Genomic DNA, 1,153,433 nt, shown 5'->3' on the forward strand with positions numbered 1-1,153,433 from the left:
GATATGATTTATACAAAACAAGTTAGTTACGTATAATATATAAAACATATCAAAATGTATTCTGTTTGTTATATCCACGTACTTAGCTATAAGGCTATCTAGAACGTTGTAACTCACGACATTGAAGCCTATAGAAGTTTGAAAATAGTTATTAGCATAATAAACACGGGGAAACGAGTGCCAATATAAAATATGAGAATACTGTTCTAGAATTTTCTAGACAACATGATAACGTGCCGGATTATTGTCATGTCACACTGTACGATAAGCGGCACGAGAATATGGAGCAGGCTTTTGTAATGGCCATAGTTTTAAATGATGTTTTAATGGACCATACTTTTAACTCAACCAATTTCCATGCTAGTCTGAAAGTATTTGAATGCTTTAGATGGATTTCGCAGGTTGTAAAAGTTAATTAAGTTAACTGAGACTTCAAAGGGGTGTAATATTATTTGATTTAATGTCGCCGATTAGTCGCATCAAATTTTTTTTACAAACTATCATTGCATTAACAGTCAATTTATTACAAATATAAATTGATCCTTACACAATTAAAAAACAAAACCGCGTTTGTCTGTTGCGAGAAATTCAAAAAAACTAGCACGGATTTTCATGCGTTTTTCACCAATAGTGTGATTACTGATTTGCTCTAGTGAAGCCAGGACCGACCGCTAGTCAATATATTAAATGATAAAAAGTGCCAGACTTGTGCGCTATTCGAGTCAAAGCATTTTAAATCGGTGCTCTAAGAGGAAAACGCTTTTATTTCACACAAAATATACATACCATTTATCATAAGTATGTCAGCATCGATGTGACAAAATGGTTAAAGTCATGGGAGCCAGGCACATCCTGCGGTCATTTCCTTCGCTCATCACAGTGGAATGTGAGGAAACGCGATATGATTATATTATACTTTAATACCTTATGCAATGGCAATGAATTTTATACTTTAATACCTTAAACCCCACGCGTGACTTACTGTTATTGTTGAAATTTCTATTTATCATAGGTTGCATACAAAGTCGATTTATTTTGAGATTTTTGCCAATTTTATGGACCAAAGCTTTCGAGTTCATTCTTCGTCAAAAATTATGTACAATTCAATAATGAGAGAAAAAAATAAAACACTCAATAATTTCACATAATTTAATGAACAATTTCAAATTATTTGTTTTTGTATTGTTCAAAATTGTATATGTATAATATGTAGAATGCTATACAATAAGTTACAAGCCCTGTTCACTCTCTGTGTAAGCCTTATCCTACGTCATTGCTTGCAAATATCCAACAATTTACAATTCATAGACTAAGAGCCAGAAAACTTTTTGAAAATATAACTAATTAAAAAAAAATTACGACCAAATTGGAAATTATAATAAAAATATACTTTTTTCTTGATACTTTCGCGAAAAAAGAAAAATAATTTTTAATATTTCCAAAGAGTTTTCAGTAAAAAAAAAATCATTACACACATTGATTTAGTTTAGCAATAATAGAATCTGGCTCTCGCTCTACTTTATATAATGACACTTAAAGTAGACAATTTATTAGGCAAAGTGCCATTGAATTATATTTTTGGTATACCATCAGTGTTTTAGAAGAAAAATAAATTTTATAAAACATAAATAATAATAATTATAAATATATTAGGACAAATCACACAGATTGAGCTAGCCCCAAAGTAACTTCGAAACTTGTGTTATGGGATACTAACTCAACGATACTATATTTTATAACAAATACATATATAGATAAACGTCCAAGACCCGGGCCAATCATAAAAAGATCATTTTCCATCATGATCCGACCGGGGATCGAACCCAGGACCTCTAGGTTCAGTGGCAAGAACTTTACCACTGCGCCACCGAGGTCGTCATGTTTACTGGAATAGATTATCTGGGTCCCAAATTACTTTTTTATATGAAAAAGAAATATTGTATTATCAGATCTTTATATTCTTTTTTTTTAAATTAGTTTTTGAGTATGAAATTAATGTGCTGTAATTGTAATTTACAGTTTAAATAATTCAATCTTAATAATTTTCGGCATTGAAATATGAAGAACATTTAAAAAAATAAGTAACAAGTTGAACGTACATGGTCCTTGCAAAGTAGGTCAGCTAACGTTAAGTTTTAAATAAGTTACTGGTCCGCTAATTCCGCTTTAAATATACATAAGAATGTACATTTAGAAAATGTTTAAATAAGTTTATAATAAAAAAAGTAAGGCAAACAATATCCAAAGTATATATTTACCACATAATAATGTGTGATTTAAATGGAGATAATATAAAACGATAGTTTTAAGGACCAGGCTTTTGTTATTAAAATTCGAAAATTTCTAAAACATATCCGCTACTTAGCCAGAAAGACATTACATTGTATGAATTGGTACATTTTTTTATAATAATATGCACTAAAAATTACGCCTAAATTATATAATACAAATATATTTTATTGAAACGTAACTTTGTGCTATCTACATAACTCTAAAATTATTGCATTTTATGCGTATTTTATAGCTTTTGCAACAACAACGAAAAATTATGCAAAAAGTTTTTTCTAAAAAGAAAAAAAAAACAGATACAGTACACTAAATTTAATATTTAAAGGTCCCGCAAATTTAGAAAAACGTTTTAAATTCAATTTTAATCAGTATATTTTATTATCTTTGTGATTTTTCCTACAGTTGCTATGCAACGATTTTAAATTTTCAACCTTTTTTTTTTACAAATTATTAAATGTTTATTTAGTACGTGAGGTAAGTACCTTAATGTTTGTTTTCGGAAATACCTCATATGATTTTATACTAGACTATATATTTTATGCAAAAATAAAAAGTTTCTTTTTAAGTTTACGAAAGATTTTACTAATGTTATTGAATATTTTTTTTTATGAATTCGTATAAAATATTACGTCTAGTATATTATTCATGACGAGGTAACGCTTTTCAAGTTTTATTCATATCGACTGCTATCTAAAGTCACATGTACGTAGTACGTACATTATGGCATAATGTTGCGGCCAAATGTACATTGCGTGGTTTTTTCAGTGATACTGCGCAATACTGCATAGCATAATATAAACTAACCAATGTATTTCAATTGGCCGCGTCGTAGGCTCTTGCGATAAGCTTATCCCTATTTATCTGTACATAAAACAAATTTTAACACCAAGAATGAAATATCGTGCTGATGATATGTGTTTCCATGTGATTATAGTGATTTATAATTAACAGCCAAGATATAAAATTATTACGGCTAGTAATAATATTCCTATATACATTATATTAACGACTTATTTGAAACTAGCACGGATCTGTAAGGATTCCACAGATATTTTGTACTATATCTTTAATAATATTATGATTTTGATTTAAATTATATATATTTGTGGAGTCTGTGTAAGTGAACTGGTTTTTAATTGTCGTAATTAGTGTTTATTCCCCTTGAGTTTATTGATGAATGCTAAAACTATAGTGAGTATAAATTATTATTCGGGGTACAATTATAATTTCTAAAATTACTTCGTCGTTTTCAATGATATGTGATGAGAATTCCATAATATTTTATTTAATTAATTAACGCAATTTATTTTTCGTAATTATAAAAGTGATAATTGATAAATTTCCATAATTATGGAATCCAATACAGGTCATGCTATTTTCACTAATGGACTGTTAAATCTTATTTATGTTAAATCTGGTCATATGATGATTATAAATGATTAAATGGTCATTTCTACTATGTATAGACACTTTTAGTAGTTTAAAGTATACATCCTGGAACTGATGATATGTAATTTAAATATTAAGTATCATGCATATAAAAATAATTTTGTAATAAATTAATACTTAATTGAGTGTTCTCAACGGCATATTTACGTGATTACAAATTAAAAATGGAACAAATGAAGAGAGTTTTTTTGAGAATTTACTTAAGGCGTCTAGACATAATATTTTGACTAACATTAACGACTATTTGTGATAAGACTATTCTAACGTATTACGTGTAAAATGAGTGCTTTAAACACTTCTTAACTATCTTACGTCTATCACGGCCTTTGAATGCTTCATCTTAACAGATTAATTCCATTAACATAGGGTCATAGCACTGATTTTGAAGGCATTTCTCGTTTCGTCCCGAGCTGATATTTAAAAATGTATAAATCCATCCAACTTACAGATAAAAATGTAGTAATTACATGACATAGTAAATATATTAGGTAACATTTATGAACAAATAGGAATAACTTTTTTTTTTTCGACAAAACAGTATATAAAAAAAAAGAATACAATAGTGAATTAGAATGTGTGCTTCTACAAACCGAAAAACATAAAATTATTTTCTCTTTGATAACTAATACTCGTTTTGTGTCATTGAAATCACTACAGAATTACTCGACACTACACAACTACAACTTATACATTCGATCGAAGTCTAACACATTCGGTCCCACTCAGAAGTGTTAGCGAAACAGGAAGTTTTAACGATTCTTAGTTCTAATGGTCTCTGGTTGATTTCATGTCAATAAAGCAGCATTATATGTGTTATACTCGTATGTAACTGTTATGTCGAAGCTGAAGATTTTCTCTTCTCAATTTTGTTTTCACGCATTTTATTCTCATCAAGCGATTCAATTTTGTGATCTCTAAGCAGCGGCGTTCTGGCATCGACTCTTTCACTTTCGTTTTTGTAAATATCATTTTTGTAATTATTTACTCTCACAGTATTATTAGATTCAATTGATTCTTGACGACTGTTGATTTTGCTATCACCTTTTTCTTTAACAATTACATCTTCAGGTTTTTCGCCATGAAATGCCATGTTGTCGAAGCATTGGGCTGGTACAATGTTGACTGACTTCATCATAGGTAGGGCAATAGCTAAAGCTGGGCTCATGTCACGAGGACTCGGAGTTAGCCTTGTAGCTACTGATATGTCCATTCCAGGCATCAGGCTTGCAACTGTTAAAGAAAGTGTGTTGAATTAAAAAAATAATAATTTATGGCATTAAATATATTTAGATAGTTGAAAATTTAATTGTTAATTTTAAAACATGCATTTGCATGCCTCAACTTGATATTACATTTTATTTATTTTCACAATTTTAAAAGGAGGGGGATTCTAAATTACAATTAATAAATCACATCAAAGTTAAAAATTAGACTAAAGAAAAACAAAACAAAATTTATGATTGGACACAATCAATTCACATCAACAATAAAAATAACATCACATGTATTAAGTACTAAAACCAGAAACGCATTAAAATATTTTCATTGAATGTGTTAAGATAAAATAAATTTGTTGTAAAACACATAAAAAGCTTTTAAGTTGTAAAAAATGTTAGTAAAGACTGCCATATATATGTGACAAGTGTTAGTGTGATATGTAATTCTATAAATGTGTACCGATATGTTGATCTACGCTTCTTATGATGAATTATTTAATGCTGGTGTTTGGTGGTGATTTCCTGAAAAGATATCCAGTAACGCACATCACAAAATGGTATAGCGTCTACAATTCTGACAATAATAATAAAACATTAGATAACACGGACGACATCGATAAATGTGCTGAAAATGACAAAACACATTTTATAAATAATCACTACGACAACATCGATAATGGGAGTAAGCAGCAAGGCAGTAACTAAACTATTGGGGATAAACTCCGCAATGGTATAAATTCCGAACCTTCTGATACCCGTGAAGCAACAGGACCTATTGCGGCTCCATTAGTGCTGCTTGAAGACATTTGCCATGTGCATTGATGATAATGATATCGATGATTTGTTAGTGACTAAAGATTTGTTAGCATTCCTGTAAGCTAAGTCCGTGGGTGCAGGCGATATATAAAGCCCAGTCGGGAGCCAACGGCTTCGTATGTGTGTTCATTTTAAAGCATGTTTAAATTTTTTCTTTTGCAGTTGTTTGGTGTTGTTTGGATCATAGCTTCTAGCTCGCTACGATCACCATCTGTGGAGGATTACATTGCATAAGCTACAGTTAGTTTAGTGAGTAACTCTTACACACCATTTTTATCAATTTGAATATCATCAGTATCTTTAACAATTGATATTTTTCTTGTAGCTGATTTTATTATATAATTCTTATTTGAGACAGAGTATTAGGTATTGTACGGATGATATCCAACGTTTAATATTTATAAAAATTACTACAATTTAGTTATGTTATTTACGTATGTGGTTGTTAGTCTATTCAGTAAGTATAGTGTAGTTATCTAATATTCACACAAAGTGGTCGATTAAAATTTAGTCTACAAACGATATTTTTTTTATTGATTTGATTTACATGTTATTTGAAGTATAACTTTTCTACTATATTGTGACTTGATCCAATCAGTGCTTTACTACTAGTGGAAGATGGTTCAATATTATCAAACAAAAACTTTGGCTTTTGCTTTTGCCAAATCAGTCAGTGTGAAAATATCATAAAGAGTCAATTTAACCTTATTCATTTTAAGTTAATTTCGTCGTTCCTTGAGCGTTTCGACCATTACGGTGCACTGTCACAAGTTAATAATTCGTCAGTTTTCTTGAGGAAAGAATTGTTTTCAAAATTAACCGTTAATTATCCCAGTACCTATTAATTATGTTAAGGTCGGATAGTAAAATTATTCATTATTTTTGTTTTAATTTAAAAAAATAGTAATGACACCGGCCGTAGCGGTTGAAATGCTGTAGGTCTGTTTACTACTCATGTATCTATGACTTTGTTGTTAGAACCAAAAATGTTAAACATAAATTCATTTAGAAGAATCGAAATTACTAAGTAACTACATATTTACACAATACGTCTCAATTACGGTTCTAATAGAAGTAGTAATTGATGACAATATTTTTTTAACAATACTGCTACAGATTAACATCTTTTCGAAGCATAATTCGCATTAGCAGAGTAACTCTTTTAAGGGTATTTTATAATATATGATTCAGAAACTAAGCACCTGTAAATTTTCTGATTTTATGTAATAATTCTATCTTACCCATATTAGGTCCCATCATATCTTTGGGATGGTTTGTTTTTATGGCGTTCATCCTACGGTTTACGGCTTGGGGTCCCATGCCAGCTGTTAAAGGCCCACCGGGCCCGGGTGGACCTGGAACTCCCGGAGCACCTGATTGTTGTGACATTTTAGTTATACTATAACACACAAATAATTTAACATTTATTTGCCACTGAAATAAAGCAGTAGAAGTGTGAGTTAGTATTACAGTTAGTGGTGACGTAGCTAATAATAATCTTATCAGTATTATAAATACTATAAATATAAATACACTTATAGATACTCATATTAATCAAATAACAGAAGTGACTATTAATGATCTAATAAATCTAAACACTAAGATACGTTTCGTGATAATAATAAAGAATTTTGTGCACAAATCAGTTTTCTTGCTACTCACGCATGGGAGGCCTGGTAGGCTCGACGTTGATGACCCTTCGTCGTTTTTTAGGCAATTTGGCCCTTGCTTGCGTATGAGAGTAGTACATGGCAAAGTTTGATACTATAACTGGCACAGGAAGAGCTATCGTCAATACCTGGAATATTACAAACGAGTTGTAGCGTACTTTGCGAACAAAATGTTACAAAGATCTTAAAATTATGATAATTTGTATTTATTACTGTCTTAATCATTCGGCTATCATCAACTTTTGAATATTATTTGAAAAAAAAAAAAATTTTTTTTCGTTGACTGGTTGTAAGTCCACTTATAAGTAATGATAAATCTGTTACTAAGAACGAATTAATCACATATTTCATTTGAAATCGGTTACTAATATTTGGAACTAGTTTGATAACGAACACAAACTTATATATTACCTCAAGGTAGCGAACTTATTTCAGGAAAATAATATGAATAGATATACTTAACGATAATTTTATCATGTGGATTAGGTACTCATAATAACATTAGGCTTAAAAGCTAAGGGAAATTGACATGCGTATTGGTATAATATTTCGATTACATAGCTCCAATGCTAAAAAATTCCCTTCAGAGGCCAAGCATCGAGTATAATTTAATATTAATAACGTCATTACATCTCAACGTGCATGTAATCTGAGCTTCTGTTCAAAATTTATGAAAATTTTAGAAGGATATTTCCTCATAATCTAAGTACATAATATACATTGAACCAGAGTTTGTGAATGCAAAAATGTGATAATTTTGAAACTTACCCCAGCTAAAGCACACAACGCTCCAACAAACATCCCAACATACGTTTTGGGCGCCATATCACCGTACCCAACAGTTGTCATCGTGACCAGGGCCCACCACAATCCCAAAGGTATACTATTGAAGTCATTATGTGGATTGGTCTGTATCCTTTCTGCATAGTACACCAAACTGGCGAATATGACGATACCCAACACTAAGAAGAAGACTAATAGCGTCAACTCTTTAGCCGATGCTCTAAACGTCTGGATTAAAATTTTGAGGCCAGACGAATGTCTCGTCAACTTGAAAAGCCTCATAATCCTGATGATTGAAAAGAACTCCAAGATATCCGCGTTCTCGACGTGAGACGCGTATTTCTGGAGGATCAAGTCGATGTAGAAACTCATCGTTGCAATGTAGTCGATGATGTTGACGGAGGACTTAACAAATTCGCACTTGTTGGGCGATGATATGAATCTCACTAAGATTTCTAGAGTAAACCACGCGTTGCACACACATTCGATATAAAAGAACGCTATGTGGGCGTTTGTTTGCACTTTGTCCAAAGCCCAGCCTTGCGTTTGATTAGCTGTGGTCACTGTATAGTTTCTGATCACTGGCACTCTCATGTCCGGATGCGTTTTCAAGCAGAACGATATTATAGAAACGCATATGAAAAACACTGATATCACCCCGATTATCTGGAAGAAAAGAAAAACATTTTACCTATATGTATATGATGGCAGTATAGTAAATCAACAAAATAATAATATGCATTAAATGAACAATTATCAGACGCAATATCCGTAATACAGTAAATATGTAGGTCGTGTCTTTAAATAAATATTCAAATAAAATGTTTTTCACATTTTTAGTTCAAATAGACAAAGTTTTTTTTTTTTCATAATTGACAAGCGAAGTATTACAATTCTTTAATTTATTAATAATCTAGTTATACAAGTAAATGTCTCTTATTAAATTAAATTCACATCACGTATTTCACTGTAAAACACCTTGTTTATATCAAGATTTAATATCATACAGAGGGTTTCATCAGAAGCTTTTGGTGTGACGGGTGAAATTATGTTATCATAAACAGAAGCTATCATCAAGCGAATCATGTAATGAATTATATGAAGTGAATTAAAGTATGTTAATGGTTGTACACAAAGCTAAGTTCTAGCTTGTCTGAAAACAAAGGCGGACTTAACAGTGGGAGGGTTTAATTAGCATAAATTTGAATCAGAATGCCGAGACTTATAACTTGTATTTAGATTACTTTAACATCATTTACACTTGGTGAACTCCAAGTATTAGGTTCTTAAGAATAATAATATTTGTTTTTAAAATCATTTTCGTTTCATTTTTGATCGTTGTCGTAAGTCGTATATCTTTTGATCATAAATAAATAAATACATTAGGACAAATCACACAGATTGAGCTTGCCCCAAATTAAGTTCGAGACTTGTGTTATGGGATACTAACTCAACGATACTATATTTCATAACAAATACATATATAGATAAACATCCAACACCCGGGACAATCAGGAAAAGATCATTTTCCATCATGACCCGACCGGGGATCGAACCCGGGACCTCTCGGTTCAGGGGCAAGAACCTTACCCACTGCGCCACCGAGGTCGTCAAATATGTATCATAGCATTTATGCTGTCCATTATTGGTAGTAGCTTTGTTATTGAGTAACTATATGAACAGGAGATTAAGGTCCCGTTTTATAACTTTCTGTTAAAATTGGATATTGTAATCTGACAGATAAATTATCCAGTTACATAATTCCGCTTAATTTGATAGGCGAGATAGCTCTACCTATATCTTTAATAGGCGAGATACACTTGTCGAACGCAATGTTTAAAGTTATCTATTCGATGATTAATATATAGGCTATCAGACATTTTATCAGCAAGCGTTAAATTTGCCATTAGTCATAAAGTTATTTGGACTATATTCTCAATAAAAATTTATATAGATGAGGAACTTATAACGTATGATATATGAAATCTTTGGTTAAAGTAACGAAATATTATTATTTTTTTCTATGATTTTGGAGTCTAATGAAACTGAAATTTGATTTCAAGGATAATTAATATTCACTATCTACAGTTCACAGAAACACTCTCCAACGAAAGCACGTTTCGCCGATTATATGGCGAACTGTGTTTTTGTCTGAGGTTCCACACTTCTAACTTATGATGACAGCACTAACCTTCGCAGCATTAGAACTGTATGGCTCGTCGAACAACGACCACATTTGCGGCTTCAGCTGCTGCCACCACGACACGGTGCCCTTGTAATAGTCTTCCTCGAAGCCGAACTTGCGGGCCACCTCCTCATCAGAAGGCTTCTCCGTGTCCAGGTCGAGGCGGTCTAACACGGCCAGGGTCTCTTGGGTGTCGCGATGCTGTGAAGATAATTGAGATTAGATTTTACCCACAACGCTATGGAACGATGCAAATTGTATAAACTACCCCGTAACTGAATCAGTTGTGGTGAGTTAAATGTTACTACTGGGTAATATCAATCAATACTAATATTATAAAGAGAAAAGATTTGTTTTTATGTTTGTAATGAATAAACTCAAAAACTAGGTACCAGATAAAATTTGGCACAGAGATTAACGAAACCTTCTGGAGTGACATAGGTAACTTTTTTATTATGGTTTTACCCGAGCGAAGCCGGGACAGACCTATAGTGTCATATCTGGTGTTGACCTCTGAGAGTGTGTTGATTCCATTGAATTAGTAGGTGAGTATTAGTAGATTTCTCTATGATTCTGATTTCTCTATGATTGATGATGATAGAAATTCATGGTTGATTCAGTCAAGTTTAACATTAACTTTAGCGTCGCGCCGCCGTCTTTTAAATAGCGTACTTCGCGTTTATTTGCGCAGTTTCAAGTTTTTCTAATGCAACGCACCCTGAGAGATATGCGACACAGTTCTAGAAATGGCGCATTAGTAAAAGTTGTTTAGTCTGAAAGGGTTTTTTTTGTTGTTAAATCTAGGTATATAGAAGAAACTTTTCACCTATCAGCCGATAGTCTAATAATCAGAGTATTATTATTTAAAATTTCAAATAAATTGAAATATTACTTAGCGAACAGAGAGATTAATTAATGCGACCGGATATTGAAATCATTATTGGATTCCCACAGACACACCGCAAAATATTAATACGTGTGCGAATTCAATGAATTCCGATTTTACGTCATTATTTTAAAATGTTGAGGTTGCAGAACTAATACTCGTAAGTATGTTGAAATAAATTTAGTTATTTTTTTATTTCAAAGTGATATTTCTCAGTGGCTTAATATTTTATTTTTTATCCGATTACATAAAAATAAAATTTTGTGTTGGAGAGACAGGTTTACAAACAAACGGATTTACAGAGAGACCACAGGTTAATATATTAGTGAGAGAGACTGACGGAGAGACGGAACGATTTGTTAACGGTGGTTCTAAAAGGGTTCTGTTATTACTTTTTGAGATTTGGAATCCTAAAAGGCTTAAAACTAACAAATAAAATAGATCTGTTCAGCAGTCACGTTGCGAACCAGGAACGAATGTGCCGAGGGTTGGTCACGTACTGTTGTTTGCTATCATATCAATATTGGAAAAGGCAAATTTATCTTTTGTGAACGAAATATCTTTGTAGGCACAGTGATATATATTACTAGCTTTTGCTCGCAGCTTCGCACGCGTTAATTTCCCGGGATTAACTGTACCCTAATGTTCTTCTCCATACTTTAAACTACATGTATGCAAAATTTCAAGAAGATTGGTTGTGTAGATAGAGCTTGAAAAGGTAACTAATAAACAAGCTTACTTTCGCATATTAATGTTAGTTAGGATTAATGTTATTTGGTAATTAAGAAAAAGTTACAAAGCGTGAAACGCGCATGCAGAGTGTCAAGAAAAGAATAAAAGTGATTTTAAAATACATTTTTTGCCATTGCAATATCAAATAGAATGGTCAAGATTGGTTGATAAACACTGTGTTGCCAGCCAGCAGGAGACAGCGCTCACTTTTTTTTTCACTTTCTTGACAGACAGTATTTTTGTGGAAGTGCCCAAATTATTTACCTGAACCATTCTGGTGAAAATAATTATTTTATTGCAGTTTAAATGGTCATAGTACACTACTATTGAACCATTCCCATCCGGTCGTTCATTGAAAAATGACTTTAAACCGTAGTCTGTAGATATTATTTACATTGACAAGACGAGAGCTGACAATTACGAACGGTCTGCAAAGAGCGCGGCTCTATTGCTTAGTTTGTTGTTTTGACGTCCATCGACTTTTTGTATAAAGATTGACGATGTATGTCAACGCACGTCAGTGTCCAAACTTAAAACAACGCAGAACGGATACACAACGTGCTGCGTCGGTGCAACATGACATATTTCATGGCAATGGCCTCGATCTAATTTGCTTTAAATGTAATCAAATATTGAAAGGCCGTTTAGAATCCAACACAAATTATTTGCCTAACGAGCTTGATAAAATATAATGCTATATTATAACGAATGAACGATATCTGTCTGTATTGCATAATATAACAATCCAAGTACGTCATACGGTTAGTATAATATTGGTACCTGCGCACCTGAGCATTTGTGCATTGCGGCATATACCTAAGAGGAAATCTGCCAAGCGTGAGTTGATTTATGAGGTTGAGATTTATTTACTCTAAAATTTTACAATTCCTTCTTCTATTCCCACCTTTTATAGGTCGATGCATAGGTATATTTTGGAAGCTCAATTGAACAACAATTTTACCAAACTAATATTGATAAAGTTTACAATATAGACTACAAGCTGTTGTCTGCAACTTCGCCCGCGGTAGCCTATGTTTGACCTCGGATCATTAACTATTTATCTATTACAAATTTCATCAAAATATACGTGCGTATATGCAAGGTATCAAATGAGTACACGTGTGGACGCAACGTCGCGCTACGTGTTTTATGTTTCATGGTAGCCCCCTGGAGGCTTACCATCATCTCTTAACGCGATCCACTACGAGACCTAAACTGAACTGCACCGCAAATTCGTACCATCGAGTTAATTTTTTGTATGAATGCGATTCATTTGAATCGTTCCGTAAAAGTTGATGGTAAGCCTGCCGTTTATGGATCTTAACTGAATCTCTTTTCATTTACACTGCGTAATAATAAAACAGGCAAGCCTTGGTAGTCTGTTTGTAATGGTATTTGCGGTAAATGGCTGGCCGTTTTAATTGTGCTCCTCAAAGTGTTGACTTAGGCCCACTACTGAATGCGGTTCTGTTGTTACAGTTAATTGCTAGATGGCTCCTAGTCTATATAGTTCAGGCGTTTGTTTTGTCGACCCAAAAATCTTGGTTGCCGAATAAACTGAACCGAACACAGAATCAATTAATTTTCAAATTTTATGGTATTACATTTCTGGGCTTCGACGCGTCACAATTTGTAAAGCAGCTATTGTGGTGTGTGGTCTTGCTCTAGGGACCACTCCATATCCACCAACGGATGTCGTACGAGGCGAATGAGGGACGTCAGGGAAGCTACATAAAATAACAGTCAAACCTGTAAATTTTTCGTATTTTTTTTTCAAACGGGCCTCGGGCTTCGCAGCGTCACAGTCTCAAATGTGATAAACGATAACGTATCAAAATTGTTTTTTATTTATTTTTTATTTATATATTTATTTTTCAAACTCGTAATGAACGTGTGATGGTGGTGTAATGGTTAAGACGGGCGTCTTCGCCTGTAGATCGAAAGGTCCCAGGTTCGAATCCTTCTCGTGCCACATGAGTTTGCATACCAATCTAACTCATGTATAGTAGTTTTCATCGACCAACACTTGCTTCCGGTGAAGGAAACCTGCACACTGGTTGATTATTAACTTGTGTGAAATGGAGAAGGCAATGGCAAACCACTCCATTAATAATGCCAAGAAAGTTGTTGTGTGTGTTTCATGCCATGATGATGATCACGATCCTCAGCCATGAGGAATACGACTATGAAGAAGAAAGAACGTGCAAATACAAGACCAAAACAAAACATGACAACAAATCACAGACTGCAAACGAATTTAATATCCAACATGTGCGCTCGTAAAAACTGGACATGTGTGCTTTCAACGAGAAAACTTTTGCCGAAAAAGCTCTGCGTAAGTGACGCCGGTGACCCGTGATTGTCATGAGGTTATTGGCCTTTTTGTTTCGATGTGTTTTGGAGTAAAATACAAACCGTTAAAACAAGAGGTTAATGGATATTAATCAAAACCAGTGAATTCGTTATTAGATCAATTGTACGTATATACATGCATTGAAATTAGTGTTGTTATAAATACATCTTATTTACAATAAATCGTGAACGGGTGCTGCCGGGAGAACTGGTCAGCTCGATCTCTTATTAAAAGTTGGTTAATTATACATATATATATATATATTTCCTTTCATCAGCACTCGATCACAATCATATGTTTCAGCCGGGAGAACTGGTCAGCTCGAGATATATATATATATATATATATATATATATAATGTACTTACATTGTTATATTACAATTTATATTTAAAAATTGGTAAGCCCTTCTGGCATGATACCAACACTGTTTGAATGAGTTTCTTTCTATCATTTAATTTAGAATACGACGTGAAAAAGTGCTTGTGAAGGCTTAATTTCTGAATAAATGATTTGATATTATAAATTACATACAACTGTAACAAGTTATAGCTAATTAGTCAAGTTGCTAAACGGCAATGAATGATAAATGATGTTCAATAAAAAAGGTACACGTATGGTTCGGTTCACGTATCTATTCGGTTGCTAGGATTAATAATATAAATAAATCTATATATAAAATAGATTGGAAGATTGAAGGATTTGCTGAAATGGAAGAATCGAAGCAACGAATAGTTCTTAACCGTATTGGAGAAAAAAGAAACATGAAGAAAGGTAGACAGGAAGGAAGAAGGGGCCCAGGAAGACCAAGAGATAGTTACACCAGGCAAATTAAAGAAAAAGTGTGTGTCGTGTCGTATTAAGATGTAAAGAAGTTGACTTTGGAGAAAGAACAATGGAAGGAACACCGACCATACCGCACCACACCGACTTATGACCGCGTCGCTCTTAAATTACATGATCATGAGTGAACAAGAGATTTTATGATCTTTTCGTTGGTAAGTGCTGAACATTATTATAATATTTTAAACATAAGAAGGTTTTCAAAGAGTGGCTTACACATATTTGTCTCAGTCACACGGCTCACGCGCGACAGAGATGGTAGACTAACCTGTGTATATGTCATCCAACAGCATGGCTCCACCTGATTGGCATCGAGGCCCCAAAATTCCAGCTCTTCTTCAAACAAGGGTCCGCACACATCCGTAGGGTAGTGGAGTTTACCCGTCCTGGGAAATAAGGGTGTTGTGTTATCTCGTCATTAAACTAGACTAGTTATTCGCCGCGAACTTAGACAGCTCGCGGACACAATTATGAGTTTTTACAAAATTGTGAATATTTCAAAAACACTTCACCGATTTTGATGCCTCACGAACTTAAAAATTCTATTGACAGATCCTACATACCTTTTAAATTTCATCAAAATCAGACCAACGGTTCGAAAGTTATCGCGTTACATACAAAAAAAATATTTTTGCCCCAAGTTAACTTGTAGGCTTCGTTCGCTCGGTCAAAAATACATATTTATATTCTTAATCTTTAACTAGCGGCCCGTCCCGGCTTCACTCGGGTAAAAACATAACAAATAGTACCCCTAAACCTTCCCCAGGAATCACTCTATCTATGGGTGATAACAGCATGAAAATCCGTGCAGTAGCTTTTGAGTTTATCGCGAATGACAGACAGGCAGACACGGTAGAGTACTTTGTTTTATAATGTGAGGAAATAATGTCCTAGGTGAGCGATGGCATGCAACTGTTGTTGCTCAATCGTGTCATCAGTAAAAGTTCTCTATAATAGAGGTTTTCTTATGCTCCCATAGATGTCGCGTGAGACAAATAGCTTAGACAGCTAATGCCTATCAACTATTTTTGCCTAATAGTAGCATTCCCAATGGACGGGGAAAAATCAAAATATATTATGTATATAAAACTCATGCCTTACTGAGTGACTGACTGACAAACAACGCACAGCCTGGGCGTAGGAAACTGAAATTTGGCATCCAGTTTACCTGGGGAGTGTAGGTGAGTGTGACAAGAGTCTACCCGAAGGGGATGAATGGATTCAATTTTAAATGTTATATTAAATCCGCCGTTCCATATTATTGCTTGCAAATACCCGACAGAGTTCATATTGTACCTATTATACAGGTTTCATGTTTTTCTGAACATAAGGCCTCAACCCCTTCAAAGGGGGGGGGGTGAAATATTGTATGGGATTTACTACAATTTTCAAGATAAAAAGTTGAAAATTGGTAAATATACTCTTTGTAGTAAATAAGGGCAGAATAAAATGCTTTGTTGCGTTGATTAAAAGACGCGATATTACCAAATTTGACATGGGCGAGGCCGCGGGTAATATCTAATATAATATAATGTACCGCGCAATTCAGAAATTTTTCGTCTGAAATTAATTTATACAGCATGAATTCAAATTCCAAACAGGTCTTATTGATACCATCTAATTTATCAGTTTATTGTTACCTAGTAACCATTCAGGTTTTCGTGTCGCGTGTCCGTCTATTGTACGTCGTCAGGTTATGACAATGTCAACCTCACAATAACCTCAAATTTATACAATACAATTATAGCAAAATTAGCCAAAGCAATTTTAGTTAGTTGCTCGAGCGAGCGCAGCAAGCGACGCCTATTAAATTTGGGGCAAAAATACATTTTTTGTATGTATGTATGTAACGCGATAACTTTCGAACCGTTGGTCTGATTTTGATGAAATTTAAAAGGTATACAGGATCTATCAATATAATTTTTAAGTTCATAGGACAACAAAATCGGTTCAGTGGTGTTTGAAATATTCACAAAATTTGTAAAAAAAAAATTTGTGTTCGCGAGGTCTACGTTCGCGGCGAACAACTAGTAATTATAATCTTACTTATATTTTCTTTTTTAATTAATTTTTCCGATTTTCTTTAGTTCAAGTATTAGAGGTGGTTCTCAGAGCGTTTCGATCGCTGCCGCCGCGCTGTCATTACGACCCGTCAATTTTCTTGAGAAAAGAATCAATTCCATCAAACCGTCAATTTTCTTGAGAAAAGAATCAATTCCATCAAATTAACATCAGCATAGTTCAGATTAATTATTTTAAATACCTATCATAGTCAGATAGTAAAACTAATTCTTGCCTTTGTAAAAATTTGAAAAATTGTTATATCACGCGTTCGCAGCGGTCAATACGATCTGGGTACCCCAGACTATTGTGCAATCTTTTTTTGTTCTTTTTTTGAGCAAGTTTTTTTTGTTTGGTTAATTATACATATATTTTTTTTCCTTTCATCAGCACATATCAGATCACAATGATATGTTTCAGTATACCATTTGATCATGTACTTTATTGTGTACTTACATTGTTATATTACTGATAAAAAATTATACATAAATTTATATTTGAAAAATGGTAAGCTCTTCTAGCATAATAGGGACCAACACTGTTTTAACGAGTTTCTTTCGGCATTTCTTCTCAGCAGTGGTCGTTCCGAAATGCTAGTAGTTTGTACCTTTGGTAAATATCATTTAATTTAGAATATGACGTTACAAAAAGTGCCTGTGAAGGCTTAATTTCTGAATAAATGATTTGATTGTGATTTTTGATTTTGACAATCTGTAATCTAAACTCGAATTCATTGTTAACTTGCTGTCATTGTCAATCGGTTCAATATCAATCATACGGTTAAATTTTTATAGAAATCTATAAAAATTTAACCGTATGATTTCGTTTGAAATGTTCTCTTATATATTATAAGTTATGTTCTTTTTTATATATAAAGAAAGAAAAGCTATTTATTTGGTACCACACAATTAGCACAACAATCTATATTATACATTATAGGTTATTAATGCAAACGTTGTGGTCTGTTATGTACTATATAGATATGTATTCTAAGATAATATCGTAACAAATTATAATGTGTGAAAAGCGAACAAAAAACGAAAAGTTAGCCCTTTACTAAAATTACAAAACCAATTTAAATTAATCTATTACCAACATTAGCGACTCACTGTGCTAACCGTAAACCGTAACAAATCGATATGACAGATTAGGTCGCATAATCAGACCAAGTGATAAAGTCTTTGACCCAGCCATGGGCGTAGTCGGGCAGAAACTATAGACCGTCACAAAATAAACAGCTGAATTTCAACCCAAAATAGCACATTATAAAGTATACGGTGCTGGCGTAGATTATTTGTTGTATGAGGCGAGAAAAGTTAACTTACGTTAACATCAGAAAGATAATGATAGCGTTTCTGACGTCAAGCAGGCCGGTCCCAAAATCACAGGTTCATCACAGGCTTTGCGGCGTCACAGCCCAGAGTGTAATGGGTAAACGAAAAATGAGAGAAGGTAGGTGAAAGCGGTGGTGATCTAATGGTTAGGACCCGTGAATGAAAAGGTCCCAGGTTCTAATCCCACTTTTATCACAGGAAATATAATGTGAGCAAACTTGTGTTCCGATGATTTATCAGCTAGTGAGCCAATGGTAAACCTTTTTCATTAGTATTGAAGACCATTTTAGTATATTATATATACTTTTACTAGCTGCGCCCCAGGGCTTCGCTCCCGTGGGAATTCTGGGATAAAAAGTACGCTATGTGTTATTCCAGGTTATATTCTACCCGTGTACCAAATTTCATAACAATCCGTGCAGTAGATTTTGCGTGAAAGAGTAACAAACATACACACACATACATCCTCACAAATTTTCGCATTTATAATGTTTGTAGGATATGTTCAGTGTTATCTACGTCAAGTCTTTTGGGATAATTATGCGTTTTTTCTTTCATTCTATTGCCAAAAATGTCTTCTTTTTCAAAATTGTAACCATTCGAAGGCGAGAGGCAAATTCATATTCAATATACGAAAATTACAAGTTGGTAGCAACTCACTCACGTCATGAGAAATCGAATATAGCCCCAGTCAACTGCATTATATCAATCTATTATGTATGATAAAAGTGGCGAATTTGCAACAGATTGACTTAGCTCGAGTTCTTGCGAGTACATACTCGTATATAGTAATCGACCAAATTTATAACAGAAAATAAAAAGCGCCAGTCACGTGCTTACGTAAAAGAAATATAAATTTTCCAAATACATTTTGACGTAAAAACTATTGGTTCCCGAAAATCTCATGTTGCCCGGACTGAACCGAAATTTTTGTCAAAGTCTAAGCATTTACTGAGACTTTCACTGCTACTTTCTGACGTCCAACTTAAAATTATATCGTACTAGCTGCGCTCCGGGGCTTTGCTCCCGTGGGATTTCGGGAAAAATGTACCCTAAGTGTTATTTTAGGTTATATTCTACGTATGTACCAAATTTCACTGCATAGTATTCCTCAACGCTACAGACTACTGGCATTGCGAAAAGCATGCTCCTGGATATCGATGGGAGTGAGTTGTCTCGAATAGACGCGATGAAATTTCCGACAAAATTTAATTTAAAAAGTTCTGGCAGTTCAGCGGGGAAATGCTGCCACCAATCTCGGCACATTGGCTCGATGCGGGTGATTATTTATAAGACGCATACATGTGTTCTAATTACTGTTGTAATTTGTATTCAATATTGAAACGTAAAATCCAATAAAATCTTTTGTCTACAGTTCGAGACTGGACGTTTAAGTAGAAGTCCTTTAACTGCCGTGTTGACCCAAATACACAAACTTGTCGAGGTTACCCCAAGTTTGGTATTAGTTAGGAACAGTCGCTATCAATGAAATTAATTTGAGCCGAAGTGGCTTGGGTAAGTAAATACGTGGCTTCGATTTTAGTTAACTTGATTTGTGTCTGACATAAGTAAGTTAATTCTTCTGTGTATTTTATACATTTAAAATGTGAATACAAATTTAATAAATAACCTACAATCTTAAAAATAATAAACAATATTTAGTCGTATTATATTTAGATTTTTGTTTGAAGAATTTCTAAGCATGAAGTAACATTTTGACACGACATTTAGTATGTAGGTGCACTAAAAGAGGATTTATAAAATTCCCACGGGAATTAATAAAAAAGGTATTGTAACTCGAGTGGTAAGTAAAAGCTAATTCATAAGGCTATAAAAAAACGGGTTGCACTCCGGAACTGCCGGCAGAGGGAACATTGTGCACTTTTGACGGCTTACGAGTTTTCATCCTGTCCTGACGCGAGATTTTTTACCCATCACAAAAAGTGCACAGCGCCGCTAAAGAAGTTCTCCAAAAAAAATATTGCGACGTATTGAGAAACTCCTTTATTGACGTCGGTTAAATATGTATAACAGATATTTTTCTCCATAAAAATCAACCGCACGTATGTGTTCAAATTAAAATACAAAAAATACAAGCAATATTAAATATACTGCGTAACAAAACATGAATATACTTTTAACGCACTCTTCCGTGCCAAACAATTTGGGATGGAATCCTTTGAAATCAAAAGAACTGAGTAAAGTAAAGCTTTCACAGGTTTCACGTTTTATTTGACAAATTCAAATGGGTATGGCGTCTTTATTATTTCAGACAGGTATTAATTTAAAATTCTAAATCAATTTCATTCATTTGTTCTTTTCTAAAAATACCATGTGAAAAAGGTGTTTGTCCTTCTTTCACGTTAGAACAGAGCAATTGATTGTGTTGATTTTTGGTGTCTTGGTGAGTGACATAGGTTTTTTATACTGCGGACGGAGTCACGGGCTTTTAGCTTTACATTCAACATTTTAAGAACATCGTTCTTGTCGATGTAGTTCATTCCATCTGCTGTTTCCATTTTCTGCCATCGTATTGATCTAACTGTACGAAATTAATTATTACTTTCTCCTTTATCTGGCCCTTCTTGTCTTTTCTTTTTAACAGATTGATTGGTGATTTTTGGAGAGCTGGAGAGTGTGATAGGCTTTTTATGAGCGGAACCACAGGTAACAGCTAGTTGAATATATATAATAACTTTATAACATAACTTAGCAAACCTATAATTAATGGTACTGAAATGTTCTTTCATAGGATTAATTCTAGCTGAATTATAACCATTTGGGAAGACTGGAGACAAATCACCTTGCTAAAGTGAAAAAGTGGCAATTTTCAACTCAAATCTAAAGGGATTGGAATTTATGGATTGATTGTGATTTTTGATTTTGACAATCTGTAATCTAAACTCGAATTCATTGTTAACTTGCTGTCATTGTCAATCGGTTCAATATCAATCATACGGTTAAATTTTTATAGAAATCTATAAAAATTTAACCGTATGATTTCGTTTGAAATGTTCTCTTATATATTATAAGTTATGTTCTTTTTTATATATAAAGAAAGAAAAGCTATTTATTTGGTACCACACAATTAGCACAACAATCTATATTATACATTATAGGTTATTAATGCAAACGTTGTGGTCTGTTATGTACTATATAGATATGTATTCTAAGATAATATCGTAACAAATTATAATGTGTGAAAAGCGAACAAAAAACGAAAAGTTAGCCCTTTACTAAAATTACAAAACCAATTTAAATTAATCTATTACCAACATTAGCGACTCACTGTGCTAACCGTAAACCGTAACAAATCGATATGACAGATTAGGTCGCATAATCAGACCAAGTGATAAAGTCTTTGACCCAGCCATGGGCGTAGTCGGGCAGAAACTATAGACCGTCACAAAATAAACAGCTGAATTTCAACCCAAAATAGCACATTATAAAGTATACGGTGCTGGCGTAGATTATTTGTTGTATGAGGCGAGAAAAGTTAACTTACGTTAACATCAGAAAGATAATGATAGCGTTTCTGACGTCAAGCAGGCCGGTCCCAAAATCACAGGTTCATCACAGGCTTTGCGGCGTCACAGCCCAGAGTGTAATGGGTAAACGAAAAATGAGAGAAGGTAGGTGAAAGCGGTGGTGATCTAATGGTTAGGACCCGTGAATGAAAAGGTCCCAGGTTCTAATCCCACTTTTATCACAGGAAATATAATGTGAGCAAACTTGTGTTCCGATGATTTATCAGCTAGTGAGCCAATGGTAAACCTTTTTCATTAGTATTGAAGACCATTTTAGTATATTATATATACTTTTACTAGCTGCGCCCCAGGGCTTCGCTCCCGTGGGAATTCTGGGATAAAAAGTACGCTATGTGTTATTCCAGGTTATATTCTACCCGTGTACCAAATTTCATAACAATCCGTGCAGTAGATTTTGCGTGAAAGAGTAACAAACATACACACACATACATCCTCACAAATTTTCGCATTTATAATGTTTGTAGGATATGTTCAGTGTTATCTACGTCAAGTCTTTTGGGATAATTATGCGTTTTTTCTTTCATTCTATTGCCAAAAATGTCTTCTTTTTCAAAATTGTAACCATTCGAAGGCGAGAGGCAAATTCATATTCAATATACGAAAATTACAAGTTGGTAGCAACTCACTCACGTCATGAGAAATCGAATATAGCCCCAGTCAACTGCATTATATCAATCTATTATGTATGATAAAAGTGGCGAATTTGCAACAGATTGACTTAGCTCGAGTTCTTGCGAGTACATACTCGTATATAGTAATCGACCAAATTTATAACAGAAAATAAAAAGCGCCAGTCACGTGCTTACGTAAAAGAAATATAAATTTTCCAAATACATTTTGACGTAAAAACTATTGGTTCCCGAAAATCTCATGTTGCCCGGACTGAACCGAAATTTTTGTCAAAGTCTAAGCATTTACTGAGACTTTCACTGCTACTTTCTGACGTCCAACTTAAAATTATATCGTACTAGCTGCGCTCCGGGGCTTTGCTCCCGTGGGATTTCGGGAAAAATGTACCCTAAGTGTTATTTTAGGTTATATTCTACGTATGTACCAAATTTCACTGCATAGTATTCCTCAACGCTACAGACTACTGGCATTGCGAAAAGCATGCTCCTGGATATCGATGGGAGTGAGTTGTCTCGAATAGACGCGATGAAATTTCCGACAAAATTTAATTTAAAAAGTTCTGGCAGTTCAGCGGGGAAATGCTGCCACCAATCTCGGCACATTGGCTCGATGCGGGTGATTATTTATAAGACGCATACATGTGTTCTAATTACTGTTGTAATTTGTATTCAATATTGAAACGTAAAATCCAATAAAATCTTTTGTCTACAGTTCGAGACTGGACGTTTAAGTAGAAGTCCTTTAACTGCCGTGTTGACCCAAATACACAAACTTGTCGAGGTTACCCCAAGTTTGGTATTAGTTAGGAACAGTCGCTATCAATGAAATTAATTTGAGCCGAAGTGGCTTGGGTAAGTAAATACGTGGCTTCGATTTTAGTTAACTTGATTTGTGTCTGACATAAGTAAGTTAATTCTTCTGTGTATTTTATACATTTAAAATGTGAATACAAATTTAATAAATAACCTACAATCTTAAAAATAATAAACAATATTTAGTCGTATTATATTTAGATTTTTGTTTGAAGAATTTCTAAGCATGAAGTAACATTTTGACACGACATTTAGTATGTAGGTGCACTAAAAGAGGATTTATAAAATTCCCACGGGAATTAATAAAAAAGGTATTGTAACTCGAGTGGTAAGTAAAAGCTAATTCATAAGGCTATAAAAAAACGGGTTGCACTCCGGAACTGCCGGCAGAGGGAACATTGTGCACTTTTGACGGCTTACGAGTTTTCATCCTGTCCTGACGCGAGATTTTTTACCCATCACAAAAAGTGCACAGCGCCGCTAAAGAAGTTCTCCAAAAAAAATATTGCGACGTATTGAGAAACTCCTTTATTGACGTCGGTTAAATATGTATAACAGATATTTTTCTCCATAAAAATCAACCGCACGTATGTGTTCAAATTAAAATACAAAAAATACAAGCAATATTAAATATACTGCGTAACAAAACATGAATATACTTTTAACGCACTCTTCCGTGCCAAACAATTTGGGATGGAATCCTTTGAAATCAAAAGAACTGAGTAAAGTAAAGCTTTCACAGGTTTCACGTTTTATTTGACAAATTCAAATGGGTATGGCGTCTTTATTATTTCAGACAGGTATTAATTTAAAATTCTAAATCAATTTCATTCATTTGTTCTTTTCTAAAAATACCATGTGAAAAAGGTGTTTGTCCTTCTTTCACGTTAGAACAGAGCAATTGATTGTGTTGATTTTTGGTGTCTTGGTGAGTGACATAGGTTTTTTATACTGCGGACGGAGTCACGGGCTTTTAGCTTTACATTCAACATTTTAAGAACATCGTTCTTGTCGATGTAGTTCATTCCATCTGCTGTTTCCATTTTCTGCCATCGTATTGATCTAACTGTACGAAATTAATTATTACTTTCTCCTTTATCTGGCCCTTCTTGTCTTTTCTTTTTAACAGATTGATTGGTGATTTTTGGAGAGCTGGAGAGTGTGATAGGCTTTTTATGAGCGGAACCACAGGTAACAGCTAGTTGAATATATATAATAACTTTATAACATAACTTAGCAAACCTATAATTAATGGTACTGAAATGTTCTTTCATAGGATTAATTCTAGCTGAATTATAACCATTTGGGAAGACTGGAGACAAATCACCTTGCTAAAGTGAAAAAGTGGCAATTTTCAACTCAAATCTAAAGGGATTGGAATTTATGGACGAAATTTAGGTTCAATATTATGCCAATGACGAAATCTTAGTTCATTTTGTGCTTAAATATTATCGTTCTACAAATTTAATAAAAAAGTGTATTGAATTCTAAAAGAATATGTTCTAGAGTACTCACATTGGAAGTTGGGATAGGTTGAAAAATACATTGAAAATCTGATAATTTCATCGTTTTTTTTCGAAATCATTATTAAATTTATTATCATTAATAAACATCTCACTCATTATAAAATTCTCATAATAAACAACGGCTGAGGGATTGCGTTTGAAATTCAGTTCTTTTTCAAATGTTTTTTCTATATTATACCTACCGGTTCCAAAGCGAGAAACACAAAAAGCGTTGGACAATGGACATACCGCCAAGGTTGATGCGTTAAGGATGGAGAAGGAGAAGTCAGATTTCAGCTCTAAAGATCTAATAAGCATTAATTCTTCTTATTCGTGTCGATCGAATCGAGTCGAATCGAATTGAATAGAATCGAATTGTCAATAGAAGAGAAAGATGAAGGTATGTAATGAACGTAATGTCATGTTCAAACAAAGACACGAGTACAAGGAACCTTTTAAGTATTGTAAGCGTAAATTTGTTGGTTATTTAAGATATTCTGAACGGCGCATAAAGTTTCACAAAGAAAGCTTTCGTTCTGCGGTTTCTTGTTGAGAAAATTCGTACGTTATTATCTTCATCATTTATTTAAGAGTTAAGGCTTCTCTACTAATTTATACTTAACCATAATCAATGCAAATTCTTTTTGTCTATATTATGTTATCAGAAGCGATAAACGCTGCTGTCTATGGTTGCTGCACACTGAACTGTGAACAAATACGTCAAGGACAGTTATCATTTTCATGTATGACTAGAGACTCGTCCCGGCTTCGCTCGGGCAAAACCATAATAAATTATACAAGTAAACCTTCCTCAGGATTCACACTATATATATATTAAAATCCCGCATCAAAATCAGTTGGGCTGTTTTAATATGTAAGAATACAAGGGGACAGTCAGATGCGTCATTGTTTTATACTATGTAGTGCCATAGTATTATATTGTTTCAATGTATTTTTTCAACCTTTTTTTTTGTTTACCCAGGGGAATGCTTGTTACGCACTGAGTGTGGGACTCCTGGGCCGCTAGTCGGCCCAGCATACCCACTAAACCCGTGGGGCGTTTCCACGCTGCCGTTATGGGGGACGTCACGGGGTCGCTAGGCATTTCACAGCGACGAAAAAAAAAAGTTGGAAAATACATTGAACCTACCCAACCAATATGAGTACTCGTCTAAAACATTTTTTTATAGAATTCAATACACTTTTTTATTAAATGTGTAGATCGATAATATTTAAGCACAAAATGAACAAACAATTGGCATAATATTGAACCAAAATTTCGTCCATAAATTCCACTGCCCTGTCAATCTAGCTTTGACGGCAGTTGTGGAATGAAAATTTGTGATCGAAACAGTCATCTTGTGACCAAGTTTCCACATTAAATTTTCCTTCAACGGAAGCAAGAGGTGGCATATGAAAACTATCATTCATGAATCAAACATGATCAAAGACTTCATGATGGTTCTGTTTAAATAAATTAGTGTTCGTAATTAGTGTTCGTAAGATAGTCTGACATTCTGGTGTCCTAGAACCTTATATAGATACATATCTATATCGATTACTACATGTTTCGATAATAAAATTCTCACACGGAATCGACATAGGGACCAACACTGTTCAAATGAGTTTCTTTCGGCATTTCTTCTCAGCAGTGGTCGTTCCGAAATGCCAGTAGTTTGTAGCTTGTGAGAAATAACTATAAATATAAAAATTTACGAGAAAAAGTGCCTGTGAAGGTCTAATTTCTGAATAAATGATTTGAATTTGAATTCGAAGGGAATTCCCGCGTATGTAATACGAGAAGTATGACATACTTCCGTGCCACTAATTGGGAATTCTAATGAGCGTTTTGGACCCAACAGCCATTCATTCCAATTCCATGGTGAAGTCATTCATTCCAGTTCCATTTTTTGCACATGCAGAGCCATGTAATGCCTGGTCCAAGGACCGCTCATGACTTGTATTTCCAATGTTTAATAACATTACTAATTTACAATTATATCGGTTGTTATATATACCAAAATATTTTTTTGATATCTCATTTTCTTCATATTCATTCATTTCAAAGAATTTTGAATTTGAATTTGAATTTGAATTTTGTCCTTTCAATGGATTCAAATTCAAATTCAAATTCAAAATTCTTTATTCAATTTAGGATGATATACATCACTTATTAACGTCAAAAATTACTTAAACTAAGTCTACTACCGGCTTCCAAAGCGCAGGTGAAGAAGAAGCGGCGCAACTTATATATATATATATATATATATATATATATGTTTATGATACCACTATCGCCATCTATGAGTGAGAAGTCGGCAACTTTTTCATCGATCATCAGTTGTACGCGCCCCACCACTGGTAGATCTCTCTAGAAAAACTGTCTCGTCCACGCGCGCTTGAGATAGCACAAATTTAATATAATTATTCTGTTTTACTGTAAATCTTTCCAATAAACGTATTTTAATCGTCTAATAAAAGGAAATTATTGAAGAGCACCCCGAATACTGCACAAAATTGATCCTGCGGCCGGATGACGAAGAGGATTCTTCAATCGTGAGAAGACCACGTCGATGCGAATACTATACGTCGTGGACCTCCTAGTCAACGCTATACGTCTACGTGTGAACCAGATCAGCGGTTAAACGGTTAGGTTTCCTTCTGAATATCCTTCCCTCCCCAATCGAATTGTGTTAAAACTGTGTTATTTGTGCTAATTTCAGAATCGGTTAGTGACGTGTCGGGTGATTGCCGTTCCAGTCCCGCTTAAATCGTGAGTACTTTACCCTATTTTCCAAGCCCACAAAATGCCTGGTGATGATAATTTAGCTGTGCCTTCAGCACGATCAGTTTCTCCCTCAAAAAAAGCGATTAATTCAAATATTTCTGACCTCAAAAAACAAAGAGGTGTCTTGAGAGGTAGATTGACTCAATTTTCTAAATACTTAGATTTATTTGAAAATAATAGCCCATCTAAGCTTCAAATCAAAGAAATAAAGTTTAGAATGCAGGCGGCGATAGATATTTATCAAAATTTTAATAAAATCAATAGTGAAATTCTTTGCTTATCAGATGAGTCAGTCGATAACGAATATGTCGAGTCATTTGAGTCGTTATATTTTAGCGCTTTAGCTAATGCTGAATGCTTAATCGAAAGTGATGAGACTGGGGACAGTTCTAGTGATTTTAGGTCTAGTTCGAATACGAGTAAACCTCGCGCGCATGTTAAACTTCCCGAGATAAAGTTGCCTACCTTCGACGGGCAGTATGATCAGTGGCTTGAATATAGAAACTCCTATATTACAATGATCCACAAACGTACAGATTTAGATGCGATTCAAAAATTTCATTACTTACGTTCTTCACTCAGTGGAAGTGCCTTACAAGTTATTAGTGCATTGGAATTTACTGCGTCTAACTACCAACATGCGTGGGAGTTACTAGAAAACAGATTTCATAATGCGAGACTCCTAGTTCATATTCACATAAAATCGTTATTTTCTCTTTCCAATATAAAACAAGAATCGGCCTCACTAATTCGCAAACTTATTGATACTGTGTTACGCAACCTCCGTGCATTGAAGACACTAGAGGAGCCTGTGGACACATGGGATACCTTATTAATTTATTTAATTGTGTCGAAGCTCGATTTAGCTACGGAGAGTGACTGGGAAAAACATAAGGGCACTCTTGTTTTAAATTCGTCACGAAAGTTGAAATTAGATGATTTGCTAAGGTTTCTTAGGAATAAAGCGGATATGTTGGACATGATCAGTGCTAATCATAACAAGTTGCAATCGAAACCAACAAATAATGCAACCAATCAGGCCAATAATAAAGTTCATAGTTATGTCTCAACAAATAATAGTAATTCCAAAAATAAATTCACTAGTAATAATAATAAACGTCATAAATGTCCTTCATGTAACGGTAATAATGCTTTGTATATGTGTTATAATTTTTTGAATTTATCTGTACAAGACAGGTCCTTATTCGTAGATAAAAATAATTTATGTCGCAATTGTTTACGATCTGGACATGTACTTTCAGATTGCACGTTTGGCCCATGCAAGCAATGTCAGGGCAAACATAATAGTCTACTCCACTTTAATAGTTCTAATAAAAACAGTGTTAACAGTGACGCCATGTCCAGTTCTCCCCAGGCTACCTCAATGCCGACCGGTGCGCTGTTATCAGTAGGCGGTGATCCCTTCTATTCGAATACATACACATGCGCAGGCGATCTACCACTGCAACCTGTTTTGTTATGCACGGCATTAGTGGATGTGATTGATAAAGATAATCGTATGCATACAGCCCGAGCGCTGTTAGACTCTGGGAGTCAACATAGTTTTATTTTAGATAGATTAAGAAAACGTCTTAATGCGCCTCTTATACAGTCCACTATTCGAATTTCGGGTGTCGGACAATCAGTGTCGCACTCTAATCATTTATGCGAAATTACTTTTAAATCAAAAATATGCGATTATACGGCGAAGGCCAGATGTATTGTCTTGCAGCGCATAACAAACGGTTTGCCCACGACATGCATTGATGAAGCCCTCATACGAATGCCAAATAATATTCAGCTTGCTGATCCGTCTTTCTGTGTTCCTTCAGATATCGATTTATTGATTGGTGCAGATTTATTTTGGAGTTTGTTATGCGAAAATAGGATTCAATTATCGAATGGTCCCTGCTTACAAAATTCGAAGTTAGGTTGGCTTATTTCTGGTCCTATAAACAACAATAAAAATTTGTCTACCAATCAAGTACATTGTCATTTGTCACAAACTCTGAGCGAACAACTTACGCGATTTTGGGAAATAGAAGAAATGCCTCAGTCAGGTAGTCCTCTGAATAACGACGAGCGTTTGTGTGAGGATTTGTTTGTTAAAACTACTATTCGAATGGCTGACGGTAGATTCTCGGTACGTATCCCGCTTAAAGAATCAGCTGACTCGTTAGGCGATTCTTATACGTTAGCAAAAAATAGATTTTTTTCATTAGAACGTAAATTAGAACGTTCTCCTGATTATAAACGTATGTATGTCGAATTTATGCGTGAATATGAAGCTTTGGGACATATGGAACGCATAGATATGCCCAAAAGCCCTAATTATTTTTTACCACACCACGGTGTTTATAGGGAAGGTGCTGTGACTACTAAATTACGCGTTGTTTTTAATGCTAGTGCTGTCACTACTTCGAATAAATCGTTAAACGATATACAGTTACCAGGTCCAGCACTTCAAAATGATATATTCGGTATTTTATTAAGATTTCGTCAGTACAAGTATGTTGCCTGTGCCGATGTTTGTAAAATGTTTAGGCAAGTCATGGTTCAATCAGATCAAAGGTCGTTGCAACTTATAGTTTGGCGTGAAAACCCAACTGATCCTTTACAGGTCTACCAATTAACTTGCGTGACTTATGGTACTGCGTCAGCCCCGTACCTTAGTATGCGTTGTATTCGTCAGCTAGCCTCAGAGTGTGAAGATAAATTTGTTGCTCGCGTTATTAATGATGATTTTTTCGTTGACGATCTAATAACGGGACACGATAATTACAAAACCTTGCTAGACATTTGTGAGAAAACACGCCAAGTCCTGCAGTCTGGATGCTTCCCACTCCGCAAGTGGACATTCAACTCTGACGTCACACGATGTGCTTCGATAAAGAATTTCGAAGGCGAGCATACTCAAAACAAAACATTAGGCGTAGGTTGGAACAGCGATAGTGATGAGTTACACTTCACTACGAAAATTGATTTTAATTCAGATAATTCAAAATTGAATAAACGTCAAATGTTGTCCATCATAGCTCAAATTTATGACCCCTTAGGATTATTATCAGCATCTATAATAATTGCAAAAATATTATTGCAAAAGTTATGGGCTAATAAACTAAGTTGGGATGATGAAGTTCCTCAGGACATTGCCGAATCATGGAATTATTTTATCGGTACATTAAAGTGCTTAAGCGAATTAAAAATTCCACGTTGCGTTTTAAATACGTATAGGCAATATACTGAGCTCCATATTTTCTGTGATGCTTCTTCGAATGCATATGGTGCATGTGCCTATATACGTACCTATAGCGATGGCTCGTCAAATCCCACAGTAAGACTTCTTTGTGCCAAAACAAAGGTCGCACCTTTAAAGTCACTTACTATCCCAAGACTTGAGCTGTGTGGTGCTTATGTAGGTGCTAAATTGTATAAACATATTGTAGATTCGTTGAGATTGTCCTTCACTAAAACTTACTTCTGGACTGACTCGACTATCGTACTAGGATGGTTACAAATGTCTCCACATTTATTAAAAACATTTGTTCAAACTCGTGTAGCAAAAATTAAAAATATAACAGAGGAGTCTGAGTGGCTACATGTACCTAGTAAAGACAATCCAGCAGATTTATTGTCCAGAGGCGTTTATTTAAATTTATTAATTGATAATAATTTGTGGTGGAACGGACCGTATTTTTTACAGTCTCGTGAATTCAGTTTAGATTTTATACGTGATAATAATGAGTCGGTAGAATTAAATGATTTGCCTGAGTTAAAGCCTCCTACTAAAGTTAGCTTTGTTTGCATTCCAGTCGAGAACGATTTATTTGAATTCAAAAGATATTCGTCATATATTAAACTTTTACGCATAGGTGCATTTGTTTTGAGATTTATAGATAACATTCGCAGCCGACATCAGAGCGTCTCAAAACAACAAACCGGTTTTCTAACCACGGACGAGCTGCGTGCATCACAGGCATTGCTAGTAAAGTGTGCACAACGCGAATCGTTCCCGGACGTTTATGACAATTTATTGAATAATACGACTGTAAAAACAAATAAATCGCAATGGAATCGTTTATCAGGTCTTAATTTGTTTTTAGATGATCGTAAAGTAATTAGAGTCGGTGGTAGGCTGTCAAATTCGTCTGATTTCAACTACGATAAGAAACATCCAGTGTTGTTATGTAATAAACATTATTTTACGTTACTGTTGGTTAGATACGAGCATAGACGTTTACTTCATGCCGGTCCACAGCTGCTATTGTCTTCACTGCGCGAGTGTTGGTGGCCACTGAGTGCTAGGAACTTAGTAAAGAAAATAGTTCGTGAGTGTGTTACGTGTGCGCGAATAAAAGGCAAAATGTTATCTCCTATAATGGGAAATTTGCCATCTGAGCGATTGGATGGTGGATTTCCATTTATTACAACCGGCTGTGATTATTGTGGGCCACTGTTCATACTGAACCGGAAGGGCAGAGGAGCCCAGTTAACTAAAGCGTACGTTTGTTTATTTATTTGTTTTCTTACTAGAGCTATACACTTGGAACTTGTTACCAGTCTCACTACTGACGATTATATTTTAGCTCTAAAGCGTTTTATTAGTAGAAGGGGTAAACCTGATACTATTTACTCTGATAATGGGAGAAATTTTGTAGGTGCAGAGAAAGAATTCCCTAAAATTTTGAGTGAAAATTCGGATAAAATTATAAATTATTCTACAAGTAATGGAATAAATTTTAAGTACATTGCTCCGTTTAGTCCCCACCAAGGCGGGCTGTGGGAAAGTGGGGTAAGGTTATTTAAGTATCATTTTAGACGCATTGTAGGCAACGCGAAACTAACTTATGAGGAGTTTAGCACAGTTTTGACACAAATCGAGGCTGTCCTCAACTCCCGTCCTATGTCTCCTCTTTCCTCAGACCCTTATGACTTCAACCCGCTAACGCCTGGTCATTTCCTTATTGGCCGGCCGTTGACTGCTCCTGCTAGCACCGACGACGTAGCAGCTGCGACATCTACGACTCCGGCGCTCAACCGATATCGACGCATCGAGCAAATTCGTTTACATTTCTGGCAACGATGGTCGAAAGAGTACATAGCTGAGCTCCAGACGCGGACTAAATGGAAGACGAATAAAAACGATATTGCCATGGACAGCATGGTCCTTATAAAGGATGATAACCAGCCGCCTCTGAAGTGGAAATTGGGACGGATCGTGAAGACTTATCCTGGTGCGGACGGAGTTTCTCGTGTTGCTGACATACGGACGGCTACAGGAATAATAAGAAGATCGTTCTCCAAGATCTGCCCGTTATCGCTGCAGCCCGAGAGTTGAATAAATCCAGAAGACGTCATACTTTGGAAGTCGGAGTCTTCCAAGGCCGGGGGCATGTTTATGATACCACTATCGCCATCTATGAGTGAGAAGTCGGCAACTTTTTCATCGATCATCAGTTGTACGCGCCCCACCACTGGTAGATCTCTCTAGAAAAACTGTCTCGTCCACGCGCGCTTGAGATAGCACAAATTTAATATAATTATTCTGTTTTACTGTAAATCTTTCCAATAAACGTATTTTAATCGTCTAATAAAAGGAAATTATTGAAGAGCACCCCGAATACTGCACAATATATATATAAATTGCGCCGCTTCAGTAGACTTAGTTCTTATGATTGAAACTCATAGGTATTGTTTACTTTAAACTACTTTGAAAAAAAAAATCGTTCAAGCAAAAGTAATTGGGGGAGATGTTGATCCAGACGGACTCGCAAGGAAACGAAAAAAATATTTAATTATACAAAATATTCTTTTAACAACTATTTCAAATATAATTTTTCATGAAAAAACAAAAATAAGTCACTATTTTCCTTAAAAATAAAAAAAAAAAAACGGGTTGTACTCCGGGAGTGCCGACAGAAGTTAAAAATTGAATATTAACGTTGTGCATTTTTGACGTCTTACGCGCGTGTTTAACCCATCACAAAAAGTGCACAATGCCGCTTAAGAAGTTTTCACTTCAAAATTGCAGTGGTGAGCATACAAAGCGTGACAAAAATATCGTATCTGTGCAGAAAAAAGATCTTTTCAGTTCACTCTTTGTCGTCTTCTGCTTCAATAGACGCAAAATATCAAGTGAAGTAACAACAACTACTGAATTATCAAACAGATTAAACAATCTGTTCAGACAATGGAGTGTCGGCTTATCCCTAATCACTTTCCATTCGTGATTGAAAAGCAGTGTACTAATTACTATTCAGAGACTCGACTATCTAATGGGCAGGTTGATTTGGATCAAGTGCAAATATCTTTAGATCTCTTGTATGTTGCTTGATTTTGGTTTTGGCTGATATCAGAGTTCCCTAGGTTGGTATTTATTAGAAATACTAATTTATGTAAAATATATATAATTTCGTACGAGAAAAGGTAAGGCGAAAATAAATGTTGATAGTTTGCTTGACATGTTTTTATTTTAGGACTTTGCAATTGTCCTCCTTACAGTAATATTCCTCATGGCTGAGGGATCGTGGTAAATAACTGATATGAAACACACAATGAGTTTCTTGGCAATATTAATGAAGTGATTTGCATTTGTTTTCTCCATTCATCACCTAGTAAACCTTTACTCCGTTCAGAAAGGAAGTTACGGTCTATGAAAACTACTAAGCATGAGTCAGATTGGTATTCAAACTCAAATAACGTTAGTAGGTTTCAGACCAGGGACTTTCCGATCAAAGGCGGATGGTCTTGTTGACGTAGATGGTTGATGAACCACTGGACCACCACCGTTTCGATTCTAAAATAATACTCAATGTTACATCACTTTACGAACCTGTAATAGTTGAGAACCTGCGCGAAGACCCCCGGATGGCGGTCGAAGAAGTACTCGTTGAGCACTGGGTCGTAGTTGGCGAGCGCCTCCGTCAGTCGCGAGAGCCGCGTCGCGGGGATCTTCTTCAACGTCGCCTTGTAGGTCTCGTGGCGGATCCCCCCCACGTTGAGAACCACGCGGTTCTCCGCGTCCATATTGAGGAGATTCATCTCTGTTGGAAACAACACATCCTCACGATCTTAACTACAGCTATCCTCCGCTAGACTTAAGGACTGGCTTTGTGTACTGGATCACATAAAGCCAGTTAAAAGAAGCGATCACAGAGCCAAATATCGCTTCTTTGTAAATGATATCGTTGAAGTTGAAGTAACTCTTTTATGTTTTAACGTTTTATTTTTTTATTTTCATTTCGGAACTCTTTCATTCTGTTTGTCTATTATTTTGTTCTTGATAATGTCTTGTCATGGTCTTGTATGTCAAACTGAAATATTGGTTGATTATATTCTAATGTCTAAAGATTAAAATAAATTTTAATCTCCTATTTATCTATTAAGATAGATCTGTAATTATTTATAGGATCCCCAAATATTTTGGGTAAGAGCTACTTTCATTCTTTGTTATTAGAAGCTGTTATTTTGTTAAAATATAGTTCTTTGTGAAAAACCTCATCATAGATAAATATTATATGTAAGCAAATCACCTATATATACCTTATCTATTTATCATCCATTTATTTTAAATAGCGTGTAGCTAATTAATAGCATGCAATTACTTTCTTTCCAAAGGGATTTACGCTCCGGTACAGGATTCCCCTTCATCCTACGGCCGCACTTTGAAGCTATTCTTTTAAGTTTTCTTGATGTCTGGCTGTATTGGAGGATTTAATCCGGAAGTGGTGTTTTTGTTGAGAGACCTTTTTATCAATCGGGATGTGTTAATATTTTGAATTCTTCTATTTCCTTTTTGTTACATTTTCTAAAATTAAAGTCTTCATTTTTGTAACGAAGTCATTTTTATTATCCTTACTAGTTTAGAATAAATGTTACACTGTATTTGTTTGGAGTTGTGTCTTAAATTACCAACTAGTTGGTAGATATGTTACATTGCACTTGTGTTATATGGCATTTGTCAAAAAATATTTAAAACTTGCCGAATTCCAAGGGTACAGATGAAAAAACTGCGCAACAAACTCAAACGCAGCCATGGAATTAATAAGTATACGGAGTACCTGCTAATTCCTTGATCGCAGCCTTATCTTCAATGTCATAATTTAGACTTCAAAAATTTGAATGTTTATTCTGGAATCGTTCATCATGATCGGGTCTATAAGATAGTATTCATTAACATATTAAAGCGCTGAAGTTAAGTGTACTTCTCCTCAAGTCTAATAAGGGAACGTCCTTTATGAGTAAAGTTAGTTTAATAGGGGCAAACTTTCTTTTATAACAAAGGTTTAATAGGTTTCCAATATAATGGGTAGAAAAGAACTGAGTTTTGTATAGGTAATTATATCAGGGAAAAGACATTATCAAATAAAAGTATTGCTATTCAATAAAAAAAAGGGTTTTGGTGTGAATTTTGATGAAGCTTTAGGCGTGTAAGTATCTATAGACTTTTTGTTTGTCTGTTTACAGTTGCAAAATTTATTTTTTATAATTAAAACTCTAGTGATACACACTCACTTGCAACGTCTCTATCTACTGTAGCCACTCACTTGCTTCCGAGACTCTGCTCCCTTTTCCTCATATCAATCGTGTAGTTGTTTTACTATTCTGGTGATAAATACTCAATTGAAACTTTTTCTCCTTCAGCAGGCTGTACGCTTGACTCTTGTCCCCATCACTAGAGTAATAGCGTGGCTACATTACTGTCATAAGGAATAGATACTCACTTGCGACCTCTCCCCCTACAGCAGACAGTAAACTTGCTACGGCGAGCGACTTTGTCCCCTTCTCCACATGACTGCGATGTAGTCCCGTTCCAGTCTACTAAAGCTGGTTTGAGGTGACATCGCTGATGAAGTGGCCAATCCTGTGAAAGATATATTTCGTTAGTTTTCTTCAAAATTAAATGTTTATTTCCGAATTAAAGCTACATAGGATATTATGTTGAGTTTTATGATAATTTAATGTTCTAGTATCAATGTTCAGTTTAAGTTGTAATGTTTAATCATGTTATTTGACGACCTCGGTGGCGTAGTGGCAAGGTTCTTGCTACTGAACCGAGAGGTCCCGGGTTCGATCCCCGGTCGGGTCATGATGGAAAATGATCTTTTTCTGATTGGCCCGGGTCTTGGATGTTTATCTATATATGTATTTGTTATAAAATATAGTATCGTTGAGTTAGTATCCCATAACACAAGTCTCGAACTTACTTTGGGGCTAGTTCAATCTGTGTGATTTGTCCTAATATGTTTATTTATTATTTGTAATAACTGAGTTTTTAAGTGTTGCTTTTATTTGATCATAATACAAATGTTCAAAGTTATGACCTTTTAAACATGGATTTAAAAAGTCTCTGCGCGTTTTAATAGTTTAAATTTTATTTATGTCTTTAATAAGAATATTCGTTATTCATTAGTTTGCCCAGTAAGCATTTTTATACTACCAGCTGTTTTATTATAGGTTTTTTATATTGCTATAACAACATTTTATGCTATCAGTAAAATCGTAACTATATTGTGTCATTCATCGGAATTGCGTCAAAACCGCGACCTTGACACGATGGAAATGGGTCGATTTTGTTTCAATCGATTACGTTTACCGCGTTTTACATTGTAATTATTTATACAATTGTTACAAATGCTTTTGTGGGAGATTTTGAATGTATGATAGCACCTTTAAAGTACTGCTGAATTTTTTTTGTAGATCTATGGTCAGCATTTAAGTGTAGACGATGTATGTTATGTAATAACTCAATTTGACAACAAATTCAATAGTATAGATAGACTCCAGCACTTGTACAATTGGCTATTCTTCAACTAGTCAAATTTGAGGGATTGCATATCACTTCTCACTATCGAATCATTTCGAAGTGAGACGCAGCAAATCAATCAGATTGCAATGTAGTTGTCGTTACGTCACAAGGGCGCAATGTGATTGGTTCGCTGCGTCTCACTGTGAATCGACTGGATGTTGTGATGTAAATAACAAACCCGCGCATAAGATGTCTGAATGTCAAAAACAAAATTTAACATGTCAAGGATTTTGGAGTCAAAAAGCATTATTAATATATTTCAATGAGAGTGAAAAAGTAATGAATTTCGTAATTGATAAAACTGTTCAATCGTGTATGATAATATTTTATGTTTATTCAGTCGAATAGCCAATTGAATAAATCAAATTTAAGTCATTATAAGCTAGTAAGTAATAGTACACTTATTTGAATTCCAAATCCGTGAGCTGAAATTCAAATATACTTATTACCTACCACTACATTTTCTGAACAAGTAATTTAAAATTCCACTTTGCGAGTTCACGAGATTTCGCTCTGAAGAAAAATAAGGTTTGAAAAGTAAGTTTGTAATGAAAAAGTTTTTTTTTTAATAGGGACTAATCTTGCGGCCTTCAGTAGTCACACCGACTACTGAAGGTTCATTTAAAGGGCCTGCCGTTTCAAAGTCAGAATTAGGGCTGTGCAAAAAAGCTTTTGTATTATCCTACCAAAATTATAAATTCGAATGTTTATGACCATGTATATTTATTCCTCAAAATCTACTGGACCGATTGTTATAAAATTTGGTACACGGGTAGTATATAATCTGGATATGGTAATTTTTATCTTGAAATTCCCACGGGAGCGAAGTCCTGGGGCTCAGCTAGTAGTTTGTAACAAAAATTTCGTAACGCTGTATTTATCACAAATTTATGTGGAGTTCCAAACCCAAAGAATATAGTTATATTGCTAAGACTCTGCCGTCTGTCAGTCTGTCTCGGAGCTGTATATCAGGACCGTTACATACAGCTGATGTATATCTGTTAACGCTACAACAAAAAATACCAAAAACAAAATTAATTATAAGGCGCTCCTGTACTACAAACGCGACTTTTTATCAATAATACTATTGTCCAAAATATACAACGAAATATTACAAAACTATCCCCATTTATCGCTAATATTTAAATTATACTTTCACTGGATGGGTATAAAAATTAAAAACTTTAATTACCAGACAGATAATTACAACATTAACGGCGATTCAAATTTCAAAAGTTGCAAAATCGTATAAACTTTATACCACGTTGGCAACCCTGTTTTAATTAACTAAGTTTTTCCAAGCCCTTAGGGGCTATTAAAGGGCTGCTGATCAGAAGTTGATGGAGTTAGTATTTTCAATTAAACTTGACTCCCCGGCGTAAGTGGCTTTCAGCGTGTTTCGTTATTTATCTGATCGTGATAAAAAAGTAATTATGATGATAATAATTGATGATTTTTAGGCCAGTGAGACTTTAAAAATAATAATTAAATATTAATTTTCCCTTTTTAAACTTCAATTAAATGTGATGTTAAATTGCCCGTAAACTCCTGAAAATCTTTTTATTGTATTAAATTGAGATGTGTAACGTCTTAGAATGCAGTTAGTTAATAATTATTTAAAAGCCCCATTATACTAGTATTAATGAGTATATTTTTTGTGTCAACTTAAAATTATACACATCACTATTATTGGCGTCAATAAATTCATTGGCAACTTAATACGGGCTCTACAATGTCGTCGAACAGTTTGCCAATTTTTGGCGAATTCGGTATACATTGCTGGTTTTCATTAGGCTGAATAAAAATGCAATGTTCACGTTATAGGGAACTGGTCATCTCGTTTCTCATATATTTTCATGTAAGTTAATTGTGTTTCACATCGATATATATATATAATAATCAGCACTCGGAAAACAATCATAACCTGTTTTGATATACCTTTTGACTATGTACATTATGTACTTTTATATATTATTAGAAAAAAAAAACATTGTTAGAAACAATAATGATAAGCCGATCTGGCATGATAGGGACCAACACTGTTCAAATGAGTTTCTTTCGGCATTTCTTCTCAGCAGTGGTCGTTCCGAAATGCCAGTAGTTTGTAGCTTGTGAGAAATAACTATAAATATAAAGATTGACGAGAAAAAGTGCCTGTGAAGGTCTAATTTCTGAATAAATGATTTGATTTGATATTCGGCATGTGTTTGAATAGGCGACAGTGTGGAACCGGGTACGCCATTTTGTCTAAACCTCGGCGGCGCGCAGGTTTAAGTCAATATCAAAGTTGATTGGTGCCACTCACCCTTAAAATCATGTGTCTAACAGAATTGTAAATCTATGGATAGTCTAGTAATAGTAATATAGTGGTGTAACGCACGTCTTTGGATTGAAAGGTCTCACGTTCGTACCCTACTCGTATCATATGAGTTAGTATATACCAATCTAACTCATAATATAATACTTTTCATCGACCACCATTTGCTTCTGATGAAGTATAACATCGTGAGGAAACCTGCACACACTGGTTGACAGTTTAGTTCCCTAGTGTGTATGCGGCTAACCTGCCACTAGATGGCGGGAAGTAGTCGTAAAAGCCATGTCAGATGCCTTCAGGCGACTTGAATAAAATCAGTGACACCAGTGTTAGCAATAACACACTCGATATGATGAAGACTAGATTGAAAGACAGCGGCAAATTTTGCTTATTGACATTACAATTTAATTACCAAAACGACAGGAAATAAAAGAATCTATAAGCCAGTTTATTAATAGTCGTGACACGAGGGTTACATCAAACAGTAAAACCCTTTTTACGTCGCCTCCAGCCCTACTCCCTACTGTCAATGCCAGGACACAGTGTCAGTTTTCTCGGTCATCGGTTGCTGGGGTTACCAAGTCATCACTTTTCTATGGATTTTATTCGCTCTATCTCCCTGTCTTCAATGCTTAAGATTGAGCCGAAATATTGCACTTAAAATACTAGCTGCGTCTTGGGCCTTCGCTCCTGTGGGAATTTCGGGATAAAAAGTGTTATATTTGTCCCTATGTGTTATCCCAGGTTATATTCTACACGTGTACCAAATTTCAAAATAATCCGTCCAGTGGATTTCGCGTGAAAGAGTAACAAACACACACACATACATCCTCACAAACTTTTGCATTTATAATACTGGTATTAGTAGGAAGTAGGATGCGTAATTGTAAAACTTCTATTTTATAAAATTACACATTTCATTGAGCCGAAATTAACATGCAAATATATAAACATGACAATGCAATATTAATGTAAAACTTTTTACTTTACCAAATACATGTAAAGATTTGCTATGCAAAATTTTACATGGCAAATCACACACGTCCTATTCAACCAAGAAATTCAACTAATGAGCTACATATAAGGAGCTATCTAGACGCTATTATTAACCCCCGACGCAAAAAGAGGGGTGTTATAAGTTTAACGTGTCTGTCTGTATATCAGTCTGTGGCCTATTTTCGCTTGCTAATTAGCAACGAGCTTGAACTAGTAATTATGTGCTTTGAAAGCTCAAAATGTTTATCATTCTCAATTTCTACATATCGGTTTTAAAGTTTACATTCCTCACAAATGTTGAAGGGAACCCTAGTCTTTGTGTTCCTTTCTTGTAATTTATTACCGGTCGCACCACACGCGTGGTCACCCTGACCATTGTACGGTCTTTCGTCTCATTTCGCGCGTATTGTGCGAAACTATCGGAGTATTGTATCTTTAGGATAGTAAAGGTCCAGTAATATCCTTCATATAATAGCCTTCCTATGTAATTCTTCTATTGTTTGCCAACAAAACGAGGGCAAACGGCTTATCAAATATTTTGTCACGTGTTGTTAGATTATAACGGGGATTTTGCAAAAAGTCTAGATCTAATTTTAGATTAAAGATATTCGTTATGACCAATATATTTACGTATTATAAGGAATACCTTTAATTTATTAGGAATAGGGAAGGTTTTTTTTTGTAACAATTAGTTACTATCGAAAAATTTATAAAGGCAGTTTTCACCTAAAAAAGACTTTAGGTATACTTATTTATTTTTGTTAACACTTGTTTGGAAGTGTTGGTAATACTAGATTTTATGCAACGGACTAACAAAAGTTTGTTGTTTTTGAGTATGTTGTTGGTTGAGTTTGGACGATTTAAAATAGCTATGCATATTTTATTGTACTTGTCCTATTGTATACTTTTTTCTGCAATTTATATGTGTACATAAAGCTATATTTACAGGTCTTAACTAAAGAAAAATGTTAAAGAAAATTGTTGTCGTTGTTTTTGTGGAGTGGACGGAGCTGGACGCGCCTTAAGCAAGATCCAATTCCCAGAAGTGATTCAGCTATTCAATTCGAACTTACTATTCCAATGAAAACGGTCTATTGAAATACAATGGATGCTATTTCTCAACAAATAAAATATTTATTCATTGAATTCTAGGATTGAATGGAGCATAATTTCTGGAACTCATCAGTTTACATCGAAACTAAATCGGGTAGAGTTGATTGATAAATAAGGGACAATGCACATGAGTAGAAGAAGCTATTTCGTTTATGTAACACTAGCTGCGCCCCGGGGCTTCGCTCCAGTGGGAATTTCTGGATAAAAGTACCTATGTGTTACTCCAGGTTATTTTCTACTCGTGTACCAAATTTCATATCAATCGGTCTAGTAGATATTGTACATAAACAAACAATCTTACTTCTTAACAACTCAACTTCATGACGACCTCGGTGGCGCAGTGGTAAATTTCTTGCTACTGAACCGAGAGGTCCTGGGTTCGATCCCCAGTCAGGTCATGATGGAAAATGATCTTTTTCTGATTGACCCGGGTCTTGGATGTTTATCTATATATGTATTTGTTATAAAATATAGTATCGTTGAGTTAGTATCCCATAACACAAGTCTCGAACTTACTTTGGGGCTAGCTCAATCTGTGTGATTGGTCCTAATATATTTATTTATTTACTTTTGCATTTATAATATTAGTTGGGACTAGCTTTTGCACGTCATGTTTAGTACGTGCGCATGCACATTATTATTGTCAATAACTCGAGATCTAAGTAACGTATAGCGATGAAACCTATATCAGATTTCAATTTAGACCATCCGATTTACAAACTGTGAAAATCGAACTCCATCCAGTATTTTGACGTGATGTGCGTTCAAACATACAGACAGAAATTCGATATACACGTAATTTATGTACTAAATAATTATATAATTTATGTGTATTTCGAATTTATCACAGTACATTTGTACAGAGATCAGTTTTATTATATGTGTAGATGACGATTACTTTGATGTCAATGTTTCTCATCCCTTAGTCGCATCATACGACATCCATGAAAGAATATGGAGTGGTTCCATCCTAGAATAATCGCACATGCCTGGTTACTTTAGAAAACAAAGCAGTCTGTATGGGAACTTTATATAGTCGCGCTATATTGCTGTTTCGTGTTTATTTTGCGCTCGGCTTGACCAAACATGTGTTGTGTTCGGGTCAGATAGCGTTAATTAGGTCAATATTAACATACGTAGAATTATTTATCTGAGAGGGATAACGCGGTATAGATTATGATGATAAAATAGCTATATATTTTTTCTTCTTGACGTGAGCATTAAGCCATTAATAACGAAACTCGTTTATGAAGAAAGAAAGTTTAAAAATAAGTTATTGCTACTTATAATCGTATCGGCTGTAACATATTAACTCCCTGGGCAATATTAATGGGATATTCTGCCATTGCAAATCATTAAATAGAGTACATGTTTCCTCACGCAGTTTTCCTTAATCGGAAAAAAGTATTGGTTTATTAAAACCACAATACATACATGAGTCAGATTGGTATACAAACTCATGTGGATCGAGTAGGATTAGTATCTAGGACAATTCTGTTCACTGGTCCAACGTTTCTTTATGTATTCCAGTGAGGTAAAGGCCGCTCCCTCCTGGCCCTGGCAGAAGAGGCAAATCCAAGAAATGTTGGTTTGATGTCTTCAAGGACGATATGCGTGTCAATAATCTGATGACCAAGGATGCCGACGACCGTGCGCAATGGACGACAAAGTGGGAAAGCGGACCCTGGGCTCCCACGCTCAACGGCTAGGAAGAATCCAGCCGCTAAGATGAGACAGAATATCCCAGTCAATTAATCCTTTAAATAAACTATGGGTCGTGCTGTAAAAATCACCTTTTATATACGTAGGTATAATTACCACAGTTAGTGACTATCACTAACTAAAAGCCACTTTTGTAGTTATTTAATTTGAATATAATTAATGTTAGGTTAGCTCAAATAACTTATAACAATGTAAAATTGTATCCAATTAGTTGCATTGAATTTTCAACTAGAGGTGATTAAAAAGTACTTAGTGTTGCTGGCAACACAAGTAGTTTTATTTTTTTATTATTTTTTATAAGGTTGTTGTTCTAAAAAATAAGAAAATCTGCGGCTACGAACTCTGTCATGTGTCCCAATTAATATAAAAATAAAATACAATATACACAGCAGCTTTTGGAATTTCACAAGATCCTAACATTTGGTCCTTCGAGCCGGATATAAGCAGAATTAGTATACATAAAAGCGAGTATAGTAAAAGGTGCGCAACTGAGATTAGGTATAGGTTGCCATCAACTCAAATCACTTCCTGTTTTCCATATGTCAAAAACAAAAAAAATGTATACGGGGCTTGTGTGTCACAGTGGGCATAATTGACGTTACAAATGTTGGAATCAAAAAGCGTTTTAACTTACTTTAGTAAGAACAAACACATACTTAATGTATACTACTATTATTATATAGAGGTAAGCGTTTGTGAATATGCATAATTTGAGGCGGGTAATCTCCGAAACTACCGAACCGATTTCGAAAATTCTTTCACCATTAGAAAGTTACATTATCCAAGATTGCTATAGGCTATATTTTATCTCAAAATTTCCACAGGAGCGTAGCCCTGGGCAACATCTAGTGTTATTATAAATAAAATTGATAAATTAAAGTGACATTTGTTTAACGTGCTTTATTTTATACGCAACTCTCTATTATATAACATAAATATTAGATCGGACTTGTGTTTAAATATTGTGCGAAGATTGTTGTTCACTTAATAAATTTATGTTTTATAAATTTACTTTTTTAAATTTACTAGACCATTGTTTATTAGTACAGTGGCCAACATATAATATATAAATCAAACATTTCATAAAAAATCGTTTTAAACTTATAGACAACAGTGATGATCGTATTCCTCATGGCTGAGGGTCGTGGTCATTACGTGGAATGAAACACACATAACTTTCTTGACATTATTAATGGAGTGGTTTGCCATTGCCTTCTCCATTTCTCCATCTCCATTCCTTCCACGTCTCCGTATACAAACTCATGTGGCACGAGTAGGATTCGAACCAGGGACTTTTCGATCTACAGGCGGGCGTCTTAACCATTACACCGCTACCTCCTCCTACACTAGAAAACAGTGATAGTGGTTACACTAACGCGTCTGTAATATTAAGCAATAAAATTGTGATTTCGATGATAAAGATGTTTACAATAAATTTTATTTCGTGTTCCATTTTACAGGTCTATATAAGGTTTATATTTACAGAAAGACAGAGAGAAAAAATCATCTAACAGTGGAATGCATTTACACAAAGAAAAAAGAACTCATGACTCCCTTTTTGGAGAGTCGTGTAAAAATACAATAAATATAAATGTCATGGACGTGACTGCTGACGGTGTGTCGCAGTGAAACAAATGGCAGACAATGCGGGTTTCCCTCTGAGAAGAAATGATTTTAGGTAGCTGCTTTGGTTTAGCAGAAAATTGAAGTATGATTACACTCAAAAATTTAGCTTTTTTAGGTTAAGAATCGTGATTGTACTTGTTTCTGGTAAATAAAGGCTTTTTTTATTATCTTATTGTTTTGTTTGTTGAAGCGATGGTGGTGTACCTAATGGTTAAGACCTAATGGTTTACCTAATGGTTAAGGCCTGTGGATCGAAATGTCCCAGGTTCGAATCCTACTCGTGCCACATGAGTTTGTATACCAATCTGACTCATGTATAGTAGTTTTCATCGACCACCACTTGCTTCCGGTGAAGGAAAACATCGTGAGGAAACCTGCACACTGGTTGATTATTATTAACTTGTGTGTGAAATGGAGAAGGCAATGGCAAACCACTTTATTAATAATGCCAAGAAAGTTTTTGTGTATGTTTCATTCCACGTAATGACCACGACCCTCAGTGATGAGGAATACGATTATGTAGATTGTTTTTTTACACAGAAGTATGTGATTCATCTCGATCTCATAAAGCTCACATGTAATTATTAATACAAAATTACGTTATGAATTTTTATATAAGTATAGCTTAAGTATAAAAACATGTTTTATTGAGCGACTGGGCAATAGACATCCTTCCATGAATATCGTTAATATTTGTTGTATTATTTATTTAATATATTTAATTGCTCCGAACACGGAAATCTGGATAACGATTTCGAGTAAATGCGCATTCTATAAAAGAATTGTTACTCTAATATGCGGGGTTAAACTCAACTAGTTTCCGTATTCATGAGTTAAATTTTTTTCTTCTTCTTAAATAAAGAAATTATTTAACTTTTTCATGAAAACTTGCGTTATTTAAATTTTAAATTCCGTAACGTGTGATGGGTTGATTTTATATTATATAATTTACAGTATTTCTTTAATCGCAGAATAACAAAGTATCGATAGCTACTTAAAAAGTGGATGATTAACGACCCCCCACAATGCGGTCGATTGAGGCAATCAATCAATGCGGAATTAGATTATTTGTCACCCCCAAGATTCATTATGGGGGTAAATAGGCTCAGCTATTTATGGGTTTGATTGGAGACGTCTATTTTTCTTTTCTTAGAAATATTATACGATGATACGCTATTCACAGGACTCGGCAATATAAAGGCACATTACAATTTCTATCGCACCGCTCCCACCCGGCAAGATGACGTTCATGGAAAGTGAGCTTTAAAACGTCCGCCGTAGACATAATTTAGATTGCAACTTGGCCGCCTTAAGATTAGACGTAATCTAGAATTTCCATATAAGGTATTTTATCCCAAAACTCCCACGGGAGCGAAGCCCAGGGAGCTTTTTAGTATACTGGTACAAACGAATTTGAACGAGGTTTCTCTGGATGGTGGGAGTTGCGTATTTTTCTGTTATTTTTTTGTAGTCAAATTCATAAAGTAGGCTCCAGATAATACCCAATGGAAGCGAAACTCCGTGGCTCCTCCTACTATAGTGATAACTTTCGCATTTAGTAATGATTATGAACTAGTTTTCATTATGGATTAATAGTGCTTACCTATTTAGGAATTCTGTGGAAATAATCCCAGTTCAGCCTCAGAGTGTTACCCGACACAGGTACCCTTGTTTGTTATCCGTTAATTGAAAGCCAACCCTTCAAATGTACGGCTTAATGACGGCATTTACTGCCAATGATGGGCAATGTTCGACAAATTGAATGTTTTCAATGAGCCCAGTATCTGGCCAACATCAATACGAATGTTAGCTTTTGTCTGTACTTTTATTTGAACAACATAATTACATAAATTATTTACAAATGGTGGATTTAATGTTATATATGTAAGTCTTGTCTAAAACGGTGTAAAAGCTAAGGATACAGAAGACAAAGAAAAAAAAGCGAACTCTGGACTCCGACGTCTAACAGCAAAGGAAGCCACAGGGAAATCACAAAGATGAGAAAGAAATATTGTCAGCCTCAAAATTTTTCGCTTGTTCCGTGGTGTTACAGCCCCGAAAGCATCAGAAACACGCGAAGAGACAAATCAATCATGTCAAATGACGGCACCACACTATCGCAGAGGTAGTTAAGCATATCTACATTGCGGTAAATAAAAGCACTCATACAAGCTACACAATGTTTGCGTGTGCATCTGTCCGAGTTCGGCCATAGCTTGGAGCCAGCATAAAATTGGGCGCTTTGATTAAATCGACTAGTTGTTGCCGGCCTTCAACCGGTCGATTTGTCGGGCGATTCCCCACCTCTGTTTAGAGCGCAATCAAGCCCACCTCCGCACCTTTGCGACCCAATGCCGGTCGTTTGTACCCTTGGATTCGATGGTAATTTATATAATTTATGTGTTAGGTTCGAGTTTCAAACTTATCATATTGCCAGAGCTATGAAATCGGTTTCAACTGCGCAAATATGTTGAGAATATTTGAAAAAATAAATTCTTAAATTTTGAATATTTGGCTCTGATTTTATGACTGAACGCATACCCTGGCGTCAACCCTCTTTGGATGAATGCAGTTGTTCCCTATAAGCTGCTAAGGCGACCCTTGGTCGCCTCTTATGACATCTAAGGGAGGATATAGAGTGGTACTATTACAGATAGTCCTTTTGTGTACCCCTTAAAATCAAAATCAAAATCAAATCATTTGTTCAGAAATTAGGCCTTCACAGGCACTTTTTCACGTCATATTCTAAATTAAATGATGTTTACCAAAGCTACAAACTACTAGCATTTCGGAACGACCACTGCTGAGAAGAAATGCCGAAAGAAACTCATTCAAACAGTGTTGGTCACTATTATGCCAGAAGGGCTTACCATTTTTAAAATATAAATTTATGTATAATTTTTTATCAGTAATATAACATGTAAGTACACAATAAAGTACATGGTCAAAAGGTCACGGTTCACGAGTTGACGCGTGAGTCAGCCATCGCGAAGCTAAACCACAATAGAGGGAACCTCCCGACCCGATCCACGATCTTACTTAATAATACAAAAATAAATGTTTAATATGTAACTTAAATAATGTTAACAAGGTTAAAGGTGTTAAAACTTCCTTTAAGCAAAAATGTGTCTTAAGGATAATGCGTGACGATTTAATAATTTTTTACAATAGCGTATTCTAATATATTTTATTACTGCCGCATCTGTCTGTCTGTTCGCGATAAACTCAAAAACTACTGTACGGATTTTCATGCGGTTTTCACCAATAGATAGTGTGGTTCCTGAGGTAAGTTAAGGTGTATAATTTATTAGTGGTTCATAAAATATGTCCTGCCTTGAATATAACTCCAGTATATAACCGAAAAACGGGCAAAATTATCTTAAGGCCACAGAGAAGGGTGACGGATTACTAGAATGAGCCTGTGGAAAAATGATCTCTGGCAAAAACAGCTGACGCTTTAGCCCGGATAATAAGGTATTTTCTGCGATGATGCCTCTGAAGGTGTTACAAAAATAAGAAAAGGTGATATAAAAATGGAAACGTAAAGGCTAAATACATTGAACACTCATAAAAATGATTAGTTTACATAATTGTGGATTTGCCATTACAGTAAATTCCTTTTCAATGTATATCGTGTACGTGGCAAATTTAAAGTAAATAAAATCACAATTTATCCTTGATAAAAATTATAAGTCAAAACAAAATCGAAAATTACACGATAAAATCATATCGTAATTATGCTTTCAATATTTTTTAAATCATGAAAATAGGCACAAAAATAACAACATTATCAAACATTTAATTAGGTATGTTTGTTCAATTTATTATCTTTATTTATATTTTTTTTGTACGCTACCTACTTCATCAATATATATATAAAAAATCTATACACATAAAATTCTTGTATTACTGATTGATAGACAACGCACAGCTGAAACTACTGAGCGTAGAAAGCTGAAATATGTTGTGTAGGTTCCTAGGACAATGTAGGGGAGCACTAAGAAGGGATTTCCTGAAATTCCCACGGGAAACGAATTTTTACTCACATACGAAGTTGTGGGCAAAAGCTATGGTGTAAATATGAAACTTACAAATACAAAACTAAATACAAGTTAAGTTCATATATTTTTTATGATTGAAAGTTTCCCACCTTGACGCAATATTGAGGAAAGTCGTTGGTATAACATTATACAGAAACAATTCTTTCCGAGGCAGCCATCTTTATTACGAGACCGTTGTTACAGAAACATGGGCGTGTTTTTATAATTCTGAATTTTAGAGAATAGAATAATTGTCCTGTTGCGTTTGTCCATTGAAAATAATATTATCGTAAAAGTTTTAGTCCTCCCTATTTTATGATATAAAGTCGTTCTCAACATCCAAGTGAATTCACATCGTCTAAGGAAGACATAGCCTATGAACAATGGCATCAAAATGGTTGACATCAGGCAGACGGCCGGTGGTAAAATCACAGCCGAATCTTCAACATTTGATAGTTAATTTTATACGCGAACCCTGGGTTTCACACTCCGTATCTGGACCTCACAGCTCCGAATACATTCGGTTACAACCGAAACCACGCGAAGACGAAAAATAATAGGATAAGAATGTTACGCACGTGATAGAGGCCGGTCGGTGTCCGTTCTCCCCGGAGGGGGTAATTTATTAACGCAACATCTGTAACAAAGGAACACATAATATAACGTTTGTTTCTCATAATAAAATTTATAATAAAATAAATTTCTATATGTAGTACTAAATTAAACAAAGAGTTACATAATAGAATATAGACGATAATACAGTACAAATTTTCACAATTTGGGGAGCTGGATCTACTACAATGTATAAACTTTTATTACAAATCTAAGCCCCATCTCTTGGGATGTTAAAACATACTTTACTTTATGTAATACTATATATATGTTATTATCACTTGTTACTTTATAGATACCAGTCATCATTTATTATTAACGCGTTTGTTTGAATTGAATGCAAAGGTACACGTAAGTACTTTGTGTATGAATTAATACTCTATATCTTCCGTGATTGCAATCGGGGATATGCGAGGTTCAGAGGGATGAAGTTTTTTTTTAATGTAAGTACGTAATGTCTTTAATTTACAAACAAACAAACAAACTACCCAGTTCAAATGCACTTTCTTAAAATCGCTCATAGATTTTCCACTAAATCGTGTCACTCCAATCACTTTTCATCACTGGATCTATCGAACCAAAACACAATCTGACACATATAAGCGACGTCCCTTTTGTGACGTCACGTCATATGTCGCACCAATCACCCAATATCAGATTGGTATTTACTGACAGATGGATAACACATTACGATGTCTATTCTGCATGCTTTTTGAATACGTCAATCATTTTCGTGTTTATCATGATCTATAAATTATCAGGTTTCCATGTTTCTTTCGCAGTCATCAAGTATTGGAGCTCAGTATCCGCTTTCTATATTTTACTTTTGATCTTTATGTGGAATAGTGAAGAATCAATTAAAACTTTCCAGTTAGTTAAACCGAGCAGTTTTAAGCTATCTTCGATGATAAATTCGGTAATTTAACTAGTCAGATTGCGGTCAGTTTATAAGTTCGTTGTTAGTTGGTACCTGTCGTTTGTGGTCCCGCCCTAAAATAAAACCACAGCCCATATGGATTTACAAGAAGTATGGGCTATGCTCTATCACGCGATTGGTAAGTTTTAACAATTACCAATACAATCGAAACCTTTAGCTTATTATATTTTTAGGATTTAGCTATTATTTTATAACAAGCCTGACGTCATCCCTCATTGGGAATACTATTGTTGCATATTAGCTATTAGGGCTATATATTCCTTAGTCGTCTCGTACGACCTCCACTCTATTCTAAGGCGGGAGCACACATCTAAGGTGGAACTTTATGCCACCAGCTACCTAAGCAAGGTTAATCTAGATATATATCTATGGTCACCCAGACCATGATCGACCATTGCGAAAATAGCTTAACTGCCAATATCGGAAATCAAAACTTGTGTTGGTAACACACGCATCCAGTGGTTGCCACGGCAACAAGTACCAAACAAACCAAAACTTTCTCCAAGGTGAAGAAATTACATACAATCGTTCGATAAACGTCCCACGGAAATTGGTCTTGATTGATAGCGATTTGTCTTTATTTATTTGGTTTAAGGATTTTAATGGATTTACGTGTTCATTGAAACGTGAAAATCCAAAGAAATATGTCTTTTAATTTTCATTGAAAACTAAATAGGAAAGAGTTTATTTATCAGTAAATTATAAACAAAAATAAATGTACAATGCTTTCTTATAATAAACCAGTGACCCGTCTTCGCACGTGTAAAAACATAATAAATTATACTATAATTTGAAACTATTATACTATATAACTATTAAACTATTTATACTATAATTAAAAATATAATTACTCTATTGGTAAAAACCGCATGAAAATTCATGCATCAGTTTTTCGAGTTTATCGCGAACAGACAGACGCCTCCGTCTTTATTTCGTAATATGTAAGGATAGTAATTTCTCAAAAAGCTACAAACTAACTGGCATTTCGGAACGGAGTCAAGTGCGAGATGCGAGAACATGCTCAGTATTACGACTTAGTTTATGAGATTCGAGGACATTGACAGAGTAATAGTCGATTTGCCGTGATGGCCGTTCGAATGACTTGTCATTTATGTTCCTGGCGCGATAAAATTCTAGAGGTTATAGCACTCTTCTGGCAATGGCATATGAATATAGATAGATAGTTGTAAAATGATTCGCGAATTCACAGCTTTAAGATGTATAAATATGGAGGTAAAGTGTGACGTCCCTAACCCTTTCGGAGTAGACAGAGCCAAGAAGTGCCAAATTTGTGGACTAAGTTTAGCTGTATAGCGGGCGTATTGGTGGGAAAAATAGGTGAACATTTTAAATGTAAAAATTTCGATTGTAAAAATCGTCGACCCCCGTGGCCTAACGGTAATCATGCCAAACTGGGGGGTCCCGGGTTCGTTCCCCGGTCAGGTCAAGATGGAAAAATGAACTTTTTTCAGATTGACCTGGGTCTTGGATGTTTATTTATATAATATGTATATGTTATAAAATATAGTATCGTTGAGTTAATAATCCATAACACAAATCACGAACTTGCTTTGGGGCCAACTCGATCTGTGTGATTTGTTCTTAATACTAGTTGTTGTGATTAAATATTACGAATTTTGAGATTAAATATAGCCAATAACAATCTAGGATAATATACCTTTCTAATGGAGAAAGAATTTTTGAAATCGGTTCGGTAGTTTCGGTACTCACAAACGCTTACTTATAATAATAGTATAGATTTATTTATATTTATTTATTTTGTCGGAACAAGTATCATACGCGACAATAGTTCGACAACTTGTAATCACAATCTAATACAAACCCAACTAAAAAACTTAGATTATATATTAAATGCTAAATTAAACATAATAAATACTAATCTTTAAGAAGGTTTATTGTAACAAGATGAACCTTTCTCAGAGCCGAGAATTGACCGTACTGCTTCCAATTTATATATCAATGAAATTTCATATCCATTTTCAATGAGCTTATATAGTATGAAATTACTAAAGAAAGAAAAATAGTTTATTTGGTACACAATGACAATTAAAACTAAGTTGACAATACAATCCGGAATTAAAGCATGCACCAAAGTAGCCCCCACTCAGCATGTGCCGTGGCTGGGCCATGACGCTGGTTTTCTGCGGGTACCATACCTAAATTAAAAACTAAATTTAAAACTTATAACTACGTAACCAGATTGTGGAACTACGCAACAGTTATGTAATGTACGCAATTTAAATCTATTTAAAAAGCACCTCAAGTCTTTATTAACTGATAAATGTTATTATACTTTAAATGATTTCTAATGCTTCCAATGCTGCAAAACTATGATATCTGTGAACTACTTAAATATTTTTTGGATTTAGTCTTAAAAGTAATAACAGTAAATGACGTTCTTATGGGAGGTGGTATATTATTCCAGCAGCGTGTAGCAGCGTACCTGAAGCTTCCTCTAAAGGCAGCAGTATTATGTCTCGGGTAGATCAATTGGTTAGGCTGTCTGGCTCGTGGGCAAAACTTTAGTTTTGCAAATAAATAGGGACTACTATAATTACTACTTTTTATTGTACTATTTAAACCACAACAGGTCACTAAAACGCTTATAACAAAGCCTAACATTATTTAATACTATCTCATAAGAGCAATCCTGCAAGATCAAACAATGAATTGGCAATTGTGTCTACAAATTTTGCTGGTCCGAAAAATCTCAGTTTTTTCCGCTCTAAACCGGTTTCCACCAGTTATTCTTCAGTTAGCCCGATTGCGCTGTCGTCGGGATGCACTCCAATTTGCGGCGTTTCATAAAATTGCCAGATTTGTTTTTAAATGGTTTACTTTTAAACACGAATGATGAAAGGTATTTTCCAAAATACCATGTTTTTATTTACCACGTTTTCTTTTTTTTTTCAGGGAGATGTTGTTGCATTCTACACGTAGAAATCATGTACGGTGAGGAGTTTCCTGAGAGCTATACCACGGCCCGGCTCCCAACGACGGAACTCCTCACCAGACATATATAAAATTAAACATATATGTTGTCAGTATATGTTTTTGTGATCACCATTCAAAAGCCTTAATTTTGAGAATCTACTCAATTAAACTGGTCATTAATTTTATTTTTCTGCTTGTAATTTATTGAGTTTAAAATTTCCCACACAGATATAAGAACATTACATTGAACTAATGTTATATTGATTTTATCATGGCATTACATAGCCTATGTCATCCGTAAAATTGAAAATAATCTATGACATAAAAGTGATAGGGCGTTTAAGAATTACGATGTTACAAAGAAACTAACAAACATGAGTCCTGAAAACATAGTACCCCTTTTTAGGTCGTCATGTAAAAAGCTCAACAAAAGTGTCAATAAAGCTGGCATCACATCACGCAACTTAATTACTCCAAGTTGAAATGCAACGTGAAAGCATGACGGTGAACTAAGGGGATTGAGTTGGCGAGAATTGTTTACAAGTAGCTCAAGTTGGAACTTTCAGTTGGGAGTTTAGATGTAGTGTTAACCGTGTTACACTTTAATATACTTCCAACGTATGTACCTTAAATATATATACACCCTCTGTTCATTAGAAGACTTAAGTCTTCTAATGAACAGAGGTTGGTCCTAATGAATAAATAACTCTTTATTTTGGAGGCAACAGCGCAAAGACAGAGTGACAGAGTAAAGAACGCTCTCTTTATCAAAAACGATAAAGTATGTCGAATTCGTGCACTTTGTTAGACCGTATAAAAGGCACAAAATAATTTATGCAATTAAGATGATAGACTCGTTGAATTAGAAGAATATTTTGATAACAATCATCACCTCAAAAGGCAAAATAAAGAACACTTACATTATTAAGATCAGTTAACATTTATACCAAAAGCATAATCACCCTTTGCTGAGATTTCGCTGAGATTTCGTCGTCAAACAATGCGGTTCTAAAGCTGTACTGTAAATTAATACAATAAGCCGCCAAAATCTTAATTAATTATTCAAATTATGTTTTACCCACCCTTGTTTACCACATGAAATACAATAGACATGTATAGGTACATAATTAGTGTAATGTTTTGAATATACTAGCTGTACTTCGCGGCTTTGCTTACGTATGCTTTATGCACCGATATGGAAATATGGTTATGGATTATAAGTTCATAATCATTACCTATATCTTCGAAATCTTCTGTATGTCAATTGGGGGATCCCAATTCACATAATATAGAACAAAGTCGCTACCCGCTCTCTGTCTCTATGTATGCGTAGATCTTTAAAACTACTACGCAACGGATTTTGGTACGGGTTTTTTAATAATGTGATTCCCAATTAATGTTTAGGTGCATAGTTTATTATGGTTTTACCCGAGCGAAGCCGGGACGGGCCACTAGTTTCTTATAAGAGTGAAAACTGAGTATACAACAAGTTTCATTAAAAAAATCTTAAGTAAATTAACTATCGAAAAATATGAAAAATAATTTTTTAGATTGCTTTTTATTTCACCCAGGAAATCGCGTTCGTCTCTCAGAAATTTTAGAATATTCTCAGGTAAAATTATCCAGAGATATCAATAAACCATTCCGAGTTTAAGACTCCGTTTATCTTAAAATAACCTCAAAGGATACTCTCAAAATTAGTTTCATTAGAAACATTTCAAATACATTCTCTTTGAACAGTTCAATTTTATAATGCTTATTAAAATTTTGGCTCGAATTTCATAGGCACATGGCCTATGGAATTTTCAGGACATAAATACGTGTTTTGTATTGCAAATTCATGTTTACAGTGTTTAAATGAGTTTCTTTAGTCATTTCTTCTCAGCAGTGGTCGTTCGGAAATGCCAGTAGCTTGTGGCTTTTTGAGAAACTACTGTGTAATATAAATTTGACGTGAAAAAGTGCACGAGAAGGTCTAATTTCTAATTAAATGATTTGATTTGTATAATTTATATATTAATATTAAGTGATGAAAGCCATGTTTGCTAATTTGGAGGAGACATCTACTATTTTCATGGAAATGTTAATGCAGTGGTTACCTTTTCCCGCTCCAATTTTCAATTTGAGTTGAATTTACATTTTGAGTGAAATTAGTTCAGAAGCTTGAATTTCAACATTTGTAAACATTTTTAAATATATTTTTTCTTTATTCAATTAATCTATTACAACTTTACCACTCTCTATACTTAAATAAATTGCGTCTGTCTGTCTGAAAACTTCCGGACGGATTTTTGTTTGATTTCAGGAGGGTTTAGATGTGTAATTTATTATAGTTTTACGCGAGCGCAACCGGGACGGGCCGCTAGTATTAAATAAGTAAAAAGACAGCAAAAAAAACGTTTTGTTTTTCGAAGAAATAATTAAGAAAACATATTTAAATTGAGAAAACAGGTTAAGTTACAAGAGAACAATTATAACTTAGATTTAATCGTATAAAATAAAAGAAGGTCTAAAATCAAATGTTCGTACTAAAAACCGTGTCAACTGTGCGTTCGTTGTTAAAATAGCAATAAAAGCGAGTGTTTCTCCGAAACAAGGGGGATTACAACTGTTCATTAAAGAACTAATTGCGTTCCGAATATTAATCTTCTTCGGTGAAATAATTGTGGGCTATTGTCACCGGTAAACGTGATTTGATTCCGAGTGCCTATATATTGCTTTATTTATCTGTATTTTTTCACGTTACATAGCTTTTTTCTTATATGTTTTTTTTTTTCAAATCATGACTCATATTTATTAGTAACACTAAAAGTTAAAATTAAAAATTAAAACTAAAATAGTAAATACTAAATTAATTTAAATAAAAAATTGACACTAAATCGCCGTCGTCGTGCGGTAAAGTTCCCAGAAGGCTGGCGACATTTCCTCTTTGTATGGCCAAACTCAAACGTTGGCCAAAATAATCACCAGCCCTTGGATCAGGCATCGACCAGGCGTGCGGAAATTTCTTTGTAAAGGGTAAAAGTAAATTTTTATGGTTCTAATATAAATACTTACTTCTTGAATCCCAATCTCATTCTTCCTTATCGCTATTCAAGTCGCCTAAAGGCATCTGAAATGACTTTTACCTATCTATTGGTATGCAGCCGCACTAGTAAACTACGCACTAGTGTACAGGTCTCCTCACGATATTTTCCTGCACCGGAAGCAAGTGGTGGACAATAAAAACCTATACATGAGTCATTGGTATACAAACTTATGTGGCACGAGTAGGATTCGAACCAGCGATCTTTCGGTTCACAGTCTTAACCTAATTGTTAACGACAGGCCTAATGGCCTGTCTTTATGGTCTATCAAAACTACTGTATTTGTCTGAATGGCATACATAACTCTAGTTAATTAACTCATGGTTACACTGTAACTCATTGTAACAAGATAAAGTAATTTGCGAGTATAAAAGTGGCAAAGTTCCGTTATCCCTTGACTCTATAGAAGCTAAATTGGTTTACCAGAGATTGGGTGTGTCTTAAAGAAATTAGTTGAGTTTATACACATTACATGTTTGATTAAAAGTCGAAGTAATTAATAAATTTTAAAACAATGTGTTTTTTTTTGGAAAAAGTTTATGATTTATTCAGAAATTAGACCATTTCATGCACTTTTGAACGTACAATTTTATATTATATATATAGTAATTACTCAAAAAGCTACTGGCATTTCGGAACGACCACTGCTGAGAAGAAATGCCGAAATAAACTCATTAAAACAGTGCTGGTCTCTATCATGCCAGACGGGCTTACCATTATCTTACATATATCATACTATAATACGTTCGTTAAGGACATATAGTATAAAATTCCTTACGGGGTAGACAGAGCCACGTTTGCGAAACTTGAAATCCACTTTAAGTGTTTTGGTAGTTTATGTTTGGCCATCTTCGACCAGTTCGGTGTAGGGTATTTTATCCAGTGAGGAAACCTGCACACTGGTTGATTATTGACTTGTGTGTGAAATGGAGAAGGCAATGGCAAACCACTCCATTAATAATGCCAAGAAAGTTGTTGTGTGTGTTTCATTCCGCGTAATGACCACGACCCTCAGCCATGAGGAATACGACTATGAAGAGAATAGTGAAAGACAAAAACATATTTTAAAGTTTGATTTTTTTTATGAGTAAGAGGTTTAGTGTCCACTTCACTCATGGCCTCCAGTTCTCTTATGCTACCATGGTGCCGTATAATATTCCTAATCTTCCTCCTAAGCCTCAATCAGTTTCCAATCTCCTTCAATCAGTGATTAGATTGTACTAAAATTTGTATTTCTCATGAAGGTACGATTTTTGGAGAAAAGAAACATGTTTTACATTGCTTTGTTTACTTTATGGTCTACACTATACCACATATTTGTAACATTAATTGGCTTTACAAACATCATCCTCTGCCCACTGCCACTATATAGGTAGTTGTGTGTATGAGATAATAAAGAACTTTAAATATAAAAATAATTAAAATCGCTATTTGACAAACATCTAAGAACATACTAAAGCGAATGTTCTTGCTGTGAATCCACATTTCCGGTCACAACGGCTACACCATTGTGTTAGACATTTGTTTTGCACTGCCATTTTGTAATCTCGCGACCCGGATAGCCAGTGACAAGTTAGCCAGATATGTCCCAAATGGGACCCACCTTTTTGACCCCAATGTTGTTATTATCGGGCGATAATGTCAACAATTGGGGGTCAAAAACTTGGGTCTAAGAAACAAGGTGTTTACAAAAGGGCTTTTATTAAAATCTATTTTCTTTTATGCCTGATTGCTTAAATACTTTGTATTAAGAGAAGGAAAAATTCGTGAATAAATCTGCATGGTCAAACTGGTAAATCCACTATTGTGTCTTCGTTATTGCCACCAGATGGCGGTATTCATATAAGTCTTATTACATTCCTTGAGGCGAGACGTAAATAAAATCTAATATAGCGAAGTTTAACACCATTTGATAATAAAACCCTTGATAAGAAAAAAAAAGGGAACACACTATATTTTTTATTTTACTAATTTACTTTTAAACCTATTAAGTACATGTATTTATTACAAATTCTTATTGTATGTAACTAAAATCCAATTACAATGAAATTTTAATTGATTTGACCGTTCAAACTCCGTAGCAATCAAATTATTAATTATAGTGAATAAGGGTGAACGTAGTATAATAATAGGACTGATATAAAATGGAGGTGAACCATACTTTATACTATTTCTCTAATAATAATTAAAGTGTGTTTGTTAGTCATTCTTTCATGTCAAAACGGAGTATTACATTGATGTGATTTTTGGTGTGAACATAGTTGGAAAGCTTACGGACGAAGTTGCGGGCGACAGTAGTGATATTATAAATGCAAATGTTTGTTAGGATGTACAGATAACGTGTAAGTTACTTCACGCAATCTACTTAATGGTTTTTGATTTAATTTCTTACACAGATTGAATATAATCAGAAAGCCTACCACGAAACATACGTATACGTAGCACGTTACTAACATCCATATGGTGTCTCTTGTCTTGTCCATATCGTGAACGCATCGTGCAAACAGTGGAGAAAATGTGTTTCATTTTTCATGGTAAGCCTTCTGGAGTACTGCTAAAGGTACTTAACCTGTAATTTTACGTGGGAGAAGCCTCAAATCGCTAGTATTACATTAAAACATTAATTACGAAATATTTGGGACGAAAATGGATTTTTTCAGGGGGGGTGAAACCAAAAGGGGTGAAAGTAGAACAAATCGTTGGCGTGTTAAGTCGTTCATTGTAACTTTATTAATAGCTCGCTGGTTTTGTGACGCTGATGGTTTTGTTATATTTAACCCACTTTCCAAAATGAAAAACGCTTTTGTTTTGATTTCGTCTTTTGCTTTTGGATGGATCGTGTCAAAGAATATGAGATTTGGTGTTAGCATTAAGTTCGCCATTTGTTTATAAGTATATTTTTACTTGGAACAATAAAATATATATAATAAAATCTAAAATTTAAAACTTTACAATTAGCATTGGACTATGCCTTTAAAAAACTGTTTGACGTCACACAGTTGTGTCTGAGCTGTTTACAAATCCATTCAAAGAATTATAAAATATAATACAATCACACTTCACGAGAGTTTCGGAATAAACATAGATAAAATCATAATATATAAATGTTAGCGTGTCTATTTTCATAAATTGATATTTATATTCTTAAACATTAATGGCTAGTGGCTGTCAGATTATTGATTCCTTTGCTTCACGAGGAAAAATTAAAAAAGTTGAGACGTTCGATATTGCGGGCCCTCGCGAATAAACTGATTTTGTTAAAAAAGAGTGTTGATTTTGAGAAAAATGTATTAAAAGAGAAGTATTTCTTATTTATTATCGAAGAGATGTAAGTAATAATATTGATTTTGTTAATAAAAAGCTAAAATAGGTGCTAGGGGTGATTTAATTTTACAAATGTAGATTCAACAATTTGATGAGATGCTAACATAAAAATAAAGGACTTTTTGAGAAGAAATCAATCTGCAAGATGGTTTTTATCCCGAAATCCTCAATGTGACGAAGCTCCAGGCAGCATACTAGTCGAATAAAATATAATTCAAATTAGAAACACAAAATTTTGAAAGGATTATGATATTATTGAATTATATCCGAAAGCCCAAAACTTTATCCGTTCATCAAGTTATTTGACAAATCTTTCGATAATCCTGCGGTGAAATTAATGAGTTTTTTTTTGTCGATTTTAAGTCATCAACTAAAGTTTATTTTACAAGAGAAAAAATATTTTTTTTAAATACCTATTGCGTGGTTTTTTATTGGCTTTTGGTTTATTTGGAGATTTTCTGATAAACTTTCTGATTAGAATTAATGTGAAAATTCACAGTTTCATTAAAAATTTACATTGTTTTAAAATGGTTACTATCAGATGGCTACTCCGTCAATGTCAAACAACGAAGCACAATGGAACGGCTTCGAATCTTTACCCCTCAGGGCCCAGTTCCATTACGTCGACGTACGTCGAAACTCCATAAAATTTCCACGTGTCGACGGACGTCAAAACAACTATTGGGCCGCGGTCTTATTCTCGTACGACACCAATAAATATAACATGGAGATTGGAGATCTTTTATTTTAGGGCGTTTCAATAATAGATAGCAATCTATCGAAACGGCTGTAGTAAAGTTTGTTTTGGGCCATGTCGTTACAGATTTTATGAACTAATAATAGGTAGTACTGTTTAGTTCTGGTTTGAATTTGTTTTATTGCAGGAAACGCAGATTGTGTCCGCGCTAGTTGCGATGTAACGGGAACATTTGTATTTATATTGCAACAATGCCTATATAACTTGTTATCATTTATACTAACAGGGATATTGATATCCCTGTTAGTATAAATGATAAAAAGTATGAGCTTTTTATACTACCAAGTAGGCAAACAGGCATACGGCCCACCTAATGGTCACCACAGCCTATCAACGCCTGCAATACCAGGGCTGTCACGCGCGTTACCTACTTTATGGCCCAGGAACTTTTGCCACCTGTACCCTGTAATCGCACCGTCTCTCTCACCTTTCAAACTGGAACACAACAATGCAGCAGACGACCGTTGTACCAAGTTCTATATCTGTTAATATTATACTCCACCAACGAAATAAATGGAATTGTAAAAAATGAAAAACCAAAAAGAATAGATTTTTTTGTAAATCAATGCACTTTTTCACATAAAATTATTAAGTAGTAAAATATATTTAGGTGCATCAGTCAACTTTGAGGTTAACTTTTCGACAAAATGGCGTATTTTGCGTTTTTATGCGCAGGATAAAGTTAACGACAAAGTTAACTAATGCGACCCGAAATTTGTGAAAAAATTGTACTTATAATCATTAAATAATCGTCAAACTTAATACAGATTTCACATCCAGCAATTTCCACGAAAGACCTAAACAAATGGCAGTTCAACATAAGTCCTTACCCTACACTAAAAATCTTTTACATAAAGAAAATACGTAATTTATAAAAGCAATATAGTGAACATAAAGTACTGAGACAAACAGGGTGATTCAATTTTGTAGGATGGGCTCATTTACATGAAGAACTTATTTTCGGTTCCCGAGGGTTTCATACCTCTATTCCCTATATACCTTTGCGTATAATTTACTTGAGTTTGTGTTTATGTAGGTTAATTTCGGAAGACTCAAATAATTTTGTCAAGAGAGTCGTTGTGAGCGTTTCATTCACAATGACCGTGACCTTCGGCCATGAGGAATATGACTTTAAATAAAGATGGTTTTGAACATCTATTGGGGAGCTCTTTTTTGCAATAGCCTGTCAATAATGTATATCTTGAGCTCCTTGATGCTTCGGAAGGCATGTTAATACTTTGGTTGTATTTGCAGTCGTCAAAAAAACAATCCGCATTGAGCCAGCATCGTGAATGTGGTGTATGGGCCATGATGGCCAATTAGCTGTATTTGCTGTCGTTATCACCCAATCCGTATTGGGTCAGCGTCGTGGATCATGGCATGGGCCATGATGGCCAATGTGGATTTTGTAATAATTATAGTGATGATTAGTTTGAAATGATTTTTAGCTCAAAATACTGTGCAAAATTTAGAAGATCAGAAATGGATAATCGTACACTGGGCTAAGGAAAAAACTGGGAAAATGCTTGAAAGAAAGAGAGAGACATTCTAATGTGTTAACTACCTAATTGATTATCTTTTCTCTTAGTTCAATAGCTACCATTTATATATTGTTGAGAATCATAAAAAAGTAATGCAAAAACGGATGAAATTCAACAAGTGATCACAACCAAATGGCAGAAAAACTCAAGTAAAAATCATCGTTATCAATCTGCTTAAATATGTAAAAGTCTGCCTACACCATCTTCTGTTTCACATACCAAACTCTACTCAAACACCATAGCAATAAGGTCGGAAATCCCTTTTAAGGTTCATTCCCATTTGGCACAAGGAAAAATAATAACCGTCTTCTAATAAACCAAACTGATTTCGTTTGTATTTGTGACCGTTTTTTATATTTGGAATGTAGACTTAAGAACGTATTAGACACGGCATATGGTGTGGTTCCGTCCTTGAATATGGCATTACATGTCTACCTGTAGATGTCATACGAGGCGATTAAGGGATTCATAGCTTAGAAGGCATCTGATAGGCAACCAAAAGCATTCAAATTCAACCCTACCTGGAAATGCTATTTTTGAAGTTCGTCTGAACTGAATTTGCCTGCTTAGGCAAATTTTAAGGTTGTTTTTTTAGCCCCGGATGCAACTGGAAAGAAGCGCAGCTAAGAGATGGATCAGACACGGCAAAACAAATTAGTGATGAGAAATTGCCTTTGTTAAAAAATTTAAAAAGATTAATATTTGGTTTGAATTTATTTCAATAAATAACTTTTTTTCAGTGAATGCAGTCAGCGTTAGTGATCGAACATGCAACACGATTATTTAATTATTTTCTTAAATTAATATAACCTACGTTAGGTTAGTTAAAACTCGTGAACTTTTTAGATCTAATGTTTTTTTTTTTTCAACAATTTTCCAAATCAAATATGTTGTTACAGTACCAGCTCTAGTTTTTTCTGTATCTACAATATTTTGAAACGTCTTGTTCTTGTTATTATACATTTTAATTCACATTTTTTCCTCTTGGGCTTTAGATATGATTTGATTTTCAAAAGGTTTTACGTGTACTGTAGGATTATTAAAAAGGTTTGTTTATTTAAAATATTAATAATATACATATTACTAGCCTGTCCCGACTTCGCTCAGGTAAAACTTTCCTCTTGAATCACTCAACTTCTATTTTTTATATAAATACGCTTGTTTAAATGTCAAAAGAGGTTTAAAGCCGGTCGTGAAATCACAGCTGAAACTTCAAAACTGCGTGGATTATTTTTTACGCTGTCCGGGCTTCGCGGTCTCATAACCACGAATGCAAACGGGAACATGCAGAGTTGAGAGAGAATGTATTTCGATAAAATTATATTTTACATTTTGTATTAGGTATTTTACTTTTTTTATGACCTCGGTGGCGCAGTGGTAAAGTGCTTGCCTCTGAACAGGTAGGTCCCAGGTTCGATCCCCGGTCGGGTCATGATGGAAAATGATCTTTTTCCTGATCAGATTACTAAAATGAAATAGAACTAGCACCCGTCCCGGCTTCACTTTTCTATTCGATTCCATAAATTATAGACCTCAATCTTCGTCAAGAATCACACTAACATATTGGTGAAAACTGTACAAATATCCATCGGGTATAATTGGAGTTTATTGCCTTCATACAGAGTATATGATAGGTAGCGGTGGTGGTGTAATGGTTAAGACGCCCGCCTGTGGTTCGAAAGGTCCCAGGTTCGAATCCTACTCGTGCCACTCGTTTCATAGACCACCACTTGCTTCCGGTGAAGGAAAACATCGTGTGGAAACTTGCACACTGGTTGATTATTAAATTGTGTGTGAAATTAAGAAGGCAATATCAAACCACTCCGTTAATAATGCCAAGAAAGTTGTTATGTGTGTTTAATTCCAAGTAATGACCACGACCCTCAGCCATGAGCAATACGACTATGAAGATAGATAGACGCGACAGGGGGGGCTTCCTTTTATAATTTAAAGATAAGGATAGATTATCCAGGGGATACCTAATAATAAAATATTGACACGGCTTCTAGAATTTTCGCTAAAGCCGAGAGGTGACGTAAAGTCCCATTTACACAACCCTGGGGACTAGACCTTCAGTAATAAAAAATATGAATAAAAAAATATATATTAGGACAAATTTTAATCACACAGATGGAGCTAGCCCCAAAGTAAGTTCGAGGCTTATGTTATGGGATACTCAACGATACTTTATTTTATATCAAACATCAAAAACCCGGGCCAATCAGAAAAAGATCATTTTCCATCATGACCCGATGTCATGCCGCCTGCCTGACGTCAACCCTCCTTGGGATTGCTATCGTTTCCTATCAGCAGCTGCTTAAGCTGTGTGTCCGTTAGTAAACAAACATACAAACTTTCGCCTTTACAATATTTAGCCATCATCATCATATCAAGTGTGTTATTGCTAACACTGGTGTCAGATTTTATTCAAGTCGCTTATAGGCATCTGACATAACTTTAACGACTCCTTACCTCCATCTAGTGGCAGGTACTCGCATACATACTAGTGAACTAAACTGTCAATCAGTGTGCAGGTTTCCTCACGATGTTTTCCTTCACTGGAAGCAATTGGTGGTCTACGAAAACTACTTTATATGAGTCAGATTGGTGTATACAAACTAATATGCCACGAGTAAGATACGAACCTGAGACCTTTCGATCCACAGGCGGCCTTAACCATTACACCACCACCGCTTCAATAATATTAGTAGGACAGTGGGATAAATGGACCTAAACAAAGAATGGACTAAATATTCGGGACATATTACTGCGGATGTCGAGTGTCCCAAGGGTCACGTGATAGCCTAGCTTGCGACGGCCTCCGCATTGAATCTTATATGGGATTGTGTGGTGTAGCTATCAGAGGGCTAGACAGGGCGATGCCCCGGGCCACCTAACCTCGGTGGGCCCCTAGGATTCTGGCAAAATATAATATGAAATAGTGAATATTTATCTCAGTATTTATTTAGATTTCCGCATTGAATCTTATATGGGATTATCAGAGAGCCAGATGTCCCTAGTTTATTTTTGAAATAAAAATTACTTTACGGCGTTGTGAACTTTTTGTGATGGGTAAAAAATGTTAAACTCGCGTCAGGTCAGGACACGTATCCTGAGGGGCTAGTGCGGGTTTGGCATTTCACTCACCATCGAATCAAGTCGAAGTCAACCAATCACATTGCAGTGTGGTTGTCGTTGTGTCACAATGGCGCACTGTGATTGGTTAGATGATGAGATGTGAAATGCAAATCCGCACTAGCCCCTCTGATCGAAAATTCGTAGCACGTCAAAAATGCACAAATAACTGAAGTTTTCACTTCTGCCGGCACTCCCGGAGCAACCCGTTTTTTTTGCCCAGGGCCTTTGCGTAACTATCTCCGCTACTGATTGTAGGATTGTAGCTATATCTTTCCGGGTTTGTAATCTTAATAATATTATGGCTTATATAAACATTCGTCAAATAATGTTACTGTATTCTGTCTATATAAATCATTGTATGACGATGACATGTGGAGAGTACCCAGCTGCGTTCAGGCTCTTAATGATGTGTAGTTGATTTATATGTATTACCAGCGACCCGCCCCGGCTGTGGTCGGGTAAAATCATAATAAAAGTAGCCAAAAAATGTGTCGAATTTCATCAAAATCGGCTTAGTGGTTTCTGAGTATCTTCATTAGAAACAAAAATACTCTTTTTTTATCTTTATGTTCGTATGGAATTAGAAACACTTAGATATAAATTGTTACTAGCAAAATGGGTCTGTGATGAACTTTATAGAACAGCCTACTAATCGAATTTGATTGGTATAAAGAATTTACTATATATTATATTCTATTTTACTATATACTATATATATATAGAAATTAGACCTTCACATGAACTTTCTCACGTCAAATTTTATGTTATACTAGCTGCGCCCCGGGGATTTGCTCCTGTGGGGTTTTCGGGATGAAAAGTACCCTATGTGTTATTCCAGGTTATATTCTACCAATGTACCAAATTTCATAACAATTAGTCCAGTAGATTTTGCGTAAGAAAGAGTAACAAACATACACACATACTTTCAATTTTGACATTCCATGTCAAGTCCGATCCGAGAAGGCTTAGTGCTGGATTGCATTACACTTCTCACCATCGAATCGATTCGAAGTGAGACCCAGCGAACCAATCACATTGCATTGTGGTTCTCGTTGCGTCATAATGGCGCAATGTGATGGTGAGAAGTGAAATTCAAATCCGCATTAAGCCATCAATACTTATATATAAATATGGTAAAAAAAAATCCTATATATTTTTGAACACCTGGTCTGGTGCCTAAAATTTTGTGTATTTAGTTCCCATGTCACCTATTCGTGAAGAAATATAAAGAAAAACGCATATAGACCTTGGGATATTTCCACTGCGAAAGTCACATCACTGGAGGGAGGTGTCACCACGAGGTTACGTCACCCGTGGGAAAACCACGCTACAATAATACCGTGTAAGGTATATTTCACGAAACTCCGTCTTTAGTTCCCATTTGGAATATATTTGTGATTAAATGATTTGACTTGTTGGAATTACGTTTTATTAGGGTTTCCGTATTCACCCCGTAAATTATTTTGAAAAGACTGAATGGGTGATTTTTTTTTATTGCGCTTTAGATTTCAGACATTCTGCTCCCTTTCACTGACATCTTTGCGTGTTTCTAGTTGAATTCAGGGCTGTGACACCATGAAGCCAGAGATCAGCGAAAAACATAAGAAATGGAGATTACAATCAGTCACTTGCCTGACGTCAATTTTCCTCGGGAATGCTATTATATCCAAGCAGCTGCCAAGGATATAAGTTCCTTAGTCGCCTCGTACAGTTCAACAGGACATCAACCTACCTAAATTCATTGCAAACTCGCCGCTATTATCGCGTCATAGATGTTCATGCAGGGTAGCTTGATGTGCGGTTGACTGTACGAGATCTGAGATACGAGATATTGATTCTCTTTCATATTTTATCGTCATCAAAACCTATAATAACAAAATTGTTATAGTAAAGCGAATTTTTGAATTTGCATTATTAATGATAGTAACAATAGTAAAGAGTCGATATTCTATACCACAAAAACAACATATTCAACATATTTTATCAAAATAAAAACGTTATTCCAAAAAAAGTTTTTACTAGCTGCGTCCCGGGGTTTCGCTCTCGTGGCATTTTCAGGATATGAGTACCCTATATTTTATTTCATAAATATATATTCTACCTGTGTACCAAATTTCATAACAATCGGTCCACTAGATTTTGCGTGAAGGAGTAACAAATATTTGATACTCTTTCAAAGTATGTGAGTATGTACGTACATACATACATCCTCACAAACTTTCGGATTTATAATATTTGTAGGATTCACGTCGAATCACTGGGCCGTATAAAAGATTTGAGTTCGAAACACACGTACGGAACCCCGAAAATCAACTCTCTCGGCTCATCGTTATTTTTCTCAAGGCCCCAAATATATGAAATGCAAATAAGGTCCTTATCCGTTCCTATTACGGCTTAGAATTGCAAATACTGCCAGTTGGGACCATCCTTTGAGGAAACATATGTCCTTTTACGGAGGAGATGGGGGTGAATCGGGAACTTTAGATTTTGACTGCGATAGGAGATAGCCTGTCCCAAGTCATGAGTGTGCTTTCAGAGGAAATAATTCTAAGAAGAAGAGACATTACCCTCCACAAACATACAAACTCACAAACGCTTACCTCTTTATAATAATAGTACAGGATTGGCAGGTAAACAGGCATACTATCCTGCTCTTGTCTACCCCGTAAGAAATAAAGACAAGATACTGTATCTGTACGTTCAACTAGCTTTATGACTCATAACATGAAGACAATAAAAACAAAAGATATATATATATATAAATATATATATATATATATAAATCTATTCAAATATATTTCGACATTTTCGAAAGCAATTTTCTCACAGACGAAGTCGTGAACAAAAGCTAGTGGAAACCTAAAACATTTCAAGGTTCCATGCGAACACGAAATATCTGTAATATGTCGGGACTGACAATGATCTGAAATGACGAGGGTTTGTGTAGACAACCAGTATATAGTTTATGAGACTAGCTAAATTCTCTTTGCCATTGTTTATAATTTACTAGCGGCCCCTCCCGGCTTCGCTCGGGTAAAATCATAATAAATTATACTCTTTAACATTCCTCAGGAATCACTCTATCCATTGGTGAAAGCCACATGAAAATCCATACAATAGTTTTTGAGTTTATCGCGAACAAACAGAGGGACGCGGTAGAAAACTTTGTTTTATAATATGTAAGAAAATATATAATAATAGTATATTATTTGAGTTCTATGAGATGCTATAAATGTATTGATAATAAGTAGATAACAAATTTTAATTTCGTTGACTATTTGTATTGTTAGAAACGCCAATGAAAAAAATATTGTGATAATGACAATATTTTCAAAGAAAGTACATACACACGCCATGCATATTGAACGATTTGTCCTCATCATTTTTTATACATTGCTGGCCCTCGATGCTAATGTTATGTGTATAGCGCACTCAAGCGGTAACCTATTGAACAAAATTGCCCGTCACAAATGGTAAACGATCACTGATCTCCTTATACGATTGCCGAATAGATTTGGTAAAGGTTATATTGCGTCTCGTGTATTACGGTTGAACGCCAAAGCGCGACTGGATGTAAGTACTCCCGGTCTCAGGTGGTTACACCTAGGTAGGTACTTAGGTAGGTAGGTCTAGTCCAGAAAAGGTACCACCTGGTACCTATATAGACCTAATCCTAAGTTTAGCCGTTAACTTACCGGCTAGAACTAGGTACAGCTGGTCGCAGGTAGCTACATACATTTTGGTAGCCTGCTTATCTTTGGATATATCTAGTTTAAGCCGTTATCATTCTCGCTCAGCTAGGTGAAGCCGGTAGCAGGTGCTTATGTCTAGGTGTTGTCTGCTTATCTTTGGCTTCATGTGTTTACCGGTAACGACCCCAGCGTGTCTGTACCTTGCGATTTTGCCAGGGCTTGCCAGCCTGCTGACCTGTCTAGTATTGTGAATAGTCATTGTTACATATCGACCACACGGGTAGACTTATTTCATGCCGTGACGTGACATAGAAAGGTAAAAGGTAAAAACACATGAAATGCATATAGAACAAGTTTTACTTATTTGACCATGTCCTTTATTATGTACTTACATGTTATATTACTGATAAAAAATTATACATAAATTTATATTTAAAAAATGGTAAGCCCTTCTGGCATAATAGGGACCAACACTGTTTGAATGAATTTCTTTCGGCATTTCTTCTCAGCAGTGGTCGTTCCGAAATGCTAGTAGTTTGTAGCTTTGGTCAACATCATTTAATTTAGATTATGACGTGAAAAAGTGCCTGTGAAGGCCTAATTTCTGAATAAATGATTTGATTTTGATTTTGATTTTATTTTATTTTCGATGCAAGTTTTTATTGCCATTTATGTAATCAACGCAATTTTGTTGTAATCAATGCGTGACAAATATATGTCCAACAGCAATATTTGTCACGCGATGATTTGCGCGTGCAGTAAACTGTTGGGAAGATTACTCGTTCGAAGCTGATCTTGGACGCATTATAAGGTAATTAATTAATTAATTGTCACGATAACTAAAGCGGTGGAAGTAAAGATAAAAGATTTGATAGACAACAGACGGGCGGAATGAAATCTCTCTTCATATTCCTCATGGAATGAAACACACACTACTTTCTTGGCATTATTAATTGAGTGGTTTGTCATTGCCTTCTCCATTTCACACACAAGTTAATAATAATCAACCAGCAGTATGCAGGTTTCCTCATGATGTTTTTCCTTCACCTGAAGCAGGTGGTGGTCAATGAAAACTACTACACTACACACTGTACATGAGTCAGATTGGTATACAAACTTCATGTGGCACGAGTAGGATTCGAACCTGGGACCTTTCGATCCTCAGGCGGGCGTCTTAACCATTACACCACCACCACTTCGCCGGAATGGAACAAAAAATTGTAATCATTAAAACAGTTTTCAGTTACAGGAGAATATTAATCTTAGGGATGTTTCTCAGACAAGAATGAGTTTAACTTTCTCACTTTAAAAATAATTAATCTATACTTGCACTGTATGATGTACATTCATACATGTATGTTCGGGTGGAAACTTAAAGGTCAATTTCAAAGGTCATCTTCAACCGATCGATCTGAAATGTTGTACACACTACAGGCTCCCGATGAGGGAACTCCTAAACGGTTTCAGTGCAGTAGCACGGGCGTGATCATTTGCCTTGCATTGAATGCAATAAAATCTCTCTGACAACAATAAAAGCTTGTGTCAAAAATTTGACATTTTTGTATAAAAACTTATTCGTAACAAAATCTATGTTTCCGCGAAATATTTATCACGAACAAGTCTGCGGGGAAAATCGAATACATAAACAAATATTTAAGTAAACTAGTGAACAAAGTTCTCATACAAAGTGGTGTCGTACAAAGGGCCCTTTTCGAAGGGCCATTTCAACTCTTGAGGACAATGTGTAGGAAAATATTGGAGGAATAACAAATGGGGTAGAGAAATAATTTATATGTGTTTATGTCCTCTTTGGTTATTTTTCTTCAAAACTATGAGAAGCTTGTATAATAATTGTTTTACTGAAACTTAATTATGCTTGATAAATACACCAAACTGCTCCTCACACTATATATATTTACCTCAACTTACACACGCACACTTATGGTCTCACATTCATCGCTACCGTAAACTTGTTCCTTTTTATTTATTTCTTTTATTTAACATTCACAATTGTAGTCTTTATGTAAAACTTTTAAGGAAGTAGCAGGTCATTCCCATCACGAGTATCATTAGATTACTCACTGGACTCACTCATGATATTTTATTTTATTTACTTTTTATCATAATGTAGGCTTATATTTCCTATTAAAATACCACCTTTGCGTGTGGTACTACCATAGAATAGGACCACTCGATATGACGTACGAGGAGACTAAGGGACACATAGCGATTGTAGCTGATAGACAATGGCATTCCCAAGTCTTCACGTCATTCAGCCGGCCGGTTCGGAATCTTTATAATTAATAGTTATTATTTTTCGTTGAGTGTTGCGTTAGGGCTGATGGCTTCGCAGCGTCACAGTCCTGAACGCAATCGGCAACACGCGGATAGATGAGAGAGAGTACGCTTTCACGTCTTTATGCCTTGCGGGGTAAACAGAGCCAAGAGTCGCGAATCTCGAAGCTTTTTCTCGAATTGATAGATTTGGCTTTTAGTAACAGTGACCATTGATAGCCCGTCGTCTATCTATGAGAATAATCACCATTTATAAAATGCCCATTACCTTGGCGTATTGTGACGCCTTATGATAGGACCATTCCATATCATCAGGTGACTAAGGGACATAGCGTTGGCAGCTGATAAGCAACAAGAAAATTCCCAAGGAGGGTTGTACGTCAGGTGGGCGGTTGTAAAAACTCAGCCAAATCTTCAAAATTTTAAGGTTATTTTCGCAGTGTCACTCCAAACAGAACTTGAAACATTCATAGATAAGAGTGAGAAGGAGTACCCATGATTGACGTTTTTTTAACTCTTTGGTACATTATAAGCAAAAAATACTCAAAGTGAGTTGCTCCCATGAATTTAGTTGTTAATTCCTTGGTTGCACAAATCAATTTTGGCCCTAGATATCAGAAGATTTTGATGTTTATTTTTGAGTTATACTTTTGCGCCTCCGACGTTTAAACAAAATGGTGTTGCGTTTTTCTACGCATGTTAAAGTCAACGTCAAATTGACTTAATAAAACCACTTTTATTCGCTTTAAAAAAAATCGAAGGCTTCTTTCCTCGTGACCGCAAGAGAACAAAACGAGATAACTCTGTCCCTTTGGTTTCATTTTGTATCTGCGGTCCCTATTGTCTGTGGAACTGTGAACAACTAAAACAATGGAGCTAACAATTGTTGCGGCAATCTTATAGATTCCATTTATGCATATATTTTTGCTGATAAGACATTGTTTGCGCAAGCCACAACTTTGATTTATATGTGAGAGAATTTGTGCTGTTGACTGTACATTTTATTTTAGTATTTTAAAGATTAAAATAAAATCACGTATTCAGAAATTACGCCTTCACAGGCACTTTTTCACGTCGTATTCTAAATTTAATGATATTTACAATGATTATGCTACGTATTCAGAAATTACGCCTTCACAGGCACTTTTTCACGTCGTATTCTAAATTTACAATGATTATGTTACAAACTTCTAGCATTCCGGAACGATGCAAGTACACAATAAAGTACATGGTCAAAAAGGCATACTGAAACATATTATTATTGTGATCGATTGCTGATGAAAAAATAACTATATAATTAACCAAACGAAAAACTTTTAATAAGAGATCGAGCTGACCAGTTTCCCAGAAGTGCTTATTACCTATCAGTGCCATAATTACACGATTCTAGATCTATAGACATTTATCGTTTGAAACATAGTAGTTATCAAAACTTTAAATTAGTTGCTTTAAGGTCTTCATAATTTGATAATAATTACGTACATTCTTCGGTATTTTTACTAAAAGATTGTCTGTCTTTCAGTACGACACTACTAGTCCTTAATTACTAAACAGCTAAGATTTCTCACCCAGAAAGTTGATATATTATTATAACCACTTTTACAGCTAATAACTACACAAATTGTTCATAAAAAACTCATAATTTAATTTCATCACAAAAAACTCGTAAACCAAAAGTGATTAGTTGAAGTAACTATCACCGTGGCGTAGTCTCACCACGCGCGTCAGCTATTTAATAAATAATAAATATATTAGGACAAATCACACAGATTGAGCTAGCCCCAAAGTAAGTTCTAGACTTGTGTTATGGGATACTAACTCAACGATACTATATTTTATAACAAATACATATATAGATAAACATCCAAGACCCGGGCCAATAAGAAAAAGATAATTTTCCATCATGACCCGACCGGGGTTCGTACCCGGGACCTCTCGGTTTAGAAGCACTTTACCACTGCGCCATCGAGGTCGTCAGCTATCTAGAGGTCATGCGTTTGATTTTCGACACGGGCAAATATTTGTACATGTGATCATAGATATTTGCTTGTGGTTTTGTGTTGTGCCTATTACAGCGTTTGTGTTCATCACAGCCGTGATACAAGCTAAGAATAAAACAAACAAATAGACAACATTTTATTCTTCTGTTTCTTTTTATTCTTGTGTTGTTTAATTTGACAGAATATTAAAACATATAGCAACTATATATATATATATATATATATATATATATATATATATATATATATATATATATATAGATTTATATAGCAACTAGATATTACTGGATTTTGGGTCTGTATTGTACTGTCTCTGACTGTTAGTATTAGTATCGGAGATTGCCCGCTTCGGACATATAAATTCACAAACGTGTACCTCTATAATAGTATATAGCACACATTATATCAATAGGGTACTTTAAAAAGTAATGAATTAACAAAAATATTTATTAAATATCCTAAATATTGTCATGTTTATTATATAACGATTGTTTTATTATATAAAATAAATACACATATAAATTGTTTGTTACGAGTATATCATAACTTAATAAAATATTGATAATGACGAGCGGGCTCTCCTAACACAGGTAATAATTTACTTAAAAGGAATCCGGACTCGAGCTTCACCAAAGTTGTCCAACTGGATGAAGCACGGGGACAAGGAGATTCTGGTCACAAATATGTTTATGTATACACTCTAAGTTACAGAAATAAAGATTTATTAAAAATTTACTATTAGTGACTATCATTCTTAGTATAGCAACGCTTTGTTTCTATTTTCAATTATTCAAGTATCCCATTCAAATTTCCCAAAACAATGCCTCTTTGTGGTCACCACAATATTACAGTTATAATATTTACAGTCCGAGAATATTAGGGTTGTACATAAGAAGGATTTCATTTAAGGCGCTTTGTAGTCGCAAACCAGCGTCACTTTCTTCACGTTCTTTCTTTGCGAGAAACTGGAAAAATAAATATTATGATCTAATTAATATGTCGAATATTATGCCACCAAAAATAAATAAATATCGTGATCGTATTAAACTGATGAAAATCTATCCAATCTGATTTTCCAGACAGTTGGCGTTCCCTCTAAAGGTAGTCATTACTACGACATACGCTTATAGTAAACAATATTAGACTGAATATTTTTTTTAGTATGTTCACATAGATAAAAGAAATATATATATGTACCCTACATGTTATGGACCACGTGATCACTACATAGTATAAAACAAAGTCGCTTCCGCTGTCTGTCCCTATGTTTGCTTAGATTTTCAAAACTACAGAACGGATTTAGATGCGGGTTTCTGAAATAAATAATGTGATTCTTGAGGAAGGTTTAAGTGTATGATTTATTAATGTTTTACCCGAGCGAAGCCGGCACGAGCCGATAGTTAATTATAACATTATTAATAATGCCCGGGCACTTTGAATATGGACAAGCCATTTCGAGCAAAAAAATTTTGAACAAACTAATTTATCACATTGTCTGGACATTCGGCCACAAAATCGCGGCCCTGCAAATTTAGCAAATCTAGACTCTGGCTGGATAAATTAATCATAGAGTACTGTATCAAAAACTTTAAATTAAGCATGTATCTCTCTTTTTCTTACCTGAGCGTGTTCCCGCGTGTTTCTCCAGCCATAAATTTTCGAAGCCCACAGTAAATTCATAGGTAAATATAATAAAATTAGACCAACCTGGTCTAATTTTATTCCCATACTTTGCGGAATGTACTCAAAATAGACGGATTTTGTTTCGTGATCTCATTATTATGATAAAAGATTCCCTTGGCCTTTCGCGAATTAGAAAAGGGTCGACCTTTCATCCCTAAACCCACCTCGCATTTCAGAACTACAAAACTAAATATTTGACTTGTGTAATATACCTACTTAAATCACGTTTTATCATTAACGCGATAGATATTTTTTTTATTTTACATAAAAATAACAATTTGCTTCTATTACGGCAAAATTATATACGAGAAAACACATTATTATCATCGTAAATATGAATAAAAGAATTTAATAGACTCATGCTATACTAATTTAGCCTAGTTAAAACATCCCTTATCCCAACCGGCCTAGTGACAGATATCGATAGTTGACAGATAGTCGATTTTATTGATAATATTAATAATTGTTCTAGACTGTCTATAGGTCGATGTGTACAAATGGTCGAAATCATTAAATAGTGTGGATAGTATGGATACCATGAATCGAATAGAAAGTGGGCCCTGGGCTCCGACGCTCAACAGCTAAGGAAGAACCGGGAAACGCTCAGATAAGACAGAATATTAACGCTACAAATGGTACGAACTCTACCAATAGCTGAAAATGAGGTAATTTTATTGATAACATCGATTGTATTGTATCGATATACTATCGATTGTTGTACCTATACTATCGAATTATCGATCAGAGGGCGAAGTTACGGGTTTGAATTTGACTTCCCACTTTCAGCGAACCAATCACATAGCGGCGTAGTTGTCGTTGCGTCACAATGGCGCACTGTGATTGGTTAGCTGCATCTCATTGCGAATCGACTTGATGGTGAGACGTAAATAGCAAAGTTATACTACGCATACTGATGGAGATCAATAAAGTAAGTCAATAGATTTGATTGTTTATTCTTCAAGAATCGATGTTCTATCGACAATGTTGATAAATATTTAAGATGTTTTTATACGGATATCTACATACGGCTCAGGCGAAAAAGGGAGAGAGACAGGTTTACTCAAAAGTTTTTGATATACAGTACTTTATGATTAATTTATCCCGTACGGGATACACAGAGTCTGGATTTGCTAAATTTGCAGGGCCACGATTTTGTTAGTCAATATTCATAATGTCCAGACAATGTGATAAATTAGTTTGTTCAATATTTCTCGCTCGAATTATCTTGTCCATATTCAAAGTGCCCGGGCATTATTAATAATGTTATAATATTATGTTATAATTTATAACTAGCGTTCCGTGCCGGCTTCGCTCGGGTAAAATATTAATAAATTATACGCCTAAACCTTCCTCAAGTATCACATTATTTATTTTAAAAACCCGCATCAAAATGCATTCTGTAGTTTTACCGTTTATAATATTGTACGGGTTTATAATATTGATTAATATCGATTATATCGATAGTTTTGTAGCTGAACTATCGATATTTACTAGCAGGCCAATATAGTGAGGAACTTGGCCCGAGGGAAACAAAACTATTTTATGGTCCCATTAATCTTCAATGATGTTTTACGTTTATTTCTGGATGTCTTGTTTTTATGTCTGCTCTATAAATACTTATATAGATAAATTACAACGATGAAACATTATGTAGTGAGACAATGTATAATCAAATTTCATAATAAACCGCCCTTTAGATTTTGCGTGACCCTTAACCCTTCGAGCCGTTTCCGCAGCACTCGTGCCACGGTGGAACTCGTACTCGTAAATAACGCGATATTTCAAGTTTTCCATTTTGTAAACTGAGTGACGCAAACAGAAAAATCAGAAAAAAAAAACAAATTAACGACGGTTAACGAAACACAAATACATGTGTAAATATTTATTTACACATGTATTTGTTATATACATTTGAATTTGGAATTCCTAATCAAAGAAGAGAAATTTGTGCTTAAAGTGGCCAGTACAACAAAACGCCAATTTCATATGTAAGGACCTAATATTATAAATACGAAAGTTTGTGAGGTTATGTGTGTATATTTGTTACTATTTCACGTAAAATCTTCTGGATGGATTGTTATACTTTACTTTTACTACTTGATAGTACTTTTTCTCCCGATTACCCGGGGCGTAGCAGGTTAATAATATTAGTGGGATTATCATAACGAACGAACACAATAAAGTTTGCAAAAATTTATTGTGTTCGCGATGACTAAGTTCGTGGCGAACTACTTGCATTACCATAATAATAAGAATTCAAATCAACGCAGCTAAAATATAAGAATAGACACACACACAAATCAATTCCTTCGAGGCCGTTTCGTGTTACATTTCAACGATAAAGTAGAAGAAAGTATAAAAATTAGTTATATAGAACTGACTTAATCATAGCTATATTATATGTGACTTTATTAACTTTAGTATAAGGTTGCTTTTTGAACTGGAATATGAAATGAAAAACAGAATAGTTTATGTAAGTTCGATTTCTCTAACTTGATTTATTTTTAATGATACATCGAATAATGTATATGTTACTATAAAAGCAACTACTACCGTAAATGCTAAGATAGTCCAGTAAAATCTAAGATTTACCAACTCTTAATGGTAAAAGTCCGAACAATTTTGCGATTGGAACTTTTACCACCATTCACTTGGTAAATCTTAAGATTTTTACATCAAAGGCACGGTAAATGTTGAGAAAATAATTTTACTTTTGTTATTTTTTGCTATTTAAGTAGTATTTTAAAGGTTATACCTTACCTTTAAAAGTTAAAAATATTTATAAATAAAAATACTTACCAAATGAAAATAATTTAAAATAGGTAAGGATTTTACTAATTACTTAGTTAATTAATTACTCTCATAATTATGATACCTACATAAAAATATGTAAGGTTTTGACTGAAAAATAAATGATTAATAAGAATTGATCATTGTTTTATTCCCAAAACCAACATTTACCAGCCGTCAGTAGCAAAACCTAGCATATACTAAATTCCAATGGCAACAGCCCGAAAAAATCGTCAATTATTTAAAAATCCTTACATTTACCAACCCATACCGGTAAATCCTAAGATTTTCTAAAAAAAACCTAAGATTTACCTGTATAATGACTTTTATAGTAACATATACATATAATAAAATATTAAGTGGGCTATATCTGTACGTAGGAAATATTACAGAAAAATAATTAATAATAGAAGCCAAAATATTTTTTTTTAGATTTTTGTCTGTCTGTATTTTCTTTACGACCCTCGCAGGCATGAGGAATACCACTGTGGAGAAGACTAAAAAAAATATAACAGCATCATTATGGGGAACGCAAATAATCTTATCTTCAAAGATTCTATTACCTAAGTCTCGATGCGCTCGGGCCAATCTCATTATATCAGAAAATGAGGGGGAAATTTTATAATACGAAACGCGACTGCATTTCAATATGGCTCACGTTATATGATACTGAGACTATTTTGCCTGTAATGGGTTATTTACAAGTTTATTTTTTAGACAAATTAAAAAACCTGAAAGTCGGAGGTTTTTTAATTTGTCTAAAAAATAAATATTGATTTGGTTACAACTTTTGAACGGCTGAACCGATTTTGATCAAACATATAACCACCACATAAAAATTGGTTATCAAATAAAAAAAAAAAACCGCATACAAATAGGTTCACCCGTTGATGAGCTTCGTAAACAGACAGACCCCTCTTTTTGCGCCGGGGAAAAAACAAAGTCCTCTGCCGCGTCTGTCTGTCTGTTCGCGATAAACTCAAAAACTATTGCACGGATTTTCATGCGATTTTCACCAAAAGATAGTATAATTCCTGAGGAAGGTTTAAGTGCATAATTTATTATGTTTTAACCCGAGCTAAGCCGGGGCGGGCTTTTAGCAAACTATATAAGGTACCGTCAGTTTTGACGTGCGCAGAAATATACATATTACGCCATTTTGTCCATACTGAATCCTCTTTCCTACTGCGAACTGTTAAAGTTTGAAATTTTGTCCCCGCGTCGATATTTCACGAATCGTACAATTTAGGCAATTTCAAGGTAAGAAAAAATGCATATTAATTCTTTCCTGTTTTTCTAAACCGCATATTTGCTTTCTATCAGGCTAGATTGACGTCAAACGGCGTTTGATGTTAACCGCAGTCAAATCATGAAAAAAAAACTTTCATTATCACTTGGGTGAGTTGCACCAGTCAACTTTGACGTTGACTATAACCTGCGCCCCGCCGTCGTTTAGGCAAAATGAATGCCGTACTGTGTGTTTTTTGCGCAGATTATTAAAGTCAAAGCGGACTGACGGAAACCACTCTGAAAGACGTGGCATTACATCACAATAAACCACGCAGATAAACCACTCCACTTCAAAATCACTTGGTTTCTATTAATACCCAGATTAAATAAACTTCCCCGTCCAAGGTTTTATCCGACCAGTCTCATCCACCTATCATCAAGGTGGGATCATAAAATCGGATCTTAAAGAAACCATAGCCAAAACAAATAGGATTAATTTTGAAGCAACTGCAAAACCCATCTGGGGTTTAGATAGATCGTTCTGGAATTTTTGGATATAGTTTTTTTATATTTATATTTTACAATATAAATTGGCCAAGTTCGAGCGCGTTTTATACATTATCAGGTACTTTACGGGGTAGATAGAGCCAAGAACTGGTAATGTGGGTTACGAGCTTTTACCGGCGTCTTCGCTCGCGTGAATTTGCCACGGGAATATTTATTTTTCCGGGATGAAAGGTACTCCATGTCCTTAACTTAACTGAAATTACATGTATGCAAAATTTAAGGAGGAAGGATTTTTTTTTAATTATCCGTATGTATGTAATATTTTAATTAAACTGTTTAATTTATTGTGAAGATGAAGACAATATACATTTTAAAGGCACGAATACGCAGGGTGTGGGTGTGTACTTTGTGTTTTTCTGCACAAGTGCAATTTCAACGTCAACGTTGACGGTGCAAACCACCCTTAATAGCATAGCGAGTGCACTGATAAATTTTAAAAAAATTCATGAAATGTAATTCGTAATGCGTTGGTAAATTATTTTAAAATTTACCATTCATGAATTGTAATTCGTAATGCGGAAGGGAGAAACGGTCTATATAGCGAAAAACAAATATTATAAACATTTTAGCTTGTATAAATATTTACCATCGAGAGTTACTAAATTCGTATATTTTCTTGAGAACGGGTTGAATAAACAAATCGACTTGTATTTTTAGCAAATCCTTCTTTTTCACGTTTCATTTACATTTATCGTGAGGGTTATACATATTCAGCGAGTTATATTTAAAAAAAAAAAACACAAATTTCAACGTAAGCTTCTATTGTCGTCAAGGAGATCTTTTTAATTTCAACACATGACAAAAAATGTGCAGTAAATCGTTGAGAAGTTTCGTATTTGGTAGCCTATCCTGGGTGCACCCAGGATGGATGGGACCATCAAGTCATACTTATCATAATAATGAATTGTCATATCACTGTCATCATAAATCAAACTCAAAGTATATACAACCACTAATGTCACAGCTCCAAATGCAACCGGAAACACGCAAGATGAAACAGAAAGAAAAATCGGATATAATCACACGCACATATTTTTTTAAACCTCGGCGCAAAAAGAAGGGTGTTATAAGTGTGACCGCTAAGTGTGTCTGTTTGTCTGTCTGTGTACGTGGCACCGTAGCTCATTAATGGGTGAACCGATTTGGATGCGGTTTCTTTATTTGCTAGTTAAGCGGTGGATTTTAGATATAAAATAAATAAATAAACTTGGTTCTGCCGTTCAAAAGTTGTAGCGAAATTAATATTGAAAGTCGGGGGTTTTTTAATTTGTCTAACAAATGAACTTGTTAATATTGCAGCATAATACAAAATACTAAAATTTCCTGTGAAATTGATAAAGTAGAAAATAAACTTGACGGGTTATAAATATGTAACTAGCACTTTTTTGGTCCCAAGTGTTTTTGTCACGTCGCGTTCGGCATTTCATATTTCGGATTTGGTAAATAAGGACGGGTGAATATTTTATGTAGGCTGTCATAATATTACGCTACAAATATAGGTATATAAATACCTCTCTCTGTCTCATTTGAGCGTTTTCTGGGTTACTTCATTAGCTGTTGAGCGTTGGAGCCCAGGGTATCCTACTATTTCGTCTCCACTTCGCACGGTCGTCTGCGTTCCTAATTGTCTGAATCATCCTTGACGACACGAGTCAACACTTCTTAGGTTTGCCCCTTCCGCCAGAGCCTCACACGCAAAGTAAAGCTTGGTTGAAAAATACAAAAAAGGAGGCGTTGTATGTAGGATTGGGTCAAAATGGCTGATAGTTATGGCGCTATAGATGGCGCTGTTGTGCATGAAAACGTATGTATTTTTTAAATAATTACGCGAAGAACAATGCGGCGTGCAACTAATTTGAAATAAAAAGGAAAAAACGAAACCCTTAACGGATCACTTCGTTGCCCGTCATGACTTTTTCTCAGGAAAAAAAGTATTTATAAATTCCATATTGATACCTGTATCAATATGGAATTTATAAATAGTAACAATATATTCGAATATTAATATATTTTTGACGACCTCGGTGGCGCAGTGGTGAAGTTCTTGCCAAGTACTTCAGGGTTCGATCCCCGGTCGGGTCATGATGGAAAATGATCTTTTTCTGATTGACCCGAGTCTTGGATGTTTATCTATATATTATTATAAAATATAGTATCGTTGAGTTAGTATCCCATAACACAAGTCTCGAACTTACTCTGGGGCTAGCTCAATCTGTGTGATTCGTCCTAATATATTTATTTATTTATTCACCGCGCTTATGGCTATGTAAAAAGCCCAATGAACATAAAACTGCGAATCAATAGTTTACATCGCGTGCAGAGCAAACATAAAATGCGATGATATCTCATGACCTGAGTTCGTATCGGTTACACAATGTATCGATTCGGCTGTTTGCCGAACAAATTATCACCTTTTTTCTCTTTAAATTATAACGATTACCCGCAGCCCGTCCCGGCTTCACTCAGTAATTTATACAACTAAACATTCCTCAGGAATCATACTGTTGGTGCCACCATAATCGGCTCCCAAAGACGAAACTCCGTAACGATTTTAACAGTTTTAAAATTATGAATTTTTAGTACAATATGCATGTTAGTCAATTTTATCTTTTTATCTTTATGCCTGCTCCATACTGTCGTCGAAAAGTTTACGAAAACTTTGACGGGTTCGGTATACATTGCTGGTTTTTCATTGCGGTAAATAAAATCACTTACACTAACTACCCAATGTTCACGCATTCGCGTCGATATGTGTCTGAGTTCGGCGACAATATGGAGCTCGATTTGGATAAAACGAATAATATTTACAAGTAAAGCTGTATGCTTCAACTACAGTACTAAGTAGGAAACAATGTGTGGATATGCCGTTTCCTCCTGGTCCTGGCACAAGGGCTGGCCACCCAAGAAATGCTGGCTTGATGTCGTCAAGGATGATAATATGGCGGCCATAATCTGATAATCAAGAATGCCGTATATCGCGCGAAATGCTCCGACCACCTATGACTGAGGAAGTAACTTAACTGTGAGGCTATATATAATATGTAATATGTGAGGTGTGATAGCCATACTTCTTGTCTCTCTCTCAACACGCCTTTAAATCCTACACAACACTCTAATATAGTTATAATTACTCAACTCGCCATTGTCTAATGAGTGTTTCATTATGAATATTTGATTGATTTCAAAATAATTACTACATTAGTACAGACGGCGGGTACAACTTAATTTTACAAATTAGCCTCTATTACCGCCGCATAAAGGTGCAAGGTAACGTGATATGAGGTTAAATGTACATTTTGTACAACAACTGAAAATGGCAGACGATCAATCAAAGTGTTAATGATTACAGAAAGTTGAACTGAAATTCTAGATGTTTCCAAAGTTAGTTTGTTTACACAAAAAACTTATAAGCTTTTAATTTTTCTTGGTTTCTGAGATATTAGGTCATATTTATATATGTATGTACTCATATTTCCCATTAACTATTGTCGGAAACGTGAGTAGTTAAGCTTTTGTTCAGGTTGTTTGTAGGATTTCTAACAAAAAAGTGATTATTTTATTAGGGATATGTTCACATATTTTCATAGCCATAAGATGTAGCGTAAAGTTTTAAGAATTTTTTTTTTTTTTAATTAGGACAATACACACAGATTGAGCTAGCCCCAAAGTAAGTTCGAGACTTGTGTTATGGGATACTAACTCAACGATACTATATTTTTTAAACAAATACATATATAGATAAACATCCAAGACCCGGGCCAATCAGAAAAAGATCATTTTCCATCATGACACGACCGGGGATCGAACCCGGGACCTCTCGGTTCAGTGGCAAGAACTTTATCACTGCGCCACTGAGGTCGTCTAATCACCTAGTAGATAAGGTTTTTAGCAAACAAACAAAACCACTTTTCTGACAGTAGGATAATATATATGGCGTAAATAGATATTTCAACAGCTTCCGTCTTTTCTACGTGTCGATGTTTATGTGTAAACTGGACGGAGTAGTTCCACAAATCATTTCATATTGAATGGTATTTGTACGTAGGTACCATGTCTTTCGCATGTGTTCGAGAAACCAAATTACACTACACTGATCTAAGACTGGTTTTCATCAGCTGTTTATTTAAATTGGACATCTGGCTTTCCTCGTTGTATTGCATATTATTTATTTTTGGAATCGCGTAATTTCACATCTAGCGTACAATTTAATTTATTCATGATTTGTCCTTCTATATATCTGAGCGCTTTCCCGGTTTCTTGCTCATTTGTTAAGTTTCGGAGTCCAAGGTACGCTTTTTACTTCATTTTTCTCAACTTCGCAGTCTATGGAATTCTACGTTGTTGATCATTGCGTGAATCCATTACTTTTTGGGTTCGTCCCTTCGGCAAGGCGATGGTTATATTTGTTTAGTACATAATTTGTCTGGTTACACAAGACGTGGCCGTACTAGCTCTGGTGACACTTTTGAAGTTTATCTGACAATCACGGGCATGACACATTGAATTAGTGACTTATATTATCTGTGGCTACATAATATAGTGAGATTAAGACACCGTAAATTATCAAATAATTAATCAAAGGGTTCCGTACCTCAAAAGGAAGATATGGCCATATTAATCACTCGCGTCCTGTCTGTCTGACATTCAAAGACATTTTGCTCCAAACTACAGAACCAATTGATTTGAAATGCACACACAAAAAAAAAGGTATTTCAATAGTGAAATACAGATTGTTGTAAGCACATTTGTATTTTATTTACTGCTCTGTATGTGAAAGCAACACGCCGCTTATATTTAAAATAAAATGTAGATAACATAATCTAGCAGTTTTATTATTCAGATGTCTGTAATTAAGTCACTTCAAAAGACTGCATAAATTTTCTTGGCAAAGACTCATGAAAATTATAAGTGTCTTTATCCCAATTATTCTTATCATAACCCGAATAATAACCATTTAATATCTTAACTGTTCGACTGTAAAAAAGATCGTTAAATCCTATAAATAAGTTAATGTACGTACATTCGAATATTTTATACTCCAATAACATTTAATTTGGTTTTATAAAGGAGATTTTTGGTAACTTTATGAGTTGTAAAAGCTGAATACCTACTGGTTGCGGTGCCATGTGTGGTTTCATTAAAAAAATGTATGAAGAAAATATATGAAAAATATATGAAGACATAAAATAAACCATATCATATAATTATGACAGCTCCAACTGGTATAATGGATTAATAAATATAGTAAATAAATTTTATTTTTATACTGACTCAACAGAACCATTAAAATTATTAATGAAAAATAATCTGTTATAATATTTAAGACTATTAGTGACCACGTTGTAATTAATAACTTTTTTGCCAATATTTTATTTTGGTGGCACAAAATATTTTGGTTTAAGGCATAACTCATTTTTGGCATACAGGTGCAATGTGGCACAGGTAATTAACTTCAGGTTAGATTGGTCATGCTTGTATGCATAAGAACGTTATGTTTGAAAATCAGTATACCATGATATGGCATGCATATTACATTACGGCTTAAATTTTAATTCTTATAGTCTTCTCTTTCTTCTTATATTCTTATAGGTCAGTAGATTCCAGATGTCATAGAAAAATATGTAAATAACTTAAAATTTTGAAGTCATAGGAAGACATAAGGATGATTAGCTTGATTACAAAATAAAATACATGAATTCAAATTCAAAAATTCAAATTCAAATTCAAATCATTTATTCAGAAATTAGACCTTCACAGGCACTTTTTCTCGTCAATCTTTATATTTATAGTTATTTCTCACAAGCTACAAACTACTGGCATGAACGGAGTAATAATAAAATACATTTTGTATAAACGTAATGTTGAATGATGAATTTTATATTTTTAAGTATATTTGGAAAGTATTTTGACTCAAAAAATACACCTACAAACCGGAAAATTTTTGGTTTTTATATTTTGAAAAACGCATCTGTCTTGACTTGATGGCAATCCAATTGGTGAACCAAGTTAATGTGTGTGATAGACGTCATTAACGAGTTGTGGGCTTAGAGTGAGTTGAACAACGCGCCGCCGTTTAGACAAAACTTTGCTTATTTCTGCACAGGTTAAAGATAATGTCAAACTTGACTGGTGCAACCCAATATTATTAACAGCTTGAAAAGTTAGCTACATAGTTAATAATCTAAACTAAGTTATCCGGGGATTTTGTCATAAAATCATGGTAAGGAATAAAGAAAGTCATAATTGTGCATGAACGTTTATGTAGTGGTAATAAAGTCGAAGTTGCAATGAATTTGGGAAGGATTGATGTGCTGTTATTGTATGCGGTCAGAGCTGTTATTTTCACACAATAAAACACATAATAATCATGATAGTAACTGACATTTGGACGTTAACCAAGAGAAACAAGCATGATGATATACAGACATTAATGCGACGTGTGTTTTTGCCTTGAACTTTGTTGCACATAAAACGAATATGTCTTCGTATTGGTGTAAAAATGTTTGGAAAAAACGCGAGACCTAGTCAGAAGTTCGGTATATTATAGCAAACTTTTGTTTGCGAACTTGCACGCGCGTAATATTAGTTTTTCCTGATTCCAGAAATTCAGAAAATCCTCTGCTGGTCTGCTGGGACTGTTCTAAAGCTGTGCGAAGAGCCATTAAAGTTACCTCTTCTGTTTCTACCACTCGAAACTCAGGCGCCGCGCAATCTAAACCCCAATTCGCGAATTTCATAATTTTTGACAAAGGAAAATGGGTCGTTCACATCCCATAGCTACGATTTGCACCAGCCTCGATAGAGCCCCAGCCTTAGAAAAAATAAAATATGTAGGTAACAATATCGGACGCTCCCTAGAAGCATGGACTCACCGTTCCGATTCCTTACTAATGTGGTTCCAAAATGGTAAGACCGATCACCCGTTTGATGCTTGCGCGGGCGCCCCCAAACAAGAACGAATAAAAAATTGATTTTTTCCTGTAAGTACTGGCAAATTAATAATAACAGTCACAAATACGATATCAAATAAAATATCTGTAACGTATTACCTACAGGTATATTGAATGACGTCGGTATGTCTTACATCCGTGTTGTGTCACGCCTATTTGAAGACTTAATCATAAATCTCCACTCAAACAAATATTTCCATAAATAACACTTGGCTATCGTCTACAAATACCAGCCTAGCCAAATTAATTTCAAAGAACCGATTACAATCACAAGCGGTGGTGGTGTAATGGTTAAGGCCTGTGGATCGAAAGGTCCCAGGTTCGAATCCTACTCATGTCACATGAGTTTATATACCAATCTGACTCTATAGTAGATTTCATAGACTTCTTCTGGTGGGAGAAAACATCGTAAGGAAACCAATATCAGATTTTGAGTTAGACCATCCGCTGCTATACAGCTGTGAAAACCCCATCAAATTCCATATAGTATTTTTTGTGTAATGCGCGAACAAACACATAGACAGACAGGCAAAAATCTAAAAAAAAAATGTTTTAGCCCATAAATTAAATTAAATTAGTCCCATAAAGACCACTATATACATTTTTCTTTAATATGAACTATTAAAAAATATATATATTTAATATGATAATATGTATAGAACAAGGCCACTTACAGTTTTTTATTATATGTATAGAAAAATACATAAAAAAATACCTAAAGACTATTTTCGACTCGCGCCTTGTTCCAAGTTTTCGTTTCATCAATGAAGAAATTAAAAATAAACTTGCAATGTGAAAAGTTGAGTGTAACTCAAGATTATATTAAGAAGCACTTGAGTGTACTCGACTCAAAGCCTCGTGAGATCAAGAGCTTTTAAGAGCTTCCTACGAGTATTTCTATATCGATAGAATAGATAGCTTTTCGAACATATTACTGTTAATGTAACGACCTACTTTAAATTATGTAGTCGACTGTTCCTGGTAAACTGATAAAGCATATTTCCGTTATAGATCCGCTGCATTCATTCCAATTTGTCCAATGGAATTTGCGTGAAGAAATAACCTGTAAAAGTTGGTAGTATTCAAGTTTTATTGTGACACAGTCGTCTTAGCGGGCTGGACTCCGACGCTCAACGGCTGAGGATGTAACTGGTAAAAAACGCTTAAATGAAAGAGAGTCATAGTAATTATGTCGTGTAATTTTTTTTTGTATAATGTGCATTGATCGTATTTAATTTTAAGTGTTGTGTATAGCATGGTTAGAATTTCGGTGTTATTACATAAGAGAAATTAAGAATCGTTAGATATCGTAATGTAACTAAATGATAAGTGACTGTACGTTTTCAAATAAATAAAATAAATAAATATGTGTTGCACATCATCCGTCTGAAGGCCGCAATGCAAAGATCCACAAATATCACTATTATCACATAATATAAAACAAAGTCTCTTCCCGCTGTCTGTCTGTCTGTCCCTATGTCTGCTTGGTTGGTTTAGTAGTTTAGTTATTTATTTTAGTTTTAACCGAGCAAAGCCGGGACGTGATTTAAAAAAATGGATTGATGCCACCTTTCAATTTTTATTTTTCTGCTGCATGCATTCGCAAATAAATAAATATTTTAGCTTTCTAGTTATTGTTATGGATAAAAACCTAATTTACTAATAATTGACTAGATTCAGAAAACCTATAATGATTCTCTAAACCCGCGTTCGAACGAACATAAACTTTGAATGCACGTAAAAATGCATTTAGCCACTTGACAGAGATATAATTATTTCTAAATAATAAAAAACTCTCTTAATGCTCATAAAGCTAACTCCGTTCCATTGTAAATAAAAAAAATAAATAAAAAAGAATGTAATTATACTGAACAAAGTAAAATAAACTCCTTTAAAACTTGATAATTTAGCCCTAAACAAACCAACAAACCAACAGTATTTAGGTCGCGAAAGTTCCTTAATCCCAGGCAACATGCGCCACCATTTTAATTGGCGCTAGCAACTGAATATTTGAAGGTCAATTATAATAATTAGCCCGTTTTGTAATCAAGAACTATCCATAGCTATTTTACATAGCAGTACCCACATTTCCTTAAAAGATGCCTTGCGATAAAGCTCCATGAGCTACTTTTTAAAATTGTGAAATACAGGGTTTTAAAATGCCGGTTCCACATGTCGCGAACCAGTTCGCAAAACATTGACAGATTCATCATACATTACTGATTTTTCATTGGGGTAAATAAAAGCACTCATCGGCGACATTGTGGAGCCAACATAACATATTTTTTAAACCACTTACGACAGTTGGAGGGAAGTTATAAGTTTAACGTGATTGTGCATCTGTATGTCCGTCCGTGACATCGTAGCAGCTAAGCGGCTGAACCGATTTTGATTAGTTTTTTTTTATGTTTTATTTAAAAATGAATTTAATCGAGAGTGTTCGTAGATACTTAGACATATTTGGAAAATGTCTGTTTACCCATTTGAAGATAAGATAATCGAAGAGAGGGCGGAGCAGATAAGAGACGACGAGCAATTATGAAGTCGGATATTTTAAATCGAATATTTTCTCTTTTTTATTTATTTTTAATCGCATCGTTGCCCATGTGGGGATGGCGTCGATGGACTGGACATCACGACCTGTCACCACGCGGCCCTGAACAATACAATCCACAGAGCCCTTGCCACTGTCCATCTGCCTGCCGTTTTAGAACCAAACGGTCAGACTAGATTCATTCCGGTCTCCTGCCAACATCCCCGGGGATCATCAGGGGATGATGGCAAGAGACCGGATGGAATGAATCTAGTGTCCTGGAGATTGGGACTGCCCCTGGTATGGGATGCCACATGTGTGGACACCCTGGATCCGTGAATTAAATTTTTGTATATTCTGACATATTTTAAAACGTAGTTGCGTTGCGCCTGTCTGTATGGACGTGATAAATTATCAAAAAACTACTGATTTTTGTACAGTTTTCACCAATAGATAGTATGATTCCACAGGAAAGTTTGGGTGTGTAATTTATTATGGTTTTATACGAGCGAAGCCGGGGCGAGCCATTGAAAAATTATTTCTCGTCTTTCAATAACTAGAAGCGCAAATACACATGAATTGATAATGTAGACGTGGGTGGTTATTCGTCCCTTAAATTTTAAGGACGTTCAAGATCATTCACACCAGATGGTGAGAGTTCTCGAGTTTTGGAGCTCAAATCATTAATTAATGTCAAGTTTAGCTGGTTAACGCCTCGACAGTCGGTTCGAGACGAATATTCTGCTTGGAGTTAACCGCAGTGGGTAGATCTACTTCGATACAAGATATACAACATCTTGGTTATATAAATGATTTATGTATTTGGGAACGCTGTTTGTAGTTCAACTCAGTTGGACTGTTGCGAGCAGAGGATTTTTAACAAAGTTAAGGACGTGTTTCACCACTTTCTCTTAAAATCTCATAGCGCAATCTGCCCTTAATGTTTATTGAAAACTGTATCAGGAGATTTATGTAGGAAAAAAAGTGTGTGTATGTCTTTTAACTTCGACCTGGTTGTGCCGCTTTCATCTAGTTCTGACAGAACCATTTAGTTCAATAGGGTATATACTGTGTATGAAATAAAAATGTATAAATTCATTCACATAATGAGACACGATCAAATATAAATTTGATTGGCAAAAAGCGTTTTAATTATACTTGAATAAACACAATTAATAGTAAATGTTATTATAAATAAAACGTGTTTATTTAGAATTTTTTGTGTTCATTATATAATAATTGAAATGGTTCTTGACGTCACTTGTGCATACTGTCATTAATATTATATAATATATAATACCCATATAATGTTTGAAAAAAATATATGATTTGTCTTGATAGCTAAATATGGTATATAATATATACTATTATTATAAAGAGGTAAGCGTTTGTGAGTTTGTATGTTTGTGGCGGTTAATCGTCAAAACTACCGAACTGATTTCAAAAATTATTTTACCATTAGAACGGTACATTATCCAAGATTGCTATAGGCTATATTTTATCTCAAAATTCCCACCGGAGCGAAGCTCCAGGCAACATCTATTACTTTTTTTTTAAAGAGAAACTCATTAATCAGGTTAGTCAAAATAATACAAATTTATGTATTCAAATATCTTACACCTGTTAACAATCAAGCTATCATCAAAAGGGGAAAAAGGCGCGATTTTCCACTAAAGGGATGAAAAGGGCTTATCAATTGACGCCTTTGCGGCACGCCTCTGAAAAAAAGTGGGTTATCAGTATTTTTTATGGCGCCATTAAATGATAGGCAAGGGGATTAGTGTAACCCGATGAGGGAGAATTGTCTTTTTTAAAATATTTTTATTAATTATTATTGTGTATGAATAGTATTCCGCCATTTTTAAAATCATATCATATCTTTATTGTGGCACACAAGTTATACAATGGTTAATATAATATACAAGCGGCCCGTCCCGACTTCGCACGGGTAAAAACACAATAAATTATACTCCTAAACCTTCCTCAGGAATCACACAATCTTTTGGTGAAAACCACATAAAAATCCGTGCAGTAATTTTTGTGTTTATTGCGAACAGACAGACAGACGCGGCAGATATGGATAAATAGTAATGTTCATCGTCTTGTTTTCCGCATTATGCTATATTGTTATGCTTTAATTATTACGTATATAATATTAATATTCTGTTTTAATTAAACAAATATATTTAATGTTGTTTTCTGTTATGAGTTTTCGAAATGTATTTTTTTAAATAGAATAAAGGTAAAACCATAAGATTTGTAATAAATCAATGATATTTATTCTATTTTCAAAATGTTATTGGTTATAATATATTGTATACTCTTTTTATTGTTATGCCTAAATAATTAAAATCATTTATGAAAAATATCAATAATTTCCCTTTCCTAAATTCACACTTAACATTTAAGTAACACAGTAGTTTTGTAGGCTTACGATAACTGCTATAAAGCACGTCACACAAACATAAGTAAATGGTGGAAATTGCTTAAAACTACACTCACCCTTTCACGCAAGAAAGTAATTTAATTTACCGACCTGTGTCAAAAGTGCTGGGCGCTAGTTCCAACCAAATCGGCACGCCAGTACCGTACTGAGCCGCATAAAAAATTCAGAAAAAAAAAAATAATAAAAAACAAATAAAACAAAAAAATAAACACACTCAAATCACAGAACTGGCCGTAAATATATTGTTGTTTAAACGAAACACTTTTGAAATTCGAATCCCATATTTAGGTTTGTTATATCGTCGGTAGGAGGCGCTGCGTGCGCCTAGCGAGGCGATCTTCGCGTCACTGTGTTCCAATGGATTCGTAGCGCATGCGTCCCTGAATTTGTGTGCGTGTGTACGTAGAAACATTTCATTTTGTAATGAACTGAAAATATTCTCCCCGACAGATTTTGAACTTTGATCCCTTCATTTAAAGTGTGATTTCAATTGTAGGAAAACTAAAGGGTGAGATTCAAGTTCGAAATTGTGTTTCATCTCTTTCCCGCTTGCTGTGTTCACATGTATTTGAATTTTAATTGAGCACAACGAAGTGAGGTAAATACGCTATTTTAATGTGAGTATATTATACTTTCTATAATATGTATATTATACTTTATTATATATTGTGTCAAGGCTTTCGTGGCAGCTGAAGTGTAAAGTTAGAATAAGCTCCTGTGTTCTGTGAAAACTTATTCAGGTAAGATTAACTTTTTGATACCATAGATTAATGGGTGGTTCTAATAGCATTTCGACCAATCAATTGAATAGTCATTACAATTATTCAAACCAGGTTGCTTGTTGGTCAAAGTCAACATTTAAGTTAACTGTTGCAATTCACTTTAGGGTGAACTTTAAAAAATTTGTAATTACAATTTTTCAAACCAAGTTGCGCACAGGTTAATGTCAACATCAAAGTCAACTGGTGCAACTCGTGGTTCTCGGTGGTTGTCAAATATTTAAAAATTGTAATGACAGCGCGGCCGCAGCTGTCAAAACGCTCTGACATACACCCACAGATTTAGATTATAAATCTGTGGATACATCCAATTGTGTCAAACTATTGCTACAGACTAAAAAACCCGGCTGTCATTACAACTCAGCACGATTATAATGGAGACAACGGATGTACATCAATCAACTGTAGGCTGTGAGAATGGCCTTATTGTCTTAAATATATTAGGACAAATCACACAGATTGAGCTAGCCCCAAAGTAAGTTCGAGACTTGTGTTATGGGATACTAACTCAACGATACTATATTTTATGACAAATACATATATAGATAAACATCCAAGACCCGGGCCAATCAGAAAAAGATCATTTTCCATCATGACCCGACCGGGGATCGAACCCGGGACCTCTCGGTTCAGTGGCTAGAACCTTACCTCTTCCTACACAGGGGTTGTTATGTGGAATGAAACACATACAACAATGCCTTTTTCGGTGTTGTTAATGGAGTGTAGCTCTTTTACGTGTCAAACATTAGCAAAGGTTGTCGCTTTTTTACACTATAGCTGATTTTTATGTATCGTGGCGTGTAGTTTCGCCCTAGAATAGAACCGTGGATCTTCTCGTGGATGTCGTAAGAGGCGACTCAGGGACACAAAGCCGGAATCTTCCAAAATTAATGACATTTTCTTTACGTTAGCCCCGGTCTTTGGGGGTTTCCCGAACTATGGGAAAATATTTGTACTTTTGCGAACACAGATGTTTTTCTGCGGTTCTAGATGTTTCAGTTTCTGAGTTTATGTCCATTGGACCCGCTCATAAATACTAAAAGAAAATTATCTATGAACCCGCTATATAAGTTTAATAATTAATATGGGTCGTCGTTGAGTATTATCTATTTATTTATTTATCTGTCTCTACGATACAAATGTTGAAAAGAAACATTGGCTATTTAATTTAAATAAGGTTTTATCCGAGCTAGTTGTGCCAAGGTATAGTGCCAATTAATGGTGTTAAAAAGTCATGTGTATTTCATTACACGCAATGACTTCGACCCTCAGCCATGAGGAATGCGACTATGAAGAGACCCGTGCGAAGCCGTGGCGGGTTTGTCACACAATTATAACTCCACAAAACAACAATTAATCGGTAATGATTCTCGAATTTCATTCGCGCGTCACGCGTTGATTTATTTGCAAACATACCGGTCACCAATCACGCGGAAATTCAATATTGGCGTTGCAATTATATTCCAATTACTGTGCTATCGAATCACCATTATCGTGTATTCCATTAATACGTTTATGAAAAGTGATAATCCAGCTGTAGGTATATCGAAGAGGGACTGGTTGTTAGGTTTATCTTGTTTTTCTCAATTTTTTTTTAATATTCTCCCACTACAAGTAGGTTTGTAGATTTATTTATTCTTTTCTTACTTTCCTTCACGTCGTCTTCCTATTAATACCATCGTGTATACACTCTATTAGTCTCTTCTATGATCTACCTATAATCGTGAATCTTTTAAGTTATTTATATATAAAATATGACATAACATTTTCAACCATTCATTTATCTATTCACCTTTGAAGAAGCGGAGGCGGTGGTGGTCTAATGGTTAAGCCTGTGGATCAAAAGGTTCGAATCCTACTCGTGCCACATGAGTTTGTATACAAATCTGACTCATATATAGTAGTTTTCATCGACCACCACTTGCTTCCGGTGACGGAAAACATCGTGAGGAAACCTGCACACTTGTTGATTATTATTAACTTGTGTGCGAATTAAATTAAATTTAGTATAAATAAATAATGAAAAATTAAAAATATAGTGCAAGTTTTTAAATTCACTTTTCACTGCGATTTGGTGGATGTTGCGTCACAGTGATAATTTACCGTCTCTCACTACGAGATTCATTAGAGGAAAGTGAATTGAATACCCACTAAACCCACTGATCTAAGACAGAAAAAAACACTTCCTTGCGACGCGGATTTCTGCGTATTTCCTGTAACTTTGCTTTAAGTCAAATTTCCCAAGAGTTTGAAATAATTATCAGCGTTTGATATAATTACGCTCTTCACAATAAACTGACGTCGTTATTCTGATGCTCCAACAACAAAACATTTTAAGTACAGAAATAAGACATTACACAAATTAATTACTACGTGTTCGCTTCTAATTGGATACTATCTCCCCTTCGCACACCGGCGCGGGGCGCTGCGGAGCGGTGCACTCGGCACGGTAGTAGGTAAATATTAAATATTTTAAACTAATTAAATAAGTAATATATGTACATATAACTAATTACGTAATGCGGGTATTTAACGCGCACGTGGTAATACTATATATACTCTATTTGAAGTTGCGTTCAATACAATGGCTTGAATGAATGGATTTTATAGAAATTTAAAATATAGTTGCTTAAGGGGGTAAACAATCTATCTATATAATAATGTTATTTATATTATAATGTTTTCTCCATATTTTTATTTGTATTAGGTATGTCTGGCCTTGGGCTTTGGGGCATCACAGCAAAGAATGAAACTAGAAACATGCGAGTTTATGTGAATTATATTTTACTAGTTTTTGCGTACGGCCTCGCCTGCGTGAATTGGAAAGGCAACATCCGAAACCAATTTCATACTCGATACTACAATAAGATTAGTCGAACAGATAATGCGTAAATATGTAACATTTAAACAAACTTATTTTCGCATTTATAATAATTAATATTATGTAGCTTGCTTTCTCTTTTCTCGCCATTTCCAAACATCGCTTCTCAACTCCTATCTAATTACGTGTGCTAAAAATTGGTATAATTTGTAAAGCCAGCTGCCTTTATGTCCTCTTTCGTCGTCATAAATAATCCTTACAGCTGGGAATTACTCCGTGATGAGGGGAAATTAAATTAAGAATATCGTTCCGCCATTTTTATTTTCTTGTTATCTGCACACTGGAGTTCTGTGGAATGATGAAGACTTAGAATACGGGGGTTAGAGTGAAGAAAATAAAATAATATTTTTTTCTAATTTCCCACTCCTAAGATAAGAATTGGCAAGAGAATACCAAAGAATGAAGTTGCATGCTTTTACCCAGCAGTAGGACTTAAATAATGATCCTACCTACTAAAATATAAATGCAAAAGTTTGGAGGAAGTATGTGTGTATGTTAAGTTACTCTTTTAAGCAAAATCTGCTGGACGGATTGTTATGATATTTGGTACAGGTGTGGAATATAACCTGGAATAACACATAGGGTACTTTTTATCCAGAAATTCCCACTGGAGCGAAGCCTTGAGCAGCTAGTAAATACGTAACACAAAAACTATTATTAAATCAGTCGTCCAAAACTTTTGATGGAAAACAATGGAATTTTTAATAAAATGCTGCAACGAAACAATATTTTCGGTACAAACGATGAATTATCGAATGTTTTTGTAAAAAGTTCGATGAGAAATTGTTATGAATTTCAATAATCCACTGTTCATTCCTCCTACGCATGCACTGGGCGTGTAAACAAAACTTTTAAACTATCTAAACTAGATTAGAGTCTTCTACTTTTAAACCTATAACAAGTACTTCATAATTTAGTAGCCGCGCTCTGTAAATTTAAAAATCAAATTTTATGCTTTTATAATTCTCTTTCAACGTTGCGCGCTCATGCAGTGCATCCGTCTATTTGTTGATCTCTCTCTCTATATATAAATAGAAGTTAATTTTCTTTCATCAGTCATTTTAGCTGAATGTTTTAAACTTTATTTAAAAGGCGGACTTATGCCGTGAAGGGACGGAGAAAGGAAGAAGCACACATAATACACATAGGAACAAACCCCGATAATTCAAGTTACATTTAGCTATTTGTATATATACTTTTGTACTACTGGTCCCTGTGAAGGTAGATTTCTGAATAAATGATTTGATTTGATTCACCAATAAATAAAAAAGCTGGCACAAGCGAGTTATGAATTCTAATCCGTAACCATTAGAATTCATAACTCGCTTTTGCCAGCGGCCTCACCCGCGTGAATTTCATAGCAAAATCTCAGTAATTTTTTTATCGCGTTCTCTGTAATACTGGTAAACATTATGTTCAATATGGTGATTTAAATTTGCATTTTTTCTCATTTTTAGTTCAATTTTGCTATTTCCCGCTGCGTGTCTCGTCCCGAAACTTGTTTAAATTATTTTTGTTTTAGAGTTTACAGCGGGTAAACAAACATTCTGATATAACACGTGATTTAAAGGTGTAAAGTAGTGTTAAAAGTGATTTCCAAATTACATAGGGTTCTAAGAATAACGGGAATATATATATATTTTTTCATTTGTAGTGGATAGTATGCTCCTCTATAGGCTATAAATAAATGACTATAGGCAAGTTGCCTGTGTTTGCCTGGATATAATATAAAATGTATAAAAATTCACATAATGAGACACGATAAGAAAGTCAAATGTCACTTTAATTTTAGTATTGTTTGTTTTTATGAAAGTATAATTGGAAGGCCTTTTTTTTTACTTCAAAATTTGTGACGTCACTTGTTCCCTGTGTTGTGTGTACATACGTTATATATTTTTTTGTTTTTGAAACATACAAAAAGAAAATCAGATTTGACTTGATGGCTACAATATTTTTCAGACAACACAATATTAGTGATTCCACAATTGACAATTTTTATTTTATTTATTTTATTTTATTAAGAAAACCAACAGCGTTACAGATTAATTTTACAATGATCTTAACAATATATAAAGCCAATAACAGGTTTCCCTTTCTATGACAATAATTTTATAAAAAAGTCGACATTGGTGAAATCAAAATAAAAACAGTTAAATAAATTATAGAAAAATCAGAGCAAGGTAAGCAATCACCGAGTTTTAAAATTGTGTGGTTCAAAACGTCGTCATGCAATCAATATCAAATAAAATCTTTACTAAGTTGGTACAAATTAAAGTTGCTGCATAGCATACCTGGGCACTAACATATATTTTTGAAGTATATGCGAAAACTTATATGCATTGAATTCATTATTATGTTATAACTTACAATTTAAGAGAATCTATTATTTTACGTTTAAAAGAAACTTTGGAATTAGCAAAAGGGTCTACATCATCAAATTTCGAGTTAAATGTATGAGATAAACGTGCTGTAATCATATTTTTAGCATATTTAGTGCGACAAAATGGAACGTGGAATAAAGCTGTATGACGCGTGCGGGTCGTCGGGGTTCGATAGCGAATTTCGGAGACTAAGTCGGGACAGTCGAGCCCGCCATTTACTATGTCATACAAAAGACACTTATCTGCAACTGTACGACGTTGTGCCAAGGTTAGCAGGTCATGAGCGAGGCAGCTGTCCTCATACGATTCTGATGGTCTGCGGGCCCGATAGTTAAGAAATTTAATGAATATTTTTTGGATACGTTCTAAATTATAAATGTGAGTGATGTAATTTGGTGACCATATAGGGCTAGCATATTCCAATGTACTTCTCACGTACGCGTAATAAATTATTTTAATAGATGTTAAATTAGAGAAGGACTTGCATATCCGCAGTATAAAGCCAAGATTCTTATAAGCTTTATTCTTGCAATACTGTATGTGTTCTGTTAATAGCATCTTATCATCAAAATGTACTCCCAAGTCCCGCACAAGCTTAGTCCTCTCTATAGCGGTACCGTCAAAAGTATAATTATAAATTATTGGATGTGGTTTTCGAGAAAAAGTAATACATTGGCATTTTTTTACATTAATGGTTAATTTGTTATTAGTGTAATATGTAAGAAGACAGTCCAGATCCCTTTGCATTTGTTGACAATTGGATTCCGAGGAAACTTTGCAAAAAATTTTTTTGTCATCAGCGTACATGAGATAGTTTGAATATTTAAAACAACTGCCTATATCGTACAAGTACGCGTTGTAAAAAAGCGGGCCCAAATGTGATCCCTGAGGAACTCCTGTAGGAACAGAAACGAAATCCGATCGATAACCACCGAGGACGACAGCCTGCGAACGATTTTCCAGATATGATTTCACCCACCGAAGTAAGCTACCATGAATTCCCAACCTATTTAATTTATCCAACAAGATGGAGTGATCTACGCGATCGAAAGCCTTCTCCATGTCAGTATAAATCACGTCAACCTGACCTCCGCCATCCATATTTTTAAGAACAAAATTTGTAAAGCACCCTAGGTTCGTAGTTGTCGATCTTCTTTTCACAAATCCGTGTTGTGCATTAGGTAATGCCTGTGATATTAATTGGTATATGGCATTGTATACGATCTTCTCAAGCATTTTAGCCAACGGGTTGAGAATAGATACAGCCCTGTAGTTTTCGATATCGGATCTAGAGCCCTTCTTGTGAATAGGTACGATGTGTGCCGACTTCCACATGGCGGGAAAAATTCCCTCGCTTAGTGAACGGTTAAAAATAATAGAGATTGGAAAAGCAAGTGATTCAACGCAGTGGCGCCAGAAAAAAGGAGGTATTCCGTCGCTTCCAGATCCTTTATTTATGTCTAGCTGTTGTAAAAGTTTTCTGACGGTATCAGTTGTCACATATACTTTGGATATTACACCATTACAGTCATGGTTCTCCGCAACTGGACTAGCACTGGTAGATGGCACACCAAAAACACTTTTAAAGAAGTCATTAAAAGCGTTACAAATATCTTTACCCACCGAATATTCAGTACCTCTCAAGCTAAGGGTTTTTGGATATGCAGAACAGCCGCGAATTGCCTTGGTATAAGACCAAAATAATTTAGGATTGGTTTTAATATTATTTTCACATCTAGACGTGTATATCTCAAAACACTGCTTCTGTACCTTGCGCTCACGATCACGCAATAAAGAAAATTCGTCGTAATCTAACCTGTTTCCATACTTTTTCCATCTAGAATGAGCTCTAGTTTTTTCTTTAATGATTTTAATCAACGCTGATGAATACCAAATAGGATATGATCGTTTAGATCGTTTTATTAAGGGTACAAAGTTTATAATACAATTATTTAAAACACTGTAAAATTCGTCAACAGCTTCATCTAGAGGTTTATCGTGCAAAACGGAACTCCAATCTTTTTCAAGCAGGAATTTATTTATTGATTCGTAGTCGGCTTTCCTAAAATTACGACGTGGCACTGAAGCTTCCTTCAAGGGGCGCAACTTAAGGTCCAAAATATCCATGGTGTACGAAGGATGTGCCGAATCCTCTCTTACTAGTGGGTCAGAACTACGTGCAATTAATAATGGAAGATTAGAAAAAGCGAGATCAAGCGTATTACCAGCGACATTTTTTAAACAATTGTACTGTGTGAGGCCTAAGAATTGAAGTGTTTCAATAAGCACAATACCAGCATTTTGTACCTCGACAGGTCCCTTTCGCAGATACGTCGGTTTACTGTCGTCCCATATAATAAAAGGTAGGTTAAAATCGCCTATCAGAAGAAAATTATCGTTGGGATAAGTTTCAATTTTATTTCTAGCACTTTGAGAAAATACTTCTATGTCAGACGGTAATCGATGTGATTCGGGAGGCATATATACAGCACATATATGTAGGTCCACTGGTGCGGAACACGCACGGGCCGGCACCGTCACCCACAGGAGCTCCGTGGCTGTGGCGGACGAAAACGCTTTGCGCGTAGCTCCCAGTGACCGCCGTGTTAAAATAAATACTCCGCCGCCTGTTTCCTTTTTAGTAATAGCTAAGTCACGATCAAAACGGAACACATCGTACCTATCATCGCAAAATTCGCCATCGAAAATCCCGTCGTGTAACCAAGACTCTGTTACTATTATTATATCGTAGTTATTGCAGAGAATATTATTTCTAAATTCTACCGTTTTAGTACGTAACCCACGGACGTTTTGATAAAAAATATTTACTGACTTACTAGACATTGTGAATTAATAATCTACGTAATGTATTATCAATGATTATAATATTTACCTGAAAATAATTACATATGCTTACACCAATTAATATACTATAGCGTCCGTGAGTGCTATATAATGATATAATTTTTAAGTTGACGTTATCTGATGTTAATGAATAATGCGAAACAAAATAACAAAACTTTAAAAGTCGCAATGCCACAACACCATAACAAAAAAGTTTGTTGTAAAATATGGGGTATTCTAACAAAAATGCAATCATCAGTACACAGCGTGTATAGGCAAACGGTGAGTTAAAACGCACGAATGATACAGCAGATACACTATAATTGAGTGCATCCATTTCTGAATAACCGACGTTAGAGACGTAAATAGCAACAAAATATAATCTTAGATCCGTTATATGAATATAAATGCTATACATAATTTTCATGACATAAAAACATCTATTGCCGAAAAATAAAATATCCCTTATAATCATAAAAATAGTTCCATTTTTTATCAATGCAAAATAAACGTATATTATTTCAGTGACCCGAAGAAAAAATATTAATATTTTAAACATATACTTAATGTATAATTTTATAAAGATATGAAAACTAAGTTCATGCGTTGAGAGTCGCACCCTTGTTCCGCGTATGATATGCTTAGGTATGCCAGCGAGCCACACAAAGCTGAGATTAGTCAAAGAGTAACTTGCAAAAACAAGTATAGACATTACACTTCTCATATTATTACCATCAGCGATTACCTTTACTCTTTCAAAATTATTATTGAATATGAATTTTGTATAATTTTGATACACGAGTTTACAAATTAATACAATGAAAAAACATACTAAATTCAGGAAATTTTGGAGACATCCTTTTCCGTTCGTATTTGTATTGGGGGAGAACCATCTGCTTTCCTTACGTATATTCTTCCGTGTTTGATCCACACATACTGAAAATTCTTGAGTTTTGCAACTTCCCTGCATTTTTTTAATAGCTGTTTATTGTAGTATGTGAGGTGTTCATTGACGAAAACTGGTTTGGCACTCCCAGACATGTTCAAGTTCTTAGTGGTGAGGCGATTTCTCCGAACACCGGATAAGATGTTATCTTTTATGACACGTGACTTCATCCTTACAACTATATTCCTAGGACGTCCCTGCAGACGGACCCTAGGTGTTACCCGGTGTGCCTCCAGAATGTCATTTGGTGATATATCAACATCCGCATGTGCGGCTACAGCCAAAACCAATTCTATGATGTTCTCTTCCTTATTCTCAGGTACACCGACTATTTCTAGATTCATAAGACGATCTCTTTGGTTGTTAGCATTAAGCTCAGTAAGCAACTGATTATAGTTACGAGTCATCACCTCCAATTTTTCCTCGAGACTTGACAAAGACTTATTCTTCTCGACCAATGAGTCTACTTTTTCTTTCAGCTCTTCGCACTGGTCGGTGTTGAATTGAACAGAAGTTTCCAGGGAAGTAACTAATTTTCTAGTTTCGCCATTCGTAACGCTTAACTCATGGACGGTTTTTCTAAATTCGGTATGCTCCTGTCGAATGCTGCTGATTTCTGATCTAAGTTCCTGGAGCCCTGAGTCCAAGTTTGTTTTTATGTGAGAAATATCCTGTTGAATTTCTGTCTTCCAACTCCTCATTTCTGTCGTGAAACTAGTAAACATTTCATAAAAGTCGTCTCCATGTCTGCGCTTGCGATGTGTCACCGTTCCTTGGTCGGATAGATCGGGGTCTGAACAGTATTGCTTGGAAGGCGAGCGTAACATTCTTGCCATGACACTTCTGTTTTATGTGATAGTCTTTGACGCAGTAGTATATAATAATTTGCCCGGAGAATTAAAAACTTGTCAATGCACTTTAGACTTTAGCATAAAGTATAAAAATAGAAAATTGAAATAACGTATTATTAAATTATGAATTTTTAACCAATAGTCGACTTTTGTTATATCGCGACACGTCCGTACTGTTATACTATACATATGCACCCTTTAGTGCTTACATCACTCACAGACTGCTGCATCAGCAGATTCGGTTGCGACGTTAGTCGCTAGTCCATTCCTTTCAGTCAGTCGAAATCGAGCTCCTTTCCATGCTAGACGGTTGCCTCAAATCAATTAATTCTTTTTTTTAAAAACCTATTTCCTCAACGCCGTATAACATTTGGTGGCAACGGTAAAGGGATTTAGAAAATAAAATCCCCGGTTCGCCTCTTTCACGTAAAATTCAAGTATATAAATTCACGCGTGTGTGTGTTTGTGTTCAACTTCGAGTTCTGCTCCGGCCCTCATAGTCGTCGTCTTCAAGAAAGCAGTCCACCTGGGGCCCATTGTTGGGCATCGCCGATATTCAACGTGCTCCAACCGGCCTCAAACCACCTGCCAGGTTACCCACTGTCACGCGATATTGACGCTGTGACCGGTATACCATTGAAGCGACAACTAGTAATTCATTATCACATACACGGTATCCTCATCACTGTATCCAGATCTAAGCGCACCTCCTATCGACATCGAGATTTCACCGTATCGACGACGTCACGCCGTGCCTGTATTTTGTTGTGTCTACGCGACCAGCGACATGCTCGCCCTTATCACGTTTCCTGCATTCCTGTGAGTGACCTTTTATTCATACTTATTCTATTGGTCATTGCTACTCTGTACTCGTGTTTTTTTTAACAAACGAATTCTTGTCATAATTGTATAATTTTATTATTATTATTTTTCTTTTATATTCACATTTTGTTACTCATTTAAAATGGCCGAAGGTCGTTCAACCAGCCCGAAACCCGAAATCTCTGTCACAGACACAGAGGAAGATACCCAGGGCCAATTACATCCAGGCCCCTCCACTAGATCTAGTAAAAAGAAAGCGGCTGTAATTCCCAAATCCGAAATTGAATTATCCACTTTGCTTAAATTTATAAAGCCATTTGATGGTTGTAGAGAAAAGTTAAATTCATTTTTAGTAAATTGTAATAATGCTTATGAAATAGCCTCGGACACACAAAAGGATATTCTCTTTAAATACATACTCTGTCAGTTACAAGGCAAAGCAGAGACCGCCTGTTCCATTAAAGAATTTACTAATTGGCATCAGCTTAAAGAGTTCCTCAAAACGCAGTTCAGCGAGAGGAAACATTACGCTCATCTCCTCACCGAATTACAGGAATGCAAACAACAAGTCACTGAAACTGTCAGTCAGTATGCTTTAAGAATAGAGACTTGCCTTATCTCATTTACTTACCGAAATTTCCATCTCACACGGCCATAAAAGTAGAGAAATGATTGGACGTAGTGCCGCGATGGAGGAATTAGCCCTCCATCATTTCCAAATGGGGCTAACGCCTCGAATATCTAATTTTGTTAGGAGTAAATCCGTTAAAACTTTAAACGAAGCAATTAATATCGCAATTTCTGAAGAAAGAATCCAACAATCTTTATCTAAACACTCAGCCCCGTCTAGCAATCAACAATCTCGTCAGTTTATACGTCGTAACCAAAATCCATCTTCATTCAAAAACAATCCTATTACTCCTCGTCCTAATAATAATAATTCCATCCTTGTCTGCCGATATTGCAAAAATCCAGGTCATACTATAGAACAATGCCGAAAAAGGGAATTTAATAATAATCGCTTCAAAAATCCTGATCAAAACTATACAAGGCAACCCCGTGTTCATTTCATCTCCGATGAAACTTCGGAAACTAACGATGATTTTCTTACCAATCCTGAGGGCGGTTATGACACCGTAGACTCTAATCAAAAAAACGAGTAAACATCTCGTCCCAGTGTCGTGCGGGATTATATAATTTTAAAACCGGCACTATCAATTATAATTCATCTACTAAATCCTCTGTATCCACTGTATCTATGCAGCAACCCAAGGTTGATCTGCCCAAATCTACTAAATCCTCTGTATCCACTGTATCTATGCAGCAGCCCAAGGTTGATCTGCCCAAATCTACTAAATCCTCTGTATCCACTGTATCTATGCAGCAACCCAAGGTTGATCTGCTTAAATCTACTAAATCCTCTGTATCCACTGTATCTATGCAGCAGCCCAAGGTTGATCTGCCCAAATCTACTAAATCCTCTGTATCCACTGTATCTATGCAGCAACCCAAGGTTGATCTGCTTAAATCTACTAAATCCTCTGTATCCACTGTATCCATGCAACAACCCAAGGTTAATTTACCCAAGCCTACTAGATCCTCTGTATCCACCGCATCCATGCAACAATCCAAAGTTGACTTATCCAAATCTACTAAATCCTCTGAATCCGCTGCATCCGTACAACTTAAAACTACTAGTTCTCTAGATCCTTCAAAACCCAAAGTTTATAATATTTCAAATATTCCATCTAAAACCTTATTACCTCATGTTCTAATAAAGTCCTCTGTCTCTGATATCCCATTATCTCTGCTAGTAGACTCAGGATCATCTGTAAGTCTATTGAAACATTCTTGCATTATGAAACATCCCAAACTCACAAAAGACATAATTCAGTTAAAGGGTATAGACCCAACTGATAACCCTGTCTGCACTCAAGGTCACTTTTTGCTAAAACTGCAACTTCCTAAATTCGACATATCCCATAAATTCCATGTAACTGATATACCTGACTTACCCTACGATGGAATAATGGGCTCAGATTTCCTTAATGCACACAATTGTAATATAAATTATAATAACAATATCCTTTACATTAGAAACACATCCATTAGACTACACTTTCATGAGCCTGCCTATATAATACCTCCTAGAACGGAAACTATTATCGAATGCTCTGTATCAAATCCTGAGGTAAAAGAAGGATTAGTCCTTGATCAGAAACTTTCTGAAACTTTACTAGTAGCTAATTGTATAGTCCATGTAAAAGAAAATAATAGAATAAATATATCCATTGCTAATACATCCGAAGAACCCGTAACTGTCAAATCCAACCTAAACTTAAAACTCGATCCCTTTAATCCCAAAGTCCTGTCAGAACATTCAAATGAATGCATAAATCATATAAATCTTACTACTAATAGTTTCAAAAGAACACAAGAAGTGTTAAAACAAGTCCGCACTTTTCATCTTAATAAAGAAGAAAAAGACAATCTTCTACAATTATGTTCCGACTTTTCTGATATATTTCATCTCCCAGGAGAGATCCTAACTCATACCAACGCTCTCAAGCATGAAATCAAAACAACTACCGACAATCCCATACACACAAAATCCTACAGATTCCCCGAAGTCCATAAAGCCGAAGTCCACAATCAGATAAATAAAATGTTAGAGCAAAATATCATAGAACCCTCTGATTCCCCCTGGTCATCACCCATATGGGTTGTTCCAAAGAAACTAGATGCCTCTAATGTACAAAAATGGAGAGTTGTAATCGACTACCGTAAACTTAATGATATCACTATAGGTGATACTTACCCTATACCTCAAATCACTGAAATTTTAGATCAACTTGGCAATAGTAAATACTTCTCTACTTTAGATCTGTCATCCGGTTTTCACCAAATTCAATTAAATGAAGCAGATAAATCGAAAACTGCCTTCACAATTCCTGAAGGACACTTCCAATTCACAAGAATGCCATTTGGGCTCAAAAATGCCCCTTCAACATTCCAAAGACTCATGAATTCTGTACTGTCGGGCCTCCAAGGTACCCGCTGTTTTGTCTACCTTGATGATATAGTCTGCTATGGGTATGACCTTAAATCCAGCATCCAAAATCTGACAGAAATCTTCCAAAGAATCCGTAACTTTAACCTCAAACTTCAGCCGGACAAGTGCGAATTCCTCAGACGAGAAGTTTGTTATTTAGGACACGTAATCACAGAGCAAGGTGTAAAACCTAACCCTGAAAAGGTCAAAGCCGTAACTTCTTTTCCAATTCCAAATAATCCCAAGGACGTGAAATCGTTTCTTGGCCTAGTTTCCTACTATCGTCGTTTCATCCCCGATTTCTCTAAAAAGGCAAAAGCCCTTACTAATCTTTTAAAGAAGGATGTACCCTTTAAGTGGGAAAATCAGCAACAACTTGCTTTTGACACACTCAAGGAAGAACTTACCTCTGCACCTCTCCTGATATACCCAGATTTTACCAAACCTTTTATTCTTACCTGTGACGCATCTAATCATGCCGTCGGCGCTGTACTCTCTCAAGGACCTGTGGGAAAGGACCAACCTATAGCTTTTGCCTCACGCACACTCAATAAGAGTGAATCCAACTACAGCACAACCGAAAAAGAGCTGTTAGCCATAATATATGGATGTAAGACATTCCGCCCTTATATATATGGGTATAAATTTATCATCGTCACAGACCACAGACCCTTGAAATGGCTATTTAATCATAAAGATCCAAGTAGTAAACTCCAAAGATGGAGATTAAAATTAGAGGAATATGACTACGACATAATATATCGCAAAGGTAAACTAAATTCAGCTGCTGATGCCCTCTCTCGATATCCTGTCAATCCTATCTATCCAAAAAATCATACCAACCTGAACCCTAATAATGATGAAATTCCTGACGATGACCTACAAAACCTTCTAATATCTCCTTCCAGCCTAGAAGCCGATCTAGCTGATCCTGAAATAAATAACGAATTACTAGATTATTTGAATGATATGTTAGACAATGAATCTCCTGGAAAACAACCAGAACCACAACTTTCATCAAATCAAGAAAACCTCGAAATCTTACCTTCTTCTGTCCAGTCTGCACCTGAAAGTCCTCCTCTAGTACCTGAAAACTTACTTTCTGATCGAACTGCACCTGAAACTCCACCTTTAATACCCGAAGATTCACCTTCTTCTAACCAGACTACACCTGAAACTTCATCTATACAGTTCGGATCAGATGAAACCTATAATACTTTCCTAAAAGCATCCAAAAATGTACACGACACTCTTATTATAGAACATAATGAAAATCTACTTAAAACCACACAAAACCTCATTATTATACCTACCTCCATAGACTTGGATGAGTCTATGCCTTACATTCAGGAAATCATTAATAGTTGTTCAGAACCCGATCGGAGTAATTTCTTAAAACATGAAAGGTCATTATTTACCTCTCTACCTCTCACTATTAGAAATAAGACTTACCTTTTCTCATTCACAAAAGTTCACCATTTTGACGACTTGTCCTACCCGGATATATTTAAATCCATAAAATATGTGCGGGACGAGATTATAATGACATACCCTACTATAAACGAAGTTAGCATAGCAGATTTTAGGAATCCCTTCGATAGACACTCCTTCGTAAAAATCTATAATATTCTCAGCTATCTTTTTGACGGAACCAATATTAAAATCCATATATATCATAATGATATCATATATCCTTCTTTAAATGAAATTCCTAAAATTTTAAAAGAGAACCATGACATCCCTATCGCCGGACACTTAGGATCTTCTAGAATGCTAAACCGTATAAATGATAGATATTATTGGAAAAACATGCGAAGTGACATAGAAAACTACGTAAAAAACTGTACATCCTGTCAAATAAACAAAGCCTTACGCAAAACAAACAGAGCTCCCATGATAATAACTTCCACTTCTACGTCACCATTCGAAAGATTGTCCATTGATATTGTAGGTCCTTTACCTGAATCCGGAACAGCCAAACTTAAATTCATACTAACTATGCAAGACGATCTTACGAAATTCTCGCTAGCATATCCTCTTCGTAGTACTACTGCAGAAGAATCCTGCGAATGCCTGCTCCATTTTATTTCATTATTCGGAATTCCTAAACATATACTCACTGACCAAGGCACCAACTTCACCGCAGACTTATTCAAGAAAACCTGCGAATTTCTAAAAATAAAACAGTTGTGGTCCAGCCCTTATCATCCCCAAACACAAGGCGCCTTGGAAAGGTCACATTCTACTCTCAAAGAGTATTTAAAGTCATATGCCAATGAAAATCAAGACAACTGGCCCCGTTATGTCTACACAGCCATGTTAGCATATAATACCGCCGTACACTCTACCACACACTATTCACCTTACGAACTATTATTCGGGCACAAACCTCGCATTCCAGACTCCGTTTATGGTGACGCCTCTAGTGTTACTTACCCCGAATACGTAAAAATGTTGCAACATCGCCTAAGGCATTCTCGAAATAAAGCCTTAGCGCTCATACAAAAATCTAAAATTAGTTCTAAGACTTATTATGACAATCGTACTCGCCCAATAGAATACAAGGTTGGCGACTATGTATTACTTAAAAATCATCTTAGATTACGTAAAGCCTTATCACCTCTCTGGAAGGGCCCATATAAAATCGTCAAAGTCCATGGTAACCACACTTTATCATTGTTAATAAATAAAAGGCATGTAAAACATCACTTTGATGAGGTGAAACCTGTGGAAACTCACGAAGTTTAAATTAGGTTTAGGTATAAGTTTATATTTTAGTTACTAATATAGATAGGCACTAGGTCATACAGGTAAAACTAAGTAAAGTCTCTTTCCTTACAGCATACTGGCCCAAGGTCATCCGGAATTTATTCATCAAATCAACGTGAGCTCCGGAATTTACTTTGACCCTATCGGTGAACTTAAAATCCGTATGAGTCATTTAGACGTGGTCACCCCACTCGATATCTCGCACATTGAACCCCACTTGCAAAATATAAACTCAGTATTAGGTACAACACGCTACATATGTAACCAAATTAGATTAGAAAAATCATATAATTTACAATGTAATAACCTGTTAGAACCCTTAACAATAAGATATCATGACATTGTCTCTGAATATTCCACTATTTCGCACTTAGTAAATAAAAGATCTAGAAGAGGAGCCTGGATAGGTGCCGTTGGTTCTCTCTCCAAAATCGTGTTTGGGACCCTTGATGAAAATGACGCCATAAAATATGACAATGCCATTCGAAATGTTCAAGATAACGAAAAAAGACTGAGCTCATTAATAAAAGATAATATCCTAATAACATCTGAAGTTTTGACAAATTTTAATAAAACATTACAAAGTATACAACTTAATGAGGTCAGCCTTAATCTAGTTATCGATAATTTCTCTTCAACATTAAAAAATATTACTTTAATTTCAAACGAATTAGTTGTAAAGACGAATATAGATTTTATACTCAATAGTTTAGAAGCATCTATACTCACCTTATCATTCCACCTCGAAGACATAACAAACGCTATTATTTTTAGTAGTCAAAACATCCTGCACCCGGCCGTATTACCGCCCACGCACTTATACCAAGAAATTGTCAATAATTACAGATACTTACCTGTAGACCTTAAGTTACCTGTAAGCTTAACATTAAGTAACATACATATTATTACAAATGTATCCAGTGTAGTGTGTTATAGTATAGGCAACAAGATTATTTTTGTTCTGAAAATACCTCTAGTGTCCCCTAAAGATTATAGTTTGTATCATAACATAGCATTGCCAACTCCTCATATTAAAGATAAACCTAATACTTTTAGTTTCATAAGACCTAGTAGTAAATATATAGCAATGACCATAGACAAATCCGAATATTGTAACCTTGATTCGTTAAAGGAATGCATAACGATAAGCCCGCGCGAGTACATCTGTGACGTTATGACAGTGTTCCCGTCCAGTGTTAACCCCTGTTGTGAAAGTGAGTTATTGTCCAATACAATAAGTGTTCTCCCCGTGCAGTGTAAAACAGACTTCTTTTATGGATACGTAGATTTATGGCAACCACTCGATAATAATAATTGGCTATATGTACAATCTAAAAGCAGTAAACTTTACATTGAATGTCCTAAAGAAAAACTTGTTGATATTAACATTATCGGAACAGGAATTTTAACTATTCCTAATAACTGTATGGCCCACTGTAAAAGTACAAAATTGATACCTAAATTTGATAATGTAAAAATAAATGTTAATATTGTTTACTCTAACTTCAACTTAATTAATGATTCTTGTTGCACTTTAGATAAGTTTAATAAAATAATAAGTAATGAGCCTCCCCTTAAGTTGCATAATATAAATCTAGATTCATTCACGTTAGAAACAAAATCTAAACTAAATTCCATTGCTAAAGAAACAGATAAAATTCTAAATGAACATCAAATTATTAAATACGAGACTCATTACTCAATTATTACTATAGTTATAATTTGTGTAATCTTAATCTTTTGTATAACCAAACTTATTATGTATATTAAATCGCGCAACTGTCTATCCCGTCGCCTTCCCGATACTATTCCTCCAATCCCTGCAGTTTCTCCAACTGATCAGATTCCAATTGCAGAGAATATTACTCCCGCTAAATTCAGTAAACCTTGTTCCGTTAAGGAAAATATACCATCTCCCAGTATAAGAATTAATGTTTAACCCTAAGTGGTTTTCCTCTTTACAATTCTTCCTAAACATAGTTTCAACCCTATGTTTAGTCTACCCCAAGGAGGTGTTATACTATACATATGCACCCTTTAGTGCTTACATCACTCACAGACTGCTGCATCAGCAGATTCGGTTGCGACGTTAGTCGCTAGTCCATTCCTTTCAGTCAGTCGAAATCGAGCTCCTTTCCATGCTAGACGGTTGCCTCAAATCAATTAATTCTTTTTTTTAAAAACCTATTTCCTCAACGCCGTATAACAGTACGCAACGAGCGCTACGCGCTAATAACCACAAGGAGCTAATAAATAAAGTAGAAGTGGAGTTTTCTACTGAAAATAAGTCAATGGTGCTTTGGGGACCACTGGCTGGCTTTAAAACTTTCAGAATCAGATAACACCACGATTTACAATATTGTTGGACTTACCAATTTTTGGAAACTATGTAAAAACTAGCTGCGCCCCGGGGCTTCGCTCCCGTGGAAATTGCGGGATAAAAAGTATTCTATGTGTTATTCCAGGTTATATTCTACCCGTGTACCAAATTTCATAATAATCTGTATGTGTATGTAAACTGTCCAGTAGATTTTGCGTGAAAGAGTAACAAACATACACACAAACATCATCACAAATTAGTAGGATAGGTGTTAAGGTTCGGGTTGCATAAACACAAATAAAATTATATTCTTTGTTAAAACCACAGATTATTTTGTGATTAAAATACAATTCGTCACGCCTTTATTGCGAAAGTAATTTTATCTTCTCGCTTCATGTACTCAACCAATCTTGTTCTAATTTTACATACATGTAGTAGAAGTACAAAGAAGGATATAGGATACCTTATATCCCGGAAAAATAAATGTTCCCGTGGGTTATACACGCGGCCAAAAACTAGTGTAAAATAAATGATGTTATGGAAAATATAAACATTAATAACAAGGCGCTCCAATTTTCCAACTTAAATGACAAATGAATATAAATATATTAGGACAAATCACACAGATTTAGCTAGCCCCAAAGTAAGTTCGAGACTTGTGTTATGGGATACCAGGTCAACGATGCTATATTTTATAACATATACATATATAGATAAACATCCAAGACCCGGCCCAATCAAAAAAGATCATTTTCCATCATGACCCGACCGGGTTCGAACCCGGGACCTCTCCGTTCAGAGGCAAGCACTTTACCACTGCGCCATCGAGGTCGTCGAACAGTCAAAAATTAAAATCAGCGGCAAATTTCTTTTAAAAAGTGTTACATATATTATATTAAGGTAAAAATGTCCAAACGATTCTTGCAGCTTTAATGCAAAACGCCTAATTTTTCTTAACAAAGTGAAGTAAGCACAGATAACTCTCGATTTAGTGTACTTTTATAGCGTCAATTATTTAGCGTTTATCGTCTCGTCCCGGGTGCGATAAGATATTCTCTATTGGCGTATTCCAATCTGGATCGTTCTATCTCTCTCATTCTCATTATGTTCTTGACTGCATTTTGGGCTGTGACGCCACCAAGTAGCGTCCATCTAAAAAAAGAAATCTTGTAAATTATAATACAGCAGAATTGATCACAACTTCAGTTATTGCGTATCAATTGTTATGTCTGTTTGTGTTTAGATTACTGGAGCTGGTGATTGGCCAGGATCACGGTTTCTATGATAATAATAATAATGTCATTTATCTAAGTATACATAGGGACAGACAGCGGGAAGTGTCTTCAAAAATATCAAAAAAATAAACCCGTGGTCCTAGTAATTCTATTAATTACATATATATTTTACTTTAGTTACCTTGCACCGTTGTCGAGTCTCGAAACAACAAAGTAAGAGCTTGTTAGTTGCAGAGATTCTTTGCGACAGATGCGACACAAAACAACTACGGGTAATTAATTTCTGCCTGTACATTCTTTGTTTCTAAAATGGGTTTTAAAATTTTACTTGCGTGCAAATTCAAATCTTGAAATTCAAAATTCTTTATTTTAGGATGATATACATCAACTTATTGATGTCAAAACATTACTTAAACTAAGTCTACTGCCGGCTTCCAAAGCGCAGGTGAAGACGAAGCGGCGCAACAAACTTCACCGCAGCCTTTTCTCCAAGGACGTCAATTAACAAATATAGGTTTTATACATACATATATAAAAAATTAGGAGGACGAATTTACATCATTATTAAAAATGTCAAAAATTGAATGAATCAAATAAAAGTTGCATTTCCAATAAAATTATTGAAAATTGTCACACAAAATATATAATAACAACTGTTGTTTAGTATCTAACTCAAGTAATGAGGATCCGTAGCGTCGGGAATTCAGTAACTATAGAAACGATGCCTTCATTTTCTCGAAGTAGATATTGGAACGTGTATTGTGAGCCACGATTTAATTCCAGAGCTATTGTACTTTTCATTTTAAACTGTTGAACTTGTTTTCTTTTCTTAGATTTTATATTTTTAATGAACAATTCGATAACGGAACGCATCGAGTATTTATTTTTCTTGGTCTATATTTTTTGATTGAATGTTATTAAGGTCTTGCGTTTTCTGACAAACATTCAACATGAACGCATACACAAAACTTTGATGTCAACTTTGACGGCGGCGCACAGGTTATAAAATTAACATCAAAGTTGACTGGCGCAACTCGCCCTAATTTTTCACAGCTGATAGAAACTATACTCATTTACGAACAATATTCTCCGAGTCAAAGACTTACCACTTGGTAGGAAATGAAATGATCGTATGTGGGTTCCTATAGTACCTCAATATAGGTATACGGAACCCACATAGGATCAATACGGAACCAAAAGCATCAATGCAAAACCATACGATTAAATTTGAATATTTCTTAACCTATGAAATCCTGGTCGAACACGATGCTAATTATAGAAGCAACGTCACCAAGACTGCTAGTGACAATGCAAGCCAATGAATATTAAACAGAAGCTACATGCAGAGGCTTTGAGTCTCTGCATGAGATTTGAATATTCAGGGAACTATTTCGACTTGAAAGTAAAAGTTTCTTAATCAAACGGTCGATCCAGCTAATCGCTTGATCCAGCTTTTGTGTCAAATCTGTGTGCAAAAATGTACTATTGAGTGTACACAGTAAGTGTGACGTGACTACGTATACAGGGTGTTAGGGTGAGCGCGCCTCTGACATTAAAAAAAATGGTATACCTTGCGATTTTTTGTATAGATTTAAGTTAACGACAAAGTTGATTGGTGCAACCAACTCTTTATCATTGTTACTGAAGACAACAGTGTAATTATCATGCTAGCTATGAGGAATACGTTTGTGAGGAATATTATTAATACTTAAGGTTCGTTGCATCAGTAAACATTGACGTTAACTTGAAACTGCGCAGCCAAACGCAAAGTACGCCATTTTATCAAAGCAACGGCGACGCGCGGGTTAAATTTAACGTAAAAGTTGACAGGTGCAACCTTAAAAGATCAATTTCTCATCACGGGCACGTAACCTGTGTGATACACAGTCTATCCTGTTGCTCCGTCAATTTAATATAAACTATGATGTGACCTGTACAGGCTCACAATTTAATTATGCAAGGGTGAACACCATGCGGGCGCAACACACTGCAAATATTGCCATAGAGCTTAGAACCACGTGGACGTTATACATATTATTTTATTTTGAACTTCGGATATTACATAAAAAAATCAAAATCAAATCATTTATTCAGAAATTAGGCCTTCACAGGCACTTTTTCACGTCAAATTCTAAATTACATTTAATTCACAGGCACTTTTTTACGTCAAATTCTAAATTACATTTAATTTAGAATTTAACGTGAAAAAGTGCCTGTGAAGGCCTAATTTCTGAATAAATGATTTGATTTTGATTTTTTAACACATTTGTGACATATGTGACATTTAATTCACAGGCACTTTTTCACGTCAAATTCTAAATTACATTTAATTTAGAATTTGACGTGAAAAAGTGCCTGTGCCATATTTACCAAAGCTACAAACTACTAGCATTTCGGAACGACCACTGCTGAGAAGAAATGCTGAAATAAACTCATTCAAACAGTGTTGGTTCCTATTATCCCACAAGGGCTTACCATTTTTAAAGATATCTTTTATCGAGCATACAAATAAATTGAATTACATTAGTTTGACATTATATTAATCCACTAGATATTGCCCGGGGCTTCGCTTCCGTAGGAATTTCGAGATAAAATATAACCTATAGCAACCTTGGATAATGTACCTTTCTAATGGTGAAAGAATTTTTGAAATCGGTTCGGTAGTTTCGGAGATTACCCGCCTCAAGTATAGAAACTAACAAACGCTTACCATATAGATTATAAGTGTTAATCCAAAACTATTAATTAATAATAAAAAATAATTAAATTACTAATTTTTAGCGCGACAGAGAGATGATACCGTTATAATATTTTGACAATATTTTGGTTTATTCCAGAAACTTTCCATACATTACGTCCTGTGTCCTTTGTATATCGCTCATTTTTCTATATAAATAGTTTAAGTGTAATTTGCATTGTTATGTAAAAATAAATTCTTATATTTATCTCCTATCTAAACGGCAGCGAATTGTATTGTCGGCAAATGGATATTAGACACCAATTTACATTAAGCATAACTTAATGTAAATCGGTATCTATATATCACACTAAATAAAGATGTTAAATTTACCTACCAAATATTGAATATAAGATTGTTTTATGTATCCAAATCTTAGTCAAATTCTTAAGGAAAAGTGTATCCAGCTGCTCTCGACACGCACGATACACTTTTCTTTAAGAAATAATAGAAATTGACAAATATGAGTTCGTGATATAATATATAAAGTTGTATACTAGCGTCATTGTTATTACATTTTAATAAGGGCTTATAGATAGGGTCATGAGTTAAATAAATAAATGAGATCTTACACGTCTAATTAAGTACGATGGTAATTCTGCACATTCTAGTAGTTTCTCAACTCCTTGGAAAATTGCTAGGGATTTTGCAAGTTGTGTGTTTATCTTGAGAGAAAATAAACGGAACGCGTGTCAGGTTTCGGGGAATACAAAAAAAAAAATAAACTTCAAACGTACGTCATCGGTGTTTTTATTAATACAACAAAATATGTGGTACAATTTAATTGTGTGTCTACTTTGTTTTTCAAACCTCATCAGAATTTACATATATTATTTTACCAACACTTCTTTGTTTTCGAGTGTATTAATTGCGAGTGTTAGCAATCAATACAGATGACAGTGTCAGATTTAATTCAAGTCGCCTAAAGGCATCTGACACGAGATTTACGAATACCTACCGTCGCTAATGGCAAGTAATCGCATACACACTAGTGAACTTAGGTTGATTTGCACCGTCAAATTTGACGTTGATCTTAACCGGTGCACGGCACAGTGGTTAGTCAGGTCAGGTCATTCAGGTATATTAAGTGTAATAATATTTATTTGAATATTCACTTAATAAAACTATATAAACAAATATAATTTTCTCTGGAAGCGAATATCTTTATCAATACCTATATTCTTTTGAGAAATTAATATTTTAACCTAATTAAGTCATAGTACTTCGTCACATAGCCTGTGAAATACATTCTGCATGAAGTTTAAACAACAATATTAAGCGAAAACAATGACAAAATTTTAACATTAGAAAAATATCGTAATCCTATTAGTATCTGTATAGCTAACATATTTTCAAAAGAATATTACTTTAATTATTTGCCTAATTTCTATATAATTCTTAATTTTTGGTATAATTTTTAACAGTCATAATTTTCATAACCTAAATTTTCTATGTTGCTAGACACGTTGGCACATGTGTGGGATGTCAATGATATATTTTATATATATATATATATATATATATACATAATGGAAAATACGAAGCTTTTTGAACTTTGAGTAAAATTAAATATTCAAAGATATCAAACACAGATTTCGAAAATTTGTTCAGTTTTGTTATCGGTTTATAAGATAAAAATAGTATTCACTTTCATATGTTTAACTGTACAATCAATTTTGAAGCCCTTAAAAAACAATATAATTAGAATTTTTTTTAGAATTTTTGTGAATAGGTAATAATAAAATGAACAAATTCTGGAACCGATCGGGAATTAAACCCGCGCCCCTGTCTATCCGGGACAGTGGCCTCAACAGCTCGATTCCAGAATTTTTTCATGTCATTATTATTTTCAAAAATAAGTTAAAAAGCATGTGTGATACGTATAACAAATCCATTTGAATTGTAGAATTTATCTTCACAAACAATATTAGAATTTCTTAGTCAAATACTATGTAACTTACATTAAAAAAAAAATACATTTTTTTAATTTACATCGCCAAAACCTTTTATAAATATCACTCGTCTTTCCGTTACAAAATATACAAATATGATTTTTTTAACAATATTTAGGTACTAATCTATTTTGGTCGAGAATTAAAGGTTGATTACGGATTGTTTAAATTAATAATAATTATATACGAATATTAACAATTTTTCTTTTATACTATACAATAAAATGCTATATATTACATATATTACTTTAGGAGAACATTTTAGAATGGATTTTAAAGCCAACCGTCCACTGAAACATAGCTTAGTTCGTATAGTTAAGCCAGATTTTATATAGTTTATCTGGGCATAGATTGCAATGAGTGAATGTATGAGAGCTGGTGGTCAATTCTGTTTCTCTCTCTGTAAATCTCAATAGGTTTTTCAATAGCAATGGTAAGGACTACAATTTAAACACAATTAAAATACGATTGTGACTTATCCTTAGCAGAATCATCGCCGGGATCACGTTCTCACGTGCGTAAGTTGAGGGCAATAATATAGCATTTGGCGTATTTTTATTGCCCTCAACTTACATGACTATTGGTATTAATTAATTACATTCTATTCAAAAACTTTACAAGCTGCATTAAAACAGTGCTCGTCCTGATGACGCCTCAACGGGTTTTTCACAAATAACTGTCAGATTTAATCCTATTTCACGTGGATCTGAGTTATTTAGATAAATATTTAAACTAGTAATACTTTTTATTCATCAAAATTGTAAATAAATCATTCATTTAAAACTAGTGGGAGACTTTGTTAATATTTTGGGGTACCACGACTAGAAAATGTAGTTTACTCAATGTCTATCTAATCAATAATTGATATTATACCTGCATCTATTACAGAAACAAATGTGTTGTGGCAAAAAACTGAAACACTCCATGGCTTTCTTCACAAAGTAAAGTCTTCATAACGGAATCTCTAATCAAATTTACTTGAGTGACGTTTGAAATTGTAAAAAAACATAGATTTTGCTGTTGTAGTTGCTGACTTTGCTAGATAAATGCCATTTGTGGAAACAGTATTCCATTATTCCATTTCGTCACATTATCATATCACGCCAATCCAATCTATCAAACTATTATTGGTGTGACTAAATAATTATCAAACATACATTCAGATTTCGTTTTGCTAGTAAAAATATTTTTCATATTTTTGACACATAAATCTGAATGTAATGACTTGTGTCTTGTATTGTATGAATATCTTATTTATATTTACTTTACATACTGATATTCTAAAACTAGAAAACCCAGCGACATTTTGCCATGTTACATCTTTGTTTCTGTAATAATCAAGGCATGACGCATTAATAAGAGTTATTATTAGGACTGTTATCATTTGAGCTACTAACTACACTAATTTCAGTTTTGGCATCTATTACATTCGAATTGATTTCATCTTTATACGAACTAGCATTATAAGCATCATTAACTACATTCTGGTCATCACTTTCATTGGCACTACTAACGCTATTATGAAAATCGGAAACCCTATCTAAATTTTCACAACTCTTACTAGAATCTATATTGCTATCGCGAGATGAAATCTCCGAAATCGATTCTCTATTTTCGACAATCACTTGCACACTTGGCTTAAAACTATCAGAGTTTTTACCGGGTAAATCTGGTGGTCGGACTGTTGATAGGGTGCTGGACAAAAATGATGACTGTAGGTTGTATCCGGGTAATAGTTTTGGTTGCAATGGTAACATCAGATCTAAGGAACCCGTGGTTGCAGGTCGTGGTTGCAGGGGAGGGGCGGTCATCAGTGGTGGTTGCAATGACGCTAGGGATATGGCTCCTGACTGCGTGTTGATGATTGGACTCTCAACTGCAAGAGATAAACCAATAGGTAAGGATTTGGTCTAAGCTAAAACTCTAAATTAGTCTATAGCTATATCTAATGATTTATTTTCTTAAAATGTCGAGCATAATAAAATCATGCGAATAACGATAGGGCTTCTTATAAAATATTTTGCTCGTTCTAAGTGACCATAATTTATTCAAAGACAATACAACGTAGACATACATACAGACACAATATTTTAAACGGGTGCAATGTTAACCGATAGTTTATTCTTGTAATTTTTTTATTACCTACATTTTAAAAATCATTATGGTTGTGTGTATTTGGATATGGTAAACTATGAGATTTCGAAACGAGACCTTTTGAAACTTCAGAAAAATGATAAAATATCACACCTTTATGAAATTAACATTAAACATTTCAAAATTATATTTACTCTTATGTTTAGAGTAAATGAACTATTTGAAAAAGGTGTTACTCAATTCTCCTAGAGATTTTACATCGCATTATGTTTATCTATAACTATCTCTTTCTATTCTTCGTCCATATTAGGTTCAGTAATCCTCACTGTCTTTTTCTTAGATCTCCTAAGGCTTTTATCGCGTTTGAACACGTCAGATTGAAATACGATAAGTGTTTTACCGATTGGAGCCCTGGCTTGCAGAGGCTGGGTGCTTGTGGTCGGTGGCCGCAAGAGGCTTGGAGGTGCTTGCAGGGCCATAATCATGTTCATGCCGTTGACACCTGGAATTATTTACATGGATGATTTATTAACGTTGCCAAAATAGAATTTTAAACTTTTTCGCGATGTTAATGTCATTGGAAGTGATAGTTTTTATAATTTTGCTATGCAAATTGATTGAATAGGAAATTTGGAAATACGTTATAACATAAATGATTTATTAACTTTGCCAAAATACAATTTAAAACATTTTTGCGATGTTAATGTCATTGGAAGTGGTAGCGGTTTTTATAATTTTGCTGTGTAAATTGAATGATCAGGAAATTGGGAATTACGCATTATCGTAATTCTGTATAATCTTAGTTGTTTTGTACAGCCGACACCGACAGCATACCAAGTTACCCTGCATGGACTTTTATTTATGAAGAAGTAGGGACGAGTTTGCAATGAATTGGGGTAAGTTGATGTGTTGACTGTACTAACACTATTTATGAAGATGCATAAACTGAAAAAGTATATATGGCAAGAGTCCATAACCCAACAAGCAAATCCACATACCATAACAGAGCAACAATATTTTATGTAACATAGTGTTTATTAATAGGTACTTTATGAAGGGAAGAGAGGATTGTATATGTATTTAATACGTCGCCAAAGACAGCCATTCATTAGATACCTTTCCTTGAACACGTGCTTCTTTAAGTGATCAGATATTAATTCCCATTGAAACACCGAAAACAAATTATTCCATGAAATCAATCTCATTGTCTCACAATTCTAAGCAACACTGCCATCTATAAATCACCCTTTAATTCAAACCTGAAACTCACCGAACTTGCTACTCCCCGGAGAAAGGTCCTTCAGAACCACAGGGTGTTTCACCGCGTTGACACGGCGGTTGGAGGCGCCGGCGTCGCGCTTCCTACGTGGCTGCTCGACGGGTAGGACACGACGTCGTTTCTTCGGAAGTTTTGATCGGGCCTGTGGATAGATGGCGTTGGAGAAGTTAATTTACGTCCTTTGTTCAACTGGTGGATTATGAGGATATAAGTTAATATTTTACTTGCTTTTATTTAACGTGCGCTGTGGGGTAGGGTTTGGGTAGCATGTTGGAGTTTTTTACAAGAATGTCATCGTATGGACTACGTTGGAATTTTATGTATATGATAAATAGCTCCTTGTCCATCTATAAGGAAGGCCTGTGTCCCAGCAGTGGGACGTTTTAATGACCGTTGATAATGATGATGGTGAATAAATAGCACCTGTATCGTACGTAAAAATCAATTGTTCCTCAGAATATCAGGCTTTTGAGTATGAGTTGAGCGACGATAATCTGTTAAGAACAGATTAATCGTTTGAGAAAGTTTTGAGCATTCAGATGAATATTATGAGATGCCACATTGCATCCGCTGCGTTGTTTTTGATAGGTTTTGATATTGACATTCATCGATTCTATATAATTTCAGCGTTGTCAGTCGACGGACGGCCACTGTTTTGGGTCAGATCTTGGAAGCTAAACTTCCCAGCGCCCAAATATTTTTTACTATATAGCACTAAATCCTGTTGGTCATTTTATCACTTATGTATACAGGCTCTAGTTTGTATATCTATACAGATACAGTTAGATCTCTAACTGAACAATGGTTATTGTTTGGAAAAGACTGAATCACATTGATAATCGTACTAATATTACAAATGCGAAAGTTTGTGAAGATGTATGTTTGGTAGTCATTCACGTAAAATCTACTGAACGGATTGTTATGAAATTTTGTACACGGACAGAATATAATCTGGAAAAAGACATAGGGTGCTTTTTGTCCTAAAATTTCTACGGGAGCGATATCCCGTAAATGCGAAAGTTTGTGAGGATCCATGTGTATATATTTGTTACTCATTTACGCAAAATCCACTCGACGAGTTGTTATGAAATTTGGTACACGGATTGAATATAATCTGAAATAACACATAGAGTACTTTTATTCCACGAAAATCCGAGACGAGAGCGAAGCCCCGGGATGCAGCTGGTATACAATAAATTTGAAATTTAATTATAAAACCAGCGTAACTTTGTGTTGTTTGGAAACATCAGTAGCAACTAATTTGTTATACACAAATTGAATAACGAATACGAATTGCTTTCAGGTTTTTCCCATTAATTCAATACACAACACCATTGGCTGAATGAATAGGCTGTTTTCGATCAAACAAATTGTATATACATACATACAATTTGCGTGGAACGGGATAAACAGAATCCAATCATATTATCTGAACACCTTAATAGTACGCTTTTATGGATTAACAACTTTTTTACGTTCTGTTTTGTTAAACAATCATTTCTTCCTTTAGACATATTTTACTTAGAGTGGGTTGCACCAGGCAAGTTTGACGTTGACTTTAACCTGCGCGCCGCCAACGTTTAGAGACAAAATGGCGTTCTTACTTTGAGTTTTTCTGCGCAGGTTATAGTTAACATCAAAATTGACTGGAGCAATCCGCTCTTAGAGTCAGTTAAACTAATGTTCAACTTGCGCAGAAAATGTTGTTGTTCCCATTTGTTTAAACCAATGATGGCGGCATTCAGGTTAATGTTAATGTCAAAGTTGACTAGTGCAAACTATTTATATAAAGCATTCATTCAAAAAGTAGACCTTTCATATTTTCAATTAATTTTCAATTGTACTGTATGTCCCAAAAAGCTACAATCTACACGCATTTCGGAACGAATAACCTAAAGTTCGATAATATGGATTAACTCATCGAACTATATAATAATTATTAAAAGCGTGGTAAGCAGTTAAAAATATAACGACTTGCAGTAACAGTTAAAATGAGACCGTTACGATGAAGTTTTACTTTAATTTTATTTTCAGTTAATATTTTTATAGCATCAGGTTATGGCCGGTCTAGCAAGTAGATTGTATATTTTTGAGTGAATATTTAAGATGTACTTTATATTCATGGCTTTTAAATTTAACGTTACGTTGAAAACTAGGAAATTGGAATCGCACGTCAGTTTAAGGAAACTTAAGAAAGACGTAAGAATTTATTACATAAAATGGAACGTTTTCTCTCGGAGGACAAGATTCGTGCTCTGTGGAGTTATTTTTTTTACAAATTGTCGGTTGCCAATGTTTAGTGTTAGAGCTCGGGATAGATTAAATTCGAAAAAGGAATTCATTTAAATTTAATTTCTTTAGTAGTACAAGCAAATAATAATTTTATTTGTTGAAGACATCCCTCTATGTGATAAGTCCGTCTTTCCTAGTGTTTTTTTCTGTTTCTTGTGTATCTGTGTTTTCTTGGGCAATAAAGTTATTTTAAGCAAACAAATCTTACTCAAAATAATTGTAATTTCGCTTCTATTATTGCGGCATAGAGGTCCATGCAAGATAACTTGACAACGGTTGGCTGTACATTATGACAAAAGCCTGCAAATGTTAGATATTACATTTGAGGCTATGATAAAGCCGACTAAGTATAACAGTATTATTCGCCCACCAAGTGTTACAACGATCTTAAAGTAATTACAATTAGTGCTTATAATTTAGTAACATGTAATAGTATGTATTGTGTAGTAAATATGCACCTCGTATAATGACGTTTTTAACATATTTATCGTGGACAAGTGTTTATATTAGAGCTGTGATTTCGAGCATCGACGTCAAAGAATATGTGTATATACTGGGACGTTTGTAGACACCTATTCTTTGGACGTGGACCTACGCGGAAAGACCAAATAATTAAAAAAATATGTCGAAAAATATTTTTTCACCCAGACGCAAAATGAAGGGTGTTATAAGTTTGACCGCTATAAGTGTGCCTGTCTGTCTTTGTACGCGGCACCGTAGCTGATCAACGGGTGTAACAAACGATTTGTATGCGGCTTTTTTAATTGGATAGCAATTTTTTATGCGGTTGATATGTGTTAGCAAAATCGGTACGGCCTTTCAAAAGTTGTAGAGAAATGAATATTGAAAGTCGGGGTTTTTTTAGTTTGTCTAACAAATAAACTTGTATATCGATATTTCCACAAATGTGAAATAAAGCACAGCCGAACTGAAATCAAGATTTGCAAACAAATCATAAAGGCGTTGCCACTGCAGAGTGCTAATGAAGTAACTGCCTATTTGCTTGGCAATCAATAGAAGCCCTTGTTCAAACGGCAACGTGATGTGATTAAATGTATTTTTAGCTTCCTTATTGAAGGAAAATTTACAGAAATTATTTGAAATATCTTGCATTTGAACTTCATTTACTGAACCATGATTGCAACAACAACTATGCTTGGTATATCAAGCGGTTGAAATTTCTGTCGCAACCTTGAAAAAAAAATTAGTAATGAGTTGACAAACAAAAAAACAATACGTCTTTTTACAACCCTATGGCTCGTATGTGTTGTGTAGACTTCATAACCTGGGTCTGCGGTGCGGACTTGACATTTTTGGTCCTAATATTGGTAGCTTTAGGATTTGTGTTACAATTCATATTTAATATTTTAATGTTTAGTGCAATTTAATGTAGGTTTTGTATTCTTGTTGTTTGTTCGTTCGTTCGTTAGTTTGTTCGTTCGTTCGTTCGTTCGTTCGTTCGTTCGTGCATTCGTTCGTTCGTTCGTGTGTTATAAATATTTGTTGCTTCTTAATATTGTATTTTCTTTGTTTACGTCTCTGAGTGTGTATGTTTTGGGCTGCGGCCCAGTTCTTTATTATAATGCTTTGTTTTGTGTAATGTATTGGGTGTAACCTGTTTTGCACACCTTATGAAATAAATTAAAAAATAAATAACATTCTAAGGCGAATAAAACTAACTACCTAATTAACTAGTATGCGGCTACTGCAGTTGAATGGCGCCTGGTATAAAAGCCATGTCAGTTGCCTTAAGGCAACTTAATGTGATTGTGAAAATGTGACTATGCTAACAACACACTTGAGAAGGAACACTTATTAATATTGACAGGACGTTTATTTGCATTTGGATGGGTTGTTATGAAATTTGGTACAATCTCGAAATTTCCACGGGTGCGCATGTATACTCCTACGCTTCAGCGTTATTAACGCGTGAAGACAGTTTGAAAACATGTTGACGACAATAAAGAATCGATTTTTGGCGCTCCACATCTTCAATATGTAATAGGCCACATAGTGATAAATAAATATATTAGGACAAATCACACAGATTGAGCTAGCCCCAAAGTAAGTTCGAGACTTGTGTTATGGGATACTAACTCAACGATACTATATTTTTATAACATATACATATATAGATAAACATCCAAGACCCGGGCCAATCAGAAAAAGATCATTTTCCATCATGACCCGACCGGGGATCGAACCCAGCACCTCTCCGTTCACTGGCAAGAACTTTACCACTGCGCCACCGAGGTCGTCAGTGATGTAAATAACTACTTGTCTATAGTACATGAGATCACTTGAAATATAAAAAAGATTAAAGCAATGTTTTAGGTATATAAAAAGATACCCTTTCTGCGCATTAAATAATGCCTGACAGGATAAAATATAAGGATATTTGAATTTGTGTGTTCAGATACACTGATAACTAGTATCACTTCAGTGCCGAAGCATATAATGTATGGAAAATTGGGAGTCGACCTTTTTTATCTGTGGGCCGTGATTGCCAACAAATTTATCGTGACCTGAACCCACCTGCTCTGTCCGTTATTTGTTTAGATTTTTATCAGAAAAAAATTTGAAAAAATATTATGGTTTGTATTTTTTACGTACTCATTTGTCTGCCTTTATTCATATAATATGAGATACTCAAATTTGTACTCAAGACACTGAATGACTGATTGACATATCAACGCACAACCCATACCGCTGGTTCTAGAAACTTCAAATTTAGCACGTAGGTTCCTTATATGGCCCTGGGGTGCACTAAGAAAGGATTTTTCAAAATTCATCCACTAAGGGTGTAAAAAGGGGGTTCAAAGTTGGTATAGGGAAACTAGATTAGAGTCTAAATATTTCAGTGAAGGGAAGATCACGCGGGCAAAAGTTAAATTATTACAAGCTTGTTAAATTTATCTTTCTTGTTCAAAATACCTTTTTGTCAAAAATCAAAATCAAATCATTAATTCAGAAATTAGACCTTCACAGGCACTTTTTCACGTCATATTCTAAATTAAATGATGTTTACCAACGCTATAAACTACTAGCATTTCGGAACGACCAATTGTTTCTAATAGATTGCACCTAGGTTACAATTGGATGAAGTATAATGCGCGCTATGAAAATTATGACCTGGCGTGTCTATTGTTTGCCTGTGCTTTAACAAAATGACCTATAAATCATCTACTGCGCAAGCAGACCATACTCGTATACACGGCACATTCCATTTTCTGTGGTGGCCATTTTAATATAAATTAAATCCATATTAATTTAAAGAGGTCTACCTTTTGACCACTGCTTCGCACGCGTGAATTGCCATTCTTAGGGATGAAGGGATCGAAGTAAAATTTCAGTTATTCTTTTATCGCGTATTCTAAGACTGGTAAAATTTATTTCTTACTATGATTCAAAATTCGTATTTTTGTCATCATCTTTAGTTCAATTTTTATTTTTGTGTGTAATGAATAAACTCGAAAACTACTGAGCCTACGTATTTGATAAAACTTGGCACAGAGATAGACAAAATAATCCGGATTGACATAGGCATCTTTCTGTCCCTGTTCTGGATCGGCAATACAAGCTTAGTTCTTAGTGTGGGCCGCTGAGTGTTATAAAAAAAACTTAAATTAGTAAGTAAGTTTGTTTGTTACCTCTTCATGCTCTATCTACTCAATCAATCTTTTTGAAATTTTGCATACATGTATTGTAGTTATAAACTTTATTTACAACATAAAATACAAGTTTCAATGTCATATGGTAGCTTTCATTGTGGAAAAATAACTGTTCCCGTGGGAAATTAACGAGAGTGAAGCCGCGAGCAAAGGCTGGTTCAATATAAATTATCCTTCTTGAATTATTTGTAAACAGCTTTTAAAAATAACTAGCTATTTGATTATGTAACATCATCCGGTTGTTAATAATTTGTTGTTCAATCGTATTTACAATACATTAACGAGGTTCTCGTTGCGATAAAATTTATTTGCATCGAAAATTTCCTCTCCCGTTTAAAACTGAAAAATAATAATTTCACTTTCTATAAATTAATTATGTATTTATCGGATGAATACGATACTGTATTCAATTTATGTTTCATTTATCGAAATAATAACCGATAAACTAATATTATTAATATTATGACATCAAACGAAACTGTAAGATCATTTTGATGATCATATGTCCCAAAAATATAATAGTTACTAGTAAATAACAACATGAATACTGATTAGACGTTAATATTCCTTAGTTTGAAGTAGAACTTACTCTTGGTAAAACAATAATGGTAAGCCTTTTATGGACCACCACTCATTTCTTCTCAGCAGTGGTCATTCCGAAATGCCAGTATATGTAATATATAGCTTGTAAGCAGTAATATATGTAGCTTGTGAGCGATTATTATTTAGTATAAAATTTGACGTGAAACTTCCTGCGAAGGTCTAACTTTAGAATAAGTGATTTGATTTGTGGAGACTCTCTCCAGACTTTCACGTCAAATTTCACAGAAATAAAAAACCAGCTATGTTTGTTAAAACCACCAAATCTGACCAACTTTTGGCCACAGTGTATATAGCTCGGAAAAGACTTAAAAGGCCTCCAATAGGGAATCGAATAATCGATTCTGGTTGACTAATAGCATAATCTGCCTGAAGTCTATTGGGGCCGTAAATTAGAAAGTAGGCTGCCTTTGATTAAGGCGATTACTTCCTGCACACTAGCACCAACACACATTTTTATTAATTTCTTAGCGGACGTTATTAAAATATGTTTTAACAGATCATCATCATAACGAGTGTGTTATTGCTAACACTCGTGTCAGATTTTATTCAAGTCCTAACAACCTAAAGGTTGACAATCATAATGATCTTATAGTGTGTTATAGGTTTTAACGGTTTCAACAGATTATGCAACACTAGATAAAGAATTTAAGTAGAACGTAGGTATTATAATTTTCTATTTCATAATGTATGTAGTCACAGTTCAAATCGAAAACGTTGGCCACTAAATTCCTTTTATTCTTATCTTAGTATTATAGGAAACTATTATACTTTCAACAATTTTTTTTTTAGTTGTCTCTAAGAAATTAATAAAATTGTTAGGTGGCGCTAGTAGACAGGGAGCAATCGCCTTAAATCCACCTGTCTTGGAGTGATTTCTAACTACCATTGGGATTTTTAATTAGACGACCTTCGTGGGCTATTAATGATTGTCGTGCTGGACTACTACACTGGAAGTCCCAGGTTCGAACCCCGATCTGGTAGAAATGGAAAATGTTCTTTTCCATTTCTACTGGTTCTACTGGTATACTATATGCATTCGACGACCTCGGTGGCGCAGTGGTAAAGTTCTTGCCACTGAACCGAGAGGTCCTGGGTTCGATCCCCGGTCGGGTAATGATGGAAAATGATCTTTTTCTGATTGGCCCGGGTCATGGATGTTTATCTATATATGTATTTGTTATAAAATGTAGTATCGTTGAGTTAGTATCCCATAACACAAGTCTCGAACTTACTTTGGGGCTAGCTCAATCTGTGTAATTTGTCCTAATATATTTATTTATTTATATTTATTATTCCATAACACAAATATCGAGCTTACTTTGGAGCTAACTAAATCTGTGTGATTTGTTGCTGTATATGCTGTGTCCGCAAGTTCGTTTGCGTGCGCGGTTCGAAATAAGTAACACTTTTTCTTTTCATATTCATCTGCATCCAGAGTTCATGCTCAGGCGTTGAGCGTCGAAGCTCAAGGTCCATTAATATAGTCTGGGCTATGTCTAGTCCGTTAAAGCTGAAGACGTCAACATTAAGTACCTTTGTTAATAATCTAGAAAACATTTGCCTTTAGCTGGCAGCTTAAGGTAAATGTTTAATAATGTCTTTACAGCTTAAGTTAATGACTTGTTCGAACAAATAACTTGCGCTGTCAAAGCTTCTTCTAGGTATTTTAAGGCGTCCAAAGTCACTTTTGGTCTTACCTAACAAATGGTTGCGTCATCTGAGGCCAGTAAATTAACGAGGAACATTTAGGAGCTTTCTTTCAGCTTTAAATAGATTTCAACTTCTCTTCTTAGTAAAGCTCGTCATGATACTTATATAGAAAGTCAAATTAAAATAATTGATGACTTCACATGAACTTTTTCACGTCATATTCTAAATCTCTATGTTACGTCAAAATAAAAAAAATGTTACCACTCTTTTCTCTTTCTCTTTTAGAGTCTGTTAATTGCTAACTCTGGTGTCAGTGTCATTTTATTCAAGTCACCCTGACCGGACTGTCCTATTAGCTAGCTAGTTAAATTATAAAATCAAACAACAAACAAACTATATTTCTGATCGACTAATACTGAAAACAAATGCCGAATGAAACTCATTTAAATCACGTTGGAGCTTAACATGCTAGAAGGGTTTAATATTAGGTCCTTACATATGAAATTGGCGTTTTGTTGTACTGGCCACTTTAATCACAAATTTCTTCTCTTTGGTTAGGAATTCCAAATTCAAATTTATACAGCTATTTACACATGTATTTGTGTTTCGTTAACCGTCATTCATTTGTTTTTTTTTCTTCTGATTTTTCTGATTGTTTTTACAAAATGGATAAAATAAATAAAAATCATATCGCGTTATTTACGAGTACGAGTTCCACCGTGGCACCAGTGCTGCGGAAACGGCTCAAAGGGTTAATGATGTGTTTAGCGGTCGTGTCGCAAAAGAAAACACGGTGCGTTTTTGGTTTCAACGTTTTCGTTCTGGAAATTTCGACCTGCAGAACAAGCCCCGTGGACGGCCGGAGACCCTAGTTGATAATGAAGAATTGAAGGCTATTGTGGAAGCTGATCCATAATATATAATAATAAAATAATAAAACTAATTTAATCCACTTCAAGCAAATTGGGAAGATTAAGAAACTTGAAAGGTACTTCACGAATTGAGTGAAGCAGACCGGCAAACGCGTGTCGACTGCTGCGTTACGTTATTTAACCGGCACAATAATGAAGGGTTTTTAAATCAAATCATTACCTGTGATGAAAAGTGGATTCTCTGCTTCAATAAATTACCATTTTTTTCCAAATTTGGATAACTTCTTCCAAGGAAAATAATTCAAGTCCGATAGGGCAGTCCAAACCGCCTTCAAAGATATTATTGATTCCCGTCCGAATGGTTTTTTTAGTAAAGGGATCAATGAACTACCTATGAGATGGCAAAAGTGCATAGATAATAATGATTCTTACTTTGATAAAATAAATGTACTATATAAAAAAAATATTCGACTTTTTGTTCCTCCTATACCAAACGTCAATTTCATATGTTAGGACCTAATATAAATCATTTTTATATAATTTTTTCGAGTAATAATTATGTAAGTACATGAAAATATACGCTACGCTAAAAATAATTACTGTCCCTTTTTATTATAATATTTTTGTTATATTAATAGCATACTGAGTAAATGGATAGTACCTACGTAAGTACATATTTTATGTTTTGAAATACAGCAAGGTTTATCATCCTTTTCTCTTCTCTTTTTTTTTTTATTAATTTCAAATGTAGTTTTATTTAATTTTCATTATAGTATACGTATTACAGGCAAATTTTTGCCAGTCGGTAAAATATACATACAAGACGACCTCTGTGGCGAAGTGGTAAAGTGCTTGCCTATGAACCGAGAGGTCCCGGGTTCGATCCCCGGTCGGGTCATGATGGAAAATGATCTTTTTCTCATTAGGTCCGGGTCTTGGATGTTTATCTATATATGTATTTGTTATAAAATATAGTATCGTTGAGTTAGTATCCCATAACACAAGTCTCGAACTTACTTTAGGGCTAGCTCAATCTGTATGATTTTGTCCTATTTATATTTATAAGACGAGTTTTCATGCCAAAAAAAAAACGTACAAAGTCAGTAGGTAATATTTCACGGAAATGACTGCATTACGCTAATCCTGAGGCTCAGCGTATTTTTGTATTACAATGTATATTTGTATAGCGCATACAAATTGGCGTCATATGTTAGGGCGTGGTTACACACTGCTTTGACAGAGATAAAATCAGCCATTACTTGGGCAGGACGACTCAAAGATAATGGAAGCCATGAGTGGGAGTGTCCTGTGTAATTTGGTTATGTCGATTGAAGCTTGTGTTGTTACCTAAGCTACTTTAGTATTTTTGTATAATAATATTGCTAAAATGTACACACATTTTTCAATAACAATCCTCAAAAGTGTTCTTAGAATGGAGATTTTATATTGTACTAGTTTGCCCACAACTTTGTATGTGAGTAAAAATCCGTTTCCGGTCGGAATTTAAGGAAATACCTTCTTAGTGCTCCCCTACACTATCCTAGGAACCTACACATTAAATTTCAGCTTTCTACGCCCAGTAGTTTCGGCTGTGCGTTGTCTGTTAGTCATCAGTCAGTCACTCAGTAACGCAAGAGTTCCTATCGAGTAAATTAAATATATTAATAATAAATTCCTTACGAGTAAATTAGCAGAAGAAATGAAGCGCCAGAGAAAACTACTTTCTGTGTCGCTGTCTGTTCACCAGCACCGTTATCTACTAGCTGCGCCCCGGGGTTTCGCTCTCGTGGGATTTTGAGTATAACAAGAACCCTATGTGTTATTCCAGGTTATATTCTATTCGTGTACCAAATTTCATAACAATCCGTCCGGTAGATTTGGCGTGTAACAGAAACAAACATACACATATACATCCTCACAAACTTTTGCATTTATATTTAATTAATAGTAGGATTTGGCACATCAAGGCCTAGTTCCGCTACTATTTTATGTTTTATATATTATGTAGTAAAGAAAAATAATATTTTTTTGTTTATAATTTAGTGGCGATTAAACTATATTCTATTATATTCTAAATTGTCGCGGGCGTGTCGTATACACAAGTCATTAATGTAACGAAATTAGGCATTCTGTCCGTATATCTCTATTGTTCAGTTCTACTAGTAATTACTGCTGTGTGAATTTTAATTGATTGTACAAAAAAGTTCTTAGTAAAACCAAATAAAAACACAGTTTAATAAGCGATTAAATAACATCCCTTTATCACATTTTATACTGTAGTTGGTAAAGAATTAAGTGAAAAATATTTCAAAAGCAGAATTACTCTTGGTAAAAATGGCACACTGTTGGCACGACACCAAATTCATATCGCAGTGTTGAAACTTTAATTTGCTCGAAAGAAAAATGATATATTATTTGCATGCAATTTTTTCGTTTCGCAATCTGCTGGGAGCAAAGAAAGATTACTTTTTCTTTGTTTTTATCAGCTTTTAAATATATAATAGTATATTTAATCTTAATTGATATCAAGTTTTATATTTATTAATACGAATGGGTTAGTTTGGTATTTTCTGTGCTTCTATTGCTTCTAATTTTCTATTCTATTTGACGACCTCGGTGGCGCAGTGGTAAAGTGCTTGCCTCTGAACCGAGAGGTCCCGGGTTCGATCCCCGGTCGGGTCATGATAGAAAATGATCTTTTTCTGATTGGCTTGTCTTGGATGTTTATCTATATATGTATATGTTATAAAATATAGTATCGTTGAGTTAGTATCCCATGACACAAGTCTCGAACTTACTTTGAGGCTAGCTCAATCTGTGTAATTTGTCCTAATATATTTATTTATTTATTGTCTAAAAGAAAAAATATGTGCCACCGAAAATTTACTGCTCCCGTGGGAAATTTACGCGGGTGAAGCCGCGGGTAAAGCTTGTATGTTATAAAAATCCTATTAAGCTTCCCGATTACTGTTTGCATTAAGAGCAAAAAGTCACAAAATACAGATATTTACAACGAACTTTATCGTATGAATACTTTCACAAATCCACAAGACATTATTTCGCACCCATACACATGTTTCAAAACTCATTTCACTGTCTTAAAGTTGTTGAGAGTAAAAATATATTAAACCACGTGAACATTATTATTTAGAAAATGTTTACTTATATAATTTGGTGCATTTTGTAATTTTTTTTAAACATTATAAAGTGTTATTTATATACTTGTTCACCTAATAAATATATCTTCTTTGTTTCTGTCTAATTATAATACAATAATTGCACCAAAAGTGAAGTGAAAAAAGAAATATCAACATACAAAAAAAATCACAAAAGCATAGTTGTAAAATAAGTTAAATCTACAAGTATTTTTTAATACTAGTAACTTTTATTTCACAGACATGATCCATTCTATATATACAAGTCACTTCAAGTAAACATATAATAATTTAACACAATGTGAGATAAAATTACTAAACTTTAAACATTAAATATATCTATATCAAATTATACCTTATAAATTGTTACATGCCTATTTATTGTTCTGTATATTTAAAGAAAAATAAATGAATAAATGAAACAAAAAAATATGATTTAAATATAAAATCAGACAAGTGGGTGCGGCAAGAACTTTGCACAATATTCAAGGAGGCAGTAAAGTTTAATATTCAGAGCTTGACAGAAGTCGTTTGCCAAGTGTATATCACTTTTTTTTATCACTATATTATACGCGAGTGTAAACACCAAACGTATGGATTGAAGATCCAATTTAATATAATGTAATATTTGCTTCATAATATTTGACGACCTCGGAGGCGCAGTGGTAAAGTTCTTGCCACTGAACCGAGAGGTCCTGGGTCCGATCCCCGGTCGGGTCATGATGGAAAATGATCTTTTTCTGATTGGCTTGTGTCCTGGATGTTTATCTATATATGTATTTGTTATAAAAATATAGTATTGTTGAGTTAGTATCCAATAACACAAGTCTCGAACTTACTTTGGTGCTAGTTCAATCTGTGTGATTTGTCCTAATATATATTTATTTATTTATAATATATTTATTATTTATATCCGTCAGGGCTAAAATAAGTTGAACTGAATTTTTCTATACACAAAATTGCAAAGTACGTCATTATGTCAAAGTTAAAGTCGCAAATAAAGGTGCAAATCACCGTAACTTTTTAACCTATTTATGTCGAGTTACGAAATTAATCAAGATTTCAGAGCAAATAAAAGCACTCACAATATTTTTATTAGGATTATAAAAAACTCGCGGCCCGGCTTTACTCGGGTAAATAATAAATTATACACTCTATATAAAAAAAACTCGTATCAAAATCCGTTGCGTATTTTTAAAAACGTAAGCACACATAAAGATAGACAGAAGAAAGATACTTTGTCTTAGTCTTCTTCATAGTCGTATTCCTCGTGGCTGAGGGTCGTGGTCATTACATGGAATGAAACACACACAACAACTTTCTTGGCATTAGTAATGGAGTGGGTTGCCATTGCCTTCTCCATTTCACACACAAGTTAATAATAATCAACCAGTGTGCAGGTTTCCTCACGATGTTTTCCTTCACCGGAAGCAGGTGGTGGTCGATGAAAACTACTATACATGAGTCAGATTTGTATACAAACTCATGTGGCACGAGTAGGATTCGAACCTGGGACCTTGCAATCCACAGGCGGGCGTCTTAACCATTTCTTACTACTTTGTCTTATACTCTGTAGTATTTTCAATGTGCATCACATTGAAAATATAACTTTAATTGATAGACATTTAGGTTTATTATCAATTACCACTGAAATTGGCCGCAAATGAGGACGCCTCTGCGTTCAAGACAGCCCCTTAACTGGCGATAACTAAAAGGAATGCTATTAAACTGGCTAAAGAGAATAGCTGTAAGGAATGTTGTATGGGAAAAGGCATAGACTTATCCATCTAATTGACCAAGCGAGTGATTCAACTTGGGGCAAAATAACATTTTTTGTATGTATGTATGTTTATTTGTATGTATGTATGTTTATTTGTTTGTAATGCGATAACTTTCGAACCGTTGGTCTGATTTTGATGAAATTTAAAAGGTATGTAGGATTTGTCAATAGAATTTTTAAGTTAATGGGGTATCAAAATCGGTTAAAGTGTTTTTTGAAATATTCACAATTTTGTAAAAACTCATCAATAATTTATTGCGTTCGCGGTAGACAACCAGTGATATAAATGTGAAAGTGTATTTGTGTGTTTGTTTGTCATCTTTCACGTCAAAACGTAGCAACGAATTGAGGTGATTTTTGGTGTGGTGACAATTGGAGAACTGGAAAGTGTCAAAGATCAACAAAAGTTAGTACAATTTTAAGATACATGTGGTTCATATTTGGCTTATTATTACGGTTAAAATGGTATTTAATATGTACCATAATAATATAGTAATATGGTATTGTAGCCGGTGAGTGATGTCTGATCACTGGCATGTAGTGATGATGATAAAACAATGAATGTGACTAATTCTGTTGACATGATGACAAATATTAGCAAGAGATAACTACGGTACTTTGCACGTTCTTCAGTTCTTTTAGTTATCAGTCAATTGGCACGCATATAAATAAATAAATAAATAAATAAATGAGGACAAACCACACATATTGAGCTAGCCCCAAAGTAAGTTCGAGACTTGTGTTATGGGATACTAACTCAACGATACTATATTTTATAACATATACATATATAGATAAACATCCAAGACCCGGGCCAATCAGAAAAAGATCGTTTTCCATCATGACCCGACCGGGGATCGAACCCAGGACCTCTCGGTTCAGTGGCAAGAACTTTACCACTTCGCCACCGAGGTCGCATATTATCCATGACCACATCAACGTTTTATCAAAAATAAATAATAAATAAATAAATATATTACGACAAATCACACAGATTGAGCTAGCCCCAAAGTAAGTTCGAGACTTGTGTTATGGGATACTAACTCAACGATACTATATTTTATAACAAATACAAATATAGATAAACATCCAAGATTCGGATCAATCAGAAAAAGATCATTTTCTATAATGACCCGACCGGGGATCGAGCCCGGGACCTCTCGGTTCAGTGGCAAGAACTTTACCACTGCGCCACCGAGGTCGTCAAATTATTTCTCTTACTTTAATATTGTATCTAAGAATATGATCAAATCGCTACATCTTATGCCTTAGAGACATGTAAAAGCACCCGCTGATCTTAATATAATCGGTGCTCAGGGCCCGCAAACAGGCCTTAAGTTTTGTTTTCTTCCAACTCGATTCGTTACTCGAGCAAATAAAACAAATCGATTTACTTTATCTTCTATTTTAAGGTCGGAGTTTTCCCTCTCTTTTATCCTCATTTTTTCAGTTATAATCTCGGATGTGACGCCCGGGGTCTGTGTTAAAATTAAAGCTTTAAACTTTGAAGATTTGTCTGTAAAGTTATGACCAGCTGCCTGCCTGACGTCAAACCTTAGAGAATGCTGTTATCACCTATGAGCTTAGTTATTTTGTAAGATATTCCCGGGAGAATATGGTTCAATTCTAGTGAGAGAAAAAAAATGGATTTTTCTCTGTAAGTCTATTTTTCCATTAAGACTATTGAAAATATAAATATTAAATACTTTAAAGTGTGTAAGAATTATTAATTCTCGTCCTAGATATTGTAGAGAGCACATTTTATGCATTTAAAAAATCAATTATTAACAAAAACATCGCAAGGAAATCTTGACCTAGCATTTCTCGCTTTCAATTTGACTTGAACGCACGTTTTCAAATCGTAATACGTAATTAAACCAGCAATGAACTTTCAAAAGATAGCCGGCTTTTAAAACTAATTATTCCGCATTATTTACCTACTTTAGAAGTTGTCATATTGCTTTCTTACTTTGAAACTAAAAATGTTGTACATTTTTAACTTTATAGTAAGTAGCTCGTAACTAGTTTAGACTAACACTGGCCAGTTAGATTACTTTCTAACAAGAAAAAAAAGAAGTATGTCTTTATTTGAAATAAAGTATACGTCAGACTAGTTAAGCATAAAAGAAGTTAGCTACGTATTGAAAAAAAAAAAGTAATGTCAGAACTGGTTAGAATATTTAAAATTGCAAAATTTAAAAATCAAAATCAAATCATTTATTCAGAAATTAGGCCTTCACAGGCACTTTTTCACGTCATATTCTAAATTAAATGATATATACCAAAGCTACAAACTACTAGCAAAATAGCTAGCTAAAACAAAGTAGGGAAATTTATTGCGTTATTATTCTGCCATTGTGTAGCACTAGATTATGAGGTAAACAACGACAACAGACTGTACACAATTAAAAATAAAAATACATCTACAGCAGATTACAAAAATATTTTAGTGATTTATTTGGTTTTAAAATGGTTACTTTGAAAAAGTTTTACATAAATTAACAATATTCATTGATATTTTGGTATAAACACAAACCTCAATAACTTTGGTGATAAACGATAATATTACATTTTGATTACTCACATGTGTTAATAGTGTCTTTTATATTAAACCTTTATTTTTTTTTTGGTATAATTAAAAATGTAGTGTATATTTTTTATATTCAAATAATATTTGTGCAGCCAGCATTCGCGGATACCTGTACAAATTGTAAGGAACGAGCTCTGGAATAAGCCCCAACTTGTGAGTGCCTCGTTAGAGCTCCAATTAGTTCAGACCGACCAGAGAGGCAGGACGTTTGATCAAAAAAAAAACCGTGAATTTGTAGAGAAAAATATCTCGTTGCTGGTGGGAAAATACCAATTTGGTACACGCGTAAAATAAAATATGGTACGGTCTCACGTATGGTATGGTATGAAGTCTAGCGCAGCTCCAAAGACGATCAAAAATAATTTTTGAATATAATAATGAGAAGAAAAAGTTCTGGAATCGAGCGGAAACTGGACCTGCGCCCCTGTCTATCTAAGACAGCGTGCTCTTCAAAGTGCAGTTCAAAAATAATATTAATAAAGTACATATTTGTATTAATATCTCTCTGATCATCATTCAGATATTAAATAGGTAATATAATATGGTTATTTTTCATCGATACCCTTTCAAACGAGTTAAGCCGACAAAACAACATTAATTGGATTTATGATTAGAAACCCTTGGGATTTAAACTAATTGGGATTTGATGACCTAGATGAATTTGACGATCTCGGTGGCGCAGTGGTAAAGTGAACCTCTGAACCTTGGGTTCCCGGGTTCGATCCCCAGTCAGGACATCATGCATCATCATCTTTTTATGGTGATTTTTTTATTTAAGTATTTGTCATAAAATATAGTATCGTAGAGTTAGTATCCCATAACACAAGTTATAGATACCCCATAGGTATGGGATTGATATTTTTTTTTTAGTTTCAGTTCTAATTATGGGAAGACCAAAATTTATTGTTTTTTTTTCACACGCACACGCACATACACACCAACACATATACGCAACGCAAGCACGCACGCACACACACACTTACTTAAAAGCTTCTAACAATGAACCAGCTTTCAATTTAGAGCCTCTAAAGCCATCAATCACATGTCCACATCCACTAGGAGTGTGAAGGTGTCTGTACAAAATGAAAGCATCTATCATGTCGTCGAGATACGTTTGGTTAGCGTGAAGTATTTTTGGAGACTGAATATACGTGTGTAACTGTACGGACATGTATGGTTAACAAGTTTATTTGTTAGACAAATTAAAAAAACCCCGACTTTCAATATTCATTTCGCAACAACTTTTGAACGGCTGAACAGATTTTCATGAAACACGGCTCAAAACACTCAGCATAAAATTAAATATCTATGACACAAAAAAAAAAAACTAAACGAAAATCTGTTCATCCCTTTGAGAGATGCCACAGACACATGTACTTTTATATATATATATATATACATATATATATTACGACTAATCACACAGATTGAGATAGCCCCAAAGTCAGTTCCAGGCTTGTGTTACGGGATACTAACTCAATGATATCATAGTAACAACAATGAGACTGTGGCGACATCTACCACGCCACATGCACAACGGCGCAGATGTAAAAAGCCGACCAAACGCAACGAATAACAAGCCACACAAGTGATCCAGGACACTACGGACAGATGGCACGACGGTCGACTCACTATGGACAGCTAACAAGCCTAGACCGCGCAGACAGTGCGTTTTCGATTGGAAGCATAAATACAACCGACATGACACCGTCTGTCGCGTGCGGTTCCCCAGGCGCAACACCTAGCCTGGCGGGAAGATCTTCCCTTTGTGACAGTCGAGCATAATCACCTAACTCCCGTTACAAGACCATTTTATAGTTTGAACCACATAAAAATATGCACTGAAATATTTTTATGTGGTTCAAACTATAAAATAAATGTTGTTTACGAAAAAACTAGGTTATTTCTTTGGAAAGCTTACAGCGATATTAATATAATTACCACAAACAGAAATTGCTTATAAAAAGTGCTAATACGACTGGGACAGCCTCAGTCACTGTTTATTTTGGTCCCAATCGACCAACGACTCACCATTGCTATTCTTGAGTAAATTCGATCGATATTTTAAGCAATGTTGATCCGATCTCGGCTAGCGGAGTTAAGCAGAGGTTTATGGAGATATATTAGTTGGGACACGTGTTGGGAGCTTACTGGTTACATAGTTGCCTAGTTCCAGATCTCTAAAGATATCTTGGCGTGTTTTATTTTGACATTAAAATAGATACGCTGAATAATTTTATGGGTGACATTAGAACGTCTTTGTATTTTTTAAGGTTGATCAACTGGTTGCATATGTTCTAGTTCAGTTCTATAATCTAGCAATGACTTTTATAATGTATAATCTCCCGCCTGATAATTGAAGGAATGAAGACAAATATTCAGCTTTCATTGAAATTAAGCTAATGCGCATAAAGAAAAGGTTTTACACCCTGGACGAGTATGTTTGAATCGAAATGGATCGAATTGGATCGAGTTGGATCGAGTTGGAACGAGTTGGATCGAGTTAGATCGAGTTGGATCGAGTTGGATCGAGTTGGATCGAGTTGGATCGAGTTGGATCGAGTTGGATCGAGTTGGATCGAGTTGGATCGAGTCGAATCGAGTTGGATCGAGTCGCATCGAGTTGGATCGAGTTGGATCGAGTTGGATCGAGTTGGATCGAGTTGGATCGAGTTGGATCGAGTTGGATCGAGTTGGATCGAGTTGGATCGAGTTGGATCGAGTTGGATCGAGTTGGATCGAGTTGGATCGAGTTGGATCGAGTTGGATCGAGTTGGATCGAGTTGGATCGAGTTGGATCGAGTTGGATCGAGTTGGATCGAGTTGGATCGAGTTGGATCGAGTTGGATCGAGTTGGATCGAGTTGGATCGAGTTGGATCGAGTTGGATCGAGTTGGATCGAGTTGGATCGAGTTGGATCGAGTTGGATCGAGTTGGATCGAGTTGGATCGAGTTGGATCGAGTTGGATCGAGTTGGATCGAGTTGGATCGAGTTGGATCGAGTTGGATCGAGTTGGATCGAGTTGGATCGAGTTGGATCTAGTTGGATCTAGTTGGATCTAGTTGGATCGAGTTGGATCGAGTTGGATCGAGTTGGATCGAGTTGGATCGAGTTGGATCGAGTTGGATCGAGTTGGATCGAGTTGGATCGAGTTGGATCGAGTTGGATCGAGTTGGATCGAATTGGATCGAATTGGATCGAGTTGGATCGAGTCCGTTTCCGGTGGGAATTTCAGGAAATCCCTTCATAGTGCTTCCCTACACTGTCCTAGGAACCTACACACTAAATTTCAGCTTTCTACGCCCAGTAGTTTCGGCTGGCGTTGTCTGTCAGTCAGTCACTCAGTAACGCAAGAGTTTTGTATATATAGATTATTATTCATTTAGGAGTGTATAGCAGCAGCCATAATTCAAACATTCTATAATAAAGCATATTGATTCTAAATTAATATTATTATATTTTAATAAATTATATAAAATATCTTTTACGTAAAGCTGCAGAATCTAATGGAAAATATTGTAATTACTACAACAATTGGAGATTTTTGTGACAGACTGACAAACTTGTTCGGATTGTGAACAAACTTCAGTTTCAGATAACAAGAACCAAGTTTGTAGTCTGCATTAAGTTCTCAAGTCTAGATTCAAAATATCTTTCAAATATCTATATATAAATAATAATTTAATTTAGCATAACGAGTTAGGGTTTTTTTTGACATAATAATATTTTGACATACTTATTTTTTGGCATAACTTTTCAATAAGTATAATTATAGTTTAGGCTAATGTATTTTACCATAATTTTGATTTGCATAAAGCTATAGTGTAGCAGTAGGTTAGGGTGCGGCGGGGTGGCCTTTGAGCCACTCATAAGCCGCCAATATGCTTTAGAATACTATGCTTAAAAATTGTTATGGTAGGTATGCGTAAAAACAGCCGCAGGAAAAGCAGCCCAGGAGTCACACACTCAGTGCGTAACAAACATTCCCCTGGGTAAACAAAAAAAAAAGTATGCGTAAAAAAATTGTGCCTAAAATATTATGCCAAAGTAATATTGTGCGTAACTATTATTATAAGTATAGGTAACTATTATTATTATAAATACGAAGAGTCAGAGGTTGTTTTATATAACTTTATTGCACACAACAACATACGGTAATTATAGAAAAAAAAAATTATTGCCAACTGCTAAAAAAGGTACATAAAACAGTAGGTAAAAAGCTGTGTAAGTAATAATACATTTTCCTAAATATATTTGTTTATTTTAACAGAGCGTTTAAAATTATCATAGATTTATCTTATTGTTTTCTAAGATAATTTTGAGCTGGTCTATGACGAGAATAACACGCGTCACGCCCAACCGGACTGACTTTATTGAGTTTCACGGTAAATAAATATTAATATTTAAAATTCTAATTTCAAATTCAATACTTAAATCAATATTGCACAACCTTCATACTGAAAATATCAATTTTCCACTCGCATCGCTTTAATCAGAATTTCATAATTAATAAGGATTTTGTTGTAGACATGTATATTGTAATTAACTTTATGATTAATGGTATATAATTTTGATGGATGAAAAGCGTTCCATGAAAATGGAGGTTCTTATGAGTTTCTAATGGAATATTTAATTAAAACTAAATAAGTAGCATAAAAATCGTTTATTCTTCCTACCAATAATTTATCCTGAACTGTACATATCACTATTTATATTTAGTGTGAGTGTACACACCTCGTCCTGCGATTTTTTCCACTGTTTTGTGTTTCTGTTTCTGTGTGTGTCTGTTTTGTATTTCTACTTTATCTCATACAATACATCTATTCTTAATAGATGATAATTATGAAGTAATAATAATAATTTCCATGTAGACTAGTAGTAAAAATTGTAACATAATCATACGTTTTCTATTTCCCAAACGTTTCGGACCATGTCACTGAGCAACCAACAAGATCCGAAATGTATAAAAAATATAGGTATGTGCGCGTTTAATATATAATACCTGTTGTTTATTATTTAATTATTGTTATGCAACGCGAAAGTTTAAAAGTTATTACATCATTTAGTTGATAGATGACATTATAAAATTGACATTATAAATTTGACATTATAAAATTTACATTATAAAATTTACATTATAAAATTGACATCATAAAAATGAAATTATAAAATTGACATTATAAAATTGACATTATAAAATTGACATTATAAAAAGACCAACATTTTTAGGTTTCGTTGCCTAAAACCAGCAACCAGTAGCCATTCTATACCCTTCCGTGGATGTCATAAGAGACGACTAAGGGATACATCATACAGCAAAAGTAGTTGAAAGGCAAAAATTGCATTCCCAAGAAGGGTTGACGTCATGCAACTATTTTAAGGTAATTTTTACTCTGACACCATTATTCGCAGCGTCACAGCCCCGAATGAAACCGGAAACTTGCGGTGATGAGATATAATTAGTTAATGATATGATAAAATGGAACAACATATTCGGGTTCTCAACTGAAGCCTTAAATATGTCAAATCAAATAAAGCGAGATTTTTCCGTTTCTTATTACACAATGTGGTCACATTTAAATAAATAAATAAACCGTAAATAACCATTATTAAAGTAAATAGCATAAAATCTACAACAGAAATAAATGATAACCAAAGCAATTATACCTATCTACTGAGCGTACACTGAACAAATTTGTGGATCATTAATACCCCTTTCAGTTTAACATCGCTCATCATTCACCTCGGGATCAGATATCGGCTGCAGTCCATAACTGGACCTTTTTAAAACAATCAGTTACTTCTTGATATTTGGTACAAAAAAAATATATACGCGTTTTCTTCTTGGATAAACCTGGTATGTACTGGTCAAAAAACGTACGTTAAAATCGGTTGTGCTCAATATATATCCAAGTAAACACTCGCATGATGCCGAGAAAGTTCACAAGGAAAGCTGGTGAGTTACTTTCTCGTCATCAAGTTCATAATACATTAGAATCATACATTGAGTGCGCTGTATACTATTTTAGTGTATATTATTTTAGTGTTGACGACCTCGGTGGCGCAGTGGTAAAGTTCTTGCCACTGAACCGAGAGGTCCCGGGTTCGATCCCCGGTCGGGTCAAGATGGAAAATGATCTTTTTCTGATTGGCCCGGGTCTTGGATGTTTATCTATATATGTATTTGTTATAAAATATAGTATCGTTGAGTTAGTATCCCATAACACAAGTCTCGAACTTACTTTGGGGCTAGCTCAATCTGTGTGATTTGTCCTAATATATTTATTTATTTATTTATTTATTATATTTTCCTTCGTGAACATAACACTATATAGTCATTGTTTGTATTTGTAATTTGAGAAATATCATTTTCAACTCTATTCATATGCCTAATTCGTTTTAAATTTGCTTGTTCAGATTTCGGTACATATATAAATGCTTATGTAACATTTTTTTGCCGCGCAAAATATCAGCGACTGTCACTCAGGGATGTCTGAAAATCAGCGTTATCTCCAATAAATTATTGATGTGGATAACAGAAGCTGAGACTGATCTTTCGTCACCTTATTATTACGAAACGAGGTAAAAAAAAAATCGAAGATCTGGAATACCTTATGCAGAGCCGAGATGGCACAGCTAAACTACAGGAAATATGGAGCCTAATAAAAGTTGTTCAGCCTGATAAGATTTTCCTGTTGATGTGCAAAAATCGAAGATCTGGAACACCTGATGAAAAGTCATAATGGTCCAGCCTAAACAAATATTTAAAGAAATATATATTTCAGTGGTATGAGCATATTTTGTACAGGCTGGTATCGTTACGGTTTGTCTGTACAGTTAAATTTATCTAATATTTTGACATCTTACCAAAAATTGTTCGGCCACGCGAACGAAGTCGCGGGAATCAGCTAGTTACGAAATATATACTCTTAAACTAAAATAAATTATGTGTTAAACTATGCAATACTAATTTTAAGGCAATAAAGTGTTTTTCATTGTATGGATGCAGAAATGCAAAATGTCCAGGTTTTGGTCGCACTGATGCCCATAACTAGAGAGTTAATTGTCAGTCATTATTTACACCGCAGATTTTTCCAGATATTTTCGTAGAACCTTTTGTGATTGATGATTAAATAATTACTTTAAAAGGTTGTTTAGAGGATTGCCTAACCTTTGACAATATATAGCGGGTGCTTTAGAAGTTTAACTTGCGTAATTTAAACAATTATTGTGTATATTATTTATTTAATGTAATTTATAATTAAATTTTGCGATGTCGTTAGAAGGGACAAAGCTCAACAGTGTAGTGGAAAGGCAGGATTTGAATAGAACAGAAAAAGAAAAGATATATTCCGAACAACAGATAGAAGGAGCCAGTTTAGCATGCTTTGGCTAAGAAGAAAGTAACAGATAGGGAGTAACAAAGTGGAGGGAACTGACAAAAGGGTGATAACAAATTTAAAAAACCCCCGACTTTCAATATTCATTTCGCTGCAACTTTGGAACGGCTGAACCGATTTTCATGAAACATGGCTAAGGACACTCGGGATAAAATTATTTATAACACAATAAAAACTTAACGAAAATAGGTTCATCCATTTGGGAGCTACGATGCCAAAGACAGATACACAGACAGACCACCACTTTTATGCGTCGGGGGTTAAAAAAAGAAACTATGATAAGCTACAGTAAATTTCTGTCTTGTCCTTTAGGAAAAATAATATAATTAGAGTGAGTTGCACCATCAAATTTGAAGTTGACTTTAACGGCGTAATTTGCGCTCTGCGCAACGTTGTTGCGCAATGTTGACATCTCATCTCACCCTTTGCTTTGTGTGAAAATGTTTTTGTCATAGATAATTTTATCCCGAGTGTTCTTAGCCATGTTTCATGAAAATCTGTTCAGCCGTTCAAAATTTGTAGCGAAATGAATATTGAAAGTCGGGGGATTTTTAATTTTTCTAACAAATAATTAAACTTGTTAATCATAAACAATGTATAACGTTTTGTATTGCCGTTGCCTAAACTATACATAGAAACCTTGCCTTAAAATATAACAGTCACTCTATACAACATGCGCCCCTTACAAACACATTATTTACTCTGCAAACAAGGTCCCAGTTACTGTTGATTAAATTCGACACGTTTTCTATTAAATAATAACACAGACCAACCAACGTTTGTTCAGACCATTGAGTTCTGAATCATGAATAATATAGAAGTGCTGTTTTTATGTGTGAATATCTTTTACCCTGACAAAAACCTATAATTTGTTGACACCAATGAAAAGAAATGTTTTATCGAATCCAATTTATGATCGAGTCGATTTTCAATTCGAATCTTGTAAAATGAACTGCTAATAGACGGCTGATTTCTTAAGTATGTACTTAAATGAAAAGGCATAGTTAACGAAGATGTAAATAAAATATTATAAGGGAAGCTAAACTCTAAAAATACTCTAGAACGATAGTCTAATAAACGGAATTCACACTTAAATAAAACTTAAATTAGCATAATTTATTGATTTAAATCGGTTTGTACTTCTGAAAAAGGCAAGATAGATATCATATTTTAACACAGTGTTCTGATTCATCATTTAATTTTCTTTTAAGTGACCAGTACTTGGACGAAAATTAAAAAATATATATGTAGATTTCTAGCGTTCCATTTCAATTGAATTTCGAATTTATTTTTAGATAGATATAAGCGCTATGCATCTTGCTCTATTTACACTTCTTTTGACATTTTATTTCAAATTCTGCGTCTCAATTGCTAAATTAATATAATAATAATTTCAACGTTTCTCCAAATATTTGCCCATTCGCAATCAATCAACGTAGTTGAACTATTCACCAATCAATTTGGTATTTCTATTTGCAATGGTCATAATTCGTTGAATTTTTCATAGTGTTTTATTTGTCTTTTTAAACTTATTCCATTTAAATCTCGTTTGTAATATAATTTTTTTGGATGATTTTCGTGTTTGAGTCTTCTTATGAATCGAGTTATGAGTGTAGACTAAAAAAAAAACTTTCTGTGGAGAGGAAATGAGAAAGATCATACTTCCATCTCTCCGTACAGTCTTTTATAATGACAATTCAAAGAATATCCATGATTTTATTCCGTATCAGACAGACAGAGTTTGGCATATCTTCTTCATAGTCGTATTCCTCATGGCTGAGGGTCGTGGTCATTACGTGGAATTAACCACACATAACAAATTTCTTGACATTAGTAATGGAGTGGTTTGCCATTGCCTTCTCCATTTCACACATAAGTTAATGATCAACCAGTGTGCAGGTTTCCTCGCGATGTTTTCCTTCACAGGAAGCAAATGGTGGCCGATGAAAACTACTATACATGAGTCAGATTGGTATAAAAACTCATGTGGCACGAGTAGGATTCGAACCTGGGACCTTTTGATCCAAAGGCGGGCGGGCGTCTTAACCATTACGCCACCACCGCTTCTTCTTTCGCGTATACTAACAGCTAAACCGCTTGGCCAATTTTTATGAAGTTTGAAATAAATGTATCTGACTGTAAATAAAAACATTTAAAAAATAAACGAAACTTTGGATATATTTCTTTCAATATTTCTTCTAAGCAGTGGTCGGTCCAAATTAAAGTTCGTTGAGCATTAATATGTAATTCAAGATTTGCAGTGAAAATGTATTTGTGAAGGTTTACCTTCTGAATAAACTTTGGATGTCGGATGCCTTTAGGCGACTTGAATAAAATCTGACATCAGACAAGAAGAAGATTGTATTATATGTTCTTGTTTGGGTCCTAGTTTAGGTTCTTCGTTGACAGTCCGACAGGAATCTCGATCCCTTCTCTCACTTCAGACCCATAATTCTACTATTATATGTTAAGTTGCGATGTTATTTTTTTACTTTTGCTAGGTTATTTTTTTTAATATACCTATATTATTAATCTGTAGTAAAACGTTATTTCATTCATTTTTAATGACACAAAATATCAATATGAACCCCATTCCCAATGGTATAAAGAAACTCACATAAATATAAACACAAAAAATAAACTCAAATTAGAAAATAATCACATGAAAAAAAAGTGCAATTAAAAACAAAATACGGCTTAAATATGACATCAGAGTATAGAGGTTTAAGACAAGGCTAACCCGCACACTACAATAATTTTTTTATCAATTTATTGCGAAAACTAAAAAAATTAGACAGTAAATTATGCTCCACTATTTTAACCCCCGACGCAAAAAGAGGCATGTTATAAGTTTAACTGCTAAGTGTGTCTGTCTGTGTACGTGGCACCGTAGCTCATCAACATGTGAACCGATTTGGATGCGATTTTTTTTATTTCATAGCAAATTTTTATGCGGTGGTTTTTAGATATGTTTGATTAAAATCGCTTCAGCCGTTCAAAAGTTTTAGCGAAATGAATATTGGAAGTCGGGATTTTTTAATTTGTCTAACAAATAAACTCGTGTTCATTATTAAGTGCGACACAGTTAATTTCAGGTTTATATCAAATACAATAGAAAAAAAAATATTGTCACAATGTTTTTAAAAGAAAACTTTGGCCACACAAATCCTTGTCGTAAATTGTGTCTATGTTTTCTATAATGGGAAATATAAATATATTAGAATAAATCACACAGATTAAGCTAGCCACAAAGTAAGTTCTAGAATTGTGTTATGGGATACTAACTCAACGATAGTATATTTTATAACATATACATATATAGATAAACATCCAAGGCCCGGGCTAATCAGAAAAAGATCATTTCCCATCATGACCCGACCGGGGATCGAACCCGGGACTTCTCGGTGCAGTGGCAAGAACTTTACCATTGCGCCACCGAGGTCGTCAAATGAAGAGTAATAATACTATTGAATTTTAATAAAATTCGAATGTAGCATAATATCCTATGGTATTCTTTAGTTATCTTTTACGTGCTTTTGCCCGCGGCTTCGCCCGCGTGAATGACTCACGGGAACACTCATTTTTTCAGGGTGAAAGGTACCCTGCAAATGACTCCGCACTTCAAAATACATGTATGCATAATTTCACGAAAATTTGTTAAGCAGATAAAGCTTGGAGAGGTAACAAACAAACTTACTTTCCCATTTATAATATTAGTTGGGATTCAATTGAGCAAGTAAACAGACCATTAGGCCCACCTAATGGGAAGTCACCGCAGCTTGTGGGCTCCTGCCATTTTTACTATAAATTAAAATAAATTAATAAAAATGTGATGGTCGTCAGTGTGCAGGTTGGACTGTAACTATAGAAGAGGGAGCGTGCACTCCTCACCCCGAGGGCCCTTCATACTGGGAGGGCCATTGTTTCTCCGTGTTTGAGGAACACGAGAATAGTCCACGAATGAATTATAAATTATCTAAGAAAAGTACGTTTAAATGTTTAGTCTTCAGCGTGTACTGAATTAGTAGTAATGTAGTAACACTTTACTAATTACCTTATAAATTCAAATTCAAATCATTTATTCAGAAATTAGACCTTCACAGGCACTTTTTCTCGTCAATATTTATAGTTATTTCTCACAAGCTACAAACTACTCATCGTAAAACAATTCCTCTTTTTTTATATATAATAATTTAGTAACTGTTTAACGTCGAACATAATTAGGTACTGTGATGATAAACAGATACTTCTTTTATAATTTTATTTAATATTCACTGTAATTCCATAACACACGTTAACTCATAGATAAAAGAAATATACGTAAACTCTTCTTTTTATTTAGTAATTTGTGGATAGCGCTGTTGGTTTCACTTCTAGAAATACTATAAATAAAATAAATAATAAATATATTAGGACAAATCACATAGATTGAGCTAGCCCCAAAGTAATTTCGAAACTTGTGTTATGGGATACTAACTCAACGATACAATATTTATAACAAATACATATATAAATAAACATCCAAGACCCGGACCAATCAGAAAAAGATCATTTTCCATCATGACCTGACCGGGCATCGAACCCGGGACTCGACTCGACTCGGGACCTCTCGGTTCAGTGGCAAGTTGATTGACGACCGCGGTGGCGCAGTGGTAAAATTCGAGGAGAAGAACCGAGAGATCCTGGGTTTGATCCCCGGTCGGGTCATTATAGAAAATGATCTTTTTATGATAGACCCGGGTCTTGGATATTTATCTATATATGTATTTGTTATAAATGTAGTATCGTTGAGTTAGTATCCCATAACACAAGTCTCGAACTTACTTTGGGGCTAGCTCAATCTGTGTGATTTGTCCTAATATATTTATTTATTATTTAATATATTAATTTTAATATCTGTTAGAATAAAATACCTTAGTAGCAGATTGCCTGACACCATTGCCTATTTTATTGCTTATTTTAATATTTAAGATAGAAAACAAGTTTTGATTGTAATTACAGATGTAATGAAATGTGTTACTTCTTTGTTATATATTTTGGTAGACAATATGTGTCTGTGGTTGTTTCTCATCGAAATGTCTTTCAAATAAAATAAAACCCCACTTCTATTTCTCTGAATTTGTTCGTTTTAAATGCTTCCAATAACAATTTCTCACCACAAAATCCATTTCTTAAAAAAATAATTTCTAATTCTGTTTTTACCGTTATAAATACCTATCACAAAGCTCAAAGATCACAAAGTCGACAAATTCAAATGGAATAGTGACCATAGTGTAAAAAACCAAAACAGTGAACAAAGGAAATGTTCCTGTATTTTAAAATACTGTGCCATTGCTCTGAAAGAAAACACGTCTATGGTAAAACGCAAACGGCAGTTGCATTTGGTAAATATGAATACGAACACGAATTTTAAAGACGATATTTTTTCTTTTAAACTTACTTTACGGTTTTGGATATTATTTATACGATTTGATACTTTTTCACATATACATTTTTGACAGTAATTGGGTATTAAGTATCGCTGGAATGGAGAGGTCATAGCCTATAGCCAGGCTTAAGCCTCGACCAAAACAAAAGCGAAGTACGTGCATCTTCAGGCCCGCACGGGTAATAAAACTAGTCTGCTCGGATTTCTAGCTAGACCCAGTGTACTGGGCGAGTGAATGGTTGCAGCTATCTACGAGTATTATTGGTATTCAGTTTTCTGTTGCAAACATTTGAACACACATTTCAAATATTTTATTTTAAAAAATATTTACAAACGTCTCCGTGCCTTAGATTATGTAGAATGACAAAAAACGACAATATAATATTATGACATATTAGCAAAATCAACAAAATATGAAGGTTATTTTTACGCTGATCCGGACTTCGCGGCCTCGTAGCCCCGAACGCTAATGGGAATATGCGGGAAACATAGTTTCATTTTAAAATAAAGAGCAAAGTCTCGAGAAAAACCAATGAAAAAACATTAGATTCAATTGAATTCGTACGTTCTTAAACTTCTATATCGCGATGGTGAATTCTGTTAACAAAAGGAACGGGGAAATCCCGTAATCTACTTATTCTTAAAGAGTTTTATATGGAACTGTAAAGGATCGTTCGGAAATGCATTTCTCTCTTTCGTTGAGATGAGCTTTAGAAAGATTGGCTAGATTTCCAGACTTTTATTCGAGCTGGTTATATCTGTGTTTTCTAGAAATGTTTTTTTTTTTGTTCTTCAAATACCCCAAGACAAAGCGAAGTGTGAGTTTACATTCACTTCTCACTGTCGAATCGATTCGCAGTGAGAAGCATCTTATCAATAACATAATTTATAATTCATTTATTCGTTGTGAATCATAAACATACCTAATAAAGTATTAGTATAAAGTCCACAGTGTATTAACACTAGGGTTAATAATGACAAAGCAGTGTGGTTGTCGTTGCGTTACAATGGCGCAATGTGATTGTTTAGCTGCGTCTCACTATATATTCTAAATCAAATAATATTTATTAAAGCTACAAATTCATACATGGAATTTATGATAAAAATTGAAAAATGTAAATAAATGTAACAAATGCATCGTCTTTATTTTCCTATGAGTTTATTTCACTTGTGATACAAAATACAATCCAAGGGAATGCCTTAAAGCGTGTGAAAAACACACAATAATCTTTACAGGGTTCATGGCATCACAACCCTGGTCGCAACCGGTACATACGGAGATGAGAGAAAGAGAGGAATCGTATAAAACAACATGTACAATGTAGTTTTCTTGGAAGTTTTAATAAATACATTCTGCAATAAATGTTATGAATGAATGAATCTCCCTTGAGAGTACCGAGCGGGTAAAGCGCAAACAAACGTGGTCTATCAGGTTTCTATCAAATGGTTCAAGAATTATTACTTTATTAGGATGATATAATGGAGCGTTCTTCGAGTGGCTTGTACCTATATATTTGTCATACAAATGCGGAAATTGTGATAAAATGTAACCAATGTTTTATTCCAGATTTCTAATATATCATTAATCTAGATTTCGAATATACCATTGCTATTAATTTCATTTCAGGAAGCGGTGGTGGTGTAATGGCTAAGACGCGGTGTAATGGCGATCAAAAGGTCCCAGGTTCGAAACCTACTCGTGCCTTATGAGTTTGTATACAAATCTGACTCATATATAGTAGTTTTCATCGACCACCACTTGCTACCGGTGAAGGAAAACATGGAAAACACGTGAGGAAACCTGCACACTCGTTGATTATTATTAACTAGTGTGTGAAATAGAGGAGGCAATGGCAAACCACTCCATTAATAATGCCAAGAAAGTTGTTGTGTGTGTTTCATTCCACGTAATGACCACGACCCATGAGGAATAGGACTAAGAAGATGAAGGGAATTCATAATTTCTAAGATAATCTTTCACATATTCACGATTGCGTTCGGAGCTATGGCGACGCGAAGCCTTGGATTAGCGTAACAAGTTTATTTGGTACACAAATTAAAAGACCCCGACTTTCAATATTCATTTCGCTACAACTTTTGAACGGCTGAACCGATTTTGATCAAACAAATCTAAGAACCACTGCATAAAAATTAGCTATCAAATTTAAAAAAATGAATACAAATCGATTCACCAATTGGTGAGCTACGGTGACGTAGACAGACAAATAGACACTAAGCGGTCAAACGTATAACACTCCTCTTTTTGCGTAACCCCCGAGTTAAAGAAACCCTTAAATTTTTTGACGATTCGGCTATGATTTTACGTTTGATGTGGCAAACGAATGTCCGATGGTCCTTGAAGTCCTGGGTCCTAGCGCGGGCAAATATTTGTAACTGTGATCTCAATATTTGTCTACGGTTCTAGCTTTGCCCTTTTCAGTATTTGTGTCCATCGGACCTGCGATGCGAGATTTTCATTTATTACATTTATATCTATTAAAAATATATGAAGACGTGACATATGAATGAAATTTTAATGTGATTTTACTCCGCCCATTAGACAACGGAAACCGAACCAAGTTTCTATATCATGACAAGGGTATAATTAAATTCATGTTAAGATTTACTGTGAGAGATTTGAGCGAGATATTTCATTATAAATTAGAAAATGTTGTTTTGTTAGACGATTGGGACTGCTAGATATTCGGACCGCGGCCCCAGTCAGACACTGCATTTAAATGTATTGATTGAGCCCTCGAAAAATAAATCTATACTCATATTATAAACGCGAAAGTCTAGCTGTCTATCACGCGTTTACGTCTAAACTGCTAGACCTATGTTATCGAAATTCAGAATAGTTAACGACACGAGGTCAAACATATACGCGAGCAAAGCTGGGGGCAATAACTAGTATAAATAAATTTGATATCGAGGTCGTGTAATACGTATTCTTGTACAGTCGACCGCATGTTTAGTTACCATGCATGAACCTCTATTTTGCGGTAATAAGAGTGAATTTATAATAAATTGAGGGGAAGGTTAATGCGCTGTTGACTGTACATATCCTATATTTTATGTCTTTTTTCATAAGAATGTGGTCCCGATCGAAAAATTACAAAGTTTTCGGTCCCAGTTTCTTGCGGTCCCAAACGCGTAACGACCCTTATTTACGTGGTTTGCAACTTTGTAAACTTATAATTACAGTTATTCGTCAACAAATATTACAATGATATAAGTCATAGCGCTATAAGCAAGCGCTCAGTTGTTTACGAAACGGCGAGACGCACAGACGGTGGAGCACAGTCATGTGACTGTGATGTACAGTTACATGCGAGGACGGGGCACATAACCTCGCAAGTATACTACAGTTACGCAATCACGCAATTTTGTAATGATAGCCTACCTGGTCATCAATGGCTTTTGTTAAGAAATTCGAAGAATCACACATAGTTAATTGTCTACCTGTATTTTAAAATTATAATACATATTTTCTTAAGTTTATTTAAATTTTATTTTTTTGTCACACGCCAAAATATCTAGGTATATTACAATCGTATTCGTGTATATTGCCTGCTGTAGATAACAAAAAACATTATATTATAAAAAAATACCATTTTTTTGAATTGGATTTGGATTTTGATGAAATTTGGCACGCTGTTAACAAGGCGTACATTGGTTCCAAGTTCTTTCCTTTCAGAGTGTGTTACTGCTCACATTGGTGTCAGATTTTTTTCATGTCATCAAAAGGTATCTGACATGACTATTACATACAAACCAGTGAACTTCAACTGTCAACTAGCTGTAATCAAATGACAACTAAACTTAAGATTTAAACTTTTACATTGTGGAGGTGTTGTCGCACAAACTTAATACTACAATTCATTCAGCTTTGTAACTTACGTTAAGTCCGACTGTTTCAAACAAAGCTCCAACTTAAGTGATGACATAACTTGACGACCTCGGTGGCGCAGTGGTAAGGTGCTGGCCTCTGAACCGAGAGGTCCAGGGTTCGATCTCCGGTCGGGTCATGATGGAAAATGATATTTTTCTAATTGGCCCGGTTCTTGGATGTTTATCTATATATGTATTTGTTATAAAATATAGTATCATTGAGTTAGTATCCCTTAACACAAGTCTCGAACTTACTTTGGGGCTAACTCGACATGTATGATTCGTCCTTTATTTATTTAAGTAAGATTTCAGAATTTCTACCAATATCAGGTGATCTTCTTCTGGCTTTACTTTACTCGCCTCCTACGACATCCACGGGAGAACAGAGTGGGTCCAGGTTTGTGCAGTCATATTACTCATGGCTGAGGGTCGTGGTCATTAAATGAATTGAAACACAACAACTTTCTTGCCACAAGAACGGAGTCGTTTGCCATTGCGAGTAGGATTTGAAACTGGGACCTTTCGATCCACAGGCGGGCTCAACCATTACACCACCACTGCTTCATTAATAAAACACAGTCAACGACTATCTTGGCAATTATTAATAGAGTCGTTGGCCATTACCGTCTGCATTTCACATAATGGATAATAAAATCGACTAAAGTGTCGTTTCTTTACAATGTTTTCCGTCATCGCAATCAGGTGATGGTCTATGTAAAATACTATAATACGTGAGTCAGATTGGTATACAAACTCACGTGGCACAAATAAGATTCGAACCTAGGACCTTTCCGTTCAAAGGATGAAGTGAAAGTCCACTGAATATAAAAATAACTAGAGCGGACGACAGAACCAGAGTTGTCATAACAAGTAATTTCACACGACTCGCCTAAATTGTTAATTTCAATAAAAAATGTTTCATTTACCGGTGACAAATTGAAGCGTCCTGTGGAATTCGCGGTGACAATAACATTGAGGTTTAAACCATAGAACTCACATGGTATACTAATTGATCCTGAACGCTATAGAAAGTTAACTATATGTACACTTAGTTGGCAAATGAATTTGTATATGTCCAACACAGCAACGAATCAAATTAATATTTACTATATTTAAAGGAAATGGATACAGAGATAAATATTTTGTCTGTATATTTTGAGTCTACTTTGATAGTAATCAATACATGCTATAAATCCTCTATCGCTTCTGTTTGTCTGTTCGCGATAAACACAAAAACGCTACCACGCGGATCTTCATATGATTTTCACCGATAGAAAGAGTGATTCCTGAGGAAGGTTTAGGGGTATAATTTATTATCTTTTGTCCCGAGCGAATCTGGAACGGGCCGCTAGTAATAATTGAATTATTTGTTTTAATAGTAGAATTTCTCTATTGTCCTCGCGTGTTCCAGAAACGTGTTAGTAAAGAGTGTTACATTCACGACTATAGCGCCCCCGAAACTTGGCCCGTGTACGTTAAAAACTAACCATAAATGTTATGATTCGGTCTTCATTTTATGACCGACACGCCTGCCTGACGTCCACCTGCTTTGGGAATGTGTGTCTATGTGTGTCCCTTAGTCGCCTCTTACGACATTCAAGGTGGTACCTTGAATGTCATAAGAAGCGACTAAGGGACACCAATATGGGGTGGTTTTAGTCTTAGGCGTAACCACACGCTGCAACGTTTTAATTGTGGAATCTGTTGCAAGAGATATTGTTTATTTTATCAATTTCTTACTAAATATAGAAAATTGAAATTAAACCACCACTACAAGAAAAACAAATTGTGCCTAATTTAAAAATTTAATTCAATGTGTGTCTATTAATCGTGTCTAATTTGTTTTTCTTGTGGTGGCAGATAGCATTGTCGTCTCTAAAAGTATAAATCTAGTTGCAAGATGATTTTCCATTTTAATAACATCGTGAAGCACAAAATGAAGATAATTTGAGACACCGTTTTGGTAAGGAATGCTAAATTTAATATCAAGTTTGTTTGATCTCCAAATGTAGGTAATTATTTTTTGGAATCTATTTGCGTACCTATTTATATATTTATGTATAAATTCTTATATTAATACTAGTAACACACAATACAACAAGTTTTTTACAAAAATATCTTTTTTGCAATAGCTTTTATTGTCGTCAGAGAGACCTTGTGACAATTAACGACTGTCAAAAAACCCATATCCACGTTGTAAACTTCACGCAAAATCTACTACATTTGGTACAAGAGTAAAATATTCAAATTATTTATTTGCCAGCCAAGTATTACAATGACCTTAAATTACAATCACCTTTCACAGGAATATAACCTGGAATAACGCATAGGTTTAGGTTTAAAGAACTTTATTTCCTCATAAAGAATTAACAATTCACTTACTGAGAAAAAAGTAAATAGCAAGACAGCGAGCGTATACAAAAATAAAAATTAAAATAAGGAACTTGTAGGTAGTCACAAAAAACTGCGTCGACTGCTTGATTGCACGTCGGGCAACCACGGATCTAAAGTTCGCATAGCGTAATCTGGATGTGGCATAATGGTATCAATTTGATTTTTTATTATATGATTTTGTAACATTTTAAATGATTGGTTTTGTTGAGATTGTATTTGATTTTTATAATTTGTTTCAATGTCTATTTATAATTTCATGATTATTTATAAATTATTATTGTGTACGGATTAATGTTTTTTTTTTTTTTTGTTTTTTTTTCCTTATTGTAGGTTTTTAATGAATTTCTTCTAATATGTATTGTTTTAGGAGTTTCTTGAAACTGGTTAGTGATTTTGTGTCTTTGATTTCTATAGGTAATATATTATACATTCTTACACCTTCAAATTCGATATTTTTTTTGCCATAATTAGTTCTTGGAGTGCGAGATATTAAATGATTTGCATTTCGCAGTTTCATTTTTTGCGATTGTCCTTTTTTCTGAAAAGATAATGTCGTATGAATCTGTTTGTTTAAAATTTTATGAATTAGTATGCACGTATAGTAAGTATATGTTTGTTTAATTGTCATAATTTTAGTCTCCTTATAAATTATTTTAGATGGCGTACGATATTTGTAATGAAATAGGGATTTTATTAATTTATTTTGAGCAATTTGTAGGCTTTCCAAGTTAGATTTAGCGGCAGTTCCCCAAATTTCTATCAAATAGTCTATGTGTGGTTTAATTAATGAGTTGTAAATAATATATTTTACTTTTCGGGTAGGGTCGCATAGGATACTTTTTATCCCGAAATTCCCACGGGAGCGAACCCCGGGTCGCGGCTAGTATTTTTGAAACACAAATGCTGAACTCACAAATAGTCGTTAATGCTCCCTGATCCCTGAATATTGTTCGGGATTACGAACAAAGAAAGAAATTCCCCTTACAGAATTGTCTATTCGTAAAACAAATCATGGGGTTGGGTGCCAGTGACCGCTATTATAATAATTATTCATGTAAATCGGTAAAGCATCATATTAATTTTACATTATATATGAAATCAAATGATACAAAATTAAATTAGAAATTAGAAATAAATTCACAAGGGAACGTTATAGATATTTATATAAAATTTTTGGTAAAAGACACATTATTATTTTATTCAACTACTTAAACATGTCGCATTTGAGGAGTTTTCTCACAACAGCCTATTTGTGAGTAATATTTCTATTCATCCATCATGAATGAATTTAAATAAAGAAATAAAATCTCATTGATTCTGACATTCATAGTTCACCAGTTACACATCAAATGAAATAATAAATTATATTGGCTTATTCATTATTAATACATATTATGATAAATAAATAAAAAAATAATAATGTTTCTGATCACATCATTACCAAATTTTACATAATGAAAAATATAATAAAGCAAAACGAAGCTTGTTGTGGATGCATTGTGAAGAAATAGAAAAAAAAAATATCCAAATGTTAAACTGTAAACATTTTTAATAAGTTTTTTACGTAGTTATTTAATTTGTTCCCACTGAGAAAAGGCTATTTTAATAAAGCAATTTTTAATAATCCTCTTCTTTCCAATTTTCTTTTGCTTGTCCACTATAAGAAATTTCTTATAGAAATGAGTATTTAGTACTTTAGGCGACTTAAATGAAATCCGACATCAGTTTTAGCAATAACACACACGATAAGTAAATAGCACCTTTTCAATTATAGTTGCCTATTTTTAAATTTTATATTTACACTATTAAGATGTGTTTATAAATTATTACAAGAAAAATAAATGTACAATAGCTTGTAAAAGCCTAAGGTGTGGCCTGTTAAGGAGCGATTTTGTTGATTTTATTAATCAACAGAATCGCTCCTTAACAGGCCACACCCCAAAATCCGAGAAGCGGCGTTAAATCGAACGTTCCAGAATTGTCGATTTCCTTTTTATGCCAACCTAAATGTCTTCATCGAATGGGAATTTATGACAACGAATGTAATGGCGCCCTTAAAATGATCAGCATTTTTGTCCCATCGACTGTGTTTTGTTTATATATGCGTAAACTTAAATGAAAAACTATTTACAGTAAGACAAAAATTCGTCTTACCTAATTTATTTACAAAAATGTAATATTTGCCACAAGTTCTTATCGTCGTCAGAAAAATCTTAAGGCATTTAACGCCTGACAAAAAACCCATGTCTACCCAAACTCAAATAGTCATAATATTATGTATAGATATAGTTACATAATAATCGGAATAAATAACTAAAGAACATAAATAATAACTCCTGTTAATGCAACTTCCAAAGCGTCGTTTATGAGCTTTCACGACAAACTTAATATTCACCGCAAGACATAGCTGCCATAAGCGTAGACGTGCTACGAAAATGATACCTCGTAGCAGATCTACGAAGTGCTACGTCGTAAGCGCTAGTGCTATGTATGAGCTGTCGGTTCTTCACAATCGTAAAAGCTTTTGGACAAAGTGTTTTAAGGTACACTTTATGCCCCTTATTAATAAAAACCTTATTCTCTGATTAGCCTCGGAATAGTTATTCTTTGTATTGTCTCGTTCTTTCAATGTCAAATGCTGAAAAGAGAGAGAGGGACAAAACAAAGATATACTACTCCAAGCCCAATCAGAGAATTAAATGTTTATTAATAAGGCGGTTAGTGTTGTTCAAAGAGAGTTTTCATCATATAATTTACGTTTTTTTTTTTAATATTATTTTATTAATTATCGGGTAAAACCATAACACAGCCAATCCTTCTTCAGAAATTACACTCTCTCTTTCTTTCATTTGAGCGTTTTTCTGTTTGCTTTCGCAGCCATTGAGCGTTGGAGACTGGAGAACGAGTCTTAGAAATCCCACTATCTATAAATAAAAACCATAAAAATATCCGTCCCCTAACTTTTGAGTTTATCGCTTTCATATAGAAAATTTGTTTATTCTTACATATTATAAAAGAAGTTCCCCTGTCGCGTTTATCTATCTGTATGAACGCAAAAAAAGTCATAACTACCCGACGATTTTTTTTCTACTGGTTTTCACCAAAGCAAATCCGAAATTTACCATTGTGTAACGTAAAAACTCTTATACCCAAACCTGGGACCTTTCGATCACAGGTGCTCGCCCAACACCACGTTTCTTATTAAGGCAGTCCAAAAATAATTGAATTTTGTTCGATAATCAAATAACGCCCTTTAACCTTTCCAAACGGTCTTCTAGCGGATAATTATAGAAACGGGTCATGTTCGTGTTGCGAAACATGACACGGGCTTGGGATAAAATATTTTTTAACTGTTTTAAACTAATTTAGACCAACTCCGAATTAAAAATGATAAACAAAATATTTTTCTCTCTTAAAAATAGTATTGATTCTAATTTCCTAAATGCATTTAACATTGCTATTATAGAGAAAACATTGTGTTTCAAAAGTTTAAGATACGGCTAACTGGCCAATGATATCGGGCAGGTTATAAAACATTCATTCATTCATTCTTTCTTTCTTTCTTTCTAGAATTATGTATGAAGTAACAGACATACAATGCGAGTATAAGTGATTATAGTGACGCGCTTTCACACGCACACTAGCGCGGGTGAAAGTGTCTTAAGAATTTTATTAGAAAGTTTTATAGTTTTCCATTACACAAAGTAATCACGGTCAACTAAATCGAATATTGGATAACAAAACAGCCGTTTAACAAACTGTGATCACATTATATAGTTCATACTATACTAATAGTATAGTTCATACCAAAACTACTTTTTTTTTAATCTAGTGTGGCATCCATTAAAATATTTTTCTAATCTAATCGCTAATAAATGAATCGATAATAATAATGTGATGTTCTGACGAGTAGAGATGCCGACGACCGTGCGAAATGAAAACGAAAAAGTAGGAAATCGGACCCTAGGCTCCAACGTTCAATGGCTGAGGAAGAAGGGAACACGTTCAGATGAAAGACAGGTGGCGCTAGTGTACTTATACAAACCGCTTTAAGTTTGTCACGTCATGTAAATACATACAAATGTATATTATATGTTATTGCGCTGTATCTCCCGGTCTTGCCGCTTTTGACGCTCGGTTAGGACGCCGCGTAAATAAAACGATATAGTAAGTTTACAGAAATAGACTCAAAGTTTCCGTAGAAGCCCTTTTTTCAACCCATAAAGCTGATTGCCAAACTTGCAGTGTTTACTTGTGCAATTTAAACTTTTCTTTCTTTTTCCCCGAACATAGACCAAAGGTAGAGGCAGATATCGTTAATATGCCAACTAAAACTTCTACATTCATACGTTATATACATTATGATAGTGACAAATATGTTCGACGTTCGTGTCGCGGTCCCTTGCAGCTTTTGACGTTTATCTAGAACCCTGCATGAGTCACTATAAGAGCGTGTTTCCATTGCTCAGTTGCACTGTGACGGCATCCGTCATGGTGACGTCCATCGACGGATCAACAAGAACGTAGAAATCGTATGATGTTTTGACGTACATCAACGCATGTTAGTCTCAAACCCTATTGGAAACAACCGAGCAATGATAACACGCTCTAAGGAGTATCTAAAAAACCAGATGCAAATTTTATTTATTTTCTTTTTTCATTGATTTTCTTTTAGTGATAAAATTTTAATAATGCGTGTTTATGTTGTAATTTTATCAAGCACATACAGATATATGATCTGTCAGAAATGCCAATCATGCAAGATTCTTATGCTAGTCTATAATTTAACAAGTCTATGTGCAAAATATAAAACGTTGATCCCAAGAAGAACTTTAAAGGTGATACATTAATAACTGATTTTGTAAGGATTCTTTTTTAGATTTAACACAAGGCCTTTGTAAAATAGCACTAAATAAATAAGTATTTAAATCGAACTTTTAATTTTAAATTCCACATTCAATTTTTGAACAATGATTCTACGAAATTCCATTCCATTTTTGAACAATGATTCTACGAAATTCCATTCCATTTTTGAACAATGATTCTACGAAATGATTTGAAATGGCGTCTTTTGACCGATTGTATTGACGACCTCGGTGGCGCAGTGGTAAAGTGCTTGCCTCTGAACCGAGAGGTCCCGGTCGGGTCATGATGGAAAAAAATCTTTTTCTGATTGGCCCGGGTCTTTGATGTTTAACCCATATATGTATTTATTACAAAATATAGTATCGTTGAGTTAGTATCCCATAACACAAGTCTTGAACTTACTTTAGGGCTAGCTCAATCTGTGTGATTTGTTCTAATATATGAAAAAAGATCAGTTTAAACAACTATTATATTGTAAGCTGCTTTAGAGAAAGTACAACTAGAGGCGGTTCAGTTATTTATGTAAAAAATGGTCTACGCAGTAAAGAGCGAATATAGTGAGACTTTCTCTTGAGCGCTGTGCTAAGTTTCTGCCAGATAGCGCATTCTCTACTTTAGGCTCGGTTGCACAACTCAACTTTGACGTTAACTTTAACCTGCGCAGAATAACGTAAAGTACGCTATTTAATCAAAACGACGACAAGTAAATTTAACGTCAAAGTTGACTGGTGCAACCCACTCCTAGGTTGAGTTGCACCTAGCAACTGCAAGTTTGACTTTAACCGTCGCACCTAACATTTAGACTAAATGGCGTACTTTGCGTTTTTATGCGCACGATAAAGTTAACGGGAAGGTTGACGGTACAACTCATCCTTATGTGCCTATTTAAATTTGTTATAATGTTATATTGAATATCTATATAATATCTGACGTGTCTTATGTGCGCTCGTACATATACAAAATGTAATATCAATTTTAACGATAGAAAACGAAGCCGGTTACCAAGTTTATGCTTGATAAATACCTATTGAATAAATAATGTGGAAGCCCCATCTTGAAAGCGTACGAGAGATCTCATTTAAAAATAAAACACCCTGTGTTTGTAGGAAATATGCCTATAAAATCGCTCATAATACTGCCGTGCTGCGATGAAATTTGTGAACATTTTCAGTGCAGGTAACTTGTTTTTAATATGCCGAGGGAGCGTGTTATTGTTGTGAATACGAATGTAAGACTAAAGTAACATTTTTTCAAAAAACCGAAGGTTCTTGGTAATTATTGCTGTAGTCAAATTTCCTGTGACGTGTCCCAGTCTGTCGTCAAGTACAGCGTTAGTGGCGATCCTTAGCAGGCCTACCATCAACTTTTACAGAACGATTCCAATGCAACTCAGTTCAATTTAGGAACCTAAAATGAATCGCATTCATACAAAAAATTAAATCGATGGTACGAATTTGCGGTGCAGTTCAGTTTAGGTCGTAAAGTGGATCGCGTTAAAAGATGATGGTAAGCCTCCAGAGCGTTGAAACACTAAGGCCGCGCTGTCATTACGTTCCGTCAATTTTCTTGAGAAAAGAGTCATTTCGAAAATCAATCATACATAAAATTTACATTAACACAGTACAGATTCACGATTTTAAAGTGAGATAGTAAATCTAACTCATAACTTTGTTAAAATTTGAAAATATGTAGTGAGAAAGTAAAAAGTGTGTATTTTAGGGCTTTGGGTGGCGTTAGTGAAAGATTGATTGATTTGATGACGATTTTTTGATCGATTCAAAGAAATTGACAAGATCAGCATAAATTTTAACACAATAAATAATAACTATTAGGGTGAGTTGCACACTCAAATTTGACGTTGATTTTAACCGATGCGCCGCTTACATTTAGACAAAATAAGCCGTACCTACTTTGCCTTATTTTTGCGCAAGTAAAAGTTAACGTCAAAGTTGACGGCGGGTAATTTTACAACGTAACTTTGACATAGAACTTTACCTGGTTGTTTTGGAACGTTATAAGCATTTTCTTTCTATCTGTTCATATTACAATGACCATCGATTGGTGGATGATGGCACGTTAAGTACAAAAAATAATAAATTACAAATTACTTACACATATATAAAATTTCACTCACCTGTGTATGCGAATAAAACATGGAGAAATTGGAGACAATAACCGGAACAGGCAATGCTATAGTTAGTACCCCAGCCAGCGCACAGAGGGCGCCTACAAACATGCCAAGGTATGTCTTAGGCGCCATGTCTCCGTAACCCACTGTTGTCATTGTGACTATAGCCCACCAGAGGCCGAGGGGGATCGACTTGAATTGGTTGTCGGGATTGTCCTGTAAAATGAAATAATATATTAAACGACAGGTATTAAACGTGTATATACCTGGGCTATCGCAGTCGTTCAGTGACCACGGACCTTTGTAACAAGTTCCGAAACGTCTTGGAAATAAAAAATGTATGTGCGCGTGTAATACCAGTCGTTTAATATTATAATTATGCAACGCGAAAGTTTAAAAGTAGTTAAAATGAAACAAGTTTACAGTCAGTATATAAAGTAGAAAATAAATGTGAAATTAATTAATGAACCTTTCATTAATTAATTTATATTCAGCTTTTGGAGGACAGTCTCTTACGAAGTATAATGCGCATCCCACCTACTAAAATTATATATACGAAAATAAGTGTGTTTGTTTGTATGTCACTTCTTCACACTTTATCTACTCAACCAATCTTCTTAAGCGATTTCTCGCCATACGTTTACCCATAAAACGTCACAAAATAGTGCGTTATGTTTTCTCATATTAGCATCCAGCATCACTGTGGGTGTTTATCAACTAATCTTAATATTAAATTGCAATGATAATACATAACCATTCTTATACATTGAATTATTTATATACATATGTTATATCATATATATTATATTTATATATATTTAAATACTATAAAAAATGTTTTTCTTTAAATTGTAATTTAGATTTAAGTATATTTTGTAAAAACGTACATTACGTTCTTGTGATATGGAAGAGCGGAGTCTACTGGCACAAGTATTGCTATACTTAAAAGTAGACTCCAACAACACTAACCATGTAAAACGTACCTACTTAGCGAATAAATAAATTTTTATTTATTATTTTATTTTATAAAAATGTTTACATTTTTTGTCATTAAATAAATAAAATAATAAATAAAATAATAATTTCTTAACAATCAATTTTCTCTCTTTATAGACAGAGCGCAAACTCCACGTGACCTGAGCTTGGTCACGTGATGATGAGATGTAGCTACTGTTTTATAAATTTGACTTTTCCAGTTTGATAAACTGAAAAGTGAAATTTATATAATCAGCAAATATTAGTGAGCAAAAAATTTTTGTAACAAAAACCTTTTAAAATAACATTTTTTAAATTCAAATCTGCTCACAAAATTTGGGAACTGAAAAAAAAAAAAGCGATACAAATATTGAATTTCTTAAACCGAATATGACAAGACGACAAAAAACTTTTATGCACATACCAACTTCGTAAAATCAACTACACGTTTTTCATTATAAAATGTAAATAGCTGATTCAGCGCCGATGGGAACAAAATTTTATGAAGCGGCCAACACCAGGCTAAATGAAATTTTTCTGCTAACATTGTTAATAAAATTTTGCTACAATATTTTATCTTCCCTGTCTCACCTTTGAAAATTACTGGATTGATTGTCAAAGGGAACATTTTAAATTGCGCTTGAGACATTCCAATCAAAATTAAACAATGAGAACATTTTGTGTTTTATTTAGTTTTATTTTTTCATACTTTTCTTGAAAGGAATTGAAAGAGAGCAAAAGAATAATTATGTGTTTCGATCTTAATATCAATTATAATCACGGCTTCGCGGCATCACGGCCCCTGATGCAACCGGGTGCTCGAGAAAATGTGAGAGAAATCTAATTTGAGCAAAATCAAATAAATGAATAGTGATAACAAAAAATATTGAACTAAAACAAAAAGCGTACTTTTAAAATAAATTTATAAATTTATGTATACTTAACGGTGACCAATCACGCATTGGACCCATGTCGTGGTTCATGGCCCATTCTCATCCATCCATAAGAGAGGCCATTGCCCCAACATTGAAATGTCTATGGTGATGGCGATGTAGATAAATTAATATTTTTGTACCATTATTTCGATTTTGTCAAAAATAAAACCAGGAAAATTTCGTATTTTTTTGCAAAACAGCTAATTGGCTGTCCAATCCCATTTCATTCAAGCGTTCGTTTGTATTTCAACGTCACATAAAGCTGATTGTATTAGTAAGAATTTACATGCAACGCGCTGAACAAAAAATGGTTGTGTTTTATGCTGTATGAGTTTATTTTTATAATATTATTATTATTTTTAATGGACCTTCCAACCGACTTTAAATCATCGTATAATGATCCAGCGGCATTGGTACAGTCTATGAATTATCATTACGGTTTTAACTATATCTATTTTATCAAGAGGATAAATAAATTTTTTACAATTTTCTGACCTTGTCATGTACCCTAAGATAAAAGTACTAATGAACGAAAAATTTATTCCTGAAAACACAGACAAGACAGTGCAAGGATAAGGAGTCAAATGCTTAATATAAGTTATACTTAAAACATATTTTAGGTGCAACAAACTAAACAAAAACTAATTGTGAGTACAATGCCAAAAAAGTATTATTATCATGTCTTTAAAGTATTTATGTCACGAACTCCTAATACTCAAAATCTGGGTCTTAATTTCGTCCACGGGACCATAAAAGAGAGTGGTTTCAGACTAGCCTCCTACGAAAATAAAACGTGAGGTCGAGGGATTTATAGAAATATAAAATTTTATGGTCGGCTTGTACAAGACGCCACAATACCAACCGAGAAATGCTCGCTATTTTCAAATGAAATATAAGATGGAATTCTTCAGGTTTTAAGCTTAATATCCGTCCCTTTGAAGTTTCTTCTAGTTATTGAAACTAATATATATTTTTTATAAATATTCTTCTTCTTTGCGTGTCGATGGGAAATCTACAGCAACGCTCTCTTCTAGACCTTATCTCACTCATGTGGGGTCGGCACAGTATTTAAGTTCCTTTCCTTTCGTTCTGTCTTTTGCCATATCCATTGACACTCCTCTAAATCAAATCTACAACGCTCTATTGGGTGCTAAATATATTCTTGCCAGAACCGAGCCACATCGATGGCTTCATCGAAGGCTGCCATCAAGTCAGCCCGAGTACAGGTGTTTTATAATTAGTTACAAGAGTCAAAATGTCTTGACAAAAATATTGACTTTGGCTATAATCATCAACTACTTTAATCTGACCTACCTTATAGATGAAAAAGGATAGATATGGCGTGATCCACCACGCGAGCCCAATTCGAATTGGTAGGTATTAACGACTGCTAACACGTCTATTAACGTTTTGACTCGGCCGAATTTGTGAGAACCAATGGCACTTTCTGTGACGTCATACAGTCTTTCAGTGTGCAAAAAAACAAAGTTCTCTACCGCGTCTGTCTGTCTGTTCGCGATGAACTCAAAAATTACTGCACGGATATTTATGCGATATTCACCAATAAGCGTGATTCCTGGCGAAGGTTCAGGTGTATAATTCATTGTTTTTACACGAGCGAAGCCGGGACGGACCGCTAGTATTAAATAAATATGTATACAGACAGAGAGACATATTATCTTTCTTGATGAGAGACTCGTTTACCAGTGAATTTTATTTGTCAAATCAAATTGCTCTGCAAACGTAGTTAACAATTTACAATTTCATCTCATATCAGTAATGGATGTCGACAACATGCGGCCAATATTGAATTGTATGCACATACATCTGCCTCGCTCGGTTCCTAGTATTGACTTTGCTGCAATTAACTCGTGGTCTCTGACATATACAGTACGTTTTCGATATTACATTCAATAGTTATAATGAAAAATATAAAAAAAATATCTCAATCAAAATATCTCATCTCAGTATGTTGCCTGGGCTGTGACGCCACGAAAGCCGGGGTCGGCGTGAAAAATAATAAATTCAGCTGTGATTTTACAACCTGCCATTTGCCTGAGGTCGACCCTCATTGGGAATGCAGTTAAGACCGAATCGCACTTGGCCGATTTTTTAGTTTAAATGTTAATTTTTTAGTTTAATGTCCTGAAAATGGTAAAAACCAGGGCCAACTCATACCTACATCGTCTTAAATATTGCACATGTAGTTTTGGATAAATAAATAAATATATAAATTTATGGACAAATTTAATCACACAGATTAAGTTAGCCTCAAAGTAAGTTCTTGTGTTATGGGATACCAACTCAACGATACTATATTCTATAACATATAGATATATAGGTATACAGGGTTACTGGTATCAAACGCATAACCTTCCCAAGGCACATAAAGTATTTACATAGAGACTAACATCTTTTGTTCTACGACTTTTGTCTAAATGTAATGAATACAAAGATTTTCCTTTTCCTAGTTTTAATTTCGTTTCTATAAAACGTTACCTGTGTGTTCGATTTCGCTACATAACGCTACTGAACTGTCTCGTGTTGCTTGGCTATTACATAGAGTTAAGATTTGTAGAATCGCAAATTTGATTGTAAAATACAACCAAATTATATGAAAAGCAACGATTCACGAAAAGTCGTAGAATAAATATTGCTTATTTTTAAATACCCAAGTAGTCTTTAGGAACAATCCTGTATATCTATACAGTATACTGTTTATCTAAACATCCCGAACAATCTGAAAAAGATCATTTTCCACGTTGACCTGACCGGGGATCGAACCCGGAACCTCCAGTGTAGCAGTCAATTCTACACACGATTGATTTGATAATTGTAATTTGATACCTACACACATATTTCAACATACGTAGCATTTTTTGTCTCGAATCGGAGCTGTACTTCAATCGCACATCGCCCGTTTGATATCGACACAGAAACTCAATTGGACACAGTAATTGGGTGCCAAAGGCGTGAAGTGAATGTACAAGGTTGTACACGTTGACTGCAATCGTGATCTCTGTTTAGTGGATTTTATTTTTACTTTACGATGTAATATATATATACTGTAATCCAATATACTGACTACTTATATATACTGTAATGTAATATAATATACTTAATGTACTTGCATCTTTATTTTATACATTAATTTAATTAATCAAAAGTCCTCATCACCCCGCATCTGTTTGTTCGCGATAAACTAAAAAAGTGCTGCACGGATTCTCATGCGGTGTTCACCAATAGACAGTGTGATTCCGGAAGGTTTAGGTATATAATTTATTATGTATTTACCCGAACGAAGCCAGGGCAGGCCGCAGTTTATTAAAAAACAAAGTAGGTAAACTCAAAAACAGTGCACGGATGTACGTTTAAATTGGTTAATAGCTATTGAGCTATTAAGGAAGGAAGCCGGCCTGTCGCGGCTTTGCTGACAACGCTACGGGCAGTACATGATGTATTGTCGGACAGAACGTTAAATTAAATACTCCAGTATGTGTTCTCCGACAGACAATACGTTTTTATTTATTTATTTATTTATTTATTTATTTATTTATTTATTTATTTATTGGTGAACACAACAGTATTACAACTTAAACATTCTTAAAGTAAAACTCCACATACTGTATACAACGGCTGGTTGTAAGACCAAAAGTGGGTACACACAGCATGATAAACAATATTGTTCAACAAGAAAACATATGAATATGACAGTAGATTTATATGAATTTAGATTATATGTAAATAGTCAGAAAGTTTGAAAGCAGTAGCATAATTTGGTTTGACCGGTTAGATACGATATAATACAATAAAATCAAATACAGTACTTAAATATAATTTAAAATTAGTTGAAATAGATGACAGAAAAGGTTGTGTTTTTTTTTGTTTTTGTGTGATACTAAGATATTAACAAGCGAACTTTGTATTTGAAGCTATTTAAGGTAAAGAAATAGATTAAATAACTCCCGTATTTTCCGTACTCCCATATTTTGTTACTGATGAAATATTATACATAAATGTATATTTAAAAAATGGTAAGCCCTTCTGGCATAATAGGGACCAACACTGTTTGAATGAGTTTCTTTCGGCATTTCTTCTCAGCAGTGGTCGTTCCGAAATGCTAGTAGTTTATAGCTTTGGTAAATATAATTTAATTTAGAATATGACGTGTAAAAGTGCCTGTGAATGCCTAATTTCTGAATAAATGATTTGATTTTGATTTTTGATTTCTATCGTCGGTTAAGAACAGAAATACACTCACCTGAGATTTCTCCGCATAATAAACTAGACTCGCAAATATCACTATACCAAGCACCAAGAAAAACACCAATAGAGTCAACTCCTTCGCCGAAGCCTTAAAAGTGTGCACTAATATCTTCAAGCCAGGACTGTGCCTCGTCAACTTGAACAGTCTCAATATTTTTATTATAGATATAAACTCTAAAATGTCCGCCTTGTCAACGTATTGTCTCACTACAGTTAGTTCCACCACTACGTCCATGTAAAAACTTAGTGTTGCTATTAAGTCTATGACGTTCACAGGTGAACGTATGAAGTCTACTATGTTTGGAGCCACCTGGAACAAAAAAAAATATATGTTTATATACTCAATTGATAACAAAGTAGCCTTAAAACTAATACATCTCATTTATTCAAAACCAATTGTATTTTACAACAAATCATAAAAAATACAAACTACAATTTAATATCAAATGCCGCCCCGAATAGTACCCGGATCAAAACTGCCCATTGTGCTTGCAGCATTCCCTTTCTGAATAGCTATGGACAAACTTTGAACCAGGTACTGCCCAGAGCGGTAGTCATAACCCGTCTCCCTCAAGCGACGTCCTATCTCACTAACAAATTCCCTGGCTTCTTGGCACCAAGACAGCTGTCTTGACCGCCACCGAATGTGGGGCATTAAATATAAGTTTGTAATTTAAGTTATTAACTAAGAAATGTATACCAGTGGACAATAATTGTTTTGGAGATTTGGTGTGAATTCCATGGCTCCCTCTTTTAGCCAAATGATGATTTTGCCAATGTCAAGGTTGAGAAAGATTTAGAGATTATTACTAAGAATTATAATCAGTTAGAAATTCTACAGCAGCAATTGATCGGTATTCAAGAGCAGGGTAAAAACCTAACACCTAAGTGCCAGAAGAACCTGTATTGCAGGTCATCAGGTTCCCCGCTCGGTATGACTCAATATTATACGGTAAATATACGTAACTTACTCGTAATATTATACAATTTTGTAATTTTACAATAACGAAGAACGAACGAATTATAACGTTACATTTTTACTTAATAATTTACCGACGACTTCAAATATCTTCAAAAAAAAAAATACATGCGTGCACATCGTGCTTTGATTATTATAAAATTCGATATCGTTATCAATTGTCTACCCGGGTACATTCGAAGCTGTGGCGTCCCAAAGCCAAGGATTCGCGTAAAAAAATAACCATCAAATTTAGAAGATTTGAATATGATTTCACGAACAGACAGGGAACTGACGACAGCCTACTTTGGAAATGCTATTGTTGTCAGCTATTAAGGCGTCCCTTAATCGCCTCGTACGACATCCACGGGAGGATATGCCCACACGCGGCCACGATAACAAATAATGTTTGGCCCTAGCATGGTGCAGTATCCTCATAACATATGTAATTGATTTATGACATTATTACGTACGTTTTGTACATTTAGCTTTTTATTTGTATTTTTTGTGTAACAATTTTCAATACATTTATTGGAAATACACCTAAATACACCTACTTTTTATTTATTCATTTAAATTTTGTCATTTTTAATAATGATGTAAATTCGTCCTACTAATTTTTAATATATGTATAAAACCTATATTAATTATTATGTATAATTGACGTCCTTGGAGAAAAGGCCGCAGTGAAGTTTGTTGCGCCGCTTCTTCTTCACCTGCGCCTTGGAAGTCGGCAGTAGAATTAGTTTAAGTAATTTTTTGACGTCAATAAGTGATGTATATCATCCTAAATTGAATAAAGAATTTTGAATTTGAATTTGTAGGTATAATGGTAAGTGCATGGATGTAAACAATCCTAAAGGTTGCCTAATCGGATTTTTCACCTGAATCAGGCTTACACGTTTTGCCCCGAAAGGGTTGAATAAGAAGTGTTAATTGCCTTGTTTGTTTACCCCTCAGATTTGTTATATTTTTGGTTTCAGCACTTTATACCGGGTCTATTCGACCCTCTCGTGCTGATCCGAATGGATTATTATTAATATAATTTAATTAAATTAAAAAAGGTCAAAACTAGATTTGAATTTTCATTTTTATACTAACTTTTGCCCGCAACCTCGCTTTAAATTCGTATTCCTATTATTATCATCTATATCTCGGGTTCTAAGCAACATATCGTGATGAAACCTATACCAGATTTCAAGTTAGACCATCCCCTATACCTATCAAATAAACGAATTATATATCTATCTACAACCGCATCCATTTTCATCCAGTATTTTTTGTGTGACGCGCGAATGACAGACAAACAGAGAATACATCGAAAATAAATTGTTTTGACTTAGAATAGGCTTAGTATAGACCTTCCATAAATAATTTTCTTTAATATCTCCTACGTACAGACATAGCTCAATTAGTTATTGATATAGTTGAGTAGTAGCAGAGATTTCACCAGTTTTTTATTTGGATGTTTGGTGACTTTGACATGACTATGATCAAAGCATTTATTCAGAAATTAGACCTTAGCAGGCACATTTTCACATTTAAATTTTATAATAGAACTTCTCAATAATCTACAAAATACTGGCGTTTCTGAACATAACACAATTGATTCCTGTACAACGGGTAATTATAGCTATCTCGCATTTTTCCGTCTTTAAAAATTACAAGTAACATATATGACAGACGGACAGCAGAAAATAAACAATACCGTTTCGTTACGGTACCATAAAAAAAGCTCCACGCGCGATTTAGTTCTTGTCGTAGACCAAACCAACGGATAGGGAGGGATGGATTGGAACCGGTCCAAATGCATCGGGAACATAAAAGTTCATTGAAACTTTTGGCAAGCTCTCCGTGAAGATTTAATAAAAAAGCACGCTTGGCCATTTTATTTGACCAAATGGCATATTTCGCTTGTTCACCACAGTTACGAAATTGGCCGTGTATTTTTGTTGCACTTGTGTAATGTCGATAGTTGCACTTTTGTATAGGTCGAATATCAAACAAGCATTTTTTATTTGGCACAAGTGAAATTGGGTTTTCTGGCGACCAAGCGTTACTGTCAATCGGTTAATTGTATTTGCATTTCAAAGTACAGTCGACAAGTATCTACCTACCTACATGAATGTTTTGTAAAAAATATATTTTTTTAATTCTAATACAATAGCCATGATATTTAACATAACCAGTAATTTTGTTTGATAGAATTCTATTTTGTTTTAAGATATATTAAACTTTTTATTGCACCATTCACAGAAAAATCATAACTTATATTTCGATAATAATTCTAAATCTTTATTCTTACATATTATAAAACAAAGACCTCTACCGCTTCTGTCTGTCTGTCTGTCCGCGATAAACACAAAAACCAATGCACGGATTTTCATGCGGTTTTCATCAATTATGTGAATCCTGTGAAAGGTTTAGGTGAAAGATTTATATTGTTTTTACCCGAGCGACTTTCTTCTCGGAAAATTAACTACTCCTGTGGAAAGTTCACGCGACCGGAGTCGCGGTCAAAAGGTAGAACAAACAAAAATAAATGAGCGTATATTAGATTTTCAGTTTTACCTATACGTCCATCTACTATTCTTTAATGAACGAAAGACAATCTGTCTCTTACAATTTCACGACTAAACTAATGGCTGATTTTCATGAACTTGAAGAATAGATTTATTTAATGGCATAAATGGTCAAGATCATTCATAAAAGAAGAAATAAAAGAAATTAATACCAATGTGCCGGTTGCACTAGTGTGTAGTTGACATATTATGTCATCACTGTCTTTGAATGTTTACCAAACTTTGGCAGCTTCGATATACATTGCTGGTTTTTCATTGCGGTAAATAAAAGCACTCATACTAACTACGCAATGTTCACGCATTCACGTCAGCATGTGTATAAGTTCGGCGACGGTATAGAGCTGGCATTAAAGTGTTCTGCAATCTGCTAAGCGTAGTCTATAAAGAAGTCCAATATGAATTTATATACGGTATGAGAACTAGTTCCTTGGGTCAAATTACCATATTAATAATCCTAGTTATCCACACGGGCTTAATTAAACTACCTCGGTTATGGAGGTGGACGGAGAGGTGTGGTACAAGGCAAAAACTTACAGCTTGTATCGGTAGAAACTATCATAATAGTAATAAAAATGTCAGAATGTCCAATTCGCAAAATGTCCAATTCGCAAAAAGTCCAATTCGCAAAATGTCCAATCCGCAAAATGTCCAATCCGCAAAATGTCCAATAAGCAAAATGTACTATTCGCAAAATGTCCAATTGGCAAAATGTACTATTCGCAAAATGTCCAATTCGCAAAATGACCAGCGTTTGCAGAATGTGCAATATTCTACCTACCTATCACAAAAGACGTAGAATTTATAACCAAACTTTTGAACTGTTTGTATGTCAGTCTATAGGTTTTGACTCTGACGTGCGTTCAATGTACGTCATTGAAACTACATACGATTGTTTCATTGTTCTTGTTTGCACCCCATTGCTCCGTCGTCCTCCCTTGACGTACGTTGACGTATGTCAATGTAAAAACTTGTTAAAAACAATGGAGCGAAAACGTGGCACGTCACGTTGGTGCAATAAAGCTAGGTTTAAGAAAAAACACTTCTTTAATTATTGTATCTCTGCGTACATTACTGTTAAATAAATAAATAAGAACTCTGTTTCAGTATTCTGTAAAATTTGCGTATATTTATATAACTACATCATTGTATGTCTCTATTCGGTTGGAATCTGTCAACTCAATTTTGAAGCAGAAATCTTTAAACGATTGAGCTGAAATTTTGTACACACGTTTGGTTTGGATGATAATGTATTATTATGATATGAGCTACTTAGGAAATAATTTTTCTATGATTGTTTTTTTGTCACACATTGAATACAATAAAATCTCTCTGACAACAGTAAAAGACGACAAAGAATGACTTTTTTGTAAAAAAAAAAGTTATTGTTACTTTATTTGTGTTAAAGCGTAAGGGTTTCTTGCCATTTTCATTGACCTCAATAGAATAATAAATTTTTCTAAAATATTACTAGGATATCGTCACTTTTGATTTGGACCACACAACCTTTCTTATTGAAAGAGATTGGAAAACCGATGTCGTGCTAACTAGTTCCTCCAACTATTCTTGATATGGTTAAAATAAAGTTCATGTATTTACAATAACATATAAAATAATAGGGTAAATTTTTCTATTAGAGTACATTCGGAGCTAGATCGGTCGACGGTGTAAAGGATATTGCTGTCAACAATTGGAGGACCCAGGACGGAGAACGTGGGTGAAGACTGAACGTACACCCAGCAGAGAGTACTCAAGGAGAGCAGAGCAGATGATGATCATACCGATTCTATGATTTTTCTTAGATTATACTTGTTAAAACAGTGTGCCTCGATTTTGGTTATCGATTATTTTCATGCTCAATTATAATGCTATCGAACGCATAAGTTTTTTCTTCACTCGCATATATTCTCAATAAACCTTATTTTTTATAGCTATAATGTCCCACTGCTGGGCAAGCTGGCAAAGCACTCCACCTACCCACTCTTCTTCGATGTATCCTGTGCCTGTCTTTGATTTTTTCCATCCATTTTCATTCATTTAACTCTTGTCGAAATCACTAAGTTTATCTATCCTTCTAGTCTTACTTTCTGTGCTCATCAGTACAGTCAACAGCACATAAACTTACCCAAATTCATTGCAAACTCGCCGTCATAGAGGTTCATGCAGGGTAACTAGTTGTGCTTAAGACTTTACATCTAGATATTCTTCCATTACATTATTACAAATTTGTAAAGAAACCAACATTGGACATTTCATATTCTGATTTCTGTGGTTGTAATATAGCTAACAAAACTAATCGGATTCGACACAATCCTATCCCCCTACCGCTCACTAATGATCGCGGTCAGAAGTTCTTTCTAAAAGTTAGTAGCTGAGAGTTGACCAAACTCATTAACGAATCTATTAATTCTTCCTCTGCCGGATTGGCGATGGAATAAACAGCTAAGTTTCGCTAGAGTGTTTCCATACTTACTAGGTTTCTGTTCAGTATTTTTTTGGATTCTGCATTAGCACTGTACGCAAACTGAGCATACCTATAAAGATATGCTCAGTGTGCGTACAGTGCGACTTTGCTAATCACATCTCACCATCGAGTCGATTTACAGTGATATGCAGCTAACCAATCACAGTGCGCCATTGTGAAGCGACGACATACATACCGCAATGTGATTGGTTCGCTACATCTCACTTCGAATCGACTCGATGTTGAGAAGTGAAAATTCAAAATGGCTGACAAATATTATGTAGCGTGAATAAAATTCGGGCCTAGAAACTACACAGCTTTAAATAAGGAGAAGGCACTGGCCTTCCTTACAATTTGGTAAGGAGTTTGGACAATTACCCACATGTCACGGAATAAATTCAAAAAATTTTATCGATTATTGCGAAATTTTGCACAGATTCAGAATTCAGAATTCATCAGCAGGATTGACAGGATTTTCATTGGCTATAACCACGTAAAAACGCCGACAAAGTCGCCGGCGGCCGCTAGTTGGAAATAATAATTATGAACACATATTTCGTGTGACATAAGCGAATGTGCTTATGTAATATCTTATCAAGACAAAAAAGTTTTGCCAAATTCCTTTTATATAGTAATGAACGAAGTTTTTAAGTATCCATTACGATACAGTCGAAGTATGCTTTTGTCAAAGAACACTCAGATATTTGTAGGCTGAAATATGTTATTTGTAACACGGAGTTTTTTTCCATTATACGCAGGCCTACCATCAACTTTTATGGAACGATTCAAATGCAGCCCAGTACAATTTATGACCCTGAAACGAAACGCGCATTACATATCAAATTGATGGTACGAATTTGCGATGCAGATCAGTTTAGGTCCTGAAATGAATCGCATTAAGAGATTCCCAGCCATAGATTTTACCTCCCCATACGACATGTCCTATAGGGAGGTGAAATCATTTTACCTCCCCGTTGTGGTATAGGGAGGTAAAAGCATGACCTTTTTTGAATTTGTTATATATCACACATGCTTTTAACTTAATTTTGAAAATAATAATGTGACGACAAATTTCAGGAATCGAGCGCGAATTGAACTGACATGGTCTCAATAGCTCAGTAGTTAAGAGCACTGTGCCAGATAGACAGGGGCGCGAGTTCAATTCTCTTAAAATTCTTTAAAAGACCTGCCAATCCGCAATGGGCCCGCGTGGTGGGTCATGACCCATACTCCTTATCCACTCATAAGGAAGTCCTGTGCCCCAGCAGTGGGAATATTTAAATGACTGTTGATGTTAAAATAAAAAAGAAAAACATGTTAAAACACAATTACATCAAGTTACAATAAAGTACAGTTTAAAAAAACATTCTAGAAAAGAAAAACAGTAGGTACGTAATTAGTTTTAATCACAAAGTGAACACTTAGTAAAATTAAAAGCATGCCTCTTAGTGGATTTACTAAGCTTAATTGTGTTCAAAAAGAATTTATTGTCGTAGCCTTCGGGGCTTAAAAAGTTAGTTTATTCATCTAAATTGACGACCTCGGTGGCGCAGTGGTAAAGTGCTTGCCTCTGAGCCGAAATGTCCCGGGTTCGATGTGTATCTATATATGTATTTATTATAAAATATAGTATTGTTGAGTTAGTATCCCATAACACAAGTCTCGAACTTACTTTGGAGCTAGCTCAATCTGTGTGATTTGCCATAATATATTATTGTATTTAAAAAATATGTATTAGGGTGAGTTGCAACAGCCAACTTTGACGTTTACCGTGAGTTAAGTTGACTGGTGCAACTCACTCTCAGAGCCATGTCCCATTACTCAGTCGTGCTCCGTCACTTTCACGGTGTCCCGAGATATCGATAATAATAAATTGTGAGCGGACGCACCAAATAAACGCGGGTGAAGCCGCGGGCAAAAGCTCATGTACAAAATGAGCAAATAAAATGAAAAAATCACAATTTTTTTTTGTTAAAAAGTCAATGCATACAAAACAACTGTCTATCTGCATCTTCTTCATAGTCGTATTCCTCATGGCTGAGGGTCGTGGTCATTACGTGGAATGAAACACACACACAACAACTTTCTTGGCATTATTAATGGAGTGGTTTGCCATTGCCTTCTTCATTTCACACACAAGTTAATAATAATCAACCAGTGTGAAGGTTTCCTCACGATGTTTTCCTTCACCGGAAGCAACTACTATATATGAGTCAGATTTGTATACAAGCTCATGTGGCACGAGTAGGATTTGAACCTGGGACCTTTTAATCCACAGGCGGGCGTCTTATCCATTACACCACCACCGCTTCTATCTGCATAGCAAAGAGGAAAAAATATTCAAACAAATAGAAAACAAACAGTGCAATTTTGAATTTAAAATCAAACAAGTTCTTTGATGTGATGTTTTCCATGTTTTCCAATAAAAATCATATATCACGATATTTCTATAGGAGCGAGAAAATATGAGCATATCTGAATGGCTATCAATATTCTGATATTGAACTTTTGTTATGTTTATTTAAAGTTTGGTCACTTCAAATTGAAATAGCTGAAAAGTATTTACCTATAACATACGCAAGCGTGGATAATTAAAATCATTAGTATAAAACAAAGTCGCTTCCCGCCGTCTGCTCGTCCCTATTCAAATTCAAAATTCTTTATTCAATTTAGGATGATATACATCACTTATTGACGTTAAAAAAATACTTAAACTAAGTCTACTGCCGGCTTCCAAAGCGCAGGAGATGAAGAAGCGGCGCAACAAAATTTCACCGCAGCCTTTTCTCCAAGGACGTCAATTGACAAATATAGGTCTTATAGATATATTAAAAATTAGGAGGACGAATTTACATAATTATTATGCTTATTTTTTTAAAACTACGCAACGGATTTTGTTGACAGATTTTTCATTAGGAAGGTTTAGGTATGTGTATAATGTGTAAATTGTGCGGTGCACCATTCTGCGGTCAGCTAATTACGCAAATGATGTCAATATAATTACTTTTAAAATCATGTTACATGATTTTAAAAGGAATTACGTCACATGTTTGTTTGCGAATCACATTGACAGGCATTTTGCCAGAGGACAAGTGTGTGAAGTGGAGACGAAAAAAATGGAAATCGGACCCTGGGCTCTGACGGTCAACAACTGTGGAAACAACCGGGAATACTCTGATGAGAAAGTTATTAACATTCAATGACTGTAGAAATAACACTACAACTTCTATATACAGTATTTTATACAAAAATCGATACCAACAAGTAATTTATACAGAATACAACAACAAATATCATACAAAAGCTCCAGGTTTCTTATACAAAAGCAATATTCCCGCTAGCAAGAAGCTGGCAAGAAACTATCCAGGCCGAACGGAATGCAATTAGACAGGACAGGACCAAAAAATAACAGAATCTAATCACGTTTTCTGACCAGATATTGACCAAAAGCAGCGAACATTTTCCGTCTACCCGCAAAATTCGGTACAATCTGCGATAACGAGACCGGAAACGAAAGAAAATAAAACGAGTAGTGGCGTATCGTGCCGTTGAGAGGCCCTGTATGGAGATTAGTTGGGGGCCCAAATAATGGGTAAAGTTCTCTCAAAAAAGTAACAAAAATGCTTACATTATTTTAAATATTTATCGATTTATCAAAGTGAATGACATTTGAAACGGGGAAATCCTGTAAAAACCGATGATACCAGGTTTTAGAAGATTGCAATTTTAGTTGCTGTCATTTCTGAATGGGGGGTTTACCGTTATCTCTTAACGCGAATCACTTTGCGACCTAAACTGATCTGCATCGCAAATTAGTGCCATCAAGTTAATATACGATTCATTTTAGATTCCTAAATTGGACTGAGTAGCATTGGAAATGTTTCATAAAAGTTGATGGTGGGTCCGCGGAAAAATCTATAGGCATGAGTGACAACAGTTCTTGTAATAATATATTTATTTTTTGATAAGCATAAGGTCATTTTTGCAGACACGTTGTGGGTTCATGTAGCCCGGAGACTCCTTATCATTGATACGGCAATTGATATGCCCCTGTTCAAAACCCAATACTCGATTTCACAAGGCAGTCGTGCATTCGGGAAATAAAACCGAGTTTCGCTTAAAATAAATTTTGTTTTAAACAGAATTTCATAATCATAAAGTCATTGTTGTAAATATATAAGTTGGCTTTAAGACTTTCATTTATGCCTACTTTTATTTTATATTATTATCATATATATTATATTAGCTTTTGCCTTTTGTGAAATATTTAGACTCTTAACTAATATGGTTTCCCCATACAAACTTTAAACCCCCTTTAGACCCCCTTAGAGGATGAATTTTGAAAAAGCCTTTCTTAGTGCATCCCTAGACCACATAAAGAACCTATGTGCTAAATTGGAAGTTCCTAGACCAAGTGGTTTATGCTGTGCGTTGATATGTCAGTCAGTCATTCAGTGTCTTCTTTTATTTATATAAATAAAAGAAGACACTGAATGACTGATTATATATATATATATATATATATATATATATATATATATATATATATATTAGGTCCTTACATATGAAATTGGCGTTTGGTAAATATCATCATCAAAGTAAAAACCATTATTATCTATGCACTTTTGTCATCTCATAGGTAGTTCATTGATCCCTTTACTAAAACAACCATTCGGACGGGAATCAATAAAATCTTTGAAGGCGGTTTGGACTGCCCTATCGGAGTTGAATTTTTTCCCTTGGAAGAAGTTATCCAAATTTCTAAAAAAATGGTAATCTGTTGGAGCAAGGTCCGGGGAGTATACGGTGGATGTCTTAGACATTCCAATTGAAGCTCCTCTAATTTGGTAGCCGTTTGATGTGCAGTGTGTGGTCTAGCGTTGTCGTGAAGCAGCAGTGGCGTGGAGCGATTGACCAGCCTCGATTGTTTAGCAGCTAGCTTTTGTATCATAGTTTGCAATTTCTGACATTAGACGTCTGCCGTAATCGTGTGACCAGATTTGAGAAAACTGTAATGAACAACACCGGCACTAGTCCACCAAACGTTTACAAGTATTTTTTTATTTTCTTTCTAAGGTATGGTAGGATATAATGAGCTTAAAGTGAGACGAGAAATGGCCATGGTATCGTACATCTTTATGGTACTAAGAGGAAGGATATACAATGCCAGTATCTTAGAACAAATCAGTATATTTGTACCAAACAGATACGTATGGCGTCATCGCCGGCCGCAGCTGCTAGCTGTGCCGCAAGGGAGAACCAACCTGGTGAAAGAGGCGCCGCTGACGCGGGCATTGCGCACAATTAATATCGTGGCTAATGATCTGGACCTATTTTGTTGCTCTTTGAATGATTTCAGAAGAATTGGACTATATGTGATTTGCTACAGATTACAATAGGCTCATTCTAACGCATTAGGTAATAACCTGTAATGTTAGATGTAAGAAATGTTAATAAATAAAAATAAAAAAAAGTATTTTTTTATTTTCTTTCTTTCCCAACACATTTCAATGCTAAACAAAATTGTATTAATTGACCCGCTGAAGCGTTCCAAGAAGGTTGGAAGCATTAGCATGTTATATGTTTTAAAGAAATGAAGAACCCTCAGAGAAAAGTGTAGCGAGTGAATGAGATAGCAATGTAATATGCACATGATAATGAATAAAGACAAATCTTTTCTAATTAAATTTATATTTGTCTACACGTGGAAGTAAAATAAATATTATTTATGTTATAAAACTCTTTAGTTTTGTATAGCTTTTGACTTCAAAAATAAACTATTTCATACAAACATTTCAATTTCAGGTGTATAAAGGATATGGGCTTGATAAATAGTTTGATAAATAGATTTTAATTTCTATTTATATATCTTTATATTCATTATATAGCTGTATCGGTTATTTTGTATCATTTTTCAGATTTTTTCTGTGCGTTTTGATTCTTTTTCATTAAAGGGGAAATATGTTATAAAACTTTTTAGTTTTGTATAGCTTTTGAATAATGAAAAAGAATACTAAGACACTTCAAAAATAAACTCTGTCATACAAACATTGTAATTTCTTTTAATATCTTAATAATTTATCTTCGATAGAGTAATAATATCTAAAATTATTTAGAATTTCCCAATTGATTGTGTTAATAATCCATTAGGATTATTTACACAATATATATATATAATCAATTTGGATAGATCCGACTCTTACATATTTTATAATAAAAAAATACAATAAATAACCTCTCAAAAGAAATATCCGGAACCTGATACGGGTGGGTATAGGAATTGACAAATTGTGAATATTTTCCGGACCGACCAAGCTTGAAAGGTGCGTAATAGATTTAACCGTTATTGAAACAAGTACTGGACTGAAAAATTACTCTATCTACGAAAAGAGAACGAATATAATTTTCATACAAACTTTCAACCCCCGTTATTGACCGAGCGAGCGAAGGGAGCGAGGTCTAACATTCTACTTGGGGCAAAAATATATTTTTTGTATGTATGTATATTATGTCTGTAAAACTTAGGAATTATATTTTCGTGGTTCAACAAAATCGATTCAGTCGTCTTTGAAATATTCACAATTTCTAGTAGGTCTTTTAGGTCTAAGTTCGTGGCGAACAACTAGTGGTGTTAAATATATAACATATTTGAAAAAATATTAACCAATGTTTGGGGGGTCTTTAACTACATACATATCAAATTTCATCATCTTTCACCAGGCCGTGACAGTGGAAGATACGGACAAATAGATAGACAGACTTGCGCACTAATATTAGTATAGATGCTGACCCCGAACTTGAAAAATAATTGAAAATATACCAAGTCTAGTACATGAATAGTCGTTTCTAACCCTTGCTTGTTTGCTCATCTTTCTCTGTGTATAATTTAGCTTGTGTAAGTCGATAATCCCGAGGCTCACGTAACTTTTTATGTACTTACTGTGTACCTAATCAGAAGGCGGCTTGCATATACATTCTTCATCTGTACAGGGTGATTTCTCTGGTATTGAGGAGATATGGTGTTCAGTACCATATCTCCTTTTCGTATGGAAGCAACCTTGAAATCGCGAAAACAAATGCTCAGTCGATGGTACTGAACAACATTACGTATGGAAGCAACCTTGAAATCGTGAAAAAAATGCCCAGTCGATGGTACTGAACAACTTTTCGTATGGGAGCAACCTTGAAAAGATCAGATGATCGATACATTTTCCGCAACTTAGGTAATATAATTTTGTATAGGACAGCTGATTTTTTTTCACGATTTCGTAGTTACTCCCATACTAAAAGTTGTTCAGAATCATGGACTGAGCGTGTAGACAAAATATTGCCAATGTATAAAAAGTCAGTTATGAGTTTTTCTGCTGATTCTAGTAAGCATCAGATTAACACTTACATTTATTTATTATATTATTATATTTTCATGTAAAATCTACAGAAAAACACACGGTCACAAGAGGCAGAGCATAAATATACACGATCTGACACGTCAAGACAAGCACCAGCAATAAAACGTGACATTATACCACTGATATGGGATATGTCTCAAAACGGATAGCTGTCTGTCACACAAGTTTTATTGCTAAAGTGAATAAGTCAGTATCATACATGAACGAAAAAAGCGGTAAGGCTGCGATCACAGATCAACAAAAATGGTGCGATGCGAGAATATCTAATGTATTTGTGGATTATGTAGTCTCAATAATCACTCAGCGTTGTATATATAAAATGCGGCGTTCAGTCGCTCAACCAGAACGTAAGGGAAGTGATGAAACTTGAACATTTTTGTATTTTATTTCGAGACATTTTGTCGCGGTCGAAAACCAAATAGGTACCACAATATATCGTTTTGAAGTCGTTAGAATTTCCGGATCAATTACAGAAATACAAATGGTCTTTCCTTGTTTACGAATATGAGTACAGATTATACAACTACATGAAATTAAATTATTTTTAGTGCAACAGCATAACATCGCTTTTCCAAAATGTGCATGATACATTATAATATTAAGACTGGTGAAACCCTAAGGTCGATCGACATCTTGACGACCTCGGTGTCGCAGTGGTAAAGTTCGTGCCACTGAACCGAGAGGTCCCGGGTTCGATCCTCGGTCGGTCATGATGGAAAATGATCTTATTCTGATTGATCCGGGTATTGGATGTATATCTAATCTATATATGTATTTGTTATAATAATAATAATAATATATATCTTTATTAATCTCACACAATTGTTACTAGAGGTATTATCCTTAAAACTAAAGAACAGTTTCCTTAATGTTAGAAATTGTGAGAGAATGGTGTCCGAGATAAGTTTCAAAGAAACTTGTAATATAGATCACCAAATATATGTTATAAAATACAGTATCGTTGAGTTAGTATCCCATAACACAAGTCTAGAACTTACTTTGGGGCTAGCTCAATCTGTGTGATTTGTCCTAATGTATTATAAATATATCTTGTGTTACCTAAAACCACTTGCACGGTTTTCATAACTAACGATAGCCTATCAAACTCAAAATTAAGAATAGACGTTGATTTTAACCGGCGCACCGCTGACGTTTGGATACTATGACGTAGGTACCTTGGTCTACCTTGCGTTTTTCTAAGCACGTTCAAAATTGACGGTGCAACCGACCCTGAGCAATTTATGTCGAAAGAAAAATCATTCGACCCAAAAGTTAAAAAAAAACTACACCCCAAATTCTGAATCTAATCTTTCCGTTCTTTTAGTTGTCTTATTATTGTTAGTATAAAAGCTGCAGATTAAAGAAACAATAGCATTTCCATTAGCTTATTTCAAGCTCAATGTACCACAAAGTCAATGTATGGAATTCTCGGTTCATTTGGCTCCACCGTGTAATCACATGCTGAGCACGCATTCAGGACATGAGGTGAACGGTAATGTCCTTGTCTTGTTGCATAATCGACCAAAATTTTCAGATAAGGAGAGGTAAGTAAACAGCAAAGTTTTGAGATAAAATATAGCCTAGAGCAATCTTGGATAATGTACCTTTCTAATGGTGAAAGAATTTTTGAAATCGGTTCGATAGTTTTGGAGATTACCCGCCTCAAATGTGCATACTCACAAACACTTAGGTACCTCTTTAAAATAATAGTATACATTAAGTATGTGTTTGTTCTTAAAATTAAAGTAAATTCGTCCTCCTAATTTTTAATATATGTATAAGACCTATATTTGTTAATTGACGTCCTTGGAGAAAAGGCTGCGGTGAAGTTTGTTGCGCCGCTTCTTCTTCACCTGCGCTTTGGAAGCCGGCAGTAGACTTAGTTTAAGTAATTTTTGACGTCAATAAGTGATGTATATCATCCTAAATTGAATAAAGAATTTTGAATTTGAATTTGAATTTGAATTCTTACTAAAGTACACAACTCACAAACCTCTTTATAATAATAGTATAGACTAGCGGGCGGTTCCGGCTTCGCTCGATTAAAACCATGTTAAATTATACATATAAACCTTCCTCAGAAGTCACACTATGTATATTACAAACCCGCATCAAAATCCATTGCGTAGTTTTAAAGACAAGGGACAACAATACGCGAGAAGTGACTTTGTTTTATATATTAACTACTAGATGTTGCCCGGGGCTATGCTCTCGTGGGAAATTTTGAAATAAATTATAGCTTATAGCAATCTTGGATAATCTACCTTTCTAATAGTGAAAGAATTTATGAAATCGGTTTGGTAGGTTCGGAGATTACGCGCCTCAAACATAGAAACTCACACAAACGCCTACCTCTTTATAAGTAGTATAGATTATCTATAACAAATTGCATCATTGCCAGCGGTTGAGCCGTGAAAGCGTGACAGATAGACTTTAATTGTTACAAACTAGCTTTTGAATTTCCTACCCTATACCCTTCTCTATTGCTAACTATATTATGTGAAGTTTAAGAAGCTTTAATGTAGATAAATCGTGAAAAGTTATTCAATAAAAAACTTATAAAAAACATTATAAAAGAAAAAATGTACTTTTGTTTGGGAATAGGAATTAAAAGACTAAATTCTATTCTCGATTTTGATGAAATTATAAATAAAATAAATAAATAAATATATTAGGACAAATCACACCTAATTAAGTTCGATTAACTCAACGATATTATATTTTACAAAAATACAACAAATACGTATATAGATAAACATCCAAGACCCGGGCCAATCAGAAAAATATAATTTTCCATCATGACCCGACCGGCGATCGGACCCGGGACGAACCTCTCGGTTCAGAGGCAAGCACTTTACACCCCTGCGTCACAGAGGTCGTCAATTTGGGAGAGACAGAGGTAGACAATGGAAAGTGAGATTTGTCAGAATCATGGCAAGTTGAAATCCTTAGTTTCTGCCTAAAGTATTCTTCATAGGTACCTTTTATATAAAAATTAATTGATCTGGTTACTAAACTAATAACTATAATAAAATCACGTACAAAATCACCTAATTATCCTAAATCAATAAATAAATGGTAATAAATTCAGCCAAATACCCACGCAGCTAATTAAAATGTCTTCAAAAGATCCCTAAATGCCCCCAAATCGCCTATAAAGCCTGTTAGCTCGTAAAATGCCCGAAGGAAGTAATTTTTAAGTAGGTCCACCGTTTAATCTAAGTGTATTGAGGTTGAGGAGATCGGTGTTGACCCATATCTGTTTTTTTTTTTAATAATCACTACGTAATTTGACTTCTTTTATTCTTTGATCATCAGATTATCAGTGTCAGATTTTATTTAAGTCGCCTAAAGGCATCTGACGTGACCTTGACGACTACTTACTGAGTGAACTGAACTGTCAACCAGTGTGCAGATTTCCTCACGATGTTTTCCTTCACCGGAAGCAAGTGGTGGTCTATGAAAACTGCTATATAATAGTCAGATTGGTATACAAATTCATATGGCACGAGTGGGATACGAACCTGATACCTTTCGGTCCACAGGCGGGCGTCTTAACCATTACACCACCACCGCTTCTTATTGTTTAATCTATTTAATGCAAATCTATTTCCATTCAGAGAAGATCGCATGGTGTGCTTCTTTCAATGTTACTCTTATACACGCCATGGCATGGCATAGCATGTACCTGGTCTTTCGGGGGTGTGATGCCACGAAGCCCGGGGTTAGCGTTAAAAGTAAACCTTAATTTAAAACAATTCAGCTAAATCAAATCATTTATTCAGAAATTAGGCCTTCACAGGCACTTCGGGCACAGGCTTCACTTTTTCACGTCATATTCTAAATTAAATGATGTACTATGAATTGAACCGGTCACCTACTTACGTCAATGCCCCTTGGGATGTCATTATTGCCTAGGCAGCTGTGCTTATGGCTATGGAGTAGAGGTGGGGCTACGGGAGAACCTAGTCTTGGACAGAACCATACGCCACCCTTCCTACTTAAACTTGCCATAATTGAGCATTAAGCTTGGCTGTGAGTCGAATTCTCATTAAACTGGGTTTTTTCACTACGAAGAAAATTAAATTTCCAAGAATGTGTAGAGTTTTGTTCGTGAAACATTGATTTTAAGTAATTATCGACACTAATAATATAAAAAATAAGGAATTTATATAAGATAAATAAAATATAAAAACCACGTTTGTTAACTGCGTTGGATGCGATGAAGTTTGTTGCGCCGCTTCTTCTTCACCTGCGCTTTGGAAGTCGGCAGTAGACTTAGTTTTAAGTAAATTTTGACTCCAATAAGTGATGTACGTCATACTAAATTGAATAGAGGAACAAATAATTTGTAATTTGAGTTGAAATTTTATTATAAAACTTTTATTTCAAAGATGAAAGTACACACCAACATAAATCGCCTTAAAATGAACATGATTGGTCTTACCAGAAATCTAATCAACAAAACTGAGACAAATCCAGGAGCGCGAATCGTCCCTGTGATCAAAGCATCCTAATTCTGATCAAACGGATCGTGATGAGCCGAGTTCAGAGGGTTCTTTACGTCTCTTGATCTCCCTAAATTAAGGCAAACATTTATTTTCACAGCACTCGTATTGTTTCAAATTTAATTTCAAAATTCTTTATTCAATTTAGGATGATATACATCACTTATTAAGCGTAGATGAAGAAGAAGCGGCGTAACAAACTTAACCGCGGCCTCTCCAAAGACATCAAATGTAGGTTATACATATATGTACTAAAAATTAAGAGGATACGAATTAACATATTTATTTTTTAAAATCAAAATTTAAATGAAAATTAATGAAAATAAAATTATTGAAAATTGTAAAAAAATTGATATATATGTACATAAAAAAACCAAATGTACAAAACGTACGTAATAATGTCTTAAATTAATTACAAATATTATGAGGATACTGCACCACGCTTGGGCTAAACATTATTGTCGTTCACATAATCATAATATACCTTTTTTACAAAGTACTTTTTTTTTTATAATTCCTAAATTTTTATCCGGAATATTAAGAATCCATTTAGGCAATTTATTATAAAAGCAAATACAGTATGTCACAGTGAGTATAATATTTTGACAAGGAAATATAAATAAGAACTCGACGACCTTGGTGGCGCAGTGGTAAGGTTCTTGCCACTGAACCGAGAGGTCCCGGGTTCGATCCCCGGTCGGGTCATGATGGAAAATGATCTTTTTCTGATTGGCCATGGTCTTGGATGTTAATCTGTATATGTATTAATTATAAAATATAGTATCGTTGAGTTAGTATCTCATAACACAAGCCTCGAACTTACTTTGGGGATAGCTCAATCTGTGTGATTTGTCTTAATATATTTATATATAGCTAATATTTAGATATTATTCTTGGTATACAAAGAAATAGGATTGTATTAGCATTTTATGAAGTTGCAAAGTCTCTCCTACATATTATTTTATTAATTTTAATTTAATTTTATTTATTCAGAAGATTAACTACGTCGCAATACGAATAACAATACAACAACTTAGTATTTAAATTAACGGTTACCTCTCAGCCTTTAATCATGGAAGCCTAGGTTCCACATTAATTTTGCCTTCTTTACATCACACGGACTTCGGCAACCAGAATTGCCAGACACGCATTAAAAGTTATTCTACCCACATATTTGCTCTTTTTGCTTAGCTCTTCTTCGTCGCCAGTAGCCCTCTGCGTAGTAGTTTGTAGCTTTTTGAGAAGAATTTTGTCTAAATTCTGAATGATTGATTTGATTTAAATGACTTGATTTTATTTGCTTACTTTAGGCTGAAGCGGAACAGCCAAACATTTGATCCTTGCGTAATTAACGTGAGACATGAAGTCTATTGCAGCGTAGGCAGCACAGCAGGAATTAGCCAGCATCATTCCTAAAATATCTCTTTTTTAATCTCCTCTCGTTCCAGTTTAGGACAATAACTTAAAGACGTCCTAGTATTAGTTCTAGACTGGAACGAGAGAAGATTCCCATAAGGGCCTTCCCTTACATTGATCGATTCCCTTACGATTCATTAATTATGATCATTCTTATTAAGCTTGTAGGTTGCAAGAAGCGGTGGTGGTGTAATGGTTAAGACCCCCGCCTGTGGATCGAAAGGTCTCAGGTTCGAATCCTACTCGTGCCACATGAGTTTGCATACCAATCTGACTCATGTATAGTAGTTTTCATCGACCACCACTTGCTTCAGGTGAAGGAAAAACATCGTGAGGAAAACCTGCACGCTTTTTGATTATTAACTTGTGTGTAAAATGGAGAAGACAACGTCAAACCATATTAATAATGCCAAGAAAGTTGTTACGTGTGTTTCATTCCATGTAATGACCACGATCCTCAGTCATGAGGAATACGACTATGAAGAATTCTTATTAAGATCGTGGGAAATCATCTTTTTAGTCACACGCGACACACTACATGTTACACTATACAGATTCACTTTAGATATTGCAACAATTGCTACCTCTTCAAAGCATGTGGTATCTTTTTATTAATATCTGTGTATTCGGCTTTGGGAAATTAGCTTTGTTTGTGTAATTTCGCATTTTCACCCTTATAATTATAATGACATAAGACCACTATGTCATCTATTAAGTATAGGGCTTTAAATCGACAAATTATGTGTTCTTCTCTCTCTCTCTCATGTTGCATGTTCTCTTTTTCGTCCGTGGTTGTGAAGCCGCAAAGCCCGGGATCAGCGTAAAGAAACCTTTAAAATTTTGAAGATTCGGCTGTGATTTTACAACTGGTCTGCCTGACGTCGACCCTCCATGGGAATGCTATTGTTGCCTATCAGCCGCCTAGGCTATGTGTCTTAGTCGCCTCGCCATATCACACGCCACAGATTACATAATCAAATGCTAATTACTGCTAATAAATATAGGTTAACAATAATTCAAATAATGATTAATTCGTTGGTTATAAATTCCGCCCAAATACTTAAGGGCCATCAAAAATTAATTAAAAAAGCTCCGTGGCTATTGTACATTTGGCTACAAAAAAAAACGTCACAAATATTTTTAAACCTATAGTGTTGAAATAGAACATATATTTCAGTAAAATTATGCGTACAGTTAGCAGCACATCAAATTACCCAAATTCATTGCAAATTCGCCCCATTTCCGCGGCATACAAATCCATGCTTACCCTTGATATGCGGTCGACTGTACTGTATCCAAAATATATATTTGGGCATCAGCAGAAGTATCAAAATCGGTCCAGCGGTAGAGCCGTGAAAGCGAAGCAAACAGACAGACAAACAAACAGACTTTCGCATTTATATTATTAGTATGAATATTATAATGTTGTGCTATTAAAAGTTCATTAAAAGGCACATCAAGCTACTCAAATTAATTGCAAATTCTCAACTATCTCAGCTATATATCAGCATATAATATCTAAGCCACAAACAGAGATGCTTGCAGCCTTGACGTGCGGCTAACTGTACCACGATCTTTCTTTCTTATCGAGTGTGGTTTTTTTTCCACCAGCATCGAGGCAGGGCGAGAAAACTCATCATGGGCGACTGAGAATGGATCAGACAGTGTCCTAACGGCTAAAAACCCCTTCCTCTTACTGGTCTTCCGTCACCTCTGACATAGTGGTCAGAGCCTTTATTATTACAGTATTTATGTCCTGCCTGTACTATTTGTTGCTATTTCTAAGTTATTTTTTATTCTATATATATATTCACATTATTTTTAATTAAATTATTGCTTGCTAATTTATCTGATATGCATATAAATAATTGTGTTTCTGTGGCAAAGGGAAGTCTCTAGTCTCAGCTTAAATATAAGTATAATCTGTATGTGTGTATTTCTGTACTCAAGATGTTTTGTGTAAGTTAAATGTGAAAACGTCACTATTACGGCAATTGGCAATTGATAAATGTCTCACTTAATTGCACTTTTATTGATGACATAAATTTCGCAAATTGCTGCTTTCTAGTCTGCAATTGTTAAAGCGTTTTCTACTTTGTTATCTGTCTAGACGCGATAATATATTTATTGTCTCATAAAAATATCTTTCACATGAGATTGACAGAGAAAATACATGTCGTGTCATTCACACGGGTTATTCCCCAGCCGTTAAAGTCGGAGCCCAGGGTCTGCTATCAAACACATTTCATTATTGAAGACATCATGCCAGGATACGTAATTTGATGGTTTACCCAAGACGTGGCCGTACCACCCTCTGCTTTGCCACGCATTGCACAGTTAATACAGGAGTTTTTCTGATAGTACACACCTATATAATACACTAGCCTATATAATATGGCAGTAGTTTGTGGCTTATGAGCAATTACTAAATAATATAAAATTTAACGTGAAGGAGTGCCTGGGAGGGTCTAATTTCTAAATAAATAATTTGATCTGATATACATATATATATTTATAAATATATGTATATCAGATCAAATTATTTATTGGACTGCTACAGTGGAGGTCCCGGGTTCGAATCCCGGTCAGGTCAACATCTTTTTCAGATTGACCTGGGTCTTGGATGTTTATCTATATATGTATATGTTATAGAATATAGTATCGTTGAGTTAGTATCCCATAACACAAGTTTCGAACTTACTTTGGGGCTAACTTAATCTGTGTCATTTGTCCCTATTTATTTATTTATTTATTATTTATTTATACACTAAACAACTGGTATTAAACGCGCATATACCTTTTTTGTTTCCCAAACGTTTCTCTATCAAATAGTAGTGTTATTTATCTACACTAATATACACTATTGTGTGTGTTTAAATTCAAAAGCTTTATAATTCCTCAATAAAATGGAATCAAATCAAATCAAATCATTTATTCAGAAATTAGACCTTCACAGGCACTTTTTCTCGTCAATCTTTATAAAGGTCCGGGACGTATCTAGTGCAGGGTAAGTTGAGTATTTCATCCTCAAGACAATTTATCCCAAGTAAAATAAAATACCAAAAACATTGAGCCCAAATACTTGCTGCTTAGCATAACCTCGTGCATAAAATGGAAGTTTATACCTACTCGAAACAACTTTGTTTTACGCAAATGATTTTGCATTTTCATATATATATATTTTTAGGTAAATGTAATAGTAAGTATTTTTTTACAAAAATGAAATTTTCGACACAAGCCTTTATATTGTCGTCAGAAAGATCTTGTTGCAATCAATGTGTGAGTAAACTAATGAGGAGAATCGAGGCCACTGAATGTCATAACAGAAATCAGACATTTAGAATAAAATCTGAATTCAGGGTTAATAATAACACACACAATAAGAAATTCGCATTTATAATATTAGTTACGATTAGTATTGCCACTAGATGTGCCAAGCAATTTGAATAAAATCTGGAAACAGTATTACCAATAACACACTCAATAAGAATAAATAAATAAATATATTAGGACAAATCACACGATTGAGCTAGCCCCAAAGTAAGTTCTAGACTTGTGTCATGGGATACTAACTCAACGATAAAATATTTTATAATAAATGCATATATAGATAAACATCCAAGACCCGGGCCAATCAGAAAAAGATCATTTTCCATCATGACCCGACCGGGGATCGAACCTGGGACCTCTCGGTTCAGAGGCAAGCACTTTACCACTGCGCCACCGAGGTCGTCAAGAAAGAAGCAAGATTAATATTAATACAACTAACATTTGCAATATTAATGCAAATGTAAAATGAAAAGGTTGACCTACATTTGAGCTTAGTAGCCGTCGCGTTTAACTCCAGCTAATAGGAGTGCAGACTGCACACTGCAAATATTATCAAACGTTGCAGGAAAATTGGGAATAACAGTCTTTCTGTCTCTCTTGCACGAAGAGCAAGAAAGCATGCATATATCATAATGTACACGCCTTCTTGTATAGATTTATAGTTCCGCTCCAAAATAGGTCCACTCCATATTCTACTGTGGATGTCCAAGGGATTAAATGACACATATCCGAGGCAGCTGATAAGGAACAATAGTTTAGCCAACGAAGGGTTGACGTCAGGCGGGTCGCATGTCAAACAGCTTAATCATTTCAATATTTTATGGTTAATTTTTAGGTTATATTTCTGCATGATATTTTTTGGCTAAATAGCTATATTATGATATAAATAGTACGTTATTGTTATTCAGACCATCTTTGTAAACCTTACGCGATTATAAAAATTGAACGTCTTTGCAAGAATTTAAGCTTTTAATAAAAAAATAAAACCAGTTTTGTCCAAATTCATATTATTATCCTGGTTCCTATTACTCCAATTTAACACCATTTTTAATTAAAAATTTGTAATTTTCGAAAAGTTTGGAACGAAGTCATACAAAATGTTCTTAGTTAATGTAAAGACACATTTCACAACGTGACTCGAAATTAAACATGACCTACTTTGTAAGGTCTAGGCCACGAACAAATACTAAGAACTTATTACCGCTGACAGCGCATTCACAACGGGGCCCGAAGCTTGGGTTTGCTATGTTTGCTATGAGAAAGTTCATGATTATTTGTTACTGCATGTAAAGATTTAGTCTTTTTTCGGAAAGTTTGATATCATTGTTTAAATAATGTACTGACTGCGGCTTCGCCATTGGTAATTTTTCACGGGATCTTTTTGTGGTGTGTTCTTGTCTAGTTTTGCATATATGTTGTATCAGTAACTATTCTAATGCAAAACTTCTCGACGATTTGTTATCTAGATAAAGCCGAAAAATTAATAAACAAACCCACTTTCAAATTAAAAAATATTAATTAGGATTTTAATAATTGAATTATTAAGACGTAATGGCATAAGTACTTCGTGAAATATTATTATATTTTAGGACCAAAAGAGGTGTCTGTTTGAACTTCAACAATCATTTAAGAACACAATGAAAAGTCTATCACAAGCAGGATCTGCTTTGATCAGATCATTTTTCATGTTAAATAACCTGTTTTTTATTGTTTCGGTCGCTATATTACAACATCAAATAAATTGTTATTACGGCGATAGGTAAGCCATTTTTAAAAAGGTTTTAACACATAATTTACAGTAAAGTTTCAAAACAAACAATCTCGGACAAGTGAAAATTATGATCATATTATCTGAGCATTTATCTGAGAAATGTGTTTACTTATACGTGGAATATGGGACATTATATTCAGGCCACAACGTAAACAAGTCTGGGTGCCAGATTCTAGTGGGAGAATAAATTTGTGAATGCCCGGGAAATCTTAAGTTGTTACCGTTCTGTTTCCGAGTGTCGTGTCTGATAAAACAAAGCACTTGTTTTATGGAGCCGGACTAAACAATAAATATTACTACTACTGAAAATACTGTAAAAATAAACAAAAATGAAGGAACTATTGTTCCAGCGACACCCGGGCTAGAATATGCGAATGAAGCGTTTTTCTTTTATACACTACCAATCAGGCAAACAGTCATGCGGCCCATCTGATGGTAAGTGGTCACCGCAACCTATGGACGCCTGCATCACCAGGTCACGCGCGTGTCCTACTTTGTGGGCTGTTTTGACCATTTTTACTACTCTATAATTACACTCCCGCAGAAATAGATATTTGTACTCATGCAGACGACCTTTGTACCAAGGGCTACCTCTAGTCCCTAGTTAATAAAAACATATATATTTTAAGTAAGTAATCTTACTGGCCATAAATAAAAAAAATGTCTGCTATTTCAAGAAAAGAAGAAATTGAATTAAACATACCACAGACCGCACCAGCAGTTCGATGGTGAACCACACGTTGCACACGAGTTCTATATAGAAGAAGAACACGTGTGGCTGTCCGTTATCCTGCCATGGCCTGAGCTCAATCATGGCTGTTGAGTTCTCCCAGTCTTCGTCTTCTAGATGGTCTACTGTAGGCGTGATGACCCGCAAGTCTGGGTGTGTCTTCAGGCAAAACGATAGAACTGAGACGCAGATGAAGAATACGGATATAGCTGATATCACCTGGAGAAAAAAGAAAGAGAATGATCGAATAACTTTTAATCATTGCCACTACGCTCATAATGCCGCTATTAAGAAATTAATTGTGGCGGCTACACTGAAAAAATATTAGATCGGCCAACAAACAATATCAAAGCATTAATTTAGAAATTAGACCTTGACATTTGCAATTTTTCGCGCCAATTTTAATTGTCATACTCATAAGGAATACGAAAAGTTAAAAATAACATTTAAACTGTGTTGGTCCTTATAATTATTATTTTTTTATTATCCATTTTTTCACAGTCAAAAAGTATATTAAAACATGTTATGATTATTAATAACAGAATAGATATAAACCAAATATAATATTGGTATGTATCATTCAAGAAGGTATATCTATATGAATGATATGAATCAAAAGCGTAGGTAACAAGGAATTTCTTTGACAACTTTCATTTGAGACATTTGAGTTTTTGTAAGTGGATGTATTAACATGAAACTGGGTAGATATGGTTGTTATTATTATCTGAATTCGCCCATTATACATGTAAAATTATTCGTGTAGGTCACTAAGTACCTACACCTACCTACCTAAAAACAAAATTGTTAATAATTGTTATAACAATTACGTTATTAATATTCCATTGTACTTATATACTTCCATAAAGTTAAATAAAATAAATTTAATAAAAAAACCCTTTATTTCTACTTTATTCCATAAAGTTACGTGGGAACAATGTCTGGTTATTCCGCTCCCGGCCGGCCCAAGAAGTGCTGGCTTGACGTCGTCAAGGTACGATTTGCGTTCCAATAGTCTGACAACTAGGGATCGACGACCATGCGAAGTGGACGAAAATTTAGGAAAGCGAACTTTGGATTTTGACGCTCAATGTCTACGGAAGAAACCAAGAAACGCTCAAAGAAGAGAGAAAGAGAGAGCGAGAAGGGACATTGAGCTTGATTCTGCTATTCTTCTTTTTCTTATAGTCGTATTACTTATGGCTGGGTTCGTGGCCATTTTGTTGAATATAACACACACAACGACTTCTTGGGTAATATTAATAGAATCGTTTGCCATTACCTTCTAATGGCAAACTACTTAACGATGGAACACTTGGTAGAATATAGAACGGAACCTGGGCTCCGTCAGTCAATGGCTATGGGGTACATAACAGGAAAACGCTCAGAATGAAAGAACGAATCAACATACTTGTTGTTTACTACGTTTTTAATTCACACGGAGATTTCGCCCATCTTTCAAAGCAAACATCGGTACAGGTGAAACTATATAAAAGTTTGTAAAATGTTGCTGGCAATTATAAAGTTGTCACTCTGAATTTTTCGGCTACGAAAAGTCTGTCGTGTGTATCCCAAACAATATAAAAATGAAATACATTTATTCAGCAATCGTCTTTGGAGTTATTAATAAACAGTATGATCCTAACATAAATAAGAGCTATTTGTAACGATGTTTTGATAGAGATACCTCAATATAAAAACATAAAACACATCGTATGATAGGGACCAACACTGTTTAAATGAGTTTCTTCTCAGCAGTGGTCGTTCCGAAATGCCAGTAGTTTGTAGCTTGTGAGAAATAACTATAAATATAAAGATTGACGAGAAAAAATACCTGTGAAGGTCTAATTTCTGTATAAATGATTTGAATTTGAATTCGTATTTCAATCTTATTGTTAGGACGTGTCGAGATTTTGATGAGCTGAGACATCGTAACGCTGATCTCTGGATATTTTTAACTCAAATTTTTCACAGTTTAAATAATCATTAGCTGTATCATTAGATATGTGATTATCACGAATGTCATTAATTTTGAATTTATTATTATACTTATTCAATTATTCTGATACAATTATTTAAGGCTTGCTTATCCAATAAATTTAATATGTTATGCTGTGTACACTGTATTTGATTATAGATTAATTTTAAGCAATTGTTGAATGAAATTATGTACTATACTATCTGTATTCTGTTTGTGTGCCTAATAAATAAAATAAAATAACAAGCCGAAACTCCATTATATAACGTTTTCACATTAAATTATATACAAAATATGATCAAACAGCCTCTATCAGAATTAGTTACACCCAAGACATAATAGCAAGAACAGGCTTAATGTTTCGTAAATTAACCTCGGTATAATTAGCTGCTTAGTGGTAGTATGATATAAAACGACACGTAATTATTGTCAACTGAAACGATTATTTGGCATTAATTTCATTTTTGAATAATTCAATTTTCTGGTTCAATCCAAATCTCATAACATGAGATTTGGCTTTTGCGTGATAGAGTAAACAAACATACACACATATATCCTCACAAACTTTCACAATTATAATATCAGTAAGTAGGACTGTTGCTTTTTTAGATATTTTTTTTTAAAGAAAATTTCATATCTTATTTAAACACAACATTTTTATTTTTACTAGCACACTAAGGAAACAGTTCTCTTCATAGTCGTATTTCTCATTGCAGAGGGTCGTGGTCATTGAGTGGAATGAAACACACATAACCACTTTCTTGGCACTATTAATGGAGTTGTTTGCCATTGCCTTCTCTATTTCACGTACAAGTTGATATTCAACCAGAGTGCAGGTTTCCTCACGATGTTTTCCTCCACCGGAAGCAAGTGGTGGTCGATGAAAACTACTATACATGAGTCAGATTGGTATACAATCTCATGTGGTATGAGTAGGATTCGAACCACAGGCGGGCGTCTTAACCATTACACCACCACCGCTTCACAAACAGTCCTAAAGTAGAAAAAATCAATCCTCCCTAATCCGAGCGTGGTCCCGGTTCCTTCTTCAGCCGTTAAGCGTCGAAGCCCAGGATCCGCCTATAAAAGTATCATCAACACCAACAAACAAACAAAAAACAAATTGAATAGTATAAATCTACTTGTACAAAACAGGAAACTGAATCTTACTTTTGACCTTTACTAAAGAAAAAGTCGCACCTTTCCGTCCCAAAAGGCGCTGATTGATTGATTGATTGATATCCATAAGGAAACTCTCTGAGATGTTGTACAAAACAAGGGAGACGAAAAATTCGAAATTAAATTCTTCTTTGTAAAGCTGTTTGTAAAGACACCGACAATCAATTGCTGAGGAATAAACGCGTAAAGCATCCAGAGGAGATAGATATATTCATTTATTATACATATGGTATCGATGTTGTATGTACACATACAAATAACTAAAATCAAGATCTGACTCTTTTAATACCCATATTATTGTATGTATGTACAGTCAACGGCAAAGAAAGCCACCCAAATTTGAATGAATCATTTATTTAATACGTCAGACACGGTGTATAGAATGGTAAAAATTGTATGCTGCGCCATTTGGCACACACAATTTGTCAAGTTTAAAAATAGTGATTTGAATGTCAAAACATAAAGCATGTTCAAGTTAAGTACAGTACAATTAATATATAGGAACAAAAGCTTGTACAAAACAACCCCTATTAGTACAGTGATAACGCTAAAGTATTTATTAAGAAATTATGCCTTTACAGAGACTTATTTTCACGACAAAATTATTGTTTATATAATAATAATTAAATATCTTACAAAAAGCTATAAACTACTGGCATTTTGGAACGACCTCTCGAATCATTTAAACAATATTAGTTTTTAAATATATTTGAATAGAGATCTATTTGTACAAAATAATTTACTCGACTTTTATATCTACACAATAATATTACGCGAATAGAACACATTATTTATACAAATATTTAGTTAAATTGTGGTGACAGGTGTGTCACTTCTTGAACGGTTTACAAAAATGAAAGGTTATATTAAAAATATTTGGCGATTCATTTTACAACGCAGTTTGTAACGATTTAATTCCTAAAAAGAAAGTCGACTCCAGAAAGCCTAACCATCCATTATTGTATTATTTCGTAGGCGACACGTCTGTTCTCATTGTGCAAGGCATTAACGGAAGCGTATTTAACGCTTCAAATATTGTAAAAAAAATAATAGCGTCTCTAATCTTCTTTGGGTGATTTTCACGAGCGTCTGAACGCGGCGCGTAGCGTTTCATCAAAATAAAAAAGATTCTTTATTAAAAATAATACTACGACATTTTTTTAAAATAAAGAATTTTTTTTTTTTAAATTAAACATTTATAAAATGAACATCAACCAGTGCTTTACTTATTTATAAAATAGGATAATTGAATTGATTACTGTTTATGGTACAATTTAATAAACATTAACGACAGCCCGCGGCGGCGTTCAAATTGCTCATGAAATTCATCCCTTAATGCACTTAAGTTTCATTGTTAACACGTCTACATGTAATGATGTCAAGTAATATTTGAACGAATATCTTTTTTCATGAAATGAAGCAAACAAAACTCGCATGTGTCGTTAAATAGACGATACTAACTTCATTATAATTCCCTGTGGACAAGTCGAAAATTATAAAAAACTATTTATTCAGAGATAAAATTTTGAAACTTATTAAAGTTTTATGTTTGTTTCCATATCGGTCCATTAAAAAACCCTAGACTCTGGATTCCTACCATCAACAACAGAGGATAAAACTGGTTCGGTTTTGGTTAGATGAGAGAGAGAGAGATGCACCACAAAAATGAGGCTTCACCGTTTCTTGAACAAAGCCGGTGTTGTTACTCGCTACATCTTATGACTTATATGTACAGGTACACATTATTTGTCACAATGGTAGCGTGCTAATATTTACTCAAACCCCTAGAGGAGCACTGAGATTTCCCTCGCATTTTAACGATACTGATATATATGTCCTGACTAAATAAAATGCTGTATTATTTCGGAAAATATGTTTTGTTTTTGTTTACCAACTAAAATTATAACATTACAACGAAAAAACGACATCCGAACCGGTGATTAAAGTTGAATATTTACAAAAGTCACAGATTGAAATATCATTTTCTTGTCAAATATAAACGACGGCGGAACGCAGGTTAAAGTTAACGTCGAAGTTGTGCAACCCACACTATGTGTTTACTTCTCAACTAAATAGAACCTTCACTGTGGTCGATTATGTTCGTTTAATCATTTCCGATTGAACAACTGCCATTGAGCAACAATCTTTATGCGTTACTTGCGCTCCAATAAATACATTATGCTTGCTTCCTGACTCTGATCGGAATATAATTATATTTCCTCTATCGGCTCCTGGAAGAGATTTGTCTAGAACTAGATTTTGCCCGCGGCTTCGCTTGCGTTTATATCGTGCGGACGCCTATAGTTTATTATTATCAATATCACAGGTACTAAGCAACGTATCGCGATGAAACCTATACTAGATTTTAAGTTAGACCATACGCCAACCAAGTAGTAGTATTTGCGTGATGCGCGAATTCTCACGATTTTTTAAACAAAAAAAAAAGGAATTATTTAAGTCTCTGTTTAATTTTTGTGTATTTTGAGCGCTGTGACGCCGCGAAGTCTTGGGTTAAATTAAACCTTCTAGTTATTTGGTTGTCCTTTGACAGAGCTCACAAGAGCTATATTGTATATAGGTATTGTGTTATAGTAGAAACCATGTGTAATTTTAGATCTACTATTGCATTGGGAGCGCCTGCAATGATAGTGTAAGATAAAAATAAATAAATATATTACGACAAATCACACAGATTGAGCTAGCCCCAAAGTAAGTTCGAGACTTGTGTTATGGGATACTAACTCAACGATACTATATTTTATAACATATACATATATAGATAAACATCCATGACCCGGGCCAATCAGAAAAAGATCATTTTCCATCATGACCCGCCGGGGATCCAACCCGGGACCTCTCGTTTCAGTGGCAAGCACTTTTTCACTGCGCCACCGAGGTCGTCGAAGATATTATATCTTCGACGACCTCGGACCTATATCGTATGAAATAAATAAATAAATAAAGTGATTTTGATTTAGCTAGACAACCGACCGATTCTTCGAATTTCGAAATTTCGAATTCCTATTATCTCTGACAAGACTTATTAAATATCCTTATTAGAATCGAATCTGGTGGTCCTGGGTTCGATTCCCATGCAGCGCGGGCAAATATTTATACCTGCGAACACAAATATTTATCTGTGTGACATCAGTTTCTGTGTTTGTGTCCATCGGACTCGCGATACAAGCGTAGTGCTTCGTGTGAACCGTTGCGTGTTTTCCTCCCTTTTGCCAATCGTATAAACACATAATATTTAAAACGTCCGGAACCATAAAAGGCAGCTGTTACCGTTAAAATACCGTTTTTTGCCATTAACCCTTTCTGAGCTGGTCTTTTTACATTTTTTTGGTAAAAAACCTTAATGGTTTCTCGGCATAGGTTTATTCTAAGTCTGATATATTACTTGCATTCGCTCTGAAATTTGTTCCGCCACGAAAATTACGCTCCATTTATCTATGACTTTTGGATTCCATTGCGATCTTTTACACAACGGATTATGCCCAAATAATTACCATTATTATTTTCTATTTATTTGCTTGCTGTGTCCGCAACTTCGTTTGCGTACGGTTCGAAATAAATACAGTTTGTCAAAATTCTTGAAATAACATCTTTATAGATTCCCGAATGAGCGCTGTAATTTACAAAAAAAAAGCACTTCTAATAATAAATATATTTTATAGATCTGTATGAATTTCTGTGTGAAGCGGTGGTGGTGTAATGGTTAAGACGCCCGCCTGTGGATCGAAAGGTCCCAGGTTCGAATCCTACTCGTGCCACATGAGTTTGTATACCAATTTGACTCATGTATATAGTAGTTTTAACGACCACCACTTGCTTCCGGTGAAGGAAAACATCGTGAGAAAACCTGCACACTGAGTTGATTCTTATTAACTTATGTGTGAAATGGAGAAGGCAATGGCAAACCACTCCATTAATAATGCCAAGAAAGTTGTTGTGTGTGTTTCATTCCACGTAATAACCACGACCCTCAGCCATGAGGAATACGACTATGAAGAGGTGTGAATTTTTGCTATCAGCACGAAAAGTAAAAAATACGCTGTTTTTTTTTATTATAAATAATTATCTCCTTGTGATTAGATTTTAATTTAATAAATATTTAAGCATATTTTGTATCGCTCGAGAAATACCCAATGGTTTTCTAGAAATTTCGAAATTGTATTTCAATTATACGAGGTACCATATGGCTTTAATGGAACGTGACATAGTGTAAGATTTATCTGTAGCAAATCAGCGAAATAGCCAAACCACAGAGTGAGGTATGCCATTCAGAGTACCAGTTCGAAACTTATCTGAGAGGCCGAGGATTTCCTCAGCCTCTGGAGGTCCAATCCAGGTTATTTCCTCAACCATAAAGCGTTAGAAATAAAGCTTTACGACTGGCCGACATCATCCTTGGGAATGCTTCCGTTGCTATCAGCTAACAAGGCTTTATGTCCCTTAGTCCCTCGTGCGATATCCATGGGAAGATATAGAGTGGTCCAATGCTAGGGCGGAACCACAAGCCCGGAATAGTCTCCGTTTAGAGCACCAGTCAATTAAAATCACCTGCTATTCGAGGATTGAATAAAATGTGCACAACTTCTCTTCTACATAATTAGTCTATACGTTTATGGAGTCTATACGTTTTGGAGAATTGAAATCAAAATTCTTATAAAGATTTTAAATATATAATAGGTACAATAAAAACTAAATTTATGAAACCCCTTTCAAAGTTTCCGGCATCATCTCATGTACTAGAAAAGAGCTGATTTGACTTGATTGTTTTCCAAACGGCTTGCTCTTGCCCTCGGTTTCGCCCGCGTGAATTTATCTGCGAAAGCGGAACATACGTTTTTCATACAAACTTCCACCCCCATTATAGTCATTTGGGGAGTGATTTTTGGAAAAAAAAGTAGCCTATGTTTGAACGGGGGTCTTTAACTACATGCATACCAAATTTAATCATAATTGGTCCAGCGGTTTAGCCGTAAAAGCAGAACAGACAGATAGACAGACTTTTGCATTTATAATATTGTCGCTACAGGCTAAAAGCATATTTTCCAAACATAGCTAAGAACACTCTCGATCAAATTCTTTTATTCAAGTGTTGGAATAACATTCCTCCTCCCATTAGAAACTCTCTAACTGTAAAATGTTTTAAGAACAAGCTAAGGGAGCATATTCTGCATTTGCAAATTAATAACTAGTTGCAGCATTAACTGTATTTTGCGATATTACGAGTAAAAGGTGATTTGTTTTAAATTTAAGTCTAGTATAGTTATAAGTTGTGTAGTTGTGTATAAGTTGTGTATGTATATTGTTACCGGTATAAAGATTTAAATGTATAAGTATTGTGGAGTCTATATTTTATTTTTTATTACTTTATTATTTTTTATTTTTTTATTTTTTATTATTGATTGGTATTCGCGGAAGATCAGCGTCGTGGCCGTCAAGCGGCTCACGACACATGCTGAGCGAAGGCCGTTTTGGTTCATGCCCGGTAAATTAAACATGTGTCTGTAAAACTGTTAACCATGTAACCAAATAAACGATTTTTCTTTCTTTCTTTCTTTCTTTCTTTCTTTCTTTCTTTCTTTCTTTTAAAAAAACACGATCAAAATCGGTTGATGTTGATCGTGTTTTTTTTAAGAGAATTTGAAGCAGTTTGGCTGCTACGATGCCACGGACACACACACAGATATATATCTGTGTGTCTATCCGTGGTACAAGTTAAACTTATAACTTCTTCTGTCGTCAGGGGTTAAAAATACCGCATCACTAGATACTATAACTTCATCGCTCGAGGTGCTCTAAGAGGAACAAAATTTAATTATCGCTCCTGTAAATAGTGACTAGTGTTCAATAGCGCTCAGAATGCTGACTCATTGCTATGTTGCGTCGACGTAGACCGTTACAGCTTCGTTGTTTTACATAGATATGACATTGACCATATACTGTGTTGATCCATTGACACAGCGCAATGCAGTGCCACAGAACAGTGAGGCCTTGTTCATAGGTGGCATCAGAATTAGTGCGCTAAACGGTATAACTACACAAAGTTGCCGATTTTCCGGCCGTGACGTCGTGACGAGGATCTTAATTAATTCCATAGATTTATTATCCGTCAGATTCGGACAGATAGTTCTGGCGTGTAGTTCCCGCTTTAGAATAGGACCACTACATTCCGTAGTCGTACAAAGAAAAAGTTTTTTATTGACACATATTTAATTTAAATAAATCTTAATCATTTTTTGACGACCTCGGTGGCGCAGCGGTAAAGTTCTTGCCTCTGAACCGAGAGATCCCGGGTTCGATCCCCGGTCGGATCATGGTGGAAAATGATCTTTTTCTGATTGGCCCGGGTCTTGGATGTTTATCTATATATGTATATGTTATAAAATATAGTATCGTTGAGTTATTATCCCATAACACAAGTCTAGAACTTACTTTGGGGCTAGCTCAATCTGTGTGATTTGTCCTAATATATGTATTTATATTTTTCCACCAGTATATAATTGTAAAAATGTAACTTTTGACACAAACTTTTCATGTTGCCAGAGTGATCTTATTGCATAGTTATTTTTCGACTAAATAAAATTAATTAGAAATTATTATTTTTTTTAGTATAATAGCTTATACCCGCGGCCTCGCCCACGTGAATTTTCCACGAGAAATGTAACTTTTTTCTCGTAATGAAAAGTCCTTCTCCATAGTCTTTAACTAAAATTTCAAGAATTTATTTTTTTAATTTATTGATAATGACAATAGTTGGCAACTTAATCAATATAATAGTATAGACCGACATTGTATGCAAGACTAGTTGAGTAAATAAAGCGTGAAGAAGCATCCAAAAAAAGATTTCACTTAGTACATATTCGTTCAGGTTCTAACTTAGAATTGGATCACTCAATACATAGATAAAATTAATAAGGGCAGATGTGGTGGTATCTTACCAGTTCAGTACGAGTTCCGATGTCTGCACATTTTCACACATTTGCAATTCACTTCTTTGCCATTGCCTTCTCCATTTCACACACAAGTTAATAATAATCAACCAGTGTGCAGGTTTCCTCACGATGTTTTCCATCACCGGATTTGCAATTGCACACAAACCAAATGATAAATCTCAATCAGGCACAGGTTAGGTACGGAAAGTGACGATATTTTTTTTTTTATGAACTTTGTCTTTGCCGTTTGTATTTTTACAAAATAACCACTGAACATGAACAAGCGGGCATTTTGTGAAAAATTTATAAATGTTAACACAGACGCGTAGTAAATTAAACTGATGGCGGACATCAACACAAACTATGTAAAGTTCATCATTTGTTCACACGAGACAAAGACAAAGACAGATTATTTATTTGCAAAAACAGCTAAAAATGTGAAAGGCGAATAAGGAACACTTAGCCTTGGCATTTGATAGGTAACAATATGACTCTCAAGCGTGTAACCTACACGCTAAGCGGGCGGTCGGTTGTAAAATCACAGCTGAATCTTAAAAGTTCTAAGTACATAATACATAATATATAACTCCTCCCCTTTTGGAAGTCGGTTGAAAATGCTATCCACGTAGATGAAAGCCATTAACCCGTCTTTGTGAAGACACCTGAATGTATGGCGGTGATTAAGGCCTGCACACTGCGCACACAGAGTTGGATTCGGGCCAGAATTCTAGTGCAAGTGCACAGGCGGAACGAGAAATCAGATTATTTGGCAGAAATATTAAATCTATTGTGTTATTATTACAGTCTATAAATTTAATTGTATAGAATTCGGTATCGTAGAAGCAAATGCATGATCCTTCTTCTCTTTGGATACCAGTTAAGTTAAAATTACGTGCATTAAACGACTGAAGCGAAGATGGAGTGAAATCGTACAAAAGACGTGGAGCGGGATTTTTGTTACATAATTAACTTGATGCAAAATTCCATGGGACACAACGCCACCAGACAACCGAAGTTCCTTTGGTTCTATGGAAATCTGCGTTGTTAACGATCACATTTGGTTACAAAAACTCGCACTTGACCATGAAATGGTGGCCCTAAAACATTATCAGAGTTTCCATATGGAGATTAGTTAGACACCGACCTTTGTTTTTTTTTTATTTTAAAGGAAGATTTTCTCTTTCCAAGCTGAGCTGACTATCTATAGAATAATAAAGATACTTAACATAGAAAAAAATCGAGACTTAATTTTAACTTAACCGAAAAAGGACTGGACGATTAATTTTTTTTTTGTTTAATGAATATCAAATCAAACTTTGTAAGTGGCTGGCCACTTACAAAGTACTGTACTGAAATACTTTTTAAAATCGCATTGCCAGTTCACCGACCCCAGAAAACCATTAACATTATAGCCACATTAGAATCTGTGTCGACTCGAGACCCCATGCGGTTCCAACCCAATGATCATTAGGGACAAGTTGGCTATTTATAATTTTATTCAGTCCAGTATAGATGTATGTGGAAGCGTTGGTGGTGTAATGGTTAAGACCCCCGCTTGAGTATCGAAAGGTCCCAGGTTCAAATACTACTGGTGCCACATGAATTTGTATACCAATCTGACTCATGTATATATAGTAGTTTTCATAGATCACCACTTGGTTCCGGTGAAGGAAAAACATCGTGAGGAAACCTACACACTTGTTGATGATTATTAACTTGTGTTTGAAATGGAGAAGGCAATGACAAACCACTCCATTAATAATGCCAAGAAAGTTTTTACGTGTGTTTCATTCCATGTAATGACCACGACCCTATGAAGAAGAAGGTGTATAAACAGTAAACAGCATTTAAATTACCCTGCATGAACCTCTGTGGCGCGGTAATAGCGACTAATTTGCAATGATTTTGGGTAGGTTGATGAGCTGTTGACTGTAAAGTAGTTTAAGATATTCTTCTTAGTTTCTAGTCCACTAGTCCAGACCAGTCACCTTGTCAATGGCCTCATTTAGGTCCTTTTTAGTGCAGGAAAAAACGCAGTTTGGACATGACCAGATGACATGAGTGACCGTGATAAGCAATTACATCTTCTCCGCAGTCACCCTAATTTTTCGTCGGAAAAATGCAAATAAATTCAATTTTTCTATATCAATAACTCTTGATAGTACGTGCCAATTTGTTTTGTAAACAGTTTGTAAAAATGTATGTTTTGTAAAAATGATCTTTAAAGCTAGCTTCAGCTTTAGCTATCCATACTTCCAGACTAATATTATAAATGCGAATGTCTGTCTGTCTGTCTGTCTATCTGTCTAGCTGTTCCGCTTTTGTTCGGCTAAACCGCTGGACCGATTTTGATGAGATTTGGTATGCATATAATTAAAGGCTCCGGTTCAAACATAGGGTACTTTTATTTTCAAAAAATAACCCTCTAAAGGCATGTGGTGTGAAAGGCATGTCATGTGGAATGAAAGTTTGTGTTCCACTTTCGCAGAGAAACTCACACGGGCGAACCCGCGGGCAAAATCTAGTATTATATAATGTCATAAAAAATTACTATATAATGTCATAAAAAATTACATAGTCGGTCGTTTGTTTAAAAATATTTAGTAATTAAAGACTAGCTGTATATTAGCGCTTTTGAACATGTAAATAGGACAAATCACACAGATTGAGCTAGCCCCAAAGTACGAGACTTGTGTTATGGGATACTAACTCAACTATATTATATTTTATAACAAATAAATATATAGATAAACATCCAAGACCCGGGCCAATCAGAAAAAGATCATTTTCCATCATGACCCGACCGGGGATCGAACCCGCGACCTCTCGGTTCAGTGGCAAGAACCTTACCACTGCGCCACCGAGGTCGTCTGTGGTATATTGAAAATTATATGCTTAGGGGAAATTGAAGAACTAATAAAACTATGTTACAAACTTATTACTCTGTATTGCAAACTGGTGTTCCTCATCAGAAAATATAATTTAAAGTCTCATTCCAACTTTAATCTGCTTACATCTATGCATTATAAATGAGAAAGTCTATCTATTTGTCTGTCTGTTTGTTCCGCATTCACGGCTAAACCACTGGACCAATTTTGATGAAGTTTGGCATGCACGTAGTTAAAGACCCCCTTTCAAACGTAGGCAACTTTTTTTTTTCCAAAAATCAATCCCCAAATGACTATATGGGGGGTGAAAGTTTGTATTAAAATCGTCGTTATGTATGGTGATATAAATTTCCTAAACGTATGGTATGATATCAAAAAAAATGGTTGCCTGTAAAGTCGGTTTTACGGGCGAAGATTTTACGTGACAACGTCTTTTTACGCGCTCGGCAGACCGATCATAGTTGAGTGGGAGAGAGACGCAAGGCATTCGGCGGGCCTCTCTCTCGTTCGGTGACTCATCGTAACGTTACCGGGCGTTACACTTTTTCATATGTGACTCCCAGCCGCAACCTAATTTAAGACGTTGTCACGTCAAAAATCTGCGATCAGAGACCGATATGTTCAAAGTACCCGTCGATTTCAACGTTTATGAAAAAATATCTCCAAAGGGCTTAGGGGCCGATTTTTAAGATTCACCGATGACTTTTTATATTTATGAGCAACAGTAACACAACTGAGATTCTTCAGAAATTTCTGAACGGCCAATGTTAAGAAACCCGTGTTCGTGCTGAAGTGAATTTTGTTATTTTGGGAATATGTGACGTTGCACGGGTAAAGATATGTTGATCAGAATAGTTCTTGAGTATATAATTAGCAGATTATATAATGATTTTTTTTTATTAGCCTATTGATGTTTCCCACTGCAGGACGAGGCATCTTTATGCAAGCCCCGCAAAAGGAATCAAAACCATTTAGAATCCAAAAATCGACCTCCTAAATTATATTCCGCGATATCCACTACTCCCTCGGGACCTTTGAGGAAAAGTCACATATTTTTTCAAGGCGGTCTGTTGATGGCAACAATTATCGTTAAAAATATTTTCATCTTCATTTTCGGGACATTTTTGTGTATCAACTGAGAAAATCGGCACATCTTCCCTCGAAATTTAGAATGACAATGCGATGTGGATTTTCGTTTTGAACATAAATGTTTAATATATATAACTAATATGAAAGTGTCATAAGAATGCCTCTTTTATTAAATGCCTAACTTTTCCCCGTCGCTTCTTTATTTACATTTGATCTACAGTTAAACTGCTCGGTTGTATAAAAATCATTTTGAGTTTATAAAACGAAACGTTCGACAAGTCTACCTTTACGTTCTTCAAGTACACCTTTCTCTTTCTCATCATCACAAAACTCCGATGTCTTTCTCGGCTGTGATAGGCATCACAGCCGAGAAAGACATCGGAGTTTTCGTAACCCAGGATCTACTGAATAAGCCTTTCAATTTTAAAGAATTTATCTAAATCGTAAACACCTATTAATCAACATCAATATCTCTGTGATTGTAGCTCCAAGACATGACATATATGGATGACGATGAATACGCGAGGTAACTCATAGTGTGACATTCGAATTGCTTGTAAACTCTGACTATTTCGGCATAGATGCTATTATGATCAGACCCACCAAGAGTCAGGCCGAAAGAGCACCTGTTATCTATCTAGCTCTGAGCTTGATTGACCGACAAGAATTGGAATTATGTTACAAAGCATATTATCTCTCTAAGTCGCGACTTATGTAAACGTGTGGAACCTATTTGAGTCAACAAACCGACGTCCACGGAACCTTTCCCGGTCACAGAAGTCCATTTATATCTAGACCTACCTTCGCTGGAGGTGAACTAGAAGGCTCGTCGAACAGCGCCCAGACTTTCGGCTTGAGTCGCTGCCATACCCCCAGCTCCCCATTGAGATACGCCTCCTCGTAACCAAATAGTCTGGCAATCTCTTCTTCTGAAGGCTTCTCGCTGTCGATGTCCAATTTGTCCAGAATCGCCAGGGTGTTCTGAAAAAAAAGGCAATTTTCAATACGTCGAACCTACATGCGAGAAAGCCGAGATAAATGGTTTGTCATCTGACTATGAAGCTGTGAAAACCATGGCTCGTCTTCATCATGTCCATGACCCCTTAAGGATCTTAACGAGGCATTTTGACCTTTTTAATAAGGCATTACACTGAAAAAAAAAATGGTTGCTAGTAGCTAAAAGTTTAGCTGCATATCACCAAAATCGAGTGACTACTAAACTGAGGGCTAAACGTGTTTTGTAAACAGAGTTTAGTAATTATATATTAACTTCTTTTAGGTAACTGGTGATAACTTAGTTTTGTTATTCGAAATAAACTGTTTGGCTGTCAATAGTGCTCCGGTAAATTTGCTTTAGCAAAGTTACTTTGGCTAATTAAAGCTAAAGTATAAGATAATTGGTGAATCGACCACTTCAGTAAGAAATATTAAATTGTTTGGCTGTCAGTAGTACTTCGGTAGGGTTACTGTAGACAAACTACTTTGGTTAATTAGAACTAAAGTGTTAAATAACTAGTAAATCTAATAGTTCAGTAAGAAATATTAAATTATTTGTTTAATAATTAATGTTAAGGTGTGGTTATCTCTTGCTAATCTGTTTCATTACTAGTAGATAAAAGCTTTATGTGGAGGTAACAGCATTGTTTGTGTACCTGCTCCTGTTGGTTTATTTACCAGTAGCTGGTCCTAGATCTGCTATTGGACCTGGAACTACAGGCCACCTTCAAAAATATTATTGGGTTGTACTGGATTGATATGATTAATCATATCAATCCAGTAAATCCCAATAATATTATCAAATGGTGTCCTGCCTTGTGGATGTATATACAGGTCTAACAGCCACCTTAACATAGGGATAACGGGTCATGTGCAATAATGAATAAAAAATTTATATTATATAAGTAATTTTATTGAATTATTTATTAAAAATATTCAAAAAAGTTAAATTAATTAGTCATGAGTTAAAAACATAATTAGGTAGGTACTAACAGAGTTATATTTTGTAATCAATTCCTAATAATTAAAACTACTAAGGTTTTGTAGTTAATCCTTTGAAATATCTCGAAAACATAAAAAATCATCAATCATTCTTATGTTATTTCACATTTAATTCTACTCAAAAATCGTGATGAGAAACTAACATCTTTTAACCGAAATCGCAAAAACATAATCAGCTGTTCTATACACTTTGGCGAAGAAGGTAGGTATATAGCTCAATACTATTTTTTTTCCTTTTTTACTGAAATATATATTCAGAAGTACTTATATACTAAGTATATGTAAATTGGTCCATTTATATATGTAAATTGACCAATATACTATCCCTGCGATATATACATAGTATATATGATTTGTATTTGTTTATAATTACTTTGGTACAATGCTATTGGCCCAAAGTAATTATAAACAAAGTCTTTGTGTCACATAACTTTTACCATTAGTAGAAATATTTATATGATTCGGCATATAGGCAATTAAATTTTCTTGCAAAATATAAATTATCGTTTCGTTTTCTGGAACCTTTACCTCAAAGGATTGGTAGTGTTCATCAAAATCTTCAGTTAACAACAAAACACATTCAAATATAATTTAGACTATTTAAATATAATAACTCAGGATCTGAAGAATTTGAGAATGCAGTTTTTAAAGGAACTTTATAAGACTTATCAATTCGTGGAGAAACTGAATTAGAATTAATAGGCTGATTAAATTCACAAGAAATTGAAATGTTTGTAGTAGAGTCATTTGTTTTGTTAGAGTGTTCTCTTAAAAAATGCTTACGAAAAGTATTTCTCAAATGAAAAGAACGTGTACAGTTGTCTTCTATACAATGACATATAGAAAAGCTATGTCTTTCATGGACTAAAGTAAAATGCTTAAGAAGGTTTAAAATACTATACAATTCTTTTAAACATAAAAAGCACTTGGGCATTTTAGTGCTATCATCAAATACTAAATATAATTAGTATTGTTGAATGTTGAGATCAGTTATTAAAGTATTCACAGTTGTAAATACTTTATCATATTTGGTATCGAGTTTGAACATCGCCTTTTGTATAAATTGCCACACATGCTTGGATTCAGACGGATACTCAGCATTCAAAACAAATATTATTTTGAAGCATGCGTCGACTGCGTCTAGTACAGTTGTTACTTCATACCTGACATTATTGAGGATTACATATCTATCAAAAATTTATTTCGGTGATGGTCCTACCACTATGATAAATGGTTGCAAGTTAATTCCTATTTTTTGTAGTTTTTCACCTCTTCTTGTGATACATTCGTCAATTTCAGCTGCAGTTTTCACATGGGTGATAAAAGCATCGAGAACTTCCTGTTTAGATGGCCGCCATTGTTGTCCTTTACATTTCTTTGATTTTACAATTGTGTTTGTGTTCATTAGAAATGGTATTGTCATAAAAGCCACCAAGTCAGTAGAGTCCTCGTCATCTGCTGAAAAATTTACAATAGTTATAGAAACATACTATGTTCTTATAAAATTTCAATATTTACTATAGGTTCGCCCTGGTTATGCCTGGGGTTGTATTATATACAAAAACCCTTCCCCTTAAATCACTCCATCTATTGAAAAAAATCGCATCAAAATCAGTCTTGTAGTTTTAAAACTCTCGGACAGACAGACAGCGAGCAGTGACTTTGCAATAGTGTTTGTGTTCATATTATAAAATGGATCATTTATTAAAAATATACACTTATAAAAATGGTAAAAAAATCATGTTTGTTGTATGGAAGCCCCACTTGAATATTTATTTTATATTGTATTTAGTATTTGTTAGAGCAGCAACAAAATCATATTCTGTGAAATTTTCAACTGTAGCTATCACGGTTCATGTGATACAGCCTGTTAACAGACAGACATATAGATAGACTGACAGACAGAAGACTGACTGACGGACAGATGGGACACACAGACAGACACATGGAGTCTCAGTAATATGGTCCCATTTTTACACTTCCGGTGTGGAACCCTAAAAAGTATAAATCTAATGTTACCATTGCAATTTTTTAATAGGTCCTTCAATACTCCATCAGCTTTCTTATTTGCATTTTCAATAATTTTGGGTTTAATTAAATTCCAATTATTGTACAATTTGTTGTCAGTATCTGGGTACAAAATGTTGAAGTCTTTTAATAACTGAAAAATAAAATAGTAAAAATAAATACAAACACAAACGAAAAAACACTACTGTATTTAAGGTTGCTTTACATGCTCACAGATAATAAGCAAACATGACGGTTCCTCCGCTTTCCATTAGCAGTTATTTGGGTACCAAAGCTTTAGATAATTACTACAAAAACAATAAGACACCTAACCTATCCTATAAAATTTGCCCTTGTGGCATTTTGTAAACTAATTGAAATATAAAACTTTGGTACCCAAAAGGGTGCTAATGAAATAAAATTACTTATATACACTCTTTTATTTATTAGTTGCTCGATTAATACAGATTAAAACAGTGATAGATTAAAATGGTAATTAACAAAAATGCATAAAGTTTTGACTAGAAGATACATACCAAATGCAGACCTCCTTGCTGATTAAGGGCCTTAAATTCTTGAAAGTATTTGTCTATAGAAATACCACTCTGTGTCAAGAGGCTTAGTCTATACTTGGCTGTGGCTTCCCAATACAACTCTACTGTTGACCATGGATCCATACAGTTTTTAAGCCATAAAACTTTTTCTTCAAGATCTTCATCCTTTGTTTCCAACAGGTCAATGGCCTCTTGTGTGCTTGTACTGAGCCGGGGTGAATTCGAGGCACTTGAGGTGGATGGTGATGCTGAGTGATGTTTTTCAGAAACTATAATGCCTGATTTTATATAATCACGTCTTTTTTGTCTATAACAATCAAGTAGTTTGCCTTGTGCTGAAATTTTCTGACGAGGGTTGAATGATTTAAATGGTGTAAAATACACTGCAGAACTTTCTTTCTTAAAAACTTGATTAATTTCAAATGCCAATTGATACAGTCTTGAACTAGAAACTTTTTTGTTGGGGTTATCTTTAAGTTCGTTGGATACAATTATATGGCAAAGTTGTCTTCTTGCCGCATTATTCAGTAATCCATTTTCTTTGTAGCGAAGAAGTAGTCCTTTTCCTTCATTACATGAACTCAAAGTGTTGTATACTCCCTGAAATTTAAGAAACTATAGAGTGAACTACTAAGAGTCCTCTTGTTTTCTTATTATATTGTTAATGCTCTGCCATACCAGGTTAATAAATAATAAAAAAATGGCTAAGTGCTAGTTGGACTCGCCCATGAAGGGTCATTATTAATATCGAGCAAAAAATGGCAAGAAAACAATATTTATTTTATGGGAGGTGCTCTTTGTTAACTTATTTATTTTTAGTACTTCTATTTATATATTCATGGAAGTAGGTATATATCACACTAATATTATAAATGTGAAAGTTTCTTTGAATGTTTGTCCTTTAATCACACTGAAACTACTGAACGGATTTTGATGAAATTTGATATACAGACAGGGTATGAGCTAACTTCTGAACCTAAAAAAAATAAAAATGCTTACATTTGTATTTAAGTTTGGTAGTTCCTCATACTGTATATTTGATTCAAGTCCAGATTCAGCAATATACTCATAGTGTATGGTGGTATCAGTAAGGATTGGCAAGTTATTGATAGCATTTGATGATGCAGGGATGCTATCATCATGGGTATTGTGCTGTAAATAATTATGAAATTATTATCCACACAATTAATAAAGAGAAAAGATTTGTATTTTTTGTATGTTTGTAACGAATAAACTCAAAAACTACTGGACCGATTATGATGAAATTGCACAGATACAGAAAAAACCTTCGGGAGTGACATAGGCTACTTTTTAAGTTAGCTAGCAACAGCTAGTTTATTATATTTTTATTAAAATATCAATGAACTGTATTATAGTATAGTATATAATAAACTGTATATAGTACAGAAGTTATTTGGGACTTCATAACCTCATAACACCTTAAAATAAAATTGAATGATTAATTATTCCAGAGTATAAAGCCAAAATTAATTTAAGATTATCTTACAGTTTCTGATGAGGTTATCTCCTGTAATAATTTTAATTGTGTTGTCAATTTTGCTCTGTGTCCTATGACAGGTATCAATTCTTTTATGTCATTCTCCGACAACATTTGAAGTGTCTCTGCATCTATAAAATGTTCTGTTGAAAATATAAGTAGCATTAATATTTACCTACCTATATAGATAATCAATTATTACAGATAACAACAATTTTGCGCACTCTTTGCGACACTGATATTTTATTAGTTAAAATTGGTATAAACATATTGCTTACATCAGAGGTAATCATGACAATTATTACCTATCATCTTAACTGCAAACCATAACTAGCACAAGTACCAACACTAGACTGATAACAATTGTGGAAAATATCTTAAAAATTCTAAGTCCTCTAGGCTGACCTTTTCAGGGCATCCACCTTGCCTCCAGTAGCAAACGGCGCGAATGGAACTTTGAATGAAGCGACCCGCCTCGCCCACTGGCGACGAGACACACGGGGCTTCCCTGCCGCTTTCGTGCTACCGGATCCGGCAGCCCTCTGCGATACTTACTCCGACCGCGCCAATTTTTGATGATTGTTCGACTGCACATTAAACTAACACGAACTTTGTTACTAAATAAAAATTAAACATTCACATACCTTTGAACAAATTTATGTACATTTCAAGACCCCATAAGCGCAAATAGTCACTCATAGGATCAGCGGAGGTCTCGTCCTGGCCGTCTGCCATTGCACTATTTATTACGAAAACACGTTTACTAAGTTTTTTTACATACATGTGATATGAAGCACCAATCTGTCGCTACAAATGTCCCGAAAACAATATGAAAGAAATGTGAAAATAAATTCGATATGCCGCCTTCGCCAGCTAAGGCACGCAATAATGACCGAACGCAGAGAACGAGTTCTAACGTGAATCGCATGTAGGTACTTTAATGTACTGACTCGGACGCAATGCTGCCAACAATGCCAACTAGTTTTAGCGAAAACGCGCTATCAGCGTCATAAAAAAGCGCTAAAATGGTATTTACGTAAAAATTGTATTTTTCGCCCCAACGAACAATGATTTTACTATATTTGCTCGATATGAGCTAGGCGTTAGCGCTAAGCGCCAAAACGCTAGACCTGGCGCGCAAAGCGCTAAGTTGGTAGCACTGCTCGGTCGGAACGGAAACGATACAAAGCAGGTATCAATAAACAATTTTGTTTTGGTTTCATTAACAATATTTTAATTAAATATTGTTAAACAGTTTTGTGATAATACTTACATTTTAATTTTAACTTCATACATTCGACATAGGCAAATATTAATCAAATGATGATTTAATGGCTGCTTGAAAATTTTGCTATAAATAAATAAATTGATGAATGTCAAAATAATGACTTTGATTGTGTTATCTATAAATAAATTCATGACAATGTTTTAATCAACATTGTATTAAATATAAGTACATATGTTCGGTTACCAGCTATGGAACAGTTTGTTCTTGCAGCTAAAGTAGTTTGACTGGTTTATTTTAATAAATAATAGCTAACATTTTGATTACTAATTATCAAGAACTGATTAGCTTATCTGGTTTGGGACATGCAGTTACATTGGTTTAGATAATTACAACCAAAGTTTGGTATCTATTAAAGAAATTTGCAAATAGCAAAACTGGTTCAGCTATTTCTTTTTTTCAGTGTAGCTTTCCTTATGGATGGATAAGGAGGATTTGAATCAGAGGAAGAAGAGAGACAAACCACCACGCGGGTCCAATACGGATTGGTGGCTTTTTCTGCAAATACAGCCAAGACAAACGGCTTCACGTGCCTTTGGGAGTACAGTGGAATTTGAGTTTACAAATTTTCCAAATGAAAAACATACTCGTTAGCTATATAGATGCTATTGGCCAGATTACTGGTCATAAAAAACCAGATAATTCGGTATTTATTGAAGAATTAGTGTTTAAAAGTATTATATACTACTTAGTCGTATAATTATAGTCTCTATTGATACCAGTAGTAATACCTGTCAGTTTAATAGATACAAAGGTTATATTCTTATTAGAAATCTTCAAAGTCTTCTCCATAATGAGAAAAGAGCCTTATTGCTTCTGGAGTTTCAATATAACAAGTAAGCGTGGTTTAGTCAATACAATAAATTTCTCGTGTGTTCAATTTAGGAAAACAGTATCAGTTCATTGTGTTTACATGGGAGGCGTAAGGAAAATCTAACAAAAGAACTCTTTCGCTAAGTAGGTACGCTTGTAGGAATACCCTTGTAATTTTTACAAGGGTTTTCCTGATGCCAAGTTGAAATAAAATTTTATTTTATATTTTAAAATAAAAGTACTTTTTTTCTTTATATAACTATTAATTGAAATTAATATTCATAGATTGTATGTTACTTAAATAAATCAGTGTTTTTTAAAGTTTCAATTTAAATATCTACCTCATAATATATCTTTGATACCGAGTATTAAAAAAACCTAAATTAAATATAGTTTAGAATTGCACCCCTGCAATAATTCAAAATCAAGGGTTTAAGGAAGTATTAATTCTTTTTATATTACAAAACAAATAGAAAAACGAAACATTCCTTTTTTAAATGATTCCTAATTGTAGAACTTGTTTTTTTTCATGTGTATGTCAACAACTTATTTGAAGTACATAGCAAGTTATATCAGATTTTAAGTCCAACCCTCGAGAGATACGAGTACAATACAGAACAATGTTAAACTTTTCATAACAAATATTTCGAAATGACATTTCATATTTCAGTGTTAAATATTAAATAACTTGGCCGCGCACAACTTGGCACCCACTTTGGTATATAAACACAAGAGATGTATTATTCAAAGGTGAAGATAATTCCACTTACTCCGCGTTAATGCTGTACAAACTTTGCAATTTATCGACTTTTGTTTGTATACATAAAGTGTCTAACGAGAATTATTTATTTATTTAAATCTTTTAAAATATCGAATGTGTAAAAAATATGTGTGAAGTGAAAGTAGATGTTGTGACCAAAACTGAAAAACGTCTTTGTTTGTCCTCTGTTACTAACAATCTTACTAAGAACTCTTAGTAAGATTGGTAGTGGTGTAATGTCGTTAATTTTAACTTTTAGGTTTTTTTATCTTGTATGCATGTATGTCTGTATATAGGTATAATATTCTTTATTATCACTTTATTATATATCCACAACCGCTGAACGGATTTACATAATTGACGACCTCGGTGGCGCAGTGGCAAAGTTCTTGCCACTGAACCGAGAGGTCCCGAGTTCGACTCCGGTCGGGTCATGATGGAAAATGATCTTTTTCTGATTGGCCCGGGTCTTGGATGTTTATCTATATATATATGTATTTTATATATATATGTATTATATATATATATATATATGTATTTTATATATATATATGTATTTTAAAATATAGTATCGCTGAGAGTTAGTATCCCATAACACAAGTCTCGAACTTACTTTGGGGCTAGCTCAATCTGTGTGATTCGTCCTAATATATTTATTTATTTATAATTGAGACGGCCATTGGATTTCATAAAAAAAAAAATTTTTTCGAATACTACAAATATGGGTATTTTTTTTAAAGAAGGCTCACCGCAAGGCTTGTATTCGAAAGCAATACTAATATTATAAAGAAAAATAATTTGTACTTTTGTTTTTTGTTTGTAATGGAAATACAAAAACTACTGGGCCGATTTTTATGAGATTTGGCACAGAGATAGACGAAAGCTTTAGGAGTGACATAGTTAACTTTTTTATTATGGGTTTACCCGAGCGACAGATCTCTAGTAAAGTAACAGAGAAGAATAACAACTATTATTCCATTTTCAAATTTAAATAGTAACAAACTTACAAAGTGTTTGTCAAAATTAATTTCAATCGATGACTGAAAGACGAATATAACTTTCGTCTATTTGAATTCGGAATTGTTGGGATTTCACTCGTTACAAAGTTTGATTTTGTGTGAAAAGGACGAAAGATGTACCTTTTGTTGGAATGTTCAATTTCATAATTTCATTGATTACAATAACAGAATTTTCTTTGAAAGAGGAACTACTTATAATTATATAATTATCCAGCTTTAAAGATGTAAAACATACATTCATGAATTTAGAACAAGAACATTTGTTAGAACAAGAACTTTGGTTTCGTTTGCCTTTTATTCATCGGACACATTTTCAAACATAAAATAGTTAAAGGAATATACGTAATTTTCTTTATATTATGCTAGATGTCGCCCGGGGCTTCGCTCCCGTGGGAATTTAGAGACTAAATAGCCTATAGCAATCTTGGATAATGTACCTTTCTAATGGTGAAAGGATTTTTGAAATCGGTTCAGTAGTTTCGGAGATTGCCAGCCTCAAACATACAAGCTCACAAACGCTTACCTCTTTCTTTATAATAATACAATAGTATACTATTATTATTGTTGTAATTACATTTTGCCAATACTTTGATTTAGAAAATTATTTCCGTTCGGAGAATTGTCTCAAATAAAATTTGTTGATTTATATATGTGATTTTATTTGCCTTTAGAATTGATGGCATCAAAAGAAACGTACTGACGCCGATATGGAATATTGCGGCTTGTCGGTGAAGTGGCCCATGGCATTTAATAAATAGTAAATGAATAAATATATCAGGACAAATCATACAGATTGAGCTAGCCCCAAAGTAAGTTCGAGACTTGTGTTATGGGATACTAACTCAACGATACCATATTTTATAACAAATACATAAATAGATAAACATCCAAGACCCGGGCCAATCAGAAAAAGATCATTTTCCATCATGACCCGACCGGGGATCGAACCCGGGACCTCTCAGTTCAGAGGCAAGCACTTTACCACTGCGCCGCCGAGGTCGTCGGTCATAGATCATTTGAACGGTTCTTCGACAATATGGCGGTTTGGAAATGGGTTTCGTTAAAAAGTTTTTCCATGAACAGTCCGAATCCCCAATGGTACATCCACTTTATTAACAATTCATCAAATAATAGTTTATTAATAGTCATATCATAAAATCTTCTACGGTGCAGGTTGTATATAGTTAGTTTTTTTTATATCAAATTAAAATTTATTCACGATTGATATTATTAAATATAATTATATCCTAATTCTAACTAATATTATAAATGCGAAAGTAGGTTTGTTTGTCACCTCTTCACGATTTATCTACCCAAGCAATCTTCTTGAAATTTTGCATACGTGTAGTCTGAAGTAAGGAGTACCTTTTGTCCCGGAAAAATAATTGATCCCATGGGGAAAACTCGCGGTGGAATCCGCGGGCAAAGGCTACAAATAAATTTATATATTATATAATATTTCTTTCTCTACACAAAATCTTTTTTTTTACGATGTTTTTAAACTTGAGAAAGTCGTGAGTTTGTTAAAAATGGATACGGCACGGCGCCTATTCTGTTCTTATAAAAAGCTTTTGACCTTAAAAACGACCAGCATTAGTAGATCCCGAAACGTATATTATGTCAGTACTAACATAGCTCTTTGAAGGCTGGCGAAGTCGTGTAGAATGCTTCGTCTATTTAGTCACCAGGCGTCCTAGTTGAACGACTGAACGTTGCACAACACAATGTGGCGCAGTGTGTTTATTACGCACAGTTTTACTCTGTACAAGTAAGTAGATTATAGCGACAACTATAGGCGACCCTAGTTGAATGACTGAACGCTGCATAACATGATGTGACGCAGTGTGTTTATTAATAATAGCGAAAAGATGTAGAGCCACAAGAAAAACATTTGATATTATCGCGCTACGTTGCCAAATTTGCAGTACTCGTAAACTTAGGAGACTGAGTTAGGGTAACAATTTTATATTACGTAGCCTATTCTATTCACACAGACTAAAAGAATTGAATGTGTCCCATTAGGTACAGTATCCTTAGTAAAGGGGCGGATATATATCTTTGTCAAAACAATAAGTTACAAAAGTACATTATGTACTTTCATATATTATTAGAAAACAAAAAACATTGTAAGAAACAATAATGTTAAGCCGATCTGGCATGATAGGGACCAACACTGTTCAAATGAGTTTCTTTCGGCATTTCTTCTCAGCAGTGGTCGTTCCGAAATGCCAGTAGTTTGTAGCTTGTGAGAAATAACTATGAATAAAAAAATTGACGAGAAAAAATGCCTGTCAAGGTCTAATTTCTGAATAAATGATTTGAAATCTACTAGACCGATTTGCTTGAAATTTGGTATCCCGTAGGATAATTGAAAAACTAATTATGAATCAAAAATGCCTCAGAATCCCGGGTTTAACATCTTATAGACATTTCAACTCGGAAAATGAGGAGGGTCCTGTAGGAAAATTAGATACATTTCATCCCGGAAAATACGCGATAAAAAAATTACTGAGATTTTGCTATGAAATTCACGCGGGCGAAGCCGCGTGCAAAACAAAAGTAACATAATAATGCTGTAGATTTCAATGGCCTGTTTTCAGTCCAAATCGATGCAACTGCTTTCAGTCGCTAATAGTGTACGCTATTTTTACTGACTTTTATTTAGTTTCACCTGTCCCGTTGTCTGTAATCAATTCTTGCAAGTTAGATTTCTCCTAATTCCAGTTGATATGCAGAGTTGAAATTTCCCACATCGCTTCAGTTTCCATGACAATGCATTATTATGACAAGCATGACCTGATGGTGCAGGTGACCGTATCGGCTCCATACGAGGGAAACCCTCAACAGCACGGGCACGGGTTTTTTGTCAGTTGTTAAATGTCACAAGATCTCTCTGATGACAATAGAAGCTTGTGGCAAAAATTGCATAGCTAATGCATTTGGAATTAAATTTTACATTTGTACTGTTTAAATGTAGTTTATTTCCATACTAGCTTCTTCCCGCGGCTTCGCTCGCGCGAATATTCCACGGAAACAGGTATTTTTAACTCAATGTCCTTCTCCTTACTTCAGACTACACGTGTAAAAAACTTCAAGAAGATTGGTGGATTAAATACATCGTGAAGAGGTAACAAACAAACTTACTTTCGTATTTACAATACACGTACTCATATTAGTTAGGATTTCTAAACAATGGTCGTTCTGAAACACAATTTGTAGCTATTTGAGCAAAAATATACATACCTACAATTTGAAATTTGTCCTGAAAAAAAAAATATATTTTTGAACAACGTTCACTTTGACTTAAACATGACTTACCGCGGCCGGAACCGCGGACAACAGCTAGTAATAGCGAGATAAATATCACATTGTTATTACACTATTACACTATGCATAATGTTTTTATACTACCCTCCAAGTCTGAACAAACACGCTCATCTGTTTGTGTCGAGATAAATCTCGTCTGTTCCCCGGTATTGAGAATTTCCTAATGTGACGTGTCGGTATTCCGACAAGGAATCGATTGTACTATTTATTATGGTACAGTACAGTGCAGTATCTACAAAATTTAACTTTAATTTTTTCCGCAAACCCTGGGCTTTTGGCGTCACAGCTTTAAGTGCGAGTAAGAGAAAGAGAGGTGCGTGGGTCACCTGAAGAAAAGATGGGTTGAGAAAGAACGCAGCTCTGATTGGCTAAGGGCTGTCGATGATGCGTATGATTTCTTGTTTTACTGTCTTTGTTGTTCTCTTATTAGTTGAAGAAAATCATCAAGAATACAATTGCAATCAAGATTCTTACGTGCTAATTCTTACAGCGGTTTAGCCGTTAAAACGACACAGACAGATAGACAGACAGACATTCGCATTTATAATATTAAGTATGGATGTAGACTTCCACTGAGTGACTGAAGATTAAATTCTTTGCCAGTTTCTTCCTCAGCCAAAAGTTGAAACCCTCAGAACCCATACTCAAATGAGAAAAAATATTCTTTTAAACATACTCTTCCTTTTCATCGTGGGTTAAATTAAAAATATGTACATACAAACTCAATCGAAGTACCAACTCCGTAGTAAACAAAGGATTACAATTCCATTATACGGGCTTACAAGACTGAATATGTATTTAAATCAGATATTTTTCCAACGGAAAATTTAAAACACTAGCTGCGCCCCGAGCCTTCGCCCCCGTGTGAATAAATAAATAAATCAGGATAAAAAGTACTTTATGTGTTATTCCACTTTATATTCTACCCGTGTACCAAATTTCATAACAATCGATCCAGTAGATTTTGCGTGAAAGAGTAACAAACATATATACACATTCTATGTTACTACTACGTCGAAGTTTTGGTAAATATGCACTAGAATATCCGATCTCTGGTCATGACTTCTAATCGTAAGTAATATAAATGCGAAAATAAGTTTGTTTGTTAGGTAACAAACAAATTTATTGAAGAGGTTTTCACGCTCTATCTACTCAACCAATCTACTTAAAATTTTGCATTGGAGATGGACATAAATAATACCTGTTGCCGTGGAAAATTTACGCAAGACGCCGAGAGCGAAATAGCTAGTTTTAAATAAAATTAACCAAATATTATTATTATACTTGGGATTCCCCCTAAAACTATATTTACACCGTTCATTTCCAACGAAATTGAGCGCGTAATGAAATGCATATTCATGGCTGAGCTTCAAAGGTCAGCAATGACGCTTTTAATTCTATCTCATTTTATGAAAAGGTGATTTAAATTATAATGCTTTTATCCTTTGCGAGGAGGTTAAAGAGTAAGAACTAATTTCCTTGAAAATCCTTCTATTATTGCCATTCAGATGTCAAAGGCTTCACAAACTCCACCTCTCATGCTCGCAAAGTTTAACATTATGCGTATGAAGTAAATGAATTTCAAGTTTTATCAAGAGCATAAAATAATATCTCATACAAAATTATATAATGCTATACAGCAAAAAAGTAAAATGTTCGTTTAAAACAATTTATACGTTGGGTAAGAAAAAGAGGAGTGTTTTCTTCATAGTCGTATTCCTCATGGCTGAGGGTCGTGGTCATTACGTGAAATGAAACACACACAACAACTTTCTTGACATTATTAATGGAGTAGTTTGCCATTGCCTTCTCCATTTAATAATCAGCCAGTGTGCTGTGTGATGTTTTCCTTCACCGGAAACAAATGGTGGTGGATGAAAACTACTATACATGAGGCAGATTGGTATACAAACTCATATGGCACGAGTAGGATTCGAACCTGGGACCTATCGATCCACAAGCGGGCGTCTTAACCATTACACCACCACCGCTTCAGGAGTGCTTATCAACGAATATTAGAATGCTAATTTCTAATATTATTATTGTTTTTAGAATTAGTTTATTAGTTTTACAGTTTAAGTAGAGTGTTACTCGTGTACCTGGATAGTAAATCGACATTTCACAATACAACGCCTCACTTTAAAAGTTTCATTTAAGGCTTAAAGCTAAAGTATGTCTTGTCTCTTTCTGTCAATGTCAAATTATATGAAGTGAGATAGTGACAAAACATACTTTAATGCTTTAACATTTTCATTATTAAGGTGTTCATATGTAATCTACAATTTGATACCGTTTTCGCTATAAGCGATTTTTTTATTTATTTTAATGCCAAAATATTTATGCAGAATCACCGTAATAACTCAGAAACAAAAGTTTGGACAACTTGTAAATAATAGAAGCGTTTTAAATGGCGACAAAATTGGGAACAAAAACTTTAGAAAACTTCGAAGGCTCAAAGCCGTGGAGCCGATAAATTAATTAGTTGCCGTGTAATTTGTTTCACAATACGGGTTTGGCGACGTCACTGTTGCAAATTATGATTAAGTATGTAGTAGCTCAATAGGGCATTCGGCCTGCGAGAGTACGGCGGTTAAGTCACTTTCGAAATGGTCGGTCATTCGGTGAGTGACCAATAATGTACTTTCTTGAGCTCGAAAGGTGGTAAGGCTTGAAATGTCGTATTTGCAGCTTGGTAGGCGATGGCCCTATATTCCTTATAAATCCATAAGGAAAGCCTATACCCCAGCAGTGGCTTGCAGTTTGTCTTCTTCATATTCCTCACGGCTGAGGGTCGTGGTCATTACGTTGAATGAAACACACACAACAACTTTCTTGGCATTATTAATGAAGTGATTTGCCATTGCCTTCTCCATTTCACACACAAGTCAATAATAATAACAGTTGTAGCAATTTCTAGCTTTGGTAAATATCATTTAATTTAGAATATGATGTGGGACCTCACGGTTCAGAGGCGAGCACTTTACCACTGCGCCACAGAGGTCGTCTGTACAAATTATAACAATATCATGAAATACTGAAGAAATACGCAAAACGGTTAAATTAAGCATCACTGAAAAGTAATTTACATCCACGCGTTCTACGCAATTCTAATCCGCCATAAACCGGCTAATTCCGCTTGAAACTAGTTCGAACCGATTACAACCAACACGCGCATATAATAAAGTGGTTAATAGCGCCAAAATTTAGATTGCAGGAACACATAATAGAATCCTATTTTATCACGACCGAAACGACTTCATACCTATCTTAAATTGGGTTTAATCCGCTAAAAATATATTACTGTATTATATTATATACTATAATATAATGTAAATAGGTATATGTTTTTACGGAATTTATAATATTCCCAAAAAATGCATTAATTTCTGCCATTTAAATACAAGAATTGACGCCAGAAAATTGCAAGCTATCCGGAGTTGCGTCCCGAATCTAGTTCGCAATTTCCACACAAGGTGGCGCTGTTCGATATTAAAACTCGCTATGGTTCGTTTTCCCTCGTTGCTTAAGTCACCTCCAGCCTCACATCCCGTTACACATGGCAGTGTGGTTAGCAACGTGTTGTAACCGTTGTTATTAGAATAATCTTTTTTATACTTATTTCAAGTTTTTTGGGAGTTTCAGCCACGTAACTGTGGTTTTGAAACTGAATTTAACAGTTAATCTCCGCCCTGTGATCAAATTCTATGATGGTAATAAATATAAAACCGTTTAAAAACTCTTGCGTAGTGGCAATTAAAATGTTAACATAATATTGGAAACAAAAAATACAACAATTTACAATAAAACAATCAGTGGCAGTTTTCTTGACAGAATAATATTTGAAATTAGAATAACATTTTCAACTTTTTTGTCTAATACAATCTTGATGGCCAGTGCAGTTGAATTGCTATATTATAAATTCTTGAATACCTCGTGAAAATGCAGAAAAAAATATGCGCAAAATAAATCTAAACCACATTATTATCCATATGTATATTTATTTATTCATGTAATACGGTTTTTAAAATAAAATTATGGCTTCATTGTCATCGTTACATCCATTACAAAAGCAACTAATATTGTATGTCTTTCTTTCACGTCATAATAGAAGCGCTTATTTGTTGTAATTCTTTGTATGGAGTTGTTGGAGTTCTGGATAGTGACATAACGGTGTCATGCAGTAAGAGGACAACTTTTTGGGCGAGTGCTGAGTGTGGGCTTCGCTTCCGTGGATTTCGAGATACCAAAAATCAAAATCAAAATCAAATCATTTATTCAGAAATTAGGCCTTCACAGGCACTTTTTCACGTCATAATCTAAATTAAATGATGTTTACCAAAGCTACAAACTACTACTACTCATTCAAACAGTGTTGGTCCCTATTATGCCAGAAGGGCTTACCATTTTTTAAATATAAATTTATGTATAATACCCTATATACCCTATGTGTTATTCCAGGTTATATTCTACCCATGTACCAAATTTCATAACAATCGGTCTAGTAACTTTTGCATGAAGGAGTAACAAAGAGTCCCAGCTTCGAATCCGACTCGTGCCACGTGAGTTTGTATACCAATCTGACTCAATATAATAGTTTTCTTAGACCACCACCTGCTTCCGGTGAAGGACAACATCGTGAGGAAACCTGGTCAATTATCAAATTGTGTGTATAATGGGGACATTGACAAACGACTCCAATAATAATAGTGCCAAGATAGTCGTTTGTGTTTCATCTCAAGTAATGACCGCGACCCTCAGCCATGAGGAATACGACTATGAAAAAGAAGTTTTACGAATAAAAACATGGATATATATCCATACTAATATTATAAATGCGAAAGTGTCTGTCTGTCTATCTTTCTGTCTGATCCGCTTTTACGTCTAAACCGCTGAAACGATTTGATTAAATTTGGTATAGTTAAAAGTCCCTCATTTCATATTTAGGGTACTTTTTTTTCAAAAATCAATCCTTAATTGACTATAAGAGGAGGTGAAAATGTCTGTTGCGCTTTCGTAGAATAACTCACGCAGGCGTAGCTGTACTAAAAGTTGGTATAATACAAATCTAGTCTCGTTATTAGGCCAGCACGTATCAATATCCTGCCAGGGCTGGTGTAAAGTATAACAATTTTTTCGACAAATCGCTGTGCTACGTGAGCAACTTACGAATGAGTCCCGACTGACCCGTGAATCTGTATCTATATCCTTGTGGTGATGAAATTAAGGATCATATCACCTAGTATTGTAGTTTTTTACCATAGTTTTTTGCTCTCTTTCTATACTGTTCATGCTCATTTAATAGAAAATATATAATTCTCTGTGGTTATGGAACATGGAGTTCTTCGTGATCGGCGTGAAAAAATTCAGGGTCGGCAACACGGGTGTGACACCCGTAGTGTTGCAGATAGGCTGTGGTGAACACTTTCCATCAGGTGGGCCGCATGCCTGTTTGCTTGCTCAATAAATGAATAAATATTTAGGACAAATCACACAGATTGAGCTAGATCCAAAGTAAGATCGAGACTTGTGTTATGGGATACTGACTCAACGGTACTATATTTTATAATAAATACATATATAAATAAACATCCAAGACCCGGGCCAATCAGAAAAAGATCATTTGCCATCATGACCCGACCGGGGTTCGAACCCGGGACCTCTCGTTTCAGAGGCAAGTACTTTACCACTGCGCCATCGAGGTCGTCTATAGTTTATAAAGTAATATAATAAGTATAATAGTTTAAGAAAGATTATATTAATTTGGCACAGATCATCGTTCGTTCGTACGTTCGTTCGTTTGTCAACGTTCAATCAAGTTCCTTCTGGCAATCCATTAACTACATTAAATTATCAGAGATAAGTCTATGCCCGGGCTTGAGGTGGCCATAAACATTTTTGCCTGGCTGAACCCAATCCTCTATCTATCTGTCTCTCTCTCTTATCCACGCGTAGATATTTTGGATCACTTTTGAGATGATTTGAGGCTATGAGGCTGCAAAGCCCAGGGCCACCGTAAAAAATAAGCAATTTGAAAATTTGAAGATTCGGTTGAGCCGCCTGCTTCACGTCAACTCCTCATGAGAATGCTGTTTTTTCCTATCAGCTGCCACGGATATAGCTTGATGTCGTAATGGAGGATATTCGTACCAATATACATACTAGTAACTTACGATTGTGACACGGAAGAATAAAAATTAGGAAGGTGGTCCTTAGGCTTTGACGGTTCGCTGCTGAGGAATGAAAAAGAGAGTTACCCAGTCTACGTGTCCCTTAGTCGCATCATACGACATCCACTGCAGTATATAGAGTGGTTCTATTTTATAGTGGTCACGCAAAATACCCAATTAAAATTTGGGTTCGGACAAAAACCGAATATATGAGCGTTTTAGCCTGGACTTAACCCAACTCTGGTTAGTCCCTTCGCTTTCCGATTTGTGCCATTCATTCGTAGCAAATTGACTTGAAACAAGATTAGATCTGTGTAGCTATAGGAGTACAGAGCTAAGGAACTTGGTAATCAATCCAATTATTATACTCGCTTTGTCGTTTTCTAATTGTGATCCTATATTTATTTGGTTCTCCCAACAAAATGGACGATTTGAACGCTACAGACAATAAAACATGATGGTCTCGTAAACTCTAAGGTTAAACAACAAAACTCTAGTTTATTTTAAAACGAATGTTTACTTTCTATTCTGAGTGATGACGTTTTTTTAGACTCCATGCTATCGTGGCGTACGACTGTGGGATTTGTATAAATAAAACGCAAATCGCTATACATTTTTATATAAGTTTTTCATTAATTAAAATGTCCTTTCTGTCACGTCACACGTGTTTACGTGGAACGTCGACTCCTGACGAGATTGATCTTCAGCGGTTTTGCTGAAGAGTTCTCTCGTCAGGCATCGATCTTGGTCCACGATCGGGTTATACATATTACGGATCTAAATTCACATGTAAAATTTCATGATCGTGCAAAATTTCAAGATCTCGTTGACGACAATATTTTTTTAAAATACTGCCAAGCAGGCAAACAGTCATGCAGTCCACCTGATGATAAGTGGTCACTACAGCCTATCAACGCCTGCAACAGCAGTTTGTTACAGCACGTTGGCTACTTTGGGGCGTAGTGTCTTTTACCACAGTTCCCTTTAATAATTACCCTGCCTCTCTCACCCTTCAAACCGGAACACAACAATACATAGCAAATGCAAAGCGATGCTTTTTGGTGGCAGAAATAGATGAGAGTGCAGACGAATTTTGTACCAAGATCTATTGGCAAAATGGTCATTTTCGCATAATTCTCCACGTGGAAACTCTGAGGACCGGATTGCTCAGTCGCGCTCCGTCAAAATCAAATCAAAATCAAATCGTTTATTCAGAAATTAGGCACTTCACGGGCACTTTTTCATGTCACATTCTAAATTAAACAATATTTACCAAAGCTCCAAACTACTAGCATTTCGGAACGACCACTGCTGCCGAGAAGAAATGCCGAAAAAAACTCATCAAACAAATGATAGGTATATCATGCCAGAAGGGATAACCGTTTATTTTTAAACATAACATTGTTACGACGCATCACGTTGTAGCTCCATCGTGCTTCATTATATTCCATAGGATTGAGACTGACATGAGCAGACATACGACGAAACTTCATACAATTCCTACGTTCTTCTGCGTTTGTCCGACGACGAATGTCAACATGAACGCACGATGTCGCAGCGCATCGGGAAATGGGAAGTACGCGCACTAAAACACGCAACAAAATACGGTCTATGCCTATTCAATCGATTGAAAAATGGAAGAAAATTCACACAATTTCACTTTTTGAAGAAGAAAACTCACATAATACAATTTACGTTTTAGCAAATTATAAAAATATACGTATACCTAATTACACAAAAGGGAATAAAAGAAATCTTCGTCAAACAATTGGATTCGGTTTCCCTTTGCCATTTGTTAAAATTTCAATGCTTTTAGTCGAATTTATGTTTATTTTGATCCCTGTTATAATATTCCACTCTTGTCTGCTTTTATTCAAAAGAGTTATGCGTAAAACAATATTTTTTTTTATTTATCACATAGATACAGTACTGGTCTTTATCGCTTTAGGGGTAGACGAATCGAAAACAGCAATAATCGATCATCGAATAGAATTTATCAAAACAGATATATCGAAAATCGCTCCTCAATATTTTAAGCAATATTTTTAACGATTATTCATAAAAATCTGAATTGTGAAAAACATGTCATGTCATATCCCTTAGACTACAGCATTATCATTGGATGGCTAAAGAAACAACTACAAAATCCTACTATTATTCTAAATGCGAAAGTTCGTGAGGATACCCTCAGTGTATGTACGTTTGTTACCGATTATTATGAAATTTGGTACACGAGTAGAATATAACCTGGAATAACACATTATCCCGATATTCCCACGGGAGAGAAGCTCCGGAGCGCAGCTAGTTAATAAGTAAAATAAAAAAAAAATTTAAATGCCACCCCGAATGGTATCTATCCTATCGAAAATATATATCCTATACAAAAAAAGTAAAAATACAAAAGTGTCCATTGCGCACGCTGCGTATACTCTCTCATTATTTAAACCAGCAGATGCAGAGCAGTAGCCACTAGGATATCACTTCAGTCTATGAAACGATGTCAAACATTATATATTATATATTCATTAAAAGAATGGCTTCTGGACACCACGGTCCAGCTGTTTCGAAAACAATCGATACGAACAGTTATTTTTTATAGTGGACAAACGAGCATTCGGGTTGCCTGATGGTAAGCAAACACCACAGCCCGTGGACACCAGAAACCTGATACGGATCACCGATGCATTGCCGACTTTTTAAGAAAGCAATAGACTCTTTTGAACCCCCGACACAAAAAGAGGGGTGTTATAAGTTTAACTGCTAAGTGTCTGTCTGTCTGTCACTGTAGCTCAACAACGGATGAACAGATTTGGATGCGGCTTTTTTTACTTGATAGCTAATATTGATGCGGTGGTTCTTAGATGTGTTTTATCAAAATTTTTCATTGTCAGGATGTGTCGAGATTTCGATGAGCTGAGACATGGTAACGCTGATCTTGACATTTTTAACCCTAGTCTATCTCAGTTTAAAAAATCTTTAAACATAGCATTGAATATGTGATCTTTCTGTTTTTTTGTATTATATATTTATAGATATATATGTATCTTTTATGCGTATGTATTGTTTATGCGTCTTTACTTATATAATATCAATTTATTCTACTGTATAGATTTAGGCTTGCTTACACGAAATTTATTTTGTTCTTCTGTGTACACTTTATTGGATTATAGATTAGTTTGATAATTATTGTTAAGTCAATATTCTGTACTTCATTGTCTGTAATCTGTTTGTGTGCCTTTTAAATAAAATAAAAATAAAATAAAATAAAAAATAAATAAATAAATAAAAAATAAAATCGGTTCAGCGGTTCAAAAGTTGTAGCGAAATTAATATTGAAAGTCAGGTTTTTGATTTGTCTGACAAATAATGTCATTCCATATTCACTAGGCCAAACGGAAAATACGACTTTATCTTTTCTCAGGCCACAGTATTCCTTACTAATTGTATAAATGTATATTAACTAACACTTTCTTCAACAAATACAGTTCAAAGAATAAGTTGAGGACGTCAAAATGTAATTTAGCTTAAACCACTGCTGGCGACGTTTCGCCAAGTCACAAAAAAAAACTTTAATTAACTTAATTTAAGTTGACTTGAGTTATTCTTTTAATTTTCCCTTTGATCTTGAATACAAATCTCAATACTTTTTGAGTATCCTATATAAGTAAATAAATAAAATAATAAATAAATATATTAGGACAAATTACACAGATTGAGCTAGCCCCAAAGTAAGTTCTAGACTTGTGTTATGGGATACTAACTCAACGATACTATATTTTATAACATATACATATATAGATAAATATATCCAAGACCCGAAAAATCAGAAAAATATCATTTTCCATCATGACCCGACCGGGGATCGAACCCGGGACCCCTCTCGGTTCAGAGGCAAGCACTTTACCACTGCGCCACCGAGGTCGTCATTTCTATATATCCTATATGTCCTTTCCCATACTACTTTCGCATAAAAAATATTAGAATATCTTTGTATGTGTTCTCACTCTCAAACTTTATAACTGTAAAATGAAATCGGACCAAAATTGACTATCAAGTGACATTATGAAACATACACCGATTTTTCTTTTTAGGATTCCGTAGCCAACCCGAAAAACTGAACTCTTATAGATTCGTAATGTCTGTCTGTCCGTCCGTCCGTCTGTCCGTATGTCACAGCCACTTTTTTCCGAAACTATAAAAAACTATACTGTTGAAACTTAGTCAGATTTTACACAAAAATAGAAAAAAAAAAAACAACAAATCTTGAATGTCCATACTTAAAATTGAAACTAAATTTTTTTTTATCAAACCCATACATGTGTTTTATCTGTGGATAGGTCTTCAAAAATGATATTGAGATTTCTAAAATATTTTTTTTTCTATACTTAATAATTTGCGCAAGAAACACTTCCAAAGTAGTAAAATGTGTATTTGTGTGTGTCCCTGTAACTTATAAACCAAGAGAATGATAACACTCAAAAATATATGATGTACATTACAATGTAAACTTTTAACGAAAATTGGTTTGAACGAGATCTAGTAAGTAGTTTATACGTTATAATTCTTAAACAGCAACTTTTACCTTTCATTCAATCAACGTACGAGTAATCGTCACGAATATACGCGTTCAACTTTTATGATAAGTTACTTGCTGCTACGGAACCCTTCATGGGCGAGTCCGACTCGCACTTGGCCGTTTTTTTTTCTTTGGACAAAAATAAATCTTGAACATTTCATCTCAAAGTCTATTTTCCAAATCCATTCCCGATCTGAACGACCGCTATTATCATCTCGATTTACATGGAAAGCGATCAGATTTAAGATTGTAAACTTAAATGTTATGGAAATTATGTGGAATATTGCTTAGCGTTTGTTTTTAATGGAAGTCCGATAGGTTGCATTCTATTGGCACCTAATTATATCGATTTGATGTGATTTCATATGAATTGGATCAATCTTCAATCAATTCATCAATCAAATTTATTTTATTACTAGCGACCTGGTTACTAATAATAAAATAACAGTCTAATAGGATAGTTTGTATGCATAAACCTACGTTAATAAATTTTCTAAGAGACAGTGAAAACTGCATCAAAATCGGTTGCGTAGATTAAAAGAAAAAAGTTTAGAAACAGAGGCGGCAGCAGAGTTTGTTTTATATTATTAAGTAAGTACCTGAGCGACCAGCGTTCTCGTAAAAATTTCATGATAAAAAATATATATGTATAATATCAGGTTATAACTATCCGTGTACTAAATTTCATCAAAATACGTCCAGTTGATTTTGCGTGATTGAGTAACAAACATCGTCAAAACATATCCAAGCTTTGGTACGTTATTACACCAATTCTTCTATGAGATTTAGAGAATATTATTATTTTGGACATAGTTTATCATCATGATAAGCCATTAATCGTCCCCAATGTTGGAACACTGGCCGTCCCCATCGATGGGTAAGTAGAATGGACGATAACCCACCGCGGGGGTACAATGGGTTTTAACGACTGCAGCTATGATTGACTTAAGCCAATCCTTATTGGTGGGTTTCATTATGTTATGCTAATATTGTGATAATATAGGATACTGTTTCATCCCGAAATTCTCACGGGAGCGAAGTCCCGGGGCGCGAATAATCTTATAAAATATTGTGTGGTATTATCCCATTTTTTCTCACTTGAAAATTGAAGTTAAATTGTCTTTTGTTTATTAAGCCAGGCAACAATTTATTTCAATTTAAGACTGCGGCGGCCCTTCACTCTCGAGGTCCTCGATTTGTATGGAAATCTAGGGATAGGCGGGAATTCGGGAGAAATATTGGTGATTGTACTATTTCCAAGGTGAAACTTCCCCCTCATTTGCGATTTCGCCTTATGGTAACGTGAGACTAGTGTGGCTTTACCTTGAAATGAATTGTTTCATCAAAAATATGTATAGTGTAGTGTAATGTACCGTATTATTTATACTAATTTGTTCACCGCGAACTTAGACCTCACGAGCACAATATTTTTTTACAAATTTTGGAATATTTCAAAAACGACTTAACCGATTTTGATGCCCCACGGTCTGAAAAATTAACAGATCTTACATGCCTATTAAATTTCATACATACATACATACAAAAATTGTATTTTTGCCCCAAGTCGATTTGAAGACTCGGTCAATTAAAATATTAATTTCAGTATATATTTTGCACGTATATATCATTATCTGTATGACCAAAAGTTTGAATGTTAGATAAGCACTGTGAGTACCGCAGACTGATATATTTGGTCAAAACACAAACGGTTAATTAGAGCATCTATTGTGGTAGACAGCATCAGACCGCAACCCATTTTATTTTTAACCTCCGACACAAAAACCCCTCTTTTTGTTATAAATTTGACCGCTAAGTGAGTCTGTGTACGTGTCTCGCAGTTCATCAAGGATGAATTTTGATGCGATTTTTTTTTATTTGATAGCTAATTTTTATGCGGTGGTTCTTAGATATGTTTGATCAAAATCTGTTCAGCTGTTCAAAAGTTGTAACGAAATGAATATTAAAAGTCGGAGGTTTTATATTTGTCTAACAAATAAACTTGTATTTTACATCACTATGCGCAAGAAAACCGAGAAGCACTCGAGGGTAAAGAAGTCGGATTATATATTTTTTTGTGAGATCAGGAATTTAGTTTACACTAACCAAAATAACTTTTATGTAAGATTAGACTATGCGTGTACTAAATTTCATTGAAATCAGTCGGTGCAACACTCGTGAACATCCACTTTTAACAATGTTAGGGAAGAGTGGTCTAATAAAATATGATCAATTTTGCACAAAAAACATGTCATTGCTTCACAAAAAAACATATTACAAAACTTCTTTACATATAAGACATGTTGGAATTTCATTAGCTCGATATTAAAACTTTCTAACAACATCTGAAAAATTTGTCAAACTCGCGGAGTATAGACAAACATTGTTACGAGCGAAACAAATATTTAGCCTGTGTGGTGCAAAGGCACGGTTTAATTACCGCGAGTTACGTATGTCTCACTGAGCTCCGACGCATAACGGCTAGGAAGCAACCGTGATAAGGTTCAGTTAAGAGAAAGGCGTAATTTCTCTCTTTCATCATCACGTGTTCCTGGCATCCTAATATTTTACGCCCTGCAGTCCACAATGCAAAACAAGCAATTAATATAAAAAAATAATTTTGAAGATTTAGCGCTGATTTTATGACCGCTTATCTGTCGCGAAATCCCTTTAGGAATGCCTATCAGCTGTCAATGTTTTATATCTATTAACCATATTGTACCACATTTATGGATCGACAGGCTTCGTCCTTGAAAACTTCATTCTTGTGACTTTCCCCTGTCGCGTCTTGTCTGTATAAAAGCGATAAACTCCAAAAATTACCGAACCAATTTTTGTACGGTTTTCACCAATAGATAAATAAATAATAAATAAATATATAGGGACAAATGACACAGATTGAGTTAGCCCCAAAGTAAGTTCGAAACTTGTGTTATGGGATACTAACTCAACGATACTGTATTCTATAACATATACATATATAGATAAACATTTAAGACCCAGGCCAATCTGAAAAATATTCATTTTTCATGTTGACCTGACCGGGATTCGAAACTGGGACCTCCAGTGTAGCAGTCCGGCATGATGGCCACGGCGGTCGTCATGATGGTCGTCAGATGATATGATTCTTAAGAAAGGTTCATGTTTATTTTATGGTTTTACCCGACCAAAAAAGAGACGGGCCGCAAATGAATCTATGCGAGTAATTTGTACGCACCAATGGAACTGTATGCTTAATACTCTGGTTGTCTTAACACATTACAAGTTGCCAAAAGCGAGCAAGTTGTGGCGTGGGTATGGCTCAATCAAGAAAGAACAGAGCAGTTATGAGCGTGTCAACTTTGCTATATTCGTATCTTAAGAAATGTCAGAGGTAGGTATTTGTATTATTTATAGTTAGTGTTTCTTGAAATAGAAAGAAAACTAAATATTAAATAGCGTTAGCCAAATACTTTTGGCAATTCCCAAGTGGACTCATGTCAGGCTGGTGGCCTAGCACAAAACCGTTGCAAAGTCTAATTTACAGGCTATTTTCAGAAAACTTTACGGAACATCGAACGTGTATGGTATAAGGAAATAGAAATATCTGATAATCAATTATATTGTTTAGTACAATCACGTGCTGACGAGACAATATTATCGATGCTCGTGCTATGGCAAAGCAATGTTACAGATTACTTTATTAATAAGATGTAATTTCACAAAATAAATAATTACTTCTGCTCTGGTATCGTTTACCATTGTTTTCCCCACAGTGGTGATATCAGCAGACCAAGTTTGAGTATACTCTCTAATCCAATGTAACCTTAAAACCCACAAACAATTTCTAAACAACATCACCAAGAGAAAACAATAGCTCATATAACGCAACTTTCGTAAACTATTTGACGTGCGCGTAAATCCAGCGAACTTCCAGTTAACCCTTTCTCTTACTAGTTAACCCTAAACTAGGTTCGTTTACTGTTACATATAATTACGTAATATGATAATCACGACAGATTTACTTGATAAATTTTGTATTTGTGAGATAATGAGGAAAATTCTTATTTAGCAAAATTATAAATAGTAAAATTTCCGATTGACCTCAGTCTTGGATGTTTATCTATATATGAATACGTTATAGAATTTAGTTACTTTGAGTTAGTACCTAACCCATAACACAAGTCTCGAACTTACTTTGGGGCTAACTCGATCATAATTTGTCCATAAAACACTTATAACATTCAAAGCTACGAAGCTTTGATAAATCTTATTCCTTATCAATTTTTGTTTATAACTAAAACTCTCTTGCCACGTTAAAACTTCCCCACTTCCTCAACTCGGAGTATAGAAGTAATCTTTGTAATACTTCACACTTAAAATATTTTGACACTGAAACTAACTAGTGATGTTGATATTACCAATTCCTTTTGTTCCCAATTTTCTTACCAATCTCGAACCGGGTAAATTTAAATCCTCAATAAAATTAAAATGCTTTATTTAATTTTTGTTGGAGAATATCTTAATCTACTGGGAGGCGATAATATTATAACAAAGTAATTGCGGACAAGCAACAGATAGCGATATTTAATCATCTTTAAAACTATTTAGTTATATTAAGGCTTAAGTTAGTTGCATGTTTGTTTTATCTAGAGAAAAAAAAATCACAATGTTATTTGCAAAATTTTCGTTTCAGAAATTCACTCGTACGTATTACAATATTCCTATATTCCTTCGCGCTTAGAAATTATTTTATGTTAAAGGTCTATTTAAATTTTAAATTTATTTATTTTTTGCTTACTAGGAAAAGTATTTTAAACCATGTTAATTCACATTATATTTTACCAGTTTTTGCGTTCAATTTCGCTCGCGTAAATTTTGTTTTCCCTAAGGATGTAATTTCCAGAAAGCATATATTTCTTTTCCATTTCATCCTTTCCGATATTTACCAATCTAGCCGCCACTAGATTACAGATAATCTCAGCCACCAACGTCTGGAGATCGTAAAGAGAATAGGGTGCGGAAAGGAGCACTTTTCTTAATCTTTATTAAGTTGGTTTTTGAATTGTTTCTGCATATATATTATTAATTTAGGAATCAAAGTTTAGTTACTTCTTGGTGAATTTATGAAAAGAAAGATTTTTTATTTATTTTAAATAATTTAGATTAATTTATTTTAAATTTCGGCCGAACTGGCCTACATAGCTTAGTGGTTAAGAGCACTGTCTCGGTTAGACAGAGGCGTGGGTTTCATTCCCACTCGAGTTCAAATTTTTTTCATCTCATAATACAAATATATGTTCAAAGTTAAAACGCATATGTATAACAAAATCATTTAAAGTTCAATTTAGTATTTACAACAAATCATGCCATTTTAATCTACTATCTCATTCCTGAACTACATTTAACAGAGCAATTCCATTCTGCGCACCAACTTTATATGACACCGATTCGAAAAGCACCGTAACTGTTCTTTTTATAGCTAATAGATAATAGATCATGCAAGTTACCCGATAGTAAGCAAACATCCATCCATGGACACCAGCAATCTGATTAAAGTTTTTAATTCATATCAAATTTTTACCATTCCGCCTTTAAGCACTCTGTCCAGTTTCTTCTCGTGTGTATATCTAGTGTGCATTGCTCCTTCTCATACGAGCAGAACGACAGATATGACGAAGTGTACAGTTTTCTCTGTCAACTAGTGTGACTGACCTGTGTGTCCCTGTGTATGCTGTAGGTGGACCAGCAGCACGGCTCCACCTGGTTGGAGTCGAGCCCCCAGAACTCCAACTCCTCTTCAAATAAAGGTCCGCACACGTTTGTTGGGTAGTGGAGTTTGCCAGTCCTGAAACAAAATTATTTATTAGGTATCTATCTCTCATCGTAATTAGGCTGGCACGAGCATAATTTAAGAAGATCACGTCACTCAAAGGCCATTCGAGATGGAAGTAAAGGGTTCCAGGAATAGAAGAAGACCTAAGAAGAAATGGATGGAGTGTGTCAAGGATAGTATGAACAGGAAAGGAGTATCAATGGATATGGCAAATGGCAAGGTTATATAGACTCATATGGCACGTAGGATACGAACCTGAGACCTTTCTATCCAAAGGCGTATTAACCATTGCACTACCAATTTAAATCTTTGTGGTGATAAAGTAGAATTAAACACACGTAACGACTTTCTTGGCAACATTAATGGAGTGGTTGGCCATTGCCTAGATGATAATTTTATTAACCAGAGAACAGGTTTTCTCACGATGTTTTCATTTAGCGTAAGTGGTGGTTGATGCGTGGCACGTGGCACGAATGAGATTCAAACCGTAGACCGTTCGGTTCACAATTAAGTAGTGGACTCATAATAATATCAATCCAGGCGCAAGATTGCATTGGTTGGAAGTCCATAGTCAAGAGAGCAGTTACGGGTGGTCACGACCTTCAGCCATGAGGATACGATTATGATAGTGATGTGATCTCTAATCCCCGCATGGCTTTGGTTTCATTTTTCGCCACGGAGTCCCGTAGCCTCTAGCTCGTGTAACAAAAATAAGTATTTTAAATTCGGCTGTCCGTTTACTACCGGCATTACGTCAACTCTTACACAACCTCGCTTTATTTATAAAAGTATTTCCTTCCGGCCCCATGATACAACACACAATACACCTCGTAACCTCAATAAAAACCACGTTAATCTATTAGTCAATTAATTAATACCACAAACCTATTAAAATTTTCCGATAATGAACATTCGATAAACCGCTGAGCTATCAAAAACACTAGCACACCCACATCCATTATTGGTTGATCAGAAAACTTTAAAGACGCCATGAAATGTATAAATGATTCAACAGAACACAAATCTGAATCATTCAGATCATATTCATTTTCAACTAGTTAATAATTGAAGCCTTGGTGGACCAGCTGTGAACTAAAAGGACCCAGGTTCGAATCCTACTTGCATTTGCCGCATGATTTTGTTTAATTATCAATCTGACTCATGTATAGCAGTTTGCTTCCGGTGAAGGAAAATATCGTGAGGAAACTTGCACACTGGTTGACATGGAATTTGCATGCAACTAAAGTATTTACGTACAACTGTTGCAAACAAGTTTCGAAGTTAAGAAGACAAGTAATGCCCAGATCAACCCCCTTCCCTTATCTGAGCGTCAATTCAAAGTTTAAGTACATATGGCCTTTCTACCTCTTATGGGGTAGGCATATTAGTAATTTTTTTTAACCCTGAAAGATGATAAGGGCTGCTGTGACGGAGTAATATTATGTGGCGCTGAAAGATTTTGATAAAATCTATATTATTTCAAGTGCATTTATAAAGGATTACTGGTATCAAACACAAAACCTCCTAAAGACTACTTGGTTTACATCAAAACAAACAACTTTTATTCTACGACTTTTCGTGTTTCGTAGTTTTTTATATATATATATATATATATATATATATAAAATCACAATCTAATTTGTGATTCTACACATCTTAAATCTATATAATAGCCAAGCAACACGAAACAGTACAGTAACGTTGTGTAGAGGAACAGAATAAACGTTTTATAGAGAAACAACATTAAAACTATAAAAAGGAAAAATTTTGTATTTATTACGTTTAGACAAAATAAGTCGTAGAACAAAAGATGTTAGTCTCTAAGCACCTTATGCGCCTTTGGAAGGTTATGCGTTAGATACCAGTAACCCTGTATATAGGTCTGGTGTTGATAGCTTGTGGTGACCATTTACAAATGGATCGCATGCCTCTTTGCCGTCACTTTTTAGTCAAAAACTATATTATTTTGACTGTAATTCCTACTGGCAACTTATAAGTATTGTACTCAATGAAAAGTTCAACTGATCAAAAACATCTGTTGATACTTAGTGAACAATAATTTATTAACTTAGGTACCTATTTGGACTCGACAAAAAGTAGGTGATGAGGTTCAACTATAAAAATATGCGATTAAAATAAAATAAATGGACGCTCATGCCTCACAATAAGTCTTAATATTGTTAACTATATGATTGATAAACTTATACTACCTAAATATAATTTTATTTTAAAGTGAACCTTCTGAATACGTGTATTCTATTCCTAGATCTCAGCTGACCTAATTAATTTAGCTTGGATTTCATTCCATCTGGCTTGAATTGGGTTACATTAATTGCACAGCGTTAATTTGAGTAATTAATGTTAAGTCATACAAAAGGTGAATACCTCAAATTTTAGCAATTAAGTTGGGTACCTACACTAGGTGCCAATGACACCTGTCATATCTAGATAGATTTGGCCCCAGGTGAATGCTTTAAAGGTATAAATCCTAATCTATAAAAAACTCTTCCGTTACTGACTGACTGACTGACAGACAACGTAAAGCCGAAACTACTGGGCGTAGGAAACTGAAATTTTGCACGAAGGTATAACCGAGATTTTACTATGAAATTCACGCGGGCGAAGCCGCGGCCAAAAGCATGTCATAACTAATATTATAAATACAAAAGTAAGTTCATTTGTTTATTTTTTACCTCACATATAATTTGCATACATATAGTTTAAAGTATGGATAAGAACATCGGTACATTTCATCCCAGAAAAAGTACCGTTCCCGTGGTAAATTCACGTGGGCGATGCCGCGGGCAAGACTTAGTACAGTAAAACAGTTGAGTAGTACATTCGTGTGATAATAATATGTATCAGGACAATTTTTGCCTGGCGAGCTCCCTCATTCAGCGACGTTGGTCTTGAGATCAATGAAAAGGAGATACGGAAGGACGGCACGACCACCGATGTCCCAAGCAATGATGAAGTTGAAGGTAAAAATAAATTAATTGACAAATGTAGATTATAAAGCTTATTACTTTTTAATTTGGTACTTAGTCTAGGTATTTATATTACAGTGATTAAATTGTGAATACACAATATACATTTAATAAGTAAACTTTGTGACTACTAAGTGTCTTGTAAATTTTTTTCTTCTTCTAATATCTCGAAATTATTAAGTACGTAAAACGATATTAGGTATATTTTGTTATTTTTTATGGGAATCGGGAAAAATGAAATCAATTTTTTTGAATAGGTACGAAGTGATGGTAACATTTTTTTTTTCATAAACTCACGTCTTGCATGCATTATTTAACTGTACTCGTGTTAAAACTTCGCAAACTAGTTCCGATTTCGCGCTTGACCGCTTGCAAAATATGCTTGACGTCTTTGTTGAAAACTTTATGTGGTTTGTTTATCGTAGAATAACTAGCCATTTAGTTCAAAGTTCACAAGATGACAAAGATCGTCTCTCTCAAAATTTGAATTGAAATTGTTACACCTAACTAACAGAATGATTTAAAAACTTATGTCTGTGTGTGTACGCCATGTATGTGGCTACATTGAGGAAAAGTCTATTTGATTACGTAGTATCAAAAAAAATCATATTTGCAGGTATCGTCAGAAGTATTAAGTTTATATGAATAAAAAAAACTATAGCTAAGCTAGCTAATATCTTTGATAAAGCTCATTAATCCAGGCGTCGCGGGGTTACAGCGCCGAATGAAACAGGGACCACGTGAGAATGAAAGAAAATATCTATGATAACATAATCCATTTTTGTTTTATTTTGCAAAATAGAAGTAATAAATGTTTTACAAAAAAATATATTTTTCACATAAACTTACTGTTGTCAGAGAGATCTTTACAAAAAAATATGTTCGTATGTTATACCGCTGAGGAGCCATCTCAATTTTAGCTCAATCGGTTTTAGGCCACCCGAATATTCATTATATAAGTAAGTAATTCAAGTAAAAACACGTCGACTTAATACTATAAGCATTTTCAGCCAAATTTTTACACATCACGTAGCGAAATAAATTTTCGCCTTTATTCAGTGATACACCAAGAGTGATCCCACATTACGACCCGTCTGATAGGACCTCCTTTGGGAATAAACTTGCTACTTAATCGTTTTATATCTGTTGGTGAAGTTAGCCACTATTTTTATGAGGCCGCAGCTTCAAAGTTTTCTGGAAATATATATATATAAAACTAGCTTTTGCCCGCGGCTTCGCCCGAGTAAATTTCCCACGGTAACAGTTATTTTTCCGGGATGAAAGGTACCCTATATCCATCTCCGTACTTCAAACTATATGTATGAAAAATTTTATACACACTATCACTACATAATATTAAGTACGCGAAAGTGTGTTTGTTTGTCCTTCTTTCACGTCGAAACAGAGCATTGGATTGTTTTGGAGAGCTGAAGATTGATACCTAAGCTTCTTTCCCTTTGTCTCCTCGTAAAATATCCATTCCATCCTTCTATACTATACATCCACCCTCGAAGGAGACCACCAGAGGAAGAAGTCGTCGAACAGAGAGTTAGGTGGATGAAATCAGAAGCACGTCCGTCATAAATAAATGAGGTCTGAGAACTGGTCTGTGTCAGAAGATGGTTGAAGAAAGGGCAGATATGATGATGATAACACCCATATAGAGTGGATCTAGGATTCACACATGCCTGAAATAATTATTCCCCGATCTGAAGGAAAAGCGACTATTCTGTATCGTATATATTCTGTTCTTACAATCATGAAGGTAAACCCAATTATTCCCTTAATATCGGCTTCTTTGATCTGAACCGCCTGGAGTAAAATCGAATATTGTACGTATATCATATTGTATGTAGTGAAAAGGGTATTAGATATGAATTAAAATGGCATTATCTCTTGCTAAAACTCTTGTTAATTTCCATATTTACATACAAAGGCGTAGTCTGAAAAGTTGTTTCTATAATACAAGGATATTTAAGATTATAACCTATCAGTTGCCTAGGCTGTGTCCCTTAGTCGCCTCGACATCCACACAAGGATTTAGTCCTGTTATAGTGCCTGTTCTAAACCATACGTCACATAAATTAAAAACAAATGTGTCCACGTATTGTAATGTGCTCAATATAATAGTGTCACTATTATAAATATATTACGTAGTTTTAGTTTAGTGGGGTGATAGCTTAGTCTCTATTTAAATTTGCATACCTATAGCCGATCATACATGTCGGAATAAGTTTTAACAGCACATTGTAAATAATGTAAACTCATGTTTTTGCAAATAAATGATCTTTGTCTTTGAGTAATTTTATGTATTCTGAGGTTACATGAACATGTTTATTAGAATTTTTGGTAATATGACAGCCGAAGTTCCTAAAGTAAACACACAACGAACGAAGTTTACGCAGAATGTCATAACTTGGCGCATTTGGTGTGCCAGGGGATATCGGCAAATAAATTATTTTGGGCCAATATTCTTCTTTATAAGTAAACAGAAGAAACAAGAGCAAGATATAATGTTGAAGACAATCTTTCATTTTGTAAAGAAAACTTAATCCAACTATGCAAATTTAAATGGAAAGCATACTATTATCCCACAAACTATATGTTATATAAAAGTAACTATTCGATCGGTTCTACTTATATTATTGTCATTTTTATCTAAGTATATCGTTAAAATAGTCATTTAAATTATACTATTTATCAATCAGTAATGATCTGGCTATTTTTAAATAAATTTAAATTATTTTACTTGTTGTCAGTTTTATCTGACCCACTGCGCAGTCGCGCTAATAACTTGACTGGATTGGGGTTAGACATCAATAGTTACGGTATTCTCGGGTCTTTGGACTACATTATTCTTTAATAACGAAGTAAGAAAATTAAGAAAAATAAAAACTTGAGCGCACTACATCGCAAATTTGAGACGAATTTGGGTAGGTTTAACGTGATGTCGACTATATCACATACGGCCAAGTTGCTAAATTTATTTCGCCGTAAAGAAACATCGACGGAAACCCCTCAGGTACCTAATTTACTTCCTTTGTCCCGAAGTGGAAACCTTATGGGGACGAATAATTGGATATGGTTCTGAGAGGACAAAAGATTCTTTCGAGCGACAGAAATACCAACTTATCTTTGTACCTCTGTTTCTATGCAATAAATAAATACTCGAGGACGATCCTCTGTATGATTAATTTAATATAATGCCAACGACGTACATGTAATTCAAACTTTTCTTATATTAATAATGTTTACTGAAATTTCACCTTCTTTTATATGATCTGTGGTAACAGGTAGATACCATCCTACTAATATTGACGACCTCGGTGGCGTAGTGGTAAAGTGCTTGCCTCTGAACCGAGAGCTCCCGGGTTCGATCCCCGATCGGGTCATGATGAAAAATGATCTTTATCTGATTGGTCTTGGATGTTTATCTATATATGTATATGTTATAAAATATAGTACCGTTGAGTTAGTATCCCATAACACAAGTCTCGAACTTACTTTGAGGTTAGCTCAATCTGTGCCAATTCCAGTTGTTTGTAGCTTGTGAGAAATAACTATAAATATTGACGAGAAAAAGTGCCTGTGAAGGTCTAATTTCTGAATAAATAATAAATTTGAATTTGAATTTGAATTTTGTGTGATTTATCCTAATATATTTATTTATTACAAATGCGAAATCTATGGCGATTTAGGATATTTTTTTTATTTAAATTAATTTAATATTTATACTTTATATTTTAATTTTAGGTTAATATAGTAGTTCACGTTTGGTTGTGAACTATTTATATGTCTAATTATAAATAATGTGCTTATTTTATCCCTATTTTTGATATAGGTTGAAATCTTTGAATAAACTGATTAACATTTAATGCGAAAGTTCGTGTAAATTTCGTGGTTCTCAATGTATAGTTTTAATTTATCCCCCTCTCTTTCCAGCTCAATCGAGGCTCACACAATGACCGCATGCTGCGCTGTGTTATGACACGTAAAATAAATACCCATAAATGTTGATTTCAGCTGAAATTTTTCAAACGCTGCCTGGCAACAACCTTTCTTTGAATATAATCTTATTGTTGTTGATTTTCTGATCACTGTCGTAGTGTTCAGCAAATTATTATTATATATATTTTTTTTGTTTTTAGTATAGATATTTCAAACAATAATAATTATATTTAATAATAATTAATAAAAATTAAAGAGTAATATTTTCTAAACTAGATTCTTCATGTTTCTTTCACGGGTCTACTGGAATAAATGTCTATAGAAATAAATAGGCCCTTGTATTTGGTTCCCTATTTGTAAGTTATATTAATATATAATAAATATAATTATTTATACTATTGTTTAGTACATAAACTAATAAATATATAGATTATTAACAGCGAAATGAGATATAATAATTAGAAGAATTGTAATCTATACTATACTATATAATATATTCTATACTATTATTATAAAGTTTGTATGTTTGAGGCGGGCAATCTCCGATACTGCCGAACCGATTTCAAAAATTCTTTCATCATTAGAAAGGTACATTATCCAAGATTGCCACAGGCTATATTTTATCTCAAAATTCCCACGGGAGCGAAGCCCCGGGCAACATCTAATACAGGATAAAGCTAGAGATAGGCGAGGGAAAAATAACTGAATAAAAAATTGCTTTGGGGCTTCCGTAGGTTACAAAGTGGTCCCAGGGACGCTACATGTATCGTATATTACGATAATGTGTTTGTTTTAGCTACTAATTAATAAAATAAGGCGAATACGTGTAGGGAAATATTTTTTGTTTATACTGCGTCAGTAATATGCAAAAGCGATGTGCGTAATAGAAATTATTAGGGGATTTTGCCCAACATCCTACTAATATTGTAAATGCGAAAGTTTGTGACGATGTATGTATATTTGTTACTCTTTCACGCAAAATATATTGGACGTATTGTCGTCAAATTTGGTAAACGGGTATAATATAATGGAGCGAAGCCCCGAGCGCAACTAGTATGTGTGTACGTTGGTTACTCTTTCACGCAAAATCTACTAAACGAATTGTTATGAAAAATAGTTACACGGTTAAAATATAACCTGAAAAAACTCATAGGGTACTCTTTTTATCCTAAAATACCCACAGGAGCGAAGCACCGGGGCGCAGCTAGTATTATACATGTTAAAAAACACTGGAGTCAGATTTTATTCAAGTCGCCTATAGGCATCGAAAATCTGATAGCAAGTAGTCGCATACGCACTAGTGTTACTTAAATTGTCAACCAGTGTATAGGTTTCCTCACAATGTTTTCCTTCACCGAAAGCAACTGCTAGTATAAGTAATATATAAGTCAGATTGGTATACAAACTCATGTGGCTCGAGTAGGATTCGATCCTGGGACCTTTCGATCCACAGGCAGACAATCTTAACTACTGACCACCATCGCGCTTAAGTTGCAAAAAATTGTCAATAAGAGTAGGTACATAGCTTCTTGATTTTTATAATTTTTTTTTGTCTGAAATAATTTTAACGCCCTAAAAAAGTTGCACCGTTTACGTCCAACTTTTAATAAGAAGTGACGTCTGTAATGAGGTCTGAAAGCGGTCGACGACCCGAGCAATGTCGTTTCGGACAAATTAAAGGAATTATTGGTCTTTGGGACCCATTATGAATTGTAATAATGCTCTCACTTCCATCTGCAGCTTGACACATACATTGCTGAGCTAAACGTTATTAGAAGTATTTTTTAAATTATGAAGATCTGCTCGCCTTTCCAGAGTGCCCTAACACCTATATTCAGGCTGACTTAATACCAGATTCAGATGGAGCCATTGTAGCGGTTCAAGAGTGGCAAAAAAATATTTAGTATCCGATTGAAGCTTGTTTGAAGCGGTGGTTGGTGTAACGGTTAAGAAGCTTGTGTTTGTTACTCTTTCACGCAAAATCTATTGGACCAAATATAATGAAATTTGGTACGCGGGTAGAATATAACTTGAAATAACACATAGGGTACTTTTTATCCCGAATTCCCAAGGGAGCGAAGCTCCGGGGCGCTGCTTCCATATTTACATTAATTTCAACATACGATTTTTTTATGAAATAATAATTTTACCTAATATAAACAGAATTAAACAAAACCAATCAGACGAAACCTTGTTACCTTAATATTCAGCTGCAAGCCGAATTATGAAATACAATTTCCCAACTTTAGGACCATTAAGTGGAAATTGCGGACTCGGACCGAAAAATTTTGTTTTCCGAAATAACAGAAAGGGATTTTCGTTTACGTTACTAATTACGGATTTTTTGTTGTCGTAATTAACTTTCCAATGGTAAAAATGTAATTTCAGAGTTCTGGCCTGTTTTTGTATTTTCTTATTTATTTTTTTACTGTAAAAGTGGTCAAGTGAGAGTAGGATCACTCATCTCTGAAAGAATCGAATAATTTTTCGCCAGCATAAAAATATAGGACTTTACGATTGTCAAAAGAAAAAATGTGTCATTTCAAACTAATTTTGGTCAACTGTAATAAATTTTAATTGAGACCACAGTATTTTTTTGGATATTTAGTTTTAAAGTTAAACACGTTTATATAAAATCTGCGTGGTAGTTTTTGATCATTACAAACAAAAATATAAATCTTTTCTCTTTAAAATATTAGTATGGATTGAATCGATGGTGGTGTAATGGTTAAAAAGTCCACCTGTGAACTGAAAAGTCCCAAGTTTGAATACTACTCATGCTATATGAGTTTGTATAACAATCTGACTCAAGTATATTAATCGATTTCATCGACCACCACTTACTTCCGGTTGAGGAAACATGCACTTTGGTCGACTTGTGTGTGAAATGGAGAAGGCAATGGCAAACCACTCCATTAATGGTGCCAAGGAAGTTGTTGTACGTGTTTCATTTCACGTAATGACAATGACCCTCAGCCTATGAAGGAAGGAATACGACTATGAAGAGAGAGTATGGATTAATTGTGACTTTACCCGTAGGAAGTTGCGATGAGCTGCTATAATTTACAATATAAACAAGATTCAATTTATAGGTAGAAATTGTAATAAACTGTGGGCGTTATCCTTATCCATTGAATGATGGAATAATAACTGAAATTTGATAATCGGTTGGAATGATACCCGTGTAATATTTATCCAGGAAATAGAACGAGAAACCAACTGGAATCAGTTTGTATAATCATTTATATAGGAGTCCATTCGATATCTCGTTTCGTAATTTCAAACAAATTGATTAATATAAATAAATAAATGTACAAACACACAGATTGAGCTAGCCCCAAAGTAAGTTCTAGAATTGGTTCACGGGATACTAACTCAACGATACTATTTTTTTTTTTGGTATACTAACAAATACATAGGTACATATATAGATAAACATGTAAGACCCGGGCCAATCAGAAATAGTAGATTATTTACTCAGAATCTTAAATTACTAGGTACGTAACTATACGTACGTACTAATGTTATTATAGAATAAGGAAATCTCCTCAACCCATTTAGATTCTCTGTATTATTCCGTCCCGGCTTCGCTCAGGTAAAACCATAATAAATTATACCTACACTTAAACCTTCCTGAAGAATCACACTATCTATTTAAAAAACCAGTATCAAAATCCGTTGCGTAGTTTTAATGATCTAAGCATACAAAGACACAGACAGATAATGCCTGAAGATAAGACTTGAATAAAATCTGGCGCCAGTGTTTTTTAACATGTAATAATACTAGCTGCGCCCCGGTGCTTCGCTCCTGTGGGCATTTTGGGATAAAAAGTACCCTATGAGTTTTTTCAGGTTATATTCCACCCATGTAACTATTTTTCATAAAAATTCGTCCAGTAGATTTTGCGTGAAAGAGTAACCAACATACACACATACTAGTTGCGCTCGGGGCTTCTCTCCATTATATTATACCCGTTTACCAAATTTGACGACAATACAGTCCAATATATTTTGCGTGAAAGAGTAACAAATATACATACATCGTCGCAAACTTTCGCATTTACAATATTAGTAGGATGTTGGGCAAAATCCCCTAATAATTTGTATTACGCACATCGCTTTTGCATATTACTGACGCAGTATAAATAAAAAATATTTCCCTACACGTATTCGCCTTATTTTATTAATTAGTAGCTAAAACAAACACATTATCGTAATATACGATACATGTAGCGTCCCTGGGACCACTTTGTAACCTACGGAAGCCCCAAAGCAATTTTTTATTCAGTTATTTTTCCCTCGCCTATCTCTAGCTTTATCCTGTATTTGATGTTGCCCGGGGCTTCGCTCCCGTGGGAATTTTGAGATAAAATATAGCCTGTGGCAATCTTGGATAATGTACCTTTCTAATGGTGAAAGAATTTTTGAAATCGGTTCGGCAGTTTCGGAGATTGCCCGAGATATATACAGAAGCGTTAAAATGTGAAAGGTTTAGAATCTAAGCTAATCTATATCGCAAGCGTACCATCAAGATGAACGCAACGAACTGGAAGGGACTGGCATTTTTGTAAATATAAATATGTATTTATTACCCTTTTTATGTAATTTGTTTATTTAATTAGTTGTAGTTTAATTTATAGATGTTATAATTATTCCAATGAATAAAATATTTTTAATGCCAATGTGATTAATCTTAGAATTTAAATTAATCTGCGCTGCATTTGAATCGTTCAGTAAAAGTTCGTATGCCTGCAGTTAAGAAAAAAATTGCTTCTCACCATCTTCCAGCATTTTCCAAAGCCAACGGCGTAATATATATTTTTCTTTGTCTAAATCCCTGATGCCTGTCCTAAATTTATTATCATTGTAAACCAGAAGCCGCATCTGTAAACCAGGACCCTAGGTGCGCGACAACTGCAGCAAGGCGGCACGATATTATGCATTAGTTTCATATGTATTTGTAGCATATCCTAATACTGTAAATTCTGAAGTAAGTTTGTTTGTTTTGTTATTTCTTTATCGGCTAAACTAATCTTCTTGAAATTTTGAATACATGTAGTTCAAAGTATGGAAAAGGACTTAGGATACATTTGATACCTGAAAAATATCTCTTCCCGTGATAAATTCACGCGGGCGAAGCAGCGGGCAACAGCTACCTATTAATAAGTGGCGTAAGCGTAAAGCAAAGCATGACCACGCTCTTACACCGCTTAAAAATGCTACGACCATATTCAGTTCAATTTGTTAAGATCGTATCTCCTGCACATCATTATACAGTGTAATATCTATAAGTACACTATTTTAAACCGAAATAAGTTGGGACCAAAATCTGTGTATTAAATTGTGAATACATATACCTATAACGTAAAACGATTCCTTTTTGATTTCGCTAATAAATAAAAGAAATTTATAAAAATGAGATGGCGGCGCTAGTGTGTTACTACTTATCTTAATCACTCATACAAGTACAGCGTTAATCACATCGTGCAGCATTCAGTGGCTCACCTAGGACGCTGGGTCAGGTACATAAATCCGTGCGAATGGAATAGTGCGTTGGGAATATGATTTTTTATAGTATCGTAATGTCAAGAGTTTAGCTGTAATACACTATACATATAAACAACTTATTATAAAGGGACTAGTGTGCTAACGACCTCGATGGCGCAGTGGTAAAGTTCTTGCCACTGAATCGAGAGGTTCGATCCCCGGTAGGGTCATGATGGAAAATGATCTTTTTCTGATTGGCCCGGGTCTTGGATGTTTATCTATATATGTATTTGTTATAAAATATAGTATCGTTGAGTTAGTAATTAATACAAGTCTCGAACTTACTTTGGGGCTAGCTCAATCTGTGTGATTTGTTCATATATATATATACATATATATTTATATATTTAAAGACGATTACGAATATTTCTGTATTCTGAATAAATAATCGGTCTGCAAACATTTTCTATATTTTATTGGAATGGAAGATTATCAAAAATAGCAACTAATAGTCATTTACAAATCACTTACAGAAACTATTCAAACAATAATAAAACCGAGAATATTATTATTATTTACTTATTATACACTTATTATTAATATTATTTCTATAAATGTATTGTATAATTTCTATAATTTATGTTTCTATCACCGGTATCGGCATCCATTGAGTAAGTTGTGTTTTAACGGATCGATCGCGCAGAATCGAGACTCAGTATAGATAAATAATTATAAATCCCGGCCTGCTGTCTACGAAATGACTATATGCAGCCTTAAAATGCGTAATTTCAGCCTTAGATATATAGCTACTTTTTACCACGGGCGAAACCGCGGACAACAGCTGGTAGTGACGTAATTCAGTAAATATCAACTGCCATTTGTTGCGAAGCCATTATTCGGGACTTCGGTATCGATGGCAGAAGTTGTTAGAATTACCATTAATCTATCGCTATACGGTGCTGTCAAACGCCTAGCTACAATTGTATTCATTGTACGATTGGCTAGTTTAAAATCAGTGGGTTTGTTCCCGGAAAAAAAATTCAAAGCACTGTTTATACCCGGGTGTAAACCCAACTTTATTTCGATAATTCGATTTGTTTTTGTTAACATTGTAATTGTTACAGTTAATTTAAGGAATATATTAAAGAATACAAGAAAATTTGGAGTTTCGGGGCATCACAGCTCCTTATAACGGAAACACGTGAAGATATAAAAAGAGAGAGACACATTTTTATAAATGCGAAAGTCTGTCCGTTTCGCTTTCACGGCTAAACCGCTTAAACGATTTTAATGAAATTTGGTATGCATGTGGTTAAAGGACCCCGTCCAGACATAGGCTACTCTTTACAAAATCAACCCCCAAAAGTAGTAGTAATGGGGGTAGAAGTTAAGACTCCAAAAACGACTTAATAGGCTATAACAAATAAAAATTTGTCCTAGAAATTAGTAATCTGGCATGGGTAAACGCATTGATTATGGTAAATACATCGGAAGTGGTGGTGGTGTAATGGTAAGACGCCCGCCTGTGGCTTAATAGGACCCAGGTTCGAATCCTACTCGTGCCATATGAGTTTGTATATCAGTCTGACTCATATATAGTAGTTTTCATCGACCACCACTTGCTTCCGGTGAAGATAAACATTGTGAGGAAACCTGCACACTGGTTGATTATTATTAACTTGCGTGTGAAATGGAGAAGGCAATGGCAAACCACTCCATTAATAATGCCAAAAAAGTTGTTGTGTGTGTTTAATTCCACGTAATGACCACGACCCTCAGCCATGAGGAATACGACTATGAAGAAGAAACACATTGATTACAAAAAAAATATATAATTATGCTCAATTTTCAGAAGTAACTATTCTACGCTGACGAAGTCGCCGGTAAACAGCGGTGCTTCATAATAAAGTTAGTACAATACCAATAATATAATAATATATGTTTCTAGAAAAATAACCGTCATAATATGTTTAAAATGTCATAATACCTGTTATGAATCTGTATGTTTCGAAATAGCACTCAGCTTAAAAGTTAGCAGCTTTATCTCCCTGTTTAGAAGTTAAGCACTTGTTTACTAACAAAAAGCTACTTCGCAGCAGGTGGTCGCTTTTGGGGGCTCATCTAAAAGTGATTAAAATAAAGTTTGTTCTTGTCATAACATAACAGAGAAAGCTTTAAGCTCGAATTCGCGCCACTTTATAATTTGTTTTCACTTGGGGATTTTCGGGAAATTAGGTAAAAATTACCTCATTTCCCGAAAATCTTGTATTTATTTACTTATCTCTGTATCTCATTAGAGCATTTTCCCTGTTTCTTTCTCAGCCATTGAGCTATGGAGACCGCAGGGTCTGTTTTCCTGTTATTTCGTCTTCGTTCCGCACAGTTGTTCTTTTTTGAGGATACTTTATATAACTAATATTATTAATCTATAAAAACGTTTAACTATATCACATGAGAGTAGAGATCACCTGTCAGTGAATCTTTCATGATGACAGGTTATACATTTTATTAAATAGCGAACCACAAATAGCTAATTAAACAATACTTTAGAAGTGTTAGCAGCCATTGTCACTTTTATTACTCAGATGTCTAGAACAACGACCATTTTGAAAAATGATTTGACAGTCACACCCATAGATTAAAGAAATATTATCACACGCCTTTTATTTTGTATGGGATTGTCATAAATGTGTTACAGATTACAGAGTGTCTTTGGTTATAGAGCCGACTTGGCCTCGCTCTGTGATTTCTTGCTTCATTCTCAAAGTTTCAAGCGGGGACGCGGGGCCCTCTCTAAATGTATGCTTTCAAGTTTCAAAGGATTTGTCGAGTGTCAGAAAAAAAAGTTTTTTTTTTTTTAATTACAATGATTACAATATCAAACGATACGACTATGTTATTTGTGTGGATGTTTAGAGATAATATTAGTTACGATAAATAAGTACTTAGTACAAGAAATTTCTAAATCCCACTTAAATCAAATACTAATTCCATATTAAGCAACATATTCCCGACTCGAGCTATCGAACACAGATATTTCAAAAGCAGACCCGTAAATTATGATAAACTCGACATTTGCTCCATTATCTCAGTCTGTTTCATTCAATGTTCATTGTAAATCGATTCAAATCTGCAAATCGAATCCAATGACCCAATTTTGATTTTGTTTTAAAAACTGAAATGTACATGATATGTGGTTAAAAACATTTTTTTCAATGTCATTTTTGCCGCAAGCTACCTGAAAAGATCATGCCATGCCATGATTGTGGAAGAATTTCTTCAATGGAAACCGGTGTCATTTTGTTGCATTCATCGCGTGACAAAATAATCGTGTTTATTGTGTAAACCGTTGAAGAGTCCCCTCGATGGGAACCGATCCTGGGTGCACCATCAGGTCATGCTTGTCATAACAATTCATTATCATGCAAACTGACGCGACATGGAAAATTGCAGTTCTGTAGGACAAGCGGAATTTGATTACTGACAAACATTGGGACAGATGAAACAAATTTTTTTTTTCACGCGTTGGATTTTTTATAATAATAATAATAGGTAAATAAATGACTAAATCACAAACAAACATATGACGCAATTCACTCTAGTTAATATCCAGTATTTACCATGTCGTATTGATGATATAGTGATATTGCACATTGTTCTAGTAATTTAGTTAAGTGGATAGGCGAGTCTAGTTTAATAAATTTAAGTCAGATATTGAGATTAAAAAAGACTTAATGAGACTTTTTCTATGCCTATTTTTATTTCATATATCACTTTTAAATTGAGTCAAATATTGAATCAAAATAATCACATGGTAACTATAGTTTCAGTAAACTCCATTAATTTGTTAATTTATTTACAAAAAAAGCATGTAAAATTTTATATATAAATAAAAAACACTACAAGATAAACTCTTCCCAAACGAACAGCAAGCTTCTGATGACTCAGCTGAACGTATTTTGATTTAAAAAGTACCTTACATTAGTAGGCATTTTTTTATTTATTTAATTTTCAATCTTGACCCTTCCAATTATTTCTAAGCACACAAAAAAAAACACATTGTTTCTTTGCTTTATTCTGTTATAAAATAAGTACATGTAAATACACATTTTCAAATATAATATTTACGATAGATACTATTTTGAATATATGTTTGCCTGAATTTGCCACTCGCTCAATGTGAACTGAAGATATGACTCGCCGATATACAGAAGGTTTGACATTTCATTGCCTTGTGAGGTGATCAATCACATAGGAACGGAGGATGAGGTAATAGGTAAATATGTAGCTGAAACAGACTGTGAACTGACATATAGTTATCTATTATATATCAATTCACTATGTCATTATACAGCTGTTTAGTGACTGCACGTTGATATTTAAAAATTATCCACTAACTATTGGCCCGTCCCGGCAACGCTCGAGTTAATAAGTACAATAAATTATACATAAACCTTTCTCAGGAATCACAGTATCTATTGGTGAAAACCGCATGAAAATCCGTGCAGTGGTTTTGGAATTTATTACGGCAAGCAGCATCAGAGGATAATTTAATGAACGAACGATAATGAACGTAATATGGACCCGTTTCCGTTCGCATTTGCGTTCGCGTTCACTATAGAAGATACATTTTCTCATCTCCAGATTGCGTGTAAAAAGTCGCGTAGCCATTAGACACACGCGTCTTTGATGCTGTCATGTTGATGGAAATTGATGACGTCATAAGTTGATGGAATAATAGATTGTGATATTTTTTTGGGGACAATATTTCTTTTGGTTTAGTAAAAAACGGAATTACGAAATATATAGACGCAACATGAAAATATGCTTGTTTCAAGACATTTTATACTTAGAATGTAGAAAGAGATAAGTTATTCAGAGTTAAATCAAATTAAATCATTTATTCAGAAACTCGATTTTACACACTTTTTCACGGTAAAATTTAGATTGAATAGTAATTTCTCTTGACGTTTACTTTAACCTACGTGCCGTCACAAATTTCAAACTTTACAAAATTTTTCTGTGCAGGTTAAAGTTAATATCGAAGTTGGCTAGCGCAATCTACTCTTCTTCTTCTTCTTGACCTTATCCCACTCATGTGGGGTCCGCACAGTATGTAAGTTCCTTCCATTTTGTTCTGTCATTTGCCATATCCATTGATACTCCTTTCCTGTTCATACTATCCTTGACACACTCCATCCATTTCTTCTTAGGTCTTCCTCTATTATCTATTAATGCCCTTTGAGTGACGTGATTTTCATCTCTTCTTAAAATATGCCCGTACCAGCCTAACCTATAGCTATGTAATTTCTCATTAACTGGTGCTACTTTCATACTTCCTCTTACATACTCATTCCTTGTTTTATCTAATCTAGTTTCCCCGCACCTCCATCTCAGCATTCGCATCTCTGTCGCATGAAGTTTCCTTTCGTTCGTCACTTTCGTCGCCCAACATTCAGATCCATACATTATGACAGGTCTGATAACTAGCGCAATCTAATCTTAAAGGACTTAAATAATTAAACAAAATTATACCAACAAGAAATCAAGACTTTCCAAGTAAAAGATTACCCAGTCTATTAAGCCAATCGATGCAGACTCTTCAGGCCTAAAAATCTTTATTAGATTTTTAAGTTTACATAGATGAAGTTACCGTAGTCCATTTAAGTGGATGGATTGGGCGAATATCATAAACTTTTACAGGGATTTAGAGTTATCATCGAAAATAACATTTTTCCCACTTTCTTCCTTATCGTGTCTGTCAGTTATTGCTAACACTGGTGTCAAATTTTATTCAAGTTCTCTACATGCATCTGATATGATTTTTACAACTATTGACTGCTATCTAGTAGTTAATAGCAAAGTTTTCCTTCACTTAATGGTGGTATTTATGAAAACTTACACGAGTCTCATTGGTATACGAACTCATGTGGCATAAATATGGATCAAACCTAAGATCTTTCGATTACAGGGCATCTTAACCACTAAGTGGGCGACCCGAATGCTTCATCATCTTACGTTGTTTATGTCCGTCGACGTATCAACGTTTAGTTTCATCATCGGAACAGTTCCGACCTACATCGGCGCTCGTCAATGTCAAAACTTATGGAAAACAAAGGAGCGTAACACGCTACAGGGAGTAATGGATTCGGGCCTTAAACCACCTAAGTTTCAACACTTTTACATTTTAAAATCCTGCAAACACAGATACCCAAACCACAGATACCCTTTCTATTCCAAGTAAAACACGCATTCACTTAAATTCACTCGAGTAAACTGGGTACCTACTTTATCTTTCCGGAGGAATGAGCACGGAGATTTTAAATTCCCTGGAAGTTATTATGGTAACACAAATCTTTTATAGTCGGCTTTAGATAATAAACTTTCTTTTGTTTGTTCGCTGGCCAACTTCAAAAATGGTGTCACGGTTACAAGCGCTCAGGCTGAGAACGACAACTATCTAACAAATTCCGAAAATGATCAATCTACGTTGTGGAAGAAATTGAAGAGAAGCTGGCATATTTTATGTTTTTCTTTCGCTCCCAAACCAGAACGGGAACAAATTTATTTACCATAGTGTGTTTACGCCAGTACTTATCTTCGCCAGCCCAACTAAGACATGGTTTTGCCCCGAAATGTTTGGGAAGAAACTGGACAAAGACTGGGCTTAAACCCATAACTGTTCACTAGTGATATTAGTGAATATAATCCAGTGACGTCACTATTATCATCCCTATTACTGGGGACGTCATCGGCTCCATGACACACTTGAAGGTGATCAAGTTTTACCGCCAATATAACCTGTTTGTCCAGATTTACAAACGATGGTAGATCGTAAACGGTTTTCATTGTCACAGCTGCTGATCCGAATCAAATCGATATGATGGCTGGACTGCCGCAACTTCTCACTTTTTTCCTATGCTTAGATCGTATGCTCGGTTCATTAGTCAGACAGACAGATAGCCAAAAATCATAAAAAATATTGTGTTCGCTGTTACTAGTCGCACAAAAAAATAAATATTTTACTTTAATTTAATTTAATTTGACGACCTTGATGGCGCAGTGGTAAAGTGCTTGCCTCTGAACCGAGAGGTCCCGGGTTCGATTCCCGGTCGGGTCATGATGGAAAATGATCTTTTTCTGATTGGCCCGGGTCTTGGATGTTTATCTATATATGTATTTGTTATAAAATATAATATCGTTGAGTTAGTATCCCATAACACAAGTCTCGAACTTACTTTGGGGCTAGCTCAATCTGTGTGATTTGTCCCGTATATATTATATATATTAATATCACAGACACTTACAATATACAGACACTTACAATTTTATTATACACTAGCTGCGCCCCGAGGCTTTGCTCCCGTGGGAGTTTCGGGATAAAAAGTTCCCTGTGTATTATTCCAGGTTGTTTTCTACCCGTGTACCAAATTTCATAACAATCGATCCAATAGATAATGCGTGAAAAGGTAACAAACAAAGATACTTTCACAATTTATAATGTTAGTTGGGATATAGATTGTATGTAACAAATCTTTCTCATTCCATAAAGTTTGTTATATAACGCTGGTCGTGTATAGATTTCTAGAAGAAACAACTACAGTCCTAGAATAAGAACCATCCCAGAAAAAAAAGTTAAATAATTAACAAGTTTTTTACAAAAATGATATTTTGGCCACAAGCACTTATTGTCGACAGAGATAACTTATGGCTTATGGCATTTAACGCCTGACAGTTGAGGAGTTCCCTCGTTTGGAGCCGACCCGGGCTGCATCATCAGGTCATGCTGATCATAATAATGCATTGTCATGGAAACTGAAACTACGTGGGAAATTTTAACTCTGTAGCTCAACAGAAAGTAGGAGAAATCTAACTTGCAAGATTTGATTACAGACAGACAACGTGACAAGTGAAACTAAATAAAAGCTTGTAAAATTAACGTTTATTTTTCACTTAATTAGACCAATGTATATAAGAAACGTATAAATAAACCAACTCATCATATGAGAACTGCCGAAAAGCAATGATAGCCCCAATGTTGGGTAAACAGACTGTAAAAATGGATTTTTATTCCGTGTTATGTTTACACGATGGGGTCAACACATTAAATACGCTTGTTACTATTTACCATCACCACTGAAACTAGGAACTATGGTTATTATACAAAAGATCCAAGGCCTGCACGAAGAAGAATTTCATGGTTGAGAAACCTACGTCAATGGTACAACAATAGTACGCGATATTAATTCCGAGCAGCCGTTGCAGATCTTTTTGGTGATTGACAACCTTCAATGAGGATGGCACTGAAAGAAGAAGACAAAAAATATCGAGATAAAAATATCTAGGACAGAGCAGGGTTCGAACTTACGCCCGGACAGTGTTTTTAACCACTGAGCTATCGACACAATGCCGGTAAGGCGGAATTATTTCACTTCAAATCGACGACTTCAATACTTATAAATTATTATATAATAATTATTTTTAGAATCAAGTTGTTTAAATTGTATTTCTGTAATATATAAATTGGTTCTGCTGAAATTTCCCGTTCCATTTACGTTTCGAATCTGTCAATTTGTATTATTTCCTTAGAGCAGAGGTTCTTACATTTTGTGGAGAAGCTATTTACATACTTTAAATTTATTTTCAACAAAACAAGATAACAGATCGAAATTATTCATTTCGAGAAAGAAACGCCAATCAAGAAATTTGACGACCTCGGTGGCGAAGTGGTAAAGTGCTTGCCTCTGAACCGAGAGGTCCCGGGTTCGATCCCCGGTCGGGTCATGATGGAAAATGATCTTTTTCTGATTGGCCCGGGTCTTGGATGTTTATCTATATATGTATTTGTTATAAAATATAGTATCGTTGAGTTAGTATCCCGTAACACAAGTCTCGAACTTGCTTTGGGGCTAGCTCAATCTGTGTGATTTGTCCTATTAAAAAAAAAAAAATCTGCGATGAGAAGAGAAAAAGTAGTAACTCCACCGAAAAGAAATTAGCTCTTTCGAACATTTTATTGCACAATGGGTAAACAAGCATACGGGCAGCCAGATGGTAAGCAAATACCACCGCCCATGAACACCAGCTACCGGTACCCAATGTCGAAACTATTAGGGAACTCGCTCTCATCCTCGCGTGTTCTTGGCTACATTTGGAGCCGTGACGCCCCCGAAGCCCAGAGTACGCGTAATGAATATGCTTCAACAACCGGCTGACTGCCTGGCGTCACCCTCTTTGAGGATGCTATTGTTGCCTATCAGCTGATAAGACATGTGTCCCTTAGTTGTCTCGTACGACATCCACGGGAGGATTTGGAGCGGCCCTAATTTAGGGCGGGACCACACGTCACGGAACTCCGCTACATTTCAAATTGTCGAAACAACTTCACAGTTTTCGTGATCAACAAACAATTATCGTCCAAGTTAGCGAAACGGCCATTCTGTTTAATATTTACTGGAATAGCTGTTTTATGTCACAATATCCTACTGTTTACTAACGCAATTTACTGCTTTTATTTACGGGGGATAAAATTTACACGCGTCTGCTGTGAAATATATAAATAAAAATGGCGGTGTTGGGAGAAAACTAATGAGTTTTACAAAGTTGTGGTATTTGAAATAAAATAAAGTGTTATTAATAGGTATGTGATGATCTTGAGTTAATTATATTATTATAATTATATTAATAATAATTTCTTTTTTTAGAGCTGGTTATAGATTGTATTTATATTCTTATACTCAACATGGAAAATATTATATTGGAATTTATAGATTTTATATAGGAGATTCTCGAGAATATTTGTTATTATTATTATTTGTACATTAAATAATACAGTTGAAATCAATAAAAAGGTAATTATAACTATGCTCTGTCTTATACACTTACAAATATTAATAAATCGTTAATAAAATGGCAGTAAAGACACAAAAGTAAATAAAAGTCAAATTTGAAATTTTCATAGAACTTTATGTTAAAACAATTCCTAAATATGAAGTGATACGCAAATGTTGTCACGTCGGGGGACCACTAAAAATACTTAAAGACGAATTCGCCTGCTTACATTAGTGTTATTGAGATGCTGGCTTGATGTCGTCAAGGTAAATATGCGTGCCAATGATCTGACAACTAGGGATGCCGACGACCGTGCGACGTGGAGACAAAAAAGTAGGAAAGCGAACCCCGACGCTCAACTCTTTTATTTTTGTTAAAAGTGAATGTAAATATGTCATGTGAAAGAAAGAAAGAACAAATAAAAGAACGAAAGGGCACAAATTGATTTGACAGCTACGCACGATAAGCTCTTTGGACGTCAGACGTCTGGGCGTTCAGTAAAATCTCAATCAAATCTAATGGCAATTTCTTACGCTTACCCTGAGCTTTAGGGCGTCACATGCAACCGGGAAATCTCTTACATGTGTGTGAGAGAGAGAGAGAGAATGATAATATATTTTTTTGGTTTCAAATTCAAATTCAAATTCAAATTCAAATCATTTATTCAGAAATTAGACCTTCACAGGCACTTTTTCTCGTCAATCTTTATATTTATAGTTATTTTTCACAAGCTACAAACTACTGGCATTTCGGAACGACCACTGCTGAGAAGAAATGCCGAAAGAAACTCATTTGAACAGTGTTGGTCCCTATCATGCCAGATCGGCTTACCATTATTGTTTCTTACAATGTTTTTTTTTTCTTTCTAATAATATATAAAAGTACATAATGTACATAGTCAAAAGGTATATCAAAACAGGTTATGATTGTGATCCTTTCCTTTACAATACAGCACTTATATTCGCCAAGTCATTTCAAATGCTGCGGCTAACTCTGATCTGACTCGAAATAAACTCTATTTGCTTGCGGCAACCGACCGAACCTGCAACTTTATGAGTGTGATGTTTTTGAATTAGTTTTATAGTTTAGGGATTTAATCTGTCACTGATTTAAAGTGGCTGTTATGCTATTTTATTACAGTTTTATTCAGTTTCAAAAGTAAGAAATGTCGATACAATTATTTGTTGTAACACAAGAAAATAATGGATGAGACTGACATAAAGACCAAATTCATCACTTCATAATTTTTCCCCATTTCAATTACTCCAAATTTTACAAATGAAAAAGTTCAATCGAACGATGATTTCGATCGAATTTTTTAGTTCCGATTTTTTGTAAATGAAAAATTAGTGCTACATCTTCAGATAACATTGAAGAAACCTGATTAAGCTCAGGACCCGGACCCTATTCTCAGACAATCTACGTTCACTTAGATTGTCTGAGAATAGGGTCCGAGAAGTGAAGGAACTGGTGCGAAAAAAGAGAGACTTGTATACCCAGCAGCTGGTTGATATACCCAGAAAATAATGATGACGTTAATGTAAAACAGTAAACAATGGCAATAACTGTTTTTTTTTTTGACACAAAGGCACAGAATATATTCACAAGTCGTTCAAAGGTCAATTGTAGAAAACACTTAAATAGCAACAAGATTGTGGTCTCGACCTAATGGGCGACCTCGTCTCAAAATGGCTTCTCTAAATAAATTGAAAACCCGTTTCGGTTTAGTGACGGCTTTGTAATGAAATTGAAATCCCAACTCGACCATTTAGCTTCATAAAACGTAGCTTCTTAGAATATATAATAGTCATGCAATGGCCGTAAATAAGATTTTAGATGTTTAGAATCTACCTGCAGTACAGTCGACATTAAAACACAGAAACTCATTGCAAATACGCCGCTATTGCTGCAATTTAGAAATACAGACGATAGTAAAACGGGAAATCGACGAATCTGAGCAAGTGAAAAACTGTACAGTGAATAAAATATTCTACCCTATGTAATTCATCCCATTTTAAAAACTTACTATATAATAGGAAGCACTCAGATACTGCTATAAGACCTATATTTGTTAATTGACGTCCTTGGAGAAAATGCTGCGGTGAAGTTTGTTGCGCCGCTTCTTCTTCACCTGCGCTTTGGAAGCCGGCAGTAGACTTAGTTTAAGTAATTTTTGACGTCAATAAGTGATGTATATCATCCTAAATTGAATAAAGAATTTTGAATTTGAATTTGAATAAAACTGCATGAAGTTGGTGATAAGCGTTAAAATGCATATATAAAATTTAATATAATTAATGTAATGCAAAACATGCGTCGATATCTATCGACATTTCCCTTCAAAATTTTGCTAACTGTTAATTATTCACAAAGAACTGGACTTTTTAAACGTACAATTATCTTGAAATTTAACTGTCTGAGACTGTAAATAAGTGTTATTGTGACTTAGGTGTATAAAATAAATAGAACAAAAATTGTGTTAAACAAGACGCGCGTAAATTCGTCATTGCTGCTGACGACGCCACGGCTGTACGGAGAAGTAATCACTGGATTTGGTTTGATAAAGCATCGAGATAAGGTCAGATCCATCCATATTACATATAAATTATTGAATATTATAGCCTATAGCACACATAGAAATACGATTGGAGTTCATTGTTCAATCACGGATTTGCAATTTTATATTTTTTCTACCCACACATCTAAAAAACAGAAACTGTTATATTGGTACACAATTGAACGAAATAATACTTACATATATTTTTGATGCAGTTTACTAGAATTTACTTTGTATTAAAATTGAAAGTAAAGGATCTAAAGTTATAACAAACATATTCATTATCATATTTTATTTATTTCTGGACTAAGGTCGCCATCAATTGGCATAGTTAGAATAACACTAATATTCATAATATTAATCAATTATCTATAGTTATAAGAATAGATTTTGTGGTTAAAGCCTACCTATTTCATAAATTAACTCTGTTTTTATATATATAAATTTAACAATTTTATTTGAAATGAACTTCTTAGACTCGTTTCGTCGCAGGAAATCTGACTCAGAGTGTCAAACTGATGATATATTCGTGTCAAACTTAGAAATAGATAATAATTCAAGTAATACCTTACCAAGCATATCAGATGAGGAAGGAGATGAAATGAAACAGTTAAAGGAACGTTTGGCCACTGTTCAGTCAGAATTACAATGTGCGCAACAGGAAATATGTAGGCTATATCAAGAAAATAGTAAATTAAAACGTGCTAACAAAGAGTTACAAAATTTATGTGATGCCAATAATAGCAATGCTAGTAGTCCTGTTACTTTGCGTAAAACATCGCCGAAAAAGAAAAACAAAAAACGTAAAAATAAAACTCAAACAGTTTCAGATGAATTAGAGTCACAAAAAATTTCAAGTGACATAGAATTAACAGAATCCTCAAAAAATCAATGTGAAACAAGCTCCAAAAGTAGTAACACGAAAATAAAAAAAATGGAAAATAGAAACAAAATATGTATATTAAGCAGCAACAAACAGAATAAAATATTTTCAATTGCTAGAGAAACCTTAAAAACATATAACATATGTCATTACCTTACTACAAATGGCAACACTAAATTATTACTAAAAGACATCAAATCGAAATTGACACATTTTAATAAGAATGACTACTGTATTATTATGATCGGAGATGAAGATTTTAAAAGTACTAAAAATTATTTTAATATCATATATTACATTCGAGATATGTTACAACAATTGACACATACCAACATCATTATTTGTCTTCCCACATACAAATATAGTCAAATAAATAATATGTTTAATTGGAGAGTTGAAAATTTTAATAACCTATTATATCTGGATGTACATAGTCATGGATATGCTTATATATTAGATTCAAATAAAAATATAGGTTACGATTATTCAACATTCCTGTTACGAACAGGAATTGTAACTAATAATGGAATGCGCATAATATTTAATGATATTAAAAATCTTATTAAAGATATAGATTACAATAATAATCAACTAGAAAATAATACTCCAGAAGAGGATTCTTCATTTTTTCGAGACTAAGGCTTTGTACATTTTACATCAAAACATTGCAGGGTTATTAAATAAATCTGATGAGCTTTGCATTATTTTACAAGAACTCATTGATAAGAAAATAGACGTAGACATCATTTGCATAACTGAACATTTCATGGAGACTGGATACGAGACCTTCCTAAACTTACATAATTATAATTTAGCTGCTTGTTACGGTAGAAATAATTCCAAACGAGGAGGAGCGTGTATTTTAGTGAAGAAAGAGCATAAGTGGAGAGAAATAAATGTTAAAAAATATTGTGTTCCTAGTACATTCGAGTGTTGTGCGGTTGAGTTAATTGATTATAAACTTAATATTCTTTGTGTATATAGGGTGCCAGATTATAAAAATATATATGATTTTTTCCAAAAGTTGGAACAAGTCTTAAACGGTATATCGAAATGTAGTCAAAAACAATTAATAATTGCTGGTGACTTTAATATTGATAATCTGAAAAATACTAAGGAAAAAAATGAATTTGAATGTATATTAAATAGTTATGATTTAAAATTAGCATTGAAACAAGTCACTAGACCAGTAAGCCAGACATGTATTGATAATTTTGCTCATAATTTCAAAAAGAATTGTATAACGGAAGTGTTAGATTTCGGTCTGTCAGATCACACAGCTCAGCTTATTAAATTGCCTATTATAAAAACTGTAAGATTTAAGTTTTGGCGTAGAACAGTGCGAGATTACAGTGTCGAAAATATTAATAAATTTATAGACTGCATAAAACGCTTAAGTTTTTCGGAAATATATAATACGGTGGACCCCAATATTGCGTATCACAGTTTTGCAGAAGTTTTTATATTATTTTATGATTTATGTTTTCCTAAAAAACGGATTATAGTCAATGTCTATAGAAAACAATCTTGGATTTCCAAAGGATTAAGAAATTGTAGTAAAAAGAAAAGAAGTCTTTTGTGGAAGTTTAGAACAAAGCCTACTCTTAATAATAAAATAAATTACAAAAGATACACGAAACAGTTTAAAAAAATTATTAAATTGACAAAATTAAGTCAAAATAATTATAAGATAATGACGTCCGAGAACAAATCAAAAACCACATGGCAAATTATAAATCAAGCTAGACTAAACATACCAAAAGAAACAATAAGTCGAATTAAAGTTGATAATCACTATATAACAAATCCAGAGGAAATAGCTAATTCATTTAATAATTATTTCATTGACAAAATCAAACCAGAAAAAAGAAGTCGAGCCAATACCATATCTGCTATTACCCATAGACAACATTCAATGTTTATGGCACCATGCTCACCAGAGGAAGTTTATAAAATTATAAAAGAACTTAAAAATACGGATAGTGTTGGGTATGATGGTGTTTCAACCAAAATACTCAAAGCTGTAAATGAACATATATGTCATCATGTTAGTCACTTAATAAACCTTAGTATAGAAGCTGGTGTTTTCCCTCAAGACTTAAAAACTACCATAATTAAACCTTTATTAAAAAAAAATAACAAAGAACTAATGCAATATTATCGACCTATAGCTTTAAATTCTATATTTTCAAAGGTTTATGAAAAACATTTTTCCAACCAATTAAACGTCTATTTTGAAGATAAAAAAAATTTGTGTAATGAACAAAAGGGGTTTCGTCGTAATAAAAATATAAATATGGCCATCTATGATTTTTTGAAAATTGTATTAACTGAAGTTAACATCAGAAAACCCATATGCTCTATATATTGTGATATGACACAAGCTTTTGACTATGTTCAACATGACATACTATTACACAAGTTAGAAGCGTACGGAATTAGGGGTAATGTGTTAAATTTAATAAAATCATATTTATCTAATCGTAAACAGTTAACAGAAATTTCAAAATTCAATCCTAAAACACAATCGGAACAACATTACTTATCAACTGAACGTTCTGTATTATATGGTGTTCCACAAGGTAGTGTGCTTGGGCCCCTTCTTTTCATAATATATATTAACGATCTTCCAAACACTACCAAACATAATATGACTTTATTTGCGGACGATAGCACGGTAACAATAAAATGTAATGATGTAAATATTTATCAATTAGATATTAATGCAACTTTAACATGCATAATTGAATGGCTTGATAATAATAATTTAAAGATAAATCTTGACAAAACCAATATAATGCATTTTAGTCAAAGACCGCTTGATACGGAAAATTATAAAATAGAATATCAAGGCCATGTGTTGAAAGAAGTTGATTCAACAAAATTTCTAGGGCTAACTATAGATTCTAAATTAAACTGGAAACCCCATATAGATGGTCTTAGTAAAAGACTTAGTAGTTCGGCGTTTGTACTATTTAAACTCTCAAATGAATTAAACATAAAAGCGCTTCTTACAGCTTATCATGGTTTAGTGGAATCAATACTTAGATATGGAATAATTTTTTGGGGCAATTCGACGGATAAGGATATAGCTTTTAAAATGCAAAAACGCTGTATTCGCGCAATGTTTAGACTCCAAAGCACTGATAGTTGTCAGCCGTTTTTTAAAGAACACAAAATTCTTACACTTCCGTCACTTTACATACTTGAGGTAGCAACATTTGTGAAAACCAATGCTCATTTATTCCCTCGTCTAGCTGATGTTGTATTGAGGAATCATCGAGATATCTATCGATTATGCATGCACCCATCAAAAACTGCTTTACTCGGTAATAGCATAGTATGTATGGCACCGAAAATTTACAACAAAATTCCAAATCAATATAAAAGCTTAAATTTAAATCTATTTAAAAAGCACCTCAAGTCTTTATTAACTGATAAATGTTATTATACTTTAAATGATTTCTTTAATGATAGACTCGGATAGAATTTAGGGCTAGTATAGTACATTATAGTTCATTATAGTTTGTTTTGGATTTGTAGTGGATAGCATGCTCCTCTTTATTTAATTATATTTGCATACCTATATTCGGTAAAACGTGTAGGTCTAATTCATTTTGACTATTTGTACTCATGTTTTTGGCAAATAAATGTTTTCTTTCTTTCTTTCTTTCTTTCTTTCTTTCTTTCGCGTTATGTAATTATCGCTGATTTGGTTCTTGGATCGCTACGGACTGATAAATCTCAAGTGAATTCATTAATTGGCCTTATTTTACTTGTAAATTCTGAAGAAATAAATAAATGAATACCTATAGAGGAAGAGAGTGAGATTTGTCAAGATCATAGAAGGTCTAAACAGGGAGGAAATCTCTAAATCCTGCCTTGATGGGACAGAGGCGAGACAATATTGTTTATTTATGAAGACAATGAATTCACTAATAAATCAACACACAGCCTATACCGATGAGTCTAGAAACTAATATCATATTTAAATTCAAATTTAGCACATTGGTTCCTTATGTGGTCTAGGTGTGCACTAAGAAAAGATTTTTAAAAACTCATCCTCTAAGGGGGTAAAAAGGGGGTTAATTCAGTCCACACACCTGTAATAGTTGAGGACCTGCGCGAAGACCCCCGGATGGCGGTCGAAGAAGTACTCGTTGAGCACTGGGTCGTAGTTGGCGAGCGCCTCCGTCAGTCGCGAGAGCCGCGTCGCGGGGATCTTCTTCAGCGTAGCCTTGTAGGTCTCGTATCTGAAAGAATATTAGTTTAATTAAACCAACCTCTAGGGCACAGATGATGAAGACATTTTCGACGACTCCTGCACTACATCTTCGGCCAAGTCTAGATTGAAAATTTTTTTTTTTTAAGATAGACCTGGGTTTTCGACTTTTATCTGTAATATGTATGTTATAAATGTGGGATATATTGGGAGCACCCATAATCGAAGAGAGTGATGAGTAAAGAGGAAGCGAGTGAGACTTGTCAGGATCGTGACAAGAGAAAGTCCTCTGTCTTCAGAACAAAGACCAAACAGAGATAACAAAGGTGGTACACCAAAGTCCATCTAAAAACAGTAAGCACAACTAATATATAAATAAAATAAATACACTGGGAAGTACATAATGTACATAATCATGAATATACAAAAACCTACTAAAATAATAAATATTTGTTAGCAAAAACTAAATATTAATCTTAACAAATTGTACTACCTACACTAGGAAAATAATTTTATTAAAAAGTAGTATGTTATTCTATTATACAGTCTAGTCACAATTTATTAAATGGATTGGCAACAGGTTTCGAGTATATAAAAGAATTCAATTCAAATCTTTATTTGCATTCTTAATTTAAGTAACAGTCCTTACAAGTATATTAGTGTCACAATTAAGGACCCTGATGGGTGCAGCAATCGAAGATAGACTGATTTGTCCAAATGAAATAAAATTCTAATTTGTTCAAAAAATCTAGTCGATGCAAAAAATTGTTTCAATGTGTTGGTGTCTCTAGTGTGCGGGTTGGTGGAGCCTCAAGTCAGCTTCATCATTATCGTCTATTCCAATTAGCATTTCGTCGCCATTCAATTTGCATTTTACAATACTTTAAGGCAGCCTAAGTTCCCAGATTAGGGAACTTAGAGATTAGAGTTAAAGTTGCGAGTTTTGACTAATCAAATCTTGCAAATTTTATGTGACCTATTTGCGAAAACGATTTGCATAATCGCTGTTTATCGACAGCTATGGCAATTATTACGAATTCATTAATTCTCAACATTGCCTCAGATGAAGGAAAACATCGCAAGGAAACTTGCACACTGATTTACAGTGGTTACTATATGGTGGTCGTCTTAACCAGCATGGCAAATACTTAATAGTTCTGGAGGGGTTCCTAAAAGGTACATATTCAAATAATAGATATTTTTTTGATGTAAACTTGATAACGAAAAAGGGCCAGCCGTAACTAGTTTATGATTATATTTATGTGTAGTGTTATAGAGGTATAAAAAATACTAGCGGCCCATCACGGCTTCGCTCGCGTAAGAAACAATAAATTATATGACGTGACGTGTAATAAAAGAAAAAGTGTATAATATTAAGCAGTTTTTGAGTTTATCGCGAACAGACAGACAGACGGTCGCGGCAGATGACTTTGTTTAATAATATAATATAAATACATATAATAATAGGTATTCAGTGACTTGAAAAACCAGTCTTAGCAATAACATTTGCTAAGAAGAAAATCACTGAATTCTGTAACTGTAAAACTGTAATATTCGTAGAAGTCTGGACCTTGCAAACATAATAGGATATTGGCACTATAGGGATCACTATTACTAATGAACCCGAATCTGACGAAGGGTCTCAGAGGGTCGGACCCTTTACACACCAGATCTTTTGTAAATGTTGTTTGTTGATGTAGATACTATATTTGCTCGACGTTGAATGGCAAATGCTGTGTGACAAAGTTCTCCTAAATATATATATTTGTTTAATTTTCTTACAAAAACATTTCAAAGGCGAATTTTATACCAAGTGATGCAAATATACAGGGTTATTGGTATTCAAATTCAAATTCAAAATTCTTTATTCAATTTAGGATGATATACATCACTTATTGACGTCATAATAAATAAAAAGCTAAATGTACAAAACGTACTTAATAATGTCATAAATCAATTACATATGTTATGAGGATACTGCACCATGCTTGGGCCAAACATTATTGTCGTTCACATAATCATCAGACTTGTAATATGCCTTTTTACAAAGTACTTCTTTTATATAATTTCTAAATTTTTTATCCGGCAAATCAAGAATCCATTTAGGCAATTTGTTATAAAAACGGATACAGTTCCCAACAAAAGACGTTCTAACTTTGGCCAACCGATGCCCGGGGACAGACAATTTATCTTTATTACGTAAGGCTCTATCAGTGTAATCACCAACTTTTTTAAATAAGTTTAAATTTTTCCGGACATGCATGCAGGTATTTAACGCAAAACCTTCCAAAGTTGCGCGTGGTACATAGAGACTAACATCTTTTATACTACGACTTTTGTCTAAACGTAATAAATACAAATATTTCCCCTTTTTTACTTTTATTGTTGTTTCTATAAAACGTTAACTCCGTGTTCGATTCCGCTACATAACGCTACTGCACTGTCTCGTGTTGTCGTCTTGGCTATTACATAGAATTAAGATGTGTAGAATCACAATGAGATTGTTTTTTTTTATATACGAAAAAACAAATCACTAGAAGTAGAATAAAAGTTGCTTGTTTTGATGTACCAAAGTAGTCTTTAGGAGGTTTGGCGTTTGCGTTACCAGTAACCCTGTATATAAACAATAAACTGTTTTTTTTTGTTCCTGTATGTTATAAATGTTTTATTTTTGACAAGTGAAGTATACACAAACATAAATATACAAATTTGGTATGCATGTAGTTAAAAAAACCCCGTTGTGTAGTTAAAAAAGCTACTTTTTTCAAAAATCGAATGGCTTTAATGGAGGTGAAATTCAGAGAAATTCACGCGGAGGTGACCGTGGGCAAAAAAGCTTTTTTGTCCGCTGCCTCGCCTCTACTACGGTTTACTATAAATTACCTTGATTCGTATCAGTGACTACAAACAATAATTAAGAATTGATCTGAATTGATACCTCAATGCATATTATAGTTATAGAGAAAATTGGGGTTACTATAATATTTTGATAATGAAACTGGGTCCAAAGGGCAAAGGTACATACAAGCCTTCCCTTGGTGAATTATTGATTTAAGTACCACATTATCTCTGAAAGCAATCTTTTCGATCGCCTTAAAATATTAGTGGTTTATTTAAAAAATTTATATGGCAATGCCAAGAATAAAATGATCAGATATCGCAATGTAATCATTAATCTTATCATCATCATATTATGATTATCTTGTAATTATATATCACGTATCTTTTGTAAGCCGGGAGCCAATTTGGAACATTAAAATTGTGATTTAGTTTAAGTTACAATCTTTTTTAATTTAGTGGCATATCTTGTGTACCAAATAAATTGACTTTCTTTCTTCTTTGTAATCATGATCAATGATTACAAAATTGTAATCATTAATTTCATAATGTTTTGTCAAAATCGCTCAAAGATTAGGAAGGAGTGAGTAACACGTAAGAATTAATAAGTGGAACTAAGCTCTCTCTGTTTTGTTGATTGATAGAAAATACAATATGTGTGGCGTGTGGTCCCGCCCTCAAATAGAACCACAACGGAGATATGTCCAAGTGACAAATTTTATAGCTTTCGTATCATAAAGGCAACAATAGCGTTTTTAAAGAGGGTTGACGCCAGACAGGATAGTAAAATTACAATAAAATCTTTCATTTTTTTTTAATTTATTTATTAAGCTGACCTTGGTCTTCGCGGCGTCACAACCCTTACAACGAGCAAAACAACGATGTAAATATAATAATTAATTATATTATTTATTAAAAACTTTCTTGCATATATTACAAAATAATATGTACAAATGGTGGACTTAACGCTATATATGTCATTCTCCTACCAACCATTTGACCAAAACAGAGATAGGGGATGCACATAAAATATTCATAACCAACAAACCCCTAAAAAGAAAACCATTTTTTGTCCTTGTCAGATCCCTTCCATTAACTATAATGTGGTTATGGATCATCATTATTGTATCAGTGTTAGTGTCCCGAGTGCGGCCCTGACGGAGATCAGATGTTAGCAGAAATAATCTATACTATTTTATAAAGAGGTAAGCATTTCTGAGTTTGTATTTTTGAGGCGAGTAATCTCCGAAACTACCGAACCGATTTCAAAAATTCTTTCACCATTAGAAAGATACATTATCCAAGATTGCTATAGGCTATATTCTATTTCAAAATTCCTACGGGAGCGAAGCCCTGGGCAACATCTAGTATCTGATAATTGTTTTTGGACCTACTAAAATTTTGAATTATTTGTATTTTTCTGTCGTTATTAAAAATAGTAGGTACCTACCTTGTTTTCTTCATTTGTTTTAAATATTCGGTATAAGATAAAACGGATCCAAAGATAATTTTCCGTCTGTTAGTAATATAGAAATAAAGTGTGTGTAGCAATGCCTAAAATAAATAAATTTTATTTTTAAAAGATCTCAGAGCACCGACGTCTAACGAAAAGGCTAAGAAAAAGCCAAGAAAAATAATTTGAAATAACAATAACTAAATATTTTGTAATAATAATATAATGCGTTATTATTACAAAATATTTTCGCTCACTTTAATCAATACAAAAAGAAATCTTTTTGAACTTCATTTTATGTGCGCTCACATAAAATGAAGTTCAAAAAGATTTCTTTTAATATTTAGAACGTACTCGTAAATAATTTACCTAACATTTATGAAATCGTGTACATCCCATACTATTATTATAAAGAGGTAAGCGTTTGTGAGTTTGTATGTTTGAGGCGGGTAATATCCGAAACTACCGAACCGATTTCACCATTAGACAGGTACCTACATTAGCCAAGATTACTATAGGATTAATTAGATAGATTATATATTTTAACTCAAAATTCCCACGGGAGCGAAACCCTGGGCAACATCTAATATAATATATATCCAGAAGCTACCTCAGTTTAGACGCTTGCACATACATAATATTTCACCGGATTTTGGCGACTCATATCAAAAATGGCCCCTGGGCCCCAAGGCCGTTCCATTAGCCGTAACGCGCTAATGGCAAGTCATTATTATATCAGCGTTAAGTACGCAATCCTTACTCCGGTCGTGGAGGTCTACTGAAAGGGACGGAATTGTCAGATGTTATCTGTATATGAAATAACAACTGCCTCCGTTACAGGTTTATTCTGGTCCCAGGTTCGAATTCTACTCGTGCCATATTAGATTTGCATATTGTAATTTAAACCACCACTTGCTTCCGATGAAGGAAAACAGTGAAGTGAAATCACTTCACTGTCAAAATCTTTTCTAGACTAATATACCTATGTGATTTTTAAGCCCTGACGCAAAACCTCCGACGTGTTATAAGTTTGACCGCTAATTGTGTCTATCTGTCTATCTGTGTACGTGGCACCATAGCTCATCAACGGATGAACCAATTTGGATGCGTTTTTTTTTATTTGATAGCTAATTTTTATGCGGTTGAAAGTCGGGGTTTTTTAATTTGTCCAACAAATAATCTTGTTAGACAAATTGTTAATAATATTTTGTTTAATTATTAAGAAGATATACTTAGTCACTGAATGAGAAAGCTTTTAAGCCTTATTTACAGTTATACCAAGTTAATATAAAGCCCGCACGTTCATTCTCAGCAAACACTCAGGATTGGCACGTCAGAGTCGGAAACACTCTAACGAACATAGAGTGCTGTTAATCACACTATAGGTAGGGGAGCCATAATCACACTATAGGTAGGGGATACTAGCAGCACGTCCCTGCTTCCCTAGGTTAAAAACATAATAAAACTTTCACAGAAATCACCCTATAGATGATCAGATTTAATCAAAAATAATTGAAGTTCACAGGATTCGAACCATCAACAGTAACAACGTGAATTCAATGGTGTTTACCGCTGAGCTGTCTACTCATGTCTTTAGTTGACGAAATTTTGAATGGGATTATTCGTTATTTCTTTTCACCCTCATTTAACTACCCTAAAGGTCAAATTCTAAGAAATCCTGAAACACGGGTTTCATTATTTTTATTGCATAGTATTTGTGTAAAATTTCAAGTAGATCAGTAAAGATTTTCGTTATTTTTCGTACAAACTTTACCCCCGATTTTTACCCCTTTAGAGCTCGGAATTTGAAAATTTCTTTCTTATCTGAGCACTACGTAATAACCTAAAGCTACTACCCAAATTTTGCGTTTATAGCTTCTATGGTATAGGCTGGGCGTTGATTAGTAAAAAACGCTTGTTTATTATATATATAGATTTGTAGAGTTACTCGAACACGTTGTAATGAAATGATTCAGTAGGTGTGAGGAAAAAAAAAGAAGTGATTTCTTTTAGAAATTTTACAAATTTTTAAAAAGATATTGATCAAGTAAAAGTGAATTAACAATTTTCACATTGACATGTAATGTATGAACGTAAAATAAACATAAATGATAATGTTACTATCAAAATATGTCCGGAATTCCCGTCTGCAAAAACATTTCTTTTCACCAATTAATTTTAATCTCTGTGATTCCAACACGTATTCAACATATAAGTATATGATTTTACTTATATGGTTATAAATATATTTTTACGTATTCGAGATGTATCGAGAACACTCGAGAACAAGATATACATAACGTCCATTGTAACCTATTTTCCACAATGAAATAAAATCAATTGAAAATAAAGGAGAATATGTTATTTTAACATTTATTTATTTATTTATTATCACACATAACACAACAGATCACAACTATTACTGAACGAAAAGTACAAAACAGGGATTTATACTCAAGGTTGCATTCCACAAAAATGTGTGTACAATAGAACTAATAAGAATATTTAATATTATGTCTAAAACAATGTGTAAAAATTAGAGTAACAATAAATAAATAAATAAATATATTAGGACAAACCACACAGATTGAGCTAGCCCCAAGGTAAGTTCGAGACTTGTGTTATGGGATACTAACTCAACGATACTGTATTTTATAACAAATACATATATAGATAAACATCCAAGACCTGGGCCAATCAAAAAAAGATCGTTTTCCATTATGACCCGACCGGGGATCGAACCCGGGACCTCTCGGTTCAGTGGCAAGAACTTTACCACTGCGCCACCCAGGTCGTCAAAAAACAAAAATGGAACATCATACCGAGAGTCCAAGCGCTATGGCCTGGACTGTCTGCTAGTGGTACAATATATCTTTAATCAATTTCATATACAAGGACAATTTAGGCAGAAAAACGTCAAAGGTCATTCATTGAATGAACCATTTGGAGAGTTTCTCGAACTCGATCACACTTTTACAATAATTATTTTAGCTTTATGGATTATTTTGTGCGTAATGCTTGAGTGAAAATCGTTGCCATTTTCAACACAAATATTATTTAAAATGCCCTATTAATCAAATTGCCGATTACTTCATAACTTGGCACAGACTTCCCAGTCAAGTTATGTCACGATTTTGTGTGTTGAATAAAAAGTCGGTTAATGTTTTTGGAAAATGTCTTATGGATTTATGTGCTCATAAGATGAAGTAAAAAAAACAGCTTAGTTCATTTTCCATTGCTATAAGATCTTTTCAGTTTCCTTTGACCATTGCATTACGTTCCTTTCCATTATCGTAATGCGGTTATTGTCGGATTTACTACAAGAATGCCCTGAGTCCAGCCCTGTTTTAATATAGAGAAAACAAACATTATTGCAAATTTTTACAAAATCTAGAATAAAATTTAGGTACTTTTCTGTTTTTTATTTGGCACATCAACGACATAAACATATAACATATACAGATAACTAACGTTAGGTGATAGTTATTGTAATGTCATCAATTACATTCTGATAATTCTGATAATTCTGTTATGCTCAACTATTATTCTATTTACATTTTTCATGGTAAATTTCGTAAACAAACCTAGTTTTGTTCTTGTTTCATATTTTCTCCAAAAATCATTTTTAAACAACACAATCCCGGCTCATGTTTCTAGATTTTTTTTTTGGAACTGAAACCTAGTATTGTGTAATCTGTGACGGAGAATATTTTTCGTCTCATTCGTCACGAAGGTCAGGGATTAGCATAAAGGATTTACAGTGAAAAAAACGCTGGGGACAAAATTTGGCTTGACCTACAATATCGTAGGAAATACTTTTTTATTTATGTGTTTAATTCTATACTAAAATTTATGGATATTTCTTCGTTGAATGATTGATTTTCCTAGGAATAATGGAATAAATGTTGATAGACCTAGTAGTGTAATTAATGTATAATTTTGACATACCAAATGGGAAAAAAATCATTACAAGTTTATAGTAATTAACTAATTATTAACGATTAAAAACAATTTTTTTGCTCGGGTGAAACCATTATAAATTTCTAGCTGCGCCCCGGGGCTTCGCTCCAGTGGGAATTTTGCGATAAAAAGTACCCTATATGTTATTCTTGGGTATATTCTACCCGTAAACTAAAGAAGCCTAGGAAAATCAAGACCTAACCAAATTTATTAAACAATTAAAGAAAAAGGTAAGAACGATGATCGTTTCGTATCAAAAAGTGGAAAAGTTGACAACGTAAAAAAGGAATGGAAGCAACTCCAATGACAAGAGCTTAGCTCCTAAGTTCTGATGATGATAATATTTATGATATACTTAAGAAAAAGCTACTGTCCGCCGTTACTTAGTTTCTATCTGTTATTCCAGGTTATATTCTACTTGTGTACCTACCAAATTTAATAACAATCCGTCCAGTAGATTTTGCATGAAAGAGTAACAAATATACAGACGTACACCCTCACAAACTTTCGCTTTTATAATATTAGTAGTATTATACCTAAAACTTCCCTCAGGAATTATACCATCTATTAAAAAAGCCGCAACAAAATCCGTTGCGTAGTAAGATTGAAGTATACATAAAGAAATACAAGACAGCGGGAAGTGATTTTGTTTTATACTATGTATAGTGATGTACCATTGTTATTTCTTTAAATAATAGTTTTAAATATTTCTGTTTTTTTCTTCATTACACATCTCTGTTTTCCATGTGCATGGCCAGCAACAAGACCTGCATTATAACTGCATATGTAACTGACCACGTTTACCAGATAAATATAATTTTGAAATTTAAGATTATGTTTTAAATAAATCAAACGACAGAGTGATATCACCGTGTTTATTTTATATCCAGTGGTCCAGTATTCCATTTAGAGGTCCTAAAATTATATTTCTTTTAGTCTCCCAGAAAGTGAACTCCCACAAATCAACTGTTATTCTTATTCTCTAGGGTTTATCCAGACACAATAAACAAAGTGAGGTTATAACCGTGTAAGTTCGTGGATCACCAAGTTACAGTGATTTTCGTTAGCCAATGAATCTCTTGTGCCTCCAGGGAAATCTGGGGCAGTGCACACAACAAACTTAATCACGAGAAAAATTATACGTGGCCTGAAATCGTAGACGATAGCCGAGAAACCGTAGACAGACTGACTTATAGATTAGTTAGCTTATATAATCCTATTAATATTTTATATGCAAAAGTTTGTGAAGATGTGTATGCATGTTAGTCTTTCACGCAAAATCTACTGGACCGATTGTTATGTAATTTGGTACATGAGTAGAATATAACCTGGAATAACACATAGGCATAGACTTTTTATCCCGAAATTCCCACAGGAGCGAAGCCCCGGGGCGCAGCTAATGCTGTATATTTTCGTTCTTTAAGATGATACTACCAATTTTATTTAACTTTATCTATGTATGTTTATAATAGAATTCATGGAAAAGTAAAAAATTTGGCTAATCATGATGACAATGATTTAATATGGTGTGTGGTTCCGCCCAAGAATAGGACCACTCCGTGTCCTCCCTTGGATGTTGTACGAGCTGACTGCGAGACACAGCCTGCTAATAGGCGACAATAGCATTCCCGAAGGCCATTTATACCCACCTGCCAGATGTTAACCATTATAACCGGCGGGCGGCCGGTTGTGAAATCACAACCAAACATTACCATAACCAAACATAACCATTTTAAGGTTGCTTATTTCATGCAAACTCTGAGCTGCGCAAATTTTTACTCTTACCTCGAGTATCGTAGCTTCACAACCCCGAATGCAACCCACAATTATACAGAAAAGAGAGAGAGAGAATTACAATGACTTTAAACATCAACCCACAATATGAACACCACAGAAACAAAAGAGAATTGGGTACAACGACTCGAAATATTTTTTGATTGCGCCAGAATTAAGCCCAGAACGTACAGTCGACCGTACATGACACACCCAAGTTTATTGCAAATTGGCCCATATTACCGTGGCATAAAGATCAGAATACATGTTTGGTAACATGATACGTGTTCGTCTGTGCTTCGAATGATGCTACTGAAAGCCATGGGGATAAATGGCGCGTTGAAGGTTCCCTAATATTGTTAATGATGACACTTCCCTATGGTTGGAATCTATACAGATAGGTATAGTCCTCTCCAGCTCGTCAAATGGCCCCCGGACTCTATTACGATAATAGCGACGTTTTCTCCAATGAATTTGGTAGGTTTAAAAGATTGAGTGTATTTGTAGATCAAAATACTGACCGCAATGGAGTGAAAAGACTTTATTATACATATATTTTTTTGATGAATGAAATAATTTATCGATTAAAAAGTGGTATATTAGATATATTAATACATAATAATGATTGATGACGCCAGCACATTTCTGTCTGTTCATTCAGTAGATTCACACATAGTTGTTTTCTCACTTTTCGTTTACTTATCGTCATAGTTGACAAACGTTGCAGGCAAGGCAACGCGACGCGGCGCAATGCTTCAAGATCAAAATTAATATAATTGACGTTCCACAGGTAAAGGTACCGTATGGACGTTTTTTATCACTATCCTATTAGTCCTATCCTATGCTACTAATATTATAAATCCGACAGTTTGTGAGGATGTATGTGTGTGGGTATGTTAGTTACTCTTTCACGTAAAATCTACTGGACGGATTGTTATGAAATTTGGTACACGGGTAGAATATAACACATAAGGTACTTTTATCCCGAAATTCTCACGGGAGCTAAACCCCGGGGCGCAGTTAGTAGTACAAAACAAAGTCGCTTTCCGCTGTCTGTCCCTATGTAAGCTTAGATCTGTAAAATTACATAACGGATTTTGATGCGGGTTTTTTAAATAAATTGTGCGATTTCCGAGGAAGGTTTAAATGTATAATTTATTAAAGGTTTGCCCAAACGAAGCCGGCACGGGTCGCTAGTGTATCTTAATAGATATGAATAATTTTTGAGTAGAAATTACAGAAATATGTGTACCGTTAAACCGACTTTACTTACTTGTCTATTACATTATCAGATATCTACTTGAGGTATATGTTCTATAAATCATACACGCATAGCGATGTGTGCAGCGTTCAGTCGCTCGCCTAGGACAAGACAACGTAAATCTCTTGAGTAGGGTGTACTTTTTACGTCCGGAAAATCCGGAAATTGTCGGCCGTCCGGGTCGGTTGTCCGGGCAAATTTGAGGTTGTCTAGGAGACTATTTCTATTGGTACTTATTCTGTTTTAGTGGCATTTCCATTACAAAGGATGTGCAACCTCTTTTGGGAGTTTAAGTTTTATTTTAATTTATTGAATAACAAATATCTGCGTTGAACGCAATTATTTATTTATCGATTTATGCAGACATCCAAAAATTGGAAATTAATTACAAAAGTACAACTAACAAACTAATTTATATACTAGACTAAATAGAATTATTAGAATGGACCAAATTTTAGGTTTTTTATTAACATATAGGTAATTCTAATAATTCTATTTAGTACAGTTATTTGTACAGTGTTTGTTAGTTGTATTTAATTTCCAATTGTTTGATGTCGCCATAAATCGAATCTAGATATAATAATTTCGTTAAATCCTTTGTATACCGATCCACCAATTATCGATTAAGCTAATTTCATTGGCTTTATATAAATAGTATTATTTTTTTAATGTTACAGTAATTTAAGTCCTAAAAAAATTTCAACCAAATAATGGTTCTAGTTCTAAAAATAATTAAAATGAAATTTAACTGGTAGGCCTCCCAGTGTGCCAGTGACCTAAATTGAAATTAGAAGGGTCCAATGACCATAAACCATTTGAAGTACTCAGAAAGGGAATTCTGGGCTAAAAGGTCACTTAATTTTTTATAGATACAGTCTTCCCCACATGTCTATATACCCTACATGAATTTTATGCCGCGGTAATAGGGGTCAATTTGTAATGAACCTGAGCAGGTTGTGGTGCTCACTGTACAGTCACTCGATCGTTGAGACATGCTTGAATCTCTATGCAGCGATAATAGTGACGAATTTGCAACGAATTTTGAGATTAATGTGCTGTTTCTTCGAGCGTTCGTTCGAGCGGCTTCGCTCGCAAAATGTAGTTATTGAACTTTTTATACAAACTTTCACACGCGATTTTAGACCTTTTGAAAATTGACCCGTGTGCTAACGTAGTATAAGAGATAAAGTAAAAAAAAGTTATATTTAAGCGCCTCCCTAGTGTGCTTGTTTTATATTTTTGTTTTAAACTTTTAAGTAGTTATATAATTTTAATTTTGTAAAGGTGTCCTCGGAAGACCAGCGTTGTGGTTATCACCGCAACATTATGCTGAGAGGAAGCCTTTTTGGTATACACAAATACGCCCAAATTGTGAAATCCTGTATATAAATACTTAAGTTTGTGATATCCAATAAAATATTTTTCCTTCTTTCTTTCTTTCTTTCTTTAAGCTATTTCCATCAAGACTTCGCACCGGGGTCTTTTACTTTTGTATAAACCTTAAGAAATAACTTGTCTAAATAACGGAGAAAATTGCATCAAAATCCATTGACGAAAGCTTAAAAAGTTTTTTTACAAAAACGTCATTTTTGCCAAACTTTTATTGTTTAACTTCTGAGATCTTATAGCTTTGCTGTAAACGGTTGAGGAGTTCCCTCGTTTGGAACCGATACGGGCTACACCATCAGTTATTGCTTATCATAATAATGGATTCTGATGGAAACTGAAGCGACGTGGGAAATTTCAACTCCGGACAAATGGAAGTAGGAGAAATCTAACTTGCAAGATTTGATTGCAGACAACGGGACAGGTGAAACTAAATAAAAGTCAGTAAAAAACAATCAGAGGCGAACAGCGACTTTTTATTTTATTTTACCCTTACATATTATAAAACAAAATCCTCTGCCGCGTCTGTATGTCTGTCTGTCTGTTCGCGATAAACTCAAAAATGACTGACCGATTTTCAAGCTGTTTTCACTAAAAGATAGTATGATTCTGATGTTTAGGTTTATAATTTATTATGTTTTTACCCGAGCGAAGCCGGGACGGGCTGCTAGTATTACTATATGTATTGATTTCTTCGATTTGTAATCGTATTTTTATTTTACGTCTGAAATAAAAAAATATATATTTTTTGGGTATTTACAAACCCAAAAACTTTTTTATTTCAGACGTAAATGAAAAATCAAAAAAGACCACACCCACGATCCATGTCTAAATAAGGAAGTTTAATTTGTAAAATAAATTAAATTCTTCTTTCATCTTTTATTTGTTTTGAATAATTAATGTAAGTACATGTTCTTAAAAGCAACGTTTGTTAACGAATTCTTTTTATGAATTATTAAAAACAATATTATTTCGACTCATTTTTGTACAATTTAATATATATATATATATATATATCCCAACCCAAACCAAGCGTCTTAATATTCCATAATTCCATAGCGGCCCATTCCGGCTTCGCTCGAGTATAACCATAATAATATATGCCTAAAACTTCCTCAGGAGAAGTGCCCACTGTCCGTCGTCCACCCAGTTGGACTTAGGCTGAGCTTAGGTAGACTACGATCGACGTCTGGTCACATCTATTTGTGATAACCGAACAAAAATCCGTCCGGTAATTTTTGAATTTATCGCGATCAGATAGCGTGTCTTTTTATCTCACGGGACTTCTTTTATATTACGTAATAGGTTAGTAAAATTATAGTTTCGAACCTCACTCAAGTCCAATTTATTTTATTCACTATTTTATTTAAGGAACACTGTTTTTGACAGATAAAAACTTTTATTCAAACATTCAATCTAAACATTAGTCCATTAATCGTCACAAAACTTTACTTTTAAAATATGATCGAGACTTTTTAACCTATCACTAGACAAAGGTCTCCCAGATCCCGATACAGAGATTTGTGGAAAAAAGCAACCTTTCCTTTTTTCTAAAACCTTTCGATGACCTTTGTGCAGCAGCAGCCGACACATCGAACGAGATCCATAAATAAAAGTAAACTAGAGACTCGAATGCCCGTAACTACAAATATACATATCGATACCAAAACATTTTTTTAATGTAAACAATTCATATCGTTTCAATGTTGGAAATAAAACTGGCTTTATATTTTCTGTCGGAAATAACCATGAAAGATTTGTGTTTGCGCATCATTTTCAGTTATAGACTGCCAGATCCTAAAACTAAGATTGGGTTGCACTCTGACGTTAACTTTAACGTGCGCAGAAAAACGTGAACCACTTTGTCTAAATGTCAGCGGGTTTGTCTAAGTGCGCGCTGTTTAAAGTCAACGTCAAAATTGATGATACAACTCCACCTAAAAGTGATAGACGTGTATGAGAAGGATATCCATACTATATTGTCACCTCGACCTCGTTGGCGCAGTGATAAAGTGCTTGCCTCTGAATCGAGAGGTCCCGGGTTCGATCCCGGTCAGGTCATGATGAAAAATGATCTTTTTCTGATTGGCCCGGGTTTTGGATGTTTATCTATATATGTATACGTTATAAAATATAGTATCGTTGAGTTAGTATCCCATAACACAAGTCTAGAAGTTACTTTGGGGCTAGCTCAATCTGTGTAATTTGTCCTAAGATATTTATTATCACAGTTGATTGAGATTGCGACACTGCCAGCGGTGACAACACAGTCAGGGTTGTCACAAAATCTGTATAAAATAAATATAAAACTCTTGCGTAATTAATAGGTACTTGTGGTCACTCGCTGGAAATATTCAAACGAGAAAAGACAACCAAAGACAAAGTAAACTATAGAGACGTAGAGAATATAGACTAGGTTAGTGTAGCCACATGAAATAGAGCTGTGAAGTACGGCTACCATTGATTGGCGTTTATAATATACTAGCGACCCGTCCTGGCTTTGCTCTGCTAAAACCATAATCTATTTATATAAAACTCCTGCGTTACTGAGTGACTGACTGCCAGACAACGCACAGCCGAAACTACTGGACGTAGAAAGCTGAAATTTGGTGCGTAGGTTCCTAGGACAGTGTAGGGGAGCACTAAGAAGGGATTTCCTGAAATTCCTACGGGAAACGGATTTTTACTCGCATACGAAGTTGTGGGCAAAAGCTAGTATTATAAAAAAGACGTGATACTGTATTTGTATTAATTGCAAAAAGTCACTGCCCTTGATTTAGCTGACTCATTTTCACGGAGACCATAGCGATGAGAAACACAAATACGAAAATATACCTATTTACTATCAAGTTGAACATATTCAGTAATAAATTATACAAAGTTGAGTATGTTTCTAGAACGTAAGCTCTCACATAAATGGTGTATCAATCATCGAAGTCACGTCTGGAAATTGTACAAAAGGTCTCCTACATAACTGACAGGTAGAATATACGTTAGGTGTGGTCACACTGTCGGCTGATAGATGAATTTCATATGAATGATTTAAATCAGACAGGAATTTGTGCGGTGGCAGGGAGGGTGTTAAATATTAGTTATAATCGAAACAATTTAAAGTGTAATTTCATTTTAGTAAGCACAGTTGGCATCACTTCGCAGCCATTTACTTTTTCGTATCGTAGTGCCTTGTACAAACTTGCGTTTGCTTTTCAATAATCATTTCTAATTATCTCAATCCTAATTTATTTTGTCTTAAACCCTTCAAGGGCCGAACACATAAAATGCTCGCTTGATATCGTCAAAGAGAGTAAGAAGAATATCGACACATGTTGCATATCGCACCTATAATTGTCTAACTAAAGATGCCGAAAACAGTATAACGTAAAGAGAAAAAAAATTTGAACCTAGACTTCGTTTATCATCTGAAAATGCATATGAGAAAAAGATTGGGCTCTTCCGTTAGTCCCAATAGCTTCTTCTGGTAGGTACAATTGATTTTGGTAAGGAAGGCTATCAAATTCAAATGAACATTGGATTTCATATTGAATTGTAATTGTATAAAATAAATGTGAGTTGCATCAGTAAAAATTTACGTTAACTTATACTTACGCCCCGCCGTCATTTGGATAAAATGACATACTTTGCGCGGGTTAAAGTTAACTTCAAAATTGACCGGTGCAACCCACACTTAGCCTAGCAGCTATGTAATAAGTCTACTCTATACATTTTCTATATAATTTCAGATTAGTGTAACAGTGTCCGGATATATTGGCTTATTGGTAAAACTGAAAGTCAGCGAGGGGGAGGCAGTATTCGATAAATTACAGTATGGATCCCAAACTCATCAGTATGCTAGTACTATGCGAGACGACCGTCAATATTATAAAAAAAAAAAGACACGATTTTGCGGCCAGATATTGTTTTTGTTTTGAATAATTTGCGATGGAGGTGCGCAATTTTCAGATTCACGTAGATAAGCACTGTAGGCTGAATGCGTTGAATGTCCTGTTCGTTGTACTGTTTCCTGATCTGTTTCAACTCTTTTCTATGTCTGTAATTGTTATAGGAGAATATAGGAAAAATATTCTGCATATGTATTTTCTATATATTTTTATATTACTGTTATCTTATATGTTTATTAACTTTCCTTTATTTTTGACCTTTCCTTTTGAAGGAATGTGCCCATACATGGAAAAGGCTAAAGCCTAATAATTTGAGTATTTCCCACGCATTTTACAACGCAAAATATATTTTATACGCCGTCCTTAGTACGATAAAACATCAGTATAAATCACGTTTTGGCAATGTTTCCATTGGCACACGAAACCGCGATAGATTTCAGTTTATAGGTACTGATTTGTTTGAAATTTTCAAATACCGTATCATATAATTTTGATTCCTTTTATATTTTTTGTATATTATATCACTTCATTTCATTTCTACTAATCCGTCTATTCGTATGGCTTTTTAAACTTCATAAAGCGATGCCCCATTGCGACTAAGTATCTAGTACGTTGTACTTCATTGTTTTTCGTAAGTTTTGACGTTGACGTACTTCGAATCTCCATACAATTTCAGCGTTTTTTTCTTGTTGTCTATCTACGGATATCAAAATCAAGGAGTGCGATTGAACAATGGGGTATGGCTCTAACCAGGTAAACAGGCATGTGACCCACCTGATAGGAAGTGGTCACCGCTGTCTGCCTGCAATACCAGATGTGTCACATCTGAGCGGTCTCCCCGGTTGCGTCTTCAGTAACAAAATATCGGATGCCAGTGTTTCTTACTGTTTCTTCTACACTTATCCAGTTCACTTCTTTCTACTCTCTCTCTCTCTCTCTCTCTCATTTTCGCGTGTAACCATTGCATTCGAAGCCGTGACGCCCCAAAGCCCAGGGTTAGCGTAAAAAATTGCCATTAAATTTGAAAGATTTGGCTATGATTTTACAAACCGCCTCACGTCCAACCCTCTTTGGGAATGCTATCGTTGTCTATGAGCTGTTCAATCTTTGTGTCCCTTAGTATACTTCTTTCTTTCTATCTTTCACATGACATATTTACTCTAGATTTTAACAAGAAGGAAAGAGACATACTGCATATGAGTGAAAGAGATGAATGTACAAACAAAATGGCGTTAAATATTTTAGTTTTATGCAAGCTGCACGAAATGAAACCAGTTTTACTGCTTTGAATAAATGATGGGTTTAGTTTAGCACAGGATGTGACTGTGTTCAGCCGATAACTGCAGTTATATTTTCTGGTGTAATTGGAAAATAGACGTTTTTTATATAATTTATTTACAATAAAATTAATTTACATTATTTACAACTAACTACCTGGCTTCGCACCGGGTCATTTATGTATTAATAAATAAATATATTAGGACAATTCACACAGATTGAGCTAGCCCCAAAGTAAGTTCGAGACTTGTGTTATGGGATACTAACTCAACGATACTTTATTTTATAACATACCTATATATATATAGATAAACATCCAAGACCCGGGCCAATCAGAAAAAGATCATTTTCCATCACGACCCGACCGGGGATCGAACCAGGGACCTCTCGGTTCAGAGGCAAGCATTTTACCACTGCGCCACCGAGGTCGAGGTTATTGTGACGGGACATAGCACGAACCGTATTTTTACTGTTGCTGACGATTCAACGACCTTGCAGTCGCCGTGGTCGCAACTAGAAAAAAAACTATGGGAAAGTTAATTTAAATAGAGACCATCCTATAAACTACCAAAACAAGGTGGAAAGACGAGCTAAGCCTAACATTGGGATCTAACTGGACAAGAGTGGCTTTAGACAGAGACCAGTGGAGGCAGTTGGAGGAGGCCTTTGCCAAAAGGCACACTGAGCTCAGAGATATCTTATAGGATTTTTTCAATCGAAACTTGATCTATGCTCAGTAATAGAAGGCTAATTATTAATTATTATAAACACTCAAAAAGTCTTACTTAGTGTGGCTTTTTATATTTTATTCGTTTCGCCTAAAGGTATGTATGACTTTCACAAATATCGCCATCAAGTAGCAATTGAAATGGCATTCAAATGACAGCGCGGCCGTAGCGGTCGAACCCCTCCGCGATTCTTCTGTTATGTGTTTCGAGCTAAATTTATACTTCTACTAAGTATTTACGTTAAATAAGTTATATTAGTTAACCAAATATATTTCGACTCTAATAAATCCAAGCTCGCTGAACTTTCGAGAATTATTTGCATAGTTAAAATTAAACTACACAGCTTGTTGCCCAATTTGAGTTTACTTTCTTTAACTAACCATGTCGGTTTTATGAACACAAACTTTGATATCAAAGACTGGTTTTTAAAAACTCACAATCTACGCAATTATTTATATATTTTTTTGACATGTTTATTGCATATATTTTGACATTTACTTGTAAAACATATACGTGATTTGTGATCTTCAAGTGTCTGAAAGTAACATAGGTATCTATTATGTTAGATTATGGAGATCGAGTACGTCATGCACACTCAAATGGTCAAACCGGTGGCGGCGTCGTTGATCGGGTCGGGAGGTTCCCTCTATTGTGGTTGAGCTTCGCGATGGCTGACTCACGCGTCAACTCGTGAACGTGTGCTGCCGGGGGGAACTGGTCAGCTCGATCTTTTATTAAAACTTTTTTTGTTTGGTTAATTTATATTATTATAATTTGGTTATTTGTATATATATTATATTTTTCCTTTCATCAGCACTTGATCACAATAATAATATGTTTCAGTATACCTTTTGACCATGTACTTTATTGTGTACTTACATTGTTCTATTACCGATAAAAAATTATTCATAAATTTATATTTTAAAAATGGTAAGCCCTTCTGGCATAATAGGGACCAACATTGTTTGAATGACTTTCTTTCGGCATTTCTCCTCAGCAGTGGTCGTTCCGAAATGCTAGTAGTTTGTAGCTTTGGTAAACATCATTAAATTTAGAATATGACATGAAAAAGTGCCTGTGAAGGCCTAATTTCTGAATAAATGATTTGATTTTGATTTTGATTTTGCAATGTATGTTTGGTATATAGTGTGGAGAAACCATATCATAAGAACAAAAGTTAATTTCATACCGTATCATTGATACGTGTGGTATGGTACTAGTCTCCAGATATGTATTGTAGAAGTCGTAGAAGTCATCCGAGCCGACTAAGGAAAGGAAAGCCTTAGCATCTGATAGGAAACAACAGCATTCCCCAATAGGGTTGACAACAGGAAGGCGACCGGTCACAAAACATAGCTGATTCTACAAAAAAGGTTAATTACGCAGGCTTCGCGTAACACTGTCGGGAATAAAACTGGGAACACACGAGAAAGAGTTTCATTTCTTCACAGGATAGACAAACAGACAGGTAAATCTAGTATCTAGCTATATGTTCTAATTTCATAAGAAATCGACCTCAATTTACGTTAATCACGCTAAATTTCCCAGTTTTTTGTCTGATATGACCAAGGTGGTAATACAGAAATCGTAATAAGCACAAAGCCCTGTCTATCCTGGCACAAGGATTCAGAAATTCCTTAAGGCACAACTCCATTGTTATGAATAAAAGAAGCTCGTATCAAAAATGGCGATAATTCACGCCCTATTGAAAGTAGCTGACGCGGTGTTTAATTTTGGATAAGCAATTTATTATGGTTTTTCTTCGTTTAGTCGTATTCCTCATGGCTTAAGGTCGTGGTCATTAATTTGAATAACATTACATGACAGCAATTTTGGTGGATTGTTTTGCCATTGCAAGCTCCATTTCACACACTTTACTAATGGTGATAAATCATCAATTATACCTAGTATAGGTTTCCTATATTTTCCTTCACCGAGAGTAAAATGACAAATCTATTAAATTTTTTTTTTACAAAAATGTCACTTGTGACACAAGCTTCATTGTTGTCATCAGAGAGATTTTGTTTCTATGCATGCAACACGTGACGAAAAAATCACATCTTTGTAGTACAGTAAACCGTTGAGTTCTCTCGTCGATAGCCGATCCTAGGTGCATCATCTTATCCTGCCTATCGTAATATTGCATTTTCATGGATACTGAAACCAAGTGAAATATTTCAAATATTTACGGTAGACATAATATTAAGTAGTTGCAAAACTGAATTACAGACAGATAGACGTGACAGGTGACAAAAGTAAATAAAAGCTTAAAGGCAAAGACAAAGGTTATTTATTTGCAAAAACATGAGTTTACATTTTTTACAATGTGGTGTTAAAGGAAAAACTTAATCCTACATGTTTCACCGTCCACGGGTATGCAAATTTAAATGGAGAGCATGCTGTCATCCCGCAATACAAAATCGAATAAATAAAAGTAACTAAATTAACTACATTTTTTACTTTTGACGACCTCGGTGGCGCAGTGGTAAAATTCTTGCCACTGAACCGAGAGGTACCGGGTTCGATCCCCGGTCGGGTCATGATGGAAAATGATCTTTTTCTGATTGGCCCGGGTCTTGGATGTTTATCTATATATGTATATGTTATAAAAATATAGTATCGTTGAGTTAGTATCCCATAACACAAGTCTCGAACTTACCTTGGGGCTAGCTCAATCTGTGTGATTTGTCCTAATATATTTATTTATTATTTTTATCTAAATCTGTCATTAAAAGTTAAATTAATATGTTTGAACGTGCTAATCCCTGGAAATAATCTGTTTCAAATATGTATTTCTGTATTTATTGATATTGATACTCATTCATAAACATAGGCTATACAGAAACAGGCTACCTATATACAATTTTTTGCATTGGAATCCAGCTCAACATCTATAGAGAGCCTTCTAAGAATATTACCCACTTCCCGCCGAAAAGAAAATTCGTTTAATGATCATTATGTTCATTCTTTAGTATATCAGATTATTTAGTAGTGGCTAACGGCCGTCCGCAACTTTGTCCGCGGTTCAAACCTATCTAACCTAATTAACTACTGTTGAATCAGGTTCTCAAAATGGATCCAATAGTTTTTGAGTTTATTCATCAGATACATACAAAAATATTAATCATTTTTCTCTTTAAATTTTTTCATCTTTCCGCGTTCTGGTTGCATTTAAGGCTGTGACACCACGAAGGCCAGGTTCAGCTATTGTTTGTTTGTAATAACATTATTGCACGAAAATAAGAACATACATCAATTAAAATTAAAATTCAATTGAATTTTAAAAAAAATATGTATGTACAATGGCGGAAATATCCCTAGCTATTGTTTTGGAATATTTTTTATTTCTTATGTTTTATTTTCACCAAGTCTCAAGTTCCACGAATACGCTATTCGTAGAACTTCAAAAAGTGGACCCTCAGAATACACTACATTAAATAATATCCTCTCTATAAACTAGAGAAAAAGGAAACAATTTTGAAAAAGAATAGATTTTTTTTTAATAATCCGTGCCTACTGCAATTTGGCCTTGTGTATATTCTATGTGTGTTTACTTGTAGCATTTTATATATAAACAGGAAGACTACGTAACCACACACTCACCGAATGCCACCAACGTTTAAAATAATCCTATTTTCTCCATCCATTGCTCACAAAAGTTGTTCACTCACTATAAATACTGCATTTGAAAATTTCACAGCACTATCCTCTCACAGCCTAACGTTCAAATTAAAAAAAAGAACACATTTCAATTTAATTTTAAATTGGCACTGGCAGTTTGGAATTGTTTGAAAATTGAAATTCGAATTGTTGACGTTTTTTGCGCGAAAACGCGGGGTTTTCGGCGCGAACGCGACCGGGCGTTGCCGCGGACGATTTTACACTGGACCGGGATGTTGGGGGTTGATTTTCCCCCCACCTGTGGCCTGCACGCACTGCAGTCGACCCCTTTGCGCCTTTCAAGTTTATCATCATAAAGAGTCGCTTTCAGTTGTCCATTAAAAATGAGGACTCTAAATAGGTTCTAACCGACGTTTATATTTTTAATTGAAGTGTTTTTAATCTTCTTCTTCCATTTTTAAATATTTACGCGTTGAAAAAGCGTGTAACTTTTTTCTCTTTTCATAAAATAGAAATTTAGTAAAATTACTTAAGTAATAATTCATTTTGCGTAAAGATCATACTCACAATGACAGTTTAAGGTGGGTTACACCAGTCAACTTTGACGTTAACTTTAAACTGAGTACCGCCGTTGTTAATAAAATGGCGTAATTTGCAGTTTTCTGAGCAGATTAAAGTTATTGTAATTGACTGATGCAACCGAACCTTAAATCGCAAAGATTCCTAGCGAAAATTAATCAACTTTATAGCACGCTTAATTCTAACGATTTTACGACATTCTCTCCATTTACACACATAATAAGTTCTTAATTTAGAAGCTCTACAACTTGAGCTCCTTTGTTCTCAAGTGAGAAAGACTATTACAATGAACCGCACATTAAGTTACCCTGTATACCATAATACGGTGTTAATAGAGGCTATTTTGCAAATTATTAGTGTAGATGCCTAAGACTCGTAAATTTTTAGACAAAGCAAAACCCGACCTCTGTCGAGCTTTTGAGAATTAAACCCACACGAGAAATGAGAATTTTAGTAAAAGATGTATTCAAATATGAACACAAGTTATATTATTTCAATTCAAAATACAACTCTCTCTGCTATCTGAGAATTTTCCTAGTTATTTACTCAGCCATAGAGCGTCGCAGCCCAGAGTCCACTAAAAATCCTCGCGTTTATACCAAAGAACATTATTGGAATTTCTACGTGCCCAGTATAAACAAACCTAGGGGTTTTATTAGGCATAACATCCCTCAGTTAAACCCGCAGCTAATTATGTTTATCTCAGCGCTTACACCGCTAAAACAATCCTCGATCGGGGATGCTGAGGGCCCTATATAAATCCTGTATAATGCCGATACCATTGGTAATGTTAATATTCTAGATAGTGAGAACAGATATATGTTGGAGGGAGACAAAGGCCGGTGAAATAATATTAATATGGAGGAACACCTATAGCTATAATTAATATTTTTTTAAAAGGCACTAAAAAACACACAAGACATCAAAAAAAAAATGTATTGCTTATGTAGATTCTATAGAGACTCTTAATACATATTTTTTTTTAATAGCTCATATTATGTGCAGATATTGCTCTCTTCTTCATAGTCGTATTCCTCATGGCTGAGGGTCGTGGTCATTACGTGGAATGAAACACACACCACAACTCTCTTGGCATTATTAATGGAGTGGTTTGCCATTGCCTTCTCCGTTTCACACACAAGTTAATAATCAACCAGTGTGCAGGTTTCCTCATGGCGTTTACCTTCACCGGAAACAAGTGGTGGTCGGTGAAAACTATTACATATAAGTCAGATTGGTATACAATCTCATGTGGCACGAGTAGGATTCTAACCTGTATAAATTTTGATGATTTTTTACAAACTTGTGACTATTTAAAAAAAGACTCAACCGATTTTGATGCCCCACGAACTTAAAAATTATATTAACAGATCCTACATATCTACCTTTTAAATTTCATCAAAATCAGACCAACACGGTTCGAAAGTTATCGCGTTACAAACATACATAAAAGTAGTATTTGAGTTTATTTGTGACAAACAAAGAAACGAAACTAAAAACATGTTCTCTTTATAACATAAATATAGAATATATGTAACTTTCTTAAGAAAGAAGTTTATTAATATCCCAACATATTTCTTTAGTACCAAGTTTGGTTTTCTCCGAAGTTCAAGGACGAAAAACAATAGGACTTAACAAACCTATTGCGATATTTTTCCACGAAGAGCCAAAACTAACAGATCCATTCTCATTCAATATTGAAAGAAATATCTCATTGATAGATAAAAGATCGTGTACTGAAGTCCTACCACGAAACATTCAAACGCGTTACTAACGTCCCGTGCGTCTACGTGGGGACGCAATGACGTTTTCCCGGTTACTTCCTCAACCGTCGAGCATGGAAGCCCTCCGGGCTTACATTATGTGTGTTATTATGCACATAATAACACACATAATGATGTAAAGTTGAGTAATGATTGCACACATAGTATAGTCGCATGTTTTGTCATGCTTGGATCCTTAAGTCGCGGTAATAGCGACGAATTTGCAATGAATTTTGGTTGCTTCATGTCCTGACTGTTCATTTTCGATTGGCCTAATGTTTCTGTAGGATTATTTGTGATTACTGAAACGGTGCTGGTGTAATGGTCAGGACGCCCGCCTGTGGATCGAAAGGCCTCAGGTTCGTATCCTACTCGTGCCATATGAGTTTGTATACCAATCTGACTCATATATAGTAGTTTTCATCGACCACCACTTGCTTCCGATGAAGGAAAGCATCGTGAGGAAACCTGCACACTGGTTGACAGTTTAGTTCTCTAGTGTGTATGCGACTATCTGCCACTAGATGGCGGTAAGTAGTCGTAAAAGTCATGTCAGATGTCTTTAGGCGACTTGAATAAAATCTGACACCAGTGTTAGTAATAACACACTCGATTGTGATGATGATGATTTGTGATTACTAAAATAAGAAAAGAAGGCACAACAAGCAACCAACCTACATCGCGCAACGAGCGTGACTGATCAATGGGACTTGGCGCTAAAATGACAAAGCGGGAGGACGCCGACAATATCGACTTGTGAATCCGTGCTCTAACGTCGCATCGCGTCGTTGAGAATTACGTCGTTCAACAAGAACGCCGGGTAACACAATATTTGCTCAACCAATCTCGTGGCCGCTCATTCGGGAATAAACTGACCGATAAATAATATTGTTGTTTATTCTTCATATTAATATGGGATGGTATTATTATAGCGATTTCTTGCGCAATGGAATGCCGATGGAGTGTCGATTCTGCTAAAAGTGTTTTTTTCCATCTCTCTCTTTCTCATACTGGCCATTCAGTACTGGGACGACTAGATCCGACTTGAAATTTTGGAAATTCAGGCCTGATTTTACGCAGTTAACCTTCTTTGGGAATGCGTATTTGCCTAATTGCTGTCCCAAAATATATTTTAAACATATACAGTGTGAATTCTTGTACATTGGCATTATGTTACTCGTATCTACATGCTCGGTCGATGGTACTGAACAACTTTTCGTATGGAAGGAACCTCGAAATCGTGAAAAAAAAAACAGCTATTAATTAATTTTTTTTTTCGCGATTTCGGAGTTACTCCCATACTAAAAGTTGCCCAGAATCATTGACTAAGCACGTAGACAAAATATTGCCAATGAGAAAGCCGAAATTTGGTATGTAGGTTCCTAGGACGGTGAAGGGGAGCAATAACTGAAAAGTAAAGTAAGTTTGTCTAACATAAAAGCAAGCATTCAAAAGCTAAATTACTTTTTTAATTACTTACCAAATTTTGATGTATTCAGATAAGCAAAAATGATGGATTACCAGAACAAATGTGCAGTAATTGTGTGTACAAACTTGGAATTGCATATCATTTTAAACAAACGTGTGAAAGAGCCGATGTTCGGTTGCGCCAGTATTTGGGATTGCACACAATAGAATACTTAACATAGTTTAAAAATATATATATATATATATAAAGTATCTTTATTTTCTAGTCAGTAATTACTGTTAATATTTCCAATATGTACATATTGCTTGTATTATATATAGTACCTATGCATGGCACTAATATATTGTTTAATGATAGTAATGCCAGTATAATTAAAAAATACATACATTTCAGATTTACTGATGTTGCTGTGATGACTGATCCTATTGTAAGTACTTTTCAAATCAACGTATCTTTTAGTCATGAAAATTCCCATGGGAAACGGATTTTACTCACATACGAAACTGTGGGCAAAAGCTAGTATAGCTAGATAAAGGATATTTTGCGCCAGTTTGATTAAATATTTTGTATACAGAGAAACATGCTTCCACCCGTAGGGTCCCTAAAGACGTACAATAGGTGTAGTTTAAACATTTTCCCGCTTTTTATGACGATGGCCTTTAAATAATAGTGACCATAAAACTGACTCGTCAAATGGCAACGCAATAAAACTCAGTAAGCCATAGCTGACTAGACTGACTATAGCTTATAATATTTACACACTTAGCTTAAACTATAATATATATAATACTAGTTATACCACTAATATAAAATTCTGTGAGACGCTTTAGGTGGTTCTTAGAACGTTCCGAACAGCTGTGGCCGCGCTGTCGAAAAAAAAATATAGGTACCATCTTGACAACATAAAGAAATGTATATATCACATTTTGCAATATCACATTTCATAGACAAATATGAAAGCTTGTAATAATCTGATCTGGGCCAAAAATAGATCCCTTTACGTGGCCCGAAATAAAACCAATATCTATTTACAGCGAAACAGAAAATATCTGGAAGGTCTGTGGGATTCTGTGTGTAGAATTGCGAATCTAATTGATGCGGAAACATCAAAGCCGATATTGCATCAAGTCATAACGTGTTTTATGTCGCTATAAAACTCAATATTTTGGGGTTAGTGTCGTTTTGTACGTCGAGTGTAACTCGAGTTCGAGATCGGTAAATTTATATGTAGCGTTACCACAATACTAGTACCTATTTTTGAAGTCTGTTGTGGAAGAACTAAATGAAATGAAATGTATATGTTATTGGATGCGAATGGACACCAAGCGATGGACTAGACGAGTGTTAGAATATCACCTAGAGAGACTATTAACCTTGTCATTTTAGTAAGCTTAGTAGTCTGGTTTAATCTATTATTTTAACATATGATAGTTGCAACTGCTCCGGTGTAAATCTCTAGAAGTACTGAGAAGGGCGCACAATTACAGCTAGTTTTAAACAGTCACGAAACTAGCCAATAGGTAATAATGGAAAGTTATACCTACCCATTATACAGAAAAAATAAATTATACAGATATGTAATGTTATTGCAAATCGATATATGGCATCTTACAGAAAAAATATGAATACCCATTTTAACAATACTGTAATAAATAAGGGTACAAATAATATCTGTATTGACACTTTGCGTTAGTGATACAGAAAAAAGTATCTGTACTGAAATTTTATGATACCCGATCTTAAATATATGACGTCGTACAGAAAATAAATATACTTAAATTCATATCGGTATACAGTCCCTGATGATAACAAATTATTAAAAAAAAAATAGACAAAACTTTAAAATAAACTAAATTAAGTATATGTATTACAAATTGTATAGTGCATCAAGTCTGTCAAGCGTGTTGGAAACTGAGCTTGTTATTTTAAATTTCTGCTTTAAAATTATATTAATATTTGAAATAAATCGGCGATAAAATTGTATGAATTCATATAATTCGAGAAACAATAGAACTGTGACAGTATGGACAACAAACAAAAGAACAAAAATATAAATAAAAAAGCTAAATGCTTTAATAATGGGCGGTTATTGTGAACGAACTATGAACATACAATTTTGCAACTTTTTCACGTGACGGTTACTCGGATACTCAACGAAAAATTTTATCTGAGCCAATCTAATTCAATGTAATTCTCGCTTTTCATTGCCAAAATGTAAGTTTTTATACAGTTGTGGAAAAACTGGCTATAATATTAACTACTAGATGTTGTTGTTTACTAATTTTGAGATAAAATCCTATAGCAATCTTGGCATAGACTTGGCCTATATAATATGTAGTCTATGTGGTATTCCAGAAATCCATCACCGATTGATTGATAAACATTCCTACACATTCGCATCCAATATATTAGTGGGACAAACAAAAGAGCTACAAAATTGATAAGTAATTATTGTCAGAATTTTTTTAAATCCAGCACATTAATCAGAAATCGCCATGTCCCCAAGAAAAAAACTTGTTTATAAACATTTTGCTCACGAAACGGTCACAAACTCGAATTGGCTTTTTACTTTCCATCCATTTATCGAATGAGTAACATGAGCAAGTAATTCGGATGCAACACCAATACAAAACGCTCTCGTAAACTCTTCACCAATTGATGAAATGGAAAACTGTATTTATGTCTCGAAATAAAATTTCATTTAATTAATTAAGTGACTTTTTTTAAGGGAGAGGCTGAAAATTCTTCCCATAATGGGAGAGCAACCACTCATTATTTAACTTCTATTCCACCAACTCTGGCTCTGTCTCCTCCGCAAGCGATAAAGACGCGATATTGCATATGTATGAAACTACTACTTACATTAGATTAATCCTAAATATTATTAATGCGAAAGTAACTTTGTTAGTTTGTTTCTTACCTCTTCACGCTTTATCTACTCAACTTGAAGTACGAAGAAGGACATAGGGCATCTTTAATTCCTTTCATTCCAACTGCTCCCGTGGGAAATCACGCGTGCGAAGTCGGGGGCAAAAGCTAGTATTAATTTAAAAAACGATGGAAATAATTGTGGCCGTCCAAATCAAAAGGGACCTTATGGGCGGCTGGCACTTAGGTCTCTATTGCCGTTGTTCGAATACAAAACAACGGCAATAATGACAGTAAGTGCCGGGCGCCATAAGGTCCATTTTGATTTGGATGGCCACAATGGTTTCAAGTTCAAGGTAAAGACTATTTTAACACAAATCCACAAAAATGGTACCTACTCCAAACAGATGTAGGTTACAAGTTACAAAGATAAGATTATATGCGTAGAAATTGTGAAACACCAAAGCCAATGTTGCATTTTAAAATTGATATTGGGAGATCTTATCTGTATATAGTAGAAATTGATTTGTTCCTTTTGGAACCTTTACTTTCGTTCCATTTCTTATAACCTCATTGCGATAGATGTTTCACAAGCTGTCAACTGATTGCTGTGTGGGTTATTTCATGATTGATATAAATTTTCATTTGTTTCAATAAAACTTAAAATGCACTTATTGTTACACGGGTTTTGCCGTTGAGTGCGACAGTTATAGTATCTAAATAGCGCCAGATTTAAATTTCCATTAATTTGTATTTAATTACGAAAACAAGTAATATAAATACTTCAATAATTTTCCCGGATATAATACGTAAGTAAGATTGAAAATGTAACCCAAATTAGATTTTATGATATGTCCAAATCACTTAATAAATACTCACTTAAACAAACATCTCGTCTTGTGGATATAGAACCAAACTATACAATGCAAATTTGTATATTTCAACACTTCTAAAAATGTATTTTCTAAATTGAAACTGTTATTTATAAAAAAAATAATTTAGGTAACGCCTCTAAATAGATATATGAAATTCTAGGTACAATCTCAAGAGGTGTCAAGTGGAATACACTCAATTCTGGATAAACCAAGATAATTTGTCTGACGAACAAAAAATCAGTAAGTATTCTCTTTATTTCTGCGACAACCGTTTAGAATTTTTTTAAACGTTAAAATGTCTCAAAATAGATGGTGTATTGTGTTATTGTGTGTGGTGGCCAGTGTCATGGCAGCCCCTAAACTGTTTCACACGGAAAAATTCAGAATTGGAATTGAGTATGAAAGTACGTATCAAATAATTTGTGAAAATCAAGTGCAAGATGTGAACTGCAGCTGTGGTCTGGAATTCTCTCCCCGCGTAGATATTCACCGAAACCTACAACAATACCAACAATTTAGTAATATTTCAAGGCAAGAGTGAATAGGCATTGAGATTATGCGGTGGTCCTATTCTAGGGCGGGAACACATGCTTCATTGTAGAACTTAGAACTCGTGTGAGCGTGGGATATTTTATCCTGCATTCCGAGCAAGAGCAAAATATCCCTATGATTAAAGACTCTTACGTCAGGGTCACATCTTTGTCCCTTAGATAGCCTTGATTTACGAAATTCTAAGGCCACATTTACCTATTTTTTAGTCCATGAAAAAACCATAATACATGTCTGTCGAGGCCGTACCAAGTACCAATTTGTAGACACATTGTAGATAATTAAAATAAAAAAACAAACTTTAATTTTGCGAGCTTGTGTAATCATTTTGTATGAAATCGAATCCAATTTTAAGATTGTCGTGTTTTTTTTTTCGGTGTATCGTGGTAGAGTAGACGTCGTGTTGAATTGAACAGAATAGACAGAAATAAAAAAAGAAACTATACGTACCTATTTTAATTCTTATTGACAATGTATACAAAACATTTTTTTTTTATAGATTGTTGTAATTATCTAAATTCCAGATTCACTGCCCATGTATGGAGGCTCAGACAGATACAGACACAGAAATAACTACGACCCTTTCTTTGTGACTGTCACTGCTACTTCTAAGGTAAAAAAAAGTTATTACTTATTACATAAGTCAATTCTTACAACAATTTCTTTTATGTATAATTTTTTAAAAATTTCCCGACGTTTTTATAATTTTTTTCACAACGCTTCAGTTTTTAAGACAATGCATTATTATGATAAGCATTACCCGATGTTGCGCCCGGGATCGGCTCCTAACGTGGAACTCGTCAACGGTTTAATGCACGTGTGTATTTTTTGTCACGTGTGGAATGTTTACAGTCAAAAATGCCATTTTTTTTAGAATCTGACGAGATTTCTTAGAAGATAATATTCAGAAAAAAATATATATTATCTTATTTGACTAGACTATAAGGTTTAGTACCTTAAATACCTAAATACCTACCTATAATAATAATAATAAATCTATAACTTTTTTTTAATTTTGTACCTATATACTTTCAGAGCGGTTTCGTCATCACCTACTTAGACGTGAAAGCGACAGTGGACGAGGGAGGCGAGGTCGTCTTCAAAATGGTGCGTGGCCAGGCTGGATCCAAGAGCATGGTCTTCCAGCTCATATCCAACCACTCAGACTTCCTCTCCTTCTCTTACCTGACTTACGGCATCAGGGAGGAGGAGTATCGAAAGGTGACGTCAGTTTCCATGGGATATTTTGCGTAGGTTAGTCTGTGGATAGAATATTAACACACAAAATACAAAGTTACACTGATACGACTTGGCTTTGTTTACCTCTGTCAAATAAATCTCAATAAAGCTGATCTATTGGACAAAAAACATACAATCTCTTTGTGGGTAATTATTTTAAAGTCCTATAATTAATAGGTATGAATTTGATATATTTTATATTAGCTTTTGCACGCTGCTTCGCTTGCGTATATTTCTCACAGGAACAGTTATTTTTCCGAGATGAAATGTACCTTATGTCCTTCTCCATACTTCAAACTATATTGTATGCAAAATTTCAAGAAGATTGGTTGAGTAGATAAAGCGTGAAGAGGTACCTAACAAATTTACTTTCGCATTTATAATATTAGTTAGGATTTTATATTGTTCATAGAATAAAACACAATAAGGAAAATCATAATGATCACGATAATAAAATTAAAATTAATTTTCATCATAAGATATTTGGCGTATAAATTATCGTGGAACAGTTCGCCGAACTTTTTTCTGAATCTCATATACACATACACAATGTTCATGCATTTGCGTCGGCATCAGTCCGAGTTCGGCAAGAATCGGCTTACAAATCACGCCATCTATGCTCTTTAGCTATAACTAATAGGCATTGCTTTTTGTGTGAACGCGAAGCACTGACAGATAAATATTTCTGACGCAAGTTAATGTTTAGTTTCATCATCACTGCATAGATGGCGTAACTAGTAGTAAAAATATAAAATCGCTCGTTCTCAACTTTCAGGACTGTTTGTGTAGCTGAATATTTATTTTTGTTATTATCTGCTAAAATTAATTTATCTTTGTTTACAGGTAACCAACATAATCACACTTCCAATGGCGAACAAGGCAAACAAAATGGATTTTTTCTCTATAACTTTATTTATTGTCGGTTCATTTTTATTTATACATAGTTAAATATTTTGTATTTTAACATAACGTTATTGTACTTATGTTTATATTAAACGCTTATTTTAACCTTACATTTTAGTAATTAATAATAATAATTATTATAACATAAATAAATTAGGTTTGCCACCTGGAGAATTAATAACCTGTGGAAGGTTTAGGTGATAATTTATTACGGTTTTACCCGAGCAAAGCCAGGTTGGACCGCTATGATAGCTTTTCTTTCTTATCGAGTTTGTTATTGCTAAAACCTAAAGGCACGTAACACAACTTGATAAATGGAAGATTCGCGAGAGAGCGGAATGTGATTCTAATACTAGAATATTTAACTACTCCCATTGACAGAAGACAAATGTATAATCTTGTTTATCACATTCAAGTACTTCCCCAGCAGACCTGGTTCAGTACTATTGCTCTTGGGGCACTTATCCACGCTCACGCAGTCTCCGCTTTCACTGCGCAGCAACCCGGATGCGCACACGCAGCCACCCTGACAGAGCTTCGTGCAGATCGGCTCCGGGTCTGCGCAGGAGGCCTCGCAGTTCGCGTTGCAGATGTCATACACTTCGTTCTGATTGAAGCATTGTTCTGAAAATTAAAAGGACCTACACATCATGTGATTCCAGTGCAATATGAGTTACTGTTAAAAATGTCATTTTTCACACTAGCTTTTATTGTCTTCGAGGAGATATTGTTTAATGAAAACATCATTTCCGTGCAGTAAATCGTCCGTCATGCATATCATAATAATGCATTGTCATTCATACTAAAGTTGTATTACAAAATTCTAATCCATCGAAGGCTAGGAAGTGAATCGAAATTTAACTGAAGTTAACTAAAATTTAACCCACATTAACTAACATAATCGTACTAAATAGATCAAGTTAAATTGCAGTCCTGCAGGACATTTATCGAAAGTGACGCAGGAGTTGTTGGTCTCATCCCTGACATAACCAGACTTGCAGAAGCATCACATACAGCACGCCAGCGCACAGACCAATGGGCCAGGATAGCGCTGTAAGTAGGAGAAGCTGTCCCGCAAGATAGAAACTCCTTACCTAGAGGACATTTATCCAAAATGACGCAGGAATTGCTGGTCTCGTCTCTGACACGACCAAACTTGCAGAAGCATCACATATAGCTCGCCAGCGCAGTGTCAGGGATCAGATACTGGGAGAAGTTATTCCACAAGAGAGAAACTTTTTACCTGCAGGACATTTATCCAAAGTGACGCAGGAGTTGCTGGTCTCGTCTCTGACATAACCAGACTTGCAGAAGCAGCCCATGCTGCACGCTAACCCACAGACCAATGGGTCAGGGTTGGAACATGTGCCTGGGCAGGCTGTCCCACAAGATAGGAACTCCTCATTCGTCCCGCAGACTGGGTTCTTATCTGAAAGACAAGCGGAATACATATCAATATATTGAAAATCTGTTTCTCCACCTTCCGATAACTATCTTAATGTATTTGACGGACAAACTAACTGCTAAATAAATCTGCCTGTTAGTCCTATCCAACATTTCTGAAACATTATTTTATCTTTATTAACGCTATCAATTAGATGTTATATAAACTATCAGATACTTTCCGCGAGCGGCGAATCAGGGCCCTATAAATATTGTTTAACCCTTTTATTCATAAGTTAAAGTACCTATGCTTTAAGTTATAATATATTTTGTCACTATCGTACTTAAATGATGAAAATCAAAATAAACTAAGGTTTCGCCCCCCAAAGATTAGGGATATTCGTAAAGACTTAGGGATAAAAAGTAAACTAAGTCACTCGGGAACAAGAATATGAGTGCATACCGCCAATACACTGGTCAGCATTAACACACGTGCCGTTCTCGTTCCTCAAGAACCCAGCCTTGCAGAAGCAGCCCTCGACACAATCATCAGAACAGGTCACTGGACCCTTGGGGTCTGTGCAGTTGAAGGGACACGCTGAGCCACAAAGTAAGTATTCTTCATTCGGAGGGCACTCATCTAGAAAAAAAAATGGTATATAAAACTCATTTCATTCAGCCGCAAAGTCCAGTTCGAGGCTTGTGTTATGAGATACATTTTGTAACATATACATATTATAGATGAACATCCAATAACCTGGTCAATCTGAAAAATATCATGTCAACGTCATCAAGGGACCTTCATGATGACCGTCGGTCGACAGTACAAAGGATGTACTTTATAAAGCACTAGCTGCGCTCCGGGGCTTCGCTCCCATGGACATTTCGGGATAAAAAGGACCCTATGTGTTGTTACAGGTTGGATTCTACCCGTGTACCAAATTTCATAAAAATCCTTCCAGTAGATTTTGCGTGAAAGAGTAACACATGTATCCTCACAAACTTTCGCATTTATAATATTCCAATGACGACGTCGATGGCGCAGTGGTAAGGTTCTTGCCACTGAACCGAGAGGTCCCGGGTTCGATCCCCGCTCGGGTCATGATGGAAAACGATCTTTTTGGCCCGGGTCTTGGATGTTTATCTATATATGTATTTGTTATAAAATATAGTATCGTTGAGTTAGTATCCCATAACACAAATCTCGAACTCACTTTGGGGCTAGCTAAATCTGTGTGATTTGTCCTAATATATTTATTTATTTAATATTATTAGGATTGGTAGGAGTAGTATGCCTATCACCCAGTCAACTATGCGAAAACTTTAATATCTAATCGCACCGATTGTTTAATTTTAATTAATTATTTTTTATCTTTCTTGCCACAATCGATGAGTTATCCACTCACTACTCCCGAGTGCCAGAATTTCTGTTAAAGCCATTGAATTAACTCGGTTCTGGCAAAAAAGGATGTTTTCAGATTTGCCATCGACACGCAAAGAAGGATTCTTATAATAAATAAATACATAAATATATATAAAACTCTTCCGTTACTGAGTGAGTGAGTGACTGACTGACAATGTACAGCTGAAAGTACTGGGCGTAAGAAGCTGAAATTTGGCATGTAGGTTCCTCGGGGAGTGTAGGGGAGCACTAAGAGAGGATTTACAGGATTTTTTCGGAAGTACCCTCCATTAGGGAGACAAATAAAAGCCAAAACATTTTTTTAAAATAATTTTCGTCTGTCTATATATTTGATCGCGCATCACGCAAAAACTGAAGATTTACTCAGTTGTATAGACCATACGTCTAACTTAAAATCTGGTATTGGTTTCATCGCGACACGTTGCTTAGAACACAAGATATTGACTATAATAGGTTACGAGCGAACGCACGAAATAAAGGGCAAAGCCGCGGAAAAAAGTTAGTTATCTTATAAATAATTCAGAAAGCTCAGTGCCTTAGCAATAGGGCATAATAATATTATGTCCTTTATTCGCCTCGTACGAAATCCACTGGCCGAGAACCACACGCCAAACGATCACAGATCATAATGCACTGAATGACACAATATAGTTACTAATGCTGACCTAAAAAAGTTAGGCAATCATTATATAACATTTAATTAATGCAATCAACTATAAAATTAACTAGGCAACGGTTCACGGACACTAACAGTTAATTATACACTCGACTAACTTTTATTACCTGACTTCCACCTTAACAATCGCAGTTTTTAGGAAATGGAAAAAGTGTTCGTTTTTCTGCTTTGCGTTGTAGGAATTTACGATTGCGTTCTACTTAGTGAGTACTTGTTCTCTCGTGTGGATTAATTAGGATTAATATTATCCCAAATGTGTTAATAAACGTTATTATTCTATACTTGTTTACCAAATTCCATCCAAATGAAAAAGAGACAAAAATACTTATGTTGATCTCTCTTTCATTACAATATTCATTCATTTCATTATTATTATGATTCTTACAAATGTTGTAATTGCGATAGTCTGTCTGTTGCGTTTTCACAGTTAAACCGCTTGACCGATTTTGATAAAGTCGGTAAGCATTTAAAGACTCCGTTCAAACACAGGTTACTTTTTTTTTAAATCAACCCCTAAAAGACTATAATGGTGATTGAAAGTTTGCGTGAAAATCTTGTTGAAAGAGTTCTTGTTAATTGGCTATCAACATAAAGCTACTAGAAATTAGTATTCTGGCATGAGCAAATGCATTAATCGCAAAAATATAATTATACAGTTAGAATTAGGAGTTTTAACCATTCTACGCTGACGAAGTCAACAACTAGTAGTTTTAACCCCCGACGCAAAAAGAGGGGTGTTATAAGTTTGATCGACACCGTAGCACATCAACGGGTGAACCGATATAGATGTGGTTTTTTATCATTAGATAGCGAATTTTTATAAGGTGGTTCTTAGATATGTTTGATCAAAATCGGTTAAGCCGTTCATAAATTGTAGCGAAATGAATATTGAAAGACGGGCGTTTTTAATTTGTCTAAGAAATAAACTTGTATATTTCTAGGAAGGAAATGTCCACGCAGGGAGATCCACGTGGCGTGTTCATTCCACGACGAGTCTACGTGCTGGCAGAACGACCAGAAGACATTGAGAATATACTCAGTTCCTCAGAAACTGCTGCACTGCAAGTCTGGGTGTTTTTGCAAGTTGGTAATTATTTATTAAACTTTAGTGTTCCAAGTAAAAACATACTAATAAACAAATGGCGAATTTCCCAGCAAACCATTAGAACAAACAGAAAAAAAATCTTATTTATATTTAAATGGTGTCTTATTTATATACTAGCCTTTTTTCGCGGCTCCGCCACGCGTTTATTGCGTGCGTCCGCGCGTGAATTTTTGTCAATGTCACGGATTCGAAGCGACGTATGGCAATGAAACCAATGCCAGATTTTAAGTTAAACCATATGCTCTAAAACTGGGAAAACCGCATCATATTCGATCCAGCAGTTTTTGCGTGATGCGCGAACAAAATTAAAAAATGCTTTGTATTCTAATTATAGTCTCATAAAGACCGCGCCGAATAGAAAATATCCAATTATTTTTTAAATTATTATTATAATAATTTCCGTAGAATTTTCACCGATGGATTGAAAAAGACATAAGTATCCTATATTCCACAAGATTAATTGTAATACGAGGCGACTGAACGACGTAAAAGTGTCAGATGCCTTTCATTGACATAAAATATGATAGCAAAAAACGTCAATTGACGTCTTTAGAGAAAAGCCTGCGGTGAAGTTTGTTGCGCCGCTTCTTCTTCACCTGCTTTGGAAGTCGGCAGTAGACTTTAAGTATATTTTTGACGTCAATAGTTGATTGATGCGTCAATATTAGCTGATAGACACAATAGCATTCCCAAAAAGGGTTGCATTATTGCCAGTAGGCTTAGTCATCGACGTTTAGGCAAACTACGTGTAGCATATTTATGTACACACGCATAATTTATGAGTTTGCCATAATTTGTTTGATTGCCTTTGGTATTGTCTTTCTCAAATAGACGTACACTGCTTTGATTTAATAATTTATTTAGCTTGGAGTGTAATTTAATCATGATTAAAAGGTTTTCTCGAAGTGAAAACTTATTTTGCGGCGTTGCGCAATTTTTGTGATGGGTAAAAAATGTTAAACTCGCGTCAGAAATTCGCAAGACGTCAAAAATGCACAACGTTAATATTCAAGTTTTCACTACACTGCCGGCACTCCCGGAATGCAACCAGTTTTTTTTTATATTTTTAGGAAAAGCTACGTGCGCTCTTATCCTGGTGGGGACTGTATCTTGGCTACACTATGTCGAGATAGACGCTTGCTTAGAATAATTATGCATTTACCCAAAGAATTTCCCGAACTACGTCAATATTGAAATAAATGATGTGAAAAGACACCCCTCAGATTGTCATGAGTTTCATGCGAGAATTTAATCGTATGGACAACGTACTTACTACAAAACCGACTAATAAATGCGAAAGTTTGTGAGGATGTATGTATGTTGATCACTCTTTAATGCAAAATCTAGTGAACCAATTGTTATGAAAATTGGTACACGGGTAGAATATAACCTGGAATAACACATAGGGTACTTTTTATCACGAAATCTCCACGGGAGCGAAGCCCCGGGGCGCAGTTGGTATTACGACAGCACTATTTTTATAAATTATGTTTTCGATACGATTACGTTCTCGATAAATCTCATGCTAACCTCCGCACAGATAAGAAATTGACTTCTATAAGCATTTTAATAAAATACTATTACTTGAATGGACTAAAGTCAAGAGTTTAGCACAAACCAAGAAAAATATATAAACGACGGAAGAGTGTAAATGAGACACAAGATAACTTCCCAGGCCAATACGGCTAATCTTAAGCAAAATGGCAGATTCGGCCGGGCACTTGATGAGGGACAAAAGAAGTCAGCGCTCTGTCTCGTTTCTTCTCTTGTATTATTAATATGCATATCTCTTTCTTGTATGAGCGATACGGAAGATATGACTGTACGGTGTCTACAACATTATATGTCTACAGTTACGCAATATTTGTCCGGGACTGTATTATACTCGTATAAAATTTCGGTCAAAAACGTCATATTTAATAGTGAAAACCACATTGAAATTCGTAGCGTAATTTAGAAGTCATTGACACAGGATAATTGACATAGATTAAAGTAAGTTATTATTTGTATATGAACAAAGTTGTTTTATTTAATATGATGTGAGAACATATTATGAAAGAATGTATAAACGTATAAGACCTATATTTGTTAATTGACGTCCTTGGAGAAAAGGCTGCGGTGAAGTTTGTTGCGCCGCGTCTTCTTCACCAGCGCTTTGGAAGCCGCCAGTAGACTTAGTTTAAGTGATTTTTTTGAAGTCAATAAGTGATGTATATCATCCTAAATTGAATAAAGAATTTTGAATTTGAATTTGAATAATAAATAACCAACCTTTTGTAATAAAAACACCGGCAGTGAGGGCTACCAACCCGAAGAAAATAATCACAAAATCTTCACGTATTGACATTTTGATTTTTTTAAATTAATTCCACAAAACTCGTGCACTGATATGGAATTTTCTAAACAATATGACTGAATGCACTGCGGTACAACTCTGACCTTCTCATTGGTTGAATGGTCAATATAAATAATGATTTTGAACAAAAAAATTGTGCCATCCTTGAATTTCATCAGACCGTTGCATCGGAAAACTTGACAAGTGCGAGTCGGAATTGCATGAAAACCACCATTTTAGCTTATACTTTGTCAAGTGTACAGATTTAAATTTGGTAGATGGTTTACTAAAATAAATAAATATATAAAGACAAATCACACAGATTGAGCTAGCCAAAAAGTAAGTTCGAGAGTTGTGTTATGGGATACTAACTCAACGATGCTATATGAACGACAATGGCGATGTTTATCTATATATGTATTTATAACAAATACATATATATATATATATATAGATAAATATCAGAAAAAGATAATTTTTCATCATGACCCGACCGGGGATCGAACCCCCCCGGGTTCAGAGGCAAGCACTTTACCACTGCGCCACCGGTCGTCTAAAATGCCAGTAAATCTTCAAAATAAATTAATGAATGCGAAACACAAATACAAAAAAATTAACATATGAGTAAAATCTACAAGTTCAATTTTTTTCAAAATAATATTTGACCCAAAACGATTTTTTTCTTATTGCTACATTGAATCAAATATGTATGAATAAATTTGTTAAATATGTAAAAAAGAATTTGGACAATGTGCAGGGATTTTGATGAATTTCGGTAAGTTTTAGGTTAGAAACTGATTGTGCTTGCAGTAAAAATCAACTGGCTCGCAATCAACCCGCCATCTTTGAAAGTATTGTATCCTTACCACAAAAATCACCTCAATCACCCAGAGTGGGTTGCACCAGTCAACACTAACGTTAACTTTAACCTTCGCAGAAATTTGCAAGGTACCTACGCCACTTTGTCTAAGCGACGGCGGCGTACACTAGTAATTTTTTATTCACACATATTATTTTTCTCGAAAAATTGCAATCAGTATTTCCAATTATACCAGCTTGTTGTATGGAACCCTAAACAGAATCTGCTATTATGAAATTTCGACATCAATCGATTGCGAAACTGCAACTATGTGACACTGATTGAATTGTTTCATTCATGTGTTTTTTGGTGCGGTATCTGTACTCGATTCGATTGATAAGGATACGTCGCGCCATTTCGTTTTAATTTTGCAAGTATTCTCCAGTAAGTTAATTTTTGAATTTTTATTATAACAGTGATTTCTCAACAATCGAAATACGACTATATCCAGTTTTAAAAAAGTAATTTAAATATCTAGCCGCTATCCTACAAATATTATTAGTATATATTATTAGTGGCATTAATCATATAATATTTTTTCTACATATGTGAAGATTTTTTATCGGCATTTAAATATGCAATATCTACTGGAGGGATTGTTATGAAATTTCGGGAGCGAAGCCCCGGGGCGCAGCTAGTATGACATAATAAAACAGAGTAAAAAATAGTGTTTCACAAGAATTACATAGGGTTAACCCGGAAACAACTTAGGCAGACCATGACTATGATAGGAGGTCGAATGGGTCCTTTTGCGTAGGTAATTTTTTTTTTTTTGGGGTCCAGTGGATACTTTGATTTGAAGGGAGGACGGATGGGCCCTATTTTTGAATGAGGTATAATTTTAGAGGTCTAATGGGTACTTTCCCGATTTGACTATCTGACAGATAACAATGATATTTTACCAAAAAGTGGTGAAACAGAGCTCCTCGTGGAGGATGTTATATACAAAGTGTGTGGTGTATGAGGTTTTGTAGATAGAGCTTTGTATGGGCACAAGCATTACCTTGATTGTCCCTTACGCAAACATTTACGAAGCTCTTGTTGACCACACACATATTATATTTCAATTTAGTTATTGGAAACCTCGACTATGCTTTCTTTTATGCTTATTAGAATAGACAGACGACGCTCAACGGCCCGCAATAAGATTATCGATGGACACAAACACTGATTGGCTGTTAGATAATTCACGCTCCACGCGATCGTCAGTTGAACAGTTTGGCAAATTTTAACGGATTCGGTATACATTGTTGGTTTTTTTATGGCGGTAAATATAAGCACTCATACTAAATACGCAATGTTCACGCATTCGCATCGGCATGTGTCTGAGTTCGACAACAGTGTGGAGCTGAGACAATGCTTTTAACATTTAGCCCACTTTTACAATTAATATTTCGTGTAATGAAGTTTTAATAATTAAATAAATAAACACAGAAACGAATACAATACAGCCAGAACTGTGAACTGAACTGAACTGTCTATATTCAAGATTACCGTAGAAACTACTGCACGGGTTTTCATACGGTTTTCACCAATAGATAGTGTGATTCCTGAGGAAAGTTTAGATATATATGTTTTTAACTGAGCAAAGCCGGGCTAGTTATGTATTAAGTACAATATTTATGAAGCATAAAACCTCATTACCATCTTCAAGACAAGAGAATATCAAACATACCGACTTAGCTTCATATTTATGATGTTAAAATCCAATTTATTGGCGATACGAAAGCGTTTCTTGGAGAAAATCAATTTTGGGACGTATTTCATGGCAACACTTCGCCTTTATGTGGAGGCATTGGGGAAAATGTATTTTTAATGCTTATTTTTGACGGAAAATATTACCCTTTCAGATTACGAAATTAATGCTATATTTCTTTTAAAAATGTAAAAAATATTGTTGTAAAAAATATTAGAAAAATAAATCAATATAGCCATAAAAAAAATACGCGTAAGCACTATCGTCGTACTCGAATAGATGCCAAGGTAAAGAAAGTACACTCTAGAGATTGTATTATATGTGAACTGTTATTACCGCAAAGAAAATCAACTGCAGTGTAGTATCAATCGTTTGCCGACAGTTTACATATATACTGGTATAAAATACTATATTGTTTAATGATTTCAGCGGTTATAACTTTTCTCACGTGTCACTATAAAAGCCGTATAAATTTACGACGTTCTACTATATCTGATGAAGCGGTGGTGGTGTAATGGTTAAGATGCCCGCCTGTGGATCGAAAGGTGCCAGGTTCGAATCCTACTCGTGCCACATGAGTTTGTATACCAATCTGACTCATGTATAGTTGTTTTTATAGTAGTTTTCATCGTCCACTTGCGTCCGGTGAAGGAAAACATCGTGAGGAAACCTGCACACTGGTTGATTCTTATTAACTTGTGTGTGAAATGGAGAAGGCAATGGTAAACCATTCCATTAATAATGCCAAGAAAGTTGTTGTGTCTCTGTTTCATTCCACATAATAACCACGACCCTCAGCCATGAAGAATACGACTATGAAGAAGACTATATCTGAAAATCTATACATAAAGCCTAAAGTTAAACTCCCACGGACAAATTAGTGCTCCACGCCTGATTGAAGCGAACACAGCCTGGGCGGGGCGTGTTAACAAAGACAGACTTACACACTGGATAATTTATTAGAGAATTTAACTTTAAATACCTTCATGGCTTGGGGAATGTGTATTATTTTACCGAAACATGAAAATTTATTTGACGAAGCCTGTCGCGGTCGGATTTCAGTAATGACGTCCCATAGTCGCGTATGTCACTAGAGGATATAAAGTTCTTCTCGTAATTCTGGGGCGGAAACCACACGCCCTACAAAAATCCAATTGATTCTCAGCAAGACACGCAGCAGTTAGATTTTCAAAAGTGACTGAAAATATCATAAAAACTTGCCAATCCAAAAGTGCAAAGTTTAATAAGTAATGTCGTCTTGTTAGAATATTGGATTCTTGGCGCCAGTTGAGAAACTACTTATAAGGCGAATCTTGAAGAATTTTCATTATGTAGCCAAATCTGTGGCGACGTCGCGCTGATGAGAAAAATGTCATGGAGTTTTATTTACTGGATGATGAACATTTGGTTTTGTGACAACATATTTTGATATTTATTTTAATAAAAATAAGTACATTTTATATGTATATACCCTAATCTAACCCTAACTACTGGAAGTAATTTTATAATCTGTACCGTAACTAATATGTATGATATTAGTTACGGTACAGATTTGCTTTGATTGCGAACGTAAAATTGTTTGATTGTTATTCACAATTGTTCTACTTGATTAATATTTCTGAAATGTTTGTATACATGCGGAGGAAGACACAGATAAAATGACTGCCTTCGTGGGAATATACCGTGATCAAAACCACGTGCTGAAATCTAGTATACATTATTAGTAAAATGGCATATCCATTAGCTTAGTTTAAATACATAAATATATAAAAGTCTTGCGTTACTGAGTGACTGACTGACTGACAGACAACGCACAGTCGAAACTACTGGGCATAGAAAGCTGAAATTTGGTGTATAGGTTCCCCGGGGAGTGTAAGGGAGCACTAAGGAGGGATTTCCTGAAATTCCCACGGGAAACGGATTTTTACTCACATACGAAGTTGTGGGCAGAAGCTAATACAATTGTAAGAGCGTGTACCCATTGCTAAGTCCCGTTGCATCTTCCCCCGTCATTTTGACATCCGTCGACAGATCAACGCAGAAAAACGTTGAAATTATATAAAGTTTCGTCGCATATCAACGTCGCACGTCAATGTCAAAACCTATACAAAATGATGTATAATATATTCATATAGTATGTATATACCTAGCTCCCGCTACACTCTTATATTTTAGGTTACACATTGAACCGTGTTTCATGTAATCATTATAACATAATATCTCAACCTTGACGTTGGCAAAATCATCGTTTTGGCGAACGATGGAGTAATGAAATTAAAAAAAAAGAAGCACGACAGAGCTGCAATGTACTGCGTCTTCGCACTGAGCAATGGAAATACTTAAGTCGACCTATGAACACGATTGAAGCGGTGGTGGTGTAATGGTTAAGACGCCCGCCGAATGGCCTCAGGTTCGTATCCTACTCGTGCCATATGAGTTTGTATACCAATCTGACTCATATATAGTAGTTTTCATCGACCACCACTTGCTTCCGGCGAAGGAAGACATCGTGAGGAAACCTGCACACTGGTTGACAGTTTAGTTCTCTAGTGTGTTTGCGGTAAGTAGTCGTAAAAGTCATGTCAGATGTCTTTAGGCGACTTGAATAAAATCTGACACCAGTGTTAGCAATAACACACTCGATATATGGCAATAAACGATTTGAATCGAATCGAATCGAATCGAATCGAGTCGAGTCGAGTCGAGTCGAGTCGAGTGTTGTTTTGTGTTGTGTTTGTGAATGACCTATCCCATCGGCGAAGTAACCTTGAACCTGAAAATTGAATGTTTTAAGTCAGTTCCATTTAGACTGTATTCGTGTAAGGGTTTGGATGGCTGCCCACTTTACATGCATTGGCTCTGATCCCAGTATAACCCAGCAAAATAGCTGTTAGAAGGATATGAAGCGAACTCTTAAACTTTTAATGATCCTTATCTTTATACAAACACGATGCGTTTAGAATGAATTTCAGAATGAAATGTATAATTGGAGAACATTAAACGGCACTAAGAAATATATTTTTTTATTTATGTTAGTTTTTATTTATTAAACTAGCAACGTATGCCGAATCTGACAAGCCTATCGCGAAGGAAAACTTACCTACGTGTCTCATTCATATTTTATTTCATTTCGAAACCGAATGAAACTTGTGAAAGCCTAGTTCTCAATACGTGCATGTTTAGTTTACTCGACGTCGGGACGTAATAACGTCACAGACTGCATCTGTTCCAGAATGTTCTAGAATGCAGTCCGATGTACCAAATGCAGGGAATACGCTGAATTGGCGGTTGTGGTCCAAGTTAAATTCAAAGTAAAAAAAAATATATTCTTGGGACTTTAAATATAAATATATTAGGACAAATCACACAGTTTGATCTAGCCCCAAAGTAAGTTCGAGACTTGTGTTATGGGATACTAACTCAACGACACTATATTTTATAACAAATACATATATAATATACATAAACATCCAATATAGATAAACATCCAAGACCCGGGACAATCAGAAAAAGATACCTTTCGATCATGACCAGAACGGGGATCGAACCCGGGACCTCTCGGTTCAGAGGCAAGCACTTTACCACTACGCCACTGAGGTCGTCGTCGACTTTATAGGATTATCTAATAGGACTATATGATGCGAATTTTATGAAGATTTGACTCATAGTCAATTTAAAGATGTATGTTTACAAAATTTCACTCCATACCATTCAAAATTGAGTTTCAAAATCTCATCCGAGCATTAAGTTACCCTCATACATTCAAGTTTTTTTTCTTTACTGAGCAAGCAAACAGACATGCGGCACACGTGATGTGAAGTGGTCACCGCTGCCTATGGACGCCAGCAATACCAGTAGTATCACGTTGGCGGCTCTTGAAATTTAATAATAAATATTTTCACGCCCTTTTTGAAGAAGTTAAATAAACACTTGTAAAAATATAAGTAACGCTTCTCGCTCTGAGTTTTATATTTGTACCACATCTTCAGACAATAATGCGATTTAGAAGCGCGATAACTTAGTTTGGTCTGGAGAAAAAATTGTATTGTCGTATGTTCGAGTTCGTGTAGCTAGACGATATTAGTTTATTTCTTTAAAACCATAGCATAAAATGACTTTTCTATATTTATTTTATACAATTTTCATTTCCTCTAATTTTGTCTTGCCTGATATAATACAAAGGGTTTGTTTGATATTACTTTATTGAATAATACAAGGACACAAGACGGCGTACTTATCCCATAGAGGGATCTGTTACAGTCAACTGACAGTAAAGGCACAGAAGGCAGCAATACAACAAAAAGGAAAAAGGAAGGAAGACAGAACAAAGCATAACAATGATATAAATGATTGTTTGTTTGGAATATCTTTATCTATACATAGATGTTGCCCGGGGCTTCGCTCCCGTGGGAATTTTGAGATAAAATATAGCCTATAGCAATCTTGGATAATGTACTTTTCTAATGATGAAATAATATTTGAAACCGGTTCGGTAGTTTCGGAGGTTACCCGCCTCAAACATACAAACGTTTACCTCTTTATTATAATAGTATAGATATAATAAAACTGTATGTAGGCTATGTATATATGTACATAGGGGATATAGAAAAATAATTTGAGACTAAAAGCCAAAACATTTCTTTTTAATATTTGTCTGTCTGTTTGTTTGTTCGGTATAATGTTTCGAACATCGAGACTCTAATACACAATAAAATATCAGTGAGTGATGCATGCATCTAATGCAATATGCATGTCATCCTATGATTTTTTTCGACTATATATTGTAGCACGTGGGAGCTGCTGGTTGTAAAGGAAGTGATAGTCAAATTAGCATTAAATGCAAGCTTAATGTACCCATACATTAGAATAACAATACACAAAAAGGAATATAAAAACAATATCAATTTGACAACTAAATATAGTAATTTTTCGAATGAATAGGTACTATGCTTAATTTCAAATATATATATATATGTTTAGGAAGACTATCTTTTGTTTGTCTATGTTTTGTTTACCTATGTTTGTTGTGTCGAAGAAGCTTATTTTATTTTTATATTCATATTTTTTCAAATTCAAATTCAAAGTTTATATCCTAACTAATATTAAAATGCGAAAGTAAATTTGTCACTTCTTCACGCTCTATCTACTTAAACAATATTCTTGAAATTTTGCATACATGCAGTTTGACGTGTGGAGAATTGCATAGGGTACATGAAAAATTGCTGTTCCCGTGAGATATTTACGCAGACGAAGCCGCGAGCAAAGAGCAAGTAATTTATAAAATCAAACCAGCAAGTAACTTAAAACATCCTGCAATTTTAAAGACATTCCACAAATCTTTCCATACATTCCCCTATAGGCATTCTCTTGCATCCAAATAGAAAACTGCGTCGAACGAAAGCGTTTCTTCCCTTTGTAACCCAATCTGGAAAAATGGTGGATACCCCAGGGGGTTTCAGTCCATTGACCCCACGAATAATTCATTATTCCAATTATACATTTCATTTCAGTTCTAACATAATCCAGTGGTTATCCATGTGGAATTGAGGTGGTGGTAACACCTGGCGAGGGACAGAAGTGGTTGGAAACAGAAAGAGGAGGCTTTTTAGCAATAGGTCCCATTGCTAAAGGCCTACTAGCCACTAGATAACCACTTAAGAAAATGTTTTATTTTTATTGGTATGGTTTTAATCGACTAATTCAAATAGAATGCTTGTGCAATTTGATTTCGTAGTTGCAACCCTTCATGTGGTCACTGGTCAGTCGACTAAAAACCCCCGACTAAATAAATATACTTACATAAATTTACAGAGAACCATATTTATATGCCTCACTTAGAGCCAAGTGTCGCGAAACTCAACCACAGAAATTATATAGTATGGAGTTTTAATACCTGTGTTGATATTTGAGATTCTAAAATAGTGACATGTTGCTGTCTAAAGGGCTAGCCCCTTTGCCTGTATGAAAAACAAAGTTTATAACCTTTTCCCTAAATTGACTTTTACAATCTGTGCAGGAGAAACATTTTATCATTTTACTAGAAACCTGTGCTGGTTTCTGTTTTATAATATATAATGATTTCACTCTCAAATAAGAATATGAGCAAATATAGTGACATAGTCCCCAAATAATTAACAAAATTATATTACCGCTTTATTCCCCAAAGGAACAAAGTGAGGGAGACAAGGGGAATAAAGATAGGAAAGGATCGAGAAATATGTGCCATTGTCTTCCGGAATCCCTCATAAGGTATTGTCTAGATCTATCGTGGGTTTATTAAATTGTGCAATGGAGAATGGCATTTAGACCTTTTTATTTTAAAGATGGCTGGCTTAAAACTTAAAAAATAATTTATATAGGTACTTGAAAACATTTTTTTATTGATTTCTGCACATGAAACAGATTGGTATACACACTCATGTGGCACGAGTACGATTCGAACTTGGGACCTTTCGGCCACAGGTGGGGCGGCTTAACCATTACACCACCACCGCTTCAGTTTAAACTTATTAATCATCAGGTGGGTCATCACTTCACGTGCCTTTCGAAGCACATAGGAGCTCAAGATAATTTTGTTCATCCATCCGATGACCGACCATTGTGAGAGTGTCTTAGCCGCCACTATCACAAGCCGAGCGCAACAATCACTGCGCCACTGAGCTCCTGCGCAAATGAGTAGAGAAACATCAGTTGGGATTTAAGGCGGACCTTAAATCACAACTAAATATTTGTCTACTCTTCAACAAAAATACAAATCTTCTTGAAATTTCGCATACATACAGTTAGAAGTACGGGGAAGGACACAGGGTACCTTTTATCCCAGAAAAACAAATTCCCGCGTGGGAAATACACCCGGTTAGTTTATTATAACGTACTATATATATTTCGAAAAATGTTACACAGCCCATAAATACGTCAACCCTATGACATTCACCCACTTCACTTGTATCAGAAATGGAACCAATATTATCAATAAATGTTGGCCATAAACAAGCCCAACCAACCTGACTTTTAATAATATCATCAATAAATCTAATGCGAGTGTTATGAAGATCGTAATTCTTCATACATGAGCGTTAAACCAAATGGAGTTCCTCGATAATAAAAGGGTGTTTGGCTGGGTATAAAATAAAATATTTAAATGCTGTCACCGAAAGACGATGGGCCGCTATTTTCGGTTGGTTATATCTAAGTCCGGTCCAATACTTTATGTCATCAAACCACTTTCGTCGAGGGTGGCCAGAACCAAATTAAATTGATAATTATTTCATTTCCAAAAAATAATTTCGTGTGTTACATAACACGAATTGTGAAATTCACTAAAATTATGTTAAATCAACCGGAGCGTTTTTTAATTGCGTTTAGTATCAGCGGAGAGACGTAACGAGCACGTTAATTATAGGCTACCACAAACAAAGCTGCGCAGGTGTAATAGTAACAGCTAGATAAAAATACATCTGTACAATGCAATCTCCATTTAATTCTAGTTTACTGGCTCCACGTACAATAATGTCCCACTTTCGGCTGTTTTGTCAGATTTCTGATTGATTTAGATGACCATTGACAGTTATTACCTCTCTGTATGAAATAAGATTTATGTAATGGCCGGTCTTAGTAGCATTCCGCTGTCAATCACTATTTACACAATTGTAAATATTTTAATTATTATAACTATAGTAGGAGGACTTTCAAAAAATTAGAATATCTTATCAACGGTTCTGTTTTTCTAAATCCTAGTACTACGTCTCGTAGTTTCAATGTTATTAGTTTCACTAGCTTTTGTCCGCGACTTCGCCCACGTAAATTTCCCACAGAATCAGTTATTTTTGCCGGATGAAAGATACCACATGTCCTTCTCCACACTTCAAACTACATGCCAAATTGCGAGAAGATTAGTTGAGTATCATGATCGATCATTTAGTGATAACAAAGAAACTTACTTTCGCAGTTAAAATATTAGTTAGAATTTAGAATACATATTACGTGGATAAAGTGACTGTTCTATAGTTGTCGAGTCAGAATAGCTATTCAAACGGAGTTCGACCAATATGTGGCCACGCTGAACGCTCTGTCGTTGACCATGTTTAAGTCGTCTACAGAGCAGGACTTGGGGCAGCTGGGACAGGACATCATAGATTGAACAGGACCGCAGTCAAGTTACTGCTGGAAAAGTGCTATTGAATTCGTTTATAGAGAATCATCCTACACCAGCCCGGAGTCTGTTCAGAGACCTCCACACTGATCAGGGGAAGCAATAATAACATTCCCAAGGAAGGCAGACGGCCGGTTGTGATATCACAGCCAAATGTACAAACTTTTAAGTTTATTTTTACTCTGTCTGCGGGCTTCGTGCGTCTGTCACGCGACTGGATACAACTTATAAAGTAAGGGTAAGTAAATAATATATCTCATGGTAATAGATACATATTTTATTATATAAGAATAAGACCTGAAAATACAAACAATTAATAGAAAATATAAGCATACTATCACTAAAAAATTTAAATACCAAAAGAAAACTTGCCCGATAGGGTCTTAAATAATATTTATTTTTGTTTTTAAAATATTTATATCGTATCCTTAATTCTAAACTTAACAAGACTGGAATTCGAATCCAGTACCTCAGTCGGTCGACCACACCATAGAGTTCGTCATAATCTGGCCAACTATCGTGTAGGGCCCTATCGGATCCCGGTTACGTAAGCGGATACGGGTGGGGACAATAGGCTTATAATATGATAATTTTGTGCATTTCACCTTCCGCAGATGCTTCTGTCGCTATCGTGGTGTAATACATAAGAAGGTATCTTTTATAAAACTGCTCAGAGATTCAGTTATATATTTGTGAAAATCGTGTTATATATAATAGGTACAATATTATTATTAACATTAAATAAAAGAGATTCTTTATGTAGATATGCCCCTACTTGGCTATTGACAAAATCAAAATCAAATCATTTATTCAGAAATTAGTCCTTCACAGGCACTTTTTCACGTCATATTCTAAATTAAATGATGTTTACCAAAGCTACAAACTACTAGCATTTCGGAACGACCACTTCTGAGAAGAAATGCCGAAAGAAACTCATTCAAACAGTGTTGGTCCCTATACTGACATATATTGCGCTATTTTTTTTCTTAAACAAAATATGTTCAACTGGCTTTAGCCTGCGGCTTCGCCCGCGTGCATTTATCTGCGAAATCGTAACAGACATTATTTTCATACAAACTTTCAAATTGTGTACCATTTTAGTCGCTTGGGGGTTAATTTTTCAAAGAAAAAGTAACCTCTGACACGGGGTCTTTAAGCCAGGCGGGTTGTGCCATGAAAACGGAACAGATAGACGGATAGACAGACAGACAGGCTTTCGCAATTGCTTTACTCTCTTTAAAATTTTTCCTCGCTAACTTTTGTAACTAATACCATAGCTTCGCTGCATTAACATTTGTGAATTGTATACATGGGAGACATTAACGGTACTGCTTTGTTAAATTATAAATCATTACTTCCGTACAGCGTTATTTAACCGACTGCGTGAAGATTGTAAAGGAGGTTATGCTTTTGAATGGATTTACTGAACGTCTTTCAACCGTTACGAAAAACCATGACTACTTAAATTTCATTACCTTAATAAAACTAAACGCATTTTTTGAACATGTTAGCATTTTTCATCTGTATTAAACGTGTTTTTGTATAATTTCACGATTTAAAACGTGAAAAAAAAAACATTTAAGCCAATTAATATTTTTTTATACCTCGACCTCGGTGGCACAGTGGTAAAGCGCTTGCCTGTGAACCGAGATGTCGCCGGTTCGATCCCCGGTCGGGTCATGATGGAAAATTTTGATTCTGACTGGCCCGGGTCTTGGATGTTTATCTATATATGTATTTGTTATAAAATATAGTATCGTTGAGTTAGTATACCATAAAACAAGTCTCGAACTTACTTTGGGGCTAGCTCAATCTGTGTGTTTTGTCCTAATATAGTTAAAATTTTTATCCCATTTACCATAATTATTTGTCCATCTAATTTTACTCCCAATTCATAATCCCTCATCTGCGTCTTTCTCCCCTCATTACACATCTATAAATGAAGTTCTGATGAACATCTGTACAGAGCATGCATGGAGGCTGAGGAAACTGCAAGCCACCTCCTCCTGGAATGTCGTGGCGTTGCATCAACAAGACAAGAGTTCTTGGGAAATCCAGGGAGCGAAGTCTGCCGTTCACCATCGGCGGTGCTCCGCTTCCTGAAGGAGCTGGGCTGGCTGGAATGATCAGCGGCTCAGTCTCCGCACGCAGAAAGGGCCCAGACAAAAGGCCTAACTGCGGAAAACTGTCTTCGAGGGAAGTAAGAAGTAAGAACACCTAATTCAGCACAAACAATCCTAATCAGGTTTCCTATAATAAAATACAGGTTTTTCGTCCCACGGGAATAATAGTTTTTTCCGGCATGAAAGATACCTTATGTCCTTCTCCATACTCCTAATTACATATGTCAAAAAAATGATAAGAAATATCAAAAAGATTGGTTGAGTAGATAACGCGTGAAGAGGCAACAAACAAACTTACTTTCGAATTTATTAGTAAGAATTAGGATTATTTACATCTGTATGCCTAATGGGGTAAACAAATTTAAGAGTTAAACAACTGGAATATTACAACTTGACAAGGGTTTTGGGAATTTAAGCGGGCGAGAAGCCGCGTGTAAACAGCTAGTGGGAAATAAACAGTTACATCTGAGAAAAGCAATTTGTCATCCAAAAATAAAAGATCTGATGGCACATTTAAATATTTTATAATAATGAATGTACATTGAATGCCTCGTTATATTGTGATGGATGGGTATTGACTGTCTGTAAATCGCTATAGCGTCTGTTTGTCCATTTGTAATTATGATAAAATCATTATCACTTACGATCTTTATCTCGCGGCTTCGTCCGCGTGATTTTCCCACGGGAATATTACAGAAATATAGCCTATATCCACTCCGTACTTCAAACTACATGTATGCAAAATTTCAAGAAGATTGATCGAGTAGATAGAGCGTGAAGAGGTAATAAACTTACTTTCGCATTTATAATAGTAATATTGGTAAATAAATATGTTAGGGCAAGTCACACAGATTGAGCTAGCCCCAAAGTAAGTTCGAGACTTGTGTTATGGAATACTAACTCAACGATATTATATTTTATAACATATACATATATAAATTAATATCCAAGACCCGAGCCAATCAGAAAAAGATCATTTTCCATCATGACCCGACCGGGGATCGAACCCGGGACCTCTCGGTTCAGAGGCGAGCACTTTACCACTGCGCCACCGAGGTATTCATTCTAGGTAGAGTACCTAGTTGGTAGTGTTCGAAGTAGTCTGTCATTTATCCACTATATATTTATTTATAATATTTATACACAAGCGGTAGACATAACTAGCATGTTTTTTTTTTAATTCTCTATTGCCCAGATCACATTCGCTGTAAAGCCGAAAGGATAAAAAACAAAATTTGACAAAACTTTTTCGGCGAACGACACAACTAGGATCCAACAAATTATCTGCCTACTACTGGCTTCGTAAAAATGTCCGGAAAGTTTTTGAGATCTGTAGCGGAAAGGACCAGGGAGACATAATAAAAAACTTAGTTTAAAAGTTGAGGAAGGTTTATCATTCCATGATCATTACTTTACAACGAACGAACGAACGAACGAACGAACGAATGAATGAGTTATTTCTTTAAGTAACCGTGACTCGTATTTGTTAGTAACACTTATATATCTATGGTTAGTAAATATCATAATTAAAATTAAATTCTAAAATCAAAATTAAATTAATAGGTATCTAAATCCATGTCTGAAATCCGACTCTGTCTAGCCCGTTAGATAAATAGACATTTACGGAAATCAAGCGGAAGAAAACTTATTTATCAATATAGGAAGTCCACCTCAACAGCCAAAGAAAACCACTCGATTGGATTTGAAACCTATTTAGTTTAGTTAACCGACTGTGAAAACAGGAAATTATGTTCTCGCCGCCTGCTATTGTGGTTTTGTTTTGATTAATTGTATAATAATTATCTTTATATTTGAAGTTACTGGAATGTTTTAGATTTCTATTTAGATAATATAAGTACATAGTATAAAAACAAAGTCGCTTCCCGCTGTCTGCCTGTCTGTTCGCGATAAACTCAAAAACTACTGCACGGATTTTCATGCGGTTTTCACCAATAGATAGGATAGATCCCTGAGGTAAGATTAATATTTTTTTATGTTTTTACTCGAGCGAAGCTGGGACGGGAGACCAGTTGTAAATAATATAAAAAGTTTTGAATATTTATCATACTTCGAATCGCTCATTAAAAAATGTTCAACTGTGATTTCACGACCGGCCGCCCGCTTAACGTCAACCCCTTGGGGGAATGCTGTTCGTTATTATTGTTGTCTACTGAAAATTTTAATTTTATTTCTTTTTTATTTTTATAACAAACAATTTTCATAATGCATTTAAATTCTTAATGTCTCTGCTCCTACCTAAGTACTTGTCATGATTTTTTGTAATTCGTCAAAAACATAAATATATGACAACACTGTTAATTTAGTAACTTAATTTTTATAAGACGGCAACACTGGTAGCTGTTGAGTAGTGGGGGATTGGCAGGCAATGCCAGCCTGATAGTATGATGGGGACTTGCTTGCGGGGACTCGTCGAGGTAACAACTCTGTGGTATTTCAGTCTCAGTAATGTTAATGTATTGTTATTACGATTAGTTATTTAATAAGTGAATACTGGTGAGTTGAAATATACATATTTATATATAAAGTGTGGTGATTTTATTACATCTCAGAAGAGGGATACATCAATTTAAAAAGGTATGTAAAAACGTTTTACATAAATATTTTATTTTAAATTTAAAAACGCCCACACGTTGGTTAAACATTAATGCTTACTTAGTTATTTTTCTTACCTAGTGTCCAAAGTGTGCATAAATTTTTGTGCTTGGTCGGGGCAACTCCCTAATAGTACGGATTGTGTTCACTTTGTACACGATTATGCTGGCATACTAAGCGTTTGATCGGGGCTACTCTCCGATAGCACTTGGTATGTGTTACTGTAGTTACAAAATGTTAACCAGTGTACAAGTGTGCATGCAGTTTATACTTGGTCGGGGCAACTCCCTGATAGTACGGATTGTGTTCACTTTGTACACGATTATGCTGGCATACTAAGCGTTTGATCGGGGCTACTCTCCGATAGCACTTGGTATGTGTTACTGTAGAGTTACAAAATGTTAACCAGTGTACAAGTGAGCATGCAGTTTATACTTGGTCGGGGCAACTCCCTGATAGTACGGATTGTGTTCACTTTACACACGATTATGCTGGCATACTAAGCGTTTGATCGGGGCTACTCCCCCGATAGCACTTGGTATGTGTTACTGTAGTTACAAATGAGTGCACTAAGTATATAAACAGCAAATTGATGATTATGGGCCATACCGGATCAAAGCCACTCCTTGATAGTGCTGATCTTTTTTTTATTTTTTTTTTACTGGCTCATCAAATGATTATTTGGGCCTACACTGTAATAACGGTGATGTTGTAAATTATACATTCATGCATGCATTAGCTATGCGTGCTTTTTGGAAACCAGTTACTTAATATTAATTGTTTTATAATGCTGGGTTGAACTATGTATGTTCACCGGATAACATTAGGGGGCAGTGTATGTTTTGTTCACTGGTTAATTAGGTGGGCAGGATTTCCACTGGTTTGTTGAGTGAACTACATACACTAGCCGGAGTTTATATAGTTTTATTGTTTTGAGCAAACTATGTTTGTTTGCTGGATATAATTAAATCAGCATGCAGTTTCTATAGTCTTGTTAAAACAGATTATGTCGATAAATGTGTGATTTCAGTAATGATGCATATGTTACAACTCTTTGATAATTGGAAAGAAGTCAATAAGACTTCATCGTCAATGTTTAGTAATAACAATCTTAATAATGTTATACCAGAGTTTGATCCTTCAAAAAAGACTCAAACCATTTAATGTTGGCTAAAGAAAGTCAACGAGTGTGCTGTTATCTATGGATGGGATGAAAAACAAACTATTCATTTTTCTCTCCAAAAATTAGTAGGCTTGGCAAAAAAAAAATGGTTTGAGTCTTTACCCACCGTAGTATACAACTGGGATGAGTGGCAAGCAAAACTCCGAAAGGCGTTCCCTAGCGAAGAGAACTATGGGCGTCTTTTAGAAGAAATGCTAAACCGAACTCCCAAGCAGGATGAAAGTTTGCGCGAATATTTTTTTGATAAACTGTGCTTGTTAAATAGATGCGATATTAGCGGCAAGAAAGCTGTAGATTGTATTGTGTATGGCATAGTAGATAGGTCAATCCGTAATGGTGCACAGGCTTTAAATTGCTCCGAACCAGAAGATTTGTTAAGTTTTCTCTGTTCCCAAAAGCCACAAATTTACGTTAATAATAATAAATTTAAGGATAGAACTATTCAAAAGAACAATAATCCTAGTACAAGTTCGAATCCTAACGTTCAGAATTCTTATACAGACTCTATTATATGTTATAATTGTCGATCCCAGGGTCATCCTTATTATAAATGCACAAAGCCAATACTCAAATGCAAGCGTTGCAGGAGGGTTGGTCACAATAATGATGGCTGTAAATTAGAACCAATCTCTAGCATAACTGCTTCCAATTCTGTAACTACCGAAACTAATTCGGAAAAGAAAACTCTGAAGATAGACATCGGTGAAAAGGGAAATGCAAAATATTTTAAATCTGTCATTGTTGATGGTAGACATCTGGAAGTTTTTATTGATTTCGGCAGTGAATGCACACTGTTAAGAAAAAGCAACGCTGTATGCTTAAACCTTTTGCAATCTCATGACGAAATTCCAGTAGTCAGAGGATTTGGTCAATCTTCAGTAATTCCTTTATATAAGTCTCACGTTTGTCTAAGAGTAGACGATGTTGAAACCACAGTCGAAGTTTTAGTTGTGGACGATATTTACATGCAACTTCCAATGATTATTGGTCAAAATTTTACAGAGTTGCCTGGGGTGACTGTCCTAAAAGATAGCCATAGCCTTATTTTCTACCAGAGTCTCGGTGCTGATTTATTATCTTGTGACCATACTAGGCTAAAGCTCTATTTAACTGATTCCGTTAAAATTAGTAAAGTTAGTGTCGTCACTGTATATTCTAGTAATAATTTCACTGGAGACGTCTTCATAGAGGGTTACAATGCCATCAACCCAGGAAAAGAGTATAGGTGCTTACCACATTTCCAATGCCGACAGACTACCCCCGAAGAGAGACACCTTCATTCCTACGAGTTGGAGACCCTAGCTGTCGTATGTTCACTTCAGAAGTTTCGGGTATATCTTTTAGGGTTGCACTTTAAAATTTTTACCGATTGTGCCGCTCTTAGGACCACCCTGACCAAGAGGGATCTGATTCCACGGATAGCGAGGTGGTGGCTCCAAATGTGCGAATACACATTCGATATTGAGTACCGACCTGGTACACAGATGTCGCATGTGGATGCATTGAGCCGAAATACTGCGATATCTTTGGAATCAGATGATAACACTTGTGTTTCGGTATACAGTATTGAAAAACAGAATTGGTTATTAACTTTGCAATTAGCAGATCCAGATATATCTCGTATACATAATATTTTGAAGCCAGAAGATGACATGGAGTGTAAAGATATTAGAAACAATTACATAGTAAAAAATCACGTAGTTTATAGAAAAGTAGATAAAAGTGTATGCTTAGTTGTTCCACGAAGTGCAAGGTGGCAGATATGTCGTGCCAACCACGATGACATAGGCCACCTTGGATATACAAAAACTTTAGAAAAGATCCGTCATGACTATTGGTTTCCAAAGCTTAGAAAAGTCGTTAAAAAATATGTTGCGGCATGTTTGGAGTGCGCTTATAATAAGGATACCACCTCGAGGCAAAAATCAGGTCATTTGTTTCCAATTGAAAAGATAAGTATCCCATTCCACACAGTCCACATGGACCACCTTGGTCCTTTTGTTAGGAGCAAGGACGGCAATTGCTATATTCTAACTGTGGTTGACGCATTTACGAAATATGTCTTCGTGAAACCTGTTAAAGATTTAAAAACCAAAAATACGGTTAAAGTTTTAAAAAACATATTCAATGATTTTGCTGTTCCAGCTAGAATAATTTCAGATCGCGGTACTAGCTTTACTTCTACTGCTTTTAAAGCTTTTTGTGATGCTCAAGGTATAAAACACGTGCTTAATGCTGTCGCTTGTCCCAGAGCAAATGGCCAAGCGGCGAGTTTTAATCAAACAATTTTAAATTCGTTATCCTCACAAAATGCTTTCGGCCATGAGCGTGAATGGGACAAACATCTTGGCAAAATTCAATTTGGTATTAATAACACTGTTAACTCCACTACTCGTAAAACTGCGACAGAAGCTTTGTTCGGGTTTAAACCACGCGACAATTTGCAAAACAAACTCTATGTAAGTAATGGTGACGATGCTAAAATTCCGGATTTGCAACAAATTAGAGAAGATATAAGTAACAGCATAGAGAAAGACCAAACAAAACAAAAAGAAAGGCATGATGCGAAACATATTCCAGCTGTTAGTTACGTAGTAGGTGACTTAGTAAAGATATTACGAAATAATTATGATAATCACAAACAGAGTACAAAGCTGCTGTCAAAGTTTGTAGGGCCTTATAAAGTAACAGAGGTGCTAGGTAATGATCGATATAGAATAGCGGATGTACCAGGGTTTAACAAAAAGGGTAAACCCTATAATACTGTAATTTGCCGCTGATAGGATTAGACCATGGATTCACATAAAGGCTCTAGAAGTACATAGCACAGAAAGTAGTAGTTTTAGTGGTAATACTAGCGAAAGCGATCGATAAAGTAAATAATTCAAACATAGGCATAATGTGAGAATGTATACTAAGTTAAATTTAAGTGAAGTTTTAAATGTATTTTTTTATTATAATAATAAGTAGGCAAGTTATTCTTATTACAATTTTTGTTTACATATTATTATTATTATTTTTACCTTTTTTTTACGTAAGATATCGAATGTCATGATTTTATAACTTGTTGCGTATTCAATGTAAAAAAAAAAGACATGTCATCAATTTGTAAAGAATTATTTAATTATATAATTTTGTTTTTAATCAAATGCAATGTTGCTATATCTACTGTTATACTATTTAAATAAGTTTAAGTTGGTTAAAATCAATGATAGTGCGTCGGGAGACCGCACATTGTCAGATGGCCGAATGTCATGATTTTTTGTAATTCGTCAAAAACATAAATATATGACAACACTGTTAATTTAGTAACTTAATTTTTATAAGACGGCAACACTGGTAGCTGTTGAGTAGTGGGGGATTGGCAGGCAATGCCAGCCTGATAGTATGATGGGGACTTGCTTGCGGGGACTCGTCGAGGTAACAACTCTGTGGTATTTCAGTCTCAGTAATGTTAATGTATTGTTATTACGATTAGTTATTTAATAAGTGAATACTGGTGAGTTGAAATATACATATTTATATATAAAGTGTGGTGATTTTATTACATACTATACTAGTATTAAGTTAGCTACAACCACAATCAGTTAAGTGCGAGTATAGTTACTTCACTTAGCGAACTGTAACATAACGGAATAAGTAACTGAGGGCGGGTTGCACCGTCAACTTTGACGTTATAACTACTTTTATCAGGTTTATCAGTACCTATTACTGATAATATGTCCATAGTCAAAACATAAAAATCGAAATCCAAAATTTATCTAAATAAAAATCTATAATAATTTGTTATATAATACTTAGAGTGTGCCACCTGACTACTACGCTTCATAGTAAAGGTAGGTTCAGTGCAGCGGTTCACACAAAGTCGATTTTCATTGATAAATTCTGGCAATTATTTTTTATTTATTGATTTTTTGCCTATGCCAGGGTCATTGCACGCGAGAGCGAGAGAACACGATAAACTAGTTTCAAACTACGTCCATAAATTCATTGATATTTTGGTATAAATGCAAAACTTTGGTGATAAACGATAATATTAAATTTTGATTACTCACATGTATTAATAGGGTCTTTAATATTAAGCCTTTAATTTTTTTGGCAAAATTAAAAATTTATGATGTATATTAAACGGCAGGTATGAAACGCACCTTTTTTATTTCCCAGATGTCTTACAGACCTTTAACGAAACTAAGACCCAATCTAAACTAATCGCGATTAGTTGAAGCTAATCTCAGTTTAGCCGGAAAACCGACGAGTTTATGTCGCCAGTTCGTATTTCACCAACATAGGCTAAACGCAGTTAAAGCTAAACTCGGTTTCGAAGCTAAACGCCCGATTTCGGCCGTTTCGCTCGTTTAAACAAGTTTAAAGGTGACCTACGTTAGCGCCAAAAATTGAAAGGAGTGAATGCAAATTGTTCACTACAATTTTCGGTAAAATGAGAAGGGCGCTGACACTAGGTTTCGTGGATTATGACGATGAATATTCAAATGAAGAAAATGAATTCAACGTGTAACATTTTCTCGCTTGTTACAAACGTCAGGTCTCTTTTTCTTTTCGCCATTATAAAGATTGTTTTACTTTAAAATTAACGCTTAGACAGAAAACACTGGTGAAGTCAACCGTCGTCTATTTCACGTCATCGTGACAGTTATTTTGGCGGGCACATGCGTTTAGTTACTTTTTTTTCTGTTTCTATAGTTGCGGGCTGTTTTGTTAATGTAAAAAATTATATTGTTTATGCGTAAACATATATTGTACTTGATTTTAATTTTAAGTTATATTAATTTGTAGTCAGCAAATTAATTAATAAATAATCATTATGTTAAAACAAAACGCATCACAGTTTTTTGTCTATGCTTTAAACTTTCGTTTCCGTAAACTGCGTTTATGTGAACGTGATCAGATTATGATATAGAAATCAGTTCGTCTAAAATCGAGATTAAAATTGTCATCTAATCTCATTTAGCTAAAACTTGGTTTTCATAAACTCAGTTTTCGTAATTATTGATGAAATTGGCCCTAAGAGTAAGAACAAAGCCTAGAAAAAATAATTCAATGTATTTTAATCCTGACATTCCCAAAACTAGTATAATATTTTTTATATTTATATATTTCCTTTTGGAAAGCTATATCTTAAGGTCCTAAGCTATGTGCAATGTTACTTAATCTGATAGCTAAGGATTAATATTACGTAATTTGGAAATTATGAGGTCGCTTATCGTGCGCTTGTGTGCCAGGATTATATCATAGATTTTATGTAATACGAAGCGGTGATGGCCCAGTGGTTAAGATCCTTCGCCTGTGATCGAAAGGTCCCAGGTTCGAATCTTACTCGTTCCACATGAGTTTGTATACCAATCTGACTATATAATTTAAGACCACAGCGGCGAAAATATAATAACTTATTGGACAAGCCACCTTCTCATTGCTACACATATACAAATCATGTTTATAATATGTCAAATTCAAATTTAAATAATTTATTCAGAACGTATGCCTTCACAGCCACTTTTTCTCGTAATTTTTTATATTTATAGCTATTTCTCTCAAGCTACAAACTACTAGCATTTCGGAACGACCACTGCTGAGAAGAAATGCCGAAAGAAACTCATTTGAACAGTGTTGGTCCCTATCATGCCAGATCGGCTTACCATTATTGTTTCTTACAATGTTTTTTTTCTAATAATATATAAAAGTACATAATGTACATAGTCAAAAGGTATATCAAAACAGGTTAATATACCTTTTGACTATGTACATTACGTACTTATGTATGATGTGAAACGCAATTAACTTACATAAAAATATATGAGAAACGAGATGACCAGTTCCCTCTGGCGGCACCGTTCACGAGTTGACGCATGGGACAGCCATCGCGTAGCTCAACCATAATAGAGGGAACCTCACGACCCGGCCCACGAAAGAAGTTTATTATACTATATATAATAAGCTTCCAAATTCAATAAAGGAAACACATAAGAATATCTTTTACAATGTTTTGACTGCTTGGCTGTTGGAAAATACTTTTTATGATATTAATTAATATTTAAATTTAAATCTTATCTAATTTGTGAATTAATTTATGTGCAATTTTTTATATTTTTTTTTATGTAATGTACAATTTAATTTTCAAATTTTAATTATAATTTAAAATTTGCATGCCTTACCATAGGCTGGAATACATGTACCTTATACGAAATTGTAACACTTTTATACTATATACTAGCAAATCAATATTGATTGATTGATTGTTTTAATAGACCACCACTTGTTTCCGGTGATGAAATTTGGTAAAACAACGTGACGAAATTTGGTAAACGGGTAAAATATAAACTCGAACAACATATAGGGTACTTTTTATTGAAATTTGCCATGAGATATATACTTTATTGCACACCATAGGACATATTTATAAGTTCAATTTCTCCTTAACTCCTTAAACAAGTACATCATTTAATCCGATAAGTTACGGCTAAGAAAACAAACATACAGACTTGTTTGACCTGTGTATTTGTCTTGTCCACATTTGCAGAAGTTTGCCCAGACTGTTTATGTTTGATTTTGTATTTATAACCCTATAACCTCCCATTATAACGGACTTTATGAGATTATTGGGTTAAATAACTGTAACTTCTAAAGCATAGAGTTGTTTTAAGTTAACAAATAACCTTATTTTAATATACCTTTTTATTTTAATATTGTATCTATTTATTTAATACTGTTAAGTTTAGTGCACCCTCTTAGTTTACTTGTGTCTCTTTCCATGCAAAGGTTGGCTGGAAGAAATTGCATTAGCGATAAGTCCGCCTTTGCACTCATTATATTTGAATATATCTTGTTGTAACTTATAACTCCTTTGTGAATGGTGCAATAAAGAGTTTATCTATCTATCTATGTTATGAGTATGTATATATGTTTATGTCTAACAAGCCCTTGCCAGTGGCTTTGCCCACTTGAATTTCCCATGGGAACACTTATGCTATCAATGTTAAGCAGATAATGCAACTCATTTACAATTTACTAGCAGCCGGTCCCGTCTTCGCCCGAGTAAAACCACGGGTAAAATCGTAATAAATCTCTCTCAGAAATCACCCTGTATGGATAATCAGATTTCATTCAAAATAAGTTAGTAACAATGTGAATTCAATGATGTTTACCGCTGAGCTGTCTAGGTCAAATTTTGAATGGGATTATTTGTAAATTCAAATTCAAATAATTTATTAAGAAACTAGAACTTCACAGGCAATTTTTCTCGTCCATTTTCAAAACACAATTAACTTATACAAAAATATGTGGGAGAAAAATATTTTTAAATCGTTAATATTGCTTTTTTTTTAAAATTGAAACGGTTTCTTTATGTTGATTGTTACGACGCCTCACCCCCTCCCCACTACGGTCGTGTGACGTGCGTCACTATAAAAACCCTGTACACTGCCCGACGAGACACACTTTGGTTTCGTCTGCGCACCGTGTCAGGTAAATAATAATTCTTATATTTATGTTTATAAGTAAATCTATGACTAAATTTTGTAAAATATGTGTATCACATGTGTGTACTTTAATCTTTTTTTAAATATAATTTATTTTAATATTTGTGTGAAATATGAGTTTTTTTGTGTGAAATAGGCAAGTACATACAAATGTGTAAAAACATGTTTTTGTTATATTTAATGAAATAAACATCGATTATTACCATATTTGGCTAATTTTATTTCTCGCTCCCACTAATATATGAGAAACGAGATGACCAGTTCCCTTGCCAGCTCCTTTCACCCTCATTTAACTACCCAAAAGGTCAAATTGTGCCAATTTTCAAGTAGATCAGTAAAGATTTTCGTTATTTTTCGTACAAACTTTCCCACCAATTTTTACCATTTTAGGGGACGAATTTTGAAAATTCCTTTCTTATCTGAGCACTACGTAATAACCTAAAGCTACTGCCCAAATTTCGCGTTTATAGCTTCTATGGTATAGGCTGGGCGTTGATTAGTAAAAAAACGCTTGTATTTTTTTTACCATTGTAATCTTCTATATGTCGTGGCGTGGGTTTAAAATTATTGTAATATGTGGGAAAGAAAACTTAATTAGGAATTTTATCACCGCATCCTACGAGGCGTTTACATAAAACATTTCACTCCAAAGCTAAAATGATTAAATTTCCCAACGAACCCATTACGCGAATTGTAAATTTAACCCACGTGCCATAAAACTTTATGGAAAATGCGCAAAGAATTAGAATGAGAAACAGCTTCATTTGTTACTAGAGCGCGTCAACTCTATTGTAAAGTAATAAAGTTTGACGACCTCGGTGGCGCAGTGGTAAAGTGCTTGCCTCTGAACCGAGAGGTCCCGGGTTCGATCCCCGGTCGGGTCATGATGGAAAATGATCTTTTTTCTGAATGGCTCGGGGTAAAGAAGTTTGGGCTATAGCTATTTCTCTTATCCTCCTGGTTACATTTTATAGACATTTCATTACATCTTATAGACATTTCATCCCAGAAAATGAGGAGGGTGCTGTAGGAAAATTAGATACATTTCATCCCGGTAAATGGTCAGGTTCCCGTAGGATAATTGAAAAACTAATTATGAATCAAATATGCCTCAGAAACCCGGGTTAACATCTTATAGACATTTTCATCCCGGAGAATGAGGAGGGTGCTATAGGAAAATTAGACACATTTCATCCCGGTAAATTGTCAGGTTCCCGTAGGATAACTCTAATTATGAATCAAAAATTCCTCGGAATCCCGGGTCTTATAGACATTTCATCCCGGAAAATGAGGAGGATCCTGTAGGAAAATTAATAGAACAATCCACGGAGCCACGGAGTAGAAAGGTGTAAACAGAATATAAACAAATTGTTATTATCGATTAAAGCCTGATATAGATATTAATAGAATTTTTAATTTAATTTTGTTATATTTTAGTTTTGAACATAAAGATAATAGGCGCCACCAAGACTTTTAAAACGCGCTATGCTCAGACAATATATAAATATATATATTACTTGCGAAATAAATCACTAGATCGCGTCGCTACAACTCAAACTAATATTATATATTATAAAGAGATAGGCGTTTGTGAGTTTGTATGTTTGAGTGCGGGGGTAATCTCCGCATTATATCCGAGATTGCTATAGGCATTTTTGTTTTGAAATAAATTAGTATTCACCCAGATCAATCAACATTTATAAAGAAATCCGAAAAAAATATTACGTTCGTCCGCTGGCCCTAAAATCAAAATCAAATCAACTACTAGAATTTCGGAACGACCACTGCTGAGAAGAAATGCCGAAAGAAACTCATTCAAACAGTGTTGGTCCCTATTATGCCAGAAGGGCTTACCATTTTTTAAATATAAATTTATGTATAACTTTTTATCAGTAATATAACATGTAAGTACACAATAAGTACATGGTCAAAAGGTATACTGAAACATATTATGATTGTGATCAAGTGCTAATGAAAGGAAAATATATATACTTATATATATATGTATAATTAACCAAACAAAAAAACTTTTAATAAAAGATCGAGCTGACCAGTTCCCCCGGCAGCACCCGTTCACGAGTCGACGCGTGAGTCAGCCATCGCGAAGCTCAACCACAATAGAGGGAACCTCCCGACCCGATCCTACAATTGATTATACATGCACTTAATGTACTACAAAAATATAGGTTTTTAGTAGATCCATAATAAAGTTCGCGACACAATACTATCTTTTATAATGAAGTATCTATAAGGCATTTTATGTGTAAAAAGATATTGTAAATTAAAAGGTGCATTTTTACAATTATTATTGCACAAGCATATTAATCCTTACGATTAAACGTATTGAGTAAGCATTGAGAATATTTCATCATCAAGAGAATTTCACGAAGATAAATTTTGTCCTTTACAGCACATAAATTGGATTAATAGATTCTGAAATATCTTGAAATTAAAAAATATGCACGCCGAATTATTTTAAGTGGGAATTAGAATTATAAAGGTATCTATACTTTTATATTGTTGAACACGGCATGGACTTGGGAAATTTGGATTTTGGTTGTTTAAAACAAAGTAATGAATGCGTGTTTCAGATTTTTCTGAAAATTAACCCTCAACCCCTTCAAAAGGGGGCTGAAAGAGTGTATGGGACTTAATACAATTTTCAAGATAAAAAGCCGAAAATTGGCACACTTACTTTTTGTAGTAAAAACAGTAATAGTAAATACAAAAAATGTTTAATTTTCGTTTGTGGTTAATAAAAAACCGGGACGTAAAACGTCATGGACAGTGGAACGGCACGCGTTGCAGAAAGCGGGAGTGGGAGTCGGAGCGGGAAATGGGAAGGAGACACGTAGTGGGAAACAGGACGGGACACATTGCAAAAAACATGATGGCAAATATGTAGGAAACGGTACGTGATATCTACATTACATAGCAGGAAGCAGGATTGGACAAGTTTGCGGGACGAGCCACGCAGCGGGAAACAGAAAATTTAACTAAAGATGAGAAAAAATGCGAATTTGAATCATATATCAGTTTACCAGTCTTACAGAGTACGCGATAAAAAAAATACTGAGATTTTGCTATGAATTTCATGCGGGCGAAGTCGCGAGCAAAAGCTAGTATATAATAAAACATACGTATATGGGTGAGCCGTTTGCTGCGCACCATAATTCAAGCATTACAAAATTAATTGGTAATGTATTTCCTTATTGTAATTGTAATCTGACACACATTTATAAGTGCTCTGGGTGGGTTGCACCGTCAACTTAGAAGTTAACTTTAACGTGCGCAGAAAAACGCAAACCATTTTGTCTGAACGTCAGCGGCGCACCGGTTAACATCAACGTCAAATTTTACGATGCAACTCACCAGTCATCCGAAAAATTTAAATCAAATGTTTAATCTGATTGGATTAAGCAATGATCGTATATATTGTAGACAACAGAAGAACAGAAGAACAACAGAAGACTATAATATATAATTTTATTATTCTGTAGACATAAATAAGTAAATGTGAGATACGTTACTACTTATAATATAAATCTCCAGTCTTTACCTACCCCCATGGCAAACGTATATGATAGTATGTATTTATGTACTTTTGTTTGTAAAAACTGAAAAATAAAATACATACAAAAAAAGCGAAAAAAAACGTGCCGCATACAAAGGCGGAAATATCGGCTTATATCGGCTAATAATAAACATTTAATTCTCTGATTTGGCTTGGAGTAGTTTTTCTTGTTTTGTCCCTCTCTCTCTTTTCAGTATTTGACTTTGAAAGAACGAGATGGCTAATCAGAGATCAGATGTTTATTATGCATTAATTGTACTATAAATAACTTATTTATCCGCGGCTATGTGACGTGTAACTAAATCAATTTTAATGTTTTTTCGTGTAATATTTTTTTTGTATCTCATTAAAAGATCCTTATAATTATATAACTTTATCCACTCGCATACTGTCTAATCAAAATGTAAGATTGGTTTATATTTTTACTAGCTATTGTCCGCGACTTTGCCTGTGTAATTTCCCCACGGGAACAGTTATGAAATAGCCTATCCTTCTACATATTTCAATCTACATATATGCAAAATTTGAAGAGGATTGGTTGAGTAAATAGTGTATGAAGAGGTAGCAAACAAGCTCCTTTTCGCTTTTACAATATTAGGATCTCTATACTAGGAATCTAAAGGAATACTAGGAATTTAGAGAAATCTGTCTGTCACCAGCGTGAGCAAAACTTTATTTTTCAATTAAATTTATTTTATCATTTAATGTCTACATTATTAAGTTGTCAATACAACCAATTGACATAACCGATTGATCTAATCGGAGGTGTAGTGAAGGATAAAATAAAATGTTTCGATAGACCGCGTTTTATTTTTTGTCAAATTCAAATACAAATCCAAATTCTAAATCATTTAATTCAGAAATTAAACCTTCACAGGCACTTTTTCTCGTCAATGTTTATATTTATAGTTATTTCTCACAAGATACAAACTACTGGCATTTCGGAACGACCACTGCTGAGAAGAAATGCCGAAAGAAACACATTTGAACAGTGTTGGTCCCTATCGTGTCAGATGGGTTTACCATTATTGTTTCTTACAATGTTTTTTTTTCTAATAATATATAAAAATATTTGAAAAAAGTTTATGAATAACATCTTGATTAAATTATCTTGTCTTTACACCGTGTTACTCACTTGTTATTATATTTAGGGATTCTATTATCGTACAGTTTAGTAAATTCAATTGACAAATCAACTTGGGGCAAAAATACATTTTTCGTATGTATGTAAGTTTGTAACGCGATAACTTTCAAACCGTTGCGTTGGTCTGATTTTGATGAAATTTAAAAGGTATGTAGGATCTGTCAATGGTATTTTTAAGTTCGTGGGGCATTATCAAAAGCGTTTGTGAGTTTGTATATTTGAGGCGGTTAATCTCAGAATCTACCGAACCGATTTTGAAAATTGTTTCACCGTTAGTAAGGTACATTATCGAAAATGGCTATATGCTATATTTTATCTCAAAATTCTCACGGGAGCGAAGCCCCGGGCAAATCTAGTAGAATATATAATGAATGATATACAAAATATTTTTGCATCCTATATCATTCTGTATAAACTCTTGTTTTTTATACTTTTGTTATTGCCAATTTCCTCTATTTGTCGCATTAAAAAAAATTATTTGTTTTTCTCTATATTTCCAGCTCTATGTATTTTTGTTCTAACATAACGCATATAACCAAAAAGCTATGTCAACTCTCTAATCTGAGCGTTTTCCTGGTTCCTTCCTCAGCCATTAAGCGTCGGAGCCCTGGATCTTTCTATTCATGACAAAAAGCCAACCCCTCTCGCGGTTACGAAATCGAATTAAACCATTACAATCGACCACACGCAGGGAAAATCGTAAATAACAATATTGCACCTAGTTTACGACTTCTCTAAGATTAACAAAGTAACGATCACAGAATTTGGATATGTTAGAAATATATTTATAGTTTAAAGAAAACATTTTTTTTGTCAACTTCTATCGTGCGTAAATATTTTGTTCATGTTCCCGTTATAATTTCGAAAATTCCTCTCTTCGTGCCCTCCATAAGCACTCCATAAGGAATCTACATACCAGATTTCCACTGTCTACAATCTATAATTTCGACCGTCTTAAAGTACATTATTTACCTTCGTCAGTCAGCTAAAATATAATTCATATATTGACTGATGATTTATGTCACTAAAAACACTTAATTATTACTTAGTTAAAATTCGAAAAAGAAAACAATTTTCACATTCGAAACATAATGGAATTTTGACACTTCTTGTGTCTTACTATTTCAAATTCTGTAGTAAACTTGTAACTGTGATGTAAAATAGTGACGACATGCATTTCTGTGTGTTTATACGATTGTTTTTATGGTACACACTGACATTGTTTAAATAAAAGGTTTCTTTAGATTTATCACATTATATTGTAAACGTTACAGCTATCCAATCACATTGCACCATTGTGACGCAACGATAACCCGATAAAGTAAATTAAGTTTGAATAAATAAATATTATTTCATAATAATATTTATTTATTCAAATTTTTATTAGTATTAATTCGAATACACAAAATAATGAATATTCTTAGATAACATTGGTTTGTATATCACAAAAAATATGGTTTTAGAATATGATATTGTATAAAATAGGAAAAATATGGGATTCTTTAAATTTTTCAAATAAAAAATCATTGTACCTATTTGAAATCAAGTCTCCTATTATTTAAAAAAAGAACAAGACATTGCTTTTGGCCTAATTTAAATTCGAAATTATAACGCGTTGTGTGGCCAGTTGCACGTAAGTTAATCCGTCTAGTTAAGCCCTGTGTCATATTATATAGACCATTGTTCTAATAGAATAGAGAACGTAATCATCTATTGCTCAGGGCTTCGCACCCGTGGGAATTTTAAGATAAAATATAGCATATAGCAATTTTGGATAATGTACCTTTCTAATGGTGAAAGAATTTTTGAAATCGGTTCGGAAGTTTCGGAGATGACCCGCCTCAAACATATAAAGTGAAAAACGCTTCCCTCTTTATAATGATAGTATAGATTATCCTACAGTATCACGTCCTTATTTCTTACGGGGCAGTCAGAGTCAATAGTCGCAAAACTCGAAGGCAACGAGGATATCTTTTAACTAGCGGTCCGTCCCGGCATTGCTCGGTAAAACAATAATAAATTACACTCTTAAACATTAAAAAAACATATAAATCCGTGGCGAAGTTTTTCAAATCTAAGCATACATTAGAGACAGACAGACAACGGCAGCGACTTTGTTTTATATTATGTAGTGATAGTGATGATATTACAATTCATGGAAATTAATTAAATCTTGTAAATAAACTGTTTAAACCATATTAAAGCCAAAAACAAATTGTTTGTCAAAGCCTTGAAGGCAAACGGGAATACTTTAAGGTGAGAAAGAGAGGAATATAGATGATACGTTATAAATAAATATATTGCTTCTTCTACGCATGTAACTGGAATACAATTTAGTGCCTAACTTCACTCTTTATGTCTATACTAAATTAATAAATATATGTAAAAAATTTATTGTATGTGTAGTATTGATTAAATACCACCCTAAATCATTAAAATTGCAGTTTTATTAGGAAAACTGTGAACACGTGACCGGAACTTAGGGGTGATTTAGATCGAGGGGTATACATAAATTAATGTGTGAAATTAATACATTTCACCCCCTTATGAAATGAAAGTAACAAGAAAGGGAACAAAATGGTTATTTGTTTTTTTTTCTCATATTTATGATATTTACGAGTATGCTTTTATTTCGAATTGTAGACAAGATAGCGCCCATCGCAGTTTATTGTGTTACTAGCTTTTGATCGCGGCTTCGCCCGCTATTTTATCGAGATGAAAGGTACCCTATGTCCTTCTCCGCACTTCAAACTACATGTATGCAAAATTTCAAGAAGATTGGTTGTGTAGATGGAGCGTGAAGAGGTAACAAACGAAACTTACTTTCGCAAATTTTTGTATGTATTAAATATTGTATTCGTTGTAACACAACCCGAAACTTGCTGTTGCGCTGTCTTATCTAAGTTGAAAAATTCTAGGTATAAAAGGTACGTATGCGTTTAATACCTGTACCTGTATTAAGTATTTAATAAGACAGCGCCATTCTACAACGATTTATCACTGTCATTCAAAAATCTACATGCTTATTAACTTACATTTAACTTATAACTTGAAGTTTATTGGTATTCTTCTTCAAAAGTCATGACTACCATATGACAATTGTCGACTTTTGCACCAAATCAAAATTGGAGGTTATTCTCGCGCATTATTTTCCGGCAGGGTCGACATGTGGAGTTAAATTATATTTTGTGTTCGATTCCTTCACTAAATTTACTATACTTATTAACCTGATTCTATAAAGTAGCCGTCAATCGTAGATACGTGTCTTGTAACAAAATTTTTCCTCCTAAATACGTGTCACATATTCGTATATTGTGGCTAAATTTCTCCTCCCGAAATATTCAGCATTTAAACGAGTTTTACGAGCAATAGTTAAAATAAATTTATTCGGACGGACCCCATAAAAAAAAAAACAAATAAAAAGTATGCTCACAAAAAAATTACATCATCAATAAAAACCGAAAGAATAGGTGTTAACCCGCACAAAACGTATAGGCATTTACGTCCGTAACTTTCGTCGATTTACATGAAAAAAGGGGCTTCTTTTTCATTTATCCGGATAACGGGCTATGCCTATAATCCATCGGCGGGTTAAAAATGGTGGTAATCCGATACTAGCATTGAAATTCAAATGGAGAGCCCTTTTATAAATCATTTGAGTTAGCTTCGGTACCGCTTAACCCCCAACGGACGTAGTAGCGTCGACTAAATCAATAAATAATAATGAAGTTAACTTTTTTCATTAGTATTTCGAAGTATTATTTAGAACCACGTACCATTCAATCAATTGTGATCCATTGTATCGAGGCAATATGTCACGGCTCCGTTTTTAATGTACGTCGAGACTCCATACAATGTCTACGGTGTTCTGCGTCAACATGACGGCGGACCACTGAGACATGGCTATATGTAATACAAATGCGAAAGTCCGTATGTTTGTGACGCACGTCAAATATGACGATGATTGATCCATACTCGATGCTGCAGCAATATTGAAAGTCAATTGTTTTTTTATAGTTAAATTAGGAGATGTAGGATTAAATATAATATATAAACTGTGCTTTGCTCTCTTGGGAATTTTGGGATAAAAAGTATCATACACATATGCTATTCTAGGTTACAAACCTGTGTACCAAATTACATTACAATTCGTTAAGTAGATTTAGCACGCTTGACTAACAAACATCCTGACACATATCCCAAACTTTCATATTTTATAATACATACATAGTATTAGGTACTTATGTATTTATCACGCCCGTATCCCATAGTATATTCGTTTTATTTTATCTGCATTTATAATATAACTAGATGTGGCCCGGGGCTGGCTCCCGTGGGAATTTTTAAAATAAAATATAGCAATATTGGATAATGTACCTTTCTAATGGTGAAAGAATTTTCGAAATCGGTTCGGTAGTTTCGGAAATTACCCGCTTCAAACATACAAACTCACAAACACTTACCTCTTTATAATAATAGTATAGAAAAAGCATGAGAGAGTGGGATTTGTTTGCTGCCAGTACCCGGGCACATGCCATCAAACAGACCACACAATGTTCAACTTACAACGGAGAATGTTGTTCAGTATTCGTTGTATTCACTAACTGTTCAATAATTATTAGTATGTAGTATAAACTCACACCTTCAACAAGAATCTTGTGGAATTTGGTATATTTCTTAATGATGTACAAGCATTTACAATCCATGCTTCGAAAATAAACTAAAAAGCGTATGGGTTACAATCATATATTACGAGACTGCCCGCCCTGGCTTCACAAGAGTGCAATATTATGCATGTTACATATATATTAACATTCCTTTGAAACGACTCTATCTATTAAAAAAACTCCGTTGTGTAGTTTTAAAGATCTAAGCGTACATAGGGACAGACAGCGGGAAGTGTCTTTGTTTTATACTATGTAGTGATAAAGATAAATCTTTTCTATCATGTATTAATTTTAATTCATGTACTTTCTTTTTATACAACAATGTTATTACAAACAAATAAGTATAAACTAACCAATCTCATTTTTATTACGAAGTTGGAAAAATAAAGATTATTCTCACATCATTTTTGTCACACTAAAATTGTTTTTTTTTTCTAAAAAATAAGTCTTTGAAATTACATTTCATTGTTTTGAATTTTTTGAAATATCGGGTTACTAGCTGCGCCCCGGGGCTTCGCTCACGTGAGAATTTTGGTATAAATAATACCGTATGTATTATTCCAGGTTATATTCTACCCATGTACCAAATTTCATAACAATCGGTCCAGTGGATTTTGTGTGAAAGAGTAACAAATGTATACACCCTCACAAACTTTCGCATTTAGGATTGTTTTAAGTTTTTTCTTAAATTCTAAGTTGATTTGTATTTATTACATTTAAAATTGATTAAATAGCTCGTTTGTCCTATAATATTGATTTATCTTTATCAAGTTACACAAATTTTAGTGAACAATTTGAAACTTAATACAGTAATTAACTAAACTGTGTAAGCAACATCTGTTTACCACAAAACTTACCCCACGGAATCTAAATCATTAAAAAAAAGACAAAATTCCTTCATGTGAGGTAAACATTGAGACTGACAAATCGAGCTGTGAATAAATAATTACGATTGAAAATGTATTTTTAAACGCGAAGGAAGTTGTGGATATTTTTTTATCTATATAACCTTGACGAAATAAATACTCATGATATTTATAAATCTATTCGTAAATTAAAATTAGGTAAGTATTTGTTTTGGACTTCGCTTGTATATAACTTACAATCAAGTTTTTACCCGTGGCTTCACCCGCGTGAATTACGTCATTTGGGAATTGGTTTTTTGTGAAAACAATGTAGCTTAAGTTTGAACGGGGTCTGCAAAATTGCATCAAAATCGGTCCAGCGGTTTAGCCATGACAGCGGAACAAATACAGACAGACAGACTTTCGCATTTGTAATTATTGGTATGGATATACGAGATCATCATTCTTTACTCCGTTTTCTCATGAAAACTGCATAAAAACCCAATTAACAGTTTTTGTGTTTATTCCAAATATCTTTCATGTAAATTGGGTTTGTTTTCTATATCTTTCCTGGACATTATTTTTCGCGAGCATGCAAATATACCAGTCCGTAATAATTTCACGCTAATCATTTAAATTTCCGTTCCTGCCCCATAATTAAATTGACACGAACACGGACAGTACACTGTCTAGCTGGGGATTTCCGTTCTTTTTTGCTGCATGACACGATGTTTGCAATGGAAAAAATTATTTATACAAATCCACGTTTCTGTACGATTTTTTTATTTCGCGTTGGAATAGTCAGCACTGAGGGGGCCTTTCGTAAAAATCTAAGTAACTCACTTGTTTGGCTTTCACAAAATCTAATTCCAACTTTAACAATTCTTTTGGAATGTTCACTAAATCCCAAGCATAATTTCATAGAATTCCAAGAAGTGGGCCCTCAGACCACACGCACATGTCACGGAGTATGAAATAGTTATATGAATGTTTTTAACCTTCGGGTTCTGTATATCTATTTATTTTTATTTATTAATTTATTTATTTATCATTTATTCGCACAAAATATGGCACAGAAAGATGTTAAAATTAAATAGTATCACATATTTTGCCAAACAATGGTATGCAAATGTAGGTACATAAATATCAATTAAACTCTAAAATTGTTAATTTCCAACATTACATTATGTCAACAATAATTCATCTGTATATGAACTATGCCGCGCGCAACAAGCTAGTCGTAGCTTGTTGCCCGCAGCTTCGCCTGCGTAAATTTCCCACGGGATCGGTTATTTTTCCGGAATAAAAAAATTAAAAATTACATGTTTGCAACATTTCAAGATGATTTTTTGAGTAAATAGAGAACACAAGAGGTGTAAACAAACAAAACAAACTTACTTTCGTATTTATGATATTAGTAGATTTAGATCTGGTATTTTTTGTCAGAAAATAGAGTGATCTTAGCTAACAATACAATTTCAGTTATAGTTTTAATTGTGAATGTTAAAATTTTGAAGAAATCTAAACTAACAATAATAAATTTGTATTATGAATACGAAAGTTTGAAGTCCTATTTACATATTATAAAACAAAGTCCACAACAGCGTCTGTCTGTTCGCGATAAACTCAAAAACTGCCTCACAAATTTTCCAATACACTAATAATATAAAATATGTATTTGCCTTTACATATAAAGTTTATTTGCGTAAAAAAAATGCATATTCGCGTTGCAGTTCCGCGTTAATTTAGCCTTTTGAATAATGCAGCTTCTCATGGGACAGTACAGCTTTTAGCAGGATAGGCTGGACTACCTGGTGGACGCCATTTTGTTTTTATTCTGTCAATTAACGGAACAGGAATAGTATCAATATTAAAACTTTTGTGTTGTCTGGTTGTCTGTATCTATTCCTTCGACTTTGCTTTAGAAATTTGGTTTGTTTGTCTTGTGTTTGTTCAATAAAACATTTAAAATGTCTGTCCGTAATATAAAATTTACTGCACTCTTTGGCAGAGTAATAACAAAACTGATAACCATTCGACCTAGCTAAACGGCGGATCGCAACACGACGCAGTGCAACGAAATGCCAATGAAAAATATTACAGCGAAAACTCGCAACAACACAGGCTGTTTTGATATACCTTTTGACTATGTACATTATATACTTGTATATATTATTAGAAAAAAAAACATTGTAAGAAACAATAATGGTAAGCCGATCTGGCATGATAGGGACCAACACTGTTCAAATGAGTTTCTTTCGGCATCTCTTCTCAGCAGTGGTCGTTCCGAAATGCCAGTAGTTTGTAGCTTGTGAGAAATAACTATAAATATAAAAATTGACGAGAAAAAGTGCCTGTGAAGGTCTAATTTCTGAATAAATGTTTTGAATTTGAATTTGCCACGTATGTACAAAATATATAATTAGTTTACATTGTTCCCCAAGAAAGTTGAAACTAAGGATTTTCATTTACTACTAAATGTTTAACATAGTTCCTGATTTTACAAGAAAACAAAATCATAAATTTCAATTGGATGGATCAATCGGTGATGTATCTTTTTCGATGCTGATTTGAATGTAAAATCTTAAGAAAATTATTAGGAAATTGATAAAGTTTACTTCAGGAATCGGAACCCTGGTCACTACCAGGGGTCCGATTCCGATTCGTAATAAAACACACCTACGTACCACAATACTCGTATAGTCCCATCGCGTCGATTTGTCGCATTTGTAGCTAAGCTAAGACACCGGGTTGTATGTTACCAGGCGCCCTCATGCCGTGCTGGAGGTCGTTAAGATACCATTAATGAACTGTTTTGTGGATTAACGGCTAATGGGAGATCTATGGGATTTTTATTGACTTTCTGGCTTCTGGTTTCGATTTTTACTATAGGGTTTATTTAACCCAAACTAACATTGTTTTAATAAATTTCCTTTGGCATTTCCCCCCAACAATCTATCCCGGACTACCAGTAGTTTGTAGCTTTTCGAGAAATATTGTGAATGTAATTAAAATTTTGTAATGTGAAAAAACGCCTGTAAAAATCTATTTTCTAAACAAACGTTACGACTTTGACCAATGATGTGCAGAATACAGTCACAGGCGTGTTGCTTGCGCTACTCTATCTTTCCGTGATTGTTGTACGAGACTGTACTCATTAGTCTCCTTGTCCTTTACTCTGACATAAAAAAAAATGTTTAGAATGGGTTGGTAAATCCGCCTCGAAGGACCAAATGTTAGGATCTTGTTTAATTCCAAAGACTGCTGTATAAATGTATTTTATTTTTATATAATTTGGGACACACATATGACAGACTTCGTGGCCGAAAATTTTCATAGTAACAACCTTATAAAAATTAAAAAATAATAAATCTACTTTGTGTTGCCAGTAACACTTCCTTTTTTAATTATATGTTAAATCGACGCTATCTTTTTTATATTTGTTTGTATCTGGGCAAACACTGCTAGCAGCCATATTAATTATAAACAACAATTAAATAATTAACAATTCAAATATTTTTGTGTCTCTTCGTCCACGAAAGATTTCAATACCTTTGGTCTATTTTTGTAACTGTTTTTCATAACTGGTTACAAAAATGCAATGCAAAAGGACTATTTTCATTTTATAATTAACATTAACATATTTTTATTAGGCGACAACAGTATTGTCTAAGATTGATTTCAGGCAAGTCGTGAAAACACAGCCGACAATATTTCAATTTGATTCAGACGGTTCATATTCTCATTCCGCGATGATCAGGGGGCTTACCATCATCTCTTGATGCGATCCAGTTCAGGACCTAAACTGATCTGGATTGTTAATTCGTACCATCAAGTTGACATAACGATCCATTATTAGCCGTTTCGATTTCATTCACTAATTTTGTATACAATTCGGTACCATGATGTGCATTGAGAACGTAAACTATCGTGTATCTGTCAAAATTCGCGATTCAAAAAAAGTTACTATTTCTGATTGATTACCACGAAAGAAGTTCCACAGACGTGGCGCTACTGTCGCTGAAAACAATGACGTGGTCTATCTGTTATTGATAGTACCTAGTTTTGCCACCGAAACTCCATCGTGGTACGGTTTTTATGTTCCGAAGTTTGTGTTTAGTGTTATGATTATGATCGACGAATTTGTTAGTCTAGATTTTATTGCATTTATTGTAATTGAAATATTTTATTTTATTGTGTTTTGTATTTACTTTAGTCATGTAACTAACACAAAGATAATAATATACATTTTACTTTTAAGTAACAAAAAATTACATATTGTTTGCTTAAAATAGTAAGAATTTGATATCGGAACGCAACTCTTGAAACGAGATAAAATATATAATTATCTCTTTTTTTCATTTGGTTGCTGTCACTGGGGTTTACGATTCAGAGACAATTTTTACTTTTTTTATGAATTTCATTTACTCCTTACGATTCAAATGAGACTTTGTTAAGATAAGTTGGTGGTACCAAATAACGCGATTCATTTTAGGTTCCTAAACTGAACTGCCCTGCATTTGAATCATTGTATAATAGTTGATGGTAGGCACCCAGGGCCGCGACGTTCTTAAATTTTTAAATTTGCTTGTCCGCTATACTCTAGATTGTAAAACAAATTTTTATAGGTAAGTACTACCGTGCCAAGACCACTGACCGATTTATGAAGTTAATTTTATCAATTTTCTAATAGTTTTCTTAAGATTTGACATCCAAGTCACCATCGAAAAGCTTACATTACAGATTTGATGCGTTCAATTGAACTTATGCGATTCTGGTTTCTTGTACTATGTTAAATATATAAAAGTAAAGAAAATCCTTAGTTTCGACTTGCTTGGGGAAATCTTGGGTAAAAGTATTGTTGAAAATAGAAGTGTTTCTGATTTCGTATTTTAATTTTTATTTAACGCGTGTTGAGGAGAGAATTCACAGTGACTGTAACTTCTCTGAAACAATCAGTTTCCACAAAACAACTTTATAAATAACACGGTTTTCCATTTAGCAGGATGCGGCCGACCGCACAGTTTGGTTTCAGATGGGTTTCAGCAATAATGTTGGTCAGAATACGTAAATAAAGTTAGCGGTCGCCCTGTTTAGGTCAGTTTTAGTTCTGATGACGAATCCCGTTGGATTTTAGGGATTTGATCAGTTTGTTTTTAACCTCCGACGCAAAAAAGAGGGGTGTTATAAGTTTGACCGCTAAGTGTGTCTATCTGTCTATGTACGTGGCACCGTACCTCATCAACGGGTGAATCGATTTGGATGCGGATTTTTTTTTATTGATAGCTAATTTTTATGCGGTGGTTCTTAGATATGTTTGATCAAAATCGGTTCAGCCGTTCAAAAGTTGTAGCGAAATGAATATTGAAAACGTCGGTGATTTTTAAGTTTATTAGAATTCTGTACATACCTTCAAAATATAATCATTTTGTTGTCTGTCTGTAATACACACTGATGCTTGTGGCACGCAAATCATCCTCGATGACTCTGATATCTGAACGTTTTCCGTGTTTTTTCCTGCGTCATTGAGCGTCGAAACCCAGGGTTCGCTTTTCTACTTTTTTTTCCCACTTCACACGATCTTCAGCATCCTTATTTGCTAGAGCATGGAGACGCATATCTTCATTGACGACATCAACCCAATACCAATATTATTGACTCATTTTGTTCGCTCAGGACCAGGCGGAAATAATCACAAATGATAAACATTATTTAGGTATTTATGACGATACAATTAAACAAAAAAAACCATCTTTTTCAACAAGAGAGAGAGATAAACACACTTCACAAATACTTAACAGACAACAAACAGTCAACAACCTGTGCCTCAACAAAAACGTCTCTCATCCAAAATCTCAAAAGACAGACCCAAATCACATGAGCAGGTCGTTAATTTTTTCACAACTTTTTCTTAACTCACACTCAATTTTTGATAGTCGCGACGTTTGGATGATAGTACAATATTTACAGATACAGCCACGTTTTTATCGTTTACGGGGTAGACAGAGTCAAGATTTGTGAAACGTGATGACTACGTTTAACTGTAGGGCAAACTTAAAATCCATTATTCTATTACTAGCGTCTCGCCTCGGCTTCGCTCGGGTAAAACTATAATAAAAAGTAGCTAATATCACTTCTGAAGGTTATGCCTATCTATGTGCCAAATTTCATCAAAATCTGCCTAGTAGTTTTTGAGTTTAGTCATTACAAACAAAAAAAAATACAAATCTATTCTCTTTATAATATTAGTATGGAATGACGAGTCTCAGACCAATAAAAAAAGAAGGTGTTTTTTTATTCGTCTGAGCTTAAAGTCTACCGCCGACTTCCAAAGCACAAGTGAAGAAGAAGCGGCGCAATCTTTTCAGCCAGTGGAATTAAGGGTGTGTTGCACCGTCAACTTTGTCGTTAACTTTAACATGCGCAGCAAAACGCAAACTACGTCATTTTGTCAATGTCAGCGGCGCGCCTGTTAAAATCAACATCAAATTTGACGGTGCAACGCACGCTAGTGCTAGGTTGCTGGCCACGCTTATGAGAAGAATTCGTAGTTTATGGCCCGCTCCCTTGATTGTTTTTAACAGTTTTCGTAAAAGTAGAAGCAGCTGTCGGGCCATAGATAAATTTAAGTATTTATCAGATATCAAGCTCAGTCATCGTGCGACATTTTCGGATATTTTTGTTGAGTGATGAACTGTTTGCTTGTTCTGTCGCTCTTATCTTTTTTGTGTCGTTATTTTTAAAGCATATTAACCTGGAATAACACATAGGGTATTTGTCATCTCGAAATTCCTACGGGAGCGAAGCCCCGGAGTGCAGCTAGTGCATAAATGCGAAAGTTTGTGTAGGTTATATATGTGTATGTTTGTTACTCTTTCACGCGAAATTTGCTGGACGGATTGTTATGAAATTTGGTACACGGGTAGAATATAACCTGGAATAACACATAGGATACTTTATAGTGTTGCCAGACGTCCCGTGTTTCACGGGACGTCCCGTTATTCAGGTATAAATTCACCGGGACAGATTCTGTCCCGCCGGCACAGGTTCTGTCCCGTGTATCATTTTTTTATTTGTCACGGATAAAATGTTGGAATCCGTATTTTTTTGCCCATTTAAGCATTTGTCCCTTACAGGCTGTAAAAATAGTCTAAAAATTTTTTTTTTTTTTTTTACCCAGGGGAATGCTTGTTACGCACTGAGTGTGGGACTCCTGGGCCGCTAGTCGGCCCAGCCTACCCACTAAACCCCTGGGGCGTTTTCACGCTGCCGTTATGGGTTGTACCCCAACACATTTTATGGTGCCTCTGTCATGATCACATAATAGCACTCGAAATGGAAGAAAATGTACTTTAACGCAATAGTAATAGGGATTTCATTCACTGTCGTACATCTTTGTAACACTTTTTACCAATATTGACATATCAGTTAATGACACGAGTGAAGACAGTTTTGATAAAATGTATGTAATAAAATATGTGGCCCCGCCCTAGAATAGGACCACTCCAAATCCTCCCGAGGATGTCGTACGAGGCGACTAAGGGACATGCCTCACATTTTCATTAATTTCTTCTATTTCTTAGCGAAAATTAAATATAAAAATTCAAAGATCAATATTTGGGAACAAGTCAGTTCTAGCTTGAAAACACAACACTACATTCTTAAGTAGTCGGTCAAGAAGAACTTTGCTCAAAACTTCCTTCCGGCGCAGATGTTTTCCCAAAAGATTGAAAGTAAACTTTATTTTCAACATGAATAAGATCAATATCGCTTGAATATTAAATCCTTTTGGTTGATATTGGCAATGTTTTCCTTAGGGATCAAAACCGCATGTGCAAGATGCAGTCGTGTTGTTATTATAGGACTGTTAATTGACTTGTAAATCGTGGTTTGTTTGTTTGTCTGTTCGTTTTTGAAACAGCTGTCTAGTTAATCTATAAGCAAGATTTTACTAGTTTTTAATTAACTTGCTTTTAACTTAAAGATTTTTACTTTTTGCTTGCTTTTAACTTAAATTAACAGGTTAAGTATTTCGAGTGGAATTTAGCAACTCAATTTTGAAGCAGAAATCTTCAACCGATCGAGCTAAGTTTATTATATACTAGCTGCGCCCGTGGCTTCGCTTCCGTGGGATTTTCGGGATAAAAAGTACCTTATATGTTATTCCAGGTTATATTCTATCCGTGTACGAAATTTCATAACAATCTGTCCAGTAGATTTTGATTAAACAAACTTTCGCATTTATAATACTACTCATATTATGATTTGTTACCAATTTGGTGATTTCTCATTATTTATTGTCTATTACAGTTTTAGAAAAGGAGAATTTAAATTCATATTATTCATGAATTTATAAGCTAACTAGCTTTTACCGGCGGCTTTGCTCGCGTGAATTCCCACGGGAAATGTACTATTCCATGGAATTAACAGAAGCCTATGTCCTTCACCGTAGTCTTAACTACATATATGTTTGAATTTCAAGAAGATTGGTTGAGTAGATAGTGTGAATAGGTAACAAACAAACTTGCTTTCGCATTTATATTATTAGTGGGGATAGTGTGGGGCCCCATTAATACTTAAAAATTAATAATAGTTCACCATTATAATCGTGTTTAACACGACCAAAGACACAGGAAAAGGATAGTGTTGTTTCATATTTACAATTCAGATTGTAATCAACTTATTCCTATCAAAGACCATACTTTGTACTTTCATGTCCATAAGCCTTCACATCAAATAAACTGTATGATTCGGATATTAAAGTTAATTTTTGTTTAACGGGTATTCGTATTCACCCCTTCGAGTGTAATCATTAAAGTATCGTGTTACACATATAGAGGGGGCGTTATGGTACCTTAATTTATTGGTTTGAGTCAATCGTTAGTAAACTTAAAACACAAAGCACACATGTTTGATTTAATGAACGTAGAAACAACTTGTGACGTGTGGTTCCGTCCTAGAATTTGATCATTCCATATTCTCCCGTCGATTTTGTACAAGGCGATTAATGGTCACATAAAGCGGCAGCTTATGGCAAGAATAGCTAATTATTTGTTAGACAAATTAAAAAGCCCCCGACTTGCATTATTAATTTCGCTACAACTTTTGAACGGCTGAATCGATTTTGATCAAGCATATCTAAAAAAAACACATCCAAATCGTTTAACCCGTTGATGAGCCACGTACATAGACAGACAGACACACTTAGCGGTCAAACTTATAACACCGCTCTTTTAGTGTAGAGGGTTAAAAACAAATAAAACCAGTCAACCACAAAAAGGTCCGTGCTATGATGCCATCCCATTCCCGTGCCATACGGTACTCTCGTTAGTAAATTTTATTAATATTAATTAACTACATCTCTGCCGCCGGCTGTCCTCGACATGTGACGTCACTTTTCGGAAATAACTTTCCATTTGATAAATTATCTTTGTTGTTATTATAATTTTATTGTGAATTAGCGTGATGTGTGACTATTGTACAACTCAATAAATTTTTTGCCAATAATGGTCTGATGATTAAGGTGACCAATGATCGTAAATAGTGGTTCTCGGAGCGTATCGACCGCGCTGTCATTACAATTTTTCAAATTGTAACAAAGACACGAATTAGTTTTACTACTATAAGTAAGTATTATATAATCTGTGATTTTACTTTCAGATGATTTTAAAATAAATAATAATGATTGATTTCGGAAATGATTCCTTCCTAAAGAAAATTGATGGATCGTAAAACAGCACGGCCGTAATGGTCGAAACGCTATGTCTTATTAAGACATCCAAAATTACACCAGCGAATTTATAAGGAATCAGAATTATCTTAATCCACAGAGTGATATAAAAAGAAGAAAAACTAGGAATATTCTTAGATGAAATGGGAAAAGCCTAGTATATTTTTTTCTATTGAATCTATGCTATGTTGCTCTTCTGTTTGAAACTAAAATTTTATTCAAAAACGATTATTTAACAAAATAATTACTATTTGGCGTCTCACCTTGGCATTGATATATTATAATGACAAATGTGATACTTAAGTTGAACTATTTGTCTTAATCTAGACTCAGCCAAGTGTTTATTTTTGTCACATTACCTCATAGTAACTTGACAAGAATGTCGACCACACCTTGCTGTGTTATATATTTTTTCAATTTAAAATGTACTTTATAACTTTGGTAAATACTTTGTTCGAAATTTTTGAACTATTCTGCCCCAAAGGTTTCCCCTAACTAAGGCAGAGTTGTGTTTTCTGGTCCTTGGGTGTGTATGTCTGTCTGTCTGTGTACGTGGCACCGTAGCTGATCAACAGATGAACCTATTTGGATGCGGTTTTTTTTTATTTGATAGCTTATTTTTATGCGATGGTTCTTCAATATGTTTCATAAAAATCGGTTCAGCCGTTCAAAAGTTGTAGCGAAATTAATATTGAAAGTCGGGGTTTTTTTATTTGCCTAACAAATAAACTTAATATAAGGAAGTAGCGGTTTCCCGCGGCTCCGCCCGCTGCAAATAGTAACCTGTGACACTTTCCAGCTCTCCACCTACCTCCACACGTATTATAAATCATGTGTGTTTAATATTAATGTAATTACCAAGTACAACATGAAGATGTTACGCCATTTTCTAAGAGATAGCCGTCGTAGAAGGCTCTGCTTTGGAATGTTGTTAGATCGGTACTAAAGGCTTGGCCACAATGTTCAAATAAATATCTCTTAACATCGATGGTTCTTAATATCTTCTTTCAACGATCTCGGTGGCGCAGTGGTCAAGTTCTTGCCACTAGAGAACCGAGAGGTCCCGGGTTCGATCCCCGGTCGGGTCATGATGGAAAATGATCTTTTTCTGATTGGCCCGGGTCTTGGATGTTTATCTATATATGTATTTGTTATAAAATATAGTATCGTTGAGTTAGTATCCCATAACACAAGTCTCGAGGCTTACTTTGGGGCTAGCTCAATCTGTGTGATTTGTCCTAATATATTTATTTATTTATTCTGTGTATCCGTTTTGATTTCCCTTATTGTCAGAAGTAAGTAAAAACACTTCATGCACCAAAAACAAGATACATAAGATACAATTTTGAACAAGACAATTAGAAAAATGTATGTGAAAGGCGGCCGTTACACAGTTGTGTTTTTTTTTTTACTTCTGACTGAAAATCCAAAAAAGCGCGACAAAAAACTTTCCCGCGCGCGACGGCAAACTCTTGTGTAAAATATCAGGACGTCCCGCCAAAATCGAGACTTCTAGTAACATTTACACAGATAAAAACACGTAAAAACATTTTTTCTATGATAAAGTGTATTAAAATGCCTATAATAATAGAGATCCCTTAATTAATCCTCCATTGTATACCTATCAACCATCTTATTATATATGTACTTTTAACATTTGTTCTTTGTAAAAAGATATTACAAAGACACATGACGAGATCTTACAGGAAATAGTATTTTTGTCCTACACAAGCCTGTATGCGGCTTCGTTTCTCTTGGCGCCAGTCTTGGGAAAACTAGATACCCATGTTAAAAATATATCGTTTCTAATTGTGTCACTGGTATACTTGCAATGAGATATTATTTTATATTGCTTCCAGCTTTTGCCTAGGGCTTCGCCCGCGTGAGTTTTCCACGGTATCATTTCGGTTATCATTTCGGGACCATTTCCTTCTCCGTACTTCAAACTACATGTGTGCAAAATTTCAAGAAGATTCTTTAAGTAAACAGAGCGTGAAGAGCTAACAAACTTAGCTACTTTCACAATTATTATATTATTATAATTAGGATTTTAAGAATTTTAAGAACGTTAATTTAAGATCCACATAAATTAATTGACGTCCTTGGAGAAATAGCCGCGGTGAAGTTTGTTGCGCCGCTTCTTCTTCATCTGCGCTGTGGAAGTCGGCAGTAGACATTTTTACGTTGCTTATAGAATTTAAATTTAAACTACTATCGTGACCACGTAGTTAAAGTATGTAGTTTTACCGACCTTATAGTAAAATCCTAATTGTCTATTTTTAACATTGTTTGCAAAACAACTTTATCTAATGACTAAGCGCTTAAAATAAATCTAGATATGGTAAGCTTGACCTGACCTAGCGTATCTTTGCAAAAAATAACTCACCTAATTAACTAACCTAGTTTAGTTTCGCGTGTTAACCCGTGTTTAGCCCATTTAACCCGGGTTTGGCCGTGGCAGAGACTGACCCCTGTCGTGTAGGGTTAATGTGAAAGATGGGATGTGTTATCCTTAGATTGGTTTCTGTATTACTAGCGAGCCCCGGCTCCGCATGGGTGCAATATTATACATATTATATACATATACACCTTCCTCTTAAATCACTCTATCTATTAAAAAACCCACATCAAAATCCGTTGAGTAGTTTTAAAGATCTGAGCGACTTATACCACGTAAAGATAATCCTACTAACAGTTTACAATTGAATTTTTTGAAAATGTTTTATTAACGACCCATCGTCCCGATTTCGCTCGTATAGATCATAATAAATACACCTGAACCTTCCTCAGGAATTGTAACATCTATTGGTGAAGACCATATTCAAATCCGAACCCTAGTTATTGAGTTTATCGCGTTTATACAGACAGGCAGACGCGACAGGGGAACTTCTTTTTATGATATGTAAGGATTCACGCAAACTGTTTTCAACTACTGAACAGATTTGTATGCAATTTTTGCATGTTCCTTTTTGTATTAGGAGCTGTGGAGCCGAAGCCCATGATCAGCGGAAATTACCTGAAGATTTTAAAGATTGCATTGGCAATGATGTATAATTCACAACCGTTATATTTGTTTGACGACCTCGGTGGCGCAGTGGTACTACTTGCCTCTAAGTAAGTACTTGCCTCTGAACCGAGAGGTCCCGGGTCCGATCCCCGATCAGATCATGATGGAAAATTATATTTTTCTGATTGGCTCGGGTCTTGGATGTTTATCTATATATGTATTTGTTATAAAATATAGTATCGTTGAGTTAGTATCTCATAACACAAGTCTCGAGCTTACTTTGGGGCTAAGCTCAATCTGTGTGATTTGTCCTAATATATTTATTATTATTTTATTTATCATTCATTTGAAAACCAGCCGCATGCCTATCGTTACCCTCCTTGGATATGCTATTGTTACTAGTTATAGTTACAACTACTATGATACATAATCCAGAATAGCACACAAAAATGAGAATTACACACATAATTTGTAATTATGATAATTATATTCAGTACACGTGCTTCCAAGTGAGCAGAATAAAGTGTGAATTCTCAGTGTTTATGATCTTTATCGCAACAGACATACATACCAACACGAACACGACATTCTCTTATGCTCGCGTGTTGTTGCGTTCGGGGCTGTATCAACTGCCAAGGCTGTCCCTTAGTCGCGTTGTACGACATCCACGGAAGAATAAGGAATGGTCCTATTCTACGTCATTTTTAGTTGCGCTTTATATTTGGACTAGCTATTGCCTGTGGCTCGCGTCAATTTCGAGTTCTGATTATTATCTATATCTTGGGTTCTAAGCAACGTATCGTGATGAAACCTATGCCAGATTTTAAGTTAGACCATCCGCTATTATAAGTATGTAAACCGCATAAAATTCCATCTAGTAGTTTTTGTCTGATGCGAAAACATACAGACAGAATAGACAGATATCTTCTATATACAGATAGACACATCCTACATACAGTTTCATTATAATATACAGATTTCTGTAATAGAAACCAAGTCCCCCAAAATATAAGCTATCAAAACGTAAAAGCGAGAGCTTCCACGCGTAAAGTACTTAATGGGAGACCATGAGATGTCACAGCTCACCCATAAATCGAGCCAACCGCTAATATTGACTTCGCCATAATTTATAGCATCGCTTTCAGTGTATCGTTTCTAATTTTTTTCATTCTGTTGCTCTTTCTTTCGGTCATTTTGCGAAAATGCCATTGATGACATTTTCTTACTGTCTGGAGAAAGTGGCTTCCGTGGTTTGTGCTATTATTAGTGAGGTTTCCGCCCTAGTATACGACTATATACTTGCGTGTTTGTCGTATGAGGCGACTTAGAGCCTTGTCAGCTGGTGGGCAATAGCATTTTCAAATAGGGTGGACTGATGTCAAACCCACCGCTTGGCTGATGGCAAGCGATGGGTCGTAAAATCATACATATTGAAATCATAAAATCAAGTCCGAATTTTCACATATAAATATTAATTTCTAACTACGCACATCCTGGGCTTGAAGCGTCACAGCCAAAAATGAAACTAAGAACTCATGGATAAAATAACTCTTGTCTAGTTATGGATGACACTTTGTCTAAAATGACGACTTCGGTGGCGCAGTGGTAAAGTGCTTGCTTCTGAACCGAGAGGTCCCGGATTCGATTCCCGGTCGGGTCATGATGGAAAATTATATTTTTCGGATTGGCCCTGGTCTTGGATGTTTATCTATATATGTATTTGTTATAAAATATAGTATCGTTGAGTTAGTATCCCATAACACAAGTCTCGAACTTACTTTGGGGCTAGCTCAATCTGTGTGATTTGTCCTAATATATTTATTTATTTATTTATTTAATGAATGCTGTAATCATCTGTTATGGGTATGCAAATTTCATCCGGGAATCGAATCCGGGACGGATTCGATTCCCGGTCGGGTCATGATGGAAAATTATATTTTTCGGATTGGCCCTGGTCTTGGATGTTTATCTATATATGTATTTGTTATAAAATATAGTATCGTTGAATAAGTGCATTAGCTATTAGTTACAATGTGTAAGCTCTCTAGAAAGAATGTTAAGGCTCCAACCAACCAACTCTTTCCACTTAAAACCGTTTTGGCGTAAAAGGACAAACAAACACATATATATTCACATTTATAAAATCAGTATGTGTACACCGAGAAACGAGAAAGTAATTGTCATATTCTTTATTTAAATATGTTATAATGACAACTAGGAATGTTGCCGCCGATGACTTTAAATGTAAAATGTGAAAAATTTATTGTAATTTTGGAAAAGTCCACACAATTTCAGTCAACTACCACTACATAATTGTTTAATTTATTGCTGTCCAAAGAATTAGGTCTGTATGGAAGTGAGAAAAGGTGTATGGTGTGTATACGACTTTGAGCGTGACTATAATACCAACTTTGAAACTATTTGTAAAACATGTCTGTATGCGTGATAGATCGCCGTATTTAGTCGGATAAAAGTGATAAAAGCTACCTAATTGACCATAATAAGCGCAGCGTGACTCCGAGATAACTCCACGGTCACGGTCATTGATAGGGGCTGATATTACTGGGGATGAACACGCGACATGTTTATCTAATAACATAAACATAATACACGAGGCAAGCTTTTGTACTGAAAAATCATCCATTTTTAAATTGAGATGCCCAACAGCCGGGGCGCAGGCTATGAAAAATATAATTGAGTAACTTCTCCCTGGGGCTTCTCTCGCGTGGGAATTTCGGGATAAAAATGTTTTTAGTGTTAGTTTAGTTTTTTTTTTGTTATAGACGAATTAACAATTTATTAAGATAACTAAGAATACGTTTAATATAATTTATTAAAATAAATAGTTAACTCGACAGAGCATGTTAAGACATGTCTGTCTGTCTTTCTTTAATCTGAGCGTTTTACTTGTCATTTTCTTAGACGTTGAGCGTTGGATACCAGGGTCCATTCCAACTTTTTCGTCTCCACGTTATGTAAATTCTTCTTAACCTTTTTTATTCAATTCATTTTATATACAATTTTGCGTGAGTTATGTGTATGTACGTGCATGTTCAGGGTTCGTGTTGTGTGTTATCAAATGAACAATGTATGGTTTAAGGTGCTAGATATTATCCTGGATTACGTTGGCTATATGACGTCATTATAAATTCAATTTTCTGGATTATATACTCTAGGAATCAATACAAACTATTGATTTTTAAATACAACTAAATTTACACCCTATTAGTGCACAGACGCGAAATTAATTTTGACGTACCCAATAATACCAATTCAAAAACGCCATATTCATTCTATTTCCGCAATTAAATTGGAATTTTAACATATAAATCGATCTGAATGCACCCCACATCACCAATCACGAGTGACGGACAGACAGACGGACAAAAACAGGATATTGTCGCCACGTGGCTATAGTAGAACCGCCTAAATGAGTCCTCGCCCGCGGAGTACAAGGGGCGCGGGGGTACGACGACAAAGGGGACCGAGAGAGGTGCGGGCGGCGGGCGCATTCTTGTAAAAACTCAGTTCGCTCGCTACGCGGTTAGCGATCACACGTGTTGACAGTTGCGGACGCCTTGTGAAAGTTATACATGAGATTACATTCTCAAGATGAGTCGAAATGTTTTCGGACATAGAATTAATAGTCAGTGCAAACAAATGGCGTTTAACGTATATGAATATTTTAGAAAAAAGAAACTCGACCCAAATTCTGATGAATATAAACAAGATATACCTTTAAATAAAACTGTAGCAGAAGTTACTGGATTATCAGAAAAGACTGTATCTAGAATTGTACAACAAGGGAAAGCATTAAATGACAACGAGAGATTTAAATCACCAAGAAAACCAAAACAGGTTCGTAGAAAAAGAGTGGAAATAGACGATTTCACAAAAGGAGTGGTAAGAAGAAAAGTCACTCAGTTTTACACAATTTTCAAAAAAATACCTACTCTGAAAACTTTGAACGCTGTACTTAGAGAAGAGAATATATTACACTGCGGCAGGGAATATTTAAGGCTATTATTACATGATCTAGGTTTTAAATTTAAGAAATGCGGATCTAAAAGGAAACTCCTTATCGAACAGCCAAATATCACATCGTGGAGGTGGAAATACCTAAATACTATTAAAAAATATCGTAGAGAAAGAAGACATATTTTATACCTTGACGAAACTTATGTAAACGCGTCTCATAACGTTTCAAAATGTTGGCAATCAAAGGATGAACTTGGCGTTCTATCTCATATTGGTAAAGGGGACCGTTTGATCATCGTACATTGTGGAGGTCAAATTGGATTTGTAGACGGAGCCCTTGTGATATTCAAATCCAAATGTAAAACAGGTGATTATCACGATTCTATGAATTTCGCAAATTTCAGTAAATGGATAAATGAAAAGCTCATGCCTAATATACCGCAAAATTCTGTCATAGTAATGGACAACGCAGCTTATCATTCGGTTCGAGAAGAGAAAAAGCCAACTATGGCTTCTACCAAGCCAACTATGCAAGAATGGCTACGACGACATAACGTGCCTTTTGATGAAAAACTTAGAAAAGATGACTTATATAAATTAATTAAAAGCCATTTCGCAGAAGATATTTACAAAATTGACGAGGTATTGAAAAGAAACGGACACGAAGTATTGCGTTTGCCTCCATATCACCCAGACCTGAACCCCATTGAGTTGGTCTGGGGTGATATCAAAGGACAATTAGCACAAAAAAGTATCGACTCTAATTTGGACCAGAAAAAAGAAATATTAGAGAGATTATTTGCTGAATATCCCAAAGAGAAATGGGAGAATTGTGTTAAACACGTGATTAAAATCGAAGACGAATATTGCAAACATGATGGAGCACTAGATGAAGTTGTTGATTTTATTATTAATGTGCAAGACGATTCTGATGATTCTGATGATGGCTGTTTCGAAAGTGAAGAATCAAGTTCCAGTGATACTGATATTATGGACATAAGTGATTGATTTATAATTTTGATAAATTTTGCATAAATAAATATTACATACATAACTTTATTACCTTTTTTTACCTACATATCATACCTATATATCATAAAATCACATTTTTATCGAATTGTTTTGTATGAAAAATAAAAATTTGAAAATAACAATAATCGAAAAATGCTTATGCTATTTAATTCATGTACGTGGTCTCGTTGATACCATGGAGATATGGGATAACAAAAGGAACACGTTGTATAGTTTACAGTTGTTTCATTCAAATTTTGTATAGCCATTATTAATTTTTTAATAAAAATCTTCACCTGTTTGCCGCTAACCACTATGACTTCACATATCTCAAGAAATGTCCAGTAACATTTCGCCTCTTGTATTACACGCTACGCTCGACCGCCGCCCGCACCTCTTTCGTTCCCCTTCGTCGTCGTACCCCCGCGCCCCTTGTACTCCGCGGGCGAGGACTCATTTAGGCGGTTCTACTATAGTAATTTGGGGCACGAAGGGTCGTGTTATTATTATTTTGTTTGTTTGTGAGGACTTTATATTGAAATGCAATACAAAACAATGTACTTAAGATCTTAAGTTTAAATGTTTTTGTATTATTTCACAGCCGTTTATGTCCCATTATTGGGCAAAGGCCTCTCTCAACAATTTTCCATATTATTATGTTTTTTACTATACCTATATAATTATTTACTCGTAATAACTCCTGCTAACTCTATAGCAAAAATATATCCATAGCTTTTCGAGAAATACTATATAATTTAAAAACTCGCCGTGAAAAAATGCATGTGAATGTCTAATTTTTGAATAAATACTTTACTAATGTCTTGAACTTATTTTCATCCCCCGTCTTGAAAGAATAGACCCCGTATTTTGAGCCACATTATTTAAAAACATTAATCACTTCCAGGACCATTGTTTTCAATTGTCTAATGGAACTATTCTTAGGGTAATGCTTCGTGGTAGACATTTCTATTTTTGGCATTACTGTCCCGTTTCCTGTGACTGTCTACTCGAGAGTAATTTAATGTATGGCTAAATTAATTATGTTTTGCAAGTTTGTTTTTCAATCCAATTTCATCCCAACTAATATTATAAATGCGATAGTAAGTTTGTTCGTTTGTTTGTTACCTCTTCATGCATTATCTACTGGACCGATTGTTATGAAATTTGGTACTCAAATACGTCATCATCTCAGCTCTTTACTCTTACTGCTCTCTTCTTTTCTTTTATATGCCTTTATTCTTTAACGCCAACCATCTCTACTATATTTCATAATCGAGTCGATTCGCAGTGAGACGCAGCTAACCAATCACTGTGCGTCATTGTGACGCGACGATAACCACACCGCAATGTGATTGGTTCGCTGCGTCTCACTTCGAATCGATTCGATGGTGAGAAGTGAAATGCAAATCCGCACTTCGCCTTCGGTGCTGCTCTAGTACACGCACGACTTGTGACTTTAGTTATATCGTTTGCCCATCTCACACTGACACTTGACACTTCTTTCTTTTATCCTGGACAATTAACTAATAAACTATTCAGTAGCCAATTTTCATTGATTTTCAGTGCATAATTATCACTAGAATAAATCATAAAGTTTATTACTTCTCTTTTTTGAACTGTTGCCCGAAATAATAATGTAATGGTTTAAAATCTCCCGGAAACTACTACTGCAAGAATTTATGGTTAAAAAAAATGTAGTATGTGCTTTTACATCTTGTATTCTACCCGTATATAAAATTTCATCATATTCTTGTATTGAATTATCGGTTTTGCGTAAAAATGTAAGAAATATCCAGTCATTTTACAAAAAATCATAAATTATCACAACTTTCACATTATAATATTACTTAAAATTGAAGATACACTTATTCGTATTGTTAAGTTGGTTTTTAAGAATTAATCCGTTTTACGGCGAATTAATCCGCCAGACCTTCATAATTTCAATTATTTCTGACGTTAATTCCCGAGTGAAACCGATGGAGGACCCTAGTCTTAAAATAATGCTTCCTTCGTCTGGCTAAAAACCATATCCACATTATCATTTTCTTATATGATTTTATACCTTAGCGCTCTGATATTAGAGGCGGATTTAAGTGCAGTTAAATGTGGTATTTTTACTAATGAAGTGATAAATTCTGGAGATAGTCACTAAATTATGAGTGTCCGTGATAGTCTAATAGTAACAACACGAGTAGAAACTATAGTAGTGAACACATTGACAGTTATGCGTTACATCAGTGAACACGAGTCATGCAGGATATTGCAAACTAGCTTCGCCCCGGGGCTTCACTCCCGTGGGAAATTCGAGATAAAATTTACGATATGTATTATTCCAGGTTATGTTTTATCCGTGTACCAAATTTTATAACAATCGGTCCAGTAGATTTTGCGAGAACGAGTAACAAACATGCATATACACATAGATTCTCCGTGACTTTCCCATTTATAATATCAGTAGGATGTTAAGTGTTCTATTCTTTTTAATTTTTGTAATTTTTATCGAAGAAGATGAAGTAACGTATTTTATGTGTGCAATAGGAATGAATGTAATCAATGTTGTCAAGGGATTGTTAAAGATAGACTGTAGTACCTACATATTTCCTCAAAGCGCGCTCCAAGTTAGAATAATAAGCAAAATCTCTACAATGATGACGACCTCGGTGGCGCAGTGGTAAAGTGCTTGCCACTGAACCGAGAGGTCCCGGGTTCGATCCCCGGTCGGGTCATGATGGAAAACGATCTTTTTCTGATTGGCCCGGGTCTTGGATGTTTATATATATATATATTTGTTATAAAATATAGTATAGTTGAGTTAGTATCCCATAACACAAGTCTCGAACTTACTTTGGGGCTAGCTCAATATATGTGTGGTTTGTCCTCATTTAAAAAAACAAATGATGAATAGTATACATTTTTTAAATTACAGTATTTTTCGTTAAGTTTATTTTGATATAATTTAAGTGAGGTTTGACCTTGTTACTAACAGTGAATATTGTATATCAGTTGGTATACCATTTCACCTGCGCTTGTTGGCAGCTTGAAGGCACAGAACAGAAGCCACTCCTCATCAAGGGCTATTGAACGCAGACCACTTGTGATGCGAACTCAGGGCAAATACTGAAGCGGACACGAAAATGTGAACTACCAACTAGTGGCCAATCCCGGCTTCGTTCAGATAAAAACTATAGACCCAAACGTTCCTCAGAACTGATTTATCTATGGTGAAAACCCGTCCGACAGTTTTTGAGTTTATCGCGTTCATACAAACAGATAGACATGATAGGAGGACTTCCTTATAAGTATGGATAGGAGGTCAATGTGTCTCACGGCGGCAAATTGTGTCGGTTGTATTTTTCATACAAACTTTCACCCCCACTGATAGAAATCTCTGGTGAAAAACAAAAACACAAAAATTAATCAATATCGGTTCAGCGGTTTAGCTGTGAAATTGAAAGACAGATAGACTTGTACTTGTACATGGTACAAAACAGATGCTGTGCGCCTCTTTTAAACTTCCTTTTACCAACTACATTTTACCACCAACGCATCGAGTTTTGATGCGGTTCTGACTTGTATTTACGCAATTTATTCCCGAAAGTATATACATAGATACCCCCGTGAGAAGCCGGGCTAGTTTGCTATTATATAACAAATAGGTCAGAGTGAAAGCAAAGTCAACTGACTTTAATGAATTGAATATTGAATATATTGAATTCTGTAAACTTTGCATCTTAGAGGTATGACACGCGAGACTGGATGTGGACAGTGGTATTATGTCACGCTGAACCTGCATTAGCCTTGCTAAAGAAACAATAATTTGATATCGTGTCTATTAATGTGTGACGACCTCGGTGGTGCAGTGGTAAGGTTCTTGCCACTTAACCGAGAGGTCCCGGGTTCGATCCCCGGTCGGGTCATGATGGAAAATGATCTTTTTCTGATTGGCCCGGGTCTTGGATGTTTATCTATATATGTATTTGTTATAAAATATAGTATCGTTGAGTTAGTATCCCATAACACAAGTCTCGAACTTACTTTGGGGCTAGCTCAATCTGTGTGATTAGTCCTAATATATTTATTTATTTAATTATTAATAGTAATACATACGATATCACATTTTTGTTTCTTTAGCAAGGTGAATGCAGGTTCAGCGTGACATAATATTATAATAATTACTATTACTGTATGTCTATTACTAATACTCTGCTATTTCTATTATGTGGACACTGGAGGTCCCAGGTTTGATTCCCGGTCAAGACAAGATAGAAAACGATTTTTTTCAGATTGACCTGGGTCAAATGTTTATCTATATATGTATACTAGATCTTGCCCGGGGCTTCGCTGCCGTGGGACTTTTGAGATAAAATATAGCCTATTGCAATCTTGGATAATGTACCTTTGTAATGGTGAAAGAATTTTTGAAATCGGTTCGGTAGTTTCGGGGATTACCCGCCTCAAACATACAAACTCACAATGTCACAAACTCACAAACGCTTACCTCTTTATAATAATAATAAGAAGAAGAAGGTTTATTCGAGTTATAGGTTCTTTTCGAGTCCAAATGTGGGCAATGTCTGAAATGAATGAATTTTAAAGTACTGAGAAAAGCTTAGGAAGCTCGCCTTATCTCCAATCGCGTCTTATCTTGAGGATTAATGATGTTATCTCTGTTTAACACCACATAGCAGACAAAGATAAGAAATATTTGTTTTTGTATTAAGTAGCAAATAGTTATAAATTAGGTTAATGTCGTATGGGAATATTTTTCAACACGATAACATCCCTGACTTCTTATAGACTAACAATATTTCCAAATAGAATTGACGCGCAAGGCGGCCGGTCGTAAGTTAACCAAGCGGCATAGACAGAGATTTACTCCTAATATAATTCATTGGTTTACACAAAACGTGGCCGAACCGGAAGACCCCAAACCCTATATTAATTAAGCAAACCCAACCAACATACAAACTCATATAATTTACGATATAATTTACATAATGATTAAAGCTAATTACTCTTCATCAATTTATCAAGTACCCAGGTGTGGCAATAAATTGTTTTGGACAAAAAGGACCCCTATTTTGGGGTCAACCCACGCACGAAATGTGACACGAGGTAACCCCTACATGTGGTCACAGTATAAAATTGTAACAGAAAAAATTCTTTGTAAAAAAATGTGTTGTTCAATATATGGACGAAATATCGAACTGTACTTATGCTTAATATATTATAAAACAACTAGGCCCGCCCCAGCTTCGCACGAGTGCAACATTACACATGTTATATACATATAAACCTTCCTCTTGAATCACTGTACCAATTAAAAAAACCGCATCAAAATCCGTTGCGTAGTTTTAAACGTCTAAGCATATACAGGGTTACTGGTATCTAACACATAACCTTCCAAAGGCGCATAAGGTACATAGAGACTAACATCTTTTGTACGACTTTTGTCTAAACGTGATGAAGACAAAAAATATCTTTTTTAGTTTTAATGTCGTTTCTATAAAACATTAACTTCTATGTCCGATTCCGCTACATAACGTGTGCTCGTGTCTCATGTTGCTTGGCTATTACATAGAGTTAAGATTTGTAGAATCGCAAATTAGATTTTTTGATATGAAATATAAAATTAGGAATCGAAAAGTCGTAGAAAAAAAGTTGGTTGTTTTGATGTACCCAAGTAGTCTTTAGGTTTGGTGTTTGATACCAGTAACCCTGTATAGGGACAGACAGCGGGAAGCAACTTTGTTTTATACTATGTAGTGTAAATCAACTGCCGCGTCTGTCCGTTCGCGAACCTCAAAAACTACTAGATTTTCATGCGGTTTTCACCAATAGATAGTGTGATTCCTAAAGAAGGTTTAAATCTATAATTTATATTTTTTTTACCAGAGAAAAGCCGGAACTGTTCGCTAGTGTAGACTAATTGTGACTATAGAAAATTGAACAGTCAGACAGTGTACAAAGATTGTAATGGCTACACACTGAACGTACATTACGTAGTAGTGAGCTTTTTAATTTTTTATTACGGCATGGAAAAACAATCAATGTACACTAAAACCGCCAAGGTCGGTGAACCGATCACTATAAGTGCCGACTTAAAAGGGATGATAAATATGTCGACAAAAAAATTATGTTTTTAGTCCCCTATTCTTTAACACTAGATCGTCCCGAGCGTAAAAAGTTTATCTATTTTCAGTGTTTCGCTTTTAAGTAAATTAGTATATGAATGTGCCGTTATGATCTAAATTCTTTGTTTACGTTGGTATATTAGATTGTTCTCAGAATTGTTTACTTCTTCTATATCTATTTTTGAAGGTACTGCTCTTGTTTATAACGTCGATTTAAAGCCAGAACTACATTACCTATATCTAGCTAATATCGTAACAATAAATAAATAACTATATCACTATCCTTACACATTATAAAACAAAGCCTGTTCGCAATAAACTCAAAAAGTAGGTACTGCAAAGATTTTCATGCGGTTTTCGCCAATATATTGTGTGATTCCTGAGGAAACTTAGGTGTATAATTATGTTTTAACCGAGCGAAGTCGGGACGGGCGGCTAGCACTATATATAGATTGTCGTGTTGTTATGTATACATATGTATGTCCCTAAATCACACAGACTGAGATTACAAGACGTGCCTAAAACAGTGTCATTAAATGGCCAAACAGGTCTTAAAAACATAGAAAATTGATAAAACATAGCGATTTGTAACTTTAAATATGCATTTTATAACAAATAAGCTTTGCCCGCGGCTTCGCCCGCGTGAACTTCATAGTAAAATCTCGGTTATTCTTTAAGAAAAATTATGAATATGTTTACCAATTTTCAGCTTTTTATTTTGAAATTTGTATTAAGTTCTATACAATCTTTCACCCCCCTTTTGAAGGAATTGAGGGTTAATTTTCAGAATCGAAAAAATCTGAAACACGCAGGTATTCATTAATTTGTAGTGAACAACCAAAATCCAAATTTTCAAGTCACTAACTTCCAACGGTGTAGAACTTTCATATAAAAGATTTTCACCCCTTTCACCCCCTTCGGAGTAGAAGTTCCAAAAATCCTCTCTTAGTACTCATCAGGGAACCTACATGCAAAATTTCAGCTTCCTACGCCCAGTAGTTTCGGCTGTACGTTGTCTGTCAGTCAGTCAGTCACTCAGTAACGCAAGAGTTTTATATAATACTAGATGTTGTCCGGGGCTTCGCTCCCATGGGAATTTCGAGATAAAATATAGTCTATAGCAATCTTGGATAAAGCACCTTTCTAATGGTAAAAGTATTTTTGAAATCGTTTCAGTAGTTTCAGAGATTACTCGCCTCAAACATGCTAACTCACAAACGCTTACCTCTTTATAAAAATAGTATGTAGATATATATAAACGGCGGAGAACCCACACAGGTAAGTACTTGGTAAAAGCTAATGCTCGAATAGTTTTGAAACAAAGAAGGATCGAAGTAAACATGAGGCTGTAAAAGCTAGGAGAGTCACGTAACGTTCAAAAGCTGCTGCAAAAAGCTTGAACACAGCTTAAGGTTTGATTATAGTGTCGACAAGAAGCTTTTTGATTTTTACAAGCTTTTATTAAGTTTCACCTGTCCCTTTGTCTGTAATCGAATCTTGCAAGTTAGATTTCTCCTAATTCCAGTTGATATGCAGAGTTGAAATTTCCCACGTCGCTTCAGTTTCCATGACAATGCATTATTATGACAAACATGACCGGATGGTGCAGCCCGGATCGCCTCCAAACGAGGGAACTCCTCAACCGTTTACAGCACGGGCATAGGTTTTTTATCAGGCGTTTAATGTCATAGTCATATCACACATCACATCTCTCTGACGACAATAAAAGAATAATATATTATTAGGACAAATCACCAAAGTAAGTTCGAGACTTGTGTTATGGGATACTAACTCAACTATACTATATTTTATAACAAATAAATATATAGATAAACATCCAAGACCCGGGCCAATCAGAAAAAGATCTTTTTCCATCATGACCCGACCGGGAATCGAACCCTCTCGGTTCAGTGGCAAGAACTTTACCACAGCGCCACCGAGGCCGTAGATTGTAGCAAAAATGACATTTAAAAAATACTTGTTTGAAAATATTCACGTTACATACCACTGCAACGTTTCCCTGGGTGTGCAACGATTAGCTAAAATGGCCCTACATTCCGGCTACATAAGACAAAAATGGTTAGAATGTTGTTGAATGGTTTGGCATCAGAAAGAACGGCTTGAAAGGTGATGGGAGAGACCCAGCGGACGGTAAAGGTAATAAAACTGACACTGCAAAGACAAAAGACAAACGATTATATATTTAATTACATGAGTTTACATTTTACAATAGTAATGACGACCTCTTTGACGATTTTTTTGACGCCTTTGACGACCTCGGTGGCGCAGTGGTAAAGTGCTTGCCTCTGAACCGAGAGGTCCCGGGTTCGATCCTCGGTCAGGTCATGATGGAAAATGATCTTTTTCTGATTGGCCCGGGTCTTGGATGTTTATCTATATATGTATTTGTTATAAAATATAGTATCGTTGAGTTAGTATCCCATAACACAAGTCTCGAACTTACTTTGGGGCTAGCTCAATCTGTGTGATTTGTCCTAATATATTTATTTATTTATTTATTTATTTAATGAATGCTCTAATCATCTGTTATGGGTATGCAAATTTCAATGGATAGCATGCTATCGTCACACAAAAAAATCTATTATAAACGTGACTAAATTTTTCTGATTCACATTGAGTATGTACGCGGCCAGGGACCAGATTTTTTTTTTAAGTCGCATAAAAAGCAAACACAAACAGTTCAATTGGACTCATGCATGGCTCACTTTTAGTTGTGATTTTTTGTTGTTTGTGAATTAAAAGTTCAGAGAACTCTCTCTGAACACAGCTAAGCGTGTGCGGTTATTGCCGTGTGGAAAAATGGCACACGCTTAGCTTATCACTGAGTCCCACAAGCCAGTAAAAGCTAGGCTTTGTCATATGGCTGTGCCTTTGACGCAACTTGGACATTGTTCTTTGAGACGCGTCGCGCTGAGCAAATTAGTAGACGCACTTATATGGAGGGAAAGTCTTGGAGGGAACGATCAAGTTATAAATATTTAAAAATAGCCTTTATTTCTATCACAAACTCTAATCTCATATATAATCAATATCACAAAAACTACAAACAAATATATTATATCATCATATGGAGTGTGTTATTGCTAACACTGGTGTCCGATTTTATTCAAGTCGCCTAAAGGCAACTACTACTTACTAAACTGTCCACCAGTGTGCAGCAGTTTTCCTCGCGATGTTTTCCTTCATATAACATTATACAACATTATGCATTAAATTAATTGGCTTATAGATTTTTATATTATTAACCTTATGTCATTAATAAATACAAAAAATATAATAAACTTAAATAAATGTACGGAAATACCTAATTCATAATAATTTAAAAAATAAATTTAAAAAAATAAGGTAATTATCCCAGAAAACTACCTGGTAACATACAATAGATTTTGTCGTTTATTGTATTCGATTATACAAAACAAGGAAATAAATTTGTATGGACCGTCCAGCTGTCTACCGCAACTGTTTTAAATTAAGAGTATGGACCTTCAACAAACAAACCCCACTTAATAAGAAAGCTTTCGAGTTATTTTGAACAACATAAAACGAAAACACGTGGCCCATCGTGCAACAAAAACGCGCCAACTCTCATTTTATATTTTGTGCAATGATTGTACTAAAACCAAATGCGTGCCATGTGGTCATTCTCTCGGTCATGCATACTCAACCGCTAACTTCATTCTTATCTCACCATCTCTTTCGCACTCCCTAATCCCTCATTGAAATCTATCGAAGGGCCTTTCACTCACTCACTCATTCTCGCGTCAGTCAGTCACTCGACGTGTAATACGTTGGACGTTTGTCGGTGCTGCGAAAAATCGTCGTAACTTTCGTGAAAAAACGGGAGTTAATACTTTTACGTGTTTTTGCGAAAGTGTTACAGGTGATTGACGGAGTGTGAAAAACAGTTGTTGTGTGATTGTTATCGTGTTTTTGGAGTTTTCGACGTAACAAAGTGCATTTTGGAATGTTGCAAACATCTCAGGTATAAGTGCCGCGGATTTAGCGCGAAGTGAGCGGGATTTTTTACGGTTAGTAATTTTTTTTTCTTATCATACTATTGTTGTAGATATTGCTTGTTGCGTGGCCTTCCGTTCTGATAAATATTGAGCAATCTGTGAATATTTATTGAAATTATTTAGGAGTTAGTTCAGGTACGGCTGCGGCTATTACTTACTACCCGCATTTATTTGCAGTTTCTACACAATCATTCATAATTTTCAACAACTGTGTAAATAGAACCTTGGCACTGGTATCCATTATATTATTGTCAGTTATCTTCATGAATACTATGAAAAATATACTATGAAAAAACCGAACGGAAAATTCACAATCTTTTCAACAATAATGTTTTTTTAAGTAGGTAGGTATATTTATTTAATATCGTCTGGCAACATATTTTGTGTGAAACAGGATTTTCAATTCCAGAATAGGACAGAAATTCGCATAGAGTAAAAATCAGTATTGTGTGACATATCAAGTAATGGACAACTTGTTAATATTTAATCAATGTGTATGGTTTACCTAGGTGGATATTTGTTGACCTGCTTGGTTACAAAATTTGCAACAAACAAATTACTTTGTAATAAAAAATTATTCATTATCTTATTACAGTTATTTTAAATCTGTCATGACACCACACCTCAAAAACGCTTCGTCACATAGTGGTTTCGAAGGAAACTGTCGTTGTCTTTTTGGTGGCACCACAGAAGCGTGACAGGCGAGGTAGTCACGACGTTTTATTATCTTCATTCGATCACAAACTAGGTGATTAGTTAGGTACTTACCTACTTAGACACGACTTCTATATTTTTCTTAATTAGTGCCTATAACGAAATAGGAAAAAACCTTTTTTTTTCAACGTAAGGGTATAGATATAATAATGGTATTTCGTGTTTTGCGTGCACAGAAATGTGAAAAGTTACCAATATACCTGATTAAATATAATAAAGAGACTAATATATATTTCTGTAAAACCCATATACATATAAACGCACACTACTCATAAATACGTGAAGTTATCAAGCAGCTAGATAACACACAGGCCGATAACTAACAGGTAGATAAAATATCTACATTTTAGATATACATAGGTTGGCACTTTGAATTATATATATATATATATATATATATATATATATATATATAAGTTTTTATGATTATATATATATATATATAATCTATATATATTAAAGAGATTATTAATATATTATATTAAAGAGATATTAATATATATTAAAGAGATTAATATCTCTCGTTTATGAAGAACCTATAGTTGGAGATTAAAAGGTTGTGTATCGCACGCATTTTTATATGTATACATGCAATTGTGGCTGGCTGAATTGACGCATGGGTTATAATTATAAATAAAAAAGGGTACGCCCTTTTTTATGCGTGGTTTTCTTCCAAATTATGTGAGAAAAAGAACAGTAGTTAGTTACCTATTTACGGCGGTTTTAGCATAGATAGGCTTTAGATATTTTTTTATTTATGTGCTGATTATAAGTACCAAGGTAGGTATGTAGGTATTTATGTAATGCTTGGAAATGCTATTTTAATATCCTGTGTTAGATTACTATACCACAGAGGTTTGCGGTTATACAAGACTACTTTTTATACATAGGTACTATAAACTAACTAATATATTACAGGTTGTCATATCTTTTTTGACTGCGTTGATCAACAATTATTCTTAGTATTTTATATATATTCTTAGTATTTTATACTCAAGTGTCTGTTCCAAATTTCAACTTTATATGTATGTTACCGAGAAAAAGGATATGTTCTTGACAGACAGACGTGCAATCCATATAACAATTCATAGTAACCATGAACTTTTGGTGCGCGAGGCAGTTATTGCAAGTCACCACACTTGACGATAGGCATTCTATTTTCAAATCTAAAACCAGCCATTCTTTAAGATTTTTTAAAATTATGTTAGCAAGCTCTGAAGTTAACTATATTAATAATTCTTTAGACCGTGAATATTCAAAGAGCAGTCGCCATGTTATATTGAGGGATTACTTATAAGTAAAATTTGCAATTAGTAATAACTTTTACGACGCATTAACTTGAACAGATTTCAACCGAAGCGAGCTAGCCGATTCGCAGAACACATAATAAGCATAAGTTTTGTTACCTGAACTGACGTTTCTATGAAACGAAACGCATGTTTCAACATCACAATCAAAATTTTTATTGTTAAATATTATAATGATCCGGTTATTATAATATTTAACAATAAAAATTTTGTTGTAGACTACATATTCTAAAATCTGTTTCGTTATTTCGCCAATTAAAGAAAAAACCATCAATATAGAGTTAAATTTCGGGATAAGATCTAATTAAATTACCTATCGTAATGGGTTAAAAATTTAATTATAAATAAAATATATATTAAATTGAAAATTATAATTTTTCAATTTAAATTATATTAAATTGAAAATTATTCAATAACATTGTATACAAAATCTTAGTAAACCATTAATGATGGTGTGTGAAATTTCAGAAGGTCCCTAACTAAATTTGTTGTTCACATCAGCCGACCTTCTTCCTTTGCAGAAAAGGAAATTAAATGTTTATACTCAGTTTAATCTTCCCACTCAACAATACAATCTGTATACTTTATTGTATCAAAAGTGAAAAGTACAGAATATAAATATCAACAATTTTAAATACACATTAATTTACCCAACTTTTATACTATTTATTGATTTGTCTTGGATGTTTATCTATATATATGTATTTGTTATAAAATATAGTATCGTTGAGTTACTATCCCAAAACCAAGTTTGGAACTTGTGTTTTGGGATAGTAATGTGTAGTAATTTGGGGCTAACTCAATCTGTGTGATTTGTTCCTATAGTCTATTATAAAGAGATAAGCGTTTGTGAGTTTGTGTGTTTTTAGGCGGGTAATCTCTTAAACTACTGAAGAGATTTCAAAACTTCTTTCACCATTAGAAAGGTATATTATCCAAGATTGCTATAGGCTACATTTTATCTCAAAATTCCCACGGAAGCGAAGCTCCGGGCAATATCTAGTATATAATATATACATATATATTATTATTATTGAATGTATGGACGAATGTAGCACCTGTAGCCACATCGGGTAGCTTGGTATTTTTTTTTTTTCATTTATTATGGATACAAATAGTATTACAAAAACAGTGAACCATATAATAGACCAAACAGTGCCGATTATGTATATGGTGTAGTAATTTATAAATGCATGCGTGTTAACAATAAATATGATCTAAATTATCACACCCTAATAATAATTTAATACAGTGATGTTCTAAGAACATTAGTATCCTATAAGTACAAATAATAGAATCTCAAAAAGAAAAATCAAATCTATGATATAATATTAACCTAAGATAACCATTAATATCAAAGATTTACCATTAAACACAATATGTTTATCGAGAAACAAATAAAACATAACATAATTAAGACATTTGTTTCGAAATGAATTTAGTGCAGACTTTGTTTTTTGTAGATTGCAGAGTTAAGTTAAATATGTCAATATCTGAGTAATCTCGCTAAAATCACTCCTATCTTGTCGTGGCACCATTCAGTCGCTCTACTAGGACGTCTGAATAACCGGTTACCTGTGAACGTAAAAACGGGCGCATGCCGGTCAGGTAGATTCTACACGCTATGAGATCATAGCAGTTCTGTTACGTATTAGTGTATGTCTTAATATTCTAGTTTTATAAAGTCTCTTGACTTTGTAATAGTACTAATTACGCTCCGGGGATTCCCTACCGTAGGGATTTCGGGATAAAATTACCCTATGCGTTATTCCAGGTTATAATTGTACTCGTGTACCAAATTTCATAACAATCCGTCCAGTTGATTTGAACAAACACACATTCGCGTTTATAATATTAGTAGCTGATTTTATAGATGACTGGTATCCATTCTGTTTATTTAAGCTGTGAATATTATTTGTGATGTGCTAATTTGTAAATGGTTATATAACTTTACTCCTATACGGGAGTGGATGTAATAGTAAATTGTCACAAAATTTATTGGTAGCGATATTAGAAGTACCAATAATCATGACATTTTAATACTTCTCTTCATTGTCGTATTCCTCAGGGTCGTGGTCATTACATGGAACGAAACACACGTAACAACTTTCATTGCATTATTAATGGAGTGGTTTGCCATTGCCTTCTCCATTTCAGGTTTCATCACGATGTTTTTCCTTCACCCGAAGCAAGATGGTGATCTATGAAAACTACTATACCATGTGTCAGATTGGTATACAAACTCATGTGGCACGAGTAGGATTCGAACCTCGGACCTTTCGATCCTCAGGCGGCGGTCTTAACCATTACACCACCACCGCTTCTAATTTTAATACTACCTACATAGTATAATGTCTAAACACAATATGTAATACCTATTAGTGTTTTAACAAAAATCTTTTACATAATAAGCAATCATACATTTGTCTGACGATGTTGAGATCAATCAATTTATATATAACAGACTACATCCGGTACAGGTGATTAGAATATACCAGCGGCTCTAAAACTGTGCTCTGCGGAGCCCTAGGGCACCTGTTGGGGCTCCGCGATAATATTGTTTTTGTTTTTCAAACAGAGGTCGGTTTTAAATTCAAATACGAATCTCTAAAATTTCAAGGTTCGTTTTTTTGCGTTGAGCCCTAGCTCAGCGGCGTCATAGCCCAGAAAAAAAAGACTTTTTCCTCGCAAGATCGACACCTACAAAACTATACAACTTTTTTTTAAATTCCTCGCACGAAAGGAATAAAACTTCGTGAGCTATTTGCTCCATTTAAAGACTTCTTGATTTAACGCTCAATAAAATTACTATAAAGTTAAGAACGATTTGAAACTTGTTGCTGGAATACTAACTACACATTTTGTTGAAAAAATATACACATACCAGCTGCACCAGGGGCTTCGCTCCCGTGGGAATTTCGGGATAAAAAGTTCCCTATGTGTTGTTCCAGGTTATATTCTACTGTTTGACGCAAAATCGGACGGATTGTTTTGAAATTCGGTACACGGGTTGAATATAACCTGGAAAATATATAGGGTACTTTTTATCCCGAAACTCCCACGGAAGCGAAGACCCAGCGCGCACGTTTTTTTAAAAAAGTTCACTAGCTAACACCAAGTCCCAATTTCACAAAATTACTATATAAATAACGTATTCACATCACAACTTCCTGCATACTCAAAATCTCTAAATTAAATTTACACAATCCTACACAAACAGCCAGGTGGCATAGTTGAGATATAGAGCGTTCAAACAACCTCAAAATCATCTTGATAAAAAGTGAAAAAGACTATATTTTTGGCGCATAATTTACATTCAACGACATAGGACTAATAGAAGCCAAAAGAATTCTTTTTAGAATGTTTGTCTACCTGTATGTTTGTTCGCGCATTATGCAAAAACAGTTACGGTTTTCACAGTCGTATAGCAGATGGTCTAACTTAAAATCGGGTGTAGATTTTATCGCGACACGACGAGATATTAACATTAATAAGTTATGATTATGAGCGAATGCGCGAAATCAATATATTTATAGGGACCAACACTGTTTGAATGAGTTTCTTTCGGCATTTCTTCTCAGCAGTGGTCGTTCCGAAATGCTAGTAGTTTGTAGCTTTGGTAAACATCATTTAATTTAGAATATGACGTGAAAAAGTGCCTGTGAAGGCCTAATTTCTGAATAAATGATTTGATTTTGATTTTGAATCGAAATCACAAAATCGCATACGGTCATTATTGTTATTGGTCATCGTCCATATGTTACGCTAGCAAAAAGTGCAAGTTGCATGCAAGTGCGGCGACAAGGAATGAAAGCGAGCATAACATTGTTTTTGTTTGTTTTTTTTGCAATGTATTTATGGAAACCATTTTCTTTGTGATTGATCTATGATGTAAACAACTAATCGGACTAACAGTGGTGATTTTACACGTTTAAAGACATACACAAATACGACCCTCGCATGTAATTTCTCACTCCCGATCAGAAAGTCTTATGTAGCAAAACGTCCAACAAAGCGAAACGTCTAATGAGCAATTTGCCCAGCTAGCTAATCGTCCTTGTAGCAAAACGTCTAAGTATGAAAAGTTCTATTTAACAAGTGCTCAACTAAAACATTCAAAAGTTCTATTTAACAAGTGTTCAACTAAAACATTCTGAAAAAAGTATATTTTTTAGCTAAATAAAAAAAATAGAATTATTGCTACACATCTCTAATTCCGCACCGTCAATTTTGACGTTAACTTTAACATGCGCAGAAAAACGCAAAGTAAAAAAGATATGTGATATTCCAGGTTATTTTCTACCCGCGTAACAAAATTTCATAATAATCTGTCCATTAGATAATGCGTGAAGAGGTAAATAACAAATAAACAGACAAACATACTTTCGCATTATATATTATTTTGGATTTATAAGAATTAGTTGGGATAAGCTTGGCGCCCTCAGCATTTAGAATGGAATTTCAAATATATATCGTTTATTGCCAAATTTCATATAAGCGTTGATATCACAATTTAACGAATCAATGTCCAATTTTATCTTATGTATAACTGCCCGGGCCCGGGCCTTCAATTTTCGGGCCGGAATTTCGAGATAAACAGTATCGGGATAAAAGTATAAAAAGTAAGTAAAAAATGTGTGTGTTATTCTACGTTATTTTCTATCCGTGTACCAAATTTCATAACAATCGGTCCAGTATTAATGCGTGAAGAGGTAACAAACAAACTTACTTTCGCATTTATAATAGTAAAATAGATTTTAATACTTACCGGTACTAGGTAAGTATTAAAATTTATTTTACGTAAATACCGTAAGTAGATTAAACATTGTTGACATCACTTAAAATCAATATAAAAATACTTGAGAATCCAGAACTGATGTACTTACTTTTTGAAGTTGGACTCAAAAATACAGAAAATTGTCTATAGAACAAAAATTCGTTTTGTGACCGTCTGTTTGTTTCGTCACTTTATGTAACAGCGCGGCGTATGTCAAAAACCCAATAACTATCATTATGTTTGTTTCAAGTGAACAAATTACCAAAAGCCGTTGCCACTTTCACATACTATCACGTAACGCATGCGCACTGAAATGAAAGATATACGCACATTTCATTGCGTTCAAAAAAGGCTTCTTAGAAGACAGTAATTAACTATTTTAATGACATAATAAACATGAGTTCATTGTATGCTAACGTCTGCACTAATTAATCAAGTCTACTACACTAATATCATAAAGAAAAAGAAAGAAAATTAATTATTGCGTGTATGGTGATAACTTCTTAATACCTGTTTTGATATACCTTTTGACTATGTACATTATGTACTTTTATATATTATTAGAAAGAAAAAAAAACATTGTAAGAAACAATAATGGTAAGCCGATCTGGCATGATAGGGACCAACACTGTTCAAATGTGTTTCTTTCGGCATTTCTTCTCAGCAGTGGTCGTTCCGAAATGCCAGTAGTTTGTAGCTTGTGAGAAATAACTATAATAATAAAGATTGACGAGAAAAAGTGCCTGTGAAGGTCTAATTTCTGAATAAATGATTTGAATTTGAATTTAATAAAAGTTGTTTCAAAATTTTTTTAGTTTTTTATTGTGATTGAATTTAGTTTTGTAAATTTTATTGTTTTTTTTTTTTAAATGGACTTTTCAACCCAACTTTAAGTGATCGTATAAGTCCAGCGACATTGTTACTATCACAATTAGTCTATGGATTATCACAATTATCTTAAATACATTTATTTTATCTAGAGCATGAATATTTTTTATAATTTTCTGACCTTCATGACATACCTTATTAAAAAAACAAGAATAAGCATTGGTGGCCACGTCCTGCTCGAAAGGTCTGGGACCTTTCGAGTAGGAAATATATAGGTGTTTTATAAGAGTTTGGGAAATCACCAGCCATGGTTGTTTTAAGTGCATCCACGTCAGACAACAGAGGTCTTTGCTGTAATGAAGTCACGCTTCGGCGGCATTGAAGAAAAGCCTTAATTGTTTTATTGTCGTCGAGTAATGACTTCATTTTGAGACACGGATAAGAAGCGTGTTTTACCCTTGTAACTCTTACTTTGATCTAAGATATAGCTATAAACTCGAGGGAAAGGTTATATTAAACTTAAGACTAAGCCATTTTTAAGTCGTTTGTTTCCCGCCCTATAATAGGACTACTCCATGTCTTCCTTCATATAATCTGCACTATTGTAATAATATAGATGAAGTCATCATTTCTATTTACCGCTACAAAATCAGCACAGTAATCAATATAATCTCATAAAAAAACGCAAACACTTGACTAAGGTACTTGGCTGCAAAATTGCATGCATAATCTTGAGCTATTAAACCGGTTTCATCCGCTGTGATCCGGTGTAATCTGGTTTGTTTAGCAATTAATCATGGAAATGTGAATTTCAAGAGTCAAGTTCGTATTAAATTTACATAACTATGAGTGAGTGAGAGAAATAAATATGACATTCAGGTTTAGGTAAGTTGACCATTTTTTTGTGTGTGTAAGAAAAGGACGACGTATACTTTTTTGTGTATTGTTTTTTTTTTAGCAGAGTTGGACAGTATTTGTCGATCATATCAAAAATAATTGCAACATATATTTTTTAAATAATTGTGACATTGACTGTGCTATCAATCTGCTAAAAAAAAAACAAAGTACGCAATAAAGATAAAAACTTAACAACTTAACTTGCTTAAGAAATAAAACTAATAATAATTACTTATACTTATATATTTAATTTGTTTTATCATGGTAGGTTCATATAAGGTCAAATGATAAAATGGCCTTGATTGGAGTGGAATCTGTTTATGCACAAGGAATTACATCATAAGCTGCTAAGACGTGAACAAAATACATTGTATTGTAGGTACAGTCAACAGCACATCAATTTACCCTGCATGTACCTCTATAGCGGCGAGTTTGCAATGAATTTGGGTAGGTTGATATACTATTGACTGTACAAAGATTATAATTGAAACTTACAATTTTTTAATTGAATACTGTGGACCTATTAAATGTTTTCACAGTTTCCGACTGAAATGTCAACGTGTTTTTTTAAGTATAGTGGGCAAACGAGCTTGAAAGTTGCCTGATGGTAAGCAAACACCACAGCCCATGGAAACCAGCGTCCCTAATATATGTGACCACGATACGCTGCCGATTTTTTTTGTTTTAGTTCAACTGCGATTTAGCCTATCAGAGATATAGTCCAATCGCGATTTGGCTTTGTTTGTCTACCTAGTCGATTATATTATGTAGTGGTAGCTTCTAACCCTTCAAAATGCGTTCGCCGAATTAGAGTTTCCAAAAAAAAAAGAACAACAATTAAACCAAAAACAATTTAAAACATGCCTATTTCCTTGCCCATTTCAGAAAAAGTAGTTTGCTGTCTAAAAACGACCATAAACCAAATATTATTACGTTAATTAATTATGTAAATGCCTCTATATATCATGACATTAATTACATATGTAAATACTGGCCTCCCAGGTATTTGCATTGCAAATGAATTAATAATATTGTTTAAACCCTCCCGATCAGAAAGTCTAGCAAAACGTCCAACAAAGCGAAACGTCTAATGAGCAATCTGCCCAGCTAGCCAATCGTCCATGTAGCAAAACGTCTGACTATCAAGAGATCTATATAACAAAACGTCTATTTAGGAAATCGACATTTTTTCACTTTAATTTTATGACTTAAAATATGGAACGCAATCTTATAAATTCGCAAGTTGTAGTGAGGGACGACAGGATTTGGTCTCCTTTAAAAGCCAAAAACACACAACTAATCTCTTTGAAATCTCGTATACTTATAGTTAGGAATACGGAGATAGAAATAATACGGCATGTACCTTTCATCCTGTGAAAAGTAGTCTTGTGATAAAACCGCAGGCAACAGCTAGCGTCCCAGGAACTGTCATGAAACTAGATATATAATTTGGCCACGTTGTGAGGTGGTAAAATTATATTAATTTAAAATGTTTCGTATAAATCATTTGTCAATTTGTAATGCCTATATCCGTGACAATGATAAAACACTGCATTTACCAGTCGACCTCCATTAAATGTTATTAAAGCGAAAATGTTACTTCAACTGGATAGAACTAATAGTAGCATTTTGTTCTAGTTTTTTGATAACTAGCCACCCAGACCGGTTTCACGAGGGTTCAATATGATGCATGTTATACACATAAACCTAGCTCTTGAATCAGTCTATTTATTTTAAAAAAACCCATAAGATAGGGACAGACAGAAAGCGGAAAGCTACGCTGGTTAAAGTATAATCTACGTAAGCAGTAAAAAAAACATTATTATTTAAATTGTTTTTAAATATACAAATGTTAAAAAGTACGATAGGAATCGTGTCTAAAACATACTTTTATATATTGACAATTACAGTACAGTTGGCAAGAAAACAAACTTCGCGAAAGTAAAACTTCAGTTCATTGAAACCATCAATTAGATAAGAGTATATATAGTTTACGAGATACACACACGCGAACAGACGATACTGTTAATTAATACATTTTTGTTTTTGCCTCTCAAGATAACGAGTTGTTGATTAGGAGCTCAAGTTAACTCTATTGGTCTTTATACTGGCATTTCATTATTAATTGTTTAGTAACATGAATTGGGTAATATACGTTTTTCCATGTGTCGAAAACAAAGAAACATATGGGGCTTGTATGACAGTGACGTCCCAAATGTTGGAGTCAAAAGCGCTTTAATCATACTTTAATGAGAAGAAAAAAATCTAAATGTTATTATACATTTTATTATCGTGTATCATTATGTGAATGTATTTTATACACAGGCAACTAATCTATTGGTATTAGATGTCTTTGCTTTACACATATACGTATAAAAATATATTTTTTTTAATGTTGAAAAAGTAGCTACTTATTGACCGAGCGAGCGAAACGGTCGAACATTCAACTTGGACCAAAAATACATTTTTTGTATCTATGTATGTATGTTTGTAACGCGATAACTTTTGAACGATTACCGTTGGTCCGATTTTGATGAAATTTAAAAGGTATATATCTATAAATGGAATGTATAAATTCGTGGGATATCAAAATCTGTTAAGTCGTTTTTGAAATATTCACAATTTTGTAAAAACTGTGTTCGCGAGGTCTAGGTTCGTGGCGAATAACTAGTACTTTTTCTTCTAAAAACTAAAAAAAAATATGGAATCTGCCAGCTGCTTCTCCCGCGCAGATTGTAAAAGTCAATCAAGGGAAAATGAGATGGCCTAGCAACCTGTCACTAATCTCAATTCTCATCTAATCTCTATATCTAGCTAAGGTTTATTGTTGGAATCGGACATCGAGTTTAGCTAATTATTGGCTCTGTCTACCCCGTAAGGGATAATAATGTGATATCTATATAGTGAGTATGCATTGCTAAGGAAATTTTATACATATTGTTCTGCAACGATACATTTTCTACTCGAAATGCAATAAGCTCAAGTACGCGTAAAATTTTAAACACACGTTTAAATGCACCCATAGTCTAATTCTCGTGTAGTTGCCAAATTATAAGGTTTAAATTTTAATGTTGGGTCCCAAATTACAGGCGATAATATTTTTTAACAATTAACCTATATAAATTAGGAGATACTAGTGGCCCCATACCGGTTTCGCTCGGGTAAAAACATAATGAATTACACACGTCTAAACCTTCCTCAGGAATTACACTATCCGTTGGTGAAAACCGCGTGGACATATATATTTTTGTTTTGACCCAAAATCCACGGACCGATTGTTATGAAATTGGTACACGGGTACAAAATAACCTTTAATGACACACAGGGTACTTTTATCCCGAAATTCCCACGGGAGCGCAACCTAGTCACTAATATAAAGCATTTTATAATTGCGAAAAAAGGTTGATGTAATTGAAGCATCAAGAGGTAACAATCAAACAAACTTACTTTCGCAAATTATATTAAGTGTTTAATGTTGTCACTTGACCCACACGTGACATGACTCGCTTTTCCAGTCTGCCCGTAATGAGGTATAATATGAAACGAGGTACTAATTCTACAGTTTGCTTATTACACTGGTACTATGCAATTAACTGATATCTAAAAATCATCAAGCTGAAAGATTTGGGCAGGATTCCAGCATTGTTATAGCTCTCATATAGTAGGCAACGGGAGATATCCATTAATCTCACCATTGTTGTAAAAATAGCTTGTAATGTAAATGTTTGTTACCTCTTCACGTTGTATCTGCTGGACCGATTGTTATGAAATTTGGTACACGGGTAGAAAATAACCTGGAATAACACATAGGGTACTTTTTATCCCGAAATTCCCACGGTAGCGAAGCCCCGGGGCGCAGCTGGTCCTCTATAAAATTAAACTCAAGGTTATGAATCTTAATTAAGCCAAAACCGATATTATGTTGTTGTAGTCAACTGGCGAATACCTAGTAATTAAATGCGGTTATCCAGGTCGGTATAACCGGGCTCCACCCGGATGTAAATCGTGCCCGGGCATCATAGCCGGGATAATAATGTTGTAGCGAGTGAGATTAACGCGAGATGTGTGTTGTATAAAATATTCTATTAGTAATTTCTAGAAGAACAATAAAATTGTGCATTCAGCCACTTTTTGCTCGGTTGCATAAAAGGTTATTACATTTTTAATAGAAAGATATTTTACTTTGAATTAAGGTACAACCAATATTAGAAATGGTAATTATTTCTTTTCAGTAACACGGTACAATCCCTACGTCCTCCCGAGCGAAGCGAGCGAGTTCTAACATTCTACTTGACGCAAAAATACATTTTTTGTATGTTTGTAACGCGATAACTTTCGAACCGATGGTCCGATTTTGATGAAAATTAAAAGGTATGTAGGATATGCGAATTCGTCCTCTTAATTTTTAATATCTATATGTAAAAGACCTACATTTGTTAATTGACGTCTTTGGAGAAAAGGCCGCGGTGAAGTTTGTTGCGCCGCTTCTTCTTCACCTGCGCTTTGGAAGTCGGCAGTCAAAAAAAATTACTTAAACTAAGTCTAGTTTAAGTAATTTTTTTGACGTCAATAAGTGATGTTATATCATCCTATATTGAATAAAGAATTTGAATTTGCCAATATAATATTTAAGTTTCGTGGGGGGCATCGAAATCGGTTCAGTCGTTTTTGAAATATTCACAATTTTGTAAAAATGTATTGTGTTCTTACTTATACATTATAAAATAAAGTCCACTGCCGCATCTGTATGTCTGTTCGCGATAAACTCAAAAATTGATTCATGCATATTCATGCGGTTTTCACCAATATGTAGTGTGATTCCTTAGGAATGTTTAAGTGTATAATTTATTAGGTTTTTACACGTGCGAAGCCGGGACGTGCTGCAAGTAAAAATATCAAGCCTTATGATGCTAAAGATTTGTGAATACATGATAACTGGAACGTGATTGATTACTAGCGAATCGAGTACTGTTGCCAACTTTATATGACCATTAGGAGTCTCGAATAATTGAGTCCCGGGTTCGTTTCCCGGTTAGGACAAGACGGAGTATCGTTGTGTTAGTATCCCATAACACAACTCTCGAACTTACTTTGGGGCTAGCTCAATCTGTGAGATTTGTACATCCATATTATTATTATTGTTACATATTATAATGCAGAGTCTTCTGCCGCATCTGTCTCGCGATAAACTCAAAAACTACTGCACGAATTTTCATGTGGTTTTCACCGATAGATTGTTTGGTTCCTGAGGAAGGTTTATAGATGTATTACTTACTTACCCGGGCGAAGCCGGGACGGGCTACTAGTTATATTCAAAATAAATAAAACAATTATTATTATTATTATTGAAACAATTTGAATTGTATTAGAAATTTACATAATGAAACTGAGTTGGGTTTCTAAAGAAATCTACGATATTATACGACAATTTTATATAGCCTTTAGCTATATAAAGATCTTCTCCAGAATTACTAGCGATCCTAAATATGTGTTAAGGAAGAAAAAAAAATTAAATAACAAATATCAATGAACAAAGAGCTCCGTAGATTACAATCTATATCACTCTATAACCTTCTTACAAATAATTACTTGCACGCATCCAACAGAGACCAATGCGTTTGAAAATCAACCTTACATTCAATTACTAAGATTTAATATTGTTTGAAATTGGCTTTGATTCATCTAAGCGTATAATTTGATCCGCAAGTCAGAAATGGGTTTACGCCCAGTTACTTTCCGAGCAGTCGGTCGCAAACCCAACGCTGACGGGTGTGCGACCGACTGTTTGGGAAGAAATTGGACAAATACTGGACATAAACTCATCTAATCACCGCATGTCATAGAATATGGCGGATGTGTTTTTGTACGGTTTTGGGCACAAATTAGTTGTGTTTTTTTGCCTTTTGGGGCGTAGTATAAAGCCATTCAACTCATTTTACAGTTTTTGTTAGTCGAAAAGTAAGCAGTAGAGGCTCTTAATATATTAAAACAGTTATATAGTATGTGCGATTATATTGCAGAATGTGGCTCCAGCTCGTACAACTTAAAAAGAAACTGTTGACTGTTGAGAAATAACATTATCCTCAATTTGTTGACGTCAGGCCGGTCGTTAAATTATAGCTGACATTTTAAAATTGTTATATTATTTTTAAGCAAACTCCAGGCTGTTAAGCGTCATGAACTTCATTAGGCGTCCATGTATGTTAATAAATAATTAAACATACATGGACAAATCGCACAGATTGAATTAGCTCCAAAGTAACTTCGAGACTTGCGTTATAGGATATTAACCCAACTATAGGTTGTATTAATAATTATCTTATGTAAATATTATCCATACTAATAGTATAAAGATAAAAGATTTGTATTTTTGTTTGTATTGAATAAACTCAAAACCATTCATCAAAATCGGCCCAGTACGATTTGACATAGAGATAGACGAAACCTTTTGAATTGATTTACCCGAACAAAGCCGGGACGGACCTCTAGTATTAGGTATTTTTAGATAGTTTCATTCTTAATTTAAAATAGCAACACTATGAAAAATATAAATTCATATTAACTTACCTAAAAAAAAGCATAACCAACTTTATAAAAACTGACACCCGAATTACCGTTAACAACAATTCAATAAACAAAAGTATTCGAAAATCGAACGTGTCATTGTCAACATCTGTCAAAAGGAACTGTTTTTTTTTTAAATTTTGCAGCTTCGGAATAAAAATACTATGTCTTGTAGATTTTTTTTGTTCCATCTGCTTCGGACACAATGGAGTGATTGTAGCGACAGATGGTTAGGGGTGCCACGCTTCAGATAAGGAATTACGTTACTTGTCATCAATACGGCTCATTCAGAGCGGTTCCAGGTGATATCCAAGTTGTTTCAAATTATTGCAAAAGATTTACGCGTGAAATATTTATCAAGTGTAAATCTTATATACATATTTATTAATTGTTTTATCCCATGACGGCTGTCCGTTGTAGTCATCGAATAAATAAATAATACTGTTGTTTTGTTTCTCACTATCTTTCAAAATCTAAAATATGAATCGTTTATCCGTTATTGTTTCTAAGTAACTATATTTTGCATTTGTATTTTCTTTAAATCGACGGCATCGCATATCAAATGATCCAGCATAAAACTCCATGCAACGGTAATAGAGGCCAATTTCCAATGATTTTAGGTAAGTAAATATGCTGCCTAAAATTGTAAAATATTTTACTTTTCGCCGGTCATTCATTTATTTAACAGTTCATGTTCAAAGTCGATGTAAAATATAAGAAAGAGACAGACAGTAAATAGGAAAGTCGATCAAGTTTTTTATTTACATTTTATGTAATTATTTATTCAATTTCAATATCTATACTATTATTATAAAGAGGTAAGCGTTTGTGAGTTTGAATGTTTGAGGCGGGTAATCTCCGAAACAACCGGACCGATTTCAAAAATTCTTTCACCATTAGATTAGTACATTATCCAAAATATCTATAGGCTATATTGTATTTCAAAATTCCCACGAGAGCGAAGCCCCGGGTAACATCTAGTAGTTGATAACCCTAGATGAATCCTTACGAATCCCGCTCCATGGCTCAGTTATCCCGTAGGACACCTGCCTATCGCCTCATGTTACATACAAAATAACAATTTGGATGGTTTCCTGCGAATACTTTAACATATCAGCTGTGGGCGAAGTGCGGGTTTGCTTTTCACTTCTCACCATCGAATCGATTCGAAGTGAGACGCAGTGAACCAATCACATTGCAGTGTGGTTGTCGTCGCGTCACAATGGCGCAACGTGATTGGTTCGTTGCCTCGGGTTTTCGTATTTGCAGCTTTAAGCTGTTCATCCGCGGCAAAATTTGTCTTTTTTCATACAAACTTTCACCCAACCTTAAACCTATACAAACTTATATTTAGTTTGAATAAATGAATGAATGAATGAACATTAATTATTAGCCAAAAATTTGTTTCATTTCACATATCACGATTTCTATAAAATTGTTAAATTTCACCTACTTCCGCTTGTCCTACAGGGTTAAAAAAAACTCCACGTGGATTCAGTGTCCACGACAATGCATAATTATGATAAGCATGACATGACGGTTCATTCAGGATCGGCTCCCAACGAGGAAACATCTCAACAGTTTACATTTTAGTAAAAAAAAATATATTATCAATTTTTGACATCGACCCTTTAGACACATTCACGTCTCCATCCCTTACAGGGTAGACAGAACGAAGAAGCCTCGGTTCATCAACAGTCCTATGAAGACACCATACCACATCTAGATCGGTTCAACATTGCAACTCAAAGGTACAAAAAAAAAACACGCGAAACAGCTATCTCTGTCGCACAAATCAATTAATCTAGATATCGAATAGTATAAGAGAAAATGAAACGGCGTCAATACAATATTGTGCAGCTGGGGTGCGATTAATATTAATGGGGGAATTTGTTTAATACCAATTTCAATTATTTTTATTTGTTTGGTCTATAAGCCTCACGGGCTGGACAGAGGTTGGGCCACGTATAGAAAGTTCTTCTATATGTGAACTTTCTGAAGAACATATATTGTGAAATTTATCATTTTTTAGTTTAATATTCCTTGATAAATAATTCCAGTTAAATAGTATTCTTCGAAACCATGCTAATATTTATTGAAGCAAACGTCGGTTACGCTTCCATAGCTAAACCGATTTTGATGAAATTTGCTATACAAATATTTAAAAAACCGAGTTCAAATTTCGTCCACCAGAGACCAGAATTTGAGAAAGAATTGTGAAAGTTTATATGACAAACGCACCCGATACCTTTTACACGCAAGCGGAGCTGCGCACAAAAGTTAGTAACACTGATATTGCTTATAATTATTTTTAAATTAATGTTCAAATTATACAAATTATACAAATGGTAAGCCCTTCTGGCATAATAGGGACCAACACTGTTTGAATGAGTTTCTTTCGGCATTTCTTCTCAGCAGTGGTCGTTCCGAAATGCTAGTAGTTTGTAGCTTTGGTAAACATCATTTAATTTAGATTATGACGTGAAAAAGTGCCTGTGAAGGCCTAATTTCTGAATAAATGATTTGATTTTGATTTTGACAAAAATCTAATTTAATTATTATAACTTAGTTTAGGTAGTATAAAAAAAACTGAGGTTTGGTAACCATTGTGTTTAAATGGACACGAATAAAACTATTTGTACACTTGACACCCCAAAATCCATTTACGAATGCCAATTTTTAGGGTTCCGTCACTCTCATATTATGGTAAAAACGGAACCTTTACAGGATCAGTTCGTTGCCCGTCTGTCAAAGCCCTTTTTCTCAAGACTGAGAGATATAGATTTGAAATTTATAAACAAATCTTATTATACATTATTTGATTATAAATTATCTACAATTTCCTCTACTGTTTATTTCCGCAGTGAAAAAATCAAATAAATAATAACAAATATATTTGTAAAAAACGAACACGATCAAATGATATGACCGTTTGTTTAGCAAACTTTGCGACTTCACAAAAGAATCTAAACCTAATATTGCCATAATATGTGGTGACCTATCCATGTGGTAAGAAAAAAGGTTAACAATGCAAAAACAAAACCCTATATGTAAGGACACACAAAAAAAATCGAGTTCTACGGAACTCTCCGTGTGCGAGTCCTACTCACACATGACCGGTTTTTTGCCAAACCATAAATGTACAGCATAACAATGCGTTAGACTGTGCTTTATATCAACTATAATATCGAACATTATCGACCAACAGTTCGCCACGACATATTTGTTGTACATTGCTAGTTTTTCCTTGCGGTGAAAAAAAATTCTTATAAAAAGTACGCAATGTTCATTGAATATGTACACGGACAGTTCATTCGAGTCGGCATCTGTCTATGTTCGGATTAGCAAATTACATGTTAATCTATATAACCTCTGTGCGGTGGTAATAGAACTGATTATGCAATGGCTTTGGGGAGGCTCATTTGCCGTTAGCTGTACTTTAGCCATATGTTTCAATGGGCAACGAAATTCGTATTGTAAGCTGCCCATAGAGAACCATAAATCATATTGATTGGTTCTGTCGATTTTGGGATTAATATAAATTAGGTTCAGGATAACACGAATAGTTATAATTATTGCTGGTTGGAGACGGATCAATGAGTATATTTATAGTTATTAATGTTAGTGCTTATTAACCTGTTCAATATCTGTAAGTTTTCTTCATCCACAGTGTAACAAAACCCATGTTGGTTCTAAACAGAGTATAAATTAACGACTGCAAATACAACCGGGATCAATGACGAAGCACTGATGTGATCGAGATAATAGTTTCCTCACCTATCCCTTGACCGACCTTTGCGAAATTGTTTGTTTATCTCATAAGCGCGCGATTTGCGCCATTAGCCTCTCATAATAGCTGGATTTTATCTGAAACTCTTCCGCTTTTTACGACGTCGAGTTCAAACTTCAACCGTATTTTGTGATGGTTGTCGTTATGTCGTTAAGGGATATCACGGCTCTTTAGTGCCAAGAACCAGTGGCGGTCCAGTGGTTAAGACCGTCCGCTTGTGTCCGAAAGGTCTATGGTTCGAATCCTACTCGTGCCACATGACTTTGTATTCCAATCTGGCTAATTTATAATTTTCAGCACTTGCTTCGGGTGATGGACAACATCGTGAGGAAATCTGCTCGCTCATCGACTATTTAGTTTAATTGTGTGAATGAAATTGCTTGCTATAACTACTAGATGGCTGTAGTCGTGAAAGTCATGTCATATGCCTTTAAATGCTTTAATAAAACGTCAGTGTCAGAACACATCCAGTCTAAGGTGTTAGAAATGCACCCGATAATAAAACATCGCCTATAATTGTTCGGGTCAAATATTGCAGTTGAAAATTAGTTATTTTATTTGCCATAAAAGCCATTTGTCATCAAAAAATATATCGTGCATTTGTGACGAATTTCAAATTGTGGAACTTAGAAATAAGCGCCGATTCGATGTGGCAAAATGACATAAATGCTGTTATTTTATTAAACTTATGCAAATACAATTTCATTAATGTGTAAAACATGACGCCGTTACAAAACTTCGTCAAAAGTGATTTTTTTCCTCAAAATATCGAGTAGACCTCAACTTTTTTAATTTTAAACTTTGCTTGGGTCAATTTGACGTTAAAACAAACACACCGAACCCTATTTGTTTGGGATTTAGGGACTATACATAAATATGAAGGATTTTGTGCACGCGTAAACTTTTGTTTCAATTACAATCGAAGTGTGGTGACGTTTGTTCCCATAGAATCTAACAACTATTCGTAATTATCAGAAGCATACAACTTCAATCGATCTGAAATTATTGTATACACGTTTAATTATTATGATGTGCATAACGTGAAGTCGCACCTAAGTTCAGCTCATTGACACTCCATAACGGTTCTATCCGCGCAGGACATGATTTTTTTGTGAAAGTTTGTGTTAAAAATGACATTTTAATAAAATACATATTACAGATCATACTTATTTTTAATATATTTACTTATAGAAGTGACAGTAAAGTTGTAATATTATTCAAATTCTGTAATTGACTATAATTTAAAATAATGGTGACATTTAAAATTGGAGGTTTTTGACGACCTCGGTGGCGCAGTGGTAAGGCTCTTGCCACTGAACCGAGAGGTCCCGGGTTCGATCCCCGGTCGGGTCATGATGGAAAATGATCTTTTTCTGTTTGGCCCGGGTCTTGGATGTTTATCTATATGTGCATTTGTTAAAAAATATAGTATCGTTGAGTTAGTATCCCATAACACAAGTCTCGAACTTACTTTGGGGCTAGCTCAATCTGTGTGATTTGTCCTAATATATTTATTTATTTGTATTTAGGTTATTTAGCGGTTAATTAGTCTATTTATGTATTATCTTTTGTGTGTTATATGTATAGTCCGTTATTGTATGTATATATATTCAATATATTATATTATATATTTGAATGGGTAAAAGTATTTTATGGTCGATTTTTGGTAACACATATTTCTGTAATTTTCTAATGAAACATACAGATCAAAAATGAAAACACATACAAAATAACTGTTTACGAGGTGCTTTTTCCTTTCCCGTGAATGGTTGATATACATATTATTTATTTATTTAAATGTAACTTGAATTGTTTGTCTCGAAAGTTTGCAAGTTTTAATCTGTAACAGGACAAATGCATTAGAAACATTCTTTTCAAACTTGTTTTTGTGTTTCAAAATTCTATTTTGATACCCTTTCCAAATGGAACAAATAAAAATATATAACACTGTACGTATTACGTACGTGTCCATACTAATATTATAATATTATAAAGACAAAAGATTTTTATTTTTGGGACTAAGCTCTAAAGCTACTGGATCGATTTTGATGAAATTCGACCGGTTGTAAAATCACATGCCGAATCATCAAAAATTTACATTTTCTTTTTTACGCTGACCTCGGGCTTCGCGGCGTCACAACACAGAAAGCAGCCGTGAACATGCGAAGAAGAGAGAGAGAGAGAGTGTGTATATTTAAAATATAGTATCTCTGTCTATATTATTATGTGTGTAAGTATGTATATTTATTATCTTCCGTCTCAGATTGTGTAGACTACACACAAGTAGGTATTCGACCGGCTCGTTGCTTTGAGAAATTCTCAAGTCGCCAACAATTTTGTACTTAACAAGCAAGGTTTTAGTTAGAACTTCCTTAAACTTCGACTGTAGTTTTAGTTTCAAGTCTTTACTTTGAGCTGATGCTGTGAATTTGACGGAAAACTGCGAAAAGGTTGTTTGTTATTCGCTCAGGCTTTGAAATATCAAGAGTAGAAGAAGCTTGTTGGCATTAATTCGTTACCATAAATATCTATTTGTATTGTTTTTGATGAAACGTACAAGGAAATAACGAGAAATGTCAAAAAGTGGAGAACTGAGGGCCCAAATTTTCGAAAGCTCATAGCTCTATGCTTAATAAACCATAGATACGTTGTTGGTTTCACACAATTTCAAAAATTACTTGTCGTCAGTCTGTAATTGGCTTGGAAAGTTTGACGTACGTGTGGTCTGAGGGCCAATTTCATACGAAGATTGTATAATATAGCACAGTGTTTTACGGATAATATGTTGTTTTCACAAATTTTGTTATGCAAAACCTTAAAATTTGGGGTAAAAACTTTATCTGTAGCATGTATAGTTTATGAGATACAGGTGGGCCCTCAGACGACACTATGAGGACTGAGGGCCATTCGTAAATCATCGTAACTCGCTTATTAGGATTTCACAAAATCTAATTCCTACTTTCAAAATTATTTTGGAATGTTCACTAAATCCCAAGCATCATTGATCATCATTCGACGACCTCGATGGCGCAGTGGTAAAGTGCTTGCCTCTGAACCGAGAGGTCCCGGGTTCGATCCCCGGTCGGGTCATGATGGAAAATGATCTTTTTCTGATTAGCCCGGGTCTTGGATGTTTATCTATATATGTATATGTTATAAAATATAGTATCGTTGAGTTAGTATCCCATAACACAAGTCTAGAACTTACTTTGGGGCAAGCTCAATCTGTGTGATTTGTCCTAATTTATTTATTTATTTAATTATTATTCTTATCATTTCATAGAATTTCAAGAAGTGGGCCCTCAGACCACACGCACATGGTTTTGTTCTTCTTTATTTAATTCTATTCAACAATGTAAAACATCGTGAGGAAACCTGGTTTTAATCATCACATTTAATTTAGAAATATATATTCTTTCCTATCATTAAATTAGAAAACTTTTAATTATATTTTTGTGTCTTTTTAATTTTAGTTAAGTACACGAACCAAACGCGAAATAAGACTCCTTACAGCAATAATAATAAAAAAGTTGTATAACGATACCCAGGGCTGAGGCAGACGAGTGGGGTAAGCGGTTGGTAAACGTGAAGTGCTGTACATATATCTACTTGTGCTGAATGATAATACATTCTATATTTGGTCCGTTGTTAATTCCCAAATTTCCCTTCTTTCATGTCACGTGGTCACTTTCAATGTGGTAATTTAAATAGTGTCAATTTCAAGAGCAGTCTGTCACGTCTTAATTTGGTTAAAAGAAACTTTTCCGTTTTTTCTAATTTACTTTTGTTAGACCTTTTAAAATTAACGACAGAAAGTGTCAATAGAAATTTAAATTTCGGTCTGTCCTAAGATATACTATTAGCATTTGTGTCCGATGTCCGTTTCTTAAGTTTATCATAATCAGTTTTCTAAAGCTTTTTATAAAGCTTTAATCTCGAAAAATCAAGATTTATCCCCAAAAAATCATAATCGAAGATCAATCGAAGGCATCGACCGAACTTTTTCGATTGTGATTTTTGCACAAAATTGTTCAATTTGACAGAACTTCACATGAGGATCGGGCCCCTGATTTTATTTACTACTGTCTGTCTATCTGTGCACGTGGCACCGTAGCTCATCAAGGAGAGAACCTATTTGGATGCAGTTTCTTTTATTTGACAGCTAATTTTTATGAGGTTTAGGGAGGTGAGTTATATGTTTGATCAAAATCGGTTCAGCCGTTCAAAAGTTGTAACGAAATGAAATTGATTGATAGCTAATTTTTATGAAGTTGTTCCTAGATATGTTTGGTCAAAATCGGTTCAGCCGTTCAAAAGTTGTAGCGAAATGAATATTGGAAGTCGGGGGTTTTTTAATTTATCTAACAAATAAACTTGTTGGTTAAATTAAACTCAAGTCTCAGGTGTTTTAAACTTACTTAATGATATCTTTATCTTGTTACAGAGTAACGAATCAGTGCGTGGTGACAGTGCTTGTGATGTGTTAATTCACGATGTTGGCGCGGTGGCGCTACGATCGCTCGTGACGTCAGCTTCGAAAATGGCGGACAGCAGTCCAGCCACCTCCATCATCGAGGGAACTGTCAAGTTTCGCGATGGAAAAAAGGTAAGATTATATAAGGATTATCCTTACAATATATTATAAAAAAAGCTCCTCTACCGCATCTGTCTGTCTGTTCGCGATACATGCGGTTTTCACCAATAGATAGAGTGATTCCTGAGGAAGGTTTAGGGGTATAATTTATTATGTTTTCACCCGAGCGAAGCCGGGACGGGCCGCTAGTACTCTGTAAAATATAGCGTGATCCCTATGACAGCAGGGTTAACCGATACATTCAAAATGAGAGCGACAGAGACAGATGTATTTCTTCATGAAGTAATACATCTGTCTCTGTCGCTCTCATTTTCATACTATTTGTCACTCTGAGATCAACCTATGTTCTACAAAGTATACTACACTTACATTACATAAATGGTCGGTGTCTTTTCTAAATCTATGATTTAAATATTCAAAATCTTTCTAATCGTGTCTGTGGTCAGCGCAGTAGACAATTTATAGGTTATTTTGCTACTGCACAGGGCAAATATCCATACTTACAGATATATATAATTACAAATGCGAAAGTCTGTCGTGCTTTCACGGCTAAACCGATTTTAATGAAAGCTAATTTTACACATTTTGTAGAAGTATTGTGTTAAGGAAATTGTTCATAAATTTCGTCTATCATTACCTCGTTGTACGAAATTTTGTAGAAAACTCGGACACCCTAAAGTTATGGATTTGTTAACCCTTAGGTTACAATACTTGGGTTAGTGTAACGCGTTCAAATACAGGGCTATATTTGGATATTGGAAAACCATTACCGTGCAGCTGCAGTCACCTTATCAAGTTTGACATATTTTCTAGATATTGGTACGATATCAGCGTTTTTATATGTAACCAATAGCTACCTATATTGATACGCAGATAGTATATCTAACAACTGACGTTGAAAGCTGATAATTAAATTCTTAGAGATGGAACCTAAGGGCAGATATCTACAGAAAAATTGCAATAATGTGCGAAAAAGCATCAAACTTTTGTAGTCAATTGTTTTTTTTTAGAATGTTTTGTGTCCCGCTGCTGTGCAAAGGTCTCACTTTTCAGTTTCCATAACTATCGATCCAATGAGGATTTTATAAGAAGATAGCTGTAGTTTTGAACAGATCAAACCAAAGGTTAATACACGAATAAAAGGAAGTTGAAGTCTGAAGGCCAGCAGCGAGAGGCAGACGATATCATCAAAATCGCAATTCGTACGTGAATTAGATTAGCACAGGATAGAGAAGAGTGTAAAAGAAGAGAGGCCTATGGCCAGCAGTGGCTGAGATGATGATGAAGTGGACCAGGTCATATTTTGCGAGATATTTTTCTTCGTCAGGCAGCAGAGACCATTTTGTGTGGCCATTTTAGCCCACCTTTCTAATGTAATAAAATGTCTTCAAGTATTTATGTATGTATGTTTGTAACGCGATAACTTTCGAACCGTTGGTCCGATTTTGATGAAATTTAAAAGGTATGTAGGATCTGCCAATAGAATTTTTAGGTCCTTAAGTCAACAAAATCGGTTAAGCCGTTTTGGAAATATTTACAATTTTGTAAACATTTATTGTGTTCGCGGGGTCAATAAGTTCGTGGCGAACAATTAGTTAAGAAATATATACATTATGATTGATGAATATTTTTTCACACTTTCATCAAAGAGATGAGACAAACAAGGCAAGCCAAGTCGTAGGCGCATGATAGTCATATGACCGATGAACACCACACAATAGACAGTTTAGACAATAAAATACCTAACAAATTAGTCATTATACTAGAACTTCGACCATGTGCACGCAAAACATGTGATTCACACTTCCGTTTGATATTAGTGTTGTCTCCCGGATATTGTTACATTTACATTACAAATATCATGTAAAATATATTTATAGTGAGACATTAAAAGTCTACGAAAGTCTATGAATTCTACTCGTGCGTCCATGTTTACAAATATCAATATTTGTAAACGTGGACGAAGTTTACCAAACTTTAAGTGAAGTAAAAACTTTACGGCCCTTATACTCCGACGACCTCGGTGGCGCAGTGGCATAAAGTGCTTGCCTCTCAACAGAGAGGTCTTCGATCCCCGGTCGTGTCATGATGGAAAATTATTTTTCTGATTGGCCCGGGTTTTGGATGTTTATTTATATATGTATTTATATGTTATAAAATATAGTATCGTGTGTAATTTGACCTAATGTGTTTAATTATAATGAAAATTTCGAATTTAAACCTGTCGATTTTTCTAAAATTGTTTTTGAGCAGCAGCAACTTTTAAACAATACTCCCTCTGGCTCGGTAACCTTAAAGTGAATCTTGGCCTCCGAGTCCTCAGTTCTGCATTATGGTTCGCCAGTTACTAAGCAATAAGAACTACTATTGAGAGGATTATTATGACTCATTGTTTTTTAGAATCAACACCCTGATCCTGTCTGAAGTTCACATTTTATATTCTGTGTAATATATAGATAGTTTGAAATCCAAACAATCTTGAGAACATGGCCGCTGAATATGTTATGGTGATTCTGATAAAGGATGTAAATTAAAATCACGCATGCGGAGTTTACATAATATTTAATGCAACGTGTAAAAAATAGTTACTATGTTATTTTGATAAACATAAAATAAAATTATTTGCTTTTAAAGATAATGATATTGCACAATATGATAAAGTTCATGTTGAAAATCTTTATAGGTAATTATCATTACGTTACTTAATCTATACTTAATATTATAAATGCGAAAGTCTGTCTGTTTGTTTTGCTTTCACGGATAAATCAGAATGGATGATAAATGGACGGAATTTGATGAAATTTGGTATGCATGTAGTTAAAGACTTCCGATCTAACAGGCTACTTCTTTTTAAAAATCAACCCCCAAATGTCTATAATGGGGGGTGAAAGTTTGTATGAAAATCATGTCTTTTGCGAAAAAGCAAAGAAATTCACGCGGGCGAAGCCGCGGGTGAAAACTAGTACATATTATAAAAGTAAACAAAAAATGTGTTCAAGAAGTACGAAACGATAACAGATAAATTAAGATAAAGCAAAACTAGTAATTAAACATTCAACAGTTAAAAATAAACAAATTTGATACAAACAAAAGCCCTAGATCTATTCGGTTTGAAAACTAATAGCCTTCAATACTTTAAGGATTTCTATCCTAGCTTCAAACCTCTGTTTATAGCTTAACTTTTTAAAACTGGGCACTAAAGATAACAGAAACTGCCTGTCGTCATCTCCTTCATCCCTTTTTATATCTCTTAATACATTTAATATCTTCTCGTCAACATTATCATTCCTAGTATGAACGGTTTGCTGGAATGGATCACTGTCATCTACATCAACCTCTGTTAAAACTCTGGAACTTGATGGATATTTAAATTCTGTTTTGATCAAATCACTGTCTAAAGGATCAGATGAATGACCAGAATCATTAATCTCTTCCAGTTGTTCAATTTCATCTTGATCGAGCAGATACGTCATGCTGTCAAAATGCTCATACTTTTTTCTCCTTTTGTACGGTCCTTCTTTATTATCTCTTGTTATTTTCTCTTTCTTCTGTAACGCTAATTCTCTTGCGAAGCATGTCCTGAGACTTTTCCAGCGCTTTTGCAGCTCGTGGTCTGAAATTTTAATGTACATTGTGAAAATGTTCGTTTTGAAATTTCCTGAAAGTGTTTTCGAGGAATTCGATGAATTATGTGGGTGGTATTAAATTTAAGTTATTGTAAGTAGTTGATAATGGATAAAGTTTTCTTGTGAAAGCTTTTAGCAGACAAAAAGACGACTTATGTCTTGGTGTCAAGTGAAAATTATTTGCTATTGAGAGAAAGGTGTAATTAAATGTAACATACATTTACCTAGGTGCCCACTTCTCTTAATAATCACGTAAAGAAAACACGCCTAGTAAACTTGCTAATTAAGTAATTACTTACTTATATAAACAGAAAATATACGTAAAAGGAAAATGAAATCCAATTAGCATTCCAATCCATAAAGGGAAGTATTTTGCATAATTTATACCTAGATTGCTATAACTTACTTTATTGTGTAAATATCATATTACTAGATGTTGCCCTGGGCTTCGCTCCCGTGGGAATTTTGCGATAAAATATAACCTATAGCAATCTTGGATAATGTACCTATCTAATGGTGAAAGAACTTTTGAAATCGTTTCGCTAGATTCGGAGATTACCCGCCTCATACAAACTCCCAAAGCTTAAGTACCTCTTTATAACGACCTTCTTTTTGACGACCTCGGTGGCGCAGTGGTAAAGTTCTTGCCACTGAACCGAGAGGTCCCGGGTTCGATCCCCAGTCGGGTCATGATGGAAAACGATCTTTGTCTTGAATGTTTATCTATATATTTATTTGTTATAAAAATATAATATCGTTGAGTTAGTATCCCATAACACAAGTCTCGAACTTACTTTGGGGCTAGCTCAATATATGTGGTTTGTCCTCATTTATTTATTTATAATAATAGTATAGATTGTAGTTACTAAAAAGACAAACCTAAGATTTTATGGCTTAAGCCAAAAATAATCATCACTTATTGAATCATAGATCCTACGACCTCCGTGACGTAGTGATTATCACGCGTTGTCTGGAGGTTCTGGGTTCGATCACCAGCGCGGGCAAATATTGGCACTGGTGAACACAGATATTTGTGTGCTGTGTCTGTGTATATCGGATCCGCGATACTACCTTAGTTCTTAGTGTTTGTTGAATGTTGTCTATTTATTTATTATTTTATACTTAGATTAGTTATTTTATTTGATTTAGTAACAAAGAACTTCGTCTGGGAAGACGTTTTATATATTTTTATGTTGCAAACTAATTCTTCCTAAGTCCAAATTGTGTTTGGGATCCATCAGACACTTTTTTGTTATTGTCAGTTCCTATCATTCTGTCATGGTACGTCAAATGATGTAAGAATTTCACAAATTTAGTTTTTGTAATAAAACCACAGAACAAACACAAAAAACCCAATATAATGTCGATTGAAATGAAAACAGCACGACACGGTTTACAGTGATGCACGTCAAGCTACTCGGAAGTCATTGGAAACTCATCGCTAACACCGGAGCATATAATTGTATTTTACTTGACAAGCAAATCCCAGTATCAAAAAACACTTTTTTGTCGGCAGTCACCGTCTAGTTGCGTAAAAACGTACCATATTCCACCTTTTCTTGCGGTCTCATAAGGTCCCAGTTACTAAACACCTCCCTACAGACTTCCGACCACATCTTCGATTTGTACTTCCTATGGCAAGAGTTAGTATCGTTCTTTTTGTATAAACCTGGGCGCTTTTTCACTGCTTGAATCAACTTTCCCGTATTAACGTAGATTTCCGACATTTTCTACAAAAAGTGGCCGCGTGTGTCCACCGCAGCGACGAAACGGCAACTAAAAGATGGCGTTGTGGTTCTAATGTCGCTTGAGCGTATGAGACTTCCCTTTCTATTGTATACATGCGTCTTTTTCTAGCTACATATTGCTGCGACGGATTGCTAGTCAAATTGCCGAGCGAGGTCTGTGCCGCAACGCCACAGATATTTTTGTAGGTCGACTAGCATGAGTTCGATTTTAGGAGACATGTTTTTTTTTTAATTCTCATGTCATTTTGACTACTTTTATATAGTGTTAATAGAATCCAAAAATGTAGGTCAATGAAGTTAGTTGGTCAGAAATCGCATTTAGGTACTAGCATTAATGTTCATTCTAAAAATACACACGAATTAACAATCTTAAATCCACGTTTAACACCTAGGTCTAGTGTAGACGCAGTTCGGAATTTAGCCGTAACATACTATATATCCTAAATGATTTATCTCGGATCGAGATATTTTATGACATTACATTATTCCCGCAGAAATTTTGGGATAAAAATAAGTTCCATAATTTTTAATATGACAACAACAAATGTCAATGAAACACAAAGAAACCTGGGCTAATAAAATCGTTGTATCTAAATTATTTTGGAGAAATAATTGCGACGAGTTTGCGACGAACACCTAGTACTTATCTAGTCACCCTAGTCTTGCACATGGTTGCCGTCTGCCAGGGCCGTGTCACCTGAGACAGCAACATACAGTTGCTCCACTCTCGCCGACAACACGCGATCGTTCGACGACAAAGCGGCAACTACGATCCACGGAATTTACGCGTGGAGAGTATTTCGAAATGACAATTTTAATTTTTTACTTTTTATGGGAAAATAAAAAAATATTAGTTCAAACCATAGAAATAGTTCTTACGAACCCTGGGCTCCGACGCTCAACGGTGAAAGAAGAAACCGGGAATTTAGAGAGTAAATCATCAGAGATATAGAGCTGGAACACGGACTATCCACGTCCCCACTGTTGGGGCATTGGCCTTCCAAGTGGGATAAGAAGGATAGGTCATGACCACTACATAGGTATATCACGTACAGCAAATACAAGCCGGGACCAGAACGGCAAAATACCTATTTGCCTTTCGAAGAATCGATTTCGAATCGATTTCATAGGGAGTATTACTGCACATTTATCCCGCCAGAGTACAGCACTGTATGTTAGGTACACAAAAGCTGTGCCGCCTTTTGCTATGTCGATTAAAATTTAAAAAAAAATATCGAGCTATTAAACGGTTGAAAAGAAGCTCGGAATACTTCACACGTGTAGATCTTCAGTCAAAATCAAGTTTATATCAGTTTATGACCTCAGTTGACCAAATAATGCAGAACATAACCTAAAATAGTCTTAATATTTTCAGGATAATCCACTGAATCCTTCCTTTTTCCTTTAAACTCTCGCCACAATTTCGTAGAAGGTATTTTTGGTCGTAAATCTGCAACAATATTGAAAATTGGCGCTTTTTGCCTCCATTGGCAATGTTTGTGTACCTTAGTTGTACCAGTAGCGCCATCTACGCTGAGCTTTGTATAATATGCCCTATTATTTCGTAGCTTCAAATAGCTTAAGTAATTTTCAGAGAATTAAGTATATTTGCTATTAAATTCTTTTTCCTTTGTTTCAGTGGAAATCGCGATGGTGTGTCATGCGGAAGCTATCACCAGTGGCAGGTAATTATGGCTTTAAAAAGTTCTCATAAATACCATTTAGCAGTACATTTTGTGTACTCAGTCCTTAATATATTTACGAGGTACATTTTGTATGTCTTTAATATGTTTACGTTTGCAAAAAGGTCGAAACTTCTAAGTTAAAAAGGTCTAATTTATTTTTACGAAGGCTTTCACCGGAAGCTTAGTGGTGTAGGCTCGAGGAAAACAATATATTTTCCGGAGGGTAGTAGGAAGAGCCATTAAACTCGGCAACAGATAAGCAAAAGCACTAAATACAAATACAGTTCCTTTAAATGGGCTTGCTACATTTCTTCAAGTTTTTTAAGTTTATGGATGGTTCGCAGAGCGTTTCGACAGCTGCCGCCGCGCTGTCATTACAATATTTCAAATTTTAACAACGACATGAATTAGTTTTACTATCTGATTTTAAAATAATTTATCTGTGAACTAACTATTGACGACCTCGGTGGGGCAGTGGTAAAATGCTTGCCTCTGAACTGAGAGGTCACGGGTTCGATCTCCGGTCGGGTCACGATGGAAAATGATCTTTTTCTGATTGGCTCGAGTCTTGGATGTTTATTATATATGTATTTGTTATAAAATAAAGTATCGTTGAGTTAGTATCCCATAACACTAGTCTCGAATTTACTTTGGGGCTAGCCTAATCCGTGTGATTTGTGCTAATATATTTATTTATTTGTGGTAGGTAATGTCAATTTTATGGATGATTGATTTTGGAAATGATTCCTTACTCACGAAATTGACGGATCGTAATGACAGCGCGGGCGCAGCGGTGCGGTGGAAACACTCTGAGAACCACCTTATTTCATATTAAAAATCGGAAAATTTTAGTTCCATAGAAAGTTAAATATGGCCATAGTAAATGTGACCTTCGAGATTCATAACTCTTGGCTCTATGTACCCCATATTGGATAAAAACGTGGTACTGTAGTAGGTATATAATGAAAGTGAGAGGCGAAGAGCGAGGTGATAATTTTTGGTCACCCATCTCGTAACCGACCATTGCGAATGATGCCTGCCATTATCACTAACTTAAGCTGAGTACTTCATTGCCACAGATATCATAATAACTAGATTATACAAGTTTATTTGTTAGACAAATTAAAAAAACCTTGACTTCAATATTCATACCGCTACAACTTTTGAACGGCTGAACCGATTTTCATCAAACATATCTAAGAACCACTGCATAAAAATTATATATCAAATAAAAAAAAAACGCATCCAAATCGGTTCACCCGTTAATGAGCTACGGTGCCACGTACACAGACTTAGCGGTCAAAGTTATAACACCCCTCTTTTTGCGTCGGAGGTTAAAAATTTATATATAACAAAAGAACATTGCATCATATTCCACAACTTAAACAAGACGAAAACAACCATTTCTTAAAACAGGTAAATTTTAATAATACCGAATACTCTAAGAAAATTTACATCAACCTTTCAATATGACCTTTATGCACAACGCGGTAAAGACTATAATCCGTTGCATAGTGCAGGTATTAACCTTCCTTAGACCTTGGTTGTGATGATAGTGAACTGCGGGTTCTCTCTTATTAATAGAATTATGTGCAATGTCGTCTTTCGTAAGAAAATATACAAATACTAACTGTAGTTTGGGGCTCTGCTCGCGGAAAACTGTGTATTTCAATATGTATGTTTGACGACCTCGGTGGCGCAGTGGTAAAGTTCTTACCACTGAACCGGGTTCGATCCCCGGTCGGTTTATGATGGAAAATGATCTTTTCCTGATTGGCCCGGATCTTGGATGTTTATCTATATATGTATTTGTTATAAAATATAGTATCGTTAAGTTAGTATCCCATAACACAAGTCACGAACTTACTTTGGGGCTAGCTCAATCTGTGTGATTTTTGTCCTATTATATATTTATTATATATATATGAAACTTTTTACAAATCATTAAATACATTATGTCTGTACATTTTGTATTTTTCCAAAATAAATAAATAAATAAGCGATATGTATATCGCTTATTGTTTTTTATTTATTTTTATTATTAAATATTTCTAAATAGTAATTTAGAAATATAACAATAAGTATTGGAGAAAATAAATCTGTTTGTCTATGTATCTGATTGTCTGTTTGTACACGCTAATCTCTGGAACTGTTTTATAGATTTGGATATCACCTTTTTATTGCACAGCTATTAATTAGGTCTAGTCAACATATAGGGTATAATTTATTTTTAAAACTCAAACAACCGATGCAGCGTCATAACAAAACAACTAATGTGTAAGACAGACAGAAATGATTCATTACCCAAGTCAAAATTGTTATATGTTGTAAACCGTGAAGATCTGAAACATCTGGATTTCTACGTCGGAGAATAGTGTACACGCGAACGAAGTAGCCGGCGTTAGCTAGTTTATAATAAAACACTAAAGATATTTCCTTGGAATACATAATTTTCTCCAAGGGTACTATTTTACTCTAGGTAGAAACAAAAAAAAAATCTCCTATATTGTCGCAATAGCGTCTTAATCTTGAGTTAAGGGTCACTTTGACCCCGACACGTCGCCATAAAATGTTACTTAGCTGTTAAGGGACACCTTGAGCCCAAAGGCGCCATTTTTGAATTAACTTCGACGTGAAAAACAAAAACGAAAAATAGAACTAATACCATTGTCTGTGACCAAGAGAATAGCTCAGTCATAGTTCGTTGCGAAGTCGTGCTCCGTTGCTTTCTGTATGTGTACAATGACGTGCGCTGACTTACGTCGAAACATCAAAATAAAATAGGTATTTGCAAAGCAAAAAGCAAAGAAACAAATCCCAACAGTCCACTTAACAATAAAATCGCCATTCAACTTGCCAACAATAGTAGTTCCGGTTTTTGCAAAAAAAAATGTAGATATTTCCATAAAATCCCGCGAATGGATAAAGGAAAAAATAATATTGGTCAAATATTTCGTTCAAAATGTATTAAAAAGTGATCAGATATCGTGTAGAGATTCACAATTTTTTCGGTATCATTAAATTAAAGTATATTAGAAATACATTTTGACTCCAAAATGATGGTCATACAAGCTGCATATAAAATGTTGTTTTTGACGTTAGAAAAAAGTGTTGTGATTTGACTAGTTGGAGAATAGCCAATTCTATGTTATACTTTACCAAAACTAACTTCACATACTCTACATTCTAGTTAAAACGTGTAGCTTGGCCGTTTCTTTACTCTAGAAATAAGATAACGAATGCCTATTATTATACATTTTGACTAAAGTGTAGAGTATGTGAAGCAAACTTGACTCGTCTTGGCAACATTTTTACATGAAAATGTTTTTGGTCGAAGAATACTCGGGCAGCTAAGACGAATGTTACGATACCATCGGATTACGGTCAATTATGTACAAGATACGCGCGAAAAACAATACCCTTCCTTTGCAGTTGGTTAAAAAATATGTAAATTCGCATACTATACCCCGAATGAAACTTATCCATCACAGAAAAACTTGGACCGTACCCGAAGGATCTTATGTTTTACAACCCTTTGAAAATTTGATATGTTGCTGAACATATGGGAGGGTATTCCAAAGAAAGTGTTCCATATATATTTAACTGAAGTATTCACGTGCGATTAAGTGTAGAGGTAGTTTATTTATTATTTTGTTTTTGTTCAATACGGTAGTTCGAGACATATATATGTTGTTTAGAGGATGTCTTTTTTTAAACATGACATGACATTGCGAAACTATCACACGCTCATCAACGGGTGAACTGATTTTGATGCGGCTGTTTTCATTTGATAGCTAATTTTTATGCGGTGGTTCTTAGATATGTTTGACGACCTCGGTGGCGCAGTGGTAAAGTGCAGCCTCTGAACCGATTAGAGGGTGTCTTTTCTTAGATGATATGACATGACATTATAAATATAAATATATTAGGAGAAATCACACAGATTGAGCTAGTCCCAAAGTAAGTTCTAGACTTGTGTTATGGGATACTAACTCAACGATACTATAGTTTATAATATATACATATATAGATATAAACATCCAAGACCCGGGCCAATCAGAAAATTATTTTCCATCATGATCCGACCGGGGACCGAACCCGGGACCTCTCGGTTCAGAGGCAAGCACTTTACCACTGTGCCGCCGAGGTCGTCAAACTTTGCAAAACTATCACACAACAAACTATATACAAATTATAGAATTGGTAAACAAGTATACTTATGTTCGATTTATATACAATATAGAATTGGCTATTCTCCAACTAGTCAAATCAAACACTTTTTTCTTACGTCAAAAACAACATTTTATATGCATGTGTCTTAGCTGCCCGAGTATTCTTCGATAGGTGACGACACCAAAAACATTTTCATGTAAAAATGTTGCCAAGACGAGTCGAGTTTGCTTCACTAACTCTACACTTTAGTCAAAATGTACGATAATAGGCATTCATTATCTTATTTATAGAGTAAAGATACGGCCAAGCTACACGGTTTAACTAGAATGTTAGAGTATGTGAAGTTAGTTCTGGTAAAGTATAATATAGAATTGGCTATTCTCCAACTAGTCAAATCACAACACTTTTTTCTAACGTCAAAAACAACATTTTATATGCAGCTTGTATGACCATTATTTTGGAGTCAAAATGTATTTCTAATATACTTTAATTTAATGATACCCAAAAAATTGTGAATCTCGTAATTAATAAACTGATCAATCAAAGTGACATTTAATTAACGTGTTTGATTGTTTAATTTACTTCATATATTTTATTTTTTACCCAGTTAAATTATTATAAAGTCAAATTTGCAACACATTCTTTTACAAAATACACAATGTCATTTCAATGATTGCAAAAAAATTGCTTCTCGTGTTTGAAGTAGCGGATTCATGACTGACACAATACAAATATGTAATGTAGTCGAGGCAAAAATTAATATTGGTTTGTACATAACGCAAGTAGTTTGTGTACATTACGAAATCATCGAGTGACATTTTACGGCATTTGATATTGAAATGTGTTTTTTTTATTAAGTTTTATGTGTGTTTTATGTGTATGTTTGTTACTTCTTTTACGCAAAATCTACTGGACGAATTGTTATGAAATTTGGTTCAAGGATAAGTATATAACGGAAATGATAACCTGAAATAACACTTGGCGTACTATTTATCCAGAAATTACCACGGGAGCGAAGCCCCGGAGCGCAGCTAATCATAAAATATGGTATGTCTCTCATCTTCGCTTCCTTGGCGCTGCAATGCCGAAGTTTTGATCAGCGCGAAAAACACACCTTGAAATTGTCAGGACTCTACTATGATTTTACAACCGCCTGCCTGACGTCTACCCCCTCCTTGGGAATGAATTTTCATACCGTGACCTTACGACCTAATTTAATTTATTTTTCTCTAAATTTCTTTTCTTTTTAACATTTATATTAGTTTTGATAATTTTGACTTTTTCTTTAAATCCTGTTTGTATAGAATTATAATTTTTCAAATCTTGTCCGAGCACACTCTGGGCGCCAGCTGAAAATCGGCTGCTACTCCCGGTGGTTAGCGTTTAGCTGAGCCTATATGTGCACTGCGCCACACAAATGCATGTCAGTTTTATTATATATAGTTTATTATTATTATTATGTAAATTGTGTGTTACAGCAGAACAAATAAATAATATATCTATCTATCATGGTATTCTTGTTTATGATATGCTATGAGCCCTTCGTCGACTTGTACGACATCGGGAGGTAATATTTGATCACAGATAATTGACATTCGTTACATATGTGACCCATATATCTAAATTCTATCCTTACATATTATATTTTCGCCATAAACTAAAATATTAGTGCACGGATTTTCATGCGGTTTTCACCTATAGATAGTGTGATTCCTGGGGAAGAGTTTAGAGGTAGAATTTATTGTGTTTTTACTCGAGCGAAGCCAGGACGGGCCGCTAGAATTACGCAAAATAAAAAAGGAAATTTTCTCACAACTGAACTTTGGAATGCTCGAAAGCTCATAACAGACAATTGAGCGTTTTATTCACTGTGCTTGATAAACTGGACGACCTATCCGTGAGTGAAAGTTCACTTGAGCTTTCGCGGTGTTTATTACAAAGCTTAAGCAACAACTTCTGTATGAGCAATGTAATATTTTTACCTTACTCTCATATAATAATTCTACCACCCAACAGCAATGCTTTAATTGTTGTGTTCCGATTTGAAGGGTTCCGATTTGATTACAGCACCCTGTAATGCATTGTGATTACAGGGTGCTGTGACTAAAGACTAAGCTTCAAAGTAAAACGCGCGTGTGCCACCCCTAGTGTTGCAGGCTGCGGTGACCACTTGCCATCAGGTGGGCTCCATGATTGTTTGCTTGATTGGAATACACCCACCCATAGTTTTTGAAGTATATTCTGACCTAACTAATTACTTAATTCTTTTGTTGTTTAGAATGAGATCTATAGAAGCAGAAAGGAGGCCTTTGCCCAACCGTGGGACACTTAAACAGACTATTAAAAAAAGAATTATGGAAAACGCAGACCAAGTCAGAATATTTGTTGCTTATTATTACATACATATTTTACTTACAAGATTTTAACACTTTGCTAACCGTTTAACAAGTTTATTTGCTAGACAAATTAAAAAACCCCCGACTTTCAATATTTATTTCGCTACAAATGTTTAACGGTTGAACCGATTTTGATCAAACATATCTAAGAACCACCGCATAAAAATTAGCTATAAAAAAGCATCCAAATCGGTTCAACCGGTTGATGAGCTACGGTGCCACGTACACAGACAGACACACTTAGCGGTCAAACTTATAACGCCCCTCTTTTTGCGTCGGGGGTTAAAAAGTAGGCACTCATTACTAATTATGTGAAAGTTTCAAGCGAATTTTCGCCAAATAATCGCACATCTTGTAATAATTAGAACGTTATAATTAACGATGAAGATCTAAGACAATGTTCGGAGAAACGAACGGTTTTTAATGAATTTAATTGGCTATTTTGATGTTTGCCTTGAAGCATTATGTTCAATCATTATATTCATTGAATCAAGCTTATTTGAGGCAAATTGTTTGTCTATTCCAAACAAACCCGGTAGAACCGTAATGGTTAATAATATAATATGTATATTTTGATGAATAAATGCATTTTACAAATATTTTACAATGATTGATATTTGCTAACACGCCTTGCAATTTTTTTATAATTATAATATTTTTAGAAGAGAGGGATAACAACTAATGATATCCTCGACACGTGAAGTCGTTGGTTCCGGCTGTGTTTGCAGTCGTTAAACCCCACCAATTCGCATTTGGCCCGCGTGGTGGGTCATGGCCCATCCTCATTATCAATTCATAAGGAAGGATCAATTAAAACAGATAATAATGTGCTAAAGAGCCAGAGCAGAGCCAAAACCCATTGTCAAGTTAAAAAAAATACTTGTACTCTATGAGATAAACCGATATTTCAAGAGACAAAGCTCCAAGAATAGAATAATGAATCGTTCTTGACACATTAATAACTGTCAACAAACACACCTAGACAAAGACTAACTGAGATAAGATTAGATGGTACAGAAGCGACACGATTTCATAAATAGGTACCTATTGAAACAAATTCATAAATGTGACTACCGTAATTCGTGCAAATATCTATTGAATTTTCGTGACTTCGATCTTATGAAAACTTTCAACGATTACATAAAATCGTTGCTGATAATGTTATTTTACCGAAAGATAAAATATTCTTCTTCATCTTGAAAGGTTTACAGATTGAAAAAAAAAAACGACACAGTTGAAAGAAAGTGTTAAGCATCCTTAAGCGGATTAAACTCCCTCTGCTTTCGACAAGCTATTTTCCACTCTAATTTAAGGATGTTACAGTTGAAATTATATTTTTCAATAAGTGTTACGGGAGTGAAGAGTTGCCAACAAGATGGAATCATTAATATTAATGTGATGCTAATATATTCCAACTGCATAATTGAAACTTAATAAAAGCAATAAAAGTGCAGATTTATCTGAAGCGAATATTTACAGATTTAAGATTGAAACGATACAATAACGTTATTAAATGAGTTCATAAATTAATACGTTGGCTAATAAGTAATAATTTATGAAAGAGAGAGAGAGTAAGAGAGATCAATGGATTAATATAAAATTATAGAAATTTATAATCTTACAAGTTACTGGCGGCCCGCCCAGGCTTCGCTCGTGTAAAACCATAATCTGTATATATAAAACTCTTGCGTTACTGAGTGAGTGACTGACTGACAGACAACGCACAGCCGAAACTACAGACATTTGGTGTTTAGGTTCCTAGGACAGTGTAGGGGAGCACTAAGAAGGGATTTCCTGAAATTCCCACGGAAGATTTTTACTCACATTCGAAGTTGTGGGTAAAAATCCGTTTCCCGTGGGAATTTCAGGAAATCCCGAAAGCTAGTAAATTACTTTTATATACTTATATAACCTAAACCTTCCTCAGAAAACACACTATCTATTAAAATCCGTTGCGTAAATTAAAAGATCTAAGCTTACATAGGGACAGACAGAAAACGGCAAGCGACTTTTTTGATACTATATAGTGACTAGTCTAGTTCCTAAAAGGATTCACTATCTGTTCCCCGTAGCTCTACCTGTAGGTTTTGTTTGGTTTAAGATAACTGTATCTTTTTCAAATTTCATCTAATGCGACCTAGTGGTTTAGCCATGAGCTGAACAGATAGCCTTTCGCATTTAATTAATATTTTTATGTTAACAGACATTTTACATTACGAAGGCTAAATTTGATAATAAAGCAATAAAATGACAGATACATTTAAAATTATCGTTAACATTTAAATTATCATGTGGCCATGTCCATTCTACATTTCGCATAATCTATGCAAATATTATGGCCATACTGAGAAATACTGACATCAGACTTCAAGAATCTATGACAGAGCGAGTAAGCGTTTATCTTTCTCTTTTCGACAGTGATTTTCTCACGGCCATGGAATTAGTAAGTACTTAGTACCTACTTATTCCATGGTCACGGCTACTATATAGACCAAAGAATTTCGACCTGATTATTAGACATTGCAAGTAATGTATGCTGTAGTTAGCATAGTTTATATGTATGTATAAGACCTATATTTGTTACTTGACGTCCTTGGAGAAAAGGCTGCGGTGAAGTTTGTTGCGCCGCTTCTTCTTCACCTGCGCTTTGGAAGCCGGCAGTAGACTTAGTTTAAGTAATTTTTTGACGTCAATAAGTGATGTATATCATCCTAAATTGAATAAAGAATTTTGAATTTGAATATGTTCTCACAAGTAGTACTTTAACAGCTTTTGGGTCACAATATCAAAAATGTTTGATATGCTCGATAATGTTCAAGTGTTAAACAAATAGATACGTGTGTACAGTCAACAGCACATCAACCTACCCTAACTCATTGTAATATCGCCGCTATTTACCCAGCCATAGAGGTTCATGCGGGGTAATTTGACTATTGACTGTACAGTAAAAGTATGTTTGTTACAGAGGAACAAAGTTATATGATCCGGTGAGAGCGTCGCTGCTGTTGAACATCTTTGACAATAAAATAACTTTTGAGTAAACAATCAAGAATCTTTGTCTTTTTGTCTCAAAATTCCCACGGAAGCGAAGCCCCGGACAACATCTAGTCAGTTTTACATTGATTCAAATTTAGACGTCTTGGCCTTTCTACTTAATCATTTAAGAGTAGTTCGGATTTGAAATGTAATTCAAATATCGATTTAATTAAAGGCTATTTCCAGTCAATGATTCCCACACTGCACCCGTGGCACTTGTGCAAGCCGACGCTCGACCAATGAACGCATTGATTGTTTGTGGGCTATTAGGAGCACAGAGTTCCATTATGTACGAAGTGTTTAGCCATTTCCGTAATCTAAACTTGTACGATGTTGTATGTTGGACGTTTTCTATGTCAGATTGTTTGACAGACAGAACGACGCGATAGGAGGCGACTTATTTTAGTAAGGATATATATATTCAATTCTTTTTTTTGCTGTAATTCCCAGCGCAATAAAACTAAATGTATGGAAATTTTAAAGGAAGTATTACTCGTAATCACGGCCCGCTAAAATTGCTTTGATTTACGACCTGTACCTAGGGTTTTCACAAGACGTGGCCATACCAGCGATGGCGGCAGCACGTTGTAGCTCTGTCATGTTCCGTTGTTTTCTTTAGGTTTCCACATTGACGTACTTCGAATCTGCATACAATTTTTGCGCTTTCCATGGACGGATGTCAAAACAACGGCGCAAGACTGAACAATCCAGCCGCCCCCTTCAGAAAAAAATTTTGTAAGTGCCTTGGAATTGTTTCCCCACTTGACGATAGATGGCGCTTTTCCATATTAAAACGCGCAATGGTTTCGTTTATGCCAAACATGATATGAGTCATAATAAAATATCTATGTACATACTATATATATATAATCTAATTTTTGCAAGATTTGCTACCTGTGAAAGGTTACGCGATCATCATCATTTGCCTTACCTTGTCCCATCATCTGGGGTCGGCGCAAAATGTCTGTTCCCTCCACAATTCTCTATCTTTTGCCATATTTGGATCCACCCCCAGTAACCTCATATCCTCCCTGACACAATCCATCCATCTCTTCCTTCCTCGTCCTCTATATCCAAGTACCTTCCTACTTAAAGCTTTCCTCAGTAAATGATTCTCGTCTCTCCTCATCACGTGTCCAAACCAACCGAGTCTATTGCCTCTAATTTTATCATTTATAGGTGCAACTTTCAAACTTCCTCTGATATAAATATTCCTTACCCTGTCCATTCTTGTAAACCCCGCACACTAATCTTCAATTAAATAAATAATACTTATATATAAATTAGAATGCCTTATGTTTTACGTTATCGAAAATTGAGACCTTCACTCAACGTATATGCTCAAAATCCTACCAATCATAATATCGAGTGCTTGGTTCATTAAAAAATGTATACACTGCAAAGTGTCAATGACTATTCCAGTATTTTCTAAATTAATATAAGTACATATAAAGTAGAAACATTATATAAAATATTTCACTCCATATAAACAAAACTGCCTAGTGACGAGCGTAGATAATATGTAATCTACTCCCGACTTCGCTCGGGTAAAAACGCAATCAATTATACACCTAAACCTTCCTCAGGAATCACACTATCTATTGGTGAAAACCGCATGAAAATCCGCGCAGTAGTTTAGAGTTTATCGCGAATAGACAGACAGAAACACGCAGCAGCGTACTTTGTTTTATAATATCTAAGAAAGAACGTACAAATAATATATATAAGGTAGAAAACAAATTTTTACATTCTTCTACTCGGTGTTTTATTTTTATAATGGTTCCACGTTGGGCGCCAATATAAAGTTGAAACTTTATATAGTATATTTATAGTTACAAACGTATCACAAAAAACTATATTTTATAATAACATTAGCTGCAACCCGCGGAGCTACCCGCGGTAATTATATAAAGGTTGTAAATATTTTTCAAAAATATTTACGCATTTAATATGATACACAGTAGCGCCATCTACTTAAAGAGCGCCATCACTTATTGACCAAATCCTACGGGAAGTACATTCCTACCCTATGTGTTAATCTACCTCAATAAAGAATTTCGTAAAAATTGACCTAGCCGTTTAAGCGTGAAGAAGAACAAACATACTCACAAACTATTGCCTTTATAATATGAGTGAAATGGGATTTTATAAATAAAGCAAATAAGATCACTTGTCTTTTTTACAAGCATTTATTTAACTTGCAACGTATGTGTGTAAAAGATCATAAACAACTGATAGAGAAAGCTGTGGCTAAAATAACAGAGCACATCGAGCAAAATTCGACAAACGAACAATAATAAAATGTCTCAAATTACAAACAGAACGACAACGAAAGCATATTTTTGTTAAGAAAAACGCATTTTTATCACAATACGATCAAATTAAATGTCGGTTGGGAGCAAGCAAACCGAATTTTATAATTTTCTGCCCAAACTTTGTTTTGACACTTTCATTGCTAAATTACTTTGAACCCTATTAGTATGCAAGGAGGGCATTTTTCTATTTGTTTTAATATTTTAATGTAACAAAATTAGCACATTTTTAACGTACGCAGCTACATGGAAACCTAAAATGATAACGACTTGTTTTTTTTCCTTAGTGATGGGAAAATAATACGATTATCGATAAAAAAATATATTAAAAAAATATTCTAATAATTACATACTCTCAAAAATATTTTCGTCTGTTGTTTTATAACCGTCCGCCTGCCTCACCAACCCTTCTTGGGAATATTATTACTGTCTATCAGCTGCCAAGGCTATGATTCCCTTACTCTCCTCGTGCGACATCCACGGAAGGATACTCCCGTGGATGTCGTACGAGGAGAGTGAATAGTCCTATTCTAGAGCGGGTCCACACGTCTCAAAAAACTTATGTCTTCTTTACTTCTCTCGGCTAAAAACATGATAAATTATACACCTAAACCTTCCTCAGCAATCACACTATATATTGGTGAAAACCGCATGAAAATCAGTGCAGTAGTTTTTGAGTTTAACGCGAACAGACAGACCCGGTAGAGGACTTTGTTTTATAATATCTAAGGAATATCACTTTTTTATTTCTTACCGAGCCAAAAATTGCAACTCGAAAGCCTCATTCAGCTATATGGTTATCATCATTCCTACCTACAGAGCCTACCCTTATCCCACTTTATATGGAGTCGGTACAGCATATCACTCCTCCACTTCTCCCTGTTTTATATCAATCGATCAGTTATTTCTTTTTAGCCATAATATCCTGCCTAACGCACTCCATCCATCTCTTCTTCATTCATCTTCTACTATTTTTCCCATTCAATTTAAAATCCATAACCCTTATTACAACTTCACACTTCTCCCTTCTCATAACGTGACCGGGATATTTATCCCGAAGTAGTTCCGTAAATATGCAAGCGTCTGTAGTGACAGTGATTTCGCTAATCGATTTATCGATACGTGCACAACACTAGTTGCAAAACAGAAATGTGTTTATAGTGTTGTTGACTCGGCGACAGGTGGAGGCCTGGGGCTTAAGTTTTTGTGTCTTTTGTTCAAATAACTGTTTTTGTTATTGTCCACAGTTACTTTTAGCCGTGTTACTTTGTATGAGATTCCTTTAAGCAATTATTGCAGGAATAGTGCCTTTTTAGTATTTTTCGCTGTTTTTGAGATTAATTGATTATATTTCCGTATTTCCATACTAATGTTATATCAAAGAGAATTTTTTTTTGGTTGGTAATGCATGAAATTTGGCACAGAGATAGAAACGTTCAGGGTTATAAATAAAAAAGAAAACTGAGCAAAGTTAGACGGGTAGCTAGTATTTTATAATTTGTTACAAAGCCCTTAATAACTATTAGCCCTTGTGCGACGCCACCGCTTCCACACGGCAAGGTAGCGGTCGCTGGGAGGCCAGTTAGGGAACGTCCTCTGATACCTCGTATTGACAGCAAAAGTAAGCGAGCTCGACGCTGTTTTGGTGGCAAGGTGAATCATGTAGACGAAGGACGTATATTCCAGCAAACGTGACTTTGATGGATGGAAGCAGCGTCGCATAGGTACGGCCAACGGCCTGTATTCGGTTCGTCCGTTTCAGCCTCCGAGCTGGCTGGGTGTGGTGCATATGTTCATGTTCAAGCCCTTAATAACTATTAGCCTATAATAATATTATATATACGATTATATTAATACATATTATACATACATAGATGAACAACTGAAGGCTCAGCATATCTCGTGTGTATTAAAATGTCTAAATTCAAAGCCGTCCAAAAAAAAAACATTTTACAAATTTACCTTTTAGACTTTGCATCGATGGTTTCTTTAAATGACAAAAGACTAGTATTTTAAAATATCACATAACAGATAAATTTAAGCTGATCTATACATAAATTTCGCAGAATAGACATCCTGATTATCGCCCGATTTAAAATATATATTTACATTTATCATCATATCAATCTGATACTATATTGGCAAAGCACAGAGAAAGCACCAAGGACTTTCTCCGCTCAAATTATGGCGAGCTTATTGAAGCTGAATAGATGACTGAATAGATATTCAATTTGTTGAATAGAAGCTTTGAAAAGGCTGTTGGTCAATAAATTGTTACTGCGATGGTTCGTTTTCGAAAGAAATTATTTGAATGATAATTTAGAGACGATTTATGGTAAAGCTATGGTGGTCCGAATGGTGGAACGATATGGTAAATTCGAATTTCAAATGAATTATGAAAGAAAAAAGTTTTTATTTTATTTTTTAAACCACCGAATAGACGAAGCACGTAGTTTAGTGACCATACCATTGGAATATTTATCTCGAAGCACTACAATAAACTCTTACCAAATCTATCTAATTTAGCGATACTTGTAATTACACGTCCTAAAGTAGTGGAACTAAGTGTGGATTACTTCATAGTGTGGAGTTGAAATTCAAAACGGAGGTAATGCTTTGTATTGTATTTATTTTGTAAGTAACTGAAGCCCGCGACTTGGTTCGCGTGGCCGTTCAATTTTTGGTAAGGAGTAAAAATTATTAGAGAGATTTATAAAATTCTTTATAACTATAGTACATGGAGATGTAAATCCGCCTAGACAGTAATATCCAGTTTAAATTCCGTCCCATTTTTTGACGTAAACCGGAACGTCCGGGCAAGCCCGATTGAGTTTAGACGCTGGTACATTTATCTGTTTAGGGGCAGAGAAAAAAAGGCGGTAAAAAGACATGTTTATATTGTCGATGACATTTTCTTCTTCTTTTCTTCTTTATTTTATCTTTGTTAATTATGTTAAGTAATAAAAAAAGCTAGTTTTTGTTATAGAATTTGCCGAATTTGATATCTGCCAAAAAAAATATGATAGTTGCATGTTAAGGACCAACACTGTTTAAATGAGTTTCGGCATTTCATCTCAGCAGTGGTCGTTCCGAAATGCTGAATAGTTTGTAGCTTTGGTAAATATTATTTTATTTAATAATATGACATGAAAAGTGCCTGTGAAGGCCTAATTTTTGAATTAATGATTTGGTTTCATTTGATTTTTAAGTGTTTTTTTTAATAAAAAAAATATTTAAGTAAAAAACAATCCACTTGTTGTTATCTTTTAAGTTGTGTAATAAAGGTTAAACAAGTAAACGATTTTTCGTAAATTTTTGCGTATTAGGTACTTCGAAGTGTTACAAAAAAAGTATGCCGAATATACTCGGTTTTGTTAATAATTGGTGGAAAAAAACATACAAAACCGTAAATACTTTCGTAAAAAACGCTTCGGAATCTGGTTTTTGCGTGGCAGCTGCATTTTCGCATCTGTCGCTATGCATAAAAGTGCTTAATGCACTTGTATACCTTTTCTTTATTTTCCATTCGTGTAATTTGGCTGTCCTGATATTAACTGATATCAACATTTAGGATGTAACGTTTTGCATTTCTGATTTGTTTTTACAGATTTTCCAGTAGCCTTTAGCTGAGAAATAGCTTCTTGTTCTTGTCGTATTCCTCATGGCTGAGGATCGTGGTCCTTATGTGAATTAAACACACACCTTTCCTGGCACTATTAATGGAATGGTTTGCCATTGCCTTCTCCATTTCACACACAAGTTAATAATCAACCAGTGTGCAGGTTATCTCACGATGTTTTCCTTCTCAGGCAGATCTATTTCTCATTTATATTGTGATAGTTTTTAATGCAGTTGAATAGGTCACTTAATTCTTTTTTTTACATAATAACATAATTTGCTAAAGTTAACTTAACATACTTACACAGCTAAAGTCAAGTAAACAACTTGGGCATAACTCAAAATGGACATTGTCAGCACTTAGGGAAAGTTTACGTGGTGGGTCACCCCTGACTCGAGATGTTGAGAACAATATTGGAACAGGCTTAGAACTAAAATCGTTATGTCTGAAATTTTAGAATATACTAGCTCTTGCCCGCGGCTCCGCCTAGGTCAATCTTTTATCGCGTATTCTGTAAGATAGTAAACATACATGATTCAAATTCCCATACAATCTTTCACGTCCCGTTTGAAGGGCCTGTGGGTTAATTTTCAGAAAAATCTGAAACACGTATTCATTAATTTGTTGTGAACAACCAAAATCCAATTTTTCAAATCACTAACTGCAATGATGTAGAACTTCTTCATATAAAAATGTAGAAGTCTTTCATATAAAAGTTTTTTACCCCTTTCACCCCCTTCACGGTGGAATTTCCAAAAATCCTTTTAGTGCTCACCTACACTCGCCACGGAATCTACGTGCCAAATTGCAGCTTCCTACGTCCAGTAGATCGGCTGTACGTTTTCAGTCAGTCACTCAGTAACGCAAGAGTTTTACTATACCTAGATTCAGATTGGTCTTTAACAAACGTAATATTTTTGACACATGTTTGTATTGTTATCAGAGAGATATACTCGTAATTTGCATTCATCAGTGCGTGAAAAAACGTATCATATCCTTTCAATAAACAGTTGAGGAGTAGGTACCCACGTCGAATAAACAACACAGGGAATTTCGAATTACCAAACCTCGTAATTTCTGAGAAATTAGGAATTAGGTACTTTAATGCGATCCAATTCAGGACCTAAACTGATCTGCGTATTCGTACCATCAAGTTAATTTTTCTGCGCTGAAATTTGATGGTTTAGGTTTGCTGTTATTTTATAATTTTCTTCAACAAAAATTATATATATACAACCGTGAAACTGCTAAATTTATTACATTATAATATCTAACTAGACTGATAGATAGAGCGAGAAAGATGCTGCTCCGTCTCATGTCATTGGGAAATTACACATCGATAGATGATATCGAAAAAAAAATTTTAAAGTTTCTCGCCAATTTATGATCTCGCGAGACAGATTATAAACTGTTTAAAACAATTAAAACCTAATATCTGTCCGCAAAATATTTATTTCCATTGTTATTTAATATTCCTAGATTAGATTTAATGTATTTTTATGCCTTCTACCCATATTAAAACTATGTTAACATATAATCTTAGTGAATATCACAAGCATGTTCGGGTATTTAATTTAACATTATTTACTGTTTTCGATGTACATATGTCGAAAACGACTAAACACCTGGAAATCGTTGTCTTATTATCAAACATTCACTCTAAAAACAACCTTAAATTAACATTATAAATTCCAAATTCGAGCAGAGTTATATTTTTCCAAATGTAAATTTGTGTCATTGAAAAGAATACGTTAAAGTCAAAGTGTTACAGTTCGTTTTTCATTGTATTTTAAGTTGTATGCTAATAAAGCAGGTGTTTTGCACAGCGGGCATAGGATTTTGCACCTGTTGTGTACAGGTTTCGTAGACTGAAGTCTAGACTTGTTCCACCAAGACAGGGACTGCCGGATGGTGAATAAAATTACAATGTAGCAATGGTATAGTTCAATCAAAACTATAGGACTTCATTTAAAAGTTTTTAGCTTGAAATTCTAAATACCTAGGATCTTTTCGCACACATTTATTTGTTTACTTCCAGAACTTTACCTCTCCAACGACAGGTACAGTCAATCGAATATCAAGTTAGCTTGCGTGGATCTTTATGTCCCGGTAATAGGGGCGAGTTTGCAACGTATTCGTATCTCTGTAAGTTGATGTGCTGTATACTGAAGCTGGGACTACCGATGATAACGAAATAAAGAAAAATTTCAGTCCAAACAATGCTTGGACTTCAGTCAGTACAAAGACACTAGACGTTATGGGACTGGACATTATTGAATAGTGGACTTTTTGCACTAAATGGACTATTTAAAATGAGCTGGACATTGTCAGCGAGAATGGATTTTGATTGGCTGTGAAACCAATCACTCCTCTGTTACGCATATAACCGCCGTTGTAATAAAATCATCAATTACTAAAAAATCAATTAACATTCACGCAAACAATGTAGGTGAATGATTGGCTCATATGTACAGACAACAACACAATACAGTTTTGAAATGGTTTAGAATTCAGCATTATTAACTAGGCCAAATCATTTCTGGGCTATATTCATTTGCGATTGTCACTACGACGAATATGATCGTTAAAATTTGATTGACGGATTGAAATCGCTAAATGGACAATATTTGACGATTGTATTGATGAATGATTGATTAATGACGTCGTTTGATGATCATTATTGATTGATCAAACTGTCTGTGTTCAAAGTATATCACAAAGTATGTCAAATCACATTTGTACTTGGTACAATACAATTAATATTATACTAGTCTTTGCGCGCAACTTCGCCCGCAATAATTTGGCTTCCCATAAAAGAACCGAAGTAAAACTTGCAACCCCTATTACACCCCCTTAAGGCAGAAATTTTCGAAAGTCCTTTCTTAGCTGATGTTTCCTAGTCACAATCTACTTTCCCGTCGAATTACATCTTTATTAGCTTAGCAGTTTTCGAGATTTCTTGATGAGTTTTTCATTTTCATATATTTTGATTGTGACTGTACCAAAAGTAACACGACTTAAAACAAATAGAGGAAACAATATTATTTATTCAGTCTGTCGTCGCTTTGAAGTGTTCTCATGAATAAAATATATTTTTTACCTATTTATAGAGATTTTAACAGACTTCAGAAAATTCTCAATTCAACACGATATTTTTAAATCTAAAATGATCATTAGTTTTAATGAAATCAGTATACATAAATATATTTTCTTACGCAGTTTAGAAAATAAAAATGGAACAGACATTTCGAATAATTACGAATTATAAAGCTACAGCTAAATATAACACGTGTGAACGAATAATATTATGTTATAGAACTTGATAAATAACCATTAAACAATTAACATACAACCTTGTTGTGTTAATGGTTTCGATTCTCACAGATTTGATCCATCGATCATTGATCTGTTGAATAGTCATTATAGATTTACGCGTTGAAACATAGAGCTATAATGTTTAGACACGGCGGCTGTGCTATAACATTTTTTTTAATCAAGAAAAAACAATGTTTCGCTTACCTTCATTTTATAGACGTGGTTCCGTGAAAGTGTTCAGTAGAAATCTGTTTGTGTAATGACTATTATGAGACTATATCTTATGATTGCTTCCATGTTAATAATTATGAGAGTGAATGAAAAACAGAACGTTCCAAATACTATGTTCCGCGCAGATTATAAAAATCAAATTAACGTTTATGTCACAGTTAACGTTATGCTGGTGTTGGTGGTCCTCTAAAATTTAGCCGTGTACGCTAAAAATAAAATGAAACAAGGTCTGGAAACTGGAGATTATACTCATGGACGATAGGCCATATACCTATGTCACTCCTGAATCTCATATACTAATAAGAATAATCCATTTAAACGTGGCCTTTGGATTTTACGCTTGGCTTTGTCCACTCCGTAAGGAAAAAAGACGTGATACTGTATTTGTATCTTGGCACACTTGATTTATTGACGACCTCGGTGGCGCAGTGGTAAATAAAGTTCTTGCCACTGAACCGAGAGGTCCCGGGTTCGATCCCCGGTCGGGTCATGATGGAAAATGATCTGTTTCTGATTGACCCGGGTCTTGGATGTTTATCTATATATGTATTTGTTATAAATATAGTATCGTTGAGTTAGTATCCCATAACACAAGTCTCGAACTTACTTTGGGGCTAGCTCAATCTGTGTGATTTGTCCTAATATATTTATTTATTATTAGTACATTGTAAAATTATGTGTATGAACCGTATAACTGCAGATCGGGGTAACAATATTCGATTACGAAGCCACTTCTAAATATAAATAAGACAATCTTAATCGTGTACTGTGTTCGGCCCATGGGATTAGTAAGTACTCAGTAGTACTTACTAAATCCATGATTCGGCCATCATCGTTAGTATATAGTTAAACTTTTGATTACAATTACTTTTCTTGACGCGACCTTGCGCCGCTCTTTAGCAAGCTAATATGCAGCTAACTGCTGCTGGGATGTTGTTTTTCAGCTATTGGTGTCCCACTGCTGGGCAAATGTATTTAAAAACGGCTAAGCCAATTTTTTGCGTAGCATTTATTTATTATCTATACTATTATTATAAAGGGGCAAGAAACTACGGAACCGATTTCCAAAATCTTTCCATCATTAGAAAGGTACATTATCCAATAAATAAGCTCTATTTTATCTCAAAATTCCCACGGGTGCGAAGTTCCGGGCAACATCTAGTTTATTATATTAGTATAGAGGAAACCAGTTAGGCCAGGATCGTGGCATGTGAAAATCCGTAGCCTTCACCTATTACCACGGAAAATGGGCGTTATAATGATATGCAGTCAAAATTTGGGACATCTGGCTATACTGAATATTGTGTAGCGTTAACGCCAGACGTCCCGCATTTAGACTACAGAATTAACTGTCCCGCTTTTAGGATTTGCAATCGGAAGCAGAAAAACCACATCAGCATAAGAGTACCTTTGCACAGTGTAAATCTACAACAGGCAGGGTAATTTAAATTTTCAATAAAATTTAGCTTTTGAGTTTTTATTAACAAATTAAATTAAATAAAAAAATATATATTTAACTATATTAATTTTCGTTTTATTTTTCTACTAGCCGCGCCCCGTGGTTTCGCTTCCGTGGGAATTCCGTGATAAAAATGTATTATTCCAGGTCATTTTCTACCCGTGTACCAAATTTCATAACAATCAGTCCAATAGATAATGCGTGAAGAGGTAACAAACAAACTTACTTTATTTACTATAATATTAGTTGGTATTGTGTCCCGCGTCAAAAATTTAAATCGTTCCATGATTACAAGATATACTTTTAATCAAATTACATGATTAAAGTTTATTTCAAACACGCGTCACGATTCCGCAATAGTTTATTATCAAGATTACAGTTCCGTTTCATTTAATAGCAAAAGTCACGTTTTACTTATCGCCTTTAAAATAAGCTTATTGTAGCTTTTATTGCTATCGTGTTAAGGGTCAAAATCGCCGACATCTGGTCAATAAATATGAATTGTATCATTCTAATCTGCGGTGGTGTGTGCAAAACATTGAAAATACAATATAAATGTTGTAATGCAACCTTTTGTGTTAGTACAAAGTTTTATTATCTTTTGAAATTATCATAAAATGATATCTGAAGTTGAGTTTTGAGCATTTTTGCCGTAGTCATACGTGGCTTCACAGCCCCGAACGCAACCGGGAAAATACAGAAACACTGATAATGTTATAGTTTTACACACAACATGCAAAAAATTAAAATTATTTTACGACCGTTTTTACCATAAATCGCAGTTAATTTTCTGTTAGATACTTATCTTCTCTCCCGCTTAATTTACTGGCACAAAACCAGAGTATCATAACAAACACAACAGCTTAACTAAAGGTGTAAACACTTAACATCACTGTTTACGTTATCTGTTAGTTAAGTCTATTTTTGGTTTGGTTTTAACTGGCCGACGTGTAAACATTAGGCTAGGTCCATCATTGCGATGAAAGGAAGAAAAAGTTGACTGATTAATTGCCGTATATTTTTTTGTATAATGGTCTAATGTTGATTGGAGAAAGTGTCGAAATTCCTGGCTCTGTCTACCCCGGAAGGATTGAAGACTCAATGGCTCCTACGTTTAATATTTCAGGAATTATGATATCTCTCTATCTTTTTTGAAAATTTTCCTGTTCCTTCCAGCTGCAAAGGCTTTCCTACATTTCACGATCCATCGATTTATTGATTGTAAAGCACAATGCGTACACTTCTATACTTTTATCTTGTATTCCAATAATTTAGTAAAATAAATATATATATCTTAGATTACTTTTGGCATCGATACATTTCTGTGCATTTTATAATTAGAAATGTTTTTAATAATTTACACATTGCCTGTTAGTTTTCTTTTCTTGATTAATTGGTTTGATTTAAACGTTTAATTGTATATTTTGCGTTAAAATAAAATTTTGTGTTTTATGCGACGGTTTAATCCGGCACTGAAGCGCGTCGATGGAAAGTTGATGAGTTTTAACATATTCTTCTTCTAAAATACAAATTAATAAAAATATCTTTGAGAAGGGCTCACTTCTCACTTAAGGGCGAAGTGTGGGTGTGCATTTTACACTCCACTATCGAATCGAGTCGAAGTGAGAAGCAGCAAACCAATCACATTCCGGTATGATTGTCATTGCGTCACAATGGCGCACTGTGATTGGTTAGCTGCGTCTCACTGTGAGTCGACTTGATGATGTCAAATTCAAATTCAAAATTCTTTAATCAATTTAGGATGATATACTATCAATTTAGGTTGTTGACGTCAAAAATATATATAATAGCATAGTATGTATGGCACCGAAAATTTACAACAAAATTCCAAATCAATATAAAAGCTTAAATTTAAATCTATTTTAAAAGCACCTCAAGTCTTTATTAACTGATAAATGTTATTATACTTTAAATGATTTCTTTAATGATAAACTCGGATAGAATTTAGGGCTAGTATACATTATAATTCTTTTTTTGTTTTGTATTTGTAGTGGATAGCATGCTCCTCTTTATTTATTTATATTTGCATACCTATATTCGGTAAAACGTGTACGTTTAATTCATTTTGACATCAATCTGTCTATTTGTACTCATGTTTTTGGCAAATAAATGTTTTCTTTCTTTCTAATAATGACATAAATCAATTACATATGTTATGAGGATACTGCACCGTGCTACTGCGCCATGTGAGATGTAAATAGCGAAGTCGCACTATGCACAAGGTATATAAGGTTTATAACTAAAAAAATTACACTTTGATGTGGTCCATTGTAATTTTTATTCTCCCAGTATCTGCTCCCAGCCTAATAGTATCCTGTCACTGTCCTTTGATATACAATCCGCCTGACTTCCACTAATATAAAGTGTAGTTCCGTTTGTTGGAATTTATAGCTTGCCACAGCATAAAGTGCTTTAAATAAAACTTCTCAGAAAGTGGCGCCGTCTAACGGAGTGCTGACGAAAAAGCAAGTATTTGTTTAAATGGAATATTTTAAACTGAAGTGGATTCTTTACATATGGAAACAATTGACGATGCCACGGTAAATTGTTACTTACGTTACGTTAATCTATTAAAAGGTGGCCTGCAGGCCTACCATCAACTTTTACAGAATGTTTCCATTGCAACTCAGTTCAATTCAATTATTCATACAAAAACTTAAGTCAATGGTACGAATTTGTGATGCAGTTCAGTTTAAGTTATAAAGTGGATCGCGTTAAGAGATGATGGTAAGCCCCTGATATGTGTGCGTAAACCATACGGGCTTGTTATATTTTCTCAACTCGTGAACGGGTGCTGACAGAGGGAACTGGTCATCTCGTTTCTCATATATTTTCATGTAAGTTAATTGTGTTTCAAATCTGTCTATATATTATAATCAGCACTCGGATCACAATCTGTTTTGATATACCTTTTGACTATGTACATTATGTACTTTTATATATTATTAGAAAAAAAAAAACATTGTAAGAAACAATAATGGTGAGCCGATCTGGCATGATAGGGACCAACACTGTTCAAATGAGTTTCTTTCGGCATTTCTTCTCAGCAGTGGTCGTTCCGAAATGCCAGTAGTTTGTAGCTTGTGAGAAATAACTATAAATATAAAAATTGACGAGAAAAAGTGCCTGTGAAGGTCTAATTTCTGAATAAATGATTTGAATTTGAATTTTTGAATTCTCTCAATTTTCTTTGAAGATTTTCACAGTGGCATAGTAGTTCTATCAAATATCGAATTTTAAACTTTAGCGTTTCGTTATTTAAACAGGTTTAAACGCGCACGTAAAAAAATTCATAAAAATTGCCAATGCCGTTTGAGCGTGAAGAAATAACAAACATACAAACTTTCGCCTTTATAATATTATTGGGATGGAATATCTTCAATTTGGAATCAGGAATCAAGTAAAATGATCTGGAAATCTATATCCATTTGTCAGAAATGTTCCGATATTTTTGCAAAATGGAAAATGTTTCCTCGAGACACATTAGCATATTGTAAGACAATACTCGACCCACATCTTCGGTTGCCATTAACATACCAATACGTGTGGATTGTGCCTTTTCGTCTTAATGTTTTGTCAGTCCGGTCATTAGTCACCTAAAGAATCGGAATTGTGGCTTGTATTTTTTTCTTTTCGTGTCTATGTGGCACAAATAATCCCAATACCAACTAAATATTATAAATGCGAAAGCAAGTTTGTTTGTTACCCGTTATGAAATTTGGTACACGGGTAGAAAATAACCTGGAATAACATACAGGGTACTTTTTATCCCGAAATTCCCATGGAAGCGAAGACCCGGGGCGCAGCTAGTTTACAATATGGTTTTGACTTGAGTGCATTAGACAGACATTATCATCCTACTTATGGTCCTATGAGGCAATTTATATATTTTTACACATCTTTTTTGAACATTTTTAGTTCTTCTTTAGCCATTGAGCGTCGGAGCCCAGTGTATGTCTTTCAAGATGTATGTTTAAATTGTATCCAATTTTTGGCGCAATCAAGTTTTTACATACCTTAAAAAAACTGCAAAAAAAAAAAATCGCTAAACGAGGTGATAAATTCCACCTGGTTTATAGCGAATTTTTTGCCGATATTCTAGCATCGGAATTATCATTGACGTCCATGTTTTGTAAAACAATACCGCCCTACATATTGATCTCAGTATTACCATATCAATACATATGGAGTGGGCCAGTGACTGGAGGTGTTTGTTGAATTACGAAGTTGCATGTCAGGCAAAACAGATCTTTCTGGTAACTGTTTTATGAAAGTTTGAACTGTTTCCATACTATGATCCACTACACTATATATTTTTGTATGTTACAGTTATAGAACTAGTTAGTTAGCTAAGAAACAAAATGATAAGAGACTCATCTGTGAGGTTCTCGGAGCGTTCGTTCGCTGGTGGCCGCGCTGTCATTACGTTCCTTCAATTTGTTGATTTATATCACAATAATGCACTAATGATAATAAATATAAGTCGCTAAATAAATCGCTTTATTTCAAGCATTTCCATCGGAACTAAGCCACCTATAAAATTACACTGCTAACTGTTGAGTTCTCTCGTCGGGAGCTGATCCTGATTCACTGTTTTACTTATCACATGATACATTGCCATCAAAACCAAAATTTCAGTTCAGTCGGACGCCGTCTGTGAACCGGGTCAAATTCTAACAGAGCAAGTTAAATAAAAGCGCTTGTAATAATAATAAAAACAAAACCCGTTGCAGAAGCCATTTGAAAATAGAACAAAGGTCTATTCACACACGCCGACCGAAAAATATCGGCGTTTCTCTATCAAAGTTTGTAGGGAATTGTAGTAATTCAGTCTTTGTCTTCCTCTAAATGGTAGGGCCTTTGGGTCTTTCTGCTTTTCGCAGTGAATTTTTGCGGCGAGCGCCCGTAACAATGGGTAAAAAGGTCCCCGTGGATTCGTCAATTTTAAGACCTTTCGTCGTAATGAAGCCGCCATTTTGCATCTGTGTTTTGAGCGAAATTTGCAATAATTGGTTTTAATGAAGACAAGATGTAAGCTAGCGATTTTTGATGGAGTGCTATTCTTTAGAATATTAATGTAAATTAGGTTTTTCTGACCACGAATGGTTACTAATATTATGAGGAATTTTTTAAGAGCTATTTTTACTAAACAATAACAAATCATGCCTTATAATAGACCATGCAAAAGATGTGTTTTTCTCAACATTCATTTTCATCCTTACAAAACCACTGCCAAATCGGAATACAGTCGAAAAAATCGAGAATCGGGCAGTCACTCCATTTATCATGGAATACGTGACTCGATTTGGGATTCATTCGATTTCGCGTTATCTCGAGTATCCCGCGTCATAGTTCGCCATATTGAATCTTACAGGCTTCTTTGAATGACTTTTAATTTCCTACGCTTATTGGATGGCGTCACATCTAATACTAAATGCTATTCATAACCAATTTTCTTGGTCGGGATAAGTTGTGTCCCCTGGACCTTCAAACTACAAAATTAAAAAGAAAGAAAATCCAACGTCCGCCAATTTACGTCCAGTGTATAATGTCATAATGCAAAGTGAAATAAATCTTCTTCTTTCCTTATCTCTTCCTATTATTTGACGACCTCGATGGCGAAGTGGTAAAGTGCTTGCCTCTGAACCGAGAGGTCCCGGGTTCGATTCCCGGTCGGGTCATGATGGAAAATGATCTTTTTCTGATTGGCCCGGGTCTTGGATGTTTATCTATCTATATATGTATTTGTTATAAAATATAGTATCGTTGAGTTAGTATCCCATAACACAAGTCTCGAACTTACTTTGGGGCTAGCTCAATCTGTGTGATTTGTCATTTCACATCTCACCATCGAAGCGATTCGAAGTGAGAACCTAACCTAATCTAACCCCTCTGTTCGTTGCGTACTTTGTCGATTCTTTCAGCAGTGCAAGCGGGGTAAAGCGAAATAAATAAATAATATCGACAATTTTATGTACACCTTTAGCTCGGTGCAAGAAAACACATTCCTCGAAATCACGTGACGAGGAAAAAGTTATTTTTCCCGCAAACAATTGAAATGTTGTTGAAGGACGCGGTGTCGAATACAGATACGACGCGATTGTGTTGAGCGGCTGTATATGTTTTCGAATCCTTTGTAATTTTTGTTGGCATTCAAAGTTCGTAATCGAAGTAACTAGTAGTGTAATAAACCAACAAAACTCTTGCTTTTTCGAAGTCGACCTCATAAAGCCGAAAGTGCTAAGTCCAAACTTCCAACGACCATGTTTTATGGTTATCGGTGAGCGACCAAGCGCCAGTCTCTTTAACACTTCCATTCAATGTTTTAACAGTTTCATTATATCAACCCGATTTGGACTTTACGCGAAGTTATCGTAAATTCAAATCATTTATTCAGAAATTAGACCTTCACAGGCACTTTTTCTCGTCAATTTTTATATTTATAGTTATTTCTCACAAGCTACAAACTACTGGCATTACGGAACGACCACTGCTGAGAAGAAATGCCGAAAGAAACTCCAGATCGGCTTACCATTATTGTTTCTTACAATGTAATTAATATCTGATATTCAATGTTCTGGTGCGATTGAAGGTATGACTTTTTGCGCACCATTTCGTAAGGCACCGATCGAATAGCAATTGTTCCGGTTAGAACACAGCTCAATATTTTTCAGGTGATAGTAATTTTGTGAACTTAACTGCTTAAGCTAGTGGCACTAACTAATGTTTTTAAGGAAATGAAATAGTCAAAAAAGTATTGGTAAAAATATTAGGTGTATAACAATACCGGACAATATAGTGCTGACTACGAGTTGACTAAATTTCCGGTGACAAGAGAACCTTTCACGAGGTACTATGGTAATCTAGGTAATGTAAGTTTAGGGTTCCGTAACTAAAAAGTAAAATTATTAGGATAGTTGTGTTCAGCAGGCTTATCCATATCAGGAGCGTTCCACTTTACGACCTTAACTGAACTGCATCGCAAATTCTTACCATCGATTTAATTTTTAGTATGAATGCGATTCGTTTTAGTTTCCTAAATTGAACTGAATTGCATTGGAATCGTTGCGCGAAAGTAGATGGTAGGCCCGCAGGACTAACTAGGATGGTACGGAACTCTTATTGCGCGAGACCGTCCACTCGCACTTGGCCAGTTTTATGTTTTTATTTATAATACTGTATCGCAAGTCTGCAACAAAGCTGTGTTTACATAAATCGCCCGAAAACCCAGTCCGAATGCGGCCATACAGCTAAGCTACATTCCCCTTCTGAAACTAATGCCTGAAACGTAAATAAAATGAAAATTGCCTACTGTAAAATTGTAAAGTATTACTGTAATATTTTACATATCTTTTTTTTACATTAATTAAAAATTCAAAAGTTTTGTTGCAAAACTTTTGGTACATCTGGCGAAACAATGAATCACGTTTATTTTTGTCATCTAATTATACCTAGGGGTGGTGTTTGCAACGTGTTGATCCCGCCCTAAAATAATACCAGATTGCCGATTCTCGTGCAATCGAAGTTCATTTCAACAATTTTCTTCAACTTTTTCGAACGTTTAAAAACAAATGTATTTGTTTAGTAAAAAATCGATATAGTTCAGTCAGTCTTGTCAATTATGTTTTCGATATAAATGTATGCAGAAAACTGTATTAAACTGACAAAAACTGGAGAAATATAACATTAACTTTGCTTGCGTTAGAATCGGGTCCCTGGTCCCTATTTTAGGGCGGGAACCACACCTTGTACGACATCCACGGGAGAATATGGTCTGGTCCTAGTCTAAGATGTAACAACACACCCTGTTTCCATAACAGACATTAGTTGGTATTAGGTATCGATTCTGAAAATCGATTAGGTAATCGCTCGATGTTTGCCGTCCGGTCACGTATGCAGCTCGCCTTACACCACCACCAATAATGAACACATTGTTCTAAATTCTATCCACCGTTGCATTAGTCTATAGTCATTATAATAAAGCTAAAAGACTTACCTTGGTATTCATAAAAAAAGATAAAGTATGTTTTGTGTCATTCTGTCCATGCCAAATTTAGTATAGTGCGATAGTTTATTTTAGCTTAACGTATGCTTAAACTTTTTAGGGTTCCGTACGAAAAAAAACGAAATAAACAAAAAATAAATCAAAATAGACGTTTAGTATAATATTTGTGTAGTAATTGTTAATTGGCTTTTAGGATAATATACTTATATAATAAATCTTTATTTGTGTTTGCATTGACTTTGTCTGTCTGTTCGATAAACTCAAAAACTACTGATTTTCATGCAGTTTTTACTAATTGATAGTGTGGTTCCTGAAAAAGGTTTTTAGTGTTTATATTATGTTTTACCTATGTATATTTCAATTTAATGTCAAAAAATGTCAAAATTGTTGTCAAAAATGTCAAAAAATATTTAAGCAATGAAAACCAATTAAATTACTTTTGCATGCTGTTAACAAACATACAAATTACGTAAATTTAATTTGTAAGAGAAACACATTACGATACAACATACTTCATCTCCACAATCTTGTAATCACTCAGACCAAATTAATTCTTTATTTACCATATAATGTTTACCAAGCAAATTGTTTCTACTTGTAAACATACGTGAGTAGCCGGTTCTTTGAACGGGGTATGTTTAATTATGGCACCCCCATTACCTACCCCATTTTGTATATAATGCTACGTTTAATTCAGTAATAATTAATTCCTATTTCGCTCTCATCTAAGCGTGCCGCGTTACATTCTCGACTGTAACGCCTCGAAACCCCTGTGTCTGCTTCAGTACATAGTATAAAACAGAGTGGCTGTCTGTACCTATGTATGCTTAGATCTTTAAAATACGATGATTTTGATACGGGTTTTTTCAACAGATAATGTGATTCCTGATGAAGATTTATGTGTATAATTTACTATGGTTTATCCCGGCTTTTCAAAATTTGGTTGTGATTTCACGAACAGCAGCTGTCTGTCCACCAAAATATCCAAATAATAAAACAAATGTTTCCCAGATATGAGATCTAGGTAAATCGATTATTTAATAAATAATAATAGTATATTTGGAGCTAGCCCCAAAGTAAGTTCGGGACTTGTGTTATGAAATACTAACCCAATGATACTATATTTTATAACAAATAGATAAACATCCAAGACCCGGGCCAAACAGAAAAAGAACATTTTCCATCATGACCCGACCGGGGATCGAACCCGGGACCTCTCGGTTCAGAGTAAAGCACTTTACTACTGCGCCACCGAGGCAAACCTATTTGAATAGTTTTGTTATGTCACACATTCTTTTAAACTAATTTTTGAAAATTTTACACCTACATTTTAAATTTCAACAGAATCCAGTCCCATATCTGTGAAAACTTGTTAGTAGTAATATAAGTGCTTAATTATCACGCTGAAATTAATGAACATTTTGCTCTAACTTGACCAGCCAAGTCGACATGCGGTTTCTATATCTGTCTGTACACGGACGCCTGTTTTGGAATGACTGCTCTTTATAAAGCCATAGGTAGCTTGCAGAAATAAGACCATAGCTTAATGTATTTTAATTACCGAGTTGAAATTAAGATGAAGTTATATTAACTATAGGACTTAATAAATTAACCTATCTTAGACTGGCAGTTCTCTATATAATTTGTGTACTTACATTGTTAAATTACTGTGAATAAATATATGCTATTAATATTTAAAAAATGGTAAACCCTTAGGGACCAACACTGTTTAAATGAATTTATTCTCAGCAGTGGTCGTTCCGAAATGCTAGTAGTTTGTAACTTTGGTAAATAATATTTAATTTAGCATATGACGTGAAAAAGTGCCTATGAAGGCCCTAATTTCTGATTTGTTTTCGATTTTGATTATATAAGGTACGCTTTATTATTTATTTACTTTCGAATATATAATTCTAAATGATATCAGTTCTCTGCTTGAACAGTCACTTACCTTATTAGGTTTATTTCTGATACGCGGTTAAGTTACAATATTTGAAACGAGCATGCAAATTTTTCTACTATATTATGTACTTTCCTACATATGAAATATAGTCCTGTGGCGGACGCGTAAAAATTACATAACATTTTCGTAATAACCAATAATAAATACGTGTGCACATTGCTGGGCGTGCCCAGGTTGGGTAGTTAATAAATTTCAGTCCCAAAAGCATCGGCTAATGCGTTTGTCTTGTCCAGTATGCGACAGAATTAAAACGGAGCGTGTTTTGTCTGCACAACTTGCCAGACAAATACTTAAGTTAGAAAAAAGTTGGCACTTGCTTTTTTGTGTTAAAACTTCGAGGTTGTCGCCGACTATTGTTCCTGGGTTTTAATTTTCTTTTTCGTAATGTATATATGTATAGAAACACTAATCGTAATGTAAAAAGAATTTAACTTTTTTTATAGCCTCTATTTTGTGTCTCACTGCTGGGCAAAGGCCTCCCCTTCTGTCTTCCAAAGGTCTTTATCCTGAGCCATGGCGTACTCTTGTTTACTAGAAAAGTTTCCAAACGAATTAACGCACATTTTCCAAACATAGCTAAGAACACTCTAACAATATTTTATAGGGCTGATGTAAAAAAAGGTCCGGAGATGAAGAAATGCGTGTATTATCCAGAAAAAGATGGGGAGAGAGAACGAGAAAGAGAGAGCACTCGGAAAACATAATCAAAGACAAACAGACAATACTAAAATGTTGCTAATATCAACAATAGTAACATATATCCTGCTGTCACGTCCTATTCATAATATGACATTTGACAAAAGAAATGTCAGGCGAGCAATAAATTGGATGTGACACATGCAAAGACAGGGGCTGGATGAGGCTATTTCTAGTGTCTCTGGAGTGCAGTTATCACTTATGTGGGGTGCTTACGCTATTTCTGTTCGCTGATGAATTGAAAACCATTGCGTTCACTTATGGTGAATTATTTCAGCGATGTCTGTTTGGTTTCTCTTCAGATGCATAAAAATAATGTTAATACTTTACTAGTTGTGTACCCGCGGCTTCGCCCGTTGAAAGAGTCACAAACATACACAGATACATTCTCACAAAATTTCGAATTTATAATACTAGCTACTTGCGTCCCGGGGCTTTGTTCCCATGGGAATTTTGCGATAAAAAGTACCCTATGTGTTATTTCAAATTATATTCTACCCGTGTACCATATTTCATAACAATCCGTCCAGTAGATTTTGCCTGAGAGAGTAACAAACATACATACACAATAGACACATCCTCACAAACTTTCGAAGATGTAGGATATTTAAGAATTTTGTAATTTTTATTTTATTTAAAAGGCACACAAACAGATTACAGACAATGAAGTACAGAATATTGACTTAACAATAACTATCAAACTAATCTATAATCCAATAAAGTGTACACAAAAGAACAAAATAAATTTCGTGTAAGCAAGCCTAAATTTATACAGTAGAATAAATTGATATTATATAAGTAAAGACGCATAAACAATATAAATATATAAATACAAAAACAGAAAGATCATGACAATCACATATTCAATGCTATGTTTAAAGATTTTTTTAAACTGAGATAGACTAGGGTTAAAAATGTCAAGATCAGCGTTACCATGTGTCAGCTCATCGAAATCTCGACACATCCTGACGATGGGGTTGAAAAACGATGTGTTATTTTTGTAAACCTCAAGACGGAAAATACGCGGATTACGTGCGCGAGATCGACCATTGAAGTTAATTAAACTTAATAATTTAGGACAATCGATGGAGGAGTGAATGATTTTGTGCAGGTATGTTAGCGCAAATAATTGCAATTTTGCGTAATAAATCAATCCACTCTTATACACAAAATCGTCGAACACCGTTTGAATAGCCACTCCAACTAGACAAGAAGATCTTTATGTCATATTTAAGTATGTCATACACCTTTTGTTTTTTGTTTTAGTTCTGTAATATTGATTTTTTGTTATATTCATGTTATTTTTGCGCATTATGACAAGCTCGTAGGTCATACACAACGGAAAAAAATACGTCAAAAGACGTCATAAAATTTGAATATTGTGTAGTAATGCGACATCGGAAGATACTTCATAACTGAGTTGTGTATTCTTTAATCACATTTTATTTAAATGAAATAGAGAATTATTCTATTATTGTTTTTTTTTTTTAATTATTTTAGAATCTGTCAAAATAAGTAGCGGACGTCATCAGCAATAGGGTTGCCTGTGTACAAAATGAAATATATAAACGGATTGATATAGTGAAACACGACAATCAAATGTCACTTGCATTTATAAATTTTATTTATAGTAACATTTAGTATTTTTTGTCCGCTCTTCCTCTCTCTCATCTAAGCATGTAGGTACCCTGTTTCTTCCACAGGCGTTGTGCGTCGGTCTTTTCGTCTCCACTTCACACATCGTCGTCGACATCCCTGGTTGCCAGATTTTTTGTCCTCATTAAAACGCTTTTTGATTCCATTACTTGCGACGTCACTTGTGGCCAGCGTCATACAAGCTTCACATAGTTTTTTTGTTTATGACACATGGAAAAACGTCTGATTTGACTTTGACAGAAAACTTGTCATTGGCCGTATCTTTTTTTGACGTGACAACGTCTTAAATTAGGTTGCGGCTGGGAGTCACTTATGAAAAAGTGTAACGCCCGGTAACGTTACGATGAGTCACCGAACGAGAGAGAAGCCCGCCGAATGCCTTGCGTCTCTCTCCCACTCAACTATGATCGGTCTGCCGCGCGCGTAAAAAGACGTTGTCACGTAAAATCTTCGCCCGTAAAACCGACTTTACAGGCAACCATTTTTTTTGTTTAATTTCTACTGTAAGTTGTTTTGGTTGACAGTTTAAGTTCACTAGTGCTAATGCGACTAACTGGCCACTATAGATTTCTGTAAGCAGTCGTATGTCATGTCGAATGATTTTATTTGACTTGAATAAAATCTCACACACTAGTGTTAGATAACAGACAAGAAAATAAATAGAAACTAAACTAGAAAATAAATAAAGAAAAGTTTTCCAAAATATAAAATACCTAAAATACCAAGCTGGAAATAAAATAATCCTTTGTTATATTTAGAACAGCTCAAGCCTGTTGCACAATGGTGGAGTGTTCCCGACTATTGCAACATTTCTATTAGTGAAAGTTCGGTGCAAGGTATAAGATGTCAATGAATATGTATTTTTACATTAATATCATTTTTGACGCAAGCATTTATTGTTGTCAGAGAGATCTCAGTGCATTCAATGTATGTACAAAATTTCAACTCAATCGGTTTAAGATATCTGCTTCAAAATTGAGTTGCAAAATTCTACCCAAATAAAACAAACATAATATAGTTAACATTGTAAGTTAAATAAAATGTTGTAAAAATGATTCTCCAGATCTTGAGATTGCTCCATCGTACCCCGTGGACTTGACGTCCGTCGACAGACAACGCGGAAATTGCATGGAAACTTGACGCACGTCAATATCAAAACCTATGGAAAGTAACGGAGCTATATAGAGCCCCAACGCGCTACGTCGACGCAACATAGCAATGTGGCCTAACTCATTTGTTTATTGATGCATTCTGCATTTAACGAATCTTTTTATGAGGAATGAAAATATATGATATGGCTGAATGTTTACTAGAAATGAAATGGTTTTTTGTCAAATTGAAATTTTAGATATTAATTTTCAAAAAGTGGTAGTATTTTTTGCAAATTATTTGTTTTCCTTGTATATTTCTCAAGCTTCCTGTCAATTTTCATCGTAATTTCGTCCTGAATCCCGGTCAGCACAAAATTTCGTGCATGTGAATTTATGACCGTTCATGTTCACTCACCCGGGGGTGAGTGAACGCAAAATCATTCCTGAAAGACTTGACGTCGGGACGTCAAGTCTTTCAGGAATGATTTTGCTTATCAGGTGTCAAGTTTGTTTTATAACCAGTGACCTTTATGACCCTTAGTCGTCTTGTACGACCACCAGTAAAGAAGAAAAAAAAAACACCCAGTGTACGACCAATCTTGATGACACAAACCAAATGACACCAACAATTTTGTTTCGCCACGCGTCGCATTTCGTCACACCCTGGCTCTCGCCCAAGTCCGTCACTTGCGCCATCCCCTCTAATTCCAACTGGAGCATTTAGCCACAAGTTTAGCTGCGCGTACGCAGTAATTGGGCCGCTTTGATCTTACCGCTCTGCTGTGATTCGTGCCGATCGGGTTTCCGTTTCCTCATGGTTTTGTTTTGTAAAGAATATTGTCTGTTATGTTACTGTGTTGAAATCTCACCTTCTGAACCCTTAATGTGAAGCCAGGTATGTGAAGCTATCACATTTTAGGCACATTTTTATTTCTGGATTTTCTATACGACATACGAGACTACATATAAGAAATATATTATTAAAAAATTGTAAAAATGTATTCAGGTAGTACAATATCGCTGAAAACAAGTTTCATATTTTGCTTAATGGTCTGACTACAAAGGATACTGAAGACCGTTCGAAGTGAAGAAGAAGAAAGTAGGACAGTGATCCCTGGGTTCTAATGCCTGGCGAAGAAACAGCGAAACAAAATTAAGATAAATAAATAAATATATATATATATATATTAGGACAAATCACACAGATTGATCTAGCCCCAAAGTAAGTTCGATACTTGTGTTATGGGATACTAACTCAACGATACTATATTTTATAACAAATACATGTATAGATAAACATCCAAGACCCGGGCCAATCAGAAAAAGATCATTTTCCATCATGACCCGACCGGGGATCGAACCCGGGACCTCTCGGTTCAGAGGCAAGCACTTTACCACTGTGCCACCGAGGTCGTCAAATCAGATGGGAGTGAGAATATCGCCGGAAACATACTACGGCCCTGAATACCCGAGCCAATCCTTTCGCCACATAAATTTTGTAATTTCGACGCAATCCTTCCCTTTCAAGTTGTAATAAAATTTAAATCGGCCTGTTTTATTACTACATTATAATATGTCCGATGCGGTATCGCACTGTATTTTGTTATTGCAACTGTGATTTGAAGGATATTAAGTATTTAACGATTTGTCATTCATGAAAGCTGCCTAACAAAATGCGAATATATTTTGTATAGCTGTTGTCAAGGAGGATATACGTGCCAAAGACCCGTTTAGAGAAGAACAAGTAGAAAAGCTAACCCTGGGCTTTAACGCTTTACGGCTGAGAAAGTAACCGGAAAGGCGCTCATATGAGAGAGTGTATAAATAGCTGCTACACTATAAATCTATAGTTATTATTATAAAGAGATAAGCGTTTGTGAGTTTGTATATTTTAGGCGGGTACTCTCCGAAACTAACGAACCGATTTCAAAAATTCTTTCACCATTAGAAAGGTACATTATCCAAGATTGCTATAGGCTGTATTTTATCTCAAAATTCTTACGGGATCGAAGCCCCGGTCAACATCTAGTCTATTACTGTACATGTGTCTATTTTCTATGTCCCTTACATATCCTCTGCCTTTCTCTGGGCGACAAAATAGGACTGTCCCTTACAATAGTAGTTCTTAAGGATATAAGGTTCTTGGTTAAGTTTGTATCGATACAAAACTACGTGTACTTTGCCTGTCAAAATATTTACTTCCAATTCGCTGTATTCACGTCAAAAGTTGATGGTAAAATGGTATCCTAACGATATTTTCCCTTATAACTTATAACCGAACGGAAGTACGAAACCGATATTATTTAGCGTATCATTGGGGGCGCCACCTGCTTTCCAAATAAAAAGTTTTAATATCTTTACTTTAGTTCGCGTTACGACCACGCACCATAGAATGTGTTCTAGTTAAACTGTACAAATTCGAACCCCAACGTTTGCACTGAAATGGAAAAAATCGCGTTAGGTTTCGCTGTTTGTTTGACTTTGGTGTTTCGTTTGCCAAGGGTTTTAAAATATTAATTTGGGATCGTTATTTACACGTGTCAAATAAAAGAAGGAGTAAATATAACTCCGAATATTTTTTCATTGATTATAAAACATGAGTATGCTGTAATGAAACCGAATATTTCGTTAAAAGTATAATGTAACCGACATCACAAAGTGACATGCAATTTTTCGTATCGTTCGGCCCCTAATAGGTCTTCCGATGCGTTGGGGCACTGGTTGGGGCACGTCTGTCAGGACATTTTTCAGTGACAACGGAAGATGCTTTTAAAACGAAGTTTTATGCAAATGGGGCGAATCGACGGCCGAATCTGGAATGATACAGTGACTTTTAATTTTGAAACAGAATTTTAGAATATTTTTTACGTTTTTATTTTTAGACGTTTCTATTAGAATACAATAGGCTCATATGAGAGAGAGAGAGAGAAGGTTACCGTAAAGGTAGAGGAGGCATAAGCTCAGCAGTGGGCAGAAAAGAGATGACACGATAATGATTTTCGAAAAATATAAAAGATATAAACGTCAATAAAGGCTCATAGCAAAGTGTATCAGAACAAATTACTAATAGTTGTGTAGCAAAGCACATTGCTTCAGTAAATTCCAATTCGATTTTCAATCAATTGTGCACAGATTGACAGACAGACTTGTTTTAGATCGATTTACGGAATTGTTCGTCTAGACTAGGTTTCTTTTTCTTATTTAGGCACTACTTTCGTCTTGTATACTGACATTTAGCCGCCATCTAAATTGAACTGCGTAATATACCATATTGACAAAATGTTTGGATATAAAAACAATATGTAAAGTATTTTCCGATTACAGCCAGCAATTCCGATCATGTCACTTCAACTTCGGAATATGAATCGTAAACGAAACGAACAGTGAACAAATAAATCTAAAGCTTGGAAAGCGGATAACTTAAAGACAATCATCATATTTTAGAGTACCGTACCTCAAAAGGTAAAAACGGAACCCTTATAGGATCACTTCGTTGTCCGTCTGTCTGTTTATCTGTCTGTGTCCGTCTGTCAAGACCCTTTTTGTCAGGAACGCGTAAGGGTATCAAGTTGAAATTTATACCAAATACCCAGGTCTACGGTCTCTTTCAGCTGGGAAAAAAATCAAACGTATACGTTAACGTGATGACTGTATTTGACCGTTTATGTCGCATATTTTGCGATTTCACAAGTTTGCGATTTCAAATTGGCAATAAGTTGGAACATAACGTACTGACGTAGACCAAGAATCATGAAATTTGGCAATAAGTTGGGGCATACCGTACTGATATAGGAAAAAATCTGAAAATTGGTAATTTATAGTTACATAACAAAAAAACTTTACCTGTTATGTAACTATAAATTACCAATATATTATTTGTATGGGATATATTTGTCATTTATCCCATACAAAATGAGTGCATTTTGCCATTTCACAATGGAATCAAAACCTACAGGATACTTTCCGATGACTAAGAATCATGAAATTTGGGATAAAGTCAGGGCATAATAGTATGCCCTAAAATTACCCATTTTTTTTCCTATATCAGCATAGAAAATATTGGTAATTTATACTTACATAACAGAAAAAAAGTTATATTTGTAAGTAGTTTCGTACAAAATGAGTGCATACGGCCGCTTTTTACCATTCCTAATAGATGGTTTTACGGGACGACTAAGGGACTAATGGGCAACCATAGCGTTCCCAAAGAGGATTGACGTTAGGCAGGCGGCCGGTTATAAAATCACAGCCGAATCATCAACGTACGGAAAAAAATTTTCACGGAACCCTAGGTGCGAGAGTCTAACTCGCACTTGACCTGTCTTTTCTCTTCTGCCTTGAAGTGAGCCCTTCAGAGTTCCCAAAATAAATTGTCCATTTTAAAATGATTGATTAGTTGTATTATATACTAAATCCACCATTATATACTAAAATTTGTGAGGATGTATGTGTGTACGTTTGTTACTCTTTCTCGCAAAATCTACTGGACGGATTGTTATGAAATTTGGGTACACGGGTAGACTACAACCTGGAATGACGCATAGGGTTATTCTCAAATTCCCACAGGAGCGAAGACGCGGTGCGCAGCTAGTCATCTATATACTGTGTTTATTTGGATACGTTATTTCGTCGCCTTAAATAAATTGCTTAAATATTTCCATCACTAATAAATGTATTTATTTGTTCCAGGTAACCATCATTACTTCGAAATCAGTTTCAAAATAGCCCAAAATCTGTGTCTTCACCACCCTTCAGGGGGAAAGGAAGATTGATAAAGTATCTTTAAACGTCTTTTACTGTACATCCCTAAAGGGCGCTCACCCCTGAAATTAGATATTAATTTAAAACCACCCCTATTTGTAGCAGTACCTTGATGAATTTGAGATTTATTAATCAATATTTCATATTTAGAATACAGTTTGATACTGTTTTAGATGTGACACAAAATAAAATATATTTTCAATTGAAAGATGTGAAAATTTGAAGTTACTCTTTGAAAATCACTGACAAATATATAGAAACTCGAAATTTAGAAAACGAATGAAAGTAATAGCAAATTTATATTTCTACTTGCTCTTGCCCGCGGCTTCGCTCCCGTGAATTCATCTGCGAAAGCGGAACAGACGATTTTCATACAAACTTTCACCCCCCATTATAATCATTTTGGGGTTGATTTTTAGAGAAAAAAGTAGCCTATGTTTCAACGGGGGTCTTTAACTATATGCATACCAAATTTCATCAAAATCGGTCTATCGGTTTAGCCGTGAAAGTGGAACAGACAGAAAAATAGACTTTCGCATTTACAATATTGGTTAGTATGGATATGTAACAATATGGGCGTGTAGTTCCGCCCTAAAATAGGCCCACTCCATATCCTTCCGTGGATGTCGTACGAGCAAATAACATTCCTAAGGAGGGTTGAAATCAGGCAGGCGGCCGGTTGTAAAATCACAGCCGAGTCTTCAAAACGTTAAGTCATTTTTTACACTGACCCCGGAATTCGTGGCGTCACAGCCCCGAAGTCAAACAGGAACTTAGATGAGAGATTTGTAAGTTAATAATAAGTCTTTTATAACATTGTTATAATGATTTGTTTATGCAAACATACATATTGATCATAAAGGCTTCTCCCCGCGTCTGCCGAATATTTTTGTAAAGTTCAAAGGGAATCTCTCCCTCAATGTAGCCGTATGAAATCGAAACGCTTCAAATATTTATGGCAATCGAAATCGAGTACATCGCGTACAAACAAAGCAATGTTTAAATGTTGTGTAATCTTCATTATCCTTACATATTATAAAACAATGGCATCTGGCGCGTCTGTCTGTCTGTTCGCGATAAGCTCAAAAACACTACTGCACGGATTTTCATGCAATAGATGTGATATTTTATAGAATTTATTTTATTTTTACCTGAGCGAAGCCGGGACGGGTTGCTAGTATCATATAATATTTTTTATTAAAAGCTTGAGCGTGATTACTTTATGTCATAAAATTTTAACTACGAATTAATTTTAGATGTGCACATTTAAGTTGGCAAAAAGACGTGTAATATTACTAAGATATGATCAACTTAACTAAACTATTGATGATAAAAATGTATGCAAAAAAATCGGTCATCTAAACGTAAATCCAAATTTCAGTTTAATTATAACACCCCTCTTTTTGCGTCGGGGGTTAAAAAGTGACGGACGCTGAAATGTGGATCAAATTTGACTAGCAAGATTTGCCATAAAAGCTTGTAAAAATAATATCTTTTTAGTGTGTGTTGTGTTGTGTTGTTTAAAAGGAATTCATGGTGCTCTGTTCGTGTTGATCGCACTGTACCTTTGTGAAAGGGCCCCTCGACTACAGGTGTGCTCGGGCACAAGTTTAATGCTCTGTACAGTCTGTTGGCACTTGCACTCCCTTTTCTGTCCAAGTATGGAGCTTGTGTCGGTGATAAATAAATAAATATCTACCTACAATAATCATTAATCACACAGATTCAATTCAAAACCCGCAAAGCAAAATCAAGATTTTTGTTATGAGATATTGATTCAGCGATACTATTTTTCTTTTTTATCTGCTGTTTAAGTCCCAATGCTGCTCGGCAATAGCCTCCCCTAGCTTCCTCCGAGCATTCACGTTTCAGCCTTGGTGTTCACTTGGCTTTTTTTCTGACCATCTCGTCCTAGGACTTCCCCGTTTCCTGTATCCGTCGGTTGGAATCCATGATACTATATTTATTTTTTATTTTAGTATTTTTGTGTGTCTGTATGTTTGTTCGCGCGTCACGCCAAAGCTACTAGATGGAATTTGACGCGGGTTGCACAGTTGTATAGCGGATGGTCTAAATTAAAATTTGTTATATGTTTCATCGCAACACATGGCTTGGAACCTGAGTTATTTGAAAATAATAACTTGTGAGCAGACGAAACCACAAAGTTAGGTGGGCCGCGTTCTTTTTTGTGTTACTGAATAAATGATTTGATTTTGATGTTATAACTCTTATACAAATCTCTTTAATCTTATAACTTAGGGCTGTAGAAAAGCTTGCGCTGAGGGCCCAACCCTCAGAATTTTCACCACCCCGTCGTAACGCTGCCCTCGTAAAATGTCCAGGTACAAACGGTACAGTCGACAGCGCATAAACTTATCGATTTTCGCCTTTATTACCAACGCGTAGAGATCCTTGCTGTAAGTTGACGTGGAGTTGACTGTACGTCTTCTTTACAATTGGTATTGTATCTCAATATAGTTTCCGTTTTCAATATTTGAATTGTATTTGTGAACTGGGCTTCAGACCTCTTGGAAACACAAAAATATACTTACATAAAATATTATGTACGTATCGAACAAAAAATATTTTTAAAAATTCGTGAAAAAATCTGTGTTATTGCTTTCTTACTTCTTGTAATATATACGTAAATTTCTACTACTATATATAATAACATTTCTACACTATATATAGTCACAATAAAACAAAACCTTATAGTTTTGTTACTTTACAGACTATATTGGTTTAACTTGGTTGTAATGATTTTATACCAATGAAAAAATTAACAATTTACATCCATACTATGAACAAAAAAATATATATAGGGACAAATCATACAGATTGAAGTAATTTCGGGACTTGTGTTATCTCAACGATAACATTCTGTAACATATACATATATAGATAAACATCCTATACAATCTATCTGAAAAAAATCGTTTTCCATCTTAACCTGACCGGGGATAGAACCCGGGACTTCCAGTGTAACATCAAATAATAAGTCGTCGCCGTAGTTACTATTAAAATAATATGTTGTTTTTTTTGTTTCACATCAAAATGGTATTGTACTAAGATGTGTTTTTGCTAGGTGCAAGCTGTTTCTATGCATTTGCGAGCAAGCAGCAACCTAATATGTATTTACCTCATAAATGTTTTACACAAAAGCATCTTCATAGTCGTATTCCTCATGGCTGAGGGTCGTGGTCATTACGTGGAATGAAACACACACAACAACTTTCTTGGCATTATTAATGGAGTGGTTTGCCTTTGCCTGCTCTGCATTTCACACACAAGTTAATAATAATCAACCAGTGTGCAGGTTTCCTCACGATGTTTTCCTTCACCGGAAGCAAGTGGTGATCGATGACAACTACTATCAGAGTCCGATTGGTATACAAACTCATGTGACACGTGTAGAATTCGAACCTGGGACTATTCGATCCACAGGTACCATTACACCACCACCGCCTCACAAAAGAATATGTTGTAGAAAGTCCCGCTTCTCTGTCAATATTTAACTATCCCAAAAAATCTTATGTGACATATTTTTTTAATATCTCGCCTCCAGACCCAAACATAAAAGTTGCCATACCCTTACTTCTCTAATAACCTGTGACATACAACCCATTCGACCCCGTATTTGCATACTTAGAGGGCATTGAACTGTACGTATCAGAAAAAATGTTTGCATTTTGCCAAGTGTAAACATCATTGTATTGACTTGTGGTAATCGGCCGTGTGAACAGTGACTATCAGTAATGGGTTTTGGTCCGACTAAAAATGGACTTTTTGAAAGTTTCAGAGCTCAAATGAAACATTTTGAAGGCCGAAACTAGCTAAGGCATAATAATATTACATTGTCGTATAATTTAAATTAAAAGATTTTGAAATACCTTCCATCGATGCACATATTGCAGCTGATATGATTACCCATCCACAATAATTCTAGATTACACTCGTACACTGTAGTGCAATTCCTAGTAAGCGCTAAAGCCCTAAGTCTGGCTCCATAAATCACATTTAGTTAGTCCCCGCTTCCGCCCACAGTCGATCAATTTTCGAGGCGACTGTACATAATTCATCGCATTCGCTACGTTCGCTGATTAGTGAGTGTCGCGGACAGTTTAGTTTGAAGTCTGGCTGACATTCAAAAATATATCGGTAATTTTAAGAAACTTACATTAGGATTAGGTAATTTACAAATATATATTATATATTAGATAGATAATACTAATGGTGTATGAAAACGATCAGATGAAAGAGAGATTCCGGTTTTACATTTTTTCTTAGTCAAGTCGTGTTACAGAATGAATTTTTGTCATTTTTGAATTTTAATCATTGATGAATTTTTGTTTGCTAAAATAAAAATCGCCTGTTGGAAAGGGCCAAATGCCTCGGTGAATGATACTGAACAAATTTTCCTATGGGAGTAACTCCAAAATCGCAAAAAAATCAGGTGATCCATACATTTCATATATTCCTCAAGCGATGTCGTGGTATATCCCATACGAAAAGTTGTATCACGAACTGTGCGTATAGAAAAATAATCCTGAGTGATTTAAAAGACATCACGTAACAAATTTCTATCTCATCTGATCATTTTCATTTATGAAGAGTAGATATTTCATTTAATAGGTATTGAAATGAAAGATTATTTGTTTCAACGAATGATGCCACCAGACAAAGTCTCGCATCGAAGTGTTCAATCAAACCTATCAATAATATGAAAATAAATGGTTTCCGAAACACATTCGTCCTATTGGCCCCCAATTGGGACAGTCCCACGTGTGGGCAAGAGGTCAACGAATCGGTCAATATTGATGTATCGTGTGTGCTTTAACTTGTCAAATGTAAACATTATTGTTTGAATATTATTTAGATTACAATCAGCTGCGCCATATTGAGTAATGAGTATGACACGGCTGTGGTTAATGGGATCGGAGAAAGCGTTTTTTTTTACACGTTTTTTATTTTTTTTTTCTCATAGTATCTCTGTCCATGGAACTGAAGTGACAGTGAAACTTTTTAAATTTATATCACAACAGTTTACACAGCATTGGAAAGGAATAGTTTTGAACAAATCACAATATATTTTACATGTGTCTAGGCAATACATATTTAAAGGAACAATAATAAAAACCACAGAGGTTTGTGTATACCTTCCTCGTGTATTCCCAGTTCCATTCCCGGCTGTGGCGCCCTGAGCCCGTAGTCCGCTTGAAAAAACTTTTTATTTAACTAGATTTTATGACCGGTTTTTGTCAACCAACTTTGCGAATGGCGTTATGTTCTATCTTATATCTTGACCTTGACTTTATGCCCATTTGTTGCCTTATACAATATTCACGGGAAGATATGGAGTGGCCCTATTCTAGGGTGGGAACCTCACACCCTCATCTGTGTGTAATATACGTATAGAAAATGTATGAATGAAGAAATATTTTAAGATTAAAATATATTTAAAAAATCATAACTGAGATAATAAGGCAATTTGAATAATCCTGGATAGTAAGCTGAGCACGTGCCGTAAAAAAAACAAAGCCAAGTAAAAGTAATTGTATTTGAATTGGCCTCACGTAGGTAGGGCGACCTGATTGTAGTTAATTTTCCGGGACAAATTATGTTGTTCTTTGGAAATGTGATTGCAATTTTTGAAAATTTAAGTTAGCATTTCTTTCTCTCTACGCGTAATCATGATGGGGGATTGGACCATTTAGCCACCGCGCTGGTCCAGTGCGGGTTGGTGGGTCGCAAGAGCCTCATTGGTTAATAGCAGCGAGCACCGCGTGCAGGTGAGGTTGACTTGAGCGATTTGATGTTGTTATCCCTCCTTGCCCGACATTCATTTATTTCAAAGACTCAAATTATGACTAGTAAAAACGTTTTTTAATTCATGAAACTTCACAATTTTTGGCATTATTCTGTTATTGTGAATTTTTTTTACCAAGAATTGTATATAGGGATTTGGAAAGTGAACGCGGAAATATTTTTTCAGCAATGCCAATTTAGTACTTTGGTTACTGCCCCGCTGGTTCAGCGCCCCTATGAGGATCTTGGCCTCCGATACTAGAATTTTCCATTCTTTCCTGTTCTGCGCTCATTCCCGTATTAATGGAGGAATTGTGTTTAACAATATTTTATTAAATTTAAATTTTGTTAAAATTAAAGGTTGACTGTTAAATAATGCACTGTTGTACATTTAAAAATTATATTTTTTTTGCGCCTAAATAAATAAATTCAATTCCGGCAAATATCCGTGGTTATTTCGAAAAAATGGTTACCCCTACAGCGGCGTAGGTGAGTTGACTACGTTTTCCAATTTTACGAACGATTTGCTTGGAGATAAATTAAAAACTTGGACGGCCGCCAAACGCCTCGCTCTGATTCGTTGAACAAATTAGTTAATGATCATAAATGTTTGAGTAATAAAAATGTTCACACGGTTTGATTAATTAATAGATTTCTTACGTTATCATTGTGTCTTTATTACATCATTTTGATATAAAAATAAAATAAAGCTACGTGTTATGTTAATTTTTGTGCAACTGGGCGAAATTTTACATGTACAGTCAGCACGTCAAGTTACCCTGCATTGACCTCTATGGCGCGGTAATAGCGGAGAGTTTGCAATGTATTTGGGTAGGTTGATGTGCCGTTGACTGTACAAAGACGCGGGCAGTTGCTTTTAGATGAGTCGAATATATTATTTTGTCAGTTTTTAGACAAACAGTGGTCATAATATTTTTGTATGTTGTCACCATTTTTAACAGACTTCCAAAAAGGAAGAGGCTATATGTTCTAAAATATACATCCTTTTTTTCCAATCAATCAAAAGTATTCACTGACCGGGGCTTCGCTTCCGTGGGAATTTTGAGATAAAATGTAGCCTATAGCAATCTTGGATAATGTACCTTTCTAATGGAGGAAGAATCTTTGAAATCAGTTCAGTAGTTTCGGAGATTACCCTCCTTAAACATACAAGCTCACAAACGCTCACCTCGTATATATATATATATATATATATATATATATATATATATATATATATATATATATATATATATGGGACATTCTACTTTTCTACCGACAATCAGACTCGTGTTTTTCTGAATTTGATAAAAAAATTACAGAGTATATTTTTTCACAAAATATATTTATATTTATTGTTAAGAGATCGAAGATTACAGAAACGCGTAGTGCAGTAACTTTTTATGTTAAATCTTTCATTTATTTCAAGTTTCATCAGTACAGGAACAAAAAATTGACACCTCTGTCACAAAAAGAAAATAAATGTCATTATTATTTAAAATACTTGTTTTTTAGTTTCTTTTTAAATTTGTATAACTAGAATACAAATATTTATCATAATCATACTCGATTTGTGGGATTTTTTATTACAAATACTAAAAAAATAATAATTTAATACCACTTTGTCACATTTTTGCTTTTTACAACAATACATTTTGATATTTTTTAAGTAACTTCAATACTACAATTGAAATTTTGTTAATATACATAGCGCAGACAATATGCAGTAATATAATAAAGCTATTTAGTTATAGTTTCGAATAAACTTAATCTCCATGTTACTTTGATGCTCAATTACAAGAGAGACAAAATCGTGACAGAGTGTGACAAAGTGGTAAATATGAATAAGCCAACATTAAACTTAATCCTTTAACACTTATAAAGCTTTTAAAATGATAACAAAACAAAATGCTTATCTTAAACATGATAATACTTATTACTTGGTATACTTAATCATTATTTGGTATACGTAAAATCAGACTTATCTTTTCTCTTAATCTACTTTTCAAATACTTCTATTGGTTTCTCAAATTCGTAAAAAACACGCTTTCCTCTTTTCACTTCTTTAGGACTAGGAATTATTTTAATCAAGTTTTCAAACATCACATCAGATACATCTGACTTGACTAATTTAAATATTTTTCCAGTGTCATCAACAGTTTTATAAAACATCACCCGAACATCTCCATCTTCATCCACACAACTTTTTGCAACGCCTAAGTAGGTGTAATCGACTTTGCTTTTACTGAGTACTTTTACTAACAGATGTGTACCATTTTTTATTAATAATAGGTGGATGTTGTCTTTAGATATGTCATATGAAGTGCCAGGTTTATGGTGCTTAGGTTCTTTTAAAGTGACAAGAGGCTGATCATCTTCATCTTCCGAAGTAGAAGTATAAACAGTCTCATAAAATCTTTTTGTAGGAGCTCTAATTATGTTCGTTAAATCAGTCAATGATTCATTCAAATCTGAGGTTGGGCTTTCGTTAACTTCTATTACGCGTTCTGGCAATGGGCAGTAAGTCTTTAAATTGTAGCAATCAATGATCGGTAGCTCAGCACTCCAGGTTCCTGAGACATTAGTTGGTGGACGTCCATAGTACCTTTCAACGGTTTCAGTTGGAATTTCCATTAAAATTTGGGCAATATCGTCTTTCTCAACAAGAAACACCTTTATCTTACTTCGGTCCTTAAGTGCTTCATAAAATTCAAAAGCGTCAGTAATATCGTGTCCACTGGCGACAAAATTGTCAGCTAAACGTTTAATAGACCCTCCTATACCGTCAGCAGATTCAAAAAAATTCCAGGTTAAGCTTTCAAATCGGTACTGTTCAAAAAATCTTGTTGCAAGAAGATAAAAATTATTTTTTTGTTTGTATTGTGTTGCTGGTCCATCAGAAAAAAAGTGGACTGTTTTAATTAGGGGTAATTCTTTTTGAACCCAATCAAGTACCAAATGCAGGTGTGCCCAAATAGCTGCAGGACCATGATTAAGATCAGAAGACACAGTACAAAAAGAAGTGATACGCTTGTCACTAGTAGAAGTCAAGTAATACATTACTGCGGTATGTAAAGTCACTTGGTTTCGTGAAAAATGCACTGATTGAATTTCCTCGTGGTACTTACAGGTGTAATTTTCGCTGAAATCTATATGTAAAGCAATTTCAGTTTCAGTCAATCCAGTTATACATTGTCGATATGATTTGTACTGATTTCTAATATTGAATACGTGAGATTTAAAAACTGTTAAATTTTCTTCAAATTTCTTAATCAAAATTGTAATCGTAACTTGTTCAGTCTGTTTTATATTTTTACTGATTTTGATTTTCTTTCCGTTCTTCTCAATGATATCTGCTTTTCTAACCCATTGTACCAATTCAACCAATTTCTCCTGGTCGATCATATTACAATAATAGAGTTTCTTTGTTTCACATTCTGTGCATTTTCCTTTCATACATGTTATTGAATTTACATCGCATACAGTTTGTGAGATTATTAGATTCATATCGTTGGTTTTAATAACTTTGTTTTTATAAAGAACAAATTTCATAAAAGTAATATTTGCGTGCGTCTTTTCGAAATGATATGTATATATTTTTTCTAGTGTCCAGTAAAATCCGTTTTTGCATCTTTTTTTTATGTAAAGTTACAGTCTCGTTTTTCCCAGCTGTAGCTCGTGACACATCATCCCTGAGATAAAAAGAATGAATTTTAGAGATCAATGAAATAATTCTTGGTCGCAATGTATACTTTTTTGATTTTCTTTTTATTCCTAAAGTTTCCTGAAACAGTTTAAGTTTTAGTCCCGAACGGTTAATTGCTCTATCTTCTAGGATGGTTTTAAAGCAGTGTCTTGTTTTAAAGTCTTTAATGTTTTTATAACGTTCCTTAATGGCGTTTGTTAAAATACAATATTTTATTTTTTCTTCGTCGGCGCTGACAATCTTATCTTGTTGACTTTTTCTAGTTTTAGTTATATTCTTGTTTTTTTCTTTATTTTTTTGACGTTGAAGTCTTTTCTTGTATTTTCGTATTTTTTTCTGTAATTCTTTTAACTGCTCCTGTAGTTTCAAATTTTGTCTATAAATTTTAGATCTGTCACGTCTTACTTTTCCTCTTCCCCTTTCTCTCGTAGTGGATGAGGCTGGAGTCAATGAACGAGATCGAGGACTTAGAGGAAGTGACCTAGGGCTCGAAGGAACAGGTGTGGAAGTCGGAGTATACATCAGAATGTTCTTCAAAGATTTTTGTATTTCTCTTCTTTTCTTGTTTCTAACTTGCCATTTTCTTTTCATTTGTCTGTGTTCTCTTGGTGTCATATCTTTGACTAGCTTTTTGTGAGCATGATATCTTGCTAAGTCTTTTCGTTTTACTTCTGCAAGTTTTTCGGGATCTTGTTTCCTTTTTTCGCGACATCTTCGCTGCCTCTCTGCCGCAGATAAAACCATTTCTAAATAAATCCTATGATGATGTCACCTTAAATGAATAACATAAATAAATTAATATAAAGAACAAAAAAAACATTGATTAACAATTGTAGAAACTAAAAAAAGCAAGTTTTTGACGAAGTTTACCCCTCCATCACGAGTTATACCACTCTGTCACATTATTTTTGTGACAGGGGTGTTTCGTGACAGAGGTGTAAAACAATAGTGTTATTGGACCTCAGCGTCAAACCAATTACGTAACACTCGTAAAAGTAGGTGAATATAAAAAGATACTAGAAAACAATATAATTACCTATATAAATACTAATAAAAATGAGATTTCAAAGTAGTGACTTACGTTACAGAGCGGACGCCGAATAAACACACGTACCTCGTTTCACTAGCGGCGGGCGACTAACTCTGCTCGCGGCCGAATGCGGCGTAAACGCGTGAGGCCGAGAGGGGAGGGGTAACTACTTTGTCGTTTAGCGTTGAAGGTCAAACGGCTACGGCGCGGTTTTTGATTTGTGAAATGCGTGACGGAAGACAGCAACAAAAAACATTACACCTGAACCCAACGATATATATATTTTTTTGTTTAATATTATGATCCTTTAAGCATATGATATTCTGATTGGTTTAATGATAATGTATCAGAAGTGCAATTAATAATTTTATATTAAAGGGTTATATATATATTTTTTAAGAGAGAGCATGAAGTAACATTACGTAACGCAAAGAGACACATATTATTTGTATGTAATACACCTCCGTCACATATTTTGTCTACTATGTCACAATAATTTTATAAGAAGTAAAAACACAATAAATAACGGATTTTAGTTTATTAAAATGACTATACGATCCAGACAAAATGTGTGAAAATAAATTTTGAGGGTCTATAATTTACGACGAATATTGATTTTTTTTTCGAAGGAGACACCTCATTGTCGGTAGAAAAGTAGAACACCCCATATATATATATATATATATATATATATATATATATATAATAATAGTATAGACTTGTCCTCGCGACAAATAAATCTGACCTCATTAAAATTATTAAATATAATAATTCCTATGATGCATATCTTTCCGTGTCCACATGTGTACGATCGAGATGAGCTATGGTCTAATAAAAATGTGTCGCGTCGTAAAAATGAGGTTTTATTTATAACGCGGTATAGTATTAGAGGCACGAGTTTAATAAATTGCTTTATGATTCATTTGTAGATAACCGCAGCTTTTGAAGTCTTCTCTGCTGTTAATAGACATTAAGACACTTCGGGAAATTATATCCTTTATTGTAACGATATTAGAGGTCATTTTACATTGAAAATCTGTTATTAAACGGGTTGTATGACAAATGCTCAGTGCTTGTTTGTTATTACTATAAGTTAAACTAGTTAGTTCTAAATTGGGCTTGAGTTATGATATACAAGTTGATAAGTTGTGATTATGCGTCGTAAATAGAGTGAAATTTAATTAGAAACAACAGGTGTAACTAATATTGATATATGATTTATTCAATATTAATTTTGCTACAACTTTTGAACGGCTGAACAGATTTCCATGAAACATGGCTAAGAACACTCGGAATAAAATTTATTTATGACACATAAAAACTAAACTAAAATCGGTTCATACGTTTGGGAGCTACGATGCCACAGACAGACACGTTCAACTTATAACACCTCTTTTTTCGTGGGGGGTTAAAAAGAACCGAACTGGAAAACTCACGCGGGCGGAGCCGCGGGTAAAAGCTAATACAATATAAGTACACAACTCTCTCATTTCCGCATGTTACCGGTTGAGTTCGGGGCTGTGGCGACGCGAAGCCCGCAGTCAGCTGAATAACCTTAACATTAAAAATGATTTTACTACCGGCCGCTTGCCTTTCGTCTACCCTTCTTGGGAATGCTAGTGTTGCCTATCAATTGCTTAAGCTATGTGTCCCTTAGTCGCCTCATACGACATCCACGAGAGAATATGGGATGGTCCTATCCTAGGTCGGAACCACACGTCAATTTAAGTACGCAACGTACTCACGAAAATGTTAATAAACTCCTTTATGGCAGTAAGGTTTTTTGGCGCGAAAAAATGTAACGTTACCAGTAGAAAATATGCATAGAATATAAAATATGTGCGGGGGAAAAGGTACAAAAAATTCTGAATATTTTAATAAACAAATATGCCGTGCATATGGTATTGTCTAAATCCCCGCGGAATATACCGCGAATATGTTTTTGCCCTGACTTGTAAATTCATGTCAAGTGGTTAAAACCGTTAGTCTGTGATCGAAACGTCCCAGGTTCGAATCCTACTCGTGCCAATATCTGTATAACCAAGGAAGAAGGAAAACATCGTGAGGAAACCTGCACACTGGTTTCAGTTAGTGTAGGGATTACTTGTCACTACACATGGTAGGTAACGTCATGTCAGATGCTTCAGATGCGGTGTGCGTGATAGGCGACTTGAATTAAATCTGACACCAGTGTTAGCAATTAACACACTCGAAATGAAAGAGATAGACTCACATGGGAATAATGGGAAATGGTCTATTGGCTCTAAATAGACTCTAAATGACCACAACTTGGAAGGAAGATGAACCTTAAGCTTTATTGTAACTTGAAATGGACTTCATACCATACGGCATTCAAAGCCACTAAAAATTTTTGCATCAAACAGAAAACGGTAAAAATGGTGCTTTAAAAAATAAAATAACAATTTCAATTTCTAATTTCTATATATTTATTCAATAACAATTTACAATTGTGTCTGAAATTCGGATAAATAATAATATATAAATAATTAAATTAGCGATAAAGAAATACTATCATAATGTACATACAAGGATTTGACCTCGGTGGCGCATTGGTAAAGTTCTTGCCACTGAACCGAGAGGTCTCGGGTTCGATCCCCGGTCGGGTCATGATGGAAAATGATCTTTTTCTGATTGACCCGGGTCTTAGATGTTTATCTATTTATGTATTTGTTATAAAATATGGTATCGTTGAGTTAGTATCCCGTAACACAAGCCTCGAACTTACTTTGAGGCTAGCTCAATCTGTGTGATTTGTCCTAATATATTTATTCATTTTATTTATTCATATTACATAGCATGCTCTACTTGTGAAGGTGAACTTGTTAAAGAAAAACTTGGCAGTTAAATAACAAGATAATGATAATTTTATTTCAACATTACTGAAACATGAAAGGTGGACATAACGCCAGAGAAAAGTATACAAATAGAGTACATTAATGACAAGTTAAAACCAGCAGTAGGTGGGTACATTTAAATTGAAATGGCTGCAAGTGGTATGCACAATGTAATTCGGATACTCGGAGCCGGCGAGTCGACACTCGATTCGATTCGCGAAGAATGTTATCAATCTATTTGCCGACTCGACTCAAGTGCCTCGATGTTCTAAGTAATTGGTTCAGTTAGAGCTAACATACGGCAATTCGATTGACTAGTGTTTATGTACCATAATTGGTATATTTCGTTCCTATGATACGATAGGTATTTTGATTATGTAATATACAGTCAACTAACATTTCTTAATCGTCATTTTTGAAGAAAAATCTGCGATGAAGATTGTTGCGCCGCTTCTTTTTCACCTCTGCTTTGGAAGTCGGCAGTAGACTTAATTATGTACTGGAAGTATTATCTAATCTGTGGTTAGTAAATTTTAATAATAAGTGATGTTATTCCGTACAGTCAACAGTTACTCTGCATGAAACTCCATGGCGCGGTAATAGCGACGAGTTTGCAATGAATTTTGGTAGGTTGATGTGCTGGTGACTGTACGAGTATATCATCCAAATTGAAGAAATAAATGTGTATTACAACCGCACAAGTTACCCTGCGTGGAATTTTATACGACGGTACGACTTTGCAATTAATTAGGGTAGGTTTATATTCTGCTGACAAAATATATTATGTCTTTTAATCTTTTTAAGATAAATACTTCTTTAAAAGTGAGAAATTCTAAAGTTAAGACCATAAATTATTTCTCTTGAGCTTCTCTGATCTGATGACACATTAAAAATCCCGAAGACCATGCGAAGTGTGTAGATAAGTAGCAAAGCTTCAAACCCTGAACTACAACGCTATACGGCCGGCAATAAACTCGGGAATGCGCTTATACACGAGGGAAAATAACGTAACATAAAATAAGAAGAAGTATACCAACAAGAAGACTTTATCATCATCTTCATACAACTAAACGTCCTCACTGCTGGGGCACCAGCTTTCTTTATGGATGGTTAAGAATATAAAGCACGGATTCAAGATCAATATATTTTTGGTCACCAATCTAATGACCGAACATTGTGAGAGTTATTAATTAATAGACAGATTTCATAATGGACTTGAGCCCACATACAAAACAAAAGCAACCACCAATATAACATTCAGCTCATGAAAATAAATCTAAACCTGACGTTTACATCTCCTTTAATAAAACGGGATAATTAAAATGAACATAAACGAATGAGTATTTTGAGATTGAAATGTTTCAATGCATTTGTTAGGGTCCATTGATTTAGAGGTATTAATGCTAAATCCACAGGAAACAAATGCTGCAGAAGATTTGGGTGTAATCTGTTTTGCTTTATAACTAATTTGTTTTTGGGTAATAGCCGGGAGATAAATTATAGGACGTAGAGAAACTATGAATGGGAAGTGTTAAGTGGTAAGATTTGAATGGAATTGGTGGCGTGTGGTTCTGCCCTAAAATGGATGGATGACGACTAAGATACACACAACCTAAGCAGCTGATAGGTAACAATATTATTCTCAAGGAGGGATGACGTTAAGCCGGTTGTAAAATCACAGTCGATTCTTTAAAATTTTAAGGTTCTTTATTACGCTGACTCCGGGCTTCACGGCTTCACAATTCCAAACGGAACATGCAGAGATGTGAGACAGAGAGAGTTGAATGGAAAGAAATTTTATCGCTGTAGCCACTTTGATTTGGCTAGCTATAATTTGTAATGAAATCATTTAATTTGCAGCAAACGCAATCTAATAATGATATATGTTTGCGTCTTGTAGTTTTGTATCTCCATCCCTCAAGTAATTATGAGGAACGAATGTTATTCCCTCGACATTATCAATTGCCCCTTTGACATTCGCAACATCAAAGCCGCCATTTCTCTTTTACTGATCAATCAATACATCAATATCAATCAACTGTGTGTTGCGGTGAGATCAAAGTGAACTGTTTAGCTGAAAGACGTGTGAGTTAAGTTAGGTATGTAGTTATTTGCTTTTGTAGCGGTCATAGTCAAAAGGTAAGAACGAAACATACTACCAGTTTCGATTCCTACCTGTGCCACGTGAGTTTGTATACCAATCTGACTTATACGTAGTAGTTTTTATCGACCATTACTTACTATATCGTTTAAACATATCAAAGAAACAGACTAACGAAGTATTGACGAAAATAAAATGCTAAAGTTAATAATAGAATCTTCAACCGGACGGGAATTATTTTGCAAGAAAAAAAGTCAACATCGACAGTATCTTGTCGATTTTTTCGTTCCAATTTTGATCTCGAGTTCTAGTGATGGCGGGAAGCGATTTTGGGAGAATATGCATATATATTCTGGGCCCCGATTCTATGCGGCTGGGGTGGCAACAAATAAAAGAGATCTCTATCCCTGATTCTCTCGCACATGTGACTGAGCAATTTGCCATAACGTGTCGGACCTTGCGCCGTAATAATTTTCTTTCTCCGTGTTGCGCATTCTTTTTCCCTATTCTAGAAAAAACCGACAGCTTACAATCTCATTATGTGACAAAAGCCCGGAACCATGTTGTTCAGGAGACCATGCTAATCGGCAAAATATTATTTTAAAACAAAGTCCTTTACTTCGTCTGTCTCGAAAACTACTGCACGGATTTTCATGCGGTTTCCACCAATAGATTGTGTGATTTCCGAGGAAGGTTTTGGGGTATGATTTATTATGTTTTAACCCGAGCAAAGCCGGGACGGGCTGCTAGTTCATTATAAATTGAGAAACGGTTTAATTCAACATGAGGACACGTTCTATCTTTTGTAACATGAGTTGGATTTGAACTGGGACCTTTTCAACCACTGCACCATCACCGCTCCAACTCGGACCCGTGATGAAGATCCATTAAAACAGTAAGATTTATTATCCAATAAAGCGTCGCCATGGAATTTGTAGGTACTTGACTAAACAGTTCCTACTAATTCCATGGCATTTGCAGATTTGTCATCTACCGAAAAGATGCTCAGTCATTAAACTCGCTGTAAGTAAAGCATGCGCTTTACGTCGATTTTCCCGTGTATTTTAGTCACTGTAACGTTTTTCTGGTGCGCTTTTATTGTCAGTCGGCGAACGTAAATATCGGCTTCCGAAACTACTCCAGTGTGCGGTGACTTGGCCCAATGTTGGGCCAACTTCACATGGTGAGTTGGCGAGACAATTTTACATTTTTTTGCACCAGATGTTTAGCCAATACAATTTGTTAGTTGGAACAAAATTTTGCCATTGTCGGCCAATATGAGGCTTTGTTAGACCAATATAACAAACCCAACCCGTATGTATTGGATAAATGATAAAAAGAGTATTTTATACTGTACCGATTCACTTTCAAATGAGGGTCACATTTCGGGGCAAATTCGAAACAAAACGTAAAAAGACAAGTCAAAAACATTTCTTTGGAAATGCTGTTGTTTCCTATTAGCTCCCAAGGAGTTTTACCCTGTCACCTAGCATATACGAGATGATTTTGTAATTTCAATACTCTTATTCTAGGGACCACACCACACCACAAATTTGGTTTAATTTAAATAGCTACGAATAATTATGTAGCTTGATACTAATTATAACGTCGCAAATTAACATAACAAATGTCCCACATATTTATTATCACGCGCGGTCGCCACTTCCACTCTGGTAAATTAATCATATATCTATTTTTATTTCACATTCATTCATTTACTTGTATGCAATTACTACAACGCGATATTTAACAATAGGTACTAAAAATGAACAAAAATAGTTAATATAAAATTTAAATCACTACAAATTATATACATTTCTATTCATATAAAAAAGTTCCGGAGCACCGATTCCTTGGGAGGAAACCTTTTTATTTCAAAAGTACCAATTTAATGAATATAGGTACCTTTCCAATCCGTAGAAATATTCACTTATTTCGGATCGCACGCAAAGAATGTTGCGGGCACAGCTAGTAACTCATATAATATCTCGTAGCTTAGAGTACTACATTTAGATAAAATCACATAATTAAATATTTTATAATATAACTTAAAATACCTATTTTGCATGCCAGTGTCCGAAACTGATATTTCTTTAAAACCTGTATGTGTACCACATTTATTAGCAAAAAAAGAATATTTATATTTGTATTTGTAGCTGACTATACAGATTTTCTATATTTCGCGAACTGACGACAAAAAAACATTAAAAATTTCCAAGGTTCCTACTGGACAGTTAAACCAAGTGATAATCAGGTCTTATTCAGATTCAAAATTCTTTATTAATTATAGGATGATATACATCACTTATTGACGTCAAATAAAATTATCTAAACTAAGTCTACTGCCGACTTCCAAAGCTCAGGCGAAGAAGAAGCGACGCAACAAACTTCACAGACTTCAAAATCAATCAAAATCAAAACATTTATTCAAAAATTAGACCTTCACAGGCACTTTTTAACGTCATATTCTAAATTAAATGATATTTACCAAAGCTACAAACTTTTAGCGTTTCGGAACGACCACAGCTGAGAAGAAATGCCTTTTGAGATTTTCTTCAAAGACGTTAATTAACAATAGGTCTTACATATAGAACAAAAACAAATTGCAACGTAGAAAGGAAAAAAGTTCACAAAATGACATACATCTTGTGAGGTCCTCCATAAACGATCACTTTGATACAACCATGTCGCATAAAAACTACAGACCGTGGTATGAAATACTCGACACTATAATTTGAGCTGGTTTTAAGCGCACATAGGTGTAAGTTGTCCACGCAGGGTGGTTGAACTCGCATCAGGTGCATTACATACTTACTGACTCCATATGACTCATAGTCGCATATATTAAACTCATTTACCATTTTACATTCTTTGCGACTGCGACTTGCCTTTGTGCGACTAGCATCACTGATTGAGTTTTTATTATATAGTAAAGTGATGTTATCACTGCACTACTAATTTTATAAATGCGAAAATTTGTGAGGATATATCTGGAGGCACGGGAGTGCCCCGGCCAAGACGAGCCGAGCGGCGTATTTTTGAACCATCGTAACTTTGGTTAGGATAATGCCAGATAATTAAAATTTTCATTTGCAACAGTGAAACACCTGGTTGCATAAGTTTTACCAACTTACAAAAATAAATGAAATCCCACCAAAAACATTTTCATGTAAAAATATTGCCAAGACGAGTGTAGTTTGCTTCACATACTCTACACTTTAGTCAAAATATATGAAAAAGTGGTCAGATCTCATGTAAAACCAAGATTCTTGATATATGCCCTAACTTTACCAGACCTAACTTCATATACTCTACATTCTAATTAAAACGTGTAGCTTCACGTCAATCCTCTTTTGCAATGCTATTGTTGCCTTTCAACCGCGTAGGCTATGTGTCCCTTAGTTGCTTTTAAGACATCCACGGGACAATATAGAATGCAGTGACCGATTCTACAGAGTCTATCAACCAAAAACAAAAATAATAAAAAAACTATTAATAAGTTAGGTATCTCGTGGACAAACAATTTGCACGAGTCCCAGGGGTCAACGAACTATAATTGCCAATTAACTGGAAAACAATAGTGCGTTACACGATTATCATTTATCAGTCAGCAAATAGGCTTGTTTTTGAAGGGACCCCGAAATTAAGGCAATAATTTGATTCGATTGACCATTAGTGGTTGACTGATGGATACGCGTAGTTTTATTTACTCAAAATTCTGAATCAATCCTTTCCACAAATGCGAAAGTTTGTAAGGATGTGTGTAATGTATGTACGAGGTGTGTTCAAAAAGTATGTTTGTCTTTCAAGCAAAATCTACTGGACAGATTTTAATGAAATTTCGTACATGGGTTAATATAACCTGGAATAACACATAATTAGAGTGTATGTATAAATAAATAAATATATTAGGACTAATCACACAGATTGAGCCAGCACCAAAGTAAGTTCGAGACTTGTGTTATGGGATACTAACTCAACGATACTATATTTTATAATAAATACATATATAGATAAACATCCAAGACCCGGGTCAATCAGAAAAAGATCATTTTCCATCATGACCCGGCCGGGGATCGAACCCGGGACCTCTCGGTTCAGTGGCAAGAACCTTACCACTGCGCCACCGAGGTCGTCGAGATGTATGTATGTTTGTTACTCTTTCAAGCAAAATCTACTGGACCGATTTTAATGAAATTTGATTCATGGATAGAATATAACCTGGAATAACACATAGGGTACTTTTTATCCCGAAATTCCCACGGGAGCGCAGTTAGTATTTTATACGTATAACATTTAGACGGCGAAATCTTTACTAAAAAAAAACAGAACCCTTCTAGGATCACTCGTGTGTCTGTCCGTCCGTCCGTAGTCACAGCCAATTTTCAAACAGCTAATCGAGTGAAATTTGGTAAGATGATGAATTCTGTTACCAAAACGTGCAGAGTAAATAAATTTTTTTTTCAGATAAGAGTGATTTTCGGGCTAAATTTGGAAATATAGGAATGAATTCTATAGGTTATTCGAAACTTAGCTTCAGTTAGCACAGCATACCATCGAGTCCGGCCATTAAAATTGATGCCAGATAATGAAACAGCCAATTTTGTCAACCCTACACAATGGTTGACATGATCGATGTATCAGCCGATGGAATATTTACGAAACCAGCAATTTGCTATGCAAAACAGACGCCAAAGTGACCGGTTCCATTACTACTATGATACAGTACTATGCATATGGTTGGTCGATTATGCTGCTTGCCCGATATAATTATAATTGCATTGATATTTGACTTAAGTTTGCATTTGCACAACACGCACTCTATTATGGTTGAGCTTCGCGATGGCTGACTCACGCGTCAACTCGTGAACGGGTGCTGCCGGGGGGGAACTGGTCAGCTCGATCTTTTATTAAAAGTTTTTTTTTTTGTTTGGTTAATTATACATATATAGGTATATATATTTTCCTTTCATCAGCACTTGATCACAATCATAATATGTTTCAGTATACCTTTTGACCATGTACTTTATTGTGTACTTACATTGTTATATATAATTACTGATAAAAAATTATACATAAATTTATATGTATGTGCTAGTAGTTTGTAGCTTTGGTAAAGATCATTTAATTTAGAATATGACGTGAAAAAGTGCCTGTGAAGGCCTAATTTCTGAATAAATGATTTGTTTTTGATTTCGATAACTTGTAAGAAATGTAGAATTAATTTTTCAGGTAAATTTTCCTCAGTTTTTGTAGGATTGTCTTTACTTTCGGCTGTGTCTGTATGTAATCTAATATTGTTAAAGTAATTTTCACCTACTGAGTTAAAATTTCCCACGTCGCTTGTGTTTCCATGATAATGAATTAATATGATAAGATGATACACAAGGATAGTCTCCTCAACAACTCCTCGACAATTTACTTGAACATTTTTTTATAATAAAAGTCCAATTAATCTGCGAATAAATGCGATTATCTTCTAATCCTATTCGATTCCGGACTGAAACGTTGTACTACCAAGGCCTATTTACTATTAACGTGACAAATTCTGATTTTCTCGTCTTCAATGAACGGTCAAAAGATGTATTTATATGATGGGTTTATAAATTAAATTAGTTTTAACGCGGGAGATCTTACAAAGCACATAAATATACGGATGAATCATGGCCGAAAACTTTCCATTCCATACATACGTGACTATTGAATCAAGTTAAACATACTAGATTACTATTTAAACCATAAAACACTTGTAAATTACTTATTCATGGTCACACGATGCTAATAGCGATCTGTGTTGAATTTAAATACAATTTGTAGCGATATTCCACTAGATAATCGGCGCCATTTTGTGTAGATAAACAGCGCTGTGGTATTGGATATTTACAGGATTTTCACTGCGACCGATGCAATGGGAAACCTTGTAGCAGTGTACCCGTAATAAGTTGGTCCATACTGTGATTCTAACCTGTGGCATTCGGATAAAAGTATAGGCGTATGTGTAAAACTATACAACAACAAATTACCATTGAACTGTAGGCCTGCATAATTTTTAAATAAATATATTTTCATTCAAATAACTTTTGTCCCATGGACGTTTCGCCAACACAACTTTACGTCAGTATTTTTCTTTTGACGACCTCGGTGGCGCAGTGGTAAGGTTCTTGCCACTGAACCGAGAGGTCCCGGGTTCGATCCCCGGTCGGGTCATGATGGAAAATGATCTTTTTCTGATTGGCCCGGATCTTGGATGTTTATCTATATATGTATTTGTTATAAAATATATAGTATCGTTGACTTAGTATCCCATAGCACAAGTCTCGAACTTACTTTGGGCCTATCTCAATCTGTGTGATTTGTCATAATATATTTATTTATAATTTATTTAGTATTTGTTTCATCAATAGAATTTTCATCCTAGCCTTGGACCTAAATGATCGTAATGAACTTGACAACTATAGTTGTCTTAACAAGGCATCACATTAAAATATTGATAACCTCATCCACTTCATTAATCTCTCAATAAAATCCTTCAGAACAAATTGCGACATCTGAATCGTGTCATGCTGACGCAGATGAAACGACAAAATGACAGTTTAAGGTCCTGATCCGCTGCTACCGTATGGACCTTACGCTGTGTCAGATCAGAATTGCAATCGACTGAATAAAATGATTTTACATAGCCGTATTCTCTGTCATTATTTGTAGATTTCTAGCAAAGTTGTAATTAATTGCCACTTCTTGACAATCAATGACCATGGAATCTATCCTAATTTTTGAAGCTGCTGCTTTTTCGGTATTTGTGTTCGGGAAAACCAATTGATTGATAAATCTTTTTATATCTTTTATAGCACAAGGTTTTTTCCAGGATTTACACTTTTACACAATTATTCAGGACGAAAATACATGACTTTAAAGGACCATATTTCGTGACGTGTTCAAAATATTTCGTGGTGAGTAAATATTTAATTTTAAGATCTATTCCAAAGTTTAGAGGATCATTTCATTATTTCCATCACTTGGCTATTTACAACTGTTTTTCATATAGATATTTTGCGACGTCGATATCACGAAATTTGATCGTTTTGATATTTTATTGCAACTAGACTATTTAGAGACTAAACCCCCTTCATCACGTTCAGCTTTTCCTACTTTTTACCGTTCTACCTTAGTCACCCTTTGGACTAAAGTATAAAAAAAATTGCAAAACGACATCTTGAGAGTTTGGCGATAGTGTATAGCCACCATAAGCAATCTATTTCGTTGACCGAATCTATGAAATTGTCATCGACAGCATCCCAAAATGGCGGCCTGGTGACGCCGCAAAATGGCTGCTTGGATTCGAAACTCCGTCTTGCAGATTATATGAATTTGCGGCTTCATCCCCGAGTTTAGTTAACTAGTTTTGGGCTTACGGCTTTGTTCACGATATCTGTAACGCCAACTGCATATATCTTGTTGACGAATAAGTTTGTAATATAATTGTAAATATGAAAAGTTTGTTGGAACGCGCTGATCTCTGCAACTGTTTTTCTCCCATCTGAGGGTTTTCACAGTTGCAACTTAAGCCACAGAGCGTTGGAGCCCAGGGTCCGCTAATCTCTGCAGCTACCCGTTGGATTTGGACAACGATTTCGGTGTTTTCTTCTTCTTTACAAGTCATCGATTCATAGCAAAGTGTGATATACATAATTTCTGAAATACACAAAAATACGCGCACATAGAGACTGTAAAAGCATTTATTCAAAATTTTCACAAGAACTTTTTTCCCAAATATGTATGTATATGTATAATATTTATCAAAGCTACAAACTAGAAATCGCAACCACCATTGTGATCGTCCAAATCCAAAAGGGACCTTATGGCAGCTGGCACTTAAGTCTTTATTGCCGTTGTTCGAATACAAAACAACGGCAATATAATGGCGTAAAGGCCACATATGATAGATAATGCGTATATTTCAGACAAAACAAAAATACATTAAACATTAGTATACAGAATCAAAACTATTTTAATACTTAATAACTAATTTGAACCTAATTCTTTCCGTGAGTGCCATTTTCTTTTATCTATGGTCAGTGCCCACATAATTGAGATAATTATGAAGAAATTCAGAGTGAATTTCATAGAATTTTCATTATTACTCAGTACATGGCATACAACAAGTAAAAGAATTAAAAAGTAATATTACCATATTAAGTCCGATCAGCTGATCAGCTAATTCGTATGGGAGTTTTGTCAGTTTTTGTACATCGGTTTCTTTGGATACCAACTTAGTTTTATCATTCCTATAGCTGCTCACACAATGTGTGCAGTGTAAAAATATAGCCTGTATGTAATAAATAAAACAAAACTGCCACTTACGAACTTATCAGCTGCAAACAAACTTCGATATCGATCGGCTAACCGTTACCAAATAAACGCACCTATTCCGTAAAGAAAACAACACCCACCCTTATAACGCACCACGCACGTTACGTCACTCAACCTAATCTCGTTTGTCGAAAAATGGAGGTCCTACGGCTCACTCGGCACAATTTTGCAACGTAAGAAAACTCGGGAAAGTGCAAAATATATTGTAGCAAAAAAAAAATCAATAATTTCTTTTTTAGACGACTTCTCAAAAATGGGAGTGTCATGTTTTCTTGTCTCATATGATTGAAAAATATGATTTATTTACTAAGAACTTTATTGCACCAAAATTACAAAAAGTATGGTAGGTACAAATCGTGAACTTAACGCCATATGGCATTCTCTAAACAATAAATTAATATCAGTCAACGAATTCATTAACTCAACGAGGTTCATTACATTTTAGCTAGCTTACACAATTCACTCCGCTCTGCTTTGAGGAATACGATTGAAAGAAGTGTTATTTTTGAACTTACGAAAGCTTCCCGATCGGCTGTAACGATGACTCATCGATTCTCCTAATGACCGGAGTCGAACCTTACTCGGAAAAACGGGAAAAAGTAATGTATACTGCTTAATTACATTATCATAATATGCAAATGTATTCTAACTATAAGAAACGTTTTGGTCTATTTTGACTTGCTTTCTACTCTCGCTCTAATACATCATACCACAAAATAGAGTAAATTAAATTTCTACAACAGATAGTACAGACAAACAGAATATTTTATCAAATTCTTATTCAGTTTATAATTTCTTAAATTACCTATATTGTTTTGGAAATATCCTTACATATTGTAAAAATAAGTCTCCCTGGTGCGTCTGTCTGTCTGTATGAACGCGATAAACACAAAAAGTACCGAAGCAATATATTTACGGTTTTCACTGATAAATAATGTGAGTGCTGAGGAAGGTTTAAGTGTATACATAATTTAATTATAATTATTATTAATTTATAAGTATTATTATATAATGTGATTAATTATAATTAGTAATATTTTTGAGTACAATTGTATAATTAAGTTAGTATGAAATATATTTTATGACATGTATAGAGTGATAATTTTATTATTTGAAAGATTCCTCGTAAACATCTGAACTGAAGTGAAAACAACTTCATTTTCCCATCTGACCGTAACAAACAAACCTATAAACTTCTTTGGACAGTGGCCGAGATAACATCTCAGATACACAAATATAGAAACGTATCCTAAACAGAATGTCGGAGTGTCGTCATTGACTGTCGACACCACACATTAGCTTCCAAATTAAAAAAGAAACAGAAGCTCCGCTGCATATTCTCTCTATCTCTGTTCGGCGCTGTGATGACGCAACGAAGCCCTGCGTCAGTGTAAAAAATTATAATACAATTTTGAAGATTCAGTTGCTATTTTACAATCGACCGCCTGACTGACGTCCACCCTTCTTGGGGATGCTGATGTTGCCTGCAATTTCTTCTAGCAGGGTGTCTCTCCTGTGTAGTAAAAAGTATAGTTTTAGCGTGAAAACTTGTCAAATCTTGGTTTCAGATCTCGGGATTTCTCATGTGATTAGCAAACAAGGAAAATTATTCAATTTTTAGTTCAAACATTTTTTTTTTTCAGTTTAAAGGGGAAAGATCGCGTTTTTCTGACGTGGAAATACGCGATTGCGCGTTACTAATTTAGCATATTCATAGTCTCATTAGGAGAATTTCGAAAATATTATTATAATAAATAATTATTTATTCGATCGAGCAAATAAATTTTACTAAACTAATTACAGCGAAAAAATTACATAATTTTCCAACAGTACAGTGATACTGAATTGGCATTTTCTTTCACAACATAGGTGACCACAACAACCTCGGTGGCGCAGTGGGTTAGGTTCTTACCACTGAACCGAGAGGTCCCGGGTTCGATCCCCGGTCGGGTCATGATGGAAAATGATATTTTTCTAATTGGCCCGGGTCTTGGATGTTTATCTATATATCCCATAACACAAGTCTCGAACATAGTTTGGGGCCTAGCTCAATCTGTGTGATTTGTGCTGACATATTTAATTATTTAATACTTAATTAATTTAATTTAAGGTACTTACTGACAGTATAACTAATAATGTCAATTTCTACATGGGGCTACCATGAAATATAAAACACGTAACAGTTATTGCGTCCATATTTTCTCTCTTTTTTTACACGATGCATACATGACATGGGAAATAAAGACAGCATGAAGGTAGACGTTAAACGTGTTTGTATGTTTCGTGGTAGGCCTTCTGTTCTTTTATTATTTTGCTACTGCGAGCCCCTGACCTTCTCAGCATTGTATGCTAATACCCAGGCCAAGGTCCTGCATTATGCAGTAAGGCGCTGGCGCATTGCCCGATTTGTTATGCCCATTATGGGGACAGGGAAGATGATCCTTCTAGGGGGAGACTTGAACAATGGGCTGATTGTCAAAAATACAACCGTGTAGTGATTAAAAAGTTAAGCCATAAAAACTTTATAGAATTCAAATATCGAGAGACACACATAAGCGCGTTCTAAATCTAAACATCGCCATCTAGTGATATAAATATTCACTTTAAATATTAGCGATTAAATGAGACTCATAAAAAAATATTTTGGGTAATTGCATTTATGTATATACAGAACTTAACAGTGTAAATATAAAACTTACGAATACCTGGCGTTTCTAATAATATAAGTGCCTTCGAATAGTTATCAAAATAAAAAAATGTCCTCTACTTTATTGCACCTCACCTTCATCAATGATCTATAAGTATTATGTAACATTTTATTTTTACATCATTTTGTTTAACACATTATTGTTTTTGTTTCAGGTAATTTACAGTTTTGAGCATTGGCGATGACAAATACACCAAAACACAAGAAAATGTACAGACATGTAAATATGTTACTACTGACGTACACTTGTAACGCCACGCGATATGACTAAAGAGGTCATAATGCGTGGCGTTACCCACGTTGGGCGCCATTGTTAGGTGGTAGGGTAATCTCAGGTAGGGTTGGAGTTGAAATAGGCAAAGGCAGACAGTTGTATAATAATATAATTAATAAGTAAAATACAGACCTGTGAACAATAAAAAAATAAATAACCGAAACATATTAAAACACTTACCCTTCAAGGGTCTATAAATAATTAAAGATATTTTATTATATATATATATATATATATATATATATATTTACACCGTACTGTGGTACGTTCCGATATCGTTATGGTAATGAATGAGTCAAAATGTGATTTCAAAATATCAAGTGGAACAATAATTTAAAATTTTGAATTTAGAATGAAAGAAATAAAAATCATGCCAGCGCGCGCGCGATATGACTAAAGAGGTCATAATGCGTGGCGTAACGCCACGCATTATGACCTCTTTAGTCATAACACTACTTTAAAATGTTATAGTTCGATATTTTGAGGTTAATAACAACTTGTGATTGTGACAACGAATATTTGATTAACTTTTTAAAATTAAAATGACTAATTAATAAGCACTTACATTGAGAAGCAATCAACATCTGAGCGTTCGTGTGAATTCTCACTTTATAATACTTATGTCGATTTGAATAAGGTTGTCTCTTGTCCCAACTTTAGAATTATTTTGATTTTCTATTTGTGAAAAAAAAAACTAAAATATATTCGTATTATAAATTTTGAAAAGAGAAAAGTTTATTCTTTTAAATTCAATTTCTATTTGAAGCTAATAAAATATTATGTTATAAATTTGAGAGGAAGTTTATTTGTTTGTTACCTCTTCATGCTCAATCTACTCAACCAATCTTCTTGAAATTTTGCATACATGCAGTTTGAGGTATGGAGAAGGACATAGAGTACCTTTCATCCCGAAGAAATAACTGCCTCTGTGGGAATATTACGCAGGCGAAGCCGCGGGCAAATGCTAGTTATTATATACTTAGGTATGTATGAGCAATATTTTGCTTATTTTCGAAAGTATTGTATGTTTAGAAGATGTTCAACATTTGATGGAGACTTTTTCTAAATTCTGGCATTTAAAATTTTTGACAGCCCTGCACCAATACAAACTCACATGTCAATTAAAAAGTTAACAGCCATTGAAACATCAATTAGATCGGCCACGTCGGAATGTCCAGATCCAGAACCCTTAATAATCCCATTACACATAATAACTTTATTAGAATCGGTGAGGTTACGGCATATAGGGAACAGGTTACATTTTTCTCATGTTCATCCCTGATAAATAGGATTTATGAATGAACAACCCTGATTGGGTTATCATTATACCATGTACCTAACGATTGATGAAATTGTCATATAAATGTAAATAAAATGTACCATACAAATTACGCAATGTTCACGCATTCGCGTCGGGAGAACAAGAGGGAACTGCTCGTCTCGTTTCTCATATATTTTTATGTAAGTTAATTGTGTTTCACATTGATATGTATATATTAAAGTTTTAAAAGTTTATGAATATATAAATATTGCGGTTTACCACTTGTGATGTATAAAAATAACTACTTGCAAGATCTCGTTCACACCAATTTTCAGTGGAAGTTTACATAGTAATGTATGTCATATATTTTTTTGAGTTTTTTTTATTCATTCTCTTAATTAGAAGTTACAGGGGGGACGGGGGGGACGGGACACATTTTACTACTTTGGAAGTGTCTCGCGCAAACTATTCAGTTTAAAATCTTAATATCCTTTTTGAAAACTTATCCATAGATATCCCACACGTGTGGGTTTGATAAATTTTTTTTTTGTATCGGAAAAAAGTGGCTGTGACATACGGACGGACGGACAAACAGACAACGGAACCCTAAAAAGCGCTGAGACCATATCTTATCTGGTGAATAAAAGTGGGTCTGTAATTAATCTATCAGATAGGTGGCGCATGCGGCCCACCGCACCCCGCAGCTAGGCGCCACGGCGATAATTCACTGGCGATATTACGCTTGTGTGCGCACGCCCTAACGTATGTGCGGTTGAATTCCGGTTACATGAAGAATTTTCGCCCCAAGTGTAAACTATTATAATTATAAAATATATTGTTTAAATATTATAATGTTAGTTAAGAATTCTTTTTTTTTTTAATATTTGGGTTAATTTGTTCATTTTTTTTTTTCAAAAATGTCCTCGCGTACTATATTTCTGAAGATTTCCTGAAAATGCCAGTTCTGCTTAATTGACTGTACTATATCCCTAGCGTATGTGCGGTTGAATTCCGGTTACATGAAGAATTTTCGCCCCAAGTGTAAAATATTATAATTATAAAATATATTGTTTAAATATTTTTTTTTTTTTGAAAAAATTTGGGTTAATTTGATCATTTTTTTTTTTCAAAAATGTCCTCGCTTACAATATTTTTGAAGATTTCCTGAAAATGCCAGTTCTGCTTAATTGACTGTACTATATCCCTATCTGAAGCATGTCTTGTTAAATATATCACCATGGATATAGTAAACACTTCCGGAATACCTACTAATTCCATGAATTAATTCAGTAAAGTCATTTTAACTGTCAGATATGAATTATGTATTCTATAAAATTTATGGAGCATTTTCTCGGTTAACGTCATCATACAACTTTTAGTGGCAAAAAGAACAAACCGCTTAAATAATAAACGCGTGAACAAATAATGATAATGTTGAAATATATCACAATACACAACGAGGTTAGCCCGCGGGTTCGCGGCCACAAAATATAGAGCGAACAGAAAGATACACTATGTAGATATTTATTATGACGACCTCGGTGGCGCAGTGGTACAGTGCTTGCCTCTGTTCCGAGAGGTCCCGGGTTCGATCCCCGGTCGGGTCATGATGGAAAATGATCTTTTTCTGATTGGCCCGGGTCTTGGATGTTTATCTATATATGTATATATTATAGAATATAGTATCTTTGAGTTAGTATCCCATAACACAAGTCTTTTGGGGTTAGCTCAATCTGTGTAATTTGTCCTGATATATTTATTTATTTATTTTTCTTTCATGCTAGTTTATAGAAAAATATAGAATGTTCCAGCAGCAGCTCTTCTTTCAGATTGTAAAAGTCAAACAAGGAAAAGAGCTTATAAACTTGAGATTTTTCCATACTCGATGGTCTAGGTGGCTTCTTGGTGGAAATGGCATTATAATTATAGTGACATCCTGTCACATATAATCTCGTTCTACAACTTTTTTTATTTTCATTTCTTGTCTGTGACTGTCCCGCCATTTCCGCCAATAATCCCACCATGCAGTTAAACGTAGCTAAACGATTTTCGGAACTCTTGACTCTGTCTACACCGTAGGGTCCAAAACGTGGTACTGTATTTCCTTCTTTTTTGTTAAACGGTTACCTACATGGAATAAGTTCACCGTAGCCAAACCTTTTTTTTTTTATTTATTACGTTAATGCTTTATTACGTTATCTAGAATTTGTAAGTTGTGTAATTGAAATTATAATTACCGAGTGTCAGAATGCGACAGACAGTGTGCAAATAGAGTGAGATGGCGGAAGACTACGACCGCTCTGCCAAGAGTGAAACGACAGAGAAGGAGTAATTGAAATTACTGATTTATCTTATTATCCGACGTGCGGTTGCACTTCTGCACCTTGGTTGTTTTATGTCGATGTGACTGCGAACACAAGTCTGCGGTGTCGCCGTAAAATATTTTGAATACACAAAGTTAGCCTGTAAATCTTATTGTCTGTGAAGTTTAGGTCCCTTACATATTTGTAACTTGAGTTTGCTAAGCATTGCACGAAGAGGTAAAGTTAAAAATGCACAACTCAAAAATAATCATAAAAAACCGTAACTTAAAAGTAATCCGATTTAAAAAATCATGGAATAAGATATTTTTTAAAATATTTTGTCAACAATCCAAACAACATTTTAATCGCTAGTCTGATATTAGTTATTACAAGTTCGCGACATGCCTCTATTTCGATAAATGATATTTCCTGTCACAGTTTTATCTATAACCATAATATGTATGTTTTCGTATCTTAACAGAACTTAACGATCGCATAACAAGCTATTAAATGCTGCTCAAGCGCAACTTAGCATCAGATAAAAACTGATTCCCTCTCGATTGAGATTTCGTTGCCAAAACATCCAGACAAGTCTTAAGTTTCTGAGTTAAAACAACGATCCACAGCTGCGTACGATATCGCTTTAAAGATAAATATATATTTACAAAACCTTTGAATTACTTATACATAAGAATACTCGTATCTATACATACCTAGGTATGATTCAATGTATTAGAATTATAAAAGTGCTGCAATGTTTAATCGGTATGCAAATACAGAGTCAGATATTCGCTGCTAAAATCTATATAAAAAAACTCTTTTGTTTTATATTTTGTACCATATGTTAGACATTTTTTTATGACACTATCCGATTCATCGACTACTGGTTACTGGTGTCCACTTCAACTGAAGAGAAACACACTACTCAACAACTAGTGAGCAGATATATTCATTGCCATGCAGACATATTCAGATATATTCATTGTCAAGACAAGATAAATTGATTTAATCAAGGTAGGCCACCTTCAACTTTTACAGAACGGTTCCAATGCAAATTAGACACCTAAAATGAATAGCATTCATACTAAAAATGAAGTCGATGGTACGAATTTGCGATTCAGTTCAGTTTAGGTAGTAAAGTGGAACGCGTTAAGAGGTGATGGTAAGCCCCGTCTCGCTAGACGGTAGTGGTAGTAAGTTTCTCAGAGGCTTTCAGTAATTTGAAATAAATTATTGACACCAGTGTTCTCTACATAATACACTCAAAAAGAAAAATATAAAAAAAAACAGGATTAGGTGTATCTAATCCTGTTTTTTTTAATCTGAAAATCTCTGTGGTGCCCAGAAGTTGACTGAAATGTATTTCAGTCAACTTCTGGGCACCACAACTGTCTTTTTCTGTTTACTCGTATACTTCTTAGTCACTCTTGGCCTGCCAATGGAATCTTGTGTGCTGCCCGTCCGTGGTCTAAAGTTGCTGCTTTCATAATGTCCGTCTACTACTATCTGTTGCTTGCATTCCTGATGTACACTATAGAATAATGGGTTATAATTTTTTTGTGGCTTACCAACGGTTCGGAGATTTGCCTTGAGATCGTTTGCCCTGTAGTCGCTCACTTAGTTCACAACTATCACATTATTGCGTACGTAGCGTAGCATATCTATGGAATTATGCCCTTAATATACAAAGTTTCGGATTTATTGATGTTGTTTATGCTATGAGCACTTGGGAGTTGGAGTTTTAGGGGTTTTTCCAATTCCCGCCATGACTTACGATTACTGCTAATGTCTACGTTTGATATGTGTTAGTACTAGAACTTAATCCTTCTTTTAAGAGTTCCGCACAAGTATAAAAGAAAACGGGAGTGCCTTTGAAGTTTATTTTTCCTTTATCTGTCTATCCGTCTGGTTTACATATAAAGTGGATTACCAGATCAATCTTCTCAGTATATAAGGATAAGCGATTTGAATTGTTTCCGTGAAATCGTTGTTTTTATACGAAGAAAAAAATATTTTTGTTTTTGTTGAACATTATTTTGTTGAATTCAAATTCAAATCATTTATTCGGAAATTAGACCTTCACAGGCACTTTTTCTCGTCAATATTTCTAGTTATTTCTCACAAGCTACACGCTACTGGCATTTCGGAACGACCACTGCTGAGAAGAAATGCCGAAAGAAACTCATTTGAACAGTGTTGGTCCCTGTTGATAAGTCAAGACAAGATAAATTGATTTAATCAATTGCTAAATCGAATGTATACTCTCTCTCTTTCTCTCTCACCTGAGCGTTTTCACAGTTACTTTCTTAGCTGTAAAGCGTCGGGTCTAAGAAGTCTATACTGTTTCTAAGAAGTATACGTCAGGCCAGCACTTCTTTGGTTTGCCTACTTCCAAACATAAAACTCAACAAGTTTATTTGTTAGACAAATTAAAAAAAAACCCGACTTTCAATATTCATTTCCCTACAACTTTTGAACGGCTGAACCAATTTTGATCAAACATATCTAAAAAACACCGCATAGAAATAATCTATCAAATAAAAAAAAACCGCATCCAAATCGGTTCACCCGTTGATGAGCTACGCTGCCACGTACACAGACAGACACACTTAGCGGTCAATCTTACAACATTTTTTTTGCGTCGGGGGTTAATAAAATCGATACAGAAATTAGTTCAAATTTCCTTTTCATAACTTCAATAAGAAGTTTTATCCCTTTTCAGCTGAAATTGCCCGTACGGGCGTAATTGCGATTTTCCTCGGAAAAACTAAAGCTTATTAAGTAATCGCCGAAAGATTTTTTTCTGCAGAAACCTTTTGGGTCTGTAATTATCCCTTTGGGGCGATTTGGGACAAGGGTGAGTCGGTATTAGACAGAATGAGACGGCTTTATTAAAGATCGGTTAAGTAATTACCCATACCCATTGTTTACCGAGCGAGCGCAGCAAGCCAGGTCTACTAATGAACTTGAAGCAAAAATACATTTTTTGTATTTATGTATGCTTGTTTGTTTCTTTGTAACGCGATAACTTTCGGACCGTTAGTCTGATTTTGATGAAATTGAAAAGGTAGGTATGTAGGAGGATCTGTCAATAGAATTTTTAATTTTGAACAACAAAATCGGTTTAATCATTCTTGATATATTTACAATTTTGTAAAAACTCGTCAAAAATTTATCGTGTGCGCGACTTCTAAGTTCGCGGCGAACAACTACTTACTTGTATTGGATTCTTGTGGACCCCTGGCTCTGACGCTCAGCGGCTGCGTAAGAAACCAATAAAACGCTCAGATGATAAAGACTTGTATTGGATTCTTGGTGAATCTTTACTGTATACGCACTCGTATCTAACGTATCCTTTATATTGAACGATACACCACACGGTGTTAGAAAGGCGTTCAAGCTAATGTATCAAATTCAAATTCAAAATTCTTTATTCAATTTAGGATGATATACATCACTTATTGACGTCAAAAAAATTACTTAAACTAAGTCTACTGCCGGCTTCCAAAGCGCAAGTGAAGAAGAAGCGGCGCAACAAACTTCACCGCAGCCTTTTCTCCAAGGACGACATTTAACAAATATAGGTCTTATATATATATATATATATATATTAAAAATTAGGAGGACGAATTTACATCATTATTAAAAATGTCAAAATTTGAATGAATAAATAAATAAAATAAAATATGTATTTCCAATAAAATTATTGAAAATTTTCACACAAAATATATATATATAAATAAAAAGTTAAATGTACAAAACGTACGTAATAATGTCATAAATATGTATGACTCAATAAACCGAGTCGAGAAAAGTGTCAAGGCTAAGAAATCGAATGGGGAGGATATTCTATATCCTAACTAAAATTATAAATGCGAAAGTATGTTTGTTTGCTTGTTACCTCTTCACGCTCAATCTACTTAACCAGTCTTCTTGAAATTTTCCATAGGTAGTTTAAAGTTTAAAAAAAAAACGTATCGTAGAATCTGTTGCGTAAAAGGACCTAGATGTCCCTCCCTATGACAGACAGCTGAGAGAGCTTTTGTTTTATACTATGTAGTGATAATGATTATGGATTATCATACATTGACCGGTCCCCTAAACTAACTTAAATTTTGTACGCACCATTGTCCAAAGAATAAATTCAAATCTACAAACTCAGCGCATTATAAATACAGTCCAGTCACAACCTATATTCAGGCCTCTGCGCCAACAGTCGTGTTTGCCTCAGAACCCCATAAGTACCCACAAGTGGAGGTTGTGAAATGACATGTTGTGCCTCGTTACAGAAGGCATCAAGCGTGAACCGATAACCGTTGTACGTCGTTATAGTTGATTGATAAGGTGGAATGTGATAAATATGTCAAAAGAAACGTGGCTCTGACAGCAATTACTTGTAGGCCATGTGTCGTAATTGGAAATGTGTATTGGTGAAGGTAACCGCTTACCAACGTTAATAAATATGTAAGGACAAATCACACAGACTGAGCTAGCCCCAAAGTAAGTTCGAGACTTGTGTTATGGGATACTAACTCAACGATACTATATTTTATAACAAATACATATATAGATAAGCATCCAAGACCCAGGCCAATCAGAAAAAGATCATTTTCCATCATGACCCGACCGAGGATCGAACCCGGGACCTCTCGGTTCAGAGACAAGCACTTTACCAATGCGCCACCGAGGTCGCCCCGGACGACATCCACGGGAGGACTAAGGAGTCTTTAGCTAGGGCGGGAACGACACGCGACACTTTGTTATAAGTATGAAAATAATATGCGGTAACTTGCGTACGTGTGCTAAGTAAAACATCTAAAGGATTATACTCCTATTAAATTAAAAGAGAATTAGTATGCATGAGATACAGCGGAGTTCGTGACGCGCCAAACTTGGACGGTTTATAAGGTGAGTGCAGCCGAATTTCTTCGCTTTGAGATCTATGGTTTTAGTAAATATAAGTAAGTACTTATCTAAGAAATCATCTATTTTTACTTTAATGTTTGTAGTTTTAATGTAAAGATCTCATTTGAATATTAATTGCATTCTTAGAAAAAATAATGATAAAATATTGTTGTAATTATTCTTAAAAAATATAGAAATTTTAATTATATTATAGCCTCAAAAAGTATGTATAATAAAAATCTTCATATTTCAATATTCAAACAAAAAAGATTTATGGCAGCCATTTTGTAAAGGTATTCCCAAAATGGCGGGTTTTCATAAAACACAATAAAACCCGAGCGCCCATGTCAATTTACCTAAATCTCTCGCTGACACTGCACTAGGTATCTTGACGATACACACGGGCCAATACTCATTTAATTCGAAATCGATTTTTTTTTTTTTTTTTGTAATCGATATATTTCGATTTATTCAGTTAAAGATTTTAAAATCGAAGGTTTTGGTTTTTTCATTAGGACTAAATTTAATTGATTTGAAATTTGATAATAATATTCTATTAATAAAAATATTTTATTGTCCACCTGTGGTTCTATGTATATCATCTCTAATAGTGGTATATTCTTGTATGTGATGTATGATTGAAATTTAATTCATTAAAGCATGACAAATAAATCTATTATTATGAAATCTGAATGAATTCGTCGATTTGTACAATACAACTGGAATGTCATTATATTTTCGCTGTTTGTCTAATATAAAATGTATTTGTGAAACAGTGAAAGCGCCTGTATCATTATGTAGTAAACATAAATTAATAAAAACCCAATAGAATAAGTTATAAAGTATAAAATTTGAGGTCTGAAAAGAATTTGTAACAAAGAACAATAACTCGCCGATGTAGCTACATGTTGTTTTTCTTGTATCAATTATAATATTTTAATAATAATTTACGAGTATGTACGTATTTATTTTTCGTAAATTATTTTCAAACAAAAAATTTAACAGTCACGTGTGTTCTTTTTTCAGATCGTGTGTATCCGAATTTAGGAAAAACCTTCGCGACAAGCAAGAGGGTCGAACGAATCTATTTGGTTCGCTCGTTATACACACACATGACGAGTTGGTATTACAAGTATTTCGACGACTAAATAAATATTTCTAACCGATATTTTTCAAAAATGTGGAAATGTGTTCGTTTTTCCTTTTTCCAAGTCAAAATTTTCCGGGATGAAATGTCTGTAAGATTCAGAGGTATTTTTGATTAATTATTTTTGTGTTATAAAAATGTACAAATTTGGCCCTTCTTCAATTTTAATTTAATTTTTTAAATTATCCTACAGGAACCTGACCATTTACCAGGGTGAAATGTATCTAAGATGTTAGCCCGGTATATAAGGTACCAATTTCAAGCAAATCGGTCCAATAGATTTCGAGTGATGCGCATTCAGACAGACAGACAGACAAAAATTTCCAAAACTACATTTTCGTCATCAGTAACTAAGTATATTCCATGAAGAATTAAAAAAAATCCAATGTACAAATTTGACCTTTCTTCAATTTTATTATAATATATATGTATTGATCATAACAATAACAATGTGGCATAAAGAAGAGCCTTTTTTTTTAAACATTCAAGCGCGCTCCCAATACAAAAGTCACAAATGAATCTTTTAAAAATCCTTTCCTAGTTCTGTGTCTATATGGTTTAAATTGTTTTTCATAAACCAAGACCGGCTTTAAATATTTCGTATCAGTTCTTTATAACGACAAATCCACATTCCAATAACGCCCTTTCAATATCAGTACATCAATTTGCAATGAAGTATGTTTGGAACGCGAGGAGATCCGCACTTCGCGCCGGGAGCGAATGGGACGAGTCCCGTGGGTTTCGTGTTTCTCTTTATAGCTTTCACTTTAGTTTCCAGACTTATTGATAAGTTCGAGCGGATTCTCTATTCAGAACAAAGGCCCGATTCTCACACAATCGAAGTTCGCTTCATCAATTTTTCTGAAAATTTGCACTGTTTTTGCTTTTACAAATAAATCACACGTCGTTTGCCCTTTTTGCCAGGAGCAGGCGGTAGCGGCATAGACAAACATTGGTTATATACGTAATTATAATCCATACGAAAACTCATGTATTATTAAAAGATAATTTATATTTTAACACACTAGATCCCTGTATGTACAGTCAACAGCACATCAAGTTACCCTGCATGAACCTCTATGGCGCGGTTATAGCGGCGAGTTTGCAATGAATCTGGGTAGGTTGATGTGCTGTTGACTGTACATACTAGGAGTTACAATGAAACAAGCAAGTGACGGTATCATTTACAGGGACAATGCGCGAGAAACTGGATAAAATATTATTCAAACAAACAAACCGAAAGAAAAAAATGCTGCCTGAAAGAAAGCCAGTAAATAAAGGTGTTCACGCAATATTTTATCAGTACCATAAATGTGCCTATTCGCTTGTACCTCGCAGATGGGCTCCCTGCTCGATTTAACCCCGCTGACACCCCTATTTTTATATTTTTCTTATCCCAGCCCAATTTGCGACGACAATATCAACCCAGCGGATTCTTTGTGCGAATTTCATCAGGTTCCGGTGAAATTCTATTGATTTGGGATTACTTTTTTATTGTGTCGATAAACGAGAGTTTTCGCGGGTAAATGCTTAGCTTGGTGGAGTTGGGACAACAGTGTAAGTGACCGCTGTTTATACTTTGCGTGGAAATTGAAACAATTTCTACAAATAAAAATTATATCTCGAATATATACTATCGAATACAGTAATTTACTTACATAACATTTATGAACTGGATATTTGTAATCTCTCTCATACGAACGTTTTTCCGGTTTCTTCCGGAGCCGTTGGTTGCCAGGGCCACGAGTCCGTTATCCTACTTATCCGTCTCCACTTCGCACGGTCGCCGGGCATCCCTAGTTGTCAGAACATTGGCACCTGGACGACATCAGGACATTGGATTTGTCAGCTCTGCCAGGGCCCTTTGTGATGACTCAAAGAAATGATTAGTTTACATCACAGGTGTAGACATAATTATATAGAAGACAAGGAGAAGCTGTAAATTAATGTCATGTCATGATGCCTTCAGGAGACTTCAATAGAATCTTAACCAGCGTTACTATTAACGCTGGTTAAGAACAGACTTTCACATTTATAAAATTAGTATGGAAGTATGGATTGATTAAAACTAAATTTAAATTGTTATTAAGACTTATGTCGCTTGCCAATCGTCTTTAAAATTACATAAATTTCTTTACAAAAATGTAATTTTTATACCGAGTTTCTTATATTGGGAGCCAATTCTAACTACATCAGGTTATGCTTATCATAAAGATTCTATTGAAGTCTGGGCCCTTTGTAGAAAGGGTGCTGACACAGCATGTTGCAAAATGTTACGCATCATGTTACAATATGTTATATAACACTTGCTGTCTTTGACACTCTTTTGTCAAGAATGTGTTAAGAAAAGGGACAACAATATTCTGTAACATTTCGTAACATGCTGTGTGATAGCACTTTAACACACTCGATATGAAAGAAGAAAATTCAGATTTGTTAGGCTTGATCGTATTTTTATTTTCAAAAGTTGAAATATACTAAAATATTGAATTATTATTTTTATTACTAAAGATGTGTGAACTTTACAATATAAATGTAACTTAACTTGAAATGATTCAATTAAAACAAAGTTTCTTTGAAATTTGGAATTAAAATTGTATAAAAATACAAAAGATTATTTCTTACTAAACATACGGAGTGGCAGCTATTTTCCCTTTTGACCTGACTGGGGGTCGAATAAAACGCAATTAACGATAAAAACATGAACTTTTTTTTTATATTCATTATATGTATACTTCGACATAACCAACACGAAATAAAATCTCGCTATCGATAAAATAAATAGCAAATCAAATAGTGACGAGACAATCGGCAATGACCCATTTCGTCACGATATCAAATCATTGTTTGGTCACGATCACGAATCTCTAAACAAATAGGTACTTACCGTCCATTATCCAGTTCGTATGATGACGATGACCTTGGATTTTTAAATCCATATTATATATCCTAACACGTTTTGGGAGTTTATTTAATTGATCGTTTAGTTCCTATACTAAAGTTATGTGGTCTTTTATATGTTGTTTTAAAATTATTTTGACATACGATTGAAAGCATAGGTACACTTTTATATAGTAAAAACTTATCATAAGTCGTGAGTAATTTAAAAGAGACTATTTTTGTAATATACACACATGGGTTTAAGTTATAGGTTACACCTTGAATTTCAACAAATTAGGTTAAATTACCGATGGAACTGTATGTGTACATCATTGGTTGCCGAAAAAATGTAAATTCAATTTAACCATCGGCACACAAAGCCGGGTACAATCACAAAGGTTCTAAACAAATTAGATTCCAAATTCAAACAACTGATTAGATCCGAACACAGCCGAGTCACGTCGCGCCAATTAGAAAACGGTTCCGAATTAATTTGAAAATGGAACACTCGATTTTGATGTAGTGGAATCTGTCATGTGCCCTTTGTTAATGCTGACAAAGGATTTTGAAACTAAAGTTATCGACAGTAAAGTTGAGATTCAATTGTGTGAATTTCCACCAAAGCTCATGAGATAATAGGTGAAATACGGAATGTCATTCACACGGTCTACGACAAAGTAAAATTGGATTTTATGCGCAATATTTTAAAGTCCATTTTGCTTCGCTGTAAAGTAGTGGTAATTAGTAAATGTATTCTACTTGAGTCTAAGAAGATTCGTTCCCTGTAATTATGAAATGTCGTTTAGTGCTTCCCCTTTATGTTATTCCACTTAATTTTGCTCGCCGTCTCGCTTAGTGTATAACTTGAGACTTTTAATAGTACGTTCCTTTAAGTAGTCTGCTGGCATTGAATGCTTCAGAACAATGCTTTAATATATTACGTTTTACGTATTTTATGTGCTTACATCACTTAGTAAAAATGAATTGAAGCCTATTTAAATCAAAATCAAATCATTTATTCAGAAATTAGGGCTTCACAAGCATTTTCTCACGACATATTCTAAATTAAATTATATACTAAAGCTACAAACTACTAGCATTTCGGAACGACCGCTGCTGAGAAGAAATGCCGAAAGAAACTAATTCAAACCTTGTTGATACGATCATGCTAGAAAGGCTTACCATTTTTAAAATATAAATTTATGTTTACAATATTTACATTATATTTACATTTGTTTAATGAATATAATTTTAATTAAGTAAGCAATTTCGCAAATATTTGGTGGCAATATGAATCTTCATATACAAACAATACGAGGTATTTTTATACAAAACAAATTGAAATATAAATACAAACGGTAATAAAAACTCTGTATGTATAATCCCGCTTCTTCGGTCCGGATTTTTATCAGATATCGGAAAACGGATCCGATTATACGGACAATTCGTGGACCATAAATGACTATCGGCAAACAGTTTGCCGAACTTGACAGTTTGCACGTACATTGCTATTTTTCCCTTGTGGTAACACAACGCTCTCATGCAAACTACTCAATGAACATTCATTCGCGTCGGCATCTCTCTGTGTTTGACGATAGTGTGTAGAAGCCGTTACGGGAGCGAAGCCGCAGTACACAGATAAACAAAATAAAAATAAAGGTATCAATAAGTATCTACTTACCTTATTATTTCTCGGATCAAGTGTTTCCCTATACAGACATTTTTGTAAATAAAATGGCGTCTCAACAAAGCGAAGCCGAAAAACAATTTCGTTGAGAGCGGCCATTTTGTGCCGAAGCAGCTCATTAGCGCGGTGTCGGGTGTTCAGAAATGTTACCTGTTTTCTCTGAAACCTTATTCTTAAGTACATTGTATAAACCCCGAGCGATTCCGATCAAAAAATTTCTATTTTAGCGACAGAAAAACGACAAACCGATTCCCCGTCACATTGAGACTTCACACCAGTTTTAAGTAAGGAATATAAATTTCTTGCCATTCACACACACACACAGGCAAAAGTAGGAAAATCTTAATTTATTTATTTTTTAACTTTTTGAACTTCCTCACAAAGTTTCGCATTTATAATATTATACACAAACACTTTTAGACTACACTATCGTGTAATATTACAAAAATTAGTACATGAGCGCTACTTATTTCAAAAGAAATTTCTACCAGTAAGAGGATGCATCATTCATTACAGGCGTGTTCATAAAATAATAACAAAAAAAAACTAAAATTAACTTCAGAAGTAAAATACACATACAAACAAATATGTAACTACCAAAAAACTGTTTTACTTCAAACCTGAAGACAACTTTAAAAGATATAACTACTTAACACACACTAACATAAAACTATTACTGTTTTCCCAGATTGCGTGCACATCCAACTATACAAAGACCTGAAAGAGAGACAGAAGAACGGGCAGACGAAGGCGTCGCTCTCGCTCCAACAGTTCCTAGGATTCGAGTCCGGATTCACGCTCGACAAGGAGTCTAACACCTTGGCCATTCTGTGCGAGGACGTGGTGCCAGTGCTCGCCTTTGACACCAGGGAGATACTCATACAATGGAAGGTTAAGGTAAGAAGATTCTTCATATAATGGTCATCACTCTCTCACGCTTTAGTTTTATGGTTCTTCTCATGTCGTATTCCTTATGGTTGAGGGTGGACATCACGTTTAATGAAAAACTCTACGATTTTCTTGGTAATTTTAATGGGATAGATTGCAATTGCCTTGTCCATTGAACACACTAGCTGATAATTATCAATAAGAGAGCTTTCCTCTCGATATTGTTCTTCCGTGGTGATCTATCTTACACAAGTCAATTGAGTCGCATTAATATACAAACTCATCTGGCACGAATAAGATTGGGACATTTCGGTTCACAGGCAAACATCACAGGCAGGAATCACTCTACCACCATAAAATATATAAAAGAAGATAATAATAAATTGGAGCCTTGACAGCTCAAATGACGTATTCAAAGTATATACATTTTTTAAGCCGTCCGTGGGCATCTCTATCTCATCAGATCAGAGCGTTCGCCCAATTTTATCCTTTTCTTCTCCGCTTCACACGATCTTCGGCATCCTTAGTTGTCATACAGCACACATCCTCCTCGACGGCGCATTATACCCAGAACGAGGAGCAGATGAAAGAGAGACAAAGGATATATCTGTCCCCGTTTTCCTCCAGGTCCAACACAACCTCGGCAGCAGCAAAGAGTTCGCTGCGGTCATCATCTCGTCGCCGTCGTCAGTGAACGTACGGGCAGGTCCCGTGCGTCTACATGCATGTGGGCCTCGGCTAGCGTTGTGTGCGTCACGACCCCCTGAAGTTTTGGCATTGTGGGATGTTAAACTGCTCAGGTAAGACTTAGGTCCATAGTCTAAAACCATAGATAAAAGAAATATATCTATAAACCCAAGAGCTGGAATAACTGTTACGGTATTTCAATCTGTATAGATGAAAACAAATTTCACATTGTCACTTGTCACCACCACTTGCATTCAGTTACCATGGTCCATCCATACATATATCTTATTATTAAATGAATGATACAATTATATGTATGACTCGCTACTGCCTGCAGTTCCGACCGCAGCAGCCTGTTTGACCTCAGGTCTATATCTACCACAAATTTTGTCGAATCGGCCCACCACCGATTTAGCCGTGAAAACCTGACAGATTTTCGCATTTATAATATTAGTAGGGATATATTAGATGACTATGAATTACTTTAAGTACATCAAAAGTATATCCACACATAAAAAATGTGTTTGTTTATACGTTAAAACAAAATTGAATCCCGAATAAACCTTACCCTTAAAATAGAGCAACTATTTACTAAATTCCCACCCCATTTCTATTCTCTGGCACATCAATCAACCCTCACGCTCCGGGCGCAGATAGAGAACTTTCAGAGGTATCTGCTGAAAGCTTGCGAGCTTTCGAGATATCTTCAATGACTTACGGAGAGAACGCGGATTCTTGTGTGCTTTTAAATGCCTTTGTTTTCAGAGTTCTTTATTATTTTGTATTGTAATAGCGACCGCCCATATGACAAGAGTCTTTTTCTTTAAAAACCAAAATCTATTTGTACCTTTAAAATATTCAAATGAAAAACATGCATAGAAATCAGTTGCGTATTTTAAAATATCTATAACTAAACCTGGAAGCTTTCAATAATACAATATTAACTTTGTATTTATAATTGTGGTAGAAACACGCACAGCATTTTGTAATATCACTATTTTTCTACCTTCTGGGGGCTTACCATCGTCTCTTATCGCGGTCCACTGTACAACCTAAACTGAACTGCGTCGCAAATTCTTACCATCGACTTAATTTTTTGTATGAATTCGATTCATTTTAGGTGTCTAAATTGAATTGAGTTTCATTGGAATCGTTCTGTAAAAGTAGGCCCGCTGAAAATCATAAAAAGAAATACATCAAAATTTAGAAAAATTCAATTTTTGGAGTATAGTTCTTTCAGTGTTGTATTTTGTTAAGTGACCATAATTTTCCAAATTAAAGTTAATACTATGATACATTGTATTTTTATCTACTAACGGCAAACCAAGTGCCTTTTCAATACACATGCCTTAACTTAAAAGGAATAGCTTCTTTTGAGCTGTAATGGCTTCCGTAACTTTACAGCTCAGCAAAAACTAATTAGAAATTGCGCTACAATCTTCTTTTGTAAACGGGACTTCTGAATGAGAAAAACAAAAAAAAAAAGGTATCTATCTTAACCAAATTGTTTAATTACACGAAAAAAAAGAATTTGTATTCTGTTTTTTTTTTGCATCAAAATTAATTAAAATCGTGATTTGTTTCCTATAATTGCTCCATAAATAACATTTTTTTAAACTTTAGCATTTTTCGAAATTTATAACTCGCCTAAGACCGGTGAAGCGTGTAAATTTAATTTAATATGGAATTATTTTCAATCCATTCAGCCCGGTGTGGTGTGTGAGACGATAAAATTTAACCGTAAAATATTCATAAATAGCGTAAGAGAAGAACAAGATATTTTGAAAATCTTGCAAATCATTTAATTTGCTGTCATCTAAATACATATCCTGTTACAGTATTTAGTAAGAAAAAATACATACTTATTCTTAAATGTAAGTAGTTTTAAACTTTCGCGTTTTATTATAATTAATTATTATATTTATATATCTAAACCTTCCTCTGGAATCACTATATCTATTAAAAAATCCGCATCAAAATCCGTTGCTTAGTTTTAAAGATGTAAACATACATAGGGACAGATAAATGGAATGATATTAAACGCGCCAATTATACGCATCTCGGATTCTTTGATATATTAGTCTTTTTTCAAGTCAAGTCCCAGTTTTCCCTAACTCGCCGCAATGTGGCCAATCACACAAACTTTGCGAGTTGCAGTCACAAACTCGACGTAATCTTTTAGGGTTCAACTTCCTTTCAACGCTAAGAAACCGTATGGAATTCGCGTAATTCAATTAAAACTTATGAAAAATTATGAAAATATGGAAAATACCAATTTTCCTAGACATGAGACCTAGCCAGATCGATTTGTTGCTTCCGTAAGCTCCCATACTTACGGAACCTAATTTTAATGAAACCGTTAGTCATTTTGGAAAAAGCGAGTAGAATTATAATTCACATTTTGATCATTTAATAGTATGGGAATCTATTGCTGCTGATCAGATACTTTTGCTAATCATTATAATAAATATAGCTATTAGACTAATATGTATACTGCCTTACATCCGCCTACGAAACCGAGTATATAGTTATGTGAGAAAATTACATGTATTTTTTTATTTCGATACTATTTTCGCACAAAGATTTTTCTTTCTACGAAATTAATTTATACCAAGTGATACAAAATATAAAATTTAGTAGTAAATTTAGTGTATAGGTTAATCCATATCGATTTAGTGTGCTCTATATACTCTTATATAAATGTTTTTGTGCGGAACCCTCCTAAAATATCTTAACAAACACTTGATCAGGGTGTAGGCGAGTTTCTCTGAAAAATTGCCCTTATATTTCATCCAATGCGCCCATCCGTAAGATTCACAGTTGGACCCAGTTGTAGATCGCGATACTTAACTTTGACATTAAAAATGCACAATTTCCGCATTTAAATATTTAGTTGCCTTCATCTGTTTTAGTCCTTTCATTTCTATTTATTATTTACAAAAAAAAAACTTTCGCCAAGTGTTTTCACTTAAACGATTTTGCCGACCGATTTTGTTGAAAAATTAGTATAATAATTACACTTGAGCAGCTTCAGTTAGTAAGAGTTAGACGGGTCGCTTCACTAGTTAATATTATACATTATTATTCTTTATCTAATAGATACAGTCAACAGCACATCAACCTATCCAAATTCATTGCAAACTCGCCGCTATTACTGCGACATAGACATAGAGGTTCATGCAGGGTAACTTGACGTGCTGTTGACTGTACCTACTAGGGTATTTTGTACGAATAGATACCTAATAACATTTTTTATACTATCAAATAAGTTTCAAAGCCGACCAATTTCTCACGAGACTTTTGTCATTCTAATAAGCTATTAGAAAAGTCATTAAAACTCTAATTTGGCTCACCTTTTAGCCGAGGAGATCCGTCGAAATATTCCAAATTTATCTCACCGTTTTCCGCTCACCTTATTTTTTAACGACTTAAGAACTTTAAGGACCTTTATAGAAGATTTGGGAATTTATTGTTGTAATTTGTGAAGTTTGAAGATAAAATAATTGGTTGTGAAATGCTCGTGCAGCCGAGAAAATGGCGCTCACAATCGACTAAGTTTATGTTCGTATTATTTATGAAGCGTTGGGTTATAAAATATTTTATTTTATTTCTAGAAATTTGTTATTTTTTTTATAAAAAAATCAACTTCTAACTAACCGTTATAGAAGGTTAAGATGTATAGATAGACAGATAAAGGCGTTTAGGAGTTATAGTGTAATGTACAAACTCACATACAAAAACACAGTCTTACAGCAGCCCCAAACATTCCATAATTGTGTAGCCGTGAAATAAAATACGTATCTTTACACTCCGGCCAACTGAAGCGATCTACTAAAACAGATCAACTATTTTTCATTCTCAACGGAATAACTTTTCGCCACACAGCAATTCCCGTACAAAATTGTCACGATGTTGTATAGAAACAATGGGGGAAGATTAATAACAGCTAGATGGCCGGTAAACACAATGACATGATTTGCGACCCTATCCCACTTCTGTCTGTCTCCGCACCAGAAGTGGGATCGTCTGGCTAAAACGGGACTGTTTCAAAAACTACTTACATCCTTGTAGTAGGATCTAAATGACTGTGATTTAAAAAAATCTGGTAAACTTTAGAGATTAATTGGAAATATTGTGGTGAAGTTGCGCCGCTTCTTCTTCATCTGTGTTTCTAAAGTCAGCGGGAAACTTAGTGTAAAGTAAATTTTTCACGTCAATAAGTGGTGTCTTTATTCAATAAAGAATTTTGAAATTGATTTTGAGTTCAGAGTGTGAAACTGAGACGACCAATGGCAAAACCTGTCAGTTAACAAACAAATAGTTGCTGTGATGTCACCGACGAAAATAAAAAGAAATGTGAGCTGAAATTAGTCGACTGTAAAAAGTCCAAATTCGGCCCATTTCTACTTCGTACACTTGCAGACAATTTGTCACAGAACATACGAGGTTAAGAGAGAATGTGGCAGGTGTTCACTGAACACTGAGTCGACACGCTAAGAAAGAGAAAATTGATTATTATCAAAGTAGAAACGATGTCACCAGGGTGCACGGACAGGGTGTCCTTGCAACTGAGTCAATAATTTCAGTTACAAAATCGTCATCAATTTCGAAAAAGAATGGCAGCAAACATTCAAATGTTTTTTCAATACTTTTCGCTGCTTAAACACTCAACGTCTAATTTATTTTTACTAAATTTACTGCCCCATAATATAAATAAAGCTCCAAGTCAATAAAATATTCGAGCTTTCGTATTATTAACGTGCATTAGAAAGTTCCTTTGTTCTTCCTCACCGATATTTACGATTACCAATAGACTTCACACCACATTCTGTAAGCAATATATTACGACTGTAATTACTTGGACCCCTGCCGTGATACATCTCACTGCATTTAAAATACTTTCTAATTTGATAGTGTAATCATCAATATAAGAATGTAGGATTTTATTTTAGTATAGTACAATAACGGAACTGTATGTTTCTCAAAAATATTTTTTATTTATTTATTCTATTTAATTTTGATATTTTCATCCTATGGGGAAATCCTGTGAGCATGTGTGAATGTTTTTTAAACCCAACAAGGAGATGGGTTTGTACCGGACGGTTAATTAAACTGAGATAATACTAGTTGTAACCCTATATTTATGACCAGAAGGCCTACAACAAACTAACACGCAGCACGTTAGTAATCTCCACAGGCTGTATCTTTTCCCATATCGTGTACGCATCGTGTAAGAAAAGACAGCACGAACGCCAGTAGATTTTGCTAAACAGTCCGTTGCGTGGTTGAGTTGCATGCATCCTCACACGCTCACACACATTCAAACTTTCGAATTGGTACGATAGATCTTTTAGTTATGTCGATATTATCCCAATCAACTTCAGATCATAGCTGAAACATACGCGCGATATATTTTAATGGTCCTAGTGTGTGCTACATTCGATTTTTTTAAGTCAAACTCGTAATGTGAATATGTAATTCGTAAGGTACTTGGTTAAAACTTTTACAGATTTTTTATTCTATCGAATAGTTGAAGAATATCTTGATATTCATCAATATTAACTATGTTAAGTACCTTATTAAAAGCTATTTTAATTCGACCCAAATCTAGACTGAACTCTCTTGGACAAATAACACAGGACACACCTGGACGGATTTAATTTTCGTTTTATTATTGTTTGCCAATTTTATTTTATTTTTTGATTGATTGTATTCTGTATTTGTTCAATAATTATATTTTAAAAGTATATATAATGCACAAATAAGATTATTAGTTCTGGAAAATTTCGTGTATTTCATACCATTCAATTTCAAACTATTGCCTAAGTTCCTTACCCTTGTTAACGAAGGGAAAATATGAAAGGTAAGGTCGATGAGGCGTCAGGGCAAATTAGTTGCAATAACGGCCGTCAGTGCTGATGGATGACTCAAAATCGCTGGTTCATGTTTTATAGCTATATATATTTAGACCTGTCCGCACGAACGATTTTCCACGCTCGACGTTAGCGGTTTTAAAACGCTTTCGATATGCAACGTCTCCACTACTTTACTTCCTATGCACATATTGTGCATTAATTAAAATGTGATGAAACATTTCCTTTTCTAAAACCGCTTATATTTAGTATATGAACAAAACACATAGAAACAAAAAATATATTTAAAATTTATATGACGGATACACATTATAGTATTGTGTCATTCCAACAATAAATAAAAAGTATTAGGAAAACTTGCCTATCAAATTTAAACCACTGTTAGCTCATAGCTTAGCTTTATAGCTTAGCTACCAGTACAGTCTTGCCTGTATGTTGTTAGCGGGTAAGGCCGTGGCTCCATCAAAGCGGAGCGGATAGCGTTCTATTATTTCCCATTGGCAAGCTCATTAGCGCACTGTTTGTTTAGTTAAGGCGTATCGCTTCAGGCTGTACACTGTTTGATTACAGCACAAGGCATAAGCTGAGAGCCGGTAAATAACTCTACGTTATGACGTAAAGTGATTTTATCGGCTTCATTATGATGAAGGCTAGTAAAATTGTTTTTTTTGTAGAATATTATTTATTTTACGTGGATTTTGTGTTCTTTCTTCTTGTCTGGTGTTGGTTTTATTCAAAGCGCCTAAAGGCATCCTTAACCTTTTGTTAATTCACTTCAATTCAGTTGTTTTAGGCAATGTTATCGTTTCCAGGCGTTTGGTTCACGTTCTAGCGTAGGATCACTCCATCAGCACACATAATCAGCTCGATAGGCAATAAATTCCCAAAGAAATAGCAAAAGAGGCTAGATGTCAGGCTGCCTTAAAAACAAAGCCGAATATAAGCTTTTATTTTTTACGCGAAACCTTCACCGTCGCGGATAAAACCAGTAACACGCGAGGCTGAGATCTATTCCATCCTAGCGTGTTGCCAGTTACACGTATCGCTGTCAGCTTACAACTTGCGCTGAGACAAGAGCGTGTAATCCACAGGGAATTGCACTGGGCACGCGTCTAATGAAATTAGTGATAGATATAGGTAACATTGGTATTTCTATTGTGCCCGTTGTAATCCTGGTTCGGATAATAAAATGTTCGCTACGTGTTTCGTTTGTTTTTGAAGGGATACATTCCAAAGTGGACAAATAAATTATTGTCTCACAACTAGTTACTAAACTGCAAAACTAATTCTCGTATTGTAACTGATGATGTTTGGTTACGAAAGTGGATAAAGGGTTCTTGAAAGGAGGAATGATTACTTCGTTCGACGACCAAAGAAAAATTATTACTTCGTTATGCATTTTTCCATTCGTCTGACAAGATCGTCTTTACATAGTAGCAAATGGACTTTATATGGTTTAGCTGTGAAAAAAAAATCTGTTGTGTAATAATCTCATCGGCCATTTATGTCGCATATTTACAAATTTCACAATGGAATCAAAACAAATATCCAAAGGTATATAGTGTACTTCCCGTTGACCTAGAATAATGAAGTTTGACAAGAGGCAATCTCTCACAACGCAGAGTCCTAACTGACAAACAGAAGCCGGCGAGACCGGCGCAATGTGTTAATATAATGATATTATAAGGAAACTCATGAGTTTCCTGCTTAAATCTCTTTTGTCCCAGCGTTTTCTCGATTGCTTCCATTGAGCGCCCGAACCCAAGGACCGCTAAAGTTACTACTTGAGTCGATCCATTAAATACAATCGCAGTCTCAAAACTCAATATTAGTTATGTAAATTGGTCCAGCTGCGCCTGCCCAGTCAATAACTAAACGCTGACGCTGCCAATAGGCAATAACTTAACGTCTTCAGTACGAGCCGGTTGATCTTCTGCTTCAGCTTTCATTACTTCAGCTTTGGGTATAGCTGATAGTCTTTGAGAACCGTTATTTTAAGTTAACGCTGTGTCTTAGAACAGCGCAACGGTTCTCAAAGGCACTTTTTGAGAACCGCTGCTCTGAGCATATGTTGGGGCTCCGAGAAAATATATATTTACTACATCTGGCTTCGCTCGGTCAAAACAATAAATGAATTATTCGCTGTATATAATTGGTGAATTGAAAAATAAATGGTGAACCGCTGCATTGAAGTGTTATTTCAATTTCAAGTTTATTAGAGTAGGTTTTCTCCACAGAGTTCTATACTATCGGCATTCTTGTGCAGTTAATATTATATGTCTATAATTTTATTTTAAGTAGGTATCTACATTTTTCGTAATATTTTTTTTATTTTCATTAAGCTTTAATTATTAAACCTGTGTATGTTCCATGTTTCAGAAAATTCTATGTTTAAAACGAAAAAAAATAATCAAATTGTTCTCAAAGGGTTTTGCGTTTATGAGTTTATGATAAACGTACGAGGTTTAGCCCGCGGATTTTTCGATATATCCTTCTTTTACTTCCAATGAATATGAAAAAATAAAAAAACCACAACTCTAAATACAATTTTCCTAAAGAAAAAAAAAAAGATTTCTTCACGCAAAATAAATTTCGTTATGCCCAACAAGCGATAATCATAAACCATAATTAATGACTTCCAAACGACCATAAACCACGCAGTGTCGGGCGCAGCAGCTAGTCTCATTAATTTCCTACGTATTTGGCGAGTGTCATGTTGTTTTCTTATGATTTATCGACATGTATACTAGTTATATGATAAAGGCTACAAGAGTTTCTTCAGAATCATTGGTTTAATTGAAATCGAGAGAGAGATTTATTTATTGACTAACCAGTATTTGTCCGCGAATTCACCCGCATTTTGTGCATCAGCTCATATTTTATTATTGTCAATATGTCGGGTTCTAAGCAACGTGTCGCGATGAAACCTATACGACATTTTAAGTTAGATCATCCGATATAAAACTGTGACAATCACACCCAATTCCAACCAGTGGTTTTTACGTTTTCCGCGAACAAACATAGCACACCTACAATTTAATTATATGTAAAGATATCATTTTTATGGTTCTATAACTCAAAAGATTTACCTCCCTATGGGACAACCTTGCCATTTCTTTCAACTCATCCATGACACTTCCTGGCTTTCCTTTGAGGATAGATGGACACTGCTCCACCGTCAATGGCGTTCTTAAATACCTGATGGTGACCTCAAAAGATAAAAATCACCATTATAGGATGAGTTTGTCGCCCGTGTGCCTGTCTGTCCATATGTCAAGACCTTTTGATAAGTGCTTACAATACAGATAAAGTAAAAAATCGAAAATACTAATATATAGTAAATCTTTAAAAAAATATGAATGGAACCCTCGTTGCGCAAGCCGATTCTTGGAATCTAGAGTCAAATCTTTATCTAAAACAAAGAACAATCTTCATCGCCATGCTAAAAAACAAGTGCGAAAGTGATAACTGTGTGCTCTCTCTTTTTTCCTGTTAATTAACCCCGAGTGTCTTTATTAAACATTCGCCATTTTGAAAACGATCATACCGCTTGCGACCTCAGTGTAGTCCCTGGTAACATTTTCGTTAAATAAACACTACTTGAAAAAAATAAATAAATAAGTGCGCTGAATAATTTTGGTTACTTCCAGTCTTAACTCTAACACAAAGTACATATATAAGTAAGGGAAAGGGTATTAACGGGACTTATCTTGAACGTTATTTCTTTAATGTAGCTGACGTTTTAATATATCTAAATATGCAGTTATGTTCAAATCGCGACAGTTTATAAACGAAGTAACATGGTTTTATTTTAATTTGGTCACCAATATAATAAATATATAAATAGCGAAACCAATCAACCTAGGTATAAACAGTCAAATTAGGATATGATACAGTTTCACTATAAACCAATTTACCTGCCAAAATACTTTTCACTATTTAATGTAATTTTACTTGTTTGGTCATAATTGCTTTGATTTATTTAAATTAACATTATATTACCATATTTTATTTTAGCCACTCAAACTTTCACCGTCCATCATGATTACAATAATACATTTCATGCCAAACTGCTTTGGCTTAGAAATCATCTACTCTGTATTCTAATTTCCTCATATAAAACCACAGAGCAGGCTAGATGGGAGTAAAGTTGAGCAAGCATCATAGATAAGATCGTGTCCTAATTAAGCAGAATTAAAACATGAATAAATTAGTGGTAAGGCTTTGTGCGTCAGGCCTTGGAATAATTTCATTTGGAGTCATGTTGATATATCAAGGGTTACTAAGTGAAGTTAATCCTTCACTTGGCAACCCTAAATTAAAGTCTGTCACTTTTTTATGAGCTGATCTCACAGGATCTTGAGAGTAATTTGAGATAAAAGAAATACTTGTTTTAATAGTACTTAATTCCAGGTTTTATTCTACTTGTGTACTTACAAATTTTTATCGAAATCCGTTTAGTAGTTTTTTAAAGAAAAAAAACTAACCGTTCTCACAATCCTTCACGTTTATAACTCTGCTTCTTACAGTAGTTGTGTTGAAGAGTTCATAAAATTAAGTCTCTGGACTTATTTGAATTAATTAGAATTTTCATGTCTTAAGCATAGCCTTTTGCTCATATAATTATATGTATATAGATAGATATAACTATATGAATATATTATATATTATCTCATAGATAGGTACTAACTATCTATATTTTATTATAGCAAAAAATTTTTGACAAGTTGTCACTGTCATACAAGCTCCATTATATCAATCATCAAATGTATCATTTCTAGTTCGGGAGCAAAGCGGAACACATCAAATAAACGCACCTCGCTGAATTGGGCAAATTGTTTGAGTTTAGCCAGAATTTTGGGAATTCAGATTGCAAGGTTCCCTCAGAGATGCTGTTATATTTTATACGCCTAACTCCCCTGTGTTTACGGGTTAAATTATTTAACTTTTCTTTTCGTAATGTAGTATTTTTTTTTAAATACCTTTACGGACTGTTCTTTGCCTAGATCTTATTCCTAATAATAATTCAAAATGAAAAAGACATTTTGAGTTATTTGAGAACATCGACAATATTTCATTACGTTTACCAATTTTTTTTTTATATAAGTAATATGAAAGTAGATACAAAATATCCATATTTTTTTTATTTTTCAAAATAATTAAATACTACTCTTTAAATTAATTTTATCACAACTCTTGTGGGATACATTTTAATTGACAGCGAGTAATTTCGATAATTCGGTGACATTCAAAATTATTATTTTTAACTTGTTAGCCGATTACGAAGGAAGGCCTTTGTTATGTACTAAATCAATAACTTACTCGTTCAGTGTCGAAATGAGGATATAAACTGTGATAAAACAAATAAATATACATGTACAAATCACACAGATTGAACTAGCCCCAAAGTAAGCTCGAGACTTGTGTTATGGGATACTAACTCAACGATAATATATTTTCATAACTTATGCATATTATACATAATTATATAGATAATCATCCAAGACTCAGATCAATCTGAAAAAGATAATTTTACATCTTGACCTGACCGGGGATCGAGAACCCGGGACCTCCAGTATAGCAGTCCGACATGAAAACCATAAGGCTACAAAGGTCTATTATTTAGTTCACAAATCTTAGTTCAAAGTTTACCGCATGTGTACACAGAGTAGAGTACAATACTGGAGGTCCCGGGTTCGATCCCCGGTCAGGTCAAGATGGAAAATTATCTTTTTCAGATTGACTAAAGCACATCAAAACCAATTAGTAAAGTAAGACTAGGTACCGCCAACTTAAGTTAGAGTTAAACCATCACATGCTCCCTGATAATGGGACTTAACAACTTAAAGCAAGTTTAGCAATCCTAAGTAATCACTGTTGTAGGAGATTAACAGATTTTTAGCTAAGTTGCTTAACTTATGCGTTCCAATCGTCTGTCTCACCTCTCTGTCTATATAGCGTCTCTTTTCTCTTCTCCCGTAAAGTAACGAACTTACAGAGATGTTTATTTGGTGCTAGTTGTAAATTCTTTTTTTTTCTGCTCCATTGATATTGCAAGAAAGTCTTTGTGTATGATAAAAAAATAAATAATTAGTTTTAGAACATAAATCACAAAATTAGTCTAACTTAATAATTATTACTTTTTAAGTATTTTTAATTGCATGCCTATAACACTTTTCACGGATTGAATACAATATAAAAGCACTGCGAGGACTTGGAAAATACAAGACATTAAGAAAATTATAAGACTTAAAATTTGCTACTCGTACTTACACAATAGATGTGTACTAATTTGATTTAAAATGTTCATTGTTATTTGCCTTCTCCAAAAAAATAAATACTAAAGGGTAGTTGCAATAGTCATGTCAGATGCCTTTAAGCGACTGGAATAAAATCTGACACCAGTGTAAGCAGCTAACACTCTCTATTACCAAGCATCTACACTCTTATTAATTTCACCCCTAACTTGAGAATACCCTTAAATAAATGGCTTTTCGTAAGAGGGGGTACGTTTGTTTGTATAATTTGCCAGTTTAATACCAGCAATCAATCTGTGACTCCCATTTGCGTAAAACGTAGATTGGGACTCACTGTTACAGGGGCCATAAGTTATAGCTTTTCAAATTTATTTTTTAAGCTGTCAATGTCATCCTATAGTCCGGCCCAATCTGCCATTTTGTATGAGATTAGCCGGATTGGACCGGGGGGATTTGTATAGAAATCGTCTATCTCATTTAGTTACACTCATACGTAGCCTATTTAGTTTTGTTGGTTTTATTCTTACATTCATAAATCGATGTGTGTGGTGCTCTACAAAAATTGTACCTAATGTTTCAAAAATACATTAGTAGCAAAACAACCGCTATTGAAACATCACAAGATCCTAATAATACTCATTACCAAAAATACGTGGTTATTTTTGTATGATAGGTACCAATCCATTACAAGAATAGAAATCGTCAATTGTTTGTAAAAGCGCGGAATGCAAAATTCGACATCTTTTGTAAGGGCGTCGATTTCTCAAGAACTTCAACAATTTGAAATTTCAATTCCGTGGCCGAGGATATAATAAAAGCTGGCCGGATAAGGTTGGTTTCCACTTTCCAGAGCACCGCCTAGGGCTCTCGCTTTGATATTACCCTATCTTTTTAATGGAAGGGCAAAACGCAGGGCTGGCTTTAGGCAAAATTGTCGCCGGAGAAATACGGACCCTGCGTGATGAGAATTCATATTTGCCAGTTCATATTAATTGTTGATTCGCAAAATTAAAAACATTTTCTTATAACAAATCGCGAAAAGTATATGCAACTTCGCGAAATTATTTATTACAAATATGGATAAAATTTTAACAAATTAGAGTTATAATTAAAAAAGAAATACAAGAAACTACAGAAAAATTAATACATTTATGGAAATGTATATAATAAATAAGAAATTTGTTTTCTGTTACAATAACAATTTTGTCTGTTATAACTAAGTATCACCATAGTCGTATCTTCATGGCTGAGGATCGTGACCACCAGTAGCCGTGGCTCTCTTGACGAGAGCCTTCCAGGAAATACGATTTTGTGCTTGTTTTAAGGCCTGGTGTACTTTGTTCCGTGTCCTTATCGTTTTTTTTACTAATCAACGCCCAGCCTAAACCATAGAAGCTATAAATCCGAAATTTGGGCAGTAGCTTTGTGTTATTATGTAGTACTCAGATAAGAATGTAATTTTCAAAATTCGACACCAAAAGAGGTAAAAATTGGGGGTTAAAGTTTGTATGAAATATAACGAAAATCTTTACTAATCTACTTCAAACTTGGCATAAATGCTGTGTAACAAAAATAATGAAACCCATGTTTCAGGATTTCTTAAAATTTGACTTTTAGGGTAGTTAAATGAGGGTGAAAAGAAATAACGAATAATGCCATTCAAAATTTCGTCAACTAAAGACATGAGTAGACAGCTCAGCGGTGAACACCATTGAATTCACGTTGTTACTGTTGATGGTTCGAATTCTAAACTTCAATTATTTTGAATTAAATCTGATTATCATACAGGGTGATTTCCGAGTAAAATTTATTATGGTTTTACTATAAAGGGTTACTGGTATCAAACTACTTGGGTGCATCAAAACAAGCAACTTTTATTCTACGACTTTTCGTGATTCGTAGTTTTTTCTTTTCATATAAATAAAACTAAAAAAGGAAAAAATTTGTATTTATTACGTTTAGACAAAAGTCGTAGCACAAAAGATGTTAGTCTCTATGTACCTTATGCGCCTTTGGAAGGTTATGCGTTAGATACCAGTAACCCTGTATAGTTGGCACTGTTCTTTGACTTCAACCTAAATATACTAATTTATAAATTAAAATTAAAAAATATGTTCATTCAAACAATCAAAATACTAACCAATAATTACGTCGGATGTTAAAAAGTTATCAACTTAAATTAATAGCTCTTAGCTCAGTGCTCTTCTATTTATTGCTACAATATAAAATAAATTATAGTCTCATAAACCACAAGTATTTAGTGGGAGTATAATAAAGACTTTATGTCAAAGTTTTCCAATATCAATCCGCAGCATGAATGCACCATTTATGCAGTCCGGACGCCTGATATCGAATATCTCCAGACGAAGTCTGTCTGTCTGCATTTGGCATTTGTCTTGATTGAAGTTCATGATATAATCAATAATCAACAGCCATTATTATAGATTACACAAATAATAATCAAAAAATATTCCAAAAAAAATTCGATATTTGTTCCAGTTATCCAAGTTAAGATCTAAAAGAAAATTCTCTCCCACAGTCATCATCAACATCAGCCATTTTAACGTCCCCACTGCTTGGGCACCGGCTTTCCTTATGGATAAGGATGGCCATGACCCACCACGCGAGCCCATTGCAATGGCGGGTTTAACAACAGCAAATATAAACGGGACCAAAGACGGAAGGCGCGTTAAGCGCCTTCCGAAATACTCTCCCGTAGTATGACAGTGTAACTATATCAGTCACTTCCTTATTAACCCACGATATGTTGTAGTTCCGCCACAAATCCACGACTTTTAACTTATTAAATCGCGAATCACGATCTTTTTACCTACCTAAATATAATAACAGCGACTCGCTGATGCCCAGATAAACCCTGCGAGATTTTTGTGGTGCAGTTTGTTGGTGTACTGAATAAAGGATTTAATAAAATAATTATTATAACCAGCCTGACGCGTCGTTGTTATGCCAGAGGTTTAAACTTTTATGTCCAAATAAAAGTGGCTTCTCGTAGTTTCGAGAACGGAAACACCTTTTATTTTAACTGTCGGATCTAAAGCACGACACTCTGATCGTCACAGAGATTTAGATTTTATTGGACACCATAAACTAAGAGACTTGGGTAGTACTCTGATAGAAAAACAATATAAAAGCCGGCGCAGACGTGCTGTTTTTGTCCGTCATAAATAGAACATTATAACGTTTAAAACTAATTTAAGTTGCGAAACACAATATAGCGGATTCTTAGAATAATGTTTATATTTTAATGTATATCGATTGAACTTCACATTTAAGTGGACAAATTACGTATTTTTTTCTGTATTCTGATCGCAAACCGTGTCTGTAATAAACTTTGGCGGAGAGTACATAGATATTGTAATATCATAGCATTTCTTCAATAGTTCTTAATGTCTACTCCAAAATGCTGAATAGCTTTGAGAATATATATGAATTTATAATTTAAAAATAGACAGACGTATAATACCTATCTAGTTTTTGTTTAATCGATTTCTTTTGGTTATCCTGTGTTGTCTACATTAGACAAGGCTCCTCTGCTCTGTCTGTCTGTTTCATAGGGTTCTCTCGCATCTAATTTTGTTGAAAGCCCGATTTTATTTGCCGCGTCTTGTTTATATAGATTTTAGTAGAGTGGTTCGCAGAGCGTTTCGAATGCTGCGGCCGCGCTGTCATTACATTTTTTCAAATTATAACAGAGACAAGAATTAGTTTTACTGTCTGTACTGGTGATAATGTCAATTTTATGAATGATTGATTTTGGAAATTATTCCTTCCTCAAGAAAATTGACGGATCGTAATGACAGCGCGGCCATAGTGGCCGAAACGCTCTGAGAACCTCCCAATATTTCTTTATGTCTATTGGTAACAATATTCACAGAAATACGGTGTGTACTTCTTTCATTCGAATTAAATAAAAAATAATAAATCGTTATATTTCATACAAACTTTAACCCCCAATTTTTACCTCTTTAGGTGTCGAATTTTGAAAATTACATTCTTATCTGAGTACTCCGTAATAACATAAAGCTGCCCAAATTTCGGATTTATAGCTACTATGGTTTAGACTGGGCGTTGATTAGTAAAAAAAAAACGATAAGGACACGGAACAAAGTACACCAGGCTTTAAAGCAAGCAAAAAATCGTATTTCCTGGAAGGCTCTCGTCAAGAGAGCCACGGCTACTGGTGGTCACGATCCTCAGCCATGAAGCTACGACTATGGTGATACTTAGTTATAACAGACAAAATTGTTATTGTAACAGAAAACAAATTTCTTATTTATTATATACATTTCCATTTAGCAATAAATTAGTATTCTATAGTATTATATTATAGTATATTCAAGTTAAATAAATAAACTCAGGGGAAAATTCAGTACTTAAACAATATTCCAAAAAATACGATAAAAATCGCTGAATGAAAACGACTTATAAAACGCAGTATTAAAATTGTTGTCGTCAAAATTCAAAAGGCGGTTGGAAGCGCGCACAAAAAGGGTTCAGCGAAGCGTTTGAATTTAGTCGGGCTGTTGTAGTTGGCGGTCCGGGCACGTATGTGCAGCGCATCTTGCATAGAGGATGCATTTCAATGCAGCGATGCAAAATATTTTAATACAGAAGTCACGAAAATATATAATAATATTTTAAGAATAAAACACAGTACAGACGAAACTGCAAACTAAACAAAATAAACTTTATTACAATTTTGTTTTTTTTTTTTTGGGACGAAAGAATAAAATTGCTATAATGGTATTTTTTAAAAGGTTACGATTTGTCAACATTTTCGATTGACGTTTACAATCTGGCCACGAATGAAACAAACTTTCCAGGCAAACTTTAATTTACACCGTGCCTAGTTTAATGTGGACTAAATCATAATAGAGGAAGTCACAAACGGTCACCCAGTTATTTATTGTTTTGTACGAAATTTTGCATAAACGCATTGCATTTGCATTTAAATAGGAGTTGGTTTTGTGAAGCACAATTTCATTTGTTCGTTTTGGGAATGACTTTTATCTATTTTAATAGATATACGTATGGGACACGTTATATATTGAACTGTATTTGTAAAATTAAAATACATTTTTATATATCTTCTTATTTATAAGGAATAACTAAAGACGCGTCACGCGTCAACTCGTGAACGGGTGCTGCCGGGGGAACAGGTCAGCTCGATCTCTTATTAAAAGCTGGTTATTTTTTTTTCCTTTTAACAGCACTCTATCACAATCATAATATGTTTCAGTATACCTTTTGACCATGTACTTTATTGTGTACTTACATTGTTATATTAGTGATAAAAAATTATACATAAATTTATATTTAAATAATGGTAAGCTCTTCTGGTATGATAGGGACCAACACTGTTTGAACGAGTTTCTTTCGGCATTTCTTCTCAGCAGTGGTCGTTCCGAAATGCTAGTAGTTTGTAACTTTGGTAAATATCATTTGATTTAGATTATGACATGAAAAAGTGCCTATGAAGGCCGAATTTCTAAATAAATGATTTTATTTTGATTTTGAAAACTTTAAGCTAAAATGCATATTTTTTATCACTTCACAATATTTAACATTGATCGAACGTCACAAAACATACTTTAACTTAAAATAAGCTTTAACTTTTTCATGAATAACATTGGTAATAAGAAATATTTTATACTGAAGTATAATAAACATCCCCAATAAAAGCAGGGTATTTGCAATGAAACACAACCCGCCGCAATTAAGGCTAGGAATACAGACAGACCAACAGCGATTCAAAATCTAGATCGAGACGTCTACGAGTAGCTCTATGTACAGACTGCGCTTCGGAACCACAGACATTTTCGTCTAGATGTGATGAAATAAATCGGATATTTTATTTATAGTCTATGGTTTGATAGAAAAAGAAATCACACAGTCGACTACACGGATTTTGGGTGCCACCGTTTTTGGTTTAATCAACTGTGACTACATTGTGTCATGGAAAACTATAATAAGTACTTTATATATATTTTTTAACTAGTTTTACAAATCAAGATAACTTTGTTTTTTATAATGGTGGTGACTTAATTTCTAAATACAACATTAAATCATTAAAAAAAAAACTCTTCTTGCATTTTCATTCCGTGTGACCCGAAGTCGGGATATCTGGTATCTGCGAAATTCCCTGTCGCGGCAAATGAAATTCCTCTGTGGTCAAATAATTTCAATTTGCGTCTTATATACTTACCAGACTTAGCTGATCATATATTTTATGAAGATCACCGGGAAAATGCCTATTATTTTATTTAAAAAACATAGCTTTGCAGGTCTATGAAAATTCGAAGTACTTAAGTGTGGTAAACATAAATTTTGTACAGAGTTATATTTCTTTTCAAACTTTGCCCTTTTTTATACCACGACCAAACAATATTGTCATTTGAAGATTATTCATCAAATAATCTAATATATTATTTATTTCAAAATGAAGCGAAAGTAGACAAAATTATTCACAAAACTAAGGTTTGTGTGCAATTCATATCTCACTATCAAGTCGATTTGCAATGAGTTGCAGTTAACAGTTATTTAGTCACCATTCAGCACACCGCAATATGATTGGTTAGCTGCGTCTCACTGTGTCTCGACTCTACAATGAGATGTAAATTACACAGCCACACTAAGCCAACTAATCTCTGAATAAATGATTTGATTTTGATTTTAGACGATCGAGATATAAAACGGTAATTATGTATCAATAAATTTTAAACAATACATCTCTCCATATCTACAGTTCCATTCACACTTTAACTTGTGTGAACCATCAATCACTCAACTTATCCAACCTCATCACACAATTGTGGTTTGAAATTAATTAGAGCATACGAGATGCGGGTGGTCTGAACTTTTAGACTGTCGATTTAACTGTTATGATTAATTAGTTTAATTATACAATTAGTTAGCTACTGTTATTTCCTGTTCATTTCTTTTGTTGTTGCCGCTTTGATGATCTTGATTGTTGGTTTTGATACCAATCGCTCGAGAAAAAACGTATTTTTTTTCTTTCGTTTATGTACGTTGTTTTTATTTTCGTCATTGATTTGAGAATGTCCGATATTAAAGAATTGGATTCCTTATTAAACTATTAAGTACTCTCATAAGAGAGGTTATCCGAGAGAGGCTAGGTTGTCCCGAAATTTCCAGGCTTCAGGTCCAGTATTTTCCTAATTTATGCTGGGCGTAAACAATTCTTTCTGCGAACTCAGATGCGAATGATCCGCTCATCAAGTCACCTTACATATCACTTACAGAATTTGGGTAGATATATTTGCGGTCGACTGTACACTACTGGCTGCTAATTAAGAGCTTTGTATTAGTACAAGGAATAACCAGCAAACACGTCAAAATCGAGTCAATTCGCGGCAATTGTTCGCCAATAGTGAATATTTGTCATAAAAAATCCATCAAGTTCGATTTAACACTTGAGGATGCCAATAGTCATATAAATTACACTAGAATTTGATGAAAGTTTCTGGTAGCTTCTAACATGAGGTCTTCTTCCACAGACGCTATGGCATGGTGGACAAGCGGTTCTGCGTGGAGGGGGGATCCCGCTGCGGCAAGGGGGAGGGGCTGTTCGTGTTCGCAGCGGAGGGGGGGAGGGAGCTGACTGACCTCCTCAATGTGTACAGTCATGACGCTCAGTCCAGGCTTAGCATAGCTTCTAGGAGTGGATCTGGTAAATCAATAGCAATATTTTACTCGCCCCTTGCTATACCTTAGAATAGAACCACGTCATGTCCTTCCGTGGATATCGTACGAGGCGACGAAGGGACTGGGACCTTTTCAGCTGATAAATAATAACAGCATTCTCAAAGAGAACCCTCTTTGAAGGCCCTCTAAGATATCGGCCCGATATTACTATCACAGCTGAAGCTTCAAAAGTGTAAAGTTTATTTTCTACACTTTACTTACTCGAATATAATATATACAAGAATTTCACTTCAACAGTGGCCCGTCAAGAAAGAAAAAATAATAAGCCAAATTATATTACAGCCCACAACAGTTTTAATTGTTTAAATTAAGCAAACTCTTGAACGAACCTTGATCAATCCTTCGTAAATTCATAACTGTATCAAGAAACTTGGCTCGTTCGACTTAATAATATTCTATTAATAATTCTGACTAGCAAATAACTGGCCATTAATTGAACAGACTTTGAATTGAGCTGACTTTGCAATGTCGAGTAGGTTGTTTAGAAATTCGATGGTATGTATACCTAACTGTGAATTAATATATAATTTACGGATCGAAGTTAATTTTTTATCAATTTGTTATTTTCAAAACGAGTCAGAAATACGCAGAAATTGATAAAACAAAACTGTTAAAATTAGTACAGGTATAAAAACCACTGATGAGCTTGTGGTCCATACAATGAAATGGAAATCAATTTGATTTGCACAGCTAAAAAAGATCGTGGACCCAATGCGTTATATAACGCGTTCGGAACCTAATGAACCGTTGTAACTTTTGGAAAAAATAATTCTTTCATTTAATGTGACAACCCTGGTTGTTTGTTTGTTTATTTGTTTGAAAACTCTTTATTGCACGAAGTAAACACATACAAAGAAAGCAGTAAAATAAAGAAAATTGTATTGTCAATGGTGGCGGCTGTGTCGCCTTTAGCAAGGCCGTCGAACCTCATTAAACAGTTATTTATATGTTTTTATTTCTCTTAGCCTGTTGTTGTGTTCCCACTGCTGGGCAAAAGCATATCACTAAAAAGTCATATTATTATTGATTTCATAACATATCTAATATAAGTATTTTATTCGCCAGTTCTAGAGAAACGGTTTTCCGACACCAGCTCCTGCATGGACGACTGTTTCCACTCGTCCTTACGATCAGTGTCCCCTTCCTGGGCAGCGCCGAGTAGCCAGACCATGCATTGTCTCTCAGACCTGGACTCCAGCATGGACAGTAACGAGGAGAAGTTCCGAAGACCCACCTCGTTGCCAAGGTGTTCCAGCTGTATTGGGAAGATCAGCCATTTGACCAGGTAAGACTTTTTAAATGCAAATCGTACTGTTACACAGGCTTAGCCTTTTACAGACGCCAGTTGCCGCAAAATTTTCTGAACTATTTTTTACAACTTGCAATGTAATTATTTATCTGTACCTACCGAACCTCCATCACGCGTTTCTTTTTCCAATTCATGTTGTGCCAACATAATTTATGAGGTGTAGATAAATACTTATGATAGCCAATAAATCATAAAACCCGAAAATATTATCATCAGACAGGGAATAATCAAGACCAAGATTAGATAGACAAGATTTGTTTAAAATACAACAACAAGATAATACTATCAATTGTTCTGATGCTCAAATATTTTTTAAATATTCCAGGTCATCGACCTGCCATACACCTGGTTCGATCATGTCTCCAGTCTGGACCATGGATAACATCATAGAGAAGCGATCAGACTCCGACCGAGCGTCAATATACTCTAGATCCAGTGGGAGCGCCTCTGAGTACAGTGTACCACGCAGCTCATGCATCTTGGATAAGAGTTTCGACTCCAAAAGAGCAAGCCCTGTGGCGTGCTGTACTCCTGCAGTTCCCGTCAAAACTGGAGGGACCTGTCAATGTTGGCAACAGCCCAAGCCTTGCTGCTGTAGGAAAAAGACATTTAGTGGGCCTTATGAGAATTATGACGTCCCTAAAACGCCCATGCCACTTATACAGGTTAGTAACGAACGTGTTGAAGTGATAAAGATGAACTACGTAATTTAAAATGCTCATGGATCTATAGCTGTTTATTTGCCATATTAATTATTAGGTAAATGTGGTTGAAATGATAATAATTATTTTTCAGGAACATCCTGTCGATGGTAACAACCCTGCAAGTCTTTACGATACACCAAAGAAACTGAAATGTCTTCTAAACGGCCAAGCCTGCAATTGTTCGCACACGTCCGATGCCAAAGCTGAAGATAACCAAACAACTGAGAATAACAACGCATGTGATACTAATGTTAATAATAATGATGTTTCTGTAGAATCACATTCAAATTATGTTAATGTTACCCCTATAGCCAAAAAACCACAAGTACATTACGGGAATTACGCAAATTTAGATATTTCAACAACCCTAGAGAAATTTGAAAGTTCTTTGCAAATTTTAAGGAGTGCAGGGTTTAGTCAAGAAGAACTTGACGCTTTAGAAGATATCCCTGAACATGACGACGACATTTCAACAGCAACAACAAATACAGTTCATCCAACGGATTGCTGTAACGATCATATGAATTATATGCATATGGAGCCGTTAGAAATTAGCAGTTCGAGTAATAGCAATAAGAATTACTCCGACAACATAAGCCGAATCAGTCACATGTCAGATCCCACGCAACATTCTGATACTATCAGCACTATAAGTACAAGAAGATCTAGTTCAGCTGACTTTACAAAAAGACACGACGACGATTACGTTCTTAATAATCAAATGTGTTTAACGCCTACTGTACTAAGGAAAGCACCTAAGAACGAAAGAATAAACGAAGGAAATTTGATGAAGCCTTTAGAAATAATCGAGCCGTCGGATAAAGTATTCAAGGTGCCCGAATCGAAAAGCGAGAACATTTTCATCACTCGATTTCGCGACGCAGTCAAAATCAGGCGATCTTCAAGTGTGCCGAGTAAATCCGATAAGAATCGGGACTCTTCGAGTTCAAACGACTCAGGAGTATCAACGGGATCACTGAAGCATCATAAAGGTGATTTCACAGACTTCGAGATGCCGATAACCAATGCGAAGTCTACGAAGAAACATATGAAGTGCAATAAACAGATGAGGCGGTCAATGACACCGGTACACATGGGCTTCTTGAAGTCAAATTCATCAGATCCGTTGAAGAATCTGACGTTCCATTTCGAAGAGGTGTCGGCGTTAACGAAATCAAATTCGTGTGACGTCGATACACTGACGAGGAGGAAGAAGAATCATTGTAAGTATAGCATTTTTTTTACTCTAGTCATATGTAGTAGGAATTTGGCTCTTGATGCTCTTTGATATGTGACAAATCCATCCATAACATCATCATTAATAGCCATTTAAACGTCCCTACTGCTGGGACACAGGCCTTATTATGGATGGATGGATAAGGAGTATATATACCATGTCACGCCCATTGCGGATTAGCGGGTGACAAAGCCGGATTTATTGAAACAGTATCTGAGATTAATTCAGTCAAATTCGATTTAAATTCTTGTCACCAAATTATATTTTCATCGAATTTCATATAAGTAAAATCAAAATAAATTCTCTCCCCAGTGGACACGGACTTGACGGTGCGCCACAGCCAACTGACTACCAAAAGCACGTCATCAGGCGCCTCCGACACCTCCGACTACATGGAGTCCCTCTCCGTCTCCTCGTTCTCCTCCTGCGACGTGTCCGCGGACCGGCACGCCGCCAGACCTCGCTCAGGGAAGGAGTACGCCAGCATCGACAGGGCTGCGCTGGCTGGCGTCTGCGATGTTGGTAACTGAAACGGGATTCACCGAAAACTGGAGGTTCAGACAACGTGTCTGAAGACCGCTCCGCCGTTATGAATTAAATATGTTGTTAAATGGTTTTAAAAATATGTTTGTTTGTATTAATTTTATTGTTCGAAATACACATATTGTTGTACATAAAATTAATACAAGAATTATGTATGCCTGTATTACTCATGTAGTCCATCTTATCAACCAATGTCAAAATTGTTAGAGAATACATGGGAATAATTGGTATTTTAGGCCAATTATTAAGCCTTTACATATTTTTTTATTCTCAAAGTAAGTACATTATTACAAAAAATGTAACTCAAATCAGATTTTATCTCAAATGTCTTTGAAATACCATGTTGATGTGTCTTTCTGTACCAACAAGTGATGTCAGTATGTTATTTCCCATATTAATACAGTTGCCATTTGGCTTCTGTAAATTGAAATTTTGCAATGATCACTTACACAAATGCGGTAGGGTAGGTAGGTATATGGAGCATACCAGAGCGTACCGTGTACAAGTAAAAATATAACAATGTAAACTTTCTTACTGCCTAGACAAATATATTGTTTTTTACTCACTCACACCCTGATTTCTCTGAAAATGTAAATAAATGATGTACATATTGTTGAGTACATAACAGCGCGAGTACTTACTCTTGTTCCTATGTACATAGCTAAGAAAATTATGGGGAAACTATGTTAAAAGTAGACAAAACGAATTTAGATTTTTAGTAGTGTGCCAAAAATATTGTAGCTGGCTTTACAATAAGGTTTTGGGTAATATTATCAATTATAATGTGTGAAGTATATTTTTAAGCTGCAATTTTTTTTTTAAATTTATTCTTAGAGTGGGTATCAGTCAATTTTCAAGTTAACTTCGACCTGCGCGCCTCCCGATTGTTTGGGGAAAAATGGCGTAGTTTGCGATTTTCTGCGCAGATCAACGTAAATTGACTGGTGCAACCTACTTGTTATTATAAAAATGTCATTTTCGTACTAATTACTTTATTATCAAATTTCGTGACACTAGTGTCAGATTTTTAAAATTCAAACCATTGTGTGGTTTGTTTGTTTCATAAAATGAAATGACTTTTAAATATATATTATTTAAGAGAATATTCTTAAGAAAATATATGAATTTTTAATGTTTATAATGTGTAACATTCAGTTGTAAATCTTCAAGTAATACTGTAGATTTCACCTATTGTATGTATATCATTACAAAACTAGCATAGATACTTAAATTATTTGTGCCTTTTTTGGAAAATAAATTTCTTTTATTACGGTTGCCTTTTGAATGATTTTTCGTGTATTACATATATTATTAAAAAATAAAAAAATTGTATGTTTCTTAAACTATTTTTGAGGACTTATTTTTGTCATTTACATACATTTAAATGCATCTGAATTTATATAACATAAATTTATTAATGTTATATATAGAATTTAAATGCATCTGAATTTATATAACATAAATTTATTAATGTTATATATAGATTTAAACCATTGCCTGTTTGCAATTTATAAGCAATAGTTACCTTCCATTAAATAACTTTGTATATACGTGTATATACAAATACTGTACTGAACATTTTTTTAAATTGAAAGCGCTTCATCATCCAATTCGGTCCTGCCAAACATAATAATATAAAAATTTACAGAGTAATAATTTTGTTAAAATATTATAATATATTCAAAAACTTTGTAATCATATTCATGCATAGTTAAATATTTAACATTTCCATTCAATCATGTTCATTTATCAAAGAAAAAATCTAAAAATAAAAGCGAAAATAATGTATTTTGTTGAAAAATATTCTAATTTAACTATTCCAAAGATCGTGGCCTATTTGCTAAATCTGGATTAATGAACGAACATGATTGAATTATGTTGTAAGTCAATGAAAATTGTATTTAGTTTCGGAACTAACCTTTCGGACCTAACTACCTATTCGGATAGGTAAGTGGCAAACTTGAAAATTTATGCTTAAGAATTTTTTATTACGTCCAATTAAAATTAGATTCAGATCTTTTCCAATGTTATCGCGCCAAAAATAACGTAATTTATTATTTTAATAGTGTTGTATAAAATGATAGACGGGCCGACGGACAGCTAGTGATGCTATAAGGGTTTTTAAATTTTGAGATAGGGAATCCTTAAATAAATAAATAGGTATAAACTGAACTATTGATTTAACATGCTATAAGAACATATTCAAGTTTGTCTCTTAAAATAAGAATGCAGTTGGTTTTCGTCTAGTCAGCGGTAGGCGGCGGCTATATTGTTTTTTTTAACCATGTAAAATATAATATCCCTATCAGTTGACAGCACATCTAGCTATTAAAGTTCATTGCAAAATCTTCGACGACCTCGGTGGCGCAGTGGTAAAGTGCTTGCCTCTGCGCTCGAACCCCGGTCGGGTCATGATGGAAAATGATCTTTTACTGATTGGCCCGGGTCTTGGATGTTTATCTATATATGTATTTGTTATAAAATATAGTGTCGTTGAGTTAATATCCCATAACACAAGTCTCAACTTTACTTTGGGGCTAGCTCAATCTGTGTGATTTGTCCTAATTCCCTATTACTGCCGCTTAAAGGATTACACAACTTGACGTGCGGTCGATTGTATTTGTTTTGTAAGTATCTTTTACGTTTGAATCACATGAAATAAATAATTAAATACTTATTTCGATTATAAGTACTTAAATCCATTTAAATCCCGAGCCATTTCGATTCCACTTTATTTTTTTTATCAAAGAATATAGAAATAATTACTTAAGTACTTGATTAATGTATATTAATTTTAATTTATTTACTTAATCACAATTCTTTGTTACATTTATTCATTGAGTATAGGCAAAGGGATCTAGAGTCCGAACAGCCATTTAATCATAAAATATTATGCCACTGCTTTTTTTTTCAGATTTTAAAAAAATCTTTTATTATCTCTGGCCGCCGCGCTTTTGGTATAGTATCGCACATAAGGATTATTTCCACATATAAGTTTAGTAGTAAAGTATTTGTATAAAATCTATTTTCTTATAAAGTTTTACGTTACAGTGTATAACTTTTGTAATATTACATTGCAACTCATGAAAATGAAATATAGTGCATTTGAAGTAAACATTGTCTTTTATTATTTTTTATTTTTTAATTGTTTTTATAACGAAAATACGGTTTGAAACACTATGACACCTAAAACCATGTAATGGTAAAAAAGATACACATCGCTATGACCACACCACAAATATTAAAATTATACATATAATCAATCTAGGTGTGGGTACTTTACTTAAATTAATTTTCTTGTCATGAATGCAGGCTTCATAAAGATGTTTTAAAAACAGATCAGTTCCAGAACGCAAATATAAGCACAAACAAACAACATCAACAACTAGCGTTATAACTACCTAAACTGTTGCAAACTAAAAACCTGAGTAAAAATCGCAATGTAGAAGATATTGATAAATTTGCGCAGGCTGGAACTACTGGATAATATTTGCTGGGTAAAAGTCTTCCCAACTTCTTCTACGCATAGGTAAATAAAAAATAATATAAATAAAGATCACGACAAATCAAGAACCTCCTCATTTTTGAAGGCGGTTAAATAGTAGGTACCGTCCAGATAAAATAATCTATATATATGACTTTCTACCGTCTCTCGTTTCTACTTTCTACCGTACCGTCGCATCTCATACCGTCACGGATTTGTCACTTTTTATATTATCAATAGAGGAAGAACGACAATTTCGTCATCTTCAATAAGTCTTCGGTAGTATAGTGGTCAGTATCCCCGCCTGTCACGCGGGAGACCGGGGTTCGATTCCCCGCCGGAGAGATCCTTTTTTTTGTATTCCAATTATTTTTTTTTATTATTAATTTAATTTTACAACAAATATTTTTTATTTATAGATAATAAAGTTTTCCTAAATTCAGTTAATCCGTAACATTCTATTGGCCAACTTACAATCTGATTTACACAAGCAAACGAAATAATTTTTCGTCACGGTAGCAATCAGCACTTATGAATAAATCTCATGAGTGGTTGACATATTGGCGTACTTGACATAAAATGAACGTGTCCCTGTTCTTTGTAAGTAAGTACTTACTCAACGCATGTTTAGTCGTGCGTGTGTGATACATACAGACAGAACACAGAGACTCATATTTTTGGCATTTCTTTACAAAATACCTTTAAAAAATACTGTAACTCATTCTTACTGTATAATAACTCCAAAGACGATTACTGAATAAATGTATTTTATTTTTATATTATTTGGTATACACACGACTGACTTTTCGTAGCCGAACAATCCAAAAGGACAACCTAATAAAAAAAAATACAACTACTTTGTGTTGCCAGCAACATCGTGGAGCATTGATGGTGCTATTAACGACGGATTTTCTTAACCATATTCATAAAAAAATTCATCCCCCGACCTAACCCTAGTACCTAAACCCTAGACTCCTAGGGCAATAGGGGAAGTGACAACAGACGTATTCTTTCATCTCTGTAAAGTTTATAAAAATAGCATGAATAACAGAAGGGACAGGTAATGTAGTTTTCATTGAGTTTTTTCTTACCTGTACCTATGTCGATCGCAGAAAATCGAGACACAAATCATATACAATTGTATATGCTATGTGATATACATTACAATTGTGGTGGTGTGGCTACCGATTGACGGTTTAAATATATTTTAATTGATCGTGTTTGTGGTTTCCTCCCGGTTGGTGTCGTCCGTGTGTCAGTCCGGCATAAATCCCGGACCGCACCGGACGCAGCCCGCCACGGATTAAATCCAACGAGTCCTCCCCAGAGAGATCCGGGGACCGCTCGGATAACAACTGTGTGCTCACTAATCGCGGTGCTGTGGGGTATTCCACTCAGAGCACCGTTTCTAACAATTCTAATAGCACTTAAATAGATTGTTCCACTTAGTGCTTCGTAATCGTCAAGATGAATTGATCTACTCACTGATCTCTATCATAAAAATAATAATCATAAAAATAATCTATATAAAAATAAATATGTCGCGTCTGTCGAGCTCAACAACTACGGGACCGATTTTTGTACGCTTTTCACCAATAGATAGTGAGATTCGTGAGGAAGGTTTAGGTGTATAATTTATTATTGTTTTACCCGAGCGAAGCCAGGACGGGCTGCTAGTAGTATAATAAGTACCATACTACTACCATACCAGTAATACTACCATACATACCAGTAATATATGAAAGTTTAATACCATAATGATTTCACACAAAAGTTGAATGGAGGTTGAATTAAAGGTTGAATAATTAGAAAATAAATTCCACCTCTAAAGTCACATTTCGAAAAATCTCTTTTTCTTCAAAAAAATCTCATCATAGGTGATAATCAATGGATTTTCAAAAGTATTCCTACAAAGACAATTTCCTTAATGCAAGCCTTATCTTTACAGTTTAGGGTGATTTTTATCGCATTTGCCCCTTCGTCCCCTTCGGAGCTATGGCACTAATGGTTGGGGGAACACTTCTGAAAATTTCATGTACTCAATTTTCTAATTAAGAAGTCCTAAATAGCATCTCATTGTAATTTATCGCTAGCTCTGGTTTCAGGTAAACGATCTATAAATAAATAATGTTAAGGAAAGGGGAGTTAACCCCCAAAGCCTTTATGAGTATCCAAATATAGATAGTAAGTAGCCAAGATGCACAACTGTTTTCATAAATACTGAAATAATATGGTAACTCACGGAATAATCAACTATTGTTTCAGTTTAGCTATTTCTAATCGAATTAATATTAATTTCTACAAAACCTGTCCTTGAGAAATGTATAATTTACAAGCGGTCCGCCCCGGCTGAACCGTTTTAGATGAAAATTATTTATGCATATAGTTCAAGACCTCTGATCAAACATAGGCTATTTTTTTTTTCAATAATCGACCCCTAAATGACTTTAATGGGGGGGGATGGTAACAATTTTGTATGAAAATCACGTCGGTTCCGCTTTCGCAGATAAATTCACGCAGACAAAGCGGCGGGTAAATAGCTAGTAAGTATACATATAAACTTTCCTATTGAATCACTAAACCCGCATCAAAATCCATTGCCATGTTAGAAGCTGTTGCTTAGCAGCAAACATAGGGACAGACAGACATCGAAAAGCGACTTCGTTTTGTACTATGCATGAAGATGAAATTTCTACCTACCACAAGTTGATAGATAAAAATTTGAAAATTAAAATGAGCATTACTCAACTGGCAACACTATCAGCCTCCATTATAATTAGCGCACAGCATTCGTTGCACTTTCATTAATCACTTTCGAATTATATCCCAACTCGATCATTCATATAAATCCGTTTGTCATGTCGAGACATGAGCTGCATCAGTGCGTTCGCCAAACTAGTTACATACAATCATCGAGTACAAATCTATCGGAATTTATGCATCGATATGCATCGCCATAATTGCGTAGGTATGAATAGTTTATAATACTAGTATTGATTAAGACATTTATGTTCATAGTAATATTATAAATACGAACGTCTGTCTATTCCGCTTTCACGGCTAAACCGCGTTACCGATTTTGATTAAATTTGGTATGCTTGCAGTTAAAGACCCAGGTTCAAACATAGGCTAATTTATTTTAAAAAATCAACCCCCAAAAAACTATATTGAGGGTTGAAATTTTGTTTGAAAAGACGACCAAATAAATTCAAATTCAAATCATTTATTCAGAAATTAGACCTTCACAGGCACTTTTTCTCGTCAATCTTTATATTTATAGTTATTTCTCACAAGCTACAAACTACTGGTATTTCGGAACGACCACTGCTGAGAAGAAATGCCGAAAGAAACTCATTTGAACAGTGTTGGTCCCTATCATGCCAGATCGGCTTACCATTATAAAATACGTCTTAATTGACTAGAAATGAGTAATCTGACATGGGTAAACACATTAATGACAAAAAATATAATTATGCTGTCAGAAGTAACTATTTTACACTAACAAAGTCGCGGGTAAACGGCAAATTACCTATGAGTAATCAAAATTGGCTGCAATGAAAATATAGATAATTATAAACTCAAAAAGGAATTGCTTTAAGTATTTTTCTGATCAAGCAAAAAGTCATTGCTTTTATTCGTTAATTGAAAACGACAGCTGCTGATAAAATATTTTTTTATTCAAGAAGGTACTTGAGGTACAAGAGGAAACGGATATCGCCCTCGTCTTACTTTCATAATAGGTGTCTTTATTGACAGACACAGTTTTCTTATCTATATTTTCTTAAAAAAAAAAAACAATTTCATGCTGTTTACTCCCGCAAATACGGTAGAATTCGAGTCTGTTTCCTAACTAATATTATAAACTCTTCACGCTTTACCTGCTCAACCAATCTTCTTGAAATGTTGCCTACACTTAGTTTGAAGCACGGAGAAGGACATAGGGTACTTATTGTTCCGAAATACTCACGAGGGCGAAGCCCCGGGGCGCAGCTAGTTTATATATAAAATTTTCCCATCTCTGTAATTTATAAGACCGTGTAGTTGCGTAATTTGAAGACAAAAATCGAACGACAAAAGTGAAACGAAATTGGTTCTTAATAAAACTAGTACATATACTTAGTTCTGATGTATCTACACAAATACTCCCTCAGTGAAATAGCGTGCCTGTAGCTTGCATGTCAGCTACTAACCCGTGTCACTGTGTTTAACATACACATTTTAAGCAGCTGCGCGTCTTGTTAATTCTAAAAGACAGTGATGAGGTGAAAGTAGCGCAAAAAATATAAACAAATTATTTTGTATCGTCTAATTTAATAATATGTTTAAATTTAAGATAGATAGATAGATAAACTCTTTATTGCACCATTTACAAAGGAGTACAGTTATAACAAGATATTCAAACATAATTAAGTTTACTCAATAAATGTTTTCTTTTCCAAATTTAAATTCAAATTTCTTTATTCAATATAGGATGACATACATCACTTATTGACGACAAAATAATGACTTAAACTAAGTCTACTGCCGACTTCCAAAGTGCAGGTGAAGAAGAAGCGGCGCAACAAACTTCACCGCGGCCTTTTCTCCAAAGACGTCAATTAACAAATGTAGGTATTATACGTATATTAAAAATAAAATATATTTAAAAATACTCGAAAGAATAAATAAATCTATATCTAGATCAAAATCAATAAAAAATAAAGTGTCTCTCCTGGCCTATTGGGCTCAACCACTCCACAAGATTGTACCCGTGAAGGTCATCTTATGAAGGCTTTAACATTAATGTTTTAGCTACCTGTATGTTTTACCCTACCTCAAAGGAAAACAACCGAACCCTTACGAAATCACTCGTTCGTCTGTTTGTCCAACATTCCATACAAACATACAAATAAAAAAAAATTGCAAAATATATCATTTGACGTCATCAACTTTACTCACTTCTAATTCTAACACACAATTTTTATGAGGTACCTATATTAATATTATGCTACTTATATTATACATGCGAAGGTTTGTGAGGATGTATGTGTGTAGGTATGTATGTTTGTTACACTTTCACGCAAAACTACTGGACGGATTGTTATGAAATTTGTTACACGAGTAGAATATACCCATAGTAACGTAACATATAGGATACTTTTTATTCCCAAATTCCCAGCTCCCATTGGGAGCGAAGCCCCGGAGCGCAGCTAGTATTATATACCGGAGCGCAGCTAGTATTATATATATCACGTATGTTAATGTTAACAAATTGAAATTTGGGCGTTAAAAATCATTAATTCCACTTATAAAAATTAAGGTCTTTAGCAAGAAAAAAACAAATCACGCGCTCAGGTAGGTACACATTTTGATATAAATATTATTGCAGTTTTCCTTGTTGCAAAATTATAGTAAATTCTGTTAATAAAATAGTGTGACAGAACTCGAACGAAGTTCAAACAGAATATCGAACTAGACATTTGGTATAACGACCAAATACGCGCAATGACTGCAACTATGAAATAGTGAGGATGTAGAATAAAATAATTATTGAATAATTTGCGCATATCCTTTATTAATCGCCTATAGGCATATGACATTACTATTAAAGCCAAATGGACCATAACGTAGCGTAGCGTTATTGAATGAATTAGTCAACCAGTAGGTACGTTTACACCAAACATAAACCCTAATATTTCACGACACGTGGACAAATCATGGTCGATGAAAACTATTAATACATAAATCAGATTGATATACAAACTCACTCGGCACGAGTAGGATTCGAACCTGGAAACTTCCACAGAGCATCTTAACCATTGGACCATCACCGCTTCGGGAGGACATTTAATGGTCCTAGTCTAGGGCGGAAACACAAGACACTAAGTACCATTTCAGCCTTCTGTTCCGTCCTTATTTTAGACGACGACGTAACATCAGGTCAGATATAAGCTGTCACTTGGTTGTGTGTGCAATCAGTTGTGTGATAGTGCCGTAGTGAACACCATGGAGTGCAGATCGCTTGTGTGTTTGTTTGTTTTTGTGTTCTCAAGGGAGATACATGGTTTGTATTTATATAATTTAACACATAGTTGTTAGTATTTTTATAATTTTGGTTGTTGAGTTAAATTAAATACGTGACGTCACTCATAAAAAAGTTAGAAATGAATAGAAGTTTGCAACTTGAAGAAATATAATACCTATATTCGAAATTATAATTACCTTTTATATAAACTTAACTAGCTTTTACCCGCTGCTTCGCCATGCGTGAATTTCCCAAGGTAACATTTATTTTTTCCGTAATGAAAGATACCCTATGTCCTTCTCCATACTTCAAACTACATGTATGCAAATTTTCAAGAACATTGGTAGAGTAAGTAAATTGTAAAGACAACAAACAAACTTACTTTCGCATTTATGAGTTATATTTGCAAAAATACGTTTACATGGTATTTTTGTTAGACAAAAATGGCCTATGAAGTTTTGTAAATAAAATAAAATAAACGAAAATCTAATCTTTTTCAATAAAATAGATATTTCTGGTACTATATAACATTTAATCAAAGTGTATAGTTAGTTATGAGGTCAAAGTATTAAGCCCATGAAGTTCGAACCTACGACCACAAAGCTGTGTATTACATGTCAACTAGGCCGAATTAAGTGGCGTAATTTTCCCCCTGAGGGTCGAAAATCTTGAGATACTATTTGGTTTGGGGGCGCCACACCAAATAGTACCAAATGGTACCTTCCTTCCAATTCCATTACTAGATACAATATACCTTACAATGACCCTACAGAGTAAAGAAAATATATTTTTTCGGTGCTGGAGCCCTTCAGCTGAGGGCCCGTGGCAAGCTGGTCAAAACGGAGGCAGTTGTCGGTACGGCTAGCCCTTACTCTTAAGGGCTAGCCAACCGACAACACAGATAATTAGATCTTTATGAAATGGCATAATCCTTAAGTACTTACCCTGCGTCTGTTTGATATCTCTTGATGTTTTCACACATATATTTTTTCAAGATTGTTCAGTAGGTTATTCACACCACAAGTTTATCTACCCTGTGAAATGTTTAACACGTTTATATTTTTTTTTACATCACATCGACTCTTGTAATTCATTATGAATTTCAATCGGCTTTCTCCCAATGAACAAGTATTGTCAATATTATTTATAAATGAGTGATAGATTCGCTCGTATTGTATAGTGGTTTAACAGGATATTATGTTCAGTACTTACCTATACGTAATGCCTATTGTCAGATCAGATACAAAACCAGTTTTACTATTACTGACAGTGTTTTGTTGCATATCCTTGTAAAATCTTAACGACAAGCGCAACATGAATTCATAAATTCTAGATAGGTATTTAAATATTTGTAGCGTGTTTCCCGCCTAAGGGTAACGTACGTACGGTAAAGGTAACCTACTCCCGCGGGTAGCGTACGAAGCGACAATTAAAAGAAACGTAAGCATGAATGCTTATAGGCAACAACAGTTTTATAAGATTGACGTCAGCCAGGTGGCCGGTCGGAAATTCACAGCTAATATTTTGATTAATTTATTGAAAAGAACTCCGGGCGTCACAGCCGTCAATGTAACTGGGAGCACACTCAGATGGAATCGACTAAATTATTTTTTGAAATCTGACTGGGTTCAGCACATAATATGTTACCCAAATGGTATTAGGTATGACAAAAACCAATAGAATAAACGGAAAAAATCATGAGAATTTAAAATTGCAAATAATAATAATAACCACTGTAAAGACTCTGCGTGAGATGCATCGTCAAATTTAACGTTGACTTTAACCGGCGCGCCGCTGACGTTTAGACAAAATGGCGTACTTTGCGTTTTTATGTGCACGTTAAAGTTGACGGTGCATCAACCCTTAGAGAACCCTTAGAAGGCAGACAATAGTAAAAATTTATGCTTTTCGATCAATAAATCAATCAACATTTATTTGAAAGAATATAATTCGTCTTTTCTTTTTCGTTCGTCTGTTCTAAAAACTATTATCCATTTTAACTGACTTGAAAATCTATGACTGTTTTTTGCCTTTCCAGCTTAGGCAACAATTGTATTCTTACAAAGTAGGCGCAACCATAATAATTCAGTTGTTAGTAAATTCAACTGAAACAGATCACCTTGCATCGGACAATGCATCCGCTACTATCGTATGACTGCAACACTGCTACTGCAAATTGCACGAAAACCTTGGAGAAAACTTTAAGTTTAATTCGTATTATATTTTCGCCAACCAATTATTAAAGACGTTTGAACATTCTTCACTACGTAGTATAAAACTAAGTCGCTTCCCGCTGTTTGTCTCTCTCTCTCTTATCTAAGTTTTTCCGGTTTCTTCCTCCAGCCGTTAAGCATCGAAGCCCAAGGTTTGCTTTCTTACTTTTGCGTTTCCACTTCGCACGGTCGCCGGTATCCCTATTTGTCAGACCATTGGCACTTGGTAGAAAGAAATTTCAATAGAGAAATATTAAGGTTCATCGAAACTTGCCTAATTTTATACAGACAATGCTTTTGGTGGTGTATGTATATAATTTTCGTACAATAAACTTAAAGCAACGTTAAATGTATATTGTACAATACTATAATCCTTAATTTATGAAAGTTTGTGAGTATGTTAAGAAATTTGGCACACGGATAAAATATTATTTGTCCGTGTACCAAATGCATATTATTTTGGTATAGGAATAACACATAGGGTACTTTTTATTATCACGAAATTCCCACGGTAGCGAAGCGCCTCGGCGCAACTAGTGATACATAAATTGATGAATTTTACTAATGTGATTTATAGAACTATTTTTGAAATAATTGTTTTCTTCTGACTCGAAGCCGAGCGGAAGGTTTAATTACCATTTAAAAGTATCATCGATCGATCAACTGGTTAATTGACTAGAGGTGCTCAACAAATATCTCAACTACATGGTTAGGTAAAGAAAGAAAAAATATTTTCTTGGTTACAACAAAACTTTGAACTCACGACCAGAAAAGCAACCAAAAAGTTAGGGTGTGAAGTAATCTCTGAAGCCTATTGCAGGTCAAGTGGGCAGTATCTGCAGACCAAATGAGCGGCTACTTTCCTGTGGTGGTTGCCAGGCTACCTGTCTGGACCCGGTGCCCGACTGCAAAGGCGTGTGCCAAGAAGGCTGCTATTGTGAAGACGGAGAGGTACGCAACGCCTCAGGAAACTGTGTCAAGTTGGCTCAGTGCCCGCCTACCCGTAAGTCATTTAGCTTAGTTTTTATTTATTTACTTTACTACAGAATCGAAATAAATTGATATATCGATATCTGTCACCGTGTATAATATCCCAGCATTTTTTGTTATAAATTTCAATTACAGTGTACAAGTAACTCGTAGGTATATATTTGCCTGTTTACCACTATACGTGACATTTTTCATGTTCCCTGTCCCCCCCAAACAGTCAACTGATGCGCGTGTCTGTATTTTTAAATACTAATTCTAACTAATATCATAAACGCGAAAGTAAATTTGTTTGTTACCTCTTCACGCTCTATCTACTGAAGTAGTGTTCTTGAAATTTTTCGTACATGTGGTTTGAAGTATGGAGAAGGACACAGGGTACCTTTTAATCCTAGAAAAATAACTGTTCCTGTGGGAAATTACAACGAGCGAAGCTAGTATTCTTATAGAAGTCTATATTTTAGTAACTGTCTTTCTTTGACCCTCTTCCTCTTAAAAGAATCCCGTTGTGAAAAAAGAAAATCAAATATTTCCTAAGTTTACGTGACAGATAGAAATAAACCAAATCCTATAGCGATACCAGCTGATCTAGGGGACGGTAACAAAAAGGATCCACTCACAGTAAAAGGGTGAAAACTACCCTGATTAAGAGATATCGTTCGGACAAATCTAGTTTTATAGCTTATGTTTCGAGAACCAGAAGTTATTTGGGAAAATGTGTGAAGGTTACCAAGACAGTTCTTACATAAATAATAGTTAGTTATAAATAAATAAATATATTGGGACAAATCACACAGATTGAGCTAGCCCCAAAGTAAGTTCGAGACTTGTGTTACGGGATACTAACTCAACGATACCATATTTTATAATAAATACATATATGTATAGATAAACATCCAAGACCCGGGCCAATCAGAAAAATATCATTTTCCATCATGACCCGACCGGGGATCGAACCCAGGACCTCTCGGTTCAGTGGCAAGACCTTACCACTGCGCCACCGAGGTTGTGAATATATTAATGAGATTATATAGTTAATAGTACACAGTACAAGTATAATTAGTAGTAGGTACATAGTTTCTTACATAGTACAAGATATACAACGGAAACTCAATGATCATTTAAATGTTTTAACTCTAAAAAGTTAATCGACCGTAGCCGACGGCAGCTCCCTTATACTCACGTTATTATCTCTATTTTTTAACTTTTGAATATAAAATAAACTATTGAAGTCAGTGATGTAACTTAACATCAACATTGATTAAACAATTTTGCTTCACTCTATTGCATCCAAGAGATGTCATTAATTTTACTTCATTCATTGTAAATTCATTCGGTGGCGCAGTGGTAAAGTTCTTGCCACTGAACCGAGAGGTCCCGGGTTCGATCCCCGGTCGGGTCATGATGGAAAATGATCTTTTTCTGATTGGCCCGGGTCTTGGATGTTTATCTATATATGTATTTATTATATAAAATATAATATCGTTGAGTTAGTATCCCATAACACAAGTCTCGAACTTACTTTGGGGCTAGCTCAATCTGTGTGATTTGTCCTAGTATATTTATTTATTTATTTTATTTATTGTTTTCATCTTGCGTCCTAAATACCTAAGCTATAGGTACCATTCTTTCGCTGTGACGTGAAGCCCGTGATCAACGTAAAATTAACCTTGAATGTTTAAAGCTATGATTTTACAACCGGCCGCCTTAAACCCTTTTTAGGAATACTATTATTGCCTTTAAACAGCCAAGGCTATGTGTCTCTTAGTCACCTCGTACAACATCTAATACGGCGTTTTACCAAAATTTTATGAAAAATAATCGTAAATTATCATACCAATAGGGCTATTGGTATGATATTAAGTACTGTTTGTTTTGTCATTCTTCTTCTTTTTTCTTCTCCTTCTTCTCAGCAGTGGTCGTTCCGTAACGCTAGTAATTCGTAGCTTGTTGATAAAAATATAAGTACCATAAATTTGTCGTGAAAAGCCAATAATTTCCGAATAAATTCTTTGAATTTCATCATTTCCCTAACAGCAGCAGGACTAAAACAGGACACGACAGAACCTCGTGACGAAAACTGTCCAGATAACGAAGAATACAGGTTCTGCGAGCCCTGCAACCGGACGTGTGACAACCCTAACCCGATCTGCCCTGCGCAGTGCGCGCGCGGCTGCTTCTGCAAGGGCGACCTCGTGAGAGACAAGGACGGAAGCTGCGTCAGTTATGACAAGTGCTCCAATAGGAATTTGATTAAAAGTAGGTGACTTGTTATCGGTTTTGCGATGTTATAAAATGCATTTTCCATACTTAAATAACATTTAATATTAAATACTTATTATATAGATGTGTCTCTAGCCAGCCTGTCGGCTATTAGTTCCCCTCGTAGTCGTATCGTTAGATACTCGTAGAGTGATTTAAGAGGATTGAAGAGATTTATTGATATATATATAACGTGCTTAATATTGCTCTAATTGCACCCGTTCGAAACCGGGTTGCTAGCTTTCTATATGTTTCATTTATTATCGGGTCGTGACAATTTTTATTGAATAACACTTAAAAAATACTTATAGCTAGGTCTAACTTCGACTTTCAAATCACAGGAGAAGAAGAAGAAGCTAGAAATGTACTTATAAGTATTTTAATTCCAGAATCAGCTTACTTGCCACCCATCCCTATGCTGTCGTGCGGCCCTAAGCAGGTGTTCAAACTATGCGAGGTTTGCGAGAAGACCTGCAGTAACCCGAAACCCAAGTGTCCCGGAGACTGCATGAGGGGCTGCTTCTGCCAGGACGGGTTCTACAAGGCTCCCAGCGGTACCTGTGTCAAACTTGAGGACTGCCCTAAAGGTCTGTAGGAGGTAGAATAGTTGGGTTACACTGTATTATGTATTTTCTGTCTTTTTCTGTTTCATAACACTTTAATAATTAAGTTTAATAATGAGATATCGATCGTAGAAGTAGATTATTTATTTTATTACCAAAAATATAGTACAAAAAGAAAATAATAATAAAATAATTTGAAAAATCCACAACAAGCTTCGTCAAAAATATATTTTTTGACGACGTTTATGCAATAAAAATAAGTGTCACTGTCATTTCATTCTAATCATCGGTTGAATTATAAATGGCTCTCGTTGTTTTTTTTTTTTTTTGGTGTTTGCTTTTTTCTTGTATTGCAAATCCATGTAACCTGTACACCTACTTACTCTGTAGTTAGATGAATGTAGGTAGGTACATGTGCAACCTTATCTATTGTGATATAAATTATAGGCTATATTGTAAGTTTATCTAGTTGTTGTATATAACAAATATTAATGGAATAAACTGTGTTGAATTTGTAACATTGTTTTTCTTATACATTTTCATTTTCCTTTACCTTTTCTTTCTAATTCCTTCAGTATCTTAGGTCTTTCATATAATAGAACAGTGATTTTATCAAAATATTAGATCAATCGACTTTACAACCCGAATTCAGGGTGTCGAATCTGCCATTGTTGTGTCTCAATCGTTTTTGATTGCCTTTCAAATGTGTCAGACTAAGTATCGTAAAAATATTGTGACACGATTTCTACTGATGGTTTTTAGTTCTGACGACCTCGGTGGCGCAGTGGCAAAGTTCTTGCCACTGAACCGAGAGGTCCTGGGTTCGATCCTCGGTCGGGTCATGATAGAAAATGATCTTTTTCTGATTGGCCCGGATCTTGGATGTTTATCTATATATGTATTTGTTATAAAATATAGTATCGTTGATTTAGTATCCCATAACACAAGTCTCGAACTTACTTTGGTGTTAACTCAATTTGTGTGATTCGTCCTAATATATTTATTTATTTATTCGTCCTAATATATTATATACATCCAGATGTGAGAGCACTGGTGTACTGTGACACAGGTTCGCCTATATCAGGCACCAGTCTCCCGCATGCTGCAGCACACATTACTTCTTTTATTAGTCTCACTGTTATGTTCATTAGCGTTTTGGAGAAAATAAAGCACTTTTTTTACTTTTTTTTTTACTTTTACTTTTTTATATTTATTACTTCACCATCTATGCCATATAATAGACTGGACAAGTGGACAGTGGGCTGATTTGTTGCAGTATTGAAAATAAAATAACAGATTGCTTGCCTATCACCTATGAAATGTTAGGTCAATTCCCACTATACAAGTGCTGCCAATCAACCTACATTGCTTAAATAAGTATGTTATTTATTTAGTCGATTTCAATAATTACGTGATTTATAATTATGTACTTCTTAAATTATCTCCGGAAATAGTGGAAAAGCAATATCGTTGAAGTTTTATTTGCTTTTGACAGATCTGAGTTGGTGTAAAATTGCCTAATGTACCTAAGGTTTCGATGCTATAATTAGCTTTGAAAGGTACTCGTATCTACGGCGATTGGCAATTTACTCCAATGCTGGTTTAAACCCATTCAAAAGTAAAAACCCTGAAATACAATTGTATTGTCCCTTCAGGCCAGCCCTTCGGGCCCGATCCAGGCGAAGACTACAACAACTACTATGACTTCGAGTTCGAATTAGACTCCAACTCTCGGTTTTTATAATAATAAGTAATAATTATTTTATTACTATTATAGTAAAATGTCATAATAAGTCAGTGTTAGGAAGTTTTGACTCTTCAAAGAAAATACCTATCAAGTCTTTTTTTTTTTATTCTGTTTCTATTCCATTTTTCATCTCTGTGCCTGTTTAAAATGTAATTTAATGTCTTAAGTATACGTCCATGCTTGTAAATAAAATCTATCGTATGTAATGCAAGTTTTTGTTTGTTTTATTCGTAGATGAATTATAAATGCACGTAAGTAGGTAAAGTACCTATGTTTGATTTATTCTTATTGTACTTACCTACAAAAATTAAATTATTTTCAACATCCAAAAAATAAAATTTAAGAATCAAAGCAAGCATAGTTTACAGTTCTGCACTTTGAAAAATAAACTTTACATTTGTAATTAAAATGTAAAATTATAAAAAAAAAATGTTGTCAAAAACGGTTTCAAATTCGAGCTGCGAATATTAAAGATGAGTGAAATTACCTATTTAATTATAATTCCCAATTTGATATTTAAGTCCGTTATCCATCCAACTAATAAATGAGAAAATCTTTGTTACTCTTTCACGTAGAATCTACTGAACTGATTGGTTTGAAATTTTGTATACGAGTTGATAACCTGGAATAACACATAGGATACTTTTTATCCCGTTTAGTCATATCGTGTATGGGTGGTGTGTCAAAAGCTGCATTGATAACTATAAGTCATGCTGAAGCGGCGGCGGCATGGTCGACATGAACCAACAGTATAAGGACCAAGGTACAAAGAACTTAATGATCCTAGGGTCTGGAAGGGAAACCTAAATGAATAAAAGTTCCATAAGGGCGAAGTATAGATTCCCAACTCGCATCTCACTATCGAGTCGGTTCGCGGTGAGACACATCTAACCAATCATATTGCTAGTGGTTGACGTTATGTCACAATGTAACACTGTGATTGGTTAGCTGCGTCTCGCTGCGAACCGACTCGATAGTGAGATGTGAAATGCAAACTATTGAACAAGCTCTTCAAATTTTTACTTATAAAAATTTCTCGTCAACATTCTGCTCAATAAGAGACTGAAAAATGACTCTTATTCTCCAGCTGAAGAAATCATAGGCGGCGGGGACACCTCGATAGACGACTGCGCCCAGGACGAGGAGTATTTCTCTTGCGGCTGGTGTGAGCCCAGCTGTTCGGACCCCACTCCCAACTGTCCTCACCTGATCTGCACAAGCGGATGTCTCTGCAAGCCGCCACTCCTCAGGCACAGGAGCGGACATTGCGTCAATGCAAAGGACTGCATTCCTCGTAAGATCTCACTCTGTCTTCCATATTCTCTTGCGATACTGTTCCGACCCCACCCCGGCCTGATCTGCACAAGCGGGTGTCTCTGCAAACCACCACGCTTCAGGCACAAGAACAGACACTGTGTCAATGCAAAAGACTACATTCCTCATAAGATTCTCTTCCTCTTACTCTATTCTTTCAATACATCATCGGAGATTTAGTCCCGGGACAGGAACGGTTATTGCGTCAACACATTTGTTGACGGTAAGTGACAGTCCCTACTGCATCCTGGTGGTAACTATTCTTCTCCTCTCATTTCTCCGGCAAATATCGAGGGTGCCGTTCGGCTGTTATGGCCTGATAGAGGATGTTCCCTTCATGTCTGTAACAGCCATAGATACAATTAATATTTCTTTTATCTATGGTTGCATGACCGTGACATAGCAGACAAACTCCAGAAGCCCTCGCTGGTACGAACACATCTTACGACGGAGCAAACCCAAGAAGTGCTGGCTTGATGTCGTCAACGATACTTATGCCTGCCAATGGCCTGACAACTAAACATTTTGAAGGCCGTACGAAGTAGAGGAGAAATAGTAGGAAAGCGGACCCTGGGCTCCGTCGCTCTATGGCTGAAGAAAAAACCAACGCTCGGATGAGAAAGAGATAATATGTTCTCTTTGCCTTTGAATATCTTAAAAGTTGAACACATGCCTACGTATTTAATTATTTAGGCAACAATTTAAGGCGTTTAAATTATTATTTAAACGCCTTAAATTGTTGCCTAAATACCTGCTTTTGAACCACCATGTCAATGTTTTCAGAAATAGGTATTGCATAAAAACCCATATCTGCACGTAAAGAAGGAACACAAGACAAGGTCTAAATACCAGTGAGAAGCTATCAGATCGCAATAACTCTCCGTCACCCGTCACCGAGATATGGGTGTCTGTGAGCGCTTATCTCGGTAACCTCACATAACACTAGTCCATAAACTTGTCCGTCCAACAATAAAACACATTCATCAAGCCCTTATAATCGTAAACGTTAAAATATAGCTTTCTAACACGATTTTATAACTAATATTAAGACGATTTGAACCGTTATGAATTCACACCATATTTTATAATCTTCGACTCGGTCAATGAACTATACTACTAATATGAACCAAACATATATTTACGTATAATTTAACATAAAAACACATAGTGCATAGATTGTTAGACAAGGTACGAAACGAAAAGAATCAATTCCCATACATATATACTTACTTATGTATTTATATGACTATTTACCGAGTTGTAATTGATGACACTATAACTCTACCTACTTTTCATTTGTAATTTCTAGAAAGAATAGCCCTTTTTACCATTTACTAGCCCTTTTTACTGTTTAACTTGCAAAGAATGCCTTTAAAACATTATGTCCACCTATTTGCATATTAAGTTTTAAATATTGCAAAAAAGTTTAAAGAATTTTTTTTTTTCAGAGAAATGTGTAAATCCTAACGAAGAGTACGTCTGTCGGTACGGCTGCGAGGCTCGCTGCAACGCGTCCATCTGCGCAGGGAGACCCAGGAGATGCGACCTGGGCTGCCACTGCAAGCTGGGCTTGGTCCGAGACGCCCTGGGCCAGTGTGTACCGCCAGAAAAATGCATCGGTGGCGCCACTAACAATATTACGATGACAACAGAAATTGTTGATGTGTAATTCTTTTCTTTTTTGAGTATTTTTTTCTAGAAGCGGAGTTTCAAAATTTTAAAAGAATATAAAACGCTATTGAAAATTTACTGTAGATAATTTAGAAAAAAATAAAATTGTATTTTTAACTGTTAAGGCACAGCTAAATTGCTATTTTTTGGAAATCTGCTATTGTTTGGTATCAAACAGTAAATTAAATAAAAGATAATCTGGTATAGTCATACTCGCTTTGTTATATGTATAGTATTTAAGTAGTATTGAGTATTGAGTTTTTAAATAAACTATTATGTAAAACGTTTTTAATTTCTTCCATATCTATATGTACCAATATAATAAGCTAAAGAAGTTTGATCGCGAAGCTCTGGCACCTCCGATTAGATCTGATTTGAAGGCCTACTTCATATTTCCATTGTTCTTTTATCATGGACTTTCGAGTTTCAGTCGAAAAAAGGCCCAAAAAGAAACTTTTTGGACTTAAGCCTGTGAAGTGAAGACGTGAAGATTTGAGAAAAATCAGGACGTGTCCAAGAAATTTCTGGCAACAGAGAATTACTCACAAACTGTACCAAACCAAACCCATTGACTTCTGTGACTTCTTATTTGTCAGCGTCACATGTCAATTAACTGTCATACAGTTTAAATACAGTGACGCCAACGCTTAGAAAAAATGTTTACATGTTCGTAAAAAAATATTACATATTAAAATTATTACGAGAAATTAAAAGCCTAACATAAAAATGAGTGAAAAGCTAAAAGAACTTCGAGAGCGATCTCAAAAAAGGAAAAAGTTATTGGCACAAACGGTAAGTTAAACGAAACAATCTAACCTCACCTTGTAAGAACACATTTATGCTTACAACATAATATTAAAACACTTTTTCAGCTCGGTGTATCTAGCGTGAGTGAGTTAAGGCATGCTTTGGGTGCGACGTTGGATGTTCCGGCGAAAAAACCGGCTCTAGCTGACACTGGAACTGATGGCAGTGAGAAGGCTCCTAAAGAACCGGACGGGCTTGTTTATACTGATTCTTCTACGTTTCTCAAGGTACCTTAAGTTATACATTCACCTGCTGAACATCTCTATTAGTAAAATATTCTACTTATTCAAAACAGAAAAAATTACCAAGGAATAAAGCCCAATAATTGTATCGGGTAATTGTATGTATGAGTGAAGTAAAAATACTTGTAGCTTGTTTATGTAACACCTGCACATAACCCTTTGATGGCACAGAATCGTGATACAATAAATAACCAATGTTAAACCGACACATGTGCACCGGTTTGTAATATAGACATTAACAATCAGAACACAGGCTTGGCATAAATATTATACCATACCTATTGGGTCTAAGAAATGTGATCTACCCTATACATCACATGCAAATAGTTGACATACATTTATATACCAACTTTTTCTAACAGGGCACCCAGTCATCAAACCCTCACAATGACTACTGCCAGCATTTTGTAGACACAGGTCAACGGCCACAGAACTTTATTCGGGACGTAGGGCTGGCAGACCGCTTCGAGGAGTATCCCAAACTCAGGGAGCTGATTAAGTTGAAAGATGACCTCATTGCGCAAACTGCCACTCCACCAATGTATCTCAAATGTGATTTGAAGGTTAGTAAACTGTGTAGATAGTGAAGCCTTCTTTAAATTATTATAGGTTTGTAAAACATTGATGGGAGTTTTTTTTTAATACTTTTTACTAGTGGCCAGTGCATTCTAAAAGCTAGCAATGGGCTAATGGGTTATGTTATGAATTGAAAAGGTTCTTGGCTTTTTCAAATACTTTTGCTTTTTTTTATTATCTACAATTTAATTATACATTGCTTGACCGGGTTTGCAGACATTTGACCTGAAGCAGATGGGTAACAAGTTCGACGTCATCCTGGTGGAGCCGCCGCTGGGCGCCGGCTGGCGCTGGCAGGATGTGCTGGCGCTGGAGCTGCAGCAGCTGGCGCAGGCACGCTGCTTCGTGCTGCTCTGGTGCGGCAGCTCGGAGGGTATGATTACTGCCATTGTATAAACAACAAGTGGACGTGATTCTGTGGGAGCTGGAGTTTAACAAATTACTTTTGGGATAAGTTTTTACAGGACTAAATAGTCCTGTGTAAAAACTTGTCTCATTTGTTACTTATCCCATTCATACTTATGAATGGGATAAAGAAATTTTGTTTTCTTTAAAACCTACAGGCTTTTATTTAGTTCTGTTGTTTTCAGTCCTGCTGTCCTGTCTCTTTTGCCATATACACGATGCAATTGGGGCAATTCGACGGATAAGGATATAGTTATTAAAATGCAAAAACGCTGTATTCGCGCAATGTTTAGACTCCAAACCACTGATAGTTGTCAGCCATTTTTTAAAGAACACAAAATTCTTACACTTTTGTCACTTTACATACTTGAGGTAGCAACATTTGTGAAAACCAGTGCTCAATTATTCGCTCGTCTAGCTGATGTTGTATTGAGGAATCATCGAGATATCTATTGATTATGCATGCACCCATCAAAAACTGCTTTACTCGGTAATAGCATAAGTATGTATAGCACCGAAAAAGTTCCAAATCAATATAAAAGCTTAAATTTAAATCTATTTAAAAAGCACCTCAAGTCTTTATTAACTGATAAATGTTATTATACTTTAAATGATTTCTTTAATGATAGACTCGGATAGAATTTAGTGCTAGTATACATTATAATTCTTTTTTTTTTGTTATTTGTAGTGGATAGCATGCTCCTCTTTATTTATTTATATTTGCATACCTATATTCGTAAAACATGTAGGTTTAATTCAATTTGACATCAATTCGTATATTTGTACTCATGTTTTTGGCAAATAAATGTTTTCTTTTTTTCTTTGCCGCTGCTAGGCAAAGGCCTACACATTATCTCTTCTTCTAGGTTTCTGTCATGTACCTTTGTTGATATATAAATTATGATATGTAGATAAATATTTTATAAAAATTGACTAAATTCCACAGGATTGGACATGGGCCGGGAATGCCTAAAGAAGTGGGGATTCCGTCGCTGTGAAGACATATGCTGGATAAAGACTAACATAAAAAACCCCGGGCACTCGAAGAATCTTGAACACAATGCAGTATTCCAGAGAACAAAGGAGCATTGCCTAATGGGTATCAAGGGCACAGTGAGGAGATCTGTCGATGGTGACTTCATCCATGCGAATGTTGATATAGATCTGATAATTTCGGAGGACCCAGAGTTTGGAAGCACAGAGAAACCGATTGAGATCTTTCATATCATGGAACATTTTTGTTTGGGAAGGAGAAGGTAATTTAGATTCTTCTCATAAGCGATAGACTAGCAACCTATCTCGTCGTCCTACAACTACCTAACTAAATGTGACCTTCGAGTTTTGCAACTCTTAAACCCCTTCCACACGACCCAATTTTACGGCCAATTTGATTAGATTGACAATCAAATTGGGTTGTATGGACGGAAAATGAAATTCAAGGTCATTGGGTGATCGGTATCGCCAGAGTTGAGATTGCTCAATCAAATACTGAAATTGGCGATTAATTGTGTACGTGTGAACAGACGATCAGATTATACCCAATTCAATTAGCAATCAAATTGAGCAATCAGATTGTATCGTGTGGAGGGTGTTTAAGCTTTATTTCTACCTTCAAAATATAAACTTTAAATCTTAATATTATAAAGGCGAAAGTAAGTTTGTTTCCTCTTCACGCTCTATGTACTCAGCCAATCTTCTTGAAAATTTGCGTACATGTAGTTTGAAGTAGTGAGAATGACATAGGGTAACTTTCATCCCGGTACTGTTCCCATGGGAAAATTATGCAGCGAAAAGCTAGTATTGTATAATATTGACATCTCCAGTTCGAAGCGGTGTTGACTGACAATATTTGATGTTTTTCTAAACTAAATTATATATACCTACATTAGATAAATTTATATATTTTCCTGCCCCATTTCAGAATTCACCTGTTCGGTCGCGATTCGACTATCCGTCCGGGATGGGTGACCATTGGGCACGAACTAACAAACTCCAACTTCAACGCTGAACTCTACGCGTCTTATTTCACGGAGGGCCGGGAGAGCACAGGATGTACGGACCGAATTGAGGCCTTGAGGCCGAAAAGCCCTCCGAATACCAGCAAAGGAGCGAGGCCAAGAGGCCGCGGTGGGTTTAGGGGAAGAGGTAGAGGTAGAGGTGCTCTTTAATTGTTTTGTTGCAAGCCGCATAGCTTCTTTTCGGATGTTTTATTGCTAACACTGGTATCAGATTTTATTGAAGTCGCCCAAAGGCATCTGACATTAATTTAACAATACCTACCGCCATCTAGTGACAATTAGTCGCATACTTAACGTCAACCTGTGTGCAGGTTTTTCCTCACGATGTTCTCCAATAGGTGTTTCTCAGAGCGTCTCAATCGCTGCGGCTGCGCTGTCATTACAATTTTGCAAATTTTAACAATGTTAAGAATTAGTTTTTCTATCTGAATTTAAAATAATTAATACTGCCTATGAAAATGTAATCGCGACATCGACTATTTTTATGGCAAACAGCAATCATTAAGCAGACCACTTTCGCTATTCTCTAACCAATTGTCAGCTATTGTGTCTTGTTTTATAATAATAAGAATTATTTTCATCTGAGCCTAAATAGGTATGTGAAAAGTAAATATTTTTTCCTTTGAAAATTTTACATAATTGTAAACTCATCTTCATACTGTAAATATATCATACAAAATTAATCAAAACTTGTGTAAAGGCAAAAGTATATTTTTGACAGATGTATGTTATTCGTCTTTATAACTATACTATAGGCCTATTTTTATCGACAAATGCCAGATTCTGCCAGGACAGTAGAGTAATATCACAGTTTAATGGATCCTACAGCTTTTCAACGGCCTTGCTAGCAAAACAGCCTCAATCGGTGACAATGACGACCTCGGTGGCGCAGTGGTGCTTGCCACTGAACCGAGAGGTTCCGGGTTAGATCCCCTGTCGGGTCATGATGGAAAATGATCTTTTTCTGATTGGCCCGGATGTTTATCTATATATGTATTTATTATAAAATATAGTATCGTTGAGTTAGAAACCCATAACACAAGTCTCGAACTTACTTTGGGGCTAGCTCAATCTGTGTGATTTGTCCTAATATATTTATTTTTTAAAAATGGAGCCAGGGTTGTCACAAATTACGAAATACATGTGTTGCATTAATTAATTTTATTTTCCAAACTCCTGATTTAGCTCCCAACGCGTCCAATTCACGTTGCGGTCCCCCCCCCCTCCCCCCACCTCTCAGCCCCCCGACTGCGCTGCGTGAGGCGTTCCATATTCAACTGTAGTAGATCGGCCAATTGTGTTATACATTTGATTCTGTATGAATGAGTAGAACCTAAAGTAACTTTGTGACTGCTAAGTCACAAAGTTAAGGCGTTTTAAACTTATTTCCAAAATCTGGCATTTATCGACGATTCCTATTTAATGTGCAATTAGTGATCTACGTTACACTGTGTTGATGAAACAACTACATTGAGTAGAAAATGAGGGCGCTAGCAACACTTGGGTATTTATCAACCAATCTTGACCATTCAAGTATAGCAATGGCAAAAAAATATATAGTTCGTTAAAAATCTGTTATCTACTCCTTGTAGACATAATTTAATACACACTCGATACTTTTTATTTTGATGAAATTAATACTATTATTTATGCAAATGAAAGTTTATAACAATGTATGTTTTATCACTTTTCCACGAATTGGATGGATATCGATAATATTCAGTGTATGGGTAGAGTGAAACCTGGGAAAAAAAGAGTAATTTTCATCCAAGCAGCGGAACACCCAGGGCACAACGAAACAAATGTAAGATAAAGATCCTTGAGTTTCCATTGTGGTTGATTAGACTATTTTATTGCAAGTACCTAGTTTAAGAACTGAAAATGTAATGTTGAGTATTTTCTGACGTCTGTATTGCTATGAATACATGTTTTTATATTGATGTTCTTTTTATTTTATTTTATATTCAACTGATAGTTCCACATGTTGCCGCGGACCTATTTCGTGGCGAGGGCTCTAGGACGTATAAGGAAAATAAAAGAAAACAATATATACATCAATATATTTTAATTTACAGAGGTTGTCTTTAAATCAACTCGACTATGCCATAGATCCTCAAAATATAAAAAAGACAAAACAAAAATAAGACTTAATATGAGATCTTTTACTTACTATAAGAAAAATTTACATATTTTTTTGTATTAATTATTGCGTACTAAGAACTTACGATTCATAAAAAAGTTTTATATTTTCTTTAATGCGGAGAGGGCTTTACTAGTATCTGTGGCGTTGGAAAAAAAGAGACGGAAAGATTTAACGTGGCACCATTCATAGCCCTAACTTCTAAACGGGTGGCAATGCTGCGTGATCACTTCACATTGTTGGTCAATTCAAAAGCAATAGCATTCTGTTTTTTAATATAACCGCGCCATAATTCGACCAATGACAACGCAGCACGCCTATCTCACACCAATAAAGCCCTTTACGCCACACTACACTGTATCCAATTGACAGTCCTCTACTGAGCGTATCAATACATCGCACATCGTCAAGTCTTATATTACTTAATTCATTTTGTTATCATTATACAAGGCATATTCTTTCAGACGTGCTGCGTTCGCAGGAATCCAACATGTTCAGTTCAAACCGGTTCACGCTGGATATATGCAGTAAGAACCAATAATGCGCGTACGAAATTCTAGATGTTTTGGCACAATAATTCTATTGCAAATTTATTTTGAAATGTGCATCAGTCAAATACCAAGACGTGAAGATTCGACAATATTTAAAACCGGTTTTTTTTTCTTTCAAAGTGGCGTCACCTGTGCTCTTTTTTTTTTTCTTCAAACAAATTATGACTGACCAGAAACTACGCTAAAATGTAGAAATGCCTGCGAACGCAGCTCAGCGACACCCTTTAAGTATATTCGTCATAAGATCACATTTTTTTATAAGGCAAACAACAAACTTTAAAGCTAAACCTTTGATGAAGGACAGTAGACGGCGAGATATAAACCAATAACAAGATGACCGTGCAAACATACACGTCTGTGAGCTATACCAACTATGACTGCGGAAATTCTAAAATAAATATTACAAGAAATAAGTTAAGACTTAGTCACTCCCGTCTGCCTAAGACGGATTCAACTAACCACGCTTAATTTGTACTTGATGATATATATCTGCATATATAAAGTCGCGGACGCCAAATAGATTGTATTTGCTGCTTACAATTATAAAAAATTTCAACTTTTTCGCCGGGCGAACTCGAAAGCGACAGCCCTAGATTGGAATTTAACGCGCTTATTTACAAAAACTGGAAGTTTAAACAAACATTATCAGAAACATGTCTGAGTCAATACTTAACATTTAACCACTAAACTTCAAATTCTAAGGGGACACATTTAAAAATTAAATTACAAACTAATGCAAAGGAAAATGTTGCGAGTTCATGACACTTAAAACGAAAATTTTATTGGAAGCATATGCGTGACTCACTTTTAGAAAGAAATATAAAGAGACTAAAACTTCATGAAACCTAAACGAACCGAAACTAAGACAACTTTTTTAAATAATTTTTATAACTAACGTTGGATGCAGCATATCCGATTTCATATTCCGTTCATTTCTATGACGTCGCTATCCTACCTTACAGTACCGAACTAACCTAGCCTACATAAACCATTCCTTAACTATACCTTATCAAGTTTGTCCAAAATGCCAGATAATTCAGAAACTCTGAAGCCACAACGGCTTCCCTTGATCACCATTGCCGTAAGGACAAACAGGCCGAAAATTATAGGCAAGTAACTTCGTGTACCATGCGCTTATAGATGTGGAGCGGGATAAAGGAGTTTCTCTCGAATCTTCTAATATAGTCCGTTACCTTACATCGGCACGGAGTTAACGACCTATATTATATTAGGCATTGCTTTCTTTAATACTTTAGGTAGTTTTAAACAATATATTGGCATTTTAAACCTTACCCACCCGAACCTAAGACATAGATAACTCAAAATGATCGTTCCCCGCACAATAAACTGACAAAATTCAACATAATATAACATTCAAGCGTATTCAAAGTTCCGAAGTGTTTCTCATAATTGTAATTTGTGATTATATAAACACACTGGTATAGATGACTTTAATCGCGCGAAAAACAACGACAAATTTCTTGAAGAATTATAAATCGAATCGACAGACGAATTGAAGTTTGATTTTGTAATAAAGTCGAAAGACCAGCGGCCATATGTGGCGCTATCAATAACAGATTGGCCGCGTTGATGTTGTCAGCGAATGTAAAGCCACGTCTGCGGGACTAGATACTGAAGCTTCTTTAGTTTTTTTTCTTTTAATCAAACTTTCAATTTGGTCATTCTGTCTGATCTGAAACCCTAACACAATTTATTTTACACCGAATATAATAAGAATATATGTACCCCAAGCACGGATAATAATTGTTATCGGTATGGTAACCGTATTTGCTTACGAACAACAGAGGTTATATATCCTGTCAGATTACTGAACTAAGCATTCTATTAGAAAAGGAGCTAATTAGACATATCTGTTATACATTTCCTCGCGGAATTGTATTACTTGAAAATGAATCTTATTATAGTAAAATTAAGACGGGTTATTATATGCACTTTAATCCGTCGTAACAAAAATGGTTACCACAAGGATAATAAGAATAAATGTTCTTGGCTTATTGGTCCTAATCTTATAATAGGATATTACCGCGATAATATCACGCTAGAGCTCAGCACAGTCATATGGCGTGCAGATATGACAAATGACATTGACATATGCACTAGCAACGGATCATTTTTTTTTTACCTCATGAAGCTATAAATAATACTGGGGCCCGCACCGCTAAGAACTTTTTGATGAAAAGTAGATATATTGTCTCTTTTGTTCGTGGCCCGATCTCTCCTTGCGCGGTGAAAGGTTACGTCATACCTATGTATATACCTCGCAATACTTATAAGATCGTGCCACAGGTGAAAGAGATAGCAATATATATACCTTGCATCAAAAAGTTCTTGGGAGTGCGGGATCCAGTATTATATATAGCGTCTTGGTTTACCACGCGAGCTCGTGCTGCCATCTGCTTTACGAATCGCTCCGTTTTAGATGAAAAACAAAAACAAGTTATCTACGTCACATTTCAAACCCAAACGTCATAGAAACACAAACCCTTATTTATACTCGACAGGGCCTGCCATCGTACTCTTGTCATAACTTTAAAAATCCGCTCAGAACATCACCTACTTAACTTTAAGACAGATCTGGATTAAATCTAATGTAACAATAATATTTACAATAAAAAATTTTAAGTGTGGTGTAGCTGTGACAGGCGTAAGCTGATATACAAAAAGGCTAGGAATGGGTGTTTACAAAAAAAATAAGTAGTAGTTGTTTCTATCCATTACAAAGAGAGGACGGGGTCAAAGTCCCAAATTTTATTCCAAAATTACTCGTACCAGATGGCGTTACTGGCGTCATCAGTTCCAATGTTTTGTTGGATCATTTGACACTTCCGAGTTATTCTAAATTGAACGTCGTTCAACTGCCACAATCAGGTGTGAAAAAAAACAAAACATTTTTACTGGATAAGTTCCTAGCATTTTGAAAAAGAACATGTATTCTACAGTCGACAGCGTTGTACTGCGCAGTAAAACGGCGAGACTTCAATGATTCTGGATTCAAAATCAAATAATGTTTGTTCAATGGAAGTCTTAAAAGGATAAAGTATGTTTTATCACCAGCCAGGAAGAAAATAAAAAATATTCGCAATTTAAGAAATAACATTCCAATTGGGGCTACAACTTCTTCGCTCACCATTTGGCGCCGATGGTCGAATCAGGTCCTGAAATTATTATTACGAAACGGGTGATCTGTCCTCCCATTTTGGGAGCATTTCACGTAATTCCCCGTTCACGAAGTACCTGTTACTATGGCTGATATTTTTTTTTCAATGCCTTGCAACACCTTCCAACAATGAACCAGTTGCCCTAGCAGCGAATTCAATCATGTTAGCCCTCATCAAACTCAGATTAATAGCGATTGGTGTATTTGATTAACCCAGAATACATTGAAACTGCCATAAATTCGTGTCACGTGTCTCACAAAGCAGGGCGTATCCGCGATACAAGAATAAAACTATTAAATCAAATTAATCTTAGGATGTTTTCTGTTAAACCAATCAAACTAATCTTTACTGCATTGGCTTCTAGGTTGAAAATCGTATGCAGTACTCGTCATATCATATCGTCGCATTATTCCATTGTATTTAGGAAAAATTCACGCCCATTCCACGTTTAAAATAAACTCTAAGCGATTTCAATAAGAAAGCATTTGAACAGCAACCATCCTAAGACCAACACAGCATTTTGATGCACTCAATATTTTGATACATAAATGGATCTAAGTTTTTGAAGTTATTTAGTAGCGTCGCATTTACTGTGAAATTAACCGATAGGGTTTGTTACACGAAAACAACAGCGCAAATAGGCATGATAGAAAATGGATATATGGTCCCTAAGAAGTGAGTGCTTTTTTATGGTAAAATCTATGGCGTCTAAATCTAGAAACACACATAATTAATTTCAAATACTCAGTATAACGTTCTTCAAATACATTTTTCGTCTTTTGGAGTGAAAAAGCAAATGGTATTTCTCACTCGTGTAAATTAAAATTTGAGCATAATTTGGCGGGTAATTTTCAAAGTTTACAACAGTAACCGATTTTTTTTTTTTAAACGGGTATAAACATATTCACAATAGGGAAAAAACTAAAAATTATTAAAAATTTCACAGAAAATACGCCGCATTCTAAATGAAACCTAATGAAGACAGCCGCTGAGATCTTTCGAAACTATACAAAATATAAACTGTCCGTCTGGGACTTAGTCAATAGCTGGTGGGAACAACTGCCTCGCCGCACGGCAAATATTTCTTTAAATTATCAAAGTACATAAATAACAAACTAATACGATTGGGTACTTGACTATTTATTTATTTATTTTATTTTATTTTATTTTATTTATAACACACCAGCAGCTCATTAAGCTGATGCGTTCGTGTCTTGAAGTTTGGACTAACTATGGACCAACATATTTTATAAACTTGTGCAAAGTAATCATTCTCTAGTTAATGATGGGACGAAAGAATTAAAAAAATAAAATAGCAAAGAAACTAGGGTTGTATTCACTTGTCTAGCAACGTTGGGTGTTTTTCAACCAATCATAACGGTTCAATTTGGTGTTGCAATGATGCAAAAACGTAGTCAAGTTTAGTAGTCACATCCCATTTTCTGTTTAGACAGTAGGAATACATACAATGGAACAGAGATATTCATTTTGAAAAATATCTCTTATCCCTGATCCCATAACTAACTACATTATATGAAAGCATATTTTGTAACGTAGCGATACATAAGAATATCCTATATATCTAAGTTCTATAGTTCCTTTATAACACTGTGTTACACACAACATAAATTAATGCGTGATATTCAGAGGGCTTAGTGCGAGTTGTTGTAAATAAATTACGAAGATTAGTGCTACATGATCTAAGTTACTCCGCCTTTTGCCACCAGGGGGCGTTATTTCGTGGAATTCGTTAAGTTAACGTTCAGTAAACGTTAACATAACTTTAATAAAACACGCACTAAGCCTCTAGCACTGCTCTGCATAAGTAGGGTCGCTTATCAATTAGTCTAGTATTAGAAAAGGTCTATCGTTTTCTAATACTGAATACGAATACCTCAAGACTGATCGACAGCTTTATTGTGCGTCAAATACCCAATCATTCGAATCACATCTGACCAATTAAATTATCTTATACAAAACGTTAGCTTTCAAGTAAACTAAACTGAATACTTTTGTTTAATATCCACACACATCAACAGAATTAATGACAATTACAAACGCGGCTAACCATTTTGGAATATACATACGAAATTTGTGAAACCAAAAATATTTGGTTCTACCTTGTTTTTGATTTTGAGAAATTATTTTCTTCTCTATTGGCCATTATAAGCACCACGCTTCAAAATTTATTTATTTTTTTTATTTTCAGATGCAGACTTAGAATCAAAATTCTTCGATAAAAACTTACAAACATATAGGTAGGTACACGAAATGAACACAATATTTCAAAAATACATTTTGAAATCATACAACACTGTGAACGCACCCAAATTTGGCAGGAAATGTAAATGTAATGAGTAAGTAGTGTTAAAATGTGATATGATATATGATCACCGAATTGCGTTCAAAATATTTCGGATAAGAATAACACAATTACAAATTTAAGAAAAAATAAAAATCAAATATAGAATACTTGAAGTTCCTGCCACATTAGGACGCGTCCACAAACAGAAAATCAAAAACCTTAGGGGCTTAGAGGATTTACAACACTGGCCGGTTACATCTACATTTAAAAAGCGAACAGCTATTTTTTCCATGTGGCAATATCGGCTATTTCAACATCAATCATGGTTATCAATATTAAACGCTATCGTAAACAAAAAGTTCATTCACCTCGTGAAAAACATGACCTGCATTGTCCTCGTAACAGCGCTACGCTGCGTTCACGATTAAAAAATAATCCGATGTACTTATCAGTCATAAGATTTACGTACAAATTAATTAGACAAGAACTTAGCTTGTGACATACATTCGCGGCGCGGAAACCACAGAATAAAAACGTATCTTCATACCGAGGTAGCTTTAGTACCAGGTTCACTCGTAACGTCTTAGCACTCCGAATCACATAGCTCGTACCTTACACATCAGTCCGTACGCAGCAATGGCACACTACCATTTATATTTAAATATCTACACATTTTAACACACATAGAACACTAACTGTTCTGTTTAACATCACTAAGGTAAAGGCTTCAAGGGATAATAGTCTTTACGGCACCGTGTTAGAGTTCGATTTCAAGCCTTTGGCATGTAGGAAAAGCAGGGGTTTATAGAAGTGGAGAGTCCATGTCGCCCTCACAAGTATGTGGATTCACCTGGAAACGAAAGAAAATTGTTGAGAAAATTATCACATATTGTACACACACAGGCATGGCTGATTTATTTGAAATTACAGATCTTTTAAAATCTTTCACACAACGTCGATTTTATAACATTTTTGTTTTAATTCTTTTTAAATGGAAATTATCAAATAAATCATTGATAGGGGAATATTATGTCTTAGATACCTCTCAAAATCATTTTAAATGTGTGACTGTGAGGGTATGTAATGCCTGTGCGTGGTGTGAAATTGTGCTTGTCAAGCGATGTATGTATAGCGAATGAAATGTAACGCAACAAAATAATATTATCATTAATGTCTTCATATTTCTAGATTTTATAAGAAATGTTTCCTTTGAAATTTGAGTGTGAGGGTTTTTTTCTATTTACATACACACACTCCAGATATGGCGGCAATTTTTTTTTTAGGAATAAGCGAATGTTCAATAAAAAATGAAAAAAACAATAGTGTATTTATCTCGCAATTTCCTAAAATACTTAGTAAAAACTCAAATCCTTGGTCTAATTTTACAAGTAGATTCAAATCAATTACAATATGATTTTAAAACAGGCAATGAGCTTAACAAAAATAGCACATAAGTTTAATGGAAAAAACCGAATCTACCTATAAAATATAAAGAAAATAATAATGCTGTAAAATTAAAGACTTTGTGACGTCATGAACTTCAGGATCTCTCCTCCCACTCTCTGCCTCCCTTTATCCTTCTAAGCGTAGACAGAGAAAACAATAGCCTCATTTAGTTTCACTCATACATTAAAAAACAAACACGTATTAGAAATACACGAGAAAAAACGCGAAAGAGCGGGTATCTATGTCCTTCATCATATACCCGATTTTAAAGACTATCTTTCCGCTTTGTATGATGTAGCGGAAAAAGCTAGTAGTCTTGAGTTTTCTATGTCATTGCTTCGCGCGACGTAATGTATGAATAAAAACCAATTTTACAGCATTATAAAAGAAAGCATGCACGTGAATCAAGCACACATATACAGACAAACATGTATCATACAACACCGAAGCCACGTCCGCGAGTTATTTGCCAAGAAAGTTGTTCCTATACTAGTCCACAGTTGTATCAAACATCATCCTATAGGGGGCACTGCTTTTGTATTAGGGGGTTTTCTTCAAAAATGTATCTATTTTCATTAATCAATTAAGATTAATCAAATTATTGACTCCCTAAGTGACAAAGCTAGTTTAAAATGGCTTGTAAATGAACAACTACTATGCTATCAAATTAAGATTTACAAATCAATATAATAAAACTGAATAAGGGTCAAATTTTGTATAAAATAAAATTACTTTTAACATAATCTTTTACGGTTTCAACGTACGCTTGCATTCATAAGTTGGGAAATAAAATCATCGTTAATGATGTGGAATTAATAAATGGACAAGCGATGTGTGACGTGGTAAGCGTAGCAAGCCAAATCGGCTGAGTGCTAACGTGGACATATTGATTAATTTAGAATCTGTGGAAACATGACACCCGGTTATGTGGTCCTCAAGGATCTACTGAGACTCGAGAACATTGACAAAAATGTTACAGGACCTTAAGAAATTACGTAATCTATTGTTAGTGGCCATTATCCATCTCTGATGTTAGAATATCGACACAATCAAATGTTTAGGATTGGTCGATAAAAGTAAAAATTAACACAAGATCGAAGTTATATCTTGGATGAATTCATAGAACAACCGGAAAAATAAAAATAAACACAACTAAGACTTGCTAGCATAAAAAACCACACTACTCCTCGCTTTTTAAACTTAGGGTTAGCTAGTGTTTTAAATAAAAAATTGTAAACAACTATCCATTTTCCTAATCACTTATCATATTTTAGTCCATGTCAGCACTCAAATTCTTAGTCGTGGTGAGGTTTAGTAGTTTAATACGAACACAGGGACTGTACATGGGACATTTAATGCATTCCATGGTTGCAATCTGATATTTTTACGCTTAGGTATTAGATAGTTCCTTTATATATTTATACTTGCAGAAGTTTATTTTTTTTATTATTATTATTTTGGTTCTGTCTACCCCGTAAATGAAGAAGTGATTCTGTATGTATGTGTGTATATTAATTGAAAACAGTTTACATCTTACCATCAGTATAACGCTTCGTCAACTTGTTTACAGAAATGTTTCCGCGAAGTATTTAAATCTTTTTATTGCTAGCACTGTTGTCAGAATATTTATTTTACGGTTTATTTTCAATAATAATGCTATTCTTCTAAATAATATTAATACAATTAGGCTTTTATTATTATTAATTAAATTATTATTTCAATGTGGCAACGACAAGGTATTTGTCTTAATTTGAACGCCAGAATTGACTCTGAAAGAAGTCGAACTACCATTTAATTATAAAGTATTTTTATTAAAAATTATAATAAAATAGAATATCTAGATAGATAAGATAATAATCTAGAAATAGAATAATTCAGATATCATTTCATAATTTTAATATTATCTACATTTTTCTTTTGTTCGAGTCCTGCAGCTCATAGGCGAGAAGATGGAAACAGAGCTGTATAGGAGGCATACTTGTGGAGGTCACTTAAATAAAATCATACCATAAGACAATCGTTTATATCTGAATTTTAATTTTTCAATTAAATGTTAAAATAAGGCGGCATTACATGAATCGAATGGGAAACGAATATGAAATAGATTGCAAACATGTGATGTGTGGTGTAAGCGTGGCCGCATGCTGTACGAACGTGAATTCGCTGTAGTTACGTGAGCGGCGCGTCGGGCGACAGCTGCCGGTAGCGGCCCACGCGCTCCACGCGCCCTGCAAACCATTCTCCACTTTATTTCAGTGGATATAGAGGCTACAATCCTATGAACGTTCACGCACGTCTTGCAAGCCATTCTCCGCTTTATTTGAGTGGATATAGAGACTATAATTCTATGAACTTAGAAAACACTTCGCTCTTTATTTTCCAGTTTGTTACAGTGGATTATATAGGCTAAAATTCAATGAAGTCCGAAATTTAAATTTCGTAGAATAAGCCACGCCCTTCTCGCATCCTGTAAAACATTCTCCACTTTATTATAGTGCACATAGAGGCTATAATTGTATGAAGTCCGAAACGAAAATTTCTTAGAATAATCCATGCCCTTCTCGCGTTCTGCTAACAATCCTCCACTTTGTCTATTGTTATAAACAATATACATATAGACAAAAATTCTAGGAATTGAAACTCATACAGACGATTCTCCATTTTTTACATAAAATATAATAAAAGGATATAAAAGTTAAGACTACATTTTATAATCCAATCTTCACATTATTACTGTGATTTTAGCAATCCCATGAATGAAGCCCCAAATTACGATTTTTATATTTAAGGTACAATGAACCCCGTTTTACCTTAAATATAAAAGTCGTAATTCTTTAATTAAAACAACCAAAACTTTGATACACTACCGACACATACCATTATCGACATTACAAACATGAAAATAAAGTTGAAAATGTAATAACGTAATTGCATAATAATATTGAGCACATGCACTTGTTAATCGAATCCCTGCGTTTGTATGATATACGATTTTATATTTGTTAACACCTTATTCAAATAACCTGAAATATAGAATCAAAAAAGCACTTTGTGCAAGTTAATCTTATTACAAATAAATTTATACTAATTGCATTTAACTATCATCATCAGATTCCTGTTTTAAAATTATAAACTGTGTGATAACATGAAGTATTGACTTAATACCTCAATCGACCTCAATCTGTTTCACGCAAACCTCATTCTGTTCCACGCAAAATTACTGCCGACATCGGTTCGCTACACAAGAATAAACTCTATTACAACGTGGTAATCGAACACTAATTCATAGAAGCATCTGGTGCATCAATCATTATTAAACTTTATTACAATACAATAAAGTGAACAACGAAACGGAACGTCGTGGATATCCCATCGAACACTTCATTTCGTCGTTTAGAAGCAATCGGTGCGCCAATTAATAACAGACTTTATTACAACACAATAAAGGTGAACAACGAAACCTCGCGTCATATTTACGTCGCGCACTGGCCACTTTATTCGAACAACATTCGAATTTAATTTAAAAAACCGAGAAAGTCTCAAAGGAGTCAATAACAGACTTTATTACAACACAATAAAGGTGAACAACGAAACCTCGCGGCATATTTACGTCGCGCACTGGCCACTTTATTCAAATTGAAACATAATTTAAAAAACCGATCGGAGTGTCATAGGAAAATAGAGCATATGAAAAGGGCAATAGATAGAAGGTAGAATGCAGTGACTGACCGGAGTCCCAGACGGCGTCGGGCTCGGTGTCGGAGCCGGAGGAGGGCGGCGAGCAGCGCGCGCCGGCGCGGAAGCGCGACGCGGCGGGCTGCTTCTGCACGATGAGCTCCACCTGCGCGCAATCACTTTATATTATTCATTCATCTCAACACTAGTTGCTACATGGCCGATTACCTAGCTAGGCAGATTGCTCATTTGACGTTTCGCTTTGTTTGAAGCCGGATCCGCTAACATAAAATGGGTCTATTTATTTATTTATCTATTTATTTATTTATGTTTTTGAACAATATTCTGTTCAAAACACGGCGCAACGGATCCGGCTTTAGACTTTCTGATCGGGAGGGAATCCTACTAATATATACTGGGCTAACGCATAGGGTACTTTTCATCCCAAAATTCCCACGGGAGCGAAGCCCTGGGACACAGTATTAACTAATTACTACGCTCGTATTAACTAATCTTAAAATATAATCGCTCCGTATTCTACCGATTTCGAAGAAGGCGACTAAAATATTACCGGCTGGCAAAGGATCGACGTCACACCGAATATAGCACGACCAAATCTTCAAAATTCAATAGCAAATTTTTATGAAAATATTACTTCAACTTGACAAGAAGAAGTACGAGAATCAAAAAGATATGGGGCGTCACAGCTCTGAATGTACTCGAAAACACGTTTGACATAGGAGAGAAGGCGAAGTACAGACTGTCATTCTGTACCAACTCCACATAAAATAGAATAAGGGTAGACAGATGATAGTTTCAAAGCAATGGTATAACCATTTGCTACCTTGAAATCAGGCGCATAGAGTTTGTGTTGCTTGTCTTTGTGCGCGTCGTCCAGCTGCCATTTGCTGAGAGTCAGTTTGAACGTCTCCTCGTGGGAACCTGTAACACACGATACTTATTACAAACTAGATTTTGCTACGCGGCTTCGTCCGCGTTAATTACTGACGTGCGTACGCTCGTAACATATTTTTATCAATATTTCTGGTTCTAAGCAATCGTGATAAAATCTATACTAGATTTTAAGCAAGATCATATGCTGTACAGTTTTTGCATGATGCGCAAACAAATATACGGACAGACAGACAGACGACAATTCTAAAAAAAATGTTTTGGTTTCTATCAGTCTCATAATGTCCCAATATTTACTTTTCTTAAATATCTCCTATGTACACACATAGCACATTTACAGTTTTATTATATGTATATAGATAACAAATTAAATCATAAGAGTGCGACCCTATTGCTCAGCTGTACTCCGTTGTTTTCACATGCTCGATGCATATGATACGGACACCGCAGAAATTGTATGTAGATTCTAAATAAAAGCATTCATACTAATCACGCAATGTTCACGCGTCGACATGTAGCTGAGTTCGGCGATAGTGTGGAGCTGGATAAGCTGAGAGAGAGAGGGAGAGAGAGAGAGAGAGAGAGACTCACTGTCGGAGGGCGCCGGTATCCGCTGCGAGCCCAGCTCGGCGGCCACGAAGAAGGTGTTGAACCAGAAGTGGAAGAGCCTCTCCTTGCGCATCATCATCTTGGGCTTGCAGTAGACGTCCACGCGCACGTCCCCGCGCAGCGGCGTGCAGTGCGTGAGGCTCACGCGCACGCGCGCGCCCGCCGACACCACCTCGTGGCAGCCTGTCGGCGTCTGCGCGCCACCACGGATCATCACAGTCATAAATACCCCGGAGAATATTGGCCTTTCTAATTATTTTCTATTCAAATCTTTTTTTAGCAATTTTCGCGGGGGGGACGGTTACACGCATGCGCACTATGAGCTAATCTGTAACTTAGTCATTTACAGAGAAAACAGGTTACAACAAGATACTCAAAGCCGTGATAAGTTCGCAGTTGCCACAATAATTATAATTAACTTCTGTATATATTTTTCTTTACATTTTGATTTTTAACACAAACGTCCATAGGCTACGGTCACCACTTCCCATCAGGGGGGCCGTATGCCTGTTTGCTTACTTAATAATGTAAAAAAAAGACAAATAAATATATGAGCATAAATATACACTTGTGGCTTATTTCACCGCTTTTTAATATTAATAACTATTATGCTGACACAGGCTGTCAGATTTTATTGAAGTCGCATAAAGGCATCTGACATGACTTTCACGACTACCTACCGCCATCTACAAGTGGCAAGTAATCGCATACACACTAGTAACCTAAACCTGACAGATGAGGTAAAAACTAGAGTCTGCACAGAATCTGCACTAACCTTAACCGGCGGCTGCGCCTGCGACACACTGAGCTCCAGAGAGCTGCCGCTGCTCAGCAGCGGACAGGGGGACATCACCAGCTCCCTGATGTACACAGCCGTGGCCGTGTACTGAAGGCCCGAGCTGAGCAATGCCGCGTAGTATTCCACGTAGCGACGTTGGGATGGTATCGTTACGCCTGGAAAAAGAAAAAATAGTTTTTAACACGCTTTTATTAAGTCGACCTGTATGTATGTAAGAAACTATGTAATGGAATCGAAGGTTACTAATTTAACCACTTGTATGTCGACAAAAAATTAGTGGAAATGATCTGCCTTCTACAAATAAGGGTAATGTAAAGTGGATAAGAAAAAGTAGAAAGTTTAATTAAAAGTAGAAAAACTTAAGTGTTGGAGTTAAGGATCCTCGGCTGAGGAAGTAACTGGGAAAACTCTCGAATACGCTTGCTTAGTCCTTGGGCTACGAAAACCCGAGCTTGCCGTTCGTTTCATTATGAAGCTCATATTATTATAGCCATCGTCAGGATCGTGATAGCAATATATTTGCGTATAAGCGACACATATATATTATCCTAGACACTGATCTCATAGATAGCTAAGCGCTATTGTTTGTGTTTCGTTTGTATTTATGCCATTAGTTTGCTCATTGCATATTATGTTGAGGACACATGTGAAAACGTAATAAGAACATATTGCATTTGTCAACAATGCTAAAACACAGGTAGGCTTATATGTTTAGTAACCCGATATATTTCCTATGTAACTTAATACAGTAGCAAGATATAGTGTTTATTGTTACATATCCTAAGTGACCATCTGGTCAGATAGTTGCCGCAGCATTGCATGACTAATAGATAGAATATCCTAATCCTATCTTAGAATACGCGATAAAAGAATATACTATGAAATGTTACTTCGATTGCTTTTAAGAACTGAAATTCGCGCGTGCGTAGCCGCGCGGGATAATAGCTATATATATTACAAATGCGAAAGTATGTTTGTTTGTTTTTCCCTCTTCACACGATATCTACTCAACCATTATTTTTGAAATTTTACATACCTACATATAGTCTGAAGTACTAGAGAAGGACATAGGCAACCTCCCATCTCGGTAAAATAACTGTTCCCGTAGGAAATTTACGCGGGCAAAAGCTAGTCTTTAATATTTCTAACTTTATACTTAACTAGCTTTTGCTTCGCCCGCGTTAAATTTCCGAGATGAAAGATACCCTTGGCCCTTCTCCATACTTCAAACTAAGTATATATATATATATTAAACTTTGACTGACCCTTTTCGTCGTGCGTTCGTTTCGTCCCGTAAAACTGCAGCGCCTCGTCTGCCGTCGCTTTCTGCCCGCTATACAGCAGGTAGCAGCACACCATGGTGCCTGAAACATATATTATTTTACTTCATAATATATCAACATCAGCTTTTCACTGTCTCCGCTGTTGCGGCACTGGTCTTCTACAAACACTTGTACTTTGAAGCGGTGGTGGTATAATGGTTAAGACCGAAGAGAATCGAATGGTCAAAGGTTCGTATCCTACTCGTGCCATATGAGTTTGAATACCAATCTGACTCATATATTGCAGTTTTCATCGACCACCACTTGCTTCCGGTGAAGGAAAACATCGTGGGGAAACCTGCACACTGGTTGACAGTTTAGTTCTCTAGTGTGCATGCGACTACCTGCCGCTAGATGGCGGTAAGTAGTCGTAAAAGTCATGTTAGCAGTGTTAGCAGTAACACAGTCGATATGATGACCAGTACTTTAATTCTCTTTTGTCAATATTTAATGCTGATCCACGAGATTTTTATTTTTCACAAAATATAGTACATTGTAGCGATCGACAGCACATCTATCAAAATTCATAGCTATTACTGCCGCATAGAGATCCATGCAGGGTATCTTGAAGCACGGTCGACTGTACATCAAGAAAAAGTAACAGATTCTAAAGAGGGTACATGTTGTTGACAGTACTACTGAGTTCTCCAAATAAATAAAATATTCTTCTACATGATTGTTTACGCTACTCTATGTAATAATTGCTTGCTATTTACACAGTACTTCTACTATAAAGCACTACCATGAAAAAAGATATTTTTTTATACGTCTACGATCACTACATATTACAGTCGCTTCCCGCTATCTGTCCCTATGTACGCTTAGATCTTTAAAACTACACAACGGATTTTGATGCGGATTTTTGTAATACATAGTGTGTGTATTATAACAAACGAAGCCGGGACGGGCCGCTAGTAGTCTATAAAGAGAGAATAATGTGTGTATGCAATAGCAGTACCTATTGTTAAGAAAATACTTTGTTATCATTTTATTACTTTTCATGTTTATTATTGTACTTATTTTTATAATATACGATATTAGTTGTTATATTGATTTATTTTAAGAGAAACGTTGCACATCGCTCTCTCCCCACTACCCCTACTATTTGCCTATGACGAAGTTACTTGGAGGGAGGAGAGTGCGATGCGGGCATTCCATTGTTGTATCTAGTAACGAACAGACGTGTCCAAAAGGATATTGATGAAAATTATGTTGATTTGATAATGTGTTAATCTATGAAATACATAACTTGTTTATCAAAAAGTGAAGTTTTATTCGACAACATTTAGATGATACACAAAATATACATTTTAGTATTTAGTGAGTAAATTTCTACGTTATTATGTTTTATTTTAAAACTTAATGCAATTTACTTTACTCAATGTGTATGTAAGTCCATCAGAATCAAGTTATTTCAGTAAATAAATTTATTTTTAAATCCCCATTATACTTGCATTCCTAGGGACATATTTAAGGACTGTCTCACAGCTTGCTATTAAGTATTAGATAGGATAAACTTAACATATCATACAGATAGCGTTAAAATTTGTGTTTCACAAACGTTAGTTTATTTGTCAGACTACAATATGATATTACATCAGAAACTAGTGAAATAAAAAAAAAATTATGTTGAGTCCAACGTAAGTTGGTCTATTCCGGAAAGGACACACCATTGCGCTGACGAAATTGCACTGTAATTAAAAACTTGTAAATGCACCACCCCATTTATATAACCAACATCGATTTCTTTGAATAGCAAGGACGTCAATTCCAACTCTTTTCAGCCACCCAACCAAATTGTCCAACATTACGAGTCACGACCGGGAGTACAATGGCGGGCAAAAAAATGTGAACGCTGGATGGAAGCGGCATTCACGACTTTTGAAAGAAAGCTTTAATTATAAAAATTGTTGCACCATTATAAAAGTGCGGACCGGCGATCGCCAATGCAGCATGCTTATTTACAGTCCTACATTTTATCCCTATGGGTTGCGACACAAAAAGCGACCAATTCAAAGGGCCCCTTTTTTAAATTTACGACTTTTGCGTGAAAGCGGGGCGATGGTAATGCCTCAATTATGTTCTGTAAGGAAATTTCGCAATTACTACTTTGGGTTTATGGTGGTTTTTTGTTCGAATGAAAGACGACCGGTTTCAATAGGGCAATAATGCTTCCACGTGTTTGGCAATGGTTGGAGACACCTCCAACCTTAACCTTTGTTGGCTGTTTCTGCTTGTGCTGCTTACGCAATTATGATTACCATATTTTATTGTCTGACTCTAACTATATCAGATATTGAATAATTTCCATCTTACAATAGTGTTTCCAAGACCTCCATGGTATTAAATATGTAAATTTCTAAACTAATATGTTGCAAACGTGGCCCAGCTACGAACCTTCGCCTTGGTCGATACAATCGATGGCGGAATCTAGTTTCCTTATTTGGTTATTATCTGTCGATAATATCTATGCCATTGGGGTCTGATGTGTGCCATTGATTTTGTGAAGTAAATAGTAAGCATTAAGAGCGTATTTTACATACGTGCTATGACAACAACAGTTTTAAAGAGGATATAATAACGTTAACAGTTAAATTACTGCAAAATGCTTTCTCTAGCTATGCATTTACTTTTTGTCCACGTATGTGGGTAGTATGTGTGGGTTAAGATGCTTAGAAACCTACCATCTAAAGAGGTAACGGCATAACATATATTATCGCATGTATGAATGGGATTTTTTCAAAGAAAATTTCATTTATTATAAGCCTGTGAACGCTTTGTCTCACTGGAAAGGGTCTTAATGTTTTCCCTTGTCTCACGTCAGGCAAAGTCTGGCCATTCTTTATAATCATTTTAGACGAATATGTAATATATGTACATTCAACTGCACACTAATCTACCAGGTTTCCTTGCAAACTCGTCCCTATTACCGCTGCATAAAAATCCACACATGGTATAACATGTAGTCGACTGTACATTCAACCGCATGTCAAGTTACCCTACACATCAGTCTGTGCTACGGTAATAAGTGTCGTATTGCAACAAAATTTGGTAGTTTGATGTGCAGTCGACTGACATCAAAAAAATCTTAACACAGTCCCATTTCACAGCCAAAGAGCATAATTTATTGAATGAGCGGACCCTGCGCTTCATCTAAAATACTAATTACCCGTGCGTCCTTTCCCTGCCTTGCAGTGTACAGCGGCAACGTTCCTCGGGTCCTCACTGAGCCACTTGTGGACATCTTCGCAAAATGGCTGTATCAGCTCTATGTTGGGGGGCGTATGGTCTTCAAAAGCGTACCGTCCCACCTGGAAACAAGAAGGATATAGTTAAATCACCAATTATAAAGTAAGATTTGTCTGTCAACCCTTCACGTGACATCTGTGCTGATTTAATTGTAAAAAACAATAAAATAAAGTGCACGATACACTACCGGGTCCTTTTCTATGTTATGTCCGTGGTCACACGAAAGACGTAATTTCAGGTTACGAACAATAAATCGATAAAAAAAGGAAATGCACGCAAATGAAGTACGTCTAAATGGATTAAACAATTTGAACGGCCTCAAGTCACGAGGTTAGAGAAAGAAAATAATATGATTACTTAAAAAAAGATACACGTGTCTTACATCATATCGGTTGTCGTTTACAGTTAAAATAATGTTGGTTATTCAAATTTATCTTTTTGATTCAATGGCGTGTTTGTACTCTTTGAAATGTCAATAAGAGTATAATATTTACATTAACTATGCGACATTGTCCTTTTGGCAGTGACCCGAGACTTTATTTTGGGAAATGTTAAATAAATTTTAGAAACCAAAAAGTATGGCATATTATGTGGAAATATTAAATAAGTTTTAGAAACCAAAAAGTATGGCATATGAAGAAGAGGAACCAGGAATGTACTCAGACGAGAACATATTGCTTCACACTCTCTTTCTCTCTCTTATCCTCAAGTGTTCCCGGTTGCATTCGTAGATGTGACGCCCCAAAGCCCAGGGTACGCGTCATTAAATTTTTAAGATTTTGTTACGATTTTATAACCGGTCGCCTGCCTGACGTCAACCTCGTACACTTTGGAAATAGTATTGTTGCATATCAGCTGTTAAGGCTATTCCGTCCGTATTTAGTGGCGTCCCTTAATCTTACCCTTAGAAGGAGGATATGGAGTGACCGTATTCAAGGGCGGTACCACATGCGACAGATAGGAGCCGTGCCACAAGCTTCACTCAAAGAAAATCTATACTATTATTATAAAGAGGTAAGCGTTTCTGAGTTTGTGAGTTTCAATTCTCACGGGAGCCAAGCCCCGGGCAACATCTAGTTCGGGATAAAATAATGCTTACACGTGTCCAAAATTTACAACAAATTAATTATTGCGGTATTTAATTTATCGCCCGATGCAGTGGCGCGCATGTTTGCGTGTCATTTCCACAGTTAATTTCTAACCATATCAATGTTCCTATGTTCTCTATATTGTACGGTGGGCATGGGCAATCAAGTGCACATGTAGGCAATAAACAACTTCCTTCCTTAACTGGGTTGCCAGGTGATATGTCGACCGTTACGTCCAGGTGGGTTTTCATTGAGGTATATAAATGTGCGTAAGTCGAAGAGGTTCAGTCGGTCCCTTTAGGGGTTCCGTGGCCGAATGGCAAAAAACGGAACTCTTATGTAATCGTCGTGTCTGTCTGTCTAGTCGTCCCATGTCACGGCAAATTCTGAAACTACTATAAAAATAAGTTTTTTACCAAACCCCTCTTTCTCATCCTTGCCGGTTGCGTTCGGGGTTTGTGAAGTCGCAAAGCCCGAGGTCAACGTAAAATAAATCCCTTATTTATTTTGTTAAACGTGTGTATTGGGTGCGGATTAATTAGAGAACCGAATAAACATTACTTCCCCAGTGTAACATATTTTAAACTAGGTACAATATCATAAAACGTAAACTTTGCACCGTCCGCAAGCAGACTAGCGCTCATGTTGAACGATAGCCATCGTATCTAAATCTGATATCTTATAAAATGCAAGTAGTTTTATCATTACAGCTGTTATCACTGACATTATATAACTTTTGTTAAATTACACTTATGTAAGGCTTGATTAATGCCGAGGTGAATTACGCTGTCATGGTTATTTATGGTTTATAAGGTGATACTCCATTACACTCGTTGTGTTTAAATGTGGCGGCAAGAGACAAGGATTTATTCCCAGTATTATCCCAATCTCTTCTCAAACAGTTCGGCGCGAACCACGCGCGATCCCATCTACTAGTTGGGTGTGCGCCCGGGCGGAACAGGCCTGTACAATAAAACAGGCGAATTAAACGAATGCATGTGTTATTAAATATTTAATTGTTTTACTATTTACTTATTTATATGACTATCCTAATCCACCAATCGGGCAACAAATGAAGTCACTAATAAAAACTTTAATTACATTTATACAGATTTGATTTTAATTCAACTGTCCTTATAACAAAATCTACATATTTTATCTTGTGAGGGCGCCACTGACTGAAGTTTTCGTTTAGTGTAGGTTAGCTAATCTGTGTGCAAAATTTGTGCACAAATAAATCTCAAATCTGTGTGCAAAAGTTGTCAAGTTGACCAAGTTTATGCAAATAAAGGTTGAGATACTAGCAACGTATTTACCTTTTTCTGACTTACATGTGAATCCTTACTTTGTAATTTTATCGTTATTTGCACAGTCGCAGCATAAATGAAAATGTGTATTGCGAACGCGATAAGCCCATAGGATTTCCTTGTTTAACAGAATCGCATTTTTTTTAAATGCATTCAACCACGGATCTTTATTTGGCCAGACACCCGCATCTTCATAAAAACTATAGAACCAACCAAAATTACTTGTAAACTTGTAACTTTTTATTTTTGATAAAAAATATATCCTAGTAATATTATAAATGCGAAAGTTTGTGAGGATGTGTATGTGATTGGTATGAAATTTGGTACACGGGTAGAATATAACTTGGAATAACACATAGGGTAATTTTTATTTCGAAATTCCTTAGGGAGCTAAGCAACCGGGCGCAGCTAGTATTGCATAATTTGGAATGTTGTACGCGAAAAAGATGGCGGGATGTTATTTATAGTTTTCTGCGAGGGTGACAACATGAAAGAGAACACTCAACTATCGTATCCTGCTGTAACACTAAATAGTACAAAACAAAATCGCCCTCCGATGTTTCTCAGCTTTATTCTTTTAAACCACGCAACGGTAACACTAATAAATAACAGGTATTTTCCCCAGGGGTAAACACACACATAAATGACCAAATGACCCCGTGCGAAGCCGGGCCATGTCGCTAGTCTAGCACTATTTAAATCCGTGGTGCATGCAATCAAGGTGTGGTGCGAAGGTAACGCAAATAACTAGTTAAATTGACACGGCCGTCTGGCCCTAGGTACTTGGTCAATATTGAACATTTTTATCATGAGCGACACGTGTAAAACTCGCGAAGTCCTCAGTAATAAAGATGTCGTTGAGACTGATAGATGACACGAGTTATAATCTGAGCATGTATTTATTAAAACTCATGGTACAAAGGGCGGACTTAATGCTGAAAGCATTCTCTGACAGTCAACCTTCAGGAGAAAATGTAAATAAGTACTCACCGTAGTCACGTAGTCAGTCATAAAATTGGACTACATTATTTTTTTTTCGTGTAATTTCAACGAGTTAGTCGGTAATTCCTATTGGTGATTGGCATAGACCAACACGAATCCACGGCGGGTGATTGGTGATGGATGATAAAGTACCGTGATTTTCTTGTTTCGATCTTTCTAATTGCAACAGATACACAATTAATTGAGTAAAAACAACCTAGACAAAGTTGCGGTGTCAAAATTTACTTAAAGATTTCAACCTCAATTAATGATGTCATCATTATCAATGCCAATCGTGTTCCAAACCCTTCCACGCCTGTTCATGTAATAACATGCATTCATAGAAATCTGGAAATTATAATAGAAACACGCGTGGCGTGTGGTTCCACCCTATAATATGGCCACTCCATATCATCCCGTGTATGTCGTACGAGGCGACTGATAGACAACAATCTCATTCCCAAAGAAGGTTGTCTTCATACAGGCCAGTTATAAAATCACAGTCGGAACAAGCACTAGGTTGTTGGCCCATGCGGCGACAACATCGTGCGACATCGTGCCCCTTCTATGTAACAATCCAATTTCTGTGCACTCATTCTAATTATAATCTATAAATCATAGCACATACTAGTTATCAAATTACGGTTGAGTTTACGCAAACCACTGGGCCGCGGGCCCGCCTTTAATTGATTTATTTCCTTAATGTCTACTGACGCCATACATATTACGAAATAACGTACGGACGTCCATATAGTTGCGGTTGAGTGTAGGCAATTGCTGAAGCGGGTATGACGTACCTGTTTTATGTACGTACTTCAAACAAAACGATTACATTCTGTGTAAAGAGTAGAAAATAAATCGGAACCCCTTTTTTGCTTGCCTGGCAACAATCTTGTTTGTTTATCGACCAATCTTGACCAGTCAATTTGGTATTGCAATGAGAAAAAAAATTAGTTCGTTGAAAATTCGTTTTCTACCCTTCACTAGACATACTGTAATTTATGGATGCAATGTTAAAGAATTTGATATAATATGAATATTTAAAGGTAATACTATCAGAAATGGGTTACACCAAATATGTTCCCAGTTTAAAACCTGGTACAGCCTAGTTTAGGAGCATATCCCAAAACTGACTTGATGTCGTCAAAGAAGATATCGCCAATGGTCTGACAACTAAGGGTACTGAAAACCGTGCGAAGTTCAGAAAACAGTAGAAAAGCTGACCACAGACTGGATTCCGAGATTTTTGCCTTGGCTTAGCTTGGCCACCTGGCTGAAACCTCCTTGGGGATGCTATTGTTTCCTTCGCCTGCCCAGGCTGCGTCGCTTAGTCACCGTGTCAGCCAAGGGAAGATTTGGAGTGGTTTTATTCTAGACACCACAAAATCGGCAAAAGCCAGTATGCCCATATCCATACTAATGCATACCAATATTACAATGATTAAAGGTTTCAATTTTTGTATTTGTTTGTTACCAATAAATTCATAAACTACTGGATAAATTTCAATGAAATTTGGCAAATAGACCTTCAGGAGTAACAAAGGCTTTTGACAAAAGATTTGTATTTTTATGTATTTGTTTCTTACCAATAAATTCATAAAGTACTGGGTCAATTTCAATGAAATTTGGCACATAAACCTTCAGGAGTAACATAGGCTTTTATTTACCGCGGACAAAGTTGTGGCCAGATAGCTATTTTAGTCATACATTCTCAATGCATCTGGTTTGAAGGAAATGAGTCAATTAGGCTACGGAGGCGTGGCAGACTGACGCGGCTGTGCGTAGAGTGCGTGATTATATGATTGATTTTATTGCAGATATATATTGTTGGTAGATTATTGGCTTGCAATTAAATCGATAAAATATAATGATAAAAATAATAGGTGCGCTACGTGTCACTATGGCTTTTAATTTTAATAAATAAATATTAAGGACAAATCACACAGATTGAGCTAGCACCAAAGTAAGTTCTAGACTTGTGTTATGGGATACTAACTCAACGATACTATATTTTATAACAAATACATATATAGATAAACATCCAAGACCCGGGCCAATCAGAAAAAGATCATTTTCCATCACGACCCGACTGGGGATCGAACCCGAGACCTCTCGGTTCAGTGGCAAGAACTTTACCACTGCGCCACAGAGGTCGTCAATGTTATATTGATTATAGAAATTAATATGTGGAGAGAAAATAAACAATATATTTATTTGTATATATACTAGCTTTTGCCCATGGTTTCGCCCGCGTTAATTTCCCGGGATGAACGGTACCCTATGTCCTTCTCCATACTTCAATCTACATGTATGCAAAATTTCAAGAAGATGGTTGCATGAAGAGGTAACACACAAACAGACATACTTACTTTCGCATTTATTAGTATAGAGATATATGTATATCCTAACTAATATATATAATATATATAAATGTTAAGTTTGTTCAAAAATTATGGCTTAAATACAGATAGTATTTAAGCCATAATTTTTGAACAAACTTAACATGAAAATAGCATGAAATCCACTTTTGTCCAATATCAAATGTCGGATGTAAATTAAAATAATGCATCCGATATTATGCGTATTTAGCTCGCATGCATCGCGTACTTATCATGTAAATGTGCAAACACGATATATCATACCTACATACATATTTAAATGCTGTGATGTGAACTGATACGACCAACAGCATTGTGCATTATGCCAGCTCTAAATGCATGATCGTGGCAAATTAATACATTGCTGGTTTTCAACTTCGTTGATACATAGCTTGTGTCAAAACTAAGCAATGCACGTCGACTCTATCATCCTAACTAATATTATAAATGCGAAAGTAAATATATTTGTTAACTGTTCACTCTTTTTGTCTTCTTGAAATTTTGCATATGTAGTGTGAAGTATTGAGAAGGACATGGGGCCTTTGCGGAAAAATAACTGGTCCAGTGGGAAATTTACGAAGCCGCGGGCAAGAGCTAGTTGCCGATAAAATAAAGCTGGCATTAATTTACAAGCTTAATTAGTTTTGTGTCAAAAATCTCACACAAAAACTAAACCTAATGTTGAGGTCGATGTTCGGCGAGCATTTGTAAACTTATTAGAGCCAGCCCTATTGCTCAGTCGTGTTCCGTTGCATCGATGCAGCACGTTGTAGCCCCATTGTGCTCCGTTGTTTTCTATAGGTAAACACTGACGTGCGTTGACGTACCTCCATACAATTTCTGCCTTATCCGACGACGGATGTTAACGTGACAGAGGACCGCGGAGCGTAACGAGCTCTTAGCAACCAAACTATACCCATCTTCTGTATCAAACGCTAACATGGCATTACGCTCAGATCTATGATGCTATTAGTAATTATTTGTCATATCAGATAGTGACAATATACATAGTGTGACAGAGAGTCGGCATCCATTCATTGGGCTTTGTCGCCAAGTGTCGTCATGCAAAGCAAATTTTGCATGACGACACTTGGCGACTTGCAAAAAATCACGAGAGTTATTCATCTCAGAGCACCGACTTCAATAGCATCAAGCAAGCACTTAGACGCTTGAGCCGAGCAGTATCGACAGTTTCTAGAAAACATAGAGTGATACGACTTAGCCGGGTAGATACACAAACATGGTCTGATATGTTTGATAACACTATCGGTGACTGATAAAGGCGAAGGGCGACATCTAGTCTAACCGCGACAAGCATTAGTGTTTGTTCATAAATTAATGTCGGAGACCGGATATACACGTGCAAGTAAAACGGGAAATTAGCTGGCTGCCGTTTATTTGCCGTGCCAGTAGCTGGCCTGCAATTCCGCCTATAAACATAGACAAAGATTGCAATATGTATTCAATATAGAACATCAGAATCGTGAATCCTTAAGGATTGGGGATTAAACGCAAGGTCGACTGCGCTCTTGCCTCATTGTCCTTACTTTGTGCCGCGAATGGCGCCTTCAGTGAACAAACCCATTGCCATGGTGCACAAGTCAATGTCGTTGGTAATGCTATGGAAGGCCCGACATAGTCAATGGCAAAATACTCCCACCTTTGAGCCTCGAGATTGCTCGCCTATGAGAGGAATCTCAATTTATTTTCTGAAACTTCAGCCCTTTCCTTTGATTTACTTTTGGGGGCGTCCAGAAAACGTGGTTATTTTTTTATTTTCTGATCCCTAATTTTCCAATTATTGCCTTCTTGTCCATATCATTTGGACTGAGAGAAAGGGAGTCCTCTTGTCTCTGTCATCTGTGGGCTTTCCCAGAATTTTCCCAGCCATAAAGCTTAGGTCCCAGGGGACGCATTCCAGATATTTTAGCTGAACAAATATATTTTTTTGCTGGGCGATACCAATACTTTGCTGACCGTTTAAATAACACCCCTTAGCTTTTACATTAAAGCTTTAAAAAACACGTAACGTCAGCATACAACATAACTCATTTTAATTATGTAACCGTTCAGCTCTAAATAAAAATAAAAAACAATCTTATAAATGCAAATTTTTAAAATACGTGTTAGCGTGCGACTAAAGCACTTTATGTTATAACGTAAAGCTATGAGTGGTTTTAATTGATTAAAATATGCATTTATTTATAATATTTTCCGCGTAGTTTTAACGATAGTAAATAAACACGTGATGTTGCTCCTGTTTTGGTGTAGAAATATATACATAAAATATCCTACAATTTCACAAGTGACTTCACTCGCGTGACCCAATAACCGCATCAATCATAAAACGTTGCGAAAACCTAAATTTAGAATTAAAATAGTTTTCATTTCGAGACCAATTAATTTACATAACCACAATATTATAAATGACGGGCCAATTTATGCATGCAGAAACTACTGTGGTCACAGTTCCAATATAGAGGTTTAGGATCGTTGCCTAAAACCGGCTTACCTCACATTGTTCCCCTTTTTAGAAGGCGACCTCACATTGTCTCTTCAATGGTTGAATGAACCTAAATAAAATCTTTATGTACCGGTCGATAATTGGGGGTTCTACGGTCAAGTTTTTTTAAGTAGCTACAACATGTCTCACTAGGCGAAAGCCTCCACGCTCTCCTTCCATGTCTCTGACCTTTTCCTTTTATCATTTGTCGAAATCTTTAAGTTCATCCGACCATCTAGTCCTAAGCCCGCCTCGTGTTCAGTTTTCAGGTATCCACGTGGTAAGAATGTGAGCGAAAGAATTATAAAAGGAAAAGAGAAAAAAAATATAAACGAAAAAGATAGAAGAAATGGAGCGAACTTAAAATTATAAAAGTAAATGAACAGGGCCAAATTTAAAAGCGAGATCATAAACATATCTCGATATAGAAAGTTCCAATACTCCTGTGCGGTTATAAATAGTTAATGTACCCTCAGATATAGAACGTGTACATCATACGCGAAATAAATTTCCAAATAACCGTGAAATTTGCATGTGCATAACATTTGTCATGCAGATGAATATAGAATACTTGCATTCCGGATTCGCCATACATATTACAAAGTTACTTCACGCGGTAGCGAGTGTTCATTCTGTTGCCGATAAATTTCATACTATTTACTATACTAACAGATGTCGAAGAGATTTGTATATTCAAAAAACATAGTATTTTGTTATCAGTTACAAAATCAATGTTAAACTACTGAAATATTGGCACAGAAATAAATGTGGGAGAATTACTAGATTCTTGTATTATTTTTTTTATATTTTATGAAAAAGCAGAAATAATTAAAAAATATAAGACGACGAAATAAATTATAACAGCCATATTTCGTGGAACAGTTTAATTTCAGTTCCTAATAATTTTAAATCAGACTTTCTTAATGAAATACGGACCTTTTAATAACCTCTTGGCTCAATTTGAATAACCGCGCCAAATTAATATTTTAATGCGACTATAAAAATTCACCTCAGAATTTCATCATAGTCTCCGGTATTGCAAATTAGTTTTAGGATTATTCATGTATTCCATAGTTATAGAACTGTACCAAATGTGTGCCAATGTATTCATGACCTTTGAACAAAAGAGTAAAGAATTCATATAATGGCATTACTCGATACGCTGAATGAAACAGACGGATTTTTAAAGGAAAGAATTACTTTATATTTCTCACTGTAATATTGAAAATAATGTTACATTAAGATCTGATAAGAAATATCGAAATATTTCTCAACTTTTAAAAAAAATATAAATGTATCTAGAATTCAATGCATTATTTTTCGATAGGTAGTCAGATTATCAAATGTAATGCGCGCTCGTTCGATTGGAGTGTGTATATATGTGTGTGTGTGTGTGAGCGAGGGATCTTCAGTGTTATGTGGCTTATATCAAGCAGCGCCTTCGACCTGATGTCAACAAGATTAGAGAAGATAAAGACGAATGACGTCTCTGGGATCGGAAATTGCATAAACAAAACGAATGTGGAAAGTGCAGACATGGCTAGTCGAAAGGTTAAGGTAAAGACACTTCACGGTGACCTCAGATAACGTTATCACTGTGAGGGCATAAAGGTCATATTGACGTTAATGTGGAAGTGGTGGTGGTCAAGTGGTTAAGACTAAGAAGCCTCTGACGCAAGAAGATTCGAGACGTATGCAGACAGGTTCAATCCGACTCACTTTAGACACAATTGGTTACCGGTGAAAAAAATATGAGGATTATACATTATACTTTGGTAGATTTATCAGCTAGTGGAGACGACAGTGTCAGTACCACTCAATTAACATTGCTAAAAAGTCGTTTCAATCCACACAATGACACCGACACGAGCATAACTCACGAAGAAGAATGACTGAAATCGACGCGTGCACAAACTCACGTACAGGGAAAGCAAACCTATGAGTCACACAGTCTCGCACCGAATTCTATAATTAATAAACTTGTTGTCACAGCTTGGCCGTTAACCATTACGTAATTTTCTTCAGGCTTGTGTACTTTGATGTCATGCTTTTCAGGGGGTTCAACCAAGGTCTTTTTAGATGCACAAGATAATGAATTGCATATAACGACAGTGTTATCAGTCGTATAAAAAATAAGTAAATATGCTTAAGAATATGATAATGATAGATGTGAGATTAGTGTCACGGTGGTGTATGTATAAGCAATGTACAATATATGTACAAACGAGTAGGTTTTAATTATGATTCGTATAAATACTTTAAAAAGTCTACTATATTCGTCAATTATATTTATAACAGAACTAACCGACCAACATCCGAAATAGCATAATTTGAAACAACATTTTAATATGATGCAAATGCCGAAAAAATAAATTTAACCATTCAAAATTCTAAACCAATTTTTAATAATGAACGTTTCCGCTGAAACCTACTGACTGAATACTTCCTGAAGATACGTTTCTTTACATTTAATACATAATTTATTGATACATATAACATATATGCACACATGCAATACCTACAACTAATGCGCTTCTTCTTAAGCGTTGCCGACTTTAAAAAAAACTAATAGGACTTATTCTTGAAGGATTGTTTGATAAAATTTCAATAAGGCTTTTTTCTTTGTTTTTGCCCCTTCTACCAAGGCCTGCAGTAAGGGCATATACATATAGGCAGACACTTTAGTTGCGCTGAGGGAAGTCAACAACGAAATATACTCTTAAATGGACAACACTCGACGGCCACCTACTCGACACTTAGCACTAAGCGTGTATCACAGGTCCGATGGAAACAAACACAGAAACTGACAAACACATCTAGAAACAAACATATGTGATCATAAATAAAAATATTTGCCCACTCTGGGAATCGAACCCAGGAGCACCAGTTAGCAGACAAGACAGATAAATTCAGGTCATCAAATATAAAACGAAAAGAACTTACCCTTCTGTGGAACTTGCTCTCGTCGTAAGACCTCTCCGCGCAGAGGTTGTATATCTTGTAGTGGTCCTTGTGCATCTGTTCCAGGAACCTGTACACCTCGTCGATGTGGTTCCTGTACACCGCCTCCAGCCTCTCGGCGGGGAAGCCCATCGCTATCAACCTGTCTGTTATGTCTGTATGGATCGTTGAGGAAATTATTTTTGAGAAAAACAAATAAACAAATATCTTCTTATGAAGTATTATTGGTAAAACAGATTTTATTTAATTAAAGTACACCAATTTATTGAACTACACAAAAATGTGATGAAATTAAAACTTTAAAAATGTTTTACCATAAATTATGGTACTGACAATACCACAAATCCACGTTATTTTAATAAATCAGGGTTACCATTATATAAATTGTTTTATTAACGATCGGTCGATGAGTGATCAAAAATTAAATACATTTTTCATGTTCTTCTGTTAGTTTTATGCCAGATTTAATACAGAAATATCCCGCTATCACACAGTCAAAGCCTACTACCACCTTAGTAATTGTCTTTTAATCAAATTAATGTTTTTCGCATCTAAAATGAAAACTAAAGTTACAATGTAGCCCGTTATTAGCGCTCAAACTTGTTGTTTACCCGCGACTTAACAGCGGAGTATTATAATAGCTTCTGACAGCATAATTATATTGCCACACCAGATTACTAAGTCCAATACTTTTGTGTTATATCCCATTAAGTCGTCTTTGGTCATCTTTTCAACATGATTTTCATACAAACTTTCACCCTCCATAATAGTCTTTTGGGGGTTAATTAAATAAAAGCGTATGTTTGAACGGAGGTTTTAACTACATGCATACCAAATTTCATCAAAATTGGTCCAGCGGTCTAGCCGTGAAAGCGGAACAGCCAGACAGACTTTCCCATTTAAAATATTAAGTATGAATGATTTGTACGTATTGGCGAGATGACAGAGTCCAAATCCCGGCTTAGTCTAGTAGCTCCAGGGAAGTATTCTTGTAGCCAATGTCAATATATAATCTGATGAGACGATGCCAGATTTTAGACAAAATATTATCAAAAGGCCAACGTGATGAGTATTACATTGTTAGCAAGGCATACAGAATCAAGAGATTACTAAATTTCAAATTACATTGTAGCAATGATTTATTAAGAATCTTTTTATAGATTCTATCTTTATATGGATTGTATTTACTTATAGTCTTATATTCTTTTTTGTTAATTTAGAAGATTTCACGAGAATTGTCATTGCGTTTAGACAACCTTTTGAAGCATTCGTGTATATAAGCTTGTAGTCGTACATGATACAGACAAATGTCAATTTACTAATTGATCTCCAAATGTTACCCGATGAAATTCGGAATGTCAAAGTTAACTGTGACAGAAGAAGGTTGGAATTTGAACTCAGCTGGGAACATGATTATGCGCCCAAGTTGGGATGTTTACGATAACCCGAGCAATGTAGCTTGAACATCTTTGAGATTATTCCGGATATAAAACATGTGATAGCTCAGAAACTGCATACTGATAAGGTATATCAAATAGCGAAAAATTTCAGGCGAGATAAAATCTTATATTATACGTAAATATGCTGGTACTATGTGCAACTAAGCTGTGTTAGATTGTTTCATTGAGCGAATGGATACAACAATAATTGGGTCGATTTATTTTTATGTTATGAGAAAAAAAGGTAGTTTCCTTCCGAAATTGTCCGATATTGATACATTTTTGTCAATGACACAACATCAACTAGAATAGTAAGATTCCCGATTCAAATTCTCACTTTGAGTGCAAAATGAAGGCCAAAACGTAAATTTAAATGTTAAAGAAACCACCTCTTACGATTTATCTTTGTACAGTATCGTCATTTTGTGTAATTCAGGACATCGACTCGTGTCGACACGAGGACAACGAGGGTGGAAAATTACACGAATTACAAGATTAGAACCAAATACGATTAAACATCTATCATGCGTAAATTACAAATTTAGATTTCAACTGGCTCATCTCTAAATGGAATCTCATACGGATTTATCGTATCATCTTTTCCGAAAAGGTCGTTTATTTCACGCTTCAAGGCTTCATGCTCTAGTGATTGTGGTTGCAGGAATCCAGAAAAAAAATGAAACGTTATGGTTGTAGTTTATTATCTCCAAAAAACTATAGTTATCATTTTGTTCGATCAATATAAAATGCAATGTTATTATCTTTTAGTCATGACTTAATGTTATTTTAAATTAAAATGGAAAACATATATCTAGAAAATAAAGTTACGAATATTTTTACGGACAGATTTTTGAATGTTAGAGATAATAAGATACAATTTTCATATGACTTTTCGGATATTTGCAAAGGAAGCTTCACGCCTATCTTGTCATTCGCATTAACTTTCACATAATTTCCTCTCATTCTCACACCGGAGTTGCCGTTTCAGAAGAACCTGGCCTTAAGGGGCTACCTCGAGGCCAGTCTAAGGGGCACTTAACTTTATAAAAAATATTTTAAATCCAGAAAACAAAGCCATTTTCCGAGAAACAAATCCGAAGCAGAGCGATTCTGTTTATAATTTCAGATTAAAAAAATAAACAAAATTTGAAAACAACACCGATCGCTACAAGCAAATTAAATGAGTGACGATTTGAGGAAAATACTAAAGAATAAAAAAAATATTTTCGAAAAACCCAAATGACCCATTAGTTGTTGAACTCAAACTTTACATATATACAATACAATTAAACTATTGATGTACAGGTGTTTTAAGTGATCTTTGCATTATCTGTATTAGTGGTCGTTCGTACGGGCGTAAATTTTACGTCGCGGTATAATCCGAAATTTTTCAGCTTTATAGGTACTCATACAGCGTAGTCATTGAGCGTTATACGCTCAAAATCATTGACGGATTTTTTTTCGGCTTTATTGATTTGTATGTGTAAAAAGCTGACATTCGTCAACGCGGATCTTGACGCGACGTAAAATTTACGCCCGTGCGAACAATCACTAACACCGACAATGCAAAGATGACTTGAAACATCTGTACATACTAAATTGAAGGGTAAATGCAAACATTAACATTATTTCATCTGATCCTTGGCTCACAACATGTGTTGAGAAACTGTAAGAGCTGTGTGTAGTCTCCTTACATATTGTAAAACAAAATCCACTGCCGCGTCTGTCTATCGGTGTGTCAGTTCGCGATAAACTGAAAAACTTGATTTTCATGCGGTTTTCACCAATAGATAATGTGATTCCAGAGGAAGGTTAGGTGTATAATGTATTATGTTTTTACACTAACTGCTAAATTAAAATAAATAAATGTGTAACCACTTTGGTACTCTACATTTCTTTTCACGATAACGAATAGTAATTTGGACGAATACCTCTTGTACGCTAAATGTGATTGTATATTGTCTGCAATCGCTAAGTTCACGGCTCCCGACCTGATGTATCTACTCAATCCACGTGGTATGTACGACGGATTTTATCAAACTATGATAGGGCTGACAGTCGGACGAAATATTCTAGTAATAAAAAACAAAATCTCCATTGATGAAATCTGAGGGCCAACGCTACCGCTGACACTGCACGTACTCATTGGTAAAATTAAAATTTCCAATACAATTCAAACATAGGCTACTTATAGAATATAACCTGGAATAACACATGCACTTTTTATCCCGAAATTTCCACGGGAGCGAAGCCCCAGTACGAAGCTAGTAAGTAAAAAATAGCTAAGCTAGTCAAGATTGAAAGAGCATTTCTTTTTAGAAAGATATAGAAATTTTAAAACTTATAGTCGGTTTACATATTTTGGCGTAACATTCGTCATAAAATTTGACATTTATAAATATTGAGTAGGAATTGAACTAGTGTATAATTAACTGTAGTATTATATTTATTGTAGTATTACACACAATTAACCTTCAGTGAAGTATCAAAAGATGCGCACATTACATATGAATAACTGTCGCGCGCTGCCATGTTTTCGAAGTAATATTATATAAGTAATAATTATTTGAAGAGAATACAGAAAATTGCAGAAAAGACGCATACTCGCCCATGCATGTTTTTATACAAACTTTTACTCTTCTTATTGAGTAAAACTTACCTAAAACACCCACAGGAATCACCCTATCTATTTATAAAACCCGCATCAAAATCCGTTACGTAGTTTTAAAGATCTAGGCGTGTGCCTATCCCCTATCTATATAGGGATAGACAGACATCCGGAAGCGACTTTGTTTTATACTATGTAATAAAGATTTTTTTAAATCTCCAATTCTGTCAACCCTATCACGACCGCGTTTTAGGCATAAATAATTTATTTATGCCATATAGACACAACGACCTGTCCAATTCTGTTTTAGTGAAGAAAAATGATTGACGTAACAAATAACATTCCAGGCCCGTCTTAGGTCAAAGGTTGTTATATCATGTTTTCCATTCTATTTCTTTTTAATTCGTGTTTATTTTAGGGTTTGATGGCTTTCAAAATCACTCGATTCATTTAATTACCATAGACCAACACAGCGATTTACAGGACTATTTACGAGATATCATTTGACTTGTAATATATGTTTGTTCGAATAGAATCATGCGATTAGTTCTGATGAAGATCTTTAGCCGATTGATGTGTATCAAAATTGCTCTAGAATAGGATCAATCCATATCCGCCTGTTGTTATCGTACGATAACCTAAGCAAATATAAAAGCATAGACAAATAAGCAACAAAAGCATTTCTAAATAGCGTTGATCTTCAAGATCTTCATCAAAGTGGGCTTCGGGCCTCACATACGCGAATGTAACTGGGGAACTTGCGAGGATGATAGAGAGGTCTTCAGCCAATTGACTTGAAAAATACATCTAAGCGAGGGTGTGGATTGGTCCTATTTTGTAGCGGGAATCACATGGCGCCCAAATCAATGAATAAGTCTAGTTGTCATAGATTTAAATATATTATTTGTTTTTTTTATCCACAATATAATTAAATTAAAAATGGCTTATTATGTAGTTTGATTATAGGTATCAAGTTTTTCTGGAACTGCATTCGAAATACCAATTAGTATTGAAATGTTAATTAAACTATAATAATGTTCCACACGTGTTAAGTAGCACGTTCACCTTTTGTTATTGATATATACATTCAAACATATATATATACTATACATTCAAACATCCAATACCGAGCTCAAACGCGCGTTGAAATTACGCCCGTGCGAACGAGGGACTTATAGGTACTACAACATTTTAAATAAATTTCTGCAAATTCCACAATTATCTATTAGGCTGGCGTAGCACCAAAACACAAAAGTTTTATAAGCACATATTTTGTATATAATATTAACTTTATAGGAGTTATTTTAATTTTCTTTTTATTTATTACTCTGTAACAAATTAAATGTATTTGTGTAGGTACCTATATTTCATGTTAAACGTGGTTAAACTTTTAATTAATATTTGCTTGTAAAATATAAATGCGGTAGTTTGGATGCCAATGCGAGTAAGGATGTACGAATATTTATGCCAGGGTGATTGGGGCGAATTCGCTATGAATTTGGGTAGGTTTATGTGCTTTTGACTGTACATATGTGTAAAGATAAAGGTGTAAACATCTCCAGTCCACAATCTCGATCCTTTGTTGTATCTCGAAGACACAAAATCTGTACTGACAGAATTTTGATGAAATTTAAATTCATCATGAAGGTAAGACTGGAGCCCGCTCTCCAGACGACTTTTTGTTGCAAGTTAACCTAAAGGTAACATATATTGCTATTTCATTCATCGGTAGGTCGACCTCTCCTATGTACAGTGCGGTATAACATAGGTTTAACGTGTCCTCACCATATAATTATGCTAGCGATGAAAGGGATAGCAAAAAAAAAATACATGTCAAAAAACTTTTGATCAAAAACTTCTTGAGTAACTAGCTCTAGTCTTACTGATGTAGCTTTTGTGCTTAGTATTTCAAGCATGAAGTTATATCACTAAGACTAGACTAACTACATAAACTACTGTATATAAAACACTTTCTATTACAAAAAAAATCTCATAGGAACACAGCTCCGGAGCGCTACTATAGTTGAAATAGAATTGCAGACTAACTTTTGTCAGGTCAAATTTTGCTTACAAAATATTAAAATGGCGACTCGGTTGATGGCTTTTTAATGATTTATTGATATAATTACATAAAAGTTATAACACTAACAAAACGTGCCGTTATTACTATGACACGGCAGATAAATTATACGCTAATTACACTATATTTTTAATCAAATTAATTGATTTATGATCCTTAATAGCTGATCGTGATCTGTCATTTATTGTTTCTCGACAATTTGTCTTCCTACATTAGTGTAGACCATTTTCATTTTTTAATTAACCTATATTGTCCTGATTACATAATGGTCACATATTAAGATTCGTAGACTAAGAATTCAAATTCAAATCATTTATTTAGAAATTAGACCTTCACAGGCAATCTACACTCGTCAATTTTTATATTTACAGTTATTTCTCACAAACTACAAACTACTGCCATTTTTCAGAACGACCACTGCTGAGAAGAAAAAGAAAGAAGCGTCAGATGAACAGCAAACCACTCGTGTGAGTGAGATAATCATAATCGCAGTGCGTTCGGGAACTTATTCGAAAGTTATAGTTTGAAGTTAACTGAATTTGGGCGTTTTGGATATCCTTACAGTTACCGAAATCGACGCTATAATTTATAAGTATAATATATTCGAAAGTCAATGCAAAAAACGCACAATACTATAGTGGACGTGTACTTGCTGCGTTAAACATTTGTATGCGTAGCGTCTACATAGCTAGATAACCTAGACATGCAGCCTGTCGGCTGTAGCCTATTGCGATTCGCGAACATGTGTAATGACGACATGGCACGTAGTCGCGGAGAATGCTTTTAGGGTTCCGTAGTAATCTTAATCTCCTATTTTTCTGTTCGATTCGCCCAAAATTTTACAGGAGTCCTGGATATGTAGCCAATATTTTTTATTTGTACTGTCATAATGCCAGTGAGTGGTCAATTTTCTTAACTTACCTCAAAATTTCTTATTTCGCTAACTATGCGATCCATGTTTAAACATGGATCGCATCGCTTCCATTCCTATCAAATCAAAGTAATGGCCATTATTCGAACATAATTAATCATTAAGCATTAGGTCCTATTTTTAATTATATATATATATATATATATGTTGTTATGTATATGTATACCTATGGGTTATTGACCTGAAATAAATTATTATTAAAAATATATATTATATTCATAAGATAAAGCGCAGGAAACCGATTTATACAGCCGCAAAGTTTGAAATAACATCCAAGCTGAAAGGCGGTGCGAATGAAGCCACAAAATTTCGCCGGTTCCAGGAGACCACCCTGTTCCCTGTTGCCAAGCGGCGGTTGCCAGGGCCTGCCAGTTCCTAGTGCTTCCCTCGAACTACAAAATACACACGCACAGAAGGCTACCTCGCACACTCCTTATCCTGTAAGGAATAAAAACGTGATACTGTATCGTGATAAAGAAACGAGTCATTTCATCTGCATAATTACCTCTAATCTACTTAGAGAAATGGCTTGTATCAGAGTAGATATTTTTTTGTCCATATAAGGGCTACGATGTCCAAGAGATGTGAATAATAGAGGCCGTTTACTCGCGGTATATCAATATCCCATGTCCATAAAACAATGTAAAGTCATATTTTTATTCAAGTTAACTCTTTAATTTGCACCCAGTGCCTCAGTAAATGATAGAAGTAGAGCGGACTCAATAGAATTCAATTGAAACCTTCAGAAGGAAAACCAAACGGGCGAGTTATATATACGAAACTTCTTGTTAACTTCAAGGCTTTGTGACATTGAAATTTATAACATACCGAGATGCGGACTACTTTAATGTACTCGCTACGTTATGTCATAAAAAAAATAAACGACAATGAAAATTTGCATTTGACAAACATGAAATATATTGTTGTTAGTATATAAAAACAAAAACCTCATGTACTATAACTGCGTATATTCTTATGGTTTCTTAATAGTTTACTAAAGTTTTCCCGTTCAGAAAAATATAACTGCGGTACTCCAAAATTCAAACGAATTGACAGAATTTTGCTAATTTTGTTATTTTAAACAATACAATTCGAATTTCGTTTAAAAATATTAATGCTATAGGCCAGTAACAAAAAATGAATTAGAAACTATTGTCTCAATGAATCGTGAATTTAAGCGTTAGACAGAACCGGATGGTGCCACGCTGTGCCGCAGGTCGGCCCAACCAGCCAGTTGCTAAGCGAATCTAACCTTGTACCGAAAGAAAAACAATAACTCCACCATTTTTATCGTGTAACTGTATTGTTCGAATCGAATGGGAATTAATAAAATAGGTGACGCGACGCCCACGACGCGCCAGTGGCACAAACTTAGTTTTTATTGATTTAATTATATGTATTGCAAACAGTATAACATTATATAAATTACTGTCACCATTACGCCACATGAGTATATTAATTTTACTTAACCATAAACCTTTATCAAGATATTTAGCGACCAACATTTAAAACATTGTTGCGCCAATTCATCTTCACCTGCGCTTTGGAAGTCGGCGGTCGACTTAGGGTGAGATGCACCGTCAAAGTTGAAAATGCAACTCACTCTTTAGTTCTAAATATTTTTTTGACCTCAATATGACATATTATCCTAAGTTTAATAATCAATTTTGAATACCATGAAGAAGATTTTGGTTTGATATAAAAAGTTTGTCAAACATAAAATGACAGGGGCTGACTACGACTTTATAATAGTAAAGAGAGCGGTAATATTTTAAGAAAGTTAAAAACACCTCGCACAGTAACGCTAGAACCAATTACTTAATTATAGCATACCCCGTCAAAAAACGACAACGTAAAAAATGATGGGTTTAATACGTTTGATTCAGTAAATGCAAGAATCCGCGAAATTCATTCAGATTCTATAAAATGACATATTTTATTATAACTGCAAGCGCCTACGAAAGTTTGTGAAGATGTTTTTGCACGGTCACAAATATTCTACTGAACAGGACTTTTTTTTATTTGTAAATAACAAAAATCTGTCATTACTAGAATCCAATCTTGTAACGACAGATTCTATAAAATCTGCGTTTGTAGATTCCTCAAATGTTTTAAACTCGTGTGTTATTTCCAAAATCGATTATGAATCGTAAATAAATAACCCCAAAAGCTAAATAATAATCTTGCGCGAGTCAAATTACAGACGAAGAAAAAATCCGAGACCTTTTTTCATAGCTGACATCAAATTTTGTGGTTTCGTAACAGCGCAGCCGTCAAATAATAATATATAAATTTTATAACTTGAGAACTCTGCTCACTATGCATGTGAGTGAACTGACCTATGAATATAAATTCATAATTAAACAATTTCAGACCTACGCGAATTTGCGTTGACTATCAAACTTGGAAATCATTTAATGTCGTTGTGGGCAACTTATATTTACTTATTAGCGGCCCGCCCGGCTTCGCTCGGGTAAAACCATAATAAAAAGAAAGCCTATGTCACTACTGAAAGTTTCGCCTATCTCTGTGCCAAATTTCATCAAAATCGGCCTAGTATTTTTTGAGCTTATCCATTACTAGCGTCTCGCCCCGGGTTCACTCGGGTAAAACCACAATAAAAAGTAGCCTATGTCACTCCTGAAAGTTTCGCCTATGTCAGTGCCAAATTTCATCAAAATCTGCCTAGTAGTTTTTTAGTTTATACATTACAAACAAAAATATAAATCTTTTCTCTTAATAATATATTCGTATGGATTATATTCAGTAAGATCACCTTTATAATCGTTTGTAATAACTACGATATTTTTTCGTCTAGCAAATTCCTAAAACATTTGCTTTTACTGGGGATAAGGCCGCCTTTTATTTAAATCAATTATTTTAAGCTATGTGTGATACATTTCGTATATATACTATGTAATTTGTGCAATAAAATATTGTTGTATTGTATTCTAGCTGGAAAACAGCCTGTTCCGTGATATCATCAGAGTCATTACTGCATCTTCATACTCGGAGCATAAAAAAAGACTTGAGACACATAATTGCGATGCAAGACAGTAAAAATGACTTTTCACATTGTGTTATACAAAGAGCGACGCTGACAAGCGGAACAGGAACAATGATGTAACATTAAAAGAGAGCCAAATGAGCGCTCAGTCTAGATTTTTTGCTGTGCATTTTTTTTCAACTTGATGATTGACGCCCGGCGCCTAGCAACAGCATATACCTATTAGTTACTTTTTATATGCTAGCAGAGAACATCTTTGCATACCCTCAGCTGCGTGTGGTTCCGCCCTAGAATAGGACCACATCCACACACGTGGATGTGGTACGAGGCGACTAAGGAACATGAGGCTTTAACAGCTGGTAGACAATGATAGCATTCCTAAAGAGGGTTGACATCAGGCCGGTTGTAAAATTATAGCGAAATCTTCCAAATTATATGGCAATTTTTTACGCTAACCCTGGGCTTTGGGGCGTCACAGCTCCGAATTAGATCTGCAATTCCGTATTTTTATTTCACGAATTTTTATTATTTCCGTATTATCGCCAAATTATTTTGAAATTACACTTTTTTCTGTGTATTGAAAACCGGTCGCACAATGTGTTAATTCTCAATTAGATACAGCAACGATCTACAATCAAATGCGATGTAAACATTTTGTAATTCGAATTTCTCGTATACGAATTGGCGATGTAATGAGTTTATGGGTATATGACATTTTAAAATCGAGCCCGTGACCCGTATTGGATGTATTCTATTCTGTCGATTGCCACATCGCATGGCGACCCGTACGCGGGAGACATATTAAATTACCTTGCAATTTTTCACGATCGATGACCATGCAGTGGCCGCACAAATTCGACACACAACATTTCTGAATGTAACGTAGGTAAAAATTGTAAAAATGTATAGCAGTAATAAAGTAGATGTTCCTACAAGTCGACAAAGCTGACTAAACGGCAAATAGTGCCGATTATCGAGCATCTAACTTTGTAACGGATGAATCACATTCAATAAAAACATTAAAATTGATATTTTTATCAATAAAAATAGGGTTTGTTTAACTGCCGTAATATGTCATTTAAAAGTTATAGTCACTTTTATGTACACATAAACATTACAGAAAAACAGTTTATAAAACAAGTACAAGGATTTAACGTATTTCAAAAGAAAACTCATCAGGAGTTGAGACCCGTGAGTTTTTAAATTTTTTTAGTAACAATTCTAGTACAATATTGATTTTGCATATAATTATCGGCAAATATGCTTCGTTATTATAGAAATTCATCCGCAACACGCTTCGTCAAATGTTACATTTACTATGTTATGTAACGTTAGCTTCTCTTAGGACAATTAAAAAATGTTACTGGTCCGTCTTTGTGTTGCAGACTTACATTTATATGTAAGTGTATAAATTCAATCGGTTCAGTAGCTTCGGAGCAAACTAACTGTGAAGTTCAGACAAATAGACGCAGGGTCCCTGTCATATGACAGGGGTACCCTTTAGATACGGAACCATAAAAATTCGAGATCCACGTAAACCAAATCCACATATTTTTTCTTTGCCATGAAAAATTAGTTTAATCGCTGTAAACGCACTCGTTCGACATGCGACGTTCAAAATCAATTCAAAACGTATCCGTGCACCCAAATGAAATTAGTTTACATTAGCTTGCTGTTAAATGTGTTGGTTCTCAAAGTCACCTCTGTGTCACGAAGGTTTCACGACAAATGAATTGAATATTTCAATTATTCAAAGACCCTGACTTTCGTGTGCCCACGAGAATCGGAGCGACGTAATGTCTAACGAATTAACTCTAAACTGCTTAAGGCTTATCGTTTAAGGGCATGTTTTATTCATTGAATTGAAGCAACTTTCCCTTATAAGCGAAAATAGATTGTTTAGAATTCAGCGGTTCTCAAAGTGTGCTCCGGAGCCTAACATCTGTTGGGGCGCCACGAAAATATTGGTCATGTAGAAAAAAGTAGTTAACGACTTATAGTAAGTAATCTAAAACATGAAAACGGCATTCCAGGAGAAAATACTTTTGTTTGACTTAATTACTTTGCAAAGTCATTATATGTATAAAATTATAAAATACTAGATGTTGGCCGTGGTTTCGCTCCCGTGGGAACTTTGAGATAAAATATAGCCTATAGCAATTTTGGATAATGTACCTTTCTAATGGTGAAGGAATTTTTGAAATCGGTTCGGCAGTTTCGAAGATTACCCGCCTCAAACATATAAAACTCACAAAGTCACAAACTCACAAACACTTACCTCTTTATAATAATAGTTTAGATGAACTTTATTGAAAGTCGAATAAGTGTCAGGTTAGCTGTTACGTCAGTACATAAAACAAGTTAACTTAAAGCTCTGTCAAATGCATAGCTTACGAAAAGTTCAGAAAAGTTTGAGAGCCGCAAGTTAGATGATAGGTGTTCAAAAAGTAAAGTGAGTATAACTAGATAGTTGACCGAGAGGTTTCCAGACACTATAGAAATAATCATGAATTCTTATCGAGTGTGTCAAATTATACGTAATTAATTCAAATTACTGTACTAACTTATATAATCAAAACTCTATCAAACTATATCCTGACTTGGTATATGTATGACTAAAATTTCATACAAATGTCAACTATTCTCGACATCGATGTCAACGACATCGTTGACAGTTGACATTACAAATTTTGTAATTCAATATTTGACTTATTCAATTGAATTTGTATAATTTATTATATCTTATAGGTACTATTCTTTTATATTTCATTTAATTCAGTATAAAATTATCATATTATAAGTTATTGGACGTGGTATCTAAAGTGTAATCTATTATGGTTTACGAGTACCGCCATCTAGCGGCAACGGTTGTATACTTGTATAAGAATACACTAGTCAAGTGAACAATGTGCGCAGGCTCCTCGCATGTTTTCTTTCAAGAAAGCACCGGCGCAATGGGTCACTGGAAACTCTAATATTGACATTTTAGTAGCGGAATTTGAAATGAATTCGGATAGCTCGATGTGGAGTCAGAATCATCAATCAACAAACAGAGAGCCATTACATATTACATTCAGAACTACGGACGCAAGTCGAGCAATTAGCTGGCCAAGACTCGTGCGCCAGTTCTTTAGTAATAATCGTATCTTAATAGCTTTTCAATAATAGTTCAGATTGAGACACAATAATTAAGTATTGGGAAAAAATACGATTTTGACTTCATCATCATCACTACGTCCGTGACGACACTCCTCCATTCGTCTAATCCAAATATTTTGACTTTACTACTATTGTTGGCAGAATTTCATGTCATGGTACTGAGAGGAGACATTTAAATTTAAATTCCGAACATTCTATTTGAGCATGTAAAACATGAGCCTATCACCGTTTCGCGTTACAGATCATTGGCATAGGTCAAAACGAAAGGAACAAATTATAGATTAACAGATATATTGCATTTTAAAAAGGCTTTATTAGACGTAGAATCATTATACGTGTTTGTTTATCCTTATTTTAAGTCAAAATAGAGCATTGGATTGAGAAAATAAATAAAGGAATTCAGCTTGTCAAATTCATGACAAAATAAACAATATGAATAGCTACTAAAAAGTATTGGGTCCGTATAGGGATCATTGTGGATTACAATCAATTTAATGAAATACCTTTAGCAAGCATAAAATCCACCTTATCCAAAATACCTATATATTTTGTTACACGAATTGTATTTTCTTATTGAGTGTACCTGCGCTGTCAACGCCGCTTATGTCTCTAGGTTCGTGCAGACTATTGTACACACGTATAAAAAACTATGGGTATAAAAAAGCGAAGTCACACGACGTACACTTCTGTACACGCCTTCTGTAATGCAAGGCAAGCGATAAAAGAAACAATTACCTAAGCAACGCGTTACTTAGCTGTTGCTAAGGCGTAAACCGGCGTTGCAGTGCAACTACCCATCAAAATCCCATTACGTTGACGCTATCATGTCACTAGGATTACTTATGGCCAAGCGCGAGTTGGAAATTGCTGCACCGAAAACGGTGAAAAATTAAGTAGAGACGTCCGGTACCTCATCGTCTACAGGGTGATTTCTTATACATTGGCATTATTCTATACATGCTCAGTCGATGGTACTGAACAACTTTTCCTATGGAAACAATCTTGAAATCGCAAAAAAAAAATCAGTTGATCCATACATTTTCCACAATTTAGATTTTTTATTTTATTATTATTGATATTTTTTTCGCGATTTCGGAGTTCCTGCCATACTAAAAGTTGTCATCATGGACTGAGCATGTACTTAGACAACAAACATAAGATTTTAATAGCACGGATGCTGCCTGCTCATGTGGCACCTCTCTTCAGACTACAATGCCGAGCAGTGCTTTGGCAGTGGCGAGGTTATTTAAAATCACGGGATTATAAATTTGAACGACAGATTCGACTCGCTTATAAGAACATACGATTACTTTACTTTAGGAGTATTATATATAAATTGACAAACGGCCCACACTGATGACACTAATATTATTATAAATGTGAAAGTAAGTTTGTTTGTAACCTATCCACGCATTATCTACTGGACCGATTGTTATGAAATTTGGTACACGAGTAGAAAATAACCTGGAATAACACATACGTTTTATCCCGAAATTTCCACGGGAGCGAAGCCCCAGGGTGCAGCTAGTACGGAATAACTCGTTGCGTTTATAACACTAGTATTAAATCAATGTAATCACACAGTCTGCAGGGGTTTTTTGTATACTTTATATAGCTATACTATATATAGCTTTTTGGATACCCGAGGAAATTTCTAGAAAACTCCGGCCGAAATAGTTTTTCTCACGACTCTTTAAGTATGCCAGCGTTTAAAATTTGTTTGTTTGTAGAATACGTTGTTTTTTTTACTGTACATAGAAAATGTAGTTCTTTCCACGGGTTCCTCCATTTCCAAGTCGCGCGCGCTGTCCGTAATCGGTCAGTGACAATGATAGCATGATCAATTTCTATGTTATTTAATTAAATAACATAGAAAAAATTAAATTAATTTCGTGTCACCATTTTTGCAATTCATGTGTAACTTTTGTACAGTTTTTGTTTCAATTTGCCTAAACTTATTTTTTTATGAAACAAATCTTATCCGACTAATAATAAGTTTTTGAGAATTGATGGAGTAACATAAAGAGAAATTCGACACGCAAGTAAAATGAAGCTGTAGTATTTTACTTAACTTGGACGTTCCACCCTGAAAGTTATTTTGACGTGAAGTTTCGAGGGAAAGAATATAAAATATCCAAAAACCGGTCCCGATATGAATTTAACCATGAATAAAATTACAGGAAGTACATCAAAATCACAGATGAACGCGTAAACAGGAACGCAAGGGTCCAAAGTCGAGATTAGATTTTAATTAAGTTATAAAATCATAATATTTTACTCCTGTGGGATGTGGAACTGTGGGATTATTAGTCTGTGGCAGGCCTCGTGTCGACGAATAAATTTATTAACTTAATTTCAGACATTTATTGCCGAAATTAATTCTAATAGATGACGCATCATTCGACGTGAAATATTATATCATTTATTTTTCGTAATGTTTTACTATTTTTATTTGCTCATGTGGCTCATACGTAAATGACGATTAAAGGCGGTTGCACATAGACGCACGTGCGCTTGGCTTTAACTAGTCCCTATCACATTGAACACATTTCTCCGAAGTTTTTTATTTATTCGTTCATAGATCATAGAAAATCAGTTCAATATTTTTATCCAGACACCGGTCACCCCGGGTTCAGGGCGTCACATCCGAGAATAAACTGGGAACACACGAAGATGAGAGAAAGATCGAGATATAAAATCAATCACAACAGAGAGCTGCAAGTTTTATGGAAATGTGAAATACATGATTTTTATGCAAAAAACGCATGTAGTGAAAACGCACGCCACTAACGGTGCACATTGATAACTGCATTCTGTCTATCAATTATTTACCATTGTGCATTGTGCCTTTGCACTGGTATATTTCATTGTACTGGTATATTCTGTCTATCAGTTTTAATGATACGTCTAACGACGTCCCGTTATCGGAAATTTCATACACAGAAATTTCTTTACAAAATTGCTAAAAGTTTAACAAGAAAATCTTCAGAAAATTTACGGAAGTTTTCAAAAGGGATAACATCCGACAACCGGGTATTTTTCAACGACTCATCATACACAATTTCCGAAATTTTACTATGACCGTAATTTTTAGTTAGGTAACTACTACCACAGTTATAATTAGCCACGGATCCAAGATCTTCAGTAAATTACAGGATTTTAAACCAACGGCGTAAGATTAAAATTTTCACAAAATTACGGGAACGTGACAAAAGACCATGGTAACATCACATTGATGGAGAATTCACGTACTTTAATTTTTCCCAAAAAATATCTTCCGTTGTTTACAAGATTCCGGGGCTCGAATGCTGCGCTCTCGCTTAAAGTTAATTAAGAGAGACGCTGTGAGTGAGGCTCAGTTATGTAAATTAGGCATTGTTGCTATGCACGCTAGAGTCGTAAGGTAATTTCACTACATCGTTACGACCTTGCCACGGACATGGCACTCTCGGGCGAAATTTTGTTGATGGTGGAAAATAGAAACACGAATTAATAAATCTCTCTCTCCGTTTAGCGTTATCTCGGTTTCTTCCGCAGCCGCAAATCGTTGGGAGCCCAGTGTCCGCTTTCCTACTTTTTCTTCTCCACTTCCCACGGGCAATTGTCATTAATAATTATAGACCACGAGTTTAAACGCTCTACTTCCTGGATATAGTGATAACAAATTCGATGTATTTTCAGTGTGTGATAGGCGGCATAGCCTCGTTTTGGGGTTTGGCCTAATCTATCCAGAATCCTGGAATTCCCACGGGAGCGAAGCCAGGGGGCCCAGGTACTAGCATAAAATAATTAGTTCGTGTAATTAGCTTGTAGATTCTTTATAATGCTAAACTACTAAAGGCAGCGCCAACGAACTATATTATTACAGCTTACTCCTAAACCTAGCTAGCACAGACTTCCAATTAAGCACTGGATAGCACATAGATATATATCACGTTATTGTGTGTTTGAAGCATTGGTATAATACTGAAATATAATATGTATGTACACCTTATAATATCTAGGAGTACAAATTATCTCAATGCTTCTGCAATGTCGGTCGTGCCATTGAATTCTATTCAATTAAATGGTTAGACGTGTCGGTTCGATATTTTTATGAAAGAAAGTTATAAATTTCTTAAAAAGTTATTGAATACCAAGCCCAAACATAAATTGTCGACTTACATTATTCACTGATTCTTTGTTGCAGTAAACGACCCCCTTAGCAACAGAAAAAAAGTTTCATTGCATGACACGACATGCCAACAGCTTTCAGGATATTTGCACAGTACGCGCGACAAGTACAGCCAACAAAACAAGCAACTATACAACGTGTACTCAATTTTAAATCTTATTACTCTGACATAGGAACAGATAAATTCTTGTCTCGCCAGGAAACCTTTTTTATTGTTTAACTTGCCAGTTTATGGCATTGTTAATAATGCATACCTTTTATTGTATTGCAACGCCTGCTGTGTGAATAAGTTTTTACAATTGCATGTTGTAGTGCAATGACCCTTACAAATTTTACTTTAAAAAAAAATAGAAATTTTCTTTGTCATTTCACAACCAGACGTTCGCCTTTTTAGCCAAATGGTATGTATTCTATTATACTATAACAATGCAATCGGACAAATAAAACATCTAGGTAGGTACACACCTAAATAAAATTGTGTAATAGGTAGTTTTTTAACAAGTTTTACGAAATAACAAAAAAGCTCAGGTAATATTTAGTTGTTCTTTTTTTTTTTTTAGAGAAATGTGCAGATAGTGGTTCCGTGGTAAAATAAACTCGTCCGTCCACTACAATGTCTGCAATCAACCATGTTCGTAATTTCCAGCAAGTGCAACTCATAATGTCCGAGATAAGCTGTAGATAACACGATATAATTTCTGCATTGATTTGACGCCACACCCAAAATTATGTGAGCTCTGCGCCGATAAAAAAAATGTTATTACCTCAAGCATGTATGCAGTGTCTTTTTAATAACAAACTCAATTAATTTGCTGTAGATATAGTGTTACTACAACATATTTATTTACATTTTTGAAGTAGTGTTGGTAGCTTAAATGTTTTTTAAAACAGTAAGTTCCCAGATTGAAATCAAACTGTCATTATAAGTATGTTACCAATATCGTAGTTTTTATCGACCACCATTTGCCGCGGAATTATGTGAAGAGATTATGATTATGTTATGTCGAATAACTTCCTAAATGATAAAAAGAACGCCCAAACTCGAAAAGTAGTAAAAACAAAAAGAAACGGCAACCAATCCTAAGTCCGACAAGGCCTCACGTTACTTAACATAAGTTTTTGCTACGAGCGCAACACACAGAACTTACCTACTGCTGTGAACAAAACGAATTAATACAATAATCATAAATATGACAGCACTTTGAAAATATAATGCTATCAAACTGATAGGACTTAAAGTAGGTATTCCTCTCTACACATTTTAGTTATGTAGGTGGGTGAATGACCTTAGGCGTTTATGAAGTCTGCCAAATACTTTTATCACTAGAAAGAAATGTACAATAAATAGGTCTGTATTTATTGCTTCATCTATAAAATGAGGACTCTCATTTAATAGGTTAAAAAATCTAGATGACTAGAACAAGGATAGAGAAGCAACAGTTAGGGGTGGATTTTGCTCAACAATAGGAGGACAAAAGAAAAAAGTAACAAAGACAATTCAACCTGTGTGTACTACACCATCCTGGGAGAAATGGAAAGGGTAATTAATTACAATCTTATTAATATTATAAACGCGAAAGTTTGTGAGGATGTGTGTATGTATATTTGTTACTCTTTCACGCAAAATATACTGGACAAAATCACTTCTGTATCACTACTTTTAAGATGTCTTATAAGATGGGCAACGGGGGAAAGCTCATTTCAAGCTATTTTCACTCTGGCTGATCCACCAATGCCAAGCCGTAGCCATAGCATAGGATTGGCTGAGTCATAGAATGAGCATTAATTCTATATAAATGCACTTTTTGAAGCCACACTGGCTTTAAGTATTTTTTTTACAACAACCTAAAATGCTATTGGACTTTAAACCCCCCTGCACTTGACATTTTGTGTAATGTGTTGTGGAAAAGTAAATAACTTCAAATTTTATACATTAGTTCAAGAACGAAATTTCATTATTGTTTTGTTATAATTTCTCATAGATTTAGCACAGAAATAGATGGCATTATAAACATGAAGCCTAAATACTCTTTAGCAGGCAGAAAAGAGCTGAAATAATTAAGATGCATTGGATTAGTCATAGTCTGAATGTGTGGGGTTACAAGAATGGACGGGTAAGGAATATTTATATCAGAGGAAGTTTGAAAGTTGCACCTATAAATGATAAAATTAGAGGCAATAGACTCGGTTGGTTTGGACATGTGATGAGCAGAGTAGTAAGGAAGGTACACAGGACAGAAGGTATACAGAGGACGAGGAAGGCCTAGAAAGAGATGGATGGATTGTGTCAGGGAGGATATGAGGTTGCTGGGGGTGGATCCAAATATAGCAAAAGATAGAGAATTGTGGAGGGAACAGATATTTTGCGCTGACCCCAGATGATGGGACAAGGTAAGGCAAATGATGATGCATTGGATTAGTCAATGATGGCTGTTATGATAATCCTTTCCATGAGGTCCTGCTTACCCTATCCACAAAAAAGTCTACGATATAGATTTTGGAAGTTCTTTGGAAGACGGTTGCTGCTATCAGCTGTTAAGGCAAAGTCAAGTGAGGAATCCTACACACTGGTTGACAATTAAGTTCACTCATGTGTATGCAACTACTTACCACTTGATGTCAATAGATAGTAATAAAATCATGTCAGATGCTTTTTAGTGACTTGAATAAAATCTGACACCAGTGTTAGCAATATGTATAAGAAAGAAGGTAATGTCAATGCACCTCATAAAAATAATTAAATTTCCTTTTATATTATATATGTTTATGTATATTTGCCTAAATATTGCAATTTATCAAACTGTATTTATTTTATAACAATGGCTAAAAGCTGATATATATGAATAAGGCTGACCAACTGTGTGTATATAAACAAAAGATAAGAACACTGTAAGAACAAGTAAAATTTTAGCATATCATTCATCAATGAGTGTAAAGAAGTCCCAAATAATTTACAACTGGCAACAAATTACATTGAACCGAAAATGGATATAGACATCAGATTTGATAAAAATCACGGCTTAAAAAAAAAACCAAAATTATTTAATCTTGATTCAAATCAAGCCATTTATCATATCAAGCCAGAAGGACACATTTTGATGATACCACATAATGAGATAATGATAATGTGAAGGATATATTCTAAGCCATTCAAATTAAGAATTTGTTATCTTCTCATGAGAAAAAATATCACACTCTAATTTCTAATTCACAAAGGTAGTATAAAAGTTGCCCTCTATGTCCATCTGTTTTAGCTTTCTTCTTTTAAACATTTTGATGCTGTTGTCATTGTTATTTAGACAATTTATTCCTGAAGGTTTGTACCAACTCATGTAAAGCTAGCAGGGATGTTCATTAGTGAATAATATTAGTAAGAAAATATTGTTATGAGACCTGACTGATACTTTGGTAGGTATGCTTTTACAAAAAATATATTAATGCCTTATTATTAAAAAATAAATGCTTAAAATGAAGCATGGTATCTATGTTTGTTGTTATTAATAATTTGTGTCATTATGTGCTTGTATGAAAATTACATAAGAATTACTATTTTTAATAGTGACTTTTGTTGGAAAGTAGGTAATGATTTTTGATCGCATTGTCAAATACTGTTTACACACAAAGAAGAAGAATTTAAACATCAGTGTCATCATGAGCGAATGAGCCAGCCCACTCTGGTCTCTTAATTTTTTATTACTAATTATTACACAACAGAACTCTTTTAAAATAATACCGGTTTATACAGAACCTGACATCATATGCAACTATTTAATATGTCCCAGATTAACACTGAATTCAATTTTACACAGCCAGAAACAATAAATCCATATTAAGATCAAATATAATAAAAAAGATTATACCTAAGTATTCAACACTAACATCACTATTCTACCACACAATTTGCTATCAGCTAATATGTGAGCAGAGTTCAAGACAGTTTATAGGTTATGTGTTGTTGCTATGCAAGATTTCTAATACATCAACTTTCTGTAAATTCTAAGTTTGTGTTGATTCATGCTACATGTCACTTTATATGGGAAATCATAGCTACAATCAAGATGTTATTAATCAATTAACCCACAATTAACACTTTTTGTTATGAGACCTTGTAATTCTAATAAGACCTGTCAGATTACTGAATATTATTGCAAATAAAAGCATTTACACCCATGCATTAATCATTTTGAGAGGATTACAACACAAAACTATTTCATACATACATCTGTAATTCTTTATGAATGTTATAATTTTATAGGTTATAAAATTGAGTGCCCTTGACAAACCAAAAGGATGGTCAAAGCAGGTTGTCACACTCATTACAAGTTAACTTGGATGTGATAGCGAGGTATCTAAAGGCTATACAACGTGATGATGGTTCAAACCGATCCTATTAGACTCACAAAGAAAGAAAAAAACTCACCCATCGACATCGATTCCAACCAAACCGTGAACTATACACACACAGTAACAACACAAAACACAAAAAAGGATACAGGCTAAGTCCAGGTTGAATCCATCCTTGATATATCGTATCCGTTGCCGGCTGACCATGTTCTTGATGGGGTTGGTCATCTTGATGTTGGATATGGAGTTGGCCATGGCTGGCAGGTGATCAATGTGCCGAGGCAGCAATTCAGCTGCCGCAGTGCCCTTAGCGGGCCTGCCCGCGCTCGGCACCGTCCTTTTCTCGGGTGCCTTCCGCTCGCGGCGCCGACAGCTCACGCAAATACCCATAAAATAACCTCCGCCGCGCAGAACGTGCCCCGCTCATCGGGCCGGTGGCGGAGCGCGAGCGGCCTGACACCGGAGGCCGCGGCCGTCCCTTCAGCTCGCACCCGCCATGCCTCGCGCTGCTGTCGCTGCACGCGCCTCGATCCTGAGCTCCTCGCACGTCGACACCGCACAGCCAGACCGAAAGCACCTATCACCAGATTCACTATAGCATATCTACACAACCGGCAGTGGACGCGATCAGTCTCACTTCACAAGGGTAGGAAAATTATCTCGCACGAATGGCGCCCATCCTGCGTTTGCACTAGACTAGAACACGACCGAAGCGAAGAGAAACAGTTGCACAAGAAAAGAAAGATGGTTATGATGGCCGAAAGTACAATCTTGCATCTCGTTCACTCTTCAAACATTCATACAGCGGCGGACAGAGATAAAACACAACCTTAATTTCTACAGTGGCTAGCTAGCCCTCTTTGTTCATTGCTGTTATTAAATTTCGCCGCAAGGTGGCGTAGCCAGCCAGTGCACTTGTCAAAGTTCAAGCGCACTTTTTGAATAATACAATGAAATACAATAATTTGAATAAATCGCTATAATAAGCATTAAAAATTATAACAATAATAATTAAAATGAATTTGTTATATGATAAAACGTCGATCAATTAACGGTATTAAAATAAATAAGAATTTTTAACAGGAAGTACTTATATCAGACCTGTAGTACCTAACCGCTGCCGCTAGAGGGCCACTGAAAGAAACACGAGTGACATGACATCGCGACAGCGCGCGCTAAAATTTAACTTGTTCTCTACTCTACCTTTTTGCTGTTTCGTTTCTAAGACGTTTTACACTAAAGTTCATTGAAAACATAATGATAGTTACTTGATAAAAAATAGAAAACCTTAAATAATAAAACTTAGTATCACACAATCGCAACTCCTTTATAGTTTATAGCATACATTACACAACCAGTCATAGAAAATACCACTCCGTACATTATGGTATGGATAATGGCAAGGATACATTACTTTCCGGTCTTAATAGGTGCAAGATCGGATATATATAAAAATTCATTAACTAACCACCCAGTTAGTTACATTCATTCATACAATCATGCCAAGAATCTCATAGTAGGCATGCAAGGGTATTGGGTATGTATTGGGTATGTACTTACTTATATCCTTCCTACATTTATAAGTACTTCTAAACAGTTTAAACATCGTAAAATATCCTGGAATTGCTAGAGGAAGGAAATGAATTCTTATTCTGAATTCGAAATAAAACGGGATTCGTGAAATAAGTACAATTTTTACATTTTCAATTCTGTGGGTATCAGCTGATTCGTATTAGTCGTATGCACGGCTTTTGTTAGGTACCTATCTATATCAATAAGATCTACAATGCCTTTTCTACAAAATACCTAGTGCTCTCTCATACTTCGTTGCTCTCTCTCATCAGAACGCTTTCCCGGATGCCTCAGGCTTCATCGGAACCCAGGGTCATATAAAGCACCTATCTCTATAAATAAAGCTCCTATGGGAATTTCGAGAAATACAACTATTCTCATGAGCATACAAATACTCATTTTAATCCCCAGGCAAATATGAACATGTCTTCAGCACTCCAACTTTCATATCACACTGCACACTCACTTATCACTTATCAAAAGGTGTAGTCGGCCATTGATAAATAATGTAGTTCAGACAGATGGGCTGATAACACGCCTAGTAACAGTTCTATAGGTTTGCTTGCTTAGCGATATCCGTATTACATGTTTACATAGGTACTTACATTATTTGCATAGTCTGGGTTGCGCTTGGAATGAAGAATTACTGAATTAGCTTTTCATCTTCTTCAACATGAACAGTGGTCCATTTGGTGGAATAGACCATTCAGACCTAACCTAACCAGATTATTAAGGACTAGCTGATGCCCGCGACTTCTTTCGCGTGGTAGAACAATTTTTGTTAAGGAGTTAAAATTTAAATACATTCTTTATATAATACGTACCTGTATATATAAATTATGAATGTTCCGGAGACTATCATGTACAAACAGACAGTTTTTTTTTTTCAAATTCTTACTCTATTACTATGACTATAACACATAATTTTGTTTTTATGTAAAGATATTCAATGTGCAGTTTTTCTACTGTTTTATTATAATGTAGGTAAGTACTTTAAGTATATTGATTATCAAGGATTCCGGAATTCTCAAGTGAAATGGATTAAGGGTTGTACAAGAAGAATACATGTAGCTTTTTGAGAAAAAAAAAACTTTATTAGGTATCCTTTTTCTCTCTTAATAAAAACAAAGTTCTCTGTCGCGTGTCGCGTCTGTCTGTTCACGATAAACTCAAAAACTGTACGGATTTTCACGCGGTTTTTACCAACAGATAATGTGATTCCTCGGGAAGGTTTAAATGTATAGTTTATTATGTTTTTAACCAAGTGAAGCCGGGACCGCTAGTTAAATATAAAATTAAATATAAGCGCTTGTGAAGCTCTAATTTCTGATAAACGATTTGTTTTACATACAACGAGCGCACGTTTCGCTGAAAAATTTTTTGGTTTCTCAAAATCTAGATAAGCTTGAATTAAAATAATCGGTAAATTCAGTTTTGCTTGATATAATTAGATTAGGTTAGGTAAGAACATGATATTTAAACTTTTAGTAAGTAACTGTACGCTGTACTTACCTACGGGTATTATTTAATCTGTGCCTACGTGTTACTTTCTCAGAGCTTTTCGACAGCCCCTGCCGCGTTGTAATTACAATCCGTCAGTTTGCTTGAGGAAAGAATCATTTCTAAAATCAATCATTCATACAATTGACACCACAGTACATATTGTTATAGTATTTTAAAATCAGATAGTAAAACTAATTGTCTTGTTAAAATTTGAAAAATTGTAATGACAGCGCTGCCGCAGCTGTCGAAACGCTCTGCGAACCACCCAGCTACATATTATCAGACACTAGCGGCCCGTTCCGGCTTCACTCGGTAAAACGTAAATTATACATGAACATGAACATGAACACATGCACCACACCCAGCCAGCTCGGAGGCTGAAACGGACGAACCGAATACAGGCCGCAGGCCGTACCTATGCGACGCTGCTTCCATCCATCAAAGTCACGTTTGCTGGAATATACGTCTTTCGTCTACATGTTTCACCTTGCCAACAAAACAGCGTCGAGCTCGCTTACTTTTGCTGTCAATACGAGGTATCAGAGGACGTTCCCTAGCTGGCCTCCCAGCGACCGCTACCTCACCCAGAAAAACGTAAATTATACACCTAAAACTTCAGGAGTACACTACATATTGGAGAAAACTGCAAGAAATCATTGCAGTAATTTGTCGCAAACAGACAGCAGCAGAGAACTTTTTTTGATAACATAGTAAGGATAAGGATTCGTCCTTTCCTCCTAATCATCTACTTAAGCTCGCACTGAAATTTACCACGTTTCTAAAATGGTGCACCCCACGCCGAGTCCCAAATGAACCACCGCGTTTAGTGGAAATTATAGGAAACATAAACAACGTGATAATATAGCTTTTTTAATTAATTCCTGCTTAGGAGTAGATTGCTTTCAGCCGAGTTTGTGTGGTGCAAGTTATGGACGCGCGGCGATACGCCAGTGTATATGTTACCGGCCAAACCCGATTCCAGGATAAACTAGTTAGACTATGCGATAGGATAAACTGGTATAGCCTAGGCTAAACTAGTTCGTCCTAAGCCCGATAGGATAAACCAGTTTAGCCTAAGCCAAACTAAGTTATCCTAATAGAAATACACACTCTCAGGATAAACTGGCATGGCCTCGTCTAAACATTATAATGTTTAGACGAGGCCATGCCATGAAGAATCTAGAAAGACAAAATAAATAGGTAAATTGAATAAAAATCATTAGAATAAGTATTTTTAATATTAAAAATACTATATTTATAATGTTATTTCGGAGATTTCGTTTGTTGGACTAGGCTAAATAAATTTAGACTAGATCATTCCTGTTTAACCTGAGTGTGTTTATTTCTATCAGGATAAACTTATTATCCTAGGCCAAACTGGCCTAGGATATAGGTCCTATGGCATATAGGAAACGAATTTTTCCTATATGCCATAGGACGAACTAGTATAGCCTAGACTAAACCAGTTTATCCTATCGCATGTAGGAAGAATTAGTTTGGCCTAGGCAAAACTAGTTTAACCTGGAATCGCGTTTGGCCGGTAACATATATACCCCTTCTTTTCCGTAGTTCCATTGATGGGACAGTGGTAAAGCGATTTTTAAATGTTGTCTCTAAAAATCTTTATTTTAGTATAGAATAAAGTTTTAAACTAGGTAGAGCAGTTGTCAGTCAAATACAACAAATATTTAACTTCAATATTTGTTTACTTATTTTATCCAAATAATGTTGCCAGGCATTGCTTTAATCAATTTCATCTGGGGGCACGGTAGTGCCCGGGGTCATCTCTTGATGACGACGAGCCAAGGGAAGCGCAAGGGCACTACCTACCTTTTCTCGATCCATTTTTCAGACTATACTAGAACTTAATATAGTTTTATGAGAACGAAAGTATTATAGATAGGTAGTGGTGTGTTATCGCGCAGATTTTGATGATATTTGGCCACCGGGACAAACTGATGACGCGAACTAAAATATGTATTGTGATACAACACTTACTTAGAAGTCATTCTGAAACTCCTTTCTCAAAAAACAAATCGATCTAAAAATAAAAATCTTCAAATTTCTCAATGCCAAATACTTATTAATTACTCAAAAACTACCAGACGAATTTCTCCAGACGAGTGATTCCTGAAGAAGGTTTAGGTGTAATTAATTATGGTTTTACCCAAAACGAAGACGAGACGGGCCGCCACTAAAAATTAATTTTTATTAACAAATTTTTACATATCTTTTAACGCTTTGCTCTTATCTCTTGTCCACCGGGAACCTACTTACAGATACGGAACCGTTATCAAATTAACTAGATCGTTATTATAAATAGCCATGAACACATAAATTAATTGTTGCACATAATAATCATATACCCCCTTTAAATGCCCGTTACCGGTGAATTATGTCCAAAACAAATGAGGGGCTGATTCTAAATTTAATTTTTTTTTTGTTTGTTACAGTCGTATCGAATAGCAATGTATAAAATTTTAATATTTTTCCTCACCTCACTGGCAGCTTTTATTTTCTTATTTGTATTGTAAAAAAAGAATTAAAAATAACTTTTTTCTTTTTTAATAAGTGTAAATATAGTTATCTTAATCGCTCTCTAGTCTGTGAAGGAAATAATATTCGTTTAATTATTTTAAAAATTAAACTCATTGCCACCACTCGAATGATTTCAAAAGTAGGTATCTGTACTTGCTTAACTAAAGTTACGTCCACTTTCTGTAGACATTGTCTCATTCAAAATCTAATAGTTTTTGTTAAAAAAATGCCGACAAACCCGCAGGCTACAGTTAGCATTTACATATTTTTTCTTGTTAACATTTAACGACTCGGCCCTGTATAATTAGTTTAACGAGAACGATAAGATAATGTGGTACTTATCGAAAATTGCATCGTTGCGTTTATGATTATTTTATAATGCATATTCATCATTATACGATTTGATCATAATTAGCACATTTTACCAGCCAGTGTTGGTAGAGGTGTTTGGTTCCGCCCTAGAATAGGACCATAACTTCTTCGTATTTCAAATTAAATGTATGCAAAATTTCAAGAACATTGAAACATAATTGAACATTAAAATAATAAATTTTGGGTTTATCACAAACATACAGGCTTTGTTTTATAATATGCAAAGTATAAGACTTATCAAGGATATTATAATATATCCTTATGGATTAAATATTTGAGAATGTTAACTTCAGAATAAAACTTAATTTTAAGTTTAGGAAAAAATATATTTATTTAATATATATATTATACAACTAAACCGTAAATACAAAAATATTATAACCTCAATTTAGATTCGTGCATCGTCAATATCTTATCGACTTCAACCGCCCTTCCTTTCAGTGTTGCCATATCGTCGTCGCTCAAAACTTCCGTTTTTTTACCGGCGTTTTTTATTAAGAAATGTTGTATGAATAATTTAAGGCTTTCACGGAACATATGGAGCTTTGGCGGTTTCGATATCCTGTAGAAAACTTCTAGAGAAGATTCTAGATTCACGTTCATTATGATGGCTAGCAGGATCTGTCTCATGAACCGTACCGTCGTTTTATTTAAGTCCGAGAATTGAATAATCTGAAACAAAAACATGTCGTTATTAATAAAGTGTTGCAGTGTCCGTTATGTACAGTCAACAGCACATCAGCCTAGCAAACTCGCCGCTAAAATTGCGCCATAGGGGTTCATGCAGGGTACCTTGATGTGCTGTTTCTGAAAGATTTCTTTACTGAAATATTTTTAACGCGTTTAAAATTTAATTCGTGGATATGTTTACTTGTATATAGAAATAGAGCAGGTGAGACTATTTCCCAGAAAAGGGACACCAGATGGGCTCCTAAATAAGTATATACCGAAAAATAATATTTTACGGAACCCTCAGTGAACTAGACCGAGACTTCCTACGCGTCAAAATAATTTCTTCCATGGGAACTTCCGTAAATCTTATTCTGATCTTATCACCAATTTTTTTTAATCTGTTTCACTTTGTCTTAATGTAATGACAGTGTAATTTGTTTCAATTATTATTTATTGCATGCTGGAAACAGCTAGGTGTGTAGTTCTCTCTCATATGAGTTTAACGTTTTACCGGTTCCTTCCTTGGCCGTTTAGCATCGGACGCCTGGGTCTGCTGACCGCATGCAAATTGAACGATTTGACTTTCGAGTTTGCCCCCGAATTTCAATATTCATTTCGCTACAACTTTTTAAAGGCTAAACAGATTTTCATGAAACATGGCTAAGAACACTCGGGATAAAAGTTTATCCCGAGTGTTCTTAGCCCCGATTCTTAGTTTTGTTTTTTGTGTCATAGATACTTATCTATGACACAAAAAACAAAACTAAACGAAAATCGTTTCATCCGTTTGGGAGCTACGATGCCACAGATAGACACGTTAAACTTATAACACCTAACAATTTGTATCGTACATACATACCTTTAGCACAGAAAGCGGCAATCCTTTCTCCATTATAAGGTGCACGAGGAACATCGCTAAATTAGTTACACTCTGTTTCGGCAGGTTCTCAATATCTTCTATCCTGTCCCAGGTGGAGAACTGTATGGACAACTACGGACAAATCAAATTAAATTTATTTTATTTTAGTGTATAACGTATAATCACAGAAATCAGAACATGATATTTTACACAAATAAACTTACATTTACGTATATTTATTTATTTATTTAGGCACATCAACAACATAAACACAAGAGAATCACATTTTACATATGCGCATTTTATATACAACTTAATGCCTAACTACTTTTATACCTAACTTAACTTTACATTTACGACAAACGTGCACAACATTCTATATCAATTTGCGTATATTTTACTACTATGCATGCGATACTTGTCCTGAACCTGACTACTGTTGAATAAAACCTGACATCGGTAATAAAAATAACTCTCACTCGATAAAAAAAAACACATAAAGTGACCCACAAGAACTTCACTTACATTTAATAATGTAAATAAATATACGTAAATGGCTATTAGTTGCTTTTTTTGTTATTACATTATATGTTTAGCCGATAATCTTCCATTGAAATAAAGAAATAAATAAGTAAATAAATAGTCGACCCGTGTGCAGGTTTCCTCACGATGTTTTCCTTCACCGGAAGCAAGTGGTGGCCTACGAAAATCAATATTACATGATTCAGATTGGTAGCAGTCCGGCATGATAATCATTAGGACCGCCACGGAGACCGACACTAGTACCACATCTTTCGACGACCTCGGTGGCGCAGTGGTAAAGTGTTTGCCTCTGAACTGAGAGGTCCCGGGTTCGATTCCCGGTCGGGTCATGATGGAAAATGATCTTTTTCTGATTGGCCCGGATCTTCGATATTTATCTATATATGTATATGTTATAAAATATAGTATCGTTGAGTTAGTATCCCATAACACAAGTCTTCACGTCTTACTTTGGGGTATTATGTAATCTGTGCTTTTAGCTCAATCTGTGTGATTTGTCCTAAATATTTATTTATTTCATATTTTGTGACAACCCTGACCGCATTATCACCGCTGGCGACTGTTTCACCTCTACCAAGACTGACGAACGACTATGAATCTTATTAAACTGTGGTTAGTGTATAAATTCCCGCGCGGCTCCATTTGGCGCAGTCCTATTGTTATTATCTCCAGGATCGAAGGGTTATGTTACCTTGTAAATAGTATTAAAAAAAATCAATACTAATTGTTAAAAAAAAAACATTTTTAATAAAAAATATATAAAAAAAACTAATCGTATAAATAGTTTTGATTTATTTTTTGATCAATTTACAACGTGACAGTTAACAAATTAAATCAGGTTACCTGATATCTCCTATCTGTGTCGCACAGTTTCTGCCCCAACACAGCGTAGTAAGGATTGTATGTTTTCTCTTGAAGACAACATGCGAGCAAGACATGTACTATCTCCCTCTCTTGTTGCCCTTTCAGCCCTAAATGCTGGAGTTTCTCGAACGCGTCCATATAATCCTGAAGGAGGTAATATACATTAGTTAAAACATGTATACAATTTTCAAACACTTATGTACGATATGGCAATAACAGAAGCACAAATTATAATGCATTTATGCAATGGAATGCCATAGATGTCAAATCACAATTAGTCTCATTTATTAATATAAATATGGTAGGGCTAAACCTCGAAGTGCGGTTAGAACTTGGTTTAGCCGGCTAGATCTAGGTGCGGCCGGTCACGGTTGGTTAAACTTAGGTGTAGCCTACTTATCTTGCTAAACCAAAGTATACTTATCTTGAAGCGGTGGTGGTGTGATGGTTAAGACGCCCGCCTGTGGATCGAAAGGCCTCAGGTTCGTATCCTACTCGCGCTACATGAGTTTGTATACCAATCTGACTCATATACTAATAGTAGCTTTCATCAACCACCACTTGCTACCGGTGAAGGAAAACATCAGGAAACCTGCACACTGGTGGACAGTTTAGTTCACTAGTGGGTACGCGACTACCTGCCACTAGATGGCGGTGAGTAGTCGTAAAAAGTCATGTCAGATGCCTTTAGGCGACTAGAATAAAATCTGACACTAGTGTTAGCAATAACACACTCGATATGATGATGACCATCACAGACCGGCTGCACTTAAGTTTATTCGTAACGTTCGTTTATTTATATTGGCTAAACATAGGTCTAGTCGAAAATAATCAGACTATATCCGCCCAATCCCACTACATGACAAATGCCAGCCTTCCATAGATTAATATATATTTTTTTCATAAACAAAAAAAGTTTGTAAAACCAACCTCAGCAGCCATGATAACGCAGAATATGCTCCGTCTAACATCAGTGTTCATCCGCTGTTTTCGCGCCAACACTAACAATTTCTGGTCTATGGTCGGTGGCAACTTCACTTTCTCCTCCTGCCTGATCTGGTTTCCCTCCCACGCCGAACCCACCACCCACCATTTGCCGCGTTCGTCCGCTGTCAATAAAAAATATAGTTAATCATAAATAGACATGTATTCGATGGCGTACGAGGCGACTATGGGACGATAATCTTGGCAGCTTTTAGGCTAATATAACCCCAAAGAGATGCGAACCTGAAAAAGAATCCTAACTACTATTATAAAGCGTGAATAGGTAGGAAGGAAGGAAGGAAGGAAGGAAACACAAACAAACAAACAAACAAACAAACAAACAAACAAACAAACAAACAAACAAACAAACAAACAAACAAACAAACAAACAAACAAACAAACAAACAAACAAACAAACAAACAAACAAACAAACAAACAAACAAACAAACAAACAAACAAACAAACAAACAAACAAACAAACAAACAAACAAACAAACATGTTTTTGAGCAAATAAAAATTATGGTTAGAAACTTATCGCGTTTATAATATAATATACTAGGGTCACAGGCTAAAAAAAGTTACCTTTCAGCAAGTCCTCCAATCCGATATTGAGCGGTGTGACATAGTTCCCCTTTCTGATAATAGTTCGCGTCAGTTTCCTGAGATGTTCCACGTAATACGGATCGTAGTTCGGTATTTTCGTCAAATTGTTGTTTTTCACCGCCATCAGGACTTCGAGCAGGAACTTTATTCGGGATCTGTGATAAGAAATTGTCACATTTTAATAAATAAGCAGCAATCAATCAATCGGTATTTATTTGCTAGAATACAGTATAAAGGTGTGAATACAATTTCGTGCAAATTTTAAATTATATATAGAATTTACAAATGATTTACAATAGATTTTCATAGATAAATTCTGGCAATTATTTTTTATTTATTTATTTTTTGCCTATGCCAGGGTTATTGCACCCGAGAGCGAGAGAACACGATAAACTAGTTTCAAAGTACACCCATAAATTCATTGATATTTTGGGATAAATGCAAACCTCAATAACTTTGGTGATAAACGATAATATTAAATTTTGATTACTCACATGTATTAATAGGGTCTTTAATATTAAGCTTTTAATTTTTATGGCATAATAAAATATTTTTAAATATGATTAAACGACTACCCGTCATCCAGTGGCAGGTAGTCGGAGTCTGGACTAAATTAATATAATTTGTCAGCTATTTGGATTTGAAAAGTGTTGACCCCCGCATGTGCGCTATCGCCTCACCCAGGAGCGGCGCAGTCGCGCGCGAGCGCCGCCGCCGCCCGCGCCCGCAGCGCGAGGCTCCGGAGCGCTGCGGGCTCGTCCTTGCGCAGAACGCCGCCCGCGCAACGCAACGCCAACACAACACACTCTATGTGTTTCTCTGATAGTTCTTCCAACAGTCTGTTCAGAATGTCGTATAGCAAAGACGCTTGGTACAGCTAAAAAAGGAGGTTCAAAAATAATTTTTAAGCTAATTTTACCGAAAGAATTTTCAGACCGGTTTTAAGTGAAATCATAAATACACAAACGCGTATGTAACACTTTTATTTTATTTTTTTTACATGTCGGCATTATTTCATTCTTTTTAACTATTTTTTTTTCTTATAGAATCTTGTCATGGTCTTGAGTGTCAAACTGAAAATGAATGAATGAAAAAACTGAAGTTAAAAAGAAAATGACAAGACATTATAAAGAAACAAAATAATAGACAAAAATAATGAAAGAGTTCCGAAATGTAAAAAAAATAAAAAGTGAAAACATAAAAGTGTTACACGTAACTTATAAAATACTTAGTACTTATAAAAAACTTAACTTATAAAATAAAAAATTCTAATGACAAAATCAAAACAGCTTGGTCAATCATTAATAAAGAAACCGGCAAGTTTAACCCACGCGACAACAATATTTCTTTAAAAATTGGTGATAAAACCATTAATTCAAATGACGAAGTGGCCAACGAATTCAATAACTTCTTTGCCAATATTTCTAAAAATATTACGGGCTCCCTTTCGTCTTGTCCCAGTGCTGCAGATGATTTATTAAAAAGAAATGCCTCAGATCCTAAATCCACCTTCCGATTTAGACATATTTCTCCTGAAGAATTATTATCTGCTTACAAAGCACTCAACATGAAAAATACAGAGGATCTGTGGGGTATATCTGATTGCTCCCCACTTAACTATTATATTCAATAATTGCATCTCAGATGGAGTTTTCCCTGACCTCATGAAAATCAGCAAAATTATACCTCTTTTCAAACAAGGCGCTAAAAACGATCCCACTAATTACAGACCCATTTCTATTCTACCTGCATTAAGTAAAATTTTTGAAAAGCTAATTTTAACTCAATTAGTTTCTTATTTTAACATAAACACAATAGTCAATTCGGTTTCACTAAAGGTCGTTCCACTACTGATGCAGCAGCCACTCTAGTTGGAATTATCAATGATGCTTGGGAAGCCGGACAGGATGTTATAGGTGTATTTTGTGACCTTTCAAAAGCTTTTGACTGTGTCGACCACAACATACTGAAAAATAAGCTTAAATTCTATGGTGTCACTGGAGCGGCCCTTGATGTACTATCTTCTTACTTAGACAATAGAACTCAGAAAGTAGAAATTAATAGAGCAGCCTCTAACAGCGCTCCTGTGCACATGGGCGTGCCTCAAGGCTCCATTATTGGTCCTTTTCTATTTCTAGTTTATATAAATGATCTTCCTTGTCTTGCCCAACAATTGTGTGATGTAATTTTATTTGCTGACGACACGTCACTACTATTTAAAGTTGATAGAAAAAGTAGAAATTATAACAATGTAAGCAACATTATGTCATTTGTGCTTGAATGGTTTACAACTAATAACCTGCCTTTAAACACAGACAAGACCAAGTGTATTAAGTTCTCTCTTTCAAACGCACCCCAATTTGATATTCCTTTAGTAGTTAATGGTAAAGTATTAGAATGGGTACACAGTGCCAAGTTCTTGGGCATTACTGTGGATAGTAAGTTTAAGTGGGATAAACATATTGAAATCACGGCCAAAAAACTTAGTTCGGCAGCTTTTGCAGTGAGAAGGATCAGACAGTGTACAAACATCGAAACAGCTAGGCTCGTGTATTACAGCTACTTTCATAGCTTAATGTCCTACGGATTATTGTTATGGGGTAATGCAGCTGACATAGGAAAAATTTTTGTTTTACGAGCGATTCGTTTTATTTATGGGCTTAAGCCACGGGATTCCTTGCGAGAATTATTCAAATCGATAAATATTATGACTGTTGCATCTCAGTACATCTTCGACGTACTTATTTTTGTTAAATCTAACTTACACCTGTATAAAACATTGAGCGATGTTAACAGTGTAGTCACTCGTAATAGGCATAAACTTTGTATGAACAGATTCCGACTTAAAAAGGTTAGGCGGTCTTTCGTGGGTCAAAGTGTTAAATTGTTCAATAAACTCCCTGTAGAGGCTATTAACTTGCCAATGCCAAAATTTAAATCATATATTAAAAATGCTTTAATGGCTAATGCTTATTACACGATTAGCGACTATTTAAATGATAAAAAACCTTGGACCCTTCCTAAAACTTCCACCTCTCACACTTGATTTTAATTTTTTTATTATTATTTATATATTTTCTTGACATGTTTATTACATATATTTTGACATTTACTTGTAAAACATATACGTGATTTGTAATCTTCAAGTGTCTGAAAGTAACATAGGTATCTATTATGTTAGATTATGGAGATCGATTATGTCATGCACATTCAAATGGTCAAACCGGTAGCGGCGTCGTGGATCGGGTCGGGAGGTTCCCTCTATTGTGGTTGAGCTTCGCGATGGCTGACTCACGCGTCAACTCGTGAACGGGTGCTGCCGGGGGAACTGGTCAGCTCGATCTTTTATTAAAAGTTTTTTTTTTGTTTGGTTAATTATACATATATATATAAGTATATATATTTTCCTTTCATCAGCACTTGATCACAATCACAATATGTTTCAGTATACCTTTTGACCATGTACTTTATTATGTACTTACATGTTATATTACTGATTAAAAATTATACATAAATTTATATTAAAAAAATGGTAAGCCCTTCTGGCATAATAGGGACCAACACTGTTTGAATGAGTTTCTTTCGGCATTTCTTCTCAGCAGTGGTCGTTCCGAAATGCTAGTAGCTTTGGTAAACATCATTTAATTTAGATTGACGTGAAAAAGTGCCTGTGAAGGCCTAATTTCTGAATAAATGATTTGATTTTGATTTTGTAATGACCACGACCCTCAACCATGAGGAATACGACTATGAAGAGAGAGAGAGAGAGAGAGAGAACAAGATAAATGACGTCACTTAAAATATTTTATCACTTGAAGTATTTACCTTAAAACAATAAAGATGAGCGAAACAGGATACAATATTGTCCAATCTTTTGTCTTCCTGCGGTTGTGGATGCAGCACCAATTCGTCAAATCTCTTTGACAGCTCTTGAAGGAAATGCGCTCCTGGAAATAAAAACAAGTTTTTTTTAAATATAAACACTGTTTATATAACTTAATATAACATCACATTTTTGGATATTTCAGTCTCTGCGTTTGTGTTATGCCCGCTCCACACTATATGCGAACACGTCGCCAAACTTTAGCGGAATTGGTATACATCGCTGATTTTTCATTGCGATATATAAAAGCACTCATACAAACTACACAATGTTCATGCATTAGCGTCGATATCTGTATGTGTGTTCGGTGATAGTGTGGAGGCTACATTACGGATGGCCTATCATCACAGCCGTGTTCACTAAGCATCGAATGTTATTGTAGACAGAGACAACAATATATAACGACATGAGAGAGGGGATCTCCGAGCGTTTCGACCGCTGTCGAATCAATCATTCATAGAATTGACATTGACCACAGTACAGATTAATGATTTTAAAGTAAGATAGTAAAACTGATTCTTGTCTTTGTTTAAAATTTGAAAAATAACAAAGACGCGCGGCCGCAGCGGTCGAAACGCTCGGAGATCCACCCGGTGAATTATTATCACCTCGCACTCGCTACATACTTTCTGTCATCTGTCCGGTTACTTCCGTCAGAGCTCCAGGATTTGCTATAGACTTTACACCTCACCAATATCACTCACCAATCTCGTTACCAACATTGGCATGCAGCACGGCCACCAACGCCGCGTGCTCCGCCAGCATCCGGTCCGGCGTCGCATCCGGCCCGGCCGTGGCGCACAGCCACAGCTGCGCCACGGCCGTGTTCACCGAGTTGCGACTGTGGTTTGAGTATAGACTCTCTATGGTGTTACACGCCCAGTGGAGGTTCGTGCCGGCCAGTTTGTTTAGGACGCCTGAAATTGACAAATAAAAAATAAATATACATATAGGAACAAATCACACAGATTTGAGTTAGCCCTAAAATTCGAAACTTGTGTTATGGGATACTAATTCAATGATGCTATATTCTATTACATATACATATATAGATAAACATCCAAGACCCAAGTCAATCTGAAAAAGATCATTTTCCACGTTGACCTGACCGGGGATCGAACCCGGGACCTCCAGTGTGGCAGTCCGGCATGATGACCATTAGGCCTCGGATGTCGTTGACAAATAATACAGGGTGATTTCTTATAACTGGTACTGAACAACTTTTCGTATGGAAGCAACATTGAAATTGCGAAAAAAAAGCAGCTGATCATTTTCCACAAGTTAGGTATTTAATTTTGTATAGAACAGCTGATGATTTTTTTCGCGATTTCAGAGTTACTCCCATACTAAAAGTTGTTATAGATATCAAAATACATGTGGCTCTGTCCGCGGCAAAATGTATCGGGTGAGCAAATTTGTATGACAAGAGCGCAAGTTTATATGACAAACTCACCCGTTTCTAAGGAATTATTGCGGATTACGATTCGAAGTGAGGCATAGCGTAGCGTATTCACATTGCAGTGTGGTTGTCGTTGCGTCACAATATCGCAATGTGATTGGTTCGCTGCGTCTCTCTTCAAATCGATTTGATGGTGAGAAGTGAAATGGAAACCCGCACTTCGCCCACTGGTCTAAGGGGCGAAGTGCGGGTTTGAAAAAAAAACGTATTATCATGTTTTAAATGGGGTGTTTAAATATATGTATACCAATTTAGTTAAAAATCTGTTCCGCGGTTTAGCTGTGAAAGCCTGACAGACTTTCATATGAAAGTATGGATGGATGAAATTATAGGTAGAGATAATTTAATTGATAACAATTTTATGTATAATGAAATAAATAAATTTATTTATTGGACTAAAATTAATAATCTGGGGCTAGCTCAATCTGTGTGATTTGTCCTAATAGATATAATATATAATAACACTACTACTCACTTTTGACTTGTCTTTTCAGTTGCTCCAATTCTTTATCTGATGCTGAGTCTTTATTTCTCAAATATGGTGGAATGTATGTGCCTTTTTCTTCCTGTAACATTTACAGAAAAAAAATTGTAGGAAAATCACTTTTAGGAACAATATGGCGAAATAAAAAAATTACCTGTAACTAAAAAAAGTTTTTGGTCGACATGACTGAATAAAAGTGTAAAAACACTTAAGTTATTATTTAATTTATAAATGTTTTTTTTTTACTCATTTTCCTTTACTATTGTTACCTTAATAATATTGCCTTCCTTATCCCTCTTACGCCCATAGATATCTTCCCAAACGTCAGGTTTTTCATTACTCTCCTTTGGTCCATCACTATCATCACCGGAGAATGCCTCTAAGTCGTCATCGTCACCAGACAAATGTGAAACTTCATCATCGCTGAAAACTTTGCTTAAATCATCTTCTGAAATAACCTTTTCTTTTTTATTGGAATTTTTAGGCTTTGTTGATGCGCCTGAATTGCTTTCATCATCATTTATCTTCTTCAATTTAGGATTTTGCGATTTCTGTGACTTTGTTGGCAGTTCTGTAAAATGTTAAAAGTGTATTCACACTGATGTTATAAAAAGAAAAGATTTTAGTTTTATTTTTTGTTTGCAATAAGTAAACTGAAAACATCTACACTGATTTTGGCTTAAAATCTGACTTAGATAACATAAGCTTGCTAAATGAAGTCACGGATGGCAAACAACATCTCACATTTAATAAAGACAATAATAAAGGTGTGATGTTTTTTTTTACTAATTTTCTAATTTCATTTCATCAATTAGGTCCGAAAATTATTTCTGTCTATGATAGTCATATTGTGACAAAGAAAAGTATTCAAAATGGCGAAATTCTCTAAGATACCCAGAGACACAGGGAATCTCTGAAATAAATAATTTCTCAATAGTATAATATAAATATATCCGAAAAGAAAACTTACCTTCAGGTTCATCTTCACCATCTAATTCTTCATCATCACTACTCTCAAATATTTCACTATCATTACCATCTTCATCACCAGACAGATCAAATTCTCCATTATTCTGTTCATCATCTTCATTAATCTCTTCATTATCAGATTGGCTATAATCTTCTCCATTTTGACCAATATTGTTATTCTTACTACTTTGTTTACCAGTGACTACAGCTAGGTCTTCCTCAAAGTCAGATTCATTTTCAACATTTGCAAGATGCTTCTCAGCAGCGACTATTTGTTCCGATGTGGCTCTGTCACATATTTCTAAAAGGTCTGGATGTTACAGTTAAGTTGTTGTTACAGTGAGAGAGATGTGACAAATAATTTTTACATTTCCAATCATTTTGCCATTATTATACGTCATATTATTCAATGAAGAAGGAGTAATTCCTTCTTCATGGAATAATATTCAAATACCAGAAAATATTTCAGAATTTCTACTAAAATATCAATGTTCCATTTCAGAAAAGATTTGTATTTTTGTTTTAATGAAATTTGGCACAGAGATAGAGAAGACATTCAGGAGTATCATAGGCTACTTTATTTTATGGTTTTATTCGAGTGAAGCTGGGATGGGCCGCTAAACATAGTAACACTTTGGAAGAAAATAATATACACATTCATTTTAAAAAAAATACAGAAAATTAATAATGGAAAAAGGATACAGTCCAGACCATCATCAGCAAAGTAATTACTCTTGTTCTTGGATTTACTCAGACCAAGTTGTTTTTCTAGCTTCTTTATGATCTTGTCTTCTTCCTCATTTGCTTGCACCAGCATCTTCTTTCTTTGTTTCTCCATTTGAGACTTCAATTTTTGTGTTTCACTTTTTTCCTTTTCTATTTGCCGGCTAAGGACGTCTTGGAAGGATGGCTGTTGCTTAGGTTTTTTGTTCTAAAAACATAGTAATTATAATTTAATTGTCCCCTGATATCAAATTAATTAGGTTACAGTCCATGATTACAGTGCAAACAAGTCTCGAATCAAACAAATGTTTTTAGACAATATATTTTTATATAGATTACCTTTACTTCTATGTCAGGACCAGGGGAATCCGCCGGTCTTTTAACGAACCTGCCTGGTTCATATTTAGGAGCTTCTTGTATAGATTTCTTCTTTAAATAGTGCTCCTTACGATGTATTTTTTTGTCCTGTCTTTTTTGCTTGCGGAGGGCTTTCCTGGTATTGACAAGAGGAGCTCGTGCAACTCCTTTATTTTTCTTCATATTATGATTTTTTATGAAATGCTTAATTTAAATATTTTTCAGGAAAATATAAATAATAAACAAAAGTAAGGTTACAAGTGAGGTTATCAAGTATTTAGACCACGTGACATTATCAAGCTGACAGTGACAGACGACAGCTGCATGCAGCAGCAGATGTTATAATGATTCCCATTAACGTTTTTGGGTAGGTACCTAGTATTTTCATCTTTTCAATGATACTAGGTATTTGTTTCTTATCTATAGCCAATATGATGTCAAATGTCAAAATTTGACAATTACATTGTGCTCTTTTGTCTATGAATTAAATGAATGACACAAAATTCACAAAAGCGTGATGAAGAATATTCTGTAGTTTTATGAAGTGATTGAAAAGTGGCTAAAATCGAATAGTATAGGTGCATAAACAGGAGCACCGCAATTCTATTGTGATAATTAAATTTCTCATTATACGTCATGGTGATAGAGGGCTCGGCTTTTACGCGGAACGATGTGTTCCAAATGGCAATACGTGTTGCATTTGTGTCTGCCGTTACATATTTCTCAATAAAATGGCTTGTGAACCAGATAGATCCAACTTCTAAAAGCAGGAAGAAAGCGGAGGAAAGAGCGCGCGAGCAGTTACGCAAGTGAGTATCGATCCATGCTTCTTGCTATTCAATATTCTTATCTGATGATTAAACCATTAAGTTTATGCTATTCTTGTGTGGCTTGTCATAGTTTAATTAATTGCAAGATTTCTGTCATACTGCCGTATTACCTCGAAGTTGCATCATTATGTGTGAAATCTGTTATAAATTTCTAACATAAAAAAATGATTCATTTTATAGGTTTTTCCACATTGTAGGTACCTCAAAGTAAGTGTTATGTCTTCATTCACAATCATTTTTCAATGCCTTGTAAGAAAATAATGTGGATTATCATTAGATTTGTTACATTACCCTGACGGTGATATAGGTTCAGTTTATCGATTGAAATACCAAGTCCTGAAATATGCATTATGTTTCTTACTGCTTGATATTTAATAATAATATTTAAATAACACCTATATTTTAATCTTTGTGTGGCTGTTCTGTTTTAGTAATATGCATGATTGTGGCTTCTTCATTCTAACATATACATATTTCTTTAAAGACCATGACATATCCCAAATCTGTGCATAGTACTGGGCGTCTATTCTGCTAACGATAGGCCAAAACACCTATTCAATAGTTCACCAATCTAATAAAAACTATCAAGACTAGGGTTGTCAGGCATCCAAATCTAGATATGGGCTTGAATTGCCGGCCAAAAAAATGGTGTCCGACTAGTCTGGTTTTTCTTAAGCTTTTTTAATTGGAATCATAGTCACTTCACAAGTCGAGTCTTGCAATCTCGAACAAGTTAGTGCCACTACACACAAGCTAGAATTTAATTTGACTGATATTAATAAAAAGTAAAATATTGAAGTTTATATTTATAAACCTAATGCCAAATTAGTCAAGTCTAATGAAATCATTAGAACTTATGGTAAATAATCAAAAAGCTTGGTTTTTTAATACAAAAGTGCTTGCTTAGCCAGACCGGCGTTGGTCTGTCCAGATATTAAGTTTAGCAACCCTGATTGAGACATGATAATGACTTAGTAGAATTAACACTCTGTCTTTGTGCCTGCATTAGAGCTTGGGATGTGTGATAGGTAAAACTTTTGCTTTATTCAATCTTAATTAAAACAATTTAACAAATAGTTTAACTGATAGTTTCTTAACATCAAAAAAGTACTACAAAATTAATTAGCACTGATTATTTTTGACTACATTTAAATTTAATATAACAGCCACTACATAGATTTGCATGTGTTAAGGTTGTCTTGCAGAGCGGGCCTCGGCTCAAAGCACACGGTGGAGTTTGATAAGCTGACAGGCCACGAGATGATTATCGCGTCGCAACTCGTCGTCCCTGATGAGATCAATGTGAGTCTATTTATTGATGAGATTTGCTCCCGTGGGAATTTCGTAATAAAAAGTACCCCACTTTATATTCTACCCATGTACTAAATTTCATCAATCTTGTCAGTGCTGTAAATCATCGGCGTATAAAAGATCCGATACATTTTTTTTTATTGTTTTTGACAGAAGTAACATTTGAATCACCCTGAACACATGTCGTGTCTTTCTGAGACAATAAAGGTTTCCTCATCAACCATAAAGCGTGTAGCCTAAGGTCCATTAAAGTTGCTCATTGTGTAACATGTTTATATCAATATGACACATATTCAGGTTGATTATCAAATTGCTGTGATAATAGTCTTTAAATGAATGGCATTCATCATGAGACATAACAATAGCTGTGATTGTGACTGGTATTATCATCTTAGGAGATGTTATTACAAAAGCGTACAACCTAAATATTATACATCTCGTTTGCAAAGGCGTCAAGTCAAAGCCTCTAATAAAAAACTAGCTGCGCCTCGGGGCTTCGCTCACGTGAGAATTCCGTGATAAAATGTGTACCCTATGTGTTATTTCAGGTTATATTCTGCCCATGTACATAACTTCATAACAATCGGTCCAGCAGAGTTGCGTGAAAGAGTTACAAACATACACACATACATCCTCACAAACTTTCGCTTTTATAATATTAGGATTTATTTTAAGGATTAGACATTCACAGGCACTTTAACAAAAACTACAATAATCCATACTATTATATTATTATGAAGAGATAAGCGTTTGAGAGTTTGTATGTTTGAGGGTAATCTCCAAAAGTACCGAACTGATTTCAAAAATTCTTTCACCATTGGTAAAGTACAAAGGTATTTAAGATTGCTATAGGCTATATTTTATCTCAAAATTCCCACTGGGGCGAAGCCCCAGGCAACATCTAGTAATAGATATATTCCTTATTAAGTAATTATTTTTAGGTCAACTGGAAAGACATAGCAGGCCTGGACCACCTGATCCAGGAGCTGCGGGAGACAGTGATTCTGCCCATACAGAAACGGGAGCTGTTTGCTGACAGCCGACTGACGCAGCCGCCCAAAGGAGTCCTGCTGCACGGACCACCAGGTACATAATATAATTTAAAAATAATAAAATATACTTATTACAGTGGTGGTGGAGCTGTTATAGTTCTGCCTGTGATTAGAAAGTCCTAGGTTCAAATGCTACCTGTACCTTAGATTGCATATTAAACTGGTTCCGTTGAAAAAAAAATGGAGTGCCATGAAAGAAACTCTGCAGTAAAATCATAATTATGTGTACCCATAATATCTGTGTGGAGTGTTGAGCTATCAAAGATTGGCCACGTTTTTGTTATCAGCGACTGTAGCGCCGTATCTGCGGGACTATTTCGTTGCCGCGAACTAGTTTTTAAGGTTGTTTTTTTTAGTCTCTTATTTATATATCAAATTATTGTATGAAATGCTTAAATTTTACATACTCTTATGAGCTGACGTCCGTGGGAAATTTCAGTTGTTCCCAGAGATCTCACAAAGATGAAAATATAATTGTTATGTTGATGACATAAGCATTTACAAACTGTCTTTTTTGATACTTGAATATTTTTGAAGCGAAAACTTTTATTTTACTTTTCTTTACAGTATTTAGTTTGTTCGAAATCTTTATTGCACATAATAAAATTATTATTATTATTTATTGCACTTACTTTGGGGCTAGCTCAATCTGTGTGATTTGTCCTAATATAAAAATAAAAAATATATATATAAAAAATAAAATGATTGTGACATACGGACATGATGAGTTTATAAGGTGGAACCCTTGTAGAGGAACTTAGGCGAAGTACAGAATTGTAGAGGAACTTACGCGAACTTATCTCAGCTATAAAATGTATTATTTTTTTTACTTATTTACAGGTTGCGGCAAGACCCTGATAGCCAAAGCGACCGCCAAAGAGGCGAACATGAGCTTCATCAATCTGGACGTGTCGCTGCTGACAGACAAGTGGTACGGTGAGACGCAGAAACTGGCGGCCGCCGTGTTCAGCCTCGCGGTCAAGCTGCAGCCCTGCATCGTGTTCATAGGTACAGTGGACCACACAAACACACTGACAAGTGGTACGGTGAGACGCAGAAGCTGGCGGCCGCTGTCAAGCTCATATAGCATAATGTTAAAACCTATCTATTATCTAACAATCAACAATTGGGTAATACAGATATAAAGGAATAACTAACATAAATACACTAGAGGCTCATCCTAGCTTAATTTAATCAAAATTGGTCCAGTACTATTTAATTTATTCATTACAAACAAAAATACATACAAATATTTTCTCTTTATAATATTAGTATGGATAAAGTTTTTTCAAACAAACATTTCGTTACGTCACAGACGAAATCGAGTCGTTCCTGCGCACGCGCACGCAACACGACCACGAAGCGACCGCCATGATGAAGACGCAGTTCATGTCGCTCTGGGACGGGCTCATAACAGACTCTGACTGCACCGTCATTATCATGGGTGAGTCTTTAATATTGTTCGTGATGATATAAATTATACTACATAATTTGTAAATGGTTTTTATACATAATTTTATCTCCCAACATTAATCTCCACACGTTCCTTTTTTTTAAATTATGATTCTTTTTTAATTGGCTATCATTTTATAAGGCTTGTATAATAATATGCCTTATTGCCAGTGCAATTTCTTCTCGACTATCTCGAGTATAAAGTAGACATGCATAGTAAGAACATGGATTTAATTTAATGTGGTGTGTGGTTCCGCCCTAGAATAGGACCACTCCATATTCTCCTGTGGAAGTCTTAAGACTAAGGGGCACACAAGCCTAGCCAGCTGACAGACAATAATAACATTCCCAAGGAGGGTTAAAATCAGAGAGGCAGCCGGTTGTAAAATCGCAGTCGAATCAAAGTTTTAAGCGTTTTTTTACGTTGACGCTTCGCGGCTTCACAAACCCGGAAGTAACATAGACAAGAAAAAGGAGAGAGATGAAATTGTATTGAATCACAGTTGACATATTTTTGTTTTGATGACTATTCGAACACACCAATGAAAAAAATACTGTGACAATGACAATACTTTCGAAGATATGACCACTATAAAATCACACATTTTTTGACTCGTCCAAACGGTCCATGCTAAATGACACGAACTAGTGACGTCACAACGTGCTAAAATGTTCGCGAAGAAAGATATGTTTGTTCGACAGCTACATTAAATATTGTGGTGATGGCTTCTTAATAAAAATGGTTAAACTTGTTTTCATGGTTTCATACTTTTTGAAAATTGACATTGCATTGTTACAGTCTGCGATATCATCAGTGATATATCATAACGATCCTAAATATTCATGATAATTCATAGACTGTAACAATGCAGCTGGTTCCATTTTCAAAAAAGTATGAAATCTTAAAAACTAATTTGATCATTTTTATTAAGAAGCCGTTATTACCTAGATTATACACGTATATTACAATTGTCTGACATGAAGTACCCGATGATCCGTGCAGGGGCCACCAACCGGCCGCAGGACCTGGACAAGGCTATCCAGCGCCGCATGCCGGCCACGTTCCACGTGCCGATGCCCAACGAGAGCCAGCGCGAGCGCATCCTGCATCTCATACTCAACTCCGAGCCCGTCGCGCCCGATGTAAGATTATTTTAGAAAATTTAGTTATTGGTGAAATGAAACATCGGCCGAGATTGCACAAGATTATTATGTTTTCATTGAGAGCGAAAACGTAAGGTATCCGTAGCGTAGACTGAAGAGAAAGTCAAGTTGACATTTTTATTTTAGAGTATCGTTGTGTTAGTATCCCATAACACAAGTCTCGAACTTACTTCGGGGCTAGCTTAGTCTATGTCATTTGTCCATATATATTTATCTAATTCTCTTCTTTATCTATTTATGTACACACGAAACTTCTACATTACATGATAAAAATCAGTCCGATATTGATCTTACATACTGTTTTTATTAATATACATAGTGACTTTTTATACATGGCATTATTTTATCTACATGCTCAGTCCATGATACTGAAACAACTATTCGTATGGCAGTGTGGCTACCACAACATTACCACCACCATTACCATACCGAACCGTTACCTTCACCATATAACCAAAACCAAGGATTTACCAAGAAAAAGCACACACAAGCACAAGCACTATATTTATTCGATTCCTACCTTCTGATCGAGTGTTTATTTCGCTATAGAACCACGTCCCCAAAGCAGTAAACCCGAAATCGCGAAAAAAAAATCTACTGAGGGCTTAGTGCGAGTTAGCATTTCACTTCTCGCCATCGACATTGCGGTGTGGTTGTCGTTGCGTCACAATGGCGCCATGTGATTGATCACATCGAATTGATTCGATGGTGAGAAGTGAAATGCTAACCCCCACTTCGGCCATAGATCCATAAATTTTCCTCGAGTTAGGTTACCTATTTGATTTTGTATGGAACAGCTGATATTTTCTACGCGATTTAGGGGGTTGGTCACATACAAAAAGTTGTTCAGTATCATGGAATGAGCGTGAAGACAAAATTATGCCAATGTATAAAATGTCACCTGGTAAATTTGTTTAAAAGCTCAATTTGAGCCTACATTTGTTGTCAGATCGACCTGAAGCGCCTGGCGGCGTCGACCGAGGGATTCTCGGGCTCCGACCTGCACGAGCTGTGTCGGCAGGCCGCCGTCTACCGTGTCCGCGACCTCGCCCGCGACGAGATTGACCACCACGTAAATTATACTTCAATTTCTGTAGTGCTCATGTGATATGGGCCAATACATTATAATATACTTCAATGCATGTCGTACGAGGCGACCAATAGCCGTAGCAGCTGATAGGCGACAATTGCATTCCCAAGGGGTCCACGTCAAGCGGGCGGCTGGTCATAAAATCAGAGCCAAGTCTTTAAAATTTGAAAGTTTGTTTACGGGGCCCCTGGGCTTCGGGCGCCACAGCTGTGAATGCACCTGGGAACACGTGAAGATGAGAATATTTGACTAAAATTTTATTAGCTTTTATTTAGTATCCCTTGTCCCGATGTTTGTCTGTAATCAAATTTGCAAGTTAAATTTCACTTACATACAGACGAAACAGTCAGGAGTAACATTTATTATAGTTTTACCCGAGCGAAGCCGAGAAGCCTCTAGTTTTCTATGAATAATGAATTTTATTGACGTAACATTTGTGTAAAATTTTTGATTTTTTTTTTTAATCTTATCAAATAATTTCCAGGCGAAAAACTCGACAAAGTCTAACGGCTCAGAGTCAGAAGACGAATTCGTGGACGCCGTCCGCCCGATCACGATGGACGACCTCCGCCTGTCGCTCAGCAAACTCAAGGAGTCCAAAATACAGTGCGGAACCCTCGCGCCAAACATGCGGATAGAACTGGACTAGAACCGGATTAAAGCGGAAACTACGATAAAGATGCAAGTCTCTTTTTTTTCTAATTATTTTTTGAAGTTGTTCTTATTTTGAAATGAAATTTCGATAAACTCACTTAAGAGCAAATAAGCGGTTATAACCGAATTGTTACTAGTTTTAACAGGTTATGTGCAGAAAAATTTTATGTTTATTATTTCATTATTATTTTTTTCTGTAAAGGCTATGACTAAAAGAAACGCAATTTTCGAAGTCCATATTGTCAGCGATTTTTTTTTTATTCGCAGAAGAAATATATTTTTCCCGTTTTTGTTGTAGAAATAACACGAATACACATTCGACCTCGAAACAGTTTATGTATCTAGATCATTATGATGTTGGTGAAAATTTTTACATACGACTTATTTTTATTTATTTTCACTTGCTATTAAGGGCACATGCTCACTAAATGACCTACGCTCCGTTTTCCCAGTTCTGGGGTACCACTCAGTTACCGCTTTACTCCACCTTCCATCATTCCTTCTAGCCAGGTGCCCAGCCCAATTCCAATTTACCTAAATATCATGGCCATAATACTCGACTAGTCTGGATTACAAAGTGTTGCCCCAAAAGTGGGACAAATGTCCCACTCAACATTATGAAACTTTTAATATTAATTAAATAATTAATATCACATTATATCACTTTACTAAATTAACAAATAGATACAGTCAACAGCACATTAACCTACCCAAATTCATTGCAAACTCGCCGCTATCACCGTGCCGTAGAGATTCATGAAGGGCAACTTGATGTGCTGTTCTACATGATATATTAAAATATTCTCGTGATTCGGCTCAATATTATTTTAATTTATTTATATATGAGTTTATGTAAAATGACTTTCAAAAAGTTTGTATATTTTTGATGTGCACTATTGATCAGTTAAATATTGAGAGATTACAGAGTCAAATTTTAAATATGATTAAACAAAATTCAATATACTTATCGTAGTAGGTAGATAAATTGATGCAATTTTTGAAACATGTGGAATAGCGTATAGTTGAACCTTATATCCTGTCTCGTTCTCACCCAAAGAAGAGCGAGATAGCGTTAAGTAGATTATATCATAGATAGGCTTCTTTTTCCGGAATATATTGTTGAAACCACTTCGATGACTTTATGAAATCTCGATTTGAAATAAAGAGTTCGCCATGTGGTCGATAGATGGCGTTGACTAAGATTAAATCGCGCAAGCAAAGTTTTCACATATAATGATAGAATCCATACAAAATAAATATAGAATTATTAACGTCTAATGCTTTTTGTTAAAAACTGGTGACTAAATTATCTAATAATATAATACTTTGAGTGACGGAAATAGAAATTAGTTGTCCAGTGAAAGGATCGCATGTTTGTATGTTATAAATAAAAACTATATTAAAGTAGAAATAATTGTGTGCATTTTGCAAGGCATTTGTGGGATGTTGAGAAAGTAGTTTAGCGAATTTATTTTACATCTCAAACATTTTTACTGACTTTAAAACCATACATGTATGTAGTTTTCGTGGATAATATTATTGAATTGCCACAAATTCCACGAGTTTTTTTTTTAATACTTTAGTTAGCAGATTAGAGGGTTAGATTGGGGCTGTGGCTAAATTGATAAGTTACGTATCAAATAATACTATTGTGCACTAAAATGTGTTTGTCTACGTAGATTTATAGTCATATATGGCCGTTAAAATACAAAAGGGACCTTATGGCGCCCTTCACTTACGCCATTATCGCCGTTGTTTTGCATTCGAACAACGGCAATAAAGACCTAAGTGCCAGCCGCCAGAATGGACGGCCAATTGCAATATTAATTGAATATTTTTCGTAGATGTTGCAAAATGTTGTATAAACATTCGGTATGTATTTTTCTTTAGAAAATACAGCAAAGATATATCATTTTGTTATTTATGCGTGGAAGCAACGTATGTATGTATTTATTATATTTATATAACTTATATATTTATCTTTTGTATATGTAATTTTTATATTATTACTTTGGGATTTAATGAAATTCAAATTTTATTACTTTTTTTGTCTTGATAAATTCCTATTTGGTTTTCTGTGTAGTTAATAGTAATTATTACTATGAGCAACATTACTGCACAAATATTTGTTATGACAACCATAATATCGTACGTTATCTTTTGCCCGCGGTTTCGCCCGCGTTCATTGTTTTCACCCTTTAAAAAAGTAAGAGGTAGAATTTCCTTATATATATATATTATACAAAATTCGATAACTATATATTTTTAATAAAACGCAATATATATGTATGAAAACAATTGAATTAAAATTTGCCATATTTTTTTTTTATATAATATAGACAAGTATATATGTATTCCAGATTTCGTGGCATATACATTTTAAAATTACGTATAAGTTTTCCGATTTTAATAAAATATATTTGGATTTTAACAATATCTCATCAAAATTATAGAGGATTTGTAGCTTTATCGCTTTATTTACGCTGTGGTGATAATTATACGCAATATTTAGTGTTCAACGCGAGAAACATGGGTGTGAATAATTTAAGTATTTTGTAAAAGCTGTTTCCTGCTTTTTTTTACTATAATTTTGTAACTGTTTTGTATATAGTTGTTAGATATAGATGTGGTGTCCCGTCTCTCTCTACGAGATAACATTCGAACTGAGATGGAGGTAGATTTTTGACTATTTTTTGCAACGTGTATTCGGACATGTGTTATACAAACAAATGTCATTACTAAATTCTCTTTATAATTATTATTTCTTTTTGAAAGTACAAAGAGAAATGAGCCGTATTTTAAATTCTTTTAAAATACTGTATACCATTTTAATGGTCCTCATTAAAATTAAATTGTCTCTTGTGCTAGCTTCACATTAACGGTGAAGTCAGATCGCGAATTAACGTGTATTGTTTAGTTTGTATTTGAGCTTAAAAGCTCACATACAAACAAAAAGATGTATGTAATAAATTACTGCAGGTAAAAACCTGTAATGGATGACGAAATCGTCAAGTTTAGCGATCTGTTTGCCGATAGTTTGGAACGATTGGGTGTCAAAATTGGAAAATGTAAAGTTTTATCGTCTTGTCTCAATAGTTATTATTACATACGTATAATGCTAGCAGGATCGACACTCTGAACAAGAAAGAAAATGGTAATTGCAAATTTGTAGCGAGAGTTAGTTGTTTTACTGACATACACTATCGCCGAACTCAGATGCCGACGTGAATGAACGTACATTGCGCAATTTGTATGCGAGCTTTATTAATCGTAAGAAAAATACCAGCAATGGCAAAAGCCGCCAAAGTTCGTGCAAATGTTTGCCTATATCGTCAGCATTATGTTCGACCGCCACAAAGGAAAGATATTCCTGTCAGCCTATGTGTGTACTCTGTGGAATTGCGTGGCTTCGACGTTATCATGTTGTATTTTATCATTCCAATCTTAAACACTTCAACTGCGCGTTTTAGACATGTCGTTTCTGAAGTGAGTCGTCCATAGGGCCAGCTGTCCGTAGTGTTGCGACCCATTTATGCAGCTTGTATTGTCTTTGCTTTTAGTTGGCGTTGTTCATAAGTTGCGCGGTAGATGTCGCCACAATCTTTTTTAGAAATAATGTCTACATACATATACTTCAATCAATCGACATATTTATATGCATATAATGGTGAAAATATCCATACCTATGGCCTGTACACTTGTATTTCAGCTACCGGCACGTTTCACAGTTTACATATGCAAGTAGCTGGCATTTCAATGTCAAAGTCAGAACACTTGCGCATGTCAGCTATCCGAGTCTAAAATGGTTCTCCGACAATTCCTTCGTCTATGAACGTTTCGTCGACAGAATGCTTCGACATCGGGCGTTTGAACGCCAGAACACTTCATGTACGAACGATTCGCCGACAGAATGTCTCCTCTATTCTGCCGGCGAATCGTTCGTAGACGAAGCAATTGTCGGAAAACTGTTTCAGACTCCAGCTATCCGTTTCACTCGTACATACGAGTACTATTGCTTGTTAGATACACATGTATCTTCACATTCTCCATCCTAATGTAAGTACGGAAAACGTGTTACATAATATATTAGGATGTGTATCATATATTTTGTCTCTTGCTAGTGTTATACAAAATTTGTTTTTCTCCTTCACACGTTGCAATTTATACTTTGATTATATTGGTTGAGTGGTTTGTTTTTGTTACGCGGTTTGACTGCTTGTTAGAATCTAGATTTTTGTCAACTGAAGGGAATAAAACCAAAGGTTTTGCCGTTGTAGCTGACTTATGCTCACGCGCATATACAATCAAATATGGGTTTTAATACTGAGTAATATAAACTACTAGTAACTTTTACAGCAAATAGTTTGTTTATTTACACTTTGTGTTAATTGAACTAAAATTCACAATTGGAAAAGTAGTATAGATGCATTTAAATGTTTCATTTAATTTACTATGTTGGTATTTTTATTTATTTATGTACACAAGATAACAGTGAAAATATAAAACTTACAAATAGGAAACTAAGTACATACAACTTATTTCTATAGAAATTTCTTTCAGTGAACCCGCGACAGAAAAATTAAACAAAGAAACACTTTATTTTTGCCAACATTTAAATTATATTATTAGGTTATGATTTCCACACTTCCATTACTTCATAGAGACAACAGTCTTGGCAGCTGATAGGGAACAATATACTTCTCTAGTAGGGTTGACGTTAGAAAAGCGGCCGAGAGGCCGCTTGGCGGCGTCACATCTCTGAATAAAGCAACCGAAATACGCGAAGATGAAAGAGAGATTTTAACAATTTGCTGATCTCTGACCTCGGTGGCGCAGTGGTAAAGTTCTTGCTTCTGAACCGAGAGGTTCCGGGTTCGATCCGCGGTCGTGTCATCATGGAAAATTATCTTTTTCTGATTGGCCCGGGTCTTGGATGTTTATCTATATATGTATATGTTATAAAATATAGTATCATTGAGTTAGTATCCCATAACACAAGACTAGAACCTATTTTGGAGCTAGCTGAATCTGTGTGATTTGTTCTAATGTTTATTTAATCACATCAATTGTCATTTTACAAGTTTAAGGCCATATTTGAGGGTATATTTTAAGTTAGTAATGTACAAGTTAGCTACAATATATGCCCTGAGCTTACATTGTATAGAGCCGTTGTTCAACCAGACGTTATATTTATTGTGTAAATAAAAACAGTGAATTATATATTAAAATTGTTTTATTAGACTGCGGATGTCTGACGCCTTCTAACAGTAATAGAAATTTGCGATTGTAATTTTCAATTCGTTGATTGCACTTTTTAAAATTGCAATCAACAAATTGTAAGTAATTTTGCAATTGAAAATTATGGTCTTGATGTAGTATGTAAAAGGTCTATCGATAGTGCAACATCACAATAATATCGAAAGACGACAGTATCGAAGAATTAACAATCCATTCTGTTGATTTATTTAAACTCCTATTTGGGCTTGGTCCAGGTCCAGTCAGTACCACATCATCTGTAAAACAAAAAAGATATAGTAAATTTGGCGTATCTAGAGCGTATACAGGGGGTGGGGAGGGCTAAAGTTTGACTGCGCCACGTGACCACGTCCATTTTATCGGTGTCTTTGGTCTGTCTTTGTTTATAGCTAAATACTTATGTAAAGTAAAAAAATATCGTTAAGTGAATATATTTTTTTAGTTATAACCTTTTTCCATTTATGCGGACTGGGTTTCTTTCTGTTTTTCTTTTTTCTCCGTTTGTCCTTGTCGCGCCTAGCTTTCGCCTCGGACGTCGTCTGCCCCGGGTACTCATACATACCACGGAGAAGCTGCAGCACACCTGTACACAGAGTGGGTCAATTGAAAAGTGAAAACATTGACGATATAGTATCGAATTTATTGATTTGCTCGAAATTTTGTCAGGACAGGACTAGGAGAGGGTCTAGATTGGCTCATCCTTCTAACAGCTTAATACTGGAGTAGTAAGGAGGGCGTATTTATAATATTAGTTAGGATAAAGATAATAGCAAGATTGAGAACAAAGGGCAGAAACAACACCAGGCACAATATTTTATTTCTATTTTTAATCTATTTATGAGGCATCTGCTGAAAAAATCCTATGGTTGGTCACCAACAAATTACATTTTTAAGTCATTATATAATGTAAATATTACGTGTTTCAGGTTCATATTTATATTACTTCCAAAAAAGTACAGGAATCAAGTATAAAGGAAAATTAACGGCGAACTAATTCCATGAAGGGATATCTGTCTGTCTTCTCTTGGCTATATCGGTGAGGAGATTTTGATGAAATTAGAAATAGATACAGTTAATGAGCCCCTTTTTTATACTATGTATTTGCGAAATTATATTTAGATTGCGGTGCGGGTATGACATGACCTTTCGTTAATGAATGCCAGGCCAAAGTGTCAGATAGGGGTATAGAATATAGTATATAGAAGCGGGCGGCTAAATTTGAATTGCCTACGGCGGAAATTGTGTTAAACCGACTCTGGTCGCGATCTGGGTACTTTATGTGTGACTATAATACTCATCATTAAAGCACGTCAAATGATTCATTCAATCCATCGAAGATCCCTAGAAGTTGTTGGCGAGGTTCCAAAATGAATATTTTATCGTGAAACAAAGTGAAATTATTTGTATTTCCTATTTATTATGCGGTGAGCCACAGTCGGTCGTAAACAGATCTGCATACAATGTCAAAGAACTTTTATGCAACATAAAAACGTATTGTTGACGACAATTATGACGTCATTTATATTTTTAGAATAAGGATTCTTATATATAAAAATAAGAAAAATAAGTCCCCTGTTCCGTCTGTATGTCTGTCTATATGAACACGATAAACTTAAAAAATACCAGACGTATTTTTGTGCGATTCTTACCAATAGATAATGTGATTCCTATGGAAGGTTTAGGTGTATAATTTATTATGGTTTTACCCGAGCGAGGCCGGGCCGCTAGTTGTAGACTGAACTTGAATAAGGAACAAAAAGTACATTGAGAATAGAGTGCTTTAATTAAATTATATCTTTTTAACGTCAAACATACAAAAATATTAATCACGCATTTGCTTACGGTTAATATAAGTAGTAGCTAATTATATTCTTATTTTTAGGATAAGCGTAACAATTGAATATGGCCATACTTCACCATCTTAATTATGAAAGATGTGCAGGTCCTTAAAATGTATGACTATTAACATAATTACGTTAAACTACGTTATATACAAGTAACTTTAAACTAAAGCAATAAATTACAGCTCAGTCACTTTCTGTCTCTTCACCGACTTCCTCACCTTGCTGGGCGTCAAAGTATCCATTCTTCAACAAGTTCACCAACGGATACGGTAATTGGTACTGTTCCCTTAACACATTGTCTTCATAACTTCTAGAGTTTCCTATAGAAATATCGGAACATGCGCCAAATTGCTCCTGGTTTCCACAACCCAAGCCCTGGGTTCCGTTCGCGCAAGTTCCCCAATTATTCCCAGCTGTATACCTCCATTGCAGCACGCAATGATCGCATACCAAGCCTGGAGGAAGTCTATAGTTCACGCTATATTTCGAATTGCCTCTAGTTGGATAATATTTAGTCCCCCCTTCTTCGAGTTCCAAAAGGAAGCTGTCAAAACATTCTTGGTCGTCTATACCAGGGTCTGGACATAGTTTGAACTCCCAGAAGCCTCTGTGGGAGGCCGTGATGTCTACTGTGGTGGTGATGAGGGATCCGGGGAGGTAGCTTGCCACGATCACACCGTCACCATATTTCCCCCCTAGTTCGTGGGGGCGAGGAATCGGCGCGTCGTATGGGTCGCCACAAATCCCGCATCTGAAAAGAGATATTAATATGAAATTATAATTTTTAATTTAGTTGTACGGGTTACACTAAAGTGTTGAGAACACGGTAATATGAGATTGAAGACAGTTTCTAATAGTTCAACTGATAAAATTATTCAGTTGCTGTTGGAAACAGAAAGCTTTGTATAGGTGTATTAAAGTCTGAAACTATACTGAGAGGAAACTCTCTGTAACGATTCTACTGCGCCATTATCAGCTAGCTAGAGTAAATGAAGAAGGAAGCTGAAGAAGAAGAAATATGTCAAGTCACTCTAATAATATTGGTGAAATATTCGCGCAATATCGATACTCTATTTTAAACTCCCAAAATAGTACAGGAATGAAATAGCTGAATAATTAAAGAGACGCTTATCTCTTTAATTATACGTATTTCGAACTCCATAGTGTTGATAAATAAAGATCATAAGAAGTCTGTCCTTTGATTGACAGAGCACTGAGTCGAGAAACACCCACAATTCCACCCACTGTCATCATGGTTGGTGCTGAAGCCGTCGAGGAGCACCCTAACATGACCTAGCAAAAATCATAAGTAGATAATAAATACATGTTCAGACCCGATAAGTACATCGTCAATACGACACTGACCTGCCCTGATTGACGCCCCACTGATGCGAGAAGCCGCCACAATTTAACCCATCATCATCATAATTGGGGGCGGTGGGGAAGCCGAACCTCCATGCTGAAGCCCTAGACGGCGGCTGCAGCACCCTGCCGTGACCCAGGACACAGGCCACCACGCAAGACAACACCAACAGTACTTGGCACATCTGGGAAGAAATGTTCGATGATAAACAATAACTAGCTCTTTGACAGCATTTATTTAGGAACTAGACCTTCATAGGTTCAATTTTTAACCCCCGACTACAGGACCTGGAGTTATAAGTTTCTGTGTGTGTGTGTCATTTCGAACAGCAGTACGAAATTGGTATTTATTATCGTGGTAAAAAAAATAGTTTTTCCATAAATAAATACCACGGAGCACGTACTTATTAAGTACTTAAATATTTCGTGTGTTGAACATTTTATTACTATTTTTATTTATACGGAATCTGTAATTCTGTAACTTTCAGCCAAAAGGTTAAACTGTATTTATTTTTTCATTTGAGATATAAACAATGACAATTAAAACACAACTTACTTTATTTACTTCGTCGAAGTTCTAAATACTACCGAAAATGAATGGTACCGCGGTCCCGATTCAAATAACTTAATACTGATCGTAAGAATGGGCCATAAAAACCCTTCCTACTTAAAGTTTTATAGGGCCAACTGGTTGACAAAGGGCTATGTGACTAATGAATTGTCCTACAACAGTGTTAGCGACCCGTGTGGCTTAACAATATGTTTACTCAACTGTCAGAATTTATCATTCTTCAAACATGGGGTTTTTCGAATTTTCGATTAAGCTATTTCTTTGTTACATTGTCCTTTTGTATTAGTCAAGCACTTAAAATTGGTCCTTCGCCAGTTTCGCGATTTATGGATATGTTCGTTTCAAATTTACGCCTCGATGGATGCTCACAAATTCATATTCATATTAATTTAAGTACCAACTAAGTATTTTTAAATTTTCAGTTATTCGGCCTGGACTTTAATATAATTATTTATCCTAAAATTAAGGTCAATTTGGTCATCTATGTCGACCTCTATGATTGAACTTTATGGAGTAATAGTGGAAGGAGAGGACGAATATGAAGAGGCTTCTACTATGACTGAATCGCGAACGAAACGTTTCTCACAAATCTGTATTAAATTATACCACTTGATATGAATAAACTTTATTACTATGGTTAATGGTAATTTTTCAAAAAATTGCAAAATTTAATAATAGGACTTACTATTTAATTCACTGTATAATTGTGTTAAATTCTCTCTGAGAACTATCCACAATCCGTCACGCTTTCCTTTTTAAACTCAACGCTTCGTCACAGCGAACTTATCTGGATGGCCATCTGATAACACAAGTGGTACACTAATCGGTTTCAGACAAAACAAAGCCGCGTTTTCAAGAACACATGTATTAAGTAACCCATTAAGGGGTGAAACAGTGGTGGTCCAGTTGTTAATTAATACGACCGACTGGTCCCAGGTTCGATGACTACAATTTTCACGTGAGTTTTGTATACCAATTTGACTCATGTAACAATAAAGCTACATTCTAATCTTGATGATTTAAATCAGCTAGTTCTATGGCAAACCACTACATTAATATTGCCAAGAAATTCGTGGTGTGTTTCATTTCATTCCACATAATGACAACAAACTTTTTACGCATGGATTTTTTCGCTGTTTTACGGATTTTGATGCGGACTTTTAAAATAATTTGATTCCTGAGGAAGGTTTGAGCGTATAATTTATAATGGTCCTACACGAGCGAAGCCGGGACGGCCCGCTAGTACTACTATAAGAAGAATACACGATACTATTTGTTGATACAATCGAGCGTCCAAATTTTCCATAGCTATAAGATATGTTTATAAGGTCCTACCTATTTGTGATATTTGACTTGGTTGAGAAAGATATCGACTTACTTACATGTGCTAGTGTGGTCCAACCTTTATAATTAGAACTAAATCCATAATAAATCAAAACAATTACCTATGTCTCAATATCTTTAAGTCTATAGCCTATTAATTCATTCATTACATGAGGAAATTGTTTGTGTGAAATTTTCAAAGAAATAATGAAGTAAATAACATCACTTGTCTTGATAAGGTATGTTTCATAGGATACTTTTATCTCAGTCTCATATATTTCTCGTTTTTATTACTTTAACAAAATCTAGAATAATGGCGGAAATCCATAGAGTAATTAATTCTTACGCGACGAAGGTGCAGCTTCGTCTAGTACAATCTGACCTAAAAAAATAAAGAAATACTAACCTAGAAATTAATACCGTTTTACAACTTAATTCCGCCATAAACATTATTTGTAAACAATTAAACATACTTATTTGAAATGATTATTTTTTTATCTGTATCTGATCGGTTGACACGATTCTTTATCTGATTGTTATATATATTCATTAGTTACCGGAAACCTGAATATCTGACAGATAAGTGGGTGTTATGGAATTATTTTTATTGCGTTCAAATATATATCAAATATTTATTTGAATTACTTATATATTTTACTTACATAATTTCATTAGATAAAAGTAATTAATCTACAAATGTAATTCGTATTTCGTACTCTACTTACATCTATTTATTCATGTTCTAGTAACATATATATATTGAAACACTGTAAACGTTCCTTATATTAAATAAATAAATAATATATTTATAGTGAAATCTATCTTTTTGCCCCCGGCCTAATAACTACCGGCCTGAACTAAAATACACATTGTATACTCTAGTGTATATATACCTATACAAAATATACTCTAATGATTATATTTTTGAAACGAACACTTACCCTATATTATGTCCTTAATTATGTATGTTATCAGTTTATTTACATTTCACACAATCTTTCACGTTCAATTAACATTAATTAATCACATTTTATAAAGTTATTATTTATATATATATTATAATCGTTATTATAATCCATCGATTACGAAGTTAATGTTAGTTTCAAACGCGACAACACGCGCGCGGCGCCCATTATTCGCGCACTGAAGATATTTTTCCACTTTGACTTTACTTTCTAAGGAAACGTCTGAAGCTGTGACCAACGGTGTTATTGATATTAGTCATGCCTCAATTGATCAAGATTGATTTAGATTTTTGTACGAAGCAGCGGTTTAGTGGTTAATACGACCTGTGAAATCGGTTCGAATCCTAAACTTTACGACCTAAACTGAACTGCATCGCAAATTCGTACCATCGACTTAGTTTTTAGTATGAATTCGATTCATTTTAGATTCCTAAATTGAACTGAGCTGCATTGGAATCGTTCTGTAAAAGTTGATGGTAGGCCTACAGAAGGTGTATTGTAGTTTACATAGTTTAAATTTTTGTTCAAGTGAAGCGAAATACTGCATGTTATCAATGATGTGTGTGAAATCAATAAACCACTCCATGAATGTTATTAAGAAAGTCGTTGTTTCATTCCATCACGACCCTTGCCATGAGGAATACATAAGAGAGATAGAGCTCTCTCTCCACAAGAGAGCTCATATAGTCCTCTTATTTTCTACTAACTGATAGCTAACAAGATAACAGGCGACCATTGTCAACAAACTAATGTGTTTTAAATGTTATTATTACATCGAAACAAGGTTCAATCTACCCCGTGAGATATTAACAATAAAAATAGTAAAATCAATACATATTATCATTATTTTTTTCTAGCTGTTTGGGCAAAACGGCTACGCAAAAAGATCATAATTGTGTTGATAAATAATTTTTAAATATAACTAACTGAAAAAATAGTCTAGTCTAATAGGTAGTCTTCCGGGCAACATACAAGACTTGTCTTAATAAATTCAATTAATGTATAAATATATTCTGTCTATAATCATAAATGATTGAAATTAATAATTAATTAACAACTAAATTTTATGTTTATGTTACGCTTTCATGAATTTGAACTATTTTAATAAATTCGTCGTATTTTACGTTTCCTATTCAATGAAACTCGATTTACCTACATTACGTAAAATTTGATGTTTTTTTGATTATTTTAGAAAAGGACGTAGGACACAGATTTAATAATGTTATGTTCTTATAGACATGTGATAAGTACAGTATATCTATCATCTTTGCCTTCAAAATACTAGCGGCCCGTCCCGGCTTTGCTCGGAAAAATGAGAAAAAATGCCAATATATTAAACCATAATAATTTATGTGTGTGCCTAAAATGTCTCATTTGCATAGGCATACATTTTGTACGGTACTATACAGATGTTTGCGTATCTATTTATTTCTAGCCTACAATTTAAAGAGCCATCTCTCCGCAGAGGATTCGCTCAGAAGGAATTCATAAATACTTTCTAATTGTTTAGTATTTGAGTGAGTAATTGTGTGTGACCACATACAAGCATTTCTAGTTTAACAATTTCTATTCTATTATTGTGTTGGTAAATATGGCATAAATGAATACTTCTTGAATTCCATTTTACAAGATTTTATTTAGTTTCACCTGTCCCGATGTTGTCTTGTCTGTCTGTAATCCAACCTTGCGAGTTAGATTTCTATCACTTCCAGTTGTGCTACAGAGTTGAAATTTCTCACGTCGCTTCAGTTTCTATGATAATGTTTTATTATGATAAGCATGACCTGATGGTGTACCCAGGATCGGCTCCCATCGAGGGAACTCAACGGTTTACAGCACGGACATGTGGTTTTATCAGGCGTTAATGCCACAAGATCTCTCTGACGAGAATAAAAGCTTGTGGCAAATATGGCATTTTTATAAATAAAAAAAAAACTTATTCAGTCTCTTGCAGACTCCTTGAAGTTGTCAAGTTTCTAATAGGCAATGTAATTAGTGTGGTACATTCAGTATACACCAACATTTATGATACACACTAAGGCAGTGTGAGTTTTACAATTCATTTATTACTGCCACACAAAAGTTACCCTAGTCCGGTCAACCGGCAGGTCGGGGCCGAAAGGCCGGCCGGGGGGGCGTCGCGGTGAAATGCCTAGCGACCCCGTGACGTCCCCCATAACGACAGCGTGGAAACGCCCCACGGGTTTAGTGGGTATGCTGGGCCGACTAGCGGCCCAGGAGTCCCACACTCAGTGCGTAACAAGCATTCCCCTGGGTAAACAAAAAAAAAAGTCCGGTCAACCGGACTAACAACCGAACTACTGCTAATAGACGAATCCCTCTAGCAGTGAGACGCGGCCAACCAATCATAAAAAGTAAGTAGTTAAACTCGAGACTCGAGGCCTATGAACTCTCTTTAGAGGTCAAGTTTGTAGTGTGCGCTAAACGTCTCACTATAGACAAATCTGTGCTAAAATTCCTGTTAGCTACTTTCACATTTGTATGGTAAACATGCTTTTCTTGCTGTAAGCATGTACTTGTACTACCAAGATGTAGATTGTCTCTTTTTGGCAACAATTGTTATGTTATGTCAGTAAAAGTTTATAACAAAATACCAAAAGCAATTAGTGAGTCACCATAAAAAATATTTTAAGAATAAATTGTAAAAATAGTTACTTGTCCAATGTTTCTATGACATGGAAGAATTTTGGGCCACGTCATAATTCTGTTTTAAAAATTTCAATTTTTGTTTTTATATAATTTCTGTTTTTAATAAGGATGGCCATTGTTTGAATTTTTATCGCTTTCTGGCAAACTCAATAACATGAGATTATAATTAGGTATTAATAACTAAATTTACATATCATCTTAACGGCGAGACGTGTTGGTCCTTATATTATCTGTTACATCTTTTACCATGTTTCAAGTAAATAAATCATTTCATTTAAGTACAAACACTCCTAAAAAATAATCCATTATGGTAATTCTTTTCGGAAAATAGAAAACGACAAGAAAATATTACATGACTCCCGATTTCTGGGCCATCTTATTGAAAACATCGGCTTGGAAATGACATTCTCTCACTGTCTCACTGACGACCTCGGTGGCGCAGTGGTAAAGTGCTTGCCCCTGAACAGAGAGATCCCGGGCTCGATCCTCGGTCGGGTCATGATGGAAAATGATCTTTTTCTGATAGGCCTTTCTTGGATGTTTATCTATAAAATATAGTATCGTTTAGTTAGTATCCCATAACACAAGTCCCGAACTTACTTTGGGGCTAGCTCAATCTGTGTAATTTGTCTTATATAATTGTGACGTGACTCTCATTGTGATTAACAAATATTGTAGTAGTGGTATACAGGGCCTCAAAAATATTTGTGTATCCTGTTGTAGCCTGTTATTCAGAAACCTAAAGCGTACTTTAAGCTAAAGTGTGTTTTCTCACTCGCAGTTTACAAAATTTGGCATTGACACCAGACAAAACATACTTAAAAATATGCTTATTATTATTTATTTTTTTAATCTATTTTATGAGTAGTACTTTTTTAGGGACTAACCTTACCTAGGTTAGTTTCTAAAAAAAGTATGTCATTCTATTCTTTTGCTTAGAAAAGGCGACGAATAAGACATAAATAATTATCATCCTATAGTCCCCATGCATGGATTTAATACGGAGTACCTACTTATTCCAGGGTCCCATGTTTATAAACTGTAGGTACATAAAAACCATCCAAAATAGCATTGCATCACTGCCTGAACAAGCTGGATTTCGCCAGAAACCTGGCAAGACGAAAGGGGAGGCATTTACCCAGCAGTGGGACCTATAAAACAGGCCATTATAACAGAGTTAGTCCGTTAGTAATTGTCTATTTTGAAATCTGTTATTATATTTATGCAACCAATCCTAAGCAATCAAATTTATCGAATCTAATAAAATTGGATCTTAACCTAGCGTAAGTATAATCTATTGAGATACATATTACATTTCTTTGGTGAACGACTTCTAAAGTCAATAAAATAGTGAGAGCGTTCAGCGTGACCGAACTGTGAAATATTTGATTCAATACAGTTGATTTATCTGATTGACGAGTGAAAATGTACATAGCCCTTTAGGTAAGACGGAATAAATGGTAATAATGTTAAGAAAACAACACATTTTTTGTCTTGAGAGTCCGGACTTATATACAGTAGGAGCAAGTAAATCTAATCCCACCTAACTACCGCAGGGTGGTCAGTTTTATCTGACGCAGAGCGTACACATATATCAAGGAGCAAAACATACAACAGAAATACGAAACAACTCTTTTATTATCATAGGAGTTCCTTGCCATAATTTTAGGTAAATAAGTTAAATAATAACATCACAACTTAATGAATACTTAAAATTAACCCGAACGTCTTCAAGATTAAATTTAAAATTTACACGAAATACTATTAAAATTCAAATACTTTGCCAAACACAACTCGAATGCCGACGTCGCAAGTAATTCACTTATTTCTCTATGGCAGGTAAAATGGGCTCAAAAATCAATTAAAAATATTAAACAATCAATGTTGAACCACCAAATGAACAAAAGGTCAAAATTAAATGGTGCTATGTATAAAGACAAGAATCATAAGAAGTTTAACACAGACGATTGGTAAATCCAAATTTTGTGGTGTCATTTCTGATTCATTTGCCGAATTTGAATGAATTGTTTATTATGGCTATGGATACTTATCCGTAGATCTTGTTTCATCAGACCAATTAAAGGGTCTGATGATCTGTAAGGGTTTTTTCTGTTTTTTCTTTATGTATAAAAAGACGTGCAACTCACAAAAGAGTGGTTAGGCAAAAACCAATCTAGGCGTTTGCTTGGACCCACTAATTCGAGATGTGGGATGTCTAACTCCAAATGTACGGCAGATGTATCAACAATTACAACATAGCGAATAAATTAAACTTCCCATGAGGTTGAACCACCTAGATATTTCATATAAACACATCCTGCAATCGCGATGCCAGGGAACTTAAAGTTTTAAGGTTAAATTTTTGTACAGCTACTACTTTTAACTATTTACATTGTTGCAAGTAAATCGTAAAGTTAATTAAGCGTGATAAACGATTCCAATTATTAACTTTTACCTAAATATACATCACAGATAGCTATATAAAAAAGAACTGATATTCTATTATTATATGTAGTCTCAACGTATTTATTTAGAAACCGCTTGACGCGCCACCGGAGTGGGCAACAGATCACTCGGAACATGTTAGTAGTGATGATATTGACAGTTAAAGAAAAAGTAACTCATCTGGTATCGCATCAAAACATAAATTTGTTTTTCTGCACACAAAATCAACACGGATCACTAGAAGTAAAGTAAAAGAAGAAAGTCAAATTACAAACTATAATTAAATATGCAAGGAAGAAGACGAGAATCAATAAAGAATAAATCTAGTTCTGCCCCATTCTGGAAGCGAAAAATGTCCTTTCGAAAAATTGGCAGCACTTACACATTAAATTGATAACCTTAAGAAGTAATAGTTCTGATAACTTCACTGACATTTGTTTAAAAAATCATATCGCTGTTGACTAGAAGTTTCTTAACTAATTTATCGATAATGATGAAAGTTAACAATAACAAATTGTAAATTTCAAGCAACCATTGGATGCTCCTTAATGAAACAAATAAAAATAGAAATAAAATATAAAATCAATTTCCAAAAATATCACGACACATTGATCGTGGTCTGAAAACTTGGGGTACTTATTTTTGCTTTATAATTTTGATGTTACTTAGTTCGTGATGAATTCAAACAACGGCTCTAATTTTTATCATCGCTTGTTGCATTTGGAACTGTTTTCTTATTACCCTCGTCGTTTTTAGCATCAGCAATGTTCGCATCGCTATCCTTCTCATCCTTTTTATTCGACACAGAATGAGATTCTGCATTATCGTGAGTCTTCGCCTTGGCTTCGCTTTTCATAAATTCTTCATTTAACATTTTCTCAAAGTCCGTCGAAACTTTGTTGACATTTTTTTTCATGTTTGCGTCCGGAAAACTCTAAAATGAGATAAATGTTGTATAGAATGTTATGTTATATTTTATTCGTCTATTATAAATACAGACATTGCGACATACATATGTCGCAATGTCTGTCGGATTGTTGTAAAATATTCGTTCTAAGAAAACGATTTTTACAGCGAGTAGTGTAGACAAGAGGCTTAAATAAAAAAAAATACTTTAGGTATGACAACGTATGAGAATTTAGTCATATTTGTGCAGAAATTACCTTCAAGTACAGGCGAACATTATTGAAAATTCGTCTGAAATCTTGAACAACCTGATCATATTCGGTATAAGAAGAATTCTTTAACTTCGTTGCAATATCATGAAGACACATGGGATACTTTACGACTTCATAAAATCTAGGAGCCTGAAATAAAATTAAAATACATACTAGGTTATGACAAATATTCGACTGAGTAAAAATTTTACATGCTTTTAAATCTTACTTACAACTTTTATATCCATATCATGTTGGATAAAACTAGCTTCATTAATTTGGGAAAGGTTTGACAGAATAGTCTCAAATTTCTTGATTGTTGCTGTTGGTAATGGCTTCTTCTTCTTGGGATGATACCACATGCCTGACGTAGTAACTTTGGATTTTCCACTACCTTTCTTTTGATTTTCATCTCTGACATAGTTCCCAGTTTGGTCAAAATTGGGACATCTAGCGTTTTCTTTCAAATCTTTTGAAGAGTCGAGCGTTTCTACTTGTTCGTCGATTTCTATCGGTTTAGGATCACAATCAAGCAATTTAGAAATATCTTCAGTAAATATAGATTGTTCTTGATCTTTAGATAGTAAAATGTCTTGTTGATTTACATCTTGGTTCCAAGTAGCAGCCAATTCTTTTGGCACAAAACTATTTGAAGATAATCCAGCTGCCCATACATCAGTCTGATCGATTCCTAACTTAGGTTGTTTCAAATCAACCGCAAACTCTCCTGTAGAACCCAATCCCAACGCATCATATAGTCGAGCCGTGTCAGATTTGGACCCTTCATGAATAAAATCCATTAATCTAGGAGCAGCTTGCTTGGCAGCTTCCCAAGCACGGTCAGACGTCACACAGGAAAGGATATCAAAGGGATCTCTTATTTCAATATTCGACATGCCCGGTCTTGATATGAGCTTTTGTTCATCTGGACACATATCTTCAGAACGTCTTGGCATCATACAAGGCCAAGACTCGAGATTATACTTTGGTTGAGGAGCCAAGGTAATAGATGGAAAAGCCGGTTTCATTTTTAAAGATAAATCGTCAATAACCGGATTGTCAAATACTATATCAGAGTTGCCTTGCAAAAATGGATCTGTAGACTTAATAGGCACTTTGTAACTTCCAGGTTTCATATATACTTTGGACATCTCATGAAACTCATCATTTTCGGGATCAATAAATTGCACGGGGCCAGAAATATTTTTTGAAATCGTCACAACATTTGATGGGATTGGAATGTTGTGAGAGTGATGAGTTATAAAATCATTAGGTTCTTTTTGGACCATCTGACCCCACGCCGCAAAAAAATCAGTTTCTTCTTTTGTATCTCCGCCGCTGTTGTTTTTCTGCACGAAACAACCTCTCATATCCGCAGCTGTCGCCATGCTTGGTATCAAAGACTTTTCAACGTGACTCAAAGGAATCATTTTAGCCTTTAGTTCCATCTCTCTTCGTTGCAAGAGATCGCATGGCATATTTCCTAAAAGAGGCTGACCAGGAGCCTTTCCGAGTTCTGCATCCATCTTGTGTTTTAGTTGATTGTATAGTTCTCTCTGGTCTGCGTGACACATATTTTCCAAAGCTCTAAAGTCAGAAACATTAGTGATGGTCCACGATTGTCGAGGCTTTGCTTCACGTACACTACAAGGATCACATTTGTATTGCGCTTTCTGATAATTGTCAATTTCAGTTTGATCATTCAGAGGATAGAAATTGTGTGAGTTTGGTGGAGGAATCACCGGAAATTTCTTGTATGTAACAGCCGATCTTGGTTGCCATTGGTTCTCGCTAAAATTTTGAGTAGATGCTTGAGCTTGATTTTGAACCCATGGAGGTTGTACTGCATTAAAAGGTTGAGGTGATGCATTCACAGGTCTTGGAGTGCTAACATGAGGCTTCGTTGGTTGATATTTGTTCTGACTTTGGTGTCTCGGTGCCGCAGAATTTGTGGCATAATAATTATGTGTAAAACTCTTTTGTTCCATAGTAAATCCATGATCAAGACATTTAAATGTTTTGTACATATGTGTCAGCATCTCTTTAGTCACAGCTTGCCATTGCACAAAACATTGTCGTATATTTGGACTGTAATATTTATTTTCAATTCTAGAAAACGTCTCATGTTTTTCACTCAACAGTTCTTTAGCACCTTTCCAGCCGTCTAAAATACGTACAAAGGAAAATATGAAATTTTTGATCACCCACGGAATACCCTGCGAGTGTAAATTTGGAACAGCACTATCCGGCTTTTGTACATTAGATCTGGTCTTAGCGCAAATAGAATGTATGTTCTTGAAACAGGGTCTGTTGTGGTGAGTAATAGCTATATTTTCAGCGTCGGTGCAAGCATCTATTGCCAACTGAACTATTTGATTGGGTATTTGATCATGAATAACAATTTTGTCCAAAACTGCCTGCAGAGTTTCAGAAGGATCGGGAGTTTTATTTTTATCGACATCTGAATTATTCTTCTGTTTGTGTCCATTAGCATCATGCCTTGAGTTAGAGTCTGATATATTGCACAGTTCAGAAACCATTCGTTCCCCTTCCACGAAAAAATTTAGACTTGAAGTGGATTCCGAACTCAAGTTCTTATCTGATTTTCTTTGACGTTCAGTTTCAGTAGTGTCTTTGTATCTTTCCTGATAACGGGGATCGGAGTTGTACGAAATTCGCTTATCCTGGCTTCTGACTATTTTTTTCTTCGCTCCGGTTCCAATGGGCTCTTGACTGGAAATCGACCACGTGCTCTGTGATCGTCTATTGGCATTAAGGCCTCTATCTCCTGATATTCCTGGCCCGCTGTAGTTTGGAGACGACGGATCAAAAATCAAACCAACGAGAGGAGAATTAGGGGGTGAGCTAAAAGTAGGAGCGGACGCGTTGTTGTATCTGAAAGTAATGTGGATATTTACAATACGGTCTAATGTATATAATCTAAATAATTTGCAATGAATACCTTGGATTCTGATACTGTTGATTCGACGCAGTTGCTTCGTATATACCCGTCGCTACTCGGCAATACGTTGCCATGTTTGGATCAGAGAGGTCCTTGTTAGCACATCCTGAAGGAAAAATATCTTGTAAAAACTAAACTACCGTAACAAGTTTATGTTCAACATCAAGATTACGTCATAATCTTTTGTCACGAGATAGCATAATCAAATCCTACTAATATTATTAAAGCAAAAGTATAAATGCGAATATGTAGGAGTGAGGATGTTTGCTAGTCAAACAAATAAAATTTACACGACGAATTTTAATTACGTCCAAATGCAACATAGAAATGAAATAGCAAAATATCATAGAGTAGGTACATTTTATCCCGAAATTCCCACGTGAGTGAAGCCGGGCGTAGCTAGCTAGTGTTATTGAAAATGTAAAACGTGACGTGTGGTTCCGCCCTATAGTAGAACCACTCCACCGATGCACGTGGTACGCGATGACTAATGAACAACTTGACAGGTGATAGACAGCAATAGTATTCCCAAAGGAGTTAGTCGTCAGGAGGCAGTCGGTTGTAAAATCATAGCTGAATCTTCAAAAATGTAAGGTTTACTTGTATACGCCTCGATACTAGATGCTGACTGCAGCTCTGCCCACGGCAGTCAATGTTTGACCTAGAGTTATTAACTATATTAATTCCACATTTCATCGACACTGGGCTAGGGTTAGTCGTAAAAGTGTAACAGACTTTCGCAGAATTTTTTTTGCTAGATGTCAAGAAGAACCTGGACAGACTCTGGGTAGAAAACAAAGGGCGGCTATTTTGCCTAGCTGTGGACACAAATCACACAGGCCAATAAATAGTTACTGGCACGCGCAGCTCAAGACATCCGCACACATGATCTGATGAAGCTGGGCGCAAGCTGCTTCTAATCAATCTATGTGGAAATCATTGGGTGTGACCAAAATCCAGGAGTTCTTGTAGCTGAGTTGATGATGAATGATAGAATTGGCTCACCATAGCTCTTCTGCTGGATCATGGAGTACTGGTGTTGCGAGGGTTGGAAGCCCTCGGGCTGGTGCGCCGCGGACCGCTCCCGCGCCCCCCCGTCCCCGCTTGCCTCGCGGAACTCCTTGTTTGACGAAGTGCCACCATATTCTTGCATTTGGCTCGATAATCTGTACAGTTAGAAAAATAATAATATCACTCCCCCAACTGGCTGGAAAAAAAAGAATATTTACGAAAAAATCAGGCATTTAGAACTTTGGTTAACCTCAAGAACATTTTATTTTACACAAATGCGACCTCTGATTTATAAGACTTGGTTTTGTTGGCTAGACTTTTTATTTTAATTAAAATTCTTCATTGAAAGACTTGCTTTTACATTCGGATCCCACTGGACAGCGTTGCTGAACAATTATGAGAAACATTATTATAAAAACTAAGTATGAAGATTTTATCACGATCCAGAAATAAAATGGCGTCGCTTTTTTTCGCATCATTTTCCGGGAAGGACAAAATTGGTGTTAATAAAGGAATCAAGCACGTTATACCCAATATATTAACATAATATAAAATGAAATTAATATACATTGCTAACGGCGTTGAAACTAAAACGTGGCGAAATTGAACTAAAACTGCGGACTCGTTCTGATGGAAATATTAAGTTTATTTTGATTGAGGGATAGAGAAAATCTTATACAACTGTGACATAACAGTAAAAGTGATCTAGATGGTGCTGCTGCCCAATGCTCCGCTAGCGACGGATTCTCAACAGACATCACATCTTTATGGCCCTAATTAAAAAAATACCATCCCGCCGCGAAATATAAACGCAAAACTTGTATACTTTTCGAAAAATTACGATAACTACTGTATGAAATGCGTTCTAATGAAATACCATAAGGATATCTACATTTATTAAAAAAATTAGGAAAATAATGCAAATTTTATACAAATAACTTGAAACATACCGTCAGTGTAATCGTTTTCCTTGCACAGGAGATTCTTTAGCTCTCAGAACATATTAAAAAAAAAACTAAATTACTTGTCAAGAACTTCAAGTAGTCACAAATATTAATTCTTACGAAATAACCGCTATGATTTGTTTCTTTGTTGAAATGGGGCACTGCTAAGTTTTCCTTACTTTTAAATGAGTTTCTTTCTACAGAAAATTATCTTCATGATCATTTCGCTGTGCTCGACGTGCAGTGCAAAGACTTGCCAATTAATGAAATTTACCATATGATACAGTTCATTTGTTTGGGAATGTCACACATTTTTACTTTTCCTTCGCGCCAGTCACATATTTCGCGGTGTAGGTTGTACTGTATGTATAATATTTTACCTGTTTCCCGCGGTTGCACCTGCAACTAAAAGTATGTTGTATATTCTTCAATAGAAACGTACTTCTTATTTGACCTATTAGGATTCTTGTCAGTGGTCACATGTGTTAAATGAAGAACCTCTCTGTTATATTTCATATACGTTCAGCAGTTGTGTCTCAGCATTGACATCACAATCAATCACATACATATATCTAAAATATAGATTCCTTAAACTCATTGTAGAAAGATACTCAATTTTATCACGTAATCACGACGGAAGATTGGGCCGGTTCACGATCCCAGCAATATGCGACTGGTTTTTACCATCTCTCTCTCATCTGAGAATATTTCCAATTCCTTCGCCAGCCATTGAGCATCGGAGCCCAGGGTCCGTTTTCCGTCATTATCGTCTCTATTTCGCACAGTCGTTGACATGTCTAGTTGTCAGTTTGGCACGCATGTCATCCCTGACGACATCAAACCAGCATATCTTGGGTTTGCCCCTTCTGCCAGGGCCAGGCGGGGACGGCATAGCTAGAAATTTGTTCCCTACGTAATTAACCATCCTGTTACACTTATAGTATCATTTTCTCGGCCATCTGCATCGGGGCTGGATGTTATAATATATCAGCCAGGTTGGGAATTTTTTAAAAAGAAATTGGCAAAATATTGAACGTAAACCATCATCTGGGTATTACCACAATTTAGCATAAACCAAAACATACGACAAGGGTCTTAAAAAAGTTCTGACCAAGAAAGTTTATGAGATTTTTTTTTTACATCGTTCCAAAATTTTTGAAAAACCATAGACATTCAAACAGCATTTTTATTACAAAGCAACGAATTACAATATTACCCATTTTTTTTAATACACACTTTTTTTAACACTATCAAGCAGGTAAACATCAATTGGCCGACAGCTGATGGTAAGTGATGACGGCATCTTATAGACGCCTGTAACTCCAGGGGTCTCATACGTACCTATTGCCTACTGGCCTAGGGTTTTTTGCCATAGTACTTTCTAAATAAAATAAAATATGGTACTAAAATGGAATCTATTTGAGGATAAACACAGATATCGTGGTGAGGAGGATGGCGGTGGAGACGTGGGTCACGTGACCATCATTGCACAGATCCTTGGTGCAGGTGCATACTTCCTGACGACCTCCGTACCCTGAACGGTGGTAGCAGGTGCCCTGGGGACAAGGACTTTTTACATTTGAAAGAAGAATAGATTCCTGTGTTAATAATAAATTAAAATAAACAAATAAAATGTGGAAAAGAATTTCCACATTTTATTTGGATTGAAGACCTATGATTTTTTGACCGCCCGTCTGTCTAACATTAACCCTCCTTAGGAATGCTTCGTTGCCTATCAACTGACACGGCATTTCTGGCGGACCCTAGGCTCCGACGAGGAAATAACCGGGAAAACTCGCTCAGATGAGAGAGAGACACTTGAAAGAATAATTTTGCGGAATTTTGGTTGCGTGTGATTGTGTGAGGATGTTTGTTACTCAATCACGCAAAATCCACTTGACTGATTTCGATGAAATTTAAGTGGAAAAGCACATAGGTGCATCAAGAAATTCCTAGTGTAGTCAAGCACATTTAGGAGTAATATTAGAAAATATATTCCTACACAATGGATATTGGATACTGAAATCATTACTCTCCTTTTTGGCAGTCGCTAATGAAGTCGGTAAAAGTAGATATCGAATAATCAGCTGTCATAGACATTAGATTTTGACGAAACATTGACATGTATTTTCAAATCATAATGGCACTGTAAGTTTGTTTCGCGTTTTAATAAATCAATATTATTTTCAATCATATTCAACGCCTCTCTTGTTTACAACTGAGAAACAACAATTGCATTCCCAAAGAGAGTTGGCGTCAGGCTGGCTAATATCTAATATGGAGATAAATAAAAAGTCACCTTGTACTTGGTCTCATCCCAGCCGCAAGTTCTGACGACCCTGCTAGAAGGCCGCTGGCCATTAATACCGTAGTCCACATACTGTATGATCTTCCTGCACAGCGTGTGCGTCACCCCTCGGTCCAGGTCTGAGCAGTTCCTCTTCAGGCTGTCCGGAAGCACCTTCTCCTCGCATAGTGGGTTAGTGGCACTGTTGCATTCGTAGCATATAATCGCGGACCCTGTAAACAGAGTCAAAAATAATATTTTTAAAAATAGATTTTTGGTTTTTTTACTTTTATCTGCCAACCAGGTCAGAACAATAATTATCTGGGAAAACAAATATCAAAATATGTTCCAATGGCAAAAACTATTTAAACTTCTAAGATTTTAATAATAAATGCACTTATAAGTTTGCGCACGTTCTAAAATATCTTCAATATAAATTTAATAACATGTCAATTTAATCCCAGGACAGATTAATATTTGCTTACTAATTATAACTATTTATTTAACTGAAAGTTACTCACACATATATCTTCTGTATTCTTATCTCTCTCTTTTCCTTCTGCTTATATCTGCTTGTGAGCATAATTGCATCAAAAATATAAAAACCACAACCAGCGAGCAAATATCTCTCTAAAATTTGATTTGAATGCCTCTCTTCCTTATGTATTACCCTAATATTGTGAAAAACTAGCTGCTCCCCGGGGCTTCGCTCCCGTGGGAATTTCGGAATAAAAAGTACCGGCTATATATATTATTCCAAGTTATATTCTACCCGTGTACCAAATTTCATAACAATCCATCCAATAGATTTTCCGTGAAGAGTAACAAACATACATACATCCTCACAAACTTTCGCTTTTATAATATTAGTAGGATAGGATTTATTACACAAATAAAAACACTCACCATATTTGAAAAGTCCGCAAAATATCACAAGAATGAAGGCCGAACCCTCCATGAGTGCGCGCGCGCCGCCCGCTTACGTACAAGTCGTACAAATCCTAAGATTCCTCTCGCCGTAGCGTTAGCGGCAATTAGGTACAGATTCACTGAGTCTACTCGGACCGTATGTCTGTCTGTCATGTAAAGTCTGAATCTAAAGTAGATATATATTGACATAAAACAACAATGAAATGAAATTTTAAATATTTGAAAGACTTTCGTTAAAAAAGATCTTTCGATTTCGTTTCCAAATTTGGCTTTGTAATTTTTCCTACTTATAATTACTTTACTTACGTAAGAATAAACAATGGGAGAATCATCAGATATCAATTAGTTGGCTTGTAGTATTTGCCCAGTTTCTTCCAAAATTCCGGCGTAAACCCAACTTTTTGGCGTGGCGTGGTGTGAACCCATCTCTACTGGCACGTGCGTGTGCAAGCTACTGTCATGTGTATTTTCGCTATATGTTTGGTTTTTGAATATTGGAAATTATGAATGAAACAACAATTAAAAATTTTATCCGTAAGTATATATTTTAAGTTTTTTGGTAGTAAGAGGTATAAGTACAACGGTTTAAATCTTAATCAGAATATTCATGATTTTTTTTAAATAACAAATTAAAAATAATAACAATACAACGACAAATGACTTAAAGTAAATTGATGTTACATATTTAAGTACCGCTTTAAAATTTTGATCGAATTAAGTATTTTTATAAAAAAGATAAAAAAATTGAACATGGCAATAGACCAGACACGTCCTTATTGGACTAATTATTAAACATTATTACAGGAAATTGTATAAAAATAATAGGTAATTATCATTTATTCAAAAACAACATTCTGGACATTCTCCAGCTTAAAAATCCTCATCACACTGGCCGCATTTTCTCATGGAATAGCCATGGAAATCCTTTAAACCCAGAAGGTCTACCACGAAACATACAAACTTAGCACGTCACTAACATCCACAAGCTGACTTTTTCCCATATCGTGTACGCATCATGTAAAAAAAAGAGAACGTGTGGACGTAATGTGCTACATGAGTTTCATGGTACACAGGTGATTAATGTTTTATGGTAGACCCCCCAGGTACGAACCAAAGCGAAATTTGCCATTTTCATTGGTCTTAAAACAATTAACGTAAGCGAAGTCGGGGGACATAGTAGTGTATAACTCCTATAAACTGATTGGGTCAGGATAACGGATGTGGTTGGTTGATACAATTGACTCTGCTGTGCCGACTGCTACGTTACGGACGTGTTATGTATTTACCATTGTGTTTCAAAAGGACGCCTAAGAGAATACGATATTGAACGAAGTACTCGTACAATGTAAAGCAATAAGAGTAAATGCAGTCGACTGACGTAAAGTTATTGTGTCCGAATGCGGTTTTTCGATAATGCTAATAGCCTAGGAAGTGTAGTTAACGTAGTTTTAGCGTGTTTTTCTCTATAATTTAGGGTGTCCGCCTTTGTCAAAATGTCCGGCAAGAGCTGGCTGGTCTGTCAGATGTTAGGTTTGGCGACTTGGCAACCCTAAAGCGCCGCCGCCGCTGTCAGCGGGACTTTTTGGACTCTTGTCCTATAAGCCGGGTGCTCACAATCGGCTATCCCGACCCGAATACATGTAAAAAAAGCATGACATACAAACTTCGCAATGTACGTTACATTGCGTAATTTGTGAAGTTGAAAATGCGCCAGAAAAAACCAGCAACGTACGGCGAATGCGCCATAATTTGTAAAGCATTCTGTGCTACCAATAGATTTTTGCCATCTCACGCCATCATGATTGGCGCAATTTTATTGTACAATTCTAGAAGGTATTGTATACAATACTTACTAGTAATATATTACTCGACACTGTTTGACCTCTTCCGAAACTATATTGTCGACGAATGTCAAAACGACAGAGCGCGACCGGCTTTAAAATTTCTGCGTTCATCGACGGACGTCAAAACAACTGAGGACATCGGAGCTATTGGGCCACGATCTAAAGTAACATAGCTAGTAGTAACGCCGTGCCTATGAATTGTAATGTGGAAGCAGGTGCTGGTGAGGAGTTGCAGTGGTCTTCCGCACAGGAACACACCTTTTGGTGGGTGCCGTAGTCTGATATTCGGTAACAGGGTCTCTGTGAAGTAGAATAATCATGGTAAGCCCTTCTGGAATATGGACCCTCTTTTTTATCTGAACGTATTCAAATACAGAAATTAGACCTTCGCAGGCACTTTTTAACATTTTTTTATATTATTATATATTAATTCCTCAAAAAGCCACTTCCGGTAACTTCTCAGCCGTTGAGCGTCAGATCAGAGCTCTGTTTAGGCATAACGGACACCATAGATAAAAGAAATAGAAACCAACACAGTTTAAATTAATTTCTCTCGGCATTTCTTTTCGGCAGTGATTGTTCCGAAGTACTAATAACTTGTAACGTTGATAAATTTTATTTAATTCAGAACATTACGTGATAAAGTGCCTGTGGGTGGAGGTCTAATTTCTAAAATAATTTAATTGTTGCCACCATAGATAAAAGAATAATAATGGTTGCCACAAACTTATAATGTCAGATCATGGTGCATTCAACGCGTGGCAAATCACAAACGTACCATTGAGGATTTCCCTCATCTGGAGCCGATCTATTTTTATTTGGTGGCATTACAAGGTGATGCTTATCATAATGCATTGCTATGTAAAATTTCAATACTGTAAGACAAACAAAAAGGGTGATATAACGGGCAAGATTTTCGAGATAAACATCGGGATAGGTGACACTAAAATAAAATCTTGTACAAATTGTCTCACCGATTCGTCTTTACCATCCATATCCCCACAGGTCCTGACGACCCTGCTGTGAGGCGTCCTGCCTTGAAAGATGGTGTTGACCTCCAGGTATATGACCCTGCACACAGGGTTGTCTTGGGGGCACACCCTGCTAACTGAGTCGGGCGGGCGCTGCTGACACAGCTCATTATCAAGGCTGTTGCATTCGTAGCAGGACAGTGTGAAAACTGAAAGAAGGCATTATATGCTATTAAATTTGTATTTTTATCCAAAATCCGTACAAAACGTTGTTTTTGACATTTAGAAAAATGTATTTGAAATGTATTTGGAATGGGCTAGTTTGAATTGTTTCGTAATATTTCAGTTACTTGAAAATGTACAGACTGTGACAGACTTTAGCATTATCAATTTGTCGTTCTTTATGTATCTGTTCCGTTTTTTACTCTGGCTTGTCTCTTTTTCTAGCTAATTTCATTCTTTCTCCGAGGATTTCACGAGAGTAATCTTGTTTGATATAATATGATGTAATATTTCTTATCTTTATTTTTATTAACAATAATTGTAAGAAACAATAATGGTAAGCCAATCTGGCATGATAGGGACCAACACTGTTCAAATGAGTTTCTTTCGGCATTTCTTCTCAGCAGTGGTCGTTCCGAAATGCCAGTAGCTTGTAGCTTGTGAGAAATAACTATAAATATAAAAATTGACGAGAAAAAGTGCCTGTGAAGGTCTAATTTCTGAATAAATGATTTGAATTTGAATTTGAATATTTTTAAGTAAACAAATCTATTGTATTAATTAACCAATTAATATTTTATTAAAGCTTTCTAAAGTCGGAAGGTAATCGAACTGCTTTACTCGGTAATAGTATAGTATGTATGCCATCGGAAATTTACAAGAAAATTCCCAATAAATATAAAAGCTTAAACTTAAATCTATTTAAAAAGCACCTCAAGTTCACCCTGATAAATGTTATTATACTTTCACCTTAACTGATAAATGTTATTATTATACTTTAAATGATTTCTTTGATGATAGACTCGGATAGAATTTTGTGCTAGTGTACATTATAATTCTTTTTTTTTTTGTTATTTGTAGTGGATAGCATGCTCCTCTTTATTTATTTATATTTGCATACCTATATTCGATAAAACATGTAGGTTTAATTCATTATATCAATGTTTTTGGCTAATAAATATTTTCTTTCTTTCTTATTTATTCCCTGCTAACTATAGGCAGGCACTTATAGTATTGTTTGTTTACAATGCCTGGAAGCTTCGGCTGGGCTCGAATGATGTTGAGGCACTCCCTACTAATTAGATTGTTATAATATCTACAGCCATTTGGAGCGTCAGTGTACCTGGTAAAACTATATCAGAAGCCCTTAACAGAAAACAGAACTATACCTTATATAGTTTTTCCTGGTAAAACTATATAAGGTATATATTATAAAACAAAGTCCTCTTCCGCGTTTGTCTGTTTGTTCGCTCAAACATAAACTCAAACATTATACTGCACGGATTTTCATGCGGTTTTCTCCAATAGAAAGTATGATTCCTGAGGAAGGTTTAAGTGTATAGTTTATTATGTTTTTACTGTAGAATATAAATGTCCCGCAAAAATAGGATTTTTGAATGTTTAGTGATTGGAAATTAAGTCAAGAAAAAACCTATCTCTACCGGATTTGGGTTAAATTATTTTAACATTTAGTAGTATAAAAATAAAACTATCTCCTTGATATTTACGTTTCTGAACATAATTATCAATATAACTGCATAACACAAAACAAAGTCGCTTCCCGTTGTCTGTCCCTATGCATACTTAGATCTTTAAAACTATGTACCTAACGGATGTTGATGTAGATTTTTTTCAGAGATTATTATGGTTTTCCCGAGCGAAGCCGGAACGGGCCGCTAGTAAAACAAAAATAACATACGCGTCTAACGATATATATATAACGAAGCAAGTTGGATGTTTGAATGATTGACGACCATTGATGACCACCATTGTTTAAATGAGTTTGGTCATTTTTCACTCAGCAGTAGTCGTCCCGAAATTCTAGTAGTATGTAGCTTTTTGAGATATCCTAACTAAAATCATAAATAAGTTTGTTATCTCTTCACGCTCTATCTACTCAACCAATCTTCTTGAAATTTTGCATAGATGTAATTTATAGTAACAGAAGGACATAGCATACTTTTTATCGCATAGCATTTTTTTTTATTAAAATAACTGGAAAATTTACGCGGGCGAAGCCACGGCAACAGCTAGTACTGTATAACTTTAAATTCGTGAAATGTGACCTGAAAGCGTCTAATTTCTGAATATCCCTGTGTATTCTGGCGTTATGTATCATAAGATTTATGAAATCTCATGTAACGGTTCATAATGCGAGTACGCGAGTACAAATAAACATAACAGCTAAACTGCGCCCACGCAATAGATCGTAAAAACTTCATCGATCAATGAAATTATTACATTGATGATGTGCACGTAGTAACCGGCTGACTTTGAATTGATGTCGTTACTAGAAATAGATTTTTACTACATTTTACGGGTAGATACTTATTAAAAGTAGAAGAAGGAACGTGATTCAATTCAATTCAATTCAATTCGTTTATTTCGTGAACACAGGTTACATAATAGGTATAATACATTGGAATGAGCTTCTCTATGTCCCGCCATAAGGCATACGAAATTTTTGTCATAGGTTTTACAACTGAAGTTACCTAATATTTATACTATAATTTATTCTATAAAGTGTCTACATAATTTATCTAATTGTCAGTAACAGAATAATAAGCTTTTTTGATAAGTAGCTTTGATAGTTCTCTCTTAAAGGTATGTAAGTTATATGTATTTCTTAGATTTCTAGGCAATTTATTGAACAGTTTAGGAGCCATTGCATACACACTTTTATGGAGAAATACAGTGTTCGTTGGCAATAAATGCAGTTTGTCTGAGCGACGTTGACTCTCTACTCGACAAAACAAGTTAATATTATTTTTTACAAATAAAACAGTTTCATAAATGTACAATGATGGTAGAGTTAATATTTTGAGTTCCTGAAAGTGTATTTTGCAACTTTCAGAGGGTTTTAGTCTACATATAGCTCAAAGACATTTCTTTTGAGCTAGAAAAACGTCCTGAATTTTAGAGGCATTTCCCCAGTGACAGTTCGCTTAATACGTATAGGACATTAATGACAATGGAAAGAAGTAAATGGATAATATACGAATAAAGGATGGAAGGAACCTCTTAAATTCTGATGATGAATATAGGCAATAAAGAGTCGATAAAACAGGAAATATTATTGGTAAAAGTTTCATCAAACCAACTCATTACATGTTATTACATGAATATCTTACCTTGCTGAAGGAAACTGCACGCAGCCAGAAAGGCGATAATAGTGGTGTCCATTCTGATCTGGTTCTCGCTGGTTCGCAGCACACGCCGCGCCAACTCGCGTCCTCTCTCACACTGGTTAAACTGGGTTTCACCGACACCTTAGTCCATTCCCGATACCACCTATGCCTTCGTTCCCATTGGGAAACAGAAAGTTTTTCTCCTGTATCTGGAACTATTGCATCCTCTTTTTGAGTCAAATTACATGATTTTTGACAAATAAATGGACACATCAATATTTTTCACAATGAATCAATATTTCAGTGATTAACTAGAAAATCCTAACAGTATTTTTTAGGTTATTCCTCTACGGTCCAAGACATGGGAGCCATCGGGAATAAACGGACCGATAGTAGGTACTACCTAGCTATAGCAGTGGTGAACTATTAGAGCCATGCCCCATTGCTCGTCATATTGACGTCCGGCGACGGATCAACGTAGAAATTGTATGAAGTCTCGACGTAAGTCAACGCATGTTGTCAGGCAGACATGACGGTTATAAAATCGCCGTATTTCCAAAATTTCTTAAGCGGACCCTGAGCTTCTGGATCTCACAGCGGAATACAACCAAGAGCATGCTCAAATAAGTTATATAGATTGTGTTCTAAGTTCCCTTCCTTTAAAGCTATATTCGACGACCACAGTGGCGCAGTGGTGAAGTCCTTGCCACTGAACCGAGAGGTCCCGGGTCGGGTCATGATGGAAAATGATATTTTTTTTATATATGTGTATTTGTTACATAATATAGTATCGTTGAGTTCCCATAATCAATCCCATAGCACAAGTCTCGAACTTACTTTAGGTCTAGCTCAATCTGTGTGTTTTGTCTCAATATATTTATATTTACATACAAGTTCATGGCTCTTCGGTTAAAAACACATCTATTTTATGGATGGCTTTATCTTCTGGCAAATCTCCTATTGCCTTGATCTAAATTGAAACTCTGGAAATAGGCTGAACTAAAGTGCTGTGTTCTCACCACTAGTATAAAAACGTAGGAATAATAATTATGTACTATATCTTTACAAAAGTAGTTTGCTTTTTAACTTAGATTCAATTAATTTTTATTTCATCACTAGCTGCGCCCCGGGGCTTCGCTCCCGTGGGAATTTCGTGATAAAAAGTACCCTATGTGTTATTACAGGTTATGTTCTACCCGTGTACTAAATTCCAAAATCATCCGTCCAGTAAATTTTGCGTAAAATAGTAACAAACATACACAACATTTGTTAGTAGGATTGATTTTACTAGCAACTCTTTGTAAAAAAAGCAAACGCTGCGCAAAACATTGCGTAGTTAGTACGAGTGCTTTTATTTACCACAATGAAAAACCAGCAATGTATACCAGATCCGGCAAAATGTGGAGCCGGCATTTGTTTTTGCGGAGCAACCTACACTTAAACAGAGGTACTGTTAATCAATACATGTTTGCAGAGCACTACGATATGGGTGGAGCCTAGTGGGTAGTTCTCAATCACCCAGTTAGATGGCGTGTAGTTGTATTACATACTATGTTTTGCCTGCGGCTTTGCCCGCGTTAAACTCGTGCGTCCGCTCATATAACTTATTATTGTCAATATGTCGGGTTCTAAGCAACGTGTCGCGATGAAACCTATACATGATTTTAAGTTAGACCATCCGCTACACAACCATAATAACCACCACAAATCCATCAAGAAGTTTTTTTGTTAACATACAGACAGGACAAAAATTTAAAAAAAGAAAATGTTTTGGCTTCTGTTAGTCCCGTTGCTCTCCAGTTGAGAATCTGTCTTGCACTTGCTGTGGAGGGGGACTACCGGTAGGTACTACCTACAAAAGTTTGTACATGTATCAAATGTAACAAATGCTATCAAAAACATACTGTAAAATACAGCAGCTCAGTTTTTCTACCGTAAAAAGTTGTGAGTCGGTTAATTTATTTAGTCCCTACTTAATCTTTTGTCTTAAGACATGTATAACATATGTAAAACTGTAACTTTCAATTTTTTTGCAGACTAAAGCATTTTCTTTCTTTCCTTCTTTTCCTTTCTTACTATTATTTATTAAAATGCGAATGCATAAGTAAATTTTGCAGGATCGAGTGAAGAACGTCCACACGTATCTAAACTTTCGAATGCACATTAGTAGGAAGTGCCTCGAATTTGTCGCCTTGACGACATCCTAGTACAAGAATGGGCTAAAGCTATTTCGGTCTTCAGGACCCAACACCACTAATCTAATCTTGATATACGAGATTGTGTGCCTAGATAGCAGGAAGCAATCGCCAGGTACCCAGTATCCTGTCTGACAGCCAGATTGGCAGGAAGACCTCGCTTACCAATTGCTCTACAATAGAGTACACCCAAACGGTGTTGTGGATAAACCATTTTTATCAAATAGATTGTATTTTTAGGGACCGGCAATGTAGTGTACTATATTAAATTTTTAATAAGTTTATTTGTTAGACAAATTAAAAATCCCTTACTTTCAATATTCATTTCGCTACAACTTTTGAACGGCTGAACCGAGTTTGATCAAACTTATCGTGAAAACATCGGTTGTTATGTCGGAATGAAACGAGGACATCCATAGTATCCTGCGTGTGTACCATTGCGCGAGGGTCTGGTATCCAAGAGGATCATTGGATAGATCACGCAACCTGGCAACAGGAAGAACCACATGATGTTACACAACACCTAAGTACACTGGTAGTTTGCAGACTAAAAGAAAATTTTATATAAAAAATGTCTATGATTCTAGATCTTTTAGAAATTATACAATACATATTACATTATTATTTTAGTTATATCTCCAATCCTCCTTTTATCACGTGGAAAGTTAAATTACAATTTCTTTTTATTAATTAAATATGTAAGTATCAAATAAGTTATTATATTACAAGCTGCTTTTACACTGCATAAACTTTTTTTGAGATTTCTTCTTGTAGCTAAAATTACTGACATATCTAGAAGAGGGATAATAAACATTAAGTTTGTTAACCTCTTCACGGACACTCAAACAACCATTCTCAAATATTGGATTAGCAGCTATACTATAAACACGTAACAGTTTTTCCGGGATGAACTGTAGCGTATGTCCTTCTCCATACTTCAACGTACATGTATGCAAAATTTCAAGAAGAATAGTGGAGTAAACAGAGCGTGAAGAGGTAACAAACAAAACGACTTTATCATTTATAATATTAGTTAAGATAGGATACGAATCGTGTACCCATAAGGGAAAAAGGACACAATCTTTTAACCGTCAAAAATTCTCTTCGCATGGGCGAAGCCGCGTGTAAAAGCAAATAAAAATTAAACTATTTAAAGGACCTACAACATATCCGGCCACCGTATCAGAAACACAATGACACTGGAATCCAAATTGCCTCTAAGCAATATCCTCGCTCATTCAACATATTAGTGCAATTGGATAAGTGATATACTTGTATGTATGTATGTATATGATACTAGTAGGTGATGCGGCCGAGCCTAGTTCTGTCAGTATACTGTTAGACGCTGAGCGCAGTGTAGTGGGGACTGGTGCTATCCGGATTCGATATGGGAGTCGCTCTTCTTTGCTTACTGGCAGTTTTATGCGGTTGCGTCCATCAAGGTTTGTTAGTTTAATCTGTTTATGAGTCAGTAAGAGTAATCTGTTTATGTATGGAGCCATGTAACTGTAACAATAATAATTCTTTATTTCCTCACAAAAAAGTATACAACACAGCTTAAAACTAATTATTACAACATTAATATCAATATACAATTAGAGTAAAAAAGAAGAATTATGGTGTGATCCGTCCGAAAGTATATGTTAAAAAACAAAGTCTGCCGTGTTATAAAACAAAACCTGTCTGTTCGCGATAAACTCGAAAACTAGTGCACGGATTTTCATGCGGTTTTCACCAATAAATAGTGTGAGGAAGGTTTAAGTGTATAATTTATTATGTTTTTACTTAAGGGAAACCGGGACGGGTAGCTAGTTATATATATTTTATAGCCTGTATTATGTGTCCCACTGCTTGGCAAAGGCCTCCTTTTCTCTTCCAAAGGCCTCATCTTGAGTCGTTTGTTGCCAACCACGCTGAAACTTGTCTAGATCGTCCCGCCATCTTGCTCGTGGTCTGCCTCGACGCCTGCGCCCTTCAGGAACCCAAGTTGTATTATAATGTTTGTTACATCAAATCATACATGGATTTAGTAGGTATTCCAAGTACTTACTAAATCCATGACATTATTATTATATTATAAATCTTGCAATTATTTGAAAGTGGGATGTTGTGCGTTTGTGACGTTGCACGGAATGGCCGATTCTTAGTTTATACATATTTCTGTAACTACTCGAAAATTATTCACATCAAAAATACTCTCTTAATAGTCGTATTCCTCATGACTGAGGGTCGTGGACATGGAATGAAACACATGTAACAACTTTCTTGGCATTATTAATGGAGTGGTTTGCCATTGCCTTCACCATTTCACAAACAAGTTAATAATCAACCAGTGTGCAGGTTTCCTCACGATGTTTTTCCAAGTTGCAAGTGGTGGTCGATGAAACCTACTATGCATGAGTCAGATTGGTATACAAACTCATGAGGCACGTAGGCAGTAGGATTCGAACTTGGGACCTTTCGATCCACAGGCAGGCGTCTTAACCATTACACCACCACTTCTATATCATAAATACAAACACATACAAAAAATCGTCAATAACAAATAACCTTTGCCAGTGAAACGACACATTTTTGTTTCAAACGAAGTCACATACGTAAACTTCTGGAACAATCTTGATTAATCTGGACACACAATGCGACACAAAGAATACATCAACAAAAAACGGACTTGCTCACGAAGAGTTCCGTGGCATAGCAATATTTAGTCACCACTAACCTATTATGGGTACGCATAAATGCATGCAAAACAAGTTTTTTGTTGCTACGGAACCCTTCCTGAGCGAATCCGACTTGCTCTTGGCCGGTTTTTTATTGACGGTTACTTAAAAACAGTTTCACATAGAGATTCACCATTATGTTGGTTTACCACATGGAGATAACCCCCGAATAAAATGACTGTGACATGAAGAAACTATAAGAGTTCGTTTTTTCTATTTAGCTACGAAACCCTAAAAATACTCGGAGAGTCGAAGGAAGGAAGTATGTGTTCATGTTCACCTTGAAAAATTTGAATACAGACAGACAAACATGACAGGCGAAACTAAATAAAAGCTTGATAAAATAAATCCTCCTTCCAGGGTTAGCAATCACATGCTACCAATGCAACAGCCACAACGACTCCCGCTGCCTCCTGGACAAGCTCCCGGACACCCTGCGCCAGCCCTGCAGCTCCAAGGACACCATGTGCAGGAAGATCTCGCAGGTGGTGGAGTTCGAGATGAACGGAATGCCTCCAGACAGCCGCGTCATCCGAGGCTGTGGATGGGACGAGACCAGCTATAAGGTACACCACACAATATCGCCGAACTAGAAGAGATGCACGAGCGTAGTTTACCGCAGTGAAATACCAGCAATGTATGCCGATCCGCCATAGTTTGGCGAACTGTACCGCGATATTGTAATATAATTAATAGCGAAAACTGAAAAGTGTAGCAAGATATTAAGAAATTATAGTTAATTGATTTAATTTGATAATATTCTCTATTGGACACAGTTGCCACACAGTTCATTACGAGACGAATACGGTAGCCACCAAAATCCATGTAGTAAATTGTGACTACATTTTGTATAAACTATAATACATACTAGTTAATAAAATTCTCAATGAAATCAGTTTTAGTTATTAATTAGTTATTTTTTTGTTTTCGAAGAAACTGATAAAAATATTAAAAATGTGATAGTGAGCAGTGAACACCGTCTTATTTAGCAATTAGATTTATCTTGTAGCGGTGTTGGTCCAGTGGTTAAGACGCCCGCCTGTAAACCCTGAAAGGTCACAGGTTTGAGTCCAGTACTATAAGTCGGAACTCATATTACATAGCAATGCGATTTTGTATACCAGTCTGACACGTGAATAGTTTTAATAGACCACTTGCTTCAGATGAAATACAAAAATAAAATAACGTGAGCACCTTTACTCTACTCGATGATTTATCTGGTACTAGATGCTGCCTGGGCCTTGGCTCCCGTGGGAATTTTGAATTAAAATATAGCCTATAGCAATCTTGCATAATGTACCTTTCTAATGGTGAAAATTTTTTTAAATCGGTTCGGTAGTTTCGGAGATTACCCGCCTCAATCATATAAACTCACAAACGCTTACTCTTTATAATAATAGTATAGATTATGAGAATGGAGAAGGCAACTACAAACAACCATTAATATTGCTGTGCCCAGTCCATTTATAAGACAAATGTCTGACTATGCCGCTTCCGCCTAGTCCTGGTGCAGAAGGGGCACACCAAAGAAGCTCTGACTTGATATATGCGTGCCATATCAATGGTACAAAACCAATGCTGACGACCTCCGTGGCCTAAAGGCCGGAAATGCCGGACTGCTGGTCGGACACTTTGGGTCCCGGGTTGAATCCCCGGTCGGGTCATGATAGAAAATGATCTTTTTCCGATTGGCCCGGGTCTTGGATGGATGTTTATCTATATATGTATATGTTAAAAAATATAGTATCGTTGGGTTAGTTTCCCTAACACAAGTCTCGATTTTACTTTGGGGCTAGCTCAATCTGTGTGATTTTTCCGTATATACATATATTTATTATTTATATATTTATTAATGCCATACAAATCAAGGATGCCAAAGGCGGTGCGAAGTCGAGGATCGAGAAGAAGTAGGAAAGGGGACACTGGGCTACGCGACGCTCTATAAACGAGGAAGCGATCTGGTACACTCTCAGATGAGAGAGAATGGAGGGACTGACTACACGTCTCGTTCTTAGCGAAATTATCTTTAAACCTTTGTCCCCAGGGTCGTTGCTACCAGCGCTCAGGCTTCGGTGGCAGACAAGAGGTGTGCTCGTGTACAGAAGACGGCTGCAACTCCTCGACCATGCCAGTGGCAGCCACCGCGCTGATGATGTTCACCGTCGCTTTGATAAGGTTCTAAACCCGGCTGCAACTTATTACCTACCAACCATAGTACAAAAGCGTGTAGAACTAAAACTAAAAAAAATATCAAATACACGACCGTCTGAAAAGTTAAAGATTCTAACGGTACCTAGCACTTTTTCATTCCTTTAGATTATTAATAAATAAAAAATAAATAAATAGTAAATAAATAAATTCACAAATGTACGAAAGACATTTTTTCAGCAGATAAAATTATGAATACTTATGAGATATGTAGTGGATAGCTTTTAAATCGATCCAAATATCTAGTTGATTTTTATTTATTAGGACCTTGGTCTTATCACCCAGTTTGTCACAATGATAAGTTAATAATACAATAGGATATTTATATATTTGGACGGATGTCATAAATGTGTTCGATAACGATGTGTATAGAATAATTAGAGATGTCATGTTAAGTAGTTAGTATCATTTGTACATAGACTAGAATCATTTAAGGTTGTTCACATGTTACCTTAGGACTGATGTGCTAAAAGATTTAGAAGTTAGGTTCTGTTTTTTGATTAAAAACGAAATACAGATAAAAACAATGATCTGAAAAAATATAGGACATCACATATTTTTATTCTGGTCATTGAAAATATCAATATTTATAAAACCAAATGAAAAGTTTAAATACATAATTAGTTTTTGAGAATGATTTAACATTGTTTGTTGCTTATTGTACTAAAATTTTAATAGTATCTACTTATACTTCCATACTAATATTACAAATGTGAAAGCGTTTGTTTGTCCTTATTTCACGTCAAAACAAATCATTGGGTTGAAGTATTTTTTTGTGTGGAGACAGTTGGAGAGCTGGAGTGTGACATGGCCTACAATTTTACCGCGGACGGAGCCGCGGGCATGTACTAGTATATGATAAGATAAGATTTAAGGAGACAGCAGAGGTCACCAAAGAACACGGTAGTTACCAATTAATCGTATTTACTTTAATGTCAACTTAGACTGCCTAAAATGCTTTTTTGTTGTGTTTGTAGTGTATTTATTAAAGGTTTTTCAACATTCTGAGTTTTATTTCAAACCGGTTTCGTAAAAGACGATATACCTCATTGCTGATGGTCGTGCTCCTTATGTAACACCCTCCTATGCACTGTGTTCCGCCATTCGGATGCATGCTCTGCCACTCGAGTGGCGTCGCTGACTTTGATCCTCAGTGTCGAGCTAATCTGGTCGGTCCAACGCGTGGGGCAACGAGATTGAAGTTGAAAAGATTGTAATTATCTGTACATTCAACAACACAAAAACATTTTCTGTATGACCAGTGTTAAGTATGCCTATCTCTCGCTCATCTCAAAGGGACCAACACTGTTCGAATGAGTTTCTTTCGGCATTTCTTCTCAGCAGTGGTCGTTCCGAAATGCTAGTACTTCGTAGCTTTGTTAAATATCATTTAATTTAGAATATGACGTGAAAAAGTTCCTGTGATGGCCTAATTTTTGAATAAATTATTTGATTTTGATTTTTGATTTTATCTGAGCCAGTAGTTTGTGAGAAATAACTATAAATATAAAAATTTACGAGAATAAGTGTAAGTCTAATTGAAGGTCTAATTTCTGAATAAATGATTTGAATTTGAGCATTTCCCAGTTTCTTCCTCAACCGTTGAGCGTCGGAGTCCAGGACCCGCTTTCCTACTTTTTCGTCTAGACTTTGCACGGCCGTCGGCCTAGTTGTCAGACCACATTACCTATCTCTGTCACAAAATCTGTTCAAGCCAGCAGCGTGGGCAGGCATGTCCTCGTGATAGTGTCACCAATAATAAAGGACGTAGTTCGTTGGGGCTCGGGAAGAACCAATTGTGACAGTTAGCCTGGACCGACACACCTGACCTGGATAGAGGTCAACTAATATTATATAATAGTAGATGTGAAGTGCCTTCTTGAGTATCTTTTAAAATAATTTTCTGATATATTGCAATAGGTAAAATGTATGACCAAATCTCTTCATAGTTGTATTCCTCATGGCTGAGGGTCGTGGTCATTACGTGGAATGAAACACACACAACAACTTTCTTGGCATTCGAACCAGGGACCTTTCGATCCACAAGCGGGCGTCTTAACCATTACATTACCACCGCTTCACCAAATAGGTCAAATGTAACACCTTTTTACCTATACATATTTTATGCAAATAACTATGATATATTCATTAGTTGCATATTTAGGAAATTAAGTACTTTATGATGGTGCAAGAAAATCTTATTTGTCCAGTTTTTTATGCGCCACGTCCCGGCTTCGCTCGGGTAAAACCATAAATAAATTACACACGTAAACCTTCCCCAGGAATCACACTATTCTATTGGCGAAAATCGTTCACAATCGTTTCTTCTTTCTTCGACCGTTTCTGAGTTTATCGCGTTCAATAACACAGAGACAGACTTATTTTTATTATAATATGTAAGGACAATACAATTTTGCTTCTAGCCCGAGAAATGGAATACATTTGTTACACAAAATGTACAAAAAGAATAGAGATATTCTTTATACTTATTGCATGTAATAACGGGCACAAAATCGTAGATCGTATCGCACATCTACGAGCCAGTGCTACGAAGGACTACGAGTCGTAGAGGTCCCGTAGGCTAGTCGTAGCAATGACACAAAAGAAACAGAATTGTAATTTTTTTTAAAATTAGAAACTTCTTTTTGAACAGAAATATATACCGTAATTTCTACTAATCTTATTATCTACTGATGTTATGGATCGATGTGAGTTTACGTGAATTTTTGAATTGATTTTTGTTGCCCTTTCAGGAAAAAAACTACAGGACGAAATTTTATAGAATTGGATATGTTACCGGCCAAACCCGATTCGAGGAAAAACTAGTTTTGCCTAGATTAAATTATTTCTTCCTACATGCGATAAGATAAACTGGTATAGCCTAGGCTAAACTAGTTCGTCCTAAGCCCGATAGGATAAACCAGTTTAGCCTGGGCCAAACTAGGTATCCTAACAGAAATACACACTCTCAGGATAAACTGGCATGGCCTCGTCTAAAAATTATAGAATATCTAGAAAGACAAAATAAATAGGTAAATTGAATAAAATACTATTTTAATATTAAAAATACTATATTTATAATGCTTTTTCGGAGCATTGGTTTGTTGGACTAGCCTAGGCTTTAGCCTAAACTGGTTTACCAGTTTATCCTATCGCGTGTAGGTATTAGTTGGGCCTAGGCAAAACTAGTTTATCCTGAAATCCGGTTTAACCGGTAACAGATATAAGTACAAAAAAACCTGGCACATATCTTGGGAAGTAACCTAACTAAACTAGCAATAAATAGTTATATATATATAGTTATAGTCTATAGTTTCTTGAAGAGTATAGGGTGCTTAGATCTCGGTGGTCAATCCAAAAATTTCAGAAAGTATATATATTTTTTCGTATATAACTTTATATTTTTTTATAGAATAAATTTCAGTAAATCTAACAATACAATAGATATTACTTTTTTGTACAAATTAGTTACATACAAAATGTATTAAATTATATGTTTTGATGATTTTTATTGTCTTGTTGCAGTCGTACTTGTCCTGTCCTAAAAAAACTCCACTAATGATCATAAAACACAACCTAGGCCCATTTGCATCCGTAGAAAATGATACACATTATGACTAAGCGTCTTGCATGACCGTGATCATTATGATAACTTATGTCCTAATTCCCATAACCGTCATAGTACATTAGATCCGAATAAATCCTGTTTCACACTTTGCTAAGCTTCAACTGACTCACAAAAGGACAGCCGTGTTATATATTCCTGTTATCCTGTCTGCCCGGCAGTTTCTAGCAGACTTCACTACACGAAGTTTAATAAAACCATTTAAAATTATATTCCAATAGTTATCATACTTGAAAAACAAAGTGATATGGTATAGAAGTATATATGTTATAGTGACGTCGGCATACTACGAAATTTATTTTCTTTAAACGCCTATGATATTGTAATAGCAATTTTACTTAATTTATATATTGCTGTACAAAGTGAAAAGGCTTTACCATGATGGACTGCAGACATCAAATCGTGTTGTGTATATTGCTTCCTTGGTTTTTTACACTATGTAAGTACATTTACAACTCACTTAAGTAATGCACTAGATAAGTTGAAGTCTTCATACTATGTAACCTGTTGCATACTTTTGACAATGATTACTTTCCTGCTACTAGTGACTGCGTCCAGAGAGACATTTTAAATGAAATTTTATTGTTTTATTTTCATCTTCTTCAGATTATAAGAACTTAGAATTACTATTAATTTAAACAGATATAAAATGGTTCAATAGGCATTTAATATACTTATCCTTCAACAAATACAAATTCAGAAAAGTGGTGTTCATTTAAAGTTTATTATTGCGTGTAACCATATGACTAAAACTAACTGCTACCTAGCGCGTTCGTCGATGTTGAATAACAACAACCGGCAATATAAAACGCCAGTGGCGTATGGCAAGCTTAATACGACAAATTAAGCTCGAAAATTGTACTTTGTATAGATGATTATATAGCAGTTCTATCTAGTAATTTGCTTTTTATATGCCTAACCTAACCTAAAAATAATATTTTTTTAATTCATTACATATCAGAATGATAAAAAAATACTTACCCAAAAACGACTAAAACAGCAAACTCTTTAAAAATTAATTTTCTTGTCTTTATTTAACGACCGACGCCCTCCTCGGGTGATATGAATTTATTATTATTTACCTGTTATCACACACAACACACAAGAATTCTTTCTTCATCTATAAAGAGATGTAGGCATCACGAACATTAAAAATAACTTGAATTTATTGACTAATTAACGTTTTTACGACACATGTTGCAGATTTCATGTAAACATTTTGACGAATCATATTGCGAATTTTTCTGTTGTACATTTTGACGCAGCTTATGGAGTATACATTTCTGTAAACTTTCATTTAATGCACTAAGCATTTCATAACAAAAGCCAAATTGTGAAATGGTGAAAACAATTTATGGAAAAATGTATTGACTGCATCTACCAAATGATATCTGCTGGGATATGCATGTTATCTCATTGTCACATCCAGTACCGGACTGAAGTGTAAATCCGTGTGCAACGCACAGGATGAATACACAAAGCACAATCCACAATACGCTCATATTCATTGCACAGAGAATAAAGCGACGCAGTCAGCAGTGCGTGCACGACCTGATTCTAAATATCTATTACTTTTTATTTTTAATTTTAAAAAAGAATAGAAAAATATTTTTTTTTTTGCACATATTGCAAATAAATACCTCAAAATATATAAAAACAAAAAAAGAAGTGGATACCTATAAATACAATATTATTACTGTATGCATACGCTACAAATAAATTTATTTTTAAGTACTCTAAATCTTTCAATAATGACAATATAACGACAACAATATGACGTCACCTCTTGTTCTTAACATGGAGTTTCAAGAGCTGGAGTTCTTAAAAGTGAACAGAGATTGGTGTACACCAATTCCCAGTGTGTTCCCGAAAAGACGGCCGCAAGCGCATCTACTTCTTAGTTCGGTAACTGGAGCAAATACTACGACCGAAGATAAACTTTGCCCTCTGCAGAATCTCTGATAATATGTATTGTTTTTCAATAAATTTGCAGTTTATAAAAATCCTACGATTTATATATTGCTAAATATTGCGATTTATATAGTGCGATTATAATATTGCTGAAGAGTTTTTGTATGTTTGTTTGATCGCATTAATATCTGGAACCATCAGGAATAAGGCTATCCAAAATACCGAAAGCCAAGATAAAACATATTTATAGTATGTTTTTATGACATGTTACTATATGGTGGTACATGACTTTTCTTTAGGCGACTTGAATAATATCCCAACTAATATTATAAATGCGAAAGTAAGTTTGTTTGTTACCTCTTCAAGCTTTATCCACTCAACCAATCTTCTTGAAATTTTGCATATATGTAGTTTGAAATACGGAGAAGGACATAGGGTTGACCTTGCACCCAGCAAAAATAACTGCTGCCTGGGTAAATACACCCGAGATAAGCCGGGACGCGCCGCTGGTTTAAATAAATCCTTCGGAATAAGGCAGCATCCTGTCGGCACATTGTAATCATCAAACACATTGACACACAATAATGTAAACAGTAGCGATCTGAGAGTACACTGGTCATAACGTGCTCTTATCATTTCCAACTTATAATTCATTAATTCTCATAATAATTATGAAAGAATTGGCACTCTTGCTTGTTTTGATCTTCTGTTTGCGAAGCGGTAAGTTATCCGTTCAAATAATTATTAAAGACCAATGCTTATAATTATGACCTAATTATAAGTATTGGTCTACTAATTAATACTTGATAATTTTTAATTTGTATTTGTGTGTGTAATGTTTGGGTCTACAAATAAAGGAAATATCACTTTTCAATTATTTTATGTAATCTACAACAAAATCCATCGTATAGGATCGATAGAGCATTTAACAATAAAATGTAGGAACATAGGTACTTGTAAATATTCCTTTCTCATTGTTTGCTGTCGTTTGTATAAGCTTTATCCATACATTTAACAAAGTCCACTGCCGCCTCTGTTTGCGATAAACTCAAAAACTACTGCACGGATTTACATGTGGTTTTCACGGCAACGGCAAAGCTGGGACGAGCAGTTAGTTGTGTTATTATAGCTAATTACTCTTCGAGACATCACCACATTTGTCTAAGAATAAAACCTATGAGCAAATGGCCGTATTTGCAATCAAATGTAACTTGCGTGATAAATCATTTCATGCCGGCTACAATTACCGCGATATAGTTTGATTGCGAATTTTGGCGAATGTACGTTGCTGATTTTTCATTGCGGTAAATAAAAGCTCTCGTAAAAACCAGGTACCTACGCTATATTAATGCATTCTCTCGCGTCGTCTCGATATTCTCTCGTCATCAATCTGTCTGAGTGTGTAGTCGACAGCCTGTCGTATCTAACAACTACTGGTGTCAGATTTTATTTAGGTATTTATAAAGGCATCTGACGTGATTTTTACGACCAACCAACGACGGCGTATCATTCTTTCTTTAGGTAACTAAAACTGTCAACACATGTGCAGGTATCCTCACGAAGTTTTCAAGGGGTGGTCTTTGAAAACCACTACCTATACATGAGTCAGATTGGTACCTATACAAATTCATGTGGCATCTTTTCCACAGGTAACTCGATTCGCTGTTACGAATGCAACAGCAACAACAACAGCATGTGCCTAGACCCTACGCTCTACGACCGGGAGACCGTCGACAAGTTCCTCATCTCCACAGACTGCCAGAAGGGCGTCTACAGCCCGCACCAGAAGGAGTTCTTCTGTAGGAAGATCATTCAGACCAGTAAGTGGCCTTGTTTCATGACTCGCATTCATATAGTTTGGACGCGGCGCGGCGCGGACCACAGTGCGTCCGAAACCATAACTGTCACGATTATTATGGGAGACATATGACGTGTGGTCCCCCCTACGACGCCTCCATATTATACGTCATTATCATCATGTCCCGTATTCGCCGTAAGATGATAGACAACATTATCATTTCCAAGGAGGATTCACGTCAAGCAGTAAGCCGGTTGTAAAATCATAGGCGAATCTATTTCTGTTTGAGTTTACTACATAGAATCAATAAAGCTAAAAACAAGACGGTGCGCTGGACTGGACCCTTTTGGTCCTTGCTCCTTCTGGAATGGATCCTTGGAAAACGCTCAAATAAAAGAGAGGGAATTTTGGAATTTTTAATTGTTTGTTCCAGTTCTACACAAGAACCACGACTCGGAGGTGCGAGTGACGCGCGGCTGCGGCTGGGTGCGCCACCACAAGGACTGCTACAAGGCGGACACGGAAGACCACCTCGAGACCGTCTGCCAGTGCTTCAACGATGAGTGTAACGCAGCAGTCCAAGTCGGAGGTGTGGCAACACTGGCCATGGTCACGGCGATTAGCGTTCTCGTTTTAAGATTCGAATAAAGAATACAATTTCTAATTTGTATTTTTTTTTTTTTTTGCGAAATATTATCCTCACTGACTTCCGCTTTTTGGTATGGTTGTGAGTAATTACTTTAACAAAATGACAGATAAATTGATTACATAGGACATTTTTTTTTTGTTTTGATAATTATTAGAATGTCTTTATACATATAGAAATACTTGTGACAAAAATACTGTGGTAAAGTATTGACTTTATCACAGTATTTTTGCTTTCACTAAAGTGACGTCACAACGTGGCAGGTAATATGTTGGCAAAAAAAGCTATGTTTGTTCGACAGCTTCAATAAATAATATAATGAACGTTTATGCAAAATTGTATGTTGATTGTTCTGAAAATGTTCTTACTTAGTATTCAGCTACATAGTTAATTATTAGAATATAATCTTATTTTTTTAATACATATTTTTTACAATTCTCTGACTTTGTCATTAACCCTTTTTGAACCAGTGAGATGTCGGAGTCATCTCTGATAGCGAAACGTTTCTACAAATATATAATTTATATTTGTAGAAAAGTTTATAGTCAGTTTTATAGTCAATCGAAATTGAGAAATACAGCTAAAACTTTTTTCTTCTTTTACCTATGGGTGACACCCAGGAGCATAATGTCTCCTCACAGTGTCTCCTACACTGCCCAGACTCTATCGTCTTAGTGTGTGTTGTGATTGGCGTTTTCATTTTACATTGCTAGTTTTTGCTTGTGGTAAAAAAAGCTCGTATACAAACTACGCAATCTGTGTACGCAATGTTAATTCATTCGTGGAGGAGCTACGAAGTATTAAGTACGAGTACCTACTACCTGGGAGGAGCAAAGGTGTGGCAGTGACACAAAAGAACATACAAAGAGGCGTGCACACTTTTCGGGCCGTTTTTAGAGTATAAGCGAGACATGAAAAGAAATTTTTAAATATAGATTTTGTAGCATAAGGCAATAGAATCATAATCACACCATAAACATTTACAAAAATAGGTAAAGCGCCATCTACAGACATGTTTCAGTACTAACACGACGATAGCGTAGTAGTTCTTCATATCGTTCCTAGATGGCAGTAAATTGATTGAAAAATATTTTTTTCGAACATAAAACTAAATAATGATTATTTTGTAACAAATATCATAAATTTAACATGTTTTTATTTTTATATACTTATATTGTTTTACCAAAAACCACTCTATTTACCGACAATTGGCAAAATAGTCTTGGGATAGATAAAATAAGAAAATCTATAGGTTTTACATTAATATGATATTAATTATAATTGCAATTTATTCAATACGTTATAAACATTGTAGGAAATGTTATTGAAATAATGTCATAAATTACTTTTACATTTTCATTGCTATATCAGAATGCGATTCCTATTTCGTCATTGTTTAACAAGTCAGGTTGGCCGAGTGGTCTAAGGCGCCAGATTTAAGCTCTGGTTCCCGAGAGGGAGCGTGGGTTCGAACCCCACACCTGACAAACAAAAAATTGCATTTTTTGATTCTTTTTTTTTAATCTATTATCCTAAATAAAAAAAAATCTTAAATACTCTACTTATTTAGAAATTAGTGGTCAATAATAAGTTTTTAATTATTTAGGTATTATAGGTATGTACAGTACATACATCCTTTCACTTTAATTATAGATACATTAAAAATACTATGACCTCGTAATCTGCCTATTTTTCATGAAATATATATATATTTATATAACTACGTAGATGATTATCTAAAATTAAGTAGTTAAAGTTCTCAACGACTAGCATTATTCCATACTCCGTACGAATATTAAATTGTCGGCAAAGTACTAAAATAAAAGCGTGAAAACTTAAAACGGACTTTATAGTAACAGCTATAACGTGCTTTATTGTCTATTTATTGATCCAGTTGTTAGTCTGTCTGGCTCCCCCAGTCTAGACAGGCGCCGCTGCCTCGTGCTTTGCTGCTACTGCCACTACTCAAAAACACAACTTGCACTACACCTACTCAAAAAAATATATCAACGGGTTATTTTTTTTTATATACTAGCTGTTGTAGCGGATGCTTGTTTGGCCATTTATATATCTGTTCCAATTTTCATCAAAATCGGCCAAGCAGTTTAAACAGCCGTTAGAGTGAGACAAACTGATATTGAAGTGGTGGGTCATGTCATGGCCCTAACCCTAATACGTATCCACTCATAAGGTAGATCTGAGGGCTTACCGCCAGTTCCCTGAACTGAGAGATTCCAAACCCAGGCCGATCCAAAATATACCTGACCAGGAATCGAACCTGGAACCACTCAAGGAGGTCGTCTGTTGTACCTTAGTTACATTTGTAACAACTTTCCATACACAAGATCAAGACCTCAAGGGACCCCTCACAAAGGTCGTCGTTTGTCCTTTAAGTTACCTTTGTAACACTTAGATCCTGACCTAAACTGATCTGCATCGCAAATCCGTACTTTCTTTCATGTGACTTAATTTTTACTACGAATGCGATTCATTTTGGGTTCTTATATTGAACTGAGTTGCATTGGAATCGAAAAAGTTGATGATAGGCCTGCTGTGCTGTGCCCGTTTAAATAAATAAATATATACTTATATACGGAAAAATCACACAGATTGAGCTAACCCCAAAGTAAGTTCGAGACTTGCGTTATGGGATACTAACTCAACGATACTATATTTTATAAAAAATACATGTATAGATAAACATCCAAGACCCGGACCAATCAGAAAATGATCATTTTCCATCATGATAGGTATAAGACCGAGGATCGAACCCGGGACCTCTCAGTTCAAGGGCACGTACTTTACCAATGTGCCACCGAGATCGTTTAAATGGCTAATGATTATGGAAATAATGGATACCGTCTTTATACACGAAGGGGTAAACAAATCCATGAATTCTACTAAGCCCCTACGCGTGGCTGCACCTATATTTAACCGACTTGAAATAGGTGTGGTCGGTCCCAGGTAGCATAAGTTCAGCTAAACCACAGATTACATAATACTTCCAGTAACTAAACCTACATTTGGCATAATTGTTCATAGATTGTTAATGTAGATCTTTCATGTTAATTCGTGTGCATCCTTTTTTCAGACCTAATATGAATGCTTGTGCCTAAACATTGTGCATGCGATTTTCGTCCTGATTATCTTCATCTTTACTAAAACATGATGTCAGCTTTCTAGCAGTCCAGCTCCAGATCTAGTTGTCAAGTGGTTTACAAACAGGTAACTAATTCTTGAACTAGATATATTGTGAATTCTTGATGAACTGTTGATTGATATTCAACCATAAGACAAATTGTAATTATTTATCTACCAGTCTTACGTCCGTACCTTGGACCATATGTATTTCGTAACAAAACGCACCAATATTACCTAACTGTGACACGATAGTAATAAACAACCAGAATTTTATCTTATTTGTCGAATTGAAATACGACCTGTCGGCTGCTGATGCCACAACATTGGCCAAAACCTACTATAGGGCCAATAAATGAAAAATAATTATTTAAAATATGTGGGGTGCTCCAGCCAGTATCCACACCTGTACCAAAACTCTTGAGCTGTGTTTGTTGACAGATCATAATTATTTTTGTCTTCTGAAACTGTTGTTGTTATACATGAAATTTCGATGCATGTCTGTGTCAAAACCTATAGAAAACAGCGACAACGTGCTGCGTCATCGCAACGTAGCACGGCTGAGCAGTGGGACAAGGCTGTAATGGTAGATTTAAGTTAATATGTGAATAGAAATGACTGTATTCAAAATATTGAACCCTTTCTTCCTCTTGGCTCTACTCTAACTAAGGTCATACTCGTATCGTTACCCACACCGCATGCCACAGTGCTATCAAACGACATTCATGAAACACCTAGTTGGTATTGCTAACAAACAAATATTTTTAGGTGTACATTGAACAGAAATGCTTACTGCGCAATTAGAAACAAACAAACATCTGCCGGAAAGTTTCCAATCTCTGCCAACGTTATCTGTATCACACTGTAACCAACCTAAATAGACTTTCTGCCAATTGTACAACGTCCAAATTACATTGATTTATTTACGGCAACAATACTCACACATGCGCACCGTAAAGGACGCCATTTCATGTGTGCATATAAAACTAACACATGGAGCGCGCATGAATGAAAATATGAATGGGGACACGTGTCAAATGAATTTGTTTGCTTGAAATATCTTAAAAGAACCATAATTTTCAAAGAATTGATTGGCTTTTGGAGAAGTTACAAGTGGAGAAACAGTTGCTATATTAATAAAACCAGTTTTGAATAGTCTCATCATCGTGCTGCAGGCGTGCAAGTTTCGTAGAATTATAGAATTTTCCCTTTTACGTGATGTACCTAACCTATTGCCATCGTTTTCATTCTTTCGTATAGTTATAGTTATACCTAGTATAGTTTAGTAAGTATGGTTCCAGCACACAGCGATGAATGACCTAGGTCGACCCCTGTGGCCCTTTCACTGAGTCACGCCTAAAATTACTCCGATCAATAGTTTGCTAGGAAACAATCTAGCAGGGATGGTATATGTATGGCTATAAATGTTGAAGTAGATTTGGAGCACACACCTTAAAAGTCACAATAAATCTGAACTCCTCCGATTTTGGTTGTTAGATCCAAATAATAGGAAGAATCAAGGAAAGAAGTTAGTACCTAAGTATGGGGTATTCTACGTAATTTCAACATAATCTATTTAACAAAAACTCAACCATCATAAAAATCTTTAATTAACAACTTTTATTAAAGTATCATCATCATAACTATCGTCAAAAATCAATACCTACTCAAGACAACATATGCTTTCTTGCGAACATAAATATGTGTATGTACTTAAAAATGTGTGACGTCACAAAACGCTATAACACTGTTACCACGGACCGCGATGACTCACAATATTATTATGCAATTTTCGGCAAATTGTGTGCGAGTCATCGTTATCATGTTCATCATACATCTAAAATAACACAGGTACATTGTAACTGCACTTGCCTCTTCTCACTGGTTTCAGTTGCATGTAAAGAAATGTTACATATAAAGAATTCGCATAAAACAATCAAGTTTTGTTTTTGTAAACGGAGAATAGAATCTTTGTAGGTTAGGAAAATCTTTTTATGTTATATATATACCTACTTTCATACACCAGTGGAGTCCCGTGGCTTTGCTCGCTCACGTACAGTCAACTACATGTCAAGTTATGTCTGTCTGCATGTCTGTCTATCCTGAATTCCCGATGTAATAGCGGCGGATATGCAATCATTGTAGGTCGGCGTGCTACCGACCTACATTCATATGGCGTAGGAGAAAAGAAAAGGATTTTCCTCATCATTGAGCTAAATCGCCTATTAGTACGTAGATTTTCCCGTTTTTCCTAATCATATTTTATTTGAGAGAGTAGCGTGTTTATTTAAAAAACGCCAACTCCATATTTTTAAAACGACATGACAAATTAACCATTACATGGATGGTACAAGAAAGAAGAAAACAAGTTTTTTTTTTTACAAAAATATCATTTTTGTCAGAAGCTTTGATTTGATTGATTAAAAGATTTGATTACAGACAAGACAAGCAAATATCGGAACAGGTGAAACTAAATAAAAACAATAATACATATACATACACTATTTTAGACACAGACAGACCCAAGAGCCAAGAGTTGCGGAACTCGAAGGTCACATTTGGCTGTAAGGGAATTTTTTGGGGAATGAGAGTAATAGTGATAAAGAACGTCTATGTTTTGTCTTCGCTCGCAGATCAACATGGAAGACAATAATAATATGAAAAAAAGTCTCAAAGATTAGTTAAGAAACCCAACTAACTAACGTAACTAATTGACAGTAATAATATTTTTGAAATGGGTACGACTGACGACAGACTACTTACGGGACGATAAAAATGGAGGAAAATAACGCAGGCTGTTCTCTTTTTAGATACGATTTATAATTTCCTGTTAACATTTTAATAAGCCTCTAATGAAATAATAATGTTCAGAAAATAATTACCTGCCATATGATAAGTGAATCTGGAAAGTTCTATTACAAGACTCTAAGGTCTCAAACTTGCATAAACTGAATTACCACCGAGATTGGGTGCCGGCTCTCTGTTACACTACACGTAGAATTATGTTTTATCTTCCACAGTGTCAGCACCAGGATAGAGTACCTACCTACATTTATGTATAGCGAATAAATGCAAGCATATTTCATCCTGAGGGACTCCTGCTTTCACGGTAGTCTTCACGCCTGTGACATAGCAGATATACTCCAGCAGTGTCTCAGAGGAATCAGCAAAATACTTAGGGAACACACACACGTCCGGCTATGCTGCTCCCACCTGGACCTGACTGAAGAAGCAATGCCATAAAGTGTTGGCTTGATGTCGACAACGATGATATACGTAGCAATGGTCTAACAACTAAGGATACCGAAGATCAGAAGAATAGTGGAGAGGAAAAAGCAGGAAAGCGGGAAAGTTCTTTGTCTGAGGAAGATACAAATATAAATAATATTCCAAAATATTTGCTCAGATGAGAGAAATATGCATCGTCCTAAGGCTTTAACAGAGGTAACCGCAGTGGAAGATTTTCTTTTCGCATTTTCTCTGCTTTGGTTGAAACAATAAATTATGTTTACTTTTCACTCGTATTTATTCCAGGATTATTTGTCATTAGTTGTGGTTGGGAAGGTCATACACCTAACAATTTGGTTTTACTATACTGCTTAGTTCCATTCTGGGACGATACCAAATAAGTGTGAACTAATGTGCCAAAGAACATTACGAACTAATAAGCATTGATCCTTGTGTTTCTTACTGCCTGAGTCAGTCTGACGCATTCCTAGACCATCATACGCAACTAGACACACCACACCATCTTAATAGGGACCATATCTACATATGCAATAAGTATTTAGTTACTATGCACCAATTTGGTGGGAAGAGATAAAATACCGCAGCAAACCTGTCAATGGCATCGATCACGCTTGACCTTCACACAGCCGACACGTGGTTTATCTATCACGTTTCAAACCACCCTACACACACATGGACGAAGATAAAACTGTAAAACACGCGGTGAGTGCTATTGTGTGCGTTTTGTTTTGACGCATTACGCACACATTGGAATCATTCGCGTCGTACGTACATGGCGCGTTGTAAACAACCAACTACATGGACACTCCAGTTTTACCCAGCGGATGACGTATGACGGGGGAAGGGGGGGCAAGAGGAGGGTACAGAAGAATGGAAGGTCTATATTAGAGCGCGCGAACGCAGCCGGAACCAGTTTGTTTCTACTAGTAAACAAATACACACCTCTTCAGGGTACATCAAATTTCAGCACCCGGCTTCAAGCCAAGACATGGGTATGTTGACCTCAATATTTGCATATTAGCCATCCATTCATCACCTCGTCGTAGATATTTTTATAGCTCTTGTTCCTAATTTTTACTTTATTGTCCTCAGATCATTATCATCTTATCAATCATTAATGTTTTGTAAACGAGATTCCATTAACCAAAAACTTGTCGAAGAACCAGGTCATTATACCATTGCTGATTGGGTTCAAATGAAGAAAGTCATCAGTTTTAAAGCTTTAAACTTTAGTGCAAAATTTAACTCTTGAAGCGAGCCTGCTGTACATATGTGTTATCAAGCATGGGAGCATCAATCACCCCATCGATTTCCTGTCTAACATACTCGTATATCTATGTTAACGGAAAATAATATGTAGCTACTCTATAACTGCATTAGATGACCTTTCTAGAACACGGAATGGACATGGCATGATATGGTTAATCATGTCCGATTTCCATGAAGTATATTCTTTAGCGTCACGTGTTCACGTCCCATTATCTCCACCTAATGGATAGTGTGAAAAACATTTAACATTTGATAAAAACATTACCGGCGATATTTACCTCCTCTGAAAATAATTGAGTCATTTTCAGACGTAAATCTTTTTTAAGTAAACTAGCTATGCCCTGTGGAATTTAATAATAAAAAGTAACCTACACATATGTGATATTTCAAGATGCATTCGTGATTCTTCTCGTGTATCAAATTCATCAAAATCGATTCAGTAGATTTAACGTGATTGAGACCATTCCAGAGTGTGGCACTGTGCCACACTCTCACATCCAAAAGTCGGATGTTGAACATATGAAGAAGGAATACATTTATAATATTAATTGACAATCCCTTTTAATATTATACGAAAGTTTGAGAGGCTGTTTGTTTGTTACTATTTCACACAAAATCTACTGAACGGATGAGGTATATCACTAGACGGGTAGAATCTGAGGATACCTTTTACCCCGAAATTCCCACAGGAGCGAAGAAGTATAATATTGATATTTGTAATGAACTACTGCATGGTTCTAGATCAGGGTCACGCGGGTCGGCGTCACGAAGCGTCGCGTGACACACTTAGCAAATTGGTTAAGACTGGCTCACTTGTAATGTTGATTGCTGATTGCTTTCTTGATCGGTGACAATTCATACTGAGCTAGTGGCCCGTCCCGGATTCGCTCGGGTAAAGCCGTAATAAATTATTCACCTAAACCTTCATCAATCACACTATCTATTGGTGAAAACCGTAGAAAAATCCATCAGGTAGTTTTCGAGTTTATCGCGTTCGTACAGACAGACAGAGGTGACAGGTACTTCTTTTTGTCCAAAGATACTTAAATAAAGAAATGTTATTAAATTTAGTTCCGGATTACTCAAATCAATTACTTTCAATTTGATCTCTTCTTGGAATGAAACACAAATATGTTTACTCTAAACTGTACCCCTATGATATGATCACATATATCAGGTACATATACCTATATCTTGTATTTACATACAGCTTCCAAATATTTGAAGTATTGCCAAATTTATCAGACGCTTTACGAAAGACGGGAAATTTCCAAAATGTCCTAAAAATAATTTACTGGATATTGACGCACATGATATAAATACCTGGAGACGTGCCAATTTTATAAACAAGATTTATTTACTCTATCTAATATCATCCATGTCCTAAATAATATTCATCATCAGACCATAAATGGAAATTCAAGAAGTAACTGATAATATTCTGGTTTTGTAATTTCTTTTTCAGATACGTTAAATATAAAACCGTTAAGTGAGGAACAGTGGTCTCCAGAGACGCCGAACGGCTTGGAGGCCACTGGGCTCGAGGGACCGCCCGCGCCGGCTGACATGGCGTCCACCTCGAGCGAGGAGCGAGCGATGCGCCGCGTCGTCGGCCGCTGGGGCGCCGAGTGGTTGAGCTGACTCGGCTCGGTATCGAAGCCCGCCGGCCCGCTATGGCCGGCAGACCACCCCCTCCCGCCGCCGCGGTGGGGGGCCCCTCGCCCGGCTTTGCACCTATCCCTACAGAAGTACGAGGATTTGGTCGCTAAAGCCGAGGCGCTGTTGAGCCGACTCGTTGTTTACGAAAACTACGACTCTGTCAACAACTTCCTGACGCTCTATGACTCTTACATGGCCGCTCCCGATGATAACCTCCACGGGTTCTATCAGAAATACAATCCCCCGATTCGCCCTCGTAAGAACACCTGCGTCGGCTTAGGGATGGAAGTGATGAAAAAGCTAAAAGTATTGGAGAAAGATTTCCCTGGGATCACAAAGTCAATGATGCTCGTATCTTGTGACGAGAATATTCAAGACTTGAAGGATTATGCTACGTCCAGCCCCGGTCCCCAAGGATTCTTGATTGAAACGGAGAAGGACCACGTAATGGTTGCGATCCACGTGAAGATCGGAGACAGAGCTGGTGTGTTCCTGTCAGATTTGGGCTATCACATCGCACGAGTCGTCACCGTGATGGCAGATCGGTGTTACCCTCATACTGGTAAGTTTATACATATACAACGACTTTGCTTACATAATTGTATAAACAATTAGACAAGTAGATGATGACACTACCATAAACCTATAATCCACAATGATTCGCAAAACAAAGATCTTATCGTGAAGTCTTTATTTACATGAGTGGCAGGAATAGATAAGTTCATGATTGCTTTGTTGCTTGTTGCGTCTAATCTAATCAATCACTTCCATTGGCGTCAACTTCCAAAGTTGAACGAATTTCCATGTAAACAATTATTTTTCCCTCGAAAACTATTCTGCAGCTTAATCTCGCCAACCCAACTCCTTTAAAAAGCGGAGCACCACCGTTGGTTTTCGTCAGGTTTCTCTCATGGTCCTTACGTATCCCAAGAACTCCTCTCCAGATAACAATTTCTTTTGTTATCTGGAGAGGTTTACAATCGATATTTTTTCCCAGGTTGGTTCACCCAGTCCGACCAGCCTCATTGCCGTAAGGACTATAACTACCAGTTCAACCTCCACAACAACAACTACATCGAGTGGCACGAGCGGGAGACCAGGGGGAAGGTAGTCAAGGAGCGACTCTCCCTGGTCTACGTCGCCAAGGCTTATCTGTCTGCTGTCAACGTCACTGAGAAGAGGAACTTGGTGTGGGATTTGAGGTAAGGAAGGGAACTACTGTTTACAGATCATAAATAAAATAAAAAATAAATTTCTTTATTTTAGACTGCAAATTTAAGAAAATTGTATTTTATATATCACATGTCTTTGAATTATATTTTGATAGCGTATTCGATTTGATTACATGTCTTGTTTGTCATAAAATCATTAAATCAAGTGGTCCCCTTTTTTGTTGTTTCATTAATCGAAGAAATATACTAGAAGAAAACTTGTCTCATAGAGATTATTTCCTCTATTCCAGGAGTTTACTGGCCAGGGACCCGAAGGGTAACTTGACCGCAGGCATATACTTTCCCTTGAAGCCTAAGACCCAGGAGTTCACCATATTCTTTGACAGCAACACCGGCAAACAGAGGAAGAAGCTGAAGTTCGAAACCTTCTTGGAGCTTCAAAAGGTAAAATTTTTATCGTATTTTAAGTATTTTATATTATTATTTATTGTATAGTAAAGTTAAAAATAGTCATAATTTGTGTATTAAAATATTCCTGAAAGAAAATTTGTTTATTAATCCTTGGCCAAACATCAAGATCGTGGAAACTGGTTCCACGTGTAAGCAACGAATATGGTCTTCGGTGGACGCCATACACTCTAATTCAGTACTTAAAATTAAAACAAACTGTATTTTTCTTCACAGATCCCTGACGCCGTCGTGGAGGAAGTAGACCAGTGTAACGACCAGCTCCGCCTGAGGGACGGCGAGCTGCTGTCCATCCTCAAACGACTGGCGCACATCATGGCCGAGGAAGAGTACATGGCAGAACTCCTCGACGTCAACAGCAAAATCGTCCAGCTTTCCGCTGGTAACTAAACCATCTGGAACACATGCTCCTAAAAAAAGAGATTTAGATTGCCGGAATTTTTGACAACTCTTTTATCTATTAGAGTTGACGTCAGGAAGATTATTAACTTCTAAACTATCATTTTAGAGATCTTTGTATTGTTACGTGTTACCTATCATCTTTATTGAACAGTATATCTTTTTTCTAACTATTATTATTTTAAGTATACAACTATTGTTATTTTACATCAATTTCTTAACTATCATTGTATTTCACATCTTTATTGATCAGTATTTCATTATCATTTAGTTATATTGTATTCTACATGGGTTCATTATTTCAATCACTGTAATTTCGTGTAGTCGTGTATGTCATATCTAAACTGAAACGATATCGGCTCAGCGGGGAAATAAAAGATAAAATTCAATTTGGTTGTTTTATTATTATATAACAATAAAGACCTAAGTGACCGGCATAAGGATTGTTTTGATTTGGACGACCACATATTTTGTTGTTTTGGAGCGCTCTGACATGGTAGCCGCTGCCGTTGGGTAGCTGGACGTTCCAGCAACGTGGCTCAGTGCGAGGGTGCGTATGCAGGTGGCGTGCCATACTAGACTCGAGTTTGGTACTTTTGCGCGCAAGACACATGCGCAAAAGACACTTGCGCGCAAAGAAACTCACTTACAAAAATTAGATTAAAATCATATACCTACGTCAGGAGTGGACTTCTTATGACCGAAATGGTAATGTGTGTAGTTCCCGTCTTGGAATAGGACCGCTCCATATTCTTCCGTAGTTATTGAACGACGGATGTAGCGCTCCACTAGCGCTATCTATCGTACTTTGCGTATTTTTAGTTGAATCGATCAACTAAAAATAGTATCTAATAACCGATAATTGTAGATTTTAATTTTAAGACAAATACATAGATGTCGCTTTTGCGTTTAGTAATTTCCGGGGCAAACTCAGGAGATTCGAATTGACCCAGAAAAACCTATTTTCATTAATTTTATGTGTTCCAATCTGAGGTTCCAATTAATATATAGATTTTCTTTCAGATCATTCAATCCATACTGCTTGGTGTCTAATTCTAACAAGCTGACGGCATTTGTTAAAAAAAGTTAAATAACAGTAAATATGAGCCGGTGGACCCAGAGTCCGGAAGGAGAATGACTACAGTTCCGCAAGATTCCTTGTTCTGTTCTCTGTATCAAATTTGACACTAAAATTTGGGGCATAGACAAAAAAGGTATCCAATTATAAATGTTTATAATTGTATATTGTTGAAGCCCAAACTTTAGGGTATATATATATATATATATATATATATATATATATATATATATATATATATATATATACCCTAAAGTTTGGGCTATATATATATATATATATATATATAGGCTCAGCGGGGAAATAAAAGATAAAATTCAATTTGGTTGTTTTATTATTGTAAGAAGATACCTAATGCTGCGAATCTCCTCCTCGGGTTATGATCCTTATGGGCACATAATAATCAAGAACTGTATTGTGTGTGTGGAGTTGTGTGTGTGTGTAAGCTAGGAAAAGACCCCTTTTCATTTGGACGACCATATACCTATAAAGAAATTTTAAATAATTTCATTTTTCGTGCCGATAGTAGTGGAGACCTTAGGTCCGTGGGGCCCCGAAGCTAAATTGTTTCTAAAACTTGTCCTTCCTTGCTGACAGCGAGAAGTCTCGCTATACAGCGTGGAAATGCTGAAAGAAAAAACTAAAATTCAGTTACGTACATACAAAAACATAAACATAAATCGATGCACGAGTTCAAAAGGGATTCTAATTGAGTTAGCACGTGCATGTTTATGATTTCTGTTTTTCATCTGTGCTACTTAAACGTCATCACTTATCACCTGTTAATACACCAAAACAATGTCGGTATGTGACACGGGTCTTTTTAATCAAATGATCCGAACTGAAATTTACACACATATCGATATTAATAATCTCGATATGTGTGTAAATTTCAGTTGTTGTATAGTAAACAGCATATCAACCTACCCAAATTCATTGCAAACTCGTCGCTATTTCCGCGCCATAGAGTTTCATGCAGGTTAACTTGATGTGCTATTTGTTGACTGTACATGTAAACACGTATAAAACAACTGAATAATCAAATTCTTAGAATTTATTTAGAATTTAGACAGCCTCACAGGCACTTTTTCACGTCATATTCTAAATTAAATTATGTTTATCGAAGCTACATACAAATACCATTCCTAAACTATTGCTGAGAAGAAATGCGTTTAGTTTTTATATCGACACTAGCTTTTACCCGCGGCTTCGGGCGCCTACATATCGTGCTCCAATTAATTTTATGAAACCATTTGTTTGTTCAGGATGAATGAAATGGGAGTAGCGAAAGGTATGTTTGAAGCAAAAGTGAATGGAATAGTATTGACATTAGTTCATGTTTCACGGTCATTTGTGGTCCGCTTTATAGAAATAGTGATGCTGTGAAAAAAAAAAAAATCTGAATACACTCGTCTACATTCCCTCTACGAGAATGCCACAGAATCTACACTACAAAGCTACGACATGATTCGAAACGGTAGCGCTCCAAAATCGAGATTTTTTCAAATTTACCTATCATACCTATATACCTTCACAATAGTGTGATAGCCGGGAAATTTCATATTTATTGCAAATTATTGCCCGCGGCTTCGCCCGCGTGAATGTATCTGCGAAATGATTTTAAAATTCGAATGCTTTTTTATTCACATACCAAATTTGCCGTGAAAACGTGAGACAGACTGACAAGACTTTCGCATGTATAATGTTAGAATATTAAGTATATTTTTTATTAAATAATGGGGTCTCGTATCTTAACAGAACTCAAATACCTATGACATCTTTTGTCATTTTTTATTTTTGATCTTCTTCAAGGCAGGAGACAGAATGGAACGTTTGAACTTGTTTCCGGTTTACGATGGGAGTAGGTACGCGTACCAAGTTATACTTTTCCTACGTTTTCTTTTTGATATATAATTATTATTTATTATTTAGGCTACAACACCTAACAACGGATAACAAACACAATTGGAATAAAACAGACACAAACGAGTGTTCTTCACTCATTGCGATAAAGTGTTTGATAACATTCCCAGCGGGTAACAACCCGAATCCAATAAGGTCATACTGACACATGGCACACTGAAATGTGTATATTGCTATCGATATCTGTGTTAAATTTAAAATATTTTTTATTATTGCAATTGGAATGCATTCATCTCAAGAAATCTCTCTCATCAGAGAGCATCGGTTGTACCGGCGGCCATACAGTAGTGTCCGTTTTTGCATTATACTAGATGTTGCCCGAGGCTTCGCTTATGTGGGAATTTTGAGATAAAATATAGGCTATAGCTATTTTGGATAATTTGTCTTTGTAATGTTGAAAGAATTTTTGAAATAAGTTCCATAGTTTAGGAGATTACCCGCCTCAAACATACAAACTCACAAACACACAAAATATTGTACTATAAAATACATTAACTACGCCCCGGGGAGTTCGGGATAAAAGTACATATGTGTTGTTCTAGGTTAAATATCTACACGTGTACCAAATCCCAAGACAATCCGTCCAGTAAATTTTGCGTGATGTCTACTGTTTAATTTTCAGGCTTTCAGTTTTCAGGATCTGCTGATTTTTTGGATTTTCACACTTATTTGTGTGTTTGTAACAAATAAGCACTAGCGATTATGAAGAAACATTGATTTTCAGTTAAAAAATCTTTAGATTCCCGATTTTTCATAAGAGCATGTGTTTAATTGCCAACTTATACACAAGAACATGGTATTATATGTTTAACTTTACGCCAATATCGCATGAGTGTTAAACGGTTAAAACTACTTAATGTATGTGCCATTTATTTATACCTTGTACTACACAGTTACTGCAATAAATATATATGAGTTTCAGTTTGAATTTGAACGAAACCCGCGGGACACAGCTAGTGTTACGAAAGTAATACGTAAGAGGTAATTGACGTGCCCTAAAGTCACGTTGGCCGAAACGTGAACCGTTGCGACACTTCGATAACTATAACTTATAGTCTCATATACTGTTATATATATATATACTGTTCGAGCTCGAGTCGTAAGAACAAAGGAAACTGGTAGGAAGAACCTTTACTGGTCATGTTGCCTAATTAACTAAGAAATAAAATGCTAGCTAACTAATAATAAATGCAAAATTAAGTTTGTTTCTTCTTCACGGTCTATCTTCTCAACAATTCTACTTGAAATGTCTATATATGTAGTTTGAGGTATGGAGAAGGACATAGGGTACTTCCATCCCGGAAAAATAACTGATCCCGTAAAAAAAATTACGCGGGCGAAGCCGCGGACAATGCCTGACATGTTTTAGGTAGGTTTGTGTGATTTTGTGAACATAAGTGGGTCAAATTTAAAATAATAAGTCTCAGAAGGGGTGAAAAAAAAATTAAATACTAACATATTTATATATATTACGAGTAATATAAGAATATAGTATATTAGGATTTCATTTCATTTATGCCAATAAAATATTTTTATAAGTATAAAAGTAATAGTTATTAAGTAATGTTTGAATAGATTTTCTTCTATCTGCTGAATAAGAAGAATATTTAGCAAACACATGGGAAGAAATATGAAATACCATAAAAAAGCACTTTCCATCCCGATCACGGAAGCGCAACCCATCTATAAAATTTATAATACCTAACTATGTGTGTGTACTGACACGGAAAATAGTGCCCTTCGGCAAAAGGGCGTAGAGGAATATTATGTACCTATGTATATTTCCTATCATATCTTTTATACACCCATTAAATACAAACCAAAGATTAAATATGGTGACGTATGATATGAACTGAGTTCAAAGATTCCACAAACCAAACGCGTGCATCATAAACTGTGAAGAGTTAACTTAAAGTTGTGAGGTATTGTTCCCCCGACCACGCATTGAAGACACTTTATTTGGAAGCCGTTGTATAGAATTGTCGTGTCTTATTAATATGGTGACATCGCAGCGTGGCAATCTGACATGCGCAGTCGTCATGACGCCACGTTAGCACGTGCAATGCTGCGCTATGGACATGCGCGGTAACTCGTTTTTGTCGTTGTTATGTTAAACTCGTTATAACGAAAATAATTTACAATATATAACGATAAGGTAGTGAAAATAGTATCCAACAACAATCTATATTATTCCTAATACATTTCCAGTTTTTACATGTAAGTTAAATAGGACATTTTACTTAATGTCACAATAATAATATATATATAATAATAATATATATATCTGTATATGAACAACTTGATACCTCTATACGTGATCCTAAAATAAGCGTCTTTGCAGTGTCAAGTAGACGGATAGACCAACCAACTATGTGATAGTTGGGTTTGTACATGCGTGAGTCCAATTCGCACTTGATCAGTTCCATATTTTTTCAATGCTGCCATAACAAATAACGTTAAACAATTATCCGTTATTATAATTTTTCACAGCACAACACTAGTCGTTAAGCGTAAATATAATAACGAGAGCACCACGCCGCACAACGATCAGTTTGCCTCGTGTGTTCGTACGGACCTCGCTCGCATAGCGCGCGTCTACACGCAGCGATCTTTTCTTTTTTTATTTGGCTTCTAGCCGTTGTATGGGTGAGTCTCTTTTTCAATATTGACCATAACACACACACCCTTATTTTTATGCACTGCATCATATGTTCACATCGGTATTTGATAGGCGATTGTACCCACATGCATAGTCAATGAGTTTCGTCGTACAACCGTGCTTGTGTATTGTTTCAAACATAAACAAAGGTTCAAATCGTTATTTTTCAGTTAATTAACCAATCATTTTGTGTTTAGAAATTTATGGATTAATTTAACATTGTTATTTTGATTGTCCTTTGTGTTATTTGAACAAAGAATAAGACAATAATAGTGAAAGAAATAAACGTAAAGATTTAAATAATTTCCACAGCATTTTTACTATCAAGACTTATTTAATGTTCATTTAAATTTATTACATTTATAGAGCAATTTCATAATGGATTCCAATTGTCGTTTAGACATCGCAATCCCAAACAGACTTTCACTTTCGTCAGTAGATGACGTCACACGCGTGTACAAATTGACATTTATTGAACAGTTAGGTAAACAGGAATTTACTTACATACCTCCTTAAGGAAAAATCATAATGTTCAGGACCTTCCTATCGTATGCTCTATTGTCGTGATGAAACGTATATTTAATAGATACGTGATTTATAAACAAATATATAGCTACCTATTTCATAATATTATGGAATCAAGGATCAGTTTATTGGTTTACGAATTGCCCGAAATCATTTCAATGTTAGTATGGGTATTTGTTAATTGTAAAGCTTTCAAAATAAACAAATTACATATAAATGTAACCATATTTATATGTATTGTACCATTATACTAATAAGTAATATTCATTCAATAACACAATCAATGCGAGCAGTTTATAATGCCGAATTCAACAAATACATCTTTGTTTAATTTCTTCTAGTTAGAAGTATAGAAATTATATATTATATCATCTCAACAATTTATCGCTAAAAATTAGATTAGAGAAAATAAACACGTATTATTTTTATAACGCCTTTATGTGAACAAAGTCGACGTTCATTGTGTACCAGTGAAAATCCGCATTGCAGAAACTGCAACTTACGACAAAACTAAATTAAGCACTTTCTTGATTTATATTACTTACCGGATGTGTACGCTATTCCAGGTGTACTTTTATGGCAAATTTTATGGAAATCAGTCCTGTAGCTATTTTTTGCGAATGAGCATCAAAACATCCAAACACACTCATAATCGGCCAATGACACACTTCAAATAATCAGCCAATAGTGGTCTTGGCCTTCTAAAACCGTTCCAACTTTACATTTGACATTCTCGGTTCTGACTTGCATAAAAATTATATTAAAAAATTTGAAACACGTCTTTGTATAGTTTCCATAAAAATTGCAATAGACTTATTTTTCGAATATCAATTAACTGAATTATCTATGACATTATAATTAATTACCTGCGTACATAATATTTTGCTCCCCCAATGTCACAGTCAATCATTTAATAACCCGCTGTGGATTCGTTTTTCGAACGCCCACTGCTGGGCGTGGGTCGGCCCGTTGACGTCTAACGTGGGCGTTCGAAGGGTGTCAAGATTGGCATGCAATGTTGTTGAACCTATTTACTTAAGTAAACAGAATAATACCTATGATTAATCGTAGGTATTATTTACTGTTAAGGTCTAACATAAAATTTGCTATAACTAATGTAGGAAAATAAATCGATTCAAAATTATTTACATAAACATTAACTTACCTACTTACTATTACTTCTACACAACGATACAGTTAATTTCTTAAGAAATTGATTAATCTGTTGTGGAGAACTGGGCATCCAGAGTAATTTGTTCTACAGGACACCGACACCAACCATGTTTCAAAGATTCCAAATTATTTATTCAATTTAGGATAATATACATCAGTTATTGACGTCAAAAAATTACTTCAACTACGTCAACCGCCGACTTCCAAAGGTGAAGAAGAAGCCGCGCAATAAACTTCACCACAACAGCCTTCTGGCTAAACATATTAATCATACTATTTTTTTGGAGGTGTTGTATATGACATCTCCAATAAAAATTAGTCATCGATTTTTATTTTAACATGAAATTGCGCAGTTCAATGTTAAGCAGAGGATTCAGTGAACTTCAGACAAGGAGATAATCCGGTTCGGGCCAGATTCACCGAGTGATAATGAAGTAATTGGCTTATCAATCATGTGGTTAGCCAACAGTTTGCTTAGTCTAATCTACTGCCTACTGTTTTAGGGCTATCAAAACAGGTGACAATGAGATATAGGAGTTTTGTGCCGCAAAATAGTTTGTAAAGTTACATTGAGATTCAAAATTAATGCTTACTATTAGTGATTAAACTAATAACGAGCACATGAAACCTAGGTACTATTTCTGTATGGAAGACCTTTTTCGTACATAATATAAAACAAATAGATCTCAGATATAGTATAGTTAATATCTACCTACTGGCGTATTGATATATTGGCATACCACTTAGTTAGATCACTCACATACATACTCGTATATGCAGTTATTAATTTGGCACGAATAAAAACACATTATCATACCAGTTGTCGTACCGCAACTTACCCTTTTCAAAATAAAGGGCAAAGAACTACAATTCAGTTCAATGCTCGATAAATACCTAATCAAAATACCTAATCGCGGCTGCTCAATGAAAATTCCGAGAAAACAACTCGGTTTTCCCGCTACGTATAACTGAACATTAACCTTAATGTCAGTTTAATGTACTGTAGCCAGCCCTAGTAAACTCGTCTGTAGCAGTGGCCAAGTGTTCAGCAATGACCCACTTTGATTGGTCACGTGTATCACGTGCAGCCGAACTAGTGGCGGCCTCGGGCTTCCTCCGAGCACGTGAGGTTTCTGCCAGGCCCACCATTCACTAATTTGGTGGTGAAATTAAAACGCTCCGCATTCTTTTCGATCCCCTAACCTCGATAGGACGTCGGTTGCATTCGATTCTTCGTTCGTAATATCGTGCATCGAAATTTAGTATACAATACGCCCACACCAAAAATAGTCGTAATTCCAATACATTCCTTGGGGTGGCACTAAAAATAGCTACCAATAAATCCTTTCTCGCGTACGTTCTTATTAATAAAATTATGATGGTTTAATTTCAATTGATCAATTATGAAAAACTAGCTCCGCCCGCACGGGGCTTCGCTCCCGTGTGAATTTCGGGATAAAAAATAAAATGTGTTATTCCAGGTTATATTCTACCCGTGTACCAAATTGCATAACAATCGGTCCAGCAGGTTTTGCGTGAAAGAGTAACAAACATATACACATACATACATACACACATCCTCACAAACTTTCGCATTTATAATATTAGTAGGATTGGCGTTAATATGTCACATGTACTATGAAGGATAGAAACACATTTCCTTTTGAATATTAGGTGTTTAATTCATCAAACATCCTGTTAAAATAGGAAATATCAGCATCTCACTCATGAATTTCCCTGTCGAGATTCATGTTCGTGTTATGCCAGCTCTGTGCCAGCTCCACACTGTCACCGAACTCGGACACATACCGACGCGAATGCGTGAACATTGCGTATGAGTGCTTTTATTTACCTCAATGAAAAACCAGCAATGTATACCGAATCAGCCAAAGTTTGGCAAGCTGTTCGACGACTGTGTGGAGCTGGCGTCACGTTTCATCGACAGTCTTGTAGGTTTAAGAATTTCTGTTTCTTAAAATACACCGACTACTGGTTGCTATCAGCGGTGTGATAAGAATAGCTATACGGATAGCTATGGAGTAGTAAAATTCAATTATAGGTACTTTGAGACATATGAACTATTTTCTGATAATGGACAAAGTTTCAGACAACATTGCCCGGACAAAACATAAATATCTATCTACCTAGTCTAGGTTCTGAACTTTAGGAAGATAATATATATTAATTAATGATAGTAATGTATAATGATATCATAACAAAATTGTATCTTGTGAGACATTATTTTATAGTCTATTCTAGTTTATTAGATTCAAGATATTGTTTAGGGATTTTACGTAAAATAACATTTTAGGTACTTATTTTTAACTGCACGCAAACCAAGTTGCGGGGTATAACTAGTTATCTATACTATTATTATAAAGAGCTTTGTGAGTTTGTATGTTTCAGCTGGGTAATCTCCGAAACTACCGAACCGATTTCAAAAATTCTTTCACCATTAGAAAGGTACATTATCTAAGATTGCTACAGGCTATATTTTATCTCAAAATTCCCACGGGAGCGAAGCCCCGGGCAACATCTAGTCCTTTATAAGTCACATACATACATACATATCCAATTATATACTTCATAGCATGTGAGTCATGTTAAGAGTCAATATACCACAAACCGTGTTTACATCACTCTTCGTCTTTATCCCTGGAAGTCCAACGCGCCATTTTACGAAGAAATGCTAGAGGATGACGCACAATTGCGTGCAGAACGCTATTGTTTCTGAGTAACTATAAATTAGGTTTATTACCTAAGTATATACTTTTGTTCATGAGTGGATTTGTCATGTAATTACGTAGTCGAGTATATTAATAAAATCAATATTAATAAAATCACAGAACAAAGCCTCGGTACCTAAGTTGAATCACCGTCTATAAAATTGTCTTTGTAAAGTCTCCATCCTTTTCTGGAATCATTTTTTGTCTCACAATCTGCCAACTGGCACATCCGGTTCCTATCACAAAGGAAGGACGAAGGACCGACTGTCTGTTAAAGTTTTTTAACACTTTTTTAATAAATCGGTTTAGTGTGGTTTCGGTTTTAATTTAATTATGACTTTCAGGGCTGTGATGTGACGAAGCTCGGACACCGCGTAAAAACAAACCCAAACATTTGAAGATTGAGCTGAGGTTTTATGCTTTTGTTTCCTAGCAACTGTCAAAGTCCTATGTCCCTTTAGTCGCCTCGCACCTCAACCGCGGGAAGATATGGAGTGGTTTTATTCTAGGGGCACAGGCCAAAACTTCTGTCTTAAATTGCCTAATGTATAACTTTAGTTTTCTTTTCATGTCTAGAGTTTAAGTCATGCTTCATGATCATTTACCATCATATTATAATCCATAATCCTATTCAAATTACGACGGGGAGCTATATATAAATAGGCACTGGTCTAGGTAGTAACTCTTGAACGTAGGTCATCGTTAAAAATAAACACAAAAACGAATGATCAAACATATCTTATCTCTTGATGCTGTTATCTTCTAAAGTTAGGAAGTTTGCGATAATCTACGCCATAGTGACGATAAAATATGCCTTGATCGTCTGATAAAAGTAATTTGTTTATTCCATGTTTTGATGTACATCTTAACTGATAAAAATTGATGTTGAAAATCTAAAAAGAAATACAATGTTACGTTGGTTTCGATGCCAAAATGACAAAGTAGACTTTACGAAATCCGTAGCATAGCTATTGAAGCCACGGAATAGAAGAACACAGGGAATAGAAGAAGAGGAAAGTGACTTCATATTTAGTAGCCCTAGTGATGATAATGATTTGAGCCTTATATGTCACTAATTGTCTTGATGTCAGGTCAGGAATGATATGCGTGCGTCCAGACGCCACCTAAAAATGTCGAAGACTCCGAAGGAGAAAAAGTAGATCTATTAACGCGGATGGAACCAGGGAAACACAACGATGAGAGAGATGTGACGTGTGGAAGTGACACATAACAATACACAGTTAGCGCTTGCGATAAACCCTGATTCAATGGCTATAGTAGTATTTATGACCTAGTATTTCCGACGCGTCAACTCGTGAACGGGTGCTGCCGGGGGAACTGGTCAGCTCGATCTTTTATTAAAAGTTTTTTTTTGTTTGGTTAATTATACATATATATATAAGTATATATATATTTTCCTTTCATCAGCACTTGATCACAATCATAATATGTTTCAGTATACCTTTTGACCATGTACTTTATTATGTACTTAATGTTATATTACTGATAAAAAATTATAACAAAAAAATTATACATAAATTTATATATAAAAAATGGTAAGCCCTTCTGGCATAATAGGGACCAACACTGTTTGAATGAGTTTCTTTCGGCATTTCTTCTCAGCAGTGGTCGTTCCGAAATGCTAGTAGTTTGTAGCTTAGTATCATTTAATTTAGATTATGACGTGAAAAAGTGCCTGTGAAGGCCTAATTTCTGAATAAATGATTTGATTTTGATTTTGATTTTGATTAGCGTCGTGACGCACAATGAAAATATCTACTGTTTGTTTAAATTTCATCCTTTGTTTACACGTGGCGAGTCTTGTTCAGTGCCGTTGCAATGCCAAAGATGCAACGTGAGATGTTTTACGAAGTTGTTGAATATGAGTGATTCAGGGTGACAGGAAATAACTGGCTATCGTCATCTATGCATGTACACTGGGGAATCTATATATATAAAACTCTTGCGTTACTGACTGACTGACAGACAACGCACAACCGAAACTACTGGGCGTAGAAAGCTGTGGTGTGTAGGTTCCTAGGTAAGAGATGGTAGGGGAGCACTAAGAAGGGATTTCCTGAAATTCTCACGGGAAACGGATTTTTACTTACATACGAAGTTGTGGGCAAAAGCTAGTATCAAATATAATGATTATAAACAGCATTTTTTTCCTGATTACTTCGATAGTTACTTACTTTGCAAGGAAGTCAAACAAAAAACACACATCTGCTGGAATAACTTCATCAATTCTAGAATGCGCGGAAAGTTCTCGTCGGCTTATCAATTTTTGAGAAACAGTTTGGACAGGCATCCATAAATGTAACTCCAAGCAAACGAGGTTTTACTTTAGTGCCTGAAATTTTTTGAAGGGAACATTATTTACTATCAGCCACCATGCTTTAAAAAAATTGCTAATTTCTGGTACTCCTTGCAGAGCGTGAAAAACCTACATCATTGGTGTTAGAGAGGCAACGTGAGGCGCTCTCAAAGGGCGTCTTGGTTGCGAGCGAGCACCGGCGCGACGATGCCTTGCAGACGACGGGGGCGGAGGCCGAGCCGGCGTCGCCCGCGGTGGGCCGCTGGGGCGCAGAATGGCCGAGTTGACTCGCTTCGGTCGCGCGGGCCGGGGACTCTGCCCCTGTCCGCGACGTGACCAGACTACCCCTACCGCCAGCGCGGTGGGGCACGCCGCGCAGGTAAATACTTTTTGAAAAAAATACATATAGATATAAGTAAAATGGCGGAAGAAATAACTTAGGTAGTCCAAGGAAACCATCACATAAAGGATTTTGTAGATTGATACCCCTATACACTATGATTGAAGGTTAGGAAAGTCACGATTGTTTGCATGAAAAGTCAACCAATCAATGGAAAGTTTTTACCGTAGGTATTAACGAACTAGCGTGTTCCAGAAACTGTTTCACAACTTCTGACCTCATCAAACAAAACATTTTAGTTACTAGTTAGTTACATATTGAATAAGATTATTGTTGTGATCCCACATTCACCATCATTAGACTTATCGTGTGTTCTACCCACACTGTTATTGCACAGGTTTGTTTGTTAGGGAGATGTTGACTATCATCTCATTTGCTGAATTCTTTTGGGGCTGACTCCAACGTGTTAATGTCACGGTGGAAATTCTACTAATGTTAAGTACTTACTATGCCTTATTAAGATAGGATAAAGTTAACTATCAACGAACAGGATTTTAAAAGAAACCGTTTGCAGGGCGCTGGACCTGACGCCGGCGAAGCACGAGGAGCTCGCGACAAAAGCCGAAGCGGCGCTCCGCCGGCTCCTCGTCACCGACAACTATGACTCCGTCAGCAACCTCGTCTCCCTCTACGAAGCCTTCGACAAATCCACAGACAAGCTCTACGACATCTACCAACAGTATTCCCCACCGATCAGGGCTAAGAAGCACACTTGCGTAGGCTTAGGATTTGAGCTGATCAAGCGTTGGCGCAAATTAAACAAAGAGTTTCCTGGCTTCGCAGCAGCCACAGCTTTGCTGTCATGCGAGGAAGCGGTAGTTGATGTGAGAGAATATGTGACGTGTGGGGAGAGCCCCACGGCAGTGCTCGAAGCGGAGAAGGAGCATGTGATGGTCGGAATCCAGATCAAGATAGACGGGCGACCGGGACTGATGCTCGCGGACCCGGGTTACCACGTGCCCAGGATCGTTACTGTCATGGCGGACCGGGCTTATCCTCACACTGGTGAGTAAACTTTAACTAGAAATTCACGTAGTTAAACAGTATAGTCTAATGCACGTCAGTCAAAACTTCTACACCGTATAGCATCCAGATCGGGGGACATTATCTGGTTTCGAGAAAACTAGAGAAATATTATTCTTTTGAAGGGATTTTAACCAGTTTCCTCTCGGGCCAGGTTGGTTCACCCAGTCGGACGAGCCGCACTGCCGCAAGGAGTACAACTACGTGCTGAACCCTCAGAACAGCAACTACGTGGAGTGGCAGGAGCGAGAGACGCGCGGGGCGGTCGTCAAGTGTCAGACGTCGCTAGTATATGCCGCCAGGCCTTACCTGGACGGCGTCAACGTCACCGAGCGGAGGAACCTCGTCTACAACTTCAGGTTGGTTGTTATTTCGCAAGAGCTGAAATTGTACATTCGTAAAGTCTTATCTAGTATGGGCCCACTAATTCACCCGAACCGCGACAATTTATAGGTATGCTTATATGTATATAATTTATTTATAATGCCTTGTTATCAGGAGTCTCCTGTCCCGCGACCAGAAGGGCCATCTCATAGCCGGCCTGTACTTCCCAGTGGGGGGGAGAGGGAAAGACGCTCAGTTCACACTCTTCTTCGACAACGGCACAGAGAAAAGGAAGACCAAATACAAATTCAGCATGTTCTTGGAGCCTGACAATGTAAGTATTGAATTTAACGTATTTTTATACAAGTGATACCATCCAACAAACAAAGGTAAATAGAAGTACAAAAAATATACATCTACTAGATTTGTGACACACAATAGGTCCAAATTTAATATTATTTTGTGTCCTTGATTTAAACTAGTAATCATACTTTTGTAGACAATATACAATACATATCTATTATTTAGGAAAGTCATAGCTGTATCATTGTAATGTCCATTTATTTGTCCTCCACCCCATAATCACGCTGACATGCTATTGTATTCATGCTTGGCGAAATGAATAAGCAGTCTATGTCACGCTACATGAATTTAAAATGTTTTCGATCCACTTGAACGGAAAGAGAATTAGATTTTATTGCAGACGATAAAAATACGTGGAATCTAGCTATAACTCGATTTTTATTGCTCTTAGATCATTCAAAATGGCTGATGTCTTATTTACTTACTCGCAAAAAATTATCTTCATGTATTTTCACGCAAAAATGGAGTCTGATACACTACAAGTATTGTGTTCCATCAATATTTGAAATAATATTGAAAAAAATATGTATTTATGATCTATTTCACGCGTTTCTAAGAGTAGTAGAGTAGGTAGTATATTCTATACAATGTAGTAAGAATCATAACGTATCAAAGGTTTTATTCCTAAAGGAGATATTTTGCTTCAGACAAAATACTCGTAAGTAAGTAGGTACATGTTTTTCTTTCCGGAAATGTTACGTATCGAAGTTGTGTAAGCGACCGATAGCCAGTATCAACTGCATGACGACACATCGTCATTGCTTATAGTAAAACATACGCTCTGGCTCGTGTAACTCTGTTTACATTGGTTTCCCTAGATTCTGGGAAATCTGTAATATCACTCCGTGTTACGACTCACGTTATGTTTTGACAAACTTCCGGAGAGTTAGGACTTAGTATTGTTTTCGAAGCAAAACATAGAATGAATTAAACCGTAGTCATTTGCCGTAGACGTGTTAATCTATTTTCGGAGACGTATTTTGGATCGATTTTAGCTTGAACATTGAACAAATCTTACACCTTGTACTTATTTTCAGATACCAGAACCTATACGCGAAGAAATAGACCTTTGCAACGCTCAAATGAACTACAACGAAGGTGAACTACGCGGCATCATCTGCAAACTGGCGAAAGTACTCTCCAACCAGGACTTCATAGACCAGATGCTCGAAATCAACGATGACATCTGCCGCCTTAGTCTCTGACAGTGGCCACGAAATGGCGTCCAAGACAAAATGGCCGACAAGGCGGACGCCGGCAGATTGCTAATCAAAACTGCACCTTAAATATTCTTCATTAACCTAGTTTATATATTACGTGCTATTGCGTTAATTCAGTAATGTGTTATTTTGGGTATGGGATTTTTTGTTAAATAAATTCTTATGAATCTTGTATAGTTGGTAACGTAAAATCTTGAACTATGGTAAATACATTTTTGAATAAACAAACGAACAGTTTTACCCGCTCAAAGCTAACGGATAGCTAACGGATGAATCAAAGTAGAGACAACTCATAAGACTACAATGATCTAATTTCAAATATTTTAAACTTTAATTACATACGGAACGGAACTTGCGGGTTTTATCGGCACATCTAAAGATTTACCTTAGTTCTGATTTTACATTAAATTAGTAATTATAAGCTTATTTTTTATTAATTGACAATTTATTATAAATTTGTGGTTTATGGGATTTATAATTTATTTACTGAATTTACTTTAATCAATATACATATTATTTAGCAAACAGTTGTATTATTAACCAAACCCAATATGGATATCCTTAAACAATAAATAAATAAAAAACGGGCATTACAAGTGTCTAGTTTATTTATACGATCACACAGATAATAAGAATTGCTTCTTTAATTTCTAACATCGATTACTAGATATACAACGATAATTTAGGAAACAGAAAACCGAATAAAGTGCGTATCTATGTTTTATACCAAGTATCAGCTGGTAAATTGCGCTTAAAACGATTAAAAAATAGGCTGCGTCAACAAATTGGTCTGCATATAAATAGTAGAAAATAAATGATCGCTGTGTCTTCTTGACTGGCAATACTGGGTGTTTCACCAATCAATATTGACTATCCAAAGTAGCAATGGCAAAAATATAGATCATTACCCGTTTTGAACTATTTACAGACAGACTGTCAATGCTGAAAGGTTTAAGATAAATATGCTAAGTTTCAATTGGTATACAACAAAAATACGCATTCAAAAAAGTTACTAGAATAAAATATACCTTACTAATTTTGTGCAAATAAAGAATTACAATTTACACCTTACCTTTAGCGTTGAATACAGTTTCTTATGTACTTACAGAATGGACTTATTAAACCTCACCACCAGAGAATATAAAATGTTAAATTATACCCGAAAAAATAAGACGCCTTATTTTTACTAAGAAACAAAACTGCAGATTTTTTTATATGTTGTTTTTTATTTTGTGCCTTAAAAATAATAATGCTTCTTTATTTCTCGGATATTCTTGCTATATTTTAATAACATCAATCAAATTATAAGTTAAACTTTATGGTAGTAAAAGGATAAAATACAGCAAATTAACTGGATGAGGATAAAAAAGTCCACTCGATATACTTAGCCGTCTACTTATACAAAACACTAATGAGTTGGACCGGCGCGGCCTGTGACTTCCAACTCATGCAATGCAGTCACTCCGAACCTACATATGCTTAGAACAAAAGCTATTGTCCTTACGACATTAATGTCAAGGTGATCGCTACACCCATAGACGGGTTTATACCCTATAATTTCCCAGTGTTTTGTCAAAAAGTTGTGTGTGCAAACCCATACTGGACACTGGAATATTGGGCGTAAACCCTTTCTGTGTACACTACAATTTAAATCTATATACGGAGTGGTTTAGATATAATTTATGAACAACACAAAATGTCTTTCTGAAAATACATTAAACTTAATTTATTAATACTTAATATAATCACGGTAAAATAAGGTAAATCTTAGTCGACATTACAATTGCTATAATAGATTTTGCCAGAAATAAAGTTTCGATTTGATTTAATATAAAAACTTATATTTTTTCCAAAACCGTCCATATATTTAGGGACAAAATATAACAAAATACTTACGAGAAACAAACTTTAAAGTATATTCCGATTATTGAATGCCGAATATGTTGATAGATGTGGATTGAGCATGATTTAAAACGAGACTTTCCCGATTTTTTTTTTAATCTATGGGCAAAATCGTCTCAAATCTCCGATTTACTGGGAATATTACTATTAATTCAATCCTTGTATTAAATTATAATATCCGAACACAGTCACAAACTGATTATAAAGCTTTTTCGAAATTCCCATCCATACCAACATCAACATTTTTTTTTTCTTTTTTTTTTGCAACAAATGACGATGTTCAGCCCCACTGGGACATTCTTAACCATAGACTTATTTAAAGAGAATATTCCAGAACTACATTCTAATGTTAATTTCACTAATTAAAGGCTTACACGGGATCTAGTAGGAGCGATAGCGACATCTAACAAAAGAAATATAACAAAGCTGGGCCCGCCTTAACTTACATACATTACATAATCTATAATAATACTTGTAATAATTTATATTGAACTACATTTGTGTTATACTGAGTTCAAAACTTAGTTTTTTTTTTTGTATCAAGATGAAAAAACGACAACGCATTGAGATTCCATCAGAATAGCTCGTGGCGCGGGTTCTTGTAAATAAACTTTGCCACCAGGTGGCGCTGTTTCGATGCCATAGAAATCTGCGTTAAGCTAAAAACTCGCACTTAGTGTAGGTTTTCGAACCAAGAAAACTTTAAAAAAAAAATTTAATTCTTTACTTCATTAAAAAAAATCCTTGTAAATGTGAAAAGAGTGAAATATGTAAAAACTAAAACTTATTCAATTAAATTAAAATACAATAAAAACAATATGTGCGGCGAATTAAAAAATATCACAAAAAATCTCAATAATTTACAAACACGATTCTAAAGTAACATTGTGAGTTTCTTGCCAGCTTACTGCATCAAAGGCACATTGAACTCTAAAAGAAAACAAATAAATAAGAAAAAATTATAGTTCCTTTGAAATACGATAGATGGCGCTGCCTTATATACGTGCTAACCACAAATATTACAAAGCCGAATTGTCGCTATCGCCCAAAATCTGTGATGTAAGACCCGTACCAATGCAAAATCTTATCTAAATACATGAACATGGTTGACTTCTAACACCAGACAGCGAATATATCGCAAAAAATATGCATGGATGCATTGTGCATCATCATGCAAATCGATAAATCGACGAAATCGCGCCGACCAATCACATTGTGGCATTGCGACGTGATGTGACAAGCGCCGCAATGCGATTGGTTATAAGCATCTAGCTGGGGAAAGCGATCTAGTTTGATTTTAAATCTCGCACAATACACTTAATAGGATAAAATGCGGAGAATGCAAGAAAAGTCCATGGTATTTTTTTTTGAAGGTTATTTAGATGAATATATTGACGATATACGATGTATATCTGGTGTTTTAAAAATCATCCAAAATAGCTATTGATTGATATAATAATTCATATAGCTTGTTTAGTATGAGCGCGCCAATTATCATTAGTACGATTAATAAAATGTGGCGCGCGTTATTTTAAACAATACACCCCTTTTGTTCAGATATTTATATAAAGGTATTCGAGAACGTTTACTTTGGCACCAGGTCGTAACCTGGACGCACAGAATTTTAGATTTTCTTAATCTAAGCCTGGACCTGGACGTAAATTGATTTTATAAGTACATAAACAAACGGGGTATAGACAAGCTCTATATCTCTCAACCTAATACACAATATTTATATATAGACCAATCCGTTTAGTTTACACATACTACTTTTATACTATCAGTTGCGTTTTGTTTTCGCCAAGGAGGTTATATTCTGTGGACGTTACACATCTATAAACAAAAAGATTAAAACTATACGACTACAGGACGTTTTTTTATTAAGTAGTTAATGTTATTCCATAATGTCTGCTACAGAAATAACTACAGTCTGTTTCTACGTCAGACGAAATTCATTTTTCTCGGTAGAGGTCATTGACCTATGTTCATGATACTATACCCACCCTAGAAACAAATTTTAAAGGAAGAAAATCTTTTTTTACATGTGATACGAAAATGACATTGATAATATAAAAATCCGAACTCACAAGAAAACTTTAAAGAAAGCCGTGTCTTAACTGATGTCTCGCCCCACGTATGTCTCGACGGGGAAACTTAAAATAACTTCTACCATTTATACATTGAAAAATATAGAAAAAAAAAAATGGCAAGTTTCGATCGATTTGCTTATAGTGTTAATTAACCGCACACAGAACTCCCACGCTTGCAGTTATCGAAGATCCGTTGTCTACCTCTATTCCGCGGTATTGTGCCTGTGTGACTTGTGATGTTTGTGCCGGTGGCGCTGCGGGTGGGAGCCGCCGTACACTTCGCGCACGCTCGTGCTGAAAAAATATATTGGTTAAAGTTAAAGTCAAACATTTTATTCAGTAACCTATCACAGCCTAGTATCAACCACACACTGAAAGTGTATGGTTGATACAAGGCACCAGCTGAAATCAGCATTCTGGCTTTCTACTCATAGCACTGATTGCTATGGTGCATCTGAAATGGATGATGTTTACGCCCAGGATTTGTCCAGTTTCTACCCAAACAGTCGGGCTCAAACCCAACTTGTACATGAGTTTGTAAGTTTTTGGGAATAGACTTGAGCAAAAATCGATCTATGGCTGGGATACTATGCATAAGAATGTTATTTTTTTCATTCGTTTTTCGCAAAGTAATTGATCGATCTATCGATCGATCTGACCCACAGTGGGGCTTTCCTTAAGGATCCACCACGCGGGCCAATTGCAAATTTTATGAGTAAATACAATTATTCATAATTTTGTGTAAAAAGTATGCTATTATGACAAAAAAAATATAAGATTTATGACACAGGATAAAATACTTGGCGGAGTAAACCATTCCTCAATAAATATATATCTCAAAAATAACCACTACATGCAAAGCAAAAAACAGCTGAGAGAAATCAATAGAATCATAGCAAACGTATGTACAGCAAGAAGAAAACATTTAAATAGATATAAATGAGTTACTGATATTTTAATAGTAGTATCGCCGGCGCCAGTATCTGGAACTAACCCGAACAGGACACGTTAATATTTGCAGGTATCTCATAATTAAATATATAATTATGAAAACTTTACTAATATCTCCATTCGAAAAGGGATCAAAAATAAGGACTCTTTAGGGTTCCGTACCAAAAACCTTATAGGATTACTGAGTTGTGTACACTAACCTAGATTAGAATCATGAAATTTGACAAGAATAAATCTAAAATGGTTAAATTGGTTTTATACGGGAATGGCCATGGGCATGATATACAAAGTGGTCTACTTAATTAACTGTAGATAATAGAGGTTCAATTATGCGAAATATTGGGACGAATGTATCATGTGGCTACGTGACGTGTTATCTAGAAGATCGTAATATCTAGAAGCTATTGTGAACATGACATAGATGTGGCAATGAAATTGTGGACATTAAAATGAAACTTATGATAATGGATATCGAGAAAAAACTATTAAGGTGACTAGTTACTGAGTTGATGGTATCATCACATGAATAGATACGAGGAACTGAGACAAAGCTATCATAAAAAATAGTTTAACAAATTATGCCACACATAAATAAAGAATTTTAGTAGAAAATGTTATAGTTTTCCATTGCATTACGTAGTCACAGTCTACATTGAAAACGATGGCCACAGAATTCCATTTAATCTAATGTGAGCACATTGTATTATAAAAACCTGCGCCCGGGGCTTCTCTCTCGACGGAATTTCGGGATAAAAAGTACCCTATGTGTTATTCCAGGTTTATATACCACGCGTGTAGCAAATTTCAAAACAATTGGACCAAACATACATAAATTACATAAATTCATCCTCACAAACTTTCGCATTTATAATACAAGCATTTATAATATATAATACTAGCTGCGCCCCGGACCTTCGTTCCCGTGGGAATTTCGTTATAAAAAGTACCCTATATGTTATTTCAGATTATATACCACCCGTGTACCAAATTTCATCAACAACAATCAGTCCAGTAGATTTTGCATGAAATAGTAACAAACATATACACACATACTTCCTTACAAACTTTCGCATTTATAATATGAGTAGAATTAGTAGGACTTCTTTATCTAGAGTAGCATAATCTGTTACATTATTTTTTAAATTTTCACTAAGAAACAAAAGTAATTATATAAAAACGTGTGGTAGCGCTAGTGTGTGCGGAGTATAAGCTTTAAAGCGTTGCTTCCGGTTCCGCTATCTATTCGTGTGGCGTGTGGCGGTGGCGGTGGCGGTGGCGGTCCTACCTGGCGGCGGACGGCAGGCGGGCGCCGGCGGCGCGCAGCGGGCGTCGCGGCGCGGGGGCGGAGCGCCGCGCCTCCTCTCTACTGCAAGACACATGCTACTAACTACTGGGAGGCTCGATGGATTTGTTTATTGTTTAATAGCGGCGAGTAACAAATTACACACCTAAACCTTCCTCAGGAATCAAGACCATCTATTTTAAAAACACGCTGCGTAGTTTTAAAGATCCGTGCGTACATAGAGACTGACAGACAGTGAGAAGCGACTGTATCCATCGAACCGTACCGACATATAATACAAAAAAAAATAATAAAAATATAAATTGATAGCTATAACATTGCAGCACGAACTATATCACATTTCTATGTGACATTTCACGGGCAAAGGTTATAGGGTTCCGTATAAAAATGACAAAGAAGCGCTACCCTTATAGAATCACTCGTGGTTCATCTGTCTGTCCGTCTGTCACAGTCAATTTTGCTCCGAATCTACTGGACCAAACTTACCCGTGGAACGTCATATTATGTAACTTTAACATGCTACTACCAACAGATATGCAATAATAAGCGTTACATTACAGAAGAATGCCTGCATCCATTATAAAAAATACAATTAATTGCAAATATAACAATTAAAATATATGTTTAATCAAATATTCCAACTAACAAAGTGTTACAATAAAAAATTTAAAGTGTTTGTGATTGTGACAAAGATTTTTTGTATATTTAAAAAGGGTCTATTTTGAGCCCCCAATTAAAATTGAAATGGGGATTTGTGAATTCAATGTAACTTATTAAGTGCTAAATGTTTTCTTATAATTTTCAGTGAAAAAAAATTTAAAACGTTTGCAACAGTAAATTTGCGATGTATATGTGTGGTGTGTGGTGTGCGGTGTGCGGTGTGCGGTGTGCGGTGTGCGGTGTGCGGTGTGCGGTGTGCGGTGTGCGGTGTGCGGTGTGCGGTGTGCGGTGTGCGGTGTGCGGTGTGCGGTGTGCGGTGTGCGGTGTGCGGTGTGCGGTGTGAGGTGTGCGGTGTGCGGTGTGCGGTGTGCGGTGTGCGGTGTGCGGTGTGCGGTGTGCGGTGTGCGGTGTGCGGTGTGTGGTGTGCGGTGTGCGGTGTGCGGTGTGCGGTGTGCGGTGTGTGGTGTGTGGTGTGTGGTACTGACCTGGGCAGCGGCGGCGCGGGCAGCGCGGGGCGCGCGGGCAGCAGCGCGCGAGACTCTCTACACTCTCTACTCATGCCGGCCTTCGCCTGGAACTCTCTGCCCAATCAGACAAAAAATATTCAGGAACAATTCCTTTCGCATAATGACACTTTTGCATATTGGCCTTTTCCCAAAATGCCTCTTTCGAATGTTCGTGTGGTGACAAATTGGCGTTTCGTCACAGAATGTTTAATTTTGGCATTTTTTGGTTTTACTAAGTGATAGAAAAAGGTAAATATGATCCTAAATAATAAATGCGAAAGTAAATTTGTTTCTTAAAGTTCATTCTTTGCCAAATTAATTAAACCACATGAAAATATTTTTTTCCAATGAGTTCAAGTTATAATATTACTTATTAAAAAAATATGCGTCTATGCGTTTTCCATGTTAAAATACATGTGTATAAATAAGCTAACGTAAGAAATTAATAAATATTTTTCAATGGTAACCACTTTGGGCGTTTAATATTCAGTTGAGAGTCGAAAAACTTGGTTGTATTAAAAAAGTTAGTTTCAGATTATTTATGCCAGGATTCCGCGGAAGTCAGTTTGAGGACCACTGAATAATCGCCTATATGTATATTAAAGTAGGTTGAAAATAGTCACCTGTCAAAGTCTTCAGCCTCATCCTCGTCGAGGTTGATGAACTCCTGGCGCTCCTCGGCGTCGCCCGAGTACACGTTCTGTTCGCGCTCGATCAAGTGCGCGCGCGACCCGATGTGGTGCCCTGAACAATCACAATTGGTTACTTGACTTGGTACAAAATAAAACGCATATAGGTACGTATTTAAATAACTAAATACAATAATCATGTTAAACTAGCAGGAAAAACACGGGAAATTCAATGCACACTCCTAAAATAAAATTTTAATTTAAATAGATGGGCTACATCTAAAAAAAATACAATAATTAAATGTCACTTCATTTGAGAGTCAGTTTTAATACATTAAAAAAAAGTATCTGACGCCAATTCAATATCTTACTATGAATGTAATAATCTTAATATAATATGTACTGTTTTGTTGAATAAATAAATTTAAAAAAAACTTCCATTTGTTTGTTAGTAGAAAAAGGTTAAAATAATTTAATTCAAACATTACAATGTTTTGAAAATACAACCAATAATAGGTGATAAGTTTTTTTTTTTAATGCGAACACTGAAACACTGTTGTTGCCTTTCAGCTGTTAAGGCTTTTTATTCCTGCGTCGGCCAGTCCTATTACAGGACGAGAACCACACACCAAATAATCTTAGTTACATCTTCCAGACTAGCAAACTACAAGCAACTTATTTTTCCAATTCAAGCCTATGTAGGCGAAGCACATATCAATCAATGTGACATCATTGTTGTCTTATTTACATAATATATGATTTCGCATATGCTTGATAATGATGAATGCTTACAAAAAAAATATTTTTTAGACAAAGAACATGTGTATTTCAAATACTTATTTCCTATCTGCATGAATTAGAATGATGTATGTATGTAATAATTAACTCTATCTCATCTCTGCATGTTCCCAGTTGCAAGCGTAAAAAATATTGAAGATTCTGTAATTTTACGCCGCCTGCCTGACATCAACCATCCTCGAAAATGCTATTGATATCTTATAGCAGCCAAGGCAATGTGTCCCTTAGCCGCTTAGTATGACATCCATGGGGGGGTTATTGAGACTATTCTAGAGTGGCACCACCCACAGCTGAGAAGTAACAAAAGCATTCCCAAAGGGAGTTAACATTAGGCAGGCAGCCAGTCAGGTGAGTGGAATGTTAACTAATCTTACCAATGGACATCTTTTTTGTGCCAGTTCTAGAATCCTGTAGAGTTTTCTTCGTCTCCTTCAAGCCATTGGGTCCTATTTTGGTGCTGCTCGTTGTACTATATACCTGACAACAATACAATATTTAATATGAAATAGCAAGCTATTAATGTTTTTATGCCATTTAGTGGGACATTTATATCCTAAATGGTTAAACAATCTGTTAAGAACATCACTACGACGCAACAACGACGCCAAAAGAAAAAGAAAAAAAAAATCTCTCTGGTCTCGGCGTTCAACGCGACTCGTCGTTGGCTTGCGCGCTCAATTTTATGTACTACTTTTTATTCATGTATTTAACTACGAAAGTTTACAATAAACCAAGTCTTCACCATTCTCTTCAATAATTTATCCACTTGAATGTCCCATATCCAGTCCCAAACACAATCCAATATGTAAATTGTATTTCAAAAGTATTGTTGTCTCATATCCCACTTCTGGGCAACCAAATAATATAAGTCAGAACATTAATTCAAAAATGAGACTTTCACAAGCAATTTTTCACATGAAATTTTAAATTAGTAGTATTCCTCAAAATGTTACAAACAACTGGCATTTCAGAACTACCACTACACTGCATTGAGATGTAGCTAAATGGATTTTTTCCCCAGTAAGAATATAAAATAAGTATTTTCTGTCTGGTCAATTTTCTAAATATATGATTTGATTTTGATTTAGTATATTATGCGCAGTATGTAATGAAACCACTAAATAAAGGTACATGACAGTTATAAAATGTTCCACAATCTAAGTCAGTCTAATCTTTAGTGTTAAATGTGTCATAGCTGCCATGCTCTAATACAAGGTTAACTTCATGAAAAAATAATAGTTATGGTAATTTTTTTTATAAGCTTTAGTTTAATGTATTGTTATATCTTCTATTATTATAAAGAGGTAAGCGTTTGCAAGTTTGTATGATTGAGGCGGGTAATCTCCGAAACTACTGAACTGATTTTAAAAATTCTTTAACCATTATAAAGGTACATTATTCAAGATTGCTATAGGTTATATTTTGTGTCAAAATTAACATGGGAGTGAAGTCCCGAGCCACATCTAGGAAGTTAATATTGATCGCAAATTTACCTGTGGCTTTCCATTAGGTCCGCTGGACATGATCACAGTGCTGCTGGTAAATGAACTGCCAGCACCCATATTCCCTTCTATGTTACCTGAAATGAATTTTTCTATATGAGCTTAAAACATATTTTCAGCTATAAGCTTATAATAGTGTTATTGAAGTTGGGGATATTGTATTCAATACTAAACACTTACAATGGAATTTGAGTCTTGTGAATATGGGAGAAATTGGTCAGTGTCTAATAGAATTTCTAATTAATTTTAAACAAATTTAAATTTGTTAAAACACAACCATTTCCTGGGTTCTCTGCAAGGTTAGCAAAAGAAACTATGATATTATGATTAATTAAGTACCTACCTGAAAAGAGTCTGGTCAGTGAAGGCATTTGGGGCATAAAAGGCATCAAAGCATTGCCGTGACGCGGACCAGTCAGCGCCAACGGACCGCCGCCTCCCAGCATCCCGAAAGGATCCGAAAACATCGAATTCATCATGTTGTTCATTTGGCGCATGTGCCTCATATGAGATCTGAAAAACATGGTAATCACACTGCATTTTAAAGATATATTTCTCTCAAAAAGTATTTAGAGCAGTTATTAAGTATTGAACATATATTGAATGAAGGAAAAATTGATTTGTGCAATAATTACCCAAAAAACGGATCATCCTCCACGTCGCCCATCAAAGATCCAAATAGAGACATTTTTTATTTAAAATTTAATTTGTAAGCTCTCTTTGAAACAATGTTGGAATCTTTTACAAAATATAGCTTCTATTGATGGACTCGGAACCTGGTGTCGAACCTGTAATGTCGCGAAAAAATAGAAATCTCTAGCAAATCACCAACCAAATGCCAATTTCACAACAAGCAAAACCATAAACTAAAATAGAAAATAACACAGACGTTTTTTTTTTCGATTTAGTTTATCCATATGGAAAGGCAAAGACAACCAAAAATATGTGAGGATGAGGGAGGACCACATAGATCACCAAAAAGAAAAATTATATCTCCCCCTCCTGTTGTCGTCGGGGGTGAAAAATACCAGAAAGTTTAGAAAGGGTAGCGCACTGAACATGGAAATATCATGGAATTAGTAGGTGCTTAAAACTTATTACATCCATGGGAAATTGTACTTAATGACCTGTAAAATACAGTACCTTCTTAATCTAGCAGCGCAGCGCACTCAAACAAATGAGAACTAGGCATAGAATTTCCATACAACTTCCTGGCCTAATTTGGCTAATTTCATACAAAGTGGCAGATTCGGCCGAACACGTGAAAAGACGTTAACGGTCTGTCTCGTTTCTTCTCTCTTGTACGACTGAAATGGAAGATATCTATAGTTTTAACTTACGTTAACAACCATAACTATAGTTAGGAAAGCTTACAAATCCTAATGTTTGTATCGGAAAACCAAAAACAGGGAAGTATTACTGCACATTTATCCCGCCAGAGTACGGCACTGTATGTTAGATAGACATAAGCTTTGCCGCCTTTCACTATGTCGATTAAATCCCATAACACAAGTCTCGAACTTACTTTGGGGCTAGCTCAATCTGTGTAATTTGTCCTAATATATTTATATATTTATTTATTATTATTATTTATTATTTTAGAGTACTTTATTAATCCTATCATTGTGAGTATTCGTTTGTGAAAATATACAACAATGTAGCATATTTGGATGCCGAAATATTGGGTAAAATCGTTTTCCATAAGATAAAAACTATGGGATATGACTCACGCTGTAAAATTTTCGAGCCAGTTAACGCTCTAACAAAAGCTCGGAACACTTCACACGAAGACTTATTAAAATACGACTTCATACAGGTAACATCTCCAGTCAAAATCAAGTTTATATCAGTTTATCATCACAGTGGTCCAAATAATACAAGAATATGTTCTTGTATTATTAATAACCTAAAATAGTGTTATTTTCAGGATAATCCACCAAATTCTTCAACTCTGTATTTTTGGTCGTAAATCTGCAACAATATTGAAAATTGCGCTTTTTGCCTCCATTGGCAATGTTTGTGTACCTTAGTTGTACCAGTAGCGCCATCTGCGCTGCGTAATATGCCCTATTAGTCAGAAATCATAACTAGTATCTCATTTTCAGGCATTATCACTTTATTTAAATCTTTTTGACTTTTTACGTCTTTCTAACAAATCACATTACACCAAAATCTTACAATTTCATATGATCGACTAACATGACACCAACAAACAAAAATTAGAAACATATAGGTTTGTAGCAATCTTCAATCAACGAACTTTTGATCTAAATCTATACGCAGTTGAATATGGCATATGACTGTGGCCATGGAAAGTCCAAGCGGCAGAAGTAGGGCCCGAAGTATAAACCATGTCTTGCAGACCATTCCTGCCTTTTCTAAGTGGAGGTGCCTGAAATGGTAACTTTGGTTGCATTACGTATATACCGCCACACATATTAAAAATAGATGTTACGATGAGATTAATGTAAAATTCACACTACTTAGACTAGACCACATAATATTAAACGCCGACATCAGACAGTACAGAGTATTCTCATCAGATTTTGTTTTACATTTTTGAAAATTTCTACACGCTCTCCTCCCCTACCAAAACCACAAATTCAAACCTAACAGTCGATAGCCCAATGATCTAAAATACTTAAATTGAACGCTACCTTCTGGACGGCACCATCACCCTCAGGCTTATTAACAGCCGCGACATCGCCCATGGGAGCTGCAAAGTGTTCCATCTTGTTCATCACTGGATTATGCATATTGACATTTGCTATTGTGTCTCCTCCAACTTTCTCTACTGGCACAAGGCGGTTGGCAGGCGAAACATTTAAGCTTTCATTTATCCTGCCTTCAGAATAAGTATGATGTTGTATCGGAGCATTGATGTTCTGCTGAGTAAATGACTGGGAACCTTTATATTGATTGTATAAATGTTGTAATTGATTTTTGCTTGGTGCTTTACCCAATTTGCCTTGTCCCATTATTGAAGTTTTACTTACAGTATTCTTTACGTTACTATACATCTGAGGATTGTTCCTATGTTTGACCGGCATCGATTGAGGAGAAAGAGTTTGCGGTAATTGAGGTTCTTGAGGATGATACACCTTGGCGTCGAGCATGTGCACAGGTTGTCCAAGAGTATTATAATAATAATTTCTTGGATGCTTAATGTGATGAGAAAATGTAAGTGCTTGATTCTTTGAAGTATCAGCTGGAAATATAGGATCCATGATCATTCTTTTATCAGCAAGTGATTCTCCAGGCAGAATTGGAGGATTTGTAATAGCTCCCGTATTGGGATCTATTATTTGCTGTACCAGTTGTTGAGTTTGATATTGTTGTGGCTGCTGCTGGTAATTCACATTGCTAGGTAACTGTTGGTATTGCATTGCAGAACCAGTACCAGCAGTGTACAATTGGTTTGGTGCTTGATGAATAGGTGCTGCCTTATTAGGACCAGTAACATATTGTTGCAGACCAAGCTGCTGTTGGAGTACGGGCTGCATTTGTTGTTGAATAGGCTGTTGTTGCATCGGTTGTTGTTTCATCGGTTGTTGTTGCATCGGTTGTTTTTGCATCGGTTGTTGTTGCATCGGTTGTTGTTGCATCAGTTGTTGTTGCATCGGTTGTTGTTGCATCAGTTGTTGTTGCATCGGTTGTTGTTGCATCGGTTGTTGTTGCATCGGTTGTTGTTGCATCGGTTGTTGTTGCATCGGTTGTTGTTGCATCGGTTGTTGTTGCATCGGTTGTTGTTGCATCGGTTGTTGTTGTTGCATCGGTTGTTGTTGCATCGGTTGTTGTTGTTGCATAGGCTGTTGTTGCATAGATTGTTGATATTGCATGGGCTGATTTTGTTGAACTGGTATACCTTGCTGATTACCTTGAGACATTATAGCACCTTGATTAGCAGTATTTGTAACATTCTTCATTACACCGCTATTTGGGTCTATAAGTTTGTTGCCGTTCATCAATTGTTGCATTGAGTCCATAGCGGCTTTTTGTTGGTTGGCAGGATTCATCTGAACTGCTATTGCCATAGGATCAAAACCCAAGTCACCCGACATAATCCCGGGGAACATTTCACTAAATTTTTTTATACCTTGAGAGTGTTGACCGTACGCGTTACTTGTTGTCATGGGTTGTGCTCTCTGCATATTCTGAGGCATACCATTATTATATTGAGAGTTTTGGGGCATATTATTCAGCCTACTTCCAGCATAGGCATTCGGTTGTGCCACATATTGAGTAGAGGGATTCTGCGTATATGCCCCAGTACTATCCTGTGTGTAATTGGCACTTGGCACAGTTCCACTTGCATCATAAGATCCTGAAGTCAAATGTGTTATGCCTACTTGACCGTGGGGTGATTGAGGATCGTTTATTATCATAGAATCGTTATGTGGATTGTTTTGCGCTGGCATATTAGACGGTTTTGGAGATTTAGAACCCATCATCATATTTACAATTTGCGGCCCCATTCCACCCATCTTATGAGCTGGTTGGCTCATTTGTCCCATAGGTTGCTCCATATGACCCGTTGATTGTTGTCGTACAGAGTTCATGTGACCCATATTACCCATAGCAATATTATAACCAGGAGACATTCCATTCATGTCACCAGCCTGGTTTGGATTTACAGCAGACATAGCACCCATATTATCCATTCCTTCTAGATACGCTGGAGAAAGTCCCAACTTATTAGCCATAGGATTATTCATAATAGTATTTGCTGGAGAAATAGATTTCAACTCATTGTATACTTCGTCAACGACAGGTTGCATCAAGTTTTTGTTTAAATAATTGCATGTATCTCCGTAGAGTTTTGATGGATTGCAATGACCCATGCAGTGTCTATTTATATTGAACTGATTATTCCCCGCAGAATACGGCTCACCCGCGTAAGGTGAGCCATGTCCGTGACAGCATCCTCCCGATTGGCAACCTCCACATCCCATTGCAGATCCCTGACCCTGGCTAGAGAACAATTTTCCCATGCAGCCACTGGAAATAAACGAACGGTTAATATCGTTCTTTTGCGTAAAAGATTAGAATTAGAACATCTGCCTACCAAAAAAATAGAGAGAACTCTAGCACTGGTCGGATGCATAGGAGGCATCGGACCAATGTTGGTTGGAAATACCATCTGAAATTACAAGGCTAGGCGCAAGGAATCCTGATCCTAATATTAGTTCCGATGATTTCTAATGAGTGTAATATTAATAGCCTAAGCATGCCATTGTAAAATATGCATATCCCTATAATGTATGTGTGTCCTATACTTAGTCATTTTGAGCGGTACGTGAAAGAGTTTTCACGTAAAATCTGGACTTTTTAAAATTATTGTTAATTTATTTTAAAAAATCCTCACCATTCCGCACTTTCCAGCTGGTTCACAACACTTCCTAATTCATTTAAAATTCTTTGTTTATTTAAAGCCATACCGACAATAACTTACAGAATTTTTCCTTCTCAAATAAGATGGTAAAAAATTTTTTGTCTTACTTAAATTTTGAACGTTGACGTATTTTGTGAAAAATTGATGAAGTATGTAGATACTGAATTTTTTAGTTTTTAATTATTTTTTTTTTCCAGTCAAATTTGGAACACTGTTTTAGGCCAATATTAGTAGTAGCGTATTTTAGATTGTAGACATAGAATACTATAGACCCCATCGAATCTCCCACTTCGTTCATACAATAAAGAGATGTGCGAATTAAGAATAATTTAACAACCAGTGTAACTAGATTAGCAACTAAACTTTAATTATATCGAAAAAATGAGCGGTACCCCAACGTAACACATATAACTCTGTTTCAACGCATAAAAATTTGCTATCAAATAAAAAAAAACACATCCAATTCGGTTCACCCGTTGATGAGCGACGGTGTCACGTACACAGACAGACAGACACATTTAAGAATTAAGTAAAGACACCCCTCTTTTTGCGTTGTGGTTTAAAAACATAAGAAGAGACAGAGCGCTGACATATTTTTGTCCGTCATCACGAGCCTGGCCCAGCCTGCCACATTGTATGAGATTAGCAGTATTAGGCTTTCATATTGTATGTGTACGGCTTCCTGATGACGTTTTTAGATTCGGAATTCGTGCGGTTTTTTAGGCTTCCATACCTCAAAAGGAAAAAAAGGAAACCTTATATATAGGATCACTTTGTTGTCCGTCTGTCCGTGTGTTTTTTACTGTCGTAGTGAACAGCAGAGTAGTACACCGTTGAAGAGTTCACCCGTCAAGAGCCGTTCCTAAGTGCACGTACTCGAAGTACTGCGAAGTATTATCGAATTAATTACGCTAATTACGGGAAGATTCTGCAAATTAGGAATAAGGCCGCTGCCCATTGTGAGTTAAGTACACTTGCTAATTTGTACGAAACCCTTTGCTCGCGAGTCCAACTCGCACTTGACGATTTATTTGTTGTTTGAAAATCCACGAGTAATGTTCTATATCTTCTATATATATAAAAGCGAAAATCTGTGATAAAATCGAATTTTAAACCGTTATGTGCTAGCAACATTCTAATTTAAAACCGAATAAAAATTCCGTGCGTGTAGGTACGAACGGTGCCAAGCGAAATAAGCAAGCGCTGCGTCTTTGATAACGTAGTTCTTTTTCGTTCTGTTTCGGGGTACTTCTTTAAAGCTCTGTCGTTGTCTAGATTTACTCTATGGCAAATTCATTGTTTGTGGTCTATGGCTGTATGATATTAGATCTCTTTGCCTTTCCATATGGATAGATTAACGAAACAAAAAAAATGTTTGTGATTCATGAGGACGTCATTGTCGTGACGTGCTTATATTCAGTCAATTTTAAATCTAATCGCCTTTGGAATAGAAACAACATTACAATTTGTAGTTTAATTTCGAAACTTAAAATAGACTTCGGACTGCTTGATAGACAGAAGTCCTACTTTTGGAATTTTTGGTTTAAGTACCTACATATATACCTACCAAAACTACAATCGTCATCGAACCTTCATAGATTTGGTTGGACTCATTCATTTCAAATTGGTTGAAGTTGGAGCTGCGTTGAGTGGTTAGGTGTGTTGGCAAGCCGAAGTAAATATCGCTGTTATCGTAGATAAATAACTACAAGCGATTTCTACAAAGCTGCCTTTGTGGTTTCGAGGAAAAGCTGTGCGTGATCATCTCCGTCGCCGTCAAGAGGTAACTATTATTTACAAAATGGGTAGAAAAGTGTTCGTAGTTGGCGTCGGAATGACGAAGTTTGTCAAACCGAACTCTGGAAAAGACTATCCAGATTTAGGTAAAGAGGCAGTGTTGGATGCTTTGGCTGACGCTGGTATAAAGTACGAAGATGTACAGCAAGCAGTGTGTGCATATGTATTCGGGGATTCCACTTGTGGCCAAAGAGTCTTATATCAAGTCGGCATGACAGGCATCCCAATATACAATGTCAATAATAACTGCTCTACTGGCTCTAATGCTCTATTCCTCGCAAAGCAACTCATTGAAGGTGGAAATGCTGACGTCATTCTGGCTGTTGGTTTCGAAAAAATGGCGTCAGGTCCCCTAGGTAGCGGCGCTTTCACAGACAGAACCAACCCTATGGACAGACATGCATTGAAAATGGCAGAGTTAACTGACATTGCAGCTGCACCTATGACTCCACAGTTCTTTGGCAATGCGGGTATAGAACACATGAAGAAATATGGCACAACTGAGGTACACTTTGCCAAAATTGCAGCAAAAAATCACAGACATGGGGCAAAGAATCCGCGAGCACAAAGCACCAGGGAGTACACAGTTGAAGAAGTATTGAATTCCAGAAAGATTTACGGCCCTTTGACTAAGTTACAATGTTGTCCGACTAGTGATGGAGCCGGTGCAGCTGTGCTTATGTCAGAGGAAGCAGTTATTCGTTTCGGACTGCAGAGTAAAGCTGTTGAGATTATTGGTATGGAGATGGCAACAGACACCGCTGAGATTTTTACGGAAAACAGTTTAATGAAAATAGCTGGTACTGATATGACAGCTTTGGCTGCGAAAAGGTTGTACCAGAAGACTGGTATTTCACCCATGCAGATAGATGTTGTGGAACTCCATGACTGTTTCTCTGCGAATGAGTTAATAACATATGAAGGGTTACAATTGTGTGGTGAGGGTGAAGCGGGGAAGTTTATTGATGCGGGCGACAACACTTACGGTGGGCGAGTTGTTGTCAACCCCAGTGGAGGGTTGATAGCCAAAGGCCATCCATTGGGAGCGACGGGCCTGGCCCAGTGTGCAGAATTAGTGTGGCAACTCCGCGGAGAGGCGGGCCAGAGACAGGTTGGTTAGCATGATATTTCGACAAGGAACACATGGGAATTGTATTGTCTTCATGGGTGTACAAGTTATTGTATCATGTTGTGGTGTACTATTTATCAATGTTTGCAGTACAAGTATTATCAGAGTATGTGTTTAAAGTTCATGAGGGGCTCATTATAAATATTGATAAACAAAATTGTATTCAAAACAGCATTAGTAAACATCTATTGTAATATAAATCACAAAACAGATCAATCAATAAATGATAATCCTTTAGATATTAAAAAAAATCAATAATATTGACATTTTTCATGCCTATTAGTTAGGTGTTTGCCCAAGCAAAAAATATGCGGAGTAAATATGACTTGGCTGAAAAAATTATCTTTGTCCTTGTCTTTTTTTATTTAATTAGGTACTTCATTCTCGCCGTTCTTTCTCGCGCTTTTTTATTTAATTACTACTTTCTTACCATGATTCCCTTAGAATAGAATAGAATAAAATTTATTTCATACATAAGAAACATTTTACAAACAGAAATTATTAACATGAACACTGGAGTGTGCGTGCAAAATGTCCTTCCATCATCTGCTGTATTGGTGCATGTGGTGTTCGCCTTAAAAGGTTGCACAATCAGTCTAATAGTTAAGCACGAATTGTACTTATGTAGTAGCCAATGGTAAACCAAATAATTAAACAACAAAATAAACGGGCCAAAGATCAGACATCCGCTAAATTAGTTTTAAAATCTACCACCACATAGTCGGCTTCACAGGTGTTGAATATTTATTGAAAGTCAGGTGTAAGTGCTTTAACTAGTGTGAAATCTAATGTTTATCTGCTAAGGGTGGGTTGCACCGTCAACGTTGACGTTTACTTTAACGTGCGCAGAAAAACCGTGAATGTGCACTATTTTCTCTAAACGTCAGCGCACGTTAAAATCTACGTCAAAGTTAATGGTGCAATTCACCCTACGTTTCCATCAATTTAGTAGGGGTCATTATAAATGTCTTTATAAACTGAATTTAATTACGCTTCACGAGGTTTTGAACAATGATAAGAATACACTAGCGACTAAGAGCTCGCTGGTAATGCGAATACAAAGTACATTGCTGTTTTTCTATGAGAAAATAAAAATCTCACGTATAAAATAAGCAATGTATCTGTGTTTATTAGTCTGAGTTCGCTATTATATTTCAATCGTATAATCACAATTAGTTAATTGATTTCTCATTGCTTCAGTATTTTTTCTTATGTTGTGTGTAGTATTGTACTTAGCTATTAATTGATTTGTCAGTATAGTATTTTTATTCTAAATTTGACCTAAATTTTTATCTTCTCTCTATGTATACAAACTGCTGCAAATACTTACTATGATTTGATAAATTAATTTATAGAATGTTTTAGTAAAAAAAAACATATTTAAAATAACAATCTTGAATCGTGTTAATATTATTATCGTTAAAAATCCCAAGGGACATTTTTATTTCTGCACGTAATCTAAAATTATCTATATAAATTTCCCATTCTCATTAAATCAATTAAATGCACATACTAATTTATCTTCGTTACGAACAATGGCGACACTTTGCACTTCGCCCCTTGTTAATAGTCCTAGGACGATAAGTTTATAACTTCGTACGTGCGGAAAAATTGAATTTAAATTAAACTTGAACTCCCCAAGTAACATACATTTTAGCTCACATACCAAACCCGTAGACTGGCCGCAACAAATTATTTTACCGGTTGGGCCTTGCGGTCTTGTGATCATGTGTAGTGTGAACGACCGAATGTCCAAAGACCTTCATGGCAAACTCCATCCTTAGCTCCTCTAGATATAGATAGTTACGTCATCGTTACTTACTCCGAAGTATTCAGTAGAGAAACTTCGTACATCGTGCATATAACCATTCAAGGTTTATGTCAAAATCAGTAAATGCATGCTAATAAGACGCGACGAGTATAATAATCTTCGCCGCGACATTTGTGACCTTATGGAACTTCGCCCCCAGTCGGTAGGGCTCTGTGATACGAGCTAATTTAACTACCCATGTATTGGAAGTTTAATAAAATACCTACATCAGACTAAGAGAAGACAGTTGTCTCTTTAAAAATATAATATATTAAAAATAACTTTCCAAGCCGAATAAAGTTATTAACCTTTACACATCAAACCTGTTTATTCACTGTTGTATGCTCAATTTTATAAAATAAAATCGTAAATTTTAATTACAGGTGCCACGCGCTAGGCTAGCTCTGCAACACAACTTGGGTCTTGGTGGAGCAGTGGTCCTCACGATGTACCGTAAAGGTTTCTCCGACGCTTCCCCCAAGAATGTCGCCGTCGCCGACAGACCCGACGACTTCAAAGTCTACAAATACCTGAAGATTCTCGAAGAGGCCATGAAAGATGACAAGGATAATCTCATCGAAAAGGTCCGAGGCATCTACGGATTCAAAGTCAGGAACGGCCCCAACGGGCTCGAAGGTTACTGGGTCATAAACGCGAAAGAAGGCAGAGGAAAAATCACATACAACGGCACAGAGAAACCAGACGTCACATTTACTATCAACGATGAAGATGTTGCTGACCTTATTTCAGGCAAACTCAACCCACAGAAAGCATTCTTCCAAGGCAAAATCAAGATTCAAGGGAACATGGGACTCGCGATGAAACTGACAGACTTACAGCGCCAAGCTTCTGGAAGGATCGAACAGATTCGGTCGAAATTATAAATTCCACGACCCAAATCTTTCGGCAATCTTCGGTTACGGATGGTGTGGGGCATTTCATAAGCTTACTCTCTCTGTCGTGTTCTATGAATTTGTTGGAGACAGAGAATTTTTATAAGGAATATAATTTCCAGTTACGATTAATCTAGGTGCAATAGGAAAGTTGAAAATTAAAATTTTTATCACTTTTTCATTAATTATGTTATCATTCCAAATGACATATTGTATCGATATTTTGTTATTATTATACTAATGGTTTTGTACAAAGCACGTTTTTTTTTTTCAATTTCATCACATTGACTACTAGATGTTGCCGGGGCTTCGCTCCCGTGGGAATTTTAAGATAAAATTATAGCCTATAGCAATCTTGGATAATTCACCTTTCTAATGGTAAAAGAATTTTTGGAATCGGATCGGTAGTTTCGGAGATTACCCGCCTCAAACATACAAACTCACAAACGCTTACCTCTTTATAATAGTAGTATAGATTTGTACAACAGTATGTACACTTTTACGGAAGGTACACAATAAGTAGTATATAACTACAATAATTAAGTCATTTGACCTTCCATCGTTCATTGGAGTGATTCGTTCATTTTGTCGTTCCACAAGCAGTGCGTGTTTGACACTCGTCATGAATTATAGAAGTGTCTCCATGATAAGACATTCATACTGGAGAATAATTGATGGAGACATCACCGTATATGCACAGTGGTAGTCGCGTCAGGGGGACTTCTTTTTATAATGTGATAAAGATAATGTCAATAAGGAATACACATTTTTTTATATCTTCATTTCTATCTTCTAAAAAAAGAGACAAGTGTCATTACACTATCATGAGTTGTTGTTGTCGTCTTGTTTACACACTTGTCCTGCTCACGGCTGAATGTACAACGTAGCATTTAGATGCAGGCTTTATTTTATTTTAGGTTTAGATCATTTTGTACCTAATATATGCAGGTGATGGCCCCTCAAAACAAATTTTGGACGTAAATAGAAGCAATCAGGTGTTACAGGATGCCTACAATAAGCTAAGCTAAGGTAGTTGACAAATTTTTGTTTTGATGACTACTCAAAAGCTCTTATATCAATAGAAACACCAGTGAAAATATTACTAAAGCTAACGACAATGCTTTCAAAGATATGATAAAAATGAAATCACTCGTGTGGCACAAATGTTTTATATCGGGCATATATGTAGCTGATCAAAAAGGCACAAATTGTACGTTATACTCATATTTCCGTAGGAGATACTTTATAGCTGGAGTAACCATTTTTGGACTCGTCCAAACGCTCCTTATGTACTAAATGACACGAACTAGTGACGTCACAACTTGCTAAATTGTATGCAAAGATATTGTTTGTTCGACAGATACATTAAATATTACGTTTTTACGACTTAAAAGGTATTACAAAATTAAGATTTTTTATGATGGTAGTTTGTTTTTATAATATCATACTTTTTGAAAATTCCCAACTGTATATCTTCTTATAATACGGCTGTATTGTTACAGTCTATGAAATAACATAATGATTATAAATAAATATATCCATTTTACCTAGATTATACATATTTTTTACAATTCGCTGACCTTGTCAACTACCCTAATATTTGACGCCAATGATTCGTAGAAGTAGTAATGGAACTACAAAAAGGAAACCAAAAATAAAACTCTTCTATGGAAATCATTCATTTTATTGCTCCACAAGGTACTTACAAGCTTTTTATTTTCAAGTAAAAACACATTTCGAAACCACACGTTACGAACATGTGTGTGCATAACAGAACATTAAGTTATATTTCATTATACTTTATAATCTTATAACTCTAATTTATCGGTATCAGGTACAATTTCATACAATCTGGTTTAATAAAATTCAACATGAATATCTTAATTCAAAGTTCTTTTCATAACAACACAAATTCTGATATAAACACACAATTCATAATTAAGCTGGTGTATGCGATCATAAAAGAAATCTAAATAGGTATTTGTTACAAAAGATTTTGAATAAAATTCCTTAAAATATTTAAATTATATTACAACTACCGCCATCTAGGGAGCCGGTGTGACAATTTGGGCAAGACTTGTAATCAAACTTTTGTAATTAATTTGAATTAATCAATAACATTCGATTCGAACTCTGCGACGGCTCCACGCTGTCGTCGAACAGTTTATCAAACTTTTGCGGATTCGGTATACATTGCTAGTTTTTTATTACGATAAATAAAATCACTCATACTAACTACGCAATGGTAACGAATTTGCGTCGGCATGTGTCTGAGTTCGGTGACAGTGTGGTGCTGACGTTAAACATAAACTCCTTTCATGTAGACGTAAGTAATTTTAATTCTGTTAGAAACTGAAGTGAAAGCATCGAAACATCAGACTGTCAAAAATAAATCGGATAACATAATTTCATTGAAAATTTAAATACAATTTAAATTGTTAAACATATTTTAGGGTTATAATTACTATGAAATAACTACCTACCGGGAAGTAAGAATACCTAAATACGGGAAAGTAAGAATTTCAAATAGTATCCGCGCTATGAAAGAAGCCACACGGCAATATGTGGCACTATCAGACAGATTGGCCACGTTGTTGTTGTCAGCGTTGAAATTATCTAACAGCATTGTAACTTTAGATTTGTATTACGATGATGACATATTCCATACTTATGTTGTCATACATTTGGATCATTTCAATAAAAAGCTATTTAAAATCCTTAAAAATCAATATGAATCTAACTAGAAACTAATTACAATAATGATACATACATACACATACACTTCAATAGTGTTTAGCAATGAAAATTTTCGACGTTGAAGGACCGGCCTTTGTATATTGGTCATGATTGACAATTTCTTAGATCGTAGATACAGAAAAAATTAAAAATATCTCTATCTACTTTCTGAGCTGACAAGAATCATTTGGCGCGTGGTAAAAAAGCGTATTAATTTATAAGCTATTAAAATTTGTTATTTAAAACGAAGGTGGCGCCCCCTCTAAAATGCCAACAGATTCTTGTCAGACGATTGTGAAGTCCTTTCAAAAGCACCGGTATTGAAGGTATGTGTAAATTACGATGGTTATTTAGATTTAATAAACCTGATGAGGAAATTAACTCCAAAGCCTTTAAACATTAATCATGTACCTGTCCAATATCTTTATTTTTTCTTTAAAGTTATATTGTTACATTTAATATGCAATTTCTTATATAACACCTACTGCTTTTAGCCTCGCATTTTCTTCCACACGCGATATGATTGGCACAAAACATCACCTATCCACCGCAACTACACAAAAACGTAATAATATAATGTGTACTTGAATTTGTCTGTGTTAAATAGTTATGTGTGTGATTACAAAAAACCAAAATTGCAAAAAAAATGTACCATGCAATGTCACCTTCAGAGACTAAGCAGTAGGGGTTACGATCAGAAATGACATCGGACGCAACACCATTCGGAAAATTGGCACTGTTTTATTAAGACAACAACAAAACAGCTTTATTCACCACAAAAGCAAAAATTTTACATTTGATATCAAATATGCACAATGCAAATTTTTTGCTGTTTTACCTACTTCTAAAGTCGTAGTGGAGTTCCCTCAAACAAACAATAGTGGTTGCATCAAAAATTTCATAAATGCATTCAATTGATCATATTTATTGCACGACTTGGTCTTCTTTAGTTCTAATTAACCAAGTTTATTTGGAACTCGTTTTGACTTCGATAAATGTGACGTCACCTCTATTCATCGTCATGCAAACCCCAAAAAATTGTTGTTTTTAACATTTGGGAAAATCTTGATGAAAACTACGTTATCGTGACGACATATGGCAGGTACCATTTTCAATGAATTAACAATTAGAATTTGCGACCATCACACCATCATTTTAAAAACGGATGTATTTAAGTAATTAACAATCATACATTGAGATCACAGGAGTATGCTATATACCCTGGCAAATCACCAACCACGCTAGTCTTCTGTTCCTTATGCAACTGAATCTTCATTTTATGGCGGGTAAACAATGGCATAATTAGGATCTGTGAGGTTCTAAATTATTATTTATGTATATTGTACAACTATTGATTGCATTTGTCATTTTTTCTTATGTTTAAGAGTAGGCTTGATTGTGAGAATATCGTGTTCCTAATTATGCCAAAGTCGTGATGCGTACATACTTAAAATTGATAGATTATTTTAATCAGTTTATGGCAAAAACAATACAAATAGAGACAGTTCCATTGCGTGTTTTACAAGTATTAAAAAATTACAGCCTGACTTCCTCGCACCATAGACAAACACACGGCTCACTGTCTCTCTACATTCGACGACATTGCAAGTGAGAATACAGGAATAATTTTTAAAAATGTGAATTAAACGTGTTTAGAAAAAGAAAGTCACTTTAAATTTATTAGGTATTTATTTAGCACCATTTATTTGTGGCCGAGACAGTGAGGCGTGATGTTTTTTTGAAACTTTTCCATCGATACAAGCACACTATATAAAAAATAACCTACGCGAATAAAGCGAATTTTAGGTTACCAACGGCTAAGCCATTTCACTATGCGAATCATAAGTATTTCTAAGAAATCCGACAAAAAAGTTTTCAAAAAACCAATTTCAATAAAAAAAAACCAAACATTGCCAATAAATACAAACTATTTTAAAATGATAATTATTTACATCGTAAAATTAAATATAACGTTAGCCAAGCCAAAATATCATAGCACCAAAATACGTATCAACAACAGAGTACTGATAGAAAAGTTTCAGAATTATAATAAATGTATAACTTAAAACACATAAATATATATAAAAGACATTACAGTCAATTTCTAAGGAACCTACACACTACATTTTTAATATTTAAACAATAAGTTACTTTTATTACACTCGCTTATGGTTATGTACCTAATAGATTAATAATATATATATATATATATTAATAAGTAAATGGTAATTTATTTTTCAAAAAGTCTCTGACTAGAGATTAATAACCTAAGTCCAAAATCTTATTTTTTAACAACTACCTACCTACAAATTTAACATAGCACTCTCTCAAAACGAAAAAAAAACCACATAATTGAAAGATAAACAATTTTTTCTACAATTTGAGCTTTGCCAATGATAAAACAGTCACTTTAATAGTGAAATTTTATTCCACATAATATTTTCACAATTATATTGCGCTAACGAAAGCCCGCCAATTAATTCCAATCCGTGAAAACAGCTTTACAATAAGCTTAGTAATGTTTTTTTTTTATTTTTTTAATTTTATCCCCATAAACCAATTTTAAACTAAACGCCGATACTATTGTAGTTGTGATGTATTTCAAACTATATTGAAATAGGCTTAAAAGAACTAAAGTAATACACTTAATCGCCAAAGAATCAAGTTATCACGAAAATACACAACGCATTTTTCTACATAGTCACAAACTTCAGTCAAAAATATTTCACTAAAGAAAATGCACATCTACTGGCGAAAGATAATAACCATTTTCATTTCCTAGTTATTGATATTACAAAATTATCGAATTTGGCATTGAGTTTATATAAAACCAATGTTACCTTTGAATTAATTAGTTATGTCAAGCGCCGAGATGAAAACTGTGTTTATGTACCTATTTTATTAAACCTACACCAGGACTAACCGTTACATATAACAGAACAGCTATTTCGTTTATACGTATTTGTAATAACACGAAATGCAAATTAAATACGTTATTTTAAATTTGGCAGCTCGATTTTCAAATAAATATTACTATTTATTTCTTGTTGCCAGTTATATTCAATCTGCAAGAGGCTGTTCAAATAAGATGGAACATCTTACATTATACCTTACTACTGTAAACTGTATATTAGCTACCGGTACGTATAATTTAAAAGAATACAGATCGATAACAAACTTCAGGCAGTGTCAATTTACACGTTTAGACAATTATTGCTCAATAGTATAGACTCGAAATCAAAGTCTAAAATTATAATCAGCTTATAACACTTATTAGTTTAGCCAAATTTCTTTTATAATTACAATGAGGTAGAATGCGGGATTAACCCCCTTAATTTTTAGATTTGACGGTCTGGACTAATGTAAAAATACAAGATCCACTTTTTATACAAAGAGTGTTCACACTAGTCGAACTGCAGGCCTGTAAAATTTTAATTACGTTTGCTAAGACGTCACTTACATGTTTTAAAAGGCCTTACAGCTGAACTTAGTGAAGTCGAATCTTCACGTGCCTCTATGAAATTGCTACGAATCAGTTCCAAAAATATTTTAAAACAAATTGGAGGCATGACGACGTGGATACACTATTATACTGAATTATTATTTGGTATTGTTGAGGTTTATACAGAGTTATTTAGTTATAACACAAAACAAATATCATCACAACTGTTCAGAGTGTACTTCTGCAAATAAAAATATGTTTCATCTATATGAGAGAGGGAGAACTTAAATGAATATAATACCGTACATATTGCAAAACGAAAACCTTAAAAATAACCCTGTATAAATTATGCTTATGGTTTATTTATAACTATTTCACTATATTAATGTGAGTATTTCGTTAATTATTGAAAGAGCACAGACTGAGGTTTGATGAAAGGTAACAGAGGTACCTACAGAATGGCACACGTTGAAGAGACTATAAGAAAACTGTATATGTATAAACAATAATGTCATAAAACTGTACTTGATATGATTATGTACATACACCTATTGTAACGTCTAGCCAAGGTCCGTTGTAGAACTGATTAAACATGTGATGTGTCGCTCACTGTACAAACGAGCGAGTCTCTAAATCTAGTCCCAGATCCCATTGAGAAAAGTGTATTGGAAACTTATTTACAGCTGTCATTTCCGAACGTTTTGTACTGTGGACACAAATGTCACTGAGCATTCGCTAGTCACTTGACCACCCTCATGATGACCGTTGTTGGTCAACATGGCGGCTCGGTTTTCTGCTTCGGCGGGGAAGCGTTCGGTGCTGAGCTCTTCTCCTCCCTTTCCCGCCGCGCGAGCTCCGCTTCTCTCTCGTTGAGCATGGCTTCCCTGCGAACCAGCTCGGCCTCTCTCTCGTCGAGTCTCCGCGCTCGCTCCGCCAGCCGAGCCTCGGCGTCTAGTAGCCTGGCCGTGAGCTCGGGCTCGGTTGGGGGAGGCGAGGTCGAAGATGTGACGTCATCGACAGGCGGGGTCAGGGGTTTCAGAGCTACATTCGGTTGGAAGTCCCTTTGGAATCTTGCGCAGTGCGCGACGCGGACCACCCTTTCAGGGTTCTGTAGTACAGGCTCCCGCTTGCCCCAAGGGCGGAAGGCGGATAATGCCTGGTAGTGTAGCTGCGCGTAAGGGTCTAGGTATAGGGCGTAGCTGCAGTCGTCGCCCCGGGCCTTCTTCGGCGGCGACTCAGCCGGCTCCGGCTTGCAGACCACAGTCTCAACCACCTGGAAATGAGAAATAGTCCTGTTTAGTTCAGTATACAATGTGGTTCACATGATTTTATTAGCTTTATGAAACCGTAAAATTGCCTTTGATAATTGTATATGTGGATAGGTCTTCGAGTGTTCGCACGGAGAATTTCTAAGACTATGAGCGAGAGGAACCTTATGAAATTTGAGTTATTCTTCAAACAAGAAACAGATAATGTCTGAGAAATCTTCCTTCAGTACACAAAGGCTTATATAATCTGTGACAAATGCTGGCCGCTTGTTTTCGCCAAGAACAATTATTGAGTCCCCGATAGATAACAGTGTCACAGAGCACTGACGTCAGCAATGTTATCATTCACATTGCATGAATGCGGAAACTTTACCGTCTGTATTCTTTTGTAAATATTTTGGTTATAGTCGCAGCCGTCTGTAGTTAAAAAGCTACTTTGGAAGCAAGAGACAGGCTATCACGCGGGTGGAGAATGTTAATCCAAAATAACGCAGTCAAGGCAACACCTCAATACAATACATGAACAATTACTAGATATACACTATCGACTATAATAGTTGCGAATTGTAGTACACAGTTTCACTTTGTGTACAAACCAGAATGTAAGTAGGTGCTTCGATTCCTCGCCGAATTTGTGTAGCTGTAAGAGGCAATGTAATTGCTAAAACTAGTTACTTTTAATCACCTCTACTTTGGACGGATTTTAGCGACATTTGGCAAGTTGAGACGCACATGTATAGACTTCTTGGGTACAATGTATCTCGAATCCTACGGGAGCATGAAATATCGACATATCTACAAAGCAAGTAGCGAAAATCGTTCCTTACATAACGCAGGTAGACGGGAGGGTGCAGACGCTCACGTCATCACAGCCTGGACGAGGGGTGGGGTCTGCCGAGGGGGGTCGGAGGGGGGATGTAGGTCGCGGCCCGCAGACGACCCCTAGACGACGCCCTGCCAACCCCCGGCTACGTGAGCCCGCATCCTTGTACGTATTGACGTGCTTGTTAGGCGCGGGAACGTATAATCGGCATATTGAACCATCGAAAATATCCATCGGTTTTGAAGATTCGTACAGAAAGGCATACGAATCCTAGAATTACATTTTATTGATTGGAGACAATAAAAGCTAAACACATTTAAAAAAAGCCATCCGAAACGAGATAGCGATTCTTAGTTGCTATGTGAACAGCGGGATACCACTTAATCGACCAGCCTATCCGGCTTCTGAGGTTAAAAGCTAATTTGTAGAAAAAGGTATAAATATGGACACTACACATTATTAGCCTGCTCAATATATCTAATAATTTGGAGTACCTATACTTATATGTTCAACTTTGTGCTGAACTACTCAGGTTTTTCTGCTTCACAGATTATACTATTTTGCTTGTCTTTTTTATTAATATTACTTATCAGGAAACATTTCAAATCATCGGATTGCTACACGCAAAGACTTCTACGTTTGGATGTCTATAATTATAGTCCTGTAAACATCACGCGCTACACGATACTTATAAACGTATATCCCTCGCTCAATAACGGGCGTTGTTACAAACAAAACACTACACATATCGACATACGGAGAGAGTTTTGGCCGTCTGAGGCGCCACGGAGATCACAACACAGCCTCAAACAATGTCGGTAATGAGAACGGTGGGGGTTCCATCAGATGTTTCGTCGACCAGTTTGCCGTGAGCTCCTCTGCTTGTCGCTGGGATACGACTAGAATACACGAGTGTCAGTTGGTTATCAATAGGTATACTGACTATAGTATATTGCATGTACTTAGATAAGATCCAATGGTTCTGCTAGAGAATGCTTTTAGCATTAAGAAAATTGTATTTTTGTGAAATAAAGCTGAAATAAATACTGCGGAAAAAACTGGGAATAGTAGATACTTAAATAAATCATTGAAAACAATGTCTCACGTTTCACTAGATTCGTTACGAAATTTTCCACTAGATCCATTAAAAATTTAGATAATTGATTTGATACTACTGATAATTGATATTTCTCATTTGATCTGATCCACTCTGGCAAAAATATGATCTAAGTATTGTGAAAAATTCAGTACATAAGTAGTAGTGACGAGCGTATTTTTTGCATTTGAAGGTGCAGTGATAGAATGAGCATTCGCTTGTTTGGTGTCAGCTTTTAGATTTTGCCTTTTGGTGAATTTCAAATTACTCCTAATTCTAACGACGCGCAAAAATTACATCCATGCGAACAACCCTAGTGTGTTCCGTGGCTAAGGCTTGAGGTGTAGGGCGGGTCAATGGGCCGGGTGTCATCGCGGGCTGCGTGGGCGACACGCGGGCATGTTCGGCCTAGTTGCGCGCAATTTAACAACTGTTTCGCCCACTGATTAATATCGACTAGATGCCGCATCGTTACGGAATATTATGGAACCACTCACTGTAGAGCTCCACGTTATGTTCTTGTATTACTTTTTATGTTACTTATTTTTCGTACAATAATTTTATTACATACAAGTATTGATATATATATAATCACAGTTTAATAATGGTTTATGAAACCATGTTTTTGTACCAATGTCTCAGAAGTTAATATTGTTAGTGAGTGATGTGATGATGATTTTTGATAATAATGCGGATTTTGACTTGTTTGATAAATTACGCATTTTTCTGTAAAAAATATATCTGTCTGTACACAAATATCACGTCTTTATTAATATGTAGAGTACAAGAGCCAAGATATGCGAAGGACAAGTTTAGCTTCATAGACTTATTTGTGGAGTTGAGATTAAACAGTGACAGGTACAGGCTATATCGTCTCCTAAGTTGTGACGCTCAGATGAGAGAGAGAGAGAGAGAGAGAATTTGCACGGCAGGAGAAGCAGCCGGCACATTCTATATTTTTTTTTTTGCTTCCAGTCCAGAGCGACAGAAGACCGCCCATCGCATAACTTCATAAAGTAAGGCATGCCATGCTTGCTCGGTGACAATGCATACGGCTTCTAGTTGATTATACATCAGGTGTAGTTTTTCTCAATTCTGCGGCACGCGCCGACCGTGCTCGCATCGCTTGGCAAGTGACTCGTACATTCAAAACGCGCCATTTTGGACGGAGTCAACAAAGCAAAATGTGTATTTATCTTTTATTTTTTAATTTAAAATTTATTGCACAACTAACAACAGATTTATTTGGACATATTATTGCTAATATTTGTTATTGATCATAAATAATTCTAGAAAGCTTTAAAATTCTTAATTTCCAGATAAAGTGTATAATAATAAAAACGTTGATGGGGCATCATGAATCTGTAAACAAATTCCGCTCTTTATATGAAAATATAGTTTAACTTACAAGATTTGAGAAATATATGCAGACGGTAATTCTTCAACGTATTAACACTATACCGGATTACATACTGATAATTCAAAATTAATGACAAGGGTAGGCTTGACTTGGTGGCCATCTTCGAACAGAGTTTGAAAGGTTCTTGTAAAAATTTAAGAAATTCAAATTAGAATGATACCTCTATTGTACACCATATCATAGGTTTAAGTACTTTTTTACGTCAATAATAATAATCTTATTGAAACTATATATATTGTCGATTTCTCAAGCGCAGGTGAACATAATAAAAAGAAGCCACGCAAGAAATTTGACGACAGATATTTCCTTCAACATGGCCAGAAGTTTATTCCTCTGTAGCTCACGTTTAGAAAAGTTGATAAGAGACAACAATACCACAAAACTAATAGTAATCAATGACTTACCTAATGATACATTTTTATCTAGGAATTTACGCATGGAGGCGTGGGATGATCCACACGAGCAGTCATCTAAAATTAGGTTTGGATAGTCCTCTCTGTCAGTCATCAATGGAACTTTGTTTTGACAGCGAATCGTGATTTTTTTGATGATCTACGGCTGAATGGCGCCATTGCGCCATTATATTTAAATGAAAGAAATGTTTGTACAAACGTTTTATTTGTTATAGTTGCCTCGTCTCTTTCTCTTTCATCTGAGCGTTTTCGAAAGTAATTTTCAAAATGATTACCAACATAATATTGAATAGTTGGCACTGCGTTGCATGACCGCGCGTCGATTTCTGCGGGCTTACTCTCGAAATCAATCTCAATCTCAATTTAGTCTCAATGCAATTCCAATCACAATTTTGTTTGTTACTCTTGAAGTCATTACTATTGCGATTGTATTGGCATTGGGATTGTGTCGTAATTGTCGATTCCACTGTACGTCAACATGACATCAATCTGTCAGCCACGGAAATAGAACAAATGAATGAACGAAAACTTTAATAAAAATTATAGAATTTAAGTTATTTTAAAGAAAATTATTTATATTCAGAGGTACTTTTATCAAAAATGCTTATTTCTTACTAATAACATATTTTTTAGACAAGAATGATCAAATTAAATTTTTGAATCGGCTTATTTGGCTGTATGAGTTTATTCCTGTGTCTCAACATGTGTAGAGTTTACAAAAAAAAAGTCATAACATAAAACAACCAGCCGACGGCCGGTTACACTTACTTATTAAACCTATACAAAAAGAAATAAATCAATCAGCTGAAGATGAAAATCAATATTGTGTTTTAAGTGCTCGGCACTCTTAAATTTGTCGAAATTCATTTTTGGGACGAAGTTACCAAAAATGAAGTTTAAAGTTGCTACAATATTCACGGCACAACAACGTTGTTTCTTCTTTGTTTACACTCCGAAATCAAGGTACGTATTTTTATTAGTATGTATGTTGTGAATATGTTTATTATTAACTAGCAATTTAATGTTGTAAAAGTGATCTTAAAGTAGAATAATATGCTGGGCTAAGGTTAGCTAGCAATGAAATACTTGAGTAAAGTTAAATATCTATCAATATTAGTCATGTACTAAATCATAATTATTTCCTTTTCATGGTTTGGGCAGAAAAGAAGCCTTGAAGAAGCTGTGCAACGGGCTCAGTCCATGAGGCGCACTGGCGGTAACTTAGATATGGTGCTAGGGCTGTCACTACTTTTTATTTATTTGTGGCAGTCAGTGGCAGTCATGGGTGGTGGGTGACTCTCTTGCCACAGGTACCAGAGGAATGGCTGTAGACCCCTTTCCACAAAGTAATGTGAGTAAAATAAAAAATTACATTATATTTGTTTATTCATTATAGTATTGGTCTTTCTTATGCCAAAAGGGCTTGAATTTATTTGTAACAAATGTTTATTTAAATTAAAAAAAAATACATAAATTATAATAATGATCCGCTGAATACATTCAACATTGAAATAAAAGTTAAAGGAAAAAAATATAGTAAAATAACAGTAAAAAACAAATAATTCATTTTGCACACAATTGTAATATACATCTATGTGCATAATTCAGTTATGTGATATATAATAACTTCCTTTCTTTTGCAGTCTCGCCCTTCTAAATTAATAGACCTGCCATCCACATCACAGGCTGCCACTGAAACCCTGGAAATAGAGCAAGAAATTCATATTCATAATCCACAGCCTCCTGTGGAGGTAGGGCTGCAGGTAGAACACAGCGAGCAGCAAGGCGAAAAAAGTTTTGTAGGCATTATATGATTCCATACTAATATTTATGAAGTTTTGTGTAGATTTTTAAATGTTATTTAAATAATAATTTATTAAATACAAATTATATTAGTGTTCTCTGTATTTTAGGTCAATAAAGATTATAAACAATAAATATATTTTTTTAACTTAATGATTGTTTTTATACTTCCTGTGAGGATATTCCCAACCAAATATTACTCATTATCACACACCACATGCTGCCCACAATTGTCGCACAAGATTTGCTCTAGCTTCTAAGGGGTATCCCTTTGCAGCTCTATAGAAGCTCCATCTCTTTCTTGTAGTGCGGGTTCTACATCAACAGTTAGGTCTGTATGTTATTAGGGTTCTCATCATCTTCCACTATTAAATGTGCCTGGTTGCACATATTGTGGAGCATGCAGCAAGTGTTTATAATTTTTGTTGCTACAACAGGGTAATAATGTAACACTCTATATTTTATGTTTTTATGCAGAACACTCGGGCTGTTTAATGCTGCAGTCACATCCCTCAATGCTCGAGATAATGATTGCTGTGACATGGGAGTACCTAGTATCCCGCCAGTCGCAAAGAATGAAAGTGCTATTAGTATCTGTAAACCAAAACCAATTTATTAAACACAGGTTCTTTTGTGTTTCAGTTCACAAACAAACACATAATTTCAAACAAAATTACCTTGTATTTTTTACTGATATCATTTCTCGTTTTTGGAGTTTGCATTAAGGGTTCAATTTCTTAGCACAATCCATAAAAAAATGCCTTGGTGACACAATAATTTCGCTTAAACTCGTCGTCAGTCATAGCAAGGGTTTTATCGGCGTATCGAGCATTCCTACGCAAATTACGAGTTTCTCGCAAATCCTTCCTATAGACATCACTAAGAATTACGCTTTGCAACACCAAACGAACCATTTTATGCACTTTTTCACAGCTAAAATGTTAACTCAATTCTAACAAAGTTACTCTTTCGCTATTGTTACAATATCCAATAATAACACAATTTCAACGCAATATGGAGCTGTCAAAGTGGCTTCAAGAGTAACGATCTCAAGTTCCAAAACTCAATCCCAATGAAATTTAGTTCATTCAATATCCGCACCAATGTGGCGCTAGTGTTAAATTCAAGAGTGCCAAATGACGTTTCTTGCATTGAGATTGGGATCGTATATTGGGATTGTGATTCGAGAGTAAGCCTGCTGGAGTATTATAAATTCTGTGCATGGTTTAAACTTAGGTAAGTCTCATGTATAATATTACTAGCGGCCCGTCTTGGCTTCGCTCAGGTAAAACCAAAGTACATTACACCTACACCTTCCTCTAGAGTCGAAGTACTTACTTACTAAATCCATGATAAAAACCTGTTCAACCCGCATTAAAATGCGTTTCGTAGTTTTAAAGATATAAGCATATATAAGAACAGACAGACAGCGGGAAGCGATTTTGTTTTATTCTATGTAGTTATGAATAAATGAAATGCAATTCTCATTAACATTCACGACGACGTTTGAATGAATAATCTAAGTATAATTCTGAAATTACAATGCAATGTCACACATGATGCAGCATTGACAACACATCAATCTGTACATGTTTTTGAAAGAGAATACTAATTATAATAATAGTGTCATAAAATTTATGATAAACAGCGGCTTTTGTATTTGTATTTCCATATTAAAACATTATTATAGATATTATTATGTGCTATTTAGATGTCGATACATATGTAGGATCTGTGGTGGATCCACGTGAAGACAAAAATGCGTTTTTGAAAAGAATTTTGCCTTATTTCTGTTAACACTTGACAGATGTAAGAAATGTGCGGAAGCATCGCGAAAACTCTTATCAAACGTCTTATGCCGAAATAGTGTCCTCTACATATCATTGTGTTGCGGAGTGATAAGACAATGAAGGCAGAGCGTCTGGGGCCTACCATGTGGCTGCCTTGATAACGGGGTGGGCAAAGTCCTCGTTTTATTTTTGTAGATTAAACTTGCTTCAAAACGACGATTTTGATAGATTTTCTTGATGCGGTAACGTTCCATACGTTTCACCAGAGACAAATTGAACCGAGGAAATCTCAAAAGTGTTGTGGTCTAACTATTTTGACAACTGCCCCTAGTAAAGACCCATCGTCCAACTAGTTGGCCGGAGCAATTAGACCACTGCCCCAAATCAAATTAAACTTGATGAGTTTTGTTTACAACGACCTTATAGTCGCCGTGGTCGCAGATACGTTTCCATAAGACTTTAGCATATACTCCCATTACGTAAGTTCTTACAACTGTATCGTAGGAAAAATGGATTAATTGACAGAAGAAAAAAGAACACGGATCCAATTTAGTGCACCAGTCAAGTCAATATTTTTCAGACACGATTCGAGGAAAAATACGTGACCGTTGTTGAAACAAACGTTCTGCCACATCGCCATTTTGACAAATACAGAAATTTTTCCACATTTTCCTCGGTATTTTCGCCATCGCCATGTCGAAGCGGCAAACAGTTAAAAGAAAATATCTATTACGCAACCAGACGACGCATCGGGGTACACCAGACGCACCCCCAAACACCCCCTAGACCAAGGTCAAATACAACCCGCCCAAGGAAAATTGTACTCTACGACGTGAGACAAGAATCTAAAACCGAATGCACTGTAAATAGTTAAAACGGACAAAGAACTTTCAGACTTATTTATAACACTAGACGGTGGAATTCAGATTGCAGTTGGTAAGGGTGGTGTAGTGGAGAGGACTAGTGTGGGTCCAGGGTAATCAATGAGCTTCAACCTTGTATGAATTACGTACAGAATTACGCTCGAAGCTGGAATCGTGCCCGATGCGGTTTTTGCCACGATTTTACGCATTAAGAATGAACGAACAATGGAAATCAACTAGCGAAATGTTTCAGACCCAAAAACAAAGACGAAACAGACGAAGATGCAAACAACGTTTTTATATTAGCAGGTTTTAACGACATAGTATATAGAGTAGGTAGTGAACAAGTATCACATAAGTACGCAGACGAAGTCTCGACGGGATATCAAATTAATTTGCTGGCAAACGAAAAACAGCATAAATAAAATAGTACTTATGACAAGAATTGTATTTTTATAGGGAGTTAAAGTTAAAAGCAGATGATGTAAACTAATGTAAACCATGGTGCACACGTCAATAACAATTATAATATTTTGGAAGACTGTCAATGTGAAAATACGATATTACATCATATTTTAGGGTTGCACGCTGGAATTAACATCGCTATATTAATAATCCCCATTGTAAATGACATCAAACTGCCTATTCACATATTTCCTTTGCTCTTTATAGAGCTTGATAAAAACATGCTCAAGACGGCAACACTGTGCCGCCATATTGAGCGCAATACTTACGACTACACCGTGTTTTTGCTATAGTTCGGTGCAAATTCCTACATCGTGTAATCGGACAAATATGGACACGCCAACAGCCACAATTTATTCTTTGTGAAAACCCAGAGGCGTGTCAAGAATTCTACTAACGCTATCTGCGTGGAAATCAAAGTTAACACCTTGTAGATACAGCAGATAGCCGTAGAAGACATGGTTGGAGTGACAATGCTTAGAAAATCAGGATCGTATAAATACATCTGAATGCTTCAGTTCACTAGTGTGTATGCGATTACTTGCCACTAGACGCGATAGTCGTGAAAGTTATGTCAGAGGCCTTTAGGCGACTTGAATAAAATCTGACACCGGTATTAGCAATTAACACATTCGAGAACACGATGAATGTGAATACTTCTAGTCTTTGACTTGGGACTAGAGAATGATCAAATTATATTCATTTGCAATAAAAACGCAATGGTAGACCATCTTTTTGTTGATCGGGAAAGACAATAGTGATTTCAAGATTTTGTAAAGATATTTTGGTACGTTAAAAATACCACTGGAATTGGACTGGACGCCTAACCACATGCTTTTAGCGAACTTAATACTGCCGTATTAAGTTCGCTAAAAGCATAATAAGATTTATAGCCACCGGAGTGTAAACCATTAAGCTTTTTTAAATGTCACATCTTTCACAGAGGTTCTCCGTAATTTTATACCATTATGATTTTAATCTCTTCTGATCTAATTTATTTGCTCGATGCATCCAATTCGATTTAGAAATTAAGACATTAAGATTATCTTCCGTGCGATTGACCCTTTCACATCTTATGTCATACGCTAATATTCTCGCACTAAATTGTGCATTGAATATTGAATACAACAATGTTTTAAATTTCATTTTGAAATATTGTTTGTACTATCGCATTTTTTAATGTTGTAGTATTTTTAATGTGTCGCAGATATCAGATAGACATATAATCAATCAATACCTGATTGTTATCATGAAATGAAGGAACTCAAACTTCACTAAATAATTTCGTTTTATCATACATTATTCTAAGCTAAGCATTAAGGACACACTTTGCTTGTAAATCCTTTGGTTATGCAGTAAATTTGCGTGATCAGTCAGATAATAAATCTTTCAAACAAGTAGCGAGTATAATCCAGATTACTAACTGTTATACTGGACCTGGGAGCAAGTAATTTATGTGTAATGTGAGCGTATCATTGCGTCGTATCTCTAAATTATACGTTAGCTGTATCATTCGCCTAGATTTCTGCGTCAATTTCACTCAAATTGTTTTGAGAAACTTCATATATTAGCGTGTCGCGATCTCATGCGTAAACTTGTGTATCATTATCAAGAAAATACTGTTGAGCTGCTTTATTATTGGTAGGTATTGAGAAAACCAATGTCGATGCACTGTAGTTATACTTACTTAATTCGAATCAAAATTTATCTTTGTCTTATTTTTATTACCTTACCTTGTATCTCCCCTACCCTGTTACTCCCTACCCTCTTTGCCACAAACAATATCACAAGTCGGTGTGTAAATAAAATACGAGTTAAATATAACATTAGTTAGCATAGTAACAAATGATTTAAGTAAACGACTCAAATAAGCCATTAGAAAACTAAAACGGTAGGCTGCATATCCTAAAGGACTTGATATATTCTGATGATTATCTCCTCCGTACATGGTATTATTGTCTTGTTAACCTGCAGTTCTTGTGGATTGTGTAGATGCTATCAGCTTGTCGAGTAATGTCAGGACAGATTGACTTGGGTCAGCGACCGCTTTCTACGTTTTGTTAAGATTTTAGCTTAAGACAAAGCAACGACATTGTGCAAAATATGTGATTTAACGAAAAAATACTCGAGTCTGATAAATTTATGTTCCATAAGGATAGATCTTCATTTCAGAGTTGGAAGATCGTGGCATTTCTTTTAGTTTTTAATCGGAGGGAAAATTCTTAATTTTTCATGTTATATCTTCCAACAGATGAAATTTCAGCTGCATATTTCGTTCCGATTAACAGAAGAAAATATAAAGCTCTACCTAAATAACATTAAACATAAGTATATAATTCAATTTACATATTTACGTTACCTGATTATGAAATCAGGTAACTTAAATATCTGAGTAAGTGGAATTAATTGGCTTTCGCAGTCAATAAAAACAGTCAGTTAAATTTTTTTACGGGGATATTTTTACTGCGTCTACAGGATTTATCCTTATTTCTTTGGAACATATATCTTCATTTCAGTCTAAAAATCACTTGAACATACTAAGGCTGCAATGCAACAGCACTAGATGGAGCAAGTGATACAATTGATGTGGTCAATCGACCGGTGTCACATAGTGCACATTACGTGGCTCGACTTTACTGTAATTGTCTTCTAGGAAACACTCCGCAATGTGTTCACTTACAAAGATTTCACAAAGAGCTGACAAAGTTTCTTTATTCTAGCCGTTTCTTTTATCAAGTTTCTTGAAGGCTATTCTATATGCAGAGGCACCACAGTTTGGTGATTGCCTAAGTATCTTTTTCAAATTAAACAAAATACTAAATGGTCAAATCGACTACGTTTTTAGTTTGCGCCATTCATTTCTAGAGCAACAAAATGACATCCTGATGTTTTTTTCAAGACAGTTTCGATGTGAAGAAGTAGAGTTAGTTAATAACAACGATTTTAATAACGAGATTAATAACAACAATATTGGTTGTGATAGGTACCAACCTATCACAACCAATATTCCAGTGACTTTGGCAATATCGCTTATATATGTATCTTTTTGTTAGGCTTACGATGGGCTTACGTATATTTTTCATCAGAACAAAATCCAAATAATATTGTAAAATCAAGGGTATACTTTATCATCAACCGGCAGCAATTCGTCTTTATTTTGCTTTTCACGTATAACTACTTTTAGTTTATGATACGACATGTTGTAATCAGTTAGTATATGTATGTATGAACGATATTCTCCTTGATTTTCAAATGGCTCATTACCACGGTTACAAAGTGAGTGGTGTACGGCCGCGCCTGCCGTGTCCGCCAATCAGAAGCATTGCCGCGGTAACTGGTTTGATCGCGAGTCACTTGCTGCGTACGGAATTCCTTGCGATTCGAAACGCGGATAACAACTTCAGAATCGATTTTCAGCTCAAAATGTCTATCTCAACACTTTAGGCGATGGACTAAAGCGTTGTTACCATAACACTGGTAAATTCTGTTTTCGGACAATAATTTCGATTTGAACCTTTTGTGATTCTGTTGTCTGCTATTTCAATTGTTCATAACACCAATGATAATAAACACTTTTATTAGACATCATCTCTAATAACAAAACCCATACCCATCTATTCAAATATCATTACAATATTATTTCATTATTTATTTAGCATTTTTTCACGAAAAGAAGCAATAGATTAATACGATTTTTGGTATAGATATAGTTAGAGGGCTAATAAAGGACACGGGCAACAGCTAGTAAACAATAAGAAACGATTTCTCATGTAAACAGCTCGCATTGATAAAGGCTGTTGGAATTGCAAATTCCTATTGATAATTAATATGCTATTGCTAACTAATCTCGTCAATAAACATGAAAGTAGAAATGAGAAACCAATAGAAATGAAACCGCAGTAAACCAATAGAAATGAAATCAAAAACCTCTGAATTATTGTATAAGAAACTAAAAAATTGAGAACAGAACAAAGGGGTTACATAAGGTATCGATCGAGATCACGTCTCTGGACCCTATAAAGCGCCCCAACCGCACTTGAACTTGAGTTTTGTGGGTAGATCTAATAAGTAACAAATGTAACTTGCACTTGCCTGTCTGTACATCCTATAATACGTAACACGTCCTGTAATGTCTAATTTCGCAACAGTACACAAAACAAACCACGTAATAAACTACTCTAAATACACACTTCATCTCGTATTCATCCGCTGTAATGTCTCTTACAATTCCCACGATGCGAGGTCTACTCTACATAAATATGGCCGAAATTAAAAATAAACTGTATTTAGTATGCTGACGGTACGCGTGAAAATGCAAATTGTGCAAAACGTATGCGAGCTACGGGTTACTGTAAATAACCAAATTTAAACGCGACAATGTTGGAGTGTCTTCTGAGAAAAAATGAGTCTATTAATTTAGTCGGATAACGTAGGTTACCGTGCATATAATCCGCGGATGTTAAAACTGGCAACATAGCGTAGTATTAGTTAATTACCTAAGAATTTTCAATTTAGCAGTGTTACCGGCCTAGCAACAGCGAGATGTATGCTTGATGTTTATGGCCGCGTGAGACGAGAGGGCGGCACCGCGTGGAGAGCGTCGGCATTGAGTGGTCTGTGTTGCGGGCTTTTCAATCTTGCTCTCAGCCGTGAATGTCGGCCGGGAAATACCTACCTAATATTTTTAACTAGTTATTGAATATAAAAAGATTTATGCTCTTGTCGGATCGCCGTAATGACATCGACAAGATCATAGCTCCTAAATATCATGAAGATTGCAAAGAAAACTAAAAGAATGAAGCTAAGGATGTATTCAAGAATATCAGAAAAAACAATAAGATTATCAATGAAAATGATTAAAACTTATGGTTGAAATTATAAGTAATAAAAATAAACAACAAACTGCCGGCAACAAGTCAATTAATTGTAACAACTATCACCTCACCAGAATGGTCCAATGTTAACAAAAAAGCTAAATTAGTTTTAACACGAAAGACAAGTCGCTAATGATCTCTATATTTTTTATAGGAAGGTACACAACGACCCAGCGTGGGGCCAATTACAACTCCCGTGCTTTTCTATGGAAAGTGTTAAAACTGACGACGTTTATAGTATAGCAATAATTGAGTAGAAACGTGCAATAAATATCCTGTGGGGTGTCCACGACAACGCCATTACATTCAATAGCATGACAAGTTACCCCGAATGGAAATATATTAGTTAATAGTACGAACTTACCGAGCTAACTACGAATTTACCGAAAATATCGATTTGGTGTTGACGAACCTAAAATAACTAATATAAATGAAATCAGCGCGGGAAAGCTGGCAAGTTGCCTAAGGTTCAGCATTAGATATTTTTAATTAATAAGGTTATGCTAATAAAGTTTGAGTTCTTATAAATGATGAGAATACTTGATACGGAAGAAGATAAAAACCTTAATAAAAGTGACCATAATAATATCGGGAAGACAAACATTGTTACCAAAGAAAGTGGACTCCCAACACGCACGGGCTCCTATAACAAACAGTCTCGCAATTAGAAATAATTAGACACTAATTAGTAAATAGAGATATTCCTCGCTACTTGTATCACAGTTTTGTACCAGAGATATAACAAACTAATTGCATATTTATGAACAACAACAGCGGTCGTAAACATATTTTTGATTACCTAATTAATTTTATATTTGTAACAATTTCAAAAATCTTTGTAATAAATCTAAATTAAGTACGCTACCATTACTAACGAGCAAAATAGCTAAAGATTTAGAGGATGATCTTTGTGTTTCAGTTTTCCGTTGGCATCTTCGGTTAAATTAAAGCTAAGCTTCGGTTAAATAAAAGGCCTAATATCCCAGTGATATTTCTCAGATTTTTCAAAAATTAAACTATCTTTTGTTGCCCATTATGAAGTAAATGGTGGATGAAAACAAACTGTAGTTTAATGACCCATTACTGCTGTTACTATGTTACGTGCTGTTACTGCTGTCTGTGTCATTAATTCACTCATCTCAAAATACATTTGTTCCGAGCTAACACCAGTGAAATTACGTTACGCATGAAATATTTCTGCCCTAAATGCAATTTCCATGTTTGAGAACGACGGGACGCCTCACTTTTGTCATCGTTAGCAAAGAAAATGGCTGATGTGATTACTGTTAATAATGTAAGTTATTCAGCATATATGATGCAGTGAATTACAATATCCACTTCAGTCCTGAATTCCCCCGTTTGAAATTAGGTCTTCTGTTATCTATCGCTACATATTTTTTTGTAAGGCTGATTATGTTTTGAAGGGCTTCGTCTAAGTAAGTACCTCAGTAAGAACATTTAGTGGCGAAGCAGTCTTGGTCATGATTGTGTCTGCTGAAAATTCAAATGTCACGTTTTAACTTTAATATTAATTTTGGTACCTTACCTACCAGATGGCCGCAGAAGTAGAGTTAAACGAATTCTCTAAGGAATGGCCAGATTTTGCCGTGGACAGAGATGGATGACAAAGTAAGGACTTCGTCTCAGCAGACACAATCATGACCAAGACTGCTTCCCCACTAACGGTTCTTACTGCGAAACCGTTTGTTTCGGCAGTTCTCAACAATATGTTAGATGTACAGAATCTAAGAGGTTGTGTGTGGAGTGGCTCGACAAACAAATGATAGCACGTGAATGGTCAAGTTCATTGGTCTACCCTGTCTCAATGAGCCACTCCCTATCGTCAGGATCGGCGCACGCGATGCCAGCAACCGAAGCACGACATGACACGAAAACCATTGAATTGCAATAGAACTTTCAAAAGTATAGGTGAAGTATGCGTGTTGTGTTAGCGAGGATTCACGTAAGATTTTTTAAAATCAGTCAGCATACTTTAAGTGAGGAGACCCGAAGGAATGCTAAGGGATGTAAAAGAAGTTCCTCCGAACTTTCTCAATAGTTGAAGACTGCTTAATATTATTTCTTATAATGTGCTTATTACGAACAAAAATCAAGTCGAGAGTTGATTATGTAATTTCTTATTTACGTTATAGCGTATAAAAAGCAGTAGATCTCAACGGCACTTGTTATTCCTTTTGTTCCGTCTTTCCCCTTCAAGAACGGAGCTCTAAAAAAGTTAGTAAGATTAAGCACGACTCCGATACTTTCAAGCCCATTGACGAAAAATCCTTGTTCAAAATGAAGCACTCGGGTCGAACAAAAGATGGAACAACTAACTTCTTGACATACTTTTTTCTTTTAGCACTTTTGTTTCCTCGTCCTGTTGGTATCGCGTTTCTAAAGCGCTAGTACTTACATCCCTTATGTACAGCTCCCTAGTTTTATGTATTGCTCCCCTCGGCTATGTAATACTTTCAAATGCTGAGCTACGGCAATAATGAATAGATGACATCTTTATAGATCTGCTGAATATGGATAAGACTATGCTGGATTTTTATTGCTACACTACTTAGATCACCAATCATGTTGAATCGAAAATTATGTGACTGCAGCATTTAATGTTACTCTAGTTATTAATGATAAAACAGATTCAGGGAATATTTAAATGGGCATAGTAGCTAATTAGTTACTATGGCCACAAACCGAAAACCTGTGAAAAACTGTGGTTTTCGATGACGATGCATGATTGAAATATACAATTAAACCTGGCAATTGCCCGACAGGTATTTATAGTTTGTATTTATTTCGTGCCTTACTATCCCACACACATACGTGGAACAGGTAGCTATGTTGTATGAGCTGACATTTTTCATTTCCATGCCAGTGCCGAGCTAAAATTATTATTCCCGGGCTACCCCCACACAGCTGTGGGGGGAGGGGAGGGAGAGGCGGTGAAAGCGAAACGAGCAAGCGTTTCCATTTGATATATTGTAACTTTTATCTAGTTGTGCTGTTTTACGAGTTGACGTCAGATGGAGAATCTGTCTCAATTTGGTGTTATGTTAAGGCGGCGTCAACGCGCAGCTTTATATGCTAAATAGTGCAGCAATTGTTACAATATTTATTCCAGATTTAATATTTATCAACCTAAATTTGATTTGAATGATCAATAACAAAAACGAACGGCAAAAGTAGTAAATAACGTGAAGATACTCGAAGGCGTGTTCAACATGTTCAGTGAAAATATCATTATGGAGGAAAAGCTATTGAATATATGTGGTAAATTGTATAATAGCGACAGGGAAGTGGACCTGAGCTCCGTTGCTCTATGAGGGGAAGAACCTGGAAAACGCTCCGCTGAGAGAGATGATAACAGATTAACAAATGATATTGAATGTACCTAACCTACCAACACATATGAATAGTCGGTTTGATAAATGTAATGTCATAAAACTCTCTTCGCTTGGGATGCGGCAGGTCGTGTCAGGCTCTAGCGGGAAATGTATTTGGGTCAACTACCGGTGCGCAGTTTTTCGCATGTCTCCCTTGGGCGTTTCGTTAATGAGAGAAATTACTAATTACTAGAGCTTTCTGGCTTCAACCCACCGTGTTGAAATGTTCTGTAGGCTCGGTGGCGCAGGGGCGTGCTTTAGTGGAATTTAAAAATGATTTGCGGCCTGGGCGTGGTTTGGAGCGACAGCTACGGTTCTTTTTCTCACCAGCTCAGTAAAGCCACGGTCACTAAATTACTACAAATGATTTGTTTATTTTCTACGGAAAAGAAATGATTAGACAACGTCTCGAAACAATTTAGAATAGTTTCTTTTAATTCCAACCTTTGATTCATTAAATAAAACTAATATAGTGAAGTGAATCATTGAGATAATTTACATAAATGATGATGTTAGGTGGTTTAATATATTTTTGTTGCATCAAAGAATCGTAACGAACTTACAATATTTTAGAAATAAGAATCAGTATGCTAGATCTCCGACGAAAATACACTTACCAAAAAGTTATTTATAACGTAATTACGTGGAATATCAAAAAGCGATTATTGGGCAACAAGTGCATGTGTTTGACAACTGTTTATTTTTGAAATTGGCCGCGTGACAAACGGCTCCCCCACTCAACGCAAATATAGCAAGATGCCGGTGGGCAGCGTCCAATACAGCTTGCAATATTTCCAGCCAACACAAGTGTATTTCGATAGAAATGACGACTTGGAGATATTCGAGGCGGTCTTTTTCTAAAAAGAACTGTTCAGAAACATCACCATACAGGTAGAGGTGTTAATAAACAAAGTTTTTTCACGACCTACAAGATTAGTCTCATAGATTCCATAGGTATATACTACCAGGGTAGTATTTCAGCATTCATACTACTTTCTGGATCAATTTATCAGATATCGAGTGTGTTATTGCTAACACTGGTGTCAGATTTTATTCAAGTCAGCATCTGACATGACTTTTACGACTACTTACCGCCATCTAGTGGCAGATAGTCGCATACACACTAAAGAACTAAACTGTCAACCAGTGTGCAGGTTTCCTTCCTCAAGATGTTTTCCTTCACCGGAAGCAAGTGGTGATGTATGAAAACTACTATATATGAGTCAGATTGGTACACATACTCATATGGCACGAGTAGGATACAAACCTGAGACCTTTCGATGCACAGGGGTCTTAACCATTACACCAACACCGCTGTTATTGCATTGACATCCGATTTGCATTTGGGAAGTGGGTCAGAGTTAACTTGCAAGATTAGGTTTCAGACAGACTGGGTTATAGAAACTCTAACTACTTACTCTCTTATTGGTTTCAAGATCAAACAATCCATTACTTCGTTGTTTACTATAAGATACTAAAAAGGTGTCACAATGATATCAAATTAAGATTGAAGAGAAGAAAACTCAATGGTAAAGGCAAGTAACATAGCTTTCCACTTACTGTCCGTAAAGTCGAATACGTCGGAAAAAGAAGAATCAGCATAAACTGAAATAGAATGACAGTTATTTTATTGTGTAAAAGATCTATATAATGCATTATAGGCAAATGGATTGGCTGGTATTTAGCCTCGGTTACCCGCAAGGACGACTTGACGACACTGGCGTGCGACCATCTGGTACCAAATGAATGAGTTTTTCACGACGCTATCGGCAGACGCATAGGCAGACGTTATCAATACTAGCATGAGCTATCTGACGTGACTCATCCTTCACCAGAGCTGACAGCGAGCGTTTAGATTAATGCACTAGCTACTATAGACACAGGTAGTAGGTATACATTTTTAGTGCCGCGCACGCATCCAGTTTTCCTACGCATGAGAAGTTCCGTGTGTCCGTGCGATGCAAGTTCGTGATTTGACGTCATGTCTGCTGCCAACCGAGGCGCTCGTCTGCGCCCGCGCACGCCCCCCTCCCCGCGCGCCTCACTGTCTGACGGCGAACGGCTGACCAGTGACCTTGTCTCGCCGTCTCCCTCGCTCTAATTACTCATCAGGCGTGCGAGCGGGACGCACGCTAACCGGTATTGGAACGAGTTGTTTGTGCAAGAAACGCTAGTCTCTTATTTGAATGTTTTTAAATTCGCGTTGTAAATTTGTAATCGAATAATGAGGTTGAAAGATATTATTTTGTGGCCAGGGGTAATGACCTTGATGCTCATTTAGCAACAGGCAAATCTGGGTCGTTATCAAGTCGTACGTGTACTAACTTGATGCGAAAACATGGTGCGTGTACTCACAATAACAATACCTAAACATTGATTACCATCACACGTAGCAACAACGCGGCTCGTCCACATTCAATGAATAAACAGATTTTACTACACATTTCAATATTGAATGTTGTATTAAAAATATAGTACCTATACAAATTGCGATTCAACGTAAAGTAAACGAGGTATATTTGGACAATGAGGCTGAAATGTATGGTCGTAATAATGAGACTGCCAAACTTAGAGGAAGAGCCACAACTTTATAGTTAAATCTATTTTCTTAGCAGTGAATAAACTCAAATGCACTATCAGGAAACTTAACGGAGCATGAATTGGTAATGCATCTGTCATAAAATATGGGAATAAAGAGAAAGTATCAGTGTTCACGCACCTGTTTCTGAACATAACCTATAAAATGTAATGTAAAGCCCAGGGTCAATGTCCGTTGGGGGCGTACCTCCTTTTCCTGTCAGCTGTTCCCAGGACATCGACCCCAAGTCGGGACCTCTAGAACCCCATTTTATGATTCTATTAAGTTTGCGCAAATTGAGACGGAACGAGTTTACCGCTCTTTGGGAACTTTAGAAAGCTTGGAAAATTCAATTAGAGGTACATACCTAGCACATCAAATTTTCTCTGCTTATAATTTACATTATAAAAAAAATTACAACATAAGTAAATAGAAAACTGAGCAACCTAGTTACAAAAAAAATAAAGTAGTTAAGTATATTTGTTTCAATATGTTCACAATTTTTCATCACATCAAAACAAGTTTGCAGAAAGAAATAACAACAACAAACAACAACAACAAACGCTATATATGGCACATGGTCGCAAAATTTATGCACATCTCAAAAACTATTTTCTGAGCGCAATCCCGAGTCGTATCGAAATAAAACGAAGATGCTGTGAGGTCGTCGCCCCATGCAACAACAAAACTGCATTGCACGCAAGTAAACTGGGCAAAAATAAATGAATTGGATGCAACGACCTTGGTCACTAGTGTTTTAACCGGCTCCATAATAGCTATTGCTCTTTAATTTCTTTCTATAAAGACTTACTTTCGATTCAAAACGTTTTTATGAAAAACTTGTGTCGCCCAAGTCTTTTCGGAGTTACGGGATAAAAGTATAGATATTCTGAAATTCTCGAGCATTTTGTTGTATCACCGTATTTTCCATGCGCCCATTGCAGCAACTTGACATTTCCATAATTTACAAATGATTAAAGATCTAAAAACTATCGTTACAGCAGTAAATTATTCAATTAGAGTTTTTTTTTATTTGAGGTCACTTTTAATTAAATTTCCAAAGCTGTAACAAAAGAGGGGCCAGTGATCCACGAGTGCAACGAACTTGCATTGTCGCCTGCACTCTAATTTGCTTGATCTAAATTGATGGTGTCAAATATATCAAGCTAAACTATATCGGCCCTGCAAACTAGCTGATCTACCACAAATATTAGGATTTAAAAAAAGTTTTTATCGTCAATCAGAAAGTTCATTTCATTTTTATAAAGTTAGATGCTCAATTTTGCCTCATGTCTTTCTGACTTAGTGTGTGGTTCACTGTTTTTAAAGCAGGATTATGTACAATAGACCAATCAGCTTCAATAGAACATCTTAAAATATATAAGATCAAAATGGAAATTCGAAATGGGACAAGGGATGAAGTAGATGAAGATAAATTTTCAATCAAATGTTGTTTGGGGGGGAAAATAATGTAGAGCGAGCGAGTTCATTGTACTAAATAGCAGAGTACTTCACAAGCAAGCTGGGAAGTAAACAATATAATTAGCCCATCGTGACCGGAACAGTGTAATTCTACGACAGTCCCAATTCAGACCTGAAAAATTCCATGTTAACAATAAACAATTCACCGTAAAATTGTAGTATGCTTCAATGAATCATCACTCACTAATATGTCGATTATAATCAATTGTGTGTGTGTGGGTTCCGCCCTAGATAGAACCACTTCATATCCTCCCGTGGATGTAATAAAAGGTAACTAAGTGACACACAGTCTAGGCAGCTGATAGACAACAATAGCATTCCCAAGGTAGGCAGCTGGTTGTAAAATCATCGTCGAATCTTCAAAATTTTAAGGTTTTCACAAACGAACGCAAGAGGGAACATGCAGAGATGAGAGATAGAATACAGAATTCGTTAAATTGTAAAATTATATCCCATAAAGTAGTAAGCATTTTTTTTTGTTATATCGTTCTATTTATATTTCAATAGTACACAAAAATCGACCTGAGTTACCAAATAGCGCGCTCGATGTGAAGGCTCCATGCTGGGTTGTTCTTAATTATTTTTTTTACATTTTGTATTGCTCTCATGTTTTCCTGCTAATTTCGTTGCTTCGGTTTGTTGAACTTCTGCTATAGAAGCGTTTTTATTATCCATTTTGAATATAATTGCATTAATCAAATCAAAATAAAACTTCAATGTTATTTCCTGTTAGATAGTTTTTTTTTTCTTAATATTCTCATTATTCCGTGCAATGCCCACTTCCGATGTTGTTTTAAAATTTTTGATGCTCAGCGTCGATGAATAAGCTTGATAAAATTGCGAATTAATCTTCGAAAGTAATTAAAAGTTTTAAGTCGTGTGCGAGACCAATGTGTGTGATTGCAATGAAAGAATATATAGTCAGGAAATGCTTCATGAAACCTCAGCTGGAGGCGTAAAGTGTAAAGCATCATTAGTAAAAGGAAAATTCACGCTTCGCTAATTGCTGGATAGCTGAGAAAAACACAGCTTGAATATACTCTATTTTATGTGAGTAGGGAGGTTTAAGTCTATGCTCAAACGCGTCAGTTCAGTATTCAGTACATAAGGGAGAGGGGTGTAAAGTACTTTTCACCCCTAGCTACAAGTTCCTTGATAACATAAATGATACATCCACCTCGCATCAAACTGTCAGCAACATTTCATACTTCAACAATTATCGATTACTGTAAACATAATCTAATATTTTGCAAAGAGCACAGTCTCCGATAGACAGGGGCGTGGGTTCAATTCCCGTTCGATTCAATCAAAAGTTTAATTTCAAAGCTTGCTTATTCTGTTTTGACGGTGGCGTTGATTGGTTGAGCGCACTCTTCTAAATCATCATTAAAAATAATCATTAAAATACAAAAATACAGATCATAAGATACATAATTTAAATCAGGTCCCTGAAACATCTATAATATTAAACCTAAATGAAGAAACAAAAATAAGTGTTCATTATTTTCGTTGCGTTTGACAGATGTGGAGCGCGTGAAATTTGGCACTGAGCCGCAAAAGTGCTTACGTCCCAAATATTTCTATTTTTTCGGCCGCCTTTCGACGGTTGTGTTTACGAATTAGTCTACAAATTACCACCGCGCAAGATTCTGATATAACAGATTTTTCAACAAACAGTATGACAATGATTTTTTGGTAATCTTTTCAGCGACGTAACATCATAGTTCAGTCGTTGTGATAATGTTACTCGTTTGGACATCGTAGTTATTCAGGGCTTTTGCAATAACAATTTCTGATTTGGTATTCAATCAATCTCAGCGATGCGTAGAAGTGGAAACTGATTTCTATGTGTTATTGTGGACCAATGTAGTAGAACATACACGGCGCCGAGCCGCCGCCAGTTGCGTCATAGTGAAATCAATGATGGCAAGCGCTGCGCCGCCGCCCCAGTTGTAAAGTTGACCTTGCTCAGACGCCTGTTCTGCTCGAATGCCGAACAACAACTGCCATAACCAGAAACCACAGCCTCTCCGGCCAGCCATATTTACAAAAAAGAAAGTCTGTTGTTTATGGTTGAATTTTGGAGCATTCTTCACCATTTCAAGTGAATTGTTATTATTTTAATGGTTCAAAATGTAGATCTTTCCAAGCTGGTGGTTCAAGAAATTATTGTACTAGGTGAATGAATGAATCTCGATTGCAAGTCATTCCGTTGTTTTGGCATTCAAAGTACAGGAGATACCTACGTAGAGAAGCATACAAAGTTTGATTTTACATTGGCATCGAAAAGGTTAGGAATTCACAAAGAATTGCTTTGTTTCGTTAATTTAGCGACCTAGGTTCCATACTGCAATTTATGTAAGCCTATTTATGAATTCGTTTCACGTATTCCTTGTACTTGTTCAGTATTATCATTGGATGAACTACCTAATGGTTCCTTTAGTATGAACACAGAATGCGGTGAAGACAAATCATTTAGTCTGTCATTAATGACTACTTTGACAATTTGTTTGTCACTTTGAGTTGTAAAACTCAACCGGAGAATCTAACTATAAAAACATTAGACTCTAGATTAAAATTCCTAGGTCAAAATCAAAATTTTGTGAAATATAACGAATCGTGGAATAACATTTTAACAGAAACTTTTCGTAAGTAGTTATCACGATCTGCAATATTCATATGGGGTTCGTAGATGGCGACCGTCTATCTTATACCTTTCGAAACTATAATTTGAATCAGCTTGATCTCTCTGATAACACTCGTACGACGCAATAAAAAGAAACTATATCCAAAACGGACGCGAAGCGACCTCGCGTCCGATCGTAAACACCCGAAAAAGTGTAGATCGAAAGCAATAAAGGCGTCTGTGACGGCGTGACCCGTCGCGGCCAGTCTGGACATCATAATAACAAAGCCACCACGTCGCGAAGCTCTTTTATGACTAGTCCATTTATGATATTGAGTTGTAAATAAACTTGGTCGGGTAACGCATGGCCGTGGGCGGTCAACGCATTAATATGTGCGTTCGGTCACGGGGTCGCCGACTCGCGGGTTTCAGAATAAGAACGCAACCGATGAGCGTTTGAATTTCAAAATGGCGACGGCTCTATAGTCTATCGCGGCACGTAGTGCGGATTTTATGCGTCTGCTATAATTTTGTGTAATTTATATTCGATACGCTGGCGGCTGCCAGATAGCATTTCTATTGAAGTGTATGTAAACGCGATCGCACCATGTCCGGGTGCTTATGAGGAATATTGATCGACGCCGAGGCAGGATGCGTTCGAATGCTGCATACATGCATCACTTATTACTCTGTTTTGAAATAATTATATTCAACTTCAAAGGGCCGAGTTGCTTTGCTATCGCCAGCTCGATATGGCTCGGGGCGCAGAATATGTTAATCATCATTATAAAATGTACTGGCGGCGAAGTTGAGTGTACTATACTTACGGCGGTTACAAATAGCTACAAAACTCTGCTATCTATTCATATTACTAGTCAGCAAAACCACCGGCGTATATCCTCCTATTGTTCCGTAAAACTGCCTTTATAAGGCGCCGATTTATTATAAAGGCGTCACGTCGCTCACATAAAGATACTAGACCTGATAATTATGTAAATTCCATAACCATCTGTGAGGTCTGTCACTTCACAGTACACTAATAAAAATGAACATCTGACCTCTGGTAGTTGATAAGAAATGAATAACAGAACATTTATGAACATTCTACAATCGACATGTACCTATGTAAAACGGTGTCAATTCCTACAATGCCAAGTATAGATTAGCTATCATAATGTACTGGACTGAGTTATTAGTTATGTTTTTACAATCAAAGAATTACACAAGAACAGAGAGATTTCTCAAAACAGACATACACAAATATGATATAATACGAATTAAAAGATTCTTTATCTTAATGTTTTCGTCTACAAGGACGCCATTTCAAAAACATAATCATTGCCATCATTATCGTAAGACTTGCCGAAAAATTCTTGATAAGTATAATTGCGTCTTCAGTACTGGCGCCTGTTATTTGGGCGTCCATTAGATAACTATATACATTAATGAACGTGGCCTAATTTTGTCGCAGATTATATATACATCTTACGCTTCCTATATTTATTGCGCATTTAATTTAAGTGTGTCTTTAATACATACGCGTTACTATTCTAGGATGGAACCTTGCACTAATTCAGAATTGCATTGTTTTTTTATATTTTGTAGAATTGTTCAAATAAATACGTATGTCTAGCGATGGGAAGTTGTCGAAATTTTCGAGAATGCACGAACGAACACGGTCAGGAAAATTCTTCAGATATTATCCGATTTTTCTAAGAAAATTTCTTTAGGAAAACTCTGGAAATCTCACATATAATTTCTCGGAAACAATGTGTTTGAGCAAATGTATCCCTCGAGATATTCTTGAAGAATTTAAACCAACTAATAGAGTAGTGAACTATGGTCTAACAAAGAACGAGAATTGTGAGAGAATCTGAAATAGTCATGATTTGGATGATTCAAGTTATTGATAACATCTGTTCATACAGTCACATTATATAAACACAATGTTTAGAGATTTGGTGCATCTAGAAAACTGACTGTGGTAAATATTTATCACAAACTTTGATAAGGGGCGACCTATTTTGAAGTACACAATGTTATATTCACGTCACCGCATTTACACCGATCTATAGAAATTCCTGCACATTTGTTGCAATTATTATGCATCTGCCCTCTCGTGGGAATTTAGGGGTAAACTATTTTGTATTATTCCCAGTTTTATTTGCATCCAAGTTGTTTTTTCATTTAAATCTTTTAAGTAGATTTTTGCGTAAAAGAGTTCCAAACATCCATCCATTCTCTACTTCTAAGTTTATATTAATAGTAGGATTCTGTGGTGCAGCTGCGTATCAGTACTGAACACTTGCGCTAAAAAAATTGCGCGAAAGACACATGCGCCAAGACATTTGCGCGCAAAGCAAAGACACGCAACGCAACGCGCAAGTTGTTTACGCGCAAGTTTCTAGCGCGCAAGTGCTTTCGCGCACCGTTCTTCCGCGCAAGTGGTTGCGCGTAAGTGTCTTTTGCGCATGTGTCTTGCGCGCAAAAGTACCAAACTCGTGCAGCTGCAATATATTAGTTGGAATTACCCTCTTGCACAAAATGTTGAATCATCTTTCTGGTAAACTGCTGTAAACTTTAAATTGTCTCATCTACAGATGTGTTCAATGCTTGAATGTCACTAAAGTTCGTTTGGCAGACATATGGGAACGATTTATAAAACAAAGTTGCGAAAATGTGTGAGTCCCTAGTTTGGCGATGTGAGTCTGTGTGAGTTCAATGTGAATCAATCAATGCGAGTTCTGATTGTGATGGCTCTTTTTATGTACGCCATCATGAGGTCAATAAATTAGATGGTCTTAAGTCATGGCAGAAAAATGTCACAACTTCAGTTAGACCTATTTATTTGATGAGTAGTAGTCGAAGAACCAAGTGGCTTTATGTCACTTTTCAATCGGCATGATGGCTGCGCACAAGCTTGCTAAGTGTGACAGCCAGCGGGTTCAATACCCCAATGCGCGTGCGCGGCCTTTGACCGTCATATCGGCCCAATAACACCCGATAAGGGGACAAAGAGATGCACCCTTCGTGCTAACATGTTCGCAATAACATCTACTGTAAATTTCTGCGTGATTATTTTATCATTTGAAGTTAATTATGAGCACATTCATAATTATTTGGGGCAAGCTGAGTCTCGTCCCACTTCAGCAGTTTCTAGATGTTAATATTGCAGTAAACTGTGTTTTTTTTTTTTAATCTTCGACTAAACCGCAACTCCTCTGAGTAGACCATAAAGTTGAATGTAATACAATGGTCTCTCTAGCGTCCTACACTCTTACATCGAAAACTTTATTTGGCCTTTTGATAGGAGGCAATGCTGCTTGTACTCGTATGAAGGATGACAAAGACAAACTACATGTTTTAATGATAATAACCTTTAATGACTGTACGGTACGACAGCAAAAAAATATTTTCGTGTCTGTAGCAGCACCGTCCTCACCGAGCTATATAGTTGTGTAACTCCTAGGAACCCTAACTTTGAAGCGGTGGTGGTGTAAAGAATGGTTAAGATGCCTGTGGATCGAAAGGTCTCAGGTTCGTATCCTACTCGTGCTATATGAGTTTTTATACCAATCTGACTCATATATAGTAAATAATAATAAGATGAAAAAAATCTGGTATCGAGCGGGAATTGAACCCGCGCCCCTGTCTATCCGGGACAGTACTTATTATTATTTTCAAAAATAAGTTAAAAAGCATGGGTGACATGTATAACAAATCCAAACGTATATAGTAGTTTTCATCCTCCTGACCTCTGTCTTGATCGCTATGTATGTTAAGTCCGCGCCGCAAAGACACTGGACGTGGTGTTACAGTGGCTGACAATTACAACGTGGCCGATCTGCTATTGATAGTTCCAGATGATGCGAAGGGACTTCTTTCGCGTAGTAAGAAAAAAAGGTACAAAACGGACTAAGGAATAAAAAAGAGATCTTTTGGTAAGAAGAAATCATGTGATACTTAATTCTAGTCGCTATGGATACAAACACAAAAACATATAACACCCAGAACCGCAGACAAATAGTTGTGATCACAAGAACAAATATTAGCCCGCGCTGGGAATCGAACCCAGGACCTCAAGATAAGTAAAACAAAATCTATGAGCACGAAAACTTTTTACATATAATTTTGATTATTGGAATGCAAATGTGCTAAACTGCGGTATGCCAATACCACAAAAAACTGAATAGGTATTGTACATTACAATAGAACAGCGAATGCAAAATTTTTCCGGTATTTCAAATAGGTACATGCATATTAAAACAAAAAGTATGTACGAAAATTAAAATTTCCATTTTGACATTTATCTGAGGTAACAATTCATAGCAACACAGCGCCATCTTTTGAAATATTTCTGAAATGTCAAATTAAATTTCTTGATATTACCTAAGACAAAAATTTGAGTTAATTATTTCATAGCACTTCCGTTAATTTTGTGTTAATTATTTCATAGTACTTCCGTTCCTGGGCTCCACCCTCGGGGACATTTTGGATTAAATTACTGCTCTCCCAATCTTGCATGTTTCCAGTGGCATTTACGCCTGTGAGCGTGACACCACGAAACCAAGGGTCAGCTCAAAAATAAAAACTTAAAATTTTGAACATTCGGCTGTGATATCATCGGTCGCCTGGTTGACGTCAACCCTCCTCGTGAATCCTAAATACTACATTATTAAGTATTAATCCAGGTATCTCGATTTGTTCTGATGCTTTTGCTTGTAAGAGTAACAATTTCTAGATTCGCCACAACTCTCTTGGCTCGGCTATCGGCTTTACTTATTTTTGATCCCGATACATCACGACGATTCTATTGTCATTCAGTTAGCTCGGGTAACTCTTCCTTTTTCTTTCTATACCGCTTCTTACCTTCCCTTCAATAATAATTTTAAAGCTTTGTGTCATTTGGCCAATATTCCCTTCTATTTTGAACACCTCTCAGCAGTATTCTATTTTCGCATACAATTGTACCCATCCAACCTTAAAAACCCTACTGAACCAAAACCCTGCAAAAATATGTGAGTGCTGTTTAAAAATTTAAGCTGTATAAGTCGGGGTCATTACCCCAGGTTCTCTCATTGCGATCTATTCTCGACTGAATCCCGTTTGACATTTGCAACCGTACAGAACCATTAGGACTTCGGAACACCAGGTTATTTCTGATTTTGCGCGCCGCTGCTTTCATCCTATTATATTATTTTATGTCTACATTCATTTATAAACATCAGGTGCCTAGTCGGGGTAACTTATTTTTTGTTCCTAAGTGGCCAGCACCAAATCGTTAAATCACAGACACATAAAGCTGGCTGGTTACTTAAATGTTTTTTTTTTTGGACCTGCCATTTGTGGTCACAAATAAATATTGAAAACATAAAGATGATGACCTGACCTGACCTTATTTGCCGACAGAGAGGGTCGCTCCTCTACCGGAAAATGTGGCAGACGTCGCGGCGAAATTACGTTCCATTGATGTGGTATGACTGTTTGCTAAAGAAACAAATTAATGGAAATAATAATTGGATAATACCGACACAGGGCAGCGCGGCTCCTGTTATAATGAATGAGTAATGGTTCATGATAAACATTGAACACATATTGTTGTTTGTTCAATTACAACCTTGTAAATGCCCATCAGGTGGTCATATTTTTATACTACTTACTACCAGTAGTATAAAAATATTTTTAATTACTATAAAAAATAAGGGGTATTTAAAAAAATATACCCTTCACCGCTTTCTGCTTCAATTTCACTTACTTACCACCCCTGTCTGTCATCTCTATTGACGGCAGAGGCGAAAACAACGCATATTCTTATATTGAACTTGGTTCCTGATTCACATTTATATTTTTGTTGAGATTTTAATTTTCTAAAATTTAACTTATATTTTCACATTACATTCATTTTGTCTTTTATATTTTCTAAAGCGTTTCATGGATCTTAAGCCTATTGTATTGTATCCAGTAACTAACTGTACACAGTTGAAACTTGGATATGCAGACGACCTCGATAAGGCACAACTAGACGGTACATGTAGGAGGCACAAGGCCGCTTTCGTGGTCTAACAAAGATACTTTTACCATCGCTATAGTTATAATATTATTGTATACGATATATTTTTTTTTTCAAAGTGAAAGCAATATGGTATGTATCCTGTTGTTTGTAAAATTGATTAATTTACATTTAACCACTAAGCCATTCCATCTAAAATAATGTCATTTAGGCATTTACTACCAATTAATTGAGATATTTTTTAACTCTTTGTACTCAGCAATACAAATCTCTGTGCAATTTATTTAACAAAATGTATGAAAGTTCATGAAGATATTTGATAAATCGAGTTTGATGATGTTGATGTTTGATCTCACGCCTGATTTATTCAAGTAATTTGCTATAACAATCCGGTAGCGTCGTGAGCGCACGGTAATTTCTCTAAATAAACAAAACATGACACTTGTATTCTATCTTAGATCTTATTAATAACAAAGCGAGAGGTAAGGCCAATCAATCATTGGCAACAGGTCGCCAGACTTTCTGGCAAGGGTCCAGGGAGATCTAACTGTTATTCCTGTGCCACAAACCATTCACCACCTTAACGCAAATGTGTATGGCAGAATTTCGAATGACGACATTCAAGAGCGTTGTCCGCTGCGCTCATTCCGTTTTTATTGTCTTTGATTTATTAATGATAAATTTGTTGATTGCGTGAAACTTGTGACTTGGCGGTCTCGCGACAATGCAATGCATTCAATAAAACGGCTTCATCATTTTTGTAGATTTATCATTACGCCTGTATAGTACAAAAATATGTCCAATATAATTTTTTTGTGATTGTGTCTGACTGACCCTGCTACGAAATCTCATTTTCTTATTAAGCAGTTTGACTTTATTTTTTAACCCTCGACGCAAAAAGAGGGGTGTTATAAGTTTAACGTGTCTGTCTCTGTGTCTCTGTCTGTGCATCGTAACTCCCAAACGGATGAACCGATTTTTGTTTAATTTTTTTTTGTGTCAGACAATTTTATCCCGAGTGTTCTTAGCCACATGTTTCATGAAAATCGGTTCAGCCGTTCAAAAGTTGTAGCTAAATGAATATTGAAAGTAGTTTTTTTTTAATTTGTCTAATAAATAAACCTGTTCAGGATCTTCTCTGCTGTGTAACAACTACTCTTGGATCAGCTCTGCTCCTACTACCACTGCAATTGTTTTCTAAACTGCATCCCGGGGCTCATATCAATTCACCCAAATCCGTCCAACATTTTTGCGTAACAGAGAGAAACATCAGTCTAGCTTTTCACGTTATAATATTAACTAGGATAAACGAGATCTGTGTAAAGGGCGCAACCTCAAACTCTCGAGATAATTATCTCCTCTGAGTCGCATGGAGTTTTATTTTTTCTTCTCTTATTTGTCTTGGCACAGAGAATCGTGAGTCATTCAGCCACCTGAATTATCCTCAGATTTAATGGGAGCGTTCCTATTTTACGATCGCGTTGATGGGCCTTGACTAATTATTTAGTGACGGACGCTTCCACAAAATCTGTTTTGTCTGTGACTATGTTCCATTCGCGCAGTTACTTGAAGAGAAAGTTCTAGATTTTTCGATTTTACTGACCCACAAAAAATAAAAAAAATACAAATTGTGCTTTTATGTACATATTTTGATTACGAAAATAATATTGTATTTTTTAAAATGGATCTGGTTAAATGAATAAACTGAATATTTTCAGTAGAAAGAATAATAAAAATATTGTTGACTAGCGCGCGTCGGGGCTTCGCTCCCGTGGGAATTCCGGGAAAAAAGTACCCTATGTGTTATTCCAGGTTATATTCTACCCGTGTGCCAAATTTCATAATACTCCGCCTAGTAGATTTTGCGTGAAAAAGTAACAAACATACACACATACTCATCTTCACAAACTTTCTCATTTACAATATTAGTGGATTAAAATATTATCATTAAGATATCTTTTATAGGCGAAAATGTAAAAAAAAATCGATAATAAATCTTGCATAGCACAGTGCACACAATTCGCTCTATTATTAGTTAAATTCATGATATCATTACCTTTAAAAAAACCACCACACGCGATGTCCCGCTCGATCAAAGTTCAAATTCAGTTCATTGTTAAAAAATAGGAATACACGCGCGAGAAATGAATCCAAATAAAGACCTATATAAACACTAAATCAACGATTTTGAATTCTAAAGAGCAAGCTATGCTAATGTCCAGGTCTTTGACTGAATAGGTACCACATTGTTATTCAAGTCTACACTTTTTTTTACCGATTTGGAAGTCTAGTAGAGCGACACGTAGGGGCTCGGGATACGCTAGAATACATTAATTGATTTGTAACTGGATAAATTGTATCGAAATGTAAAAAGAATCTTCGTATAGATTCGAAATTTGTTTTGCCTAAAATTCGTGATCGTAACCAGTTTTCCTCAGATATTCTCTCACTTCATACGAAATTAAATATACGAAATATGGCTACTAGTGGGGGCGTTTCGTTCACGTAGATATGTCATACATACTTATTTAAAAATAATAAATATTATACCAAACAAATACAACGTTTTAAGATAGCGCCATAGCGCGTTCGGAAATTTGAAATTTAAATTTTTAAATGCAATTCAGCACAGTGGAACTTTTAGCTTTATATGTGAGCAATAAGATACATTTTAGTTTGTATTTTTTAATCCAGGTTTTCAATGAGTGCGCGTGTGTGCTGTGATGACGTCAAATTCTGTAAGTATTCATGTATTTATTTGAAAACATTTCTTTTTTTATCTCTATTGAATTTTTAATATCGTATAAGTATCACATACATTAACTTTTTAGATATTTTTGTCTACGATATGCTATATATTCTACATTCATTACATAAATTCAAATTTTTTTTCCATATTGTTTTCAGTTTTATACATACGTATTTTGTCCTCCGTTTCGCCCGCGTGATTTTTCCCACGGCAACATTTACTTTTCTGGGACAAAAGTTCCTTCTCCATACTTCTGATAGCTGTATGCGTTCGTGAGAAAAAGAACCTCTAGACAACGATGTGACCATATGAGGGTTCACTTTTTACATTTTGAAGTACGGAACTCTAAAAATTCATACGCTTATTTAACATCCCATGACTTACTTGAACATCTAAGCATTGACGTAAGCAGCAATAAGGTAAGAATAGACTATTTCAGAGCCACTGTGGCTAAGTGAACAAAAGGCGGCCTTGGTCGTCTAGCCTATACCTAGACGTGCCTAGATACCGCGTTGCGTCGTTGCGTTAACGTTTGCATAAGCAGTCTTAATAAGAAACCTCATATACAATACGTAATTTTATCTGCATTGATAATGATTGCTATGTATCCTATACTGATTCACCCCGTTCTTGTTTCGCCTTGAAAATTCAAATTGAAGAATTTAAATCAATGTAATTTTTCAAGATTTTTCAGTATAATAATAATAATGTCATGTTTCATTCACTTGACGGACGCGAAATAAACTCACTATCTAATCTCTCACTCAATATCTAATATCACTATTATTTTAAGTGAAAAAGTAAATATAGTACCTGAATATCGTAAATATGCTTTGTTTTGTCATTTTATATAATATCTACTTAACAATTTTTCAGCAATTAACATAACTTGCTCTGTTACGTGTTTTGAATTTTCTATTCAGTATTTTTGTACCTATTGTATGTACCAATGACTTTATTGTAGCTACATTCCACTAGATTAGACCTTCATAACTGAATAGAAGTCACATCTGTCGCTGTGAATCACTGAATGTCATAATGTTATGATAGTTTCATCACACGCGTTGCGTAACGACACGTGTCGAAATTACTGATACCAAGGTGCACGCGCTAGTCTAGACGGGATACCGAAATCAATAATACCGATAGCGTCCTTAAATTTGCAGTTTCAAACGTGCTTTACATATGAGATGGTCTTGATGTGCGACTCGTATCGCAATTCGGTAAAATATTAGCTAAATCATCGCACGAATTCAAATCATTGGGGAAAATTTATCTACAGTTTGATCCGTTAATTGACTTCTAGTAAATTTGGGGAGATCATTCGCTCTATTCGGGTTGGTGTCTAGGGTTATTTCTTAATTTACCAATTTTAAAATCAGCAACAACTCATTCACATGCCTTTCTCATCAGATCATTCACGCGAAAGCAAAACAATTAAATAATATCCCAAGTCAACAGATCAAAGTGCCAAACTGACCTTCATACGTGTTTATGCCTAAATATTTGGCATGGTGAAAGTTTCATTTCGGCAATGAATCAGCTTCAGAAAGATAGCCCCTAAAAGTCATGCCTGGAATCTTAGCCAACGTAATGGAATCTCGGAATGTTGGCACCCTTGCCAAGATGCTTTAAGCGCTGAAAAGGTCCCCATTTTGTGATAAAAAAAGCGCAATGATAGGAAGAGTAATCTCAATGGGAAATTGAATCGTACACACCAAATAAAAGTTTGTAAACAACAACTAAAAGGAAATTAATTGAAGATATATATTAAAAGCAATCAAGAGATTATTTTAACGCATTAGATATATTTTACTAATGCAATGTAGTTATATACTAGCTGCCCGTCTCGGTTTCGTTCAGGTACAACCATAATAAAAAGCAGCCTATGTTACTCCTGAAAGATTCGTTTGTCTCTGAGCCAAATTTCATCAAAATCGGTCCATAGTTTTTTAGTTTATTCATTACAAACAAAAATACAAATCTTTTTTCTTATTATGCATAAAGAATATATAACGTATAATAATAGATTACGATTATCAAGTAAGTCATGAATACAATAAAATACTATTAGCGAGTAGCATAACAACATCAAGAATTTTTTCTTATTCATAAGCTATTTTTTCTAAAAAAAAAACATGATTATTAGGTATTTCCTAGCTTTATTGTCACGTTATTCCCGCCAAATATTTTAAATTTCGCAGTAATTCTGTATTCCCAGAAAAGAAAGTCACGTCAGAAAAATTTTAAATACGCGGGTAAAGAACTGTCCACTCGTGTCCGATTGGAAGCCAAATTTCAGGAATGCCAGGGAATAATTCCTGTATGATGAGCGTACAGCTATTTCTAAACAAAGTCGTCGCATCGTTCAAATACAACTCTCAACAATTTTAATTGCACGGATATATCAAAAACTAACATGAGTTTACATTTCTGAGTGGAAAAAAATCTTTTCATCTGTATCTGTAGAGGGGAATTTTGGCACAGCATTACATCAAATAAATAACATCAAGTGCATGGTAATTCACATAGGTGATGATTTTTGAAACAAATACATTCATAAGTAAGAGCTAGTCATATTGGTGTTTCTTTTTTTTAAATAGACTAAGTAATATTAGGTAGGTGTCAACAATTTTGACTCAAAATTGTCTAGACTTTCATGAAACAACTGAACATTATGGCTAGGTAATTGTTTTTCCCAATTTAATGTTAATATCAGTGAACGGGTTAAAGTCGTTAAGTCCACCTTTTGTACATTTTTTTTTTGTAATTTTGTGCAACAAAGTGTTTAAATAAAACGCCTTCTTCATTTCAATCTTTTAGTTCTACTCCACTCAAGTGGACACCTGACTTCAAATTTCGACCGCTGACATCCTCTGATTCAGCTTGTGCTGCTTGATATTCCCATTGGCTGGCCACCAACTGCGGATTTATGACCCATCACGGCCGGAAGTGGAAAGGAAAATATTTTGTAACTGGCCAAGATAAAATATGAGATTCTTTGACTTGCCGTTGATGATTAGTGACATTTGGACAGGAAACCACATATTTTAGATGGTACGCAATTCCAAAAGAATTTCAAGGGAAAAAAGAGCTAATTTGTTAATTTTAACCTCGAGTATTTTAAATAAGAATATGGATGAAGTTAACGAGTTATACAATAGCTAAATATTTTACATATACATTTTAACTATTTAAAGAACCTAGCTGTGGGGCGATTTTTAAAGGGAGGTTTTAAATATTTATTAAAATATTTAAAATTATGTAGGCACTGAAAAATAGTATGTCAGTATGACAAACAACATAACGAAGTATTCCTGAAAGGAATACGAACCCACCTTTCACATAAATGCATTTTCAGAATGGCACTTCGCGCTAACGTTCATTACCGTCAGAACAAAAGCAGTTTTTATTTTATTTGATTTATTCCAGTCTGATACTACTAAGTTTTGATCCCAGTGGGATCACGATTATTTTATTTATTTTTTTATTCCCGTCGGATACCACTTGCATAATATACCAGTGGGATCAACTTTTTTTAATTTATTATATATTCCATTCTGATCCTACTAGTGGTTTAAACATATTTTTAGTACAGCCAGTAACATAATTTCTACTATCATAATGATACTAATTTAAAAAAAGTAATAATAGCCATACATGCAGCTTTTTTACCTGCGAACGTAGTAGGCGCGCTTGTCCATCCAATCAGAGACAAGTATAACTAATATTTCCAGGAATTGTTTCATACTTAGAGCTAGTTGACCTTGAGAAAGGGGTTATCTTTATTCTAATTGCCAGTCGTCATTTTGCTTTCCAATGTGAAATTATGTGCATCTCATTGTACGTGACGTGTTGAAGTGAATTACTAGACAGTAAGTACGCATCTTGTAATATTAAACGATTGCTATAGATTTATTAAATTCTATTTTCATTTACAAAGTTTTATTGTTATAGAACAGTTAAGGCATGGCAGAGAATAGTTATATTTCGTTTATAGAAAAGATTAACGTTTATTTCAACACATCAATTTTATTATCATCATTATCCTAGAACTTTATGTTTTTAATTGATGTATAATAATGAAAATGTTATTCGTTTTAGGAAATGTCAGAAGGTAATAGCAAGCCCTCTACCTCTAATAACTCTGGTGGTGAGTTCACAATTATACAGAGGAACGGTGGTGCAGTTTTGTTGCGGGCTGGTTACCAATATACTAAGAAAATAACATTCAAAAGTGGATGTATTACGTGGAGATGCGTGAATTGGCGCAAAAAGTGCCCGGCATATATAAATATAAAGGTATGAGCTACTTTATATCCACATAAAATAACGAACTGACTTGCTTTAATTTTTTGGCTCATTCATTGATTCATTTTGACGACCTGAGTAGCGTAGTGGTCACCATGGCGGGTTTGCTATGCACGGGTCCCGGGTTCGATCCCCGGCCGGGCAGAAAATGAAATGATGAATTTTACTATCTGTGATGGGTCTGGGTGTTACTATGTATAATGTGTATATGTCGCAGTCATCTGGTTGAATCTGCTTTTTGATTAAATGACTAGCTCCTTTATTGAATGACGATATTCAATTGAATCACTAGGCTAAACGTTGATAGAACAAGCGTCACTCAACGTCCAACTAGTTAGCTGATTGTAACATAGCTCTTTGAACAGGGCGGACGTAAAATCAGTCAGGTGATTCAAATTTAGTTCATTTTTTTCCCACTGCAGCGCTAGTAGTCACCAAAACAAATGTGGCGTCAAACAGCTTGCACAGAAAGCACTGTATTGAAATTCTTTTCGATTAAATTAGCGTTAAAGTGCCTTATTTGTGATATCATAAATAAGGTGTGCCATATTATCCTGCAACATATCATGTCCTCATTTTTGTTATGTAAAGTAAGGTTACCTTTTTAATTTTACGAAATTAGCGAACTTATGTTCACCCTAATCAAATATTACAAAGTCGTACAGATTCTATTTAACGAGATATTTTATAATTAACTTATTTTTATTTAAAGTAAGGTTAACTTTTAAGTTGCGAACTCATGGTCATCCTAACCAAACATTACAAAATGGGCTATATCCCATTCAACGACTTCGCTAAATGACGTTCAGTCAAGACGTTAAACGTTACACGACTTGACGAATTGTCCTTTAGTCATTCAATTGAATATCGTCATTCAATATAGGAGCTAGTCATTCAATCAAATAGTAGATTCAACCAGATGACTGCGACATATATACAACAAAAAAAACTATTATAAATAGTAGGAATATCCGTTAATCTAGCACGCATAACATAAGCATTTAGTTGCTTAGCTTGGGGCTAGATGGCGCTGTGTGGATTAGTCTAACAGTATTATTATTATTCATTAAAGTGTGTAATCTAACTTGAAGTTTTTTTTTTCATCAGGAAAACAACATTATAAAAGAAAAAAGTCACCAATGTAAGCCGGACGAAATAAAAAATGTAGTAGATCAAAAATTACATGAATGCCGAGAAAAGGTTCTATCTTCGAATTTTTCACCAATACCCAATATTTACAACAACTTTATGTCAGAATTCGAAAATGCAGGCTTGGATCTCTTAAAAAAGCTTCCGTCATTCGGAAACATTAAATCTTCTTTATATAATGCCAGAAATAAGAAAGCCGGAGTGACAAAAATACAATGCAATTTGCCTGAAGAAGTTATAGTTCCTTTGCAGTTCAAGGAATTTGTTCTTGCCGACTACTATAATGAATCTTCCGAAACTCGAATTATAGTTTTTGCTGATAGCGAAGTCCTGGAACAAATTAAACATATCAAGATTTATTTTAGTGACGGAACTTTTGAGTGCTGCCCAAAACCATTTGTACAACTTTATTCTATACACGGCGATCTCGGAAGCAATGAAGAGCACACAAGAATAGTGCCTTTAATGTACGTGTTGCTGAATAGAAAAACTGAAGAAATTTACACAACACTTTTTCAAGTATTAAAGGAACATATTCCAGATTGGGAACCGTTGATATATGTGACAGATTATGAACAAGCGGCTATGAATGCCATATCAAAAGTTTTCCCTTCAGTCGAAGTAAAAGGATGTTACTTTCATTTTTCACACAACGTGTGGAAGAAGGCTAAAGCGCTAAATTTAACTAAAGAAAAGAGACTCCGAAAACATGTAGCGCTCTCAGCTCTCCTGCCGCTGCTACCTCGAGAATTCATCTCAGACGGGTGGTGCTATTTAATGGAAGACAGTCCTGAATCTAATGAAATTCAACAATTCAACGATTATATGGTGACACAATGGCTGGAAGACGAAAATTTTGTCAACATTTGGTGTGTTCATAATCAACGTCACCGCACAACCAATGCTGTAGAATCTTGGCATAAAAAACTAAACAGTACTCTGCCAAAGAAACCCAATTTATTTCAACTCTTAAAAGTTTTAAAAGATGATGCCAGTCTTCAAAAGGTTAACATTAAAAAGCATAATTTTGAGCTGCCGAACCCGAAGCGAAGACTAACCAAAGTGATTGCTAACGACAACTGGTTTAAACACGTAACTAATGAACTTTTGTCAGGTAAAATCACAGTTGGTCACTGCCTGGAAAAGTTAAGATTATGATTTCTTTTTATTTTATTTCCTTATTTTGTAAATTTTTATATACAGATTATATGAATGACTTATCTATATTTTTAGTTAAGATAACAAGTTGATTTGAAGCTAGTCGTTGTAATTAATATTTGATAGTTTTAATTTAAATGTAAAGTGTTTTCTGTGATGATTTATTTTTCTATGATATCTGTGATAATTGTTGTAAATAAATGAATGTTGATTTTTAACGAATGACTTTTTTCCTGACTGTACATACCCCTTTTTTAACTTTGCAAGAATGTAGTAGGATCCGTTGGGACGTACAAACTGCAAGTGGGATCAGACGAGAAATTGTTAATAATACTCACGGTAGGAGGATCACAAATAGTGGTATCCGACTGGAAATTACCTTTTATTTGATATCTGACTTCCGATTGATCGGCCACCCGCGTTCCTATTGCACAAAATAACGAAAGATATGTTGTATATGTATGATCTATTTTTATTATTTACTACTTTTTCCAATTTTAAGGATTCATGTAGTGACAATTTACAAAGAATTTTGCATAGTATAAAAATTTAAAAATAATAATAATAATATACATACGTTTATGTAGCCTAACTCATAATTTAAATTAGTTAATATTGAAATAAGAATTAAATAATTTGCCTTACATACCATTTGTATATAGAGCGAACTTTTTTTTATAGAGTGGCCTTTTTGTTCACATTTTATTTTGTCCATGTGCCAGTTACAATGAACTATAAATGCTACCGTTCAAAACAAGTCAATTAACAAAAGGTGTCAGATCACAAAATTGACACGTTTTTGGCTCGAATTCGTAAACAATTCGACTCGATAAATACCATAAGCGAAGGGATATATGAGAGATGATTGTCTTTTTTTAAAAATTTTCCTTTTTAGACTTTAGTCGTCTATCTATTGGTCCATAAGTAAAATTCAACCAAAAAGAATAGAAAATATTTATTTGCGATAAAATCCGAATATCTGTCTTGATATAAAGTCTTTAAATCGAAACAGGATTCACAGCGAATCATAAAAAAAAACATTTCTTTCTAGACATTTTAATTCTTCTGATAACGATAGAATTATTATTATTATATCTTAATCAATGTGGGTAAAGATCACAAAAATAAATTAAGGAAGTACTTTTAAGTAAATGCGACTATGATAATAAATTTTAGATTTTAGAGATATTTTGTTGAAAAACAGACAAACAGGTTGTGAACCTAAATAAGGTTTAGATAATAATTAAGAAATAACATTTTCACAATAATTTCTATTTGCTCATCCACCTGTGTTGGATCATATAAGTTTTCCAAGAAGCGCCCTGTTTCCTTCCAGTAACAACTAACTGGAACGAAGCCCCTTGGCTGCGAGGGCTGTCGACGAGAGATAATTCCCATACAAACATAAATTTTTAAGATTTTTATATACTAAGAAATAATTGTCCAACATGATTGAGGAAATAATCATTTGTTATTGTTAATGGCGATAAAACCTCTCAATTAATTAATTGGTTACAATATAAGGCCTAGTATAATTCATGCTAATATTATAAATGCGCAAGTCTATCTGTATATTTGGCTTTCACGACTAAACCGCTGGACATATTTTGATGAAATTTAATATGCACGTAGTTAAAGATCTCCGTTCAAACATAGGATACTTTTTTTCCAAAAATCAACCCCCAAATGACTATAAAGGGGTTCAAAGTTTGTATGAAAATCGTTTGTTCCGCTTTCGCAGATAAATTCACGGGGGCGGGCAAGAGCTAGTAAGGTCTTAGTAACAGAAGTATAATTTTAATTATAACATTTTATTATAAATAAAAATAATGGTGCGTAGTATTGAAATAGCCAGAAAAATGTATGCCAACATAATTATGAAAGATGTCCTTGTATTTTAACTTACAAATAACGTCCTGTATAGCATTTTACCAGATTTCGACTTCTAAACTTAATAAAAAGCAATTTTTACTGAGTTGATACTTTTCGGGGCGAAACAGGAACGAGGTGAAACAGGGAAAAGAAGAATTGAACAAATAATTGTTCTGCTTTAACTTTTTTCGTTCGGTAGGTAGGTATTATATATAATAATTATCTCCATGCTGGGGAAAGATACCACCTCATGGATCCCAATAAACGAGCGGCGACCGGTCAAGTTAAGAGCAAGACGGCGAGACACTTTGACAGGTTCCGCAAAACCTGGACAACTACAACACCACAGGACCGGACTAAATGGAAAGAACGGAAGGAGGCCATTGCCCAGCGATGGGACACACCTGATAGCTCTAAAAATAAATGTTAAATTGATATTTGATATAATGGCAACCCTATATCAACAGAGTTTATAACAATTCATTTGTTAGTACGGCTGAATGTCCCTCCTGGGATAAATTTTCTTGCTGTAGGTAATAGACGACGAGAGAATATTTCACCACTTCCAGCAAAAAGTAAATTACACTTGAACATTAAAACTTCATAGAAAGTTATGATGTCTAAAGAGTAAGATTCTCTTCTGTAGAAATTTCGCGGGTTAAAATACCAGATTAGAGAGTTAGCTAGCATATACATACACATAATATATTAGTCCATAGAAAAGTTAAAATCTATTTTGTGCTAACGCCCTTTGCAATTATACATTGACAATACGTTTTAACCTTTTTATGAATAATCTTGTCGAGTCGGAATGGCTACATCTATTATTATTATAAAGAGGTTGGAGTTTGTATGTTTGAGGCAAAACTTCCCCAACCGAATTCAAAAATTCTTTCATTATTACAAAGGTACATTATTCAAGATTGTTATAAGCTATATTTTATCTCAAAATTCCCACGGGAACGAAGCCCCGGGCAACACCTAGTATATTGTACAATTTTCTACCAATATAATGGCTCCCTACGGTTCTATCGTTGGACTCGTATTTATTAAATTGTACCTACACAGTAATCAATCTAATTATCCTATTTTATAAATAAGCAAAGTACTTATGTTCATTTTATAAATGTTTAATAAAAAAAAATCTTTATTAAAAAAATGTGCGAAACTAATGAAACGCTACACGCCGCGTTCAAACAGTTGGGAAATTCACCCTTAGGTCCTCGTGAGATCCTCCATCGTGCAAAACGTGAGGCAGTTGGTACACGATAGTTGGTGAACCATAGACATTATTATGAACACAGATTATACTATAAAAGCCTCTATTATAGTATAATCTGTATTCTGAGTGCCTAAATCTAATTTCGTCAATATTTTAAATTATAACTCAAAATTTTTCGTTATTGTGTAACACTGTCCAGACGTACTGGCACGTCGCTTTAATTATAATTATGATAAGATAATACATATTTTTACGTCTTTAATCACCTTACAGGGTAGACAGAGCCACAGGTTATATGGAGGTGACATTTAACGATCGTATAATTTTACGAGATTCTATTTATATAAGGCTAATTGTCATTAAAATAAATCAAGTGTGGAGGAGTAAAATTAGAATAAGAAAACAACTTTTCGATTGGTTAATTGCGATTTACAGCAAGAATTTCCGAAAACGTTTAAAATTTCTTTTCAACTAAATGCGCAAAAACGAGTTTCGAAATGTCACAATGAAAAAATGTTTAACCTTCAGTCTGTTGGGGACACAAAAGCACGACAAGTACACACTGTAATAGCAAATTTTGCAAATCTATATACATAGCTACATATTACGGCGTTTGTGGCGTGGGGTTCCGCCCTAGAATAGGACCACTCCGTATCTTCCCGTGGATGCCATTAATGTTTTGATTGACTGGCTCAAAGAACATAGGAAGCTTCTGCACTTCTTCAAAAGCAAATAAATATTAATTCATTTATTCATATATGTTCTCACAAAGAAATATATCCTAGAAATATATAAATCCTATCATAGATGATCAAACCTCGACTCAACAAATCTATTTAATAGGTATGTATGTTTTATGTCTGACAAAGAGCTCGTTTCTGTGTTACAAATATACAAACTAAATGGACATCAATTTTTTTTAAAGCAATTTACGCAAACAGTCTACCTACAGAAAATATTGCAAATATCAGGGGAGCTACCATGTCATTGCGTCCACACATTCTCACTTTTATTTACAAGAGAGACAGCGTGTGCACGTTAGTAACATGCTACGTGTTGTATGTTCCGTGATAGGCCTTCACGTACCTAATATATGTATAGAATATATGTACTAGGTCAACACATAATTTGGTTGATAAAATTGGCAAAAACAATGTGTTATCAGATTCTTGTACACGTAATGTATTTTTTTTATTTCGCGACGATAACATGACAGATAAACTTGAAGAGCCTCTTTAGCCATAATAATTGTTATTATTATATTGATGGCTGTTTTTAAATCATAAAAATAGTAATCATTATTATTATGCACGAGTTGATAGCGGTTCAGCGCGTGAAAGTAATGTGCCGCAGATACAATATAGCCGCTTGGCGACTGGGACCGCATGAACTTGGTCCGCGGTCCCTGTCGCACAAGCACCTCCTACTGAATGAATTCACTGGGACCACTGCTGTTGGAGTGGTTCGAGTTTATTAATACATTTTTTGGAAATAAGTAACTAATAGATTTTACTTTGTTTTCTGTAACTACTTTATCATCATATAGTGTTATTGCTAACACTACTGGTGCTAGATTTTATTGAAGTCGCCTAAAGGCATCTGACATGACTTTTACAACTACTGACCTCCATCTAGTGGCAGGTAAGCACACACACAAGGGAACTAAACTGTCAACCAATGTGAGGTTTCCTCACGATGTTTTCCTTCACCGGAAGCAAATGGTGATCTATGAAAACTACTATTTGCTATACAAACTCATATGGCACGAGTAGGACGAACGTTTACGAACCTGAGACCTTTCGATCCACAGGCCATAACCATTACACCAACACCGATTCGCGACTGTATATACAATGACATTACATAAAGTACCTAGTACTTTATGTAATGTCGTTATCAAACTGAAATCCAAATCATTTGGTTGGCAACACACCCACGGCAACAAATAAATAGGTAGATTAGTAAATCTTTGCTTATTGATAACATTATCACGTCTTTGTTATGACAAAACTTTTGCCTTCACTATGTCTGGTAGGTTAAGCAAATAATTTGAGCATGAAATGCATGCGTGCGATTTTTGGACAAATTATGAAAAAAATTGGCAAAATCATGTGTTTTTGACCGATCGAAACCACAGATTTGAATTTGAAAACAGATTTTGAAACATGTAGGTAGGTACAATTTGGTCACCGCTGGGAATCGAAACCAGGACCACCTCCACCACTGGCGTCACCACACCACTGTGGTTGTCAATATTATCTTCATACCTAGGTAGGTACATTGCGCCAATTTCGACTATAACTGGATGACACGTGTATGAGTAACATAACACTGTTATTTTATTATTAACAGGTCTTGTTGCAAAACAAACGACCTGTTTGCAAACAAAAGGGTCATGTTCTACACTTCGTCAACCTGATCCAATAGGATTCTCGTAAGAGCAGAGCGGATATTTTTGTTTATCACAAATCGCGAGTAGCTGTACTTACTATGTGATACATATTATTTTACTGCGTTGTTTACGTGTCTTTATATGGAAAAACATTGTTATGGAGGCACAGTATAATAAATAGTACTAATTAGGTAGGTAAAATTTTTCTTTTTCGTTTAACTATGAATAAAGACATAGAGACGGCTGCTCAAATAGGTAAGCGACTGGACCTGATAGAGATAGGTATAATATTGTTTATCAGAGTGAACCCAATAAGATTATTATAAACAAAGTCCTACCTGTTTTCTTTTCAAACTGAGTTGGTGTTTAGGAGCCGGCGCGACGGCGGACGCGGCCGCCGCCTCCTTCGCGACCAGGTCGTCCAGCAGCGCCGCACATTTATCTTTCTCCTTCTCTTCGTCCGCCACCAGCAGGAAGCGCCGCCAGCGCGACGAGTCGAAGCCCCAGTGGCACGTGCGGTGCTCCGCCTCGTGCGAGTGGCACACGAACCGGCGCGGCGTGTACAACGACCGGCACTCCAAACACTGCACTAGGTTCAAGTCGGGCGCGCACACCCCTCGTCCGCCACCGAAACACTCGTGGTACACCCGGAACCCGGGCAGCTTGTGCGGACTGGAGGCCGCCGGCGCGTGCAGCAGCGCTGCGCATAGCCGCTCCGCGTCCGTCTGCGTGATCAGCCCACACGACGGCGCCGAGCGCGGCAGCACGCCCGTCGACTTCAACTCGTGTAGCTGCTCGGGCGTGCACCGCGAACAGTATATCTGAAGTTCATCGCACACGCGGTTGATCTGCTCCAATGTGAAGTTGGTCAGCACCGAGGTCAAGATCTGCGGCAGACACAGCCGCCGCTCGCCGCCCACGCTGAAGCAGGAGATGGGCTCTCCCTCCAGCAAGGTCTCGCCGCGCTCACCCAGCACGGGGTCGGCGGCCAGCAGGATGGGCGGCGGCGCGCGCGGCGGCGGCGGCGGCGGCGCGTCGCCACACTCGCGCTCCGCGCGCCCGCAGCCGGGCCCTTGCAGGCTGCGTGGCGCGCTGGCCTGGTACGTCTTCAGCACGGAGGTGATGTGCGGCGTCACTACATCCATATTCGGTCACCCCCACCGTTGCTGGACCTCGAGAGGCGCATGTCACGACCGACCTACGCGCCGGCGAGCGCGACGCTCTGCGACCGCGATCGAAACATGTCTGACGAGCGCTGAGCCGTCGCGACGGCCGGGCCGAGCGAACGCCGCCGGCTTGCGGCGTCTCCGCCCCGTCGCCACTCGCACACCCGTGCAAAAATATGAAAATTATGCTGACATATCAAGGATCCGGGCGTATTTTTTCACAGATTCTGTCGAAACACATAATATAGAGACGCATTCCATTGATTGAATAAATATTTCGAGCACAAATCGACAGAGACATGTGAAAGAAACGATACGCAATAAGGGCGAGAGTCTGAGACTGGGGCGTAGATTCCGGCGACTGGCCGCAGTCAAAGCAGCAGACGGATGGCTCGGCTACTGTAGAGTCTAGCCGGCGCCCCGCGCCCCTCACCCGTCGCCGTGTCACGTGACCGACCTTCCCGTCAAAATATCCAGAATGGCGGCGCGAGCCGAGGCCCGCCCGTCTCAAAGATAAAGCCGCGTATAGAGTGGTAGAGAGGTATTTACAGTCAAAACATTCAGAAATTCGTCAAATTTTATATACAATATAAAAATAATAAACTACCTACAGGAAACGACCACTTCTGAGAAGAGATCCCAAAGAAACTTATTTAAATTGGTCCCAGAAGGGCTTAGGTACCGTTCTTGTTTTTTATATATTATTTTAAGACAAACACATAAACTGTATAGTTAAAAAATACACGAAAGTCTAGGTGACCAGTTCCTCCTGACAGCACTTGTTCACGAATTGGCACATGGGTCAGCCATCCTGAAGCCCATGACCACACCACTTATTTAACCATTTGGCGAGCATACTGGATTCCCATTAGATAACAGATTGACAAGTAAAATGTTAATTTTACATCTGAAGTGTGTTTGCCTTATACTTTTATCTCTACGTTCTTTTACTAGATAGGTATATGTATACTATTTAATATAAATCTATCTAGCTGCTTACGTTCTAAATATAATTTATTTCTAAATTTAAAATAAGAATAGAGCCAAATTATTGTAGCAAAGCGTATTAATAAATTATTACAACGCAAAAATATGAATTTAATTCCTTTTAGTGCAAAACGCTTTGAATAAATACTCTATGCATTCTTCTCATATTTACGCCTAAAGGCATTTGACATGCCTTTTACGACTAGGTCTCTACCAGATATCTTTCTATATATGTATAATAGTGGCAAGTAGTCGCATAAACACGAGTGAACTAAAGAGTTTACCAGTGTGCAGGTTGACGATATTTCCCTTAACCAGAAGGAAGTGGTAGTCTATGAAAACTGTACAAATTCATGTGGCAGTAGGATTCGAACTTAAGACTTTTCATTAGTTTCAATTCAATCACCTGATGGCGGCGCTGCAGGTGGTCTTATGACAAATTGGCTCGCGGAGAAATGAAGTGATACCACGTTGATACCTATTTTATAAATCTTTTAATTAATGATTCGAATACCTACTTTTTTTATAATTGCATGCATGTATTACGTTTTAAGTAACAACAGTTTTTACACTGCAACCGTGTTTACATTGTTAAATTTGAAAGACTCTAAGAGTAAACTTTGTTACAGGTAGTAAAGCCACTATTTATATAATTTTACTCTATGACATCGCGACACGCGCGGGGTGGGTACGGGGCGGGGGGACCCGCACCGCGGGACGAGGGAGGGGGGCAGCTGCGTCTACTGCGACCGTCGTCGCTCGCTACTCCGTGAAAACTGCTATTTAACATAACCAATGCTACTCAATAATCAACTTTATGATATACACATTTTAAAGTCGTTTATTTAGTGCCTAGTAACAGAATTCTGGCTTAGTTTTCTACAAAATGTATTACATTCCATTTTGAACCGTATGGTATCTAGAGAGCAGTAAAGTTATAGGTACCTACATAGAATAGGAGTCATAGATCAACAAAAAATAAAAGAAATAATGAGTAGCGATATAGCTAACAATACCTATTGATTTTGTGACTGATCCTCTCTAACTATAGAAAATCTGTGTTGAAAACTGTAATTTCTGATATGTAGGTAGGTACTTACCTACCTACGTGGAATTAGGTACCTACTCCGTACAACGAGGTACCTACCTATCTACCTACTAATTCCATGCCTACCTATCACTATCACTTAAGGTAGACCTACCTACCTAATTTGTTCATTTGACATTATCAGAAATTGACATTTTGTCGACGCCCATGTAGTAAAAATATGCTGTATCAATCTGTCAAACCCATGGAATTAGTAGGTATGTACTCTACTAATTCCATGGTCAAACCAATTAAATTGCCATAGTGGAGAAAACCACAAGCTATAATATTACAATGTAATGATATAAGTTATAATATTACAATGTAATGTTCTTATCCCTGGACAAAACATACTATGGCTTATTAAATTTTTTATTAATAATAGAGTAAGTTTTATCATCGCAATAACCCCGAAAAGTATATGGTTTGACTAGTTTTGGATATACAAAGGCTGTACCTATATTCTTCTACCCAGCCAGTCCAAATACAGTAAAGTCTCTCACTCACGGAATAATAAACTCTACATGGTCTTACGTATGTAAACAACCTTTGTAATGTAACATAAGAAAGGAAACCTATGTTACTCCTAAAGGGTTTGTCTATCTCTGTGCCAAAATTGAAAATCGGCCCTGTAGTTTTAGAGTTTATTACAAAAAAATAAAGAAACAAAAAACATAAATACTAATTTCTCTATACTATATTTAGTATGGAAAACCTACAGAGGAAATACAGCTTTCCATGCTGCTTGGGTAAATGAATGAAAACTTTAAAAAATAAACTGTCAGATCAGGCACATACATGTCAGAACTAGCTGTCACTGTCACTCGTACTCTCCTGTTTTGGTATTTCAATTTAGTCGCATTTTACAAAACGTATTACAAAATTACGTCGGGAAATAGAAATAAACATATTTTGGCTGTCCGCCTGCTTGTAAGTGCATGTATAATTGTACTACTTCAATAAAATCTATATTTATGGCTATAGATTCATGTAGTAATCAACATCAGAACATAGAATCGATATGAAGTATTTATACCTATGTAGTATCCAGCCTTAACTTATAAGCATGTAGTTTCAAAATTATTATAAAATTTTCAGATTTGATGGATCCTTGGGGCGAGAAAGTACAAACTACCGTGGTTGCTTCGGAATTTGAAGACAATTTCAAACCAGAGCCACAGATTGAGAAGCTGTCAGATTCGGCCGAGTACCTCGCTATCTTGGGTAATGATTTTCATTATTATGCTATAAATATGGTGTTAATTGTCTATATTGCACAACAAATAGCGACCGCAGCGAAGGTTCGTGTTACATTTCGTCATTGGTAGACGCCAATAAGGTTGCGTTCATATTTCGTTTGCTTTCATTGCGGAATTTGTCGATTGAAAAGTTTGAATATTGCAGAAAGAAAACTACACCAAATTCGGTCGAAGAATAAAGTTGTGGAGAATTTGTCCGCCTACCGCGCCGACTGCATCGACCGTTTGATGAGAGAAGGCTGTGATTTGGACCCCGTTATTGGCGACACTGAATCCGAAAAACTACTGCAAGAATAGCTTACCAAACCAGAAGCAGATCTGTAAGTAGACATGGCTTCATCATCACACATTGACTTGTCTGGACCTACTTACTGTGTGCTGACGGGCGCATCACAGGGCATTGGTAGGGCCCTTGCAGTTGAGGTTTCCAAACTGCTTGGTCCCAAGTCCTTGATGCTGCTTTTAGCAAGGAACAAGACTGAGCTGGCGAAAACTGCAGAACTATGTACATCGTCTAATGTAAAGGTTCTTTATGAGTCAATAGATTTGTCCCGTTCTACTAACTCACAAATGAAAGATGCCCTCAGTAAGTCTCTTGAAGGTTGGAATATCAAGGACTTTGCTACTAATGTTATCTTCCATAATGTTGGTTCGTTAGGCAACTTGTCAGTGGAGACATCAAAGATGGGGGATGTAGATGAGTTGAGAGAATACTATGATTTGAATGTGTTTAAAGTAATATCTTTGAATACTCAGTTTCTCAAGATATTTGAGGAGGTTGAGGAGAGGGTTGTGATTGTGAACATTACATCCCTCTGTGCTATCAAGCCGATGGGGGGTATGGCATACTATTGTAGTGGGAAGGCAGCCAGAGAGATGTACTTCAAAGTACTTGCCGAAGAGAAAAAGCATATCCGTGTACTCAACTACTCCCCTGGGCCTGTGGAGACGGCTATGATTGACTTTGTGCTCGCTGAGGCTGTAAATGATAATTTAAAGGATGTGTTTACATCTTTCAAAAATCAAGGTACACTATTAAAGCCTGAAGCGACTGCAAAGAAGTGTATGAAGGTTCTTCTAGCTGGCCGGTTTACTCCAGGGGAACATGTTGACTACTTTGATGATGAATAAACCTAGTATGATACTGGCTCTTCTTAAATTTTGTAGCTTTCTTACTAAACATTCCTCATTGCCAAATTGAATTTAGGACTAGTATTCTTGTGATTCTTATCTATACAAATCAATATGTATATTTAAAATTTAAAAATTTAATTAATAATAGTTAATATTTAACAAAGATCGCTTTCCTAAGAAGTATAAAAAAATATAGGCCTAGTAGAATATTTATTTCCTATCAAATGTATTTGATGGAACTATGAAAGTTGCTCTCTATATTTTGTTAAAGATTATTGGTTATTTTATTCATTTGGTAGACTAAAATTACATTGTTAATATAATAGATTGTTTTTCCAATTGCCAGTTACTACATTCATTGAAGGATTTAATAAATTTGTTAATCTTAAAGAACTTTAAAATTACAAGACAATATCATACTTACTTACTTTACACACAAATAATTGTGTAACTGGCACTTGTTTTAGTATAATACATTATATCAGTGTTCCTTAACTCATAAATAAAGTTATGTTATCTATATAACATATTTATATATATGCTGACACAGATTTCTGTAATATGAAACTTGTAGTGATATTAACATTCCATGTATGTAAGGGTGATTTCATTATTGGTGGCTCTCAGGGGGTTTCCACAGTTCACAGAATCACTTTTCATGGAAAGCACGATTCGCCGAAAAAATTTTATATCTCAAGTACCTTACAGTTTATTACAATGTTTTTAACCAACTTAATCTAATTATGTTAAGCAGAACTGAATTTACCGAATATTTTAAATCAATCTTATCTAAATTTTGAGAAACCAGAAAAATTTTTCGTCGAAACGTGCTTTCGATGAAGAGTGATTCTGTGAACTGTGGACACCTCGGTTCTCAGAACGTCTCCAACGACGCGGCCGCGCTGTCATCACAATTTTTCAAACCTTAACAAAGACAAGAATTCGTTTTAGCTACCACCTGACTCTACTGAAGTAATGTCAATTTTACCAATGATTGATTTTTGAAATTAAACATAATGAGAGGAACATCCTTCCTCAGGAAAATTAACGGATCGTAATGACAGCGCGGCCGCAGTGGTCGAAACGCTCTGAGAATCTTATTTAATATGTCTTTAATATACTAATGTGAATCTTGTTCACGTTGGAACAAAAGTTCTATAAGTACTTAATGTTTATAAGCTTATTCAAAAGATTGTTTTTTTTTTCTTGTGTTGACCACAACACCCTTTACTTGTGTACTAACATATCTATGAATGCAATTCATATTTAAAAATAAATGCTTGATTTGAACTGTTTTTTCACTCTGCCCTGTTCCTTATCGATATTAGTTTGTGAATATATGAGTTACATTCATATTTATCAGTTAGCTTGACCCGACCATGCTAATCAATTTGCAATATCATGCATAGTAACTACATTTAATTGGTCAGTGTAACCATTTTGGCAAGCACATCAGAGTAACTCATTAGTTCATTCAGTTGTCATTCTCATCATCTCGTGTTGGCAATGCTGCATATTAGTAAAGACATACAAACTCGTGAATTATGTCACATTTCAATGGACATGCATGGCCATGAAGAGTATATTGGTTTATTAAGATTCAGCAGCAATAGTAATTTGTTAGTGGACATATACAGAATCACGTCTTGATCCCTTACGGGGTAGACTGAGCCAAGACTTTAAAGTTGTATAACGGTTTATTGGTGGAAATGAGAATAATTGATTCCTTTGTTAGTCTATCGCCTACTAGAAGAATCTGTAGTTTGTAGAACTCTCCCTTGATTGGCTTATATATCATCACCATGGGGTGCCATCTTCGAATTGAAGTTTGGAGGTCAGCATACGGAAACCCTCGCGGCTTTGGGCCGCTATTTTTAGTTGGTTATATCTAAGTCTGATCCAATCCTTTATGTCATCAAACAACTTTCGGCTTATATATGTTATATGATTTTTTTTTGGTCCACTATCAAGTCTGCATGACGTTATAGTGCACCAAAAAAATCTTCATATAATAATGCTTTGTCATCTAAACTGAACATGTCGGTTTTAGATTAAGAAAAACTCCGTAGGTAGCTATGCAAAATTTCAGTTCAATCGTACGAAGATAACTGCTTAAAATTTGAAACCACTCGAACAATGAATGTTATTAATGCTTTTATTTATCGCAATGAAAAATCAGCAATGTATACCGAAGCCGTACAGGATACTTACCGGATATCCGTTTCGTCTCTAATAAGTACTATCGATAGCACAGAAAAATAAACGATCTCATACTACTACCGATTATTAGACGTATGGATAGATTTCGTTAGATAATATACAGCCTATCGCTAGGTACTATTGCTTAAGCTGCAACACCGATAGTTGTGACATGGTTGCAGGTTATAACAGATTATAGTATACTAGCGTCCCGTACCGGCTTCGCTCGGTAAACACCCACCCCCTTTGAATCACTCCACCTATTTAAAAAGCCGCATCAGAATCCGTTGCGTAATTTTAATATATTAAGATCTAAGCATACATAGGGACAGACAGACAACGGGAAGCGATTTTGTTTTATACTATACTAGCTTTTGCCCACAACTTCGTATGTGAGTGAAAAATCCGTTTCCCGTGGGAATTTCAGGAAATCCCTTCTTAGTGATTTCCTATAATGTCCTAGGAACCTACATACCAAATTTCAGCTTTCTAAGCCTAGTAGTTTCGGCTGTGCGTTGTCTGGCAGTCAGCCGCTCAGTAACGCAAGAGTTTTATATATAGATAGTGGTATCCATCCACCTTTCCAAGCGTACAAATCAGATAAATCCACAACGATTCCAGATACAATGCAAGTATGACGGGCCGCAAGAGTCTGTTTATATTCCTCATGGGGCTGGCGTGGAAGTGCCGCTTCAGTATGCCGCTGCTGCTGAGCGGCACCGTGGCAGTGCTCGGCCGCGCCTGGATGTTCCAGATCCGCGTGCACACCGTGCGCAGGCTGCACGAGAACGAGGCAAGTGTGTACCACTTTTCACCCTATTGATACACTTTAATTCATTCATCATTAATAAGTTATAGTGTGTAAAATATAAGTCGATCCCTGTGACATGTGTCAAAATCAATTAGTTACATGGGGCTTTTACCATGGATTTAGTAAGTACTGCTAGGCTTGTACCTATGACAGTGGGGACTAGTGACCGTCACAATAAAATTGATGAATTAAAGTCACATTTTGATTATCGTGTTTCATTGTGTGAAAGTATGTGAAACTATTATTATAAAGAGGGTGGGCATTTGTTACTTTGTATGTTTGTGGTGGGTAATCTCCGAAACTACCGAACCGATTTCAAAAATTCTTTCACCATTAGAAAGGTACATTATCCAAGATTGCTATAGGCTATTATATTTTATCTCGGAATTCCCACGGGAGCGATGCTCCGAGCAACATCTAGTTCATTATATATTCACCAATCATTCATCACAATGAATGTTCATTTCGATTTATAAAATCAAATTAATTTGCAACGTGCAAAGAAAGGGTCGAGTCTTTTCCGTCGATATTCACACAGAGTGATGTGCGTGAGTGACCCGAATTTTCATCAACAATTTCTATTTCCCACGTTAGTTTTAATTTGAATTGTATGGATTCATTTCTCCACTTCTTCACAGCTGGCGTACTATGATGAGGAAGAAGAACAAGAAGAGGACGAAGGGTCTTGGGAGACCGACTCCACGGACTCCTGGGAGACCATCGTGGAAGAGGTGGCTTACGGCTGACTCCAAATTCTGACAGTTCTATACTCTGTAAGCCAAGTGTAGTTCGTAGGAAGGTGGCTGTCACGATCAATATAAATATTGATAAAATTATGCCTATGTAATATCTGTGTTGAACAGAAAATTATGCCTACAATATGTCTGTAATGAACAGAAAATTTATCTTTCAAGATCGTTAAAAATAAAAAAAAAATCAGTTTTAGATACACCAAACAATAATAGGATGCACATTTTGACTTAAATTTGGGACTAAGCAAAGTTAAATTATGTATTTAACGTCAAAGTCTACATCTACCTACATCCGTACATAAGTTTCTACAAGCAAATATCTTTTGCAAAAAGCGGTATTCTCTTTATGATTTCGAAATGATATTTGTAATAAAATGAATTGTAATTTCAATCTCGGGCGTTTTTTCGGGCATTGTAGTGATTATTTTATTTTCTGTATCATTATGTTGTTGATAATGTTGTAATTGAGGGCCCTTGTCCATCTTTTAAGAAATTTTTGAAAACTTAAAAGATTCTTACTTTCCGTCTATTGAAAATGGCCAAACATTAATTTATTTACATTTGTATTCGTTTAGGAATAAGACGCACTGCTCACAATTAAATACTGAACATTATTTGATTATTATGATATTGTTAGTGAAAAGAAATGTAAATTTGGATTTTGGATTCGTGTCTATTCGATGGAGAATTTAAAAAAATAGCAGTCTGCGTTCAGTCAAGACTAGAGACAAAAGAATATGTATATGATTACACCAGTGTCTTCCTGCCCATGGGTTTTAAGTATGCTCCTATGCTTAGGCATTAATATCTATTTAAAAAAATTGTCTGTAATATTCGAGCCGTTAGGTATACCTATTACCTACGTAAATTTGGAATATATAGTTAAATAAAAAAATTCATTTCATTTGTAGTTATATTTGTGACATAGGTATGTTTTATATTTCGTACAGGAATATTTGAAATATTGACATTATTTTTATGACTAGATCGGTGTCGGCATTTAATTTGTGTGTTTTGGGTCTTCGGTGTGTCACGTTATGGTTAGTTAAGTAAATTTATTTTTTAATTGTTTCCACTCGGGCTGTGTGTTAGAATAATGTTTAAGTTGAAATAAAATGACGCATTCTTTATAAGTTTTTTTTCTTTTTATTTAGCTACCTTTGATGCTTGTATGTCCAAAACAGTAGCCTTGTTGTGTATATGATCAATTTAAGGGATGCGAATATTCAGAATTCAAGTTTTCGTAACTTGAAATGCAAAGTTATCTGTCGGTATATCGCATGGGTCTTGCGCGCAAATGTCTTTCGCGCATAAGTCTTTGCGCGCAAATTCTTGCGCGCATATGGCTTTCGCCCATGTGTCTTTACGCGCAAATGTCTTTGTGCGTAAGTGTCTTTGCGCGCAAATGTCTTGGGCGCATGTGTCTTTCGCGCAATTTTTTTAGCGCAAGTGTCCTGATACGTGTATACACAGAGTGTATGTGTTACGAATAAATCCTTAAGTGCAGCCAGATCTAGCTGCAACCAGTCTCAGTTGGTTAAACTTAGGTGGGTGTGTAGCCTACTTATCTTGTACTGCACTGTAGGTCTAGCCAAAACAATAACGGCTACAACTAGGTATAGCCACCTGCGACCGGCTGCCGATAGGTCTACGCGAAATTTTACCTAACGGCTAAACAGGTCTAGCCCAAGAGAAGTAGGTTATACCTCGGTGTAACCAACGTAGACCGTCCGCACCCAGGTCTAGCTGCTCTTTGGGATTTTACCGTGGCATACGCATATTTTGTAACTTATAACGCCTTGATCAAATACTTTATTTGCGTTAAAATCAGGACAAAAAAAATTTCGCATACTCCCCAAGAACGTTTTTCAGTTTTTTTTCTCTTCTGTGAGTATTGTCTCTCTATTGTCTGAACTGTAGAGCATTGAGTCTGAGGCAACGAAGTACTTACTAAATCCATGGAATTTTGCGCTTCATGACATCTGTCCATCGTTTCAACAATTTCAATCGAAAGGTCAAAGAAGAAATATTTTTACAACGCTCTATTTACAGAGGACACAAAAGAGATGTATTGCGATTTTACTTTATCAGAATCAGAATATAAACATTAATCAGAATTTAATTTAGAACTAAAGAAGTACAGAATAGACGAATTGTTCAAGATTATCATAATGAATTTGAAAATTAGATCAATCGTGTTGTTTTGTGAGCGTCAATAAATTGGTAACGATTTAATATGACTAAGGGTAAACCCCCAGAGCGGTATATTCCAAATATCTTGAAATTTGCCTTCGGGGGCTCTTCTGGGTAAGTTTGTATCTCTTACTTATACCATCGATAAGCCACGGAGGTCGTCAATATAACACAATTTCCCTGTGTCTTACGACAGCCTGTAATAATATTACTTTCGATCTAATGTTTGTTGGTAATAACTTTTTATTATAAGAAAACACAGTTTCACTTCTCACCATCGAATCGATTCGAAATTAGACACAGCGAACCAATCACATCGCCTAGTCGCGTGTCCTGACGCGAGTTTAACAGTTTTTACCCATCACAAAAAATGCACAACGTCGCTAGAGAAGTTTTCACTTCAAAACATTAGCATGGATAGATCTCTTCCAGTCAACCGGCTGATGATGAGTGATGTAAGGTATATATATATATATATATATTTTTAATTGTAGCATGTTGGCAACGTGTATAGTACAGCCGTTAGACTTGATAAAGACGCGGATGCAGCTGAGCGGAGGAAAGCGGTCGTCGTTTAGCGTTGGCTCGGAGATCGTCACTAAGGAAGGCTTCATGGCGCTCTACTCGGGGCTGTCCGCAGGCCTCCTTCGACAGGCTACCTACACTACCACTAGATTGGGTGTTTTTAATTACTTTTTTGATACTTACAAGGAGTGAGTATCCTTGCGTATTATATAAGTTCTATGCCGCGTCTGTTCACGGTAAACTCAAAAACCTGCATGGATTTTCATGCGGTTTTCACCAGCAGATAGTGTGATTCCTGAGGAAGTTTTAGGTGCATAATGTACATACAAGCGCCCTCTTGTTATTTATATATGCTTTTCGACTCAACAACTTAGCTATTTATTAGCTTTTTACTTCTTAACACTTCGTGATATAGGAGTTGTGACAATTAAATTCCTCCTACCTATGTCTCATTTCATATCGCACGCAACTATGTCGATTTTGTTAACGCTAATCACAATCGTATCTCAATGATATTTCAAAGGAGTGTTTTTCCAGTCTTCCACATTATTTTCTAACTAGAAGCACAGTTTATTCATACAGTTTTCATACAGCGGCCAGGAGGTCATTGCACTCAGAGTTGTCACAAAATATTAAAGACTCGAGACTGTATTGTATCGTAATCTTAATCCTAACTTCATAACTAATATTATGCGAAAGTAAGTTTGTTTATTTATTACCTCTTATACGTTCTATTACTCAACCGATCTTCTTGAAATTTTGCATACATTGTATTTTGTAGTATGAAGAAGGATACCTTTTATTTCGAAAAAATAACTGTTCCCGTGGGAAATTCATGCGGGCGAAACAGCGGACAATAGCTAGTTTGTAATAATTAAGCGAAAAGGGGGATTCGCAACATATATTACCCTGTTATAAGAGCCGGGGCTCAGAGTTCAATTTCAAGTCGCTTTCATTTTACTTCTTCATTCCTGATTCTATGTTTTACTAGTTCATCAAAAAACATTGCAGGACCCAAGGTAAAGCGCCAGGTTTTGGGACAAAAACCCTGATGGGCGTGGGTGCTGGGTCCATCGGCGCGTTCGTGGGCACCCCAGCCGAGGTGGCTCTCATTCGGATGACGGCAGACGGGAGACTGCCCAAGGATCAGAGGAGGAACTACAGAAATGTCGCTGATGCCTTGATGAGGCGAGTAGAATACCTATGACTTTATTCAATTTCGAAACGGATATAAATTTGTACCAGAAGAATCTAGTAAACGTAGAAACGTTACGCAGTAAAAAAAATCATAAGTAAGTTCCATAGATTATAGAATTTACAGTATATCGATTGTGATTACAGAATAGTAAAAGAAGAGGGTGCACTAAAACTCTGGCGAGGCGCTACGCCGACAGTAATCCGCGCTATGGTGGTGAATGCGGCGCAACTTGGCACCTACCAACAGGTACACTTATATATTACTAGCGGCCTGACCCGGCTCCGCACGGGATCACTATGTATAAACCTTTGGAAATAAAATGTATAGTGAAGTTGTAGTTATTATCGTTGTATTTTCCTCCCAGTCATTAAAAATGTTCATCCATCTTGACATTGTTATTTTGATAATATAGTTGTATAAGTTTCGCGGATTCATCTCGCAAACTCTTTTCTGGTAGTTGTTTCCCTTTTGTAGCATATGTACCTTTGTAATATTAACATTTTGTTCATTTCCTGTGATGTATATTGGTATGTTATGAATAAATTTATTTCTATTTATAATCGTAAAAGTAACAGTGAAAACAGCATCAAAATCCGTTGCGTGGTTTAAAGAAAAGAGCTTAAAAACAAAGATGCGGAGAGCGACTTTTTTAATACTATGTAGTGATTTTTTTAATAGGTTGTTGAGCTAAGAAAACACAGAATGTGCCACATGCTTCCCGCGCATACTGTAAAAGTCAATCAAGAGAAACTGAACGTTTTTTCTCAGCGTGTAAGTCTAGCAAAACAGCAGCCTCCCTGTGGAACGTTGGTAGATTTTTTTAGTTAGTTATCATATATAGTTAGCGTATGCTACATTTTATTATTGAGATATCAAAAGATATTTTAGTTTCATACGTTAGTTTATCGCAGGCTCGTGAGATGTTCCTAGCGGTGGTGCGCGACGGCGTCGCGCTGCACTTCTGCGCGTCCATGGTGTCCGGCCTCGTCACCACCATCGCGTCCATGCCTGTGGACATCATTAAAACTAGGTACTAACAACGTTTTGAGCCACAATAGAAGATACCTATACAAATATGATTCAATGTAGCCTTTAGATTAATTCACATCCGTTTTTAGACCTAACATCTCGAGTGGATTTTTGATTGATGCTATATTTGATTCCAGGATCCAAAATGCCGCGAAAGGGCAAAGCCAGTTGTCCGTAGTAACCAACCTCCTGCGTAACGAAGGATTGTTTTCATTATGGAAGGGTTTCCTCCCGTACTACGCCCGACTCGGCCCCCACACAGTCCTTACTTTCATATTCTTGGAACAAATGAACGCTGCTTACTTTAGGCTCACTGAACCAATGCCCACTAAGAAATTATAGGTTATAATTATCTATACACTGGGTGATTTTTATACTGTGGCAATATTTTGTCTACAAGGTCAATCCGCTGTTCCATATAAAATCCATATAAAATACCTAATTGGTCCGCAGATCATTTTTGCGGTTGCTCCCATACGAAAAGTTGTCCAGTATCATGGACTATACGAGACAAAATATAGCATACGTATACGAAGTCACTACATACATTTATTGTCACTATGATTGTAATATAATCTAGTATATATTACTTAAAATACGGTCACTTACGTGTAGTTTATACTCGGAGATAGGTACACACTGTAGATTAAAACTCTTTAGGAGATCTTTCGCAACAAAAGTACGACTCGGATTTTATATTCGTTATTTTATTTAATTTTTATACTTGGACCTACTAATAAAATTGATATTTTTGTAATACCTACTCTACTTATTTATATTTTTGCTGCATCATTTGTCGAGATAATTTGTGTACGATCTGTATATGAGTTGTGTACGGACTGTGCCTAATTTGTCTTTAAACTATCTTTTTCCCTTCTTTGACGACCTCAGTGGTAAAGTGCTTGCCTCTGAACCGAGAGGTCCCGGGTTCGATCCCCGGTCGGGTCATGATGGAAAATGATCTTTTTCTGTTTGGCCCGGGTCTTGGATGTTTATCTATATATGTATATGTTATAAAATATAGTATTGTTGAGTTAGTATCCCATAACACATGTCTCGAACTTACTTTGGGGCTAGCTCAATCTGTGTGATCTGTCCTAATATATTTATTTATTTATTTATTCTAAGCGTTTTTCCAGTTACTTCCCCTACCATAAATCAAAGCCCAAGGTCGGCTTTCCTACTTTTGTTTTTCCACTTCTGTCTTCGGCATTATTAATTGTCAGATCATTAGCGCGCATATCATTTTGATGACATCATATCGGTACTTCTTCAGTTTACACCTTCTGCCAGGCGGAAAATGCATAAGTACTAGACATAATTATGTATTACGTAATTTGCTGGTACTCGTATAGGTGGGTATAGGTATTATGACTATTGCTGGTAAGACTAATAGTTCGATATTATTCTGATAACGGTTGATTTTGGTAAAAGACGGCCATTTTGTTAGATCAAAATTATAATTTGATTGCGTTGACTCCGTTCGGTCACACAGAAAGTAAAATAGAATGAACGTTTTCTTCTCGGATTGCAAGTTCATAATATAGTGTCGACTTTAGGATCGTATTTTAAAAAACTTGCAGAGGAAATTTTCCAAAACTCCATTTACCCGTGTGACTTAGGACGGAACAAACCTAAATTTTATTTGATACGTTTTTTTAGGATTTTCAATCTTACCTTGATAAAACATGGTAAGTATTACACATGTTCAATGTTATTTTTAGTCCACAAATTAATATTTACTTAGGAACAACGCACCTTCACGGACTTACGAATTTTAGAGCATGTCATAGACTTTTTGAATGTTAAAATATTAACTTTTGTATACTTAATTTTGATGTATACTTAATTTAGTTTTACATTGTACTCTTTTTCTTACAGTTGTGTTAATTTTTTTTAATTCATGGCTATCAAAATGTTTAATTTGAATATTTTTGTCTTATTATTTGAATGTAAGAAAGGCTATCCACTTGTAAACTTTTAAACAATATCATACTTTTTTTATCATCGATACTTATAATAAAATTGAAGAAAGGCCAAATTTGTACATTGGATATATATTTTTTCATTCTTCATGGAATATACTTAGTTACTGTTATAGATGACGAAAATATAGTTTTGGAAATTTTTGTCTGTCTGTCGGTCTCAACGCGTCTCACGAATTCTACTGGACCGATTTGCTTGAAATTTGGTATGTATATGCCTTATATACCGGTTTAACATCTTGGATACATTTCATCCCGGTAAATGGTCAGGTTCCCGTAGGGTAATTGAAAAACTAATTATGAATCAAAAATGCCTCGGAATCCCGGGCTAACATCTTATAGACATTTCATCACGGAAAATGAGGAGAGTCCTGTAGAAAAATCAAAATAACAATCCACGGAGTCGATTTACTTTAAAATTTTGTAGAAAGGTGTAAACAGAATATATTAAACAATTTTTGTAATCGATGAAAGTCTGATATAGATATAATTAGAAGGTATCAATTTTCAATTTAATTTTGTTGTATTTTAGTTTTGAACATAAAGATAATAGATGGCGCCACCAAGACTTTTAAAACGCGCTATGGTTTCGCTCAGACAAAATGAAATATATATTATATTGTACTTCCAAAATTTTGTTTTGAAATAAATTAATATTCAGCCAGATCAATCAACATATACTTATTAATATTATAAAGAGGTAGGGGACGTTTGTGAGTATGTATGTTTGAAGCGGGTAATCTCCGATGCTACCAAACCGATTTCAAAAATTATTTCACCATTAGAAAGCTACATTATCCGAGATTGCTATAGGCATTTTTGTTTTGAATGAAATAAATTAGCATTCAGCCAGATCAACATTTACTACAACAATGTACTACAAAAATATAGGTTTTTAGGTTAAATATAGGCCCATAAAAATTTCCGCGAACAATACTATCTATCTTTTATAATTAAGTATCTATAAAGCATTTTATATGTAAAAAGATATTGTAAATTAAAAGGTGCATTTTTACAATTATTATTACATAAGCATATTAATCCTTACAATTAAACGTATTGAGTAAGCATTGAGATTATATCAACATCAAGAGAATTTCACGAAGATAAATTTTGTCCTTTACAGCACATAAATTGGATTAATAGATTCTGAAATATCGTGAAATTAAAAAATACGCACGCCGAATTATTTGAAGTAGGTAGGTACGTACTAGATACTTTTATATTGTTGTGGTGTAACTCGGAGCGCGGTCATAGCCCGAAATGAAATCGTAAGATTTTTACTTCATACTTATGTCGTGCACAAGGTAATTTTATTTATTTTTGTTGTATTCATTCAATAATTGTTATCAGTTGTCATATCGACTTTCTTTGCTTACTTTCTTTAATTCTTTATTAAAACTAAATCTACAATACAGATTATACTTATTGCCCATAAAAACAATATTAATAACAAATTAATACAATTGTGCATACATATGGTCCAATGGTGGGCCTATTGCTAAGCAATCTCTTCCAGCCAGCCTTTGGGTAGTGAGAGAGGATAACAGAAGAGAGTGGGCGCATTGTGGGCGCAGTATGTATCAATATATAAGTATATAAAACTCTTCCATTACAGACTGACAGATAACTTACACCCGAAACTGCTGGGCTGGAAGCTGAAATTTGGCATGTGAGTGTAGGTGAGCACTAAGAGAGGATTTTTGGAAATTCTACTCCGAAGGGGGTGAAAGGGATGAAAAACTGTAAATATGAAAGTTCGTGACCGTTGCACCGTTGAAGTTAGTGACTTAAAAGTTTGGATTTTGGTTGTTTACAACAAAGTAATGAACACGTATTTCAGATTTTTCTGAAAATTAACCCTCAACCCCTTCAAAAGGGGGGGTGAAAGATTGTATGGGACTTAATACAATTTTCAAGATAAAAAGCTGAAAATTGGCACACTTCCTTTTTGTAGTAAATAACAGTAATAGTAAATACAAAAAATGATTAATTTACGTTTGTGGTTAACAAAAAACCGGGACGTAAAACGTCATGGAAATTGGGAGGCGTTGCAGAAAGCGGGAGTGGGAGTCGGAGCGGGAAATGGGAAGGAGACACGTAGTGGGAAACGGAACGGGACACATTGCGAAAAACACGATGGCACAATATGTAGGAAACGGTACGGAAGCGGGAAGCGGGATTGGACAAGTTTACGGGACGAGACACGCAGCGGGAAACAGGAAATTGAACTAAAGATGAGAAAAAATGCGAATTTGAATCATATATGTTTACCAGTCTTGCAGAGTACGCGATAAAAACATTACTGAGATTTTGCTATGAAATTCATGCGGGCAAAAGCTAGTAAACAATTTTCATGCATATCAAAATTTTCGCATAAGAGCTTACGCATAATTTTTAAAGGATATAACATGGAACAGTAGGTACTGTTACCTAGTAATTCCGTGGCATATAACATGAGTCATGACCCAGTCCATGACCAACTCAAAAGATATGTCATATTATAATATTACTACACATAATAACATTCAATATGAAAATCACTTGAAACATTTTTTTTATGCGTTTAATAAGAAAGTTATAAAAATCTGTAATATTCAACACGCATGTATGAAATGTTGGTGAAACGTGATCATGGGAGATCAGAAACCGATCCCAGGTTATGTGAATTTTCTGATCGGCGGTGCTAGCGGGTGAGGTCACAGTGTTCAGTTAACGGAATAAAGTAGTTCGTAGCTTTTTGAGAAATTTTATATTGTTTGACGTGAACTAGACCACTGTTATGGTTCTCTGAATAAATGCATTTGGCGGCATTCTGTCCTGTCGTATAAAGTTCAGTTTTCCAGAAGTAGAGAGAATTTATGTTATATAATTACGAGTCATGGTCTGTGCTCATGGTAATGGTCAGGGCACGTCATGAAAGCATCATGTATGTATAACGTTGTGCCGTTCTTGAAATTTTCGAGAATCCACGGAGTTGACATTTTCTAGTCGCTTCAGTTTCCAAGAGAAGATATTATGAATATTATGAGAAGCATGACCAGATGGCGCACCCATGAATGGCTCCCTACAACATTCATAACACTTTACTGTCAACATGCCGTCTCTTTAAAAAAAGAGAGAACGTGTGACGTGCTACGTGTTTTGTGGTAGTTCCCCTGGAGTTTGAGCACAGAGGGCAAGATAGAAGTTGCTCCATAGTTCATTACATTCCTTCTTTTTAAGTATGTCAAATCTTGTATCCTATCGATAGAATGTTAGCGATATGCGTGGTTCAGCCTGCGGACTTGGTTAAAACGAGGATGCAGCTCCTAGGGCCAAAAGCGAAAGAGGCGACTCTGGCTTCGGTAGCCAGAGGGGTCATGGCGAAGGAAGGTCCGCTGGGGTTCTATACAGGGCTATCTGCAGCGCTGTTCCGCCAGGCCACCTACACCACGGCTAGGCTGGGCAGCTTTAATGTCCTCTTTGACTACTATAAAGTGTAAGTTAACCAGATTAGACATTGGTACAAAGTTCGTCTGAATGGGTACCACTCTTTCATATATGTCTGATGCCAAACACCATTGTTGTATTCCAGTTTGAAGGGTGAGAGAGGCAGTGTAATTAAAAGGTACTGTGGCAAAAGATCCTAAGCCTTAGGCCCGGCTTAGAAAGCACGGGGGTGACACACCTGGTGTTGCAGACGGCTGTGGTGATCACTTACCATCAGGTGGGCCGCATGGCTATTTGTTGCTAACTTGTCAGTATTTAAAAAAAGTTTGGCAGTTTGTTTAGCTTCAAAATAAGAAAAAAAATCTCAGTACTTGAATCGTGCGAACTTAAGACGAAAAAGTAGGAAACCGGACCCTGCGCTCCGACGCTCAATGGCTGAGGAAGAAATCGGCAAAACGCTCAAGTGAAAAAATACCAGTAAGTATGTAGGTAGTTGCGTGTCTGCTATACTAAAATAGGTACATTACATATTTATCCAAAAACTTATCTAATATTTTCTTCATCTTAATCTGGCGATCGTCAAATCCATATAGAGGTAGCTGACAAGAAAGGTAATCTTAATCTTAATGAACAGGTCCTATGGCACTCCGAATTTCGGCACCAAGTTGGTGCTAGGCATGATGGCTGGTGGCGCCGGAGCGTTCATCGGAAACCCAGCAGAGGTCGCCCTGATCCGCATGACAGCTGACGGAAGACTGCCACCAGACCAGAGGAGGAACTACAAGCATATCTTCAACGCACTTGGCAGGTGCGGATATGGTAGCCTGATCCAAGTTTATTATTTCTGGCTCTGGCAATGGTTTTGATATCTGAGATTAAACGATCTTGACAACGATATCAAAAAACGGAACCCATATATATCTCTCGGGTCTGTCTATCCGTCCGTCTGTCACAGCCAATTTACTCCGAATACTGGACAAAATCAGGTGAAATTTAGTCCAGTAATAAGGTATTTTTAATCTGTAGCGTGATTATAGATTTACAAAATTTCTGGTGTTCCAGGATAACACGAGAGGAAGGTGTTCTTACTCTTTGGCGTGGAGTGGCAGCGACTATCACAAGAGCCATGGTGGTGAACGGCGCCCAACTGAGTACATACACGCAGGTGAAGCATTTTATATTGTACTAGCCGCGCCCCGGGGCTTCGCTCCCGTGGGAATTTCGGGATAAAAAGTATGCCTTATGTATTATTTCAGTTTATATTCCACCCGTGCACCAAATACGGTTCAGTAGATTTTGCCTGAAATATACATAAATACACCTATCCTCACAAACTTTCGCATTTTTTATATTGGTAAGATTTATATCAGGCGAGGGAGATGCTTTTGCCGTCCCTGGGTGACGGCATGTTCCTCCACTTCTGCTCGTCCATGGTCGCCGGGGCTGTCACCAGTTGGGCCTCGCTGCCCGTGGACATTGTCAAAACAAGGTAAAGATACTTGGGAGGCTACAATCCTTTCATATTATACACTCAAAGTTCTCTGCCGGGTCAGTCTTGTCTGTTGTCTTGTGTATAGATCTACCTAAAATTATTTGTCAGTTTAGCCCTATCCCACACTCGAGAAATACAATTTTTAAGACTAGTTCGATATTTAACATAATACTATACTTTATTAGCATGTGGTGAAACAGGCCCTAATTCTTATCATTTATTATCTTATCCCGACAGGATCGCCATATAAGGTTGTAGACAATGCAAAGAAATATTAATATATATAAAGAATTATAACAGGTGCATTTGATGCACAGATATTGGAACAAATGAAATGTTCTTATATCAGTGATTTGATGCCATTTATCTTATAATCAGAGTCCAAAACGCGGCAAAAGGCACGAGCCAAATCCAAGTGTTCTTCAAGATCATCAGGACTGAGGGTCCGCTCACTCTTTGGAGTGGTTTCTTGCCGACCTTCGCCAAGATCGGGCCTCATACAGTGGTCACCTTCATCTTCATGGAACAACTCGTCGCTCTCTACCGGAGATTGAACCTTGAACCCCCGAAACAACGTTAGGCACCCTATTGGATTGGAACTCAACGTAAGTATCACGGACGGAGAGGTATAGACAATTTTACTTTTGATGCTTTAGCAGAAATGAGTTCCCAAACCCCTGGTCATATCTTTACATTATTATTTTTCTTTCATGGCTCCATCGTTCGCCTAGACGATGATTTTGCCAACGTCAAGGTTGAGATTGACATGGAATATAATATGTTATAATGATATATGAAACACGGTTCAGTGTGTAACCTAAAATATAAGTATATAAATATATTATACATACATACATATGGATATAGTATCGGGATGACATGATGACAGCTTCCGAAGAAGCTCCGAGGTAGCTCAGTTTTGGCAAAAATATATCTAGTATCCAACAGAGGGTTTGTAGATTTGCCATCGACACGCAAAGAAGAAGTGGTGTAAAACTCATTACAATACCTGATTACTGGGATTAACCCTGTCCACAAATAATAACCGAGGATTTAACCCAGACTAATCTTCGAAACTACTCAACCAATTTTGTTGATCACGTTTTTAAGGTCGCACTCATTGTCCTAGCTTATAGTGATACATGGGGTCCTTCTAAATCTATTCAAATTCAAAATTCTTTATTCAATTTAGGATGATATACATCACTTATTGACGTCAAAAAATTACTTAAACTAAGTCTACTGCCGGCTTCCAAAGCGCAGGTGAAGAAGAACCGGCGCAACAAACTTCACCGCAGCCTTTTCTCCAAGGACGTCATTTAACAAATATAGGTATTATACATATATTAAAAAAATATTATTATTCTATGGATACATCAGTAGGGATTTCCTATTATTATGTTTTCTTTAGCTGATCCCGTTTTTTTTATTGGACATTAAGCCATCGAAAGACGGGCTTTTTGCTCTTGCACCTTCTGAAATTATTCTGTAGTTCATGGTCTCGAACAGGCGGGAATTTGGAAGCGACGGCGGTCTTTTTTTCTGGGAAAATTTAAATTTGTGCAAAATCTGTATATATTTGTAAATCTTGTTGTAAATACCTTTCCTTTTGTATATAATTTCGTTATTTATATATTTTCTATAGTCTGTTTTGTATAAAGTGTTGCTGAGGTCGGGGTAAGTTTTTACCTTTCCAGCGATGGGCGGCAAGAAGAGGAAAAAGAAGGAGCAAGAATATGAAACCAATTCGGTAATCCAGAGCTCTGATAGTGACTCAGAATACTCTGACGCGTCAGAGTCGCCACTGGACAAATACAAACCATATAGGGTCGCCGATTATAGTCGTAGATATCCTGAAGATAGTCCAGGGCATGAGCACGTCGTGTTCATAGCTAGCTCGGATGAAAATGTCCCAATAGGTTCCAGAGATATGATGTATTTAAGTAATAGTTTCACTCGCTTTGTAAAAGGGATAAAATATTTAAAAAAAGTCAACAAATATAGAATGGGGGTTGTATTCGATAATCCTAACATGGCTAATTCATTCTTGGACAATGCTACTTTCCATAGAGAACATCGCATCACTGCTTCTATTCCGGCAGCGGTTACAGAAATAACTGGTGTTATAACTAATGTTCCATCAGACTTGTCAAACAAAACAATCTTTAAAGTTCTTTCTACTACAACAAAAAAAATTATTTGTGTTCGTAGAATAATGCGTAAAGTAAAAGAAGGCGAATCTTATAACTTACAACCCACTCAGACCGTGGCGATTACGTTTGCATCTTGTGCGTCTTTACCTGATTATGTTTATTTAAAAATGTGGCGTGTACCTGTTCTGCCATATATTCCACCGATTAAACAATGTTTCCGGTGCCTACGTTATGGCCATCTTGCCAAATTTTGTAAAAATGCAGAACGTTGTTCTATCTGCACTGAAGGCCATAGCTTCAAAAATTGTAATGTTTCTTTAGCGAATGCAGTTTGTATTCATTGCAAAGGCAATCATATAGCCATTTCAGGCACTTGTCCAGTAAAAAAACAAAAAATTATTGAAAATAAAAACAAGATTATTCCACAATCCTATTCTGAAACCTTGAAAAACAACGCCTTTCCATCACTTACTAATCCAAAAAATTCACAAGAATTCCAAAAACTTGTTCTCTCTGACACTAAAATGCTCAGCTTCATCACTGAAGCAATCATAAAGGTGATTACACACAATAAAATCAATAATAACACTATTGTAAATACTAAAACTATTGCAGACACTCTTAAGGATATACTTAAGACAAATTCAGTTTGTTCGGAAAATTCACAGGTATAATAAATATTTGTCAATGGAATGCACAAAGCTTATTAAGTAATAGACTTGACTTCCAGAAATTTTTATATGATCAAAATATACATGTTGCTATTATATCAGAAACGTGGTTAAGACCACACCACAAATTTAATATTAAAGGCTACTCTGTTGTAAGAAATGACTCTGGCAATGACCACAATGGGGTAGCTATTTTAATTCATAACTCTTTTCATTTCTCTAATTTTGCTATTGCATCTGATAACTCAATACAAACTGTGGCAATTTCTCTTCAATTAAATAGTAAATCTGTCACCATAGTTAGTGTTTATTGTCCTAGTATTAGCACCCCTAGATTCTGTAGTAATAAATTGAATAATTTAATTTCTTCTTTACCCAAACCCTTTATTTTTTCAGGAGATTTTAACGCTCATCACCCATATTGGGGTTGTCATTCTACTGATGCTCGTGGTAGGGACATTCTAGATATTATAGATAAAAATAATTTGGTTCTCTTAAACAGCAATGTGCCTACTACAATTGGTTCAAATATTGCTAGACCTAATGGTCTTGATCTCACCATGGTTTCATCGTGTTTAGTATTACAGTGTGATTGGCAGGTCTGTGACAACCCACTTGGAAGTTATCACTTACCTACATTAACAAGGTTGTGTCTAGGACCAAATTCTAATAATATGCTTCATAACTCTTCAAATTTGCTAAAACATGTTAATTTAAAATTGGTTGATTGGAAGACTTATGAAGCACAGGTCAATTTATTGTTGTCTAATTTCAATGTTAATCATGTGGATCCCATCAATTCTTATAATAGTTTTTGTTCTATAATTTCTAGTACTGTTGAAGCTTTAGCTCCCAAAGCTAAACATTCTGTTGCACCCAGCATCAATGCAAGTCGTAGATCTTTGCCATGGTGGAATCACATTTGTTCTCAAGCAGTTGAAAATGTTCATAAAGCTTATATTTTATTTAAAACTTGTCCGTCTACAGAAAATTTTATTAATTTGAAACGTGTTCAGGCTATTAAAAAAGTTATTTTAAGACGCGAAAGACAATTCAGTTGGTTGCAATACTGTTCCTCACTAAATCGTTTATCTTCTATGAGTGAAATTTGGAAGAAAATTAAAAAAATTAACAATTCATACTCTCCTTCCACAAATTTTGTTTCTGAATACAATTGGGTAACTGACTTTCTTCATAAATACACCCCAGATACAGTTGAAAATAATTTTACTGTTCCCTCTATTCACACAACCAATAATTGTTATTTGTTGAAGGACTTTTCTATGCAAGAATTACAATCAGCCCTTAACTCTAGAAAAAATACTTCAACAGGTCTAGATTATTTATCTTACAGAATGTTGAAATTGTTGAATGATTCTAATAAACAAACATTTTTAACAATTTTAAATTTGCTATGGCAGAACTCCTTAATTCCTTCACAATGGAAAATGGATTGTATTATTCCAATTCTAAAACCAGATAAAGCTCCTAATGATCCAGACTCTTATCGTCCTATTACTTTGACCTCATGTGTTGGCAAAATTTTTGAACAGTTATTAAAACAACGTCTTGAATTTTATGTAGAGAGTAACCATTTATTGCCTTATAATCAATTTGGATTTCGCCGTGGTCGATCAGCTCGAGAAAGTCTGTGTCACTTGAATTTGGACATTCAGGAGGCCTTATCAAACAATAAAATTCTGGCTTGTGTCTTCTTTGATGTAGTTGGTGCTTTTAATAATGTTAACTTGCATGTTCTTTCTGCCACTCTAATCAGCTTGGGACTTCCTGAAAAAATTGTAAATTGGATTTTTAATTTTCTTCATGAACGGAAATTATATGTGAAGTTTAATAATAATCTTATAGGACCAAGATATTCATATAAAGGTGTAAGTCAAGGAGGAATCTTGAGTCCTTTGCTGTTTGTGTTGTATATTCATCGCTTAAATATTAATCTAGGTTTGGATGTCAATAATTTACAGTTTGCTGATGACCTGGCTGTATATTGCAAAGGAGATAATATGTCAGACATAAACAGAAAGATGAATTCAGCCCTGGCTGGGTTGAACTCATATTTCACCTATCTCCAGCTGAGCATCAGCAAACAAAAAAGTAAAGTGGTTGTATTTTCAAAAAAATCTATTAAAGTTAGGGATATTTGTATAATGTATGAGGGTAATTTATTGCCTGCTGATTCGTCAATAAAATTTCTGGGAGTCATGTTTCAAAACAATAATAATTTTAATAAATATGTTGATATTATAGCCAACAGGAGTCTTCGAGCTCTTAATATTCTTAAAACATTATCTGCTACTTACTGGGGTTCAGACCCCAAAATTTTATTAATGTTGTATAAATCCCTAGTTAGAAGTCATTTCGAATATGCATATTTTTGTTATGCTAATCAGAAAAGTATAGATAAGCTGGAAAAAATTCAGAATAAAGGTCTTCGTATTATTTTGGGTGCTATGATGTCTACGCCAATTATCTCAATGCAAGTTGAATGTAACATACCTCCTTTAGCCATAAGATTCCGTTATCTTAACTATAAATTTCTGCTCAAAATTTGTTCTTCAACAGGTCACCCCTTAATGCCTAAGTTAGTAAATTCTTCTTCAAACTTAACAGAATGTCTTAAAGAAGCTGTCGAATTCAAACTTCAAAATAATCTTTATGAAAGTGTAATCCTGCCATGCTATTCAGGTTCTTACGAAAGCAAATTTTATCCTATTAAAATTGTTATAGATAAATCTCTTGAATTTAAAGAGGATGTTTACAACAAATTAGAATCATACAGAGGTTACAAGCAAATTTATACAGACGGTTCAAAGAATACGTCAACGTCAGCTGTCTCAATGGCTATTTATGATTTAGAAGCCAAAACGGGTCATGGGTGTAGACTCCCTAATAATGCTTCCATTTATACGGCAGAGTCAATTGGAATATTTTCAGCTCTCGAATACATTTCTCAACATTCCTATGATAATTGGATTATTATTACTGATAATATGGGTATTTTAAGTTCGCTTAATAATCCAAAATTTGATTCTACCACCTCATTTATAACACATAAAATAAGAGAAAAGTACTATGATCTCTGTCAGAATCATCATAAGGATATAATATTACTATGGACTCCATCACACATAGGTGTGAAGGGTAACGAAAGTGTAGATTATTTCGCCAAAACTATAGTGCGTTATGGTAACTGCATTGAATTAAAATCTTGCTCACTACCAGCGGGAGATGTTCTATCTTTATTAAAACAAAATATATCACAGCTTTTTGACAAACAATGGAAGGAGACTTGGGAATTGAATTGCAAGGGTTTATGGTATGCGGGAATCAATAATAAATTAGGTCGACCTTGGTTTGTAAAAGGAAGAGATTTTGCTGGTAGAAAGTTCTATACTATAGTTTGTCGTCTTCGTCTTGGCCATGGTCGTTTTAATTCTCATCTGTTTCGTCTTAAACTTTTGTCTTCTCCTATATGCAATTATTGCAACATTACAGATCAAACTTTACATCATTTGTTTTACGAATGTTCCAATTTCTGTTTGCAAAGAATTGTGTTAGTCGACCGCCTAACACAAATTTATAATTATTCTGAAGCAATCCCGCGCTCGCTTCAGGAACTCTTATCCAATCCTGCATGCTTTAAACCTTTATATGAATTTGTAACAAATACTTTTATGGAAATTTGATTGGACCTAAAACAAAAATATTTATATTTTTGGTTATGTTTTATTTGGATTTATTACTAAAGACTAGGCCTTTTAGGCCTCAATTTTTGATGTACACTACAGACTTGGCTTATGCCTTCTTCTTCAGTGGATATTAGCCACTCTTATTTATATATAAATATTCAATACAAAAGACTTGGCTGTATGGGCTAGTACTCTTTGCCTCCTCAATAAAACGAGGGAATAAACCAAAAAAAAAAAGTTCATGGTCTCAAATGACAAACCAGCGTCAAAATTCCAAAAATTGTCAAAAACTAACCACCATGATGGAACAACGATAAATGTACAACTTGAACAAAGAAAAAAACTAAAAATAAAATGAAAAGACTAAAAAATGATCCTAAATAAATTAACGTTATCTATGTAAATTTTATATTGATTAATTACAAGCGTCAGAATGGGTAAAGAACCGCCGAAACCACCTCCCATCCCAGGCTATATCAATTTCCTGATCGGTGGGTCCAGCGGGTATGTTAACCTAAACACTATACTATCCTAATTTTGAAAATATTAATGAGATGGAAAAATTGTGGAATCCAGAATTATATTGCCTTGCCTTACCGGGACAGTGCTCTTAACCACTGAACTATCGAGACCATATCAGTTCGACCGAATTAATTCCAGAATTCTCGATTCAAGATTAGTGTGTACCTACGTCACACGTTCATATAACAGAACCATATCCCATCCTTCTACTTACACTGTTATTATGCTAACTATGCTAAAGTTTTAACACCTATAAGGATGTTATGCTTTCAGGCAAAATTGATAAATTTCGTTTCATGAAATTTGGTAGTAATAGTAGGCTACTTTTCATTCTTAAATTCCTACGAGAGTGTTGCCTTGAAACCTGCCTGAGATGATAATTGTATATAGTCTATCAAAGGTTCAATCAAAAGAATTAATTAACACAGAACTTTATTTTCCGTGTTGCTACAGCATTTGTCGTCTTGTGACCATCAACTATCAACACCTCTCTCTCGTATTCGCTTTTTCGGTTTCTTCCTCAGCCATAGAGCGTCGGAGTCCATGGTCCGTTAAATAACCATCATCAATAATCCAAACACTATTATTTAAGATGCCTGAAAAGTAGTAAATAATAGATATATATCTGATGTCAAGATGTCATAATAACGTATTTGTTTCAGTATGATGGCTATATGCGTGGTCCAGCCTTTTGATTTGGTAAAAACCCGAATGCAGTTGCAAGGGAAAGCTGCCAAGAAGGAAACCTTGTACAGTGTTGGCAAGGAGATCATAAGATGCGAGGGTTACCGCGGCTTTTACACTGGACTGTCTGCAGCCCTGTTCCGACAAGCCACCTACACCACGGCCAGACTCGGCAGCTTCAATGTTTTGACTGATTACTATACTCCGTGAGTCTATTTAATTTGTGAGATTGTCCATTATTGATAAAGACCAATAAACTATATAGACAACGGACGATTGTAATGTGGGTTGATGGAAAGGAAGAGGAATACCGAAGAAAATATTGAAGAAGAGTGTTAAGAATTGTATGAAAGTCTTAAGCGAACGAAGGTATCAAATAAAAATCAATCATTTATTGCTTCCTTAATGTGATACAGGTCTTTGTTTACAATAAATAGTAACAATTAAGGACCCTGACGGGCGCTGTAGTGGGAGAGGGGCTATATATTTTCGTCAAGTTTATGATATTTATTATTTATTTTAGAAATTGTCGCGTGTTTATTTTATATATGTTTAGATTTAGGTATGGCAGGAAACAGGCAGTTGTGAAAGGATGGGATTTGGTAATAAGGAACAAGAAGAGACGTTTTGTTAACCATAAAACGTTCCTTCTTTGAATAACCATAATCAGCTTGACTGGTAGTTTCTAGTGAATTCTATACTAGTCCACCATGCGAGATCTCAATAAAGAAACTCTCTTTGCGGAGTCCTATTCAGAATTTTCTGCAGGTCATACGGCGTGCCAACCTTTGGCGCGAAGTTGATGCTTGGTGTGCTGGCTGGTGCTATTGGTGCGACCATCGGGAACCCTGCAGAGGTAGCCCTGATCCGCATGACGGCAGACGGTCGACTACCAAAAGCACGAAGGCGGAACTATAAACATATATTCAACGCGCTCGGCAGGTGTGTTGACAGTGATTCTAAAGTACTTATATAAAAATAAAATGCCTCTATCAACTGTATCGATGGCAACTGATATTCTTATGACACCAACTCGGACAGGTGCCGGATAATATGAACATTGCGTAGTATGTATGAGTCTTTTTATTTACTGCAATGAAAACCAGCAATGTATGCCGAAACCATAGTTTGGCTAACTATTTAGCTATGTATGGAGCCGGCATTACATGTATGAGTAAATAACTTGAAATTCTCACTTGGACTTGGTTCTTTCTGCACCCGCAACGTCGGGCGTTGAGGCCCTCAATTTGAGGGTCACTTGCAACTGTCATCATATCGGTGTTGTTTACATAATACATAAATTCTTTAACATAAATTCATCTGTCAATTGAAAACTTGAAAGTCCCTGGTGCTATATAAATGAGATAGGCTTATTTTCTGTTGAAGACTTTTTAAATACTCCAGAGTGCGTGCAAACCAACTGTGCGTTTGCAATTATATTTGGTACTTATTACGAAAGTTTGCAGTTCATCTGAAGACGGATTTGATTAGATGAGGAAATCCTTATTAGGTAAATAAGGATGGTTGCCTAGTTTGAAATTGGAAACATTACAGAATTGCTTCCGAGGAAGGTGTTTTGGCTTTGTGGCGAGGCGTCGCAGCCACCGTGACAAGAGCTATGGTGGTGAACGGTGCTCAGCTCGGCACATATACGCAGGTCTCAACCATGTACACAATCAAATCGCTCATACCCAAAACAGCCTATTTTGTATTCGAATAATATGAGTAGAAATATAATGGCTGTTGGTCTGTACTATTGTATGCAACTGCGGACAATAGTTGTCTACTTGACCGATATCATAATAAAGTATGAAAAGTGTTGGAAATGATAGCTTAAAAGTAAATAATATATATGCAATTTACCTTTTAACTATAAACAAAAATATTAATTTGAAATTTTTAGAGAAAAGCATGGGATTTTTGAGAAAAATGCATCTATAAGGTGCCTTCTCTCGTCACAATGATTTTGTTTCTGAAAGTTAGCGCTCCCACAATGGGGGCAATGGTTGATAATGTTTCTAAACAACTTGACGACCTCGCTGGCGCAGTGGTAAGTAAAGTGCTTGCCCCTGAACCAAGAGCTTCGATCCCCTGTCGGGTCATGATGGAAAATGATCTTTTTCTGATTGGCCCGGGTTTTGGATGTTTATCTATATATGTATTTATTATAAAATATAGTATCGTTAGTAGTTAGTATCCCATAACACAAGTCTCGAACTTACTTTGGGGCTAGCTCAATCTGTGTGATTTGTCCTGATATATTTATTTATTTACATTGGTGTCAGGCCAGAGAGATGCTGTTGCCGTCCCTGGGTGACGGCATGTTCCTCCACTTCTGCTCCTCAATGATCTCCGGGCTGGTCACCACCTGGGCCTCGTTGCCTGTGGACATTGTTAAGACCAGGTGAAATCATTTTACAGATAGAAAAGACATGAATATGACATATTTGTAAATGTTGTTCAGCCTGGTAAACTTCTGTTACGCAGACGCATAAAAACCAAAGATTAATCAAACCTTAGCGTAACACCTTTGCCCATTGTGATGCGTGCACACACCTAGTACCCAAGTCTTTCTTTATTTGTGTGTATGTGTTTCACAATATAGACATAAAATGTGCAACTGCAAGAGATTAGCTGCATTTTGTATAGTTTTAACTAGTTTCAACTCGAGCTCGAACTGTCTGTCTGTCTGTCTGTTCGCAATAATTCAAAAACGACTGCACGGATTTTCACGCGGTTTTCACCAATAGATAGAGTGATTCCTGAGAAAGGCGTAGGTGTATAATTTATTATGTTTTAAGACGAGCGAAGCCGAGACGAACCGGTAGTATTTAATTAAAGAAATAATATGTCCATACAGAGTTCAAAACTCCACGTCAGGCGAGGGTCAATTGAAAGTTTTCGCGAACGTGATCCGAAACGAGGGGCTCCTTGCCTTGTGGAGTGGCTTCCTCCCTACCTTCGGCAAGCTGGGTCCCCACACTGTCTTCACCTTCATCTTTATGGAACAGCTGATAGCTCTGTATCGCAAACTGAACCCACCACCGCCACCGAAAAAATAAAGATGCCTTTAAAAAAAAAAACTTCGAAACGTGAAAAATGCCCGTGTCACATTTTAAAATGTCGGACTGACACGAGTGATTTTATATACCTAGGTTCTGTTTTATCCTTTTGATGTACGGGACCCTAAAAATCAGTTAATATAGTTTCCATGCATTTGCGTTGTACTTATCCTGTGGGTGTTATAGTGGAGTTACTCCTTTTTATTCAAAGGCACAATGAAATATGTTAAGTTTGAAATATTCCCGAACTATAATTTATAATTCCGTTTTTAAAGGAAAACAATATGTTTGGGCGGTACGAACTTTTAGTTAACTTGTGCGAAATCTTGAAATTTGTTACAAGAAGAGTAAGTCTACTATAGCACAGACATAAATACCTACAGGAATATAGTTATGTAATATCTCGCTTCTTTGTATTTTTTGTTATTTTTGAAAATGCCAAGTATCCAGTAAATCAATGTGATTTTTATTAATTTTAAGTTTTACAATTTTTTTATGATAAATTAAATATCATATTTGAAAAATGTGTAATAATGTAAATGTTTTGGACAGCTTGTATATGAAAGTAAAAATTCAATAAAAATTGAAAAATAAAATATTTTACAAAAGTGAAATATCAAGTTTTATTTTTTACAATCCTACTAATATTGTATGTATATTATATATGTATGTATATGTAGGTATTCGATTTTGATTAATGCACATTACACACGCAAGAGACCCAAGTAGAAGAACCCTGAGGTTCTGAAACTAGACAGTATGAAGTCGTTGCTGTCATGTAAACCACAAATATAACAAATGTTGTTCTCTCCATGGCATTAGCAGGTACTAGTTGTACAGAGTACCTACTAATTCCATAGTCCACCTATGCTTGTCAATTTGTAGCTATGGTTTGTAGAGCATACACGACTGATGTGACTAGAAGACAGTATGTCTGTCAGATCAGAAAGCCGCATCAAAAGCAACATGTCACAACAAAAAATATCGTATTGGATTTTAGATTTCTAAATTTTATTATAACCATAAGAGTATAAATTATTGAGAAATCAATAATTAGATCTGGTTACATATAACAAACTTATTAAATATGTCACACATACTGTATTGTGGCTTGAGGCGGGGAAATGAATACTAAATATGCCGTCAGAGACCACTATAACAATTTCTATAAACACCACTAGAGGAATAATTTCTGGGTAAAGTTATCTACTAACTCAGTCTCTCTTCCTCTGAGCGCGGTCCTCGGTTTCATTCGCGGATGTGAAGGTTTAAACTGGGGATCCACTCAATAAACCTTTACCTAAATTACAATAAGAATCCGTAGGCGATTGGCTAGCAACAATCACTATTGAACCGGTGATGCTGAAGTTGTTAGGACCGTCCACCTGTGACCGAAAGGTCCCATGTTCGAATCCTACTGATGCAACTATGAGTTTGTATACCAATCTGACTTATGTATGTATTGTTGAATCTTAACTTCACCAATAAGGCCTTATTGGTGAAGTTAAGATTAAAATTTAGCAGTTTGGTGGCCACCAAACAACGTAAGGTTATATAGACTACTGTAGGTATATAATATTGTATTAAAAGGTACTTTTCAGAATGATTGCAACACTAGTGACCCATCCTTTGGATGTGCTGAAAATCCGTCGTCAAATTTCGCCGAATCCTCACGGCTCTTTCAGGAGAGCCTGGAGAATCTACCGTGACGAAGGTTGGAGGTCTTTCTACTGCGGCCTGAGCGCTGGTCTGTGGCGGCAGGTCACCAACACTGCCACCAGGTCGATGGTATACGATATCCTGCATGACAGATATGTTAAGTGAGGATTATACGTTTAATTATGTTGGTTTATGGTCTGAGAACTAACGATGCTGAAGACCTTACGATGTGGAGACGTATTAAGCGGACCCTTATATGGCTGGGAAAGTAATCGGGTAAACAGATGAGAGAGTTCAATGAGAGAGAGAGAGAGATAGATTTTTTTATATAGCTATCAGATCCTCTTCTTCATAGTCGTATTCCTCATGGCTGAGGGTCGTGGTAATTACGTGGAATGAAACACACACAACAACTTTCTTGGCATTATTGATGGAGTGGTTTGCCATTGCCTTCTCCATTTCACACACTTGTTAATAATAATCAACCAATGTGCAGGTTTCCTCACGATGTTTTCCTTCACCGGAAGCAAGTGGTGGTCGATGAAAACTACGATATATATGAGTCAGATTTGAATACAAACTCATATGGCACGAGTAGGATTCGAACATGGGACCTTTTGATCCAACGGCAGGCGTCTTAACCATTACACCACCACCGCTTCTAACAGATCCTACTGCTGAGCAAAAGCAGACCTTAATGTTTTCAACTTCTATCCTTCGCCAGACTTTTATCTATGCTTATAAATTGCTTATTTCTTTTATACTAATATCCGCCATATTATTGATGTGTACCACATTTATACTTTTCTCAAGACATGTTCTATCCAACAGTGGAATCAGCGTCGATATCCATAGCCTAGTTTAGGGTGCTTTAAAATAATAGACACGGAATAATAGAGAAGGGCACTCTGATAAAACCGACGACCGGGTGACAAACAATTACTGCAATCAATTCAACTCTATTGCAAAATCGACACAATTACCGAGTCGTAGAGGTCTATTATGGGGAAACTTGAAATGCAGTGAACTGTACTTAATAAGTTGTGTGTCAGCTTCTTCTTCCGCGTAGATTGTAAAAGTGAGTAAACAGGTATAAACTGAAGATTCTTCTCATAGAAAACCTATCACTATTAAATTTAATTTCACGAATAAGACTGTAACTAAACGTTGATTATCGAATTTCGTAACTCTTGATTCTTCTTCTTGATCCCAGTAGCCACGTATTAGCGCCGTCATCACACGGATTTATTAGTCTAATTGTTTATGTCTAATTGTTTATACATATATACATATGTATACATATAATATGTATACATATATACATATGTATACATATATACATATGTATACATATAGTATGTATACATATATACATATGTATACATATATACATATGTACATACATATAGTATGTATACATATATACATTATGTAATGGAAAACTAGAATACCTTCTAATAAAATCCTTTATCTAGTGTAGCATAATCTAACGAAATATTTCTTTTTTTATATTTTTCGCTAAGAAAGAAAAGAAAGTGTTAAGAATGTTTATTTATTTATTAATTAAGCAAACACAACAGTGTTGATGTGTGACACAATGTGATGGTGTTGCCAATGTGCGCGTATAAAAATATTTGTAAACTGACGCTCTGTGATTTAAGCAGTGTTTCTTTTATGGAAAATGTAGTTTATATGTGAAATAATAATAATAATACGATCTTTCTCTTATACACTTGACTTAGGCCCGTGTATTTCAGTATACCGGTCTGTTTTAAACAGAGACCCAGCATAAAAATGTATACATAATAGAAATAAAATATGGGCTACAAATGCACACATGGGATAAACGTGACACGGAAAGAATGTAAATGAGGTCGCTGCCTCCTGTTGGTTGGCAACACTGAGAGTTTATCAACCAATCTTTACAATTATATATTTGGAATAATGTAGTTCGTCAAAAATCAATTTTCTTCATTTCCTTGACAGCCTGCATGTTTGTTTAGAATGCATAAAGTGGAACCGCCAGAGTCGACACTGATCGTATTAGGCATCATATCCAGCATGGCTGGGGGCGTCGTGGGCAATCCGAGCGAAATGGTGCTCGTGCGCAGAATGGCGGAAGGCTGCCACTTCCTCACTTCGGCTGGCCAGCACACGTGCGAGGGCGCGCCGAGGAAGACTTTTGACTCTTTACGTAAGTAAGTATTTATTCAAAGATTCTGAGAATATATATATATATCAAACCTTGTTCTTTTTTGGAATTATATTGATTGCGTGAAGTAATAACATCGCATCTTAATATAGTTCTAACACAAACTGGATTGATATTTGGATAAACAAGTTTTTTTTACAAAAATATCATTTATGCCATAAGCTTTCAGAGTGATCTTACGCCTTACGAACAATATATGTGCGAGCTGAAAACGGTTGAGGAGTATCGTTTGGAATTCGATCCGGGCTGCACCATCAGGTCGTGCTTATTATAATAATGCATTGTCATGGAAACTGAAGCGACGTGGGAAATTTCAACTTTGCATATTAACTGGAAGTAGGAGAAATCTAACTTGCAAGATTTGATTACAGACAACGGGACAGGTGAAACTTTCTACGACGCGACGAACACTGTGAATAGCCTCGATGGTGATAAGTTAATACAAATCCACACTTCGCCCTTGGTTAGTTGCATCCACAGATCATTTAGCCTTTAGCAATGGTCTGTGGTTACATCTCACTGCGAATCGGCTCGATACTGAGACGTAATGAGATCGCACTACGAACACAAATTTTTTTAGAATTGTTCGCGAGGAAGGCTTCGTGGGGGGCCTCTGGCGAGGTTGCACTTTGACGCTCCTGAGGTCTGCAATGGTCAGTGTAATTCACATAAGTCTCTACGAATGTTTTAAGGTAAGCCAGTATTTTTACAAGCATTTAAATAACTAACCATGTATTGTATCTTCAACTGATTCAGCTAAAACTTATTTTATCTTAACGTTACGTTTAAATGAAAATGCGTTGCTGCCCTCTGCTTGACGTCAACACTCATTGGAATGCTGTTGTTGCCTATATCAGCTATCAACGTGTACATCCACGGATAGATACGAAGGGTCCTATTCAAGGGCGGGAACCACACGACAAATATATCCAAATACAAATCAACAACCTTACGTAATAATACAGCTAACATATAACTTTTGTTTAACTTTTTTTTAATACTCGGGTCCCACTGCTGGGCAAAAGCCTCCCCTCTTTGTTGACAACCACTTCTATTCTATTATATATATATATTATTATTTAATAATCATAATGGTATTACTACTCTGTTGTTTTCATATTTTATGCTTAAGCTGGTCTTAGAATTACTATGAAAGCACGGCCTTTTTAATATTATTATTATTATTTTATAATCATAATTGTTGAATAATAGTAGTATCGCATTGAAAATTTCATTGGATGCCAACCTCTAAGAATAGAACTATATATAGTCTTTTATAGTCGTTTTATAGTCACTTTTATATTATAATTAGAAAAATACATACCTATAATATAATAATCGCTATTCAAGACATTCAAACATAAAGTAGTACCTTAGATACAAAAATAAACAGTTTTTATGTATTTATTCGAATCAAACTTTATTTTAGCTTCGAGCATTTCTGGAAGAAAAGAAATTTGCAAGTGACGAACATACGCTGGGGCTGTACACTGTGACATTAGCACATTTGATCAGCGCGCTGATGACACATCCGGTGGATATCGTCAAATCTTTGTAAGACTCATTCTCTCTTTCAAATTATTATTCTTAGCTTATCTTTTATTAAAAGTTTTTTTTTGTTTGGTTAATTATACACACACACACATTATATATAATTTTTATATTTATGTATAATATTTTATCAGTAATATAACAATGTAAGTACACAATAAAGTGCATGGTCAAAAGGTATGCTAATATTTCCTTTCATCAGCACTCGATCACAATCATAATGTGTTTCAGTATACCTTTTGACCATGTACTTTATTGTGTACTTACATTGTTATTTACTGATAAAAAATTATACATAAATTTATATTTAAAAAATTGTAAGCCCTTCTGGCATAATAGGGACTAACACTGTTTGAATGAGTTTCTTTCGGCAATATGGTCGTTCCGAAATGCTAGTAGTTTGTAGCTTTGGTAAACATCATTTAATTTAGAATATCACGTGATATGGTGCCTGTGAAGGCCTAATTTCTGAATAAATGATTTGATTTTGATTTAGCTATGTTCCCTTATGACTGGGTAAAAGTCTGCTCCAACTACTTCTATTTATCTCTCATCATACTTAATATAAATACGAATGTCTGTCTTTGTATATTTATGTTGTTATATTGTGCTCAGACGATATTGATGAAATTTGAAATATATATATATTGACCCAAGGCCAAACAGGTTGCCGCGGGCAACAGCAAGCATAATACGAGTATATAATTTCAAAATTGTACGTACTGTTAAATAAATTCGCCATTTTATTAAACATAGCGGAGTTTTATTATTAACAAAACAATTTTAATAATGGGAAACTTTTTTTATATTATTTCGTTATTATCGTATAACACCTACTAGTTTTAACATAAGATAGATATATATAAGCGTATATTCTTGTAAAAATTTCTCCTATAGAAGATGTGACCGGCACGCCCTCTAAATAGCGATTAGGATTTTTAACTCAACTCTATTGCCTTTTCAGTTATCAATTATCAAAGAGAAAAGAGGATAGACCACATATGATAATGAGGCATTTATTAAGGACAAGGGGCATGATTGGTCTATTGAGGGGCTTCCCCCCCTACTTCGTCAGAATGACATCTCATGCAATCATCAAGTTTTATGTCATGGAAATAATTTAGAATTACAGAAAATAAGTCATTTGGCTATAAATTTTGTCCAGTAATAGACAAAGATTTTCGACTTTTGTTTTTACTTGCGATGTAAGTATTTATAAAACTTCAAAAAAAAAACTGAAACATGCCTTATTTTATGAAATGTTTCGCTTTCCCAATTCAATATTCATAAAAAAATGAAAATAGACGTTCCATAGCGTGACGACGTTTCAAGAAAGTCGCTAATTATTTAATCAGAGTTATATTTATGAAAGTAAATTATAAAATATAATTAATAAATTACAACACAGTTGGCGACTTTCGGTGTTTCAAAATATACAAAAGAACTCACGAAATGACATCACGCGAAATAAAAGGAAATCTTATTTCAATGAATAAACATTTTGAAAAATGAGAAAGCGAGGCGTTCTTAAAATAAATAAATAAAAATAAAACAAAGTATAATAATTAGTGACGTAAAAATGTAAAAATAGCATTATGTTCAATTTGTTATGTTACATTTTAGAATTTATAATCAATTTATTTATTTATGAATTCAATTGAATCAATTTATCAATTTATTTATTCCATTCAATCCATGGTTTTATTTCTCTCTTTCTCATCATGTTTTTTTCACAGCCATAAGGTGTCAAGCCCAGAGTCCGCTTTCCTATACTTTTCTTCCATCTCACATGGTCTTCTTCAGACCATTGAACACAGGGCAGTCGATGAAATCTGTCATTATATGAGTCAGTTACGAGTAGGATACGAACCTGGTATCTTTCGGTTCACATGCGTCTAAGCGCTAGACCAACCACGTCTTGGCATGAGATTGAAGGCATGTATCTATGCAACCACCGTTTTGGCTAACGATTCAGTCTGTAGGTAGCCTTACATACACGGTCGGTCAATGCAGACGTTGGCCGCCCTTATGGAGTCTGGGCAACCGAGTTGTGATTGTCAAAGTATGAAAAATTTAAAATAATATATGATGTTATTTATTTTCCACTTCGGAATCCTCCACACTGGTGACCCGGTAACCTAGCACGATGGATAAAGAATTTAAACATGTCGAAGACGACATACAACGGCATACCGGAGGAAATTCCGTGGAGTCGCCAGTACCTTATATACCTCAACACATCAGAGGTATATAAGGTATCTGTACGTGTACCACCATTTTGGCCTGCAGAGCCGGAAATATGGTTTGCGCAGGTGGAAGGCCAATTCGCAATTTTGGGAAATAACAAACGATGCAACGAAATTCAATTACGTAATTAGTCAGTTGGACAACAAACATTCAAGGGAAGTCAAGGATATTATAATTAACCCTCCTAAAACGGAGAAATACGAAAAGTTAAAATCTGAACTTGTAAAAAGGCTGACAGCATCGAACGAGAATAAGTTGAAACAGTTGTTGACGCATGAACAACTAGGCGACAGAAAGCAGTCACAGTTCTTGAGCCATTTGAATAGCCTCGCTGGATTGGACGTGCCAGATGATTTTTTGCGGACAATTTGGATGAGTCGCTTGCCACATGGAATTCAGACTGTGCTCGCTGGACAACCAACTTCCACAAATTTGAATGATTTGGCAGATTTAGCTGACCGCATAAATGATCTGACCTCTACGCTTCCATGTATGTCCCTATCCTCCCGCAGTCCATCGAGTGAGATAGAAGTCAGAAGGGAAGTCGCAGAACTCCGTCGACGATTGGAAGGAGTAAACGCAGGCGGTCGCCGAGCTCAGCGACAATCCAGAAGGCTGAGTAGAAGCAGGTCGCGGTCAACGCAGCGATCACAGTCAAACTACAGCAGATTCCCACTGTGCTGGTACCACGCTAAATTCGGTGATAAAGCTTGTGTTAAGCCATGTGATCACAAGGCGGGAAACGGCGCGGGCAGTCGCTAATGGCGACTGACGATTGCCCGTCTTCCAATGGTCGCCTATTTGTAACTGACCGTTCGTCGAAGACACAATTCCTGGTCGACCTGCAGTGTCTTTTCCAAAGCGGCGTTGCATGATAGTCGAGCTAGGACAGACTCTATCTGCCGCAAACGGGTCGGAAATATGTACTTACCGCTAGATTTTGGTTTACGCCGTACATACAGGTGGCGTTTCATTGTAGCTGATGTAACAAAGCCAATTATTGGAGTAGATTTTTAAAATTTTTACAGTTTAATAGTGGATTGTAGGAACCAAAAATTAATAGATAAAACACTACCACAATTTCTTCTATTGCCACTTTACCAAATTAAGTAAGAAGCCACGAAAAAGAAGTACTCGCTAATGTAACTATTTTATTTATATATCTATAACTATAAATATTACACTATACTTAACATTTTATATTATTTTTGACCTAGACTGTGTTAGTACAGTCTGTATTGTAAAAACATATAGTTTCACAGTTTTAAAAATACGGTTCAATAATAAAAATTTAAAGGCGTTCAATGTCGTGACGACATTTATTTGTGGCAATATTTAAGTGGAACTGGGAATATTAAAGATTTCGCTGTAGTCCACGACTTATATTCTTATGGAACAGCCTGTGTTGTCACACTGTACATCGCTATCCAGCCTCCACTTGCTTAGTTTAGCCGATACGACAAAGTGGGATCGCCTGTGCCCGTCACTTGGCCAACGACTGCAAACAACATGCTCCTTTTAGCATTTTAGTGCTAAATAGGTATAGAGATTTCTTAGCGTCCGTTTGCTCGGCAAAACTATAGATTAAAACAGCATAATCAATTCGGCCATAGTAGGATAAAACAGCATTCTAGGACACAACGCCAAAATGAAGGACACACATGGATTAGACTATTACTAAATATAGTAGATTACCTTTTGTCTTAAGCGAGCTTGCTGATAAATGTTGCAATACTATGCGACGCACTGAGACCAATATTTTCGTCGCGTCTGTTTAAAAAACAACGACTTTTCGATAATATCGCTTTGCGTCGCATGAGTCATATCGCGTTCACCTTCAAGACAGCGAGTTACAGATAAAATAACTTAAGAGTTGTCTTCACTAATGAGAATTTATCGTTTTGCTGTTCTGGAGTCCATCATGTGGTAAAGGGTGACCAGCTTCTCAAAGAACACGAAGGTGAGGACAGTGTGGGGGGCGATTTTGGCGAAAGTCGGTATGAAGCCGTGCCACAGCGCCAGGGGACCCTCATACTTGATGATATTCAAGAAAATTGACCATTCACTTGTCCCTTCTCTTGCGTTTTGCACTCTGTGGAGATAAGATACACTGTTTTATTTATTTATCAAATAAGTACTATATGTTGTTCACAGCTCCACCCGCGCGATATCTATTTCAAATGTCATCAAAATCGGTCCACCGTGACAGGCTAGATGTCGTCAAGAAAGGCGTGCCAATGGTAGACCATACTCGAATAGTAAGAACTACTACGGATGTCGAAGATCGTGTGAAGTGAAGAAGAAAAAGTAGGAAAGCGAACGCTGGAGTCAGACGCTGATGATGTAACCAGGAAAATGTTAAAAAATGGTGGCCTGACATTTCAAAACACTGTCCTAGGTTAAAATCTGGAAAGAAGTTCATGTGGGCGAGGTGGCTTTACAGGATCGATGCTTAGACCTCTCGCTGGACAATGAACCTATTGCTATTTACGAAAGCGTAACTGGCTTCTCCAATTAGCGCAGGAAGAGGAATAGTTCACATTTGATGAATGTTCTCCAGTTTCTCCACTTATAGTCTAGCATGGAAGATCTTCTTTTTAGACCTATTTTCCTTAGTTAGGTCTCCATGTGGGCCCTTTAGTGAAATACCTCGTTTTGACGATGTCGATGGGCAGCGAGGCGACGCTGGAGACGAGGCCAGCCACCATGGACGCCAGCACGTGAAGCAGCAAGCCCTCGCCTATTTTCGGTTGCAGCATTTCCCTGGCCTGATGTAGCATTGAAAACAGGGCTTTAGGTATTAAATAAATATAGGAAGCTCAATCTAAAATTGAAGGAGCTGGGCTGGAAACATGTTTTTCACACAGAGAGAGACCAACCAAAAGGCTTATGCAAGAAGAATAAGAAGCAATGGGTCGCGGAAGTCGATGCCGACCTATTGGTGGAATATAGATTTCGAAGATTCAGCATCTTAGTTAAGTGTCTTTTCTCTGATTGACACTATCTTCTCTGATTGACACCTATCGGTGCAGGAGGAGTAGTTGTCGCGTTTTGTTTTTCTTCGTTTCCAGATCTGCAGGTAAGACAAGCGGGTTCCCGAGAAAATTTCGGTATAAAAAGACCCTCATGCTACTCTAGATTATATTGCGTATATATCAAACATGGAAATCTGTTCAGTAGATTTTGCGTAGTCGAGTAACAAACATGTGAGATGTTTTAGACGCTCAGAAACTTTCAACACAGACTCTCTCATGACTGACCTGGATGAGCTAGATGAGCTCCGTGTGACAAAATGACACAACCCGCTGTTTATTTTCGAATAAATCACAATAGTTCCTATTCACCTGTACATAAGTGCTAAGTTGTGATGCATTCACGATCATAGCCCTGACCACGGTGGACATCGTACCACGCCACAGAGCCGACACGCCTTCTTCTCTTATCATCCTGTAGGAAATGAATTTTCAATTAAATATTTTGTGAAAATAGAAAAGCAATGCATTTAAAAAACAAGTACTGATTAGAGCCCATATAAGTTGTACTAACTGCATTATTTAATCAGATTCCCTTAATCTTAGCTAATCTGTATTATATGTGATTTCCCTCCACACATATAAAAGGTGGAAGGTATAATGAATGTTGAAGGGTGAACATATGGACCTGTTTAACTTCTTAATATTTATACTAAAACTATCCTAACTAATATTATAAATGTTTGTTACCTCTTCACGCTCTATTTACTCAACCAATCTACTTGAAATTTTGCATACATGTAGATTAAAGTATGGAGAAGGGCTTTTACTATTCATTTCGGAAAAATACCTGTTCCCGTGGGGAGTTTACGCGGGCGAAACGCGGGTTAAAGCTGGTTAATATATACATGTACTGTTAAACAGTAATGTAAAGCGATGTACATAAAAATAAACAAAAAATCTTGTTGTCCGCATTCGCATCCGCTGATGTGGAAATTTTTGCATCCGCGACAACCCTGCTTCGAACTCGGGACCGTTCGTCCACAGGTTACCTGCTGATAGCGTCGATGACATTCGTGTAGTTCCTCCTCTGGTCTGGTGGTAACTGGCCGTCAGCCGTCATCCTGACGAGCACCACCTCCCCAGGATTGCCCACGAAGGCGCTAAGACCTCCGGAGATCAGACCTAGGGCCAACTTCGTGCCAAAGCCTGGCATGCCATATTTACTGCATAAAAAATATAAGGTGTTTAATTGGCTACTTGACTGGGCAAGAATAAAATGCATATAGGTATTTAGATAAGAATTAAATGCCACTTTTATTGATTAGTATAATTGCGTGATTATTAAATTTTTTTTGTTTCAATTGGAGTATAATAAAAACCTTTTTTTTTCTCGACTTTCGATAGTTTGTCGCTAGATAGTTTTTGACTCCAAAATCGTGACGCCATAATGTACACACATCACAGTTTGACATTAGAAAAAGATCATTGAACTAGTTGGAAAGTAGCCAATTTGTGTTATCACATCTATGTAATATACATATTGATATACCTAGTGAAAAAGGTTTCTAATTCTAAAAGCTACTCTTAATATTAAGTATAAATGAAAAAATAAGAATAAGCAGGTTAAACAGATAATTTTAATACCTTAAATATGAGATGCGAGTGGTAAACACGCCCAAAAAGGTTATAGATACTATTTGAACTGAACTAGATACGAGTATATTATCTGGATATTATGCTAGCACAAGCACGCTATAACATCTTTACGCCGGGCAAAAATATTCTTTATAAAACGTATACCAGTCTATAAAATTAAGTTGTAAACAAACAAAATGAAAAGAAACTTACTCCCTATAATAATCAAACATCAAATTGAAGATGCCGAATCTAGCTGTAGTGTAGGTCGCCTGTCGGAAGAGAGCCGCCGAAATACCGGCGTAAAGACCAAACACCCCATCCTTGGCTACTATTCGTATGATCAAGCTCTTCAACCCTCCATCCCCTGCGATTTTAGGCTCCAATTGCATACGAGTCTTCACCAAATCTGCTGGGTGCACCACGCATCTTGCTAGTATTCTAAATGAATAGGTTCTTATTTAAGAAAACTTGATTTGTATTGAATAACATTAATCTGTCATTGAGGATAAGGCAAAAAATTGCTTAGAGATATTCGATCCTTACGGAAGTAAAGATTACCCATTTGAGACTTCAAAGTTTCAAATGGGGATAAAATCCATGCAAAGGTTGGTCGGTTTAAAATCTTTATAAAAAAACTGGCACAAATTTACCTTACCCTGCTCCTCCACCAATAAAGAAGCTAATATATCCAGGAATGTGTTTGACTGGTTTCTCCACTGGTTTCTCCGGAAGATTCTCCTCGCCCATGCTTCAGCCATAAAAAGATTTAGTGTTGCACCTTCGTTTTCCGAAGGAGATCCGCTCTAGCTAAATACATTGTGCTTGAAATGAAAATATTTTGTTGTATGTGTGGTTTGGAGTTGTCATTGATATGCAAAGAGAATTGTTATTGCCAAGACGACAAGGTATCTGACAGAGATAAGTGAAAACCTTCCTTCGTGGTTGAAATCGAAAAAACGAAAGGCAGAAATCTAGACAATGTCATATCTTCCGTTTCGCTCTCATAAGAGAAACGCTGATATATATTATATATATACTACATAAGAAGAAACGGCACAGAAAGCTAACAGTTCATATAAACCTAGTTCATATAAAACCAGGAACAGTTTTAATGCCTGTCGCGCGCGGAGCCCTTTTAAATCTATGACCTATATATCCATACATATTTATTTTATCTACGGGTAGGACCATGGAATTAATAAGTACTAGGTACAACGAAGTACTTACTAAATCCATACTTACAGTACTTACTAATCCATCTCATACTAAATCCATGGATACAACACCAATCGCCTAGTATGTAAAAAAATGCACGCATCATAATACTATGTACATCAACATCCTTGAAGTCGATAAGACGTAAAACCTGCGTAAAATGTTGATTAAATCAAGTGCCGTATAATATTTGGACAAAGTTTGTCGAAAAATATTTCCAAATTTGTCCGCTGGCATGAGACCGGAGAAGCTGGAGTGCTCTTGTGTTGGAGGCCAATACTCATTTTGTGTCGCTGAACCGGAATAGTCAGTAATGTCTAAGACCTTCATAAAGTCATGAAAATATTCATTTGAAACCGACGATGCGTGCGTGACCATCCTGTTGTTGCAGCGCCCATACGCTGCGGTGACCATTTCCTATCTGGTGGACCGCAAGAATGCTTCCTTACTCAGTAAAAAAAAAGTGCAAATAAAAGACAAATGAATTAAAATAAGCATACACGTTTATTGCATTTGTATTTATATAATAAAGTCACCACTGCCACTCCTCTGTGTAGTCTTGCTCAAAAGGGAAATGTCTCCTGGAAAATAATTGGAAATTAACTATAATTTTCACAGAAGAAAAATTAGTACGAAAGCCGAACCATGGGTACCAATGCTTTAAGGCTGAAGATGGAACAGAAAAGAGAGGTGTAATCATTTTCTTTCTACTCTTTTATCGAGTGTGTTATTGGTAACACTGGTATTAGATTTTATTCAATTCATCTAAAGGCATTGTATGTTACTTTTATGACAACCTACCGTCATTTTAAGTTGATGACCCAAACTAAAAAAGGAGCACAGGTTTCATCTCACACACCTAAAACTAAAACCAACAACCTTAGTCATGTACAAGAGATGAAATCCATGCAAAGGTTGGTCGGTTTAAAATCTTTAGTGACAAATTGTCAATACACACTAATAAACTAACTAATCAGGGCGCAGTGCACTGAGACGTTCATAGTGGATATGCATGGCACGTTACTCTGCATATATATGCCGCGGTGATAAAGGAGAATTTGCTATCAATTTGGATAGGTTGACGTGCGTTCGACTGTATTTATTTAATCATAACATATACAATAAGCTTAACTAGTATTAGTAGTAAGCCTAACTAATATTACAAATGCGAAAGTTTGTTAGCTCTTCACGCTCTATCTACTCAACTAATCTTCTTGAGATTCTGCATACATATAGTTTGAAGTATGGACAAGGTCATACCCGTACATACATAAAATAATAGTACCTACTTAAATGCTTTCATCATTAACCTTGCCACTTGAATATTGTTCAACTACTTTACTAAGTTTAATTTTATTAAATTTAATAAATAAATAACATAACAAATGATATAACAAGTGACCTGCGTGCGGGCGGCGTGGCGGGCGTGGCGGGGCCGGAGCGGCGCGCGCCCGGTTGGCGCCGCGACACCTCGCCCAGCAGCGACAGGCACGAGCGCGACAAGCGCTGGCTGAAGTTCTGACAAACAATATTCAAATGGTATTTATTAATTTGACTTGCGGCCCGTCCCGACTTTGCACGGGTAAAACCGTAATATAAAAAAGTTGCATGTTACTCCTGAAGGTTTTGTCTGTCTCTGTGCCAAAACTTTATTTTATTTTTATTTATTAGGAAGACCAATAGCCATACACACAAAATAGGTTCTAAACTTAAGAAACGTTCAGCCATTTAAAGGGCCTCACATATAAAAACAAAGTAATAAAAAAAAGATTATCATTACCTCTAAGAAAAACAAAAAATAAATAAAAAACCTAATATACAGATTTATATTCTGTTACATTGCTGCCATTTTGCCACTTTCGATCATATATTGATCAAAAGTGGCAAAATGGTAGTTTTTGAGTTTATTTACAAACAAAAATATAAAAACAAATCTTTATAGTATTAGTAAGCTTTTTACAACCATGCCATTCTTGCTACAAGATTGTATTGTCGTCAGAGAATTTTATTAAAAAAAAAAAATGTCAGGTCATCCATATGTCACTGTCATTCAAAGTAAACGTGTAAACAAAATTTCAGCCCAATCCGTGGAAGATATCCGCTTCAATATTGAGTTGCAACATTATGCGGTATTAACTATTCTACGAACATAGTTTACAAGCTTGTAAACCACTACTACGTTACTAAGTATAAGCTACGAAGCTCCGTAGCTTATACTTAGTAACAATCTCGTAGCTTGCGTATCTCTTAACATACTCGTAACTCGTAACATGTAGTAAATTCGTAGCATATGTATATATTGTACACTGTGATTGTACATGTTGTAATGTCAACAAAATTCCTAGTTTCTTTTTCTCTATGTACCCGTAAAAATAATTATAAATAAAACCTTTTAAATAAAGAACTATAATTGTGTACGAAATATGAGGATTGTCATCCTTATGCCTTAGAAAATGTTGTAATGTCAACAATTTTCCTAGTTTATTTTTCTCCGTATAAAATAAATAAATAAATATATTAGGAAAAATCACACAGATTGAGCAAGCCCCAAAGTAAGTTCGGGACTTGTGTTATGGGATACTAACTCAACGATACTATATTTTACAACAAATACATATATAGATAAACATCCAAGATCCGGGACAATCAGAAAAAGATCATTTTCCATCATGACCCGACCGGGGATCGAACCCGGGACCTCTCGGTTTAGTGGCAAGAACTTTGCCACTGCGCCATCGAGGTCGTCAAATAATAGTCAATAATAAAGAATTTTACCGGTAAACAAGGTCCTTTCATCTCTCTAAGGTCTATCTTCCTAAACAGCTCGCACAGCAACAGCTCGTGCAGGCTAGGCGTGCGCGGCCCGAAGATAAGCTCGATTATCTCAGCCACCTGCGAGAGGACGGAGAAAACTATAAATCTAACTAACTATTACCCACAGCTCTGTATGCGGTAAGCTTTGCGTTTGTTAACAAATTTTCACCCCCTTTTCTGGTCTCTAGGGGTACAAATCTGAAAAAAGTATGTTTAAAACCCTATATGGATACTTTAAGTCAGAGTCAGAGACTTTAAGTCACTCCAGGAGTGTTGTATACTCTAGCACAGTCATGTCAAACTTTCACCCCTTTCATGCCCACCCCTGTTTGAACAACTTTATGGATAATTCAAGTCAGGAGTGATGCATATTCTGGCACGGCCATGTCTTGTGCAATCCAGCAAATTACGATTTTGGCAGAAGATCCTGGTCCTGGCAGAAGGGGCAAACCCAAGGCAAAAGTGTTATTGGTTATCGTCAAGGGTGATACGTGTCAATGGTCTGACAAATAATGGTGTCAAAGACAATGCGAACTGGAGAAGAAAAATTAAGAACTCCGACGCTCTATGGCTGCTGATGAAACTAGGAAAGCGCTTAGATGAGACAGTGATGGTTAGATGAGACTTTCCCGTAAGAGCTATGCACACTTTCCTACCAGAATCTCAACTCCAATAAGCCATCCAGATCGTGGCCTTCTAATTTCGCGGCTCTTTGTTTTATCTATTCCCACGCGATACTATACTCACATGCGGGTAGTTGGATACTAAATCCTGCAAAAGCGAGAGGTCCAATTCAGCGCCTGCGCACATCTCGTACAGCACCCGGCCCAAAGACAGCGTCTCCACGTGTTCGAGCGTCGCCAGCGCAATGGGGCTCTGCGGCAGGGCTCCAATGAGCGTGTTTTCTAAGCCGCAGATTCTAAAAAGTTACAAAGGAAAACACGTTATACCTTCTAGGCTGTTAACATTTTTAAAGTCTATTAATAATGTATACGGAACAGATTAAGATGTTCATATGTTTCATTAAACATGTAACGGAAGTATTTATTTTGTTATTTATCACTTTCTTTGCGTGTCGACGATTTCCAACATTTATTAATAATATTTGTTATGATTTTTTACGCTTTTCTTGATTCTTTCCATATGATTATTTTTGTCTGTGTTCGTACTTCGTAGCATCAAACAAACATAATCTATCTATATACCTCGCCACTCCGTTCTGCACGACCACGTTCCCCGAATGCAGATGCCTGAATGGCGGGAACCCCTTCTCCTTGAGGAACATCAGCCCCTCCAGCATCTGCCGTCCGAACCTGGCCACTTGCGGGGCGGGCAGGCCGGCGCCGACCGCACCGTACTTTCTCGAATACTCGTCGTTCCAGTTGCTCTGAGAAAAAGAAATGTTTCGAACATGAACTATACTATACAATTACGTGGAAACTTGATAATTTATTTCGATTGTAAAATTCCACAAGTCTTTTGATCACATCCGATTCGATCGAGATTATGACGCATACGTGGTCAACATTTGCGTTATTCAGCTATTTCAGAATAGAACTGCTTCAGGTAACGGTGGTTCTCCATGCAAAGGATGTGTCCACACCAGCGTAGCAGCAAAACAATGCCAGCACAGCTATTTGGCGGCAGAAATAGACGAGAGTGAGGTACCCATACAGACGACCTTTGTACCAAAGCCTACCTCCGGTAGGTCTCATTGCAAGCTAGATAAATCTCTCACCTTATAAATAAGATCCTTCAGACTCCCCCTAGCGTTGAAAGGCAGCACAGCCAGCGCATGTCCACTGCACAACTCCAGGTCCAGCACTGGGCAGATATACGGGTGGTGCAGCGCGCGGAACAGCTCCATGATGAGTCCGCGGGAGCGCTCGCTCGGCTCGACGGGGCATTTGTTGGTTAATGGCATCTGGAATTAATCTGCAACTGTGATGCAAGCTCTTCGGCGATATAAATGCATTATGCGATCTATTTGAGGCTACTATTTAAAAAATACACTTGTAAATGCGAAATAATAAAAATAAAAAGCTATGATGGAATTTTTGAGAAAAAATATTTAAATTCGCGGTGGTGGTGTAATTGTTAAGACACCCGCCTGTGGATCAAAAGGTCCCAGATTCGAATCCTACACGTGTCACATGAGTTTGTATACCAATCTGACTCATGTATAGTAGTATTCATCGACCACCACTTGCTTCCGGTGAAGGAAAACATCGTGAGGAAACCCGCACACTGGTTGATTCTTATTAACTTGTGTGTGAAATGGAGAAGGCAATGGCTTGAATAATGCCAAGAAAGTTGTTGTGTGTGTTTTATTCCACGTAATAACTACAACCCTCAGCCATGAGGAACACGACTATGAAGAAGAGTTTTCATATTCACTAAAATTCAAGTTAAGTACAAAACGTGTCAACGATGACGACGAATTGGCAATTTGATGGTTATAAAATAAAATATATACAGGTATTTAAATATATGAAACACAATTAAATGTAAATATTGATTAATCAAATGATTTTTTTTATTCCGAAATCGTGACGTCACAGGATAGCTCAATATATCTTTAAGTTTTTGACATTTAACGTATCTGATTTGACAAGTTTTGACAAGAATTGACAATAGTACGTTACTTACCAAAGTGAGAAGTCTGTCTGTCTTGATAGAGTTGTCGTGAATTGCAAACCAGTGTTTATTGGGTCGAGCCCCTATTGAGCCTAGTTGTGATATCAGGTCGTACCTGAAAAGCAGAAAAGGTCATCGTAATTAGTTATTTTTTTATACTAGTAATCTAGCGACCAGGCATGCGGTCCACCTGATGGTATGTGGTCACCACAGCCAATGGACGCCTGCAACACTAGGGTTGTCACACGCGCATTACCTACTTTGTGGCCTAGGATATTTTGTCACTATAATCTGAAATTACAATGCGTCTCTCATCCTTTAAACCAGATCGTGAGATACCATGAAGATCTCCTTTCTTCTAAGGTGGACCACCCTGGGTAGGTAAAAGCCTGTCTTTTGTGTTTTAAGAAGAAAATACAGTTATATATCAGTTTGTTATAATTACCTCGACGATTGTGTCAAATATTCCGTGCAAATGGCCAAAGCTGCAGAACTTTCCATTGAACGCTCAACCCTGGGAAAAATCGAAAAATATGTTACAGATAAATTACACTATTGTATGTACAGTCAACCACATGTCCTCATAAAAATGGTTGAAAAAAGCAGGAAATAAAATCAGAAATGTGTACAATACAGTAATCCAATAATCCGAATGTAACATTTAAATTAGAAGCAGAAATAAAAGATTAGGTCGGCAGGTCGGCCTGCTTCTGATCAAGGAAAACATCGTGAGGAAACTTCTCTAAACTGCGTACTAGCTCACTGTTCAGTTTACTAGTGTATATTTATTTTATTTATTGTTATTTATATACAACGGTACATGTGTATCCTAATAGTTAATAGAAAAATGAAATCTTATAACAACATCTCATATGTTATAGCTAAAGCCGCGGCTACATCTAGATTCACCCGGCTAGACTTAGGTGTAGCCTGCTTGTGTTCGGTTAGACCTGGGTGCAGCCGATATTTGATGATTACATCTAGTTGTATACACCATAAATTTTTAATTATGCCAAAAAAAATAAAGGCTTAATATTAAAGACCCTATTAATACATGTGAGTAATCAAAATTTAATATTATCGTTTATCACCAAAGTTACTTGAGGTTTGTGTTTATCCCAAAATATCAATGAATTATATATGGACGTAGTTTGAAACTCCAAATATTACAATTCATAATTCATTGTATTCTCTCGCTCTCGCGTGCAATGGCCCTGGCATAGGCAAAAAATAAATAAATAAAAAAGAATTTCGAGAATTTATGAATGAAAATCGACTTTGTGTGAACCGCTTCACTGAACCTACCTTTACTATGAAGCGTAGTAGTCAGGTGGCACACTCTAAGTATTATAACAAATTATTATAGATTTTTGTTGATAAATTTTGGATTTCGATTTTTTAAGTTTTAACTATGGACATATTATCAGTATAATAGGTACTGATTTATTTTTTGGCATAATTAAAAATTGATGGTGTATACTTTGAAGCATCCCCGTAAGTGATATAAGTAGGTTGTCAGTGATGGTTTATGAATACTATCAAACATAAGTCAGATTGGTATATGGTCAATACCTTGGCGACGCCGGTGGTTCAGATGGCGAGGACTTCCCCGAACCACTCCCGATCAGAGACTTGTTGAACAACAACTTGGCCAGAGAGTCTATTTTCTGGGCCACAAGCGGAGCGCGTTCAGAATTCTCTTCTGAAAAGTAAACCGAACAATAAATAAATCATAGCCACAATTATCATATAAACCGTGGCTTTTAAAATCTTTACGGAATTATCTCGTCAATCCTTGGAACTAGTGGTGTGCTTGTACCGCTTACAAATCTCTCGGAATTGACGAAATTGTCATCGGCACTTTCTCATTCTTCAAATTTTCCGGTAATTTTCTTAGAACGTTTTCTTACAGGCTCAAACGTCTCGACAACGGCAAATCGCCGGCAAATCGCTACTATAATACTACGAAATTATAAAAAAAAAATTGTTTGATTGATTCAATTTGTGTTCTAAAACTTGAATATTTGCATTACACTAATTTACTTTAGCAACTACACATGAAACTAGAAAAAATAGCAAAATAAAGGGAGAAAATAGAAATAGAATAGTAAAAAAATACTTGAGCTACAAGCGCACGATGATCCGTCTGCATCTTCCTGCTTCCCAGTTTCTTCAGACGGCAAGAACAGAAATACGGACAGTTACATCAATATGATACTAGATAAGATTTGAGACCATCGTACGCTGCAAGAAAGCATAGACCAGAAGAGAACAAGAAAATAAAGAGAATAGAAGCTAAGATTCATAAGAATGGGTCAAGATTGCACTACTTATATAAATCAATAAACAAATAATTTCAGTTATTACATATTATATTAGCAATAGAAAACAATACACTGTTAAAAAGAATCGTGTTGACGAAGGACCCTTCGTCATTCGTCATAAAAATTTTAAAAGCAGGAAATCAAATAGGAAAAAAGGACGAATTTACTCGAGATTTTAAACAAAAGATCTGAATAAGAAGTAGAAGAAAGACTGGATCGTCATGTTTACGGTGAAGGAAACATCGTGAGGAAACCATATACCATACCCACACTCGATAATAACGAAAAACGTCAAGAGAAGAAGATATAACTAATTCGACATTTTATCCCGAGTTACACAATTTAGAAATCCTCATTTAATATAATAGTACTGGGTTTTTCCAATTAGTTACATTGTACACAAAAATACGAGCGTAGGGGGGGCCTACTATGAAACATAAAACACGTCACATAGCACGTAATTGCATCCACACGTTCTCTCTTTGTTTCACATTATGCGTACACGATATGAGAGAAAGAGACAGCGTGTGGATCTTAGTATCCAGCTACGAGTATATTTCGTGGTCTTTAGATACTAGAGTCAATATTAAACTTGAGACGGTTTCGGTTTTTAAATGCAAATGTTGGTTACGTACCCTCACTTTCTTCCCTGTCAGTCGAAACTGAACGTATTTTGAAAGCATTCCGCCTATTGGCGGCAGCTATAGACTCAGGATTCAATTCTGCAGCGGATTGTGCTCTTCTACACGCTCCGCGACGTTTCTTCTTCCTATAGCTCGTCCTGGGTCTCTCCTGGTAGAACCTATCATGGCCTGTTGTCTCTGGTTCCTTTGGCTCTTTGCCCTCATTATTCGCCTTCATATGCTGGTATAAATTGAACATGGCTGATTTCCTTAAGCCCAATGTCAACTTCTTCAAAATGTATTTCATTAATCTGCTCCTCAATTTCCTGTCACTATAATTTATGGCTTAACATCGTAACTTTAAATTAGTATCTTCAGATAAGCGTAATAGTTTTAAGAACAATTAAATTCTTCGATATTGCGTTGAAACGAATGCAATATTCCGCTGCTCGACAAGAACTATGTCAATATAGACTAATTGAAACCTTACAACGCCGGCATTAGCCGAGTAGGCACCTGGCCAGGTAGTTATTCAGTATTTTCCGATGTTAGTCTGCGAGTTTATTAATTTAATCCAATACAAAACCTACTTAGTCATCTTTTGTAGATATATTTTTTCAATTAAAAAAGGAGTTGAAATTTCTAGGCAACATTTTATTTTGTTATTTCTCTTAGTTTACTTTCTACGTACATTGTTACAATTTTTTGACAGAAATCGATTTTTTTGTGTCAAAGTAAATTTTGCCGCAGACTTGTAGTGAATAACAATTTGTGAACAAAATGGAAATTTAAAAGCTACAATAATGTATAAACATAGCACCAGCCAGGATTCCGGTATACGAAAAATTAGTCCCGAAATTCCGGAAAAAGAGTCGGGATTTTCCAGTTACAAGCTACATGTTTTCCAGACTGTCCAAAACTATAAAAAACACTATTGTATGTATTGTCATTCTTAAAAAGTAGGGGGTGAATCCTTTCCAAAGTCCTCGATATCCTCTGTTGCGAAGTAGACATTGTATTGTCAAACTATGCGTCACAAATTTCGATCTTGATGCTTGATAACTGAAAATCAATTAATCAACGAATCATTTATTTATAAAACATAGGTTATGCATTACTAGCTGTACCCGGGGTGTCGCTTCCGCGGGATTTTCAGGATAAACGTACCCTATGTGTTATTACAGGTTATATTCTACTTGTGTACCAAATTTCATAACAATCGGTCCAGTAAAGCGTGAAAGAGTAACAAACATACACGCATACATTCTAAGAAACTTTCGCATTTATAATATTAATTAAGATACAAACATTAACGTAGTAGCTTTACCAGATTCACATTAGGCATGTCGGGAATTTTAAATGAGCACAAACGCGGGACATGATGACAAACAATAAGTATAATATGATAAAAGGGGAGAGACATTTGCAGTAGTGGGACCCTGAAAGTAGGCTTTAAATAATTAAATAATAAAAATATGCCTTACAATGTTTTAACAACATCTATGGGGCTAGTCAAAGCTGCGGCAATGAGGCTCATTGCAATCGCAGTGTACACACGCAGGTTAACAGGTTTTTTTTCGCATGTTTGCATGATATATCTTCTCACGAAATCTTGGATCTGAAAAAGGGTGGAGATAGGCAAAGATTCTGTGACCAGAGATAGTTTTACGCCTAGTATTTACTTCAATTTTCTCCCCCAACAGTTTATTTTCCGTATAAAACTAGATTTACGTCAGTCTTTTAAAGAAAAGAATTGAAAAAATAGTGAGCGTGAAATATCTATGTTTGTGATCCACGGAAATAATAATAAAAAAGTGTTGTTAAGACCGAAAGGCCTCAGGTTCGAATCCTTCTCGTGTCACATGATGTTTGGTTGTTTGGTAGATTGTTATCATATACCATTACTTACTTCTGATAAAGAAAAACCCGAACTAATAAAAACCGAAAAAAAACCGAAAAACTAAAAACTATCTAGATGATTAGCGTATGAATATATTACTATCTGAACTTCGGCAGTCTCAAAAATGACATGCATTTCGACGAATAAAAAATAATAAATATCACACAGATTATTGACGACCTCGGTGGCGCAGTGGTAAAGTGCTTGCCTCTGAATCGAGAGGTCCCGGGTTCGATTCCCGGTCGGGTCACGATGGAAAATGATCTTTTTCTGATTGGTCCGGGTCTTGGATGTTTATCTATATATGTATTTGTTATAAAATATAGTATCGTTGAGTTAGTATCCCATAACACAAGTCTCGAACTTACTTTGGGGCTAAGTCAATCTGTGTGATTTGTCCTAATATATTTATTTATTTATTTAGATCGAGTTAGCCCCAAAGGAAGTTCGAGACTTGTTTAATGGGATATTAAGTCAACAATACTATATTCTACAACATATACATATATAGATATACATCAAGACACAGGTCAATCTGAAAAAGATAATATTCCATGTCGACAAGACCGGGGTTCGAACCCGGGACCTCCAGCAGTCTGGCATGATGACCATTAGACCACGGACGTCATAAACAAGAATACCAGTATTGCTTGTGACACACTTGATTTGAGGAAAAGTAGAATGTTAAATTGCAAATTGTTTTTTTTTTCATAAAATTCTTACCTCTCCGCAGCTCCCAACATAGACGGTGCTAAGAATAACAGATCTCAAAAGCGTAAGAGCGGTCCCACGCCACAGGCCAGTAAATCCTTCTCTGCAAATTATTCTAGAAAGGGAAGAATAAGAAGTAATTAAAAAAAAACGACGTATGTGTTTTAATACTATAAATATAACATAAAATAGATAGCACAGATCGAAGTTATATATTCAATAGTTATTAACTGCACGAGACTAAATATATCAGTCTGCAGACTGCACTGTGTTCAGTCATGTGACAGTTAAGTTTCGGAACGAACAATATGCTATTTTCACCTCTTGGTGGAGTTAATTTTAAACACGAAAAAGCTCATTTCTACCCATCAGAATATGATAATTAGGTTACCTAGTAACCAAGTAATCTTGTCACGTTGTTGGAATCGCAAAAAGTTGATAAAGTTGATGAGAGACAGTTTTGCTTATAAAAAACATCGTGCCGAAATGAATCCCAGCTCAGCTATATGGTAAATATGCCATGAGACCAAGAAGACCTTAACGCTGATTTTCATCTAGCATATAGACCGCTTAGGTAGATATTTCTCTACCTTCTCTCATATATATCTACTCAAGACGAGGCCTTTAGAAAATGATGAAGAAAAACTTACTTCCTTAGAGCGTCACTGGTTCCGAAGTAAGTGCATTGTTGCCGACAACAGACTGCGCATCTGGGGGGGCAGGGTGGACAACCCTCGATTATCCGTCGAACTAGTACCAGCTCGCTAGGAACGCCCAAGAACGCTCCGCACAAGCCAGCACCTATGCCAAGCTTCAATTTGTCGTAACCTTGCGGGCGCGCACAGTTTTCTCTAAAAAAAAAAATGTTATTTCTATAAAAATAAAGTCATTCAATCACCCTTGGTAATCATCTCACCTATGCGAGACACGAAGTAAAAATTTAAACGCCTTAATTACTGTTTTAAGACATAAAGTTGTGTGGCGATACGCGAGGCTGAGGCAGAGGGAGCGGGAAGCGGTTCCGCCCGCCCGGATTGTAGGCGTTGATAGGTTGTTTCGACCACTTACCATCAGATGGTATGATACTTGGAAAAAAAGATCACATACAAAAGTAGCAAATAAAAGCTGAGACTTCTTCAAACTGTAAAATAAACCAATGAATACTAACTTACTTAACATATTTACAATACAGCATGTCATACACAGACAGCCTAGCGGCGGTGTTCGTGGCCTGCCTCAGGAGCCCTGCGCCGAGGCCGCAGGTGAAGGCCTGGCAACCTTCGTATTTAGCCAGCGCCGAGGCCATATACAGTGTGCTCAAGCGCGCTGGGGAAATCTGCATACGGATTTTGAGAACGTCTAAAGGATGGGTAACACAAGTGGCCACCATTCTGAAATATATTTTCATCATATAAATATAGATATCTCTCTTTTCTTAGATTTCTACCGCCAAACAGCAGTGCTCGCATCGTTGTGTTCCGAATTGAATTGTCTGAGAGACAGTTTTACTGTGGCAAAAGATCCTAGGCCACGAAGTCGGGCCACGCGCTATTCCTGGTGTAGCAGGCTGCGGTGACCACTTACCATCAGGTGGGCCGCATGCCTGTTTGCCTGCTCAGTAGTATAAACAAAAAAACATCTTGAGTACCTTAACATACCTCCCGAAACACATTCAATACAGATTGAGAGAAACTTACTGATACTGATATCTTGTAACCTTTTGTGTTAAAGTTTAAGTAACATTTAGGTGGATTCAAACGAGAGAGAAACCACATAGCATATCTAGTACATTACCCGGCAATTATTCCATTAGTGTTTATTAATGGCCTTTCTACTACTTCTTTTGGCGCCATTTTCAATGAATTACTATGTTTAGATGTGATCTGTGAAATAATTATTTTTTGGTATTTTCCTTATTCATTGTTTTGATTAAGATTGTAATTCGGTGTATGTTTCAGTGATATACCCAGAATGTGATTAAGATCCATGGATTTCACATGAATTTCGAGCTATTGTAATATATATTTTATTTGTGATCATATTGTGATCGTGTTTATGATATTTCGATTGATAGATGACAGAAGGCAAACTTCAGAAATACGTCAAATCAGAAGACTTATGGGAAGAAGAAAAAGTATTTCCTTAAATGTATTATGATTAAGACGAGGTTTAGAAGACATTATATTATTTTAGTTAATTTTTGTTGTAAAGTTTGTGTCTTGTCTACTGTTTGTCTGTTTGGTTTATTATTTTACAAAATTTACTAGCTATTGCCCGCGGCTTAACTCGTGACAATAACTAACCTACGACATAGGTGTGGAGATAGTTGAAGAGTATCACTCTCCAGTCAGAAATCGCCTTACCTCAATTATATAATGAAACAAGAACAAGCAAACAAAGAAACAAACTTTTGACAATTAAAATATTAGTTTTTTTTATATATATTTAGGTCCCACTGCGGGCCAACTGCTTCCACACATTCCTGTCCTTGGTGATCTCTGCCTTTTTTGTCGAATCTTTTTAAATCCATCTCGCCCTAGGCCCAATCCATAAGGTTTGTATGTCAATTTTTCCGGATATTCAAAAAAACATGTATTAAGGATATGGATTTTGAAAAAATGCTACCTAATGTTACAAGTTACAACTGCTTTCCGAAATTCAATAAGAAAAAGTATTCACAACTTATTTAACTGCGTTATCAGCCAATCTGTCCAAAACTATAAATGCCACAATGGTATGAATCGCCATTCTTGTAAAATATGGTGCGAATCCCTTCCAAAGTGCACGATATCCTCTGCAGCGGATTATATATTGTAATGTTTCTTTGTATGTTTCATCATCACATCTTGATGCTTGGTAACTGAAAATAAATGGTAGAAGTGGATAATCTGAAAACGAAACATAGGCTCCGTCGCGTTATGAAGGACGAAGAGAGAGAACGCATAATCTCTATAAGATAAGATAGGTACAGCATATCCTCAAAACACGTTCGATTGTGATTCATCTGCTCGTTGTGCAGAGTGCAACAAATGTCAAACATCCACAGGCCGACTTGATGGTCGGTGCAAATTCAGCCAAGCAACTGGCACAGTTTAGAACGAATTTGATTTGACCTATGCTCGTTGTCAGCTATCTGATAGTCTGTATTCGCGTATCGCCAATTATCCTACTACAATTATAAATGCGAATGTTCGTGACGATGTATGAGTGAATATATGTTTGTTACTTTTTTACGGAAAATCTACTGGACGGATTGTTATGAAATTTGGTACACGGGTAGAATATAACCTGAAATAACACATAAAGTATTTTTTTTTATCCCGAAATCCCCACAACAGCGAAGCCCCGGGGCGCAGCAATATAGCTAATGATAAGATGGATTTCTTTTTAATCAAAAGTTACTACTACGACTTCAAACATATTTTAGAACAAGAATAAAAATTATGCCTTACAATGTTTTGACAACATCAATGGGGCTGGACAAAACTGCGGCGATGAAGCTCATAGCAATCGCAGCGCTCACGCGCACGATAAACGGGTCTTTTTCTTTTGTTTGACATTTCACGTAATCAATAATCTAAAAAAGGAGAGAGGATTATCAGCCATTTTAATGTCCCCAGTACGGCACTAGTAGGGCACTGTGTTCCTTGAGTCTGATTCCTTCATTCCTTGCGTTGTTTTTAATGACTGCGCCCTTGCAGTGGATGCTATGGATGGAGTGAAGCTATGGATTTCAAGAACTGCATACTATAGTGACTTAAAACGTGACTTTACAATAATTCAATTGGAAGGAGATGCTAGAAGATTTATTTTGTGTACCTATTCTGAGATTCTTGTTATAAGATACAAATAAATTAGTCTTCATTCGTACCCGATCATAGCCCCCGACATAAACGGTACTGAGGACCACAGATCTTAGAAGTGTGAGGGTCGCTCCGCGCAACAATCCACTGAATCCGTCCACGCAAATTATTCTAAAACAGAATAATAAAACAATAATGTATTATATAAACACTTCAGAAAGGTATAGGCATAACTTATCGCACTAAGTTAAATAAATGTACAATCAAAATTAACTTAATCCACATAAATATAAACAAAACCTACCGAGTTTGAAATACATTTTAACAAAGGTAAGGTACATAAGTTACATACATAAATTTATATTTAAAAAATTACCATTTTTTAAATATAAATTTATGTATGTAGCCCTTCTGGCATAATAGGGACCAACACTCTTTGAATGAGTTTCTTTCGGCATTTCTTCTCAGCAGTGGTCGTTCCGAAATGCTAGTAGTTTATAGCTTTGGTAAACATCATTTAATTTAGACTATGACGCGAATAAGTGCCTGTGAAGGCCTAATTTCTGAATAAATGATTTGATTTGATTTGGTAAAATCTGGATATCATACATATATCAAAAACGCATCGGAGTTTCTCAACTTCAAACACATATCCACTGTGTAATCTGAAGACATTGTTACAATATCATGGTGAATCGATGCACTTGGCTCAGTGTCAACATGACCATATAACTAAAGGAAATTCGATGCAATATTCTTTGATTAAATACTCAATGCTTTGCATCCACAAAGTGATATGACGTATAAAATAAAAGTACATTTCTGAGCCGATGAACAAGGCCGCCATTAAAGTCGTAAGGAGAAGAAGAGGAACGTAGGCTTGCAGGCGCTCGAGGTGGAAATCTAGGAAAGAAGCTCCTCCTTTTTGAAATGAGACACATACAACGACCTTCTTGGCAATATCGATGGAGTGGTTTGCCATTACCTATTCCATTTCACTAACAAGATGACAACTAGAGGTTTCTTCACGATGTTTTCTTTTACCAGATGCAAATGGTGGTCAATCAAAACTACTATGTAGGTACAATGTAAAACTACACATGTACATGTGTCACATTGATACATATAAAAACTGATATGGCACGAATAGGATACGTACCTCTATAATTATGTTGAAGACTTACTTTTTAAAGGCGTCAATGGTTCCAAAGTAACTGCATGGGCAGCGGCAGCAGGTGACGCCTGGTGGAGGCGTGCGTTGGCAACCCTCGACGATCCGACGAACTAACACCAGCTCGCTAGGGTTGCCCACCAGCCCCCCGCACAAGCCGGAATATATACCAAACCAGAGTTTATCTGTTCTTGATGGGCCCCTGGCATTGTCCCTAGAGAGCGAGTCGTATCCTGATTACATTCATTATAAAGGTTCCGGACTAAACACAGAAACAGCTTAGTCATTAGCTATATAAAACTGGCAATACTGCTATTATTGTACGAACAACGTTTGCAACACTGACATTGCGCGAGGACAACCACTTTACCAGTTAAAGTTATTGATTTGAGATGGTCTTGTGTTTATTTAACAAAAAAACTATTACAATTTCGTGTTCCAAGGTAAGTAGGTAATTATTATTTCCGTTTTATGACGGGTCATTGCAGCATGTCAACCTCATCCTCTAGCACTTGATTCTAAACTTACCTCATATAATTACGATACAGCATATCATAAACAGACAGCCGGGTGGCGGTATACGTGGCCTGCCTCAGGAGCCCTGCAGTGAGACCGCAAGAGAGGCCGCGGAAACCCTCGTATTTGACCAGTAGAATAGCGAGGTGGAGCGTGGTACAGCGCGCGGGAGACACTTGCAGACGGACTTTTAACACGTCTAACGGATGGGTGACTACAGTTGCAACCATCCTGAAATATAATTTGCACATCTTTCGTATGTTGTCCGTGTAAAATACCTATATACATACGAAGTGGTGGAAGACACGATACGGTTTAAAACATAGTCAAACAATAAGAAAATCTCTTCTTACGAGAACCCTTTTTAGATATGTTCACTGCCGTGCCCCCCCCCCGCAAGTCGAGCAAAAAAAGGCACGGCCGTATCATCCTTTTTTCGAAGCTATTCAGGCCAATTTCGAACCCCAATAACTTTGTTGTGGATAAATCAGGAAGCCTGCATTTTCAGTAATTAAGCAGGTATTGTATAAACACTGTATATTTCAAATTTCATTCAATTTGAATCAGTAGTAAAAGAATTTTAACTTCAATTTCAAACATTTCATTCAAATTTAGAATACAATTAGTGTTTAGTGTCTAAATGGAAAGGAAAACCTAAAAATTTTGGAATTTCTGTCCAGTTTTCTAGATAAATCAACTGCATTGATAATTACTATCACATTAACTTGAAACTTCGCATATAGGTACCGTATATTATTAATTCGTATGTATATATTTTGTAACATCCCGTATAGATCGTAGACTTTCCCATAAGTGTTTATTCTTTCTTAAAAAATTACGCAGATTCTCATTCAGGGTCGACAAGGCGCGTGAAACCTCTGGTGTTGCAGCGTCCAAGTGCTACAGTGGCAACTTCCCATCAGGAGGGCCGCATGCCTGTTTGCTTGCTTGCTTGCTTGCTTGCTAGGTACTACTGAGCAATACGATAGCGTACGATAGTGGCATTAGACTAGACAAATGTTGCCGTCTATGCCGCTCCCGTTTGGCCTTGGCAGAAAGGGCAAACACAAGAAATGGTGGCTTGATATTGTTAAGGATGATATGCGTGCCACAATGATCTGATAACAGGGGATGCCGACGACCGTGCAAAGTGGAGACGAAAAAATAAGAAAGAGGACCCTGGGCTCCGACGCTCAACGAAGAACACACAGGAAGACACAGGGAAAACGCTTTTTTTGAAAGAGTTGGTTTACACTAGACTGGTTACCCGGCAAGTACTCCATCACTAATTGGTCTAGGACATTCTTTAGCTTTTGGCGCCATTTCCACGCAGGCTACGACTATTTTATTTTTCAAATCATTTGTTTCGACTTAAAATAAATATTTTATATCACTTGTTCGGGCTGGACTGTAATTTGGTATTTGTTTTTATTGTTTTACATGTTCTTTTAGTTTATATTGTTATCTTAATGTTGTAATACGGTCACGAAGTCATGTTATGATAATGACAATCAACTGATTGAAAGATATGAAAGACAATTCAGGTTTAGTTCAGTAATAGAATTGATTTAGATTTACATTTTTTTTTCTACAAGGAATGTAAAGTAACAGTATGCCTATTCCAGTACTGTATGTTTTTCTTTTTCTTGATCTATGATAATTAGGTTTTCGCTCGTCTAAGCATTTCATAACTAAATTTACCACAAGTGCCATAAGTGTTATTTCAGATTATATTGTAAATCCCCTTTGAAATCGTAACATTTTTGACATTATTATCATAAATATTTTTGTTAAACATGTCACAAAGCTTTTTAACATTTTAAAAAATTCGACCGAACTGGCTTGGTCACGATAGAGACTATGTCCCGGATTACTGGGCGTGGGTTCAATTCCCGCTCGATCGATTCTAGATTTTTTTCATCTCTTTATTATTATCAAAAATAAAATCCCGCATCTTTTGATCACGTTGACTCGCAAGTTTGATTTTTTCACTGCTAAAAGACCTTAGATCCGAGTATTTTCGATATAAACTATTTAATACCTTTAAATGTTCCTGAAAAGGACTAGGAAACAGACGAACAATGTAAGTAAAGATCTTAAATAAAGATCCTTAAATAAAGATCTCGTTTTATGCCATAACCTTTCAGGTATGGAAAACTGAAAGTGTGAAAGAAACTGAACGGTAAATAAAAATGCAGAAACTGGACAATGACCCATATAATTGCTCAACATCACATGGTTATAGTTAGGCACAACAATACAACGATTTAAAAATAACAAATTTATTTGATTAAATTCAGACATTGCTTTTTAATTCCATTTTTTAAATCACATTTTAATTTTTTTAATAATCTATCTTACCGGCAAGTGCGGCCTTCTCTTATTTTTTAAAAATCTCAAACCAGATACAATTTATAACCAGACTATTTGATTACGTCCTTTGTCAGACTCTCCAAAACCATAAACGTCACTATGGTGTGAATCGCCATTCTTGTAAAATATGGCGCGAATCCTCTCCAAAGTGAGGAAAATCCTCTGTAACGGATTAGACATTGTAAAATCTCCCTCTGTTTATAACAATCCCATCTTGGTGCTTGATGACTGAAAAGTAAATAAAAAATGTCAGACATAGCTAAGTAGCTAAAGTCGGCAATGGAATCTGCAATTTGCCGGCTTGACGGTTCTGTTCTGTACCGACGCAATCACTGGTTTTTCCTTGAGGTAACAAAAAAAACTCATGCGCTCATGACTAGCATAGATTGTATATAAATATTTAAGCATTTATAGGACGTTCTTAAAATAGGAAAATCTAAAAGATCTTTGCAATAACCTCTGTCAAATTACTATTAAAGGCAAACACGATTATTCTAAAATGAAACTGCTGCAATACAAGTAAAATAGAAAGGCATTCCTCACAATGTTTTGACGACATCTATGGGGCTTGTCAAGATGGACGCGACGAAGCTCATTGCTACCGCTGAGGACACACACAGGGTAAACGGGTCCCTCACTCCTGTTTGCTGTTTCACGAAATCCTTCATCTAAAGAAGCAAAGAGTTGCGTATTAGGGTACTTTAATATTATAAATGCGAAAGTAAATTTGTGTAACACATGTAATTTGAAGTATGGAGAAGAACATAGGGCACCTTTCATCCCGGAAACAACTGTTACCGTGGGAAATTTACGCGGGCGAAGCAGCGGGCAAAATCTGGTTAGGGTGTATACAAAGTTGATGTCATCTTCGCAGAATGTCATATATTTCGTGTGCTTGGCTTACACAAAGGCAGCTCAAGAGTAGGTGTTTGGATAGTTATACGCGCACGTACCACGATAGCAATCCCGTGCAAGTATGTCACAGTAAAATATTATTTATTAAGTAGCATAGTGATTAGATCCCATCTGAGAAGATCAAGAAAATTTCCCTGATTAAACTCGTGTCAAAGTGACGTTTACACGAAGTTATATTGCGCGAGAAAATACCGTCGATAAAGGTATGCGAATGTGTTTTGATTCCAAGGATCATTGGAATGGAATCAGTATGGATGGCAAATTCAGGGCATGATTCCAAGACTATAAAACAAAAGAATGAGTAAGTAGTCTTCATACCGGTCGGCAGGTCCCAACATAGACAGAGCTAAGCACCATAGATCTTAATAGCGTAAGCGTGGTTCCACGAAACAGCCCAACAAATCCGTCTGCGCATACAATTCTAAAAAAAGAAGAAAACAAGAACAATTGATTGCAGTAAATGAGTAAATGTTGTGATTGGCTATGCTTCTGTGTGAATTTCGGGCTAAAAAATACCCTATCTCTTAGTCCAGGTACCGTAGGTATACCAAATTTTGATAACCTAACTTTGGAGACTTTTCTTTGGATCTTTGTTTTTTCTTTCATCTCTATATGTTTGTTACTCTTTGTTACTATTTCTTCTTTGTAAGTATTCCTAAATATTAATACCTAAATAAAATAAAATAAAAAAACAAATTATTCTATCCCTATCTACATACTATTCTATCTATTCCGGCGAAGGAAATATCGAGAAGAAACCTGCACTCTATTATTTAATTTATCACCTAGTAGGTATGTGAAATAGCCAATCTTATTGGTGAAGGTTCTTGAACATTGTGCAACAATATGCGAGCACACCAGCGAGTTCAAATTGTTGAAGCTGTCGCCGTGACCGAAATCGGTCATCATCATGTGAAATAGAGAAGGCAAGTTATAGTTCTCCAATATTGCCAAGAAAGTAGTTGACTACGACACTCAACCATGAGGAATACGAATGTAAGGAAGAACTATATTTTTCTTGCTACTGAACACAACTATATTCGGCTTCGGCACAGACTTATATATTAACCTCTAGATATTCTAAAGTTAGGTAACAGCTACAGCAAATTGATGGAGAAAATCTTACTTCCGAAGTGCATCAAGTGTCCCATAATAAGTACATGGACACCGACAGCAGTAGCACCGTGAGGGCGGGGGCTGGCACCCCTCGATGACCCGCCTCACCAGCACCACCTCGCTAGGGTTGCCCACAAACCCGCCACACAGGCCGGCGTATATACCCAGCCACATTTTGTCTCTGCCTGTTGGCCGCTTGTAATTTTCCCTGAAAAGCGTATCGTATCTAATGATTGACGTTTGTGTAGTGAAAAGTTAATTTCCTTAGAAAATTGTTTTTGGTGTGCGCACGTGGGCGGTTTTTTTAATGGCAGAAGCAGGACCTCACGTTACCAGTAGTGTCCAATAGTGAGCGAAAAAACTGTAGCCCTAATAGGCTTACAGCGGCCGCACACTTTATGTTTCTTAATACGGAATCCGAATTTTCTGAGGGGTTAGTGTGGGTTAGCATCACACTTCTCATCATCGAATCGATTCGAAGTGAGACGCAGCGAACCAATGACATTGTACTTAGTGTGGTTGTCGTTGTGTCACAATGGCGCAATATGATTGGTTCATTGTGTCTCATTTCGAATCGATTCGATGGTGAGAAGTGAAATGCTAACCCACACTTCGCCTACTGGTTTTTCAATGCGGTAAATAAAAGCTCTTCATACAAACTACGCATTGTTAATTCATTCACGCCGGCATCTGTCTGAGTTCGGCTAATAAGTCTAGCCGGCACAATGAGGGCTCACGCGAGTGAATTTGTCGCTGGTGTAGTAAAAGGCATGTGCAACGCGCACACATTTTACATTTTATTAACAAGAATTCGTGCCAATGGCGCCAAAAAATGTGCAGAGGATTATTTAAAATTTTTCTTCACTAATCCCGTCTTTCCACTTGGATCCACCGTTTTCACCGTCTTTATCGACATGTGGATCACATTCTCTTCCCAAATCCTGGCCAACTACTATTTCTTTACTACCTCCACCTCCACACATTTATTGTAGTCTTATTCAACAAATACCACTAAATATAAATTCTCATACAAACTATGCAATGTGTGCTATATCATTCGCGGTGGAATTTGTCCAAGTTTGGCAATAGTGTCTAACACAGAAGTCAATTTAGATAAAGTTCTGTGGTGTCTAGTATAGCGGCCGGCATAAAGAATCCCACAAATAGTACCTGTTCATCAATCAAATGTTTTCTTAAACTCTTACTAACAGTCCTCAGAGCCTGTAGTCTAAAGTTATACAAAGGTTCGAAAAATGGGAAAATTATTGAGAAAAAGACCACCAAATTATTCTCACCTAACATATTTACGACACAGCATATCAAATATGGACAGCCTGGTGGCTGTATAAGTGACCTGTCTCAGGAGGCCAGAACTTAGCCCACAGTAGAATCCGCGCAAACCCTCGCATATCTTAATTTGAGTAGCCATTTGGCGCGTGGTGCAGGGGCACGGCGCGACTTGAAGACGGAGTTTGAGCACATCCAATGGATGCGTGACACAAGTGGCCACAATTCTGAAAATAAGTATTGTAAATTATACTTAATATTATTGTCATCATGTTTGTTCCCAACGAGGTATGGAAATTATGATGCAATATTAATTTGGTCGGGGAATACTCACCTAATAATAATAATAATTTAAAAAAAACGAAAGTTTGTGAAGAAAAATCTGCATCATATAGACTACCACTTAATTCCAGTAGAAAATCATCGTGATGAAACCTGCACCTGGTCATATACCTACTGTTATGCCAGCTCACACTGTCGTTGAACTCAAGAACACATGTCGACGCGAATGCGTGAACATTGCGTAGTTAGTACGTGTGCTTTATTTATCGCAACGAAAAACCAGCAATTTATAGCGAATCCGCCAAAGTTTGGCCAACTGTTCGACGACAGTGTGAAGCCGGTAAGTGAGAATGCGCTACTGTATGGCGGTATTCGTAAGTCACATCAGATGCAGTACATAGATACATACCCTGCAATTACTCCATCGATGTTAATAAATGGTTTTTCTCCGTTTGGATCACACCACGACATATTTACTTTGTGACATAAATGTTTTACATAAAAATCTATTTCAGAAATGTTTCTATATTTAGCGCTCGATTTGTTTCTATATTGTTATTTTTTTGTAGGTAATCTTACGTGGAATTTGGGCTTTTATTTGTTGTGAATATAGCCGCTGGGTGTGTAGATATGTTATGACATCTTGACTGAGAGATCAGAAACTCATATCAGAAAAGATATCAATATTTTTTTTCTTTTTTATTAATTTTCTTGGAGCCTTGGTAGTGTTAATTGGTGATAAATTCTATCTATGGTACAGTAGGTAAAAAAAATTCCATTGAAAAAATTACGTGCCGGCCGGTAACATACTATAGCCGTACTCGGGACATATGTCGACGCGAATGCACGAACATTGCGTGGTTAGTGTGAAAGCTTTTAATTACCACAATAAAAACTAGCAATGTATAACGAATTTTTGGCGAACTGTTTAGTGATAATGTATAGCCGCAAGTGCCGACACATATATTTTTCTTTTATGGCCGGCACTAAATAAAGCGGAAATTTCACATAACACTATTTGGCTAATATTATTGCAATCTCCCTCATCTTACGCAACATAGCGAAACATTGGAAAAGAATATAATAAGTCCATCAGAATTTTAGCTGAAACCCAGCCAAGTATAGATACTTCGGAAATATCAGGATCGTGTAAAAGTTCGACAATATAAGATATCGCCTACGTTCAAACTGCAATAAAAAGCAGTGTTATAATATATTTTTTTAATAACGTTCAACAACAGTGTTACAACTCGCAGTTAGTCACAAATGCTCCTATGAAGTAAAAAATATATATATATTTAATATACTTCGTATCGTCACATCGCATATGAGCACGATATTTAACAAAAAAATAAAGATAATTTCAAAATATAAAAATTTCATAACGACAAACTTAAATTCAATCCAGATAAAGATGTTATAATTTAAATCCCACTTCTGAACAAACAGAGGAAAGCCTCTAAAATTGTAAGAAATGATCTAACCATAACCAAGGTGTGCTAAGATTTTGACAAGGATGTTTTTGTTAAATATCACAATAGTATTCCATAAATGTCACTGATATAAAAACATTACAAAGTAATGTTCTTGTTTGTTTGTAAACTATTTATTGCACGAAGAAAACACATACAGAGGAAGCAATAAATATATCTGTGATAAATGTATACAAAGTTAATTAATGGTAACAGTTCTGTTACACCACCACTTCGTGAAATTCATACACAATTTGTCAAACGGTGTGTCAAAGTAGAGGTATATTATTAGTGGATCTTTTACAAAATTTTAAAAGATTTTGATTTAATGAAATACTTTTCACTTCAATTTAACACACACCGAAAAATATACAAATTGACCCGAATGCTTTGGCTTTGAAGCGACTAAACACACATCGCCAAAAAAACTCAAAAATCTTCAGCAAAAGCTTTTTACCCCAATTCTTCGCATTATTTTTTATATGTTACTTTTTAAGATAATGCCAAGTAATGAGGTGAAAAATTAATGCCTAATAATGTAAACATTTCAAAAAAGAAGTTAAGCTATAGACCATTCCATTGGAAGTAGGAATTCAGTGCAATGACCCCTGATTTTATATTCTGTCATTTGTTGTGAATATTATCACTTATATATGATATTTCAAAAAAACAGGTTCACAAAATAGTATTCGTAATATTTCGCGTTTTATTTTCATCAAGTTACGAAATTCACCCCATAAAGTTGAGTTTCTTTTACGAGATAAAATAGGATTTTCACTTAAATTAAGTTAAAAAATTGGAACATACATTTGAGGTAAATTGCATAAATAAACATAGAAAAATAACATTTTAAGCGTACATCGGAATCATTATAGGCATTGATAAAGTTATAAATATGAACAACAAAAGAAATCAAAAATGTATGAGATTTTCCATTAAATAACCCAAAATCGAATGTAATTCATTTGGCACAAATATTAATTTCATTGTAATATATTAAGAATTATAAATGTAAAATATTTACAATGTCACATACCTTTTCATACGAAAGTAACATTCGCTTAGTTATTACTTAATCTAGTCAAAGTATACATTGTCTAATAAATTCATTCAATTTTGAGAATATTTATTTCAATTTGTTTACAATAAAATCTCAATCACATTCAATAAATAATAAGTTATTTGTGTAAGAAAGCAAATTCAGCCCAATCGTAGTGTTCTTGCCTTGTATATAGCCTTTGTAGACTACAAACTGCCATTGTTAAAACAAAATTCTTGGGCACACGAACAAACAATTCTTAAAGAGCTATGCCCCGAACACGCACGTAGAAAACAACCAAGCACGACGGACCTACAACGGGGCGCAACTGAGCAATGGGGCATGGCTCTTATGTGTGTCACTTGGACGATAACATCATCAGATTTGTTCCCATGTTACATACATACATTAGTTTTTTTTTATATAACCGATTTAAGACCATATAACAATGTGATCACTACATTTAATTACTATTGCAGAGATATGCTCATAAAAATCATATTTATGTACAACATGTCATAAAAGATTTAATTTTGAGCCCAATTTTCTAACACAATATACCAACGCTATATCTCCTATCTATTGGTAAGAATGTATCACAACATTAGCGTACACTTTCAACTATTTGATAACTATATTCTAGACTCAAAATAACCTTTATAAAGGCGATCATTCACCAGGTGCATAGGTGCAGGTAAACGACAGGTATGTATGTGTCCAAAATTAATGTGTTTAGGCATAATTTATGCTGAACCCTAATCTTGACAAATGCTCCCGGTGAATGAGCACCTTAAATAGCTCGACCGAATTCAAATGCCCATATAACGCAGTCGAATTTCTGCCACCAGATCGCGCTGGCTGTCCAATAACTGTCAGATTCGTTAAGTGTCAAATTGACATTGACAGTAGGAAATTGGACTGGACGCCTGAATCTGAAGTGGGTAATTTAAAAAAATACACATTACGTGAATTTAAAGTAAGCAGAGTTCATTTGTTCTAAGAAAATGAACGTAAGGACAGTGTGCGGTCCGAGACGAGCGTAGTATGGGAGGAATCCTTTCCATAGTGACAATACCCCTTCGTTGCGCAGGAGGTTAGACACCACGGCCAGCTGACCTTCGCCTTTTGCCGCGTTTTGGATTCTGGAATCATACATAAATTCGTCATTTGTCATACAACCATCCATAATCCCATACTACTGTCACAGTTTAATGACATTCATACTATCTGTCAAATTGATGAAAACGGATTTTTAATTAACTATATTTTTTTGCCTGTGCAGTTGTACGACGGCTTCGCTACAGGCGACATAGCGTTGACAATGCAGTCAGAGTTGTCACAAAATATTAAAGACGTGTTTCTGTATATGTATATTAATTAATTGCAACCTTTAATTTAGCAACCAACAATTTTGAACCAACAATGAATGCTGGTTGCTAAATCAATCATTTTAAATAATCAATCTGTACCTTGGTAATTTCGATTTTATGAATTTATATTGATTTCGGAAATATTTCCTCAAGAAAATTGACGGATCGTAATGACAGCGCGGCCGCAGCGGTCGAAAAGCACTGAGAAGCAGCCAGATATAGACGTTACCTGGTTTTGATGATGTCCACAGGCATGGACGCGATGGTGGTGACGAGGCCGGACACCATGGACGCGCAGAAGTGCAGCGCGATGCCGTCCGGCACGTACGACACAAATGCCTCTCGTGCCTAGACGGTGTTTATTTATTTATTTATTTATTTATTTATTTATTTATTTATTTATTTAGAAATCCTTATGTTATACGTCCCCCTATCGCATTCGTCTGTATTGACGCGATAAATAAATAAAAAACAACCAAGATTTTTGTACGGTTTTCAACAACGCCAAGAGCCATGCTCCATATTGTTGAATCATAGCGGAAAACTATTGGATTTATTTTTCATGCTGACACACAAATTTGCCGCAGTTTTTATTTGTTTTTAACATAAAAAGTATTTGATCGTAAATAACTGTTTTACAAATACCATTAGTGTAAATTTTGAAAAATTCTGCGTTTGTAACTTATCCAAGTGAATTTATTACAGTGGTATTTTATATAATAATCAGAAATATGAATTACTTTCCGAGTATGAAAGGAATAAAAATAGTATGAAAAGGAAGTAGGGACCTGTGAGTATGTGCTGAGTTGGGCAGCGTTGACCACCATGGCGCGCCCCACTGTGGGAGTGGCCCCTCGCCATAACTTTAAAACGCCTTCTTCTCTCACTATTCTGTAAAGTTAAATTAAAATGTATCATGTTGCTAAAGTAATTAGGATCAATTCAAAAGATCACATTTGACATCTGTCAGCCTATAGCTAGTAGACCTGTCAAAAAATATCTTTTGTTTGTATTATGTAGGCATTGTATTTTAATGGTATAAAATTTTTGTGTTCAATTACACATTACTTAAGAATTTTGATGAACTGTCAAATGTGACCTATTAAATTGAGCCTACTTTAGGTCCTTATGACTAAGATCTGTGACTACAGTGGATGTGATTATAAAAGCTCATCCCCATCGCCCGCTGGTATGATATTATAAATGCGAAAGTTTGTGAACATGTATGTGTATATGTATGTTTGTTACTCTTTCACGCAATATAGATAACCTATCTTTCCGCTATATAATCGAAAATATAATCAAACATGAAAATTTAACCCAGATTCGACTCGAGACATTTAGAATCCAAAACATTTGTTCAAACCGAAATTTTAATACACCTCAATGTCAAGATTTATATAAAATTCCATTCCATAATAGCTCTTCGAGTTGAACTCAGATAAAAACAAACATGTATGTATTGTATATCAATTAGTATGCGTGTGTCAATCGAGTGTTACAAGCATAACAAAAACGTGGTCGTTCGGTGACAATCACAATACAGACATTCTACTTGCGTGCCAAGACATGCGATTATGTTATCACCATTGTTGTTTTGGCCCCTTTCAAGTCGGAATTTCGGACCTACGACCGCTTCTGTAACTAAACTTACGCAAAAAGTTAAAAGATTTTTATTTCGTTGTTTCAAAACTTATGAAAGATTCTTTCAAATTTCCATATTACTAGCTGCGCCCCGGTGCTTGGCATGTAAGTTTGGAACAAAAAGTACGTGTGCTATTCCAGGTTTATATTCTACCCGTGTATTAAACTTCGCCGAAACCCATTCCGTAGATTTTGGGTGATTTAGTAACAAACATCCTCACACACTTATGCCGACGACCGTGCGAAATGGAGACGCAAAAGTAGGAAAACGGACCCTTGGCTCCGATGCTCAACATCTGCGGAGGTAACCGGGAAAACACTCAGATAAGAAAAATCCTCACACACTTTTGCATTTCTCAAATTTTATCGAAAGATCTCCGCTATATCTTACATAAAAGAATAAACAAATATGCGTCCCGATAATAATAACAATATTTATCGATTATTAACCTACACAAACATCAATTAAAAGTATGAAGAAATAATTATATAATTAGGCACTTAAATAGTTTTTTTCGCTGTTTCATAACAGACCCGGTCATCTTCATAGGTTACCTCAAAATCAATTAGACAAAACGACTTTATTGCTAATTATATCATCTAAGATATGTATACCAAAATAATTCGATCATTAAGTTATGACTGATGAACAGTTTACAAAACAGTTTAAAATTCATGGTCCAAGTTAGATAATGCCTTCATACGTACAATCTTTGCATTCTTAAATAAATTAAATAAATAAATAAATATATTAGGACAAATCACACAGATTGAGCTAGCCCCAAAGTAAGTTCGAGACTTGTGTTATGGGATACTAACTCAACGATACTATATTTTATAACAAATACGTATATAGATAAACATCCAAGACCCGGGCCAATCAGAAAAAGATCATTTTCCATCATGACCCGACCGGGGATCGAACCCGGGACCTCTCGGTTCAGTGGCAAGAACCTTACCACTGCGCCACCGAGGTCGTCAAAATTGAAGTCTTAAATTAAATGCAGTTGTATCTGCATTGATACAACTGCATTTAATTTAAGACTTTATTACATTGGATTAGGAACCTCTTCATATTAATGCACGTGACTGTACATATTATCATGCAAATTAAATGTATTTGAGTGTTGTCCTTTTATTTATTCTACCAGCAATGCAACAATAACATTCCCAATAAAAAGGTAACGTCAGAGAGACGGCCGGTTGTAAAGTCACAGGTAAATCTTCAAAATTTAAAAGTTATTACGCGAACCTGGGTTTCAGGGCGTCGCAGCCCCGACGTAACTGGAAACACGAGAGGATGAAAGAGAGAAGCAATGTGCTAATGCCAACCTTATCAAGGCACCAGTGACATTCCGCAAGTTCCTTCTCTGATCTTTGGGCAGTCTCCCTTCGGCCGTCATCCTTATGAGAGCCACCTCGACTGGGTGCCCACGAACAGATGCCCATCAGGGCTTTTAGACTAAAACATGGTGCTTAACCCGAGTCCGGAATAACGTCATTGCGGGTTCTACTCACCTCACCAAAGCATCAGCGACGTTCTTATAGTTCCTCCTCTGTTCTTTGGGCAGTCTCCCGTCTGCCGTCATCCTGATGAGAGCCACCTCGGCTGGGGTGCCCACGAACGCGCCGATGGAGCCCGCAGCCACACCCAATAACGTCTTGATGCCGAAACCTGGTGCGGTCCCCGCGTTGCGTCTGAAAGATCAAAGCTTATATTATGACACACATCAAAACTGGACTTGGACTCGTCCAAAATTATCCAAACCAAATGATACTCTAACGTGACGTCACGATTGAGTAATATCTAGCGAAAAAAAGCTATGTTTGTTTATCGACAGTTATCTTAAATATTGCTTCAAAATTATTTTTTTTTACGATGGTTGAGTTTATTTATATATTTTTTTAAAACTTTCCAACTTTGAATGTTCGTATATTTCATCCAGCGGTACAAACCAGCAGCATTCTTACAGTCGATGTATTATCACAATGGTCTTAAATATATATTTTATCTCGTTTACAATTTTCTGACCTATTGTCATCTACCCTATTCTTTAACTTTGACTAAAGATCAAGGTTATATAATAGAATTAAAGACAACAAAATTTAAATTATAAATGTAATCCGCACACGTAGATTTAAAAAACCTGAACACGCGTAATTGAAGTAATTTAATAAAACTGCCCTATGCGTGCATAATCTGAAATTTTTAGTATTATGAGTAAGACGTTTTATAATTCTGTGATTTGAACAGACAACATGACAGAATGTCGCATTTGGCGACGGTACCGTGCGAGGAGCAACAGCATTAATATTATGCTAAATACCAGTGTCCTAGTACTCAATTAGTGCAAATTGACTTTAACTGGTACACAGTGTCAGTGTATTATGTCAGAACAATAATTTTAAGCAAAGACCAAGAAAACTATAATAGACGACGGACGAGTGTAACCAAATGGGATAGAAGATTTACATACAACAATAAAGCCAAAACAATTTTGTTTTAATCTTTGTCTGTCTGTAGGTTAAAAACTGATGGAAGTAATTTGACGATTCGAAAAAAAAATTTTTTTTTGTCATGTAAGGGACACTATCAGCACTCGGATCACAATCATTACCTATTTTGATATACCTTTTAACTATGTACGTACATTGTGTATTTTTATATATTATTAGAAAAAGACATTGTAAGAAACAATAATGGTAAGCCCTTCTGGCATGATAGGAACCAACACTGTTCAAATGAGCTTCTCAGCCAGCAGTGGTCGTTCCGAAATGCCAGTAGTTCGTAGCTTGTGAGAAATAACTATAAATATAAAAATTTACGAGAAAAATGAGCCTGTGAAGGTCTAATTTCTGAATAAATTATTTGAATTTTAATTCGATGGTTATCACAGGTGTATAGCAGATGGTCTAACTTAAAGTATGGTATAGGTTTGATCGCGCTATACGCGATACGTGGCTTAGAAACCCGAGATATTTACAAAAATAAGTTATAAGCGGACGCACATAATAAATGCGGGCGAAGCTGCGGGCAAAATATAGTTTTGAAATAAATTTATGTCTATAATAAATTTTGAACGCTATATACTTACGTTCTTTACAAACATTATCATATCCATCGAGAATAATTGAACATTCTAACTAGCTAATCTGAAACCAATACCACTCAGTCGCAGGTATAGTTACATTACAATGACCTATTGTAGTCTAGACTATGTAAACTAGGCATCAGTTACATAAACGTTATTGTTACATGCCAGTTCAGTTTATAAATGAGCAGTTTGTGAATAAATATAACACTTTATGAGTTATCTCTCATAAAAATACTTGCCAATAGCTAATTATATAACTTCCGTCCGGAGTTGTTCCTCTCATAAGTATTAACTTATGAGAAATTAATAACCCCGAACCGGACGGACGAACCGGGAATAACTCCGGCAGAAATGAAAACTTGAAGTGAATACGTTGTGCATTTTTGACGTCCTACGAATTTTCGGTCTGAGGGCTTAGTGCGGGATTGTAATTTACATCTCAGCATCGAATCGATTCGAAGTGAGCCGCAGCGAATCAATCACATCGCGGTGTGATTGTCGTCGCGTCACAATGTGATTGGTTAGCTGCGTCGCACTGCGAGTCGACTCGATGGTGAGATGTAAAAAGCAAAGTCGCACTACGTACGCAGGTCACGTGTTCTGACGCGAGTTTGACATTTTTTACCCATCACAATAAGTGCACAATGCCGCTAAAGAAGTTTACACTACAAAAGTGAAACTAACTTTGTTTTCATCACGAGTGGTTCCGTTCAACTAGTGACCAAATACAATGTCCGTGCAATAAACCGTTGAGTAGGGTGCTCCCGATGGAGCATCCTAAACATATAGTTGATAATTTATCATCTAGTGTGTGAAATGGTGAAGACAATGGCAAACCACTCCATCAATACCTATTCCCTAGAAAGTCGTTATGTGTACATTACTACATACCACATTATGACCACAACCCTCAACCATGTGGAATGCGACTGAAGGAAGGAAGGTACTCACACATAGTTGGATATTTTTAACTTGCCGCATCCTAACTGTGCGTTACACTAGTACTGTTTTTTTATACTGTGACATCATTATCAAGCTGTTAAAGCTCAATATAAGTATTACTCCTGGTTTATCAACAAAAAACATAACAGCACTGATAACTCCACAATCGATTGTTCAATGTTTTTATTACTTTGTATCCGAAAATAGTATATTATCTGTTATATCTAATATATGAATCTGGAACACAGCGTTTGCGGCACGAAGTCCAACTAATTGAACTACCTATATCAGTAACAGTTTGGTCTTTATTAAACGCTAGCAGCCCGTCCCGGCTTCGTTTGGGCAAAATATAATAATTATACACCTAAACCTTCGTCAAGGCATGATAGGGACCAACACTATTCAAATGAGTTTCTTTCGGAATTTCTTCTCAGCAGTGGTCGTTCCGAAATGCCAGTAGTTTGTAGCTTATGAGAAATAACTATAAATATAAAAATTGACGAGAAAAAGTGCCTGCGAAGGTCTAATTTCTGAATAAATGATTTGAATTTGAATTTCAAGAAACACACAATCTCTTGGTGAAAACCGCATGAAAATTCGTGCAGTAGTTTTTGAGTTTATCGCGAACAGGGTTCCTGCTTTAAACGACGAATCGTTGATATTGTAGGTTTTTAAAACTAAACATGAAGATTTGTTTTTCGACATGGCATAAATATGGCTTACATCATCAGGGGCTACTATGAAATATAAAACGTAGCAAGTTGCGTTTACACGTTTTATATTATTTTACACAATGTGTACACGATATGGGAAAACGAGATGCATGTAGACGTTAGTAACGTGCTACGTGTTTGAGTGTTTCGTGGTAGACCTGTGAAACAAGCTGCACAGCACGACTTTGACCTCACATTTATAAATAAATTTATAGTCAAACTATTTCTTCCCGTGTTGATAGCCAAGTTATTATATTGATATCATTATAGCAATGCCAACATATTTTATAATATAATTGTCTTGCTTATCAAAATAATGTTTGTTACATTTTTGGCATTGGGAAAAAAAAATACACTGTTCAAATGAGAATGTAAACATAATTAAACATATTTATATCAAACGAAACATCTTTTGTATCAAATGAAACAAAGGGTATATAGGATCAAATATCCTCATTGCTATTTGAATATGGTTGAAATGTTGCATGTATTTATGGAAGACAATTGAAATTTATTGCAATAATGTAGACGATGTGAAAAATATATTACAAATGTATTGTATTAGATGTAGGCAGTATTGAATTTAGATCGAGTTAATATTTGACAGTCTTTACAGGAGGATCAATGAAATCACAATAATTAATGTCAAGATCTAGAAGATATTTGAAATAATCATAATCATATTGAGTGTGTTATTGCTAACACAGCCTACCTATTAGCCTATTATGCCTAAAGGCATAGAAGATATTTGTAATGTTGCTTGATGTTTATATGAAAAATAAACTTATTAATGAATGTACTTGTATAATGGAAAAAAATCTATACTCACTCTTTATAAGAGTCAAATAAAATATTATAAACCCCTAATCTTGTTGTAGTATATGTTGCTTGTCGTAGGAGGCCTGCCGAGAGGCCTGCATATAGTGAAAAGAAGCCTTCTCGGGCCACAATCTCCCCGGCAACAGCAAAAGAAGTTCTCCCACTTCCGCTTAGCTGCATTCTTGTTTTTATCAAGTCCAAAGGCTGCACTACACACGTTGCAGCCATGCTACAATAAAATATGATGAACATTTAACAGCCTATAGGAAAATACTATTTCTGCATTTGTCAATGTCACACCTAATCACAGTGTGATGGTGTTATGATGATGGTGTGCTCAACTTAATGTTGAGCTCACTTCTATGTGTCATTTTGTATGGAGCATTTGGACGAGTCCAAATATGTGTGATTGTATCAAAGTAATTTTTTCACAGCTATTTCTTATTTATTTTATAAGGGCTGGATTCTCAGGTTTTTTTTGTAAAATATCAATAAAGTCTCAATTTGTTCATGTCTCCGATAAACGTCACCTCCAAATTTATTTCTGAACTCCTATTACATAACCTTACCAAAAACATAATGTTTATCAAATACCTCGGGTATCAAGGTCAACGAGGTAGTAATAAAATACAAGATACCCAACCAAATTACTTATACAGGTTCAGTTATCAGGTTTATCATCGCCTACTGTTGATGACAATACTGATATTTAAATACGACAAATTCTTACCCCGCGAGACCACCAAAAGCGAATTTTAAGCCATTAGGGATATATCGCTCCTTCGGTGGTACATCATTATTTTGGGCCATGGTTGATCACCTAAATCTATTACTTTTATATGAAGTATGAACGCTCTCTAGTAGTCCCTAGTTATTATATTCACAAAATAAAATAGTATACAACTATAAAGTAACTACACAACCAACTCACAAGCCAGACAGATACAAACAAATTTACAACTAGTGCTACTACACTACCATAATATAATGATGTAGTAGGTGTGTGTAGATAGAAGACATTGACACGACGATGACATTGACAACAACCTAGCAACAACCATGGGTCCGAGCCAGCCATGGATTTAGTAAAGTATGGTACCAAGTAGTAGTATCTATCTAATAGGGAATATTATGCAAAGCTCGGCGCAGATGGCGCTACTGGTACAACTAGGTCAAGCTAGGGTTAACAAACATTGCCAATGGAGGCATAAAGCACCAACTTTCAACGATTGCATAGAAGGTATTTTTGGTCGTAAATCTGCAACAATATTGATAATTTTGCCTCCATTGGCAATGTTTGTGTACCTTAGTTTTACCAGTAGCGCCATCTGCGCCGAGCTTTGAACTCCGTTGTTCACGGTAGGTATTTCGAATCTGAAAACGTCATCAGGCGGTCACCGTGTTAAGGTCTTGTCCGCACTGAGATAGGTACTTAATTTTGAATCTTACTGGAGTTCGCACAGGCGGTAAAAAAATTGACAGAAAGTACGGTACTACTACAGAAATATTAATTAGCGAGAATAAAATACTGGATTCCTTATCCGGAAACCGAACGTGTACGGCCGAATGTAGTCTCTGGCTAGATGCGTGTATGGCTTAGATCCCTTTGCCTTTCCATAAGAATAAACTAAACAAAAAAAAAGATCTCTGTCTCTGACTCTAAATCCGGGAAATCCCACTGAATCCCACGAAATGGTTGAAAAGATTCGTATTTAATAGATAAACGAATTTTAGAAAATTAGATTTTTAGTATCAGTTGCCCCGAGATAGTGTCTTCATCTCTTCAAAAGTTCTAACTTTGTCAGGTATGTATATTGCTATTGTGAATCGCGGTTGTAAAATTTGACCTGGGAATTTGATACTCCTATATTTGATTACAACTAGCAACAAATTCAATCTGTTTCTAAGAATTGATAGTGAACTGTGATGTGATTGTTTGAATTACAGGTTTTGAAGCAGCGGGCTTATATTTCTTTGTGTTTTCCGTACCAAAAGGTAAGAAATTTAATTGATTTAGTAGTTTTACATCTGTAATGCTTTTTATTGTAGCCACATTATTCTACATCTGATTTGTTCATTCTTATATTTTTCGATATTTGTTCTATTTTTATTGATTTTCGCCCATGGAAAATCAATAGTACCTACTTATTACTTGAATACTCTATTAAAAAAACCCGAATCAAAATTCATTGTGTAGCAGCAGTAGTACATAGGGACAGACAGCGGAAAGCGACTTTATAACGACTGTGTTTTATACTATGTAATAATATAACGATATTTAACCGCTGATGAAATTTGGAATAGATATTAGTTAATGACCTGTAGTTTAATAGGCTATTGCGGGCAGAGGTGCTACAACAACTAGTAATTAAAGCTAAACACAAATTATATTATTATAATACATGCAGTACTAAAACTTATACATCCCATATTAATATTAAAAATGTGAAAGTTTTTATATTTGCCTTGTTAAAAGCAGCAATGAATTATTGTGATATTTTGTATGCTGATAGGGCAGGAGTTGGAAGGGTGGACACAGTCTACTTTTTTCCAAGTGAATCAATGGCAACAGCTAGTAGGTACAAAATAAATCCCCCTTCTCTGTAGTCCCATTGATGGGATGATAGAAAAACATAATTTAACGGTAGATCCATTTTCTTATGGGACCAACGAAAATCCTATCATAATATTTTTATAGCTGCAATACAACAAATCAATTTCTCTATTTAACAATCTTAACTTTACAGATTGAAAAAAGTATACCTATTAAGATGGAATTTATGTTTAGCAATTATATCAGACAACATATGTATTCTGCTATGGAAGAGTATGACACAGACAAGGATTATTTAGCCAATGTGGCTATGACAGCTTTTAATCTGACAACACAGGAGCTATCTGATGTCACGAAAAATACCCCTCAATCTGAATATTATCGTGAAGAAGGGAATAATTCATACAAGGGTGGTTATTTTCAGAAAGCTCTTATATTTTACAATAAAGCATTAGTGTGTGCTCCAAATATGTCATTGTCTCTCAAGTTAGCTTACAGCAATAGATCTGCTGTGTTGTTTACTGCTAAACAGTACCAAGCTTGTGAAAAGGACTGTGACACAGCACTTGCTATAGATTGTGAGACACCAAGTAGTCTTACTGAAAAATTGAAAAAACGAAGATTGCAGGCAAAGCAAAGTCAACATTTTAAGAACTTGACAGAAATTAATCAGAAAGAGAAAGCGCTTTTTCGGTAAGTAGGTATATCTATCCTCTTCTTTATAAAGAAGTTAAAATCTCATTTTAAGTTATAGGTAGTATGTTTTATTAGTTTTCTCTAAGTCTTAAGTTTTTATTATCGCACTTTACAATATTATTTGACATTGATAGAATGAAACAAAACATATTTTAGCATAAATTAAGACTAATGACTATGATGGCAAATCTATTTATATAGAGGGTTTAGGGTAAACGCTGATCATGACCTGCAGTGAGCAAGTGTCTTGTGTGGTGATTATAATTATTTGAGCATGTTTTAAAAAAATAACTGTAATCTAAATTACCAAAACCAATAGGTTTTGGTAATTTAGATTACAGTTATTAATTTAAAAAAAAACGGTTAAGTGCGAGTTAGACTCTCGCACCGAGGGTTCTGTACAACATTTTGAAGTGATTTTATAACCGGCCGCCTGCCTAACATCAACCCTCTTAGGGAATGCTATATTTGCCTATTAGTCCCTTAATCGTCCCGTAAAGCCATCTAGTGGGAATGGTGAAAGTGGGCGTATGCACATTACCAATTTTCCGATTTTTTCCTATGTCAGTACGATATGCCCCAACTTTTTGCCAAATTTCATGATTCTTAGTCTACGTGAAGTACCCTATAGGTTTTGATTCCCTTGTGAAATCGCAAAATATCGCAAAATATGCGACTTAAACGGTCATATTTTTGATCGCGTTAACATATACGTTTAATTTTTTCCCAGCTGAAAGAAACCGTAGACCTGGTTATTTGGTATAAATTTCAACTTGATACCTTTTCACGTTCTTGAGAAAAAGGCTCTTGATTGACAGACTGACAGATGGACAGACAGACAGACAGACGGACAACGAAGTGATCCTATAAGGGTTCCGTTTTTACCTTTTGAGGTACGGAACCCTAAAAAACAATATTTTTTTTTTACTACAGTTTTACTCTACTCACGGTACAGTCTCCAATTGCTTTGAATTAATTTGGTTAGGTTGATGTACCAACTTCCATTTCAGCAATAATAACAGTGTTTATTTATCCTAATCCCTGTATATGGTAATTTATGCAATTTTCCACTAAATTGCACGTAAGTTAAATGCATCAATAGTGTTATCAAATCTTTACATATAATAAAACTGTAAGAGGGGCCAATTCTGTACATTATTATTATCTGTCTGTTGTTTGCTTTTCACACGAAAACCACTGGATTGATTTACTTCAAATTTGGTACGAAGGTACCTTACATACGAGGCTAACATCTTAGATACACTTTATACCAGTAAATGGTCAGGTTCCTGGAGGATAATTAAAAAACAAACTAACGGATCGATTTTAATGAAATTGAGTACAAAATAACAATGTCCCAGAAATTTGTAAAAGTCATAATCGCATTCACGTAATAATGAAATGTTTAAATAATTTAGATAAAAAGAAACAAGATAGGCGCTACTAACCACCATGATAGTGTCAAATAAATCTAATATTGCTTTCTTCTAGGGAATATGCTCATGAATATTTTAAATTGAAGAGTCGCCACGATGATATACCTTGTGCCTGTGCTGATATTGACATTGTTTTTGAGTCTGGGTTCCCTAAAGTGATTGCAAAACGAGATATCCCGATTGGAACATTGGTGGCAAATGAAAAGGCCTTTGCATGCTGGCCGGGTGTCGAAGATGATGAATATTTTTCTTGCTACTATTGCCGGAAACTTGATCTGAACTTGTTCCCTTGTACTGGTTGCGTTTTTGCTTTATTTTGCAGTAACCAATGCAAAGAAATGTGTATGAAAGAATATCATTCTGTTGAATGTAAAATTATTGCAAGTGTGTCTCCATTGACATCTGTGTACAAGAAATGGATACTGTCTGCCATAATAAAACTACGAAATACGTGTTCTTCTTGGGAGGAACTAATAACACTTTCTCACAAGTTATGTAAAGGAGACGATACGTTTAAAATAAACGAAATCTATGATAGCAATAAACATCTTCATTGTTAAATTTTAAGAAAGATCGTCATTTTCTACATGGAGCAGTGTTCAACAACAGTTTTCAATGTTCTTTAATTTTGCATGCTTTACAAAAATTACCGTCATTTCTGCCCCAAGATTGGGAAAGTAAACTATCCTCATTGAAGGCAATAGCAAGAATAATTATGTATTGGAGTTTATATTGGAAACCTTTAAATTTGTGTCGTGTTACAAAAGTGGTTAAGGATGACGCAATATCTCACCACGTCACAAATTACTTAGGTGTGTTTGCGTTTATAGGCAAATTAAAACATTCCTGTGTGCCTAATCTTCAAGGAGTTGCCATCAACGATGCAATGGCACTATTCGCCATGGAACATATTGAAGCCGGAACAGAACTGACCATTACGCGTGTGTAAGTACCGTAGTTTTATGACTTACTTTTTCTTTTTAATACTAACTAATAATATAAATGCGAAAGTAAGTTTGTTTGTTTGTTATCTCTTCAAGCTTTGTCAAGGCAACCAATCTTCTTGAAATTTTGCATACATTTTTGCATCTTTCAATACCTTAATCCTAACTAATTTTATGTTATCTCTTCACGCCCTACCTACTCAACCAATTTCCTTGATAGTTCGGGAATTTTTGAAAAGTCGGGAATTTGGATAAGGATACAAATATAGCCTACCTTTCATTAAGGAAAAAAGTACTGTTCCTGTGGGAAAATCACGCGGGCCAAACTTAATAACCAGTTTTATTTTCAGCACTCACTGGTTGGACACGGATTACGTTATCAGTCCAAATATGAGAATTCGGTACATTTACGAAATGTTGCATTCAACTTGCTTGTGCCTTGTGTGCAGCAAGAGCCCTGAAGAAAGGTCAAGGTTTATGAAAGAGAAATTATCTAGCTCTCAAAAGCAAGCAGCTCTAGAATGTTGGCACTTAGAACAGTGCAGAAGATTTAATATTCCTCCTAAAAAATGCATCAATGAATTGTATAAAACTTTAGCATTGTTAAACAATGTAAAGTTTTCACCCGAATATAAAAAGGTGTATGCAAATTTGGTGAATTTCCAAATGTATTTGTCCTTTAACAAATTGGGTAATATTATACTTTCTAAGGATTGCTAAATACGTTTCATTAAAATGTCAATAAGTGCCTTGTTAGCAAGTATCAATATATCGTATTGTAAATTCTACCTATATTGATTATTTCAGTAAATTTTAATTAAAGTAAATAAAAAAATGCCGATGAAGAAAATAATAGGAACTTACTTATTGTAGGTTATATAGCCAGAGCGTAGCCAGGAATGTCGAGATTGTATAAAGGGAGGATTCAGACAGAAAATATTGTTTTTTCTACAACAATAAAACTAAGCTACCCTTGTTGTTTTAAGTGATTTTTTAAGAGTAAAAAAGAAAGAAAACATTTATTTGCCAAAAACGTGAGTACAAATAGTCAAAATGAATTAGACCTACACGTTTTACCGAATATAGGTATGCAAATATAAATAAATAAAGAGGAGCATGCTATCCACTACCAATCCAAAACAAAAAAGAATTATAATGTACTTATACTAGCCCTAAATTCTATCCGAGTCTATCATTAAAGAAATCATTTAAAGTATAATAATATTTATCAGTTAATAAAGACTTGAGGTGCTTTTTAAATAGATTTAAATTTAAAGCTTTTATATTGATTTGGAATTTTGTTGTAAATTTTCGGTGCCATACATACTATGCTATTACCAAGTAAAGCAGTTTTTGATGGGTGCATGCATAATCGATAGATATCTCGATGATTCCTCAATAGTAGGAAATAATGTAATAAAATGTAAAAAATATGTTGGGAGATCACATCCCGTACCTAAGTTCACAAGCTAGCCTTCAAACTTGTTAGGTAGGGTAAGCGACGCAAGCTATCTATAAAGCTCATCATACTTAATTATAGTTTACCTGCGAACTGCGAACGACCCCTCTTTTAAGGGGGGCTGACCCTACCTGCTCGTAAAAAATACTGGGTGAATTACACAAGCTTTTGAACACGGCGCGGCGTCTAGCGTTTCATTTTTTTATTAGCTGTTTGAGTCCCACTGCTGGGCAAAAGCCTCCCCTAACTTCCACGCATTCCTCCTATCCTTTTTTCCTTTCCTAGCGTTTAATTAAGTAGTGTCCGATTTTTTTAAAATAAAGAATCTTTTTTTTTTAAATTAAACATAAAATTAACATTGTACCAGTACTTTATTTATTTATAAATTAGGATACCTAATTAAATTGAGTAATGTATATGGTACAATTTAATGAACAGCCCGAACAGCCTGACAGCCCGCGGCGGAATTCATAACGCTCGTGAAATTCACCCGGCTGTTGTTAATGCAAACTTATAGTTGAGAGTAGAAACTATTTTGTTGTGTAGTACTTATACGTACACCCTAGAGAATAAGAAAGCTATTGTTAAATTTGGAAAAATCTGTTGGATTAAAGTAGTTTTATTATAATTGCGTATTATTATATCGTAAAAATTAAAAATAAATGTTTTGTAAAATATTTTGTTGTTTTTTTTTTTTAATTAATAGTTACCGTGAATACCTATAGTTTACTTTTATTGGCTAATTTTGAGACAACATTGCAAGCTTTGACATGCTTTCCTCTCAAACTTTGCTGCTGTTAGTGCGGGTTTGCGTTTCACTTCTCACCATCGAATCGATTCGAAGTGAGCGTGAACACCGTTGTCCTTGAAATGAGAGGTTTAGTATTATTTCAGGTATTTCTTTTTATGGTCTCACAACTAGGGATGCCGACCAACCGCGTGATGTGGAGACGACGAAAAAATGGGAAAGTGGACCCTGGGCTCTGACGCCCGTGAGCGATAACATCATTTTTTGCTAACAAATCCAAAATAGTTCCCCAAAGTGTAATGCAACACCCACTATGCTCCACGTTATCACCTGTTTGAGAGATCACGGTAGAGCGGCGCGGCGGCGGCGGTTTTCATATCTTTCTAACTTTATTTGTATTATATGTAGAAACTCTCTTTAAGAAAAACAAACCGATTTCCCTACATATTAATTTACTATTTGCTGATATCATTTGTTGCATAATATTCCGTGTTTGCCAAAGACATGTCCTAGTCTTTACCCTGCCATAGGTGTTTCGGGTGTTTCCGAATTTAAATACGTACCTACTTAAGGTTGGTAGGAACTTCCGGTTCTTCATAAGATTTTCAAGATTGCTTGATTCGATCCGGATTCGATTCTATTTCTGTCACTGTCATGCTGTTTAATTTGAAACAAAACAGCAGCCTCTCGAGCTCAGCTCAGCCCTTAGAGCCTAGGTACATGTTACAATGTAAATACTTAATTTCGCACTTTCTTTGCAGTTTACATCATTGCAGGTTTGAAATTATTAATTTCTAAAATAAGCAATCGTATCTTAACGTAACATAAACTTTTAAGTGCACAGCACCGAAAAGGAAGAGAACGCGAAATCCTTTCTTGGAGTAAGTACCTAACAAAATGTTTTTTAGTTTGAATTTTTATAAGATTTACATAGAGTCTAGTCATTACCCGCGCAATATGGAAAATAAAATGTTAAGCCCCGGATACACTAGGGAACATTTTGTCCCGCAACATGACGCGCAACACAAAATATACGTGACGCTGCAACGTTGCATAGTGTCCCGCAACATGACCCACAACATTGTACGTGACGCGGGGCATGTTGCTTGCTCCCGCCTCGTGAGCGAGCGCATGTGTCCCGCGTCAGTGTTGCGGCATTTGTCACCGAGTATAGTCGCGTACGCAACGTGCCTTTAAAATGTCTGTTGTGTGGGGAAATGATACCGTGCTTTTGCTTATTGAGCTTTACGAAAGTCGTGACTTGTTATGGGATACTTCACACCGTGACTATCGAAATAAAATAAAGAAAAATGATGCATGGGAGGATATTGCCAAGGCGCTTAAATTGCCTAGAAAAGAAATAGAAGCCAAAGTACATACCCTGCGTTCGCAATTTGTCCGAGAAAGGAAGAAAGTGAAATCGTCAAAAACTACTGGCAGTGGACGAGAGGACGTGAAGTCCAGTGCATGGTTTGCGTATGATGCAATGAAATTTTTGCTAAAGGGAGCCACAACGTCTGGAAGCTTGGACACTTTGGACACAAACGTAAGTTATGCTTTTTTATTTCTAATTTATTTATATTTACTAGCGGCCCGCCCCGGCTTCGCACGGGTAGCTAAATTTATACATACTTAATTTATTAATTTAAACTTTCTTCTATTTCTATTTCCTTTTTTCTGCCCATATGATGCTGTATTTTTTTATCTTATCACTTATTTTATTATTATTTCACCTTATCACTACTAATATAATATGTATTATTTACATTAACTAAGATTTGTACACACCTCACCCACAAGACTTCACTTCTAAAAGGATTGACGTTGTTCAATAACATTAAAAGAAAAAATATAGTACAATACTAGTTTATTCATTTAAAAATTATTCTGCCAGGGAACACGTCCTTCTTCACTCATGAAATATTCAGCAAATTTGTTTCTTATTTCCATAGCAGATTCAGGGTAGCGTCGTCCCATAGCATTTAAATTCGACATATTAACAGAGCCAGCTTCTCTGCGCCAAGATCCTTCTAAAATATCGTGATCCACATTTTCAGAATCAAAAGTTCCATGTGGGTTGTACAGTGATCTCGATTGACTATTTCGCCTTAAAAAATTATGGAGGTATATGCACGCCATTACAACAAGTTCAGCATTACAGGGTAGGATGGTTATGGGAGTTCGGAATATACGAAATACAACACCTAAGATACCGAACACATTTTCGACAATTCTTCTAGCTCTTGACAGTCGATAGTTGAAAATGCGTCTTGTTGTACCCACGTCATGATTACCGGGATATGGCTTCATCATGTTTTCTGTCAGTGCAAAGGCGCTGTCTCCTACAAGTACGTAAGGCATATTCGGCCCATCTTGTCGTATTGGGTCTGGAGTCGGCCAGTTGAGTTGGTTATCAGCCAAAGCTTTATAAAAAGCAGTCTCTTGGAATACTCCACTGTCAGAAGATTTTCCTTTAGCACCACAATTTGCATAGATAAAATTGTAATTTGCATCGACAATACCCAATAGGACAATACTAAATTGTTCTTTATAGTTAAAATAGTCACTTCCAGAATTCGAAGGAGCTTGGATCAAAACGTGTTTACCGTCTATAGATCCAACGCAATGCGGAAAATTCCATATATTTTCAAAGCTTCTAGCCTTGGCTTTCCATTCATTTGCAGTAGCTGGGACCTGTAAAGAAATTATTAAACATTAAATACTATTTTTACGTACTAATAATTAAGGATTCATGTCTAACAGATGTTTGAAATAATACAATACGTGTTTTATAGTCTATCCTTATTATAATAATTGATTTAATATTTATATCATTAATTTTTCAGAGTCCACAAAGCCAAAACACGATTTCGTCTCCGGATGAAGATGTCGTTCTACAGTCTCAATCTACCGTTCCAGAATTTCAATCTCCTCATCAACTAGAATCGCAATCTACCATTGATCAAGCAGAGCAACCTACAACCCCTGCACCAACACCTTCATCGTCGCGACCAACTCGCAAGAGGAGCCACCCCAATGAAGATAGATTAGAGGAGGCTTATGAAGTTCTGCATGCTGCTAAAAACAGAATGATGTCCCGAGATGAATTCGATGTTTATGGACAGTACGTAGGAACTGAGTTACGTGCATTAAATGACGAACACAGTGTAATTATGGCTAAATATTATATTAATAATATTTTATTAGATGCACGCTTAGGAAAATACCGTACAATTTATAATAATCAAAGCCAGCCAGTTGTTCAACAGGGCTATAGCACTGCATCCAGTGATATTAGCCCCGAGCCTTCTGAAGAGCATATTATACAAGATATACTTGAAACTATGGATTCCTCGAACACTAATAGCATTGATGGCACTAATACTAATTAATTTACGTTGGTCGCTATATCCATCTCGTACTCTTTAAAATTTATTTTACTGAAGATTAAAATACAATTATAAATAAAATATATGCGTTTTCTTTAACTTACCTTTACACATATCTTCAATTTATTTATCAGTTCTTTACAAACTTCTGGTACTATTTTACGTATCAGTTGTTTTGACACTCGAAAAGTGTACGACAAAGAAGCATAAGAATCTCCAGTCGACAAGTACCTCAATGTAATGGCAAGTCTGATATGAGGACTAATAGCGTTTCGTAATATTGTATCCTGTTTGGCTATGGAAGATGCGATCATTTGCAACAAAGTTTCAAAATCAGATGATGACATGCGAGTAAAATTCACAAACGATCCGTCAGACATTCGGAGATCACTTAGAATATTTACTCTTCTTTCTCGTTGTAATAAGAAATTCCGCATCCACCACCTTCTCTTTCTCTTACGTTTCAACACACTCGATATAATTACTATGTACGCAGCACTAATAGCCACAACCTCCTCGGGCGACATTTCTATAAACACTGAGAAGTGTGGTCGACAAAATGTTCCGCGACATGTATCTCGGCACATTCCACGTAGTTGTTGAGCAACATGTTCCGCAACATGTTGCTCCATTTGTCCCCTAGTGTATCCGTGGCTTTAGATTAACATATTGACAATAGTTTATCTAATTTGCAACTACCCTACCTAACTATAGGTTGATCGAGTCTTTGTTCTCGTTTTTTCTTGGGACTCAGACCTTATAAAACTTCTGATAGGTACTTGGGATAAAAGGTATGAAGCCTTTGCTAAATTCAGGAAAATCGAACTAGTCATTTCTAGTCGTTAATTAAATTACAAACAAAAATCCCTGCAAATCTTTATAATAGAAGCATAGATACTATAGATTGCTTAATAATTTTATTCATTTTAGATCATATCAATATGAGCAACTACTTTGAAGACCATGAAGAACTCTCTCAAGACGTTCTTGATGCTATGGAAGGTGACCAAGACAGTGTAGATTACTTTGCCAATGTCGCTATGGCTGCTCTGCATGTAGTGAATGAGGCAGAATTTAAAGAAGTGGGGAAAAACAAATCTATGTCTGATAGTTATCGTGAACAAGGGAACCGGGCATACAACAGTGGTTACCTACAGAAATCTCTTATATTGTACAACAGAGCGTTGGCATATGCTCCGATTGGTTCATTAGCTCTTAAACTTGCTTACGGTAACAGATCAGCAGTGTTGTTTTCTGCTGAGCTCTATAGAGCATGTGAAAAGGACTGTAGTACAGCATTGGGAATAGACTGCCCAACACCTAGGAATATTATTGAAAAAGTTAGAAGAAGAAAGTTCCAATCCCTTGCTGAGATGAGAAAAGGAGACCGGCTTGCTCAACATAATGCGAAAATTAGGTGAGTTTTGCATACAATTTAGTTTTCATTCAAGTTGATATATCAGACAATTCCGAAATTTTTTCACCAGTGGAAACTAGGCTAGCTAGGCTGAGCTATGCCAGACACACAGGTCCCGGATTTGATCCCTGGTTAGGTCAAGATATAAGATTTTTTCAGATTAGATTAGAAGACTTTCAGATTGATCTGGCTTTTGGATGTTTATCTATATTAATATTTGAGATAAATATAACATTCTTGAGTTAAATTTCTCATAACACAAGTCTCAAACTTACTGAATTTGTGTGATATTTGTTACATGATTCCTTTTTTTTTAATTTCAGGAGATGTGCTGATGAATATTACAAACTGAAAAATAGTAACAGCAGCGTACCATGTGCCAGCGATGACATTGACATTATCATTGAGTCTGGAATGCCAAAAGTGATCGCAAAAAGAGATATTGGTCCTGGTACAGTGGTGGCGGTTGAAAAGTCTTTTGTTAGCTGGGCGCCTTCCGACTATGACCAGTACTTCAGTTGCTATTACTGCCGCAAACTTGATCTCAATCTGTTCCCGTGCATTGGCTGTGTGGCAGCTTTGTTTTGTAGCAAAGAATGTGAGGAGACTTGCTTGGCAGAGTATCACTCAATTGAATGCCAAATCATAGGAAACCTTTTGCAAATAGATAATGATGAAAGATGGCTGGTAACACCTATGATCAAATTGAGAAACTTGTGTGCCTCTTGGGAAGATTTCGTAGATTTGTCATATGACTTTGGAAAGGATCGAATGAGAAAAGATACGGTTAACGAAATCTTTGATGGCAATAATCCCAAATCATTGTTGAGTTTCAATAATGATCGCCATTTTAAGCATGGCACAACATTTCAGAAGAGTTACTTGTGTGCATTGTTTTTGAAGAATTTATTGCGTTTGAAAACATATTTCCCTCAGGATGAGACAGGCAAATCATCAGCCATGAAAGCCTTTGCGAGAATCATGATGCATTTGAGTGTATATGGTCGCACCACACCGCTGATTCTCATAACGGATGTGAATGATAGTGATTCAGTTGGTGCGCACACAAATGGACACAGAGGACTGTTCCCGTTTATAGGAAAACTGAAACATTGCTGTGTGCCAAACCTTCAAAAAGTTACTATTAACAATACTATGGCATTGCTAAGCGTGAAAAGTATTAAAGCTGGTACAGAATTGACAGTTACACATGTGTGAGTATAACTTCATATACCTATATTAACATCTAATTGAAAGCAAAAAAATACTTGTGCGTATGCTGCGCGGGCATCGGGTGTCTGCATGCTGCCAGTCTGTGCAGTCTTTCACTATCTTGATTAAACATTCACAAGCAACAAAAATAAAAAAATATAAGTATTTTCATTGTTACCCATCTCAAAGCATTGCAGACTTCTTTTTCAGGTAAACCATAACTATATTCCAACTTCCCAACTAATATTATAAATGCGAAAGTAAGTTTAGTTTGTTACCTCTTCACGCTCTATCTACTCAACCAATACTCAAACTAGCGAATTGGGATGGGTATTGTTAGTTAGTACTAATTACTATGAACTAATCCTAATATTATAAATGCGAAATTAAGTTTGAGATAGAGCGTGAAGAGATAACAAACTTCTCGAAATTTTGCATATAGTTTGAAGTATGGGGAAGGACATAGTTCCCGCAGGAAATTCACGCGGGCGAAGCCGCAGGCAAAAGCTAGTTTCTATATAATGCCAGATTTCCGTGTGTAACTTGAAAAGAAGTAAGAAGTCACTTCAAAGAAAAGAAGGCTTAGGGGAAGCATTACAATTAAGTAGTTAATTACCAACATATATAAACAATTTACTTTTCTTATTTACAGATTCCACTGGCTAGAGAATGAGCTAACGAAAAACGAAAGAAAAATGAACATGTATCTTGAATGTCATATGATTTGTTCATGTTTCGTGTGCACCGCTAGCCCTAAGGAATGGAAAAAGATGAATAGACAGGCGAAAATATCGGATGATCTCAAGAAAGCTGTAGTCAAGAGTTTGAATGTGGAGTTGAGCATTGTTCTGGGGACCCCCGTGAAAACATGCTTCGAACAGATGTATAAACTTATGTCCGATTTGCAAGATGTGCCGTTTTCGGACGAATATGAAGTAGTGTATAAGAGGCTTGGATGCCTTCACGCATATGTGCTCAATAAAAAGTTAAATAACATGGTTTTGGCGGAGGATATGTAAAATGTATTTTTTTTTTCATTTTGTTATTATGGTATTGAAATAAGAAGTTTCAAGAGTGGAAATGTGAATGCATAATGATGCATTCACTCTTGAATTCGATTTTTGTTTCATTAAGTTACTTTACAGTTAAGTTTTGTTGGAATTGGAAATTAATGTTAAGCGAAATGTGATAACGAATTTAATAAGTCTGCGGTGATAACACATTGTTGTTGTAAAGTTCTTGGAACTTTTTTGTTTCTAATTTCTATTTTAAGGTTTTTTGTTTTTTTCATTTAAATGTATGATTTTTTGTAATGTTAAATCTGAAGGATAACAGAGTGGACCAAGAATCTCCTTAAGTATTAAAATATATTTTGCATTAATACATGGTTTTATTACCTCTTTCCTCATAACTAGTTGTTGGCCGCAAACTTAGATCTCGTGAACACAATTTTTTTTTTACAAAAGTGTGAATATCTCAAAAACTACTAGGTAAACCGACTTTGTTGCCCCACGAACGTAAAAATTCTATTGATAGATCCTACATACCTTTTAAATTTCATCAATCAGACCAACGGTTCGAAAGTTATCACGTTACAAACATACAAAAAATGAATTTTTGCACCAAGTCGATTTGTAGATCTCGCTCGGTCAAAAAGTTATATCAAAATTGCAAATAAAAATAGCTTGGCGTATTTTTATTTAAGTTCAAAAGATAATTAATACACTAAAGATAACTAATAATATCACTAATCAGTAAAAAAATAAGTCATTTTCGATCCACAATTTCTATTTTGCCTTATGCCGGCTCCACAATATCGTCGAACAATTTGCCAAATTTTGTCGGAATCGGTATACATTGCTGGTTCATTCGTTTTTGAACTTTCGACGTATAGTTATTTATATACATGTTTTGGTTTACATGACGTGTAGCAATATGTATGTATGTATGTATATACAGCAAGATTATTGCAGATAAAGACAGCTTAGGACTATACAAAATAACATAAAACAAAATCCGACAACTACCCAACTTAGATATGGAAAAAGGCCAGTCGAACTGAGCTTTACGTTTTAAATCTGTGCAGTATAGCTTGACATCGTTTTAGCTAATACGTAGCTGCGTCGGTATTGCTCCACGAGTTTCAGCCAATCAACGACCAGGAATCTATGAGGATTCTTCTTCCGTAGCTTCTTTGTATTGTTCGCACCAATATTCAGGGGTTTTGTCAAAGGCCTGGAAATAAACACGATCTTATTAAATCATGTTACTTTTACCCCGAACTAGTTACGCCACGTGCCATCTCTTCCATAGGAATTTTGGGATAAAATCAAATTTTTGGGAATTTTGTTACAAGTGTATGGAATGGAACTTTGCAAAAACATACATTAATTAATAAAGATAAAGAATTTAGTTATTTAAAAAAAGGCAAAGGAATTTGTGCCCGTTGGATTTTTTTTTAATAGGTATAATATCTTGGGAAAATTAAGTTTTTTCAGTGAACAAAAACAAGAAAAATTCGGAAACCACCAAGCAGGCATTAATTCACAAGTCATCACCAAACGTTTTTCTGAGTTTTTTTTGTTTTTTCACAAAGATATTCTTTTCGAAAAAAAAATCTTTTGCGCACAATATTTTTCGCGGTAAAGAACATTTGGCATTGTGTAGCGTTAAATTAGGAGTTACAAAATGTGCTGAATCGATTGAAGATATCTGCTTCAAAATTGAGTTGCAAGATTCCACCCGAGTAGACATAGGGACATACATACCTGCGCCATCTTGTTTAGCAGGAACAGCTTGGGCACTTCCTCCACGGCTCGCTGGCCCCACTCGAACACATATCTTGACAGCTCCCCATCACCAACCTGAAACATAGCAATTTTCGTATTATAATACTAACTTTAACCAGCGGCTTTGCATGCATGAATAGTACTTCTTTCCGAAATGAAAGGTTGTCCATGTCCTTCTCCATAGTCTTTGCTTATTAAATAATTTATGTTAAAGAAAATCATCAATCAATCAATCTTAATTTGAAGAAAATCAAATAAAGCGTCGAGTGGTTAGGACAAATTTACTTTCGCATTTATAATATTAGCTGGGACATCTAGCTAAAATTAGATGTCACCATAATCTATTTTTTTTTTTAATCTATTTTTTGTCGAGGCTTCAGTTGCTTGGTGCGACTATGCCAGCCTCATGGGGAAATTCCATTTTATTTGGTATTATGTCTGCCTTTGCGTCATCGCCCCTCTCCAGAATGTATAAATACATCTGGCCTCCCGAGACAACAGTTTGTTCAACGTAATGTTGATCTCACCATTGCCCAAACAGAGATCACGCAGGAGTTTATTCACCATAATCTAAAGGATGTATTTTTTTTTATTTAAGTGGAGCAATGGGGTGGGTGAATTTTCGAGAATTAAATTTCGAATTTTTAGGATAGTAAAATGTCTTTGTTGAAATTTGAAGGAGGGTAAAGAAGGTGATTGAAATGCTCAAAAATTTACCCGGGTACCTATTTTGCATAAGCTACGATATCCTACAATAGCCTGTTCAATGAGAACACAGAACATATCAAAAGAATTAATATCAATTATCTAAAATTTTAGACAAATATAATTTCAATATCAATTGATCTAAACAATCTCACTAAATATAGATAGAATAGGGATGCACTTCAATCACCTTTGAATACTGTAAGTACATTTGTCTTGTAAATGTGGTTATTAGAATTTTCCTCACTGAATGATCATTTTCTTCCATTAGGCCTGCTTCAGATAGAAACTTCCACATATCCTCTGGAATAAAAGTAAAACATTTGTTAATAAATGTGAGCATTGTATTTATCACCAGGCTGTTCCTGTACAACAGGAACTACCTGGTAAGACAGACAGACAGACAGTATAGTCTAAGTAATAGAGTCCTGCTTTACCCTTTTGGGTTAAGTTAGTTAGTGTTAGGGTTCCATAACCCTAACACTAAAAAAAAAAGAATTAGTGTTACCTTCCTTGACAGGTCCTCCTGTCATGTATATGTGCATCAGTGCTGCCACCAGCAACCTTCTTTGAAGAAGGTCAACATAAGAAGGTGTCAATGACTCACATTCTTCATCTAGAACTACTATGTACTGAATTCCACTTTTTGCTTCTACTTGCACCAGTTTGTAGCCATAAACCTAGAAAATATAAGTCAGTTACAGAAGTTATTAAAGATTATTCTTGACAACATGTGTGGTGTAATGGTCACCATGCCGAACACTGCTACACTGGAGCTCTGGAAAATGACCTTTTTCAGATTGACCTGAGTCTTGTATGTTTATCATTTATTTATGTATATGTTATGAAATATAGTACCGTTGAAATAATATCACACACCTAACTCTTATCTGTGTGAATTGTTCATATATTATGTATTTATTTTCAACTTATTTTGCATAGGTATACAACAGTTGATATAATCTATTGTGGTGCTGGACGTGATAGCTCTGCTAAAGTAATATTAAATATCTTGTTCTTCGTGATAAGTACTCAACGATAGCATTTATACTATTATAACCTAGGCACATTGTTTGATCACATTAAATGTTACGCCTGTACGGTATCCCTATCGTAGTATTTAAATAATCACCTTTTTCAATATCTTGTTTGCTTCAACCAGAATACTTTTGACTTGATTTCCTGGAATCTGAGTAGTGGCGCTCAAATGCTTCATAATTTCAGCCCGCTTTATAGGAATCTTGCTTCCTTCCCGGCAAACTATAAATCGAACGCACTCATTTACTGCGTCTTCGTCCACTGTTTCTTCGGAATCGACCGTCGATCTATTCGCTCTACGTTGGCTCATTTTCACAAATTAAATGCCTAATAATAAAAAAATAGAAACATTAATTTGTTTTGAAACTCATTCAAATTGTCGATATTATTGTTTTTGGTTTTAGACAAGATTTAGATTTGACGTTTCTTTTTTTTATATTCAGTCTGACATTGACATTTAGTTTAGTTTTTTTTATAGTTGCAAATAAATCATCAGCCACACAACAGACTTGAACTTTATTAAATCAAAGTTTAGATGGTTGTCATGCCCAACAGCATACATAGTTATTCCCATTAGCTGTTCTGTTAGCATTAGTCATATATAAACGTTGCTTTTTATATACATAATATTTTTTCAAATCTGAGCAAAACGTTTAGAGATTCGTGCGTTGGAATGGCCAAACATACACAAACCCACGGAACTGAAGATCCTAATCCTATCCTACCTAACTCATACTTATTATAAAAGCGAAAGAAAGATTGTTTATTTATTTATTTTATTTACTTAACACACAAAACAGAGGTTTGTTTGTTTGATTGTTACCTCTTCACGCTTTACCTGCGAGACCAATCATTGTTTGAAGTACATAGTACCTACCTAATCCTTAGATGTATGGTGAAGGACATTGCATCTCGGAAAAATAAATGTCCCCATAAGTGTTAATAATAAGTATATTAGTTAGTTACTTGTGTAGGTTGAGTTGTTCAAATAAATCATTCATTCATTCAAATTCACGCGGGATAAGCCACGGGAAAAGCTAGTTGTTTATAAAGTAGGTATCTAGTTACGATAGGAAGGTAAATTTAATACCTCTTAGTTATGAACGTAAATATGGAATAATTTTATTTATTTTCAAATAGTTTTACTTATTAAATTTTGTTGAAATTAATGTTTATTTTTAGGTAAGATTTTATCTTACCATGTAATTTTATGTAAGTGCATTTATATATATCTATCTATATTTTATAATTAATCAGGAAATTAGGACCTACTACTTAACTAGGAACTTTATTGTTGATGTATGATTTATCTGTAAAAATATTTAATTGTAAATTATAATATATATCTATATTACTTATAATAATAATAAAAAATTTTAGTGTTCTGTAAAAATAAAAAATAAAAAACGGAACCCATAACACTCGGGGTGTCTGGCCGTCCTTCTGTCACCAATTTGTTCCAAATCTACTGCATAGATAAGAATATCACTGGCGTATCTACTGAACCAAATCAGTGAAATTGTCAAGGTATACCTTAGGATTAACAATCTATCATCATTAAAAATCTATGACCCAAACAAAGACGTTAAGTCAGAGTAAATTTAAATACAAAAATTTGGTAAATAAAACCTCACGCATTCGCGTCGCCATGTGTCTCAGTTCGGCGACAGTGTGGTTTTGCTCTTTGTCTCCGAAATTAATGAAAAACCTATAAGTTCTTCAAGCGAGTTTAACTTGGCCGGGATTTTTTTTCAGTACCTAGATACCTATTTTAATATCTGTTTGCGGATGCATGACACGCAACAGGGGAGCGCGGCCTTGACTCTTGTTGCTGGCCAAAATTAGAATACAGTTCGATAACAAACCCACACAGAGAAGTCGGACATAAAATTAACTAATATCCTCATTACTGGCTACTTTGAAATGCTACGTATAGTGGCGACCTCACATTCATTGTGTTCAATGTTTGTCGGTTTCATATTATTGTGAAATCTTGTTTTTGTTTTCCATCTGCCGTATTATACCATAACTTTTATAATATCGTCGTATCGTTGGGGAGCCTTGCTTGGCGGCTTTTTCTCAAGCAAAGCTCTGCTTTTTCTCAAGCTTCTGTATATTAAGTAAAGGAAAACCGTATAGAGGTATTTAATTGTATTTCGATGATATTTCCCTTCTGTATGGATTCCTAACGTTTTTGGGAACCAGACTAATCACGTTTTTGGGAACCAGAAGGCCTAGCACGAAACATACAAATACGTAGCACGTTACTTATGTCCACATCTTGTCTCTTTTTCCCATATTGTGTACGCATCGTGTAAAATAAAGAGAGAACGCGTGGACGCGTTACGTTTTTTATGTTTCATGATAGCCACCTAGGTATGCTAGGGGAGATAGGCAGAGACTTTATCTTGCTATAATTTTTACTAATGTAAGTACCTATCTATCTTTTTTTATGACTACCTTTTTTATTTTTACTGCTAGCTTTTGCTCGCAACTTCAAAATATATAAATACCTAAATATAAATATAAAATCCCTGTTAATTTGAAAAATAAAGAAAAAAATATTACGCTCAACTTTGATGCGGCTGTAGGTATAATTATGCATTGCATGGGCCTTATACCACGTCAATTTTTATTACCAAAAAACTAAAAAGCAAGTAAGTAGATTACTAAATATTAGATAAGTTGGTATACCTATTGTCAAAACAAGATTGGATAATGTCGTAACCGGCCGGGCCCCCATGGAAATAACCTCGCATCGCGATATTGTATACACGTTAGCAAATCACTGCAAAAAGATCTTTATTCCGTTTGTGTAGAAGCCAAAATGATACATTCGGCCAGCCAGATGTGGCGTTGTTTGTACTAACGAGTCGATTACGTATTGGTGCCGGCCGGCGACTGTTGCTACACAACACAGCACTACCAAGTATCGTTGTGAACATTACGATTGTCAGTCTACTACCGAAGTTCGTTCTACAACATCGCTTCTCCAACAAAAATCATCAATTAAACTGCCTACGTAACGTAAGTTACACTTTGACTAATAGGTACAGATTATAATAAACGTGTAAAATACATGAGTTTACCGGCATTGTGAAACAGGTTACTACCTATTATTTCGCAGTGTTTCTGTGACCTTGATTGTCGTCTTTTGTTGAGAATTTACTTCGATTGGTAGGGGGTTCTATATTGTGGTTATCCTATTAACGTACTTACTTTTCACGGAATGTTTTTGTAAGGCTAGCTTTTTGCTAGATTTTATATAGGTACTACCACTACCACAGACTATTTAGGTACCTACATAGCGTGGTAACTACCGCGTAGGAATGAATTTTTTATTCCAACTCTTTTTTTGCGGTCGGTGCCGGTGCCTGCCCGTGGTTCTATTATAGGTCCTACCCACGACTAATTACAGAACTAGACTAGTCGAGATTAGGTGACTAATGCATAATTCTTCATACCTATATTCATTCTTAATTCGAATCGTCTATTTCATATTTTTAACGATCGATTTTTTGATCTACGAACATTTTCCATATTTCCATCGTAAAAATATTTAAACTATTTTTAAGCGAGAGGTAAAATAGAAAAAATCTATTTTTGAAGTCAAATATTTTTAGCGGCGTTGTGCACTTTTTGTGATGGGTAAAAAATGTTAAACTCCCGTGATCCTGATCCAAAATTCGTAACTTTCAAAAATGCACAACATTAATATTCTAGTTTTCACTTCTGCCGGCACTCCCGGAGTGCGGAGTTTTTTCTAATATAGGTACTATTCTATTTATACCAATCATGGAATTAGTACGTACTCCGTAGAAGTACGTACTAAATCCATGATACCAATATTTTCGTGCTTGTCGTATTCCTAAAAACACCTTCATGGATGTTAGAAAAAAAAAAGAAGATATTTTGAAGTTAAATTAGTTTTGACAACACATTTGACAGGTTTTTCACTCACAGCACTGCGGATAAATTTATTTTTAAACCTGTAAATTTTGTTTAGGTTGGTACATCGCATACTGGGTACACTATTGTATTTTTATTAGACGTTTCTTCAAAATATTAAACGAGTGTACACCTAACTAGATTTTGCTTGCGACTTTGTATAGGTATAGTTTATTCCGATTCGTGGGGATTTTGGGATTATCTTACTACAGTCGTAAATTCCCCAAGTCATATTTCTGCATTCTTAGCTTAGTTTCATTGGAGCGTTGCCTGTCAGCAGGGAGAGATGTACCTACCTACATATTATCTTTTATCTCTATCAGAGCCATGTCGAAGGTGGAATTCTACTACTTCCCTATCAAGGCCCTGGGAGAGCCAGTGAGGCTGCTGCTGTCTTATGGAGGCCAGGAGTTCGAAGACAACAGGGTGGTGCCAGAGAAGTGGCCGGAGTTCAAGCCTAGTAAGTAAATTCTGACACTTTTATTTTCCCTGCCATGGTTTATTTAGACTACAACATATGTAGTGGCACGAGTCATGGTGACGTCGGTGGCTGCTGTAAAAATAATATCAGATGCCTTTAGACGACTTAAGTCAATTTACTTTAAATCGCCTAAAGGCGTTTGATATGACTTTTACGACTACCTACCTCATCTAATGGCAAGTAGTCGCACATACACACTAGTGAACTTCAACTGTCAAACAATGCGCAGGTTTGCTCACGATGTTTTTCTTCACCAGAAGCAAGTGGTGGTCTATTAAGTTTTCATAGATTTTCCGACTCATGTATAGTAGTTACTATACATGAGTCAGATTGGTACACAAACTGATGTGCCATAACTATATGATTCGAACCTGGGACCTTTCGATCATAGGAGGCCAAAATGTGTAAATTAAAATATATGTATACATATGCCTTTTTAAACATGACTTTAAATCGACTTTACCTTTAGTCTTGGGTGAAATCAAGGAAGCAACTTTATAAACAAACTGACTAAATAGGAATATTGTGTGATTCACGGTATGAGAGTACTTCCTCAGTGTCTGTTTACTTTCTCTCATATATGCATTCACAATCTTTCATCATCATCTCACGACAACAAAGGTCGTCATATAGTTTTATTATATGTACCTACCAATAGATTATCCAATAAATGTATAAGTTCATATAATAAATTATATCATTGAATTAAATGATCATTGTCAGTCATTATCACTGGTTGTATGCACTTTCAAATGCAATTTCAGATAAGTTTGAATTAAGTACTTTATTCAATGAAAGAATAATTGACAACAAACAATTAATATGAATACCTCATTTCTTCAATAACAACCACTTGCATTGCTTGATAACATTTATGATAAACATATTTTTAATCTTATTGCTTATAAATAAGTGATTGTTTACATCATCATATCAAATCCTTTGTTCCTATTTTCTTCTATTGAATATTCCTACGGTAGAACTAATGGTATTTTTTTTCTCACTAGTCCTATGATTTAAAACAATAGAACTTACTAGTTCAATAGTTTGTAGCTTGTGAGAAATAACTATAAATATTGACGAGAAAAAGTGCCTGTGAAGGTCTAATTTCTGAATAAATGATTTGAATTTGAATAGAATGTTATAGAATATAGTATCGTTGAGTTAGTATCTATATAACACAAGTTTCGAACTCACTTTGGGGGCTAACTCAATCTGTGTGATTTGTTCATTATTATATTAGTGTCCATTAGCATCTATTCTTCAGACGTTCAGATTTTTATTTGGAAGGAATTGAATGAAAATATTTTTTGTTTCAGAAACTCCATTTGGTCAGATGCCATTTCTGGTGATCAATGGCAAGCAGTACGCTCAGTGCACACCCATCTGCAGGTCTGTAGATGTTTTGAAAATTTGCAAATGTATATGCATCTATTTATACACATTGGTGATTTCAAGAAATAAGTCTATCGCTTTCTCAAAAAGTCGGCAACACATCGGTGACCCGTCTCGTGTTGCCGGTGTCCACGGGCTGCGATGTTTGCTTACCATCAGATAACCCGTATGCTCGGTTGCCCACTACACTAAAAAAACAGTAGGTCATGTTCACATCAATAGATTTTTATAACTAGAACGATCTAGTATTGATTGGTCTGTATTATTTCACGATTTTTGTCTATAACCAACCATGACGAAACATTTAATAGTTTCAAAAATCGTTGCTTCGGCGGTAGTCGGTTTTTTCGGCCGTTGAACTTCGGAGCCCAGGACCCGCTTTCCTATTTTTTTGTTCACACCCGTCATCCCTGATGACAATAAAATCATGTGTCAGATCAGATATGGATTTCTTCTATTCTATTACTTCGTAGTAATTATTTATATATTCTTTATTACGAAGTAATAGTGATGCTATTTATTATTTTGTATTAATGATGTAGTCAACAGCTCCACCATCCGTGGAATTCTTATACGTCGATGTTTAAACTGTTCGATCGCATCCTAGGGTTTACCATGAAACTAAACACGTATCACGTCATTGTGAACACAGTTTTTTTTTATACGATGCTTATGGGAAAAAGAGACAGTACCTATGTGAACGTAAGTAAGCTACGAGTTTGTATGTTTCGTGATAGGCCTTCTGCTTACGAAAGATAGTTTCAATGGTAAACAAATTGGTAAATAAAAATAAATATGTAAAATATAAATATGTATGGACAAATCACACAGATTGAGTTGGCCCCAAAATAAGTTCGAGACTTGTGTGATGGGTTGCTAACTCAACGTCTACAACAAGGGCGAATTTGTTACGATTTTGGGTATAGTTTGATGCGTTGTTGACTGTACCTAATATGTAGGATAGTAAATTATCATCTTGTGCAGGTACCTCGGCCGCAAGTACGGACTTGCCGGAGCTGACCTCGAGGAAGACTTCGAAATCGACCAAAATGTCGAGCTTGTCCACGACTTGCGTGCAAGTAAGTTGTAATGTAACTATGTAAATGTTAAGCGTAATTTTCATTACAATTAAATAATTAACTATAATTTCGAAATCCCCATTTGAAGAGTAAGGTACTTAATCGTCCTCCAAAATATGAAATATAATACCTACGTCAATAATTTACAAACGAATTTAAGCGTGATGATATACACACTTTGATTTTTTTATTACTTGAGTAATTTATTTAGAAATATTTCTCTGATGGTTCGAAAGATTTGGTTCTATAGAATTATCAAAGAATATATGTTAATATTAAGATAAAAAAATATTTTTTTATGAAAAAGGGGTTACGATTTTTTGGATTAAACGAGATCTTGCCTATAACGTCGCCTTTAGCTCTTTATTTAAAATATTTTAATAATTATCTACTAATTTCAAATTGAAATATAATAACTTTTATGGATAAACTATAAACGTGTTTGTATCACAAGTGCTTGTATAAATATTTTGGGTGTTTTCCGATAAGATTATTCAGGATATGATTATATGTTTAATCTGCTTATTTTCGTGCGTCATATAAATACGGACTGTTGCTATCTGTTATAGTGTTATCACTTAGGATGTTAGGAAAAACATATGATGATAAAGACTAATCAGTGCCGTGCGTTTTGAGATGCAAAAATAACGCAATTGAATTATTTTTATTGATATTCTTTCTCTTATTAAATAATTATAATGTCATTATTACCATCAAAATAATATTTACTCGGTTTATCCGTAGACCAAGGGAGATAGAATAGATCTCTGCAGCCTTCTCACTTAATATAATAAAAAGGTACAAAAAAGCCAAATGTTGGCTTCGGTTTCTATAATGCCTCAAATGCCCAATGCTTCACTGGATCCGAGGATAGAAATGCGTATTGCGTACCAACACAATAATAATTCATGCTAATAATATAAAGAGAAAAGATTTAGGTATATATTTTTTGTAATGAATAAACTGAATAACTACTGGGCCAATTGCATGAAATTTGGCACAGAGATATGCGAAACTTTCAGGAGTGGCATAGGCTACTTTTTATTATAGTTTTACCCGAACGACGCCGGGGCGAGATGATAGTTTTATTATAAAATAATTTACACAGGTGCTCCTTATGTCCTAAGTAACGAAATTAAATTTGTGCTTGTTGGTTAGAGGAACTATGTTTTGAAAATGTGAGCTACAAATGTATACGGAAGTTTGCTGCGTTATCGGTAAGCATAAATGGAACTAGTTTTCTTATCATGAGCGCTCCGACCATATAATAATGTCTGTTGAAGTCATTGCACTCGCAACAATTCCGTCTCCGCTCGCGTTTTTATATAAAAATCAACCGGAATTCGTCTAAGGGCCGATTTTTCTTTCCTAGATTTCAATCCTTAGATAAACAGATAGATAGGATTTATTCCACAGATAATAAGAAAAACAATTGTTCAATCAGATCGCGATATTCGATGACTATGATATTCGTTTATCTGGGGAATAAATTTATCAGTTTTTTTGATGGCTCTTTAAGTAATACGGAAAATTTTCGGTCGAGTATCTCTACAGACATCCTAACTAATATTATTAATGTGAAGGTAAGTTCGTTACCTCTTCACGCTCTATTTATTAAATCTTTTTGAAATTTTGCATAGATGTAGTTTGAAGTATGGAGGAGGATGGAGGAGGAGGAGGCACATGGGGTACTTTTCATCCCGAAAAATTAACACAGGCGAAGCCGCGGGCAAAAGCTAGTATAAGATAAGAAAATCCATTTGGTTTGGTCTTTCCACCTGTGGCGTGGGAGTCTGCTGTAGAACAGGACAATTCCATATTCATATCCACCCGTGGATGTCATGTGAGGCGATTGGCAGAATATATGTGGTGTCAATGACATCCCTAAAGAGGGTTGACGTCAGGCAGGTAGCCGGTCGTAAAAAATTTTTTTGATCCAGGGTTTTGTGACCCGCCTTGAATGTGGCTGAGAAAACACAAAAATGGGAGAGAGAAAGGCAAAAAAGGGAAGCAGTTTTTTGAATCCGTTATAAAACGATTTGTTTTTTTTATTGAATTCAGACTTAAAATTTAATTTCAGAGGCCGCCCAAGTCCAATACGAGGAAGACGCCGCTACCAAAGCCAAGAGGCACGAGAAGTACACCAGGGAGATATATCCCAACCTGCTGACCAAACTTGATGAGATTATCAGGAAGAATAACGGCCATCTCGCTCTTGGCAAGGTAACCATTAAAATTATTAAACTTAGGATGACACATCGCTTATTGACGTCAACAGTGGAGTCATTGACGATGTCCACCATATCCATGTAGCGAAAGCGTGATGACATATGCTCTACCGCCACAAAGGGAAGAGCTTGTCGTACTGGACAGTGTACATGTTATGCGCGGTCACAGATTAAATAATACCCCAGCTTGTTTAGCTTCTGTAGTGAGTCGACTGCCATCGTCGAGTAGTGCCATCTGTCTGTACTGTCGCGAATCTTCCACGCGTGACTTGTATAGTCTGATTTTTTGCGTCAGTGGCATGATAGATGTCGCCACAGAAACATTTTAAAACCATATTGCACACTTAGTTGGCGAATAAATTAATGCCATCAAAAACATGCAGTAACAAACCCAAGTTTTTCTACCGTATAAAGTTATGAGATCCATGTAATATACCAAGTCGGTTAATTTATTTAGTCCCTACTTAAGGGACCTTCTGTCTTAAGTTATTACGTAAGTTATTATCATATCAATATTAAAAATCTTTTACGTTTTACATAAATAGATCGACTTGGCCAGATATGAATAATTAATATCCTTAAAAATAAACTAGTTTTCTCCCACTTTCAGCTGACATGGGGTGACTTCATTTTCGCGGGTATTTATGAGTATCTGAAGGTGATGCTGCAAGCCCCCGACCTAGACGAGAAGTTCCCCAGCCTCAGGGCGCTGGAGCAGGCCGTGCTGAACCTTCCCAAGGTCAAGGAGTACGTGGCCAAGGCACCCAAGTGCGATTATTAAATCACTATACTAAATAATACTCGAGTTTTCGCTTTTTTTTACGAAAATTGTTAAGCCTCACCAATCTAATCTCCTCAGGTTCGATATTTAAATTTCTTTTTTTTTTGCGTGTCAAGTTGCTTGTCATGGTTAAATATGATGCTATGCAGTGCATTGATAAATTCAGAAAAAAATATTTTATGAAAAAAATATACATTGAACGAAACGAATATATATGTTTTTTGCATGATGGCATAAGTACAATTTTTAATTAGAGGCATAATAATAACAACTGATTTTGCAGTATTAATTTAATTTCAAATTACGTATAAATTACCTATGTTTTCAAACTGAGGAGTTGATGTATATTTTGTTGATAAAATCATTCAATACTAAACCCAAAATGAATACTATGTCTGGGCAAACATAGATTTGCTAGAAAATGATGGAAGACCATATTTTAAGAAGTAAGAAACAACCTATGGAGTTTTTTCATGTTTACACCGAAAAGTATGCTAGTTAAGAGAAAATTGTTGTTTATTAATTAGATTAAGTACGAATCGACGCTTTCATTTCAACAACCGTTTGCATGCATTTTTTGACATTTCACTATGCACCTATGTTGCTATATTACGTACTTGTGACGTTAAGTAAGTGTGATTTCCATTTAATTCAGAATTGAATAAAATTATTTTAGTATTTTTTTGTGTACTAGTTCTAGAGAAAGTGATATTTTAAAATGTCTACCATGTATGATATAAAAAAGAATGTGTTATAAAAATGTGGAAAATTGTATTACGCATTTAACTACAGTTGAGTGTATGTTAAAAGTTACAAATAAAAATGTATCTCTATTTGTGTATCAAAAATTTTTATTAACCTTTTGATTACCGCGTCTCCTCAGAGGGAGTAATATAAGTACTTTACGTTAACCAAAACTTCTAACAAGTTTGCGTTTTTAAACGGGAACTGAATGGTTTTGAGACTGGGCTATGTTATCAACGGGGGGGGGGTTGTCTTCGCACTGGCCTCCACTTGGTCCACCGTGTCCAGCAGCGGCTGCAGCCGCGTCTCCGGCGTCAGCGTCAGCAGCGCCCCGCACACGATGGACGTGCTGCCGAATATTATGGCTGGTAGTGGCAAGTATATGTCAGTCTGAAAATATATTGTGTATGTTTGTAAAATCTTATTTTGTTTCTTAACTCTCATCCGAATGTACACAACAGTAATGTAAAACTTACAAATAAAAGGTACTTCCTATAGAAATTTCTTCCAGTAGATCTAGAATGTTGTGTTTGTCATATCCGTATACTATTTCTAGTATTGATTGTGCTAATTTATATCATACTCATACTAGTGGCCCGTCCAGGATTCGCTCAGGAAAATCCGTGCTGTCTTTTTTGCGTTAATCGCGAACAGACAGACGCGGCTTGACTTTATGAAGTATACTTTTAAGACTTTGTTTTATAATATGTCAGGATAATTACACATACACACACCCGAATACGAAGTTCCATAGTGATTGCCGTTATGGATACATTCTAATAATTTATAAGACTTGTCTCCTACAATGGAGACATACAAATTAAAGCATTAATTTAAAAACGATTGTCCCAAATAATTTATTTGTATAAATAATATATTTGTATAAATATAAATAAATGACAAACTTCAGATCAAATTGTTTTGACCCAATATAACATTTAGAAGAAATAGATACATTTTGTTCCGTCTTGTGCGGCGGTAGGAAAAAGTAACAAAACTATATACTAGATTTTGTTCAGGCCGCTACATATCCTACATTAACGATAACAAGACAGGTGATAGATGGTTTACCAGCATTGGAGTGAGCGGCGCCAACATCCCCCCAGCTCTAGAAGACAACGCGCAGACTCCAAGCAGTGTCCCTCTGGCGTTGGTCGGGAACAGCTCCATAGCATAAGTCACAGCACCAGTGAAGCAAGCAGACATTACCATCTTGGCTAGCAGAAACATAGCTATCATCGCCCATGTGTATACTGTCAATACAAAAATGTATCGTCATAATGAAATCATGTCAAATATTATTTTATTTAACAACAATATTCTACAAAATTAAAAAAATAAAGTAAAATGGTGGATTTCATGCCTTATGGCATTCTATACCAGTAAATCGGACCTAGCAGATGGTTATGTGGTCGATTTTAGGTGAAAAACTCAACTGGGGTCAGATTAGCAATAATAATTAGGTGAATATAATATTATCTCGAAAGCTTATGTGATTACGATGATAGGTTTTGATCAAAGATCAGGGATTGATCGATTTATTCAGACTAAGAACCTACATATATTTGTTAAATTGGTTCAAGTTGTGGACTGAATACCAAATGCATTCTCTACTAGACAACCTTGGTGAAAACTGTGGCTCTCTCTAATCCTAGTGTGTTCCTGGTAACATTTGGAGCTGCGACGCTTTGAAGCCCAGAAATCGCGTAAAAATGCTTTTACAACCATCTCCCTGCTCGACGGCAACTCTCTTTGGAGATGTTATTGTTGCCTATCAGCATGTGTTCATCTGTAGTCGCCTCGTACGACATCTACGCGAGGATTTGGAGTTCACCATACGCCACAAATATCGGAGAAAACTGTACCTATATTACAGTATTTTTTATGGGGCTAAGAGGTCTAGAAGTACTTACACAATCTTACCTTTAGGAACAAAAGCAGATCCCAAACACATCACGCCACACACGATAAATCCTATTACGAGCGGCAGCTTCCTGCCCACTCTGTTCATCAGGTACAACGACACCAGTTCCCCCGGGAATGACATCACGGTCGACAGCACAAAGTTCATGTACTTGTTCCCGGGAAGCCATACGGAGTTGATCATCAACCCGTAGTACACAAAACTGGTCGTGAATCTTGATGCTGACGCAACAAACAGCCTCAGCAATATCTCTCTCGAAGTGAAGATCTTCTTATAGCTTTCTCTGTCTCCCACCTGCCTTATACATAGCTTCTCTTTCAGCTTTTCAATGTCACGCTGCTTATTCACATCAATTTTATTCATTTTCGCAGAGTTTTCTATATTTGCTATTGCTTCCTCGGTTTTTCCGTTCAGGAATTGCCATCGCGGGCTTTCGCTCATGACGAATATTAATGACAGGCAGAGCACTATTGGCGTGTACAAAATCCTTATGAGAGACCTCCAGTACGGTATCATCATTGCAGCGATTGCGAATCCTGATTCTCCGACATAAATGGCGTAAGCGAAAAGCACTCCAGACAGGACTCGGTTATTTCGGCCGCCCATTTCAATCACTGGAAATGAAAAGTAATATTCCTTCAATAATAGATAGTATACCTAAATTACAAGAATGTCAATAATCTGACTAAGTAGTAAGGATGCCGAAAATCGTGTGAAGTGGGGAAGACAAAGTAGGAAACCGCGTCTTGGGTTTCGACGCCTCATGGCGCAGTGGTAAAGTTCTTTCCACTGAACCGAGAGTTCCCGGGTTCGATCCCCGGTCGGGTCATGATGGAAAATGATCTTTTTCTGATTGGCCCGGGTCTTGGATGTTTATCTATATATGTGTATTTGTTATAAAAATATAGTATCGTTGAGTTAGTATCCCATAACACAAGTCTCGTACTTACTTTGGGGCTAGCTCAATCTGTGTGATTTGTCCTAATATTATTTATTTATATAAATGGGCTACTTGATTTTCCATGCTTTTTATTGTAATTCCATAAGATATTTTCTGTAAATATTGTCAGGAATTAAATTTGTAAACCTATATGATTATTTTTCAAATTGTACCTTATGATTTAATAGATTATTAGAACAATAAAAAGTGCTAATATATTTATTTATTATGCCTGTGGAAGCAGCTGGGAAAATGAGAGAGGCGAAGAAACCGAAGGCTAAACCAAAATCAAGAATTTAGTTATAGCTCAATTTTAAATTATGTACCTACTTATACCTACTTAGATTATTTTAAGCTGCCATCAATTCCTAATAGTGATTTCTTTTTAAAATGTTTAGCAAGACATACCTATGACAGTTCCGAATGGAAATGAAGGACTACAGATTACGGACATTTTAAATAAAATGTTCAACAAACGCTGTGCTTACTGATAACCATTCCAGCTGGGTAGGTGCCTCCTGATAGGGCTGCCTCCAAGCATTCGATAGTCACGTACACCAAGTAGGAGTTGGCGAAACTCTTCAGGACGCCCACGCAGCTCGCCGTCGCGAAGAATATGAAGGCTGGCTTGCGCCCGAATCTGGAAATTTAATCATAGATAAATTATATATGTTGGGAATTTAAGATTATATAGTATTCAACTATTCCGACAAATGCAAACAGTTGGAATTTCTGGGTAACTAGTATGATTGGTTTGAAAACGATGTCACCATGAACAGTCACGATGTTTTTTTTCATCGGAGGCAACTAGATATCTATTAAAACCACTCTGTCTCTCTCGCATCTGAGCGTTTTACCGGTTTTCCTCAGCCGTTGAGAGTCGGAGCCGCTTTCCTATGTTTTCATTTCCACTTCACACGGTTGTCGGCATCCCTAGTTGTCAGACCATTGGATTACCATCTATTAAAATTAACATACTATTATTTACACGAGTCAGATTGGTATAACTACATACTCACGTGGCACGAGTAGGTTTCGAACATGGGACCTTTTGGTTTACACTGTTCATAGGTACCATTAATTAACAAGAAGCACTATCCGCAAATAACGTGTTGATGTGTGTTTCAGTCTAGCAATCTAGGTTTCTTAACCACAGGACCAAACAAGTTTACCTATCAGAGATCCATCCTGACAAGATCATGGATATCAACATTCCTACGTTGTGGATCGTCCCGATAATGTTTATTTTCAGCGGCTGACATGCTAGGTCCAACTGAAAAACAAAACTAAATTATAAAACTACGTTATTTGTTACCTCGAAGGTTAAATTTGGAATTCATATAGGATAAGAGAGAGATAGCGATTTTTACGGAATTTAAGGTTGAACGTATTTTTGGTAGCACTATAGTTCAAGTTATTATTGTGTTATAAATGTTTCAGATTTTAAGTTATAACTATAGCAATAAATAAAAGAAAACAACATCAAATTAAATTCTTGCGAGATGTGATGCGCAAGAGATACAAACAACAAGACATACAAGTATAAAACAAAATAATTTCAGTTAGCTAACTGGATGAAAAAGAGAAATGAAACGAGAATACTTAAATAATCTAAGTACTTGGAATTGTGGAATTGTGGACTTGGAATGTTCAAATAGTAACATCAATAAAATTACAATGTGTTCAGGTTAGTGTTACCTCCCCGACTATAGTATCATTGCTCTCATAGATCCATGCATCACACGGCTCCACAGATCCAATGAATCCTGCGCAAGTATCCGAACTATTGAGGATGGGCTTCGAACACCGATCCATGGTGGTGTTCGGCCACCAATCAGCTCTGTATGTAGCTGGTGTGCCTTCACATTGCGGCACACGGCATCTGAAGATGATATTTCTATTTCGAATAGGTACCTACTTAAAGTATTGGTCTCACTCATGTCTCACTGTTTATGCCGGCTATACTATATAGGCAAACAGTTTGTTGAACTTTGGATTCGTTGTACATTGCTCGTTTTTCATTGCAGTAAATATTGTATATGCATTCGCGTCGTCATTTGGAGTATAAATATAGTTGATGGGCACATTTCCAAAGTTAATTGACGTAGTTTGTATGACAGCTTTTATTAACCGCAAAGTAAAATCAGCAATGTACTGTTTGTCGGCCTATAGCCATCATGAATATCAGTATGACCATCAAGAAACGTCGCTTTATAATACAAGTAAATCCGCGGGCATAAAGTCTCATTCAGGCTTCTTTTACCCACTGCTGGGAATAGGCCACTCTTAATAAAAGCCATCCTTCTCACTCAGTCTTGTGCCTACGAAAGTACTTAGTTGCAAAAGGTCTTACCTGTAATTAATATCGCCGGCCACGAATATGTAGTTGATATTGTACATAGCCACAAACGCTGTAGCTATGCACACATAAAGATATTGTATCTTTTGGTATTTCCCGAAAAACTCCATGGCCTCCCATATCTCGTAAACTTTTTCAAGTTTTTCCTTTTTGTTCTTTGACACTATTTTCATTTTATAAAATTGACAATTGTAAATTTCCAAACTATACAAACAATTCAAATTATACAAACTTTAAATATTTCCTTTTTTTATTTATTTATTATCATTTTAAAGACGATACAATAAAAAACAATACACATCATGCATTAGGCTAAAACCACAGAGGTTTTGTTTACGTACCAATGCAAGAGTTTCACAGTATCTAAAACAACAATATTACTTAGCTACTTCTACCTAATATAATTAACCTGACAATATATACGTATTTATACGAAATGGGCAGCCATAATTTCTAAGAAATGTTCTTTAAGTTTTACTTTAGAATTTTTAGTCGTAATGTCGTTCTTAAATTCACGCGAAAGATTATTTATCAATTTGGGTATATTGTAACTTGTCGTGCGGTGGCCGTCCACACTCTGTGCGCAACCGGTTTTGTGCGACGGCGCGAGTATATACATCGTGTTCAATTTTATTCTGATAAACATCATTAAAATGATTTTGTTTTAATAAACTGTACTTAATATTAAATTGAATAGGAAGAATTTTACAATGTTTGAAAAGGCCCAACTCATTGTCCTGGAATTGTTTTTTTTTATTTAATTAGAAACAACACATGTTAATATGTTTAATTGCAGTCGGTAAATGTTATTCAAATACGTAATAAAAGTCTTTGAAAAGAATTCTGCCAGAGACTATACAGTACCTTGCGTCTTTTTAAAATGTTCATACTTGCTAGAAAGTATCTAGGTTTTATACAAACTTTGTCGATGTGCAATTTCCAATCCAATTAAGACTATTATCAATAACCTCTCCGAGGTATGTATGAGACAAGTTCAATTTGAGGGTACTGAAGATATTTACATTCAATTTGTGTAGGCAGGAATGGCAATGTGCAGTTAGGTGAGGTTCAACTTTCATCTCAGACCTTAGATAAGGTGACTTTATGTGCAACAATTTGGTTTTGTTTGCGTTAAACACGAGACTAGCATCATGGCATCACTTACAAATAGCGTCAAAGTCAGTCTGTAGACGCAAATATGCCTCTGCAAGGTTTCTGTTGCAAATGCTATTCTTGACACAGTTGTTCATATCATTACCGTAGTACAAGAAGTGAAATGGCCCCGTCACCGACCCCTGAGCTGTAGCTTCGGTGACGTTCATGGTTCTATTGTTGCTTCAGCGTTTTTAACTACAAATGATCGATTATTTAAACAGTCCTCACTCCAGTTTAACAGAGTTCCACGGATGCCACACGCTTCAAGCCTGTCAATGAGAGGTTCCCATGTTCGTGGGTGTCAAACGCGCGTGAGAAATCTATAAAGAGAACAAGAACATATTTTTTTTTCATTCATACGTGCGTTAACTTCATCTGTGAATCTCGAGATAATGTCCTGTGTTCCTTTGTCTTGTTGGAAGCCATATTGATTATCATATAACATATCATTATCTATATAATATTTATGTATTTGTTGGCAAATGTACTTCTTGACAATTTTATTTTATCTATACATGAAAGAAACGCAAACTGACAAATTTTCGTTATTGGTCTAACACAACCTTTATTGAGTTTATCTGTATATACCCCGGTCATCACACTCCGATTAACTAAATTACCTATTGGTACTGATGCTCCCGACTTAACCATTTTTATTTCTGACACTCTAACGTTATCGAGACCTGGCCTTGTTGGAATTTAGGTCTTTTATAATCATAAATATCACTTGCTGCAGTTTTCTTATAACGAATACTGACGTCACGAAGGAATAAGTATTGTTATCCAGCAGTTTTACCTAACAATTTGAGGAAGCTGTCTTTATCGACTCACTGAACTCTGTAGCAAAGTTATAGTATTAGCCATATCTGATATCGAAATAACTTGAGATTGAAAAGTATTTATCACTACTTCGTCAACGGAGGCTTTAATACGGCCCAGCATCCAATTGAAGATCCGATAAACCTTTTTAATATTACTGAAATGATCTTTTATTCGATTCATGTAATATTAATTTCTGTTGTGTTCAATAACTTTAGGGACTTTATTACGTATTTTGTTATATTCTATTCATTTGGCCAGATCACGAGGATTATTACGCCTTAAATAAAATAATTTGTTATGTTTTTCGCGTAACCGGTTAATATTGTCGTTTACCCATGGTAGCTTGTATAAGTTAGGTTTCCTTTTATAAATTATCTCGGTTGATGGGGGTACTTCATATTATCCGTGTCAGTCCACTTTACTTTAGATAGATTTTCCGATATTTTTTTGTAATCTATACATTTTTTTGCACATCCTGTAAATGCTGCCTATGCAAGTTGTCGCTTACGCAGGCGAATTAGAATCGCGCGATGATCTGCCAGTACGGTGTCGACCTCCCGAGTATGTCTCTGACGTAGGGAAGCGACCGAATGCACGATCTATGCATGATGACTTAATAATATTTAATTTAGTTCCAATTCTTGTATATTCGGCGATTTCACATATCAGACCACGCTCGCTCAGTGTTTCTGAGTCTGCAATAGACGCAATAGATTTTTTTTTAGTGTCAATATTCATGTCACCGTTCAAAATTGAGTTATTTATTTCATAGTAAAATGTCGGTCATACTTTTATCGCATATTCTGTAAACATATATGATTAAAATTCCTATTTTTTCTCATATTTAGTTAAATTTACTGTTTCCCTCTACGTGTCTCCATCATCTTCCCGCTGTAATTTACTACAAAGAGTAGTTTACCAATTTACAGCTTTTTGTTTTGAAATTTTGTTAAGTTGCTTACAATCTTTCACTCCCCCTTATGAATGGGGTTGAGGGTTAATTTTCTGAAAAATCTGAAACACATGTTCATAAATTTCAAGTCAAAATCCAAATGTTCAAGTCACTAACATCAACAGTGTAGAACTTCCAAAAATCCTCTCTTAGTGCTCATCTACACTCCCCAGGGAACCTACATGCAAAATTTCAGCTTCCTACGTCCAGTACCTACTTTCGGCTGTACGATGTCAGTCAGTCAGTCACTCAGTAACGGAAGAGTTTTGTATGTATGGATTGATATTACTGTCATTTGTTTTTCGAACACAGATTTTACCATCTTTGAACTATATAAACTTGAATATATTGCTTAGCTTTTGCTTAGTGTTTTATAGATTTCAAATACTTAGTTAACACTTCCCTTACAAATATTTTACTGCGTATCTTCTCCTTGGGTGCCTCAGGCAGAATTGACCCTAACGTCAGTAGCTTTTCCTTATTAGCCGCAATCCATTTCTTTGAGCCAGCTTTGTCTACATCACTATTAGAATCTGGCCAGGTTTATCCTTGCTGCCTGCTCATCATCATATCGAGTGTGTTATTGCTAACACTGGTGTCAGATTTATTCTATTCAAGTCGCCTAATGGCATCTGACATGACTTTTACGACTACTTACCGCCATCTAGTGGCAGGTAGTCGCATACACACTAGTGAACTAAACTGTCCACCAGTGTGCAGGTTTCCTCACGAGGTTTTCCTTCACCGGAAGCAAGTGGTGGTCTATGAAAACTACTATATGTGAGTCAGATTGGTATACAAACTCATATGGCACGAGTAGGATACGAACCTGAGACCTTTCGATCCACAGGCTTTTCGTCTTAACCATTACACCACCACCGCTTTGCTGTCTGCTAGGCGCTGGGTTGACCCAACGTCCTGCTCATCCACTTCTAGTTTGGTGGCGATGGATGACATCACTTTGTCGACTTCTTTAGGAGACACATCGGGCAGACCAGCTACTTCTATACATGTTAAAAGGGAATTTTGTTCAAATTATTGCTTACCCTCTTGCAGCGCCGATACACGCAGTTCCAAATTTTTATTTTTGTTGTTTATACTGTATTTTTTTTATCTCTTTTATTCTTTCGTCCTGATTTTTTATATAGCTTTGCAGTGTATTAATTTGATCGCTAAGAAAGTCGATTGATGCTTCGAGATTCCCCACCTGCTCTTTAACGGTTTACCTCAGGTTAGGGACATGAGGAAAATCGTTAAAGTAACAGTTAATATCTTTAGCTAATTTCCTCTGGTCTATTCACGGCTGGGGATTGGGGGTGCAGTTGACGTCCGAAGCGTCAGCATCGCCTCCTGGGATCATATAAGTTTCACAATTCCACTCGATGTTCGTTGAGTACATAGCTGTTTGTTCGTGAGCAGCTTAGCGCATTTCGGATTAGCAAGAACCACGACGTCACTTCATCTTCTTGACCTTATCCCACTCATGTGGGGTCGGCACAGTATATAAGTTCCTTCCATTTCGTTCTGGCATTTGCCATATCCATTGATACTGCTTTCCTGTTCATACTATCCTTGACACACTCCATCCATTTCTTCTTAGGTCTTCCTCTATTCCTGGAACCCTTTACTTCCATCTTTAATGCTTTTTGAGTGACGTGATTTTCATCTCTTCGTGAACCACGACGTCTCATCTACTGCATTTGGAATGCCATGCGATTTTTTAGTAATATATTTTTCTTGCACTTGATAATTTTTTTTTTAACTATTTTTGAAGGGTAATTTAAAACATAGAAATAACACGTATGACACACGGACAGCTTCGACGTGATTTTAACGCGATTTTAACGAGCGTTAATTAAACATGATATTTTTATATTAGGTTTTGTAGACACAGTCGTACAGGTACGACTTAAATAATTTCAAATAATAAATTACAAAAACAATATAAATCTACCTAGTGTCTATATTTTATTTTTATTTAATTTAAAATATTTTAAAATTGTTACATAAATTACTAATTTATTGAATGGTAAAATAAAGACAACTGTATATTCGTCTGGTGCGTTATCAGTGTATTATCTTGATATATCTTAAGAAAAACAGTGGAATTATCACTGTTAAGGCACAAATTATTATATAGTTAGGTTGTAAAATCTAAACTATTAGATTTTACAACCTAACTATATGATAGTACCGAAACGAGTTTGTATCTGTATGACTTACGTGACTTATTACTAACTAGCGACCCTTCCCGGCGTCGCTCGGGTAAAAACATAGGAAATTATACATCTAAACCTTCCTTAGGAACCACACTATCTATTGGTGAAACCGTATGAAAATCTATGCATCAGTTTTTGAGTTTATTGCGAACAGACAGACAGACGCGGCAGCGGATTTTGTTTTATTGACCGAGCGAGCGAAGCGAGCGAGGTCTAACATTCTACTTGGGGCAAAAATACATTTTTTGTATGTATGTTTTGTTAAGTCATTTTCGAAATATTCACAATTTTGTAAAATCTCATCAAAATTTATTGTGTTCGCGAGGTCTACGTTCGCGGCGAACAACTAGTAGTAATAATTAAGTAAGGATTGAGGTTTCAACACATTTATTTTCAACACATTTGCTCAAGGAATTTTCTATCCAACAGCGAAAACCGCAAAGATATCGGCAGTATATTTCGTCATTTGGGAGTTAGAATGGCATGGCAAGAAATGGACCACTCTGTATTCTCCTGTTGATGTCATACGAGGACTTTGGAGAGGCAGCGTCGCTGAGTTGACGTCAGGTAGGGGCTGCTAGTTAAAAAGTTAAGTCATCGAAAATGTACCATCAGGTGAGCTACATTCTTGCTTGATAGTACAAATATATAGTAAAAAAAGTTGTCTTAAAATTATATTTCTTACGAACAAAGCCGGGACACAAAGACGGAACAAATTCACACATTATATTGACAAATATCGTAACATATCACATGTGTTTGCATTGTTTTATATCTAGGTAGGAAGGAGGATAACTAATCTCAATTGCATAATGATCTTAATGCTCCTGCTATCAGGTATGTATCTAGTTTATATTATACATAAATATCTTATGTATGTCAGATTACTAAGAAATTATTGTCATTTATAAAATACATTGCAGAAAGTCAGGTAGTAAACAAATGACTTGATGTGAAAAACGTATCACCCCAGAATTGTTTATAAAATTTGCTTGCATACATTGCTTGATAACAATTTCGATTTTTAATAGGGTCCGGACCCGTGCTTCACCTAAGTTCTCCACCTGGGTGAAGCACGGGGACTAACTTATGTAGAACAGTCAAACATATTTGAAAGGAAATAAGGTAGGTTAACAACCAACTATAAAGTTACGATTTATCAAAGTAATGGATAATTAAAACACAATATATATAAATGCATAAGCTCTATATTAATTAGTATCAATATTAAAAATAACATGTACACATTACTTATACGATAAAAATATTTTCATTTAATCCATACCGATAATCGTGTCCGTGCGGTAAATAAATCAATAGCTAAGTCGCTGATTAGTGAACACAGTTGTCTGGTCTGTGTTAGTGAAGGAATCCGGGCATTACGCGAATTCGGTGTCCTCCAAAAGAGTTCTCGTAGGCTGGCTGTATGTACTCATTTCCATCACCATCTTCATGATCCAGTGATCGTTTTTCAAAATGGCGACCGTTGAGTTCCTCTGGGGGGCCATTTCGCGAGTCGTCGGGATGTGAACGATCGGCCGAACAAAACGCAATCACACATACGACCAAAAATAGCAAAGCCAATCGCATAATGCTGGCCATTTTGTTTTCTTTTTTTAATTTTTATTTAAAGTGTTCTCACTTCCAAGTTTGAAATCGATATGAATATTTTTTAAAGACTGTTTTTATATATATAGGACTCTTGTTTATGTTTGCAGGTGAGTCGTGATTTATCGAAGTCGAAAGAAGTTAAATTATGGCCAAACACGAAAACAAAACATTTGCATTTTAGTTTAAGCTTTTACTAAATTTTCCTACGTTAACCTAGACACTAAAGTATCTATCTATGTCATAACTATTTATAAATTCTGAGGCACTTATATACTGTGTCTAGTAGTTATTCGATATATTTATAATTTTTTGAATATTTTTGCGAATAATTAAAAATAACATGATATTTATGTATGTAAGTTACTATATTACTTGCTTATGTAAGTTTGCTTATGTAACGTTGAGCTATATGTATTGTATATGTCGCAGTAAGATTGAAAAAGCCGTAATATAGTTATGTCCTTAGGGATATAATTAATATACCGTAATATAGTTAAGTATGAGAATGAAATTTACTATATTTTGTTCAATCCTATTCCACTTTCTCGATCTCTCTTCAAGCTTCTATTCAATTGCAATTTTCGACATTCGTGAAATATTGCAAAAAATGATAGATCTCTGAACTGTCCCTGTGAGAAATTAACGCGGGCGAAGTCGCGGGCAAAGTCTAGTATAAAAAATAAGCGCGCTAAGTACCTAGTAAACCGAGCCAACATTTGTCGTATACATATATTGGTAGCAAAATTAATCAATGCCGTAATCATATTTTTTTACATGGATTACGCACGACCAAATAGATGAGCACGAGTTATTGTTTAACACCATTTCAATAGGTTATCGTATTTTCAAAAAAATATTTGTTTTATTATGTCCGTATATAAATGATGTGAATTTGTTTCATGAGTTGATCCAACAGCAAAGTCACGATGTAATAAAAAATAATGTTATTTCAATTTAGTTCAGTGTTTTGTGTTAAACCCACTACTTACCTAGTTCAAATACCCAATATATTGTTTAGAATTTGTATTATTTGAATATGAGTGAACTGGCGGTTCATTTTAATAAAATTTAAATCGGTAAATTTAAATTAAGAAATCGTAAAAAAATATACATTTTTTTTGTAATGAGAATTTTATTTAAAAATTAAAAATCTCAGATACAATATTCTACTTAAGTAACAGTTTACAATAATATGTTCATCAATAATAGGTAAGTGATAAAAATTATAATAGAGAAATCCTTATTCGTAACTAGTAACTAATTCGAATAAAAATCAAAATTGGTAAAATTCTAATTTAACAAATATGTAAATAGGCAAGTTATTTATGTTTTTAACAGGGAAGTTATTGACGATATAATTGCATAAAATATAAAAATATATATATTTAATTTTTCAAACATGAACTATTTAAATTTTGTTAAATATGTAAGAACTCAAATTTAATATACATGACATGGCATTGGTATATGAATGTATAAAAACTAAATATATACATATTGTACCTATAGAATACTAGATGCAGGTATCCAATATATATTTATTTAGTATGCTTTTTATTGTTCTAATAATCTATTAAATCATAAGGTACAATTTGAAAAATAAACATATAGGTTTACAAATTTAATTCCTGACAATATTTACAGAAAATATCTTATGGAATTACAATAAAAATCATGGAAAATCATATATAATAGCCCATTTATATAAATAAATATATATTAGGACAAATCACACAGATTGAGCTAGCCCCAAAGTAAGTACGAGACTTGTGTTATGGGATACTAACTCAACGAGACTTATTTTTTATTACAAATACATATATAGATAAACATCCAAGACCCGGGCCAATCAGGAAAAGATCATTTTCCATCATGACCCGACCGGGGATCGAACCCGGGACCTCTCGGTTCGGTGGCAAGAACTTTACCACTGCGCCACCGAGGTCGTCAATTTTGAAATATATTTCAATAATATCGTTTTAATTAACAAAATAATATAAAAATTACTACGATATCATATAGGTTAAAACCAATTACTATTGGCTTTAACCAAAAACGAATTATATTTTGACCTATATTAAATCGTAATGTTTATTATTATTATAGGATAAATATAGGAACACTTCGAAAATATTTGCCAGTACAAAAAGCAATTTAAAATGTAAAATAAAAAACATGGTTGTTCAATCCGGATTTTTCCTTATTATCTAAATTAAAAATGTTACTAACACTCGTCCCTACAAGCACCGTTGATTCAGCGACGATTCCTTTCCTTATTCATATTGTTAGTAAAGAATTAAGTATGATAATTTATACTTAATTGATGTGGTAATAAATGGACACCACTTAACGGCCCACACTAAGCACTAAGCTTGTATCGCGGGTCCAATGGACACAAACACAGAAACGGGCACAACACACCCGGAACCACAGACAAATATTTGTGATCACAGGTATCAATATTTGTCCGCGATGGGAATTGATTCCAGATAGCCGGCTGGCGCGGCTCGGTGACCACTTTACCAAGGAGCTCGTAAAAAAAAATAGCAAAAAATAAGATAAAAGTACAACTCGGTAATAATGCTCTGTGGTAGTAAACAAAAAAGCTACCTATTTTTATAGTATCGAGTAATATGATTACATTGAACGCTCAAATTTCTACGTGAAAATTGAAATTAAGTACCCTACTTTAAATTGTGTTTTTTTTTTCTTCTATAAAACATTATATATAGTTACCTAAATTTGAATATTAATGACTAATACAAAGAAATACTTATTAAAATGTATGGAAAATATAATATGGCACATCAACTCGTTTGGGCTGTATATTTGGTAAAAATATAACAAATTTAAAATTTATTAATTGTTACGTTAGTTTTCTTATCTGATATGAGTATTTCTAAAAATAATATTAAAACGACTAACTAATACATTTGGCACGTTGAGAATTCACTGGATCTTTGGGTTTTGTTTTTGGTTAGTTTTCTAAAACAATATAACACAATTTAATAATTCAAATTAAATAACAGAGAGTATTAAATCGACTATGTGTTATTGAAAATATATATTTGAATGAATGAATGAATGAAATTTCACAATTGAATTTTCAGTTTATCAAAATAAAAATTATATTTACGAATTAAATCTTACGAATCAATTTTATAGTCTTCTTATCTATATGTTATTCGACAAATTTAACAATTCCAAGCATATAAGTACTTTATAATCTAAATATACATATAAAATTCATAAGTAACTGTAATGCCATTTGGAGTATACAATTTATAAAATCTTATATTTAAAAATTATACCTACTTAATTATATAATCAAAACAAACACTCGATAAATCTTTTGAAAGAAAAATATTCGAAATATACATGTGAATATCTTATTTAACGTTAAATTATAAGTAATAATAATAAAAACCTCGTAAAAATCAAGTGAAGTGACGTGAGATTTTTAAAACTTTACAAAGAAAAATATTAAAACGATTATGAGTTTAATATGTTTTTTTTTTTTATTTGTATATATTTATAATTTACAAAAAAATTGTATTGATATTTTAGGAAATTAAAAAAAAAAATAATCGGAAATGAATGAACGAACGAACGAAAAAAATTTTTAAATACAGTTAAAATAATTTAAAAGATTTTTGGTAAAGTAACAATACATTGTAGTTAGACCAATAGATATACCTAAAAATTAAAATCAACTTTTTCTGAACTTGGGTTTTGGCGTGCCTTTAGTTACAATAATACGCTTATGATGCTACATTGCAATAACATGCGTCACTCACCACTTGACATGTGGCACATTCGATCAAATTAATTAAGCCTTCTACGACCAGGTTTCGCAGGTAAGAACGACCATTAGGTATTAAAGATTAGTAATTTAAATATTGTTACTACAATTTTCAAGCTTTTATTTAGTAGTGTCACCTATCTCGATGTTTGATTGTATGTAATTAAATCTTGCAATTAAATATCACCGACATCAATTTATCCTAGAGTTTAAATTTTACACGGCGCTTCAGTTTCGATGACCATGCATTTTTGTGACGAACATGATCTGATGGTGTGTGATCCACGATCGGCTCCCGACAAGGGAACTCCTTAACCATTTAACTGCACGGACAAGATTTTCTTTTATCACGCGTTGAATGCTCTCTCGAAAATAAAAGCTTGGGGCAAAAATGTAGTTTTTGTAAAAGATGTTTAATAGTTTAAACGTCTGTAGACGTGTTTTCAAGTGTCTTGCAAAGGATTAATAATGACCGATGTCAATTGCGTGTTGTTGTACGCGATATAGCTTATTTTTCATGGTCTGAGGGCTTAGTGTGGGTTTACTATTCACATCATACATTCGCAGCGAATCAATCACAATGCGTCATTGTGACACAACCATACTGCAATGTGATTGGTTCGCTGTGTCTCACTTCGAATCGATTCAAATTCAAAATGTTAATTGCCATTCATATTATACAACAATTCTCTTAGCATTTAGCACACTGTTTACAGTTTGGTACAATATGAACCCTGTCTTCGGATAGGCGGATCTTATACATGACAAAAATGTCGTAAAATTACACCCGTGCGTGCTTTATTATTAAAGATTGTAAGAATTGAAATGCAAACCCAAACTAAGCTCTCAGCTATAGTGAGATTAGTACTCGCGTCGACAATAGTACCCCAAAGACCTGCACTTCTGACACAGGTGCTGCGGGTGGATCTTAGACTGGTCGCTCACGTCCAAGCCATCTGGCTTCTCCAATGGTCTCTGGAAAACGAACACAATTTTATCAGGCAAATCATTTTAGAGTTCCAACTTATATGAAACTTATATTAACTTAACTTATATTAACTTACTTATAACTTTTTCAAATTGAAATGGCAGATTAACTATATTAATTTAAACTAGTACATAACCAAGAAAATTTGTGAGGATATATTTGTGTATGTTTGTTACTCTTTCACGCAAAAATATCCTGGAATAACATGTAGGGAACATTTATCCAGAAATTCTCACGGCAGCGAAGCCTCGGGGCGCAGCTAGTAATTCGCATAAATAAGAAGAAGTACGTACACGCACCTGCTTGTGCGGAAACACGTTGATGCGGCACTTGATGCACTCCTGTCCGTTGTTGGCCCAGGAGTTCCCGCTCATCCATTTGCGCTTGCATTTGGGACACTTGTACTCTCCAAAGCACCGCTTCTTGCCCTGGTATGGCGTCAGACCTTCGCCTTTGGGTCGCGCCTGGAAACAGAGTAGAAGAAACTAAGCAATTTTACAAACAGGACAGTTCAATTAATGTTGGTGACAGTCTGTTGGACTTATTTATTTATTTTATGTACAAAAAAAATAATCCATACTATAATTTCATAAAGAGAAAATATTTGTAAATTAATGTTAGTGACATTGGCTTCCGGTGAAGGAAAACATCGTGAGGAAACCTGCACACTGGTTGATTATATTAACTTGTGTGTGAAATGGAGAAGGCAATGGCAAACCACTCCATTACTAATGCCAAGAAAGTTGTTATGTGTGTTTAATTCCACGTAAAGAACACGACCCTCAGCCATGAGGAATACGACTATGAAGAAGATTTGCAAGTGCTTAATAATTATTTTATTTAGTCGTCAATCACCACTACACTCTAGAAAAACTTCTGTTAACTGGTAAAATCGGCACGAATGATCTTTCAGTTTTTCCCGAAGATTGACTGGTAGAGAATGCATTTAGCTTTAAGACCGCCCTTCGTACCATTTGGTAAATAAAGTTTGAATAAATAAATAAATAAAATATGGGACGAGATTCAGAGGACGTTGCCCCATGCGTTAGACCGACCAGATTAGCTCGATACTGAGGATCAAAGTCAGCGACGCCACTCGAGCGGCAGAGCATGCATCCGAATGACGACACACAGTGCATGGAAGGTTACATAAGGAGCACGACCCTCATCAATGAGGATCCTCAGCAAGGACAAATTCCGAAATATTTGTTTGTTTCATATACTTAACTTTGTTACATAAGAAAACAAAAAGAAACAAGAAAAATGGCGATAGCAACGGCGAAATCATAGGTAAAAGAAAAAATATAAAGGGCGGAATTATCCCATGGAGGGATCTCTTCCAGTCTACCGCGGTTGTTCGTCCCGATTTTTTGTCTTGTATCAGAAGATTTTAATTCGGCATCCAATGGCTGGTAGGCTGGTATTTGAGCTGAAAATTGTCGAAGTAAAAAAGCACCTGTCTAAAAACAAATGTACATATATTACTACAAGTCGCCCGCCGCGTCTGTCTGTTTCTAAGCTTTCTTCTTCAAACCCACGCAATGGATTTTAATGTAGTTTTCGCTGGTGTTTAGTTAATTTATTGACAAAGGTTTATACATAAAAAATAGCGTTTAAGCTTAGTAGATACGAAACCAGGCCGGGTCGATGGTTGCCAATAAAACAAAGATTATCCATTCAGTCCAGTTAATTAGGAATCAATTGAAAGAACACAGAGTCACCTTACCATAGCCTGAACAGATATTAATAAAAATGTTTGCATCACATAATTATAATACGATTTGCTTTCTATTCGCAATGTTTGTGAATGCTGATACACAATACCGAGAAGCGAGAGCCCAGTTGAGATGGAGTACCGAGAAATATTGCGTCGAGTGCGCGATATACGTCAACATACCTTGGTAGGTACCTTATAGTTTACTAGTTTTTGCCGCTTTACCCACGTGAATTTGTCACGGGAACAGTTGGTGTTTTTCCAGGATGAAAAGTATCCTATATCCTTTTCCGTATTTCAACCTACATATATGCAAAATTTCAAGTAGTTTAGTTGAGTAGATAACGCGTGAAGAGGTAACAAACCAACTTACTTTCGAATTTATAATACTAGGAATAGGTAGGATTGGTATATAGGTACTTAATACGTTGGTCTATACTCTACTCACATATCAAGGATAGAGCGGATTGGCGGGTTTTAACGACTGCAAATACAACCGGGACCAACGCCTTGACCTGCCTACCAAAGCACGGTGGGCCTCAAAAAAAAATTTTTTTTGGTCACCCATCAAATGACCGAACATTATAAGAATGACTTAACCGCGCCACTATCACAGGCCAAGCGCAAAATTTTATTATGTTGTAATATTTAATTTTTTATTTATTTGTTGTTGATAGATGGATATTTCCGATCCCCCGTTTTCTTCCACTAATAAAATATATAAATAACTAGAGAAAACTGATAACCTAAAAAGACATGGAATAATTTTAATATATAAATCAAAGCTTTGTGCTTGACTCAAACAACAAACCTTAGAGCAGACACAAAGAGTGCTTGTTTCAGTCGTACATTCTACTACATGGCACAATCTCTCAAAAACTTTATGTTGTGGTAATAGTGGTGGTATTGGAATGAATTTTGGTAAGTTGTAGACTGTACCTAGCTCATAGGCCGATAATGTACACAAATAACTATTGAAACAAAGAGGCATTACATACAGCAGTCAACGTGTTAAGTCACAAACGAATTTCTTTCATTTATTGGTCTGATTTATTCAAAGTTTATTATATAAGTGTACTAGCTTTTGTCTGCGGCTTCGCCTGCGTGATTTCCCACGGGCGCAGTTATTTTTCTGGGATGAAGGTGTTCTTGAAGTATGTCCTTCTTCGCACTTCAAACGATATATGTATGAAAAATCTCAAGAAGATTGGTTGAGTAGATAGCGCGTGAAGAGGTAACAAACAAACAAACTTGCCAAGGGACCTGAATTTATTAAACATGTGTGAAACGTAACTAAAACTAACTAAAGCATATAAATAAAAGCTTGTAAATAAAAAAAGAAGGATAGAAATACCTGGGGACAATCTCCAATATAGTGCCCCTTTTTGAAACACAGGTGACACATGTAAGCCGGTGGGGGCGGGCGCGGAGGCCTGCGCAGTGACAGCGCTGTGAGCTGGTCCGCCAATGAGTTAGTGTCGTCTGATTGCGGCTGCGCAGAGCCGGGCACGGCTGTCGGCAGCGGGCCCCACACAGACCCTGGCATCCACTGGAGTAAAAAAAAAGTTATACATAAATTTATATTTAAAAAATGGTAAGCCCTTCTGGCATAATAGGGACCAACACTGTTTGAATGAGTTTCTTTCGGCATTTCTTCTCAGAAGTGGTCGTTCCGAAATGCTAGTAGTTTGTAGCTTTGGTAAATATCATTTAATTTAGAATATGACGTGAAAAAGTGCAAGTGAAGGCCTAGTTTCTGAATAAATGATTTGATTTTGATTGATTTTGAGTAAACAATTGTAGAAATTAGAACTACTGACTTGCCATTATTATACGAGCTAAAATTACGCGTATGCAATGCTATACGTGCATTTTTTGTTTGATTTTCTTCTGCGTTTTTGTATCTGGGATATTGTTGTTATTTTTTTCTTGTATGTGTTGTTTTTTATATGGTTATATATATTTCAGTTTTCCACTTTTCACTAGGCGTGTGGTTGCCTGAAATATTACAATTTAATTTCCTTTAAATCGTGCATATTTTGCAGGTAAGACAACAGTATTTAGAAAGGGTTTGTCGTCAGCCAGATTATAAAAAGAAAAATCATCATTTGATGTTTCAAGTTTGAAAAGCAATCACTAAGTAGTCCAAATATTATCAACTATAGTCAACATTTACCCTACATGGAACTCTATGCGACGGCAATAGGGGCGAATTTACAATGATCTTGGATAGATTAATGTTCTGTTGGCAGTACAGTAGTGCGCCTGCGTGCGACCAACGTAACGCAATCTAAAATTACGCCTCCCGCAGTTTCTTCCGCGCTAATTTTATCCGCTTTGGAATACCGTAATAGTGCTATCAACTACTTTCCGGCGATTTAAAAGATTCACATCCTTACATATTATTATAAAAAAGAAGTGGCTGTAGCGTCAGTCTGTATGAACGCGATAAACTCAAAAACCTACCAGAAGGATATTGGTACGGTTTTCACGGATAGATAGTGTGATTCCTATAGGAGGTTTTGGTGTTTAATTTATAATAGTTGTACCCGAGCGAAAGCCGGACTGGCCGCTAGTTATTTACAAAAAAACAATAAAAAGCGTTAAAAATCCAAGCCGTAACATACAATGTTACGCACACACATAAAGTAACGTTTCTTTGGGTCTGTTTCACATTGCATTTGCCTCGTCTTAGCTCGGGTAAAACCATAATAAAAAGCCTATGTCACTCCTGAAGGTTTCGTCTACTTCTGTGCTAAAATTCATAAAAATCGGCTTAGTAGTTTTTGAGTTTATTCATTACAAACAAAAATACAAATCTTTTCTCTTTATAATATTAGTATGGATGTATTACATTTTCGATAAAGGACCCAAAACTATGAACCGCAGAATTAAGCAAATGGTTGGCGTTTCCATGATATCATAATCGATAGTATTGTATCGTCTGCTCAGGCGCAGGTGAGATAAATTTAGAGCTTAGGCCACGTGTGGACGGAACCCAGTTTATTTGGACTGCGTCTACGCACGTGCGGCTAATTCCAGTTAAAGATACTTTTATGCATAGGTATTTTTTTTCTTTATTTACCTATTTATTTTCTTATTACAAAAACATGGACTTAAAGCTTGATGCTTTTTGTACTAGTCAACCAATATGTTATGCAGAGAGAAAATAATATTTTTGGGGTGAGTGCAATTAAAAGGAATATATTTGTTTCTCATTTGAAATTTACGGCAGGCATATAGTTCGGTTCCTTAGAGAGGATTAGCGTGATGATCATAAATCTATTATGGTTTTATTTAAGTCTTATTTGTTTTATTAATGTTATTTTGTAATATAGTACTTACTTTGAATATGCAAAAAAAAGGTTAAAAATATTACCCTCAAAACTTTATAAACATTGAAGAAAGAAAGAAGATGATTTACCATAAACAAATCAAAGAACAAAGACTAACAAACAGCATCATTAGTGAAAATAGAAACTCAGGTGTCGTCGGATTCTTAGGGCATTTGTTCACGGCTCTTGCCGTACGCCTTTCCGGATCCGTTGTCCACGGAGATGGGTATCGGCAAAAAAAAGTTTAGGCCAAGTTTATGCCAGAACGCAAACAAATCTATAGTATCGTTTACATGGCTAATGCATAAATATTTTTATTACTTTATAATCGGACAAGAAAATTTACACCCATTATGCGCCCAGTGTAATAGATAAAAAACCGCCGGGCCGAAGAAGCTATACAGGTTATCTATATAGATTATAAAGAGTTTCTGGGAAATCCTTCCGGAAGGAGATGGACTGGCGAGACTGGACCTAGACAGCGGTCCAGACTCATAATCACCATATTTCATAAATATCTCACGCCACGAAATTATACTGAGCGAAGACTATATATTACTAAAATACCACATTTTATTTTATGCACAGTGTTATGTAATATCAACCGCAGATATTCGGTCCGGTTTTTTATCGGATAACGGATCCGGCAGTGGAGACACGGCTTTATTGTAATAGTTCGGTGCATCAAAGGCGCGGATGTTGAGATGGAAACCCGAGATACAATGTTGAGATGTAAGTTGAAACTGACTCGATTGCCGACTTCGGCTAGGTGATATGAAAACATCACGCCACAAAATAAAAACTCAGTTTATTTCTTAGTTAAAAACCTGTCGTGTTTCTTCGAACCTGTCCTAGGCTAAATCATATAATAATGCATTGTCATACTAAATTAAACGTGTATACACAATTACAGCGCAATTATCTACTCAGTTTATGATAGGTACAGGCTTCAAAATTGTTGCAAGATTCCACCCGATACGTATATTGCAAGATAAATAAAAGCCTGTAAAAGGAAAAAAAAAAAATATTTTTTAATAAATTTATAATTTAATGAATTTATAGTAAAACTTAGTCAGGTAGATGAGGCATTACAAAGTGTCCCTAAGAGTTTATCTTGCAATATACGTATATTCCACCCGAACAAATACACGTGTATTTGTTCGGGTGGAATCTTGAAGGCATAACAAAGTGTCCCTAACCTCTTAGGGAGCTTTTGTAATGCCTCATCTGCCGAACATCATTTATCCTGGGCTTGTTGAAGTAATTAAACGCACCTACAATTTTGATCCATAATCCTTCAGGGCTCCTTGTATCTTTTCTTTTCTACCTACTTTTACACGTCTCTCCGTCTTTGTCTTCGATGTTTTTGTTTTTATTTCCAAATTCAAATTCAAATCATTTGTTCAGAAATTAGACCTTCACAGGCACTTTTTCTCGTCAATCTTTATATTTATAGTTATTTCTCACAAGCTACAAACTACTGGCCCTTTTGTTTCCCTTATGTCACTTTTCATTTAGTAAGCAAACAATTTATGTCCGCCTTTTGACTAAACTGCAGAACCGATTTTGATTAAATTTGGTGTAATATAGATAAAGACCCAAAGTTAAAACACTTTTTTTAAAATTTCTAATCCCAATGACCACAAATGGGGGGTGAATTTGTAATTACATTAAAAAAAAACTATTAATGGGTACATTGAACTGAAACAATTTTGTTTCATCCGCTTATAATATTTTTTTGCCATGTGATGGTGAACACACTCGCCAATAATTATAGCTTTTGGCTTAAAATTATAATTATGATTATGATAACGATTTGGTGCCTCTTTAACAGGTTCATCAGCATCACTCACGTATAACAAAAACACATACTATATCCAATTTACAATATTTGTTCAATTAAATACATTATAAACGATAACGAACTCTACCTAATTGAGATAAAGTTTATATTTCAGTTTGATTGTTGAATGATTCACGACGTCAACGCACGCGCACGGAATTGGACTGTGATAGGGTTCTCATTTTTATGTTTTGATTGACGTAAACGGTTTTATAAGCTATTTTAAATTAACAGAGAATTTTCATTTCAGTTTGTGTACATTACATTGTGCAAATATTTATTAAGAAATCATTAAAATAAACCCTCTGAAAATATTGTTAGTGTTAAAATAACTGTAAAATAATTAATTTTAAAACAAAACAAAAAAGAAAATGTTTTACTCATTAAGTGTTTTGCAATTAATAAAATAACAAAGGAAATTTATTTAAATAAAAGTGTAGAAAGCGACAGCCCTGTACCAGCAGTAATTCGTTAAACAGATGCGCGCGCGCTTCTTGCTCGCCAATGGAGGAGCTCGGACGGACATCCACAGCGATTTTATTTCTCTAATCGGCGGTGAAATGACCGCGTTCTTGTACACCATGCCTGATAGTAAGCGGGCACCGTGGCTGAAGAAGGAAATATAGTTATGGAATGCGCCAAATTAAATAAACCTAACAATTACATTTGCTCATTTATGTTTGAATTTACCTACGAGTATTTGTAACTTATAAAGTTTAGAACGTAATTCATTAGAAATACGATAGAACTATTAGTATTTACGAAGAATTTTGTAAATTTATACTAATTCCAGGATAAAACCTACCAAGATAGGATGGAATATTAAAAGAACAGCATTTAAATTATCATTACCTAAAATCTACATTTAACCATCTGCGACTGACTGCAACCCTGTCTAGCCGAAATTATAAAGGCTAACCTAGGTGCTGCCTCACTTCAGTGTTTAGCCGTAACATTTACTTAATTATAAAAAGATTTGTTTGTGCAATGAAAATTGGTTCTGACGGTCTTCTTTTTAGGGTTCCGTAGTACTTCAGACAAGGAAACCTTATACTTAGTTCCGGCATGTTCGTATGTCCGTCCGATAGTCGACGGTCTAGCTTTAAAATTATTAGTACTATAATGATGTAAATTGGTATGGGTGACCATAGATAAAAGAAATAGCTTTACATTCATCAATAATGCTGGCAATGTGGTCAAATAAAATCTTGAAAAATCGGCTACTAAATGTACTTCATACCTATGCTATGTACCTCGTAAGGGGTATAGACATGGTGTACTGTATTCAAACATTTACATTACGCTTTAGTTTTTTTGCTAAATATTTAAATGGGATTTATTTACTGCTGGACAAAAGTCCTAATTTCTGTCATTCCATCAATCAAGACTGCGAATGGATTTTTCCAATCATAACAAAATCTTTAGTCTTTGGCTAAAAAATTATGAATAATTCCACGATTTATATTATTTTTGTGATGTAAAGATAATGAAACCAATGAAAATAAACAAATTCTCTCACTGTTTGTGTTTTATTTGGCAAATGTGCGCAGTGCGGGCTTAGTGTTTATTGGAGTTGGAATTATTTTATTATTTTTGACGATCTCGACCTCGGAGGCGCAGTGGTAAAGTTCTTGCCACTGAACCGAGAGGTCCCGGGTTCGAACCCCGGTCGGGTCATGATGGAAAATGATCTGTTTCTGATTGGCCCGGGTCTTGGATGTTTATCTATATATGTATTTGTTATAAAATATAGTATCGTTGAGTTACTTTGGCGCTAGCTCAATGTGATTTGTCCTAATATATTATTATTTTATTTATTTATTCTATTCGCTACTATTGGCTATAAGGATTAAATCTACCAAACTAGTTAGTCCATCAAAGATGATTGACGTCTGGCGGCGGCCGGACATAAAATTAGAGGTGAATCTTCAAAATTCAAAGGGTCTTTTAGACGAAGATCTGTGAAGTCCTGCACAGACACAGAATGAAAACGGCAACCCAGGAGGATAAATAAAAACACACATACTTTGAATACTTTAAATTGAGAATTTTGATCCAAACTATTTTTACAATAATAATAACCTACTTAACTTTGAGTATTATTCATAATTATTTGGAAGCTTTAGTATAAATATACCGTAGTTGATATTCGAACATTTTGCATTCGAAGTTTTACGGAAAAATTGATATTTTTGTTCAATCGCGTTTCAAATTTTCAACTACTGAAAATATTTTTATGAAAAGATATACGGTTAAGTTGAAGCCTTGAATATAAAGGATATTTTTTATTGAAATTTTAATGGAAGGGGAACTCCGCGCTAGAGCTTGTTTATGAGTAAGCGGTATGACTTTTTGGTGATTGTGAGTTTGGTAAATATAAGTACTTAAACATTTATTATTCATAAAAAAATATTTAGAGCGAACTAAAATATTGTTTAGAGATACAGATAGAAAAGGTCTTGATTTTAGATTACAAATTCTATACCATCTAATGAATGTTCATAATTACCTGGTCATTTTGATCGTGCGTCAAGTACAGCCAGCCTAACAACGCTTGCGGGCATCCTTCTGTTTTACCACACCACTGTGGCAAGTCAGCTCCTAGGGCCGTCGGCGACATCGCCACATCTGAATAATTATCTCACCGGCACAACACTAGTTCCGAATTTAAATCTAAATTCTCGAATTTGGAATGTTTCGATTCGAATTTTTAATTTCAACACGCCCGATCAGCCCATGTCAACGAATGCGGCCGGGTCGGTGGCGGTATTTTTGGATCGCGTCTGTTCTGGATGCGCGTACGCCGGCTACACTGTGACTCGCGGCCGCTCCTTGAGACGGCTCGTGGAGGGATAAGGATGGAGTTTGTTTGGACCATTTTTGCGATTTATCGACTAGGTGTCTGTTTTTGTCGAGATTTGTTTAATATCTTCTCGGTTAGGAGGTTTAGCGCTATAATTATAAAGTAGCAGGAAAACTCTGTAATGTGAATTTGGAAACATATACAAATCAAAATTCAGAGTCTACTCGTATATTGATCTACCTAAAATAAATTTTACCTCAAGCTCAAACGCGCTGCGCTCTCTCAACGAGATTTCTGAGGTTGTTGATTGACATATTCGGGTTTGACATAATCGGATGTTCTCTGAGTGAATTCACGAGAGTGAGAAAGTTTTGAAGTAAGTACTTATAAAGAAATAAATTTGCATAGCATAGTCGTCATATAAATCAGACGATGCACTAAAGATATTAAATGTGTTACCGTACTATTTATCTTTGAACAAAGGAAAGAAGGGTGAAATTGCCATACTTAGATTTTTATTTATCCAAAATTAGAACTACAATATTGCTAGCGCATGAAAGAAATGACTTTTTTATCGATAAGAAACTATCGACTATAAAAATCCCAGCACTAATCGCGAACATGTGGGCGCACCCAACCGCCGGGACTCCAAGGAGAGCAATATTTTCGTTTAGTCCCTCTACCACGACACCGCCAATACAAATCACTCTCGAACCCATTCATTGAAACACGAGCGGAATCCGGTGCGGAAATGGTCACGGAAATCACATGGTATCGGGATTGCATATAGGCCAGATTTGACCAACTGTCAAATGGTTGCATGACAGTTGATGTCATTTAATAAGAATGTGGAGTACTTCCAGTTTGCGTGATGATTTCGTTCTGTTGAAAACCAACTTGAGCTATGATTGTGTATGGTGACTCACGTCGGTAGATTGGAGACGCAACGCGATCGATACGATTTTATTTAAATTTAAAATTATTTGTCTCTGGTATCTAAATCCAGATATAAATAAAAGCATTATTATACACGTACATAATAAGCAGAGTTTGTATCCCAGATTGTTCTGTTCAGTCTCTATATAAACTAGACCGTCACTTCAAGAATTCACGCTAATTTTCAGAAGAACAGCACATTTTCCCTATCAAGACAGAAAGACCTTTTCATAATAACTTTTACAATATACACGACGTCGATATAAAGTACCATTGCATTGGCTAATCCATAAACTTGGTAAACAGTTACTTTTTTTAACCGACTTCCAAAAAAGGAGGTTTGTTAGGGTATTATATATACTTTTTTTTCTATGTTCAACGATTTCTCCGTCAACATTGGAGCGATTTTCAAAATTTTTGTTTTGTTTGAAAGCGTATATTCGTCATGTGGTCCCATTGTTTTAAACATTTTTTTTTCTTAATTTTAAATTCTTTAATTCCCATTATGGGATCGATGGATACTTTCAAGTCCGTACTTAAGCTCCTAGTGAAAATTATGTGGCACGTTGTTGAAGTTTGTTGTAGAATTTATTTGGCATTTGAAGTGGATAGGGACGGGGACAAATGAAAACGTCAATAAATCAAACATTTTATTCGGCCTCAAGTGGTCGTAACGTAAAACTATAGATAACAGAAAGGTATAGAAAGAAGGCGCAGATATTGCACTATCAAATACGAGTTAAAACTGAAAAAAAAGGATTATAGTAATTATGTATACAACTCACGAATTCAATCGTCATTAAATAAATAAATATTAGGACAAATCACACAGATTGAGCTAGCCCCAAAGTAAGCTCTAGACTTGTGTTATAGGATATTAACTCAACGATACAATATTATATATAGATAAACATCCAAGACTCGGGCCAATCAGAAAAAGATCATTTTCCATCATGACCCGACCGGGGTCGAACCCGGGACCTCTCGGTTCAGAGGCAAGCACTTTACCACTGCGCCACCGAGGTCGTCAAAATTAAAATAAGTAAAACAAAACTTTCTATTAAGTAACTTCGAAATAGGATACTAGAAGTATAACTGTGGGGTTTTGAGTTTATTCTTTATTAATCCAGACGTTATGAGATAGTCTCTGATGAGCTTTCCGTGGGAGGTCTAAACCAATGGATTTTTACAAAATTCTTTCGGTTATTTAATAGAACATGCTCTTAAATTAAGAACTAAAGAAATCTCTCTATCTTATCTGAGAGTTTTCCGTGTTTCTTCTTTAACCGTTGAGCGTCGGAGCCAAGCACAACCAAACCTAAAAAAATCGTTTATCAGTTATACCAGACTGAACCAGTGAAGACTAGTGTAAACAAATGGATTTCCTCGTAAATCTTAGACGTGTTGCGTAGTTCACAGTGCACTGGGTTTGCGGCAAGGTCGTTACCCTTTCTTTATTTTGGTTCATACGTGTTAATAGGTACCCACCTAATGTAATTCTTTTCTCACTGGCCAGTGGCATAGTGCTTTTGGTTGAAACAGAGTATGAAAAAAAAAATCAATCTGTACTCGTACGGAAATAGATATTTTTATCTATAGACATATTTTCCCAGTGGTGGGGACTAAAAAAAATTCAGAATCTGTAGAGTAGACCAAATGTTATTCGGGTTCATACCTAGATGTTATAGTAGTTACATTCCACCCCTATATATAATATTTACTTCCATTAAATCAAATATAGGAGTACTGACATACTCAGATTTTTTAAAATCGAGAAATAAAAATATATATTTATGTATGTCAGTGCCAGTTTAATGATTTAAATAGGGTACATACACATTCTAAGACTAGCTAATAATTTTATTTTTTAGTGAGTTTTACGAATATAAATGAGAACATATGATGAAAATTTAAAATAAACGCGAGCAGGTCACCTTAGATTCTATCAAAATCTATTGACTGGATAGCAAATCATGTGTAAACCGACCAATTTAAGAAGCATTTTCTGTCTGAAATAAACATATTGTTAGAAGTTATGCTATCATTTGGTCGGATAAGTGTGTTGAACGTACTTTATTGTCGTCAATTAAAGTGCGCTGGCAGACCAATTGAGTCGGTTAGTGATGTAACTGTTTAGTTTGTGTTTATAATAGTCGCAGGGCTGCCAACTTGAGGGAAACATATCAGAAAAATGGGAAATGTAATAAAGAAATATCTACTGTTACACATATTTTAAGCATCTACAGTTAGGTAAATCCAACAATTTTAATTCGGTAGCCAACTACAGCTCAGTGGGCGCCGGGTCTAAGCAAATATATTAATATTTTATTTATATAACAAAGATATAAACAATTTTTTTGTAAAACATACTCGAATTCCAAAATTAGTATTATTATTGGTACAGTCGACCGCATGCCAAGTTACCCTGCTGCATGGCTCTGTATGCGGCGGTAATAAAAGTGAGTTTGCAATTATTCGGGTAGTTTGACATGCGGTCGACTGTACTAGAAGTATTGTATAACCTGTGTTATTGGTATTTTTATACTCGTAAGACTTCTGCGCCTAATTTTAAATGATTTATTTATTGAACACATTATCTGTCGATTAAAATCCGCGACTAAGGTTTTCCGCAAATGTAGGTACAAGTAGTGTAAGTTTTAAAAAGCAAATTTGAACAACAGAAAATACAGCCACACTAAATGTGTTAAATAAACATTGAAATCTCATAAAAAAAGTAACAATAAGTGCTTTATTACTTTATTATGTACTTTCTCTAACACGTGTGGGACGGCCGTCCGTAACTGTCCATTTGCAAACCTAGAGTTTTTTTATCCCTTTTGTCTTTCGTTGTACAACGGATGGCAACATCTGGCATCGCTTCTTATGCCACAAAGTTGTTTAAAATGTTTATTGAAACAAGGGCTCGAAGTACGAGTTTAAAAATTGAACCCTAAAATAATGCACCATTAGGTCGAGTAAATATTATAAGTAGTGTGCGTGAAATTAACAAATCAATAAAATTGACATTTTAAATATGAAAAATTTATGGATGTTTTGAAGTAAATCCTTACTTCAAAATATCCATAAATTTCTTGAATCAGGATTTTTTTCTATTATTGATAAAGAACGTCCACTGGTTCTAAAGCGATTTAATTCTAAAAAAATAAAAATAAATAAAATATAAATAAATATATTAGGACAAATCACACAGATTGAGCTAGCCCCCAAAGTAAGTTCGAGACTTGTGTTATGGGATACTAACTCAACGATACTATATTTTATAACAAATACATATATAGATAAACATCCAAGACCCGGGCCAATCAGAAAAAGATCATATCTCTCATCATATAAATTAAAAATTCTCATATACGTTAATATTTTTGCGTCTTCCGTGGGCCAGACGGAGATTCGAATGCTCACACAGATATCTGTGACAAAAACAATTGTGTTGTCTTTGTAAAAACTTAAAAAATAAAATATGATAAAAAGTATGCTCTCAAGGCTAAAGGCTTGTCTGGGTGAAAAACTTTATTTGCCAGATGAGAGCGCCTCTACTATACTCTTTAAAATGGGTAATTAATAATTTCGATGGCTTCACTACTACATAGTATAATACAAATTCGCTTCCCGCTATCCCCTGTGTATGCAATAGGTCTTTAAAACTATGCAACGGATTTTAATAGGTTTCGGTGTATGATTTATAATGTTTTTACCCAAGCAAAGCCGGGGCAGGTCGCTAGTTCATATAGGTATAAAAACCAAAAATTACATTTAAATTTATATGACCCGGGTCAAGTAGGTATTCTTCTCATATTGTAATATTCCAAATGATACTGGCCGTTGGGAATTCACATAAGCGTTTTATTAAAATCCATCTTTGACACTTTCACAGAAAATGTTCCAAAATTGTCAGTTGTAATTTGTCACTACATGTTTCCGTTTGGTATTCGTTTATATTTGTGAATTATTAAAGTGTATTGTTTGTTTTTTATCATAGACCGAAGTGAAATTATATTTTTTCTTGTTGAACACCACACTTTAAGGAATCGAGTAAGTACCTGTAATTACTGTTACACCTACACAGTGGTCGAAATTCAATCGTAATGTCAAACATAAAGACTGCATCCATCTAAGTCAAACACGTCCCAATCACAACTAATATTATAAAAGCGAAAGTAAGCTTGTTTATTACCACTTCATGCTCTATCGACTCTTCCAACCAATCTTTTTGAACTAGTGTGCATACATATAGTTTGAAGTACGGAAAAGGACATAGGTGTACCTGTCATTCCGGAGAAATAACTGCTCTCGTGAGAAATCACGCGAGCGAAGCCGCGGGCAAAAGCTAGTATGTAATATATGTATATTATTATTATTATGTATATTAACCACTACTATACTATATATCGATTTATAAATTAAACAATTTGGTAATACATATAGATTATTATCCAGAATGAAAATGTCGCGTCATCAGAGTTCGTCAAATTCGTCGTCACAGTGACTTTCAATGCGTGACAAAAAAAATCATGTCCAGTGCATTAAACCGTTGAGCAGTTCACTCGTTGGGTGCCGATCCTGGGCGTACCATTAGGTAACGCACATCATAATAATAAAGCACTGTCACAGAAACGGAAGTGACGTGGAAATTTCGTCATTTCAGCGGAAGTAGGTGAAATTCAACTTGGAAGATTTCATTAAACATGGACGGACAGGGTCAGGATAAGGGATAAGGGTCACGGATAAGGTCAGGTGAAACTAAATAAAAGCTTGTAAAAATACAGAGCCTTTGTTAAACATTTTTTTTATTCACGGGAGCACAATTCCAGCTCGCAACTAGCAGTAGAGTTATTGTAACAATTTCTTGTGTATTTCTATTTACCATTCAATGGTACTGTATTAATCTAAAATTTTCAACGCGTAATTAACATGGATTTTGATATAAAACATTGCCTAGTTTACTTATGCTACCTGTAAACGCGGGTATTTACCCGGCACCGGAAACAAGATGGCGGAAGCCGTGTGTTGTCCTGCCCCAGCGCTTCCGGTGTGGCGGGGTCACTGTGTCGCCAGTCGCCGAGCGCGACGGACGTGCCCAACTTTTTATGACAAGGATTTGTTTGCTCCACTTTGTTTTGGTTTACGTTTAGTTTTCATAGATCATAATTTTTATACGATGACATGCGTGTGCCAATGGTCTGACAACTAGGGATGCCGACGACCGTCCAAATTGGAGACAAAATAGTAGGAAAGCGGACCCTGGGCTCCGATGCTCAACGGCTGAGGAAAGAAACGCTCAAATGAGAGAGAGGGGAAAATGAAATCTTGTGACTTGTTGTAGGTTTCCTCGGATAATAATGTCATCTAGAAAATATAGTTTTCTTTTTCTTCATCCACCCCTTCTCCAATTTTATTTGTGATCGGGTCTCCACGAACACTTGCGCCAGAGGAGCCGAACCTGCTCGGGGTTGTCTGGAGATTAAGTATGTCTTTCTGGATCTTTTTCTGTATCACTTAGCCATGTGACTGGTGGTCTGAACCCTTTGAGTTTCTCATTGACTTAACATATAGTGCTTTTAAAATTGTACGTGACACGATTTGTTGCTTGTATTTTCCATAAAAATAGAAGTTATTTATTGTAATATAAAAAGTTTGAGCAATCTAATGACGCGTCATTTCGAGGTGATTGGCTGAACTATTTACTGTAATTTGTAAGTTTCAATGAGTTTTGTGAATTACTATTGCTTAAAATGTGCGCATGTAGGTTAACAACTCGAATTAACAAAGAAAATATTCTACAGGTAACTGAATATTGAAGGTTTTTTTAAAATCGAAATATAAGAATTACATTAAATTACAACTATTTACGAAATAAATATTTCTATGGGTTGGGATTTGTAAAATAACTTCAAAATTAGTTAGCAATCCAATATTTTTTGTACCAATAAAATAATGCATTTTGTGCATAAGTAGCATTGCTGCTTACATACACTTAAAACATGAAGAAGCGAGGTGTTTATAGCAATAATTTTACATTGTAGGTTTGTCTATTCACAGGACTTATTTACGCCTACAAAATGTGCCAATAAATGGTACCACCTTTTATAATATTAATAATAAATTGTATTTATCATAATCAACCTAAAACAACAATGATTTCTCAGTAACGCTATATAGATTAAAAAGTAGTCGGCGTTCAAAGAAAGCCACACAACTCACAAGCGAGAGTTGTGCACGGTACTAGGAATTGATAAGGCTATGATATAGATTTATATTATCCTAGATACCGCATGTTTTGGGAGTGTTCAACAGTAGATGAACCGGGGCAGCTTGATGGGTTGGCTTAAAGAATATTATAGACAATAACTGGACAGGGAAAAAATTGGCATAGACGAAGGTAAGACTTTAGCCAGTTGTGGGTATTTATGGCCTTACATAAATCCTCGAATATTTAATACTGGTCGAGGAACCCTTTTACAATATTATATCGGAGTAGTAAAAATATTGCACTGGTATCTGCCAATGTAGATTGGTTTAACATCTGCAAATAAAGTTGAGATTAAGACTAACAGCATAACGTGATTTCAGAAGTATTATTAAGCATTTAGTAGTATTTTTGTCAAAACAGATATTAAAGATATTATTGCTATTAAAATACTTTCTTACCCCTACGGCAAACTTACGGGCAAAACATTTTTGTCCGGAATATTACTATTTTATCTAGAGTATAATATCCTCGGGAAAATTTATATTACCTGTGCTGTTACGAGTGTTTGTATTAATATCTTTACAATATTTTAATGGTGCAGAGCAATTAATGCATGTCTAAAATATTTTATAGAGCATGTATAACAAACCAATTTAAAAAGACAACAACTATTTGTACTATCTGATTTTAAAATCATTAATTTGTACTGTGGTAATATCAATATCATCTTTACAATACCTATAATTTAATGGTGCAGAGCAATCAATGCATGTCTAACATATTTTATAGAGATGCGGCATCTAGTATAAAATAAATCTATGTGTCAATTATGTCAGCAACTATGTAGACTAAACAATTGGTAGGCAAGTTTGGACAATATCGGCTATTGTTTATCTCCACTTTTGACTGTTAAATATTTTAACTCAATTAAACTAGTTGTTCGCCGTGAACTTAGATCTCGCGAACACAATATTTTCTTTCAAAATTGTGAAAATTTCAAAAACGACTGAACCGATTTTTATGCCCCACGAACTTAAAAATTCTATTGGCATATCCTATATACCTTTTAAATTTCATCAAAATCGGACCAACGCTTCGAAAGTTATCGCGTTACATACAAAAAATGTTAGAAAAACTATTAACTTTGTTGTTTGTTACGAAGCGTGTGATATTTATAATCGGAAACTGCAAATTCCGTGATATTATCAAACCTTAATTATTTTTGTACCTTTAATAAGTGAATTTAATTGATGACATTTTTATACCATCCCGTATTAAAAAACAATCACAGTTGAATTTTCGAAATTTAAAGCGTCACACTCACAAAATAAACCTTGAAACAATTAAAAAGTTTATTAAGTAAAATTGTGGTGTGAGGCTCCCGTCCTATATTAGGACCATTTCATTTCGTACGGGGCGACTAAGGGAAAACAAGCCTTGATGTATGTGGCAGCAAAAGCATTGTTAAAGATGGTTGACGGTAAGCAGGCTTACCTGTAAAGTTTTTTACGTGCCACAGATATTAATTGAAATAGAGTAATATATATATAGTCATCTGATAGATATGGACAAGTAGACAAGTACAAAAAGATTTCAATAATAGCAAGGGTAGTACAAAAATAACACAACCAAAGTAAATATTAGCATTTTTCATTCGCTCGGCGAATACAGTCGAGTTTCAGCGAGCCTTGTGACATTGAACGCCATTAAATATTTATGATCACGTGACTGCAATCACCGTGTCACGAGCGATTGTCCAAATGAATTCGGCGATTAGTCACAAATTATATCGTTATTATGATGTTCGTTTTAGTCTATTAATATTTAGATATGATGCGGGTTGAATGGAATAGTTTTAGGGTACCGTACACAAATAAACCCCCTTATAGGGTCCTCCTATTACTAAGACTCCGCTGTCGGTCTGTCACCAGGTTCAAATTTTCATAAAGGATTTGTTTATGGTGCCGATATAACAACATGTATAAAAACGTAATATAATAAATATGATTAAACAAAAAACCTCGATGTAATAATGGTCATCATGGACCGCTGCGCTGGAGGTTCCGGGTTCGATTCTATAATGAAGTCAAGATGAAAAATAATATTTCTCAGGTTGACCTGAGTCTTGGATATTTACCTATATAAGTATTATGTAGATATTGTTAAATCAGTATCCCATAACACAAGTCTCGAACTTACTTAGGCGCTAAATGAATATCTGTGAATTGTCCTTATAAAAAACTTGATGTTTTTTCGCCATTTGAAAAAACTGCGAGTCGGTCTCGTTCTTGGCTCGATTTTTTTGCGCATAGCCGAATAGAATATCGGTGGCATAAGAGATTGTTTAAAAGGTAATTATTGTCGCTGCAAACTTATCACTTGCATCTTGCATCCACGGTGGGTTAATTTGTGGGTCGATGCACTTGCATATGACGTTATCGGCTCACTTCATCGTAGTAATTGGCCACTCTAGACCTCAGGCTAAGGGTTAAAAGCATAGATTTATATAAACAATGTTTCCTGAATATTTAGTTACTAACTGGGAGGCCGGGCCACCATTTGTTGAATAGGTATATTCAGTTTGTCGCTCCAGCACATCAGTGGCCGACCTTGTTATTTCAGGAAATAGATATTACATTAAACTGAGAGTTAAGTAAGTGAACTTTTGACGAAGTGTCCAATATCATAAGTACGTAAAATAAGCACAGTGTTCTGTTCATTGTGTGAATTGATTATCAGAAGATAGGAGATATGGGACACGTGTACCGAAACGGTTGTTTCAATATAACGTTCTAACCCTAACCCAATAAGGTTTTTTAGGAACCTAATTAACGACCTTATTAAACAAAGAAATGTCGTGTAAGATTGATCCTACTTAAATGATGGATCACCTTTAACATAAACGAGTAAGTGTGTATTGTAATGCTCGTTTATTTGGTAGGCCGCAACGCCTAAACTGTCACACTAATAAACTGCACTCGTTTCGGTTATGTTAATTCGACTTGAAAGGGAGAGAGCTTTAAATACTTGAGAAATTAAAAGCTCAAGTTGATCTTGATTAACCTTCATGACCGAGTCTACTATGAAGATTTCGGTGGTCACCGTTTTCGGTTTAGTAGACTGTGACTACATTGTGTAATGGAAAACTATAAAGCTTTTTACTAAATTCCTTTATCTAGTGTAGCGTAATTAAAAAGGAGGATTTTTTAGTTTTCGCTAATAAACTAAATAAATTGGTAAAAATGTGATCTTGGAGCTGGTGTGCAGTTATGTATTACTTAAAATTGATTGTTTAATTACTTATGCATATACCAGTTGACTGTCAGAATTATTTTTAATGAATTTACTTCTTTGATTAAAGTAAAACTTGCCGGGTAAAAATACATGGTATTAAAATGGTTTAAAAATCCATAAATACAGGTACCTGAATAGTACCTGACTCATAAATAAGCAAGTATACTTAACATTGTAGACACAAAGGTGATATTAAATACGACACCGTAAGTGGAGATAAATATTCGCCTACATCACAAATATTTTCATATCGCGCCATGAGAAACTTTGTACCGTTAGATAAGATCATGTAATTTTTTATTTTTTATTCAGTTCAATTCAAAGTTTTTTTATTATCTCCACAATCTATTTTGCAGGGTACTTAAAAATGTAGAATTTGAATTAATCAAGATTGTGAGAGACTGGTGTCTGAACTAAGTTGAGTTTGTATCTCAGGACACCGGCTTCTTCCCACACGGAGTACAATGTACATTTAGACATATAAAAAATATCTAATTTTTGCAATCAACCAGTCCCAGTATCAAATTTAAAAGAGTTATTTTATTGTTGTTTACATGTGTTTATTCGAAACTTATAGTTATTAATTTATTATTACGAAAGTATTAAATGTATCATACCCAAGGACTTTCTTCCTCGCGTGTTTCCTCTTAAGTTCGGAGCTGTTATGCGATTCACCAGGGTTCCTGTAAAAAATGTACCATAAGATTTTGATGATTTGGCTCGATCCAAATCAATCCCCAAAAAGTGGGGATGTTACTGTTGTCTATCAACTGTTAAAATGTCCCTTAGTCACCTCGTACGACATCCGCGCGATGTTTTTTAGTATCATACCGAAGGACTGAACTACTGAGCTATTTAAAGCTAATTTTTAGACACCGAAGATCAAAGAAAAGTAGAATATCGCACCATTTTTGGTCGAAGAGCTTCTAGCTCTAGTCACCCCTTGACCGAACCTTGAATATCACGCGAGGGTTCATTGAACCGTGGTCAGTCTCGCTGTTGCTGTAATAGTAATTATTATTATTCTTCCTTGTGGCGTGCTTTACGTAAACTAATGCAATTTTATTGGATTTCATGCTGGTTAAAGGACGATTACAGATTATAATATACCAAGATAGATTACAGATTATAATATACCAAGATACTTCAGTAATACATCCAAAACCGCATGAAACTATTCGAAATCGTTACAAATTGTATTGTTGTCATATAGAGGGTCTCTTTATAATCAGTTCACTGTACAATGTGTTAAATACTACATTTGTTGGACCAATTACTAGATGGTATTCGCAGCTCCGCGCGCGGAAGTCTATGTTTGACCTCGGGTTATTAACTATATCTGTGCTAAATTTAATCGAAATCGGTTCGATACTTAACCGGGAAAGCGTGACAGACAGATAGACGGTAACACTATTAGTATGAAATTAAATAAAAATATTTATATATAATAGCACTTTGGTTCGCAAAATAACATACACAATTATAACTATTAATCGCCTTCAATGTTCCTGGTTGCGTTCGGAGTTGTGAAGCCGCGAAGCCCGGGGTGAGCGGAAAAAAACTAAAAAATTTTGAAGATTCGGCCGTTTATAACCGGCCGCCTGCCTGACGTCCAACCTCCTTGGGAATGCTATTGTTGCCTATCAACAGCCTAGGCTGTGTGTCCCTTAGTAGCCTCGTACGACATCCACGGGAGGAAATAGAATGGTCATATTCTAGGGCGGAATAACACGCCGATTAACACTATTAACACTACCACAGATTAGAAATGAATGAGACATTAGAGACATATTTTAAATCTGATTTTTATTATACTTCTTCTTCATAGTCGTATTCCTCATGACTGAGAGTCGTGGTCCTTACGTGGAATAAAACACACACAACAACTTTCTTGGCATTATTAATGGAGTAGTTTGCCATTGTCTTCTCTCCGTTTTTTTTATACACTGACGTAATTTTAAGGCTATCAAGGTTGATTTGAGATGAGGCCGAGTGTCGGTTACTTCGTAGAATGTAGGGCAAAATATAAAAAATTAAAAGCAAGCATATTTTGGGACACCTGTATAGATGGCCTAGTTTCTTTAGCATTATGAATTCATCGTGAGAAGCCACCGCACCGTCGTATATTGTCATTGTTCGTATACCAAAAGAGACACTTGAACAATTTTGTATGGAAAAGGATAGTTAGTTGGACGTGTAATGTAAATGGGATATTCTGAGAGATCTGGGTAAATGAAAAGTTGAATTTTAACTGAAATCCGTTTTAACTTTAATTTATTTTAAAGGGATGGTATGTTGATAAAAGTAAATGTTTTTAGGGATTCCTTCGCGGTTTTTCAAAGAATCAACGAAATAAAACGTGTTTTTGTACGTGAAAAAAAAAAACGTGTTTTTTTTTCGTAGCATGTACAAATGGCATTATCAAGAATTATGATTGTGTTAAAATTTGTCAAAATGTCCGTCAAAAGCGCGTCACATATCCAAAATTCAAATTCAAATTCAAAATTCTTTATTCAATTTAGGATGATATACATCACTTATTATACACACTCAAAATCAATGCGAGTTCACCTCTATTACCGCTGCATAGAAGACAATCGATCAATCATCGTGGTACAAGCAGTTCATTGTACCTTTACTTATTTTTAAAATTGCAGACTGCAAATTTTAGTATCTATAATCGCATAATGTCGTTTAGTCACATTAAGTTATTTAGCTTGTTATTTAACTCAAAAGTCGCAAATATCGTGCCTCTATTGCGACATGCGCTTTCTGCCGTGCCTCTGTTGATTTATGGTTCCGCGACATTTTTTCAACTTTTATAACTTAGTTTAATGAATATATTTGTTCTTCATAGTCGTATTCCTCACGGCTGAGGGTCGTAGTCATTACGTGAAATGTAACACACACAACAACTTTCTTGGCATTATTAATGGAGTGGTTTGCCATTGCCTTCTCCATTTCACACACAAGTCAATAATCAACCAGTGTGCAGGTTTCCTCGCGATGTTTTCCTTCACCGGAAGCAAGTGGGGGTCGATGAAAATTACTAACTCATATGGCACGAGCAGGATTTGAATCTGGGACCTTTTGATCCACAGGTCTTAACCATTACACCACCACCGCTTCTATCTTCTTATATGTTTGTTGCGGGATTTAATTGTAGATATGTTATTTGTTAAAGTAAAAAAAAAGTATGTATAAAACTGTATATTCTCTATTTAAAATATAGGATATACTTAAACGTAATAGTAATTTTATAAACCTCTGATGAACATTTTTATGCATTTAATTTTTAAACAGGATTGTTTAACAAATATTGGTGTACTTATTTATTAAAAATCCAATTTTAATTTAATAACCTAATAAAATATTACAGGTAAAAAATAAATAACATAAATACACTATAAGTACTATATAATTTAAAATTGCGTTGCAAATGGATGTTTTTGGCAAGTTTTGTATGAAATTCCTTTCGTAACTATAAACACTGCAAAATAAAAATGCTGATCATAGTTTCCGGTCTAATCTATATTCACTGAAATAGACCCCAAATAATGAATCTAGACTTTATAAAGCAACTGTTGCTGTCAAGGACAGGCTATTTTTGCAATATTAAAGAAAATCAATTGTTAATGACTTGGCAATATGTTGTAATTGTTTCTTATACTCAAATTAATGTTATAGACATTATATAATAACATATTGTATTGGCAAACTTACTGTTTCTATGTTTTAATTTGCTATCAAATGCTTATCGTTGAAATCGAAACCTGCGAAAAAACTTTTATGAGAATTGATAACTATACGTCAAAAATAAGCATTAAAAATACTATCATGACGTGAAACCTACTCGTGTCATATGTCATACGAATTTGTATGTGAAATTCGATGAAATTCATAATTACAGTCCTGCTGTTTCGACGTACACGTAGCAATTTGAGAATGTTGTAGTCAGTGTTGATCTGTCCGCGATCGTAGCCGCGCGTCTACGCAGCTACGCCGTAGAGATCGCTACGACAGTCACGTGCGATAACGAGCTACGAGCCCACAGTTGCAATACGTAATCTGTTTAATCAATTGGATTTTATGTGATAAATGCTATTGGTTTAGAAATCTTAGTTAATTTTTGTCAATTATTGTTTGGTTTTGACGGAAATATTTTTGGAAGTGATGAGGTAAGTTATCGTGGCGTCAAATATATTGAAATAATTTAAAATTATCTTGGAATTTGTTCAATATATATATTTTTCAATCTTACTATACGTTTACACAAAAAAAGAACATGAGCTGGTATCTCCATAGGTAAATCTTGACTTTATCAAAGGTTATCAAACATTTCCGTTATTGTCTCACTAGCTGCGCCTTCGTCCTTCAGCGGAATTCGCTCCCACAAAAATTTCGGGATAAAAAGTACCTTATGTACTATTCCAGTCAAACAACAACTAAAGTCTCACCTCGTACTTATATTACAAACGTGAAAGTTTGTGAGGATGTATGTGTGTATGTTTGTTACTCTTTCAAACAAAGTTTACTCTATGGATTGTTATAAAATTTGAAACACTAGTAGAATATAACCTGGAAATAACACATAAGATACTTTTGTCCCGAAATTCCATGGGAGCGAAGGCCCGGGGCACAGTTAGTTTATAACATTAGTGAGATGTGGGATTCTGTAGGAAATCCTTACAACATATATTCAATTTGGTATAACATTGCCGTTTATTATCAAGAAATTACTTCCCGCCGCTATATCTATGTACTCGCATGTTCCCGGTTGCATTCGCGACTGTGATGCCCAAAGTCCAGTTTCTCTATGCTCCCATGACACAATTGTACACAAAATGGACTCAAATGAGTAAAATCGGTTAATTTATCTAACTACATGTTGTTATTCTGACCGTTACAACTATTAGATAAATCGGCCTGAAGTGATGGCCTGTTTACACTAAACACAAGTGAAACTATAGGCTATCAGATACTTTAACAGGCTCTACATTTTCTCTATCGGAGGGACCTTATCCCTATGAGGTCGTGAATGAAAATCGTATGCCAAAAAATCATCCTCTTGCTGATATTTCGATCGCATTCCTTTCCGCGGGTCCCTAAACGAGTGCTCGTCTAACAAACCTGTTCGTTTATGGGTTCCTTCCTCCTCGCAATCGGGTAATGAAAATAAATGTCCCTATAAATCCCTCTTCCCTCGGGTTCTGTTTGTCAACAGCATACCGGCATAAATATGGAGGTCGCGTGCCCGATCGCGACGGAAAATGACTAATCAATAACCTTACTTTTCTGCCGTTGTCGGTTAAATCGATCTGTGCAATTAGCCCGCAAATATGTTTTGTAAATGCGAATGTAAAATTTTTTTTTTTAATATAATATAATGGAGCTTTTCACCAGGCCCATTACAGACAAGCGGTTATGCGATGGATCTCACTGATCTCACTATGGAGCTTTTCACCAGGCCCATTACAGACAAGCGGTTATGCGATGGATCTCACTGATCTCACTAAATGACTCGACCTCATCAAGAGTGGTTATGAAGCCCGCTTGTTATCAAAAGGTTCCGTATAATAGTTCTCGTAGACCACCACTGTTTACGCCACTGCTTTCTGCTTGAAGATGGTGGGTGCAAAAGTCATACTGGATGCCTTTTGGCAAATTAAACAAAACCTGAAACCAGTAATAAACTCAATAGGCGGATCAACGCAAAATCCAGCTACTGAAGGCTCAGAATAGGCCACAGATTGGGATATATATCTCATCGCATCCATATATGTACTGATAAATATATCCTTAGTTGCAACCCATAGTCTTCTATGAGCCAAAGGTTTAAACCGCTTGTTGTACCTTTTACATAGCTTTTTGTGTACTGATGTTTAAATTAATTAATCCTGACCAATACTAATAAGGTGATTTTTTGCTGTTTCATGTATATGATTAGCTGCGCCATTTTTTTAAATTATAGATATAAGTACTGACTCGTGCGCAGATTTTAAAAGTAGTTCAGGTCCATAATGTCCCTTTCCCAAAATGTCCCCGAGTTTCAAAATGCCTCTTCACCTAAATGTCCCTTTCCATAAAAAAAAGTCAGTCAAAAGCTGTCCATTCTAATTCTTTATTTGCACAATGCTTAACTGGTAGACACAATTATAGGAAGTAACAAGCGTATTTAGCTATTTCTAATAACCAATTTAGCATTTTTTATTTTGATTGACTTTAATCTACGCTGGAATTGTTATTTCCTTTACAATCATTTAAATATTTCCATAATGATCATATACTTCGTTCCATCACAATCCTTATGGATTACAATGCTGAATGCACGAAATGTCGTATCTACAACGCGAGATTGTAAACAGTTTAGAAATTGTATACTACACCAATCGTCACATATTTTGGATAGCGTTAAATTGTATTAAGTACAGAGTAGAAACGCGATTTTACGAAATACTTTTTTTGTCATTGCAATGCCAAATCGAACGAAGATGTGTTATCCCGCAAGATGTGTTGATCAACACCCATTGTTACCAGCCAACGTCAAACACAACGTTTTCATTTTTTTTTCTACTCTAATAGACAAATTTTATTCAGAATGCGATGTGATTATTTGATTGCAGTTTTTGTCTGAAAGTTAAACAAACGCTAACTAATAATTGGCCTGATTCCAGAACCACAAATTATAAAAGAAAAATCTATAATCACGCGACAGCATTCATTCCCTGTTCGTTATTACAATACGGTATGCTTATTAAGCTATTTTTCCGTAGAAAAGTAAGGAAAGGGGAAAAAATGGTGCCTGTGCGTGCAGTCCCGGGCGGCTGACAGTGGCTGAAACGAAAACAATACATGCAGTACTTTAAAACTTTTAAAGGGCTCCCGTATTTGTTTCCGATAGGTTCTGTTGTATTTACGTAGCTACGTAATGCACGTTACTTCCTTCCCACATATCGTAGGATGTTTCCAACAATAAATAGAACGTGGTAGTGCGTTGGCTGTGTAATGTTATGTCTTTTTAAGAGTCTACTTTGAAAGACTCGTGTGGCATGTACTAATTATAATAGAAGAACTCAAAATGTATGTCTTAAAAATTTGTATGATTTTTTTTTACGCTAACTCCTGGTTTCACGTTGTTAGTCCTAAGCCGGCTCCACACTATCCGCGAATAGATCTCTAAACTTTGGCGCATTCGATATACATTGCTGATTCATTGCGGTAAATAAAGGCACTCATACTAACTACGTGATGTTCACGCATTCACGTTGACATCGCTCCGAGTACGGCGATAGTATGGAGCCTACATTAATTTCAACAGGGATACACGTAGATAAGAACTTTGGCGCATTAGCCGCTTAGATCTGAAAAACTTATGTCATTCATCAATAACGCTACCTTCATATACATTTGATCCTCTCTACCTTTGTATGTAAACACATGAGATACAATAAATGTTTGAGTTTAACTAATAAAGTGCTCAATATCGTGGTACAGTCATCGATCAAGCGCAGGCTACCCTTCAAACGGGTGACATTCATACCAACTAGTAAATAAAGTGACATGCGTCGACATTTTCGTGCAGCTAATTGCGCGGTTCAATGTCAACGTCCAGCTATAGTCCATTATATTGACAAACGTTTATGTTACGAATCAATTGATATTTTGGATGGGTTTTGATAATGAAATTACTTTACTTATTATTGATTTTTTCGCTTTCCTAACATATTTATTTAAACTTAATATGCTACATACATAATACATTTTTAATTATTATTTCATTGTTATTATCTTTTTAATAAATAAATAAATATATAGGGACAAATCACACAGATTGAGTTAGCCCCAAAGTAAGTTCGAGGTTTGTGTTATGGGATACTAACTCAACGATACTGTTGTTAAACAGCAGTTTTTGTATTTTGTGTTCATGATTGTAGGGTAACAACGGCTGTGTAAGTATTGGGGCAATTTAATATTTAATTTTAGACCCTAAGCCATAATGGACATGTAAAATTGTACAATTTTAAATATTTCCCTGTTACATTTTGGAACCCTAAAATAATATCTATCAGGGTCAATTTTCCGTTGATTATTTATAGTATCAACAAGGTCATGGCGAGTTGTTTACTGGATTAATGATTAGACTACTGATACTAGTAGGTACCTACAACTATCATTATAGTTAGGTATGTTTTATATATATGTCGCTGGCTCAGCGACCTAATAGGATCTTTGCTTTAAATATTCAATCTTTTCCACTCTTTCCTATATCCACAAATTGCCTAGATTTTTTCGATTTTTGAAATAAAATCTTAAGTCTTGGCTTGAGTTTTAAGATGACTTTGCTTTGTTTATAAATAGACAATATCGGAAGTTGAAATATAGAAAATCTAGTAATTTTGCTAATAGATCAGAATCTGAAAAATGTAGGTTTATTTATTTATTTTATGAAAATAATGCTTTGCCAATGCCCTGGCTTGGGTGTCCTAGCATTACAATAACTATGTGATCGCCTGACGATAAATAAACAGCAAACTTTCAAGGCTGACTAATATCATTTGTTAGTCATACGGCGCTATTTTCGATGCTAGCTCCACACTATCACGGACTAATTCGCCGAACTTTGACGGATTCGGTATACATTGCAGGGTTTTCTTACTGTTAAATAAAAGATCTCATACAAATTACGCAATGTGCACGCATTCGCGTCGGCACGTGTCTGAGTTCGGGGACATTGTGAAGCTGGCATGAGGTGTATTAGAAAAACATAAAATTTGCCTGAAATACGCACATTGTTTTTTCAATAAAAAAAAGTTTTTGTAAAATAAAACTTATCCCATATACATTGTATAATGATAATTTGCATAGGCATACCTTTATGGAATATACAGGTATGTTAATTTTTTTTGCGTATAATTCTTTAGGTAACATTTGACAATTTTAACAATCTATTTTAGTATAGGTATTAAACGAAGCCAACAATCACTTTAGTTTCTTTTTCAAAAATTTTTTTGATTAATAAATAATGTACAAATGCAAACACAGACAACATAAGGAAATTTGACATTGCCTTTATCGATGAGTCATTATAAAAAGTTCCTAGTAGTTATTAAATTGTCATAAGTTTGATGGAACTCTAGAACTTAAAACATACATTTAAATACAATTTCTTAGTACAATCAAAGCCACAATTCTCGAATAAGTTATTCATAATGGGAAACACAGCTGAAACTGTTATAGGAGTTAATATGAACCTAATTACACTGGCGTCGTCGGCGGCGGCGAAGTGTTTATTTCTATTATGTATTTATTTTTTAAATATAGTCGTACTTGTATTACGTCATAGTAATATACCTTAATGACGACCTCAACGACAACCCTAAGGGTAGTCGTCATTACGTGGAATGAAACATACAACAACTTTCTTAGCATTATAATGGAGTGGTTAGCCATTGCCTTCTCCATTTTACATACAAGTTAATATAATCAACCAGTGTGCAGGTTTCCTCACGATGTTTTCCTTCACCGGAAGCAAGTGGTGGTGGATGAAAACATATGTACATGAGTTAGATTGGTATACAGACTTATGTGACACGAGTAGGATTCGAACCTTGGACCTTTCGATCCACAGGCGAGCGTCTTAACCATTACACCACCGCCGCCACCGCAGTTGCAAATAGTCCAATTTTTAATGCCTGAGGGTCGTTGCCGTTGTGGAATGTAACACACGACTTCCTGGGCAATAGTAATGGAGTAGTTTTAGGCAACAAATAATCGACTGGAGTTCAAGTTTCCTAACGATGTTCACTGGAAGCAAGTGATGGTCAATTAAAACTATTATAGAGTCAGATTCATATACAAACTAATGTGGCAACAAACGAATAGAATTTGAACCCTGGACCATTCCATTCATAGCCGGTCTTAACCACTGGATCATCACCGATTTACTGGCACACTAATAAATAAAACAACTTGAACCGCACAAAGCGACATTAATTTTTCAACACGCTGCAAAGATTTCTTCGACTGTCGTAATTATAGGACAACGTGGAAAATTACGAGGAAATGAGACAAGCCGATCGTTCGTGACTGTTTTATTCAGTGCCTGTAATTTCAGGTTATATAAGACCTGATGTTGCTGTAGGCTATAACGATGGTGACGTCAGAGAAAAGTCTTTTACCTTTAGCGTTCGGGCGAGTTAGTTTTTTAGCCAACAATTGTTTGATGTCAACAAACATGACATTTTCAATCTTTAATATAGAAAACGATGACGTCAATTCTTCTTTTGATGTCTTTTCACTGAGTAACTATCGTGTTGTTGGTGTTAAACATAGATAATGTTTTAGTAGACAGTAATGACAATAGGCAATAGAAACCCTTAAATACTTAATTTCTTCTATCTGGAATCTAAAATCAAATGGTTTCTGTGGCATCTCCTAATCTGATACATTTTTTTTTCATTGTGGTTCCCATCTTAAAACAGGACCAATTCATATCCATAGGGATAAACGTCTTGATGGATAACAGGAGCATTCCATAGTAGTATCGTCAATCAGGCGCTCGTAAAATCATAGTATTCGAAATTAACACTAAAAAGTTTATTTGAAGAATAGAACCGGCTCTGACAGCTGGCTGTTGGAATATACCTTATATGACTGTATTATTATAAATAAATGTTGATTGATTGAACACGTTTCGATGGGAGAGATTATATTACCTTCATTATTCTCATTGTGGGCCTATAACAATCCTTTATCGTTTGTCCTCAGGTTTCCACAGAGTACGGAATAACCATGGCACAGAGTTTATCAAGTCAGTATGGAGCGTCACGGGACCCTGTCTCCATCCACACCCAGTAGCCGAGGCATGGATAAATACGAACAGTTGTCAGTTGTGAGTTCACTAAATTATATTTCACACGCTTCTATTTAGTTCTTAGATTCGTAGATTGTTGTGAAATTTGGTACCCGTTTGTATTGTTATATTGATATTGTTTGTATTGGTTGTTTCCCGAAATTCCCACGGAAGCTAAGCCCCGGGACACAGCTAGTAATGAATATGTCCTAAGTTAAATTATGAATTTTGAAAAAACGTTTATTCAGGTAGGCGAGGGCTCTTACGGCGTAGTTCTGAAATGCCGCCGTCGTGACAATGGGCAGCTGGTCGCTATAAAGAAGTTCCTGGAGACAGAAGACGATGCTGCCGTCAGGAAAATGGCGCTCAGGGAGATACGGATGCTAAAGGTGCTGGCTATATTCCACTTACTATGTTCCAAGGGTTCCAAGCAATATTGGCAGTGTATCGCGTTTATGGCTGCCGTTTGTGAGTTATGTTCTTAGAATATCAACGATACAACTTTCTTTAATATACTGCTGTAAATATTAGGTGAAGAGACGGTCTGAGGAAGGAAAAATTCATGAAGAATACAGCGTACTTCCCAATCTCCCTAAAAAAGGTATTTTTATCGAGTGTGTTATTGCTAACAGTGGTGGCAGATTTTATTCAAGTATCTTAAATACATCTGACATGACTTCTACGACTACCCTACAACCAAACAGTCAACCAGTGAATATAACTGTCAAAGTGTGCTGTGAACTAGAACGTACATGTGGTACGAAGCGATTGACAAAAACTTTTGACAGCCGAAGCTGAGCAGCAGCTTTCGTATCGTAAAAACCATTCCAAAAAACACATCAGGCAGTACGTAAATTACAGCTGAATCTAAGATATATAATTACTAATTTAAAGGTTTCTTTAGGTTATAATTACTAATATTTCCTTTTTAATTAGAAATATAAATTGCAGAAGCTCCGTCACGACCACCTGGTGAACATGATTGACGTGTTCCGGCGCAAGCGACGGTTCTACTTGGTCTTTGAGTACCTCGACCACACACTACTGGATGAACTCGAGTCTTCTTCGGGGGGTCTCGGCGAGGATACGGCTAAGAAACATCTGTACCAGTTATTGAAGGGAATTGAGTACTGCCACCAGAACTCCGTAAGCACAATTATTTATCTTTTATCAAATTAATCGAAGAGTTACAGGTACTATATAAAGCTAAAGTTTTCGAGTACCTCCACCGACTAGGTTAAAAGTACCACTTTTTTCATCATGGTACATTCGTTTTGATACATTCTTTGCATATGTTTGTAAATATTAAAATAATAAAATAAATAAATTTGTAAAGTTGGAGATCACGAATTTTTTTTCTTAATGTTAATCTAATTAATGTCATTTACATATAACTATGTCATAACTTCACATTTTACTATTTTCTTTCCACCTGTTATCTTCTTTCACTGTAAGAGCACAAAATGTGGGAAAGTGAACTCTTGGTTCCAATGCTTAACGGCCGTCGAAGAACAGCTGGAAAACGCTCAGATGAGAAAGAAATCATCTTTCTTTTTCCTTGACTTCCAGATCATCCATCGGGATGTAAAGCCCGAAAACGTCCTGGTGTCCAACACGGGGATAGTCAAGCTCTGCGACCTGGGCTTCGCGAGAGCCCTGGCGGCGCCCGGGGAGCCCTACACGGAGTATGTGGCCACCAGGTGGTACAGAGCTCCGGAACTATTGGTAGCTGAGCACAGGTAACTATTAACTTGTATAGCCTCTAACTAATGTGGTTCTGACTAGGATTATCCAGATTTTTTAAACAGTGTTTGCGGGAGCCTAGTATTTACTAAATATGACGGAATCATGTCAATCAAGCAACAAAGTGGTGACATGATTAATTTTCATTTTGTTCTTCACTCATTTGTATAATCTTTGTATGTGTAAAAAAAGTATGCAAAATGTTAATTTACATATATGTAAATGTACATATGTAAATCTTTTGGCCTCTTGTAATGTCATCATACGACAATGACAGGGATCTTTCATAAATATTCTACAGATATGGTCCAGAAGTGGACATCTGGGCGATCGGCTGCCTGTTCTCGGAGATGATGACTGGGGACCCGCTGTTCCCAGGGGACTCGGATATCGACCAGCTGGCGCTCATTATCAAGACTGTTGGTGAGACTGCACACAAATTAATTCCATATCCTGATTAGTCACCAATATCTCCACTCATATCTATGGGTACAGGCTTCCCTTTTTTGGTCCTCTCTTTTGATCCCCTACTGTTTCACTGCTGAGCAAATTTCTCCTCGATATCCTTCCAATCTAGAGAGGAAGCTGATACCAGAACAACTTATGATCTGACCAGTTCAAATGACCTCATAGGTAGTACTTGTAATTTTAGATACCTTGTATTCAATTGAATCTGATAAGAATTGAATCAAATTCAATCTGTTAAAGGAAAACATGAAGAAACCTGCGCACTGATTTATAATTTATTGTGGCGTGGAAAGGTGAAGGCATTGGAAAACCACTCCATTAATTGTGCCAAGAAAGTTGTTGTGTGTGTATCTTTCCACGTTACTACCACGATACTCTGCCATGGGGAATACGTTTATGAAGAATAAGAAGATTTTCAGTTACTATTTTTGCCATCTCTCTAAAATTAACTATATCATCCACCAGGCAAGCTGGCCCCTCGCCACCAGCAAGTCGTCTCGCGGTTGTCGGGCGCCGCGGCCCTCGGCGCCACAGTCGCCGCGGCCACTCGGACCAACAACCTGGCCGGGACAGGTTACAAAATAGAATTAAATTATGTTTCTGGACAGGTTACTAATAAAATAGCTAAACTAAATTACTGACATACAGGTATAATTACAGGTATAACTGCTTCTCACTTCTCTCTCATGCTCGTAAAATTGACATTATGATTTGATGTTCAGCCACCTAAAATTAGATTTAGACTCGCTAGTGCAGAAATTAAAAATTTCGTCTAATCAGCTTTTAAGTGACCAGGTAAATTATTTGGCCAAGGCGCACCTACATCAACGTATATCTATATATTGTTGTCAATTTTCTCGCAATCGAAATGAGAGGCAGTTTATACCTATAGTATACTTCGACAATAAACTCAGTAAAGCGAGATTTCACCCTCGATGTAACTATTTACCATCGCCTATGGTTTGGGTAGATAATTACGTCTCGTATAAAAATGCTTTATTATCTTGGTGTATTTTCTATTATTCTTATTTAGCTACATAGTGTAAGGTCATGGCTTGCGGTATTTGGAAAAACAACAGCGTTGTATAGAATTTCTTAAATATAACTTGTACCTACTAATGGTAAGACCGAACTCTATGACAATTTATAGTGTTGGGACGTTGTTTGTCCAGGTGCGGGGCGCGAGCTGCTGGCGGCGTGTCTGAGGACTGAGCCCAGGGCGAGGCCGAGTGCTTCTGCGCTCTTGAGGCACAAGTGAGGAATCATTTCTTTTCCTGATTTTATCACCAATGTTTTGTGAGATTTTTCAATTAAACTTAGAGAGAAAGCAACATTACTTGCCGATTACCGATTTGCTATTTTAATTAGTGATACAAATTTATAAGACCTACATTTGTTAATGACGTCTTTGGAGAAAACGCTGCGGATGATGCGCTGCTTCTTCTTCACTTGCGCTTTGGAAAGCAGCAGCGGCAGTACTTAGTTTAAGTAATTTTTGACGTCAATAGGTGAGTAGGTATATCTTCCTAAATTGAATAAAGAATTTTTAATTTGATTTTGAAAAAGTCTTCCCACGCCTTGAACCAAAGGTCTCAAATTTGTATAGTACTTGTGTCATATGAGTTTCTATGCCAATGTACGACCGCCACTATTGTTTCCTATGAAGGAAAATATCGTGAGGAGATCGAATGCAATGGCAAACCAATCCAATAGTATTTCCAAATCTTTGTGTGTTGCATTGTATTCGAAGTGCACTAAGAAATATTACTATATACGGATACATACAAGAAGATCATCTACTGCTTACGAAAATAAAAATAACTGTAATTTTCAGATACTTCATAGCAGACGGATTCGCGGAAAATTTTAATGCGGAGCTTAGGAAGAAACTAGGAAAAGAGATCGAGGTAAAAACACATCTGTACTTGCGTATTGTTCTTCAAAAATACAAATATCTGCGCTTGATATGCTTCTTCAAATTAAAACTAACAAGCATTTTGAGTAAAATAATTAACGCGTTTCAATTTCTTTCAGACACCGCCTCAACAGGCCAGCACAGCTCGCGTGGCGGGGAAGCCGAGGCAACAGTGGACCTTAAGCATTATACCTGTTCGTATATTATTATTATATATACACAAAGTACCTAATATCTGTCATGACAGAACCTCAAGAGGTCGTAAAGATAATGTCTAAAGGAAATGAGCTAGCCAAATGAACTAAAATCGAAAATCGTTACGAACCAAAGCCATTGTCTATTCTTATACATCGATGATTCTGTACTTGTGTCTACAGCTGATAACAAAACCAGTCTTTACTTCATTCCCTTACCGACCCACTGTTATCCCAAGCTGATTTTAATCACAATGTTATTTTTTCTTTGCAGGACCACAGCAGATCACGAACCGATAGCATTCCGGGCGAATCTTTAATAGACTACAATTATCCCCGATGTAAGATAACGTACAGATAAGGCGCTTTATGCCCGCACACTGGCGCCACCATCATAATTTTATAAATTATTTTATAGTGAAAAACGAAAAACATTGTTACAAATTATGCCACACTAGATAAATATTTTATTAGGAAATATAATAGTGCTCCATTACTCAACCTGTGTGATTTGTCGATACCATCCCACTTTATGTAGGGTCGGTACAGCATATCTGCCTCCTCCACTTCTGCCTGTCTGATATAGCCAATCTGTACATTTCTCTTGGCCATTTCCTGCCAAACGCACACCATCCTTCTTCGGTCTTCCTGTTCTTCTTTTTTGTATGATTGATTTATTATATTTATTCATATTTATTCATTACATTAACTTCTAAATGGTACTTCTGTTTTCAGCTTTGGAACAAAATAATTCCAGTCTAGGAGAGAAGACCCCACAGCCGAGTCCCACCGCTGCCACCACTCAGGACAACAGCGAAGTAAGTCTCTGCATTGTGACCAGCATTCGAACATTTATATCGAATATAAGGAGCTTAAGCTCGAACGCAATATTTTACTAACCTGGTTAAATAGCTAAACCCCTCGTCTAAAATACTTTGTTTTATTATCTTGGTGTATAATGTATTTTTTCGTGTCTCCTCAGATAGTAGCTGCCTTACCTCCACCGGCCAAACCCGCGCCTCCCAAGTCGCTCGCGAGGGCTATCAATGAAACATTTCAGGTAATATCGTCGAAAATCATTCATTGGAGCTTGCATTTAAAGTCAGTCAAGATTAAGGTGCAAGTGCTCTATTGGGTTATATAAATGTTAATATTATATACCCATTTTTCAGACCTTCCCTGTGCCCGTTAATACGTATCCAAGGACGCCATATATTAAAAAGTGAGTTTTTTAGTTCATTAATTATTGTCTCTGTAGAAAAGACTCTCTTGAAGAGAGTCTTGGCAGAGCATGAATCACCAATGAGTAAGCCTTTGTCACTATCCAGCTCTCCAACTATTTCTGCACTAAAAACCACCTCAATCAAATGCTTCATTTTGACGCGAAATAAGAACCTTCTTCCACATATAATATTAACGAATTGATTCCCAGAGTAAATAACAAATTGGTGATGGACGAAGACCTGGTGCGCGGTCGAGCGGCGCCGAAGAAGAACGGGAAGAAGGCGCCACCCGAACTCTTGCTGCCTTACGTGCCTGGAGGTATTACTAGTTAATTTACAGATGAACTAACATTTAATACTAATGATCAAGAAACCAGGCAAGCGAGTTACCTGATGGGAAGTGCCCACCGCAATTTATGTATGCCTGCAACATCAGTAGTTTCACGCGCGTACCTGGAATTAATATTTTTATGCCCTTTTAAAAAAACTATGTAGTCTATAGTGAAAATCACAACCAACCTTATGGATACTTAATATTCATAAGAAACTTCATGTCGCTTAGGACCAAACTGGAATCAACATCCTGCGTCAATATCTCGATCCGATGCGACATATGGATTACTATGCTACAACATATTTAGGTACCTTATTTATGCATTTTCTGTAAATTGTGCAACAAGGAGTTTATCTATATTTCTATTTCAAAACTCTCTCTTATTTTTCAGCTAGCAACAGTCCTCTGAAGAAGGCCAAGAAACCACCCGCTTCATTAAATACCTCGGCCAAGATGTACGAAACTTGGGAAACTAACGTAAGTACATTAACAATTGTATGTAAACTAGCTTTTACACGCGGCTTGTCCTGCTTCCTACGGGAAATTATACATATTCCCGGAATGAAAATTAGCTTATCCTTTGTACTCTGTATTGTAATTTCAAGAATTATATTGGTTCAGTAGTAACTACATAAAGGGTGAAGTAACAAACATAATACAAACAAAATACTTATTTTTCTCATTTATAGTTGGGATTATCCTTTAAGATGACAGTATTCGCGCCAACCGCCAGTTTGTTGTAATTTTTTGTCCTAGTTTCAAGGGTGTCCTTAAGAGGTGTCCTCAAGGGGTTTTAAAACTGTCCAGGGACATCATTTGACATGGAAATGTTCCTTTTAAATAGCTAATATTAGGATAAATGCGGCTTAATTAGTATATTTGTCCGAATAATAGTAGTTTTCCTTTCCATCTTCGTATAACTTTTGGCACAGAATCCACAAGACATGCCAGGCCACATGAAAACAAACCTGCCGTACATGTGACTGCACGACACCGGCTATTGGAGAGCCGCCTACTACTGAAGACTGCTGTACTTTGTTGATATCTGTGAACGTTTTAAATTGGACATTGTAAATACTCTTTCAGTAACTCTGCCGTCGTAAGACCAAAAGACTAACCCCATATTTTTTCGATTTTGTATTATAAATATATACTTATATATTCGGAATCGGCAAAACAGGTTCCGAATATACAGGTGACTTAGGTAATTTAAAATAAAATACGTAACTATACGCGACTTTTCTTTTATGACGGCAGAACTATATGTTCAATATTTGGTCGCTGATGGACAAAATGGCGGGAATTATAACAAAATGGCGTAACTCAGTGACGTAACGTGTCTTGGTACTCCAAAATTTTATAACCTAAACACATTTTTTTTGTTTGTCCTAGCCTTTTTAGTCCTGAAATTCTGTCGGGTACGAAAAACGTATTCTGTTGAAGAATTTGAGTAGTATTTAGTATAATTTGTGAGTGAATACATAAAAGTTATGCTCATAAACAACATGTAAATTTTTTTGTGAAAAAAAATTGAAGTAACTAAGTACATGTTCAAACTATTTGTTAATTACATCTCCTCGTATAGATGCATCAGAACATCACATTTTGTTAATATTTAATGTTATTTATTTATTGAAACATGAAGATGTTGCGTTTGTACGATTTTTCGTTAATTTATGATAATGGCGTTGAGAATTATCGTGGTTTTTTTATAAAGTTTTCTTAATAATACAATTTATAGTAGTTAAAATGTAAATAATTTGTAAAGTGTTGCATTTCGATACACACAGCAATAAACACTTTTGTTAAAAAAAAATTGTTTTCCATTTTTTTATACCCCATTAAGAACCTTGAAACCATTGAAATTAAAATAAACCCCATAAGTCACTGACATATTATACTACTACTGTACAAAATAAAACAACATAATATTTTATATATATTTTAATTGGCAGTTTAAAACTAAAAAAGTACAGTTTACAATTTCTTGATGACTTGAGACTAATTCTATTAGTTCTACGAACGACAAATGGCATACACATCGTTTTCAGCAACAATAGACCTTAACACCTAAAGCAGAAGTTTTTAACTCCGTTGTTACAGAATTTCACTTTGGCTCTTTCGAAAATTATGAGAATTAATACTGTACCAATGTGTATTGGGATTGGTATAATATTATCACAATAAATAGTTACTACACGGTATAGATTTGTTCTTAATGTTATTAACTTAAATATGCGTGTATAGTGTATACCTATGTACTATGAGTTTCAAAGAAGTATTTCAGGACTGTCAACAGCGCCATATTTATTTCGGTTACAACTTCATTATTGATTATAATGTACAATGCGCTTGTGCAATAACAAAATCGTCTACTGCGCAGGCAAACCGTGGACACGCCAGTTCGCAACTCTTATAATTCGCATTGTATCATACACTATACAAATTAATTTTGATTGTGATTGTAATGTATGCTGTATTTATGCAGATTTATTACCGGTTTGTATGGTTAGTACCACAATCTATCGTACCACATCTCTGAAAATCAGCATCTTGCCTCATTGTCCTCATAACACAAGCTAAGAAGGACCTTTAGGTTGCATACTACACGTTAAACTGTAAAACTACACGTTACGTTTGTATACAGGCAGAATACATACTGAAGGATAATCAAGTAACTGAACATAGAAATTGGGACTAAGTACGAGAAATAATTCACCCTCGTGGTCCCATTAATGGGACAAAACTTTGGGACCACGGGAAAAGAGCGCAAACAATTTTGTTGAATGTATTTTTGTTAATATTGTGATTTAATTTAATTTTGTTTTATGCACTAAATATATATATTTCGAAATTGGCGCGAAATCTAATATGGCGTCGTCGTAGACAGTCCTATTCTTGTTTAAAATGCTATGTAAAATAAAGCGATCAAACGATATATATTTACAAAAAGTGGCAGCATTAGGTATATAATTAGTGTGTAATCTCTTTTTATGAGTAGAATTCAAAAGAATTTATACAGAGATCAACCGCTAAGTATTATTCGAATTAGCACCATCGATTTCTTATTGTTTTTTTACCCGAGAGCAAGGAAAGGGCTGAGTGTGCATGTGTTTTATGATCCACATAAGACTTAGTAGACATATATATCATACGAAGCAGCGGTAGAAAGTTAACATTTTTGCCATAATTCCTAAAGAATCACACGTGATATCATGTATAATTCTAACCTTTGGAAAATTGAGAAAATTTTGCATGTGTGACAATATTCATAATGTCGATGCACTGTGATAAAATAGGGAACCTGGTTCAATTAGGAGTAGCTTGTCTATATTTAAAGTGCACGGGCATTATGAATAATATCTTAGATTATTCGCTTCCGGACTGTAGGTTCCACTGCTAATTTCCACTAATGGGTCTAGCGGGATTTTCAAATATTCATGGACCCACATAGGTGGTGGAACTAGCAATATAAATTTTAGACAATGTTTCATACCTCACGGAAAGGTATTTATATAAGAACTTATTTTGCGCTGCTAAGCAATGGTCTGAAAAGAAAGCCTCAATAAGATATATTTTTCATCGATGACATTAAAATCATCTTAGATTATCACGTCCTTATAGCTACGCAATAACACTATACGCAATAATAATATACAAAATTGATTAAGACTAAATGACTGATACTTAAGTTTTGGCGGCGAATTAAAGACAATTATATTTTTGCTTATGGATTTTATATGATCGTATCCCATAAAAAAAATGAAGCATAAAAAAATAAGACCGCCATGTCTTAAAAAATCCACGATTTAAAAAAAAACAGAAAAAATCGAAAGCTAGAGGAACGTTCACACAATTTCTATTTCTTATGCCAGGTCCACGGAGTCGCCGACGGAAATGCGTGATCATTGCGTAGTTAGTATGAGTGCTTTTATTTACCGCAATGAAAAACCAGCAATGTAATAAATCCGCCTAAGCTTGGCAAACTGTTCGACGACAGGGTGGAGCCGGCATTAAACTTACAAAATAAGTATGAAGGCACACTTCGAATGCATACACGTGTACACAATTAATTGGAAGACAAAAAGCAATTTCAACAACTACTTCGACGGAGTCGTTTCAGCAATTTTGTAAACCATTTGTTATCTTGAAAACGTTTTTAGTAACATCGAGACTTCTGTAACGCCGGCTACATACTGTCGGCAAATTTAGTTGCGTAGTTTCTATGGTAGTTTTATTACCCCAAGGAAAAACCAGCAATGTGTGTAGAATTCGGCAAAATTGGAGATGTTGTGTAGCCGGCATAACGGTGTATCTCTCAATTGCCACTAAGTTGATTATATTGCATCTTATGACAAAAACATATGTTGACAATGCCACAGTTACTCTCCTATGATTGATATAAGAGCGCACTTTTTAAATTATTTAGCATATTTAGCAATTTGGTCGAGTCTACGCGGTGAGCTCAGCGGGGGGGCGTGCGGGGGCGCAGGGGGCGCGGAGCACCTCCCCCCCGCTCTCGGTAATGGCCACCGATGTGTGGTACTTGATGAGATCAGCTAAAACAATGAAGCTTAAATATAGCTTGCTGAAGTTGTTTTTTTCAATGAACACGGATTTGACTATATGAATGGAGGGAAGACCACAGACTGCGTGGAAGTCAGGAGATGCTCTATAAATTTATTATATTACTTACTAGGTAGTACGGAGTACCATTCCATACGGAGGAATTACTTAGTAGGTAGTACGGAGTACCATTCCATGGCGCTAACAAAAATAATGGATAACTATGATCAATATCAATCAATATACCTAAGTATATGATGTATCTTTCGAGATACAATATTTTTTGGGCTTATGACGACGAAATGTCCTGTAACGACCTCCGCCGCATGTCGGTGTGCTATCTGGAGGTCCTGGGGTCGATTCCCAGCGCAGGCAAATGAGATCACAAATAAGTTGTGTTGTGCCCCTGTCTGTGTTTTTGTCCATCGGACCCGTGATACAAGCTTAGTGCTTAGTGTGGGTCATTGAGTGTTAGGTATCCATTTATTAGTAACTAGCTTTTACCCGCGTCTTCGTCCGCGTGAATTTCCCATGGTAAATGGAATTAAAAGTAGTCTATATCCTTCTCCGTATTCATGTCTAAGAAGATAGATAATGCGCGAAGAGGAAACAAACAGACTACCTTTCGCATTTATAATATTAGTTAGAAAAGAATGTTGTCATTTAATGAGTAACACGAGCATCACCTAGAGAGTTGTGCATAATCTGTTGTTCGCCGAGCAAGCGGTAGCCGGCGGGCAGCGCCTCCACCAGGAAGTGCAGGCAGCGCGCGCGCGCGCGCAGCGAGATCGCGTACCCGCGCGCGCGCCGCGACAGCCGCACCAGGTAGCTGCCCGCCGCCTGCGACCGCAGCAGCTGCTCCGCCTCCGACCGGCTCAGGAGCCCTGGAAACCGTTATAATTCCTAGCTTCACCCCGGGACTTCACTCCCGTGGGAATTTCGAGATAAAAAGTACCATGTGTTGTTCCAGGTTATATTCGACCCGTGTATCAAATTTCTTTTGCATAAAATTTTATTTTACGCTTTAAGAGCATGAAGTGTACCATTACATTACATTAGGGATTAACGATTGTAAATTGTACACCGAGAAAAGAAAGCAACAAATAAATATAAATTAAGTAATATTATGTAAGTAATACCATGAAACCATTCTACAGGTTTATTGTGTTCATCCAAGCCGACCCCTCGCTTGAGCTCCTGTGTCCTGAACCACTCCAAAACTGCTTCTTCGCTCAGTGGCTTGCCGGCTGGAAATTATCAAGTCATTGATTATGTCAGCCACTAAATGGTCTGTTATGTCTGTGTCAGCACTCCTTCTGAAGACAAATCACAAAGTCAAACACCTTTCTTATTTATTAATTTAATTTTATTGACAATCATATTTATGAGAAACTTATCAAACCACAAATCACTCGATTGCTACCTATTTTCAAGAAAGTTGTGTCTATCTACGTAATAACCACAAACCACACAGCCATAAAGATAACTAAGATAGTTGAGATAGAGAGACCTGGGGTCCCACCATCAACTATTACAAAACGATTCAATTGTAGGGCAGTTCAGTTTAGGAACCTAAAATGAATCGCGTTATTTGGTACCACCAACTAATCTTAACAAAGTCGCATTTGAATCGTAAGGAGTGAATGAAATCAATTTAAAAAAAAAATTGTTTCTGAATCGTAAACCCTAGTGACAGTAGCCAAATGTAAGAAAGAGATAAGGCTATATGATGTCGATATATTTTATCTCGTTTCAAGAGTTGCGTTCCGATATCAAATTCTTACCATTTTGGGCAAACAATACGCACCTTTTTGTTACTTAAAATTAAAATGTATTGTTATTATCTTGCTTTTACATAATACAAAACACAATAAAATAAAATATTTAAATTGAAATAAATGCAATATAATATTGATACAGACTAAAAATTTGTCGGTCATAACATCTAAACACAAAATTAGGAACTATCAATAACAGATAGACTACATCGTTGTTTTTAGCGACAGTAGCGCCACGTTTGTGGTGTTCTTTCGTGGAAACCTATCTGAAATAGTAACTTTTTTGAATCGCCAATTGTGACAACTAAGCGATCCAGTTTACGTTCTCAATGCACATCATGGTAAAGAATTGTATGCAAAATGAGTGAATGAAATCGAATTGGCGTATTGTTTTGGTAACACTACCTATAATGGATCGATATATCATCGTGATGGTACGAATTAGCGATGCAGATCCGTTTAGGTCCTGAACTGTACTGCATTAAGAGATGATGGTAAGCCCCCTAAAAGAAGAAGCATGAAAGCGGGCCCTGGGCTCTGATTCTTATCGAATGAGAAGATGCTCAATTGGGAGAGAAAGAGAGAGAGACACCTTGTGGCTGTTCAGGCGGAGTGTACTCCCTCAGATCAGCGCTGCGCCGGTGGACTTCTCTAGCTTCACGCGCGATGGCTCTCATCGCTGCTTCTGCTTCTTTTGCCTTGCGCTCTGTAGGTCGGAAAATAAGTTAATAAGTTTTCTCAAAAACGTCATATTATCATGAATATAACAACGCAATGTGACGCGTTGGAAGCTAAAGCTTTTAGTAAAATTAATAAAGATCACGTCTTTCATATTTTGTGACAACTCTGACTGCTTTGTCAACGCTGGCTGCTTCGCCTTTAGCGAGGCCGTCGAACAACTGTATGAATCTCATACTAAATTTAGGTTGTTTTGTTTATAATCTGCTAAACAAACAAAATGAAATAAAACATTAACCCTGTTCTTTATAAAAAAAAAGTTAAAATATACTTTGTATGTTTTGTCATTATCACACTTTATAAAATTTGGCATTGACAGAACGAAACAAAACTTTAGCTTAAACTATGTTTTATCTTTTTTATAAATAAGAACAACAGTGTAAATCATGAAAATTACAAGCAATAGTCCCTACCTTGTTCCCGCCAGGCGCGGTCGTCGTCTTGCGCGTGCAGCTGCGCGTCGCGGAGCGTGCGCGCGCGCCGCGCCCGCAGCCCGCGCAGCAGCTCGCCCGCGCGCGCCGCCGCCACGCGCCGCTCCCACGCCGCCACGCGGTTGCTGACACCGTCCCCGTTGCTTGGGATACCTAACTCCTGCAAATTATACATACCCTATTGATTTAACTGCAACTAAATTGTCTCTAAGGGGAAAGTGAATCGCTGTGAAATAATTCAACTTATTGACATTAACTAGCCTGCTCTCAACCATACAACAGTCCGGCGCAAACCCATATGTTAATTGGGTTTGCTTCCCGACTTTTTGGGAAGAAACGGTGGGCAAATACCCATCTCTGCTCCCAACCTATCGCCAGTTAACTGTAAGAGATCCCTACATGGGATAAATTCACTGTTGTACATATGTCTTTATTGTATTCATGTTAATTTATGTAGTACTGCTTATTTTCATACAGTTCAGATTCCAAGAAATTAATACACACAAATGTGGTGGATAGGCGATAGGTATAGGCATAGGCATGATAATTGGAAAACATTAACATAAGTTGTTCTTAAAATTAAAAAAATAAAAACATTTGGGTTATACTTTTTATTAGAAGCCTGTTGATAGAAGCTATATCTGATTTGTTCTATTAAAAGAGCAATATTTGTAAAATTATAGAAACAGAGTTGAGCATAACGAAAAAATATGTTTCTTGGCATTATTATTGCAAAGAAAATTGTTACTAAATATCATTATTAGTTTCATTATTTCCACTAGGCGTGTACTGAAAAGACGTAGCGTAGCGTATTGAAAAGACTCAGATACAGACTTAGTTACCTATTACTGTTACAGTTGTAGTTGTTGAATTACTATTATATTGTTATGTTTGTGGTATATTATTATAATTATATAGCAAAGAAAAAGCAAAGTAGAACAGATTGATATTTCTGAAAAAAGAAAATACGTAAAATCTACCTGCAAGACATCTCTCTTCCCTTCAATAAAGTTGAAATGCAAAGTGTTCTTATTCATGTCCAACTTCAGGTTATCATTGCAGTAGACCTCCGTCTCTTTCTTCTCCGAGATCTCCACTTCTGGTTCCAAGACTTCGATCCTCTGCCGAAGGTCGTCCACTGTGCAGTAAATTTCCAGAGTATCTTCTAAAGGGTCTATTGTCTTCGGGGACAGATCAAACTTCTGAAAGAAAGTTTTTGATGTTAGTTTCTTATTTTTAAACGTACCGCCAAATTGCATTCATGCATGTGTCTATTTATCCTACAGATATCTAAAAACGCATTTTATAAGTAGGTAGAGTGAAGTAGCGCGTGTCTACAGTACCTTCTAGCTGTGAAAAATCTAACTTAAGTCAACGGGATCAAAAGATATGACCATTTTTCATCAGCCCAATTTTGCATACATAGGGTATATTGTGTACCGTTGTATTCAGCTAAATAAATAAATAGAGCATCGTCACCTCTCTATGAGCCAATGCTTGACTGTTAGATACTGGTTCATTGTACCATTAAGATCACCTAATGTACTTTTACTAAGTATTTTATGTAATAAAGTTTAAGTAAAAATAAATATTTAAAAAACTCTATGCGAGAGGTCCTCTACTGACTTGTTCCAAGCTATCCAGAGGCTTGTAGTCGATGAGCTGTGTGAGTTCTTTCTCTACTGACTTCCTCAGTTGGTGCGCCTCCTCCCTCGCCTGCGCCAGCGCACGCTGCCTCGTCTCCTCGGCCAGGATGCTCTCGATGGACTTGTCGTCTGGATGTTCACCCATCACCCACACCTTGAAGTAACAAGCCAAGAAAACATACTTAATTGTGTGTTTGGGAACTAAAATAAATTAGAAATTGTCTAGTTGTGACTACGGGAACATTTCTAATGACGCAATTAGTTGTGCATACTATGTTGATACAAAGAGAAAAGGTGATTCTAAAAACGATGGAGATCATCGACGCAAAGAAGAAGTGAAATTATTTATTTATAACGTTTAGTAGTATTTTGAGTAGAAGGTTGTCGAAACGTGAAGTTAGAGACGTTACAGACTCTACAAAAATAACTATATCTCTTTCTGATTCAGACATGTATTTAAGACACGTTTTACAGAGTGTTGGAGCAAGGATTTTCTTTTCTTCTGTCCTTTTTCCACAAATAAGATTGATAAATCGAAAATATATCTGGTCCTTCCTTCAAATAGTTAATAACCTAAGTGTAGTGTAAATGATTTATGATAGATGATCAATTTCTTATATATAAACTAACGCTAAAAAGGCAGATTCATTCAATCGTATATGTCGGAAGTGGTAATGACCTGCAAAATCCCAGTGACAGCGGTCGCAAGGTCGACATGAGGTTGAACAATGAAAACAAAGCCTTCGCTTCAGTGTCACTGGCTGGCTACAAGTCAATTGTTGTCATTAAAAAGCTATAACATCCGCCCTGGCGATGGCGCACTGGTTTATAACATTCGCACAGTTACCAATGATAATCATTGCACTAAATTAAACGTGTCACATGAGTTTATATAGGTACCAATCTAACTCAGGTATGCTTAGTAGTTTTTCAAGGTGGTCTATGAGAAAGTTTTGATGGAAACAAAGTTTTCCTTCACCGGAAGCAGTTACAAGTAATCGTAAAAATCATGTCAGATGCCTTAAGATCAGATGACTTGAAAATCTGATGCCAGTGTTAGCAATAATACATTCGGAAATAAAGAAGATTACAGTAAATTATCTAATTCTTGACTGAAGCTATTTCTTCAGTTAATCTATGCTAAACTGTTTTTGATCTGTGCGTCAGTAAATAATTAAATAAATATATTAGGACAAATCACACAGTTGAACTAGCCCCAAAGTAAGTTCGAGACTTGTGTTATGCGATACTAACTCAACGATACTATATTTTTATAACAAATACATATATAGATAAACATCCAAGACCCGGGCTAATCAGAAAAAGATCATTTTCCATCATGACCCGACCGGGGATCGAACCCGGGACCTCTCGGTTCACAAGCAAGCACTGTACCACTGCGCCACCGAGGTCGTCAAACTCATTATGAATAATTATTTAAGCACATTTAAATGAAAGTATTCGTACGTATGTACTTGATTATCTAATATGATCTGGATTTATCCCCGCAGATTCGTATTTGTGGTTACACTGGTGTGAATAAATAAATATTTGAGATAATCTATTCGGAAGTGTGTAATATGTGTGCAATTGTCTCTCTTTTAAAAGTATTTTTTATTTTCGGTAATAGTAAACCTTAACAAATAAAAATAAGGATAAATCTAACGATGCATTGTGCACGGGAATCACGCATACATATCCGCTACTTGAATCAAATCCGAGGACAATATTTGATTACTTAACTGTTAGTCTGTTACATGTGTAAATTATCATGGCATCGATAATATTTGCAGTAGGTAGAAGGCAGTACTTTAACAAGTAGCACTGTCAAAGTACACACGACTGACCCACTTGTATCACGACTCGACCGTCAACTTACAAAAGCTTCCAATGCCATATACCTACATTGAACCATCTATTCTGTACATAATAATATGAATACATTCAATGATGTACAATTGTACAAGTTATAAAAGATATTACGTTTTATTATTGTCGTTAAATCAGTCGTTTAAACAATGGGTGTGGCGGAAAAGATAGGCTTTAGCTATATAAGAAATTAATTCTACTTACTTGTACTATGACGGTATGACAAACATGTTGAATATTCTATGATGTTAGTTAATCTTATTGTGTCGCATTATGTCTGATGTTGAATCCCACGCCTGCTGCTGCGTGTTTTCGTGAATTTACAATGTATGAAGACAAGACCTCGTGTTGCGACGAATTATTTCTTTTCCATTACTATGAACTATAATGAATATTAAATTGTGCGGTAATTTAGAAGCTAAATGACTTACCCACGGCTCCCCATCTTCCCCCTTCATGAACTGCACCTGTTTCTTGCCATTCTTCTGGAACTTCTGCCGGTCGTCGTCTTTGCTGACCTTCTGGTCCCAGGCTTGCCAACGCCGGACCTGAAAAAATATTTTTTTTTTTTGTAAATTTCTTATTACACTTTGCAGAAGAGAATCATTTCTGACAAAACAATATGTAATCAATCGGTTGTTGGGTGTCAATATTTGGAATATCAGCAAAATTAAATTAAAAAGTTTATTATGGAAATTCCATATACCTTCCCAGGTACTTTTTAGTCACAATATATTGATTCCTAAAGCTAAAACATCTGGCATTTCAAAATAACTATTGAGGAGAAAGGTTGAAAGAAACTCTGACAGTTTTTGTCCCTATTCATGAAAGAACTCACTCCAACTACTGAATATCTTTCGCAGCATAGGAGTCGTATTTCTAACAATCAAGTGCTTCAGTGGACATTATACACAAATATAGTAAGTACTTATGCTACCCATGGGATTTGAAGTTACGATATTCATTTTGATCAAAAAGTCAACGCCTAGAATAGCGGAAATAATGAGTTCCAATTTCATTATATGTTTTTATGAGCCAGAAAAACCAAATGCCTATAGGCTATCACCTGAATGAAGATTCAACGCAGTACATGAAGTCGGAACAGATCGATACTAATAAACGTAGAAAACACATGTGTGAAATGACTTAATGACATGCAAAGAATACAAAAGGCGGTTATGACGCATGACTAAGAAAGGAAAGGAAGAGCGATAGAATGCAATTAAGCCGTATTTGTTGAACCAATGCAGGTTACGCGATAAGGAAGCGTGCATTCAACCGCATCAATGTGCAGAGACATAATAGGCAGTAAAAAGATTAAAAATAACTAAGGAGTGGTCTAACTTTGTACTGGTAAAGGAAAACGTCTTTTATGCTTCGTTGTAAGTATAAGGAAATCTGTAAACACAATGGATGACTACTATGAAAATTAAAAAGTTTTCAAGGACATTTTTAATTGTCACATTTTAGGGGCATGAAATATAAAAATACTTATTATTGTTCAAAATAAAATATATGTTATGTGTAAGAAAGAAACTAAAAGTTTCATGATAAACCGATAATAACTTTGCATTTGAAATGAAAGATCGAGTGTTCTAACCAATGATTCATCACTGGATTAAAATTCACATGATAATAATTGCACTTTATTAATATTTAACAGAAATAAAATCCATTAAAAACTATCTAATGACAAATAGGCACCTCTAAAACCTCGCGCAAAAATCTCGTCCAACTATCCAACTAGAATTTTCGAAACATTGCCATTGGCCTTGCAACCTTCAACGACGTCTTTGAAGGAAGTAGTAATCGCACGCTTGCCGAATTGATTTGATTGCAAATCTGCCAAATTTTTTCTTCCGGTGGGTTACTTTAAAAGTTTAACTTTTAGATATAATAACGTTCCCTATATTCACCTTGCCATTGTTTATTTATTAATGTTTGTTGAATTCAAATTAACATTTGACGACCTCCGTGGCCTAATGGTCGGCCATCAATGGCCATATTGACCCGGGTCTTAAATGGTTATCAATATGGCTGGCTATATATGTTATAGAATATAGTATATGTTATAGAATATAGTATCATCATACGATAAATACGTTGCGTACTGAACAAAACAATGAAAGAGACGACAAATTGATCTCGTTTAAATCTTAGACGAATTTCTGAATTCTGTGGTTTAGGTAAATAGAAGTCGTGTAATATTAGAAAGGATAATGGAATTAAGGTATGACAGGTATTTTTCTTACCAGTTGTGTAAGAAAAATACATTATGTGCCGACCCCATTAAAATAGGACTAAGTAAGCAAAAAGCAGGAGATTGGTAAGTATGTGGTAATTTTGTTCAATTATAATTCTATTGCTATAAAAGCTATGAACACAGAAATTGTAACTACCTATTAATAGCATAACATACTGGTATTTTCCTGAATATATACATTGAATTGACTCGATATCTAAAAACAATTCAACGTTTCAGAAATCGATATAAATTCATGTTTACGGAAGTAATGTTGTACAAACACAACACAATGAAATGCTCGTTTTTAAATTGCAAAATAATTTACGCTAATTTTGTTTAGCCCAAAATAAATGTAATCGAACTCAATTATTCGTGAAATGAGCTGAAACCGTGAAATTGTTATAGCAGCGTGTATTTATAGAAAAAATAGTTACCTACCTTACCAAATGTTTAAGTTTAACAATATCGCGGACATTGATTTTCTTTTTAGGATTTTTATTTTTAAGGTTCGTACAAACATTAAAAAACTGGTTCCCTTATATATAGGATCACTCGTGCGTCTATCTGTCCGTCTGTCTGTCATCCGAATCTGCTAAACACAGATGTGCATATAGTTTTTGCTATTATTAAGTAGTAAATTCATTTAACTTGTTTAGAACGAATTGATGAGATATCATAAACAATTTAGCTGATATGAGGCACTCTTTCAGTCTTGGCCTAATTCCTACTCAATTAAAAAATCTATGAGGAAAATAGCAATTTTCAGGATTTGCGATTTTAAAGACACACAAAAAGACAGCTGTTTCACCGGCACGAGGCAAACTTGTATTAATTCAAGAAGAATCAGGTACCCACCTGTTCTTCCCTCATCTTGCAGAAGAGAGTCTGCTTTTGGGTCTCGTCCAACTCGGCCAGGATCTCCGGGTCCACCCACATGTCCCGCAGGATCTGCTGCAACATCGTGACGGCCCTGGAAAGAGGGATTTAAATTTTAACTACTTTTGATACTGAGGAGTATTAAATTACTTATTGTCATATGCCTTTATAAACCTTGAATACTCTTTGACACAACTGATCTTAGTGTTAGGAATAACATGTTACATGGAGCTACATATAGTCGTACTGTCTTTCATATCGAGTATGTTATTGCTAACACTGGTGTAAGATTTTATTAAAGACATGACTACCTATACCTACCGATATTTAATGGCATACGCAGTAGTCGCATTATAATAAATCGATAAAAATTATTATTAATCGCAGCAGATTTTGATGTCAAAATCGGAGCTGATCTAATAAATGATACAATTGGGTTTTGTTCATATAATTCGACTCCACATAAGCCATTATCTCATGTTACATCACCATCCATAGGTGAAATAAAAACAGAATCATTGTTTGGACACCCCTACTAGTTGGAAACCTTTTTGTCCAAGAGACTCAAAAATTAAATTATTTCCACAATCACCTAAATAAAACCATCTCTTTAGCTTCTTTGCTAATACCGCTGCTGTACTGAACCATACATATCCTCTATAAACTCAAACTTCGTTTCTCTATTTCAGTTCCACATTTGTTTATAACGCTTAAATGTAACAATAAAGTTAAATAAATAAATAAAACTGATACTACTCTAATTAAACCTAATGATCCATAACATGTCTTTGCGCGTACGCACGTAAGGTCAACAAGTAAAGCTATTGCAGGAAACCGGAGTGGAATGCAACATACAATTATAACATCATGATGGCCACAGCTATGTATGCGGAATTAACAATAAAGTTACTCCGTATTTGACAACTTTCGCTGTCAATGCGCAGGTTTCCTATAAAGATGTAATTTGCATTGGTGTAATCACAGAACGAAATGTTGGCATACTGGTGGTGGCTTTTAAAACCGTCATCATCGGCAGTGACGCTTCGAATGCGGAGTCAACGTAAAAATTGTGAAGACTTGAATGATCGGCCTGACGGCCACCCTCTTTGGCGATACTGTTCTTGCCTATGTCTTTTTTATATATTATATAGTACGAGAGATTTTAGTCATCTATAGTTATATAATGTCCATCCATATAAAATTCAGCTCAAAGACTAGTATAAAATGAACAAAGTGACTAAACCCTAGAGAGTTTGTAAATAACCCAGCCCAGACGGTCCCATTTTAACATCATTCCGAGAACGATGGACAGACAGACACACACGCGCTATGAATCCGGCGACAAAGCTGCGAGTCATACATTATTCATGCAACATGCACTTATGCTGCGTACTGAATAGAAAATGTTTTTATTTTTTATTACTGGCAGGCTAATAAATGATTATTCTTGTAGCTGGCAGCTAATAGAATACGTATCCAAATCGAAATGTAAAATTCAAGATTGAATTTAAATGATCGATCGAAGAGCACTGATAACTAGTAAAATCAAATAAAGAATTATTCAAAAGAGGTACTAGATGAATTATTTAAGGGATAAGAAATGGTGAGCCAGAAGACTGTTCGTAAATGCTTGGTACTTAATTGAAAATGAGGATAGATGGATATATAATTTCAGTTTACATTTACTGCTAAGTCACAGGGTTCTTACACTTTTTAAGCATGGACGTTTCATCATCTTGCTAATTTTGGAAGAAGATTTGCATAGAGAATTGGAAGACGAATATAACACTCAAATCTTATACTCAATATTCTTGTTTATTATTTTAAAAAACACTCAAGTCAGAATAGGAATATTTACTTGGTAGATCAAAAACAAATTTTACGCTCTTTCATGTTTCATAGACTAAACAATCAAGAGTGTTGATTTGCAGAGTATGTGGGTTCATAGTAATTCTATCAAAGTTCACCTCGATTGGTGATGAATCATTGTTGGAATTCGTTACGTTGCAAGTGATGTGGGATGCACATTGCAACATGAGCTTCCGTTGCAATATGGCGGCTGCTTGATAGCAATGGAGTTTTAAAAGCTTATTGGCTTATTAAAATAGATCAAATCTATTTTAAAATTAGTAATAAATCAAACATATCGTAAACAGTTTTTATATTTTCTGCAGCAAATTGAATAGCACACAATAACTTAAATAATAATAAGAAGTATGTTATGATTATTAAATCATAATTTTTTCACGCATTTCGAAGAGTTAAATAACAATTCATAGACAATTTATTTTCTTTTTTTCCCATATACCCATTCTCAGTTTAGTCATGTGTCATGTACCTATTTGCGAAATCGGCTTGGAATTACAATTATTATGGGAGAGACTGGGTCCAAATAGCATTCCCCTGTCAACTAAGCAGTACAGCCGTCGACATTTTGCAGTTCACCTTCACTTTTGAAGGAGTGCAACGAGCACCGGTGGTGTTGCAACCGAATCAAGTCACGACCATGCTTTGTCGGCTAGACTCAGCTGTTGTAGATCTATAGTTCTACGATTCTATAAATGTAACTGTGTCCTGTTTATTTCAGTAGTAAATTAGTAATTTATGCTAGATACAGTATACAGTTAACGACCTCGGTGGCGCAGTGGTAAAGTGTTTGCCACTGAACCGAGAAGTCCCGGGTTCGATCCCCGGTCGGGTCATGATGGAAAATGATCTTTTGTTTTTAATTGTTCCGGGTCTTGGATGTTTATCTATATATGTATTTGTTATAAAATATAGTATCCGTTGTTAATAGTAATTATTATAAGTATTTGTTATAAAGTATAGTAAACTCGTCTTATAGTAAAAGTCTCGAACTTACTTTGGGGCTAGCTCAATCTGTGTGTGTAGCCCCAAAGTAAATTGTGTTATGGGATACTAACTCAACGATACTATATTTTTTAACAAATACATATACAGATAAACATCCAAAACCCGGGACAATCTGAAAAAGATCATTTTCCATCATGACCCGACCGGGGTTCGAACCCGGGACCACTCGGTTCAATGGCAAGAACTTTACCACTGCGCCACCGAGGTCGTAATTATTATAACAACTATTCGTTGGGTGTTACAATAGAAAAAGTGTGCTTAAATGTATTCTAGACCTGGATTGCTATAAACTGTACGTAGTAAAACTTTCTGTGATAATATTCCACGAAGGAATTACTATCAATTAGCTCAAAAGCAGACTCTACACCATCACTTAAGGACGTAGCGTTATTAAATAGACCATTAGGTATATCAGTAATTATTGACTGTATTCTTACCAACGTCAAGGTCATTTTAATCGACTATATTCTTCTTACAGGAACTGTATTTTTTCCGGGATGAAAGGTATTCTATGTCCTTCTCCTCACTCTAGAGTATACATGATATATGCATAATGTTAAGAAGACTGACTGATAAAGCTTAATGAGGTAAGAAACAAAGTATATTGTGGTTAAGAATCATTAAGATAGGATTAATCCATTTTAAGCACTTGGGTGACATCATCTGGTTAAATTGATTCGACTTTCTTGGTAACTTCTTTCACCCTGGCATCAATTCACCTGAGTGAACATTTGAGGTGTTTTCCATAAGTGGATTCACAAAAATTCCACTATATTCACCCAGGTGTTTACCCAGGTGCATGAAGCGGAACACTACGGCAATAAGCATAATATATAATAATTACGGTAATACAATATAATAGATTTATTGTGTACATACATTGTTATATTACTGATAAAAAAATTTACATAAATTTATATTTAAAAAATGGTAAGCCCTTCTGGCACAATAGGGACCAACACTGTTTGAATGAGTTTCTTTCGGCATTTCTTCTCAGCAGTGGTCGTTCCGAAATGCTAGTAGTTTGTAGCTTTGGTAAACATCATTCAATTTAGAATATGACGTGAAAAAGTGCCTGTGAAGGCCTAATTTCTGAATAAATGATTTGATTTTGATTTTGATTTAGAGAATACAATAGTTTTCCCAATTTATATTTTTAAACCAAATTATATTTATTTTTTATTCTAATTGTATACGCAATAGTTTTTATCAATAACATGAGTACCGTTCAACCAGTATTGTGTTTTGTGTTAATGTAACACTATGCGTGCTGAATCCGTTAGTTTACTGAATGATGGGTGACCGGCGTGCTCGTTACATGCATTATCTGTGTTATGTAGGTGCAGGTGCATCTGTACCGTAGATAAAGAAAACTATATAGACATAAAAGAGAAAAAATATGCGAGGTGAAACGGGACGGAGTGATCTAATGTTTCGGTACCAGTTTAAAATCGGCGCTGTGGCTTCCATTTACTTATGGCAAAAATTTGAGCTGGGATCCATTTTGGAATTGATCTCATTCGTTTATAAACAAATGTAATGACTGTAATTTTTGTATAAAGGAATAAAGTATTTATTTCTTTCTCTATCTTTTGTCCCTCATTATTGTGCCGGCTTTTATAAAGGCAACCGCCCGCTGCCTGTCAGTTAGGAGTATTCAAAATTGAAAATTAAAAAAAAAACTCTGCAATTCTCCCTCGATTTGATCTCGTGTCTTTCAACATATTTCCTTATATCTCACCTTTTGACCGGGTCACAATAAAATACATATTACATAAACATTTTATGTAAATTCGATTGTAAAATCTGTTAAGTCGGTTACATATAAACGTGGCTAGAATATACCTAATATATATAGGTAGGTAAGTATAACAAACAAAATCCGATTCTCAAATTGTTTTATTCATTCATTTTATAGACTTTTGGTTCGAAATATGAAATTGAAAATAGAACACTTGAAAAAAAGCAAAGTTAAACTGGAGATTTGCAAAAAAAAAAGCTACTAGAAGGGTTGAACCCGCATTTATTACCAGCCAGATACAAACCCATTCTTATTTTTAAACAAAGGACTCAGATATCATGACAGTAGCGGGATGTCACTTCCACTACCATTCGAAAATCGAAAGTGGGTCAGAGACAAAAGACCAAACAAATTGCCTGTTTTGCTTTGCTCATTGTCAGTGCGTAAGTTAACATACTTTTTGATTCCGTTTTTTATTTAGTTTTTACTTTACTCAAGGATCTCATAAAAATTTTAGCTATTACCTGTAGCAGCTCTACCCGTGGAAGCCTATGTTTGACCTCGGATCATTAACTATATTTATTCCAAATTTCATTTCAATCGGCCTTGAGGTTTAGCAATGAAAGTGTAAGATAGACTTATTATAGATAGACTTTCGCATTTATAATATTAGTGTTTAGTTCTATCTAGGATTCTGAAAGATAAGATCATGGCTTACATTTCTTAATTTATTTACATTTTCTGTTCTATTTTTCTGCGTTAGAGTCTTCAAATGCTTCCTTTTAATGATCGATATTATCATGCGTCGCATCTACAAGTTCTTTTTTCATTGCTACTGCGTTTTTAGAACTTTCATCACTGGATTTTTATCCACAAAATCGCCAATGTGCGCTGGTTGACCTTTATAGCAAAATAATGATGTATTTCGACTATTCACCTTTTGGTATTCCAAGATCAGCTTGACATTAGGCCTGAATCATGATCATGACATGACCTATTTCTTTAGGAATCAAATCAGATAAAAGGAAATTTCAACACGTCTCATCGAAACAACTGAAGATCCAAAAAGCATGCAAAAACATTCTTTGCTCAACTTCTATCATTCTGGATTCAGGTAAAGTGATCGACGCGATCGCGGAGATATTTTATTTATAAAAAATCTCAATTGAATGATATTGTAATTTGTTTTCAATAATATCTTCCTGACGGAGTCAACTAGACTGTGTTTAGTTAAGAAAACATCCAACACAAGTGTTGACAAGTTAAAAAACTAACTCTTCCATAAATACTGCACGTACCTACATTAGGCTTGCCATGCGAGTTTTTTGTTCAAAACCGGCGTATTGCATGCCAACGAACTTTGGTATTATCCCTTGCTAACTGATGAAGTATAAACGTGAACATGATTGCAGACAGACTGACAATATTGTTATTACTAAACGTGTCACGTTCCATACCACCCACTCAGTATGTTATTGGAAACAGGAATGAGTCTTTATCAGTATTATTGTTAAAGCCTTAATCATAACGAATCTCTTTCTGTAAGCAGTTGACGGATTCAAATATGATGATTAATTTACACTTCCACACTATGATATTTAAAGACTATTACTTAAAGAGTGGGTTATGTGAGTGAGCAATAACTCCGCCTCTGCTCCATATGTACCTAATCTCTAGTCTTTGTGTACCTAATGTGTTTATGAGCAATGAAGTTCATTTATTATTATTATTATTGCATCGGTACTTTTCTCAAATCCGTTTAGAATTTGGTAACTAAGTTTTTTGTGGGGCCAAAGCCAACACAAAAAGGCTATATTTATATTAAAATTAAAAAGCTAAAAATTTCCGGACAACACAACAACTTTCTGGAGAAGGATGTCAGTAGGTGGGTGCATTTCAAGTACCTATTTGAAGATATGTATGAAGAGATTGCGGTATGACGCCTGTCGTGGAGATGACTATTGGTATCGTTTTGACTGTGCTAACACGCCACTGAGTCTTAATTTCTATAGATAGGTGTATATATTTAGATATTTTTTCTGAGTTAGTACTTTCAAGGTTGTGGGTGTTACAGACTGCTCTACATCAACTAAATAAACGGTTTTATTATTTTTATGCAATATTGTGATTATTATTATAAAGAGGACTTATTTGATTGGGTTCCCTGTATATGAGTTCGAAGCTTCATACGGCGATTTTCATTATACCTACCGAACACCTTTTTCGCTAATTTTATAGCATGTTTTGTAATAACGATAACCTTACTTTGTCAACGCGATGTTATCTTAGTTCGATGAATTTAGTGCTAGTAAACCTTACAGTGCTGCTTCAGAAGTCCGGTGATTACTAGTTCTAAATAGAAATGTACTTGACGGATAGATAAAGTATGGAGAAACATGGAAGCCCTTACAAAGGAATATTAAGGAGTAGGAAAGCGGCGAAAGCTGTAGAATCGGAAGCCAACATCTTCTTTAGGTCGATAAGCCAGTGAAGTAAGTAGTAAGTATCTAATATATTAAACTTTTTTTTGTATCATACAATTTGACATACGAGTTTTTGGCTCAACCACAGCGAGTTTGCTTCCGCGGCTTTAGATTACAAAAATAACAGCAAGAGTAATTAAGTTTTGTAATAGTAACAGTAATCGCTATGTTAAGCCGTGCTAATGCAATGTTTATTTACCTTAATGTAACATTATAATTACACATTGCCAGTAAAACTCATTAAATTAAAGCATTAAAGCATTGATCTTCTAAAGTTAAATTGAGTAAGGAATTTTCTTCAATTTCATTGTGAAAACACTGGCCACATTTGTATTGTTATTCTAAAATATTTTTTGAATTTAGAAATCTGAAATCATTGCGATAATCATTCTTCTGGTAAATACAAAGAAACAGACATAAAAGAGCACGTTTTTAAAAAAAAATTTGGTCGACGTTTATGTCTCCTAACTTTGTCTTTGTGGAACTATTGTTTTTTCAATTACATGTACCTAAAAAAACCTTATTAAATAAATTAAATTAATAAGTACCCAAAACCTACATATTTTATTGATGATGAAACAAAATCCATATTTAGACCATCACAGACACTTTTTCAGGTCAAATTTCCTAAATATTCATTCATGATCAGGATTCTCAAAACTACAAACTACTAATGATCAGGATTCTCAAAGCTACACATTCTAAAACTACTAGTATTTTTGAATGACTACAACTGGGAAGAAACGCCAATTGAGAACTTCCACAGTCGTCGCAACTGTTTCATTTCCACCATAAAATTACCACTGAAACAGCTACTTATAATATCATGAACCGTGCACTAAGTTTAGCGTTTAGCACACCATTTCACACCTGCCTGTCCGTCCAGTATTAGTTTTTTTGTAACAAATTCTTACCCCACTAATTGGCCAATACTTGCAAACTCTGCTATGATAGGCTGTCGGTTAACGTGGAATTTTCAACGTCCTGCGTTGTAAAATGCAGTAGCCTTAACAAGCGGCGTGTGGCTTCCGCCCTAAAATTTATATATCCAATCCATCCATATTTATTTAGTCACACACTGAACTTTTTCCTAATGTGTGCAGTGAGCCAGAATTATGTACAGTCAACAGCACGTCAACCAACCCAAATTCATTGCAAATTCGCCACTATTATCGCGGCATAATTAAAATGTAAAAGAAATATATTATTATCAATGCGAAAGTCTGTCTTTCACGCTTTCTCGGCTTTACGACTGGGCCGATTTTGACTAAATTTCGAATATTTATAGTCAATGACCTAAGGTCAAATATAGGCTACCGCGAGCGAACTTACGGACAACCACTAGTGTACATAAAATTAACTTACAAAGATAGGAAATAGAGCGATACAATTTATGTATTGCTGTAAGATATAAATAAATATTAATTAGAACGGTCGACTCGACAAAGAAGAAGAATATTAAGTTTAGTTGTAGGATATATATAGATGATTCTCCATAAAGCAACTTGTGACTCAATGGAACTTAAATTGGACCTCATTACAGCTCTTGCATAGCGTTTTCTAAAAAAAAAATAAGAAACTCGTCTAGGGGCAACGAGTGGAAATCTCTAGTCCTCCTTAGGCACACAATTTCTAAACTATTAGTGTCTAAACTGGGTGTAGATCCCGCTAACGTGAAGTCATAATTGTACCTCAACTGTTATTCAATAGTCGTACTTATTCACATACAATACGAACTATTATTGAAAGGTCGAAATTGTTTTGAAAGAACGTTAGCAGAAGAGTACTGTGAACAACTTTCCAGATATAGTAATTAGAAGTTTTTTCTTCATACTTGCAATTGCAGAAGATGCAATGAGAAAATTTCATAAATCTTTGATTTTACAGCTGTGTCTAGCTGTAATTTTATGACCTGGCCTGATGCCAACCCGTGGGGAAACAAGCATACAGTTACTTATTGGTAAGCAAACACCGCAGCTTATGGACACCCGCAACCCGATACGAGACTCTCCAAAGAACAAAAGCATCACGGAAGTACCAGTTAGTTCATATATATCAGTTATTTGTGGTCTCCAAATTGTCTAGAGATTGATCCTCTCTTTCAAAATTTATTTTCACATGGCCCTTCCATGTGACTGGTGGTCTCAGGGTCTTGAGGTTTTCGGGGACTGAATTAGCCCTTTTAATGTTTGCACAAGAACAGAATAACTATATAATAAACCCACACCTCACCCACATTTTGTGAATCTCCTTCGTTTACATTATAATTACAATATTATATCTTTTTTTATCTATCTTCCCAGCATTTTTCTCGTCACCAGTTTGGAAAGTACTTTTTCAATCTCAATATAACATTTTTTTCTAAATTTATTTTCATCTATAGGTAGTAATACAGAGTACAGTATAAATAATATCATAGTGTCTCCAAAAACATCCTACGGCGATTTCATCGCACGATCAACACCTGACATGATGTAGCAAAAGATAATGTCGAGAACAATGGAACAACCACTACTACTGGTTACTTTTACTTATGATCTGGCCTCACAGCTAACGAACGTGGGTAGAGCATTATGGAGATAACTTCGTGAATACGTTTAATGAATTAAATACTTTTAATGGCTGTCAATAGTAGTAGAGGTATGTTTGTTGCTTTCATTGGCACTTACTGAAAAATGTTCTTTTCTCTCTGCATCACCTGACCAGAAAATGGTATTCTACTTTGTGTACATTTATACGGTTCCTGAGAGAATATTCATATTCATATTATTTATTCGCCAACAAAGTTACAATGAGCTTATAACTTAGTCACAAACGGTACTTGGGTCAATAGTGTTACAGAAATCTATTTGAATATAAGTAACTGTTTCTTATGTATGTTTCGAAGCATCAAAAAGTAAGTATACACAAAATATTGTGGCAATTGATTAGTGGAGTATACATTTCGCTTGTAAAGACTCAGATTCATTATCTCATGGAAAATGATCATCTTATGCATCTGTGGATCAAGATCAAAAGTTTAGAAACAGACTCGGCGGCGTGCTACTATATGTTTATTACATAAGTTATGTATATAATATGTATAATAAATAACATGGACAAACCTGTAAGTCTTTTCCTTTGGAAAAATTAACTTGTGACATTGAGTTAACCTCATAAAGACGGAAGAATTATTTATCACCACAGAACAGAAGTACTGTATAGAAGAGACATATCTTGATCAACCTTCTTTTGTGAGCAAATTAGTCTGTCAACTAAATAGGTAAGGAATTAGTAACATCGTAATATTTTCTGTAGTTCCTTTATATGGTATAACCACAAAATTTGTTAGACTTAATGGCGATTCCAGACTAGTTCATAAATGTAAAACTGAACAAATGTAACACTGCCCGATAGATAAAGAAAATGCTTGGCCTATTTAGCCAATTATTCATGAGAATTGACTTATTTCCTTTTTGTGTGAGACTGTGATAATCCCTTCCAATTTAAAATCATGTGCTGAAAAAACCTTCATAAAACAAAAATGTTTATCGTTAATCGCTCACAGTCTGAAAAATGAAGACGAACTAAAAGTATATCAAGGTAGGTACTAAATAAAAATAAAATAAAATTTATTAGGACAAATTACACAGATTGAGCTAGCCCCAAAGTAAGTTCTAGACTTGTGTTATGGGACACTAACTCAACGATACTATATTTTATAACATATAATAATATAATAACATAACAGATAAACATCCAAAATCCGAGCCAATCAGAAAAAGATCATTTTCCATCATGACCCGACCGGGGATCGAACCCGGGACCTCTCGGTTCAGAGGCAAGTACTTTACCACTGCGCCACCGAGGTCGTCAAACTTACTTCAAGTACTTAATAATTAATCTCTTTTTTTTTTGTTCAATCCCAAGGAATATTATAAAAGAGAAAGTAGTTTGTTCGTTTCTTACCTCTTCACGCCACTAATCTTCTTGAAATTTCAATGCATGGAGATAGAGAGTGCAATGGCAAACCACTCCATTAATATTGCCAAGAAAGTTAGGAGTGTTTCATTCCACTTAAAGACCACGACCTTAATGAGTGAACTAGAAGAAGGACTTTTAATTCCGGGATAAGGTACTTACATTTCCCGTGGAAAATTTACATTTTCTCGGGCGGAACGCGGATGAAGCCGCGGGTAACAGCTAGTCTCTGATAAAAAAAAGTTGATGTTTATACCTACCTGTGTGCTCTAAGGCCCTGCAACGCACGATCGGTTCTACCTTCGATCAAATCTCGGTCAGTTTTCAAGGTTCCCATTATGTTTCCACTACTTTATGGCGCAGCATATTGTTAATACTATATTACGGAAGTGTGCGCCATGAAATTGATTGTATTTTGAACCTTATGGCTTTTATATAATGTATATAATAATAGATGTCGGAACTAAAAAGCAATAGTAAAGTCATTATGACGTTGAATAAATAAAGATATTAAATACATTTTATGAAGAATATAATATAATTAAAAATGCTAAACATGGTCATAGTCTAAACATACAACAAATAATTGAAAAATAAACATAGAAATCTCAAATCAAATGGAACAATTCAAATGTCGCAAGAAAGACAATGAAAATTTCCAATAAAGTTACAATCAACAATTCATGAATACACAATGACAAATAAAACATTGGGCAAACGCATCCGAATTCCCAAAAAGCAAACAATATCTGCAGCTAATCGGTCCAAATCCCTAATTGATTGAATGAATGAGTGAATGAGTCAGAGAAGACAATGAATGATTTGGAAAATTAGGAGATTCGCCGATCGAGGTCGCGGCGGAGCGAATTGATTCTCGCTTTTTGTTGCCGAAATCTGCCCTTGGCTGTGTACTACTTTGATATAATTTCACACTACCTATATTTCTAGATAGTTTTTAGCAAATTCTATCAAACTAGCATTGAGCCAGAGCTTTCTTCCGTGGATAAATGCGAATAAAATCTACCCTGTGTTACCCAGAAATAACGTAGCTCTCTAGTGAATGAATTTTGGAAAAGTTCATTCGATTAGTTCCAATGATTAATCCCTATATAAAACTTATAAACATTTATTTATAATATTAGTATAGGAGTGTCAATTAGGGAAGATTATATCATATAATTATTTTATTGATCTTGAACTTGATCCTGTTAGAAAGCATCCTAAATACTATTTCATTTTATTCATCGAGACATGATAGTGCTTATCATTACCAGAATCGATCCTGAAAAGCTGATCGGAGACGGTAATAACGGGGTAATAACTTTTATTTATACACAGTTTATAACATAAAAGCCTATGACCGGGCTCGTTACCGACCGGGTTCATAACCACTCGGGTAGAAAACAGAGGTACCAAAAGTATTCATTGTGAAGACAGAGTTGATGAAGAATGAATGACATCAGGATCGGTTTATTTTTATGGCAACTATGAATGCAGCTTTCTGTACCTTTAGCCATTGAGATGATGGTAATATAATTTAGGACAACTCAAGAAATTACACATAATGATAGTAGGTATAGATATCTAATTATCTGAAAGTTATGAGTTCTAAATATTTACAAAAACATTTACCAGCCAACATACAAAAGATTTCTCTTATATAATGAAATCTTTCGGTTAGAAGCTGTAAGAAAGTTGGGTGACAATTACTTATCGACATTACTAGGCAATATTCGAGAACTCTCGCTTTCGACATCGGTGAAAACAATACTTCTGCAACGCTGTTATGTCTGTGCACTCATTAGAGAATCGGTCTGTTAAAATTTTGAAAACGATTGCCATGTCGAGCCAATTTATTCAAAATCAGTCCAGGGGATTCTCTAATCCGCTGGACTGACAACAACAACCAGATGTTATTAGTATGTATATTTAGAAATAACACACTCGAAAACAAGAAGAAGTAGGTATATAAGTACGTGTCATCTTCATGAAAAAAAAAGTGTAGAATAGGTAGGTTTTTACTATATTATTTCAATTTATTAAAGATCATTAAACGATATTATATCGAAAATTTGTACCTATGTCTGGATAACTTTTAAAATAACGTGCATTTCGTCACAAAGAAGGACATGAATAATCAATAAATAAATGATTTGATAATAATTCAAGTCAGCAAAGTTTACAATTTATCAAAAAACAACAAATATCGATAAAAAAAAGTGACATTAGTTTATTTGGGTGACAGATAAGAGTCTAAACAATGTTTATATGAAAATAATGAGGCTGTAATTTGTTTTTAATTCCTAAATAGCCTAACCTATATCTTAAGGTTAATCGTAATGGTGACTAATCTTAATCTTATCGCCCACTCTCTACGTATATTTGATATATTGTTTTGTACAAAAAACCTGAAAATTTGAGAATTATCACAATTTGACGTTGCACATTTTATTTTTAACTTGCAATGTACGTACTTATAATGTATGTATGTTTGTACGTGTGGAATTTCTAACTCAACTTTGAAACAGATATCTTGAATTGAAATTGTTTCACGTTAATTTAGATGAAAATGCATTATGACATGCATGACATGCATGCCATAATGCATTTTCATGCGGCTCCCGACGAAGGAACTCCTCAGACGTTTACTGCACGGACATAAATTTTTGGAACATTACCTTTTTCAGATTGACCTGGGTCTTGGAAGTTTATGTATACATGTGTAATTATATAATTACATAATATAAAACAAAATCGCTGCGCGCTGTTTGTCTGTACCTGTGTATGCTTAGATCTTTAAAACTACACAACGAATTTTTTTTAATAGATGAGAAGGATTTATTGTGGTTTTGCCCGAGTTAGAATGTTATAAAATATAGTATACTTGGGTGAGTATCCCATAACACAAGTCTGAAACTTTCTTTGAGGTCAACTCAATCTGTGTGATTTGCCCTTCATTCATTTATATCAAATATAAGTATAATGCAGTAGAGGTAATTGGATAATAACTCAGCTTTCACTGGCAGCGAGCAATATGTACATGCGGTCTGCGTAATGTGTGCAGCTTAGCGAGCGTCGCAGGTTCGTTTCTGTCATGTCGTTTGAACTAACCCGCCCAGGCTTCGCTCGGGTAAAGTCTTAACAAAAAGTAGCCAATAAAACGCTGATAATTAATTTATAAAGTTCAGTTTATTAGTGATTTTTCTAGTAGCACGATACAGACAGAGCAGCGCGGGAAGAGAGACGCAGAAGGCGGGGAAAACAAGTCTTGACGTTTGATTATCTATTGTCAGAATTGGGTGCGTTCTATATTTCAACAGTAGCCAATGTTATTTAAGATATGTCTGTCTCTGTGCCCAATTTCAACAAAATCGGCCCAGTAGTTTTTAAGTTGATAGATTACAAACAAAAATACAAATCTTTTATATTTATAATATTAGTATTCATAGTACGTATCTCATTATTTAAAAATGGTACATCTCAATATACTCGCATAATATCTTCATGTGGAAATTATTTAAAAGCTGAGATTTAGCATTTAGAATGTCCTAAACGCTGGTAACTATATTAAAATAAAGAACCGAGTTTGAGATAAATTCCTTTGTTATATTGAGAACATATTCCGTGACAAGATCGACAAGATAAATAATGTGACATTTGAGCTTACGTCACATTATTATCGGCCAGTTAAATTGATATAACAAACCTCAACACTTCACATGTTTTAAGATAAAATAATCCATGGAATAAGTAAGAAAATATATATATATATCACAGTAAGATGTTATAGTTTCAATTAATAATTGTAATTTTTATGGGTGTTATTTAAACGATCGACAAAAGTTACTGTAATGAAAAAAAATCTTCTTTGTAACACAAATGTGACAGTGTAGAAAAAAAATATTCTGTGTGAAAAATAAAATAGTGTGATAAGTGTCCGCCCGCATTTTTCAAAACAAATAACTGTGCACTGACTGACAAGTCGGCCGGTATCCACTGCTTGACTAATCGAGTGTGTCGGCGAATCGGATCGATCAATAATTGTAACTAGTTTACTGATAACAGAAACGGGTCACGCGGATTACCGTGATGATGACCCGAGATGTCTCGATTTATCAGTCGTTAGTGCCAAATAGGTAATCAATTGTGTCATCAATGAGAATCGATTAATCTATATTTGAGTAAATTTACATTGCGAATCGAAAACACAACTGCACTATAAATATCGAACGAAGAAAAAGGAAATTGAAAAAAAAAGAATTTTTATTTTTATCGTTTTTTATTTGGTGTTATTTTTATGTTAGTTCTTTTAAAATTTTCAACATTTATTCAGTTCCGTTAAAAGCCACTGCATATTAAAAGACACTGTATGGAAATTATTGGAAAAGAGCGAAAAAAAGGGGTAAAAAAAATGTTTTACAGTTGACGATACCTAGTTAAAAATAGCATGTAATAATTCGCAGACTGATGATTTAACCAACGAAAAAACCTAATTTACCGCGTATACCACACGGTTGCGTAACATAATACAACAATGTACACAAAAAGAGTATAAGGTAGTGTACGATTAAAATTACGAAGAATTAGCAAGCACTTTCCTTTTCCCTCGTTAAGAAACTCACCTTCAGCACTGGCTAATTATAATTTATTAATTATGCGATATGTTACATGCTACCAGCACCTGATGCAGGTTATAATGAGCTCCAAATAATATTTCAGTCGAAAATCGCCGCTTTCTCGTTACGCATGCGCGCTGGCGACGACGTAAATGTCCATATTTCAAATATTATTCAGACATCGACAGTGTAATGTTCAGTATTGTTATAAAATAATAATAATAAGTCAAGCAGAGCTCTAATCATTTTTGTACTTTTCTTTCCCAATTCGGGATTGAACTACATATCAATCTAATCGTAATACGTAAAGACGCAGAACGGAGTCGCCGAAGGTGTATCCTGCGAAAACGCGCGGAGATGTTTTTCAATACCAACAAATTAACAAATATCAAAATCTGATATACTACAGCTATTAGAGGATATTGATGCATGAATGAGTAACAATAATAAATATGTCAAAATACAAAATTCTACAGCTTCACTTATGTACTAAATAACTAAAAAAGATTCGTAAAGATCACGCACCGCAGTTTTTTCGGCGCAAAACTTGATCTTCAAAATTTTTAAGTTTACTTTTTACGCTAACACCGAGCTTAGAGGCGTCACAGACCCGACAGGGACACGTGAGGATGACAGAATTTTCATCCTGCCTTTCTCATCAATAAATTACTACATTGCAATTTGAATGCTCTTTAATAAAAAGATATTGTGTTATCTTACAAGGAAATTGTAAATGATATAATGAGGAACATGTAGTCTGTTTAATATTAAATTCGTAATTATTATCTATAATCCTATGTTCTATGTATAATTGAAAATGGTCATGTATGTCAGTTTGCCACGTAAATTCAAATTCAAATCATTTATTCTGAAATTAGACCTTCACAGGCAATTTTTCTCGTCAATTTTTATATTTATAGTTATTTCTCACAAGTTACAAACTACTGGCATTTCGGAACGACCACTGCTGAGAAGAAATGCCGAAAGAAACTCATTTGAACAATGTTGGTCCCTATCATGCCAGATCGACTTACCATTATTGTTTCTTACAATGTTTTTTTTCCTAATACTATATAAAAGTACATAATGTACAATGTATTTGCGACTTCCGTGCAATGATAGTGAATTTGCCACACTGCTCCATACGTTTTAGTTTAGATTAGACATTAACTGTAATTAAAATCTACTTTACCGATAGAATTCACTTAGAGCATTCTGTAAGTTTCTGAGCAATTACTTGAACCTTACTGGCCATAACCTTTTATGTATGCACTTTCACATCTATAATGTTGGCTGTTCACGGTCAAGGCTCAATTTTATGGGCATATGACCATCAAATAGAAAGCTATTGAGAGAATAACGGCTCATCTTGGCAATGTGAACACTAGCCATCAAAGTAATGGGTAATATTGGACTTTAAATGGTAATTTTATGTACACAATGTAAAAACTGAGGTACTGATAAGTGATATCATGATTTTTAATCGAGCATAATTTAAAAAAATCGTGACCATTAATTATTGTAATTCTGTAAAAATGAGGCCGGCTAGCAGTTCGAGCGCGGTAGCCTATGTTTAACCTCTAATCACAATCTATCTCTATAGGTACCAAATTTGATCTCAATCGGCCCAGCGGTTTAACCATGAAAGTGACCGTGACAGACAGAGAGACAGATTTTCACATCAAAATAATAGGTATGGTAATATGGATGGATCTATATTGTAACAGTTTCTCATATACCTAACGTAAAATCCTCAATTTATCTTCAAATATGTAATACATTCTTGAATAAACGAAAATCACACGAAAAATTCATACCTACATATGCGTGTTATCCTATCAATTTTCACTTCATTCTTCGGAAGGCGAAAGTAAATTTTCACCGGTTAACTGAATTGAAATTAGTCGGTACCAATTAAAACCGGTTAAGACCACTTAGATCTAGAATTTCCAGCGGCTACACAGAGTTGGTATTTCCTGAAAGACTGAGATTAAGATATTTTTATAAAATATTTTTTTTTATTAATGTAATACAGAACATTAATAATCTAAAATAAATTTTATTTTTGATGGTCATACTGTTTTCTCTAAATTCGGTCATATTTGTGACTGCGGTCATACATGCGTTCCGGTTCAGGACCTAAACTAATCTACATCACAAATTCGTATCATCAAGTTGATTTTTAATACATTCGACTCATTTCATGGGGCCTACCATCAACTTTTACAGAATTATTCCAATGCAACTCAGTTCAAATTATGAACCTAAAATGAATCGCTTTCATACTAAAAATTAACTCTATGGTCTGAAAGTGGATCGCGTTAAGAGATGGTAAGCCTCCAAGTCAGATTAGAAAAGGAAAAAAAAAATTAGTCCCGTAAAAGTTGATGGTAGGCCTGCTGATCTTCCAAAATTTTCAAATTGGCAATGTGGATTTAACTGCACAATCCGTCTAGATTTGTTTTCTGCCAATAGTCCAGTGTAAATCTAGTGCGCTAAGTTAAATATAAGACACAAATTAAATAAAAAATAATACTAATAGGAAACTAGGATTTTTCAGAAAGGATTAATTTAATCTATAAACCCTTCTTTGCTTGCCCTTTTTCTTCCTATTTTAGCCTCTATTTTTATTGTAGTTATACTTGAATGAGTAAAAATTTAATCTTGGTTTTTTTTTCAAGCAACTGAATTTCCATACCAACCTTAAATCAAGGAATATAGACATAGTTGGCACCAGCTGTTTCCTTCTCATGCAAGTCATGAAAATAAGCCATAGTTTATTTGACAAGCAAGCACTATTCACCCTCACTTTCGGCCCTATTTGGATCGGGATTGGGATCAAGGTTTAGTCCGACCTACTTAAATATTATTAAGGCTCAGTTAAAATAGTCTATCATATACAATACACACATAGAAACTTTTTAAAATGATACCTATTATTAAATGGTCAAACAAAGTGAAATAGGTATATGAAATACTAGATGTTGGCCGGGGCTTCGATCCCGTGGGAATTTTGATCTTTGACTTATCTAGATAATTTCATATCTAGACCAGAGACTAAGCCTGTTAAAGTGCGTTTGTATGGCTTACGTTGCAACAATATAGACAGATACATTACAATATAGATGTTTGATTATTTATTTCGATAAATAACATTTTATTTAACTCGGAATATGTTAATGTTAAACGTGAAACAGTGCCTGCGAAGGTCTAATTTCTGATTAAAAATTCGCTATGAACTTTGAAGAAAATACATAACGCTTGTTGCGTCGCTTCTTCTTTAACTGCCCTTAAGAATTCGTTATAGATTTAGCTATATAATAAACTTATTATTTTTCATTATTGTTATATATAAAAAATGCATTTTAATGTTATTGTTACTTCAATTCCAGTAACGTTACATATAAAATATGATACAAAAAAATATATCGGCGCGAATAATCACCGCACACGCATTGACATCCGCAGTGATAGCGCTATTGTGCAGACTAACTGGAGCAGAAATTAATAATGTGCATAATCACACTGTCATACATCACACATAGTGCATAATAAAACTAGTAGAAGGGACTCCTTACTAGTGGTGGTCTATGAAAACTACTATACATGAGTCAGTTGTGTATAACCCAATGGCCCATTTGCTGTGCTGTGCAATGCATCTTGCCCAAACTGTACCTCCTCCTGCTCCATAGAAACCTTATGAGGCCAATGACAAAACAATTGCTGTGGCCACTTACTGATCTAAATCAATATAATTTGTCTGTTATTTCGACTCAAAAGATAGAAGATGAAGTGATATACAAACTCTTGTGATCCTTACATATTATAAACCAACCTCTACCGCGTCTGTCTGTCTGTTCGCGATAAATTTAAAAACTACTGCACGGATTTTCATGCGGTTTTCACCAATAGATAGAGTGATTCCCGAGGAAGCCTTGGGGTTATAATTTATCATGTTTTCACTTGAACGAAGCTGAGACGGACCCGCTAGTAAATAAATAAAATTCATTTCGGTTACTCGATCCATATAGCACGAGTAGGATTCGTACTTGAGACTTTCCATCACGGGCGTCTCAACCACTTAACCACTACCCTTTACCCATAAATTGGTGACTAATATAATATACTCACTTACCTTATATAACTTTAGGGCTAGCTTTGATAGTGGCAAGTCATCAACACCTGCAACAAAAGTCATTAGTTAGTTCTTAAAATATAATATTATACATACAAAGGCCTTAATTGGCTAATATATATCACACACACACCTATATATTTTACGAATCTATGTATGTATATATATAGTTTCGTAAAACATAAGGTGTCCCTTACTCAGAGAGCTAATAGCCTCAAGTTGCCAATGATAAAATACATAAATATTACAACTTACTTTAGTGATTTATATGTCACTCTACATCACACAAACGTGCTGCAAAATGATATGCAATGAGTGTTGAACAAATACGCTTTCCGACAGTTCGTTATCATCCAAGATAAATTGTGGACACAGCCATCGACTGCGCCCTTGACAAACAAAATATGAGTTTCTGAGAAATCGGGGGAAAATTTTGTTAGCAAGGCTAAGGACAGGCAGTTTTTATGACGATTATGAATTAGTAACTTTAATATTTTACCATCTAATAGAAAAGGGAATCATAATGAAGGGCGTGCCAATTGTCTGATAAATAAGGATGCCGAAGCGCTCGCGAAGTGTGAAAGAAAAAGTAGCAATGCGGACCTTGAGCTCCAACGTTTGACACAGCTGTCAAAAAGAAACTTTCAGATATGAGTGATCACTTTCGCCCTTGTCTGAATGTTTTCCCAAACAATAAAAAAACATAATAGGTAGATATAAAAGTAATAAGCATTACATAAGAAGTTGTAGATATAAATATATTAATCGACTAGTTCACTATTCAATCGCTGCGATAGTATAGTTTATATACTCGCAATTAGTTCCATTTGAAACGCATTACTGATTTAGTGATAAGCGCAAACGCATTGCAGTACCACGCGACAGGCTGCGGTGATTTGCGCAAGAGTGCCTGAAATGTGGACTGGACCTGGACAATTGGACATGTATCTAATTCGACGTAAGGCTGTTTAACCACCAAACACTTTTCTGTGTAAGCTGTGGTGATTTAGAGTTTAGACGTTAGAGTATATATCTATGATAGTAGAGTTTATATCTATGACCTGAAATGTTGAAATCATATTTGTGTCACATAAATTTATATACCAATTTTAATTAAACCACTGGTTTCCGATGAAGGAAAACATCGTGGGGAAACCTGCACTCTTGTTGATTTGTCGGCTACTGTATTAAATGGAGAAGCCAATAGTAAATTATTCCATTAATACTGCTAATCTGTTAGATATTTGACGACTTTAGACTATTTGACGACCTCGGTGGCGCAGTGGTAAAGTGCTTGCCTCTGCACCGAGAGGTCCCGGGTTCGATCCCCGGTCGGGTCATGATGGAAAATGATCATTTTCTGATTGGCCCGGGTCTTGGATGTTTATCTATATATGTATATGTTATAAAATATATAGTATCGTTGAGTTAGTATCCCATGACACAAATCTCGAACTTACTTTGAGGCTAGCTCAATCTGTGTGATTTGTCCTAATATATTTATTTATTTATTTATTTATTTATTCAAACATTTCCGTCGATATAATGAGACGTGAGCGTCAGAGACCCGTATTTTCATAGAATAATTAAATTGAGTAATGTATATGGTACAATTTAATAAACACTAATGACAGCCAGCGGCGGAGTAAAAACGCTCGTGAAATTCACTCTAAGTACTAAGCGTTGTCTGTGAGTTTACCTTGTGATATTTAGAGAATGTGAGACTAAGTGATACATTTCACATAATAAAACGACCCTCATCCTTGATGAATACGGACTTACTTCAGAGCAACCCTCTGACTAATGTTCTCTATTCTTGTATACTAATTGATCCTTTATACTTTATTGTATAATAAACCGGTGACCACGCAGGACACCGTTTTTGAGGCCGTTCAAAAGACGTCACACTTGATTATTCCGAAAGCAATGACATAACGTAAGATACAGAATTCACATCTGAATTAGTATTCAACATCAGAACTTCCCGTTGTATATGTACTGTACTGCATGACACGACTTGCATTGACCCCTATGCTAGTAGTTATAGTGACGAATTTGCGCTGAATTTCGACTTGATTGTACATGCTGAAATGTATTATGTAAAATGTTGGAAAGCGTGTTGTACGGGTTGACCAAATGATTTTAGGCCGTACGTTGCGTAATGATGAGCACAAAAGCGGATAAATTATCTTGTTTTTGTATTAGTTATATTTTTATAACACAACAGGGTCAAAACATACATAGCAGAGCAGACAAGTTAACAAATTTCTTACTTATATTTAAGTAAACTTCGTCATTTTCACTATAAGGCTGTAGTCGCCAAACTCATGTTTAATGCATCCACGGGAGCCGTACTAAAAATACCAAAGGAGATGCTAAACAAAGATAATAAGATTCATCCGTACTTCCTGACTTTAAAATAATAAATCTGTATTGTGGTAATGTAAATTTTATGAATGATTGATTTTGGAAATGATTCCTTCAGCAAGAAAATTTACGGATCGTACCTAATGACAGCGCGGCCGCAGCGGTCGAAACGCTTTTTACCGAAATTACCAACTTAGGTATGAATTACTTTTCACGAACAATGCAAGTGGTTATCGAATGCAGCTACAATACAAGTAACAGCTATAATTACGTAAGTGATTAAGCCTAACGGTTTGAGCTGTATTCGTGTTCAACGGGAAACAATACTCCAAAAGCACCGTTTTTTCTTACAAGTTTTATTATGTAAACAGCCGTAGGTACCATTTGTTTTGACTAGGAAATTACTTTCGTGGTAAATAGAAATTTTATTTTATAATGTATATGTTTGATGTAATAGTTGATTTTATTTTCAACGAAGTTCAATAATAAGTACTGTGAAGTTTGTTTACGAATGTAAAAAAAATTGTGTGTACATAGGGTACCCTACGTGTTTGTGAATTCAATTGTTCATTGTTTTTTTTTTAAATTTAACGTTGAAATCTCAGATTATGGTTGAAAAATTGATTCTAGACTCAAAATCCAATCATCAAGAACAATAGTACTTCTCTATACGAGTTACATACAGCCAATACATCGAATTACCAAAACTAATAGCAAAATCACCTCTATTACCACCGCACAGAGGTCCATGCAGAGACATAACCTGCGGTTGACTGTGCGATAATATTCGTTTATGGGCTTCGCCATGAAATGGTAATTGACACCAGTTCCCGCACCGTTGGTTACAAGAAAGTACAAGTATTTACCACAAAGTAACGTAAATCCAGATGGGTATATGTGACATTCCAGGTAAAGGTAACCTATGTGGTATTTTTGAATGAGTTTTCGTCAATATGATTAGTTTTTGAGCAGATTATTTATTACGCTTAACTAGATAAAAAAACAAAAAAAGTAACTGCACGCTGTGGGATCTGTATTACACTACAGATACTGCTGTATCGGTAGCTTCATACTGGTCTTCACTAATATGATTCCCCGAGTCGACACGCTAAGAAGAAGAGGAACATGTGAAATGCGATGTCAGGCAGTTGGTCAGTCATAAAATTTGAAAGATTATTTTTAAACGTATGCCAAACTACTGGGAGTCATGGCCACGAATCATACGCGAGAAAGAGACAGGTGTAAATCATATTTATTTAATCAAACTTTATTTAGCAACATGGTAAAAAGGGCCATCTTAAGCATTACCAACCTTCGGGAAAAACGAAAGACCACAATGCAATCTTTATTTCTGTTTCGTCTTTATTTTGTGACCCACTGTTATCGGTCACATACCGTAATGACACACATACCGCGTCTCACCTTCAGACAACAGAATTTCCTGAATAATATAAAAGAAATTTTGAACATTATTACCCCCATTATGTAAATCGTCTTTTGCTTCGTTCCATTTCTAGTCGGAAATCCTCCTCAAAATATATATGGCAGATATCATTAGAAACTTTGTAACAATAAACATACGAGTACTTTTGAGACAAAACATATCGCCCGAATAGTAGGTTAAGACTTTATGGAATTTACAACAAGAATATTACTATGTAAACATAAATAAGTGTTACATTAAATGTGGGCCAACTTAAGGAAATATTTGGTCACATGTTTTGCCTTATATTTGATAACATTATTTGCAGAGCCATATCTCCAAGATTGTATTGCGGTGTATGAGAGGTCCGTATCCCACTTTAGTACCTAAGACTTATAAAATAGAGCTTAAAATGCTGAATCAAATACCGACAGGATTAATTAGAACCTCCACTTTCCGTAGAATTCACCTTGAACTCAGACAATGGAATGTTTTGTATGAAAATGAAAGGTAATTAATGGAATCGACAAATATTTTAATTATCATTGAATTGTATTTTTAACCCCCGACGATTGAACGTGTCTGTGTATCTGTATGTCCGTCCGTGTCATCGTAGCCGACAAACGGATTTGTATCTAGTTTTATTTTTAATTAAAAGATAATTTAATAGACAGTGTTCTTAGCTGTTGTTGTTTTGATGTTTGTAAAACGTGTGTCGTCTTTATTTGGAAGCATTTGGAAGCTCTTTTCTTGAAGATGAGATGATGATTTTAATTTAGAGTTTATTATCCATAATCAGATACTTCATAAAGTAGACAGACATACAACGAATTGATCCTATAAGCGTTCCACTTCAAGTAGTGTAAAACGAGTGTGGAATTTAACCATTGACAACAATTAAATCAATCAATTTCACAGTTATAAAATGCCGTTAACCATTTTTTGCAAATTCATTCTTTTTTGCTCTGAAGACTTAATATTTTACCAGCCAGTATACTTTTTTAAAATACCGAGTAAAGAATAAAAGAAATACTAGAATTATAAAAAAGAATATAACAATTCCGATTTCGATTAATCGAGACACGAATCATTAAAAAAATATTATTTTTTTAAATTTGAAATAACTTTTCATTATTACTAACATTAACATTAACGGTATTAGTTGCTAGCTATATGACAGACTTTAGTATTTATAAAGTATTTTAAAACTATTTTTTTTTTACAAAATATTTATATATGTATTTATGCAATGTTTCAACTGATTGTAAACAGTAAATAATATTCATATTTTAACGGGAGAAAGTCTTCGACTTTGGAATACGTACGCCCACTCAATCATCAGTTATCTTCTGTCAACAAGTACCTACATTGTCATTTTGACAGACATTTACATAGATAACTTTATCTCCCCTAATATAAGGTCGTCTTCTATGTTACGGCTAAATCTCGAAGTTCGACTGCACCTTGGTTTAGGCTAGCTGGAAGTAACCAATTTCGGTTACTTGCACTACCACCTAAGTGTAGCCTGCATATATTGGGCTAATGGCTTTTTAATTAAAATACGCAACTAAATATTACCTAACAAAATGTTTAAATTATAAATAAATTAAATAAAAAGAAGTATCATCGTATCATCTCTTTTATTTTAACTGAAATGTCCTGTCACTCTGACATGACGCCCATTAAAAATAGTGTATAAGTTATCTTCACGAATCACGAATCCCTATGGCACGGTAATAGCGGCGAATTTGCAATGAATTTGGGTAGCCTGATGTGCTGTCGACTGTGCATATTATACCTATAAAGAGATCGACATGTGCTTTCCGCCTTTCTCATCTGCGAGCATTTTCCCAGGTTATTCTAGAGCCGTTGAACGTCGGAGCCCAGAGTCCGCTACCCTACTTTTTCGTGTCCACTTCGCACGGTCGTCGGCATCCCTAGTTGGCACGCCTTGACATCAGGTTCTTGGTTCCTCCTAGAATATACCCATATTCTTCTGTGGATGTTGTACGACGCGACTAAGGGACACGTCAGACTCCTGCGCATGTATTTCTGAAATGTCTGTAGTCATTTCAGTGTGATTAAGTAACAAATACCCAAACATCAAGAAATTCATTTTCCGCTTATGCAATTCAAGCACCTTTTATTGTGCACGGCTTACAAAACAACTTACTGACATATTCATAAACAAAATAAGCATCTAGGTTGCATTCTGTGGTTTATACGTTATATGGGGGATATCGTATTAACATATCCGTAAGATAATGCTTAGGCGAGTCTACTTGTGGAAACAGAGCTTAGATATCATGTAGTTTGAATACGGAGAATAAATAAATAAATATAAATATATTAGGACAAATCACACAGATTGAGCTAGCCCCAAAGTAAGTTCGAGACTTGTGTTATGGAATACTAACTCAACGACACTATATTTTATAACAAATACATATATAGATAAACATCCAAGACACGGGCCAATCAGAAAAATATCATTTTCCATCATGACCCGACCGGGGATCGAACCCGGGACCTCTCGGTTCAGTGGCAATAACTTTACCACTGCGCCACCTAGGTCGACAAAGAGAAGGTATTGGCAAATCATTCTATCAATATTACTATTAATTAGACCAAATAAATACAACGATAAAAGAATTAAATTAAGTTTATTCATGATATATTCAGTTTGAAATGTGTTGTTGAAAATTTTTTTCCTCTCGGGAAATTATCGGGAAAACGTTCAGATGAACGTTTTCCCGATAATTTCCTCTGCCATAGAGTGTCGGAGCCCAAATTCCGCTTTCCTATATTTTCTCCTATATCCTAATGTAATCCTTGACGACATAAAGCCCGCAATTAATAGGATTGCCCCCTTCCGCCAGGAGTTTCCACATATTTTTTGTTTAATTAAACATCAATATTTTACATATTATAAAATTTTACCAATATGAATTATCTTTATTTTGAAGAAAATATTAATTGTATTATTTTTATTATTTATTTAAGTTTGTACTACATACTTGTATAAAGAAAATACTAAACATGTAAATGAACTAAACAGCAACATTGACTGTTTAGTTCATTTAGCAGTTTAGTATTTTGATACAGTGATGAGTAATTTATCGTTTTTACACATTACGACTAATAAAGCTACATCGCCTGTCCTACGTACACTGAACACAACATCGACCGACCCAAATTCGTCGCTATCACCGCCACATAGAGGTCATTTATGATAACTTTACTTGCAGTCGACAGTAGGCCCTCCCGCCACTCCTACACACAATACGAACCTTGATTCCGTTATGTATGATTCATTATGTGTGATATACTATTCTAACCAATTGTAACTATTTAATGAACTAAAAATATCACATCCCATACATAATGTACAGTCTACATCACATCGAGCTATCAATAGTTATTGCAAAACGCCGATATTACCATCGCGTAAGTTCCCTACAGGGCAACTTTATGTTTGGTTGATTGTACCAATTTTTACGCGAATGCCGAAAAAAGTGTAATTTTTTCATAATTCATGCATGTGCGTGCATCTATTATCTTGACATTGAGAAAGTTAGAATTATATCTTATATATCTAGTATGTATGTACTATCCATTTGTAAGTAAATAAAAAAAATATTTGACAACAATTACACGTAATCTACCATTTTGAAATTGATTGCTTTATGCACTGCAATACTGAAATAATTTATTGTTATCTGAACTGTTTTTATACAAGTAGCTTATTTTGTCACTGGAATTACAAAAATAATAGCTTTAATTTTTTTAAAATAATTGTGTCACAGAATTTAATATGATTTTTAATCGAAATTTTTACTACTAATCGAATTATTCTTTAATAAACTTGGATAAAATGGTAGAATTTAGATTTTTGACAATAAAATTATGTCTATAAAGTTTCAATAACACACAGAAGTTCCGTTACGAAATATATGTGTAGAAAGCATTACATTAATAGGATTAATAAATAAAACTAACAATATATTCCTACAAAATCGATAAGCAAAAAAATTGTGAAGTTTCAATAAAAAAATCCCGTTCCATTTTCAAGCACAATTTTAAACCGACGTTACTTACAAAAGAGAAATGTAGCCACCAGTTACGTTCCAGCGAAACAATATTTTCTTTTTTTTTTTACAACGTATGTAACCACTGCACGGCAAGAAATCCACAGAAGAAATTAGCGAACTGTCAAAAGGTTAACTTTTTAAAAACGCCACAAACTTCGCCGATTTTCCAATTTGAATTTGCAAGCGATGGCCGCAGTACGCTCGCCGCGGCTGCGCGCTCTCGACTGCCAGTATTCTATCATAAAGAATGCAAGGCTCAGTCGGTCCCCTGTACTATACAACGCTATTCTGTATACAGAATTCTGTTGTTAAAAAACAACTATGAACGCTCTTATAGCACATGTGCTCAATTGACGCGATACAAAGCGCCCTACATTCCAACTGTTTTGGTAAATGCAGACCATGGCATTAAGTATTAAGCATCGGGTTAACAAATTTCTTTGCAATTTTATATGTTTATGTGAGGTAAGCTGATATGCTGTTGCAAAAACAATTTAAATGTATCATCAAATTCATCAAAAATCTATAGAACACATTTTTATTCATGTAACTACAATTATTTTTTAATATATTTTAGGCTTTCGAATGTTTCATTGTTATAAGCAATGTACATACCTAACTTATAAGATACAATTTGTTCGCTAAAACTATATGGATGCAAATCTAATACAAAAATATTTATACAAACACGTCTCCCAAAACCTCTCCTGGATATTATGAAATTTGACCCTGCCTACATTGTAAAAGAACATCTGGGCGATGAGTCAGATGAGATTTCGCCATTTTTTGTTGGGTTTAATAACCCGTCGTCTACCCCATGCCGCGGGACAAAGACGCCTTCATATACCTCCAACTAAGGGCCCGGCCTCATTACTCCTTCGTCATCCGTTGCGTTGACGTCCTTCGACGGATCAACGCAGAACAAAGCAAAAACTGTATGGTGAATTGACGTAAAATTATGTCAGGACCTATGTAAAAAGGGAGCAGCAGAGCTCAACGAGCTGCTTCGATGCTATATGAAGTATGACGGAGCAATAGGGCCAGGCTCTAAAGCAGATTTTAATCAAATACTGTTTTGGTGTCAAATTGTTGAACGGTTACAGAATAACGAAACGCTAACCGCGGCCTATCACGATTGGTTGTGTTGTAAACCAGTTGTTTATATGCGAGTATCACGATTCGTTATGTCGCATGCCGGCTCCACACTATCACGGAACGATTCGCCGAACATTACTGGTTTTTCAGAAGATATAAGAAGTAAATAAATTACTAACTAATAAAATAGAAAATGAAAATATTTACGCCATACATTGCTGATTATTCATTGCGGTAAATAAAAGCACTTATACAAACTGCGCAACGTTCGTGCAATCACGTCGACATCTGTCCGAGTTCTACGATAGTGTAGAGCGGCATATAAGATCTATAGTTGCAACCAGCCTTTACCATAGACAATGGTTTTTTAATATAATAAATTAACATAATATCTGCGCGTTGAGGCTCTAATTTTGTGTGGAATTAAGATAGCAATGACTTGTTAAGATCATTCCATCTATGTCTATAATCTATAATATTATTATAAAAAGCTAAGCGTTTGTGAGTTTGTATGTTTGAGGCGGGTAATTTCCGAAACTACCGAACCGATTTAAAAATTTTTTTCACTATTACAAAGGTACATGATCTAAGATTGCTATAGGCTATATTTTATCTCAAATTTCCCACGGGAGCGAAGCCCCGGGCAACATCTAGTGTCATATACAGTCGAAACTATACAATTTTGAAATTTATTCTTTGTGGTTTGCTAAATGCAAATGGAACACGCAAGGATGAGGGAAATCTTAACGATAAACACAAACGGCAATAAATAAATGTATTGTCTTAAAATATTTTCTATGTATTATTTGAATTTCTGTTGTTCGTACTATGGTTCGCACTTCAAAACATATGGAATAATTATATTCCATATATTTTGTAACTACCCAGGCTCAAATAAGCTAAGACCTGAAAAACCATTTGTTTAACAAATAAAATTGAAATGTGTATGGCGTTTTTAACAATAAGTTTTTTTTACAAAAATATCATTTTATCGCCTGACAAAAACCCATCTCCGTGCTGTAAAATGAGGAGGAGTTGATTCCGTGAGGAGTTCCCTTGTTGGGAACCGACCCTGGGTGCACCATCAGGTTTATGCTTATCGTAATAATGAATTGTCATGAAAACTGAGGGTGTAGGAGAAATCTAACCTGCAAGATTTGATTACAGACAGATAAGCAAACATCGGAATGGATAGATTGTGTCAAGGACAGTATGAAAAGGAAAGGAGTATCAATGGATATGACAAATGACAGAACGAAATGGAAGGAACTTATATACTGTGCCGACCCCACATGAGTGGGATAAGGTCAAGAAGAAGAAGAAGACAAGCAAACATCGAGCCAGGTGAAGCTAAATAAAAAAAAAACCTGGTAATGTTAAATTGTCTCTAATAGCATTGACATATGTCTCACACAAATATTACATATCTAAAATATGGTCTCGATGGGTTCGAGAACCATCTCGAAATAAAACCTATTGTATGCAGACAACTTGGCGGAACAGGGCGTGTCGACACAGCCCACATTTTGATATTTTTTGGTTTGGTGAGGTGTCCGTGCCTGAGATGAATATCAAATAGGTAACAACCAAACCTACAAAAAATAGTACTCAAATCTACCACCAAAATTACGATAAATAGAAATGTCAATGTGGCTTTAACCTTCTGTCTGTTCGCGATAAATTCAAAAACTACTACACGAATTTTCATGCGATTTTCACGAGTAGATAGTGTGATTCCTGATTAAGGTTGAAGTGTGTAATCCTAACTAATATTATGAATGCGAAAGTATGTTTGTTTGTTACCTCTTCACGCTCTAACTACTCAATCAATCTTCTTGAAATTTTGCATACATGAAGTTTGAAGTATGGAAAAGAACATAGGGTTCATGCTGGAAAATAAACACGGGCGAAGCCGCGGGCCAAAGCTAGTTTATTATATTTTTATCCGAGCGAAGCCGTGACGGGCCGCTAGTTTTCTGTCAGTAAACAACTGGAAAGTCCTGTAAGAGTTAAAAGTACTGACATAATAAAACATTTTTATCGGCTGTGTCCCGTATGCTTCGTTATCAGCAACTTTAAATGTGCATTAAATGGAAGCGCACTCGATGAGGGGAAATTAAGCTAATGGCTTTTGCAAATGTCGAAAGTGTTGCCAGGGACAAGTTTAATTTTCGACATTTTTTTATGTAGTAACATTATAAAAACCCGCAATGGCCCGGCGGCGTCGTGGTTCCACGGCCAATCCTCTTTATTCAGCCTTATACATTCTATTAATATCATAAATGCAAAAGTTTGTGAGGATGTGTGTTACTCTTTTACGCAAAATCTACTGGACTGATTCTTATGAAATTTGGTACACGGGTAGAATATAACCTGGAATAACACGTAAGGAATTTTTTATCCCGAAATTCCTACGGAAGCGAAGTCACGTGACGCAGCTAGTAATTTCTAAAACAAATGTATAATAATGATGGAAAACGAGAAAGAACTCTTATATAGGATTGAGGCATGCATGCCACATGAGTTATAGTTTTCATAGACCACCACTTACTTCCAGTGAAAGAAAACAACGTGAGGAAACCTGCACACTGCGTGCACGCGGTTACTGCCACAAGATAGTCGTATTCGTAATCATCATACCAGATACCTTCAGGCGTCTTGAATAGAACCTGACACCTATGTTACCAATAACACACTCGATTAAAAAACAGTGCGCTCAAATCATGTTGAGAGCTCTGAGTTCCTATCATTATAATTGATCATACAATACCTGCTTAGTTACTGAAAATGCAGGCTTCCTGTTCTATCCGAAGTTATTGGGGTTCGAAATTGGCCTGAATTGCTACGAGAAAAGGATGGTACGGCCGTGCGTCTTTTTTTGCTCTACTTGCGGGGGATATATACATTGTCATGATTACATAATCTATGAACGGAACTGCAAAAGTAAAACTAATGTTACATTGCCGAGTTTACGACACGAGACGTCAAACATATTCGACAAGTACTTTCTCTATTGGTATCGCCACACATTGGTCTCCACGTCAATAAGCCGCCGGTCATTGTGTGGCCTCTAAACTCACGATTTGTTTTTGTATTTATGCTTGCACTAGCTGCACTCCGTGGTGTTACTCGCGTAAAAAAACAATACTTACATTTTTACGCACAGTAGCGACGTGTACTTTCTAAAGCGACTTTATGACCAAATCCTAAGTGATTGCGTACTTTCGGTATAAAAGTATCCTGTGTATTAATTAATCCAAGGTACTAAGGTGTATTAATTAATACAAGGTATTAATCAGCTACTTCAGTACCAAACCCAGCCGTTTGAACGTGCAGAAGAAACAAACATACTGACAAACTTTGTCTTTATAATATTAACGGGACCCTTTCCGCTAATATTACAAGGCAAAGTTTGTGAGTATATTTGTAGGTATATGGCATCAAAGTAAGTTCAAATCCAGTGGGATTAAACTGAATTGAGCCACGCTATTAAACTAAAATAAGTGAAAGTCGAACTTAGATTTTCCTATGCTTTTCTAGCGATAAATCTCACATACAATCTACGTAAATATAAATTGATTCGCATCCACATCTGAGTTCGCTGATATGTCTGTATTTTTAGCATTAGACTATGGCCTATGACCCCAGATTCATGAAACACATTCATCAAAAAACCGCAGGTCACATAGGTCACGTTATATTATGATCATAACTTTCCTTAATATCGCTCAGAGGTATTCATTTCAATAAATTACGTAATGAGTACGATACATAATATTTGAAGATGAAAAGTGTTAGAAAATAGATATTGCTCAAGGTATCCGTAATCATATTGCATAATTCGGTTTATATCTCGTTTTATTATACATACATATTATTTTATTATATTTCTCCGAATTAAAGACAATTCACTATTTTGTGTTTCTTCGTTTGTATTAAATATTCTAGCTATTGCCTGCGGCTTCGAATTTTCCACGTGGTTGCGAAAGATATCCTATGTCCTTCTCCTTACTTCAAACTACATATTCCTATGAAAAAATTCAAGAAGATTGGTTGAGTAGTTTAGACCGTTAAGAGCTAACAACGAACAAACTATTTTCGCGTTTATAATACCAGTTAGGATCGTGCTTCTAATCAACCAATTTGCAAGTCAAGATCTTTGAATTTGATCAAGGAATGAAACACAATATAGTTTGACATTACATATTCCGTGCTAACTAAATCAGATCTAGCGACGTAAATTCTAACCTAACTTTTCCTTGTCTCTAGTTAATTAAGAGGACATAAAACACAAGATAGTGTGTTTACGATAACATGTATTAATGTGGTAAGATAAGTTGTCAGTGCTTCGCTTCTGCCGGGCTACACGCTTAATAAATAACCGTAATTAGTGGAGTACAGACAGTCGCAATTTCACTATTATCTTATTGAAATGTGTGCAAAAGTTTGAAAATTTAGTACGCAATCACAAAAGTAAAGAACACCTAACGAATGTGAATTGAAATAATCCTATATACATCCATTCGTATGGCTGAAGTTCGTGAAACACATCCGACGACTTTCTCGAAAATATGTATTAAATAGATGTTGCCCGGCGCTTCATTCCTGTGGGAATTTTGAAATAAAATATAGCCTTAGCAATCTTGGATAATGTACCCCTCTAATGGTGAAATAATTTTCGAAATCAGTTAGGTAATTTCGGAGATTACCCGCCTCAAACAATCTTACAAAGTCACAAACTCACAAACGCTAACCTCGTAATATGTAGATGAAAATATGTTTCCACCTTTTCAGTATTGGCACGCAGAGATCACGTGGTGTTTTTGGTCCAAGACCCACTGCCGTTTCGCTGCCCATCGAGAACAGGAAACGAAACGGTATGCGAAGGCAAGGCATCCCAACAAAAAAGGTACTTAAATATATTCTTTAACATTACAAAACCAGGAAATAAGTTAGTAACGTAGCGACTAAACTATGCTGAATCAATCTTTATTTATGAAAAAGCAGAACTGTTTAAAATTACATAAAATGTCATAAATAAATAGATAGCATGACAATATTCAGGACAACATATTAGCATATATATCTTGCGGACTGTACGGGTGACGTAACGCACTTTCGCTGAAGACAATGCGTTGCCCAAGTTACGATGCAGTTTTTGTTTATAAATGCACCTCTGACAGGAAAATCTTTGATTAGAAAGAAACACAGATACCAAATTAAATTTGAAGTAAAAAAAACATCGATTACCAAAACGAATTAGTCATTAAATTAATTTTAAAAGCTGTTCTGGTATGGCTCTGTGTATTTTTGCCGCTGTATCATGTAATTTTTTAGGTTTACGATATCCAGTGATTTCCTACATCATTTGTGTATTCGGAACAACAATTTGTTTCGCAATATTGATGCATTATTGTAATTTTTTAAATAACAAGTCAATCACGCCATTTACTGATTTCGTTACTTAACTGTAGTTTATATTTATGACAGTATTTTGAGCTTCTAACATATCTAGGATCGTGCTAACCGGACTAATCAAGATTGCATAATTTATTTATTTGGTGGCGATAAATGTACCTACGTATATATAATTTTAAAGTACAAAAAATAATCTCTGTCAAAACACACGACAACGACACTTGACATACGGAATCGTGAATTCAAAGACATTGACACATATTGTCATGTCGAAATAATTACTTTGCATCAATCAAACAATAAATCAATCAAAATCTTCAATCGCCATATGAGGTTGCTGTTCGTCGTGTCCTGACATATGTATGTAAGTATGTATAAATTTCGATTTCACGGACATCAAAAAGTTTTCCGGCAGCTGGACTTGTTTGAACTCAATTTGTAACTGTAAAAGTCGGCTCTCATTCTGTCAAGATGCTCCTAACATGCTGTGCAGTTCGTGCCACGAACGAATTCCTGGAGCAATATGTGGAACTGCCAAACAGATTGGCCACGTTTTTGTTATTCGCGTCCGAGTCCATTCGTGCTGAGAACTATTTGTTATCTCTCGCTCTTCTGTGCTTTGGTAGTAAGTACGGCCTGCTTACTCTATCGAAGAACGACTGAAAACCAATTAGTCTGGTGGATGATGTAGTGGCATAGCCAATTTCCTTTTTCCCCTAGAAAGATCACATACTGCAATATAAGGTAGATAACCTTATATTGTAGTATGTGATCCTCCTTCCTCATCGTTACATATTAGATAAATAAGGGACTTATTTATCTAATATGTAATGTACGCGATAAAATTAAAAAAATAACAGGACGGATTTTTGTACGGTTTTCACCAATAGATAGTGGTTTCGATTCCTGAGGTATATAATTTCTTATGGTTTTATTCGAGCAAAGCCAGGACGGGTCGTGAGATAAAAATAATAATCGAAATAGTCTTGTAAAATTGATCGACGCGTCTTCCATTCTTGACCCCCGCCTGACCGTGCCCCCAATAAAATATATCCATAGTCATATGACCATCGTGTCATCTATTCGCATTATTACCTCCAATAACATAGCATGTCTGGCGATTCGTCTGCTCTGTTATTAAAATCACGCGCCTCCAATGAAAATGAAGTAATTGTACAGTAAAAAGTAATAGACGTTTTGATGTAACTTGGTAATGATGCAGTTGTGTTCCTGAAGGCTAAATTAATGTGGAATATTTTTAACTTGGTTGCAAATCATTCGGTTATATCCCCAGGAAATGGAGATCTACTTCCTACTGTTTAATAAATATTTACAAATGTGAACGTGCCAATTATGTGTTTTGTTGTAATAAATATTATGCAAATCTTATACTTTATTTACAGCTGTAGGAAAACATCTTGAGAAAAGGAAGATCTTGATCGTGAACATCTTGATCTGGAAGCCATATTGAGTGAGACACACCTAAATTACGAACAAACAAATATTTCAACCGTATACGTATACAATCAGGTAATTCGTAAGCTTTGCCAGCAGGACAAGTGACTTCCCGGCTAAGGGTTTATTGTAATGTAGATTAAATCAAAATCTCACTGAAAAGGCTCAAGTCAACTATATAGAGCACACGAAACCAGTCTTTATTGTAAGAACCGGTAGGTCGTTTAAATCGAGCTGAAATTTAAGTGCAATGACTGGATTATAACTCGTAAGTACAAATGTTTGAAATTTTATGACAATGATATTTGTGATTGAACACAAAATCGTTTATAAGGGAAAGTTGGGTGGTCTATTTTTTAAGGTCTCAATTCGAAGAAGATTTAGAAGAATAATAACATTTTAAACAAATTCTAAATATCGATTTTAGGATTAAACGTGAACCATATTGAAAAATTACATTTTACTTATTTTACGTTTATATGTTCTGTTAGTCCTATTCCCGATGTCCTTTTATTCAATGAAGTATGAACACTTTAAAAAGAAGATATTGTCTTTACTAAACTCAAGATGAAAAAGACATCTCTTATGGATTCGTCATTTTACATAAAAACTAAAACCGATATCCAAAGCGCAGGTGAAGAAGAAGCAAAAAACACCGCAAGCTTTTATATTCTTATTATTATTCTTATACACATTGATGAGTCCTATAACTGTAGACGAATGTAAAACTTTTGATAGTCAAACCGATACTTATGGTGGCACGTTTCGACGTTAACTTTAAGCTGCGCAGAAAAACGCAAAGCACGCCATTGTGTCAAAGTCAACGTTAAAGTTGACTGGTGCTGTGTTGGCGACTTAGGCACCTACTGTTAAAACGCAAATAATTTACACAATTTTATGTGCCTATTGTGTTAGTTCTGACATGCAATAACAATGTTTTGTGACAACTTTATGATCCTTTTTGAGGTCCCATCTATGCAAATTCTACTCTTGACTCCACAGCGTATAAATATATAAGGACAAATTACATAAATTGAACTAGTCCCAAAGTAAGTTCTAGATTTGTATTATGGGATACTAATTCAACGATACTATATTTTATAATATATAGATAAACATCCAAAACCCAGGCGAATCAGAAAAAGATCATTTTCCGACCGGGGATCGAACCCGGGACCTCTCGGTTCAGAGGCAAGCACTTTACCACTACGCCACCGAGGTCGTCAAATAACAGTAAAGAAACCAATCAATTTAGTTAGCCTTGACTACTTAGTAGCGTATTTATCGGAGGGTTAGACGGAGCCATGCTCCGAGGCTCCAAAGCTCAGGGACTTTCGACCCTGACCTGCGACCATAGTTTTCGTGGATTCGCTTAATTTCAGTTAAATTTAATTTTCACCAAACAACGGCTCGTTTGCTCTTTTGTCCTGCAATCAAGATGACCTAAGTTCCAAATGAAGCCATTGTGGTGGCAAATTTTTAAAAAGAACCAATTTGACCTGTCCTTGTTGTCGATGGGCATTTAACCCATCGACACGCATAGAAAAAGAAGAGTGGGAACCCAAAACTTTAGTGCACCAGGGCATATGAACATCTAGCTACGCCACTACATCGACATAATAGACTGCCTTGGACCACACATGGAAACCATGTAATAAGTCTTAATGGGAAATTGACGTCAATCGGCTGCTCCTACTCACAAATTGAATGACTCTTCAGGAATATTATCATAGCGGCCCGACCCGGTTTCGATCGGGTAAAAACAATAAATTATAAACCTAAACCTTCCTTAGGAATCACACTATCTATTAGTGAAAACCGCATGAAAATCCGTGCAATAATTTTTGAGTTTATTTCGATCATATAGACTGTTTAGTCGTGAAAGCAGAACCGACAGACAGTTAGATGTAAGGATTTAAGTAGGACATATCTATGTAAGGTAATAGTTAATATATATAATATAAACTCAGTACCTATGTATTAACCTTAGCATTAAGTAACTCTCTACCACAAGGAGGAATTTAATATTGTGCCGTCAAACACGATTTCAAAATTAAAATATGCCCCCATCAAAAATCTAAATTTTTTGGTCTATAGACAACAAACAAAACGTCCGAAATGGGAAACTAGAGCGCAACACTAGAAATCGAATGGCATGAATAATGAAAATAATGGTCGAGTGGCTTGACATAATAATTGGCTATGGATTCTGTGGTTCTCACGGCATGGTGGCCAAATTCAAATTTCTTTATCAAAATCCGGGTCGCGCGGAACGCCGCAACACTATGGAAATTTGGAAATTTATGGTCTATGGCGATCATAGAGTGCTCTATGCGCTGGCGCATTGCAGTAATATTTTTATATATGTGATTGCAGTAGAGTGCGTAAGTAGTATTAGTACGTATATTCAAAAGTTGTCATGAAATAGTTTATTTACCTACCTTAATTTTTAAGCCCGTTCTGGAGCACCACTGCTGGACAAAAGCTTCCTATTTCTGAATGCACATACCTCCATTACCGTAACTGCCGTAAATAATATTAGGTACAAAATACTCAATAATAAAATAGCTGTTCCCGCGACATTTTACGATCGACCAGTTAAGTTAGGAGTTCATCATCTGCAGCCCTGCGTGACCCACTGCTGGACATAGGCCTCCTTCTGTCTCCGCCAACCATCTCTGTCCTGGGCCATCCCCATCCAGTTGTTGCCAGCAATTTCCTTTACATCGTCGACCCATCTAGCCGCCGGATGTTAGGAGTTACATAGTCGATATGCATGATGAGGCTACTACCTACTAAAATCGTCGCCGGTAGTCTGTAACTTTGTGGTAGTTGGCAGCCCTAAAATTCTCAAATTATGCAGATTATCCGCGCCACGCCGACTTACGTCACAGTGTCGCCGCAACATCTCTGCTCTATTAGCTCATATTAATGTTTGTTTTGACGCCTATCTCGCATGTAACTCCTAAACTAGATATATTCCTATACATATCTACATACCATATATATTTATTTTGTCTATGGATCCTACCTAGAACAGAAAGCTTGTCAGCATTGCGTTATACTGCTTCGGACATCAGTCAGTTAGATTGAAATAACCATAACTTATGGTCTCACTTACAAAAGCTACCAGATATTGAGATCACAGGTCATTCCATAAATAAAACCGATGAAGGAAATCAGTTATAAATGAATTAACATACAATTCTGAATGTTATGATTGATAAAACCGGTAAATATACAGTGTGTTATATAATATATAGGTGTTAGAAAACCCTGTATATTTACATAGGTCCCAAGTGGAAAGATACGATACCTAGGATAAAGCATGAATCCTTTATGCAAAGTATCAATTTCATATAAACACTTCTAATAAATGAGGGTCGTAAGAAGTTTTCTTATTTGTTACATTTGACGCGACTGACGTCTATAGGAAGCTTGTAATAAAAAGAAAGAACTGAGACTATGACCTTCCTTATATATGAGGCCTTAGATGAGGAATGTTAGTTCCTTAAGGATGGTTGAGGAGTATCGGTCACCATTGCGTTAATCTGATGCAGTCTGGTGGGTAGCCAATTTGACCATTCAAACTTCAAAACAACACGTTCTGGACTTCCTTTAGAAAGGATGGGCCATGCATGATGACCCACCACGCAGGCCAAATGTAGTTTGTTGGGTTAAAAAATTGACATACAAGCTTCTAATTCAATAACAACCACGGATTTTTTATACAAAACCTTGATGCGACCTTTGGAGGGATGGAGATATGCATCGTTGCGCTGCCAATTGTTCACTTCACGTATGCAGAATATGCATTTTGAATCGAAGACGTTATGATTCAAATTAAATAAATCAGTCACGTTTAGAAATGTCGGTTGTCTAGATTCAATGTTCGTGGCGTGTCCTGTGATTTTTCTGGATTTCTATCTAAAATCATATTTACAATTTTGTGACTTAGGTATTAAGTTTCCTTTGCTTTTGTAAGAAACGTAGAATAGAAAAATGTTCCTGTAAGTGCTTCGCTCGTCATAAACGACTATTAAATCTAAGTTTACTAATATTAAAGAGGTAAGCGAGTTCGTATGTTTGAGGCCGGTAATCTCCGAAACTACCGAACCAATTTCAAAAGTTAAGTATTTCACCATTAAAAAGGTACATTATCCAAGATTGCTATAGGCAAAAAAGTATCTCATACATAGAACTCATACGTTAAATTTGAGTACATTACAAATGCGATAACACCAACATTTTTCAATGTTATCTAACGGCGAATTTAAATAGGCAATGACAAAAATAAACGAACCAGTGGGTCTTCAGCAAATGCGCTACAATTAAAAACCAGGTCAGACCTGATGGCTTTTTGATGAGTTTTACTTTGCCATCTGTGAAATATGGAGTACATTAGCATGACGTGACACAGGCCACTATGAAATACTGCCTTTCCCAATGACATGAAAAATATCCAATTAACTTTGAAAAATTAGAGGACTATGTTAATTATAGAATGAGACATTTAAGAAATTTTAAAGTTAATTTTAAATATGTATAATTATTGTTTAAGCGCGAGTTATAACGCGCTTAAAACAATTCCCGTTTGTTCCATAAATAAATTTAGATGATATGTACGTCTAATGACAAACTACGTTGCGTTGCATTAAACAAAGAAAGCATTGAACAATCGTCTTTGTATGAAGAATGCAAAATTGTTTGCTTTTCCAGTTATTTCAATGGAAATTGTAACTGAACTATTTTGCAACAAATAGTTCACAACTAGCGGCCCGACCCGGTATCGCTCGGGTAAGGAAAAACCATAATAAATTATGCCTACACCTACCTAAACCTTCAGGAATCACACTATCTATTAAAACATATAAGGACAAATACACAGCGGAAAGCGACTTTGTTTTATACTATGTAGTGATAGTGAAGATTGAGCGTGTGATGTGATTGTGCGTTGAAGTCTTGAAACGGCATTCCAAAAGAAGGTTGGCGTCAGGCTGGTAGAAGGAGGAGACGAAGGGGCTGTGCCACCAAAATTATTACCAAAAAAGTAAAAATTAAAAAATGTAAGGCCTGGCTTTTCGATTTTGAATGTTGAAACCTAAAAAAAACTTCCAGAAATGATTGTGGAATTCCGGATAAGCCCGTGGCGCCGATATAGCTGGACCATTGCATCTTGAAATTGAATTAGTAGTTGAGATAGCCAATATCTAGTCCATTGAGTGCCCGTTTCAGACACCGTTAGCTGCTTCACGCGAAGAAAATCGACGCGATACTTAATCGATACGTGGGAACCATTCGAATGGTTGTTGGAAAATGATCGAATCGATTGTCGTGGGTATTGTTTTGATTTATGTATACGTACATAATGTAACTGAAACTTAATGACGTGACACTTTTATTTCTGTAGTTCTTTGAAACACATGTTACCTACAAGTATGAGTAAGTAGATTTTACTTTTACAATAAGGACAAAAATAAAGTCTTACTTAGTCATAAACAAGTGTTTTATTTTTATCTTGTTTTATGCTTTTAATTCCACTGTTGGCCAAAGATCTCATCAATTAATACTGCTTTTCATTTGCCTAAAACAATGCTCGACCAATCGCTACGGAATGGAAAGCATCAAAAGCGACTTTTGTCTTCCTTTAAAAATTACATTATATCTAAATTTTGATATAGGTACCATTTAAAGGCGTCAGAAATTTACTAGTCCTCTAGACCTAATTAAACTCCACGTCTCTAAGGTGCATTACACCTTCTAGAATCAACAAACCAAACAAAATAATACACATAATTTAATATGATATAATAACAACAAAAACAATAGAATTACACTTATGACAGAAACAAACTCCGCGATCGTGGAAATTATGTAAAAATCGGTTGCGCAATTTTTTAACTGCTTTCGTCGATCTCCATACCGGTTCTGGCGGTTTTAGTACCGGTCCAGTGTTTAAAAACACACGTGGTTAATGGCCTACCTAGAAGTGTAACCTTGGGGTTCCGCAACTTTTATTAACCCCTGTATATTCGCCGAATATTCGCCGTATTCCACTTTTAAACCACCCATATATAAACTGCACCTGACTAAAGTCAGTTCCATTCTACATTCTTTCAAGCTGGTGTCTGCCAACCTGGGACTGATTTTTATGTGATGTATACGAGTTAGTAGATAAGATAGTTGTTAGAGAAGGTTTGAAAGGAATCACAATTTATTCCAAGTTACCTATAACTGCATTACCAAGCGCGCCAAGGATTTCCTCTCCAAAAAATAGAACGAACAGTTCGTTCGACGAATAAATAAAAGGACATTACGAAACAGGTATAATCACTGGAGTTACTCTAGGTAATTAGCCAGGTTAGGCCAGACTTGAGTCCGCGCTCACCTAGCTTATGCTGGTATGTTAGGAATGTCTTTGTGACCGCGGCGCGCTTTATCGATTCAAGGTCATTTCTTTTTTTTCTCTCTAAGGTAGGTATCTTTTTATGAAAGATTAAACACATTCTCAGCTTACATAAAGTGATGTAGCACGTAGATATGGTGTTATAAATAGACAAGGCAATATTTAGAAAAAAATACTTAAGTAGCACTAATTTAAAACATCATATTTATTAAGATGCTGCAAATAGATTCACTGCTGATAATTGATGATAGATAGATGATGACATCTTTTGTTAAATCAACATTTGTCACCCATTGCATTATGAGTCTGGCTGTCAGCATGCACTTGTGTGCTACCTAACCTATTTAAAAAACGAAATTAAAAAGTTAGCGCGTTGCGCGCGCACTAGCTGCTAATACGGACATAAATCGTGCATTTCCCGCCGCAGAGCCGCTGTCGCTTGCTTTACTAAATATCTTCGGTGCACTTTCGTGTATGAATCTTCTAATTACTCTGTAGAAAGTCACTGCAACGTTTTTTATCAGACGATTTGCGGCGGCGGAATGATTTTTGTGCGTTACTTTATTATTATTACGTTTAGATTCCGAGCTAACAAGATGAAAGTTTGATCACACTTTTAATGAATTCCGTCGACATTCCTGTAGACGAAGACGGGAGCGAGCCAAGTGTATTGACTCAATTTATGTAACCAATTAAGATGAATTATCCGCATAATGAGGAACCAAGAATGGCTCGTTTCTAAAATCCAATTAACTACTTACGTAGGTACATATAAAATAGTATAAATATGTAGGTACCTACTTAAAACAGTAATATTATTATACCTACATGTCTATGTATGATTATCATAATGATAGATATTAGTTTGACTTCCGTACATGATCAATTTCAAGATGATTTCACGTCAAGACTGCAATAAATAAATTTCTATGAATCGAATCCTGTCACAGCTATACTAAGTAAGTAGGTACCTATACCATTTCCATGGCTCCAAGACTTTAGGGTCTCGTGGTTCCGTGTTCTTTTTTCTTTGCATTTAGACATGTTTGACATACCTATCTGACTACGGAGCAACTTATGGGGCCCTGTGAGAGCGTCGCTGCTGTTGATAAAAATTTACAAGAAACTGATTTTTCACAGCTCATTTTGGTTACCGTCAAGTATATATAATCCATAATGTGCATTTTTTCGTCAAGACCTAAGTGTTTAAATTTATCCTATCACAATTAATACACTTGGGTATCTATTTACCTTTAACCGTTCACATGAGAATATTTTCAACGCATCTGACCGATGCACGTTCGATGTAAATCATATAAATGATAAGAAAGCTAAACATTGGCTTGACGTAAATCGCCACACAATCACGATTGTGAACTAAGGGCCGAGTAAAGTAGTTGTTCCTGTCACTTCTATCCACATAACTAATATCTTTATCTAATTTCTAACTTTGGATGACATTGAATACCTAAGTACTTGGTATTTAACTGAATAGGTATATGATTAAAAGAGCCGATGTTAATGTAACTTACTTTTTTTTTTTCAAAAACTAAACGCGTACTTACTAGAGAACTTCTAGTTTGAAGATTTTTTATGAATTTAGGTGTTCGAAGTAATGTAAATGAGAATTTGATCTTCTTTATCAAATATCATCTATTAGTGTAATCCATCCATTTTTTACACTCAGTTCGTACTGTTACGATTCTAACTCCGACAGTTTCGTAACAACCACTAATTAGCGTCTGAATTACACGCTTTTTTATATTTTACTGCACTTTGCAAGTAATGAACACTTTCACAACATACCACTGCGTAATATGTTGATTTATTTGTACCTAATTAAATTATTTACCGACATATCATAATAAGGAACTTGCTGCTCATGAATAATAGAATAAATAATAATAATAACGCACGTAAGATAACTAGGCAGAACAATATAAATGGCTAAATGGAGCAATACGGCTCGAAGGACCAATTGCTGATGTCGCGGACAACGCACATAAATACATACCTTTAGGTTCGCTGGTACCAACTTAATATAATATTATTAAATATATAATGTAAAATAATATAATGCTGAAGAGCCAACAAGATGACGTAACGTTTTTGTCTTCTCTCTTTATGATCTAGTATGGATTTAGTAGGCACTCCGCGTAGTACCTACTAATAGGGAGTATTACTGCACATTTATCCCGTCAGAGTACAGTACTGTATGTTAGGTACACAAAAGCTTTGCCGCCTTTTGCTATGTCGATTAAAACGTTTTAGAGTACTTTATTAATCTTTCACGCGAAATCTACTGAAACGGATTGTTATGAAAATTGGTATTTCGGTAGCTAGGGACAACACAGGGTAGTCTTTATCCTGAAATTCCCACGGGAGCGAAGACCCTGGGCGCAGCATAACTAATAATTAATAAAACATAAAATGTCAATGTCAAATTGACATTCAGTCTGACAGTACGTCATATGATACCGTAGGCAAATCCTACATCGTTACGTACCTATTTATTTCATTTGTTGTATCAAAATTCTTATTTCAAAGTAAAACGTTGCACAGTTATCTAAAATTGTGATATTATGAGCGCTTTATCATTTATCAAGTCTACTAAGGGCAAGGTTATACTGGTCACAGTTGCTGCGCTACACATAACCATTTATCTCGCGAAACCTTCGTTTTTTAAGGACCGAGAAGACGAAAAACTTCAGAATAAACCTCCTAAATACTTGCCAGACAATTGATCGACCTTGAGTGGAGAAGCAAGTACCTAAAACCGGAAAAGTGAGCGCTCGTTTTGTATTGATTCATGTTTTATAAAAGCATTGTGACAGTTACATCGAGGTTTTCGCGCGGAGTAACTGTGAGAAACATGAGTTCTGGACATAAGGTATACGTGACCCGCTCAGATATGCCTGAGTGCGGGGTGCAGTTGTTACAAAAAGAGTAAGTGGCTCTAAAGCATAAACTATTGTTAATTAATTTAATTAGTTTGGTTTATACATACAGTAATAATCCTCTGTGACAATAATTTGTAATTTCAGATGTGAAGTCAAGATGTGGAATAAGCCTTCACCAGTGTCTAGGGAAGATTTTTTAAAAAACGTTGCTGGTTCTGAAGGAATATATTGTTCTCTTACTGACAAGATTGACAAAGAACTGCTTGACGCAGCAGGTCCAACTCTCAAGGTTGTTGCCACCATTTCTGTGGGTTATGACCATATTGATGTACAAGAATGTAAAAAGAGGGGCATCAGGATTGGTTATACACCTGATGTTCTAACTGATGCTACAGCAGAACTTACTGTATGTATGTTACATTGATGTGCAAATTGTACAAATTAATATTTTAACACTTACCTCATTGTCAATTTGTTTAGATTTTTTTGTAAATCTTTGTCATGCCAATTGTTTCTACCAAATAAAATATTTATTTTCTTAGCATTTCCAAGTAAATTGATAAAAAATTTAAAACTTTTCAGCTTGCTCTCCTTCTGTGTACATCTCGACGCCTTCCAGAAGCTATACATGAAGCAAAGTCAGGTGGCTGGGTGTCTTGGGCGCCTACATGGATGACAGGGCCCGGTCTAGCTGACGCCACAGTCGGCATAGTTGGCTTCGGCAGAATTGGCCAAGCAGTTGCTAGACGTGTCAAATCATTTAACACGGCCAAGATACTATACTTTAATCGTAGTGAAAGACCAGAAGCTAAAGAACTGGGAGCAATCAAAGTTACTTTTGATGAGATCCTGGCTCAAAGTGACTTCATTATATGCTGTGCAGCATTAGTGCCTGAAACCAAAGAACTTTTCAACAAAGCTGCATTTGAAAAGATGAAGAAAACTGCTGTCTTTATAAACACAAGCCGTGGAGGAACTGTTGATCAAAATGCACTTATTGAAGCTTTGAAAAATAATACTATAAGAGCCGCAGGTCTGGATGTCACAACTCCTGAACCACTGCCTCTAGATAGTCCACTATTTAAATTGAAGAACTGTGTAGTTCTCCCTCATATAGGAAGTGCTTCTATAGAAGCTAGGAATATTATGAGTGATCTAACAGCAAGGAATATATTAGCCGCACTGAAAGGCACTGAAATGCCAGCAGAATTAAAGTAATCTATACAAATGTTGTAAAGCAATTTATTATTATTAAATGTATATGTATATTAAATGATGTATATTAAAGATAAATTATATATTTTATGATGAACTATTTATTTTGCTAATAAATAAGCTTACTAAAATGGAATCATGTACAATAGGATACAATTTTACTGGGAGGGAAAATAAATTATTAGGCATGTTAACCACATCAAAATAAAAAAATATTTTTATTAAATAAAAAAGTTACGCCTACCTAACTACAAATTAATTAATCTAGTCATTATGTTCATGTTGTGCCTCTGATTCTCGCCAGTTGTTCTGTACCATTTCAACAATCATCCTCCACCATTTGGATTGCATGAAGTAATAAATTGAACATACTATAATGAACAACCATGAGAGTACTAAGAAATAATCAGTATCTTTTTCAACTACACTAGAAACTGGTCCTTGGAAGTCTTTTGACAAAACAAGCAATGCTTGAGGTTGCTGGCCAGTTATAGCGTGGACAAACTTACTAAAGGAATGTATATTATACTCTGTCCCATTGAATTTTCCAACAGGTCTGCCATTATGGAACATCTTCAATGTTGGCACACCTACTATTCCATACTGCGCATTGATTCCATGGTACTTCAGAGCATCTAGAGCTACCATTTTAACATTAGGATAAGAACGAGCCAGGGCATTAAAATGTGGTGCTGCATGTGCGCTAAATGGACAAGCTCTGGCATAGAATAAAACTAATACACAATCTGCTTCCACATCGCGACTGGTTATATCAGGTTTTATTTGCAACAGTTTCGCCAAATAACTGCCATTTATTATTTCAACTGATGGCTCTAGGTCTTCATTTGGTTCATAAACAATTTCTTTGCATTTGACTAATTTCACTGTTTGTGTTTGGTTCTCTGCAGTGACGTTGGCTGAAGTTACGTGGTTGTAGAGATTTGTAAGAGTCTTATTAACATCAGAAACTACGTTGGATAGAAGTGATTCTGATTCGTCGACATTCGGTTCATCACTCTCAACAAATTTGGGCATGCCAACGACTGGGTCCTCCAGTTCCATATCAAACTGTAACGTTGATGTGATGAACACTGGAAACAAAGTGTTCACACTAAAACACGGTATGTTTTTATGATCCTTAGATTAGTTTTTACAAGCCGTAATATGCAAACTGTTTTGTAACTACAATGTTTTGGAAATATTGACCATTTAGAAGAAACTTTTGGCTTACCTGTTAGTAAAAGGGCCACAAAGAAAACATATTTTATATCATGAAAAGACATAATAGATATTTGTATGAATATGCCCAGATTTTAAGTATATTTAATGAATAAAATTACTTGCAATGTTTACATTGATTCTGACATTTCAGATTATTGATTTTTAACTTGCGTGACAGTGACACTGATAGTACAATCTTTTAAATTGAGGATTTTTTTTAGACTAATAATGTGAATCTATAAGGTTTAACATATTTTGTATGTAAAAAAACAACCTTCAACGGCCACTTTCAGCCCTTAAACTTACATGCCAAAGGATAATTAATAAAATACAACATACCCGGCAAATCACAGAAGTAGAAAATAGATACTTACAATAGTTACTCTTTCTTTCAAAGTCGTAATTGTATTCCTCACGGCTGCAGCTTGAAACACAGGACAACTTTTTTGGACCCTCCGTCCGATTACCCGATCCCCACAACACGTCAAATACGTTGGATCTAAATTTAAGCAGGTACTACTATAAATCCTGTAACACTTATAGCAATAATTATATTGAGGACTCGACAGATAGTCGTAAAGACTTAATTAGACTGTCATCGCTCAACGAATTTCTTAATAGTATTAGCAATGAGTAAGCCTATGGCGCAAAGATTGTTGCAACAGCGACCTTGTAGTCTTCCCAGGCTGAGAGAACAGCTGATAGGTCGTAGGGATATTTAGGGTTTCGATGACTGGTAATCGTTTTGCAGCCAATATTTATTTGGTACCGCCAACGTTGGTACGCCAAGAGTTGGCAAACCAACGCTTTTATGTGGACAAGATGCCCGCGTTGGTGTAGTTGGCACAAATATTGGCCAACGTGATGAGGAACTAACTATCAGCGGTTATTCCGAGTGGGGTGGCGTGCGCGGCGGTCATCAGTCGCCGTCGAAACGCCGCGCGCGCCTCGCCTCGCAAAATAACAAAAACCAATCGCATTCATCATCGAAATGGCCTATACTTGGGACAACAGGGTCGCTTTCGTTGTACGATATCTTTACGGTGAGTTCTGCATGATGAATGCTATCTAAAACAAATGTAACTGTCTTTCTTCCACCTTTTTCATACGCCTAATCACAACCTGAAAGGAAACATAGTGCCGCTGCGAATTGTCGATTTTATGTGTCTCTTTCATGCATCGATAATTCCATCCTCTGAGCTAACCATTTCAACTTGTTCCAATACTGATGCAGGTGAATTCACATTACATTTCCTTCTCTGTTTTTTGGTCCAGTTAGATCACAATGCCGATAATTAATCGTCGTAAGCAGGCGGAACAGCGAAGCTGTAGATATAAATCTTAGTAATTATGTGTTAAATAGCGATGTATATCAGCTGAGTTAATCGGGCATTGTCGCTTGAGACGCGAGTATTTTTATTTAGAACCTAATAAATTGCGTCACGTCGCGTCACGTGCGCGGAATCCGTAGTGCAACCAACTGGAGCTTCATTCATAAACACTGCAGTTTCCACTTGCAATGTTTTTACACGTGTGTTTACAACAATTCATTCAGCCTTTTAATCATCCTAGTTTTCCAAGAGTAAGTACTACTAGAGCTACTAGAACTACCTATACCTAATATCACTAGTTTGTTCTTTTCGGAGTTTTCGGTTGTTCCGTTTCGAAGAAAAAGCATGCAAAATGGAAAGTTAATTATGAATGACATTTATTCTTAGCAGTGACAAGGAAACTTTAATATTATAACTAAACAATAATTCTCATAAATGTCAGCTTTATGACTCCTAACAAGTTAATGCTGGGTAACCGGGTTTTGAAATTGGATGTACTCCCAGGAATAAGTAGGTAGTATGTTTGTTTGTTAATTGCCATTCAGCTGTTTTATTAGCTTCTCGTTTCGATTGAAGAATAATTAGTATGCTATTCCCAGGCATCTAATAAAGATGAAAGACCGGAAAATACTTGATGTCGACTGGATGTGATGATCGTGGCCAACAACTGATCAAAACTACTTAAGTACTATGTCACGTCGACACGAAGAAGAAGATTGATTAAATGACAAAGAATATCATAATACGAAGAGATTTTCCTTGAAATCTGTTGAAATAACGGAAATCAAGGCATAAAGATATTTTTTTTTCATCTCTCATTCTTGGTTTAATGAAGAACCTGTGACATGTGAGAAATAAAGCATGTTTTCTTTTAACTACTTAACATAACTTTTAGACGGTGTAACTTGTAGTAATTTGGCATTCGAGTATTTCAGCTGAAGGTTTGCAAGTAATTCAAAATTGAAAAATTAAAAGTTTACCAGTCTTACGCGATAAAAAAAAATACTGAGATTTTGTTATGAAATTCACGCGGGCGAAGCCGCGGGCAAAAGCTAGTAGAAAATAAAATACCAAACAAAAGCACATTAAAATAATAATGTCTAGCTATTGCATCTAGATCTAGACACAATACTACAGCTGTGTAACAGGATTTATTGAGCCGCGAACAATATAAAGTTTATAATTAACAAGACAATCGCGCGACGTCACATTACTACAATCCCAAAATAGCTGAGACTTCAGCTAAGATCAATGTTAATTCGGCAGTCACTGCCAATTAACATAAAAGCTTTATGTAATGTCTTAATTAAAGTTTTATTTATTCATCATTTCACAATATATTTTGTTACATCGTGCTAGAATCAAAATAGTCCAAATTTTACCCAAAGTGAACCAATCGTTTAGCTAGGATTTTGACAATTTAGTTATTATAAATTGTTAGGTAGCATTTCTATTTGTTTTATTTTGTAATTTGGTTTGAGTGCTATCCACTTTAATTACTAGTTTTTCTTATATTGAATTCAAACATATTCAAATAATACTTGATAACCTTCGTTTTCAACTTAAAAGACCGTTACAAGGAATTCTATTTCTGATGCATCCAGAAACCCTCTGTCTGTATTAAAATTTGATCTCTTCTTGCAAAACGGAGCGCTGTCAATCACAGACTATCCCAGGCATTGCGAAATAGGATCCCAGGTCTTGGCATACAACCTACTATTAATTTAATACATGCTATTGTTTACAAGCCACGCGGGCCAAATGGGCACGCGTTGCGCTTGCGACATTGATCATAGATTGGAGATACAATGAAGAGAGTCGTCGATTGCTGAGAATGCTCGGTGCAAATGCTCTTGTCAGATCGTCACATGCCTATGTCTTGATGGAAGAGCTGAAATTTTTATTTACATTGTCACTGCCATTTAAATACTTGTTAAAATAGAGAGAGATGTAAATTAAAAATATAGTTAGATTTATATGTATATGGACGCAGGTATTAATTAATAAGAACTAGCGTACAGGAACTAACACTTGTAGGCACGATAGATGGGGATAGATGCTACACGAGCAAACCTGATTCGCGAAGACATAGTGACCATTTGACATTACCAATTTATTTCCATCTCTAACTGCGCATGATTATCTTTCAGTTTTCAAATACAACTTTGATAATAGATTATTTCCCAATCATTTCTCTTACAGATATCGACAACAACGGCTACCTGGACGCACACGACTTCCAGTGCCTGGCGCTGCGGTCGTGCGTCCTCGAAGGCAAGGGGGACTGCAGCGCGGCCCGACTGCAGAAGTACCAGCACATCATGCTGAGCCTCTGGGAGGAGATCACCCAGTTAGCAGACTTCGACAAGGTGCCGGATTATGTCGGTTATCACACTCCTTACTCCACGCTACACGCTGCTTCCAGCTCTGCGGATTAACGCGTTGAATGTTACTAGGTCTGTGGATTTGGGGCTATATTTGACGCTTCCCGGTTAGATTTAGAACCATTTTTGAGGTGGTTGCATGAGCCGGCAGATGCCTAGGTTAGTCTGGAACTGGATATCTAATGCTTTTTAGTAGAACGCGTTGAATTCATTTAATAGATCGTTGTATTTGCTAGGTATGCGCCTTGTGAGTGACGACAAGTAGGTAGATTCAATACATTTTAACCAGAATCAAGATCACCCAGGAACGGGAACAATACAATGTTATCTCGCGTAGGTACGAAGTCGCGAACAAAAACTGGAAGATGTAGGTATATTATTAAAATGGTCTGTGTATATTATATGCCACTGACTAACACAAATATGTTGTAGGAGCGGTAAAAAATATGTAACAAGGATCACAAGAAAACATCTAGAAGTTGCAGAACTAAAACATGAAAAAATATTTTCAAGTTAATAACAAAAAAGCATTGCAAGAAAACGAGATATTACATTCAATAACATTATGCTGTTTATTGTGCTAACTGTACCAGCATCAAAATATATATAAAAATATAGCTCTGTAACTGAAAGTAACTGAGAGTTATTAGCCAGCAAATAGCCACTTAATCAGGGTTGGTCTACATTTATCATTTCAGCCGTCTGCAAACGAGTTATAAATCGTTCTGCACTAATCTAACGGACACACGTTTGAATTAATTAAATTTCACGTTATTAGTTATATCTGTAATGTTACCAATAAAGCTTCAAACGTAAACAAAGCAACGTAGGTGGTTCTACAATGATCTGTACTTAATCTATACTGTACTCAATAGAAACTCATGTCACATGGCCAAAAAATTTGAACATTCCTTTTTTGTTTGCTATTCCTTTAGTTACAGATTAGATATTTTAGAGAATATAAAGTACAAGAACGCATGTTGATGTTGTATTCGATGTTTTGTAAGAAAGAGTAGTTTAACTTTAATCCAGCTTGGTACAACTAGTTATGCATTTAGTTGTGCCATTAGGAATACAGAATACTGGGATGGCACAACCAGTTGCACATACCAGTTGGTCCATGAGGAAAATTTGAAAATAACGCATAGTTTCTAGATATAAGTATAACACATAACGCACGAGGGAAAATTACTTAGGAACAATTCACACTGCACTGCGCTACAGCACTACGCTCTAACCAAGCGACGCTACTTGTTAATACCTAACGATTAACCGCATATAAGATAACTAGTTGTATTTCAGGATGGGATGATAACAGTAGAGGAATTCAAGCAAGCTGTGAAAAACAGTTGTTTAGGGAAAAGATACGATGATTTCCCTCAAGCAATGAAAGCATTCATCGAGTCGAATTTCAGAATGATAGACATTAATGCCGATGGAGTCATAGGGGTTGAAGAGTACCGGTATGACTGTGTGCAGAGGATGGTGCTTGAAGACATCAAGGTTATCGATGATGCCTTCGACTCCCTGTTAAATGTGAGTAGATTTTTTAGCATTTTTGAATTACTCCGGCCTATTAATAGTATAAAAAGAAAATGTATAAATGCGTCATATGTCACTCAATTTACTGTTAGGTATTATCTTATGTAATTGATCGTTGTCAATAAAATATAATGAGAAAGCTTTTTGACTCCCATTTGTGACGTGACTTGTGCCCACAGTCCTATAGAATTCTTTGTTTTTGACACATGGAAAAAATATCTTTTTCAGTTGATGACTAGGTACTATCCTATTTATGTTATCAATATAGTAAATAGTACTATACATAAGACACATAATTCAATGAATTCGTGAAGGAAGACTAATATAGTAAAAGAAACAATCAATACTAGATGTTTCAATATCGAGTTTCCAAAATCGATTTAACACAGTTACTTACTTGATGAATTAAATTTACATGTGTATCTGTGGGTGTGTGTATTTGTATTAGGGTGTTTTATCTTTACTGAGTTAATTGTTAGGTGTTTTTTATATAGTCAAGGAGGTATAATCTCATATATTCATGTGAGTTGACCAACTCCATGCTTATGAATGATACATATCATGGGTTCAAAAACTATAGGTACCATATCTGCTGCATTGAACACTTGAGTATAGAATTATATAGATACACATCGATGTCAAAACCACAGTCCTCAAAATACCAATTAATAATATACGTATAACGCCACATATAGAATTATACGTGTATTTATTTGAAAGTTCCACAACCCACCAATGTGTTGGCAAGTACGTCGATATGAAATTGATGTCAATGACGGTATTCGTTAGATCACTGATTGGGAATGTGGTCATTGAAGACAGACGCGAAAGATCAAACGTGGATTTAATGATACACTTATGGCCGTGGTCGGGGTTGTGGTTTCTTCAAACATGGTGGAGCTTCAAGGCCAGCTCGATTCTCAGGTCTCTCTTATGTACCTTCTTACACTCCTACAGTTCTTACCATGTTTGAAAAGTCTACTGGACACACTGGGACTGAAAGACCACTTCATACCCCCCAATGGATGTCGCACGAGGCGACTAAGGGATAAACAGACATGACAGCGGCAAAAGAGAAACGGGCAGCTAAAAGGCCGGTCGTAAAATCTCAGCCGAATTTTCTATTTTAATGGTCTTCTGGGTTTTGGGGCATCACAGCCGGAAGGACGCGAGGATCAGAAGGAGAGGATAACAATGGTTGTAATATAATTACGGTCTAGGTTCGGCCTTTATCCCGGGAAAGATATTAAAAATGAACCGCGACAGGCGGCAATCGGGTCTTGCTTTAATGACGATGAATGTGACGGAAATAACTGCAGCGTCTCAATTACTTACTAATTATTCTCTGCGTTCATTTCGGTAAAACGAGACTATATCACAAAGACTCCGCTCTTTTTTATTGCACCTGTTTCTATTTTTGTCTGAATATGTTTTCGGGTAGTAGATTACAGAAACATGTGTAACTAAAAACCGACCATAAGATACCTTAACCCGTGGAACGTCATAAATTTTTTTTTATTCCGGAATTAATTAATTTTTGAGCCGGCGACAAATTTTATATCGAGTTTTATTAACAAATATATATGTATAAAAATATACGACTATGAACAAAGTTACGTTATACACTGATGTACTTAATCAATATACTAATATTATGTGATAGTCTGTCTGTTCCAGTTTCACGGTTAAGCCGCTGTACAGATTTTAATGAAATTTGGTATGCATGAAGTCAAAAAAGGCCTAAGAACTTTTATTTCAAAAATCGACAAGCAGAATTACACGCGTGCGAAGCCGCCGGTAAAAGCTAGTGTAATGTAATAAAGCACTAAAAGCTTTAGCCCTGGCCTTGGTCCAAATAAACGCTTCAATTGTGTTCTATCTGTTAACACTTCCGATGCTTTTACTGACAGACAAACAGACATGATATACATACCTAAACCTAAATAAGTAGTTTAATCCCTGTATCGTAACTATAGTCTAAGTTAGGTTAGGTCTAAGGTCCTATACTAGTGGTCTTTCAGTCCCAGTGTGTCCAGTAGACTTTTCAAACATGGTAAGAACTGTAGGAGTGTAAGAAGGTATATAAGAGAGACCTGAGAATCGAGCTGGCCTTGAAGCTCCACCATGTTTGAAGAAACCACAACCCCGACCACGGCCATAAGTGTATCATTAACACGTTTCACGTTTGATATACACGCGCCGCATATACTTACAACGAAATTTAGAAATAGCAACACTTTGTCATTGTAGGGAAGGAATTATATCTGCATACGAAATGTATAAATGGCAACACTTGGGGAATCCTCTGGCTATAATTAAACTGTTAGTTTAACTACCTACTGAGTGTTTCTTTCGGGATGTTTCTTCTGAACATCCATCCTTCGTTTCCGAAATAATAACTATAGTTTGTAACTAAGAATCATAATCATGAATATTCAGATAATTTGACGTGAAAATATGCATGTGAAGATCTTACTTCTGACAAAACTCGCCCGGGACCCGTGACTCATTCGCGGTAGGTCCGTTGAAAATCAGCATGGATTTTGGTTTCGACGACCTCGGTGGCGCAGTGGTAAAGTGCTTGCCTCGGAACCGAGAGGTCCCGGGTTCGAATCCTGGTCTGGTCATGATGGAAAATGATCTTTTTCTGATTGGCCCTGGTCTTGGATGTTTATCTATCTATATATATTCTATATATATATATATATATATATTATTCTATAACAAATATATATATATATATATATATATATATATATATATATTGTTATAGAATATAGTATCGTTGACACAAGTCTCAAACTTACTTTGGCGCTAGATCAATCTGTGTGATTTGTCCTAATATATTTATTTATTATTTATTTATTTAGTTGAAGTTACTTATGTGTGACTGCAACATACCTATGCTGAATGGGGGTCTATTTGCCGAAATGAACCCACGGCACAACCTCACAACTTTGCTTACACACTTGTATTTACTTGTATGATAAGATTTTGTTATCATTATTTTGTGTTGTGTTGTTCAAAACTTTTAAGTATGATTTTGAGCTGGGTAACCTAGCGTAGAAAACGACGTGGTGAGATAAATCAGACAAATTACACGAAACGACAGAACAGAATAGAAAAAAAATTGTTGGCACTTACCCGATATACCTATATGGCTTTCTCATAATAAAAGGATGTTGAAATTAATACGATTATTACATTTAATGTATGCTCAAAGTTTAATTCTACACTATTATGTGTAGGATCACAACAATGATTCATATGTGTAATTTTTCAATGAGTCGAGAAAATATTTGGGAGGCGTTGTCAACATGATACACGTAACCAGAAATAAACTAGGTTATGACGTAGATTTTTACTTTTATTATACATATAGGTATGAGTTAGTTTTCAAACATATGAAATCAGCGTCGTGCAAAGTCCAATCCACCGCTAAAATTGTTTTCCATTGTTCGATACCATGTTAGATATTTACGGAACCACTAGCTGCGCCCCGGAGCTTCGCTGCCGTGGTAATTCCGGGATGAAAAGTACCCTATGTGTTATTCCAGGTTATATACTAACCGTGTACCAAATTTCATAACAATTGGTCCAATAGAGTAACAAACATACACACATACATCCTCACAAACTTTTGCATTTATAATATTAGTCGGAATTTTTCCATTTCGAAACGCAAATAAACATAGAAAATAAAAGCTGATTCCGTTTTTTGTCGTGAAATCGATGATCGAGATTTTCTTACAATTTCCAGGATGACGACAGAAGGAAAGGCGGCATCACCATGTCTCGGTACCAGGAGTTGTTCGCACAGTTCTTGGGTGATGTCAACGACAACTGCCAAGCGAAGCACCTATTTGGGCCCTTAGAAATATAATAAAGCCTTTATAGGTTAATTACTAAGCTTATGACTGACACACCTAGGTACTTTCCACCATTAAAATAGATGTTTATTTCATTTTAGTGATGCAAAGAACGAAAAATTTGTTAATTATTACAGAAATGCTTAATTTAAACATTGTAACATCTTGTATAATAAATTAAATATATATTAGAAACTTCGAGACAAATGCCTAATAGGTACATTAGTTATTGGCAATGAACAAGGCCAAAAGGTGGGGAAACTGTTATATTTTTATATATAACCGGCACCGTCACGGGAAGCCATATCTATATTTACAAATACCATCTTTACGAGCCGGTGCGAATCACATCAGATACGAGAACGCGCATCGATACCGCACAAAAATAACAACAACGAAAATGCGTTCCCGATTACGTAAATTGTTATTTAGATATAACGTGTTTCTTAAAATACTTAGTTCATAAGTACGATGCTAGTTTTATAGTTATATCAAGTTATTTTTTCCTAATAGTTTATTTTTGATTGTTTAATTCTATCATGTATTGTTAACTCGTGGTATTGTTAAGATGTTTTTTTTTACATATAACTATTTGTGATTTTAGGAATGTTATGTTTCCCCTTATCGTTATTATTAGTTATGGTATCATTATAATTATATGAGACGAACGAAACAAACCGATCTTAACGATATTTGTGTACAGAGGCAGTAACTTTATGGGGAATGTACGGGCAATGTTGACTGGTTGTGCTCAATCATACAAAATGAATCTAGTCATGTCAAGCTTAATTTATTATTATGTAAATACTCTTGTTAACGAAGATATAATTATTATAATAAATAATAAACCACCTATTATTATAGTTTTATTTATTGAGCAGGTACAGTTCTGGGCAGATACAGTTGACGTACTAACACGGAAGGTCAGGTTTAGCTGCCCACGACTGTACCTGTTTTCAAATATATCAAAAATATTTGTCAATTTTGAATGTTTAGGCCGTAATGGAAACTAATTCGATATTTTTTATTAATTGTTTTATTATAAACGCTATTACACAGATTTTATAAACACTCAGTAAGTATTTTATATAATTCAATATTTTGATACCATAATTATCATATACACAATTTAATTGCCAGAAAATTCTCGTATGTACAGAGTCAGATATATTTGAAATTTAGGGATAAACAGTAAGAAAAATAAACTTGGCCTGTTGTTTTTATATTTTACTTCTTATGTGAGAGTAGGCCAAGCATCTAAATTATCTCAAATAATATTTTCATTAAGTAACAATACAAAACTTAAGCGCATTAACATTTTGAAAATTCGTATGTCATAAGGTATACTTATGTCAAAATTTACAAAAGATGTCTAAAAATAGATCTGTGGAAAGTATGATTGTCGAACATGATACACACGTATGTCAACTTCATTATTACATACAAAACCCATTTAATACAATTTGAAATATCCGCCACATGCTTCGTCAAATATTTTATTAATCTAACAGGCCCCCCCATCATACCTGGCTCAAAAGTTCCCATTATACTGGCTGCATTGCCACGCTGTATGGCGATGGAGATTTTTTGAGACAGATATGATACAGAACGCCTATCATATTAAATATTACTTTAATGAAAGAGAATCGACTGTCAGTAAGTCCGTTGCGTTATTCTAAGATCGACTAACGTACGATGCAATTTGAAGCGTAACTAGAACGAAATGAAGGTATTATTAAAGAAAAATATGTTGTAGAAAGTAGTATTAATAATTCTGTTCTATATTCCTGTATCTCTTTCTAATTAAGAAATAAATTGCGTAGTGATTATAGCTTCAACGTGTCAATTCAATCAGTCTGTCTCAGTCACATACCTTGCGTGCGACTGATATACCATGATAGTGGCATCTCTGTTGTTCGCTAGGGATCAGATAGAGACGACCTGTACACGCACAAACAAACGTACGCCATGATAATAGTGCTACATAAATTGCATTTTATGATAACATACATACAACAAATTCTATTAACAATAACTAATAATATAGTAGTTTGGTACTGTTTTCGGTATGGTATCTACATCTATATATAGATTTTTTAAGAAGGCACCTCCTGCATACCAGTGTTCCCATATGCTTAATTTTTACTTTATTAAGACATATTTTCATAGTGGCTCTAGTGTGCAGACGAATAACCTCTTAATATGTTACTTCAAAATACTACAATAGTTACACATTTCGTAAAAATAGTTCCGCATCATTAACTACATGTTCAGATATTTACTTTACAAAAGTTTTCATTCAAAAATGGCAACAGCACTTTTATATAACCTCGCTAAAAGAACACATGTCTTAGAGCCGAGATCGCTAACGTATTCATGAGAATACTTTTCTCAAGTTATGCTATCACACAGCCATTTTATTAATACTATATGCAAAATTAGCTAAAAATTGATATATAGTCGCCATATAATAATAAGAATCTTAGATGAGACATGTTACATACAATCGCCGAATATCGTCTAACGGTAGACGAAATATTGTTTTCCTTGTTTTCCAACAATGAAAATTTTAAACAATATAAATAAGCTGTTAGAAGACTATAATCCTATATGTTTCCTGTTTTTTAATATTCTATTATAAATAATGGAATTAATTGATATATTTTATACACGTCTTCCGTCTAATCACGTGTGCTGTTACTGGTATCAACTTTAATTTGTCGCCTAAGACATAAGCCATTACTTTTTACGAGTACCACCATCTAGTGACAGTAGACGCATACAGGCATGTAAAGCACATTTATATTTTCAGATGCCAATGAAAAAGTATTACTTTATATGTACATACTTTGTCATTAACTGGTACCTAAGAATAACGTCAAATTGACTTTTAGAAGGCACACGCAAAACAAAATTATTTTAGTAATTTGTCAAAATCAAATAGTAATTGTTCCAACGTTAAGCATAATGTAATGAACACAAAATATTGAAGAAAAAAACAATTATTAACTTACTTTATGTAAATATTCATAAAATGGATGAGCGAGTAAAAAATAATATCTTTCAAATGAAAACATAATCATAATATCACAATCATCTCGAGACATTTAAAGCGATAACAAAATTTAAGACTGTAGAAATATCGAGACCAATTTCAGACTGTTCAGTATAAAATATCAAATATAACAAAACTATTTTAGATGAAAGATATTAAATTATTATAATAAATCACAACTTAAGATTTTTTTCCAAACTTAACTAAGAGTATCAATATCTTGGAAAAAGTAAAGTATAAAATATCACAATTTTAACATAACCGCCAAGCGTGTATACTACATTCATACAAGGTTACTATAAATCTAAGGATAAAATATACTTATAATATTGATTACTAACGCTAGAAGATTCTGCACTTGTGCATAATCACGACGACAATTCAGTCCGTCTCACTCACTCGCTTACATGAATCGCAGAATCGCCCATCTCTGTCACATGCATGTCAGACGTGTAACTGCGACAGACATAATACGCGTCGTGATCACGCGCATTTCGTAACAGCCTAAACAGAAAATGCACATATCTTCACATATATTTGCTTTTCACTGAAGACATATTCAATTTCTGTAAATATATTGGTTCTAATTAAAGCTCGTAGCGACGCTGATAATAATAATATTTAGATGTTATGCATTGCCAAGTACTTACTTAGTACACTTTTCGAGTAAAAAAATCGTTTGAAATCGACAAGATTTAGTAAACTTGTCTCATTAATGCAGTAACTATAGTAATTAATGGCAATTTAACTTTTTCATTAACGTATTATATAATATAAACAATAATCATAAACAAAATTACGATTTAATAGTGACTGCTAAAAATTTTATCTAAACAGTCCTTATTTTACATAGTTACATTGGTTATGTCAGTCGAATGAAAATAATCTCTAACTCAATCTAGAGTCTATATACAAAAACAGGAAGTTTTCGTTGCAAGTATTTTTGAAGTTGCAATATAACACAATTTTTATAAGTTACAACAGCACTAAAAATATTAGTTTAGTTAAACAATATTTCAAAATCAAATGGGACAAGGGAAGAGCACAAAACATTAATATTCAATCCAAAATATAATCAAAAAGGGATACACTAAACATTTTCAATATGTAATGTACCTGTGTAACAATCTTAGCTTTTAATTTTTTGCATCAATAGCAAGCATACGTATATCATTTGCTAGAAGTATGTCTAATTGATATGATTTAAGATTTATTTTTTTAGAATTTACACTACCTTTCATATTTTACACGCTTATATCTTCTCAAATTGTAGGTTCATCTTTGTTTCGTGTTTTATTTTACATTTTACCCCCGATCGCGCAGAATCGAGACGCAAGCACCGATTGGTGGTTCAGAGGTTGCATGGATATATTGAAATCACCCGTGTCCTTTGACTGACTCACTAGTATATTGCCTTACTTATTTCATTTACAATTCTTATATTGAACAAGCTAATTCATTTTTTAATAAATGGGCTAAAAATTGACAAATATCTTGTGCAAATATACTAAAAAGTTTCGTCAATAATAAGAGAAATTATACCACTTGAGTTTGGGTGATATCAATTGCGCTAAGCACTGCGTCAGCACTAATGAAGTAAAAATTACTATAATTAGTATAAAGCCGCATGTACACGATCCAACATGGATATTAAAACTGATCGGAAGTACATGTAACATAATATATATTTGCTAATGTCTTACAGACTATAAGAGATATATCAGGACTTTTGTTGCCGATAGTTATTTAATATTATTTATACATTAAAAGCTCTCGTCTCCCTCGCCCGCTTGGGGTTACCATGCCAAATATCTCTAGACATCTAAGATTTACAATAAGCCACATTTGTTTCACTTACCAACATAACCCCTTATAATATATTAGCACTTTCGCGTCCATGATTGTAAATCTTAGTTCTTAACCAATATCAAGATCGGAATCACTTTTTGACAATTTTTCCCATTACACTATATTACTGGCAAATTAACACTGAGGATCATTCAAGTCATAGCACAGTTCTAATGCACCACCATTACACAGGACGACACAAAAATCCTTTCTAGATGCAGAATCAGAATTAAAATATGACCCTCCGCGAACTTAATACACCTAAGCTTTTTTCTACTAGATGAACATATAAATACTTTAAACATTAAAATTACTTTTTAAAAAGTTAATTCATTTCGAATTTCAAAAATAAAATACAAAGTAAATTTTTTTAAAATAATTATAATACAGTAAAAGTGTATTCAGAACATCCGGGTGAATAAACTCAGGTGAAAAGTTTAAGAAGGGATTGGACTGTATAAAAGCTGTCAACGTCAAAAAATGTTTCCTAATATGAAAATTGGCGCGCACATCACATTTCATCGGTGAGGGCGTTGACTGTGCCGCTGGTCGTGGCCCGGGGCTCCGACGTCGAGTCTAAACTGCCGTAGGTGGGGCCCCGTTCGAACACTCGCCAACGTCCCCGACGGCGGGTTATGCCTATAAAACATTGCTTACATATTATACTGAAGAACAGAATGGTATGTTAGTTAAAAGCATTGGAAATAATGAAAATGATGGTATTACATACTCACGACAAATCATTTTACTAATTGAAATGTACACTATGTTTTCTTGATTTATACTTTAATTTCTTTATTTAAGAATTGAACAACAATAGGATCGCAGTCCGATAGGGCTGCGCGAGGACTGAGGGGTCAAAGTAGATGACATTTTAGACTAAAATGGGCTTTAATTTTCTTTTTTTATATCTACTGTGTATTTTATAATATTTTCTGACCATTGCAATGGAGTCAAATTTAAATGACTTACCTATAACTTCAAACATTAAGGTCTTACAAACCTATAAACATCTATAAATGTACACAAAATTTATCATTGGTGCTCTAACATTAGCATGCAGCGTGATATACGAATATCATGCCAATTGCGATGACAATGAGTGATGTAACTATTTACGGATGTACATAAATACTCCTTTACCAAAGAAACTAAAATATCAAAATGTATTGCTAACACTGTATGAGCAATGTCTGAAATAAATGTTTTTCTTTATTTTATATGCAAATATAGAGCTTTTCATATAATGATGGGTGGATTTTAGATAACTCTACATTATTATTTTCACATGGCTGATACAGTAAACCTTGATTGTATGAAAACCTGAGTCTATCTTCAGCTATATTGATGAACTTCATGGATCAAATCATCAATGGAAAAAAATCAATCATTAATGGAAAATGTAAATATGTTAATTATCTTCAAGGTTTCTAAAATGATTTCTAAAATTCTAATCACCACATTATTGAAAAACTATAGATACTATCTGGTGCTAATAATAATTATACTAAACGTATGTTGTCTCGAATGCTGTTTTATTCTTCAGTGTGCCTATACCTACTTAGTAGTTTTAGACTACAATAGTCTAAATGCTTTACTGTGATGTATGAATAATCTCTGTTTGAAGAGCCCTCATGTATATCAAGAAAATCTTCACATATCATAGATAGGAAAATATTATAAATACTACGACTGCGCATTAATCATAATGTAGTGAAAATTGGCTGTGAACTTGTTAGAATAATTATATCAAATAATAATTAATACTCTACTGGTTTAGTGCACATTTCTAAATTTTGGTATATTCCAATTAATTTGGAAAATTAGATATCATAAACAATAATTAAGAAATACACCAAAATTTGATCCAAATTCGTGCACAAATTTTTTTTAGTTATGTGAAATAATGTGTTTAGATTTAGACGTCACAATGTTTATATTCGATGGTGATATTTGCTGTTATTAAATAAATTTTCTTACGTTGGCTTGGGTTGGACTCAGAAGCTCCTTTCATTTGCAATCGGGAAAAACAGTCTAATTAGTATTTTGGTGGATCTAATTTTTAAGGTTGTACATTGGACCTTTTTATGATACTGAGTGACATGATCATATCAATATATTTAAAACAATACAATACAAAAATAGAAAAATTGCTCGGTAGGATAACAAGTACTTAAAAACGTAAAGAAGAAGAAGACATTTCAGTTAATCTCTATCAAAAGTAAGAACATTTCCGTCTGTACTACTATAGTCACAATGAGTTGTACCATAATGGGACAACTGATCCTACCCAGTAGACTTACGAACGAGATCTTGCAGTTTTTCCATTTTACTATTGAACACAAAAAAAAAATAACGAAATAAAATTTGATTTGCGGATATTTGTTGGTGCATTTTTCAAATTAGACGTCAAGTAATTTAACACCCTTCCTCACCCTTTCTTCACACTTTTTCCTGTAATACAGGTAAACAAGTAGGGATTCTATGTATTTCTGAACAACAAACGTGATCTTAGGCAGGCTATCATTAAAAATATCTAACTTCCCCCTTAACGTGTGACGTAATTAATTGATGACCATTTTATATACTAACAAGTACAATATTTACATAACTTGATACACTATGTTATATCATTTATTTAGTTGACAAGAACCAACAAACACCGCATTTGCAATGCAATAATTTTTGTAGTGCTTGAAATTATGCATATTCATTAAAGCTATATCATAAAGAGTACAGCCAAAACTTATACACACAATAACTGTTTTGTAGCTCATGCGAATTTGATTCGACAAATGCATGCAAGGTGCTCTAAACTAAAAATAAAACAAACCAAATAAAAAAACATAATTTATTTCTAATGCTTCGTGTTACATTACGACACTCATAAGCCTTTACCTTTGGATGTAAAATTCTATTTCCCTCTAAATTAAGTACTAACTTTAAGTAAGAGATTCCAGTATTGCGATAAAAATTCTGCCTATTATGTGCACTGAGATGCAATATAGTATAATAACATTGAATTCTATTAAAATTAATTAATAGGAACATAGAGGGCTTATTAAAATAAAATAATAAAAAAAACATTTTTGAATAAAAATCACAAACGAATAATACAGATATTAAATTACAATAAAACAAATATTAGAAAAAAAAAATTAAATTAAATTTGTTCTTTAATTTCCGTGTGGCTACAGACGTACCTGGAAGCACAGACGGCGCCTTGAGATTTAGGGTTCGTTACATATTGGAGCAAAACCTTCACCGAATGCCACTTACACCGGTTAGTCCTAGGATTTCTCACCCATTTTGTTAGTCAATACTTAAGGGAATATAATACAGTGTGCACGGTCGTACTTCAATGGTCAGGATATCGACTATATACACTTCAATTGCAAGCGCAAGCGCAGTGCAGGGTGTTACGGAAAGGAAAAATCATTTTCAATTGTATTTTTAAATTTAAAAGGATATTTCACCTTTCCGCGAACGACCCTTATACTTACGCTTAATGTCGTCTAATTTGATATGGTCCCAAATATATAACCATATTTTAAAAATACAGCACTAATTTACGAATAAACATTTTTATATATTGAGATATACACGGTTATATGTTACTTCGGCTAACCATAATAGATAGTTTTGACTACTAAATCTATACTTCACGTTATAATCTTAGCTAATCCAAAAATCTAAATTTGCTAGAATTATTTATTCTCAATATAACGAATGTAAAATTTTGCTGAAATACAACTGACCGAATTATGTAAAAAAAAGTATGTATCGACTATACATATTGTAGTGTATTTTATTTAGTATATAGTCGATGTCGCGACCCGTCTCTAACTGCTAACAAAATTAGTCTAAAACTAACATTCGCATTAAATAAATAACCATCCTTTAATATTGGTATAAAAAATTAAATTTCACAATAGATGGCGTATCAACCACTATCGATCACTATAGAAAAAATATATGCTGCTATAAAAATAGCATACCATAAATAAACAATTAAAATTACGTCACGCCCTTTTTATTCGACTTTGAGATGTGTTTAAGTACAAATTGAGAAATGTAAGTACTTTAAAACTGAAGATAATACAAAATAATAGTGTGCAAAAAAAAAAAAAACAAAGGCAGTGACTATAAACTACACGCATTGCGACCACACATAGAATCGATAAATAAAAATATATTTAAATTCGAAATGAAACAGGAATGATCGTTGTTAAATATCTAAACATCAATATTACATGCGGATTACATTATTTTCGATATTGAAGAAAATAAGCACGTACTGGCGTCAAATTAACTTAAAATTTTAATTAAAAAGAAAAAGAAATTAAAAAATCTTAGTGCATGTGTGGGCAAAAAAGCATTTTGTCAACCGATACGTGCTTAAGGCTAAAAAAAGAAAGGTGTCCCATAAACCAATATTTGGTTAGAACCTTATCCTTAAAACCTACAATATGTGACGAAAAATATGTAAATGTAACTTTTGAGTTAACATTTATAAGTATCTCACTGGATTTTTATATCTAATTCATTATAAAAGCTAGATTCTTTCTAACGTTTAACTCAGTAGGTATCTGATATTATGGTACAGGCCCTCTCCATCCATAGACTTGCAAAAGATTTCATAAATGATGAGATGAAATATATAAAAAAAATTAAGCTTTTTTTTCCATTCGGTCATAAAGTCCATTCGGTAATAAAAGAAAAATATGAACGCTAGAGTATCGGTAAAAACGCCACTTAATTTTTAATTTAATGACAATTCATTTACCAATACAACAATGTATTGTATCAGCGTATAATTATTCGAGATAACTACAATCTTATAAAAAAAGAAAAATAATAAATTCAACTTGAAATTTGAATACAAATAAAATGAAAAAAAAAATCTATTAATCCCAGACTAACTATAATGGACCTACAGAGTTAAAAGTTAAGAGATATGTATGATAATGTCACATATTGTAAATGGTTATACAATAAATGCCTCGTATTAATGGGAAGAGAGCCGTCCCACACAGCCATCGCATTTATTGGTACGAAGCTTGCATCACATCCTATTGGGTTACTACATATGTACTTTAAAATGTATATTAATGATTGACGAACAAACAACATTAGTTAAATCTTCCGTAAAAGTAATAAAGAACATTTTTCTCGTAACTGTGAGATTATTTTCTACAAGTATCTGAAACTAACAGAAGGTTCGTATAACTTGACTTCATAAATAAGAATATAATATATATTTTTTTTATTTTAAGAATTTGTCTAAATGGCAATATTTAGAATAGATTTGGACACAAAATAAGCAAGCCCATTACATTTTGTTCATTCCCCGAATAAAATTATTTGTACAGAACGGAAATAAATATCAAGATTGAGAAAAGGCAGTCAACAGTTTCAGTTTATTATCTGAAACTAGCCAAATAACTATTTCCAAATCCATATTATATTTCGCCGAAGTATATGGTTAGTAAATTATTAAAACGGAAAAGTAAAAATTAACATAAAACGATGTTTCCCTTATTCAGTTAGACATAGATCTATAAGACACGTGTAATCATTAAATGAACACGAACAAACCCGAATGTGATGCTAAGCCTGGTAACTGATTACTATTTAATCGATTCGATAAAATCGAGCTGCAAGTTCTCGATGTACTATCTCCGCGTGGCGCTAGTGTGGAGTCGAACGAGAATGAACTAATCGAGAATCTATCGCAATCGATTGCGATATGCAAAAATCACAACGAGGTATAACAAATTATGCCAGGTACATTCTCTTTCGTAATACGCACACAGGTTAATTCAGACGATCCAATTTGTTTCTATCATCGCAAAATTGATATTATAATTCAGAATTGTTTATGTCAGACATTGTATATTATATAAGAAATATTTCCAAAAGTTTTACAAATTTTGATCACGTGATGTGATTTAACTTTTAATAAAAAACAAAAGAATTCTGACATTGATTCTGAATTTCCATAGACATATAAAATTACAGAGCGAACAAATGGGATCGTTAGAGTAACGCCTACGCCACAGACTGAACATAAGTGTATCTGTGTCCACTTGCATCTCTTACTCGAGTGAGCGAGGTTTCCGCGACAGTCATCTCCTTTCCGCGCCGCATCTGATTGGCTAGCTTCTGTTTGTTCATCGGCGAACCTGAAAATCATAAATGCCTGCCTGACGGATCAACTACTTATATAGTAGGACACTGTATGTATATGATATTTACAAGTGGAAATATTGAAAATACGATATTGTTTACAAAATGACCTAACCAATTTTATATAAAAGAGTATATTATACAAAAAACGGCTAATTGAAACAGAATGATAGAAAAAATATGTATTACTGAAGATATTAAAAACAAATAAATTTATGGTCACATGATTCAGAAGATATATTTTTTTATATATGGATGCCATTTGTGTTCCAAAAATAGCGTGTATAAAATAGGAAGTTTGGTGATGTAGAAAATCTTTCCTATAAAATGATATACATTGAAATCTTACCTCCAGCTGTTAGTATGGCACAACAACATAAGTTAGTGTAGCGAATACGAAAACTATAAACAGAAAGGGCCTCTGACCGAAACAGAAAGGCCGTGCAGCAAAAAAAAAGTATTTAAAAAAAAATCTGAAAATATTTTTATTTTATTTTAATAAGATTCAAAATATCCCAATATTTATTCCTTCGCTCCATATATCCGTAAACAAACATCAATATTAAAAATTAAATTACATTGCTTTGCTAAAACGGGTAGCTTTAAACATAAATCATTATTTAGCCGTTATTTTAGTACAGTAGATCAATGTGATATTAACATCCGATAGAACAAATCAAAAATAACGATGCAAAATAAAAAAAATATATTTATAAATGTGATTCGTGCATGTTTATATATTTCAGTAAGCAAGCATAGTCACGGTGGTGCTTACACGATATATTTCATGAGGCAATGAAAAATCGTATAATATCAGAAAAGGTCCAATATACAAGCGAAAAATAAATATTGTTGGGTGATATGCAAGGAATGGCATGCGAGACCAACACAAACTTATACTAAAATAATAAATAAACATTAAACTAATTTTGAAATGAAAAAATATGGTATGAGCAATGAGATTTGATGTTGTGCTTATATTAAATTTAGAGCGTTTTAATGTTTGCCTTTAGAAGTTAATAAAGGAAACTTAATTATATTTAAAAAAAAAACTTTATAAATGAACTAATTAACATCAACGCCATAAAATATAATTATATCGTGAATGTAAGCAATAAATGTGAAACAAAATACTTATATTCAAATAAAAAAATCATTTCAAGATTTAATTTCGAAACTATTGGCATATAGTGGCAGATTTAATTGGTGACACAAAAATATGTTTGTGAAATTAATATACATATCTGTATCTCTGTCACGAGAACTGAATATATCATCAACAACAAACAACAATCATTAATTTAAATGAGTTACAGTAAATCACAGCGTTTGGATTTAATTCCTGTTTAATTACAACACATATTCAAGGTTATAAAGGTTACCGCGGGCGGAGCTTCGGACAACAGCTTCTAATTGACATAATGTACATCTTATGACAGAGATGACGATACACTGCACATTCCTAGGCCATGTAACAATGACAAAAAAAAACTAAAGACATCGCGCCATCAAACTCAAATGAGATACAACATTTACATACAACTTCTCGGCCCATCACAATGTGGCTATAGAGTGTTGTAAAACCCGGCACACGGTTGAGATATATAGATATGAATTATTTATCGCATTTCTCTCTCCCATATTGTTCTTCATTTGCAAAGGAGTCAATTATAACAAGGTATTCAAACATAAATGAGCGCAATGGCGGACTTGTGAGGACAAAATAATAGATTTCCCTTTTCTTATCGTGTATTTCAAATACGTAGTTACGTACTTTCTTGTAGGAGGGAAATGAAAGATAAGACGAAGTCTTTAGCTTTTTCTGTCTACGCCATACAATGATAAAACTCACCGATATAGCTGAGCATGACAGGCAGGAATATGAGCCCGTGCGCAGCCCCCACCAGCACGATGCCCAGGTACATGCGGAAGTAGAACACCTAACAGACAGATTTACAGTTATTTTAAAATGATAATAATCAAACAAAATCAATCTACGTATTGGATATGCAAGCCTCTCAAACCGGAATATATATCACGAATTTTCAAGAAGATACATAATAATAATAATAATCATCATTTGATTTTTCAAACTATAAATTCCAGCCAAGTTTCTCGACATCTTATACAGAGAAGCTGCACTTTGGATAAACGTATTTAGAAGCTCTTAGCCGTCCCCAGCACAATGATTACTCCTGATTTATTATAAGTAATTCCAATAAACACCGATATGAGCCCATTTTGCCTAAAAACTAGGTTAAATTGCTTGAGTGAGCTAGCTGGAGTGGAGCTTCTCAAGCTATGTAAACTGAGAAACTGTCCTAATACACATACGATATGACACACTAAGAAGAACAAGAAGTTAAGAAGAAGCCCAGCACGATATATTGGTAAAGGCAATACCACCAAACACTGATGATCCCAATTTTCGTCTATTCCAGTTATGTTTCTCAAACGTGTCATAAAGAATACATGTACCTGAGAGAAGTCCAGCACGACGATGCCACTAAACGCCGACAGTCCAATTCTCGACCGCTCTAGCTAAATTTCTCAACATGTTATAGTGAGAAACTGCACTTGAGACACGCACCTGGAAGATCTGGCTCTTGGCGGTGCCCAGCACGATGATGCCGCCGAACTTGGTGAGCGTGATGCCGCTGAGCACGGAGGAGCCCATCCTGGCGAGCGAGTCGGCCGCGCGCGCGACGCGCCCGCGCGCGCGCGACGCCGCGAAGCTGTGCACCAGGTGCGAACAGAACTCCACCGCTATGCCCACCGCCATCACCTACGGGACACAATGGTGTTCCATCATCATCATCATCATCATCATCATATTGGTTAGGACAAGACATTCTAAGGCACGTGAATATTTTGGGAAATTTACCTTTTGACACTAGACTTTTTAGAACACTAGATATTGTGAAACTGAACGTTGTAGGACACTGGACTCTTTAACACATTAGACATAAGAGACTAGACATTGTTAGCCCGAATGGTCCTCCCTGATGTATCCGTTCGACAGCGAATCCTGAAGCCTTCGTAGATGATATCGTAGATTACACTTATATATCACGATCGTAAATCGAAGCATTCTGCCAGAGTTGGTTTACGTCCAATGATAATGTCAAACTTGGCGAGCAGAAGGCGTGACACTGTTTATTTTTGACAAAAGTGTCTACACAAGCGTTTATTATCGTCAAAGAAATCTTATTCAACACGTGACAAAAACAAAATCATGTCCGTACTGTAAATCGCTGAAAAGACCCTCTTATCTATTACTATATTATAACTATCGTACGCATTACATAATAGTATTCCAAATAAATCCGACTAGCAACATACTAAAAAAGTTACACACTAAATAGTATATTTTTTCTCTGAATTGGCGTATGTTTAAACAAAAGCAAGTACGTATAAGACAAATATAATGTGTGTTAATACATTAAATAACAATAATCTTAATTTAGTCCTTATGACAAGTATAGAAACGTGCATTTATTTGTATAAATTATAAAACTTACCAAATTGACTAGAGAAACAGCGTTCAAGCTCACTCCCCACCAGTACATCAGTCCACCGAGGTTGACTACAATCATAGTGATCGTTATCACCACAACCTAAAACAATAGACAAAAATATAGTCACGTTTCTCGCACCAATTACATGTGAGAAACTTTAGTAGACAATTAGACGGAGACAGATGTATTATTTTCATATTATGTGTTATCTGTCACAGAGATCAAGCTGTGTTTTGTAACCTATTGTTGATTTCTGTTTTTCAAATTAATAGACGTACCTGTATAAAGGACTATGTTGTAATGATGACAAAATTTACAATAGAGATTTATGTATATGTTTTCACAATTATTGAGAGCAAAAACAAAATAAATTACTCACCAAAGCGGAGAAAAGATCGAAGCCCATCAAAAAGAAAGTGACGATGAATATGGACAAAACAGAGATGCCCATAGACTTGAGGGTGTCCGGCCACATCGTGAGGTACTGTTCGTAGAACACGTAGAAGACTGAGTAAGGGAACACGTTCACTGTTGTGTTCTTGCCTTCTTCGCGGAGGTTGCGGTTTAGTGTGTCTGTTAGGTTGGCTGCCACTGATCTGTAGAAAAAAGTAATAGTATATATTAATAATTTTCTTAACTTTCGCTAATACAAACTACATGGGCGTTACAAGTTTCGATTCCAAGAAAAATAGGCATCTTACTGCTTATAAAAATGCTCGCATTAATATGCGAAGGTTTGCTTATAAATGTCAAAGGATGTTTGACAACCTCCCAAATTCTACTGAATGGATTTCGATGAAATTTGATACCGAACTACCGATACTTTTACGCCGTAATACCTAAGGGAGCGAGTACCCGAAGCGGACTAAACGGGGCGCAACTATTTATTTTTAATAAATTATTTGTACATAGACACAGAAAGACTTGAGAAAAATATACACAAATACAACTTCGCCATTTTAAAATATACACAAATATTTGACTTTTATTATGAAAACGGAATATTATTAACATATAGGCATACTAGCCGCGCTTCGGAGCTTCGCTCCCGTAGGAATGTCAGGATAAAAAGTACCCTACGGCTTAATCCAGGTTATATTCTACCCGTGTACCACATTTCATAACGATCGGTCCAGTAGATTTTGCGTGAAATGTAACAAACCAACATACACACATCCTCACAAACATTCGCATATATAAAATTAGTAAGATAAATTATAATCACCTGGCTCCCCTAAGCGCAGAATAATAATCGTAACTGGTCTTCAGCACGGTGTGATATCCCTGATAATATGTGGCGCCGACTTTGGACACGTTGGAGGAGATCTGTTTATAGTTGACGGCGTGTGAGTAGGCCGCGTGTCCGCCCTTGGCGCAGCCGGCGTTGGGGTTGTCGCGCAGGAAGAAGGGCACGTAGCGGCGGAAGTCGGCGGGCGCCGGACGCCGCTCCGCGCCCTCCAGTGGGATGTTGCACTTCCTGCAGCTCGGCACCCCTGGTGATCGTATGTCACGATTACACTTATCGATCGAACACCACTGTCATTGTTACTAGTTTATAGTTGATTAGCTTTTGCCCTTAACTTGGTATGCAAGTAAAAACTCGTTTCCCGTGGAAATTTCAGGAAATCCCTTCTTATAGTGCTCTCGTACACTGTTCTAGGAACCTACACACCAAATTGCAGCTTTCTACGGCCAGTAGTTTCGGCAGTGTGTTCTGTCAGTCAGTCTCTCAGTAACGTTAAGACTTATATATATAATTATATTGACTGATAGACTGATGTCTGGACTTTGGTTAACATTACATTTTATTTAATAGTCGTTCCGGCATTTTATTTAATGTCTAGTTGTAAGTGTTTTGTTGTTGCCATTTTTTTTAATTTTAATATTTACTATTTTGTAAAATTAAACACACGTACAAATTGATTCCTGAACAAACGAAACGACCTTGTTAAAATCATTTCAAGAGTTGGATATCTCGAAACACCATATCATTTGCAAATCTTGACAAAACGAGATCTATCAATAATTGCTGTGTAAAGAAATTGGAAAAAAAATGAAGATAAATATAACAAATGATTAAAACACCTCTCAAACTATAACAGGTTGAATGGAAGAGATCCCTTCAGGGGATAGTCCATTATTATTATATTTATTGTTTGTGTATGTAATTTTAGCCTGTATAATTTGAACTATAGATATATTGTTACAAATCATAATACATACCAGAGTTAGGACAGAAAGTGCCATTGCCAGGGAAGTATTTGCAGCAGGAGGCGAGCGCGGCCCAGTCGAAGAAATCATCCAACCAGGAGTTAGGCGGTTGAGCTATATATGTCTCATTGGGCGTGCGGTACGCTGCGGGCAAACATTTCAAAATAATTATTTTATATTAAACTACCGATATTTGTATGACACATTGCGTTAATTTGGCTTGCGAACCACACAATATTTATCTATCGAAATGAAATATGACAGCTTTACGAAATATGTTTTTAAACACGCGAAATAAATACTTTAAAATACTGTTTTTCTTAATAAAATTGATATATTTGTTTCAATGTAATAGATAAATTGCATATGTACTTTAAAACATTATCATTACCATTAAATTTCATACTTTATTATGATATCAGTCAAGTAGCCAATCGCTCTTTTATGGTAAGGCACGTTGAGTCTAAGTGTTTTCAGATTGTACGTATCAATTTACACGTGTTTGCAAATATTTTTTACCTTTATCACGTTACAGAACTATGCAATAGTCGTGGATATTCTCACCTGAATACAGTTGCATAGCTACGCTATCGGGCCTACAGAATCTGGTACCGCAGATCATATTCTGTGTGTTGGTCTGACTGAAGTCCAACCCCTCTGTTATGACGAAGTAAACTGGCGGACCGATGTTCAAGTATTTGTTTAAATGTTGGAAGTACTTCAGTTGGAAGCTGTCCTGAGGCATCGACAGTTCCTGGTCGAGACCGATTTCGATATGTGGCGCCACCTGGGGAAGAGAATTAATATTGTGAGAGCTTGTACATAAGTATTCTATATGCAATAGAAATGAAGTTCAATTTATGTAGCGGTGAACTTAGTTTTAAGTAATTTTTTGACGTTAATTTAGTGAAATATATCATCTAAGTTGAATGAAATTATATCCTAGTAGCTATTTAGTGTTTCCTAGCTCAGCTCACGCAGAAATAATAGTGTGTTTTTTATATAAACTTTCATCCCCCATTACAGCAATTGAGGGGTTCATTTTTCAACCCATTAATAAAAGAAGTTAAAGCTAAAGTATATTTTGTCAATATTTAACATTGACAGAACGAGATAAAACATACTTTAGCTTAAAGTATGCTTTAACTTTAAATGAATACCCTGTTATACACTCCAGTGTTAAACAGATAGCTCACTGAGATTAAATTACTATAGCCGCGAAGCCCATAGAAAAACTTTCGCTTTTATAATATTAATATGGATTTTAAATAAAATCAACCAAACATGTAGTTTATGATACTCACAGCAACAGACGAACACAGCCAAGCGAAGAATATGATCATGACCGAAGCACGGACCTCCCTCTTCATCAAGAACGGCACGTAGATCTGTTTGAACAAGTTGTACAGCGCTCCCTCGCCCGCAGTGTTGCCTTCCGTGGCCTTGGCGCCTTGGATGCAACACACTATGTCGAATCTGGGAATACATCTTCATCATCAGAATTCAGAGAAGAAATTTATGTAGAAATAAATGATTTTAGTCGCCTAAATGCATGACTTTTATGATCACCTACCAACGTAAAAGTGGCAGTTAATCGCTGTTAAGGCATCTGTCCTTTAGTCGTCTCGTACGACATCCACGGGAGAATTTGGAGTGGTCCTAATCTAGGGCGGGACCACACGAAATAAAATTGAACAAGTATAATAGTAATGACAATTTAGCATAAAGGACTATACTAGTATCTGTAAATATTAAATATTTTGATAAATACATAATTGTTTTCGAATAACTTTTGTTTTTATTTGGATAATTAACCTGTAATCTTCGAAGTGAAAGATTAAGTTGCAACCCAAAATATTTTCATTTGAACACGCAGATATTACTATCATTTAAAACAATATCATAATAATTTTAATGCCCATTTACTTTGTATCAAAAACTGTTGAAATAGTCTCCGACTATATAGAAATTATGACTTACTTTTTTTTATCAAACTGCAATATTTTCTACTAGACTACTAATTTTACGTACAAAATATTCTACAAAAGCCATTAAATGTATATTATTACATACATAATGTAGCTTATGTATATCAATGGATAATAGTAAAATCAATGTATATCAAACACGATACTTGCAAGAATAAATCTACCAATAAAGCAACTCCGGCATGTTAAACGAATGCTCTAACAACCGTTTGTCGCTATAAGAAATAGTTATAATTCTTACCTGTTAGAATTTTGTCTATGCGTGTCTATAGCCAGTAGTGCCACGAAACACGTGACTTGCAAGAAGAAATCCACCAATAAAGCTGCTCCGGCGTATAAAGCGAACGCCCTTACAGCCGGCATGTCGCTCAAAGCGCCGAGGAAGAAACAGACGGATTCGGAAACTGACGTGAGGAACATCGATGGACCGACTTGACCCAACCTGAGGAAGAAATATTAATTAATCGTCTTGTTTTTTGTTACAACTAATATTAAAGAGAAATAGCCAAAAAAAAAGCCTCCATTTTATACATGCAATTCAATTTTGGTCTTGTGTTAAAAATGTCGAATGATTTTTTATCGATTTCTTTTATTTATTTAACGGCAAATTGACAAATTATGCCACAATAAACAAAGAATTTCATTAAAAAGCGTTATAGTTTCTATAACACAACTTGGTCTCAGTTGACTACACGGATTTTGGTGGACACCGTTACTCGGTAATATGTGACACGAATGTGCTAGATAGAATATGATATATAAGGAATTTATCCAAATTGTCTCACCATCTTGATATTCAAAGTTGTTTTCATTGATGTTTTTTTATAAAAACACCCCACTTTTTGCGTCTCAAAAAGAACACTAATGTATCCTACTAATGTTAGAAACGCGAAAGTTTGTGAGGATGTATGTGTGTATGTATGTTTATTACTTTTTCATATAAAATCTACTGGACCGATGGTTATGAAATTTGGTACACGGGCAAATGGGAAATTCCCATGGGAGCGAAGCCTCGGGGCACAGCTAGTACTATATAAACATATACAACTTACGTCCTTCCGATGTGTTCAGCGACGCTCTCATTAGGCCTCCTGCCCTCCCTCTGGTTGCTCTGCACCAATATGAAGATATTGTCCACCCCCACCGCCAGCACCAAGAACGGTATCACTTCGACTATGATCATTGTGGCCGGGACGCCTCCATAGCCGAATATGCCCACTGAGCATACTACTGATGCTAGGACTATGAGGACACCTAGGGACAAAATTTGCGATTAGGGATGTGCCGACACGAACTTTTTGGACGTTCACTCAACAGCTATATTGATTCACATGACTGATCAATGTCAAAATGTAAGTTTAATGGTTGTAATGTTATAGTTGGTGAATATACACAAATATTACTATGTCTCTATGTCAAGTCATGTAAGTTTATTTATACAAGCAAAGTGCAAATACCAGATACAAGAGAAGCAGACTCATCAAACAATATTTTACCAGCATTTCCATTATATGTGTATATACTCTGAATGTTGGTAAAAACATTTTATTAATATCAGTATATTAAATATATTTAATTAAATATAAATTAAATATATTTAATAGAATATAGGTGTGGATACAGCCACTGCAAACATAAGAATAAAATAAGACTAACCTCCAAGGCCAAGCGTGACCTTGCTGTCAATCAGCAACCTCGAAAAACTAGTGAACCTTCCCAGAGATATAGATATATACGCGAACATAATGAAGTACGACACTAGGATAGTCGACACGTCCGATTGAGATTCCCTATCGAGTTCGTCTTCTATAGATCTCTCTGAGGTGTATGCGATGTCCATGTATGACGGCATGGAAGTTTCCGTGTAGTTCTTCATGAAACTGATAAATTCTTTCTCCCATTGTAACGCTGGCTTCAGCTGTGGAATTAAAATAATTGTTGATATAATCAAAACTGACCTAATTACTTGGTACCTACAATGGAATTTCGAACGCTACAGGGCAGGACAATCGTGGGGGGTGAGAGGTGCGGGGAGGGAGCCGCTATAGCTATAGCCCTTTATTTAGCTCCCGCATCACATGTCGCGTTTGGAGCTAAATAAATGACTATCTTTTGGAAAATAAAATTAATTGAAATTCCGTGTCATGTTTTTATTTTGTGACAACCCTGACTGTACTGTCAACGCTGGCGGCTGTTTCGCCTTTAGCAAGGCCGTCGTACAACTCTATGAATCTCGTTAAACTGTGACATAACTATATACAGTCGGCAGGATATCGAACTATCCAAAGTCATTGCTAATTTGACATTTTTTCATGCGATATGTACATGTGTCGTAAATGCAATCTGAGCCGTATAAGCATCACCGGCGCCAGCTAAGAACTTTTAGTCCAAAAAAAAAAAACGTTTCTTTCAACTAATACAAGCTATGCTCTCCTTCCTGCCCGATAAAATGTATATAACTGTACGATGATTACACGTTATATGTATGAGAGGTCGGACTACAAAAGATAGAGAGAGCAATATGACCTTGCATCAAAAAGTTCTTGGAAGGCATCAAAATTGGTGATTCTAATTTAAATAAGTTCTTACATTTATAGGGTATTTGTACCCGTAGTTTTTACACATTTGGCGCATTTTCTTTTACTTCGATAGGTAAAAACCTTTATCACTTCATTCATTCTTTATCATTCATTATCACCAAGCCAAAACATACAAACTCTCAATCAATGTGTGACCTTCATGACCCATTTGATAGCACGTGATAATAATTAATAACTTTCGCGTTGCATAATATGCAGACAATCCGAACAGGTATTTGGTGATAAATTAATAATACATGTAATCAACAATATTTTCAATCCTTATAGGGTAGACAAAGCCGACAGTTGCAAAACTCTAAGGCAATGTTTAGTTATAGTATTGCTTATTAAGTTTTAATAGAGATAGGTATCCTATCGCCCATGAGAAGAATCTCCAGTTTATAGCTTCTTATATAATTGGCTTCTTGTAACCATTTCTTGAACATGTTATATAATTATGTTGTTGTGGTTCTATAAATAAAATAAAATATAAATAAATATAATAGGCGTTTCCCCTGATCGTCTTTTACAAACTACGCGGGAGAAGCAGCTGGCACATTCTATGTTTTTCTAACGTTCTTACATACATAGTATAACAAAGTCGCCGCGTATGTCTGTTTCTAAGTTTTCTATTAAATCACGCAACGGATTTTGATGCCGTTTCACATTTATTTAGTTAAATTCTTCCCGAAGGTTTTTATAGATCTCGTGCGTTGCAGAGCCGAGTCGGTAGTAAAAAGAAGAAATAGTATTCTCACCTTGTCTTTATCGTGTTTATTGTTGACTAGTATAGTGATGATGAGCGAGGTGGCCTCGTGGAAGGGAGATGTTTTGGACAACTGTTCTCCAGGCTTCAGGAAACCGCCCAAAGCGACCGCCGGTAATACTGGACCACCGTATGGGGCGAGGCAGGAGTATGGATTGCTGTGAACAATTTGTTAAGTTAGATCTTGTCCGGACTCTCTCCGCATGTTACTCGTTGCATTCATGGTTGTGACGCCGCGAAGCTTGGGGTCGGCGTGAAATATAACCTCAACATTTTGAAGATTCAGCTGTGATTTTACTACTGGCGGCCGCCTGCGTGATAACCCCCTTGGGAATGCTTCACTTTCCAAATTTTTCGTCTCCAATTTGCACGGTCGTCGGATTGCATTCCTAATTGTCAGATCATTAGCACGCATATCATCATTAACGACATCAAGCCGGCCTTTTTTGGGGCTTGCTCCCTCAGCCAGCTAACTAGACATTTGTTCCCTGTGTATTTTGCCGATCTACGCAAAACATGGGCCGGCAAATTACATAGGGAACAAATGTCTGAGGAAGTGGATATGGATGAAATGGTCCAAAAATGTGTGGACCGATCACCCGTCTAGTAGCAGAAGCATAGATTGATCATACTCACTTAGCGCATGAAGCGATCTTATCCAAATACTTGTTATCTTCAATGTCCAGCTCGAACTCCTCGGCGTCATTCTCCCACCAGCCCCAAAGTGATTGCACCACACACTGCTCGGGAGTCGTGGGTCCCGTGAAATCGTTCGACAACGGCGCGAAGCAAATGTCTTCGATGCCGACACCGTTGTTGAGACCTAAATAAAATATAAAAAAAAACGTTTTTCTTCTTTCCGTGTCGAACTATTGGATTGAAGGTCTGTTACAATGTCATATTGTAATGTAACAGATGAACAAACTGCTAGCGAAATCAGCGTGATGTGATTGGCCAGTTAGACCTGTCCAACAAATTGTGGAACACAATTTCTAACGCTCGATGTCTGTTTGCTATGTCACATTTAGGCTATCCGATACTTTATCGGCAAGATGTGGAACAGGCTCTAAATATTTTCTTGATGATTATTTGTTTAGACATAAACTTACTTTATCTTAAGTTATTTCATGATGATGATGATCAATCTGTTTTCTTGCTACAAAAACACATACAAAAAAAGGGCAATAAAAACAAATGGACGAGTTTTGTTTCACATTATTACATCATTTCTATCGACTAGTCGCGATGATTAACATACAAGCATTATATTATATAGTCACTTAGAGAAACTTACCTAAAATCTTATTCTGCAAATTGAGCACCTCCAACATAAACGTGGCGTTGAAAACGGGTCCAAACGTCAGATTTCCGGACGGGGTTTCATGTTCAATCTTCGGCAAGCCCTTGGAGCTGATGATGACCATTTCCGTGCGGTAGAAGGGCTCGAAGTGAGAGTCGAAGTATTCCCGTTCTTGTCTCGCCCGCGAGTGGGGGGAGGCCCACAGTTCCACAGGGTTTGTGGTCAGTTGCGTGTAGGACATGCCGTAGCCGAGTGCGACGATGAAGATCATTCCTACGGACATAAGAATGTTAAACGTATAGATATGAAAAGTACAATATTGTTGTCGCATATTAGTCCTATCCTCACTAACATTCTTTCTTCACTAACTTTTTCTTTCTTTTCGAGTGTGTTATTGCCGATGTCAGATTTTATTCAAGACATACATACCTACTACTCAGCCGCATGTCGCTAGGTGACCACGGGTTGGACCGAAACGTCCGAGGTATAAAGGGTACGGGCGCGTTTAATACCTGTTTTAAATAATTAAATGTTAAAATATTGATACGAACTCACCCATAAACAGCACAATCCACGGCCTAGATGCCATGATGTTCCCCCACCACTCGAAGAAGTCCTCCAGCGTGCTCTCAGTCTTAGCGCCGAGTTTCTCGAAGAAGGTCGCGTCTACCGACTCCTCCGCTTGCTCCCCCGTCCAGCCGGGTGGCGGATTTCCCGCCATTTCTTGATTCGTATCTGAGGCGACACCTGGTGGGTTTTGTTAGTAAGCTTGTGTTAAGATTGTATTTAAGGTATTCGTCGGAAATAACTGTGATGCCCTCGATAGTTGCGTCGTAATCTAAATATTCGGAATTGGCAAAGAAAGACGATTCCGAATATATGTTATACAACTTCGAAAAGTGTTAGATGCGTCTTTTCAACTATAGAGGGCAGTGTGAATCTCGATTGGCAGTGGACAGCACATCAACCTACCCAAATCAAAATCAAAATCAAAATCCAATACAAAACTGGGCCATAAATATTCAGTTGAAATGCAGTCAACTGTACAAAGTCATAAGGTTATATATATCCACAGATAATACCGACGACTATTATAAATCTTTTTATGACGGGAAATTCAACTTTATACTTTTAGTCTATATTATAAAACGCTCCAAATTGTAAATCTTACGGGTTCTTGACAAAATAGGTAACATATAATAAGATTTGTAAAAACAAGTGAAAATTAAATTTTCCACAATCTAAGATAACGTTACACAGACACAGATTCACATAAGCAATTAAACTCAATTTTATTATCTTATTTGTAAACATCATATTACCTTTTGTACCTACCTACATTACTTTAACAAAAAGAAAGTTGGTTTTTAAGATATCGATGCTTATTTTAGTGTAAAATGTGATGTTAGTTATACAACTCAAAAATATCATTTTAAAATAAGTCGTGCAAATACAATAGCCGTGCTGTGTGTGTATTATGACTAAGTGATTAAAAATATTGTTTTAAAGTCACCAGAAAATATCAAAGAATGTATTTTTTTTTAAACAGATGCAGACGAACGTCACAGGAATCACCTAAACATGCAACATTAAAATACTGTTGGTTTCAGATTTATTTATACTCAATGTTATCTTTTTGCGGTTATCCATGTATCAATCCGTGAACGGAAATCCCTTTTACATAAACATGTACGACCAGCCATTGGTTTGAGGCAATCTCTGAAACTACCGAACCGATTTAACAAATTCTTTCACCATTAGGAAGGTACATTATCTAAAATTGCTACAGGCTATATTTTATCTCAAAATTCTGACGGGAGCGAATCTCCGGGCAACGTCTAGTTTGGTTATAATTCTGAAGCCAACAGCACCAGGGAGGTATAATGCAAGTCGTACGTACTGGAGCGATGGCTGTGCAGCGGGCTGGTCTCGGGCCCCCCTCGCCGCGCCTCGGCCGCGCGCGCCCACGCGTCTGTCCCAAGCACCGAAGTTAGCACGCATTCCAATTCGACAGAGTCTATCGCTCGTTTTGCTTTGTTTCTGATTTTTTATGGCCAGAACAGCGTAACTTTATAAATTTTTAGACCAGCTACACACGCTCCGATGACAACAGAAAAGTATGCATAGGTAATAAAAGAAGGAGAAGCATGACAAACTTATTAGTTAGACCCCTGATTGCCCCTGCGGCGGGTGTGGATGCCGCTTTATTAACATAAATCTAATTTCAAATAGCAAGTCGTATTTTTTTATTACTCTCGCATACGTTACGTCCCATTACAGGGCAAACAAAACATGTCTTAGTAAATAAGTTAAATTATAAATTGATCTAACTTATTTTAATTAAGTGCGCAAAGTAAGTAAAAATCGTTTAAACCCATCTCTGGGCAACGACTAGTAACAGAAGCTACGACCGACCAACAGAAAGGGATGCACATATGTAACAAAAAAGGAAAGCTGCCCTGCTTTCTTCCTGCTTCTCTTTCTTTTATATAACTACGTCCCTTTCTATCGGTCTGATCAAACCAATCGGTTCGTCTGTTAGTAGTACAAAATATGAGTCTTGCGTTCAAGCTGGTCATAAAAATGAGCATTATTTATCTATTGCCAATTCGAATATATTATATTTATACATATTTATCTGTATAGAACGATCAAATGATTAATTTTAGCAAAATGAGCCGGTAGAAACTGCTTGTGTTTGTGAAATTAAACCATTATAAAAATAATTATAATTTGCGAGTTTCCATGTATGAATGAATCATGTTTTGATAACATCGTCGTCTACTTACAGGCAAATATAATACGCCTATATACCAGTGTCACACGAACAACAATGAATCACATTATTATAGACACTCGACTTATTCCAAACATGTACTTAGTGACCAGAAGTCACAGTGATACTTTGTCACTCGATACCGACCTTCGAAAGTTTTCGGAGAGGCGCAGCCAACCATTTATATTACAGTGTGGTCTTGTTTCGACAACTCTGGACGGTCGATATCGAATAGCAAAGCCACACTCTTTCTCCTAGTCCTTAGTTTTATTTACAAGGAAACCCACAAACCGACACCAGTTCCAAAGCCACCTTCATAGAAAATTTTAGATCATTCGTTCCTTTACAAAAATAGAACGAAATATATATATATCTATGGTTAAACGCAACATGAAATGCAACATTGTAGATTACTTTACTTCATTATAACATAAGTATTTAATATTTGTTATCACACTACAAAATAACACAGATATCATAAGACTGTCTATAAAAAGTAAAAACTTTACTCTCTCAGCTTATTCTTTATTTAAACTGTGATTAAAGGTGCTGGATTTACATTTAAGTTACACTATTGTCTTACATTGTATATTTCAAAATAATGTAAAATTGTTTGTTGACGTACATTTTTTGCTATTGCAATACCAAATAGGATGGAATGCACTTCATGGACACCTTATATATATTTTTGTAAGTCATAAGTAAACATAAGTTTAAAAGCTACTAGGATAGGACATTGATCTCTATCTTATATGAGCGAACTAAAAATATGGCTATATCTTTCCCAGCTGAGCGTATTCTCGGTTTCTTCTTCATTTCCCCGTTGGGCGTCGGAGCCCAGGGCCCGCTTTCCTACTTTTTCGTTACCACCACTTCGCATGGTCGAGGGCATCCCTAGCTGTCAAGACCATTAACACGCAAATAATCCTTGTGATCTCTTTTTTGTTTGACCGAAACTTAAGATATAGCGATGTCTATACTTTTCTCTGTCTACGATTTACCGTGTATATTTCAGTGGCGCGATGTCTTATCTCAACTATTACCATTTCTCCCCAGAAACCCATTGTTGTCAATGTTGCATTTCACGTTATAATAATAGCGAATGTATAAAACCCCGCACAAGATTGCATGCATCGCCGGTGCACAATCTTTTGTTTACTCGATTTGAAAATAGCGTGTATGCCGAGATTTTATATAACTCAAACAGCACGCAAAGTGGTGGACTAGACTTTGATATATCCCAGTATAAATGTATATGAGACCCGTTTTGCCCCGACAGTTCAAAAGACACATCAGAATTTTTTTTCGAAATTTCATTTCGTACACATTTGCAATCATCTTTCCTTGCTGATTCCGAATATGTATGGAATTTATTTTAGAAAAAAAAAAGACAGATCCTACTTCCTAAACTGTCGCGGACAGAATTACAGTTTTATTAGATTATTATTCTTGAAAAATGTAGCATATAACTTTTTAAAATCTAAGTTTTTAAAATGTAAATATCACTTTGTCATATAAAAGTAATCCCGCCACCATTTCTACAAAAGCAAATTTCGAAGCAACAAAAAAGCAATTCTTGTGCGTGATTCAAGATAGGTGTTACTCTTAATAATTATTCAATAGTTCACTAGTCACGTGTTTAATAATTTGATATAAATAAATGTCAAAAGCATGAACGGAAATGAAGATAATTTTATTAAAAACGATTAGTTGTTGGAGTAACATCATTCATAAATTGATAATAAGTGCTTACAATTAAAGAATTAATTATAATTATCACTGTGTACCCCATAACCTAATTGTAAATATATAGTTATTGATTTGTATAATACTGTCATTACAATAATATTAATACTACTTCACCGCAAATAAAGGTTGTTACCCATTTCCTTCCTCTTTTAACTACAATGAGTACTTACATTTTTCTGTGCCAATTCTTTCAACAGTGAAACTGATTGAATTTCATAAACAAACCTATCATCTTATTTTTAACCTACTTCTTGGGCTGAGGCTAGGTCTACTTTCGCCCAGCCAATGTGATGTGATTTATGTTCAACCAAACCAAATCCTATTCGATTGCATCCGAAAATTCCATAAACAGATGTTCACTCACGCCGTCACTGTCTCGCACACATAATTTCACCGACATTAGAGAGAGAGAGAGACAGCATCACTCACCGACAGCATTTTCCGGCTGGTTGCAGCAGTAGACGCCGCTCAAGAACAGCGTGGTGAAGATGACGAAGACGATGGCCATGACGACGGCGTACCCGTCGGCGCCGTGGATGCTGAAGGGGCGCGGCGCGGGGCGCGGCGGCGGCGGCGCCGGACACGACGCCGCGCAGTCCAGGCACGAGCATCCGGGCTGGCCCTGGGTCACGTCGTTCAACATTTTATATTATAACTGTTTATCTGTATATATGGTAGTGTATGTTTGACGTCAGATCATTAACTATATCTATTTCAAATTTTATCAAAATCTGACTAGTCGTGAATGCGCATGTAAAACAGTCCTCTATGTTAAGTAGTTATGAAACAGTGAAGGAATTTTGCGGTTTTTTTTGTAGCTAGTTTTGAAAAACACTTATGAAAATGGACCAAAGGGAGAGATAAACAATTTTTTACTTTTATAATGTTAAGTATGGATACTACCGATAAGGCAATCGTATGATATATAACCTGATGGTGCGTGGTTACCGCAACCTATAAACGCCTGCAACACCAGGGGTATCACACTCGCGTTACCGGCCCTGAAGCATCTATCATCCCTATTAAAGAACTCTCATTGTAGTCTCTAGAGAAGACCATGCCAAGCGTTTACTCACATTACTGCCAATGTTACACGGCCTGGTTGGCGGGTTATTCGGGACCATGCCGTCGATAGGGTCATCCCCGCTGATGTAGTTGATCTGGAAGGGCACGAAGGCGGAGTTGGCATCGCCCATGGAGTTGAACCAGCGCTGAGGGTCGCAATACGCCGCACTCCATTCGCCGCACATGAAGTCCATGGCCAGTTGGTTGCTCGCTGGTACTTGGACCTGGATACGAAATATTTTTTTGTAAAATTACGATATTTATAATTGTTCAGTTGTTTATATATAAAATTAGACGCGCATCGGGGCTTCGCATGCTAATTTCGTGATAAAAGGTACCCTGTGTTATTCCAGATTATATTCTACCCGTGTACCAAATGTTATAACCATTCGTCCAGTAGATTTCGCGTGAAGGAGATACATACACACATACATCGTCACAAACTTTCGCATTTACGATATTAGTAGGATTAGTAGAATTTATCCGTAGCGTGTAGGAAAGCAATAAAATGGGATTTCTCGAAATTCCCACAGTAAAGGGAAAAGCGGTATTAATACACGCGTACAAAGTCGCGAGTCAAAGTTAGTTTCTTTATAAAACTACAGCCAGCATACTTACATTATAGCATACTATATATCTTTATGCACATAATAATCAGAACATTTAGTAAGCATTACATTTTATTTGTTTTTATTTGCACTATACTGTATCTACGTTTGAGTAGTTTTATACTAGTGTACGTTATGTTTGAGCAAATAAACGTTTTTTTTATTTCTTTCTTATATTTAAGACATTTTAATACATTGTGATGTCTAGAATCTATGGTCATTTGGAAAATTGTTTTCGGTATTGAAGCTATTTTACACACTAAACAGATTCATTAACGCTTCTTATCGGTTTCAAATTGTAATGTATTAATACACACAAACACAAATTGGATACTATAATACGACTCGATTATTTATTGTAATAAATACAATTTTAAGGATTCGTATATTTATTTAGTCTCTCAAGAAAGCTAAGCTGCGCCCCGGGGCTTCGCTTGTATTATTTCATATTATTTATATACCCCGTGTATCAAATTTCATAAAAATCTATCTAGTAGATTTTGCGTGAAAGAGTAACAAACATTCACACATACATACATATACACATACATCCTCACAAACTTTCGCATTTATAATATTAGTAGGATGCTTTTATTTGTTTAATAAAGTAAATAATATATCGTACTGTGCGTAATAGATGACAGATAAAAATGAGATCTTTTACATAATTAGTTATTCAATATACAAAAGATTTGAATTATCACAATTACATATTTGCATTTTTGAATAAAACTATGTGACTCAAAAAGCAAACGTGATTTTGTCATTTTAATATTCATATACTATTAACAAAAAAACGCGAGACTGTACTAGTCTGTATAGTCCCTTGCACATCAACCTATCCAAATTCATTGCAAATTCACAGCTATTACCGCGTCATAGAAGTCTAATACCTAAGTAATTTACCTGTGCGCAGGAGTTGTATGTCGAAGACATGTAGGTCCAACTTAGGTGGTAGTCGACCTCTAAAATTTGTTTATGAGTCGCTGAAAAAGAAAATAAATTTAAATAATCAATAACATAAATGTCAATAGTTGAATGACATACGTATATTACCCATTTTTTTTAAAATATTGCTGTCTACATTTAAATATTCTTCGCATATAATAAAGATTTTTATGTTTCATGCCATCTTTACTTTATTTATTTACGTCTCATTATATATTCTGATATAACTTAAAAATTATATGTTTACCTCAGTTATTAGCATATTAGCAAGTAAGATATTTAAACACTTAAATAATTCATGTTGGGTTTTAAGATCATTATATGGAATGTGGATGTGGAAAACAGAAGGCATTCGCCCAGTGGTGGGACACAGCCGGCAAAAAACATATTATCAATCTTTTATAGGTATTAGGTAGTAACATCAAAAATGTGCATAAATAAATGTAGGCATTACTTTTGATTATTAACTATTGAGTTATGGCAAGATTGTTTGTTCGTGTAGAGAATGACATCATCCATTTATTACTGGAAGTTTACAGATGGAAGTTTTTATCAGGTTTTAGTAGCAAAGATGACAGAAAGACCGTGGGAAGTAGAGAAGAAAGCGGTACCTGGTCAGGTTTCTATGACTAAGAACAGATTCTCTCCCGCTCATCTCAGCATATCCTCTGGGATATGCTAAGAGAGAGAGAATAATCATTTTCAATAGTAAAGAGTATTTACTATTCAAATCAAATCATTTTATTTGCTTAAATATATTAACAGGTAATATTGAAAATGATTATTATATAGATTCATCGGTGATATCATACTTTCGAAGCGGTGGTGGTGTAATGGTTATAAGACGCCCGCCTGTGGGTCGAAAGGTCTCAGGTTCGTATCCTACTCGTGCCATATGAATTTGTATACCAATCTGACTCATATATGACCACCACTTGCTTCCGGTGAAGGAAAACATCACGAGGAAACCTGCACACTGGTGGACAGTTTAGTTCACTAGTGTGTATGCCACAAGATGGCGCGGGAAGTAGTCGTAAAGTCATGTCAGACGCCTTTAGGCGACTTGAATAAAATCTGACACCAGTGTTAGCAATAACACACACACTCGATATGATGATCGGTGATATTAAGGTAGGTACTCACTATTGTACGGTTCAACTTTGACGGGCTTGATAAAATCGCTCTGGTTGGGCGCGCAGGTCAAGCCACAGATGTGTTTGATGAAGTTCTCCATACACGTGGGACATCTTGCTAGAATGTTCTCGGCCATGCCGATGTTGTTGTTGAGGTTGATGAGCTGTTCGCTGCTGCAGCAGGCCAGCCCGCCCGCCGCGATGTCGGGGCAATACTTCTGGATGATGGACTGAAAGGAAAAGTATCATTGTTACTGCTATTTCAAAGTAACAATAATAAGAATAAACTTTATTCTTCTCCGCAATAGAAAGGATTACAACAGATTGATGGTCTGACTGTCAAGGATGCCAAAGACGGAGCGCAGTCAAGAAGAAACGTAGAAAATCGACTAAGTAACTGGTAAATCTCTCTGCATGAGACTTCTTTACAGCTTATAAAAATGTAGTATTTAATTAAAATGAGAATTCGCATATATGCAAATCACTATGGATTCACCACGCTAGACGGGTCAGAACACTGTACTCTAATACTAAACTACTCTTTTACTGATATTTTTTCCACAGTCGTGTGTAATCGATGCAATTATCTAAGATAGCCCGCAACCTGTTAGTACCACAAAATTACTAAACAACCTAAAAATTTCGACATTTAAACCTCATATTTCATTGAGACAAGATGACACGATGCAGATTGACCTCCCGAGTAACGTCAGAGTGGTGTGCCTTGGACATTTAACATCCGCATATCACCGCCATTCAACGATCTAATATAACGACGATTCAACGGCTCGTGGCCGCTATCAGATCACAACACACATAATATTCTAAAATTCAAAAGATCATACATTATGAATCTTACAAGATTTCCAATGAACACATCTGACGATAATAAAAGTGTAGTAAGAAAATATTATCGCATTAAATCTTTATTTGCTAAATCCATTCACGGCCATAAAATCGTAAAGCAAGATTAGAATGAATCGTGCGCATTGTTTACGATATAGTCGGCTTTGTTTTTGGTCATTCTCAGTCGGCTTTATCATCTGATAACACCGCAGACTCGAATCGATCTGAGATCAAAATCGTGCCCTTGTCTGTTTACTACTCCATTTCGAGTACAACACATTATAAACTGTACTGCGCAAGAAATAAAAGCCGTAATACTTTGTTGATTCAGAGGTTATCATTTCTACTGACCCGCCAAGTTACAATCATTTCTGTTGACTTGAGATGAATCATGCATGACGATTAAATCGTACGATATCATGCGATCAACGTAACCTTTATTACGATTGACGCAAGTCTTGATTTCAGTCGACGCAAATAAATACATATGTTTGTAACTTTTGTTGTTATGAAGTGCCAAAATCATACAGGACCAGTGGTTTACGTCCAAATTATGCCCAAAATATGAAGCATAAACCCATCTTTGTACTAGACATGATATTGGCAGTCAAGGATTTTACTTATCAATCACAGACAATCAATACGATAAATGTCCAACATGACATTAGAATGGGAAAAAAAACAATATAGCATACGGAGACAATAATAAAACGGTTACCGTGAATTGTATTGTTTAAATTTCTCACATCTGGTTTCTCCCAACCCTCACACGAGCAAGATAGAGAAAAACAAATCATTATATAACGATATAGATATATATCCATAATCCATAGATACAATTGATACTAACAAAAACAACTAATACCTACCTACTTTCACTAGGGCCACATTAAAAAAAAAAGAACAAAAGTGCACGAACCGAATACATAAAATTTAGTAATTACAAATAGAATGTGGAAATACACAGTCATTATTAGACAGCACAAATTTCGAGTACATATTTCGTATTTTTTTTATTATGATCGGCTTATCATACACATTTATGGGAGACACCTGTGTTATTTTTATCAGATGGAGTGTCTATCGTTACAACAATCACATTAAATTCCGATATGGCGATATGTTATTGTTAATGTGTGTTAATTACCTTATACTCAAAACAATTTTAAACATGGAGCAAATACAACTGACGTGCTTGCATCTCCAGTCCACGCTCATTTTGTATTCTCAAGATTTTGTCCCATGAATGGGTCTAGGAGAGAACAAAGCAGGCTATCACTAGTTCCATTACTTTAAACTTATGAATGGATTGAGTAGCAGGTACGAGACAATCGCAGCTGCAGAAAGGGACCTCAGCCCTAGAATTTTATCTTTGGATGACTCAGATGAAAAAAATGTTATATGGTATGCACAGTGATATGATAAAGACCTTTTGTTCGGTGTACGATAGATTCTGGATTGGATAGATTCTCGATAACGATTTGTTAGTAATTAACCCCATTTCCCATTTTCCACTAACACCTATGGGGATATTTCGATGTGCGGATCGGTGAAATAAAAAAAAATATAATGTTAGCTTGTGTGTGTGTGTGTGTATGCGTCTTTGCGGGTGTAACCCATTGACAATGAAATGGACTTCAGTCGTCATCCGACCACCGTCGCGTGTGTATTATCGTTAATTAAGTAATATAGTCTTACAGTACATTTTCTTTTTATTCTTGTTAATGATGACAATAAACATCCGGTTGTATTAACCTGGAATGTGCTGGAATCCAGGGTGTAAGAACAAATAAAATAAAACTCTAATAATAATATATCAGGAATTTAGTCATATAGATATGAAAATCACGTAAATGTCATAGACAGGTAACGCGAAAGATACTCCTAATTAGTCATTGTGTGTTCAAAGTACAATTTTGTTCAGACAATAAAGACTAATTTTTAACTACAAACGTTATATATTTATTAGCATCACGTAAAGACGTCATAAACTTATACAATGTCTTATGTACGATAATAATTACAAATGAACACACGAGAGTATATTGGGTATTTAACTATTTAACCGCCCATTACATAAACCCAGGGTTATAACAATTACAAACACATAGAAAACAGTAGATAGTTATAGAAATTGTAAAGTTCTATAAATTGCCGATGTTACCTAGTGGAATTGATCGAGGATCATTAATTCTAACAACTGTTTGTTTGTTATATATTATGTACATAAACTTATAAACACACATGGTATACATTTAACGAAATAATGTATGCACAATGCCGGACTGATCCCAGAAAGGGATGTCTTCCAATCAACCGAATATCTGAAAAGACATTAAAAAACATCTGAAAGGATAAAGTTAATTTATCAGCATTTTAGGTCGCTTGGAAAACTACCGCCTAATATTTGTTATATCTATCCTATAAATAAAGAAATAATAAGCAACTTGATCTAATTTATGTAGTGCAGTGAGCTATATCTGTTTTAATTACTATTTTAAATATATATAAATTTTAAATATAGATTTTGCCTCGACACATCAATGAAATCTTGAGCCAACAAGCAGGATGGAGAAGGACCATTGCAATTTTTGTATTCCCCTTGGACAGATCGATGTCTGTAATAATATTCTAATATTAGCTTAAAGGATTAAGATAAGGGCAATGTAAATCAATTACATTGTAATTTGCACTCTAAACTGAAACGTTTCGCTTGTTCGCGGTGTATTTTTATTTAATAGTATTTTCGTAACACATTAGAATGAAAATATTGCAATTATGATGACATAATATCTTAGCGTCCTCAACAACAAGTGCATTACTTTATCTCAGCCAAACACGAGCCACGTGCACGGAAGCGTGATGGAAAATCTAGTCCACACATGCATAATACGTATGTAGTATTTCTTTTCTCTCTCTCTCTCTCTCTCTCTCTCTCAACTTTTCGTTTTCCGGCTATATTCAGGGCTGTGAACCTGCGAAGTCCGGGATCTGCCTAAAAATTAACTTAATTTTTTTTAAATCGTGACGCCCGACGTCCTTGGGAATACTTTTGTTGCCCACCAGATATTGGCAGCTGCCAATACGCTATATCCTTTAGTCGCTTCGTACGACATCTACGTACGAAGCGACCTTTGACTTTTACCTACTTTCTCTCTCATCAGCTTCAGTAGCGTTCCTACTAGAATTGTCCCTAATGGAATGTTGTTATCATTATGTATGCTGACAATTAATTACTTTGTACAATTTTGCCCTTTTCTATTGATTTGTTTTACCTAACCATCATTGTCTTTTACAGATTGACAGGAAATAGAGTGATGGCGTTGTATTTTTTTAATTGGCTTCTTCCAAAAACAAATAGCAACAAAATTTTTAGTATGTATATTTTCTGGAAGCTTACGAAGTCATTAAAACCTTACTTAGGCTTAAATTTACAAACAATATAGTAATGCCACAGGAGTAGGAAATCGGAATTCCCCAACTACTGTGGTAATGCAGTAATATTACTAACACTACATAAATATACACTACAAATGTGTACAAGTATAATAAACCTATCGTCTATCGTCAACGACGTCGATCAAGTAAGTTTAATATAGTTAAGTGAATTGTAATCCAAAGAACCCCTAAAAGTGGCAGCTCGAAATCAGCAATTAGACATAACTATAGCAGACGAGACAGAGAGGCTTAAAGAAAACACCACAAGAAGAACAACGGAAAAATCTATTTCTCAAACATTAACAAAATTAACGAGAGAAACGAAATATTCCTGCCTTCCAAGACGTACCATACTCCTTCTTATTCTTACCATAGTGTGCAATTAGTCAACAATCAGTTTCTAATGTGATTACGTACCAACAACCACTTATAGCAATGTTAAAGCTAATTGTCTCTGTAATAAGGTTTAATATACAAAAATGTTGCGTCATACGGAATGCGATATCAAGAGTCTCGAATGAATGACTCCCAAAGGAGCATATCGACCTTCAGAAGTTTACGTAAGAGGTCTTATTGCGTTACGATCGGTTTATTAATCGATATTATGTCTGCGGATGTCTGTGACAAGATATAGAGATCAACGAGCAAAATGGCACCGATATTTAGATGAAACACCAATTATATCGATGTTAAAATAAAGGAAACACGATTGTTATATGTAAAATTACTATAGATTTGGTATCAGAAGACAGAACATTCCCACAGTTTGCAACATTGAAACAATTGGCACGTAATATAGTTCAATGGAATCCATTCAGCGATCGTTAGACATCAATTCGTGCTTTATCAAATAGCGTTGCATGACGCGATGATGGAGACACTATGTTTGATGGAAATAAATTATTACAAAGCGAAACAGCGACGATGACTATGTCACTACTGAAGGTTTCGTCTATCTCTATGTCAAATTTTACCAAAATCCCAGTAGTTTTTGATTTTATTCTTACAAACAAAAATACAAGTCTTATGTCTGTATAACATTAGTATGGATTTGCGATATGACGCGACAGTCTGTAAGTCGATTTTTATGTTTTTATAATTGGTTTCAACTAGGTACTTAAAATGATTTACCTGCAAGCGCTGTAAGACTACTGTAGAAAATTAAAATGTCGTTTCGTTACAATATTTCTCGAACAATCCGTCTTCTTGTAGTCAATGACAACCTAATATGGAAATGAAATTGTTAATGTTCATCTATTCATAGTCATTATTTCTAGACCTTTCTATCGTAATGAAAATTCCGTGTATAAAAGACGAATGATGTCTGACTCAACTATAAAGACTTAACTTAAAAGTGAAATAAATGTATGAAAATTCAATGTACAAAACTATATAATAAAAAAAAAATTGTACATAATCGATCGTATAAGAAATGCAAAAATATAATGGCGTTTCGTGGCAATAAAATGATTTTTATCACGGTACATGATCATAAACACGTAATAGCAAATTCGTTGATATTGCATAAGCTCCTTAATAAAGTATTAAAGAATTATGATAAAGATCGATATATGATTATTAATAACGGAATCTGACGATACAGATGGACTGACATTACTTCTATTCTCAACGAATCGAATTACTCTCTTCACCGAGAGAGCATAGTTCATTAATAAATCTATTCGCGCCTTGGAAATCAGTAGTAAATCAGCTATAAGATTTTGTGAGGTCAATAGACAATGACATCGTATCACACATATATGATATATATAAAATATTTATGATAAAAATAATAGGTATTTTTACTTCGAACATCTTCGGTGAAGATATCCTAGCAGAGAATCCCTTTTCTGAAGACATGATTCTTTGTTATAGGGTTCACGATCACGGCTGGAAAACAAACTAATAAACAACAACAGATGCTGATTTCACAAATGTACATGAGATGAAGCCTACTACCGTAACTACTGGTATTTATTTACACAAGAGCGGTAGTAGGCGCCGAGGCGAGTGACGTTACGTTGGCACACAGCCGAGCAGCGACCGGCTTTCTAGAATAGCACAATACGTGTGGACGCATCATTGATTAGATTATGATGTACAGTACATGTGCGTCGCATTTATTTGCCTTAAGGCATAAGGACACAAGAAGCGGAGAACTCTTGTATCCTAGGTCAAGATTCTGGAGCTGTTGTGCCATTGCATTAAATGACAATACTGAATATGGATCCCTAATGAGACTTTATACCGTGCACTAATGAAACCGTCTAATTTTAGAATGTTTTATTAAAAGATCCTTTGTTGGTAAGGCCATGAGGTTGCATGATCATCAACAAACAATCGTTGCCAAAGTAAATCCAAACAGGCCAAAAACAATACTTTTTTGTTCAATTTTGGAAGAACATTCAGCAAAAATATTGTTAATTATCGTAATTTTACAAAGATATATTGTAAAAATATTCAATAAAAAAGATAAATAACGCAAATATTTTGCATGAAAATGTAAATTTCCATTGATATTAACTAGAATGTAAGAGTACTACTCACTTATAATGTAACTGCCATTGTTTGATTTTTTAATACCCAATAAAGAAAACAACAAATTGAATATACTCATCGAAAACCAGGCAACGGGTAAAATGATACGATAGAACTTGGAAACGAAGAACTAGATAAAGACTATCCGAAGTTATGATTTGATGAACCTTCCTCTACTATAAATCTTTAACCTGACTTTCATATAAACTATACTATAAAACATATCAAAATACGTATCAAAATACGTAGGTACGCAGTAAAATTAAGCAGGAAATGATTAAAACTAGATCTATACTTAACTATCATAGATGCATCTGATGATATAACTGATAAAAACATACTAGTAAATAAACACAGCAAATCGATTGAGGTAAAGCCTAACATAATCAGACTACATATAACGTTTACGTCACAGCTAGCAGTAAGCAAGGCCGTTGAATTCGGCACTATTCGTATAATCTACCGGATTTCCCTGAATAGGATCGTAACAATATCACTAAAGATGAAGACATTTACTATATCATGGTGTATGTACTTTGTCAGGTACATCTAGACCTAAATTTCCAGAACAATAATAAATTTACAACTTAAGTCAAAATGTATACAAATCCATAGCTACATTAGACATAAATAGATAATGGTAATGTCTGAAATCAGCCGATTCGCACGACAGTAATGACTTTACAACTTTGTCACCTTGACCGCAATGCAGAATGCGGTAGACATCCAAGAACTTTCGGTTCCTGCAACGATATTATTGCAGAGCTTTTTCCATATTACCGAAACTCATGATTGATATATGGGATCGCCGTAAAGCTGAGCACATATAGAAAATTAAACTCATTAAATTCAAATTTATTGACTCAAACCTTTACAGGTCTAAACTTTACTACAAGACGTAATGTTGCGTCTTATAGTAAAGTACAAAAACAACAAAAATCTATAATAAAATGAACGAAGTATAATAAGGAAGGATAACAAAAACTTGTTGATGAAGTCAGTGTACTCTCCGAATCATATATTCAGAGATTAGCGGCTTAGTATAAATAGAATAACCAAATTATACATGAATATCTCCAGTCACTTAATCGCATATTCACTATTACTTCCGCAACGGAACTACTTCTTCTTCCTATTTAAAGGCAGATTCTCTTGTAGATGTAAAGTTAACATCAATTTATGTACCAGCGAGTGAAAACGAGATATACTTATTTTTATTTACTTTTTAAATGGAAGTGGACCAAATGCCGTATTTTAAAGACGACAACCTTTACAGATCCATCGACAGTTTTCCTACCACTTGTTATTTTAAACAAGCATAATAAGATCACTAAGTTGTCCAGAAAATATAAAAAATATAGACCAGGAAATATTTGCCATAAAAACAAAATAATATATTTTTACAATTATAAACCAAATGGAAAGAAATTTAAACGATGTGATTAATCACAACGTAAAGAGTGATAAAGATATCAATGACTGAAAACAAATACATTACTTGAAATATCTATAAGCTGAGCCAGAAAATGCAAACACAAAAGAAACAGTTTCTTTAGGAATTGTTTGAAAAAAGTCACATTTAAGTAGGGCCTGTCTTATTGTTCTTTGTTCAGGAAATGTCAGATTTGACCTAGATAAAAGGCAATGTCTGCTGGGTGCTAACGAATCAACCAGCAATGTGACTCGATAAGGTAAACATTAAGAAAACTAATTACTATTCCGTATTCAGATAAAAACTATTTTCAACTACGCAAATTCAGTTTTGGCAATTGATGGTTTCAACTGGAGGAATTTTAATATAATACTTCTGTTTGGTTATGACTTATAATATGAAAACTGCGTCATTAAGAGTTTTATCTAAAGCCGATCAGACTGGTGAAGTCATTGTGCAAAATATTCTGTGATATATCAGTTCAAACACCTTTAGAAGTGACCTTAATCAAGATCGTTTTCATACAAATTTACTCCCGTCTGTATTCAAAGTAGGCACCTAAAATAGGTAACCTGATAGTGATGTTAGTATCAATATCTATTTTCAGCTTTGATAATTCCAGAACCTGGCATCGAGTTTACCTAAATTAGTACGATTGAATGGAAACATTGGTGTTTGAAAATCTACCGTATATTTGTCAGTTTAGACCAGCGTGACGGTCAAGGTAATCATAGGCCACATCTAGGTGGATATAGGGCTCATTGGAAGAATTCAGAAATTTCACAATCTGCGCGGGAAATTTCGTTTATGCTCCCAGAGACATAGGCACAAAATTTCACATGCTCTTTATTTCAAATGCAATATGCTAAAAAAGGATGTCAATAAGCTAAGATGACATAACAAGTCGTGATGTTAAACAGTTTTACGTCAAACACTTCTTCATATTTGGAAATGCATGTTCCGCATGAGAGCCAATGGGCCACGCAACCGTAACGTGCTACACATAACTTATTAGAAAAATACAGAACATAAGTATTGCTATTGCTTACGCTTAGCTCAGAATTATCCCTTTTTGTTTTAGTCTATATTTGTAGATGTAGTCTTAGTAATAAGTGTGTTACCTAAGAATAATATGCACAGCTGCCGGTTAATTTTTTTCATGACACTAAAGTCGTTACTTAATATTAACATCAGTCCTATAAAATAAATTACCTAGGCAAGAAATCCCTCCCTCTCATCTGAGCGTTTTTCCGGTTTCTACCTAAGCCATTAAATAACGGAGCCCAGGGTCCGCTGAAAAGAAATCATGTTTGTGTAACAAACCAATTTAGCCTTGAATAATTTTCTAGATATACTTATTTCTACTCGGTGTTACAACTTGGGCGCCAATCAATACTGGCTCGACCAACACCGCGTTAATAAGTATAGAACATCCTTTGACGCAAATCGAAATTAATAGATGTTCTATTAATTATTATATGTACGTACAGTCCTTGGGCTAAATATCTGGTAGGATTCTACAGAAGACTTCCTAATTCGAAACGAAATGAACGAAACGAAGGGAACGAAAACATTAATTAAGAGTCTCTGAGATGAACGTATGATGTAATTAATTAACCAACCATTACTCTATTTTAAGATCATGGTCATGGGCATAAGTAAACAGTTGGAACTATAATCTCGTATATCTGTCTTGATTAGAGGAAGAACAAGATAGGTTCTAACTTCAGGAATGAAGTAAACGGAAACATTAAGAGATTCACCACATTTATTTTGGTAATACCACCTAATGTTCATAAAATTGGCTCAAGAGACAATATAGGTCAAGAAAACAATTTATTGAATCGCAAAAATGACGCAAATAAAATGTGTCTTGATCCATCCGAATTCGCGACAACTGACAATTAAGAATGTAGTATTTTATTGAATAACATTTCACTATTTGTAGTCCACAAATAGTAAATGTTATTCAAACTGGCCAATGGCAGACAGCGAAACATAATGTATATACTAACCACAGACAACGTGGCGTGCTTATTGCAATTAGGGAAATTCCAATGCTAAGGCTAGCACAAGTATTGATTTGGTAAATGAACGAATTGTTAATGAGATTAGTAGCGGAAGCAAGCATACGCTAGACAGCAATGTGGTAAATGGCTCTTCTATTTATTCGTTTTGGCGTTTGTGATAACTTCTAATAACATGACGAAATAATTCGCCGAAACGATCGGTCTGTCCAGTTTAGTCAATTTAATACTAAACATAAACAATGATGAATATAATATATTTTGAAAGTTGTCCACAAATTATATTTCACCATTACCATTGCTGCAACTCTATAGCTCACGTCCTCTATGTAAATACATGGTAATGTGACGACCAAATTGTCCGCTGAAACCTTTGTTTGTAGGTTAGAAAAATGGTTTATCATTAGAAAGTTTACGTGATAAAGTACCCCCATGAATATACGATTTCGAAAGAAATGCTTTGACTTTCAATCAAATTTGGAAGACGAGCATTAAATCATTCACCAGAAGTATTCCACCATGACTATAGCTACCACAAAGCAACATACCTAGTTAGGTAAGCCCATAGGCAAAAATTTAGGCCTTTTCGTCTAATCTTTTCTTTCAATTATTCCTCTCAACTTTTGTTAACCCCGAGAGTCCCATCTGTCATATCTGTTTGTCTGTCTGTGGCATTAGTTGCTCCGAAAACATTAATAAATTTTGAGCTAGATTTTTTATTGTTTGAAAGGAGATTGAATCAAGAATGTAATGAAATAGCCCGATATAGAATCTTCAACTATGATTAAATATCGGCTTATTTTTATCAATAACAGTGTGAACATCTTAAGCCCGACATAGGTATGAGAAGCAGGCAGGTAGACATTTTAATCGCTGCACAAGCGGCGACTGGCCATTCAAATGTCAGGTCAAGTTCCAAGTGTTCTCGTTTGAAAAGTGGGACTTTTATGACGTCATAGTTGCATGTAGCTTCTAAATATAGAACCGTTCAACCACCTCACCCGGTGACCCAGATTCTGTACCCTTGGGGAATGTGATGGAAAGTGAAATCGACAAGTTGTCAAGATTCCATGTGAGGAAATTAATTACTACAATTAGATTGATGATTTCTTATTAAAATTGGTAATAATACTTATGAGTTTCAATAGCAGCCAATCTTATCTCTCGGGGAAATACATACGAGTCAGATACATATTACAAGTTTTCACAAACTTGTTACATACAAGGCATGCCCTTTATTCCTTAATTTTACATCATTGCCATTTCTTGATTCAAAGTACACATTTAGATATTCTGTGTTGTTATGTTATTTTTTCCTATGTCTTATTATTATCATAGCATGTGCTATTTCAGTATAAACACTAATAGTATAAAGTATTTCAACACGCACATGCTAATTAATGAACACCAATAAACCTAGTTCTACCATTTAATTTTGATGTACTCTACCTAGAATGTAATCAATATGTCGAATATAATCTACAGCATTTATATAAATGTCTTTCCAATTTGCTTAGTTGCCACAATAAACAACGACATATAAAGTGCGACAAGGTAAAGACAAGTCTCGTGTTTATTAGATTAAGACCAGTCTAATCTTCTTACAAAATACATACAAATTACATAACAAGGTTTTAACAAGTTATTTCAATGGCAGGTTGCAGTATGTATGCACCAGCAAGAAACATTCGAAAAACGTACTATCACTTTTCTTGGTCAAAATTAATCGACGCCGAAATCCCGGAACCACTCGAAAAATGTAAATTAGGAATCGACATTATTCGAGACAATATCCTTAGTCCCTGGTATTGTTGTGTAAGATGAAACTCAGATCATCATCTGCAGCCTGGGTTGTACCCAAGCTACAGGTGCCTGTAGGCATCCTTCCGTATCTACCCTGGGTCATCCTTATCCAGTTGTTGCCAGCAATTTCATTAACATCGTCAACCCATAAAGTTTCCAGATGTCCCGCGCTCCGTTAAACTCAGATATAATCTTTTGATAGATATAACTATTACTCACCCTTGTAGATTCTTCGATGGGTTTGGGCGGGCCATCATAATAGCAGTTGACCTTCTTGGCTTGGGTCGCGTTGGTGCATACCCCATACCACACGCAGTGACCTTCGGCCGACGCGACTGGTACCTGCGGACAACCATCAATTTGAACGAATAAAAGTATATCGAACAGAAAAAAAAATCAGTGACGACATAAAAAAAAACATTAGTGTTTGTACTTTTGTAGTTTTTGCCACCCAAAAATTTTGAGTATTGAATATATAGCCAGCAAACTTAGATCATTTTCGGCAAAGATTTGCGACCTTCTAGATAGAATATCGCTGGTAAAACAAGAATATCGCTGGTAAAACAAGAATATCGCTGGTAAAACAAGAATATTTCGTGATAGATAAAATCACAACCCGTCCCATTTCGCGGGGATCGTGCGATTCGTCCGTGGATCATATTTTCTATCTGTGGCATAAATAAAAATATATTTATGAAACGAGGATGGGTAAGTGCGTCCATTACTCGTACGTTCACTCAGCGAGAGCCTCGGATGTAGTGGTGAAAATAGGCTAATGGGTGAGCGCTGCTTCCAAAATACTATTTTATTATTATATTATTATTATATCTACGATACAATACAGTTGGAGTACTAGAAAGGGTTGTTTTCTTGTAAATTATATATAGTGTTTATTCTTCAAGTGGAACAATAATGTACTTACTTCATTTGGTTAACTAAGTTTAATTACAAAATACCTCTTCAAAGTTTTGACATTTATTCAGAAATTAAACCTTCACAGGTAGACACTTTTTTACGGCATATTCTGACTGTTGCAAACTACTAGCATTTGGAACGACCACTATAAACCCTAATCGATGTCATCTATCATGTCTAAATCTAAATATAATGCATAGGATGCAATTTCTTGGAAAACAAGCAATTTGTCCGGCAATTATTACATATTCCATCATGATTTTATACATTTATTCATATATTCATTTGGAAATTGTGAATAGATGTAAAGTTACAGATCTAGAATATAATGCAGCTTTATGTCTCCGTTATCCTATTTTTCTCGCCAAACATGCGCATACGTAAAGATGAAAATCATATCAACACGTCAATTCCTATTTCTAAACAAACCCGGTTGGTATAAATCTTGACTTTGTTACATGACAATAACATTTAAAATCGATAAATCGAGTATGGGGGCAGGATGAAACATATTAATAAATTCATTGATTTGAAATTCGAGCCAGGGTGAGACCAACGGGAATTGTACAAAATGTATGCGGGCTCGCGGGACAACACATAGTAGGTCACATTCGTAATGAGAATGTCATTATTGAAACACAGGCCAGGTACAAAGATGATTTATTTACCAGTTTTTAGAAAAAATAATATTTATTATTAGGAAAGGCCGGAAAGACGAGCACGAATTTCAAACATTGACCTTAACTATTCTTGTCTTTGTATGATTTACACAGATGTATTTTACAATGATAAATCATGGGATGTAAAAAAAATATTATGTAGTGAAAAACGAATTTATAGTTGGCAGTGTTTCTTAAGTTTAACGTGACAAAATAGTAAGAAATTACAAATGTTTACTGCATTTAAAATTTAAAAAAATATTTATTAAACATAATGTACTTGCTGTTAAATCAAATCGAAGTGTGGCGTTGGCGACGTTGCGCACGGCAAGCGAATAAAATATTCCACGATTTTAAAATAAAACTAAACTGTTACCCCTTTATTAATAAAAACCTTATTCTGTGATAAGCCTCGGAATAGTTATTCTTTGCATTGTCTCGTTCTTTCAATGTCAAATGCTGAAAAGAGAGAGAGGGACAAAACAAAGATATACTACTCCAAGCCTAATCAGAGAATTAAATGTTTATTAATAAGGCGGTAAGTGTATACAGGAAAAATAAATACGTATGAAATAGAAACGGATTTCATTTATGTAACGTACTGCATATGTCTAAGCTGAGTGTACTTTGCACAGTATAAAGTGCGGTTGATGTGTTGTTGTTATTCACTACACCAATTTTTTCGTATTAAGTGTATCATTATCATTTACACGGTAAAATTAAGTCAATTCCCGTTGACTGTCTATCCCGGATGCGGGTCTTTTTTAATAGTGTGATTTTTGAGGAAGGTTTAAGTGTATAATTACTACTAATACTAGCCCACAACTTCGTATGTGAGTAAAAATCCGTTTCCCGTGAGAGTTTCAGGAAATCCCTTCTTAGTGCTCCCCTGCATTGTCCTAGGAATCTACACACCAAATTCCAGCTTTCTACGCCCAGTAGTTTCGGCTTTGCGTTGTCTGTCAGTCAGTCAGAAATGCCAAAAGAAACTCATTTCACAATGTTAGTCCCTATCATGCCAAAAGGGCAAGAACCATTATTATTTCTTATATATATATATAAGAAATAATATATGTTTTTTCAATGGAAATGTCTTACTACAGCGATATTAAACATAAAGGCTCTACTTGACATTGACCCTTGGCCAGACTACTAGCACTGTTTTACTTAGAAACTTGAGCGAGAAACGAATAAATCTAATGCACATATAATGAAATAACAATTTGTACAGTAGTGTTATAGATACAGTGAACAGCACATCAACACATCCAAATTTCATTACAAATTAAGCGCTCTATAACCGCGTTTTCCACGTCATAAAAACAGGGTAATTAAAATGCACTGGATGTACAGTCAACAGCACATCAACAAACAAATGTTAAAATATATGAAGGGTAACTTGACATGGTATCGAGTGTACGTGGTCTTTATCACGATACAATATGGTCTGAACTGAAAGGTGACCATTGAAAACACATTGAATGGAAAGTCTATCATCAAAGACGTTTATTGCAAGTCATAAACCATTATCGATAGGTCTTAGGTATTTTGTTATTCGTTTAAAAGAAAATACCATTAATGTGTCCCAATAAAGGAGTTCAGTGGCCAGTGAATGCCTGAGCCGAATACAGTTTACTTACCTCGTCTTCAGTTCAATTTATATTTCAAAGGGTATACTTTTTATTTACGGTAATCTGGTGAGTGCTTCTTTCAAGAATAACTTTTTAACACAACTTTTCTGGCCGAGAAAGTTGTGCATAGCATAGCAGTGCAGAAGCAAGCTCATACTTGTGCTAAATAAGCAGTATTACTGATACAATACACCTTTATTTTAGTTCACCGACATTATTCTCTTGTTGTAGGCCGTAGGTCGTTCCAAAACGCTAGTAGTTTGTAGCTTTGAGAATTATTATACAATATTAAAATTGACTTGCAAAAGTGCCTATGAAGTGAAGGTCTAATTTTTAAATGAATGTTTCGGACAATTATTACTTTCTGTTACAGACGCAAAAAATTAGTAAATATTGACATTAAAATCAAATGTTTAAAAGTTTCATACAAAATGAACTCACTATAAACAACTAATATTTTAATCTCGTACGATCAACACGTCAACCTTAGATAAAAATTCATTGCGATAGATGACCACTAGATGGCGAGCGGTAACGTATTTGTAAGTTGCCCTTAGGTGCTTTGAATAAAACTGACACCAACTTCTTGATAAGCAAAAATACTATTATAACCTAAAATGACTTTTTACAATGTGGTTTATCGAAAAAACATTCCTGATTTGTTCCCATGCATACAAGTTTTATTTTCATTGAACATGAATAATAGGTGCTTTGAATAAAATCTGACACCAGCCTCTCAATAAGCAAGAGGACTATTATAACCACCTTTTACACTGTGGTTTGTCGAAAAAACATTTCTGATGTGTTCCCGTACATGCAAGATTGATTTTCATTGAACATGAATAAACTCTTATTTATAAACCAGTAAAGACTCGTAAACATGAGTCATGAGAATGTGACACCTAATTTATGACTCATTGAACAAATAGATGGATCACGTCCTGCAGCTGATCAAGTTAGCATAGCAGATAGTAATAAGGGAAATAATGACAAATTAAAGCGCTTAACTATTCTACCGTAAACTGAAGCATGAATAGAATAAAGGAAGTGTTAAAAAGACAAGCTCTGAAACTAATATAGATATGATAGTAAAAGAAATAAAGATAAAAAGCAAGTGGTTAAGTGGCAAGTATCTTAATATCAAATCACAAAAAGTAGCTTCATGAATAATAAATGTTATATATTGATCTTTCTTTCAAGAAAATTGAAACCCTTGGCTTGACGTTGAAGCCGAAAACAATCTCGTCCGCTAATGTACCTGGAAGACTAATTTCCTGAAGCCCCATTACTATAGAGTTCAATTTAACGACGGAAAAATCAATAAGTCTGTAAGATTATCGGCACATTGAAATTTTAACTTTAAACGCTGGTGATAAAGTTTCTTGTTCGATTAAAACCAGGCAGGTTTTACGTGGAGTCAGGATTCGGCCTTATAATGCGACACGTGACGTCTGTCCTTAATCCTTATGGCGCACAAGGTTCATTATTCAATGACATATTACATATTCACGTTGCATGGAATGACTATCAGATGCTTCTGTGATTGCCGTACAGGTGTTGATTGCACAAAGAAATATATTGCTTTATTCAGTATTTTGTCAAAAATTCTTAGAATATCTGATTCAATTATGATGTCATCTATAAAAAACGAAGCATATTAAATATCACAGGTAGTTTAGCTATGCGACGTATTCACAGCGTAACAAATAGTATATAACATAACGCAGTCTTCCATAAAGGGTGTTAGAAGAATACGCATTTTTGATTAAACTGTGTTATCGAAACACGAAACTATTCATCTAATTAGGACTATTCTATTACAAAATGAGATCATGTCGTGAGAAGAAATGGGTCTTGACTTGACCTGCGACAGTGTTTCCGCTAAAACTATATTGATTTGATGACATCGTAAAAAATATTGCTTCAATCCAATTACTTAAAACGTTGAACATCGCTCCCACGTCAAGATTAGTATTTTTCATTAAGCTAACTACTTGCCTGACATGAATTCTTCCATATAGGTAGTTCACCTCGACACAGAATGAGTGTTGAATAAATTCTGTTGAGATTATGGTCGGAGTAATGACTTTTCCTTAGTTGCTTCTGGTTTTACAACATGACAGAGTCGACAGCAATGTCGTACAATCGTGCTTATTGAATCCATTTTGCAAAATTAGCGCAATATGTTAAGATGAATGAATACTGTCATCTAAAACGAGTGTTTATAGTAAGTAGTTATATAAATTAGAACAAAAACATCATGTCCATCAAACGACATTAAGTTTTTCCTTCGTTTAAACTTAAGACAATAGACTTTGTTTAACAGAACAGCATCCATTAGTGGTTACTTGTGCAAAATATTGAGCGCAAGGGAATGAGCGTGCAAGGTCGCCTTTGTAACGTTATCGTTATCATGGTACAGAAAAAGATATTTACATTGACAACATGCTTCAATGATGAAATCTTCAATACTGTAATTAAAGAAAGTGGATGTCGAATAAAAAACATTTTTATGTTTGTCGAAAGTATATTCAAATGCAATACAGGTTTTAAGACAAACGAAATGTTCATTGTCTAGAATATATTATGAAAATAATGTTTATTACTCAATTAATGAAACGAAATTCTTTCCGTTTTCAGGGGTTTGTAAACTAGACTTCGACATTTTGCAGCACTGTTCGGCTTTAAAATACAAAACATCATTAGGAACATGTGAAATGTAAACAATGGAGAACCAATTTAAATTCCCATCCCGAACTATGTTTTGTATTATTGGATTAAGTACTAAAAATAATAATAATAAGATTGAAATTGATCTCTGGCTAGATCGAAAATAGTATTTTTTGTAGCATGACGTGACAAACTTGGCGCGTGAAAGTTTAGCGAAATCTAACTCTCACCATCCGATAATAATCGAAGAAACTAACGAGATAATTGACTTGCTTTTAAATCTAAAACAAAGATTTATTAATTTGCTCAAGTAACTCGCCTATCATTACGAACTAACCCAATGGGATAGTATAGCTTACTAATCCACCATGAATATTAATAATAAAACCTAATCAAATATCAACAATGTTATACTAGTACAATTTACTAGGTTAAATAACTAAATGGCATGACGACAGCCCAAATGAATTAACAATAATAATTTTCCTCTATTATGCCCTATAAAATCAAATAATTTTATCAATGATGATGACATTGTACAATAAAATTATTATTGGATTGTATAGTAAATCGAATTTGTTTTGTTGCCTTAGGAGTCGTCAAAACCGATGTGTTTACCGACACCACAACACCGTCCAAAAATAGCAATGGCCTCAGGAGAAATGTACCTACTGCGCATTGCAGATCGGTAATGATAAATAGGTATCAGAATAAATTATACCGTGGACTGAACATGAACATTTATGCAAACTCCCATAAACAAGACGATAAAAGCAGGAATATTCTTTTTCAGGACTGACATCAAATTTTGTAAATAGACGATACGGTGGCAAAGTTACTTCTTAGACACTGATACAAAGAGACAGAAAGCATTACATTTGACGCGATCAAGTGGACACTGAATCAAGTTGGCAAAGTTAAAAAGCATGTGTGACATGTATAAAAAAATCCATTTAAGTTGGCAAGTGTTTCAGAATTTAAGGAATAGCCTTAAAGTCTACAGAAAGGCTGTCCATAGTAAAAATGAAATATTCAATCAATCATAGAAACACGTTGCCTTATGTTTACAGCGGTTCGTGAGCTTTCAATGTCGAATTTATTTTTAGAGCGTTTCCTCCGGCGGTCACGGGCAAATTCGCCTGGAAAGCTGGAAACTATGAACGATAGCCTTGCTCACTGCCAGACACGATAAGAAATTATATTTAAGTAGAAAATATTGGCTTTGAAATCAGAGGCAACTTCTATTAGTAACGCTATCAGCGCACATCTTTGTAGGTAGGTATTTTGTTTTTATATTTATGTATGTATGATGAGTGTACAATAAACAACTGAACTCTCATTGTTACAAGATCTTTTTGATCTCAGTGTTATGTGATAATTATTTATCACATAATATTTATGTGATAAATAATTATCACAGGTATATTATGTCGAATGTAACACACAACGTCTTCTTCTTCGCTATTTTTGGCACTATAATTAATGAAGTGGTTTGCCATTGTCTTCTCCATTTCACAACAATAGATAAAACAATCTACTACTAGAATGCCAGTTCCCTCACGATGCCTTCACTGGAAGCAATTGCTGGTCGATAAAAACTATCATACATGAGTCAGATTGGATTAACTCTTATGACACCAGTAAGATTCTAATACTATCTGTGTTTTGAAAAATAACTTCATTATTGCACCAAATTATTGGTTATGTCATATTCTACACATGTATTTCAATGCCAGCTCTGTCCTTTTTGAGATTTACGCGCCACAAACTGGAATGAATACCCACTGCAGCAGTTCCTCTCGTTATTAATTCAGAAAGTTCTTTAAATGGTAAATGAAACCAGACTGAAAAGACCAACGCGGTCTTTTCAGACGGGTTTCTTTTACCATTTTATGAAAGTACATAACTTTCATAATTTTTGCTTCTTAATTAACTGTACAATAATCCTGTCAACAATATTATTGCACCAATTATTTATTGTCCTTTATGGGAAAGTGACTTACGAGGTTGACATAGCGAAGATGCGAAACTTTAGCTAGATACCGCTAACTAGCTATATTTTAAAATCTCTGAAATTTTGATGTTTATAGGTTGCTAGGCCCTGTCACTTATGAGGAGAATTTCCAGTAAGCGCTTTCCCTTGATTGACTTTTACAATCTGTTCCACGAACAACACGTAAGCAATTCAATTTAGCAGATCCAAATCACAATGATTTGGATCGGCTAAATCGAATTGTCTGCTGATCTTTCCCTACCGATATAACTTTTTCTGTAAACAACTTATGATGTAATAAAAAAATAATTTGAAAAACAAGACGTGATCCTGCTATTCCTGATGAAATAGACACAAATGAAAAAACATCGTACAAAGAAAATTATTCTAATTGAAGCAGAATTCAATTAGAGCGCCCGCATTGGAAAATCACAACGTTTTTTGTACAGCCGTCTCCAGAAGTCCAGTCCTACTTTTGAACCTTATTCGTAGGAAATAAAAACCAAAAGTATTGGACTATTGCAGCCGTCAGTAAAATGCACAACATCACGACAGTTTCCTATAACTACTGGCGTTCGTTTACTGTTCAATTTTGATCCAGCAATTAATTTTTCAAACTATTTTCGCAATATTTACCGAAACGGTAAAAAAATGCAGAACGACAAGACTTTCGCGTCAGATATTACACTTTCTTACTTCTTTTTTTTACACGATATGGGAAGAAAGAGACAGCATGTGTTAGTAAGTAGTTTCATGGTGAGACTTCTGGTCTTTTTTTGTACCAAGAAATTGAATTGGTAATTTGCTGACAAAATCAATACATGAGAAAAACGTCCTTACGATTCGGGAGAATAGAATTAGCAATTTAAATCACCTGGCCGCGCCAAGGAGTTGCTAATTTGATCGATTTTCACATAAATTGTAACCAATGAACTTCTTGGTAGGTAGCTCTTTACTTATGACACAGTCAGTAGGTATAAAAAGAGTACTACGTATTGTATAGTAAGGGCACTTTCCGCCTCCCATTTCCTTCCCCTTCCCCGCTCAGACTTAGCCGGATTTCAGAATAAAAATTCATAGAAACAACACATTATAAGAAGAGAATTATCGTTGAAGTGAGAAACTGCATAGAAGATTGGGAATGGTTATTCCATGTACGATAATTAGCATGATGTTATTACAAAATAATTTTTAATCGTCTAAATAGAAAATAAAAATATTGTTAGTAAAACTTCCAATGTGATTTTTGTACACTGCCATAGTACATTACATACGTACAGACTCTAGATTATAATAATTTCCCGGTTGCTGTTTACTTAATAACGGTATATAATACATGGTTAACGTATATTAGGTATTCAAAAAAGATACAATAATATTTTTATCGTCCGTAATATCATGTACGACCATACAAAATGTAATATCGTTAAAAGCCAATTTAAATATTAAAATGATGGCTTTTCCGCAATTTGTGTCGAATTTAATTCGTTTAACATTTGTCCAAATGTTTCTTTTTTGTGTGTGCATTCAACAATACATCAAGGTATACAAATTCGCTGCTACTACCGCGGCATAGATGCTGATCTATGCAAGGAAACCTGACATGCTGCCGACTGTACACATCCCTTCTAGCCTTCTAATATACCTACTGTAGTTATTGTTTTTATCTTGAAGTGGGTTCCGTAGAAAAATCTATAGGGTTCCAATTTCGCCCTAAAAAAATCGCCTCTCAGTACATGTACAGACATATGTAAGCGAATGAAAATAATCTCTTTTCCTCAACTCATCGTAGACCTTGACAGTCGTAAGCAGTTAATTACAGAGAGGAAACAAAGCTGCTTATTATGGTCATGCGAGTTTTTCTAAAACTCAGATTTAATGTTCTCAGTTGTTTTGTATTATCAACTTTGTAACATTTGTATTATAGTTTTCATAGCCAACGCTTACTTCCGGTTAAAGCCGACTCCACACTATCAAACACAGACATAGGCCGAATGAGCGTACATTGCGTCGATTGATTTGGAGATTTTTGATCGCCAGTTAAAACCAGCCATGTACGTCGAATCCGCAGCTTAGGCCGTATTATTTATGTTCTCTCTTTTGTTCTTCATCAAAATTCTAAATAATAACTTCAAGTTAGGGAACCAAATTAATTTAAAAAAAGTTGTTTTCTTATAAATGTCAGTATTGTTCCAATTAATCAAATTATGATTCCAACAGGGAAAGAACATCATTTTCTTTTATAATTTTACCAGAGGCCTGCTCCAGCTTTGCACGGGTGTAACTATTATGCATGTTATAAACCTTCCTCCAGAATCACTCTCCTTTAAAAAACCCGCATTAAAAGAATCTATTGCATAGTTTTAAGTATCAAAGCATACTTAGGGATAGACAAACAGTGGGAAGCTACTTTGTTTTATACTATATGTAATGATGTAATGATTAAAACATCAAATATACTTTCGCATGTACAATTTTGGCCATCAATAAGTTATTTTACTTCAATAACAAAAACAGGAATCTCAATACTAGTAATCATTTAAGTACTGACTTAGTTATTTTCACCAAATGTCTCACAAACTATAAAGTTTATACAACATTTAATCCATTATTAAATAAATAATTTGTTAAAACATTGCCATTTCCACATATTGCCATCAATTAATTGATTCAACAATGGGGGTCCATTACTATATAACTAATAACAACAAAATGTGGGTCCATTCTAGATTATTTTCTAACCAATTAGGAATACATGTCTGGTTATTGGTATAAATTAATCTTAAGTGGTCCATTCTGCTTCAAATTGATTGACATGCATGACAATTTATGTTGTGGAGTCAATTGGCAACAACAATCTCATCTTTCAATGGGTACAGATAGTGAAACACAAAAAGTGAACATAGATAGAATCAAGTGAACAACATACCTATTTACTTATTTCCTACAGTCAAATATTAAAACGATTTTCTGATAGGTGCCGAGAGTGAGCTTTTGTTTGATACTCTGATTTATGTTATTACTATTTACTACTTATTACAACATTACCTTCCTGAATAAATTCCTAATATTTTGTTTGCCATCACTTGCCAACTGTATTTCAGTTTTGGAATATTTGCTAACTTGCTTCCAATGAAGAAAAACAATAAACCCTATTTAGTTCACTAATGTGATGTACACTTGTTGCTACTTAGTTGGCAAATGATAGTCATTTGGGCAAGGTAATGTCTCAACCAGTGCACACATTTCATGTAAAAAACAATGGTCCCTGAATGGGAGGACCGAACACCCGTTTGGTGCTTGCGCTGGCTTTCTTAACCAGAAAATAATAATGATTAATCAACAGATACAGGTAAACAACTAGTTAACATGACAGAAGTATATTTTCTTGAAAAATTCCAAACAACATGACTACATTTCTTTCATTTACAATGCCCTGATAACAGTTGACAAACAATGGGATATAAGTAGCTATTACTTTAAGTCATAGTTCATAACTATCTATGTATATGACCAGTATTCATCAAAGAAAGAGCTATGATTATAAACTAAATAATGAATTACGAATTTAGTCTTTCATTGAGTTACATGGCATAACAGCATAGGAAACATGTTCTACTTTCTTTTTTCAGTACCAAAATTTTCCTATTTACATTTAAAAACAATTTGGAACTATGAGATCATGATGAATAAGCCAAGTATACTAGAAAACAAGTAAATTTCAATAAAAAAATAAAATGGACCTCGGTGACACCTATCTTTCTTTACTCAACATATCGCGTATGTTAGCATAAAATACTTATAAATAAATAAATAAAAAAGACAATTGGATAGTTTTTACTGTGTTATTGCATGTAGAGCTGGTTTAGTTGCAGGATTAATTAGTGCAGAACAATAGAATATAATAAACTGTGGGTAGGTACTTACATATTTCGCTATATGAATCAGAAGAAGAAACCCCACGACGGGTAGAAATCTTCGTAAAAATATATCACACACACCAGCCATTATAGCTCACAATTTATCACAAAATGAATTTTATAGTATAGTAGTTGTCATATCATAGTTATACACTAAAATAATCCGATTTCTATGTATTTTTCCGTATTACGTTTCAAACGCGGTCCATCCACCATTCGTCAAGAAGATGAATTGAAAATTGATTGAGAAAAACTTGAACGCACAGCGCAACTCAGCTCTAAAAATGACAGTTAAAACATTGACAACTAAAACAAAATGGCTGCAAAAGGCTGTTAACACACATGAAGCAACTAAACTTTCACTTAAACAAAGACACAAACCTATTATTTTTTATATAGATGTATCAGCAATAAATACTAGGTAGTATTTATTCACTAAAGTCCGGATGAGAGCTAAACTTAGGGGCCAAATGTGGTCAAATAATATCAAGTGAAATTGGAAAGCAAAGCAAGACCCATTTGACCCCTGCCTGCCTGCACGCACCACACCAACCAACCAACGTTGGCGATTTATCACTGTCATCTGTCACTGTTATGTCACGTTGTCATATTTAATTGGCTGAAAATTGAATTTAGTCCAAAACTCTTTCACAGAGTTATTACGATCGTCGTATTTTATTTATTTTATCTATATAAATTCAAACTTCTTTGAAGTTATTAACATTATATATATATAAGAAAATTTCCATTTTGTGTTTGTTAAAGCTTATGGAAGAATTTGTTTGCATTGATCTATTGATAAGCTTTTGAAGGTGTTAGTTATTGTTTATTTGACTAGGTACGGAAATAAATAAACTCTATATGTGTGTATTTAGAATATAATTTGTGTATATTTATTTTGTCTCATTTTTACTGTACAAGCAGTAAATATCTGTTGCTACAGAACAATTTGTTATTACAATTAAGAAAAAATAGAAATTCACATAATGGATGATGAAAAACAAGCTCGACGAACTGTATATATAACTCCTCGACAAAAGAAGAAGTTGATAGAATTGGTGTCTCAGCACCCTGAAGTAATTTCTTGCAAAGTAACTCCTGGTTTCACATACAAAGACTCGCAACTGATTTGGAAAAAAATCGCAGCAGAATGCAATGCTTTGCTGGGGCCCGGGGCCGGGGCACAAAAGTCGTGGAGACAGTGGAGAAAGGTTAGCTATTAACTCGGAATGCGAGCCAAAGCAGTTTATATATTACAATAATACATTCATTGTGAAATTTAAACCATAATGTAATATAGCACACACAATGATCTTATGCATAACAGTATACACAACTATTTGAAATTAACCTAACCTAAAAGTTAATTATGCCTCATTTATCCATATGCCAAAAATGCCTTGGACCTGTTATGCCAAAATGTTTTACTTAAATTAGATACAGTGGAACATTTACACTTTTTAATAGCTGTAACAATCATAATGTTGCTTATTATTTGTAAAAATATCTATCATTCACTGATTGTGCAAACTTTAATATTTCAGACTTGGCAAGATCTCCGCTCCAATGTGAGGAAACGTCATGCAGAAAGTAATGGTGACCTACCCTTGTCTATGACTAAGTTGACACCGGCTGAGCAAGAGGCATTGGGGCTCAAAAATGTGTCGTCTACCACTAGTTGTCAAGAAAGCACAGAATTTGTCATGTTAGAACAAGAGAACTCTTTCGATTTCAATAATGAGTGTGAATCTCCGATCTCATTTAGTGAACCAGAATCACCACAGGAAAAGAAAGTATTTGATCTACCAAAAGAGCGGAAAAAAATTAAAAGTAAAACCAAACTATCGGTTCATGATTCAAACAAATGTAATTTTAATTGTGATAATTTGGCTGCCTGTGAAGAGAAAAAATTACAAATAAAAGAGGACTATTTCAATTTTAAAAAAGAATATTTAAAACAGAAATTAGAAATAATGAGACAACAGACAGAAGCATTACAGAATATAGCAAGGGAGCTGTCAAAGGTTGATATATTAAAGTCATTACCTACCATTGTACAAAATAACACTTGAATTTAATATCTAAGTGTGTATAAGACCTGAAATCTCTATGCCACTCAGTGTTATCTGTTCTAAGGCATTTAGAAAAACAATAGTTATATGATTCTGATATATGCATGCATGTAAGTAAAGAGTCTCTATGACATTGATCAAAACATGCTTCAGACATTTAAACTCCCTAGATCAATAATTGAATTTGTTTAAAAGGTGCCATGCAAGCATATAGTATGTTGATTGTTATAGAAATGATAAATATTATAAATTCAAATTTTATTTTATTTTTTTAATTTTGGCTTGATGCGTTATCATTATACATTTAAAGTTATTGTAACAACAAGGAAATATTTTCATCTTGTATTTGAGAACTACCTAAGTTGTTTGTTTACTGTTGTGATTTTTTTACTATTGAGACACCATTGTAACATTATAAAGAACGTTAGACGAATCGACGCCCTATAAGATAATGGCGATTTTTCACTAATCATATTCTTTGTCCATTATTTCTATTTCTTTCATCCTACCACAGAATTTAGAAAACTATAACATTACGAGAGAGAGAGAGCAATAATACTGAACAAATAATTTTATGAACAGAAAGTCACCCTAATATGGAGAGAATTTCGTGCTTTTGTTCAACCTATAATTTAATGTTATGTTGAAATAAATCTTACAATATTTAGAAATTTGTGAAATGATACCTATATAATGAATTAATTTATTTACGTACATACTTGTCCGGCAATAAATGGGTAATAACTATAATAAACGAAATGACATCAATGGCGATTTCTATTGAATTACTTTTTTCCATTTGGAGTACAGTATCATGTAAACTGTTTTCCGCATAACAATCTTAGTCAGGGCCAGCAGGCCGACCATAACTTTTACGGAACGATTCGAATGCAGCGCAGTTCAATTTAGGAACCTAAAATGAATCGCATTCATACTAAAAATTACTCGATTGTACGAATTTGCGATGCACATAAGTTTAGGTCGCGCAGTGGATCGCGTTAAGAGAATGGTAAGCCCCTGCAAGAGCCCCTGCGGTAAGGGCTAGCCAAGATGCACTCAGGCACTGTGTATCCTTGTCTAAAGAGGCAGTGGACAAAAAAGTGAAACATTGCAATATCACGGATTTTCAAGGGCGACTTTAGTTCACGGTTCGTTAAGGGATTAAAATAAAGAAATTCGTTTATTTTATTTTAATCCCTTAAATGATGGATGAGGTTAAAAACTGACACGAATGCCGGGCGCATCATTTCGCAGTTTAACTTCTATGGAGGTGTTCAAATTTGGCGCGAATAGTTGCGATGCAACAAAACCGACGCGATTTCGTGGTGGGATAGTTCCTGATTTCAAAATGCCGTTTAACCTTGAGCTATTTTTACAAAAAGTAAAAGAAATACAATTGTTGATAAATTTTCGTTTTAGCATTCTTACTCGGTGGGTATCCACATAAATTGACTGGGCCACATAAATTGATTAACCTATTCTATTTTTCACAAAAAAACTTCAGCTCAACTCACTAGTTGATCAGCATGAAGAAATAGTTGCGACTGTGCGAACTAGCAAGCCATGCCGCCAGTTATTTGCTCGTACGTGGATTAGAATTTCAAAACTAAACAACCAGAACACAGAAAAAAGAAAGTGTCAATGTCATTTGTTGACATTTCAAGAAATTGTTTTGGATTTAGTCCATTGATTTGGTTTGGTTGTGCTTTGAGATTTTTTTAAATTATATCGTAGGTACCTGAAATTATCTTGTAGGTATATTTCGCAATGAAACACTTTACTCCTACGATCGTTTCCTGAATTTGTTGATATTGATGTTAACCATGTACAAAAAGGATTATAGTAACTTCGTACGACCTTCACAAAATAAGGTCCAAAAAACATATTCCAAATCAAGTTTGACTGGTGCAGAAGCTAAACGAATTTATTTAGAAGAGGTCCAGGAAGCAAACATTTCTACGAAAACTGCTAATACGCGCGAAAATTTTTCGCAAAAAGGAAGTCGCAAATGCAAAGGAGAGCAAGTGAACTTATCCAACAAAGAATTGTTTTTAACAGTGCAGTGTGATGATGTTGACATACTCAAACAGGCGTTAGATGAAGACCCAGATAAGATAAGCGTAAAAGACGAATACGGCTGGAGTTTACTTATGATAGCATGTCAAGCTAATTCCGTGGAATCTGTTAAAGAACTTCTGAAACGAGATATTGATACATCTGTAAGAGATAAAGCAGGGAATTCTGCTCAAAGTTTGGTTATTAAGAATAAAAATGTAGGTCTAGCAGATTTGTTATTAAGCTATAAACATAAGAAAGTGGAATCATTTAATAAGGAACATAAAAACTCTAGAGTGAAAATAAAGGAAGAGTATGTATGTGAAACATGTGGGTCTACAAAGTACCCTGACAGAGATGAGCATTTATCATCTACAATACATAACATTAATGCATCTAAAGGGAAGAAAATACCGACAAGCTATGTCATTCCCCAATCAAATAAAGGTTATCAGATGATGCTAAGAGTTGGCTGGGATAAGAATTTAGGATTAGGTCCTGATGGGTCTGGAAAAAAGTACCCTATCAGAACAGTGCAGAAAAAGGACAGAAAAGGATTGGGAAACAAAAGAAATAAACCTGTACCTCAAGAGGAACAAAAACAATCAAAAATTAGCAAATCAAATTTACATGATAGGAACACAAGTTTAGAAATCAAATTTAGAAGGGAATTTTACTAGGTTTGTTTACTTAAGATAATAAAGCAATTTTTTTTATTCAAAATTCTCTTAATTCATTCCTAAAACTACTTTTGGAACTGAAGTATTGAACAAAAGATACCTATTTCAATAGATTAACATCACTTGCTAATTTTAAATGTGTAGATTTATATTTTTCAGTTTGTAACAGGTTATATAAGGTGATATTGTAGTTAAATCCATGCTTGCATAATTTATTTATTTATTGAATAATAGACAAGCAGCTGATGTGTCTATATCAGGCAGCATTGAGTTTTATAGTCAGTTCACTTTAAGTCATTCACTGATAATTTTAATTCAGTTTTTATATTACAATGAAACATTGTTCACTTCTATCCACTTGTCAACTTGTTTTCATATTTATATGGTCAATATTATGCCAAGTTTTATCCTATAAGAAGCTATATACAATGATAACAATGGCAAATTTTGAATTAATTACTAGATAATAATTAGATAAGTGTTGTGTAAACTACCTAACTAACTGTGTGTATAATATTCAAGACTGGTTGGCCTTTAATACCCTTTCATGTTGTCATTCAGACAGAGAACTTTTAAAGTGAATGAATGACCTTTAACATAAAATAATGATAATTGTTATGATTAAAATTATAAATGTGGATTACACATATGTAAATAACACACAAAAGGACAAAATATATTATTTAATACTTTTGCATTATTACAACACTATCATTCCTGTATTTAATATTATCACAATTATTTAACAAATAACTGTTTATATGTGATTCAGGATGTTAACAGTATTGTTCTTGTTCCGTCATCTCCTTGCCCTCCTCTACACAACTAAAATTATATGTTCTTTGAGAAGCTAGTCATTCTATGATAAAATATGTTTATGTACATAGCAAAGTACTTTGATTTGCGCTTCGTTTTAAAATATTATAAAATCTAAATTGTCATGTATATGGAAAAAATATTTAAAAAAATTGTTGATTAAAGTAGCAATTGACAATCAACAGATATAATCTTTTGACTATCTAAATTTACACTTAAACATACTGACAATATGAATATTTCTATACAAACTGCTAAATATATCAAAGTCCTGGAGCAATCCAGTTCAGGACACTCACAGCAAGTTCGAAGCCTGCAAAACAAGCTGCATTGGCTGGGAAAGCCCGAATCATCACTGGAGTGACACCTTTGTACAATGCAATTGGACCTTCCTTCTCTAGCAATTGCTTGAACACATCTCTCATTCCATTGGGGTATGTCCCTTCAGGTGCAGTCTGCAATCTACTCTTTAAAACATCAGCCGGCATGCCCACCAGCCAGTTAGCTATACCAGCACACCCTCCTGCCACCATTGTAGCAAACATTTTAACCTTGTTAGAAGCATCTTGAGGAACAAGAACTTCTTTTACCAATTCATAAGTCATGAAGTACATCCCGCTGGCTGGCACATCTCTCAATATGGTGGCCACACTGCCTTTGTATATACTTCTTATTCCACCCTCTGCATATAGCTGCCTGGCACAATCGACCATGCCATTGTATTTCTGAGGTGCACCACCGCCTTGTTGAATTTGCAGCAGACATTTTATGCGTTCTCCTGGAGCCATGATGGACGTAGTGAAGATCCCAGAAAAAGCGCCCGCCGCAAATAGTTCAGTCTTCGTCAACGGGGCCTCGCTATCACCTTTAATTAATTTTTTACCGAGACCAAAACCGAAGAAACTAATTGCAAAAATTGGCGCAACTCCAGTTAGTGGCGCAGACATACCCTTGTATAAACCGCGAAAACCCTCCTTTTGGATCGTCTTTTTACAACAATCCCAAGTACCAGTGTACAAGGGGGTCTCCCCTGGTGCGGGAAGTGGCATAGTTTGCAATCTAACTTTTATGGTGTCCATGGGATGCCCTGCGAGAACTGTACACACACCACCAAATCCGCCACTGATGAAATATTTGAAAGGACTACTATTTTCCGACATTATGGCAAGTTTTTTTGTCAAGTATGTATTATAAAATTACAAAAAAACTGAGCTTAAAATCTACTTTCTAAAACGAAATGACCAAACCACTGCTTTGCTTTGGCTGCAGCTGTTGCTCAAATTGATAGTAATTTGACATTATCAAACTCAAAGTTCAATGTCCAGTTACGTTCCGGTTATCAACGAAAAACAAATATATTTACCAATATTTATTTAGGCATTCGATACAATAAAATAATTTGGCACACTAACAAAGAGACTATGTAGGTACGTAAAGACCAAATTCAAAGAGAACCCTCTTCTCCATAGCTGTTTTTTTTTCTCCGTCTTTATTTTTCTTCCCTATTTGCCGAATAAAAGATTTCTTTCTTTCTTTTCTTTCCCTCAGAAGGAGAATAGAAAAACGGAACGAAGCAAGTCTAATGTCAATGTCAATATTGTCAGTGAATTAACTTCAAAAATTAGCGCATTTGTCGTGTATTTGTATATACCTATTTATTTTGTGTTTGATTTTATTTCTTCTCTAATATACATTCTTTGATTACTATTGACTATCAAATGTGATTCGTAATGTCGTGTACTAAAGAAGAAATTGAGCGAAAACGCCTTGCCGCATTACAAAAAAGACAGAATAAAGTTTTGATTCCAAATCAAGGAAATTCTCCCAGACCTGCGTTTAGTCCAAGTGGTCCATTGTGTCCGTCGGACATTGGCCCAATACGAAATGGCCAGCATCAAAATCGCAATTTCCATCCATATTCGAAACCAGGAACCAGTTCAAACCAGGTTGAGAATAAGGTTCCAGTGGGTAAAGTAGTAACTGGTACAGTGTACTTGATAACTGAAGACAGGTTTGAGGTGAAGCCTTCTGAGTTCTGTGCACCACTTATCAATATTTTCAAGACAATTTCTTCTAAAAGCTATGGTTGGTAATATTTTTTTATACATTGTTTATTTTATTCTATTGCAGTGACATTGCCTTTTATACTACAAAAACTTGTGTTTCAAAAGGCAAAGCTATTAACATATCTAATTGATATATCTGTGTTTTTATATTTTAACTTGTTGGATATTTTCAGATTCAAGTTCAAAGCTATGGAATTTCTCCATAAATGACTACCATGAGCTGATGAAAAAAGTGGCTCCACTTTCTCCACACATAGTTCTGGGATCCCTTCCAGCCTATGTTTTGAAGGTAGAATATAATCTCATTGACAATTCCAAATTCAAATATCTTATATTAATACAGGCCACTAACTTGAACATATCATTTTAGACAGCACTAGTACTACTGAGTTAATTGCCAAATATGTAATGCTTATTAAAAGTATATATTATTCTGGTCAGTATATCATGTTTTATAGCTTTAAGATAAGTAGCCGTTTTTATGCCGCTGTACTGGAAAAGTACACAATATCACTAAGTACAAATGAATGCCACTCTCCTGCTGTTCTTGGGCTGTTAATTCCTCCTACAGATTCCGTTTGGTTGGTTTCCACTACACTACTTGGATAAAACATCATTTCCTGAAGGTATATCTTTAGCTTTGTTGTGTAAATAGTAATCTAATTAATTTTTTCAGGTTCTTAATGAGCAGACAGTGGATCCAAATAGCATAGATCTGTCTCCTATAGAGGCAACACTGAGGCATAAACTGATGCCATTTCAAGAAGAAGGGGTCCGGTAATCTTATCTCTTTTCATATGGAACAGTAAAAAGGGTGACATGACTAAACTTTAAGCACAAGATTTTTAAGAGCATAACCCTCTCTTTCTTTGCTGTGTATTTTGGGCTGTGACCACGAAGCCTGGGTCCAATGAAAAAAAAACAAAATACTGGCCGTCAACCCTCCTTGGGAATGCTACTTCTGTCCACCACTAGCTGCCAAGGCTGTGAGTAGCTTAATCGCCTCATATAAAAATAAATGACATTTTCAGGTTTGGCATATCTCGTCGCGGACGCTGCATGATTGCGGACGACATGGGGCTAGGCAAGACGTTCCAGGCATTAGCCATCGCCAGCTACTACCGACACAACTGGCCGTTGCTCATCGTCACCACTTCTTCTATGAGGCGAGTTATGTTTAACATTAAATACAATACATAATATTATTGTACTTATTACTAGTGGCCTGTTCTGGCTTCGCTCGGACAAAACTAGATTTATTCCTTTCATACATAAATAACCCCGTTTTTCACTTCTTTTCCTCATAAAGTTTTACATTATGATTGCATGTAACCAGCCTAAAACAATATTTTAAATTTAGACTATAAAGTAAAATCCTTGTCTAATAAGCTTAAAATATACAAAATTATAAAATAAACAAAATTTGGGAGAATTAGATATTGGGAGGGCAAATTAGAATTTTTTCAAGTATTCAAGTTACTAGTTTTTTAATTAAAAACTTGAGTGTGCGGGCAATTTATGTGACACCATAAATTGCAGGCATTGCAGGGTTGCAGGCATCCATAGGCTGAGGTGACCATTTCCTGCCTGTTTGCGCAGTAACATAAAAAATTGTATTTTTTTTTTTTTAACAGAGAGACATGGCAAAGCAAAATCCACGAGTTGCTGCCGTCTGTGCCTCTCATGAACATCGTCACGCTCAGCTCAGGCAAGGACACGCAGCTGGTGGCCGAAAGACATGTAAAATTAACCTTGTAATATTATAAACTAGCTGCGGCCCGTGGCTACGCTCACAGAAGATGTGTGTTTTTCATATAAACTTTCAGACCCCTTGGAGCCTAGGCCAACTTTGTCTTTAAAAACTCAACATGTCAAGTGCTGTAATGAGGGGTGAAACTTTGTATGAAACAAACTTTCATCCCCTCTTACAGTATTTTAGTGGCTTCGTGCAACAGTCATGTTGTTAAGCTCAAGGTAGAAAAAAATATATGTGTTTTTCATACATAGTTTCACCCCCATTACAGCACTTTAGGGGTTGAATTTTTAAAGACAAAAGTGGCCATTGTATATTTAACAGTTTTTGTACCCAGAGTTACAAGAGTGAGACAGACAGTAAAAATTACAGAACTTCAAAGACGTCAATTACATAAAGTTATCACTCACTAGATGTTGTTCGGGGCTTCGCTCCCGTGGGATAATGTACCTTTCTAACGGTGAAATAATTTTTGAATTCGGTTCGGTAGTTTCGGAGATTACGCGCCTCAAACATAGAAACTTACAAACGCTTACCTCTTTATAATAATAGTATAGATTTATTTGTGTGTGTTTCAGACCGAGGTTGTGATAGTCAGCTATAAAATCACAAGCATGCACACAGACCTGCTCAAGAGCAAGAAATTTGGCGTAGTTATTATTGTAAGTATCACTTTATATACAGTAACACGTCATTATCCCTAACGGAGAAGATAGAGCCAAAAGAAATAAAACTCGAAGGACATGTTAGATAGCCGGCGGTGGTGGAATTGACATTCTGAAATAGCTGATGTTGATAGCGCCCATCGGTTATAAGAAGAATCTCTAATTATTAGTATTTTCCCTTGATTGACTTTTAAAATCTACGTGAGAGGGGAGGCAGCTGTTTATATTTATTATGAAAATGTTAAAAATAGTATCATATTTCATTGTATTATTTAATCATAATAATTCTTAATTGGATGAAAACAAAAAAACTAAAAACTTATACCAAACTCAAAAATGAACCAACTTTTAATCCAGCGCCATTGTTACAGTCTATAAATTATTATTTTTACAATGATCATAAATATGTCTATTTTATTTGAGAGCATAAACATTTTTTACAATTTTCTGATTTTGTCATATCACCCTATTGTTTTATTTTGTAGGATGAATCTCACTATCTAAAGTCGCACAAAGCGCAATGCACCATAGCTCTGAGTGGAATAACGAAGCAGTCACAGCGAGTTGTGCTGCTGAGTGGAACACCCGCATTGAGCCGGCCAGCGGAGCTCTACACACAGCTGACTCTCATTGAACCCAAGATGTTCGGGTCTTACACCGAGTACGGTGAGTGTATATTCTAATTTGGGATAACTTAACAGACTTAATATAACATCGTAGATTATTATAAAAATAACATATATAAGAAACTATAATTAATAATTAAATCGAATGTTTTTCTTAGGAACACGCAGCCATTTTATTTAGGTTCTCGAGAGAGAGAGAGAGAACAGAGACAAGATCATGGAAACAATAGAAGTTACATCATAGACACTAGCATGTTATAGTTTTAATTATTATCTTCGTACCTTATGTACATTTTTACCTAGTGGCGCTATTGTGTATACAACTAAATATTAAAATATTTCTATATATGTATAATATTAGGTCCTTACATATGAAATTGGCGTTTGGTATAGGAGGAACAAAAAGTCGAATATTTTTTAATATAATATATTTATTTATTCAAAGTAAGAACTATTAATAAACTCAAAGATTATCTATGCACTTTTGCCATCTCATAGGTAGTTCATTGATCCTTTTACTAAAAAAACCATTCGGACGGGAATCAATCATCAAAAATCTTTGAAGGCGGTTTGGACTGCCCTATCGGAGTTGAATTTCGAAAAAAAATGGTATTCTGTTGGATCAAGGTCCGGGGAGTACGGTGTTTGTCTTAGACATTTCAATGGAAGCTCCTCTAATTTGGTAGCCGTCTGTTGTGCAGTGTGTGGTCTAGCGTTGTCGTGAAGCAGCAATGGCGTGGAGCGATTGACCAGCCTCGGTTGTTTAGCAGAGCTAGCTTTTAATTATAGACGTCTGCCGTAACCGTCTGGCTAGATTTGAGAAAACTGTAATGAACGACACCGGCACTAGTCCACCAAACGCTTACAAGTAACTTTTTTGGGTCAATTTTCGCCTGGGGCAGGATTTGGCTGGCTGACCAGGGTCCAGCCATTGCGATGAGCGTTTCCGATTATCGTAGAAAATCCACTTTTCATCACAGGTAATGATTTGACTTAGAAACCTTCATTATTGTGCCGGTTAAGTAATGTAACGCAGCAGTCAACGCGCGTTTGCTGGTTTGCTTCACTCAATTCGTGAGGTACCCACCTTTCAAGTTTCTTAATCTTCCCAATTTGCTTCAAGTGGCTTAAAATAGTTTTATCACTAACACCGAAGCCTACCTCGGACGTGGTTTGCGATGGATCCGCTTCCACAATAGCTTTCAATTCTTCATTATCAACTAGGGTCTCTGGACGTCCACGGGGCTTGTTCTGCAGGTCGAAATTTCCAGAATGAAACGTTGGAACCAAAAACGCACTGTATTTTCTTTTACGACCGCCATACACATCATTAACCCTTCGAGCCGTTTCCGCAGCACTGGTGCCACGGTGGAACTCGTACTCGTAAATAACGCGATATTTCAAGTTTTCCATTTTGTAAACTGAGTGACGCAAACAGAAAAATCAGAAGAAAAAAAAAACAAATGAATGACGGTTAACGAAACACAAATACATGTGTAAATAGCTGTATAAATTTGAATTTGCAATTCCAAACCAGAGAGGAAAAATTTGTGATTAAAGTGGCCAGTACAACAAAACGCCAATTTCATATGTAAGGACCTAATATTATTTCGATATCAATGACTAACAGAAACTATGTGTCATTCCAGATTCAGTGTATGAAAATTATTAATTATTAAGCAATATTATTTTTTGAACATTTTTTTCTGTTATCCAAAATTGGCTACTACAGGACAGGCTTGATGCTTAGTGTGGAGCTATCTGTAAAAACGCATTGTAAACATTTTTGTTCATTAAATATATCTAATATCAGATCACAATCTACCCGTGTACCAAATTTCATAACAATCCATCCAGTAGACTTTGCCTGAAAGAGTAACAAACATATATCCTCACACATACACATTACAAACTTTCGTATATAATATTCTAGCTGCGCTCCAGATCTTCCATATCTATCGTTCCTTTCGTTTTTACATCCCTCTCATTCTCTGCGTTCCATTTCTCACGGTGTTTTCGGAGATTACCCGCACCAAACACACAAACGCTTACCTCTTTATAATAATAGTATAGATAAGAGATGAGATACCTATAAGAAGAAGGTTGTCAGGTAAGCGTTACTGCGCCGGCAAGCAGACCGGCTTCGGCTGGGACATGAGCGGGCAGTCGCACCTGCGCGAGCTGCGGCTCGTGCTGCGCCGCGCGCTGCTGCTGCGTCGCGCGCGGCACCAGGTGCTCGCGCGCTTCCCTCGGAAGACTAGGTACTTCTTCTTCTAGTACTTCTTAGCGATCGATTGTGTTCTATGTTTGGCTGTCACACCTCGAAGCCTCCATGGCGATACTATTATTGTCTATCAGCTATTTGTCGCTTAAAGCTCCCTACATATAATTTTTTTAGATAGCTACAGCGCTTTCTTACATTCCAACAAATACATTCAGAAGTAGACCTTAACAATATCTATTACAGAGAAACAGTGATTTTAGACCAAAGCCTGCTGCAATTCACAAAGGAAGCCCGCGACGAATTGTGTCAAATGGCGCAGAACTACAATACGACCAGGAGTTCGGAACGCCACGCCGCTCTCATCACTTACTTCAGCGAATCTGCTAAAGTTAAAATACCTGCTGTTTGGTAAATTTTTTTTATTGCTTGCTATACAGCCATCGTCCATTTTGGTAACTAAACTTACTTATACAACTTCTATTATGGAAGTAACAACGAAATCGCAAAAATTATCAATGTCCTACCTAGCTTGAGGAATATGTATGGATCGTCGGTGGAGTTTACTCTAATACGAAAAATCGTTCAGTATCATGGACTGAGGGTGTAGACAAAATGTCTCCAATGATCAAAAAGTCATCCTGTATATCTACATCCATGTTTTATACATACTACATAATGTTTTATATAACATAAATAAATATAAATATATTAGAACAAAACAAATAACTATATAAAGTTACGTAGCTAGCTCACTTCGTAATTCCATACTTACCATATCTGTATATCTGTACTGCTAATCCCTGGAACTGCTGGATTGATTTTAATGAAACTTTATTATTTTATAGCTTAATAGGTATAGTTAATTTAGAAAACTGAAACACCTGATACAGCGTCATACATAATAGAACCGCTTAACTTTAAGACATACGAAATGCCTATTAGCAACCTGATAAGCATGTTCACGTACAAAAATCGAAGATCTGGAACATCTGATGTGGCGATAAGTCGATAGTGTCCACGCGAACGAAATTGCGGGCATCAGTTACTGAATAAATGTTTTGTCTTACAAGATATTTTCTTCCAGTAAATACCTAAACCAATTGCTCGACGAATCGTCCGAAAAGTTCCTGATTTTTGCCCACCACCGCAACGTAATAGACGCTATATGTCTCACTCTAGACGAGCGCTGTGTCTCTTACATCTGTATCGTGGGCTCCACACCCGCCAACACCAGAGCTGTGAGTATATTTTCATCACTGCATGTTTAAAACAGAGCCCCCTCCGCGTCTGTTTCTGAACTTTCTCTAAAACACGCGACGAATTTTGATGGCATTTTCACTACATATTATTCCCGAAGGTTTATACATGCCGCATGTCCCTAGTAGATAACATGTTTTCTAATGGACATTACTCAACGGCCCATGCTAAGCTTGTGTTGGGAACCCTATAAACATGTAATGGGAGCGAACTATCGCCTCAATTTTAAGATCATCCCTGGCATCCAGGTGTGACGCCTGGGGAACCTGTTGTTGTATATATATATCCAGTCTTAAACGCTTTAACTGCGCGTTTCAGACTTGTCGGTTTCTATCTTTAGCCGACCGTAGCGCCATCTATTCGTAGTGTTGCGAATCATATTTGCGGCTTATATCGTTTTGTTTATTCGAAGTTGTACATGTGGCATGCGGTAGATGTCGCCACAGACAGAAACACATGAAAACACAAATATTTCATGTGATCACAATTACAAACGTATGCCGAACTGGGAATCGAATCTGGGACTTCCAGTTTGCGGTCGGTCGTGGTGACCTTCATGGTCACCACGACCGACCCATGGAGGTCAAGATCGGACCACGAAGATGAGATAATCCTACTAATATTATAAATGCGAAAGTTTGTGAGTATGTGTGTTACTCTTTCACGCAAAATCTACCGTATCGATTGTTATGAAATTTGGTACACGAGTAGTAGTTTGGTAGATAATAACCTGGTTATAACGGTTATGATTATAACGGGTAGATAATAACACATAGGGTATTTTTTATCCCGAAATTCCCACGGGAGTGAAGCCCAGGGGCGCAGCTAGTAATAAATAAATATATGTGGACACTTTAGAATGTTTAAGAAAAATACAATTTGCACCAAAATGTATTTCGTTCAGCATTGTATTGACATTTTTTACCCATCACAAAAAGTGCACAACGCCGCTAAAGAAGTTTTCACTTCAAAAAACTTATCCACGTCTGTATTTATTCCCAAGGACCTAGTGGACAAGTTCCAACACACTCCGTCGTGTCGATGCGCAGTGCTCTCTATAACGGCTGCAAATTCTGGCCTCACGCTCACCGCGGCAGGACTCGTGTTGTTTGCCGAGCTCCATTGGAACCCCGGAGTGAGATTATATCAATATATTTTTATTTATAATTAGGTGCCTATATACAGGGTTACTGGTATGTAACGCATAACCTTCCAAAGGCGCATAAGGTACATAGAGACTTCGATCTCTACTAGAGACTAGAGATCGTAGAGTCATTCAAGTGGTCGAAACAAAAGCATTTTTAACCCCCTCACCCTTTGGTGATACGTGGTGAGATTTAAAACCGTCTTGGCGCAAAATGTCCTTCTCTCACAATGTCCTTTCTCATTATTTCCTTTTCTCGAAATGTCCTTTCTCAGAATGTCTTTTCTCATAATGTCCTTTTCTCGAAATGTCCTTTCTCATAATGTCCTTTTCTCGAAATGTCATTTCTCAGAATGTCCTTTCTCATAATGTCCTTTTCTCGAAATGTCCTTTCTCATAATGTCCTTTTCTCGAAATGTCATTTCTCAGAATGTCCTTTCTCATAATGTCCTTTTCTCGAAATGTCATTTCTCAGAATGTCCTTTCTCAAAATGTCCTTTTCTCAAAATGTCAATTTCTCATAATGTCCTTTTCTCAAAATGTAATTTTAATAAAAAAAAACAGTTTTAATCGTTTGGTTATCTAAATTATCATCAAAAACACACAAAGACATTTTGAGAAAAGGACATTATGAGAAAAGGACATTTTAAGAAAAGGCATTTTAAAATTCGCGCTTTTGACGAAAAAATACATACACGAGACATCTTTCTACACCCCCCTGCCCCCTAGTGATATTTCGTCAAACCCTAACCTCCCCCCCCCCCTTCAAGTCTCACGTGATTAATGGATGCTGGTCAGATCCTGACGCAAGCGGAGTCGCGCGCGCACCGCCTGGGCCGGCGCGGCGCCGTGGTGGCGCGCTACCTGCTGGCGCCCGGCACCGCCGACGACCACATGTGGCCCATGCTGCAGGAGAAACTTAACGTGAGTGCACTGTACATGTACCTATGTATGTTCCCTGGCCCATGTAATATATGGAATGGTCCTGATGTTAGGGCCCTGGCAAAAGCTAATAAAAACCTATTCTTGTCTTCAGGTTTTGAACGACGTTGGACTAAGCCACGACACATTTGAAGATTCCACGACAAAACATCAGGTAAGTAAATAATTTTTTATACTTTTTAGATTATTTCTTTACTCCTATCGCAATTTCTTGTATCCTATTATATGTACATACAGTGGAATTAAACTTTTGGATATTTATTTCACTCCATTTTGAAGATCACAGATAAAGACTGATATTTTTTTTAAATCATACATTTTTACAACATTATATTTATTACAGGAAAGCAAAAACAATATGACGCAATTCCTGAGTCCTGTAACCAAAAACAAAAACGATTACATACCCGGCACTAATATACGGAAAGACTCGATCAAACCAAACAAACATAAAGACAATACGAACGTAACTGATGATAAGACTGATGACGAGATAAACTTGCTCAACGGTGATGAAAAATTGATTGACGAGTTTTGTGAAAACGGTGATGATTCCTTTTTCGATAAAGAAGGCGATGAGCTGTTAGCGAACATTGATTTATGATGAATTATCTATAGAAGCATTTATTCTTCTTCATAGTCGTATTCCTCATGGCTGAGGGTCGTGGTTATTACGTGGAATGAACAACACTTCATAGTCGTATTCCTCATGGCTGAGGGTCGTGGTTATTACGTGGAATGAACAACACTTCATAGTCGTATTCCTCATGGCTGAGGGTCGTGGTTATTACGTGGAATGAACAACACACAACAACTTTCTTGGCATTATTAATGGAGTGGTTTGCCATTGCCTTACCCATTCCACAAACAATAAGAATCAACTAGTGCGCAGGTTTCCTCATGATGTTTTCCTTCACCGGTAGCAAGTGGTGATCGATGAAAACTACTATACATGAGTCAGATTGGTATACAAACTCATGAGGCACGAGTAGGATTCGAACCTAGGACCTTTCGATCCACAGGCGGGCGTCTTAACCATTACACCACCACCGCTTCTGAAGCATTTATATATACTTAAAAAATTATACTTAATTGTAAAAAAACAAGGCAAAATTTTTAAAAATAACCAGCATTATCGGTAGCTTTCCTTTTTTGATAAAAACGTCACCCTACTTTTAAAGCTAAGTCGAGTAAATAATTTCGAAATTAATAAGTGTACCTAATATTTATAGATGAAGTGGTCGATTGTATGTACCTATGTGATATTAAAAAAATAAACAGTTTGTTCTAAGTTAATATTTTTGTTTCAATATTAAATTAACCAATATTAATGTTTTCTCACGTAAGTGTTGTTTACACAACCATATTGTTAAATGTGTTAGCAAATAATCATACCTATGGCAGATTCCACATGTGCAGTCAACAAAATAAATCGTCTTTAATACGTTGCGATAAGGTCTAAAATTGCGTGAGGTTTGTTGTACCTTTGCCGTCGAGTGTATTACAAATATAACGACACGAAGGTCGTCGAGGTCCTTTATTAAAATGATAATAATGTTTTGCATAAGATTCATTAATCTTGGGCGGGTGACAACGAGAAATTATTCAATGACATGTACTTTCCTTATGCATACTGTAAAATTTGCGTGTCCGTCTGGTTGTACAGGTCGGAGTTTAGAACGCTCGGCAAAAGTAAATAAATAAATATATATACGGAGAAATCACACAGATACTTGTGTTATGGGTTACTAACTCAATGATACTATATTCTATAACAGATATACACATATAGATAAACATCCAAGACCCAGGTCAATCTGAAAAAGATCATTTTCCATCTTGACCTGACCGGGATCGAACCCGGGACCTCCACTGTAGCAGTCCGGCGTGATGACCATTAGGCCACGGAGGTTGTCAAAAGTAGAGGTGGCAGCCGGCGCATAAAAAAAAAACGGCGCCCATAGTAATTTGCCTCCTCTACTTTTGCCGAGCGCTCTAGGGCACGACGTGTAACCTACAGAGGAACAAACTTATCGATCCTAATGAGAAGAATCACAATCAAGCCCGGCAACTATACCTATGACAACTACACGACATCATAATGTCGAGGCAATGTGATAAATAAGGAAGCTTATGGCGTATATATTTCTATACATTCTCTGACGAAGCGTGAAGAAGCTCCTGGTCGCATAGTGTCTCTTTCGTATAATGACATTTTCGCAATTCGCCTCGTTAGTAAAATGTACTTTGCGCAAATTGCATCTTTAGCAAAATGTCTCTGCAAATGGCAAACTCCGATGAAGCGCTACTTTGTTCATTTTGCGAAAGGGGCATTGGCTATAAAAACCGCTAAAAATGATATGAAAACCTGTCTGAGGGATGTTCGTGTTGGTTGCCAAAATATCCTTACATATATGTAGGTATTTAATATAAAAAGAAGTCAATCGACTCGCGAATTCCAAGCATTTTATATTTCCACTGTAAAACACATGGTCATAGTTTTGTTTGTTCAAGTGATTAAATGTTGGTGTTTATTTTAAGAATGTGAGGTGATAAAAAGGTACTAATAAAAGTTTGTAATGTTTTATTTACCAGGAATGGCGGCAGAAGTGTAATTATGTGTTAGTACTTATATCATTTCTATGTTGAAATGTTTATTGTTGTTCTGTATTGTATTCCAGGCATTTCGCGATAACATTGTTTTTGAAGTACTTAGACAATATATGACTGAAGTTAATGAGGAATTCAACTAAGCTATCTTGCTTAGTAATGGTAGTTAGGTACGGTATTATTATACGTTAAATAAACTTTAAAATGTTTTGGAAATAACAATAAATGTAAACATTCAAAACAAAGTTTCTTTAACGAAAATTTTTGTTATTTAACAATTTTGTTTTTTTATATAGGTATACCTACCTATTATATTGGTATTTTATATAGGTAGGTCTAATGTTTGAATGCCATATGCCGTTAAATCTACGTTTTGTATATATCTTTTCTTAATTTCGTGTAATAAAGTTTTTATAAAAATAAAAAAATATAAATTCCACCTTTATTAAATTTCACTTGATGACTGTTGACAGGCGGTCATTAACATAGAAAACTTACAAAAAACTTAACAATATATAAAGCACAGCCGAATCATGTATAACAAGAAGCTAGGCACAATAAATATATAATTGCCACAAGTATATATAAAAGTACAAATAAATTTAAATTGTATACTTATTTAGTGACAGCAATTTCCCCAATAACCATCCAAGTTGTCATCTTTTCTAAAATATAAAACAACTTTTAGGGTATTTTCGTATTGCAATTCTAGTTTTGCTTAATTAAAACTAGATCCGTCTTACTAAAAAGATTTAAAATTATGTTTAAAGTTGAATTAATACTTTATCTTCACACGTTTAGATTTCACATGCTTAAGACATTTCCTTTTTTGTCGGTATCTTTTCATTCTGGGCGGATATTGTATTTATAATTATGACATTGTTAAAAATCCTTTAGTAATAACACTGTAAATTACTTATTAGAGTGGTTTAAAGGCTGGGTCAAATTAAATGCTATCCTGCTAATATTATAAATGCGAAAGTTTGTGAGGATGTATGTTCTCTTTCACGCAAAATGCACTGGACGGATTGTTATGAAATTTGGTATACGGATAGAATATAACCTGGAATAACACATAGGGTACTTTTTATCCCGAAATTCCCACGGGAGCGAAGACCAGGGGGCGCAGCAAGTACTACAACCTCAAAATTTAAACATCACAGGGTCCGTCGTGGACTAACGCCGCACTGGGGTTCCTGCACCTCATGATGCAAGCGTTGCTGTAGGTCTCTCCATCAGACCCGCAGACCGGGGTCAGCTCCCTGGTGCAGGTACACGAAGCTACCGGCTTGGGGATATCAACTATGTTCAGACCGCAAGGGCCGCTCTTGGCGATGGATAATGATGGGTCGTCTTTCGTCGCGCAATTCAGCAAGCATGGGTTATTATATGTCCTGCCATCGCTGCCGCACACTGGCCTCATGTTTCTCGCGCACGCACACGTGTCTATTTTCGGGAGGTCGACAACTTTGACCGGGTCCGGGCAAGCGCCGTAGCCCTGCAACGATAAGCTCGGATTTCCTGCGGTGGCGCAGTTTAACATGCAGGGGTTAGCGTAAGTATTGCCATCGCTGCCACAAACTGGCATCATGTTTCTTGTGCAGCTGCAACTTGGTGGCTGTTTGGGAACTTGATGCTCTACTCGTTCGCAAGCCCCGTAGCTTACCAGTGACAGTTGTGGGTTTGTTGCAGTCGCGCAGTTCAGTAGGCAAGGGTTAGCGTAAGTCTTTCCGTCGCTGCCGCAGACTGGCCTTCCTTCGCGAGTGCAGACGCATTTGGGTAGTTCTAACGTCAGAGAGTCTGCATTCGGGCATGGGCCCTTGCCAACCAGCCTTGCCTGGCCTTGACACCTCAGGGAGCATTCGTTCGGGTAAGTTCGGCCGTCGTCGCCGCACACGGGTTTGTAGTCGAAGGTGCAAATGCACGGGTTCTGTGGCATGGCCGTGGCCACCCCGACAGCCACTAATACTAGCAGTCCTGGAATAAAATAATTTGATTTACAAAATTAAACCTGTCTAACAATGGTACTATGGTGTCTTCCTTCATCCATACCTATTGTTTCTAATTTTCCTCATTTTACTTAGTGTTAGTAAATTAATTGGAGCCTTTTAACTTGTATGTAATTACGAATAATTGTCAACCTCGTTTCGTCCTCGTGTAATTAACAACGTAGTACAAGTATAACAATAGAATTTAACCAAGAAAATCAAGTTTGATTCTAATAAGCTAGTAGTATAGTACTGTTTGAAATTCTTAAAAAAGATTATAATGTGTGATTTACTACACTTATGACATACAAGACACTTATGACAGCAACTCTAAAATTAAAAATGTTTTTAATGAGACATCCTAATTAAATAACTGCGCACGTAAAGTTTTTTTTTAATACGCGCAGATATTTAATTTACATTCATATTAAGAATATAAAATGACATGGCTAATATTTAAAAAAAGAACTTACCGTAAATCATATTGTGTTTCGATTTTGTTTATACTTTAATTATAATGTTATCACAGGTCACTAGCGCTCATGGAAATCTGTGTTAGGTTCGTATCTGGGCAATAGTCCGCTATGTAATGTTGGTAGACTGTCATAACATCGTTTATATAGTCGTTACAAGCTTTACCTCGTGTTTATGTTTATTTATCCCGCAGCGCAAGGCGTGAATCCCCGCTGACGTCACGGCGTAAATACAGCATCTTGGTTTTCGGAATTGTTTTCTGTCAACTTGAGATGTCTGTAGTAAAATATTGTTATTAAAACAAACATGCGTAAAAGGTAAGAGTAAATTTTCCTAAAGTTGTCTAGACTACGTGCTACAACCCATCAAATACAAGTTCCCAAACTCGGGACCTAAATTTACCAATATGAATAAATATAACAGAGTTTAATTAATAATTTTACATTTTATTAACTTATAATTATACAGCATGATATCTTATATATTGGCTTATACTCAGTCGATGGTACTGAACAACTTTTCATATGGAAGCAACCTGAAAATCGCGAAAAAACATCAGCTGATCCATTACACTTTCCACAACTTAGGTACCTATTTCGTTTTCTAAATTCTTTTTCGACAAAGCATCTCTTCTCAGTAATTCTTTTCCGTTAGTAAAACGGCTCCTATTGTCGCTTTTAAAAATCGGTTTATAGATCCTGATTTGTATTTCTTTCTTCCTTTCTATCTGTTCTGTTGGGCTTTATATTAAATTCCTTCTCCCCTTGTATAATTGACCAAGCGAGCGAAGTGTCTGATTTTGATGAAACTTAAAAATTATGTCAATAGTATTTTTAAGGTCATGGGGCTTCAAAATCGGTTCAATGGTTTTTGAATATATATTTTTTTACAAAATTGTTAATATTAATAATTGTTATATAACAACTATATTACATGTTATATAACAACTATATGTTTATATACAACTAGTTATCTTGTTATTTAGGAATATAATAATTTATAACGTCTTTTTATTCTTTTTACACAACTAAGTACCTAATAATTAGACAGCTTCTAGTCTTGTTTTTCTTATTCCACTTTAACAGCAAAGTTCGCCATTGCCTTGTTACTTTTTTAGTTTGAGTTCTTTGCTCCACTACGCCAACACAATATTCAGGCTGTTTTTCATTTTGCATTTTAACTGGATATTTATAACTGTTGATGTCGGCTTTATTCAATATGTACATAAGCTTTAGTAAGCTCTTTTTTTAAACTTAGGGTAGGTACCTAACGGTTTTATTTGTTTTTTTTTTAATCACACAAACAAATAATACCGAACGGAGGAATACTCTCGGTTGAGTAACTAGATACTAACATCCTAACTAATATTACAAATGCGAAAGTAAGTTTGTTTATTACCTCTTCACGCTCTATCTACTCAACCAATCTTCTTGAAATTTTACATACATGTAGTTTGAAGTATGGAGAAGTTCATAGAGTAGGTACCAGATAATAAATGTTACAGCGAAAGGGCGCTTTCAACGGATTCACAGTCGTGTATTTTTCGCCCGTGTCAATTTCTTTGTTTGCTTATTTACATTAATTACCTACAATTAGTTATTCGTCATGCCCGTAACTTATAGGTATTATTGCATCTGCGTGACTGTATCCGAAGTACTTGTACAGATGACTCAAGTTACAATTATAAATCGTGCGATAAATATGCTTACCCGCAGTGTTGTTAAAATGTATAAATGATATAAAATATTATATTAGGTCCTTACATATTAAATTGACGTTTGGTATAGGAGGAACAAAAAGTCGAATATTTTTTAATATAATATATTTATTTAATAAAAGTAAGAACCATCTATGCACTTTTGCCATCTCATAGGTAGTTCATTGATCCCTTTACTAAAACTATTCGGATGAGAATCAATAAAATCTTTGAAGGCGGTTTGGAGTCCTCTGCCGCATCTGTCTCTCTGTTTGTAACTCAAAGAAAGAAAGAAATCATTTATTCGGCAAACACATAAAATCCAAACATACAAAAGAGTACGTACGAATATAGATCGAATACAATATGTAAGCCGAAATGGCGACCAGCTCAGCATGGTGCCAAGGTATCAAGCCAAGGCGCTGATTTTTGATTTCAGCTGGAACCAAGTACAAAAGTAGGTAAGGTGGCAAAATAAACAAGTTAATATGTACGGAAACAGAAACAAACAACAGCAAACAATAGGATTAAACATATACTGATTTAGGAAAAATGTAAAAAAAGGAATAAAGATAAATTACATGGAAGCTATGGAATATATATATATATATATAACTAACTAAAAATAATTCAATGTATTGCCCTCAATTTGCCGCAATAAAGTAAACTCTTTGATGCGTTTACGCACGGAATATTGTAACAGATGACAAATTACGAAGAGGGGGAGGTAAATTGTTCCAGATTTTAGCTGCGGCATACTTGAAACTTCCTTTACAAGCTGTTAATTTGTGACTCTGAACAATAAGAAGGCCAAGGCGAGATCTAGAAGACCAGTTTAGCTTTTCTAATAAATATGGCAGTTTACGGTATTTAACAATTCCAAAGAGGAGAGTAGATAGATGGATGTAGCGGCGTGACGACATGTTTAGCATTTTTGCACAATTGATGAAGGGTGATAGGTACATGTTATCGTGGTGGAATGTTAAAGCAATATCTTGCACAAGCATTTTGAACTTTTTGAATGAGTGCCTTAGTTTTTGCTAAAAGTCGCGGTCCATAAACAGAGTCAACGTAATTAAATCTTGACAAAATTAATGATTCAGTAAAATTTATACGAAGTTTAAGGCAAAGATAATCTCTTATTTTGTATAAAAGTTTTAAACGGTAAAAGCAGTTACGGGAAACTACTATGTATGAATGAAAACGAAGTTCAGAGTCCATCAACAGATCTAGATTACGAGCTTCTGAAGTAGAAGTAATAGACTGTCCATTTATGTATAATTGTGGCGATTGAGATTGAATTTCATTTAATTGGTGCTGAGTGCCTAGTATCATATACTTAGATTTATTTGGGTTTAAGTGGAGGAAATTCAGTTTAGACCATTGGTTCAACCGGTCAAGATCATTGTTTAATTTTGAAACGGCTGAATTAACACTATCTGGTTTGCATGATATATATAATTGAAGATCGTCAGCATACATATGAAATTTAGCATGTTTTATAGAGTAAGAATGTCTGACATGTAAAGAATGAACAACAAAGGTCCAACGATGGAGCCTTGCGGGACTCGCCTTTTTACTGGGGATGAAGACGAAACCATCCGTTACTTTTGTAGATTTTGACAAATTGAGAACGGTCACACAGGTAGCTTCGAAACCACTCGAGAGTAGACGCTTCGAAACCATAAGAAGATAGCTTGTGAAGTAAGAGAGGTATATCAATGCTGTCAAAGGCACGAGAAAAGTCAAGAAGAACAAGAAAAGTGCCCATTCCATTATCTTGGGCTTCTAAGATATTACTCGTAAAGTCGAGCAAGGCTGTGGCTGCTGTACTCAAAAACTACTGTAAGGATTTTCATGCGGTTTTCAATATTAGATAGATAGTGATTCGTGAGAAGGGTTTATTAAGTGTATAATTTATTATGTTTTTACCCGAGCGAAGGCGGGACGGGCTGCTAGTTTTTATTATGTTTTAATTATCTGCCAGCATAGCCGTACATTTGTTCCGTAGGTAATTAATTTGCCGGTCTACACAAGACGTAGTCTTATAAAAGCAGGTGGCGCTCTGACCCTGGCTAAAAAGTATGATAAATTAAAACGTGAGGTTACTACCTATTTTTCCTATTTTTTTCTTTAATTATTACTGAATTTATTCCTATTTTTGAACAATAAATTCTTACGCAGATCTGCGCAGACGCACTCGACAGCTTAGAGTATACTTTATCTTTTTATGAATAACAATGTAATTACGGTAGGTAACCGTGAAAGTGTCAAATTACAAGTAAAAAGAGATAAATTCGAGTTTCCATTGAACTTTGAATCACTTTTAATATACTACACAACAAGTAAACAGTGTTTGTCATGTATTATTATTTGTATCTCCTTTTGGGATTCACGGCACATAGTCCGGTCCTTTGAGAGGCTTGCGTGGGGATATGGATCCAACACGTAGAGGCCCTTTGGAGAATTTTGATGTTGTGTAGGTCTCCCGCCAAGACCCACTCCCGGATATACCAATGAAATGATATGCCCATGAGCAGGTCTCGGCGGGAGTGTGAACTATTGCAGAATAATGGATAGAAGTACTGGTCTATAGAATGAAATTTGGATGGACTGAGAATGGGCTATTGCAAAGAGTGCGGTCACCTGCCATAATCATGATAACTGACTATTCAGTGGCAGGTGGTGACTCGCCGCTCACTAGATGGGCCCCTCAAATCAGTCGCCGTGATTGGCGACAAAGGGGCAACATTGACGTGGGCGGCTAAGGGTGTAGAGAGGTGAGTCTGCGGGGCGCGAAATCGTGGTGATCCAGTCAGACACCCCCGGCGTTATGACATTTTACACTTCCACCCTTCGAGCATATAGCTCTCGCGACTCCACTCTGGCCGGCCGATGAAGGCAAGCCACAGGTAGGGGTCCTGTTACCTCTCGGTTTCCACTCCGACCATGGGGAAGGAAGGCGGAGGTGAGGAACAGGGGCCTCCCCTGGGAGCACTCAGGTCCGTGGGGTCGCTACTCCCCAACAGCTCGCCACAAGCTGCCCTGCGGGCGTATTATTATTATTATTGTATTGTTTCCTCAATGTAAACATTTAGGTCCAACAAAGAATACAGATATCAGTGTTTTTTTTATCAAATATGGCAACACAGTGTTAACAGGTTAGCCAATACCTATTGTTATGTCTGAAACTGTGCGGTGGCTCTCAAGGTACCTAGGTATTTATTTAGGTAGGTACCTAAGTTAGGTTTAAAATTATTATTATTACACAACAAATTTCAATAACTCAACTAAATACATACTGTAATGCGTTACAGAAATGATTCATTTTACAGAATATTCCGCAGAATACAGAAATATTACAGGATATTGCGAATACAGTGAAAATATAACTGCTTACTGCTAATGAGGTATTAAATATTTGTTCATTGCATTGTATTTATTCCTGGTATACTATAAATTTCTACCCTACATTTTCCTCAATAGGTAGGTATTTCCGTTTTACATCATCTTTGCTTTGATTTGAAGGTTCATGATTAAGAAATTTCCTACTTATGCTGCGTTTTTGGGATATTGTCTTTTCTTTATATTATTTTTCTGTTGCAACATTAACGCAGTTAAGTATTGTTAGTCATACAGATATATATTTCCTGAGTGAGTAGAAAAAAAACTCATTGTCTCTCCCATACTCGAGACAATGAGTTTTTTTTTTCTATTCACTAATGGGGACATGTGTGTTTGGCCATTAGAAATTCTCGATTGAAGTCATTGTGTCGAGTGCCCACAATGGTTGCCCATCACTAGTAAGTTGTCAAAACCTTGTCAATTTTGATGTATTTTTGAACGCATCAATGAAAGCTAAGCTACCTCTCGCCGCACCCCGTCACAATTTGGCGATTGCATTTTCAACACAGGTTTTCAAAATGTATGGAATGGAAGCGTTGGCTAATGCCAACTACTATACACTCAATGTACATACCGAGTGTATAAAAACTAAACTCACTAAAACTGATTTGTAAGCTACTGAAATTGTGACGATGTCAATTTGCCAATTGACACAAAAAATTGATAAGTGCGTGTCGGTATACGACTACGCGTAATGTTATGCCAGCTCCACACTGTCGCCGAACTCAGACACACAACGCGAATGCGTGTACATTGCGTAGTTACTTAGTATGATTGCTTTTATTTGCAATGAAAAACCAGCAATGTATTCCGATTTCGCCAATTTGGCAAACTGTTCGACAACGGTGTGAAGACGGCGTTAGGGTTCCGAAGGTGCTCCAGCTTAAGCATAGGGTAGGTACTTAGGTACGTATTATGTAAAAAAGCTGGTTTAGAATATTTTAACCAGCACTTCTTTAACTGTATTTTTCGATATGATTTTAACCTGAGTATTATTAGTACGAATATTTAAATATTGCGAAACAAACTGTGAATAATCACAATTTTTCCTAGTTATTTGTAGAATGTACGCCGAAGCCCCTATGTGACGCGAGTGGGGTAGACGAACGCACAGGCCTTGCCGTGCCATTCATTGACGATAGCTACCGAGATACCTAATTATTATGCTAATTGACATTTACTAATACGGGAAAAATTACGTGCATTCTCAACGTAAACACAATATTATGAAATATCAGCTTGACGACAATAAACAAATAGGTACCTACCTACTTACGATAACTAAAACCAATCTAATACTAAAACCTAAGTACCTACCTAGGTATTAGTAGTAAAATCGTTTGCTCAAATGTAAATTGTAACGACACTATTGATTTGAATTAAGTAAGTACAACATCAACAACTAAACGAAAAGAGAGAGAGAGCATGCCCATTAAATTTCCGATGAGCATCTCTTGGAAATTTGCGCGAATTGGAAATTTATCTGCGGCACATCGCTACACACAACACACCTTTACCTTCTTCAGTGCTTTGAGCCCATTTGGATACCAACATCTAGCATAAATTAATTAAACTTTAAGTACCTAGGTGCGCCTTGTCTTAATTACAAATTTAATGTGACACGGAGAGGATATATAATTCGGCGCAAGAACATTATACCAATTATCGAGCGGAAACAGAGGAAAACGATCGGCAATTTTCGCAATTGGCATTTATTTCCAAAACTGGAGATACCTATCGCTCATTCGGTGTTTTTCTTCTGTGTGGCCACAAACTAACAAACATGAATTGGAGAATCTGTAAGTACTTAATAAACAATTATTCTCATCTGTTTTAACTATGTTTATTTACTTACTTCAATTTCTGGATACATTTTTCGACACCGAAAAGATTACTGCCTAATTTATAAAAGCTGACCAAAAATTTTAATAGTCGATGAAAATGTCTTTGGTATTAGGTACGTACCTACCTATCTCCGCTTAGGTAGGTAATTTACAAATTCTACGTGCGATTCTAATGTGGAATTTTATGAAAATTGTGGAATTTTATGAAAATTGTGGAATTTTATGAAAATTGTTGAATAATTATCTATAATTCTTATCCCATTCAGAGATATTTTGTTACGTCTCTCTATTTTAAACGTTCTGTTAACTCCACAAAGCTTTTCCCCATAGGTACCTAGATAATACCACACAGAAGTTGTGGGATTATGATATGATTACATTTTTTACTACATAATTAGAGACAAAGATATTAGCAATATTTTCATTGTCTTACACAGAACTATATCATAATTCTTTACATTGAAATATTTCAGTTATCATCTCAGCTATGTTCAGCGTCGTGTCAGCGCAGTGGAGGGAGTTGGATTGTTACTGCACCCCTCAATACGACCCCATCTGTGCCTCTGACTTCGTCCGCTACAAGAACAGCTGTACCTACCAGTGTCGGCAGGACTATTTGCTGGACATTGGTCTGCCTGCCCTCTCTATCATCGACTGCTCTAGACTGTTGCCAGCGCCTGATTTCTTTTGATTCCATAGAAATTATAACCTAAAATATATTTATATTATTATTTGACTTGTGTTTAATATGACCTTGGAATTAGTAAGTACTAGTTGTACGAAGTACTTACTAAATCCATGAATATGACTTAGGTAACTAGGTAAGTATATGTTTACTTGGTAATATTTATTCATTTTTCATACTATCACCTATCTTTGACATAACTTCTACTTATCTTTCAGTTCTTCCCCGAACGTTGACTAGTAGACTAGATGAATATGCTTTGGTAGGTATCTAAATAAAGTTTGAATCTTAACAAATATTACATGCATGCACCCCACAATATAAAGTTAAGAAGGAAATAAACATTCGACTAAAATCAAAAAGTACTGTAAACACACACAAAACAAAGTATACATTATTGCCGAAAGGGCGACTACAACTCAGTAGGTACCTATGTACCTACCTATATGCTATGGTCAAGGCCAATACATATATATATATATTGTATAAGCAATACAGAATGCTTATAAATGAAACTATCATAGAATAGAGGCCTAAGAAGCTTAGAAGCTTCCTCGCCAAACCTTCTATTATCTAAATAATGATACAGTTTGCATTTGTTACTTTTTGTTGTACTTACTAATTTGTGTGTGGCGCATGTGGTTCCCGCCCTATAAGAGGATCACATAATAGCTATACCCCGTGGATGTCTTACGAAGGCTACCAAAGGATAAAGGCCATAAGCAACGATAGCTTTCCCTACGTTGGTTGACGTCAGTATGGCGATTATAACATAAGACCCGAATCTTCAAAATTTGAAGTTATTTACATCGAGCCTTACTACCTATCTCCTCAAATATTTTTATTTTGGTTAATTTAATTAATTAAGGTAGGTAAATAGGTAGGTTGGTAACCTATCGTTTTCCCTGTCGGTGGTGGTTCCAGGGTTCATGAAAATATGTGAGGTTATTCCATTTCTACCAACGTCTTCAGGTGTGTACCTAAGATATATGTTGTTGTAACCTATTTAAGTACATAGGTATGCTGTTATATTATTTCTGTACAATTTGTTTTTTAAGGTAACGTATACTTATAAAAAAAAAGAAAACAAATCTTTAAACGTAAATTTTATTTAAAAACTTATATTAAAACCCGCCTCCACACCTGCCGCCCCTAACGACATGAATCTCTGAGCCCTGGTGCTGAAGCTGGGTAAGGTGGCATTTAAACTCGCACGGAGAATTGTAGGTCTTCCCGTTGGAGGCGCAGAGCGGCGTGTAGACCCTCGGACATGCGCACGATTCGGACTGCCATTCTGAAGCGAGGGCCGCCACCGCGAGCAAGAGTAGTAACACTGAAAAATGTTTATCATTTGGTAAGTTGTTGTGGGTTGGGTTTTGTTCGTGTCTCACTAGTCTGATTCTGCAAGCTTTCCGACAGTCGTTTCTCCTTTGGATTGTTCATTAGATAATATTTATTATTGGGAGATTCGTCGTCAGCATGTTTCATTATGGTATGTTCGTCGACAGAATGAATACCGCGAACAGTTCGCCAAACTTTGGCGGATTTGGTAAACTTCAATTTTGAAGATTCGGCTGTGATTTTACAGCCATACCTGCCTAACGTAAAATCTCTTTGGAAATGAATGGCCTTTTATCCCTTAATCACCCGTACAACCTGGGAACATGCGCAGTATTCTGATTATCATTCCAGTCAGAGCAGTCTTCGCGAGCAGAATAACTTTTTTGACGTAGGTACCTACCTATAGAATATACTTATATGTGACATAAGGTAATGTATACAGATACAAAGGCAATAAAATTGACGCAAATCTGCATACTTTTATGTATCTGCTTTGTGTCGAATAAACTCCCTTGTTACTTCCTTCTTCGCATCGCAAATACTTCCTCACATTGTGTAACGGTGAAGTACCTTACCTAGTACTTATATACCTAGTTACCTACAGCTCAGACAGCGTTAACTGCGTTGTTGAAGGACCAATTCTCCAGTGAATTAAATCCTCTTTCTTACAAATAAGTACTTAAGTACCTACGGTTTTAACTATTTTTGCTATTCAATATTACATCTCTTCTACTTAATAACTACTTATACCTAAGTAGGTACTTATAATAAACTGCCGACTTGGGTGTTTCGAATTCGAAATACCTAGTATTACTGTTATATATCCTCTTCGTGGGTGTTTCGCATTCGTAAGACCCACGAAGAGGATACAGGAACAGTAATAGTAGGTATTTAGTTAGTTTTAGAGATTACCTAGGTAGGTAGGTTGTGCAAACAAAGTCTCCAGTTCGACGAAGAGGATATAGGTATAACAGTAGTCAAATGCTATATTTTCACACTATCCTCACAGATTGAGTGAAATCGAGGGCTCACTCCAATCATTCGTCGCTTGCACTGGAGTCCCCAACCAGAGAATAATATAATACATTCACAGATGAACTTCACTTTTTGCCGCTCTGCACTGTCCCACAGCGAAGCACTAATGTGCGTTAGAAAAAAATATGAGAATTTACCAAATGAAAATCATCCCACATAATAAATAAACGTGATGAAAGAAATGGCTACGCTTATTATTATAACTGGAAAAGGGAAATAATAATAAAAAAATACTTACAAATTTTGCTATCCATTGTAATGTGCGAATAGAATATAAAACTTAAGAACTAAGTATTAACTTTTTCATTCACTGGGCACGTTCGCGCTTCCACTTTCGCGATGGATGTGCAAGTTTTATATACCTGCATGGTATTTGTAGCACACATATGCCGAGTACCACTCGAGGATAATAAAACAGTATCGATTTCCGCTTATCTTATTGCTAAAAGTTTAAATAATTACAGTGACACAATTTATAAGTACTTGCTCACTTGTTTATTGAAAGCAAATTGTAAGATACAGACAAAGAAATAATTCTTTTTTCATTTGTTTATAAGGCGGAAAGGTAGTTTCCGTTTGTTGTTTTAAAAAAATCTTGGTTCGCCTTTTTATGATAAAGAGATGGCAGGTACAATTTCGTTCAGAAAATATCTCGTTCATTAATTTTTAATTTTACATACAGCGAAATTGTAAGTATTGAGTTTTATTGTGTACATAAATAATTTAAAAACGAATCCACCTTTGCTGACTCTACAATTACTACTCGAGAAGATGTTTATTTTGTTTTTAAGTAAAGGACATTTTTATTTTACTTTTATTGCATTAATGTTGTCTATGCATGCGGGTCTAGTCTTGTTGATAAAGATAAGAATAAATGGAAAAGTTTGGTTGTTATTTTAACATTCCTGGCACAAGTAAAAGTATTTAGGTATCAAAAACATGTATTATTTTTTTAAGGTTAAAAATAAAAGCAGATACTTAATACAACAAATAAATAATTTATTTAAATACTGTACATTATAATAATTAATTCCTGTTTAACAAGAGCCCATCCATAACACATTAAAACATGGATATCCCATCCTATATTATCTTTTGCCATAAAAATAAAACTCCACATTCCATTTCCATAACAGCAGAAACAAAATTAACAAAATACATTTATGAAAAAATAATTTGGGATTAGGTCATTATTATCTTTTCATTTCTATAAATATGTTAACAAGTAATATAAGAATGTTTTTTTTTTTTTTTAAATAATTAATATAGACAAAATGAATAATGTACCCATATTGTAAAGAAGTTTATATCAAATCAATAATGTTTTTGCTATCTGTAAAGTACACATTTTTTCTTATGTACATATCACAATTGTACTTAAATTGTTCATATAGTTTCACAACAGTTTTGACCCAGAGGAGAATTGTGCCAAAGCATAGCTTTTAGTAGGGTAATGATAAAGCATTTTACAAATTTATTTTACCGTCATCATTACAATAAAATGTAATCATATTAAGTACCTATATTTTTGATGGCATTAATTCACCTATAGTATATTTTTTACGCATAAAATCATTGGTGTACAAACTTTCTGGAAGGAAACACTGGAGAAACAGATGTGTTATCATTCCTGTGATGCCCCATATTGTGTACTTTCCAAATGTGTATACGGGTAGAATAATTTTTTCACGTTGTAATTTTAGGTGACCATGATTTTCTATATTACAAAGTTCTTTCATTGGCACAGTGAAGATATCTTCAACTTCATCAACACTTCTAACTAAATTATCCACATTCATATTATTCAAAACTCCGACAATAGGATGGATAATCATCTCTTTGTTTCGACCTTGAATTATTGGCATTTTTTCCCAGATTTCCACATCTCGTGCATTGAAACCTATTTCCTCATGGGTTTCTCGCAAAACTGCATCAATCTCTGTCTCTCCTTCATCAATTTTTCCGCCGGGAAATGATACTTGTCCGCTGTGGTTCTTTAGATTTGATGACCTTAATGTATACAGTAAACACACCTCTTCCTTTACGACACAAAGTGGCACTAAAACGGAGGCGTATGTTTTTTTACTTCCCTCATCATTTAATGCAAACTTTGGTAGTTCCTTTATATTTGCTATGCAGCGCTCTCGGGCCACTTTTGATAATAGAACTTGAGGAGAAAACGACATGGTCATACAGAGATTGCGGGAAACGAAGGTTATAATGTCGAATCGAAAGTCATTTATGTTCAACAGTTTACATTAAATTAAAAGATCTTACAATAATGATGTAGGTATTTTTTATCTATTGGTCTAAAGTCCGAAGGTCCTTTACAGTTTCATAATTATATTTTAATCTTGAACGTAGCGTAAACTTTGAGACTTTGTTTTGAGATGAGAACTGACATTCATAATTCATTTCGACGTCTTTATGTGATGACAACCATTCATGCAACATGACATGACATTGACAGCCATTAGTATATTTTTTTATTTGTTTTGATTTTGGGTAATAACGCTCAAGCTCAACGGCCCAGCCCGCCAATTATTGTAAGTTTGTTCCAGTAGCTTACATATGAATTCGACTAAGAAGAATACTATGAACTTTAATTACTTAGATAGATACGGTAATTACTTTGGTGATAAATAAAAAACTAAAATAAGATAGATTATTTTATATATACCTATTATTATAAATATCACGAAACCTCCATCAGTCTTATCATCCACGAACGTCAGCTTGTGCCATCTATTCTGTATCTTCAAGATTCCGCAGCAGCGACGCCCTCATCTGGCCATAAAAAATTGTACCTTGTATCTGTGTAAATGAAATATATATTGTCAAATACGACCAAAATATTTCCACAAAAATGGCGTGAAGTTTGGGAAAATTTTCGTTTTTTCATTTAAATTTCTGCATCTTTAACATCCCCAACACATTTAATTTCATCAAGATGTGTGCAAAAGCTAATTCATTGGAGGGTTTATTCAACATGGCCACTCGACAGCAATGCATGACGAAAATAAAAAGATATCCTGCAGTCAGCCTGAGCAAGCTACGACCTGACAGTGAAGCAGTGCTGGTGCCGCTGTGTCGCGTCGACGGCATCCCGTCCATACTGTACACCGTGCGCTCTCAACATTTATGGTATAACAAAGGCGAAATCGCGTTTCCCGGCGGAGTAAACAATAAAAAAGAGACCCTGATAGAAACAGCCCTTCGGCACACTGAGGAGGACATAGGCTTGAAACCGGACAAAATAGACATTTGGGGCAACGGGCCAGCATTCCCGGGGCGGGATAACAAAATACTGGTCACTCCTGTTATTGCTTCGGTCGACCGGTTGACGGACGCAGATCTGAATGTAAATAACAAGAAAGTAGCGGAAGTATTCACTGTGGCTATAGAAGTGCTGTGTGACCCGAACAACCAGTTCGCTTCCAACTGCGACGGCTTCCTGCTGCCGGTGTTTGCTGCTGACAAATACATCATCAGAGGTCTCACTGCGTACATAACACACGTACTTCTAAATTGTGCTCTATCGAAAGATGTATATAACAATGACATTTTGAAACGAAAAAAAATCATGGCCCCATTAAAATGATTTTACAAATAAGTAGTTCATCGCTTTGTCAGTAATTTATCTGTTCAATATTTTTATGGAATAAAACAGTGGCATATACTTAAAAAGTTGTTTATTAAAGTACAAAATCTAATATTTTACACATAGTAATCATAAAATGTTAAATCTGCAAGCATATATAAAATTTATATTGCTAAGCAAGGCACACGCGAAATTTTATAGAAAGCTTTGCAATCATAGGCAAGTATAAATTACTTATCATAAAAAACTGAGGGTACTTACAAAGTTTTACCCTGACTTAATTTACATAATGAACCATCGCCTTCTTCGAAATATACATATAAGTCGTTTAATAAAAAGTGAGCTTTTCTCTCATTCGTCTCTATTTCAAATATCCAACAATTTCATTATGAAAAAAAAAATCGGATGACTGACGCGTAAGCGTTTACTACGAGTTTCGGAAAAGAAAACATGACTGACACGTTACTCACACGTACGTTACACGTATGATGTAAATAAAAACAATAACGGAAAATCAAAACTAAACGAACTAAAAGGAAATAAAAATAAAACACAAAAGGAAAAAATAATATTTATCCAGCTTTATTCCTTAACATTTACATTATAATCTAGTATGTCTAGTATTAATATTTTATACATTGTCCTCCTGACATGCTGATTGTGTCTCGCCCTTGTCTGTGTGTGTACTATGTTTGTCATTAACGTTTGCTTCATATATTTTCCTCATATTATTACAAATAATAATAAAAATATATACTGGCAAACATGTGAAATTAAAAACTTCTACTAAATAAATAGGTGGTCCATCTTAAAGCCTCACTTCCTAACATCCTACTCAGTGTCACAAACATAAATTAAGTATTACATCAACGCGGACACAAAAATCATTAACAGTAAAAGTAAGTACTTAAAATGTATAACAATTATATTTCCCTTCGAAGGTAACATTAGGGCGGGCAAGAACGACACAATGTCGCTAATTGCTGTCAACAAATAACATCGGCTAAGCCGAAATTGATGCGGAACAACGTAAAAGGCAGAGGCATTAAAATAAAAATGGCGGCGAAGATTTTTTCGTATAACCTACTACTAAACTAGGATAGTCCAAAAATAACAAAATAAATGAATACTGTAAACCGATCTTACACCTATTGTGAATATTTATAATACAAAAACAATTCTGCACGCCTATTCGTTGTTTGAACGCTGAAACTATACTAACTTACTTATGACATGTACCATTATCCGTTAACTTCAAGGTACTTGTGGTTAGACACGATTTGTCAGGGTTAACAAAACTATGAGGGGCGAACTTTACTGTAAATGATTCAGCACCTCTGCCGAACTCCGATATCATTTCAGTTAAATAAATAAAACATTAAAAAAAACATACATAAACACCTATAACAGAGCAGCTCTAACCAGACATATCACGGCCACTGTCAGTTCTAGTGTGCATTCAATAACGACAATTCGACATAGCAAGAGATGGGTTAACGCCGGGACAAAAACAAATATTACGGGTTACGCCCGGGCGGAAACTCATATCTGGACTATGCTGACAATTCTGTGTTCTTTCAGTTATGGATACAATACTCTGTAATTGCATGCATTTCAATAATTTCGCGTTTAATAGACAATTTCGAAAATCACTTGAACCGTAAATAAATAGACATTAGTAACTAGTCCTTCACTTTCTGTGTAGTTAGCTTAAAACAATTGTTTGACTCACCAAAATCATACATTATAATAACCACTAACAATTTTGATTGCACCATCATATTCATATATTAGAAGTTAACATATTAAAAACAATGTACTTAAAAACTTTATTTTCTACAGACATCAAAATCCTCGTACCAAAACTATAATTTTATAATATCTATCATAAGTGTTTCTTCAGCAACTAGAACATGTATGACAAATTTTACACTTAACATCTCTTCAACCAATCAGAACTTGGGACTTTAAGTGCTGCATCGTGATTGGCTGAAGTGTTACGTCTTCGACTTGCAGGAGAACACGAAAGTACAGATGCTGTCAACGATTTTCATTTTCCCATTCAAGTAGTCATTTAAAATCGGTTTAAAAATATATTTAAATTAACGTTGGCAAGCATGGTGAAATACAGCCGATAGTCGAGATTGGCGCCATTCTAAATGCAATTTTACCAACAATATAAAATCGTGAGCTTAATTTCAAAACGGTGGATATCAACAATCGAATTCGCGCCTAATAACTGTTGTACCAAGGCTCATATTCGCTCCAACACAAAATTAAAAAAATAAATGTTACTCGGTGTTATTGAGGTCGTTAACGTCGATCGGGATGGAGGTGGTGAACGTGGGCGTCTCCAGTTCCTCGTGTTTCTTCATTTTCAACGCCTGGAAATGGAAAAATAAATTAAACTTTCGCCGTTGACACGTGACAACTTGAGCTAATGTAAATTAGTTTGAGAAACTAGTACTAAACTGAAAATGATGTCTGGCAGACGCTACTCGTATGTTTTAGTGAACTGTCTAGATACCAACAAGTATAATGATTATCACGACTTGGAAAATCCCGATGGTGCTCCTAGGGTACCCAGGAGAGACAACGAGGCCTAAAGCTCATTTACGAATGTCAAATACAACATAAGTATACAAATACAAGTAAAAAAGTTAAAGGAATATAAAGAACATTAAAATTATGAAGTTTTTGTTTTGTACACAACTAAGGTGTGTTACACATTTATAAATTAATATTTTAACAAATCCGCCATTCGCATATATACGGCCAGATCAGATGGCTTCTAGAAATATCTTTGAAAAAAAAAATACAAAATTATTATACTCTTATATTACAAAAAAGGGAAATTAAAATAATTATAGAATTGTTAATTTAAATAAAAAGATGGTACAGTCGACAACACGTCTACCTTCCCAAATTAATTGCAAATTCACCCTTATCATCGTGGCAAAGAGGTCTATATCCGTTATACTTTAATTGATACTAATATTATAAAGAGAAAATATTTGTATTTTTGTTTGTAATGAATTAACTCCAAAACTACTGGATTGATTTTGATGAGATTTATCACAGAGATTGATAAAACGTACTGGAATGACATAGGCTACTTGTTATGGTTTCACCCGTGAGAAGCCGGGTCGGGCCGCTAGTGCAGGATAACTTGACATGCGGTTGACTGTACAATATACATATAGTATTATAGTATAAGTTTGTATGTTACTATATTAACATTTACACAATCCCACGAACCAAAAGCATGAAAAATGAACTATTTTAAATCACACCAAGTTTGGAGTCCAGTGTTAATTGCACAAAACACGAAACGGCTTTGTGCGCGATACACCTCATTTCTGCCACACTATCGCAGAACTCAGATAGATGCCGACGCGAACGAATGAACATTGCGTAGTTTGGTAAGAGAGCTTTTATTTACCGCAATGGAAAACCTGCAATGTATGATGAATCCGCCAAGTTCGGCGAACTGTTTCTTGATAATGTACTCGTATATGCCTGCATAAGGTTGGTAGTGTAATGATTTGTATCCATTACACATTCCGATAGTAATACATGATAATCACGCACATATCTTTCCACAAGAATTTAACACCACCTCGTACAGTCAACAAAATAATTAATAACCAAACCAGGTCACAATTATAATTTGTATTATTTATTATATTAAATGTAGATAGATTAAATTAGGATAGAAAAAACAAAATAACTTTGGGTTAGAAAAAATAGGCTATAAAATAATTTTAAAAAAATTTGAGACTTGGATACCGAATTGTGTAGTTGACTGTACTATATGCAACAGTCTGTTTACTATAATTACATATTGAATATATTTAATAGACATACACTTTATTGACAGAATTATGTTTTAGAATCACAAAACAAACGGTTTGTATGTGACGATATGTTACAAATTTTGATATACTCTTTGGTTTGGTGACTCTAAGAAGTATGAAGAAGTATAATAATATATCCATCGTACAAAATCGTACTAAATGTCGAAGTATTTACATAATTTATATAATTTGCAAAGTAAATACTGCTTAAACTAATTTATTGTGCGATTGTATTTCAAATTTACTCAATACATGAACACAATGCTAAAAAACTAAGTATGAAGTTTAAATATGGAATGATTTTGATTAAAAACGAATACAACAAAAAAAGCGCTAGTCAATACATAATGAGATTTGAATTTGGAATGATATTTGAAAAACGAATACAACAACGTTAGGAATGGAGTTTGAATTTGGAATTGTTACGTGAATATTTGTTTAACCAAAACAACGTTTGAACAACAAACAAAATGGAGTTTGCATTTGTAGGTTATGTCGTGATGTCACAACGTACCGAGTCCTGGCCGTTGAGCCGTGCCGGCGACGGCGATAGACCCAGACCTTTCGCTGACAACTGTTGATAATATTATATACAGATACATACAATTATACAATACAATACAAAAAACTACGTATAACATATGTATAAGTAAAATACATTTTGCTCAAGATATATAAAGGAAATAAAATATATGTAAAAAAAAAGAAGTTTATAAACAGCTAGTCTTTACAGATACAGGAAAATTAAGGTTAAAATTCAGAAACCCTAAAAATATCTAAACCATAATAGAGTCTAAAATAGTCAATATAACAAATAATAGTCGACGGTTGAATTTGACTAATAGTTAATTATGTTTTACTATTGCATGCTTTATCTAAGAGGCGATCAATTTTTCCAGAATATTTTTGATGTTACGTATTACATTCCGTATATTTTGTATATAGCAATTTCATTACGATCCAATTCTGAAAGAATCCACATATTTCGGCTTTTGATCGAAGAGCATTTTTATTTCGATTTTGTTCACAATTCTATCATTTCTGATCAAACGTGCCGAATGACTTTGACAAAATAGTAAGAACGGGAAAAAATGCCACTGTCCTTGTCCTGCGTTTGTTTTATTAAACCCAGAAGAATAAATGCTCGCAAAAGAGTTCTGCTCGGAGTGGATTAATTGCGAATAACTTTGTTAACTCGTTACCAGGTAACAAAAATACCGGTTGCGAAACCTGGTACGATAAATGGCAGGTAATCTGAAAAGCTAATCTTAGATGGCGCTAGTGTAGTCGGAGCTTATCATATGTGTAAAATGTTGTATTGAACACGTTGTACTGTCATTGGGAGTCGAGTTGCAGTTCTGGATACTGTTCCAAGTACTGACCTGCTGCAGCTTGTAGTGGTTGATGATGTCCTGGTCGGCCGGGCAGCTCTGCGTGAAGGCGTCGAGCTGGTACATGTGGTACATGTAGCGCCACAGCGCTCGGAAGCTTTTCTGTAAGGGATATACACAAGTTAAATAATAACTTATGCCAACGCTGTTGCGATCCATATAATTTACAATGCGCATACACAATGATAACAAATGCAATTTTCATCACAAAACAAAACATTATCCATCTCCATTCAGTGACATCTGTCAATTTGACGTTTACTCGCACGCCCTTGTTCCATCTTGCTGTCACAGTCGCCGTGATGGCGGTAGTCTCCCAATGTTGCCAGCGCGCAATTACTTAATAATAAATTGAATAAAACATTTTATGGTTCATACCTATACTATGTAAAATATTGAACCCTTCATAGGTCTCAATATATCTGTCATCAGACGTCAAATAGTATGAGAATAGTACTATCAGTCTCTGTCGCTCTTATTTCGAATGTATCGGTTCATCCTGCTGTCATATGATTCAAGTTATATTACAATTACATTTATTATACCTAATAAATGTAATTTTCTAATTCAGCACTCCCAAAAATCATTTGCAAAAGTAAATATCGTATTCTGAAATAATGTGTACTTGCATACTTTTCAGACCTCTCGCGATTGAAGATTCTTTATACTCCACAGCTGACTTAATGGCAGCTTCTGGTAAAGCGATTGTAGTGGTTCGGTTCTGACAAGAAAATTAGTATCCAAGATATGCCGTCGACACACAAAATTGTCACTATTTATATAATTTGAGCCCAGTATATGGCCACTTTTATTCTGTCATTTGCCTGTAGTACAAGAAGTGGGAGAGTTAGGACAGAAATAATCCAATAAGGGTTTCGGAACCTAAATAAAGAGAACATAAAACGGCGACGTACCGGTATCTCGAAGTCGACGAAGTATTTCCCGGCGACGCGGATGTGCTGCAGCCGCGGCATCAGCTCGCAGTCGAAGCAGCACATCGTGTCGCCCGTTAGGAACCTGCAACACACGGAGCATTCTTTGACTAAAAATGGTTGGTCACTGAATATTACGATTTTGTGGAAATCTCATGTCATAATCATCAACATTAGCCATTTAAACGTCTCCACTGCTAGGGCACAGGCCTCCTTTATGGATGGATAAGGAGTATGGGCCATGACACACCACACTGGCTCATTGCCTTCCTTACGGATGGATAATGGGTCCATTGCGGATTGGCGGGTTTTACCACTTGCTTCCGGTGAAGGAAAACATCGTGAGGAAGCCTGCAACTTGGTTAATAATATAATTTATCACCTAGTGTGAAATGAAGACGGCAATGGCCAACCATTTCATTAATATTGCCAAGGGAGTCACTGGTCGAGGGTCGTGGTCATTCAGTGAACTTAACCACGACTACATTATTGTGTAGTACCGACAGGAAGAGGTAGTCGTAGGAGTAGTGTACCTGGTCTCTCGGCGCTGCAGCAGCGCGTCGATGCGGCCGAGGTGCGCGCGCAGCGCGGCCGACTTCTGCTCGTCCTTGCGCACCAGCACCAGCTTCAGCTTCGAGTACAGGTTCTCGATCAGGGACGCTACTTCTTTGTCCTACGATCCACAAATAAAACCCATTTTATGCTGGCTCCACACTACCGCCGAACTTGGACAAATGCTGACGCGAATGCGCGTGCATAGTATGTAGAGTGATTTTATTTACCTATAGAATACACAATTAGAGGTAGACCAAGAAAAAGATGAATGCTTTACACAGTCCATCCATCTTGGGGTGGATGTATGACAGGAAATAGAGACCAATGAAGAAAAAAGGTCGCAAAAGAATGAGAAAGGTTGCCCTGCCTTCCTAATGATGGGAAATGGTGAGCAAGATAGTTGTAATTAAAATAAATGGAGTATAATTAGAACAGGACTCTGTACCCTTCTATTTGATGTCGTACGAGGCGACTAAGGAACACATAATTGCCAACTGATAGGAAATAATAGCATTAGCAAGGATGCTTGAAATCAGGCAAGCGGTGGAATCTTCAAAATTTTTAGTTTACGCGTATCACACGTCACAGCTCAATATGAAAGAGAGAGTCGTAAAAAGTGAAATAGCATTACCTGTACAAATAGGTTGTGTCCGCCCGGTACCGACTTCATGATGTGCCTCTCAATTTTCTCGTTCTCCAGTATCGCTAGGCCGTTGTCGATCAGTATGGGCGGGTGCGTCGCTTCGAAGTTCGTGCGGAAATCTGGCGGGGGCTTCTGCATGTCTACTGTTGTCACCTGCAATTCGTAAATGATACATTGTATTGGCATATCCTCGATTTTTCGACTGAGTTTTGGTTTAGCTAATGGCTTCTCCATACTATCGATCGGCTAACTCAGACAGACGTCATCGCTACGTACAATGTATAGTTCGTGCGTGAGCGTTTTTTGTCCTAAGGAAAAACCAGTAGTGACAAAGCCGCCATAAGTTTGACAAACAGTTTGTCAGTAATGTATAATCTATACTATTATTATAAAGAGCTGCGTTTGTGAGTTTGTATGTTTGAGGCGGGTAATCTCCGAAACTACCGAACCGATTTCAAAAATTCTACCATTAGAAAGGTACATTATCCAAGATTGCGAATAGGCTACCTATATTTTATCAAAAAATTCCCAAATTTTCAGAACATCTAGTAGATTTATATTTGACTACCCGCGTGACTTTCGTACTGGATCAATGTTTTTTCTGAGATGATAGCTAGCTACGTCTTTCTTCGAGTACGAAGAAAGACGTATCATAGTATAAGGGAGTACCTTTATGTATGCGAAACTTCAAGATAAACAAACATACTATTTGCATTTACAATTGGTTAGACATCTAGTTAGGATAGGATGAGGGTAGGACCGAAGGCATCTGACAATTTACGACCGCCATCTAGCGAAAGCAGTGAGAAGGTTTTCTCTAGATGGCTTCCTTCACCGGAAACAAGTAATAATCGATGAATGAAAATGGCACAGCAGACTGATCTATAAAACTTAAGAAATCCTACATATTCCATTAAGTTTTATAGATCAATCTGCTGTGCCATTTTCATAATGAGTATTTGCCTTACACGTAGAATTTACGTTACGATACGTGCTCAACGATTTATCAAAAGCACCACATCGCATTAAACGTTGTATATTTCAATTTAATTGGTTAATAAACTAATGCAGCAATGCATTTAGAATTCAATTATATGAGTAGTGTGAAAATTGTAAAACAGACGGATTATAATATTTTACGTTGTTATAGGGTGTGAGGACCATTTAAAACACAAGTGAAAGGGTCTGAATAACCTGCAAATTATATAAAACTAGCTGCGCACTGGGGCTTTGCTCCCGTGGGAAATTCGGGAGAAAAAGTACCCTATGAGTTATTCCAGGTTGTATTCTACCCGTGTACCACGTTTCATAACAATCGGTCCAGTAGATTTTGCGTGAAAAAGAGTAACAAACATACACACATACATCCTCGCAAACTTTCGCATCATAATATTATTAAGATAGGATAACTGGCCAAGTGCGTGTACGACTCATTTATTATATACGATTAATTTTGTTTTCTTGGGCTTCAGCAATAATTTTTCAGATTGCGTTTTTTTTTAATGTAAAAATTTATTTTTCTTTACCAACAACATGTTGCAAAAATTTATTTCGCAAATGGAGTTTTCGTTTTTTATTAATTTATTTCGTGAATTGCGATAAAAAAAATGTAGTTGCATAAAACAATGCACTTCTTTTAACATTTGTAAGGGGGGTTGCCTTATTAATTAATTAGCAATATCACGTAATTGAGAATAGCACAATTAACGACGAAATATTTTAAGTATTTCAATTTGGTCGAGTAATTTAAAAAAAATGTTTAGTGTACAGTATCTTCGCTATAAACTTAAAAACGACTACACGGATTTTTATGCTAATATATAGGTACTGTGTTTCCTGAGGAAGATGTATGTGTATAATTTATTATTGTTATAACAGTACGAAGCCGGGACAGGCCGATAGTTTTAAATAAGCTTTCAAGCAATTTACGCCACCATTTCTTTATATATATAAAACATTCCTTCACAAGTTTTATCAAAAGTAGTGGCTACTCGACTGTCCATTCCACTAACTCAATGTGCACTATATTTTAGGAATTTTAATTAATAACTGCAACAGTTATTTTGTATAGTAATAAAAGAAAGATGGAACATATTTATATTTTGTCAGTTTCTACATTATTATTACTTAATGTATGTATGCAATTTGTTTCATTTTGCATAGTTTTACATCTGCTATAAAAATAAATAATTGCATATTATTAAATCAGACCGACTTTAATTTTATATAATCAATCCATTTTGGAGTATGCAAAATTTAATTTGACATTTACTTAATTAATTTTCAACCCCCGACGCAAACAGAAAGGTGTTCTAAAGCTAAGTTTGATGTGTGTATGTGCATCTGTCTGTATCATTGAATCTCCTGTCCTGATTAGATCAACCAATTCTGATAATTTTATATAGAATATATTTTTCTGTAAATAAATTCTTGATTTGTTATAGGTAATTTAGCCATATCGAGCTTTTTTTTTCTTCTATTTATCTAAATTTGCACGCATGCTTGGCACAACATTGAGAAAAGACTATACATACCTTTAGGCTGATTGTTTTGAGTTCTGCTAATAAGTATAGGTCCATGAAGTACTCTTGGCAGAACAGACAGGCGCCCTTCCGTCGACCGTCGATCGTTGATGCCTGGAATGTAAAAATAATAAATAAATTTCTACATATATAAAAAAGCAATTATATATTTTTTATGTCTTTCACTAAGTGTGGTTTTGTTGAAAACAAAATTCAAGCAGCTAAAACCCCTTAGCGTTAACAAGTCTTCGCCACACTGACACCTAAAAATATCCTAATTTAAATCTAAAGAAAAATGCGATTATATCGCATTTTTCATACAATTTTTGCATATTATGTTTCAAAAGGCACGAAAATTTTGTTAATGAAAACGACTACTCTTTTGGTAGTAATCTCCGAAGCGTTCCTAATAAATATTCATAAGGACCATTGTTTGATGCTGTGGTCGATTGTCTCTTAAATTGTAGACATTTCACACATTAGTACAGTCAACTGCACATTAACCCAAATTAATAACAAATTCGTCGCTGTTAGCACAACATACACGTGAAATAAAGGGCGACCTGGCGTGACGTGGACTGTACCTCGTAACACAAGGACAATCAATTCTGATATACATCACCTTTACGTAAGATGTGTAAATGGTTTATATATATATATATATATATATATATATTTATTATAACTTGCAGGTATACATAAAGCTGGGCGAGCAAATGGAAAAAATATGCTATTTAAATCTACACGTTTCTTAGATTGCTAACCGTATATAAGCAAATAACTAAACCAAAAACTAATATGCAATGATCAAGAGAAGTGAAGTAAGAAACAGGAGACTTCTCACCTAGAAAATTTCTTTAGATGTTGATTGAAGGGTTAAATTTGGACATTTATGATCCTACTGATATTAATGAGAAATTAGGATATTTTGAAAAACTGTTTAACCAATTTCAATTGTATTGGCATATGTACCTCAGAAGTCATAAAGTAAACTACACACACGCTAAGCAGCGAGAGATGGCATTGTTAATGCAATCGAGTGTGTTAATTGCCAATACTGATGTCAGATTTTATTCAAGTCGCTTAAAATCAACTGACATAACAGGTAAGCCATCAATCTGGTGGCAGGTAATCACATAAACACTAGTGAAACTACATGAGTCAGATTGGTAAACAATCTCATGTGGTGTGAGTGAGTAGGATTCGAACCTGGGAACATTCGATCACAGGCCCAACACTTGACCATCACTTCAAGAAAACATAGAACCGAACACTAATATACCATAGCACGTTGACAATGACAAAGTTAATGACGTGGTTAAGAATGGGGTCATTACTATAGACATGCAAATCAAAAGGTACAGGTTAGCAAATCAATCTATAAAAATTCGCCGCTATTCCCGAGGCATACAGTCCATGTAAGGTAAGTTACATTTGACTATACATTAACACGAGTTTCGAAAGCTCTTTGTTACAATGCTCGTGACTCATCGACAGGCGAGGTCAAAGGGCTTTCCATATTCAAACGCCTCTGCTGGCTTTCTACGCTAAATCAGTTAACTAGCATTGCATTTTAAAATAGTTGTTCCTTTTTCAAATTGCGATCGAGTTTTTTTGTTGTGGAATAACTTCTAATGAGTCTTTGAGGCGTAATTGAATAAGTTACAGATTTGTTAAATAAATACCTTTTTAAAAGAACCATCATTACGAGTATGTCAGGGAATACAGTTTGCGCTATCTTATATTTAGCAACTACATCCTTAGGATATATATTTATATATCCTAAGGATGTAGTTGCTAAAAGTAAATACTTTTACTTTCTAGTGAACACCAGGTTCCTTTAAACTATTCATTGATAGTTTACAATCGATTTTAACATCTTATCACGTAAATGTACAGGAGGAGAAAGTGGAACTTATCGCAACTGGAGCAAATCAACAATCGAATACGATACTGTCACAATAGCAACACAACAACCCTATACTTTATGACGCGAAACTGATTATACAGATTTCTATATTGCATTTGCAGAGAATATACAAATGTTTTTGAGACAAGTCACGCTCAGTTACCTGCTGTTTGTCAAGTTCAAGTAAATACTACGTGAGGCACAGAAACACATAAAGAAAATCAATAGTAAAGTGTAGCAGTGGTCATAACATTTGCATGACACCGCACGTAGTAGGAATGTGACTAAATGTTAGTTTAATTGTAATGATGAAGCTTAGTAAAAGTTACACTTTTCATACATCATTGAATGAATAAGTTCTACAAAGTACAAATAGACATTGTGTTTTTAATAGAAAATATATAGTGTTGTATAAATTCAAGTAAATTCAAAAAGCAATGTTCATACACTAAATCCTCATAAGCGTGGATTAATTGATAGCAAACTTCTTGAACCAAACAAAAACTTCGCTGTGTGGGCTATCGTTTCGGAGACTAATAATAGTTTATTCCATGGAAGATTACTTAAGGATGTTGGTAAATAAAAGATACCGATAAGATTAAATATTAAAATTGATATGTCAAAGATATAGGAGTTAAATTTTAAAGAAAGTGATGCATAGTGAAGAAAGTGATAACTCTATCTTAAATAAAATGCATTACAGACAGTAAAATTACCTGGTTAGTTATAAAAAGATCAACATTTACCTGAGCAATTTCATCTGAAACTAAACAACGTCGCAATAAAACCATCGAAAACACCTGGACCATGAAAAGGAGAACATTCCACTGGCAGAGTGTCACTAGTGTCCATTGCCTTGTGGAATAGAAACCTGGCAGTGCGATGAAGCGGCACCGACTAGATTGATGAACACGTGACGGGCGGTTCGGACTTGCCTTGCTGAGAATAACAGCATTTTAATCTAAACTAGCGATCTGTTTCGGCTTCGCTCGGGTAAAAATATGCACTTATATCTTGCTCATGCTCGTGAAAAATCGCATGAAAATCCGTGCAGTAGTTATTGCGACGGACAGACTGACAGAGAGAGGCAGTAGAGGACTTTGTTTTATAAAAAGTATGTAAGGGTAATACAATCTAGACGTATTTTTTTTTAAAGATAAACATTATTTGTATAAAGCAATGCCTAATGATTGATTCACCAATGACTATTTGCGAATCGTTTAGAAGATATATTATGATTATTCGCGGCTAAAATTCTATGTAATGTCACCAAATATATTCTCCTTAGAAGAGCTAAGAACATCCTACTTCTTCTTGCAACGACTCGTGCCATAAACGTTAATTGTGTAAGTTCAACAAATTGGTTAAAATATCAATAGGTACATATAGGATAGGAACATTGTAAAAAATAGTAAAATTCATATACTTGCTGAATGGACTGTAACTAAATAACATAGTAATGCAAATATAAATACAAAATAATTTATCAGCTTTCCTGTATGCAGCGCGATGTGACGGAAGAGAATCCGTGGCGCTCCACGGATTGTCTGCCTTGAATGTTATGAATAATGCATCAGTTTGGTACAAAACTAAATGCATAATATAATAAACATTACGCAATACTTTTTTATTAAAGAATAGAATTATACAGTGATCTCAATTTTAATTTTATTGCGTAAAAGTCTGTATTTACTCATACAACTTTTAACTTCCTTTTTCTGTGTAATTGAATGGTAGCAATGGATATCCATTTAGAGACACTACGACTTCTACAGGAAGACATTGAACGGTTTTATTGTTATTACACGTTAATGACATGTGCAGCAAATAACACATGAGAACATTCAGAATTTGAAATAAATAAAGGAGAAACAAAATGTATTACAACTGATGAAGAAGATGGCTTAAACGACTGAGCATGCTTGCCTATCTGAGCGAGACGAGTCACTGCTTCTAATTGAAAACAAAGTAAATACCAATGCCAAATTACAGCATACCTGTTTATCACGAGAGGATGAGCCTCGAGGACCAACCAACCGTGACAAACAAACATCGGAGTCAACGACATCACCCGAACATATAGGCACTTTCAGTTTCGTGAAATCGAAAGCAGCACATACGTCTCCCTCGCTGCATCGCGCCATTTTAGACGCGGCGAAAAAACTTGATAATCCGTCACGGAGCGTGCGCCTCCGCATCGCCAAACACCAATTTGTCAATAGCTGTTTCTGGACTGCCATGCAGAATGTAATATGGCATGACGTTACAAGTAGGTAATGTTATGTATAAGCCAATGTTAAGACTACCTAAAACCGAAGTATATAACGCAGAATGTCGCAGAGAACCGACCTCAAAAGAAATAGGATTCTTTTTTTTATTTATTCATACGCTGAAGTATTGTTTGAGTTTTTCATTCCGATACTAGAAGTTCTTTCAACACAGAGATAGATGTCTAGGAAAGTACAGATGATAACATAAATTGGAGACAAGTGCAGTGACCCTTAGCAGAGAAATGCTAAACCTGACCACGACCGGGCGGCGTCCGCGCAGATGTGAAAGTGTACCTCTCTAATTACGAACCTCTTACCTTATATGGAACTCAGATTTCTATTGAAAAAGTGCAACGTACTAGTGACAGTTTAAAAAATTAAAATGATTTATTGGTGGACTTGCTGCTAATTAAGCAATGTTGAATATCGCGTGTCGAATTTGGCATTTTTCAGTTTTTAATCGAGATCGCGTTGCATTGGTCCGTAAGTTAAAAGTTCCGCATTACTTGTCGACAGTTTTATGGCTGTTTGCTTTGTTAATTTTGTAACTGACTCCTCCCAAAACGATCGCGTGGAACGTCAATTATGGAGCGTCGATTAATATGAACTAAGTCCGTGGACAATTCACCAGATGTTAAAAATTATCTGGTAATTGCATGCCGTCTTTTTGGATCTTCATCATTTTGGAAGAAGATAAAATTTTTATTGATGATAATAAAATAATAACATCAATTTGAAACAGAGACAAGCCCAACGTATAGTGGTTAATAAATGATTGGAAATGGAAGCACAAATGATTGGGGACAACAAATCCTATGAAAGGCCGAGGCTTGGCGACTTGCACAAGCCTTTCATCCGGCGCATTCACTGACAATGCATGTGCATCCATCCAAACATACAAACAGCCGTCGATTCACTTCAAACTGGATCAATCGAAATCGGGTGTGTGAATTTCAGATTTATGTAAATAAAAGTACAGAATACATCACATGTACAGGTGTGTATATATACATACTTAAACATATATTTTATTGCATATCAAACAAATTTACTTGTCTTTTGGTCAGTTCACAAATATCATTACCAGTAGCCTCTTATTAATCTGTATTAAGCATACATGTGTGTGATCTGTGAAGTTGTGAACTTTAGCAAATTCGACGCTAGAGTTTACAACTTCACAGAAGATTCAACAGTCTCACATGACTACGAACCAATTAGGAGTAAAGTTGAACCGAAATGTCACAATTACAAATCATTCTATATTTGAATCTAGTTCTGAAAGGTTCACGTGCATATAAATTTTCTGTAACGATGGGAAGAGTCTCACATTTAACTTTATATTCCGGCAGAGTCTTTTGAAGTTTGGGCGAATATATAATTTTGTGTATACATATTTGAATTAGTAATTTGAACCACCGTTGTTTTTTATACCTTTTCATGCTAAGCTTAATTTGGTTTATTAATCATTATTCACGATTTATATCACTATTTATGATTTACACAAATTTCTTCTATCAAATCAAAGCTTTAATGATCTAGCAGTCAAATGCTATTTGTAATTTTACGACCTGACTGTGATATAATGAAATAAAATGCCAATTTCAAAACAATTTAGATAACGTAACATGACTTTAATATGAAAAAAATAATCCAGTATAGCATCTTAACACCAAACTGGTCCGAGACAAGTTTCTGTCATATGCGTAAACAAGGCCGATAAGTGACGAACGAGTGGATCAAGATAGTAAACAAGAAATTGTAACTATAGTGAATGAACACGTAATAATGGGTGATTATTCAACTGCCATTCATTCAAGATTTCGATAATTTGTGATTCGTGAAACCGGCTCAGCAATGTTGACCCAAATGTATCTATCTCTAGCAATTCTTGACAAAAACGGGCATATACATTTACACAACACAAAACTGCTAATTAAAATAAAATTAGGCAATTCAAGTTCTAATGAAATATATGTTAGGAATGCTATAAGTATACACCAATACTAAATTTTAAGTCATTAGAATGTGACTTCCATGAAGGATTACCTTAGCTCAAGGTATAAGTGCCGTCGCATCGGTAATGTTTTCCCTCTGAATATTGTGATGATATCAGCGAGCAGAGTAATAATAACATATTCATACTATGACAATGACATCACGGCCGTATGCGCACTATGTGAGCATACTCTCATAGCTTTAAGAGTAAATATATTACTCATAATGGATTTAGTGAATAGTATACTTATAGCAACTTCCGATGAACCCAAAAATTGAACTTCAGTGTCTACTTCTACATTAGTTTCAAAACGATTGGATGAAGAAGCACGGGACTACATAATTATGAAACTTGTTCCACATTTGTATAAATAATTTTATTGTATGTCAAACAGTCAATTGATTTACAAACAAATCGAATTAAGCTTCTAAACGCAAAAAGCTGAACTGATAGTAAACAAATTTTACCTTTGGAATAAAGGAAAAATTTTAGTTAAACATGCGACGATTGCGAAAGGTCAAAAGTTCTCTTGTCTTGCAAAATCACGACTATCTAATCGGAAACACCGTTCTCTTCAGTAGGAAGTCGGCCTTCTCTGATTTTGTATTCTGTTCGTGACAAGACACATGTAATGTATGTATGCGGCGTTTTAGAAAGGGCTGCTGAGCGGCCGCGACCTCTTGGGCCACGACCGCGACCGCAAATCAGCTGATCGTGGGGAAAGGGCATCATCTAGTTTTGAAGAACAAGGTTCTATAAAGATCCATACTGACCTACATGATCTCATTAAAGATCATGATATTTTTGTTTGATCTCGGATGAGTAACTGTATGGAAAAGTAAGTATAGAATTGCAGCATTTTAATGATGATGACACAAACTGATTTTATTATTAAATCCAGTTTTAATTTAAGTAACTGAAATTCTACAGGTGATTTCTTTAATATACTAATTACATTTCAAGTCTTTATAGCATTAATAATGATTCACACATTGGTTTTATTATGTTTTAAATAGTTTGAAGTTATGGTCATGTTTTTTGCAATTTTATATTGCAGGTGTATTTGATCGCCACATTTAGCATAAAGCCGCGGTAATGAGCGTCGTGTGTGAAGATGTCTGCCATCTATCTGAAACTTCCGATAACCATATTTTCATTTCTTGAAAATATTGCTCAACCATATATGGACTGCAGGGTAATAACAGTCACATGTCATACTAACGGCTGGTTTATATTCAAGTTGTTGGCATCAACGATACCCTGTAGGGCATTAGTGTCTAGATGGACTTCAAGAATTTTATTATATTTCTGTAAAGCGATGGTTAAAGGTGTACGTATTTTAATTAGGCTTCAATGTATTATGATCATCTTTAAAGGTTGCAATCAATTACTATGATCGTCGTTGTATTTGTAAAACAAAATAATTTACACTGAAAGCAACATTAACATAGCATGCCACAATTTAATATCTATCATTATCAGACACAACACATGTAGTAAACGCTAATGCCTTAAATAAGTGTAGGGGGAGACGATGATAAAAATTAAAATTTGAGTAGTACAGGTGGTTCCTGCAACATAGATCTGCAATTGTAAAATGATGATACTAAAATTGTAAAAAAATATCTGTTCAAAATTGCTTTCATACATGTAACTATTAGTTCCAAATAGTTATCATTATAAAAATTATGCAACTGACGATTATAATACATTGTTTGTGCTCTCTCACGTTGACAAGTGCAATTATAATAAGCGTGTCAGCTTCAATACAAAATAAGATGCCACTCTCTAACAATATAGAATTTCTACTGTTTCTGAGAACCGGCGTCAGTGTTTTGTGCCACGGCGCATGCGATTGCCACAATTATCAGCGCAATTACACGCTGCTACAATGACGGCCACACGTGACGTGTCGCAACTGGCAACACACGAAATTTCAAATCTTAAATCATAAAGGAAGCTGAAGAAGACAATTAGTGTCGACCACAGAAATCTAAATAATATCTAGAAATAATGACTTAAAAAGGTTCAATAGCTCAAAAATAAGCATTAAGTTGAATCGAACAGAACCAAACGGAACAAAGATAAATGAAATCTGCAAATGTTTGCCTGAGCTGGAAATCGTAAAACCTTCAGACAGTGGCGGAAGGGCGTTCCTTATGGCCACTGGACCACTTAATCGTAGGCTTGCGAAGTAGACTAGACTTCGGATTTAGAAAACTGTCATAGTAAATTCACTTTAATCCAAAGCACACTCTCATCACAGATTTTAAAGTTTAGTCTACTTTTCAAGTCTATTTCTTTTTTCAAAAAAGAAACAATTTTTGATCGAAAACTGAGAAGTGAGACGAGCAAAGACGTTCTATATTCTAACACCTGGCCGACTCAAGAGGGGGAGGCTATTCAAATAGATTCTAGTATTTAAAATAAAGCGGGAAGCTAGTCGACGTGATGCGAATGTATTAGAAATAGACCAAGGTTCAAAGAGGGAAAGTCATTGCGGATTGCGAATGCATGTTCAGAGCAACTTACTCACTGCAGGGGTTACCGATTTAAAATGTCTGCCACGAGCTAATCCATCTATATTAACGGTTACACAACTAATCACTACCATGCCATTTGAGTGCTGTCTTTACCTGAAACAAACATAAAAATATTAAAAATCATTATCGATGAGAAAAATATGACATAAGTTAATTTGAAGGAAAACATTGTACCCAATGTAAGATCAAAAGATGCCAATGGCAGGCAATAACAAACTACAGATATTAATTTTGAAAATTGTCTCAAGGCGTAAATCTATATTATAATATAGATTCTGTTAACTACGACAAGTTTCTAAACTGGTCTATAAAATTATGAGGTATAAGAAGAGATGCGTGAAAGGGCGTAGGAATAATTGAATTGCTTTAAGTAAAATTACATGTTTATGAAAGAAGCACATAACACCAACATTTAGAGTCGCTTTTGCAAGAGGCTATTAAATTAAAATTAACACCTTTCCTATTTTTCTTTCAAGTTTTCCAATTATTATTCAAGTATTACTTTTTGATGTGGGTTGTGGTCATAACATGGAATTAAGCACATTCAACCAATTTTGGAAAATATTAGTGGAGTAATTTTTCTTTGTCCTCACCATTTTACATAAAAGCTGTGAATCATCATCTAGAGTGCTAGTTATCTCACGAAGTTTTCCAACACCAAGAAGTGGTCTATTAAAACTACCGTTCATGATGAGTCAGATATGGAGCACTTACGTGTGGTGTAGGTTTAAATCTTATCATAATCAAGTATAGCTTAACTTCAGCAGTAAGTCTCTATTAACATCACACAAAGCAAAATTCTTACCGCTCTTAAATACCACAATATATAAAGAAGGATTTAGTATAACATGCGGTCGGCAGTACTATAAATCTAGCACAAAACCTAGGTAAGACAGTCGGCGATAAATTTCGGCCGTATCCAATTGCAACTTTCGCTGCGAGCTGATCAACGCGATGGACCGTGTAGTTGCCCAATTTCCCTCACTTTCCCCATTGTCTAGTCTACTGCCTACAAGCTTTCTGATGTCTGACCAATCATATTTTGAACCTAAACAGTGATAAATTCAAAAATATCTACAAAGAAAATATAAATTTCAGGTTAAGAATGAGTTCAGTTAGTTTTTCAATTACGATCGAATGTCGAAAATGGGAACGAACACATATTTCTTATCGAGCGTGTTAATGCTAACACTGGTGTCAGATTTTATACAAATCATCCAACGAACACATGAAGTTTACCAGAAAAGCCTTAACAAGAAGTCCCATAAATTTGAATACTCTGATATTAGTTAGCCGCATGTTTGACAAAACCCAATGTAAACATATTCCAACGGTCGCAGACAGCGCTTGTGGTTTATCTGCCGGCGTCCTCGACCGAGACTTGTGAAATGACGTCACCACAATCCACACCGACACGATTTGCGAATGGTGTCGAACCACAGGAAACTAGCATATGCTTTCAAAGTTTTTGCATTCGTGTTATTGGCTGTGTATTTGACCTTTTTATTGGCTTTTAACGAATTGACGGATACGGGACTTCCTAGCAGATAAAACTACTTTTGTCTCGTCGAGTGTCCGCCAAATTCTCTATTCAAAGATTACATCATGCAAATTAAAACCTCAGATGAATTTTACATCTGGTAATGTACAACTTAATATACTCATAATAATAATAATTGTAGCTCACGACGATGACGCAGATGAAGGCGAAGCAAAGTCTGACCTTTGATATCCTTAGATGATACCAAATAAAATTGTTATAAAATAATCATTAAAATATGAACATATTTTAGTATCATTTGCACGCTTCTCCCAAAAATCATATAAAATGTTAGTAGTAATATAGAAGCGATTCAATCGTGATTGACTATTATGCTGACAAGCCGATGTGACATCAATGTTTAGTTATGAAATACGTTAGCATCATGTGAAATATGATAATTAGAATGACTTTGAGTTCGCGTGACATGCCATTTTTTACTTAAAACTTACGTGATACGGCTCAAGGAAAGTCGACAGATACCATCGTACGTATATTGAAAACTGTTGGACTTTGAGATAAGTTTTCTAGCACAGTTTACAATAACAGTTTTTGAAGATTCAAATTATATACTATCTCTGTATTATCTAGTGTGTTAAATAATAACACTTGTGTAAGATTTTTGCAAAGACATGACACTTATTACAGAATTATTTTATACGAATATATAATTAATGACGTGTTTACAGAGAGATCTCGCAGAATCGATGCATCATTACTTGTACATGAGCCAATGAATTTCACTTCGTCTTCCCTTTTTTATCAACTCCCGACATCTTGACTTGGTTCAATTCATGGAAATTATAAAGTTGAAGAAAGAAAGAAGCGGTGGTGGTGTAATGGTTAAGACGTCCGCCTGTGGATCGAAAGGTCCCAGGTTCGAATCCTACTCGTGCCACATGAGTTTGTATACCAATTTGACTCATGATTTCATCGACCACCACTTGCTTTCGGTGAAGGAAAACATCGTGAGGAAACACTGGTTGATTATTGACTTGTGTGTGAAATGGGCAATGGCAAACCATTCCATTACTAATGCCAAGAAAATTGTTATGTGTGTTTAATTCCACATAATGACCACGACCCTCAGCCATAAGGAATATGACTATGAAGAAGATGACGTTGAAGTATTTTTTACTCAACCAAAATTATAGGTATAACAATAAAGGAGTTGCTGCAAATAATACTTATTAATTGCATCTTTTAAAATACATTCGTTATTTGCATATATTTCTTGGCGGTTCCTTGTAGAGCATCTATAATGTAAAACATTAATAGTGAAATGTATTTACATGCCAATTACAATTTTATGGCATTTTATAAGGAGGTTCATAAATTTATTACCATTTATAGGGAATATATAAATGAATGCCTAGGGATATTAACGTCAGAAACATTGACAACCTATGGAATCTCGATTCATTTTACATTTACATTAAACAAAACTTGTTTTGAAATGTTTTATTTATTTACACTTTGGGTAATTTTAGATTCAAATATCAGGCAGGATCAATATATCTATTGTAGTGTCAAGTACCGTAATCCAGTACAAGAAAGGTATGTATCGGAACATTCTATTTCTGGAGCACTATATGGGCATGTTTACAACGTCCAAGTGCATTTTCTGCAAGAGAGTGAAGGCTGCGCCGCGAACATTCTAGAAATAGCTGCTGGTCGTAATAGCTTAATGGCGACCGCTGGGATATTACTGAGAATCATTGTTAGGCCGTTGAGATTTATGTAATAGCATTCTGTTTGCTATCTTCGGATCTACGATATAGCAAAAAGGAATAAGAAAAGCAAAGAAACTAATGAAGTGCTAAAAGTTACACGAATATTTTCACGCGTTATGTAAATACAAATGCAAAAATAGATTCGTGTGATTATTAGAACAAACAAATTACGATTACGTAGCAACAAATGTGAAACACACAGAATATAAAAATAGGAGCAGTCCTAATTCATTGTGTATTTAATTTACTAAAATTATAATTTATAATATTTAAGGATTACCAGCAAAAGTTTCAGTCGAAATAAGATAAGAATAGCGTTACTAGAATGAAATGACGTAACGTTTAATTTGGCGTAAACAATGTAATGGTATTAAAACAGATGATGTTCTTAAATGATGCGACCACTTTAGCCGATTTCAAACAATTAAATTCAGGCCAATGACCGAATGTAACTGAGACGACCATAAGTGGGAGACAAAAATTTACTGAAGTAGAAATAAAACAAATGTACACTAATATTTTAAACGCAGAAACTATAGCTCCATTTGGACAGCATCACTGAAGACATTATACGTATATATGTATAATATTAATGATATAAAACCATATTTGCAGTCCTTTTGACCAGATAAAGAATGACATACAGTCTGTGTAGAAAAAATTAGAGCATTGCGTAAACAATACAATATGATTACACGAAACTTAGGTTTTACAATTATATTTTGGCAGTGTATTTTAAGAATAAGTATCTACTTAATTGCAATTTTAGTAAAATATTCCATTATCAAAGTTTTGGTGACCTCATAATTAATGAATCAAATATAATATAGTTACAAACAGTTACTACAATCTTATCTAGTAACCTTATCATATCATGAAGCATAGTCCGCTTTGGAACAATAGCAGAACATGCAGTGGTGCAATATTGGGAGGCCGACAAAACAGGCGTTGTATTTTATATCTTATCCGTTTCAAACATCAAATATTTGGTGTTTGAAACTTCAACCTAAGCCTAATCTTATATCATCTATATTGGTAAGATAGTAAATGAAGAAAGAAATGTATATTCTGCCAAAAAAGTTCCTTACGATACGACAAATTTCGCGCAAATTTTGAAATTTGCAGAACAATAACGTAAATACGTACGTAATAGTATAAATCTGACGACCGCTGTACATTTTCTAGTTATATTTCCATAGGTATAGAAAATGCTTTAACAAAGAAAACGATAATAGATAATTTCTCTCATTCGAAGTTACGATAGAAACTCGATTATATAGAAAATTGAATTCAAATGAGAGCAGAGAATAACGAGACATCTGAGCACGATGTAGTTACACCTCATTACCCATGTTTTTTGCCGATCGGGTGAACTGTTCGTGATGACAATAACATGCATTCGGACACTTCTACAAGACAACATTATAAATAATTCTCGCTATCGTTGTAAAACATTTCTCAAGCTAGAAATTATATCGATATGTTTGCAGATTTTGTTAGATTTGTTGAAGCGAAATCGAATCGAGAAATATAAATGAGTAAAGATTGACTTTAAATTATGAAACAGCAAATAGGTAGTACTTTGCTGAGATAATATCGCATTTAACTTAATTAAATTAAAAACATTGACTAGAGAGTAATTTAGCTTTTATGAGATTAAAGAGTTGAAAATAATGTAATAAAAGTAAAAGATATCTAAGCGTGGAGGATGCTGGAAGGCAAGAGAGGTCGCAGGGAGGTCGGATGAGTCACTCAAACCGGATTCGCAAGTCTACTAGCCTGCTCGGCTTCGTTCGAAACCGAGCGAGATGTTTTCAGCAAATGTCAGCATCGATGATGTAATTGTCATACTTTGAAGACACACTGGAAAAACATTATGTTTAGTCACGTCTTAAAGTGATTTAATAATATAATATAGGTTTAATATGTAAGTCTGATATCCAAAGCTGTCTATTAAACAGATGATTGAAGGCTGAAGGACAAGTAATCATCATTTCAAACATGTCGTTAACTAGAAGTGACATGATAACGTCCTATTTAGATGGTAGCAAACGTCACGCACCAATGATTGTTAGGGAAAATAAGTTTTCCAACTAGTATCTACAGGAAGGAAAATCTATAAAATATGTGCGCTGATGTTCCAGGAATTTCAAACAGCAGTGAATGAACAGAACTAACATATGATGTAGAAGCTGACTAAAACGTATTGGTTTAGCAAGTAGGTACCAAGGCAGGAATGTACTTACGTCCACAATTCTACGTATACGCTTGGCAAACATCTGCCATTAGTCGTGCGTGTATTCAAGATTCAAAAAACAATTAGATAAAAAGATATGTGTACCTACGTTAGAGACAATGCTATAGCATTGTTAAGAGAACCCAGTAGTATGTACGTTGTTATTTAATTTTCACACTGACATGATAAAATACTTAATAAAAATAAAAGATTACATCAAATTAATGATGATTTCAACAGTCACTTACAAGAAATACATATAATAGTACAAAAAGCTTATTATAATCCTAAAAGTAGGAAGTACGCGAAAGATTAGGACAAAGGCTAAATATAACAAAACATTGATTAAGCAACATTTTTTGCGCGATATAATGATGCGATCAACGAATGACGCATGAGACTTAAAATTACATGTTGAAATCAGAGATATAAAAGCTACTGAAATATAGTATGATGAATAAGTGTTAGGACAAGTCCATCCCAAGTTGCATCATATAAAAATCCAGTTAGTTGTTAGTTACCGTCTTTGCATGATTATTATTGTAGTTGGTTTTCAAGTAATATTTGAGAAGACAAAACAGAAAAAAATATTTATTCAAGGCATACATTACGTGATGGATCATATATGTTAAAGCCAATGACACAGACTACGAGGTTGCAAATATCCAAATTTAACTCATAAAAAAATAATTACCATGTCCACATTAATTTCAGACACTGGACTAGCTTTTGCATTTTACATTATGTGTGGCTATAAACGGTGATGCAAATATTTCATATCAGAATCCGATATGGTTCTTGTGGAACTAATTCATACGCAAAAAACAACAGTCGAAACTTAACCAAACTCGCTGCCAGTGGAAAATTATACTGGGTATTGGAACCACTGGATGAAAATCATCATTAAATGAAATATCCTCATATACATTCGCGTGAAAACGAAATTAGATATTGATTAAGATAACAAAATGACCTTAAGTGTGTTTATGTTCAGAAAACACACAGGCTCACAACTACATGATGTATAGGATTCATGATTGACTTCGTGACGTGTACCTTTAAAAGTAAGACAATTAAAATTTTGCATCTATGAAAATTACTAAACGGAGAATTACATTACGTATCGTAAAGAGTAAATTAAACAGATATAAGGAGAGATAAATAATTTTAAGGGCGGGACTAAGATACACGCCATGGAACATTTTTTTCTATCTACAGCGAGACAATAGTTACACTAATAATTTATATTTATTGTTGCTTATTGTAATAACATCAGATTTAAAAAGAATAATCTTTTAGAATCTGATGTTATTACAATACGTGAAGGTTAAACACGCTAAATCGATACATAGAATAGATCGAGCAACTTAAATGATCTACAACGAAGCATCTATCATCTATGCTTATCCCTTTATCCGCATTAGTAATAGCACGACACGATTGAAAATTATCAGGTTCGTACATTTCAACAGTCCGTTCTATTTCACAACTTGAAGGGGACACAAAGACAGGCAATATATCAGAATATTTCAAAATTGCGTCAAGTGAGTAATTTTATGACATAAGGTGCAAGTGCAAAATATGTGGTTCGCAAAAACTCATCATAATTTCATAATCTTCCTTGAACACGAAACCAATTAAAAGCACAACTGCCACCACTTCTGGTTAATGTAATTTGTTAATAGTTTTTAAGTAGCTCCAAGGAATGTTAAGACCAATACATTTTAGTTTAAGGGCTTAGAAGACACGAACAGATTCCTCATTACAATTACAAAAACTGCTAAACTGTGTGTGGTCTAAATAATTATCGTGTTATGAAATGTAGCATGAGCAACCTTAATACACGAATAAGACGAAAACTAGACTGAATTCAAAATTCTTTATTCAATTTAGGATGATATACATCACTTATTGACGTCAAAAATTACTTAAACTAAGTCTACTGTCGGCTTCCAAAGCGCAGGTGAAGAAGAAGCGGCGCAACAAACTTCACCGCAGCCTTTTCTCCAAGGACGTCAATTAACAAATATAGGTCTTATACATATATTAAAAATTAGGAGGACGAATTTACATTTTACTGAAGGTTTCTCTATACATAACGAAAAGACCAAAAGTGAGATAACCTAAAGGTTGTAGTCAATTTTAAGATAGCAAATAAAAAAAATCACAATTCCATAACACAACAAATGTCAACGAGACTATAAACGTTTAATTTATCAAAATTAGTTCAATCAGACATTCAGTAAATCATAAAACAGCTAGAATACTTTTTATTTGCATTCTCTATTCATGTAAACAAATGTTGCTCAAAATTCAATTCAGTTAACAATTTCAACCGTTCGCCTGGGACTTAACGGCGGACAAGACAGGTGTACGAACATATGGCCCACTTCCACCCTAAGTGTAAGACAAATGTCTCTGGAATCACCATATTTGAACGTGTGTTACTTCATAACTCGACACCATATTATATCAAGCCTTATATGAAAACAACTTAAGGTCCAGCTAGGTCAATGTTTTTATTGCGATGTACATTAAAGTAAATAATGACATTAATGGCGAGACTATTATATAGGTTTTTGTGACCGTTTTCAATATTAATAATATAAATTATTTCACTAAAGGGTTGGATTGCGATATTTTTGCTGTTTGTTTATAATAATACAATTATTCTGTCGTTCAAAAGACGTATCGTGATGATACCTATAATGAGTTTAATAGTGCATATTGAGAATCAACAAAAAAGACGATTATGTTTACTAACAACTCTTTTTTTTAAATGTTCGTCTTTTTTCCGTATGATAGCAATATCTAATGTAATTCTTATAATAACGTATAATTGTTTGTTAATATCAGTCGATAAAAATCTCATTTGCATTTTCACGGGGCAAAGAGAAATAAAAAGAACGACACCGGCCGCTGAAAAGAAACCAATAATTTACCTGATGATTACCATCAAAGCATGTTCGTTACGCCAAACGTCTAGAGCACTTTTGCACAAATTGAACCTAATTAAAATGCTTGTACCCATTTAATTGGCGATATTATCGAAAAACTGTGTACATTGCCCTTATTTTCCTTTTTATAACTCTTTTTTCGTGGACGCGCTAAAAGTTGTGTGTGTAGTGTGTACTGCAAAATGTCGCCCCGAATACCGGACAAGAGCATCAGTTGACATTCAGAAATACCCCTGGCAATCCCACCGGTTATATTTAAGTAGCCGATGTCTCGCATCATAAAAGTGGTGATGAAAAATGTGAAATCTGAAATGAAGTAATACTAAATTAAGTTATTGAAGCGAAGGCGTGCCTTTCGCTGTCTTTTTTATTCCAAAACTACGGAAGATATAGGGCTGGCGTAAAAATTGCACGGGTATGTTGTTGAAAAAAACAAATTGCGTGTTATATTAATATTACAAAGCCGGAGATACTGATTTTAGCAATACACACTCGATAAGAAAGAAAAGAACCCGGCAATAGTATTGAACGAATCCAAACTGTTTGAACGTCTCCTTGCTTTAGGAAATAAAATACTGCGAAATTTAAATTGGATTTCTATAGTTTCATTACTATCAAGAGTATCAAGTAACAACAAATATATAAAATGCACATTTCCAAAATTAATAAGCCTGTTCTTCTAGTTAATAAAATTATTACGACTAGTACTATAAATGCAAAGCGAAATCGTGCAAAGCATTGGATACAGCTTGTTAAAATAAATAACGATTCAGTTTGCAAGAATAAATAATTTAGCATGGAAAATTTAGACCAGCTATCAAATTAGCAGGCAGTGGTTAAAAATGCAAAAGGACGTGCTATTATTGTTTAAAACCCTTGAATAAAGTTTAGAAGTTATGAAGTCTAAAACAATTATCAAACAAGGTGCAGCCGCGGCTGGCCGTTTATGACGCTTGGATGGAAAATACATGTGTTGGACGTGCGGACGTTGAGAAAGATAAAGAAAAAGAGTGAGGCGTGTGCCGGGCCTCACCCTCTGCGCACACGCCGCTCCCCTTACCAACCACACCTGTCATTTAATAAATAAAAAAAACTCAATACACACCCGGAGTCCACGAAGAATCTAATTACGATAAATAGGAATTCAACGATGAAAATTATCTCGGAACTTTAAATGGCTAAATAAATTAGATTCAATTTAATCGGACTAGTTAGGCCGAATAAATAGTTGCTCTCGTTATCAGGTATTTTAAGGACGTTGATAAAACCTTTTGACTCGTTATCACATATTTTATAATATTAATTAAGGCATTATTTCTTGATGACATTTGATATGATGTCTAGCATAAGTTTACGTTTTACGGTTAGAAATTAAAATGTTATTATCAATTAACGCGAGTTTTATATCAAATATTTAACGCACAATCCTACATGCATTGTTCTTTATATTTATTACTCAATTAAGTGAATTGAATAGGATAGAACTCAATGGAAGTGACAACATGAAATAATTTTATTTACTCAGTGGGCAGGCATGCAAATTTCACGGTCAGGATGACTAACAGATGTTGCGAAACAGCAAATCGCTTTGCCAATCATAACATTGATATTTATGCTAATGTCGTAGTCGATACAATTTCGAAAGATTTGGAACGAAACAATCGCATCGTGTCTCGAATCACGAATAGCCGTGAGCTTTCGTTCATCATGAGTCGAACACTTTCAATCGATATAAATCGCAAACTGGCTACTGAGACTGTATTCGAAAAACTTGTCACAGAAAGTGAAAGACTAGCTTCCTAGAAGTAATTATAGATTTTTCTCAACGAGTATGGCAAGTTTGCAAAGTATTGTCGTAATGTCTGTTTCATTAGTTAATGTCGTTAAACCTTTTGCACAAGAAGCACAAGTCCGTATAGACAACAACAGCAGAGCAACAGTGACTTAAAATTAACAGTAATTTGTTTAAAACTGATATGAACATTGCTAGCCATTTTTAAAATGACTAAAATTTTGAATAATTGATGGCAACATTGAGAAATTTTGCCGATATCAATATTAAATATCAAGATCAGGTTGCAAATTTTGACATTGAATGACTAAAACGTGATGATATTCAAATTGATATAGAATATTTATGCGATACAGGTAAGTGTTGATATTTTGAAGATTTAGTTCAGAGATTGTGTCATTTCACCTTCACCACTGCTAAAATCGTCAGAATATTAGCGCATTATGAAAATAAGCCTGGTATTTGATTTGTAAATTACTACCCATTAACACTGTGTACTTCATTCATTTAGAGGAACCAGATGACTCTATTTCACTCTCTGTTAAAATCACACTTTACATTATTGTGCTACAAAATTCTAGAACAGAAGATAACATTGCTTATATTGCTGAGCTTACTTCAAGAATTTGTATTCCAAATGCAATGGTTTCGGATTTATAAATTGACGGAAATACTGACATATTAAATACGTACTTAATGGGCGGTAATATTACTGAACAAGAACATGCTTATGCAACTGATTTAAAATCTGCATTCAGTGTTTGACCTTTATCTGCATAATGCATAGCTAAGCCTTCAATCTCAAGATTATACGGAAGAGAAGACAATGGCGTCGTAATAACGGACGATTCATGATAAAATAAATAATATGCATTTACGCAGGTCGCAGATATTCAAAGTTGAAAATTTTCATTCAACGTCAATAGTTCGAAAATGTATTTTACCCCAGTTGTTTAAAATTAATGTATAGTGGAACCTCACAAATGTTCTTTAACAAAACGACGTAATTTGTCGATGAATTCTACATTGTAAATGATGATAAAGAGTCGGATAAAGGTAAGTAAGGGGTCCGTGTTCGGTGCCCAGCCATGCACGGCTGTCTGGTCCGCGCCAATGAAATGTAGCTATATTATAGTGTTGTTATTCTCATATCTAAAATTTGTTATTGTGAAAATCCCTCTCTCATCTGAGCAATATCTCGGTTTCTTCGCCATAAAACATCGAAGCAAGGGACCCGCTTTCTTCTCTAAATTATAAAACTGTTGTATTAAATTTAAACATGATGACATTGAGGACACGAGCATAGATGACATGTAGATTCATACGGTCTAATTAAGTGGCGCGAAAAGGCCTACTCCCAGTAGTGAGTTGTAATGGACTAAATAATAACACTGTTCAAATTCGTTTCTTTCGGCATTTCTTCTCAGCAGTGCTCGTACCGAAATGCCAGTAGTTTGTAGCTTGTGAGAAATAACTATTTAATATAAAAATTGACGTGAAAAAGTGCCTGTGAAGGTCTAATTTCTGAATAAATGACTTGAATTTGAATTTAACTATAATGCAAAAAATTTGGGAGCATCATACTACAAAAACGAATGAATCGTAAGTTTAACAGTTACTGCAAGAACCAGCTTAGCGCCAGTCGACCCGCGTTTATGTAACGCTCTGAAGAAACGAAATTCCTATGTTCACTGTAATTTAGGAGTTATTTAGTGTGAGAAGTTTTGTGTGGCATAATTATTACGTAAGAAACCGGTTAAGGTTTAGCAAATCTAGGATAACACAAAAATCTTCAAGAGTCTTTTTATTGCACTAAACCAAAGTCTGTTTACTAGTGTAAAGGTTTTGCTAGGACCTTGTCTAATACTCCTAGTATTAGACAAGGTCCTAGCAAAACCTCAATAGTAATTAATTGATGTCAAGTGTACATTAACCATAAGTAAATTAATATAAAGATAAATTTAGCTTTTTAAAATATTTAATTTGTTAAAAATATTTAATTTGTGAAACATATATATCGTAATAATGTACCTAGGACACATTGTCCTAGGTACATTATTACGATATATATGTTTCATGACAATGTGTCCTAGGTACATTATTACGATATATATGTGTATTATGTTAACCTTTCAACAATAGCAAATGTTATGGGAGAATATGAAAGGAATGTCGGTCGTGACGATACTGAAAAGGAAGTGTTGGGCATTAGTTTTATGTAATCTGTTGTATTAGTCAACCAACGGGGACATATTTTATTCAAAATTTTTATTTAGTTTTTAGTTTATGTCTAATCCATACTAATATATTAAATGCGAAAGTCTGTCTATATGTTCTACCGATTTTAACGAAATTTGGTATGCATTTCGTTAAAAATCTCCTTGTTCATACACAGGCTGCTTTATTTTCAAAAATCAACACCCAAATAACTATAATAAGTGAGTGAGTTTGTATGAAAATCATGTTTGTCTCAATTAACGCGGGCGAAACCGCGGGCAAAGGCTAGTTATAAATATAATTAATTTTAATTTTATTTATAGTTATATAAAATGTGATCTGCAAATATTCTTACACGGAATCTAAAAGTTCACTTGAGCAAGTTCGTTATAGGACCCTTTAAATCTTTTCGGAGAATTCGAAGAGACCAAGTGTGCAGCTGGATTTCTCAGTTTCAAAAATAAAAGCTGCAACAACATACACACAACGTGAGAAACAAACTCTACTAAACCTTAAAGAACCATTAGAAAAAACTATTGATCCTAACAGGCCTAAGAATGAGCACACTAACGCCACTGTCACATTTCTAGAAATTTCTCATTCATTTTTATTTTTCGACAAAAAAATGTCGCTAGTGTGCGACAGGAGAGGGCCATACAAAGTTTTTTCTTTATATTCAGTTAGAATCTTGTTCACGTATAGACACACTTTCGTCACACAGTCGCGCTATGCAACGCATGCAACATTGGTGGTGCAAACGCAAGGCGTGTTGAAGTGTCCTCCAGAATGTTAGGACGTGTTTTAACAGCTGATATAAATCATAGACAGATCCAGATGTGGCACATCATAGATTATATTATTTCGTATTGTTTTAATTGTAGGTCTTTAGGACTTTATATTATGACTGGCGTTGAAGACAGTAAGTGTAAGTATAAACATAGTTCAAGTTACAAGTTACACTCATAATAACTATTTATAAGCAGTTTTGAAATCAGTGGTAAAAGCAACATATAAAACTATATAGGTATTGTTTTTCTTCTACCATAACTCAAGGCCTACTACGAAACATACAAACAGGTAGCACATTACAAACGTCCATATGCTGTCTCTTTTCCCTATATCGTGTTCTCATCGTGTAAAAAAGAGAAAACGTGTGGACGCAATGACGTGCTACGTGTTTTATGTTACAAGCACCCATAGTTACGAACCTGTAGTTTCGTACGGGGACGAAATGAACTTAGTTTTCATTTACTGTACTTTTGTTCTATGGTTATTTTGACAACAAGACAACGATTGTGCAAAGATAACTTGCACATAAATACACTAAACACTTTAAATGAAGAGACTACGAAAGCACTACATATCCCGCATTCAGTATCGTGTTGCTTTATTCAAAACTAGATATTGCCCGGGGCTTTGCTCCCGTGGGAATTTTGGGACAAAATATAGCCTATCTTGGATAATGCATTTTTCCTATGGTGAAAGAATTTTTGAAATCGGTTCGGTAGTTTCAGAGATTACCCGCCTCAAGCATACAGACTCACAAACGCTTACCTCTATATAATAATAGTATAGATATACCTAGTAGTTTAAATAAACAATTTTGAAAAGATTAAAAAGAGAAGCATTTATAAGTCTGTAAGTCCGATGAATCAAAACCATTTAACCAACCATAGGGCAGCAGACAAGCAGATTTGATGTCGTCAAGAAGCATTTGCGAAGTGGAGAATAAAAAGTTGGAAAGTTGAGAGAAAGAAAGATGGCAGCTGATTCATTGTTTGTTGTTCCGGATATAAGCATATGTCCAAAAGATTCCACTTTGTTCCATCACATATATGAAACGTTGATAGCTGCCAATTTTCTGTATGTGCTATAAGGCCTAATGGTTGGACATGAAAAAAAAAATGCGGTTACGCAAAATACAAGGTTCTGGAGTATAATTTCGCGCCGAGAGAAGCCGCGGGCAAAGATATAACGATACGCCTAGTCATTATCATAAAAATAGGAAGAAAAATGCACTTCTATCGCCGCAGAGCGCATGTGTGTTCTCCAATACACTATAAGTAAATAATGTAATAAACATGACTATGACTCAATGTCAAGGATTTGCCTCAACCACTTTCAAACAATTTTACACCCTAACTCGAATGGGATAGAAGATTAAATTCACTATTTGCTTCAAGAAAAGTCACGTCTAAGCGTAGGCGGACAAGCCGCTTGGCAAAGTATTTATTTGAGCATTTTTTTGTATATTTTTTTTAAATAATACATGAACGGCAATAGATATGATACAGTTGTTAGATAAATAGAATGCCAAATTTAGAAGTTCACATGATTCTTCATAATATTTTGTGGCTCAGCTTCCGTTTATGTTTGATGGGTTGGACTGGCACTTTAATTAGACTGAAAGACTTAATCATTTCGCCGGGAGAAATATCCGATATGTTGGCAACACTGATGAAGAGCCACAAAATTCCCCTAAACGTGAAGTTACCCCTATCAGAGATGTTTGTGACGATAATTCTTCTCTAGATAAGGGAGAGGAGAGAAAACCTATATATTCATTTTGCAACATTTATATCGATGTAATGCATGGAAATAAATTATTTGTAGGTCAACAATCACGTCATCCATATATTTTAGGCATGATCAATTGATCACGTACAATATTGATATTATTATGAATTAACCAAACCACACTATAAAACCGCTAATGCCGTCCTTGTACATCATATGAAGTACTTATGTTACGATATGAGTTATCAAATTAAATTCCTAAATCAGATAAAGAGCTATCTTCAATCCACATCTATATGTATAATGACTAATAAAATCGAATGTGATTAAATCGACTGTTTTGCAAGTTTAAAGTTAAATTTAAATATAAAGAAGGCTTTCTCTCTCATCCTCGTGGAAAAAAATATATTTGAAGATTCGGGTATGCACCAGGAATGCAGTCGATGCCTATCAATATCAACTATCAAGGCTATTTAATCCCTTACTCCTCTCCTCCTCTGCGAGGCATACAAATACAAAACCTATTTGTTTCCAAGTGATTCGGAACCTAGATAGACTATCGGCGTGACGTCACAGTGTAGACAGCCTATAAATGTCACGTTCAAAACACAGATAAACAGAGATTAGTTAGACGATAGTGTTATTGATGAAAGGTCGATTCGCAAAAACACACCGAAGCGACTTTGGCATTGGCAAAATAACGTAAAAAGTTCACGAGGTGCAACCGAAATAAACACGGCTACATCTGTTTATCTATTCGCTTTGTTTTTTGCTCGTTGTATGTCAAAGTCTGTATTTTAAAAAGGGCGATTGGTTTAAATTAGTATGCTGCTAATAGCATCTTATTAGTAAGTTCTAGTTGAATAATAGCTCCGAACTGATGCATTTGATAAATAAGACGTAAAGATCGACCCGCATAGTCGACTGATCATACGATTGAAAGGTGAATTGTCGATTAATTTCAACGATGTAATATTTTAAAATAAATAAGACTATAATAACCAGACGAAGAAATAGAGGAAGACCTAGGATCAAACAGGCAACCTCTCTTTCTATTATCCTCGTGTGTTACGTTGCTATCCAGGCGTTAGCGCTATATATACGAAATCATCCCTACTTGTTTTTATAATTCGGCTCTGATACTGTTGATGCCAATAAGCCGTAAAGTCTCCAACCTCCTATAATGAGACAACCAAACATAAAATAATACTGACTCAGTCAAAAGATATCACAACATAATTACAGTTTCAAAGGTGGAGTACGTTTGAAACTGTAATTCCGCCAAACATGGTCATCATTTCACTAAAGCTATGAATACTATGAATAGATTTTTCCTTTGCACGAGCGAAATTATCCTTATTAGCATACTTCATGAATATGTCGTTCATGCTAATGTGATGCCTCGCGTCAGGAGCGCTAACGCACGAAAGATGTCGCGTGCGTAACTAGACGTCACTTTCCCCTGGGTGCGCAGGCGCAAGTTTGGTTGTGCGCTCTCTCCAGAGGAATTTGGAGAGTCCAGGGTTTTCGACTGGGAGGAGTCGGCTTTTTAGATCCACTCTTCTTTCAGCTAAGGGTCCGCTAACCAAAGTTGGAATAATGTTTGCTTTTTATCCTACAGATTTAAAGAAAACTCCCAAGAATCATGGTCAATATTATTCAAAAGTTCTTTAATTAAAGGTCTATTGCTTGCATGATACATCTTTGCTTAGATCTTTAGGTGGGTTTTGTGTATGGCAATCTCAGGTGTAGGAGTATTGCCGGTCTCAAGACCGAATAAAAGGGTTCCTCGTGAGGGTATGCCTTCTTAACTAAAGCCCAGTAGATTACGAAGTACAACACGATCTGGAAACCAGGTCAACCAACCAATCCAGGTCCACCTAAGTATGTATCGGCAAAACTTGCAATTATTACATTCAACAGAAATATAATGATGCGGGTTTTTTGTTAGCTTTCGACGGCGCGCTATTTTTTGTTTTGGGGTGTATAATTAAAATGTTGTTACATGATAACGGATTTTTAGCGCCAGTTGCCGTCCCGACCATTAGGTCTCAAGTTGCCGAAATACATCAAAGACATAAAAACCTAGAACAGAGCAATTTTTCACAGACCGTTGACTTACTAAGAGAGTATGAGTAGTTCATTTGTAATGCATCCGTTGCCAATTAAAATTATATAATTCGCGCCAGTGTGTGATGGACGACCAAAACATTGTTTTACGATCACCAAACACGCACACTGATCAATTTAAGTTTTCTTTTCGTATGTATATTCATTTTATTTTTTCAATTTGCTGTGTTATGGCTCCTACACACTATCGCCGAACTCAGTGTGCTCATTGCGTAATTCGTACAAGAGCTTTTTTACCACAAAAATGAGCAATGTACTGAAATCACGAAAGTTCGACGAACTATTTGTAGATGGCTTCAACATTATGTTCGGACATTATACAATATTGAAGGAAGCAAATAACTCTAGGTGGCAGGTAGTAACATTTAAAAAAATATTTCTGTGTAATTATTACTGTCACTATAATGAGAAACTGGAAAGTCTGACAGGAGGGGGTAGCCAACAGGAATCTCTAGTAAAATAATTATGCGCCCTTAGAGCTTGTGACTGTTTTAGTAAATAAGTGCCCAATTTATAACTATGTAAATTAAAAAATATATAATTTGTATATAAATAAATAAGCTATGTTATTTTTAGAGTTATTTTCTGCTATTATTTTTCTTGCTAGAGTAATTTTTATAACTTTATGTGAATATTTAATAGATTAAGAATTCCTATATTTAGACAAATTTTGAATATATAATGTGTTGCTATAATTTAAACCTTGAAATAAAGTGTTGGGATGAATATTAATTTATATAGGATGATGTATCTTTAAATATTAAAAAGTAGTTCACCTGACACATCACTCTGTCTAAAAATTACCAGACAGATTTTTGTACTGTTTTCAATACCATCCACCATCCACCAATAGACAGTGTGATTCCTGATGAAGGTTAGGTGTATAAGTATGGTTTTGCCTAAGCAATGCTGGGATTGGCGACTAGTTCAGTAATAGTTTTAACAAAATACTTTGAATTCAAACAATATGTTGCATCTGAAAATATATGTACCTTACTCAATGTACTTACATACAACAGAACAGAATACATATCTATACTATTATTATAAAGAGGTAAGCGTTTGTGAGTTTGTATGTTTGAGGCGGGTAATCTCCAAAACTATCGAACCGATTTCAAAAATTCTTTCACCATTAGGATAGTACATTATCCAAGATTGCTAATATTTTTAGGTAGTTTAACATAAATTCATGAATTTTGTAGTTACATGTTATCACTTATGTTTCCTGTCGACAAAGTTACTATTATATGTTACACTTATCAATCACGCTATAATAACTTAGTCAGAATTCAATAACAATTCAATACCATATACCTAGCTGTGCCCAGAGGTATTCCCCCAGTGGGATTCTGAATATTATAGCATCATCATCATTCATCACTTTCAGCCTCTATTGGGTGTTACTAACCCACTGTTGGGTCCTCTCTTTAAATGCAATGTGTCTTACTGTCCTGTCCAGTCTTATAGGAATAGGAAAGAGCATGTAATATGATTAATATTTTCTGGTTGGGGGCACCAGTGCAAGCCTCAGAAGGGATTATACCAATAGATGATTGAGCTATTGTATACAAAAATTATTTATTATAACTTTTACAAATTGCTGATACCTTTTTGTAGCTTTGTTATGATGCCCTGTTGTTCCATAAATTTGCACAAACATATAATTTTAAAAACATACTCTTATGCTTTATTATCAGCTATTTTGAAAATGAGGAATTTTGTAGTATTATTTCCAGTGTTCTAATTTTTGCAACTCTGTCTACCCTGTAAAGTATAGAGATGTGACATTTGTTTTTATTTTGAATCCACACTAGTTGAGATAGAGTACAATAAAGCAATATAAGGTATTGAAATCAATTTAAAACTTCTCTCATCATGTTTACAAATACTCAGAATGAAAAGATAGTCCTATAATTGTTTTACTTTGTTTTTGGGTTGCTATCAAATTGTGTTCAATCAATTGTAACTTTTTATGTTTGTGAGCAATGATTCACAAAATAAATATACTGTGAGAGGAAATATTATGAACTGCTAAAGTCACTTCAAATAAATACTTAAAACATGTTGAGTAAAATCTCTAGTACTACACAAACAACAAAACAGAGTTGCAGGTGACCTAGATAACGCGCATTATAAGTGCAGTAATAATATACTTTCATGCATACGACTGGCGCACGACAATACCATGCAATTTACAGATGACTGCAGCCGACGTTAGATAGGTACCTACCTAAACTACTCCGAATAGCTAGTACGTATTCATTTTGCCACTTTATGCGAAACTTATATTTCTACAACGTAAATAGGCATATATTTATCACATTTGCCACCTCTTGAGGCTTCTATCTCTGTGAAGGCCAGCCACGGTACGCGTGCCGTGGTGATCGCCGTAAGCTAATCTTTCGCTAACACGTGTAAAGTTATCTGTACCTTAATGATGAGCTCGATCTCTGGCACGTCTCCGTTAGCTGTTCCATTCTCTCCGATTTCATCCGACATCGTGAACTTGTGTATCACTTGGGAGTTATTTAAAAAGTACTTGCGCACACAACTTTCCACACAACCGACACCGTCAAAATACACCACTTAACTGTTTTTGACTCACTTCACTTCATTCAGTTGTGAACGTCCGTCACTGTCAACGTCTTCTTGGTCTGCGTTTGGCAGCTGCTATATTTTTAATTTTCTATTAAGTGTCAATCTCTTAGAGAATAGATCATAGTCAATCTCTACCTTGACGTTGGCAAACCATCCTTTTGCCGAACGATGGAGCCATGACACTTAAAAAAACAACGGTATAGAGCCCGACGAGCTTTCCATAGTTTTGAAGTTTTTTATCTTTTGGAAAACGATGTTTCCCAATATTTCGGCACCCGAAAATGTTACATTGTTGTATATTTTCACAAACGAATAGTTTCATAATGAAAGGATTAATAAAGTACTCTAAAATAAACGTTTTAACCGACAGTAAAAGGCGGCATACCTCTTGTGTATCTAACATACAGTGCTGTACTCTGGCGCGATAAATGTGCATTAAAACTCCCTATTAGTAGGTACTCCGTGGTACGAAGTACTTATTAAATCCATCCGTGGTACAGAAGATCTACTACGGGGCCCTTCTAAATCAATGTCTATGGGCATGTTGTTTTTGTTTGCTTGTGTCATTGTCATTATGTCATCGTGCGTGTTAATTTAGAAATAGTGAACTGAAGAATAATTACAATAACAATAAATAGGTTGGTATCTCTACTCCTGTGCTGTGATTATATTGCTTAAATTGCTGTAATACAATATTGCAAAATGAGTAGCACATCAGAAAATACTCCAGCAGCCGAAGAGATGACATTTGCCGAAAAACAAGCTGAACGTATGAAGAGATTGCGCTCTTTACATTCAGCCAGAAACGAGGCCAGGACACACAATCATCAGGAGGTCGTCGCCGAGGAAGCCAGGAACAAGCTGCCTCCTAATTACGAAGCTAAACGTCGCCAAGCTGAATGGCTAGTTGACGATCAAAAGAAACGCGAAGAAGCAGAACAAGAAGGGAAAAACTATGATAGAGTGAAACTCCTTAATATATCTGCAACAGAAGCTGAAAGACTTGAACGTAAAAAGAAGAAAAAGAACCCAGACCAAGGATTCTCGACATACGAACAAGCAACAGTACGTCAGTATAACAGACTGGTAAAAAACATGCCATCTGCAGATATGGAGCAATATGAAAAACAAAAACAGAAATATGGCGATGCTTTCTATGGTGGGCCTAATGTTATAATTCACGGTATGCACCAAGATCGCAAGGAGGCTGTGGATAAAATGGTGAATGATTTAGAGGGGCAGATAGCTAAGCGTGCCAAGTATTCCCGCAGACGTATCCACAATGATGATGCTGATATTGACTACATCAATGAGAGGAACGCTAAGTTTAACAAGAAGTTGGAGAGATTCTATGGTGAACATACAGCTGAGATCAAACAAAATCTAGAAAGAGGAACTGCAATATAAGAGTGGTGGGTGTACAGTGAAGTTGAACGTTGTAGTGTTAGAACAGGTAGAAAAGTGGGTGAACATTGTAGATATTTAATTATTTTAGGTAAAAATTAAATATGTATTTTATATTTAGAATATAATGTTGTTTCGAAACCTATGAGATATAGCTTGATTTTTGAGAATTATTTTCCAAATAATGTGGCATGCATTGTCTGTAGCCATAATGTTGGGTTGTTAGTTTCATGTCCATAATGTCACTGAAAAAATTTTGATTAAAACAAATAAATTTCAACAAATTTCAGTAACAAGTTTATTTTGATAAATGTGCTGATTAAATAAAAATATTACATACCACATTTTTTACAATAATGGATACCAACTATAAAAGCATTGAATACAAAATTGTACAAATAAGATTATAAGTGCAACAATTGAGTTATGTTATTCATTAATTTAACTTGCACCAGTATATTGTATAATTTTGATTCAAATAAAAAAGGCATTGTTCATAATTACTGTGTAATATATTTACAATAGTCGCAAACAACTTACATGAATAGAAACAAAACACAAAAATTAAAAATTTTCACTGTTAAATCTGGATTTACCAAGTCCTAAGATATAATGTAATATATGGTGCATAGAATAGCCGAATCGGGAACTTGGTCGTTGCCACGGTATCCACAACTGGATAAGAGGTGGGAAAGTTATGTAAATCTTTTATGGACCTGGAGAATTTAAATTTCCATTGTCTTTGTATTATAGCTCATACAAAAAAAAAATCACCAGAGTAAGGAAATAACTACATAAAATAATCCAAATTTTTTTCCATGAATTTAAAAAATACAACAATTTGATGAATTAATAAAAAAATTCTCTATAAATCGTAAGTTGTATGTGACATAGTGAGCACAAGTTTCATATATAGAAATGCTTATTACTTAATACATACAATAAGGAAGTTATGAGCTTCGACTAGAAATCACAGTGTTTTGTTCATTGATATCGTGTTTTAAAAAAATATGAAAAACATATTCACAGATCAAGTTTTTGTTTTGCCCAAAAATAGATATGTAAAAATCTATAATGCTTGCAAAATAAAATATAAGTGGTATTGATTTAGTTAATTTGAGTCAATATCAATACACAATTTTATAATAGTTGGGGAACTCAAGAGTGAATTTCAATAAAAACTAGATTGCCTCAGATATAGGCAAAGGATACCTTACGATCCTGTTGAGTATTTTCCATATGAAAGCCCTCGATATAGCACATTTTTTACGTGATTCGTTTGAAAATGTGCTTTTAAGTTTATTTCAATAAAGACCTTTAACAGCAAAAATATTTTAGTTTGCATTTACGAATATCTAACATGAGAATATTTGAAAGTATATAAATACCTGATAGATATAAGTGATTTCAGTTTTGGAAATAAAATTGGATTTAAAATTGTTTTTTTTTATTATTGCATAATACACCTGATTTTCATTTATTTATAAAGACATCATAATACAGTCATAATAAGTGCCTAACTTTACAAATAATTTAGATTTTGCGAAAATTTCAAAAGTAGGTATACCTATGTTTTTAGATAAAAAGCCTTATTACGCTACAGGATTTACTTAACATTTTACTTAGATGCCTATATTTGTGATATGTCTGTACTGTTTAAGGCAGAGCCCTGTACCAATGATCTAGATGTCTTATTTTATCTAGAGCATTCGTATTTTTTACAATTTTCTGACCTTCTCATTTACCCTATTACTAATTTTAAAGAAATATGTTAATAGTTTAGTCCAGCAGTTATGTTCTCAAAAGCAAACCATCTGTTGAGGCTCCACAAAATTATTGGTCATATGGTTAAGTTAATTAATTTTTCAAAGTTATTGAAAGTAAAATATGAACGATATTGATTCGATTCTGATTACAGCGCTTTAATTCCATTCAGAATAAGTTTTATTTTAAGGCTCCGACAAATGGTTAGCTTTCCAATAGTTTCATCTTTAAAAAGTTTGTGAACAGCTGGTCACTATACATGAATATCGTGTTGATTACTAGTTTTCCTGGTAACTATGCAGCCAGACATATATTTGTGTACTTATTTTCATTGGGGACCGTTGAGTTTTGTCAGAAGTCAGAAATGGGATACAAGAAATCTAGATTCCATGCACGGCTTCGTAATAATATTTAAAAAGCCATTTTGTATTTTACGGTTATTACTATGATTTTTTGAAGCTGTCGAATACTTTATAAGTAGGTTACATTACATTAGTATACTGGTTTATAAAATAAATGTTTTACAACAATATAGTAAAGTAAGAATGCTTTTTCGATTTTTTTCTTCATTGGCCAGGGCCTGCAGTACAAATTGGCTATGCTGCCGGCCTTTTGGGCGCCTTTGTTGGGCTGTTTTATTTTTAAGTTTAGTAAAATTTTCTATTCAATTTGTTCCTAATAATTTTGTGTAAATGATATACGACGATACGGTCCATACAAATATACTATTCAGAAATTCATGTTTTTCGAAATGATATCATTTGATTTTTGAGGGTATGTATATGTATAACGCTTAAAACAACTTGTAAACGGAGTTTCGATTTCTTTTTTAGCAAAATATTTTATGGCCATAAGAAATAATTAAATAAGATTATGGCATGTTTGGCTGTACCTCAAAGTGCTTGGTCGGTTAAGGTTTAAGTGTATCGTGCTTATCTTCGGCTAAACCTTTATCATCCCGGCTAGATCTTGGTGCCGTAATATAAAATTATGTTGATCGATAGAAATAGTGTGAACCCGCTTTTTTGACCCGACAAGAACACTAATACCTAACATAGGTAGGTATTCGACTGAGATCGGCAGCAACTAGGTCTAACCAGCTAAATCAAGATGTAGCCGCACTTCGAGGATTAGCTGCAACATATGGTACATTGTAAATATTTTTAGATAAAATACAATATTATATTATTTATCATTCGGTCGTTATAAAATTCAGTTTACCTACTGACTCTGTCAGTGTCGAGTTGAGTGATATATTTTTCATTAAAATGGTATCGAATAAATGCGGCGAATCAGATTTTCTACATAATTATTTTTTGTACACTAATGATGTTATGACATTACAAGAAAGTAATATAAAATTTTCGTGTCGTAGCATATTTTAATATGTTTATACGACACAATAGTATGTAAATAAGTATAAGTATAAATAATTTAAAATTTCGATTTTGCAAACTTGCTTTCATCACCCTATATGCTTAGGAAATTTGAAAAATAGCTGATTGCTTAAAAATTTATGTATGTACTTACTATATTTTAATTTGTTTGTACTTTTTGAAACTTACGTGATTTACCTACTTCAACATCATTAGATTCACTTAGGTATCAGCAAATTTTCGTTCGATATGCAGAAATAGAAGACACACAACAATAGTGCGATTTCAGAATTATTTATTTTTCTTTACAATTAAACTGCTTTTGATTTCTGGCCTTACTTCTAGACGGTAACTATTATTTTTAGTTTCGATTATAATTAAATAATAATATATATTTATTTTCCTATCCACCTTAAGTGCAGCAGCGTAGAAATGTAAATAACTGAAAGTTATCCGCATTTGGTACAGCACTCAGTGAGAATAGGAAACAGAACGCAATATTCAAAAATAAATCGATTATCAGTTTTTTTGGAATGTGTACAATTATAGAACATTAACAACACATAAAATCAGACTTAATAATTCTAATTACCAAATGCGAATATCACAGATTGCTTGATCAAATCATACTACTGCACTTAAGATAGTTAAGCTATGTTATAGCTTGTTCTTCAACGTGTCTTTACGCGCATCGCTACGTGTGAGTTTTTTCTCAAAATAAGTTATTCTGTTATATTGTAAATCTTAGAATATGCATACCAAAAATTACTAGAGAAGTGAAATAGCCTCTTGACTCGTTCTTTACATAAAATTACAATAGTGATAGGGCGAGTAGAGTGACTTTTTCTCTTAGTTCATTTGGCATTTATCTACTCAGTGAGTATATTTGCCCACGCAGCGTCACGTGTAAAAACCAATGGAAAACTAAGATTACAATCACGTTCGATGCCGGGCATCTCATAACACCCACGATCGAGATATATCTGAAAGGAAAATTTTGAATTGATTATCGCCAATTTTATTGCCAATTAACTCATTGAATCCGGTCAAACCTTCTCTTTTTCAATTAATATTGATATACTTACTCCGTCGACCCGGCATTACACGCACAGTAATTCCATCCCGAACTGCGCAGAAATAAAATGAATTAAAATCACGAAACACGTAAAAATGACGAAATTATAACACAGCATTCGTTTGATACAACAACTTGTTACGGGATTAATAGGAGCAAAACAAAACTTACCTCAAATCAAAACTGGTTAGGGATAGGAAGAAAACATACAAAAAATAGAATATAACTTTAAAATAACGATTTATTGAATCTCAGATATACATAAAATTAAATCAATCACAATTCATCTCTTATCTAAAATTTGACTAACTTGACCATTTAACAATTTTGTTTTTATACAATGATATAACCGGATGCGGTTCAAGTGGATATTACAGCGCATTCAATGTTTACATGATTATCAAATGACTGTCCTATGGAATAAGAGCTAAAATAAAATAGAACTGGTCACATAAAGTAGAGCTTAGAGCTGTGTTTGGAGCAGGATTTTATTGTATAATTATTACAAAATCAACATATACTAAGTAGCTAAATTTAATATGGACAATAAAGTCTTAAAAGAAGCTGCTGTTTCCGGAATCTGTGGTGCAATTGGACAGATTGAATGTGTCAAAAAATTCCCTATGTAACACGGACCTTACGAATAATATCTAAATATATGGCCGGGTTGTTGAAGGAGAGTAAAAAAAAATGATAGTTGTGTGTGTTTTAACAATATTTTAAAAATTATTAAAGTTTGTGTACGATACGTCTGTTTATAAAGTTTATACTTTATACCTAGTGCTTTCTGTGTTCACGTATAAATACTGATTTTCATTAAAAAAATATCATGCCCGTATTAAACGACCAGGTACAGGTGGAACGGAGCATGTGCAGTCAACAGCACATCAAGTTACCCAAATCAATTTCAAATTCGTCGCTGCATAAAGATCCATGTAGGTTAACTTGAAATCCGGTGGACTGTACGAATAAAAATAAACGTGATATAAAACAATCCGGTTTCGAGCCAGAGTCCGATCGACACATAATTAACCAGCCCTAACTATGCTGACGAAAAAGGAAGATGTAAATCGACTTAGGCCATAGAATAGTATCAATAAATATATTAATTTTGGAGTTTGTATTAATAATAATGGCATACTCTAAAATATTAAACATAATGCACTGTAAACTCCACTCTATCCCACAAACGAAGCTAGCTAGCTTCCCCATTAGCTACCAAAAATTTTAAGGTCTCTTTGGTGCCAAAATTATGTGCGTTCTAAAGTTGACAAAGTATCTATATCATGTTTTTCTATTGTGATGCAAAACTTGTGCGTTAAACTGAATCTGTATCGTAATAAATTTACTTAATACTATGGACGTAATACATGTATATTATAATTTCCTATCAAATATGAATGATAAGTCAAATTATAACGAAATCAAGGCCCAGCCTATCACAGTTAAATTCGATAATCACACGGTTGCCTAAACAATTTCATATTATCTTATTTAATACATATATGTTTTATTTATATAGTATATTTTTAATTCTGGAAATTTAACCAATAAAATACACATTCTAATCGTATATTAAGTACATACTAAGTAACTTAATGGCAATTTTAAGAAATAACGAAGAATATGAAAACTATACTCAATTTGTGATGTAATTAAGAATTTATAAATATTATGAATTAAATACTATTTTTATTAGATCCGCGAAGTGGAATATAACTATTATAACCACGCTTGGGTTTTTATAGAACTACAATAATTAACCTGACTTCTGTTCAATGGCTCAAAGTAATGTATATCTAAGAAAGTTTTCAAATAATTAAAATTATTATCTTAAATGTATCCCTGTGGTAAACTTGTGATCAAAAAACTTGTGAAGCACATATATAAGTATTTCTTGAAATTATGCTAAAATAATAAAGCTGAAGAGTTTGTATGTTTGTATAAACACGGTAATCTCTGAAACGACTGGTCCTATTTGAAACAATCTTTTTGTGATAGCTATACTAATGAGAAATTACAGGAGCGAAGCTGCGTGGCGGACCTAGTCTTATATAATATTTGAGATAACAATACGTATATAGAACACTTTGATGAGCAGAATTGAGCAATCAACAGTTAACGGGGCCCTAATCCGGCAATAAATAAATTTGAAAAAAAAAAAAGATATATTTTTGGCAAGGCGCAATTAGTCTTTAGTTTGAGATCTTGTGATGCCGTGTATGACCAGTCAACGAGTGATGTAGGATTGCCTAAAGGTACCTAGCTTATTATACATTTAGGATCAGCAATCAGGAGATCTAACTAATATTATAAACGTTAACGTGTTTAGATGGAAGTACGTTTATTTTTCAAGCAAAAACTATTGGACGGATTTCGATGAAACATATATATCTACTATCAAAATTTATTTAAATGTTTGGCGTAAATCTCTTCTATAATCTCTATAATATAATCTCTTATAATTTCGATGAATGATATTTATATATCTTGGAATGAAAAGTATATCATCCCAACTATGGTTTAACGCGAGTGAAGCCGTGTTAGGCCGTTAGTTGATTCATAAACCATTTTTTTCATTTAACAACTGAAACTTTATACTTTGTAATACGGGTGTCATCGACGAAGATTTTGTGTATTTTATTTATTAAAATAGCTGAAACTTTCTATTTTGTCAAAGATTTTGTGACAGAAATTATATAATTTACCACATACTTTAACGTCTAATATAAAATAATTTAGCCTCTAACGTTTTCCCAAAAAAGGGCATAAATAATTTGTTCAGTGATCGCCGACCCTAAATGCAAAGTGTCAGCTGAGACCTTAAATAAATTTAAAACAATAAATACATTTTTACATTTACCGCTAACAATACTTATTTAAAATCTCAATGATATAACGTAAGTTTAAATAGCCTATAAAACGCACGAGTCACATATACAGGATGATTCTGTAGCAGTTGTTCAATAACTCTTAGATTTATTGTTGCACTAGCTTTTACCCGCGGCTTTGCTCGCTTAAATTTCTCACAAGAACTTTCTAACAAACATACTTACTTTCACATTTATAATATTAGTTAGGATTAAGTACGACATTTTTTGTGAAATTTATAACTATAAAATATAGTAGGTAATTTTTTATATAACATATACCTACAACAACATAGTTCTCAATTATTGAACACTTTCTACCACTGCAAAATTTTGACTTAAAACATGGGATATAAGTAGTTAATAAAAGAGGCAAAATCTTCGAGCCACCATTACATTTCTGTCACCGATAATACAGGGACTTCTTACATCGCAACGTACATAAAATGTGTCACAATTTAGTGGCCTGAGTTCCTTGCCTCTGATTACATTCTCAAATGTAGATTGGTGAAGACCAACACACATGCAAGTCCAATGAAAAATTCGTACAGATCACAATATAAAACACTTTCCGATGTTCAGAAAATTCCAACAAAAATGGTCCATAAATTTGTTGGCATTTTCAAAAGTAAGGCATGCCGCCATGCTTAGGTTAGAAGCACAACACAGTTCAAAAATCAGTCTCAAAAAAAGCACTTTTCACAACAGAGGAACTTCAAACGTTAAGTTGGGATATGGCCCGGCAGTTTTCTACCAGGTAAGAGTCACTTTGTCTGGAATTAACGGAGCCTTCTCTCTGGAAGGACCTTCCGGAGCCTTCCCGCTGGAAGGGGTCCTGGGGGAGGGACGTACCTACGTATATCCGGGGCATGTCGCATTCCTCACACCGGTTCAGAAGTGGGAAGTTTCTGAAGGTGCACATATGGCACTGCCAATATGCTGACGGCCGTTGTCCTGTATAGATGTTGCTGTAGAAGTTGTCTGGCTCTTCCACATCTGGAAAATAAAGGGTTCCATCTTGAGCTGACATCATCGATATTTACTGACTTTCAACTAGTGTGAATATGATAGTTGGTAATTGGATGGGTAATCAAAAAGGAGATGAATCAAGGATAATTTCTGGCGGCCTGTGTTTCCGCCCTAGAATAGGACCACTCCATATCCTCTAGGGTTGACTTCAGACAGGCGTTTGGTTGTAAAATCACAGCCGAATATTCAAACTTAATAATGATGTTTTAAGGGGTAGAATCAAATCTTGTAACAATATCACATTAAGACATGATTGTATGTTTAATACAAGCAAGTCGACTCACATTCGTCATTCTTGCAAAACCGCAAACAGCCCCTGACAAGCAATTTACATCCATCCGCAAACATCCGCGAGAAAGAGTAAGAGATAAGAACTATTGGGGAGCACCTTAGCGACGCACATTGCGCTGCCTTATGAGAATCCATAGTAATACTATAATTGCGAAAAGTCATGTTTTCACGGCTAAACCGCTAGGCCGATTTTGACGAAATGGACACAGTTAGCCGAGGTATAGGTGGCCGCAGGTAGAACTGCGGGCAACAGCTAGTTAGACATACTAGCTACTCGATATTTAAATGCTTGTAAATGTTTAATGCCTTCCTCATTGTAGATCACATAAGGATATTACCTTATAGAGTTTACGTTGTATATCATGCTATATATGGCGTTAATTAGTTCCGAACATTACAAATATGTAAACTAATGGCCTGTTCCATCTAATTACATTATAGATACATTGATGTAGAAGTACCGCAGACGTGGCGGTACTGTAGCTGCAAAAAACAATGTGGCCTATCTGTTATTGATAGTTCCTCATATTACCACTGGCCTTCTTTCGTGGTACTGTCTCTAATTACATTATTTAGAAATTCTATAATTCTACAAAATGACCAATGAATCATGTCCGCGATAACCATCACAACTAATGATCTAAAATGATTGGACATATTCACAATCTTTAAGTAGATTAAGTCACGTAAATCATAAACAGTAATGACTAATTTAATATCCCCTCTTTCATGTTTTAAATAAATAGATAAACAATATTGAATAGTTTACAGTAAGCTTCAAGCCTGTGTGGGATAATGGATGGTATATATTTTTATTTATTTGGTTCAACAATTGTTACTGGTATCTAACAGATAACCTGCTAAAGGCGCATAAGGTACATAGAGACTAAACATCTTTTGTTCTACGACTTTTGTCTAAAGGTAATAAATACATGTCGTTTCTATAAAACGTTAACTCTATGTTTGATTCCGCTACATAACGCTACTGTACTGTCTCGTGTTGCTTGGCTATTACATAGAGTTAAGATGTGTAGAAAGAGTGTGTCGCAAATTAGATTGTATTTTTTTATATGAAAAAAAAAAATTACTACGAATAACGTAGAGTCGTAGAATTAAAGTTGCTTGTTTTGATGTACCCAAGTAGCCTTTTAGGAGGTTTTGCGTTTGTCTACAGAATTAAATTAAAATTCTTAATTTAATTCTGTAGATTTTATATATACTATACATATATAAAATCTACAGAATTAAATTAAGAATTTTAATTATCATTATGTGTGTTTATAATTTATAAATATATAATATTTACATGTTACGTTGTTTTTTTTAATGATATTATTAAATATTATAAATAATTTAGAATAGGGTACTCTTTAGCATATTTTATTTGCATTGCAACTTCATTGAAACGTCAGACGCAATGTTTGTTGCTTTGCTAACCAGTACTGAATAGTTGCACTTAGACCACATCCTATCAATTCCCGCGCGGCCCAATCTGACTGCGTTCCTTATGTTGTTCAATTTTTTTATATATCTCCTGGATCGAAGGGATATTATGCAAGGAAAAGTCTAAAATTAGTACTGAACTGATTTTCGCGTAGTTTTCATGAATGGACAGAGTGATTTAGGAAAGAACTACTTTAGATAAATTCATGCGGGTGAATAGGATGGGTGGATGAAAATAGTTGAATATTAGAATAATATAAGATCTGTACAGTCAATCAAGCACATCAAGCTGCCCAAATTAATTGCAAATTGGCCCTCATTGCCGCGGCTTAAAGGTCAAGAGGACAGAAAACCCTCATAATATTTTCTACTCTTTACAGACAGGCTGTACCACTTTTTAAAGCCTATTTTGTGTCCCACTGCTGGACAAAGCCCTTAAATAGTTCTAACTGTCCTAATTAATATTTTAAATGAGAAAGTATGCTTATTTAGTTGTTACCTCATCTATTCAACTAATCTTGAAATTTTGCATACATATTTCTTTAGAAATACGAAGCAGGACAGAGATAGGTTGGAAAATCACGCATGCGACAAATAACTGTACGTGCTACTTATAACTTATCTATCTATATATACATATATATAAAACTCTTGCGTGAAGTGACTGACTGACAGATAACGTACAGCCGAAACTACTCGGCCTAGGAAGCTGAAATTTGGCATGTAGATTCCCTGGTTAGTGTAGGTGAGCACTAAGAAGGGATTTTTGGAACTTCTACCCCGATGGGGGTGAAAGGGGTGAAAAACTTTTATATGAAAGTTCCACACCGTTGGAGTTAGTAACTTGAAAATTTTGATTTTGGTTGTTTACAATTAACGAAAACGTGTTTCAGATTTTTCTGAAAGTTTACCCTCAACCCCTTCAAAAAGGTGTTGAAAGATTGTAAGGAACTTAATAAAAATTTCAAAATAAAAAGTTGAAAATTGGTAAACATACTATTCATAATTCGTGGTTTTCATATAAAATTTCGATAATTCTTTAAGAATTACCACACAATTAAAAAACACGCGGGCGAGGCCGCGGGCAAAAGCTAGTTCATATATATATTTTATTTAATTCAATTGCAGACCATGTCAATGACCCTATAGTGTGATTCATGTAATATGGAAGGTTTAGTTCAAGCAGGCGTAACCGAAAATGTCCTGTCATATCAGTCGAACTTCTATGCCACCAGACTTGTGTTTATTATAGCTTATCTGGCATTGTTCGAATGACTCATATTCTGAAAAACTGGCTTAGTTCAGACATTGATTTACGACCAGTATTCGTCCAGTTTCTTCCCAAAAAGTCGGGCGCAAACACAACTAGTAGATCAGTTACATAAACTTATTAAGTTCAATAAATAAATAAATATTAGGACAAATCACACAGATTGAGATATCCCCAAAGTTCAAGGTTTGTGTTATGGGATACTAACTCCACGATACCATATTTTATAACAAATACATATATAGATAAACATCCAATACCCGGGCCAATCAGAAAAAGATCATTTTCCATAATGACTCGACCGGGGATCGAAGTCGTCGATTTCGAATGTCGATTCAATTTCAAATTAATTTCCCTTCTCGCTGTCTATCTGTCCCTATTTATGCTTAGATCTAAAAAAAACCAACGGATTTCGATTTTTTTAATCCAAGAGGAAGGTTTTTATGTACCTAATAAACTTTCAGGTTCATTCTATAAGAATGTAATTAAACAAGCAGTAATTAAACAAGAGAGTGATTTGTTTCTTCGTTGTTATCACGAGATTTTAAATTAGATGTAGTTATAAACCGTTAATCTTTATGTCAGATAAGGACAAATAACTATCTCCATTAATATCTGAGTGAATCACCAATAAGTCTTCTTAATCATAGATAAGTCGACCAGTCATAAAAAATCGATACTATCTCTGTAAATTTCACTTTTTCCATTCAAACCGACGGATTTTTACATACATGCAAATCAATATAATATATATAAAATCAATATATGTGTTAAAACTAGCATATTTTTTTAGGAAATTCTTACTGGAATGGACTTGTCAAATCTTGGAATCTTTGGAAATTTGTCTGTCTGAAGTGTCTGAACGCGCATCAAGCAAAATCTACACGATCCATTTACTTGATTTTGTTTGAAGGTACCTCATATGCCAGTTTAACATTTTTGATGTATTTTATCCCGAAAAAGCTGGGATTCCAAAATGGAAGTCAAATAACGAACTATTCCGTCGACTTACTCGAAATTTGAAAAAAAAATCCCGGAAAATTGTGTGTGTCCCCGAGAAAAGTCAAGTAATGTACTCCGGCTATTTACTTGAAATTTGGTATGTAGGTACCGTAAGTACCGGCAGAGTATTTTACTTACATTTAATCCCGGAAAAATTGTACGAGTGACGTGGGAAAGACAAATAATGAGCGACTGGACAGATTTAGTGGAGGTTAAGCAGAATATTTGTCAGTTTTGACAAGACTGAAATAACTCAAAAACCAAATCAATTGGGCAATAAAAGAGAAGTGGAGAAAAATTTGAGATACCTAGTAATAATGATGACCATAAATATATTTTTTTAATATTAATAAAAACAAATTTGTTGTAAAACAAAGTTATTATTTTAAAAAAAGACAACACAAAGTTTTCAAAATAATAAAAGCTTTTAAAATGGTTGGTTTTCTCTAAAATCTTGCATTTTCTTGGGAAATTGTTTTTTTCCTTAGTAACGCTATCTAGTAGCATAACATTGAAATAGTAAAGATGCCTTGTTTTATTAGGTAGGGTCAATGTCAACTATACACTATCGTCACGCAGTATCAATTCGACCTACATTGCCGTATTTTACTTGCGATAAATAAAAGATTATCTTCAAACAAATTATGCAATGTTTATGCATTCGCGTCGGCATCTCGTTTCGGCGATAGTGTGTAGCCAGCATAGTCAATAAGCATAGCATGTCATGCCACGTTCGTGTTTGGACATGCAGTATCTCGAATTATTTAGATTCTTAACAAAATGTTATTTCCCTTAATGCAAACTCGATAAGTAATTAAATCATAAAATATTATTACTTCTTACTTGGGATTCCTCGAATATAGCTCTAAACAATCCAAAAGGAATATTTAGGGTTTCTAATCTGTTGTACATCACTTGCACATGTGCAAAGAATGAATACATTCATTAAACTTTCCAAGAAACATGGATGTTTTGTTTTTATCATTGTTGGGCACCTGTGTCAATAATTGATAAAAAATAAATGATAACTGGCTTGAATCAAAAGAAGATGGTAGATTTTTTATCAATTATTTAATAACATTGTTATCATTAAATCTTTCAACCTAAATTCGTAATACTTGACTCATATGTATATAATTTGTCTTAATAAATGTTCTTAGAACTTGTTTTTTTTTATGCCGAAATTTGATTAGTTAAACTCTAATATCTCCAAATTCTTGTTTAGTCGAAAACTCATTATCTCGAAACTTTAAACATTTTCCTTGACATTCGAGCTATCGAGAACGATTCTACTATAACAAGATAGGTACTGGTACAGTTCAAATAAAATAGAATATGACGGCTTTGAAATGAATTTACAGTCTGTCCAAAAAGCAAAGAAAAAAATGAGGGCACTGTCTCCTTTTGGCAGGCAACACCCGAGTGTTTGATTTGTTTGATGAACCCAAGATTGGTTGATAAACACCGATGTTTATCAACCAATCTTGACCATTATATTTGGTATTTCAATGGCAAAAAAATATAGTTCGTCAAAAATCCATTATTCACTTCCTTGCTTGACAGACTGTATCTTCATGTATTGTTGCTTGAGTTTGTGACCCTTTCTCATCCCGTGTTGTAACACCCCCTGACATTTATAACTCATAATTGAGACGCTACTTTAGACTATATTCAGAACCGCCATCGCATGTGAACTGTACCCAGCAATGGTTAGTAGAAATCTAATGACGATTTTTCAAAAGAATTTCTCACCACTGCCTCTCATTTCAAGCCTCTTCGCCAAGGTATCACATTGACTCCGCAGCCTTTCCACGTATTCCTTGAGGCTCTGCGCTGCCGATGGTGCGGGCGGAGGCGCGGCAAGTATCTCCGTCTCTTTTGTCAGCTGAGCTAGACGTCTCTTTTCCTCTTCTAAAGCCTTTGCTAACCGATCGCGCCTCTCTTTCTGCCGCTCGATGTGGGATCGATCTGGAAAATTGTGATAGAAATATGTAATGTGTATTTTTATTTGTGGAGAGTGAATAAAGAAGTAATGTGACAAAATTACTATTTCTAGGAAAAGTTTTAGGTAAAAGAAATATGATTCTCTTGATCAACAAGGAAAATTTCCAGGAGGAATTTAATTCGAGCAAAAAATTGAATATAAACGACAACCAACATGTGGGGTAATTTTTTCCCAAACCCTGTTTTATAAGGTTTTGTTGTAATAAAATGATAATAGATCTTCTCGCAATTTTTCTTAACAAAGTGCAGAGAAGTATACCTTCAATCTTAGAAAAAAGTATTGAGTCTGTGAGAAACGCGCGCGAAGTCGCTGCCAAAGACTAGCAAGTACAATAAATGTTAGTCATTTAAAAATATGTATGTGTCATAGACATATTATAATATTAGTAGTAAGTAAATTATTTCCTAGTTGAAGATGCCAATGCAAGTCACCAGACAGACAATTAGATGTCTTATACTGGGATATCTTATACATATCAACAAATTTACTTAAACAATGAAAGTAATCTTTGGCTTGAAGTTGAATCAGATTTATATTTTTTAAATTATTTATCTTTTGTCTTTATTTTTAATTGTGATGTATAATAATATAATGTTCCTATATAAATACATTATGACAAATGATAATTAAATGTTCCTGATATTTTGCACATAACTTGATTGACTGGCAAGAGAGAAAGCAAACTGGTAACAACTTACTATTTGTAGACCCCGGTGGTTCTGGAGCGGCCCTGGAAGGGCGGGGTGAGTCGATGCGCGGTTGCGGGGCGTGTGAGGCGTGTGAGGCGTGTGGGGCGGGCGGGACGTGTGGGGCGGGCGGGACGTGTGGGGCCGGCGGCGGCGGAGCGCGACGGCGCGGCGCGCGCGCTGAGCTCGGGCTCACTGTCACCGTCACGTGCCCCTCGAACCCACCATCCTCATCGCCCACCTCTCGCACGGGACTCGCCATACTCGAAGTTGGTGTACAAACAGTCAAATTCACCGAAGTTATTGCTCTTGGACTATCGTAATCTTCTAACCAAGGATTATCAAAACGACTCAAGTCCATATGACAGTTGACGTTGACCGACAAGTTCACAGGATATCCTCTCTCAGGCCTAAATTGTGTGTTAGGTGTACTCATCTGCCTAGTTTGACTCTCATATTTAGGCGGCACAGGTGACACTGTTCTATTTGGCTCTACTTCTGGTTCCTTTAATGTCTGTTTAAATGCAATATCTGGATTTGGTTTTATAAAGTCTAGCGTGTTGGGCCGTTTTGGTCTTTCCTGAGGCACTTCTATAGGTTTTTGTTGAGGCACATCTGTAGGTTTCTCTTGAGGCTCTTCTATACACTTTTCTTGTGTGATTTGTGTAGATTCTTCTTTTTTGACTGTTTTCTTTTCTTTCCCCTTTTCTAGCTTTTCATTTAAATTACTTTTGATTTTGTTGCTCTTGAGAATCCTGTAACCTGTGCTTTCTGGTTGTTCCAGGTTATCGACTTTATCCTGTTGTGGTGAAACAATTACTGGTATATCATCTCCTTTAACATTCTCATTTGTTAATTCTATATCACTTGGAGATCCAGCACTGTATTTTGCATAACAGTTGTCTATATTAATGACTGTTACTGGTGTTGTGTTGTTATCAGTTTCCAGTACAGGTTTTTTTACTTCTTCAACCACATTTTGGTTGGCATCAGTGTTGATCTTCTTTTCACTATCATTGGTAGAAACGAGTGAGCTCAATACAGCAGTCTGAGGACCTTGGCATATGACAGACTTAACCACTGATGATTTTGAAATCTCATGCTTGACTATAGGCTGATTGCGACATTTGCCAGGTGGATTGAGTTTAAGCTCATTGAGTTGTCGCGCTGCTGCCGATGAGGAGGCATGATATGCGTGTGTTAGGGAGGCCTTGACTTCTTTGTGCAGGTGGGTCTCACAAGCTTGTTTGTCGTGGCAGTACAATTCGATTGTGTTGGACACAACATGATCAGGGACTCCAGGAAACTTTTGTTTTAGCTCATGAAATAATTGCATAAGCGATATATTAGTGCATGCACACGGTGAGGGGCTCGTAGCGCTCTCGGAGGGGGCAGACATCGCCGCCCATCCTAGCGGGGGCCCACCGCTATGCCGTTAAGTGTATCCGCACCAGACGAGAGATGATGATATTACACTAACATGTAAAAACAAATTAACATTTTAATGCCTATGTATACTGTAAATAAGTCACGCAGACTTCGTGACGTCACAAACCCAAAAATCCCGATTTTGCACAGTTACGTATACATACCCAGATATTCACTGCATCGAACGTTCATGACTCTGTAGCCTCAATGCTACACTAATGATGAAAAAGATAATACAACATGACAAGACACAATTTTTATACCTTTTGTTATCATACCAAAGCTATTTTTCGAGAAGTTGCAACATTTTCACTAAAACTGTTCCATATTATATCCTTATCACTACACTTTTCTTAGTTTTTTACTTTATAAAGTAACTCAACGGACACCCAAAAAGTACAAAGGCAGTAATAATTGTACCCAAAAATAAAATACGAAAATCGCAGTCGAAGTTGTCATGTCAATCCATTTCTGCCATTTTTCATTAGTTCGAAGACAAGAAACGAATATTGTTTTTATTTTGTAGAGAAAAAAGTGTTCGTCTTGTCTATGTCTCTTTTTTTTACGGCCAGCCAGCCAACGAGACCCGTGATTTACTTCAGTGGGAAATTTTACGTACCTAGCAGGCAGAACATTTTAGTCAGGTAAAATGTTTATCGGGTTGAAAGAAAATTATATATGTCAATGTCAATTCTGCTGTCTTGGACCAATCAACGTCAAAACTTTCAGTTCAGGTTCATTCAGTAACTGGGGTTGTGAAGTGAAAAGATCGTGTAGGTGTAGGTAATCAGTTTTTGTTCACACAAAACAACACAACAAGAAAGAAAAAAGCAAAAATATTTTTGATATTTCATTTTTAAGTGCTAAATATATTTAAAATGGTCGATGATTTACGGAAATATCTCAACCATTTACTAGAAAGGTATTATTTACTGTGCTGTATGTCACTGTACTTTTTAGTACTTACGAAACTGCATAAAAATGAAATATTTTGTTTCAGGGTTAATGGTCTTCATTGTATAATAATAACAGACCGTGATGGTGTACCTCTTGTCCGAGCAGTTACTGAAAGGGCTCCGCAGTTAGCTCTTCGGCCGAACTTTATATCGACGTTCGGGATGGCGACTGACCAAGCAAGCAAACTAGGTTTAGGACGGAATAAAACCATCATTTCGATGTATTCTAGTTATCAAGTACGTTCATCAACCTAATAAGCAATCGTATCTAGTCTGAGAGTGATTAATATGATCCACCTTTTATGCAAAGGTCCAAGAGGTTTTGAAAATTACTTTTGATTTGAAAATGGGTAGTGTGTGAGGCTCTGTCATTACCGAGTTTGATTCATGTTAATAAAATTTATTGTTATTTTTCCAGGTTATCCAAATGAACAAACTGCCTCTAGTCATCACATTCATCGGCAGTGACAATTGCAATACTGGTCACATCTTATCACTGGAGAACCAAATTGAGCCGTTCCTTAAAGACCTGGCCACAGTGGTCACTGAAGCAGGCGCTTAAAGTATGTGAATTATCCTCAGTGTACTTTGGATAACTTGCATAATACTATGTTACATATTCATAAGAATTATTCAACTAAGATACTTGGTCAGTTTATTGAAAGTTTGCAGACTGATCTTTATTTTAATAAGTAATTAAAAATAAAGGTCAGTCCACAAACACATATTAAATATCTGTTTAATACCTGTTCTAAGTAATTAATCAGTTTAAAATTGATCTTTATTCTTTCATTTTGTACATACATGCATATTAATATCACATCTGTTTCCCATGGTGGTAAACAGAGACTAGGGATTTCCACTAGTTGCTTGATTTAATTTTGTAGTTATGTTAAAAACATTAGTGTGAGGTACTCTCATTTGGCAAAGTTTGAAAACATGACATCAATAACACTATATTTTTTGTATGTGAACACTCTGGCTATTTCAAAATAAGATTTTCCGGGATAAGTGTTGTGCCCCAGCCAGGCACAGCGTTGTTGGTGGCCAACATTAAACCAGAATGGTTGTAGGACTCAAACTATGGAACACCTACTGGCCTGCCCCATCTCTACATATAACACAAGATTATCTAACAGCAACACTGTACATAAGTTGTAGTGCTCCCAACGTGAAGCATAGTAAATCTAAAATGAATACTTACAACAAATAGGGATATACTACACTTTACAAAGCAGTGGTTTTTGTTTGGATATATCCATTGCTCGTGAAATGGGCTGGAAAATGTTTGTCAGATTAATCTGGTGTTTGCAATCAGTCAAAAGGGTAGAAAACAACCTACTCAACAACTTTAGTATGAAAGTGAGAATGTGACCACACTTGTGTATATTATTAAAATTTTTTTACTGCAGAAAATGTGCCTTTACCTATTATATTTAATGACTTTAAAATATTTATGGAGGAGATCTTTATGTAGTGTTCTTTGCCCAGCATTGGGACAAACAACTGGCTAGATAAATAAAAAATATATTTGTATTATTTGTGCTATTTGGCTTATGTAAATGTGGGATTGAAAAAATTACACTTTGTTAACAAGTTCAATTTATTTTTTATAATTAAAGCATAATTTTAAAAAATATGTTTATTTGAATGTCTGTTGTAATGTATGCTTATATTACACAATTAATATGCAGTGGTTTTTGGTTATCATTTAATTTATCTGTCCTTTAAAATTGTCTATTCTACAAGATGATGGCAATGTCTTTAAACTTGAAACATGTTACTATGTAAATATTTTAAATGGAACTATTCATAAATTAATTCATTTGTACGTTTTTTGTATAAATAAAAAGGAGAAAAATAATATAATCTGAATAAATATGATGTCTTTATTATTGAGCAAACTGCATTCTGCTGCCCTTTGTAAATTGAACATATTCCTTTATTTCTATTTTTATATCACTAATATATAATCACAATATATAATACATATAAATATTTTTATAATTGTTTATATACAGGGTGATTTCTTATACATTGGCATTATTTTATCTACATGCTCTGTCCATGGTACTGAACAATTTTTCGCATGGAAGTAACTTCGAATCGCGAAAAATAATTAAGCTGATCCATACATTTTCCACAAGTTAGGTATTTCATTTTGTATAGAAAAGCTGATTATTTTTTTCGGAGTTACCCTTATACCAAAAGAATTATGGATTATGGATTGAGCACGTAGACAAAATATTGCTAATGTATTAAAAGTCACCCTGTATAACATTATGTTTAAGAATTATAAAAATTAGTTAAGATTATTTTCTTCTTTTTCAAAAAAGTTCTATATTTATAGTAAAGTCTATCGACTTGGCGGGGGTCTGATGTCTGGATCGTTCTCCTTTTTCGAGTTAAACAGTCTATTCTTACACATCTAGTAGTTATTTATATTCTTACTAGATTTTAACTAAATATAGCGGTAAGTTTAGCCTCGATGCCGATACAATAATGATTAAGTGAATACATCATTGTGATGATTATGGCAACACTGGTGTGATGAGTGGTTTCCCGCTCAGTCCCCGCACGACGTTGTTGGCGGCCAGCGCGCCCATGTCGCTGCGCGTGCGCACGGTGGCGCTGCCGATGTGTGGCAATATGACTGCACAGAACATATATATTGAGTGTATTAGTAGTAGTATAATGAAAATAATAAGGGTAATTAATAAAATTGAATGGAAAAATAAGTAAGGGAAGGCCGAAGAAAATACCAATAGGGTGCTTATAGGCATTGTATAGCAGGATATGACTAAAAAGGAAGTAACTGGTTGGAATATGGGAGAGACATATGATAGGTGTGTGTATAAATACATCAACAAATCTTCCTGAAATCTCATACATGTAGTTACGAGTATGGAGTAGGAAATGTACTAACATTCGTTCCAATAAAAAGCCCTATTTCCGTGGGAAACGCGGGCAAAGCCACGGGTAAAAGCTAGTATTATAATAAATGTGAAAATATGACATGTTTATTAGTCACAGAAAAGTTTTATCTCATTTGGATGCGTTAGCCCGGTAAGATTATGGAAAGAACTTTACTTGTTCCACGAACTCCATGAACTCCACATCTTAAATAAGTATTGAATGAAAAGCAGCGTCTTTATTTATTTGTCTTTGCCTAATGTCATAACTCCCCTTCTATGTATACTCTATGGCCAATACTTACAGACATTAGGTAGCGTCAGCAACTTATGATCTTTGGGCAGGGGCTCCGGAGTGGTGACGTCGAGCCCGGCAGCGTATATGGTTTTGCTCTTCAGGACATCGTACAGGGCATCTTGGTCTACCAAATCTGAAATATTATTTATTTCTATATTATAAAAATATTTCGACACTATGCGATAACGCAATTATGAACATTATGCAATTGACATAAAGTACATTTCGGTTGTGAGTGTAAAAAAATAAATAGATACACAATTACCCCACATCATATGAGCATTTTGGAATTATTAATTGAGCTTCCCACCTCCTCGTCCAACATTGATAAGGATGGCGTTCCTCTTCATCTTGCCGAGCGTTGTGGAGTTGATCATTAGTTTGGTCTCGTTTGTGAGCGGCACCGCCAACACTACGAAGTCACTTTGAGACAACAGAGTGTCCAGTGGCACGAACTCTGCGTGGAGCGCTTTTGCTGAAACAGGCATCATACATTGTTCCATTTGTTACAGTCAACAGTACATCGAGTAATTTTTGAAAATAATAATGAGATGAAAAAATTCTGGAATCGAGCGGGAATTGAACCCGCGACCCCGTCTATCCGGGACAGTGCTCTTGACTACTGAGCTATCGAGATCACGCCAGTTCGACTGAATTAATTCGTCTCTTTACGTTTACGCCAACGTACAGTACCTATTTTCATTAGAGAGTAGTAGGTACTCTCCTAATCAACATACCCCACTGTTACAAGCAAGAAATTATGTTTTTTTGAAAATACTCAAACATCTATTTAAATGGATTTGTTAAACCTACATGCCTTTTAACTTATTTTTGATTTTCATCTCATTATTATTTTCAAAAATAAGGCATGTGTGACATGTATAACAAATCCATTTAAGCACGTATCGACTTACCCTGCATGAACCATGGATTTAGTAAGTACTTTGTACGGAGTACCTACTAATTCCATGGTATGAACCTCTATGGCGCATGGCGCGGTGATAGCTGCGAGTTTACAATGAATTTGGGTGGGTTGATATGTTGTTGACTGTACAATGTTGTATTATTTTTTATTGTGGTTGTTTTTATGGGTAATAAAAACATATTTTGTATTGTATCATACTAACATAGGTGGCATAATTTTTTTCAATGTAAATCTATAGGTACATTTGCTAATATGCTTAAATTCATATTGATCATAGAGATGTGATTTTGGAAGTTATGTTTTATTGGAAAAAGTGAAAGAATCGAATGAAAATAATCGAATAGTAATCCAATTATTCAATGTTTGAATACATCTTTACCTTCCGGCTTCTCCCTGTGTCCAGTATACAGGAACCTGTTGACTTCGAAGCCAGCCAGCCGCCTGACGATTGCCTGTCCGATGCCGCCTAGGCCGATGATGCCGACCGTGCTGCCGCGGATCTCCTGGCCCAGGACCACACCGAATCCGATCTCCCATTCGCCACTGAAATAGAAAATGGATTTTATATATTTTTTGTCTCCTTCGAAAGCAAACGGTGTCCGGACCAACCTAATAATCTTATAGCAAAAGGAAAAAGATGTATGTGGGAAATTTAATTTTTTGTCATATAAACATCTGAGATTCCGATGCAAATAGTCCACTGCTGGTTACTGGAGTTCCAGAAAAATGCTGAAGGTGGCTGCTGCCCACCAATCGAAGTTGAACTCTGTGGCAGTTACATTTGATACCAATCTATCAACTATAGTCTAGGGGGCATCAGGTGTGTCCAACCTATATCTGGACTTTTTGCAGGTTCTCAAGGACCTTGCGACGTCCAGCACGAGGTTGATGGCAAGCTCTGCGATGGTCGCGCTCAGCACATCAGATTTTCAATCGATTGAGTTCGTAGATCAAAGTTTGCGGGGGAATCTGGGAGGCTATGTCCAACCTACAGAGTCAGAGAGTCCAGAGCTCTCAACCATTCTCTTTTCGGCTCCCACAACTCAACATGAGGCTGATGGTAAATTCTGCGATCACCGCGCTCAGCTCACCATGTTTTCAACTGATCGAGTTTCTACACAAATCGCTTTTAAGGGAAATCTTGAAGGCTGGCTACGTTCGACCTACTTTTGGACTTGCTGCAGTTTCTCAGGGAACATTTTTTTGCGGCTCTGCTACAACCGCGCTCAGTGTATCATTTAGTTTCGTTACAAACTTTTGGTGTGAATTTGGGAGGCTAGGTATGTCCAACCTAGGTACCTCTGGACTTGCTGAAGGTTCTCAGGGAACCTCCTTGCGGCTCCCAGCATTAGGCTGATGGCAAGCTCTGCAACCGCTGCGCTCAGCACATCAGGTGTGTTTGACAATTTGATGCCGCGCGCCTTCAGCTCGTCCACGTTGCAGTGGTTGTAGCCCGCTGACACGGTAGCCACCAACTTTAGGTTTGGGCCTGGTAAATGTATATTGGTCAAATAAAACATCGTGACGAAATCAAAGTAAAATGACGTGATATCTGGGTATTTTTTGTAAAATATGTAGGTATTTAGACAAATTCGTTTTTTCAACTTTTTTTGTTGTATGGGGAATAACAGAAACTATCGTTTTTATGTTTTATTTCAATTAAATAAGTACATAAGGAAATTATCATTTCACTTATTTATCTAAATATTTTAAAATGTTATTACAACTTCCATATCTTCACAAACTTCGAATTTAAATAAATCTGCTACCTATATAACTGTTCATCAAAACGACTATCCGCCATGACTCTGTCTACCCCGTATGGGATAAAAACGTGACCTGTATAAGTATGATGGCATTCTTACCAGCTCTATCCAGCAGCTCATTGGTGATGGGATGGTGCGATAGCCACACGAGTGCAGAGCACCCTGGGATGAGATTTAGCAGTTCTTCATAATTCTCTTTCTTCCCTTCTTCACCGAAATTCAGGTGAGTAGTTTGGAGCACTGTAAAACTAAGGATTTAGTGATTACACCAGCTGTTTTTTCCCTTAATCAAACAAACGATATATGTACCTATTGTATATGGTATCTACAGCTGTTACATGATTTGCCAAAAAACATTAAACAGAGAAACTGTGTTTTAGGTAGGTACCTACTACTTACTTATGCAATTTCATTTCATTCTAAAGTAAAAAGTAGTAAAAGTTTTAGAAGTATAGGTAGGTAAGTATATAGGTATAATTCATATCTTTGCCATTGAAAAGTTTTTCCATAAATATTTTTGTCTTTGAAATGTTTTTTTCCATAGTGCGAGAAATCGTGGACCAACCAAAACAAATAGGTTCGTCTATGAAGATAATATGTAAGTAGGTACACCTACACTCATAACATAAATAAGTAATAAAAATATTGTGGAAGTTTGTCAATACAGTTTAGAAATGCCTATTTACAAATATAAATACAATACGTAGGTAATCGTCTACACTTTCCGCAAATTTTGACCGGTGATCTGATAAAATGATAAAAAAATACAATGCTTACTGTTCACGCAAAATCTTCAGTCCACTTTCAGGGTAATCTTTCGAAGAAACCAGCACTTTGAGGTTAGACATTGTGGAATTATCGGCAGTGGCACAACTCACTGCAGTCACTGAGGCAATGTAGGCTAACGTAACGAGTCGCATTATCATTGTATATGTAGGTATTATTTATCTTTGACGATTGTCGAGTGATAAGTAAATAATATGAAACACTTTTGGCTGTCACGTTTCAAAATGGTCTAGCTGTGATACTGGACAGCATATTACGTTCTACATTCCGGTTTACCGTTCACCCCACTCGTCAAGGTCGTTTTCTGATCAAGAATAAGGGGCGAATGCCCTGCGCTATCTACTTATATACGATTTATCTGTCGACTAGCCTTGAACTTGCACTCCTTACAGATCTGTGTTACAGATGTAATAATGAACCCCTTCTAAACAGTAGATTTAAATACCTATTTAATAAGTTTTGTATGCAGTACCTACATAATAAAATATGCATACAAACTTTATGTAATGTTTTATAGGTACCTTGGGGTAATTAAGATTTATGATTGTGCCGCTTGTTGCCATTCAGTCATCCGCTCGTAATTATGTGAAGGTCGAGTCGGAAATTTGTATTGTTTGTTACCTATAATGGTACAGTAGATAGAACAACTTCAACAACTCGACTTATACGATAAGCACCTTTTTTCCTTGCTTTTTCCCAACAAATCAAAAACTTTAGTAACATGTCTTATAAATTGGTACATAGGTACCATTACTTTTTTACCGAACATATCAAAAACTAAGTTTTTCATAGGTGATTTCACGATACATTTCACGATTTCGGCAAATTGCGCAATGAAAATTTTTTTAATTTATTTTAAGTACTTTATACATAGGTACTTACATATAGATTAAGTCTATGATGTAGGAACTTAGATAATGAAGGACATAGTTTGTTTTTGCCACCTTGCACGAGAATGACATTCGGGATTTTTTGAATTTTAATGCAATATAGGAATATGTAGGTTAAAATTACTGGATAATAAAAAATGTAAGTACCTACATATTATAAGAAAATAATTTTATCGGAAATATCTATTTTAAGGTACAACATGGAGTTTTTCTTTTCCTAATCAGAAGGGCCTAGATTTAGAAAGGGCTGCTCCTTAATGGGCTGCTCTGTGAGGGCCGGCAAATGTCAGTCATCAACTGTCACCGTTTTTTTTTTCAAATAACTTTTTCGTTAATTTGTCAAAAATTCCGTCCGGCCATGTTGTCTGTCGGCGACAACTTAATCAAGTAGGTACTCTGGTAGGTACTCAAATACGGCACTTCTATGTTCTGAAACAAACTGAAAGGAACTAGCCCAACACCGGCAGGCTTTCGATCGAACATCAACCTAAGGATCTAAGAGCTCCCGGACTAACTATGCAAACTTAAAAAAAAAACAATCAAACCAAAATAAGTTTTATTAACAATTCCATCTAGATTTTCAATACTTATTTATACTGGGCAAATCATAGTTTTCCCGTCCAACGCTAAGAGGATATTGTTAGCCGCCATTTTGGCCATCGCTTCTCTTGTCGAAATGGTTGCGGTGCCTATATGCGGCATTATTACTGAAACAACAATTGATTATATAATTTCATTATAATATAAAATATAAAAGATAAATTGTGCAGATTATTTTGTTAGATTTGTTATGCAAGAAGGGCCAATTTTATATTTTACCGATTTTTTTTCCTAAAAAAAAGTATAACAAAGCAGGTTTAGTACCTAATTTGTTATACTTTTTTATAAGGTACATGGTAAAAAGTATTAAAAAAATGTTATAATAAAATGCGTACAGCAATTAGGCAGTTTAACGAGCGGATGGTCGCTGGGCAGGGGCTCCGGGTAAGTGACGTCAAGCGCCGCGGCAAATATACGCTTCGATTGCAATGCGGAGAGCAACGCTGTGTGGTCGATTATTTCTGTAACAAATAGAGAAAAGTATGGGATAAATATGCATATTCTCATAGTAAAGTGAAAAGTATTCGTCCAACCTAGTTACATTTTGGAACGATCCACATAAATCTAGAAAACAAAGCTCTCTAATTCACAATAAAAAATGTGAATGTTTGGATATGAGTGTTTAAAGGATCTATTAAACTACCTGCGCCCCGGGCTTTCGGTCCCATGGGTATTTCGGGAAAAAGTACCCTATGTGTTATTCCAGGTGATATTCTGCCCGTATACCAAATGTCATAACTATCCATTCAGTAGATTTGCAAGAAGAAAAAATATACATACACACATATATCCTTACAAAAGATTATAGTAGGCAAATTTGTTAATTGACGTATTTGAAGAAAGAGAGAATAATTCCGTGGGAAATCACGCGGGCGAAGCCGCGGGTAAAAGCTAGTTACTCTATAAACTCCATACTTTACCTCCTCTTCCAATGTTGACAAGTACAGAGGTTGGTTTCATGAGCTTGAAGGCATCAGCATTGATCATATTCTCAGTCTCTTTGGTGAAGGGACACGCAATGATCACATAGTCACTCTCTTTCAGGAGTTGTTCCAAGGGAACTCTCTCGGCTCCCAATTCTTTGGCTGAAAACATAGATATATATTTAATAAATGGCGCCTAATCATACCCACGTGTTCCATTTCGAAAAATGGTATAAAAATATTAGATGTGCAATAAATCCTAATCCTATCTAATATTTTTAATGCGAAAGTAAGTTGTTTGTTCGCTGGCAAAAAGCTAGTATGAAATAAATCAAATAATGCTTTTATTTTTCAAAATAAGGCATCAACGCATTTTCGCTCTGGAAATAGTTTTATCGAGGGAAATCTATATCCCTGTCTCTTTCCAACACATTTGAAATTAATATTAGTGTCGAAAAAGTTTACTGACTTTATCTGTCCGTAATAAGCCAACAATAATTGTTTCACTACTTTATCGTACACAGAAAATATGTGGGTACAGATAAAGTATTATGTAACAAAGAAACGACAAATATTATCGTACAATGACGCACTTTCTTTAGAGATATATGTTATTTATTATTTTAAGGTTTTTAATTAAGGTTCAGTAGTTTTGTACAAACAAAAAATAAAAGTACTTAATATGACGCATATAATCAAGGTTCGGAATCCTCTTCAAGTTACTTCAACTCACTGTTGATCGATTATCTCTGTTATTCAGTTCAAGTTAAAACATACTTACCCTAAGCTAAAATAATGTTTTGTCACTATCGCACTTTATAACATTTGGAATTGACAGTAAGAGACAAAACATATAACTTTTTTATGAATAAGCAGGGTTAGACGGTTAAGGAGTTCATTCTTTGCATGTCAAAACGCAAATAAACAATTAATTTGAATTTGAAGTCACCAACGATTCTGTAATCCCAGATATCTGTCGGCTATAGAAACCCCGAGTGTAGGTGTACAGGGGACATGAGAGTAGGTGCTTCATAGTTAGACGACAGGCATCATGCTAACAACAAGTCATGTTAACCGTGTATACATACATATTATCACACCTGCTTTCCATGGGGATAAGCAGAGACTAACGATTCCCACTCGAGGCGACTTAACAAATCTCACTCAGTTCCCATATATTTTCGGATCATTCGCAAGTCCTCCTAATTCGACGGTAGATGATTGGGCGGGACACGCATAAAAAGGACTGATTATATTGAAAACATTAGGAAATGTGTGGTAAAAGTAAAAAGTTTTTTATTTTATTTTTTGTCTATACATACTCATCGCTCCCTTCACGCATTGTCTCTGGTTATGGATGCTCATAATGTCTCTAATTATTACTCCTCACTTATTGATTAATCTTATTAATGTTGCTTCGGACAGAACGAGGCCTGTGCTCATTAGTGGATCACGGAAGGCCGCAGATGATGATAATGAATGTGGCTTTCGAATTATGAATGAGTTTAAGCAGATAGGAGAATAATATTAGGTAACCTTCGGGCTTGTCTCTTCTCCCAGCATAAAGAAAGCGCGCCACTTCGAAGCCCCTCAGCCTTCGCAGCACGGCCCGCCCGACACCGCCCAGACCTATCACTCCCACGGTGCTCCCGTCTATACTCTGGCCTAATCTCCATTGTACACCTATTTTCCAGTCACCACTGAAATAAGCCACCATTCATTCATTCATATCGAATGTGTTATGGCTAACACTGGTGTCAGATTTTCTTCAAATCACTGATTACTATAAGTAGTCACATAGACACACACAAGTATAAGTAACACGAAAAAATAAGTCCCCGGACGCGGCGCTACAGTCGCTGACAACATCATTTTGCTAGGCTGAAAAAATGGTAACAAGACTTTGTGCACACCTGGCCTTTTTTCTCTTTCATCCTCGTGTGTTCCCGGTTTCATTTAGGGCTTTAATGCCACAAAGCCTGTGGTAATGGCTTCTATATGCATCCATTCCATACTAATATTATAAATGCGAAAGTCTGTCTGTCTGTTCCGCTTTCACGGCGAAACTGCTGGAAAAATTTTGATGAAATTTGGAATGCATATAGTTTAAGACCCCCATTCAAACATAGGCTACTTTTTTTTCGAAATTCAACCCCCAATGACGAAATGGTGAAAGTTCGTATGACTACCCATTCCATACCCACCCACTATTGTATGTATACCCATGTATCGTGACATCATAGTGACTGACAAAAATAAACATTACAAAAATCGTCTGTTCTGCTTTCGCAAATAAATTCACGCGGGCGAAGCCGCGAGCAAGAGCTAGTGTGTAATAAATTTGTGTAATAAATTTATGTAATAATGTATTTGTTATATGTGCCTATACCGACCAGCCGTTAACTGATAAGATATCAATATTTATCAAAGGATTTGTATCTACCTACAGTAACTATATACAAATTTTGGCTTTCATATTCAGGCCAAAAATGTAACATGTTCTTATTATTAGATAATGATTTTAATTATTTAATCAAGTGGTATTTTGTAATAGAGATAATAACAATTACAGGCTTTTGAATTTTCTTATATTATAACAATACTCTTATTAAGAATGTCACTATGAGAAAAATAAAATTTTTAATGTTGTTATTTGGTCAAGTGTGTACTGTAAATAATAAAGTAACAAAATAATATATATAAAAATAGTTATTAATAATAGGTATAAAGTTATTAAAATGGTATGGTGAAAAAGTTTACAGTTGTTGTTCTATCTATTGAATAGCAATATGCAACTATAATCTTTATTAACAGTTTGCAAATAAATTATATAATTAATTGTGTAAATTATTAGACTTGACAAGATAATAAAATGAGGAATCTAGCTAATAATCTAGGAATTTATAATAATTATTTTTCAATTTTTTTTACATAACAATATTTGCAAAAACGGCCTTTACTTATGTAATGTTGCAGAGTAATATTACCTTTCAACTTCTTGAATGCCCTCTTTGAACTGCCTCCCGGCTGCTATCATTAGCCCTACAGTGATGTCAGCCACACTGTTGTCAACCGCAGCGGGTGTATGTCCGAGGGCGATGTTTAGTTTCTTTATTTCTTCTAAGTCTATGTGGTCTAGGCCCGATGACATGGTAGACACAGCTTTTAAGGATGGACCTGCAAAATTTTGATGGGATTTAAGTTCTTTATTGTCATTATGTGGAAAGAAATACACACTAATATGAAGTGGTTTGCTATTGTCTTCTCCATTTCACACACTAGTTGATAAATTTCAATTCGAGTACAGGTTTCTTCACTGGAAGCAAGTGGAGGTTGATAACTACTATAAAGTCAGATTCGTTTGGTCAGATTGGTATTAAAATTCATGTGCCACAAGTACAATTCGAACCTGGGACTTTTTGGTTCACATATTGTTGTCTTGAGAAGACACTTGCCTTATTATGTAACTATTAATTTAGTCAGGACCATTTATTTATCTTTAGAGACCAGACAATGACTAATGTTATCATACTGGGACCATTTTACCCATTTCGATTGGACTATGGATATCATGATCATAGCACGAATCACTTTAGTGTCACTAGTTAGAACATTTTCTATTCCACAAAGGTTTTGCAACAAGTTTTTACCTGCTGAATGCAGAAGTTCGCTGGTAAGACGATGTTTCGTGTTCCATATTATAGCGTCAACACCTTTTATGTTGTTTTTGACATCTGCTAAGAAATTAGGCGCAGGGTCCAGATTGGGCAGGATGACTGCTTCCACTCTAAAAGAGGATTTTGGCGATTTGAAATACTAATAATGTTCATACAATAACCTCTGAAACAAATACCTATACCTAATATTTGAAACATCTACTTGAAATAGCTAAATAGCTGGACTAAATTCCTAGGTAACATTGAAAAAAAAAAAACATTTTCTAATGTAGTTGTAAGTACATACATAAGCTCTCATTTTAAATTTTTTTTAGATTTACAATTATTTTCTAAATACAAATGTCAAAACAAACAGGGAAGGGCAACAGTGATGAGATTATAGTTCTTTAATAGTTATCATTTGCTACCTAACTAGCAAACTATATTTGGTTAAACTATGTTATTTTGCGCTGTTGCTGTTATTTCGTTGTTCAGATAAATAATACGCAACTTAAATAATATGTTTAAAGAAATATATGTGTACGCACTGTGGCTTTCGGACCCACAATATAAATTACCTACCTATTGCAGCGTAACTTTGAGAGCTTTGAGTGTTTTAAAAAAAATTAATACATTTACTTAATTAATAATTATGTATTACTTACAAATATTAAATATTTACTTACTTATTTTTTAAAACGTTTTGGCCGGCTACCGGATAAGTTTTATTAACTATCAAAACTCGTCGTAATGACATCTTTGTGAATTAGTTTTTATCACGATTACAAACTAGACAGGCTTCGACACTAGTGCTCACATAAAAATACATATATTATTGTGTACCATGCTTGTGTATAATATACAATAGATAAGAATTGACTATAGAGACAACGGTATATTTATTCGTATCTAGATAAGTTAGAAGTTAGTAAAATTGTAAATGACTAGGCCTGTCCACAGTTATGAATGACATGGTGTTATATAATTAAAACCTAGAAGCATTAATAACATGATCACTATAGAACATAAACCCAATAAAATATCCACTAAAAATGTTATTTCAGTGGAAAGAAATACAAGGTAAACTTGCAATTGGTAGATACCTAGTAAAAATTCAAATCATTTAAAATACTAAATAGATGTTTTATAAACTCAATTTTAATCAACTTGTAGTTGACTAAAAAAGTAAAGTGGTAGTAAATTCAGACTAGAGATTTTTTTTTTAAATATTATATTATGCAACTTAAAAAAATACAATACTGAAATTCACTGAAATTTTAAAAAAATAATATTTATAAAAAAATCTGTAGTCTGCTTCACTAATATTTTGTCTCCATATTTCTTTGAAGTCGGATAATAAAAAGTAAGAAATGGCAAAGGTATCTATAATCAGAAAAGCCTTCCAATAAATATTTACAGTGCCATCTAGCGGGCAGTAGCAAAATTTAGTGTTATTTCCTCGTCATAGTAGTAATAATGGTAATTTCTAGATGTCACTACCTGTCAAACTACTAAATCGGGGTACTAAAGACAAACCCCAGAAAAAAGCCCGGCTCCACACTGTCGTCGTTAAACAGTTTGCCAAACTTAGGCGGAGTCAGTATACACTGCGGTTTTTCATTGCAGTAAATAAAAGCATTCATACTAATTACGCAATGTTGCGCATTATATTAATCGCCTCGTACGACATCCACAGGTTGATATGGAGTGGTGCAATTCTAGGGTGGCACATAATACTTAGAGGGCGGGAACCACGTGCTTTCACAACCAGCATATATGTAAAATTATAAATATACTAGCAGCCCGTCCCGGCTTTGCTCTGATAAAAACATAATATTTACATTGTACACCTAAACCATTCTCAAGAATCACGCTATATATTAGTGGAAACTGTTTTTTACTTTATCGCGAACAGACTGACGCAGGGGACTTTGTTTTAAGTATAATATGTAAGGATTCATTTCACTCAACATGTAATAGAAAAATGTTACGAACAATTTGCGAGTGATGTGACCCATATACTGTAGCCAAGTCGGATAATTCTTGATGCACTTCTAATGGAATGAGCTGCCAACCTAAACCAACGGCGAGTTACACATACAGTGTGACTTATGCACGCTATCCGCGAAAAGTTCGCGAAACCAGCTGATTCGATTGCTCATTTTTCATTGCTTTAAATGAAAACACGCAATATTTATGCTTTCGCGTGTGCATCAGTCAGAGTTCGGCGATAGTGTGGAGCCGGCATTACATCGACACGTATATGATTATATTCGTATCGTGTTCGATATTTCAATATTTACAAAAATACCAGTCCCGACAATTCGTTGCCTCGAGCATGTGCCCGGAAGGCTGACAGCATTGCCACGTGGTATGTCAATGCAGATTTTCTGCATTGCAGGGCGAGATATATACCAACCCTTTGGTCACCAGTCATCTGCATATACATATTATTAAAATTGGAATGTCGGACAGCCTGTATGGCTGTCAGTGACGCATTGATAGAGTAGTGGCGGCGCTAGACGTTTCATAAGAGCTGTCTCAACTCAAAAGTTCATTAACTCTTGCGACATAAATTTAGCACTGCATTTCGTACATCTGTTCTAGGGATTGCATACGAGTTTTATTTCTGACAGATCGTAAATGGTGATCAATAGTGCTTCAATTTTATACGCAAATTAATATTTATTGTAACTACTTAGATACATACAGTTTCTTCTGTCAAGCTGTTTAGGAAATAGATCATGCCGCTTCGCTTCCCGCGCATATTTTAACAGTCACTCGAAGGACAGTCGTAGTCAGAAGGAAAAGGGAAAGAAGAAAAGGGAAGAGACATACTGGTACCTATACAACCCTTTCCTTTGGGCCCATAGCTTATGATACTCATATTCATATCACACAGGACTAATAATATCACCAATTAGTCCACTATCCAGTTCAACGCTTTCTCCGAGTCTTGCGAATCTTAGCTCTGTTTATCCCGTAAGAGATAGACGTGATAGAAATGCATTGTATTGTCCATTCGTTTACAAACAAAGGAACTTCTTAAATTGGAGTCATTCACCTTAATTTTCCGATTAAATAAATAATAAATAAATATATTAGGACAAATCACACAGATTGAGCTAGCCCCAAAGTAAGTTCGAGACTTGTGTTACGGGATACTAACTCAACGATACCATATTTTATAACAAATACATATATAGATAAACATCCAAGACCCGGGCCAATCAGAAAAGATCATTTTCCATCATGACCCGACCGGGGATCGAACCCGGGACCTCTCGGTTCAGTGGCAAGAACTTTACCACTGCGCCACCGAGGTCGTCATTTACCCGAAAGCATTACAACATTACTATTTTCCACAAAACACTTGAACATCTGGCATCGTGGTAGTAAATAAATGGGTAACTAAACTATGTACTATTACCATTGTTTCCTAGAACTTCTTCTGTATGCTTCCAACAAACCAACCAGATTAAGATGTCATTTCCACTATTAGTTTAGTGCGCGGGAGGGTACTTTTGTATTCGTTAGGGTTGGCGGAGGGTTGGTTGGTATCGACCGAAGGTGGCGCCGTGCTGGCGACTGAATGAATCGTTGTATAACAATATGTATTTTGCAAACAACTTGTGTTTACGGACAGACAGACAACGGAGTTTGTAATCCGAAGCGTTACAAATTGAGTGACTTCCAAATGATGCATGAAGCTTAAAAGTGCACTTTGGTAAATTACTTTTGAAAAATGCTTTGATTTCAGAATTATCTCCAATCAATGTTTGCGTCATATTTATGTTATATTAGCCTTAATTTAGAATTAAGATATAAATAAAAAAGTTACAATTGGTACTTACTTACATTTTGCAATTTTAAAATAATAATTTGAAATATTAATATATGTATGTCAATCCCTAACATTATACTATTTGACATTTATAGAACGAGACCAAACAT

The 1,153,433-nt window shown here is 35.3% G+C and overlaps 65 protein-coding genes, 5 long non-coding RNA genes and 2 other non-coding genes across 127 annotated transcripts; 35 read left to right on the top strand and 37 right to left on the bottom strand.

Moving 5' to 3' along the window:
- Window positions 1-1,135: 1,135 nt before the first annotated feature.
- On the bottom strand, window positions 1,136-92,422 carry Shaw (Shaker cognate w). Of its 5 annotated transcripts, none has more exons than XR_008405296.2 (11): window positions 92,149-92,422; window positions 50,101-50,159; window positions 36,624-36,763; window positions 34,733-34,943; window positions 15,491-15,608; window positions 10,416-10,610; window positions 8,210-8,890; window positions 7,434-7,569; window positions 7,013-7,144; window positions 5,701-5,982; window positions 4,830-4,968 (listed from the first exon to the last, which is right to left on the bottom strand). XR_008405296.2 is itself a non-coding variant. In XM_053755052.2 (11 exons), the coding sequence occupies exons 4-10, from the start codon at window positions 34,939-34,941 to the stop codon at window positions 5,437-5,439; spliced, it is 1,512 nt and encodes a 503-aa protein (XP_053611027.1). In that variant the 5' UTR covers window positions 34,942-34,943; window positions 36,624-36,763; window positions 50,101-50,159; window positions 92,149-92,422; the 3' UTR covers window positions 4,834-4,968; window positions 5,416-5,436. The 5 variants fall into 5 exon arrangements, 4 of the variants coding, with proteins under 4 accessions (XP_053611025.1, XP_053611026.1, XP_053611027.1 ...); XM_053755052.2 differs by lacking the exon at window positions 5,701-5,982 and adding an exon at window positions 5,416-5,477 and having other exon boundaries at window positions 4,834-4,968; XM_053755050.2 differs by lacking the exon at window positions 5,701-5,982 and having other exon boundaries at window positions 1,136-4,968.
- On the top strand, window positions 28,601-33,496 carry LOC128675565 (uncharacterized). The gene is made up of 2 exons (XR_010370079.1): window positions 28,601-32,400; window positions 32,823-33,496. It is a non-coding gene; the product is annotated as an uncharacterized LOC128675565 (long non-coding RNA).
- A 9,358-nt stretch (window positions 92,423-101,780) lies between the features above and the next one.
- Window positions 101,781-102,716, bottom strand: LOC128675614 (uncharacterized). The gene has a single exon (XM_053755134.1). The coding sequence runs from the start codon at window positions 102,714-102,716 to the stop codon at window positions 101,781-101,783; it is 936 nt and encodes a 311-aa protein (XP_053611109.1).
- Window positions 102,717-104,185: 1,469 nt separating this feature from the next.
- Window positions 104,186-105,324, top strand: LOC128675571 (uncharacterized). The gene has a single exon (XM_053755061.2). The coding sequence runs from the start codon at window positions 104,231-104,233 to the stop codon at window positions 104,723-104,725; it is 495 nt and encodes a 164-aa protein (XP_053611036.1). The 5' UTR covers window positions 104,186-104,230; the 3' UTR covers window positions 104,726-105,324.
- Window positions 105,325-105,470: 146 nt separating this feature from the next.
- Window positions 105,471-111,546, top strand: LOC128675569 (uncharacterized). Its single transcript, XM_053755055.2, has one exon. It carries the CDS (start codon window positions 109,547-109,549, stop codon window positions 111,320-111,322), a length of 1,776 nt encoding a protein of 591 aa, XP_053611030.1. The 5' UTR covers window positions 105,471-109,546; the 3' UTR covers window positions 111,323-111,546.
- Window positions 111,547-116,417: 4,871 nt separating this feature from the next.
- LOC128675567 (potassium voltage-gated channel protein Shaw-like) lies at window positions 116,418-291,323 on the bottom strand. Its single transcript, XM_053755049.1, has 10 exons — window positions 291,051-291,323; window positions 268,753-268,902; window positions 238,836-238,968; window positions 209,942-210,121; window positions 195,036-195,281; window positions 169,893-170,207; window positions 163,728-163,937; window positions 120,992-121,142; window positions 120,122-120,223; window positions 116,418-119,503 (listed from the first exon to the last, which is right to left on the bottom strand). Exons 1-10 carry the CDS (start codon window positions 291,092-291,094, stop codon window positions 118,980-118,982), a joined length of 2,055 nt encoding a protein of 684 aa, XP_053611024.1. The 5' UTR covers window positions 291,095-291,323; the 3' UTR covers window positions 116,418-118,979.
- On the bottom strand, window positions 211,363-216,144 carry LOC128675570 (uncharacterized). Of its 5 annotated transcripts, none has more exons than XM_053755058.2 (6): window positions 215,842-216,144; window positions 215,207-215,340; window positions 214,699-214,851; window positions 213,682-214,299; window positions 213,158-213,299; window positions 211,363-212,596 (listed from the first exon to the last, which is right to left on the bottom strand). In XM_053755058.2, the coding sequence occupies exons 1-6, from the start codon at window positions 215,978-215,980 to the stop codon at window positions 212,337-212,339; spliced, it is 1,446 nt and encodes a 481-aa protein (XP_053611033.1). In that variant the 5' UTR covers window positions 215,981-216,144; the 3' UTR covers window positions 211,363-212,336. The 5 variants fall into 5 exon arrangements, with proteins under 5 accessions (XP_053611033.1, XP_053611031.1, XP_053611032.1 ...); XM_053755056.2 differs by having other exon boundaries at window positions 211,363-212,593; window positions 215,842-216,113; XM_053755057.2 differs by having other exon boundaries at window positions 215,207-215,328; window positions 215,842-216,112.
- A 7,516-nt stretch (window positions 291,324-298,839) lies between the features above and the next one.
- LOC128675300 (uncharacterized) lies at window positions 298,840-301,383 on the top strand. 2 transcript variants are annotated; one of them, XM_053754610.1, is made up of 4 exons: window positions 298,840-298,986; window positions 299,656-299,744; window positions 300,167-300,385; window positions 301,214-301,383. In XM_053754610.1, exons 1-3 carry the CDS (start codon window positions 298,878-298,880, stop codon window positions 300,383-300,385), a joined length of 417 nt encoding a protein of 138 aa, XP_053610585.1. In that variant the 5' UTR covers window positions 298,840-298,877; the 3' UTR covers window positions 301,214-301,383. The 2 variants fall into 2 exon arrangements, with proteins under 2 accessions (XP_053610585.1, XP_053610584.1); XM_053754609.1 differs by having other exon boundaries at window positions 300,167-300,352.
- A 64-nt stretch (window positions 301,384-301,447) lies between these two features.
- Window positions 301,448-308,559, bottom strand: LOC128675588 (serine protease inhibitor swm-1-like). The gene is made up of 4 exons (XM_053755084.2): window positions 308,132-308,559; window positions 303,120-303,296; window positions 302,517-302,702; window positions 301,448-301,897 (listed from the first exon to the last, which is right to left on the bottom strand). The coding sequence occupies exons 1-4, from the start codon at window positions 308,205-308,207 to the stop codon at window positions 301,635-301,637; spliced, it is 702 nt and encodes a 233-aa protein (XP_053611059.1). The 5' UTR covers window positions 308,208-308,559; the 3' UTR covers window positions 301,448-301,634.
- LOC128675589 (uncharacterized) lies at window positions 303,309-308,085 on the top strand. Its single transcript, XM_053755085.2, has 3 exons — window positions 303,309-304,958; window positions 305,697-305,838; window positions 306,931-308,085. Exons 1-3 carry the CDS (start codon window positions 304,898-304,900, stop codon window positions 307,052-307,054), a joined length of 327 nt encoding a protein of 108 aa, XP_053611060.1. The 5' UTR covers window positions 303,309-304,897; the 3' UTR covers window positions 307,055-308,085.
- Window positions 308,560-358,367: 49,808 nt separating the features above from the next.
- LOC128675615 (uncharacterized) lies at window positions 358,368-360,267 on the top strand. Its single transcript, XM_053755135.1, has 3 exons — window positions 358,368-358,381; window positions 358,971-359,139; window positions 359,683-360,267. The coding sequence occupies exons 1-3, from the start codon at window positions 358,368-358,370 to the stop codon at window positions 360,265-360,267; spliced, it is 768 nt and encodes a 255-aa protein (XP_053611110.1).
- Window positions 360,268-370,188: 9,921 nt separating this feature from the next.
- Window positions 370,189-507,250, top strand: LOC128675130 (uncharacterized). Of its 2 annotated transcripts, XM_053754291.2 has the most exons (10): window positions 370,189-370,453; window positions 393,763-393,924; window positions 400,926-400,971; window positions 481,425-481,633; window positions 482,252-482,424; window positions 501,980-502,152; window positions 503,253-503,472; window positions 503,822-504,161; window positions 504,292-505,423; window positions 505,750-507,250. In XM_053754291.2, exons 2-10 carry the CDS (start codon window positions 393,859-393,861, stop codon window positions 505,965-505,967), a joined length of 2,577 nt encoding a protein of 858 aa, XP_053610266.1. In that variant the 5' UTR covers window positions 370,189-370,453; window positions 393,763-393,858; the 3' UTR covers window positions 505,968-507,250. The 2 variants fall into 2 exon arrangements, with proteins under 2 accessions (XP_053610266.1, XP_053610268.1); XM_053754293.2 differs by lacking the exon at window positions 370,189-370,453 and having other exon boundaries at window positions 393,791-393,923; window positions 400,924-400,971.
- Window positions 396,458-399,326, bottom strand: LOC128675131 (uncharacterized). Its single transcript, XM_053754294.2, has 2 exons — window positions 399,082-399,326; window positions 396,458-397,525 (listed from the first exon to the last, which is right to left on the bottom strand). The coding sequence occupies exons 1-2, from the start codon at window positions 399,263-399,265 to the stop codon at window positions 397,014-397,016; spliced, it is 696 nt and encodes a 231-aa protein (XP_053610269.1). The 5' UTR covers window positions 399,266-399,326; the 3' UTR covers window positions 396,458-397,013.
- A 2,487-nt stretch (window positions 507,251-509,737) lies between the features above and the next one.
- On the top strand, window positions 509,738-509,809 carry TRNAD-GUC (transfer RNA aspartic acid (anticodon GUC)). Its single transcript has one exon. It is a non-coding gene; the product is annotated as a tRNA-Asp (tRNA).
- Window positions 509,810-515,407: 5,598 nt separating this feature from the next.
- LOC128675552 (zonadhesin-like) lies at window positions 515,408-526,478 on the top strand. The gene is made up of 6 exons (XM_053755025.2): window positions 515,408-515,507; window positions 518,502-518,684; window positions 520,706-520,927; window positions 521,320-521,517; window positions 524,328-524,534; window positions 526,003-526,478. Exons 1-6 carry the CDS (start codon window positions 515,450-515,452, stop codon window positions 526,221-526,223), a joined length of 1,089 nt encoding a protein of 362 aa, XP_053611000.1. The 5' UTR covers window positions 515,408-515,449; the 3' UTR covers window positions 526,224-526,478.
- Window positions 526,479-526,840: 362 nt separating this feature from the next.
- Window positions 526,841-532,213, top strand: Mettl14 (Methyltransferase like 14). The gene is made up of 6 exons (XM_053755197.1): window positions 526,841-527,017; window positions 527,098-527,259; window positions 527,637-527,837; window positions 528,067-528,223; window positions 529,202-529,511; window positions 530,177-532,213. The coding sequence occupies exons 1-6, from the start codon at window positions 526,952-526,954 to the stop codon at window positions 530,421-530,423; spliced, it is 1,143 nt and encodes a 380-aa protein (XP_053611172.1). The 5' UTR covers window positions 526,841-526,951; the 3' UTR covers window positions 530,424-532,213.
- Window positions 532,214-532,319: 106 nt separating this feature from the next.
- On the bottom strand, window positions 532,320-584,258 carry Pten (Phosphatase and tensin homolog). Of its 3 annotated transcripts, none has more exons than XM_053755194.1 (10): window positions 583,570-584,258; window positions 561,661-561,833; window positions 550,381-550,522; window positions 547,155-547,253; window positions 545,866-546,044; window positions 545,073-545,283; window positions 544,414-544,511; window positions 543,624-543,735; window positions 542,068-542,122; window positions 532,320-539,298 (listed from the first exon to the last, which is right to left on the bottom strand). In XM_053755194.1, exons 1-10 carry the CDS (start codon window positions 583,808-583,810, stop codon window positions 539,295-539,297), a joined length of 1,314 nt encoding a protein of 437 aa, XP_053611169.1. In that variant the 5' UTR covers window positions 583,811-584,258; the 3' UTR covers window positions 532,320-539,294. The 3 variants fall into 3 exon arrangements, with proteins under 3 accessions (XP_053611169.1, XP_053611170.1, XP_053611171.1); XM_053755195.1 differs by having other exon boundaries at window positions 542,049-542,122; XM_053755196.1 differs by lacking the exon at window positions 542,068-542,122 and having other exon boundaries at window positions 583,570-584,257.
- Window positions 584,259-589,710: 5,452 nt separating this feature from the next.
- On the bottom strand, window positions 589,711-602,120 carry LOC128675683 (uncharacterized protein). The gene is made up of 13 exons (XM_053755249.2): window positions 601,790-602,120; window positions 601,430-601,658; window positions 600,729-601,037; window positions 600,028-600,329; window positions 599,750-599,840; window positions 598,520-598,732; window positions 597,758-597,879; window positions 594,613-594,809; window positions 593,912-594,087; window positions 593,274-593,452; window positions 592,323-592,487; window positions 590,937-591,068; window positions 589,711-590,077 (listed from the first exon to the last, which is right to left on the bottom strand). The coding sequence occupies exons 1-13, from the start codon at window positions 601,988-601,990 to the stop codon at window positions 589,781-589,783; spliced, it is 2,613 nt and encodes an 870-aa protein (XP_053611224.1). The 5' UTR covers window positions 601,991-602,120; the 3' UTR covers window positions 589,711-589,780.
- Window positions 602,121-602,275: 155 nt separating this feature from the next.
- nmd (no mitochondrial derivative) lies at window positions 602,276-614,580 on the top strand. Of its 2 annotated transcripts, none has more exons than XM_053755250.1 (8): window positions 602,276-602,616; window positions 603,831-603,939; window positions 604,890-605,034; window positions 605,841-606,008; window positions 606,316-606,444; window positions 607,456-607,595; window positions 608,566-608,688; window positions 609,191-614,580. In XM_053755250.1, exons 1-8 carry the CDS (start codon window positions 602,444-602,446, stop codon window positions 609,353-609,355), a joined length of 1,152 nt encoding a protein of 383 aa, XP_053611225.1. In that variant the 5' UTR covers window positions 602,276-602,443; the 3' UTR covers window positions 609,356-614,580. The 2 variants fall into 2 exon arrangements, with proteins under 2 accessions (XP_053611225.1, XP_053611226.1); XM_053755251.1 differs by having other exon boundaries at window positions 603,843-603,939.
- Window positions 612,193-620,792, bottom strand: LOC128675686 (uncharacterized). 4 transcript variants are annotated; one of them, XM_053755252.1, is made up of 5 exons: window positions 620,658-620,792; window positions 617,826-618,007; window positions 616,679-617,211; window positions 615,066-615,199; window positions 612,193-614,873 (listed from the first exon to the last, which is right to left on the bottom strand). In XM_053755252.1, exons 2-5 carry the CDS (start codon window positions 618,005-618,007, stop codon window positions 614,859-614,861), a joined length of 864 nt encoding a protein of 287 aa, XP_053611227.1. In that variant the 5' UTR covers window positions 620,658-620,792; the 3' UTR covers window positions 612,193-614,858. The 4 variants fall into 4 exon arrangements, with proteins under 4 accessions (XP_053611227.1, XP_053611228.1, XP_053611229.1 ...); XM_053755253.1 differs by lacking the exon at window positions 620,658-620,792 and adding an exon at window positions 619,079-619,159; XM_053755254.1 differs by lacking the exon at window positions 620,658-620,792 and adding an exon at window positions 618,379-618,397.
- A 4,179-nt stretch (window positions 620,793-624,971) lies between these two features.
- mtsh (mitoshell) lies at window positions 624,972-632,914 on the bottom strand. Of its 2 annotated transcripts, none has more exons than XM_053754890.2 (6): window positions 631,877-632,914; window positions 630,921-631,081; window positions 629,916-630,021; window positions 627,187-629,848; window positions 626,960-627,103; window positions 624,972-626,730 (listed from the first exon to the last, which is right to left on the bottom strand). In XM_053754890.2, exons 2-6 carry the CDS (start codon window positions 631,066-631,068, stop codon window positions 626,491-626,493), a joined length of 3,300 nt encoding a protein of 1,099 aa, XP_053610865.1. In that variant the 5' UTR covers window positions 631,069-631,081; window positions 631,877-632,914; the 3' UTR covers window positions 624,972-626,490. The 2 variants fall into 2 exon arrangements, with proteins under 2 accessions (XP_053610865.1, XP_053610866.1); XM_053754891.2 differs by lacking the exon at window positions 631,877-632,914 and adding an exon at window positions 631,495-631,870.
- A 124-nt stretch (window positions 632,915-633,038) lies between these two features.
- LOC128675466 (uncharacterized) lies at window positions 633,039-635,187 on the bottom strand. Its single transcript, XM_053754892.1, has 3 exons — window positions 635,064-635,187; window positions 634,170-634,390; window positions 633,039-633,426 (listed from the first exon to the last, which is right to left on the bottom strand). The coding sequence occupies exons 1-3, from the start codon at window positions 635,113-635,115 to the stop codon at window positions 633,286-633,288; spliced, it is 414 nt and encodes a 137-aa protein (XP_053610867.1). The 5' UTR covers window positions 635,116-635,187; the 3' UTR covers window positions 633,039-633,285.
- A 1,903-nt stretch (window positions 635,188-637,090) lies between these two features.
- On the bottom strand, window positions 637,091-641,419 carry LOC128675555 (uncharacterized). The gene is made up of 3 exons (XM_053755030.1): window positions 641,256-641,419; window positions 637,906-638,111; window positions 637,091-637,231 (listed from the first exon to the last, which is right to left on the bottom strand). The coding sequence occupies exons 1-3, from the start codon at window positions 641,305-641,307 to the stop codon at window positions 637,091-637,093; spliced, it is 399 nt and encodes a 132-aa protein (XP_053611005.1). The 5' UTR covers window positions 641,308-641,419.
- Window positions 641,420-644,736: 3,317 nt separating this feature from the next.
- LOC128675474 (UPAR/Ly6 domain-containing protein crok-like) lies at window positions 644,737-649,377 on the top strand. The gene is made up of 3 exons (XM_053754902.1): window positions 644,737-644,889; window positions 646,528-646,733; window positions 648,212-649,377. Exons 1-3 carry the CDS (start codon window positions 644,835-644,837, stop codon window positions 648,347-648,349), a joined length of 399 nt encoding a protein of 132 aa, XP_053610877.1. The 5' UTR covers window positions 644,737-644,834; the 3' UTR covers window positions 648,350-649,377.
- A 2,962-nt stretch (window positions 649,378-652,339) lies between these two features.
- Window positions 652,340-656,373, top strand: LOC128675472 (UPAR/Ly6 domain-containing protein crok-like). 2 transcript variants are annotated; one of them, XM_053754900.2, is made up of 3 exons: window positions 652,340-652,439; window positions 655,561-655,731; window positions 656,143-656,373. In XM_053754900.2, the coding sequence occupies exons 1-3, from the start codon at window positions 652,379-652,381 to the stop codon at window positions 656,355-656,357; spliced, it is 447 nt and encodes a 148-aa protein (XP_053610875.1). In that variant the 5' UTR covers window positions 652,340-652,378; the 3' UTR covers window positions 656,358-656,373. The 2 variants fall into 2 exon arrangements, with proteins under 2 accessions (XP_053610875.1, XP_053610876.1); XM_053754901.1 differs by lacking the exon at window positions 652,340-652,439 and adding an exon at window positions 654,481-654,631.
- Window positions 656,374-657,758: 1,385 nt separating this feature from the next.
- Window positions 657,759-657,842, top strand: TRNAL-UAA (transfer RNA leucine (anticodon UAA)). Its single transcript has one exon. It is a non-coding gene; the product is annotated as a tRNA-Leu (tRNA).
- Window positions 657,843-663,587: 5,745 nt separating this feature from the next.
- Window positions 663,588-668,098, top strand: LOC128675326 (uncharacterized). Of its 2 annotated transcripts, none has more exons than XM_053754648.1 (5): window positions 663,588-663,734; window positions 665,477-666,232; window positions 666,668-666,872; window positions 667,133-667,286; window positions 667,527-668,098. In XM_053754648.1, exons 2-5 carry the CDS (start codon window positions 665,863-665,865, stop codon window positions 667,698-667,700), a joined length of 903 nt encoding a protein of 300 aa, XP_053610623.1. In that variant the 5' UTR covers window positions 663,588-663,734; window positions 665,477-665,862; the 3' UTR covers window positions 667,701-668,098. The 2 variants fall into 2 exon arrangements, with proteins under 2 accessions (XP_053610623.1, XP_053610624.1); XM_053754649.2 differs by lacking the exon at window positions 663,588-663,734 and adding an exon at window positions 664,756-664,903.
- A 1,018-nt stretch (window positions 668,099-669,116) lies between these two features.
- LOC128675110 (uncharacterized) lies at window positions 669,117-674,855 on the bottom strand. Its single transcript, XR_008405232.2, has 3 exons — window positions 674,440-674,855; window positions 669,715-669,791; window positions 669,117-669,414 (listed from the first exon to the last, which is right to left on the bottom strand). It is a non-coding gene; the product is annotated as an uncharacterized LOC128675110 (long non-coding RNA).
- Window positions 673,211-683,965, top strand: LOC128675616 (uncharacterized). Its single transcript, XM_064436424.1, has 6 exons — window positions 673,211-673,356; window positions 680,228-680,489; window positions 681,025-681,515; window positions 681,688-681,892; window positions 682,032-682,191; window positions 683,258-683,965. The coding sequence occupies exons 3-6, from the start codon at window positions 681,401-681,403 to the stop codon at window positions 683,423-683,425; spliced, it is 648 nt and encodes a 215-aa protein (XP_064292494.1). The 5' UTR covers window positions 673,211-673,356; window positions 680,228-680,489; window positions 681,025-681,400; the 3' UTR covers window positions 683,426-683,965.
- Window positions 683,966-684,030: 65 nt separating this feature from the next.
- On the bottom strand, window positions 684,031-694,652 carry Mlf (Myelodysplasia/myeloid leukemia factor). 4 transcript variants are annotated; one of them, XM_064436423.1, is made up of 9 exons: window positions 694,417-694,652; window positions 694,125-694,294; window positions 693,773-693,858; window positions 692,654-692,756; window positions 691,476-691,596; window positions 690,832-690,927; window positions 689,669-689,749; window positions 688,381-688,421; window positions 684,031-687,726 (listed from the first exon to the last, which is right to left on the bottom strand). In XM_064436423.1, the coding sequence occupies exons 1-8, from the start codon at window positions 694,467-694,469 to the stop codon at window positions 688,388-688,390; spliced, it is 744 nt and encodes a 247-aa protein (XP_064292493.1). In that variant the 5' UTR covers window positions 694,470-694,652; the 3' UTR covers window positions 684,031-687,726; window positions 688,381-688,387. The 4 variants fall into 4 exon arrangements, with proteins under 4 accessions (XP_064292493.1, XP_053610231.1, XP_053610230.1 ...); XM_053754256.2 differs by lacking the exon at window positions 688,381-688,421 and having other exon boundaries at window positions 689,669-689,746; XM_053754255.2 differs by lacking the exon at window positions 688,381-688,421.
- Window positions 694,653-695,876: 1,224 nt separating this feature from the next.
- Window positions 695,877-699,330, bottom strand: LOC128675390 (putative mediator of RNA polymerase II transcription subunit 26). 2 transcript variants are annotated; one of them, XM_053754777.1, is made up of 4 exons: window positions 699,147-699,330; window positions 697,590-698,779; window positions 696,439-697,556; window positions 695,877-696,173 (listed from the first exon to the last, which is right to left on the bottom strand). In XM_053754777.1, the coding sequence occupies exons 1-4, from the start codon at window positions 699,215-699,217 to the stop codon at window positions 696,033-696,035; spliced, it is 2,520 nt and encodes an 839-aa protein (XP_053610752.1). In that variant the 5' UTR covers window positions 699,218-699,330; the 3' UTR covers window positions 695,877-696,032. The 2 variants fall into 2 exon arrangements, with proteins under 2 accessions (XP_053610752.1, XP_053610751.1); XM_053754776.2 differs by having other exon boundaries at window positions 696,439-698,779; window positions 699,147-699,329.
- Window positions 699,331-700,555: 1,225 nt separating this feature from the next.
- ScpX (Sterol carrier protein X-related thiolase) lies at window positions 700,556-705,057 on the top strand. Its single transcript, XM_053754779.1, has 2 exons — window positions 700,556-702,081; window positions 704,293-705,057. The coding sequence occupies exons 1-2, from the start codon at window positions 700,975-700,977 to the stop codon at window positions 704,791-704,793; spliced, it is 1,608 nt and encodes a 535-aa protein (XP_053610754.1). The 5' UTR covers window positions 700,556-700,974; the 3' UTR covers window positions 704,794-705,057.
- Window positions 705,058-706,470: 1,413 nt separating this feature from the next.
- Window positions 706,471-758,595, bottom strand: Snoo (Sno oncogene). The gene is made up of 2 exons (XM_053754781.1): window positions 757,075-758,595; window positions 706,471-712,253 (listed from the first exon to the last, which is right to left on the bottom strand). The coding sequence occupies exons 1-2, from the start codon at window positions 757,879-757,881 to the stop codon at window positions 711,753-711,755; spliced, it is 1,308 nt and encodes a 435-aa protein (XP_053610756.1). The 5' UTR covers window positions 757,882-758,595; the 3' UTR covers window positions 706,471-711,752.
- LOC128675394 (uncharacterized) lies at window positions 717,563-719,456 on the bottom strand. The gene is made up of 2 exons (XR_008405275.1): window positions 718,481-719,456; window positions 717,563-718,397 (listed from the first exon to the last, which is right to left on the bottom strand). It is a non-coding gene; the product is annotated as an uncharacterized LOC128675394 (long non-coding RNA).
- LOC128675392 (uncharacterized) lies at window positions 748,051-751,627 on the top strand. Its single transcript, XM_053754780.2, has 2 exons — window positions 748,051-748,934; window positions 750,051-751,627. Exons 1-2 carry the CDS (start codon window positions 748,740-748,742, stop codon window positions 751,248-751,250), a joined length of 1,395 nt encoding a protein of 464 aa, XP_053610755.1. The 5' UTR covers window positions 748,051-748,739; the 3' UTR covers window positions 751,251-751,627.
- Window positions 758,596-761,413: 2,818 nt separating the features above from the next.
- Window positions 761,414-767,264, top strand: LOC128675370 (uncharacterized). Its single transcript, XM_053754749.1, has 3 exons — window positions 761,414-761,555; window positions 765,190-765,361; window positions 766,018-767,264. The coding sequence occupies exons 2-3, from the start codon at window positions 765,203-765,205 to the stop codon at window positions 766,123-766,125; spliced, it is 267 nt and encodes an 88-aa protein (XP_053610724.1). The 5' UTR covers window positions 761,414-761,555; window positions 765,190-765,202; the 3' UTR covers window positions 766,126-767,264.
- Sptr (Sepiapterin reductase) lies at window positions 761,552-763,659 on the top strand. Its single transcript, XM_053754748.2, has one exon. It carries the CDS (start codon window positions 761,566-761,568, stop codon window positions 762,364-762,366), a length of 801 nt encoding a protein of 266 aa, XP_053610723.1. The 5' UTR covers window positions 761,552-761,565; the 3' UTR covers window positions 762,367-763,659.
- Window positions 767,265-768,095: 831 nt separating the features above from the next.
- On the top strand, window positions 768,096-771,835 carry LOC128675583 (mitochondrial 2-oxoglutarate/malate carrier protein-like). The gene is made up of 6 exons (XM_053755073.1): window positions 768,096-768,438; window positions 768,819-769,037; window positions 769,861-770,037; window positions 770,191-770,293; window positions 770,959-771,077; window positions 771,214-771,835. Exons 1-6 carry the CDS (start codon window positions 768,368-768,370, stop codon window positions 771,416-771,418), a joined length of 894 nt encoding a protein of 297 aa, XP_053611048.1. The 5' UTR covers window positions 768,096-768,367; the 3' UTR covers window positions 771,419-771,835.
- Window positions 771,836-775,539: 3,704 nt separating this feature from the next.
- On the top strand, window positions 775,540-789,398 carry LOC128675482 (mitochondrial 2-oxoglutarate/malate carrier protein-like). Of its 5 annotated transcripts, none has more exons than XM_053754921.1 (7): window positions 775,540-775,754; window positions 776,315-776,542; window positions 777,128-777,301; window positions 777,556-777,658; window positions 777,864-777,982; window positions 778,364-778,590; window positions 779,178-779,317. In XM_053754921.1, the coding sequence occupies exons 1-6, from the start codon at window positions 775,696-775,698 to the stop codon at window positions 778,563-778,565; spliced, it is 885 nt and encodes a 294-aa protein (XP_053610896.1). In that variant the 5' UTR covers window positions 775,540-775,695; the 3' UTR covers window positions 778,566-778,590; window positions 779,178-779,317. The 5 variants fall into 5 exon arrangements, with proteins under 5 accessions (XP_053610896.1, XP_053610895.1, XP_053610897.1 ...); XM_053754920.1 differs by lacking the exon at window positions 779,178-779,317 and adding an exon at window positions 785,701-785,839 and having other exon boundaries at window positions 775,541-775,754; XM_053754922.1 differs by lacking the exons at window positions 775,540-775,754; window positions 776,315-776,542; window positions 777,128-777,301; ... (1 more) ...; window positions 777,864-777,982; window positions 779,178-779,317 and adding exons at window positions 785,701-785,928; window positions 786,491-786,664; window positions 787,277-787,379; window positions 788,008-788,126; window positions 788,583-789,398 and having other exon boundaries at window positions 778,450-778,590.
- Window positions 782,379-784,157, bottom strand: LOC135309850 (uncharacterized). Its single transcript, XR_010370078.1, has 2 exons — window positions 783,324-784,157; window positions 782,379-782,597 (listed from the first exon to the last, which is right to left on the bottom strand). It is a non-coding gene; the product is annotated as an uncharacterized LOC135309850 (long non-coding RNA).
- Window positions 789,399-789,741: 343 nt separating the features above from the next.
- LOC128675499 (probable mitochondrial 2-oxoglutarate/malate carrier protein) lies at window positions 789,742-797,469 on the top strand. Of its 2 annotated transcripts, none has more exons than XM_053754947.2 (6): window positions 789,742-789,980; window positions 790,386-790,604; window positions 792,447-792,641; window positions 793,236-793,347; window positions 794,085-794,209; window positions 795,171-797,469. In XM_053754947.2, exons 1-6 carry the CDS (start codon window positions 789,922-789,924, stop codon window positions 795,328-795,330), a joined length of 870 nt encoding a protein of 289 aa, XP_053610922.1. In that variant the 5' UTR covers window positions 789,742-789,921; the 3' UTR covers window positions 795,331-797,469. The 2 variants fall into 2 exon arrangements, with proteins under 2 accessions (XP_053610922.1, XP_053610923.1); XM_053754948.2 differs by having other exon boundaries at window positions 790,386-790,565.
- Window positions 797,470-797,666: 197 nt separating this feature from the next.
- LOC128675497 (mitochondrial 2-oxoglutarate/malate carrier protein-like) lies at window positions 797,667-801,963 on the bottom strand. Of its 3 annotated transcripts, XR_008405287.2 has the most exons (7): window positions 801,722-801,963; window positions 801,277-801,504; window positions 800,478-800,651; window positions 799,798-799,900; window positions 799,103-799,221; window positions 798,149-798,545; window positions 797,667-797,951 (listed from the first exon to the last, which is right to left on the bottom strand). XR_008405287.2 is itself a non-coding variant. In XM_053754940.2 (6 exons), exons 1-6 carry the CDS (start codon window positions 801,811-801,813, stop codon window positions 798,347-798,349), a joined length of 915 nt encoding a protein of 304 aa, XP_053610915.1. In that variant the 5' UTR covers window positions 801,814-801,963; the 3' UTR covers window positions 797,667-798,346. The 3 variants fall into 3 exon arrangements, 2 of the variants coding, with proteins under 2 accessions (XP_053610915.1, XP_053610916.1); XM_053754940.2 differs by having other exon boundaries at window positions 797,667-798,545; XM_053754941.2 differs by having other exon boundaries at window positions 797,667-798,545; window positions 801,717-801,963.
- A 799-nt stretch (window positions 801,964-802,762) lies between these two features.
- Slob (Slowpoke binding protein) lies at window positions 802,763-811,160 on the bottom strand. 3 transcript variants are annotated; one of them, XM_053754937.1, is made up of 11 exons: window positions 810,692-811,159; window positions 809,852-809,902; window positions 809,305-809,434; window positions 808,178-808,246; window positions 807,745-807,847; window positions 806,834-807,019; window positions 806,301-806,482; window positions 805,843-806,014; window positions 805,057-805,173; window positions 803,684-803,799; window positions 802,763-802,862 (listed from the first exon to the last, which is right to left on the bottom strand). In XM_053754937.1, the coding sequence occupies exons 1-11, from the start codon at window positions 810,984-810,986 to the stop codon at window positions 802,814-802,816; spliced, it is 1,470 nt and encodes a 489-aa protein (XP_053610912.1). In that variant the 5' UTR covers window positions 810,987-811,159; the 3' UTR covers window positions 802,763-802,813. The 3 variants fall into 3 exon arrangements, with proteins under 3 accessions (XP_053610912.1, XP_053610913.1, XP_053610914.1); XM_053754938.1 differs by lacking the exon at window positions 809,852-809,902 and having other exon boundaries at window positions 810,692-811,160; XM_053754939.1 differs by lacking the exon at window positions 803,684-803,799.
- A 152-nt stretch (window positions 811,161-811,312) lies between these two features.
- LOC128675498 (mitochondrial 2-oxoglutarate/malate carrier protein-like) lies at window positions 811,313-820,277 on the bottom strand. 4 transcript variants are annotated; one of them, XM_053754946.2, is made up of 11 exons: window positions 820,048-820,277; window positions 818,793-819,011; window positions 818,278-818,478; window positions 817,162-817,264; window positions 816,743-816,867; window positions 815,973-816,150; window positions 814,463-814,681; window positions 813,941-814,141; window positions 813,303-813,405; window positions 812,164-812,297; window positions 811,313-811,741 (listed from the first exon to the last, which is right to left on the bottom strand). In XM_053754946.2, exons 7-11 carry the CDS (start codon window positions 814,678-814,680, stop codon window positions 811,573-811,575), a joined length of 825 nt encoding a protein of 274 aa, XP_053610921.1. In that variant the 5' UTR covers window position 814,681; window positions 815,973-816,150; window positions 816,743-816,867; window positions 817,162-817,264; window positions 818,278-818,478; window positions 818,793-819,011; window positions 820,048-820,277; the 3' UTR covers window positions 811,313-811,572. The 4 variants fall into 4 exon arrangements, with proteins under 4 accessions (XP_053610921.1, XP_053610920.1, XP_053610918.1 ...); XM_053754945.2 differs by having other exon boundaries at window positions 815,970-816,150; XM_053754944.2 differs by lacking the exons at window positions 811,313-811,741; window positions 812,164-812,297; window positions 813,303-813,405; window positions 813,941-814,141 and having other exon boundaries at window positions 814,571-814,681; window positions 815,970-816,150.
- Window positions 820,278-820,982: 705 nt separating this feature from the next.
- On the bottom strand, window positions 820,983-825,786 carry LOC128675297 (mitochondrial 2-oxoglutarate/malate carrier protein-like). The gene is made up of 6 exons (XM_053754603.2): window positions 825,163-825,786; window positions 824,480-824,698; window positions 823,195-823,392; window positions 822,387-822,489; window positions 821,697-821,821; window positions 820,983-821,381 (listed from the first exon to the last, which is right to left on the bottom strand). Exons 1-6 carry the CDS (start codon window positions 825,222-825,224, stop codon window positions 821,204-821,206), a joined length of 885 nt encoding a protein of 294 aa, XP_053610578.1. The 5' UTR covers window positions 825,225-825,786; the 3' UTR covers window positions 820,983-821,203.
- A 173-nt stretch (window positions 825,787-825,959) lies between these two features.
- LOC128675298 (uncharacterized protein) lies at window positions 825,960-836,827 on the bottom strand. The gene is made up of 6 exons (XM_053754605.2): window positions 836,578-836,827; window positions 835,858-836,076; window positions 831,797-831,976; window positions 829,423-829,525; window positions 828,864-828,982; window positions 825,960-828,406 (listed from the first exon to the last, which is right to left on the bottom strand). The coding sequence occupies exons 1-6, from the start codon at window positions 836,655-836,657 to the stop codon at window positions 828,226-828,228; spliced, it is 882 nt and encodes a 293-aa protein (XP_053610580.1). The 5' UTR covers window positions 836,658-836,827; the 3' UTR covers window positions 825,960-828,225.
- A 687-nt stretch (window positions 836,828-837,514) lies between these two features.
- LOC128675643 (SET and MYND domain-containing protein 4-like) lies at window positions 837,515-851,083 on the top strand. Of its 4 annotated transcripts, none has more exons than XM_053755175.1 (8): window positions 837,515-837,652; window positions 837,795-837,842; window positions 838,595-839,094; window positions 840,589-841,478; window positions 841,828-844,565; window positions 848,004-848,490; window positions 848,814-849,704; window positions 850,355-851,083. In XM_053755175.1, exons 6-8 carry the CDS (start codon window positions 848,015-848,017, stop codon window positions 850,719-850,721), a joined length of 1,734 nt encoding a protein of 577 aa, XP_053611150.1. In that variant the 5' UTR covers window positions 837,515-837,652; window positions 837,795-837,842; window positions 838,595-839,094; window positions 840,589-841,478; window positions 841,828-844,565; window positions 848,004-848,014; the 3' UTR covers window positions 850,722-851,083. The 4 variants fall into 4 exon arrangements, with proteins under 4 accessions (XP_053611150.1, XP_053611152.1, XP_053611151.1 ...); XM_053755177.1 differs by having other exon boundaries at window positions 841,828-844,460; XM_053755176.1 differs by having other exon boundaries at window positions 841,364-841,478.
- LOC128675646 (uncharacterized) lies at window positions 845,535-847,737 on the bottom strand. Its single transcript, XM_053755184.2, has 2 exons — window positions 847,178-847,737; window positions 845,535-846,378 (listed from the first exon to the last, which is right to left on the bottom strand). The coding sequence occupies exons 1-2, from the start codon at window positions 847,703-847,705 to the stop codon at window positions 845,560-845,562; spliced, it is 1,347 nt and encodes a 448-aa protein (XP_053611159.1). The 5' UTR covers window positions 847,706-847,737; the 3' UTR covers window positions 845,535-845,559.
- LOC128675647 (non-structural maintenance of chromosomes element 3 homolog) lies at window positions 851,053-854,651 on the bottom strand. 2 transcript variants are annotated; one of them, XM_053755186.1, is made up of 5 exons: window positions 854,329-854,651; window positions 853,705-853,876; window positions 853,444-853,499; window positions 852,471-852,566; window positions 851,053-851,937 (listed from the first exon to the last, which is right to left on the bottom strand). In XM_053755186.1, the coding sequence occupies exons 1-5, from the start codon at window positions 854,542-854,544 to the stop codon at window positions 851,869-851,871; spliced, it is 609 nt and encodes a 202-aa protein (XP_053611161.1). In that variant the 5' UTR covers window positions 854,545-854,651; the 3' UTR covers window positions 851,053-851,868. The 2 variants fall into 2 exon arrangements, with proteins under 2 accessions (XP_053611161.1, XP_053611160.1); XM_053755185.2 differs by having other exon boundaries at window positions 853,387-853,499.
- Window positions 854,652-857,105: 2,454 nt separating this feature from the next.
- Window positions 857,106-864,994, top strand: LOC128675648 (glutathione S-transferase 2). 2 transcript variants are annotated; one of them, XM_053755187.1, is made up of 6 exons: window positions 857,106-857,261; window positions 858,506-858,642; window positions 859,983-860,055; window positions 861,043-861,137; window positions 863,218-863,360; window positions 863,976-864,994. In XM_053755187.1, exons 2-6 carry the CDS (start codon window positions 858,510-858,512, stop codon window positions 864,144-864,146), a joined length of 615 nt encoding a protein of 204 aa, XP_053611162.1. In that variant the 5' UTR covers window positions 857,106-857,261; window positions 858,506-858,509; the 3' UTR covers window positions 864,147-864,994. The 2 variants fall into 2 exon arrangements, with proteins under 2 accessions (XP_053611162.1, XP_053611163.1); XM_053755188.2 differs by lacking the exon at window positions 857,106-857,261 and adding an exon at window positions 858,129-858,240.
- Window positions 864,636-875,085, bottom strand: LOC128675645 (organic cation transporter-like protein). 3 transcript variants are annotated; one of them, XM_053755181.2, is made up of 8 exons: window positions 874,997-875,085; window positions 870,108-870,317; window positions 869,453-869,636; window positions 868,927-869,027; window positions 868,243-868,394; window positions 866,814-867,428; window positions 865,962-866,143; window positions 864,636-865,280 (listed from the first exon to the last, which is right to left on the bottom strand). In XM_053755181.2, the coding sequence occupies exons 2-8, from the start codon at window positions 870,284-870,286 to the stop codon at window positions 865,116-865,118; spliced, it is 1,578 nt and encodes a 525-aa protein (XP_053611156.1). In that variant the 5' UTR covers window positions 870,287-870,317; window positions 874,997-875,085; the 3' UTR covers window positions 864,636-865,115. The 3 variants fall into 3 exon arrangements, with proteins under 3 accessions (XP_053611156.1, XP_053611154.1, XP_053611155.1); XM_053755179.2 differs by having other exon boundaries at window positions 870,108-870,476; window positions 874,997-875,081; XM_053755180.2 differs by lacking the exon at window positions 874,997-875,085 and adding an exon at window positions 870,455-871,395.
- A 2,963-nt stretch (window positions 875,086-878,048) lies between these two features.
- LOC128675463 (zinc finger CCHC domain-containing protein 24-like) lies at window positions 878,049-891,396 on the bottom strand. Of its 2 annotated transcripts, none has more exons than XM_053754888.2 (4): window positions 891,064-891,396; window positions 884,731-884,925; window positions 881,956-882,126; window positions 878,049-881,649 (listed from the first exon to the last, which is right to left on the bottom strand). In XM_053754888.2, the coding sequence occupies exons 1-4, from the start codon at window positions 891,172-891,174 to the stop codon at window positions 881,536-881,538; spliced, it is 591 nt and encodes a 196-aa protein (XP_053610863.1). In that variant the 5' UTR covers window positions 891,175-891,396; the 3' UTR covers window positions 878,049-881,535. The 2 variants fall into 2 exon arrangements, with proteins under 2 accessions (XP_053610863.1, XP_053610864.1); XM_053754889.2 differs by having other exon boundaries at window positions 878,050-881,649; window positions 881,962-882,126.
- Window positions 891,397-896,185: 4,789 nt separating this feature from the next.
- On the top strand, window positions 896,186-921,511 carry LOC128675224 (cyclin-dependent kinase-like 4). Of its 3 annotated transcripts, none has more exons than XM_053754492.1 (17): window positions 896,186-896,346; window positions 912,566-912,689; window positions 912,899-913,039; window positions 913,602-913,796; window positions 914,220-914,389; window positions 914,695-914,816; window positions 915,327-915,434; window positions 916,034-916,115; window positions 916,696-916,768; window positions 916,896-916,970; window positions 917,245-917,311; window positions 917,706-917,788; window positions 917,953-918,030; window positions 918,143-918,192; window positions 918,403-918,512; window positions 918,919-919,004; window positions 919,460-921,511. In XM_053754492.1, the coding sequence occupies exons 2-17, from the start codon at window positions 912,615-912,617 to the stop codon at window positions 919,508-919,510; spliced, it is 1,566 nt and encodes a 521-aa protein (XP_053610467.1). In that variant the 5' UTR covers window positions 896,186-896,346; window positions 912,566-912,614; the 3' UTR covers window positions 919,511-921,511. The 3 variants fall into 3 exon arrangements, with proteins under 3 accessions (XP_053610467.1, XP_053610469.1, XP_053610470.1); XM_053754494.1 differs by lacking the exon at window positions 896,186-896,346 and adding an exon at window positions 905,761-905,976; XM_053754495.2 differs by lacking the exons at window positions 896,186-896,346; window positions 912,566-912,689; window positions 912,899-913,039 and adding an exon at window positions 913,366-913,496.
- Window positions 920,457-960,605, bottom strand: LOC128675225 (SH2 domain-containing protein 4A-like). 2 transcript variants are annotated; one of them, XM_053754496.1, is made up of 11 exons: window positions 960,374-960,605; window positions 952,486-952,532; window positions 932,656-932,770; window positions 929,987-930,103; window positions 927,667-927,840; window positions 927,021-927,242; window positions 926,023-926,200; window positions 925,464-925,577; window positions 924,233-924,340; window positions 923,780-923,977; window positions 920,457-923,086 (listed from the first exon to the last, which is right to left on the bottom strand). In XM_053754496.1, exons 3-11 carry the CDS (start codon window positions 932,758-932,760, stop codon window positions 922,980-922,982), a joined length of 1,323 nt encoding a protein of 440 aa, XP_053610471.1. In that variant the 5' UTR covers window positions 932,761-932,770; window positions 952,486-952,532; window positions 960,374-960,605; the 3' UTR covers window positions 920,457-922,979. The 2 variants fall into 2 exon arrangements, with proteins under 2 accessions (XP_053610471.1, XP_053610472.1); XM_053754497.1 differs by lacking the exon at window positions 960,374-960,605 and adding an exon at window positions 952,741-952,801.
- Window positions 960,606-965,866: 5,261 nt separating this feature from the next.
- Window positions 965,867-968,631, top strand: LOC128675372 (uncharacterized). Its single transcript, XR_008405269.1, has 3 exons — window positions 965,867-966,153; window positions 966,256-966,370; window positions 968,283-968,631. It is a non-coding gene; the product is annotated as an uncharacterized LOC128675372 (long non-coding RNA).
- Window positions 968,632-977,203: 8,572 nt separating this feature from the next.
- On the top strand, window positions 977,204-978,945 carry LOC128675470 (uncharacterized protein). The gene is made up of 3 exons (XM_053754898.2): window positions 977,204-977,686; window positions 977,785-978,046; window positions 978,223-978,945. The coding sequence occupies exons 1-3, from the start codon at window positions 977,550-977,552 to the stop codon at window positions 978,856-978,858; spliced, it is 1,035 nt and encodes a 344-aa protein (XP_053610873.1). The 5' UTR covers window positions 977,204-977,549; the 3' UTR covers window positions 978,859-978,945.
- A 100-nt stretch (window positions 978,946-979,045) lies between these two features.
- On the bottom strand, window positions 979,046-980,221 carry bug (bunker gear). Its single transcript, XM_053754899.1, has 2 exons — window positions 980,087-980,221; window positions 979,046-979,946 (listed from the first exon to the last, which is right to left on the bottom strand). The coding sequence occupies exons 1-2, from the start codon at window positions 980,136-980,138 to the stop codon at window positions 979,120-979,122; spliced, it is 879 nt and encodes a 292-aa protein (XP_053610874.1). The 5' UTR covers window positions 980,139-980,221; the 3' UTR covers window positions 979,046-979,119.
- Window positions 980,222-980,957: 736 nt separating this feature from the next.
- On the top strand, window positions 980,958-990,057 carry LOC128675596 (sarcoplasmic calcium-binding protein, alpha chain). 2 transcript variants are annotated; one of them, XM_053755105.1, is made up of 4 exons: window positions 980,958-981,119; window positions 983,610-983,788; window positions 985,094-985,327; window positions 989,094-990,057. In XM_053755105.1, the coding sequence occupies exons 1-4, from the start codon at window positions 981,068-981,070 to the stop codon at window positions 989,214-989,216; spliced, it is 588 nt and encodes a 195-aa protein (XP_053611080.1). In that variant the 5' UTR covers window positions 980,958-981,067; the 3' UTR covers window positions 989,217-990,057. The 2 variants fall into 2 exon arrangements, with proteins under 2 accessions (XP_053611080.1, XP_053611082.1); XM_053755107.1 differs by having other exon boundaries at window positions 983,610-983,776.
- Window positions 990,058-990,220: 163 nt separating this feature from the next.
- Npc1a (Niemann-Pick type C-1a) lies at window positions 990,221-1,045,079 on the bottom strand. Of its 7 annotated transcripts, XM_053755100.2 has the most exons (25): window positions 1,044,815-1,045,079; window positions 1,033,239-1,033,361; window positions 1,020,946-1,021,165; window positions 1,019,761-1,019,840; window positions 1,018,258-1,018,470; window positions 1,017,611-1,017,803; window positions 1,014,557-1,014,628; window positions 1,013,212-1,013,403; window positions 1,012,651-1,012,929; window positions 1,011,993-1,012,179; window positions 1,011,349-1,011,514; window positions 1,009,668-1,009,929; window positions 1,009,064-1,009,265; window positions 1,008,253-1,008,453; window positions 1,007,328-1,007,499; window positions 1,006,588-1,006,810; window positions 1,006,036-1,006,167; window positions 1,005,038-1,005,305; window positions 1,004,192-1,004,408; window positions 1,003,816-1,003,911; window positions 1,002,885-1,003,079; window positions 1,002,147-1,002,234; window positions 1,000,208-1,000,290; window positions 996,086-996,112; window positions 994,637-994,744 (listed from the first exon to the last, which is right to left on the bottom strand). In XM_053755100.2, exons 1-25 carry the CDS (start codon window positions 1,044,893-1,044,895, stop codon window positions 994,739-994,741), a joined length of 3,978 nt encoding a protein of 1,325 aa, XP_053611075.1. In that variant the 5' UTR covers window positions 1,044,896-1,045,079; the 3' UTR covers window positions 994,637-994,738. The 7 variants fall into 7 exon arrangements, with proteins under 7 accessions (XP_053611078.1, XP_053611074.1, XP_053611075.1 ...); XM_053755103.2 differs by lacking the exon at window positions 996,086-996,112 and having other exon boundaries at window positions 990,221-994,744; window positions 1,044,815-1,045,078; XM_053755102.2 differs by lacking the exons at window positions 994,637-994,744; window positions 996,086-996,112 and adding an exon at window positions 996,943-997,308 and having other exon boundaries at window positions 1,044,815-1,045,078.
- Window positions 1,045,080-1,045,416: 337 nt separating this feature from the next.
- Window positions 1,045,417-1,047,351, top strand: LOC128675547 (uncharacterized). Its single transcript, XM_053755017.1, has 2 exons — window positions 1,045,417-1,046,018; window positions 1,046,352-1,047,351. The coding sequence occupies exons 1-2, from the start codon at window positions 1,045,794-1,045,796 to the stop codon at window positions 1,046,877-1,046,879; spliced, it is 753 nt and encodes a 250-aa protein (XP_053610992.1). The 5' UTR covers window positions 1,045,417-1,045,793; the 3' UTR covers window positions 1,046,880-1,047,351.
- A 1,181-nt stretch (window positions 1,047,352-1,048,532) lies between these two features.
- LOC128675133 (uncharacterized protein) lies at window positions 1,048,533-1,049,649 on the top strand. The gene has a single exon (XM_053754296.1). It carries the CDS (start codon window positions 1,048,694-1,048,696, stop codon window positions 1,049,612-1,049,614), a length of 921 nt encoding a protein of 306 aa, XP_053610271.1. The 5' UTR covers window positions 1,048,533-1,048,693; the 3' UTR covers window positions 1,049,615-1,049,649.
- Window positions 1,049,650-1,050,282: 633 nt separating this feature from the next.
- On the bottom strand, window positions 1,050,283-1,051,732 carry colt (congested-like trachea). The gene has a single exon (XM_053754297.2). It carries the CDS (start codon window positions 1,051,588-1,051,590, stop codon window positions 1,050,694-1,050,696), a length of 897 nt encoding a protein of 298 aa, XP_053610272.1. The 5' UTR covers window positions 1,051,591-1,051,732; the 3' UTR covers window positions 1,050,283-1,050,693.
- Window positions 1,051,733-1,052,033: 301 nt separating this feature from the next.
- On the top strand, window positions 1,052,034-1,062,403 carry Marcal1. Its single transcript, XM_053754295.2, has 14 exons — window positions 1,052,034-1,052,515; window positions 1,052,670-1,052,785; window positions 1,053,173-1,053,273; window positions 1,053,528-1,053,662; window positions 1,054,131-1,054,236; window positions 1,054,828-1,054,911; window positions 1,055,400-1,055,580; window positions 1,057,651-1,057,801; window positions 1,058,008-1,058,172; window positions 1,058,849-1,059,002; window positions 1,060,025-1,060,156; window positions 1,060,964-1,061,089; window positions 1,061,202-1,061,261; window positions 1,061,451-1,062,403. Exons 1-14 carry the CDS (start codon window positions 1,052,161-1,052,163, stop codon window positions 1,061,709-1,061,711), a joined length of 2,127 nt encoding a protein of 708 aa, XP_053610270.1. The 5' UTR covers window positions 1,052,034-1,052,160; the 3' UTR covers window positions 1,061,712-1,062,403.
- Window positions 1,062,404-1,064,140: 1,737 nt separating this feature from the next.
- On the bottom strand, window positions 1,064,141-1,066,331 carry LOC128675135 (serine protease inhibitor dipetalogastin-like). The gene is made up of 2 exons (XM_053754298.1): window positions 1,066,179-1,066,331; window positions 1,064,141-1,065,694 (listed from the first exon to the last, which is right to left on the bottom strand). Exons 1-2 carry the CDS (start codon window positions 1,066,186-1,066,188, stop codon window positions 1,064,868-1,064,870), a joined length of 837 nt encoding a protein of 278 aa, XP_053610273.1. The 5' UTR covers window positions 1,066,189-1,066,331; the 3' UTR covers window positions 1,064,141-1,064,867.
- Window positions 1,066,332-1,077,163: 10,832 nt separating this feature from the next.
- On the bottom strand, window positions 1,077,164-1,078,609 carry LOC128675258 (uncharacterized protein). The gene has a single exon (XM_053754555.2). The coding sequence runs from the start codon at window positions 1,078,375-1,078,377 to the stop codon at window positions 1,077,706-1,077,708; it is 672 nt and encodes a 223-aa protein (XP_053610530.1). The 5' UTR covers window positions 1,078,378-1,078,609; the 3' UTR covers window positions 1,077,164-1,077,705.
- A 301-nt stretch (window positions 1,078,610-1,078,910) lies between these two features.
- Window positions 1,078,911-1,079,872, top strand: LOC128675259 (mitochondrial coenzyme A diphosphatase NUDT8-like). Its single transcript, XM_053754556.2, has one exon. It carries the CDS (start codon window positions 1,079,136-1,079,138, stop codon window positions 1,079,784-1,079,786), a length of 651 nt encoding a protein of 216 aa, XP_053610531.1. The 5' UTR covers window positions 1,078,911-1,079,135; the 3' UTR covers window positions 1,079,787-1,079,872.
- A 473-nt stretch (window positions 1,079,873-1,080,345) lies between these two features.
- Window positions 1,080,346-1,118,129, bottom strand: Clic (Chloride intracellular channel). Of its 2 annotated transcripts, XM_053754551.2 has the most exons (8): window positions 1,117,957-1,118,129; window positions 1,089,699-1,089,800; window positions 1,087,153-1,087,317; window positions 1,086,500-1,086,639; window positions 1,085,949-1,086,051; window positions 1,085,026-1,085,136; window positions 1,084,158-1,084,217; window positions 1,080,346-1,082,170 (listed from the first exon to the last, which is right to left on the bottom strand). In XM_053754551.2, the coding sequence occupies exons 1-8, from the start codon at window positions 1,118,023-1,118,025 to the stop codon at window positions 1,082,078-1,082,080; spliced, it is 843 nt and encodes a 280-aa protein (XP_053610526.1). In that variant the 5' UTR covers window positions 1,118,026-1,118,129; the 3' UTR covers window positions 1,080,346-1,082,077. The 2 variants fall into 2 exon arrangements, with proteins under 2 accessions (XP_053610526.1, XP_053610528.1); XM_053754553.2 differs by lacking the exon at window positions 1,084,158-1,084,217.
- Window positions 1,118,130-1,118,151: 22 nt separating this feature from the next.
- LOC128675257 (uncharacterized protein) lies at window positions 1,118,152-1,120,968 on the top strand. Its single transcript, XM_053754554.1, has one exon. The coding sequence runs from the start codon at window positions 1,118,827-1,118,829 to the stop codon at window positions 1,119,529-1,119,531; it is 705 nt and encodes a 234-aa protein (XP_053610529.1). The 5' UTR covers window positions 1,118,152-1,118,826; the 3' UTR covers window positions 1,119,532-1,120,968.
- Window positions 1,119,803-1,136,321, bottom strand: LOC128675253 (uncharacterized). Of its 2 annotated transcripts, XM_053754548.1 has the most exons (6): window positions 1,135,932-1,136,321; window positions 1,134,352-1,135,814; window positions 1,133,401-1,133,616; window positions 1,127,466-1,127,609; window positions 1,123,754-1,123,795; window positions 1,119,803-1,123,651 (listed from the first exon to the last, which is right to left on the bottom strand). In XM_053754548.1, the coding sequence occupies exons 2-6, from the start codon at window positions 1,135,736-1,135,738 to the stop codon at window positions 1,123,626-1,123,628; spliced, it is 1,815 nt and encodes a 604-aa protein (XP_053610523.1). In that variant the 5' UTR covers window positions 1,135,739-1,135,814; window positions 1,135,932-1,136,321; the 3' UTR covers window positions 1,119,803-1,123,625. The 2 variants fall into 2 exon arrangements, with proteins under 2 accessions (XP_053610523.1, XP_053610522.1); XM_053754547.1 differs by lacking the exons at window positions 1,119,803-1,123,651; window positions 1,123,754-1,123,795 and having other exon boundaries at window positions 1,123,967-1,127,609; window positions 1,135,932-1,136,320.
- Window positions 1,136,322-1,136,502: 181 nt separating this feature from the next.
- On the top strand, window positions 1,136,503-1,137,653 carry Lamtor3 (Late endosomal/lysosomal adaptor, MAPK and MTOR activator 3). Its single transcript, XM_053754558.2, has 3 exons — window positions 1,136,503-1,136,689; window positions 1,136,768-1,136,960; window positions 1,137,142-1,137,653. Exons 1-3 carry the CDS (start codon window positions 1,136,646-1,136,648, stop codon window positions 1,137,283-1,137,285), a joined length of 381 nt encoding a protein of 126 aa, XP_053610533.1. The 5' UTR covers window positions 1,136,503-1,136,645; the 3' UTR covers window positions 1,137,286-1,137,653.
- Window positions 1,137,654-1,139,038: 1,385 nt separating this feature from the next.
- On the bottom strand, window positions 1,139,039-1,143,806 carry LOC128675254 (glyoxylate reductase/hydroxypyruvate reductase-like). The gene is made up of 7 exons (XM_053754549.2): window positions 1,143,402-1,143,806; window positions 1,142,724-1,142,872; window positions 1,142,158-1,142,347; window positions 1,141,238-1,141,401; window positions 1,140,244-1,140,408; window positions 1,139,941-1,140,066; window positions 1,139,039-1,139,376 (listed from the first exon to the last, which is right to left on the bottom strand). The coding sequence occupies exons 1-7, from the start codon at window positions 1,143,548-1,143,550 to the stop codon at window positions 1,139,255-1,139,257; spliced, it is 1,065 nt and encodes a 354-aa protein (XP_053610524.1). The 5' UTR covers window positions 1,143,551-1,143,806; the 3' UTR covers window positions 1,139,039-1,139,254.
- Window positions 1,143,807-1,144,839: 1,033 nt separating this feature from the next.
- On the bottom strand, window positions 1,144,840-1,150,638 carry LOC128675255 (glyoxylate reductase/hydroxypyruvate reductase-like). Its single transcript, XM_053754550.1, has 7 exons — window positions 1,150,166-1,150,638; window positions 1,149,474-1,149,610; window positions 1,148,811-1,149,000; window positions 1,147,360-1,147,523; window positions 1,145,821-1,145,985; window positions 1,145,236-1,145,361; window positions 1,144,840-1,145,007 (listed from the first exon to the last, which is right to left on the bottom strand). The coding sequence occupies exons 1-7, from the start codon at window positions 1,150,234-1,150,236 to the stop codon at window positions 1,144,892-1,144,894; spliced, it is 969 nt and encodes a 322-aa protein (XP_053610525.1). The 5' UTR covers window positions 1,150,237-1,150,638; the 3' UTR covers window positions 1,144,840-1,144,891.
- Between the last annotated feature and the right edge of the window lie 2,795 nt (window positions 1,150,639-1,153,433).

Source organism: Plodia interpunctella, chromosome 14 (genome assembly GCF_027563975.2).
Source record: "Plodia interpunctella isolate USDA-ARS_2022_Savannah chromosome 14, ilPloInte3.2, whole genome shotgun sequence".
NCBI lineage: Eukaryota > Metazoa > Arthropoda > Insecta > Lepidoptera > Pyralidae > Plodia > Plodia interpunctella.

What these genes read in the sequence shown, in the direction of transcription:
- LOC128675474 (XM_053754902.1), top strand. Translation starts at nt 644,835, where the DNA reads ATGGGAGTCGCTCTTCTTTGCTTACTGGCAGTTTTATGCGGTTGCGTC. An exon ending in ATGCGGTTGCGTCCATCAAG is followed by an intron (nt 644,890 to 646,527) that starts GTTTGTTAGTTT and finishes TCCTCCTTCCAG; the next exon opens with GGTTAGCAATCACATGCTAC. An exon ending in GGGACGAGACCAGCTATAAG is followed by an intron (nt 646,734 to 648,211) that starts GTACACCACACA and finishes CTTTGTCCCCAG; the next exon opens with GGTCGTTGCTACCAGCGCTC.
- LOC128675131 (XM_053754294.2), bottom strand. Translation starts at nt 399,265, where the DNA reads ATGTCGGAAATCTACGTTAATACGGGAAAGTTGATTCAAGCAGTGAAA. An exon ending in GCAAGAAAAGGTGGAATATG is followed by an intron (nt 397,526 to 399,081) that starts GTACGTTTTTAC and finishes TTAAAATTTCAG; the next exon opens with ACCACGAGCTGCAAAAGCGC.
- Sptr (XM_053754748.2), top strand. Translation starts at nt 761,566, where the DNA reads ATGGCTTCATCATCACACATTGACTTGTCTGGACCTACTTACTGTGTG.
- LOC128675254 (XM_053754549.2), bottom strand. Translation starts at nt 1,143,550, where the DNA reads ATGATAATGCGACTCGTTACGTTAGCCTACATTGCCTCAGTGACTGCA. An exon ending in CTGAAGATTTTGCGTGAACA is followed by an intron (nt 1,142,873 to 1,143,401) that starts GTAAGCATTGTA and finishes CTAAATCCTTAG; the next exon opens with TTTTACAGTGCTCCAAACTA. An exon ending in GCTGACGCTACCTAATGTCT is followed by an intron (nt 1,139,377 to 1,139,940) that starts GTAAGTATTGGC and finishes TGTTCTGTGCAG; the next exon opens with TCATATTGCCACACATCGGC.
- LOC128675497 (XM_053754940.2), bottom strand. Translation starts at nt 801,813, where the DNA reads ATGGGCGAGGAGAATCTTCCGGAGAAACCAGTGGAGAAACCAGTCAAA. An exon ending in GTCATCGACGCTATCAGCAG is followed by an intron (nt 799,901 to 800,477) that starts GTAACCTGTGGA and finishes CATTTCCTACAG; the next exon opens with GATGATAAGAGAAGAAGGCG. An exon ending in AACTTAGCACTTATGTACAG is followed by an intron (nt 799,222 to 799,797) that starts GTGAATAGGAAC and finishes ATGCTACATCAG; the next exon opens with GCCAGGGAAATGCTGCAACC.
- LOC128675258 (XM_053754555.2), bottom strand. Translation starts at nt 1,078,377, where the DNA reads ATGACCATGTCGTTTTCTCCTCAAGTTCTATTATCAAAAGTGGCCCGA.
- colt (XM_053754297.2), bottom strand. Translation starts at nt 1,051,590, where the DNA reads ATGTCGGAAAATAGTAGTCCTTTCAAATATTTCATCAGTGGCGGATTT.
- LOC128675326 (XM_053754648.1), top strand. Translation starts at nt 665,863, where the DNA reads ATGGCCGCTCCCGATGATAACCTCCACGGGTTCTATCAGAAATACAAT. An exon ending in AACTTGGTGTGGGATTTGAG is followed by an intron (nt 666,873 to 667,132) that starts GTAAGGAAGGGA and finishes CCTCTATTCCAG; the next exon opens with GAGTTTACTGGCCAGGGACC. An exon ending in CCTTCTTGGAGCTTCAAAAG is followed by an intron (nt 667,287 to 667,526) that starts GTAAAATTTTTA and finishes TTTTCTTCACAG; the next exon opens with ATCCCTGACGCCGTCGTGGA.
- LOC128675370 (XM_053754749.1), top strand. Translation starts at nt 765,203, where the DNA reads ATGACGGGCCGCAAGAGTCTGTTTATATTCCTCATGGGGCTGGCGTGG. An exon ending in GCAGGCTGCACGAGAACGAG is followed by an intron (nt 765,362 to 766,017) that starts GCAAGTGTGTAC and finishes ACTTCTTCACAG; the next exon opens with CTGGCGTACTATGATGAGGA.
- LOC128675463 (XM_053754888.2), bottom strand. Translation starts at nt 891,174, where the DNA reads ATGTCGCCGACGGCCCTAGGAGCTGACTTGCCACAGTGGTGTGGTAAA. An exon ending in ATATTGGAGATTGTCCCCAG is followed by an intron (nt 882,127 to 884,730) that starts GTATTTCTATCC and finishes CTCTGTTTCCAG; the next exon opens with GCGCGACCCAAAGGCGAAGG. An exon ending in TTCCGCACAAGCAGGTGCGT is followed by an intron (nt 881,650 to 881,955) that starts GTACGTACTTCT and finishes TTCGTTTTCCAG; the next exon opens with AGACCATTGGAGAAGCCAGA.
- LOC128675259 (XM_053754556.2), top strand. Translation starts at nt 1,079,136, where the DNA reads ATGTGTGCAAAAGCTAATTCATTGGAGGGTTTATTCAACATGGCCACT.
- LOC128675615 (XM_053755135.1), top strand. An exon ending in CACCAAGAAAACCAAAACAG is followed by an intron (nt 359,140 to 359,682) that starts GTTCGTAGAAAA and finishes ATAAATGAAAAG; the next exon opens with CTCATGCCTAATATACCGCA.
- LOC128675646 (XM_053755184.2), bottom strand. Translation starts at nt 847,705, where the DNA reads ATGGAGCAACATGTTGCGGAACATGTTGCTCAACAACTACGTGGAATG. An exon ending in AATTGAAGATATGTGTAAAG is followed by an intron (nt 846,379 to 847,177) that starts GTAAGTTAAAGA and finishes ATTTCTTTACAG; the next exon opens with GTCCCAGCTACTGCAAATGA.
- LOC128675466 (XM_053754892.1), bottom strand. Translation starts at nt 635,115, where the DNA reads ATGGAGGGTTCGGCCTTCATTCTTGTGATATTTTGCGGACTTTTCAAA. An exon ending in TTGCGGACTTTTCAAATATG is followed by an intron (nt 634,391 to 635,063) that starts GTGAGTGTTTTT and finishes CTCTGTTTACAG; the next exon opens with GGTCCGCGATTATATGCTAC. An exon ending in GGGATGAGACCAAGTACAAG is followed by an intron (nt 633,427 to 634,169) that starts GTGACTTTTTAT and finishes CCTTGTCCCCAG; the next exon opens with GGCACCTGCTACCACCGTTC.
- LOC128675571 (XM_053755061.2), top strand. Translation starts at nt 104,231, where the DNA reads ATGATTGGACGTAGTGCCGCGATGGAGGAATTAGCCCTCCATCATTTC.
- bug (XM_053754899.1), bottom strand. Translation starts at nt 980,138, where the DNA reads ATGTCTTTTCATGATATAAAATATGTTTTCTTTGTGGCCCTTTTACTA. An exon ending in TGTGGCCCTTTTACTAACAG is followed by an intron (nt 979,947 to 980,086) that starts GTAAGCCAAAAG and finishes CTTTGTTTCCAG; the next exon opens with TGTTCATCACATCAACGTTA.
- LOC128675596 (XM_053755105.1), top strand. Translation starts at nt 981,068, where the DNA reads ATGGCCTATACTTGGGACAACAGGGTCGCTTTCGTTGTACGATATCTT. An exon ending in CGTTGTACGATATCTTTACG is followed by an intron (nt 981,120 to 983,609) that starts GTGAGTTCTGCA and finishes TTTCTCTTACAG; the next exon opens with ATATCGACAACAACGGCTAC. An exon ending in CCTTCGACTCCCTGTTAAAT is followed by an intron (nt 985,328 to 989,093) that starts GTGAGTAGATTT and finishes TACAATTTCCAG; the next exon opens with GATGACGACAGAAGGAAAGG.
- LOC128675257 (XM_053754554.1), top strand. Translation starts at nt 1,118,827, where the DNA reads ATGAGTAGCACATCAGAAAATACTCCAGCAGCCGAAGAGATGACATTT.
- LOC128675390 (XM_053754776.2), bottom strand. Translation starts at nt 699,217, where the DNA reads ATGGCTTTAAATAAACAAAGAATTTTAAATGAATTAGGAAGTGTTGTG. An exon ending in CAGCTGGAAAGTGCGGAATG is followed by an intron (nt 698,780 to 699,146) that starts GTGAGGATTTTT and finishes GTTTATTTCCAG; the next exon opens with TGGCTGCATGGGAAAATTGT. An exon ending in GTGATGGTGCCGTCCAGAAG is followed by an intron (nt 696,174 to 696,438) that starts GTAGCGTTCAAT and finishes TTACCATTTCAG; the next exon opens with GCACCTCCACTTAGAAAAGG.
- LOC128675569 (XM_053755055.2), top strand. Translation starts at nt 109,547, where the DNA reads ATGAGTCATTTAGACGTGGTCACCCCACTCGATATCTCGCACATTGAA.
- LOC128675470 (XM_053754898.2), top strand. Translation starts at nt 977,550, where the DNA reads ATGTTTTATAAAAGCATTGTGACAGTTACATCGAGGTTTTCGCGCGGA. An exon ending in GTGCAGTTGTTACAAAAAGA is followed by an intron (nt 977,687 to 977,784) that starts GTAAGTGGCTCT and finishes TTGTAATTTCAG; the next exon opens with ATGTGAAGTCAAGATGTGGA. An exon ending in ATGCTACAGCAGAACTTACT is followed by an intron (nt 978,047 to 978,222) that starts GTATGTATGTTA and finishes AAAACTTTTCAG; the next exon opens with CTTGCTCTCCTTCTGTGTAC.
- Shaw (XM_053755051.2), bottom strand. Translation starts at nt 34,941, where the DNA reads ATGAATCTCCTCAATATGGACGCGGAGAACCGCGTGGTTCTCAACGTG. An exon ending in GTTGGATGACATATACACAG is followed by an intron (nt 10,611 to 15,490) that starts GTTAGTCTACCA and finishes TTATCTTCACAG; the next exon opens with CATCGCGACACCCAAGAGAC. An exon ending in TATGATGGGACCTAATATGG is followed by an intron (nt 4,969 to 7,012) that starts GTAAGATAGAAT and finishes TTTCTTTAACAG; the next exon opens with TTGCAAGCCTGATGCCTGGA.
- LOC128675472 (XM_053754900.2), top strand. Translation starts at nt 652,379, where the DNA reads ATGATGGACTGCAGACATCAAATCGTGTTGTGTATATTGCTTCCTTGG. An exon ending in TCCTTGGTTTTTTACACTAT is followed by an intron (nt 652,440 to 655,560) that starts GTAAGTACATTT and finishes TCTTTTCCACAG; the next exon opens with GTAACTCGATTCGCTGTTAC. An exon ending in TAGGAAGATCATTCAGACCA is followed by an intron (nt 655,732 to 656,142) that starts GTAAGTGGCCTT and finishes TGTTTGTTCCAG; the next exon opens with TTCTACACAAGAACCACGAC.
- Mettl14 (XM_053755197.1), top strand. Translation starts at nt 526,952, where the DNA reads ATGAGTGAAAAGCTAAAAGAACTTCGAGAGCGATCTCAAAAAAGGAAA. An exon ending in ATCTCAAATGTGATTTGAAG is followed by an intron (nt 527,838 to 528,066) that starts GTTAGTAAACTG and finishes CCGGGTTTGCAG; the next exon opens with ACATTTGACCTGAAGCAGAT. An exon ending in TTTTGTTTGGGAAGGAGAAG is followed by an intron (nt 529,512 to 530,176) that starts GTAATTTAGATT and finishes GCCCCATTTCAG; the next exon opens with AATTCACCTGTTCGGTCGCG.
- LOC128675300 (XM_053754609.1), top strand. Translation starts at nt 298,878, where the DNA reads ATGTCTCAAAATAGATGGTGTATTGTGTTATTGTGTGTGGTGGCCAGT. An exon ending in AATTGGAATTGAGTATGAAA is followed by an intron (nt 298,987 to 299,655) that starts GTACGTATCAAA and finishes TCTAAATTCCAG; the next exon opens with ATTCACTGCCCATGTATGGA. An exon ending in CTGTCACTGCTACTTCTAAG is followed by an intron (nt 299,745 to 300,166) that starts GTAAAAAAAAGT and finishes ATATACTTTCAG; the next exon opens with AGCGGTTTCGTCATCACCTA.
- LOC128675645 (XM_053755181.2), bottom strand. Translation starts at nt 870,286, where the DNA reads ATGAAAATAGTGTCAAAGAACAAAAAGGAAAAACTTGAAAAAGTTTAC. An exon ending in ATCTGCTTTTGTTCCTAAAG is followed by an intron (nt 866,144 to 866,813) that starts GTAAGATTGTGT and finishes TTGTATTGACAG; the next exon opens with TATACACATGGGCGATGATA. An exon ending in CGCCGCTCACTCCAATGCTG is followed by an intron (nt 865,281 to 865,961) that starts GTAAACCATCTA and finishes ATATATTTTCAG; the next exon opens with ACTGACATATACTTGCCACT.
- LOC128675130 (XM_053754291.2), top strand. Translation starts at nt 393,859, where the DNA reads ATGGCGGACAGCAGTCCAGCCACCTCCATCATCGAGGGAACTGTCAAG. An exon ending in GAAGCTATCACCAGTGGCAG is followed by an intron (nt 400,972 to 481,424) that starts GTAATTATGGCT and finishes CTGTTTTCCCAG; the next exon opens with ATTGCGTGCACATCCAACTA. An exon ending in TGGGATGTTAAACTGCTCAG is followed by an intron (nt 482,425 to 501,979) that starts GTAAGACTTAGG and finishes CTTCTTCCACAG; the next exon opens with ACGCTATGGCATGGTGGACA.
- LOC128675552 (XM_053755025.2), top strand. Translation starts at nt 515,450, where the DNA reads ATGGAGTGCAGATCGCTTGTGTGTTTGTTTGTTTTTGTGTTCTCAAGG. An exon ending in GTTCTCAAGGGAGATACATG is followed by an intron (nt 515,508 to 518,501) that starts GTTTGTATTTAT and finishes AGCCTATTGCAG; the next exon opens with GTCAAGTGGGCAGTATCTGC. An exon ending in GGCTCAGTGCCCGCCTACCC is followed by an intron (nt 518,685 to 520,705) that starts GTAAGTCATTTA and finishes TTTCCCTAACAG; the next exon opens with CAGCAGGACTAAAACAGGAC.
- LOC128675297 (XM_053754603.2), bottom strand. Translation starts at nt 825,224, where the DNA reads ATGTCGTGGTGTGATCCAAACGGAGAAAAACCATTTATTAACATCGAT. An exon ending in CTGTGTCGTAAATATGTTAG is followed by an intron (nt 823,393 to 824,479) that starts GTGAGAATAATT and finishes TACGCTTTTCAG; the next exon opens with GGAAAATTACAAGCGGCCAA. An exon ending in ACACTTGATGCACTTCGGAA is followed by an intron (nt 822,490 to 823,194) that starts GTAAGATTTTCT and finishes TTCTTTTTTTAG; the next exon opens with AATTGTATGCGCAGACGGAT.
- LOC128675482 (XM_053754918.1), top strand. Translation starts at nt 784,950, where the DNA reads ATGGGTAAAGAACCGCCGAAACCACCTCCCATCCCAGGCTATATCAAT. An exon ending in ATATTCAACGCGCTCGGCAG is followed by an intron (nt 786,665 to 787,276) that starts GTGTGTTGACAG and finishes GAAACATTACAG; the next exon opens with AATTGCTTCCGAGGAAGGTG. An exon ending in AGCTCGGCACATATACGCAG is followed by an intron (nt 787,380 to 788,007) that starts GTCTCAACCATG and finishes CATTGGTGTCAG; the next exon opens with GCCAGAGAGATGCTGTTGCC.
- LOC128675555 (XM_053755030.1), bottom strand. Translation starts at nt 641,307, where the DNA reads ATGGACACCACTATTATCGCCTTTCTGGCTGCGTGCAGTTTCCTTCAG. An exon ending in GTGCAGTTTCCTTCAGCAAG is followed by an intron (nt 638,112 to 641,255) that starts GTAAGATATTCA and finishes GCCTTCTTTCAG; the next exon opens with TTTTCACACTGTCCTGCTAC. An exon ending in TGGATGGTAAAGACGAATCG is followed by an intron (nt 637,232 to 637,905) that starts GTGAGACAATTT and finishes TCTACTTCACAG; the next exon opens with AGACCCTGTTACCGAATATC.
- Snoo (XM_053754781.1), bottom strand. Translation starts at nt 757,881, where the DNA reads ATGGATGTAGTGACGCCGCACATCACCTCCGTGCTGAAGACGTACCAG. An exon ending in TCAGTTTGAAAAGAAAACAG is followed by an intron (nt 712,254 to 757,074) that starts GTAGGACTTTGT and finishes TCTCATTTCCAG; the next exon opens with GTGGTTGAGACTGTGGTCTG.
- LOC128675570 (XM_053755058.2), bottom strand. Translation starts at nt 215,980, where the DNA reads ATGTATGTAAAAAAACTTAGTAAACGTGTTTTCGTAATAAATAGTGCA. An exon ending in GTACATAAATTTGTTCAAAG is followed by an intron (nt 215,341 to 215,841) that starts GTATGTGAATGT and finishes TATTTTCAACAG; the next exon opens with AACATTTTATAGATGCAGAG. An exon ending in TACCAAACTTAAATACAAAT is followed by an intron (nt 214,300 to 214,698) that starts GTAAGCATTTTT and finishes CTTAAATTTCAG; the next exon opens with GGAGTATACAACACTTTGAG.
- LOC128675547 (XM_053755017.1), top strand. Translation starts at nt 1,045,794, where the DNA reads ATGGATGATGAAAAACAAGCTCGACGAACTGTATATATAACTCCTCGA. An exon ending in CGTGGAGACAGTGGAGAAAG is followed by an intron (nt 1,046,019 to 1,046,351) that starts GTTAGCTATTAA and finishes TTAATATTTCAG; the next exon opens with ACTTGGCAAGATCTCCGCTC.
- Pten (XM_053755194.1), bottom strand. Translation starts at nt 583,810, where the DNA reads ATGGGTATTTGCGTGAGCTGTCGGCGCCGCGAGCGGAAGGCACCCGAG. An exon ending in AGGCGCAGCCGCCGGTTAAG is followed by an intron (nt 545,284 to 545,865) that starts GTTAGTGCAGAT and finishes GGTGGCGCGCAG; the next exon opens with ACGCCGACAGGCTGCCACGA. An exon ending in TCTATGCGCCTGATTTCAAG is followed by an intron (nt 543,736 to 544,413) that starts GTAGCAAATGGT and finishes GATTGCGCGCAG; the next exon opens with GTGGAGCTCATCGTGCAGAA.
- LOC128675686 (XM_053755252.1), bottom strand. Translation starts at nt 618,007, where the DNA reads ATGTGCCAAGTACTGTTGGTGTTGTCTTGCGTGGTGGCCTGTGTCCTG. An exon ending in TGGGGCGTCAATCAGGGCAG is followed by an intron (nt 617,212 to 617,825) that starts GTCAGTGTCGTA and finishes ATCTCTTTTCAG; the next exon opens with ATGCGGGATTTGTGGCGACC. An exon ending in ATACTTTGACGCCCAGCAAG is followed by an intron (nt 615,200 to 616,678) that starts GTGAGGAAGTCG and finishes CTCTGTGTACAG; the next exon opens with GTGTGCTGCAGCTTCTCCGT.
- LOC128675498 (XM_053754943.2), bottom strand. Translation starts at nt 815,143, where the DNA reads ATGGCGCCAAAAGAAGTAGTAGAAAGGCCATTAATAAACACTAATGGA. An exon ending in ACCAGTGACGCTCTAAGGAA is followed by an intron (nt 813,406 to 813,940) that starts GTAAGTTTTTCT and finishes TTCCCTTTCTAG; the next exon opens with AATAATTTGCAGAGAAGGAT. An exon ending in ATAGATGTTGTTAAAACATT is followed by an intron (nt 811,742 to 812,163) that starts GTAAGGCATATT and finishes ATTGATTTTCAG; the next exon opens with TTATCAAGCATCAAGATCGA.
- Marcal1 (XM_053754295.2), top strand. Translation starts at nt 1,052,161, where the DNA reads ATGTCGTGTACTAAAGAAGAAATTGAGCGAAAACGCCTTGCCGCATTA. An exon ending in GTTAAAATACCTGCTGTTTG is followed by an intron (nt 1,058,173 to 1,058,848) that starts GTAAATTTTTTT and finishes ATTTTCTTCCAG; the next exon opens with TAAATACCTAAACCAATTGC. An exon ending in ATTCCACGACAAAACATCAG is followed by an intron (nt 1,061,262 to 1,061,450) that starts GTAAGTAAATAA and finishes TATTTATTACAG; the next exon opens with GAAAGCAAAAACAATATGAC.
- LOC128675588 (XM_053755084.2), bottom strand. Translation starts at nt 308,207, where the DNA reads ATGTCAATACGTGAAGATTTTGTGATTATTTTCTTCGGGTTGGTAGCC. An exon ending in CGGTGTTTTTATTACAAAAG is followed by an intron (nt 303,297 to 308,131) that starts GTTGGTTATTTA and finishes TTTTTTTTCTAG; the next exon opens with ATGAGTGCCCTCCGAATGAA. An exon ending in TTTGGATAAATGTCCTGCAG is followed by an intron (nt 301,898 to 302,516) that starts GTAAAAAGTTTC and finishes TTTAATTTTCAG; the next exon opens with AACAATGCTTCAATCAGAAC.
- LOC128675614 (XM_053755134.1), bottom strand. Translation starts at nt 102,716, where the DNA reads ATGTTACGCTCGCCTTCCAAGCAATACTGTTCAGACCCCGATCTATCC.
- LOC128675224 (XM_053754492.1), top strand. Translation starts at nt 912,615, where the DNA reads ATGGAGCGTCACGGGACCCTGTCTCCATCCACACCCAGTAGCCGAGGC. An exon ending in AGACTACAATTATCCCCGAT is followed by an intron (nt 917,312 to 917,705) that starts GTAAGATAACGT and finishes TTCTGTTTTCAG; the next exon opens with CTTTGGAACAAAATAATTCC. An exon ending in CCACTCAGGACAACAGCGAA is followed by an intron (nt 917,789 to 917,952) that starts GTAAGTCTCTGC and finishes GTGTCTCCTCAG; the next exon opens with ATAGTAGCTGCCTTACCTCC.
- LOC128675583 (XM_053755073.1), top strand. Translation starts at nt 768,368, where the DNA reads ATGACTAAGGGTAAACCCCCAGAGCGGTATATTCCAAATATCTTGAAA. An exon ending in GTCGCTGATGCCTTGATGAG is followed by an intron (nt 770,038 to 770,190) that starts GCGAGTAGAATA and finishes TTGTGATTACAG; the next exon opens with AATAGTAAAAGAAGAGGGTG. An exon ending in AACTTGGCACCTACCAACAG is followed by an intron (nt 770,294 to 770,958) that starts GTACACTTATAT and finishes AGTTTATCGCAG; the next exon opens with GCTCGTGAGATGTTCCTAGC.
- mtsh (XM_053754890.2), bottom strand. Translation starts at nt 631,068, where the DNA reads ATGCAAGAATATGGTGGCACTTCGTCAAACAAGGAGTTCCGCGAGGCA. An exon ending in GATCCAGCAGAAGAGCTATG is followed by an intron (nt 630,022 to 630,920) that starts GTGAGCCAATTC and finishes TTTTTCCTTCAG; the next exon opens with GATGTGCTAACAAGGACCTC. An exon ending in ATGTTCGCCTGTACTTGAAG is followed by an intron (nt 626,731 to 626,959) that starts GTAATTTCTGCA and finishes ATCTCATTTTAG; the next exon opens with AGTTTTCCGGACGCAAACAT.
- LOC128675643 (XM_053755175.1), top strand. Translation starts at nt 848,015, where the DNA reads ATGAGCAACTACTTTGAAGACCATGAAGAACTCTCTCAAGACGTTCTT. An exon ending in CAACATAATGCGAAAATTAG is followed by an intron (nt 848,491 to 848,813) that starts GTGAGTTTTGCA and finishes TTTTAATTTCAG; the next exon opens with GAGATGTGCTGATGAATATT. An exon ending in GAATTGACAGTTACACATGT is followed by an intron (nt 849,705 to 850,354) that starts GTGAGTATAACT and finishes TCTTATTTACAG; the next exon opens with ATTCCACTGGCTAGAGAATG.
- LOC128675225 (XM_053754496.1), bottom strand. Translation starts at nt 932,760, where the DNA reads ATGTTGCAGCAGATCCTGCGGGACATGTGGGTGGACCCGGAGATCCTG. An exon ending in GGGAAGATGGGGAGCCGTGG is followed by an intron (nt 927,841 to 929,986) that starts GTAAGTCATTTA and finishes TGTTACTTCAAG; the next exon opens with GTGTGGGTGATGGGTGAACA. An exon ending in CTCTGGATAGCTTGGAACAA is followed by an intron (nt 927,243 to 927,666) that starts GTCAGTAGAGGA and finishes ACTTTCTTTCAG; the next exon opens with AAGTTTGATCTGTCCCCGAA.
- nmd (XM_053755250.1), top strand. Translation starts at nt 602,444, where the DNA reads ATGGTGATAGAGGGCTCGGCTTTTACGCGGAACGATGTGTTCCAAATG. An exon ending in CCTGCTGCACGGACCACCAG is followed by an intron (nt 605,035 to 605,840) that starts GTACATAATATA and finishes ACTTATTTACAG; the next exon opens with GTTGCGGCAAGACCCTGATA. An exon ending in GCGACGAGATTGACCACCAC is followed by an intron (nt 608,689 to 609,190) that starts GTAAATTATACT and finishes AATAATTTCCAG; the next exon opens with GCGAAAAACTCGACAAAGTC.
- LOC128675616 (XM_064436424.1), top strand. Translation starts at nt 681,401, where the DNA reads ATGGTCGGAATCCAGATCAAGATAGACGGGCGACCGGGACTGATGCTC. An exon ending in CCGGGCTTATCCTCACACTG is followed by an intron (nt 681,516 to 681,687) that starts GTGAGTAAACTT and finishes CTCTCGGGCCAG; the next exon opens with GTTGGTTCACCCAGTCGGAC. An exon ending in AACCTCGTCTACAACTTCAG is followed by an intron (nt 681,893 to 682,031) that starts GTTGGTTGTTAT and finishes CCTTGTTATCAG; the next exon opens with GAGTCTCCTGTCCCGCGACC.
- LOC128675648 (XM_053755187.1), top strand. Translation starts at nt 858,510, where the DNA reads ATGTCGAAGGTGGAATTCTACTACTTCCCTATCAAGGCCCTGGGAGAG. An exon ending in CAGTGCACACCCATCTGCAG is followed by an intron (nt 860,056 to 861,042) that starts GTCTGTAGATGT and finishes CATCTTGTGCAG; the next exon opens with GTACCTCGGCCGCAAGTACG. An exon ending in TGTCCACGACTTGCGTGCAA is followed by an intron (nt 861,138 to 863,217) that starts GTAAGTTGTAAT and finishes ATTTAATTTCAG; the next exon opens with AGGCCGCCCAAGTCCAATAC.
- LOC128675589 (XM_053755085.2), top strand. Translation starts at nt 304,898, where the DNA reads ATGGAAAAAGTGTTCGTTTTTCTGCTTTGCGTTGTAGGAATTTACGAT. An exon ending in TTACGATTGCGTTCTACTTA is followed by an intron (nt 304,959 to 305,696) that starts GTGAGTACTTGT and finishes GTATATTTCTAG; the next exon opens with GAAGGAAATGTCCACGCAGG. An exon ending in AAGTCTGGGTGTTTTTGCAA is followed by an intron (nt 305,839 to 306,930) that starts GTTGGTAATTAT and finishes TTATATTTTTAG; the next exon opens with GAAAAGCTACGTGCGCTCTT.
- LOC128675253 (XM_053754547.1), bottom strand. Translation starts at nt 1,135,738, where the DNA reads ATGTCTGCCCCCTCCGAGAGCGCTACGAGCCCCTCACCGTGTGCATGC. An exon ending in ACCACCGGGGTCTACAAATA is followed by an intron (nt 1,133,617 to 1,134,351) that starts GTAAGTTGTTAC and finishes ACAATTTTCCAG; the next exon opens with ATCGATCCCACATCGAGCGG. An exon ending in GCTTGAAATGAGAGGCAGTG is followed by an intron (nt 1,127,610 to 1,133,400) that starts GTGAGAAATTCT and finishes TTTATTTTCCAG; the next exon opens with ATGTGGAAGAGCCAGACAAC.
- Mlf (XM_053754255.2), bottom strand. Translation starts at nt 694,469, where the DNA reads ATGTCTCTATTTGGATCTTTGATGGGCGACGTGGAGGATGATCCGTTT. An exon ending in CACAAAAAAGATGTCCATTG is followed by an intron (nt 691,597 to 692,653) that starts GTAAGATTAGTT and finishes GTGATTGTTCAG; the next exon opens with GGCACCACATCGGGTCGCGC. An exon ending in CCCGCGCCGCCGCTGCCCAG is followed by an intron (nt 689,750 to 690,831) that starts GTCAGTACCACA and finishes TGTGTCTTGCAG; the next exon opens with TAGAGAGGAGGCGCGGCGCT.
- LOC128675683 (XM_053755249.2), bottom strand. Translation starts at nt 601,990, where the DNA reads ATGAAGAAAAATAAAGGAGTTGCACGAGCTCCTCTTGTCAATACCAGG. An exon ending in CTCATCTTTATTGTTTTAAG is followed by an intron (nt 594,810 to 597,757) that starts GTAAATACTTCA and finishes CTCCTTTTTTAG; the next exon opens with CTGTACCAAGCGTCTTTGCT. An exon ending in TGCCGCTTTCTGTGCTAAAG is followed by an intron (nt 590,078 to 590,936) that starts GTATGTATGTAC and finishes TTTTTGTTTCAG; the next exon opens with ATTATTCAATTCTCGGACTT.
- LOC128675647 (XM_053755185.2), bottom strand. Translation starts at nt 854,544, where the DNA reads ATGAGCCAACGTAGAGCGAATAGATCGACGGTCGATTCCGAAGAAACA. An exon ending in CAAACAAGATATTGAAAAAG is followed by an intron (nt 853,877 to 854,328) that starts GTGATTATTTAA and finishes TATATTTTCTAG; the next exon opens with GTTTATGGCTACAAACTGGT. An exon ending in TGTACTTACAGTATTCAAAG is followed by an intron (nt 852,567 to 853,386) that starts GTGATTGAAGTG and finishes GCTATGTTTCAG; the next exon opens with GTTGGTGATGGGGAGCTGTC.
- LOC128675499 (XM_053754947.2), top strand. Translation starts at nt 789,922, where the DNA reads ATGCCGTCAGAGACCACTATAACAATTTCTATAAACACCACTAGAGGA. An exon ending in CTGCATGACAGATATGTTAA is followed by an intron (nt 790,605 to 792,446) that starts GTGAGGATTATA and finishes ATGTTTGTTTAG; the next exon opens with AATGCATAAAGTGGAACCGC. An exon ending in GTGGATATCGTCAAATCTTT is followed by an intron (nt 794,210 to 795,170) that starts GTAAGACTCATT and finishes TTGCCTTTTCAG; the next exon opens with TTATCAATTATCAAAGAGAA.
- Clic (XM_053754551.2), bottom strand. Translation starts at nt 1,118,025, where the DNA reads ATGTCGGATGAAATCGGAGAGAATGGAACAGCTAACGGAGACGTGCCA. An exon ending in AGATCGAGCTCATCATTAAG is followed by an intron (nt 1,089,801 to 1,117,956) that starts GTACAGATAACT and finishes TTTACATTCCAG; the next exon opens with GCATCAACGATCGACGGTCG. An exon ending in ACCACTACAAGCTGCAGCAG is followed by an intron (nt 1,084,218 to 1,085,025) that starts GTCAGTACTTGG and finishes TATTATCAACAG; the next exon opens with TTGTCAGCGAAAGGTCTGGG.
- Lamtor3 (XM_053754558.2), top strand. Translation starts at nt 1,136,646, where the DNA reads ATGGTCGATGATTTACGGAAATATCTCAACCATTTACTAGAAAG. An exon ending in CTCAACCATTTACTAGAAAG is followed by an intron (nt 1,136,690 to 1,136,767) that starts GTATTATTTACT and finishes ATTTTGTTTCAG; the next exon opens with GGTTAATGGTCTTCATTGTA. An exon ending in CGATGTATTCTAGTTATCAA is followed by an intron (nt 1,136,961 to 1,137,141) that starts GTACGTTCATCA and finishes TTATTTTTCCAG; the next exon opens with GTTATCCAAATGAACAAACT.
- Slob (XM_053754937.1), bottom strand. Translation starts at nt 810,986, where the DNA reads ATGAAATACATTTTGAAGAAGTTGACATTGGGCTTAAGGAAATCAGCC. An exon ending in ATCGTGCGCTTGTAGCTCAA is followed by an intron (nt 809,435 to 809,851) that starts GTATTTTTTTAC and finishes TTTACTTTTCAG; the next exon opens with AAGAGAATTCTGAACGCGCT. An exon ending in GAACCACCGGCGTCGCCAAG is followed by an intron (nt 808,247 to 809,304) that starts GTATTGACCATA and finishes GATTTTTCCCAG; the next exon opens with GGTTGAGCGTTCAATGGAAA.
- Npc1a (XM_053755098.2), bottom strand. Translation starts at nt 1,044,895, where the DNA reads ATGGCTGGTGTGTGTGATATATTTTTACGAAGATTTCTACCCGTCGTG. An exon ending in CGTGTAACATTGGCAGTAAT is followed by an intron (nt 1,017,804 to 1,018,257) that starts GTGAGTAAACGC and finishes GACGTGACCCAG; the next exon opens with GGCCAGCCCGGATGCTCGTG. An exon ending in CCAAGAGCCAGATCTTCCAG is followed by an intron (nt 1,002,235 to 1,002,884) that starts GTGCGTGTCTCA and finishes TCTGTCTGTTAG; the next exon opens with GTGTTCTACTTCCGCATGTA.
- LOC128675392 (XM_053754780.2), top strand. Translation starts at nt 748,740, where the DNA reads ATGTCAGAAGGTAATAGCAAGCCCTCTACCTCTAATAACTCTGGTGGT. An exon ending in CGGCATATATAAATATAAAG is followed by an intron (nt 748,935 to 750,050) that starts GTATGAGCTACT and finishes TTTTTTCATCAG; the next exon opens with GAAAACAACATTATAAAAGA.
- LOC128675567 (XM_053755049.1), bottom strand. Translation starts at nt 291,094, where the DNA reads ATGGATGGAGAAAATAGGATTATTTTAAACGTTGGTGGCATTCG. An exon ending in GCATACACAGGGACACACAG is followed by an intron (nt 210,122 to 238,835) that starts GTCAGTCACACT and finishes CTTTTTTTTCAG; the next exon opens with AACACCCTGGCGATTCTGGA. An exon ending in GCAAGCCAGGGCTCCAATCG is followed by an intron (nt 119,504 to 120,121) that starts GTAAAACACTTA and finishes TATCTCTTGCAG; the next exon opens with TTGAGAGTCCAATCATCAAC.
- LOC128675255 (XM_053754550.1), bottom strand. Translation starts at nt 1,150,236, where the DNA reads ATGTCATTACGACGAGTTTTGATAGTTAATAAAACTTATCCGGTAGCC. An exon ending in TGTCAACATTGGAAGAGGAG is followed by an intron (nt 1,145,362 to 1,145,820) that starts GTAAAGTATGGA and finishes TATTTGTTACAG; the next exon opens with AAATAATCGACCACACAGCG. An exon ending in CGTTAAACTGCCTAATTGCT is followed by an intron (nt 1,145,008 to 1,145,235) that starts GTACGCATTTTA and finishes TTGTTGTTTCAG; the next exon opens with TAATAATGCCGCATATAGGC.
- LOC128675298 (XM_053754605.2), bottom strand. Translation starts at nt 836,657, where the DNA reads ATGGCCCAAAATAATGATGTACCACCGAAGGAGCGATATATCCCTAAT. An exon ending in AACTCAGCACATACTCACAG is followed by an intron (nt 828,983 to 829,422) that starts GTCCCTACTTCC and finishes AACACCGTCTAG; the next exon opens with GCACGAGAGGCATTTGTGTC. An exon ending in GTGGACATCATCAAAACCAG is followed by an intron (nt 828,407 to 828,863) that starts GTAACGTCTATA and finishes GTATGATTCCAG; the next exon opens with AATCCAAAACGCGGCAAAAG.
- LOC128675133 (XM_053754296.1), top strand. Translation starts at nt 1,048,694, where the DNA reads ATGTTAACCATGTACAAAAAGGATTATAGTAACTTCGTACGACCTTCA.
- ScpX (XM_053754779.1), top strand. Translation starts at nt 700,975, where the DNA reads ATGGGTAGAAAAGTGTTCGTAGTTGGCGTCGGAATGACGAAGTTTGTC. An exon ending in GAGAGGCGGGCCAGAGACAG is followed by an intron (nt 702,082 to 704,292) that starts GTTGGTTAGCAT and finishes TTTTAATTACAG; the next exon opens with GTGCCACGCGCTAGGCTAGC.